This window comes from Bombus terrestris, chromosome 11, assembly GCF_910591885.1.
Source record: "Bombus terrestris chromosome 11, iyBomTerr1.2, whole genome shotgun sequence".
Lineage (NCBI taxonomy): Eukaryota > Metazoa > Arthropoda > Insecta > Hymenoptera > Apidae > Bombus > Bombus terrestris.
Genome location: NC_063279.1, coordinates 11244414 through 12237715, shown reverse-complemented (window position 1 = coordinate 12237715; position 993302 = coordinate 11244414). Strand labels below are relative to the sequence as shown.

At 38.4% G+C, this 993302-nt stretch overlaps 41 protein-coding genes and 8 long non-coding RNA genes across 112 annotated transcripts; 24 read left to right on the top strand and 25 right to left on the bottom strand.

Annotated features, from left to right (window-relative positions):
• The first annotated feature begins 39492 nt into the window (after positions 1–39492).
• LOC100642735 lies at positions 39493–44597 on the top strand. The gene is made up of 5 exons (XM_012314102.3): positions 39493–39618; positions 40206–40436; positions 40956–41225; positions 42222–42312; positions 42996–44597. Exons 1-5 carry the CDS (start codon positions 39493–39495, stop codon positions 44333–44335), a joined length of 2058 nt encoding a protein of 685 aa, XP_012169492.3. The 3' UTR covers positions 44336–44597.
• Positions 44598–44780: 183 nt separating this feature from the next.
• On the bottom strand, positions 44781–100679 carry LOC100646958 (RB1-inducible coiled-coil protein 1). 4 transcript variants are annotated; one of them, XM_003399204.4, is made up of 9 exons: positions 99272–100679; positions 91753–91961; positions 57645–57933; positions 55128–56070; positions 54830–55047; positions 54129–54756; positions 52420–53160; positions 51228–52238; positions 44781–51138 (listed from the first exon to the last, which is right to left on the bottom strand). In XM_003399204.4, the coding sequence occupies exons 1-9, from the start codon at positions 99337–99339 to the stop codon at positions 51031–51033; spliced, it is 4215 nt and encodes a 1404-aa protein (XP_003399252.1). In that variant the 5' UTR covers positions 99340–100679; the 3' UTR covers positions 44781–51030. The 4 variants fall into 4 exon arrangements, with proteins under 4 accessions (XP_003399252.1, XP_012168982.1, XP_048265855.1 ...); XM_012313592.3 differs by having other exon boundaries at positions 54639–54756; XM_048409898.1 differs by lacking the exon at positions 99272–100679 and adding an exon at positions 96486–96670.
• A 751-nt stretch (positions 100680–101430) lies between these two features.
• LOC100648950 (cytochrome b5) lies at positions 101431–171767 on the top strand. Of its 10 annotated transcripts, none has more exons than XM_048409911.1 (3): positions 101451–101562; positions 123593–123722; positions 168768–171767. In XM_048409911.1, the coding sequence occupies exons 2-3, from the start codon at positions 123652–123654 to the stop codon at positions 169267–169269; spliced, it is 573 nt and encodes a 190-aa protein (XP_048265868.1). In that variant the 5' UTR covers positions 101451–101562; positions 123593–123651; the 3' UTR covers positions 169270–171767. The 10 variants fall into 10 exon arrangements, 8 of the variants coding, with proteins under 8 accessions (XP_048265869.1, XP_048265868.1, XP_012168969.2 ...); XM_048409910.1 differs by lacking the exon at positions 101451–101562 and adding an exon at positions 119837–119959; XM_048409913.1 differs by lacking the exons at positions 101451–101562; positions 123593–123722 and adding exons at positions 119844–119959; positions 142853–143089.
• On the bottom strand, positions 108304–115929 carry LOC110119170. The gene is made up of 3 exons (XM_020865555.2): positions 115545–115929; positions 113298–113513; positions 108304–111773 (listed from the first exon to the last, which is right to left on the bottom strand). The coding sequence occupies exons 1-3, from the start codon at positions 115647–115649 to the stop codon at positions 111687–111689; spliced, it is 408 nt and encodes a 135-aa protein (XP_020721214.1). The 5' UTR covers positions 115650–115929; the 3' UTR covers positions 108304–111686.
• On the bottom strand, positions 118501–164242 carry LOC100647906 (junctophilin-1). Its single transcript, XM_020865556.2, has 10 exons — positions 163801–164242; positions 157632–158233; positions 151428–151639; positions 128281–128576; positions 128027–128194; positions 126778–127917; positions 126443–126675; positions 126024–126161; positions 125353–125611; positions 118501–123646 (listed from the first exon to the last, which is right to left on the bottom strand). The coding sequence occupies exons 2-10, from the start codon at positions 157919–157921 to the stop codon at positions 123587–123589; spliced, it is 2796 nt and encodes a 931-aa protein (XP_020721215.1). The 5' UTR covers positions 157922–158233; positions 163801–164242; the 3' UTR covers positions 118501–123586.
• On the bottom strand, positions 133931–151421 carry LOC110119700. The gene is made up of 3 exons (XR_002308197.2): positions 146149–151421; positions 145631–145831; positions 133931–145471 (listed from the first exon to the last, which is right to left on the bottom strand). It is a non-coding gene; the product is annotated as an uncharacterized LOC110119700 (long non-coding RNA).
• On the bottom strand, positions 171504–280157 carry LOC100650123. Of its 3 annotated transcripts, none has more exons than XM_020865552.2 (6): positions 280030–280157; positions 279404–279499; positions 185442–185758; positions 184549–184760; positions 180681–181015; positions 171504–180047 (listed from the first exon to the last, which is right to left on the bottom strand). In XM_020865552.2, exons 3-6 carry the CDS (start codon positions 185755–185757, stop codon positions 179918–179920), a joined length of 993 nt encoding a protein of 330 aa, XP_020721211.1. In that variant the 5' UTR covers position 185758; positions 279404–279499; positions 280030–280157; the 3' UTR covers positions 171504–179917. The 3 variants fall into 3 exon arrangements, with proteins under 3 accessions (XP_020721211.1, XP_020721210.1, XP_003399276.1); XM_020865551.2 differs by having other exon boundaries at positions 279969–280118; XM_003399228.4 differs by lacking the exons at positions 279404–279499; positions 280030–280157 and adding an exon at positions 233783–234002.
• Positions 250282–257245, top strand: LOC100650370. Its single transcript, XM_048409909.1, has 4 exons — positions 250282–250463; positions 251116–251503; positions 251841–252038; positions 252330–257245. Exons 1-4 carry the CDS (start codon positions 250411–250413, stop codon positions 252450–252452), a joined length of 762 nt encoding a protein of 253 aa, XP_048265866.1. The 5' UTR covers positions 250282–250410; the 3' UTR covers positions 252453–257245.
• Positions 261906–278752, top strand: LOC100651960 (breast cancer anti-estrogen resistance protein 3 homolog). Of its 3 annotated transcripts, none has more exons than XM_003398840.4 (6): positions 261906–262198; positions 268966–269188; positions 273764–273887; positions 274823–275062; positions 275525–276992; positions 277203–278752. In XM_003398840.4, exons 1-6 carry the CDS (start codon positions 262156–262158, stop codon positions 277532–277534), a joined length of 2430 nt encoding a protein of 809 aa, XP_003398888.1. In that variant the 5' UTR covers positions 261906–262155; the 3' UTR covers positions 277535–278752. The 3 variants fall into 3 exon arrangements, with proteins under 3 accessions (XP_003398888.1, XP_012168966.1, XP_048265864.1); XM_012313576.3 differs by lacking the exon at positions 261906–262198 and adding an exon at positions 268190–268250; XM_048409907.1 differs by lacking the exons at positions 261906–262198; positions 268966–269188 and adding an exon at positions 272169–272867.
• Positions 280158–281337: 1180 nt separating the features above from the next.
• LOC100642856 (endoribonuclease LACTB2) lies at positions 281338–282957 on the top strand. 2 transcript variants are annotated; one of them, XM_020865550.2, is made up of 4 exons: positions 281338–281616; positions 281695–281928; positions 282008–282644; positions 282717–282957. In XM_020865550.2, exons 2-4 carry the CDS (start codon positions 281801–281803, stop codon positions 282828–282830), a joined length of 879 nt encoding a protein of 292 aa, XP_020721209.2. In that variant the 5' UTR covers positions 281338–281616; positions 281695–281800; the 3' UTR covers positions 282831–282957. The 2 variants fall into 2 exon arrangements, with proteins under 2 accessions (XP_020721209.2, XP_020721208.2); XM_020865549.2 differs by having other exon boundaries at positions 281684–281928.
• A 57-nt stretch (positions 282958–283014) lies between these two features.
• LOC100642970 (nuclear factor of activated T-cells 5) lies at positions 283015–340884 on the bottom strand. 8 transcript variants are annotated; one of them, XM_048409904.1, is made up of 8 exons: positions 307276–308008; positions 292556–292842; positions 289686–289977; positions 287700–288218; positions 287013–287477; positions 286276–286842; positions 285547–286197; positions 283015–285474 (listed from the first exon to the last, which is right to left on the bottom strand). In XM_048409904.1, exons 1-8 carry the CDS (start codon positions 307412–307414, stop codon positions 284558–284560), a joined length of 3837 nt encoding a protein of 1278 aa, XP_048265861.1. In that variant the 5' UTR covers positions 307415–308008; the 3' UTR covers positions 283015–284557. The 8 variants fall into 8 exon arrangements, with proteins under 8 accessions (XP_048265861.1, XP_048265862.1, XP_048265859.1 ...); XM_048409905.1 differs by having other exon boundaries at positions 283015–285789; positions 285991–286197; XM_048409902.1 differs by having other exon boundaries at positions 283015–286197.
• Positions 293888–294810, top strand: LOC110119699. The gene is made up of 3 exons (XR_002308196.2): positions 293888–294247; positions 294386–294479; positions 294556–294810. It is a non-coding gene; the product is annotated as an uncharacterized LOC110119699 (long non-coding RNA).
• Positions 316321–326410, top strand: LOC110119698. 4 transcript variants are annotated; one of them, XR_007225663.1, is made up of 4 exons: positions 316321–316515; positions 316839–317049; positions 325831–326081; positions 326168–326410. It is a non-coding gene; the product is annotated as an uncharacterized LOC110119698 (long non-coding RNA). The 4 variants fall into 4 exon arrangements; XR_007225664.1 differs by lacking the exon at positions 316839–317049 and having other exon boundaries at positions 316331–316515; XR_002308195.2 differs by lacking the exons at positions 316321–316515; positions 316839–317049 and adding an exon at positions 320771–321024.
• A 150-nt stretch (positions 340885–341034) lies between the features above and the next one.
• LOC100652201 (stress response protein NST1) lies at positions 341035–352089 on the bottom strand. 3 transcript variants are annotated; one of them, XM_048409908.1, is made up of 7 exons: positions 351900–352089; positions 351061–351118; positions 344604–344959; positions 344387–344527; positions 344169–344309; positions 343763–343918; positions 341035–343348 (listed from the first exon to the last, which is right to left on the bottom strand). In XM_048409908.1, exons 2-7 carry the CDS (start codon positions 351095–351097, stop codon positions 343256–343258), a joined length of 924 nt encoding a protein of 307 aa, XP_048265865.1. In that variant the 5' UTR covers positions 351098–351118; positions 351900–352089; the 3' UTR covers positions 341035–343255. The 3 variants fall into 3 exon arrangements, with proteins under 3 accessions (XP_048265865.1, XP_020721206.1, XP_003398890.1); XM_020865547.2 differs by lacking the exons at positions 351061–351118; positions 351900–352089 and adding exons at positions 345908–345997; positions 347107–347433; XM_003398842.4 differs by lacking the exons at positions 343763–343918; positions 351061–351118; positions 351900–352089 and adding exons at positions 345908–345997; positions 347107–347433.
• A 1124-nt stretch (positions 352090–353213) lies between these two features.
• Positions 353214–360901, bottom strand: LOC100652318 (transcription elongation factor SPT6). Its single transcript, XM_012313601.3, has 5 exons — positions 360720–360901; positions 360550–360637; positions 355999–360254; positions 355670–355907; positions 353214–355579 (listed from the first exon to the last, which is right to left on the bottom strand). Exons 1-5 carry the CDS (start codon positions 360756–360758, stop codon positions 354963–354965), a joined length of 5238 nt encoding a protein of 1745 aa, XP_012168991.2. The 5' UTR covers positions 360759–360901; the 3' UTR covers positions 353214–354962.
• Positions 360902–361210: 309 nt separating this feature from the next.
• Positions 361211–366343, top strand: LOC100642291 (phosphatidylserine synthase). The gene is made up of 5 exons (XM_003398843.4): positions 361211–361812; positions 361885–362709; positions 362822–363044; positions 363143–363218; positions 363645–366343. The coding sequence occupies exons 1-5, from the start codon at positions 361559–361561 to the stop codon at positions 363698–363700; spliced, it is 1434 nt and encodes a 477-aa protein (XP_003398891.2). The 5' UTR covers positions 361211–361558; the 3' UTR covers positions 363701–366343.
• LOC100643088 (neprilysin-1) lies at positions 362743–368574 on the bottom strand. The gene is made up of 15 exons (XM_003399173.4): positions 368215–368574; positions 367387–368143; positions 367000–367107; positions 366805–366910; positions 366525–366717; positions 366277–366426; positions 366122–366214; positions 365860–366042; positions 365634–365765; positions 365378–365560; positions 365134–365240; positions 364876–365063; positions 364580–364743; positions 364295–364450; positions 362743–364197 (listed from the first exon to the last, which is right to left on the bottom strand). The coding sequence occupies exons 1-15, from the start codon at positions 368413–368415 to the stop codon at positions 363985–363987; spliced, it is 2934 nt and encodes a 977-aa protein (XP_003399221.2). The 5' UTR covers positions 368416–368574; the 3' UTR covers positions 362743–363984.
• A 137-nt stretch (positions 368575–368711) lies between these two features.
• Positions 368712–371973, bottom strand: LOC100642529 (zinc finger protein 341). The gene is made up of 9 exons (XM_012313603.3): positions 371787–371973; positions 371587–371661; positions 371205–371478; positions 370830–371103; positions 370545–370739; positions 369912–370475; positions 369567–369836; positions 369276–369488; positions 368712–369173 (listed from the first exon to the last, which is right to left on the bottom strand). Exons 1-9 carry the CDS (start codon positions 371815–371817, stop codon positions 368991–368993), a joined length of 2079 nt encoding a protein of 692 aa, XP_012168993.2. The 5' UTR covers positions 371818–371973; the 3' UTR covers positions 368712–368990.
• A 29-nt stretch (positions 371974–372002) lies between these two features.
• LOC100642649 (probable RNA polymerase II nuclear localization protein SLC7A6OS) lies at positions 372003–373332 on the top strand. Its single transcript, XM_003398846.4, has 3 exons — positions 372003–372314; positions 372395–372661; positions 372736–373332. Exons 1-3 carry the CDS (start codon positions 372150–372152, stop codon positions 373216–373218), a joined length of 915 nt encoding a protein of 304 aa, XP_003398894.2. The 5' UTR covers positions 372003–372149; the 3' UTR covers positions 373219–373332.
• A 245-nt stretch (positions 373333–373577) lies between these two features.
• LOC100642411 (zinc finger protein ush) lies at positions 373578–575639 on the bottom strand. 3 transcript variants are annotated; one of them, XM_003398844.4, is made up of 8 exons: positions 575134–575639; positions 379309–379565; positions 378423–378819; positions 377346–378062; positions 376676–377081; positions 376132–376390; positions 375716–375949; positions 373578–375508 (listed from the first exon to the last, which is right to left on the bottom strand). In XM_003398844.4, exons 1-8 carry the CDS (start codon positions 575171–575173, stop codon positions 375077–375079), a joined length of 2742 nt encoding a protein of 913 aa, XP_003398892.1. In that variant the 5' UTR covers positions 575174–575639; the 3' UTR covers positions 373578–375076. The 3 variants fall into 3 exon arrangements, with proteins under 3 accessions (XP_003398892.1, XP_012168999.1, XP_012168998.1); XM_012313609.3 differs by lacking the exon at positions 575134–575639 and adding an exon at positions 431701–432607 and having other exon boundaries at positions 377346–378050; XM_012313608.3 differs by lacking the exon at positions 575134–575639 and adding an exon at positions 431701–432600.
• Positions 575640–576912: 1273 nt separating this feature from the next.
• On the top strand, positions 576913–577913 carry LOC125385909. The gene is made up of 2 exons (XR_007225667.1): positions 576913–577467; positions 577562–577913. It is a non-coding gene; the product is annotated as an uncharacterized LOC125385909 (long non-coding RNA).
• Positions 577914–581499: 3586 nt separating this feature from the next.
• Positions 581500–584358, top strand: LOC100642767 (Krueppel-like factor 10). Its single transcript, XM_003398847.3, has 3 exons — positions 581500–581732; positions 582051–582260; positions 582736–584358. The coding sequence occupies exons 1-3, from the start codon at positions 581679–581681 to the stop codon at positions 583600–583602; spliced, it is 1131 nt and encodes a 376-aa protein (XP_003398895.1). The 5' UTR covers positions 581500–581678; the 3' UTR covers positions 583603–584358.
• Positions 584359–584561: 203 nt separating this feature from the next.
• Positions 584562–585358, bottom strand: LOC105666239. Its single transcript, XR_001099130.3, has 2 exons — positions 585089–585358; positions 584562–584987 (listed from the first exon to the last, which is right to left on the bottom strand). It is a non-coding gene; the product is annotated as an uncharacterized LOC105666239 (long non-coding RNA).
• Positions 585359–586911: 1553 nt separating this feature from the next.
• LOC100642892 (trifunctional enzyme subunit alpha, mitochondrial) lies at positions 586912–591382 on the bottom strand. Of its 2 annotated transcripts, none has more exons than XM_020865418.2 (11): positions 591259–591382; positions 590202–590311; positions 589794–590066; positions 589460–589710; positions 588975–589358; positions 588715–588885; positions 588392–588614; positions 588127–588336; positions 587855–588050; positions 587576–587778; positions 586912–587501 (listed from the first exon to the last, which is right to left on the bottom strand). In XM_020865418.2, the coding sequence occupies exons 2-11, from the start codon at positions 590286–590288 to the stop codon at positions 587301–587303; spliced, it is 2199 nt and encodes a 732-aa protein (XP_020721077.1). In that variant the 5' UTR covers positions 590289–590311; positions 591259–591382; the 3' UTR covers positions 586912–587300. The 2 variants fall into 2 exon arrangements, with proteins under 2 accessions (XP_020721077.1, XP_003398896.1); XM_003398848.4 differs by lacking the exon at positions 591259–591382 and adding an exon at positions 590601–590802.
• Positions 591383–593667, top strand: LOC100643006 (metallophosphoesterase 1). Its single transcript, XM_003398849.4, has 9 exons — positions 591383–591953; positions 592022–592167; positions 592265–592335; positions 592413–592553; positions 592643–592810; positions 592886–592971; positions 593030–593152; positions 593262–593402; positions 593491–593667. Exons 1-9 carry the CDS (start codon positions 591840–591842, stop codon positions 593650–593652), a joined length of 1152 nt encoding a protein of 383 aa, XP_003398897.1. The 5' UTR covers positions 591383–591839; the 3' UTR covers positions 593653–593667.
• Positions 592411–598048, bottom strand: LOC100643250 (transmembrane 9 superfamily member 4). The gene is made up of 10 exons (XM_003398851.3): positions 597914–598048; positions 597254–597504; positions 597048–597194; positions 596826–596981; positions 596474–596754; positions 596172–596390; positions 595935–596092; positions 595600–595859; positions 595287–595470; positions 592411–595216 (listed from the first exon to the last, which is right to left on the bottom strand). Exons 1-10 carry the CDS (start codon positions 597914–597916, stop codon positions 594977–594979), a joined length of 1899 nt encoding a protein of 632 aa, XP_003398899.1. The 5' UTR covers positions 597917–598048; the 3' UTR covers positions 592411–594976.
• A 672-nt stretch (positions 598049–598720) lies between these two features.
• On the top strand, positions 598721–603356 carry LOC100643374 (neuroguidin-A). 2 transcript variants are annotated; one of them, XM_003398852.4, is made up of 4 exons: positions 598721–598861; positions 599465–599990; positions 600090–600440; positions 600559–603356. In XM_003398852.4, the coding sequence occupies exons 1-4, from the start codon at positions 598853–598855 to the stop codon at positions 600582–600584; spliced, it is 912 nt and encodes a 303-aa protein (XP_003398900.1). In that variant the 5' UTR covers positions 598721–598852; the 3' UTR covers positions 600585–603356. The 2 variants fall into 2 exon arrangements, with proteins under 2 accessions (XP_003398900.1, XP_048265877.1); XM_048409920.1 differs by lacking the exon at positions 598721–598861 and adding an exon at positions 598995–599383.
• Positions 603357–605935: 2579 nt separating this feature from the next.
• On the top strand, positions 605936–614158 carry LOC100643495 (eukaryotic translation initiation factor 4E-binding protein Mextli). Of its 5 annotated transcripts, none has more exons than XM_003398853.4 (11): positions 605936–606121; positions 607156–607274; positions 607438–607578; positions 607664–607833; positions 607915–608110; positions 608381–608452; positions 609367–609427; positions 609513–609801; positions 610569–610821; positions 610892–611013; positions 612398–614158. In XM_003398853.4, the coding sequence occupies exons 2-11, from the start codon at positions 607166–607168 to the stop codon at positions 612500–612502; spliced, it is 1518 nt and encodes a 505-aa protein (XP_003398901.2). In that variant the 5' UTR covers positions 605936–606121; positions 607156–607165; the 3' UTR covers positions 612503–614158. The 5 variants fall into 5 exon arrangements, with proteins under 5 accessions (XP_003398901.2, XP_003398902.2, XP_012169007.2 ...); XM_012313617.3 differs by lacking the exon at positions 605936–606121 and adding an exon at positions 606471–606579; XM_012313614.3 differs by lacking the exon at positions 605936–606121 and adding an exon at positions 606506–606656.
• A 1510-nt stretch (positions 614159–615668) lies between these two features.
• Positions 615669–622249, bottom strand: LOC100643704 (DNA topoisomerase 1). Of its 3 annotated transcripts, XM_003398855.4 has the most exons (12): positions 622111–622249; positions 621794–621839; positions 620851–621244; positions 620467–620780; positions 620239–620387; positions 619942–620148; positions 619707–619868; positions 618835–618926; positions 617494–618467; positions 616943–617393; positions 616726–616875; positions 615669–616623 (listed from the first exon to the last, which is right to left on the bottom strand). In XM_003398855.4, the coding sequence occupies exons 1-12, from the start codon at positions 622150–622152 to the stop codon at positions 616521–616523; spliced, it is 3084 nt and encodes a 1027-aa protein (XP_003398903.1). In that variant the 5' UTR covers positions 622153–622249; the 3' UTR covers positions 615669–616520. The 3 variants fall into 3 exon arrangements, with proteins under 3 accessions (XP_003398903.1, XP_012169008.1, XP_012169009.1); XM_012313618.3 differs by lacking the exons at positions 618835–618926; positions 619707–619868; positions 619942–620148; ... (3 more) ...; positions 621794–621839; positions 622111–622249 and adding an exon at positions 618574–618765; XM_012313619.3 differs by lacking the exons at positions 618835–618926; positions 619707–619868; positions 619942–620148; ... (3 more) ...; positions 621794–621839; positions 622111–622249 and adding an exon at positions 618560–618692.
• LOC100644070 lies at positions 622158–628278 on the top strand. Of its 4 annotated transcripts, none has more exons than XM_048409923.1 (4): positions 622158–622288; positions 626421–626933; positions 627010–627150; positions 627239–628278. In XM_048409923.1, the coding sequence occupies exons 2-4, from the start codon at positions 626505–626507 to the stop codon at positions 627530–627532; spliced, it is 864 nt and encodes a 287-aa protein (XP_048265880.1). In that variant the 5' UTR covers positions 622158–622288; positions 626421–626504; the 3' UTR covers positions 627533–628278. The 4 variants fall into 4 exon arrangements, with proteins under 4 accessions (XP_048265880.1, XP_012169012.2, XP_012169011.2 ...); XM_012313622.3 differs by lacking the exon at positions 622158–622288 and adding an exon at positions 625656–626223 and having other exon boundaries at positions 626493–626933; XM_012313621.3 differs by lacking the exon at positions 622158–622288 and adding an exon at positions 625658–626223.
• Positions 622924–625389, bottom strand: LOC100643818 (mRNA cap guanine-N7 methyltransferase). Its single transcript, XM_003398856.4, has 7 exons — positions 624923–625389; positions 624649–624841; positions 624334–624578; positions 624017–624198; positions 623696–623905; positions 623405–623619; positions 622924–623327 (listed from the first exon to the last, which is right to left on the bottom strand). The coding sequence occupies exons 1-7, from the start codon at positions 625154–625156 to the stop codon at positions 623272–623274; spliced, it is 1335 nt and encodes a 444-aa protein (XP_003398904.1). The 5' UTR covers positions 625157–625389; the 3' UTR covers positions 622924–623271.
• LOC100643946 lies at positions 628100–630836 on the bottom strand. Of its 2 annotated transcripts, XM_012313624.3 has the most exons (6): positions 630607–630836; positions 630432–630518; positions 629814–630246; positions 629536–629738; positions 629294–629433; positions 628100–629203 (listed from the first exon to the last, which is right to left on the bottom strand). In XM_012313624.3, the coding sequence occupies exons 3-6, from the start codon at positions 630176–630178 to the stop codon at positions 628322–628324; spliced, it is 1590 nt and encodes a 529-aa protein (XP_012169014.1). In that variant the 5' UTR covers positions 630179–630246; positions 630432–630518; positions 630607–630836; the 3' UTR covers positions 628100–628321. The 2 variants fall into 2 exon arrangements, with proteins under 2 accessions (XP_012169014.1, XP_012169013.1); XM_012313623.3 differs by having other exon boundaries at positions 630432–630836.
• Positions 630837–631013: 177 nt separating this feature from the next.
• LOC100644184 (mitochondrial assembly of ribosomal large subunit protein 1) lies at positions 631014–632091 on the bottom strand. Its single transcript, XM_003398859.4, has 3 exons — positions 631705–632091; positions 631320–631580; positions 631014–631240 (listed from the first exon to the last, which is right to left on the bottom strand). The coding sequence occupies exons 1-3, from the start codon at positions 632030–632032 to the stop codon at positions 631035–631037; spliced, it is 795 nt and encodes a 264-aa protein (XP_003398907.2). The 5' UTR covers positions 632033–632091; the 3' UTR covers positions 631014–631034.
• A 1293-nt stretch (positions 632092–633384) lies between these two features.
• On the top strand, positions 633385–636292 carry LOC100644374 (cell division control protein 6 homolog). The gene is made up of 4 exons (XM_003398860.4): positions 633385–634049; positions 634138–635079; positions 635162–635367; positions 635438–636292. The coding sequence occupies exons 1-4, from the start codon at positions 633785–633787 to the stop codon at positions 635669–635671; spliced, it is 1647 nt and encodes a 548-aa protein (XP_003398908.1). The 5' UTR covers positions 633385–633784; the 3' UTR covers positions 635672–636292.
• LOC100644612 (proteasome subunit beta type-7) lies at positions 636133–637550 on the top strand. Its single transcript, XM_012313626.3, has 4 exons — positions 636133–636292; positions 636512–636691; positions 636805–637120; positions 637195–637550. The coding sequence occupies exons 1-4, from the start codon at positions 636231–636233 to the stop codon at positions 637468–637470; spliced, it is 834 nt and encodes a 277-aa protein (XP_012169016.1). The 5' UTR covers positions 636133–636230; the 3' UTR covers positions 637471–637550.
• Positions 637415–644344, bottom strand: LOC100644731 (villin-like protein quail). Of its 2 annotated transcripts, none has more exons than XM_020865437.2 (9): positions 643326–644344; positions 640821–640913; positions 640527–640643; positions 639927–640267; positions 639089–639851; positions 638817–639003; positions 638496–638747; positions 638121–638417; positions 637415–638043 (listed from the first exon to the last, which is right to left on the bottom strand). In XM_020865437.2, the coding sequence occupies exons 1-9, from the start codon at positions 643341–643343 to the stop codon at positions 637694–637696; spliced, it is 2418 nt and encodes an 805-aa protein (XP_020721096.1). In that variant the 5' UTR covers positions 643344–644344; the 3' UTR covers positions 637415–637693. The 2 variants fall into 2 exon arrangements, with proteins under 2 accessions (XP_020721096.1, XP_003398911.1); XM_003398863.4 differs by lacking the exon at positions 643326–644344 and adding an exon at positions 641641–642538.
• Positions 644345–645315: 971 nt separating this feature from the next.
• LOC100644971 (elongation factor Ts, mitochondrial) lies at positions 645316–647073 on the bottom strand. Of its 2 annotated transcripts, none has more exons than XM_012313627.2 (4): positions 646813–647073; positions 646289–646444; positions 645678–646206; positions 645316–645590 (listed from the first exon to the last, which is right to left on the bottom strand). In XM_012313627.2, the coding sequence occupies exons 2-4, from the start codon at positions 646442–646444 to the stop codon at positions 645367–645369; spliced, it is 909 nt and encodes a 302-aa protein (XP_012169017.1). In that variant the 5' UTR covers positions 646813–647073; the 3' UTR covers positions 645316–645366. The 2 variants fall into 2 exon arrangements, with proteins under 2 accessions (XP_012169017.1, XP_003398913.1); XM_003398865.4 differs by having other exon boundaries at positions 646289–646452; positions 646813–647021.
• A 2852-nt stretch (positions 647074–649925) lies between these two features.
• LOC100644855 (dynein axonemal heavy chain 7) lies at positions 649926–666045 on the top strand. The gene is made up of 29 exons (XM_048409924.1): positions 649926–650280; positions 650522–650995; positions 651309–651689; positions 651797–652233; positions 652309–652424; positions 652498–653225; positions 653434–654091; positions 654293–654487; positions 654620–654751; positions 654826–655881; positions 656294–656471; positions 656545–656710; positions 656996–658001; positions 658565–658753; positions 658863–659941; positions 660050–660241; positions 660298–660524; positions 660905–661275; positions 661497–661677; positions 662033–662331; positions 662423–662587; positions 662688–662928; positions 663116–663405; positions 663483–663500; positions 663590–663610; positions 663998–664235; positions 664307–664458; positions 665031–665312; positions 665605–666045. Exons 1-29 carry the CDS (start codon positions 650063–650065, stop codon positions 665809–665811), a joined length of 9897 nt encoding a protein of 3298 aa, XP_048265881.1. The 5' UTR covers positions 649926–650062; the 3' UTR covers positions 665812–666045.
• Positions 666046–669525: 3480 nt separating this feature from the next.
• On the bottom strand, positions 669526–678304 carry LOC125385908. The gene is made up of 3 exons (XR_007225666.1): positions 677458–678304; positions 674989–675285; positions 669526–672513 (listed from the first exon to the last, which is right to left on the bottom strand). It is a non-coding gene; the product is annotated as an uncharacterized LOC125385908 (long non-coding RNA).
• Positions 678305–696321: 18017 nt separating this feature from the next.
• Positions 696322–699247, top strand: LOC100645091 (class E basic helix-loop-helix protein 23). The gene is made up of 4 exons (XM_048410345.1): positions 696322–696459; positions 697109–697347; positions 697421–697644; positions 697752–699247. The coding sequence occupies exons 1-4, from the start codon at positions 696322–696324 to the stop codon at positions 697979–697981; spliced, it is 831 nt and encodes a 276-aa protein (XP_048266302.1). The 3' UTR covers positions 697982–699247.
• Positions 699248–700112: 865 nt separating this feature from the next.
• LOC100645208 lies at positions 700113–733661 on the top strand. Of its 7 annotated transcripts, none has more exons than XM_012313629.3 (6): positions 700113–700375; positions 701336–701548; positions 727468–729687; positions 729896–730146; positions 730273–730689; positions 730814–733661. In XM_012313629.3, exons 3-6 carry the CDS (start codon positions 727482–727484, stop codon positions 731801–731803), a joined length of 3864 nt encoding a protein of 1287 aa, XP_012169019.2. In that variant the 5' UTR covers positions 700113–700375; positions 701336–701548; positions 727468–727481; the 3' UTR covers positions 731804–733661. The 7 variants fall into 7 exon arrangements, with proteins under 7 accessions (XP_012169019.2, XP_003398915.2, XP_020721316.2 ...); XM_048410335.1 differs by lacking the exons at positions 700113–700375; positions 701336–701548 and adding an exon at positions 725621–726789 and having other exon boundaries at positions 730814–731219; positions 731365–731740; XM_048410333.1 differs by lacking the exons at positions 700113–700375; positions 701336–701548 and adding exons at positions 725622–726618; positions 726681–726789.
• LOC125385992 lies at positions 718260–721089 on the bottom strand. Its single transcript, XR_007225794.1, has 2 exons — positions 720700–721089; positions 718260–718667 (listed from the first exon to the last, which is right to left on the bottom strand). It is a non-coding gene; the product is annotated as an uncharacterized LOC125385992 (long non-coding RNA).
• Positions 733662–734406: 745 nt separating the features above from the next.
• On the top strand, positions 734407–775958 carry LOC100645337 (ral guanine nucleotide dissociation stimulator). 5 transcript variants are annotated; one of them, XM_048410341.1, is made up of 7 exons: positions 734407–735026; positions 759974–760186; positions 771168–771272; positions 771615–772044; positions 772518–773140; positions 773508–773822; positions 773913–775958. In XM_048410341.1, exons 1-7 carry the CDS (start codon positions 734997–734999, stop codon positions 774555–774557), a joined length of 2361 nt encoding a protein of 786 aa, XP_048266298.1. In that variant the 5' UTR covers positions 734407–734996; the 3' UTR covers positions 774558–775958. The 5 variants fall into 5 exon arrangements, with proteins under 5 accessions (XP_048266298.1, XP_048266299.1, XP_048266301.1 ...); XM_048410342.1 differs by having other exon boundaries at positions 734408–735026; positions 759970–760186; XM_003398868.4 differs by lacking the exon at positions 734407–735026 and adding an exon at positions 748962–749419 and having other exon boundaries at positions 759970–760186.
• A 1796-nt stretch (positions 775959–777754) lies between these two features.
• On the top strand, positions 777755–887572 carry LOC100645457 (whirlin). Of its 7 annotated transcripts, none has more exons than XM_048410336.1 (16): positions 777755–778604; positions 808671–809018; positions 809742–810091; positions 814529–814540; positions 823727–823857; positions 838390–838713; positions 840228–840460; positions 840701–841001; positions 841352–841411; positions 846224–846378; positions 851772–851853; positions 851992–852102; positions 872252–872476; positions 878282–878587; positions 878958–879036; positions 879141–887572. In XM_048410336.1, the coding sequence occupies exons 2-16, from the start codon at positions 808696–808698 to the stop codon at positions 879281–879283; spliced, it is 2835 nt and encodes a 944-aa protein (XP_048266293.1). In that variant the 5' UTR covers positions 777755–778604; positions 808671–808695; the 3' UTR covers positions 879284–887572. The 7 variants fall into 7 exon arrangements, with proteins under 7 accessions (XP_048266293.1, XP_048266295.1, XP_012169027.1 ...); XM_020865318.2 differs by having other exon boundaries at positions 777767–778604; positions 809742–810031; XM_048410338.1 differs by lacking the exon at positions 872252–872476.
• On the bottom strand, positions 856094–863851 carry LOC105666242. Its single transcript, XR_001099133.3, has 2 exons — positions 863411–863851; positions 856094–856594 (listed from the first exon to the last, which is right to left on the bottom strand). It is a non-coding gene; the product is annotated as an uncharacterized LOC105666242 (long non-coding RNA).
• A 7181-nt stretch (positions 887573–894753) lies between the features above and the next one.
• LOC100645725 lies at positions 894754–925782 on the top strand. Of its 2 annotated transcripts, XM_012313640.3 has the most exons (9): positions 894984–897383; positions 898045–898713; positions 900739–900842; positions 903064–903240; positions 903767–903949; positions 904499–904681; positions 922206–922388; positions 924455–924539; positions 925172–925782. In XM_012313640.3, the coding sequence occupies exons 2-9, from the start codon at positions 898295–898297 to the stop codon at positions 925239–925241; spliced, it is 1404 nt and encodes a 467-aa protein (XP_012169030.1). In that variant the 5' UTR covers positions 894984–897383; positions 898045–898294; the 3' UTR covers positions 925242–925782. The 2 variants fall into 2 exon arrangements, 1 of the variants encoding a protein (XP_012169030.1); XR_007225853.1 differs by lacking the exons at positions 924455–924539; positions 925172–925782 and adding an exon at positions 905202–905652 and having other exon boundaries at positions 894754–897383; positions 922206–922341.
• On the bottom strand, positions 925533–933372 carry LOC100645918 (HEAT repeat-containing protein 1). The gene is made up of 7 exons (XM_003398872.4): positions 933192–933372; positions 932954–933102; positions 928179–932842; positions 927589–927906; positions 926872–927326; positions 926297–926747; positions 925533–926082 (listed from the first exon to the last, which is right to left on the bottom strand). Exons 2-7 carry the CDS (start codon positions 933093–933095, stop codon positions 925912–925914), a joined length of 6201 nt encoding a protein of 2066 aa, XP_003398920.1. The 5' UTR covers positions 933096–933102; positions 933192–933372; the 3' UTR covers positions 925533–925911.
• A 46-nt stretch (positions 933373–933418) lies between these two features.
• Positions 933419–938433, top strand: LOC100646234 (MIP18 family protein galla-2). 2 transcript variants are annotated; one of them, XR_007225854.1, is made up of 5 exons: positions 933419–933850; positions 933930–934009; positions 934092–934374; positions 937132–937337; positions 937638–938433. XR_007225854.1 is itself a non-coding variant. In XM_003398875.3 (3 exons), exons 1-3 carry the CDS (start codon positions 933730–933732, stop codon positions 934359–934361), a joined length of 471 nt encoding a protein of 156 aa, XP_003398923.1. In that variant the 5' UTR covers positions 933419–933729; the 3' UTR covers positions 934362–935218. The 2 variants fall into 2 exon arrangements, 1 of the variants encoding a protein (XP_003398923.1); XM_003398875.3 differs by lacking the exons at positions 937132–937337; positions 937638–938433 and having other exon boundaries at positions 934092–935218.
• On the bottom strand, positions 934424–937060 carry LOC100646033 (mitochondrial inner membrane protein OXA1L). The gene is made up of 8 exons (XM_003398873.4): positions 936347–937060; positions 936066–936240; positions 935913–935990; positions 935523–935852; positions 935354–935433; positions 934992–935255; positions 934765–934930; positions 934424–934695 (listed from the first exon to the last, which is right to left on the bottom strand). The coding sequence occupies exons 1-8, from the start codon at positions 936407–936409 to the stop codon at positions 934526–934528; spliced, it is 1326 nt and encodes a 441-aa protein (XP_003398921.2). The 5' UTR covers positions 936410–937060; the 3' UTR covers positions 934424–934525.
• Positions 938434–993302: the final 54869 nt, after the last annotated feature.

Here is a 993302-nt window from a genome sequence, read left to right as displayed (position 1 = left end):
CTTCTCTCTTAACACGGCCCGGGATTAAGACCTCCAGCTAGCAGAAAACGAGCAGCTCTCGTTGCACGTCAAATATTTTCTCAAGGATCTCCGTGCAAAGCGGAAAAACGAGAGAAAGGAAACGCGGCGAACAGGATGAAAGAAAATATCGAAAGATTGGACGACACGAAACAGAGAAAGGGAAAATGAGTGGGGCAGGATGAGGAGGGAAAAGAGGAGAAAAAGCGGACAAGCAGGCTGAGTTCGTCGACATGAGTGCTTCAGGCAGATTCGGTAGCTATTATAATAAAGTCCGTAGAAACTGTCGCCTCGATAGTAACGCGGTCGCCACCTTCGGACGCATCCTGATCCAAAGAGGATCGATCGTCTGATTAAAGTCATGGAGGGAAGGAACGTTGGCCGCGGGCGTGCCCGGTTTCTTAAGTGTAGGTCAGTTATACCAGACCGACTGGTCCGATCGGCTGCCAATTAAATGGAAACTGGCAACCTGTTATTTCCCGACACGCTTCTGATCTGTACGAAGAGAAGGTCGACGTCGTTTTCGCCTGCTCGCTTCGTACACCGCTTTTTATACCCGACCATCGCATCGAGCTTAAACTTCGATAGAGATCTCAACGAGCACGCGGTATCTTTGACATGACGCGTCGGATTCCGCGTCTTTGCCACGCGCAGACGCTTACTGATTCGACATTACCCACAAATCACCTCGACTTTTCGCCATCTGACCACCTAGTGTTCGCACGTTTTCAACGCTTTCGTCGCGCAGTAAAGCAAAGGATTTATTATAATATTATTCTGTTCGTATTTTTATATTTATTTACGCTCACGTCTCCGAGCAATTTCAATTCGTATTAAAAATAGACACGTATTTTGACAAAATTTTTATATGTTATTATATAACTATTAAGAGTTGCTCGCGATGAAATATTCAATTCAAGTATTGAATTATTGAGAAATAGGTGATTATTACGAAACGACTGTTTTTACAATCTGTCATAATTAATTTTCTGGTTTCTTGCTCGAATAAGAATCTATCGAATTGATGAAATACATACGGATAAGTCTTCGAACGAATCGACCGACAGTTTAATAGCATGATCAATTTCTTGCGGATCTTTGTTCATGGTGACAAGTACCATAAATCTGCGAATCGGTTCTGACTGAAGACGGTCGACAAATTAAAGGTATACGCAAAAAAGGAATTCACTTGAGAATTTTATGATCAGTAACAAAAACAGTAGAATCGAAGTCCTTGGATGCGGTCGTCCGTTTATGTTGCAATGCTTTTTTAAATTGCTCGATTCGTCGGCGACGATCACCGAGATAAAGTGGCGCGCTTATAAAATATCTTCGTGAATTATTTACAACGACATTGCCACGTGACACTGAATTGTGCGAATCTCATCTTAGTCCGGATGTTCAAGCTGGCAAAAAAAAATTTCTAACCTTTTTATAACTTCTTCGCCGACATTCGAACGTTTTATATTCCATAGTTCTTAAATAAACTTTTGTTGACTAATTTTCTCCAGATTTTACGTCGTGGTATTTGCATGATAGTTCCTTATTTATATTTTATCAAGGATTTAATTGCAACGGGGGAATCGTCGATAGAAGCTAGTAAAATTTAAATTCCTCGTACAACCCGAAAATTATGCGATTCTCATAAAACACGATTTCGATGAATTACTAGTCTTCGTGAATCACGGAAATATAAATTATTCAAGGTATTGCATAAGATTTTCAACAAATTAAATCGCGGATGAGAAGAAAAAATCAAACGAAGACAAATGGAGAAAATTCGAGGTCGTTCGCTGTCCTTGGGCTAGGTGTATTGTCCAGTTGGTAACGGGAGAGCCGGACTCGAAAAATTTGTTCGACGTGTGTCGCGTGACAGCGGTTTGCAGCTGCTAGATTTTTTCCGCGAATTTTTCGCGATTCCGAGGCCCGAGGCTAGCAGATGCGTCCTCGACGCGAGATGCACCATTCCTCTCGCGTACTCTTTCTTCGTATTCCCTCTGTACTCCGTATTCTGCTCAGTCGAATTAAATCGCTACCTTCCGATCGACAGATTGCGACCCCTCAGCCACGATATTTCATCGAGGCGACCTTTCACCCCGTGGGCCAGTTTGCGCGCGATTATCCTGGCACCATAATTTTTACACCTTCACACTCGTTTCGTCCTCCTCGGTTCTGGCAAATTCGTCGATTCGCAGTAATATGTACGCGGCGAATGATCGTTCGAGGTCTTGGTTGCCAATAATTATTAACATTACGAGACATTTATTTGGGAACTTTTATAGCAATTTTTATTCCACATTTGGAGATAACGAAGGATAGAAATTACACGCTTTCGCTTCTCCAGGTAATTTTACACAATGTTTGACGAATGCTGGAATTATTTGTATCTCGGAAGGATTAACTTCAAAATTATAAAAATAATTAAAATAATCAATCCGTAATTTTTCATACGAATTTTATAGATTTACAAAAGTGTATTTTTAAGTATTTGAATGATTTTCTGTCAAGTATATATAATAACTTCCACAGAAATTTTATACATTCATAATGTACTTTGGGAGATTTGATTATTTTTTTTACAAGCTTGTCCTTTCCTTTATATTGTATATCTTTTATTTTGATTTCTTTGGTACAGATGTATCACTTTACTCATCGGTACTTCTAGACTATCTTAATAAATGATACAAAAAAATAGAAGATTTTGGAAGATCAAAGTCCTAGTAAAATGTTTGCTCGTTTAGAGACACGTAAAGGGAGAAACAGAGATTAGGCTCTACTTAGCGACAGATAGTTTGGGGTTGCAATAATTAAGTGTCGAAGAGAACCCTTGATCGTTAAGGACGGTCTTTATCGTGACTTAAGAGGGGATTAACCGTGAAGAATGAAAAGCTATTGGCTGACCCTGAGGATCATCGGTTGTTCGATAAGAGGTGAACGGTCGCTGATAAACTTGCAAGACTTTCGGTTGCCCTTCGCGACATTACTATAATGAAACCTCAGAATCTTCGCGTGTTACAAATGCATTAAATAAGAAAGAAACCATCCAAGGACGTACACATGGTCACTTAATCATCAGATTCTACAATATGATTGCTCAATTCACAGCCTCGATGCAAGTATACTTATACGGTTCTACTATGAAACAAGTCAATTTGTAGCAGATGGACATGAACGTTTGCAGCTTAACATGTTTGCCATATTTTGTCTACAGAAACGCAGAATGTTCCCAACAATTCTCTACTGTATCTTTTTGTAATGTTACATTTTATATATTATACCTTCTGCTTCAACAATAAATTTAACTATACACATTAATTACGAATATTAAATATCGTTACTTTTAATGCCTCATTTATATAATGGAATAAAATTATTCAATCTCGGGCAAACAATATAAACGGTCACCAAGCATCCCTCGACTGTTCTACAACCAGAACTTACGCTGAAAAGAAATCGAATAGCATCCGTAGGACAGCAACTCAATATAAATCAGTTCAACGAGTGTCTGTCAAATCGTGGAGGCGTGATCCTTTCTGTTTGTTGGTTTTTCAAGAGCATTCTACGGGACTTATTGTTCGTAAACATATGTTCCTGTGGGAGTGCAGGAAGAGTGGTTTCCTCGCGGAAGACAGACAGAGAGAGAGAGAGAGAGAAAGAGAGAGAGAGAGACAGGGAGAGAGAAAGTCGACAACGACGAAGGAAAATGGATGGACGAACAGCAGACAGTCTGGCATCACCTGGACGAGGAGCACGCGCCTTTCGCGCGCCTGCAACTCATACAGAGAAGGACACGCGTGAATATCGATGCGCAACGACTGCATTGTATAATACACCGTCGATTGGTGATCGTTGCAATAATGCGATCGTGTAACGTCGCCACGTAACCATGGTACAATGGTCTATACCCTATGCCCTATGGTTTCGCTACTTGCCATACGAGAAATCCTTTCGCAAGCAATGAAAATCCTTTTAGGGGAATCCGTTTGAATACCGAAGTCAGGGGCTAGATTTGCGGACAAAAGCTATTTTTCGAGAGTTGCGGCATTTCCGATTGCAATTAAGAATCAAGGGAACGATCTGCGGTTTGAGGGATCCGACCCGGTGACCGGGGCTTAGGTTTGGATTTGATGGTTGGTATTTTGATGAATTTTGGGGTATGTGTTTGGTAGCATTATGTATATCCCTGTTCATAACTTGTAGGATGTTTATTATATTAAATTCACAGAAAATGTAATAAGCTTGAGAAATGTACAAAATGAAATTAACGACCAGAAGCAATAAAAGTTCTCGTAACAAGGTTTAATTTAAACTTTAATTACAACTTCAATTCACCAGATGGGATATTATTAAATGCAAATTACGCACAATATTTCAATATTAAGACATTTGACATGCTGTATAAAGCAATGAATAGCTGACGTTAACTTGGATGGTTGCTAACGGAATCACAGACCAAAGGTTAATAATATCAAAAACAAAGATGCGGTCATTATAAAACACTAGTTGTTGATATGAATTTAACTTGACGATTCTAAATTCACTGCCATTTGTAATAGAAATGAATACAGTAAATAGTATTCGAGAAATATTTGTAGGAAATAACCGTCGACTGTCGGTCGAGCGAGACGCGACAGTGCAGTTTCCGTGTAGTGGAAACCAAACTGCGTTAATCCGATTTGAGTCGCATTGATGCTCATTATCCAGTTCCTCGAGGAGTAAGCGTAATAAAATATAACTCGCGTTTATCTGGGGAGAATGTCCTTTCCAGCGGCGAAGAAAATATCCAAATCGGTTGAATAGTTTCTGAAATTACCTCGGACACACACATATACCTCTGTACATTATAATAATAGCATAGATTATGTTGCAGCACATGGTGTTTTATCTTTGTCGTCGAAAAATGGAAAGGCGTGAATTTTCTGGAAATCGGAAACCTGCACGTTGACGTGTTATTCCGCAGTTAGGACCATCAACAAATTACGATCGAAGATAATCGCGAGTTTCTTTTTTCCTCTCATAACACAAGTTTCTCCTACTCTATCGTTTCCAACAAGTATTTGACGAGCATGCGGCCCGTGTCTCGCTGAGATATTCAATTGTGGATACTCATGACCCCATAAAGAGTCCAGGTGAAACAGCGCACGGATATTAAACTGACATTTAATTTTGCAGGCAACAGTTAGATTTATGCTTGGTTTTTGAGAAACAAGTACTTCATTTTCTTCTTCTATTTTTCCTCGTTTCGTACGGTTCTTAATTATGAAAGTTATGTGCCAGGTATTAAATCTGAATCATTCTGATCCGTTATAGTTAGGTATATATTTGATCCGGTACTTATTATCTTTAACATTCATTTACATTTAGCAACATTTCTTTAGAATGTTGCATTTTCATGTATTATAACAGAATACAGAAAAGAGGAGGCGGATTGTAATGGAATCCCGCGTAAGATGTGCAAAGAAACGCAAACGACGAAAGAGAAGCAAAAAGATAGCATTAAATATGCGCCGGTTAACCTTCGGAAAGTGCACAGGGTTTTTATGACATCCTTGACTATTTTTATCATACGAAACATAGCTCAGTATGCGTACGAGATCGCACATGAGGTTAATTAACCCTCAATAAAATTTTAATCCAAGGTGTTGCCAATCCGAGCGGTTGCGGATGGCATTCGATCACCTCATAATATATATTCGCCTGTAAAACTGACATCTAGCCAATTATCATCAATCGCGAAGGCGTAGAAATTACATCGAGTGGAAGATCTCAGAGTAACCTCATTAACGATTGTGCTTGAACTTTACGCATTTTCAGTCAAGAGAATTCTATTCTGGTAGATCTCGAATGTTGAATTCGTTGATTGCGATTGAAGAATCAAAATAGTAAATGATATGCAGTTACTCATAAAGGTATTCGCACACTTGCAGATACCCTTTATAATTATGTTATGTATGTTGTACAGAATACTTTAAAATTTCATTAGCACTGTAACGCTAATGATCGAATGTAAGTAATGTCTTATTGCTTCTCGTTTGAAGACTGTAAAGTGCAAAGAACGCGTAAAAGATAAATAGATGTGTCACGGCGAGAAGTTGCCGTCCTCGAGAATTTACGAGGGAGTTCGAAGAGAAAAGAGCGCAGAGTAATAATTACGTTAGTCAGGGGCACATTAATGAGGAACATAATCGACAGGACGTGGCACCGTATACGTCATTATTGCACGAACAATTATAATAATAAACGCGTTCAAGAGTGCAACGAGTTAGTTTATGCGACTCGCTTTATTGTTTATTCATACGTCAATGAAGTTTAAGATCTTATTATCAAATTCGTTTACGTGAAATTAGTGCAGGCTATTCGTAATAAAAATTACAATTTGAAGAATATTTAATTATATTCATAGTTAACGTCGCTTCTATTCGAACATTTTAGCATCGAAATATTCAAATTCGTCAAAATTCGAACTGAAACTCATTTCAAAGCTACAAATTTCCAATCTGCGGCAATCTATCTCGTTCTATGAGGAAACTGGGCCAAACGAATAGTAGCACTTGTCGCGAAACGAGCCTTGCAACGAGCCTCCTCGAACAGCAGCCACCAGCAGGGACTGGTCTAGGTTCAAAGAAAGAAAAGAAATGGAGAAAAAAGGTCAAGGTGTGAGAAAACAGAATTAGAACGGATGAAAAGAAGACGGGGAAGAAGGAAAAGACCTGGCCCGAAGGGTGGGCCTTCCGAACCACGTAAATAAAACATTTTGTAGCCGGTTTCGTGAGTGCGGTCGTGCTGGCCCACCTACCGAAGAAAAAGGGCTACCTGCCTTCCTTCAACTCCCCATCCCAGACCCCACCACGAAACTTTGAGGTCTTCATTCAAGCTGGATTCCTTCCTGGGACTCGTTCCTCACATCGGAGACCATTGACTTTTATCCACGCAAAGAAGAGACAGGAGGGGTAGCTCTCTTGATAAAGAAGCCAGAGACTTGTGTCGATATAGGGTACGACCGGACAATGAAGATGACGTTCGTGGCAGAGGTTCAACTCTTCGACAGATGTAATCGCCTGGGAATCCGCGAGCCAGCGAACATTGAATCATTCTTCTGTGACTCTTTATGTCGGGTAGGGTGGACGGAGCCGCGACCGATGAACGACGAGGGCGCACAATAAAAAGGTCTACCACCTCCGAGTGCGTGCCAGCACCCATATTAGCGATCCATCATATGACTCCGTAAAATAGGAGGATTCTAACAAGCTCGTCGGGTCCAATCTCACATTAATCTGCCTCGGATCACGCTGGATCAGATAAGGCAAGTGCATCGTATCTCGCGGACACGGATAGGGTCCAAAGTATCCAGATAACTCGTCTGTTGCAGTTTATTTATGATTGATCGTTCAGTGTTAATTGCTTTGCATAATCAACACGGGCATCGGTAGTACTGCCTTACCAGGCTCGGTCAGAGTTGCGCATAAGTTTTCTATCTTTCTCTGGTCACATAAGCTTTTGCAGCTGCGATATTTTTCTAGTCACGTTAGTGTCCCCTGTCTGAGTGTCTGCGCGGTCTCAAGTACAGCGCGCACGCGTACGCTCGAGCAGACTGCGTGGATTTTTTCACTGTCGCAGAATTCACCTGGCGCTAATAATTGCGTTTGAAAACCGCAAAATAATCGAGTGGCTCGCGTCAAGGTGCGTTTCTCCTTGCTGTTTATTAATCGTTCTAGCTACGTTATAATCAAATTTTATAGAAAAATCCGGAAAATATGATCAAGAAGAAACAGGTGGAGCAAGCAATTCTATCTCACGCGACCCAGAAAATTATACGAGACAGGACACTTTAATGATTAATGGATTTTTGCGAATCATTCTCGAACATGATATTTGAGAAATTTGCAAGTGTCCCATAATTTATGTACAAGAGTATGATTAAATGGTCGCGATGCGTCTGTGTTCGCTTCTCCCCGCCCCCCAAAAAAAGAAAAGTTGGAAGAAAAATGTAAGTAGAACAGATACGACGATCGTAATTCTGTTGAATCAGCTACTGCGAGAGAACGTAGCATCCAGAAACGGATTACGTGTATATGTGTATTTATGTGTGGGAGAAAAATATTTCCCGAGACTCGCAAACTGTCCGAATAGGCGGACAAATTATTATCCAGAGTCACAACAGAGCGTGCCCTTTTCTTCTCGCAGCCCCACCTTCCTTTTCTTCATCGCACCATGAGAATTTCCACCTTGCACGTTTGATTTATCGCAATCTCAACGTGTTAGTCTCTCCCGATGTCTCCACGGGACTCCCACGTGGGTCGCACTATCCTCCTTCCCCTCTTTGTCGCACCAATAGACATATTCGAGGTCCATACAGCTCTTCGCTGTCTACCTTTCCCCTTCGAATGTCCTGTCTGACCTCAGTCGAATTTCTTGGTGGTCGTGCGTACAAAATAGATCCATCTAAGATCGATTATTCAGGAGACTCTAAACTCTCGAGGAGACAGTTAGATCTTTTTCACTAGATTGCTTATGACGAGAAAATCCCCTTAAATATAGCCATTTCTAAGCGAGGTTCGTGTCCAAGGCAGCTCTATTAGCAGCTTCCAAAGGAGTCGTCATTGAATCCTTATAAAAATGATCGAGACGAAGGTACGTATGATCGATGACCTGGAGAATTTGATGAATCGAGAAATGATAGATATTTTAGATGACTTTTTATGAGACTTTGCACCTCTGCTGTATAGCCATTAAACCTTAGCAATTTTAATGATGGCTGTGTGGTAAACATTTACGGACGATATACGCTTGTGATTGATCGTACATGTCGAACAGGTAAAGAATATAAGTAGATACAAGTAATGCGAATAAAATGTTAAATGAGTAACATAATGAATATTTCTTATGAATAAGATCAGAATGCTACAATGAGAATCATACTTAAGCTTAAATCAACTAACTCTTTTCCTGACGAATAGGGTTGTAGAATCAAATAGTTCGTTCGAGCGTTTTCCGCTATATAAATCATATATCGAAACTTGAAGATGTAAATGAAGTACTAACCGGTCGTATGATAGAAATGTATAATGATAGAAACGTATGAAAGAAGCAGGCATGAAGAATACTACTTTCGTAGAGAGGCAGATGTTTAAGAACTGGTAATACGTCTACAGATCGAACCGATGATTACGTATTATTTATATTTTAAGGGGTTGCGATTGGACGCTGCCAAAGAAGCCGTGGTGTCCACCCCCTGCAGGTATACCTGATCAGATAGAGGAACAGCCTACCTTTTGCCTTCAACCGTGTGGAACACCATGACGAATATACATTACAATGCTCGTTTCATCTACATTGTCAGACAGCCATCGATTTTTGTCCTTTCGTCCTCTTACGACCATTAAACCCTTTTTCTCACTTTTAAGCGGTTGAATCATTTGTCAAAGTTTGCTTTGGACATTTCTTTGTAATAACTTTTGTCTGGCAATTATTATTATTATTACTTAAAAATGCAATTTCTTTTTTATATCACGTTTAGATGCCAAGGTTTCAAAACCGAAGCACAACATTCGCTAAAATTACATTTCAGAAAATGAAAATTCAGAAAAGTGTTCTTCACGGGGAAGACATGGACGCCGTTTTCATAGCGAGGTAAAGCAGTCGCGAGGAACGGTCGCCATTGAGAGAGAGAATAAGAGGGGGTTGTGGCACGCGACCGCCACGAACGCATGCGTCGGGACGCACGCACAGGGCCTCCCGATAAATGTGCGAAAGGAGCCGCGACGCGGGTAGGGAATGGGGCGAAACGTGCTGGTCGAGACGGAACAGCCAAAGAGAAGAAAAGGAGCAGCAAGAACGCCGGATCGAGAGGAACGAGTCTCCGCGACCTTGGGATCCCTAACCCACATCTAATTCGCGAGAGGCTGTTTCCTGCGAGCACGTGTGCGGCTCGCGAGTATCGTCACTTTTCCCTAGTCTTCGTAGCGATGGCTTCTGGAATAGTGCTATTAATTGGGATATACTGTAGCTCACAAAAGTATTAGAACAATTATCATAGAGAAGTTTTATGTACACTGTGCGTGTATTTTTTATGTACATTGTGTATATTGTGCGTGTTACGTAAAACATTTTGAAATGTCATTAATACCGTAATTAGACACGATTGTCATTATTACAGGTAAAATTTGAAACGAATTTGAAATGTACCTATATATAGAAATTACAAGATATACATTTTCTTTGGTAAAAAATTAGTATACAGCATAAATTGTGATGTTACATATATGCACATATGTATAAGAGGTAAAGATGGTCTCACTGAATATCGTGGATAAGTCCAATGACTGCAAGCAACAACAGCATTCGCTTGTCTTACATCAAATTACAGTAAATCACACTGAACTTGCGGCAAGACACGTTTCATCGTAATGTAGAATATAGATCGAGTATTCTGTGGACAGCGTAATTGGTTTCTGCCGGAGGATCGACGTACTTACACACGTGATCGCATACTCTTCGTGATTCTCACGGACGACAAGTCTCATTACAGATGCGTGACGCTCGAGTACCAAGTTTCCAGCCGTTTCAGTGGCTTGTCGACTCGATGAAATGTATGGAATACCAATACCAATGTTTTTAAAGGAACAATCTGTCGTATTCTTTGGTTTACACGTCCATTATTTCTCGTGAAAATTGTTAAATAACAGCAGTGTAGTTGCTGTTGTTACTTTCTTTCAGACGTTATCGTCGAAAATCTTAGGCTTTCATGATCTCAGTTTGTAGAATTGTTATAATCTTAAACGCCTCCAGGCCTAAACCTTTACATTCTGACAGCAGTAGCTAGCAATTAATTTTACAGTTAATTTCTTCATGGGATGTCTTCGCCAATATTCGCGGGAAATTCCTTGTCTTTTCTTTTTTTTTTTTTTTTTTTTTACCCATTCCCATCCAATTTATGAACATTTTTATGAAAAATAATTCTTAGAAACATTTACATAAAAGTTCATTGTCAAACATTGATCAACAATTGTTCATGGATCTGTTAGGAGCCATTTTTACGAGGAAATCGTAGAGAAGTCGTAAAATGCACCTAAGACGCTATAGGTCTGAAAGATGCAAATTTTCGATAGGATCTAAGTTACCAAACTATGGAAATCAACGTGTAATTTTTAAATTACTACATACATTTCTTCAATATATTGGATCATGATTTTGCACGAAGCTATCCGCCGCCTCCCATCGGAGCGGGGTCTTTACAGCGCGGTTCACCGCGAACTAGAATCGCGTTTCAGCTGTCAGAATCGCGGTGAGCCGGCGAGAGGACAGAGATTCTACACGATATCCCTGGCCTCTCTGTTCGTTCGTTTCAATTTTACGATCCCGATATTTTTATCGGTTCGCGAGGCTGCCAATGACAAGGTGGGCAGGTGGCAGGCCCCGTGTGGTAGTCTATTTGCGTTGTCTGCCGAGACCGTTTGTAAGTCCACGCTTACGTGACCGTCTCTGCGCGCCTATATAAAGCACTCGTGTGGCCGTTTGTGTATTTGAAACACGTCGGTAGGGTAGCGATGCGGGCTCATTACTGGCACGAGCCAAAGCGCGCGACCGTTCGCCAACCTATCGCCACCGTGACCGTTCACGGAATCGTTTCGTATGCCGTTCGATCAGCTATGTATAGTAGGTGGAAATGATACGACAAGACCGTAAAATAATGCGCTAAGTAGGTTTACCGATGGTCTACATTCTGTACGCATTTCGTACGCAAGTAGCAACATGCGTCAGTTCTTTGAAATCAATTTCTATCATTGTTGACTGATCAACAATGAGTCATAAAACTGGAGCTTCCAAAATGTATCGTGCCTTTGCAATCGTTGTAGAACCAGGAAAGGAATCATTTCTTGATTTGTAGTTACGCCACGATTGCACATATAAGTTAGACACGAGTTATGACCATTCCTCTTTACAAAGAAACGCAAAGGAAAAATCGATCCTGAGTTGACATCGTACGGTTCTGAGCGAGACTGTAGTTTCTCGTGACGATTTAATTGTTGCAATCTTTGCAAATCTGTTCCCAAGTAAGTACAACCCTGTTATCAAGTAGTAGGAAAGTTTCCATAGCTAAAAGTTGGACGTCTGCTACCGTTGAAATCGCCTGAAACCGGATAGATCGTGGTATAAAAATTACTTCTCGAACAAGTTATCAGGGCCATTTTTAAAATATTACCATTTGTCCGCAGCTCGATATAAGCTAATGTAACCAACATGCACGACAAAAGCGTATACAGGCAACTTGTCGAAAAGGATAGAAGAAAATTTTCCATTTTTGCCTAGATACGGCAGATGCACACCGTGTACTTGTCTGTGTACTCGCACCTGCCTTACGCCGTAACTGCATATACACACGCTTAAATATTGCGCATCGAAACAACGTTCGACGTTCGAATGTGCACGATGTTATCATGAGTCTTCGACTGTTAAATTTCCTTCAAGGATATCTACATTGATAACGAATTCGTCGATTGCTATTAGTGTTTCTATCACACCAGGTGTGTAGTAAATCGAACGATTTAAATAATCGATTTTACGTTGCGCCATCAACGCGACCTTATTCTTCTTGTACCTCAATCAGGCATACATGATGCGACGCGCCGCGGTGTCTAATTTCAAGCTGGAAATTAACTCGTAACGGTGGTCAATAAAGTTTGATGATACGCCTTGCATCCTGCAGTGCAAGGGACCATGGTATTTGCATGTTGGTTCTGGTTAAACTTGTATTTAAGGATCTTACAAACGCGCTATTAATGCCACAGAAACTGCTTGTGTCATTTACAGTGGCTAACAAAAAATATTTGCACATCACTGCTTACTCTAGCATTTACATATTAATTGATCATATAACGCTTCAGCTTTTGAATTTTATTTTTATGCTCGTTCGAAGACATTTCATAAGTTTATTTCATTAATTAAAGAGTTATGTATGTATTTGTTTATTCTCATAATATCGAAGAGCTGAAACAAGAAGTTCATCGTGTACCATCGGTGGTCCACACGGCAGGGGATGCGTTAAAGGATCACGGAGGACGACCTGGAAACAGGAGGGTTTGGGACTAGTCGTTCGTAGAATCGCGTGCAAGCGAAACGAAGCATGCAGGCTCGTCCCTTTTAGCGCGTATTTAGCGCTGGTATTCAGTTTCGCACAATAAAGCGCTTTGTGGGGTATCCGCTTACCCGGGGGCACGTCGTGCGCGTGCCAAAATGAAAAAACCGCAAAACGGCGCCCCGGCATACCTTTTGTACGGCCTTGTCCACCGTCCCGACGCGTTCACGTTTTATCGTTCCTCCTCTGTTCTACGTACGCGCCGCTCTCTTATCATCGCGCATTTATATTCCAACGAGATTGCTCACGAGGACACAATAAGGAAAACGCTTCGCGAGGTATTTTCTCCACTCTCTTTTCATCCTCTTTGTCGCAGTAGCCATTTCATAAATCAATCCGGGCCAACGCTGCGACACGTTCAGAGAAACGCGGATTCGCCATTCATACTCTTCGTTCATTGAATTTTTGTACTCGTTGAATTTTCTAATAATTTGTGAACGAATTCCTTCGATAACCAAAATCGATAGAGTAATAATTATATCATTTTTAATAGAAGAAATTATTTCCAATATAACATATAAAAATAGAAGTATATTCACCTTGCTCTCTTATTTTTCTACTTTTAGCATTTCATTAGTGTTATTATGTGAATCGAATCTGTATTTATGGAAATAAAAGGGTGAAGAGTTCTAAGACATATAAAGTGAACAAAATTATTAAAGTGAGTAGATAACAGATGCATGTACAATGGACAAGTTGCTTTTTTAATACTCTGAACTGGTCTAGTGTTTCGAGAAAATGCCATGCTAGAGGTGCATTTAAATGAATATTTCAACTCCACAGCAGCGGGCAGCTGTCCTATTCGGGAAAAGTTATTTAAGGGGGTATTCTAGTGTGAAACGTGTCTTTTTAGAACTTTGTTATCATCTTTTTTACCTCAGTATTTTACACGTGCATTTATCTACGTTCCCGTTACATTTACAAATTTTGTTAAACGATAGGTAAAAATCGTATCGAATGTAATACCTAATTCCTTAATTCTATCGAAGCCACGAAATGACGATTAAAAGATTAAAAATTCCGCATCATGACGCTTAATAAGATTTCTTTATAAAACATCTCAAGATACTTGAATCTCATCCTAAATTCATATGTAATTTACGAGTAATGTTGTTGAAACGATTAAACAAGTCAACGGCCCACATTCAGAAATTGAACTTTCGAGTCACGTTCATCATCTCCCAATTTGTGCACCGTGAAATGAACGTAACACGAATGACACGGACCTCGTGACTTTCACAGTTAATTTCTACTATTCCCTAAATAAAATTCGATTGATCGATCCACCACCTCGGAACAGCACGGAGGTATATTGAATCATTTCAATGACATCAGGTTAATTCCATCACAGATGGCCGAGCCTGGACCAAAAATGATTCTGCAGAAGCAGAACGAATCGCATTTCGAAACATATTGCGACGGCATGCAGGTATAGCACGAGCCAAGTGCCACCCTCTAATGAAGCAGGGGGTGAATACATCGAAACAGAAGCGCTTGTTACGTTTATGAATGTAAATGATACTTCGATGACGTGGTAAATGCTTCGGACAGAGGTAATCATCGTATGAAGTCATTAATCAACAAAGTAGTCGCGTGCTACAATTGTTTAGTTCATTGAAAACATTTTCAAATATCGCTGTATGGCTAATCGTTTAGAGAAACTGAAAATTAACGCGAAAGTAATGCAATATTATTACCATTCGATAAAATAAAAATTTTTTATTTGTATTTGTTAATTCATAACCAGAAAATTTTGCAATAGCGTAGTGTTACTGTTACAATTACCTGCAATTATGTTTTCTTATTTTTATAACTTAGCTATTATTCTTTTTTATAACTTAATGGAGCATAAGGAACCAAAATCTACGTCATTTCATCGTCTAGTTACGATAATTTTAATTTTAATTTTATTAATTTTATTTTTTAATTTTATTTTTGGAAGTAAGCTTACGCTGTAATTTTTTACAAACTAAAAAAGCAATAAATTCGAAATCTTTTATTTTTAGAAGTTTGGTATAGTTCTAATGCCAATTTTACGAATCTACATTTTGAATTTTTTACAATAGGACTAATAAATTTTATGCTCTGATCAGTAGCTAAATGTTGGCAAAGAGAAACCAAGCTTTCGTGATAATAGAGAAACTGTTTTACAATTGTATACAGTTAAGAACTGTTCGAAAGTTGTATTCTGTCGCAAAATATGTCAGATTCTCCGCAAAAATCGTACGCACACGTGTTTCCTCGATAACGATAATTTATGGATAAATATTTTCCGGGACCATGAGCACGCTTATCCGACCAATAAAAGCGGTGATGTTGCTCATTACCAGGAATGACGATTGTCGAACGCGCTCACGCGTTTCTACTTTGGACGAGCAGGTGAAGCAGCAGATAGATAATGGGTGAAACAAATACAGGATGATTATAACATACGGGCTGATTATCTCTTCTTCGGACTTTCCACATCAGCTTTTACCGCTCGCGTTTCCTGTGACTTGCACGACCTATCGACGCCACTCCACCGTCGAATTCTGCTATTGAACAATAATGGCGGAATGGCGCGCGCGCTTGATACGTGATTGCAATTTTAGCCTGACGTTTAACCCATTAAACCGCTGTGTCTCTACTCGAGGACACGTGAATGAAGGTTTTTGTCATTTCAAAGACAAAACATTCTAAAAACCGTACTTTTGAGAGGATTGACACTTTGCCAATGTAACAATAACGATGAAGAATGTAAAACGAATGACTTGGAAAATATTGCGTTATGTGGAAAATTTGTAGTAAAATTGAGATGTAACTAAAAGTAGATGGACCTTTATAGTTAATAAAAATAAATTTAATAAATCGTTTTAAAAGCGACAAAACGGAGGAAGAGTCGAAACCGGTCGCAAGACCGAATAAAGTAATTCATCGAGTGAAGGGGTTGCAAGCAAGTATAAGTGGAATTCATAGCCGCTTTCCGCGGCGATTTTTCGAGAACGGAAGAGAAGTAAGGTACGCCGTGAAAGCTATGAATCGCGTATTTGCCTATGAAAAGGATCGAAGACACTGAGGTGCCACACACGGCGACGGTAACCCAAAACCCCCAACCCTGGACTCGCAGCATCGCGACAGACATGTCTTGGCACAAAGGATCTCTCGAAGAGAGGAGGCCCTTTTCAGGCCGCGGCCTGAGATCATCTTTCTATTGATGCGCTGTTCCGTGCTGTTCCGTAAAATTGCGACGATAATGAAGTGCGTCACGCGAAATCTCCGCCGTAATTCCGATCGCGCATTATTCCTAAACGCGGGCCATATTACCTCGAATAGAAATAACCCTTAACATCGGCGATGCATTGATAAATAGTCATTATAATGATCATTAAATCATATGTATTGGTTCATTAGGCTTGCATACCAGTCGTAATTCTTCTTCGCCTTATATTATTAATATTCTGATAGCCTATAGTTTCCATTTTGTTCTCGAACCTTGTATCTATTAATATAGTTTTAAGCGAATGTAATTTGCTTGCACGGAGCATCATCATATTACACAAAATTATTTGACGCATCTTGTACAGAATACTAATGGATTAAAACATTGTAACATGAAAATTTAGAGTAAATGACTCCCCAGACGTTTGCAGCAAGTTCTAAAACTAAAATGGCGTACAAATGTGTTAACAAATCTTCAGGGAGATGGATGCTCGTGAAAACCGGTTAGCGCACATCGAACCGTGACCAACGACGTGAAAAACAGGGATATTGTCGAAAATGGTTGGATGAATCAGGAATTTCCATACGTAATTGCAGCGATTATAGTGTTGCGCAACTGGTGTCGTCGCAGCCTGGGCCGATGGTGGTTCTACCCTTAACGCGGCGCGATCAGAAAACTACCGGCTACACATGCTAAAATTTTTTTCCTACACCGATCAAGCGATCAGGGTGTCGAGCGTTTAAAACAGCATAAATTAGAGAGGTATTTTGCGACAGATGCGGGGGTGGCACGTGTCAGGGCAATATGGTCGTCAAATTTCGCCCTCGTGTCAGATCTGATCGCGAAATTCTGTCGAACTATGTCTTTATCGGTGCAATGCAACTCTGTCAACATAATTCTAACATTTTTTAAACATATTTTTCACTTGAGTGTTTGATAGTAAGTATGAGTTTATTGTTTATTTATTAGTAACACGATACTGAAGTAGTAAAAACGCACTAGATAAAATAAAATAGTTAGTACGAAATGCAATAGGTATATACGATATGTAATAAATGTCTTTAGTCCCCGAAGCACTAAAGATACCAGTGTTTCGCTTGGTTATAACATTAAACAGATATATCTCTTTTATACTTGAACAAAAAAAAAACATCACTGGTAGAATTCTTTACATTGAAGATAATTTATTATAATTTTAAAAAGCACGCTTATATTTCTTTGAAGTCCAAACGTTGCAAATGATTCTATTTATTCATATCATTTACTGATTTTTGTCAATATTTTTTAAATAGATCACAATATTAACATTTAACTTGATTGTGTGCTAAATTACATCTCTAATAACAATTGTATCATGAAACCAAACCTCGAGATAACCCGTGGCTTCTTCTTCGTAGCAATCCCGACCACTTTGTCGAGCGTCATCCGCGAGACGCATTAGCGACGGCAGCGTAATTGAATTCCCGAAAACGAGGCGCGGGAAGCGATTCCCGTGGCGGTGGCGTGAAAACGTTTCACGCGAGGTAAAAAAAGGCTACAATTATACAGTCATTACTTCCACAAATTACGTCGCGAGGCGAACCTATCGCACGGAATCTACCCTTCCTGGTACTCCCCGCCACCCTCGGCGCCCATTGATCGTCAGTGCAATTATTTCAGGACTTAGGAGAGGGAGGTGAGCGAGGGAGAGGACTGAGAGAACGTGGTCCCCGTTCCTGTTAACCTATGATTCACCTCTTAATGCGGCTCCTCTTGCTCGATTATTACGGCCACGAATTAAATGAATATGTACACGAAACTCCGGCTAACTCGATTTATACTCGTTTACGACGTTGTTTCGAGTATTTTTGTCTACCGACGACTCGCAGACGGTCTACAGACATGTAACGTTTGTAAGTAAATAGGTAACTCGACACAGAGACGAACGTATCCTATCGATGATTCACGAGAACCTTTTTTTTTACGAAATGATTTAACCTTTTAATCCTATTGAAATTGATAGAAGGAAACGATCCAAGGTAATTTAAGAAAAGACGTTGGGTTGCTGTAATTGTTTCTGTCACCATTGAGATCTATTAAGACTTGATTCCATTGAAGATGAAATTACTGACAAAAATCTCCGTACATCTTATAGAAAGACGATGTTTGTTTCAGTGAAACATATGCGAAGCAAGAATAAAACATTTTTAGTTTTCATAGCATAAAATATTTTGTCGGGATTGGTCGTATATACCATTTCGAAAATTACGATCTTTATTCAACGGGCGATGATTCCAAATTTTGTTCCTTCTTTTTTTTTTTATGTATACAGAGGAATAAGAAACTTTGAAAAATCCGTAATAGTAGAACATTGTAATCCTGAAGAGGCATACGTTCGGAAGTTACAAATTGCGTTCATCTAAAAGAGAATGCTTCGCTAGAATAGCTTAATTAAGACCGGCTGCATCGTGGCCGAGAGAAAGAGAAGCGAGCGTTCTTCGAAATTTTCGAGTACACTCGAGACGACACGGTTAGAAAAGGGCAAGACAAAGGCTTGGTGGCAAGCATTCACCAACATTGTTTGCGGTACTCGTGCAATTCTGAAGACTGGGCAGGAAGTGGTCTTCGCGTCGCGTGAAATAATGGCTAAGACTAAGGAGAAGATTTCGATAGACGGTACCTTAAAATGGTACGCGAAAGAGCGCCCGGTCATAGTGGTTAGGCAAATTAGCAAGCAGAGAACATAAATTCTTCACGGTGGTCGAGGACCGTGCCGCTTCACAGGGGGTAGATTCATCGACATATGGCGGCCGAAATTCCAAAGCTGTCGTTCTCCTTTTTTTGCGCTGGTGCAAACCGTATTTGCGTAAATATTTATCAAACGTGTGTGTAGTAACGAATAAAATATAAGGGGCTAAGAACCGTAATAACGTGAGTCAGTTCAGTACTAGTTCTCAAAAGATAAAAACACTGCGAATTTTTATAAAACTCTTTCTTTTATTAATATAGAATTAAAAATATGGAACCTAATTAGAGATTTACGACACTTATAAACAATGATGTAACATACAAACACATTTAACGAACAAAAAAGTGAAATTGCAAAGGTAGAGTAACGTAATTGATATTCAAAAAACTAGGACTAGAATTTCCAACACGATTTATTGGATTGACTATTCTGTCTTATGAGTTCTTTTCCGAGGAAACTTCTCAGTGATATCACAGTGAATAAGTAGTAACGAATTCACGTACGGAGGGAAGACTTTATGAAATCAAACGTTCATAAAGCATAAAACCAACGATACAATCGACATAACATCGAATAAGCCAGGAAGAATTCCGATTCCCGCGCGTCGGCCCTTCTAACAAGAGTAATAAACGAATTAAAGGAGGGTGTCCGCCACGCCACTTTACGGGCCTTGCTCCTGCTTTACGGTAGTCCTTTTTAACTGGTTCAATTAGACGCCATCCATCGCTAGGTGGGGATTTTAGGTGGATTCATGAGCGCGTATCAAATGCCACGGGAATGTTCACGAGTGTGTAGAGAAATGCTCGCTTTGTCCTGCAAGCCGCAAGATAAACATCTTGAGGCTTCCTGCGTTGCTCTCTCCCTCGAACAACTAGCGACTTCGTGCAATTTCTGGCTGCAATCGTGTCGGTGATCCAAATGCATGCAAGTTCGTACACCAACACCAAGCCTGGACACGCTTTGTGGCTTTACGTCGGACCACCGAAGACAATGGAAGGAACAACGATTCTACCTAGTCGACGAAGGCGTGTTGATGACACTCGCCAGATAAGCGGACAACCCCTCGATTATTTTATCCTGAATGAATCCTTGATACGTTCGAGCGAGAAAGTTGCTTGGAATTCTGGATGAATTCATTTTAAAAAGACATTTGAGAAATTAAAATGACGAATGGTACATATTACAACTAAGTATTATACCTACTCATCAACGATCATCAACGTTAAAATTAAATACACGATTCAGCAAAATGTTAACCAGTTTTAAATACTATTGCTGAGATCAATCACGAGAGCGTTCATTTGCGAAAACTTTTTCCATATTATTCATATTCATCTGTTTATCATATCAACTTCTCATTTACAGATGAAAACTTAAATTTCGCTGAAATTAGGGTCATTTTAGAAAATAGTAAACTTGTTCAGGATTAAATTTTAAATATTAGGGTTTGTTGACGAAGTGTATAGATGAAGATGCTCAGTGAAACTCGTGTATATTAGTAAGGTATCTTTTTCCTAGAATCGATAAGTAGGTGTTAGGTCAAGAAATTCCCTAGCAGAAGCAGTCACAAACAGAGCTTAACTGCTGGTGAATCTTCCCACACCAATCAAAGAGCACCCCTCGAACGCTTCCTCTTTCGCTGTTTCTCCTCTCACCCCCTCGTAATTCTCTTGGGAGTTATCTACCCCTGATGTGTGCCGGTCGCCTCTGCCTGTGTGTATATGCTTCTAAAAGCCCCTTAATTCCGTTCATTTGTACCAGTGGCATCCATATCGAAGAGCAGAGGGTTTGAACTGTCGTCGTTGTACCAGTCGATGTGTTTCTTCGTGTACGTACAAACTAATCGATCACTATACTCCTTCCACATTCTTATACTTCCATTTGAATGTTGCTGACAACGTTTCACTCGAGACATCTCATTCTTCTGAACACATTTTTTTAAACTAAAATCTTCTTTCGAGGCTTCTAAGGAAACAATGATACAAAGTTTCAACGTTCGTTATTGGTAAGCTTTTGCTTAGGATATCTTATTTTTTGAAAATGGAAGTCTTTTTTGCCAGAGTGCAATTGAAATGTTTACTTGCGGAACTTTCAAAAGAATAATGCTACAAAATTTCAACTCTTCGTTGATGATAAGCCAAGCATTGAAAAATTTTGTTTGGAAGTGCAAAAAAAGAGAAAAAGATATTTCCTTTTGAAACTTTCAAAGAAACAATGCTGCAAAGTCTCAACTTCTCGAAATATTGGAAGTTGGCTAATGGGATTGTCGTTTCTCAATCGATATCAGAAAAAAGGAACTTCTGTATAGCTGGAGGCTGGTTCAACGTCCGAAAGATTAAAATTTCAATAAGGCAGGCTTTCAACGCAGGAACGCGCTGACTGTTAACAGTCTGTTAAAGCAGTAACGATTCGATTCGCGAGATACTCGAGAATCGTATTCACACGAGCGCACTCAAAGTCCGAGTAACGCGAACACGGGATGTTTATGGGGCTGTATTCGGACTGGTAGCGTATTGCTGCGCTCAGCATGGGGCATGTACGAGGAGCACCCGTACCCCCATGCTGTCAGTGAAGTGCCCCCTCGTCCAACGAATCGCTTATGTATATCCATGGGAAAAATATTGGTTTATTTGGACGCTACAAGACGCATTCGGCTAGAATATTAGACGTTTTGCGGTAAGTCAACTCTACAATCCCAATTACATAGAAAATTTCAGAAGAAACGCCAATTAAGGTTACTTCGCATCGAATTATATTCTTTGTACTTGTCAGAAAATTGTTTAATTTCGAGGGAAATCAGAAAGAATTGTTATTTAGCCATTTAAATTTTAAACTAATGATTTTCTTAACATAGTGAAAGTCCCTTTGGCAGTTGAAACGAAATCAAAATAGAAATATAAAGAACTCGAGGATCACAGTGGAAATTATTATCAATTATTTTGTGATAATATCCTATTGGTAATGATAATAGTTAAGGAAAAAGAGGGATGAGTGATATTATGAGTGATACTTGGACGTAAATATGCGAAAGTCACGAGTACCGTTTTCCGAGGGAATGTGCCATGGTGGACACGTGACCACCACGTTCGACACGTGGTTTCAAACGCCAGGTGGTCCTCCTAGCGTCACGCATCGCGTCGTTAAACGGCGATACCGTGATAAGAGGACACGTGGGGCTTAATGCACCCCGCGAAGAGTCGTTTTTCCGCAACCGTCTTATCACGCTCATCTATAGAACCTTCTGACCTGCTCGAACTTTTTTGACAAATGGAAAGTGTGCCATGGAAAATATGAAAGCCCGTCCATTTTTCTTCTGACTGAAGTGAAACCACATGATGCAACTGATTTTTAGAAAATTCGATAAACTTTTAAATTTATTATTGACAGGTTCAATAAGTTATATACTGTATATAGCCATATTGCAACAAGAGTATACATGTTGTATTGAAAATATATCTATTTTTCCAAACACAGCATTATAAACAATCTTAAAATCGACACAAACTTATCAAACGACCCAAGGATAAGTAGACCCTTCGGTTAAGTATATTCTTAAGTTCACAATATTTCACGAGATTTTCATTGAGAAATGTATTGAAAAGAATTGCATAATTCAGCGTGAAGCCGGATATTCAAGCGAAATCGTGGGAGGCACGAAAGAGTCAATCGCACACGGAAATGAATACCTTAATTGTATACTCGATGTGGGCGATCTGACTTGCCAGTAAGCTGTGACATGACCGATCAGTTTACTTCTCTTTCTCTCTTCAAGAGCATTATTTCCCGGTGTCGAGATTTTCGCTATCTTCCTATCTTTTCCGACGAGTTCACACGAGTCATGGCTACGTAACAAGAAGGGGGATGACGTTACATAATGGAGGATGATTGCCGTTTGACAAGCATTCATTTTCTCCTTATTTCTCTTCCACAAACCATAGGGTTTGCTCGTTTCCTCATTTCTTTCTATTAACGATCAACATTGAGCTTTGCATTATAAAGGAATTTCCTTTTGGATAATTTATTCATAGAGTACGACACTCCAATACAGCGTATTCTTACGCATACAGTCTTCTTACTTTAACATATTTTCATTGGTCCTATCTTGTATTTAAAAAAATTATTTATTACCTTTTCACAAAATCTAAAATCAGAAATATGATTTTTGGTATCTCAAGAACTTAATAACGAGCCGCCTAACGAACGTTTCTGATATTTTACATACTGTCTATACTCCCGACAATTGATCAGAAGAATGCATCAAGAAGAATTTATTCAGGTTCCTTTTAAATCATCCAGGATCATTCGGACGAGCAATAGAGAATCAGGATCGAATCCCAACGTCTGAGTCCCATTATGAACTTATTAGGATGTCTAGGTAACCACCCCATATGTTGTTCCAGAACCCGTACAGGCTCCCATATAGAATTACCAGAGAGCATCGTCTCCCTCTTCACTGTCGAATTCTCAGTCTGTCAGTGCGCCAGATAATCATTTTACTTTAATAGACTCTGATCGGTCATTGAACAGCAGAGGCGCTCTGTTTGCGTGTAGGGGCGCGTGCCAAGTAACAATCGAAAGGAAGCTCCCCCGAGAGTAGTTTCCCGTGACTTCGCGAAAATCCTCGGACCATTCGCCGCGTTTTTCATCCTCGATGATGTACGAGTCGCTTCTCTAAACATTCGATTCTCGGTGACTATGGTTTCATACAAAGTGACCGTTTTCGCGCGATAGAGAATTCGAGATGGCTGACGCGTGGGTGAAACGCGTCGCTTCCGGATCGATCTTGACCGATGTCAAGAGGATTTCAAGCGTTTCGCAGAATCTTTGTAATGCCTTTTGTGGAATATAGACACGCGTGCGGATAGCAGAATGAAGAATCGCTGATCCATCATAGGAAAGCTTGTTAGGGGCTATTGTCGTCAATGCGGAAGCTGTGCTCCATTTTTTCCGACGTTCCTGTATCTTCCTCTTTTTTTATGGTGAATATTTAAATTCCATCTTAGTAAATTAGAAATTGTTATTAAATCAGAATAACCAAACTGTTCCTTTGTATTTGTTGAGGTTATTAGATGTATAAACAGAGAAACGCGTGGATAAGTTATAAGGTAGAAAATATATTTTAATATAGAAGTGTAAGTACAAGTAGGAATATAATTTGAACTGGTTCAAATCCGCACGCTAGCAATATTATCCTATAACTGAAAACCCCGAAACCAACGTCGCCTGTTTACTGTTTATGGTCTGCCTTCGTCCCAGTCTTTTGTCTATACGCTGTCGATGGCTTCAGTGCCTGAGAAAACTAAAAAGACCAGATGTAGAGTTTTCTTAGACGTGGTGACCACTTCAATAGTATTTGATACTAATTAAAATCTGCGATATTTTGCATTTTTTAATCAAGGTAAAAAGTATGTGCGAACTCAACGATTTCAGAAATTTTCAAAGATGTTGAGAAGTTGTACGAATTTCCTGATTGGTTGTCAGTAAATTGGCAATTTTAAAGCGTAACGCGTAAAGCGATTTTAAAGTTTATTATACTTGAAAAAATCATGCACCTAGTGATTAGTAGAGAATAATATGGCCAGTTAAAAAGAATTTGGTATGTACGACAATGTCGTAGTTAGACAAGTAAAATTTCTGCATATGGTCCTAATTCGACGATCAGGAGCTATTGTTATGAATTTTTCGTCAAATTGTCGTTAAAGAAACCTCAATTTCTCTCATGATTCATAAGTGATCTTAACAAACTTTTTCTATTTTTCAGGAGTGGAATCTTATAATGTGAATTAAGAAGTCATTTCCGCAGTCATTCTCAACGGTCATAAGCGCATCAGAAGGATCCCTCGTGCCGAAAGGATTACAGGGTTGATTATTGACACAAGGGGTAAGTCTGGTCTTAGGCTGGGCCCCTTTCCACGTCTGGTGACACCCTATATGTTTGAACACATTTGTTGATAACCCCTTCACGATACCTGGCGTATTGAGTTACAGGGATTTATGGAGTATAAATAAAAGATGCGACGAAACATTTAGGGTGCGACATTGATTCCCATACCGCAAGATCTCATTGGAAACCTTTATTTCTTTTAATTCGAGGAAAATTTAGGGAAATCATCATTTCACATTAAGATAAACCGCTATCTCTAAACGCTAACATTTCTAAACGATGGTTGATGACTAATTAAAATTCGTATTTGCATGTGTTTAGATTTATCCAGTCTCCAGTATCCGAGGGTCAACATATGTTGAAGATAAACGAATCTATTAGAGCAGAGGGTCAGTTTTTAAAAATTGTAAAATTTATATCGTGCACGCGTGCCAACCATCGAAGTCAGAGGATCTTCACGACGGGATGTCGAGCGGTCTAAATGGCCAGCAAATTTAATTTATGCAGACGCCGGCGGATCATATCCTAAACGGCTACTCGCCCCTACTCGCTGCCGGTCAAAAAAGTGGTCGCGTGTGTTCGAACAAAACAACGGAAGCAACGAAACTTTAATGAGAGAAAATAAATGAACGAATGTCCTTTTGTCCTGCGATGACAATATTTCAGGCCGATGGCCCTCGATGATAAAGTTTCAAAAAAATATGAGTGACGCGTATAGAGAAAAGGTTAATTAATTACATGATCCTTCGGTAAATTCTATGGATATGTTATTACCGAAATTGTACTTCCGCCGTAAATTTCTTGCGATAAATTCAATTCTTAATTACCGAGTTGATAGAAAAGATATCAAACTCTTTCTCGAGTCCAAAAAGTTAAGGAATCTCTAAAGTCTCCTAAAACAGTCTTAACAAGTATACAACGCCCTACGTAAACCGTTAAATTGAGACAAATTCATGCTGACCCAAACTATACCGTGTATAAAAAACGATTAAGTGGAAACCTCAAAAACTGTTATTTCCAAGAATTCAACAGGAGAATACAAATTCTTTCTACATGGTCGAATCCCCGACGATCAGACACTTCCTCCATAGAAACTAATAAGCCAACAAGAAATCGTTCGATCACGTTGTCCCTAAAGTGACATCCAGAAACGTCCCGATCTACAGGCAGGACAAACGAGCCGAAAACAGGGATAAAAGGCACAACATATAAAAAGTATGGTGGATAAACGAAAAAGAGAAAAAAAAAGGATTCAACTGGAAATGTCGATCTCGGACCGCGATAAGTCATAAATGGACGTATAGGTGCAACAACTTGTACACGCCTATCTGGTGAATTCGCAGCTGAGAGCATACGGGTGCTCTAATGGGACGCCACGAAATTCATCGAAAAAATTTATAATAGTGGCACGCAGAGGAGAGAAACGAAGTCAGGTAAGGAGAGTATAAATGCTCCCGTATCGTGGAAAGATTCCACACGGCGATAGAAAGAACATATTTTTCCCCTCTTTCTTTTCGTCCATCTACTGCGGCCAAGCCAATTTAAATCAATTTAGCCGCCACCCCCTGCTTAAACGAGCTTCAATTGGCGCACAATGAAAGTTTCGGGGGTCCTTCGAGGAGGGAGGCACCCAAAGAAAGACGTGAACCACTTAAATCTTCGTGAATGGAGCAAGGATGTTTGGTCTTAAGGGACGCTCGAATCGAAAGCTAGGATATAATCAGGAGTTTAATGCACTCTGAATTGTCTCTATGTTGTTTTACCAATTTATCGCATGTATGATTAATCTTATATTATAATATTATGGTGAAATACTGCGTGGTCTAAGCACATTGCTTCATCTATTTCTAGAGGCAAGTATTCACTGGCGAATATGTTCCCATAAATGTGTTTCAAAATCTTAAAAGATACTGTGCGAGATGAATGGATTTCAGAAGTTCATGGATTTATAGGGAATTTAAAGATTATACGTACGTACGTATACGTAAGTATGCAGAAATATATAAAATATTGAAAACATAGTAAGTGAATGAAACGTATTTTCATTCAGATTCTGTTTGTTATATATGCTTTATGTAAGTTATTATAAAATTTCTTTCGCAATTTCGCTTTTCTTTGCGTCACAGATCTAAATCAGTGTCGCATGTATATTCTAAAAATACATGTCATACGTAATGAACGTGTTAAGATTTGTGATAGATGAAACATAAAGAATACAAATATTCTCGAGTTAGGGGCGTGATGGGGATGAGAAGGAAAAATTGAAGCATTTAATTCGACAGACATAGTAGATGGGTGGAAACCCCACGAAAATGATTCGACACGTGATCAGGCAGACGATATTAATCGACTACCATCGATTGTTCCCCCGTTTTCCTACCTCGTTACAAAGTTGCCTGGACGCTCTTGATGGGATGAGAGAGTCGTGTTGCTGTCGATAACAGATAAGATGCCGACTGGCAGTTTAATGAATGTGAGAGAATCGGAAAAGGCAACGCAGGTACAAACCGTGTGAACCGAAGAAAATTATCCGATTTTATTACGTGGCGATCGTAATTACGCGATTAAACCAAACTATCGCTACTGAAAATATCTTTAATAACATAAATGAAGATCCTCATTCAACGATTAATGTGAGAATCGCCGATGCATTCTTTTTATATTACTTCTTAACTTATTATTAGTGAAATTTTACAAGTTAAAAGTTGCCGTCTTACTTGGATATAATAGTTTCTCTATTTATGTCTATATTTAGCTCTGTTTATTTTAGAAATTCTTGATTAACCGATAATCCTGAATTGATTGATTATACGGTATAAATAAATGATATCATTTTTATCTAATTTCCTACTTGATTCTTTTTTCACCTTCAACCTCGAAACGATAGGCCGTTGCACTCCACGCAGAAAATCCCATCGTCATAAGCTGCCTAGAAGCATATGTCACAACACCCCAGGGATATATCCGGAAGGGTGGTTTTTTTCTGCGAGCGAACCCTTCATTTAGAGGGCGTGTTTTCTGGGGTAAATTCGGTTAAACGCGAAGCACAATGGCTTCCGTTCGCAAGGAAACAACCTGATCGATATGATCGTCAAAGAATTGACAAATGATTAACAAATTAATATTAAATAAAAATATCTAATTTCAAAGAAGCGATGTTACTTTCAAAATAAATAAAGATTGATAAAAAAATTTTCAAGAATTAGCATACAAAGCATTCGACAAAGATTCCAGCAGAATACAATACTCAAATGCAATGCAGTTTTTTTTTAAAGGTTGCGGTTAATGATCGTATTTCGGGAAACATCGGTGGATCATTCAAGATGTTACGATACGGGAACAAAGCGAATCTTTTGTACGTGTTTTCGTCCCTCGATAATCTGTAAGGATGACGCGACTCGCGCTGAGTGAATTACAAAGTTCACGTCAGATCGGATCTCCGTTCCAGAAGGCAGAACCGCTTTGAAAAACCGGAAGCAGCCGGCACGAGCCTAGAGATGCGAGTGGGTTACCAATGTTCCAACACGCTCTTGTCTCATCTGCCTTCTATCCAGGTAAGGGTTTTCCCGATATGAAAGTTGTGTTACTGTAGATAAATATCGTATTTGGCGTTTTCATCCCGCGAAATCAAAGAACAGTTTATTCGTTTATTGAAATTTGCTGCAAATTCGTTGAAATGAATGCATATTATGGTAAAACTTCATTTATCTAAACTCAGTCTTTTTCGAAGACAAATAGCTCATACAATCGATCACAGAAGTCTTCGTACAGCTTTCATTCGTTTTATTTATTTATTCGTTATATTCATCTATTGACATGTCCGCATAAATCGAATTCGTATAATACGAATTCACTGAAATACAATTCAAGAAGGTATAATTCTTTAATCGCGTAATAGTAATTCACATTCGGATAATTGAATTCGGTCAGTGAACGATTCGCTTAATCAGACGCTAACTAAAATTTCTAATAAACGCAGTCCGAATGATAACGCTTTTTTAATTCATAACAAGCTCTAAAAGCGTCTTGCCATATTCACAAACACAGAAAGTTAACTGCAGCATGAATGAACACCTAAGAGCAGTTCCATCGTATTCGAGGCTGTGCACGTGGGTGACAGGTGATGGAATATTTAAGCATGATGAGCCACCACGAGCATGCTACTGTTAAAACCACGCGACGTGCATTCTATGCAAATGTCTCTGGCAGATGCACAGATAATACAGAAAATTTCTACTCGAATGGTACAATTCCGCGTCTTGTGAACGTGGCTAGCGAAACAAATGAATTACTTCATACGTATACGTTAAAACGTAAAGCCTGAAAACGATCGTTCTCGCAGATTAATCCCGTACGCGGTGTTTTATCAAGTACGGATATCAGGAACAGGGTGCAAAAAATATAATCGCGAGGTAAAGAGGGGATCTGGCCATAAAAATCGCGACAAAACTCGCTCATCGGGAAGTCATAAAAATACGGAACACCTCGGCCGAGACAATAGGGAACGATGAAGGGAGAAAGATTCAGAAAAAATGGGAAAAAATTGGAGCGAGAATGGGGGTAGGCGTAATTTTTTCACGATATTTCCACAATAATTGTCGCTTAACGCGCGGTATCGAAGTTCGCCAGTTTGGAAACGGAATGGCGACCAGCAAAGAGATAGTGTCACAGACAGAAGCGTACTTCCAGCCGTGCCCTGCTACCTGTGTGCAAGTACCGAGCCTGTACCGACACGGGAACAAGTACAATAGGCCAGTGTCGAGGACAATAGCCGTGGCCAACAATCAAATCAGAGCGCTATCAGTCGACCACCCACCCCATTCGCGTTTATCCTTTGATCCGCTCGCTTGCTCGCTTACTCGCTCGCTCGTGTCCCAGCAAACACTCCTGATTGCACACCCTCTGTGTTTAAACAGACCCGAACTCTGTCTTCACTACCCCACCCCAACTATTCATCCTTTTCTGCTGCACTCTGTCTTTCTTCAGCTGACTGTTTCTCTTTCAGTTTCTCCCTTTTTGCGATTCCTCCTTTTATCTTTCTTGATACGAATTCTTTTCCGCTGGTTCATAAGCAACTGCTATTTCTCAACTGCGATAATCCTGAGGAAATCGTTGTTTTGTGAATCGCGATATATACTACGTTATATCGAATTTCTTCGAGACACGTACAGAAATATAATATCTGCGTTAGTAGCATTACATACTTGGAATTAGAATTAGAAGTAAGATAACAGAATCAACACAATGTATAGGTCAGCTAATGTGTTAAACGTAATCGGTTATGAGATGTTACTTTTCATGTTTTTCCTTTCACAGCAGTCTATCTATAGTTGTATGTTTTTATGTTCGATCTGTTCTGTTCGACCCTTTGACACCATCGACCCCTCTCTATGGCGGTATTTAAAGTTCTTCTGAAGAAGGGAAGGGGTGAGAGAGCCATCAGCCGGTACAACGAAGTCTCTACCCTTTGACCGACTGTTTCTTTGCCTTCTTTCGGAACTTTATTTCTCAGAAGCGTATTGATTCGACCAAGGAAGTTACCGTAGATGGAAGCGTCTCCATGTCTAATTAAAGACCGTGTTAGGTACACCTGTGAACACGTGGTAGGAAGTGGAGTTATCGCGTACACACGTGCCGACGACTCCGAATCGCACGTGCGGTTACGCTGCGGATACGCATCGTTACGCAGAGGCGACAAGAATGTTCTTTGAATTAAAGAACGGACACTTTTGTAGATACTATCAGAATTAACGGACTAATAGTCGGTACCGAAACCAGTTACAATAATGTCTGCAATTGCGAAGATTATGAATCACATGTTCATATTATTTTGCTCCAAAAGAATTCTATGTCGAGTTAAAAATACAACAAGAATTACGAGCCATATACTTCTTTATATTTTACAAAGAAATTCTAATACCGAGTCATAAATATCAACAAGTCCGTACATTGAAATTACTTCATTCCTTTAACGATCCACTTACAATTTCATCAGTTTACCAAAAGTTACAAATATTGAACCAATAATACAAAAAAGCCACAATTTTCTTTCCAAATGAGTTATAACGATACCTAATTGCAATTGGGTCGAGCTACGAATTATTAAGCGATCCAACAGCGTCCTTCTGTACTTAAGTGGGAATCGCAGCAACTCTTCAATTCCGAGGACGCGCTCACCTCGGCAGATATGTTTGCGTCGTGGGTTCAGGTTCGATCGAAGCGTAACGGGCCGTTGTCTTGGATGCGGGTACCTGGGGTTGGAGGCAAAGGGATGGAGAAGGTAGGAAGTAGGAGGATTCTACGAGGGACACCCCCTTAAAGCGCCGCGGAACCAGCTGATTGCGAGCTCGTTGCGACCTATGATCCCGTGCAATCACATTCTAAGCCCAGTGTCTCATCTTCTCTAGCTTGATAATTCTAGTTGTCGCATTTTACTCACAGACACTTTGTCTACATTCGTTTGCGATTGGACTCCGTTTATCTGAACATATTCAGGGATTCATACTTATATAATATATATATATATATATGATATACTTATGTAATAGATAAGTTCATCAATGCTTCTCGTTATCTATTATTTCTCGTTGATATAAGAGAACTCTACGTTTGAACAAGTGGATTCAATCAACGGGAATTTGTTTAATGGAATAGCAACTAAAATTTCGTTGCAGTAAATAATACCTGGATAAATGAAATGACACTGTAACAATAATATTTGGATAAATGACAGAACATACTACAGAATACAGAAGAGAACAGTACATAAAACAGTATATAACAATATGTAAAAATGGGCTATCTGTAGACTGTCCCTATCGAAGATTAAAATATCAAATATTTTCAAATTTATTTCACTATCATTATATCATTATCAAATAGTTTTCTTCTCCACTCTTTCGCGAGTCATTCGGAAGTCGAACAGATCAATTCCATTCTTTGAAAATTCCTTAATATTGATACTAAAAAATATCAAAGAATTATCCCCAATAGATTTTATCAGTTTGTTTCCTCTACGATTCGTGTGTCAGGCGACGAAAGCTGAGAAAAATCCCTTAAATGGAGCAGAAAATCGGAAGGGACCTCGTCTCAAGCCGCGCTTTGCAATTCGTTCCAATAAAATCCCGATGAAGCGGTTGACGACAAACGCGGTGGCAACCTCAAATAAAACGGTTATCGAACGATCTGTGACCGCTTGTTCCATCGGAGTCGGATACCGGAAAAGCTTCACAGTCCGCGTCGCGTCGAAACCATCGAGTAAAACATCAATAGCCCGAAATCGAGGGGCCCCAATTCCGGAGCACGAGCAATAAAGCCTGTTACGGGCGAGAGAGTGGTGGTTGCATGGTGATCGATCCTTCGGCAGGTCGAGAGGGGTTGCTGTCTACAATTAGGCACCCTGTGGCACACGGTTAAGCCAACAGAGCCGATTGGTCGAGAATGGCCACTCCTCTAGGCGTTTCCTGATGCCGACCAGGACTAACCACGACGTGCACACCATCCACCAGCGGCAACGTGCTGACTCCAGCTAGTACGCACCCGAGTGGAGGCGCCTCAGTTCACGTAGCGACACCGTGTCGCACGCATCGACACGTACAATCTCACGCGTACCAATAAAAAATCGCCTACATCTTCTCCAAACTCGTGTATACTTCGACTATTATTTATATATGATCTCTTCCGTTGAAAAAATTTGCGGCTAAGGGTTGCAATTGTTGGAGTATCAGTGAATCTGTTCCGATGCTCTCTGTGCATTTATCTGAATTTAGACGATGACGAAGAGACGAAGTTAGTTTCGGGTGATAGGTTGATGAGAAACCTTGGTTAGGAAAAGTGAAGTGTCCTGGACAGACGAAGATCGGGGACTGTTGTGAATATAGAAGTTCTGCTACCGGTGCGACGTCATCTAGGAAGCAGCTACGACTATGGTGGTACTGTAAGTATTTCAAGTGCTTTCTTTTTCTTTTAGTGTAGAGGGTAGATAGTACTAGGTAAATAAAGGAACAAGTTATTGGCTTTCGATGCTAGGCTTTCGATAGTAATGATAGAGAAAAATAAGGATGATAGAGGATCCGTGTTATCAATATTGTATTCCGAAGGATCTGTCATTTTCATCGCTCAACAACAGCCTGATATTCGATGTTCCTAAAACATAGGAGGTCTCCAAAACTTTACCCCGTTGCAAATTGAAAGAATCTAGCGCCTAGCCGAAATTTAGGGTAGACTAACGAAAGTCAGGCTAAGCTTGTAGCGATAATTCAAAAGCTTGGAGCAGGTGGCGACCATTTCAGCATCGATTTCTCTTCCTGGACGAGCAGCGAGATTTCCCTAGTATCTAATCAGTGGGCGTTCTGCGGGTTTCTCATTGGTGTGTGGGCGTTATCACGAGTTCCGATTGGTCGATGGGTATTCTAGAGTTCTCTGGCGCACATACATGCGCACTTCGTAACGCCGTAAACCGAGTCCTGAAATCGTGCAAACCTAATAACGGTTGCCATTTGCCAATATTACAATGAGCGCTATTTTGCAGTTTCATAAATATACCATTTTAAATTTGCAACTTTTTTCCACCATTCTACGAACTTGTCCTTTCGACGTTTCTATCGCTTAAAATAATATTCAATCGGGAGATACGCTCCAATATTTTGTACTACAACATTTAATATCCAACAGTTACGTTAAGTTAAGCACGTTCTTCATCCAAAATTATTTAAGTAAGACGATTACGCGATCAAATATAAAATTATTCAATCTTTGAAAGGGATGATCGAATCTTCGAATGTGTATCTTCTATTTGTGAAGGCCCGATTACGGATGCAGCTGTGGCTCGCTATTGATCACGGCCCAACACCTCGAAGACAGATTAAACGAATGTCCGCGAGTAAAACGATCTGCCTTTATCTCGAATCTGAAGAACGTCCTCTCCCTGTCCGCCGCGGTGAAGAACTCTTTGAACCCACTCCCTGTCTCCACTCTCTTCTCTCATCCACGCTCAGCCAGCATCCTTTTATACGGTGGCGACCGAATGGAAGCTGACAGTTTACCAGGTATTAATTATGCTTGTCTGTCGAGGGTAACACTCTCTCTCGGGACCCCTTTCCACTTAACTCGAATTTTAAATCTAAATCACTCTTTGACTATTTTCCGCTCGGCAGCCTCGATAAGAGACTTAATTTCGATGATAGAACTTAGAAACTAGCTTTAAAAATTCAACTTTAAAATTTGTCATCTTTCTAAAACAAACATTTTCAAAACAAACAGCTTAAAGTATGAGTGAGAAACGTGAGTTACTAACTCAACGAGAATTACACGCACGTAGGTTGAGCCTTTCGATTTTATTATATCGGAAGTATTGTAGAAAGGCAAACTACACTGTCATAATGACGAATACAAATTGCTCAGTGATTCGTGACAACTGCATCATCGTGATTTATTTTTTGTTCCATTTTTCTTTTTCTTTTTTCATTTTTATTTCCTTCGCGGACAACCGCGAAGCGTCTGTCACGACGACGGGGCGCGAGAAATCGGGAAGAATGAAATAGCGGCCGGGGGGGACGAAGAAAAGGAAGGTGGCTCGATAAAACTCGATGAACCTCAATGAAACGCGATAGAACCAAACAAAACCGGTCCAGCTGGATTTTTGTAAGTCAGGTTTTTTGCCGATTCCCCCGTGCTCTCTTCCAGAGTAAATCGAGAGGAAGAAGATACGAAATAAAAGGAGAAAAAGGTAGAGACGAAACGACGCAAGGGAATTCGAGCGTTTAGATGCTCCAAAAGAGAAACGCGTGGGGGACTGGCATTGTGCTCCTGAAAAACTATTCCATGCCAATTATCTGACGCGTGATTAATCTTCCTTTATTTATCAATCAGTTTGCCGCCGCTTCGAATTCGGTATTCTTTTGAGAATCTTATATAGCTTTCGTTTCACGCTTTAACCGCACTGCGATGAGTCAATTAGGATAAATGAAAAGTCCAGAAGAAAAGTAATAGCGTAATCAGAAACGAGATGCTACACATTTTGAAAAATGTATACTTCGCTTGAGCTTCGCAAGAAAACATCTTTTCAGATAGATACGATTAGTAGAACATCTTGAGCGATTGTTTCTATCGAAACAAATTAAATTTCCAATATATAGGTATCATCCTTAAAAGATTGGAATTACAAGTGTGTTTTTCAAAGAGAACACTGGAGGTGTACCATTATTTATCTCGTTATTGGAAAAAATACGCATGTGCTACTTCTCCATTGAGATCCTCAATTCCATCTACATTTTAACTTCATTCGCTGATTCTCTATTTACTCCAACTGAAACGTGGGCAAATTCTGACATAGAAGATGTAAAGAAAGGAAATTTATGAGCATACGAATTTCAAGCATGCGGTGCAGGAGTTAAACTTTTCCCGTTAGTAACGGAATACGCGCGTAGTATGTACCTCTCTACTATGTAATAATCTGAGTAAATATTCTACGCTCTACCTACGCGATGTCTTCGCAAATGTAACTGCGCGAACTGAAGGAAAGATCGAAGCCTCTTAGGTCGTTGCCTATCGTGTCGTCTATTTTCAAACTTACAACCAATCAGAGTTCAAAGTCCTCATAAGCTATACACATAGCGCAGCGATTCATTCAAATGAATATATCTCTAACATATCCAATACACATTTGATATGTTCAAATAAGTGCACACCTAACGTCAGTAAACTTTTTTAAGAAATTCGCACTCTATAATCTATCCACTTTTCTCGTAAACTACCCTACGCGTCTCGTAAACCTAAAACCACAATGAAGAAAGAAACTTCACAGTTCGCTACACGGGTTTGCGGCAAGGCCAGAATCGAAGTCGGCGAAGAAGCCGCGAGAGAATTAACTCGTTTAGACGTAATCTCGGGGGACGATCCCCAGCGAGGCGCGAGACTAGTCTCGCGGTCCATCGAGGGGAAGAGAAATCTCGGCTTTCGTCGCGGCGAGACTCGCGTGATATTTTAGTGGACTCGCGGTATCAGTCTTAATATCTGAAATTCTGAAGGCGCCCATACCGACCGGAACGAGGATATAGTCTCTTCTCTTTCTCTTCTTTCTTTTTTTTTTCTTTTATTTTCTCGTCTTCTGTGGGAGAAAGAAATAAAGGGTGAGGAGAGAAGAGCCCGCGGCGGCCGCGAGTGTGTGCGTCGCTGACACCAGCTCGAGGCCTCTTCGAACCGCGGGACAATCTCCTCGCAGCATCGTCCGCCGATGTATCATCTTACGCCGGTGCTAAAGGCGATGACTTTATCACCGATCCGGGCAATCATTCACCTAGGCCGGCTCACTCTTCGTTTCTCCCTCGAGCGTTCTCCTTCTCCTCTGCCTCTTGTCTCGTGTCCCTTCTCGCTTTTCTCACAGGACACGAGGCGCGTCCACGTAACGTACTGGCGAACGCTTTGCGTGCCGGGCCTGCCTTCCTCGACTTCTCTTTGCCCAAGCTTGGATAACGGATCGGCTGGTCAGGCGAAATGCTCGCGTGAAATTATCGCCTCGAATTCGCGCCCGTTCGAATCCGACGGTGCAACGAGGTAGCCGTTTGCTCCGCGAATTAAACTCTCCACTGCCGTGCAGATTCTTTACTGTTGCCTTCGATCTTTCTTGTTTTGACGAGGAGAATCTCGCGATCGGTCGCGGTTTTACGCTTCGATGTTGTGGTCTGCCCTGGTGCCTCCGTGACCACTGTGGGGTGGTTTTTGTCAGGACAAAGCAGCATTATTTGGCGAACATATCGAGGATAGAGAGACTTTGTTGCTAGCGATGGAGTGGAATTATTATGTCTGTGGTGGATCTTCGATTCGAGAAGTGGAAGACGATATTGGTTCCTTTACGCCAATAATGCGGACGTGCGAGTCGGTACATTCCAGAAATTGAACGTAAAGCAAGTACATGATTGTATAAGTATCGTGTCAAGATTCTAATATAGCCACTATACAACGGATTTTCATGAATTATTGAGGAATTTAAACGTGTAAAAATATGCAGAATGTATATAATATGCGAAACACATACAAATTACGTTATAGGTAACATAATGCTTCGAACAATTAGAGAATCGCTTCCGTGTTGCTTTTTTAAATCTTAGTTTTTATTTTTCTAAAGCTTTCTAATGGTAAGGTCAAGAATTGAAAATACTACGAAATTGTCGACAAGATGATTTTACAGCAAAATGATTACTAAAATCGATCATAGAAGATGTACATCCTAACGACGAGTTTGCTGCAGTCTAAAATTGAAATTTGATCGAGATCCATCGTAGAGCTTTCACGATGCTTTGAAGCATGGACCCACGTGAGGCGCGAGCAAACTTCGTCGAGAGTAGGTGTTCGAAGATCGTAAACGTCCGCGTACGAACTCGACTCGATAAAACCCACGGAAACTGTGTGCACGCAGCTAACGCGTAACCTGTGCGCTGTACAAATATCGTAGGAGGCGTGCGAGGACCTTCTCGAGTGGCCCCTTGAACTCGATCATACGAGAGCGAGAGTCGAGGAATATAGATTCTCATTACTCCATATACCTTCGAGAACTCTATAATTCAGCGAGCTTTCCAGATTCCAATTGATAACTATAAGATTTATAATTACAAGCCGCGACATATACATATATATGTAGTATGCATATAATGTCCATGTGAACGATTTAGATTTTTCACATTTATCGTAGCAGGAAGTATATCATTTGGTTGCAACATTTAATTTCTATGAAAGCATAAAGATTGTTCGTTGGATATTTTTCAGTATTCTTCAACCAAAGAGCTGAAATCGAGCGTGAAAATTTGGTATACGTATTGCCTCCATCGATTTATAACTTTCACAAGCTTGTAAATTTAATGAATTTTCCTAACTTTTGCTGCACTGGCGCTTAGTCAATGTGAGAGACACGTTGAAGTCACATCTCAATAAAGCGAGGCGCACCGGCTTGTTCACAGTTCCGTTTGTAACTTTAGATAGCAGGTTATCCTGGTAGAACGTAGGCGAGCAAAGCGTCTTCTATGGTTGTCTTCATGGTCAATGACACCTGACCGCCGATATTTATAACATTGTTGTACGAGCGACGCCTATTTCGCGTCAAACCGAAACCTTCTGCTTTCCCTCGAAACGCACGATAATTTATGCTCGAGCATCCCCGAACCAACCTGCGAGGATATACCGCGCGATAAACCGATCGGGTCCAATAAGCGTTACCTGCGACATTCTTCGTCTTTGAAAAGGCACAAGTACGAAGACGAAGGGACACAACGAATACTGAAAAGAAATTCCTGAATTCCCTCGTAAATTGAATAAAAATCATCCAAAACACGTGTAAAGTGTTTAGTTGGTATCGTTCGATCGTAGAAAAATAAATCTGCTCAAATTACGTGATTTTTGATTTTATAAATATTGTGAGTATTATATGTAATACAAGTTTCGAGACACTCTGGAAATGTTAGAAATCGCTCGAGCGTAGAGAAACGTTTGAAGTATCCTTCGTAAAGAGTTGATACTTTATATAACTAACTCGAAGCCAGAAAAGAGAACACGAGGAACATAAGCTTATCGCGTGACCTATCGTGACAAGTGACGGCTTGCAGATCGTTTTCGTGCAGCTTAATGTCGACGCAGATCATAACCGTGCACTTTAATGTCAACGAGAGAAAGGCAGAAGCTGTTGTTGCATGACGTGACATCAGCTAATACTTATGCGAGAATTTATGCAGAAACGTTGATCGCTTTCTTCGCTAGTTAGGTTTCTACGCTAATGATTACGGAGAACGTTCCGATAGCTCTTTAATTTCGTAACAGTACGTCATATCGCGAATCTAGAGAAACAATCACTATTCGCTGGGAAAAGTATAAAAAATGTGAAATGCTATCGATTTACAAAAGATCCTTAACCTGTCTCCTATTCGACGCAATTCACTTCTCAATTTCATTCACGATCAATCGTGATTATTCGACGCAACTAATGGCTGAACATCTTAGCCCTCAGCGATTTATCACAATTTATACAATTTTCAAAAATATGAACAAAGTATGTAAAAAAGGCGGACACGATCGTGAACGTCTGTTTAACCGAGATTCACTGATCATAAAGATGAGGGGGTTGAAGAAAATGGCTAGTTAAAGGTACGAAGAATTCGTACGTATGCGCAATGCGACGAGGATCGATCTTTTTCTTCGCGATCGAGAATCGCTCGCGACGGATATAAGGATTCCGGAAAGCCAGTGAACGTGCTCCTTGTCAGGCCACCCACGGGCTCCCATAAGTATGGCGCGAGCTACGGCCAGCTACGTGCCATAAATCGGGATTTTATCTCGAAGCTGCCGGTCTCTTGCTAGGCCGGCGATTGCGTAATCCTAAATTGGACCTCGAGTTCGATGCAATGAAATTCGGGTTCCAAAGGACCTCAAGGTCGACCTCGTTTCTACGAAGGGAGATCATTTTCTCGTGCTCGAGACATCGATTCTTTCAATAGTACTATACCAGTACCATAATTACGATAATCTATACTAATCTATGCAATATGGGATTGCATTTGTTGTGTAGGAGTCGCGTTGGGTCGCCGACGATGTCAGCGACTGTTGCCGGTAACCAGCAACAGCAACATCCTCATCAAGAGTGGGACATCAACGACTCGAATGTACCAAAGGTAACTATTTTGTATTTTTAATCATCAAAACTCATTATTCTGTTGAGGATATTTAAACGTTTTACCGCGTGCAATACATTATTCATTCGGGTAATTCCCGTGCAGTGTCTCGGAAATGTCCAAAGACTTGGGAATTTCGATGATCATATCTCTCAATTTCCTCAATTTCGTAACAAGTACAGCCACTAAACGTTAGATGATATATCTGGTATACAATATGATACGGCATACAGTAGGATTCAGCCTTCCAGAGAATCGATGCAAAACAAATGAATAATTAAAACTATAAGAATTTCAAATTATAGAACGATCGAATTATAGCTATACGTATATTTATATTAGGTTGCGCGAAAAGTTTCTTTCGTTTTATAAGGAAATAATAGATGCACAATGTTTTTTGTTTTATATTAGTTTATTGAATTATACACGAACGTGATAATAAAAATATCATACCTAATTCAATAAAATAATATAAAACAGAAATTATTGTTTTATTATCACCTTATGAAACGAAAGAAATTTTTTGGACAACCTATTATCTTTAGCCTGTTGAAATAATATTTCGATACGTTTCGAATTAATTGTAGGTAGTAGAATACGATCCCTGGTGCGAATGGGCTGATGGTCACGTAAGAAGGGTCTATGGACCTGAATGTGAAGAAGCGAGAAGACACGCATCTGGATGGGCGATGAGAAATACGAACAATCATAACGTGAGCATCTTGAAAAAATCCTGCCTTGGTGTTTTGATCTGTTCGCAAGAATGCATACTACCTGGCGGTGGAAGGGTTCACCTTCGACCGGCGATTTGTGACAAGGTAAGGAAACCGAAATTATTGGAAGGCAATCTTTAGAAGAGAAATATCCTTCTCCTAATGATTCACGATATATATTTCTTTCTCATCCATTAATCGCTTAACCTGCCTAATTACTAAACCGTTAAGGAATAATTAAAAAATATTTAATATTCAGTACCAAATTCAAGATAATTTATACTCGTTCGATATTCTAGGATAAACGATTACATCGTGAAAATCATTGAGAGGATGTATTACGAAACCCTTAAAAGACCAAAACACCCGGCCAACAGATTTAATATAATTTACATTAAAGAAACAAAGTATTTAATATCATCAAGCTTAGGTTAATTTATATTCATACAATATTTGAGAATAAATGACTAAAATAGCGAAGATCAGTGAGAAGATTTACATATTACAAAAACCTTAAGTAACCGAGATATTTAATATCTTCGACCAATTTTAAACTAATTTAGATTCATTTGATATTAGAGAGTGAATGCTTTACAATACGCAAAAATAAAAATAAATTTTTAGGCGAGAAAAAAGCAACAAGGAAAGCCATGCCCGAACAGACAATGCACAGGTCGGTTGGAGATACTTTCGTGCCGTGGCCATTGCGGTTATCCAGTGACGCATTTCTGGCGGCATACCGAGCACGCGATATTTTTTCAAGCCAAAGGACAACACGATCATCCGCGACCGGAAGCGAAATCTACGTCCGAAGCGAGGCGAAGCGTGGGTGCTGGCAGAAGGGTGCGCGGATTGGCGGTTCTTCTGGCGAACGAGGCTGCTTTAGGGTCTAAAGTATATTTACGATTAATTTATTTACCGATTTTATTTACAAATATTACTTTGTCAAATGAAATTATAATTCACAAATACCATTTTATTATGAATATATTTTATTGTGACACTAATCGTGACACTTAAATGAAATATTAAGTGGTACAAATAAATAGTAGAATCATTATATGCTTGAAGAAGTATAATGCTCCAATTCATGGAAACGATACTTGTCATTCCAAATCATACTTGAATTGTAAATTTGATTCGGGTCAGGGAAAACCTTTCTTTCGAATGTACATCGACCATTGCGCAAATTTTATCGGAACAATTCATGTTGTGCAATGTACGACGTAATAATAGAAAATATTCCGTGAGAATTTCTAGTAATCGAAACTTGGAAGACATCTTGATGTTTCTAACGGATATGTAGAAAATATATAAAAGCGGTATAGTGTTTCTTAAGAGTATCTCTAATTCACGTCTTAACTTTTCCCAGTCGTAATTTTTCTAATTTCCGGGACCATTGGTCTTTCAATTACAATACCGGGTAATACCCAGACTTTGACCGGAAAGAGTTAATATTTCACACTATTCCGATCTCTATCGTATTCAAATCGACGCCATTTTTATCAACGAACGACAATCTGTACGTTAGTATACACATATACATATATATATCATTGCACTAATGCAATACATTAAAATCGATGTTTTCCGCAATTCGTCACTGAATTTCATATTTGCACATAAATAAGAAATGCTTCTCTCAAATATCGTGACCACAGTAAACTCTACTCGGAACATGGAATATAGATACCAATGTATATCGATAAAAATACATTTGGAATATTCGAACGCTCAAACGAATAAATGATTAGTTATATATAACAGACTTACCGAGACAGGTAGCTGGGACAAATAACAGATTAGAATAATGTAAAGATAGGCTGATCTTCTCCTTCTTTCGACTTCTTTGATGCAAGTAACGTATAAATTCTTGTGTTTTTTTTTCAGTTAATGTCACTACGGGGTACGAAAAGACCAAACTCGGAAGCGATCGAACCGCCAAGAACAACACAACCACCACCACTGATACCGGATAAAGGTTAACAACCGTATTTATTTTATCGTTATTTCAAAATACTGTTATCACACTCGTTTTACGTTATGTTAGACACTTTGTTAATGGATTTGCGTAACTGTATCGAGGAGATCCGATCAAAAAATTCACCTTTGAAACCAATTTCGTGAAGCAGCGTGGAACGTTTGCCGCAATCGCTTTCGCGCCAATAGTAGCTTCTTTTTCCGCTAGGCGGCGCCACGTCCCATAATATTGTGCTCGTAAATTTAAATTGCAAATTCGGAGACTATTCTTTAAACATCAGGATACGCTTGTTCTTTTTATAGCAAGAGAAACATTTTGGATACTTTTCATTTATGAACAGATACAATTGTAATATCAATATTATTGTTCAAGGAGAGAAAGATCCATTAGACGAGCATTCCATGTATAAATATGATAATTATATATTTATAAAACCAAAATTAATTATTTTTCCACTCTTTTTCTTTTTCTCAGTTAGTACAATGTATCTCTTTCTAGAAAAACATTGTTTTTCGATACAATTTCAAATATGCTGTACTTAACAAATAAGAATTAAAAAGTTTTGGGTAATTTTATAGTTATAAGTCGCAGCGTGCATTTACCATAGACCTATAAACCCTTTCTTTATTTTTAACATCTACATTTTTATTCCTGCGAAACGATCATATTCTCTTCTCTTTCAGGATATTCCTGTTCCTGTCCTCCATTTGAATGCATGTGTGGTCTACAGACCAACGCCTCGGCTTATCAACAGTCTCATCATCATCAGACAACTATGTATCCTCAACAAACAGCCTCGAACGACACCCCCTACTGGCTCCAAGACACCGTGCCAACCCAAGAGAACGCTCTCGGCTACAATCTTTCCAATCAGATACCCCAAGAAGCCACCTACCCCGACTTTCCTCCGTTTACCGGAGAACTGCTCCAACCAGAAGAGATCTTCCAGCTGGATCAGCCCCTAAGACCAGAATTCAACATGAATTCTCAAGAAGTAGCCAGATCACCACCCACTTTACTAGATCTTGGAAGTGGTACCATTAAATACGAGTTGAAACAGCATCAGGATCAAGCTTATTGGAATCAGTTTCTCAGCGAAGATTCCAGCAGTAGTCATTTGAGCATGCCTCAAGACGACAGACTTCAATTTCCTGGTTTTGAGACAGATAAAGACTCCAATGGTTTCTGCGTCAAGAGACCCGTAAACCATTTCATCTCCAACAAGGAAATGAGTCAGAGTCATCACCTGAGCAATCCATTAAACTTTCAAGATTACCAACGGCAGCATAATCACAAGAATTTCGTGGATGGAACGGTAAAGAACGATCAAGAGAGCAATTATTGGACTCAAAACCACCAGGATGACCGTCTCAACTTTCCTGGATTCGATCCTCAGAAAGAAGAGGATTTGTTACCTTCTAGAAGAAATCTGAACTGTTTTCCCAAAGAAAATTGTCAACCAGGACTAATGGACAGGGGGAATTATAACGTTTACCCAAAAAAGGAAAATGGAATGGTTGATCCTGTTCGTCCTAGTCGCAGCCCCATGGAGAATAAACATTACTCTTACGATGGTTATAATCATATGTTCGAGCAGTCAGATGCGAAGAATCAATTAACCAGTCGACCAAATCAAAACGCGAATCGAATGGTCCTCGATGAAAGACTGCAGAACAATTACGGTCGTGAGACGAATCCAGATTCGACTGAAAGATTGTTTCCGGATTCAAATGGTATGGAGGCAGCTATGCCAACGCAAAACAGTCCAGAACCTTTCTTTTATCCCAGTAATGATCGTTGCCATTACACTTGCGAGGTACTTGACACGCGGCTACCTCAAATGACCATGAATCCCACAGTTACACAATCGAGTATAAATAACTATGGTGATGTTAGTGAATTGGATTTACCTCCCTTCGTCGATTACACGCTCGTAGGAATGCTGTGCTCCACGGAAGAAGATACGTCGAACTTATTACCTGGCTGCCCCCAGAACTCACAGAGCTACGTTCCCCATCATTAGATCCTCCCGACCACCATCTTCATTTGTATTATAAATACGAAGTATATGATAGTTACAGCTTGAACATGCGAGTGTCGTGCAGTTTTGTTTTCCATCCCTTGTCGAGTTCTTCATCCTGTCGATATTATAAGGTTGATTTTGCGATTCTGAGAGATCAAACTCGACAAAAACATTGTAACTCTAACGAGACAAAGATCTTCTTACGTTGAACTAGAATTTCGAATTGTTATTTAACTGAAGGAAATAAAGAAATTTTTGTTAACAGGGGACTCTTGGTTTAGAAAAAGATACACCTTGCCGTCCCCTTTTCGATTCATCTTTCCACGTAAAGTTGTCCCATTCCCGATTCTACCGTGTCTGTTGGGACACCATGTATAATTATTAACTCTACTGTCGTTTTAAATGATTTTGAAAGGTTGTAGGGTTCAAAGCACTCGAGTCGAAGTAGCTTGGAAAAAAGTCACGTGATTTATTCGTAATTTATTTTATTCGTAACAGTTACTCTCACGATCACAATTGTATGTATATTATGTAATATTATCATATACCTATTTTGCGTTACACTTTCTCGATTACATGCGCGATATTCGTTTTTCTTTTTGCTATCCACCTTTTTTTTCATCCCTTTTGAAACAAATGCTGATACCATCTCCTCGATGTTCGAATCGTCTAATCTGTTTATTTTCTATTTCGCGTTGTTTTTCCACAAGCGGCGAGCACAAGGGAGACGAGAAACGAAACGGGTGCGAATCCGGTCACGTGCATCGTCGAACGATCAACGAAATCGATCGCCTATTCTATCTTTCGTCTATCTCCCATTTCTTGTTCGTTTCACTCTCGCCAAACTTAACTATCGAAGAAAAGAGTGTTGCAGCGATTAATCTAAACGGATCGCTCAGGTTCATGTTTGCAAAGCGTACTATCGTGGCTCAGCATTGACAAAGATTTAAGAAGAAAACGCAGATATCAAACAGGAAGGCTCGTTTGATCGTTCGATCGCGAAATTCACGCTCGCGGATCTCGTTGATTGATTCATCTGATATAGTGGTTCGGTGATCGCGCGAATTATGCCACAACTCAGATCTAAGTGGTTAAACGCTACGGATGATGTGCTATTATCTCCCGGAAAAATCGCTAAATCTCGCAGGAAAGTATATTAAATCGTGAAGATGTAATTTACTTTTACAAAGAGCGTCGAATAATGGTTTACGTATCGTTCTCGCGCAAATGAAACATTTCTTTGTATACTCTAAAAAAAAAAGAAAAGAAAAAAGACAGAAGAAAGGATATCGACGATGCCGTCGAAAGAAGCAAAACCTACAACAAATCACGTCACACGACATAGTCTAAAGCTCGTCTTTCTTCGTCATCTCTAAATGTTTCGTAATTTTAGTTTTTATTTTTTTGTCCTTTCTCTTTTTTCGTATTTTTTTCATCTTTTTTTTTTTCTCGTAATCATTCCTTTTTGTACGTGAATTACGATTATCTCTCACACAGAGTGTAAAAACGTTTCTAAGCGTATAAATTTTGGTCAGTAAAAAAAAGAATATTCTATAATATCGAATTACATTTTTTCCTATATATATCACACGTAAAACAAACTCTATCGATACTACGTTTACATAATTTTTCTTATTAATTTTTTTTTGTCGTTCTTTTTTACTTTTTTCTCTCGCTCACACAGACACGCTCACTCATTCTTCTTTTTTAGGCGTCTAGGTAAAAAAAGGGAGAGGGGGGGGGGGTTGTCGTCAAACAACGTTCGTTTCGCACGTCAGAGAATCGCTAGAAAAATAAAAACGCGACTCTATCCTTCATGAGTAATCCTTTCTCTCTCCTCTCCAAATATCTGTCGACATTTTTTTCTGTTTCCGATCTATCCTCTCTCCACCTCAGTTCGACCTCATTCTCATCGATTTAATTTTAAATCTCGCATCATTACAAAATTCTTCTGAGATGTGGCTCCAACAAGTTCTTCGCACCCATCGTGGAACGCGGTTTCGCACGCACGGGGTTCTTTAGAAAATACTTTCACGCGTTCGTTTCATCTCTTCTCGCGTCTGGATCCTCGTGCGTCCGCTCGCGAGAGACCAGATCCAGTTCCTCAGGTTTTCTCCGGCGATCTCGTCAAAATGGACAATAAAAAACGAAAGCAAAGAGCTCCTTCAAATACGAAAAACGTGAAAATTCTTGCTCTGTTCTGTACTGTGTTCGTTCGTATAATATACATTCGTAATTTTGCGATTTTTCCGCTATCATAGAAAAACCAATTGACGAACAACACAGGTAGAACGTTGCAGGCACGTCGATTTGGTATTCGTGTAAGTGTACGTCACCCTGGATGAACGAGCATATTGGAAAATCCGATATATACACGGTCGATTTATACACGAAACTTCGATCGTGATTAGTTTTATTGAGTTGACGAGATCTTTGAAAACCACGCGTCGAAACAACAGTTAATGATCTCTTTAACTACTAAAAGCTGTCATTTACGAGGTAATTACGTTCTCGAATCGTAGAGAAGCATCTGAAATTATTCCTTGTCATTCAATGAAAACGAAAACGAAAACTAACCGTGTCATTCGTATTTAGAATGTTCGGTTTTGATTTTTATTTGCATCTAATCGCGCAGACCAACTCTCAACGCACAAGCTGCCCGATCACCACGTAGATTCGAGCGTTTCCAAAGTAAGGAAGGGAAAGAAACACCGCTTGCCGGAATTCCAAAGTAAATCAAGGTAAAGGTTCATCCGAGCAGAATGGGATTTACGTTGTTTGATAATGTAATCCCGCAAAGAGTCTCTTATCACGATTGCTTCATAATCTTTTAGCGTGCTTTAAGATGTATGTACTAAACGACTCGAGACAAAATTCTATTCTTTTGTCTCTCAGTGATTTAGAAGAAAACTTCGCGATCGTCGAATCGATAAGAAAATTAAAAATAGAAGCCGAACGATTGCAAAGTTTCCTATAATCGTCAGAGACGCCATTAATTAAGAATTTTATAAAAAATGCAATTCTTTGTTACTTCCTTAAGTATATAAATCGGAGCATTCTTCGTTTCACATTTTTTTTTGGTCAATAAACCAAACATCGACATCTTAAAATTAACCTTCGAGATCTGTATAAGCGCTTCATAAATACGAATCAATTTCTAAATTCTTAATCCTCTTCCATTGTAAGTCGAGTCGCTTAATAATCCAAATTGTAGAAGCAAATCGTGAATACAATCGTCGCGTTATTCTACGATAAAAAATAGCTCAAAGTATCTTGTCGGAGCATAAGCTGGCGCGTCGTGTGACCGTCTCACAACGTTACAGCTAAATGCTCGTCTAACACCACTCGAGCTTTCAGAGTGCAGCGTGCAAGCAAACGTTAGATTTAAAGTCGATCGATTATGTGTGCTCTTTACGAGACAGTGCTTTCTCGTCGTCTTACCATGAGTTTACCTTCGCGGAGGTGTAACGGAAACAGGGACTGTGCGGAGAGCGTGCTCTACGTGTGCTCTTTGACTTCTCTTCGAGGCTCTTCGATCGAGAAGAGAACCGGACGAATAGAAACCGTGGACATGTAAACTTTCGTGCTGCACGAGGAAAAAGAATTTCATGGTTCTTACGAATATTTTTACGAGTCTCGAATATCGTTCACTTCACAACGTATCAACTCCAATAATCTACCGTTCGCTAAAATTATTGGATCTAATTAGGTAAAATTATTGAATTATTCTATCGAAGCGTCTCTCTACTACGACCTAAGCATTTACACAGAACGTTCGTTTAATCTATACATCTAGTGATCTATATTTTGATTCGAAGATTCGAAGAAATCTTGGTAACAAGTTAGGAACACACGTCCCAGAATATAAGAACGACAAGGAGACTTAATATCGTTTCTAGGCACAGAGTGCTGGTTATAAGAACTAGAAACCCGAGATCGCGCCAGAAATTCAAATTTTCTCGTGCACGATGTGTCTGCTCGCGAATTGATACGACAATGGAATGTCGATCGCCATGGAAGCAGGACGATCGCGCGATTTCCGCAGAGAAAGTGTACCTACGAATAACAAAGGAAATGGAAAGAACCGGCGAGGCCAGGTTCTGTGTTGAATTCGTGCTAAATCTGTGCATGCGTGCGCGCGCGCATGTGTATGCGAATTCCTCTTTCCGTATTTCTTTTATTCTTCTCTCTTCTTTTTTGTTCTACGTTTTCCTTGATTTTCGATCGACGAGAAGAAAGAGGAATCGTCCGAAACGAGCTACATCAGCTACACGTCAGAAGCGGGGTGCGTGGTTCTCTCGACAAGCTCGAGCTACACAACTTAACGAACGAATTTTTGTTCTACCTCGTCTTCGTTTATCTTACTTATCAGCATCGTGTGTGTCGGCGGGCCACTTTGTACGCCGGTGGCTTCGCTCGAACACGAAAAAATTAAGGCCGACGAGCGAACAAGCACGTCGTTGAATTCCGCCTGACGAATCAGGTACGCTGTGTACATGTGTGCCTACGTATACGGTTTCTCAGTTCGTGATTTCGGCAGAGGAAAAATATACAGAAAGAGAGAGGAAGAGAGAAATGAAAATAAAAATAGATACGGAGAAACAAAAGAGAGGCGTAAAAAAGTGTACTTACATGGACCGTCTCTTTTTGTTTTTTGGAAGTGGACGACGTCGTTCGAACTTATCGTTACCGTCCGCCCCGAGGGATTTTAAGATTTCATTATCGACTATAGGTAGAAGTGTAAACGTCGAGCTTAACGATCACAGCTATTGTACGATACTATGAGTGTCTAGAAATTGTCGCGGAGGAAAAAACGATAGTATTAATATTAATAATAATAATCGATAATAATAATAGTAGAAGTTAGATAAACGATACACAATACATAATTAAAGGATCCTACGAGCAATTTGTCATAAGGAAGCTAAATGTCGGTTTCTCTCGTAGTACGCCCTTTTTCTCTCGATCGTAATTCGATTGAACCTCGAACTTTTGCACATTGAACAATAGAAAAAAATATATATACTATATATGTTTCGTGTATGTATATATGTAACGTGTATGTACGTGTTTATGCGATTCACGTATGCATATATATGCACATATATATACACATATATATGTATATATATGCGTTTAGATATATATATATTTATATAATCTATAAAATTCATCCTACGAAGAGTTTTGCCTCGCACCGGTTTCATCCACGGAGCTAGAAAAAATCTAATCTTTCATTGGTAAACTTCCGCCGTTACCTTCAAAGTAAAGATACATATATATATCTGTGAGTATCATGTGACTTCCACTCCTATGCTTCACACAGCGAATTTTCTACCGCTGGTGGGAACATTTGAACTGGTGATTCGAAGAAAGATAAATCGACCACGAGGCACCTAAAACGAAATTCATTTCAAAAAGAAACGCTGTGGTCGACAAGAGGGGAGAGCCTCGCCTACAGCGTCTGCTCCACCTCTCTCTATAATATGCTTTGTTCTAAATTAAACAGACTTTCTAATATGTTAAAGACGTGTCTCGATAATTGAACGACACACGGTTATTTCACTTTACAAAATCTTAGACTTCAGTTTAGGACCTACGCGCGCGCGCGCGCGCGTGTGTGTGTGTATGTGTGTATTTTATGCGAGTGCGTTATACTTCTCATATACGAATATTGCACGCATCAATACACGATAAACTGTGTACACGCGTTTATATATATTATATATTATATATCATATATATAATATATAGTAGTTTGCATATACAAAGCATTCGTAATTTTCGTTATACCTCCTTCTCTTGCTTCTATCTTAATTATATATTTTTTTTCTTCGTTTTCGCTTGTTTCTTTGCAAAACTTATTTCACTACGACTTTTTTTGTTCACCTCCTCGTCATTTTGCTGTCACTCAGTGCAAAGATAAGAATAATAGTAGTAGCAGTAGTAATAGTAGTAGTAAGTAGTAGTAATAGTAATAGTAGTAGTGATAGTAATAATAGTTTAAATTGTTTGAATCGCAGAACGAAAAAATTTCGCTTCTACATCCAAAATTAAGAAGAAAAAAATACAAGAAATTCTCTCTTCCGCACTTGCGTACGTGTAACTTTTAACAGTCACACTTATCGAATTACAAGTAAAAGATCGTTTCATAGCGTTTAGTTATTCGTAATAATAATTATATATCTGCGTTTGCTCGTGATTTTCTCTTACGTTCTCTCTCGCACACATACATACACTCCCACTCACTTCATTCTCACGCCAGGTCTCATGTGAAAAAAAGAAACGAGAAAGGAATACAATCATTACGTTTCACAGCTAACCACAGCATTCGGCAATTTGTTTCACTCGTTTAAAAATTACTTGTATCACAATGAAACGCCAGCGCATCCTTTTGTCTCTGATCCCTATTTGTAAATGATACCCAATTCTAGGTATCCATACCCCTCTTTCGATCATCCAAACCTTTCTCCCAGCTAGTGAACTTTCAAGGATGAGCGTCGTAAAGTTCTGGCAGGTTTTGGCCTTGATCCGAGGATTTCCGGATGATTGCGAACGTGTATATTAAGGATCCGCGTGTCGGATGAACTGCACGTGCAAGGCCACAAGTGTTCATCCCCGCGACACGGATCCGCGGTCACAGGGCTTATCAAATTGGCGGAGAATCGATGGGTTCCTCTCAACTCGTCGCTCGATTACTCTTCTTGAACGCTCGCTAACATAGCTGCACTATCACCCACAGGCTTCACAGCTTTTACTCGATAGAACTTGGTGCCACGTGGGACGCGATACCGGTTATCGATCTGAAACATTGACAACATTAATCCTGGGTACACATCACCGATTATAAGATATCTTATATTTAAACAACAAACGAGGAAAATAATCTCACCTTTATAGCATGACAGTACTCCTTGGAGGCAACTTCGACGATGCTCTGAGTATTTTTCAACGACTCGTCAGGATTCCAGACCAAATCCAAGGCAGCGGTGGATTTTGGGTCGAGGAAATGAAGCGTCGTCGATTCCTGGTAAAACGTATACGTTCTGTGCGTCTCATCCCAGAACACCAATACGTTATCCCCTGGATCGCAGCTGGTCACGGTGATATGGCCTAGTTCTGCCAGCTTCGCGGCGGTTGTGTCTATTTTCTTTTTAATGTGCGTGAAGCACGTGATGCAGCCACACGAACGTTGTGGTTTCGGACTGGTCGTTGCGTCCTGAGATGAACTTGAATCGGAAACGACCGCCACAGAATCGTTCATGTCTTTCTCGCGACTTCCTGACGAAGGCAACGTATCTGTGGCAGTGAAGCTTCTAGATCGTTCCTTCACCAACTCGATCTCCAGCCGAACCTTATCCGCTTCCAAAGTCTCGACTTTCGTCTCGGCCGTCTCTTTGCTCTCACGAAGCATCTGCAGCTCCGCGTTCATTCTCTTGTTCTCGTTTTCGAGGATCTCGAGTCTTCTGGATAGACAACTTGGATCGTTGCTCGCTTCCAATCGTACTTTCTTCGATTCAGATACTTCCACCTCGTCTTTCTCCGTTTCCAAGCTCTTGGTTTCCTCCTCTAGACTACTCTGGCTCATTTCCAGTTGTTCCTCGCTATGTTCTTTATGTAAGCCAGCCTCGATGAGAACATTCTTGAAGCTCTCCGAATCTTTCAAACGCCTAATCGTGCTCTTGTAACGTTTGCACTCCTCCGTTAATGCAATTTCTCGTCTCCTATACATCTCTATTGTTCTATCTTTCTCCTCTATCGCTTGCGTGGCCAATCGTAGATCGTGAACCAGCTTCACCATCCGCTCATCCTCAATACTTCGTATCGTCGCAGAATTTTCTGGCTTCATGTCTTTCATCGATTGAGCTAACACGTGACTAGTTAGCTCGATGAAATCTGGTCTCTGAAAAGAAAGTAACAGAATATTGCAGATTTTTGAGAATTTATGGAAAAATTTGAAATTGAATTTAAAAGTGCAAAAATGCACATAATGCGTGTAAGCAAAAATATTATAGAAATATTTTTGCATAAAAATATGGATTTGCATAAATATCCACAATCTATTTAGAATCGACTACACGTACCTCGATCTTCTCAAGGCTGCTATCACTCGGACTGCTTTCCATGGTTGACGCAGTCATCAGCTTGAAACGGCTTCTGATGGATTGTAGTTCGTTCTTATATTCCATTTGCAACTTTTCGGTTGTTTCTTTCACCATCCTTTGCTGTTCGCTGCGCGCGTGTTTCAAACTTTCCTCCAGCTCTTGGATTCGTTTCTGGCTTTGCGTTACCGAATTCGTCAAGGATGCTATTTCTATAAACCTTTCATCGTTCGCCTTCTTAACGGCCGCCTCTTTGTCAGCGCGAGCCTGCTCCAAGGTTTCTTCGAGCTGTTGATGCAGATGCGTTTGCAGATTTCTCATTTCCGTTTGTTCGTTCTCCAGTTTCTGACGCATAGTTGATATTAGACGCTCGTGTTCAGCCAACTCGGTTTCTTTTTCCACGAGATTTCGTTTTAACGTGCATATCTCTTCCTCCCGATTCTGCATTAGCTTCTTCACGTCTGCCATCTCGAGCTCGTGATCTACGGTGAGCTCTTGCTCACGTTCTCGAAGACGACGATCACACTCGCGCGAATACAACGATAAAGCCTCGCGAACCTGTTCGGTCATCTTCGAGAAACCAGCTTGCTCCTCGTTGGTTCGATCCCTCAGAACAGCCAGCTCCTGGCGGACAGTCCTCAATGCCTCGTACACCACGACCTTCATCGTCTTCAAGATTGAACTAAGCCTTTCCACTTCCTCGCGCGTGTTCCCAAGATTCTCCTGAAATGTCGACCGTCAGACACATGTCGATAAGTATCGGTGAAGGATCGTTTCCTTCCGTGCTAAACTCGACTAAAGACGTCGAAAACAACTATTCATGACCAAATCGTAAAATCGCAGGCGTGATAATAGAATTAATGTTGTTAGCAGAGGAAAAAACAGAAGGAAAAAAGTAGTTTGATAAATAAGAAATCCCAAAGGTGTCGAGTATGTAACGATGATGAGAGCGACAGGTAGCATGGATATAGTCGGTCCGGTCGGAACGATCTCGAACGAAGTCGTCGGGATGTATTCTGAAAAGCGAACTCATGACTTGAATAATATCTCAAGGAACGTACTTCGAGGGTCATAGGATCGGGAGAATCGAGTGCGACGGCAGCTAATCCTGTAAAAAAATTAAAACACACGCACTCACACGATAACGACACGCGGCTGGCTAATAAGTACGGAAAAAGTAACACGAACACGCAAGCACTTTGAAAAGAGCAGATCGTTCGACTTGTCAGAAAATGACGACAAGCAAAAAACACATACCTACACGATTTTGAAAATTACTTTGCATTATAGTCAGCGCTAATAGCTTACTGGACAGCAAATATATAGACAATGACAACGAAAGTACCTAGAAATCACAGAAAGGGAAAAGTAAGTGGATATAAAAATTTAGATAAGCGACCAACGTCGAATAGAGGGTTCTCAAATGTACGAAAAGAGGTGTTACAGATACGAGGAGATGGCGTAGAAAATGATACACATAGACACAGAGAACCAATAAAACAAGAAACACACGAACCATAATAGAGATACTAAATGTCATGTATGTATATAAGCAAACAAGTATACCATATATATTCATAAACTGTGGAAAAGGAAGAGGATTGGGAACGGAAAAGATACGTATTAGCGGTAATGGAACGTTTACGGCTACGACTACAAGGTCCGTTAGCGAGCTGTAAGTCGTCCAGTACCTGGAGAAGGGAAACGATAGCCTGATGCTGACCGTCGATGGGATGCTCGCTGAGACTGCTCGGCAGAGATTCGTCCATGTAAAATTCAGTACCCATGAAGTCAGTAGCGCATACTCCAATGGAGGGGCTGCTACCACCACTACCGGATAGCTGCTGGCATTGCTGCTGCTGACCGTCGCACATCACGGACCGTGACAAGGAAGAAGGAGGATTTGGACTGAGGGAGTTCGGCTCCTCGGCCATCGTCGTCGATGGCGTTTCGTGATATTTAGGAAGACCGTTCGCAGTAGCGCAATGAAGCAGACCGCTGCTCGATTCGCCGTTCTCGGCACACTCGGTTAACGGACTCAGCTGAGCTGGACGCTCGCTGACGGACAGACTGGGAAAATGGAAGGATCCAGGCTCGCTTGAGGAAGATGACCGGTTCGTCAGGTCCGCGACTTTCGAATTAAGCGGGGATACGTTAGTTGAGGTCGAGGAAGCGGGGGACACGCTTCGCGAGGCACCAACCTCCAATTGCTTCTGACGCATTTGTTTCGCGCCATCGTACGACTCCGGCTTAGAGTCCGTGGCACCCTGCCCGATCTTCTCGAACTCCTCCGTGTCTGTCTCCGATTCGAATCCACCCCTAAAATCGTATAAATATACAGTTACTCTATGATGTTTTAAAAATTCTCTACTATTAATGAAATGATGGTTACCTGTCGAACAACATCGGAGCTCTCGTTCGTTCCTGTTCCTTGGTAGCTACATCGACGCGCATGGAGGTGCTATCTTTTTCTTTGTTGCCATCGGTGCTTGCCTCGGTGAGACTCTTCGACAGGAAGAACTGCGTGATGCTGTTCAGATCTGGCAACGAGATAGTGAGCGCCAGTTCGGGTAGCTGCGATCTAAGAGATTCAATATCCTCTGCTGTCAACTGCAACGCGTACAATCGTGTTAGAATTGTTTGCCTTTGCTCGATATTAAACACGAGCAATAGATATCCTAAATAAATACCTTGGGCAGTTCGTTATCAAAAACAGACGGAGCTTGTGTGGCGAAAGGTGGCGGCGTATCCTCAAGGCCAGGGAATAGAGTATTCAAGAAGTGACCATCGAATTTGCTTTGGAATTCTCTTCTACGAGCCAGTTCCTCGCTATGAACAGTCAATAACTGGCACGCCAGGTTACTAGCCCAAACAAGGAAAGCTTGCGAGAAGGTTCGTCTTCGAACTACTTCGGCCACAGCGTTCATGTACATATGTGGCGTTAGATGGATTTGCTGAAGCACCCCGAGATGCCTTTTCAAACGTTTCAGGCTTTCATGGTACATTATCAGCTTGCCATCCACTTCCATCATCTTATTCTCCACGTACATGATCCACTTGAGCCGATGATAGATGTTCACCGACAGTTCTTCCTTCGCTTTGATGCACCTACGCCTAATGTCGCGCAATTTGTTGTGATTTTTCAGCATCACAAGCAGTTGGCGCCTGTGCGAAGTGCAGAGATCAGGAAGTACACTGGCATCCCCCAAGTTGTTCGCTCGGCTCTGATTTTGAAGAAAACCCTGAGCAAGCTCTCCCTGCTCTTGGACCAGTTTCTTGGTTTGCGCCATCAGCTGTTCTAACGCAAACAGTCTTTCGCCAAGACCCTTGATGTCCTTCATATCCTGCTTGTTCGCGTTGTCAATGGCCCCGTTCACATCAGACTTCAACGCCTCCATCACTTTCTCGTCGAACTGTTCCAAACCCCTCGAACACTGTTCCGCCACTTGCTCCAGACTACTTTGATTGTCTTTCGCCGAGATCCATCTAAGCAAGCTGAAAACCTCCTCCCTGCCATCAGAATCCTTCTCCGATTGATTTGGCTGATCGTCCAGACTCAATAGACCTTCGGCCTGAGCTCTTAACGCTGGTAGAATCGGAATCTGCGCCAGTGTGTCCATGTCAGAGTTGAAGCTGCAAGAAAAAGATTTAAGTTTGCGAAGATAAATTTAGGAAGTTTAGAGAATGGACACGTTTGATAACAGCAAATGATAACTAAAATTATCGATATAAGGTATTAAAAAATGTTATGCCGCGAAATTCACTTTCCTTCTTATCTGTAACAACGCGATATTACGAGCCTAAAATCATATATCAGTCACTACTTTCCTTAGCCCTATTCGCCTTCTTTTACACGCAAGTTAAGTGTCTTTAAAGACTGAACGACTTTTGAAAATGTAATAAATATAATAATGGCCCCTTGGCCGTTTAAAGACAGTTACAACGTGTAACGAAATAAAAGAGTTCTTTAAACTTGTCAAAAATTTATGTTTTTAGCCACTTTTGTGGCAATTTCTCCAAGCTCATGATCAAAATATACGACACTAACGTTCTGATTTCGTACGAGTCCAATAATCAGATTGTTATATTTGTCTTATAACTCGGTATAACATGGTATATAATACGTGATTTGCATCAAGTTTCTCCATCTTTAATATGATTTAATAGTTAACGATGGAACAACTTTAATGGTTAGTAACGACCTATTAAATTCGAAGTTTGATATGTACCCATCTAATACATAGTATGCAGACGGCAAATACGAATGACCGATTTAACAATTACTTAATTGCTAGTGTTTATAGTATTGCTAGGACTGTTACGTTTCGTTGATCACGTTGACTGTTATTTTACTACCAGTATCCCAATTATGTTCGTTTCCTTGAAACTCACGTCTTCCTTAATGTCACGCGACACTACACGCTCTCCACACACGATTCCTTGGAACGTAACAATGTATCGAGCGTGTGATTAACGTCATTATAAAAAAAAAAAAAGAAACTAACCAACTATCACGTTTGCGATTCGAACGTGAACTATAAATATACGCGCATGTGTGTATACATATATATACATATTTTACGGGAAGCGAAGCGAACCCGGGACCTCGACAACTTATGTCACGACGTGATTACAGTCACGACGTGATTATGCAAATTGGATGATATCGTTAACTCTAATTGAACGTTGCGCTTGATCTTAATTATTTATTGTCCCCAAAACTTAAATGCTATGTACACGAAACTTCAACTTATCCATCTTTTAATAGAAAAATACTTAAATATGTACCACTTTCAAATCTTGTTGTAAATTAAATTTTAAACTTGCTTACATTACCGTATAACCAAACACCTGCTTACTTCTTACAAGATGTAATTTAATTACACAATTACAGATAAAAGAAACTGCAATTATATATATAGAAATCTACGAAGTATAAAAAGCATTTATGGCCGGTAATATTCATATAGCCAAAATCCTCATAAAAAGAAGACTGAAGTGAAAACACCCCACTGACCACACTGAAGAAATAAAATAGACAAACTCGAAGATGGTATCCCGCTGGGGATAGCCGTCCACATGTTAATTAGCAATAAAGTTAGAACAATTTCCGAGTGTCCAGCTGGACAGAATGTGAAACTCAAATTAAATAAAAAAATATCTATATATATACATATATGGATGGGAATGTTTTCTGTATTACTCACTTTTGAAGTAGTTCCATGTGTTGTTGTCTCTCCGACAGATAGACGGCGAAACTCTGTTGAAAAAGATCAGCCCGTGACTGGAACATCTGCGTGATGTCCTCGAGATTCGCGACCACGGCAGCCCAGCCCTGTTGCTGAAGGTGTTGATCGTGGACCAGCTTCTCGCAGATCCTGGTTTGCTCCCGCGCCAATCCACAGCATTGCTGAGCCAATTGGGCACGGGCAACGAGGGTCTGATAAGTGGCCGGCATCGCCAACGACGCATCGATTTGGTTCTGAAGATCGACATCTGCAATGCAAAGGGCGATCGATCGTATCGAGCTCTTAATCACGGAATATTTGTCCAAATGAACTGTCCCGCTTTTATTGATCGAAATACCAATCGTCGAACTCTAACCAGTTAAATGGGAAAGGCGAGTTAATCCTTTCGAGAAGGCTTTTTTTTCTTTTATCAATGGGAGAAGAAACTATTAAAGAAACAATCGGTAAATTAAGAAACAAATTGTAATAATTAATAAAACACACACATATATTTTGCACGAAGCATATTCTATACTTATGCTTCTATATTTATGGATGAAGCCAGAATTCTGAATATCACTGCACCAATCTATGCTGCTACTTGATGCTTTTGTTTAGAACTTAGCTATATATATCGTGAAGGCTATTATACCTCCGATGGCGAGGGATTGAACGAGCGACCAACCGACACAATGTCCACAAGTCGCTTGTATAATTGATCGAGCTTCACCGATGTAATCTTGGCACTTTGGCACGCGACGAAAGCTCAAGGTCGCGTAATGGCTCGGATCATCTCAATACCTTGCGTCATACCCTGGATTCGTAGTGATAATTTGCACCTAGTCGTCCAGATTTCGTTCAAACCGATAGTTCGAAACAATTCTGCTAAAGATTTACATTTTTCTATTTCTATTTTGATTTGGTGATAGATACGATAGAGATTATGATATCGATTCAGTGCTTAACTAATTAACAAACAAATTATCTCTTCCATGTTATCGTGTTATCGTGTAATCATTGGTTTTGGCCTTATCTGATTTGAAAATCATTTAAAATTCAGATGCAAGATATATTTACGAAAAATATAATTCTTTTTACACCGATTCGTTTTTCGTGAAAATTATCGCAAGGAAACACGAAGCTTCGGACACTCGGAGCGGCTGCCTGGGTTTCGTCATTCCCGATTCGAGAAAGAGATAACAAAGTCACTCGAGGGTGCAATAAGTTGTAAATTATGTCCTTTCCCTTGCTGTGTCACGGGGCTAGCGGTCCTCAACGGTCTCGTGACTGCGTGTCGAATAATCTTCGTAGGATCATTATCACGGTCGAACGAAACGAACTATCCACACGCGTATTCGGCGATCCCGAGCAAACGTGGGGTTTCGAATAAATCGAGACGCTTTTATATAAATAATAGATTATATCCCTTTGTATTTTGCTTACATTACGACATCAAATCGAGGTCCAACCGGTATTAAAGGAATAAAATTCTCTTCTAAACCTACCCAACCTTTTTCTAACTTGAAAATTCTTCTAGCTGTGTAACAAAATCGCGACTTATCTATTTTTACATCACAAAAAAAATATCATGTTCTAGCAAACTACGTTCCCTCGCGATGATACGAGACGATGAGTGTCTCCTTACGAGTCTTGTTCGACGTTACGTGGTCAGTTTCGAGGCGAGTGTCCAATGTGGCGGTTCGAAGTTGATGTAAGGGAACTGCTTACATACTGCGATGCGTTATGACAGCAAGGAAAATCGCTGGCCGGAGTTAATTTTACTTAAAGTTTAGAGGCTGCTTCCACCGATTACCTCGCGTATAAACAACACGTTAGGCTCTCCCGTGAATGCTTAGTAAGATTACGTCAAGCACACTTTGAAACTCGAGGAATTTTGTCACGATGATCGTACACTTTATTACTAGCAATGTGTGTTCATAGGTTTAAGCGAGAGAGTAGAAACTGATTGATGAACGTTGCCTAATATCATTTAACGTGCTATTTTTCCTCGGCAAATATTGACCGTAACGTAGATGGTAGTCATCGAGGAAGAAATCTATCAAGAGCTTTCAATCGATGAAATGACCATCCTACAAACTTCATTCTTCCGTAAGTTTTATCTGTATAAATCGATTCGTTCTTCCGTATAACAAATAATACTTCTCGTAAATGAATGTTTCGTCAGTTGAACAAATTACGAAAATTTGAAAATTAAAAGTCGATACACGAGTCGATACATGTCGATACGAAATAATTTCCATAGGTTCGAGTATACCTTTGTCTTCTGTTAGCTTTTCCGATGAATAGAAAAATAAGACGCGATACGATTAAGTGAATCTGTGGTTCTTCGAATTTCAAATAATTATTAATCGATTGACCGAAATTCACGCGGCGAAAAAGAAAGGAAAGTCCAGTAAAGACGAACCAGAAGAATAAATCCGAGCTAAATATGTATATGTTGTACAACTGTTGGATATTGGATCGATTTTATAGCGCGCTGCTGCATGGGACGCTGTCCTTCTTCTCGCTGCCCCTTGTTCCGGTGTTTCATTTTAGAAAAAAGAAAGGACGATCTGAGGGAAAATTTGTTAAAGCGTAAAAATGTCAGAAGGTGGAAATCGAACGATGAATTCATGAGGTCATAAAAGTCGAAGAGCGACGACAAAAGAACCATGGAACGTGACTTTTCTCTTTCTCACTCTTAATTTCAATCATTAATTCAGTTATGACCGATTTCCATTCGCAACAATAGACTGCGTTGTAGACGAAGAAGAATACGAAATAAATCAGAGATCGAGACCGAGTGACCCCGACGATTTGCAAATCCAAAACCGTTTTGATCGTCGTCATCCGCGAATTGAACGCAGAATGCCGTTTAAGGGGAAAATAACTGCGATGATTTGCGATGCGTGATCTCACCTGGAACTGCGACGCAGAACATGGACAATCGGTAATTAGCATTTGCGATAAAACTTCCATCGTCAATGCTTATGATCAACTTGCGTTTTGATTCGTGTTTCGAATAGCTCGGTCATTGTTTAGAGTTTAAAGTGTGGATAGAAAAAAGTTTTATATAACCTAGCAAACGCAAGGATGGTACCCCGCTGGGGATAGCCAGCAACGTGTTAATATAACTGCTAAAAAATTCGACCTAATGTCCAAAATGGACAAATTGTGAATATTAAGAAATAAATAAATAAAAAAAAAGAAGGAAGTTTAACGCATACGTTGTTACTGTAATTTACGTAAAACGTATAATTAGTTGCTAGAGCTTTTTTGATAACTAGCCTGCGAATTTCTAGGCATTTATGAGAATTGTAAAAATGGAAAAATGCACAAAACGCGCACAATGCGCAAAGACAAACAAAATATCCAAAAAGAAATTATTGAATAGATAAGTTTTTATCTATTTAATATGTTAATTCGCCACTAAATAGGTGGAAGTAATTTTTACTTAGAGGTTCTATTTCTTGTATAGTGAAATTCTAGAAAAAACATAGTTATGCACCTATATACAATAAAAAATCCATCGTCTAGCGAACGACTCAGGTTACACAACGATAAGGTAGAGGCAAAGCGGGCAAAAATGTTGAAGATTCGCTCGCGTTTCGTCTACCGCATATAACGACGGTAACCTCATTTTAATCGTGTAATTGCGTAAGCTTCCGGCGCAGGTTGAACCTGGCAAACAGGGGCCAAGAATTTCACGGCACGACACTGAATTCCCAGAATATCTTAACTTGGACTAATGCTCTCCTTTTCTAATAATACATACTACGCACCGCAAACACACGCCTACGCGTTCGAGAATGCACCCCTCGTTGCCAGAACAATCGCACGTACGTTTATTAACGAAAAAAGAAAAAAAAACGCATTTTCTTTGATTTCCATATTCAACCAAACTTATAAAAAATTACTCAAATCGGCATCGATCAGACTCGACAATTAATCCCCGTCTTCTGTATTTCTACCAATCACGCTATCAACCAACTATCCGGATAATTGGATATTGGGTTATTCGTCGGAAGCGGTTAAGCAAGCCGCCACGATGAATGTCGTGCAATCTATCGTAACTTATTAAAGGGTTAATAGGTCGCGGGCCACGCTTCGCGGAGCGCCGTGCCAGACATTTGCGAACGCTGTTTCATTCGAATCAGTACTCGTACGGTTGATAGACCAGCGGCCTGCATTAAAGCCGCTGCCAAGCATCTCGATGGGACTGCGTGGACGCATGAATGAAGAACCATAGCGGCTCGATGGGCCGCGATCTTATCTGCGGTGAAAACTCGGTCAGCCGTAGGCTATCTGGGGAAAAAGGGGGAAAGAAATCGCTGGTTTAGCGGTCGATCTATTGGTCGATCGCCAGAAACCGATTGCTGAACGATAACGCGTTCCTCGATGGTAAATATCACTCGATTTCTCTCTCCTTTGTTCGAATTTGATTCTTTTCACCCTTTTTTTATTCTTTCTTTCTTTTCTTTCCATTTTCCCCTTTACATCGTTCGCGTTAGTCTATCGATGACTGCATAAACGTGGGACGTGACTATCAAGACTCTTCTTTTTCCCTTTTTATCTGGACACGATTCACTTTGCACGAACACCAGATAACATCTTCGCGTCGCGAATTAAGAATTCACGGAAAAGTCTGATTACTGATTTTTAAAAGAGAAAGGAGAGCCAGGTTTAAGGTCTGTGTTTTTACGTCGTTTAACGCTGCAGCGAATCGCATCGATTTACTTTCATTGCCATGAAAGTCACGCGACTTTCGGTGGAAATATGAAGTAACAACGAACGTACTTATGCATCGACGCATTCAGGAGTGAAAAGAGTCGATTTGAGATTGTAAGCCGGGAATTAACGAATAGGCAACGTAGGTTTGTTTCGTTCCTCTCGTTTTTCTTTTAATATAACGGCGAGACTCGGATACGCAGATCGTTAAAGCGGTACAAATTAACCATTTTCTCTGGTTACCAGTGAAACTCGGTACTTTTACCACAAATGCGAAACATGTGTTTTCTCAATTAGAATAAATTTCTTGCAGACATGGCTTATAATCGTTGAAATCCCGCCGTTTTGCTTCAAACAAACTGCAAAACATTCCCACGCCAGCACAAATCTGTTTTTTGCTATGTAAGACGATGTTACATTACCATTTTTCTAACAGTAGTAGAAAAGAAAGAATAAAACAATTTGGTATTAGCAAACTTGTATACTGTAATTAGTTTCTTTCATTAATTACGGAGTATGATTTTCTATCTACTGCTCTAGTAATTATATCAAAGTGGGAGAAACGTTTAGATGGAGAAACAGTTGGAAATAGCAATTTCGAGCAGACAACGAATCAAGTTTCCACGCAATCCTCAAAAGTGCACAACCCACTGCGGTTCTCGCCACCTGACACGCACTCCTTCGACGTATTCTATAGCTTTCTCTCGCTATGCACCAAGCCTCTACTACTATCAACGACGAAGCGCAAAACCAATAAAATACAAGATTTCGATATGAAGTAACCTGCGTGCGCTCGGATATATTTGCACGTTCGTTCATAAATATTAAGTCATATGCTGGTCTCGTGCAAAATCTGATAATTAACCTAGATTTTTTTTTATTTGAAAGAATTTTACAATCAATTCTCATTGAGAATTATAAGTAAATTATTCTGGCGTGGTACTATATCATGTATAATAGGTGATTATCGTATATTTGATTCTAGTTGAATCTAATGCTTAAATCTAATTAATCTAAATTTGTAAAAGAATAGAAAATTGGTTAGAATTTTATATTCTTGCAAGATCAAGATTCAAGATACTTCAGAGAAAAGAGTCAATTATATTTTTCTGTATAATTATACAGTTGCATTGTTATTAATTATTCAATTTAATTTTTCTACGTAATTATCTCAGGTTGTCCCAAAAGTTTCTTTCGTTTATATAAGGAAATAATAGGTGCACAACATTTTTTTCTTTCTATTATTTTATTGAATTACGTACAATGATGTTCTATTGAAACAAAATAGATCATACATAATTCAATAAAATAATATAAAACAAACAACGTTGTGCACCTATTATTTCCTTATATGATGATGACAATAATGATGTTGTGAGCGGCACTCGACAGCAAACTTTTTTTTTTATTTGGAAGTAGTTTACAATCAATTCTCATTGAGAATTATAAGTAAATTATTCTGGCGTGGTACTATAACGTGAATAATAAATGATTATCGTATGTTTGGTTCTAACTGAATTAATGTCGAAATTTAGAGAGTAATGTCTTTTTAGTTTGCGGATCTGATTCATCGTGTCAAGTAATTAAGTAACTAGTGAGTTTTGGTGGTTGTTAATTCTTATGTTATATCTATTACTGAATTTGGATATTTCTTCTTTTAACTGTAGGTATCTTAAGATCGCGATGTATTGTTTCGTTGGTAACATACCAAGATGCATCTATTGAGGATCTTAGAGTAACAGTAAATCTTCCAACGGTTTCTGTCCTACGGATTGCTACACCCTAGAAGACCCTATCCTTCGGACAAGATTACTACCAGATGTCGAAACCTTTTTTTTAATATATTATCAACTAGCCTAAGGATCCGCAGTAAATCTTTGGATTTCTCTAGCTAAGGTTTTTCAAACGAAGAAATAGTTTTTGTCTTAGTATTCCCTAAATTTATTATCTACTACGGAAGATACAGGAAATCTAGTTTTTCTCATGTACAATGCTTCCCGCTGGCAACTTTCTCTCGAGGGCGATTAGCATCTTTCTTCAACCACCAACCTAGAGATTAACCAACTAACAGCAACGTCCATTTCCCTCACTTTTCTAACGAAGGTTTTCCTCGACGAATTCGATGATCTCCCAGTTCGCTGGTGTGTGCCGAGGCGTGCAGACGTGAAGATATTGAAACAGCCATGGAATACTTAAACACGAGCATAATAAACGCTATTCGCTTCTCCACACCGGCAAAAACGTCCATCAGCAAACACGAATATCCCCAGTACATATTAAAAAAAATAGCAGAAAAACGTAGACTAAGAAGAATATGGCAGACCCATAGAACACCGGAGGACAAATGCAAACTAAACAACGCAACTAGAAAACTATCCAAAACCATAAAAAACTACAATAATGACTGTTTTCACAAATATCTCGCCAGCTTGTCCCCCACAGCCGAATCCAACTACTCACTATGGAAGGCCTCCAGGAAACTCACGCGCCCCCCACAAATAATACCTCCAATCCGCCGCCCGCAAGGTGGATGGGCGCGTAACCCTATAGAAAAAGCCAACCTATTTGCCAAACACTTGTCTGAAGTATTCAAACCCCATTCCTCCGTAGCTGCTGCAGACGTTACCGAATACCTGCACACTCCCTTCCAAATGTCCCCTCCTATTGAACCCTTCACTTCTTCAGAGATTATAGAAGCAATCAGTCGCCTAAACCCCAAGAAAGCAGCAGGTCACGACCTAATGGTCACTCATCGCATCAATCTTTAACGCTATCCTCCGCCTTCAACACTTTCCCAAGGCTTGGAAAATCTCACTGATCACCCTCATCCCTAAACCCGGTAAACCAATACATGAAACCGCCTCCTATCGCCCAATCAGTCTTTTACCTACCCTGTCTAAACTATTCGAGAGGATGCTCACGAATCGTCTCCTTCCACTCCTAGAAGAATTGAAAACACTCCCAGACCACCAATTCGGCTTCCGAAAACAACACTCAACACGCAAATCCACCGCATAACCCACATGATCAGCCAAACCCTTGAAAAGAAAAAATACTGTTCAGCGGTATTCTTAGACATCCAACAGGCATTCGACAAAGTATGGCATGAAGACCTACTCTACAAGATCAAAAAGATCCTACCCCATCCATACTACTCCACCTTAAAATCCTACCTAACCAACAGACAATTCATAGTTAAATGCCTATTCCTAATTCCGCAACATTCCCAATAGAATCCGGCATACCCCAAGGTAGTGTCCTCGGACCCCTACTGTTCTCCATCTACACTGCCGACTTACCTATATCAAACGAGGTAACAATAGCAACATTTGCCGACGACACAGCACTATTAGCTACCCGGCAATTGCCTCATCCACTCTCCAGCGAAGTCTCGACTCCATGGAAAAGTGGTTCCAAAAATGGGGCTTCAAAATAAACGAAAAAAAATCCTCTCATGTAACCTTCACGCTCCGAAAACAAACCTGCCCCAAGGTCACCATTAACAACACAATAATCCCAAGCAAGGACTCCGTAAAATACCTGGGCATGACCCTGGACAGGAGGCTAACTTGGAAAAAACATATCTCAGAAAAAATAAAGAAATTAAAGGAAAAACTAAGAAAATTCTATTGGCTCACGGGCCGACGCTCCAAACTAAACATTCAGAACAAAATAACCCTCTACAAGGCCGTAATAAAACCTGTCTGGTCCTACGGAATCCAACTATGGGGAACAGCAAGTAATTCCAACATTGAAATACTCCAACGCTTCCAATCGAAAACGCTAAGATCCCTATTAAATGCACCCTGGTATATTACCAACGAAACAATCCACCGTGACCTCAAGATACCTATAGTCAAAGATGAATTACACAAGTCCAGAAGTAGATATAACACAAGAGTCAACAACCACTACAACCCACTAGTCACCCAACTACTGGACACGACGGACCAGATCCGCAGACTAGAAATAAATACCCTCTAGATTAAATCCTTAGTTTCTACTAGAACCAATAATATAAAACTATTATAATCCATGTCATTGTATCACGCCAAACTAAGTTACTGAAAATTCTCAACGAGAATTGATTGTAAATATTCTAATAAAGAATTCGATGATCTCGTATCCTTAGACATACCCCATCATAGTTTTCCACCGCAGCATCATTTTTTTTTTTTATTTGGAAGGATTTTACCATCTATTCTTATTGAGAATTATAAGTAAATTATTCTGGCGTGGTACTTTAACTTGAATAATATGTGTTTATCGTATGTTTGATTCTAGGCGCAGCATCATCGTGATGAAAAGTCAGTTGATAGTTGACTAGAGTTCCTTGACGCATCTTGAGCAATCATCATCCGAACTCAATAAAATAATATAAAACAAAAAATGTTGTGCACCTATTATTTCGTTATATGATGATAACAATGATGATGTTCTATTGGGGAAAAATGGATCATACATAATTCAATAAAATAATATAAAACAAAAAATGTCGTGTATCTATTATTCCCTTATAAAACGAAAGAAACTTTTGGGACAACCCAATACAATTGTGCTATTCTATTCCTTATCCAATTTATCTTGTCTCTTTAAAAATATCCTAACGTTTATGAACGAAAGTGGAGGTGAAATTCCTGACGAAAGATAAGGGTCGGAACGAAGACGACGTGAAAAGATCAGCCACGCGAAATGAAGGGATCGGATAAGGAGAACGTAGATGTGTGTATACGCGAGTGACAAGCTTCATAAATCTATCTCCGCCCTTTGGGAGTCTCCATTCTCCTCCACATCGTTCTGGCATTATGCAAGACAAATGCAGTGATTGCAGCGCGCGAGATCTGAAAAGGAAAGCCTCGCGTTACTAGAATAAACCCTCAAGGCTGGGATCTGGTCCAAGTATCTGATATATCGCGCCTATACATCACGCACTGTGTATACAATGTATCCACGGACCGCTGTCAATAAATGATCATCATAATTTACGATGCAGCTCCTGGTCCACGCGCACGAAAATCCCTCCAGCGCTTTCCACTATCTATTTTTCACAAATTTCAAATTAGGTAGGTGTCGAACGAACAAAGATTTGTGTTCGTGGCACAATTCACGTGGTTATGAATTGAAAAACTGAGAAATATAGTACATTAATTTTCGCCGTAACTTATTATCTGCAAGAAATTTGTAAACGTTACAATAAATCTGTATCGTATTATGCTATATGTAGCCTATACGTATATTATGTAGCTGTGTGCACATATGAGACATTATCTCGAGCGTTACAAAATGAATGCAAAGAAAAATGTATCGACAGCGATAAATTCGCGTGCAGTTAATTGGGCTGATAAAAGCTTGCCCCCGGTCAAATCTTAACCCAATCGAAGATAACCCTAAGCGCCCCTTGTTCTTCTCCAACTTCCGCTCAATGTTCTATTTCTCTGATCGATGTTTTTCCTCTCTATTTTTCTTCCTTGCTTGTTCTCGTTAATTTGCTTGATAGATAAATCTCGAAGAAATGAGAAAGCATATCTTCCTTCGCGATATATTTGTTTTATGCCAATGTTGCAGAAAATTATAAATAGACTGCCAACATTTACGTAAGTTCATATGTTTCTAAATATATCTTAAAAAGAATTGGACCTAGGTAGAAAATTATTTTGCCTATTAGCTAAATATTGTAACGAGTACTGTACTTGGAATATTTCATATATTTTCGGATATTAACTCGATATAATTTCTAACTGGAGAATCTTAGTTTTTATTTTGAGCTAAAAAGCATATGTTTCTGCGTAACGAAAAGGTGACGTGGTTTAATTTATTTTCATTTACTTGAACCTGTAGTAGTAACTAACGCGGGCGTATTTAACATCCACGAGCTTGATCCAGTCGTACGGTCCAAGATCAGATACATGTCTGACCAATGTAAGTATGAGCATGCAAGATGTTCGGGAGTAAAAATACGAAATTGTAGAAATAAACACACTGGACATTCTATAGACGTTTCAGTTTTTAGGTTTGCTATATGCGATCACACCGTTTCGCGAAAGCGCCATGTGCTGTCAGCTAGCTTTACGGTGGAAAACGAAAAGAGAACGACAGCGCGATAATCGTCACAGGACAGATTACTCCTTCGTAACAATGAGCATCGTTGTGTGAGGAAAAGCGAGGAGAAATGGTATCGGGGTCTAAATAAAACCCAGCCGATTGGTTATCGACAGCTAAATAAAGAATATCGGCCCGGCTCGATGCCGAGTGCCAACGTGGAGGCTTTTGTTACGTGTTCCTCATTGGCTTCCCTCGCTCTTTCACACCTATTCGATCGACACCCTCTGATTTCCTTTCGTTTTCGACTCGACTTGTTCATTCAACGAATTCGCTTTCGTCGATGCGTTTACTCCGCCACCGATTTGTCTGCCCGGTGTTCATTTATACTCGTTCGTCAAAGACGAAAACGAAGACAAAGACGCGAGATTTCAATTTCGTCAAAGGTGCAGAGGAAAGTAACCAGTCCCTTGCTATTGAATTAGGAGCATTCAAATTTCTTTTTCTATTATCTAACTTGCACTTTTACAATGTGACCAGATGGACATTCGGTAAATTTGTCTAGCTTAGTTGCTAAATAACACGTAAAACCAATAATAGAGATAAAAGAATTAATACCGGATCACCAATTTGGATTCAGAAACAAACACTCCACGATAGAGTAGATGCACAGGCTTATAAACGAAATAATAATAGCACTAGAAAACAAACAATACTGCACAGCTCTCTTTATGGACATAGAGAAAGCATTTGACAAAATAAACCATGAAAGCCTACCACAAACAATTAGGAAACAATTCCCGGAGCAAATACACCAATTAATAAAATCCTACCTAAACAGCAGAACCTTTGTAATAAAAATCAAGGACACATATTCTGAAGTTAAAGACATCAAGGCAGGGGTTCCGCAAGGAAGCGTCTTAAGCTCAATACTATACACATTATACACGGTCAATATACCAACAACTACCAATAGCAAAATACTGATATTCGCGGACGACACAGCTATACTAGTCAGGCACACTAACCCAGAAACAGCAATCAAATTATTACAAGAACATATCACAAAAATAGAAAAGTAGCTGCAAGAAAAACAAATAAAAGCAACCATATTACATTCACGCTACGAAAAAAGATACCACCAAACATCCTATTGAACGGTACGCATATAACACAAACAAAGCATGTCAAATACCTAGGACTCCACTTAGATCAAAAACTCACCTGGAAACTACACATCAAATCAATAGTAGAAAAAATACAGAAAACAAGAAGACAAATGCATTGGCTAACAAGCCGAAAATCCAAACTAAGCACAGAAAACAAGTTAAAAATATATAAAACGATCATAAAACCAATCTGGACGTACGGAATACCACTATGGGGGACGGCAGCAATGAGCCATATAAACAAAATAGAGGTAATACAGGCTAAAATCCTCAGGACAATAGTAAACGGACCTTGGTACGTCAGAAACGAAGATATACGAAGGGACCTGGGAATGCCAACGGTCAAGGAAGAAATCAACAGATACTCCGAGAAATACAAATTAAGAATAGCAACACACATAAACCGGCTAGCTGCGGAAACATACAAAATCACAAATATGGACAGAAGACTAAAAAGGAAGCACCCAGCAGACCTTATAAAGGACATAACCTAGCAAACACGAGGATGGTACCCCGCTGGGGGTAGCCACCAACATGCTAATTTAACTGTTAAAAAATTCCACCAAATGTCCAAATTGGACAAATCGTGAATTTCAATAAATAAATAAATAAAAAAAAAAACCTTAAATATGGAAAGAAGGCTAAAAAGAAAACACCCAGCAGACCTCACAAAGAATATAACCTAGCAAACGCAAGGATGGTACCCCGCTGGGGATAGCCACCAACGTGTTAATATAACTGCTAAAGAATTCTACCAAATGTCCAAATGGGACAAATTGTGAATATATAGAAATAAAAAAAAAAGAAAAAAAATATGTACAAAATAGAGACAATGCAAGCTAAAATTCTTAGAACGATAGTAAACGCCCCATGGTACGTTAGAAATGAGGGCAAACGGAGGGACCTGGGAATCTCAACGGTCAAGGAAGCAGTCAGCAACAATACGGAAAGATACAAGGCAAGAATAGCAACACACCCAAACCGGCTAGCTGCGGTAACGTTCAACACCTTAAATATGAAAAGAAGGCTAAAAAGAAAACACCCAGCAGATCTCACAAAGGATATAACCTAGCAAACGCAAGGATGGTACCCCGCTGGGGATAGCCACCAACGTGTTAATATAACTGCTAAAGAATTCTACCAAATGTCCAAATGGGACAAATTGTGAATATATAGAAATAAAAAAAAAAGAAAAAAAATATGTACAAAATAGAGACAATGCAAGCTAAAATTCTTAGAACGATAGTAAACGCCCCATGGTACGTTAGAAATGAGGGCAAACGGAGGGACCTGGGAATCTCAACGGTCAAGGAAGCAGTCAGCAACAATACGGAAAGATACAAGGCAAGAATAGCAACACACCCAAACCGGCTAGCTGCGGTAACGTTCAACACCTTAAATACGAAAAGAAGGCTAAAAAGAAAACACCCAGCAGATCTCACAAAGGATATAACCTAGCAAACGCAAGGATGGTACCCCGCTGGGGATAGCCACCAACGTGTTAATATAACTGCTAAAGAATTCTACCAAATGTCCAAATGGGACAAATTGTGAATATATAGAAATAAAAAAAAAAAAAGAAAAAAAATATGTACAAAATAGAGACAATGCAAGCTAAAATTCTTAAAACGATAGTAAACGCCCCATGGTACGTTAGAAATGAGGACAAACGGAGGGACCTGGGAATCTCAACGGTCAAGGAAGCAGTCAGCAACAATACGGAAAGATGTAAGGCAAGAATAGCAACACACCCAAACCGGCTAGCTGCGATAACGTTCAACACCTTTTTTGAAATGGTCACCACTTCTAGAAAAACTCCACATCTAGTCTTTTTAGTTTTCTCAAGCGCTGAAGCCATCGACAAAAGAATAGCAGGAAGGCAGACCATAAAGAGTAGACAGGCGACGTTAGCTTCGGGATTTTCAGTTACAAGGGAACACTGCTAGCGTGCGGATCTGGACCAGCTCAAATTGTATTCCTACTTATTATTACACTTCACTATTAAATCAAATATATATTTTGTACCTTACACTTTATCCACGCGTTTTTCTCTCTTTATACACCGAATAACCTCAACAACCTTAGATATGGAAAGAAGGCTAAAAAGAAAACACCCAGCAGACCTCACAAAGGATATAACCTAGCAAACGCAAGGATGGTACCCCGCTGGGGATAGCCACCAACGTGTTAATATAACTGCTAAAAAATTCTACCAAATGTCCAAATTGGACAAATTGTGAATATATAGAAATAAATAAAAAAAAAATTTGGAAAAATTTCAAAATCAATTCTCATTGAGAATTATAAGTAAATTATTCTGGCGTGGTACTATATCATGTATAATAGGTGATTATCGTATGTTTGGCTCTAGTTGAATCTAATGTTTAAATCTAGAGGGTAATGTCTTTTTAGTCTGCGGATCTGATCCGTCGTGTCAAGTAATTGAGTAACTAGTGGGTTTTGCTGGTTGTCAAGTCTTATGTTATATTTATTACTGAATTTGGATATTTCTTCTTTAACTGTAGGTATCTTAAGGTCGCGACGTATTTTTTCGTTGGTAACATACCAAAGTGGATTTGATTGGAATCGTTGAAGAATTTCTATATTGGAATTACTCGCTGTTCTCCATAGTTGGATCCCATAGGACCAAACAGTTTTTAATATGGTTTTATATAGCATTATTTTACTCTGCACGCTTATGTTGCAACGTCTGCCGATGAGCCAGTAGAATTTTTTAAATTTTGATCCATAAATATGAAAATTGACTAAAATACTGGTCGAAAAATATGATAAACGAAAACCAGCGCTGTTTGAAGCTAAAGGTAACTACCGATCGAAGACTGAGGGTCTAAGAGGCCTATATTTATCCTTCATTCGACGAAGAGAAAATGTAAGTGAGAAGCGTAGTTTCGGCACGTTTGATGAAATGAACGGACACATCCATAGAAATCCCTCTTTTCTTTCGAGAAAACGAATGGTTTCCTTTCTGGGAAAACTAATCCGAAACACGTCCGTTAAATCGACATTGGAGAAAAAGGGACGTTCAGGTATTCTTGACCCACGAAAAACCTGTTCCTTTCGCGAAACAAGTTAAAAAAAGCAGATATAGAAAAAAGACCAGAACGTGAAAGTCATGGATCTTGGGAAACGTGGAAAATGTCCAGAAATTAACTAAGAAATATGAAGATACAGGTCGATGGTACAAGAATATGTCTCTCAGTCATCCATAAAAAAACTAACAGAAAAGCAGTAAAAGAGCGACCTTTAATGTTGACTCGAAGGCTTTGAGATTCATTTACATTTTTCAAGAATTTCAATCACGCAATAGAGTAAGAACGATTGAAATGAAAAGTACAGGGTTTGAAAATTAGATTAGTAGTTATTTTTTGTTGTCATTCTTGAATAAACTGGCGTTAATCGAAAGATTCAATAAAACAAATAATAAAAGTAGTAAAAAATTGATTTCGAGTTTTAGTTATTTACCAAATATCCAACAGGACAAATTATAAGGTACAAATTAAATAATAATAAAAAAAAGTTTTAGTTGATTTCAAACTTTACCAAGATTTCGGGCATCCAATCGGAAAACGACAAACACAAAAGAGACGCGACCTAAAAGTCGGGTAGTAGATGTTTTCCATTTTCTAAATGACCCAAGTCACTCTCGATCTCCCAGATCCAGTGAAACGCTCCCTAGCTCGAAATTAATATTCTTTCTTCGCAGCAGCGTAGACACACCTTTTCTCTTTCTCTTTTTCTCGCGGAGCATGCTTTTTTGCTGAGCATATCAGTGCCGTGAAAGTTCGCGTTTAAAGTGGATCGCGGACTTGAGATTCAGAGGTCGTGGAAAATGGCCAGCGGCCATTCTGAACGCTGAACATCTCCCGCGGGTGTGTACGTCATCGGCGATTCGTTTTCGACCTCGTTTGCCGATAGAAAAAGGAATCGTGCCATCAAGAAATAGTAAAACGAGAATAAAACGATATCTCCATTGGCAGAAACCACATTGACAGAAAAGTTTCATATGTATTGGATTATTTAGCGAACCGCTCATTATCAGTTTGAATCTTTTGCCAGCGTTTGAACGTCCTTTGCTGGCTCCTGCAACTCAAAATTCTGTCGAAGCGCCAGGTTGCTTTTTCATCAAGCATTTTCGATCAAATTTTTTGATCAGCGAATAAGAAGATTTAGGTTAATGTTCGAGTTTTTACGTTATGCTTGCTATTCAGTAGCAACATTTGAATACACAAATAGGGAAAGTAAAGATAAGTAATCTTGCTACGTTCCCTGAAAGTCATCTTTGGTCCAGTCATGTTCTTGTAATGTAAAGAAATCTGTTAGGTGCGACATTGCGAACAACATGTTATGTTCTTCATATTCTGCAGATAAATGACAGTCGCGGTTTTCCTCGTCTTCTTAATCTCGATTCTCACTCAATCGTGCGATGAGGTTAAGCAATAAACGGTAACGGCGTCGCACATTCCCACGTACATACACACTGCACTTTCCTTTCTGTTTTCCCAAGCAACGTCCTGCTAGTTGTTACATAAAAGGACTTAACAGGCTGATGGATTGAATACAGCCGTCTATCGATATCCATTTGGATCTGGTCGAGATGTTGTGAAAGAAGTACGCTTTCAACGAAATACGCAGTGTTTTTCATTTCGATTTTCACGCGTTGCAGCTCGCGACGAAGATCCAGAAAAAAATACCAAAGATTAGTCGAAACGCTGACATTTCATATTGCAATTGCGATTCAATGATTTCAGAGATTCTAAGTAGAATTAGTAAGAGCTTCCTTCTTCAATTTTGGAAAAATGTTGAAAATTGAGCAAAGTTTGCAAAGAATATTCCTATGAAACCTATTTACTACTAAATTGCGGATATTTATGCAAATTCATATATTTATAAATATGGTAAAAAATAGAATCTAGATTTCAGATGGTTTTATCTATTAAACATTATAATAGCAGCCAGTACTACACTTTGCATATTTTGGGTACTCCAAGCTTTTCCCGCCGTATATTTTTCCATATTATGCATATTCTGTGTATTGTTTGTATCTTCAAGTTTTCCATAAATGCATAACAATCAACAGTCCGTTTATTATAGGATTATTATAGGAGAAAAGTATAGAACGTTAAGTGTAACGTTTAAATCGACAAAATTTAAGAAATTTTTTAGAATGAAAGTTTCAAGACTTAGACATTAGCTGTAAGCGTTACAATCGAGCGATATAGTTTTCTAGAATTCCTGTAGAATGGATTCTAGAAATTGGTCGCAACTTGCGAATACAGAACGTTTCCTCGCACATTATCGACACTTAACGCTGCCTGGAACGTAAATAATTATTCAGAATTGTTCGAAGATGCTTTAGGAACGCTATTTAAGCGTGTTATTGCTCTTACGTAGCTCCAACATTATGTATTCATCGATTAGACCCGTTCGCCTATTTTATTCGCGTACACATTTTTGTATTGCATAATGCAACAACAATGTTATATAGCAACTCATGTGTCAGAGTTTATTTATGTGCTGTTCAAGTTCATTCTGGTACATCCAGATGCTGCGTAACATTGTTTCTTAAACTGCAATCATACAATCCGTGACGAATTTCCTGCTCTCAAAACGTGTTTATATTTAATCTCTTAAGAGATAATAATATAAATGTATAACATATATTATTTTAAATAAACTTGGACACGTATATAAATCCTTTATGAATGTATTGTTTGTTATGCAAAATATTTTGTACTTTTTACAGAAAAATAAAAACTAATAATTTTTGTCTGGCCTTAATAAATTATAATGAGCTGATAAGGGGATTTATCCAAACCAAAAATCCTATTAGTATGAGTATAATAAACCGTCAATTACGCTAACACCAAACTACACTACACTAATTTCGTGCCTGTCCAGTCAACGAAATAAAGAAGCATCGTGCCTGCAGGTGACACGGAACTCTTTGGCGTTCACAAACGCTGAAACAAAACTGCAGACATGATTCGACCTCGTTCACACGACAAGCATAATGCACGAAATAATTGCGCGGTGGGAGTGATACACGGAAAATCGCCGCCTCGCGTCGCGTTTCGAGTTGAATAAAAAAGCCAGCTCCGTGGAGAACAATATCGCCGGCGTGTGCTCGCACTTACATCACCTTCGCCAAGGCAATTACCATCCTGTACGTGCTGCTGTACATGTATGCGTTCGTGGCTAAATACGGTATCGTTACTGCGTTTGTTGTAACGTGTCATTCATGATCTGGAACGTTGCTTCCGCGAAATATTGCTTATTAACATTATTACAGTAGACATTCTAACGGAATTCGAATAAAATGTGCATATATATAGTAATAATTTCAACTTGCATTAACATCATTGTTAATTTATCTACAAAAAGGTAGTTTCATAAATATGTATTTACTAAGGAAAATTTATGGGCGACACTGCTTTCTTTGCTTATGAATGAAGATACTGTTAGCTCGTAGCTCGCAGTTTGTAACTTCCTGCTGACGCTGAAACTAGAGCATCCTGTCACTTCGTGACAATACTCGGCTGTTACTAAATTATTGTATTGATTACACTCTTGACGTTTGTCCTCTATACCATTTTCCATATTACCAGAGCGATTTTTTCCTCCCGAGAAAAATTGCCTTTTCCATAGAAAATATCTCTTCGACATTGCAACCAACGAAATACGTAGGTCGATTCGTCTCGTTTCGAGTGACCAACGAAATGGTTCTTTTGAAAAAAAAGAACATTTCTTTCGCCCGTCGTATGTCGCAACTAAATACATACGATGTAATCCTAGCAATTTCCATCGTGTAAAATCGTTTAATGAGCATGGCTTGCCTTTGATTTCGATTAATGTAATTCGCATCAATTACGAGCCATTACCACGTCAACTTTCTAATCGGCACATGCAATTCGTTTCATCCTTTCTACGAGTTCTCGATCGTTCAAAGACAGGAGAAATAATATGTGAACCACTGTGTTTGCGAGTTCGGACCAATTTTCTTTATTGACGCGTATATTCAAGATGGTGGAGGAGAAAAAAACACGTGCAAAAAAGAAAATGAATATGATTTAGCTAGAAGGTAAGTACCTACGTTTATTAAAGCGTTGCACATCGACCACCTTTGTACATGTGTATGCATGTGTATATATATACAGAGGAAAGATCATGAAACGAGCCTCAACGATGCTAAGAAAATCGCATGACCGCGTTGCCATGTTCTGTTGCAACAGTCAGAAAATAAAAGCCGCCGGGGGAACGGAAGAATATGGACACGTGTACGTGCCGTTCCCACACATCGAAACCGTGCAAATAACACGATGAATAACGAAGCATATTGCTTATTCATTGCGGTAATGCGGAATTTTCACCGTGCTGGCAATTTCTTTTCATCATCAAAACGGTGCACTGTAGTATTTAACCTAAAAAGCTGGCCAAAAATTAAATAAAAGTTCATTTAAAAATAAAATGTACTCTTTAATTTTAACTGGCTTCTTCAACCAAGTTATTCCACTGTGCGTTCTACGTATTTCGAATGTAACATATTTTTCTTCCTCTTTCGTATATATCCGTTTGACGTCTCATCGCAACATTTAACGACGACTTTTGCCAAGCGACATGATTTTAACATGGATGGATACGGAAACAGCTACTTCCACGATAAAATCGCTCTTCGAAAGTGGAAATTCGAAGAAAATTGCTTCGCGAGTAACACGGCTTTTTTCGAGATTGAAAGCTACAAACGAGTTTCGAACTTGGATTGAAACTACCTACTTTTGGAATTGTCGATAGAAAGTCGTCGAGGAAAAATCGTGTTTGAAAACGTGTTAACTGTTAAATAAAAATGCTGTAACGTTGTATACAGCATTGTTTATCCATTATCTAACAGTTTCGAACGATGCGGTTAAGTATTAGTAGCGTGCGAATCGGAGAAAAACAGTAGAAGTCATTCAGGTCCAAGGATATCCAACGCATCTGTAGATGAACAAGAAAATTGAGTAAAAAATCACGAAGATCATAAAGCAATAAATCGAATGAGCTCACCGAGAAAGTGGTCTCAGTGGATTTTCCAAATACGAAATAAATACTTATAGCATGATATGAAATTACGTAAATGATACGTAAAATCTATATTTATCGAAAAATCTTCGTCATGAACGTTCAGACCGTTGTAAATACACGCAATAATGTATATCGTTCATTTTTGTCATTTATCTTAAAAAAAATTCATGAAATTGAAATATATATAAATATATTTACGAAACAACGAGACAAAAAATTATATAGTCCTCTTTATATATAAAAAAAAAAAAAAAAAAACAAAATTTATCATATTAGAGGGCTTTCTTAAGTTTTAGAATGTCATTTACTTCAAGTTTTCTTAAGCGAAAAAGTTCATCACTTAATACCATTTTCCATTAAGTTCCTCGATCATAAATGCGTCTCAATTTCTATTATATCAGCTGATCTGGTTGCATCGAACAATAACGTAATTGATGTAGTTATTATTTCCGCGAATTATATGGAGCAAGGAAATCTCAGCGCGACAATTCGTAGTTAACGACGCGAACGTCTCTCATTCTAATGATGTCGTTAAATATTAAAAACCATTAATATCTTTGGAATTCGTTAGAAGATTCAGCAGCGCGGTACTCCTTGACACAGTCTGGCTATGTCTTAAATTATTAATCGCGAGCTACAACGTCGAAAGAGGAGCGCGAGACAGATCGAAATGTACCGGGTGGCCTGTTTCGATCGAGCAATGAAAACGTTACGGCTCACTACCAGGAATAGAATGAATAACGAATTAGAGGTGGATTTATGAGACTCAACATAGAGCGATCGATAGATGTCAAGGTCACTTTGAGGTTATTGTATTTCTCTCTCTTGCTTTCTTCCTCATTCTCTTTCTTTCTCTCTCTCTTTCTAAATAATACTCATTTACTTAACGATCTTATTATTATAGAACCAGCTGAAAGATTTTTATATGTCTAGTTTATTTTTCTAGAAAAATAATGTTTGTCGGTATAATTTTAGACACAACGCACTTCGTTCCTTATCATATTAATTACGACGTATAAAAATTGCCGTTTCTTAGCTGGTTCTAAGACGATAAGATGTTAACCAAACAAATAGTATTCAGATTATATTCACTGGTAGAAAGAAAAGCGATAAAAAATAGTTTATTCTCGTCTCATCTCAGCTAAGATATATATCTAATTAGATAGAAATAACGCGAATTCAGAAAAACAAATTGCTGTCTAATACAAAGTTGGAGAATACACGATATACTGCATAAATAAAATGAAGCAGATGAAGTAAATTTCCAAGTCAAATTCCTCTAGCCTTATTTATAAAAATCAGAGTCTGCATAAATATCCGCGGTCCACCGATGATTGATGACAAAATTCTATAATGAAAAAAAGAAATATTTTTAGCGTTTCCTCCATCGATATTTTTCCCTCGCCTACCTCCACTATTGCTAATTCAATATACACCTCCGGGAACATATCCGTTCATTGATTGACGAGATATACCCATCGCACCATTTACGTCATTTCTGCTCAACGAAGTTTCGCGTCACGCAGAACGCACGTTATAACATCTAGGAAACTTCTAATCCGGTGAAAGGGCACAAGAGATAAGGTGAAATCACGGACTTTTCTACTGTCTTTTGATTTTTTTTAGGCCAAACGGAGTAATAGCGTACGTGCACGTGTAACCTGCAAAAGTGTCCGTGCGACACGTGCACTACCGGATAGTGAACGGTTACGCGGCCGACTCACGCGCGGTGCCAGCTTGTCTGCTTTAAATTAAAGTCGCGTCATTCGTCGTCACACGTCGAACCACGCGTATACGTATTCCGGCCGCGCGTGCAGACGTGGTAAACATCGATGGGAGAAAGAGGATAGCTGGTGGAAAATGGCCGCGACGAAATCTACGCGTACGTGATTATCGATCGGTTGCTAATCGCCTGCGAAAGTGATTTTGGGGTGAAAGTTAAGTATCTGAAAATGTTTCTCAAATATTTTGATATTTCTCATATTTTCAGCATCCCTGTTATTTTTAATATGTGTTTCTGATAGTTTTCGAGTAAAATTTATAGCATCTCTGACGTCTTTTCGGATAAAGCTTCGTCGTATTTTTTTACTTTGACTTTGAATCGAGAAAAAAATTCGAACGAAATTTTAATACATCTATAATATATCTTTGCTACTTTTTGAATAAATTCTTCATCTCGTCCCGAATAGCATAAAAATTTCTTAATTTGGCTTCTAAATGACAAGGATAAAGATTAATTTTTAAATAAAACTTCGTGCAGTCAATTGAGGAATTCTGCATACTATACGAATGGAATATCAGGTAGAAACAGCGTAGGTCAATTGTGAACAGAGCCATATCAGAAGATTGCTGCGCTTAGCGTTGCTACAATAACGTGAACAGATTTACAGAATGGAACGACCTCGACGAGTTCAAGGGTTGAAAGTCTCAAAGGTCTACGAAGAATCGTGCTAACACGGTGAAAATAATGCTTGAACGTATGCCTGCGAATTGTAAATTACATCGAATATTTTTCGAAGTAATATTCCTGGTAGTTATTACATTTTATTGCAACTAAGTCATTATTTCAAGTAATCGTTCTAATTATTCGTTCGACTTTCGTCATTCTTGACGTATCGTCAAAATACACAATTTACATAATTATTTTGATAATTATAATAATCATTTGCGTAAAAAATTGAATTTATCAGTTAGTTTATCAGGAATATTTAAAATTGCTGAAAATAGTAAAACTTGAAACTTTTATCGACAAAAAAAAGGAGGAAATTAGTCTACTGACAGAAATTACGACCAAACAATGTTGACTGTTATGTTTGTTTTCAATTTGCTTTTCGCAAAAAAATTTTATTATAAATGCTCTGTTGCTATTTTTATCTTGGATATATCATTAATTCTGAAAATACTGCAGGTTTTCATTACAAGGTTCAAAACAAACACAATTCCAAGCTAAAAATCAGCAGTTAATGTATTTATAAATGATACGCGATCTTTCACTCAAAAAATTCGTCAACTTTTAATTATGGAAAGAAAGGATTTATGTAACAAAAAATTATGGAAAAAAAGGATTTATGTAACATTCTGTGAAATATTTAGTTACATAACGAGCAAATACAGACTTGTCAATAAAAAGTAAAACTTTAAATATCTTCGAACAGAGAACATAATCATTTAGACCACTTTCATAATCACCGTTATAGCCATCTATATTTATGGTAGCGAGTATAAATTCGCCTCGATCGTTAATCCGATTTGACGTGATAGAAAATCACGTGAAACGATCCTAAAACGATATTCCGTATCGCATGGGATACTTCATAGCCGAAAATAGCGTACGCAGCGAACCGCGTGCTAAAAGGAAACATGGTTTTCTTACAGCTGGTTTGCGTACGAAGAATCTACGAAGCACGATAAGTAGACTGTGCAAATAGTCACGGCAGCGTGGACGTAATATGTAATTGCAATTGACTTTGCTTCAGCCCAAGGACTGTAAAACAAAAACTAACACACAAGCCTGAACACGGAAACGATTTTTCGTTACGTGAATGTAACACAACAGTTGCAACAGAAAAAAGATAACGAACAAAAGAATCTAATGAATCGATGTTTTTTTTCAAACGAATTCTCCTTGTGCTAAATTTGCAAATGAGACTTTGTCGCTTCCTAACGGGCAAATTTGTCGACTTCAAAACGAGATGCCCTTTATACGTGCATCGATAACTAATCGTTTCTCCAAGGAAGCTCAAACTACATGGCTGAGTGATGATTTTTTGTTTATTTTATTCCAACAATCGAAGAGAGAAGACGTTCGTTATTCATATACAGGGGTTGAACCTACTTCACATATGACATACAGAAGGTGTTTCCAATACCTTGTCCAACATCTGTGTATGAACAATGGACATCTTCTCGTTTCGATTGTTAAAATAAAGTAAACAGAAAGCCACCATTTATTAGGACATGTAGTCGTAGTTTCCTTGAAAAAACGATTAGTTACCATATACATATATGATATATAAAAACTGTTTTCATAATTTTGTCCAATTCCTGTACATACACCATTACATATTAAATAAATATAAGGAAAATTGTACTACAAAAATATTTATCAACAATATTTTGTAAAAGGTATTAACTAGTTGAATTACAGGATTAAATTAACGATGTATAGATATACGGGAGATAAATAAAAATAGTAGAAACTACTATCGTACTTTTATTATGTAAATATACAGAACTCCTATACCTTTCAATAATACTTTATCTATATACATCCTTCGTATTACAACTTTCATATCGAATCAAAAGAATATTTAAGCACATACTTATCGCTGTTATATATGTAGATATATGTATCTCGATTCATTTGCCCCTGGGACCAATTCCGAGTAATACATGATTTCATTTAACACAGGAAAACATTTCTACGAACACATTCGTATGTAAGTAAGGACCTACTTCGAATCGTAATACATTCTCTCTTTCTCCCTTCTCATCGTACTTACGCAAGCTTCAACGAAAAGAACATAAATTCCGACGATAAAACACCGGAGTCGTTGAACGAAGAGATTTATTAAAACACCACACGAACAATCTTTTTTTATCCAAGCTTTTACGAGCAGATATCAGCTTCCTATCGTGAAGCTCGTTCCGCGAAACACGCAGATACGAAAGAAATAACACTTCAAATAATATCTGTTTCGTGCAAATGTCCACGTACCGCTGTTTACGAACATGTATCCACAGATTACCATATTTACACGAAGACGAGACCCATTCGTACCCGTAGATTGCTGTGCGTATACACGAACATCAGATCCATCGAAACTTCGAGTTGCGTTTAAGGAAAACGATCGAATCGATCAGACCAACGGAGGATATACACTGCCGGCCATAAATCCAATCTCTGGCAATTAGGATCACCTACTTACAAAAATTTCACTTTTCTATTAGGTTGATACATGCGAAATATCATGTCTTCAAGATTTTAATTTGGTGGCTCAATATTACCCACTCAATTTTATCGCATCGTTAACCAACCATATTAAATTGTATTGCGTCTGTGCTTAATTTGTTCGTAGATTATACTCGACAACGTGAAATATTGCCGCACAACGACGCATTGTTGTTGGTGAAAATAGAATGAAATTAAAATAAAATTGTATCGACATTTTCATTCGGTTCGCACAATCGTTCACGGTCAAGGGGAAAATAGCTGAATAGTAGCACCGATATGCAAATGAAGTCGGATTAAGGCGTCGTTGTCGGCGCTCTCGAGGAATTTCGCGATTGCCACGCGATCGAAGAGACGGGAAAGGAGTCATGGGATAATGGATTCGCATCAGTTTGAATAATGCGATCCGCGTGGACCAAACTGGGGAGGAAGAATGCACAAGTTCGTTTAGAAAAGCGAACGGTATCGAGGAAATATCGCGTGTACTTGACCGGAGTAACTGGAATACCGCAATTTCTATGGCCTTACCTTACAATGTTCCACCTATTCTTTGTTTCAAACGAATTGCGGACACAAAGGTAGCTTCAAAGGTGCAGTTTAGGAATTAAAGTGCCATTAGAAGCAATCCTTCAAAGTAAATCAAATAACTTGACATCTTTTTTTCGTCGAGTGAAGTGTACAGTCGTGTTTATCGATTATTATTTCTTCGACTTCAACGCTATCTATACTGAATAATAGTATTCCTTTGTATGTTGCAGACGGTATAAGTTATTTGGAGAGATTGTAAAGGTACATCTTCGATAATCTTTGAGAATAGTTAATAGTGCATTTATTATCTATTTGTATACTGTCCGTGCACGTGTTCGTGAAACATGCGCTATATGATTCATTTAAAAGCCAAATTGACCAATTTCACATTTGAAGACTACAGAAGGAGAAAGAATGTAATATACGACTTTAAATAAGTCTACAAGGCTAAAACACAATCAATGATCTCTCCTCATCACTCCGAGATTTCTAATTTACGAAACTGTCATATCTTCGCCTATATACTACATCATAAAAATAGAAATACTGAAATGACGCAAAAAATCTTACTTCCAACGATATCTACACTTTCGTTTTATTTCACTCCAAAACTCTTCACATTAAATATTGTTTGTCTGAAACCTATCTGACTTCTCCAAAATTTTTTTTTCTTAATCATCTCTACCTGGTCGAAGGACTCCGAAAATGTCAAGTCCCACATAGTATTTACGCGGAACGTTCAGGTCAATGACTCAGTCACGGACCTGTCCGAACAAGTATTGTTGGTATAAATTAATTCAAGGCCAGCCAGAAGGAAAAGACCAGGGGGCCGTAAATAAGGAGCGAAAACGGCCTGACTGGCTGGCTGGCTGGTTATATTCTCCCGAGCGTTATCGAGATCGAGCTAAAAACAGAGGTCAAAGGTGGCCGGTCGTCATTTCAGCCGAGACGAAATCCAATTTCGCACGCACCTCGAGGCGAACGAGAATCAGCTGACGGACACCGGTCAAGCCAATTGAATTCAATGGTTGGGAAAAGATATCGACGATGGTGGACACAAAATCTGTCGACTGGTTGCCAGAGGAAAATCCTTGTAATGCTTTCTGCTCCACAGGAAAACGAACCTTTTTCCTTTGATTCGTCCGCTTCGTGGAAAATAGTCAGCGGACGAATCGCATAGAGCCTTCGGCATCGACGTTTATTTATATATCCCATGATGGATCTTCAGGTAGAAAATTCATGGAATAAATTATGGCATTGTAGAAATTTCCGTCGCTTTTTGCAAAAGAATCGGTGTTTGATAGTTGGATAATTTTTATAAATATCGCATAATGATAGTAAGTCGTTAGAAACGTGCATTGAATCGTATTCTGAAGAAATTATATATGATTGGATTTCTACTTGAAAGAACATTTCCTATGCTACCTAACACCCATATATATTTTACAAGATGTATACTTGTTGAATCATCGTCGAATCTTTAAATAAAGAGGATTTGTTCCTATTTGTACAGTCGACGTCGAGAGGAGGTCAATGACTCTTTCCACGATCTTCAAACAGTTGCTACCATTAAAATTTGTATTTACATAGGAATCTCTGGGGTGCAGAGCAACTGTTAGAAACTTAGGTATCGAATTTGAGCATCTGTTAAAATAGTAACAGGGACGATAAGGCAGGATTAAAATATGTAAACTGATGACTTTAATCTCGAATATGATATTTCGTATTTGCATTGAGATTTGGCTAGGTTTATTAAAAGATCCGACTGTCAAATATAGATACGAATAAAAGATCTCCTAAATACGCTAATTCCTCGTTTCTCGATTATTAAAAATTCAGTCGAAAAACAGTCTTCGATTTATATTACCGTATACCATATGTTATACAACGTTCGCAGAAACAGGATTCCTACTGTTAAATTCCATATTCTGTCTCAATTCGCACATCCTCGCGACTCGATTCAATCATCGCAGCTGTTACATGTGCCGCCTACAGTCTACGGAACCGTATTTCCGCGAACACAATCGTAATTTTTGTCAGTCCAGTAGCAAAGATTCGAATGGCTTCTGGTATTGATACAGCGTGAGACAAGTCGTTCGTCCATTTAAACACATGTAGATTATACATACGCGTAGTGTGTTATACAGATACATAACGTAGCTGTTTCTTCTCTTAGACTTCGCTCAAGACGAGTTTCCTGCGTGATCTAACGCAAGATGTCGATTTGCGATTGATAACGTGTATCTTTGTAAATTTGCTTCCCGATAGAAAATGCGATTTATCGTGTCCTCCCCCTTTACTTGCGCGTGCGACGCATTTAAGCGCACTAGTTGCGTGACATATTACGTTATTTTCTGATTACAAGAGAAATAATCACTGAAAATAATTCTGAGTAATCGAGTGGAACAAATTCATTATACATATATGTATATATATATATATTCTATATAATTAACTTTTTATTCGTTCGTCATTCTTCATGCTATTAAGTTTTAATTGGCAGAATGATTGCTAAACTCGCGTCATACATAGCTGAACCAAGTATTCCACCTGTTCGTTTGTTCCGAGTATAGATTGATCTTCATGGGTTATGTAATGCACGTGCCGCGGCCTCTCCATTGAGAGTCAAACGTGAAACATTAAAAAGCACTTGTTTCAACAATTCTAGGAAGCTCTTCCGGGTAATAAGACTCAATTGCTACATAATAATGATCGCGAAAAACATTAATACGCTATTATATTATTACACTGTCACACTGTCGTCTATAAATATTTCAATTTCCAGAGCAATCTGATCTGAAGATTTATATTTTTATTATATTTCGGTTAGTTTTGGTATGGTTGCTTAAAAGACAAGATCGTTGAAGTTAATAGAGAGCATTATTTGAGAATTTTACAAGTACATTTTATATATTTATAATAATGTGGAAATGTCCAAATACTCGTTAACAATAATGAATAAAGACACGCAGGTAGAAATAGCGAGTAACAAAATAAGAAATTTGGTCCTGACTATTTGTTATCAGTTCTGTTACTTTCTCATAACTGTTATGTCATTGCCGCTGATATTGTTATCATTCTGTTTGTAATAAGACGAGAACAATTAAAAATTCGAGGAAAAAGCACGTATCTTTCCGCGATTTATCACGTTCATTCGACATAGTATTATTTTGTAAATAATCGCTCGTTCAAATTCATCATGCAACGAAGCGAATACCAACGTTGCACAGCACCACCGAAATCGTTCGCGTGACTCTAGTGCATTTCATTTGACTCTCGTGTTTATCCTCTGTATGCTTATCGTTCTCCAACATTCTGCAATTGCTATACTTTCTCGCGAACTTCACGTGAGAAACTCGCTTAAGCTTATAAGTTAAATGTATTATAATACATATGTTGAATTATTTAAAATATGAAAAATATCGAATGAAAGATTGTGTTCGAGGACAACTACGGCTAGCTTTCGAAATATCGGCTTTAGGTTCGGAACAGCGATGTTGGAACGAAGAAAAGAAATATGGCACGCGGTCATGTCTGGTTATAGCGAACAACGAAAAACCCACGAGTTCGGGGATATCAGGGGCGAGTCGACTTTTTCCCTTGCTGACTCATCGACCATATTGCGATTGACCTCTTAATGGCACCGTTCCTAGGCCATCGAAACGGCGAATGCGTATTAAAGTTTTTTCCCTGAGCCGAATGAAAGGTAAATTTGTTCCGCGTTAACGAACACAACCGCAAATAAAAACAAGGTAACAAAGAGAGAAAATTACATTTTTATCTCGCACTATCTGCTTCTAAGATATGAAAGCGAGGATGTTTTTGACAGTTTGAAAAAGTAACGCAATGCTCTTTTTCTCCTATACCTACTTTTAATGCCATTGTTAAAACTTCTAGAACAAATACATACCAACTTTTATTTGTTCTCGAGTATGACACATTAAGAATGGATTCTTATTGTGATTCAATGGATCGATTTTGTCTAGGAGTCGACTACCACCGTTTCGAGGAAGACATTTAAAAACCATTAACGAGATAACTCTGCTCTTCGATGATTCCTTTAATTCCTAGCCTTTCCGAAAAATTCGTGCAGCTGTTAACGGATAGCCACAACCGCAACTAACGAACAGTTCTATGCATTAAACCGTCCCAATTTTATCTTATCTTTATCTCAAATCTTGCGAGTGATGGTAGATTGAGAACATAGATTATACAAAAAGAAATCGATTCTTTTAATTCTAAACTAAATTATCCTTTCAAATTAATTTAACTTCATCTTCGAGCTAGCAACGTTGAAATTTAATTAATTGGCCAACTGGTACTGCAGTTTTGTAACCATCGAAGTCTAGACTTCAAACTAATAACGTTGGTATGTGCAATTGAAAAAACTACCGACACATTTCGATATTTACTTCATGTCATATTAATCAACGTAATCACTATTCACATACTATACATATATGTAACCAGCTCTACACGGAAGATACCATAACAAGCCGACCCACTTCCTTCGATTAAAAATCGACACTTTACTATCAACTTGTAAGCATCCTAATCATTAGCTATTGCAAAACTTCCTACTACAATCGACAAAATACATATTACGTAACGACGTAATACTCGATCGCGTTTGTTCAACGGGATGTTAAAAACTAGTCCTCTATCCGCTTACTTTCACTTCAATCCGACAATGATAAGATGAAATGCAGTAAAACATTAAATAAGGAAGAAATTCACCAAATCTTACACCGTTATGATTTTCAATCCGCCGCTTACGCGTTAGTGATATGTATTTACATTTGCGGTTACAGAGTAGAGAGACAAAATACGATTACAAGAAATCATTTAAATATTTACGTTACAACAAAAAGTGAATAAATACCAGAAAACCTAATTATCGGGAAACGTTCTTAATTTACAACCGGTATAACACGGATTTATATAACACAAAACCGCGTGTTATATACAATATGTAAAACGAGGGTCTACCGAACACGAAAGCAGAATCTCAGTTTGCCATTTGCTCGCTTTCTCTACTCTAGCTGTTGCTCTTTCGGCCGTGTTTCTGCCAGTAGCCTCCAGCTTCACGACGATTAACTAATTTTCCTCAGAAAACGATGCTCGAACGCCGACCCAGTTTCGGTTTCGATTCGTCAACACCAAGACACCAATTCCGTGCTCGGTGCACGTTTGCAATGAGAGTCAACGGCAGATCGTTATCCGTTGTATAAAAGAATCAGGTCAAAGTTGCTCGCGGGGCTCATTGACACGGGTCAAAGTCTTGTTGCGTCTACAAACGAGCCATATATATTCGTTGTAAGCTAGCCAAAGCTCCCTTCTTCAGAAACAGGAAGCAAAAGGGAAGACTCGATGAGAAAAACGGGACATTACGGGATTAGCTGTAGCCTCTTTCTGGCGATCCGCTAAATTGCCGCTGGAAAAAGGGGTCTGTCTCCTCGCGGTTCATGACGCTTTACGGCCCTGTTAACGCAACCACGGATACGATAAAACAATCTCCAAGACTAGGCAAGAAAGGCTATAAGCTTGTTCATGACTGCTGTTTAATCGTCCATCGTTGGTATAAATATTCGTACAGACGTAGATTAATTTCATCGCGTCGATAAGCGATTCACCCAGTTTTCTTTGAGATGCTTCAAGAAGTTACTTGGAAATTGGCTATTTAGAGATTAATGGAAGAATAAATCTTAAGGCAGTTTTGACTAAAGTTACTGGAGGTTAATAATCGCAGGAATGTTTCTTGCGCTGTATTGAAATTTTAAAAGTTTGCTATGAAATATTCATCGAGCTTTTGTAGAAAATAATGTAAAAATTCTGTACGACGAGTAAAGTTATAGTTGTAGCTCCGATATAATTTAATCTATTCTAGCTTGTGGTGCTATATTGTAATAAAATAATTTACAGCTATACTAAAAATATAATATACACGAATAAACGAATTGGAATAATTTCAAAATAATTAAACTTAACCAAGTATGTGCTATTTATTCTCGTTTTAGGTTTGCACAGGTGCTAAACGTTAAAAATCCATTCAGTCAAACACATTTTTTGCCTCTAGTGAATGTGTTTCATTTATATACATTATTTTACATATCAACTTATCAATTAATTATATTCTCATTAAATAACGATCTGAAGCATTCAAGAACTACTGAATGAATGTCGAAGCATTCGTTGGAGGAAAGGAAAAAATCAACGAGTCGAATGACTCTGAGAGGCGCATAACCGATGCGTTTCGTTACGAAAATCGAAAGTGCGACCGATAAGAGTGAACTTGATCGTTACTTCATCAGCGACTAGTGGAAACGGTCAATGCGAGGTGCATCGGAAACGGGTACGAGTGGTTTGCGGTCGCATTACCGGTACGCGCCTCGAGGAACGTGAATTACCGCATGAAACCCGAGGCTAGCTGTATAAGACAGACAAATAGGAAAGAAGCTCCGCTGTGAAAGAATCGATTTCACAGCGCCTGAAAGAGGCCGGGATGTTAATGGACGAAATATAACCTTCCTAACCAGCTATTCTTTAACTTACGCCTACACAATGTCATTTTCTTCATTCAATATTCTTTATCTTCCATTATTGGCTAATCTTAAAATGTCCAAAAGTTTGCTCACGTCAAATTATCTTCTCTTTCAATGAACTACGGTCATTGTTTCATTAAGCAGAAAAATTCTTACTTTGTAATCACGATTATGAGGACTTACGAATATTTGAGGATCAAAAATTTGTGGCCAATACAATTCAAGCTTCGCATACAGTGATTATCATCTCTACATTTCTGTTTAATATATTTCGTGTCATAAATTTTGCGTGATTTATTGTGTATATTGGACTTGTATGATGTGGTTTATTACATTTGTGGAAACTTAAAGATTCCTTTTTTTTCTTAAAAACGTAGTTCGTCGATTCTTCGATGCACATCGTTGTTATTCCCCTGAATCGAGCGCGTCGATATTCTCACTAGTCGGCCGTCTAGACGCGCGACGTTCTCGGAATCGGACCACCGTTGTTTTTCTCCAGCTGGATCTCGCGTCTGGACGCCTGTGTTCCGCGTTTTCAACACGTCGCGTCGCATTGACGCGCGTTTTAACGTCCGTTCGTTCACCAGCTAAGCGATGTGTAAGCGCTAACCGTGCAATCTCCGTACCGTTACGTCGTTAAACTCGTATCGTGCATTCGCTTCATTATTACGCTTCTGGATCGTATGTTTCGTCAATCACGAGGTCAGACTATGATTCTATTATATCTGAGTTCCCATCAAACGGATATAGCACAAAATACATTTTCTCAAAACCGACGTTCGAACGTCACGCAATCCTCTATCTGCTTTTACTACAACTCTTGGAATTGTTCCACTCTCTGATAGAGTCTTTCTCCGCTAACTTTTCATGAAAAGACTTTCAGTGATCGACCTTTCAGCGATTTGAGTATCGACTATAAAGTGTATCCTATCGGAACAGTGTTCTTCCAAAGATATCTTAAGATCGTCGAAAGTTTGCTAAGAAAGTTATTTTCTCTTTCAACTAATTTCATTGAGTTTTTTTACCCATTAAGAATCAACATCGTATCGACCGCAACATTTCATTTTCCGATTTTTGAGTCCTCGTTTCACTTATTTCAATTGTTATTCGTTATTATAACGATATGATAAAGCTTCACACCATCGGATCCCGGTTAAACATTACCGTTCATCAGATGAGGTAGCCCTGATCAACATCCACGTTTCAATCACGCTCCGCTGCATTCGGTAAACGCTCACCATCAACGGACCGTAGTCATATCGTGGTCGTGATTAGACCGGGACTACAAGTCGAATGCATCGCTGCGATATATCAAAACACGTCCATAAGGTACAACTGTACTTACATGTAAGTACAGTTGATAGAAAAGATATCGTGAGACCAAGAATCGAAGCACTTAAGTGATACCGAGTGATCTAGCGACATCTAATTGAAAGATCATATGCGACCTGGATCTTAGATCGCACGAAGATATTTGAACGCGCAACGAAGGTGATGAAAAATAGTCAAACGAGTTACTGACGTTCTCCATTGTGTTTCTATACGGTACTACAAGGCTGGCTCGCACAAAGAATCGAGGTTGCCTGGGTGTCGCGCGAGTATCGCTATCTTCACGCTGATATCATCTGACTCATTTTTTCTCTCTGTACTCGCGAACGCTCACCGATAAGGATCATTTATTAGCCGCGTCCTTCCGGCACGATTCTCGTTTAACGAAGCCAGCCCACTCTTTTTTTTTTTGCCACGTCTTCTTCGTGAGACATTTCTTTTCGGTCACGCGAGTAATATTAATTTTCAGCTACGTATCAAATACTCTTAGAAGTTGAATTTTTCTCGAACTAAACGCGACAATAATTTGTTGAAAAGTCTCTGATCATTTTGTGATGGTAATAAAATTATGAAGGTAAAAGCAAGAAAAATCTTTATCTTGCAACTGGTTTATAAAGTAAGTTTTTATCAAACAGACGGACAATGTTAGACAGGAAATGAAAAAAGCTGAGCGGAGAACGGTGAGTTAAGAAAATTCACAGGTGAAGAAGTTGGTCACTCACCGGAACCGTAGTCTATGCTTGGCGTGGGTGGATGGTGGCTCTCAATAGCGGCCTTGCTGAACAAATAGATCGGATTCGTGTCGGTTCCGGCCGAGTAGGAACACACACGCGCGTTTGGTTCCAGGCTTTCGCCTCCACTCATCAGGAGCACCTGGTGCGCAGAGATCACGCCGCATTCTCTCTCGATCGCTTCCTTCAGCTGGTCGACACTGTGCAAAAACAGCAGAAAAGTCATATTAAATAATTATGGTGATTGTAGGCCTAGGAATCATAGCCTCTTTCGGGAAAGAGCAAAAAAAGAACAGAGTTGCTGAATTCATAGCAAAATGATATCCGGCAATTCTAGCAGAGCAAATATTAAAACATTTTAAATGGCAGAAATTTCTTACTTTAAAAATGCGAAAATTAAATAATTCAACGATTTCAATTAAAAAATTTTGAAATATCTAAGTTTTGAATATTTTCATTGTTCCAAGTTTGAAATATACAATTTTTGAAATCTTGTTCAAATTTAAATTTTTGAAAAATTGAAGTCTCAACCCTCTGGAAATTTGTAAAGTTTTAAAACATTTAATTTTGCTGACAGTTCAAATTTTTAAAAAGTCAATATTCGGAAGAACCTAAAAATTCTTAATAAAAATCATCGAACTCCGAAAATATCGAAAGCTGAGAAGTTCGATAGTACAGAAATGCAAACGTTTTAGTATTTAAACGATGCGTTTATGCCGATATGATCAAGCATAATTCTGAGAATGCTTAAACATTTAACATCTAAAAGGCGATCTCGGTACACGATAAGTTTTATGATAAACCGGAGCAGTTGTACAGCTTCAGTGTCGTCGATGCCGTGATTAAGGTCAAGATTATCTTGTACCCGTATCAGGGAGCCAAGCTACTCTTAGGAGAGCTAACAAAAGTCAATGTAATTGGGGAAACTTGGAAGACTTCTGCGTAGCTGAACTGATATCTAGCACGAGATCACGCCTTCGGTCTAGGAAACGTTGAAAGACACTATTAGCCTCCTGTCGGCTCTTGCCCGACCTGGTTCTCGCAAGGCGTTCACACAGCGTGGTAGTAATTGCCGGATGATGCGTTTCTGTAATTCACGTGGAAAGCGACTAGAGTAAGGAGCTTGATGGAAGAAGAAAAAGAAACGAGCTCTTATGGACAGTTAATCGAGCCCCTACTTTCGATCTCAAAGATAACCGCTCTTTTTGCTATTAGTTTTTATTCGAACGCAAACAACGACAAACAAACGATTAATTTGCGATGCTCAAGACGAAAGGCTCGTGCGTAATCCGATTGGCCTAAAGAGGATAAAAGTGCAAGCTACGACCGTGGCAATTATGTCAAGGCAATATTCATCGAGACAACCGATAAAATATCCAGTAGATTTTCAAACATAGAAAAAAAGGAACCAGGAACGAAATCATAGCCACTCTATCATTTTTCACGCGTTGTCATTAATTGTAAATAGCGGAGGATGAGTTCGAATATAAAAATTTCGCAAGTCTTTCGATTTAAATTCTGTATCATTTAAATACTACATGAGACCAGCTTTTATAATTAATATGACGCGATGCGCCTCACGTCGTCCTCGCCTTGGACAAAGAGTTCTCCTTATCCGTTATTTAACCTTGCCAAGGGTGTTAATGACGACTCGCCTGTGCTCACGACCACCGTTCCAATTCCTTTTACGCGCAATTTATGGCCACCGCGTGTTGTTCAAGACGAGTCAGTCGCTTGAGAATCTTTCAAGAATAGTCTGATAAAATACGCGCCGTCTACCACGACAACGTGCCTCTGCCGCGACAACGATGCAATTTCAAACCAGATAAAACGGACCTTGAACCGCGCAAATAACACAAACACGCGGGCATTACAAAGGTTACGTCGAATTTCGTAATCGTCGAATTGTGGAATGCTACGTATTCCACAACCTGTCACGATAGGGAGATTCTGCATTGAATAAATGCAGAAAGATGTAAAAATCCTTGTCAAAAATAATGCATTTATAATGTTTTGTAGAAAATTTATAAAGATTCGGACTTGTCGATAACGCCTCAGTTCACTCACCGGGGATGAAATTAACTATAAATAAAGTTGATCGCGACACGAAAATTGAACGATAAACGTCTGGGTGACCGCGAATGAAACTAATTAAAAAGACTCGATTATCCGTCGACGAGACACGGCTGATAAATTTGTTTGCACATTCCTGGCAATCGCGGTGGCCCTAGACGCGCGATATTTATCATGGTTCCGGGGGGGGGGGCGGATTTTTGCCGAACCGTTTAACGATCCATCGTCTAAACCGGGAATAAATCGCAATTACGTCGCACCGTATTTACTCTTTGGCGCTTTAGCGGTATACTTTGTAATTACGCGCGGGCGAGAATAAAAGTTACGGAGCAAAGGCGCCACGCTGAATCGACACACAACGTTAATTGCCTCGACGAATGGGGTCGCTGACCGCCGCAACCACGTTATCTTATGCACAAATATTAGAGGTACTTATTTGCGAGGCAGGCACCTTTTCGCGCGTTCACTCGTTAAAGCTATTCCTTTCTGTGTAACGCTAGAAGAGAGCTAGGCTGACAATGAGTTGGTCGTACGAAAGCATATTACATATACATACATACAATGCTATAAATGTTTCAATTTCTGTTTTAAAGCGATTCGAAGGTATTTTAATTCCAATTATTTCGAACATGATTCGATGATTTTCGTATTTACATTCTACTTACTGTGCGTACTACCGTACTAGGTACAATAAATAACATTTCATAAAAAAAGAAAAGGAATTCATTCGATTCTTGCGTATTTAGCTATCAAATGTATCGCTATGTTACTATCTATAATACTTTCAGAAGTAACTGTATATTCGAAACGATTAAAATGTTTCATAACGCATCACTACACATACGGCACATATATGCATCTAGACGTATATTTGTGTGTGTCGATATGTGCGTGCACTAATTGCGAAGGGAGATCTGAAAAAGTGGTTCGAGAGCTTCGGGGAACGCACAAGTTGCGGAAGTGGGCGAGAAAGGGTTGATGGGACCGCGTATAAGCGCTGACAGAGGGTCACGATTCTGCCTGACTCACGATGTACTTAATTCCACAATATATATTTATTATTTACTCTGCTTGAAAACCAAATAATTACAAGCAAAACATACAGAAGTCTAAATGAATTCGACGATTAGCTCGATTTCTAAAAATCGATCGCTAGCATTAAGCAATAGGTAAATAAAGGATCGCGTGCAAGCTTGGAAGAGATCGGATTGAATAGTCATCTTAAGACCTGAATTCGTCGGACTTTCTTTTTACCATGGTTGGATAAAATGCGCTTAGCTTACTCATCCGAGGGTACGTGAAGCGTAACGCGGTTTAATCGGAATAATGGATGTTGTATAGGCCGTGTGTAGCATTGCAAAACTGCATGTTCCTCATCGGTGATAGGCCGAGCGCACGCTTACCAGTTTTATTTTCCTAATTCACGTTAACCTCGTTCCGCCACCAACTTTTCCTCGATGTTCGTGTTGTTAACACTGTTTCCGTTCTAGGGAACAAACCTCGCGTTAAATCAAGTCGAAACGAAAGTTCTGCTCATTTGCCTGTTAATGTTCAGCGGGACGGATTTGTGTAAAGGAAAAGCAAGCGATCAACGGTTGTAATCTTCCTATTTACGCTTCATCTCTTTCCACTCTCCAATTTCGAGCTAACTCTCTGTTTATATTGTTCTCTGGTTCGTATTTTTAACTCTTTGAAACTGGATATTTCTTCGTATATACAAAGAAGCAGATGTTACTGGTTGCTGTTTTTCATTTGAATAAAAAGAGTAAGGAGTAGTAGCTGGAATGTGATTTCAAAATTTGAAGAAGTTATAAAATAGTTTTTGTAACATATACACTACAGGCATATAGGTTATATAACTTCCGAGTCGCATGATAGTATAGAGAGTTAACTGATACTAAGACCTAACAGATTTCTACAAAAGCAAATACAGCGACTAATTAAGCGAACAAGGAACAATTAAATACTTAGATAATATATTAGATTACATTTCATACGCATTCCGTTCGTAACAACATTCTTGAATCAGTATCGCTGTTGATAAAATTACGAGTAACGCTACTCGAATAGTTCAGAACGGCCAATGATAGTATCCTACTTTTTTATCAAAAAAGGCGAGGTTCGACTCGAAACGTTTTACGGCCTAACCCAACTGTATAACGTTCGTCGATAATCCTTCGCATCGTTTGGCAAATGTTTACGAGACGTTCTCGGGAAAACTCGTAATAAAATACAGATACGACATTGCAACCGAACATTGCAATTCACGTTGAAACACGCATTACATTCACCGTTCTCCCGATCGAACGGCCAATCGAATCAATGGGATTAACCCCCTTTGCACTTTGTAACTGCCATATTTCAACTAGCTCTAACTTCCTGTAACCCTTATTTTTCATATTAAATCAATAAAAAAAAACAAATAATTTTGATATAACAAAAAAAAGAAAGGAGATAACAGGTTTGTAATTTGCTCTCGATCTTGTTACAGCCTTCGAATTTGTATATTTCAATTCTTTCTCGTATCAAAATAAAAGACCAACTTGCTTCTCAAACAAAATATCAAGTAATAGAGAAAAGCAAACTTTATTCTCGACACAGTGATTTATAACTGTCGAAAATTCATAAAAGAAGATCTCGTAACTGCTCACTAGAGATTCAGAAAAGCTGGTAGCCGACACGAAGCGCAAACAACGACTGGCAAATGTTCCAAACGAAGTTTCGCAAGAGTCACAGTCGTAGCGTGGACCGCAAAAGTAGACCGAGCCTCGAGAAGCGTTTGAAGCTGATTCGTTCCAAGGGATGCACCAAGCGTTCGCATTAAAGACTTGGCCGAGTTTATCCGTGGGTCAGACTCGTGTGTGACACGAGCCAACGGTCGCCCACGTTCGACACGCCGATTTCATTACTATTTTCGTAGCCACCTGCACTTGTCCGCGCATCGCAGATCTCACGTTCCTGCTCGCTCAAGTCAGAGAAAAGCCTTTCGAGCACGGCCTCTATGTACCCACGTTTGTCCGCGATAGACGAACGGTTTTGCAATTTGTTCACCTTCGAGGGATCCTTGACACTTCTCCATAGCGTGGCGTGGCGTGTTGTTCGCGATACTCGCGCTTGCTACGAGTTGCTAAACGACAAACGACGAGCAATCGCGTGGACGACCATCGATAAACAAAAGGCTTGTGTTGAAACCTTTTGTTGCTGACTCTTCACGTTATTTGCTTTTTTTCTTTTTATTCGACTCTTTTTTCGGGCGTAGACATTATTTAGATAAATGTTGCAATATATTAATGAAGCAAAGATATCGATCTATAACTGACTTCGAAAAGAAGAGTAGGTATTAAGGTAGGTTTAATAAATAATAATATTTATTATAAACTGATACAGAAGACTGATCGATTCATTCAGATAAAATAAAATCATAATAAACCTTATAGAATAATGAATTTAATCTATAAAAAGATGTGAGTCTATCTCCTGAGTCCATAGATCTATTATCGGAAATGCTAAACATCTTGAAATATAGTATTAACATATTGATTATTCAGCTATTCTTGTTTTATGACGTAACAACTACTTTAAATCCATTATTATTGCGTTAATACCTCACGTTTTTGTAATAAAATCTTAAAATATGATCTGCAGTGATTTAATAAAATATTCTGGCAAAGTTTAACTGGAAACGTCCTTGAACATTATATAATTTGCGTGTAGCGAATTTCGATAGGCAACTAAAGTTGAAGTGGAAATTAAACTTTGTTAAAAATACGATACGACGTTTGTGATGGAAGGAAATATATAAAAGGAAGGAGGCTTGAAGTGAAAAAGACGAAGAGGCGAAAACGGAACGCTTCAACGCGTCAATGTGTATTTATTTGATATACGAGGTAGTCGAGGAAGCAGATCCGTTTAGAAGGCAACCGTTTATTGCAAAAACCGACTCATGTGAATCGGCCACGAAAGGATGTGGATATACAGAAGACTTTTGCGCGCGAAGAAATGAATTTCCGCAGCATTCAAGTCGGACTAGGCTCAATCCGATAACCATCGCCGAGAGCTTAACGAGAGAGTTTAAACTGAGAATAATATCGAACGTTCCTTTATGATACCATAAGTGATATGAATAGACACCATTCGAGAAGTGAAAGGGAAATTGAGAAACGTGAATTTGATTATTTATGGAAACAAAGAAAAAAGAACAGGGAAGGCTAAAATCATTTTTATTCGAAAAATTCAATCAGATAAAACCTTCGAAACTCAAAGATTTTTATCTTCCCCTTGAGATTCGATTGTATAAACATGAAAACGTGTTTCAGATCACGGTAATTTCCTTCCGTGAAAAATAACGACGATATCTTGACCGAGTCTTTAATTTAAATAAGCGTAACGCACAGTGTAGCCGTGTTGCTTGGCCTATATTCGACGAAACTTGAAAAATAAACTCGTTGATGATTTATCGGAGCAAGTTTTAATAGTTCATCGTTTTTGTCCGGCAAGAACAACCGGCTGGCAAGAACTGCTGCTATTCTTTTATATGAAAAACGAATCTACCGAGCAATTATCCGCTTTGCGTTCGATTAAGTGAAGAAAATACGAGTGGATGAAGCACTATGAAGTACAATAGAGAAATAAATGATGGAACGGTGAAATGTGTATGGAACTCAATCTACCTTACGAAATAAATATGATATTAAAAGATAATAGATGACTAAAATTTAAGAATCAAAGAGATAGTTACATACAAAACTGTAATAGGAAAATCAAGCATAAGCACAAAGGACATGTCTTTTTAATGGATCTCTTATTGTTGAATTAATTTGTAATGTGTTATTTCTTCATAATAACGTTGACATTGAAGAAATTACAATTAACAATCTTATTTCCAATTCCTATTTAACAAAATTACTAGTTAATCCCATAGATAAATGGCTGATAATATATTTCTAATAGCTATTTATATTTAGCAAAGAAAATATACATCGTGATTCTTGAACGATATTACCTTGATACATTACGGGTTAAAAATCTTTAAAATTGAATTTCTAGAGATCAATGACCGTATTCCTCAAATAGAACCTCTTATACTCTACCGCGTTCCAGTGTCACGCGCCACACGCATGAATAACACATACATATAAATTGATCGATAAATTAGCACGTTTATCTAAGTACTACAGAACATAGTAAATCGCATACCCAAATCGATTAAAACTCCTCCAAATTAAATTTCTTTTACAAATTCATCGATGAACTAGCACATATAACCATGTACGTAACCAAGTACTCTAAGTACGCGTGACGTGACTGGTAAACAAATAAGGTAGCAATCTATCGGATCCACGAAAGGCGCATGACGCAAGATTCTAACCTATTGCAAAAGTAAATAGCAACAGGGACTAAACAAACGGAAGCATTAAGGGGACAAATGAATACTTACGTCTGCAACGCCAACTTGATGTCGAAGGTGATAGTAGTGCCGGTGTCCACATGGAATATGTAGAGCATTTTCGGGCCGGTCAAGCTTCTTCCAGTCGGACGATAAGAGGGAAACGGCCACTAGCCCGCCTGAAAAACTCCACTGGCATTCGGTGGTGCTTGGCGTCCGATAATCGCGACGCCCGACCGACAGAAGATATGTCACCTCAGGCTGACTCCTGCAGTCAGCTCGATCGGGGCCGTACCCCTCGTTTCACAGCGCTCGCGAGTACGGCCCCCTCGGGTTTATGCCGCATCGATCACCAATCCGTTCGTCATCGTCGATTCACGCAAACTCGGAGTAGGGTTCGACCAGCTCACCGTATTTCGTTCTCGATTATTTCGCGCGTATATTGTTTCTTTGTTATTATTCTCCGTCGTGGTCGGTAGGTATCGGTATCGAAGTTGAGTCGCGTTGAATGGCGCGCAAACCGACGAAAATACGAGCAACACCGAAAAAGCTCGAGAAACTCGACGATATATACCTTGCTATAGGTGTATGACGCGTATGTATGTATAAATATAACGTGTGTGTATATACGTAGATTGATTCGAAGGAAAGCAGCGATGCTGTATACCTAGGTCTGACTGCTTTCGAGTACTCCTTCGCGAGATTCGTTGAAACACTTGGAATATAATAAAAGCAAGAGTAAAGAGAAATATATCACGAGATCATCGGTAACTAAAAAAAAAGTCCCGCACAGCCTTCAGAAGGGAAGCTATTGTTACAGTCTGTTAAATGGTCCAGATGCAGCAAGAAAACGACAGGCGGACCGAATTAGGTACTATTCAGTTTGCAACCCACGACCGTTATTTACGGAACGGTTCTGAATGAATTTCGTTCCGACCGGGGTTCGGCGACGAGAACAAACGAAAACGTACAGTTCCTTGGAAACGGGAGCTTAACCAACACACGTAAAAAAGTCTTAAATAGTCGATCACTTTTCAACCGTAGGATAACACATAATAACAATTCTTGATCTTATCGTTCGTCCGCCTGTCATCAATGAAAACTGTGTCTCGTATAGGTTGTGTAGGTACTGTTGCTCCTCGAAGTATCGGTCGATCGCGTCCTCCGGTTTTTGTGATGTAACGGAGCACTGTTAGTACGAGCCGACGATCCCTTTAAACACAAGTTCACGACCCGTACGATAATTTCGTGTACGTAGACGGAAAACAAGTTAAAAATCGGTGAAAAAGAATCACCGTTGCAGCGATGGAGGACTAATCGACGCGATTAACGAGTAGCCCCGGATCAGCTGCTCGTCAAAACAAAGCACTCGCGCGTACACGAAGGGCCAGCGATTCCTACTTTGATTTGCTGTAATGCTGTCCAAGCTCAAGACTCGGCACAATACGAGCAAACGCGTATTCTATGGTTGTACGTGGATGAAAAGACTCGAAGCGAGATCAAGCAGGACGCTAGGACCTCGTCTTATATCGTGATAGGCCCGTGTACACGCCGAGAGTGACGTACCGACCACACAAACAATGCTGCGCCACTCGCACGGGAACGTATGCGCAGAGATCGAAGCACGAAACAAAGAAACTCCACTTTCGCCACGGATTTTCTCGTTTATGCTTTTATTCTCCGTGTTCTCTGTTCAGGTACTGATTACTGACACTTGTGTACTTCACGTCGCTGTCGAATTTTCACCGCGAATGCGCCGAACGCTTGCCCGAGAACGACCAGTTTTATAAAGCTCTTGCACCGTGCCAGAGAGAGAGATGGTAGGGGGGCAACTAGCTTGGCGCAGTCCCGTTCGACATTTTGCTCTGACGCATCGCGTCGCCAGCTGTTTACTGCCGAGTCCAGGTCTGGTCGAGCACGGAGGACAGAACGTCTGATTGCTGTGTGCTCAGCTTACGCAGATATTCCACTCGCCACTCAGCTGTTTGTCTGCGATTAACGCGCCATCTTCGCTTTGCCAAGATGGCGTGATTGACGCGTGCGGTAGTTTGAACGATCTGATATTGAAACTTTAAAAATTACAAACTGAACGTTTTCTTCTAATCGTTCTGTATCTTCAATAATATTATTGAGGCGTGTACGAGTACTTCCTGATAAATTCGATAAAGTACTCTGCGGTTTGTGTGTATCGTGCGTGAATGTTGATACTTTGTTCTTGAGTGTCCATATCGTTTGAATCGCGTCATGCGCAGCAATTCATCATCGACGAGATGGAAACCACTGTTATTCTTTCTTGGTTGATATATACAGCACTTGAAGCAAGCTAGTTTTTCAGAAGGCAGGTACGTGAGTGATGAACAACTTTCTTTCAATATAATTTAGAAAATGAGAAAACAAACTTGGACTTCATACCACAAGAAGTTACAGACATATGTATCATAAACATCAGCTAATATAGATATTAAAGTGATAGAAATTTGTTTCTCTGAACATCAACAATTTTTGAAATGATCGAATATACTTGTATCGTATTAATTCCGTGGAAACGTAAGTCATAAAAGTATATTTGTGTATATAGTGGTTTTAAAAGAAGTTGCAAAAGTAATAGCGCTGTCATCGACCGAGAGCATGAACACGCATGCGCAGAGCTATAAATGACCCATCGCCATTATCGCTTCCGTGTGGAGACTCTTTATGCTAAATCGACTGTGAAAGGGGAAAACGATGCAAATTTCGTACTGGCAGAGCGTGGGGTTGCAACTGCACGTGCCGTATTTGTTTATATGCCATAACATTATCGCAACCAGGGAACTGTTAGAAATTCAGGCTAAAGTTTCATTGCTTTGTAAACGCTTCATGAATACGTGCCTTAATTTTCGAAAAAAGTAATAAACTCACACAGAAATAACACAGTTGACCAAATATAACTATTGCCATTTGTAAAGCTATACAAATTATTGCGCAGTTTACAGATAGCTGCGCATTTCCGCTTAATGCGTTGTTAGTTTATGAAATGAATATTGAATATGCTCTAGGCATTAGTGTTATTCTATATGCATGATCTATAATGAAGCAGAATAATATAATAAATAATCATGTAATTGCATCACCGGATGGATACTCAAACTCGGGTCGATCTCCGTGAAAAAGTGGTATAATAATATTTACTTCGACGGAGAATCGTTCACCTTTCGCTCGAGGCCATGAGAGCCATAAATGCGAATCGTTCCCGCCTATATTGTAAGCATTGTCTCACGCGTAATTCCAAATCGATACACGACGAAATCGCAACACAGTTAGGATAGCAACATGCTACGCGGCTTCTCGGTGAATTTTAATTCAGTCGCGGTTCGTCCGACACCAGCACGGTGTCAACGAATGGCCAGGAACTTAACTACGTCGTGACTTCTGCATTACCTCACTCGAGCCCGATGTAGTAGAAACAATCTTAGTATGTATGCGGCTATGTAAGTGCGTCGACACGTGGCGTACGATAAAGTCATAGACACACGTTGTGTGTTCAGTATCGCGAATTAAAGGACTTATGAAGGAGAGAAGGAAACAGATACGATGACAAAAATGTAGCTTCGAGGGGGACGAAATATCGTTGTGTACACGATATCGCTGTCGAAAACACGATGTCGTTGTATCGTTGTGATAAATGAGTTTTAGCTTAGCCTTTTTACATTACTATCGCGCATGAACACGTGCTGTAGTATTGTCTTACGCGTTTTCTATGTGTTTTGCGCAAGGGAGGAAATTTCATTTTCACGCGCGTGTATTCTTATTGAATACAATCGCTATTCTATGGCAACCAGTGATAATGATTTCCTCGATTAGTCATATGCCGCGCATTTCGTGCAACGCATGCCCTGATGCAATAAAAGATCTATTGCATTTACTAGAAATACGTCGGTCTCTTTTATTTATTCCGCTAATCTACGTATATTGTTATTTCAATAAACGTCATCATATTTACGATACATTGATAAAAAGACTCATAGATTAGGAGATATGTGAAAATGATTAATATATACATAATTAATACCTTTTCATGTGCACATGCGGGACGATATCATCTCCCCTTTTGAAAGAAACCAATTATTTTACGTAGATCGAAAGTTTACTTGAAAGCAACAGAAATATGATAAGTGCTTTCACTTGTCAAAATATTGATAAAGGAACTATCGATATCTAGAGAGATTAGATGAAGAAATTGCTACTCCCCAGGGACGTACCGTTTTAACCAATTCATAACCGGTAGTTCTACACGGTTAGGGATCATTAACGATCATTTTCCCCTCGTGAAAACGCGAACCTTGACGTTGTCTCGTGGTAAGTAGCCAGTCGATGCCTGATTTCTCGATTTTGCCATTGCGAAATGTTGCGCGAGTATAATGTAATCGCTGTTCGTTGGAAAGTCGAAGGCGAAACGCAATAGAACGCGCACGACTCCCTTCTCCAACTCCTTTTCTTTTCTTTTTTGTCACATTTCGCTTAACTTGGACGGCGTCGATCAATTATCTTTCCAACGTCGCATTAATATACAGCTACTTGCGTAAATCAAGTTTTTGTTCCACTCGTTTCCATATGTAAATCAGCTGAAATGTAACAAACCCTCAATAATCATACAAATGCTTCATGGCAATGGTTGTAATTTGGTAGGTGCGTTGATAACATGTTAGAGAGAAGGTGAAACGTAAACGTTACTTCAATGATAACAAGCTATAACTTCATCCGTTCAAAAACAGAAAAAGAAGCTGCTGGCGAACACCGGCAAGAATAAATTTCTCAATTGTACGGGTTTACAGATCTACTTTCCCCAATACACACTCCGGCTTTTCAGTGAGTACGTTCTTAGTTTTCAATTACTGGCACTGCAAATGCAAGGTTCTAGCTTGTTTCAAATTATATATGATACGAGGAAGCAAAGTTAGGCATGTAATCTCAGTTTTTGAAAAATTATAGCAGCTTTGGCTACTTTCTCAACACTTTTGTAGTTCAATCTTGCTACGTTTTTTAGGGCTATTTTCTACACAATTATGTTTTACTATTTCTTAAAAGTTTCTCAAATTTAAAGGTAATACGAAAGAATCGTTGTTGATATGCAAGATTTCTCAATCTCTTCTCTTCAATCGTAAGCTAAAGTTCCTCTCGAAATATTCAAAGTTTTAAAAGTTAAAAGTGTAAAAATTAATATTTATAATTTTAATTATGACTCGTGCAACATTTCTGAAATTTAATAAAAATCCCATAATATTTTTCTCTTCGCTTCAAAAAATATTAAATAACATTCAAAAAATCTTTATTCCATCGCAAAAAGTAAACAAACGAACGGAACCTCGCATGGACGAATAAACATCCGGTCCAGTAATCTGATCAACCTATATTCCATTCCCTAGAAACCTAGAAGAGAGATGTAGTATTTCATGCGCATGATCGTGCAACAGTTTCCCGTCATAACGAATAATAATGCAATTACTGAAAGACGATGGATAGAAGGAGGGTAGGCCGGGAAGAGGGGATGAAAAGTGGGAAAGAAACTATTTTATAAACACGAAAAAGAGGCTTAGCCGTAACACGTGAATCACTCGAAGGCGTCGAACGGACGAGCGAATCGACGGGAGAAAGGATCGAGAGTATTACTTGCGATGACCGATGGAACGAAGGAGAAGTAGAAGTAGAAGTAGAAGTAGAAGGGGAAAAATGATTTTCTACATCAGCTAAAGAGAAGAGGAACGAGGCGCGCGACGAACTCACAGATCTTTATACGTGTGCGCGACACACGCGCGGTTTTCACGTCTCTCTCGTACGAAGGTCTCTCGTTAGACTCCGTAGCACGCGAATCGCTGGAGAGCCATGCGGGAGGTGCGTGGCCAGAGCGAGGTCACCTCACGCACGTGCACGTCGTGCGTATTTCGTATTATATGTTACATGCTACGGACGTCCCGTTCCACTAGCAAAGGCGTAACCGGTGAAGAGGGCGCAGCCCCAACCTCGTTATTAGGCTGTTGCATAATGAATATCGAATTTTTTTTATCGTTCACATCTTTGTTCAACCCTTGGCAGCAGTCAACGGACTAGGAAACGTTATACTTTCTAGATTTTCTCAGAGTATTTTTTTAACAAAAGCCATACTAATCAATGGAAATGATAAGATGTGGTATAAGCGGTACGGTTTTTAAAAATTTCGATTTTAAATTATGTTTCTTTTTTAATTTACCATAGTATTTATGATTGTCCACATTATGCGATAAATGAACGTATGAAAGTAATATTCGTTTTCTTCAAAAGTTCAATATACAACCACTTGAGTAATAGAATTGAGAAAATAGAAAGTTGATCAATTCGTCTTTCGGGAGATTCGTAGGTGTAATATTTTATATGTATGATGTCCGAGGCAACGTGTCGAGGACGAAAACATTATAGAAAAGATACGACCAGGAAGTCTATAGAACGACATAAAATGAAGTCAGCGAATCAATTGAATTGCTGAATCAGGATCCTCGTTCGAATTATTAGTTCGTTACGAGATTGGTCTCGTCAATCGAGTCGCCCTAATCGAAATTTTCTCTCTTGACCTAAAATTCGAATATGATTTCTGTTTTTACGATCTTTACGTTCTACGCGTTACTTTTTATTACGTTCATTAGCATTCGTAACCTAGAATCATGGAAAGTTGAGATCACGCGAACGTTATTAAAGTTACCCAATATTTCTGATAGTTATAACAAATCGAATAGAATCGTACGCGAATTTTTGCTCTGGTTAGACCAATTAATTTGCACATTATCAATAGCGGAGGATTATGTGAATATGTTAGTTCGTCAGGTTTGACAAATGTCTGTAATCAAAGAACAGCATGCGGTAGGTTCATGTTATCGCTCGTAGATGATTATATAAGTTCAGATTACGCGAACAAGAAATTAATATTCGCAGTCGTGAGACGTATACTTTGCTAAAGAGGAGCTACGATCGAAGGATACGGTAGACGAAACAAAAATATTTAATTCAACGTCTGCCTTTAGATTTCTGATGCATCGTGACGAATGTATCGTTTTGAAATTTAAATATAAATTTTTACCAACTTCATTGATATTCTCGAAAAAGTAGACTTTGTTAAAGTAAGTGATACGATTAGCATTTCAAAGATCTGAGGAACGTTTCCCGGATATTTATGCTGATTTCTACGCCGCTGAATGACGGTAAGAATCGGCGTTCTATTCCTCTGCTCTGGGTTATCGGCCGTTTCTTTTATCGTTTTTCGCTTCAGTGTCGACGACACGCGGACATTTCCACGGTAGCAAACATAACGAGGAAAGCGAAGATAAGAGATAAGAAGCGTGTCAAAACCGATACTGTCACGAAAAAAGAAGAAACCAGCTGATAACTAGTTATACGTATGCTCATGCATTTGCAACGAGTAACTTCTTTCCTACCGATCGATGTAGCGAACAGCAGAAAAGAACCCATTGGAAACGAAAAAAGTTAAATACATGTATAAAATAAAATATATATATAATTAAGTATATATGTAATAAAAAGAAAGGTATACTTATACCAATACAAGAAGGTAAAAAAATATATTCGTTAAGAAGATGAAGCATAAGGTAGATCGTGATTCTGATAAGAATGAAAATATTTACTTTCTCGAATATCCCGCCACTGTAACCGATAAAATAAAACGATGATTACGACGCCGATAACGAACGTGCCGCATTCGTACTCTCGTATAATAATGCGCAATAGACTTTATCTAACCCCGTCATGAGCTACAGAGAACAACGATATACATATAGCATTCTATATTTGGGCATTCAAAATATTTTAGGCGATTCGCGTTCATGTGTATGCGATAGCGCGTGCTTGATACTTCGACGAACACGGAACCGAGGAACTTTCGTAACAAGAAAGAACATCACGAAGGAAAGCTTATCGATGGTGGACAATCGGTCGATACGTCACAGTCACGTCAATGACGAATTAACCACCTGTCCATTGAACGCGGGATTATTCATCGTTTAAAATTAGTACTTTTTTCCTCGATCGACCGTGATTGTCTTATCGAGCGTGTAATTCAACGTGAATCGGTCATCGAGATAAGGTATGGATGGTCAGCCTCATTACACACGTGCTCCTATGTGAGTGCACTGACAAATCAACGCAATCCATACATCGCTGATCTGTCACGTTTTCAATCGGAGTAATATTTGTTATTTCCGTGTACGAGACCGAGAGACCTTCGAAATGAAACACAAAAATATTTCGAATTCATTTTCGAAGGTTAATCGTTCGTTCATTATCTAGAAAGCGCTTGGATTGTCGAAACCTGTTGACGATTGTGTGATCGTCGCTACAGAGCAATGAGGTTCCGCCAGTATCATATTCGGTCACGTTTTGTCTAACACATGCATGCTCGTCAGCTAGAATGACATCGATAGCGGACGATACATCATGGTGTGAGGTCAGGCGAAACACGTGACTAGACTGACGTGATGCACGCAAAAGGTTGCACGAGAGATCGCTCATTACTGTTATCTTTTTATCACGGCGAGATGCTAGACACGATAAACGAGGCAAAAACTTCATACGGAAGCGGCTCGTTTGCGTTCTCTCGGTATCTCGCGATCGTAATCTTTGAGTTTTTGAAGTAAATCGAGCAGAGAATGCATTCTGACAGAGTATCGAGAAAAGAAAAAGAACAATAACCACGTATATCTCGAGAGAACCATAAATCGACTCGGGGAACGTTAGGCTGTTTGAACTTTACCGAAACGTGTTTCTGTAGTCCCGACACACGTTCGAGTATCTATCTAACGTGCGACGTGTTCGAAGTATTCAAAGGTTTCTCCAATGTGTGCCGCGTTTTAATTGCGACTTAATTATTCACAAGTCTCGCGTTACTTTGTAGCCGGAAAGCGACCACAAATGCAAAACTAGGAAGAGGAGGGTCATATGATTACAAGCGAGGCAGGCAACCGTGAAACATGTTTCTTATTCGTGGTTTCGATGCCGCGTTGTAATTACTGCTCTATTGAGTTTTGTCATTGAACGTATAGTATACGAAAATATTAGTCTGTTGGTACGTTATGATATAAGTTTATTGAATCACTGCTTTCTCGCAAATGGACAATGACAGTGGGCCCTTGAGTTGCTTTTTTCATTTTTTTTTTTCTCCTTTTGAAGCGCGTATGTGGTAAGGTACCAAAATTCCTTTCACGCCCGTGGCTCGTTTTCACATTTTCAATGTAGCCATTGACAGAATGGTAATCATGATGACAATAATAGTAATAATAATTAATGACAATAATTAATAATAGCGATAATAATAATAATGATAGTAATAATAATAATATACAATAATAACGAGATATGCTAACTGTCGATATATCAAGAGATAACAAGTAAAATATACATATGGTCATTTCTTCGTAGATTTCTTCTCGATATAGCAATCAAATGACGAAAACAATTTTCATATTTTCCCGCGTTTCGTCTTGAATGATATACATCTAATTCTTAAGAAATTTTACCTTTGATTTGCGATATGGCTGCTGTGATGCAAATGATTAATGATTAACGCGCATAGGTTAGGTTTGTCTCCTACAAATATCCATCTCTTTCTCTGACAAATTTTCTCGATCATTTTCCGCTTTCGCTCTCTTTTTCTTTTACATGTTCTCTTTCATACTCGTACATACACTCTCTCTTTCTCTCACACTCTCTCACTCTTTCGCTCCCAGATTCGTTTATCAAATTTTAGAGCTGCTCTCTGCGATACTAATTAATCGAGTCATATATATGTATATAGTCGCAACATATATATATATACAATACATGTTATTATATATATATATAATGTTATTATATATATTGTATATATATATACAATACATGTTTCGAGACAGCGAGCAGGCCGTCGCAACACAATAGTTTAAATTACTTATACGAACGATCTTCATAACAAAAAACATCTTCGATCTGTTCATAATTCATAAAAATTGTATTATTTCGTTTCTAAGATGCCCGTCGACCAAGTTTCCTTTCATCATTTCGACTTATGACCTTGTTTCGAATCGATGTCTCAGATTTTTGACCTATGTTTCTTTCTTTAAACTAACATAATTTTCAAAAAGATTTTCTCCATCGATTTGATCGAGAGAAGAAACAAGATGGCACGGGCATCGTGTACCTTTCGATTCGCACAAAATTTATCACGCGCATGAGCGTTTTTTCTATTTTCATCCTAACATCTGCCGTCGATTTAAGTATTCGAGATGGTACGTAAAAGTACTAGCGTGTAGGTACAAAGAGGAAAATTAATTTATATGTATATTAATGTATATTTATTAGCGTAGGATGAAAATAGCGAGTCTTTTCTTTTTTGGAAAAATAGCTTCGAAACGGTTTGTTAGTCGCCCGTCTAGCTTCGAACGTACAACGCGTCGAAGGAGCGCGAGCCAAGAGGATTTTAGACGATTAACTGTGACGATCGCAATCTATAATGCTCTTCTCTTTTATTTACAAATTCATCTAGATATACAAGCTATGCCTGAGGCTAGAAAAAATGCGATCACTCGAGCGCAGGGAGATTGATTCTCGATCGCGACATGAACTCGAGATTTTTAACTCGATCTCCGTGCCACCGCGTGAAAAAAGTCGACGTACGTTTACATCGCACAAAGACAATTTTTTCGTCGTATCATTTATTCATTTACTTTGTTCTATTAAAGAGGATTCCAGAGGGAAATGGCTCAAAAATGTATACAAGTAATTTTCCTTGTAAAAACTCCGTTAATCTATCGAACGTTGCGAATCACCAAAACGACGTCACGTTCGTTTTATCGATGAATTTATGCATATATCAATTGCATTATATTCATTGCAAAATAGTGCACGCTCTTAAATATTCATCGGAGAAATATGATGCCCAGGTTAACTTTTGAACTGTACGCACCTAGGGAAAAATTGATTATCGAAACGTTTCTCGATCATAAATAACTTCTATCTGATTCTCAACCGACTGATGATAACAAGAGTAACGTTTATTTATCTTTCTAAATAGATTTTTTTATCCATCTAACACATCACATTATCGAATTACTTCATTTTCCTTTTTTTTTTTTTTTTTGTCTTGTAAACACTATTACACCGCATCCAAGGTTAAACAACGTATCATCGTGACTTCTATTGCCATGAGTCGAAGTCCATATTTTTATTCCTTTCCTTGTAGAATTTTCGATCGAGACAAGAGATTCCAACCACATATTAAGGATCACGTATAGATAACACGTGACTCGATTCTAACGCGTATATAAAAATCGGACAAAAGTGTTTTATATACAATTTCCACGTGAAAGGCAAGACTACACGTAAAGACTCCGCAAACGAAGTGATCTCCCGTAGGATTTTGCACGATTATAATTATATCGATATCCACATAACACCCATATAATTACATGGACACATCGATAACACATGAATACATCGTAACGTTAACCGTACAACAACGTACAACTCCGTTCGTCTATCAAATTCGTAGAAATTGTAACAATTGTATAGAAATTCTAACTCCTTCATTGCATTTTAGTCCTCTCGCGCTCTTTACCCTACCATCATGAATCTACATTGTGAAACTTCCAAAGTGTCCCCACGATCGATTGGCATAGCGTTTCGAAAAATATGTTCGATCGTCTGCGGGTTTCTCTTTTTCGAGAATCTCTATAGGACAAAATTGTTTCACGCTACTCTAGCTGCTCTATAGCTTCTTTGTATAAAAGTCGTTCCGGTGTCCGCGCTCGAGTCGATCGTCGAGAAAGAACAGGAAAAGTGTAGAGAGATTCGTGTGTGCGCATCGTGTTTAGAGCGAGATCGGTCGGGACACGACCAGCTCGTACAAATATTAATATTATTATTATTAAAATATTCGGTGTAAAAATATGTATGATACAGGCGCCAGGGTACCTCGGCGACTTTGGTACCCCGTCTAAGAAACAACGAGCGGCTCTTCTCTCTTTCATCATCCGTCGATAATCCTAGTTTCCCATGAATCCTCGCCGGAAATCCTTCCGCAAAATTGAATCGAGTCGAGAGTGATTCTGACGCTACCCCAAATGCTATAGTTTCGACAGCGATTCGTCAATTTCTCTCTTCAGTCTCCTCGCAAGAACGCGTTGAGATACTTGAAAAAATTCTCATCTTGCAAGTTCCTTCTTCTTGTTACTGTTCCACGCGAATCCTCGAGGTCCAACGTTCTCTTTGTCCGACCTTACCACCGTGGGACCGAGTTGGATCGCTCGAAAGCCGTTTTCAGCGGTTTTTTTCGTGATTTTGTCTCGAGAGCACTGGATCGCGCCCTCTTTATCGTTTTAATCCTGGTAATCGGTGACGACTCGGGGCGTCGTGACACGCCCGGGTCTCAGGTCACGTCCACCACGAGCCCGTGAACCCAATCATCGGCTGGCTGCTACGTCAGCAGCTTGAAGAACATCAGGGCTAAGGATATGTTGATGAACAGCACCAGCATCACCAGCTGTTGCCGGGAGAACCAGTCCTGCAAATTTTCATTCGAATAAAAAACCAGTTTCGTTTACGGATCTCTGAATTATTTATTAGTGATTTGTCTTTTTACGGAACTACCGCTAATAGGATTTCTAATATAAATTAAGGAATAGAATTAATGAAGCTTTATATGTTTATTCGACAGAAATAATAGGAACCACTAGTAAATAAAAATTGATGTCAAATAAGTTACAGGACATGTAGCACAATTCTAATCTTTCGCAAGAAAATCTTCAGAAAAGAACTGATAGAAAATTCGTAATACACAGGAACGTTGCGTTCGAATGTAAATGATGCAAAAAGTGAATCCTAAATTTATGACCGAAACATGCAAATGTATGTAAGGAACAGTAGTTTCGTTTCGTAAGCTGTTAGAATATATTATAAGCTGCGTGACGCTCGTGATTAACAGATACAAACAAACATTTTATGAACGAAAAGAAACTAATTTATCAAAGCAAATTGCTTTCGTTATAACCGATCAAAGTATATTCATATCAATTTATTTGGTATAAAATAGATCTTGTCGAGAAATGAATTTATCATAAAAAGATCAATATATAAGATTAAAAGATGATTGATTGATCGTTCGTCGCACGTATGAAACTTCGTGAGACAATTACAATTCAAAGGATGTTCTAGAGAGAGCGGATATTCAAAATGATTTGATTAAACATTCATATTTGCGCATCAATACTCGTGCGACCTACTCTTGGAAATACCCGATAAGAAGCGAACGTTTTTGCGTCGTCAATTCGAGCGTGAGGTTGTCTCCCCTCTTTAATTTTTCCAAGGTCGTGTCACCCGTTGTATTACGAGTACATAATTCTACATTCTGCGCGGTTCTTTGCATCGTCTACGCAATCTTGTAATCGCGAGTTATTGAGAATGTCATTTATTTCGTCGCATTTAAATATTTTGATAAGTTCACTTTTGTTGAAGAAGACGAGAAATGTTACTTATCACGTTCCCCACCTGCGATCTTCATTTTTATCTATAAGAAAAGTTTGGTTGCTGATCCGATCGACTCATTCATGAAATTTTAAAAAGCCGCGAAGATGTAAATAAATTTGGCACACATGGAGAAGACAGCACGACAATGGTTTAATTAAAACTTTGACTTTCATATTAAATTTATTATAATGCTAACCACTTAAGACAATACTATCAAACGATGCTCCGACGTAATGCGTTTACATATGTAATTGGTTTCCCATGTAATTATATATTACAATGCAAAACTACGCGTGAGATTAGTATTGAATTGTATTTGTATGCTTCGCATGAAGAAAAAAGTGTTGCCGTTTTATATGTTTACTAGAAACTTGAATTTTTAATTTAAAATTTATAGCCTTCGTTTGAATTTAAAATTGAAAATTAAAAACAAAAAATAAAAAATTAGAATTACGTTTTAAAAATAACAAAATTGAAAATTACAGATAAGAATTAAAGATTCAAATTTGCATTTGAATTTGGTAACAATTGAATTGTCGGAAAGAACAATAGGGATACTCACTTTAACCTGAGGACTGACCAAGTATAGTAAGGGATTGGCCCTGAGTCTTTCACTCTCGTCGATCTGCCTGCGGATCTCCTCTCTCCTCATGCTGCTCAGGACACTGACTTCCTCCCTGGATAGCGGTGCCGTTGCTGTCAACTGAATAGGTTGAGCCACATCCGGCAGTGATTTCTTTCGTTGAAGGGATACTGCCGCTGCCGCCGCGGGCATCGCCTGCACGAAGAAAGGAAACGAGAAACAAAGAGAGAGAGGTGGCTCTTGAACACGATCGATCATGTAAAGATGTAAACTTTCATTTCTATGGATGTACGTATAACGTAAACGCGCATCACACTGATAAAAGGACTTTTAAATAAACTGCCCTAAAGATTTGTCTGATCAGGAATTCGGCAATTGAAATCTCTGTGAAAATTCAACTATTGTTCACGATCAGGTTTGTCGATACTTCGCGAGAATTACATGGGAAATTATATTTTTGTTGTTAAAGATATCATAAATCTGTGATTGACAATCGCAAATCATCGCAATTAATGATACTCGAAGTTCTTATCTAATGTTGGAAAGCGACGAAGGAATAATTTATTCTCGCGTCTGAACTGATAATAATGGTTAAGGTTAAGGTTCGTTGGTTATAACGGTTGTAAGACTGTAGCGACCCGTTTCAGGAATGGCTTCAATTTGTTGGCGCGTCGTCGAGCATCGGGGACGTTTACGTGTTCATTAGTTACACATTTTGAAGAAGCAGAGGATACAGGACGGCAAAGGGAGAAAGACAAAGAATTCTTGGACCAGTTCCAAAACGTGCAATGTCGCTCGTAACCGTACGTAATAACGGTGTAAAGGCCAGGAATTCTAATCCCAGTGAACGTGATGCGTTGACCTTCGGCACCGAATTTTATTTCATTTACATAGGAAAAAAAAAGGACAGGCTGATAACAAAATAGTCTATTTAGTCAAAATTATCTATTTAGCTATGCTACATAACCTTATCTTCTTTATCAATATGTTATAAACATTTGCCTCCAAGTAATTACTACTTTGATATTCGTATCAATTTGACGCAACCCACCATAAAGAAGTGAAAAAACTGAGTTACTATCTAAATTAAAAATTCAAATCCCTTTTTTTCTCAAGTTGAATTTGGAGTTTAAATTAATAACCAAACGTTGTTTTATAACGGTCATAATGTTACGATAATCGCACTCTTGTATCTCGTGAGTTCAAGTTTTCCGCGTTTTAGCAAGCGTAAAATTAGACCGGCGCCCCTGCTTCCTTCGGCGATAATTTTCTTCGATATCATTAATTAGCCTCAATCAGAATAATTCGTCTTATTTCGTTGTCGTATCTGTCGCTACGGTTCATCGAGATCCTGTTCCGAGGGTTTGAAACTGTTTCTCGAGCGTACTATAAATTGCAACGATAGTGTCGCACGATATCTGAGAAGAAAAGCCCGGCTTTCATTCTCGATGCACTCTCGGTCGCGACTCGTCTTTGCTATCTTTCATCCCCCAGTTCCACTATTCGCGATATCAAGCCCGACTTATCGAACGATTTGCACCGTAACAATCTCTATGGACAATCATTTCTTATCTATTAACACGATTCGTGCTGAATTTAAAGTGTTTGATATCTTTCAAAGACGAAAGACCGTATTAATCGTAAATTCTGCATCGGATTCAAATTTAAATGCAAACCGTTGTAATTAAGATTATCGATGTGTAAAGCTATTTATTCATAAGTATTTTTTCTAATATCGTACTACCTTGAAAGAATATTATTCTTTCTTATGTATCGATAGTTTTACGTATTAACGATTGAACAGCACACATTTTCATTGAAAAAAATGACATTATTTGATTGTTGTTATGATGATTTTTGTTAATGTTTTAATTTTAATGTCACTTAGCTGCAATTAAGTAAATATCTGAAGAACCAAGTAAGATATAAGCTTTCTAAAAATAGATAATTGAGCGAAATTTTGTAAATAACCAAAAATATATGAAATGTTATGACGATCGATAGAATTAGTTTTTAAATCGTTTATCAGCTCTTTCGCTTTTGGTCTTCAATCGTAATTACAACGATTTAAATTGAAGCTGACCGTCGATGAATTCAATTGAAAGAGGTCAAGTTCAACTTCGATTTTGTCCTTCTAAGATAACACTAGCTTATGAGAGGAGTTCATCGTCGCTGAAGACAGATTGACAGAATTTGGGACGCTTTCTTTTTTGCCTCTGTTCATACCTCCACTGGAGGCGCGACGATCCATGACTCGGAGGCCCTCCTGGCCATCAGAGCGGGGCTGCATAATAGCGCCTCTTCCTCCTCGTCGGGCTCCGACCACAACATCTTTGCCTCGAACTTCCTTTCTTTCCAAAGTCTCTAAAGTTCACGGTCGAGAGCAGACAGCTCAAACTCGTCCGAAGCACCGGTCAATACCGTTGTTCTATCTTTCACTGGCTTTCTCATAGCAAGGAACCTCGAACAAGCTTCTTTTACAGCGATCTCCCCGGACCTCGTGGCGCTTTTCTTTTTCCAGATGTTCTCGACGAAGATTTCTTTTAGTTCACAACGATGAAAATGGAAAATTCGGACCTGCAGCCTCCTGGTGAGGAAGCCAGGCCGCAGACTGAATGGCCCTGGCTTGTTCGACCGAAATAGAGAATCGCCCCACTATTTTCACGTCGAAATAGCATCGACGAACAGCACGTCGCGACGCTCACGGCTGTGAATCGACAACGGATGCCAGAGCCTTGTCGATCCGCTGCTCGTTGATTTATGACAGCCTGTCGTCGAACGGTCCTCCCCGTTAACTTTATTTTGGAGTCACACTCGGAATCATCGCTTTTTCGCATCGTGCATCGTATCAAGCGATAGCTATTGATCGGTATTTTTAGTCGAGCTCCGTTCTGGGCCGGATGTTGATCTATCTGACGACGAAGTCAGAGGGCCGCTTCTTCGCTCCTGACCACGCAAGGAACTGTTTGCTTTTGTTTCAACATTGAACTTGGATTCTTACAATTTACAGAATATATCATTTATTTTCGTCGAATCGATTTTTATTTGCTCTAAAAAAACTTGTGGGTGGAATTGTGGAGGTTATGTTCAAATAGATATACTGATTACTCTCGCAGAAAAATAATCGTTTCGTTATAATAATAGTTTCGTTTTGTTATCTCTGATAGTACATCCACGTTTAATTTTATTTTTTCCAAACCCTGAACGATTGCGTATTCATTTTTGCAGAAAACGAGGAAACGGTAATAGGAAAGTTTTTCAATTTAGATTTTAAATAGAGAGAAACTGATATTAATTTGGAAGACGTCATTTGTGGAGCTTCCGCAAGTCAACTAACCATTAAATTTTTTGAAATTTTGGAGGAAATATAGCTTTGAGCAATAAATACGGCGTTTAAAAAATATATCATTGGTCAGGTCAGGAATAAACGCTTATCATGAAACAGGAAAAATGAGAAAAAGGAGGAGGTGTAACGCAGGGACGAAGAAAATTGCGTAGGGTTGTTCACGGGCAAAACACGACCGGAAATATTGTTACGCAAATAAAGTCGAACTCGCAATTCGCTGTCTGATTCATGTAGCTGGTATGCGAATAAATTCGTCGAAGGCGAAATTTTCGAGAATTCTACGCTCCATCTTCTCACGCCAAAATGGGGCTCGGTCCACTTTATTTGCTTTCTTGTTTCCTTATTGCGTCTCGTTGTAGTCGTTTATATCATTTTATGAAACATCCAAAGATCTATATTTTCTATTTGTCAAACAAACAGAATAACAGCAATGCTGTCTAGTACACATTATTTGTCAACAATAGTTTACATAAATTAATATATTATCCTTTTTTTCTTGGAATAGTCATCATGTCTTTCCTTCCAAACAGAATGTTATTTTTTTATTTCGCTCAGAAAAATATGTGATATTTTCTGAATTCAATAACATCATTACACATTCATATTGACCAAGTTGTCGTGTTAGACCACTTGTTTTTTCAGTCAATGTATTATTGAATTTTAATCCTGATCGCCATGGTGCAACAATAATTAGCTTTGTTAATTGAGGCGATAACGCGCATTGCTAATGCATTTCATTGCCGTGGTCTCCTGACCAATGACGTATCAGCGTACAAGGTAATCATTGTAGCAACTCTATATTTTTCTTAGTTTAAAATAGTTTCTTCTTATGGCAAGCATAGTATGCAGAATTTCTTGCTTCTCCGCTTTTTTCTAGTGTGCGAAAATATAACGTTTGACGAATCCGGTGGCTCATATTCATGTTCTGATAAACAATACGTATATACTCTATGTAATTAACAAACAATTAATCTATCGGGATCATTGACTCGACGATTCGATAACATAGACGCAATTCAGGGGAAACTGATCGCAAAAGTGCAAACACCTAGTTTTCTAGAGGCTTTGCGGCCACGAGTTTCTGCATTGCAAATTTCTCGTTCGCGTCGTGTAATTCAGGTCGAAACACATGTTGATACCTTATAAATATTTCAGGAAGCTCGTTTTACAGTTATTCTGCAACGATTTAATTTTACATTAATCGCATTCGATGGCAAATTTAATCGATCTTTCGAGTTAATTAGGAAAATCTTTATTTCCAGTTTTGCAAACCAGTTTCGTCTTATAGAATGATGACTCATATAGAACAGAATACAGCCTACACGGTAGATATAACCAGGTTCTGAAGATAACTTTCAGAAGTGCCTACTGCTCCTCCGAACATAGTTACGAAAATATCATCCGTTGTTTTCACGCCAATACATATTGTCTCGACGAGTGCGGACATCTTGTTGCGTGTATTCGATGTACGCGTTTCTTGGCACTACTCTAAAGTCCAATTAAACCAGCATATTTCGTTATGCAAAATACACGAGATTTTTCTTTTGCCGAATTCCTGAACAATTTGGATTAGCGGCAACGTGAAGCAAGATATTTCAAGGCTTTGTCATTTCGATTTAATTTCAAGGTTACTGTTTACCACGATGACGAAACGATATCGAATTTTTCCGCTCATTCTACTCGTAAATATAACGAAATTGGTATAAAGAAATCAGCGTTTTCTGCAAAATAATAAGAAACGACGATGTGCATCCGAGTTCATCGGGATATCTGTAATACACGCAAGCAAAAGGTCAAGGAACGTTCGAGGTTTTTCAAAATTTTAAATACTAGATATCCTCCTAATCGACATGTTTTAATCTGTCGGCCAATAACAGCTTTTACATCATTACATAAATACATTCAATACATCGAACCAACATTTGTAATATCGTTGTGTAATTAGCAAGGTTTCATCCCAATATATCTCTATATCGGTAAACTCGTTCCTCGAAATGTAACCTGGAAGTACATCGTTGCGTGTGTGCTATTCTCGCTTATCGATCTGCTTTCCTCTAAGGACTCTCCTACTACGTTGTTCTCCTCTAATACAACACTATGAATTGTCTTTATATTAAAATACATGAAATCCCGGTTATATGCCACGGTAAGTGTCTTTAGAAATCGTATCTACCGTTTTACAGAGTAAATCACAAACGCAATTTGAACATCTTAGAATTCTTCGTGCAAATATATCAAAAAATATTTTTTAAATACTTCATATTGTTTCTTTCTGTTAAGAAATATTTACACAAATCAATTATTTATTAAAGAAGAATATTATTATTTACTAAAGAAATAGATAACTCTTAAATAGTTCGACGTGTAACACTTCATAACACTTTGTTACGCGTACGAGAGCTTACTATGTACGAGATAATGATCAAATTTCAACGTTTGTGCTGTACCCAATAGGATTATGTTGCATCTCAGATTCTCGTGAAAAGACACTTTCGAATAACTTGGCACTTGAACAACCCCGACATTAGCTTCACGATACACCCACGATGGTGCTCGATATTTCGCATAAAAAATAGTGTTTGAAAGGTCAAGGAACTTGGGGAGGTTCAATTCCAACCGAGCTTCGTCGTCTAGATTATTCTCGTTTTGCGCTAAGGTTCCAGGTTTCATTCGATTGTATCTCAGGTCATAATCATCTTTTCCTCTTTTCCCCTTTTTTCTTTTACGTTGGTTTATTTAGTTTTCGTTTCTTTAGGCACGACCATTGTTGAGGTACAATTGCAACCACGTTGAATGGAGAAATTCTCGTAAAAAAGTTTCGTTCGAAATAAGCCTTTAACGAGTTTCCATCTTTTTCCATGTAAAAAACTTGCCATTGATCTCGTTCGCGTATAGAAAGAGTTAGAAATTTTCGTAGAAATTCTTAATTACTTCGAGTGTGTACAACCTTGAGCAACGTGACGCATTTAAAATTCAATGTTTGTTATCGGTGGTTATATGTTATCGAAATAAGTAAGCTTTAAACGTCATCAAAAAGTATTATTTTATTTTTTCGTTCGTCGTAGGCTGGCGTCGTACTTTTAAGGAATTCAACGTGGCGCACAAAAAGCGTTTCGTAATTGTACTGTGAAAAATCGTGAATAAAATAGAGAATCCTGATATATTTATTACGCGTGTGTTTGTGTTCGTGTGCGTGTATACATATACGCGTTAATGTTTTAGGGTCGTACCTAATGCACAGAATTATACTTCCTTGCGTCGTTCTACTTCGACGAGAGGAATAGTGTGTTCAGAGGTACGTCGAGAATTAAATTTACGTATTCATAATGCACATTTGGTACCGACATTTGTGCCTGTTGAGTAACAAAGATCAACCCGTTCGAGATATTTTAGAATAGTAACTTAGAAAGTAACTTAAAAGGAACAAATACATGATCAATGTAAATATTAATCCTTTTAAAATTTAACAGGAGAAAGACTTTGGTATCAAATATAGTGAATGATATAAATTTCATTCATTAAGTAATTATCGATATTGGTTAATAGTTATTTATATTTAGTTAATTATCAATATTTATTTCCCAGGAAAAGTTGAAGTTACGTTTTTGTTTGTATCTAATACCAAAAATGCAAGAAATCTTCACGATAAAGAAATAATTCTTTCCTAAACCATTCATTCTGAATTCTTTATTATTTTATAATATTATACTGTCAAAGAGTTAAATCTTCAAAATATCTATCTTTCTCAGAATCTCCCACTATATCACCAAACTTGATTTTCTTTAGACACAAGTTCCATTATACGTCTTAAAGAGGAAATTTAAGAACAGCTATTACACAATTTCCACTAAAATATCTCTCCTTTCGTCTGTCGGTAATCCTACGATCTCGAAAGGGTTATCATCGTCTTCCATTCGTACAGTATTTATTACCTAAATAATTATCTCACACTACATATTTTCTCTTACTTATATCTATGAAATATATATGTATATATAACATGTGTGTATATGTGTATGTATATATATATATGTGTGTATATATATCCCATCTTGTAGAACTAGTACAATATATCATAAACTTTACAGAGTGACGCTACGTCATAGAAGCATGCGTTAGAAAAATAATGTTTCTGATCAAAAAATAGGAGAAAACAAGCGGCGTGGAGGTGGAGGGTAAAAAAAGATTTTTTTTTGGTAATCGTCGCCAAGTAAACGTGAAACGTGGGACAAGGGGGACTGTAACTTTCATCGGTCGGGGAATGCATTCGAGACAGTACAATTAACATCCGACAATGACGGATGAGGGACAGATCGTAGAATTCGAGGCGGGAAGTACATAGGGTCTTGTTGAGACAAAGAGGAGTCGAGAAAGAGGTACGAAGCTTGTTAAAAGGAAAAGAAACGCACGGTCAAGTAGAATGAAAGAATTGTAAAAAAACCGGTCCCCGCCTCCACACCGCGCTAACCTTACCTTTCGAATTCCTTGAATTGCTTAATTAATGGACGTAACATCATACACGTTACTTTGCTTATTTAATGGACGTAACACCATATTGAATGAGTTGAAATCATTTGCGTGCGTGTGTAAGTGCATGCTCGGTTTTCGATCGTTCGACATTCAATCGCGATCAATCGATCATTCAGTGGAAAAGTATTCGATGTTTGGATTTAATGAGAAAAAAAAGGAAAGACGATTGAAATAGATTGAAAGAAGAAAGAAAGGAAGAGAATTAATTAAACGGTTGTGTTTCGAATTATCGGTCGAGTTGTTTGGCTTTCGTTCGATCACTCGAACAAGTGTGTAGAATTAAAACGAGTCTTTTTCCTATTTTCCTTTTTGGAAACGTTAACGGCGTAAATATCTTTGCATCCGGGTCTGTACTTCTGTACCATTGTTCGATATTGCGTTTTTCTTTCCTCTTTTTTTCCCTAGAATTTCCACGTCGGAACGAACAATCTACTAAGCACCTCGATTTTCGGCAAATTATCATCATCTTGTTGCTCTCCCGTACAAGCTATGTAGTCGAACGAATCGCAATATCGACAAATCGAGCACAGATCGTCTGCATCGCCTGACAGAACTCTCGCAAATATTCGTTCATCCATTCTACTACATCTATTGTGCTTCTCATAGAAAAATAACTCTGTCTCTGACGAGAAGGCGGAAAGAACGTTGTCCGCTTCGTTCAATGCCCAAATTCGATTTAACCCTTTCAACCTCGATAATACTATTTTACACCGAATCCAAGAAGGAACCTTTTTATCTGTGCGTTCAGCTTTTGAGCTTCTTTTCACCTCTCACAAATCTTACATCCTTTAACCGAAAGCATAAAAAAACGAAAGAAAAGAAATTGTTATGTACCAGAGGTTGAAAGGGTTAAGTGGCTGTCAATCACGGATGCGAATTACCTACATAATAGCTAGTAACAATCTACGACCAGGTACGAGTTCTTTGCTAATCCACACCTTGAGAATTTCAAGATTTGCCAGTGTTAGGGTAAGGCTATGAAGAGCGACCATATAGCACGGTGATGACTTATGCGCGAAGGAAGTCATACAAATAGAATCTTTGTACAGCAAACACTTTTCAATTTGCACCAAGGTCTTTTATGACAAAGAAATACGTTCAACCCATGGCGTAGTCATCAGTGACTTACGACAACTTTGTTTTCATGACAAATTGTTTACTTTGAGTTATTCGGTAGAACAAATCGACCATTTTTATGTTTGTAAATTCTTACATCAACGTTTTTCTGTGTCGACCTTTTTTATGTTTCATAACGATCCTCGTTGCATAAGGATACTTCCCGATTATATGTTATCCCCTAACAGTATTTTATCGTTCAAAGGAGAACATCCAGAATCGTTCTTGCTATAACCTTACCCTAATGCCCCTGTCTGGCACACACGCGATCGTTGAGACTAAATGGTCGGTCTGAAAATATTTTCTTTTTCGACGCATACCAAACAACGGTTCCGGTCTCTGTTCCCGTTAACACGTCGCTCAGGATGCCCGTGTAAACTGTAAGATACCCGTTCGCTAAACCATGTACAATACCACGTGCACCAAACGAGTCGAGTCCGTTCAAACATCCAGCGAATGTGTTTGATCGATCAAAACGTTGGCGATACGACTGAGCGAAAGCCTTAGAGTTTAGAGAAGCGGCTAGGCCATTCTCCTCTAGATCACGTTAACAAAATTCAACGATTATTCGCCCAACAACGAGCAATCGCGTAAAACACGCATTTTGGAACGTATGATACTTTGGAATGTACTTGGGTAATAATAATTATTGGTCGATGAAAGTTGGAATGTATTTAAACGTTGTTGCATTGTTGAAGCTCGAGAAATTGTTGGTTGCGCGCGGTTCTTATCGTAAATAGACCCTAGATTCTTAAGCAAAGATTCTGCAAAGTTCTTTGCCCTTGATATTAACTTTGTTTTTCCGTGAAGAAGCATGCATTTTAGTCACACTAGCTGTTGTTATGTGATCATAAGTTAGAACACAACGTGTTATACGCCCTATGGATAACATTACATTTTATAATGAACAGTAAACACAGTATCACACTGAACAACATACAGGCTACGAATTATTCCTGGACCGTGTAAGGGTAATCGTAAAAACGATCTATCGGTATATCTCGATCTTAATCCTTAAATTAATTCTTCGTTACATAATCAGTTATCGCAGGCCACACTTTCTCTCCGATAGAATCGGAGGAGGCAGACCCACCTCCCTTTTCTGCCCTCGAGCAGCCCCTTCTCGCTTGTTCTCGTCAGGAATCCAGGGTCTAGTCACGAACGCCGCCCCTCTTTAAACTGGTCTCGACTCATTCGTTATAAAACGCGACGCGGCTCGCGTTTGGTTCTATCGCAGTGTGCGTGTGTGTACATATTTTATTTATAATACTTATACTCATAGGGTTGCGCGGCCCTTCGACGTTGCGGCGAAGGCGGGGACCGTCCGGCCTGCGTCCTGGGATGGCATGCACAGAACACAGCACAAAATGCCACACAGTTACACAGACAAACAAATCGACAGAGAAGAAAAGGTACAGATAAAGAGACCCGTCACCTGGGCGAGGATGGACAAATCCATGGGTGTGTTATTCGAGGTTAAGGTCGTGATTAATAATCATGAATTAATGTACTCTGACTCGAGGGAGGAGATAATATTTAGGTGAATTATACAAAGGTGAATTATACAAAGGCGAATTAAAAAGCGTTAAGGTCGAAGAGTAAAAGCTATCGATGAACGTTAATGCTTGACGTTTGTGTAAAAATGGCGACCGTTGCTTCGAACCATTTTCTCCAACTATATGTATAGAAATCGTTGTTCGGTTCGTGGTAGAGAAAGTTGATTAACGAGACGAACAAGTAATTTGATCGTGGAGAAAAGTAAAAAAATTCGGAGTGCTTACTTCAATTACGTTCGCTAACTAATGGCTATATGTAAACTATAGAGCGGGAATTGAGATGCGAAAAAAGAAAGAAGGATACGATCATTACGGTCGCTAGAGATTGAGCAGAGAAAGATCGTACGATGCGTCTAATGAGCAGGCAAAGTGAATATATTATAATGGTATATATAAAATTGAAAAGTAAGAATCGAAAGTGCAATGGCGTGATAGAAGAGAAGTAATAGACTTTAATAAATCGGAGAACTCGATATGAAATCGTGCTACGAGGCTAGCGAAATTCTACTCTGGTTCCTTTTACTTGTTTTCGTTCTAAAGGCTCATCTAAACGATTACGTCGTCCCGAAGGTATTTCCTTTCATGAGAAAACTCTTTCTCTTTCTCTCTCGTTGCGAGATAGTTAGCTATAAATTCTTAATGTTCTCGCGGGAAGCGTGAATGAACGAGTAACAGCGAACGATTGTTATCTTGTTTAACATCCGGTGGTATTTTTGAACGACACTCTTGGAAAAGCGTCTCGTTGCGTTTCCTCGAAAAATCGTTGCGGTCGAGCGTACTTATAAAACGAAACCGATTTTAATACGTTGAAACTATTTCCCGAACTTTTTACAAATTTTCCTTTTTTTCTACGTCGCAGCTTTCCCGAAAGGAACTTCTTCGAACGTTTGTCGAAGAAACGTAATCCTCGGGGAATTTCGGTGGATAGACTCGTGAAAAAGGCCTAAATAATACACTAAAGGGAAAGCCTATGAAAAAAGGAGTAGCGAATCTATATGGATCTTCCTTGATGTAACATTCTGATACTCGGAAGGATGCGGACAACACGTGAAACGTATTCCGGATTATTGAATTATATATAACGAGACACCACATCCGAGAAGATATGTAAATCATATATCTTAATTTGAACAATCACAAGCGAAGAAGATAGTGTAATTCATATATTTAGATTAAAAATGATATAATAAAATGTTAGAATTTAATGTAGATTTACTTCGAAGAAATACAAAATTCTTTTTTTATCACGTATTCCAAATTTCAATTCGAATAACGGATTAAACAGGATATATTACACAGATGTAAAGAAACAAAGGAATAAATTAGCGAATGTGAAGTTCTGATCCAAAAAGCTCGCAGCTCCTTTTCGAGGTCTCGTGACGCAAGTGCAAGGACATCGATGTCGCGTGACAAGTAAAGAGACATAAGAATATGCGAATGTAATATCTATGTGGTGGATAGCAAGTACGAAAGAAAGAAGACTCACCTTCGACATGCCGCCTCCGCCACCGCCTCCCACACCGGATGCGGTCGAACCGCGTCCGGGAGCGACGTAGAGGCTTTCTGTACGTTTAGGCTGTCCTGGACTCGGCAGAATATCTTGTCCAAGGTTACGATTCTTCAGGAGGGCGCCTTCGAATTGACCGGAAGTCGAGGCAGCGTACGTCGGCGTTGCGGCACCGCTTCCCACCACGGATCCGTTTAATGGTGTGCCCGACCGAATCGCACTCGGTGCTCTCATAGATCTAAATTTGCAGATCGAAGCGTTAAAACTTCTTCATTAATACTTTTGTTATTACTAGTCCACTTTTGATTGTGTATGAGTAATTTACAATTTAATCCATGATTAAAATGGTAGATTAAAATTTGTTACATTTTTTAATTAATATCGTAAAAATTGAAATATCGAATAAGCAGATAAGCGATATGAAAGATTGACGAATGAAAATGGGATTTAATATTTTGGGAATGTTAGTTTCCATTATTATTGATCAGTGATTAATTGTAAACGTAATGGATAACAAATTGCTAAATTGTTTACTTCATTTTACTTCATTTGGCGTAAAATGAAGATAATAAATATATATATATATAAATAAATGAAGAGAATAAGTTTTAGGAATATTGTAACTAAAAAACAGACAAATTGCAAGGCACCTGTCGAGCATGTCTAAGGATGGATTCGTGACGGATTTATCGACGGACGGCTGTCTCGATCCAGTCAATCGGGAATGCGCTCTAGCGTATCGATCTACAGAACTATCACGACTGGGCGGCCTCTTATAATGATCTAGCCTGTAAAATGATAGATCAGAACCGATATAATTAAGAAAATATCCTTTGAAATAAAAAGAATATAAAACAGATCCTTAACGCTAATTATCAATAATGCGTACTATCTAATTATTATTAAAATGACGTGATTACAGTAAATAGTTATATACAGGGGTTTCCAACAATTGTACTATCCGTGTATTAAAAAAATGTTAACTCCGTCAATGTGACGAGTTTGATACTTCTAGCGTTAATCGATTTTGTTGTATTAATTTATTCGCGTAAACAATGAGCTCAGAGACCTGTCGTTCAGCGTTTGCCCAATAGTATTGGGTCGATCCTGGGGAGATAAAACCCTGCTGTTTCTTCGTATACTTGTAGAACTCGGTGGTCGTTTTGCGTCGCCATCAGGCTCGTATTGTTGTGGAATTTGGGTTTGTGATTGGGGTGGTAATTGCTGCTGTTGCGATTCCCCATATATTTGCTGGGAGTTGTATTGATTCATTTGACTTAGCCCATATTGATTCGGTAACGTCTAAAAAGAAATTGATCAGGATTGATATATATGCACAAAATTATATAACCTACACAGTTTAATGGAAAAGAAGATCTAGTAATCTACTTAATGTGTTATTACCTGCTGACTAGGATAACCTTGTATATTCTGATACCCGTGTGGTCCAACTTGCTGCTGTTGTTGGTACAAATACTGATCGCCCTGAGGTGGATTCATAGGTTGATATTGAGGCTGATTATAGGGACTACCTTGAACAGGGTACTGATTCTGCGGAGCGTATTGCCCTCCCTGGAACTGACTCATTGGCTGATACTGATTCGGTATACTGTTAGGATACTGTTGAGTAGGATTTTGAGTCATCGACTGAGGGTACTGCGTTTGATAAAGATTTTGACCGCTCAAGGTAGTCTGGTTCAATTGATTCAGAGGTAGCTGGTTCACCAGTTGAGCTGGGGTCACCTGATTCGCTAGCTCGCTCTGCGATAGCTGATTCTGCGGTAACTGATTCTGCGGTAACTGATTCTGCGGTAGCTGATTTTGTGGCAATTGATTGCTCAGCAGTTGATTTTGCGACAATTGGCTCTGCGGCTTCATGCTGGCTCTCCTGATCGACTGCATCACGTTACTTGCCGTGGTTGTCGCTGACGTAGTTGTTCCCGACGTTGTTTCCGAGGTCGGGTTCTTCATAGGCGTAGAACTAGGTTGATCCACGCTACCCCCCTTGTGAAGAATACTCTTCGATGGAATACTGTCCTGAGGTGGTGGCACGTATTTCGGTATCTCCCTGTTACGTAATCTCTCGAGTCCAGGTTGTCGGAAGTCCGGCGCAAATTGCTTCGCCGTCTGCTGAGCCAGTTCCGAATCTTCTCTCGCTTGCTCGGCAGCTGCATCCGCCAACTCGGCTCTTCCTCGCGCAGTGGCTGTTCTCGAGATCGCTATATCCGCCTTCTGAAGAGCGATCTTGCTCGCCCTTTGAGCCGCATTCACCGCAGCCTCTATCCTCTCACGGAACTTGGCCGATCTGATAAGAAACAGATGCTTCTTCTTCTGGCTGGTGATCAACACGTTGTTCTTGTACTTGCCCTCTTCCTTGGTGCCATCGCGGAACGTTGTCACACCGTATCCGTACTTTCGATTATTGAACCATTCACCCTCGTATCGCAGGCCATCGCTACGCTCCGATATACCGAAGCCTGTCCTCTTATCGTTTTTCCACTCGCCGAGGTACGTCTCGGTTACCGAGGCGTCCATTTGTTCGTCCTGAAAATAAAATATTATTCTTATACAAGGAAAATTATATTAGAAAACTATTCAGCCGTTTTAATCTCTTTCGTACTACTATTCGCCAAAATATCACAACGAATCTCACCTCGATGACGAAGGACGCATTGCTGTCCGTATGAACAGATGCCGAAGCTTGACTCTGCGAGCTTTCTGTCGACATCCACGATGCCGAGCTAGCATTACTCCTAATACTGCCTCCAGTACCATGTTTCTCTAGATCACCTGTACTTCTTTGCTTTCGAATCTTCAGTCCCTGAAATTGCAATTATCTTTTAAACCAACCTGTCTCAAACCTCACTATATTCCTCGAATTTTGATAGGATTAAGATTACGCCTTACCGAAAGAATGCCCTTCTTCAAGGATTTTTCCGTGAGACTCTTTCTCCTTGCTGGTGGATTGTCACTTCTAGCTTTTAACACGAAACCACCCCTACTGTCACCAACACGACGATCCCTTCTGTCGGTCGGTTCTGGTGTCGGTGCCACTGCCCCGCCATCGTCCGCGCTTCTCAGAGACGTCAAGGAAGCCCTGACGTGCTTTGACGGTTTGTAATGACTTGCCAAACCAAACGGAGCACTCGCTCTCACGCCATAGCCGTGCCTCATGCCGTGGTACCACTGACCTTGATACGTGCCTATGAAAAGTTAACTTATCGTTAATCACTTGCTTTTCTTGATCGCTGTCTATTGAAAATTCCATTTATATCGCATTCTCTTATCTATTACATTATACAATAAGTCATTCAATTAAGCTTGCGATATTATCAATGTTTAGATTTTTTCTTTTTTTACCTTTCATTTCTTATTTAATTTCTAACCACACATGGCAGAGTAAATAATAAAATTGCTTACGCTAGATTAACTACTATTTGATTTGACCTATAAACGAGCTATTCGTATTCGTAAGCTTCTGTTTCTTACGTTTGGTTGATAAAAGGTCTCAGTAGACTATCATAAAGATTTCACTTACAATTTAAATATCAACGCGAGCGTAAAGCCATAGGAAGAACTCAAATCTTTTCTTGCAAGCAAATTTTTCTGTTTATCATCCTTTGGTAAATATACATATGCTTACATTTGCAAATTCGTTTAAAGCGTATTCCGTTTCCTTTTCCTGGAATATACTAAGTCCAATCAACTACCGACAGCCGCTTTTGCCGCGGAATTTACATATTCCCACCGTAAAGACGAAACTTTGTGGTTCACCGGTTCATGTTAGAAACAGGGTCCTGGAAATCACGTTCCAGGAACGATGCTACATACGGGCGGATGTGACGAATTCCCGGGAACGCTTGCACTTGGTAATAAGGTGCATTGTTTTTGCCAAAACGTGACCGCGTTTCAAAATGTCTCGCATGAGTCACGTAGTGGCGCGCGACTGGCGAGAACAAACGTGTTACGTGTGCGACTCAGGGATGGAATTATTCCGGATAACGTGTGGGTGCATTTCTCATTCGAAGAAAATCTAAATTCCACGCCGATGAGATACCGCAGACCGTCTGCAGACCGCTGATCTAGCACCGACTGAATGATCATCGCACGAAGGCTATCATTAACGGCCACGCGATCTTTCGTGGAAGAATTTTCAATCTTTGTCGAGTTTCCCTATTCGATACCTCTTATACGCTTTCTTTCTCTTCTTGACGAAAGAATTTGTATATTGTAGCATTATAACCGCTACGTGGATATTTATGTGGCTATAAGAAATTTCAATTCGTAGATGAGGAAATAAATTTTCATAAAAGCCACAGACCCGTTATAACTCAAGATTTGAAAAAATTGTTCTCAGCATATATCTGTGTAACATGTATATATATATGTAAGGAAATTTTTAAGCATTCCGTGTTTCAGAAAGTTTCAAGTTGACTATGCATAGAGTCGCGAAAGTATGATCGTGAAATTTAATGAACAGGTATATAGGTTAAACTAGAGAGAGTCAGGTAATGATATCGCGGATCTATGATATTGGAAATGTTTGAAAATAATTCAATGCATCTATAGCGCGAAACGTTTCGATGTAACAACGTTTGAGAAACTTTTTCACGAATTTACATTACGGTCTATTTTATCTTTCGTGACCACTGTGTTAGCACGCGAATTCCGCGCGATTCACTGAAAAAGTATTTCGCTAGGAAAAGAAACAAAGAACGACGACAATGAACACTTTTCAGTAGGCCGCAATGATCAACAAAGTAGCAGCAAGCTACTCGAAAGCGTTTCCATTCTGCACCGTTCCTCGCACAGTCCTCATTATTCGACCAACAATAATCATCAAAGTCTTCCGTCCGTATTCGTCGGGCATTAACAAAGTACCGCGATTGCAACGGGAACGATGCATGTCGTTTGTCGTTCCACGATGCACGCTAGTGATGCTTCTCTCCCTTTATTCCAGTCGTGATTACAAAGCAACCTCCCGCGGATTCGATTCGTACAGTCAGCAACAATGCGTTTCTCCGATAGTACGTACGTGTTTTTAGAATCTCTGTTATTGGACATCGACTTTTGGAAACTATTTTTTCAAGCACAGACATGCTCAATTAAATTTCCTGTCTTTTGAGTTTCTTTCGATCGAATTGTCTTTGTAGATCGTATAGTTACAGAATTCAATATTTTTGGTCTGCGAGAAAAATTCTTTTTTATCGATTATTAATAGCGGAAATATTTTTCGGGTGCCTTTACAAAAAAACAATGGTCGACGACAGTAGAAGGTTTTTTCAATGATCAAATTAAGGATTGAGATTGAAACATAGAAATCCATGGACGAAGGGTTTAATGGAGAATAAACCAAGGATAGACAGAAAGTTTGTCGAGCCTCGTTAGAACTAGCTCAATGATTATCATTCAATCGTATTTTTTACCGTTAGTTCTCAAGTTTACGGAGAGTATGAAAGAATCATTAATTATATGCGTAATTTTTTATCGTAATTTTCCTCAATAATTCCTTGACGTTCTTTGACTTATTTCTCTCTTTTTCATTTTATTTTTTCATCAAGTCGTATTTCTTTTGGGACGTTTAAGAATTTCTCAAGTTTAAGAAATGTAGCCTGGATTTTTGTTTCAATGGTATTCTAATAACCTTCTTAAAACACCGAAAGTAAGAGATTCTAGATTAGGAGGAAAGCGAAATTGACAGAAAAAAACTCGCTTGTATTTATGAATCTACTGAGAGGTTCTACTGTAGAATCTGATCATTAAGACACTAGATGTCACTACTCTCATAGGAAAATTTCTCCTGTACTTATCTCGTTTTAGGAAAAAAATCCGCATTTGCTTACACGGAAATCTTCGGTTAATTACAACACGGAAAAATTTAATTTTTTATAAATTCTTTGTAAATTAATTTAACTAGAGGAAACATTTTGTTCTATTATAGGGCAGCGCTCTAATTGCAACAATTAACCAGAATAGTCCTAAATACAAGAAAATAATAATCAACGTTAATAATTAAACACCTCGGCTCAGTTTCAGTAGTAAGGCCGCAAATTCGTTGATCGTGCGGTGTAATCATTGTCCGTGACGAACCTCACGATCGCCAGGAGGCTGAAGACTATTAAAAAATTAACGACGCAATTTATCGCGCGATCTATCTATTTACTAAGGTCATTACGAAGAGAGGAGCTGGTCGTCCGCTGATCGATTGCAGAGCGGCAGCCAGCCTCGTTTCAGAAAAGTACCAGGGTCAGGAGAGAGGACTCGGAAAATGGAGTCTGCGGACGGCATTATTGCAGCCGACTGTACATATGGAAACGACTCTCCCTTCCCAAGCGGAATATTATTTCGCCAGCGTTTAAGCAAGTGGGTCATGCCGTGCTTCTCGACACGCTTCGGCTGCCGATGCGAGCCCGGTCCACGAAATTGCACCACCGTAAATCGCGGCTAACCGTGCCTCCTTCTTTTCTCCTTTAATTAATTTCGCCCACGATTCGACCACTTGCCGTTTCGTTCTGTTCCGTCAGTGAACGAACGAAAAATCCCACCTCTCCACGGTTCAAATTCTTCTCGTGCCTCTTCGAGCCTTGTCTTTTTGTTTCCTTCTTCGTTCCGTGAAACAGCATATTTTTCAGTGAGCATCTTGAAAAATAATTAGGAGCGGAAGAATTCCTTCAAATAATCAGAGACGCGTGAATATTTGGCTATAGGTTTGATGAAAACGTGACACGGCTAGTTAAAGTATATTTTTGAGCAATCGATTTAAAATGGACAGTTCGATGAAGTTTATGGACATGGACATTATGATTTCTATGAATTATACGATTAAGGAAATGTAATCTATATAAAAGTCTGCATGTATTTAAATGTTCGTATTTGTATTTCTATTTGTGAGGATAGACAGTCTGAAATAGGAACCTATTAATAGATGTTGTGGACGTTTATACAAATTTATATTTCTATTAATATCCTTGAAATGCACAAAGATGCTCAATCTGTTTATTAACAATTTCATTATTTAGCAATGGGGAAATCTTTGACGTTTTAAAATTTAGGCAATAATTCTTAAGTTTTGAGAATTTCTAATAAATTATTGTTTATGTACATATATATTTCTTACTATTAAAAGAAGGTTGGAACAATTTTCGGCTTATGCGATTCTTTTTGTTAAATATTATTAGAACTAATAATATTCCAATTTTAGAAAGTAGTTTATTTTTAGAAGTAATCTTTGCGAATACCCTAAAATTGCCGATTTTCTTGGTATGTACCAGTCTTTTCGTAAGTCGTTTTATTAATACGTAAGGTGACTTAGAGTTCTAGAAATTTAGAGTACTTTCCTATCGTAACGAAGAATATCAAAAATATATTCTGCACAATACAAATGTATAGATAAGATTATCTAGAACTGATTACGTTTGTAATTATTTTCTATACGGTGGATAAAAATATTTGAAGTTCCACTTGTACATATAATGTGTTTCAAGCTTTTCTTTAACTTTCATATCTAATTCGTTTAACATTTTTTCAATAAGGCCAGGGAATTGTGAAAGCTAACATATGACTGTTAGTCCATTATTGTGCTTTTTATAGTATCAATCTCTGTAGCATTATCAGTTACAATGGATTTTCGAAAAGTTTTAAATCATTATCTCATATAAACGCAAGATTCTAACTAATTATTGATCATTCCCTTGAACCAATTTCTTATCTTATATAAAATCAAAGAAACGTTCTAATATTTGTATATAAGAATTTTAACACTAGTAAGAGTATATCTGCGACAATTTGTCGTAAATCAATCTCGAAACTGCATGGAACAATTCATGTAATCTTATCGGAATACCGACTACTACTAATACTACGCTATTCGAATTGTAACTTCACAGACTTTTAGAGACCGTTAAGCATCCCTAATCAAATTTCATTTATACTTCTCCGGTAAACGTACTTCGTCTCCAGCTAGTTACCCTTTGTCCCAGTTGGAAATCCAAAGAAGGTTTACTCTATCCCGAGGAACATCGTGACCATTCGTCATTTCGAATTCTAACACAATTATGGAAATTAGCTTGCCTTCTTCCGTGATATTCCTATCCTAAGCACAGGTCCTGCGAAATCCCAACGGGACCGAGATTAAAATCGCTCGTAGCAACGAGAGACGTTTCGTGGACCGTTTCAGCTATTCGGGTCAACTCTTGTTCGTCTGTTGGAAACGCCTCGGGACAAAAAGTCCCGTCAACGTGCCCTTCTGTCGACGATTTTTATGCGAATATTGCAATATTCACGATGCAGAAGAATTCGTCGTGGAAAAGTGATATTTTTACGGTTGAACGAGTGGAAAAAATATTGTTTATCGTAGTAGTACGGTAGAGATCACAAATTTCTTTTAATTGAATTTGATTGAGTTGAGTATAAAACATTTTGAAATTTCACTGACGCTGTTACGAGACACGACTTTCATGACTTACATGGTGAGAAACTTTGCCCGTTAAATTAAAATATTATACAAATATACAAGTAAGTAGTAAAAATACGAAATTGTAAAGAAAAAGACAACATATTAATTATTGAGGATTCTATTTAATTGATTGGTCATTTTTAAACAACGACCTATATTAATTATTGTCGAGGTTCTAATTTCACAATGTTTCATCTGGTAGCCGCTTGTATCTTTCGCAGGTGAGACAGAAAAAGAAAGAAAGATTGTTCGTTCGTTCTCTCCGTTACGGAAACTTTTACTGGTTATTGAATTTCCGTCGAGTCTGCTTTTCCCTCGCCTCTCTTCACGACACGCTTGCTCCACTTCATGGAACTCGAGCAGCGTCGAATTTCGTGCTTTTCCGTTATTCCACTTTGTCGTTTCGACTCGAGCTTCTCTCGTTTAAGGCATTATCCGTGTCGTTTTCTTCGATTAGGCTAAGTTTGTTTCGTTCTCGCGTGGTCTTCAAGGATAAGGTCGTTTCTTCGTCCGTAGTTCAACCTTGGTACAAGGTTTACGAATAAATATAATGTAAAAATTATGATGTAAAAAACAAGATTTATTTATATTCTTCATAAAAGAATCATTCAAATTCTCAAAAGTATAGCATTGTAAATCTACAAAATTTCTATCAACAATCACGAATTCAGAAGTCTCTAGGATATATAGGTAAATAAATACTTGAATTATTATTAAATTTTTCTTTATTTTATTAATATAAGAAGATTGAAATTCCTTAAGAACCATTATAATTATCATTTCAAACGTAGCTAATATCACAAAACTAGAACTAAAACTTACCACGCAATTTATTCAATTTACCATTCAACCTTATGTGTCCATTGCCCAAGAAGATGGTCTATTGGTCATTTGGATTGCCCAGGTAGTTCTAACGTAAAGAAGCTCCGACGTTTATATTTAAAAAAATTCGTTCGCGATAAATACAACTTCATACACGCGATTACAGAACTTCTGATTTTATCCTTTTAGCGGTGGAATGTTATTTTTGTTACCCAAACATTACCCCATATTTCGCGATATCTATGGAGGGCAAACTGCCTGCGATTTAATTGGCGCTGAGAGGCACGTGACCGCGTAGGCACGTGTAAGGTTAAAACACGCGTCGATGTTCGCCGGTTGATTGTCCCTAAAAACGTTTACTACGGGGTCGTTCCTCTATTTATCAAACGACTTCCAACAGTTCCAACTACGAGCGTGTTCTCTATTTACTCGGTTTCCTCATGCGAGCAGGAGAGTTCCAACCTGTTCCGTATAGATTACGAGGGTGAAGACCCTTTCTGGCTTATATCTGTCGTGCATGAAGTATCGCGGCCATCGAGCCACGCAAACTTTCATTCGACACAGGCATGATAGGGAACGGCCGGGTATCTCGCGCTAAAATAATCATCGGTGAATTTCGCCGCTGAAAAATTGATCGCTAGTGGTCTGCCTTTTTTCCATTCTCGAACCTCGCTCTCTTTATTTTCAACCTCAAAATTATTAAAAATTGATGCCAGTTCACCCAACAGACGAACATTATATTCGGCCATGTATCGATAGCGATTTACACGATCGTGATGGATATTACGATAAAAACGAGATTCTTCGAAGAGATTTCGTTGTCTACGGGTAAACAAAAGTCGGTGTACGATCCTGTTTCGCTACATGGCACTGCCTGGCCCGCCTGAAATAGCGCGGCCACCATCTAAGATGGTGGTTGGTTGCACGTGCAATGAAAATCGCGTCTGTGCTAGTAAGAATTGGCCATGCGAGTGTATTTCGGTCCGCAGCCTCCACCAGATCGTCACTAACCACCCCACAAGCCTGTCGTTCTCATCTGTTTGTTTCTTTCGAACGATACCTGAACGTACAACGCTATAGCGTACCTAGCCCCGATTGTCAGATCGGATTTTGTACCTGACCTCGCTTTTTCATACGTTCTCGCAGTCGTGTTTCAAGCTTTCATGGAATTCTAACAAGTCTTGACTTTCGTATCTTCGACTACTCTTTTAGTTTTATTTGGTATCAGAAATATCAAATTATACAATTACTCAGACCTGATGTAATTGAATGATATTTTCTATAAATAAGGTGGAAATAGCTCGTTATTAATTGTTTCTTATATCTCGATTATTTGATATTTTCGTAACGTTTATGGTTGATTCGTTTTTCCTCAAATCGCTGCCATTTCTATATAATCGTTAAAATTTTTCAAAAATCCTACGCTACATTTCGCACGATAGATTAGTGGAAATAGTCCCATATGGTCTGCTTCCTCGATCGGCGCTAAATCATTCGACTCGCGTACGGCTGTATTTATTCGAAACTATTCACCGTTGGCGGTTCGTGGCCGTTAGGCGATCGAGAAGCGGCCAAATAAAAGCAAAATTAGACCATCGAATCTCGGTTATTTCCATCTACCGACGTTATCGCGGTGAATCGTGTATCGGAAGGAAGGTCAGTCTATTTGAAACCTATTAATTAAGTACGACGACAGAGCGCATGTGTAGTCGTGTGAGCTATTATGCGAGGGAGGCGGAGGCGTAAAGCGGCGGAGGAAAAAAAAAATAGAAGATTGTCCGCATAAAAAGGAGCCGCGTCTAAAACTGTAACGGACATACTCTCCTCGGGTGGACGATTACTTTCGCACGGGCACGCAACAAACCGTGACGCAAGGCGTTCGAAAAACGGAAATGACGGCAGTTTACAAAGTAGGTGACGCCTGTTTTATCAACGACAGGCAATCCGCCGTTATGATGTTAAACGGGAGAGGCTTTGCACGCCGTGCGAGCATCGAAGGGTTGCGACACGCTCACTAGAGAAAAACTACACAGAACAAAGGAAGAAAAAGCGGATACGAGCTTTCGTTATCCACGCGTGAATCGTTCCCTTCTTTGTGAACCGGGACGAGGCAGCCGAACTGCCCTCGATGAATGGCTCGACTTCGTCGCGCAAACGAGCTCCTCCTGCGACGATAGCTAATTGCATCGTGAGTCGGCTAAGTCCTCCGGGGGTTGTAACTGACGGACGGATCCGTTGTTCTTCTGTCATCGTTTCCTCTTCGATGGATCTCGAGGGTCGTTTGGCGAGCATTGAGCTTTGCCTAACGAGGGACTATTTCTAGGTATACATTGTCGTTAGAAAGTATCGGTATACTCATTTTTTGCAGGATATAGCTTAATTACAATATTACGCGAGTCCACTTTTGATTGCTAAAACTATCAATCCCTAATGTATTACGGTAAATCTACTCCATATTGATGGTAATTCATTTAACAGATAATTTAAATGTATACTGTGTTAATTCCATCGGTACGTTACAATAGAAAATAGAAAGATTTGTGAAAACTAGGATTTACCTAGACAAATTGAACGATCACTGTCGCATAGAATGTTACAATATCCTGCTGAAAACTCGAATATCGCGGAACGAAACTCGAATTTCAAGAGTCAAATTCGTTACGCGAACGCGATTAACGAGCGCGGCACGGAACAATCGATTCGCAACAAGTGTTTACACCGATCGGTCGTTCGCCATTTGTCGCTGCAACATTAACGCTTCCGTGAGTATAATCGACTCTGACCAACAAACGTGCCGTTCCTATTTAAAATGCCAGAGATTTCTCTTGTCAAATATAGAAGCATTTTCATATATACTTGCTAAACACCGTGCGGGGAGCCCTCGTAATTTCTTCGCGCTGTTCCTCGACGGCGCTCGAACACGGGACGTTCATGACATTCTACGAATATTCGACCTGCCTTAAAGTTTTCTTGGGAGTACGTTTGAAGTCGCGACAGAAGGTCAAAGCTTGGTGAAAGTCGCGCGCGATATATTGACGGGGCGTGGTAGGTTCAAGAACTCTATTAGCAACGTGAACGTTTGTGAATTGATAGCGAGTCAACCCGGTCTTCTTCTTCTTATACGACAAAGATCGAGCATCCTGAGCTTACGCATAATCTTCACACATACATACACACGTTGTTCTAGTCCAGTTATACAAACGCGTACAATCACGGACAGCTGTGTGCGGTAGCATTGGTATTTATAAATAAATGCGTCGGCCACGTGCCACGAGAGAAATGGAATGGCGTTTGGAGAGTGCCTTAACTCGATCAAGAAGCTTAAAACGGTCAGGTCTGGGGGTAGAAGTGACCGCTGGTGGGGAGATCAAGGTGGAAGGAATATGCCAAACGTACGATCTAGCTGCTTCGCGCCGAGTCGGCTAATCGTATTTTGTTTGATTTTCTTTGAAACAGCCGGAATTTTGATGGATCTCCTAGAGTTCGAAGTCTTAAACTTCGTCAGCGTTTCTTTGACCGCGAAGAACGGACGATCGGAAACGAGAATGGTGTAAAGGAAGATATAAAAGACAAGGGAAGCTTCTGTTTAGAATTCTGTTGGCAAGCGTTGAACGACGTTTGCTGGTTATTGCTTGAGAGAATTGTTATTTCGAGCTCTCGTTTCTTCGTGAGATAGGGAATTTTGTAATAAGAGGTTACCACGGAAGCTCGGTTCGCTGGCAAACACGAGAGAGACTTGTATATAACGTTAAACTATACCGTACGTTATATGCGTAGAGGAGAGTCTATAAAATCAGCCACGCGTACATGGCCATGTCTTCTGTCACTGTAAACGTTCTATAAACGTTAGAAAATAAAACGAACGAAAATATCTCTGGTTGGCTACCATTAAGGCTTCTTCGAAACGATAAGATTTTTAAATACTTTGCGCCCGACGGCCGATCGACAGCCATGAAATACATTGTTTCTAATTTTAGCGATGGCTCCGGCGCGCGTTCATTGACGAAAGTTTGTGTTGAAAATAAAAATGAACGCTGGCTGGCAGCTTCCGATGGTTTCTCGCCGTTTCTAGTCACAATTTGCAACCGGTACGCGATTCTTTAATGGGGGAATCGAAGTAAACCGTTATTAGAACGTATCGATATTATTATTAGACCGTCATACACGTCCCGATAATCTAAGGAACGCGTAAATATTTATGTAATCCTCGTGACGTAAATTTATAACATTGTTGTACGAGTACCGCGGTATCACTCGTGTTGCCAAATGACGTGCGCGTTGCGATCAGAATAACGTAGCCGGTAACTAATGCTCAACGAGGAATCCGACGGAGCCGTAGTGGATTTTTCATTCTCGTTTAAAATCTGCCATGCTACACGAATAAAAAAGTGTATTATTAACGCTCACAAAAAATAAACGATGTATTAATTTACGACACGGTGTCCTGATCTTCTCGGAGCTATTTATTATCCATTCTACTTTTTCTAGCCTTAATCACCGTACTACTTTACAAATTATTGCGAATGAGAATATAAATACCGTTGCAGTGCCGTTAATGAATCTTTTACGAGCCGCGAATCATGCGCTGAAATGTTGCAACGTGTGCAACGTATATTTCTTTTAATATAATTGTATTTGCTATACAATTCGGAATGAACATTATCGAATTGTTTTAAGCCCAATAACATTAATAACACAAAAGAAAGGAAAGAATCTAAAAAAAGGAATGGTAATTAGAAATGTTTTCAAAACTACGAGAAATGATGAAGTAAATTTCACTCGGGCGACCGGGTGTCCCATAGTGTCGTTTCATCTTCCGTGAATTCCTCGCGTCGACCGTTAATTAAGGATGGTAATTAAACACCAGCAGGCCACTGATACATTCTGGCGACGATAAATCTCCACGACGCAGTTCCTCGTGTTTCAAGGCGTCCTGATGACGCTTATCGGCCCCACAGTGGGTACATTTATTCCGCACGACAAGCATTTTTCACGTCGACTTTTGGATCCGCCCAATTGACATAGCTATGCTAATTTGAGACTAAATACGCCACGAACGAAGTCGGTCGCAAAGGGAACGCAAATACGATGTGCGAACATTATCGTAAATGATTTTATGTTTGCTATATATGTTTTTGCCAACATAATCATGATAATTATGTTTCGTTATGGTACTAATGAAATTTCTCTCAAAATGTTTTCTAAAATACACATAATACACCTATGAAAGTATCTAAATACTTTTTTTGAGTCGGTCTATATCGCTCGAGGTTCGATATGAAAATAGAAAACACTCGATAAATATTCCACGGCGGGCGCCGTTATTCGTCCAGACATCGAATAAATTAAATTTAAAAGTATCTTACTCTTGTCCGATATATATCTAGTTGTTGCTCCTCGTACTTTCCTCTTTCCTGTTCTGTTTATATCCAACAATACGAAACCGGTTTCAAAACGATCCTTCAGATCATATTTATTCGTAAAGATTTCGCTCAGCGCCAGTGGAACAAGACGTCAATGATCAGACACGATTGAACGCGTAGCTTATAGGTATCGAGTTATCGAGGTATCGAAAGCCTGGAAGTTAATTGTCCGAAAGGAGCATCCAGATCAATCTTTATTTTACAATATAATTAATGAATTATCGTAACTGTAACTGTAATTATTATATATAACTTATATATAATTATACTGTAATTATTGTAATTATATATATAAATTAGATCACTATTAAATATCAATGTTAATGAATTAACAAGTTATAGGTTTCTTTAATCTATATAATATAATCTTACAATTTTTCGTCAAATAAGCTCGCTTGAAAAATATTACTAACAATATTATTTTAATCGTATAACAGCTCTGAAAATACTAAAAGATACCTTTGATCGAGGGGCGATATGTAAGCAGAAAAAGAATCCCAGGTCGAACGACCCGAAATAATTTCTCGATAGGTAGATCGATCAGAACCAGACGCTGGGCTTAATTCGTTAGACGCAGAAATTCGCATTCATCACGCGAACATCACGGAAACCAAGCTCTCTTACAAGAGAGACACTCGTTTCTTCGTATCTTTGACTTTCCCTCTTTCGTAACGTCGAGCAAGCATCCATTATTTAAACGAACGACGTTCTTGTTCGAGGGTGTGCAGCAGCAGTCGTTCAATATTTATGAACTACGGGAAACGAGGGAATGCTTACGAGATATTCGGTCAGTCTGTGATCGTGATCCTCGCGTAATGAATCGTGTCCCTGAAGTACACGAACTTTAATTAATCGAACCTTTCCCCCCCCCTTATTCTTAACTAAAAGATTGTGTTTCGCGTTGTTTCGTGTGTTGGAAATCTTACTATATAGGGTGTGCAAATAATCGAGGTACAATCAAGATGAGGATGGTTCTGGAAAATGAAAGTTAAAAAATAAATGGAAAATTCTTACATGAGACTTTATTTTCGAAAAGGTCGAATGTTAAGAATATTCTTTGAATATACCTGTACTTAACTACGTCATAGACGAATACAGATTTCGATACAGGCCACACCCTGTCTACAAGTAACGTTAATATCATACCTAATATTGATTTCTTATCAGTTTCTGTGCTATCTAAGTACATATCAGCGGTAGATATTAATTTTATGCCTCTTTAGATAAAATTTCCGTTTATTTACTGGTTTTGCTTACATTTCAATTTGTAAAACGAGTTCCTGGTAAGACAGAATTTCACGATTACCGAAACATTCTGTATACTGGACCTATTTCCTCTTTAATATTTAGCATCGTAACTCTGCTCTCAGATAAATTTCCGAATTAATTATTATCAATCTGAAGAAATTAAAATTCCGTCGCGCACAAAGATTGTGTTTTCCTTATCCTAATCCTCGCCCGTTAGATATTACGAGCGTAATGAAAGGGAGGAAAGTTTTAAGCGCCATCGTAAAATTCCTTTGTTCTGGGCTCGTTTTAGGGATACAAGTTCGATATTTTAACATCGGTGCATGTCGGTTAATCAAGTTATATCGCCGTTCAAAGATAGAAACTTGGATGTTTATCGAATCATCGATATGTATCGTTTCGCATTCCCGGTTCTGGCCGCGGAAACGTCTTGTGTTTCTCTGTGCCCGACTAAGATCCTATTCTACTTCCTTTGTTTCTGCTCAACTTGTTACTTTACCGAGGAAACTCCGATGGATCTCGTTCGACCAAAGAAAGAATCACGAGCGAAAAAACTCTATTTCGTTTCCTTTAATCTTGAAAAGACAAGACGTCTCTTGTTCGCTGTGAATCGTCTGTTTCTGAAAATAAGAAACAACGAGCGCACGCGAATGGCCGGGGTAGTTCATTCAAAATCGCTTTTCCAGCACCGTGAAATCAAGCCGTCCTCGCATCACCGTGTTTTCTTTACTGAAAGACTTGTAGGATCGTTCCTCTTGCCATTCTCCACTCCTAACTTCGCTGATTACGGGATAATCTCTGTGAGAGCTCTCACGGTTTCAACGAGAGGCGATAAGAATCGTATACAAAAAACAGGAAAGGTATCTCGGTAATCGGTGCGTGAAAAAATGCTCTTCTACAATGCGCTAAAAAAAGTAGGTAACATTTATGTGGTGTGATTTTAGACATCAAGACAATTCTAGATATCCATTATCATTCTATACGGCTATCAATGTATTTCTAGCGTAAAATTATTAGATTGGTAGATATTAAATGTCATTTATTACTACATAAATTTTCTTCATTGCTTTGATATTCAAATTCACACCACATGTATATCTCTTTTAACACTCTGTATATGTCTGATTTTTCTGCACTTTCTTTCTTTCGTTTCCATTAAATATGCTTTTTTCTCATTTTCGCTTATGAAATCCTACTGGTTATATCGTAATCGCTTGTAAACGTTGCTCTTTGATTAATTTCCACCGTTATCACGGAGGCGGGAGAGAGAGAGAGAGAGAGAGAGAAGCAGACAAAACAAATCACTAGCGTTTTATCTCGGCGAGAAATCACCTTTTAACGCGAACCGCGCTTCTTCCGTTCATACGGTTTCCACGACTGCTGGTCCCACGTGTAAAGGGACAACAGAACCTCCTCGAATTAATTCCCTGTGCAAATTGTTATGTAAATTGGACACCCTCTAGACTTCTTCGTCTATTGAATTTTTATTCAGTGATCTTTCTTTAGTTTCGTTTTCCTTTTCTTCCATTAGAAAAGAAGAAAGAAATATTGTTGGGATCCGGTCGAGAAACGTGAAAGACCTCGTTCATTTGCTTGATCTTTTTTCCCCTCACGTTCTCTTTTAACATCGTAATATCGTGCAATTATTCAATACTCGAGAAAATGATCGATACCATTGATCAACAATCAAAAGGTTCAAACAGGAGGGTGAATCAACGCGGTCTGCATGGATTGCTTTAAAGGTGGAGCGCGTCTAACGGATGCTATGGTAAGTATAATCATGATATTTGCACGATCTTGTCCTTCTCCACGCGGTTTGCACACACATGCGCTTCCACATTTCACACTCTATGCACGCGCCTTTACACAGCTGGTGCTTGGATACAATTCGACGTGGAATTATTTTCTTCATTTTACTTATTTTGCTTCGTGGCTTTGTAATCAACGACTTTGAAAGCGTGAATTTCAAGAAATACTAATATTTAGATTGAGGATTTTTACGCATTTCCGACAAATTTGAAGGTATGCGCAGAATATTAAAAAGTATATGAAGCATTCAGAGTGTAGTATTTTCGTTATAATATTAAATCCATAGATGAAACAAAACTCTATTCATATTCCTCCTTTTTTACTTGTTTTCATATAATTATGAATTTCTATCAACGACAAACATCCACAGAAATTCGTATTAATCATTATTTTAATAATTCTTTATTTATTTACAATAAAATTATTTCCTACTTCGTCAGAATATTTGCGATCTTCCGTAAACCTGCTATATCTCGTTTAATCGGATGAAGCTACGTATAAACTGTGAAAAGGTTTGATCCGGTGCATTGTGGAAGAAAGATCCAAAAGTAGAAACAACTGCTTCTATTGTTATCGGCCGTATCAGCACGCAGAATAGAAACTTTCTGCGTATCTTCCTCTGGTAATTCAGCACCTTTTCCGAGGCCAAACTTGGCTGAGATTTTCGTGTTACACGCGCACGTGTATTTGGAATATACCGTGACGTATTTTCTCGGTGTTTGCGCGTGTTTTTGTGTTACATTGCACAGCTGCATCGCAGATTTCCATCGATCTTTTAATGATCTTTTAAGTCAGCAATCCTCGGGCGTGTAATCAATCATTCGAACGGTTCGCGGATCTAAACGTTCGAATGGTTACGAAAAGAGATGGATAGAGAAAGAGACACAGTTATTCAACCGTTAATTTGGTTATGCGCACGAACGAGGACCAAAGCGCAGGAAAATAGCGAGCTTGTAACAGGTATGGACCTATGGGATGGATGGCCGGTTAATTGTCTTCGGTTCGGTCGAGTAAAATTTATTCTAAATTTTTCTTGTCCAATTTTAACCTGTCTTTCTTTAATTTTCTATATTTTTCAATCGTCAGGAGCTGTAGATATGTCAATCAGCTGAATCGTCTAAAAAATTCTAGATAGAACCATTCATATTCAAGTTAGATATAAATCTCGAAGATCCGCTAAAAATTGTTCCGCTGTTCTCGATTTGAAAATAACATTTCAATGCACCGAAACTGTAATGAATTTTCCCATACGCAAGAATAATCGTTGACTCAGTTGATTGTCAAAAGCTATGGACCAACCATACTGGAATTACCTAAAATTTCTAAAATTAAAGAATTATTCACACCAGATTCCTCTATTTAAAAGGGAAACGGTGTACCACTGTAACGAAGGGAATTCGTCACAAAGCTCCACCTACGCATCCATGATTCCTAATTGCCAAAAGCGGCACGCCGATCGTCAATTTCGAGAATTTCGCCTACAAAGCATCGTATTCGCGACGCGACTCGAATAAGAAGCGGCCTGGCACAGTCACGTCATCTCGGACGTGCGTGCAGTACACGCGAAAATAGCACGATCATTCGGCCGGAATTGGTCGCACGATGAGTTTTCTCGGCTCGTTGATTCCGTGAGACGTCACGAGACATTGGTGCACGTGCTAATTAAACGTGTTTCGATGGAATTTAAAATGTTCACCGGGCATTTCGTATTCCGTGCAACGATCCAGCAGTTCAGTTTCCTTGGTTTACGAGCTACGTTAGCTTCAATGGTGTCGTAAACGAGACAACAGGCACAAAGTGAACACGTCCTTTTAAATCTTCCAGCTACATTTACGTTTGTCTCGTATGTTCTTATCGTAACGACAATCGGTAATGATCTCTAGATTATTGGTTCTACCGGCATTATCCTTGGCTCATTCTCTGTTACTGTGAATTTTTCTGTCTCCCTCTTGCTCTTATTTCAACAAACGAAAAGACTTGCAATGTTTCAAGAAAATTTTTGTGGATTGTGAAACTGGTCTTCTTTTAGCGCAGTATATCCTCTTCGTAAAACCATAAAAAATATGTATTGATTTCATTATTGTTAATTAATGAAAAGTAATAAAAAATATTCGATTAATGTAGTTTCTACTGATCTTTACAATGTTAGGAACATTAGCTTCCTGTTTTAAAATCTTACGGTTACAAAAGCATTTTCCCCGACATTTAGACATGTTCGCCAGTCATGCTGGAAAGATAAGTCATCAAAACTGATGGTCTTAAATTTGTTGCTAGTAACTTTGCTCCAGAAGCTGTTCCACGAAAGTCCCTTTAATCACTCGAAATACCGCATGGCGTGTAACTGTAATGAAAATAAACAGGACAAGAAAAAAGAAAATCCAAAAGGTTCGAACGGCGCGTACAACATCGTTTAGCGTTTCTTTGACGAGCCCGGAAAACACAGAAACGTTTTTTTTTAGATCAGACTGCTTGCGTAATATAATTTTCAAAAACGTGTCACCTTTTGTACGCCCCTTGTCATGCATGGCTAAGAAACTTTCTCGAATGTATGACAGGCAGAAGAAACATCCACGAGAAGAGGAACGTCCAGAAGATGAACGCAATCATGATATTTCTCGCGTGAATTCTCATAAGAATTACGACATTGGTTGCCCGAGTAATTCTTAATCCATTAAGCAGACGAAACAGCGTCCTTTTTTACCTAATTTTGGCAGAAATACAGTGACAATTTTCAATATTTATAGAACATTCTAGTATATTATTCATAAATATTATTCATAGAAAATTTGTCTGAATGTATTATATGTTTATACGAAACTTTTTGAATTTTCATTCGTACTATAATGGTATACGACTATCATGGATGATACAACGATAGAATTTAAAACCAATCTGAAGATGTAATAATAATTACAAGCCGTTTATTGCAAACGTACACTTAGCGAAAAGTAAAGATACATTATGAGTAAGTTAAAGGCTTAAATATGTATAGGTATTCCTTACTGAGATTGCACTTACACAACTTACACACGTTATTTCACTGTTCGGCGGCTAATGGGTTAAGTAATGATTTTACAGGGCGAGCATACATCATCGTCCGCGTTTCTTCCTTGACAGGAGGGCGCCGTGAGATCAGAAAACGCGGGCAGCTGGCTCGTTTGGCTCTAAATAAAGCGCTCAAGTGCGGCAGGCGAAATGAAACGCAATAAAACTTATCCGCACCACTGGCGCGTTCCTTTCTCTCCCTCCAACTTCTGTCTCAGCTCCCTCGCCTCTTTTCTAAATCCTCATATTTTCTCGTTTTCCTTCTTTTCTCATTTTCACCCTTTCACGACTCTCGCCGTGCCTTCTTCTCTACTTTTCCCTCACGCCCCGATATTTCATCTCTTCCTTCCAAATTGCTTCTTTCCATCCTTCCTTCCTTCTAGTTCTTGTTTTTCTTTCGAACTCGGTCTTATTGTTCTTCCCTTGCCGCGATTGTTTTCATTCTTCCGTTCTTCCGTTCACGTTCGAAGTGAAATTAATATACAGGGTGATTAAAAAGTGGAGCAACCGACTATTCCTTTTTACGATTTTCTTTACTGATAGTTACAGAAAAGTCGCGCAAGTATCGCCGATTATTCTTGTCGCTGACTTTAAACGATCAGAAAGATAACAAATCTGGAGAATTCTTAATATTTCAAGATATCTTGAAAATTGAAAAATGTTAAACAAAGCATTTCAACTAAAAAGGGCAACTAATTTAGCTCAATTGTGTAATAAGGTTCAACAGTCTGAGTAAGCAAAAGATATGTTTTGTGGTTGAAGGTTTTTGTTATCTAAGGACTTCTGTAAATTGTATGTCATATATTTCATTATGTGTTTGTTAACGAATACGGTTCTTCCTTCGAGATTGTAATTATATCTGGTAAAAGTTGATCCAAGATTTCGCGATGGTTTCCCCATGTAATTTCGTAGTTCGTTATCCACGGGTATCATTATTTTCAGGAGTAATCCTGAACAGTATGTCGATGCTTTGTATCACTATCGATCGATTCCTGAATATTAAGCCAACAATGTAATACCCTCTAAGTAGCGCAACAATTTCCTTCCAACATTCGGTTATCCGTTTTAGTAACGTTTCATCAAATCCTATCAAACAATATTATTATGAAATTCTCGTTAGAATCGAAATTAATATTTTGTCACTGATCGAGCAATATTCACAAATAAAAGGAAAAACATGGTATGATCTGTTAAATGTTCATTTGTAATTAACTTGGTCTTGGTTTTCAAACAATACGTAAAAACTATGCGTTTATCAAAGTTCTCAATTGAATTAATATTATTAGTAAAACCTTTTTTTTTTTTTTGAAACTAGGTTTTCTCGGTGTCTCGGTGCCTTAAATGAAAAAATTCCATAAAATATTATCGAATTTTTTGCACCACGCCTTATATAATATTTTCTATGTTTCTTTCCTTTTTCTTGATACAGACGAATATTTTGTTCTCCACCACCGTGAAAATAGTTTCTATAGATGGATAGGGGTTGATCGAAGGACGGGATGACAAAACAGATGTGCCGATCGACGACATATTGGAACAGAAGATTCGATCAATCGCAATTTACTCGTTTATTTCCCGCTGGCGATCCTTCTCTTACGACGAGGGCCGAAGGTCAGACAGTGGTACAAGAGGATGATGGATTTTGTTGATCGAATAAAATAAAAATAACGAAGTTATCTCCGTGGAGCGATTAAAAGGAAGAAAATGATCATCGAAGGCAACATTGTTTTCGTTGTTTCCAAGTCTGGAGATTCTAAAATGATGGAATCATTGGCACCGGGGAGTTGCTTGGTGGTATCGATTTGTCCAAATCCTTTCTATAGTAGCTTTCATTCGTTCCGAACACGAGGTCAACCAAAATAATACTTAACATGGTTCCATTTTATTTCGATCGGAGTGTGGATACATTATGCGTGGTTCCTATCGATTATTTAGAACAAGTATTAAATACTTTTCCACGAAGTGTTATTTTATCGAGTAAAAGTTTAATATTAAAAACAATTTTATATAAAAATTATAATATTGCCGATATTACCATATAGAATACTAAATTGACAAAAATGTTTCATACGTGTCTATTTAATGTCTTCAAAGTGTATAAAAATAAGTTAGAGTGTCGAATTCAACGTTTTTCAAGGATAAATTTTCATCGATGTTGAGTGAATATGATTCACCGTGACTTATAATTAGACTACGGATGTTTATGTATTTATTGGAAATTTTTGGCCGCAAGAATGTACAGAAAGTACATGATACACAAAAATACACAAAATATTGATTTACAGGGTGAAACTTTTTTTTTTATCGGAGTTACTCATAAAGCTACGAATTTGCATAAACATCTAGAGTCTATTTGTCATTTCATTTTTAAAATTTTGTACTTCGTTTAGTTACTTAATCATTTCCTTTGAACCTCTATTTTCTATTAACACAGCAAACCTAACCCGAAACTTTGTGATAACACTTCCTTATACGATACGTTATACGACCAAACGACGACTTGACATTTTATCGATACAAGATAAAAAACGCACTATCGACTCTCCTAGCGAGTCATATATTATACTCGAGAGGTGAACGTCCAAATTTCACGTTTCACTAACATAGGTTACATAAAATCGATGACACGCTATCCCTCTGACACTTTTTCCTTCCCACTCGCTAGCTCATATCCACATCGTCGACGACGCTTGTCTTTCCTACAGCTATAGATCGCCTGGATTTATTTCTTTTCCTTTTCTAGAGTCACGACAGTGTTTCCCGTACGTGTGCGTACGCAAATCGGGGTCGATTCGTGGACTCGCTCGAAATGCTATAACGGCCAGGGAAAATAGTTGGAGTGTGAGTCACACGATTTTATCGCGGCCAATCTAAAAGTTGCTTTACGATCCGTTGTGGACCACTGACCGTCACTTTGCACTATGGATTGCAGAAATGCTACACGATGGATATTAAATAAACCCGTCGGAAACGCGGAAAGGAACTCTGATTTTTATTCCAACTGTGACTTCGCACCGTTTCCACGTTGTTTTCGTGTCTTTTCTCACACATCATCCCGTGCTGTTTTCTCACCCTGGTCTACGAATAAGGTTAAAATTGCTTCGGGGACACCGGAGAAATTTCGATTGACAAGTCGAGCGAATGGAAATCCCGATTTCCTCTCGAGGGATCAGAGTCGCATTGAAATTACGATTCTTTTGCGGAAAGATACTCGTATCACGAGATTAATCGGCGCAATGACGTATGAAAGAAAGCATAGAGATGGAATATAAGGCTTAATCTGTTTGAAGTCGGTGACGCATTACTGATAAAAACAGCCAATAACACAGGTTTCTAAAAGAAATTTTTATTATCAGCTAGTATTAAAAACATATTTTTAAAAAGCTATCTGGGGAAATACGTTACTGAAACGAAGCAATAGACGATGTTACGTAAAGATTAAAGCAAAGTTTTATGCATATGATGCATACAGTGTGTCATCACAGATTAGTTTAGGAATCAATGACACATGTATTCTTTCATTCCTTGCGTAGAACTGAAATCATCTAAAATCTAAAACATGTATTTTTCACCTCCGAAACCTTGTCGCTTATTTCATTTCTCTACATAAACGGAACAAATTCGACTTCGAACGAGTTAAGTACTGAGAATGGGGTAGTTCGGATTAATTGTAGGTCAGGTGTTTGTTGAATTAGTGGAAGTTTATGTCTGATTTCGTTAGCACGTGACCTTAAAACCACCGCACGACGCCTACGAAGGGAAATACCTTCGAAGGTTAGAATTATAGGATTCCAGATATATAGCTGGTAACGCGACACGCACTATCATCGCACGCAACTCGTCGACACGCGACGTTAATTAATGCGAACGTTTACTTATTTATTTCTATCCCATGAAATTACTGTCTTTCTTCAAGCATGCACAACTTCATTAAGAACTTAAATCGTTATAATAATCTTAATATCGTTGTCATTTATTTCACATTATCATCTTTTGATAAAAGAGTGACGTAATTAAAGAAAATTCCTTCTTAATCAAGAAACATGTAAAATTCTTGTGTAGTGTGAGTTACATATATATAATAAATGCTATAATATTTTATTATATAATTATAACATTGCCATCCTAATAAACAGTTCGATTTTTTGACACGTAGAAACAACTTCTGTAAATATTTCAAAACTGACAATTTTTTAGATAAATCACTCATCTAGCAAAAGGACGGTATAAAATATCCATAGGAAATTTGTCTTCAATCTCAAAGATTTTCTTCGCCGAATTTAGATTAATAAATAAAATATCAAATTATTTGATACGAAATCGAACGAATATCTATGTTTATTGATTATTAAAGCAATGGAAAAGCTAGTCATAAAGATGGTCGTGTTGGCCATACCGCCAAATTGGCAATGTTCCAAATTTCGTGCGAAAAAGAGACTACGTCTCTTACAGACAGATTAGTAATTAAAGCACTTATTAATAACTACAGGATTAAACGCAAAAAATTCGAATAGCGATTCTCATCGGTTAAGTGGGATCAAAGTTCGTCGAGGAATCGACAGCTTCGAGCCGATTAATTCGCATCGAGATCAGTCCCGGACACGTGGCCTGTCACTTGGAGTTGACGCAGATTTCCACGAGTTGCTTCGACACCCAGGATACGCCGTATCCTTTGATCTGTTTCTGACAGCTTTATTTCGTTCGTATTACGCGTCAACCTTCCCTACCGCGTTCTCCAATGGTTCGTATTATTTTGCATTTCGCCTGAACTTCTTTCAAGCGGCGGGAGATTCTGTTCGTATCGTGTCAGACAACGAATAATTCGCTGCCTCCTGTATGCTCGAAAAATGTACAACTTTGTACAGAAATTGTAATTAATTTTCTAGTCTTTTATTTTTTTTAAATTATAATTTTCAAACTTTGCACTTGCCATGTAGTGCTACTCTATTCGTTCTTCATTCCATTATTAATAATCCCATTAAAATAATGAGTCCTTCTTACATTAATTATTTATCTCTCAAATATTTATCAAGCCTTCTTTGAATTGCTTTTAAAATAGCATGCTTCGCGGCATAAAGTACCACAGAAAAATTACAATAAGAAATGATCTATATAAACAACGTATCCCATTCAGCCCTTTTTAATATACCACACTTGATATCTCCGCCCACGTACGATGCACAAAATGCACGTAGAAGGAGCGAAAAACCAGCGTTGTTTCAATATAAAAGCACGATTAAAGTAGAACTCACCGCTGTCCGCGTAGGTCTCTGAACCGTATCCATCCTGAAGTCCACTCGCCCACGTGCCCTCGTACCTCGCCGTGGACGTGGTCGATTGTCTGACACCGTATCGACCCTTGAATCCTTGAGACCATTCGCCGCGATAAATCCACCGTCCACGGGTCTCCATGCCCAGACCATGGCGTTTCCCATTCTGCCACTGGCCTTCGTAAACCGATCCACTGAAATTCGATATTGTTGACGAGTGATAATACGATATAAGATGTTCTCAGAAAATCAGTCGCTTGCGTTTCGCCCCTTAGCCTCGATGCACCAGAGTAATCAAAGACACTTTCCGGACTTGTTGCTCTTCGTAATTCAAACTGTTTTGCTAATTGGGTTTGTCTCGTGTTTCTTACTGCTTTCTATTGAAAGGGAAGTTTTTTTCGGAGAGATAAGGCTCGTCGAAGGGTGAACGAGATCTCTTTAATACAATTTTGTGTCATGAAGGTCGTTATTTAGAAAATTTGGAATATATGAAAATTGATAATTTTATTGACACTAAAATTACGAGAGCGATGAGAATAAAAAATTCCTAGTATTTTATGGAAGTTTTATAGGGTTAGAACGAATGATTTCTGAAGATTTAAAAATTGTTAACTTTTTTTTAAATTATACACATTTGCTAATATATATGCTTTTTTTTAACGATTTGAATGTATGGATAAAACTTTCTTTGTTCACATCGCATATTTTTCCGATAGCTTTTATCTGGATTACCTTGACGCATGTTCTATCCTTCGCGTTAAATGATTGATTCGAAGTCACTTATTTGAAATATATGAATGTATGAACTGTTGTGTTTTTTTTTATAGATTATAGACTGTTAGTTTGCGTATCTTTTATAAATCTGATCAATAAAAGTAACGGGAATTATATGAAACAAATCAGATTTTACTAGTCAGCTTCCAGCATACAATCGATACGAAAGGAACTCGTTATCGAAATGTTCTTTGGTCTTTTCAGTAGCTTTTATCGCGTTCAAATTCGAATACCCGTGCGCTTTTCCACACAACAAATACTCGGTGTTCAAAGACGAATATGTTTCGCACGAGTGCATCCTCCTCGACTTTTGAAGGGAAAACGAAACAAATCCTTCGATCTGAAGGAGCGATTTTCCTTTTCGCGTTTCATTCGAAGTTGCAATGAAGAATCTTTCTCTTCCCCGATGTTGCGCCACGCGAAGAAAGACCAAATTCTTTGTTGGTTTTGTCGCTAACACATATACATTTCTGTATATACAAAAAATACGTTGCAACAAATGTACTTTGTTCTTTTCACGGAAAACGTGATCTACGTTTTTCATAAATATTTATATGACACAGATAACTTTTCATATAAAAAGAATCACGATTACTCATAGTTAAAAATTAGTTTCTGTTATCTTTGGTTCTTTACCCTTGATACTACGGTTGTTTATGTAAATTCTTATTTTTATAAATAAAATTAGTCGAATAAAATTTAAACTAAGATTTATTTTATTTTATTATCTTATTAATCTAATATGTTTGTTAGGTAACTTATATATTTTCTTGTTTAGGTTTATTAACCGTTCTTTTCTTTCTTCTACAATGTGGTTTTTGGCGACATTGCTTGCTAGAGATTATTCGGAAATTACGGTTCGACATTCGCGACAATATTCATGCACTAGCGTCGCTTGCACACAGCTCCAAAGCTCATTTTAATTAACAAGGGACGAAGATTGAAAATCGTGTTGATATCGAACATCGAAGACATCCGCTTAGGAGAAACGAAAAATTGACGAGTCGTTGATATTCGCCATATGAACATTGCAACATTTTCCTGCGAATAATTTGAATTTTTTATTTTCAAACAACTGGAACTAAAACCTCTGACGTCATTTACATGACGTCATTTTATTTTATCGGATCCTTTTTCAGAAATCTTGTTGAATATAGAAATATCGCAACATAAACTTAGTACAGTCATCCACCTTATCAACGAAACAATATTTCTTCTTAATTTCAAGAGTTATCCGATGACTCACAAGGATGCTATCTATTTCCGCCAAAAATATAAACGAATAAAGTTTCCCATTTTATTATGACCAATGACAGAGATAATTGCCGAAAAATGGTTCCACATCATTTGTAGTCGCGAGTTCGTCATCAACGAAAGGCAGCATCGTAATTTATCGGGCATCCCTAGGAAAACGTGACTTGACGAAGACCTTGCTCCAGTTTAGACGGAAACGAAACGACGGAATCTCTCGGCCCAGATACGTGGTCGCGAGAAACATAAGTTCCCCATCTTTGTCCCTTCTCCTTTTTTCCTCTTTCTATTTTCTTTCCACGGTATTTCCACCCTTTCAACGTCGCCAGCGACGCACTCTGATCGAGCAAAACCAACATCGAAACGTGGCGAGAGTATTAAAAGAAGAAACGAATACAGTCGCGCTGGAAGATTTTTAATACCCTCTAAGTGCTCATTACGATTATAGAATGAGCTTGTTTGAATTGTTAAACACATGCATGATAGCCATCCGATAAGGTTTAGTCAGTGTAATCAACGATTGAAGTGGAACGATCATTTTCTATTTTAATTATTCTATGATCCTCATTATCGCGAATTGAATCTTGAAATTGATACTCTATGTATACATCTGCCACGATATTAATTTATGTAATTCGAAATTTTGAAGCGACTCTTCTTTCGTTTTTCTCTTTTTCTGTTTTATATCGTTTCAATGATCTTGCAAGATAATTTGGTAATTTAAAATAAACGGAAAGACGAAGACAAAATCGATCAAGGGATGAAAACATATTGTTATTTCTCAATTAAAAACTTGTTCGATGTGCGTGACTTTGATTCGCGATACGATCAAACCCAGACCTTTCGAATGACATTTTTCTGTTACGTGAGGTCACGGAATCCACAACGTGTTCTCGTAATTGTAACATGACTGGTTAACGTGGTTGGTTAATCGATACGCATAAAACGCACGAAAACGTTGTGCTTATCTACCACCTTTAAGGAGGTCACGAATTCTTCGATGGGTACTCCAACTTCGCTAATATCGAAGCCAAAATTCGAAGAATTATAAGTTATCGCTGTCAAAAGTGTGGATAAAAATTTTCCATTATTAGTAAACTGTGAATATGTAATTAAAGTAAATGGAACTGACCTAATTTAAAACCGCTAGCAGGAAACCTTCGTTTCTCTCGAGGCGAAGGAAAATTTGCAATAGGATCTGTAACATGGAATTTGAATACACAGAGACGAACAGACAGTTTTGGTATCTGGATGTTTGGGATGGTTCAGATGTCCCAATAACTGACATTCGATAATATTGGTATATTCTTGGACAATCCGAAGTTTCGATGCATCAACGTGACCTATTATCCGAATAGTCGAACCCTGGCTATCGAATGCTTCAAGTATCTACGAATTATTTATGATTTTTGACAGGGTGACGAATTCAGGATTGTTCCAAGTCCCACGAAACACTCTAAATATAGTAATTTCGAATTCGCGGTGATTCTTTTCGTTTCGGCCTAATCCCGAGTGTTCCCATTGATGAACACCGTCGTACTAAAAATACATAAAAATGTGGGTCAATTCCCCTATACGTTGAAACGTTCGTGTGTCAGCCGATGTTAATAACACTTATATTTACGAGCTCTCGTTGCACTGGACTATTTAAAGCTGCGTGACAAAATTTCTTCCGGAACGATCGACGGCTCAAATATAGTCGCGCAACTTACAACGTTACGCGGTCCCGTGGAAAAGAATCACCGAGAGAGATGTTTCCACAATTTTTATCACAGAAGCTTATTACACCGTCTTTTTTTTTTATTTATTTATGAATGAGGCAAAAAGGAAAAATGCCTTTGATATAAGAACGAGAGAAATGTATCTAGTGATTATATCTCATTTCATCAAATTTTTGCCTTGTCAAAAATCAGATCTTCTCTAGAAGAATATTAGACTGTGAAAGTGATACATATGGTAGCATTGTTTGTTATTTGAGCAAACTATAGATAAAGTTAACCGCTTTACTGGCCGCAAAGATAATTATTTTTTATTTTTCTTCTCTAGACGAAACTAGACTGAGATTTATTTTATCTTCGAAATACCAGAACGAATATATTATAGTTTCGCATATCATACGCGGCTTATATATTTTGGCATTTTTATTACCATAAATGTAATCTTGATATTGCTATACGTCGTCGCAAAAATCCTTTCGATAAATACGAACGTTATATATTATTATATTCTATATACATTGATCTCATTTGAAGGAGAAGTGCACTTGTGCCATTGAACACAATCGAAAAATCTCTCAAGAGGCGATTGAACAGGAATACCGTTGAAAAACGAAAGAAAATAAGTTTCTATGATGAATCGAGGATTATTTCCCCCTGTCCGAACCGTTGGCTGAAAGTCCTGGAAATTTGGCGAAACGATTGTTTGCCGCGTCCGTGAACTAGGTCCTAACCGCTCGGATCCCACTGACCCGGACTCGTTGTCCTTGCACTCGATGACCTACTTTCAGGATCGGGAGATTCCCGCCCGGCCCCAGGTATATACCGAGATACGTGTCAAGGTCTCCCGTTTATCTCGAATTCACGCCGTTAGAGATATTCCCAAAGATAGAGTAAAATCAGCTAAATTCCGTACGGCCAGGCTAAATGCACGAATTTATCATCTCTCTATTCGGTGAGATCTGCTAGTCGAAATCGGTTCACGCTTTCTTTCCACAAAAATGCATTGATAGCGCGACTGATAAATGAAAACATCGTTATTGTGACATTTATGGTTACTATTCGGTAGGTGATTATTTTATTGTGAATACGTCATAACGTTCAGAGTCGCTTTTCCACATAAACAACGAGACCAAATTCTCATCGCTCAAATATCAACTCTGGTCATCTCAACTATATAACGTTTCAATGTGCTCGTTAAAGAGCTCTACGTTTCCTCTTTGAACGAAAACCTTCATCTGTTCCGTAGTCGTTTATCTGGATCTGTGTCGTCTTTAGGATTCAGAAGATGAGGTTTACTGGTTCTTTCTGCTTCTAGCGATGTATGTAACCCGTGAAAGCTCTGCTTTCGCTTTTGATAGAGAAGCTTTCACTACCTAATCCTATATTACGGACTGTCTATATTTAAGAAAACGATAGTTATATCATTCACGTACGACAAAATGGTAAATGAGTTGGAAGAAATTTGATCGAATAGAATCGATCGTTTCAAGTTTGGACCGTGTTTGTTCTATGAAGAGTAATTATTTTAGTCCTCTTACGAGTCGAGGAGATTTAGCTTTCGAGACAAGAGAACCGAGTTTGAAAGCATTCGACCGCGATCGAGATATCGATGCTGTGCCGGTGTATCCCCGAAATACTCGGGCATGCACGCTCCAGCAAGAACTAACGAGCCTGAACCAGTTTCATTTACACGGATGCCTGTTTCAAGTGTTTATTATTCACCGAGAATCTTCAAAATAGAAAGACGAGTGACAGCAAGCAAATCTAATGTCTGTTTTTGTAGTTAATGGAAAGTCAATTAGAACATGAGGTAAAGATTGTTCTAGATAAATTGAAGATGAATAGAGGTCAATAACGTTTTTATTAATTAAATTCTTGATGCCTTTGATTTGACATCGTTCCGCTAATTGAAGACGGTTTACGATCTGGATAGTAACAATGTACACGGAGATTGGCTTAACCAAGAAGATCAATTTTAATCCGTAACGAACAGAGAGGGCATTTGTGGTTTTAAATCGTTGAAGACCAGAATTCCAAGAGTTGCGATGTCTTTGTAGTATCCTAGACGAAGTTTCCAAAAGATCTGTTTTATCGGAATTTTAATTTAATCCACATTATTAATGTTTAACTATAAACCATTAAGAAATGATTTTCATATATATATATATATATATAAGTTGCATTTAATGATCGTTCTTACGTTTATTTTATATCGACGCATTTTGATAAAAAAAAAAAAAAAAAAGAAAAAGAACAGAAAGATCCCGTATATCAACATCCTAACGGAATAATTCAGGGTTCTCAAAAAAAAAAAAGTAAGAAACCCGATCAAAGTTCGCCGAAGAGAGTCGAGAAAAGCGGCGCTAGTAAGCGAGGCAAGGAGCGAATAGAGCAAATTGAAAGCATGCCAAAAATTAATAAGAATCCGAAGGTCTGGTCTCACCTAGGCCAGGTGTAGACACCGGAGACCTCGAAACCAAAGTGCCAGCTACCAGAGTATGCACCTTGGCCCTTGGGTCCCGTACATACGCCGTGTCCATGAGCTTTTCCATCTTCCCAACCGCCGCAGTAGGTGCCGCCATCGTCGAAATCGAATCTGCCACCGTTAACCTGGGCACGATTAGACGCCGCCGTGGCGGTACCTGTCGCTCCAGGTTGGGCAGTGCTTATGCCACCTGTTTGAGGCAATTCGGCACCACCTGCCACCCCGTTCGGCGCTGGCTGTTGCTGCATCTCTTAACACCACTTTCTAGTCTTCCACCACCTCCTCCTCCTCCACCACCAACTTGTTTCCCCACCACCCACGTCGTAATCTTTGCCTTTTTCTTTTTCTTCCTCGTCGTGATTGTGGTCGTAGTCGTAGTCGTCGTGGTTGTCGTGCTCCTTATCGTCGTCTTCGTCTTCGTCGTCTTCGTTAGTGTCGTCGCGCTGACCCGTTACCAAAAATCGCACGCGCCTCGTCTCCCTGCTGAACGTTGCTCCGTCATCCTTCCTTCCTTCCACCTCCACGATTCTTCTCGTTTTACGCGTACCACCAACGGACCTCTGCAAGATCACACGAACAACCCTTTGTTGATCACTCCAAGTCGTCGACGAGAAACACTGATCGCGTCAACTATTTTACTTAGCCACGTGAAAACTCGCGTACGCAATTATGTCCGATGTCTTCGCATGGGAGCGCGGGATCGTCTTAAAGAACGATTCGAAGAATCGACGAGACTCGAGCGCTACTATGCTCTAACGAAGAGATTCGCGTAAATTTCTCTGAACCAGCATGGTCACGCGTTATCGATCAATGATCGACCGGTTGGTTATTTGGATGTCAAGGATACGGTTTTTCTCTTCTTTGTGTACGATCTATAAATACGAAATTCAGCCCGAAGCGAGGCTAGACGAGAACGCTCTAGGATTCGACACGGGTTAATTTTAGTTGCCGTTGGTCGGACAGCAACGGACCTGAAAGGAACATCATCGCCGCAAAATCTCGAGTCTCGGCAATACGAACTACGATCACAGTTCATAAAGACGATCTCGTGACTCCCCTGCGAAACGGCTTCGACCGGCTTCCCGTGGCCTTGAAACACTTGAGGACACAAGGAGAATCGATACACCCGTACGATCTCCTCTGTAGCACCGTGCGTCGTTTTACACGTTCGATACTTTCGTCGATTTCTTATTCTTTGCACTTCCTTCTTCTCCTCATCCCTACGTTTCTCACCACTACCGATCGACAGGGTTCTAGCGATTCTGCTAATCGATCGCCGATTATCCTTCGAGCCTAACACGCGCTCGACTCGCACGCACACGCAGCCATTCGCACGCACTCGCCACCGTAAGCAGCCAGTTTAAACGCGGCTCAGATTCCCTATCGAGTCAGCAGCTGATTTCGCGCCACGCGACACGAATCCGCAACAATCGATAAAAGGAGAGGGAGAGAGAGAACGTTTTCTCTTCTGCTAATTCGCCCCAAAATCGACGATTCCGATCAACGTCCCATCTAGATCCGATCACCTGTGATCAGTCGGCACTACGCGAACGGCACAATCGACGATACACTTTCGAGTTTTCCCGAATATCAACGTAGTAGTATCCGTCTCCAGGCATTCGATGGACAGTCTTAATACCAGGAGAGGATGCAGCAGGTTTTTCGTCGAACTTGTCGAAACTCGACGGCTGAACAGCAGCCGCGGTTTCGCCGTCCGTCTGACGCCGTTACGCAACGCTTCTATAAGCATCCGTGATCCGCTCGGAATGTGACCCTCTCTCACTCGCTCTCCCTCTGTTACACAGTCTATCTCCGTTCCACTCTTTCTTTCGTTGCTCTCCTTCCCTCTGTCTCTATCTCTCTTGTTCCACCTCAGCTTTAGCTCGCTCCTATCCTATGTTCTGTGTTCGTATGTCGCTCGGTCAGTTGTTAAAACGAAGGCGCGAAAGCTCGTCCGATTAGAGGAACAGTTGGAGCTTGGTTCCTCTCTTGATTAGTTGCTGGTCGCGTTAATCTACGTGCACGTAGTAGAAGAAGAGAAGAAGAAGAAGAACAGCGGCATTCTGTACCGCCTGGTCTCCCTGGTCCTCCTACGTGCGAACACGATGGCCAGTGAATCAGCCCGCGCCGCCTCTTCCTACATGCGGCCTCTTGTCGGTCTTAAAATATTCACTAGACTTCACGACGAGCAGAGTTTCGCGAGGAGCAGTGCCGTTCGGCCAGGGAATATAGAGCGATTCCTCGTTGGGCTCGACGGCCGATTCACCTCTATCCTTTCGTTTCGTGGATCCACCGAAAGAAACTACGCACGCGGTACACTATAGCAGAAAACGATAGAACTCAGAGGAACGAGCGATTAGCCTGTTGAAGCACACACTCGCACCTTCTTCTATCTCTTCTCTATTTCTCTTTTTCTTTTTTACCACGTACAGGACAAGCTTCTAGGGATCGAGGTGATCATCGGTAACGTCACCGTTGTCTTCGTGTCCGATCGCGATTTACTTCGTGTTGTTAAGTCTTGGTAGGAGCGATAGTCGTTGGTGTGATGGTAATCGCGATGGTACGCGTCAGCATGATCAACGGGGGCCCGGAAACCCGGTGTCGTCGCGACGTCGACGTTTAACCGTTCGCGACCGCTGGCTAGACACGATTCACCGCACCCGCCCAACGTCCGTCCGCTCTAGCAACACGCTAGAGCGGTGCTCGTGCTCGAGCTCTAGCCTCGAGCTTCTCGGCTAGCTGGCTAGGAGCTTCTATTTTTACCATGGGGTGGCGAATTGTTCCCCACACCGGCGGCGGCCCACGAGGCGGCAGCTCGAGCGGACCAGAGGTTCGCCAATGCGACCGGGTTCAAACCATTTATAAATAGTAGGAGTTTCTCGCGCCTCTCGCGGAAAATCGGCGACAATTTGCCGGAATACGGATTCGGGTCTGACTCGATGCTTTCGAGGACGTACAGTACTGATTCCTGGATTAACCTGTTAACCGGGTCATCCCTTAACCCTTTCACGGTCCAATACCTTTTTAGCCTCCAAGGAAAATTATTTTTTAACGATTATTGATAATAAAAACAAATTTTGTCGAATGATCTAAGAGATGACAAATAAGGACTTTCTATTGATCGAGAACGTACTAAGGTACAGATAACATTGTGTACATGTAATATAGATCGAGAGTGAAAGGGTTAATCCTGGTTCGTGAATACCAAAGAATAGCTACAGAATCTGTTAATTGAATTCGTAAGAGGAACTTATGATAGGTTTGGTTCAAGAAGAATTTATATCTTTGATGTCTGGGTGGTTTAATTCGTCGATGAGTGCGAGGCAGTCGAGCTGTTCGTATTTCCGATTAACCAGCCGCCTTGTCGAACACGTGTACCGGAGCGTGTAGATAAAAATTAATGATATTTAGAAATAGCATCGGCGAACGCGATTGATACGGTATGGGCTCTGAATCCCAGTGAGATTCACGCATACGAAACGAATACGTTATATTGCTAATTAACGTTTGTTGATGTATCGTGTATACTTGTATACGTAGGAGCTTAAACGAGTGATTCGAAAGAAAATTTCGCAGAGCCGGTAAATAGAGGATGTAAACGACGGTAAAGTATCATGGCATGAGTGTTCATTCAGATTTGTATGATTACTAATTCATGGGAGAATTTACGTGTTTGATATATTTAGATGATCCAACTTTGAATGAACGCGTAACGAGAAATATCAACAATTATATCTAGCACACGTGTTTCCTATTCGTAGAACATCCTTGCATAGAATGAAATTCGAGGAAATTTACGAGAAACTTGGAATGTTTCGTTCACTCGCCTTCTCAATGAAATCCGGAGAATATAACTTAACGAAAAACTTAGAAAACTCAGTGATAGATTTTTTGATTCTACCAAAAGTAGAAACATTAACGATCACATTCGGCGCGCAATCATGTTCCCTCTTAAATGGAATATTCTTCTTCCGAATAAATTCGAAGAAGCTTACAAGCAACTACGAAAACACTCAACAACCTGTCTTTCGATTCGATAACAGAAGAATCTTGACAACAAGTAAACGTAATAACTTGTACGTCGTTGAGTTGAAGTTGTAGTAAAAGTTACGAAATGGAGGGTGCTTTGCTTGCTACGGGAACGTGCAATGAGATCTAAACGACTGGGTGAACAAAGATTTCGATCGATCGATGAAACAGCATGGACGCGTCTATAGCCGGTGCATAGGACTGCATTTTTGATGCTGCACTCATCAATGTCGGTCAGTCGCTTTCCTCTCCCCTTACGGAAACTAGGCTTCCTTGAATTTATTAGAATACATTCCCCCGTGTCAACGATCCTACGAGACTCCGACTGCAACGTTGTCTATTTTTTTATCTTCTTCTTTGTGCGTCGAAGAATGAACGAAGAGAGCTGATCGAAAGCTACGGAGTCTATGTAGAACGCGGTCCGTCCAATCCTCGCTCGTGTCCTCCCGCTTTTTTATATAACAGAAATCAATTAATCGATCCCCCTTCGGTGTGCCTATTGTTGCACGCAACAACGAGAAATAATTACGCGTTCCCCGATGATGCTCTCACGCTCGCCGGCGCGGTCACGAGAAAAAGAAAAGAGAGGCCACAAAGCGCCGGTATACCCTCATTATTAAAATAACTCCTCCTAGAGGATCGTTTTTCTCTCGAAACGCTCGTTCGAGTGCCAACTTCGAGACGATCGACCGCCTTCTTCTCCCAAAAATCCATCGACTTCCACCCAGTTAATTCTTCCATTTCGGTTCGATGCGACCGCTTCGATTGGCGTTTAGTCGACGAAAAATATTACAGGCCAAATCTAAGCGAACGTGCGACGCCCTCGTTTCACGCATGCCTCTTGCACCTGCGGACGCGTCCGACCGCACCGTGGCTGCGAATCGCATCGTCGTCGTCGTGCGTATCCGTGATCTTTGTCTCGTGTCACCCACTGATGATTATACCGATGTTCTATGTATGTATATAGTGTCATGGCTATCACGCGGTCGTTACGCGGGAACAGAAGCACCTGAGGAATCGTCGATAACGTCCACGAGGCTTGAGGATTCCTTAGGATCTTGCGAACTTACGTTACGCGCTCTGATATTGTAAGTTTTGTTGCACTAGTAAATAATACACGAGTAATAAATGTCCGTGGAAAGGAATAATCTGCAGGCAATCGCGCGCATCCAGAATGTTCTCTAGTAAAAACACGAAATCATCGAAAGGAGAAGCACGCTAAAATTAATCACCGAACATTCTATAATACGCTTAATGGACGATGGATAACGAGAAATCGATAAACTCGATCTATATCGAGGTAAGAACAGATATAGATATTTTGGAGTTAAGATTATCACGCAGCAGAATTGGTAGTCCTCGAAATATCGCGTCACCGGTGACCAAATCGAGGAAGATCCTTACATCTAGCAGTATCCTGCGAATGGACGAGTCGGAATCGATCCGCGAAAGAAGAAAACCGACGCACTCGCGACCCAAAAATACTCGGGAAAAATCATATTCGAAGCGCAGCTGCAAGCATCACTAAAGAAAACACACGGAAATAGAGCGGACACGGCTAGAGCACACGGTTCGCGCGCGCGAGAGCGAGGCGCTCGTGTCACCGTGACCCATCGGGAGAAGAAAGAAGCTAAACTAGAGTCCTTTCAACGTATTCTTCTCACCAACTATCCTCATATTTTCTCGCCATAATTCACGTTGCACACGCTCCACCCAGAACACATCACCAATTTTATTAAAGCTCTCTCGGGTTCGCACTTCCGATCGATCGATCCGCGCGAGCGGCACGTGCAGTTTTCCGCGGACGATTCCGGCCGAGTCGTCTATCGCGCACTACGCACTGCTCCGTGGAAAAACACGTTGTGCGTTTTTCCGCACACGTGCGCCCCGGCCCGCACACGGCACTTGTCAAGCGCACTTTCGCAGCTGCGCCACACCGCATTCACGCATGCAACCCTCTGCAGCAGCACAGGCACACGCATTCAACCAGACGCACGTTTCATCGATACTATATCGCGGTATGCTTGTGCACGATACTCATAGTTTAACCGTTAATACGATGCGATCGAAGTAGAGAAGATCGGAAACGACGATATACCGTGCCGTGATGTGGCGTCTCGACGCTCCGGCATCGATGGGCCACCGTGGACGCGTCGATCGTTGCTTCCTCTGTTACTCTCCACCGTTGCGCACCGGTCTCTGGCTCTACTCGACCCTGGTCCTTCTTCCTTTTTGATCGTTCACTGCCTATCCTCGTCGTGGTCGTTGTACGATGATCGTGTCACGCTGGTCGCTGTAAAGTTGTCTCTTCCCTTGGTTTCAACTCTCCTACACTTCCTGACACTTCCGGTTCTCGCGTGTCGTTCCGCAATAAAACAGGTATACTATGCCTCGCGAGATTCGTTTTATTGCGGAGGCTCCGGCTCGGTTTTCCACCTCTGCGTCGTCGACGTACACGCACCGTGGATACGGGAACGTGCGTCAGGGTGGTGGCATGATTGCGACTATCCACCTCAACGTACATCGCCGTCGGCGCTGCCCTCGACGTCGTGCGACGCCGGCGTCGTGGCGCCTCGAGTCGGCCGCTCGAGTAGCACACATGCGCTGCTCGATACCGATGGCCGCGATTCGTCGTTCGCGCCGTCTGTCTTGAGCGGGATATCCTACGATGAGCGAATTTTTCCGATGAATTTTCATTATATCAATCGAATCTCGTTTTTGATTATTTTTACTAGATGAAGCTGCCACTTAGCGTTTCTGTGGTTTGATTAATTGACCCGTGATATCCACAAATGAATTTCTTTTCAAAGAAGTGAAAAATTTTGTTCGGTTAATTAGAAGCAGATAGAACGCGGTTTCGTTTCGCTTGAATTTTAAATTAAAATAGTTTCACAAGTTTATATGTAGTTAAATATGAGTTTCAGGCAATCTGACAGTCTTCCAATCTAAATTTCTAATCTAAACTCCTGCCATTTGTTTCGGCTTATCTTACGAAATAGCACAATGTGGAGAGTGTCGTTCTATTTAAGCTCAAATATCATTCCCGAAATCGAGAAAATATTCTTGCCGGAATGGTCGTGGTAAACTTTTGCAATCGAACTTTCAACGAAGTTTTATGCGACAGAGCTTCGGAGTTAGGGAAAGCAAATTATTTCGAAGCATTTTAAATTAGAAAGAAACGCGAACATTGCAGGTTTCCACAAGCTACGATAATTCGAACGTGATCGAACTAAATTTCAGGCTCGAGCGAATTCACCTCTATCAGATCCGGTACTCGAAAGTACATATAAACAAGAAGATGGAATAAGGAGGGATGGCAGAACACATTTACATGCATGTCGAACCAACTATGTAGTACATATTTCGAATGTAGGATACAATATGTGACCACTGGATGGAAAATCGAGGTGTGGCAGCGTTTACTGGAAAATCGAAGGCAATTACTTCTGTAATACGCTTCGCAAAATTCAATAGATTCGACTATCGACAAGAGAAATGGTTCATCCGTCGCATTGTCGTATCTTCCATATAACAATACGTCAGATAAATTTACGAATATATCTTCTTCGTGATCGAGCGATTTAAATATTAGACAAACTCTTGGAACCTTGATCACGTGAGCTCGTTGACCGTGGCTTATCGTTTCATTTTACGATAAAATTACATTCGCTATGGAAAGTACGAAACACTTTTGTTTCTTAAATTATAAGTTTGAATTTATCAATGGCATAGGATTTTTTATCCTTAAGTGAATATCTATGAATATTACGATTATGTTTTATTATTTATAGTGTACAGGATTCTTCAGAAACAATATCATTTATTAATCGTTGTTAAACAAATTTTGCCATCTGCTGGCAAGATGTCAGCACAGGGCGACTGGTAACATCGTCTGTATCGACGGACAGTTAAATATCGACATTAAATCCAGGCTCAAATAGATATCCACCGTTGTTGTGTTCGTATGCACTGCGTCTGGTCTGTGATTGGTGATCATATTCTTTGGAATATCGAATTTTACCATCGAAAAGTTACCCTGAGTTAAATGTACACATGAGATACATAATACATATTATCATACTGTAAATTTTGTTACACGAACTGAAATACCGACTGTATTCCTCCCTTACTCTGTCCTTATTTATTTTCATGTTTCTTCTCATTTCTCGTCCCTTTTACATCCCCTCACTGCTTGTTTTTCTAAGATGCGTGGATAACATTGTAAACTACATTAATACAATATAGAAATATATTTAATATTTTAAACATTGGTTGGTCCTTATTGCCAAAAAACGCTTTCAGTATTGCGTAATAATTAATTAATAATAATAATTATAATTAAGTAATTCGATCGTTGTCCATATTATATATACATATTTAGTACGAATCGGAGTAAATTTTTATTTCGAATATTATTTCTTACGGAAACAGCTAAAAATTTGGAGTTTATCTCGTCGTTGCTACGTATGCTAAGTTACAACAGAAAATATCGTTCGACATAACTAAAACTCACGACATTGATTATGTTTGACATTATCATAAATCGTAATGTCGCTATCGATTTGTTTCGTTACGAACTGAATTGTTCCTTTTATAAAAGGGATAACCTTTTACATATTTATTACTATTATTTTTTATTTATCACAGTGCTATGTTCTTATAATAATCATCCTGATGAAACATGAGAATTAGAATTTTGTCCTCTCATGAGCGAATAAAAATCAGATCATAGAAAATTAACGGAGCTGAGAAGCTAATTACATATGTATCTGTAATATAGTTAATTAGTTGCTAATAAGCATAAGAATAAAACGTTACATTGCTAAATCAGCTATCATTCATCGATATATCTACACTTTAACAAGCTGCGTCGTAATTTATGGTGTTTCTATTCCTGCCATCGCATAACCGCTAACTTGTCAGATTACGCGCTATCATTGACGTAGCTAAATGTGAACGAGATTTATCTCAGGGGTAAGAAGTCAGTAGCAACATATGTACATTTTAGTGACAAATCTTTGTATTCGATAAAAACATATAAAAAGATATAATACATTTCCTGAGGATTGCATAATTCCACGTGTTTCTCTAAGAAATGTGAAAAATCTCGCTGATAAAGATACTTTGATGCACTTTCTCCTGCAAAGTTGAATGCAACGATTGGCAACAACAGGAAGTAAGAAATCAAGAATAAATTCATGTTTACGTTATAAAATATGTTTTGTATACTCAAAAATCGATTCGCAATACAGATGAAAAATTTGAAATTATTTTCCCAATTTTATCCATATCGAGATTTGTTTTAATTTTATTACTAATTAAAATTCTTATCGAATAATATTACAATTATCCATAGTAATTTCCTTTATTTCGATTAATTTCAAACGAAATAATTCCTTAAGAAGAAAAGAAAAACCTAGACCTATTATTCTTTAAAATAACAAAGTAAGCGCTATCGAGCACTTTATCTTCTTTCGATAAATTTCTAACGAAATAATTTTCTAAAGCAGCAGAACTCGAGGCAGATATTTCTTTGAAACGCTACATTTATCGATAGTCGTCTCTTTTCTTTTCGTAAATCTTTCCTGAAGGAATTTCCTAATATTATTCAATTTTAAGATGACTTTTTTTTTTAAATTCTTAATTTCTACGGAACTTTTGACCAATAATCCATGTTTCATAATATTCGTAAAAATACGAGAATGGATAAAAAATCATCTTAATTTGATCAGATGGTTTGATTAAATAATTAAATTCATAATTTATCACGAATATCGAATCGCTACGCCATTGGATAGCCAAGGCAAAGTCTAGTCAGGGAACAACCAACTTGTATGCATCGGATTTCAACCGGTAATAGAATTATTTTCCCTTGCCCCCGATTGATTTCTAGGCAGTGCCCAGTACTGCGTGCAGTGTCTCATAGGTGAGGACTCGTGTAAATAGTCAAAGGGAATGGAGGAAAATCAGGAGTATGTACGAAAGTAATCACCATTGTTGATTTTTCGATCAATCGTAAATTTAATAAAAATCGATTTTCGACGGTAAATCCGATAACAGTTAGATAGTAAATCTAAGTGTATCGTTCATTTTGTAATCAAAGTCATAAAAAAGTCTCGCTAGTTTTACGACTAAATTTTAAAAAATGGTATTCTTCACTGCATGTGCGATATGAAATATCAAATGAAAATTACATCAAGTGAGAAAGTATCGAATGTTGAATTTATTATTTTTTAAGTGGCAAGATTTATCTTCGTTTTAAAACAATTAAACAAATTCACGAGATTATCGAGAAACGTTCTATCAGACACATTGAGTCTTTCATTTTTTTCATTATAACTTTATTTTATTGATCGCAGAGAATCTCTTCTTCTTTAGGGGATTGAATTTTTTCAAACTGCATCGAAATCAATTGCATCGAAATCAATTGCATCGAATTGGTATAATTTCAAGTTATTAATTATTTCAAATTAAATACTTCAATAGCGGAAAAATATTTGTGGACCTCTTACGAGACTTCGCTGAATTCATGAAAAAAACAAAGTCGATAACCTCTAACCCTACCGAAATTTATTAATGTTCATGAGTCATGTACAATTAGTATCTAATCCACCTCTGGATTCTGCTAAGGGAATACGTACGATTAATCGCGTGTAAGATTAAGTGCGGTGCATTTTCTTCAAAACCGAGTCGCGTTTCAACAAAAATCTGTATTTCTTCTTATTCGAACTCTAATTTATTCGACTAAGAAATAGATGGTGATTAGAGACAAATTAATTGAGCAAACCGGAATTTATTCTTTGAATTCTTTGTCGTCACCGCAAGTTCAATTGCAGTTCGAGTGTAATTAATCTGCATCGTTACGAGAGGCTTAATTGCGCCTTATTTGTCACCGCGTAAACTTTCTTGTTATTGTTATTTCACAAAACTTCGCTTCTGAAATCTCTTCAGCTATTTAACGCTCATTTCTATTGCGATGTTGCGTCAGCCAATGATCGTGAGTTAATACTGATTTCTCTCGAATATAACGAAGTGGTGCGAGCCATCGATCTTGTTTCTTTTCAGACGTAGCAACGCAGCAACCAAAAGCATGGATCTCCTCGGTCTATCCTTCCAGTCTCTGAATTTTAGAAACAATAAACCTCAAGAAGACGATTTCCTTGACTTGGAAAACCAAGAATGCGAGGAGTCTTCCGAACAATCTAAAAAGAAACCATGGAAAAAATCTACGGAAGACTTGACATCGTGTAGCAAGACCGAAAACCAACATCCAAACCAACAACTGAGGATGATTAGCTTGGACGAAGTTGCGTGGCATGACAGTGCTAACAATTGCTGGATCGTGATACACGATTTTGTTTACGACTGCACAGAATTGTTGAAGAACCATCCTGGTGGATCAGACGTGATTCTTGAATACGCTGGCAGAGACGCGACTTTGCCGTTCATTGGCGCTGGACACTCTTCTATGGCGAGGCAGAACTTAGAGAGATACCTCATTGGTGAACTTCCGCTCGAAGAAAGAATCTTTCGTGTATCCAACGGTGTCAAAGTCGCTGGATTTTAATATATAATTACGTTTGATATTCTATTTGTTAGATGATTTTTGTTCAAAGACACGTTATAAGTATATATCGTGTTCTGTGCGTGCGTGTGTGTGAAGATTTCGAAATTGTGAAATTTGACCTAACATTAATCTTATACAATATGAAGATTCTGGAAATCCGCGATAATTACGCGATTAGACGTAAAGATCAAAGACCAAGGTTAATTTCAGTTTTGCCGATGTTCTTAGTCTTACGACAAATTTTTTCGTGCGCTGCCGTCCTTTTATGCATTACGCGATTAAATATCTGTATTAAGTGTATCAAGTTCCTACGTTCTCTTCTTACAGTAATAGAATAAAGAAATTTTATAAAGTCGTTCCTTAAATCAACGAAAGAAACGTATCTTTAATGTTAATGTTTTATCATCATTTGATACTCAAACTGCGAATATAAGCACAAGCACAAGCTCATCGCTATATTTATGAAATAGATTTATTACGAAATCGATATCTCGTCGCATAATTGTGGTGCAAGATGAAATGTTTAAATGTTATGAATTCTACGAATTTCTATTCTTTCTGTTTATAACGTAGGATTTAAAAATACATTTATTATAGTTCAAAACACTCTAAATGCAGAATGACTTTCAACTTGTTATTTCTGGCATTAAACTGGATTCAGTTGAATTTAGTATAAGATACCTATATTTATATCCTGATAATATAAAAATATTACCTACGTTCGATCGAAATGAAATTCAAATATAAACTGTAAAATATAACTTATAAATAAAATATAAATTATAAAATATTGAACAAGCTATGGAATATAACGTATGAAAATATAAATATTCTTTGCTTAGCAATAAATCAACAATCTCATTACTATCCTATGTTGAAAGCAATACTACGAATCACTCATTAATACCTGAAAACCAAGCACACGAGATTCTAATTCATGCACTGTTTCACACGTTTGTTCTCGTTCGAAGCGGAATTCAAATAACGATGACGAATTAACTATCAGCGTGTATTATAATTTCACCGCGGCATCGCGCGCCGGTTCACCGCGTTGCTAATACAGGACGATCGTGCCAAGTACAATTAATCGATGCAATAAGCAGCGAGTCATGTGAAAACGCGCAATTCATGCTTAATTATCCCCGGTGACGATCTTTATTTGTAATGTCGATATGCAGAGACGATAACGAGGCTTTAATTGTTTCTTCTCATCGGGCTGTTGCATTGGTTCGCATCATTTGACACGCGGTCTCTCGTTCGTTTGATCGGCAACCGGCATATTAACGACGTGGAATAATCCGATGTCGTGTCGAAAAGTAACATTAAATGTATTAATAAAGCTCGCGTAACATCGGTCTCGAGGCGATTAACAGAGAAGAAACGCGTGTCTACAGCTCGTCCAAACTGAAACAGGAAATTTTACACGCATGTAAAAGTTTGTAGTTCTGTGGAAATTTGTATCGTGTTGTGTGATAATTAATAGACGGCGGATATTTATCAATTTGAAATATGTCGACGTATACAGATACATACAAAATATACAAATAACATACTAGTGAAATTTCGACACATTTCGTATATTCATAATAGGTGTCTTCGAAGCTACTATCTTAATTTCGTGAGCTTGTGTGCATGTATCTCGTGCAACATTTGTATTTTTTCAAAAATTATATATGCTTCTATTAATGTACGTATAGACTATATAGACTGTAAAGCTTAGCTTTCATCGGACACGATGTATTTCTTGAGTTAAAAGCAAAGGAAGCGCGTGCAAGGTCGATAAATCAGCTTTTCGGAGCATCGTCCCAATTGAGTCGGCGTACACTCACGGGAACCGTCTGGGTTATTGCAAGAGGTGTTTCATTCTTTAATTAGACACCGTGAAATTAGATACGTTCGGTGTGTCTGCGGTTGCGGGTTAAGGTATTTAAGTCACGCCTTCCTGATCATCTTACATCGTTCCATCTAGCACTCGTTTCTTCGTGTCCATTTCGCGGCTGTACCTTTTGATTTCTCCTATATGTACAAGCGAAAAGCACATTACGCTTACCACGACGATATCGTTCAACGTTGTGCCCTAAACGTACATCTCTCTTAATAAGTATTAGGAATTTATACTTGTGTGAATAACGAGAAATTTCAAAAGTCATTCGAATCTTGTTAAAAACTCGGGAATTATTATATTTCGTTTGAATTCTTTGGGGTATAAAGAGGAATAAAAGGGGAATAAATGGTACGCTTTACATCGGTACATTATATTTCTTGGTCCTCTAAACATTCATAATATACACAACATACAATATGACATAGCGGTTCAGCTTTGTTTAGTTTCTCGTTCGAACGCGGTACCGATAGAACGTTGTAATTAAGTTTCTCGTTACTTGCGAACGTTGCTTTTCCCTCCGCCACTATTTCCTCTTCCAAGTATCTATCGTGTGCCATTATGCACAAGGGCAGGAGATAGATCAACATTCACGGAAATTAATAGGAGATATACACAATGATGAGAAAAATATTTCTATATCGGAGTAATGCGTCTACTAAATACCATCGTAGATTCTGCTCTCTTTTTTTTTCTTTTTGTTTTTTTCTTATTTAGTTTACAACGCTACGTCTCTTATCTCGTACTCTGTATGGAAACACTTGACCATTTTTCACTTTCGCTCATATTCTCGTTGAATGATTTCTCTCGTTTCGTCTTCGCTTGCGGTTTCGGATTAAATTAGAAAATTTCGTTCAGTCAAATTTAAATTTCGGAGAAACGATACGTCACGCATACCAATGCAATAATCAGAATCGTCTGGTTGCTTGCATTGTGCATGCTTTATTCACAAGACAATGTTCGAACGATAAGATTTCCGCGCTATTTTAGGAGAATCGTAAACAATGTAACCGAGGAAAAAGGAAACTTTTCATTTCGCAACTCGTTCAAGGCAAGATTCACGTTCAAGACGAATAAACAAGATAATTAAAGATAAACGATTATTTAATAAGCGTAAGGTGTTTATAAATACCGACAAGCGAAGAGTTTCACAATTCAAACACCGAAAAATATTCAATTTCGTACGCTCGACGAAACGATTCCATACACACGATACAATGCGAGCTTTCTCGTTTAAACGACGGTTGAAACACGCAAATTGACACGAATTAATCTCGTGCGGGAGAACCTATGCATTTTAGAAGTTTCGCGCTCTTTGGCAGTCCTGGGTTCTATTCCCCCTGCGATTAATTACGCTGGAAGTCAAGATGCTCCGAGAAATAAATCCCCTTCAACGCATCATTGTTACACCTTCTTTTACATTTATTATCTCTTTATCGCGTGAACGATAAACTGTGTGCGCTTAGACGTACATGTATCATCTGAAGAGACGATTTTCCTGTCGCTGTCGTTATTGTAAACGCGATGAATAATTTTAGCCCTGCTACGATCTTTCAATTTTTACTTTATAATCTCACGTTTCAATTGTAAAGATCTTAAGAGACATATATATATATATCATCAAACAAAGTAGTTGTACCAGATTAATTTTTATAAAATTCGGTTACCATAATTTTTATAATAGAAATAATGCAAGTGATTCAATCAATTAATCTGAAAGATTATTATATATAATATATGTAATAATAAATAATAGTAATATATATAAATATATAAGTAATAATAGCTAATAACGTAATAATATTATAATTATTATGTATATATTATATATAATATTATTATATAACTATTTATGGCAAGAATAAAAGAGGCTTTTAAAGATGAAGAAACACGATTCACTTAAGTGAGTGATGGAAAGAACGTAACAGGATTAATTATATATTAATTATATACCACTGAAAGCAATTCTTCTCGTTCACCTCGTAACGAGTGCTTCGTCAGTTCCGCGTTTCTGTTTAGTCTTAGAAGTCAAGATTCTTGCACAGTTTGTGCTCTCAAGCCTCGTGGAAGCAACTCGAAAGGAGATTAAACTGTTTTCATGGTCGAAGAATGCTCGACAGCGCATAGGAGAATCACACGCTTGAAACTCGACGAGGTTAATGTCAGCTAACGTTAGATCGTTTGAACAGGAGAAGCACCACGAAGTACTAAATCTACGCGACTGCATTATTTTTTTTTTCTCCGCTTTTTCATTCTTTGTAGCGCTAAACACCGTCTCGAGTTCGTTCGAACACAAATTCGTTCGATTTTCTAGTAAACCGAACTCCATCCGTCGACTCTATGCATTGAACTCTATGCGTTGAACGTTTATTTCTATGCCCATCAATACGGCGGAGAATTGACGGCACACTGGTTTCGTTATTCTTTCGCCGTATTAATTTTACAGCGAAATTATTTGCGATTTTCGGGATTTCATATTAAGGGAATGAGTTATTAATCCCTCGAGTGCCGATGACGTTTCATTTGCGTATGCTGCGTTGCTCGAGATTACAGCGATCGATCGGGTAAACACTGTGGATCACTGAGAGATTCGTGGATTATTCGTAGCGGTATCCACATCGATCCGTGCGAAAAGTCAGAGTTCACCGTGCGCCCGTAACGTGTTGTAACACCGACTATACGTATCGTGAATTATTTATTAACTGAAATATTGATTTTCTAACGAGATGATATAACGATTGGCGAAGAAGCTGTTGAATATTGTTTGGAAGCAATTCGTCGTTCGAGTAGAAAAAGGATTAACAGGTATTCGTAGCAAATGGTGATTGACAGACATTACTTTAATTCCTTATCGCGTAATTCTTTCTTTTCCTTTTGTTTATCAACGATGAAATTGTTTAGTAATAAAAACAACTATTGAAAATGATACATTAAGTGATGAGTAATTATTTCATTATAACAAGACAGAAATGACTTGTCATAAAAAGAAACGTGATCGGAGACATTCCCGAACCCGAATCATCGTCTACGACGCTAAATTTCAAGCACCTTTTGATCATTCGCATTTTTTTAACGTAAAATACGGATTCCGAATCGTCGAATCGCTTCGTTACTCGAGTTTACGTTAGATGCTCACAAGAGTATGGCAATAATACACTAACGAGTCACGTTTTACGTGTTCTTAGCGACTATCGTACATCCACCTCGTCCCACTAGACCTACTTACGATCCACGGAACGCCATCGTTAAATTCTTAATAACATCTGCTTTATAATCCTCTCGTAATATTTTTGCATCTTCTTTTCCCACGAATGCATAAAAATCCACAGTCGATTATAATAATATTAATCCAATTGTGCAAGAAGATACTGATAGTTACCTATATACATAGTAAACTTCCAAATGAAAATATGGCGAGTCATTATTCCAAAGAGACGACGTAAAAAAACAACTTTTCTAAATCTAAAAAGAGCGTCCCAATGGATGCACGACCTTCGTCAAATATTTACAATTATTCTTAAATTACCAAGGCGGAACGCTTCGTTAAGGATAACAGAATGTACGCATTCTGCGGCAATGGGAACTCCTAAACTCTATAAATCAACAGACAAGACTATTCGCTCTTCTAAATTACACCGAATATGTCGGAACGTTGTTCTAAATACGATAAACGTGCCGATGTGAAACAACGTTAATACGTTGCAACATCGGCACGTCTCTTCTCTCGTTATTTTTCTTTTTTCTTATTACAACACACCGACTTTAATTTACACGCTACTTTCTGCTTTGTATGTCGTTAGGACAGCCTAGGTTCGTAGGTTCGAACGCCTAGAGCGCCGTAGTTTACTTAATTACAGAGTCTTCCTATGGTCTAATGTGGTACGTCGAGTGGCTCGATAACTTTACACGATTAATTATTGTAATTATCCATCGGAATTGCGATTACGGCTAACGAAGACGATTAGTCGCGCCCAGAGCAGTACGACGATTTTTCATTTCTCGTCGAATTAAATTACCTCTTTTCTTTGTTAATATAGAAATCGAGGATGGGGCGCTGGAAACGATTCGCGTATAAAAATTCCATGTCTCGAGTCTTTAACTGAATCGTTTAATCGATACTGTGATATTATGTATTTTCAATACATTTGATCGATGGATCTTACGAGCGCAGAGGAACGCCATTTATCTGGATATTGTCGATAGCTATCCGGAAAAGTTAGAATATGTGAGATTATGTATAAGCGTGTGTATGAGAACAGTCTAGATTTATGATAGGTCAAGATAGGTCAACAGGAAATTCAAGAAGCATCGAATACGTCGAAGTACGTGTCAAGATATGATTGTATATAGTTATTCTTTTTCGAATAACAAGCAATAAACTTGCAGTGACAGAGTTATTAATACGCGTAACATATGTATTAATTACGAATAAATTTTCGTTTGGTAATACAATGTCTGGATAATTGATATTCTGCGGCGTCGTTCCGTGAACATTCGTTAAAATTTCGTCAACGCATACTTCTGAACCTTACAGTGTATTTGCTGTGACGAAACACTTGAGTATTGTTACAGAATCATGTGAAACGAAATGTTTCCGATAAATTCGTATCGTTCACGTATTTAGCTTAGCAACGGGATTGCGTACCCAAAAGAAATTCAAGGACACTATATTTAATAATAATATATTAACTCTTTACGTTTTACGATTAGATATAGGAATATATACAACATCACAATAAAGGTCGACACGTTTTTCTATTTTCTATAGAAATTTTTAATGTCCTGCGGTTTCCTTCGCACACCCATAGTGCCTTTGAATCGATACGATAACTGTAACGAACTAGGATAATTCGCAGATATTGAACGTTCCATTCAGAAAAAGAACGAAAATTTTGAATGAAAGTCTACCAGATTGTGTAATAAGTGGACTGTGGATGTTTATACATTTGCTGAAAACTGAAATGTATAAAAATATGTAGAATATAATTTGATATAGTTTGTGTATATAAAAATATATGAAACGTCTACGGTCAAATATTTGTTATAGTATTCAGAGAGTGAAACAAACTTGTAATGAAATTTCTTGATATTTCCATAGACATTAATAGTTTTCAGAAATATTTCTAACTATATTGCATATGTGAGCGATGATGAATGGACACACGATAAATCCGAGAAGCAACAGGGATACGTATTGCTTAGTTTGTATAATTTGATGATAGGGTCAGAACGAAAATCAGGGCTGTTTTTAGTAAACTAACTATTTATAACTGAAATCACCACAGCTTCGTTAATTCTCGTAATACATGAAATATGTGTTGACTTTCAATATACAGAGATTTTGTTAAACGAGTAATGGTTAAAATTAAAAAATAAAATATTTTGGACAATTTGTTAAAGATATACAACAGTTCAAACTTATTACACAACCTAATATAATACTCGTCCCACTTTCGATCGTTGGAAACAAACCATGTGGTTGTTTCCTCGATAATTTTGACGAATGGAAAGAAGGACATTTACCAAGAAAGATGAAAAATGAACTTAATGTGGCGACAGTCAATGTATTTATAGTGAACACAGTGTTTGCTTGGATAATTTGTTTATCGATAAAACAGGATCGACAGTGAACACGAATTTGAATTTCATTTTGAAACGACCATCGAGGACCTGTTAAATTCTTTTTCGAGGTTTCATTCATTGAATCAACCGACGATTGAATCAACTTCCTCGCAATCGAGGCTCGAGTCCATTCAATGCGAACTTTGTAAAATAAGCTGCTTTCGTTGGTCTTTAACGTAAAATAGGTAAAATTATCGTGACTATAAATAATATAATTCCCACACTGAATCCAGCATTAATCTTTTCGTTCATCAAAAAATCCATAGTATCCATATACAGCGACATCTAAATGCCTAATGCAAAATTATAAGCCCATTTACATAAACGATTGGATGCAACCGTGCATTACCCTATTCGCTCATCGATGATGTGGTGTCACGTTGCACTCGTAATACAAACATTAGATAATCCAACAGTAGAATGACTAGTACCGTTCAAATTACGTGCAACGTTTGTATAAATCTAGATGTACGTACTCGTAATCGCGATAGGAATCAGAACATGCACGCGTAAAAGCCGTAGAAAAAATAGAACTCTCTAGCGAGATCACCGTATTAAAACAAAGAATAAACGATCTATAACGCCTGTAAAATTAGGCCTACGCGAACATTGTGCTTCCTCGATTCATTCCGAAATCGTTGCATCTCCCTTCGTTTAATTTCTAATTAAAAATCTACGCTTTCGTTTCTAGTAACGAGTTCTACGTGTTTATGAAAATTATCGAAAAATGAAAGTCAGTATGACCAAGGCTCTCTTACGCGATAATCTAGCAATTAATATTATTAGTAAATTAATAAATTACAAATTGTAGGTAGGTTCTCCTTTACAATTTAAAGTTTTACGTCTAGAACGAGTTCTAATTTGTAAAATTTATTTGCGGAATTTCGCACGTTTAATTCAATTAAACTTTTTATCGTTATACAAGAGAATTTATACGATATATTCACGCTGAACGTATGAAGCTTGCATCAAAGAAATAAAAATGAAAGCTACGTGGAAGAATACATATTTATAATGCGAAGAGGAAAACGAACGTTTATATTTTACAAAAAGATATTAATATCCCAAATGTTTGTAAATCCTTAAAATTTGAAAAATTATGAACTGATCATTCTCATCACTTCCGTAGCTCCAGCGTTAATAATATAACATTATTAATTATATTGTTCAAATTAGATATTAATTTAGTACTTGGAATTTGCAATTTGTGATTTGTAAAATTTCACTAATAATACTAGTTCGATTGTGTAAGAGTAAAGTGTTTTAATTGCTATAAGAAGACACGGAACGAAAGGTATTCTTTCTTTTCTCCCGTTTCGTTAGGCGCACATAAGGCCTGGACTAGCCAGAAAGGACAAAGGCAATGGCGAAATATTTCGTTTTCGGTTCACAGAACGATCGATCGATTACCGAAGATGAGACGTCAAGTACTGCGAGTAAGAGCTTCATTCTAAATTATTCGTCGATTGCTTGCTCCTAGCTGAATTATCTACAAACGTTCCGTCGCACTTGTGATCCGTGAATAGCGAATGCAATTGTCATTCGTACGTACTGTGAGCTCTGGAATTTTCGATTCGTACCATCCTTTGGAATAGAATCAAGTAACACGATGTATATCGATTTGGTCGTTTCATAAGTTCTGCTCTCTGTTTATTATCAATTGTCAATGCAGTATTCTTTTCTACTTATCGAATTATATATTTTGTTAGATAATTATTTTCGATTTTTCTAATTAGTATCCATTCTTTAACACGTGCGTTGCTACTGCCATATACATTGTATCGATTCAAATATTTAGCAATAGTAACAGAAAGACCACATCAAGTAATGAAATTAAAAAAGAAATAGCAACTGAGAATATAATCTACGAGACAGAAGAATATAACAGATGGTTTTCTAGGTTCCAGAGGGGAAATTTTTATCAAAAGTTTCTACATACTATTTTTATCAAATAGGTGTGGTAGCTTAGGTACAGAAAAATTAAAAGTTTTCAGATAACAAAATACGATGAAAGACAGCGGCGGTACTTCATATCAAATTTCTAACAAATAGAACAGCACAACTTATGAACCAACCTGTTACATACACTAGGTTATTTGCTCAAAGAAAGATTTGAGCAAAGAACACAGAATCTCATCACTTAGGGTGACTACAGACGAGTCAACTGAGTAAGTCGAATGGCAAGTAAGAAGTCGCTTTGTATAAGTGAAAATTTAGGCTAGCTCAATCGAAAGTCGATTAAGGATCGAGTGATGGGTAAAGTTTTCGTATACAAACACAAAAATTTAAATACGTAGATGAGTGAAACCTACTTTTTTAGATTTCGATTACGGTTTTTTACCTGCCACTCGTTGCCATCGATTAAGCCAGTCGATTAAATTTGCATTTACACAAAGCGACTTACTAAAATTTCTCACTGATCGACCACTTAGTCGAGCCGTCTGAAGCCATCCTTAGCGAAGAGTCTTCCCCGTTAAAGACACCAACGGGGAATCTATGAACGTCCAGAATTTCGACGGAGAAGCGCTAGACGATGTCGTGGAGAGTAAACTCGAAAGTTTCGAGCGTTCTCGGGATTTTTTGCGTGGATAACGTTGACAGTTTCCTCGAGATCCTCGCGGTTTCTCGGAAGTTTCTCCACGTTCCTCCAACAGATTAAGTCCAGCATGGTTGGAAAAACTTAGAGGATCTCCGGCGACTTCCGGCCGTCTGGGAAGTTTCCAACTAGCCTTAAAAAATTCCGAACGCTCGCCCAACTTTCGAAATCCCTTTCGTGCTCGTGGACGTCCATCGATTTTGTTTCTCCTCTGGATAAAGTCGAGCGAAAAAGTTACACTTAATTATCGGTCATTTCACGGTAGTCGTGCTAGTTCGAAACTTTTCACGTTTCTAATTCTACCCGGACACGATGAAAGGAATAGCAAGTTAAAAGGAGGAAAAAAGAAAAAGGGATCGAGGGGCGTGATCGATTATACCAAAGTCGATCGAGAGGTTTTGTCGCCGGAACCTTGACGGGCTTCGTTGCATCCACGATGAAATTCTTGTCTTCTAACGGTCGCGAATAGAGACGCCTCGATTTTTCGAATCGCTGCAATTCTCTGGCTATGTTCCGTTCCGGATCGCTACACGGATCTTCGCTGTGGCTTACATCAAGCTGCACAGAGCTATCCCGTTCTCGAATGCTGATTGCAACGCGGTCGTTTCCATGCAGAACGCGCCATCCTCGTACATCGTCGCGATTCTTTGCTGCTGCACACGGCTCTCGCTTTGGGATCTGAAATCGTGCGTGAGATTAATCTTCTTGGGAATCGCGTGTCGCTTGAAAAATTATATAATCGTGTAATCGTCTTCGAGGGAAAGAATTTTCAGACTTTTTAACCGGTCCAATAGCAACGTGAGAAATAGTTGATGGAATAAAATTGAATTGCAGAGAATTGTGTTGAATTAAAAACAGATGTTGATTCTTGGAGGAAAAAGGGAATGAATAGGTTAGAAGCAGAACCATCGGAATTTCAAATTGATTTCGAGTACAAAGATCTTCTATCTTCTGTCAAAATTGCAATAAAATGTAAAAAATACTATAGTTAGGCATATTTTGTAAAGATATGCTCGCAGCAACAATATTTGTTCCTTATTTGCTCCCAATTTGCTTCTTAGACACGAAAGTACCAACGAAACTTTGAAAATCACGTGTTAAACGTAAATCTCCTCGCGTGAACAATTCGATTCGTCTTAAATCAGAAAAGCACTGCGTCTAGCGATTTGTACTCGTACCGCATCCACCCATTACGATACCCCAGGGAGTTGTAAGGCACGTTACCGTTCAGTACGAGCGTCTGAATTATTTCGTGACTTCCTTCCTCACCAGCGAAACGTATGCCCTTTTCGCGCGTCTTTGAAAACTCACCTGGGAGGCATAGCTCGTGGACGTTGTTGCGTCCTTACTTGCTCCCTCGAGACTTGCTGGTTCGAGAGGTAGCTGCTATCTCGCAGAACGGTTCCCTGATGGTGGTGGTGATGGCCAATGGATCTCTCGTTGTTCTGAGAAAGCGACAATTGCGCCAAATATTCTCTAAGTTCGGGCTGACTGGCCAATAGTTCGCGACGCGTTTGAACGTTCGGTGCCGTAGGTGTCGTCGTCGCTGTCGTAGAATCTGACCATGGAGGAGGTGGTGTATGGGATCGCGATATCATGGCGTATTTATGACACAGGTATTCCTCGTAGGTGGGTGGCAATCCGGTCTGAAAAATCCAAGATTTTTTTACATGTTCCTTTTACCGACATCCTTCGTGTATTTCGTCTTTTCGAACAGGACATTCTGCAAATTATGATGCAAATAAAAATATTTTCTATCGTTTAGAGTTTGTATAGTGGAAATACTGGGTTGTTGTAAAAAAAATGATAGCCAAATAAGGTAATGACATATCGTTTAAATTGTTATTTTTCAAACATTTTACTTGAATACTGGCCAAGCTTGTTAATTTAAAAATTCTAGATTTACCTTCACGTTGAACGAATTATAAAAATATCCCAATTATCAAGCTTTATGGAGTTTTTCTAGGTTTCAAGCATTACCATCGGACTTTAGAAGTTTTTCAATTACTAGAATTTCATGGAGTTTCGAGTACTTTGTACGTGGAATATTTAATTCGGGAATTTCGAATTTTATAACAAACTACCATTGCTATTGTTGCTAAATATATATCCAGTAATTGGAATTAAATTTTTAACTTATAAATAACTGGCTTCGTGAATAGAGCCATGGCAGCTTCAACACACTGCAAATTTATCGTGATTTCGATTTCAGAGTCTGTTTTGTTGTAATTTTGGGCTGATTGTCGAAGAAGAATTATATTCGTTAATGACGCAGTCCAGAGAGTTTGGCATTTAATTACTTGTATTGTTCGTGTGTAATCGACTAAATCTCTATCGTAAAGAGTTAAAGCCGAGATGATGGAATTGCATTAAAATGCAGTTGAAATGTAATACAACCACTACATTGTTGGTAACACATAAATTTTGTAATTTGAAGAATAAGCGGGTGATGCGTTTCTATGAAAGGACTGTTGCAGCAAGTTCGACGGAGAATTATTATTTTGTTTCACTCCTCGCTTTACAGAAATGCTCTTCTGGTTTCTACTTCGTTAACTTTGGATAAGAACTTCAAAGAGCTATCAGGAAACTCGTAACGAGTTGTATCTGGATTACTACACCCAAAAGCAGGGAATTAATTCACAACTTATTTGTAAATGTTAATTTCTATGTCAATTTGTCGTTTTGAAGAATACATTAACTCTTAGAATTTATTTGAAGAAAGAAAATCGAAGAAAGATTTCCTGCGATAATCGGGAATCGAACAAAGTGCAGTTACTTGAAAAGCAGAAATGCTACTCGCATCTATTCAACCAATCTACCGTCAACTTCTTTCTTCGAATAAACTCTTTAAGTTATTTCCATGAAACATTTTCCTACGACACGATACTTTGTAATATTGTACATATGCTGCCTTCTTTTCTACTTCTTCAATTCGCTGGACAAATGACAAAAGTCACAATTAAAGTTAAACAAAGACAAATTACAAGTTAATTACAGTTTGTAGCGCCAAGATTATGAAATCTTTAGAAAACAATGTCGACCGGTTCCACGTGCCACACATACGATTATTATAATAATCTTTCTGTACTCGGAATACTTCGATGTAAACTCTTTATTGTAAACTGCTCGTAAGAATTTTCGTTCCAATTTCCATGTCGGATCAATTCGCAAGTTATGAAACAGAAAAAGAGGAACGAACTGTAATCGAAGGAATCAAATCGAACGCGAGCGGTGACGATCGATAAAACGGTAGCAAGAATGGAGCGGTACAAACTCGGCAGAACTCGAGGTGTTCTGGCATCGTTACTGGGAGTTTCAAGTGGGTCGCCATCGGGGGTGGCAGTGTTTTTCGCAAAGGGTAACCGCGACGTGGCACGAAAATTTATGTGTCGCCCGGCGCCGAGAAACTACGCGGTCGAAATGGCTGGCCACAGCCTGAATGGTGCTTCAGTTAAGGAGCAACTCGAAGAATTTGCCTCTTGTTCTCCTGTTTCAACCCCTGCCCATCCATTTTCTTCTTTCTTTTCTCTCTTTCCGATACTGTACAAAACGTAACCGTGAGTGATCCACGATCGTTACAAGAATTTCTTTGCTCTTTTTCGACCGACTACCTCGTCCATGAAACGACGTTAGGTCTGGCCTCGTTCGGATCTGGATAGAAGGAGGCTGCAGAGAGTTGATTATTCGAATAATCGAATATTCAGCAAACAAGACTCGAGTTAGCAGAGTGGATCGAGCGTTTTGAATATTCAAGCATTAATTTTACTGTCATCGGATTACACACGCACACCGACGTATACCTTATCTCAAGATTAAAATTCCGGCTTTTTTAATTCATTCGTCAAGCTCATTCTCAGCAGCCTCGTTCTATTGCGAATCTAAAACTTTCAAATGGTAAATTCACCCTCGCAATCTCGCTCCACCTTCGAATTTTTTTTCCTATACGTAGATGAATGGTCACGAAGGGCAAACGAATCGCGAGATTATTTGGAAAATATATCTATATATCTATATATATATATTCTACTGCAATCATCGAGGAATTAGGGCGGCTTCGAGATAGCTAGAGCATCGATTTTATGGATTGCACCGGTTCTGCGGTCGTTTTAATTTCGTATACCGAACTCAGTCCATCAAAAACGATGTCCTGGTTTCCTTGAATTTGGTTAATCGCCGATTAAACGGGAAAGAATTCGTTTTGTTCCATGCCAAATGAAATTTCCTTTATCTAGTTTCCTTGTGCTTAATTAGTAGCTTGAACATGTAATTAGTGAAACGTCAATTCGTTTACAAGAGGTCTACGAATTCACTGGTCGATTACGACCCGCTATCTAACAAGTCTGACCACGAGCGTGCTCTGTTACTGCGGTCGTCCAAGAGAGAGTGCGATTCTATCTAGCGTCTGACTAGGACAGGTCATTACTACTCAATAGTTAAATCCTCATCGTCACGTTTGAGAACGGTGAATGGCTTCTAATTCCGTCGTGTGCCGTCGATACATCCATTCGCTTGGCAATTTCGTGACACACGTAACTAGCAACAAACCGTGTCTGTTCTGTTCTTTTACGGCATCTCCGAATAACACGTGTTTATGGAGATAGAAATATTTGTCGCTGGAATGTTAACGAATGTCTAACTTTTGATCAAAGAGATTTTTATACGAGGAAAATACCTAGATGTGCTTCTCGTAAAGCATTGGAAAGTTATATGTGAAAGTTATATTTCGCAAATCCGAATTTTGCCACACTGAGTACGCGAATAAATAAATCAAATATTACTTTTATGTTTGTCGTTTGATTATCAACAAAGGCTTTTACTTATGCGTCCATTATATAAGATATACGAGAAAATTAAAAGAATCGTTTGGAAAGCGTTGCAAGCCATGCGAGAAAGTTTGGGAAAATTGAGTCGTATTGACTGAGAGTCTATCCGCGTGGAGTATGGAAATTCTATCATTTCTACTATTTTACGACACAAATTAATTATATGAATTTCAATGGCGATATATGCGAATAACTGGGAATAACAGAAAAAGGGGGAGTTTCGTTTAATTAACGCGTTTATATAAAAGAGAAGCAAGTGTTAATTATAAGGAACTTCGTTAGAAAGGCTAATTACGTTGACCGTGTTCTCCGTTTGAAAATCTATTTCTAACTGGGGGCTAATGATAATCACTTACCTGCCACGTTTTCGAGATCGCCACGTCATAGGTGGGCGGCGGCGATACCATAGAAGGAATGGCGTAAACGGGTTGCGATCTACTTTGCGCATTTAATTGACTATTTCCGGTTTCGTTGGCGCTCGCGTTCGGCGTGTCTGGAATGGTGGCATACAGTGCCTCCGCTATAGCGTTTTCCCGAATCCCGCCGCCGAGTATGCTCGAGCCAGAATCTACAACGAAACGTCAATTAATCTGAAAAATGTTCGGCATGAGCTTGGAAAGAAATTTTAGATATAAAAAGTATCGTATTGCTCCTAAATTGCTGGCTTTTCTGACATGGGAAACATTTTTTTTTTTTTTTTGTTTTTTAAGAAATGAATCTTCATGAATTTATCTGAGAAATTCGCAATCAGAAACGAATAAAGTCGATTAAGTATAGAATCTGTTTTTTTGAAAATGCATATATCGAATCTTAAAATTTCGGAATTGATTCTTACGAGGTAAGTTGAATAAATTATCAAGATATAACACTTGTCGATATTGATATTACGGTAAACGTTAAATATTCTACGATTTATACTCAAGTAATTAGTTCTAAATCTTGGCAATTAATATTAGGTCGTCCGAAAAGTTTCTTTCGTTTTATAAGGAAATAATGGATGCACAACATTTTCCGTTTTATATTATTTAATCGAATTACCTATGATCCATTTTGTTCTATCAATATAAAGATTACAACGTTCGACAGATTAGGTTTCATGTTTGTGTAAAGATGCGTTGTTGTAAGAGACGTGTCTATAAAAGAAAGACACTTTTCGGACAACCTAATACAATAAATTATTCAAACGTAAGATCTGAGGTCGATATTGGCTCCCATAAATTGAACAATTAAAATTCTGTATGTCACCGACCTATATAAGTATAGTGCGACTCCGCTCTGTCTGCGCTTCGGGTTCTCCTTGAGTGATTCAACCGCTTCTCGTGTTTGCTACTTTTCGTAACTGGTCTAGCTTGTTCTGTCACCGAGCTGCAGCTTCCTGTTTCAGAACTTCTGCTCTTCCCACGAGCGTCGTCTTGTTGTTTCTTGGCAGCCCGCCCGTCCGACTTGCTACCCTTCGACTTCGATATTCTGATCGTAAGCTTCCTCGAGGACAGGGCGCCACTTCGTGATTTTGGCAGATCGACCACAACTCCGCACCCGCACACTGGCGCGTTTTCATTAGGCATTCTGCAAGAACAGAATCTTCTTGGAATACAAGTCATGAATATTCTCGATTATTATTCTCTAGAATTATAACTAAACTACAAGTGTTAATGGAAATTCATAGCTTTACGAGCGTAAAATGTCTCACGATTGTTCTTTATTTTTGATTGCTATATCAACTGGTTTGAGGACAAAAATTGGAAATATTTATCAAAGCAAACTAAAAGTCGAGTATACTGAAGAGAACATGAGCTGTAACGAAGGCAAAATAGTTAACGTCACTGTGTATAACATATTAGTAATTAATAAACTTTGCTATCAAAATTCTATCGCGTCTCTCAATTTTACTGAAAAGTCGAAAATTATCGAATTAGTCTAGAAACTGTAGAAGCTTAAATCGGTTGGCCAGTAATGTCATAAATCTCTGAACATAGGTCCAGCTACGAGCGCCCTACAATTCCCTTAAAAGCTTAACAGATACCTGCGTACGCTCACTCACAGAGCTTCGATCCATTTATCGGAAAAATTTGCCAGTGTTAATCATGGAAAATAGCACGACCAACCCGCCTAAGCGTCCAAAATCCCCTTTTAAAGAGATTACCACCGGAATTAATCGAAACCACGAGTGGCAGTGAGTCGGATCTCGAATTGGCCGAACTAAACGCCATTTCTCTGGAAACGATATCATTCAACGAATACTCTGACATTGATAATCCAGGCTGGTTAATGCCGTTCGATAATAATCAGCCGGAACAACACTACGTGTTTCGCGAGATCGCGTTATCCAGCACACGGGCGCATTGCCATTAATAACAAGCACATAATAGTCCCTGATAGAAGTCATTGCGCAACGTTTGGCCCTTCACATTGGGTATACAACGTTCGATCGTCCGTGAACCCGATTAGGCGAACTCGTAGGTGGAAGGACGATTCCTTTGTGGAAAATTGCGGTTATTCCCTGAGCCAGCCAAGACTCGACTATTTTAAATTGTGTAGTATAATAAGGAGAAGAGAGGAGTCTGTATAAAGAGAAGCGGGGGAGGGGGAGGGTGGAATTTATGGTAAATGATTTTGCAATGACTTCTTTAGAATATTTTTCAAATGGCAATCAATAATGTTTTTAATGGTGTTGTGGGTCCAATGAAGACACTCGATGAAATTATCGAAAGAAAAATATTTTCTAACTATTCAATTTGTACAAATACTTTCTCTCGCCTAGCTAGCATCGCTAGGAAATTTTGTATGGTTCACGAGCAGACTTCGAGCGAAGTGTATCTTCAATATTAGTTTATCCTACATTATCAAGGGACGGAAAAGCGAATATAAAATCATATAACGAAATTTCAAGTTTTACGACAATTGGGATGTTCATATACAACCACAAAATAGAATCTTAACCTCGGTTAAAACTTCCTCAAATTGCATAACGTCAGACTATCCTTTACTCGAGGAAGGCAGCCTCTTGCCATAAATTCAATGTTATTCGACGTTCTCGACGGTAATCGTCTTCGAAGCCGTCCAAGTTCTCGACGAGGCAGCGTCGCAGACGATATAATGAATCGATAATCGTCCCTGCGGAGAAGTTTGTGAACGTCTGTCCTGTTCGGTTAATTATTCGATTCCCGTGAAAACTCTGCTTCTCCCTTTCTCGGCCGTGATGGGGAAACATCGATGTTCGCCAAAGAGTCGCTGCTTTGATCCAGAGAGATTTAAAGGCGTGATTTACTGGAATCCGGAAAGGAGTCGCTTTCTTTCTTTCTTCTCGCCTTTGTCCGTGCTCCCTCGCCGGAACAATGGATTCGATCCTTTTACAACGCTCCGGGCCTCCTCCCTTTTTCGTTAATTTGTCTTTGAACGGAGGATTCGTCGCCGCGTCGAAGCGTTATCGCGCGTTTTCCAGGCCTCTGTGCAACGATTCTCATCGAAAATATTCTCGCGTTCAACAGCGACGGCGGGACGAGCCAGCCAGAAATTTCGCGTCGACTACCTTCTGCCATTTCTACATTTTTAACGAGTTCGTTTTCGTGTGTGTCATACGTAACGCACGTGATACTTCTTACATTATATTTATTCCTTCTTTCCACGAAACGAAACAAAATTCTATTTCCATCGACGCTTGTGAAAATTGCAACAGAAAGTTACGACCATTTGTTGAGAATTGTAGATCTTAATCGCCGAAATAAATATATAGGAATACTTAGATTACAATTAGAATTGATATTAAAATAGTTTCAGATTTATTTGATATGTGATTTACAAGATATTCGTCGATACACATTTGCACGCGTCTCAGCGCTCTCTTTGTCTCACCATCTTCTTTACCACACTACCAACGGAACAGTTGCATTCTTCTGTTTTACGAGACATTGTGCACGCACATACTCCCACACACTCATACTCATATGAGTGTGTCACTGCTACGCGGCTAATCTAGTGTAGCACACGAAATTACACATATCTTAATACACTTAAAGAGTTACATTTAACAGTATCTTAATCGAAGACTCTAACTTACTTCTGTGTTATATTAAATAAATACTTTAACGTAATATAAAAGCTAACGTGAGAAACCACGTATCATTTAATACCTGCAGCACGTATAATCGTAATCGTCGGGAACATCGTTAGATATCCTCTAAAACTTACGAAATATTCGCTCCTTTCTCTTTTTCTCTCGTAAATTTCATTTCTCCCTCGTCTCTGGTTTACACGAGTTTCTAGCGGGCTTTCTTGACGGTGAGAGAAACGAGCACGTCCTTCGCTAGTGACACAATCCAATTTTCGTATCGCCGTCGATTCGAAAGGATACACCTTTCTCCTGCCCCTTGTATCACATACCTTTTTTCAGCCTTGTCCCGAGAGATTAGAAGAGAGTTACACAGGCTACTCGCCCCTTGGCGTCTCCAGCCCTCGTTTCTTAGCCCATTTCCGCACAAAACTGGATTTCAAACTCATCCAACAAGCACTTTCGGCTTTGAACGTGTTATACATCTTTTGAAATATTCGACATGTTTTGTTCTTGCCTACGTATCCCCTTTTTTTTATCTCTTGGAAAAGGTTCGTGGTTTCTACTGAGACACAAACGCAATAATAAATTGAACTTCCAATTCGGTTCTATTTACGATAATTTTAAAACTTTCCCTATATTTAATTACTGTTCTTTTTAATCTTCCTATAATTAATAGCTTATATTTCATTTATTTCGTTAGATGAATTATTTTTGTATTTTGTTAAACTAGTTGATAATTTTTAAAAGCATCTAATTAACAAAGTTATATCACAAGCGTGTCAAAATTCAGCATTATGCACGCGAGCTCGGAAATGAACTGTAATTACTTTGTGTTGTCAATCAATCGCTTTATGTTTCGCGGCTCCTAAATACTGAGAAATTAGAATTATAATCGACATTACACGCTATGTTACAAGAATTATCCGAAACAATAGCCATTAGCTAACTATATTTAGGCCAAACGTTCCTGGCTATAAAGCACGAACAACTGAAACAAACTCGAGTATGCAACATTCAAACTTAAAACACGAGTCGATCATCAAATTAAAAGCTAGAAGAAGACAGCTTTGATATGGAACTGCTTAAAAACACATCGAATTTTAAAACTGCTCTATAAAAGATAGGAACTGTGATCTTCGTGCGTACGTGGATCCAAATCTATCGACTACGGATTGCAAACATACAATTCAGAAGAATTCTAAAACATTCATAATTTCAAACGGAGGCAGCTTTCACAGGGAATCGACGAAATTAATTTCTTAGTTCGTATGAAGGAACGACGATATAACATCAGCGATTGAAGTTGCTTACTCCGTTTCATGAATACGCGTAATGTCACGAAATGCATCCAGAGGGCGAGAAGAAATTGTTGCGAGAAAATTAAATTTAAATCTTAACCAGCTTCCGATCGTACGGATTCCTTCCGTCGTCTCGCAATCCTACAGCGAGTTCTCTCGATTCTACGTATATATTCCTGGTTTTCGAGCAAAAATATATGTATATGCACATAGAAGACATCGTTGTAAGTGCTGGAGAGATTAAGTTAAATTGCCGCGCTACTTTGTTCGAGAGTCGTTTTAAACCGTCAGGAATTTTCAGACTGAAGAAATTCTTTAGAGAAGAAATTTCTTAGAGCAGGTTTTAGCGTTTAATAGTTGCAGGTTTCTTCTTTAGACGGATCCTTTGTTTTTGCTCAGATTAAGAATTTAGACAGTGTTACGCCGCGCAAGACATCTGCACTCCATCCCGCGTGGCTTGACAGCCAACGGTCTACGTGCCGTCCTTCGAACCCTCAATAGGCCCAAGGACCCACCATAAATTTGAAATCCTAACTGCATTGTTCGCACATATAATTTAAGTCAATTTATTTGCCCGAAAAGACTTTCTAATTCTAGAAGTGTTTTCGGCTGGTTTTTAGGAAGGTCCTTGGGTTTATTACGCGCTCTTAAGAATTACGGAGAAAGCGGGTATTGATCTAAAGCAAAAGGCGGAGATTTACATAACGGAAAATCCGAGTTTTCCCATAAACAATGTCGCCCATGAACCACGTAGGTAGGAGGCTTCTTCCTCCTATCTTCCTTCCCAACATTGGTCATAACTAATCGGCATCGCGGATCATTGCCCTCACTGTCCTAACCAAAAATGTAAGCAACGAATCCGCGTTCTTCGTTCAAAGGGCACACTCATACCGAGCTTTCCTCCGTAATCACATCAGAACGAACTTCAGAGTCCCTATACCTCTCACAGTGCCTACAGGTCCGAGAGTTCCTACAGGTCTCACAGTGCCTACAGGTCTCACAGTACCTACAGGTCCGAGAGTTCCGACGGCTCTCAAAGTATCTCGCTGGTCAAAGTCAACATATACACGAATTCTCTCATCTACGAATAATCCTTTTCTTCGTTACCTGTATCTTAATCAACGGCGTTACTAATTTGTGTGCTTGTACAAAGTGTTGGAAATATATATTTTTATAACTCTGTGAATCACAATGTTATACTACAACAACCACCCCTATTATCCTAACCGAAATAAGGGGATCGAACTATTTGTGGTGTCGGTCATTACATTCGTAACGGGAATTTACGACTCCCGTTGACGCGTATTCTCGCGACCGCGTCTCCCCGTGATAGCTCGAAAATACAGACGGCACGAGACGTGGATGCTTGTTCGCGCTCGAAGCTAAATCCGCTTCCTTCGTGTTGCTGAAAACGAGCTGCTATATATCCAAATTTTTCGACTGACATTAACGATCTACAATTTTCTACGGTTAATCTAAAGCATATATCACCTTTGTAGCGTTTTGTTTCATAAAACGTAGCTTGTAAAATCCAGCCATGTAACTTAGGTTTCTTCTCTCAAGTAGCTTCTAATTGTATCATGTTATTATCCGCGAAGAAGCGTAATCAGGTAATTAATTTCGATGCATTTAATAGATTTTAGTATGTTTCGTAGCAACTTACTGAATATTATACAGAAAATGAATACCAATCTCTTGCTGCAATTAATAGTCGTTCGTTAAAACTGACTCGAGAGCTTACTATTCTAGAACAAACAGCAATATTTCCTGTTGATTATAGTATACGGTTTAACTAAAGTTTTCAACAGTCATTTAATTACCATGTGTGGTTGTAACTTTACTAAGGAACGTTCCCCATTAAACCAAAGAGGAGCAAAAGTTATGAACAACAGATTATCGTGCTGCGATTCGAGTAGCTCGAGAAATTGTTACGTGCGAAGGATTAACTAGTCATATCGAGGTTAATGATAGAATTCTGTTGTCGATGTTTTCCACGAAATAATCGTTCGAAGGAGTGGTAAACAACGCCGCTGACAAGATCACGGGGAGCAATTTATTAATGGGATAAATTGTATTTCCGTCGGTCCTTTCGACGTCGAAGAAACATGAAAACGCTTCCGGTGGATCGACGCGCTCCAAGCATCGAAACTCTGGGTAATTACGCGGCTAATTAACAGTCGAATTTAATTAGGAAGCGCTCGAGGCGCGTTCGTTATCATCTCGATGAATCAACGCGCTGGTTCTAAGCTTGAAGCTGTTCTTTTTTCATCCCCGCCCCTCCCTATCTCGCTCGCTCGCTCTGTGTAATTCATGAAGCACAGCGGAGCTTTATTAAACGCGAAATACCATGATTGCTCGATCCGAAAATCGACAGAGTCGTTATTCGGCCGGCTGAGATTTTGCATAAGTTAATTGCCAACGGGATTATACCTGCCGCGATATCGAATATACGAAAGGAAAGTGGAGAAGTTCACTAGAGTATTAACTATGACGATAGGGCTTTTTAAACGTGAAAGTAAATGTAGATTTAAACGAAGAATTGTTTACGAGAAGTACGGTTTAGATTTGGAAATCGTTTATGAATTACGTGATTTTAGAAATAAATTGCAATCATCGTAAAAGCGGACAGGATTTACATTGAAATATTTCAGGTTTGAAAGAGCAATACGTAGTACGATTAGAACAACGTAAATTGCGTAATTTATAAAAACATAGCTTATCTCTTTCGAAATTTCATAATATTTTAGTTTCAATGTTACAGAAATAATTTATTATATTAATAAAATTTGGTAATATCCCTTTGTGGTTGATATAATGTAAAGCTAATTCAAATGTAATAATCGCTCCGTTCTTAACATAATCAAACACTTTTCTCATTACTTAATTACAAGTGCGACTAAATGAAATTGCTTTTCTCAGTCTCTTGAAAAATAACCGTTTCACTATTGTGTCGCTGTTCTTTCGTACGATATTTTGAAGAAAAATTCGTAATAATAACAGTACTCCATTTCTCGGTGTGTCTTCCTCTGAAATTAAATAAAACTTCTTCCTCAAGTTCCTTTCTCTCTAAGGGCGTTCCCATTTGTAGCAGCTACGGCAGATAGATAAATTAGTTAGGAAAGTTAGATAGCCGCCGCGAAATCACTACAGTAGAATTGTTCAGTACGGGACTCGGTAGAATTCAGTAAAGGATGATTAGGCAAGTCAAATAGACCAGGATACAATCGTGCTGCTAGGAAGTAACCGTGCATGATCAGACAAATAGTTACGGGTCAACGTAGAATTCAGAAAGCTAACTAGTAATACTGGAATTTTCAGGAAACATGTATTCAGCTGTACGCTTATACATATATATAGGGAAAATCTTAAATCATTTAAATTATCTAGGTCAGTCTTTCTTTCCCTTCTGGGTCACCTACTCTTCCCTTTTTATAGCTCGAAATTAAACCCCTTCATTTTTCCCATCGATCAAGACAAATTCCCCCTATTAATCAAACGCTATGTATTGACCAAATTGGGGACGCTTCATGTTTATACAAAAACAATTAATTTCCTATAGTACGTGAGGTACATAAGTAAATAAGATCGGAGATTAAATTTAGATTAAGAAGTTTCAGTTGAGAAATATATTTCATATAATGTGCAATAATTTTTAAATAAATATGGTTAATAAGGATGTAAATTTTAATTTCTTTCAAAAAAGAAAAAAAAAGAACGATATGAACGAGTAGAGAAAATATTTTTTATTGCTAACTTAAATTCAACTACCGTTCCGCAATATAGTTCCCTTCGGTAAGCAGAAGGGGTCTTAGAGCGTGCAGCTGATGTTCCTCGTTTCCCTAAACCTCTCCTTCGAAAAATCATCCAACCACGAACGTGGCTACGTTATGTATGCTTCGGCAGTCTTGTTATTAGTATATGGAAATCCGCGTATAAAAGTGGGGCATCGGTCGTGTCGATGTATTCGCGTTTCCCACGCTTTGTTACCTGCTTTTCATTATGGATCCGGCTTCCGACCTGAGGAATAATGCACGGCCTTTCTGCATCGCGATACGCCGCCGTCGCCACTGGCTGGATCATGTGTAATTGGTAAACCGCGATCGGCGTTCGAAAAATTGGGTCAACTAGTTCAGCATAGACAAACAGGGGATACCTCTATTTAAATTTTCAAATATTTTAATGTTCAAGTATTCAGATTTTCAAGCATTCAAATATTCCAATTTTTTAATGTTTACATTTTCAAATATATGTATGTACCTATATAACGTCCTGAATGTTAGATATGAGGATAACGAAAGAGTTTATGTACACACATGTTGGTTTGGTCTGATTTTTCAAGTTATAAATAATTTAATTGCGCGCTGAAACTGCCTGAACGCTGGCAACCCATCTTACTCCGCTGTATGCATTTTATTACGAAAAATAGAATATACGCAGCGTGGGATGTAGCGTGTAAATTTATAGTCTGACATATTTCGACATAAATAAGGCTAAAGTTATTTTAATTTTATATTGCATAAATGTCATTTATAGCCGATGATTAATAAATATGTAACGATATTCAAATAAAATCGTGGAAGAAGCGGTTAAACGTAATCGAGGTGCCTTCAATCTTGTGTTTCACGAACAGGAAGCAATATCGGTGTTCGTGCCGGCAGAATAAAAAGTTATTACAGCTCGCCGTGGTATTACACTTTACGAGCAGAGCGATATGCATCTCGATTACGTTGCCGTCCTTGCGATAAAACTCGAATTAAGTAGATTCTAAAGGAAAGTCGAGACCTCTCCCTTCTATAATCAGCGACAATTTCTTTTTTCATCGCTTTAATTCGCAGCTCCATTGAAAATTTCGTTCAATTTCAATTTCAGAAATATTTCTCATCCGAAATCCGATTACATCTCCAGCCACGGCTGATGTTAGATAAAATTAATAAAAATATACCTCTTGAAATTAATTTAGTTCGCGACGTCAACAACGCAGAACATTTACTGTGCTCGCGAGCAATGTGCAGCGAAGGATTAAAGAAGCGAATCATGTTACACGGACCAACCAATTGGAATCGGGGAAGAGGAAGAATACCTACGACTTTACCGGAAGATCAAGATTTATTTCTCGAAAATCCAAGACGTGCTCTGAGGACTTTCTTTGGCAAATCCAGCGGCGCATGACTGGATTAATTATAGCGAGCTGAGATGCGCCGTAATGTTGGAGCTGTAGATGCCGACTATTGATTAAGTCGTCGATAATGTTGCTGACACGCTGACAATTCGAATTAATCGAGAGAAATAAGATTAGTAAAAGACCATTTGTTCCTCTTCTGCAATCCTGATCATACGATACTTCGTTAAGCGAAAGATATTAAAGACGCGAAAGAAGCAAAGAATAAGTAGATTGATCGACGAACAGTATGACTCGTTTGTGTTCGTTTATCCATTTGCTTTTTAACATATCGAATTCGTTATAATGAAAAAAGGTAATTATCTCGAACGATAATCTTTGATTTCTACGAAGCCAAAACGGATTCTTGTGAGTTCTCTCGTTATTTCTGTAATATTTGTCGGATTCCCGCTTTTGTAAACCACTCGATATAGTTCGAATCGAATTATTTTAACGCGAGAAAGAGAAGAACTTCAAAATGAATTACACGAATTTCGCGAAAAAGCACGCGTATTAGATTTCATCTTCGTAAAGATTACAGTCACTTTAGTTATAATTCACATTTCCTAACGAACAGCTGTTCACTGAAATCACAACACCAGACTTCGTGGAAACTTCGCTCGATTATAGATTCCATCAGGTCGCTATCAATTAATTAATCTCTTCTCCGGTATCTAGCAATTAAGCTTCATCGTTTGATGTTTCAATTTCAGTCTGTTTTTTTTTACTGATACGTGCATACCCACTTGATGCCGCTACATTAAACTATCAGAACAGAACAATTCATAGATGATTTCTCCACTTCTTCCTACTAATTCTCTAGTCCTTTAGAATAATTAGAAAAGTTCCTCCTTGTCGGTTTTCTGATTTATTTTGAGGCTCGACGAAGCTATTGTAATCCTATGTACATCACTGACGATGTCACTTTACCGATTGTTGTTTTCTTTTTTTGCCTTATGAAAAATAAGAAAAGTACCGTGTAATAAGAATAACAAGAAACACATTATTTTTTCTTTTTTTTTTTTTCTTTTTTGACAGCATATTAAACTTCAAAATTATTCCCCTGTGAAAGACAAAGACGTAACTTCTTCATGTCGAAATGGTAACTTGTTTCAATTTTTCTTAGACAAGAAATTAATCGCGACTAGTTTCACTTCGCACGACATTCACCTGTGCTTACAAATTTCCCACAGAAGCAGACCACTGAAACCCCGCAACATTACATTGCGTCCTACATCGATTGAGCTTCCTCTTATGTTCTCATATTTTCCAGCCCGACTTTGGTCATTTATCCATAGCAGTTCCAAACTCTGTTTGCCCGCTGTACGTGGTTAATGCGATTAAATCGTACGAGCTAACAAAACTTTGGTCTCTTTCCTTAACTATCGCCTAACGATTGTGATAACTCAACCATAATATCAGTCGTTAATACCGATTATCGATTGCGAATAAATCACGATTGGTTCTTCAACGTAGTAAAATCACGAACCACTTTAAAGAGCTTCCATTGTTTCACACAAATCGATGAGATCTCGCGTTGTTTTATTACTGTATTCATAACGAAGAAGATTTATCTATGAGAATCGACATTGTGTCTCAGTATAATTAATCCATCAGGAAAATTCCAGAGGTTGTTCTAGAATTATTGCGCGGTGATATAACGAGTAACTTGAAGTACGAGTAATTTATTGTTCCCCGATTCACCTTTGAATCTTAAACGACTGTTATCATTGAATAGTAATTCTTAAACTTCCATGCTGTGGTAGAATCTACCTCTGAAAAAGATTTCTCATATTTCTCAGCTACACAATGAGAAAATGTATTTACCTAATGACTTGCTTTTAGTCCGTAAAATTAAAAATCATCAATCATCAACCTCACGCCATTGGGAACTTGAAGACAATCACTCTGATTCTTAAAAATATAATCTAGGAAAGCTTTTATGGACAGAATCTCATTACTTCTGAAACAGACCACGTAGGTCGCAATACCTTTAAAGAAAATTCTGCAAAAACAAAATAAATGGACTAAAGAAAAAATTGCGGTAATTCGATTATCCCCGTGCTGCAATAATTTTCGATGAAAAAGCTCGCTCGCAATTACCAACCATTCGTGAACGTGACGCCTGGCGAAACAGGACCCGATGTACGTATTCTTTCGCCGATCAAGCTCGGGTCAAGGTAGAACAGCGTGTACCGACCCAACATTTGTTCTTTCTGTTAATAGGAAACTGCGTGGCCGCGAGCTTGTCCCCACCGATCGTAATAACAGCAAACAGCCGTAAGAAATTCAATTGGAAAAGCACAAGGTACCCCCGTGTCGCCTACGGCTGTATATTTGTCGACTGTTTGCCCAGGAAACGTAGCGGTGTTGACCGAGCAATTACCACGAGAACTCCAGATCGTCGACCGGAGAATTCCCCCAGTTGCGATACTCTCCAGGCAATTTCGATTCCCGATCCCTTTACCTTCAACTCTTGACGAAACTAGCGTGAAATCTTTGGAATTTTGGAGATTCATGTCGAAATTTTCCTCTATCCTCGAGATCGCGTTGGAACATTTTATCGGTTTGATGGGAAAGTAATATCAAATATTGACCGTGCCATGGTGCATAGTGAGTTACATAACCCGCACGTTACTATTTATGATAAATATAGATTACCATCTTGTTTTGGTTTTTACAAAATTATTTGAGCGAGCGGGATACAGTCATGTTAGAGCGAAAGTAGGTTAACCCTTTAATATATCTCGGAAGCAATCCAATTTTTAAAAATACAGAAAATCTACGACAGAACGAATGGTAAAATAAAAATTCTAGAAAGCCTAGAATCCCTAGAAATCGAACAGACCTTTGAAGTAACCCATAAATCGCATGAAACTTAATGCTTGTCAGACCCTTCTCCGACAAACCCTACATTCGTCTATTTTCTTTCCTTTAACCTCAAGTAACGTCATGAGAATCTCTAAAACGCGAAACACGCAGAGACGATATCCCCTCGCCGCAATACGTTGTATTACCGTGGTTATTAGGTTATCAGATCCATCTCGTACGTGGATACATAATTCGATGATCAAGAAAGGAAGGAAGCAAGGAGAAAGCAATAGAAGGAGAAAGAGGAAGGACGAGGGGAGAAAGGGGTTGTTAAAGGACGAGAAAAGGGAGAGAAACGCAAGGTAGGAGAGGGTGCAGAGCAGGTGAATCCGGGTCATGCCGGGCCAGGAAGCAGTGACACCAAACTCAACCCGGCCACCCTTCTCGAACTGGGTCACCTTTCACCCTTATTCTCTTCCTTTGACCGCGATTCCCCCGTTTCCGATCGTCTCCACGCAGAGGAGCACAGGGTTTCTCGCGTTGCTCCTTCTATCCGGAAAAGATCATTGCGATTTGCTGAGAAAACGATCAAATCGTCAAGATACCCGAGATACGATACTGCGATGAAAATTCTATTAAAAGGGCGGATCCTGTTCCGAACAAGATCTTCTATTTAATTACAATTGACCCGAACCTCGTATTTATTCACGTGGTATTATGCAGCCTCACCCATATCTACAAATTTTTTAATCCACTCTGTATTTATTATTGATCGGGAAATTTATTGATGTAATAGAAATATATCAAGAGAGCGAATGTTTTCTCTGTGTTTACAATCGATGATGAACGTGATTTTTGGGAGGACTATTGTTTCTACGTTATAACTTTTTCGTTTTATTTCGGCTTTATTTGTTTCTGGTTGAGAAATTCGATCGTGAACGTAATTCGTGCGAAGAAATTATTTATTGTATGAACGTATTATTATAGAGAGAGGGGATTGGAGAAAGAGGTGGTTTTGTAAGCATCGGCAGATCGAATAAATGCATCGAAACACGCACGTGCGTTTTCTACCACGGAAAGTATTTTATTATTTCATGGTGAAATTACGCAAGTGTTGGTTTCCATCAGTTTGAATGGAAATCTACCGCGGCCGTATTTTCCATGCAAATGAAATTTATGGTAGGAACCAAGTATTACTGTAATTAAACGTTCTTCTATGTTGCAATCGTTATTCGAACGTTTGTTTGTTTTTTTTTTTCTTCCTTGAAATTCAAGGAGCTACTTGTAATGGACATTTTATTTATTTTTTACCACAAGTTATTTTATTACCACGTGTATTTTTTATCATGTACCGAAATTACAGATATTGATATTGGAAGTTAATAATAAATTAAACATTTGTTGCAGACAAATGAAAGCCTGAAATTGATATTCCTATATATCAACGATAATAACTTTTGTAGTAAACATTTTTGCTACGTTGCTAATCATAAATTCCAAAGTATATGTATATTATGTCTGTTTATTGCTTTCACAAATTATAATTTCGTTTTATAAAATTACCTGGCTTTTTAGTACCGCTGACCTTTTAAACTTTCCTCTGTCCGCCACTGTAATTTCATCAAACATCTTATCTCTGGGCCTACAGGATGGTAAAAGAAGGGTTCGGAACTTTAAAAGTAGATAGAACTCGTGAAGGAAAAAAAACAATGGAAGAGCGAAGTTCTACTTTTTTTTCTCTAAATTTCTCCGATAAGATACACAATCACAATTATTGAACGATTAATATAATCCTCTATGAAAATAACAGGAAGAATTCAAAGTAAACATTGATTATGTTACTGCGGAGAGAAAAAAATTGGTCTACAAATACAACATTTAATCAAAACAATTCGCCGCAAATAAACTATTGAAAAAGTTTAACGAGACACCTTGTAGATAACCGCGGAAACCAACACGATCCGGTTGGTAACAATACCGAAGCGATTGATCGAACTGGAGTTTGCTTTGCAATATCACGAAATGGGACCACTTTGAATCTAATAAGAACCACTAGGTATGCAATTCGACCTCCTCGACGAACAATACTCAAACTAATCGAAAATTTGAAATCTAGACTGTCGTACTCGTAGTTCACGTTTAACAGAAGCTACGAGATGGCAAAGATTTCATTGTGTCATGCGTCAGTAATAAACATAAAAATGTAACACACCATCCTTAACGTAATTACGTGATTTCGTGCGAATAGCTTTGTCCTTTTCGCTTAACCGTTTGTCCATTTTCACTTAAATCTTTCCGACGTTATTTAAAAATCAAATGGAAACATAACTTGTTAACGTAACTCTTCGAATAGTTTATGCGATGAAACAACACTTTGGAATCCAGACACAATAGAGTATCAACAAGCCTCTGCATACCTAACAACCACTAGATCTCTCGAGTTCATTCACGAGTATGAGCATCAGACAAGCCAGCTTACGAGTCAATTGACAAACACTATACACATTCCTACACAAACGTCAGACGTGCGGCGAACATGACCATGATGTAGGAATATTGGATTACAGACATGTTTATGCTCGTTGGTATATTCACTGCTATTTATACATACGTTACGATAATTATTTAATCTCTTAGCATTTCTTGCTCAGAAACTTCCACAATTATAAGATTAAAAAATGATAAAAGAAAATTAATTTCATTTTGCTGGAGTTTTACAAGACATACACAATATGATCTACCTTTAACAGAAGTGATACGATATAATATAATATATAATATAATGTAATAATACAATAATAAATTATTATATTCAAAAAATCACAGTAAATAATACGCAGCTTCGTGACTGGAGCGTCTTAGTTTTTGTGTATCTCAACAGAAGAACTTAGAAATATCACAGTCTTCTCTATAAGTTAATCTGTGTTTCTATTAGGTAAAATAAATGTTATAATAGTATATAAAAGAACAATCCATGCACTAACATTATTATAAACGTATAAAATATATATATATATATAAGAATACAGACTAGTAATCCCTGAAACACTGGTAGATTATAATATTATTATTATTAATAAGAATCACTAGACATTTCCGGAAACTATTTACCGCTGGAAGAGTTAAAGATTTCACACGACGCATATTCCTGTCACGTGCGTTAAAATTTCACGTGGAGCCATGCATCCAATTCGTGAATAAACATTAGCTCGATTATCGATCACTCGTTAATTCGCAGAAATCCTTATGCTCTTACGTAACAGTACAAAAACGCCATATAAATGGGCGTGAGTACGTTAATTGCTGGAGCCAGCCGCGAATCCGAATTTCTTTGTGCATTATCCCAATGGAGTTGACCGAAACAGGCCGCAAAGCGCCAACATACGACTGAAAAAGCTTCCCAGAGGGTATGGGAGACCGAGGTTGGGACGTCATTAAAACTTACCGGCGAGTCGTTCACCGAGTACGCGCGGAATTCCAGCTGGTCGCGTCTCGGCCAGCTAGCTGACTGGATGTTACTCGAAAATGCCAATCCACGGTCGTTTCCCGCGAAACTTTTTACTACTACCGGGGCTAGCTTATCTCGCAGCCGGAATTTCAAGCGCATGAAATGTTTGAGATGAACTAATTTCGTACGGTAGGCAAGGATATCTCTTCTTCGATACTTTTTTCTTCGACGTCCCTCAGGTTGTTGCTGTAACATTTACTCTTTACTCTTTCGCATCTATGGACGAGATATCTAGCGAAGCGGAGATATAGAAAAGAGAGGAAAAAGAGGGAAGAGTAATTTGTTATGGAAAATGTAACATGGTCTATTTTCAGCATCGTTAACCCCTTTACAACGTCATTCACGCGATGTTATGAAAAGAAAGATAAAAAGTACATGTCTTTAAAAATGTAACGTGCCATACGTTCTAGCATTATTATCATTTTTGCATACGTTTAAATATTTTCTACGAAATATATACTTAAATTTAATATTTTATTGCTTCTACGTACGTACATTTTCAGACTTGTTTCAAATTTTACCAATATAAACATGTTAATCTGTTTCCATTACAATGCTAGTGAAACTTCAAATTGTTTCGTATAACACGTATAATACGTACATTCGTAGAAACTTTCTACTAGCGTTCCAATACTTCCATCAGCCCGTCTATGTACGAACTTTTTAACTACGTTGAAAAAATTGGAAAAAATGAGAAAACTTTGGCGAAAATATAAATATATATGGAAGTTAAGAGAGTGTGATCGGGGCTTTTCTGTGCTATACACGTCTTTACATCCATCACTCGCGAATCTCCCCTTACTCGTTCATACTCGAGAATTTATTCGTCCGACGTTACTGTTCAACTCAGTCGTATGCTTCTCAGTCTCTAACTTCACAAACCTCGCAGCCACCCTTATCGCGAGAGCTCTCTTACATGTGCGATACTTACGGACAACCTTTTCTTCCTGGAACGTTCCAACTTTTCAAGTTCCACTCTTTCGTGTCCAAGCGAACAGCATATAAATAACATCGTATTTGCAAGCAATGCAAGCAACAAAGAAGACACAGTTCACCCATCTTCGAAACATCTTTCAAGCTAATCACGATTCACGAATAGAACGTATATTTGCAATAAACATCTTATAACCTTTCTATACATTTTCCACTTAAAATTTCCTTTCTAATTTACCAATACCATCATGATAATTGTATCACGTCATACGTCACGTAAAACGTATATGTAACGCATATAGTATATTTAAAATAAGTTGGTACAAGTGTTGAAATATTCTGGTGGGCCGATTTTATCGAGTAGTAAGTGCACTTAACACCCGATCTATCAGATCAATCGTAGTATTAAAGTTTGGTGGTTAGACTGTCTCGGTTGATCTCGCGCAATCGCTCTGAGAAATCTCACGATACAGAGGGGATTTCAACCGCACAAGCTTTCGTCGGCCATCTACGACGCGAAAAGGATAAAGATCGGAAGGAGGCCTCGCGTGAGAGTTCGTGGGAACTGGAGTGCGATCGACAAAGGGAAGGAGAGTGCACCGGATGAAACCTGTATCCGAGGATAAAGCAGCCAATGATATTGCAAACTGATGGTGACCACCACTTTAATATATTGGCGGGATTTACCTATGGAAGCGACGCGCCACGCGTAAAAAGTTTCAGATACTCGAATATTGATTGGGGACAGAATAGGAAGTTTAAGAAGAATTAAAAGATCAGTAAGTTTACGTTAAATTAAAATAGAATTTAAATAGCAAACAGAACTGTAAACTGATTACGATTAAATTCCGAATGTCTGAGCAAATTCAGATTTTAGTGTGAAACGCAAGTACTGTGCAAAACAGTGGAGAGATTAAGGACAGGGAAGCAAACCTGTCAGCGGTTGGAACAATGGTTTTTTGTAATTTACATCGCGCCACGCGACGGATAGGGTTTAATAACGCACCCGGAGGAATTTGTAATTTCTGCGCTTACTTAATGCGGAACAGAAGCGTCGGCAAATCCTATCAAAGTTAAATACACGTCAAAGTTACCTCATGGTTGAGGAAAGTTAATCCGACGCTAGCTGGCGAGCTCCTCTTTTCGCGTCTTTAGTCTCACGCTCGCTTTATCTTCTCTCTTTTTCTTTCTCTTTCTCTCTCTCTCTCTCTCTCTTTCGCCGGCCGTCGGGCTCGCACTTTTGTTCTTGTTCCGTTCAGCGCGTCGTTTTTCGCGACCCGTGAATTCTTTATGCTCCGCGGCGAGACGTGACGCGAGGATATGCACGTTTTCAAGAGAAAACACAGCGTGATGAATTCAAAGCTGGCAACTCCACACGAGGAAGGAATTGTTCGCGCTAGAATATTTAAGAACCCGGAAATTGTTTTCCTGCGATTCACTGTCATAATATATCCGCATGGCGACATGTTTATGAGGGTCGTCGAAAGCAATCAGGTCGACGCCATTTCGTTTTACCATATACGACGATTCACCGACTCAGCAATGATTATAGCTGCGAGGGTCAGAATTTATACGCGAGTGGTGGAAATTTAGTTTCCATTCCTTGATCCTGTTCATTTCCATCGTCATGCGACGCTACATAAAATCCCATCTTTATACGTATCTTATACATATAAATGAATGTATGTGACAATTTTGACGAAACTTCGTACTCTCTGTGTTTATGATCGTATAAAAGAATGTAAGGCTATAAACATAAACAATATGTGTGCGATTCGTACTCTGTCTTGTAACGAAGAATGTATTGCAATATATTGCAAAATAATCTTTCAGTTGTAGAGTCTATTGGTTCAATCGAGTAGGAAAACAGACTTCATCCTCCTGACCGCAAAAGGAGAAATTTTGCTCTCCAGCTACTTTTATTTATTATCGATGTTGGCACATTTCCAACATTGGTCAACGAGATTATCTTTCAGAAGAAACGATCAATCAGGCTTGTTTGTTAAAAATCAGATGACTGATGTTAGAAAATCTCTACGTGTCCCTACCGATGAAAATAATCCAAAAGTATGAATATTGTTGTCGGTGTCGCTCGAATTCAATTTCAGTCGTTTATTCAAAACCTCGAAATTCGACATATATTGACGTATCTGAGTGATCCAGTTATTTCTTATCAAGAAAGCCTTTCCTCCTCTTCTATAATTTCTAACGTAGACCACGTTTTATGGAAGATATTAACTAAGGCGTACAGAATGAGAGAAGCTCAGATACTACCAGAAGCTTCTTGTCTGATTCCACATGGTCACGTTTCACTTGTTAGATAAGCTATTGTCCCATTCGGTCGACCTAATCACCTATCATTTGGGACTGTTTGTTTGCCTTTCTAGCGACCTATTCTACTGTTGCTCCTTTCTCAATTGTGAGAAACAGATTCCACTTACGTTTGTCTGTACGTTCCTCTTATTGTTAGTCTCTTAATCTGACCACGTGCGGTTTTATTTTACTTAGTCGGTTACAGCGACGTCTGGCTACACACGGTCCTATTCTACTTAGGCCGAGCTGCCATCAATTCAGTTCGTTGCTCAAACGTCCGACAGTGTCGTTTTCGTACAGAATAAAGAAGGGATCTTGACGCGAAATAAATTGCCAATTTATCGAGCCATTAAAGAGAAGACTTGTGTGTCCTTCAATTATCAAAAACCAATTGCCTTCAACCAAGCAAAAATCGTGCCAACGTTATTTTCAGAGAAAAATTCGCTCATGAATCCTCTTAGATAAAGAATTTATAATTCCGTTGCAAATCCTTCTTCAGCTTTGAAATTGAATACTTAAGCTACCTGGTATTGTTCGAGATATTAATATAAGAAACAGCTTGAAATAGGTATACGTGGCTAATTACTCGTGACATTTCAATTCTAATTAATTTTGTCGGCACGATAATTCGTCGGAACGCGTATTCATTGTAACCGTAGCCTTAGACATTTCGAGGGCACGAAACAGTCGACCGTAGAGCGGAATTCAGAGAGGAAACGCGGCTAATCGAAGGGGATTGGCTTGGATTAAGAATATCCCGACGACGAAGAGGGGAAAAAGGGGAGAAGAGCAACCGCGAAAAGATGCAGACGCTCCGCAACGACGGATCGGGGTCACGTTCTTTTACCTGAAAGAACGAATTACAAGAGAGTAGTGTACAATGAAACTCGATGCGAAAAATGAAATTTTACTAGGGGTGGGGGGTGTAAGGGAGGTATAGGAAGAAGAAGAGAACAGAGAACAGGAGAATGTGCTCGTTATTCAGTGACAATCGCAGGGAATTTCAAACGATAACTGAGACTGAATGACAAATCACAACCCATCGCCGGATAAAAAAGTGTTCATGATTAATGCAAATGAGCGATCCTGCAAGAGAAGCTTTTGCGAAAATATCAGAAATGGACGACGTCCCTTTTCATTCGGTCATTTGAGATTCTGGTATTAGCTATAAAAAAGCCTTGTAAACTCGTTCTCGGAAAAGTCGTCACTCTGAGAATTTACCTTTCTACGTGTCACAAAAGTCCGATAAAATTGAGAAGAAGAAATTTAGCGATATCTTTAATGGACATTTTTATTTCTTTAACGAACAATTCAAAACCATAAATTGGTATCTTAAGTCATGAACGAGATCTAGATTACGGCAAAGAAAATTAAGCGGGAATCGTCGTCGCGGTAGAAATTGCCAAACGTATCGACAGATACCGGCGCATTTTCCGCTCGGCCGGCCCGGCTGAATAAAGCAAACAGTCTTGGATTTCATTCACGGTTACGCCGTTGCTGTGTCGTCGAATTCAATACCAGACTTATTGTACGATTGTACAATGCGTCGAGGTTTCATGCACTCCGTCTGCAACGTAACGAACGCTCGAAGCTCTAGACAGAGAAAAAGAAATGGAGAAACGAGGCAAGAAACGAGCAGACGAGAGGAGAAGGAAAAAGAAGATGGAAGAAAAAGAAAAGGGAGAACTTGGGACGAAAATAGCCGAAATAGCTGGTTTGGCGACCAATTGACAAATCGGTTAACTTGTCGAGTCACCACGTCGATCGAGAATTATTTAACTGGCACGCGTTGCCTCGTTACAGTGGAATTGCGGCGAAACGAAATTGTGGTTCGCCGTTGTTCCGGGGAATACGCTCGATACGTTCGCGTTCCGTGGCGTGCATCGCTCCATAGGGCGAACTTTCAGTGGAAAACAGCGATAATGGTCGGACGAGTGATTTATCGCGCTCCCGGGATATTCGTACCTACCGGAAGCTTCCTTCGCGGTAGGAAAATCATCCACGTTGCGACTCCGATGTTTTCCCGATACATTCTAACGATATATATTTACATGTATAAATAAATAACAAATACATATATATTTGTCATTTACAATCGTGTTAGGAGAAGGATGAAAGATCGATCATATCGTATTTTAACTTTTAAATATGTAGTGTTGCTCTTTGATATCACGTCTATCTTTTCCATTGTAGCTGTCATAGAACATACACCAATCATTGTACTACCAGCGATCCTTTGTATAATTTACCGACCAGTGATATTAGTTTATCTGTTCAAGATACGTATGTTTTCAGATTTGTTGTAAAGTTTGTCAAAATAATGCCGAGAATCGAGTATCATGACGGTGCAAATAAAATTTCAAAATATTTCTTTCGTAACATAAATAATACATAATGATATATTCATAAGAAGATTGTACAAGTGTTCGATTATTTTCGCGTTTCCTTGTATGTTGAAAAATATCAAAATTACGGTTGTAAGTAGAAGTTTATCGCTTTGATATTTTTCTCTGATTTCTGGAAAACGAAGGATATTGTCTCTCAATAATCTTTCCTTCCTTCGTCTAGAGATTTGTCAAATTTCTCTGTAAATTTCATTCCAGAACTACTAGAAATGTTCGAAAGCTTCTCCAGAGGTTATCCATTAGTCGTACTGAATGTTTCACACGTAACTCATAATTTTCACTGGACCCGATGATGAAATCTCTGGATACATTCCGTGTTTTCACGAAACACGCGACGCGAAATTTGAAACACACCTGCAATTATCGTGTTCTCCCACTTCCACGAAAAGTATTTCTCTGGTTTATATTACGCCGCGGGATCTCAGCCTTTCCCGCGACGAAAAACGTTTCACACCTCTAGGGTCATTAGTTTTAAACGACCGTCCCGCGTTGTAAAAATTTTCCTCGTAAACGCTTTCAACGCGATCCAGACGGGCGTGAAATGCGCGAGAAGCATGATGTAATTAGCAACCGCTCGAACACGTCAACGAGTAATAGCTTAATGTAAAAAGCACGAGAGAAAATTCACTGAAAACCGTCGCACCCTACCTTCTGGATAGAAATAATTAATTCGTTAAACGCTATTGCCACGAATCTTCAGAAATATTCTTCCAAAGCGACAAGATCCAATTTCACAAACGTTTCGGGGCTCGAGGCTTCCACTTGTCATATCGTCGTTCAAATTGTGCCGCATAAGCTCGCGACACTTAAACGTGTCCTACCCATCCACTCGTAAAAATACAAGCATTATCAATTTGTTAAAAACCATTGCCATGAATCTTGGGAAATGTTTGAAAGCGACGAGATCCAATTTCAGAGAGATTTCGAGACTCAACGCTGCAACTGAGACACTTCACGCAAGCTTGTGACGTTTACAGCGGAAACCATAACTGAACTTTTGAGATAACGTGTATTTTCGTATACCTGAATATTAATGGCAACAAAATATGATTCACACAAAATCTGGAATTTATGCTCAGTTATGTTCTTCGCTGGAAATGCATCCTATTCACTCGCGTTAAAAATACAACCGCTCTCTTCATTCCTTAATTTCGGGCATTTCGTAACGAGCAAACGGAAACTCGCTTCTTTACCTTTCATTTGGAGCCGCTCGGGGCATTCGCTGGCACAAGGGAATAAGCCTGGGGGGAAAAAAGGCGGAAAGAACGAAAGGATATATCCACGAAAGTATGTACACACACTTATGGGCACGTACAGCAGCAACAAAATCAACAGAACTTTAGCAGACACCCACGCGTCGGTTTCGTTTCATGAAGAACGACAGAATTAACTCCCGCTGGATTAGCAGCTTCGATATCACGCGATCATTAAGGATTACGATCGCCTGCGCTTTAATACCGGACACCGATATCCGCCTAGTTGAACTTCCTCGGAGGAGAAGTCAAGGAAATGAAGCTCGCGCCCTCATCTCGCTGGAAAATCGATGTAGAATTTTTCGACGCGCGGGAACGCGAAACAGTATCGTGAATTGTGCCCCGTGGGTGTCCAATGTATCGACGAATATGAAAACGGACTTTACATAGCGTAGGAATGGGAATTTTTGGCGATTATTTGTTGTATATGATTGGGGTTTGAATATTACAAGTACGTGGATGGACTAAGGATGCGTAAAGTTAGGGTAAATGAAGAGATCGAGCGTGTCAAGATTTAGAATGAAGATAATGTGAATAAAGTTAATGAATAGATTGCGGATTTGTGTCAAATTTGTAAGACAGATGTAAGAATGGATAAAACGCGTACAATGTATAAAAATATATAACGTATCCGAAGTAAGGTATCATTATAATCTTTGATAAGTAAAACGAATCTTCGTTTAAGTTATATTTCTTCAATCGTGTTCGCAAAAATATAAATTTGTAATAGGTAAAAATTTTATAAAAATTCATAGTCTAACAAGGAAGAATGTCTGAAGAGTTTGAACGTAAATATTTAAATATATTATATGAAAGAAACGTGTCAGAATTCTTGAATATTAAGGAAATATAAAAAGGGCATCGTTTCCATTATTTGGAAAATTACACAGTTATGTTGGCTTAGTAGATATATTACAAAAAAAGAAGAATATTAAATGTTTAAATATATTGTGTGGAAGAAACGTAACAGAGTTCTTCGATATTAAGGAAATATAAAAAGTACATAGTTTCTATTGTCTGGAAAATTACACAGTTATGTTGGCTTAGCAGATATATTACAAAAAAAAAGAATATTAAAAGTAGAATTTCGCTTATCTAGTGCAAGAAGGCTTTGATAATTTATTGAACAGGAAGAACGATCATGTAGATATTCGTGGAAAGGATAAATGAATTAACATGTGGTCGTACGAAGGAACAAGTTGTCGGTGGAAATAAATGAAGTAAAAGTGTAGTGAAACGTGTATATTGGCAAACGTTCTATGAATTTGCATGAGTTGGCAAATTTCTGTATCCGAAAACTCTTTTTTCAGAGAGTACGTACGGCAGGGGAACTGGGGAAGGATGAAGTGGAGTGTTTTGATTGAGTTTGGGAATCGAGTTGATTTGGGGAGAAATGGAGTGTCTTTCTTATTTCGTCGTCATGAAATTCCTTTCTGGCGAAGATCACTTAAAACTCGGAGCTTTGGAACAGCCCCGAAAAATTTTCCACTCAAAACATTTTTATTTGCATTAGGAGAAATGTGTACAAAATCGTGCCATATTTATTTTGGTAAGCAATAAAAAAAAGTCCCGCGGCAATTTTTTGATTATTTTTATTTATCAAATTCCATTTCCTATTTTATTTTCGTTATGAAAATATTCAGTAAATTTCACTTTTACGTCATATGTTTCAATAGAAAAATTATGCCCTTTTCTCTAAAACCTTAAGTATACAATTTTATATGTATTTCTCCTACTTTTACAGTGTAGTTGAGAATTATTGTGACTTTAGGTAGATATTCCCTGTTTTCTATGATCAGAATATCACGTTTTTAAACGCATCGAGTATCGACAAGCCTTTGAAAACGATTGTCTCGGGCAACACAAAGGGACCGGTTCAATAGCAGTTGCGTCGATCAAGCCTTATCGATGAAAATATGCCTTTTAATTGTAAAATCAAAGAATCGGCGGATTCCATCGTGGAAGAAGATCTTCAAGGACAATTGGTTATGCAAGCACCAGTCAATTACATCGAGCGTGGAAGCTCAAAGTATACAAGATTTGTGGATTCCAGCTTTCTTTAGCCTATTCGATTACAAGATCAATACCTAAAGGATATTTAATATTCATTCTCAAGCTTTCAAGGAGGAATCGTTTGAAAACGTCGTCGAAACAGGACGTGGATCAATTACGTCGAAAGAACGCGAAAGGATCTATCGATTGGTTATACGAGTCGAGGCGACACAAAAGAATAAGAAATAAAGTTGAATTTCCCTGAAGGTTAACAAAATATATTACAGAATTAACCAACGTTCATCTATTCTTTCAACAACAAAGGCAGTGAAACATCGTCTCCAACGCTCTTTCCTTATCTCTCCGCTTTTTACCCGACACGTGAAGAGATGTACATTTTCCTTCCTAAATATTAGATGGCGTGAATGTACGAAGCGTAATAATTAATCCAGATTAATAAATGTTAAGGTTTTATCTCGCAATAGAGAGAGGAAATGCGTGGATGAATGTATAATAAAAAATATATTTAAACAAGTTTAAATTAATGTGTATGCTAGTCCAGATGCACACATTGACAGTGTTACTTTACGAATGAGCTTCGGAACCATAGGTCTATGGGTATTTATACAATTACGAAAAACTAGCCTGTCTGTACCCCGCTGCATCATCTGTGCAAGACATGTTCCTAGAAAACTATGAGACTGACAGATCCTTCAAATTGATTTAGTACTAAACAATACTCAATGGCTTCGAGGACTAAGAAAACTAAACATTAGAAAAGATGTAGAGTTTTCCTTGAAATGGGACCCACTTCAACAATAAATCTAAAGTAACGATTAGCCAGGATTAATATAATAATTCTTAAAGATCTTGATAATGTTGCAATCACTCTCGGTAAGTGTCTTTGTATTTATGAACGGTTGTATACGTAACGCAATAAAGTCGAAAAAGTCAGAAGAAACTTCAGTGACAATGGCATCCTTCTTATTAACTTCTTAATACAGAAAGGACGGACACAGAGACGCGCGAATCGACCTGGAATGGCACGTATATCCCTTCCCTTCTTCCGGATGAAGCTCCAAGAGAATCAGATTCTTGTATTTTCTCTGCCGTTGTCAGAAGAAAACTGCCAGCCATTTATCGTTTCTCCCGAAGATTACACCCACGCTCGTGGCCGTCTCAGAACCGCGTGCAAGACGTCACGGAAAATTTAATCTTGAGCCAGAGATTACTTTTCCGCTGTGATGCGGATTATCAATCAGAAAATTATATCTGCCGGAAGAGGATATTCCGCGAAATCGTGCGCGAAATCGGTACGACGATGGATATTTTCGAGTTCGACGAATTAGCTTCAGCGTCGTTTTTATTTTGAGAAAATTGTTATTAACGCATAACAATAAACCATATGATTATTATTGAAAACTAAGTCAAACCAATCTCTAATGTATATTTAAATATTGTATGTACATTATACAAATAATCATAATTAAAGTGGTAGAATGAAAATGAAATTCATTAATTTTCAACCGTACCAAGTTAAACCTAAAACTTTCTATCATTTTCGAACGCTGTGTCCAACAGCTGTCCCCGATAAAGCGGCCGATCCTGTCGCCATTGTTTCACAGCCATTTTCTCTCGACTTAAAAAAAAAAATCTGGCGGCCGCACTTTCCACGTTTCAATCGCGGGATTCGATAGCAGGCTGTCGATATGTCGCGTCGGCTAGTCGAGCCGACAACGAAACATACTTTTCGGTCCGTGCGGATAAACCACGGGGACTAAAATCACAGGGGAAAGAGGGAATGGCTGTCCTAAATTCGCCGTGACCTTAACGAAACGTAACGAAAGGAGAAAAATGGAGGCGCAAAGTCGGAAGCACGCTCGCGATTTGACGTATCTCGATTTCGAGATTGTTTTCCTTTTAGCTTCGAATAAACCGGAAAATATCGACAAACGGCTTTGCCTCCTGGCCACTACGCTGGCTGTCGTTATTTCGCTTCGATCCATGGAATGGAGAATTTATATCGGGGATATCAGGTGTGACCGTGTACAATTATACAGCAATACGTACCAATGTGTACCATCGGACTGCAATATTCGGTAAGATTAATACGAAACGTTCGCTTCGTCTAGCATAAACCCCCGCGATGTTCGTAGTAATAGTCACGATGTGGAAAATTGTTAGGGTTTCTATCAAGCTGGTTGTAGATGAAGCTTTAGCGCGATCGAAGATTAGAAAAAAGTGGGAGGGGGGTCGGAAAGTCGAATGCTTTTTGCTCGTTCCATCGACAAATGGTCAGGCTCGAGATAACGCTCGAGGTTTTATCTTCTCTATCTTTTGTCGGTCACCGTGAGAAAGAAGTCGCCGGGTTGAAGGTTTTATCGCGAGCTGTTACAGGTCGGCGAAAAAACGTTAACGAATGACCAAAAAAGAAAAAAAGAAACAGGGGTACACGTGGCTATGAAATGTTTGTCGTCGTTACGTAATTTATTTCAAGCTTGCGTTTTAGGGAAAGAAAGCACGGTATTATTATTGGTAATGGCGACACTTAATTCCATTTCTACCGACGTAATTCGCCGATAGTCTGGAGAATTTCAACTCGTGGACGACACTCGAACGATCAACTCCATAGTTTCGTAGGCGAATTTGCTATTTAAACGACGTTCATCGTTACAGGAACGTTGGCGAATTCCACTTCGAGTGGCCATTGTGCAGCAATACGAACAAAAATATCAGTGTCTGTTTCGAGGTACGATCGATCGTCTGAAACTATTTTAATTAAATCATCGCGAAGCAGCTCTCGAATCTGGCAGACGCCAGCTCGCAAATCACACAATAATATCTTTGGCTTCAGACCTAACCAACTTTCGCGTTCGAGCTTTCAAATCGCCAAAGAAACTAGCTATTATATTAAGTCGGTAGCTTCAGAGTCGAACGGGTAATCTCAATAACGGAAAACACTCGTAAAAATACTCTTGACTCCGTTTCTCTGTCTAAGAAATTGCGAGATTGAAATGTACGGTTCACTCGTGAATAGTCTTATCGCACTCTGATTATATACGAGCAGATTCTGTTTGTCAGATTGTCACAGATTTATTCCGATATTCAACGCTTACAGATACACTCTATTTAGCGTTTCATATATTATGCTACCGTTCTACTACTTCAGAAATATATCACCCCATCCGATTTAGTCGACTGACGTGTAATTCTATTCTATCTGCTTGGTCACGTACGATCCCGTTTTGCTCATTTACAAATATGAATTTCTGGCGTATCCACTGGCGTACACTGGGGATTCCTACGCTATCTAATGGGCACGCAGTTACTTTGCTTGACTTATTCTCTACGGCATTACTCCGACTGACTGATGACACGCGGATATATTCTACTTGCGTAGCCATTATCACCTATAATTCTAAATATTGTTCGAAACACGATCTTAATGTCCAATACCATACCATCCTAAGGACTTTAAATACTGGAAGAATTCATTTATATTTATTTATGGAATTTTCTACATTCTTTGCCTTCTTATTTCTTTCTCTAACACGCATGAACTGGTATATCCGAAACATTTCGTTTCCACAAATTCCTCCATTGCTTGATATACCTTCAAAATTTTCGTCTCCGATAGATAACGTAACTTTAACAATTCTCAAAGAATTCGTTCATCAACGATATCTAAAAAAAAAAGAAAAAAAATCGAGGAATCCAAAAACCACAGAGGACTATAACAAGAAAACCGCAACTACCGTGGAAATAGCGTGCACGGTTAGGAACGAGAACGCAGAGCGGTACCGATATCGACGCCAATAACAATACATAATAATAGCGTAAAGCCAATAACCCTCGTTCTTTCCGAATGACCTACATCCCGCTCAATCTCTCGACGTCGATACAACGTAAAATTTGAACGAGCTCCTTAGCCAAGGAGCCGAACGGTTCGCTGCGTTTTTCGAATGCTTTTCAGCGTACTACGTTATCCAACTTCCTCGTCGAGCAGCAACTTTCTGTCGAAACGAGCCCTCCATCCCGCTTTTCAGTCGTTTACAATGTGACATAGCCGTGGCTGGTTTCATTCACCATCGAATCGAATGTTCCGCTCGCTTTTGTTTCGGAGGACTGTGTCGAATTTCGTTTTCGTCCAATGCACGTCCACATGATAGCACAAAACGTCGCGCAAATACCATTTTCGTCGCTTAATCGCACCATTCTGCCTGGCTTTTTGCTACAAATTATCGTTGGCCCATTAAACAATGGCTTTTATTTTCCATGCTTCTCTCAGTCAAATAGCACGTACCTTTATGAAGGAAAAATGAGAAAAGGGGCGAAAAGTAAATAACGAATTCCTTCTTTGCCGGAACGATTATCGGACGTCTGCTTCTTGGAGAGTAAATTTTGTCGTGTAAACGCGAGGATACGAGCGGTGTTCAATGTCGATCGCTTCTTTGCAGAAGAGAAGAGAGGAAGAATTGACCGATTGGATTATCGTGGAATTGGAATTCGTATCCGGATCTTCCGCTTTGCGGATCGATTTCTTCGCTAATTAAGCCTTCTGAAGATTAAAGGAACTTTCTCTTTTTGATTTTTGTTCTTTGTGCCTTCGCAAGTAATGCCGCAGATTTCCTGGAGTTAATAGCCGAAAAAATCATTCCAATTAGATTTTAATGTGTTTTAGAGAGTAACAAAGGAAAAGAAAATCTCGTGTAAAATATCTCATGTGTAGTTATTAATAAATTATTTTACTGGCAGGACTTATACCTCCATGCCAATCCTTTCACAAGCTGCCATCCTCGCTTTCGTTAAGTACTTTTTATGCTAGAAGGAGAATGAGAAAAGTTCGGTGATATTCTCCGGTCCTTTCACGGACATCTTTTTTCTTCTTTTAGAGTATAACACGCCTCTACTTTGCGCATAATACTTATACATAATACGCAAATCACGTACACCGCTCTCTTCGGTCTTTTCGGCTCTCAAATCCACCGGGATTTCATAGAAACTTCTTTGAAGATACGCGAATTATACCAACACCGACTTAGACAAAATATTTTTCTTCCCAGTGCTCGCTAAAATATCTAAATATACTAAGTCATATTTTATGTAATGTAATAATGTAGTATTAACATATGTACGCTTGTCGATTCATTAATATTTATCGAGTCTCCATTAATCTTATAATTCTTCCAATTGTCAACTGTAAGTTACAGCAGTTATCATCTGATATTAAAAATTGAAAATGCAGAGCAACTTATGGAATGACCTGATATTACGACGTCTGGTATCCGCAATTTCATCGTTGCAAGAATCAAGATACGTTACCGAGGATAAACATGTAAGACTCTTATACACTCGTCTTAATTACGAGCCGAATATCGAGGAACCTTTGCCAAAGCATCTCCAATTAAAAACCACACCTACTTCCCTCTAACGACCTTCATCAGAAAAGCACTACTTATACCCTCGAACACTCGTTAACGACAACTTATCGTCTCGCAATCCCGCCTCTCCACCTTCTATCGAAAAGCAAGAAAACCTTTTACGAGTCGTCTCTCCTTACACCTACAAACTCCTAATGATCTCATCTACTCCACTCCATCTTCTCCACTTTAATCTGGAAAAAAAGAAAGAAGGATCTTCGCTATGTAACCCTTATGTCAGTACTAAATCTACGTAAATCCGTAGGTATACGATATATAAATGGATGCGAATTGCTTCAGAGTTTCGCAGTGGAAGGAACGAACAGAACAAGTACAGAAGGAATCGAACGTCTGAAGCAACAATAACAGGCGATGTCGCATCAGTAGCTAGCAAAGAGGCCGACGAGGCGATATACTTAGCGAAGGAAATGACGAGAGGCGGAAACCAGAAATTCGGTTCGCTGGCAGCGAACTGGGTGCAGGTGGGTGGCGGAAGGTCGATCCGGGGGTTCGAAAACCAGGTCACAGCCAGGTCACTGAGCCACCCTTCCAGTGTGCCGCCTCGACGACAAATAAAACGAACAGTCCTCGGTCCGATCGCTCACAAATTAATTAGAAATATCGCCAGTCCGCTGATAGAAAGCGCAACCAACATTCTGGCTACGATTCGGGTCGAAGAGGAGAGAAATTTTGGAGAAAAAGATATAGTAACGCACGACAGTATTTCACAACTTGTCGTTAAAAATGTTACGTATATGTGTGCTTTATACTAAACATTTTGAAATTTCATGTCATGAACACGATCGGTAAAATCTGAAATTAGTTTGAAATTATGTACAGATTAAATCACGAAAAACAGAATACTTAAATATGTATCAGTTACGTTATTTTGTGAAGCATAAATAATAGCGAGAGGGATAGCTTCTCAATTTCAAGATCAACAGCATCTTTTCGTATAACGCAATAATATATTTGTGAAAAGTGTGTAAAAGTACTAGGGAATATTTTTATGAGCTGCTGCAAGAGAAATTTATCAGAAGAGTATTTCGGATGTTATTTGGTTTGAGATGTCGATAACGCGCGTAGTTGGCTGGTTTTTTGAGAACAAGAGAGGAAAATGGGAAAATAGCGAGCTTAAAAGAGCTGATAAGAGGTACGACATATTGCGATGTTGAATGAAAGGGGAAGATTGAAATTTTGCAAACTGTACACGTACACAGTGCATGTTTTCTATAAATTGATTTCTCTGATTGCCGGTTGCGTGTTTCGTTGGTGCGGACAAGCCAATCTTTTAACTGCATTCATGGGGATTTCCGCTACGCCATCGAGTTTGATAAAATATTAAATCTCAGTACGGGACGTTCGGAAAGAGCTTATTTGAATAAAATTTCGAAACATAGGCTACGCTCATTTGGCATTCTAACCTTTGTCATCTCGTTGTGTTTATTCAGGATAATAAAAACTGAAAAAAAAAGTTGAAACGAAAATATCGATACTGAATTATGATTAACTAGAACGTCATTCACATGAACGTAAAGAAATTAATTATTTGTCAAATGTTAAGAATGATCTAAAAAAAAAAAAAAGGAAATATGTATAAAATAAAATGACATGATCGTAAATCCTTTGTTCGTCGCTATTACCTGTCACATCGCACGTGTTGACATTTTATCGCGACTTTTTATACTACGTATTCGATCCTTTTCTTATATGACGCCTCGTTTTCATTGTAAGCTATAACACCGTCTATATATAACACCGTCATATAAAAAATAACAACGTGATATAAAAAATAACACCGTCAGTATTTGCACGAGGATTCTTCAGAAGGATCTCGTTCTTTTCCTCACCTCGAGCTACGTTCAACTGCGGTTAATTAGCCATTTAAACACAATCAAGTGCACATTGAGATGAAATTTCCCAGCAGCCAATGTAGACGATTTTAATCATGTAGAACAACAGCTGAACCCCTGCTCCGGTCAGCGTTTGTCAACGCCGCGTCGCTCACGTCGGCCCGTTTCCCATAAAATTTTCACCACTTCTCGCCAACATACATCATTTTTCTTATCGCGTTTACTCAGAGGACTTTATAAACTGTATGTAACCGTGTGGATCGAGTTGGCCAACCCGTAGGACGTTGGTTGTAATAAAACGATAAAAGTGGCAAGAGCAAAAGTAAACTTTGCATAACTTGGAAAAAAGAAGTGTGTTCTGTAGAACAAAAAATATTGACTTGGATAACTGAGAAATTTGTACTTACATAAAAAGTATTATAAACTGAAAACAAATATTTTCAGATAAATAATTTACCGAGGATAAAAAAGAAGTTGTTACATTTAATTTCTTGGATGTCCATGCTATTTCTCTCAAGTACCTATTATACATTACGATCTCAATCTTTTACTGTTCTTCCATGTCGAGTTGGTTTCGATTAGGTTAGTACCAAAGGAATACTGTATACTTTATAAGTACAAGCATCTTTAATTCTTTTTTAATGTAAGCATAATTCCATTAAAAAATATAATTCCTTCCTAAAAATATAGTTCCTTCGAAGAATGATTAATAGACAATGGCTACATATGCGTGCGTAATTACGTCTTTCAGGAAAATTTAAGGTAATAATCTTTTTTCCAACTTTCACAAATTCGTTTCTGAGGAGATTAAGGTATAAAACGTATTCTCTTACGTTATACATCAGAGTTTCTTCTCCTTTCAAATAACAAAATTTTAGAATCACTTTTCCATTATTCTCCTGACCCATAAGTTACCAATTTCAAAATCTTTGAATATATCATATATTTAGGGGTTAAATTTTACTATCAATTTTCTTTACCCTACTGGACAAGTAATTTTACGTCGCGCGACAATTCCATAGCTACTCTATTCATGAAGCATCTACATGACCTTGTTAAAACGATTTCGCTACAAGTTCGCCGGATGCAGGCTCCGGTGCGACGGTCGACGAATTAGGAAGCGAGCTGGCCGCTGACCTGGCTTCCCCGCTGGCCCGTTTTTGAATAATTCGCGTGACCCGGCCAGCGTGGGTGCGATTGCACCCGTCAAAAACTAGTTCCGCCGAATTCGCCGAGTCTTCGTCGCAAGTAGTCACATTCTGTCACGCACAGGCGACGAAAAGTGGCCTCACACGCTCGTCTACGCCACGAATTAATTATAAATCGCACACAAATGTACTTGCCGGATATACTCAGGGATAAGCGATTCCTGGCGCAAGCACATCTTCGAAGTTCGAAATTAATTTTGCTTCCCAGGTCGACTTCTAGTATTGGTACTTAACGACATGTTTCAAAGAGAAGGGAATTCATTGAAATAATTTCGTAGATTAACTTCCCATTCAATTCTGGAATTACCAAGTCAATGAAAATCACTGGTATCAGATTTTTTCTTATCAAAAACGCGCAAATGTCTCTGGTAATGATAAAATTATTAATTGTAATAATAACGATATTATTTTCCGTTTTCGCTATATTGCATTAATTTTAATTAATTACGAGTAACATATATCGAAAGACATCAAATGATTAATATCAATGGTTGTTACGTTTTTATTCATTCGCTCGAACGTTTCTCCTAATAATGAGAATCACGACAATGGGTTCGTGAAAGAAACGACGACAAATGGTGATAATACAAATGAGCGGATGTATCGAAACGAACAGCCGGATGTTATAACGTCAATAACAGTTTTACGTTTCTTTCTCTGAATAAAGCGGCAATGGAAAGTGGCCGAGAGCTGCGAGCAAAATGTAGGAAAAAGCAGCACGATTTTATTAAAATATAACACTGGCCGGGGAGGAGGATAATTAAAAAGGCTTTCAGGAACTTACCGAGCAGCAGTTCGCGTATTTCTACCGCGAGTTTATGAATCGACCACAAGGTTCGAATCTGTCGAAACGCAAATATCGACAACAACAAATTACCGAATAAAAACCGAATAATTAATTATATTTTTCTTTTTGTCATGTCCAGTGAGATGTAAAATAATTAAAAGAGGGTGACAAGATATAGGAGCAATTACAAGTAAAGTGCAGAACGCGAGAGTAAATAACTTCGTTGGAGCGAAACACGGCCTCAAATCATAATTGAAACGCTTTCAACAAAACTGCCGCACCGGAATAACGTTTACTTAATAAATTTTGTTAAAAAAGATTACATTAAAAAAAGAAAGCGATTATAATTGCTGGCAGACGCCGTGCGCGGGTATCGAAAATTTGTTCACAAGCAAGGAAAATTTGTTTAGTTCCAGCTAAGAGCTGTTTCCTGGTCGTAGTTAAATCCATTATCGTTCTTCTTTTCCACGATCCTCTCTAATTTCGTTTAAACACGAGCACGGAAGCATATGTTCCGTGCTTGTTTGGCCCTTTTTTCGAACGTTCCGTAAACGCATTGACTGTTTGCGATAAAGAGAAATTGTAAAAGTTGTCCGGTGTCGATGATTATCGTTGATCTTTATTGTCGTTTTATAGACATCTGTCGCGAAGCTTTGAAATTTTATCGTCGCTCTTTTATTTGTCGATGCTTGAAAAGTTCAGTATTGGAATATCGGTTATCATCTGTGTGGAATTTGTCTCATGAAACTGTGGCCCTACACTACCACGTACAAAACTCTGCAGTTCACGAATCGACGCTTTGTTCGATTTACATTAACAATACATAGTATGAACTAACGACAAAATGATAACTAAAAGTATAATTTGCGAAGAATTCATTTACCTTTTTACGATTCTCTTTCTTCTCAATTTAAATCGTTCTACAGGTTTGTACGTGGTTTGTATAACATTTAACTTTAAAACATTTATGAAATAGGAAAAATTACGAACGAAACACCGTTAACGAAATATCGTTATTTATCATTAACGGGGTTCGCAATTGCCAATAGCACAAGACTTTTATGCGCTACAACACAGCGCAAACATCTGTAGAATAACCACGCATGAGTTCTACACTAAACAAACTCACAAACTGTCGTGTAACAAAGGAATGACGAAGTTTGGAATAAAGGATCTCCCGATTCAATCACAGCACACCAAACATTAATCCCGACATCTAAGACCCAAGTTCACCACCTGCGAAAAAAAGCAATCAACGGAACCTCGTTATTTTTCTCATCGGAAGTACCATTCTCAGCATTTTCGCGGTCTCGTAGCAATTAAAAGTGCCGTAGAAACAGAAAAACAAGCAAGCCAAGGAAAAGGGGAATGCTGGGCGTTTGTGATTTAATCGAGACTAGATAACAAGCGTGCTTCGAGAATTGCAAATCGACCAAGGGTGGTCGATTAGGAGTACTATTAATGGCGATTATGAGGGCTGGAGGTCCTCGAGAGGACTCCATTATCATTTCGTTCTCCTGATTTCTTGGCTCGAGAACGTTTTCTCTATTTCTCTCGCGATAACTTATTTCCAAGCTCGTGACTGTTCAGAGTTTTCTCGAGGAGCTGTATCTCTAACGAGCTCGAGAACTTTGGCCCAGCGAGTTTTTGGCCAAGCGAAAGAACAAAATCCGCGAGGACGTGATTAGCCAGGGCAACTCGTTCGAACCCACTTGAAGAGACTTCTCCAGCTCGTTCCTTGCATTAATCCCCTTCCTGCCAGTCGTCGCGATAATCAGCTGCTTCTCCTCTTTTGTCATCGTTCCTTCTTCCTCTCGCGTCTTCATCTCCATTTTGTCACTCGTGTAAGAACAAGTTCTCGGTAAATTTTACGCGAATTTTCTCGTCCGATAATTCGCGCGGCGATAGCAATCATCCAGAAGATGATAGTTTTTGTAGAATATAATCCTAATTCGGATAACGTGAATATTAGACGAATAAAATGGATTTTGATATAGAAAGTGTAAATAATATTGACGGTGTCAAAGGATGTTCCGTTATCTCCATGGAAGAATGGGTCGAAAACGATATTTCATAAAAATTAAAAAGTGCCAGACATAGACGTTAGTTATTGCATAAAATCCAACAATCTGTTAATTTTCAATGAAGTTAGAAAACAAAAAACAACGATTCTGGAAATGCCTTGAAACACCACGGTGTAACGTAGTTTCGCCGAGCCTGATACGTGCGAAATGAATGTGTTGTGTTTGCTGCTAACACGTTCCTGATGTTACTCCTTTTGAACGTGTCTTGCAAGCATATCCTCGCTAATGCACGTTCCTGTTTGCAGATACACGTTTAGAAAGCGCGGTTCAGGGATAAAAGGCAGAAAATTATCACACGTACCAAGGCTGAAATTAGTCGAGTAATTTGAATTCAAGATTACGTTCATACAAGCCGAATCTTTTGCGGTATTTGGTCCAATTCTCAACTTCAATCAGTTTGAATGAATTTATATTACTTGGTCTTGAAATAAATGAAATTTTGTAAATCTCTGATTGGCTCCGATTTCTATAATTGCATTAGCAAAACAAAAATTAATTTACACGAACGTCCACAGTATATTAATAACCTTGCTGCTAGCGCGACGTCAATTTCCAAGCAAAGAGAAAACATCTCTATTTTATAGAGTCTTGCAGAAATATAACGATGAGTGGTAACGTCAAGATCTTTACCTCCTAACGATTTCCGACAGAAAATTGGCAGAAGAAACAGTTTCCTTTCGGAAGTTTTTCTGCGCCGTTTCCATATTTAATGGGTCGTAAAATCACAGCGTTTTACAACCTTAACCGTGGCAAACGCGCACCCGTTTTATGCACACGTAACCGCGTTCTTCAACGGATATCTGACACACTTCGAGTCCCCTGGATGTTCGCAACCCACCCAGACGTCGCGTCCGCGTATTGTCTTTATTGTGCGCGGACAATAGTCGTGATTTCCCATGTGCCGTTATCTTCGTAACCGAACTGGATACGCGCACGGTTTCTCTATTTTCTGGTTGTTCTCTGTTCTCGGGGAAAAAGAAATTTGCGAATGGATGGAAGAGACGAAGAGCGATAGGAACTGCAACGCTTTCTGCAACATTTCATCCGAGCACCGTCTCTTTGTTTGGTGAATTTGATGGAACGTCCGTTAAGCGACGATACCTTATGCTAGTAAATGCGAGTCTCAGGTTTCCAATACTTCCTCGATATACAACTTTCGTAAAACGAGATCTTCATAGCTTGGGACGATAGACGTTGCAACGTTTTAGCCTTTAGTCAGCCACCTCAGACCATAAAGCTTTTAAGAAACATTTCTTTCAGCTTCTCGCAACTATTTCGACGAAATTTTTTATATTTCCTCCGGTTTTCAACGTTAGTCATTTCTTAATCTAAGAAAACAGATCTTCGGATTTGATTTTAGAGTCTTCGATTTTCGAAACATCGAATTTATTTTTTCGTAGAAAAAGAAGTTCCATATTTAGATTGAGCTTTCAACTTGTCATGTAGTTTTACTCGAAAGGAAAAGGGTACCTTCGGTTTAATCTTCGGCTTTCCCGGAAACAAATCTTGTTAACCTGTCCGGGGGAAAGACCTTTGATTCGATCCTGACTCTCCAATGATAAATATTTTAAACTTGTCGTGAAAACAGTGCTTACAATTTGATCTTTCAAGGTTACATATTTATCTAAGCTTCTTACGAACACCGACCTTTCGGTTTGAATTTGCTTTCAGGATCAAATCCTTTTTTAGTCTGTCTACGAAAACAAAGCTTTCAGTTCAATTTTAAACTCTCAAAGTTACGTTTACATCCAAGCTTTTAAATTATTCTTGAATTTGCAAGAACCTATAAATTTTAATCTTGCAAGGAACCAATCCCGAGACTAACCACTTATTTTCGTAAGGACTTAGTATATTCACTCTCAATTACGTATTCATGATATAATTGAGATATAAAAATTCGAGAGTCATAGAAATTTATAGATAAACAGAAGATAAAAAATAGACTCAAAGAGTGCAAATACTCAAAGAATTAATTTCTTCAAAGGGGAGTTAAGTGCTTAAGCCGAGTATCCCGTGAATTATCGTTTGAGACTCAATATCGATCGTACGAAAAGAAATTTCAATCGTGTACAGCTGAAAATCGGCGAAGCAATACAAATGCTACTCGCGCTTTCGTAGCAGCAAACTCAATCCTCGAATTTTGAGCACACGCATCCGTTTCTCACGGTCGTTCTCTTTTCCCTTCACATTTTTGGCCGATATTTCAAAGTGCATTTCGCGGCACCAAGTGAATTCAACCTCGCGCAAATAACTCGACGACGAGAGATAGCCACGGCCTTGGTAGCGAACCCGTGCACAGTTTTGGACAAAAGGACCTAGAGAAAGAGAGAGCTACGAGTTGCGAGCGTTTCTTTTATGACCGAAGAATGGTTAGGTAGATGGCCGCGTAGAGAGAACCGATATCTCCGAACGTTCCCACCAAGTTTTTAATTATAAGATAGTCCCAACTGTATGAAATTATTATCAGAGTTGTTGGCGCGAGTAGACGGTTTATAAATTGCGGCTATTAAAACTTTATGAACGAGGATAGCGTACCGTTTCACTTTATTAATCACCTTGTGTTACCTCTCTCCGTATTTCTCGGCCTTCCTCTCGCGTTTCGTCTTCTTAATTCGTTCTAAGCTGAAACATAACTACGCTTAAATGAGGCAGGTTTACTACCACTATATGTAAAATATGCGCCAGGTATAATTCAATTCTATAGTACGTAGTATAAAACGATTCACGAAGGATAAATTTCCATGGAGTAACAAATTTTCTAAATCTCCAAATATTTTCATCATTGACGATCCAGAATCGAACACAACCAACCGAAAACGATCGTTGATTCGTTCTAGCCATTATTTATCAAGAATAATTGCCGATCAAGGAAGAAATTTACCGTGTCCCATCGTTCAGAAAATACGAAACCTGAAAAGTTAAATGGAACGTGGAATCCGGCTTTAAAACAGATAAACATAGAGAGACGGTTTCTGGTAGACAGAAACGATCGAACGGTTCGTTTGGTTTAATCAGCCACCTGTCCTGTGGATTTTCATGCTGCGTCTTTCGCGCTATATTCCTGGGATTTATTCAGAAGCACGACGCTCTCTGTCCCTTATTTCTCTCGCATTCCAACTTCCTCTCTCGGTTTCCGTGAATACACGAAGCGTGGGGTAATTAGTAGCTACCACCGAGCCACTTCCACGACCTACTTTGTGCTTCCCGAAAAGATAAATAAATAAGAGCTTCCTGTCTTCTTTATTTTCGTGCTTCTTTCTCTTTTAATAACTGGGACGGCCGCAGTAATTAACGTATCGACGGGACAGAATGCTGAATTGAGCGGTATGAATTCAAGGTGCAATGATTTTTACATCTTGAATACAGGCGATGTGGAAGATAAACTGACTGTCAAATTTTCGGTTGTGAATGCGTCTGTCGATTAAACGGTGGAACATTCGTTTCGAGGATGAAAATTTCCTTTGTCTCATTCGAAAACTTTCAATACAATGATTTATCATTCGTGCAGAGATTTTTATTGTATCATCTCCAAAGTGAAACGATCAGTATCAAATAAATATATATTTGAATATTTTGGGAATAGTTGTAAAATATAAATTTTCGAATGATTATTTCACCGATAGATTGTCATCGAAACAGAGATGAAATATAATAAATTGCGAAAAAAAGATACGTGCGATCGTTACGCATAAGAATTTTTCACTCTCGATCAATACGAAAATTCATTGTCCTTTATTAATGTCGTGCTATGCCCGACATACAGTATACGATACCTTTCATTCGTTTCAATCTATCAATTACAATCGACACCTCTCCATCCATTTCCACCATTCATCGACGCGTCCAAACATTCTTGAACATTACCATATACAACGCTCCTCAAAATGGACAAAAGCGAACGTTATTCAAATCTTAAATTTCAACTTGACAAAAGGGGAAAATTTAACAGCAAGCGAACAAAACGAACGACATAAACAGAAGTATCGGCTTTATTCAAGCGCGACGAAAGATACAGTAGAAAAGTAAAGGAACGTTGCAAAAAAGAGAGACAGAAATGGCAAAGGATTGAATAAATAATTAAGCGAGCCCCCTTAATACCCCGAATAGAATGGTAGAGACGCGGAAGCAAAGGCGAAGGCATCCCTAAGATATCGTTCGCGTAGATGCATTAATTAAAATTCCACCCCGACACCTACGAGCCACCCCCATACGTCGGGCGAACGATACAGTGTTTGAGCCGCTCCGTCAGATCGAATCCAATTCACTTAAAAGGACCACCCGCTGCTTTATGAGCCTTCATTCTGTCTTTTTTATACGTCCGTCCTTGCCCTTTTATCTTACGTACGCGTCTCTCTGTTTGCTTCGAAAATATTTATGCATATTATTCGTTCCAAGTCAAACGTGTTTTCTTGTTCCACTTTAATCTGATACGTGTTGTTTAGGTAATTTATCGGACTTTTGACAATTTCCCAATGGGATTACGTTCGAGAATAACTTATACAATAGATATTTTATTGTATCAGATTATCCTGAAAGTTCTGACAATGATAAGTTTCCATCTTGGAACAACGTATAACCATATTGAAGGTATTGAAAATAAGCGATGGAGAAACTGATTATTTCTTTGTCGTCAAGTTTTTTTTTTATCGGATACAAGGAATATATGCTTACAAGTTTTTATAGAAAATTCCATTACGTACGGTGACATTTAAAATTATCAGGCAAAAGGCAAAGATCGTGGAAATTTCAAGATAAATAATCCTGTTTTATAAAAATTAATTAGCCAACGAGCTTTGATTCATATGAAACGCAAACTAGATTCCATAGGATTTTCCGTGATATCAAAGATATTTTCTATTGTGACATTCGCTGGATATAGAGTTATTTAATCACAAAGTAGCCAAAGATCATTCCACATTCGAGGTACAAAAGCGTTCCAAAATTTCCAAAAGCACAGTTTATTCCATCCCGCGTTGCTTTTTATCTAATTCCACTGTTCCCCTCCCTCCTCTTTTGTTCTGCGCGCTGTTCCTAATTTCCTTTCACGCACGCCCGGCAATTTGCTACTTAATCAAACGCCTGGCTAAAAAGGCCGCCTAATTAGACAGGCAGTCGAAAGGGCCGCATTTACTTTGACACGTGTATCGAACTAGGCCAGCCAGAAGATAGACGACGTCGGTGAAAACTTTCGAATGTAACTTTACTGCCCGCTCGGCTCTCTGATAATTAAATTCCGAACGACTTACGTGACTACGACGTGCGATGAAATTTTCAAGAATCGAACAGTCTCCCGCAGCTCGACCAATCCGGTTTTTCTCAATTTCCAATTATTTCGTCTCCTCCCAATCATCGTTTTGTTCTAACATTTCGATTTATTACACCCTATTTATGTGCGCCATCATTTTACGAGTGAAATGTCTTGGAATTTTTCTCAGCCTTCCGATATTTCGGTTTAATATCAGCATCAACGATCATCGAAATATGAAACTTGTAGCCGAAGAAACGAAAGTAAAATGTGTAGGAAAAAATACATAATGCAAGGGAAAATAACAAAGCTTTTATGTGTATAGTTTGCAAATGCTGTGATATGAATACGATAATGATTGAACTTCTGAAAACATCGCGTCGACGCGAGGAATCATTGAATGGCGGATTGAATGCGTTTTCCTGCTTTATTTATATCTGATAACATAATACTAACACAACGTGCACATACATTATCGTTCAATTGTTACTATCCGAACAATTGTTTATTTTTAGCAAATATATTTATCTATGCATATCTTTAATCACAAAATTACGGTTAAATCAAATTGCAATGACTTTATTCTTCAGCAAAATATCGGTTTTTTCAAATAAATTGAAGTTTTTGAATAAATGTTGCTAAGGATAAAGAAAGCGTAAATCTAGAGAAATCAAACCAAAATTCGACAGATCGATAGTTGTCCAAACGTTCCTTGTAAGCTGTCCCTTTGCCTTACACAACGGTAAACACGTGGCATCGACGTGACGTAAACACGGAGATGTGAATGCAACGTGACTATTAAGCTTCATTTCCACTGACAGAATCGTGTCGAGCCCGTGCATCATACGTTGTCACAGAACAAGAGTGTATTAATTTCTATTTAGACATCGTTTACACGTCAATTTTAATATCCCCGATATCGCTAACAGTTTCATAGTCTCAAGTCTTCCTTTAGCCTGAATCATGCGAAAATTGAGATCAAAGCAAATCCGATATCAAAGGCGAATCGAGTAAGCAAATCGAAACTATACTTGATTTTCCAAAGAAACACCGACAAAGACAAATCGACATAACAATCGCAACAATATGTGCATTTTATTTTCTGTATTTACCTTTAAGAAAAAATGTACAATGCTTGCAAAAATGTAAAGATTGACAGAGTTCAATTATATTTGTAAGATGACTATATCTACAAAGAACTTCGTAAGGGGTCTGTCCGATAAGAATCAAAGAAGAAGAAGAAAAGGTAAGAGCTTTTCTTTGGATAAACTTCAGTGTTGTGAGAGACATCTTAGGTTCATCTCGAGTGTTGTTAAAGATGTCTGTAAATTGTTGTCCCCCTTCTTGGCAGTTTTCTTCATCGCGAATTGCTTCTACGTTGGACTAAATTATTACAAATATTCATATCCTGCTCTGTTAAATCCTAACATACGTATGAAATACCTGATTTTTAACAATTCATACCTCGGTGAATGTTAAAAGAGTATCTGCTTATATACGTCGAGATTAAAAAACTTAGGACGAATATAGGAAGAATTTTCAATTATTCATTTGGTTTCAGAACTCTCAATTCAAGAATAAAAAAGAAACGGAGAGCGAGATTTCAATCGAATCTGATCACAGCTCGTGATAACTCGACCAACGCTATTCAATCGCGATTCAGAATTCCATGCCAATGTCAATTTTCCAGAAGAAACGAAACATCTTACATTTGATGCGCACGAACGTGAAGCATAGAACGATAAGTGAATTTCGTTCAAGATTCTTCACGGTATACTTAAAATTTTCCCGTTGCATTCCACGAATATCGTCGTTTAAGCCACTTCCTTCTTCGTCGCTCGTTTGTTTTCGCTTTAGAGATATTTCAAACGGAACGAAATTGATTTTTTTATGTTGAAAATAAAACGAATTGACAATATTTGCAATCTTCCAAATCGATTCTATTTTCTACAAATATTAATTTTCTACTTTTCCAACTACGGTTACTTGAAATTTAAGAAATTTCTCTTGAACAGCGACTTCGTTTTATAATAGTCAAATAACTTTGCGATCTCCTTTTCCTCCATATGAAAAAAAAATCTTTGATAAGGTGAAGAAAATACTTGAAAAATATGTATTACAGAATAAAAAAAGATAAATAATAAAAAGATAAAGATTAAAAAAATACTTAACGATCCTCATAGAGGTCGCAATTCCACAGATTATAAACCAGAGCTCCAGACTGATTAAATTCATATCTACGCGAATATCACTTAATTAAACATCTTAATTAAACATCTTAATTGTTATATTTTCATAAAATTATTTTAAACCAAGTGCAATTTAACTACCACGTCTAAGATAACTAAGTTCATATTCATACGAACGCTACTTAATCTAAATTAAACATGAAAATTTTTATACTTTCACAAAGCCACTCTAGATCATATCTAGTTTAGCTATGTACTTGCTACAAAGCTTAGTATCTACTTTAAATTATCCCGGTAAATATCGTTATATTAAATCTCGTTTCATTCTTTTTATTTTCAATTTAAAGTAGGTGAAATCCGAGTTAGACTACGTTAGACCCAAAATAGAGTAAATCGCGCGCACGAAAGCAGATATTCCTTTTCATTACGCGTCCCTCCAGCATCAGCCTATCCAGTTCCCATCGTATTTCATTGGACAAGCCGCGCTTAATGCATTCGAAAGTTCACCTCGCGGAAAAATATAACCGGTACGGTAGAATCTCCAAGAGAATAGAATTAAGCCGAGGAAAACATACTATACCGTGAAAATATTTCATATATTTCACGATCCATGGAAATTCCGATGTGCGAATTTCCAGGTCACTGGTTGCGGAAAATCGAAGATCCAGGGCAACCCGGAGATCGTCAATCGATATTGACCAATTTACGTATTCCCGGGATGGTGCCGTACAATTCAAAGAACTCCAATGCATCGGTGTACTTTATTCCATCTAGAATTTATTAGGTGTAAAAATGAATTTAGCCTTTTGGAAGCTAAACTGATCGACATCGCCTTCTCTTGATTTTTTATTTCTGTACCAAATTTTCTTACCATTGGGTTTCTACGCCCTCTCCATAATTTTAAAATTATCATTTATCGTAACGTTAAAACATCGAAGATATCAAAAGGTTGCTTCCTATAGCAAAGTACATTATCGTCATGTCTTTAGAGTAGTAGGTAATTTAGATTAATAGTCTGGTGATTCTAGTCATTAATTCACCATTAATGTAGGCACCTATGTAAAATTCACATAGTGTTGTTATAAATCAACTGAAGCATCCGTATACTTATAAATGGTAATATAAATGTCAATATGTAGATGAAATTACAATTTTATATTTTTGTCCCGATGTATCGAAAGAAAATAATTTTCTGACGAAACACACACAATAAGGCAACTTCGATGGAACGTATTAATACACGTACATCCCTTTCGGATTATAACTGGCTGTCATCCGTGAAGCACTTTATGATAGAAGCTATTAAAACTACGTAGTAATGTAAATAATATATGCGCGCATATGATATAAAAGAGATCACAATTTTTTCTTCTTTTCGCTCGTTTCTTGAAACTCTTGATTTTATCGCTGTTACAGCGATTAACCCCGTTCGATTTCATTTCTTTTCCCTTTCGACCATTCGTTGAAATCTGCCATTTTTTCGGCGTATTACGAACGCATAATGCGTCCGATTTCAATCAAATGTAAATCGCTTTCGAGAAGTACCTCGACACCGCTCGTGAAATAGCAATTAAAAGTATGAAAAATTTCACTGGCAAACAATTTCTGCAATTCGCAACATATCCACGGCAATACATGTCGCTATTTTTAACCGGCGGAACAAAAGAAGAAACAAACGAGTTTCTGTAAACTTCACCCGCCCCGGGGACCGGTCGATGTTCGCTCGTCAATCCGTCCACGTAAACCGCACAACAAAGGTAGAAACTAATAACCAGAAATCGGTTTCCAAAACAGAACGAAGGGAAATAAATCCATCACCAGCGCGGCGTAGAACAAGGCTTTCTATCGTTTAAAAGAAGCGCCGAGTGCAGTTCAGTGTTCTCGTCGACTGAAACAGCTGTCAGACCACGAAAAAGCTACGGGATACTGTTCAAGTATTAACATCGTCTGGCGCTAAACTATTCCAGTTGTTATATTTATTTTTTCACGTAGAATCCCTTTTTTACGAAACATTGCGTATAGTTCATAGATAGTCTGCAAATATGGTGTAATAAAGACACTGGAACAGTTAAATAACAAATGTATCAACAATACCCACTTCGAGATTAAACTGCAGAGAAAGTTACGAAATGTAGCATTTGACTTTTTATAGAAACCGAAAGCATAAATCTTAAAATTAACCGCGCCGATCCATACTTAAAATAGCAAATTATTTCACCATTCCTCAGTACACGTACCCGAAACTGTTATCAAATTTTTCTAATCCTCTGATTGTAAAATTCAAGACGTATAACAATACGCCTCTACAAAATCTGTAAGACGCATAACAATATCCTAATTACCGATCTTTGGAAATTTCGAGGTTTAAAAAAGAGGATTCGATAATAGAACACGACCAAAATTACAGTTTTTCCCCGAACAGACAGCCGCTTTCGAACACTGAGCGTTGCAGTTGGTGATCGTCGCGGGCTTCCGGACGAAATTGAAATTGTTCCCGATGAAGCCCGGGGGGAGCGGGATCGGGGCGGACTAGAATCGAGTCTAACTAACTTGTGCAACGAAAACGCGGAATAGACGACACGCGAGTGCACGAAGAAACGAAATGAAACAGCTGAGAGGGTGAGTGCACGCTAGAAATTGCTCTCTTCCACTGATCATCCCCCAGAGGCAACACGCGCATCCTGTTCCACCCTGTTTTTCCAACCTATCCGGCATGTCTCGAGCCGGCTCCAAGCGACGTGATTAATTACGATATCGTTTTTTAGCCGCAGTTCTCTGGTCCCGTCCGTTCGATTGCCACTTCGCTTTTTTCTATCCGTTTCAAAATCCGCGGCCCGCGTTCGACACGCGTTCCGGGCTACAATTTTTTTTTTTTTATTTCTTCTTTTTTTCATTAATCAGTCCCGACGAATTAATCCGACTCGTATCCGCATGGCTGAACCACGCCCCGCGTTTGCGACTCTCGACAGGGTGCTTCGGATGTCTCGTGTTGTGTTAGACGCGAATTGAATTCGCTGCGGTGACTCTTTATCAGTGCGTAGACGCGGAAAATTTTGAGTTTTAGCAGGGGAAATTAGTTTAGAATTTTCTTGTAAGCGTAGAATCTTAAATGTTTCAGATTTAATGTGAAAAGGATATGAAACGTTTGTCATAAAAATATAACGAATTAGTTATAAGTATAAATCATAAGATAATAAATCGCGAAGTAGTTAAAAAGTAATGAGTTAGTTTAATAAATCAATCAACCACTTTTGGCAAATTTTTATCATTCTTTGGAATCTTTTTTACGAATGTAATTCCAATATGTGAGCTGTGAAACAATCTGTCATAAACCAAATATTTAAAATTTCTAAAAGTTTAGTAAACTAATTATTATTAGCTTATTTTCACAGCCGTATACTTCTGCGCGCACTTCGCTTGTTTCTTCTATAAATTTCACACACAATCCAATCTTCTATCGCTACTTTTAACCCCTTTTCTCTATTTTCCCTTCATTCGGCCAATTAAAAGATAAAATACGCGAAGGCTTCCCGAAGGAGATTTGGAACTCTCAAAAGCTAAAAGTCCAAGGCTCCTGAACTTTCCTAAGAATTTTTGCATCTCGTAATATCGTAAAGTTTCCCGATCTACCCAAAACTATTCGTATACGAATTCCTCGATCTCCTTGTCATTGTTCGTAGAAAACCAATAATTAAATAATCTAAAGGCAAAACGTAGTCGAAGAATGAGTCGAAGCACTTGAAAACATTTTCGAACAGTTATGGTTTTCAGTAGAAACGGCGGCTGACTGGTTTCAAATGACGCGGAGCGCAAATTAAGGAAGCCTCAAAAGCGGGAAGTTATGTCGTCTGGTCTGGCGGGGAAAGTTTCTTCCACTTGGACGACAGCTTCCCGTTCGCGAAATTTGCTCTCTCTCTCTCTCTCTCTCTCTCTCTCTCTCCCTCCCTCCCACTCTCTCTCTCTCTCTCTCCCTCCCTCCCACTCTCTCTCTCTCTCTCTCCCTCTCTTTCGTCTTGTGGTCGTGCATCGAGTCGCACGATATTAATTCAAGTTTCCCCGTATCCTCTCAAGGATTAATTAGACTTATACAAAATGGCGGGAATCGTGGTAACACGTACCCTCTGGTACTCGGCTTGCGAAACGAGGCCAAGAGGAAATTCAACATTCTAAATTATGAATATTTAAATCTATTTCCGCGAGATACAAAGCACTCGTGTAGAAAAACACAATTTGCGCTTATGAAAGATACAAAAAAGAACGCTCGTCGGACGTGGGGAGATTTGAAAGAAAAATTGCCTGAAGCGCGGATGAAATATTAACAAGATTCGAGCGATCTATGCTAATTATACTCTAAATATTAATTAAAATACCTCAAACGTTTCAAATAAAATAAATGAAATATTTGAAAATACCGAAAATCAAGTAGAAGCTCTCCTTTCATTTCCGGCGAATTATCGGGCTGACAACCTTCAATGGGAATTTTACAAATCTAATATCGTTCCAGATATCGGCAAACGGCTTTTCGATCGATTTGTTCCCAATAGAAAAATTCGTCATGGATCGCGACATCAACTGGCAAAACGTCGATTTAAATCGACGTGGAATCAACAAAATTCACGGGTCAATTAGCAACCGTGCCGGCCGCTTCGTATAAATGATTTTTAATTGATTCCACGAAAGGAGGTAGGGAGAGAGGAAAGAACGGTCGTCGGTGATTCGAAACGCGATTCATTCGCGCGGGTCGGAAATCAATTTCCCTCCAAAACTACGACAGATCGCAATCTACGCTCTTTCATCGAGCCCGTATGAATCTAATTAAATTGGTCCCTAGTAAACGGGTCCCTCGTCGACTCACTGGTAACACAAATTAAAAAAGCAGACTAATTAAAATCAATCCAATTGCTCGATAATCGGATTTCTATTACAAAAGCACCAAGAACAGGTCGCGTGTCAAACAAGAACCGAACGTGATCATAAAATAAAAAGAAGTCTTTATAAAAACAGACACATCGCACTAGCACGAGCACGCGGGACCGGCCGTCAAAACAAACCATCTAACGAGCTTACGATCTAAGGATCTACCTTGCGATCGTGGCAGGCCTCTCCGAGCGGGAACATCGAACGCGTGCGATCCACTTGCCTCACTCCCTCTCTTTCTTGTTCTCCGTTTCCCTTCCCTCTTTTGGTATGTTTTTCCGCTCTTATGGACGACGAAACGACAGACGTATTGCAAGCTTGCGATGGCACGTGAACACCACGGCCGAATGGCGCGACTGAACTCGTCTGAACCGTGCCGGAGCTTGACTCAACCGAGGCTTTCGGGCCGGCGCTCTCGTTCATTTGGTGGGGGTGGCGGCGTACAGGGGTTGAGGATGTACAGCGAGGAAGGGTTAGAGGAAGGGAGAAGGGAATGTGGGAAACGTTGGGTAGACGGCGGAGGGTGGAAGGGCGAGAATGAAACCGCGATCGACGGGTAGGGGGGTTAGGAATAGTGGATTGTGCGATAAAGCAAAGAAGTCCCGCTGGAGAAAGATGGTATAAGGTGGTACAAGGTGTTGCACGGAATTGGTGTACGTGTGTATGCGTGTAGGCGAAGAAATGAATGAAATGAAAGAATGTGGAAGAGAATTTGAAGGAGAAGAGGAAGAAAGTGAAACGAGCAACTGAAAGGACGGGATATTGTTTTGCGGATACGATTCGATAGAGGAAGATAGATAGAACGGCGAAGACAGGTCGGAGGATTAGAAAGGATAAATTTCAAGCGAAATAAGGAAAAATGTTGCGATAAAATTTGAGAAGGAGGAAAGTAATGTAAAAGAATGGACACTGAAGGGGGATGTTTTTTCAAGTGGTTGCAAGGGACGCAAAATGACAGAGTACAGAGAACGTAGAAAGGAAGGTAGCACAGTGGATAGCAAAATGCAAGGGAAACAAAAAGAAAATGGTGAAAAAACGGCACGATCGGTGGATTAGAGAAGAGAAAAGAGATGGATGAGCGAAGAATAAACAGAGACGCGAACTGCGTGTGTACATCGATTTACCAACTATGGCACACACTACGATTCTATCGCAACGAAGCTTGCAACGTCGGCTTATGAAGTTCGCCGACATGTCACGATGTATTCTGTGAACACGGTCGTAATTACGGAAACACCTGTGCCAGTTATGAATCCATATGCTACTACGTCGCAGCCTAGTTTTTCAACGCAGCTTTTATAAATAACGCGCGACTTCTAATTTTTCCAGCTTATATTTGTCATTTCAAATTAACGATAAAACCTACAAAAAAGAATTTCGCTATTTCCGTTTCATAGGATAAGCTAAAAGTAATTTTATGCAACTGCGGTATGACATTTATACGCAGCTTCCAGCGTTAGAACTCAGTTGCATTAGAATCGCGGAATTAAAAACACCTTTCAATCCTGACAGAAGACATTTGTATTCCAATTGAGTGATGATTTTTTCTATACATACGTTCTATAGATAGATACTACATCTAATAAGACAGGAAGCACCTATTCTTTACAAGTATAGAAAAAATTAGCTGAAACTTGCGGTTTTCGCAATTCACGCGAATAAACTGACACAACAACGAATCTCGGACCATCTAATTCATTCTGAACTTTCATCTTAATAAAACAGCCAATATTTTGATACTAATTGAGTTAAACATAGATAAGCCCCGTCGTTCCACTAACGTCAAATTTCAAAGATAGGACCTAGATAAAAGTTGCCATGCGTAACGTTTGACGAGTACTTTGTGTTACACGTTCGTCACTCCGAGCTACTAAAATAACATACGAAAAAGACTGTACGAAAATGTAATAAATAATCGAGGTTGAACGAGGCTCTTCAATTGCCTAATTTCATTAGATAAATTAAAGAGGAATATTCTGATTGGTAGAAAATCAGATACTCGTAAAAGTTTCGCTAACCTCTAATAAAGAAGTCAGATTTTAACTGCCAAACATCGTGATATCAATCACGAGGCATGATATTTTTCGTCTAATCAAAAAGCACGCAGCTTGCGCCTTTAATTCGTTATATTACTTTCTACATATATTTTTCGTTCACTTGGTTGTATTAAAATGTTAGAACCGACTTGTACTGAGCACGCGATACCAATCGCATGATACGAAAAGTGTGCAAAAATGTAAGTCTAGTTCTAAAGTCAAATAAAACGATTATTCTGATGTCGTAAGATTAATTAACGATATGACTGAACTAACTTTTAAACTGTTACAACCTAATACAAACTTTAAATTAGAATCCTTAACGTCAAACTTCAGACACGGCGCAACAGTTAGAATACCGCAAGAGAAGTATGCTAAAATCACCATGGGATCCAAATAAGCGCAGCATCCGATAGAAGTATCGTCGCAGTTTCATCCCAGTCGAAAATCCCAAAAACCGATTCCACCGCGATAAAAGCTGCAGAGAAGCTTAAGAATGACAGACTCCGGCTTCTCTGAGACTAAGAAGAAAGGGATCGCAACGCTTAAGCGGCCGATTGATTAAAGCTGCGCGAACACTTCGCCCGTGTGAATTTTTAATGAGAGAAGCGGAGTCTGAACGAGCTCTGGTCGACTTCCGAGTAGCGCGATCGGCTTTCAAGATGATACTTTCAACCCTCTACACGGGGCTAGAGGCCCGGAAGAAGCGAGAGAAGAACGCGAAGGGTGCTCAAGTGCCTTTGTTCGCGATGAATGCTCGCCCCTCGAACAGGTAGCTCGCGACCCCGTGAATCTTCCTTCGATTAGGAAGCTTCGCCATACGAACCTACTCCTCTAAAACTTGTTCTCGTCGCGTGCGTTCTTGACCCGCGAATGGGAATTTTTGAAGCTAGCAATGGCTGACACGGTTAAGAGCTCTGACAAATGGCCGTAGCTCGTTATTAAAGGAAAGGGTACAGGCGTTGTTCGCTGCGTTTAGCGTCGCATAGTTCGTTGAAGGGTAGACGCAAGACGGTGATTTTATTAGACTTGATAGGGCGAATTTACGAGCACGAAAATTCATGGCCGAGAGGAATTTATATAGAAACCATAAATCTCTGACGAAATCGATGAGCGAGTGGTAATTTTTGAAGTTGTATGACTGACAAATTGTAACGAGTATCGAGTATCCATTTTTTACTTTCTTCGGGGAGAAAGAAAAAATTGTAGCCTGTCGTCAAAGAAAGCGTACGTTACAGCGCGTTACAGCTTCGATCTTTTGACGAGAGCTAATGTTACTGCCAATCATGTCGTCGACGAATACAAAAGGCAATTGACAAACGCGAAGATTAAACAATCGCATGGCCGATGCAGCACCTGTCCATTATGACAGCATTGCGCGGCGGAAAAAATATTTTCACGTAGACAACGATTATTCGAATGATTCATCGGCCCTAGAACTCATGCACGCGGTAGACAACGTGTTTAGAATTGAATAAGCTGCTACTGAGAGAGAGAGAGAGAGAGAGAGAGAGAGAGAGAGAGGGAGAGAGAGATGCGCGAACTAACGTCGATAATTTAGCACAATCGTGATAATTCAGCGAAATGCAATTCTCCGCCGACAATCCAGCTCTCGTCACGTTATAAATTTCCGTTTTCTGCCGATATTACCGGCCTCCGTTAAAAATCCACCGCTAATATACGATGCCCTGTCAAAAGTCCGATCCAAACTTCTTCACGCCCCCGATAAATTCAGGAAAATTCCCGACCTGTCGAAAACAAGCAACCGTTAATCACGAAACATCCTAGAATTTTTCAAAATTGCCTCGCACTGATCACCCTTCCGTTTGCCGAACAAACAAAACAGAGTTTACGCATTCTTTACAACTTTTTAATACTTGCTGAAATATACTTTGTTCTTGTTATGTAAGGTATAACGTGCGATGCGTGATTTCAATTGTATTTTTCAATAAATATGTAATGAGTTTGTTTGTATCAAACAAGTATAGTTCACCGTGCAACATTAATCAAAACCCGATAATCGATGACTTCCTGGAATATATGACTCGGGAAACTTTCCGTCCATATAATCGGAGTTTACGTTCAGATAAGTGAAATCAATAGCTAAAGGCTCGTTTAATCGTGCACTAACGAGAATTTCGTTCCTCTAAATAAAGTACGGATAAATGGAGTTTTACTGTATCTCCATTTATCAACTCATTCAAGCTTCAACAAGCTCACGCGTTAACACGAGACAAGTAATCGGAAAAAGGAAACAAAAAGTAGCAGGGAAGAACCGAACGTAGCTGTCGAAACTCGACCCTGTACATTTCGCATGGTGCGTGCATTCTTTTACTTTTACGCCGTCAAATTTTCCATAAGTCCATAAAAATCCGCAATCCATTAACCATTATCTGATCCATTAACCAATATTCTCGAACATCGATCTATCATTATCTCCATCTATCAACATCCTCCAACTCCAACGAACTCGCATTAACACGAACCAAGTAGACAGAGAGAAGAAACAAAAAACAAAAGGAAGAACCGAACACAGTTTCGATCGCTCTCGAAACTCCACTCGCCGCGTTTCGCGAGCCACCTGCTCGATTACCCTCGGAATTAATGTATGAATTGGGTACACACAGGATTGTTCCATGTCTGCGCCTCACCCCTTTCCGCGTTGCCCTATATTCCCAGCCTCTCGAACATCGGCCCATTGACCTTTTCGCGGCAGGCTAGGCAACGAAGAGGGGGTTGCATCGAGGTAAATTCGCGGACCTCGCGAAACGACGAAAGAAAGTGGTTGCAACGCGACACGATAAAGCTTGCGAGTCCGAGATCGATGAGATCGTATTAATTATAACAGGCCTGAAGAGCACTCGGGACCTTCCGACCACTTTACCGTATCATCTCTTTCCTTCTCTCTTTCCTTTTCTCTTTCCGTGTGTACGTCGCGAAACGAAATTCGCCACGACGGCAGAAAAAATCTTGTAAAGAGAGCAGGTACTCGTCGTTCGAGCACACACGTCCAAGTGTCTACCACCAGACACACAGTCTTTCGCGTGTTCATGCGTGTGCGTGTATAGGTTGAAAAAGAGTTGATAAGCTTTCGCTGTCTGTGGTCGTAGACGACGCGATCCGACCGACGACGCAATTATAAGCGAAATCGAGTCACGATCTTTATTTTCGCGTGGGAACTTCTGGTGTGTTGCAATTCCGAGCTTAGGGACTGTGGAGTTGGTCTTTATTATGTGACGTTGACTGATTGTTTGTTAGACACGTGAGCCGGAAAATCGGTTCGTTCATTTCTCCTTTCAGGTAGAATTGAATAGGCCTTTCAGAATTTTCACAATTTCGTATAAGGTCGCCAGCTGTTCTAATATTTATGAGCAGGGGTTAGGTTACCATTAATTTACCATTCAAAAGATACGCAGAAGAAAGTGACTAAACGAATTTCATTTCATTCTTGCAGGTTTGTTTATTCCGTTACGTGGTTTATAATAAAATTTCAAATTGATTCGAATAAACTACGTAACAACGAAATTAGAAGAGCATTCGGTACTTCGACTTTTCATAAGATTATTTTATACAATCTCGTGGAAGGCAGTGAAATTTTCCAATAAAGTTACCATCGATCGAATTTAAGATTGCTCGCATCGAAGTAAAAGGTTGACGAAAGTTGTATCGCGCTCGAGGTCATTCATGAATACTGAAAGACGTCGTGGCATGGAACAGGCTCGTGTCCGGCTATTAATTCACTCTCTGAATAAGCAACGGGGAGATTTTTTTAATTAAAACGTGCGGTCTTTCTAATTAAAAAGCGAGCATTCATCGATTCGCGGCGCTTCGTCTTAAGATTTTCACTCGCAGCCAAAGGAATATTCTGAATGGGAAAAAATGAAGGTAGGAGAACAGAAAAGAGACAAGAAAGTAGACGCGCTCCCTTTCAAAATGCATAATTCAAACGTTTCTGAATATTCCGAAAATTTCAGCGCGAGCCGCGGTCGCGAGTCAAACACGCGATGCAAATTCACGTTTAAGTTTTAGCTTAAGTCAGCCAACTCGGAAAACTCTTTAGTGATCTAATTCCCTTGTATAATGCACGTTACGAAGTATTATCCACGCTTCTTTAACACCGAGACACGATATAACACTATCGCCTAAAGACACATTGAAGAAAATAATAGTTCCAATAGAAACCAATCTTATAAAAATAACTTCAATCGTTTGCAAGTAGCGTAAATCGATATATTGTCAGTCCTGTAACGATAGTTGTATAATATATGAAATTTGAGATCGTAGTAAAGGAAAGAAACAACAGAAAATCTCAATCTCCAACCGATAAGAACGATCATCAACGATCGGCAGTAAATTGAATCAAAAATGTTACAAATACAATTTTTTACATAAGAATTAAAAAGAAAATAGAGAGACAACCTGGCTATAGAATTATAGAGCACAGTATAATTAAATTTAATATGCTAGCTGAGCGTGAAAATGAAACCTTGAACACAGTCCTCTAATATATTTCCCGTCTACTTTAAATTACCAGCACAAATCATTTAAATTAGCAAGACAGAAGATCCACGTGCCATCTTAGCACTTTTTATCCTAAACAAAAAGGCAACTTGCTAGTGAACTTGGTCGTACTCTTAAGCGCGCGAGAACGGAACGCAAAAGGCACAAAAAAGGGTGGAATTGAGGGGGTGAGTTTCCTCCACAAGGGAAGGGATCGTGATTTCGTCGAGCGTCGGCTAGAGGGCGGTGAATTTCCAACAACATGGCCGTCTAACACTGACACCCCGTGCAAGTCTCCACGAAGTTGACCAGTTTCAAGAAACCAGTGAATTTCATCGTTGCGCCTGAGGACAGTCCAAGCTTGTAAGTAACGACGCATTGTTCGTAATTATTTTTTTATCGGTCTTTCGATTAATTTTTCTAAAACAACGCAAACAGTTTCGACTCGAACTGCGTGCTTTGTCCGGCAAAGGAAACGCACCCCTCTCGCGTGTATCTCGCCACCCCGTGCAATGGTGTGCGTTGACATTGGCGATCAATAGAGCCGATGGTTAACGATAGACTCGATCGTCTAAAATTGTCGATCGATCGAGCGCTCATCTTTTGACATTACTTGATATTTAATATAGTAGGGAATTCTATAAAAGAAGAAATTAATTTCATCGAATCCTTTTATTATTGCACTTTGGTGATGTTTGTGTTGAATGAAATCTCTCCAGAAAGTTGTAATTTATATTTAAAATGATAAAGTATAGTACAATCGAAATTATTGAAAAATAATTTAAATGAAAGATAGTTCATCCTTCCTTTTTTCCCTTTTCTCTCTTCTTCCTTTCTTTCTTTTATTTGTTTTCGAATGCATACTTCGAGTTGTACGACTGCGTTTCATGAATGAATGGCAAGAAGGAAAGAGAAGCAAAGCAAACACCACATGTTCGCATACTATTTATACGCCTTCATATCGTTTTATCCGGACTTTTAATCCATTCCATATTTATAACTTAAACTAACTTTTCCCCGCGTATTGAAACCAAACGCCGCCCCTATAAATTTTCTCTCGTATCACTGCAAACGTTGATCTTTTAACCCCACTCTTTAAACCAACTGTTCCGTAACCTATGCCGCTAAACCAGCAGAGAGATCAAGTTTATTGGCAATTAACAATTTCCCTCGTTTTTTCATCCACAGTCGATGAGCAAAGGAAAATGTGCGTTTGATAACAATTTAACGATCCATCACCGTTAATACCAGACCTTCTGTCTGCACGACACGTGTGAGTGTTTCTGTCTGTTACCGAGACCCTCGTTTTAGTCGAACAACGCCCTGTTCGGCCGTCCGCCCCCTCCAGATTCCAGTAAATGCCATTTCTACGCTGTTCGCTTTTCTTTTCTCGCTGACTCAAGAAGACAGAAGAATGGTTCGGTGATAATTTCTGCGTCTTCTTATTTTTTTTTTTTTTTTTTTTTATCACGTTTTGTTAACGTCGCGATCCTCCATCGAAACTTGTAAGAACCTTTCGTTCTAAATCCCTGTCTTTCTTTCCAACGATATATTTTTCACAGTCTCCATAAAATAACACACAGATGCTGTAATTATTCGAATGATACCTCTTTTTATACTTTATTTCGCATTTTATATAAAAGCTAAGCAAGGGCTGTTCCCTGCTATTGTCAACACAGACAATTCTTTATTACGTTTAACAAACGTCATTCAACAGACCATCCAGTTCCCGCGCAATTACACACGCGATTTCTATTGCAAATATTTTTAACCCCATTATATAAAATCGAACCTGTATCAATGATGCATTGACATAGTATTAATTTTGTTGTTAATTAGATGGTACTGTTCGTTCAATTAGCAGCGTTAACCAAATTCCTCCTAATGATCCGTTTCGTTGCTCCGCCATGGGACAAAGGTTATTTTCGCGAATTAAATAGTAATTGTACCTGCTCGTGCCGCGTTGAATTTTATCAGCCAGAAATTTTCACCGACGCGACGCGGCATCGTCGATGCCATCGATCGACAACAACCTTGCCTCTGTCGATGATCCTTACTTACTACGTACATCGACGTACATCACGAACGTACATTACGAACGTACATCACGAACGTACATCACGAACACTCGTCAAGCAATTTATTTACGATATGAGCGTAAAACGCGTACCGGTCGTTTCGAAATGAGAATTCGAATGAAAATTCAACGACGACAAACGCTGTCGATTCGCGCAAGTAGTCGAGTCAACGTTTCATCAGACACGGCGGCTGATTCCAAGATATTCGTTTCACGTGCTCGTGTTTGACATTTCATGAGATCGTTCGATGCTCGTTCGAAAAATGAAACGCTCTTTGACAAGGAACGGATCGCTTTAATTCGCCGCCTCTTGCATATATCAACAGGTGCATAAAATTGCACACGGCTCAATAAACGCCTACTCGAAGTTACAACTATAATCTTTTGACACCTATAATCTTTGACAACTATAATCTTTGACGATTCAACTGATTATTTAACTGATCTTATAACGCTGTTGGAAGATTGGCTAGCTAAATAACTAACAAAATTTAATGATAAATTTACGTATTATTAAACTCTTTTATCTAATCAAGAAATGAAAAGATAAGAAAAGGAGAAGGATTTTGGTAATCTTCAAAAACTTAAGAAGTATCGATTACAGGTCAAGATCTCATAGATTTATTATTAAGATTGCTAGACCGCTCTTAGGAAAAATACCAGTATTAGTGATATAATTGATACGCTGAACACGTCAGCAAAAAGGGAGTGGCTAACATTCGATGCCAGTTAGAAGTTTGTTTGGTGGTTTAGGATTACTCATCGACGCGAATTCGAGCCGAATAAAAGGAGAGAGTGAGATTGATGTCGAAGGCTTTCGAAAGCTGTTCCTTCGAAAAGGACCGATCTTACGTCCCAGAGTCTTCACTGGCTGTGAAATTCGGCTGTCTGGGCTTCTCCGCCCCATTTTCACTCTCATCGAAATATCGAATATCAACGATAAACGTATCTTGGTTGGGACGTAATACCGATAGCAAGCAAGCACAAATTTTCCCTGGCAACGTTAGGCTACGCCTCACACGTGAAACAAGACCGCATGACCTAAATCGCTTCTCGAGTAATTTGTTCCCGGAACACTCTGTTCCGCTGCTTAGAGATTGCTTTTCCAATGATAGCGCAATTTATTTTAGGATAAAAGAATACTATAAAACGAGTCAAAGGGGCGTTCAATTAACGTATCGTGAACGGTAAAAAAAGAACATTAGCAACGCTAAATGTAACAGGCACAAATTTAATGAAAGAAAATTATTTTTAGCGAGAAGAGAATTTTTTCTCACTCTTTGTCATTAGTTGATAATATCCTAAAAACCGATAAAAATGACAGAGCTCGTTTTCTTCAGACAGATATTCCCTAGGTGAAGATTTGATACCTATTGCCGTACATAAAAGTCTGCTTTACGGTTTCTTCGAAACACTCGATCGCCTTTATCGCTCGTTCACCGTCGCTCGTATTTATTACCACTTCCTATATCTTCGGCTTCGTGTTTCTTGCTCGAAAATCGTGGCCATTTCTCAGCAATTTCTCATCTATTACGAGTCGTTTTTGTGGCCAGCCTGCAGCGTTTGCGCATTGGCCACGCTCGGTAGAGGGTAGAACACCTTTACTTGGAACGATTACATTCTCCCAAGCTCGTAATGACACGTAAAAAGAAGATGTTAAATAAGAAAGGAGCAGTAATTGAAAAATAAATAAAAATAGTAAGTGTTCGAATACTCTCTTGTGCCTGTGTACATCCTCTGCCAGGGATATCATTTATTCACTCCCACAGATCGGTTTCACATGGAGATACACGTATCGCGATACATACGCGTAGCACAAGCTGCGTACCGTATGAATATCGTCATTCGTTTTAATGTTTCGTCCGCTGCCTTAGTACGAAAAATATCGTTGCCAGGATAGACGAAACGAGTATCACATCCTATCTCACGAGAATCGTGATGTTAAGGTTTCGATTGACGTACATGTATATTCAGTACCTATCATATGCATATCACGATACGCATATCTTCGTACGGAACCGGTCATACTATTTAACGAACTTCATCGAACAAAGGATTTCTAAATCGTGTACGAAATTTGAAAACCAAATAAAAAGTAGAAAAATGCATGCAACCAATATTGATACGAAACAAACGACCGGTGTGTATATTTAAAACGGGGAAAAACAATGCTCCGTCGATGCTCCAGAAAATGTTCCGGGGTGGGACGAAACGGGATGAAAATCGCTTTAAAAATTCTACTCCCTCGAACGAATACGATGTAAACTCGACGAGTCTCATTGTTCACCGTCTGAATGCGAGTTGGCGCATCGGATGCAACGCGGCCCTATTTCGCAAAAAAAAAAAGAAAAAAAAGCTTGAAATGGATTGCTTAAAAATTTCAGCTATCTCTGTTATAATATTTAATACAGCTGAGTAAAATATCCTGTGAACAGGGAAAAATATCATCGTACACATCAAGCAACGTGTGATTTCGCAAACACGTCACACGAACTGAAACAATAAGAATTGATCGTTAATTTTGTTACGATCAATCTGTTGATCATATATATATATGTTGAAAAGAAGGATAAATTATTATATCGATAGAATTATATATTAAAATAATATATTAAAAAAAATCGAAATTCGAAACCGACATAACACGAATTGTATATATTCTGCGCGTACATTATGACGAGTTAATAACAGCGGTACGATATCATTCTTCCAAACAAATAATGGTAGATATGAATAATTGAACGGAAAATGAAAACCGCCAACCCACCTGCGGTTTTGATGTGATTTTAACGTGCTTGTTAATCGCTTTTTCCCGGATAATTCGTTGATTTTCGTTTGCTTGAATTATTTTGAATTTCGCAACGACCCGTTGGAATTAGGCTTTATTTCGTACTTCTATTCAAAACTTCGCATTTATAAAATTCCGCGTGAAAGGAATAAACAGTCGGTCTTCTTAGATATGGAAATAGAAAATGGACGATAAACTTCAGGTAAAACGTTTTCAATTATTTCACGGGTTTTGTCGCCGTAAGACGTTAAGAGTGAAAGAAAACGGGGAGATTTAACAATAATCACAGGGGCAACAGTTCGCGAATGAAATGAAATAATAAAAGGCAGTGGATCGTTGGTACCTCCAACGGAATCGTCTGTGAAATTGTCTCCCTCCATCTCTGGTTGATGTTTGGACAGGGTAAACTTTTGCCGCGAAGACACCGAGATTACCACGTCACCCTGGGGGTTTAGCATCATCGCAGACGCGACCATCTTGTTCTCCAAACTTCCACGAAAAGGCACCACAATAGCGGTCGAAGTTCTTGCACGAAAGGACACGAAGCCGAGGGTGTTTGTTGTCTCCGAGACAATGCGCCTTCTTGGTCTGACTATGAAACTTCTCGAAGGGGAGAATACTCAGAGACGAAAGAAAAACGACAAGTGTCAATGATGAATGAGGAAAAGAAGAAGATAAAACGAGAAAGAAAAGACATAACTCGTGGTATTCTCGCGATACAAAGTGAATTGTTTTCTTAAAAAGAATGACTCGCGTATTATTCAGGGGAGAGATACGTGGGAACGTTAACGAGGCTGAAAGTGTTCGCTCAAGAACTATAAAAACTATTGGCGTTTAGTCTACTAATTAAGGTTTCTCGAGCTAATTAGCTGGAAAATGAAACAGCCTGTGAAGACGCCATTCTTCGCCCGAACGTTTCCGAGGAAACTCGTAAAAAGTCTATATCATAAAACTTTCAGAGAAAGCATTAAACGCGATTTATTTCCACGTCGAAGAACATTAGAGCGTCCACAACCTCTTTCAAGACGAGACCACATCCAAATTTCCATTTTTCATTTTGCACCTATCAACGAGCATCCATCTACCTATCCCCGTGAAAAGATATGTTCAACGCTAAAACGAAAAATCGTTCGCTTCAGCTTCGTTCGCCGTTCTGCAACTTTAAACTTCAGACAGCTGCAAGTAAAGACGGTCGTGCGTGGTCGGACACAGGCCAGATCGAAGGGAGACGAGGTGAAACGAAGATATCCGGATGCATAGACGATGGAAGAAAAGGAGTACGGGAGTGAGACGCGAAGATCTATCAGGGTAGTCGCGGAGAAAGAGAAAGACGAAGGAAGAGTTAGACAGGGAGCGTAGGGGAAGGGATGAAGCGGAACGAAAGGATGGCAGAAACGGGGGTAAGAACGGAGAAACTAGGACGAAAGGTGCGAGCCCAGGATGACGGTGCACTAGCTGGGGCCACTGACATGAGACCGTCCACTTCTATCGAGGGGTGTACGGCCATTGAATCCACTGGATTTTCACCCCTCCCCGGTGCAACCTACTTTACCAGCTACTTCGTTCGTTTGCCTCGCGCGAACCCGTCGAGTGGTCGTCTTATTTCGACGACCTGTATCCGATGCGAGTGCCGGCATTCCGGCAAGCGAGCAGTGATTTCAAATCGTAGCGAATCCTCGCTGCTCCCTCGGCACTTTTCTCCAGAGCGAGCTCCCAACGCGAGGAAACGAGCAAACGAGCGATCCGGATTTGCACCAGACCGCGAACATTGCCCGTATTAAGCAAATTGCCTCGAGTGTCTTATTATCAAAGTTCGTTCGACGCTGCAGGAGTTTCATCGAAACGATAGAATTAATTAGATCGACGTATGTTAACGAATCTCTGAAGATAATTTTTTAATTGATAGTTTTGTACGGGGTAATTTAGTCTAGAATGATCTCAGAGGAAAGAGAAGATCGATATTTAGGAATGTGAGTTTGTATATACATTATGCATATTTGAGATGAAAATATAGAAACACAAGGATTTCTAGTAATCCAGCTCCGTAATACGTAATTGTAACTTTTTTCTGCCTCTTCTACGTTTATTGAGTAGAACAACAAACTTTCGCTCCTCCCATGCCAAAGGCAACGATATCAGTAGTACAAGGAAGCTGAAATTTTGGTTCAGGAATAGGAAGCAAAATACAGCCGTGGCCGTCGTATCGTACACGAAGTGTGAGTGACACCAATATCCGTGGTGCAATTGCCGCTAGTTCCTCTCTTTTATCTTTCTCTCTCTCTCTCTGCCTCTTTTTCTTTCTATTCCTCTTTTTTCGCTTCTGCCTGCTTCTCTGAAGACATTCAGATGTTCGTGCGGCCGTCCTTGCTCTAATTCAAGAGCGATGAAACTTCCTCAGATTGTAAACTTTCCGACTATTCTGTCGCGAGATTAACGTGTACGATTGCTCGCTGCTGTTGCGATTGTTTGTTTCTTAAATTTCTGAACGAGCTTACAGTTGCAAGAAATTTTAATAAGGATTAAAACTCGTAAATTCTTGAATAGAAATACTAACAACATTTACGCGGTACTATTTTCGAAAATTCTTCGACGTTTTGGGATTATTGATATCTCGGAATACAAATTGTTAATACTTTCCAAACGCCTGACTCTCAGGCTGTGCTATTCTACTCAGTTTACGTAGATGATCCTCTTGCTATGTTGTGAGATTAGTCAGGCACTATTCTACTTGAAGCTACAAACATTAACGTACCAATATTACTCTTGGTAGAATGTACAACTCTGCATGTCTGCACACGAACGATCACGTTCTATTTACTCGACGACGCGTGACTTCCTTCTTACCCATTTGCCCACAACCGACAACCTTCCGCTCGTCTGAACACGAGTAGTCGAATCTACTTGTTGTTCCACAGTATTTACCCGACTGTGAATCAATGTCATTCCATTTCTCCGATTATAACCAATAGGAAATGCCACTACTTAATTTATCCACAAATCAACCTAATTTTACGATCCAAGTTTCGCTACATACAGTATCGTTCTACCTATTGTTTCCACATCTACTTATCACATCGAATAATTAACGAATTTGGTAAACACTACGCTAATTGGTTATTCAGATTGGTCTGAATATTCCAGAATATTGCCAAATACATATTTCAAGTAAAAACAGATGAATGTCTGGTTAATGGTATTTACATAAGACCGTAACCGCAAGGAAAGAAATTCTTACGAGAAGGAGAAATAGATGCTTCTAGCAAAGGCTGGTCTGTAGATCAGTACACGAACAATCTCGTCTTCCCACGCAATTCGTGCACCGAGCCAAAACGTTCCACCTACGCCAAGTAATTCTATCTAATTGCACATGTCCGTCGATCGCGCGAACTAAGCGCATCCCACGTTTCAGCTCTCTTTTTCAACGATTCGAGTTAAAAGCATGACAGGCACCGCATTGTCACGGACTCGCTTCCAAGGTGATACATTTTTAACGTTCCAGCCGAGCATTTCGAGCGACACGTCGAATTAAAGCTGCCACGCTCGCAGCAGCCGTTTGACTGACGGCTTCCGGTATAAACGTTTCTACTGTCACCTAACTGAACACCTACGATAGGATAGACCGAAAGAATTTCCCATTTGGCAAGGCGATAGTGTACGTTAAGGAACAGGGTTCGCGCTTTATGCGGAATGATCCTTCATCCGTTTAAAGGAAAGCAGGAAATTGGATCTTTCCGCGCACCTTTCGCATATAATATTGATCTCCCGACTCAGAAGCTTTAAGAGCTAAGTACGTTCTTAATTACGTTCTATATAATATTATTACGTAGTTATTACAGAATTCATATTCTTATGATTGTAATTTAAATTGTCCGATAAAATTATACTAGTATTTAACAAGAAGAATATCGCAACTTCGTTAAAGTATTTGGGACACGAAGAATATTATTTAAATTATAAAAATGAAAAACTCTACCATCTGAATTCTTAAACATTAAAGATTCAAAACGTTCAAACTCTACTATGTCCCTCTCACAAACTTTAGTACCATCGATTATGTATTTAAGCGACGTAATACTCTGCCACCTACTCAAAGTTCCGTACAATTTTGTAAGGGAGACCTGACTAATTGATCACCCCAATGTTTCCAAAACCCACACACTCGACCAAGCCTGATACTCCACAATCTACAGAACCTCCATTTTACATTCCATATGTCCAGAAGGTATCAAACCAATAAAGCCAGAGTTTGTTCGTACCGGAAACAATCAAGACGCCGGACGAATCGCGAGATAGGTCACGTAGCGGCTGGATCGTTCCGATATCGATCACCAGTCAGCGAATTATCTCCGTTACGTTAATTCCCGCTGGAAATCGTCGAATTCGGCAAGAACCGCGCGTAGCACAGATCGTTGCTTCGTCCGCGGAAGCTTAACTGCGCTCGTCCCTTTTTAATAGCATGTTATCGGGCCAGCAATATTAAGTTGCGATACGATATCACAGTAACATTGGCATGGTATTATCATACGTGTATCGTAAATTTCGAAATAGATGCGAGCTATAATACATTATTAGACAAATGTTTACCATTTTACTGGTGTTCCATAAAATTTCATTTCGAGGTGATAAAAATTAAATTCTATTGCATATGATATACGTACTTTCCCTATTTATAATACTCGACATTCTATATGGAATATAAGTAAAATAAATGAGACAATATAATAATGAATATCAACGAACCAGTTCTCCTAATCTTTCATCGTACATCACATAGAAAATAGCTAGAGGATATTTTATCAGTAAATATAGTAACTACATTGTTGCACCATTGCAAACAGCTCACGATCAATATACATATGATCGTTGTCTGATCGACAAAACATTCGTTCGTGATGTTACCGACATGACATAGAGATGTTTCGATGCTGTATTGTTATGGATAAGTGGATTTGTTTATATATTAAACTCCATATAATATCGTGAACACGTCTGATGATGTTTATACGCTGTATAGTTAGGTGGGCGACGGCCTTAAATATCCGAAGGAGTCGACGGCTTTAAAGTCAGTCGCAACTGCGCCAGGTCGACCGATAAACGGGAAACTCGGCCACTGGGTCAACGACAGATGCAGCTGGTGCACTCGCACCGAGACACACCCCAACCCATCGCCCCTTCATCCCCCGCTCTCTCCAGCACGCTTGTTTTTCCTATTTTTTTCTTACTTTCTTCTGGATTCTCTGTCCGTCTGTCTACCTGTCTCTCTCTCTTTCTCGATTTTGCTTCTTCCGTTGCTCTCCTTTTTTTCGTCATTCTCTACCGCTATTTTTCAAGTTGGTTTTCTCTCTGCCACTGTGCCTACTGGCTCGTGCTCGATGAATCCGTGTCGCGTAGCATGAACGAGAATCACTCGAGGATTCTGCGAGCTGTGGAGATAAGGAAGTGTGGGTAAGTGGCGATGATGGAAACAGAGTGAGGAGCTATAGTTTCCAAGAAGCTTTTTGAAGTGCGGTTTGAAAGCAGAAGAGAAAAATTACACTGCAGCTATGCTATATTAAAGTCAATAGTTCTTGTATTGCGTACGACACGATTGTGAATGTAGGAATATCGATTAGAAGTTCGCACGCGTTTCGGCATTGAAATCTGCGTTGCTATTGAGAGGGAAAAAGTTCACCGACAACTTTTCTATCTTACACGTAAAAGCTTGAATCCATTAAGGCCGACAACGCAATATTTCGTTTGCAATTTTGTTTCAATCAATCTACGTTATCGAATTCCTTGAAATTACGAATACAACATTCTCGTTTGTTTCTCCTACCGCATTGATTCTACGATTTTACGAAGTTTGAAGAAATTAAAGATTTATAGCGCAATAATAAATTATTTTCCTGCAAATTAGAAAACAATGTACTTTTAAAAAATATCTATTGCAATAAATTTTTCTCAACAACATCTACAGTTCTACAGGCATCTACATAATTCCACGATATTCCGCTGTTCATTTCTTAATGAATTAATATAGTTCCTTGGATATTTCGATTAATTCCTCTTCTCCCAGTAGCCGACTGTTCGCCGCTAACGAGCAGATTTATCATTGCAGGCGACTAGAGGAAAAAGAAATAGTCAAACTGGCACCGTTCAAGTTTCCCTTTTCAAAAATGTCCAAGTCGCGCAGCAGCGACGAAAAGGACCGTGAGAAGGACAAGGACAAAGAATTGGAATGCAAAGTGGAGAAAGATAAACATTACGAGAAAGAAGCGGACAAAGGCAGTGACACGGAACACGAGGACGAAGAAAACGCGCTAGAGGACGAGGAGGATAACGCGAATGGACGAAACGTTCAACTTCCAATGAGTCAACTGCAATTGACCACCGAAACTGAATCCAATTTAAACTCGGCGATATTCGATTCCAACAGCCTGATGGTTAGGAACGAACAAGCCATACCGAGCTCCCCTCCTCCTTCTTACGAGCACGTTATCGAACAGGTGAAGATCTGAGTTGACCTAACCGAATAAAAGAGCTAACTCGCTCCGTTCCATTCGATCACCAAAACCTTTAAGATGGAAATACTTGATTCCCAATTTTTCTACGCGTACAGTAAGATCAAAGTTTCTTTTGGGAATATTCCATTGAATATTTCGTCGTTGAATGCTGGAAGTTTTTTAATTTAACTTCTTTTCTTCTTTTTTTTTTTTTTTAAGTAATTTTCGAAAGATGAGAGATTTCTCATTTATTGTTTTAAGTGTTAGGCAAGAGCTTAAGCTTCGTGGTATGATACAGGTTTTTATTGAAATTTTCTATTATACTCTGATGTAATTTTAGACGCGGTTGGAGCACGCAGCCGAGGTTCAGAAGTACGAGGGTGGAAAGAACCTCGGGAACGACGCGTCTGGCGAAGATAATAGAACAAAAGCACCCAAGATCCTTCACAAGTCGAGTAAAGAGTTATACAGAGCAGTGGCGAAACAGTGGGGCATCACTTGCAAGATGAGCGACCACTGCAGATGCTTGGACTGTCAGGTAACTTGCCCTTGTACAGCACGAATATCGAATAACCCACATTTTCAAATATTCTACGAATACTTTGTTACTTTTTCAAGACAATATGTGCGTAGTAAAATCGAGAGTACATGCACAGTAGAATTATTAAAATATTTTCATTTACTTTCAAAAACATTCTTTTAAATTAAGTTCATTTTAAATTAAGTTGTTCATACGAATTGAACGAAGTGTTCATATACTTATGAGCAGCAATATATATATTTCAGTAACGTACAATTGAACATGAAAACTTATAAATTGCCTTCGCAGAGCTGTTATTTCGACTGCGAGTACGACAAGAATGAGAACCAGAAGACTGACGGTGGACTAGGCGCCGGCACGCCGATGTTCATTTCCGAAGTGATGCAAGGTTCCGGTTGCGTGCTGTTCTAAGACAGCGGAAACGAACCTCCATGGCGACGACACGGTCTTCACCGTGTGCTTCCATAAGGAGCAAAAGTTCACGTGATTGCGCACAAATCAGGTTGACTGTTTCCTAATGGACCGACGAACCACGAATAAGTTAGTTATTGACCGTCATCCTATGACGATTTGGGATGAAATTGCTAATAACATAAACAGCCAGCCAATATTTAAAACTTTATAATCCAAAGAATATATGTAAGTGGATCTTCGTGAATTTTCATTTGGAAGCCCTTGGTTCGGGATAATTGATCGGCTTTACAATTAAAATGATCTCTGTGAGGGAAATATCGAACACTATGCGATGCCCTACAATTTCGAAAGTTTTTAAGAAACAATGATCATCAAATGATATTGTTGAAAATAAAAAATTCGAATTTGAAGGAAAGATGTTGAGATAAAAAGATCGCAAGTCGCGTGTTTGTGTCTCAAATTTAATTCACGAAGAAGTTCATTCTATAGAGAAAAGCGAATTTTCGTTTTTGAGCATCACAGATGTTGATGAAATTTTTCGAGGTGGTATCTCACGAGAATTGCCCTTTTCATTGAGAAGTATTTTCGATAATGTCAAGCAAACTGCAGTGTGCTTTAACAAAGAAGTTACTAGAGGAAGTATCGAAGTCAGAAAGATTTCAACTTGTCAATTGTATACATATTACTCGTTGCATTTTCACTCGGTGGTAGACGATTGGTAAACGCTCGACCAATTTGTACAATAGGCGTAGAGTTAACGTTTAAACGACCTCGCTGTTGAGATTGTTTAAAAATTCATTGTCCATGTCCGATCGAAATGATACCTACTCGATTCTCAAGAATGTTAATATCGATATCTGAACCGTGTTGCTCATAGATGATGTACATTTAATCTCCCCGGGTCCTATGGATTGAACTTGATTAGCTTGATAAAACTGGACCAATTTGCGATCGTGAATTTCAATTCGAATTCTTCTATTACAAGAGAGTGTGAAATTTTATCGATAGAAGGATTTCATCTGGGGAAATTACAGGAAAAATAAACATTAGCGTAAATGTTAGCCATGTTATAAACGAGGTATATAAATAATCGGCGTATTGTCTCGAAAACTCAATACTATTGTAAATGATCACTTTTATGCTTTGTTACATCGACTTGCTGCGTATTTTCTCTAGCTCGAGGAATGAGACGAATCAATTACAGTTCGTAAAAGGTTACGTACATCGTTAATAAGTACATAGATTGTGGATTTTTATGCGTTTATGAAAAAATCTAAAGATGCAAAAATGCATAAAATGCAAATTGTATACAAAAATATTTAAAAGATATAAAACATCTAAAATACTCATAAAAATATGAGTTTCATAAATATCCGCAATCTGTTAATAAAGAATTATAAAATTCAGATAAAACGAAAGTTTCTCTGTCTTTCATAAGCTAAACACGTCTTTTTACAAACTACTTTTACTGTTATACACACAATTTACATTTTTCGACAACGATAAACAGGCCTATTATTTAAACATTTTATGTGTTGCCATCCATATACACAAAATAGCATTTTTAACGAAGAAACGCCATTCAAAGTTTTTCTATCGTCTTCTCGACTCGACGAGTCTACTCCAATGGAACATTAAAGAACATATAAATAATAAAACATATAAAACTAATTTAGGAAAGCAGTGTCTATATAATTTACTATTATTATTACAACTAACATCGACCAATAACTTTTAAGCAAATCTTCGAACAACTAGAAAAATGTTTATTGGATTAACATTGATTTTTCACACAACACGAAAAACCACTTACTCTGCTGAAAGCAAATATTGAGTCAAATAGTACCGGCCACTTCCGGTACCGCTTTCTTTTTCAGTCTCCGCGGAACGAACGACATTAAGCTGGCTTTTACGCTAGAAAATTAGAAAGCATTCCCAAAGGAGCAACGGCCGCGATCTCATTCCTCGAGAAAGAAATCGAAAGCTGTCGATTCAATGGCCCCTGTCGATTCAATGGCCCCTGTCGATTCTTCCTTGCGGCAAAACGCGCGTAGCTAGATGTGTAATTAACGATTGTAATTTACACTGATTTCCCGCAATACGCGTCCGAGGAAATCGAAACTCGAAACACATGAAAGTATTATAGATCGAGCGTCGAATACGTGTATTCAATGGTGTCTCGTTTGCATCTTTGTTCGCCGTACGAACGATTCTGATTTTTTTATATTTTTAACACGTTAAGTGCTACGTGGGTCATCGATGACCGATAGGAAACTTTTCGTGCAGGCTTGAAATTCTCTTCAAATAATTACAATATGTAAGATATTATTTGAAAAATAATATCGCCTAAAAATAATATGCATAGCATATCAATTCATACGTTGAATTTGTATTTTATCAGAACTTAATTAGTATACACTCCTTTATACAATCTAGTAATTGTATTGAAGATCTTTTTGAAAAAAGAGTCTATAGATTTGCGATAAATGGAAATTTTTTAAATGATCGCGGCACTCAACGCGTTAAACCTCTCTGTTGCAGATTATATCGTTTAAGATTTTCTTGGGTGAACGATAGTCAAAATATCGCAAAAATATAGTATGAAGATATTCTTACGACTTGGTAGATTTTGTTCGTTTACTTAAACCCTGTTCGACTTCTCATTTTTTACTTTCCATTGTTTTAATTCGATTAATTCCGACCTATTGCGCTAAGGTAGTTTACCTAGGGATACAACGATATCGATTCTTTGCTGCAACGCGAAAATTCGATTTTACTGCTGTAAAGACAAGCCTCGGGTCTTCGAGATGAACGCGATCATCGCAGCTATATATCGTTTTTTCGAGGACTCTATTGTAAATGTTGTACTCGTTGCAACTCATCGAGCGATTCAGCAGCGAGAAGATAAATAAAACTGAGGTAAAAATCTCAAACGACACGATCGTCCAATGGTGTACGTCGATTGGGTCAATCTGAAACATAATACAGTACCTGCCTATACACTTATCTTTTCAAGATACTGTTGTTCAAGATACGAGAGTTCTTTTGTACTTCGCGCCGAAGAAAACACGAACAATATTTCACGTGCGTGAACAGTCGATCCCTCCCGCCATTATTAAACCCGCTTTTCTATCGGTGAGAAGCATCTTTTTGTACGAATAACGCGCGATCCTTTTACCTACGTGCGCTAAAATGGTAATTTACGTATCGAAACAAACTTTGCTCCATTTGGAGAAAATTTAAATTTTATTTGACAAGTACAGTAAAATTATTGCTGCCTTTTATAACGATAAAGGTGATTAAAAGATATAACTTTTTTTCTCAAAAGGTATAGGAAGAAGGGAAGATACCTAATTCTTGCTTGAAGAAGATTAAAAATTTATATCGTGTTAAGGGGTTCAAAAAATGATAGAAATATTTTTATATACGTTGAACGAAATTAGTCGTTTTCAGACAAACAACCGAATCCATAATTTTCAATTTAACCTTTAATATTAAAGTTACGTAACGAAAAGGAGCAGGGTATCTCGACGTGAATGACCAGTCGCACAAATTACATAATTTCACTACAGTCAGTGGATCATTTTCACCTGAACGCCTGACATACTCTGCACACATTTCATTTACAATTAATCGATTCCTTGCGGAGCTTGTGTATGTGTGTGCGTGGAAAGGGACAAGATATAAATCGAAAAACATATAAGAAAAAAAAGAAAAAGAGAGAAAAGTGAGATACGTATGTATAGTATTTTTCTGGGCCGCGAATTTTTCATTAAAATGTCATTGCCTTGAATGACAAAACTTGTAACGATTATTATAATCTCTACTATATAATATATTCATGATATGAGACAGTATAATTATGATAACGATTACAACATTTAACAAAATACTATTATAAAACGGCCGCGAGACATGATTATCATATATTTAAGATAAAAATGGAATGTATATTACTGTTGGAAATTTTAAAGATATTAATCGAAACAAGTGGAACTATGTGACGATAAAATTCTACAGGAATCCAGCCGTATTTTGAGATTTCTCAAAAATAAAAAAACTAGTGAACTGTAACATTTAAAATATTATAATTAGACTGTAGATTTGTATGCATTTGTGGAGAATTTAAATGTGTAAAATGTATGAAACGATATAACATACAAAATGTAAAGATAATACTCAAAAGTATAAAAGATATCCAAAGTAAAGTACTCGTTCTAATATCTAAAATCTAGAGAATGAAACTAATCTCTGTCTCTATCTAGTATCTAGATACTATTTCTTTATTCTACATCATGAAAATCCGCAGTCTAATTATGATGAGACAGGTAAAGAGTTTTTTTAAACACAAAGCTGTTGTAAAATGTCAATTCCCTCGCATCAAAATCTACTATCGTATAATCTAAATACATATTCTACAATTACTGTATAAGTCGCAGGTTCGAAAGACAGAATTTTTATATCTCAAAATAATCTATGCATTTGTCAAGTGTCGAGTTTTGTTTCCGAAGGGGATTTGTTGAAGAGGAAGAAACTATAATTTTGTTCCTTTATGAGGGGTGAATTTAAACAAGCATGAAACTGTACCATCTCGTAGCCTAACAAGCACACACGCTAACCTGTATATGTGTGTGCTCGCGCGTGTATACATGTCGTTTATTCTGTGTATGTACGTTACATAGAGAGTAAAGTGAACGATTGCCTGGTGAATCGTCGTTCCATAGAGAATATTGACTGTAAAACTCGATGTATTCTGGTAAGTTCGCACCAATAAAAAGTGGCCTAAACTAGTAAAGTTTTCCATTCTGTCTCACCATCTCATCTCATCATTTTGTCCGATGACCTATTTTTTAAGAGACCTCCACAACCACTGAACGCTAAGCTTTCATCTATCATTGTTTATTAGGGTATCTTTGGCATTAATTATAAAAAAAAGTGTTTCACACATTTCACGTAATCACGTTTCCTCAATGATTTTTTATTCGAACATGTAGAGTTACAACTCGTCGCAATGGAGAATATGTTCGACGTTAGCTGCCTATATGCAGGCGCTGTAAAAGCGACTTTTTATAGATATCAATTTAAATATATATGTCGGAGATGAAAGGACATCGGGACCTTTCTTTTGGAATGTTTGGGAAGGTCCCCAATACTTTAATCCAGACTTTTTGTTGTAGCTGTACTTAAATAATAAAACTGAGAAATAGTTGTTTATGATCCAATCCGAGTACGAGTGGCCGAGATTTATGACAGTGGGCTTGGGCTCGAAGTGACATAACAGGTCGCTGAACGTAGCCACAGTCACGGGAGGAACGTGTACCTAACAGAGGTATGGAGTAATTATATAGCTTTCCCTAAAAACAAAGATTGACCCGAGGGGTACAGAGAGATACGGAGAGGAGTATATAAGGGCAATTTCACTTGGACTGAGATTCAGTCCGATAAGTTCTACTTGTACAGTGGACAAGTGGGTTAAGCCACATCAGAATCGTAGATCAAATCTCATTCGTCAACCCGTTGACCGTGGATTCGTTATCGAACCTAAATTCATTGTCATCGACATCTCGATTATCCAATCGCCGCTATTACTTGTTAAACTCTTTAATAATTACACTTGTATCAGTACAATATCATCTATATTACATAACAACGATGTCCAATTCATGTGAAGATTCATTATACGTCCCTAACCCCAATGATAACCCGACATATATATATATATATATACTAAGCTTGATTTAAAAGAATATCTGTATTTTCGACCAAATGTGGGGAGACGCGATCGCGAGGAAGCGCGTCAACGGAAGTCATAAATTCCCACTACGATTGTAAGAATCGACGCGAATAGATCGATCCCCTGATTTCCGTTGAGATAATAGGGGTGGTTGAGGCGGTATAACGCTGCGATTAACAGTGTTATGGAATATGTATTTCCAACAATTTTACACAAGTTAGTAACACCGCTGCTTAAGATATAGGTGACGAAGAAATGGATTGCTCCTATATGAGAGAATCCGGGTACAGATGTTGACTGATCTGAAGACCGAGATTGGGTACGGGTAGATAGGTGGTCTTCGAAGAAGTCTTGAGGCGTTGAGAGTATTGGAACTGAGATATAACTACTTGATTGTTCTGTTGATATAGACTCCCGATGATAGACTGTTCTGTCGTTCCAAGAACAAATCTAGTGTAGTGGTAAAGGTTGAGTTCTTTCTGATATCTTTTAAATAGATCTGCTCTCATAATTCAAATATAATTACCAATTAAATATCATTTAAGATATGTAGTGATTAATGTCACAATATCTTACGTAAAGACAATGATTTCAAACACAACGTGGTGTAATTTGTTCATTAAAAAACAGTCGAAAAATTACTTGCTGTCAAAGAAATACAATCATTGATCATTAATTTTCAAGGATAAATTACAATCGTCGATCGCAGTCGCTTGTTAATTGAAATACAGTTTGAAAGGTCTCGAAGTTCATACGTTTCGAGCAGCTGTATCAAATTTCCGACGACCAAAAATAAGTTTATTAAGTATATCCTTGTTTTATAACTCGTAGACACGCATGAAAACGCTCGGTGGGAACGCTGAATGATCGCGCAATTATAGCAGCAACCTTGCCTCTTTCCAGCAATTTGTACCGTTGTCTGACGTAAGCTCCCAGCAATAATTCTCGGAGAACTCTTTATGCTACGCGCTCGAATCGATTCTCTGATAGAAACCTCAACCTCCTCGGAAAATCCATGAAAAGAGTGAACTGCATAAAAACCTACGTCTGCATCTCATACTCTATACGTGCACGATGTATAGTATTTTTTACGAGCTAACAGATTCTTATGTTTCTTTTTGTATAAATGTTTTTCCATTGGAGTAATATTAATATTAACCAGCATTAAAACTCATACAAATAAAATAAATTGTAGAAAACTGCATTTATTTCCTATACTTTACATTTTCACGGTTTAGTCTATTTCTGATGAATTCACTTTACTCGACAACACATGGTAAAACACGAATGTCAGCTTTCTCATTCTTTTAAAGGTCATCCGCTCTCAATCCCTCATTTCTCTTATTTTTCGTATTGTCCAAACGTATAAACAAATCTCATAAAAATCGTCAACGAAGTCCCTTTCCTAGAAATTCGCCACAAATAATAAAAAGTTCCTTCTGTTAGATTTATTGTAGAAATTAATGATGTAATATGTAATGGCAGAAAAATATGTACGACATCGCTGACGATAACGATGGAACCAAAGTCCTGAAAAGAATCCAGAGTCTAACAGTCTAGTCGTAACGATTTCACGCAGCTAATTCATAATTTTCGCGCGTGTCCTTGTTGTAACATGCGCTGGACACGATGCATTCCGGTTTTTTTCCCGATCGTAAATAACCAAGTAACGTCCGTCGGCTGGAACGAGTCCGGGATCTCGATGACGACACGGTTGTTTAACCGCGTGTGCGGAACACTTGTCTGTTGCGCGTGTTTTTCCTACTATTTTTTCCATAAACTACTCTTTCAAAACCTTGTTCTCTTCTTCTATACGACCATTTCTTTTTACTTTTTCTTACGAATCAATCTAACATCAACTATAAACGGAAATAATAATTCTTTATATCAAGTTACGTTGTACTTTTCCAAACAATTTCCTGTGATTTTAAATTTAATTGCAATTTATTCCTTAAAAAAAAAACGTTCTATTCAAAACGAAATTATTCCGTAAAATGAGAAAATCGTGTCAATTACGTTTTCAATTTATAGTCGTTCGTTCTTCACGTCTACGAAACGAGAGTGAATTTTTCTCGCGTAAATCCGATAAAAGAACAAACGTACATTTCATCGTGGTACATATTTTTTAAATGTACAGAGGAGTATATCGCTCACGGTAACGAATTCCTTTCTCTGTTTACACTTTTATCGATATCGCTTATTAAACAGCCGGCAATGTCGCTGCATAATCTGTGTGTTCCTCTTTGTCCTGCTTCCTTCTCAATTTTGTCTCCGTCTCTATTGCCAACCGTGCCATTGGCGTGCCATATGTATACAATTGCAGGCTTGTTTCTCTCCCACTCTCTCTCTTTCCCTCTCTTTCTCTCTCTTTCTCTCCCCGTTCCTCTCTCTCTCTCTCTTCCAATATTACATTCCAGGGTATTCTTTCACGTGTGACAAACTGCCATATATTTTTTTGAACACGTAAATGCACTCGGATATCTCGTATTTTGTAACTACAGTTTTATTTACAAACGTTTAGTTTCTGTATAAAGCAGTTGCCCATATTTCAACAGAATCGTTGTACAGCTTTTTGCTATCTTCGTTGATCACTCAATTCAATCTCGTTTGTCTCTCCAGTCATAGTTAATTATTTCGCGTTAAGACGATTCGTAGTATTCAGCTTATTAAGTTCTCTAGAGCTACAACTTCTTATTCCACGGAAAAAATATGTAGTTCAAGGTCTTATTTTCTATTTTTATGTATGATTTCATTTTTACTGCAAAACAGATCATATCATATATTTATACATATATACATATAGCTACAAGGACTCGAAAGTGATCTAACTAAAATTCATTTGCCTCTATTATTGATATTTAATTTCATAAATATAGAATTTTCTATTTAAGGAAACTATCCAGTTAACAGGTTAATATAAGGCTTGTCTAATTATAGTGAACCACATTGTTCAGAAAATAGGCCAACAGAAAAGGAAACTCCTACACTTGCCGATCATCTAACACTTCCTTGATCATTTCTACTCTAATTTCCTTCTCCGCTCCGTTTCCAATCTAATTACCATTCAACCCGCATAACTCAACCCCTCCAAAGTCTTTGGAAACGCCTATTCCCCATTTCCGCTCATCAAAAATCCTTTGCTTTTCAAGTCTCCATCAAACAAACTAAAGTGAAATAGCTATAGTGGCTACTAAAAAGATAACTCAAACTGAACACGAAAAGCAAATTGTTCATGTACAAAATCATTCTAAAATCCATATAGACATATGACATATAATCACAACTAACTGGGTCTATTCTAACATAAAAATATTACAAAAATATTACATAAAAAAAAAAACAACGCGCCATAGTATAACACCAACATAATACTTACAGTTAAGTTACCTATGCTTACAGTTAAATTTGGTAAAAATTCTCTTAGAAGAACTGATCGGAAATATACAGAACTCCCTGAGAAGATAAACTGCTTCGCCTTCCATCCGATCCCTTCCATCGATTACCCAATCTGTCTACGATAGTCTAGTGGCGTTTATTAATCAGTCAGAATAAAACTGACTCGTGTGCTCATCCTATCTCATTAAACGACTCTGCTCCCCTCTCTTCCTCTACGTTCTCTTGTTACTCTGTCTCGTTTTGTCAAACGTTTGCTCGTTCAAACGAACGAGGAACTCCATCCTCTTCCAGACTAGGCCTGCGCTCCCTCTCTCCACGAGCTGACATTCTCCTGGCGGCGGCGCTCGTTGGCTGTGTGTCGACCGACGACGATCGGAGCCAACTTCTGTGACCATCGAGGTTTCGTCCCCTCGTGTTCCGTTTCGTGGCCGGTCAGTCAGTCAGCTCGGTATCGCATTATGCTACGGTCGCAACGACGGTCGCATCCTAACCGTGGCCCAAGCCTCCTCTACGCGACGATACCAGGAATCGGTGCAACGTGAGATCCGATGGCATGCATCCACCCGGAAAATGGGGAAAACCGCCAGCAAACTAAAGTCCCGCAGAAGCCAGAGTTAGTGTCGCATTCTACATTTTGTAATCTTTTTCTTTCTGTTCCTTTGATTTGATTTTTGCATCAATTTTTGTATTCGAAACAGTGCTTTGTTCTTCGGCATTGAAATTTCTTTCTTCGAATCAAGTGCACGTTAGTTGTACTATACGATGTGTAAAGTCATTCGTGTTTAGTCAATTTACTGCCCTGTTTGTTTCATTTCTGAAACGATTTTCCTCGTTTCTCTGCGTCGAAGAATTTTTCAAATCAAAATGTGGACCTTGTTTTATACAATATAAAGCTCATGCAGGTAAAGGCATCATTTGCAAGTTACAGTGGAGGATTTTCAACGTGTTTTGAACGTGGATGAACAAATTTTTTAGTTATTAAGGAACTGTATTAGTTGTTATTGAAGTGTGTGCTTTTTCTCTTCTTTTTTTTTTTTTTTTTTTGAAAGATTTGAAAGAGATTGATGATAGTGTTTTATGCGTATGCGGGAGTGGTTTGTTCGATCGGTGAAAGGAGAGTGATGAGTCGCCGCGATTCAGGGAGCACGTGCTCAATGATGGACGGTCGAGACTGATATCAGTGAGAGATCTCGTGGTCAAGCGTAAAACGACCACGTGAAGTTACGTTTGTACATATTTAACCACGTTTGTATCACTGAGTTTTTAATTCTTCTTTTAACTTATAATTTAGTCGAACTTACTAATTTTATTAAAAAATCAAGAACCTATTGTTACGATAATGGTCTAATTAACGTAATGATTAAAAGATCCCCTAATCTATAGAATACAATAACCAATTAGCTAACTTTCTCCGCAGAATATTATCCTCAGAATATACAAACTAATTCCTTACAATTTCTCACAAGAGTCTTCATACACCCTGCAAAAACGCCACTTTTAATGCAAAAATGTGTAAAGATAATATATGTATATATTTCTACATTATAGAAAGTAAGTATAATTTATATACGAATATGTAGACAGAATAGGGAGACAAAAATATTTGTACATCTTAGTATTTTCAACTACAGGTTATGCTAATACTTTGTCAGAACTGTTTTTGTCCTTAAAACGAGTTTTAATCTTTTTAACATAAACATGCCAACTTTGGCGGCAAATTTTGATGTCATTTTATCTACATAAAAGTGCCCTTTTTGCGTATACAGAAACTTACATGAAAGACTATATGTACTAAAAAGTATCCTCTAATCCCGGCTAAAAGAAATGAGCACCGTGTTGCGTGATTAAAGCAACATTATTAGTAAAATTTTGCAAGTCATAAGTTAACGGCATCGATCAATTTTCTTGCAATTGTCAGTTCATTAATATAATTGTGCTTAACAAATTATCGTGCAAGAGAATCCAGGACGGTCTTGCTTCGAATATTAATTCAGTTATGCAACAGCTGGGACGAAAAATCGTTGGCCAAACAAACGAAACGAAACATCGCGATAAGTCACCTGGCATATCAGCGGTTTATCGTGGAGCTCCGCCTACGCAACGATCGCTTCGCGGGCTGTCGCGCTGTAAGTAAATACACGTGTAGAGAATCACGTTGGAGTTTTATTTGAAAATCGAAACTGGTACGAAGTATGCTAAACGTGGGATGTAGGTCGCACGGTAGTTCCTTCTTGCGCGGGCTGCGGCTGATAAACGCAGCTTGCACCGACCAAACGTCGAGATAAACGCGTGTCTTTAAGGACATTTAAGCGCGCGAAACGTGTAAACGGAGCACACGGGGGCAATCAGACGTTAAATAGTGGACTTGCTCGACATTTTTCGAGAACTCGACCAATCAGAACGACTCGACCAACGCACTAAATTTTAAATTATATACTTTCGTAAATTTTCTCCTACATTTTTTGGAGTATGTTGCTTCGAGGTTGTGAATTGGAATGTAATTTGAAATTTTGAAATCTCGCGATTTCTCTACGCGACGATCGAAACTCTCGGCGACTCATTCGTCCCTGTCAGCTGTGTACAAACTGAGTCCGATTGTAATTCCCGTCGCGAGGTAAACGCGCATATAATTACGCAGCCACGAAGGAAACAGGGGAATCTCCACGCACGTTTTACGCACGTGAATAAAACTTGTTTTTTAACAGTACGCGCAAAGAATCAGTCGTGTCGAACACTCGGTTTTCGATAACAAAGAAAAGCGCGCGTGTTCTTTCAACCGAGCTGATATAACTAGCGTATAACGGAATTTCTTTTAACAAAGTTCTCCAAAATTCGTCTGTATTTAAATTCCAAGACTTTCGTTTAAATGCACAGACGAAAAATCGAAATATTCGTGAAAGTTATAGAACGAGAAGCTTTCAATGATTTCGCGAGTAACTAGCTGTAAAAATGTATCACGAGCGAAAAGAGAAATATTCTTGTTCATATTGTATACGGTACATTTGACGGTATGCAGATTTTGCAAATTTCGAACTCTCGTCGCCAATGAAACATTTATGAAGCTGCAGCAACAGGTGAATCAGTGTCATTCAGTCAATTTGCTGATCAAGTTAAATATGATATATGTATATTAAACTTCCGTGAAACACTTAATATTATTCATTTCTATAATATTCTCTCTCGATATTTTCACAGGTGTAAATCCAATAAGAATAAAAAGTGACAAGTTTATCGAAATTTATTCAATCAATTGAATTATAATTATCCGATAAATTATTGTAAATATCACTCAAATGCCGAACAAAAAGTAATGATTTTATTCAAATTAAATCAAATCTGAAATCTCCAGAAAGAGATTATCTCTCATCCAATGTTCGACACATCGCCAAAAATCCAAGCAAAACATAACAAATCTATTTAAATCAAGCATCAAGCATAAAATCGGCAAAAATATCCCAGTGGTTTGTTCGTTTCGTTCGTGCTCAGTAAGGCTACCTAATCGCAGCTTTTTCGGTCGATAATGGTTCTCCAAACGTTGCATAGTTATCTCGATAAGCGGTTGGCTTATCAGTGTCGCCAGGTATGATGTCGGTGAGCAAGCAAGCGAGCGAATAAGCGGGCGGCGCAAAACACACCTGCATTCCAGCGGCTGTGTTTTTCGAACACGAACAGCCTCGCTCTTCTCCTTTTTCCTCGACTGTCCTAGGCTCTCCTGGCGGCTCGAGAACTCCCATCACGGCTACCTTCTAATTTTCTTTCTCAAGCACACCGTGAAATTTTCAGGGAGACTTCAAACTTCACTGGTGGCCAGAGAAAATGTGTAGAATAGGGTAGAGAGTTTATGCCAGTCGAGAGAAGAGTGAAAGCGTAAATGTAGTGTTTAGAATAGCTTTTATAGTCTTCCACGAATGTCTTCGTTCTGTAAAATCCTATGAAAAGGCTATTTTCATGCAAAGTCGTATCCTCGTGTAATATTACGTGTCGTATCTTCGTGTTCATTTATTAACGCATGAAGCAACAATAATTATTTTATAGCAAAACGCACTACTTTATGAGAATATTCGAAAGAAGTAAAAGATTGTGTTTGTGCAGTCTTGTTATTTCTCTGAGAGATATATAGATCATGCCAATATTTTGTGAAAATTTACACCTTTAAAGCGAAGTTAATTGGCATAAAACACGCTAACTTTACTGTGGAAGATATGCAATTTTATTTAATAAAGATAATCTTATAAAGGGTACGAAGACTTGCAATTTTCTCTACGATACTTAAGTTAGGAAATATAGTTAAAAGAAGAGGATCAAAGAGAGAAAAAATGAAGTTTGACCTCCTTTATAGCTGAAAAAGACACGAATAGTTTGTCAATAAGAATAGAAAAAATGGCGCGTTGGAAGATCCTCCTCTTCTTTTGTGATTGGTTTTTTGACGAATTATGGATAAGAGTACATTAAGGTCGATTATGCAGATCTACCGATTGAAAGGAAACGATAAACGTGCATATTCTTGCAATGAATGGACCATTGTCCCCGTCGGCGTTGATCTATCGCTGACATTTCGAGCCCCAAGAATTTTTAGTCACGTCTCCTCTTATCACGATCGAATGATGCCTGTCTGTTACTATGAAATTTAACGATTCGTCAATTTATTTTATTATGCGAAATCCTACTAATTCGTATGCAAACATTGGAATTTTTATATTAAACGTCGGATAGTCATTTCAACAGCTCATGCATACATAAATGAATAAACATTTACGATGAAAACATCTGTGTTGCAAATCAGCAAAAAATGCCGGAGAGATAAAAATATTTCAAAATGCTTAGTAAATGTATTTCTTCATCCTCGTTTCAAAACTCTTCGCAATAGTTTCAAATGTATACACGGTTAAACGTTTTAACACAAAACTTCCATCTCATCAAAATTAAAGATAACATCCGTAGTCGATGGTAGGCAGTAAAAATATTTTTCAAATATACTAAGTTGATGCGTATAAAAATATTGTTTCTGTGACCTTTGAATTTGATGAACCAATATTACTCATGAAAATTTTATTGCATTTCAATAAATATACACCAGTTTAATAACGAAAGAAGAAACTGCTCGCAAAATCTTCTATATGTATCTCAATCTACTGGTCCTTCCCACGAGCGAAGGAAACTTTGTTACGTGCAGCTGGTGCTCGAACCGTGTTCCTGAAAATAGAGCGGAACGGTTGTTTGGAAATGCTCTGAAACAGGTACACTTTCGTGGCGAAGAATGCATTCCGAGTCACGCAACTGCCGTACAATTCGCTACTCAGCACTCTTTCTCTTTTTCTTTTAAATCGTCCAATGTAGCGGAAAACGAAAAAACGAAGACGAGGAGAAGCATCTTTGCTTGTCTAGAAATACCCGGCGAAAAATCGCGAAGTTTAACGGGGGAACATGGTCTCGTATCCGCGACTGGAAAGGCTCGAGAACAGGTTTATATCCGCGCGTGTGAAGGCGAGCGAAGATAAACGAATCGAAGCGAAAGTGAGCCGAACACTTCAGTTTCTGACCAACTGTTCTAAGGATCCACGTATGATCCTCTTGTCAGATGTGGGTACGAGTGAATAAAAACGTAATATCTCGCGTGTACCGCGTATAAAACGATTTGCAAATCGGAATCATTGAATCGATAATGAACAATCGAGGAAGATTTCACGACTTCGATAACGAGCGCGGTTGTTTCGTGGCTGCACCTGCGATCGCGTTCTCCGTGAACACGATGCAGTGATCGGGTCAGAATTCCAGAGAAGGACGAGCCCAGTTGTGCTGAGCAACATTTTTCGAAAGTGATACTGATCCTAACATACGTTTCATTTATGATTGAAACGGACCGAGACATTTTTTGACTTTTGGGGTTAATGAACGACAGGTGGATTGATCATAGTGTAAAATGTAAAGTGAATGGTATGATCGTTTGAAGTGGGATTGAGACTAGAGGAGGGGTAGTATAGTGAAAAATGCATATAAGGAGGATGTAATCTATGCAAGGGAGAGATGAAACTTTGATTTCAATCATACAAAGATAGAAGGAATGGTAATACTAATTGTGAGAGCAGGTGCAAGAAGCTCCTATCTCGACAAATAAAACTGAGATCAGAGTCAGTAAACTCATTAAAACATCCCAGAAACATCTTTCGCAACAGGACTCGTTAAAGTTCTCTTCATACATACTTTCCTATATCTCTCTTTTCTGTATCAATTAAAAAATTCAATTCCACGAAGATTTAAGAAAGTAGTAGTTACCTAATAAAGAAATGCCTAGATAAAATTCCTTGATAGGACGACCACGATCATAGCCTGCCTTGTTGAGAGGCGAAGGGGAAGCCCCGATAAAGACATTAACTGCACCGATCGTTTGTATACGAAACCCGATGAAACCATTTTACGTAATCGCGATGGAGGGGCGTTGGCATCTCTGTTCGCGATAGCAAATCGCGAACGAGTGGTTTTAAACGCTTCCATTCGTCCAAGTGATTTGCACACTGACCACACGGTCAAAGTTATTGATTACAAATAAATAACAAACAAAAGTGAGTGACATAAACGTGAGCTGATAAGATTCGTCCACGAGTAAGTGGCACGGATAGCGATGATCGTAAGCGACAAGGATCGCGCGCGGAAAAGTACCGGCATGCGTGAGTATTAGAGATGAAGGATTTGAACTTCGGATTAACAAGTTTTTCTTAAATTACCTATGTATCGGCAAATGTATGGGCAATTTGTCGTTCGTATGATCGATGAGTTAGAAATTTCTTTGCGTAGAGATCTTTAAGAGTTCTCGATGAAAAACAAAGCGATTCGATTTGCTCTCTATAAGGAACGAGCTAATTTGTATTCTTGATGGAATGATAGATTATAATGAGACTAGGTACAGCAAGCAAATGAGAACGTTATGGAATATGAATCACTAAGAAATGTGTAATAGATGTTAGCGCGAGTTGGAAGTGATGTTTCTTTTGTCGAGGTTGATTGTTCTTTTTTTTAAGTCACTAAGCTTTGTAAGAGAAAATATAGCGAATGACTTTGCTCGATAATTTGACAGAATTGGTTTTCTAATAGTAATAGGTTTACTGAGATGCAAGAGAAAATTCGGCGAAATAGCTTGTTCTTCATATCAAAGCTATAGAGTCCTTCTATAAAGATGTACAGTTCTATAATATATTCTTTCTTCTTGATATTTGATAATTTAATTAAAATATGTATATATTAATAACACTTCATTTAGAATCATTTTGAAGAGATTTTAAAAAAGATTCCAATTTTTTCGGATGATTCTCGATGAAAGTTAAGAGTTTGTTTATTTCTGAAAACACAACTGCATGTAATAACACACTTTTCGATAATCTTCAGGCATAGCATGGAGCTTCCGGTTTCCATCTATGGGCACCCTACAGAACCTAGGCGCCAGTGGCCGTCGTCGAAAGAGAAACGGCATATCATCTTCAACCTCTTGTAAGGAACTCCATCAGAAGCGACACACGATCCACCTACAGCCGGAAGCAATTATTCATAAGGAGCCATCATTCATTGTGACACCACCGTCGCCGGAAGATCCGACCGAGGAGAACAGAAGGTAACTCGAGTGGTGTGTTAACTAACCACAAACTAAACACTCTGTTCGATAAAACGACTACTTGAGATCAATGTTATGTACATATACGCTCATATGTGGCTTAATTTAAATTCCCGGTTATTTCGTAAATTGTTCGATTTAGTTGAATTTTATGGATATATTTATATTACTTACCCAATCTTTAATAATCCATAATTTCGAAGAGTAATATCTTCAAGTTTATCAATCTACGTCTCATAGATCTTTAGATTCCTTCTAATTCATAACCTTATACTGATTTATATGTTTAACACGCTAAGTGCCACAAGAGTTTTACGATGTTCGGCCTTGACGTCACGATGCGATACATATAATGTTGAAATATTATATACAAGAGATATGTTACGGTGTATAATCGTCATTAATGAATTTATGTCACTGAGATCACCGGTGACCCGCATGGCGCTCTAGTGCAATTTCGCTCGATTTACTTATTTTTTACGATTATCAATTATCTCATATTGTTTCTTCGAGATGCTAAATAATTGTTCTATGTTGTTACGTCCCGGGTTGTACCATAAACCATAATCCATCCCTCGATCATACTTATTCGGACCCGCTGTAACCCTAAAGAATCGTCACAAGATGTAGTATCTTGTACTTTACTGTCAAGGACCTTAAATGCCATCAAACATCTTTCAAGTCGAAACGTTCCTTAGGGTTATTATTAATTAAGGTAAAACATAGAAAAAGCGGGTTTTTCCCATGTTCAACAACCACTGGTGGGGGCGGGACATAATAAATCTATATTTCATGTACAAATAAAACTATTTTTATACGTTTTATATTGCATTAATTTCATTACATTATTGTAGTAACGATGGTAATAATAAAAAATTCATAACTATTGACATTTGTTCAAATTATGTATTTCTAATAATCTCGGTGCGCCGGTCACCGGTGACCGCCATGGCATTCAACGTGTTAACGATAACCAACATTGAAAATGTATACTTTCAACGCATCTAATCTCCTAAGTTTCAAGTTTCACATATATACATATGTTAAAATAACATGGGTTCGAAGAACCCTAAAAAGACCCTCGAAGGACATTTCAAAAGGATTCGAGTCGAAATTCTCATGTTATAAGTTATGAATTAGCTTGTTGGTGGTACGCCGAAGATACCGGTACGGGAGCATAATAGAGCCGGCAGGTCCTGAACCGGTTTTCCTCGATCTTTGCCTTTCAAAGTGATGTCCTCCCTCGGCCGGCCGGGAATCCCATAGCGGAAAGACAGCACAATGGGGGAAACTATAAACGTTCCAGCGATACTTGTAGCTGTTTCGTAATCCCTTCGGAAATCTGTGCGACAGCACATCGACCGATCCTTGTCCCGTTCATGTCGAGATTTATCTGAACATTGCATCGCTGAAAACTATAAGAAGTGGCATTTCGATCGTTAATGACTTCATAGCTTGACCGATATGAATTTCAATAAGTTAAACGCAGCGTTAAATCGAGCGTGGTTAACGGAGTGTAAAGTGACGTTGGAAATTGATTCATTTTACGCTATGTTGAGCAGGGATTGAGTATGATGATGCTAATGATCGGTATAATTAAGGTACGGTAGCGCCTCCATGTTGCAGGGAAGTCGTAAAATCGGTCAAGCGACGAAGTTATGATAGAGCATACCGATGAACGAATTGACCGAAACTTGAGTAAATTGCAAAACTTCATCGTAAATCATTATTTCATCACGTTAAATTTAGTTCAATTGTGTACGTAAGTTCATAGGTATTATCTTGTGCTCTTTACACTGACTTCTTTTTATTGCTGAAAACCTCTTCTGCGGTAACTTTGCGTTATTTCTCTTTGCTGCTACTTATTTTTCTATGATATATCATTTTATTTCTTTTTTATTTCTTTTCTTATTTCTTTCTTTTTTAAATTCTTTATACTGCTTTGTTTATTACCAAGATAGAACGTTCAGATGCCACAGAAAAGATTTTTATCCAAATAATTCCTATAGATTCACAGAAAATAATTCACTCAAACTAACAAGTCCATCTAGTCGATTAACTTACGAAAATTACTGGTGCTTTCAATGAATGAATACTTTCATAGATCTTCTGCAAGTTTCTATGAACACGATGGGGAGGATTATGAGTAAAACCAGGAGCAGTGTTACACAAAACGATGCGCATGCGTGCACTTTCGCGCGAATCGCTGATAACGCGGGTAAAGTTCTGTCGCGTTGACATTACAGCTAGGGACGATAAGAAACGCTGCATACTTCTGCGAAACGTATTCCTCTCGTCTACGTATAATTCCAGTTGAAAATTGTTTTCGTCACGCAATCAGTTGCAGTTCGAAACGGTAGACTGTTAGACTCAAAATGTAACAACTGACGCTTACGAAACAATAGAAAAGAAATAAAATTCTATAAATTATTCGAGACAAATTTTTATATATGATTCTTAATCTTCGTATTTTGACTATACTTTTTGATAAAAAATTAGGTATAACATTCCCGACTCATCTCGATAAGCTGTTATTTTAAAATTTAATAGCTGATAACAGTAAAATTCTATAAAGAATTTAGAAAGATAAGAAAAAAAAACTGACAAAAATCATCCTAGAGTGATCGATTGACCTTGATGGTATGTATTTATGATAAAAATGACAAGATTTTTAAATAAACGCATGTGTGCTATGTTTCGCGTATGCTACGTTTATAAGTTTATACAGATGCTTCAGTTCTTATCGCGAAAAGAATAAGAAGAAAAAAGGATACTATCAAACAGTACGCTATACGCAATTTTTTCAATCGCACAATACAATCACGCGTCAGATGATATCGAACGCGTATAAAATAAATTGTGATAATTTAATTCGAAAAAAAAAAAAAATGTTAAAAACACCATAGCTTGGTACCTATGTAGAATAGTCCATAGAAATAGATCTAACAGATACAATATTTGTATCCATTCAAAAGGCGGTGTCCACATGTTGCACCGCGTGTAACCAAATAATCTCGTATATTTAGAACATATTGGGGCGCTCGGTTAAATTTGTTTCTTTATTCGTAAGTAGGGTGACGTAGAAAAATATGCAGCTATCGTTACAAGTGGAATCATCGTTTGTTATTGTTTACCAAGAAATATTCTCCTACTCTTAAATCAGACAGATCTATAACCCCATAAACTCATTTATATTACTCGCGTAATCGTTTTAATTTACTAACAATTCCTATTCTTAATTTCGTTAATTAACAGTCACATTGACTATTATCAAACGGACCTGATACTGTTGTAGTCCTGAGGCAGTACTCTCACGTCCTTGCATCGATCATCGAACAATGCACTGCCTTTCCAAGCTCAGTACGAACGAAACAAATGCACAGATGCGTTTTATTAGACTTATCGAGCGCCCCTATTTCACGCAGGCGCGCCAGGCCCCCATATGCAACACCCTCTTCCTGAACAGATCAATAACTTTCGCGTGTATCAACTAGGCCTAACGTGGTGTATCCCGATAACGTTGAATTTCTCAATTAAAATGAACGAAAGCCTCGAAAATCGGGAGAATATCTCGCGCTCGAGTTCATCGATCGAACGACCGGTGTCAACTCGAATGTTGAAAGGCACTCGAGAACGGAGAAAACGCAGGCGTGGGTGAGAACGCGATGAGACACCATGGGTACGCAGTAACGTACTTAGCATATTAAAAATGCAATAAAACGCACCGATCAATCGTCGTATACCACAATCGAATACTATTTTTACTTTAGCTGTTTCTAAGAGATAGCTGTCTATTATTTAGAACTCTTGACAGTTTTCTAATCTGAAGAAGTCAAGATTATTTTACAGTAAATCTGAATAAATGTATCTAAGTAGATCTGAGTTTCTTTGAAGTGGTTGTTAAGTTAATTATAAAATTTTATTGCTCGGCCATGTAAATGCTATCTTTACTTACCTTCGTAGCTGAAATATAACGTATGTAACATGAAATTAACGAAATTCTATGTATACAGGAAAATAATGAATTTTAATTTGAATAAAACAAATTTCCAACGAATTTAATTAACGAATAATAAAAGCACAATGATAGTACGTTAATCCAGAATGTTTCAAAGATCGTAGAAGAAAACAAGAAACGGATGAATTATAATAGGTTTCCAGTCAAACGAGATCGCAGCATCTATAGGGAAGGAAGAGAAATATTTTCCTTGGCTAGAACGACGGCCGAGTCGAATTCGTCTCCACGTCGTTCTATTAATATCTCACGGGGCGCCCCTCTGATCCTCCAAAAATACGGCCCTGCTCCCGTCGTGGCTTTCCACGCACATAGTTCAGTGGGGTGCGCGCGCTCGGCCCGAGAGCCGTGTGGCCAAACCCTATCTGTCTTTACGATTTCTCGCGGCTTCAAAAGAAAATTCTTTGCGCGCGATCACGTTCGTGGAACGCACCGTGTGTTCTTTCACCTTCGACGAGAGGGAAGGTTAAAAGAAACAAGTTGAAAGGAAAAAGGGTTGGAGAGATGCACCGAGGCGAAATGTGAACGATCCACGGTGTAAAGTTGCTTTTTCGACGCAGGTCGTCGGAGGTAAAGGTCGAGGAGGAGGAGGAGGAGGTGGCGAACAGAAGGGAGGACTGCGACGCGTGCGAATCCGCTGCGAAAAGGGTTGACAACAGTAACGACTATTCCAATCTACCAATGGTAAGTGTGTCATTTATTATAGGAAACGTTTCAGATTCGGAGAATTCGGCGGAAAAGCGTGGAATCTGTGATAATAGGCGTTAATAGACGGAAAAGTTGTTGATACGCAAGACGGTTCGTTCAGTGATACCACTCCCCAGTGAGATATAGATTTGTGAAAATTTTAAAGTTTGAATAAATCATTTTTAATAATTCTCTGATACTGATGATGAGTTTTATGCCTAATTTATATTTTTATACGTTAGTCGTGTTTACATAAAAGTAGTAAGTTTGTAGTATTGAACAAAATAATCACGTAGTGGATATTTTATGTTGAACAGAGGTTCTGTTTAGAATATTTTTAGAAATGATCAAACTAACGAAGGTCGATCTTGATCGAAGTATGATAATGAAAGGTGATAGACTCATCGAAGAAATTTGATGATTGATTCGTTGGCGTTACTGACTCGATGATTCAACAACTTTCACGCGTGACACTCTACTCCAAACCGTTGATAAGTTGTACGCATGAACGCTAACTTCGTTGATCCCTTTATGGAGCGAGTACTCAAGGCTATTCTTGTTAAGCCAATCTTGCGGTCTCGTACCGTCCAGACATTTCTTCGTTGATTGTGGCTATATGTAGCTTATCTTATGCGAAAAGTCATTTGATACAAATAGTAAGAATGCTCGTATGCCCACGCTGTATCAAATTAAACTACTAGTATAAGGTAAAGAAATTACTCGTTTAAAAATGATAAAAAGAGTAAGAAGCAAATGCTTAAGATTATTTATAGAAACGTCAAGCTATATAAAAAAATAAAATCTTCGGGTCATTAATATTGAAAAAATTCCACAGGTCTTCTTGAATTTCTAATGCCCGAAACGCTATAGTGTCGTAAACTATGTTCGGGAACCTCTCATTTAAAATTCACATTCTCACTTATCTGATTTAGGATCCACCCGAGGAGTCGACTCGAAAACTTTTGGAGCGAGAACTTCGACTTCTGGATCCTAGAGATTTAAGATCGCACGCTTGGTATCATGGTAGTACTCTTCGAGGTGGTCGAAAGGGCGCTGAAGCGGAAGTACCGAACGACGGTGACTTCCTGGTCCGGGATTGTGCCTCCCAGCCCGGAAACTACGTCCTTACGGTCCGATGGAAAGGCCAACCCCTTCATTTCGTCATCAACAGGGTGAGTTTTTCTTAAGACTATTAATGTAATGCATTCTTTATGTAATCTTTCCTTTTAAACAATAGAAGCAAACACTTTTGGATAAAAATGTAACAAATCCTTTAAATTTCAGTTTTTATTTTCCAAACTTCTTCAGGCAAATTCTGTAATTTCCTATTAATTAGTGTTCCGATATAATCGGCCGTTTCTTTAATCAGTATTCTGATAATCAAGTTTCTACTATATCTAAAACCAAAGATTTCTAAATTTTACTTTGAAAAGGAAAGCCCATAAATGTTTATAGACTTACAGATTTATATATTTACACATTAGCTTTTTTCATTTTTCCGTCCTTTATCCGTGAATATAATAAGAGAACTTCACGTTTTGATAATAGAATTTTTACTGTACTTTTCTCATCGTTATGAATAGACTAATCGTATCAAGAAACTATCGATAAACTAAACGCCTCTATACTAACAGGTAGTAATTCAGCCAGAGACAGTCTACGAAAGGGCCCAATACCAGTTCGAAGACGAAGCGTTTGACACGGTAGCCGATCTGATAACTTTCTACGTGGGCAGCGGCCGTCCGATAAGTCAAGCGAGTGGCGCTCGCATAATCACCCCAAAACCAAGATGCGTTCCTCTAACCTGCGTAGCAGGACCAACGAACAGCCAACACTGTTCTAGCCCTTCCTCCTCGTCCCTATCGACCGGATCTCCGCCTCGCCTACCTCGAAAACAACAACGAAGTCACTCTCTAACCGCTCAACATCATTCATCTGATCAACACGATAGTCGTCAAACATCGAATCAACAAGCAGCGCCCCATGGACCGGTCCAATCGAGCACTCTACCGCGAGTTCCACCTATTCAGAATCAACCACCATCGTGTTCTTTATCTCTGGGTCGTCAGAAGATCACCAGGGTGACTTCCGACCCGGCTCTCCAACAACAGCAACAGCCAACTCTTCAACCATCGAGTTTGAATCATCAAAATTCACACGGTACCGCACCGCCAAAGCCACCAAGGTTGCCATACGCCCCTAATCACCAGCATCACGCTTATCACCATCATCATCATTACCATCACCATCATCAAGGCTACCAAGCGTCAGGAAGCGATAGTGGAAACGGATCTGGAGACAGTGAGTTCGAAACGAACAACTCAGGCGGCGCTAGTAATCCGTCTTCCTCTGCTCCTATCAAAGGAGTAGTAATTAGAAGTCATTATAACACCAGTAATGATGGTACCAATGGGAATAATGGCAACGAGTATGAATTATCCGCAGAAGAGCAGCTAGTTGTGGCTGCACCGTCTTTAGAAATCACGACAGCTTTGGATATCGAAGGATTTACGACTCTGTTATTGCCAGCTGGCGAGCATAGACCTCTAGATCCTACGGCTTTAAGAGGAGTGTCTGGAATGTTGCACGACTCGGCACCAAGAGTCTTGGCGTCTCATCTAACGAAGATCGACCTTGAATTGGCTCTTCAACCTGGATCTGGGAATAGAAATGGACTGAGTGGTATCGAATTAGCCACTCTGCCGCATGGTCGACAAGCCAGGATGGATTTGATCGAAAGGTCCGAGTGTTTGAAGCTTGTGGTGGCAGTGACTGTGCTGGCTGGAGCCACCGCCATCGAAAGAGCAGCTACGATCAGCAAGTGGATCAAAGTCGCCATAGATACGAAGACAGCTCTGGGGAATTTGTATGGATTCTGTGGCGTGATGCTTGGTTTGTGTCTGCCTCAGATACAGAGGTTGGCGAACACGTGGCATTTGTTGAGACAGAAACATACCGACGAAGCTTTTAGTTTTGAAGCGAAGCTTAGGCCTACGCTTCGTGCTATGAACGAGTGCACGAACCCACAGGCACCGAATACTACGCTCCCACATCTGTTGCCCATCGCTTTGCTCGGTGAACGAGGTCCTGAAGATATTCTTGGTGCGTTAAATAAGGTTTCTCTTGCTTTAGTGGTAGATCTTCGATTCGAATTTAACTTGACACTGAATCCTCCAAAATTTCGTTTATAAAAATTAATTTTTATTAGTTTGATTTTTATTATAGGAAGAATATATTTTTGCTAGTATTGGCCATCTAAACTAAAATTTAATATCGGATGCGTAAAAAAATTTGAATCGTATCCTTTTTTAGGGACCGTAGCACCATCAGGTCTAGCAGCGGCAATTCTATCGCCCTGGGAGAATTCAGCCCCAGACTGTGGCCTATCCATCGTTTGGTCTCACTTGGAATCAGCTCGAAAAATGGCAGAGAATCTCCCATTATTCCGTAGAAACGCGGAGATAGTTCTCGAGGGCTCGAGAAGCGACGAATTACTATCCGATGCGTTTCGAACAGAATTTCATATAAAATTCCTGTGGGGAAGCCGAGGGGCCACCGTAGCACCGGAAGAGAGGCATTTAAAATTCACGCAAGTGTTGGACGCGATGTTCGACAAGTGTTCATCGACGGAAGTGGCGGCCTAAACGCGATCAAAGGAAAATATTATAAATAGAAGTGCGATTTATCTTGACGTTACTCGACGTTTTTAAATGAACTTTTTTCTCGCGAGAACGAGACAAGCATAAGAAACAAGGGACCCGAACATATTTGTGTTCGACTTGCGTTCTAGGTGTAAATTATGATTCTGTAATTATGTAATTAAGTGATTGTAATTAATTGTACTTTCGTAGGGTTTAGTATTTTATTTGAAAAGATCCACGATTGCGTGGTCGAATGTACTGTTAGTTGACTATGCGTTGGAACTTTTTGAAACGTATGGTAAGATAGGATTATTTGAATCGGTAGAATATTTCGATCGAATTAAACAGTTCATCTTATAACTTAATAAATTCAGTTATGAACAATTTTTCCACGATCGACATTTTAAGATAGACTGCTTGATTCGTTGTTAGTAGCCTGATGAACAACAAAATTATATGATATACTTTGACTTATACTCGATCATAGTTTTCGAGAAGGAATAAGTTCTATTCATCAAAGGATGAGAAGTTTGTTTAATTAACATTAATATTACTTAATTATAATCGTCATAGTAATTCAGTAGCGCATACATATTACGTTATTTTTGTAAATTATTTTATTATTCGTTTTATTAGTTCTTGTATAATATCATTTCGCTGATTCAGATAATCCTAACTTATCCTGCCATATCCGTTATCGAGCCGTTTCCTCGCGATTTTCGCAATTTTTTGAATTGTTTCATCAAACGAGATCGCAAATCGTAATTGTAACTCGTGGAACGTGATTTTTCCGTCGTGGCGAATGACATTTTTTGTAAGAGAAGAAATAAGAAACAACGAAATAATAAGTGTTTTGCGATAATAATTCGCCGCGATGGTGGAATTGTATCTCTAAGGAACAAAAAAATCAAAAGCACATAGCATTAACGTGACTTGGACGTATAGTATATCGCAGATGTAATGATAAAACGTGTCGTATTTAGCGCAATAACGATTTCCGAGAATGTTTAACGATCCTTTTATTATTAACTTTATTAAGGAAAACCGTATTTAACGTCTTGGAAGAAAAGTGGGCGACGAAAGATATGATAATCAAATCGAGTTGAACTTGTCGTGTACTTAACGCTCTAACCGATCTTATTATTACTCGACCGATTATACGTTGTAAATGTTGTTCACGTTTGTTCACATTTAATAATATATACGGAGAATGAAAATCAACTTCGCCTTTCAATTCACCCCCTCTCCCCTCCCGTCGATTTTTGATACATCTTCTACAAAGATATTATGATATTCATGTGTGAAGTGTGAAACTGATATTAAAACTTTCTCTTTATTTTGCACAAAATACGAGAGGAAAGATTATTTTTACCAAAGAATGGAGATTTAAATACACATCACGCTTCATAAATATTCAAAAATGCTTGTAAAAAATAAAAAAATCCGTAAGTAAATATGTCCGAGGACAATATTTTAATATGGCACTTCGTAAAAGCCGCGTCTAGTGTCATCTAGCCCTGAACTGAGATACGTCTGAACGTATCTGCTATTGTAACTCCAGCGCGAAAAGATAAAACAATTTATTGACTAAAATTCAGTGACGATTTACTACAAAAAGTTCGCGATTAAAATGTAATGAAATGTAAAGTTTTATTCTAGTTTTATGTTTAAATGTAATAAAATTTGGTGAGTCTGCATTAAATGCAACAGTTAACCAAGGATTTATTAAAGATAAATTAATCAAGATTTTATTCTTTAATATGGATTAAAACGAAAAAAAAAATAGTTTAACATGACCAAATTAAGAAGTGGTTTCTTTAACTTTTTTAGTTTCATCTTACAATTACTATTATCTAAAAATCAAATACATACCAAATCTGTATATAAAATCGTCGAATTGACCACTAATTACCATGGCGTCCATAAATTCCTATTCCTTGGAAGTGATTTGTATAATCAATAAATGATCTGCATAAAAAGAAAACCAAAGATTTAAAATAATTGTATAAAACTAAAAGCAATTGCATTAAAGAAAGCAGTAATCAAACTCGAATTCTGTCTCAAAAGTTTGTAATATAAATGATCATATAGACAGGTTTCGACACTCATACTGAAAGCATAGAAAAGACCGTCCGGAATTTTGAGTCATGAAAAATCAACATAGAAGACACAAAACTTCATATTCTACACATGTGATATGCTATGAATATTTCAAACAAAGGCAGAGACACTCTCCTTGTCCCTCTCTATCTCGTAAGAACGAAAATTTTGTTGTTTTCCATATTGATTTTTCATGACTCAATTTTCAGACGATTTCCCTAACGAATATCGAGGCCTATTTATATGATCGCGATATAAATTACCAGAATCTTTAACTGTTACATACGTGACCAACAAAAAAAAGAAAAACTACTAAGGCTAGTTCAAAACTACTTACTTTTGATATAATAAGACACTATTACATAACTATACATTAGTTAAATGAAGCTAATAGTAACCTGTAAATAAAGTAGAAATACGACGCAGTTGAAATTACACACGTCAAACAGGGCGATACATCCTAACACCACGATTTTCGACACTAGAATGACGTTATACGCAGCAGATTCCCTCTCAAATTCCTGATTGGCTGAAGCGTAGCATTTCGCCGTCCAATCAAAACCAAGCACAAAATTAAGATATTATATGACATAAAATCTCGTAAAGTCATTATTTTTCCATTTTTGCTCTGATAATATTAATCATATTCAATCAATAATTAAATACAGTGAATATGGTGTTTCTTTCTTATTAAATGAAGGAAAACAAATTTTAGTTAGAATATAAGAAAACAGAATTAGTATTGGGTAGCGATCGTGTCTATAAAGTATAACAAATATTGAATATAATTCAATGATTAGTACTACAACAATATTGAATAATTAATACACATAAATTGATGTTATAAATATATTATTTAGTTTTACTTTTAATATTTACATAGATAATTCACAGTTTAATGCTTGGTTGGGTTTGTTGAAATGAGGATGTTACTGAATAGATATTTGATGTTTATTATATTATCTCTATATCATATTATAGAATTGCTATGTATTTCAATTTATTGAAATCATAGAAAAATGTTATTTATGTATTGTCCTAGACAAGTTTTCTATTCTGCTCAATACATATTATAAAACTATTAATCACTTCTGTTATGATTTCTTAAATGATATTATATTGTTAAATAAAGCTAGTATCTAATGGTCTGGTACTTTTATTTATCTTATGGAATCTCCTTTAATATACCTTTTAAAATATCCGCTCCATGAGAACACCTTTTAGATAAGTGCCTAAGAGTAACATTTCTTTCCATAAAAATTCCATAAGAACAGATATTTTCCTAAATGAAATATTTTTTTAGAAACGATAAATAACAGCTTATTTCGACTCCTATTAAATATATATATTTCACAGACATTTCTAGCATATTACAAATAATTGTCAAATGCTAATGATCCCAATTCTCATTCTGATGCAATATTTCTGAAGATAACTGTTATCAGAAAATAGTTGAATTGCAATACGAATATATAAATATTTTACTAGATATAGGTAGTCCAAGGTAAAGGTATTGAAATATTTCTAAGAAATAGATATGAATTATCTATACAACTCAATATAAACGTCTTAATTTTTATTATTTTATTTTTTAACTAAATTTTCAATTGAATATACTTATATTGATTTAAAATAAAATATTTTCCTCTACTTTTTATATGATGTGGTAAGAAAAAAGATAATATACTGTGCATTGTGGTGAACTAATTAAAAGTTATGTTTTCCGAGTGAAATTTAAAATTTATACTGCGTTTTAATGAATGCTCTTCATTTGACATTTTTTGCAAAATATTGTATGTAACTATGTACTCTAAGTACTACAGAATCTATGACACTTATAAAGCAAGATATAAAATAAGGGATAAAATTCATGCCCCATAATTTTATATACTTTGTGCTATCTACTCTACTACAAAAAAAATTCTCCCTCTCTTGTTGTACAAAGCAATAAGAATGACGTAGCAATGTATTTTCAAATTAAACATGTAAGTATTTTAACGAGTCATGACTTGGCTGATAATAATATATAAATTTATCTATACCTGGTAACAGTCATCGTTTAGAAGGTACAGAAAACGAACCAATGTACGTATAGCTTAAACACGATTTAATTTATTTTCGGCAATATTCGAATTATTCTCATTTCCTCTTTGGTTTTACTGACAAACTATGAAAGTTTTAACTGATTTACCGTTAGTGTCAAGATTATCTTCGAGAGTCATACGAATTTTAGGATGTAACAAAGGAATTCTGACATTACAAGGTACAAACACATATCTTGTTGGTACAGGTACTAGGTAATAAATGTCAAATTCATTGGTTAAAGAAGTTGGTGGTATATGATATCTAATGCAAATTAATATTTATCTTTTACAGACGCATATTAATAGATGCAGGTGAAGAAAAATCCTCCAATGAGTATACAAAAGTATTGCGTGAAGTCTTAGAAAAAGAGAAAGCAACTATTCAACATTTATTAATTACACATTATCACCATGACCATTTAGGAGGAGTAAATTATGTTTTAGATATGTTAAAAGCAATTGATACCACAGGATGCACCAGTGTGTGGAAATTACCAAGAGCTTCTAATGACAAAAACTCCACTAAACTTGAAATGCAAGTTCAATGGGAAAATTTAAAAGATAAGCAGATAGTGGAAGTAGAAGGAGCTAAACTGCGTGTTGAGTATACTCCAGGACATGCATCCGATCATGCTTGCTTTATGCTCGAAGACGAAAAGATACTGTTTAGTGGAGATTGTGTTCTTGGTGAAGGTACTGTTGTTTTTGAGGATTTAGAAGTCTACCTGGCTTCTCTGAGAAAAATGTTGGGAATGCAGGCAAAAATGATATATCCAGGTCATGGACCTGTAATAGAAGATCCAGAAAGTGTAATTAATTATTATATTAAGCACAGGTTAAAACGAGAGAATGACATTTTGGATATCCTGCAGCAAAATGCAAAAGATGATGCATTATCTGAAGCAGATATTGCAAAACTTTTAAACATGGTAATAATTATTATTTGATTTATGATACATATCTAAACATGTGATGCATAATATAAAAGTTAATATTTCTAGAACGTTTCAAAACATTTGTGGGAAGCAGTAATCTACAGCATAGAGCGTCATCTTGAGAAATTAGTAAAAGAAGGTAAAGTGAAAGGCGAGAAAGGAAAGTGGCAAAGTATGTAACTAAAATGATTTTAGCAAATTATTTAATTTTAAATTGTAAATTGTTAAATTATCTATAGTGTTTATAAAATGCTTGTAAATATTATACAAAAGGAGAGAATACAATGTTCTATTGTTTCATGATTTATTTATAATCTAATACTATGTCTATACCCATGTCAGTTGAGAAAATCATCCAGAAAGCGATGCTGTGAAACATTTATTCGACTTACAGGAACAAAACGATAATACATTATTTACGAATTTTGTTTTTCAATATTTAGGCTGACAATGCTAAAAATGTGCGTACAGTGTACAATAATTGTTACAAAGATTTTTACGAAGTATATGCCACATAATATAATAATCTGCTTAGTTGATTAATGCATTCATAGTCTTCTTATTTATTTTACGGGTTCATTAAAACACGTGACACGTGAATAGATGCTCGATATAAAATATATACTTTGCTACAAAGACATATCACGACAATAAACGTTTCAATATCTTCATTATAAAATCTGTTTTCTATTAGATAATATTGGCGAGTATTCATACACGCGGTATATAGCACCCCTTATTTTGAACAAAGGGGAAAACCCCGACGTAACATGATGTTACAATATAAATCTATACATACATATATATATAGATTTCGTTTATATCTTTAATAAGCTCACTTCATCTAATCATCTGTTTCTCTCTTTGGGTAAACGTAAAAAATATATATATATATATATATTTATATGCACTCTATATATATATATAAATCTCAATGATATATATTTCTATGATATTAATTATTCTTCATATGGACATATAATATAATCTCTCTGTTGTTTTGTATTTGTCTAGTAATTATCGATAACATCATCAACGCAATCACATAATATCCTATTAATTGATATTAATCATTAACAAAAAATTGTATTTATTAAACAACATACGAAATATATTATACTTAAAAACATATAATATAATAGAAACGACATCAAACAACAAGATGATTCATTTGTTAGAATGAAATCAAGTCAAAGAAAAAAAGATGCTTTAATGTATTAATGAACTCTTGTAGGATTCTAATTCAAGGTACTGTGAAAAAACATAACTTTTGTTACACTCAATTCCGATGGCTCCACTTAAAGTGGGGTCAGTACATTGTTGATTATTACAACACATATACACACGTATCGTACTTACAATATTTCTTTTCCGCAATGAGAAAGACCAATCGCAGATATTTTACAATAGAGAAAAGGCACCTGGATGCGCAAGAGACATTTGATGGAGATAAATAAAATGAATTATCACATTCGACAACTCGTAGAAAAAGGAAGATAAAGAAAACTCTAATTGTCGCGCTCTTGTGCGCCCGTCTTACTTAAAACATTAAAAGTTTTCAATTGTTACAAAGGTGGTGCTAACTTCGTCCATTTTCATCATATAAAAACGGATTTCATATCTATCACATACAAAGTCTGAAACGACAATGTGGCACAAATATATAACTCGTACCGAGCCAAGACTATATCTCTCATACTCGACTGGTTGGAATTAATTACTCTCATTCGTTCAGTCGTTCTCTCTCTCTCTCTCTCTCTCTCTCACACACACACACACATTTTCTCTCTCTCTCTCTCTCTCTCTCGCTGGCTCGCTCACACATTTCCTTTCCTTCACGCCTTCTCTCTGTATCCTAAGATACATCGAATACACAATTATATTTTAATGACAAGAATACGGCAGTACTACATAAGAAAACCGTTTTGAGGATCGAAGCAGCTCGGATTTATGTAGCTTAACAGATCATGCTCTGACATCGAGGTAAGCTCTTGAGGCAACATACCATCTTCCTGCTTTCTAACAGTTGTACCGTTTGCACTATTAGCTGCATTTGCTATAGGTGGGTTTACATTTTGACTGTTGGGTGTTTTATTCGCCACTTGTTCCACGATATTATTCTGGCCGGAAGGTGATTTAGGCAAAATACCCTCCATAGCACTGTTCATTAATTGCGCGCTTTGAGTGGCCACACTGTTTAATATGTTCTTCGTTGCGATAATAGCGTGCGCGGTTGTCGTAGTAATGGGTCGATTGTTAATGATATCTTGAGTAGCGTTAGTAATTACATTATTAATCGCTTGCTCGGCATAATTAGTTAGCCTTTGTTGAGATGGTTCCTGGGCCGCTCCACTCGCTAGAGCAGAACTAGCTTCAGCAACGAAACCTGCTGGCTGATTTAACATGGAACCGATATCTTGTTGCACCGCCTGTTGCATCGCTTGAGCCGCTTGCGCTTGCTGAACCGCTTGCTGAACAGCTTGAACTTGTTGTACAACTTCCTGCGTAGCTTGCTGCACCGCTTGTTGAACTACTTCCTGCGTTGCTTGCTGAACAGCCTGCTGAACAGCCGGTACTTGAACTTGTTGTACCGCTTGCACCTGTTGTACAGCCTGCTGGACGACTTGCGCATGCTGCACCACATGTTGAACAACTTGCTGCTGCGCCTGTTGCACAGCTTGGACCGCTTGCTGCTGTGCCTGGGCGACAACCTGTTCGACTTGCTGTTGCGCTTGTGCAACAACCTGTTCCACTTGATGCGCTTGTTGAATCGCTACAACATCTTGTTGTATAAGACCCGGAATCTGCGGAATGTGCTCCGCCGCTGTCGACATACTCTCGTTCGTAACTTGTAACGGATTATGAGATGGTACACTAACGTTAGAATTCGACGTACCGGTCGCAGCCACGGAAGGCTCCTGCATCGACGGTAACAGAGCAGCGTTGATAGTAGTGAGCAAACTATCGCCATTAGTCTGCTCCGAGACCACTGATGCGGGCGATGGAACGGACGTTGCAGCATTCCCCGGCAATGGTGTCACGGTTTGACCCGGCAGAAAAGCTTCGAGAATCGTCTTGACGTTATTTGGTGGACTACTTCTATTTTGTTGGGGGCTCGAGATCGTTTCGTGATCAGTAACTGCGGAAACATGACTCATTATGGTATTACTATTGGGATTCACGGTACGCAGAGGGGACACCAATTGATGAGATTCAGCGCCAGAGTTAACAAGAGTATCTAACTTGACGCCTTGAGGGGAAGAAGCTAAAATATTGGAAGCTTGTCCTTGCTGAGGCTGGCGTCCTGTAGTAATAATGGAAGCTCGTTGTTGTATGGTACCTACGAATCCATTCTCTTGACCCTCAGCCTCTTTGACATTCGATTCGATATGGTTGAGATATTTTTCTACGCTATGGGCACTCTGTGCGGGTAGCTGTCCGTTTGATGTAGCAGTAAAATTTGGTAGTGTAGCGAACTCCGACTGATGATGCTTCATGCGAAGATCAACAACACCGCCGGCCTGAAGACTTCCATTAGGACTGCCTTCTGCCGGCAACATCGGATTAGTTTCTTTGTTGATATGATGAGGACTTAGAACTTTGACTTGAGATGTTTCGTGCATACCTCCGAAGGTGTTCTGGTGTGTCGACACCAACGACAATGGATGTGGATTTCGCATTAGATCTACCACGCCGAGGAGATTGACCGCCTCTTGCACAGGTGAACCGTTCGCCGCCACAGGAACCGACCTAATCATATTAGCCTGAGGTGCTTCCCTCGAGTTCTCGCTGACGAGCTGTTGCAACGGGCTGGTACCATTCGAACTGTTCGCAGTCGGCGTCGGTATGCTCTGCATGCTGTTTTCGCTAATCATACTGTTTTCGCTATTCTCGTCTAGTACCTCGGTCTTCAAATTATCTGGCAGAATTAATTGAAGATTCGAAGATGATCTGCGATTTAAAAGCGGATTCGCTACCAAAGCTGGTGGCGGCATCATCACGTCAGGCGGTGAATTTTGACAATTTGAACTTTGTGCAGCCCACATCATAACGGGTGTTACCTGAGAGGATGCCGTCACCGGTGGTGGACTCGGATCGCTCTTAAGAGCTTCCGGTGTTTGAGATGTTGGTTGTTGTGGCTGTATAGTCGTTAAGAAATTCGCTGTTCCTGCGGCTGCTTGTGTAATCAGAGCTGAAACATCATCACTTTATATATATATATGTCTAATATTTACAAATCATTTATAACGATACTTCGTTTGATTACTTCCCTTTTTGTATGTTTAATTGTCATAATCATATAATTCTTTTAAGAGAAGACAAGAGAGTTTTATTACATACAAAGATGAAAGATTCACTTACTGTTTGATGTTACACCTGTAGTTAGAGACACTGCTGCAGGAGATGTTGCTAGAGCAGTATCGCCGTTAGTAGTGGATAGAGGCGAAGTTATAGACTCGACTTTGCCCACAGATGGTTCGGGTGGCGTAGATGCAGCGGTATAAAGGAAAGTGTGAGGCTCGCTCGTTTTTCCAGACGATACCGCGTACAATTTTACGCTAACCGTTTCCGACGGTGCCAGATCTTGCCGCCTGTATGCAGGTACCACACAAACCAGATGCGTTTGTTGCAAAAACTCCTTGTCAGGTAGAACCGCGCACTCCCAATGCGGTTCCAAACTACTCGATAGATCATCGTTGTCTAGTTGAAATACTACGCGAGTATCTTTCAGAAAATTCTTTCCAAGTATAAATAATTCTAATCCTCCAGTACATGGACACGATGTGAGTGATTTCTTACAGATCTCCGGTATTCCCGGTGGTTGAGCTAAAACGATTAATTATTTCAATGGAATATAATTATCACGCGTTTGTTTTAGCAAAAAGATTTCTTATGTTTTAAGGAACACTTTATATTTATCAAAAATTACTTTTCCCACCTTTTTCAATCTTAAAACATTTGCTAAGGATAAAGAAATCGATCGAATTAAAAGAACCGCGGCTAAGTTAAATTTAAATATAATTTGAAAAATCTTATTGCGATACGTACTGCAGACTATCGGTTGAGAACAAACTTGCAAAGTTTCCGAACTACCATCGGGATGAGTGATTCTAGTACGAAAAACCATGCGACAACGAGTTGATTTTTTCTTGCTACGTCCTTGAAGCACTCCGGCTTCCTGAGGGAATCTGTGCTCCACGTCGACGTTCCGTTCTTTCAAAATACCGACGCAGTCGCACGTAACCATCATGTCTTTCGCTGGATCCATGTCCACCTCGATCACGATGGTACCGTCGATCTTCCGTTCGATGCATGGCGTTGAATTTTTACCGCTTACACGGCAAGCTTGATAAAACATATGGGGAGCGACACGACCAAGATCCGTGCCGATGAAAACTTGAAGGGTAGTTGGTTTATCGTAACCAACGAGACGAACAATTGGGAATCCATTTCCAGTTCGATCCTTCACTGCTCCTCTCGAACCTTCCGTCTGATAACGAGCTCTGTGCTGCTGCTCGGGTTGACAGATAATTTGCAATTGCACCTTTCCATCTGTAGAAGCAGTACCTGTAAGTTGTACAAAAATACCATATTAAAATATGTTCAGTCGAACCGAAGATTCGAAAATTGTTGTCTTCGAAGCTTAAGCTTCGTACGTTAAAAAACTTCGTTATCCTCCTCTGATTTAATTATCAGGATATAGAAATGATACCGAGGAAAATATGTATCGATAAATACGATTGGCAGTCGTAAAAATATGCTGATTTCTCTGGTTCTAACTTGAGAAATAGAATTGTGTAACAGGCATCATTCGCAGACATCGTTCTTATAATTCTATCCTTTCCGAACGAAGAGACGAGGAGTCGGCGAGGGAAAAGAGTTTTAAGTTCTCATTTTAATACGAGGAGAGGAAACAATGTGTGAAAGTTATATAATTTCGTTTGACCTATATTCGATAATGCGTTTTCATATCGGTGAAACAATATCGACGATTTATTTTAACTGGATATTGAACGTTTCCTAAACAACGAAGATAACTTATCGTTACGGTAAAAAGTCTGACGGGAGGTGAAATATTTCGCCAGAAGTGGACGTATCGAATTAATGACTAGCCGAATACCAGCAACAATATAGTCGAAAAAAAATCATGCTAGCCGAAGGTTATCGGTTTGTATTATTTTCTAAGACAAGTCACAAAAATTTGTCGTCTGTGGTCTTTCTCGCTCTTTCTTTCTTTTTTTCTTTCTTTTCTCCTTTCTGTTCATCATCATCCAGATACAAACAAGGGTCTTCACGCGTAAAGTTTATTTAACATATTTATCTAACGAACTCGTGCCTCCACTAAAAATGAACAATTAACACGCGCCCGACAATATAAACAGTACGCGGCGCGTACTGATCGCTTTGACAACGGCGCTGTCCTCTCAAAATTCCCATTGTAAATTATCCTCTCGAGAAATTCAAGAACATCTCTATAAGACGTCGCGGCGACAGGAGGAGTATCGTTATCTCTGCCTCGTGACCTCGCGCAGACCTCGCGACTGGTATCTCCACCAAAAAACCGCAATATCAACGGCAATAAATTTTCAAAGCCGTCTGTCGAGAGAGCAGTTTGCTCTCTTAACAAGATCGATAAACTCAACGGCATCGTTTCGGATGTTCAATAAAATGAAAAGGGTTAGCGACAGATTCGAACACGACACTCGTCGAACCTCCAATGACAAAAGAGAAAGGATAAAGATGAAAAAGAAACAGAATGAGCGCGAGTAACCACTGTAGTCGATGCTGAAATATGCGAAGAACATGCGAGAAAAACATGACAAGCCCGACTGTATCGATATTTTTCGTTTTCCATATATTTGCGTAAATGTTCGCAAACTAATTGTGAAATTACAATTTTCATAACATAATATCGATCATTGGATTTTTAGATTCCTTATCATGTTCTTTTCTTATGGTCCTCCCTAATTAAAAAAAAAAAGAGAAAAAAGAAAGAAAAAGACAAATGAGAACAAACGTGTGTCCTGCACGTACACAGTTGAGAGGTGAGGGTGACAGGACCCTGCTGAGTCCTCTTAGCAAGGACACCCAAGCCTGGACGAGATCTTGAGACTTCGACCACTCTCCCCGTGGCTCCGTTTCCTGTCCTACTTCCGGAGATCGTAGCTAATCCACCTATTCCATTGGACGAGCCTCTGTTGGCCGTCTTGCTGTCAGGATTGGTCGTGTGTGTAACCTCCGGGAAGGAGAAGTTCGCGTCCTCGGACTCCAGCTTAATGTCCATCTTTCTTCTCTTTGAATCCTCCTCGCCGGCGCCGTTCCAAGCCTGTTAAGACCAACAGAATGGATTGATATAGAGAGGCGTGAGTATACGTGCGTGCAATGTAGCTGCCTTGGTTAATTTAACGAATCAAACCGCTGATCGACCGGGTTCAACTACCGTTAGAGACCGGTCAGTGTCGCCGTCGAATCAACGACGATCCCATGGCGGCTACGAGTGATCGCATTAGATTTCGCTTACGTACACGATAGAGAGTGGCGTAACTTTCGGAGGAGAAGCTTCACGGGCTTTGACTAAACATATCAAGCGGAGATGCTCTCTTGGGGAAAGTTCTCGGGGTTGGTAGGAATAGGATGTTACAAAGAACGAGGGTCAAACGCAGTTTACCAAGCTCTCTCGGCGTTAGATCTTTTCTATTGTTAGCTTTGGAACGAGAAAGATATCTCGTTGATTTGGAAACTATGATTTTGGAACTATGTGAGAAAGACAGTCTAATGTACGCTATAGTAGATAACGTCTAGATGACAGATAACGAAATAGGTAGATAAGAAAATAATAAAAGACCTTTTGTTATAGAACGACGCGTTAATGGTGAAAGTATCTTACTCTGCTTGCTTTATCTGACGAGATTTTGCCTCGCAAGTCTTTAACGATCGAAAGTGGCTACCGTAAGCGTTTCACTATGATATCTGAAATCAGCCGCGATACTTTGGGCAATATCAGGCGCTTAACCAGCCTGTAATATTTACTCAATTATCACGGACTATATCGCGGTCGCGTTGTAAGCAACGCATTATTAAAACGTATGATCTGCGTGAGCCTCGTCCGCGTATAACGTACATACGTATGTACACGAACGTGGCCGAGCTTCGCGGCATTATCCATATATCGCGTTGTTACGCAACACGCAGACCAAGAATAAGTTTATCACTGCATGTATCGATATCAATCAAAGCTCGGTGGTAGCTGCGGGATACGCATGTTTGTGTAACACGATAAAAGTCAGGAGGAGTGAAAAGAAAAAGCGAAGAATAAAGAAAGAAAAAAAAGGAAGAAACGCGCGATTTCTTTCGAGTATCTTTACAGATACCGCTGCACGTTTCTGATAGTTTCACAATATTTCTTTTAACAGGACGTTGACTGGATCGCTGTGTGTTGCATACGTACGGGATAAAAATAATTTCGAGACAACAGACTCGCCGCTTCGAGATCTTTCACTTCCTCCACTTCCTTTGCGTGTTACGACACCGGATGAAACACGAAACAACATATATTTTTTCTTCCTTTCTCAATTTTCTTACAAAGCCCATCTAACAGTTAGAAAAATTCATTGGATAATGCATCAATATATTATTCGATAACAGCGTAAATGTAACGCTATTTTCATGACGATAATAGTCGATAATTCCGTGCTTGTTGCTTCTGCCAGTCGCTTTTGTCACGTTCACGATAACCCGCCGCGATATACTTATAAACAAAATGCTAGTAACATCGAAGTTAGCATGCGATAAGTGAACATGTTTCTAACGTTTGAACTGTTTTAAATGACTAACAAGATCTGCTTTGACGTAGATATATACGTAATTATCCGATTCGTACAATATCGATGTACGATTTGAAATAATTCCCAGCACTCGAACGATGATCCTCTATCGATGGTTCCGAATTATTTCGATTCATCAACTTTCTAATATTAAGTAACTATTATATAAACTCTGTGTTATCGATCGTAAGCATCCCTTTGTAAAATTTTGTTACGATTTTTAACCAAATTGAAAAATCAAAGAAATAATCGTAACACGAATCTTCCATTTTTCGATATTGTCCACGTGTTCGTTGATTTTGAAAATATACGTTTACAATATTGATTTCGAGATCAATTTAACAGAAAACCGTGAATGATACAATCGCTACGCTATTTACGATAATTCCACTCTCGCTTCGTACTTCGAAGCTCAACAACATATGAGAAATCTTATATACAAAATGACAAGTGAAAGGATGTTAATTCGTCTTAAACCCCCTCCCGTATCGATCGATGATTAAATCTTATTCGAACCGACAATACTATCGATCTTATTTCTGTTCTTTTATCGATAAAAATTTCACTAATTTATATAAGATCAAACAGAGTTCGATATCGACAATAAACGTTTATCAGAGTATCTTCTTACAACATCGACGATTAATGCTTTTTAATAAATTGCATAACGCAATAGAATTTCATTTATACGAACAAATGAATACTAATACTCAGATACGTGAACTCATAATTAAGCCTCTACTTTCCGAAATATCGAAAGTAATTTTAATTATACGACCATGTGCTCCTATAGTGAACATAATGCAATCGTTCGAGGGATTCATAACAAAAAGCATCTTTAATATCTGTTCGATATGTTTCAAATTTTATAAGCGAGATATTCATTACACAATTCCTATGAGTCTATCTACGAGTTAAGAAGAGCTGAAGAGGATAGCCAGTTGAACTTTTATCATAAAAACTATTCGAACTATCCGAACTACTTTAACAATGATTTTCGTATAAACGAGAGTTTACTGTACAGCGAAGTGGTTGGTCTCAAATTGATCAAACGATAGTGTACACGTGCAGTTGACTAACGTTTGCGTTCGTAAGGTGTTGTTGACGGTCCTCGAAGCCGAGGCCGGAATCGTTGGAACTATCGCAACTGTCTTGTGCCGAGCCGGCTCTCGATCCGTGCTCATCCGAGTTTCGTAAAGATCCTAAGGATATCTTAGGCTGTTGTTGTTGCTGCGATTGTGATTGCTGTTGCTGGCGTTGCTGGTGGCTGATCCTTCTTGAAGCGGAATGCGCGCGGCTACTCGACGTGACGGTGCTTCTATGAACAGATCCTGTCACCGCTGATGATCGACCAACTGCATTGTTACCTGAAACCACAGAATTTAATTAATAAATAGTCAAAATTTGGATACAACGATCTCATAATTGAATGGTTTAATCCTCTACGAAGAATTCAGAATGAATAATATTTTTCAAGGTTTCTTGCATTATAGATATCACCGAGAAAGATACCGACAGTGGTGAAGCACGTGAAGTACGACAGTACGTGTGAAAGTTCGGAATGAAAGTTTACGATAGAAGCATAAAGCACATAGGAAAGTTTAACTTTGTTCTTTGAAACGTGTCAATTATAATCGTATGAGACTTAAATGAGCGAAACACAGGTACCTACTTCTAAAGAACTCTACTATAAAATGATCGTGACTCGACAATTTTTAACAAGCCGAAACCTTGGAGCATCGAGTAATTTCCCGTTACCTCACCCTACGTAACGTACAAATGACGAGAAGGAGCTTAATAAAACAGCTCGGGCCAATCGACGATCAAAAGCTCGCCTTCCCATCAGTTAAACTCGACGAACTCGTCCGCGACAGAAATGAAATCGAGTCGGTCAACAATAAACCGACACCTCGCTGCGCGACAGCGAATCGGAGGGAAGCAAATAATTCAATTCGGACAATGACACGTTCCAAGTCGGAGTTCAAGACTGTCAGACAGGAGTGCAACGATACATGCGTCACCGACCAGCCACGGCATTACGATTCTTCGACCATGTCGATCTCCCTTGTCGGCGACGAAACGTGTTACGTAATTTTTGATCCGAAGTATATTTTTGGAAAAGGACGAACGAGTAACTACGAGAATCGACAATGAGATATGTCGAGAGCATAGAAAGATTCTCGAGTCGAGTATTAGTTCTTGTCGAAGACGAGCAACGTGTAGTGTCGCAATCGTTGCAATGGAGACACTGTGCGATTTGACTTTTATCGAGAGATAAGATTTATATTTATGAGATTCGCGCTTATGAGATTTGTATTTCTGACGATACGATGTACAGAGGCTCCTGACGCTTCTATTAGTCATCACTGAAAAATCGCAACGAAATCGTGTCGTTCCTCTGAGAGGCGTTATCGTACGATTTTTAACGCGAACGCGACTCTGTTCGACGGCGGGAAAAGAAAATCCGTGGTTATATTTAAATAACCGCGTTCTGTCTGACGAACAGGCGAGAAGCAACGGTTCGACGAGCAGCTTTTAGCCTCGATGCAGCCGCGACCGGTCGTGATTTTCATTTTTCCACTATGGCCGATACAAGCGGCACAGACATCGAGCCGTACAAAGTCCGACGGAGATCGATGATTGTGTGTTGGTGCACTCGTCTCTTCGTAGTCAGAGTAAAAAGACGGGTTTATCTCACGACGATTAACCAGCCGGCGATCGACAAATGGAACGAACAATACGCCGCGTATCACGGATTGATTTTGATATTTTGTACGTCTCTCTCTTCCTTCACTTTTTTATTTATTTCCCTACTGCTTTTGTATTTCCTTTTTCTCTTATCCTTCTTTAATCTCTTCTTTTAATTTCTGTGTATTCATAGAGATTCTGAATGACGTGAATATGTTGCAGGGAGCCACTTGTTGGGACTATCCAACGCTTTATTTGGGATCGTAGAGGAAGAAATGCAATATAGTTTTTATATAAAAGACAAAGAGTAGAGCTGGTAGGTTTTAAACAGAAGTTCAAGAATTAAGAATCGAAGATTATGTTATTTTAGACTTTTATTTAAAAATTTATAGGAGGAAATATAGGAAGATTTGCTAGGAAGAATGTACGGCAAATTGGTTACATTTAAGGATTAAGTTCGAGACTTAAAAATTATTTTAGGACAGATCGTTTAAACTGTAATTCTTATTAAAGATTCTACTCTTACTATTATTAGAGAATGATAAAACTGCTCCACATACAATAATGTAGCGTAATTAACTTATCATAATATAACTACGTATTCTGTATTTCGTCACAGGCCCCACTGATTCTATTTTCGCTGATAACGTCCCACGATAAAATTCTGCGCGTTTCTCTGGTTTTCGCGAGTTTCAGATCTCGTAATAATTCGACTATAAATCCACTATTCGACGTTTTCGCCCCTGTAAACCGCCATCTCGAAATTCCCTCCAACCATTCTCGATTCTATCTTAAATATTGGACCTCGTCATTGCTGCAAAACTTTGAATTACGATGTGTATTGGGCGATGCTTCGCACATTCGATCCTTCCCTTTGCAATGACAATTTTTGTAATTTTTTGATCATTATGGAATATAATTCATCGCAACCCGGCTCACACATCATCAAACTGCGAATGTTCATACTTTTACGAGGAGAACTAAAGGACGAGAGATGCTCGGTGGTTTGTTTCAACCGCTAAAGCTCAGTACCATGTCTCGAATATTTTTCCCTATTATGTTCATTCTGCGCATCTTTGCACCCTTTAAATTTCCCACAAACGCAACCTACGAACCACACAAATATAACATTTTGGCACGTATTAACAAATACAGTAACACAGAACCTTCACGATAAGCAAATTCCAAGGAGCAATTCCAAGTAAACGCGCGAGCGCAACAATTATCCTCGCAAATAAAACGTAAGTACAGCCGCGATACGTGTGCAAAAGAGTCAACCTCGAGCTCGCAGATAAACAGGGAAAAATGCGTCCGAACGGATTGAAGAGAGAAGCGTTGAGCGAAGAAATGAGAAAAGAAACGAGGAATATCAAGAAACTGGCAGAAAGAGAGCGAAAAACACGATGTGAAAAGAGAGAAAGAGAGAGAGAGAAGGAGAAATGGGGAGAGAGAAAGAGAGAAAGAGAGAGAGAGTAATATCGGTCTATCTATAGAAGCTCGACTACTGGATGGGATAATTGCGTGGGGGTGAAGTTGCAATCGCACATGCAACTGGTGGTGAGGGGATCACCCCTCTCTGCCTTGCCGCCAACAGGGGGTAGACAGGCCGACGTAATGGGCACGTGCACACACGTGTAAGGTGCATCTATGTGATCGTCGAGGAAAATCACGGGACGATGTCAACGACCTACGTTCGCGACGATCTTCGTCGTTTTCAACCTCGATGCTCGGCGTCGTGCGTCGTCGTTTCGTGGCGACACTCGCTACACACCTCGTTATTTCGCTTTTACCTCGCCGGATAAATCGCGACCTGTGCGCGGAATTTAATTACGGCTACGAGTAATTACGACCGCGACGTAGACGCGAACGTCTGACGGGATAAGGGTACGCGTTTGTTCCTATCGGCGACGTTTATTTTCCAACCAATTTTCTACTTATTTCGAGTGAAATTCGATTAGCTGATATACGAAATACGTAAATTTGTTTACACGTAGTCTGATTATATTTAATGGTTACTTAAGAGTGATGCAATCAAAGAATTAAAGCTATCAGATATGTATCATCCGGTAACGAGGTACTACAAACAGTGGTTCTAAATTTGTCGAATTCTGTATAAGGTTGACGCGGTGACTCCACTTCGTTTGTTACGTTCCTCGCTTCCGTTTCGAAAACTGAACGTGCCACTTAGGATAATTGAAAGAGCAGCCATTCCGCCGGCCTTGCAATACATTAAAAGCTTGCCAGAGTTGCGTAAATCATACATACAGGTGGATATATTTCCCGTTTACCGCGCAACGCGTTCCCGTGCGCCGAAAAACACGAACTCTAACCCTGCTTGAAAATCCTACGTAATTCGAGTCAACAAACAAGGACTTTAGATCTCAAGAGGAAGCTTAAAACCGCTTAACGATCGCGAAATATCTTATCGCAACCCTTCAACGATACCGGGCTGATATCAGCAAAGTTGTTGATCGTTTTTCTTTTTTTTTTTTTTGTCCACGATAGGGGCTTGTTACGGTTGTGAAAGACAACCCCGAGGAGATCAGCATGGGCGACATACCAAAACCACGAATGAAAATCAAATAATCCAATGATCGTCACCGATTACGAAACTAACGAAGAAAATAAGGATCACGTTGGAAGAAGAACAAAGGAAAAAGAAACGACCGCGACGACGAACAGCAATTATACAACCAGTGTCAAATAAATTTCGTAGAATTCGTAGTAGAAGGTGCGCAAACTCGTTTAGCTACCGAACGAGCATTGTTATCCTAGTGTTCGGACTATTCTCTAAAGTAGACTACCAATTTTTCCTGTTCTTACGATATTTTTTCTTCTTTCTCTTCTGTCTCGCTTTCCCACCGCCTTTCGACTGTTTCTTTTCCTTATTAGGCCTCCCTCTGTCTTTCCTACGCCGTGTACTTACGTCTCCGCCGATTGTCCTCGAACTCGTGGAACATCCGTGCATTTGCGAGTGTACTCCCGATAACAGGATCGATAAACATCGTTACTATTACACGGCAAACAGCGCGTCGGACCGCGCGCTAACTATGACGCCTCTCGAGTCTCAAGGATATTGTTACCTGCGCCGATCGATTCTCTCTCTTTCTCACTCTCGCGATCCTTATCGTGTACGATCCGTGGCGTTCACCATCGTGCGCGCGGAAGTAACTCGTATGCAAAAGCACCGCCTTCTTCTACTGGTTTCCCTTTTTTTTCTTTCGACCACTGTTTGTCAAAGTTTCTATAGCAAGACTACGATAATTTGAAGCGAATATCAAATAGTCGGTATCAAATAATTGGCGGCAAAAAATTTCGTCTACTGGTATAACGATTCTTCTATCGGTTTCCTCCTTTTCCTCTTTTCCTTCTGTTCTTTTTTCTTTTTTTTTTTTAATCGATATATGTATTTGTTAAAATTTCTATAGGCAGACTATGATAATTCTAAATACATGTGAAACAGTTGTGACATAGTTGACGCAGAAATACCGTTCTTCTTCTACCGACTTCTTTTACTTTTCTCTTTCGATCGTTCTCTGCCAAGACAACTGTAGCGAGACTACGCTAATTGTATTCTAAGTGGCTACCACCAAGAACAATATATTATTATAATCGCTATATGTCAAAGAAATAATTAGTGGTTTTGATAATCAGCGGTTTTGAGGTCAGATTAGGCTGTGCTTTATCTTTGATGATAATGTTATAACCAACTTTTGTACGGTCATGCTTTTAAGAAATTTAGTTTAGAAAATATTGATATCTCTCGATAAGTTGGCTGATTCGTCATGCAAAATGTCACTCGATATCTTAAGGAAAACTTCAATATGGAATTGTAATGAAATATTTTATTCGCGTCGATAGCATTGTTCCTTCGTCTTTTCCTCAAACCCGAGAAATATTTTTACCTAAGAAAATCGCATAAAGAACTTAACAGAGCTAAGATTAGTAAGAACGTTGTAAAGACCGAAGATTCGCGCGCCAACTAGTAAAATCATACGAATTGTACAAGTTCGTAGTACTGTTGGTTTAATTACGCTTTGCTAGTTTAATCGCAACTTAAACAAAGTTACTGCTAGATCATTGCTCTAGGTGTAAGTGAAGATAGAGAGATAAGGTGGTGTACTATCCGTCGATTTTTCTCAAACATTGACTAGATAAAGCATATTCTTCGTTGCTAGTATATCGACTAACATGCCGATGACACTAACATACCAATAATACGTACCAAAACTAAGGAAATGTTTATTCGTAAATTAAATTGCATCGCAAAATACGTCTCTCCTAATTTTGTATATTTGCTTCTGTGCATATTATCCCTCTTATCCCCATTCTAGAAAAATATTTCTCCATTCAATTTGTCGTGTACTCTCGATTCCATTTTATAGACGTTTCAAAACGGTATTAATAAAAAAAATATATATATATATAAACATCCATGCTTTTATTTTATAATTTTTTTTTATTTAATAAGGCTTTTGCCTATCTTTATGTTATGCAACTCGTCACTGTATACTTTCGATCGTGTTATTTCCTTTTCTAAATGACGACACTCGACATTACCTTAACGGTTTCCACGATTTCTATATTTTATCTCATAGATTCCAACACTTTCGCTGGAATTTCGGAAACCTGCGTGTAAACGATTAACCAAATGCCTCGAACATTTTATTATCTGCCCGAAAATCGAATGTACAGTTAGAGAACTGGCGGGAAACTTTCCAAAGTTTTCCTGTGCCATCCAGAGGAACCGCGTTCCACGGATTCTTGCGACAGAACTCGCGTGACACGTTGACAATCCACTACACGTTTAACGACGATACCGATAGCCTACTTAAGAAGCGGCGATAAGCTCTGTAAAATCCGCGAGGTCACGACACAGCGTGCTAAATAAACGCCACATCGCACGGATATAGCTGAAGAGGAAAGAAGGAAAAGAGTAGAAAGGGAGAAGAGATAAGGCTGTGGACTGACGCCGCTTCAAGATCGATAACGAATTTTCGTATTCTCATCGAACCAATGAGTTTTTAATATCGTGGCTTCTCTTGTCCCTGAGAACGATCGGTATCGAAAATTGCTGAAATTCGACAGATCGGGAAACGTCATCGACGGATGCAGCTGTGTCAATAAAAAATAGCTACGAGGATCGCGAAGAGCGGAGCAGTTTCTCACTCGAGTTTTACAATTCGATGAAACTTGCTTTGATAAATTTATTATTTAAAGCTCAAGCTGTGTAATTAATTTGTACAATTACCATCGGGTAATTTTAGACGTGAATGAATTCTATTTTATTTTCAATTTTATTATATCTGGCGTCGATTACGCGACGTTCGTAAAAAATTGCGCACAGACGATAACGAGGGACGACAAGAGTTTTCGAAAATAATAACCTCTGACTTTTGTACAGTTCGAGCAACATATATATATATATTGAAAACCAAACTCTTCATCGTCCTCGTCGTCGTTCTTCATCGTCGCGATTCCTTTAAACGGATGCGTCGTCGTTCTGTTTCATTGACACTGAAAAAGAAAAAAACACTTGATCTCTGTAACCTCGAGTTCAATCTATAGGCAAGAACAATCACAACAGAAGAATTAACATTTTAGTAAATAAATATTAACTCTTTATCGTGGCTCGTTTGTTATCAAAGTTTGTTGTCTGCGACTCCGTACGGACCGCGTTTAAAAAGGGAAGAGAGAGATACGAGTTTCGCGCATTTTATCAGTAGGTATCCTCTCCGTGTACAATCGAGTGAGTCAACGTACCTTTTAATCAGATCTCTTTTTCTTTCTCTCTCTCTCTCTCTCTCTCTTCATCTCTCGACCACCCACTCTTCACGTACATCACTACACCTACAGTTTTAGAGTCGACAGGTCACGTACAGTAGTTCACGAAAGTACATGATCACCTGCAGAAGCTTTTCTTGGATACTGTGTGTGTTATACAAAATATTTTGTATGGAACGCGATATGACGCGATTTTGCTCACGTTGATAAAGTTTGAAATAAATTCGAAGATGTATATAAAAATTGCAAGATATTTATTGCAAAGAGACACTTGATAAGGACCGCAAAGTTATTTAGACAGTCGATTATTCGTTATAATAATAAAGTTAAACATTTAATAAGATCGTGCTTAACGCTAATAAATAATTACATGTTCTAGGTAGCCATCGTTCATATTGCACATGTAGTAATTTTTTACTGCGTTCTAATATATATCCAGACTAGTTTCAAAGTCTGTCATCATAATCATGACAAACGTGTTCGTATAATTATAGCGTTAGCGAAATTTCAAATACTTTGTATAATACACACATAATATATTCATACAAATTTTCTGTGATAAGCGGTCGAATAATTTCACGACTGATTGTACCTCGAGTATGTACGTCGAGTCGATGTTATTTACGTAACAATGAAAAGAAATAATCAAGCCGGCCTCTCTCGCTTATCGATAATTCCGCGAGATGATTAGTCGGTTGACGGGCCACACGTTCTCCATCTCGGCGACAAGCGAAAAACACTGGCCTGATAAAGCGCAAGTATATACTTTTGTGAGAGGATCGTACTCTTTCGTATTCCGATTACTTCTTCAGATTATATCTCGACGTGTACGTTTTTCTTGTTCTTCCGACTGTGATACGACACTTTGATAATCGTGTTGATAGTAAAATAAGCACAGTTTTCTAGTATTTTTGGACATGATGAAAGTAAGCTATGTATATAGATAGTAACAGGATTGAGACAAGTGCGCAATTATTTTGATAAAATCGTCGACTGCCCGAAGGTTCAGAAACGAAAGATTTGCTCAAATCTTCTACGTTTTTCGAACGAGCACGAAGTTTGATTAAAATTATAATTCGACTATGGTAATTCGTTATAATCTTAATCTAACAAATGTAGTACATTCGTCGATGAAATTTAGTTTCATCCTTTCAAATTACGAGCAATCGTCGCTCGCCAGGCTAGTTCTCTCTCTCTCTCTCTCTCTCTTTCTCTTTCTCTATGGTTTAATCGGATTCTGGTCGCGTCGCCAGTTGTATCAAGTGTACTGTTAGACGAGCGTACGAGCGGTTCGTATATATTGCCCAAGAACGTGTACATGCGCATTATTAATGAGCGTCGCTTTGCGCGTAGACTTCGCACTCGCGCGGCCGAGCACATGTTCGAAACACGTGGATTATGTCGGCGGGGACGCCTGTGGCGCGAGATTTCATCTAGATGGATGTGCCATGTTATGAAAGAGCCTGAATACCCAACATGTGGGACGATTTCAGGCCAATCGGGTCTCAGAAGGTATTCTTATGGGTTTCGTTCGTTCGAGAATCTAGTCAAGATCCAGGCGTGATCGCGTTGAAAAAAGATTAGGGAATCCGTATAACCTTGACGAGTTTTTGCGTGAGAAATGGCTAGAATATAAAGTAGAATAATATCAGCGATTCGATGTAACGAAATGAACAAATATTGCGATCTGAATATTTGATTGACGAGCGAATCTCTAAATTAATAATATTAGGTTTTTAATATTTCACCGATAATTAGAAGAAAAAAGTTGAAGGAAAAAGCCATGCAAAGAGCGGATATTGAGTTTAGAGCATCTCACCGACGATTGCAGGAAAAGACTTATCTGGAAATAATGCGGCAAACGGATATTGTATTTTGAATGATTAAACGAAAAAATCTATAAAGAAGTATATTTAAAGATGGAGAAAATTTCGTCACGTTTCCCTAGGGAAAATCTGTCTATTACTAACTATCCAACGATACGAAACGTGACCCGAAATAACCTTACGAATTACGGTTTAACAAGAAGGTTATCAAACTAATTTCTCACTGTTGCGAGTCGAGCGTGGCCAATTGAATACGTTGAAGAATTTGTACACGTTTGTAATCGTCAACGAGATTCTTCTAGGAATGAAAAATACATAGTTGAATTCTATGGATGTTGGATAATTTCGCAAAGAATGCGATCTATGCGAGCGAGGCCCATCTACTACGATTCATCGTGTTCTCCTACGTTCCCGGAAGCACTCAGGAGGCCGAGAAACACTTCGAAATCGTATCTCGGATTAATCCCTCGAGAGTGTAATAGAATGGTAAAGAATTTGAACAAGTAATTTAGAAAATAATTGTTTCAGTGTCATCGAGATCTCCTGCATTTTTTACATCAGAACTAGAAATATACGAGAACCCGAACGTGTTGGGAATCCGATACTCGGGACGGGTTGAGTCCTGAAAGTATCTCGTAATTCGAGATTGTCGGAATTCTTGAGAATTATAAAATTATATTATATCTATCAAGTATTTTGTTATATATTTATTACGTATACTTAAAATTCTGGAGTATAAAGTCTCTGGGATACTATCTCGAATTACGAAATACTTTCAGGAACCCGATCCGATCCCAAGAAAAATTCACAACCAACAATTAGGTCCCGACCCAAAGTATTCGGGTTCTCGCATACCTCTGGATATAACATAAATTATAATAGTACTTGACTTTAGTTCGGAGTAAGGTAGACTCTGGTCGCATAATCAAAATTATGTGCAAAAGTTTCGCTATTATAATTACGAATTAAGATAACTAGCGTTATAACGTGAATAATAAATTACCTTCGATTCCCAGGAATTAACTATTTTCAGCGTAATAATATGACGAAGAATAGGAAATTTCCAATTGATTTTATACATACATTGCTACGAAACACTGTGCTATTTAATTGCTTCTCTTGTATGACAATACGAATGATCAGTTAAAAGAACTAATTCAATACCTTTGAATCTCTGAAAGTTAAAGACGAATTACAATCAGAGCTTCATCGTAACAAAAGATTCTGGAAAATGAGGCTGTTTCCCAACGTTTCCTGGAAGCATTTCACAATTGTATAATTGCATGGTTGTTTAATATCGTTCAATCTATTAAGTATTTGCCCGTTTAAGCTCGTTCATGATCGTAACAAAAAAAAAAAAAAAGAGAAAAATGCTGGGAATATGAAGAAACTTTTAATTCGTAGCCGATTAAATATTAAAATCGAATCGAATGCACATGGCGATGTTTATCATTTTCCATTTACGATGGAATTTTTCTAATCACAAGATACCGAGCTGACAAAATATTTGTCGACGTTGCAATGTCCGACCTACCTAACGATCCATGAAATGTCTCATCAAGGCTCGGCCACGATCGGATATAGCGAGCTTCGACATTCGACTCTGCGTTCTACGCTAATTTGTGATAATTTTAACGTCGAGTCAGCTTCATCGGCTGCGTGCAGGTAACTCGAAATTGGATAATCTCATGCGAGGACACAGATATTTACAAAGTATCCGAGAGATATGGATGTACCAAAAAATTACGCCTATTTGGCTAGCTGGATCATCTATTCTCCGTGTACGTTAAACGATCGTCAACGAGAGAAAAGGAAATCGTTCAGGTCGCTGGTAAAATATCTCGCGTTTTAATTTGTCGCAAATTCAAAAACGACAGATAGCAAGCGCGCTCGCGAGTATTTCACATCCATACGTTTCACACTTGTCTAAAGATCGCGGAACAATTTACCTCTATTTTTTTTCTTTTCTATATGTGTAGATCGACCGCAAGTAATTTCATGGCCGACAACGACAAAAGAATCTGTGATACGTTTTACCAAGATCGAACAACGAGAAACAAAGGAGAAACTATTTAGCGTTGTTCAATGGCGTCGAACTATTTCTTCTTCGATATCGCTGGCAAAGAAAAGTAACGATAGGTATATAACGATAATACGTTCGTTTAATCGAATTCGAGATTCGAATCATTGAGCGAACGCAGATACGTCGAAGAAAACTGCAGAAACTTTCTCCGACTATTTAGATTCTTTTTCTCCTACTGGTATTAAATAATAATCAACGATTAGATAGAATTGCGCAATAGTGTAACCTTTATTATCGTAATAGCAGTGTGAACATGCGGACAGTTTTACTCCCGATACTTGTATCTACAGACACGAGATCCTCAGAGAAATAAATAATCCGCGCAAGCTTCATCTTACGCAATCCAGAAGGATTACTTTACAACCACGCACATTACTCATTCCTATACTAAATTTTACTTCTCGCAACTTCATCGCTCATCAGCGAAACTCTCCCGCCAAGTGGCGCATTTCTTTCGATCCTTTTCAAATCTACTTCGACTTCTTTAATTCTTCGATGCACACGATTTTTTCATATAGTATGATCCATATAATCTTCTCAATTCTACGACCTTTTCAATTTATTAATTTTTTCAATCTCATGATCGACGCCAACTTACAATGTTTCTCGATTCTTCGATGTATCGATGCTCCGATAGAAACGATCTTTCCAATTTACTACGATCTTTTACAATCTTACGGTGCACACCATAATCGACATAATATTTTCAAAGGTGTATTATAAGAGTTTCAAATGGCACGATCTTTTCAATTGCCCGATCAATAGAATTCTGTTAATTCTGCGATCGATAGGATCTTGTCGCGTGTTGTCGAACGGCCAAATTTTGTCAATCGAACGACGAAAACGGTTCTCACGACTCACCGAAGAGCGTATCGCCGAACGCAGGAAACACCCCGTTCTCGAACGGATCGACGAGACGTAACATGGAACAATAGAGATCGCAACAACTCGTGACACTGTGTGGAACGGTTCTGAAAATTCTTACCACAAGCCAGAAGATCGGTAAGAAGAAGAGGAGGAGGACGACTGAGGAGCTGATCGTTCGCCACGATCGGCCGCGAACGCTCCAACGACAGAAAATCGGAGAGGAACGAACGACGAAGAAAAGCGCGGGAGACGCAAAGCGCGATTGGTCGGCGGTGGTTTCGAGGCGGATTGCCGCGGACCCGAAGCGGATTGGCTCTCCCTTCTTCCGTTTCGCCTGGCAACGACCGCGCAAAAGCGCTTTTCAGACGGGCCGCGATAACCGGAGTATCGCGATTCGCGACCGTCTCTCAACGGCCGTAGTCTTCCTTCTCCTCCTGTGTTCTGGGACCAAACGAGTGAATCATAAGAAAGCATAACACAGATAGAGAACGTTCGCCAACGACGACGATAGGGGTAAGAGGCGAGAGAAGCGCGTATCAAGGGCGAAGGAGAGGAAGGAGCGCGCGAGGGCAGTGATTTATTGTGAGCGTTCGAGACGCAGGAAAAGACGAAAGGAAAGGAGATGGCGGAGGAACGGGGTGGTACGTGGTTCGGTTCGAAGGATTCCTCGCAGAGGTTATCTCAGACCCGATACAATAGAGACGACGTCGATTTCCCGGGTGTTAGACAGACGAAACAACGCGCAAAAATGCTTCTAACAATAATATCGAGACGGCAGATAAGCAGAGAAAAATAGCGTGGAAATGCAATCGACCCCATCCCGAGTTCCAAATGGAAATACAGAACGTAGTGGCAGACTGGAGGATTTAGAAAGAAGAGGCGTGATGAAGTATGTGTCGTATGGAATAATTGTTATTTATGAGAATTTAAGAGATGGATAGATTTGCATAGTATCTGTATGAATTCGAGGTAGAAACGCATAGAATAAAGAAGGCGTGTCCTTTTATGTATGAGATACTTATGCATAAGATTTTAAGGGATGAAACATGGGATACCGTGCCACGTACAAAAATCTTCGTAGGCTGTAAAAAAAAAAAAAAAAACAAAGCTATTACGTACTTACTACGACAAAACGATCAAAAACTATTTTATCAATACCTGATATGTTAAAGAATAAACGTGCTAATATACGACGTTGTGTGTACATGGTTTTTTACTTAAGCGAAAACTACGTTTTTTGTCAAATATATGAAGACCTGCAGCGCGACTAATTTTTAACAAACTATATTTCTCTTTATCAAAGGTCAAATGAAAACCATGTATTCCACTGAACGAAAATAATGCACTATTTCGGAATAGAGGCCGACTCGTAAAACAAGAGAAAACGGCTTGTTGTTCGTACGATGTAGACGTATTTAAGTTATATGTTAACTGAAATAAAGCGTGAAACTCGTTTAAAAAAGAGGCAAATAAATTTGTGGAATTTGGAGCAGAATAATCGTACGTTTGAAAAAGAGGTAAGAAGAGAAGAGAAAAAGAAGAAAGGAAAGGAAGTATCGTGGCGTTCTCATCGACGACGGCATAAACAAGTAGAAGACTCGCCTAAGGGTACCTATTTAATAAAAAGAGAAACCGGTAGGATGAACATGCGAAACTCTTATCGCCTTGTAGCGCTAACGGTGGCGTTAGCTCGATTAAGTTGCAGAAATCTTCGTAATTTCTCTAATTCCTCCAATTAATCATTCCGGTATACCTATAAACCGGGTTGGGAAGAAGAGAGATGGCTAAAACATTAGTAATCCAGACTTGGAAAAAAATTTTGATAAAGATATCCACGTGAAATTTATCTCCTCTTACGTGGATGATGTAACGTACGAAACGTTGTCTTTTAAACGCAAAGAAAACTGCGGTATTCAGCAGCAAAAAAAGTGAGCCCGTTCGAGTTTTTTGAACTCTATGATAGCAACAAAAAAAAAAAAAAAAAAAAAAAAAAGGAAGAAAACGGAATTATTGTGGTAATGAGCGGATACGTTATTAATTCGTTGGAGTGCTTTGTTGCTGAAATTAAAAGCACCAATGACGTATAAAACTTGGATGAAAGAAATGAAAATAGAAAGAACACATCTTTATTCGTATATTTTACAAAACAATGATTAACATCTTAAAAAATATAAGTACCTAAATTTATAAAATATCTATGCAAAGTTACGAGTCGATTACTTTTTACTGCTTTTATAGTCCTAGAATATAGTAGCGATTACGATTAATAAAAGAAACGGGGAATTTTCTACGTCCAAATAAAATTTATATGTCTATATAAATATCGCATTAAATGCGCGGTATAAATCATTCAAAGTCTCGACGCAAGTCGCAAGTGAGAAATGAAAGACAATAAAAAAAGAAAAGGAAAGAAAGAATTGAAAATACCACACAAAGAAACAACTGGTTCCGACTGGAGATATCAATTACCAGGCCTATCTAGGCATGATCCAATCGTTGAATATTAAACAGTAATAATGAAGCATGCACATATGGAGATGGATCAAGTTTACCGTGTCGATAAGGCTCGATCAATGCATTTCCGGTGCATCGAAGTTGCAGGAGCATTTGAAGGTGCTCGTGTCCCTGTTCCAAGGTACAACTGTTGGTCCTCCTAAGTTCTTGCCGCCTTTTCTCAAGATCGGGTGCCATGAGGTCTCCGAGGACCAGAAGGCCCGAAGTGATCTTCTCCGTAGTTCTCAAGCGTATATTTCACGCGTCGATCGACGATCTCCGAAGATTGAAACGATCGATCTTCGCGCTTTCACTTCGCACTGTCTCTCCACACGATTGAGCCTCGTCGTACGAGCAACTTGTTCCATATCACTCTCGAGGTGCACGTGTTCTAAGTTACCTCCGTTCGCGAATCGATCGATCGATCGATTTAGCGAATCGTTTGGTAAAAACTTGGTCTTGGATCGTTTCCAACAGAATTGCCAGTCTCAACGTGTGTATGTAGTCTTTGGTACGATGATCGAATCGAATGGAAATTCGAGAAAAGATGTTTCTCTTTTCCTCTTTCTTTCTTTCTTTCTGTCTACAATGGAGAATCGAGAAAAATGAAATGGATTACGAAGAAAATGTCTATCTTTCTCTGAAATAGCAGCACTTTCTCAACCAACACAGCACCAGTTCGATGTTGTTCCCGCGGTAATATGAACGATCAAGCAAACACAAACGAATCGATATACCGTTCAAGGTACATCGCCTGATCGCAACGAGTGTCAGACGCGGACTGGCGTTTCTTGTCTCGTCGTCGATCGGCCAACCCGGCATGGTTTGAATAGCGAGTAAATAAGCCCCCACCATGAACGCTCACGCAACACGTTTATACGTTCCTGCATCCCCGACCAGCTTCGGATATATCGAGAAGGAAGGTGACCAATCAGCAGCCGCTAATTACCCCACTGTCTATCTATCGCATTTCGAAGCTACTGGCTGAAGCCCGACACAACGCACACAGTTCTTCCCGGCGAGCAGTTTTTATCCCTATAATTTCATCCCCAGTTCGTTTATTTTCGGGGGAAAACGATGTTGACGATGATCCAACACACGTTAAGGTGGACCTATAATTGCTCCGCCTGATCGACCGTTGGAAAATGTAAAAATTGCACGCTTATTGCGGGGACGTTCGATTTACGTATCTAATTTAAACCTTGCGGCTATCAAGGGTGAAATTTCAGCTCTTGCGAATTTTATTTTAATATTATCGTCCAATAATAACACAATCAACTTTCTATTTTTTATCCGCTATTGAAGAATAAATAGACCGTGGACTGTGGGTATTTTGTTGATTCATAATTTTTCGAACACAGCTGAAAAACTCGTATCTATTAAAAGAAAATGCGCAAAAGGAAAAATACGAAACGATTTATTGCGACCACTAGATATTCAATTTCGGTCGTATACTGTGCATCTTTACATCCAGAAATTTTCTATAAATGCGGACAACATGCATCTACGTATCTTTCAAGGTTTAAAAATTTCTACATAGGAAGAGAATAAATTTGTTTCTAGTTTTACGATGAAGCACAAGCGGTAATGAATGGGTCGGTGGGCAAGAGAAAATTAAATCTGAATATTTTAACGCGTTTCACGTTGGAACAAAGCAACAGGTAGCCTCCAAAATACCCGCGCTCTAATTGGCAAGCTTCGAGTCAGTTTCGAATTGGTTTCGCCCCGAAACGACGAAATATAGACGGCGACTTATCTTTCGGGGATATTGTTTGCATAACGAGTAACTGTACGGCTGGAGTTAAGTTAGAATTCATTATCGTTCGAATAATTACGAACGGTACCGTATTAACCCTTCGTACGAAAGGATAGCTGAGTAACGAACCACTTTGTTCCCTCGCGGTTCTAATTGGTTATAGTGCTTGAACTTTTTACAGCAATTTTGCAGTTTACCGTTGTATAACGAGTTAATATAGTGAACATTATGGAGAAGTCAAGGACACGTGCTGACGACCTCGCGTGTACTCGATGGATTGATTTTTCATAAATTTTTTTTACTTTTATACCTCGGTTTTGATGGATGGATCTGTTACAAAATGAAAGCTTCCTGAACGAAAGTTGTCCAGTTAAATTTCTACACGATCAAACAGTTGTTTGATTGGTTGTTATTCGTCGTTATTTCCTAGGATGAAATTTTCTATCATCTGATAATCTTTTTCTTTTTTTACTATTATTTTCTCGAATTTAAAGTCACGACTTTTGAAGGATACGTGAAAGATCGAATATCTGAAAGAACTAGATCTACTGGATGCTTAAACTGTTGACGAGGCTATAAAATGCGACGCCGTTCCCATAAAATCAGCTCGTTTGATTGCAACCTAACTCTATTGCTCCCTTCTCCTTTTACTTTTCCAACTTCTCTATGGATTCTTCCCTCTTGACAACTTTTATTCCAAATTAAGTGAAACAATTCTCAGCGATGTTCGAATCCATGATCGATCGATGAAATACGAACAGGGACAAATGATAGAATCGAATGCCAAAAAAAGATGTTTCTTTTCTTTTTTCATTGCCGTATTTTTATTGCTGAAATAAAATTTGGTAATTATTTACAAAGCGGACAATCTCAACACTCTGACTAACTTTCTTCTATACATTTAATCGTCACCTGGTTTTAGTCTCCGAGATATTCGCAAAAACATATTCGATACTATATATGGTAATTTGCTATTTGCAACATGTGTGTTATTGATCTGAGGTATTCTACGGTACAAACCATACAGCTGTAGACAGTAATGCAGACAATAATGTACATACACAAACTGTAGAAGGTGTCTGGCGGGAAACCAGAGCAAATACTACTCGGTATGGAAATCGCAAAGGACGTTATATTGGCTATTTAGCCAAGTTCCTATTTCGACGATAGTATGATTTGGATAGTCGAATAGTTACGTTTCTCAAAATAATGGCTAAAATATTTTCCAATTTCGAATAGCGATAGTATAATATAAAATTTTATATAAATTCTAAATTATTTAATAGCTAAATTTATTTCGTGCTACCGTTAAGGCACTCAATAATTATGGCCATTTGTTTGTTTCTGGCATAGACGCAATTATTATTATTATTAGTTTATAATATAATAGCAGTACAAGTATCATACTAGTAACCAATATTAGTTCAGTAGGAAATGATCTAGGATCTAGGATGGAACTCTCTGTTTCGCCTTTCCGTGAATTAATTTTGGTTGGGCTAGAAAAAAATTCAACCGCCTACGTCACAAACAATTCAACAAATTGAATAATTTGTTATAATATAGATACGATAACGCGTAAACAATATTAGGATGGTGTGCGTGCGTAATGTGAACACTTCCTGTCAGAAGCAGAATATGATATAGGGTAGGATATATTTTTGCTGATATTTAGGAAATTGAAGCCGAGCGGCGTATATATGTACAAGGAAAAGTTGTTCAGAATGTTAACCTTGATAACATCTCTTAAGGTCATTGAAATCGTCGAGATCGTTCACTTGGTAAATAATTACCCAAAATTTTCTTATGGATAAGCAAATATATATATTTGATAAAAGTCTGTTAACGACAAGAGTAATGAAAGAAAAACAGTTTCCCGAGACGCGCGAATAACAGAATTTCGTTTTGCATCTCACGGAAGGTGGACCTTAATCAAAAGCAAAGGTCTCGCAGATCGCCTCATACTCAGAACGTTAATGATACTGTAGCTCTCATTACCAGATTGACATTAGCGGGAACGAAGAAAAAATCGTTATATTTATTTTCAGTAATATTAACCATTTAACAATCGAGTTACTAATAATCTTCGATTAAGTGCACCTAACGATATCTGTGACATCTGAAACACTCGAGGAGCCTCCTGAAAGTACGTAAAATCAGGATGACGAACTAGATGAATGGGCTCCGTTATACATTTAGTTAAGTGCAAACACGATGCCGCGACAACGGTTAAGAAAAAAAATATAAAGCAGGAAAAAAAGAAAAAGCGGTGGAACTGCGTTACATAAACTGGCCAGCAAAAAAAAAAAAAATCCGGACAGTGCGAAGAATAATCGGTGTTAACTTTGATCGAAGGTATTCAACGATACTTAACGACGAAACCAGAAATATGAATATATTATTATTCATAAAGTAAGTTAATGCAGTTAAGATGCGCATAAACATGAGTCATAATTAGAAAATTATGTTGAAATTTATTAACCGCGTGTATTACAAAATTTATAAGAAAAACTAAATTGTACGTTTGAAGATTTGCTTTGAAGGTTTATTACAAGCTTGATCTTATATCATTTAGTATCTTATTTTATGAGGCACGTAAATTTCGAATGGAATAATTGATTTCGAATAAGATAACCAGAAAATGAAGCCTGTGGAAATTATTTAGTATATAATAAATAAAATAGTGGACATTTCAGTAGATAATACTTATGGTTGCCAGTGTACGTATCAATCCGAATATATCGAAACGCAATTAGCTCGAGATTTAACAGATTTGTTTGTCGGTTTAGACAATAGTAAAGATTTGTCTATCGATCGCAATACTGATAATCCGCTAGCGCGAGGCAAATTTAAAGACTATGTGTCTACCAATTCGATTAATTAGCATCGAAGGTTAACACTTGTTCGATCTCCACTTGTCGGAGCTGTTTGCGGTGTACTTAACGCTCTTACATAAATTAACCATCGATAATTATTATACATACATGCTGTTTGTGTCTCAGATACGTTTGTTTTACAATGGTCAAAATGTATCGAATCCTGCGGATCGTAATTTGATTAACAGTATTCCCAAGAAAACTATAAACGTTGAAGTGTTCGTTAAGAGATCAGCCATTTCATATACAATTTACTATATTTGATCATTATTAACATTAGTAGAATACATTATTAAATTCTATTATTATTATTCCTATTAATAAACGATAAATAGGTAAATTTTTATAAGAATAAAAGAGAGAAAAGTATCGGAAAAGATCGAGGCTAATGAAGTAATAACGAATAGAAATGAACGTTTAATAATTGAGTGGCATAACGGTAAAGCAATTTGCGGCAAACTGAACACGAACGATTAAACGACGATACATCGACTAATAAAGTACCTTTTTACGTTGACACTCGATCTCCATACACGAATGAATTTAACGTTTTAATGAGCTGAATCTATAAAAAGCATTCGACGTTTACGTCGATTGAAATAGAGATTTTAAATTGCAACGAGTTACGTGAACCAATCTAGTTATCACTGTTAACGATCAAACGTTTCCAAACAAACGGTCTCGCAGAAAACTCATATGAAATTAAAGAATCTGAAAAAATCTGATCCATAGGAAGTTAATTTGTGACCTATACATATTATACAAAATCTGTAATATTTCGTCGATATTTCGTCAAAAATCATACAAATTCCTACTTGAATTTTGAGATATATATATATATAATAAATAAATATGTATAATATATACATATATATGTTAATTTTGAAATATATGATATATACTAGATTTTTCCTTATCCAATGTCATATTTCCATTCGAAAGAAGACAATTGATCAACAGGGCCTTCTTACGTAACTGAAGCGATATTTTAGTGAAACTTTGCAAGTCAAAAATTTCAAGTTATCGACACTAATAAATTCCTTTGCATAATAACGACAAGCTTGATAGGAAAACAAATGAAACCGTATATGAATATTTTACAAATAACAAGTCAACTGACTATCCTATCTGTTAAATGTAAGATTGTAGAAAAGACTATGTATGATCTGTAAATTAAATAAATCATCAATACGTATAAAGATACATAAAGAAAGAATTTAAAAGAAATGAAAGTATCACGATTTGAATCGAAGAAACGATGGGACCAGAAACAGAACTCGATCTTTCGTAGCAACACGATTGTTAACAGAACGGTGTAGTAAACAAATCTGAAACGATGTATATGTGAAAGCAATGATCAGGACTCGTGACTCGTGACCCTCGACATTAAGGTCTCGCTTTAATCGAGTCAGCACACTTCGCTCGCGTTAACCAGCCGCGTATCTCCCCGTCTGTACTTATGTACAATTTTTTTCTTTCAACACCCACCAATCGTCACGAGTGCTTCCGAACCCGCCGTAGCCGGTTCCTTATCAGCGTATCCAGGCTAATCTAAAGGCGGATACACACAGTCGACGCATATACGTCGAACGCGTCTGGTCGATTAAAAACTCGTTAGAGTGTGTAATGAGCAACAGCGTGTATATTGCCGAAATAGTTGAACCGTCTGAGTCACCTCACGTGCGCACAGAAAAATGTGTCACGAGCCCGTGATGGTCGTTTCGTTGTCACGAATTACGAATCACGAGAAAATGATATGTAAACTTTGTCCGAAACTCATCATATAAAACTTTCAAAGATCGTCGGAGCAACTGACCGATTTACATAATTTCTAATATCGCATACGATTCGGGGAAGAAAATGTGTAATTTTGGATTCGTCTAATTTTGAAATACGCTCTAATTATACGGCTATAATCGCTCTAATTTTGGAATTTGAAATTATTTGTTTCTAAAACGGTACACCGATTACAAGATTATTACGTTGACAGTTGCGATAAAATTTTATCGTCTTTTTTTTTCACCCGCTTGATTATGCTATTGAGAGAGCATCCTTGTGATTGTATTTTCTTCTTCGAAAGAAACGCGATTATTAATATCGCAATATTGATATAAGATTGTCGATACACGATTGCTGATACACGATAGCCACGATGACAAAATGAATTTGCATTTAAGAAAATTCGCGTCAATGATATTTCGGAATGAATCTTCTGCTCGATCGCGAAAAAATTGTACAACAATGGGAAGGCTTTAGCTTGTATCGTATCATCTATCGGTGTCGCGTCATGGTCACTCGATTGTTATAGATCTTCCGATAGATCTGTCTTCTGTTTGAACAACAACGAGAGAAAATTAATTCGGAAAAGATAAAAAGCTGGACACGTGCGATAAATAGATTCGATGCGAAGCTCGAGTGTCCATGCGAAGGTTAAAGACTCAAATTATTGACATCGTTCAACAAGATCATCGTTCCGCGAATGAAAAAATGTTATCGACGCCGCATATATCGTTATATTTATCGATAAAGATAAAAATGAGAAATTGTATCGAGTGAAAGGATATTAGTTTCAAGTACGCTCTAATAATATTACTAGATATATTTTTATATTCAAAACATCATCGTTTCTTGCCTCTTCTTTAAGCATTTCTATATTACATAATATGAACAAAAATCGGATTTTTATTTTCATATAAGTATGTACTATATGTATATTACAAATTCAGTTATGTATTTATGTAAACTTGGTTCATTATTATTAGACGATTTATTATCGGAAACAATTTCAGTTTATTAAAAATTCAAATATTTTCTTGTCTTATGATAATTTTGAAAAGAACCTTATCTGTATTCGCTTAACTTTGCTTGAATTTGTTGAATAAAAAAAATTAATTTACGCGAGTCATAAATAAACTTCATAATTTTATTTAATAAGTCACTGAATTAATTTGTATATCTAATATTGTAATTATTATACGATTCGCGATAATATTTAATAATGTCGTACATTACATTATTACTTGTTTCGATATAGGCTACTTTTCCTAATCATTAATGTTCCGTTTATTGCTCTATATAATCTGGAAAAATAATTCTTTAATAAAATGGAGATATAATTCTTCGAGCAACGGGTATTGACAATAATACGCCAGCGACCAACGGCCGATTAATAGGATTTTCATTGTCAGAGATCACCGACCGCGTGTTCGTTAATTGGATCTTCTGGCTCAAATGTTGGAAGATACACCCTTTCTACCAAGTAAGCCAATATACCATTAGCTAGCTCTATACAGCGATTCTAGACCGTAAAACATGAAATAACGTGAGCGAATCATACAATGAGATTTAGTATTACGTGTACTATATTCGCAAATTTTTACTCGACGATGTTTGGTTACTTTCATGATTTTTGCCTCGTTATATTTACATTTATTCCGTATGTTTCTTGATCTCCGCTCGATAGAGGCTCGATCATTATTGTCAGGAGTATTGAATTAAAAGGAAAATCGGATGATAAACTGATATGAGAATAAGACACAATATACACGAAGCGTTATACGTCTGGTATAACATATACAGACACGAGGAGCAATATGAATGAAAACCAACGACAGGATGTATGCAAATTAAAATGTGAAGGAACACGTGGCGGCATGCTCCATTTCCAGATCGTCATCGGCATAATCTACAACGAGACCGGCTCGAGAGGACATTCTAATTTTACGTAACGACATCGTACCAATATCTTTTTTCCATTTCGCAACAACAATCCTCATTTACAGACCGCGATCCATTGCAAAATCCGTCGCGACGGATCTGGCTATAAACATGGCTGCTTCAACGAGCAAGGAAACGAGATTGAAACAAGAAATACTGGTTGCCGTTTAAATTGCATCGCGAATTGATAACACTTAACGAATAACGCCGCTTGTTGTACAATAGCGACTGGCGGTGTCCTTGTTCGAATAAATCGAATCCCAGTCATTTTTCAATGTCTTTCTACTTCGTTATTATTATTGTTATTATTATTATTATTCGTAGCGTCATTATTATTCTTAGAAATGAAATTAATCGACAATTCCAAAGATTCCAGAGTCCCGAAAAATTCAGAGCAAATAATCCTTCATAAAAAAGATAATCCAGAATAAAGATCCAAATTAATTAAATTATCACGGGAACTGAACTTCTTTTTTGCATCAGCGTTTAGTGTTCTACTTCGTAAATCTACTATAAACGTTATGCGTTTGAAATAAAAAAAACTATAGCATAGAATAAGAAAATAATGTCAACTAATTTGCGATTGTAATTTATTTGACAATGTATGATATATGATGCACTACAAAATATTCTCTAGATGGTGATTCCAGTTGCTTCAATAAAAAAAGAATTGGTAGCCTTCAACAGGTGTTGTTTAGAGCGGAATGGATTCGCGTTCACTCGAACGAGTCATCGAGGAGTAGTGTGTATGTGCGATTGTTCAGAGGCTCGGCAAATGACAGCGCGAAGATCGCCGTCTTGCTCGAGGAAGCACGGCTGAACAGGATTAGATAATCGACAGGCTGACGCGATCAATTAGTGTGCAGACATAAACGTGGCACAATTTCTGGCATCGATCGTGACGTCAAGGAACTCGACACCCGCTGTAATACTCACGACAAAGACAAAAACACGTAAGAACTAACAACTGGTTACCTGTACAGGTGTAAACGATGCGAAGGACGATGATAAAGTTAATATTTCTGATTAAATAATTAAATGAGTAATTTTCTAAATATCCCGCAACTTATATAAATTTATTGGGAACAAAAGATTCATTGATTGCCCCTATTTTTTATAATTTCTCAATCAAGTAATAAATTGTCATGTGTTGTAAATAAGCAAATTTAATCAGTCATTTAGCCTTCACGCTATGTAATTAAGTTTTTCAACAGCTGTTGAAAAATATGGATTAATAAAAAAAATTCTTCTCTCTTTACTTGTCCTTTCTCAAAAGGTATACTAATCAACTGTGTAAATTGGAAGAGGGGAAAAAGCGACAATGCTGTACATATGTTTAAAAATGAGAGCCTTGTATATCAATTTTTTATCTTCATTTATCAAGCTTTATAACGAAGGAGAATTTTAAATGGTATAGATTAAGGTCAAAGTCTGCAGTGAACAAGTTTACAATGGCATTCAACTACGTTGTCTAACAATAGAAAAAGGTAATAAAACAGGCAGTAGCTGCAAAAAAGTGTAAAACAATGTTCTTCGTGCCATTAAATATTTATGAACGTTCTACGACTTCACACAGAGCAAAACAGCAATAAATTACAGTAGTCTGCTAGGAAAAACTAGTATTACATATCACAACACAAAACGTAGTAAACATACGAAGTCTGCAAAAGTTTATGTCAATTTGCACTAAATTGATCGTTCAAGTATATACCATTTTTCTCCATAATCGTACATTATAGTCGAATACAAATTACTAACAAATATCATGCATAGTGATGAAACTGTGAACAAGGAAATACTCGTAAATTCAATTATCTTTATTGTGAAAATTTGCATTTTCTTTTTATAATATAGGATCTAAAAATATCCTTGTATTTTAAAACGTTATAGCATAACAGCTTTCAAATTCGTTTTTGAGTAATAATTACAAACTAAATTAAATCAAATTTAGTATATTTGCATGCTCGTTACTATGAATGAAACTCGGATAAATGTAACTCTACTATACTGCTGCATTGTCATTCCTTGGTTAGGCTGTTACTTGAAAAATCTTTAGAGCGTTGTTCTTCGAGCGAAACTCGACGAGTATTACGTGGCAGTTCCCGCAGCCATTATCCTGAATGCGACGATTAATCTCATAATCCGATCGTTACGAGCGATTAGAGCGATTATACCGGTGCGTAATATGCATGAGACGAGACGCGTATGCTGTGTTTACTCGCAACGATACGATTTTCAGAGTAGCCCCGTATTTTTACCCAAATTGCATAACGCCCATGTTGTTGTTACTCGAATATCAAACGTTTATATTAATTGAAGTCTCTTCTGTTTGTCTGTTCAGCGTTTCGCACCCGCGATTCGCGATATAAATATCGTATTTATAGCGTGAGTGGTGCTTGGATACTTGGAATAGACAAACTCTATTAATAACGAGCCACAAGATAAAATATTACCGAGTAATATTATTCGAGTGATGCTTCGTACAAAATGCTTAATCGGTGATTACTAATAAGTTGTTGTGACAAATCGGTGAAAAAAAAACCGCGTCAAACGGTCAAACGATTGCATAATAACTGACCTGAACGATACTATACAATAAAATTGTTGTAAAGACAATAGTAACACAATCGTGAGACGAGCTTGTCGCTTGCCACAATATTATGAATTAATTTTTTACATCAATTTTGGTACTCTTTTGTTATGATATGCCACAAACGAAGACCACCATGGGAATATGGTAAGTTTATTTTTACTGAATTTGTGGATTTTGCTGATAGAAAGGTATTTGAGTAAATCACACATATTTAATTCCAAAATCAAACAAAAAGGCAGGTTCTATTTATTAAATTTTAAAGTTATTTTTCTAAAGGGCGTGAAATGTAATTTATTAAATTTTTCATTTGTGGCGATCAAATTTAACACTGTTGTTTCCTCGTAAATTTAAAAATAAAATATTAGGTCATCCGAGAAGTCAAAAATCAATATAAATATATATCTAAATAAGATAAAGAATACAACGTTCGACAGATTAGGTTCAATGTTTGTATAAAGATGCGTTGTCGTAAAAGACGTGTCTGTAAAAAAAAAAGACACTTTTCGAACAACCTAATATGTATCGCCATTTGAATCTTCGAAAGAGAATATCTATTTTCTGTTATTCACTGTAATCGCGATAGTATAACAAGACGCAAAGAAGAATCACGATCGGATATCCTCGTATGCAAATGAAAAAATATTAACACAATGCACAACAGTGCAGCTATTGAAACAGATACTGACTTTGTAGATACAATGAAGTCCAACGTACATCGGACACCGAAGCGTGTTTGTCTGTTTCTGTCGACATGTTCGAGACTTTGTCGATAATCGTAAATAATTGTTTTCAGATAGGACGTTATTTGCGGCGTAACTTTGACTTGGTGAAATCGCAGTTGTTCCTATTACTGCTACCATTTCTTTGAAACGAAAAACGTGTATAGAAGAGCTACGTGAAAAACAAGCCATTTGTCGTTCCCATAGGTCGTAAAAAGAATTTACAAGAATCTTTTCAAGCTGTCTAGAAACATAAGATCTATTATAACAATCATTTGGAGAGATAAAAACAGAATTTTGCATTTTTTCTTTCACTCGTACACTCTCTTATACTCTGTAAGTAAACTAAATCCTTCGTGTACAACTTTCATTTTATTTATCTACTGTGTTAGATTTAAAAAATTACAAAAACAATCTGGACTGTTCATTAATACATCTACTACAATATATAATTACGATAAAAGTACAAATTCGAAAAGGAAAGAAATTCGAGCGCAATGTAAAATTGATAATCAGAATACGAAATGGCAAAGTTGTAGGAAAAATAGGAGACGTCAGACGTACATAAGATTTCTGAATTTCCATCCGAAACCGACTCGATCTCGTGACAATGAAACGTGCACACGCGCCCACGACCTCGCATGCAAATGCTGTGTAAAAGTCGCGTGCACTCGTGTAAAAGCGTGACGCAAGCGTAAAGCACACGTGAACGTAATGATGTCGAATGAAATTGGCATATACACACACTGTCTTGTAACGAAAGCGACAGATTTGAATATAAAAGACTTTGTATTTCTAATGATTTCTTGCGACACATGCGGATTACGCGTTCTCCTTTTGGAATAGAGATTAGCCGTAAATCATTAACAAGAGTCGGTAAATAGCTTATTTCACGTAGGATTATTTGTATACGAATGCGTCAAAAGATTTTAACTGACGATATTTACAAAGTAATAGTTTCCTTAATATATTAGTTGCTTAGGGTATTTGTTCAATAAGTTCCTAGTGACTCAATTCGTTTAGGAAAATAAGATGATTCACGTTTCTATTTCAAGCCGTTTTATCTAAATTGATAGTTATTAAAGATAGAGCGTAATAGTTAGTTAGCAATGTTTTACAACGAACTTTATAGTTTTCGAAGCAAATACGATAAAACGTTTCTGGTCAGATAGAGTGTACACTTAGAGTGTAAGCTTTTTGGCCGGGATAAGATCGACCCCGCCCTACTGTTCGAGGTCGGGCAAATATTGGAGAAAAGGAAGGAACCTTCAGGACCCTTCAATCGTACGAAGGAAACGGAAAACTGATCGATATAACCTCGATATCGAGTATCAACTTCAACCTACAACAATGATAGTTGAAAATTCAATCCGATAAAGGAGAAAAGCCGATTATAACGTTATAATATAAGCTATACTTTATTAAAGTAGAGCCGAATACATGTGCGATAACAATCGTAATAATAATCGCCGATCCAAAAATTCAATTCAATAAAAGCTTTTAAATTTTTGCTTTAAAATTTTTTAAATTGTATTTTCTTAAACATCAACATATACTCGACAACTATTAATTTTCCAATCCAATTCGCCAATCCTATATTCAATCTAAATAAAAGAAACCAATTATAAGCTCGATTCTCCACAACTTCCATTCTACGAAACCAGGGAGCCCAAATTAACCAACACCATCCTATTAATCAAGAATCCTCAGAGGAATGGTCAAACGCAGAAACGAAACCCGAAAGAAACCATCGCGGAAGCGTCGAATCTAAAACGGAAGGGGTGGTGGATGCACGCGGGGTAGGAAAACCACGTTCCCGATCCGTAACGAAGCCATAGATCCAAAAGGGGTTGCGATGACGCCAGCACGATCACAGGGACGCGCGAGATTTCGCGCGTGAGTGTGCTCGAAGAGGAACGATCGGCAGTCTCGTTCGGCTCGTTGAACATAAATCTCGTCTCCCAGTGGACGATGACCCGTCGCGCTTATTTATCATCGCTCTTCTCTCTGTTACGGCTTAACACTAATGACAACCCGATATAGTTTCCAACGCAACTTTCACTAATGGCCGGCTGTTTCCATCGAGAATTAACAAAATATCATTTTTTCTATATTCCTAAAGAAACTCGATGATCTTGGATATATAAAAAGTAAGTGGATAGAAATATGTAGTAAGCGATATTACAAGCTAAAATACTTCGGGTCAGACAGGATTCGAATTTTTTAACGCCAGTATGACATCACCAGCCGTCATAGTACTAACTATGCTTCAACGTGCGTTCAACGTTCAACTATGCGTTCACCATAAACAGGACTCGATGACTGTGCACGTATCACACCATTATCGTCGTTACACGAGATCAACAACAAAACAACAATACTCTGAGCCTTTTACCGAAAATGACTTATAGCAAAAGCAACTTTCGCATTAAGATCATGCTCAGAATTTGTCATTGACGCATCTGCGTCGTTATAATCGTTCCTAGTGTATCTATATGCCTTGTGAACTGCACGAGGTGATAGGATAGCCCATAAATCGGCCAAGCGAGTCTGCTTAGCCTGTCAATAATCGTTATCGACACAGTGCTGCCAATAAATTGTTTTCAAACGATAAACTGTACGTATTCTTGCGAAATTTTGCTCGCCGATTCAATCGAGCTATCTGAAAACGAGCGATCAGAGCAGATCGTGAACGCTTCGACCGAAAGCTGTTGATTTGAAAGCGAATTATTTTGGTATTGATATCTTGGTTTGCAACTGAATTAAACACGGAATGAAAGAGATTTCTCATTATAACAAATTCCTTTCTTTCCTTTCTCTTCTCTGACTCTGTATGATACGATGAAAATTAATCGATTAATTAATTTGAGTATGTTACGTAATTGAATTTATTTCGCTAGATCGCAGAAGGCTAGTAGTCTCCTTCCTTTTTTTAAATTTAGCATAACTGTATATGGCAGTGATCAAGCTGATGTAACGCGAATTTTATTGGTTAATTAATTTCAATACCTACGTTACGTGGTTGAGAATTTTTGTTATATTAAAAAGGAGCTAGCACATTTTTCGTTCATTTCATTTCTTTAAATTTAGCACAGTTGGATGTGACAGTTATCAAAGCGGCTCGGATTCTCGACGAATCACTGTCGAAAATCTGTCACAAGCCCTCAGGCAGAGAAAACTGATATGTCACTCATTGTTCACCGAATATCAGTCTGAAAAGAGTTCTCGCCGCGGTTGTATAACGCCAGATAATCCTGCCACTGCTATCTTTTTGCAAATAGCAATAGCGATTACCTGAAATACGAATCGTGTGTGGCGGCGATGATTTTTATTGGGCTCTTGTATAATAGCTATAAAATATATTCAAGAAAGTAGTACAGCTTCAAACAACTTCAGGAAAGTACTCCCATTTCAAACAACTTCATTATAAAATACGCAATAACTTCAATTATTTGAAGTTCTAATTTGCATTTTAATGAATATCTAACTATACCAATTATTTCTTAGGAAATACATTATTGATCAAGTTGTCGGCAAATAACATGAACAATCAATATGTATTTACATGACAAAGGTCTCTTAATCGAACAACCATAGCAAGTAAATTAAAATTGTCTTATCACCAATCCTACTTGATAAAACACTCTGTTCCTCGGCGATTCCTGAAAAACTTTCGGACATTATAATATAGCGTCATTTAAAATAAATTAAACGGATAAAAAAGCAACAAATACAGTGTGGAAAGATCGCAAATGTTCCATGTTACGCAATAACAAGCATTTAATTATAAAATCCTTTCAAAATAACTTTTCCATATCCGTAAGCCTGGTAAATTTTTATGACTAAAAGATTTGTTTAATACGAATTAAATAAAATAGAGAAGCAATGAATAGAATTGATAGCAACAATAGTGAAGAGAAGGGCAATACAAGACGGAGAGGAACGACAATAAGGAAGCACAGCAAGGAGGCAAAACCCCAAAAGTTGCCATAGTTTTAGAGACAGATTATATAATGGAGTGCAATATAATAAAGTGGATAAGGGGGGGGTAGATATATAAGAAAAGAGAGATAGACAAGGAAAAGAGTTTAGATAGATATAAGGGAGAAGGCAATAAGGTGGTAACGCCATAAGACTGATAGAATGTAAAGAGCGTAATAGGTAAACGAGATATAAAACCGAAAGCTCGTCCAAAGCCGAAAAGCACGGACTTTGTAATAATAAATAAATTAATAATAATAGAGAAGCAAATGACTTCCATATTGTTCGAAGGCGAGCGTACGTCGGCCTCTCTGTTTCGTCGACGCGGCAGCCGCGGGAACAATAAATAATCGAGGCAAAATTATTACGGGTCATTCGCTCAGACTTCTTGATCCGTACGAGCATTAAATAGTCACGCTTTTCTCGAACTGGACTCCAGAGGATTTATCGTTAGGTGGAACGGCCTGCTATCGCTCCGCGGTTCTCACACTGTCGCGCGTTCATCGAAGCTCGCGAGGTTCACTGATAACGAAAACAATAGTCTGCGGAACAGATAATGATATTCTCTTTCTCTGTCTTTCAGACTGCATATTAGATTCTTGGCAAGTGCTAAAATTACTTCGTGTTGAATCGAAATGACCCAAAAGGTCGATCAATCGCTCGACTTCGCTCGCGCGACGCGGACTTTACTTTTCCCCTTTTCCGCGATATTCTACTTGGCGAAGTCCTTTCTCTCTGACTTTTCCGTGCTATCTTTTTAAATTAATTTTTATGTGAAACCTCCTACACACAGATCGATATTAAGATTGAAAAGTAACAAAAATTCAGAAATTTAAGTTACAAAATAATGAAAATAGTGAACTTTTAGAAATAAAAATTACAGGTCTGCAACTGATTAATTATGAAAGTTTTGAGAATCAGCAATCGTTTACAGATACTTTGAATCTTAGATTTCCGAAGTATATTTTCTTCATGAACTAAGTTTGAACAAATCAAGAGATGTACATTTATTACAATGTGACGTTGATAAATTCACAAGTTCATTATGATCTATCGTTCTTCTAGAAAATAATTAATAAAGTGACAAAGCAATAAGTTCTGCAATTAATTAATTCTTCATGTTTCCTCGGAACTCTGCAGGGATCTCACCTTTCACCTGTGATACTCAAACACTACGCTAACAGAGAATCCTATCGACTTTTTTCCTGTCATTTAGTCAAAGAATGCGTGTTGCCTTTTAGCAAGTCAAAGTACTCTGACTAATTACCACAATCACATTTTACTTATTTCTACAATATCGTATAAGCTATACGAACGATACGAGCTATGTACATGATTTACACGCCATTAGTTGATAGCGTTTTTCTCGTAAACGATAGATACGAGAAAAAATGAAACAGGAATAACATGAACGGTTGAAAATGAATTACATATTCACTGTAACGTCCTTTTCGCAAGTGCAAAAATGCATGCGCGTTTTGCAGCTACGTTACTTTTTTTTTTAATGGAAGCCCCCTTTTTTTCATACATCGAATCCTCTCGATATTCTACAAAAAAAAGTATTAAGGTAACATGGTCGAAGAACGAATAGTTTAAAAGACTTTTAACTACAATTTTGTAAGAATATCATACGGAAAATGAGAAAAGACATAACGCAGTACTCTTGTATTTATATTTCCTTTGTCTTACATATGATAAATTCTATAAAATTTAAGTTACAATATCTTTTAAATTAACCAGTTTTTCACCAAGTTACCCTGACACTTCCCATTTTGTAGAATGACGAAAGTTATTAAAAATAGATATGATTGCAATATATATACATTTAGGTATACACAAGATATATACACTTGAAAAAAAGATATAATGAATATGCAGTTCACTTTGAACCATTTGTATATTTGCACCTTCATATATTTCCTATGCTTGTCGTTTATGAGAAAAACGCTGGGAACTTGTATCGCGAACATCTAACTAATCCCGACATACAAGAATTTTTTGTTACATTTTCCACAAATATATTCTTTTTCCTTTACCTGGGATTTATGATGCAATAAATGGAATATACTAATATTAGCTAATAAACGCATGTTGGACGATAGATGACATCACAGAAATCAAAATAAAATTAGGTTCTTTTCCAAGGTACAATAAGTATTAGATTGTCCGGAAAGTGTCTTTCTTTCGCAAACGTGTTTTTTACAACAGTGCACCTTCATACAAACGTGAAACTAAGTGTTTGAAACGTCGCGGTGTTTATCCCAACAGAACAGAATGGATCGTACGCAATTGGACAAAATAATATAAAACAAAAGACGTTGTGCGTCTATTATTTCCTCATAAATCGGAAGAAACTTTTCGGACAACCTAATAATGTGAAATAAATTACAAGCTATTGATTATTCTCTTTCAATAAGAAAGCGATATTTATTCTACGATTCGAGTTATAATATCCAAGTAAATTACAAGCATCTAATTAAGTTAAAAGTAGAAAAATAAAAAAGAACAAGACACGTGGGTAACTCTCTTCGTTCGTTTCTGGCGCGTATTATTTCGTAAGCATCGAATTGTTTTCTGGTAGCGCCGGAGAAAAATTCGCAATTAAACATGTAATCATGCTACGTTAAGTTATTTCCGCCTTGAACGCAACTTAATTGCCCGCGATAATGGATTCGACGATCGTTGTTGCAATCGTTCCAAGAAACATCATTCTGTTGCAAGATTTTCGACGCGCGCCGACGCGATTCAACCGGAAAACGACTTATCGATCGTTTTTCACTGTTTTTATTTCGAAATATTCGATTCATCGTTGCGTGTTCCGCGCCCAACATCTTTACGTTTGCATAAGTTATCGGCGAAACGAGACGGTGCAAATAGAGATTAACGGTCGCGAACAGAAGTCACGTGTGAGACTAGAAAAGCAGCAGTGTCGGCGTCGTTAGTATTAGTTATTATCTGCCGACCTTCTTTCGCAGAGAACGCTGTCATCCAACCACACTTCCGATCCCACTAACTGCAAACTCAAAGAGCATTTCGATGATTCTTCTTCATTTTACCAAGCTGATATCTATGCAGGAAATACATTCGATGAGAAACGAGAACTCGTTTAATTAATTGCGGATACAAAGTACATTTTGATGATTCTTCGATGATTTGGCGAAACTACGAGGCAATAATATTCGAACTGAGACAAGTGGAAAAATAATAGATCGAAATGTATGTGTATGTAAGTAGCTGCATGATTTTATTTCATATTTAAAGAAAGCAATAATTTTTCTATGTCTAAGCCACGTCTATTTCTCATTTTTCCAGTTTAGTATGTTAACTCTGTAACATAATACGATACTCCATGGCTAAAATAAAGCCAGACAGACTAATTATCATGGATACTAATTTAATAACTGTACAATAATAGGTAGACTGTAAATGTTTATGGAAAACATAAAGGTGCAAAACTGTACGCAACATGCAAGGATATAGAAAATATGTAAAGTAAAATAAGCTTAAAATAAAGTGAAGTATGTAAAATAAACTTGTTACAATGTGTGTAATGTATATACTTGTCCTTGTTTTAATTCCAAGATCTCGTAACCTTCTGATTTGTCTCTCCTAACTTTTTTTATCAACTCATCTGATCTTTATTGATTTTTAACACGATGATTATAAAACGGTCCAATTAACAAGTTAATTTGATTTTCGTTACTTATATAAAATCACCGATTCATCAAGCCACTTTCGAACCGAAATTCGCTTTAGTTCCATTTAACTTAGAAAACATCGATTCTTCGACTGCTGTTATTCCATACGCACGATATACGGGTACATACCTGATCTATCGTCATCTAAAGGTAACATCTCGCCAGTGCTACGTCTATACGTACCTGAACTATCACACGACAACGATTCGCTATATGAAGTTATAAGACGGAGTGCCCACCTGCCAATCAAACGAAACACACGACACGTGATTCAAGTACCGTGTAAAAATAACAAAAAAAAGCGAGTTTTGGATAAGCACGATGCAGAGCACATTAGCCCTAGTGTTCGGAGCAAGTGAAGCGAAATAAGATTACTTTTTCGTACGTTCAAACTCATCGAAGCAAAATTAATTAAGCAATGCGATAACATCCATTAATTCCCGGCAACCTGTCGTCTGAATTCGCAAATACGTTCAGGATTCTACGTAAAGTAAATGGAACCAAAATGGAACTACCAATAAGCGTTCATAGTTTGCTAGGAACGATTTATGACAGTCTGCCAAAAGACATTTTGGCCATCATCCATGGCAAGTAATCAGCCAAGGGGTTGTTTGATAGTACGGCAACTTCGAGAATTGAGACAGTCGTGGGAATCGAAAGCACGATAGTTAATTAGATTTTGTATAAAAGATGTTGGTAGCACACCAACAGCGTGAATGCGATGTATTTATTTATTAAAATGTAATTAATTAATTTCGTAAATTGTAATTTATTAGTGTATGATCCTGGATGAAGTGATTCATATGTATGAATCGTACGTACCTATTTAATAATTAGTATAATAATATTACCTATTTAATAATAATAATAATAGATCTGTCCATTTTTGATAAAAATGTGTAGAAAGAATCTGGAAGCCGAGGTTTTGTCACATCGATAATGAAAACACCATCGAAAACTGATCAATGTCGAAACATCCCCTGACCGTAAATTAACAGCCAGCAATACATTCAAACGTGTTTCGTAATCATTCTCAGACCAGAAGCTCATCGCGTCGATTTGTTACGACACGTTAACGGACTTTATGTTATGTAAAATGTTAATTAATACACGACCGGTGCACGATACACTCGTAGTTCTTTTAGCAGGTCAAGACTAAAAAAAGCCACGTGTTTCTCGATGGATCAATGTTCGAGAACAAAGCTTCTCTATATTCAGAATCTATGTTTGAACGTTTGAATAACATCTCGTAGTATTTGAATACTTGACCGAAGAAATTAGACCCTTTTGATTAAAAGGGAAGGCACCTCTACCTTCTTGGTGCAAATATTTGTCAAGCAAATTTGAGAATTTTTTATTCGATTATCGAAAGTCTACAAAGTATACTTCTTCAACAATTTCGGAATCCAAATGTTCGATATAGATCAGAGGTAGATCCACGTTTGCCTCCAAAAATCTTTAGTTTCAGAATTGGCGATGTAGTAGAGCCTCCCTTATCCGAACACCCGTTATAGACGTCTATTATTACGCGAATGTAATATATGCCAGTAACGGATGTCTTTTTTCAAATGTATATTGTTTCTTTATCAGATATATTCTTTTTCCTTCGTTAGTTTGAGTAAATTCTGATTACAAGAATTTCTTTCCAACTACCAAAACAAAATACGACGTAATTAAAAAAAAAACAGAAAGTGACGTAAATGCGACAGAATTAGTAAAAATACACGATGTTGATGAAAAGCCATAATCGCAAATATTAAAAAACAAAAACACGAATAAAAAATTATCTAAACCACTTAGATTCTCTGCAGATACTGGCAACGGTAGGAAAATCTTAAATATACTGATGTAACGAAATGCGATAAAGACGATAATAATGACGATTTTATACAAATGCAAACAGCAAACGAAAATGCTGATGGAGAATCGCCTTGTTATGTCGAGGCATTCGTGGCATTCGAAAAGCAGCTTGGATGGTTCGAAGTATGACAAGAATGTAACTCTATGCACTTACCTATGTTGACAAAATTATGTAACTTAGCAATCAAAAAGATATTGGATACGTAAATATTTAAGAAATCTGTCGGTTAATCTTAATGTGTATTTGATTAAATGAAATTTCGTATCAGAAAAATGATAGTTCTATTATTCGAAAATTACATTGTCCCAATAGTATTATCTGTCTACTAGTTTACCTAAGGCGGACTCTATTATAATTAACGATAGAGTTGATAACGCGATGTACCTTCAATTTTCGAAAAGAGTTTCCTTTGCATCGAAGCTCAACTCGAAATAAATTTTTCCACCTGGCACGGGTAGCGTTTCGAGACGATATTGAAAATGACATTGAGACCGCTATACTCTTGTCGTTTAATGCTTCCTTCGACGTCAATCGTGTATAGGAGAGTCGGTGACCCAGGTCTATCACAGTCGATGGTAAGCACCGTCTCGTCAGACGTCTTATCGCAGTTGGTAGACAATTATTCTTAAGAATGAGATATGCTAATGACCTTGACGATCGATTAGGAACGAATTTCTATTAACTACCACGCAGTTTATTCCCGTTATCGTCGTTTTCCTATTCAGAATCGTTACGATGTTGCGACGTCTGTCGAATTATCAGCACGAATGTTGTTATGTTTCACGTATTCTTAATGGATCTAGTCACGCGGCTATCGAGTTGATGTCCGTTTTTTGACGAATCTAACTCCTCTTATTACTAGTAGGCTATCCTGCTAATTTCTGCAGTCTTTACTGTATCTGATTTGAAGGCCATGTATATACCTATATAGAATGAACCACGTAACTGGACCCGGCTGTAGCTCCGATTTCGTCGAGGACAGAAGAAAAACGTACAGAGAAAAATTGAATGGCACGATAAGATCCATGTTCGCGGATTTTACTCGCTTTTTTTTAGTATACTTCGATATACCGGAAAAGTATAATTCCATTCCTTTTTCTGAATGCAACTCTATAATTTTGTATTAACCATTCGATGCATTTTTTAATATTCTACAAAGAAGTGTTAAGGTACTTGCGTCGAAAAATATTTACTTTAAAAGATATTTTAATTGCAGTTTTGTAGAACTTAGCATTTGGATTTTTATATAATAAATCTACCGGAACGAAAATCAAATGTTTTTTAAACTAGGCATTTTTTGATCCAAGTACCTTAATACTTTTTCCTAGAGAATTGAAAGATGCATCGAATGGTTAATAACAAATTTTAGAATTCCTTTTAAAAAGAACAGCGCAATTGCACTTTCCCAGTGCATACTAAATTATTGCATAATATTAAAATATGAGCATAAATCTTAGCATGTCATTTAATTTTTCTCTCTACAAATTCTTTTTATTTTCAACGAAATCCGAGCTACAACCCGATCCAATGGCGTGGTTCACCCTGTATATTTCAGATATTATACAAATATACTTGGACATATATATTACATACCATGATGTTCGTGTAAATCACACGTCTTTTGTTAAAAATAGCAGCTAATGGATTTTCTTCTGTTCTGTAGACTTCAAAAGATCAAACGTGAAAATACAAATGCGTCGCAGACACAGCGATGCAAAAATTGTATCAACTGCTCCTTCGTATTCTCCTAATTTACAATCAAGAAAAAGATCCTTGGACGAGTTAACATTTATTAATGTTGTTAAATAGAAATACCTGTGAATCACTCTCCTTGTCCTACCTTTTATCCTTTTCTCTCATATCATATCCAATTATCTTCATACATATGTATAACTGCTACTACGATGACAGCGCAAAATATTTCTAAGATCAAAACGAAAGACACGTGTCGAAATTGACGGGAACATTAAATCACGGAACTATAAGAAAACAAAAATCAACTTTCGACGATCCCAAACGACGAGCTTCCCAAACCAAACACGTTAGCATCGAATGCCAAGGAAGTCGAAAATCCTGAAAATCTACTCAGCCATTTAACTTTACAGGAATTCAGCCAGCCCATTAATTTCAGAGAATCAATGTCCCACTGCTAGTGCTTTATAGCATACCTAAATCATCGTCTCGCATTAAAAATTAACTTTATTAGGATTTTCGATAAATACTAAATTATATATATTAAATAATCGTAATTTTCATTTACCTGTATTATTAAATATCCTGTAACATTTCTATATGTACAAATAACTACTTTTGCGTATGTTGGAATTGATTTTATAAGATTTTTTGTATTCCATTTGTGATCATTTTATTGCTTCTCGGACCTCCTCGTTTTTGGTTACTTTCTAAGTTTCTCCGTGTCGGTCATAAAATTTTTAGCACCAAAAGAATCGTGTACAAAGAAATATAAAAAATTGTTCAACGTACGAGAGAGACAGATATGGAGTTATTACAAGAGAAAGGGTTCGAAACACGATGATAATGACGATACAAGCATCGAAATTAAAACACGATATAGTCGCTTGATTGAAGCACGAATCGGCTTCGTTTATCGCAAATTAAGTCGAACGAACACTTCGAATAATTCACTTCGCATTTATCAAGCGAAATCGTCGCTCTATTAATTAATGTCTAAGGAGAATCGAGAAAGATACGCTCTAATCGTTGCCTGCTGTCGAAGCGCCAGAAAAACTCGAGTCTTTTTAACGACTGCAATTGGCCTTATTAATCCGAGTCAAGCACATACTTTGACCACGACCCATCTTCATCTCTGTCTTGACGATCCGCTGTTGCCTTACGACGAAAATGCGTCGCGGCGAAACGTTTTGCTTCTGGCTAATCTTGTGTAACAAGTTACATGACACGGCGTAAATTTTTTATCAGTCAGCCGAACGATGGTTATATGAAGAGCTGACAACCATAATAGTGTAGGTTGGTACACTGTTATTTTTTTTAATAAAATAGCATTCCCTCGCTGAATCCCGTTACGCAGACATTAAGTGAATGGCAAAAAAGAAAAAGAGAAAGAATACGCAAATTATCTGGCGTATTAATATCTTTCGAATGTCTGATTGCATAACCGCGATGCAAGCTTTTACGTTAAATTTTCTTGATGACGCGAGAAAAGAGTGTATTACTGGTTAAATCTTGATAGAAGGGTCAGTGCAATGAAGTCTAAGTTTTGGAGCAACATTTAACAGTATTATTCAGTTTGATATAATAAGAACGTAGCCATTAAGCAATGTCGTATTTCATCCGCGCTGTTCATTCTACTTCGTTCAGAAGCGTAACCCCTAATTGCTTCAAATATGATGTTACAAAACGTTATATGCGTTTGCGTATGTGCATATATAATATAATATAACATAATCAAATAAAATATATATTTGAAAGACTTAACTGTGCAGCACCGAATCCAATCATTTTGATTATTTTCGCCTATGCATTATTTTGATATACTCGTTATTAGGTCTTCGATACTTAAAAACTGATAACTACATCTGGCATTATGACACACAAAATTAAATTCTCTAAATTCTAGTGCCTGTTAATTACATTCAATAACTTTCCATAAATTAGAAACTTCAGTCTCTCTAACCAAGTCGGTATAATATCTAATATTTTCAATGGAAATTAAAAACAATGAAAATTATGTAGAATTATCGATACCCGCAAAAGATTCGACGATTTAATTAAAATAATTCTGGTTAACACTCGAATGGAACGAAAGCGGAAAGCGATCTTTTGAGATAGTCCGGGCGTAGTCACCGTTCGAACAACATCGGTGCCCGAGGACATTATGATATTTCATATTTTCTCTTTGCTCGAAGCATGAATTCCAAGAAGGTAGCGACAAGGTCGATTGAAACGCGCTGTACGAATACGAAAGAGGGGTGAGTTGATCGTTCATGAACAACGCGAAACTGGTTTTCCTCAGTAACTACCGATTCCTCTCGGATTAAAGGGGCCACTAACGTTTTGTATTGCACGAAAGAAGTTTATTATTATTAGACTTTCCTGGTTGAAGTAGAAAAAACAAGCTGGAAACCGCAAATGAGCTTAACTTCCGCTTTGTACTCGATGTATATCGTAGAAACTGATTTAGCTACATAAATATGAAGCTGAATATGCATATGACATATTTACGAAACGAACAGCAAATGCATTCCTGTTTCACGACGTCTGAAATTTTGGCGAGCCCGTGAAACGTGCTTAATATTCCGCGGGAGATTTTGAGATCCGGCCAGATGTGAAAAAGCTGAGCAGATCCGTTCGAATTCGAGGATTCCTATATACGTTCTATGTGTTTAGTTTATCGCGAATCGCGTTATTAATCTCACAATATAAGTTCAAATAGATTGCGAATCCCCTTTAGCCCACGGATCGATGCGTTATCAACGGAATTGAACCCTGTGGAAATCGTAGTTGATCTGACAGATACATAGGTAGATACATGTAAAATCTTTTTATACCCACTTGTATTTTTAGAGAGACACGTTTTAAAATTTACTGACAGAGGATAGCTCGTGATATGAGTAGACTGCAAATGTTTATGTAAATTCATATTTTTACGAGCGCACATAGATACAGAGAGTAATAAAGCATAACCAATAGAATACAAATGAATGATAGAATAATCTAAATAAAGATTCGTGATTAGCGAGGAATATCACATAGATAGATAGAGAAGTCCTATTATATCAACTATTCATCCGTATGTTTACGTAATCAGTATATATGTAATATACATATTTTATACACATATGTATATATATACATATATTATACATATAGTTATCATATAACTACACTATATGTCTAGCTAAAAGCGTCCAATGCATACAAGAAATTCCACCTTGAAATTCCCCTTGCATCGCGTACTTTGCCAGGAACCTCTCATTTGATGGGAACGAGTATAATTTAATCGTCGCGTCGATTCGTTATTATTCGTAAATATCGCATGAATAACGTCGGCGTAACATCGACTTCTTATAAAAACTCACGATAACATCGATCGACGGCCGATTGAGCCGGAAAAATATATGCATCTCGAGCAGCATTACGCATGTATAATTGCAAAAACAGGAAGATGAAGGAAATGGATTGGTCTTGGGTATATGTAAACAAACACAAAAACCAAATCATCTCACGATCCAACGGAGCTCGCTTGTGACGCAAATCTACCCCCCTGGTGGCATTCTCGCGATGATTTCATGCACATTCGCGATTTATTCGATATATTCTATGAGCGTGGCGTGGCAGCGGAACGGCATATCGCGAGAACCGGTCTTCTCGTTCGACCGCGATTACTGACACATTCTTCATTCGTGCAACATTTTATGAACGAACGTGCTTTCCGTCGCGACAGCGATAGCCAGGCTCGTGCGAAAAGACGAGAGAATGAATCGCACCGGTTTCCTGATAATCGGTTCAATGCGCTGAAAACCGAGAAAAATTCGAAACATTACATAAGCGATCACGCTCCGTTCGCAAACATGCCCTCAAAGTCGATCGATCTTATTGGACTGCGACATATGGAATGTCTGTTTTTTAGGTCGCGTTGAACGATAAGTTTATCAGTTCTAGCGATCGTACGCTGGAATCGAAACATTTTCGTCAATGAGTCGCAAAATTACCGACTGTCTCGACGAAATTATCGAATTTTTATATTTTATACGCTTCTGCATGTACAGTAAGTCACGAAAGTATTCGAGTACTTGTAGAATTCTTTTATGAATATATTGCGTGCATTATGAATGTGTTGCGAGTTATGTGAAACCTTTTGAAACTACATTAGCATTATAATAATATCACGAATATGTTAGTCCAGTTTGAAAGAGATCTAGTAGAATACACAGAAGTTTTGAAACGTTAACCAGAGAAAATCAAAATAATACTATAGAAATTACAGACATATTTTATAAATATTCATTTTAAACTTCTAATTAGTATCGAAGGTAGTTTCATTAGAAAATAACATAGAAATATTTGAATAATCTCTGTCAAATTGGTATATATTTGTACTAATATCATGTAACTACTATCTACATTGTTTCATTTATTTCAGACTTTACCGATATAATCGTGACAATCTATCGCTACAACGATAATAAAGTTTGAAAATGCTTTATTTAACACGCATGATATATCCGTCGTAGATCCCTATCGCAAATAATAACAAATATTGACATAATTATATCACTCGCTATATCATTCCTCCCTTCATTTTTTAACGCGTTGATCTTGAATTTTGAAAAATGAACGTTTGCATGTTTAGCATATCTTGCGAACTAACGTAGATAACGTTCACGTGTTATCACACCATGCACAAAGCATGGTAAAGTAACTAACTGATGCAAATACTATAAAACTGCGTGAGAATCGCCTTGCGATTATTCGAGGAAAAAGTAAGTTTCTTCTGTTTGAAGCTAGAATGCCAATTGTTCTCGAAAGGATTCGAATCGATAATTAGCGTTATATAACATTCTCTTGATAAATGCGTATACCAGAATCCGATGATGTTCGAAAATTGACTGGCAAATAGATAGCATATTGAAAAGCAACAGATTATTTAAATTAAGTTGCAAAAATAGATGAGAAATAAGAAGAGACGAAAAGTTCGGATTGAAAGTCGCGCGATGCATCAGTATAATTCAAACGTTGATAATACAACGATGATATCAACACTGGTTACGTAACATTTCGCGATACTTGCGATTTAACGAGGGGCAAATCGCATTTTAAACGGACTCGATATGTTTGAATATTATTAAACAAGTGATAGTATTTGTTACATTAACCAGCGAATATGTTAAATGTAAGCGGACAAAGAGAAAAGGATTTTATCGAAATTCGAACGCGTTTCTCATGACGAATGTGCATACAGATATGCCGCAGTCTATGCGTCAATTAATTCGATAGCACGATTTTCCTGCTAAATGTAACCCCTGGGATAAACCATGACGAGGGCGATAGTATCTAAAGAGGTGGCGTCGGGCGCCGCGGCGCCAGTCGTCCCTCTGTGGTCAGGCAGAAATTGTAGGCCAAATGAAATGCAGTGGACAACCAAGAGAAAAAAAATAGAGGAGTCCGATCGTACTGGTCTCTCGAGTGAATTTCCAATTGGAAACTCCAATTGGAACCTAACTCTTTTATTGTTACCTAATGAATTTTTATTTGCCTATGGGAAATTTGAAGATACAAAAATGCAAAGAATACGCGTGATATGTAAAAATATATAAAATGTCCAAAGTATAGTACTCTCTATAATATTTAGTAAATAAATAAATCTCTCTTATTTTACAGAGGATTACAATAGTGAATATTTTTTCAACTGTATGATGTTACCTATAAAAATATTTTATTATCGTTATTATTAGATACAAATGTTTTAAGAGCATACCGATATCGCAATCTAAGATAGAATGTTTCTACCAAAAAAAATTGAATATCAATATGTATAGAGGACATAAAAAGTTGGTATATCTAAAGTAGTATATCTAGTAAGAAAGTACGAAGGAAGTGGTTTGGCCGAGAATTGAGAATGGGAAAGGCTGCATCGGGCGAGAAGGTGGCACCGCCATAAATTGTTAAGATCAGTGTAGATTGACGGTGATTGAGACTAGATTACAAAGACCTTGAGTCGCTTAACACCCGACGCTGGATTCATTGACCGTTATTCCTCCGAGAAATTTTGCCGAGGCTCGGCTAAAAACGCAAAACGATCCTGGTCCTTGACAACTTTTAGGCGTATGATAATTTGCCGGCGTGTGCATTCGCATCCAAATATCCGAATTAAGCCTCTCCTCGAACAAAAATATTGAGATACCAGGCTAATAAAGTAATTCGACAAAAAAGGACATAAGTAGAAAAAAAGATGGATAAAAAAGGGAAAGAAGAAAATAAGGAAAAAAGGGATGATAATGTGCTGATCTTTAACTGTATTAGAGCGTTTCAATGTCTTTTCGAAAGTCTTTGCCTTGTACTTCTGTGTGAATTTTATTTCCAAAAGAAAACACAAAGACTTTTGGAATGTTCTAATAGAAATCTTTCATAGAATAGAAAGTAATAAGATGATCGTTACAGCAAGAAAAGTATGCAACACAAGTAACCCGTTGCCTCAGTACACGTCGATGAAACGATTATTATTATTCAAATGGGTCTGGGATATTAAAACGCTCGTTTAGATTCACTGTGCTAGCCGCGGCTCGTTCGTTGCCATCAATTAAACGAGTACACTGAAGCCAATACGTTCGTAGAACTTTGGACAATTTTGATAAGGACCCAATTGATTTATTTTCCTTACGTTCAATGTTCTTTGATTAATCTTGTTGCACGGTGTATTAATAACAATATATAGTAGCGCATATGTAATGTTAATCGAGGTAAACACTCGACGATGAAGCAATCAATATTTAGCATTGCTTATATTCAACGATATAAGCAGAATCGACTTTTTTTCATCCGTTTCGACCAGCGTAGTATAGTATTTGTTGTAATCGACATTCATTCATTATTACCGCATATTTTATACTGTTTATCGTGTTATAAATTAACATGTTAATAGTATTACTGCAACGTAATACCGCAATTGGTACTCCGTATCTTTGAAATTAAATCGACAAGGATACGTGTTTATTGAGTTCACGAATAACTATTCTATTCTTTATCTTGTAATATTATGATATTCACGATATTAAGCAATAATGTTTAATCTTGCTATACTCGGATACTGTTTATCTTCCTATCTTGCTTTCGTTTGAACAGAGTAAAAGACGGAAATGAAGTAATACGCTAAAAATTAGAGAATCTATAAGTAAAAAAAGTGACTATATACAAGAAATTGGAAATCCAAGAAAATTTAAAAATTTTCTACCGATAGGGAAATACGATTCGAAGATTAAAATAGATACACTAGAACAGTATCGAGTATCTCTTGAAATCAAGTCGGTGAAAATGAGTTTTTTATCGGTAAATACACCGTAAAACTCATAGACAGAGAAAACTAGTTTTACTTCATTTGGCCACATGGATACCGTTATCCGATTCGAAAAATACCTGTCGAGGATACGTGAACAACTACAGCGGCGTATATTTGACTATTGCGAGGTACAGATTTTACGATGGACAAAGTTTATATAACTACATAAAGCTGATATCGCGGTATCACTATCATATCGGAATAAAAAGGAAAGGAAGACGAATAAATGCTACAACTAGACCATGAAGTTGGTCAATGACCAGGAGATTTCAACGAATAAACCATCATCATTAACTGGTATTATCAAAAAATTAAGAGACTTTCAAGGACACGATATCTGGTTAAATATATTTCTAGATATTGCAGACAATCATTGAAATTGTTATCTTGCTCGCGAAGATCTGAAACTTTCGGAGTAAACCGAACTAGATAATAACCTACATTCAGAAGAATAAACAGACGATTGTAATTACTGAAAAGGAAGACATATGTATTTTAAAAAACGTCAGGTCATGTGGCCCATCGAGTGTCGTTAACGAATGCGAATAACAATTAGAAGTCTTATCACGGGCCGAGTTCTATATGAACGGTCTTTTATTCTCGCTAAATTTAAAGACGTTCTTTCGTTTCTTGCATTTCTTTGGTGTTGTACAATAACTGTTAAAAAGAAAAAATTATGTAATTCATAAAAAAGGGGAATAACAAATTCATTATTTCTTCTGGTATTGTGCTGGTTATTTATATCAAGGATAGGAATAAATTTATATGGGATTTGAATCATAAAATTTTCAGCACGTAAAGGGTTAACGTAATTAATAAAAAAAATCGATTTCAATATAAAATAGAAATTAAGTGATCGTTCCAAAATGAACGACAATTTGATGTTCGTGGTATCGACAAACTTGGAAGGATCTCGCAAACTTTCCAATTCACACGTTGTAAAAACCGCATGCCTTAAACTCGATCGATCAAGTTGTAGGTATACGATACGGTATGGAACGGAAAAGCGCAATACGAAGACAGAAATATCGCAAGGTATCGGACGCGAAATCAACTTGATGCGTTCCGCCGGGTTAAAAACATCGATCCGCGTCTTTATCGTCATGGTAACACGTGCACTTATACAATTATCCTTGTGTGAGACTATTGGATGTATGTTTCCATATGGCATAGTGACGGTATGCATGCACACACTTGTTCACATAAGTGCGCCGATTACGTACGAACGTGTACGTACCTCTCCTCTATTTGTTATCTTACTCTATCTTCCTTGCTCTATTCTTATCACAGCATGCTAAGAATGCATTTTCACGGTTTCACTAACACGCACTTTCCGTGTGACATGCGCGAAACGAACTGGGATCACGTTCGGAATAGTTTGAAATAATTTTATGATCGAGGATTCCGCTCAATTAAATCTATAAATATCTCGTAAAATTATCCATGTTAAAAGTGTTTAGTCGTAATACACAAACTACATACATACTATTTTTAGAATACTATTACCGGTATATGTAGTGGCGAACACGAAAATATGATATATTTTCAAGGAAAGTGAAAGCAACTTTTGGTCGAACGCATAATAATATTGTATGAGATTAAAGCAAAACGAGACTATGTCATTAATGCGTACATATTAGTAATGCATATTGTGCGAGACAGGTTATACATACATACATATATATGTACTGGCGTGGATAACGTCTAACGATTAATGTTGTGGATCTACATATATATACATATCATATATAATAATAGTTATATGGTGCACTCTTTCTAGTAAATCCACGCAATTAAATATTAATTAACGAATACTGTTGTGTAAATGACTAACATTCTTGGAAGCTTGTTTACCTAGAAATAAGAACGTAACATATACAATTCGTTTTGTACAGGAAAAATGTAATTACTTGTAAAATTAATAACTACGCAGTTAATGTGTAAAAAGGCCAATGTCTGACAAACTCTAACGTGATAATATTCTACGAAGATATGGTGTTTCATTCGAGTGAAGAAAACAACTATTGTTAAACGATAACGACGATATTTCATCGTTAATAACAATACATGTCAATGCAAGAGACGAAGTTCAGATCCATTGATAATAATCGTATACACATTCGATGTATAGTCAACATTCGCTCCTCATTCTCAAATTCACTTGAATTTGAAACCAAATGATGTTACTATCCCATCCCATTATTTAATTCATACCAAGGTCGAGTATTAGGGAAATAACTGAAGTAACAGAAGCAACAGTGAATCATGTTTACTAACACACACCAAAACGAAATGCATTTATACATGCAAGCGTGTGAGGCATCCATATTGAAAACAGCATAACCTCACTAGCTGCTTTGTAGCATGTATTATCCTTGGAAATAATGTATAAAACCACAACATCCTATCTTAATCGCGATTACTATTTAACTTAATGATTATTACTTCAACAAATTAGCCGCCATCTTAGTGTAGTAAACTACAAATACACAATTCTTAAAGTGTGCACGCTTTTATGCATAACCTTGAAACTGACACATTCCAATCACGTATTCTATGATTAAATTTCGTAAACATAATACGAAAGATATTTTTTTACTCCAAAAAATACATATTTTTTAAATACATATTTATCTTGACATTTTATGCTTCAAACATTTATGCTTCTATGAATTTTTGACACGCAAATAGAAGTATCATTTACATTGAATACACTTTTGTTGGAAATTTCTCTTATATTTATTCACTAGATGTAAGTTAATATCACGTAATTAATCTTCACATGGTCGGCCATGTTGTGTTGATACCATGGAAAACGATTAGAGGGACCGAGAACGCAGCAGGGCTATCTCGTCGACTGGCAGGCGAACCATTTCGCAAATTTCCTGGTATACCAATCTATCCACTTACCGGCTGTGGCTTTGGTGTTTTTCCCATGATGCCTCCGGTTCTTCTTCTCCGATAATCGGCCCTTCAGTAACATCGTACACGCACTTTATCACGATTTTTATCACTTGTCTTACACTGGCTACGCATTATTATTCACCCACACGGCAGCCATTTGCCCTCTACCTACTCAGCTATAAAGCCTGTCTCGACGTTTCGTTTAGCCTTTGGCTTTCGGCCATTCGACAGCCTATGACGTCACGTAGATCTTGGTGACGTATCCTTGCTTTCCTTATATTTGGAACATTTAATTTTAAAATTATAAAGCTATGAAAAAATTGTAAGCAATTTGTTACGTGCAATATCTTATACTAAACTTGCTAACACTTAATATTAATATAAGAAGCAACATTATTATTATAAGAATGTCATATATTTTTTTCACAATAAGCGGGGCCTTGTGATTCATTACAAATTAAGCGGCACTGGCAAGATTTTGAAATAATCTGTTTTATCGATAGTCGGTTATATCTAAATCATGAGCTATAAAGTCACGGCGCCAAGATCTATGTGCTATAAAAAAATTTTTTAATTTAAGTTAAAATAACTAACATTTTATAAAATGAAAATATTCTAATTTATGCTATATATCAAAGAGGAACACTCAAAGGGAACTTGTAATAAAAACAAACAAACGTAAGTGCGTGTAGGTATGTCCGTTTACTTCACACAATCAGGTTCTCTTTCACGAACACATTTATCCGAACTAAAAATTTATCCGAACAAATATCGAAGGCAATCAATATATCGTTAAGAAATTGGTTTCTCGCGATATATTGTTTAATCCAATAAAAATTTATTTTGCAATAATGGTTTTGCAAGAATTGATTTGCTTCTTCGCACCACTATAAGACAATTACCAAAGCTCACAAGAAACCATACGTACATATCGTAACCGTATATATATATATACCATATATAATATATATATATATATATATACCATCGCGTAGAAATCTATAATATTTATATATAACGTAGATCGAAAAAGACAATCATAACATACATACGTCGGGCATCTATATAATAATTATACGAAATACATTTTGCAAAAGATCACAACAATTATGCAAAAATAGACGTTATTCGACACGTGTCATAACCACAAGAAAAATCAAAACTTTTCGTCTTTTTCTTGACATTGCAACACGTGCCGAATTAACCGCAACACTCAGCAATGTAGGTTACAGTTATATATTCGTCGACGTAAAAGTTCTAATGCTTCTTTTTTCCTTTCAATCTCTGTTTTTTAATTAATTTATTTTTCTCGCGTTAACATTTCTGCAATAGCCCTTTGTAAAAATTTTTTGTGTAGTATCAATATCTAAGACCGTAGGATATCGGTTGCAATATCACTGCGACATATTTTCTTTTTACTCCTTTTATTTTGTGACGATACCGTGACCAAAGCTAAAAGTTTCCTTCCGTTTGTGGTATCCCCATTATATATATATATACGAGTATTTAAGAAGATCGAGGAACCATCAGCTGACTATTTCATTACGCGAAGGAAAATTTCTGTAAAAACTTTGCCCTGATACGGATTTTGTTATATTTTTAAATACTTCCAGCGATGATATATAATGCGAACGAAATTAAGGCCCCTAAGCCACGGTATCCATACGAGTATAGAGGAATCAAATGTCTTTTGCTCCTCCTTTCTCTCTCTCACACTCTCACTTAAAGACTACACATTTTGACAAATAATTAAGTCATCACAGAAGCATCATATTATCATATTCAATTAGACTACATATTTCGTAAATGTTGTTCTGTTAGCGCAGTAATATTACAATGATCGAGTACAAAATGGTTTTAAAGTTTTCAAGCCTAGTATAAAGCACTATTATATATATTATAAGTGTGCTTACATGTCGGCACGAACCATACACATATACTTATCATATATGTACTGTACTGTACACACATATGGTCGCAATTACCACTTACGATCTAATTGTAGCGGTAGTATTCTATGATTAATCTACGAATAAAAGCAAACTTTTTAACGAACAAAAGCACAAACCAAAAACTATGTAAGAAAAAAATGAAGGATAAAAAGAGTCTTTATCAGGAGAATAAATTTTTTAACGTTTGACTCCGATAATCGCTATGACCTTTTTTGATTTCAAATTTAAACAGAATATTTTATTAACGGGGTAATTAATGAAATAACAACATTGTAGTATCAAAAGAAGGAAATGTACTGAAACAAGCATTATAAAAGTTGTAAAATATTAGACTCCAACATACACAATTGATCATAAACATATAAGATATTTTTAATGCCACCTTCTAGAAGATCCACAATCGTGTAAGTGGTAGGCACATTATAACTGAAAATATTTTACATGTCCTATCTTTCAACCGAGGTTAGGATTAGGTTAAGGTTAGGGCTTACGTCTATGTATTCGTGTACATTAAAAAAAAAAGAAATGAGTGTAGTTAGATAAAGACAGTGATATTCTTTGCACGAGTAGTAATTGGGAGAAAAATAACCAGTTAATTCTCCATAATATAAACGTTTCTTTGAATCATTTTGAATGCTTTATCTAACTGTAATAAAATAAAGCCGTTAAAATTGCAAATCTCTCCAACTACGATTAAATCGCTTGCATTAAGTTCCTTAATTTTCTTCCAGCGAACGAAAATGGCACCAAGCGTAATGGAGTCTCGTAAAGCACAGCGAGTGCAACTCCTTAGTTTTAGTTTATTTCAAAATTCAAACACGTAACTCCGACGATCTATTCAGCGAGTGACTCTGCAAGCGGTAGTCAAGTCCCGCTCTCCTCTTTCCCCAATTTTATAACGATGAAAAGGTATTTTAACGAGGATAGCGATCAAGAATGACGTTATGTTTACCCAGAACTGGCAGTTTCCTTTTCAGCGGGCAGGACAGATTGCTCGGACAGAGCTGCCTTATTCTGTCTTACCATCTCGGCGCGCCTCTCCTTTAGAACAAGAAAAATAAGAATGATATTTTAAGCGTAAGTTTACGAGATTCAACTATTCTAAAATAATAATGTTTATGTGTTTCATGCTAGAGGTGATATTAAGCTAACATCCATCAGGTATAGTAGCTCATAAATGCAGGATCATGCTGAAAAGAAAATGATAAAAAATTAGATATATAATTATACATAATATAACTGAATTCCTATGAGGAATATTTTCTGCAACATAATATGACAAAGCACGATTAAAATTCATTAAACGTTCTAATGATAACCGTATGCTACTGAAGTTCATAAAATTTCTACTGAAACTCAATCAACAAAACGGGTATAATATAAGCCAATATCTCATGATGGTAGGAGGTGAGAGACAATAAGAATATTGAATCAACAAAAAGAGGGCGAAATTACATGCTGGCGAATAGCCTGCACACGACGTTGAATCTCTCGCTGTCGGTTCTGCTCCGCAGTAGAAACTCTCTTGTCAAATTCGAACTTTTTCACCAGAAGTTCTCTCGTGGCGCACTCATCCGCCATCTGGCGCACTTTTGCTATCTTCACAGTGTTCTAAACGACCATTTCAAATTCCCTTATTGGGTAACATTGTCGACAGTGTGTAAGAAAGGATTTCCACTAAGAAAACAACCAAGTTTGGAAAACTACATTCCCGTGTACTCGTGTTTTCAAAACTTGACCAAAACAGGTGTTACTTCTACAGAAGCTAGAAATCCTTCCTGGTAGTTGCCAAAACAATCTAATAGAAAACCCATAAAACTAATACCAAAGTCTAAGTTAATGAATAATGCATACGACTTACATGAATGCGCAGCTTCTCTTTCTGTTCGCGTTCGATATTCTGACGGCGTTCGTGAGCTTGATCTAACTTGCCTTGAATCTGAGATTCAAGTTGTTGCACACGCTCGGTTAGTCCTTGGCGTACGCGGGCAACTTGCTCCTCCTAATAATCAAAAAATGAGATTAAATAATATATAAAAGGATATTTTATTTTACTAATCAATAATATCGAAGACTGACATGTTCTTTTAGACGATCCAGCATCCTCTTAATATTCTCGTCCCGTTGAGCGGCGGCAGTTTTCAGCTTTTCTTCGACGGCACAACGAACCTCCTGAGTCTGCTGTTCAAGACTCAAGCGAGTTTTCTCTACACTTTCTAACTATAATCAAAAATAGAAAAAACATGATAACATTTATGCGATGAATATATGCAAATAAAGGAAGATCTCAACTAACGTGCTCTTTCAACTTGTTTTTCAGTTCCGCAATGTGCGCCTCTCGCTTCTCTTCTGTATTATTCATCTTAGCATCTAAAGATTCACGCGTCGCAGCAATGAAAGCAGCGCTAAGTTCATCTTTCTTGCGAGCTGCCTCTTCAATTTTGCTAAGCTTAGCAGCAAGAGCAGCAAGTTTATGAGCTTCCAAAGAAAGTCTTCTTTCCTCTGCTGCTCGAAGCTTGTCTTCAATAGCGACTTGTTGAGTCGGACTTGTCTGTGGGGGTGACGGTGCTCTCTTCTGTACTGTTGGCTCTGCTAAGATTACCTCATAGCACAATCCACCTTTGGACTTCTCTTGGCATCGAATTTCAGTTGCTATAAACGCGTTAATAAGCAAAATGTATCGGTAAATATATTGTTAATTTCAAATCCTTGGAATTATTCAGAATTATTAATAATATTTGCTTCAATATATTAAACATACTAACTTGAGTACAATTTTACAAATTAAAAACAATTATTCAAATGTTAACATAATTGAAGAATTAATTTTCATTAAATCAACCAATTGCGTAAGTGCAAAACAAATTAATTATCGCTACTCGTAACGTAGCAAAAATCTACATACGCATAACGACGGGGTAGTAAACCTTCATGATTCATTAATTATTTTACGCGTCCCCCATCGAGCAAGGTGCAATTAAAAACATCCAGTCCCTCAGGCCGGCGAGACACAATCCACTTTGGCGGAAGATTTCTCGATCCCATTCATCTCGGGTTCGCTTCGAAGTACACGAGTTACGGAAGTATGACTCAGACCACAAGAAGGAAGGATCGATCAGCCCACGAGACGATTGTCTCTAGGCGCCGCGACGTCTAGCGTCGGCACACGCACCTTTCAGCGGCCACCCTACCGTACACCGCAACGGAGCGTTCTCCGACATTCGCCGCCTTCGATTTATAATTCACCGGCGACATATTGGCGACTGTACGAGTCGAGTTCGTTGCACTTTGCAGCGAGCGCAATTTGCACGGAAAATCGATCAAAAGGTTGTGCAATTTTCAATCGATAAAATACCGTCTAGCAAGCAATAACATATAAAATAACAACGATATATCGTTAAACGATAAAGCTTTCTACTTTGGTCTGTGATTCTTCTTTCTACATCATCAACTTTATGCGGTTCTTGAGTAAAAGTCAAGCGCTGTTAATTAAACTTAATTCAAACGCGATTAAGCTTTCGATTACGTAGGTACTGGTGCAATTCGAAAGTTAATGGATCGACGGCAAGACTCGTTAATTAAAAAACGACATATACTCACTGATGAACTTTACTTTCTTCGGTTGCTTGGTTCGCGGTTTTCCTTTGCCGCTGGGCTTCTTGAAGGGCGCATTGCCCCTTCTGCCTCCCGCTTCGAAAATTGAGAATCAATGAGTGTCGTATTACCGTAGGGACCAGGGAAATAGGAATCGTGTTTTAATTAACGGGAAATCGATGCAACCGTCTCCTATCGGTTAACAAAGGTCAACAAAGCCAAGGGTGGCCATCTTGGGCCGCACCCCGATCGTAGCGAATTTTGTGGAAGCTTTCCTCTCATGGAGCACATTCATACCGATTATTTCTTAAATCTGTATAGGTATCTGCACAAGCTCAACATAAGTCAAGATTTAAGATAGAAAATATCGATCCGATCAAATTACCATGATTATTGTGTTAAAGTATATGCCAAACTTTGAAAATAATAAAATAAAAATAATATTAACACACTAAATTATGTAATATCGAGTTATATAAAAAATAAATGGAGAATAATGATACTACCGGTGTAATAAACTTTTGATGTGGATAGTAATATCGATGATACACGAATACACTACGAGTACCAATTGGTAGAGGGTAGAGAAATTGATCGAACTGCAGGTACCTAAGATAATACGATACCAACGTGATATCGACCACCGTAGACTGCGGTAAAAATACACCGACCATCAAGTTCAAAAAATATGTATTTAAAAGGAGAACGTTTCAGGAAAGTTCGAGGAGGAAATTGTCACGTTTCTCTGTGCCTCGAAGTTATTTAAACATAACGTATTCGAACCTTGTCAAGAGCAAAAAGAGTTATTGATAATTTACATTTTTTGAATTGAAAAAAACAGAGCAGGTAAGACGAATAAAATAAACAAGGAGTTGTTACAGAATTGATTTAACGATCGCGATATCAAAGGTAGTAAGTAGCGACAATGAATAAAGGTGAAAAAATTCCACGTAAAACTGCATGCAACGATACCATATAAAATTAGATTAAAAGAAATGTCTGGTCACGAATTTAGCGGATCACTTCGATCGTAGGAGTCATTCACCGCGATATCGACTCCTCCTCCCCTACTAGTTCTCTGCATAGCCCGCAAATAAATTACCATAGAAACGAAAAGATAAAAAAATAAAAGAAAAAATACGAAGATCGGTTGCACATCTTTCTTCCTAGCAAAGATTAAAATTTTTATCAAATGGAGAACTCACCTACGATGCCCAAAGGTGCTTTGCAGCTATGACAGAAGCACTGCAGCACTGAATCGCGCACAAGACCGATCAGCATATTTCTAGCGTTTGTTTACTCGCTGCTGCCCGCGAATCGTGGTCCGTATTTAGCGAAATTAAAGAGCTTGGCGAAAACGGCTATGAGAATGAAAAAAGGGAGCGCAGAAGAGTCGGCGAGAGGACACGTCCAACGAGCAAGGAGAAAGGCCGGAAGTGGCTGAACTCGTATCTGGGGCGGTGGCTGGAGGGCAACTGATCCGCACAGTGCGCCACGACGCCGGGCGTCGCTCAATATCCACCGACTGGCGCCTCTTGCGCCCCTAGTCGCGGCAGACCACTCCCCACTGCAGCGAGTAGCCTACCCGACGACAAGCCACCCTTCCACCTCTGCTAACCTCCAACCTCCAACCTCCACCTCGAGCAACCTTAACATGCCTATATCGTGGACCCGGCTGCCGGTCGCTAGGCACGTGTGGAAGCTACGTGGAGGCGTAAAATACCATCTGTCTAACTCCAACCACCGTCAAGCTTCTTATACTTTGACTCAAACTCGTACCACCAGCCTGCTGATCAATGGGCGATATCTTCTTATCACGATCTTCGTCACATTCCGCAGTTTGCCAAAGCATAGTCCCGCGTTCTTTAATTTTTGCTATGTTAGAATTAGTAAGAATTAAGATTAGAATTAGATCATTATCGAAAATATTGAAATTGAATTTCGTTTAACTGTAGCTGGAATATCTACCATCGAAGATATGGTAGTTCTTACACATATAATCGATAGATTTCTTTCGAACATTTTCTTTTATATATTTGATAGAATTGTAAGAAAATGTATTGAAATAATATTGTAATATTGTACAGAGATGAGATTACAATCTAAAGATTTTTGAGTTAATCATTTTTCCGCAGCATATCGATTTGAAAGTTTGCGAATATTTTATATAACCGACGCCCTATTTCGCAACTATAAATCAAGCCCTACCGCTCGCTAGATCCTGCCCTTGCTTGGTTGCGACACCGAGGATGCGATCTTCGAACTGACGACTTTGCAGTATGCGCCTTGAAGAGCATTTGTAGAGTGCTGAGAAACCTTGTTTCGATTGTTCCGGTATCTGTGTTAAGCACTTCTACTTGAATTTACTTGAACCCTCGGAACACACAAAAGCCTATTAATTTCCTGACATTTGAGAAAACTTCAACTTCGACTTTATTGCTATATTTCTTCGATCGACATATAATGTGATTTCGTTTCGCGAGGAATAATTCAGTCGTTCACCCACCCTCATATCTAAACGATCCATCAATATTTTTTGCCCTTCTCGATAGCTCTACATTGACACTCGAAATAGATTGCTCTTTTTACGAAACTGTATCTTCTGTTTTGTCTATGGACACACCCTTCGTATCTTCGAATCCGACTGACCGTACATCGTATTCATCTTTTTCTATCCTCTGTGGTTATTTTTCGCCGTATTTTAATAATCCCGCGAAATGGTAAAATCGGTCGAAACAAATGTAGAAAACAATACTAAAACAAATCGAAGTCAGAAAATGTAGGACGCAAACGATAATCGTTGTTCCGTAAACTTTTCCATTTGACAGAAACGATCGAACAATTGCAATGTTGGAACTCCGTGACGCATTACAATCGAAGGATATGCCGTAAAATGAATGAATCTCCTACACGTGGATCGATATCGTGGAATATTTTCAGAACTCGGAACGAGGGAACAGGCGATGTTAATAATGCAGTCGCCCCTTTTTCTACTGGTCACGAACCGTGGTAAATTGCGCAGAAATCGGAGTGACGTATTCTAATGGAAGTACCTCGAAACCGAATCTCGCCGTTTGCCAAGGATTCTTTTTAAATTTCAACCTTTCCGATATCTTCATTTAAAGCTCACTGTATAGCTGACAGCAGATGATACTAATACTATTACATTTTCCTTGTACACCAAAGAAAATCATTTTATTCTAAAGCAAATAAATAATAAGTAACAACTGCCCGATAGCAATTCGTTAAAAAATCTATTCACCCGAAGAGGAAACAGTGATCCATGGAATGTCTCGATCTCATACGATGTTTAATAAGTTTCACTCGCTCGTTACATTTAATTGGATGATTTAAAGAAGCGTTAATGAAAAGAAAGACAAGAAATAGAAGTAAAAGTTGTAGTTGACCAGTCAAGAAAGGTGCATCGTTTTAAAATATGGTTTATTGTCGCATACCCTTTAAGGCAGGAAGAAATTCAACGGCGAGTTTCACCGAGGGAAATCACTTATGGACATTTCATCCGATATATCTTGCACCAGACAATCAGATTAACCTACGCACTTCGATGTTACCATGTGTACGCTGTTTAAATTCTACTGAGAGTTAACCGAACTGCTCTCTTTCACGCGTGCAAGAGAAACTTGAATCTCATCCTTCGGCACGACGAGAGAAGCCGGTCTGAAAAGAGCGAGGAACGAGGCTTCAAATCGCATGCTAGCAGCTGACGTAGCGTTCAATTGTGAAACAGCATTATTTATCGATACACAACACTTATGCGGGTCCCGTTACACCATGTACAGTCCGATAATGAAAGATCAATACAATCGCTTTCCATATAATTATTCGCATTGCGAAATTACAGATAGCCATAGAATTGTTGCATTCAATTGATACATAAAAAAATCTATACTCAACCCATGGAGCACGTATGTTTCGTTATATATATCTTACATTACATACCATTTTGTAAAAAATTTAGAGCAAACCTGGAGATAAGTTGCAATGCAATGAGTATTTTTTAAATTCCATATAATCCATTGTTTGATCATTTTTTAAATTTCATATAATCTTTTGATAATTTTTTAAATTGTGTTTAACTCATCATTGTATCATTTTTTTATATTTTATTTAATCAGTATTGACTATCAAAGCCTTCAAGAGGAAAAGAATTTTCAGCTCCAATATGACAATCGTAAAAAGTCGCTCATAAATATTGACTCTACAGTTACAAGGAAACTTTAAATTACGTTTGAACTAATATATCAAGCAGTCTTAAAAGCTGAAGTATATAATATAACTATAAAAAGAACAAAATGTGAAAATACATCAATTTATCATGTTTAGATAGAATAAATAGTCTATTTGCACAAATATAAAAATATCGCAACAGCGATTTATTGAAGAAACACATTTTTATATATTAAAATTGCTGGTAGTTGAGAACCACTGAAAGGCGTTCAAGCACTGCAGTTGAGACAAGCTGCAGTTGCCACGGTGAAGTGCAGGCTGCACTTCTCCGAGGACGCCAATGGAGGGCTCTGACCTCTTCTCAGCAACTATCTACTTTTCGCTGCCTTAGGGTGTGTTCCTACTGCCATCTAAATTGCCTTCCTAATTAACGATCCTTTGTCATACTGACTTTGCCATCCAAAAGTGTAAAAATCGTGTTACATACAATTCACGACTACCTTTTTATTCGACACGGAATTTTGGCTCATTACTCGTGGCGATTTACGAAACTCGACAGAACAATGACTGGAAGAAAGTCGTCGTTACAAATATAATATGTATATAGGTGTACGGAACTATCGTATCGTAAATAACATCGTTGACATGTAGTACATACTGATTGTATAAGATCAAACAATGTATACGTGAATATACTTAACGTGCATGGAATGTATATTTAAAAAAAAAATTTATTCATTACTTTCTTAAAATAAGCTATCAACTTGGATAAATAACAATAAAAAACGTAAACATATTATGTATTATATGTAAGATGTATAATGTACATGTCACGTATATATTGTATATCTTATCGCAATTCTTTGTTAATACTCAAGATAGTATCATATAGATCACAAATATCGTTAACTGGAGAAATCGTTATAGAAAATAATCCATTAATATCTTTGTTCAAAGATTCCATTACTTACATTCGTTGTTAACAGGCGACTCAGTAGCCGTAGCCATTGCTGCCGTAGCTGTATATCACTGTAAAAGAATATCTTTCATTTTATAAACTGAGTTTGAAAAAAGCTAAATAGTATTTTTTGCGAATATTTATTTCTTGTTTCATGTAAACTACATTAACTTTCGTACATATTTTACAATTTTCAATGTAATAATCCCATCTAGAAAGTTCATTTCAAACAAAGGAGGTATATAAGGAAACTATATGCTATTTATATTGTGGCCAAATTCCTCAAGGATCGAAAAGATTTTATTCCTGGAAGAAATGTCTTATAATACACCTGTATACGATGAAAGGGTAATAACTTTCTAGGAAAAGACAAGGCATTATTGCGTGTTATTCTTACATAAACGAAATAAACGGTATTTGAAATTATTCGAAGCTGTCTGTACGATGTACAGTATATAGAGTGCAATGAACCAGCCTCACGAATATATGTCAAATTTGCTTTGGCTTGACGTTCAGTGACTTCACGAAAAATCGTTTTCAGTATTCTCTTCTATATTTTACGAAAATATTATAATAAATTTATTTAAATGCAATTACTGAAAGTAGAAGTTACGATTACTTCTACGCATGATCGCGTTCAAAAAAAATATACTGCAGTCACGCTGTAAATCGAATGCGGAAGATGTCGATTAGGGATTTTGTACAAAAACAACAGCACTCTCTTTGTTTGGTATTGAATATTGATTAAGCATAAACGAGAATAAGCGGTGTCTCTTTGTTCGTACTCGGTGGCGTCCCTTTATCACCTCGTGAACTTACCGTCGTAAATTGGAAATAAACAAATTAACTTACCTGTTTCCCCTTTAAAAGAATGAATAAGTAATTATTGAAGAGTAAAAGTAGATCCTGCGACAGGAACAATCACGCACGCACTTGACAATGCTAGGACTACTAGGAGATCTGAACGGTCGGTGGACTTGCTGGCTTGCTGGCTGCTTTTATTGCGACATGCAAGTATCTCTGTGTATTTCAGCGATTCACACTGGTGAACGTTTGGCTACACATACGACATATACGTACATTTTATCAAAGTGCTCGAACATTCGTGAGTTCTCATTGGTCAAGCTAAGTGATCGGTTCATCGAGATTGGTTCGTTTGAATTTGAAGCGTTGGCTGAATTGTACCAGGACGTGTCACGCGGGTCTTTTACTACGCATTCGCAGTACCGTTTTCATTGTTTAAAAGATAACCATTGTAAATACAACGTACTTAAGCAAGCTAATTACAGTTTCCTTAATGTATTCTATTCATATTTACGTTATATCGCATTATGTCTTATTAAGATATGTTTGTTATTATTTATTATAAATACATAATTCGATAATATTTAATTATATACTTATGAATTTAAAAGACCTAATGATTTTATTGAATAGCTTATAATTATCTCGAGTCATTTTATGCAATTTCTAGGATTAAAATATAATTTATAATAAACAATCTATAATAGTACAGTAGAAGCATTGTGAAAATACATGCATTTATATTTTTGACTGAAACACAGTCACACAGTTCAAAAAAGATTCATTTTGGATGAATCATATGTCTGCATCTCCAGCAACGTGCGTACCAATGTGTGGGAAGTTATGACCGACGACCGTTGTGCGACCATCAGAACGTAAAAATCCGTTCCAAATATGGTCGAGTCGTTATAACTGGTTTCGATGATTTTACGAGAAGACGCCATATATTCATTAAGATTTTAACTAATCATTATTACTTTTATTTCTATTTATTACTGAAAAGTGTGAAAATCTTGTTTTATTTTTCTTTATAGTAAGTAGCCAGTTTACATTATTAAAATAATGTCAGTCAATTATGCAAACCATTATGCAAAATATTTAATAAAATGCATGTATATGTTTCATATATATTCTGCTTTATAACTATAAAATAATCTTTAAAACAAAAGAACATGCTTTTTTTGTGTACTAAGTATGATTATTTATACATTATCAGATTTTTTAATATATATTGAAAGTATTTCTTAAATATATATTATTGTTATATATAATAAATAATTATTAAAAATTGAAATTCAAAATGATGACATTTGTAACTATGATCATTAGTTTATGAAGGGTTGAAAAGAAAGAACGAACATCTTATTTAACACATGTTTAATGTTCCTAATATTTTATAATAAAATACATATCAAAATTACATGTGCTTAGATTAACATATCGGTAGTAAGTCAATTATTATACAAATAAAACTTATACATATATTTTTGAATTAAGGCAGTATCTGTGTTTGAATAATATATATTAGGTCATCTCATAAGTTCGTGCCGACTTTTGTGTATACATTTCATGTGTCGATTTATAAACATACAACGATAAGGGACCAATGCACTTGAAAAATAAACAATCTTAACATATATAACCGCTCGAAAAACGGAACGAACTTATGGGATGACCTAATAGAACTAAATGGTAATATGATATATTTGAGCAAATATAAACAGATATATTGTATAGAATTGATAGTTTGAAGATGTAATATCATTGAGGTAGAATATTTTAAACATTATGTACATATAAAGAAGGAAAACAACATTTTCATGATAAAATTTGTTTTGCTAAATTGAAATATAAAATTGGCATTAAATCATTTCTGTTAATTTCCTCCTTTTTTATTTATATATATATTACACACTTCTCGATCAAAATTGTACATTTGTAGCAAAAACCTCAGAAAAGATTCTATAAAAAGAGCATAATGTACATATAAAGAAGGAAAACAACATTTTCATGATAAAATTTGTTTTGCTAAATTGAAATATAAAATTAAATATAAAATTAAATCATTTCTGTTAATTTCCTCCTTTTTTATGTACATATATATTACACACTTCTTGATCAAAATTGTACATTTGTAGCAAAAACCTCAGAAAAGATTCTATAAAAAGAGCATAATGTACATATAAAGAAGGAAAACAACATTTTCATGATAAAATTTGTTTTGCTAAATTGAAATGTAAAATTAAATCATTTCTGTTAATTTCCTCCTTTTTTATGTACATATATATTACACACTTCTCAATCAAAATTGTACATTTGTAGCAAAAACCTCAGAAAAGATTCTATAAAAAGAGCATAATGTATATATAAAGAAGGAAAACAACATTTTCATGATAAAATTTGTTTTGCTAAATTGAAATGTAAAATTAAATCATTTCTGTTAATTTCCTCCTTTTTTATGTACATATATATTACACACTTCTCAATCAAAATTGTACATTTGTAGCAAAAACCTCAGAAAAGATTCTATAAAAAGAGCATAATGTACATATAAAGAAGGAAAACAACATTTTCATGATAAAATTTGTTTTGCTAAATTGAAATATAAAATTGGCATTAAATCATTTCTGTTAATTTCCTCCTTTTTTATGTACATATATATTACACACTTCTCGATCAAAATTGTACATTTGTAGCAAAAACCTCAGAAAAGATTCTATAAAAAGAGCATAATGTACATATAAAGAAGGAAAACAACATTTTCATGATAAAATTTGTTTTGCTAAATTGAAATATAAAATTAAATATAAAATTAAATCATTTCTGTTAATTTCCTCCTTTTTTATGTACATATATATTACACACTTCTCGATCAAAATTGTACATTTGTAGCAAAAACCTCAGAAAAGATTCTATAAAAAGTGCATAATTTGTACTAGTAATACATATTTGATATAGAAAATGCTTTGTGCCAGTTAACAGAAAATAAAACCATACACATTTATGGTTCAATTTACTCTTTTTCTTTTGTTAATAGAGTATACTCTATTCGATAGAGTATTGTTTCAAATAACCAATTGTTCTAGCTACATATACATGTAAAACGTATGATTACCAACTTTCATCATATAGGGGAGTACCATCTCCACTTAGAGACATACTCCGGGGACTAGAATTTGTAAATGGAGTTTCTCTAGGAGATTTATAAGACGGAGTACGTGCAGATGGGGTTCTATTGCGCGGAGTTGCTCTCCCATTTTGATCTTCTTGATTTCGTGGCGTTTTTCTAGATTCATCATATCTTGGAGTAGTATTATTATAATTAGAAAATGAATTAGAAGATTGCTTTGATCGAGCCCATGCTTCCGCCGCTTTTGTCCAATTCGTTGCATTAGAAGTACTAGTGACAGATCTATGTGATCTTGCAATTCTATGTGAATTTGAATTCATTGCTGGAGGAATTGGTTGTAAGAATGGTCCTTGAGAGTGGCTGGGTGTTTGTGGATGATGAGGCGTGTGGTGTGGTGTATGATAGGGGGTCATAAACGGAGTTTGGCCGGAAGGTGTATAAGGCGTACTTCCATACATTCCATAATTATTAACACTAGCAGCTCCTGGAGTGTATGGTGGATAATGATGCGGAGTTTGATTTGCTACTTTCGAGAGTGAATGTAACATGTCGTGTGGCATATTCTGTGCTACCCTCTGTATTGTATCTGCATTCACTCCTGAAAAAAAAAAAACAGACAAAAAGGAAGTTAATTTCAGTAGAATAAAAATTATTATAGGATCCAAATTCTTAGTAATATGAGACTTACCATTCACTCCTGGAGTACCATTGTATGGTGTTCTGGAAGTCATAGTTCCATGTGGAGTACCAGGTGTAGCTTGTCCTGGCATAGGATCTCTAAAGTGTTCTTTGAACCAGCGGAACAAGTCATTTATTCTATTAAACATTTGATCTCTAAATCGAAATCCATCGGCTATTACAGTAACATATTCATGACGGCAACGAGTTCGTGGTAAATACGAAAGTAAAAATTTTCCAGGATAATTCTAAAATGTATAACAAAAAATATTAATTTAATTGAAAAATAAAAATTTTGAAGTAGGAATATAAGCAAATATTAAATATTTTCGAACATACCTTAGTTGCAGATACAATATATGGTATCCCTCCAGGATTTTGCTTCTTCTGTTCCTTCAAAATTTCTTCTGCTTTATCTTTAATGCCTTCTACGCTTGTTTTGTAATATTTAAAATCTAAAAGTTCCGAAGCATAAGCAGCCATCGGATTAATATGTCTAGCGATAATTTCATCCAAATCTTCAAATTCTTCATTGCCAATCCATAAACTGCGACCCAAAGAGAATGCATTTTCTTTGCCTTCTTCCCTTACATCAATATGTTGATAAATATTTTCTGTAACTTTCCATGTTACGGTCAAATGATCGGCTCCCTTACTGCTAGGTCGTATTATTGCTTCCCCTTGCCTCATGGTTGGCATTAACTTTTCAGCTTCCGCAAAACTTATATTATGGAAATTAGGATGAACTATAACACGTTTTACATAAGTTTGTCGTTGTTGTAATTTCTTAGCATCCTCATCTGTTTTCATATCTTTTTCTTCTGCCTCTACTTCATAATAAACGTCTCGCTGAGGTCTCCATTCGTGATTTTTATCAATAAGATCACTCGTCTTGCTAGTACATTCGACACTAAATCGTTCTACTTCGATCTTAATTATACGACAATGAATTACTTGTCCGACACGTACTCTTTCCTCTGGACTAGCGACATGTTTATCAGACAGATTTTTTACGTGAATGTATCCAGATATTCCATTATCCAACCTTAAACGAATTCCAGTTGCTTTCCCCGGACATGCACCGGCATCAAAATGATTCCATACCTCGGACAATTCTGGAAAATCGTTTTTCAAGCAGAATGGGCATTGCCATAATCCGGTTTCATCATTTCGAATAGGATTCGCTTGATCTAATTGATATCCTTGAGGTCTTCTATGGCTTATACCAACAACTGTTGCCAAAATTAATTTACCGACATAGAAAGTTTCCGGAGTTTCTTTAGTCAAAATATCAAATAATTTTTCAGTACTTAGAGATTGGTAAGGTACACGGAGATCTTTGTATCTGCAGTTCAGTTCGGCTCTTATATCGTAAAGAGTAATGCACTTGTTTCCAAAACACTGTCTTTCAAGCTCTTCTGCAAATGCATCTAAATCTAAATCTTTTAATCTTTCTGGTGATTCAAGAATTTCTTCTAGGGCACCAGCAGGATTTGCATTTTCATCATCATATTCTAAAGCATCTACTGCCATTTTTCTTGCCCATTCATATGTCTCTGGATGTACACGCGAGCCATCTAGTACTTCCACATATGCCTCTGTGCTATCTCCTAAACTATTTGTATCAATTTTAATAAAACCAGCACAATTGACAAACACTTTAGGTCCCATATGACATGCTGTTATAAGCTGTGTTCTATTTTCTAATCTCTGATTAGTTTGTTTCAAAATCTTAATCAGAGCCTGTGCTTTTCTAGGTCCCAAGCCACATACAAATTGTACTAGGTTTGCTGTATAAGGCTGCTGAACTGCTCTATTTAAATCTACTCCTACTTCATTTATACGATTTATAAATTCCAAATATAAATTTTCTATAAGATCATCTTTAGAAAGTTGATCTTGCAAAGGATGATATTTAAGGCACAGAATTTCTTCATCTATGGTACACAACTGAGAGAATTCTAATAGAGGATCTTGTATTTTTCTTGCTAAAGATATAGCTTGTCTTAACAATTCTGGATAATCTCTGAACTCAGATATACTTCTATTACTATTTGCATAAACTTTAGTAAGTTCATTATCACATATTTCCACTTGGATTGTAGGAAATTGTTCTTCTTTTGCAAGATTAGCTATACATTCTTTTATATCAGATACTATCATTAATGCTTCTCTAGATTCACCACTTACTACCACAACATGTGGTTTCTTTGTGGCAATAAAATTTTTAATTCCAAGCAACTGTGCTTTTTTCAATTTCTTTTCACTTTCCATAAAACTATTTTTACGTTTCAATAAATGCGGTAATCTTAGGTAATCAGTACATTCTCCTTCTGGAGAAATTATGCAAGCAAAGGCGGCTTGAGACGGATCAGGCACATATGCCAAACCCATCACACGAATTCCTTTGCTAGTATTCCAATCTTCGTCATCTTCATCGGGAAATTCACAAGTATATGGAGCAATTTTTATCCAATTGTACATTTTGCGGCAACACGCTTTCATAACACATTCTTTTGCTTCTAATAAAAGATTGGATCTCAATTCTTTTTTCAATTGAGGTATAATAATCCGATTTAAAGCTACTTCAACACTGCCAGTTCTTAATGCATTCCAATCTTGGACACTTTTACTAAATTCGTCCCTATAATATAGTTGCTTTATTTCATCGATATAATTATTGCTAGTATTTCCTTCTATCACGTCACTAAAGGAAAGTGTAATTAATTTATCTTCTTCTGCTACAATTAGCTTTAAGAATTGATCACCAACAAGATCCCGTACAGGTTTATTTTTAAGATATTTTAATCCATAGATGGCATGCCCTTCATCTATCTCCTTTATTCCTTTTTTAGTTGGTTTTACGGATACTTTTGCTCTCTCCATATACATTTCTCTAACGCATTTACGAACTAATGGTTCGTGCGCCAACTGAATCGCAACCATTAATTGTGCAGCTTTAAGTACTTCGTCACTTGTTGTAAATATTGCAGAACAAAAATCATTTGCTGCTATTGCAGGTTCTATTGGATCTTGATCTACTTCATGACGCTGATAATTGTCTTGAAGATTTTCAGCAAAATGTTCGGGTGAGAGACCAAATTTTTTAATAAATCCGTCTAGGCCAGCTTTTCTGCAAATATAGTAAGGACCTTTTCTAATCGGCTGCTTTAATGATTCGTCTATTTCTTCTTCTTCATCTTCTACATCAGGAACTTCAGGTAGATCTTCTCCATTTTCTTCAGCTTCTGCAAGTTGTTTCTGTCTTTTCTTCAATTTAGCTTTCATTTGTGCTTGTTTTTTCTTCTTATGTGCACTTTCTTGCATGGATGACATATCCTGATTATAATACAACATAAAATGTCGATAAATATCATTTAATTCTTCAAAAGTTTGAGCATTTTTAAGTCGTTCAATATCATCGTCTTTAATAACTCGTATGTTGTCAGGTAATGGAGCATCTGGATTTTTCATAATCTCATCTAATTGAAAATTCCTCATCTTCTCAAAGAGTTTCACTAAATTTTCTTTTCTTTGTTTAAGTTGGCACCATTTTATGTCAAACTTATAAATTTTCCACAAATCATTGATGTTTAACTCTGGCAACACGTATTCTTTTCTATAGAATGCAATAAACGGAACTTCGAAGTTCTGATTACGCATAAAATCTAAAACTTTCTTAATTTTGCCAATTGTTTGCGGACCCTTTTTAGCTCTTTCTTTGGCTTCTTCATTTAGATGAGAATCTTGTATTGAAATTGTTGGTTGACAGAATGCCTGTTTATATATCCATTCAGCTTCAAGATCTAATTCATCCGAACCTTCCACTGTAGGTATAATGGGAACAACGCGAAGTTGCATACGTTCAGGAATGTCTGTAATACGAATCTCATTGTCCACATCGGTGAAGTGTCCACGTATAAGTTCACTAGGTTCATATACTTCAAAAATACTTTTCCTTGTGCTCTTTCTCTTAAGATGTTTTTTTGATCGCCTTGGGCGGTCTTCTGCATCATCACGTATATATTCATCATCTTCCTCTTCTTCCTCTTCAAACTCATCCTCTTCATATTTCCCAAATTCGTTATAATCAAAATCAATGCCAAAAATATCTTGGGCTTCTTGCAATGCAGCATCCGTATATATAGGTCTTTTCTTTCTTCTCTTTTCGGTTATGGGTATTCCATCACCATCCACAATAAAATCATCTTCGTCATCACTTTCTTCCTCATCATACCTTTCCACTTCACCTCTGTGATTAACTTCACTTCTTTCTTCTTCATCCTCGTCTCCAGAACCTTGAAACAATTCATTGGCAATAGCATCTCTTCCATCGTCTATCTCTTTTTCTTCTTCCACTTCTGACTCTTCATCTTGTATTTTACGTAAACGCTTAAAACGACGTTTCCTTTCAACTTTAACTCCTAAATTTTCTTCAAGTAGGTCATAATCTTCATCTTCTAAACGATCATCAAAATCTTCATCATCACTTTTTTTACGTTTTCTAGAATCAGCAGATCCATCACTATCTTCACCATCATTGTCATCATCGATAGGACTATCATCAATAAGTCCGGGAACTTCTCCATAATCTTCTAAATATTAAATATACATATAATTTAAAGGAAGATGTTTCTAAGTATCAGTAAATATTAATTTACATATTATTAATGATGTATAAATCTTGACTCTAATGTTTAATATATAATGTATAAATAATATATATGATATGTATAAATAATATATATATATATAATAATGTATAAATAATATATATAATGTATAAATAATAATATTTAATGTATAAGTAATAATGTATTTCCTAGGATCTTAAAAAGCTTTGAAAGAAACAGTAACTAAATACTTTTTTGTATCAAAAATTTCACATACCTTCGTCGTCATATTCATCCTCACTGTCCTGCATTGCTTCTAATTTTTTAAGTTTTTTCGTTCCTTTAACATCAAGTTGTTGCTCTTCCTATAAAATTATGAATCAGATATGTTCACAATTATTATATGTTCACAAATAATTACACGTATTTCACTATTTTATTAGTTACCTCACTTTTTTCTGCTTCAAATTCTAAATAATGTGCCATTTTCTATTAGAAATATAAGAATTTTTCGAAAAAATATACAACAAAGCAAAATAACAGACGAAAAAATCGTACTACGGCGCAAGAAGCACTGACCGATCACTACAGCTGTTTAATACTACGCGTCTATGGGTATTGTGATCGTAACATTCCAGAAGCTTTCTTGGTGGGGCAACTTTCTTTGTAGTATAGTTCCTTAATCCGCCGCTGCAGTAAGTAACGGCTCTGCGATCGAGTTATGAATAATTTTATATAAACAATTTTTTAGTTAACCTTTATATTTAAAACATTTTTTGGTGCCAGAAAAATATGCCAGAAACTTTGGCATATTTTTATAATAAAATTTATTCAAAAAAAAATGTTTTGCTTTGAAAGAAGAAAATTACAAGTTCATATGAACCACTCCCAACTCGACTGCAGCGACATCATTTTGGTGGAAGATACAAGAAACTTCCCGTCCTTATAAAAGATGTCTACCCCATCATGAGATTTTCTGAGCCCGTATAATGTTATTTATATAATGACGTGTTCACAAAGAAATACATTCGTATTCCATGTCCAATCAGCTGACTTGCAAGCAAAATAATTCGTCAAATATCTTTTTTTCTTTAACTGTATTTGCATAAATGGAAGTAAACTGATCACCATAATACTTTCTTGATTCATAATTCGTGCCTGCTGTAATTTGTAAATTCCTCAATAGCGTGGTAGTGCACATTGAAACCAAAAAAGGTGAGAACATGGCGAAACAACGTATGAAATGATCAGGATACGATTTTAAAACAAATAATTACTTAATCGGGATGACAACTAATGAAGAGTCCATAAATGACGGTCTCTTAGAGAGACTCGTCAAAAATGATGAAAATAAGGTTTTAAATTGCCGGAGTAGTGCAGATAACATAGAAGGGCACAAATTACGACACGGTACGGACAGTTTCCCCAATATCAATGAAAGACCGGTTGATGATATTTCGATCGAATTTTTTTATAAACCGCACAGCATTACATTACTTCTCATCTCAATCGGAGCTGTAATATATTCCGCATTCACTAGGTAATTAAATATTCAAATTATCTTACTATACATATGTTAATTCTTGTAAATATCGGTATTAATTTAATACAGGAATACTACCAATGTCGAGGATAACATTTGGGCTGGAATACTTTGTATTATATTTTTTTTTCTGATTATATCAATACTTACATTTCCAAATGGACCATTTACGAGACCTCATCCTGTTGTGTGGAGACTCGTATTTGGCTGTAGTGTACTATATCTAATGGGCCTATTATTTATGCTGTTTCAAGATTATGAAACAATCAGAAAAATCTTTGTTTGGATAGATCCTCGTTTGGCGTCGTTTCACATTGACATGGACAAAGAATACGGTGTTAATTGTTCAGAAATCACAGTTGAAAAGATATGGAACCATTTAGATATTTTTGCAGTAGCCCATTTTTTAGGATGGGCCTTTAAAGCAATCCTTATTCGTCATCTTGGTATTCTTTGGGCCATTAGCATTATGTGGGAAGTAACAGAAATAGCATTTGCTCATTTACTACCAAATTTTGTGGAATGTTGGTGGGATGCTTTTATACTTGATGTTGTTGTCTGTAATGGTTTGGGTATTTGGGTTGGATTAAAAATTTGCTCTCTATTAGAAATGAGAGAATATAAATGGGTAAGCATCCTTGACATTGAGAGCACTACTGGAAAATTGAAAAGGGCAATGCTACAATTTACACCTGGTAGTTGGACTGCTATTAGATGGTTGGATCCAACTTGTACATACATGAGATTTGTTGCTCTATGTCAGTTGGTAATATTCTGGCAGGTTTCAGAACTAAATACATTTTTCTTGAAACATGTATACGAATTTCCGCCCTCTCATCCATTTGTTGTGGCAAGATTGGTATTAGTTGGAGTTATAGTTGCACCTTCTGTTAGGTAGGGAAAAATTATAATAGAATGAGCTAGATATATATTAAACATAAATTTTTATTACAACAGCTATAACAATTTATTACATAAGAACCATAATATTTTAACATAATTATAGGCAATACTACATGTATGTAACAGATCCAACATGTAGTAGAGTAGGGACTCAGTGTTGGGTCTATGGTGCAATTATGGTTACAGAAGCTTTGTTATGCATAAGGCATGGTGCTGCATTATTTGAACGTACTCAAGCACTAAACATTCTTTTGTGGCTACTTTGCCAGTCCCTAGTCTCAGTTCTTTGTGTCTATGGCTGTGTTCTGTGGCACCGATACTTTGAGGTATTTAGTTTAAAAATTAAATTTGAAATTTTGTAACTAACTGTATGGTTATTTGTGTCTTTTTTTCTATGCCCTTTGCATGATTCTTGTCTTTTCAGACAGAAAAGAAAACTACTTCAAAACAGTGTATCACTCAATTAGACAACAGTCATCTGGATGTAACCCCTAGCAGTGGTATGTGCGATGTCTACTACATTCCTCTAAATAATGTTTAAGCCGATAGTGTACTGGGCTATTGACATATAATTAACTGGCTGTTAAATATAAAGCAAGAGTGTCATATAAATCATTTGCAATCTGTTATTTGACTGAATGTTATAAAACTCAAATAAATTTTGTTATGGATGCTTTTGTTTTTTGTTCTTGATATTGAAAAATATGAATTTTTATACCTGTTTACATAAGAATATATAGATATATACCATAATAATAAATGTAAAAATAATTTAAGAACAATTATACATATGAATGCATGAAAATATTTTTAAATTAATATACATTTTATTATATAAATATACATTTTTTGTCACAGCTCAGTCCATCATTGGTAGGTAGAATATTGGACTAATGAATGTTTGTAACAATTTATGTGTGTTCTAGGGGACATGGTTCATTCTACAAAATCTATGGGTTTGCTGGAAAAGAAGCAGTTGTAAACAAATCGACAACAAGGAACGTTCAAGTTAAGGGTGAATTATTTACACTGTCAAATTTTCTAGTCGCATTATAAGATCATACAAAGTCGCAGTTTCGAATGTAATAGGCTGTTGAATACCTGAGTTCGTCTGATTTTTGCATACTGCGCCTGTTTGCGTGTGAATGTTATGAAAAATATGTTCCTGAGAATAAATGAAGAGCGTCGTTACCAATTAATAACGCTTCCTTATAAAAAAATTGACCATCATTTACGAATCGTAGTTTATATAATTACTGCGTCACGTTACGTTATCGTAGCTTCTTCGTTACATTGAATATACGGAAATGCACTGCATACATAACTTGGCATTATCCGTGAACCTTCTGGACAATTCCAAGTTTCACCGAGAAGCCTATTGTTGGATGCAGAAACAAAAATATGAATTCGATTTGGTAACTGTTCATTCTCATACAATGATATATACGATGACGTAAGTGGAGACTTTGTGCAGTACATCTATAAAAACCATGATAAAAAGGTAATGGTAATAGTCATAACGATTGTTATTTTATTCAAAATGTCAATGCCATAAATCTTACTATAACAAGAGTACCTGAGCATAGATGAGGTAAAATAACTTATTGAAATCCAGTTCAAGCCATGGAAGATAAAGCCACGATTCTCTAGACATCAATTGAGCCAAAGTATCGTAAGCTAATCTGAGTCCCATCGCCTCGGACAGACGTTCATTTAGAGTCAATTGGGAAATCTAAAACGTGTTTAAACAAAAAGAGAGTCATTGTGTTTAAAAAGACGTACCTAATTAGACATATTACTTTAAAACAATATTTTTGCATCGTAACGATTTTATAGAAAGAAAACAAATATATGAATTCACCTTATAAAGTACGTTCTGTCCTGTAAATGATAATGTCATAGCCATAGAATTTTTATAGAGAACATTTCGCTGATAGTTAATGTAATCTTTGAAATTCATGTTTGTAGAATCATCATCGTTTAATAGAGAACTGGCATTGCGATTTCCATTCCAATAATAGATGCCTAGCGATATATATTAAAAAAGCATATTTAAAATATAAGATTTTTCCGAATTTTCTTGAAAGTATACTAATAAGTTACAGATCTATAACATTGGTCACTAGTATATTATAAAATTGTATATTGCTAATATACCAGTTGCGTCAAAATGATGTGCAATTTGGTGTGCTATTATGTTACCAAGTGTCGCCAGTTTTATGTAATTAAATGAAGATTCATTGTATTTCATGGACCAATCAATTACACCATAAGGTATTACAACGAGGTTTAATCCGTAAATCGCGAGCCCTTTAGATTGGTATGGTGTTGCGTAATGTGTCCATCTATATATTAATGTATATAGTTCAACAACTTTGAACTATTTCATATATATAATTTCAATTATAAACTTACATTTGTGCAGAATGCCCCGGCTTTGTAGATAATTCTGCATATATTAATTTTCGGTACCTTTGCATCAAAATCACTGAATTTTCGAAATAGTTATTTGTCAGATTTATCTAAAATTAGACTATCGTTAACTTGTCATTCAATAACTTTTAGTTATTATAGTATTCTTTAATCTTTTTTGATATTATATAAACAATTATGCACATGTGCTTATTATCTCATTAGAAACCGAAATAGTTTTTCATACTTGGTTTGCTAGAATTTTTTTATAAGTTGATTCGCTATCAGTATAATATGAAATATCAGGTACGGCAACATTAAGATTATTTATTTTTGCAATCAATGCGTTACGTTCCGCTTCTGTAATCCATGTTACATCCGTGAGTTTTAATTTTAGGGTCTCCTTAAGTGTCTCAAATAAACTATGTATCTATTAAATTGTATGATACTGGTTAGTCATCTAGTAAACAATCTTTTCGAGTAATCAGAGTATATAAACTTACAGTTCTATTCATATACGTAAGTTGATCATTTGTGAACGAAGAGATGTATAAATTCGAAGCTTCCGGGATTAAAACGTTGGCAGCTACGCGAAGGCACTCTTTTTTAACATCTGGATGTTTCGATATAATTAACTAGAAACAAACAAAGACAAAAAAAGAAATGAAGAAAAATACAATACAGAAAAAAGACATAAAAGGGGACATTAATCAGGGAATATAACTATACCTTGTGATACAGATTGTGTACATACAATCCTAATAATGCATTATGCAATATCATCATGTCTTTTCCGAACTTTTCCAGATTTTTCAATCCTTTAGATAGGGCATCGTAAAAATAAACCTGCACTTTTACTTCCGGCTGAACCTTTTCGTTTGTTAACAAGTAAATTAGATGCGACCAATTTATCTACAAGTATGTTACATAATATATCCATTTGATCGAACGAATCAGCTTAACTTAAACGGGTATAAACTCTTTCCCTTACGATTTTAAACTCGCTATCCAATTGTTTGACAGTAACGAGAGTGTAATTTTTCATAAGTTCCGCCTCGTGGATCTCGTTCTTAGACGGAAAATTCTGAAACATAAGAAAGAATCGAGGAAACGCGTTCAATTGTGAAAAGAACTCGATAAACTTACTGCGAAAAATTGTTGCAATATATACAGATCGATGTTAATGATTGTAAAATATATGTTCTGAGAAATATTGTACGTATTATTCAGCTCGTTGAATACCCCAAGCATCGTCAAGGCTTCGGAAATGGATTTTATTAACTTTTTCGTATCAGCCTAATAAAACAAAATAAGAAAAACACATTTGTTATAAGTTTTCATTAACAGAGTATGTTTTTTCTTATCTTGATTGATATACATATCTATATATGTACTTTGCACGTTTTATATTCCATATATAATTCTTCTAGATTCACTGTCTCGTTTTCTCTTTCAAATTTATTTGCGTAACAGGGTTCGTTATTTTCGTCTATCTCAAAAAGATTATCGTATGTCGTTGGACTTATTTTAAGGGTGAATGTTGGAGAATATTCGTCAAGAACCGGAACTATGTCGAACAGTAAAGTGCTAGAGAATTAGAAAAGCAAACGATAAATATATTAAGTGAACGTGATATGCTATATTTTTGTACAGCCGTTGTCTTTAATTTCTTACCTGTTTTTTAATAATAGTGTAGCGAGTAGTTCGGTAAAGCTTGTATGGTTTTCAGGCCACGTTTGTGAAGTATAAAACTTGCCTACCTTGTTTAACGTCTCTCTCGCTATAAGAAAAATGTTATATTATTTCTTATACATTAAACTTGTATTCGAAGTTAGAAACTAAATAATTAGATGTGTAATTTTTTCGTACCCATCTTGATTCTTTCTGCCCGATTGATACTCTCGTATTGCAGGCAACTGTTGTAATAGGTGGTGAAAATAGACGATATATTTTTCTCATTTTCTTTCTGCATTTGTCCTGATTCAAATTAAAACAATGTGTTGCATGTGAGAATTGCCACTTTTTATATTTTTACTTATTTTGTATACTTTTTTAAATAATGCTTCATAGAATAGTTTATACAGAATTATTTAGAAAAAGGATTAGAAAAAAAGAAATATAATTTAGAAATAAAGTTAAATATTTAGTACTTGATATTACATAATATTTATCAATTAAGAATTGAAAAATATTTAAAGAATAGTTTATTGACAAAATAATTTTTTTTTATATAGTAAAAAGTAGAACTATACTCACCTACAATACGTTGATAAGCTACGTCTTCCAAATTCCATTCTACGATTTGAGGATTGTTCTCGAAATTACCACAAGCGTATTCATAAAAGTCTTCACATGGGTCAACCGTATGATTCATGTAAAATAATATCTTGCTGGCCAAATTTTTGCATTCACCCTCGTGACACACTGACTTATCAATTGGTGAACTAAAAGTCGTACTTATAGTCTCATTGTTTAATATTGAAGAATATTGTTCATTTTGTTGATCCTTAGTGGTAGATTTAATCGTGACATTTTCTTCTTTCATTGTCAATTTAATAACATATTCTGTCGACTCTTCGACCTCAAGGAGAGTTTCTTGATTAATATAGTCTGAATCAGTAGTAGTAAAAGTTTCTGTAGTATATTGGTCTGTAGTATCTGTTTCTTGATGTTCTTTTGTCGAAATTGATGTACTATTTTCTGTAATATTAATATTAGTCGACGAAGAATTATCGAATTTTTCAGTTGCAGCTTCCTTGTAAGTTTCCGTCTGTGATAAATCTTCCGTAGTAGTCTCGATATTAGATTTAGATGAAACAACAATATCTGAATTTGTATCATTTATTACACGAGAGTTTTCGGTGAATACTTCAAAGTTTAATGTTGTTTCTGTTTCTACTTCTATTGAATTCATTTCATCTATAGAAGTTGTAGTAATTAATAATTTAATTGAATCCGTAGTACTGGTTGTTCTTTCAGCTTCATGTTCTGTATGATGTTCGTGGTAATGATGCTGTGTCGATATAATTATCTTTATCAAATTGTTTTCTTCCACAATTTTCATAATATCAAAAATAAACTTACCTGCGTTGTCCCTGCATATTCACCTTTTTCTTCAGAATTGTAGGAGCGGTATAATTTCCACGGTAAACTGACTAGGATAAGAATCATACAGAGAAAAAAGAATATTATCAGTGATAAAACACAGCTTCTATAAGACTGGTCCTGTCTTGCTGCTTTGGCTGCTTCCATATTAGCAATTTGGTAAGAACCTCGAGAAATCATCTGTTAAAATATAATCCACTACTTATTCACATAGACATTAGTTTTAAGATATAATACTTTTAGTAGTACCTAAAAGCGCTGTATTTTTTCTACTGAACCAAACTCGAAATGTTAATGAAAGAGAGGAAGTGGTAATTACAATTTTATCAACCACTTCCTGTTAAACATTATCTTAAAATGCGCCCCAGCATCCGTAGCAAGCGGTATTATAATATCCTTTTGCTAATTTGTAAGAACGAAGAATGGAATTCTATTAGTACGCTAAAGGGGAATTGAGTAGAATGAAATACACTCACTGACACAAACATCTTTTTCTTTAATACATCCATAAATTCCAAATGGCCTAAGGAAGGCGACATTAAAAATATTTGAGATAGATAGATATAAGTTATTTATATTAATATATTTTATAATACAATTATCACAGATATGTAAACTACAAAATATTATATATACTATTATAAAATGCAACTTGCAGTTTGCCAATGATCCCATTGCACGTAGTATGACAACTTATCTACAGTCTAGACTATATTATAATATTTAAATACAATTAAAAAATATATTTAAAAACTCTATTCGCCTGCCTGTTGTACCAAATATGTATCAGTGTTGCGTTTGATTTCATTGTCCGTTGCATCAGATTTAATAAGAGCTTCGATTGCTGAACCAATCTCTTTTGATACAGAAATGTTCTCTATCTTTTTGGTACAGGCATCGTCTTTATAATCATTAGACTTTAACATTTCAGAGGTGATCTGAAATAGGAATAAATATATAATAGTATAAGTTACTGTATAATAATAAGTAATAAATAACAATAAATGTTAGTTTTTCAAATTGTATAGTTATGTAATTACTTTTCTTTGTATTTCTTCAGCCTTAAATTTCTCTACTTTGTCCTTATCAGCAAGCCCAATTGCAGTCTTTGATGATGTTTGTCTCTTTGGAGTAGGTTTCCTTGGTTTAAATGAACCAGAAGCTTTCTTAGGTAACTGTGAACTCATGTGCTTCTTAGTCTCGTTCGACTGATCGCAATTATGAGTTAGCAACTGTTCTTTAGTTTTGAATGCCTATAAAAGAATTTTTAAACATAAGTATTCTACATGTATTATGAATTTCCGATTTATCTAATCGAATATAACACTTACGTGTGAACAAATTTCACATTTTAAACTATGTTTATTCATTTCATGATGTTTAAGAGCTTGTGCTCGATGGAAATTACGATTACAATGACTACAACTAAATCTTTTGATATTGCTGTGTGTCAGTAAGTGACGCTTTAATTTATCAGGTCGTGAAAATTCACTCATACAACCTAAGTAAGTTCTGAAGGGACACTTTAATCTCTTTGTTAGATCATGAATCAGCATATGACGACCCAAACGATCTTTTCTCTTAAATCTAGCTGGGCAATGCTATAATAAACGAATATGTATATATGAAATATAAAACAATTTACAAATTTTTTAATCGGCTATAGAATCACTCACTGGACATAGAAACGGTGTTTCCTCGCTATGTATTAACTTATGATTGGCTAAGTATTGCTCAGTTTTAAAGGCCTTTCCGCAATCCTCGCATGCAAATCGCGCAGATGAGGCGTGTGTTTTTAAATGACGCCGCAAAAATCGTTCGATCAAGAAACTCTTTCCACAATGTAGACAAGCATAGTCATGCGTTGTGGTTTCTGTATGATGTTGCAAAGCCTCCAAATTAGAGAAGGAGGATTTACAAACAGAGCAACAGTAATATTTCTCTGTTGTTTTTTGTTTTTGGACGGAGTGAGCGTATTGATGAAGCCCAAGATCAGACAGAGTATTAAACACTTCACCGCACACATGACAACGATATTCCGATCTCTTATGACTGCGAGTATGTTCTAAGAAATCTTCGAGTTCAGCAAACATCATACTACAACTACTTTGCACACATTTGTACACTTTCAGTGCTAAGTGAGAGACTATAAGATGGCCCTTTAGAGCTTTGTACGAATCAAATATTTCTTTGCAAAACTGACAATGATAGGTGCGATCTATGCTTCCATCTGGTGGTGCCTAGCAATGATCATGAACTATTAAAAAACGAAAAAAAATTACAAGCCTGTGCAAAAATGTTTAAAATACCTCTGGGGGTAAGGAGTGTATAGCGGTCCCGGGCCATACTTTATGTGACGACATATGTTTTTTAACGTTTGATTTCTGTGCGAATGCACGCCCACATACAACACACTGATATGGTTTTTCCCCTGTATGAGAACGTTCATGTTGTTGCCAATAAAATTTTTTTGAAAATTGTTTGCTGCAATAACCACACTTATACTGCAATAGAAAATTTTTATTGATAAATATGCAACTTTAAATAAAGACATTATTGATAATCACAATTTATCATCTCATTAAAGTACATACTTTTAAGTTTTGTGTTTGAGTAGCAGTAGTTTCAGATTCTGTTATTGAATTTTCAGTCATTGGTACGTCGACTTTATGTGTATTGTTAATGTTTTGTTCTTGAGAAATATCACTTTGGAGAGCTTGAGGTACTTCGTTTGAATCATCTTTTATGGGATCGTTATCCCCTGGAATAGTGGAGTTTGCAAAAGTATCCAAACCTTCTGAACTTAATATAATTGGAACATTAAATGTGGAATCTGTTGTAAAGTAATTAGCACCTTCTTGATCCATACTATAGTAAATAAACAATACATCATTCATTGAGAAAAAAAATACCTTTTCATATACATTAAACACATTCAATCATATGTACGCATATATGTATATATTTACCTAAATAGCATATCAGATTCTTCAAGTATAATTGGTTCACTAAGTTGATCATTTTGAACAAATGTTTCTTGTGGATGAAATTGTGATACATCTTCGCTATTGTCTTCTGTGTGAACAGTCTGAGTTTCATCATTCACCAAAAACTGACTCAAATCTACTGTTTGCTCTTGTGTTTTTTGATGTGTCCTTTTGTGCAGCACAAACATGTGCAATGATGTAAATTGGCTTTTGCATTTCCCACATTGAAATATATCTTCCTCATCTTGATCAATTGCTAAATACAAAGCATAAAAATATCCATTATAAATTTATCTCATAGAAGCTTCTATGATATAACAATTTCAATTAATAGGTTATCAGGGTTACTTCATCAAAAACCCACCTGATTCTTCAACTTCAGTTATTAGAGTCTGAGACTCCAATAACGATTGCACAGAAGGACTGTCCAATGATACACCTATAAAGCAGACAAAATAATTATCATAAATTTTTAAAACACTATTTATATTTTCTTTTAAAGAGAAAGATAAATAAGATACTTGTTGGTTAACCCCACCTATTTCTATGATAGAGAAGTTTTACCTGTTAAAGCGTCGAAAATAGATTGCGCCATGTTTTGCAATAATATTAACGCTTCATTTTAAGCGAAATCAACGATCAGACTTTCATGAATCGTTTAATATGAAGAAAATGAACAATTTCCAAGTTGAAAACATACCGAGAATTTCTACGCCCTGCCAGCGTTGTTGCTGACCAGGCCAGCGAATGATAATCGATATGTCGACTACTGAAAACGATTCTAACCTCAGAATAGGACAAGTTGTTTGTAGTGTGCTTGTAGCATGAATGTAAAGATTGGTCAAATGGATTAGAATAGGACGCATTTTGAAGGTGCATGTGTGAATATTTTCTTAGAGTAGCTTTTTGTACAAAGGACACATAAGAATGGCAGCGATATTACGTGTGAAACGTAGTTATTATGATGAACCATCAAATGCTTTGATAATTTCGTGTAAACGACAAAAAATTGCGGAAGATGAAGATACCGAAGATGTACTATCAGTTCCTATAACCACACTTGCTAAATTTGCCGGAACTGTAAAAGAACAGGTTTGTGTTAAAAAGCGAAATATTTCTAGTTACCTGAACGTTATATTAAGATTAAGTCAATATTTATTTTATGATGACAGGATGAGAATGTGGAACATCTAATTCAAAGTTATGGGAAAGATGAATTACAAGCTAATTTCAAACAACATCATATAGATTCAAAACAGATTCTAAGTAAACTAAGAGAAGCAACAAAACAGGCTTCAGCAAAAAATCGTTACAAAGTAGTTAATTGTTTCCGATCATTGGATAATTCTAATAGTGAAAATTCCGAAAAAAATGTTCCTACAGTAGTAATAGATGTGGAGGACTCAAAATCCATAGCAAAAAGGGATTCTATAGAAAAAGTAAACAATATTTAAAAAATTTTTTTGTTACTTCAATGCATAATTACTTACATAATATAAATAATGTTTTACAGGATGATAATTATGTATATGATTTATATTATGTTCAATCTGAGAACGATATGTTCCTAGATGATGAAGTATCTGTACATGCATTCGAACAAGAACTCGTTCATGATAGTTATAGAGATTATTGCGAAGCTGAATATGACTCAGAGGATTCTAATTCAGAGTCAAATTGGAGAAATGATTATCCTGACTCTAGTTATTCTGAAGGATCAATTAATGAAGATGACATCAGAGACGCTGTTATGAACATGAGATTAGAGGAGGAATCTGATTTATCTGAAGAAGATGATTTTGTTTATGCTATTGACGAGGCTGTTGTAGAAAATTTTGGTTACAAGTATGCAAAATATAAAGCAAGGATGATAAAAGAGTTAGAGGAAGACGACAATGACGATGACGATGACGATGATGATGATTATGATAACTTTAGTATATGTGTGTCAGAAGATGCGGATGAGTATAATAATAATGAAGTAGATTCCGAATAGTTATTTAATTACATATAGATCTTTTTATACTGAAAGAAAATAATAATTGGTGATCAGTGGTGTTAACATAATACATTTCCTAAGATGTAAAATAAATTTAGTTAGTAAAATCGATATGTCTTTTTGTTTCTTAACTAAAATTATTTTTCAAATATAAGTATTATGTGTTTTTCCCACTACATAGAAGTAAGGGTTATAAGGATCTTAGTATTTTATTTATGTCTATATATTTATTACATATTTATATAGATATATTTTATGTGTAAAATTTATCTATCAAAATAAAAACAATAAAAAGTAAACCTAGACATCGAAGTGACAAAGGAAGGTGTGTGTATAGGTGTTTAGAAAAAGAACCGTTTTCGACGATATGGCATATAATAATATACCAAATTTATAATGTATAACAAATTGTTGTGTGGAAGTACCAGATAGTGATTTACAAATGTTCAGCAATAAAGTAGGTTCTCCGTTATGTGTTATTAAATCTTTCGTATTTATTTCGTAATGGAATATTGTGAATCTTGCTTTTCTTTAGACAGTAATTAGCAGGAGGCCTGTAAATAACATAACAATTACTTTTATAAAAGTATTTGCGAACATTCGCGTTTTATCTGACTATACTATTCGCCGAAATATGAAAACAATTTTTGTATAACTGAGATTTTTCGGATACGTTGCACCAACGTTCAATGTTGGACAACGTTCGGATTACAACATTCGCATATTTATTTTTTCTTTTCGCTCTCTCTTTCTCTCATTCTTTCTCTCATCATCGAACGTTCACACGCGAAGAAACTCATGCCTTTAACGAACTCGTTATGTGATATGAATAGTACGCTGCGTATACGTGTAACACTGGCCTTAATTCTAATTTTTACATTTACGCGCTCGCAACGAATCCGTTACTTGTATACAAGTACAGGCGATGCTTTATTTCTTTATTTGATTGCAATGTAATGAAGCAAATGCGTTGGTAAGGATCCAATTACACCGTATCCGAAATTCGAAGAGAAATACTAGGGACTATTAATTTATTTTTACTCTCTCGCTTGTTATACGTTCGGGACTGTTGGCAAAATGATAGGAAACGATTCCGATCTTTCTTTCTTATGGCAGTCTGGATACAGTTATCAACGTATTTACTCGCCGAGATTATGAGCGCGATTTATGGACAATGAAATCATCTTTTATATATATATATATATATATATTTATATATAATATATTAAATGTCATATTGCAACTTAGCGTTTTCACAAGCTGGAAATTGGTATCATTTAGGATTATTACTATATCGTACCGTAATACTCTACTTGGCTACTGTACAACATTTTACACTCATCGTTTACTTTTCCGTAATTCCTTAGGTATGTTTCGATTATCAATTACAACTACGAGATTATTGAAGAGTCATGAGATTGCACACCTTTCGTATCGGTCGATCGTGACGTACAAAATCAGCTGCACCGTGAATCTAATTGCAACCACGATCCCTTTTATACGTGGACACACACATCCATTTCACAGTTTCACTTTGGTATATCCTATTTTACTTTCCCCACTAATATCCAATCTTATCTTTGCCTAATTGATCCAAAGCGAAACAGCAAATCAGCCGTCACGATCGCCTAACTTTCCTCTTACTTCTACTAACATCCTAGCTTACGTTTAACGTAGCTTCTCCTTCACGATCGTTCACGCACCGCGTATATGTACACGTCGGATAACTGAATTTATAAGTACAAACAATTCCCTGGATTAACAGAAATCACACAACTAAATCGGATAGTCGGCAATTATGTTATATATATAAACTGGCAACAATTAACAGTCCCATAGGTTGTCGAGAGTCTTTTTAAAGTACCGACGCCTCGGTCCTGTTGCTGGGAGGCGTCGTCGCGTGACTGCTCGAATTATTATTATTATTATTATTATTATTGTTGCTCGCCTCGCCGGCATGACTCGAACAGTAGAACTTCTTGTGAGCAATGAACGTGCTCAAGTAATTGAAGCTGATGTCGCACGACCTGCAGTAACGCGGGCCGCTTTTGTTGGGATCCAAACTTTCTTCGGGAGGTGGAGTGTCCTCGCGTTCTTGCTTCACCTTGTTGGTTACCGTCGGTGGTGGCGGTGGTGGCGGTGGAGGTGGCTGAGGACTCTTCCGAACTTCGGTTTTTCCATTTACTTGCACCTCACCAGGGATTTCTTCAGGAGTCGTAGCTGGAGCTGGTTCTGGAGTCGGCAAAACCGTTTCGTCGTCGAGCACGCACGTTATGTAATTTTCTTCCTATAAATGACGAATAAACAATATAAGCTTATCAAAGGATTTACCAGTTGAAAATTGTTTTTGTACAATATGGAGAAATCGTTCGAGTCATAAGGACATCAATAAATCAGGGTATAGATTACATTTTCATAATGTCGATTATCTGAAAAGTGAAAAAATTTGACAAGTTGCTTTTATTATGAGCTCCACAATTGTAAAATTTTGTACCTGTAGATCGGTTCCACGTTTCTCAAAGTGCATTTTGATGTGCGTTCTCATTCCCCGTAACGTATTTCCTTTGTAACGACAGATCGTACACCTGAAGGCCTTGACACCTTGATGAGCATCCATGTGACGCTGAGCTGCTCCGGCTGTTGGACTAACCGCACCACAAACGGGACATCTCCAACCTCCAGTCGGTCCGCTGCTACAGGTATGGGTGCCTCCAGGTTCAATTATAGTCTGAAAAAAGGATATTAAATTTTTAGTCTTTAGAGATGTATATAATATTATTAAAAATATAGTATTAATGAATATTCTTTAAATTGAAATCTAATAGAAAATTATACTACTAATTTTTTATTGAAGAAAAATCTAGAGAAAGTTTTGATAAAATGAATATATATAGAGGAAACGATACTAACTTTGCACTTGGAGCATCGCGAATGATGTTCCTGAGGTTCTGGCCTTTTGGGACAGTAAAACGCTTGATGAGCTACCAGATTATCCATAGAAGCGAACTTGATACCACACGCGGCACAGATTAATTGCACCAAAGGAGGCGAGGGTGTTCCAGGTGGTGGAGGACTATTGCTGACCGTTGTCTCTCTTGCCTGACAATAATGCTTTTTATGTGCGACGAAGTTCTCATGCCGACAGAACACGATATTACATTCTTTGCATCTGAAAATCGAACAGTTTTCTATAATTTCCGGATCACCTGGCTCCTTTTACGTATCAGTTATATATAATAAGCCGAATTGCTTATCAGTTTTTTAACTGATCAATTTAAGGTTAAAATACTAAAACATTTCAAATATTATTTATTATACAAGCGAGAGAAAAAGAATTTATCGTTCTTTCGTCGTTTTAGTATTTTGATCTTAATCTATTTTAGTTTCGTCTATTTTATTTTCATTAACTATATGAAACAAATTGTCACATTGTGAAAACGTCGGAGTATCTTACCTCGAGACACCTTGCTTCACAAGAACCCCAGGAACAGGGGGTGGTGGAAGTTCAGCCAGTCTGAGAGCGAGTTCCGTCGGCGGAGGAGGTGCAACGGTTCCAGTAGCCGTAGGAGCAGAACCAATGGACCTTGCTCTAGGACTTCCGCTTCCTCTTGATCTAGGACTACCAGGTGGTGGAGGTAGAGAAGAGGGTGCCGGCGATACCCTGTTCTCTTTTTCATCTTGATGAGCTGGTGACTTTCTAACGCTCAAATCGAGTGGCGCTGAACCTGATGGCGACGTCGACGATGCCACGACGGACGCTGGTGTCGTTGGTTTGTTCGCTGCTCGGAGAACCGGTGAAGGTTCGACCACGGTGTTCTGTGCTGTGGTAGCCAGACCTCTTGTCATCGGTTGAAGATGACCTACAAAAGAGTGAGACTTGTCAGTTTAATCCTTGGAATTGCTTTTGGATTTTCGTGGGTATGTGATTCATAATTTTAACTCGTATATGTATTCATAAGCCGCGAATTTAACTTCATTAAGATTTTCAATAAATGGAGTTCTTCTACCATGATACGATACAAACTTCTCTACTTATTTTAACGAATACAACAGTTTCTTAAACTTTAATCGCAAGCATACAAGTAACTTGGAAGATCTAAATAAACTATTATTAAAACACGTACCATTTGGAAGAAGAAAACACGCAGTATCAGGCGCGGGCAAAGTGGGTGCTGCCAGGACACTAGCACCTCGGAACAAAGAGTACGGTACAATCAAAATAGGATTTGTAGGTAGCGCCAGACAAGGTTGCGGAGGCGGCGATTCACCGGGACTCGCGCTCGTCGGTGGCGAAGCTTTCACCGACGAGGAAGCTACCGTGGCTGCTGGTGGCGTATCTTTGACCACGTGCCTAGTACTACAATAATGCGTCTTGTGCGCTCTATAAGTCTTCAGGGAGCTGAATCGAATATCGCAGTTTCTGCAATATCTCTCCGCCTCTTCGTTCAAGGAGCCATTCGAGGCATTTGCCGCGCCACTTCCTGGAGTAGTAGCTGTAGTCGGAGCGGTTGGTATCGTGGGTGGTGCAGGAGATGCAGCATGCATTCTCATGTGTCTGTTCAACGAGACCTTCTTGTCGGCGCTGTACGAGCAGTGAGGGCAGGCATACGCTTTTCTCACTTCGAATTTGTTGGACTTTTCCTCGTCCTCTTCATTGGCGGTGTCTTCCTCGAGTCGGGGACGATGAGCACAGTAGAAAGTGCGATGCGCTTCGAGGGTGCTCGCTGAGCTAAAACGGATGCCGCATGGAGGACAGAAGAGAGGTGCTGGCCTGGCTGGCTCCACAGTGATCGTCTCCTTGCCATCGGTTGGAAGTACGAACAAACGACCTGAGGCGATTGCTGCAATGTTAGTTTCTTCGAGTGAGTTGCATATTCTGTCTGTAGTTCTGTGTATTTCAAAAATAGCTGATACATTAACTGTGTTTTGTAAAGAACTAGAGGTATAGTTATCGAGAAGTAATATTTTAATATCTTTGGTATTTTGACATTACGACAACCAATAGTTTAAAACTTACGAAGAGAGCAGAAAAACACGTTTAATCTCAAGACTAAATAGAAAGACACTCGTGGTATCATGGAATTAATTCTGAAGCGATTCTTTCATTATTTTGTACGGTTGAGAAATATGAGCAGGTTTGATATAATAGAAATAATACACAGACCAGTATTACAGCAGATTGTTTTATTAATTAATATTACCATTTTGAAGTCCAGCCGGAAGGGGTGGCACAGGATTCGGTGGCGAGGTATTTTCCGGTTTGACGGTGAGCGCGACTACAGCGGAGGGCCGAAGAGCTGGATCCGTCGCCAGACTAGGATTGAGTCTCAGTCTTGGTGCAGCTTCATCGTCGAGTTTCAACTTTTTCTCGGTCGGTGGATCGTCTGTATTCGATCGTCTCGACGAGTCCTCCGAGTCTCGCCTGCACATGGATTCCCGTCTTCTTGTCGAGGACGACGAAGAGGACGACGATCTCGGCTGACAGTCCTCTTCTTTGACCATGACCAGATTGGACTCTTCGTCCGTGTCTTTCGGACTCGATTCTCGCGTCTGATTGGATCTCGGGGTGACATGTCGATCTCTTAAGCTTCTTGCAACCTGTGCGACAAATATTTACAAATTTTGTAAGAGAAGTTACCGAGTAAGTAATTTCACAAGACGAACAAGGTAATTTTTACTAAGCAAGTAAAATTCTAGCCTTCTATTCGTTTTAGATATTTCTCGGGAAACGTATGAGACCTAAGCTTTACGAAGTGAGATACTATTTATCTCAAAATAACTCACAAGCTTTACCATCATATTTGCGAACCGATCGAGAATAAGATCGTTTGTCAATTTTTACGCGAAACTGATCAAATGTTAAATATTAGGTCGTCCGAAAAGTTTCTTTCGTTTTATAAGGAAACAATGGATGCACAACATTTTCCATTTTATATTATTTTATCGAGTTACGTATGATCCATTTTGTTCTATCAAAATAAAGATCACAACGTTCGATAGATTACGTTTCATGTTTGTATAAAAATGCATTGTTGTAACAGACGGGACTGTAAAAGAAAGACACTTTTCGGACAACCTAATATTTACCTCGATATCTTCGGTAAGACTAGCCAGTCGTTTCCGAGCGTCTTCGGGGAGCACGCTGAGCCTCAATCTGATATCCTCAGCGGCCGAATTCGCGATCGCAACGGACGAGGAAGGGGGATTCAGTCTCGGTGGTGGCGGTAAACTCGATTCCTCCTCGACGATCGGCGCGATCGGGCTGGAAACCGCCGATCCACCGCCTTCCACTCCGCTGCTCACCGATGGTGTCTTCTCCGAGTCGCTCCATTCCTCATCCTCCCCTGCAACCATAAAGAAACATTACTTTAATTTCTATCAATCTTCTATCTATCTTCTATCAATCTATCTTCTATCAATCAAATGGAAATACCATTGCAACTAACAATTCAATGTCTCCGCACAATAATCTTCCTTTACTTCAGCCAAAACAAAACTCACTAACAAATTTGTCGATCTTAATAAAAAGGAAAAATAAAATAAAATAAAATAACAGAACGATAGAAGTATAACGTATCGTCCATAAATATCCTCGTATATTTCAATATTAGATTCCTACGTTTTTTCAGCCAATTCCAATGATAGTTTATAAATTCCTCAGAAACGACCATGGCCCGTGAAGACGGATCCACGTGGAAGGAACGTTGTCTCGGCGGAGTCGGAAGTGGTGGGCGACGGAAAAAAGCGAGAAGAAAAAGAAATGCCCGGCACGCACGTTAAACGACGCGTCTCTATGGCCGTTCGACTCCCTAATGGTCGTTCGCCACGCCAGCCTTTGCGTACCCTCTGTTCCCTTCTCCCTGCTATTCCTTTCACCTATCTTTCTTTATTCGTCTATCTATCCTTCTGCCAGCTACCCCACTCGTTGCACCCTTCGCACGCCTCTGCAGGTCCCCACCATTCGACGAGGCGCTTCCTCGGCGAAAGGGGCTACTCTCGCATCGAAATCTGGGATAAGTTCGACACCATGGGGTTGTTCGACTTATTACCTATCCACGGCATCCTATGAAACGACGCGCACGCTTTCGTAGGATCTGAAAACGCTTTTTGTACAATATAATTTGGAAAGTTTCAGGTTCGTCAGACTCGCGACGCTGAAACGTGGAATCCGACTAAATGAAAAATTTCGATTTCGATGTATATCTTGGATTTGACTTACGGATCGAGGAAGTTGTACCGTGAGAAGATTTCCACTGGACGGCTTGTGAGACCGAGGAATTCATAGTTTGTTTTATTAATGTGTTAATGTTGTGAGAAATGGAACGGTTACGTAAGTTCCTCGTCGTTTAACTACTTTATCTTTCAAGCTCTCTCGCTCCGCCTTCTTGCATCCTTCTTCAACGACAGTCTATCTCAAAACGAAATTAACGGACGTAAAAGTTTTTCTACTTGAAACATATTTAGTCCTGAAATACCTGAAATTTCCATTCATTCTTTTTCAGCTATTTCTGACAAGAGGAGCTTCAGCTTCGATCCTCAGCATCAATATACGAAACAATCGAAGAAAGGAATAATCTGATAGATTCCACTTATCGCGTTTTTCACCCGTGCTCTTCAAATATGAACAAACAGACATTTGACAGACATTAAGCTGCAAAAGCCACGATCTTCGACATCGCAAAATTCAACCCTATACACATCGAATCCGCAGAAATGCCTGTACTTCGGTAAAATCCTGTTGCCAAGCAGTAAAACGAGTCTGGACAAAGCATCGACACCTCCGATCACCGTATCTCCGTCCGTGGTTTCTCTCTTCCCCGGTGATCCTTCGCGCGGATATATGCCAGGAAGGCGGGACAAAACGGACTACACCATCCAGGTGGGTTGTCCTCGAAATCGAGACGACACGCGTATCGTCCGTCGAATTACCCGGATGCTTTAATTGCCTGCTTGGGCGAGGCTCGTCGGGACTTTCTCGTTGTACACGAGCGAGAGAAGCGAGACGAGAAGAAACGAGGTAAGAGAAGGCGAGATGCCGAGGTAGATTGGGCAAAGGGTTGCAGCGCACTTCTAGCCTATCCACGGCTCGCATCTACAGCTCGGTCGTGTTCCTTCTGCCTCTCTGTAAATAAGCGGTCATCGATGGATCGGACCGACTCTCGCCAGCACCATCGCGTTCCTCCTTCATCCTTCTTTCTTCTCGTGGCATCCTCTCCTTTTCCTAATGCTATCTCCTGCCTTCGAGGCCCTATTTCTTCCAGTTCAGCTTGTCGTCGTTGCTCGTTGCACGAGGAGGCGAGGGAGAGAGCATTCTTAATTGCACGCGCGTACAAGCTACCTGGATCCGCGGAACACGCTCGTCTCGCGTTTACGCGCGAGCTTCGTTGCGGTGAAATTGATCGAAATTGTGGAAGTATTGTATTAGTTGCTTGAATTTTCGTGTTATGGAATTACTTGCGCATGATCATACGACGAGGGCGATTTTTGAGTTTCAGTTTTGAAGATCAGGGGGAAAGAAGCTTTCCTTACGACTCTTTCGAAATCGCCAGAGAATATCAGAAAGTATCTTCGTTACTGAAGATGTGGCATTTTTACGATATAATCGATACAACGAAAGAAATAGTTTATTATTCCAAATGATTCCAATTTACGCAATGCATATTATTATTCCTACACGTATTCCTGGTATTGTATGCATAGATGGTAACTTTTCTTGAATTTTTCCCGTAACTTTTGACTTATATCAACGTACCAACAGCCACCATTAACAATTCTGTTAACTTTTCAAAAAGCAAATAAATTCGTGTTCAATAAACTGAATCATTTTAGTATCGGGACAATTGAAATCACCGATCGGTTACAGAACACGCGATTGAATCTTCGTCGAGGACATTCTCTCTCGAAATGACTCTATCAAGCACGAACGATGTCCCACGAAGTGAACTATTAAACCCGCAAACGGTCGTCCAGTCGCCTCTATCTGCCTTTCATTCTCGTTACCGGCTTCGACCATTCTTAATTGCACGTGCATGCAAACGTTCAACGGCCGATCGAGAGGGCTGCACCTTGCTCGCCTACAACCACCTACTACAATCGCCACCAACCACCTCCGGGTTCGTTGAGGGTGTAATATATCTCGAAAAGAAGACGGTGGTGGTGGTGGTGGTGGTGGCCGACGGTGGAGGGCAGATGGGGGCACAAGGGGGGCAAACACGGCCGCCATTAACATATCCGCGGGCTGATAAGCCATTCTCAGAACCGATACCGCGCCCGTGTACACCTTCGGCCCCGCTTTATGCGAGAAACGAACAGCCGCGTGAGAAACGGAGTTCGGAAGCTCTCCTGCTCTTTGCCACTTACGCCATTGTTCCCTTTGTTGAGTGGTTTTAATTGAATTTAGAAACAACCGCACCTGTTACCCGTTAGTCAATGTTTAGATGGTCTTTCCTCACAAGTCTTTTCTTCCAGCTTGATTTCTTTCGTCTGTTCCAGTAGGATTCGTTTGGAAATTGTTCTTGTTTTTTTTTTTGAAAAGGATTGTAATTTGGTGATTGGTTGTAGAGCTTAAAGCTGATGGCAGAGAAGTAATAGCGAAGATTTATTTTTTAGAAATCAAATTATCGATCAAATCTCTTTGATATGTGGCAAATATTTTTGATGGTTTTCAAAAATTCTCTTTAAGCTCGTTCCTTGGTCGTTAAAAAATATATTGCGAATAAAGAGCAGAGACACGTGCTCGTCGTGTAAAAATTACATATCGTATAGCGTGTCGTAGTCGCGCCACGTGGCCCATTTTCAGCCAGGTCTTACATTATAATTTATCGCATCGTATGCATGTTGGAACGCTATACGATACAACTCCATTTATTAGCATAAAATTTTAGTTAATGCCTAATTAACTGAACTGCTGTCGACTGAAACCATTATTAAAGTAAAAAAGAAAAAAAAAAGGAAAACACCTATTGCGTAAACTGTTTATTCCTCGTTATCATCAAATAAATTAAGTTCTACTATACTTTCAGCCCATAAATCCTTTTCTCTCTTTTATTTTCTTAAGCCTCACAACATCTCTCCAACTTCGCTATATGCGTTACAGCGAATTTCTACCATTAAAATCTCACTAAAACAATTTACAAAAAACCTAGAATTCCATTATGTCTCACAATTCGTACAATCAGCCCTCAGTTTTCATCGACTACGACCTCTTCCTGATTACCGTGAGCCAGCAGCGAACACGTTGAGTCTACTTCCTTCCAATTGGGTACTCGTCATCTGCTGTTGGCTGGACGCGTAGCTGGCACCCGAAGGAAGGAGGATACGATGGCAGTACACCGGTGCGGTGGCAGGAAAACGAGCGCAACGGTAGCAGCTTCATCGGCGCTATGCAAATAGGATCCTGATCGTGACGCGGGTAGGCAAACACGCGACGTACAGGTAACAGGCAGGGCTAGTGAGGCCTGAGTGAGTCCTCTTTGCTTCTTCTTCTTCTTCTTCGTCTTGTTTCTTCTTCTTGTTCCTTCTTTCCAAGCTGTATTATGGTAGTGTGCGCCCTCTTTTCACGGGGCCACGACCCATGCCAGAGGTGCATGCCACTCGTACCGATGCATCCATAAACACTTTGCTTTTCTCTTTCTGCCTTTTCTCCTCCCTCCACCATCCCTTCTTCACTGTTATTCTTTCTTCCTCTTTCCATCGGTAGTCACCGTCTTTTCCTCTCTCTACTCTACCACGCTGCATCGTGGAGATATGCTAATGTAGCCGTCCCGATCGTGACACTGCGGCTGCTAAGTGAGAGCTCAAGTCGCAACCTTCTCATCGGCTCCTACGCCGCGCGTCGAGCCTCTTCCTTGTGACTACTCGATCTCGCTTCTGTGTTCGGTTGATCCTGTTCCTGTTCCTCTAGCTGAACGCTTCGGTTGTCGCCCGAATGCTATGGTTGACAGTCGGGCTCCGTTTCGGACGACGTTTCTGTGGTAAACTTTATAGGACACCTCGAGGACAGTTTAGACGTAGCGTAAAAGAATTAGAGTCGACGTTGATGGAGTTTGATCGAGAGAGTTGGACATCGATTGGATCGTTTTATAGTCGTGCGTAGGCAGGAAGATGAAAGACAAGCGGAATTCTTCTTGTACAATAATTTATCGATGTACCAATAATATTATCGTTCTCTCGAAACATACCTGCGAGACTTTTAATATTTCCTTGCGTCGTCGCTGTTTGTATGTACAATATAATTTCACCTTAAAATGGTACGAAGCGATGACAACATTTTAAACGGTAAAAATATTTCAACGTAACTTAAAAATGAGAAAGTTGATAGACAAGCGACTTTATAAAGTTGTACAGAAGGGATTCTGGCTTCCATCCCTAGGTTAAAGGACGATTTGATCTTGATTTCTTTCGAGTGCCACGTAATGAAGAAGCAACCATTTCACTGGTTAAAACATCGATTCCTTTAGAAACGGAGGTCGCTGAGAAACATTCGATTGGATGGTACTCGAGCAATCGTGGCTAGTGGACAAGGATCGTGCCGTCCCTTGTACTACAACATTATGCACAATTTACCGGACGACGTCTCTAGAAACGAAACTGTCCATGTTCCGATTCAATTAAACACCGATGCAATCGATCAATTCAATTCGTCCCGTTACACTTAGCTCTTCAAGATTCACCAAGCATCGGTGCAAGCACACCTCATTAAAACGCAAATCTACCCGATCGATCCGATATCTTCGATCTGCCTTTATTCCGGCTTGCTCCTCGCCTCCGTCGTTTTCTTCGTCGTCTCGACGAGGGGGTGCCGGCCGGAGGGGAACGAGAGAGAGGATCTTATACGAGACCGTCCACCGTTCAGTCCATCCCTTCCAAGAAGTTCAGATCACGTCGCGGAGAACATTATTCATGCAAAGCTCTTACTACGTCCACCTCGTCTTCTATCTGCGTATCAACACGCATGGCTATACGTGGCCGTCATACGTGTAGTGACACGGCGACCAGGCGATTCGAATTGCCTGCGATCACCGTGTCTTGAGAATTTCGACGGATAATTAATCAACTATACGAAAAGAGGAAACAGAAATCTTAGGCAAATCGTAGATCCCCGTTTTGCGTATTTGGATCTTCGATCAGATCGTAAAAGACGATATAAGATCTTTACATACGATACACACAGGTCTTTTCAAATTTAACATTTAGTTTCGTCGCTAAGAAAATTACTTTCGTACCTTCGGCTAGCTTACAGAGCTCTATATTATAAGTTAACGAAGTTTTAATAACAAGCTGTGTTAATTACTCCTTGCCTTGGTATCATTGATTTCCTCTTCCAATATCTCCAGGCAATTATACTCGTTCATCTCGTATCACGCGTTGTCGGCCAATTAGAAATCATAAATAGCACTGTGACGCATCATGTAATGACCCAGGTCAGATTGTGTCACATAAATTGCATCATTCCTTTCAAGAAAAACTATTTATCCATTTAATCGACATCTAATCGATTCGATGCATGTTGTTAAACGCCACTACAAAAATCGAACAATCTAATCTACCTATCGAACATCATTTTCTACTTCTACGAAAGAAAACTAAAGCGAAAACTACAACTTCTTCGAATGCCTGGAGGATATAATAAATCTTTGGTCGAACGACGTTAAACAAGGATTGCTCGAGCGACCAGGCGTATCTCGCGGATCGATCCGAAAATTTAATTACACCGTAGATCGATCGAGGATCGTCCATGAAGATCGCGTATCGATGTTTTTGAACGTAACACGAGGGATCGGAGAAACGTAACACCTCGCGTGCTCACCTGTCCATGCGAGAGTATTTCACGTGACGAGCTCTCGCGTGTGCACATACGTAGGACAATAATGATAGTAATTATGCTAAAGGGCAACGATAAATCCCGGGCGTCGATATCGTGACGAGATAGCGTAACATTTCGACTTTCAGCCATTTACCACTTAATTACTCGATCAGAGCCGGACGGTCGATCGGGACGAAAATACGCGCCGATTACTAGTTGGGAATATTATTAGTTCATTGAGCCGAGTGAATAAAGCTAATGGTGTTCGTTATTAGTGCAATTATGCCGCTATATTATGTCCTAATGGCGATATTTAACGATAGATATAGCGTATGTATGAGACTCGTAATGGTTGCTCTCTCGTTGCTAGTTATACCTGTTGAAAGTTTATTACGTGCTGGCATGTTTGTTGTTCGCAGCTATGATGCATTTTGATTTTAAGCACGATGATTTTATCGATCTCAGGTTATCTTAGCTTGCCTGCGTTGAGCTTCTCGAGCTCCGAAATTGTTATTATCAGACACAAATTCACGTACGATATTTCTGAAGACAACTTAGAAAGCAAAAACCTAGGTATTCTTAACACTAGAACTATTAATAGTTAACACGAAGCTATTTGTACAAAACCAATCAAAATGACTGGTTTTTAAAAAATACGTAATAATAGAATATTTTTATATTTATTGATTTATTACTTTCTTACAGAAGGAATTCCATGTTATGTAGTACATTTTTGGTATTATTAATCCATCTGGGACCATGATCCCTAAACGAGGGTTAACACATTTATAAAATTGTAGAACCAGTCGTTTTCACTGGTGCAGTATTTCTAGTGTTAGTATCTAGCGATCTAGCGATCGATCCGGAATTTTCCTGATAACTGATATCGTCATATCGAATGATACGCAGTAAAAATTTTAAAAACGTGTGGCAAGTTGTACGAAACGAGGAAGCTGGTTAATTGGGGTTCGATAAACAGATTGCAGGACCCTTTTACATTTTGACAAGTATCAGTCGTGTTGACTGGTATTGATATAAGTAGCCTTGATACAAAATTATTTTTAGTTTGAATATATAAAAAACAAAATAAAATTCATTAAATTATTCTTTTAGTTATCGTTGCAAAAGTCATTACATCATTGCGGAAAAAAGATATAACGTGAAGTAGGAATTTTAAAATAAAATTGTAAAACCAGTCAATTTGACTGGTGTGGTAGTTCTAGTGTTAAACTAAAGAATTTAAGAAAACTTACCTTTCTTATATTTTATATATTGTTATATATTATCTGCGTTATATGTATTTTTGTACTTTTAAATAAAAAAGAAAGGAAGAAACAATTTTTTAGAAAGTAAAGAGGAAGATGCGAAAGGAAGGAATAAATTTTTAATTCCTTAACTGCTCATCATCAGTTTGTGTTTTCCATCGGCCGATTAACGCGTTCCTCGTCTCGGTTACAACGCGGACCCGTGTCCCGCTCATTGTCTATTTCGCCCGTAGAATAAATAGATAAACAAATGATCGCCATAAATTTTCATACGATTGTCCTACGTCGAAAGCATTCTCGTACGGGAGAACGATCTCCGATCAGCGCCGGGACGCAGCTGTTTCTTCTTTTATCTCGCGACAGGAACAGGATCCGTGCAGGTCGTTTCGCTTGCTAGCAGGACCTTCGAGGGACGTTATCAGTACTCGCCATCTGTCACCGAGCTTGGTTTTCACTGCTTTTGCTGGTGATTTTTTCTGGTGCCGGTGAAAACCAGAAATCGAGCCCGCCCAGCCATGCTGCGAGGAGCAACGTACCGCGTCTCACTCTCTTTGTCCTTTAAATCAAACTACGAATATTCTGAATAACACGGGTATCGTTCAAGATATTCCCGTAGAAATCCGAAATTGATATATTCGATTTAATTAAAAGCGAACTAGAACAAATTTGGCAGAAAATTTGTCGAGAAAAACCAAATGCCTAGCCCTTAACTGTTATCCTTGAGTCATATAGGTGACCAGGATAATTTACGTTACTTAATATCAAGATATACATGCATTTTGTATATCATTATTTTCAGCGTCTCAGATATATATATATACAACGTTCGATAAAATAAAATATTTGAAAAATAAGTACTGCACTGCAACGATACCAGTCGTGGGTTAAACACATTTATTCTTACAATGAATGGATTGTGAGGGAGAACATTGAAGTTTACGAATTACCATAAACCACCGCACAATCCAGAAAATGCATTTAAAGGAAACCAGATGCAACATAGACGAGCAAAAAGAATGCATCGAACTGCTGGGAGCACGCTGTTGAGGTGCGAGTACCGAGGGAAAAAAGGAAAAGGTTTATCTGTTCGAGTGTCTCCGCTGGTGTCAACGGCTGGTATCTCTTAATGACTGCCCCATCTTTCAAGGCTTAATCGTCGACACGTATAAAGCATATCCCTGGCTCTCTGCATATTCAATGCGCATGGTCGCAACGGGCTCGTGCTGCGTACACGCGTTGAAAATTATCTGCCGCCTCCTCCTTCGATTAAAATTCCGGATTCCCGTTTTCTGGAGGCAACAAAACGTCCTGCCCACGATACCAACTTATTCACGAATCACGCCATCTCCCTTTTCTTTCTTTCTCCTCTTTTTCTCTTCCTCTCGAGCTCCTGTAACGACGTCTCAAAGAGGCTGTTACAATAAGGAGACACTTTTCGATAATTTTAATAGATCGACAACGACCAACTCAAAACCGTGCAAAATCAAATCACTTTTCAAACGTCGCTACAAGCTCGATAAACTTTTTCACCGTTTTAGAAAATAGAAGACGGTTGTTCACAATCTACGCTTGTCACACGTCAATTTATCGATATCGTCGATTAGTAAATCGACAAGCTACAAATCATATGGTATAAATATTTTAAGAAGAAGAGCGATGGCGCGACAACCGGTGACCAATTTCCTCTCTTCGTTCTCATCGACAAAGAAGATAAAAGTACCATTGAATGCGCACGACAATGGCCGCCAACCGGAGGCTTCCACAGATTGCTTCCAAATAAAACAAATCCACGGCAATTATATTCACAAAATATTCCGGCGAGCCCGGTAGCGATACCATCGAACTGCCTTTCTTCGTTCTTTCGATACAATCAACGAAAATGGATCTGGATCGAGTCTCATTGTGGCAGACGATACTACGAAGCAGCCGAAAGATCTTCGAAGGACCAGTATATAGCAGAACTCGAGCAAGTTAGAGAGACGAGAGAAGAAAAAAAGATGATGGAAAGGGGACGGGGAAGAAAGAATGGTCGTATAAGAGGGATAGGAAAGCAGAGGAATAGCGCGAGCAAGAGAGAGAAACAAGAGGAGAGGAGGGAAGATGGCCAGAACTCGCTTCTCGTCTAGCTACAGATCTAATCTCTCGTTCCCGCGCTGCGTGCCTAATTAAAGATCGATATCTCTCGATATTATTGCACCCCCTCCTTGTACCACCTTCCAGCCACCCTATCGGCCTGCCATCCTCCCCCTCCGCCACGTAGCAGGTTATTAAATTCTCCTATCGCGAGAATCTGGACTGGCCGGTCCTACCCGCTCGTATCTGATCCGGTCAATCTTTAGTCTCGTTACCTTTCGGCCCTCTGTTCGGCCACGATCGAGTCGATTCGACTCTTTACAAATTTCCAAAGAGGACCAGAGCCCGGATCAACCATGAGAAGCGGCCGACAGTATGGAGAGTAGACTCTCTTTCAGAATCGAGACTTCCTGGATCAACACAAATCCATGAACATGTCGTAGCTGTCAGAGAGATGATTCTGCGCGGGTTGTTGTGTCGTCTTGTCGTTGGATGGTGAAAGTAGAGCAAAATGTAGGGTTTGGGATAGAAATTCGAAACATAATTTATATCTTTCATAGTAGAAGATTCCTTCACGTTGAATGCGGATAATCGAGGACGCAGGGAATAGATATTTCAAAGTTTGCGAATGAAATTCATGTTATATCTTTGGCTAGCGGGAATCTCTTACGTTGAACGTAGATAATTAGAGAAGCAGGAATTATTCAAAATCTTTAGAGTATCTACGATAAATGGTTAATACGATAAAATTTCAAGTCCTTCGACGAAGCAAAGTGCCTCACTTTTTTTAGAATGGAAACTTGGAGGTGACATTAATTCAGTGTGAATTTCCAGAATCTATCAAATTGCATTTTCATAATAAAAAAAAAAAAAAGAGGAATGATATTATCCAAAACAGAATTTTGTCTGTCGAAAGCACGAGAATAATTCCAACTCAATCCTCGTTGATGAAGAAATTTCGCGGAGCGATCGTTTCGATCGTGAAGCGGTGAATCAATCGGAGGACACTGTGAACGCGGCTTAAAACATTGAGACGTGACCAATGCTCGTTGCCACGAAGGCAATGCCACATCGGGCAATTATCGCTCGGCAGGACCTCGACGTGCATACATTAAGGCCGACGAGCTTCCTCTCTTTCTCTTCCCTTTGCAACTTGCTCTCTGTTCTCTGCTCGCGACAGAGGTTGCCTGCGAATGACCACGAAGACGAAGACGACAACGACGACGACGACGACGACGACGACGACGACGACGACGCTGAACCGACACAACGAGATTTCGTATCTGACCAGGACACTTCTCGCCTACCTTCTGGACGACGTTTTAAGATCGATATCGAACCGCTCTGGAAGTCGACCGAATGAATAATTATCAAAGGGCGGGCTCGGTATATCTCGCCACCTTGCCCCCCTCGATCCTCCTCCTGTCTAGTTCTATTTCTTTGATTTTCCTCGTCGGACCACGAAAGTTTTGACTCATGACGCGTTCATCTAGCTAGAGTAGAAACCAGCAACCTGACGACGTACTTCTGCTGGATGCTTTCGAAATACCAGATACGGAGATTGGTTTAGTTGTTTTCTAAAGCGGTTGCGATATTTATTATTTTATTTATTTATTAGTGCTTAGTCCGTGCCTTTCGGCTTTGGACGAACTTTCGGTTTTACATCTCTTATACCTATTTCGCTTCTTATACATCTACCTCCCCTCTTATCCACTCTATTATATTGCACTCCCTTAATTATTCTATCCCTAAAAACTAAAAACCAAAAACTAATGACTAAAAAACTATTGCAACTTTGGGCTTTTGCCTCTTTGCTGTGCTTCCTTCTTGTCGTTCCTTCCCGTCTTGTATTGCCCTTCTCTTCTCTATTATTGCTTTTAGTTCTGTTAGTCCTTCTCGAGTCTCATTTTCTATGTCCTTTGGTCCTCCTGTTATTTCACATTCTTCTATTACATGGCTCAGGTCTTTTTCTTTCCTTTTACATAATTTGCATCTTTTTCTCCCTCTTCTTTCCAGTATTCCCTTGCTTTGGCCTCGTTTCCACTGAATCTTGCTAATATTCTTCTGTCCTTCCACTTCGTCCTCCCTTCCAGCGATATTTATTAATAAAGCGTTGTAGATTTTGATAGTGTACCCTATGGAAATCACGCGGTTTTATGACAAATTTTATGCTCGGAGAAAAGCGTTCTGGGAGACGAAGTTGAATAAAAGTGGGATTTATTGGAATATTCTATCATAGAAGGTGATGATTATTATTATTGTAATTTTTTAACCTTTGATCATTGAAAAATACAGTCCACGTGATTATCAAAATATGATATTTCATTTTCAAAATTTAACGAGTTTGTACTTTATGCTTTATGGAACGATAAGGTTCTTGAAGCTGTTTTTTCAAACGTAGATTATTAAATAAATTTGTCAATCGTCCATTGTCAAGTTTGTAAATAATCCACAGAGAGCGTTGAAGACAGCAAGTGTGAACGATGCGTGTTAAGCTGGAGTTGGTGGAATCGATGAGCAATTTTCGCAGACCAGATCGTCGTAAAGTCGCCATTGAGGTATCGAAAACTCGAAGGGGGTTATATTTACGATCGTGTCCACGAACAATCCCCCGCGTAGCGAACTCTCACGTACCTATACGTGCCCAGAGTTAAGCGTGCCGTTATATCTCAGTATAACCAGACTGCGCATTTAGTAGCCGCTAAAATGTTCTAAGAACGTTGTATACAGACCATAAATGTAGTTTTAAAGAAATGAAAAAGGAACGGCGAGGAGCAGGTTCTTAGATGGACGTAAAAATATAATCATATAAAAACATAGATCGAGACGGTTATTAAAATAATTTGATATTACGAAATTCGCAGATTAATTTATTTTCTTTCACGACTTCCATCGAATGGTCTTAGACGAGGGTAAATATACGATAAGAAAGGGTTCTCCTAAAACAGTTGCTCTCGTTTTTCTCAATATCGTCTTTCTCACGTTCCTCTATCGTATCTGCCGGTATCAAAACACAACACATAAATTCACTTGTTCAAGCGTCGATTTACTATATTTTACGAGGAATGACATGTTGCATGCAAACGAGCGTTCATAAAAATTACGCCCGCGTGGCAAGTAGCATTATGCACACGGATACACTCGTTGGCGAAACAGCACGTACGTTCGTTTGCCATCGGGGTAGTAAAGTAGCGCACGAACGAGAAACGCAGAGGAACCCCTCGACTTCCAACCGAAGTTGCCAGTTTGCTTCTTACGGGAGGAACGCCTGGAATCGCTCAATTTCGATGATATTGGGCCGTCGTTCGGCGATGTTGCCTGCGTTCGAGAAAAGAGGAACGGGGGTGAAAGAGTCGTAAATCGACGGGAGGGAGACGGAGATACGTGGAAATGGATTTTTATCGAGTGTCTGAGGAAGTCGGCGCGAGGGAACGGCGAGAGTGGAAGTTAATTTTGTGTCGTTTATCGGTATTCCCGTGAGTTACCGGCGTACATCGCGCCTCGTGCCTCGAATTTCGCTGCCACGATTGATACTCGTATGAAATAAAATCCGGAGTACCGTTGGATTGTTTCATCTTTAACAACGAGGCTGAATTTAATTAGTAAGCAGCTATTTCATCACCACGACTTAACGCAGAATTTTAAGAGCTTCGACATTTAAGTACTTTCAGTCGTAAAATACTTATAAACAAACAGATGCGTGTATATGAAAAGCATAGTTATATTAGATGGATCTTTGCAATGCGACAATCTAACAAATAAGATTATCAAGTGATCAATGGCAATTTTAACAAATTATCGATTGTTTACCCCTCTCGAGTTAGAAACTAGGCAGATGTAATTTTATTATTCCAACGTAAATAAAATGTAATTTTATTATTATATTTAATTATAGTTCGTCTTATTTTTTATCGTATAGCCTCGCTGACTTTAATCGCACGACGAATGGAGGACCTCGTGTATCAATCTCCAAACCGGTCTAATTCTATAATATCTGAAGCATGCACGATCTTCTTCCTTTCGTCAATCATCCAACCCTCGAGGTGTTCGTGGCGTACAATAAGAGCCTCCGCTTCTCTTTCCGCGGCTCTCTTCATCCTCACGATCTCCGTCTCTGCGAGTCGATCCAAAGTTTCGCGATAAAATCCACGATAGCGCGTCAGGGGGCGATAGACGAGAGTAAAAGCGGTAGATAGCCTTCGGTGCAACGACGGTGAGTTAGAACGAGACGGAACGCAGGGTGAGCGTGTGGGATAGGGTGGCAGAGAGATAAGCTCGATTATGATCCCCGGTGGTTAAAGTCGAAGTTTTTACGGTAGATAAGGTCGCAGGAATGGGTTGCGCGAAGATAATACAGCGTCCACCCCTTCAACCCTCACTTTCCATCCCACCTCCTCACGGTTAGCCGTGTTGCTTTTTCTCTGATGCCACGCCATCTTTCTTAATAAGGCGCTGCTTCCACCCTTTCACGCGGCGAAACCCAACGCTTGACCCGATTTTTCGCATCATGACGACGATAAGCTTCATACGCCTACGAGATTACGGCGGACGTGGTTTGCTGTCTTCCGAGTGATGTGGAAGATGAATCACAGAGTGCGTATTGAGATATTTATTCCTTTTTCCGATAGGAATCGAGAAAGGTAGTTGATGTTTTATTAATGCTGGAGGGATGAAGAGCGTTAGATAAATGAAAAAAACGGCGAGGGCGGACACGGAGATATTGAAATAACTAAATTGGAAGGGCGTGAAGCTGCGAAATGTGACGTAAGTCACATCGAAGCCAAACGGATCAACTCTATCGCGATTAATTCTTTGGGTTTTGAGAAATTAAATAACAATCCTATACTGTCGTGTTAAAGGTAAGACAGTTTCACAAAACGGATTTATCGTATTTGTAGTATATTTGTAGTTCAAAGAAGCAAGAAGGCAGAAACGGAAATATGGAATTAACCAGAAAATAGAAATATCTAAGATAAGATTTGGAAAATATTCGTCGGACTCCATTGCAATAGACATACACGCAGTTTTATAGATTACCTGACAATTTTATTTCTGAATACACGATTTGATCAATTCACAAGTGATTAGGTTTCACGTAGCAATCATCTTCATTAAAAATATTCATAAATTGAAACAGTTCGTTTGATCCACGATTCTTCTTAAGTACAGCAAACATAATACCATTTAGTCCATAATTTTTACTCAAACCGATAATTAAGATATTTTTCGAAAACGAAGGGGCGAGAAAAATCGGGCGAAGAGACGGTGGAGATCCGATTGAAAATTTGTCGAGCACGCGACGGATCCATCCCCCTTTCACGGTGGTGGTTCGTGGGAAAAGGCAGACGGAGGGTGAGCGAGTCGACAGACGGAGAGGGAAGTCGTAAACGTAATCGTGCTTTTTCAGGCGCCGCCACTAAACCAACCCCGACCCGTGGCTGCACCGTGCCTTCGGGAGCCGCTTAAAATATTTTTACAGCGTACAGCCACTACGATGTCGCGATATTTCGTGCTTACGTACCGATGATAGCACCTCTCCACCCCCGGCGAGCCCTTCACCCGTTCCAATTCGTCTTTTTCCCTCTGCCATTCTCGTTCACCTCTCGGAAGAGATATCGGCGATTTTTAGAATTATTTATCTCGCACCACGGCCACGTAAAAATTAGTGTCCTTCCTTTGGAAAATTAGAGATTCGCCGGAGACAATTTTATTTGCAATGACGTAGAAACGAATACTTTTCAAAATTGTAGAATAATTTGTAGGGGCGAATGATTAGGATCGTAGCTACGAATGACGGTGCAATTATTTGAAATTTATTCCATTTATTAATTATTATAATAATATTCTAATTATTATTTATAAGTAAGCGTTATTTTCATTTCTAGCCAACCTCCACCCTCCTCGACGGACAATTATCATTTCGCGTCGAAAGATACCACGATAACTCTATTAAGAACGCTTTAAATTAAAAGAAGAAGAAACCTGAAAGAAATCGAAGAAAGTAGAAAGAGACAAGGGGTTGGAAGCGATAGAAGAGAAGGTTCTGCGCGACCAGCGATCTTTCGTGCGTGCGAGCAGCGGCGAGGCAAAAATCGTCGAAGCCTTTTAGACGGTTTACGAGCCCGCGGACGAAGTATATCTCGAAGGCTGCCGAAGAGAAAGGCGGACGTTCCGAAAAGAGCAGGAGGAGGAGAACACGAAGACGAAGACCAAGAGAGAAAGAGAAAGAGAGATGAGAGCGAGGTCGGTCGGCAGATACGAAACCGTCATCATATTGAAAACCATAATTCGTGGGACTGGGGGCTCCAGGTACGCCAGGGGCGTACCGTGACCGCTATCTGTATCGCGTCACAATAAATACTAATTCCTGGAAGGTGGCCCTTGGCATTATCTTAGGACCGTGTGGCAAAGTCACTTATACTTACTTATACTCCCCTCTTTCTGCTCCCTTTCGCTCGTATCCACCCCCTTCTCTCTCTTCTTCCATCTCTTTCTCTCTCTTCTCTCTGAGTCGCCTCGATAGAAAGAGAATAATTATTTCCGATAGGTCGATGATAGTCTGCGCCTCGTTATTGCTTATGCTTTATGTCTTAACCCCCCCTCCCCCTTCTCCCCTCTTTTTCCCTCTTTCAGGAGAAAGAGTAATCTTCTTCGACTCCTCTTGTCTCCTTCCTCGTCCTCTGTCTCCTTCGTTTCTTTTCTCTTCTTGCATCTTAATCTTTTTCTTTTCTACTCTTTATTCGTTCCTTTTGCTTGCCATCTCGTTGTCTCGTTTTCGCCGCGCTTCCTTGCTTTTCCTTTTTCGGCACGACGCCTTTTCTTCGCCACGAGACACTGCCCCGTTCGTTATCCAGGGAAGCCTAATCGAGGCCCATCCGTCAGTCTAATGGAGAATCGAACCGAACCAAGTCCTCGCTTCACTCCTCCGCATCGTTAATTGTTCCTTCTTGTTCCTGGTTTATGGCATCCAGAAACATGACACACATCCTTGGCGTGCGTGTGGTTCGTGGACGAAAGTTCGCGTAATTATGATTTCAGGGTAATTACAGAGCAAATACGCGATATTCATGCTGTTACGTCTTTCGAAAATTTCGCATCGATTATGGTATATGTGTAACATAGTAACGATTTCATTCTTCTGAAACGTCTGCTCTTTTAATGTAGACATTGTAAGTAGAAGCGATCCGACAATTCAATATACAATGGGAATGAAATTTCTCTTTTTTGAAAAAGTGGCTCTGTATTTTATGTTACAAGTTTGCGAGGAAGTGATACTTTCGATGTCTTCCATCTTCTCGAAAAGAAAACAAACCACAGATTGAAAAAGTTTCAGACCCATTCATCCCGATAACCGCACTAACATTCCCAAGTGGAGCACAAAATTCTACTTGTCATTCTACCATCGATAAAACTCTCGAACATCCAAGAAACTTCCTCCAAGTTGACCCAAAAATACCAAATCGAAAAATCAATCGTATTCTCCGAGACTGTGCTTCTTAACGAGCGTCTACGTGATCTCCAGGCGACGATGTAGTAGTCCGCGGCTATCGATGTTCGCGAAACGACCCGATCCGAGATAAATCGTGTCCGTGAGTGTAACACGGAACCGTACAAATGATCCAAGGTCACGGCGCAAAAATGGAGCGATAAATCGCGCGATATCTCGCGGTTGCGTCCGTGCCAGGGAATACCGAGAAAGGACTCTAATCGTTTTCGCGCCAAGATCTCTCAGAGGACGTATATCGCGTATATATCTGGCATGGAAGCGAGAAACAGTCGGTCGTCGATGAATCATCGTCGAGGAGTTCTTCCATCAGTTACCTACGATAATGTATTCCATCGAGTAATAAAGTTTTTATTTCCCCTTTTCCCACAGATATCGTAATCGCCGGCAATTGCTACCTGCTCATCGAGTTGCGGATATTTCGAGATGCACCGTGAAAATTTCACGAAGCCGAGCGATTTTCTTTGTTGGGCCAGGACGGTCACGAAGCTTCGTATCGCCGTCTCCTCATTTCCTATCGAATCGATAAGTTTTATCGCGGACGTGTCGTGAACCGTGAGCAGATTCTGACTTCTATCACGCTCTTTTTCACTGATTTCTTGTCTTCCGTTTCTTTTTTCTTTTTTCCATCGTCGAGGAAGAACGATGGCGATAAGTTAGAGTTATATGCGACCTGACGAAGATGAATCAGTGACAAGGATAAGTAGAATTTTTGTAGCTGCGAGGTTCGTCGCTGTATGCTACGGAAAATTTCGAATTTTTATAATCTGTCTCGGCTATTATTATTATTATTCGCGTGTAGAATAATTTACGTTTCATGTCTTTCTGTAGCAGTCTAATCACTTTGAAACTATACCATGTTTTCGGAACAAGCTACGAAAATAATTTTCTTCAAGAGGAAGCAGAGAGGAGGAGAAGCATCTCGTGTTCCGTTTGCTCGAAATCTCAGACGCGAAGTGGATGCACGTGGAGACGCGCAGGGACGTATTGTGCCAAGGCTCAGATATCGGCGCGTCGCGTCACCTTATCGTTGTCGACGTCGGAGAGCAGCTCGCAGACGCGATTGCCCGCGTCTCTGCGATTCTCTCTTTTCCCCTCTGCGCTTTTCCATTGCCCTTTTCCTTCTCACGGTTGCATGTTTGACCGAAGAAGCAACGCCCGGTCCATTCCTCGCGGAAGATAAAGTCGACGATCAGACGCAACCGCGCGGCTGAAAAAGTTTCCTAATCGACAGATAAGAATTCCGCGTGACCCGCCGACTTTCTCGCGGATTATTTCAACCTGAGGAGTCTGGTACTTTAGTGGATCTTTAGAATTAGACGATATCTAATTGAAGTTGCAATACTCGAACTTTTTTGTCTAACAATAAACGTAAAGACATTTAATGTTCAATGTAAATCCTCGGCATAAAACTGAAATTGAAAAAATTACCCATATCAATGACAATTCTTCTATGTTTTCCTGAAACTCGAGGAACTTCTTAGTAACGAAAGAACATGATTCGTCGCTAGTAACCCGAAGAACACAGTATGATTATCATCACATTTCTTAATTCCAGTCCTACGCATACTGTACTCAAATTAAAAAAGAAAAAGATTATCCAAAATCGAATATCCTTAAGAAAATACTTCTAGTGATTCTCATCCTGCTAATTCACTTTGCCACCATTACTCTCTTTCTCTCCAAACGTCGTCTGAAAATCTCGTGTCATTGAACGTCGGCTGGCGACGGAAAGGCACAGAGGAGGAATTTTCAGGGCAGCAAGTTGCAACGGCTGGTCGTGGTGTCGGACGAAGAAGAAGCCGTGAGAGGCTCGTAGGGAATTCGCGACGTCGTAGAAACACACGGAGTCAAGGAGGGAGCCTTGAGGGGCTCGGAGTGTACGTAGGACGAGAGCCTGGCCGGCTCGTTATCAGTTCAGGAGGTGTTATCAGCTGGATGCAGCTCCCTTCCAGGCGTCCCAACCCCTTTGGCAACTCGGCGAGAGAAGGAGAGACGAAGTGGCGACGAGAGGCGAGGGGAAAACGCCACAGGGTTGTGGGGGAGGGAGAGGGACGATGTTCGAAGGTGCACGCTATCTTCCACCCCTGGAGAGATGGCTATAGAGTGCATCTAGCGATAACGAGGCAAGTTAAACAATATCGAGCTATATGAGGGCCAGGACTCCAGACCGAAGATTAACCGCGTCTCTGGCAAGTAGATACTTTGGTATCTACGAAGAATCGGCTCTCCCCCAGGTCTTGGACGTATTTCGGGGAAGATGCTGGTTGGTTGGCCGTCGTTGAACCCAACGCGGAGAGAGGAAACGCGCGAGCGTGATTAAGGAGTATCGGCACTTGGGGAGAAACTTGCTGAAACTTGCCCTCCGTTTTGCCTTCCCGACCACCTTCTTTTCTTTTCTTTCGTCTTTAGTCTCCTTTGTAGCGAAATAGCGTTACGCTTGTCACGTATCCTTGCAATTTTGAATTTCGTATTACGTATCTCGCTTCTTTCCGGCAGAATATTTGAATAACAGGGCACAAGGGCTATACATTATCTCGTAGGTTTTATATATTTCAGTGATAATTGTATTCCGAAGATGTGGAACATCGCGCACATAGTTTCAGATAAAAATCATAAAAATCTACAAGGCGTCTTATCTACATGTTCGAAGGGGTTAAGAACAATTTATATTTCTGCATGACAAACAGCCACGAAAGAAACCAACGACCGAGAGTAGCGGTTACAAGAGAAACTCAGGTCCCTGCGCGAAACACGAGAAACAAATCGCAATTGGCCGTAATCGTATCGGAGAGCCGATCGAACGAGAACGAAGACGAATTTCGTAGCCCCGCGGAGGCGAAACCGTGAGCTACCGAGTGAGAGAGCGGCGGCCGGTCCTCCACTCGCCGCGATATCTCGATCGATCTGACGTTGGGGAAAGGATGCAAGACGCTGGAGTGGTCCGTCGATCGAATCTTCTGCCTGGAGAAGGGACAGGTCCCGCGATCCATGGTCCAAATATTGGGACACCGTATCTCTTTTCGAAGCCGAGCCAATCCGGCCAGCCTCCACGTAGACGAGAAGGATGAAATCGAAGGATTGAACGTGCAACGGAATAAGAAGACAATGAAACGTATAAAGAAAAGGCACGCCATAAGTGTGCACCAAAGAGTCGTCGCAAATCGAAGAAGGGAACGAAAGATTGGTGGAAAGAATTAAAGAAACACAGAGGAGCAACAAAATAAATAAGAAAGAAAACGACGGATGACATAATGAAAAAAGACATAATCGAAGATTCATTATAAAGAAAAAAGCGAAAGATTAAGAAATAGGACAAGATCGAAGGAATACAGAGAGAAAGAGGAACGAAACAGGAGATGGATGAAGTTTCAACGATACACTTTGGTGTACGGTTAGCCGACGTACGAAAGTACTTATGTACGTATGTAGTATGTACGTACGAAACAGACATCCCCTCTCTCTACTCGTTTGGTCGCGGTGAGAGATAGCTCTCGAACCAGGGTACCCAGGTTGCGCCGATATGGGGGCCGAGACTTTACGAGACGGTGGTCGTGGACGAGTGATTGATGAGCGGCCGAGCTAATGAGGAGCTGAGCTGCAGGACGGGGATCACGATAAAGAGGTCCCACCACCGTGTAGCCCTTCTCGCGAGAGGCATACGGAGTTGCAACACCTCCTTCTTTCTCCTCTTCCTCTTCTTCTTCTTCGTATTACCTTCCTCTTCTATCGAGCCTTGTCTTTCTTCTTGTCTTCCGCGATTGGGAGGGTTTTCAGTCTTCTTGTGTTTTCTCTTACTTCCTTTTTTCCACTGGTACTGTATCTTGTTAAGTCTTTTCGCGAATCTACGCTGTTCCTACCTTTTTTGGTCTCTTTGCACGGTAGTGCAGAGTTAAGTGGTCAATTCTAGTTTCGGTGATAGCTGTACAGATTAACATAACATGTTCGCTACCACAGAGGGTTCGAACAAAGTATATGTCTTAGATTGCCTTACCTCGGAAGTTTGTTTTTACAAGCGATACAACAGGAATACTATGAAATCAGATTCGAATAATTATCAAAAATACCGTGGATCCTTCAAACGTGATTTTAGTCTTCCTACCTAATATTACATTCACTTGAAGAAGTCAGTTTTAACGATTGGATGATGGACAGCGAGAGATATTTAACAGAAATAAAATCTTAGTGAGTTGATGCAGCATTATCATAGATAAGTTTCTTTACCAAGGAAAATTCAGGAATCCAAGAAACATCGTTCGCTTAATAATATTGACTACAACAAAGACGAAAAATTAAATTTTCCTGGAGAATTTATCCAGCGCGATGAGAATTCGCTGGGTGTCGTGGAAGAGGGCTAAAATTCACTGACATCATCATCGTTTCCGTCGGCGTGGCTGATTTAAGCGCTCGTTGAAAGCATTTGCCTACCTTATCTTGTTTTCTATATTTACAGGATTATACTCGTAATTCGAGGAGGAAGCGGTTCAAGCAAGAGAAAGAGAGAGAGAGAGAGAGAGAGAGAGAGAGAGAGAGAGATGAAGTCAAGGGAGCTTTGGCCGAAGAAGAAGGAAGAAGGGGGTGGCGAAGCTGGTGAAGGAGGAGGTTTATAATAAAGCCTGCAGGGTCCAAGATACGTGGTGGCTGGCAGCCGTTATCAAACGGGTCCAGCGTTCGAGTCTCTCTCCGCAAAACCCTCCCGCTGGAAACTCGCGGTAACCTGGTTAGTGTTCCCGTGTCCGTTGAAACGAGTCACGAATCCGTGTGCAACGAGAATCCACCCATCTCCGTTTCGCGGGATTTGCCCCTTCATAGAATCGAACGTCCGTATCTCAAAATTCTTCGTTCCTACCTTCTTTTATGTTTCCAGGAGATCAGAATATTTAATCCTTATCGAAACTAATGCTGCGATTTATCCCAAAGTAAATTTTCCAAAGACTCTTGTACACATTGTTATAATTAGACCACGAATATTTCCGCAAATTTATATTTTCGTTACTATAATTAAAGAAGTGAACGGAAGCTGAGATTCGTTAAATTTCATCCATTAAATATTACAGCAAGTAGCATGATTTTTTGTATTGAAGATTGCGATTCAAGGGAATGTTTCGATACTGATTGTTCTCTATTTTATATCATGAGATTATGAAATATGATGGAGATAAGAAAAACGATCTGTGTATTTCAATCGATATATTTTGTATCGAAGATCGAGATTTAGGGATGTGAGTTTGACAATCAAAAATAATGAAATATTTCGCAAGAGAGACAGAATCATTTTCTGATACTTTTTAATCACCCAGTACAAGCCTCTTCATTTATCCCCACTGAGAAAGCCATCAGCAGCAGCAGTAGCAGAGCACCGACAGCAGCAGCACAGCAGCAGCAACAACAGCAACAACAACAGAGACCTGGCAGCCCGTGCTGTGTATTATAATGTAGAGTGTGAGTTATCAGACATCGGCCCGTTATCAGGGTCTGGGATCGCCTGGTCCGCTGCTAAGCTCCCACCACCCCCTATTCAACCCCTGATAACGAAAGGGTTATCACGCCACGCTCCCCAACTGCCATTCCTCGCCTCTAGGAAACCCAGCCGGCCGCCTTTCCACCGGGAGATTATTATTCTTTTTACTTGCAGCCGCTTTTTCGCGCCGTCCGATTACGATCCCTTTGACTTGGCCACTTTACTGCTCGCCCGCTACCTTCGACGACCACCTCAGACCTCTACTTCCACCCCCAACTGCTGCTTTCCGCGCAAAGTACTTGTTTTTATCCCATTTTTCTAATTCTTTTTTATTTATTTTTTCTCTATTTTTTTCACATTTTCGAATCCCTCTTTTTACTTCAGTTTTATCAACGCGTACAAAAGCACATACACACATATACAGGGATTTTTTATTACTTTCAATATGTAGCACAAAGTTTGTGTCTTTTGCTGCTCAATCTTTTCTCTATTTTTCTTCCACGTATTCCGTCTTTTCGTTTATTTACCTTCATTTGTCTCTTTCTATTCTTTTTTTTTTTTATCACACCTTTATTTCTTTTTACGAACTATCCAAATTGCTAATTATTTCTAATACTGTAACCTAAATTACTTAGCCAAACCATATCTACGCGGCATTACCCCTATTTTCATCGTCCTTAGCTTTAAACGCCCAAACCACCCTCGGTGTATCCATAAATTTCATTCAAATCCCTTCAGAAGGTTCCATTATCCCTATTCCAATCCTAACTAAATACTTCAACGTAGCAGATTTCCACACAATGTCATCGTTGCGCGGTGTATATGTACCATGCGACACGCAGAGAGCCAAGAAACCGATAAGTCCCGGTGTACACGTGAAACCGTAGCCCGAAGCCTAACCCAATCGCGAGCGGATAAAAAACGCAGATAACCAGAGTCGGTTAGAAACAAAATGTCAAGAGACTTTCCGTCTCGTTCTCGTCTTCGCGGCCAGTGACGTGGCCACGTCAAAGGGGATACCCTTTGAAGGGAATGCGTGGATGCCGATCGCGGGATCGGTGTCGACCAGGCAACGATTAGCGCGAGAAACGGGTCCGCGACGTGCGAATCGCCGGTTCCGCCGTGCTCTTCGACCGATGTCTCGGCAAACTCGACGATAAATCCAGCGCAGGGAAAACGTCTCGTTAGTCGCTGAACCACGGGGAGGAGAGAAACAGAGAAAGAAGGAAAGAGATCTTTCGGAGATCGAGCTCGATCCTCTGCTCGAGGTCATCTAGGACCTCGTAGCCAGTCAAGCGCCTTGTTTCTTTACCTTTCTTCCTTTCTTTTATTTCGTTTTTTTCTTTTCTTCTTCTCTTTTTCTTTTTCTTCAATCGTGTCCCGATTGGTCTTGTCCGGCTTTGGCCTAGGACTTCTTTGTTGCTCTTTCTACCGACAGAGCGAAACTAAGAGAGGGATCGTTAAACGTTACTACGTTTAGTTTCTACGACGAACGATCGGCCCAAAGTGACGCATGGACGCGATTGATCTACGAGTTTCTCTGCTGGGTTATTTCTGTGCTATTGCCCTCAAGGTAGTTCGAACTCGTAATTGACATTTTTTAAGCTTAGCAAATGTTAGGATTAAGGGACCTTGAGTATATTTTTGTGGAAAGACTGAGCACGATGTACCAATCGTTAATAATTTCTTAAGAATCTTTTGCAACGTATAAAATATTATTTTTAATCCTGTAACCATGCAATTCCGTGAATACTTGAAAAAGATTTCGAACCGAGGATGGACGAATTATTTCATTTTAATTTGAATATTAATCATTCGTTGTATCACAAGCAAAATTATTTATGCCATACTGCGACGAGTGAACTTATGAAGGTAAGTCATTTGTGTTTTAACAACTAGATATTAACCGTACGCTTACGCAATTAATTTATCAAATTAATAAAAAGCAGAGTTGATCAGTTTGATTTCTGAGAGGGTCACACATGTGCGTCTTAAAAGAAATAAAGAAAAAAGAAAGAATTCTGTACAAATTATTAAACAGTTGTACGAAATCCAACAAGCGAGCGAAGGTTCGAATATTCCCACCAGGCTTCCATCGGTTCCGAAGGACGAATCGAAGCGACAAATGTCCGATCTAGCGACGCGGTCAAACGATAGCCATGCGGGCAAATTGCACGGTCTCGAACGAGGAGTAAACAGACACTCGGGACTCATTTTCGAGAGGCACTGCCCCGAGAAGACACGCGAACCGACGAGCCGCTAATTTAATATCTCCCTCGTCCTTTATTTTCGCGCGGCTAATGGCAGCAAATTTACTCTCGCAGCCTCGTTATCGTCGTGGCTTGTCTTCACCAACACAAACGAACGAAGAATGAAGAAAAGGGCCTCTCTGTTCTTTCGAGACCAGGCTACATTTAGGAGATACGTAGAAGAGATATTCGTCTTTGTTTAATGTGACGTGGGAGAGGAGAATCCGCGACACCGCGGTACTCGAAGCATCTGCCACTCTTCCCAGGATTCGGGTAATAAACTTTTGATATTTTCGTGTTAACGTATAAAGTTTCGTGTTAAATGGTACTTTCAAGATTTTTGTGCAGCATGTACATTAGATAATTCTGGGTCACGAGAAAAGTTCATAAAATTTGGCACAAGCACACTTAAAGTAAACAATATGTGAGAATAATCTTCCCTGTGATTAAAGATATTCATCTATGTATCAAAAAACAAACAGGGATTCTTAATATCTCCTAAAACATAGCGTTTGCTCGCCAATAAAACTACCGTCCCGAAACTTTCAAGCGGACATTATGTTGCACGAGGCATTTAGACGACTATAAAGTATTCGGAATATTCTTTCGCAATAAAGAAATCTAAAAGCTTTATGCTTCCCTGTAAGAAATATTGGAGCAATATCTACGTAGTGGATACAAAATATCCACCTAGTTTATCAACTACGCTTAAGAAATCGAGATCTACAAAATCCGTGTACTTCAGCCCTGCACCTCCGAAACGCATGGATAAAGCACCGGAGCAAGAAATTGCTCAACGTGAAGTATTTGTGTTACGCCAAGCGATGGCATCGCGATTCTCTCCGCGACCATAGAGAGGAGACGACAAAAAGAGAAGAGGAGGGGGTGAAAAAAGAATGTTTTCAAGGGGGGGAAAAAACGCGGAGAGAGAAGAGAAATCCACAGCGCGGTGGAACGCCGCGTTCCACCGTCGAAGAGAACAAATTGCGTACAAGACGAGGCGTGTGCACGCGTTACGGATACGATCCGGCCGGAGATCGAGGCACGCAAACGAAAAAGGGAGGACGAACGAGCAAAAATCAAGCAGCCTCGCCGGGAGGGAGAGGGTGAAACGGCTCCGTATATCGGCGCTGATCAGCCGCGTATTTCCAAACAATGCTCACGCGAAGTCGAACGATTCGCATCATCCACTTCGTGAAGACAAGCACAGCGTACAAAGAGAGAAGTCGAGAGGGAGAAAGAAAATTCAGACGTGGAGGGTGAGAAAGAGTACGATAAATTCATTATAGCAGGAAGAGCCACGAAACAAGCGCGAAATTTTACGGTGAGAGTGGTGGATGGGTCTACGATATCCAATTATGCGTTATGATTGATTCTGGTACGCGTATTTGGTGGAGATCAAACTTTCTGATTGCGCAAAATTTTTCATTGACCAAATGACTGATCCGGCGAAGCATTATATCGAAGTGTAGATTGTTTAACAGGTTTGTTACCAGTGTCAGATATACATACATAAGATGAATTTAGATTTAATTTGACTGCGAAACATAGGAATATATCATCGACGTGCAAGATTATTGCTTACATGAAAAATGCAATGGATTATTCAATATATCGATCGAAAGTAGAAGAAACGAAATATAATTTGGAATAAACGTTTTGGTCTAATCCACTACGATAAGGAACACGTATCTACAGAAAAATTCACAAAGTGAATGAATGTTTAAGAAACGTGAATACGATACGAAAAATATTCCACATCGTCCAGAGCTAGAAATTAAAAAATTGTCTAATTAAAACACCCAATGCTTCTCCATTGAAAGTACCAAGCTTGATCGAATAAATTAAATAAATTCAACACAAAATCAACATTCACTTTGACAAATTTCTACGTAAAATTGACCGCTCTACAAAGATCTTGCGAGCCAATTTCAAATGTAGCGGATCAACATTCTCACACTCGAAACGGAGTTCGCCAATTCAATTCACGGCGAAACATACTCTCGCCACGCTTCCACCCCTAATCGTTTCATCGGCGATCATCAGAGCGCGGAAGAGGGTACACGAGGGGAAGAGTACGAAGCAACGAAGCAACGAGGAACATCGAGTTGAAAGATAAAAACGGAGGAAGAACAGGCGAGGAAAGAAAAGGGGGGAAAGGGGCAAAAGAAGAAAAAGGAGACGGAAGAGGAGGTGGCCCGGCTGTATCTTGATACGAAGGCGACCCAGAGAGAGGAGAGAGACCAACGAACGATTGGTCGATGTGGTACCAGAGTGGTACCAGCCTCGACCAATCGGCACCGACGACCTCCTCCGGTGCCTGGTCCCATTCATAGATCAGGCCTGGCCAAGAGGAGGCCTTCGAACCGTCGCCAGGATCGCAAGATCCTTGTCGATCCCGTTCTCTCTTCTTCTTCCTCTTCGAGCCGCGCTTCTCGCCTTCTTCTTCTCCTTCCTCTTCCTTGGCGCAACAGCCTGCATGGCGGACAACCAACCTCTTGCCAATTATCCATGCACCACCTGGACGAACCTAACTCATGTTCCGCACGGCCCGTGAAACCCCTTCGTCACTTTTCTTTCCGATGACTTCGATGTTTCCTCAGAAGTGGATAGAGTCTGTAGTACTAAACGAGACTTGGTTTGTCACTCGATGTTTGTAAATCGAAGGTAGGATTTTTTAAGGCTCCATCTATCGATCCTCACGGTATATGTTCTATATAAATCTCAATAAGAGTCGATATTAATTTTACCAAAATTATACGCAAGGTATTTCGTTTAAATGAAAACAGCGGTATATTTTACGAAGGATGGAAGTTATCAAAAATATGTTTTTTATGAAAGAAAAGTTGCTTGGTAAGCGTGGTAATGACGGAGAATCATTAATTAATCGCAAGATATTAAAGGATATAACACTCTCTCAGTTCTAGGATTCACGAACAAACGTAACTTGAACGACGATTCATCGAAAGAATTCATCCAGGTCCATTTTCCCCGTCTCTATAAATAATTCCACGCGCTAAAAAGTGGTCGACCGCGATCAGCGTGATCGAGGGAGGTGCAAAATCAACTATTTATGAGCATCTTGGCCCAGCTGATATATGCTGCATCCACGTTACAGAGAGATACACCTGAAATGTGCACCCCTCTGGATGTACGCGCGCGTATATCAGAGTTCCCGCATCTGTCGCGCTTCCCGCGGAGAAAGGAAGACCGGACAAGAGTTCAGGACAGTTTCGCCTCGGCGACGGAGATCAGGATGGAACAACTTACCATGTTTGGCTGAGGAGAAGTTTGCGTTTTCCCTTCTACCATCGCCGTGCTCCTTGTGCGCGTGTATTTTTTCGCATTCCCGGCCCATTAGTTATCGACGAGTTATTACTCGACGTGAGCACGCGCCTTGCATCCTCCCGGAGGTCTCCCTGACCGGTATCGAAATAGAGAAACTAGCTAGTGGAGAATCCTGAGATTCTCTATCGTACACGATAAGCATAAGTTCTGTTGCTTTTTCTATCGCATTATAGTTTATAGATGGTTTATCGATTGAAAACGTCGTAAGAAATGCTCGAAGTAAGCATGGAATTTTGCAGTACATCGTGTAGACTGTTACTTAATTTTTTTACATAAGAAACGCTTACACAAGAAACGTCCGTTTGAATTTTGCAAAATTTTTACCTAAGTTCTATCACGAAATACGTCATTTGGCTGCAATGTTATTTGTATAAAACGTAGATTAATGTTCTTTTGTTTTATCGTTTATTTGAGATAAAATACACATTCAAAGCGTTAAGAACTCTTCGATACTTTTGTCCCTTTTCTCCCTTTATATGCATAAAAAAGCTATCTTCTACCTTTATTACTTTTGTCATCCGATTTTCTAAACGATGTTCTCTTTCGAACTCGAATACTTTAACTGGGTTTTCCTGATGGTCCTGGTTTCTTTTCCTTATCGAGTTGTACTTTCTCTTACACAAGCTTCGCTTACAATTACAATACCACAATATAACTTGCACTTTCTCCGATGTAAATGCAAAGATACTCGAATTTTGGGTCAAAATGATCGCGTCTGTAAATCGAATCATCGCAATGAAATTCAGCGAAATTTTCTTAAATAACGTCCATCGTCAAGCTAAAACCATTCGAACAACGTCTATTAATAATCCTTCTACAAAGAATATTTTACCCGAACAGCTCGAAACAATTTAAATCAAATCGAACACTGTCTTGCCACTTCCAACCATCGATCTACTAAATTTCTCACGTTATCGCGAGTTCCACGCTCGGCTAGCTGCTTGCCAAGCCACCTACGAAGCTTAATAAGAAAATCTACTTTCACTGTCGCTATGATCGAGGAGGAATACGATGTAGTAACAGTGAGACGGGTAAGCAACCAAGCAGTCAGCCAACCGAAGAGGAAGGTGTAACGACGAGGCATGGACGTTTAGCAACGCGAGGCTTAACGAGCAGGTGCGGTTAGAAGACGGTCCACCATAAATCTCAATGAGCCTTACTACCCGTATTACTCGGTCTGCCTTGGCTGGCCGTCGCCCGGATGCTCTTCTAATAACACACCGGGGCCGCGAGCTCTCCAGCTCTTCGCTCCAGGGGGTGGCCACAGCCAAGAGACCAAGGGCCGGCGCGAGCCGCTTGATTACAGGATATGCCATAGATGACGTGATATTAACGTAATGAATACCGATCGGTGGTAGCTGGTCGCATGTGGAGCCGCGAGCGTGCACGCGAGGAACGCGTCGCCTCTTTTTCGCCGCGTCTGTCCTCTCTTTCTCTCTCCCTCCCTCTCTCTTTCTTTTAACTCACCGTTAAAAGGGCCCCACGAATTTATTAACGGCGGATTGTCACGGCGGAACGACGATCACGCAATCGTTCCCTTAATCGTAACGGCGCGAAAGCAGAGGGTACCGAACCAAGAGATCTTGCCTCAGAGGCGCGAATAATGGATAATAATTGGACGGTGTAAGAGACACTCCGCTATGTCTCCGGAATATTTTCGCGTTAATTATAGTTGTCGTGTTTGGGAAAGTCTTCGAGTGATTCGCGGTAAACGATTATTTATGAGTTAGCCCGAGGTACTGGTCTTCCGCGAAATTCAGAGGTTTCGTGGAATTGACGCTTGGCTCTAGGAATCCGCGGATCACAGCACGATAAAATTAAGTCTTGTGCTGTATCGCATTTTATATCTTTTTATTTCTAATACGATAACACGGTATGCTTTCGTGAGCTACTTATATATGTCACGTTATATCTATATAAATGCTCATTCTTTGAAGTTAATTTCGAGCAACATTAGAGATTCATTTCGTGAAATTTATTTGAGAATTCGTGGTTATATTAGTGGCCAGCTAACTTTAGTACTTAACGCGACACCTCTGTAAAATTCGGATATACTGTTCAAGAGAATGGTAAGCTGGAGTTTGTATTGTTTCCCCTTTTAATTGATAAGATTGAATGTGAAATAATTTTAACGACTCATAGGCGTGCAGCGTCGTAATTTTGTATACCGACAGCGGCAGATCGTGATTCTAAAGAGAGGTTAAGAGGGGCAGCGGTGAACCGGTGAGTTTCTAGCGCAGCTGATTGCAGCCGCAATCAGGCTCCGGTGCGTATTTCAAAAGCGAACTTAAACGAGCCAATTCCGTGCTGAGGCAACTAAGAAAGTCTCATTTGTATCCTTCCATACTCCCGCGATTCCTTTGATATCCCTTTCTCATACTGTTTCTACCAGTTAACAATATAACCCAACCATTTCCGCCATTTAATCCATTCTTATGAAAACTCTAAGAAAAAATGTCCAATTCTAGCCTCGCATTCTAATACATATCGCTAATGATTCAATTTTTATTTGTGTTACATGGTAAATACGTATCGTCCACTTGATAGATATAATTTACGCAACCTTTCTTTACAATCCACGGGGAAAAAGGTATATTTTTTGAACCACTCTCCTCAATTTTGATCAGTTAAGAGATTGAAACTAAAGACTTCAGAAACTAAAAGAACGAAAAGATTAAATGACCAAGAGGAGGACAAGAAGAAGAAGAAGAAGAAGTATTATAGAAGCAAAAGGAGCAATTGAGGGTCCATGTAATGGACACGTTCGGCAAAATGACGCGAAATTTAAAGCGGTTGCATCCGGCGCGGTTAGCGAAAAGTGGCGTTTAACTTACGCGACCCGCCCCGTTCTTCGATATTCAATTACAGATTTGCATACGCGCATGCATCTCCATTAAACGGGGCCCATGGCCGCGGTAAAACGCGCCTCCGTCGCCGCCCAACATCGAAATTTGCCTCTGTAAATTTGCTCGGTCAATAAACTACCGTGTGGTTCATCGCGTACGGGGACAAAATATTTAAAAGAGGAACACGGGGCAAGCTCGCACGAAAACGATTAAACCGGGATCGAGTCGCGTCCGAATAAATTATCCCTTGGCTCGGCGAATAAATTAATAATTAAGACGGGAACCGCGCATTTCTTGGAAGATCGAAAGAAACCATGGAAATGGTTACAAACACGGAACTCTCTTACAGTAATTGCATGCATGTGCATAATGTTAAATTCGGTATATTTTGAGGAGTGAACGAGAGAAGAAACGAGATAGTGCAGTAGGTTGTCATCGACACGTTCGACTGGTGGTAGCCGGGCATTAATTGCACGCTGCGGCGCGGTCGTGCACGGAATTCGCGTGAAAACGTGATGGATTGTCGTCCTGGTGGAAGTCGTCGCGACGTCGTGACCGAGCCACGGAGTCATCCGTGGAATATAATGAGCCGACCGGCGCGGCGTCGCTGATCCCTATCGGCTTGATCCTGCCTCCTTCCTTTGTCGATGAACATCCCAAAATCGCGGTGCGTTTTGCTGGATCCTTAGTCCCTTGATCCTACGATCTGGTAGAACCTACTTCAGCGAGTTTAATGTATTCTCTTCTGAAATTCAGCCTGTCCGATGCAAAATGTCGAGATATTGCATATTGTTCGAGACAATTAAAACATCGTATTTGAACACTTGTACCGATCTTTTATAAACGTATTATACGAAACATTTTGCAGTTGTGTTAGCAATGTAAGAAGAGCCGACTATCGTGATGATATTTATCAAATCTTTCGTATATTCTAAAATAAAATCTCATAAATTATTCTAAAAAAATCTCATAACGTCAAGCGAAAGAAGGCAAAAAGATTTGGTATGCGTCTCACAGGAGGGCAAATAGAAAAGAGCAGAAACAAAGAAAGAAGAAAGATTGGCAAGAAAATGTGGGACGTGGATGAAAGCGAGGAACCGTCGGTGGAACCCTTCAAAACGACTGGCCTGACGGCGTACAAAGTGGTCATTCGGCTGAAGCTAAGTAGCTGACTCGATCCCGGGGGAATCCACCCTCTCGAGGACTCGACAAATTGCCGCCAATTAAAATTCTCTTCTTCCGAGGCGCATGCCCGGATCCTTCCTTCCTGCCTTACCGGAGCTGTTTCGCCCCCTCGAAGGGACCAGTTTCTGCGTCCAATTAAGTTGTAGCTCGGGTCCACCGCGCAACCGGACAGGTCCTCTCCGTTTCCAGTCCCAAATTAATTTAAACCGAACATAGCCTGATTCTCTCTCCTGCCTTCTCATCGAATAAAACCCTTTGTTACGAGATTACGATGATGAACCGATACCTACAACGATTGTTCCTCTTTCTTCTTCCACTTTCATCGTTCGTTCCGTTATTTGTCCATTTTCTTTGCGTGTTTTTGTTTCTGGTTTAGGCTGATATATAACTGTGGACCATTTTGTAGAATTTTAGAAATAGGTTGTCAACTTCCTTTTCAACAGTTTAACTCCTTTCGTCGTTGTAATCCAATACATCCAGTCACCGTATCAATAAAACGAAGAACTATCTTACTGTTACTTAGCAACTTACTGTAGTTCCTAGTTTCTAGTTACAGAATTTTCATTCTTATTAAAACCGTCCTTACAAATTTTGCTACTACGAACATACCAGGAAAAGAAATTTAATAACTCGGACTATTTTCTTCGTAAACTAAATCAATTTCCAACTTTCTATCCGTACTCCAACCCCTTCATCCCTGTCACGTGTAATCCACTTACATCGGGCCACTCCATTGATAAAAATTCCACGAAGAACATCCAATAGCAACGCGATGATCGCGAAGGGTATCTGCAAATGGACCCAAAGGGGTAAGACGGAAATCCTTCGAGTGACGCTCCAATCCGCTTCCCTCCTCCCTCCGCCACCCTATATTCGATTCCGGGATCTATTTCCGCAGTCAGCTGGTCCAAGGATTCCAGCCGAAGGAATCCCCGAACGAGGGCAAATCCGGCGAATGAAAGCCATTTTCAGCTAGTGAATCCTATGCTCGGCCTAACGCGGCCTTCCCTCCCTCACTTCTCTTCCGAATATGGAAACAAATAATCCACGAGGAGGATTCGAATGCCGGCTCGTTGGCGCGGAAAGCGGTCCTCGAAGATCCACGAGCTGCTAGGCGACAATGAGATAGAGCAACAAAGACAGAAGGGGATAGTCGACGGAGGAAAGGGGGTTGGAACGAAGAGAGACAGACAGAGGGAGGCTAGGAAGAGAGATGGTATCGGTGCCATATTAGAGGAAGTTATAAATCGCTGCGAATCTAAAATTGATCTTTTCTGCAGCGGTTCGAGGCCAGGGGACGAGCCAGAGGGCTCTGTGTCTGCTTCTCCACGCACACATATACATTCGTACGTACATATATCGATGCATAGACGTACACATTGTCGAGTAAAAGATGTTCTCGCTCGCACTAGCGCGAGCAAAGAGCGAGAAAGCCCCGCGTTGGCGTTCTACGCGCGGATGTCGCCGGGGTAGTCACCTATCGAGAGGAGCCTCCGCGAGATATATCGATTGCGACGCGTCTGCGAGTTCGAGATAAGCCAGATCCGCATAGCTTCGGCTGTCGCGCCACCCCTACGCTTACCACCCTGCCACCCTCTCGCACGCGCCCCTTAGCCAACCTTCCTACCCTTACTCCTCCGCCCTGGAGACTTTGCTGTGACCAATTTTACTCTCTCTGAGAATCATCGTCGGAAAGATGACGACTGTAAGACGGATAGAGCCAGGCTATGGGTTAATATTTCATTTTTAGCAGTTTATCCGATGCTGGTCACTGAGTAATTTTTCTCTGCGATCGAGAGAATTGATATTTGAGAGATCTTTCTCTTGTACGTTACATAAGTTGATTAAGATGCAGGCAATGAGTTTCCTTATGACAACGAAATATAACACAAGCTGATAGTAATAGGACGAAAGAGAATATTAATCCATTGATTAAAAATTTCTCTATCAGACTTCGATATCGTCGAAAGATCTTGTAAGTTTGGTAAGTTAGTTTAAAACGTAGGCAAGAGAAGATGTTACACGAATACGAATATTTTACGTGGAATATAAAATACACTTGAAAACTTTCCGCGGTGTTTGCTGGCGATATCTCACGCCCGCGACTCGTAACTCCCGAAGTTGCGTATCGCGGCCTAATTGGAGATCGGTTTATACTCAGACATGCACAATCTCCCTCTTGGATTCGCGGCTCGACTCGCGGGCGCTCACTTCACCAGCCAAGCCAGCCGAAAGCAAAGTCTGGGAGGACAGAGACATTAGCATAAGGGTGGCTGATTTATAATTATAGTCGACGAAGTTCGGGATGCCGGGCACGCAACTATCGTCCAAGCCTTCGAGGATCGCTTTGCACCAGCATGGCTGATTAACATATCTACGGCCGGACACCGAGCCAGGGATAACGTTCAACACGTTCCAGCCACGACTTTATTCCGTGTGCTTTGAGACCGTGTGTGCACGCTGTTCGTTCCATGCCGCACGTGGGTGTGCACGGAGGCTTAATCCACAGGCTCCTTTGTCGACCAAACAGATCCTGCGCGTCCGGTTTGCCAGTTTCTCCTCTCGTGACTCGGCCAACTCTCTCGCTGCTATGTATATATAAGTACAGACAACTGCGGTAACTGGATCGCGGGTGGACGATCGTCCATTGGTAATCGGAGAAGCTCTGTTTCGCGAGTTCTTTTCCCTAGCCACGGCTCGATACCGTGGATTTCTTCGCGGCGAATCGAAAGAGATAAGCAATGAAACCGCTGGAAAAGTCGAACGTTACACGCCGGATAAAACCCAGCGTCACTTTACGATCGCTATCATCGCGGGATAGCTTGCTTATCGCCCTATGCAGTCGAGCATCACTTGCCAGATTCCTATCTCAGATTGCCGCGGACACGACCGACCGAGTTATTGAATTTTAGAGCATCGTAATGGCGGATGTTTCAGACCGTAAGGTGAAGGTTGGAAAATTGCTGGTGGAATTGATAAGTCTAATGGTATTTTTCTGCCGTTCATCCAGTTTCCAACATGCTATTTGAAAGATTTTTAGCGTTTGAGAATTTAGTCGAGTGTTTTGTAATTTCTGGTAAACCCTATCTATTGTACAGATACTTTTAATAATGGTAACTTTCATTTCCTATATCTTTAATATTTGAAATATGTATAAGATTAGGCTATCCGCTGGTTCGAATAATTGAACCAGCCTTTTAGAAAAATAACTGACCAATTAGAATCTCGCATTTGTATGATATAACGATTTAAAATACACAATAAAAAATTATAGAAACTTCACGCAAGAATTTTAGAAGAAAATAATGGACGAATAATTATGTGAAATTAAAACCTGCTCTACTACCGGTATCGCACATTGAAGTACCTCATACATAATAACCATCAACCTGTCAAGACATAGTCTTCAATTCCCTATTAAACCTTGCTGTGCGCACGGTAAATTTCTCGAGGAAACGACGCGACGAGTTTTTCGGTGCTCGTCCCAGGCGTCGTTCGCCATAATCATTTCATTAATATTCGCTGCACCAATAATCGCGGCCGCGGTTATATGCACGTGTGCACGCACACTGTCTCGCCCTTAGATATACCTTAACGTGCATGTAACGTCGTATACGTAAACAACGAGCGAAGCTCCGCGTTATCAGCGACGCGCAGCGCCGCGTCCTCGACGGGAGCGTCGTCTTTATCTCGCGCGCCGTGGCGTCTTGATATCAGGCGGCCATTAGAATATCTAAATACCACCCCCAACGCGTCCGAATCTTTCAGCTCTCCTTGTTTCTGCCGCTATCGCGAATGGGAAGCTTCTCGGATTTTAGTTGGTATCGAGAGGGTTTTCGATAATTCACCGTGTTCTACTTTCGAACTATGTCTGTTCGGAAATGTATTTCTTTCGGCTAAGGTAGAATAGAGGAAGCTTATGGAGGGATCTTTCCACCCCATTTTCATATTTATACTCGTCACTGCCCTCTTATCCGCCAGCTTATCAGCCGTTGGCAGCTTCTTGTCATCGAAACTTCTTTTCAATCACACGTCCCTCTTTCTATCCGCGACAGAATGCGCGAGAAATATATTTCTATATATTTCTTCGATCAGCATTGAATCGATGATACGATTTGTTTCGATATCTGTCGCTTATACCTTCGTTTAATACCGAGAAATCAAATTAATAAACAATGAGGAAAACTCTAAATCACACAGCCTAAGGGATAGGATTATTTCAATAGATGTTTCTATTACTGTCATCTATGTACCTACTGCGATAGATGCAAAATTCATTATTCATTTAACTTGGTCACTTATTGTAACACTGTAAAATAATCTTAACCTGCTAATCCCAATATCTCAATCATCGTTACAGTAATGAGAACGAGACGAGTATCTGGTGAGTAAAACGTGCGATAAAATTCCTTAAATTCATGAACTGTCTGATTCGCGAGTGACGAAGGGTGGAACGACATTCGCGTCAAAAGATTCGGAATGAGACAGGACTCGGGATAGCGAGGACAGACAGGAAAGGAAGCGAGAAAGCGGGACAAGCTCGCAAAGGTAATCTCCGCGCCGTGTTGCCTTGGAAGGGTTAAGTTGTAGAACCACGGCTGGTCGCCGAAGATAAGGATAGCTCGAATCGCGCTCGCAGAGCCGCAGAATCCGCAGTACTCCTCGGGCTGCCGCCACCGATTACCCTCGAGGATCGTTGCGACGTCGACGTCTCGCGTCGGTCAGTCGTTGAAAAATTGACGAGATAAAATCCGATTGAATCGCACACCGATGCAACGCGATCGTTTGCGTTATTTGATTTATCGCAATCTCTTCTCACAAAGTTTATTTTTTAACATTTGTTCTCTCTACCTCGTTTATGACGTGTTGATTTGGATAAAAATCTGAATATTAATCAGGATATTAATCTCTGACTTACAGTTAGAGCAAGTGAAATCTCATGCAGAAGTAAAGTTGTATAGTTACCATTACGAGACGGTGAATTGGACTTACCTATAACAGAAAAAGAAACGCACATTAGAAATACGATTTATTATATTTAAAGATTATATTCTTCAAGAATGATAGAAAACTTGAAACATTGAAAATCCTTTCAGATGGACGAAGGAAAGCGTATTATTTTATCAACATCACATCGACGAATGAAACAAAATTACAAAATTCCACAGATCTGAGTATAAACGCCCACTAAATATCCCACCATCATAAATCTCAAGGAGGATCAAGAAGCCATCAAAATCCGGCTCGTAAACAACCTCTTCCCTTCGTTCTAACCCCTTTGCAATTCTAAACACATTGAAACCCATTGGGGAACCGGAGCAAACAGGGGTAAACGTAGCTAAATTGAATCGCCAAGACGCTTGGACCGCGACCTCGCCTCGGCCGATAATCGACACCCCCAAGTCGATATTAGATTTGCTTTGAATCGCGTTGAAAACCCACCCCCTTCGTCGTCAGTCGCCTCCTATCGGCCAGGCATAAATCAGGCTGGCGATCTTAATAAATGCACGAGAGGCGAACGGAGGTGGGCTCTCTGGTCTGAGCATTGGGAAGAGGGTGGAAGGTGTGTCGCGGGGGTTGAAACGCGACACGAACGAGAGAGGGGATGGGAAGGACAGATCGTATGAAACGTCGGGGCGGTTGGTAGGCAGCTAATATCCTCCTGGCCGCTATCCCTAGGCTCATCTCAATAAATTCAATATACTTGTGTAAATCGGAACCCTCGAACATCCCCGTCGAACAGCAGGTTCTCTGGCTGCCTGGATGGTTGGCACGGAGATGAGTTGCTAGCCCCCCTCATGGCTGCTACCTTCCCTCTACCACCTCCTACGAGAATGCGCCGATAATGTATCGATTATTGATTACCCATAATGAGCCGGCTGCTTTGATTTTTTTTAGTTACACTCCAGTAGCGCGACGGTTCTTGATGGTTTCATTTAGTAGTTTAGCGCTTGAGCTTCGTCCTCGAGGTACGAATACAGGATTCTACGGTGGAATCCTTTTTTAAGAATTTTGTTTTTCCATTGGATTATAAAATCTTCAAGATTACTTCATGTTTTTATATTCGTTTAAATGGATTACTGCATCTTGATGTCTCATGTGATATTTTAAGGTTCAAGCGCTATTTTCATACGATAAATGTCCAAGCTCGGATTCATTTCTAAAATTGTTGTCGTCGAAAACATTAAATCACAGGATCTCTGTCGTTTACACGTCATAAAATGAAGAATAATATATAAGAATAAAGAAAGGAATCAGTCAGAGTTCGTACGTTTCTTGGTAATTTCTTAGCGATCAAGGAACAAATTTAACCATGATTGCCAATATCTATCCAAAGGCCTATCCCGCGCGAGAAGATCCAAGTTCGGTGGAACGAGCTTTTCATCGAGTCGTTAGTTAACGGTTCCACGACTGCTTCTGCCGTAGTTATCGACGACTTATCGGCCAGTAATGCCGCGGGGATCGTATTTAACCGGCGATATTAATCGATTATTGATACCAGTCGGTGTCCCATAATTTCACGGATCTTACCACCAGCCTGACTTCGATTTCCTCACGAACGAAAATCGTTACCCCCCTTTTGTAATTCACGTCCTTCGCCACGATTTTAATGAGCGTACCTACCATAAAGGGTTATATTTCGCGCGTTATCGAGGCGTTTCTTTTCCCCCTCGTTTCCTTTCACGGACGATAGAGAAATACGTCCCGGATTCGCGACGAGCTTTTCATCGAGCAGTTAGTTAGAGCGGCCGATTGCAAGGCACGTCTGAAAGATAACCGTACGAGCCACCCCCTGCCGAATCGACGACCGTAGACGACTTATCGGCCACTTTTGCACGCCACCGTACTTTTCCCTAGCCCCGTCACCCGACGCTAATGCGAGGCGATCGCGTTTAAACGCTCGCTACCAAACGATTCCACGCGATTACAGCTTCCGCGAATCGCGCCGTATTTCCTGGCCAACTTCTTCTTTTTTTCCACCGTTTCTTGGCTTTTTCGTTTTCGGGAATTTGGCGATGAAACGTGGAGATCCAGCAAACGGTCGTTTCCTATGTAAGATTTGTCCAATTGGTAATTTGCCATGCCAGCGAAATGCATATTGGGTACAGTTAATTTTTGTTTAAGCCTTTATCTTCTGTATTTTTAACGTATATTTTAAAATACTACTATGGATCGTACAAATTAAAATACTATCAGGAATTATCAACAAGAAGCTAGCGTTTTCTTAGAGATACATATAATACATGGATAATAAATGGATATAAATATGTCCTTTAGAAGTAGCTGAAACAGAAATGAGTAAGAAAAGCAGTGATCGCACATCCGTGTGAATGTAAACCGTAATTCTCCAATATCGTAAAAATGACTAATACTCCGACAAGATATCTGCATCCATATCGTTGTTAAGTGCAACAAATGTTCAACAGATATTCTTTGTGTATTCCTAACTTGGTAAACGTTTAAAGAATACGTATATAAAATTACGAATGAAATTTGTATTTGGCAAAATGATGATAGATCTTATGGGCAGCCTCGAATTTCATCGGGCGAAATGATTCTCCCTCGATGAGGACATCTTTCTTCGTCGTCTGCTTGCTGGTTACCCAGGCGAGGAACCGCGGTGAGATAAAAATAATAAATCATCCTGTGTACGAGAGGCGAGACGCACATGCATTGCCGAATTCTCCGGTATCGCGAGTCGATACGGAAATGGCTGTACGAGAAGAGGGGTGTGCAACCCTGGATAGAGGGTAGAAATTTCTTACTTTTGTTAACGCGCATCATGCTGCCTTTATTATTTCTGATTGTTTCCGAAAAATTTCCGAATATTTCACGAAATGGTACACATACGTGTACCGTGCATACAGAAGGAAATGGAAAATGTAAATACATGTATTAGGTCGTCCGAAAAGTTTCTTTCGTTTTATAAGGAAACAATGGATGCACAACATTTTCCGTTTTATATTATTTTATCGAATTACGTATGATCCATTTTGTTCTATCAAAATAAAGATCACAACGTTCGACAGATTAGGTTTCATGTTTGTATAAAGATACATCGTTATAAAAGACGGGTCTGTAAAAGAAAGACACCTAATAGAATACAATACCTAACCTACAAACCTGATACATAACCTACAAAACTAATACAATATATCTTAACATAGAAGTCGGTAACTAATTCCTCCACCTAATAAAATTCCTTTCTTTTATTCTTATTGTCGGAATCGGTCTATAAGTTTGTACAATTTTATCGAATGCGAAAAGTTTGCTTCATTTTTCAGATATTTAGTAAAAATTCATCTATGAAGTATTCTTCGCCATTATTTACGACTTTTTCCCAACTTCTAAGACGTGCAGGATGATAAACAATTGTTATTAGAAAAAATACAATATAAGATGAAAACCGCGAGAACTTGTGGATCAACCTATTACTTAGGAGAATCTATTTCTTTGTAAAATTGCCGCTAGATAATTATTTATTCTATTAATAACTCGTTTAACCTTGTACTATGGTCTTGCATTGGTATCCTCTGTGTAAAAAGATTATTTAATTCTTTACTACTAAATAGTTCCAATAAAACATCAATCATGCATTATCTAACCGATTTTGACTCGGATCAACCCCCCAGAGAAATATTCCATAATACGTACTCTACGTTTCCTTGTGTTATTATACGCGTTGCAACAGCACGTATCGGTAACACACATAAGCACGAACGCATACTCAGCAGGCTGACGAAGGTGCGCGATCCGAAGGGGCCACGGTGCGAGACACTAAGGGTGCACGGGGGTGGAGGTTGGGTTCGGTATCTCGAACAGCGCGCGCCGATTAATAACGAGCAGTCGTTACGGGAGATAAGGAAGTGCTGCGTCTCTCCCTCTCTTATTTCTCTCGTTTAGCACGGGGCCGAGAAAGAACCGGGTCGCGGCAAGACACATGTAGGTGTACCGATTCTGTATAGTTAAACGCTGCTACGAAAGTGTGTGCAGCTGGAGATGTACAGCGACGTGCGATCGACGATAAAGCGGCGTAAATTTTAAGGATCGTTCAGTAGGAAAGCATCGAGGCTTTCGCAGCCATCGAGGGTTTTCCTTTAGGTAGATGCAATTTTGCTTGTACGATACACGCTTGTTACGGATATATGTCCCAGACAACGCACGACGTCTTTAAAACGTCCGTTTTAAATCTGCTGTACCCTTTGGCCTATTTTAAATGTAATCGTATTTTTGTAAGAATAAGAGAGAATTTCACGAAGTGAGATCCGTACAATTGACTTGTAGTTGTGCAACTTACTTAATAAAAACTGAAAAATCCATCGTTTTGTTAAAACATACATCGATAGTAGAACTACGTACTTTTTCAATCTGTGCTTGAATATATTGCAGATAAAAGATCATAAATATATGATCGTGCTTCTATGTTGGTAAGTGTCAGTCCTAACTTTGTCAAAAATTTTGACATATTTTCAATAATTTTTAAATGCAAAAGATAAAACCAATCGTTATAACTACTCTCCTCTAATAATTTTATAATACACAGTGTCTCAATTCACGTATCATCTTCCTCGTTGACTATCAACCCCAATAAAAGGAAGAATAACATGTCCAATCGTCAAGCGGGCATTTGGCTTTCATCTATACGTTTGAAGAAACAAATCCGGTCAATAATCAGAGAAATCGGATTCCTTTTCGAAGAACGATACGGAGCACAGAGGTATACATAACAGGGAGTGTACAATAGCGAGATAGGGTTGCCGCGCCATTACCTCGAGGACGACGACGACGAACACGACACGTAGACAACCGACGTCGCGCACTTTGTCAACTTTGTATATCAATCAACCGGGGCGGTAATGTTCCCGGGACATGCCGAACAGCCGATAAAGGACATCGATGCATGAAGCAGAGGAGCCGATGAGCCGAGTTCCGAGATAAACTCGACGGAGTCCCCGTGTGCATCACTTCCATTCTCTTCGATTTTGTTTTTTCAAATTGATACAGCAACGATTCCCATTCTTGTGTAATGGGGAATCGATACACGAAATTATTGGAGCAACGTTCACGATGGATTGCATCGAGATCGGTGGATACAAATTGCAACTATATAATTAAAAAATAGCACATGTCTATGCATTTGTGCCACATGTAAATTGTAAACATGTAAACATGGAAGAAGGTGTGAAAATGGTAAAAATACAGGCTGGACATCGATGTAACTAATTCTCGTGATTAGTTCCGCTTATCCTTCGAATACGAGCCACTGAGGAATCAAATCGAACAACTCCATTTTTTGAAAGATCCGCTTTACTCTGTTTCCCTTAACATTCGTCTCCAATCGATTGCAAAATCAAAATTAAATCTAGTTGTAGCTACTTGATCTGGCTTTACTGGTGATCTAATTTTATTTATAGAAACTAATACGAAAAACGCTCAATCTCTATTAACCCTACACAACGGAAGACAAATCTTGATGAGACTAAAATACATTGAAATTCTCAACTTCTCCTGGGAACTCGTTCCCAAAACTCATTTCGAACAGGTTGGAAAATCATCGCCTGACGCTGGCCAATCCGGCAAAAACCGGGCAATCATCGAACGAGGATAAAACTCGTGCCCTGTTCCACGTGCTCGCGAAACACCCGTAAAACATACTACCTAGTCCTTTCTCTCTCTTTGTACCACGAAGCACGAAATGCCATCGACCTGCTCCAACGTTTGCCCGCGTGTTCGCCCGCAAAAACCGAGCAATTATCGGGCACCGCCGATAAGACAGCCATCTCTAGGCACCCTCGTTGCCGCGACCATAAATAAGCGGCCAGCAAACGAAATCCTGCGGTTCGGGGATCGTTTTAAAATTACGGCAGTTACCCCCAACCATTCTATCTGTGTAGACACCATAGACAGAAAGGAGAACTCTCGTCCAATCAGATATATCGCGAAGCCTAGCGCGCCTCGGATAAAGATAACGAATCCGCGATGAGCGGAGGAGATCGATCGACTCCGGTCGTTCGAGCTGCACCCCCGAAACTTTCTCCTCTCCAGGATGACGGGCTAACACCAGCCATGGTTCTAGGTTCGTGCTCGCTGAGGAGGGGTGGTTTGGTGCCGGTCGGAGGAGAAGCTTATCGCGAAGCGCACGCGGTCGCCACCGCCAGTCACCACAGCCGCGGAATTCCGAGGAATTCGAGGGGTTGGAGGAACCCTGCAGACAAGGCAAGGCCACGGAAAACCGCCGACAGTGTGTTATATCGTCGTTTGGCAGACGAGGCTTTTCTGATTGCCATGAATTTCTTTCGTCTGTGGGAACTCGAGCATCGTTGTTGTTTCCTGAATGGAAGGGGCGGGGGCAGGAGATGAACGCATCGAAGGGTTGATAACTAGTGGTCGGTTTTATTTAGGTGAATTTTTCCTAGGATGGCTGAGATGGATGGTTAGAGAGGTTTGGGGCGATGATCGATCGTGGTGGTTCGTTTATGTCATGATTTTTGATTACATAGTTAATACGATTAGTATCAAAATATAATAAAACTAATATTATAAATCTAATAAAACGTCTTCATATTATAATTCTATAATTATAAAACTTTCCAATTAAGATTATATCTTGGCTAATAATTTAATATAATACCATTTTCTATTATAGCTCTTTTCTTATAATTCGATTCACAATCCATTATTCAATTCCATAGGAATCCCACTTCTTCAAAGATAACCTACTTCCTTTCAGTAATAAATGAACAATCCTTACAAAATTACCACATCGATCGAAATAAACCAGATAACACGACCGACTTTGCGATGAGTAATTCAATTTCTCCGGACACTGCATAGAGACTATGAAACAGGGAAGTTCACGATGACAGGTACGTCCACATAGAAGGGAGGATGTTTCAGCTAACGACGTGTCGTAACATCGAAAGGCTCGCGCCAGCGGGTGTACAAGCTTACGAAGGGTTTTCATAATGCACCAGGACTTCGTGGCGGTGCGGCATGCAGTCCGCTTATCGGTCGTGGATCGACCGCGGATCGATCCTCGAATGGTTCACAGTGGATTTTCAGGGCGTTTCGTGGTTGTTTCACGAGGGTGGCGGTATGCGCAGCGTCGATGCCGAAGATCACCGAGAGAAAGCAGAGAAGACAGGGGAGGAGCGAGAAAGCCCCGGGCAGCATCGAGATCGAGACGATGAGCACCAGGTGCATCGAGACCTGACCACGAAGCCCCGTGCACGATACAATGTAGATACCGGCCGCTGCATCCCTGGCTGCGATCCTTCCTCTCTCGTTCTTTCTCTTCGACGGGAAGACCCGCCACATTCTTCTACGGTTTTCTTACTGATGGATCCGTTGATTTTTCACGATTGTTTTCCCTTTTCCTCTTTTTTTACGTTTTTGAAACGAGTGAATTGATTTAAGTTTGACTGTTGGGATCGTTTTAGGGTTAAGTAATCGAATTGTCAGTTTTGACTTCCTGGTTTATAAGATACAATTACACTTCTGGATAGAACAGAGATCAAATCACCTACTTCTAGTTAGCTTTTCAATTGAGAATTTTTATTTGACTATTTCCTTCAATCTTTTACGTGAAGATTAAAGGAAGCGACAGCATCTGAGAAATAAAAATTTCTAAATGAAGAACGTTTCGATGAGAACATTGCAAGATACGATGTTTCATGTTTCTTAAACAAGTTTGAAATCCGCGAAACAATATTACTGCGCTCGTTATTAAAAGGAAACTGGCCACAAAAAGTAAGAAGGTTCAAAGACCGGCGAGACGAATCGATTCGTAACGCTCTTTAATACACCAACGTAACAAATTCTCCAAAACTCTGTTCACATTCCAGCGGCCCATCATCTCGATGTTGCTTCGTTCCTGCTTCAAGAGGCTGGAAAAAAGAAATCACCAGGAATAACGCAAAGAACAGTTGGAATCGTTGTTCGAACGGTCAAAATCTGTGGGTGAAGGGAACCGGGGCCGGTGTGTATTCCAATTTACCGTCGCTACATACATCGAGCCTCTTGCAAGGAGGAAGAAGAAGAAGAAGAAGAAGAAGAAGAAATGCACGCGGAACGATCGATAAATCGGTTTCCACGGCGCGTAGCCCGATAGCCTGTGCTCGCGATGCATGGGGGGATCCAGCTCGTACGCGGCGCAGAGCCAGGGCGCGGGCCCGATTAACACGTTGTTTGTATAGGGGAATGTATAATAACAGGTTGCGCCGTTGGCATAGGTACCCATTTGTATCTGTAGGAGGGCATCTCGGGTTCTCATCCCGCGGAAGGATAAGAGCTGGACCGAGAAACGTGGAGGAAGAAGGAGAAGGAAGATCGGTACGAGACGGAACTGTTTGGCGAGGATAGACGGTACACGCGTTCCTTCGAAAACTTCTTCAAGTTTTGAGGGAACGTGTATGGTGGACACTGAGGAAAAGGATCGATGGAAAATTTTGTTGGAAGATGTCAAGATCGAAAGAAAGAATGGAGAATGATTTTTTTTAAATCTTGATTTGCATTTTAATATTAACGAATATTTCATTCTGCTAAATTATTTAGGACCTTTACGACTCGAGTGTATTCGTATTCTTCTTTCATTAAAAAATTCGCTAAAGTTTCGGTGATATTTTTTGCGATCCAAAAGGATTGAACGTAGGCTACACAAAAATAGAAATATTTGCAATGAGACTCGAATGAAAATAAGGGTTTATTCTATTGAAATAAAAACAAATAGAAGATTGAAAGACATTGTTTCTAGAATAAAACTACCAAGGCAGAACTTAAGGAAGTCTATCCCTGATTACATTAAGAAAAAGAGAGAAACTCGTGTATGTAGTAGTAGCGAATCTAGATTGCGCGTTACTTTTCAGATTGCTCCATACTTTTTCGTCGAGGAGTTCCCGTACAACGTTTCTTGTGAAAGCTGGATCACGCACGCAGAATGTCCGAGATCAGATTAACAGACAGGTTCACCGAGAGAAGATCGTTCGCAAGGAGGCCTTCCACGTCGGGCTTTATGATTTGTTTACTCGGATCGCCCTCGATGCGATGCAAACCCGCCCATCGTGGCAGGCCAGCACCAAGCTCCGAACTCTGACCCCCGGCTAATTGTTGTTGGCTCTAGATCTTCGATAGTCGTTCACGAGATTCTGGTACCACCAACGACAACGATTCAATACCATTTTTCAACAGCTACGATCGGAATGCTTTCTCTCAGATCTAGTTCAACAACCATTATACTATTTTTCTTATTTCCGGTACGATAATTATATATTATACACAATGCTATTCAAATAATATATAATCATATATCATTTAGATATATCATTTTTATGTACCATAATTATATATTCGTCGGTTACAAAATGTTATAGCTTCTATTTAGTTCTTTAACTGTACGATCTTAAGGATCAAACTTAAGCTGTATTTCTTCGTTGTACAACTATAAAGTAAACCCTTACTGGTACATATAAACTACATTAGTTGCAATCAAATTCGTTCTGTATATTTTTTCTTACGTAATTACTCTACCTATCGTCAGTGACAAAATTAGAGAATTGTCAGTCTTCTAACTATATAATCGGTAATGTCACATTTTAGATCTTTAAGTATCTTGGCGAAGTAGAGCGATTTTTCTATCAATAAATATCTTCACACCTCCAAATATCCCGCCCATTTCCTCGTTCCATCTTTCCAAATCTAGCGTTCCCAAAATCCCCGCGAAGCGTCTACCCAGTGATCCACATCACTTTGATCGAGCTACGATGCAGGTTTCCTTGCGCTAGATCGCGATCGCGAAAGAAAAAACGGGTGTTATTCTATGTATACCTACCAGGACGAAAGTAGGAGGAGAAAAGCTTTGGAATGCGGTCGTCGAGAGGAAGATAGCGAAAGAAGGGAAAAATGGATAGAAAAGAGATAGACAGTCACACACGGGCAATGGATCCACGCTATCGGCGACTTTGCCGGCCGAGAGTAGAAGAGAGAAAGAGAGAGACTTATCTAGCTAGCCTCTCCTCCACCGCCACCCCATCTGGCCGTTTCCGATATTAAAAATATCAGCCGGTAGATAGGCGGTCGGCTATCGACGCTCGAGCACTCGAAGGAACTTCCATTAAAAATAGCTATCTCTATCTGAAGCCGGTACTACAACAACACCATGGGCCCATGCCAGACGCTCTGGCTATCCTCGTCGCACCCTGGCGATTCACCGTGCCAGTGTCTCTCTCGCACTCGCGTCCGCTATCGTTTCAATGCGGTGGTGGCTGCTTTTGCGGAGGAACGGACACGGAGAACGTGCACGAGCATAAAAACCGGGCTTTCTCAGGAGATACGGGATCTTATCGCGGGCAAATGTTTGGAGGCGCGCTATCAGCCCGGTTTATCAGGACACCGCTCCTCTACGTCTTTCCACCTCTTCTTCCGACCACCGCTACCCTTTTCGCCGTGGGCTCGTTTCTTGGTCCTAGTTTTAATTGCCGTTACAGCGGAAAGGCTGTCATCAAGAAGGTTGCCGAGTGCGATTTCGCTCAAAGGAATCTCTTTCGCTGGCACTGAATAGCTGCAGGTATGGAGAGACTTTTAGGGATGGAATGTCAATATGCGTACTAGAAATTCGAAATAAATTCATCGACCAATGGCATAAAATATTGTAAAGTGTTAAAAAGAAATCGGAAATAACAAATAAGAAGAAAAACAGCATTGGAAACGCAAAACCGCAGGCGTGTTCGATAACGCACGAAAAAGACCAAGCAACAACGAGATCAACTCGATCACCGCTGTTCAAGCTGCAGAGTTTACGCACACAGCTATCGACCGGTCGCGATTGATCGCTCATTATCCTTCCGGTACGAGCTTCGTTGCACCCTATCCTCTATCCTTCTTCTTCTTTCCGTCGGCATAATTAATTTCGTGGCACAGTTAAAGAGGGAAGAACGCGCGCGATCGATTGAAGAAGGAAGGCTGACCCCTCCGCCAGGATTTCATAAATAAAGATACAAACAGCCGGATCGCAAATAAACTTACAAAGTATTGGAAGAAGCCCGTGGCTGTCGGTGCTCACCTATAATCTCGATGGCGACGAGGTACGAAGGACGAGAGAAGCGGGTAAAGAGCCGAAGAGAGGGTTGGGGCGAGGGGTACGCCGAAGCATACCGTGGGGATCGATAGATCGATCCATCGATGGGTCCCATCCATCGGTAACACGCCTCTCCCGATCGCCTCGTGGCTCGTGAAGCTCATGCGAAACAGATGAACGAAGAGAGAGAGAGAGAGAGAGAGAGAGAGAGAGAGACAGTTGGATGAATCGACGTTGAAACGATACAGCCGGACTCAACTGGGACAGACAGAGCGAAGAAGAAGCAGAGGAAAGAGAGAAAGAGAGAGAGAGAGAGAGAGAGAGAAAGGGAGAGAGAGACAGAAAGAGCCCCGAGGGGCCCCTCGTTGCACAATTATCTCATTTGCCGATCGGACCCTCCCACGTGTTAATTTGCTTGTTGGTTAACCCGGCGTCCCTCTTATCGTTTATTTCGTTCTTGCCTTTCGTGGAACCCTCCGCGCCACCTCCTTCGCCTCGTTCATCTCCGTTCAACATGGCCCATCGGCCTTCTTTTTTCCTCCTCGGCCTTCCCTTGTCCTCGAAATCGCGGCACCGATCGCCTCGACTCGCGTCTGCTCTCGCTGAAAATCGACCACCGCTCTGTTTCGCGCACCAGACGATCCGCCACGAAACCCACCTTCGACCGAGCGGAAATTTGCCCGGTGAACAGGCTAAAAAGTGGCTTCGCTGGGTCCAACAATGTTTGGTGAATTTAAACTTGAATTGGTGAATTTGGTGAACTCGAGGCGAGAGCGAGTTTTCCGTGAGAATTGATTAATATTTTCAAGGTTGGAATTTAGGCTGGAGTGATAGGATAAGAATGTAATTGTGTAAAAAGAATGTAGGAAACGTATGTTTGTAAATCGTAATGAACAAATGATTAATATCTGTTAATCATGAAGATATTGGAATATTATGTATGTTTTATCTTTCCCATGCGATAATCAATTCATCAGGAAGATTAGTAATTCGATTAAGTCTGAGTAGAATTTGATTCGTTTCGATCGAGCGATAGAAAACGAGTAATCGTTCTAACTACACGTAACTTTAAAATAACAGCTTCGTATGAAGCATAAGTTCGCTGCAATATTACGTCGAAGCAGTTGTAAAAATTATGCTATCACTCGGTAAATTTTGTTTCCCTTACTTCTGTCTTAAAAGTCTATAATTTATAAAGTCAATTTTTTTTCAATTTCTCCAACTTACAAATTACTCTACGATTTTCTAAAATCACACAGAGTTAAGAATTACTGTACGTCGGAAGATCGTCTTACGATCCTTTAAAATCCCACCAATTTAAAAATTACTTTAGTAAACAAAATTAAAAAAAAAAAACTATAATTACTTTTTGTCAGAAATTCTAAGTAGATATATCGAAAAGGTACCGATCACGTGTATAAAAACTTAGCCACGATCAATTAGATTGACCTACCTCATTTATTGTCGAAGAACCAATATCAGTTTATCGTTCAAGAAACCGAAGATTAAACGTCATCGGTAATCAACTGCGATATCGATCACAATAATTGTATCATAAGAACATTCGTGACTATAGGAGCTGAAGTTTATGAGATAAAGGGAAATCAACAAACAGAAGATGGAACAAAGTCCAAGCGGAGATAACCGAATGTGTGGTCGCGATATCGATCAATGACCAGATCGATCGGATCCATCTCGCACTTACCGCTAACCATTGTCTAGACAATTTATCAGGCTTATCGTAACTCCGTTATAAAATCGTTATTTCATGATCGTACGACGATTAACAAAGCCAATGATCGTACAAATGACGAGAGATTACCATCTGGATCACGCAATCTGTATCTAATTTCGGCACTCGAAAACAATCCTTCCCAATTTTTATTCTTGAGAATCAATTGGAATTTGTTTGATTTGAAGTGCTGTACGAAAAAACATAATGTTTTAATAGAAGTTTACGAACGAAGAATTCTACGTATAACAAGATAGTATTATCTGGAATTAATATTTTTGTGTAAGTAGATTTGCGAAAGGGACTTTCGAAACTTTTACAGAAACTTAACCTAAGACTAAGCTTTTGAATATTCAAATCCACCGGGGACAAACTTTCTGTCTTGCCTTGCTAATTAATTAACATAATATTATAAGCAGCGATCTTTAATAAATGTTATATTATCTTGAAATTGAAAAGTGTTTTTTCTTCGAGGTTAAACGAGAAACCTTCGAGAACCAGTTTCCAATTTAATCACCGAAACCGTAATCGTTGCCACAATTCATCTTCGCTTAATTTGAAGGTTTTGTAACAACAAACGATTACCTAAAATCCCCAGAATCATTCTTTTAATCGTATTAAAGTTTCAAGTAATAAATGGACCATATAAAAGTGAAACCGATCGACTCCATCAATATAAATCGCTTGGTTTCCAAGAGGATCATCGCTAATCGCATATTCTGTAACTAATTGTGCCATTTCAATTATATAATTACGCCTACAATATTATATTATATGTTTTATATTACATTATTATATTATATTATTATATTAGAATATTATATAATCCTATTGATATCCACAAATATAATCGAAAAAGTATCATATTTTATTGTTTATTCGCGTGTTGAACGCTACGTACTTTGGATTTCTTGCGAAAAACAAGCAAAGAGAAGCAGCAAAGGGGAAACGATGTTCTAGTCGTAGAGTAACCAGAAGGAAACGGTGTGTAAGCTCGAATTCGGGGAACAAAAGAGGCGGGCAGAAAGCTGGAAGCACGGACGGAAAGAGAGGCAACGGACGATGCCGGCGACACAGGGAGGAAGTGACGTCACGGTAAAGTAACGAGCCTCGCTTAGCCGCGATAAGCCACTAATCGCGCGATCTTAATGAACTCCTCCCATTAACGCTCCGAGGCCGCGACCGGCAACGTTCGACGAAACTCCTTCTTTTTCTCTGCCGTTCTGCCTGTGCTTTCGATCACCCCCGTCGAATCGAATGGGAAATCGCAAGACGATCGATCGTCGAAACGGTACTAGGAACTGGATACACATTTTTCTGTTTTGCTTTTCATTCTTTTTGGTGTTTCAACAAGAGAGAGGGACCTTTCGAGGTTGTTTAATCTTCTCGTTATAATATTCTTGGAAGTAGACGAGTGTTTTGGCTGTACAGTAACATCTTTGGTTGTAGCTTTCTGAATTTAAATATCGTCGTATAGCTTCGTTTTTACTTCGGGTTATTTCATTATATACTTTATGATATTGGAAGTTTGACAACGATGAATACGAACATAATTGAGTGGGAAATTTCGAAGTGTACACGAGATAACGTTGTTAGGAAGATAGAGTGATAGTCAGATAGAACAACATACGAGTCGGAATTCTGCGTTTTATGGATGTGCATTTCGCATATAGAGTGTCCTAGAAATATCCAACTATATTTCTTTAACCGAATCGTAAACAATTTCTTAAATTTATGCTACTAACATACATGAATTATCGTTTCGATTACGAGAGTAAAATTGCGATATGAAAATTCGAGGATCGCATGAAAATTAAAAGAAGCTTTCATACTCAAAGTACCTTAATATTAACTTGGTTTACGTTCTATACTTCGTCGAGTATTACCAACCACGGCTTTAAAACTTTCGATCTTTTATGTATTTTTTTAAATTACTTACTTGTCAGTGAAAGCGTGGTTTCCGCCCTGAGCTGACTGCCTCTGCGTTGTCTCCACAACAGTATACTCATTTCGATCGAAATTTTACTCGACCACAAACTCACTTTTCATCCTCAGATTCACCTTTTTTTATTCTCATCGACGTAACGCGTCGAAGCAACACAGTCCAATAGCACGTTGTTGCACCGTCCACCACGCGAAACATTCTATGTTTGTCGACTGTCGGTCACGCAGCGCATCCCATTCAATTTTTCCAGCTTGTTCGAATACGATGATTTCTGTTGACTCAACTTGACGCAATCGTCGACAAGCACTCTGCGGTTTTTCAAGACGGTGCCGATCGAACGTCGATCAGATCCGATCGGTAGATCCCGTGAGATATCGCGTCACGTTATTGGCACGATGCTCGTCAGACGATTATCGCGATCGCGATCGCCATGTCCGATTGCGACTCGTTCTATCGCTATCCATCGACTACATCGCAAACATCGATCGTGTACGATCGTTTCCTCTTTCTATGTGTGTTTCGAATGTTTATTCATACACACACGATTTTCCAATGTTCGATGTTTGATTAGAGATCGACCGAGTCCTGGCGTAGATAACAGTTTTGTCGGTAAATCGTGAAACTTTTCACGTAAATCGAGTCGAGCGTCTTCCATCGAGCGTTACCGGTATCGTAATCGATCATTGCATCGATCTGTGGATTTTAATCATCCATATACAACTGTTCGATCTACTTTATTATCTGGTCTCGGCGTTCTTAACACGCGGTGTTTTATCGTTCTTTTAGACTGAAGTTCGAGTTATATTTGGACATAAGATCGATCGTCTTACTTTGATTTTATAAAAATCATCGTTTAAAAGTATGTAAATAATAAGTCGGGAAGATAGAGTAAACAAACAAGATGTTATAAAATAATTTTTTGCTTGTTCTTATCGCAATCTTTTAATCCAGCAAATCTATTTAATCCACGTCTCTGATATATCATTATCGATCAAAGATGATAATTGAGATTACTTATTTATCCAGTTTACTATGCAACACGCGCATCAAACACTTCAAATCTCCTTTCAAAATAAAAATACACTTTACACAGGACTTGACGATATCCAACGTTATTCACCAAACTCCTCGACCGATTACCCAAAGACCGAATCAATCCCTTCACAAACAATTAATCCTGCTCCCTATATATCCTGGTGTTGAACTTCGATGTAACGACAACCCGAGCAACAACGACTGTATTTCCAGACAGATAGAACGTGAGGGATAAAGAGAGTGAGAGAGAGAGAGAGGACAAGAGAAGGTCGGTAGGCCGATTGTCGTCGTTGTAGCAGCGAGCACGGGAATAAACGAGCCACGCGGATAATCCGCGTATCGCGGCCTGGCCGCGCTCGCTCCGACAGCTACGGGGACCGACTCTTATCGGCCGCCCGTTGCCCGATAAGCCGGCACGATCGGCATCTTATCGATCGCGCACACGCAGAACGCGTGGCCACTGCCGTCGACACCGCCGTCGACGCCGACGCCGATTCGCCCGGAAAACCGGCGGCTAATTGCGCGCGCGACCCACGACAATTAGGAGGCACGATCGACCGGTGAAATTTTCGTCACGGCTGGCCACTAGCCCCACGGCTGATAACGTCTGACACTTGGACCACGATAAGGGTAATTGAATGCGGACAACCGGCCAGCAGGTTCGTCGCTTTGACGCTCGAACGTGCCTCGTTTCACGCAAACCGTTTTGTACGAGAGTTTAGAGAGGTTGCAAGATGCGGAACGCTCTTTGACACGGTCGTAGGATCGAGACTAATGGGCATTGGTGATAAAGTAGGCTGTGGTATTGCCGTATTCCAGGGAAATGGTTCATTTAAAATGTAAGATATTTTGGCAATCGAAGTATTATGTATGTTAGTTTGTATGTGTTAAATGTAATTGTCTTGTGTGTGCATCTATGTCTATGTCTACGGCCTTGATGGATGAAAAGTTGGCACTGTAAGATTATCGAGCGATTGAAAAACGCGCAGCTCTCTTCGATGCAGTTGTAGAGTTAAGTGTGACGGAACTAAGTAGGTTGGGGTGGTATAAAATTGGCGAGGGGTGGTTAATTTAAGTGCGTTGGTATTTTGGTAATCGGAGTATCGTATGTTGCATATGATCAGCCTTTTTCCTGTATTTCCTGGAAAATATCTTTGTTTGCTGATGGATTACATTTTTGGAGCAATAAGTTTAGCATCCTAAGATTACAGTTCTGTTGTATGATTCCTTTTACATCAGCTGTCACTAAATATCTGTGCGTCTTGATCATTCACTTTCATATACTCTTTGTATTTTCTTACAAGTTTAATATCGCAAACTTGTCTGTTATTTTCTCTGGTAACTCACGTTTCACAAATGGCAGCTGCAAAATCTACCTTCAACTTATCTTTATCACGTCAGGAAACTATATCGTTCAGGATGCAATAGTCTTCCTATACCTATACTTCTCATGCTTCTTTAAAAGGGTACACCAACCCAACAAGCAATCCCTCAACACAGCAGCTCCCAAATTCTAAAATTCTTCAGTCCCTAAACGACGTCACCGAACCACTTCACAGTTCCCTCCAAGAATACCAAAACTACCCCAAGAAAGATTGTGCCGTTACTCTTTAATTATTACGTCCTTCCTCGAACTCTCTTCAGCGTATTACGAAATTATTCCTGCGAAAGCTCAACGTTTCAACGAACGGGACAGTCGACAGTTCTCCTAAATCCGCAGCTTCTAGTCTGGACTTAGTTGAGGCTATTGAACGTTGATTACGCGGACAAGGCCGCTCGCGGTTTAACGCGCACGGCAGACTCTCGTCGGCGACGCGGAAAGCTTCTTCCGACAGACTGTTTAAAAGCTGAGGGTAAGACGAAACCGCAGAGGAGCGAGATGCTCGCCGTTGCGGGGAAGCGCTATCACTGGTTTCCAAGCGGCACCGAGACCCATGGCAATGGCTACCTGTTATCACTCTCTTCTCTCTCTTTCTCTCGCTCCCTCTTGGCTGCTTCTGTCCCCAGCACCGGTTGCCTTCCTCTTTCTCTCTTTCACTCTCTTTCCCCGGCTCTCTCGTGTTCTGCCGCCTCACGATAATGCCGGGCAAACATACCGCTTTTCCCTCTCGCGTCTACGGCAAAAGGCTGATTTCGACCGGAACACACCGCCGCCTTCTGGGAAGGGGTGTGAATCGACGATTGTTTCCAGGACTCTGCCGGATTACGTCCCTGTCTGCCTCTATCGGCCAGTTTCTACGAAACGCTCGGCAGTTTGCGAATTTTATGGCTCATTTTATGAGATGTTTTTTTTTATTTTTTCTTTCTTTTTCTTTTGATACGGTTACGGGGCTGTGTGCGTTGGGGTTTTCCTCGATTGTTAAGAGGCGGTTACTGGGAGTCCTGTGAGAAAATTAGGCGATTTCAAGGTTTGATTTTAGTAAAGCGATAGAGGAAAATGATGGTACAACGAACATTATTTTTCTAATTAACTTTGCAACTGACTATTATTTGTGTTACCTCTTTGTAACGAACGAGCTTATAGAATAAATTCAGTTAAAAAAAAGGGATATATTTTCCATAATACATAGTAGTCTGCGTTCACTTAAATGATGCATTTTTGTTTACACCCGGTGAATTACGTGGTGTGCACATCCGCTAGCAAAATTGTTAATTTGAATGTTTGTGCATATCTTTATTAAATGAAGACTAAACTTGTGCTATTTAGTCAACATTTAAATTTCACTGCTTGTGGATACATTCATTTACCTATCGAATTAGTATGCGCATACATTGACTAGTAAGTACCTATTTACCAAATTAATGCAGTATACGTTGCTGTATCTAATCACAGGTAGTAATTCCTTCGAAAACTCCTTCGAGCTGCATCTCTTCGCTTTTCTATTTTAGCCCTTCCTTTCCGTCGAAAACCATTATTATCTCTATTCTACCCTAAACGAGGGCAAAATCTCTAAACCGAAAAAAACATGCTTCAATAACGCGAAGATTATGCGATTAATTTCTACTTTGAATATGCACGAAAACAACGTTCACATGTTCATCGTTACGATTACTACAAATTTTCAGCATACAAAATACGAATAAACAACAACGATAGATAAAAGTGAATCATTTATAAAATTAGTATAATTTATCTGCTTGTACACAATCACGAAATAAAACTATCAAAAATCCTGAATAGTCGTAAAAATAACAGCCAATATCCCATCGATATTTCTCCGATATCCTTTTCAACATTGCAGAAACCACACGATCATCCCCCACGATCGAATTATCTCTATTTTACCCTAAACGAGGGCAAAATCTCTAAACCGGAAAAAAACATGTTTCAATATTGCAAAGATTATGCGATTAATTTCTACTTTGAATATGCACGAAAATAACGTTCACATATTCACCGTAACGTTTACTATACATTTTCAGCATACAGAATGCGAATAAACAACAACGATAGATAAAAGTGAATCATTTATAAAATTAGTATAATTTATCTGCTTGTACACAATCATGAAATAAAACTATCAAAAACCCTGAATAGTCGTAAAAATAATAGCCAATAATCCCATCGATATTTCACCGATATCCTTTTCAACATTCCAATGACCACGCGATCATCCCCCCTAATCGAAATCACACTTTTACGTCGTCGAACAACGATTCCATTGTAATGATCGTTCGTATCAATACACCGGTAAATACTTTAGACTGGATCTGGCGAGTAAATAAGCAAAGAAATAAGCGTACGAGTTTTATATATCGCGTCATTGGCAGACTTCAGGGCACCAGAATTACCTCTTGTCATTGGCGTCACGAGGCTTGAACTTCGCCGATAGCGCGGCCTGATAACGGATAACGATAACACCAGGCCGATACTGGTAACACGGTGCGCAATGGGCTCCGTGACTAATGGCGATAACGATAAGGAGGATCGTAAGACACGTAGGGTACGGTTGTATCTAATAACCGTACTCTTTGTCTCTGTGGATCGTGCACACCGTTCTCCTGAACGTTGCCGACGGCTCGTTTCGGCACTCGCGATTAGATTTTATTACGTCGGGATACGCGCCGTTTCGAGCGTCGTTTTACGAACCTTCCTCGACATCGTAAAACGTGTTTCTCTGTCATTTTTTTTTCTATCCTGATGTAGATTGGTTTCGATTGTCGGAAAACGAGGGTGGGACTAGTTGGATCGTTCGGTGGTTTGATTCTGGAGGGTGACTCGTGTTTTTAGATTGATCATCGGATGTGACGGATAGTGGTGTATTTCCTTTCGTAACGGTTAATCCATAGAACTTGTATTTTCGTTTCTGGTGTAGGCGATTGATTGTGTTCAAATGTTCTACGTGAATAATTACATTGGGATATTCTTTAATCGATTTATAATAGGTTTTAAAATATATTTTAAAAATAGGTTTTAAATATAAGTAGATAGATTACTGGTGATGACGAACAAGCGGCAAGATACCATAAGAATAGATTGTGATTTTCTTATCGAATATTATACGTTTGAAAAAATAGAAACTTATTTCCTGTCCTTTATTTATTTTTCTTTTGGAATGTATTTACTTTCTCGTTGAGATTGGAATTTGTTTAATATAGAGAATAGAAGACACGAAAGACAGTGAGTTGATTTGGAATCGGATCATTGGAATAATAAATCAAATATAAGGAACGATGGATTATTCTTGCTCGTGTTAGTGAATTTTAAATTGGTAGGATTCTCATTTGCTATCTGAATACGAAAGGAGAGTTATTACGTGTGTCGGAATAAATCATAACATCTCGATTTTATTGATAAAGACTATTATCCGATATAGCGTTATTCAAAAGTGAACGAAAATAAATTCGACAAACGTTTTGATTGACAGGTGCGTTTAATTATGCAACGATTTTTCCTTTTCAGCGGCGCTAACGATCGTGTCTTTCCCGTTCTCTTTTTCCTTCTCTATCAGCCTTTTCCGCATCGCGGCGGGCATTTATCAGTTTGGATTTTCGCTGGATCGACGAGTTACGCAACCACAGGGGCTACCGCGATATTATTGCAGGCACCAGTTCACGGGGATTGCGAAATTGCGGACAATTATCGTTCGCACGATCGCTAATTACCTGCCAATAAATTATCGTCGGCCCAGGCCTTGCTTGAGTTCGACTCCGCGTTGGTGGCGGGAACCAGTCGAACTTCTACTCGAGTCTTTCTCGCGGCTTTCTTTTTAATTAGCCCCGCTGTGAATGATTTATGGCAACGCCGACCATTCTGGTCACTTTTGACTACCAGTTAATTGGCTTTTTTTAATGTTTTGCTAATAATATACGTGCGAGTCTACTCGACTAAGCAACGAGTTATAAGAACATTTAGGAACAGACTGAAATTTTAAACGGATGACTTGATGCAACAACGAGCAACATTAACGATATATTAACTGGATAATTTGTAAATTAACGACTTTCTTAAATACACGAATTACTATGTAAAAGTAGTCTTCCATAGACAAACGTATGTTTTCACAAAACATAAACAGGTGGGCAGTTTATATCCAAAACTGGCTCTCCTACTACTTAATTTCTTCTAATCTAGATTCTTCTAATTTCCTCGGAAAGTCTGGAAGAATTCTGGAATATACTTATCAGTAAACTGCGGATATTTAAGGTGCATAGATTCATATCTTTCCTGGTACTCATATGAAAGCGACGCTTCAATAAGATAATCTGTCGTTTTCTACATATATAATTGTAGCGACACATGAGCTAGAGGATCCCTCAGGGTATCAACATCTTTATGACATACATAATGTAATAATAAATAAATTCCGGACAGAACAATGTCGCCGCTACGTGCAACCGACAAACAAAGACGAATTTAAATTTTCCGGTACTCCCCCGACCAGTATAGATAAAAGAATGCGATCGTAAGAGGACCAGTTTTTCAGTCTCAGTCTCGAGCGATTCTATTAGCGTTCAATACACAATCTTTAGCGAATCACTTAGTACCGAGCGTCTTAGCGAACATTCTCTGTATTTACTAATTATTTTTAATTACATTTGACGGTTTCATTATCGAGCAATCTCGTCATTTAAACCACACGACCAACCATCCTCTACATAATAACGTGTACTTTACTTTCGATATTTTTTAATGCATTTTTGTATACGTGCACATCCCTTGAACCAAACCAACGAATCATCATATAATACTCTCTCACACACTCAATATGACACATACTGCAAACAAATGGGTATTGTAATATGCAGCCTTTATAAATCTGACCAGGCCGTACCAGTTCATCAATGGCACTTAACACGTCTTAAAGATCGGCCCGGCGCCGATAATGTTCTCGATTCAGTGAAGCCACCGAAGAGGCTACGTCGAATTACCAGGACTAAACAGGATCGTTGAGCGCGAAAGCGTGAAAAAGCAAAGAGGGGACAAGAGATTCCGCGTAATCGGGGCTGTGAGATGTCTGAACAGGCAAGGATGGATCATCGACGTGGTGTCGGTGACCGTTGGGCTGTCCAAGTGGAGAGATGCGCACAGAGAGAGAGAGAAAGAGAGAGAGAGAGGAGAGGAGAACTCCCTGGCGCCGTGTTATCTTATTCGTTAAGATCCTCGAGGGCGACGAGGAGGGGAGAAACAGATTCAACAGTGGTCTCACTGTCTCGAAAGATTCTCTCTTGTTCCTCCCCTCTCCCCTAGGATGGAATATACCAAGGGTCCCGGGGGAGAAAATCCAGGAACGGCTTCTCGAGTCTAGACGACGCGAGAGATAGCTTCCTCTCTCTTCGACTTTCTCGTTTCATCTCTCGTTGCTTCTTGTTGGTGTCTTCCTCGGATCCAAAGAGTTTCTCTCGTTCTCTCTCCTCGATCTCTCGTATCCTTTTATCTCCAGCTTCTACTCTCGTCTGTCCGAAGAGATGGACAGGGATAGCGGAGATGACCGTCGCTCGTGTCACAGTCACGGCCGCCGATTCGGGTAAGCGTGAATAATTAGGAGCGGGGTGAGCTATTGGGGGAGCTGGGTTGACACTCCGTAGAGAAACTGGGTCATTAAGGGCGCATACGGAATTTCGCTGTTGGATTTCTTTCCTTCGATTTTTTATTTTGATCGGCAGAAGCTGAAATCCGATAAAATGTAAAACACGACGGTTAAAAAGGTATCGTACAAAATGTGAACTCGGTACCGTGTAATTGCAACGTTTGTGATTACAAATTTGCATAAAACTGCCTAATCGCTTAATCTTATGTTCGTTCTTTACAGCACAACGATACTATTCCTTCTACATTTTCGGAGCATCAATCGATGCGATTCATTACATTTATTATATATTACATTTGGTACAATTTATATTCAAACACGGAAGCATAACTCAAACATCGTAATTCACCAAATGTTGAGATCCATAGAAAATTCACAGAAAACCTGCCTCTCTAACTTTCATCCTTTCATACCTCAACCACGAGATATCTCTTAATCCAAAACTAATTCGTAACAAGATTGCCAATTGTCGAACGAACGATAGAGGGATGCTTCTCTATCGGTATCGCAACATCGCGTGGTAACAGCGTTTCGGGGTCAATTACGCGGACGCATCAGTCCACTTGCACTGGGGCGAGATATATCCGGGGCGGGTTGCAACGAGCCGCTTCGTCATCGTCCGGCCGTGCCCTGCGGTGCGCGCCTCGGACGGTGAAAAAGAGCCGGACACTTTTTATCGTGGCGCGCAATTATGATTAGCTCCCGGTGGAGGCGTCGCGTTTACGGCCGCAGCGATTAGGGCAGGGAGTTCGCCTCGTCAAAACCGCCCCGCGGAACAAATGGTTCGCACGAGCCACCCCCTCGAGAGAGCTCTCGCGGAAGAGCCACCACCCTTCCTCCTTCTCTCTTTCCATACGAAACGGGGACGAGCTGAACGAGGAGAGAGAACGAGGATGGGAGAAACGGAGGAGGGCAGCGTGAGATTACGCAAATGAGAAATGACCATCAGGCTATCGGAGAACTTCGGTGTCGGCTGCTCTCCGGGCGTTTTGCGACATCTGCGGCCGAGGATATACACGTCAGAACCACTATCGCGGAGGCTGCCGCGTTTTTAATGCGGAAACCACGCTCCCGGTACACCTGAATGCACGCAGTTTCTAGGGACTTTTCGCTAACGCTTAATGCAGACTGTGAAGATGCTAGAGAAGACCGAAGATGATGTTAACTTTTTTCGTTTTCAATTGTTTTTCTCAAGCGAGAAATGTTTCTTATATATACAAGGTGTCTGAATGTTTAACAGCTAGACCTTGTAGGTAAGTGTTGTTCAGGCATAACACGTTACACGGATATAGGTCATTTAAAGCCACGATTAAAGGTTAGGATGAAAATATGAAATAATGAAAAACTTGATGAACTAATAAAATATGGGATATAAAAATTGCCCGACATTTTTCACTTCGTTATACGCTCGGAGTATGTATATTCACAAAGTCTAAGTTTATAAGAAGAACAATAAAAAGAATTCATTTTGGGGAACAGACTAAGAACGGATAAAACTCATTTTCAAAAAATAGAATTCATTTTTATTTACACGTTATTTAAAAGTAAAGAAGAAATAAACAGTCAGACTTTTTGTTATTCCGGACCACGTCGGAGTCTAAGGTCCATCGATGCTTTTTTGCGATGCAACATTAAATATAGAACCAGACGGTATTGTCACGGTCGTCGTCTTTCTACCGTTTCGTGGAAAGACTTTGACAAATCGTCGATCAACCCCCGGCAATCACGCCGCTATCTCCAGGACTCTTTGGAGTCCCGCTCAACTGGTCAGCGATCAGGATCTCGCAATCCATCCTTTCAGGACTTCTGCTTCCGCTCGTGGTCGCCTGTTTCTACCATTAATTTCGACCACGATAGGGTCATCTGATAATTCCCAATGTATAAATGCTTTTTCGCGAATAATTTTTTGTATTACGCCGATTTGTTTCCGAGGAGTAAAATTTTAACAAAGCAAGATTGTAACCTAAGTACATGTACTTGGAAGAAATAAAAGTTTGTTCTCTCGCTTAATATTCGTCTAGTAACATAATATAGATATTTTGTAGATTGTATGCACTTTTGAATAAATGCATAAAAATTCGTAGTCTAATAGTCAATGATCCTAACTTAGCAACAGAGGATGAATAATAACGTGGAAAAATCTACAAACTCGAAAACTTTCGACGACTTATATCGACTAAGAACCGTCAAACGAAAACAATTTCTCTGAATCATTTTTCCGTGTCGACGCTCGTCTGGTGATCCAGATATTCTTCGGACCTCCGCGACCTCCGGCCAGACCTCCGATCGTCGATCTTTCCCTCGGCCTTGGCATTTGCGAATAAATGGACCCACTGTCTGTCAGAGGTGGAAGGACCCCGACGAACGGCAGCAATATGGCCTCTAGAAAGAAGACGAAGAAGTCGACGCAACATCAGAAGGAAAAGAAGAAGAAGAGACCAGTCGACGCGACGGTGAAACGAGGGTTTCCACGTGATAAGATAAAACCGGCGCTGTTATCAGCGACGTTTCGCGATATCGGTGGCTTTAGCACGAAAAGGGGTACAGAAGGAGCTTGAAAAGAGGCGTGTAATTGTCCTACGGGTATTGGTCACGCAGCATGAAATGTTGGCCTTTTCCAACGGACATCGACTCGCCATTAAGCCATTAACATGGAGCGGAACCCCTCGAAAAGCACCGATGCCTTTTACGGACAGACGGCTCGAGAAGTCGATTTGCGACCGAAACGGAAGTTGCAAAACGCGGCGATTCGGTGTGAAACGGAAGGAGCGTGCTTGGAATATTTAGAACATTCTTCGATTCGTTACCTTCGTATTTGAAATTCTATTATTTCCTATTATTTATTGTATTTTAAAGTTTTGTGAATTTTGTAATTTTGATATAGTCCATCTGGCACTGTCCATCCACTTGTGAAAGGTAAATACGAAATAAGAAAATAATTCGTTAATGCAAAAACGAAGGAGTGAACGATTTGACACTGTTTTGGAATTTTAAGAATTTGAAAGGATATTGCTCTTTCATTTTTTCCACTTGTTTTGTCATTGACATTTTCCTGCGCCAGACAATTCACAACGTTGGAGAACAACCGGAAGTCCCGTCAAGAGTGATCTAGCATCGATGGTCGATCGTGTCAGAAGGCCGACGAGGCACAGTTCATCTCTCACGTGTGTTTTGTACGTGGTTTTTCACCCGATAAACACGTGTTCACCCTTTGTAACGACAGGTGAGAAGCGACCCTTTCCAAAGCCTCTCGAATTCGATGGATGGACGATTTTGAATGGTCATGCAAACGGATCGTTCCAACTTTATCGTACATGCTTCATTAGCACGGCTATTTTCATTTCTTTTTAATTATCATTTCGTTAATTCCTTTAGTTCGTTAATTATCTCTACAACGTAATTTAACGCGTATGTTATATCTGTATTTATTCTGTTTTTAATTTTATTCTATTTGCCTATCGAATAAATGTTATTCTATTTTATCAATCGTTGTATTCGTGCATTTTGTTAAAATTTTATTTTGCGATTTTTCATCACTGTTCATATTGTCCAAAGTCCTTTTGGAAGCTTGGCTATCTTTTGAAAAATCAGCTAACAGTGATAAAAAATTTAATCTAGATCTGCACTTGATTTAGAACACGAGTAAAGGAAATTTAATAGAATTTAAAAAAAAAATACACAGAAATTCGGACGTGCCTAAATTAACGTGTCACCCTACTACCACAAAATCATTTAAAAGTTACTTGTAATAATTATAGTTCCCAAAATTTTAGACGAGGCAAAAAGATTATAAGAAATTAACATTTAAAAAACCTTTTTCTCTCGTAAGGATCTTAATTCGCAAAGGAAATTTTAATAAGAAAAGAAGATTTCTTTGAAGGAACACTTGCTTCAACAGTTCCGCGACGAAAGTATTACTAGGACTAGAATTTCGTTCCCATCCCTAAGACACGTAACCACCCTACGTAACGACAGGTGAGGATCGTTTCTCTTATAACCGGTTAAGTGGCATACGCGAAGAATCCATTAAGTCCACACGTGCTGCTTCCGGTTCTCGATCAAGTACCAAGCCGTTTCTATTTCCTTGAACAGTGTCGAAAGGATATACGGCATCTTCTCGAACACGTGGCAGGACATCTTCACTATCAACTCGAAAGCTTCCTCACACTTCTCTTATAACATAAGACATCTCGTGTATAAGATCATTCTCAAGACAAATCGAGAGAATGACGCCTAATAACTTTCGAAAAGTATAGAGTAAGAATTTCTTTTATTACATTAAAGACAATCCTCAATTTCCAAGCAAACAAAAATATATTACCAGACTGAATTTCCCTTGATATCCAAGGTTCAGCGATTTAAGGCACGAAGTCCAATAACGATTAAAACTTGCCACTAAAGAACCTTAAGAAATCATCTTAGAATCCCCAACCTGACAGACATAATAATTTCAAATGTCATTCCGAAGAGAAACCTGTTCATCCATCCACTTACCCCTGTCCATCATCCCTTAAGAAGTTTCATGTTTTAGTCGATCTGTCTCTCCTCAACTACGGATGAAAAAAAAGGGGTGGAAAGAAAGAAAGGAAGGGAAACGAGGTGCTTCTCCTTTAAACGAACTGTCGAACTCGTGTCGAGCCGGTGGCGCGAGGAAGAGTAACAAGGGTGGGTTTAATCGCAAATTGACTCGTCGTCGCCAATAAAAATTCAATAACGGCCTGCCCGCCGCCGGTTATTGTCGAAAAGTTCGGTCCAAGCCTTTTAGCGTCCTCCACCCACGCTGATCGTTCTCTCGCCATCTCTTTTTATCCGCCCCTATTTCTCCCTTTGCACTATTTTTACTTCTCTCTCTCTCTCCCTCTCTGTCTGCCTGCCTCTCTTTCTCTCTACGAAATTCACTCGTTCCATCTCGTTTTCTTCTTTTTTTTTTTTGGACGTTTGCTAACATTCACTCGAAAAATATTCGATGTTATCTGGCACCGTGAATTGGCTGCTGACGCTCGTACCGAGACTCTGCTTCGTTTTCCCCTCCCCCTTGCACCCCTTTCAATGCTACACCATTTTTCTCTTCTTGTTGTACTTCGGGCTTCATTCTGCTTGTTGGTCAAATGGATGCAAAGTGTAAGCTCGTGCGCCTAAATCGACGACATGATTTCTTTTTGCATCAGCTCACATTAGAGTATGGAGTGTGGATATAACGACGAGGGCAGCTCTGTCGATTGATTTGGATGTCCTGATCGTTGGTCATGTGGTTGGATGGTAATTCGCGTTTGATGATTGCTGGATTAGGGATGGGTATGGGACGGTAGCCGCTGTAGCGAGCGGTTAATGGGAAATGAGACTTCTGTTAACAGTAGAATTTTATTTCGATAGGTACAAGGAGATTGGAAATGATTTTTTATTTTCGCTAAAATAAAAAATAAGGGTAGTTATGGAGTGGTTTATCGTTATAACGAATCGATAACGGCGAATTAAACTTCGTTGGTGAGAGAATTTTGCGTCGATGAATGTAAAGAGTTTAAGAAATACATATTTATGTTAAAATAGATACCAAGCAACTCGTTACTCTTGTGAAATACAATTGAATTTTGAAAAATTATGGTGTCTTTCAAACTGTCTTTCTCATCATTGCGTACCACGATATCGTATGACGATATCTAAATTTTTAAACGAACAAACAAGATTAAATTTATGAATATAGTTCGATTGAAAATGATTGAGACAGTGAATTTGATAGTGAAAGAAACAAAAGGCAGATTAAATAACAACGAAAAGAATTGTTTACCAAAATTCGTCGATTTAGTCGTGGCGCAAACTGATTGAGAAATACAAAGTACAAAGATATCGAACGTTTCGCGATAATGCACGGCCGAAGTTTATAATGCTATAAAACATAGTGCGGACAGTCGGAGCGGATAACGATTCGCTGAAAGCGTCGTTAATTTGCGAACGCGTTACAAGAGACGATTTACAAGCTCTATGGTGAACGCGACATCTTGCTGGCGATGATATTTCCAACGTTTCCAACAGAATCGTAAATAGCGCGTCCTCCGCGTTTCGATACAGAATTAAAGCGGCGGTTTTAAAGAGATCAATTAAAAGTTTATCTTTCAAACCGCTTTTTAGATCCCTTTCTCATAAAGCATTTTACCGAGACACCACAGTTTCTGTGATTGAAATTCCAACCTTATTTCAACCATGGAAAAATAGATATTTTCATTAACTTACTGGAGAAAAATTTCATTCTAAAATCTTAACCCTCTTGAGAAGCTTTTAACTCGAAAATCTTGAAACTTTTATGTCTCGATCTGGATCTTGTCTTGACAAACAAAACGGTTTTTGATATTTTTGATATATTTGAGAAAAGCTTCAAGATAATAAAATTCAACGATTATAACACGTAACGATTCCCTTGTACTTTCTTCGTATTTTTGAAATTTTTTAACGATAGAAAACTACGATTCGTTGGAAAATAATTCGAAGGACGTAGAAGGATTAGGCTTATATAATAAAATTGTCCGATTTATAAGGCCGTTTATCCTTTCCACGAAATTATTCTGAATATCAGCGAGTTAACCTATCGAAAGTTTCTCGACAAGGAGCGTTCGTCTGGTAATTTTTGCTCAGGATAATTTTCCCAACGATCCGGCGATGTGTGGGCCAGGATCCTTGTAAATCACTTCGCGCCAGTTGCACGGAATACCGTGTGCTCGCGCTCACCGATATTTATCTCGCAGAAACCGAGAGAAGCTTATTAGACTCAGATCCATGTACCCTTAACAGACGTTCCTTATCTCAGGTGTCGACGCCTCACGTGGAAAAGGTTAACGTCGAGACAAACGTTAACCTCCGATTTACGTTCCTGCTCTTTTCAATAGCCGCGCGCGTTGCTATTTATCGGAATAGCGAAACCGTTTGCGATCGAACGCCTAACCGCGCTTGCAATTAGGCGAAAAGTGCACGCTTCCTTGCGAAACGAAATTCCATTTTCGATCAAAACTCCGAACTTACGGTTTTCTTTTGTACATCTAGAGCAATCGACGATAATTTAAGCACACGGTTAATTGTATCGGTAATCATTACGATTTTATTATATTTAAATAAGAATTTTTATTTTTATATCTTACAGAATTTATAGGCAATCTCAACCCACGTCATCTTACGTAAGTACAAACTTCCTCAAACTTTGTCTAACTTTACACAACTTCGAGAAAGCTTCAACATCCCCCCGCCCCCGCCCCCAACGTACGATATAAACTTCGATATTCATTACTGAAAACCCATCCACCGAAAGAAACTACATATTCACCGCCCACTAACGATTCCATCGAATTCAGGGATCACGCTGAGAACATCGCCCACCTTTGTCATCTCGCAGTAACGATCTTCAACAAACACGATATCCCTGCCAATTGCACGATACATTTCAATATCCGTATCTAAAAGAAGCTACAATACACGTTGTCGTCCGCTGATTCCTTGGAGCATTCGGTTCACGCGGAGAACAGGAAGGCTCGCTGTGGATGGTTCGCGGAGTCGGAAGACGGGAGCGGAGCGAAAAGAAAAAGAGACCGTCTAAAAATACACGGTCGACTCTAGGTGGGAATGATTCGGTATCTCGGACGACGTCACGGGGGTCTGAAATATGAGAGATACGATGGACCTCGCCCCCATACCATCCCATTCCCTCGATGGTGCATTAGCGCTAATCTCCGCTCTTTAGTCCTCTCTTTATCTTTTCTGCTCTCGTCCTCCGCCACTTCCTCCCTTCCACCGTCACCGCCGTCGTACCTCTAGCCCCCAACCCGCCCCCGCCTCACGCTCTCTCTTTCTGTCTTCTGTCTTTTACGTTCTCTCGGGGAACGTATAAGTCAGTTAGAAGAAGAAGACGAAGACGAAGAAGAGTGACAAGGAGAAAGAAGGCAGAGAAGAACGCGACTCGTCGTATACCTGTTCCCTTGGAGCCCACCTCAGGACACCTTTATCGGTACCATCTAATCGCTACGATCCGTTATTTGGTGGCCACGTCGTATACGTGTGCGAGTCTCGGGGGCCTGTGTGTTCCAGACACGGCCCAGGCCCGGAGTTTTGACACTCGGAATCTCATTAGCGATCGTGAAATCCCCGACCCTGAAGGGGATTACGGAGAGGGGACTTCTCGATCCGGGGTTTGGGTACGAACATTCGAGGGGAATGGCGGAGGGTTTAGGAAAGCGTCGGAAGGGATCTCTCTCTCTTTCTCTTTCGGCGTGTCGTCCAACGAATTCCAAAGGATTTTACCGCGGCTCACTCCTGTGCCTCGTCGCGGTTAATTATATTATACAACTGACTGGAATGGGGCGGGCTAACTGCTTGTTTCTTGGCTGCTTGGTCAGGTTTAATGAATTGTTCCGCAGCTTTTATGCACTCCTTCTTGGGAGACCAATTTGCTTCCTTAGGGAGCGTGGATTGCTTCGTTCAGTTTGATGGAATCTAAGCTTTTGGATAATAATCGCGTAGTTTAGTTAACTATTTCCTGCTCAGTGTCGCGTATATTGTGTACTTTAACAAGCTGTTACCTGAATAAACGGTATGCATATGGTTGAGTAATTAATAATTTCTATTTCAAACTTCCCACTTTAAACCGATTTATTTTTAACTGCTAGAGCTCTGGGGTATCAGCGAAATATACGGAATGAATTAGACTGTCCAAGTTGCTAGCTCTTAATTCTTCGTGACTCTGTTACGTCGAGTTCTGGTTATTCGTTAGAGTAGCCTACGTGTTAAATTTTGTTTTTTCAAAATCTGGTCTCACCCTATTTGTCGTTGAAATTGACTAGAGATTTAAATCAATCTTCCTAAGTCATCGTCCTAGTTTAAAATTCACAAGATGATAATTCTATGGCAACGTGACAAGCTTTCTCAAATTCAAGATCCTGCTTTAGCTATGCTTCGATCCGAAAGCAACAAACGTTATCACGCTCGAATCTTCGGTATCTGGAGCCGCGAATTACCGACGAAGAAGGTAACGGTAACTAGCTGAAAGTAGAGTGCCGATATCACACGTCGTAGGACATCGCAATTTCATTCAAATGCTCAGATAACTACCGCTGTAATGGCAGCAAGTTCACTGTCTCGGTCCTCCTTCCCGACGTTCCTTCTGGAATCAATGAATCCGAACGCGATAATTCCAACTTCTCCCAACAGCTTCTGCTCAAGTCGTCGCCTAATCTGCCGGCTGATATATCCAAACGATACTTCGAACGTGGTGCAACGTCTTGGATTCCTTCTCGTTTAGACTATCCCGCTGAAGAACACAGCCCTATACAAATTTGCGATCTATACAGAAAATATGTCTCTTTGATCTATTTGTAATGATATATTGATACGTCAAAAGCTCATTTTTACTAATTTCTCTATGCCATATCGTGACACTCTTATCCTTTTTAATAATGCGACTCGAGAAAGATATAGGTAAACTGTGAAAATAGTTGAACTGTGAATGTTTATGAATTTAAAGATGCCCACATGTATAAAATGTATATCCAATAGTATAGAAGATTCAAAGTAATAAGTCATATCTAAGATTTAGAGGGAGAAATTTTAATAAATAATCTGGTTACTAGTATTTAATTTCATTAGTATTATTTTTTCTTTACTTATGTTCGTAAAGTGAAATTTTTACGAAATGTTGCCGAAGAATGCACAATCGAAATATAGTACAGGTAATTCTCGTGTGACACGATGCTTACGCAATGCTGTTTCGACGTAACGATTTATTACACGAGAGTGTAGTTCGCATGGTGAAAGTCAAATTACAGATAATTATATTTTCCTCCACGCGTTTTTCATTTTTCTTATCAACGTGTTGCACTTTATACTTGATAACCTTATACTGCAACCTCGGCAGATTAATTCATAACACTTTTCTGATTAATTTATTTATCGCTTATTTATCAATCAACTAAACCGCATTGCACCAATTGAGGATTCACATACATACGTTGCGTTACATAAATTATATTGAAGTAATCCTGTTGACACAAATATTGTATGGCTGTTCTTGCGTGTATCGACAAAATCACTTCAAAAATCAGGAAAAAACAAGAGTACGTTACTGATGACAGGTTATCATCGTGAAAGAGTTAAACAGAGAATTTCTCGACCGAATAATAAAAAGTTTCAGAGAAGTGGAACTACTGACGAAAAGAGTCCTTTGTTCGATGGGTATGACAATACCATTTGATCCCTTCAGGATATCTCTGAATACTTAGGACGTTAGGAATTGAATGACCGAAACCCTCGGGGTTTTAGTGTTTACCGATGATTTCGAGTAAAGATCGTGTGATTTTCGAAGAAGATCGTTTGAACCTAACAACTGTAATCGAGACAGTCAAACGAGAGTTTGATCTCGATCCGCGTATGTATCTGCATCGTCCAACGCGGTACACCAAAATGCAAAGAAGCTTCTCTGTGATAACTCAGCTTCTTCTCTCGCAAAGGTGGAAATCCAACGTTCCCAATTACTCGGTCCTTATCTCGATCTTCTATCCTAGACACCAGATACACGCGTCAACTAATTCACTCTACCAAAATGCAAAGAAACTTTTTCAAGATAACTCCTTTGCTTAAAAACAAAATATACGTGTAATTGGAAATTACTCGCTCTGTCTACCGATCTTCCACCCTCGTTCAATCCAGCAGATCCACCCTGGACCAAAGAAACCTTACAAAACAGCAAAAAAGTCTCAGTAACCTGTCCGAGACCCGTTAGCCGAGACAGCGAGAGACCGCGGCTCGGCCCGGCCAGCCAAATAAACCAGGGAAAAAGTTCACGGAAGATAAGTGAAAGGAGCGCGGCAGGCAGAGGGGAGGCCAGAGAAACGGCGTTTGGCTTCGACGTGCGCTAGATACGCGATACGTCATTACACCTAGGTCCGCAACACCCGCGGGAGAGAGCAGCTGAGGGAACGAGGAGCGAAGCCTGGCAAGGGAAAGGAGAGAGATAGAAGGAGAAGAGGCGAGAAGCAAGGGGGTGGTGGCGCGGTTGAGCGACGGAGAGAGAGAGTTTGACAGATCTTCATAAAGGCACACACAACTGTGCCGCGGCGATAAGGGAATCGGGAGCAGGCATCTCGTCTCCCTCTCTCACGCCACCAACCCCCGCGTTTCTCCACCCACGTGGCGGGAGCCAACCCCCGCAGTCCACCCTCAGCCACCCCCGTAGGGGTTTCAAAGGGGACTGGAGGGGGAGGCAGAAGCACGGGCACTCAGTCAGTACGCTGCTATCATTTTTCCACACGAGTGGGCGGCGGCGTCGGTGGTTCCTGGGTGGTACTACGCTTCTACTCCCGTCGTGCTCTCACTCCTCTTTCGCTCTGCTTCCACTCTCGAGTTTCCCTCTGTCTCCCTTTCTTTCGTCTTGCTTCTCTTCAACCTGGACGTTTCTCACTGCACCACCTTCCTCTCGCGCTTCGGACGTGACACTCTGTCTCTCCATGGTTTCGTACGGTTAAAGCCGGAAGTAACCAAGGGGTTACTTGGAGAATTCACCGTGCGAAGTAGAGAAGTTTATGGGGTGCGTACGAACGATGGAGTCTTGGAGATAGCAGCTTGAGAAACCGAGTATTGCCGAATCATGCGAATGGACGATGCCGATCGTCGTTGGTGCGCTAATCCCTTGAAAATTTGGAGCTTGTCTGCTGATGCTGATATACTCTTTTGATTCGTATCTCTTCTTTATTTATAACGTTTTATGTAGTTAATATTTCTATTTCTCTTGTGTCATTTTAGATACAATCGTGTTTTTCTAATAATCTGTTTGAGAGGAATATGAATCGATTCTTGATACGCATGATTTCTCATTTCAATTTCATGCTGTAATCTTGATCAACGCGTTGAAAGTAGTTTTGTTTGTTATTGGTACGTAAAAATTCGACAAACCTTCTTCTTTTACGAAATCCATCCCAACCGACATCTTCATACTTTATAAACGGTATTAAAATCAGTTCGAATTTACTTATTTTCTTTTCTCTTCCATATTGACATTATCGAAATGACCTTAAATACCCATAATGAGTCGTCTAAAGTATATCGAATATTATAGATTCAGTCAATTACTTTAAATAGAAATGTTCACTTCTAGCGAAATTATATTCTTCCAAAATCCTTGCGAATCCTTGAAGCCGCGCAAACTTTCAAGTTAGTTCAATGTTAGAAACTCTTAACACCAAACCAACTACGATCTCACGGTACAAACAGGAGACGCAGGTTCGCATAGCGAAAGAAAACCATAGATCGTGCCGGCGAATCAATTCCGCGCGCGTTCATTTTTCTATTTTCCGCCAGTTATATTTCGCTATTATTTTCATCGCGAGAAAGCCGCTGATAAATCGAACATCGTCGCCGGCAAAGTTACCCTTCCCATCGGCCATCGCACACGCTCCTCTATGGCGTTACAAATCGCTCCGACTGTCTGGCCGGTGTTCTCTCTGCCGATGATCGAGCGCGCCTGCACCAGAAGGATTCCTGCTCTATGGTGATAAGAGACCGAGCGATTTCTTAAGGCGGATTCCCTTGAAACCCGGTGAAGAACGAGCCGCTGTCCTGTCCGGGGCTTTTTCCAGCCTCGGGCCACTTCTCATTTCCACCGTGGCTGCCACCCCCATTGTTTTTTTTCGACGGCGACCTGAATCGTGACTTATCGGTCGCGATCGTTGAACCATTGAACGTGAAATCCAATTTTTGTTAATTGACGAGTTCGAATGGCACAAGTTGTACGTGTCAAAAATTTGAAAAATGATTCTTTTCATAAAAATAGCATACATTTCTTTTTTTTTATGAAATATGGAGCAGAAGGTTATTTGTTATAGGTGATAGAATAATATACAACGATGAACAAAAAAGATTTAGAACTAGCATGTACCTGCGCAAGATAGGAATTACTCCGTGGCCTTTGTACCCTAAACCTAACCCCGATCACATATATATTCTTTATCATTTTGGTAACAATCAATTGTCTTGAGATCTATTGTGATCTCGTTTTATAAAATTATTATTAGTAATACCTTTATGAAATATATTCGTTGTTGCTATAACGCTTATATAGTCTTCCATTTCGATTGGCCAATTATTACGTTAAGGAAAATAAGGTACTCACTTATTTCCTCGCGAGTAAAAGCTACCCACTATGAGGATAAACGCGACGTGGTATTGACTTACCTAAAACAGAAAAGAAAAAGATTCGATTAGTATTGTTGGAGTAAATGATGAGAAAGATTGTGGACTTTTTCGATAACAACATAATAGGATTCGTCCTGCATGAAAAATGATAAAACCAATTAAGTGTAATGGATGCAAAATATGTTAATTTATCTTCATATTGCGTTTCAACTGCCCGGCCCTTGATCATGTACCTTAACCATTATACTTGTTATTTTTATTTAGATGTATTTTACAATCAATTCTCATTGAGAATTATAAGTAAATTTTTCTGGCGTGGTACTGTATCGTATTTAATGAGTGTTCATCGTGTGTTTGATTCTAGTTGAATCTAGTGCTTAAATCTAAAGGGTAATGTCTTTTTAGCCTGCGGATCTGATCCGACGTGTCAAGTAATTGAGTATCTAGTGGTCTTTGGCGGTTGTTAACTCTGATAATTACTCTAATTACTAAATTTGGATATTTCTTCTTTGACTGTGGGTATCTTGAGGTCGCGACGTATTGTTTCGTTGGTAACATACCAAGGTGCATCTATTAAGGATCTTAGAGTTTTCAACTGGAATTATTGAAGAATTTCTATGTTGGAATTACTGGCTGTTCCCCATAGCTGGATTCCATGGGTCCAAACAGGTTTTAGTATGGCCTTATATAGCATTATTTTACTCTGCGCTCAACCATTTAATTTCCATCGACAACATCGTATCTTCACCTGTACATTAAACCATGACATCTAAGTTGTCCATTTATCAAAAAAGAGTCCTCAACAGCGATCGTCTTGAAGCAGCTCACAATAACGGTACTATAATCTCAGCAACGAAATTGCTGTAAACGGCTCTAATTATCCGATTCCCGTGGACCACCCAACGGATGTATGGGGTATCTTTGATAAATCATGGCGTCAGCCGTGTCCGGGGCTGGATAAGGAGGTTCGAATAAGAAGAAAGAGGAGGTGTGCTCAAAGTTCGTAGCGCGCACGTGTCCCGCATCGTGGATTCGAGTCACGCGTCCTATCGGAAATTAGAGCCGCGTCAAGTCGAGCGAGCCGACCACCCGCCACCCCGTTCGCAATCCCCGACCGGACTCTAAAGTTACGGGCTGTTGTAGAACGACCGCCCTCATTGACGTCGAAAAGGGCGAACTTCCTTTCCAGCGAACGGTTATACGATCCAGATCGCTTTTCTCCCGCGGTCTGCATACTCTTTACAGAATTACCCCAGTGTTAACTTACGAACAAAGGTTACTTCCTTGGTAGCATGTAATGTTCGTAAAAGCATTGTTCGTAAATTATACGAAAGCGCATACTATTTTTCAATTTTGTGACTTTCGGACAGATCGAGTGATTGAATAGTTAAAAGAAAATGAACGATAGTAAGACAATTATTGTTGCAATGGATTCATAAATATTACCGAAAAATTTACCTACGTTTCTTACGCACCTTTAGTATCTTTCTGAGAAACTCTTAGCCCGAGAAGCAACTCGCAGCATCTTCCATATCAACGACACTTCTACACACGATTCTCTAACTAACATCTCGCCAACTCGAAACAATGAAAAACCCCTATCAGCAAAAGAAACGGCACAATCGAGCGTCTCCGTTCCACCCTCTTCTCAAGCCCTTCAATCGTAGCTAGTTTTTTCTGAAGCGACTAATTTTCGCTTAGTCTTCCATACACGGGCAGATAAATCTGTCAAGTATCCACCCCCTCGGATCCAAACCCAATTATATCCCTCCGTCCTTTTATTCCCCGCCGAAAGCAAAAGTCGTAGTTACGGCAGGTTCGAGAGTGATGCTCGACACAAAGTAGCCAGGCCGATAATTCTAAAAGCGGCAACGAGCACGGTTGAGGGGGATGAAGAGACAGGCGTGTGTTAGCGAACGAAAGAAAAGAATGGTGGCCAAGGGGGTGGGCTTGTACATAGTCGGTGAGATCCGAGTCGTCGTCTCGCGACAGAAAAAGCTGCTGGCGTCGGCAGGATGGATTTCCAGCCGCGAATCGACAATAATTGTCTGAATCAGGCACGGTCGTCGAGCCGCCCCTTTCGTCGCGTGCTCGCGTTCGCGCCGCACACCGCTCCGCGCGTTACGAAGCCGAGTTAAAAAGAGACGAGCGAGAAGAGAGGATTGGTTTCGAGCAGAACGAAAGACAAAGGAGCATCCCGTTCGTCGAATCGCACGCTCGGGCGTCGTCGGGCATGGCGTATCTACATCCCCTGGCACTGCCTATTCAGAAACTCCCTTGCACGTTTCCCTCTGGCGTGCCACTCGAGTCACAGGCCTGACCACGATTATTGCCGATACATCCACTCTCCGGCATGTTTCTCTTCGTCGTTCTCTCTTTCTCGCCGAGCTTTTCATCCCTCAACGTTCGGATTCAAGCTCCGCTACCTCTGGCCAGAGAGATTAACTTTTCTCGCCAGTCGTATGCTGCCGCTTCCACCAATGATCCTTTTCCTCGCGCGATCCGTAGGTCGTCTCTCTGTTTCCCTTAGCCGGAGTCGTTTCGATGGCGGCTGAAGAAGAGAACCGCGGAGGTGAAAAACACCGCAAATGATCGATCGACTCGAACAGACGAGAATTGTTTTCAGACCGGGAAGATGAATCCACGCCACTCAGCGTGGATATTCGGAGGATCAGAAATCCTGCGGAGGGATGATGAGGAACAGAAGGTTAAGAGGAATGATGGATTCAATGCGGAATAATGGGAAATATAGATTTGTCTGAGTTCTTGCAAACTAATTTTTACAATTAAATGCTACATTTAGGAGAATATGGAAAGTTTGCCAGGTAAATTGATCGATTATATCGAAATTCTCATTATTTTCGAAATCTCTACAATAGCTTTCTTATCGCTGATGAAAGTTAAAACACGAATTAGAACATGCGGCCTTCTAGCATCCCAAATTGATAAACTTCACCTTTCATGTATTTTTCCATTCCATGATTCAGATATGTACGTAATTTACGTTGAATATTTTAAGAAACCAAGGGCTCGTTATAATAATCGGAAATTTCAAAATATAACGTTCGTAATCGTCAGTATCCTGTACATTTTAATTTATGGAGTTAATTTATGGGTTTCTGAACAACTCACATATAAACGTATTTTGATTTTCAATCTGGCAGTGGTATATAAATTATAAATAAAACGTAGTATCTCCTTAAAAGATTAAGATGATCGATGAAAATAGAAAGGCCAGAGAACAACGAAAGGAGAAACAGCTTGCCTGAGAGGACTAGAAAGAATATCCATTACGGTAGTCACCACGAGAAGCAGATTTACGATTTCACCGGGAAGGCTTTCCCTATGGTGCACACGCCACCTATCCGTTTTTGGTGGCACGCTCGATGCCCTTAAATGGTCTCACCCTGTGTGCCTATCTGTATCGTGATACGCGAGACGCACACCCACGCACGCGGCCAACAGCCTGTACGGGATCGCGCGCTCGCGGATGTTGCACTCGGCCCGGCCTTAATGTCCCACGATTGTATTCAGATCCCGGAGTTTTTTCCACGCGTCCGCTCTGTTGCAGCGCGTTGTGCCCGCTGGAGAACACCGCCGCGCGTTTCCTTGTCCCGTTTTTTGCCGGCAATGGAAATGACGGCTCGAACGGGACACTCCGAGGGAACAACCGATCGTGAGCTTCGAGTTTCTTTGCTGTGCACGAGATCGAGTCTCGTTGGGATTCGTTGTACGTTGTACAGGTTACACGATGGTATGGTTAGCTGGATCAGGATAGATGGGAAACTTTGAGTCATTTTGTCTTAAATCCCCTATTTACTGTTAGAAAAACCACAAAAATTGTGTCGTGTGCCTATGGATAGCTTAAAACGTAAGATCAAAGACAAAATTTATGTCATCAAAAGGTCATTTTATTTATTACACATGTGCGTCTTGTATTTATAGATAGAATATGCAATGGTTAATGAAGATAGGGATCTAGAAAACCGTCAAACAGATCTAATACAGTATAATGTAACTAATGATAGATAGAGATATTTCAGTATTACAGAAGAGAATGAAAATCTATTAGAAAATTTTATATCCATTATATTCGCTAGACATTTTAAACGATTTCTTAAACGTACATGTAACTACGCATGGAAACTGTACCGAGATTAATTAAAATTTTCCATTAGCGACTGTACAGTTAGCCAGGATTTAGATGCGACGCGATAAAAGCAAAGTTTCTAATCGCGATTCGGTTTAATCCAAGCGGCATCTCCGCATAATAAAACGCGACATAACAATCTATTCTTCCACCAATTCCAATAGTGCCAAACGAAGGAACGATGGTCGATTAGAAACTCGCCTTTTTGCAAGACACGCGCCGTTCTAACTACGAAAGATCGATAATGTATTCCCAAAACAATTACAGCCGCGATCTTCCATAGAACGAACGGCTGCTACATCCTCGACTTTCGATTATTAAATTTTCCCCCGGGGCATCATCCCGGTAAATCATTGCCTCGCATTAATATCGTCGCTGTTTCGATAGGAATCTGCAGAAAAGCGCGCAGCAGGAACGGGCACACGCCTGGAAACATCCTAGATCGCGGATCTAGGCGGTGCCAGCCTTCTATCGGCCATGGATTTCTCCGAGGCTCGGTGAACGAAATGCTCGTCGATCGCAGCTCTCCTCTCAGCGATCGTTCGCTTCGTCGAGCCATCGATTCATCTCGATATGCAGCTAAAGCGATGGAGGGGCGGGAGACAAGAGCGCGAGAAACAGAGATCTCATCTGGCAGTCGTGAAAGACGGAAACGGGGAAGTGCCGGGATTGAAAGAAACACCAACGATCTGGTACTGGGTGTTTCATTTTAATCGATCTATGAGAATATCGAAGGAACTGTTCCAGATCGTGAATTGTTTCGGTGGAGGATTTATATCTTTGGATTGGTTGTTCTGCTCGATTCAAAGTTTTATAAGTACGTAGATATTTTATAGGGTCTTGATAAAAAGAAAATTTAGAATTTATTTTAGTTATGCGTTATTCTGTTTACTTGAAAGTTTAGAAAGTCAACATGATCAATGTGGACATAAAACAGTCTCTTCAACGAACAACATAGCTATTTCTATTTGAAGTTCCCAACCGCACCGTTTTTCTCACTGTACGCACACTGTCCACCCTGGAAACCTAAACTCATCCCCCAAACGTCACGCGATCACATAATCGTACTCGCGGTTTATTCTCATTTTACACATCTCCAATTTACTCTTCGATTATGGCGTATATCGGAATTCATATATCCCGACTTGAAGAATTGAATTAATCTTTCGACAGTATAATCAAATGTCGGAGACAAGAAATATGACTTATGCTTTTCATCCGTGGTCTTCGTACATCGACACTTAAGACGTGAAATTTATAGTATGTACTATGTTTAATAGCTTGCCCGAGCCTTTCTCTTTACTCTGTTAAGATATTAATGATATTCTAAGCATGACACCCCGTATAGTATCGAGCAACTCAGCGAGATTAGCGCGAGATCGCGAGATAAATCTCGCGTAGGAGTCGAGCGGAAAGAAGCCCGCTCCAACAGCGAAAGTTTTTCGCTTGTAATAACTTGGTTTAAATTATAATTTACAGTTAACCGGGAACCAGTCGATAACACGGAACGGTTCGTATTCATCCAGGTTCCCTTCGTGGCTTCGAATACGAAGCCGACGACAAAGAGAGACGATCAGGCGGTGAATGGAGAAAGCTAAACGAGGAACTGGCGATCGCCAGATGGATCGGTCGATTTCGCGGATCACGATTTCTCGAATGGTCGACGGGGCAACGATTTCGCGCGGCGGTGGCCCGTGAACGACTAAATTCCACCCTCTAAAAACGAGACGGCCACGCTCGATTGCTAAATGGAAATCGTCGTTATTTTCTGCGAGGTATCGATGTTTCTATATATATATGTATACAGTATATGTATAGAGTGCTATAGCATAGTATAGAGTGTGGGAGGCTGGTTTTTGTTTTCGTGGAAGATACGCTTGTTTGCAGCAAACGAAAGGTCAGATCTGTGAGAGTTAATCCCTCGAACACAGAACCCGGCTGCCACCGACGAACCTGCGTGATTGTTTCGTTTCACCGAGCTCGATCGCTGCCTATTGATTCATGAGCGATTAGTCGCGAATAATGGATCTCCCGTTTTGCACAGCGTGTTGGAGCAACGACGGGTCGCGACACTCTCTGCCTGTTATTGGTTCCTCCGACTTTATGGACTTGGTAATTTGTTGCGCCAGTTCGACGGGGGGATGGAAAATATAATACCATTTCTATGCGTAATATTTCTTACGATTTATTTCCGACTGAGTTTAACGTATAACCGTTTTCTGTTATACTTTGAATATTTAATAACATTCAGAATCTGTAATATACAACTGAGAGCGTGTTTCAGCGCTAAACTCAGTAGCTCGGTAACAGTGCCTACAGCGTGATTTATAATGCGTGCGTTGATGCTATCGCGATCAACTGTAAACGGCTATCGAAACGTGGCAAAGCTGGCATACGACATGCTATTCTATTAGAAGAGACAAAAAGAAAAAAAAAATAGATCATTTTATCAGCTTATAATAAATTGTTCTTGAATCATTCGAGGAAAAGATATAAATCGTGGAATCGAAATGGAAAAATATATATTTTACAAAAAAATATTCTGTTATAAATTCATAAAGTTTCTACGATAAATTGGATCGGATACGAATCGATCACTTTAATCAATGGGGTAGTTTTAGCGTCGACTAATTCTCGATTAATTAAATAATTTCTTTTTAAATATATCTTTGTCAAAAGAACCTGTCCAATTCCAAATGTCTAATAAAGCAACAACAGCGAATGTATGAACAACATGAGACTAAAAGAAAAAGTCTTCAGTAGCTAGTATCCTTAACTTTAAATAAGTATAAGTCTTTCCGCATTACTTAACCACAGCTCAAAAATTTGACAGAAGAAGAAATTAAACGTCTTATCGTTTGCCGCGACCCAAATTGCCTTCTTCGTCCCATGACAAAATGAAGGAGACCAGTGAGCATAGGAAGGGTGGTTAAAGCAGTCAAGAGAGAAGACACGAAATTAATCGGTCGCCGGAGAAAGAAGACTCGCGATACCTCCATAGCCTCCGCTGAGGTTCGTCCAATTTGTCATCCTTAGGAAGTTCGAAAGTATTTAAAAAGTTCAGCAGCGCCTTGGGCCATGTCCTGCCGTTTAATCGAGTCTTTCTTCGTCCCTTTCGACCTCGCCCCTCCTTTTATCCACCGCTTCAGCCGTCACCCATCGCGTCACGCTTCTTAACGTTCCCTTAACTCCTCGGGGTTCCCTCATTTTTGCCCGTGTCGTAGCTTCCATGCGAAAAGTCGCGGAACCATTATTTCCAAAGAAGTTGTAGTTTGGGGGATGATGGAGGAGACTGGAGATTCTGCTGGTAATTGGGGGAAGCGAGTGATATCTTTTTGATTATACGATACAGTACAGGTAAGATTTATCTCTTCTTCTTATAGAATTTCTGCAGCTAAGATTTGATTTCTAAAATATTAATTGGTAATTATATATTCTGGAATTGAGACGAAGAATTTTTCAAAATTCAATTTTATCGAAAGTATCGGGATGATTTTAATAATTGCAAAACTTCAAAAATCATAAGAATGTGGTTTTAGCGAGCATTTGAAGATCGTAATACAATATAAAACACGATTAGGTTTGTAAAAGGAAAGTTTGAAAGACAGAAACGTTGCTGCTGATCACGACGAACAAAGTTCAAGAGAACCTTCATCGCGACCCTGTAGCAGCGTAACACACATAATCTCACGAGTCTGTTCGACCTCACCATTCAAGCTAACCTCCCTCCCAATCATCGTAATCATCAATTTTCCCATAACATTTTCGTCGAAACAGCTATTTAACTCTCGCTTATCCAACACTGTTATCAAACGAAAAACCAGAAACACAAAGACCGCTGGAACTTCGTCAACGAACCGTAGATCGAAGATATCCGAGGCGTGGAACCAACTTCCCTGTCGCTTCATTTCGCGGATCACACAGATTCGAAAGTATACAAAGACGAGGCAAGCCGCGTATCGCGGAATAACGTTTGCAGAAGACGAGGAACCTGCATGACTAGGAGGGACGAGATTCGAACTTGGCGCAGAAATCCATTACGAAAAGGGGGATGGTGAGGGAGAATGAGATTCATTAGGGGTGATAATAATTAAATGAACGTCTGGCTGGCTTCGGTTGCAGCTCGTCGAGAATCGACCAAGCTTTTCGCTGGCCGCACCGAATTTTCTTTTCCCTCTTCTTCCTGCCACACAGAACGTGTAAGAGCTTTCGTGGCCGGTCGACCGTGACGCACGTCGAACGGAAATTGAAGCACGAAATAAAGCTGCGAACGTCGCGTGCGTCAAAGCCTGAGAATGCGCGAGCGAGATAGTCGAATTCCAGAAAACTCGTTCTTTTTATTTTTGAGAAAAAGTGGAATTTTTCCGATGAAATCATAGGATTTATTTGGAGGATGATCAATCCTTTAAATGTTGGTGAAAATAACGATAAAGTAACATATAGTTTATTATTTTGAATTTGTTATTAATAATTGATCCACGAAAGATTTGTGCCGCGATTGAAAAGAAAAATTCGATCATAAAAATACGAACAGTCTTTAGCTTTCGATGCGTCTAACGACTCAAGAATGAAAGTAATGACATATTGCTGCAAACTAAAATATCACGACCCACTAGGATCTACAACAGTGTTTCTTGCTTTCCACAAGAAACGTTCTTAGTTTAGTAAAAATATCTGTACAACACCAGGGTTAAACAGATAATCCAATGAACGTAACATAAGGCATGTCTCAGTGTGATTTGAAGTACATCTGTAAAAGTAGTAAATTCTAAGTGAATAAGTTAAACACGTTACGTAAATTATATGACATACGTTACCGTGGCTAATTCGGTAATTGAATACTGGCGAAGAATTATCGAAAAATAGATTACGTTCTAATTACGTTCTGCAAATTATGTTAACGAAGGAAGTAAAAATTGTTTTCAGGCAATTCGAATTTGACACTTCGCTATCCTTAATTATACTCTGTATAATAACCGACGATTCTTCAACAATAAAAAACCAGTTGTCCGTTCCATAATTTCAACAATAAATAAATATTTATTATACTTCAGAAAACGTTTCGATAATAAAACAACATACAAATAATCTAAAGGAATACACGAACACAATAAAGAAATTCTCATTTCTAAACAACTCTTTCTTTCTTCTTTATTTACTATTTCTAAAAGAGTCACCCATACCCTGCGTGTTTCAATAACCCAAATTTCAAACAGTCAGACTCATTCAACAGCCATAGAAAAGTTTTCAGCCTAACAAAGCCAAACATGCCGAATTGGTGCCGGCGTTTAGCAGTTGGGAACAAGAGAACAGAACGGCCCTCACCCTTCTGTCCGAAACTAGCGTTCTACGGAGATTAATCGAAGGTGTCGAACTGGAAAAAGGAATCCTTTGCTTAGCCGGTTACCAGCCAGGCGACAAGAGAGGACGGGCCACTTTTTTCAACCCCTAGACGACCGGCAGACAATATAAATGTCGAGAGGGTGGAAGCGGCGGAGCAATGGGATGGTGGCGAGGCGAGTGGCTTCGAGGGTGGATATCTGCTAGCGAGTTAATTCCGCCCCCAGGGTGTACGTGTGTATGTGTCGGAGAGACACAGAGCCCGAAAGGAGGAGGGTAAAAAAAAGAGGTAAAAAGGCAAAGAGAGGGGAGGAGTGGGAGGGACGCGGAGACGAGCCGCACGGGCAAGATAACACATTTTGACGGTATAAAAATGAGTGTTTTTCCCTCGCCTATCTCCATGGAGATAGCGCACCTCTGGAGAGCGAAAGAGAGAAAAGGGACGAGAGGAAGAGAAAGAAAGAGAGAGAGAGAGAGAGGGAGCCCACGGATTTTTGTCTATCCTACACTCTGTGTGGCGGCTTGTCAGAACGATGGTGTGTAGCCAGTTGAATCGGTCAAAGAGACTGCCAGATATCGGGGAATTCGCTTTTTGGATTTGGTCCAAGGAACGTGGTCTCTTCTCTTCTTCTTATTTTCGCTCGCCGTCTTGCGAGGTTACAATAAAAACTCGTTCGAGGTCAGGATAAATTTTGGAAAGTGAAAAGGAAAAGGAACGCTGAGATACACGAATGGTCGTCGTAGAGATGAATCTTTTCGTTGATCCAATGTAGATATTCTTTGTGAGGATTGCTTTGTAAATCATTTATCTTTCTCTGTGAAATTAATCCTCGAATGATACTCGTCGTAGACGGGCTGCAAAATTCAAAATGTTTAATTCGCGACGATATTTTAATGCGGGCGCTACTACAAAATACTGTCGCGATATAAAAAATTAAGTGAACTTTTTTATCACGTGGACAAAAAGCTGTTTCGTTCAACTTTATCGCTATGAAATAAACATTCGACGCTGGTGACAAAAATTACACTTCTTCACTGAATCAAATCGGTAAAAGATATTTTCCGAAGTAGCAATGTCAATTTCATTCTAAGGTATCGTTGCTCGTGAAATCAGCTAAGTCTTCTCCAAATCACGCGGAACCGTCAAAATCGGAGAAAATAAAACCGTCCTATCACAAGGAGGTAATGGCAGATGATATCGTCGGGAAGAGATACCGATGCAGCCACCCTTCAACCCTTTCGCCCTCTCAGCACTTGCATTGTTCTTGCTATCGCAATAATAATACGTGGTGCCAGCCGCTCTGCAGCTTCTACGCCGACAATGGACACTGGGGACTGCGTGTAGTCGTACACGGCGGATGACGATGGCAATAGAAAAAAAGAGAACCGCAGAGGGAACACGGAAAAATCGCAAAATAAGAAAAAATGGTTCGCGCAAATGGAAGAAGAAATTATTATTATTATCGATAAGATGTAAGCCAAAGTCTGATCAACTCTACTTTTTAACTTCTTCGTTTCATTACACAAATACACGATTAATATTCAACACTCGAGAAACAAAAATCTTCTTTTTATGAGTTGGTTAATCGCAAGAAGGTGACATAAACAGTGATAAATTCTAAAAAGAAAAGAGATATTCTTTTCTTCTACAGCTTCGCCATATTTCTGTACTTTTCAATGTTTTCTTCACGGCTCAATTGATAGAAAGTACCGCACGTACTGGCTTTCGAGAAGTAAAACACTAATTAACATCGTATGAAAAAGTATTAAAGTATGAAAATGTATCGATAACAAGGTAGTTGATAAAATGAAGAAAATAAAAAGAAGAAGATCGAGGTAAGAAGAACGCAAGCAAGAAAGAGGAAAGGAAAGATCGTACTCTTAAAATCACATAAAAATGCTGTATCAACGAAAACAATCGTCTTGGATGGGTTTCGAAGTTTCCAACGAACTTGGACTTTCCACGTGGACTATCGAACGTCGATCGTAAACATCAGGTGCGATTTGCATGGATGATCGCCGCGAGTTAACATTTCAAATACGAAATTATCTGCAATTCAACGCGGCGTGAAGCCAATGGTCGAGCAGTGCGAACACGAGGCAAGGAATTGTAACACCGGCCGACGTAAAAGCGTATGGAAATGTTGGTGGATCGAACGTTCTTAGAGAACGGCCGGTGGCTTTCCAGCGCCACGGCCCAGGATACGTATTGACAGCCGTATGCAACGAGCGATGGAAACAAACGTAACAGGCTGTCTCTTCTTCTGACGAATCGATGCAAGCTCGATATAGATGTCTGGATATCGATTGCCACTGTACGGCAACAGGGGATATCTAGATCCTGCAATACCTTCCTTCATCCGGCTCTATCCACCATGTAGTTTCTCTGTTACACGTTTACGTGAACAAAACCTGTCCGTTTTTCATTCTCTTTCCATGGGGTTCATTTTCACGTTCGATTTAAAAAACGAAATTCCTGTTGACTTTGTGTTTTATTCGCAATAATTGGAAGAATTTTTCATGATTTTATGAGACAAGAACTTTACATTGATGTGGAGACAAATATTAACGTTACAGCTTCTAAGATAAGCAGACAATCTTTCTATTAGAACACACTTTCTTTTCTATTATGAATATGGAAGAATATCTAAAATGTTTCGATATCTCGATATTAAATTGATAAGCGAAGAAAAGAAGAGAATAAATGATTTATTGTAGGAAAGACTTTTAAACGTTCTTCTATTCACTAGCGTAGGATTAGAATGAAAGATAATAGTTTTATGTTAATAAATGAGAAATTATATTTAGATGTGCGGAATCAGTTATAATTCGGAAAGACAGGAGTAGATGTAGGTTCTTCGAACGGCTTCGTAGAAGATGCATGTCGGTGGCAGCCACTGAACCGTCAAGGATTATCGGTCAGATATGTTAATTTGCATGGCGCCCAGGCCAATGTTTTTCTTTCCTCTTTTTCACCGTTACGTACATACGGATTACATTTACCACCAATGGCGCGTTTATCATTCCGATAATATTTTTGTCAATCATTTGACCCTCTTTCAAGCACTTTTATTCTGTACGAATAAAAACCAAAAAAAAAAGTAAGAAAGATAAGCAAAAAAACAACAAAAAAGAAACCACGAGATATCTCGAAAAAAATGTTTCAGGAAACGATAACGATCTACGGAAGAGCGATTCAGGTTCCCCTTTCTCGTGAAAGGATGCATGGTAAAAAGACGATGAAAGATCACGAGGAAGCGTTAAAACGAAGTAAAGATAGGTCTGCAGTAAAATTATGCTTGAAACATCAATTTTCAATGAAATTACTTATAACATAACCAACGAACGATGGCGTTTATCTTATAAAACGTTTTAAAGGAGATCATCGACGGATATATCAAGTAATTCAAACGTAAAAACGCGAACGACAGGTGATCGTGGAAGAAAAAGCAAACAGAATAATAATTATTGGCGCTAACCATCAATTATCTGTATCGATTTTGTCCGTTCCCGCACCAAATCCGCCATTTATGAAAATAAACGCGAATAAAGCGCGCCGTGGAACTCGAGTTAAGGCACATCGTGATCTTTAATTAAACAGTGAAGGAATAAAACGGAGGGAAGAAGATGGGAAACGACGAACAAACGAAAACGACGAAACAAAAATGATCGTTTGAACTGAACGGCGGGGGCAACTTAACATTCGCTTGAAATCGTTACAACTTCCTTCGGTTCCAAGAAGCGACCGCGTGTAACTCTCGCCGAGAGATTAGCTCTCCGTGTTAACCATAAAGGCTTCATTTTACTATCAGAACATTCCCAGAATTCTCGGTAGAGAGATCTACGACGTGATACGGGGCCCTGGGGATTAATGCTCGCCATCGAACACGAGGAAACTGTGAAAAAGCTGCCATCCAACAGCTTCCGGTCGAAGAACACAAAACGAAGATGATACCGACGGTTTACATTGAACTCGTTTGCACATTTCGTGTATATGCCAGTAACTATGTAACTTTTCAGTTGTAAGTTCAATGAAATATAGAATTTAAGAAATTTCAAACTATCGAAGAATATCAATATAGATATCAAAGGATATTAATTCCTTCGTGGTGTAATAGAGATGACGAAGAATTCGAAAGGAATGATATAGAAGACAACTATCGTTTTGGAGTAGATTATAGTAGTCATACAGATTCTTTCATAGCCATAGTTTTCATAGCCAAAAAATTTCAATAACGGCGTTACGTGTAATAAATGAAATTTCAGCAGGAACGATTTAGCAAGTAATTATCTTTTGAAATTGATACTTTCGAGTAACATGGTTAGCGATATAGAATATAGCGACGTAGACAATCCATCAAAATTCATACTTGAGCCTCTCTTTTACTAATAAAGTTCCACTTCTTCGTCTGAAAGCTAATTATACTTGTCTTGCATTCTTCTACCTACATACGCGAGGAACACAGGAGATTGATATTAGACGTGTTACACATCCTGTTGGAAGGAACTGAATTGCAGAAACGCGTTTCGCGGTATCCGTTCGTTATCGCGCGGTGTGCTAATAAAAGAAATGACATTATAACATCAACCACGCCGCATGCCACGCAGCTGTAAAAGCTTCGTAGCGCTATCAGAGACCCTCGTAACATTCAAACCAACTCTCTCGATCTTCTACGCTACACCTTCCTTTTTTTCTCTTACTCTCTCTCTCTCTCTCCCCTCACTTTTTCACTCCCTCTCCGTCTCTCTCTCTCTCTCTTACAGTTTGCATCCACGACGACTATTAGAGGATGAAGACGTCGCCGCGTGCACCAGGTGTTCCTCCGCCAGCTTTATAGTCGTACTTGACTCTTAACTAGATGCACCGTAAAATCTTGCGCCGCGGTTGTGTTTCTCCTATATCTCGACCCGATCGACTCGTTTCCTTTTTGTTCCGGGCTGATATCGATCTGGTTCGGGAACGAGTTATGGGAATTCGCGGTTGAATCGGTGTTCCTTTATCAACCGAGTCGGCCAGGCCAACGGAAGAAAAGATCGGACTCGAAGACAAGGAAAGAAGGAGGGGCTAGAATTCACCAAGTGACGGAGTTTTAATCGTTTACCAATTTATGGACCGATAGAATGTGCACGAGTTGTGTTTTGTAGCGTTCTGTTCATTTGACGATCGAGATTCGTATCTGGAAAAGACAGGCGCACCGACGCAGCTCGATTTTATAATCGAGCCAACGCAGCGTGGCGTTCCGGTGATCGTTAACCTGACGCGTCCTCCCGCTGTGAGAACTCGTTACGATTTTCAATGCAAATCCTTGCGAACAATTTAATAAACGTTGCCTACGAAGCAAGGGAAAAATCTGAATTGTTAATTTGATTAAAGGCATAATCGAGTACGCGGGTTGATTTATACGACGCTCTAATTGTAGCCAATTTCCGTCGTTCAGAAGACAGATTGATCGGATTCTACTATTTAAAAAATTCTCAATCTTTACGTCAGATTATTAATGTTAAACATCGCAGAGAACAAACTTTTTATTTCCAGATTTTAATCAGTTTGATTTCTCGTTTGATCTTTCTGATATCTACGATTTCCACTGAATCTACTTCTACTGTAAGATTCACGTATAAATAATAGTTACATAAATTTCCATCTAGAATTTCATAGATTCTACTATAAATGTACAGAAATCAGAAAATATCGCTGCTCCGTAAAATCATCGCGCAAAACTAGCCTCAGATAAACCGAGATTTAATTCCAGATAATCAAAATCAAGATAAATCGATTTTCCCTGAAGAAACGATTGTTCGAACGAAACGAAACTCCGATAGAGACGTAGGATCGGGCGCGAGATTTTCATGCGACGTTCCTGGTCTTGGTTGGCGGCCCTGCTGGGTGGGTACGTGAGATAGAATCAGTAGCTGGAGCTAGTTAGATGATAACATCGCCGAGCCGCGAACCGAGGCTACGCGAGGGTAGCGGGGATGTGAGCGAGATAGATAGAGAGACAGAGAGAGGCCGGGGAGAGGGGGAGGCGAACGGAGAGCGCGATCGCTGATAAGAGCCACCGCGCAGCCGATAACGCTCCCTTATCTCCATCCAGTGGCGCCGCAACTCTCAAGGCTTTCCAGCCTCGACACCACTCGTATATATTCCTCTCTCTTGCCTCTCTTTCTTTCTCTTTCCAGTCTCGTTTTCGCCAAATGTTCCACGATCTTTTTACCCCTTCCCATCAATTCACCCTTTCGCCCTTTTACCCCTTTGCACCGTTCTATTTCCGTTTCGAGGCCTCCTGTTTTCGGAACCAACTTTGTTTCACTTTGCCCCTCTCGATGCTTTCAATTGTATCGAGGTGGTAATGATTAATTTTTGCGATTATACGCGATTACAGGGGTTCGAAGTTTTTTTGATAAAAAAAAGTAGGATGATCGATGACAAAGCGGTATATGCGACTCCGTTTACTTGAAGTTTCCTATTCACTATCGTCGAGCTTCGTATTTTCTTTCTGACATTTTCCTCTCTACTCGTTCAATTAAAAATGTTTAGTCGTTAGTTTGTAATATCCTGTGCGATACACTTTTGCCGAAGGAATAATTCACGGAGAATTTCTATTACAGGCAACGATATGAGTCATTCGGTAACTTCAACTTATGCAAAATTCTAGTAGCGGAACGTTAAACTAAGAAAAGATTAATATCAAAAATTGAAGTCGATTAAGATCTTAGTACCGGAATACGTGTACGACTGGTGTCTAATTTTCCAGAAGGTGATTGATTGTTCTTATTGTCGATAGAGTTGACTCATTTATCTATACGTACGAGTTATGATTCTCCAATGTTCTACGAATACGTATAATCGTAATAATATATTCCAATATATGTACATAGAAACATACACATTTCTTCGTCAGAATTCAATATTATTCACAACCTTGTCCAAATTATAGATTTTACCACTGTCCACTTTCCCGGTGAACGCCTCTAATTGAAACGCGAACGATACAGTTTCGATCGTATAGATTTCGGTGCGACACGGATGAAAGAGTTTAATGGTCTAATATTTTCTTGATTGATCGAATCGAACGGCTCGACGAGGAAATGTATCCGGAGTATCCAGTTAGCTGAACGCTTTATGACCTGGCCCGATTACAATAAAGATAAACACGCTTTAATCAGCAGCGTGGAACGCGCTAGCAAGTGCGCGCGTCCCGCTGGAAAATATGTTTGGATCGACGTATCGAGCGAAGATCATCGATAGTTCGTATGCCCGTTATCTGTGTCGAAAGATCACGAACGTTTTCTTATCTGCACGCGCGCAGCGGCGCTGTGTGTGAATATTCAAGCCGATGCGGCGAACGCGGTTATTTCAAGCAGGCTTGTTTGTTCAACGTGGTACCGCCGCCTTTATTTGCCCTCCATTTTCCTTCTGCCCGCCGGCCACTCTCTAAATTACACTTCATTCGCGCGTTGTAAATTGTTACCGGGCGTGAAAAAAAGCCGAGCCTTAACAGCGATCGATCGCCACGGGAAACGATCGGTTACGTAAAATCTCCGCCGTGGAAGAATTTCGAAAAATAAAAAGGGCGAAGGAGGTCAAAGGAGAGAAGATGTGAGAAGACAAGCTCGTATCGAGGAATCTTCGCTTGCACACAGATTCCTGGCTCGCTTTATCACGTTAGAGAGCGTGCTTTCGTGTATGGAAGTTCGAATGGAAACTGCGTGTCTCGGATGGAGCGTAATAGAGAAACGCAGCGATTAATTGCGGCCGACTGGACAGACCAGTTAAAGATAGAGTCGATAAGTAAATCAGCTTGAACAAGAAAAGACACGGCAACGGTTCACCGACTTCGTCCGTTTCACGTGGAGACATAATAAAAGACATAATATCCCTTCAAATCCTCACCTTTTCTCGCATAATAAATCGACACGTTTCAATTAACAAGCTCGAACCTAAAAAGATCAAACCCTCCAAAAAAAGAACACACGACGGCAGAAGTGATTTGTTAACCGACCACGGAACAGTTTTATTTGCGCCAGTTATCGAGAGATGTACGTTGCTATAGAGCTCAGGGAATAAAACTAACATTTGGTACGTTGTCCAATGACTACCCAATTGACGCGACTCAACCGTATACCACCCAACGTAACAACGAGTCAACCACCGTAACCTTAAAACTCTAAAAAATTCTTCGATTAAAAAGATCACCATCAAACTGCATCAACCGGAACCATCGATCGCTGCACCCTGATTTTCTCTCATCTCCTCGGTTTTTTGCCAGCGGAACGGTTCGTCGCGATACGCCAGCGATGGCGCAGAGTCCAATCTCCGATCGAACAGAGAATTCGTCGTGTATCGGGACATCTTCGATTATATCCCGGCTATCGGTATCCTAGGATCTCCAGTCGAGACGATCGATAACCACGTTCCAAACATTTTTATCTGTCAACGGTATCGGGGGAGGCCAGAGCTCGATAGATAGCGGTAGAAAAAGGGGGTGGAAGAGAAGAACAGAGGAAGGGAGGAGGAAAAAAGAGAGAAAGAGAGAGAGAGAGAGAGAGGGCCATTCGAGAAATTGCGAGCGTCTCTGTGAAGGCAACGTTAGCACCGGCAACGTGCGCGACGCTGGACTGTCAGAGAAGGGGGGAGAGGATGGCGGAGGGGGTGGTTGGAAGCGTTATCACAAGGATATCGAAGTGTGTATAAACTAGGACATAGTCAGCGCTCAGATAGGAAGGGTGGGCGAGGTAAAGGGAGGAAGAAGTGGGAGGTTGGAGGTGGAGAAGAGATTCCCTGAACGATACCGGTATAGGATGCCAGATTCCCGAGGGAGATTAGATCTCAGCTGTGGATAGAGGCTACCTCGACTGCGTACAACTCACCCATCTCTCTTTCTCTCTCTCTCTCTTTCTCTCTCTCCATAAGGTTAGTTCACTCGCGCTAACTCGCTAGCTACTTCTCTTTCAGTTTTCTCTCCCTCTTTCTGTCCCTTTTATCATTCACTCCTTTCTCTGTTTACCCCTCTGTCCTGCTCCAACTCTCTCACTCTCTCTCTTTCTCTCGCTCTCCGCAACAAATTGCCGAACGTCTCGCGAGCTGCGTCATTGTTCCCTCTTCTTTTGAAGGCTGAAGAAGATAAATAGATAGATAGAATTATTGTGCGCTCGGGCTTAGCTTCTCTGGCTGGCAGCGCAGTGACGTAAATGAGAGAAGCAGGGAAACAAGCCAGAGATACGAGAAGCATTCGCGTTCTATTCGTTTAACGCGTTTAGGCGCTTATTGAGAACTTTCCACCGAACCATCCCCTGTCCCGGTATTTTCTCGTCTATATATGTTGGTTCGGATGAAGTATCGACGGATATCGAGACGAACACAATGAACGAACGTGTATCGTTCGTTCCCCTCGTGGTTTTTCCTCGTTCATTTTCGTTTCTAGAAGAGAGGAGAAAATGACTCGTGTTGCGACAGAGACTGGGAGGAGACGAGGAAGAGATCTCGAGATCGGAAAGGAACGAGTTTAGACAATGACTCGACGCTATCTGTTGATCGACTGCTTCTTCTTTGGTAAATAGTGAAAGATAACGGCGGACAATACCGTCTAGGCGAACGTAAAGATAAACGGTGAGTCACTGGGCCGCGAGATAAAAGTCGGTGCCTGGTACGCGAATCCCTGAACATATTTTTTGGCAAAAATTTCCCATCGATTATTAAGTCGTCCGTAAACTTCATAACGTTACCAACGATTGATATTAATTTTCTACTAGGTCATCCGAAAAATTTCTTTGGTTTTATAAGGAAACAATGGATGCACAACATTATCCGTTTTATATTATTTTATCGAATTACCTATGATCCATTTTGTTCTATCAAACTAAAGATCACAACGTTCGACAGATTAGGATTAATGTTTGTATAAAGATGCGTTGTTGTAAAAGACGTGTGTGTGAAAGAAAGACACTTTCCGGACAACCTAATATTACACAGTGATCGAAGAAAGTATTTAAACACTTATAGACACCTTTTATTATTATTAATTTATAATATAGACACCTTTTATTAATAACACGTGTTATGTGTATTACTCCAAAAATCTTGAAATGTAATTAGCAGTGTTACGAGATATCATGGTTGCATTATTAAAATTTCAAACGAATTTCAAAGTGTATATAAAAGTCCGGAGATATTTGCACCAACCATATACTTCGCAAGGATCGCCAAATTATTATCATCGAACTCCTCTACGAACTTTCCAAGCAACCGAATGGAATTCTTCTAGAGATAAGGATAGAAACAATTCGAAAAAACAGATGTCGGGAAGAAGAATATTACAAGAAGTTCCAGCGGATAGTACTTAAAGTACTTCGTCATCGAACTGTATCAATGAATGTAGCAATTGAAAAAGATGTACGAGAACGAGTCCCGTTATCTAGCCTCGATATCATGGACTTACCCCCCGCCTGGTTCTAACACAGCGTTACAACTGGCAAAAACGAGAGAAAAGAACGGAACAGGCAGGCCGCGGTGAGAGCGTGTTGTTAACGAGACGAAATGAAATAGATTAAGGTCTAGCGACGATCGTGATGGTGGATAACGTTCGTGAAAAAACGCGGCTGGCCACGAGAACGCCGAAGAACGAACGAAAAAGGAACGAATGCACGGCGTGTTCCACGTTCGTGCACGCCGTAACCACGATGACAAAAGCGTTCATCGACGTTCTTCTATACGGCGAGTCGTAAAAATTAATTCCGTTAGTCTATCATTTTTTTCAGGCAATTGAACTAGAGATGGGAAATTATTACAATTACTGAGTTAGCAATTAAATAAATTATTAAGATACGTTGCGAAGAATACGGTTTTTCGCGTATATTAAGCGAACGTAAATAACTACTTGTTGATAATCGATGCTTGATTAGTATAATTAAAAGGAAATATGCAATCTCTCAAATACGTATGTAACCTCTTTACGAGTTATGTAGTTCGACACTGTATGAAACTTTTGAAAGATTTCTATTGATTTCGTTCGGTCAGGATCGGCGAGGAATAGTTTTTTACGAGTCACAGAGTATGCACGTACGGTTTGCGTAGAAACGCGCGAGCGTAATACACGCGAGAGCAGGAAGAGGAAAAAAGAGGAGCGGGCGGGTGAACACACGCGCGTCCCTCGTGAACCGACGCACACGCACACGAGACACCGTGTACATGATCGAAACGGCGAGATAATCGCGGCACGTACTTTGCCTATCGCGTATGTATATACGATTTTACGGATAACGCGCTCGCGTTCTGCCGATCGCCAGCCGAAAGATGCCGATACCTAACAAAGAACCTTTTAGTAAACCCATAGAAATGGAGAATATCAGAAAAATGTAAGGTGAAATGAATTTCTTCGAACTTACAATAAGAATTCAAGAATATGGTAATTTGAAAAATCTCCTATTTATCGTTTGGAAGATCGATTCCCACTCGAGGAGTTATTCTCACTATCAATAAACCTCGATCAAAGATTACCTTACCGAAGTACATGAGCATAACGCAGTGTAACATCATCCCATCGTCATTCTACAGTGTGGATACTCGCAACGAAATTTGAAACGATGCAGGAATCTTTGCTACTTTGCAGTTTATATTCCTCATTGGATGTTAGGATCGTGTGTATGCCTAATAATAGGTATCTGATATTTGACGTATAAAATAATGTAGTCTGTATCTACGATCTAATCGGTGATATTAAAAAACTTGAAAAACCTACTTCAAATCAAAATCTAACTTAAACCTACCTTAAACGCGACTCAAAAATAACTCAAGCATAAGCCAAATCTAAAATCTTAATGAGGTAGGTAAAACAAGAGAAGTATCAGTTATTTTCTTTGCACGTAATAATTAATTGGTGTCCACCAGAAAACAAGTTTTACAATGTACTCCAATCTGAGAATGTAAATTAATGTCAAACCCAACCCAAACCTAAACAAAAGGCATATGCAATATAATTCATGCTCGTATAATACGTAATATAACCGATCAATGGGAATAAAATTCAAGGACAGTCCGAAGGCTTAACCAATCCCTGACACAGCCTCTAACTTCAATCTCCCAAATCATATCGCAGCCCAAAACCTCAACAGACGACGTAAAACAAAATCCTTAACACTAGAACTACCATACCAGTCAAATTGAATCAAAGACTGGTTTTACAACTTTATTTTAAAATTTCTACTTCACGTTATATCTTTTTTCCGCAATGATATAAGGACTTTCGCAACGATAACTAGAAGAATAATATAATGAATTTTATTTTGTTTCTTATATATTCAAACTCAAAATAATTTTATACCAAGGCTACTTATTATACTTGTCAAATTGTAAAAGGGTCCTGCAATCTGTTTATCGAACCTCAATTAACCAGTTTCCTTGTTTCGTACAACTTCCCACACGTTTTTAACATTTTTACTGCGTATCATTCAATATGACGATATCAGTTATCAGGGAAATTCCGGATCGATCGCTAGATCGCTAGATGCTAACACTATAAATACTATACCAGTGAAAATGACTGGTTCTACAATTTTATAAATGTGTCAACCCTCGTTTACAGATCGTGAACCCAGGTGGATTAATAATACCAAAAATATACTACATAACATGTAATTTCTTCTGTAAGAAACTTAATAAATCGAAAAATATAAAAATATTCTATTGTTACGTATTTTTAAAAGACCAGTCATTGTGGATGGTCTTGTACAAATAGCTTCGTGTTAACTATCGGTAGTTCTAGTGTTAATAATAAAAAAAAAAGTGAACATTGTCCTCAAACGGGATACTCGATCGAGGACCCACACATATCCCAGTGGGAATGAAGCTCTATAATCCTTTCAACGAGCAGAATCCAAAGAGAAAACAGAGCATCGAGCGAAAAGCTGGGCGCGCGTAGATCGGCGAACGATAGACGTGGACGGGAGGTGTAACGTGCGAGCAAGCAAATCGAGCGGTCGATTTTCGGGATCTGGCCAGCGCGCAGGAAGGTTGCACGGAGACGGGAGGGAAAGAATTGAGCACCGATGTAGGACATACACCGAACGTGTCACCGCGCGAGCTCTGACACAATGAGAATGACGAGGATACGGTGACTTTATCTGACGCACTGACGCATCGTGACGAGCCATCCGCCGTGCTCGATAGTGAGTCACGTAGATTAGAGCGAGATGAACGTATCGTGACCGACGAAGATGGAGATCGTTATAAGAGAGACTGTAGAAAGGGGAGAGAGATAGAAAGAGAGGGAGAGAGAGAGTGAGAAAGAGTGAGAGGAGGGGGAGAGAGTGAGGGAGAGATCGTTATCGACGCTTTCCTGTGTCCTGCCACGTTCTCAGAAGAGCATTCGAGCTGTATGAGGAAACGCCGTCCATGAATTATTCATAGCCGTCGTCAAACGACTGCTAGCGCATCGCTTTATACCTGCTCACTGTGGCTTCTTTGCCCGCCGAGACTGCCCCACGCGAACTTCAAAAAATCCTGAACAACGCCGATGGAAAGGCTACTGGTAGATCGGGGAAGAGAGGGATTCGTTGGGCGACGATGGACGTCCAGTTCTGTGGCAAATTGTATCCTGAGGATTGTACGTCGAGAGATGATTGGCTTCATCTGGATTGTAATCAGTAAGGTAGCAAATAGCAGGCATGTAGGTTCGTTGAAACGTTTGTTCTCAATGGCAAATAGGAGGATCATCTATTGCTTATGGGCAAATAGATCTTTGGTAATATTTCTCTGTTCTTATCAACCGCGATGTCAAATATGGGACTGGATTTTCTTCCTGAATTAATGTAGAAATCTAATTAAACATTCAACTTTTGCATCGTCCACAGGAAAGGTGAGAGGTTGGAATCTTCGGTTGGAACCATCGAAACACGATCAACGATAATAAAGAATTAGAGCGGATGTCTGGACGGTGTCTGTTTTGGAGCTGTCGTTTAGTTTAGCCGTTATAACGTTAACACGATTAACATGCAGTCAAACTGCGGTCGTCGCAACGTTCGCCCAAGATACAAATAGCAACATAATTATGTCGCAGCTCTTAAAATGATCGAATCTAAGGAACAACAAAATTTATCTTGCCCTATGCCCAACTACGAAATTTATAGAATCGTATTTCCAAATGGTCGAAGCAATGTCCGAACGAAACAAGCTAGACACACGTCGCTGCAGAAGAAGAAAGGAAGAAAGTCATACTCGTCATATCACGAATATCCCTGTGACCGGAGTTTGAAACAGCGATTCCGTTTCCGAGATACACGGAGGCCGCTGCGCTTTCGACCATGTCAGAGGGCGAAGAAGAACAGAAGGAAGAAGAGGAACGGTTAAGAGAGAAAGAGAAAGAGAGAGAGAGAGAGGGAGGACGAGGACGTTAGTTATCTGGCGCACGTCAAAACGGGGCAAAGTTGTGCCGGTCGAGAGAGGCATATCTCGGTCGCAGCAGGTTATACGCTGAGACTTGGTGGCACAGATACCGGCGCCTCAATGTCAGAAGATAGCAGTCTGAGACTCCGCGAGACCCGTCACGACGTGCCACAGGAATGACTACCGTGCGCCTACCTTACAGTGTGTACAACGTCGTTGCATCTCCGCCGTGCCTGCTGCTCGTATGGACATTTGTTGGGTCATCTTGGTAACCTCGATCCCGCCTCATTGACGACACCTTCATGCTTCCTCCGCTTGCTACTGTTTCGCGGTTGCTTTATTTTTGCTTTGATTGTTTGTTTAATTGAATCGATAATAGACTCATTTTTATACAAATTCTTTTTACGGAGGTTTCTTTTTATATATTTGTTGTTATTATTATTATCATTTCTTATATTTATTCTATTATTAATTGGATAGATATAGATTCGTTTTTATACGAGCGTAGTACAGTTCAGAAGCTTGTAAACTGTAAATTTTTCTTTCTTAAGCGTCTTTATTACGAACTACATTTTTCAATGGGAACTGCGATCGCGATTGAATATCGATACGAAATGGAACACTGGATCAACTGTTCCAGCCTCGTTAGAGTACGATATACAGATTTTTAAAGGGGCAGAAAAATTCAAGGCGAAGACAAAACGCATCTTTGTACTTTCGAACGGGAGATAATGATTAAACAGAGGCGAGACAGTTTTAATCAGCCGCCTGCTTGATCGTCCGGAGATTAAACTATTTACGAGACGACCTTTGTACGTTCGCGTGCGTCACCGCAATCGCAGAACATCCTCCGGCAGTCGCATCGCTTTTGGTGTAGGAAGATTCTCTTCTAGATTATCCTTTTAAACTCTAGAACGATCCCTTTGACTGTTCATATCGCTCTAACGTCGTCGTGTCAATCTGTGATAACCATCGATCCTTCTATTCTATCGCGAAGTACATCAAGGCAAAAACGTGGAATAAAAGATTGACGTATACTTAATCAAATTAATTTTTACACGATTCATTACGACGTTTCTCCAACGACCAATTGGCTTCATTATTCCAAGTTTATAAGACTGTCAATCCTGGAATTAAAAAATCTGCAGAGGTTCGTTAGTCGTGTTCAATCACGTCGGGGTCACCAATGTAGAGGACAGTATCTATCAGTTATCAACGAGTTATCAGCGATCTATTCAGCGATTTACACTGTCTTTAGCGAATCTGTTAGTACGAGCGCATACTGTCTGTACTTATTTATTTAATCATTTTAAAATATACTTGACGGTTTATGACAACGAGTTATCTCGTTATTCAAATAAACCAACCATACTCTACAGTAACCACGCATACTGTTCTCTACAAATCCTTGGTACGGCGTTATTAGATTCTTCGTTCGGAGTTTCTTTGAAGATAATCTATGCAAACAGTAGAAACTTATCTAGAATCTAGATGAGATAAAAGAACGTTTGTAATATTCTTCTGTAATGTCAATTTACGTTTTCAGCGAGTCTCGTAATCGTAACAAATAGTGTAACAATGTCCAGGTGAAAAGGCAGCGTCGAGCCACGGACAGATGTTCGGTAGGTAGCGGTGGATATATACCAGAGAAAGAGTAGAAGACGATTAAGCGAAAAGTGGTCCGGACGAGTCCATAGATATTCTGATATAACCCAGGATGGAATTCGGAGGTCGGAGAAGAAGAAAGACCGACGAAGAGCAGCCAAGCTCCGAGACGAACGAGTGTCAAAACAGTTGGACTCGAAGCTCGTGTTCGGTCCCTCGGTGAGCCACGATGACTCAGTCGATCTGTCGACAGACCAGCTCCATCGTAAACAAGTTTCTTTGTCTACGTCGTGATTGAATAAAGATTCTTCGTGCTACCTAAAACGTTGATCGCGTTCCTTTCTTCTACTATTAAAGTCTTTTAGTGGAAGCACGATAGAATGCTGTTTAGTGATAATTTTTTATCACGATCGTCCAGGAGTAGACTATTTGATCCATTTGTTCGAACGAAATCCAACGCCAGGTGGATGCTACATATCTTGTCGGAAGTAAAAAATTTAACTTCGGTCCATTCTATCCGTTACTGAATTTCGTAGAAATAAATTCGAGTGGAAACCGATGACACCGCCGGCAGATCCGATATCAAAAGTCGAACTGCAAACGGTGGAATAATATGATGCTCGCGAATTATTGCTGAGCAATCGAAAAAAAAAAAAAAAAAAAACACCGCGATACGCATATGATGCGCTTTATCGCGTCCACGATAAAGAGTTTGTACATTCGTAAAACCAACCACGTAAATATAAATCTTGTAAAAGTTCCGTCAATTTTTCCAATAAAATACCAAAGCGAAACTCGAAACGTTCCGTCCAAAAATCGTCGTCTTAATGCTCACGAACGAAAGTGTTTGGAATTGGCGTTTGTAATCGATAAACGTTGCTATTAGAATTTTCTCGTATCGTTCAATTTTACTAAAAAAAATAAAAAATATTTCAGATTACGACCGATCGTAATTCGATGGCCAGAATTCGCTATACGACTTTCTAAATTCCTATCATTTTATAGCTTATAATCTAAAAATCATGTAGAATGTCTAATTCGATGAACTTTCCATTATCGAGAATCCCAATAAAATCTGCAAGAATCTCAAGAACTTCATAAAATCCATTTCCAGCTACCTTTATGAAGTCATAGCGGGTTCGATCTCCCACTCGTTCCGAGAATCGCCTATTTCTCGATTCGATGAACTCCGTGGAAGATCCAAAATGCTCTAACCGAGTCGATTCCGAGGCTACTCCAACAGGATTCGACGATACAAGTTTCGCAATATCCATCGAATCGTCGATGAGGGAACATCGAACTTTTTTCGAGGCGATCTGAATCGATCTGCCACTTAATCGACGGTAGTTTAGCCGTTGAATGGCGTCTGAATTTGCATATGGCGGTATAGAAATGATCTCGCGCGGACATCATTATGCAAATAGCGGAGTGAAGCTTTCTTGCAGAGAAACGCGGCAAATATCGAAAAGTTCGATGATAAACCCGAGTTCTTCTTGATGATCGAGCCTTCCTCCGCCAGCGGGCTCAGCGTTTCGCGCGTGTAATCGATACCCACGCGCGTAGCGAGCGGAAAATCGCCTACTGACGTTGCGCAAGTTTCGGACGCACCGATGTAACGATGCATCGGCAGAAGTTGTGCAATAATTTCGGGCGTAAATTAAGGCGATATACGTTTTAGAATTCGCTGCAGGTATTAAGGTTGCGCTGTCTAGGTTATTTTCGATCTAATCAATTTATCATCATTTAAAATCATTTTCTTATTTCAAAAAGAAACACGGAATATAAATTAAGAAATTAAATCGTTGATTTATTAAGAAATACACTAAGCGAAATGGCGAAATTATTTAAATGGCACGATCACGGATGATCCTCGATCATTCCTCGTCAATCGTTTCGCATCGATTAACAACGTATCAATAGTTTCCTTTTCTGTAGATCGATAATCGCACGGTGAATCATTCTCTCGCGTTCTCTCTGGCCCTTCTTCGTATTATTGCCAGAGTCGATCGTTAATTAAATCGTTCCGGATCGGGCTGAAGCGAGACCGTGAAATTTCGCGTGTCTGGACACGATGCGTCACACGAGGCAAATTCTGTCGCGGCCGTAGTAATCCTGCCTTAATGTAATATTAAAAACGTTTCACCGCCGACTCGCCACCGGCCTTTATCAGCCATTTCCATTTCTTGATAACTGTTACTGCTTATCCGAGCTTCGTGCCAGTACCGAATACTTCTCTTCCCCTCTACCTTCTCCTATTTCCACATCCGCGTTCGTCGTCTCCATCGGTCTCTCTTTCTCGAACTCACTCTTCCTCTCTCTTCTTCCTTTGTTCTTTGATACGTTTTTCTCTTTTTATTCTTCCACGCAACGCCTCTATTGTAATCTCTCTTTCGAGTTTCGCGTCTTTACGTCTCTTTCCATTCTTTTAGTCTCTCTGTCTCTCTCTCTCTCTCTCTCCTCTTTCCTTCAATCGTAAGGGTCTGAGACTAACGTTTCTGTTTCTCTTTTTCGTCTGTTTCCATCTTTGTCCTGGCCGCTTCCTCTATCCGGTAATAACTTCAACTATCGCCTTCATCGATCTCCCTATCACTGTTTTATCTGCGAGTGCAATGGCGTCGTCGTTCGTGGACTATCTGCCGGTTCGTTTCCTGTCGGCTTAGCGGCTCGTCGAGAGAAAAAAAAGCGGAAGAATCGAGCACACACCCTTCCCACCCCGAGGAAATTATTCGAATCGAGAGACAGAGGAAAGGAGAGAAGAAGAGAAAAGGGAGAGAGGGAAAGACGCACGGCCGTCAGTGTGCGCGCCTTTTTTTATCGGACTGAGCTATCTGCGACCGTTGGAGGAATTTATGATAGCGCACTGGTCGATCCTGCGATATCGCTTATTATGGCAATGCTAATTCTGCCGCATTTTGCGACGCGTTGAAAAATTTACAGGCGTACCCCTCGACGCTTTCGGCACGATTCTGAAATCGTCTGATCTACAGACATTCCTTTTTTATCATTTGCAGAAGATTTCCTTGTTTAATAAGAAATTGTTTGCGTTTCTTTATACGGAAGTAGATTGCGTCTTTTAAATTTCATAGGATATTCAGCTCTGCCGTGTTCACGTATTTACGATATTCGGCCTTTCATGGCTAATGTGTTTTTAGAATAATAACAGTCTTTCAAAAAATCGGCAAAAACTCGCGTAACGAATATTATTACGTATTATAATTTTATAATTAAGGTACTTTAGGTTCGGAGCTTATTATAAAAACATCGTTGTATTCTTATTTCTAGTTTCTTACACCGTATTAGACTTTCGTATCGAGCGTGTAACAGATAATCTAAATTAAGATTATCGTGGAATTTTTTAGGTTTTAAACCATCACGATGGTGAGATGTGATATTTTGGTTGGTATTTGTTTTGATACAAATAGTTTGTTTACATATATTGTGCAGTACATAGTATAATATAAAGCAAAACGTATGAAATGTAGTAGATAGTGTTACTTTCAGATTAACTGAAACGCGAAAAACACATGTTTACTCAGCAGAGATTAAAGATGGTTATTATCGATATTCTTTTATTTTCTTCCTTCTTCTGATTTATTTTTATTTATTTAGTTTTCCTTTCATTCCGCTGACACGCAAGATCGTTAAATCCTAAGCAGTTGTTATGGAAAAGATTACCGCCATTCTTCAAACAGCGCGGACAGTCGAGCCGCGATCCCCTCGGCCCGGAGAAAACAACGACTCGTTCATTACTTTGCAAACGATATGCAACATCGGTGGCTTCAAAGCAACACGCAACTATGTTCCATATACAATCATGAAATATAAACAGATTACGCGCTTAATCCATACGAACGATTCCCTCGCAACCCTCTCGCTCCCTTATATCGTCGCTCAAACAACCCTGCTACCCCTAAATCGTGTCAGGCTTGCAAAAAATATTATCCAAACATCTTCACGTATAATTACAGGAATTTGCATTAAACAAACAATAAACTGCAAGAAAAGTATCAAAGAATTTTGTCTTTATCCATTCACAACCTAACATGGAGTGCTAATTACATAATTGACATACACGTCAAATTTACGAAATAAATTATCCAACATCCTGACGTGCAATTATTACAAATTACGCTAACCAAACGATAAAAATTATACGTATTATAAATACACCAAGAAATTCTATCTCTGTTAGGAAAGTTAGAAATTTGTATTGATCCATTCCATAAGACAGAGTGTTCCTATGAAAAACATTTTTAGCATACACGTTAAATCTATAAAATATGTTTATGTATACGCAAACATTTCAGCAGACAATCGCAACAAAATACACTAATCGAATAAAAAATATTATTAAAGATACCGAAGAATTCTTATCTTCTTAAAAGAAACTTTAAATTACATTTAAAGGAAGCTGCCTTAATTCACTTTCTAAGTTACGATATGAATGGAAGACTCTAATGTTGGCAAACAAACGAAATAAATTATTAAGACGTTTCAGCGGATGATTGCGACAAAATGTACTAACCAGATAACAAAAGTTATTAAAGATATCAAGAAATGGATGTTTATTGGAGAAACTAGCGCCGAGAGAGATCCAGTTCTCAAGTGGAGCAACTAAAGCAGGATGAACTAAAATCCGCGTTAAATTTATAAATTATCCAGACACCTGGACACACAATTACACTGACAAAACAACGAAAAATAATAAAGATACGAAAGAGACTTGTATCCTTATAAGAAAAACTACCCCCGATCTACTTCCTAAATCGTAGTGTATCGATAGAAGATTCTAGCGTCCGCTAGATAAATAGCCGACTATCTTTAGCCCGATGAACGAATCGAACACAGACGAGGGAAAGAGAGAATCTGCGGCAAACCGAACGGCGATCCGATAAGTCGAACGGGGACGAGGATATGGCTAATCTTTCGGCGATCTTTCGCGAATCAGCCAAGTATCTGCGAGAGCGCGAGTGCGCTCCGACTGCCTCTCGTTCGAGGTTATGCTGATAAAGCTCGGCTACATTATTCAGCAGAGACAAGAGAAAGAAAGAGAGAAGGCGCGCGTGTACGCAACGAAGCTTCTCCAGCAGCTGGGAAGTCACGCGAAAGTCACCGCGTGAATCCGATTTCCCAGTGCTTTTATTTCGCATCTCTTTGCCCTTCGTCTCTTCACGGTGCATCTTGAGTGGATGTTTTAGCGAGATCAAAAGAATTGGAGATGAATTTTTTGTAATATTATAATACCTTTACCATGGACAATGACTGGCCAAATTGAGTCTGAACTGAAAGTTAAATTAACGTTGAAGCGTCACACCTATGCGCGATAGTCGATATGGAATTATGAGCTCACGCATCTCGTGTCCGGTCAAAAATTTCTAAACGCGGAGAAACTACTCGAGAAAGTCTGTTTATTCTGGATTTAAAAAAAAGTCGTACAGGAAATTCCGTGTCGCGAACCCAACTCGCGGCTTGCGCACGTTGCACGATCATCCGAGACGAAACGATACATTAATTGAATAGTAACTCGACAACCGGCCCTCGGGGGAAAAAACGAGGTTCCATCGATAACCGAGTCATCGAGCCAACCACTCGCAGCCAATTACCAGCTAAATCGCCTTCCCCTCGATATCAATTTATTAACCTGCTATTTCTTTACCAATCAACGTTGCTCAAATCAACGACCGTGCAACCTGGATTGCCTCTCCGTGTATAATTATCAACACCATGTTTTTCATCATGAATCTAAACAACTAAAGTAAAGTAGGCTTATTCGAGACACCATTAATATTTAATATAACAGCGAGAGAATAAGAAAATGCATTTCGTCCACTTGAGGTTCAGCGAGAGGAAATATCAGAAACGAGAAAGTGGTTTCATTAATCTTATGCTAGGGTTATTCGAGTCAACGAGGAGGCATTGTATAAGATTTGATAGAATGAAATAACTTGCAGAAATTCATAATCTAATTGTCCATAATCGAATTTGACGAATTACAAGGCGAATTTCTTAATTTAATTCGAACATCGTAGTAACTTAAATAACTCTACCTTAGACTATAGACCCATCAATTTAAAACCAGTTCGCTCTAACATCCTCTTAAGAAACATTATCAAGTCTTTCAAGCTTTGAATATTCAAAATATTCATTGAATATATACGTAAGGTAAAAAAAGGAACCGAGTTGTTAATCAATTACTTATAATGTTCCACCACGTCCAATTAATCCAGGCTCCTCTACATTGTATTTAAATAATCCCATAAAGCATGCTTGTAGGCACGCAGAAGAAGCGTCATCTTTATAGTCGATCTTTCGAAACCAGGGGCCGCTGCTCCTGGAAGAGTCGCAACACGCGTGCGCCGTCGATCATCGTATTCAACACGCGCAGGTTTGTTCTTTTTTCTTTTTCTTTTTTATTTTCTTGCCCGTGTATTCAATTATGGCACGCAACAGAGCCGCGGTACCGAGTGACGAACCCTCTAATTTTCCGACATTTATCTCAACGCCAGGTCGTTCCGGATTAATTTACCATTCATTTCGATTAAATCGATCCGCTGCCAAAAATCGATCGCGACGCGACGTCACGCTGCCATGTTACGCGCGATTCGCGTGCATAAGCGTTTGTAAATTTACATAACAATATTATTAGTGACAGTGGTTTTTTGCGGCATAAACGAACACGATACGACGTCTCATATACTGTGCAGACATGCATACATATACACTCTATATATACCTATAGATACATGTACACTATGTTTCATGACTATAACATCACGTGAAAAATGTCAATCCTTGTACACTGTGATTAGTAAGAAGGGACGAAGTGTATTATCTTTGCAATCTTATTGAAATAGAAGGATCGATTATATTCAGTGGAAAAAAAAGAAAAACGATAAAAAACTAATTTATTCTTGTTTCACAGATATTATCGTTCGAGATATTGAGCGGGCATAATTATGCATGGAATATTTCATTACATAAAAAATGAACTCAGGATGCGATAAAATTTCGAAAGCAGTTGGCGTTGAATCAATGACTGACCCGGCTTAATCTTTTAACCGAATCATCCCGTAAGCTGAAACGTCCGTCTATAACACGAAATATTAAAATAAATAAAAAATTATTATGTCTAAGGGATTGGCAACACGAGCGACGAGTTAACTCGTCTTACCCGATTAACGAGTTAACGCTTCGTTTTACAACCTCGTTATATCGTCGCCGTTTATTATACGACGACGATCGACGTCTTTCCCCGATCTTCTACACGTTCGCTCTCGATCGAAGAAACGACGGCGCGCACCGATGTCTAGATGCGATTTGGCCGCGTAAATGGCCGCGTTGCGCCATAGCCAGGGCCCCGTTTCCTCGTCATTATTAATATTTCACAATTATCGCGAGGTGCCGTTTCGCGATCGGCCGTGCTGATAAAAGCGTCCCGACTCGAAACGCTGCCGGGCGTCGAGGGATCGAGAATTCGAGCGACGAAGAGGGATGACAAAAGGTGGGCTAAAGAGGGATGGTGAAAAGAGAGATGGAATCGGTTTGAGAACAGAGGTGGTAAACGTTAAGGAGAGACAGATACGAATGGAAAGAGAAGAATAAAAAATGGTAAGAGGAGGTAGGACGCGGTGGTTGTTGGAGGGTAATGAAACACTGCGAGGATGGAGGGACGGAGGCATTAAGAGAGATACTCGTTAACGATAGCCGCGATATCGCATGAAAAATCGTGCAATCGTTACGAGCGATCCCGCGATCTAAGACGTAGCCATGTCAGAACATATTCGTCAGACTGGGGAATTCTAACATGTCGAAATGATGTTGACTGTACGCGCGCATGTAATTTTATCAGACGTAATTGACTAGTCAGCGAATGTTGGAATATCAATGTTGAATTCAGCATTACATAGAAAAACAGGAGTTATGTAATAGTACAATCTTGTCCTGAATATAGAAAGATTTGGAAAAATAAAGATGGAAATAGAAAACACCCCGTTAACCTTTTTATCGATTGATCTTATGTATAAATGTTATTAATTAGGTTGAATGATTCTATTTAACCTATAGCTTGATTAAAAGATTCTATTTGCTTCCCTATCTTGCTTGTATATTTACAACTTTATTTAATTACATCTTACTTATGGAAATATCGGAGAACGTGTATTTTGATCATTAATAATTGATAGAACCGACATTTTTTTTTTTCATGGTTTAAAAAAGCATTCGATTCTGAAAGGATTAACCGATACCTGTGGGAATCAGATCGCCAACTGGATAAACGAATGACCGGTTAATATGAAAATCGTACAAGCAAAATTTCAATTACGGATTGAAAATAAAATAACATGCGTATAATTCGTTTATTATTGTTTTTATATGTAATATATAAATACAGTACAGCATATCAAATAATGTGATAATCCATAAAAACAAATAACTTTATTGAAAATTTACTTAGATAAGAAATTTTCTTTCAAAGTAATTCTTATTTGCTTATTTTAGAAACTGAGAAAAATATAAGATTACGATATTTCATTATAGAACTCGACATTTTCGAATTAGATTCTATTTCAATTTTTAACATTTTCCTTTCGTATTATTCTAAAATTGTACATTTTAACGAACAGAAGGGATAAAAGGGAGACTGTTGTAGGTACTCGACAAAATATTCCAAGCTGGCATCATCGTCGAAGATCATCCTGCGGAATAACCAGCGATATCTGCGTCGTATAAATGAAAAAAATCGAACAAGTTCGATGTCACGCGCCAGCTGACACCAAAGAGTAATTAATGACAAATGAAAAACATTAGAAAGAAAACGCATAAAACGATGGACAGAGAGAGGAATCGATTAAACGTTCTCTGTTCTTATTTACGGAAAATCAACCTGTCCGAGAGTTTCTTAGGAATCGATAGAAAACACTAGTATAAAATTCGATAATTACTAGTCGCGGTACGATAACGATCGTTTGATTCGAGATCGCGCGTTACTACGAGATTTTCAACTCCGATCAGAAGAAAATCGAACGATTGTGTTACACAACGCGTCCACGTGTCGCAATGTTTTCCTCTAGATTTTTCCGCGAATTCGATCTTCGGACTAGATAAACATCTTCGTTAATAGAAATGTCCTATAAGAAGTTAAAAACAAGCTAAGATAGAAACAATCGACGTACAAGCGATTATTTCGTAGTTTTCCTTCTCTATTTTCCTTGTTGTTTATGTAGTTGCATCGAATTGATATCGATATAAGAACAACGTGACGCCATCTAGTTATTACGATATCCTCGATATGGCTGGATATCGCGGAAGATACAGAAATGGCGCGTCAGTTTGCGTTCATACATCACTGGCACGAGATTCATTTATTTTCAAAACCGGAGATTCGTCCACGCGTGTAAGAAACATTGCACGTTTCCTTTCATACTTGTTTATCTTCTTCTTTTTCCGATTAAGTTACGATTTAATGGAATAGCAATTAGAGAAGAAGAAGTTGTACGTAGCGAAAGATGAGCGACCATTATCGAAGCTACAACGTAATTACCAGGCCGATTGAATGGGATATTGAAACGACTGACACGATCGATTAATTATCCGGAGGAACGATTGCTTTGATCGCACCACGAAAAGTATTTACGGTCGTATTTTGTTTCCGGTCGTCGAACGATAGAGCGCAGCGGCCGGAGCTGCGCGATACCATCGATAGAAGATATATCGGGGACGCGGCTGCCACGTCAATCGAGATGCGAAAGATAGCGGTTGTTCGATATCTCGCCAAACGGCCGGTATTAACCGGCATAAAATTAACCGGTACAATTAAAAACACAACGAAGCCGGAACGCCACGTGTATTCGTGCATACAAAATGGTTAGAAAACGACGAGTTACTGGTTACAAAAATCATGATAGAGAGAAGGATATTTGAGGTCTTTTTAAAAATTAGAAATTACTCTGGCAGTTGCATGTAGTAGAAGGAAGCATTGTGATAAACAACCGAGAATGGGAAAAGTTTCTAGCTTTACGGAATAAACGTCTTTTACATATCGATGTCTTTAATTTCCCACAAATATTCCCATTATTGTACTAAGGAAGAAACATCTCACAACGCTATGGATCACGATTGTTGGATATAAATGATACCTGTAAACGAACAGATGAATTATAAAATAAATCAATCAATAAAAGACCAATTTTACGTATGTCAAGAGCCAAAATTTCCTGCAAATCTCTCGATCATTCTATCACTAAGATACGACAATTTTCATTCTCTGCATCACACCAAAGCCTACTGTACGCTCCAGTATTCTACCACTCCATCAATATGTAAGGAACCCAATCTACCACCTAAATTCCCTCCAATTCAATCTTTCAACATCTCAAATAGAACATTGGCAGAGGGAAAGAAGCTTATTCTAGCGAGAAGAGGAAGATCCCAACAAAGAGAGAAAGCCGATGAAGGAAAAGACGGAGCAAAGGCAACTTGCCCTGGGAACAACAAAAATCGTTGGTGGATCGATTCGATCCGCTATCGAAGGAAGAGACGGAGCGTGCGCCAACAGATAATAATAACAATCATATTCCAAAAATCCGGCCAGCAAACAATCGGACCGGTTATCGGGAACGGACGCGTCTCGATCTCACCGGTCTCTCAGCCATCCTCTCTCTCTGTCTCTGTCTCTCTCTCGTACGTTTCCCGCATCATCGTCGTGGATCGAAGGCTTGGGACGGGGCCTACGATCGGGTAGCCCAGGCCAGCCAACACAACGCGCAGAGAGGGCCCTGGAACTGTAACGCTTCAGGCTGTGTGCGTTGCGATCCCGTATCTCTTGTTACACTTATGCAACCCGAGATTTATTGCCGATGATTATGCGCGGATGGAAGTACGCGGCGGAGGAGGTGGGGTCTCGCCCTCGGGTGCTCGCCCGGTTCGAGATATCGAACGGTCGCTATCGATTGACGTGGCCACGCCGTCCTCGATATATCCTCTATCGATGGTAATACGGCTCTCCTGTTATCTCTTTCTCTCTGTATAGTCTGTCTCTCTTTAACTCGCGGGCTCCGAGCCCCCGACTATCTCATCGGGCGCGGGAGACAGCAATGGAATATGATTTCATATCCATTTCTCTGGCCCCGACACGTTAATCAGATCTATTGGTCACGAGGACGTTCGGTTTCTCGCCAGCTCCTACGGAGTTTTATTTAATTTTCCGCGGACGATCGTGACCGCTCTCGAGATCGGTCCCCCTCGGTGTGATCTCGTTTAATCGCAGCTCCGCTTCTTGTTGTATAATCACTCGTTGCTCGGCTCGTCGGACGTTGACGCAGAGTTGGGAAAGGATCCCAGGAATGTTGGAGTAGGAGCCGGAATATGGCGAGGTTCGTAAATATGTAACACCATGTAATGCCTATGTATACACACGCACACATATATACACAACTGAAGTTGAGTTTCAACTTGAGTTACGTTTCAGCTAAATCAGTTCTTGGCTGGCTGGTCGAATCGTGGTTTCATGAATTGGTTCGAGAAATAAACTTGAGTTAGTTCTTGTTGTTGATAATTCGAGTTTGAGTTAGATCTGGCAACTTTTCCAAACGTACAAGCGACGCTTTTGATGAATCCTACTCGCCGAACATTATGTGATGTACATAGCAATCGATGAAATATCCTTAATACTCCAAAATGAAATTAGCGAATCGTCGTTAGGCAATGATCGCACTTTCTCTGAAAAAGTATCGCACTCGCGATCGGTTTGCCGAAGGTCGTCGAATGGAAAATCGTGTCGATTACAGCATGCGACCGCGGTGCAATTAGGAAAACGCCGCGCGTCGTACAGCGAGTCAGGATACGCACTGTTAACGGGAACGTGAATAGAAACAATCGAGCCGGCGTACAATGGGAGCGACAACGGACCCGCCACTTAGAGACGAGCGAACTGCGCTTGCATTTCAACCCGGCCACCGCTGCTCCTATCTATAAGATCGGACATATTGTGAAGCGCACAACCGACGGAGATACGCGGAAACCACCGATATCTCTAAGTATGTTATTATTACGTAATGCTGAATAACAATGCAAAACGTGGCGGTATCTTTCGCGTAGTGCAGCGATAAGATAGCTGCTAGAGAGTTTTCCGTACGGTTTCGTGAGAAAACAAATATACATCGTCCAATGGGCCATGATGTTTTCCCTGGTTATGCTCTAAACCTTGAACGTTGCTTTTGATAATTAAAGCTACGTCGGGACTGTTTGCGATACGATATTATCGTATTAGGTTCTATGACATTTCATTATTAATATATCGTGGTTTTATATGTCATCGAATGAAATGAAATCGAGCGCAGAAGTTTTCAGGACAACGATTTCAGTTCTACAATTACTAACAAATATCTTTTCTTTTACGATATGGATAATAATATTTACAGGATCTCGTTGAGAATCAATCATTCTCTTTAATAAAGTGTTATATTTTTCTTTCTAAAAATCTTCGTCCCATTATGTAAGAAGTCTCTAAAGCCAGGAAAAAACAATTCTCGGACACTTGAAAAATCTGGTAGAAACGTTGTTGCGATTGACCACGATATGTATCAGTGATCGACGTTGTGGCGCGGATGGTTTATGCGTAGCCAATCGACCGATATCAGCAGCCACATAAAGTTTATCACGAGGCTAACGACAAATCGTAATCTGCATGCTGACTTGGCTCGCGACAAAAGAGAAAACATCTCGTCGAAGAAAATCTCTCCTTCTCTTTCTTCGAGCAGCAAGTACCCTGTGAGCGAGCACCCGATGCACGTAAACGCACGTAGGTCGAGACGATAAGTAATGTACGCAATGTGCATATACATTATACACGTATATACGAAGCGTGCACGCCTCGATGTAACGCTACGTTAGATAGCACGTCGAAAATGCGGTCGAAGAATCGGTTGAAAAATCGCTGAGAGCTCGATAAAGTTCAATGATAAAACAACGGATAAATATGACGAAATATTTCCACGAAACCAACGCTACATAAGTATAGCATACGTACATCGATAACAGGTTCGCCGATTTCTCAAATTAATGAGACACTAATTACCCGGCCGGAAGATAATCGATAAGAACTGCAACCGACTCGTCTTGCGTTTTATCGGCCGCGAATATTTCACGATCGACGAAACGCGACGTTGAATTATCTGGCCGCGGTCGAGGGAAAGTTGCGGTTCTTTTAATCCGTCTTTATTAACCGGATTAGATAAACCTGCCGAGGCAGACACTTTCATGGCGATTGATACACAGCCGCACACATAGAGAGGAAGTCGCGGAACGATACGAATCTCGAAATTATTAATCTGCATCGCTGCTCGTTGATTTACTCGCCTTAAATGCAGGCGCGAAGTAGCTTCGTTTCGGTTTCCCGATCGAATTCGTTAATTTCGCGCATGGAAATTTTCTATCTGCTGGTCCTTAAAGGACTCAGTGATCGATGGTATCGATTGTTCCATATTTTCGACAAATGGAATCATGCTTCTTTCTTTCATTAAGAAATTTCTTAGAAACACATAACATAGCAGAATTAACATAAGCGGAAACAAAGAACGGAAGAGGCTCAAATTTGATTCGTCTCAGTCCGCGAACGCATCCAAGATCCAAGCAAAAGATTCATCGCGCGTTTCACGCGCGAGCATCAAGGTAGTCCCGTACTATAAATTCTCTACACGATATTCTGAAGAATATCAGATCCACGCACGCTAATAAATTTGCCAACCCAATGGCCAACAATATTTTTCCCTCGTCAATCGTCAGAACCGAAGCTGAATTTTTTGTCCAGTCGTTAAATTCGATTTTAAGCAAAATGATTGGAAGTAACCGGAACTATAAAAAAAGAAAAAAACGGAAAGAAAAAAAATGACAGAGAAAGATTGGGAAAGAGACAGAGGTTGGGTTAGAGTCAGTCGTTGCCGCGATTAATAAATCCCGCGAGCGGCCCGTAACTCTCTCGCCGAGCTATAACTCGAAATAGTTGCTGCGGCTTATCCGGCGTCGATCGGCCGCCGTCACACGATGCGTCGTGACGCCGGCCCACGAACAGCGTCACCGATTACACCGTTCGTCGGATAGACTGGTGTTCTTTTTTTTCTTCTCATCCCCTTCCCGTATTTGCATCCGCTCCGCTCGCGAGATAAAGCCGCACGAATTGAATCGACGCGCGGCGCTGATGGATCCGAAAGTGTTTCTCGTTTTGGGAAGTCTGTCCAATTTATAGGCGGCCTGCTGTGAGTTGGATGAACGAACGACGGTGTTAAGACAAGACCTACTATGCGTTTATTGCGATGTTTGAGGCTGAAATGGAAAAATTAGAAATCATTGCGCTAGTATGAGTAATAGCTTCGTTCGAGTTTTCTTAAGAAAGTATATCAAATATTCTTATTTTTATATAAAATCTGATTAGGACTAAGCAAGTTACTTGCTTATCTCACTGCTTTATGAATATGTATTTCTCATTGAAAAATTCAAGCACCTGTATCTTTACTTTCGTTAAATAATTTTTACACGATTCTTCGAAATGTATTCGCTGGTGAAAGGTAAACGAACTTATTACTTAACCCAATAAAGTTACTAAGGCATTTATACTTCATGCTGCCTGTTAACACTAGAACGGCTAACCTGTAGTTTGTATCTAGATATGTTATACATACATAATTAGAATTAAAACGACATGAAAAAAATAAATGAATGGAGCAGAGTTATTATATATATATAATTATATTTTCTCATTTGAAATATTTACAGATTATTCATCTCTTCTTTTTTGTGGAAACGGAAGTTATGTTACTACTCAATTACATAAACTTCTACCAATTAAATCAACTTCAAAAGTTATTATTACACTCATTACATTCTATTTTCTCTTTTTTAACATTTCCCTATCCTACCCTTTTTGCTATATTCATATATCCTAAATACTTATGTGCATTGTTCTTAATATTAATTCTTTTCAAAATATTCTTTTTAAAAAATTAACTGTCTTTCTTAAAATATTTCTATTCTGTCCAACTCAAAAAATAGCGGTTACTCGTACCTGGAATATTCGTATCGTCCTTCAAATTTTCCTATCATATTCACTTTAAGCTTCTCTCTATTCTCTACCAATTTTTTACTTCCTCCATCATTTTTTAAATTTTACCATCTTTTCTAAAAGTTCCCAACACGAAACTACAAATGCAACAACTATACCACGAATATACCTTGTTGGGGGTTGAAATCTCGTAGGCGTCCCGACGCGAAAGGACCAATGGTGGCCGCGTCGTGTAACAGCGGCTGTTCAACACCTGTTGCCGCACGCCAACGCCGCAGCAAAGCGGCACGGAGTTTGGTACGCGGCAATCGATTATTTAGCAACAAGCCGCAGAAATTGGAAGGTTAATTTCGCCCGCTTGTTTACGCTCGTCCGCAATTTGATTACCCTACTCCAACCCTCTCGAACCTTTCCGCCCATCGCTCTCTCTTTGTCCATCCTTCCTGTTACCTTTCCTCTACAGCCTATCCTTGTCCAACGCGCTATACAAGCAGACAGCCAAGCAACAGAGGCGATCAAACGACGACGTAGGTTCACAGGTAGCTGGTCGCGTCCTTTTGCTCGTAGATTAGCCGCGTCCGGTCGGCTGATTGATCGATTAAGCCGATTAATCGATGCCGGATCGATCAAACGACCTTAGCGTGCCAAATATTTGCATCCGTAGCAAATATCCAATCGTTTCTCGTTTACGAGTCTGTGATGAAATATCACTCGAAAATACGTATAGAAATTATCCGAGGTAGAATAGTGGCCATAACATTTAGTTTCATAAAATTTCATAAATCTAAACGTCGCACAGTATCTGTAAAATAATATGCAATTTCTCTCTTCCACGCGCTTCGTCCATCTTTCTGTTCCTTTATTTTTTATTTCGATTTTCGTTGTTTATTTATTCATTCCGGTATTTGATTTTGGTTTTCTGTTGGTTCTGGCTGGGTCGAAACGATGCTGTTGGAAGATACCGTTCTATCGATGTTCACAATATATAATCGTAGTCGTAATTTAATTGAATAACGAGCAGCGGTGCCAGGAGATACGAGCGTACGAAACGTTAATGAAGTTCGACACTTCGATTTAGATTATCGGCCGACAACCGATTGATCGATTACACGGCCGATGAAAACGAACGGGTCGACGAACGCGCCAACAGTTTCGTGTTACCTTTGATCGTGGAATGTGCGTCTGCCGTTCTATTTTCCAACGCACCATTCCACTGCTTAACGACACAAACTTAACGATCACGATGATCTAATCGATAGCAACTAACGTTTGCTTACTTGCAATAACCGGCAAGAAAAAAACGGGAACGCTATTATACAGTCGCCTCGATTATAAGTTCCGTCATAAACGTATCTCTGCTTCTTTCTTTATAATTTTATAATTTCTTTTCCCATTTAGAATTCGATCTTTCCGTTCCTAATTTTTCATAAAATCGATAGCGAATCGGCTCAATATTTCGAAACTGATTTATTCAACTCGCCGTTCAAATATCTTCGAGATAACTCTACACCATGAAAACCTGTGCGAGCCGCGAGAAACTTTCCGATCAACGCGAATCTACACAGAACCGGCGATCGAGCAACTTTTCCCGCGGCTTGGTCGGCTATCGGGATCGTTAAAAAGCAAGAAAAACGGGTCGAGCTAGCTTGAAACGGCGGGAAGAAAACTCGGCGCGATCGCGAGAGCGGTCACGATCGATATCTGCGAGTTCTCGCGGAAGCGCCCAGCCGGAAGATCGAAAGCTAATCGACACCTCCGCCGCGATTAGCCGTATCGTTCACCACGATCCTTAACCACGTTTCTTTATTTTTTATTCTTTCACCTCTGTATCTTTCTTTTCTTCCTTTCCGTTTCTTTTTTTTTCTTTCAATTAAGCACGTTCGACTTTCGAGCCGAGGGGAACGTGCACGATTCGCTTTCTCCACTCTCGATCGATCGCCGGTATCGATCCACGGCAGTATTTCTCTTGTCTGAAGGGGTTGGGGAGAGGGGCGGGTGAGACGCGGCGAGGATTCGAAGCGGATAAAAGGCGGACACAGCGAGAACGAGGGAGCGGGCAAAGAGGATGGTTCCTACGGGTTGGAAGATCCTCGCGGATCCTTCGCCCCGTACCGAAAACTGGTTCGTGCGGCATCAGATTGCGAAGATAGCCGAGTTTTATGCGAGGCCCGCGATATCAGACGGTCCCATCGCGTCGGATGACTTTCCTGCGGATTCTTTCTTTCCCATGGCTTTCCGATAGGAGGCCCTCTCCGCAGCCGCGGGGAATGTCAGGGCCGTAGCCCAGTCTTTTTCTTCTTAGTCTCTTGCCCGCGCCGCTTCCTCTCGCGGAAAAACGGAAGGACACTGCATGACATTGTTGTTTCTTTCAGATGCGGTTGAATCCTGCTTGGTAAGTTTTGTTCGCTCGGTGAGATCGAGCATCCAGTGGAAGGAATGTGTGCGCACGTTTTGAAGCGATTACGCGGTTGGATTCGAATTTTATGCTGAGATGCACTGAGTTTAACTACAAACCTGTAATATTTATGAGAGGAGTGTGAATTTTTCTTTTATTACCACTATCTGACGGAAACGATCGCAAGCCTGGACATGTTCCCCTGAGTTGTAAAAAAGAAGTTTTGACGAAGAAGCGTATATTATAAATTTGTTGTATGTGAATAAATTTAATAAGCCTCGTGTTATCGTATAGAAAGAATTATTGGTGGAATATTACACTTCTTTCGTTGACAAAGGTGAAACGTGAAAATATTAAAACTTCTTCTTGCAGGTAAAATTATATTGTTTAGCGGAAACGTTTGCAAGCCTGAACATATTTCCCTGAATTGTGAAAAAAGATCTTGACGAAGAAGCGCATATTATAAATTTGTTGAATGTGAATAAGTTTAATACGCCTCGTGTTATCGTATAGCAAAAATTATGGATGAAATATTACACTTCTTTCGTTGACAAAGGTGAAACGTGAAAATATTGAAACTCCTTGTAGATAAAATTGTATCGTTGAATGTAAATAGGTAAATTATAATATATACAAACAGACGGAATCAAAATTTTTGCGCAAAATTAATAACTTGAAGAATGAAAAACGCGAAAACTTCGAGATAGAGGAGTCTTGTGCTTGGAAGAAGACGAATCAGGGGAATATGTATCTACGCAAGTGGAAACGGAGCGCCATTGTCAGACAGACCTAACGTGCGATTTCACGCAGTAAGAACTTTCGGAGTATGTACGAATTTAATAATGATTTCATGAAATACACCACCGTTTATTTTTTTTTAATATACCAGCGTTCGCTTAACCGAAAGAAGGAAGGGCAATGGGAAAAGAATTAGACAGAAATATCCTGTGCAACGTTACAGACACGGAGAACAAAACGATTCGATAAATAATTGTTCCTTTAATCTATTTTCGTTTTCTGCTTACATTCATTACATCCACTTACATGGTTACGCTTTACGACATTTATTAAACGTGGAATCTCACTCGTCGTACCATTACGTCCGGTACCATTGCCTGCAATTACGGTGCAATAAAAAAGGTCTTATTCGCGTGAGATCACTCGAATGTAACAGAAACAATTCCAGTGCTTTCAAGCGACAGAGAGAATCAGTATCGATTAATCGTAATATCGCCGATTATCCACGATTCTTTCAATGTTCTTCCAACTATTCTATAATTAACTCAATGCTGTCTGGTGAATCGTTTACAACAACCTTGCACTCGTTGATAGCACAATTTCCATTTGCTCCAAACAGTTGCCATTGAAAACGAAATTCTCTCAATGGCAGAAAATACGAACGTAGAACGAAGAAAAATAATGTGATGGTCGCCGGGCCAACCCTCCATTCAGCAACGATCTTTCCCCGATCCTCTCGCGAAACAGTTTCGGTAATTTACGGCGGCTGTTAATTGCAACGGGCGTTTATCTCGCGGAACAGAAAGCTCTGGTAATCGTCAGCAGTTGCAGAGAGCGGCTACTTTAGAAAGATAAATCCCGTGGAGTGCACGCGCGAATGCACGCGCGCGTATTGTCCACGTGTAGCAACCTCGTAAACATCCATGCTGCAACTTTCTCGATTTATTATCGGAAATATCGGAATGGAACTATTTATACCACAATGACACTGAAGCTACCGATAAGAGACCTCGTCGGTATCGCGATCGTGTGGTTCTCGTGTAAACGATTTCGACCAACAGATAGAATCGAGAATGATGCAAATGAGGCAGAGAGCAAAACACAGAGAAAACATGACGAAACCGGCCACGATACCGTGATTTTGTTCGAGTACGGGACACAGGACCTGGTCTTTTTCCATCAGACTGACAAACAGTGATGACCGATGGACGAGGCCGATGTCGATAACATGGTTATCGAGTGATCTGGGGGCGTTCAAGTGTTATCAGGGAAGCACGATAAGCTTCGACTGAAACGATACACACGCGGCACAATCTCATCTGACCCGGGCACTCTTCCACGTCTCGCTCGTTTATCTGTATCCAAGCTCTCCTAACCACCAACAGAAACGTGTCTTCGTGTATGTCGTTTGTCCACTAGCTAAAGTCGAAACGATCAGAGTTGATATAAACAATTTACCACCTATTTAGTTAGCGATGTTTATATAGCGATGGAGATCGGTTCGTGGTTTCCTTTTGAACAAAAGTGCAGTCGCAAAGTTGTAATTCGTGTTATTGGCTGGAAGCGTCACGAATGAGATACAGCATCGATGAATATCGATGGTTGGTATGAAAAATGTATAAATATCGAAATCTTTGTACGTAGAATCGCTATTAAAGACTACGCGATTAGATAATAGCGTACTATTCAAGCAACGATTCTTCCAATCGTCTTCTTCGCTATTACAAAAAAATCGTAAGATGCTTCATGCAAATTTATATTTGTGTAAACACAATCAAAAAGACGAAGCCTAAATGGAATTTGTTTCGATCGCTAAATATATTTTTGTATACCATCTATAGATGTCTTGTGCATTCTGGTATCTTTAACATTTCCATAAATGTAGAAAAATTCAATCGAATTTTGCGAATAAAGTAAAATACGAGGAAATAGACACGTCGACATAGACATGCGATCGAGATGAAATTCTCACGGCTCGTGTATCAGCACTGACAATTCCGATTACAGTAGCGCACGACTTGTAAGGAATAATAGCAGACCAGGTGTAGAATGCAATTAAAAGTAGAGGGAACTGTAAAGGATGGGAGAGAACTGTTGTAGCTGTTCGGTTCGCGGGTAATTGATTGGACTGCAATGTGGGAGGTAGCGTAAGGAATCATGCGATCATTATGACTGTAGGAAGGAAACAGGTGTTCGCTGGGAAAGCTTAGACAGCTGGTACCGTAGAAGTTAATAAAGGAAGATGTTCGGAAGAAATTATTATATGTTATGGTTTTCTATTATCCAATCCTTTGGCACCTGATACCTTTTATTTTTAATGGAAACATTTCTTTTTATCATTTACTTTATATTTGTATAGTCCGTGTCCTTGTAACGTTAATCGTAAATCATTTTTCTCTTTAAGAATAAAAAAGATAAATATCAGAGAAACGAAGTGACAAAGAGCAAAGAATTTACGGAACGCGAAGTTATGCAAAGTCCTCATTGCGATTTATCGTTTCTAGAAAGTTAAGCATCGAGTAATCGGCAAGTCTGGCCGAGGCTCGTTGTTCGAGGCGATCGTGCCAGGGGAAAAGCGATAGAGGCGAACGTAGCTGAAACGGAGGCGGCTAGAAGAGAGAAGGAGGCGCTGTCTCGTAAAGCTTATCGGCAGCGTCGTCGCGAACGACGCATGGAAACGAGCTGTTTCGTCACGAGCGATTTTTTCAACGACGCCTTCCTACATCGTGTCACCCAGGAAGGAATCGTTTGCCCGCGATACACTAACGACGTTTCCGCGATCTACGATGTTTCACCGATACACCACCGCAGCAAACACCATAAATATTTCGTCACATCGCTACATTCCCGTATTTTACCACTCAGCTCGTTGTATCTTCCAATACGTATCTCCGATTCAATAAAAAATTTTTATTATTAGATATCCAACTCGAAGAATGTATAGATGTTGCACCTTGAAAGGAAAAAATCAAGTGTTTCAATTGAAGTGTCTATTAATTAACACGTTGGTCGCCCAGCCTGATTCGGCTATGTTTCCTGCCGTCGGTACGCCGAACGAAAATAGAGCGACAACCGGAAATTCATTGTTTATCGCCTTCGATTCATTGTAAAGAAAAGATTATTTAGTTCTGAAATGGAGAAAGCGATAAGCTTTCCAGCTGGAGTATTCCGAGGGATCTCATGGCAGATATCTCAGATCTTTCATTTAGTCGAGAAGCATACTTGTGAGACGTACATCAGTGATTTTGTCATCCTCAAAATGTTCAGTAAACAGCGTGAAAATATATTTGAAAGTGAGGAGAGTAGCGATGACGAAGTCTACAACTATTGCTCGAAGTGGCCAACATCACACCAAATGTGTTTGGAATGTTTAAACAAATACCATGCGATATAGTATAATGTAATATTTTATCCAGAATATAAATTAATAGAAAGTATGGTATAATGTGTTTTTAATATTTCTATGTTGTACATTCTATATACAATATCCTATATTTAATTAACTCGAGCAAGAAGAGGGCCCCCATGGAAGTATATCCGTCACATAAATATGGGTGACGTGGCGATCAACGTGTTAATGTCTTCAATATAGCGTTCACTGTTACTTACGGTTGTCCCTTATTTAGTCTGACGATTCATTTATTTCATTCTTGTCAACTGTTTCACTTCTGTTATTAAAATATCTGTTCGCAGTGTTTCCTCTTACTTTCTTCTTGCTGTGATAAATTGAAGTGGAAAGATACGTATTAATCATATGATCTCCGATTACACAATTTCTCGGATAAGTAGGTTTAAAAAAAAATTCAATTGCGTTCCGCTGATGCATCATCGTTACAGAGTGAATTACGCAATAGAGTTGAAGAGAAAAGACTGTGGTGGTGCGACAAGCTCTATCTCCTCGCGATCTTGCTTTTTTTTATTTGCATCTCTCTCTCTCTCTCTCTCTCTCTCTCTCTCTCTCTTTCTCTCTCTTCCTCGCGCACTCGGAGTGGCATCGATCTGTTTCAGATAGAAACGTGCAATTTCATTCGATCGATGCGAGTTCACTTCGTAAGCACATCGAGCGGGCTCCAAGGAAAGAGAAGTTAGAGGAAGATAAACCATGTCGTAACCTGTACATCTTCAACCAAATAGGAGATACGTGCTGATACAGCCGTAGTTACGTGATTCGTCCTGTGTGTAGGTGATTCTTGCCCATGGATCCTCGAGGAGCAATCTTGACCTTTGCTATTCGAAGCAAAATTACTTTTCGCCATTTGCATTACTAATAGAATCTCTTAAAATTCATCCTGCGAGTGGAGATCGAAGCGGCGGCCAAAATTCGCACGAAAGCGCCGAAACGGTAAAATGAAGATTTCTTTGAAGAAGCAAAATCCTGCAGAGAAATTTCTACGGTTCCAAACACGGATACTCTTGTTGCGGCCGAAGCGTGGTTTGATATATTTACAAGGATCGATACACGCGTGTTATATAAGGATTTCGAGGGGCAACAAAAATCCCGCAGGGGGGAGATTAAATCGAGATTTAAGCGGCACCGTGCCGCGAAACTCGATAGGAATTGCAAAAAGGCCCCGCGATCAGAATCGAATTTCTCATCGGGCCAAAAGATTCTTTTTTATTGGGGCCCGTTGCCCAGAATCTGGCCGTGCTACGTTTCAATGAGCTCTCTTCTTCTCTCTTTCTCTAAGGATCACCGTGAACTTCTCCTTTTTTTCCTTTTATATTTTCCTTTTTTCTTTTTCTTTCTTTTTTTCTTTTTTTTTTTTTTTCTTATTTCGATCGGTGCCGAGGTCCAAGCGATCCCTGCCGGCATAGCAGCGCTTTAGCGTGCATTCATGCGTGCTCGTTGCACACGTCCAAGTAACTTTTCGTTTCGCTTCGACACCGCTATCTCTCTCACTTTCACCCTTTCCTTTCCTCTGTAGCTATTTTCAACGTGGGACGAGAGTTTGACAATGTGTCGTGTCGGAATGCAATTTCGTAAGTGTGAACACGCCCAGAGGATCGAATACTTATTTTCGTTCTGAGATAAGCAGGTATCGGCCAATGAGAAAATACGCGACACGCAGATGCCAGATAAGATCCGACGAATTCGTGACCGACAAATTATTCCATTCGTTCGCGGCTATTGCTGCTTAATCGTGTCGCGAACGAGATCCTGGAGTTTTTCGAACAGTTTTGTAAAACGTTCAGAAAGATTGCATTAAGGTGGCTTGTTGTTTGTAATAACAATTTGCCATGTGCAACAGCTGTCGCGTTAAAATGTTCAAATTGAGACATCCCATGAAGGTAAAGGACGAGGAGTTGGTTAAAGTATACCGACACGCATGGACATTCGCAATATTCTTAATTAAAATTATGGACTCTCTTCAAATTTTTACTAATTCGCGTGCAAAAACAAATGAATTCAATTCGACTTTTCTACGGTTATTAAAGCGTTCAACGATTCCTTAAATTCTTCAGAGAAATTCTACCGACAAAAAGCGATACGAACAGGCTAAAAAAGATGACGCAGTAGAGACAGAGAAACTAAGGTAAAATCGTTAAAAGTGAAACAAAAGACAATGAATAGAAAAGTTGTAGGATTAAAAAGAAGTAGCAGAAGAATACCATTTAATTGTACCAATAAGAAAGAAATTTCAGCAAGAAAAATGATAATGAAACAAGAACTCCAACAATGCAAAAGATGGTTTAAGAACGTGATATACACAGAGTTCCAGCAACAATTAAAAAGTAATGAGGAATAACGTGACAAAAGAACAGTGAAAAATAAAGCATAATAAGAAATAAAGCAACATACCATAAAAAGAACAAAAACCTGCAAATTATCGAAATATAATACAAAATATAAAATTTCTACGGATATTCTAAGATCTCTAACAGAATATACTAGAAATTTACGCAGATCGTTGACATACAGTGAAACTACACCTATTATTATATATAAATATACGTACAATAATATAATGTTAATACGTCTGAACGGTGTCAAACTAGAAATTATCAAGCTGAAATCGTTACATCGGAAACTCGGCCGTCATCGCGCACGACGGAAGAATTCTCGAGCAACATCAACCCCTTATCGGCATTCTTCTTCGATTCACGCGGCGTGTCTTGAAATCGAAATGAATCGACCGTGGTGCGTCGTCGAGGATCGACGATTAATTCGCGCGTGTGCAAAACCATGGACTACGATTAGGCTCTCGAATGTATTTGCACGCGAGCCAGACGCTGTAACGTCCACTCTCTTCCTCTTGGCCTTTTTCTTTTTCTCGTTTTCGTCGCGGCATATATTCCACGGTATTGCGGTAAACACGGTCGAGCTGGTTTTTAGACGTCAGAGCGTGGCGATCGGGCGAGCCAGTTCCCAATTAATCGATTTGCTTCGACGGCCAGCGCTGTCGAGATCCTATCTCCATACACAACCTACTACGTATACTACCAACTGCCTACACTGCACGCAGAAGCGGCACGACCTGATCGAGGATGGAGCGAGAAAGAGGAATGGAGGGATAAAGGCACGATTTTCACGTGAAATTTCCCTCTGAATCGAGGAAGAACTGTTTTTGTTTAATTTTTATTGAACCAAGAGACACAGACAAGATAGTGATAATAAGATGCTCTAAATTATATAGAAGTTGTTTCTTGTTCTAATTTTTTGAAAAGATTGACCTTTTCGTATATCGTTTCGATTTTTGAACTTTTACATATACCCGTTTGTTTTATCATTCGGTGAAATATGACTCATAATTAAAAACCGGTTAAATTTAAATATTTCTTATTTATAACTGGAAAATTTAAATATTCGTCAGGTCAAATTTAAATATTTCCAAATTTATCCACGGTTCGTGAATTTCTCATTATATTATTAATACGAAGGTAACTTAAAATATCTACAACGCACCTGTCGATCGCTGTCAACGTTACAACCTTGACCGATTCGATTAAAATGAAGCCGTGAAACGACTTGATCATAGACCTCAACGCAAGTGGATATCTGCAAACAATTCTGAGAACGAAGACACGCGTTTCCCCGGAGGAAAATTCTCGTCGACTGTCGCCGATGTAGGAAAAGGCAATTTCGTTACCTCATCATGCGTGATTAATGCGTGCAGCGCAGAAATGGGTCGAATGAAATGAATATTATCGCATCGCACTTTTACACGCGCCGCTATAGCGTGAATTATATTAATATGTTAATGGGGCCGTGATTATCATAATGTAATTCACGGGCATGCAAAGGGGGAGACGGCAACGCTTATCGTCCACTTGTTCCCTCAGATAATCGACCGTGTTTTCTCGTTATCTTGCCCAGGTGTTAATCGATCGAAGATCCGTATCGTTTATCTCGCTTCGATCTCTGCCAACCATCGCTGTTCATTTGTGGATCTGCATTGATATCTCATCGTCCAACGACAAAATTTGCGCTGGAAACGTTAATCTCCGTACGATCACCGGTAATTTTGTGTTCGTTCGTTTCAATCGTTATTTTTAAGACGTGCAATAGAATAGAATTAGTACTTCATGAAAATGCGCATAATAATACGATTACCCCGTATTATAAAAGAGGTATTTTAATGTCGTTTTCATTGTTCACGCGCAGAAGAAGCCAACTTATTCCCAGATGTTTTATATTTATTTATTTATCTTAGCAGAGGTTTAACACGTTTGATACACGAGGTGAGATATACTATAGAATCCATTAACAATTTATCATAGGCATCGGTATATCTTAGCATTTCCTTTAGGATCCATCTATTCTTCAACGGTCTAATCTTGATCGTAGAGAGAATATTTAATTACGTTACAATTTCCTCGTAACAATAGTACATGCACCATCTCATTGAGTCGAGGACCCCGGGAAAAATCGCTATGAATCCCGTACAAAACGTTTGGGAAAGTCTAAAAATAGCAACTACCAAATAAAATGTAACAGGTTTAATCGAATGAATAAACAATTATCGGAATAAGAATAGCGCGCAGGTCCTAAGGGGAAGAACAATCGCGCCCCGTGGAAAATTTCTCGCGCATGCAACGATCCTAATCGATGCCACAGGCGATTTATCTTGCCGCGATATTCCAGAACTAAATAACATGCAAAATGATCGTATAAATCACTAGAAATTATTTCGAATTATTCGCAGATCGATCAGTTTGAATTAAAAAAATCAAATACTAGTACTAGATCGAGAAAAGCCATAAATAACAATCATTCGTAAAACGCGTCGGTATTATACATTTAACTTCCTCGACGTCCAACGCGACTTCGAATCGGTCAATGAATCAATCAGCATAACATTAATCCATAAAAATTTAAGCCTGCACTTTTCAAAACAAAACATCCCTTCGATATCACTTCGATCTTCGTCCCTTCATCCCTTCGATCTTCGTCCTGAAAAGGAAAAGTCACTAACCTAACCCAATCACTCTTTTAACAATGTGTAAAAAGAACGTATACTAAGCTACTTAAATACGCTGCAGGTATTTATACAATTTCATATTCTTACGAACGAAATTAAAGGAAATGGAACTTTTAGAGAACTTTAAAAATGTCACAATGAATATCACATAGCTCGGATATTTTATATATACTTGGACCGTGTGTGCGTTCTGTACGTTTATACATCTTTAAATTTTCCATAAACGCATAAAAATGTGCATTTTATGTACAATATCGATGTTTTCTCAAAAAATGAAAAAAGAAGGAAAGGAAAAGATAAACCGAACACGGAACATAAACTGCGACGAATCTCGCTCGCAAGGCACAACACGAACCATAAGGAGGATTTACAGGCGGCGGATTACGCGCCAAAAGGTAAGCAGGAAAGCATAAAAGGGATTCGGCGTCTGTTCAGTGGCGAGCAGCCAACGAACGAACGACGGAGGGGTGGATGGTTCCGGGCCGAAAAACTGGGCGGCGAAGGGTGAAAAGCTAACGCGGTGCAATGAGGCGGTAGTCGCGTGCCTCGCATCCCCTAAACCGTTGTTCGACGTGGAACAGGGCGGCGAGGGGTGAGAGCCAAGTTTATGCTCGTGGCAGTCCACCCTCCTTCGCCGACACCTCGATCTTACTTAGCCGAGCTATCGCGATCTGCGATCCCGCCAAATCACCACCGCGAATGCCGCCACGAAACCAACAAACACACACATAACGTGGTTCCCTGTGTCAACCCTAGTCCCTATAATTTTCCCATTTTGCCTCTTCTTTTATTTGTCGAAGATTAGCCAGGTTTCAACCTTTAAAGATTTTTTTCAGCTTCTTTTTTACGATTTTTGCGCTGCTCTTTTTTTATGATAATTTGTGGCGCCGAGGTGAGAGACTTTGGAGGTATATTTTAGTTGACTGGTGGTGTTAGCAGATGTTTATCGAGGATGTCCTATTTCTTAAAACATTTCGACATAAATTATTTTTCTTGCATGGTTTCCTTGTCGACCAGGGAAACAAACACTCCTACCGACTGGTACACCATCCAAATAATCTAGCAAAACGATCGCTTGAAGGATCCATGCACGATCGTACAACTCGAACGTTTGAAACTTTCGAACCATCGTAACAGATTCTAATTCCATCAGCTGTTCCATAAAGAAATGGGGAATAAAGAAACGAAATGAGCCGATAAGTACAAGGTTTACGATCGTCGCTGTACATATCCATTTAATTAAAAAGACTTGCTTATTTATTCCTTATAGATTAACAGATGGCAAATAAACGTGGATCTGGAAAAATCATAGTTTCCTCAAATCGTAGAAAATAAGAAAGTTAAAGATTCCTTGAAGAGATATATATCTGTAATCAGAAAGCTTCAAATGATTCGAACTTAATAAGATACGAGGCCATGTGAAATCGTCAGAATCATAACGTGAGCGATTTAAATAGAATTTCAAAAGGGTTGAATAAAATCGAGGAATTGTCATCAATTTCTTTCTTTAATTCATTAAGGAAACAAAAGTGAAGCCATAGATTTTCTCGTGGTTTTTCTATGAAACCAACAAACCAGCAAGCACAACCAGTTGTCGATAAAATTTCGCTTGGATTCTCGTTCATCCTAGCGGAGAATTTCGCATACGTGGAGTCGCTGGTTGGCGAAGGCTGCCACGCGGTAACGACGAGTCACCTCTCGCCCTCGCGACGGTCACATAATATACACGTACGGTACGTGCACGCTTATTCGTGTGAGCGGGCGTCGAGAGGGAGCACGAGAATAGGAGAGGGAAAGAGACGGCGAGAGTTTGTTATCGTTATCGCGCGACGTGGCCGCGCGGCGATCGTGATAACGGCTCGCCACCGCTCTTATCGCCGCGTCGGTTTGCTTCGCCCCGTACGTATATTCCGTCGCATCCATTCCCGCTCGCTCCACTTCGCCCGGCCGACTCGTATTTTCGCGCCACTTCACGAACTTCCCGCCAAGGACCGCATTTCCATCGCGTCATAGACCTTTGGCCTCCCTTCGGCCCAATCATATCGATAACTCGCGTCTTTAATTGGAAATCGTATGAAAATTTTCTTGATACCATGAATTTGAATAACGCGATTTTAAAAGAACTTGCTAAACCTGTGGTGCTTCGTACCACATCGATAGACCGTGTCTTTAATTGGAAACTCTAGAAAAGTGTGAGAATTTTTTGGAGATTTGTAGTTTTAGTAACAAAGAATTTATAGCGTGGTCTTATGGAAATTAGAGGATCGTTTCGCTTCGTTTTAATCGTATCAATAATTTCGTGTTCTTAATTGTAAATTCTATTGTAGGAAAATGTAACACGAATGTTTGGAGTTTGATTGATAAAGAGTTTATAGCGCCATTTGAAGGAAATTTGCGTATGATTGTGAGAAATCAGTGATTCATTGAATTTAATCGCGAAATGGCGCCCACGGAATTTCCGCTTCCATTTAACAACATATCCATATCTCTTACACATCCATATCTCTTAACACATATCTAATTTCGACAGTTCCACTTTTAAATTTAGCTTAGGTACTGTGTCGCACGATGCAACGAATATAATTGATTCTAAAGTCTTATTTGTTATAATACGTCTTCGTTCTAGCGTACATTACATAACATACAGAGATATATGTGTTTAGAAATAAATAATTTCTTTCACGTCGAAAGAATTATCAAAACAATCATCTAATATATTGTACACCGCACATGTTAAACGCAGCGTAAACAATTTAATACACTGAAAAGCAATAAGCTACAATTGTTGTGGCATCTGTTTTGTCGATAGAAACTATTCCTTACAGTATGTTTTACCGTATTATTAACCTTTCCAGTAGCGAAAATAGATACATACGAAGATCAATTGTATCAAATTCCAACAAAGATTACGTATTACTAGCGAATCAAATGTATCATGCTTAACGGTTCAATCTGAACATTTATGTTTAATTATCCACACCGTCAGTCGCTTCTTAGATATCAAGAGATGATACATTTATTTCACAAAAGAAGATAAGCGGTACATATACATATGTACCTACTTTAAATTTATAATTTAATTGTAATGTGTGTATAAATAGCCCATAAAAGATATTATGGAATAGCAGAATCGTTTAACATCTTATCTTGTTAACCAGGTTATCCTTTAATGAGAGACTTCTACATCTAATCATGTATTTCAAAGTTAATAAAGTTACGTGAATTTCAGATAAGTTAATCTTTGTCCTTATAAAATATAAATATGGTGGACGAAATTGTTATATCCAAAAGATTAGCAATCTCAGTGACAAGTTATATCATCTTTCTCAGTTAACACATTCGCTGTTATTAAAATGTGTTTACTATTCTTCTCTACGAGCTGTATATCGTTAGTTTTTATTTTAATCTCGATATATTTATCGTTTCGTTTATCTTTCTAACCTTTCATAAAAATATATAAAAATAAAGTCGAATAATCGCATCGATAAATATGTTATTGCCGAAGATCTGCGTAGTAACTAAAAACATCGATCGTCGACCAACGAATATTTATGCAAAAGTTCTTCCCCCGTTTAGAACATTAAGAGAAATTTTTTCTTCTTAAAGTCGTTTCATCGACCAGGATCTCGTTTCGCGCAAAGCCTCTGCGACTCCTCCCCCTTCAACGTTCCTTCCTGTCGCAACTCTATTCTAATTACGAAGTCCTGGAACAGCGTAACGTTTCATCGAACTGGATAACGTCTGAGATACGTATCGCGCGTATTACAGATAGTTCTCGCGCTGGAAATAAGGATAAGCGATAACAACCTGGCTGACTTTCCTTATCGTCGCGTCCATTCCCAGCTCGCTCCACTTCGCCTGACCGACTCGTATTTTCGCGCCACTTCACGACCGATCAAACGACCGCACGACAAACGTAACCGAAGAGAGAGAAGGTGAAATGTAGAGATGCAGACGGTGTGACGATAAAGCTTTCGGACTACGGTGAGACGGGAACATAAACACATCGAATAATAAATTATTTTATTCTATCGTTCGAAATAACTTTCCATCACATCGATATCTATTAAGGATCAACATTGCGTACTAACGTTGTTAATCACACTCATGCTTCACGTTTTTCATTTTAACGATATGAACCAAAACGTATAGTACAGAATATGTAGAATTTCGACTTAAGACTGAGAAACATGAAATGCAAGCGATAAAAAAAGATTTGTCAACTGATTCAGTGATAGTATATTTCTAGAAAATAAGATTATTTGTAACATAAAAAATAAATTTCAAATGAAACTTTGCTTTTGACAGAATCGCTCCTATAAACAGCCGCCATATATCTTACGACCGCCTGTACAACTTCCACTCAATATGAACAAATTTACTTAAATACCATTAGAACGCGGAATCCTAATATCAGTTCGGGAACATTATAATCGTACCGTGTATAGTGTGGGTCCGCGTGGATCACGCTTCTCGATAGTAGGTTCGATGAAGTAAATTATGCGAGCATATTTTCACGTACGAGCCTCCCTGTTTTGCATAGCGATTAAGACGACGGTTTCTTTATCGGTCGTCCCTACTGGAAACGGAGCATGTTAACGGGGGAGTTCGAGGGCAGCCGGCGGGGCCGAGCGCTTGTAAAACCTATCGAGATAAATAATCGCGAGCGATTAGAAATTTGTGAGATAATTATAATGACCGGCGCGGCATGCGCAACGCCGGTATCTGAGTGAGGGAACGTTCTATTTTCAGTAATCGCGACCAAGCCGATAAAACACCGGTCAAGTCGTAAAACGACAATCGTCGGTCCCAACGTACGAGTCTATCTTCCATAATTGTCACACGACGAACGAAATTTCTGCGCAATTGCCTAAATTTTTGCAAAATTTGAGTCATCCGTCGATAGAAAGAAGGAAAAACATTCGACTCTGATCAAAGCATTAAACATCATTTCTCGCTTATCGTTAATCTTGCTCGCAGGAATCATCGTTTCTTGTAATCTACGAAGATCAGTAGAGAAAGCATACATCCTCGTCGTAAGCGTTGGAACATCATCGTAGTAACATGTTCGTAGATCTTGTCTAAATTAACAGAATCTAGATAGGTACATTAATATCTGAATAAATTGGCGGAATTCGAATATAATAAAATAACATTCGATACGCGCCGTAATACAAGGCACTGTATCTCCTTAATCGCCAACATTAATCATAGGAATCGTTCGTTAGAGTGGATCCATGTCCACAGCGTTTCTAATAGCTCTTCTTTGACAAAACGAAGAAGACGTTCAACTCTCGTTACGATATGAAATTTCGTAAGCTTTCGGATCGTCAAGCTTAATCATAGAAATCATCGATCGATCTCCGGTTATCGGATAAAACGAAAGAAACGATATTCAATGCCCATTACGACATAAACTTTCTTCTCCTCCGATGATCATCCATAGAAATCGACGTTCAGCGTAGTATAGATCGGCATCCAGGACCATTCTAATCCATCGGACGTCGGAGAAAGCAGCCATCCTCGACGCCGTTCCACCGGCGTCGTGGCAATCTCCGTGTTGTACCTATTGAAATTTCCAGCGGATTCTGGAAGAGGGCGAGGAGAGCGTGTAGTCTCCGGAGACCGGTCGCACCATCGCAACCCCGACCTATATGCGTTTCTCTGATACAGGCACATACTCCTGTACATACCAAGCACCAACACCTGTTCTGCCGGTACATAGGTGGCTGCGCAAGGGTCCAACGAGGGGTGGAAAGAGGAGGGCAGTCGGTTGGTCCGTGGTCGGTGGCGGTGTTATCGCGTCGGCCCAGATTGAATATATTTCATATGTTTTCATAACTACCGCAGCCGGGCCGCTACGTCCCGCTATCAGCTCCACCTCCAGCTACACCTCTTGCCTGGAGTCGCCTCTACGACGCCTGGCTACAGAGGGGTGGCGCCAGGAGGGGGTGAAAGCGGAAGAACGGCAGCGAGAGAGAGAGAGAGAGAAAGAGAGGACGCGAAAGAGTAACGCCGTGAGGCGAAAGAAGAGAGGACGAAGGGTGAAAAAGGAGAAAGGGTGTTGTAGAGGAAAAGGGACAGAGACCTAGACATAGTAGCATACCAAAGGATGAAGAAGAAGAGAGTAACCGAAGAGTAAATGAGAGAGAAAGAGGGGATGAGAGACGAAGAGAGGTAGGTTGGTTCCGCCGCGGCCACGGGAAATCAACCGTGAGGAGATACCGGTTGACTGATGTGCGCCTTTCTGTTGTAAAACGATAAAGGCGGCGTGGCATTGGTCGGGCCGAGGGTTTCCGATAGCCAACCACCCCATCTCTTTCTCTCTCCTTCGCTCTATCCTCCTATACCACCCTCTCCGACAGACCTTCGCCAAGGGGAAAGAACGCCACCGCCACCGTCCACTAGGTGTATTTTACATTGTACACCGTGGAAATAGAGGCGAGAGACCGAAGACGAAGAGGAGAGGGATAGCTTCTCTGAAACGAAGGATGCTGATCCAACGCCACCGGCTGAATATTCATCTCGCGTCGCTCGACCGCTGCATACGCCACGATAACGGCCTCGCGTCTCCTATCTACGGCTTTTTCTCCGCGACTGGGGATTGTCATCGAATCCGGTTGCACCCTATTGTTCTCTGTATTCGTTCTTCCCAGTGTGAACTATTCTGGGTTTATTTAAGATAGGTGGGTATAGATTTGGTCGATCTCATCGATCATGGTAATCAGTCGTTCGAAGGGGATGGATGTGTTTCCATCTTAGGGAAGAATGCGCCAAACGATAGATACTAAATGCAAGAAATCGAAGGAACTCGCGAAGTTCCATCGTTCTGAAGTAAATTAGCGCGAAGCTTTGAAAAAGTTCTTAATTTACGAGCGAATAATGGCACGAAGATCTTTCAGTGAGAGAAATGGCAGGTAGTTCTACGATAAACTTCAGCTTTACGCGACAATCTCGTTTCACTTGGCGGCCATGGTAGAAGAGATTACGGCAGAAGTGGGGACGTTGAAAGGAAGTCGACCTCAAGCATCGAATACACCATATCGACGAAGATATTCAGGGACACGCCAGGCGAATTTTAATGGGGCAACTTACTTCGTTTCGATTTTTCACACCCTTGATACACCGCAGCAAAAGTGTACCACAACCGGAACGTTAATAATACGAGTTGATTGCAAGTTACGAGTCCACGTTTCTCCTCGTTCCACCTCCACCCTCGCGCGTTTCCCTCTTATCGAAATATCTCGCATCAAGAGCACCGTTGTATCGAGAGGAACGTTCCATCTGGTAAATAAATGCAAATATCAGAAAGAAACGGAGGAAAGTGTTATCTCCGCTTTGGATTTTTTCTTTTTTTTTTTTTTTTTTTGTTACTTTTATCGTATACATTGAACGATACTACGATACTCGCGGGCGAGAAAACGTATCGTATCAATTCCATTTTACCCATCGTGATAGACAAATTTTTACCAAGGACGAAATTAAATTTTCTCCGTCTCGGGATATCTATGGTCTTATCGAATTTATAAATGTGGGAAGGCGTGGAAGGATTGAATGTACATAGAAAGTGGCGTAGCAAGGTAGCACCGTTTTAAAATTCAGTCTTGGATTTTGCACAGAATAATCAAGTCTGCTGTATATTATCAGATGGTATTAGCTTCTAGTATACCTAATAACGAAAGAATGAGAAAATACGGTGTGCTTTAAGTCGAGCGAGAGAAAATATCAAAAGGGAAAGAATTATTCGGATAACCTTATGGTAGAATTATTTAAAATTTAATACAGCGGCTATTATGCAAAAACTAATAAAATAAACGACAAAATAATATATAAAACAATATACACACGCCATCGAACTGTGATAATTGTAACAAAGAATATTAACATCGAACGAACTTCTTCCCTTTTGATGAATAGAATTTATATTCTCGTAAAAAACAATGCCTGTTAAGTTGTCAATAGGCGATATATATATTTCATTATTTACTATGCCACTCGTAACCAGTCAATCTACTTTCGAATATCGATCGTTTAAAGGTTGTTTTATAATAAATAGCAAATAATAAATAATAAAAGGTAAATTACTTGGCTTGACTCAAATATTTCTAACTTTCCTTATTTAGAAGGAAAAAAAAGGAAATGTTGGCAATCTGGTCGCATAATCAGTATACCTATGTGCGAGACACGTTATACGTGGTCGATGTATCGGATGCGAGATCGAGCCATAAAGCTGGCCATTCATTCGATATCAGAGCAATACCTCCGTGAGATGATAACAAGAATGGGCGAGCATAGGTGGCCCATTCTTGCCACGGCTTTTGTCCAGCGACAAACCCGGTTACGAGAGATGGACCGGTGATTTTCTATAAGGGAGCCAGGATGGCCAGCGTACATATTCACCAGCCAGATAACATCGAGCGAAAAAAAAAAGGACGAAAGAGAAATTTACGCGAGAACAGAACTGCCACGCTTTTATATCCTGCGCGCGTACACGTGGAGAAGTAATGTTTCGAGTCTTATCGGAAAGATATCGTTGATTCTTTCGTTTTATCGTTGAAAGCAAAGAGATAGAACGTCCTTCGTTGTTTAACCCTTAAGATTATCGTGCAATTTTTAACGAACGATTTGTTTCATCGCGTTATATATAAATGCATACATATAAATATACACTCAAGTTTTAAATAACTTTTGAAAATGGCTTATTAATTGTGAGCCATTATGATTAAACATGAAATGACTAAACATTACAACTCCATTATAGCGTTACAAGTAATATAAAAACAAGTTCGTTTTAATATCAGATCTTTGAAGCATAAAGTATACTACATATGTGATCTAAAGTAATAAATTTAGCGAAAAATAAATTCAAGAGGCTGAACTTTGTAATATTATTTCGAAGATTTTATCGTATTCCAGAATTCTCTGATTCAGTCTAGAACGATTGTACTCGTAACGGAGCACACGATTAATTCTAACACGCGAGATACCCAGGTCCGGATAATAAAATCAACCGGAGACATGTTCTCCGATCATCTGCGTTATTTTTACTCCGGTCAGCGATAAATGAGAGTTAAGTCATCAGATTGATTGCTCTTTATGGAAGACAGGAGGAACGAGGGGAGGACAGGGAACAATGCGGGCAACCTTATCGAATCTCGACCTCCGACCTCTTATCGTCTGTTTTTCGATAGTCATTTCTATCGCGATTCGAACTGGTGTCTTTTAAAGATTCTTCGGACTTCGTTTCTGTGGCTGATAGAGCAGATTAAAAATATATTCGTTTCACGTGAAAATGGATCTCCTCCATCTTCTCGGTACGAACGTCGTCTCTATTAGTCAACAGGCATCAAACGCGTGTTTACGTCCATCTTCTTCGATATCGTCATTGATTCGTAATGCTTGAACATCGAATTAATAACGCTTTAAAGTATTATACACAGTAATAAATTTTCATCGCAATTAAACTCTCAGACGTCGAGTAAAATTACCAGGAACTCACCTTTAATGGGCTACCTTTATGTTAGGTACTTTCACGGCGAATAAAGTAGACACAGTGACAGCTGACGATACAAGACGAATAAATGCAACGACACTAATAACCGCATTCGAGACGGACGATCTTTGTGAGTTAGCGTAACGACCATACAGCGAAAGAGAGAGAGAGAGAGAGAGAGCAACTTAACAAAACTTCCTCGAAGTTTCGCGTGTTTCCGTGAGAAGTACATAATGGTTGGTCGCCGTCTTTGGTGCAATTAATTAGCGTCATTAGTGCCATTGGCTGAGCGCCTGCCTCGTTAAACCCTCTCTCGCCTCTTCACCTGCTTCCCTCTTTTCTCCTTTTTTTCTTCCCCGTTCCCCCGGGTGAACGACCGTTTTTGCACACCGGTTTTGCAATACGTTCCACAAACCCCCTTTACTGCGCCTCCTCCACCAGTTAAAAGTGAAAATGACAATGCAACCAAGTCTCGAACGTATTCGTCATTTCGAACAGATGTCGTTCGAGGAATCTTCGATTCGATCGTTCTTACTTTCTCCGTTTCTCGTGCCTGCACGACATGCTGATGATCTGTGATTTAGAAAGGATAAATGATATTTTACTCTGCTAGAACGATAACATGTTTCGCGATTCCAGCCACGTGCTGCGCTTTTTATTTAAAAATTACAAAGATTCGCGTGTTTCAGGAAAATAGACGAATCGAACTAATATATGCGATAGATAAGAAGGTATTTATAAAAAGGGCAATTTCAAGAATTCTAGAAACTAGATGATCGAGGATTATACCGCAGAACAATGCGTCTCGGTTTCAAGATTTCTCAGAGTCAGTCGACCAAAGAGGTACCTGCAACACGTTATTCTCAACACGCGAAATATTTCCAACTTATTCGAGAGATCCACTTTCCAGATCCCTTTTCGACGAATCTCAGGGACGACGCGAGATTAAGAAATCTAAGATTTACAGGGCAGATAATTGTTTTAAGCGCGGAGTGGCCCGTGAAATATAAAATCCGTCCGGTTTAGGCTCGGTATCACCGTTAAATACGGTTGAAACGCATCTCGACAGAAGTTTATTTGGAGTAATCCTTTCGGATCGTCCTTTTTGCCCTACGTGGCCGCGGAGATAAAGCACCTGCATTCTCGGCCAAGAAGACGGCACTCCGAAACCCACGCTTCGTCGATAAACCAACGGTTGCATTCCTCCCCTATCGTCCTCGAACCACCTCCACCAGAACCGAGATAACTAATGCAACTCTTACACGACGGACACGCGGATGCCTCGATGGTGTGCACGCATTCTCACGCGAACGGTGTGTATCGACGTTTTCACGAGCCCGCATTTCACATGGAAAAGAAACGCTATAAAATGCGACGTACATTGGTGCGTACTCGATGTTTTTCCAGTGCCGGCCGGTACGCGAGGTGGAATTAATTATCCAACATTTCCGCGATAGATAACCGGACGATAATTTTGTTGGAGTCTGCAAGACAGACTATTCTCAACGTTTAGATTGCTGTCTCGTGATTTTTCTAGCAGATACCCAGCTGATCGTTAACACGGTGTCTGATGTAAGATGCTGAAACACGGTGTATAATCTGTAATTGCAGACGGTTAGTTTGAAGAGCTAAAAACAAAGTTGGAATTCGTAAAACGCAGCAGACTTTGGTTAGTCTTGTATCTCAGTTTTCTGACGATTAATCGATGACTAACAACTATCCGCAACTACATCCAACATGTTTCCAACATCGTCGTTATCTATCTTTCAATTCATTTTCAAGTTCACCGATGATCGTTTCCTACGGCATTGCATAAATTGATAAACGCATAAAAATCAGATGAGTCAGAAACCTTCGACCTACGACATCCGATAGAACAAAATGCAACAAACACAACACAAGCGACAAACGGACGATGACGCTACGTGTTTCCCTTGAATCTCTAACTGGGCTCGATAAAAAATGACCCGCCGTCAACGTTAATTTCGAAAAAAAGCAGCCTTTTCATATTTCACCGACCCGGCCGGAAATAATCGGGGAAAAATTTACAGACGAGCCCGGCGAATGCACTATTAAATTTATAATCACGTTCGTTCTATCTGTTGGTTTGCAAAGGGTGGGTGGAAGGGAGGAAGGGAACGGTCAACGTTATCAGATGGACGTAAAATTTATTCACTAACGGCCGATAAACCGTCGCGCCGCATCAAGGAATTAACAAATTCCAAACGACTGGCTACCTAACTTTTTTTCGCGGGTGGAATTCTGCCCAGGGTTTCGATCGATACCCGTGGCACCGTCAATTAACGACAGCCAGTCGATTTACATAATCGTACACATAAAAAATCCCTAATTAAAATCGCGTCTGTTAATTACACACGTGGCCACAGATAGAGGCAGTGGCACCTAATAGTTGGTCACGAGAGATCGTGAACGAGAGCGTTACAGATTCGTCAGATCGGTCAGCGATAGATACGTTGGGGGATCGAGAGACAAAGAGAAAGAGTGGAAGGGTCAGGGTTCGATCAAACTTTCTCGAAGGTCACCACGGAGAGGGCAGGTCGATTCCAAGCTGACCGAGGTAAGGCCAGCTACCTAACAGGTAGATATATATACACACACACACACACACATACCGTAGAATCACGAGGAACACTCGTTAATTCCGAGCAACCGTGAGAGATCCAGGGTGGAAGAGAAATAAAGAGAAAGAGGAAAGAGTGGACAGAATTCGAGACGAGATGATCACCGATGTAATCTAACTTGTGGTACACGCGAGTACTTCACTGGTATCACGGCAATGGTATGATAACGACGAGGGAGGCAATTCTGGCCGCGTTTGGTACGCGGTTTCTTGGACTTTATGGTAAGTGGTTAAATAATCTTTAGGTCAACCGTTTCTATCTATCGTTAGGTAAAATCCATATTTTATCAAGTTTCGTAGTTTTAAGCTTTTGGGAGGAAGGTCGATTATCGTAAACGAAGTTTCTGTCGATCAGTTGTTTGTATAATATTTGTCGTTACTTATCGTCGTGTTTCATTTACTCTGTCGTTATTAAATTTTTCATTTCTGTTATTAAAAGTATGCTTTCGATGTTTCCACAGAATGATTCCCGATATCGAATATTCATCCCATCAATGGTAAAACAGAAATGATAAAAATACCGAGAAGAGTTGCAGAACTCTAATGCAATCGCATGCGTGCCTTCGATTCGTTTTCTACGAGAGAACTTACATTTTCATAACGTTTCTTGCGTTTTAAAAAGTCCTACGTTATCGAAAAATCAGACAGTCATTGCTGTTAATCAAGACGTACATAGGAATACGACTGGCTGCATTTAACATTAATAAATACGAGGCTCAAAACGCGGACGCGCCTCAACACAGTCAAGTGTAACCGGCCTCGACGATCCAACTTGCAAGTTGGAATTCTGTGTGCGATGTAATATCGCGATAGCGATTCAGTTAGAGGGGATACTAACCCAAAAGGGTAGCAAAAGAGATTCAATAATGAGAAGCGATATCTTTTAGGTGCCCATCCCTCTCCTTAAAGTTTTATCTTGCCGAGCAACATTGTGGTTTACGCGGTAATTTTATCTTCTCGTTTCGTTACATTGACCTCGGTGAAACAGAAAAATAAACGATTATTGTACGTCGATAAAAGAAAGATTCTACTTCGTCATTTTAATTTATCGTGGTATAGATCTCGATCGGGATTATTTTATTCGGTGCAAATGATAAATCAAGTCGATCAGAGGCGGTTAGATCGGCAAAGACTCGTTCAGCCCCGTCATCCAGGTGGAAATTAATCATTTTATAGAGAAGGGTATCTCGATGTCTCGTAACACACGTACTATTGGTTATTAATCGTTTAATATTCTTTTCTTTTCTTACGTTAGAAGCCCGAGCCATGTTAAACAAATTTAAGCTAATTTACATGACAAATATGTAATAACATGACAAACATGAGATGCGCAAAAACGACTACACAATCATCCGCTGCTCTTTTTACGATAACCATTGATATTTAAGCATCCCGGAAATCAAATTAATTCCTTTTTTTTTAATATAAGTTTCTTAATCTCGAACGCACGATCGGCATCCAATTTCTCAAAAAGACAAACGATGCAATTTTACAAATATACTTGACAAAGGAATTCTTTGAAAAGAAATGGTAAATTCTAAAGAAGAATCAAAAAAGAAAAAAGGGAAAGCCAAGATGTATTACAAAATATTAATATTAAAAATAACGATCGTATACTATTTTCCTCATCACCAAAGAGAACTCAGTCATCAGTATACATTATTACTAATTCCGAGTCGATTCTACTGGAATACGTCACGAAATTTTCCCAGATCCAATCCTCCCGCGAACTCGTCACAAACAGAATCACGAGACGAAGAGTCCACGCCCGAGCATCAAGTTTATTTGCGCAGCACTCCGATCATCATCCCGTGTCGCATACATATTTGAACGCGTGTTTGCGGTCGTGCGAGTTGGAGAACACACAGGAGGATCTCTGTGCGAAACGCACACAAGCACGATCGAAGCCCATGCACGAGGAGTGGGACGCTGCAATCGGTGGGAGCGCCGTGGTCGAATCTAATTAAATATAATTAGCTGCGATTTGCATAGATAGCCGATAGAGACCGGACGCGGTGATAACCGCGATAACGGGCGTGCACGGCCGATACGAGGGACGATTATTGTTGCCGGCCCGGAGTCTCGCTGCCGGAGCAGACATCGCCACGATCATCGCCAATTCTCTCTCTCTCTCTCTCTCGTCCTTCTCTCCATCTCTATCTGCCTTTTTTCTCCGATCTGCCCCCTCATCCTTGCGAAATATCGAGATATTTCTACCTAGAATCGCCCACTAGTGTCATCCTGATGTTACGTTAGGTAAATTCCAGGTATGTTACGTTAGATAAGTAAGATAAAACAGATTGTCTTTTGGAAAGTGTACTTATGCAGGCTGTGGCTGTGTTCGAGAACAAACTATTTTAAATCGAAGGAAGAAAAATAAAGATACCGTGAGAAAATGATAGAATTCCAGTGTTATTCAGTTTCAAGTTGTGGAACAAAATGCCATTTACATAATTCAATCGAATCGAAACGTAAATCGGGACGAACTTTCCCAACGATCTTTTGAATCTCCTCAATCGCTCCAAAAATACACGAGAATTCAGTCTATATGCATGTCGGAGCATACGGTCCTGAAAGTGATAAGTAGTGGAAGCTATGACTATAACGGTATGAATAAGTTAGTTTAATAACGGCTACTGCTTAACGATATGCATCATGCGAATGATAAAGCTTTGAATTTGAATGAATCGGTACCACAAAACTATCATTCTTTTCTCTATCTATTACTGACTCATGGCTTATCTATTCCTGACAAAGAATAATGCTTCCACGTTCGGTGATTCGATTTATACAAATTTTAATTCCTACCAAAAATTGTAATATCTGTGTTTACGTTCTTAGACACCTGACTTCAAATAACAAATAATTCGTGAGAAGATTACGATATCTCTTTATCTACCATCAAATCACAGCGTATCAGTTTTAATAACCAAATAAAAACCAATTTCCCTGTATTCGATGTTCCAATTTGGGCAAATCTTCCGCTTCTTTCGCTAAAAATTCACAAATTTGAATGTATGCTGTAAAATTTTCCATATTCTTGTAAATAATTCGAAGAGACAATATAAAAATTTGCTACTGCCAAAATGAAATGTATAGAATGTGACAAAAGAAAACGCACTTCATTGGAAAATAAGGGTATATGCACATACTTTTCACAGCCATCGTACGTGCCCATTTCACTTTCTTCGTCGTCCGCGAATACGCTTCGTATATGGTTCGACTCGTTCCGTTTTCCTCGTAGAGGAACGCGCCATAGGTTATTATTAACATCGTCACTATCCAGTGAACGCATGACAGCTAGGCATCCCCGGGTTTTTGCAGCGTGTGTCGACCGCGTGGATCGCTAGCGTGTGCGTGCGTGCGCGTGAAATCATGCGTGCAAAGCCTGTTAAAGCAGGAATCGGAAGGAGGCGGAGGCGGAGGCGGAGGTGTAGACGGAGGTTGGTGGAGGGCCGAGGACACGATAGCGAGAGCAAGGGATCGGATATCTGTTCGCACGTCATTACCCCAGACTGCAGCAGCAGCAGGATCCAACGTAGGATCGTTCACGAAGAGAGAGAGAGAGAGAGAGAGACACCTTCGTAGCCGCTCGATCTCCCGTGATCTATGGATCATAGCCCGTTTAATTCCGGCTCGTGGCGAAAATCTATCGCCTAACCGATGGAGGGAAGACGCGACGCGTATTAGATCAATGACGTGGCGTATCTCTACCGATCTCGGGTTATTGAAAATCGGGAATCACAGAATATGGAGAAAAATGATACATAGACCGACTGATGGAACTGAGATTTTAAAATTTTTACTGAAAGGACCTGGAATTTAGTTGGATCGATCAAACGTAGAGGAATCACAGTACGCCATATAAATAATAGAATGAGTATTCAAGGGAGAAATAGTAGCGAATGAAGCAACGCTGTAAAGAGATTTCAAGTGGCAAGTTGAAGTTTGAAGTACATGAACGTTTCTTACTAGATTGATCGAATTATCTGCACTCAAGCGATTTAACAGTGGCAATGTCGTCATCGGAATCTCGTTACTTATGATTTAAAATATCCTTCCCTATCTTCACAGTCATCCTGCTTAGTCAAACTATTAAAACTTCTTTTGAAAATTCCAAACGAGTTTGAGATTCTTCCAACTAGCGTTATACAACACTCGTCCCATTCGCAAATAACAGCAACCAAAACCAGGAAACCTTCCTCCGTGCTGTCAGGTCGGAACGACACCGTGTTCACCAGGCATAGCTAGGTTTCCTGTAACGCAACGAGAACCGGCAGGACGGTAGCGGTTGATTCTCTGTCGCGCGGGACGATTATACCTCTACCGGCTGCTCCCATGGATGTCTCGATCGCGTCTGGTACTTGTACCACTCCCTGTAGGTACGTTGTAGTAGGCCTAGTAGGTAGTACCTACTTTAGTTGTAGGTCGTACAGTCGGTATACCCGTAGCCCGGCAAACGCCGTCGCTTCGTATCTGTTACATATCTAGCAACGTGTGCCATGCCTTATCTCCGCTGCCGTTCGTGGCCGTATTCGCGCACGTGCGTGTGTGCATGTATGCACGCCGCCGTGTATTTACGATACGAATCGTACGTGTGTGTACACGCGACGAGGAACGAAGTTCTGGTTAGTCGTAGAAGCGAGGATCGACGACGAGGCCGGCTGACTTCGCCATTCGAGTTTGTATTTGGCGGGCTTCGCATTGTATGGATATCAAACGATTGTGCATAGCCCGTGCGAGCGTACGACGTTTGCCGGCGTATACAAGAGATTTGCCTGGCTAAGTGACTTACCGTCGTTTCACAATTCGTTGCCTCGCGCCCTTTTTCCTTCCAACGGCTACCGCTCAGGCCATCGTTTTGAGAATCGTGGCTTTATCGCGCGACTTGTGTATCCTTGCCTACGTGTAATCGTATTGTAAATTGTGCTAAATGTAAGTTAGGGATAATTATTGCTTCCATGTTTTTTCTTTTCTCATTTTTTACAGAGAGACAGAAAGAGAGAGAGAGAGAGAGGACGAATGTCTTTGACATTACAAGTCAGAGTTATCGCGAATACTAACTAGAAAGTTATTGAGCAATATACAATTGTATTGACGAAATGTACAATTATCTTTGTTAGATATGCTGAATGTTTATTACGTTGAAGTACATACGTACATAGAAAATTTATGCAGAAATATTGCTGATGTACTGTATATTCATAACGTTGAAATATCTACGTAGAAAATTTAAGTAAGCAGATAAATTAAGAGAAATGTATTTTTTATTTCCAATGGACGTTCTCCCTTCTGGCATTTATATTTATTCAATTTCTCTACTATCGTGGGTATTACATTTTTTGATTGTTTAATGCGTGTTTTATGTGGATAGGAAGTACATATTATGGGGGTACTAAGTATGGGAAGAATCAAATAGAAGGTTTCCTTCATCGGTTTCTCCGTCAGATATTCCCATCGTAGCTGTGTTTACAGGTACATTGGAATGCGTTTAATTAGTAAGCGGCGACTATGTATACTCATTATCGAAAAACGATTATTTTCGAATATTTTGAATTCATATCATCATGGGAAATATATCGTGGAAGTAAATAAGTTTCCCCGTTACAAATTTTCTCGCTGTACTTCTTTACTTTATTCAAACTCCATTAAAGTAAAAAGCGAGGAAGTCGTTTTAAAGAGACGATTAGGTGTAAGAATATTAATTAGGGCTCTAACGTAGGTCATAATTGCTTAGGACCGGTACGACGTATCGAATTAAGATTTTTGCGTAAAAAGCCCGCATTGTTATGGCCGGCGTACAGCCACCGTTAGATTATCGTCGACAAAATCGGCTTAATATCCATACAGTGTCACGCACTTCCATACACGGCTTGGTATTAACATCGTTTCACTCCGAAATATATCGTCGATACGATAAAAAGCTACAATTCTAATCCGTAGAATTGTCACCTTCACCTACTTTTATTCTCTCTTTCCCTTTTACACACCTTTTTATTTTTTTTAATTTCAAGATCGACCAACAGTAACACACATCGTATTTAATACTTGTAAATTATCGGGACTATCTGCGCTTCAAAGGGCTAAAAAAGCATATTAGGCTGATTACGGAAACAATTTTTAATGCCAACACATATTGCGTTATCACGGAAACCGAATAAAGTACGATACATACGTTAATTCTGTTACTGTGTTTATTTGCGTTTGATCATTTACATTTAATAATCGTTTACCAGCTCCAGCACGGTGGAACTAAGCAACTAATTGCTTGCTTTAAACTCCTGTAACGCTCATGTTAACAACACAAACTCGCGTTTAATTTCAAAGGCAATTATCTCCGCTTTTCACTGTACAAACGCAGCACGGGCGTACCCTAGACGCTGTCAAGTTTATTAAGCTTCATTTTGACAAACGTATTAATCGTTGCGGCATGAAATGCCACCCAAGAGAGTTGTATCTGCAAGATACAGATCTGAGAACTCCGATTAAGTGCAAAGCGCGTAACGACAATGGCATTTTTCAAATCCCTACGCTCCGGTATACGCTCAAGTATTTCTCATTTACTTAACTTGTCAGTTTATTATCGAAGAGTTTCATCAAAATTTTCTACAAATATCAATAATAAGTTTCTTTATTAAGCGAACCAAATTCCAAGCCATATAATTTCATTTTAAATTCTATTTTCACGATTTCAACGAAAAAATACAATCACGGATACGTCGGTTCCTACGAAGCTACGGATATCAATAATAATAATTTTCTTTAATTCGTAATAAGATAAAAAAAGGATAGGAAACAACTGACACGAGTACAAACATAACACGTGTGAAGGAACAAACGCGAAAATCGCGAGCGCAGGTATAGAAAAGGCCACAGTGTCAACGTGGCGGACTAAAGGGGTGGCGTTGGTGATGGTGGTAGTGGTATTCGAGGGGTATAGATGGGGTCGAGGCTTAGGAAGGACCGTAGGTGGACGACAAGGGGGGGAAGGGGACGCATGTGCTAATGAACGCCATTAAAAGCAGCGTTAATTAGATTGCGCTAATCAGATTGTCCCGTCCGTATCTGCTACCCTTTTTTTCGTACGAGACCGCAACATTCGTAGCCGATGGTAGGAATGTGGGTAGGCTCGCACGAAAACCTTCGTCGCGATTATTCGCTTTTTTCCGATTCTCGACCACCCCTTCGCTCTTCCACCCCCTTTTCACTGCGTCGCCACTCTTTTCTTTTCTTCCGTGAAATACTACGTGTTCCCTGGCTCGTCTCTAATCTGCCTCGACCGATCTAATAATATTTCTCCTCCACCTTGTCGAGGAATCTAATTAAATTTTCAACGATCGAGTTTTGAGCCGGTACTCATAATGAAACTAACACGTGTACCGATATCGACGTATTGTATTAATTAGCATCCAAATGAATTTTAACTGAAACGACTGAACGTCCGGTTATCGTTCGAAACGACAGAGATGCCGGGTAATTGCGGTGAACAAGACTTTATTGCTGTAAAACGTGCTGTAATACGGTCCATAAAATTGATAAAGCTCTGATAGAGGATTGTAAGATATTCCGAAATTGAAGCGGCATATATGGATGAAGCAGAAGCGTGATCGCTAATGCGCTCTAAAATACTTTGGATTCTCTCGAATATATGGTGGAAAATTCTAAACTCTTTGAACGTGATTCGATGGTTAAAATTCTTCGCAATTTCGAATCTTGACTGATCTTGAATCCTCAAAGTCTCGACAACTGCTGTTCGAACTTTTAAAACATTAAAAATCTTCGAATCGTTTCGAAATAAAAATTCAAACATTCATCGCTATGCGTACCTTACGATATCCCAGTCGTATAGATCAATCGTATAGTCAAGATTCGACGCTTCAACGAACAATACCGTCATCGTCGATGAAGGAACGGTGCGTATTTCTAAGCTTGAGTCGCGTGACTGCCGATACGCGGGCTCTCGTGTACATTTTTCTTCGATTCCACGCCTATTCGGTAAATAGTACTTTAGCGAGTGGCCGCATAAATCGACGACCCAGTGGCGCGCTGCTTGCGAATCCATATTCATCGGCCCGAAGTGCATAAAATTACGATATAGACAGCCGGTAGCTTGTATGAACATATTCTGCATGCGTTTCGTCTGTGTATTCGCGAACGTTGGTATGTGTGTTACGCAGCGTGTTGCGGCCAGCTTACGTTCACGTGTCAACGTGGACGGGCTGAATTATGGGTTCCTCGATAAATCTGATAGCGATTAATACCTATGAGAAGCGACCGAAGGAGAAGATATATATATACATTGTATATATATGTAGCCTCGCGTATATCTTAATTCACTCCAATTTAAAACTCGCGACCTCTTTCGAAAGAGGACTACGATCCTTCTGGGGAACTATCATGCAATTTGAAGATAATTCGAAGACGTAAACGAACTACCAATTCTCGTTCTGACATTCGTCTTTTCTTCGCCTCGTATAATATACATAAATGTATTTATGTGTCCTTTGTTGAAGTTCAGATAACTTCGGCTATAACGTTAAGGAAGCATCGTTTCCTTTATCGTGGCTGATTAAATATTTATTAGGATAAAAAAACAATTCTTCTACTTTTATGTAGTATTAAGAAGGATTGGTGGTAAAATATCGAGGTAAATGCCAAGAATTTCATCGCGTTTTCGTATGTTGTAAATAAATTAATGTTTATAAGAGTAATCGTAAGGAGATAGAGGAGTGGAATCTAAATAGAGATTTATTTCAAATGTTATGATGAATATTCTTGCATATTATGGAAAACGTGCTCAGTCTAGTTATACGAGACAATAATGGAGAATAACAGATATAAGCTTCGAGAAAGAGTAGGCATTTATTTATGAAATACGCGATGCGATTAAATGGAAGTTTAAGCGAACGAGATAAAAGGTACGTCAGGATCGGACAAAAGCCGAAACGTGAAAAAAATTCCGCGAAAAAGTTTTACGTCCGATCGCGCATCTATGGAATGCCGAGTCGATAAAGGCAGCGATTGCAACATTATCGTCGCGTACATTACAAAATTATTTACGATCAATAATTTCTTATCTTGTACAGCGCCGGCCATTAACGGGGACCACTTACGACTTTACTGGCCTCAACGTATTACTGACTCTGGGTATAATAAGTGTTTCCCTACGTACGAACACGTGTATGTATATTTAGATCTGGAAATACACGAAATGACAATTGCCCGCGATACAAAAAATCTCTCGAGAGAGTCAACTCCGGCCATTAAACGGAATTGCCGAAGATAAGATATTCGTACACGACGATTAATCTTAACCAGCCGAAGCTAAAATAATTGGCTACCCTTTTCGGCTCGATAAAATAAGCTTAATAAAATAACATATACTTTCTCTTCGAACAATCTTCGGTTTTTTTCCCAGAGAAAATCAACTAACAATTTCCTTTAAACTGACTTGTTACATCATAGGAAAAAGATACTCGTACAGAAGATTAATTTTAATTAACAGGAATGCCAATGTTAACCGTAATAAAATTTAATCCGAAACGAAGATAATCGTAATAATATAAAATAGAAATCATTTTTGCTTTACTCGAGAAACTAAGATCATCTTTACATTTATCTGTTACTTCATAGGAAATGACTAAAATAGAATTTCGTTATAAAACAGTATCCAGCGCTTTCTTCTATTGACGTTTAAATGGCAAATTACGCGGAACATCGTTTGTCCATCACCAATGATGAAACGAGTTTCGCACGAATGACTGTATACACGCGCAACGAAAAATGACAAGCTCGCATAAGAAAAATCCAACCACACCTTCGTCGTTGTCCGTAGATCGACGATCTTTAGCTTGAAATTCCTTACGATCTCTTAGATCGTTCAGATTCATCGTCGAGGAAACGATCATGATACTCTCGAAACGACACTAGCACGGAGAGGCCAGAAAATGGAGGCACGGTGTGCGCGAGTCGTGTGCCACGTAGAATGGCGCGTTATTGGCAAGAAGCATGCGATACCCGCAAAACATGCATAAATGCATAGCCGTCTCCCAGATGCACGGGGATACCGACTGAGATCCCCCGGTTCGACAAGACCAGCCACCCCTTTTTGCTCCCTTTGCGCAATCCCTACCCCCTCGACGCCACCAACCCCTGTATTCCTACGTCGACTTGTTCGACCACCCCCGCCTTCGCGCTGCAAAACCGATCAGTTCTCCCTCACGGGAGGAAAAAAAGCGGTAGTCCTTTTTTTCAACAACCCCCTTGATGTTGCTCCGACTGATGCAACCACGAGGAATTTGCCACGAGTTGCTCGATATTTGTGAAATGAGTTGCGATTTTCAGTATGCGTTTAAAAGGGTGGAGAAAAGTGTTTGCAAGAGGATCGAAGTCTTGAATTTCTAAATTTGAACGTGTTGGAAGTGAACGAGATTGAAAATAAATTCTATGGTAATCGACCGAAAGTTGACGTTATGTTAATGAACTATTTAATACTTTACTTGCGTTTTCAATATTTTATGTGTTATTGCATCGCTTGGTCGATAATGAATTAAAATGATACTCAAAGAGGTATGATTTATTTTTAAGCTTGAAACCAACGCCTATGTGACTCACATCCTTATTTATTCTTCTTGTTACACTTCTTACTTCTGCATTTCTACTACGAATAATCGGTTGTATCTTAAGATTATGATCTTTCCCTTTCGTTCTTTTACCGATAAACAATTAAGTTATCGAACGCTTGTCTGCCGTGTCGTTTGAGTGTTATTGAACCGCTGGAAACAATCAGGCGCATCAAACAATTCTTTTACCTGGCTAGACTTTTTCGAATGCCTTATTTGTACCGCGACAGCATACTTAAGACAACTACGATGCTCTAAATGCACTACACGTAGAGGTTTCGCCGCAAACGCGATCAGAAACGCGTACCTACCGTCGCAATTCTAATCGCAGATTCCTTCAACGTATCCACTAAGCAATTCGCGCAACAATTATCCTTGCAAGCAAGGACCAATGAAATCCGTGGAGAATTTACTTATTGGGAATATCATTAACCCTAGACTGGTAAGATAAAGTTACATGTTACGTAATTGTTGTATGAGAAACAATTTAACCTCGATATAAAAAAGCGGGTCGACGATGCAATATACTGATTGCTGCAATTTCTTTGGAAAACTACGATATGTTATCGAGAAATCTTAATCAAAACTTGAACTTTTAGTTTAGCGTATTCGAAGTCAGATCCATTTGCTCTCGGATTACTATGCTATTAAATATAATAGAAATTAAAATTCAATTGATGATGAAAGAATATATTTGTTGCGTAAGTACAAATTAAAGATCATTGAAAATTACATAAAAATGTAAGCAAAATATTATAGATAGAAATGTAATACAACTCTAAAATCTAAAACTTGAAAAGATTCTAAAGTTTCCAAATGGTAAATCTTACCGTCCAATTATATGAATTAAAACGCATCGAAAAAAAGATTATTTTCACGCTACGCTACGTAAAGACCAGAAAAACATAAAACTTCGAAAAAGTACTAAATTTTCTTTTACCAGTATCTGAATTATCGCAAGAATATCAAACGCATCTTTCTATTCCCGACGATAAACCGTTAAGTTGGTAGAGCGAGGAATCACAGCACGGACATCGAGTAATGGTAGGAGCCGGCGAAGAATCCAAAAGAAACGAAAGGAAGGCGAGAGGGAAGAAGGTGAAGGCAATTAGCACACGCTTGTTATGCCAGCCGCAAGGTAGAACATTCACGATCGCGAAATTCCTGACGCTTAGGCGCCTCCCTTGATTGGCACTTGATCCTCCGTCCAGCGGACTTTTCTCAAGGCGGTTCTCATCAAACGATCGTCGTCCCCTCTGACGGACTTGCCCGCCACGTGAAGACACTTCTTAAGATCAAGAGCTTTCAGTTCCTTGTCCTTTCTCGCGCACGCGAATTGCATTAAATTGCTCGCCGTTTCTAACTGCCGCTACTGCCTCACAGATCGACGCCATGAATCTCGATGAGGCCAATTCGATTCTAATTGTCGCTTCTAATTTAGATACTGCAAATCGGAAAACCGATCTTACGTATTCCAACCGATCAACCAACCTATGAAATGCCGCAGAATTTACCGAGGGAATAGGATACTTAAGAATTTATTACTTAAAACGACCTATTCGAGAATTTACTGACAAAATAATCTACATATTTGAGGGTCTTAACGGAGCTCTCCATAGGCAAAGCAATCCTACATAGATAAAGCAAGAGGCAAAAGAATTTTTATTTTTATCGATAATATTTCCAAGTTATTTCTATTGAACGATTATATAATATAATATAACGACTGTTGATAAACATCCTTGGATATTTTCAGATTAGATTAGAAGCGGAAGTGAGATTTACCTATATCGTGTTTGTCTATAAAAGATGCAAAATTAAAAAATTCAAAACCTATTAATCTATGTACTTTCAACCATACTGACTTTAGATCCTATGATAAAATCTAATAAAAACCGCCAAAAGATCAAGTTAACATAATCTTTGGTTAATGCACCGACTAGTTCTCAATTTCCAGGAAACGAAAGGTTTGAGCGAAGGAAATTGTATAAGAATCTTAATCTACGATAGATACCGGTTTTTCATGAAACATCCGACAGCTTCGCGACGATGAGTCAACTGGCGAAGCATACGTGTTCAGTGTTGGTTCGTGAACCCACCTTCGCTCTCTCCCATCGATCCAAGACTTTCTTTAAGTGGTAATGGACGAGCCATGTCTGTACTCCCTCGTTCGTCGCGTTGGTTATCGTGCTTCGATATCGATACATGATTCCTTCTACGTCTATCTGTCCGTGGACAGAGTCCACGCATTCTGTCACTAATAATATCGATAAATAATCGTCTGATTGCTGTTTCGTTTCTCTCTCTTTTTTCTTTTCTGATATTCAAAGGCGAGAGCTAAAGACCGCTTTTGTAAACGGAACTTTTACGTCGATAATGACGAGACAACGAATAAATTGGACGTGGCAGCTTGTTTAAAATAAATTGCGTTCTCACGAACGAGGGAGTAACGCGCAACAGAAACCTTTCAATAATCCTGCAGGACGAAAGATAAGCTCGAAAAACGAGCAAGTATCAAGCGAACCAGCGGAATCCTTTTTCCTGTCCGACCGCATTGCGCTGGCCTTACTCACGCGACTCGAACGATATAAGTACGTGTATATCGAAAGAGTCGCATCGATTATCTCTTATAGACCTTTCCTTTTCTCTTCTGACGTTTTCATAGAAAACAATTGAATTTTTGTATCACTCAAAGTATCTTTATGGCTAATACCCTTTGTGCAGAAGATAGACAATGTTTCAGATGTCTTTGTTAACTAGCTGTTGATTAGTGCTCATTAATACGTATGACGAATACGGTCAAGACAAGTAAACGTTGTATAAATGTATTTCATTCGAACAATACGACAATAACTGATATAAAAGAAATAGTATAGAATTATTTTTCCAAATAGAAGACAATGAAAAAAATATTGAAAATAGAGCCATTAATCGTTGAATGCACGAATGCTGTTTGTTTCATATCTCTGAGTGGGCTGTGAAAATACGTCATCGATAAACAATTCGCACAGCAGGCGTTATCTTGAAACGGGTTGGCAAACGGGGCGCAAAAAGCACAATTACCGAGGATTAATTTCTCAATTAATGAGTCCTGACGGGTCGGAGTCAGGAACGTCGCGGGTGTTCGCCACCCTATTCGTGGAGCGTATACGCACTACTCGCAAACGTTCCGCGCAACAGCACCAGGTATAGTCTCGATCGGAGATAACAGGTAAATTTAATTAAGCCGCGCCGGGAACCGCTCAATCGATTTGTGACAAGATAAACATTTCCACCGTGCGCGATTCTTGTTCCCTGTAGTCTTCGCGCGAATCTTCGTGACAACTGTAACGACGTTCCGTTGCCTAGCCTCCACTCGTATTACCTAATTGCATGTTAACGCGGAGCGTCATAATTACGATGCCTCAGAAGGACTTTCTTTCTTAAGCCAAACTAACATCTTAACTTGTAATTTAGAAATACAAACTTAGACGTTTTCTACTAATTTCGTAATTTTGAATCTCAAAACCATCCAATAATTTATAGCTTAAATAAATGACAGATCTTTTCTTGGAAACATAAACGACTTATAAGAAACGAACTTTTTTTCACATCTTTCGTTGAAAATCTTGAATCGTTTAATAAAATACACCACAGATGGCCGATGAAGAGATTTAAACACTTTTTTTTATAAATCTTGTCAACATTCCATATACGTGACGTATATAGCAAGTTTCTTCATCATTAACGCGGTATTGATCCATCAAATTTAATCTTCGAATAAACGACGCTTCATACGCACCAGTCTAATAATAATTTCTATAAAAACTCATATTAAATATCCACGCTTGATAATACCAGAAAATCGAATCCAACTTGCTTTCACTGCCGAATAAAGCTGATTAAAAGGATACGTAACAATGTCTCGTTCTTGCAATATCATTTTATCGCGATTGCATTTTATTGGCGTTCGCGGTTTCGCCTAGCGAACGACGTGCATTGTGCGTTCTCACAGCTCACCAGGATAAAAACGAAGACGAAAGGAGCCGTATACCTTTAGCAGGGACGTATCTCGCGCTGCGGGGTACCCCGATCGGTCGATTCAATTATCGTGATCTGTATCTTGTCGGTCGCGCATACACGCCAACCAGATGTACGAGACGCCACTCCTTAGCCTGAAACACCTTATAAGAACTGTCCGCCCTCTGCTCGATGACGCCGACGATCATAATGATTAATGACGTCACTCGACTGACTAAAGTAACAACCATTAACTACAAATGACGGTACAAATGTTTGGACTAGCGCTACAGCGTGTGAAATGGGGACTCGTAAACACGACTGCTTCTTTTTATTTACACTCCATCTTTCAGCTTATTGAAGTTTAGGCTACTTTAATTCGATGCGAAGATTTCTTTCTGTTTGCGGACATGCTTATTTAACTCTTAGCGTATCAATGTGATCAACGTTCTTTACCAAACAATGTCAGAAACCATAATAATGCTTTTATATTTATATGCTCGTAGAAAACTATAGCCATCAAGCTGTCAAGATATATTATATTTCGCTGTTTATCGTGTATCATTAATAACGAATCGAATAGTCTGTTTTCAAATGCAGATCGTTAACGAATTATTTGCTATCTAATTCGATGGAACTTAAATGCAAGGCAAATTACTTGGCTTGACTGAAACAACCCTACTACTTCACCTTATCTTGCTCTCTGGTGATATAAAGGAATAAATATAAGAGAATTCGCGGCGTAACACGTTGAGGCCACGTATTGGCCACGGAAAACAGAAACTAGAGAAGATTTGTGATATGTACCAGCATCTTGACTCGTGGTCTAAACAGCATCCAAGCTTGTGCTACGGGCTAAACGAAGGACACGGCGGCGCACCGTAAAACAATTGGCGCGACTCTGATTCCGCGACTTCCGATACCGGCGATAAACTACGTGGTGGCGAAGAGAGGGTAGAGGGTAGCAGGGGTTGCTTGCCCCGTCTCGATATTTACGGGCTACAGCCACCCGTTTTCGCTGGCCTTATCGCTCTCCACTAGAATAGCTGCAGCTAGGTGCATCGTACACAACCCCTGCAACCCTGCGAAACGGCCGTCCGACTCGCCGCCACCCTTTCCTCCGGGAATTCCCTTCAACGACACCCACAACCTCAACCTGTTTCTCCGATCTGTCGCCTGTTATTTTTACACGGCTATCGAAAATCCTATTACGATATAAATTTCTTACTTAATCATTTAACGCACTTGTGCGTGTTTTCTACGGATATAAATCGTACTTAGTTTAATCGATTGTTTTAATCATTTCAACAGCCTACGTAGTAAAACTCAAAGAGATTGGTTGGTGTGCATTAATATCGTTCGATTATCTGGAAGTTCTGGATTTTAGAAGCGAGAATCACGAAGAGTCAGGATGCATAAGACGTGTCAATTTATATCTATACGATGCTTAGCGGTAATTAAAATTAGAAAAAGAACTATGGCTTCTATCTCATACGCCGTGTAGCTTTTCCTTCGTAAAATTAAACTAAAATCAACCGTGTCTCATCCTAAGTAACCTGACAAACCTTAACGCTACACGAACGTATGAAAATCAGTTTTAAATCGTCCAAAAATGCATTGCTATTTTCCCGAAACGAATATCGCTACCTTTTTCAATTGATATCTGAATAATAAGACGATCGCTAGAATAGATAACAAGTACTGCAACGAATTCAAAATAAAAATCCTCGATCGAGAAGGCGATGCGTTACCGTCCCGAAGGAAAGCAGGAGGGGAAGAAGGAATTTTATCGGGGGCGTATATTCGCGAGCGCGCACGGTTAATAGGGGAAGCGAGAAAAAGCGTCGCGGGAACGTTAACGTTGCTCGTTTAATTGGAGAAAGGCGACGCTCCCCTATCCAACGTTATCGCGTTATCAGTCCGGCCGGAAAAAAGCCTTCAATGTCTACCTCCCGAACAATTCTTCTTCATATCGGAACGTGTGACCAGACGCGGGCCCGTGTACGTACACGGTTGCATACAAATGTCTGTGTGCACGCGGCCCGCCTCGGCCATCGTCAATCCGATAAATTCGCCCTTTCTCCGAACCGCCCTCGCACTCGTTATCGTAGCGGCAATGCTTTTCCAGACACCGGAGAAATAGTTCTCCAGATAGTAGAGGAAAGTGCGCTTTTTTCCCGTGGCCCTGCTTTCCTGATATCGCCCAACGATTTCGTATCGACCGAATGATTTCTGGCTCGAAACAAACGATGCTTACGGGTGTAAATGAACGTACGATAAGTTTCACGATTTATCAAGCTCTGAGCCGATAGCGAAATTGTACGTTTGCTTAAGAAATCTTTTGCTTCGTCTGAAATGTCTACAATAATCTTTTCCATATCGGACAATTTGTAGAAAAAGATATTTTGCCTGATCGTTTGTTGCTAGTGATTGAACATCGAGCGCTAGAGATTCTAACTTTTCCCTAACTTAACCATCGAAAAACTTTCCCATAAACGAATAAATAACATGAATATATCAACAAACAGTCGCGTATCTACCGGCTATATTCCGTCTCTGACAATTTCCTGGCAAACTAGCAAGGTCAGTCCGCGACTGACTCTCCTCGATTACCCTTTCGCCTTTTCCTCCCTGTACGTGTTCACCGATCCGTGTCCATTTCCATTTCGATGCCACATTGCGGGCACCTGAGCGAGCCGAACGCCAGTCTCTAATGGATCCGCCAATCGATCAAGCAATTCGCGTCATACTTGGTCGTCCCTTTCAGCTTGGTTGCGTTTTGCTTGCTCTATTAAGCATTTCATCGAATTGCACAACGCTCACCACCTGGAGCTACCGTCTTGCTTCTCTACATCTACGTCCACGCTGACCACGCTAATTCCCCATACTAACGGAAGAAATACAGATCTAATTCGTTTGTTGTATAATAGGACCACTTTCTGTAACAGAATTTTAAAAATATGATACACGTATTTTGTATTGCCGGCTGAGATTTCCACGAATTCTGATCGATTGGCGAAAAATAAGAAGTCTGATCGATTAACAGTTACCTTACAATTAGATCAATTCACACTTTGAAACCAGCGAGTTTCCTAATGCTTATGAGCAGCCGTGTAAGTAAAATGGTCACGAACTCCGTGATACCGACGGCATAATCAAAGCTGCTTGTTGCTATCAGTAATTCATTGTAGCAAACAGTCACGTTGTTGATTACCTATGAGGTCTATTCACTCCGAATCACCTCAAGCGTCTCTATAAGGGAAGACGTGGATGACGGGAACACGTCGAGGAAGTAGCGACTGTTTCCATGGAACAATAGAGCGAACAGGGAAGCGAAGCTTTCTAGTTTTGCGCCTACAGCACGGATAAAAGCGACGAAGCTTCCGTGAAGCCAATTGAAAAACGCAACGGCATCGGAAGCCACGTCTCCTTTTCTCTCTTCCAACTCTCTATCTGGCTGGATCCAAACGCGTTGTCTCTCACCCTCCGTTGCTTTCTCTTTTTCTCGCGCCTTTGCGGACTACCTTGATATTCATTTACGAATCAAACGGCTGCCCCTCCCCCTTCTACACCCTCTTTCATTCTCTCCCCCCTTGTTTCTCCTGGCTCTCGCCTGGTTAGCTTCCTGGCTCGCCGTTGTTCCACCGGTCATTTTTTGCCGTTTTGTTAAATGTTACGGTAGAGCGCGAGCGAGGCTCTCTTATCGCAGGACGCAACGATGCGGCTACATTGAGGCAAGCCGCGACAAGGAAAAGCCAGCCAGACATTAACGGGGAAATTATGTTAATCGAGTCCCAGGTGAATTAAAATTTCAAGCTTCTCGCGCGGGGACGCGTATCGTGAGGTTCACCATGAAGAATTACTTCGCGGGTTTTAGTGGGAATCGTTTGGAGACGATCGTTTTCAGCTGTCGACAGACCTCTTTGTATATTCAGAGGAGAATGGAACGAATAAATTGTGTGAGACGAATTAATTAGATTCGAGCGTAGTCGATTACAACTGCTATATGTATTCGTTCACTCACGAATTCGATCTTAATTTACATATTGTTAATATATTTCACGCTGCCCATGTAGAAATGCGTCTTTTTGTTATCGTTCTTAAATGCTGGTTAAATAAAAGTACCTTTTTCCATCGGTGTTGCATACATTCCTAGTCGAAATCATTTTTTTTTTCAGGAATAATTTTATATAAAAAACGCGTATCTATTTTTGTGTAATTGGCGATTATGTTAATTGCGAGAATCGACGCACCGTTATTAAATCTCGAAAATCCTGCATATACGACGATGCATTAAAAGGATCGTAAATAAAAAAGGAAAGGCACAAAAAGATATGCAAAATATTTTATCGGGTATCGTTAAATCAAGCGATCTTTCCGATATGTAATTGGATAAAACTGTCGCGAGAACAAATTTTATCTCGTTTACGTAGGTACGTGGTGTTTGGTGCGATAGAAGGGTTGCACTTTCGTATGCGATGTCGTGCATGTGCACGCGTACACGTAAACAGCGCGTCCAAACGATGCGGGGGAGGAAGAAAGTTGGAATATGCAGGGGCTGGACAAAAACTACAGCAGCAGAGTGGCGTGATAAGGTGCGCGCCGTACACCTCCGGATCCACCCCTATCAAACTCTATCCCACATACCTACCCCCTAGGCCGTGTAACCGCGTCCAGGGTCGGTCATTGCGAATTCAAGCCGGAAATTTTCGCCGATGTACCGTGAACCTTCTCTTTTGAAATTCATTTTATATCTTATTACCATACGATTACGTGTTACCACAGGTGATTGCAATTTTAAAAAATCCAAAATACGCTGAACACCGAACCATGCTGGTTGTATATGCACGCTAGTTGCCAAAAGTTTGAAATTATTTCGTGTTTCATAGAATTTATGAATTTAAAAAATGCCAGCTTAAAACTGAGTTATCTTAGGCAACTTTTGCTCTAAAATTTCGCAAAAGAATTTAAGAGAAAATCGGCTTAGAATTTTGTTGCCGTAGAAACCTCGATCATCGAAGATTCACCAAAATGAAACAACTGATTTTATATATCCAGTATCGACTTCGAATTAATAACAAAATCAATTAGAAAATACAGTATACTTTGGTTGATATCCAGACAAAAATCTTGTCGCTTCATTTTGAAATAAGAACATTTCTCAAGCGATTAAACGCAATTTAACTTGATACTATCCACCATAGAGATTCTTTTAAGGATTAACGATCAGAGCCGAGTGGAAAGTCGATAATGGATAAAGAGAAATTCGATAGAGGCGATGGAGAGAATGTAAGCTGCGTCCCTGACTTCGTTACCGTATAATCACGCGCGGATAGCGCAAGTTTTTTCAAACTGGGACGGTACTACTTTTGAGGCTTTTATCTGATCACCCAACTCTGCGTCGTATCGCAGCGAATATAGGAAAGCACCCTCTCGTGATAACGTTCCTCTGCCCCCTTTTCGGGCCTGTCTCCCTTTCACCTTACCCTACCACGATCCGCTTTTGGCATCGAACCAGTTAACGTTTGCAATTAGATGCTGTAATTACGGAGTAAAATTATCGTGCCGATTGCCAGTGGAATCACGACGATGACTGAAATACGGTCGCGAGTAACGTCACGTACATGTAATTGTTATTATCATGCGCCAAAGTAGCCCGATATTTTATTTTATTCGTTTTCTCCAGTTTCAATATACAAAACATGCTGCTTTTTCTTTAAATGCCACTCAGTCAAGACAAAATTACAAGTGTGATCAGAGAGATTCCATGGATTCAAAATACGTTGTTACGAAATACGTTGTTGGAAATACGAAAGTTGCATCGACATTCGATCAACAGCAACTTATTTCATACGCAAAAACAAGCAAAGAGTGTAGAATAACATTTCTTCATACGAACTGCTCGAGAAAACACGTGTATAGAAACACATGTAGATCAAAGTACAGATCTTGGTGCTTTAAAAACTCGTATCACCTGATCTCATCTCTTAGCTGTAATTTATGGATCTATCACCTTTGATTTACAATTTATCCAAATCACGCCGCGATAACGATCTAACCATCCCATTTGCAACATAAAAAATCGCTTAAAAACTTGAAATAATCTAAACGCGTGACAGTATATCACGGTTAACGATGAGTCATCTGAACACACCGATGACGTGTGCATAATTACTACAAAGCGACCAAGTCAGTCAGCTCTCAGATACTAACTAATTCCAAAGTTAAACATCGGAACATGTGAAACAGATGCCCAAAGTGTGACGCGTCTCCATTACCGAGCCGAGTTGTCCTTCGCCGGTCAGCGAATACTCATCAATCGTGCCATTACGTCGATTCGCCACGCACGAAATTCACGAACGTTGAGGAGCTTTCGCTGATCATTTATCTAGCATGAGAATGGCGGAGGAGAAGCGAGGGCGGTATTATCATCGACACGATACATCATCCGCGAGGCGACTTTTACCAATCTCCTTCCTCGAGGACACCGAGAGCACAGGGCGAAGCGAGAAGTCATCCTGCATGAAAGCGGCTCCGAGTACGTGCCCTGTGTCTCTGATTTCATAATTTCCGTAGGCGGGACGTGCGCCAGTCGAAGAGCACACGGAGACCGAGAGAGAGGAGGTGAATTTAATGCGGAGCATCGACGAGCTTGGAAGACGACCGGACTTGTATAAACGGGAATGAACGTTCCAGGAGATGGATGAACTTTGAATGAGATCGAAGAATATCTCGGAGAACGACGTTTGTCACTGGTGAATCGAATGAATTTTGAATCGTCAGATTTCTGAGAATAATGAAAATAATGGGGAATGGGTCGAGGAATTGATGAGGAATAAAGGGGACTGAAAGGTATTTTGGAGTGCAAGATAAATGTAACAGAATGGAAGAGTTTTGCAGCAGACATTGGTTCGCTTCAATTATATAGATAATGCTGTTGGCGCAACTGTTGCACCTTTGGTTTTACTTTGAAAAACGAAGGAATTGAACGGAATATTGAAACAGAAGTCAGCTACATCTGGCCATATTTTTCAGCAAAGAATGTCTGAAAGAATGTTTATAGAATTACGAGATAAAAGTAAACAACTGATAACATTGGATATAAGAAATATAAAGCATATAAAGGAGGTAATAAATAAGGGTTTATAAAATTACAAGATAACTGTAATTAATTGATAGAATTTGATATATGATATGTATAATACATAAGAGAGCTGATAAGTAGGGACATGGCGGAAATTAAATTTCAGAACATAGGTGGTGAAAGGTGTTGGTAACTTTCTTCTTCGACTCCGTTTCGTAAAATCGTACCGATCGTGCTTTTAATCTCGAGAAATTAATTTCGCGAGTCCCTCGCGACCCACTTTCGACCAGGCTTTCGTACTTGCGGCCGGATACGATCAGTCCCCTATCTCCCTGTTCACGGTGCGACGTCAGCAACAAGAACAAACTATCAGCGAATTAATCAAGAAACATAATGACGTTTATGGGACAACTGGATACGCCGCGATGATCATTTAACGACTGCCGTTGAAACACAGTCGCACCATCAATCACCCCAAACAGCCGACGCTTCTCTTAACTATCATCAAGGCATTAAGAAAGGAAGAGAAAATATAAACAAAGAAGTTATTTAAGAAAGAAAGAAAAGACGAACCTCTTTTCCTGGAGATCGCTCAAGTTATTTCTAATTAAAAGTGTTCAGCGCCTATTTTAATACAACTACAATGGGATTCAAAAGTTTCTAACTAAATATATAGATGTTCGGCTTTCGCGTTCTATCGATGATGATGCAATTGATCTTTGACAAATGAATGAATATACAAAGGATAAGAAGATCATAAATTATTTAGCTATTACAGAAAAAGAAAAAGGGTGAAGATTCAAAAGATACTTAAGCAACGTGGGGTTAGAAGATTCACGTATAAACTGGATTTCAACCACATCTGGCTGAAAAACCAAGTTAAACGAAATTAATAAGAACATTCATAAGCAGCGCAATTCCATTGCGGATATAAGTTCCCCCCTCCTAGGTACGAAGGTTCTCGTTCGAGGTGGAAACACGTCGGCAGAGGTCTGGCGCCATAGAACGCCACCGACACACCATCCACGCCGGGGCAAAACCGGTGGTAACGGATAAGGACAGGAGGGTGAGACGGCTGGATGCTTTTAGAGCCGCTTAAGTAATATAAATGCGAGTTAAGAGACGGTGCTCGACGAGCATAGGTAACGGATGACCGCTGTATCTCATTGTTTTCATTTCCTTCGGCATACCGGCTAGCTGTAAGACGCGGAAATGAAGTGCGCCGGCTTGCCATCTGGAAGGGAACACAGGCAAGGGAAGGGGATGGTTGACTGAGGGGGCGGACACCGTTCATCCCCCTTTTGCATCCTGCATGACAACGAACCTGGTATCCTGCCCCTTCATCTCTCTTCCCTCCTCACCACTGCTTTCCGCATCGTCTCCCTTTCTCTCTTTTCACGTTTCGTTTGTGGTGTCAATGTATGTGAAACGTTTTCGCCTGTATGCTCGTTCGCACGCGCCTCCAAGTACCTATCCGGGTGTTTATAATGTGGATATAAGTATGCACACGTGTCCCGTTCCACTGGAATAAATGGTTTCCAGCTTCTGCACCATATCTTGGTCTCTCTTGATTTTTTTTTCTTGTTTTTAAACGAAAAGATGTGGAAGACGAAGTAAGGTAAATTTTCCTCCGGCTTCTCGATAGCGGTAGAAAGAATACGATAACCGAGAGGGGAAATAGTCCAGCGGTTTGTCTTTTTAGAATTCTCAAGCTCGCGTAACTACTTCCTTAATCCGGCCACCTCGACGCTAACAGCTCTCGCGGCTATTCGCGAGCCTTGAGGAATTACGGACTCTAATTCCATTTGCAGTTTTCCGGCCGATCTTTGTTTTCTTCTGGTAAACACGAACATTGAAACGAATATCTCGGAATTGAAACCGCTTTTGATAGAAACTTCTCTCTCTCTCTCTCTTTCTCTCATAGAGAGAGAATTGGGAGATTTATGAAAATATAAGCATGTAACGCTTCAATAATTGACAAACTGTGCTGTCGTGCATAGGATTCGTTCACGTTTCTCAGTTTTTTCTTTTTTTTTTTCTTTTTTTTAGAAAGTAAACGAATATTAAATATCTAAGTAATATCTAGGGGAATCAATGACCAAAGAGCGTAAATAGTGAATAGATTCGAAGTGAAGAAAGAAACCTTGAACTGGCTACGTGTAACAATGAGATAACCTGTGAAACTGGTCATTGGCCCTTCGGCTTTTCCAACTGACACGTTTCGTCTTATCCTAACTGTCGATCAGCTACGGGTATATAGCAGACAGTGAGATCCCTCGGCACGTGACAACGATGCAAACGACTTATTATAGCTCGCTTCGAGGTGATAATATTATAATATTGAGGTCGACGGGCGCGGGTGTGGCACTCTGATGTCCTCGTGCCTCGCGTTTTCTGCTAGGCTATGTCGATTCTTGCGTTATGGTCGTGTTTCACCTGAGTTCACGTTCTCACTCGCGTATTCAACGTTCTTCATCGTTTGTCAAAGACAGACAAATAGATTGGAGAACGTATGTATAAGTACATTACCTCCCATAAGTATCCCAACACTTTGGTTTGCACCGATTCGCAGTAAGCGTAGTACAGATTTTATCGAATTTTATCGAATTAGTGACAGATTAATAAGATTCTTCTTTTCTCCAAATCTTCTTTTCCGTAAACCCGTGATTAAATTACATCCCATTGTATTCGAATAAGCGTCAGAATACTCTTGAACGTTAGTGTACGTTGTTCTTTAACTTTCAAGTAGAGATCGGAAAGAATAGGATCGAAGTAGAGATAAGATGAAAATGTAAGAGCAATAGCGTTCCAGTCCCCATCGTGGGCGAAAGTTTCCCTGTAAAAATGTCCCAGAACAATTTTCTAGACGGCATAACATTTCCCTGCGATTAACCTGTTGAGTACCACCAACGTAAAGCTCGAATCGTGGCACAGGAATCGGTCTTGGTAATCTGTCCGATCAACAGGTTACGTTTTCCGCCACCTGCGCGGATGGTGCCCCGCCTCTTCTTATAATTAACCGTTTCCTGTCAATTAACATCATACTTCGATTACTTTCACCGAGCGTTATAAAATTTTCCTCAAAAGGGAATGTATAAGAAAACTGGATCTAAAGAATTTTTATAATCGCGAAAGACAAACGTTTCCTTAATAATTGGTGGATTCTGAGTCGATTCTGATCCTCACAGATAACTTACGTAAGTATTATACGTATATTATTTTTCGCATGGATATTTTACGTTTGTTACTTTCCACGTTAGATTTATGTTTTATTATGTCATTGATTTTAATCGATTGTAAGGATTCTGTTCGTTCGACTGTTCGCTATATTTTTATCGAATAAAATGACATTTCGACACTTGTGACAACGATGATCAGGTTCCTAAAGATGAGGATTAAATGAAAATCGACTGACTCGAATGGCTTACGGTGAGTAATCAAGTCGTCAGACTATGCTCCGTGACAAATATTAGATCGCCAGGGATGAAATCATTCCGTCCTCGGAACGGAAAGAGACCCTTCCTGCTCTTTCGAAGATTAGACCTGGCGCTTCACTCCGGATGCATTGATATGATCAGCCTTCTCCTAACGAAGTCACCCGGTATACCTGCACGTGGAACGGGGGTGGGCAATCAGCAACGATCTCGTATGTCTGTCCAGTGTACCAACTTAACGACCATATCAGATAATTTCTCATAGCTATATAGCAACACACGTACACATCCACCTTCTTCTTTGTCACGGCGCTCATTGGTTACAAATACTTTTGGTTGCTTGTACATTTCTTAATCGGTGTGTTTGTAATTTAATCCCAGCGTAGGTAACCAAATTTCATTTTTCATTGAAACATTTTTTTCTATATAATATTCTGCTGAAACCTCTCTTTTAATTCACTTACACTGTTTTGCTTCTCGATTTTTTCTAAAAACCTTGCTTGAAAATCGATCTTTTCCTTTTCAAAAGAAATATGATAGAATAAATAATTTTCATTCATCGAGATCATGAATAATCATCATTTTTATAATTACCTATGATTATACAGAAAGTACCGATAAATCACCTAAACAAAGTGGTAAAGGTGATTTATGAAATACATCAGAAGTATATATATAACATATGACTAAATATAATCTAGTGTAGAATTATATTTTATGCAAAATCATGATACACATATTATGTAATGATGAAATTCTTCTAACAATTAGAGACGGGTTCTTAACGTCCACGGTGCAATTGCGCTCGATTTCTCTCCATGTACGAGTAACGCCTGTTCTCGCGATAATTGTAGGAATCACGAGTGAATGCCTGGAAACCCAGCTTCGTGTAATAAATTTCTACGGCGCGCTCCTACGCCAAATACGACGAGCCAAAATAATTTATTGCGCCAGATATAAGCGTCGGGAGTATTTCATACGCGTTTAATTATCACGCCTTATAAGAACACATCCACGGAATTCCACGGAGTTGTGTCTGTAATTGAATAAATTCGTGCAACCTTCGTTACCAAACGAGCCTTACTCTTTTACTTGACTACGCGATTAATTATTTCAACAATTTACATAAGACCATGCTTGTAATCGCAATCACGGCTAATTATCTCTTACTATCGTTCGATATTTTTTCCTTCTTTCCCTTGGAACGTCTACATCCTACTGACCAATTTGTATCATAAAACTCCGTGAACCGATCGCACGATAAACGTACAATGTACCCTATTTCATTTATAAATCGTAAATTCAGCTGTATCTAAAATTCAATATAAAAATGCCGTCACGCGAAATGTTTCACACTCGCATGGACATCAGCCTAGTTTCCATTAATCGAGAGAATTTAAAGATAATTTCGGAGAGTAAAGAATTCGACGGAACAAAGAACAGATAACTTCAAAGATTAAGATATGAATTCCAATCTTAACGTTCTAGCGCTCGAAGAAAGCAACCACCAGCGGTGGAACCAATAATAACCTCAAAGAGTAAATAATTCAAAAGAATGATAGGCAATCACAAGAACCTTTTACGTTCCACTACTCAAAGAATCAACCACCAGTGATAACGCCAGTAACAGCCATAAAGAAAAAGTCAGCCGAACAATGAATAGATAACCTCGAAGATCGATATAACAATGCCAGCTTCGCGGTATTCCAGTGTCCAAAAAAGCAAACACCCGGTAGTCGTTCACAAAAAAAAAAAAACAAAAGAGAGAAAGAAGAAAAAATCAAGAGATCCCACAACTCTGGCAACCCTGCTCGATAGCCGAAACGTGAGACCGAGAACTCAATTACTCCCTTTCACGCCCATCTTAAGTGCTGCTCTCTCCGTGCGCGTGCACAGTGTACGTATACGCACACCTTGGTACCCTCGCGAAAGGCAAAGCTTGCCATCGTAGCAGCTCACGTGCGTGTGCGTGTACACGCGAGCCAAGAAGTGGGATGCTTGTACGGGACGCGGCGGTGGGGGAGGCGCGCGAGAGAATGGAGGGGGTGCACGAGTCGAATAAGTAAGGTAGGGGCGCGCAGAAGGGAATGGAGAGAGACATGACGAATAAGGATGGGTGGGGAGAGGGAGACGAGTATTGCAGAGTGGAGGGGGTGGAGGTGAACGATGAGAAGGCGGTGGAGAGGAGGTGTCGGCGGGAAGGGAGAGGCAGCGTGAATTAACACCTCTACCGCGGCATCAGATAGCGTCGGGTGACTCCCCTCACCCTCGGAGAAGCGTCAGCGGTGGCGGCGGCGGCAGCCCTCTTTCTCCGCTTCTCCGCTCTCGCACAGAGGAAACGTGTCGAGGGTGGAAGGTGGGGGCGGATTGCAGTACGCGGGGAAAGGGAGTTTATAATTGGCGGCGTGCGTATGCAAGCCGGAGGCCCTGTTCGAAGAGAAGAACTAAAGCAGAGAGGAGAGACGATGGCAAAAAGACGAGGCAACCAGGGGAGAGGCGACGAAGAGATTTGTTATCCCAAGATTCTCCTTACACGCGCGCCTCGGAGTCGTACGCGCGCATACCTAAAGGATTCTCCCTGCAGTATCCCTTTTCGCGCTATTTTCACTTTTTGCCTTTTTAGGTTAGCGCCCCCTTTCGCGCGCATGCTCGTCCTCGCTTGTTAAGTCGTTAAGTGGCCGTTACCATTACCACTAGCGTAGAGTACGATGAACGTGAATGAGCACCAAGCAACTTCGCGTTCTTTGATTCTCTTTCTCCTTTTCGTTTGGGCGAACACGCACCACATTTGGGATGTTCGCTATTCTGTAGGAATTTCGAGCGCCAGAGATCATTGGCTGGATCAAACGAATCGAGGTGGTAATGACGTTAGGTGCGCTGCAAGGTGCGTGCTTAGGGATGAGTTATCTTCCTCTACAGTCTGAATAGCGGTGTTATTAACGGTGATTGTCGATAAGCACTGGCAGAATCTCCGTTTGGGGAGCATTGACTTCCCTATGATCTAAAAACAAGCCGAAGAATTCTAATCGAAGCGGCGACCGACTCGGAAGCGTCTTTCTGCAGCCTGATTTTGTGGTCAACAGGAACAGGACCAATTAGGAGCGCAAGACGAACGCGGACTCCGAATTCGTATCGCGTCGATGCGAAATTTGCCCAATAGCGACATCGAGAAGCGCAACACCTCGATCGAATTCCTTATCGAACGATGTTCAAGAAACTTCCAATTCCGATTTGCCGAATACAAGATAAGCGACTGATAAATCGGCAACAACTCTCGATAAGGCGAGAGTCCGGTACAACGTGCAAGTATCTTCGCGATGAACTTAATCTTCGATACACGCAGGCTCAAATAGCTGGGTTGGTCGCACTGCAGAAAAAGGAAGAAAACGGAGAAGTAAATTCGAAAAGAAGAAAAGAAGGGTAAAAGAAGACGAAGACACGATGGTAATTACAGGCACACATTCGCCGAGCGAGGAGAGGAAAAAGGAAGGCGGGCCCGTTTGCAGGTGCAGCCCGGTTTTAACGCAACTACGTTATCGGGCGGCGGTATCAGGAAGCGCGGAAACAGAAACGAGAAACTAGAAAGTCTTTGTCCCACGACGGTGATAGCAAGCAGCAGTGACGTTAGAGGTGGGTATAGGTAAGTGGTGCTGGTAGCTGGAAATCCAATGGTGCCGGCGTACGTGTGGGACAGGGGGCAGGGGGAAGGCCCAGGGAATAGGTAGGTACCTTTGATAAGGAGACATTAGCGACCCGTATGTGATACCACGGTGTCTGATAAGCGACACACGACTAGACGCAGTTCCGTCTCTTGTTCGTGCGTTCGCTCGTTTTTGACGACAGCATCAGGAAAGTCTCTGGACTCTCTCTCCCTATTCTGACGTGGCGCCAGAGTCACTTTGCGACATCGGAAGGAGCTTCCAAGCTTGCGGCGAGATTGTATTACGAAGATTTAATGACATAAGATGAATTTAGAATAGAAGTTCTTTTCAATCTTGTCAATGTATTATATTTCTACATTGGACGTTCGTCGATAACTTTACAAAATCTAGAATATCTACTCTGTACGTCGTGATCGCAAAACATTCGATTCTCCTAGCTTACGATGGAGAACCGAGAATACCCCAAGCTATCTGTCTGAGTGTTCGCTAAAATTATCTAAAATCTGGAATAATAAATATTAATAATATAATACTAAAAAAGAAGAGGCATACAGTCAATTAAATTAAAGCGAACTAATCACTGCCAGATTTCCCGTACGATATTCGAACAAAGCGTTATCCTGTTTCTAACTAAGTATTTAAACGATTAAACTTTACCACGTTTAACATTTGCCTGATAGTTTCTTTTTCGACATTGGGGAACCGAAAGGTCGTTCCTAAATGCTTGGAAAGCTTCAGGTTCTCTTACACATGACGCAGCAAGTTCACCTGTGAATTATCGTCTATCTTCGAAATTTGCATGGTGTATACGATAGGGAATAAAGAGAGGAAAGACACGCGAGTTAAACGAACGAAATTGAAATCTAAACGCGTCATCAGAGAGATACGTTGTCGAGGGCGACATTCGTAATTCAAATTCAATAAACGCCCGCACGGCGACACAACCCCTTTCGTTACGTCAAGAAGAAAAAGTGTGGCCCTGTAATCGGTTCCCGGTAAGCAGGTGCGAGAGCACCGAGAATATATATCGTTAACCGTAGACGCTATCGTATCGCTGACCACAACGGTAACGTTTCTCCTATCGCACCCCTATGTTAACTGCGAGTTCTCACCCAGGGTGGTTGACGTCCGTCTTTCGCAGGCTAGAACACGGTCCGATAATTTCTCTAATCTAGTGGAAAGAAGACAATTAAGGCTATACAGGCGAGACTGTTGGAACAATCGACTCAACGTAGGAGGACTAAGGATACGATGAAGAGGTGGATAAAAATGAATGTATCAGTGAATATGATAATAAGCGAATAAACTATGCAATTCAATTAGATAAAAGTTTGTCGCTAGAAATGCGAAGCTGTCACTTATTCTCTTAACTTCCTAATATATTCTATGAGTTTAATCTGTTCTAATAGTCTCGTTTATGTCAATCAAGTGAAGTATCTTAAATCTAATCCAATCGAATCCAAGTAGCACCATCGACTCAAACTAAACCCTAAACCCATCTCCTCAATTCTACAAATAGAAAACTTTCGATCTCTCAATTTTCTCAAACGAAGTCACGAGTTAGCTAGTAACATTCGTCAAAAGAATCTCAAGTTGGCTAGAAACCGGAAAAAGCACTTCGTGTTTCTCAAATAACGAGCTCATGCCCAAAGTGTTTTCGAGCATCTTAAATCCGGAAACTCGACTAATTCGACTTTAATCAAACGTTCCTGCTCGTTCCACGACTAAAAATCTTTTATCTGAGTCACGACCAAAATCATCCAACCTTACGCCTCTGCGATCGTAATCCATGTATTCCCTCGCAGCCGATTTCCCGATAACGCAAGCAAGCGAGACCGTAGGAAGGCCAGGACCGGTATATCCGTTGATCACTCGAAGGAGGTGCGTTTTATGCCCGCCATAAACCATATACGCCTCCGTTCCCATGATACGGACGCGAGAGGCAGCGCGTTCTTCTGCTCCTCTGGTATGCGCGCCACTTCTACCACACGTGACAACGTGTCGTCGTCGGGTAGATGTGCAGTTAGCCACCCAGAAACACGTGCGAACGCCAGCCACCAACACCCACGCGATCGTGACGTCCCTGTACGTAGTGGTCCGCGTTGGTAACGACGCGTACAGGTATCTGCCAGCCAATCGAGGCGTTCTCTCGCCTATAATGGCTAGGTGTCCATTACATCTAGTCAGCCGCGGCGAAATAATAAAACGCGTCGAATGCCGGCGCCGTCGATCGGCCTTAAGAGATGCAGACCGAGGAAGAGAGAAAGAAGGAGAGACAGAGACAGACAAAGAGAGAGAAAGAGAGAGAGAGAACGAGTGCGAACCCTCCGGGATATGTATCGTGTGCACGCGGAGTAGCCACGCGGCGGCGCGTAATTGAATCAATCGACGATTTACTACCGACGCGCGCTGCCCGGAGTGACGATTAATCTCGCCGCGGCTTGCGCGAGTACGCCGCGCGCACGCCCCGCAAAATATACTGTTATTTTCGTCGGCTCGTGGGTATTTATGAAGATACCGATCGGCCATCGTAATTGCGCCTGCCACGGGTTTCCGGAGTTCATTCATGGACGATGCGTTGGTTCACAGGTGATTTTATTATGCCCTTTCAAGGGCTGCTTAACCCCTCAGGGCATTCTGATTTAATTTGGTTGCACAGTAAGTTACGTTCTTTGAGAGGCGTGTAATTTAGTAATTATTGACGTGTTCAGAGGAAGAACGAAGATGATTATTTCAAGAGTTATTCGTTTATGATTTTTACATAGGAGGATATATTTTTTGTACCAATTCGGCTCGTAGGATCAACGGAGATTATGTAAAATTCAAAGGAGGGAGAACCGTCAAAGAATATTCCATCTAGCCGTCTCCAATTTTAGTAAATTCCCTGCGAACGATCCAACAGCGCATGGTGATTGCTCGTAGCGCAACGAAAGACAGGTAGTTCCATAACCGAAATCACAGAACCGAGGGACGGTCGCCATCAACCGAGCAATTTACATAAGAAAGAAACGCTGTATGACGTAACGCGGCAACCTTCGGGAAATCTATTTCCGCGACGTTGACGTGATCATACTACATTACATTACTACATCACGTCGTAGCCGCCATACGTAAAAGAAGAGAAAAAATGTACCAAGAAAAATCTACAAGGGTGTAAGAAAAGAAAAATCGTAGGAGAATACAAAAAGAGGGAGAGAGAAACGAAGCAAAGGACAGAGAGAGGGGGGGAGGAGAGAGAAAACGAAAGATTCCCTCGGAAGCTTCGATGAGCGACGTGTTATCAGACAGCTCGATAACGTTTCATCCTTTGAACAGACGTCGAGAGGCTGTAGTCGAGAGATCGGCAGTTTGGAACGACGTTTCGTCATCTCGTTTCCTCCGCTTCCCCGTGCCTGATGTCTCGTGACCGTTTATTTCACGTCCTTCTACGTTCAACCACTCTCGCGAATGCGCGATGGATCTCGACAAAATAGCGATAACAAGAGATCGTCAACAAATTTACTCGTCCAAGAGGGGAAACAAACTTTTAATCGTTCGCTTTTTCGTGTTCCCGATGGGCGTTCGCTCTCTTATCGCATGGAGACACGTCGCATCGAAGATAAACCACAGTTTGGGCATGTATCAAGAAAGAAAACAATTTATTTATTTTTCTGGGATTCCTTATTTGCTTGTTTTTTTCGTTCCTCTTTCCTTTTTCTTTTTGTAGTTATTACGGTAAACGTCGCGTCACGAAAATTGCATGATACTCGAAAGAATATCGTTCCTATCGGCCATTATCACTTTCGCGATGATGTGCGAGCATTTGCAAGCAGCCTGACGCGCAGAGATCACGACTTATCGGCATGCACACGTTTCTCGACAAGCAATCTGTATAGATAAGCCGATATCTTTTTCGGTAGCTCGCACTTATGCCGTCTTTTATTCCGGAAGGTGGCCTTCGGACGCATAATTGCCGCCATTATTCCGCTTAAAAGCGAAGTTTTTCTCTTGTTGGCTTTTATTTTTCTACCGAGAACAATTACACCAAGTGCATCGGGTAAATGCATACGAAAGATATACGAAAAAAAGGCGAGCACGTGTGATAAAAGTTATTTACTCAATTTCTTGCCGATCTTCAATCCTATCTTCCTCTAAGTATTTCTTTATTTCGTATTATCAACAAACGTAACAATCATCGTTTCACCGAATATATTTTATTTTAATCCTCCGCTGCTAATTTCCCGCCTTTAAATTAAAACGAAAATTCACAGAACGAAAAACTGTCATCACTTAGTGGGGAAAATAAACGGCGAAGATGGCGAAAGATGTGGAAAGAAACGAGCATCAGCGCCAATATCAGCGCGCAAGCAGGAATCTGCTTTTTGTAATGGCGGGATGTGGCTCTTTTTGGCCTTTCAGCCGGTGGCTTTCAGAGCCTTCCAGCGTGGCAGATAATGAACGAGCACCCTCGCACACCACCGCTGCAAACTCTGTCTTTCTATCCCTCTCTCGCGAGTCGACTCTCCGCTACTACAACCGTAACTATCCCTCTTTGCCTCCCTGGTTCCCTACGGCCACCCTCGCTCGATTCACCTTCTCGGCCAACGATGTCAACAGGTGGGCAACGCGGATGCGACCTAACCAACGGGCCTGTGTTGGCCTCCTGTCGATTCGATCGACCACGGCCTCCTCTCCATCGGGACTGTTGACATCCGTCGTCGACGACGACGAGTTGTGTCGTCGCTGCGTTCCACGCAACCGATAGGGAAAAAGTATGCGGCAGGAAATGGCACTCGCGTGACACACAAAAGACGATGGCGGACGACGATACCACGACCGAAAGAGAAACTTCACGCACTGACTGGCACACAACAGTCTCGAACGACCATCCAGGTAGGCTAAGCTTGCGTCTCTGATAGTAGTTTTCCCTACCGAATTTTCCACAGTCCCGTGATTTCCATGCATACAATGGTTCTGCAATGGCGACATTTGCTTAATACAAGTTTTCTCTTCCCGGAGATTTTCCACTAGTACCTGGCTGTTATTACTCTTATTAACTCGCAGAACCGATTCGACGAAATCAGCCTCTGATATTGCGTACGTATAGTAAACGAATGCATATACATTTCTCGTTAACTAAGCAATTAACGAATCACTGCTATATCTAGTTGCCGACGATATTAGACTGATCGTTGGAACTCTGATTTATGGAAGGTTGTGATCTAATCGTTCGTCGTATTTATTGAAGTATCTTGAACAAAAGCAACAAGTTGAATTTACCACCGATTGGCTTGAAATATCAAGTCAGATTGCGAAGTGTTCCGCGATTTCTCGCACTAAGAATAGATTTTGAGCCACAAAGTTCATCGGTCCGTGGAACTCTGAGGTACGAAGCATGCCGATAATCTTTCGCCGTCTATACACGCGTGTAGTTTTCTTGCATCGGCCACAATAAGTCCATGTCAATAAACTTTTCAACGCTTCTTTCAGCCAGATTAGATTCCGCGGCGGTACCGCCCTCGACATTCGCCAATGGTAATCCAATAAACACACTTAAGAAGCGATATCGATCGAAGATCGGGGCATTATCGCGTGATCGGATCGCGGCAGCAAGGCACGAAGGTCTTATCGGAACACGATGGCACAGACGGTGCAGAGACTGGTCTACCGACGCCATCGACAGGGATAACGATAAGGTGTTTTTCAGAGCGAATCAGCGTTAATGGATGTTTTCACGCGAGCTCGCGCGCGAAGCTGCATCGCGTTGTAGATAAGTTGCACATCGCGGAATATTGACAGACATCGCATCTCTCCACTTTTAATTCGCATCATCCGCGACTATACCCGTGCCCCGCAACTCCGCTCACCCCCTATCTTTCTCTTGCTCTTGTCGATAGTCGCTTGGCTGCTCTGCTTTCTCTCTTACACGCTGGAAAGCTTTCACTGATGCGCTCCTTCGTCTTCCTCGCTTTCTGCAACGATATCAGGGAGTAGACCGATACCCTCGCGGTGATCTCTGGGACAAGACAACAATGCAATCTGCACTGTCCGGACGTTCGATCGTTGGAAAACACACTTCTTATCAAATTGCGTTGCTACCAGGCCGAACGAAAACCACCGTTAATCCACGAAAAATTTCTCCGTCTCGCGAGATCTCTCGAATCGACCATGAGGGGCCTCGGTGGACCTGGTCGAATGGCGTCTTATAGCCTTTAAACCAGGAAACCGATCTTAAGAAAGGCTTCAAGGTTAAGAAACACGTATTACCACTTCGTTCACAGAGAATTGTGCGGTTTGGTACTGTACGAAAAACTCTTTTTCGAATCGGCTGGTAGCCTGTTATTTTCCGTTCACCTTCGACGAAAATAGAAGAAAGTCGGAGAGGGAGAGAAAATTTTTAAGTGCATGAACGAACGGCGCGGCGATTTTGTTCAAAATGGCCTACGAGCTGTTGGCCGTCGATAGGATATCAGTTGATGGTCAGCCGGACGGAGATAGCGGTAATGAGCGACGAGAGGAAAGTTCCCATCGGGCGAATAACCAGTAAAAGGAGTCACGGGAGAGAGAAAGAGGGGGAGAGAGAGAGAGAAAGAAGGAAAGCAAGGGAGACCGGATGATGGACTGATTACGCTCCACGGCCGAGATAGCAGCTCGATAGAAGAGAACTTCTACGAATTCCAAATTCACTTCCCGAAGCGTTCATTTCCGGCGCTCGCCAATGTTGTTTCGAGGCTTGATACCACGCTAAGGAATTCGGAGCGAAAAATTGGACTTGATGGAATAATTTATGAAAAACATGTATAAGCTCCTCTGATTGCGTTACTTTACACCGATCTATTACGAATTCAATCTAATAAGATAAAGAATGGCATTAACACCTCTTTCTAAATCCTTGACTGGAAATGAAAAAGTCAACGACCACGCGATTCCGAAAACTGTAAAAAATAAAATCATTAACGATCAATATCTACGGTTAAATTCGAAAATTAGAACAGAATCGGGCGCTAAAATTTCAACAGAATCACTGACAAGAAAATATTCAAAGAATAAGTGAAAGGGGCATCGAAAACAAAGGTTCGTGCGGCGGTGGCGAGAAGAAGAGCTCGAGAGGCTTCGAATTTAAAGAAAAATAAGGACATCTAAATTAATAATCAATATCGATCATCAGACACGAACACAAGATTTAGACAGCGAAGAAAGGCGAACAACCCGGAATGAAAGCACGAGAAGCTCGTGCATTATTGCGAGATGATGTGACGCGATGCTCTGATCGCGCCCCCGTCCGACAAAGAAGCCTCAAACCGTATCAAACGAGTCGGCGGCGGTGCGGCATTGAAGTGGGCGCGCGGAAGGGTTGGGATAGGCGCGTGGACAAACGAAGGATACAACAAAGGATCCGGACGCAGGGAGGCAGAACGATAAAGGGAGACAGAATGATCCTGCCGAAAGTTAAAAGGGAATCCATCCATAAATAAGCGCGGCTCTCTACGGGGTTTGCCTTGGCGAGCCGTGGAACGGCCACGGATCAGCGCGCGATCTCCAACAGAATAATAATGCGGGTAAAATAAAACCGGCCTCCCCCTCGAACACTCAGACAGGCTTACGCACCGAGTCTGAACACACGCATCAACGTTGGATAGCGTACGTGTAAGCTGTGTGCACACCGAGAACCCATATAATACCCCCATAGAGAGATGGGAAGATCAAACACTGAAATTACAGCATTGTGAGCATTCTTCTTGCGGCCACTCTTCTTCTTCCTCTCCTTCTTCTCCTCCTTCTTCTTCTTCTTTTTCTTCTACTCCTCCTCTGCTTCTTCTTCTTCTCCTTCTACTACTTCGAGTTTGTGCTTACCGATAACGGTCTTCCTCTCTTTCTTTCTATCTTTCTGTCTCAGTCACACACACGGCGAACAACGTTTTACTTTCTTCTCGCTCCTCTTCGTTCTTTGCCTATCGCCCCTCGCCCTTGTTCGCATAAACACACACTTGCCGTGCCTGCATAAGGCTCCCTTTATTATCAAAACCCGGATCGCGTGCATATTGCATCGGTGCACCGAGAGAAGACCGCGCTGCTCTCGACCAAACCGACCGGCTCTCTCTGTTGCATCTATCCGTGTACATCGAAGTCGTAGCTGTAGCAACGCTCGTTTACTCCTCCTCCTTCTTGTTCCTCCTCTTTTCATGGGGCGAGTCCTCCTTCTAAAGGACCTGCCTTGTCCTGGACGATCACCGCGAGATCACCAGCTATAGAACACATTTGGCAACGATAGCTCGATGAGGCGACCGTGACGCCATGGAAATTACCGTCTCCACCTATCCAACCCAGCAACATAGGAATAAATATATCATAGCTATACAAGCGCAGATTTTCTTCTTCGAATCAGATATGGGTAACAGGTGCAACCAGGAGGGACAAAGTATCGATTTCTCGAACGTGGATGGGATTTAAAATAAATATGTACTGCATATGTCTTTGAAGCTAAGAGCGTACAAAAGGACGAGAAACGTGTATCATCGGCTACATAAGCAAAGCGAGATCAACGTATCTATCTTAAGTAGCTACAAAAGAAGGACGAGAAAACGAGAACAATTCAGAGCGAATCGAATTTAATTCATTCCGATTTAAATCAGAATACAACGTTGCATTAAATGCAACATTTCGATATTCTTTCAATCGATTTACGTTATCGAAATCAAGTCTTGCGACATCGTGTCGAATAAAATATAATCCATTTCAAAGCAAATAGACAGACTGTTTTACGTTTTTGAAACATCGAAGGCGCAAGCAATTTGAAGCAGATGAAACGTAATTCGTTGGAAGCCAGAAGGCAGCAAACGAACAACGCCGGTTAATTTCCAAACATAGAGAGAGAATAAAACTCGGGACCAGGCCGGATATCTCGAGGCATTCCTTCCCTTATCCGTGACGCCGCTGGATCCTGACGCGAGCGACCGTTTCTTTTCAGACTCCGGTCACTTATGGCGATTTAACGGATTTAACGACCACACCTGTACCGCTGTGCTTCTCCTCCTGGTCCCTTTTCCGTGTAGCGACGCCGTCCGATAAGAATCGGGCCGAACTGTGAGAATCGACGACGACGACCAAGAGCCAGCTACAACCATTCGAGAGATCGATCGCTTCTCGTCGTACCCGACGACGACCAAGACGACGACGGCGAAGGCACACGGAGGCGCGTTTCCATCTCGCGGAATGCATTAAGCCGGACGTCGTCCTCGCGAATGGAACCAAGTGAGCGGCACGCAGACGATTTTTAACCAGATAGGATTCTGCCTCCACCTCCTCCTCATCTTCCCCACCCATTCGACCTGCTGTCCCGTCTCTTTCCTGCAACCGTCGAAGAACTCCCGCACATACGAGGAGGCGCATAAAGTGAATGCATACACGGCTGTACCAAGAGAAAGAATAAACGCGGCCCGACAGGGTCGGATCGAAAGGGAAAGAAGGTAGTCTATATTCTGAGATATCTTTCCTCCTTTGAGCCTGATTTGTTCGTTTGAATTTGCACGGTTCGTGATTTTTGGAAAAGAGAAATCGAATTTAAGACGATAGATAAATAGAGGATTTTTGCGCATTTTGTTGGATTTGAAGTATCGTTAATTAAAAGCTGCTGTACGAATTGAGAGTTACATAGCAAATTTATAAAATTAGTTGTACTTTTACTTTCACTTTTTTAATTTGTAGAACACTCGGAATCTTCACTATATACGCGTGGAGGAATATCATAAAACTAGACAAAATATTATATGCTAACGAGTTAAAAAAATATTCGCGATACGATCAACTGTTGGACGCTATAGCCAAGCCAGATTCGATTAATCCACTCCTGGTCGACAAACGACGACAGACCTACGGATATCCGTCCGTTGAACATGTGGACTGTGTCTGCCCCGAGGGGGTTGAGGCAGCTTCACTGAGGGGGTTGCCCCGTCGAAGAGAAAGAAAGAAAGAGAGAGCAACCCCAGACGATGCGGAGACTGATAAAACTACGAATGATAACGCTGTCCCCGACTCGGTTGCCCTCTGCCCGCGCCCACAGTCCGTCTGTTTCTGACTATCCGCGATAATCTCGTGCTTCCGCATGCGGCGAAACAGTTTCGACCGTAAAGCTGATCCTTTCGCGCGGAAAACACTTCTGACTTTCAATCGAACCAACTTGCTACGATAAGCTGCCTCCAATACCGAATATTCGTCCTTGTTTCTATATATTATGTAAAATTATGAGAAAACGTTATTTACGAAGAAATGTTTACGAAGCTATCCTAAAATATTGTTACAAACGGAAGACGGAGCTTTTATATGACTTTTCATAACGAATGTGTGAAATAGATTCGATTACCAACGAAATTTTGAAAGGCACCAATAATGGTGCTATAGAGCTGGGAAGATAATAATTTATTTATTACCAAACTCGCTACTATCATACAAGAAAATTAATAGCACCAATAATTTATAAAAATTACAATACCTATCTTCCTCATTTACAAATAACCAAGATTATACAAAGATCTCAGTGATCGTTTTATCTGCTCGTTCGCTCTTCGGGAATTCCAACTGTGATTACACTATTATCTAACGATGACATATATCGAAGCCTAAACTTCCCCGAGTCCCTAACCACTCGATCGCGTTGATCCTTGAACCAGAGAACCCAGCACGACCGATAAGCTAAAGTATCATCACCAATCCCACGATATTCAGTTTCGATACGCGTTTACGCGTCAACACCAATAAACGTAGCGAAACGTCAACGAGAGAGGGGCCACAGCCAGTCCATCGATACGCGACCGATTGCCACAGCAAAAGATTTTCCCCTAGACTACGGGGCACAGGGTAGATCGTTATCGATTCCTGTGACCAAGATCGCAGCCCCGAATCAAAGCGGTTGGCAGCGGGTTACAAGCATACCGTACGCCACGAACGAAGAGAGCAACGTGTAAAGGTGCGCGATGCTCGCAGCTCGGGGGACGTGCATCTTCTTATGGCCGACGAGAAGACAGTAGTCCTTTCTCGTGAGAGATTCGCGGCCGATAACGAGCGTCCCGTTCGCTTCGTATATCGCTAGAGCTCTTTCGCTTCAAAACCCTTCGACTACCTGGTATTCGCGTTAGCGCAAACCCAACACACTCGCTGCCCTACAGAGGCAGAAAACTTTTCAAAAGCGTTCGCGTGTTCGTTCGAATCAACTACTTGAAGACGTGAGGCGCAGTGTAACGCGTCTTTTATTGAGACTATTAAATTATATAGAATCTTATGAGAGTAGGTACATTGCATGTATATTTGTATATGCGTATATATGTATTAGATTTTTCGAAAAGTGTCTTTCTTTCGCAAACGTGTTTTTACAACAGCACACCTTCATACAGACGTGGAACCAAGCCTGTGAAATGTCGCGGTGTTTATCTCAACAGAACAAAATGGATCGTACGTAATTCGACAAAATAATATAAAACAAAAAATGTTGTGCGTCTATTATTTCCTCATAAAACGAAAGAAACTTTTCGGACAACCTAATATATGGTATTTCGTTAAATATTTCATTCGTGGAAACGATTAAATAGTACGTAGAGGTGAAAAGTATAAGTCGTATTAAAGTTGAAAAATCGCAGCGAGATTATTGAAACCCTTAAAAATTATTATCTCGTGTAAAACGTTACACCATAAGGAATTACGAGGAAAGTTCAATTCATCTTTAATTTTCCACTAGGATTTAGCGCATTATCGTTAATTTATTATGTTTCTATAATTGTTATGAAAATACAAAATTCTGATTGATCGTTCCTATAATCCATTAATAATTCAATATTTATGTACAGCATTATATACAGATAATATACATACGTATGTCATACGTATACATATACTTTATCTTACATTTTATTTACACTTTAGTTAAGAACTAAAAACCTCCAAATACACGGTGTTTCGTTGCATCGGAGCAGCGATACGAGAATACCAAGAGAGAGCGCAGCCGCAACATCGCAGCGGCTGCTTGCCGTTGATTCTCGCGCTCTTTCTGTTAGCGTTAGGCTACGCTCTCGACACGCTTGCCGATATCAGCCGATAAGATCGAGCCTGCATGTCGATGCCGGCTGGAGAAGCGACGAGAGGCGCGGATATGCTCGCAGCAACGGATCGCGGAGCACGGGGTCTGCGAGAGAGGTGAGGCGGCCAGCTAAGAAAGAAGCCCAGGTAACACGGTCGCGCGATCGACGAACGCGACGTGGGACGCGCAGCTGACACCTCTATACAAGCGCCAACGTTCCACCTAATTAACGCCGCGACCGCGTGCAACGCCGTTGTCAAAATAACACGGCGATCGGTCTTGCCGATCGACACTGACTCGTACCATTAACGCTGTTATCGGGTTAGATCAATTAGAGGGCTGGGAGCGTTCCATGCTTTCCTTCTCTTCAGGGAGGCGAACGAAAAGAAAAACGCGCCACTTGCGAAACCGATCGATGGAACGAAGAAGGAGTGCATCGAACGCCTCTCTATGTAAATAAGCCGTTTCTTTTTCCTGCTAGGATCAACGAGGTGTTGGCTGACACCTTCAGCTGCGAGCTTGCTGACGACACTTTATTTATTTGGGTCAACGCGTTTCTCGCACTGTACGCTCAAACTTTTGCTTCTTTTTTTAAGAGGTCGTACGAGTTAAATTTCTGAGCTTAGACGGTATTAATATTAAGTCGAAGCTGAAGGTTCGATTATGTGACCTGCGCTTGGTAAATCTTATGAGAGGTGGCGGGAAGAGTGGTCATTTCTTACGCGAACAGAAAAGCACGTCATACTAGGCATACTTTCGATGCAACAAAAATCGCACAGTCCAAACTCTGTTGCTTGTACTGTAATTATATGATCTACTTATTAATTCTTTCATCGGTATGGACGATTTCTCAACTATATAGAAAATCAGTATCAGTTAAGGAACCAGTTTCTGGAAAATTGACGTGGATCACTTACAGCTGGAGATATTAGCATTTTAAACGATAACGCTTTATAATACCGTGTTCCTCGTTTGTATTTACTACGTTTTGTCCAACAAACTGCGAAGATATTGCGTGAAATTAAAATGCCCAGAGACTGAACAAATTGCTTTCTTGCTTCGTCGAATCGAACAAGAGAATAATCCTGACAACTCGTCTATCAAATCTCAGCTCGTCTATCTAAACAGCAAGCTAATAAATCGTCAAATCCTTTCACGTCAAATACGCGTTAAATACGCGCGAAAGTCATTCAGAGTCGTCAGAACCAGGAATCATCCTATTCTCCTGACTCGCTAGTAGCGAGCGAGCTCGACAGGCACGGCAATTTGTCTTTTCCTCCTTCGAGGGAACCTAATATCAATTTCTCAGCAAAGACTGATTACGTTGAACCCACGCGGTCGGTCTGTTCCTCGTTTCTCGACGCGACACGTCATTCGAAGCTCGTCGAACAGCGCTGTTTAAAGTGCGAACACGTGGGTGGCTACGGCGGCCGGAGTAACGAGGAAGGGAACCAGGAGAGGAGGTAAGAGAAACGAGAAAGAGGACGAGAAGGAGGAGCCTGGCGCGAGAAAGACGAACGAAGAAGGAGGACATTTAAGAAAGATTGAGGAGCGGCATCACCTCATTCCACCTTCTTATCTATGCATCTCAAAGAGAGAATTTGTGTGTGTGTACGCATGTACAGTCACCCACGGAAGTCTTTATGTGCTTTATAAAAGATGCATTTTTATTTAAATAAGACGTATACTATTATCCAAAAGCGTTTGACACCTGTTAATTCCTTTAATCGCCCTTAGTTCAAACGTTATTCTTAAGGTTTCAAAGCTGGATTTACATTTCGTAATAGAAAATACCCTCTACGATCAAATAATCGAACTTTCATTCTATCAAAAGTGAAAATAAAATTGTTACTTACAAGAAAAAAAAAAGAAGAAAAAGAAGAAACACGCACGTGAAGAAATCATCGAAAAAGAACTGGTTTTAGATTTTATACCAGAAAACATTCTCCACGATCAAATAATTGAACTCCCGTTCCATCAAAAGCGAAGATAAAATCTCCTCGTACATCCAAGACTCCAGATTCCCGTTTCACCAAGAACAATCTACGGAACAATTTCGCCAACGACTCTATCGGAACAACACATCGACCTTAACAAGCGAATCTCGACCACACGACACGCCGGGAACACAGGAAGACGGAGAGATTCGACGCGAGATCAGAAGGGGGTTGAATTATGAGGACAAACGAAGAACAGAATCGCGTGACGACAATTATCGCGAGGCTAGCTTAGCCGTAAGATGGAGGAGCGACAATCTCTGTGGTACAACGGTGACTGACAACGAACCAGAGACTCAACTTATGTGGAGAACCTAGGTTGGAACGTGGCAAAACGAGGAGGGGACAGGGAAAGGAGTTTGTACTGTGCTTAAGGTGTTTGCCGAGCAAATACGAGGCGGGCAATTAGGTCTCTTCAGACACGGCGGCGCGCGTGCCGTTGTTTGTCCGGCTAAACAAGATATTATTACGGGCGGCGTGCACTCGAGACGAGACACGAGCTCGGATCTTGTTCCCGCCAACTTTCTGGTATCGCTTCTGGAAACAAATAAGAGGCCTAACCGTGTTACGATGCTCACGAGTCTCTTAAACTTTACATAGAGCTTGTCGTGTCAGTGGAACGACGTGATTTCATCATGGACTATTTCTGTATGTACAAGCAGGCCTGTGTGAAACGTGCGATCTGATAGCTGTAATTATTTGGTAACTTAGTTTTTCGTTCTACGATGAACGCTTGAGACTCGTAGCATAACTCGATAAATTATCGTTTTAAATATACATATAGAATTAGAATAAAACTCGACGTCATCTTCTTGCTACAAGTCCCATTATTTTCTCTTCCATTTTAACTGCTCGTTCCAACGCGGCAGACCACCGTCGTTGCGAACGATTGTAAAAACATGATACTTGACTTACAATCAGAGTTGCACATTGACATTACAATGTTATTCGCGATACAGCCTTGTTAATGACAATCATTCCTAATAACTCGTTCGAAAAGCCTTTGCAAACACTTTCAGTATAAAACGAGAACACGTTACTCGATTATACCTAAGAAGAATCAGCGTTGCTCGATGCAGCGTTTATCGACGTTCCGTCAAAATTTCAACGATAGTTGAACGAATCTTGAAGTCTTTTTCATTTTCACGAACATGGACGAACGAAACCAGCGTAGAAAAGGGAGAAAAGTAAATTGTTCGCGTGCATTGTATCGAGAGAACGGAAAGAAAAAGATGGTACGGACGCGTTTATTCGGTCGAACGTCGTTCGTTCGTGGTTTAATTGCCATCGAAAGGTCGTCCTTAATTTTACGTTATCTCGATCGAGAGAATTTCGAGGCCGGTACTGCCACGAAATGACCGAGGCGCCACTCTTATCTGAAGAGGCACGGATAAGCCCGATGATTGAGGAGAAAAGGAGCACTCGAGATACCTACGGCGTCGGGAACCAAAGAGAGGGGGCCAAAATTGTTGAGAAATGACACACACACGCACCGATACACGCGTAATACAACGCACCCACGTTCAACCCTCTCTCGTTAACGCGAACGACGCGTTAACGAATCGGATACGCCTCTCTTATCGCTAGATTCTCATCTGCAGGTAATCAGCTATCAGTGCATACGAGTTTTCGTGCATACTGTACATTTGATTCCGACCGATTTCTCTTTGAAGCTCGACCCGAAACGAGAAACCCTTTGACACGATTCAGCTAGTTATACCAACCGCGATATTCCTCTAGATACGTACATCTCGTTCGTCTACGTGGATCGGTTTAAGTGGAATTAAAAAAAAAAAATGAAAAAAGAGGAAAAAAGGCGGACGTTGTCGAAGAGAAGCTATCGCGTGGAAATCGTTCGCGGAATACTCCAGTTGCGAAACCGAGACAATTATCTGATTCGGCCGTAGCGAACAACGAAACAACAACGGCCAAATCGTTCTGACCGAGATCAGATGCGATCTTCTCCGCGGTCTCTCCTCCCCCGCTTCTATATCTCGCTCTTACTATCTATCTCCTTCCGTCTGTTAAACATAAGAGTGAGAGAGAGAGAGAAAGAGAGAGACTGGGAGAAGAAGAAACTCTCGTTGTTCCGATCAGTTAACACTAATGAGCGATATATTTGGAAGACTGGCAAAACTGGCCAGAGCGAACGTTTCATACATGCCTCTCTCGCATGCCACCAAAAACAGTATACTTTAATGCTTCTACTCGGAGCCTCTTTTGTTCGTTTAAATAGCTAACAATAATTTTAATTAAGAATACCACTCGACGTACGTACGTACGTACGTTCGATGCAGAGGATGGTCAAGAGTACCGATGACCTAAAAATCGTTAATTGTCGGACGAGTTATTATCTTTGGCAGACTAATTACCATCTTTAAGCTTTCACCTTGAGACAAGAAAATGGACCATCGCCCGTCTTTCGACTAATTTGTCATTCGAGAGGGAAAAAATTGACAAACTGACTGTGGCAGATGGTTAGAGTCTTTGGTTAAACACGATCCTCCGGGTTTATACTTGGCTCTGAAATGGCGGCGACGAGGAGACAGTTTTTGCAGCGGACAATTACTACGCAAATACAAGTTTCAACGAGACAAGTGTTACCCGTATTAGGTCTCGTACGTCAATGTGGACACAGACACAGAAGCGAGTGGACGAGCGCGTATCGTGATCAGAGGCGAGAGACGAGCCGGGCACCAGCTACCCTTGCTCCTGACTGTCCGCTTTATCTCAAGACTTGAGAAAACGCAGACGCTTCGTAGCGAGGCTAATCTGCCTGGTATCGAGGCCCTAAAACCGCCGCCAGGAGGCCAGAGACAACGGTAATAGGACAGGGAACCGCGTCTACTGGAATGCTACGCGAACTTTGCTATATACACGCGACGTGGAATAAAACGGAGCTCCATCTATCTCTCGCTCTCCCTTGTCCACTGACAATAAGAAACGAAGAATTTGTGAGAGAGACGCGAGGATATTGAGAAATAGATTTGTGGCTTTCCGATAACGACATAGATCGATAGAATTATATCGTACGATATACGCGTATAATAGACGCGCGATATATCTGGAATAGAATTGTGTCTTTCTGAAAATGATACGAATTACTGGAATTATATCATTCATATATTTTATAAGTGGGTGATTTAATCTTTGAAAGTCTCCTTTCGAATTTACTGTTACGCGATTCGAGATATTCTTGATCCGCCTAACTTCTACATCGAGCGAATCTTTTCTATCTTCCACTCTCACGCGTTACATTACACGCGAACATCGAAAGAGCGCCACAGTATGGAGATGACGAATCCTGCAATAAAATCTGATAACGAGCTATCGTTTGTTACGAGTAGCGTCTTAGAGAGTAAAGAACACATCGGGCAACCTGCAAACTCGATAAGACCTTGCGATCATCCAGCCAAATAAATTACAAATAAAAAATCGCTATTAGCGAAATCATCGATACTTAAACGATCGCCCTATCTTCGCGATAAAAAGAACGTACACGAACTCTCGAACCAGTGAGCCAGTACGCGATTAAAGGCCGAACAATGCCGGTGCCGAAAGATCCCGTAGATCGCAGGCCAACGATTCGCGTAATTAGAACGGGACCGTGGTAGATGATCAGATTTTTCAACGAGGCTACCACGATCGCGACAAAAGAACTCGAGCGATATGGTTCGCTCGCGAACGCAAAACGACAGAGATACCACACGGTGGGGGTTTCGTTGTATTGTTTGAAGCCGCGACCGAGATTATTCATATCCACGCGCGTACGTCGACGGCACACTGTCGATTAGTCGTCGCGATGCTTTTGATCGGCGGATCGTACGAACGTGACGATCGCCAGGTTGAAATCTCCTATCACTGGCTATCAGCTCATTACGCTAATATTCACTCGGAATGCCAGACCGATACGATATCTCGATCGTGCCTCTCGCGATTCGCAAAGGCCTTTTTGCGGCTCTCTCTCTCTTTCTCTCTCTCTCTCACACACACTTTCTCTCTCTCTTTCTCCCTGTGTACGTGTAACCGTTGCATACGAACACACGTTGTGCCATTTTTGGAGCTGGTTGTGTTTCACCCATTTCCAATACCGAGCACTTTCGCGAAATCATATCCGCATTTGCGATCACGTCACGGCTTATCGACTCGATTTCGTTTCGAACACGATACACGACCTCCTGCTCCGAGTAGTTTAAACGCTTTTCAAACAGATGTTCCTGCTCGTGATTCTGCCCGCTGTTTCGGTATCCCGCGTTGAGTGCGAGTTACGCCAGCCAAATTCAATTATATTGGCCGTAGTGTTGCAACCTGAATTCGTGAGATACGAGCGTATAAAGAAGAAGAAATTAAGAATCGTAAATTCTCTCGGGGATTGTTAAACGATTAAATTGCACGTTCCGCGTTACATTCCTAATTTAACGGCTAACCCCCGAAAACAGTAGAGGAGAGAAGAAAGACAGAGAGAGGCTCGACGCGAGCTCTTCACTTAACACGAAACACATGTCGGCCGCATCAAGCATGTTCCCACCACGAATCTATTAAACCTTATCGAGGGTAGACTATCAAAAAATTCTCGGAACAAACGCGCCCGGTCACGAGGCTTGAATACAACGATGAAAAGAAGAGGGTGGAAGGGAGAGAGAGAGAGAGAGAGAAGAGGAAAGAGCGAAAGGAGGAGAAAGGTGGAACAGGGAAAACGAAAGAGAGGAAGAGATAAAGGAGAAATCAAGGCAAAAGGTAAAAGAGGCCAGTTGTGTGTGTCCAGCATCGGAAGGTACATCGCGGTTATCGGCGTAAAGCCGCGTTTACACGCGTGTAAAGCTGGTACGAAGGCTGGTTGACACCGTAGCGGAGAGGGCCAGCGGAAGGAAGGCTCGGGAAGGAGGCCTAACACACGCGGACGGGATAAGGGAGAGAAGAGGAGAACTCGCAGACACCATTCCAACGATGCCAGGGCCGTGTCGTAACAGGCTGGAGTGACACCACAATGCGGTGTAGCAATTTGTAGGCTCGCCCTTCGTCCTTCCTCCCCTGGTGTCTCTCTGGTGCCGCACAGCCTCCAGCAGCCGCCTCTTCCTCCGCTGTATTTATGAGCTGAGTCGAGAGAACGCCTGTATCGGTTCCTCTCGCGCCGCGGTTAAGGCAGGAAGGACGATGCAGGGCGCACGAAACGAGTACACACACGGCCTTCTTCCTCTTCTTCTTCTCTCCTTGCGAGCAACCGAACCCGCGCCGCGCGCCGATCGGCGACGAACGTATATACCAATGGAGCAAGAAGACGAGGAGGAAGAAGGGGAGAAGAAAAGGAAGAAGAAACGCGAGTGAAAGAAGAACAGACGTAACTATAGTAAAAGGAAGATAAAACAAGGGGGAGGGAGAACGAGATAGAGAAAAGGAAAAGGGTGATGAACAGAGAAGGTGGGTTGAACGGAGGAGGATCGAGAGAAGAGAAGGGCTAACTAGACGAGATCAACGCCGCGATAGTTGTCTCTCGTGCGTTTCTTCGCAAAGAAGACACGAGGGGAGGGAGAAGGAAAAAGAAGGTGGACCGATGGCGAGGAGAGACTCGACGAGGTGGAACAAGTTGGCGAACAGGGGAAAACAAGAGGGATAGAGAACACAAGGGGAGAGACATTTGCGGCGGTTGTGGATTCATGCGTTTGCGCGGAATAAGGGACCCAGGCGAGGAAGATAAGGGACGCTGATGGACCTTCCTCTTCTCTTTGCTTCTTCTTGTCTCTTTCTTCTTCCTTCTTGCTTCTTCCTTCGCCTTTTCTCGTCTTCTTCTTCTTCTTTCCCTTGCTTTCCTGCCATCCACGTATTCACACGTACGTACAGACAAACGTATACGTACGTGTAACACGTACAGCGTTCTTCTTGCTTCTCCGTCTTTTCGTCTTCGCCGTTTGCTTCCTCTAGTTCTTCTTCCTCTTCCCTTTCACGTCACCCGCTCATTGCACACACCAGCGGCCGATCGACACTGATAGCCGCAACGACTGTTCGCGGGTAACCGGCCACGACGGAATTTGCGACTTCGCTTTTGTGCCTTCCTTCAGGATCCGGTCAGGGAGGGAAGCGTGCCCCTTTGTAACCGATAGATTCGAGCACGAGATTTCGGGAATCTTCACCCGGCCAATTGAATTCCTTTCCTGCCCTGGCTATAACCGATTCCGAGAAACGTAATTAACCGTTCCGCGTTCGACCGCTCTCTCTCCTTTTTTCTTTCTCCTCCACACAAGCTGTCTTTATATAAATCGTACGGAACACGGTGGCAGGTGGTATCCGATCGTTACGCTCGTATCTTCTGCTTATTTCTATCTTTTCTTCAGACATTTTCAAATACTCCCACCATTTAACATTTAAGCGATGCTTTAGAGTTTGGAATCGCCTCGGATCTTACAAACTTTCTTATAATTTCGTTCTTAACGCTTCTCGTACGTAGTCTCCCGTTTTTCATTATCACTGCGCATAACTCTGTTTGTTTTAACAGTTTTCTATTTGCCAGTGAAAATTGTACAAAATAGATACAGTTGAATTTTGTATAGAAACTACTATTTTACATGTAACTGTATATTTTATTTTAACGAATAACAATCTTTGACAAAGCTGAGACGAAACCTGCAAAAATACGGAACACAGTAGCAAGGCAAACTGATAAGCGGATTCAACAAATTCCAATCGCACGAAGATACACAGACGGAAACGCCGTGTACTCGGAAAAGAAAACGAGGCGAGGGAAACGTTAAAAGGTGAATATCACCATCGAGAAGAGACAACAGCACGATCTGCTGAAAACGATTAATAAATGAAAGATTCGATATTTAACGCTTCGACGACGATTACAGCAGGAACTTGAAGAACGCGACAATCGAACCGTACGAAACGATCCTCCCCCGGAATGGTTTTAACCCCCGTGTCCAGGCGAAACGAGCCGATGCTGCGCGCAGATATTACTTACGGGCAACACGATTCAATAAAACATCGTATAAAATCATTGGTTATTAATTTGACGGCTACGCTCGACGGGGGGTGATTGCTGCCTCTCCACGGGGTGCCTTTTATCCCTGGCATCGTCGATTACCGCCGCGATACAAGCGGAGATCCAGCCTTCTCCTGTACCTTGCCACGAAGAGGATTCGGTATCTCGCGACGCTGCTTTTTCAACGAAAAATAATCGAGATATTAAGGAAGGCAGATGATAGCGTTTCGACCTGTTCACGCCTCGCGGTGTAAAGCAGATTCAACGGAAGCGAAGGATAAGAATGAGAAATAATTTTCACGCTAACATTTATTACTGCCCCTTGTACTATCAACGCCTGTTTCGTTTCTCGTAGAAAAGGTATAGAATCGCGTAATTGAAAAATGTGTTCAACCCGTAATTGGTATGGTGATTGTTTTAATCAGGTAGACAATACGTTCAGAAACTTACGGATAAGTGGAAATATAAAAGATGTATTATTGTAGGATCTTATACCACAATTAGTTTATTTACAATAGATGGATTAAACTGATGTTTAACGTGGAAAACGTGGATGTAAAACAGGAAACGATGGTTGTTTAACGTGAACTAATCACAATAACGTATTATAATTAAAACAACTAGATAGTTAATTTGCTACTCTCGTCACCACGAATCCAACGCTCTCTCGACAACACTAGTGTCACGTAGGAGACACAAGAAATCACGAAACCGATAGATCGCCGGTGATCTCCTCGCGTCGCAGTTCGAACGTTTCACGAATAAGCTAAAGAAATTGAACTTTGTATATGATAATAGAATTTATTATGCAAATCCAACAGAGTGACGGTTCAAAGTGTTACAACAGAATGATTCAAAGTATTACAAGAGACTGGGGCGAGCGCTTATTTTGGAGGGTTTTTATACTGAGATTTTAGTCCCTCTGGAGGAGTTGTCGTTTGGTGTATCTCAGAGGCGCTTATTCCGTTACTATTTGGTTATTGTTTCGATGCCTGTGGTACGCAGGATGTCTAGTTTATCATATTACTGTTTCTGAACGGGTGGCCTTCTTGAACCTGTGACACTAGCAACATTCTCTCGACGCAATTCGCACTCTCTGACTTCTCAAGTCACAATGACTGTTAACACGTTGGTCGCTCAGCCTGATTCGGCTAAGTTTCCCACGGGGCCCAAATGCGACTGTCGGTACGCTTTTCGGCAAGAGTAGCAGATATCCCAGATTTTTCATTTAGTCGAGAAGCATACTTCTTGTGAGACGCACATCGGTGATTTTTTCATCCTCAAAATGTTCAATAGACAGCATGAAAATATATTTGAAATTGAGGAGAGTAGTATACAATAATGGAAAAACTGGTATCGGCAGAAGTGACCAGATGGTCTCACATATCACTACGATACGGAAAAGTATCAAGTGGTATCAGAAATTAGTATTTACTCTCAGGAACAACTATAGTAAATGCTCATATTGTGTACCAAACAGCCACAAACAAAAAAAATACAGATAAGAAAATTTCGGGAAATTCTCGTTTCCGAATGGTCCGATGTGTCATCGGGAAAATACTGTGCCCGACAAACATCGGAAAAAACGAAGAAGGGTCCCACCATTTGGAGATTCGTAAGAATCAGCAGGGCAAGCCTATAAGAAGGATGTGCACCCTATGTTACGAGAAGAAGAGGCAGATTGTCGCACGCCAAGAAGCGAGAAAAAACGTAAAAAAGACTAAAACATATTGTTCGAAGTGTCCAAAATCACCCCAAATGTGTTTGGAATGTTTTAACGACATAATATAATATTTTATCCAGAATATAAATTAATAAAAAGTATGGTATAATGTGTTTTTAATATTTTTATGTTGTATATCCTATATATAATGTCCTATATTTAATTAACTCGAACAAGAAGAGCGTCACCCATATTTGGGTAACGGGGCCCCCAAGGAAGCATACCCGTCACATAGATATGGGTAACGTGGCGATCAACGTGTTAATTCATTTTTATCCCTTAGCAACCCCTTGTCTTTTGTCTTAGCCCCATCATGCACATGTTCCACAACCGCTTGTTTATAATTCGCCCGATATCTCTTAGGCCTTTCGTCAACGATACTACATTATCGTATGTTGCATCTACTCGTTTTATTTGAAGCTTACCAATGTACATTTTATCGAGTAGCTGCTAGTACGCACGATAGCTCGCGACAAACATTTCTCCAATTAACTTTCCATCGACGAATTCCTAATTCGTACTACAATTTACCATCTAATCGTTTCGCGTTACCGATAGAAAATTCAATAACCCTTGCTCTCCATTAAAATTCCGTTAAATCTTAGTTTAATCGTATATTCCATACAGCAAATGCAAGAAAAGCAAGAAACCAACGATTCGCCGATCCCTCGGCGATCGAGGCGAATTCTTAGTTCGCAGACGGAAAGAGTTGCTGCAACCAGGAACCAGTAATAACGAGTCGGCGATGACGCACCGATATCCAAAAAGGTAAAACAATTTTCTCTATGCTGCTTGCGAGATATCCCGACGATAAAACTGACTCTTACAACGACAAATTTTTCACGTGTATTCAAGGTAAAGAGGGAATTATGCGAACGGAGAAACCGAAAAGAAAAACGTTCGTATGCGCTTGCTGGATACGAAGAGATAAGAAAAATCGTCTGGTGACGTCAATTATTTTTAATCTATCGCGTTGGTTATCGAGCACGAGGACCGTGCCTCTTCCGCGAAGGACGTATCTCGCCGTATAAGCGTTTAATCGCGCGCGTCCTTTCCGAAATCGGCGAACTTTAGTTGCGCAACCGGCCGACGCGCGTATTTTAAAGTCCTCCGCGACGATAAGCGGCAGATAGGTTAATCTTTAAAGCGATCGCGTTGCACCGTCGCGAATTTCAGGCACGTACGAACGCGGCCGACGAAAAGCCAGGAAATTTGAACAATTTCGTGAAGAATCGTTCTGTAAATACGAAACTATTCAAACGCTAGTATAACAAATTATTTATTGGAAACAGCGTTCGCTCTTTTTCGTAGAAATAGCAGCGGACTCACTATGCATCCAGATTGTCTGTGTTGAATCTCGTGCCGGTAATTAAGACAGTAATAAGATGCTAATCTCAAGCTTGTAAAATTTTCTAAATACTCTTATAAACGTTATAAAAGTATGAAGTTGCTTTAGAAGTACGAAACATCGGTCGGAACAGTCTCCGATTAAATTAAAAATACAAAAAGCGTAGAAACTCTGCCATACAAAAATTTCTAACATCTATTGTCCCATTCGTATTCTTCGAATTATCGATCTCTCATCACGTGTCCATTTTACCTCGCGTATCCATTATTAACACTTTGACTACCACGTTGATCACATACCTAACCGGCCACGGTTTCTCCTGTGACGCCACGGTGGTCATTGGTGACCGGAGCGCTTCAACTTCTTACAATTGTAAAAATTGAATGAAAATTGACAGTTAGGGCATTTTGAATATAACCGATAAATAGAAGATACTTTGAAATAAAAGGTGCCCCATTGAACAATTAAACATTTTTATTAAAACATCAATAAAAAAAAAAAAAATGAGAAGAGATCTTGCATCTAACAGTGCACTGTTAAACACAAATGTGGCTCATCGATACAAATCGATACATCGATTTTTGGTCCGATTTTTAACAATTTTTTACCCTAACTGTTTAACCAAACCACTGTACCATTCGAAGCTGAAGTTACCCTTAAGAACCAGCGCAGAAGCAGCGAGTGAACCAAGAAAGGCCTGCTCGTTTCACGATCGCTCGTTATTAACTCAATTACCGTTGTTCCCAATTAGCAGTCACGCGCGTGGCTCAACGTGCCACACAATAATTACAGGGACATTAACGTCCAGGTGACAAAAAAGCGGTCGAACATCTTTTAGAAACTTCCACGAAAATTACAAAAGGGGAAGAGAAAGAAAAAGAGAAGGATGCGAACGATCGAACATTTTAACACGTTGACTGCTGCGTCATCCATATTCGGATGACAACAAAGTTTCCGATAGGGCCACGTCATCCATATTCAGGTGACGCTTATTTGTCTATTTGCGGAGGATCGTCGCAAGTATTTGGAAAGATCTTCCACAGGAAGTAATAAAACTATTGAATTGTTATAAAAGTAATACGAAAATAATTTATTAATAAAATTATTTCAAATATAAAACTTTAAAGCATTCTATACAAAGCTGAAGTTAGTCAGAATAATTTGGACAATAAGTTGTTGTTTTCTTTAAATTCTCTCGCGTCTTTTATCGGTCCGTTCTTTTATCTGTATAACATAGTTTGCACGCGCGTCTAATGCTTCTTCCGCAATCATTTTTCCGTACGACGATATTGTGCTGACTTCGTCGAAGACAAGGATTCTTTATATTTTGAGACAACCCTAATAATTTTGCAGTCTTTCCTTTTTTTGCAATTTTTCCTTCCTTGGTGCAATTTTGTAAACCGTCAAAGCGTTTACAACAGAAATTCCCAGAAGGAGTAGAATGCCAAGTTTTCGGTACCATTTGATTGCTTTTTTAATTGCGGTGGCATAAGAAACCATTTGGTCGGAATAATCTGTACCGCACTGGTGGCCTGAAGGAGATGAAGTGGTATGTCGTGATAGGTGTAGAAGGAATGCTCAGATGTTTCAACCAAAAAACGTTTATTAGCTTTGAAACAACTGACGTCCAATAACAACTAGCAACAAACAACAATTGACAACAATTAACAATTAACAACGCTTGGTAACGATCAATGCTCGACGCAGGTTATAGGAAGTCGACTACTCGTCTATCAGCGCTCGTTTCGCGCAATCCTTCGTCCTTCGCAGCTCGGGGCAGACTGAATCTCTTTGATTCAAAAGCCACGCTGATTCGTTTCTTTGTTGGCCATCGATATCGCGCGCGTTTGTTAGAAGTCCGCGACGACTGCCGCGTGGCGATCTCGCGAAAATTCGGCGAAGGAGCCGTAGGTATATCAATGACACCTAAAGCTTGTCGGCATAGCGCTTTTAAGATAAAGCGCTTTGTGCCGCGAAACCGTTGGAAATTTCCGAGGTCGAGTGCCGCCACAGAGATTTCATTGAAAACATTGCGCGACAGTCAACGTGTTAAGGATAACAAACGTAGTCTCGTCGTGAAATCGCGGAAATATCGCGTAAAGCGTGTTAAAACGGTTGTCTAACTACGATACAATCATTGAGAATATTCTGCAGACTAAGAACCCTTTGGTAATTAACTGCTTGAGTTACAGTGACTCTTATCAATATCCAGGATTATTCCTTGTTGAGATTATTAAATGTATAAAGAGAGAAAACGCGTGGATAAAGTGTAAGGTACAAAATATATATATTTAATTTAATAGAGAAGTGTAATGATAAGTAGGAATACAATTTGAGCTGGTCCAGATCCGCACGCTAGCAGCATTACCTTATAACTGAAAACCCCGAAGCCAACGTCGTCTATCTACTGTTTATGGTCTGCCTTCATGCTAGCCTTTTGTCTATATGCTGTCGATGGCTTCAGCGCTTGAGAAAACTAAAAAGACCAGATGTAGAATTTTCGTAGAAGTGGTCACCACTTCAACATTCCTGTCTATTATTACTAGCAACGATAAATCTGCGATTGAATCACATCATGTTCTCTTCCCGTAGGAGAGAATAATTTTCCTGTGTAATCTTCCATTAAAAGTCCTCGAGAACTTAGAAACTTCGAAAAAGGCAAAAGAATAAGATAATAGGAAATGACAAGAATTATGAATTTCCCCGCTGTGACGACCGTTTAAACACACCAATTTACATAAAATATTGCCTTTTACGAAGGAAAAAACATGGATCGCTAAATGATGCTTTTACAGCCGATCCTTAAGTATTTAGAAACTTGGAAAGGGTAAAAATATTAAACGATAGAAAGTAATAAGAATTATGAGTCTTCCCGGCGAGACAGCCGTTTTAACACACTGTGTGCGGCGTGGCGATGAACAGGATGGAAAGAGGAGCGGAGAGGAGAAACACCCGGTTCGACGAGTCGCGGCCACGTGAAAGTGGCCGGCGACTTTCGTGATCGCGGGGGCCACGTGATCCAGCCGCGACACAAGGGCGGCGAGGGACGAAGGATCCCGTCGGAATCGGCACCCGCGATCTCGTCTGGCCTCGATCGGTTTTACGCCGAGATCCAGAAACATATACGTATACGCCGAGATACGAATTCGTGCAGCCGAACCGATCCCCGTTTTGCCAACTCGATACCATCGACAAAGGTCCTGCGGAATCGTGGAAGCTTTAATTGGTGGCTGTAGGTACACGAGTGTCGCGAATCCGTCTGATTGCGTAAGAGTTCGCCAAAAAGAGATATTGGGAAGCACGTTGGGGATGGCGAGTAAAGAAATAGAAAATTAGCTTTACGAAAAAATGACGAAGAGTATGATGGAAGAGAATTTTAATTTTTTCAAAGTATCGAATACTTCGGATGCGAATTCCTTTTCTTTTTCATAGAAAAACAATTTGGTATGATCGTCATTGAGAAAAATATTTCCTGTATTGTTTAAGATATTAATTGGATCGTTACGTGTGTATTTAATCCTTAATTATGGAATTTTTGTTTTATTACTATGACCTAATGGAAGATTTTTAAAACTACAGTGTATTTGAATGAAAAACATTTGATAAACAAATATTAGCGGATAGTTTGAATATAGATGTACGTGTAAGAAAGTTAATGCTGTCTTTTACTGAAATGAAAAAACCATCTCATAAACTTACTTGTTTTTACCATTTCACTTGAATGGAAATGTGTCTGCATATACATACAGTGAATTGCGCTACATACGTCAGCGATCAATTTTAACATCAAAGAATTATATCGCACTTTTGCTATGTAAACTACACGAAGTGTGCTTTTTCTTCTATTGGTATACACGCGTCTGTGATAAAAGAGCTATTAGTTACATATTTGAAGAAAAATGTCGTCTTCCAAAATTAAGAATTATAGTTTATAAGAATTTTACTTCTTATGAAGAATATACGGTTTGTTTCGCAATAGACGATAGTAATGACTAGGTTTCAATGTGTTGCTGTAAGAACGTAAACAGTAATCGTGGCGCAGAATTCAGAAAAGCGATATAAAACCATTTCTAAGTAAAAACGCAATAAGTAGAATACGTTAATACGACCGAAAACAAATTTACCAACGATGAACTCATATATAATAGTATGCATCAAAGATAATATTTGAATATCTACTTGTAATAAAATGGCGTCAAAATTAATATATAATGGCTTGTGACAGATATGTATCTACTACGTATATATGTAGATATAACAAATTTATCGAAACATATTTCCTAACTTTAATACATTCCGAGACACGTTGACACTTCAACGTATCACAGCGTTATATAATAAAATATTGATTCCAATGATCTGTAACGGTATTATATCATTTTCCCTGATTAACGTACAAATGTGAAATGCAATGATTTCTATGACATTGGCATACGCACGCGGTTCGAGCGCTGCATGTGTGGTCAACCACGTGATCCGCGAGAGCTCGAAAGGTCAGCCGACAACAACCGACCTGTCGAATGACAACTGTTCTCTCCCAATACCAGCTAACCTAACATTCCAATCGATCGAACGAAACAGATACAAAAAAATTACAGAAAAGATCGTGCACATGATTGATTCTCTGCAAAAGAAAGATAATTCAATACCCCTGTAACGTTAAATCTCGATCGAATAACTTCGAAGCTATCTACGTATGTTCCCGCCAGTAAGATATCACGATACAAACGCTGATTGGCTAGACACGTTATGCAGTATCGAGCTCGTTCGAAAAGATATAACCGATAAAAAATGGCGGAAAGAACTGTTGTCTCCGAGAAAGAATTCTAACCGACGCGAATCAACCGAGACAGTTTGCATGGCACGTAAGCGCCGACTGGAAACGTGGTCTGACAAGCAAAGACGCCCAATCACCTGTCAAGCAACGTGGTGGCCGGCTTAAAAGCACGCCGTCGAGAAACCCGTTTTTCCGGGTTGCAAACACGATTTAACATGCGTTACGTGAGAAATACGAACACGCGGAACGTAAACGAAAGAAAGCGGCAGAGTCACGGGAGAATGAAGGAATCGCATATCGGTTACGACTCACGTTTCAGTGGTTTTGGATTGCTCTGCTTGCGGCGTGACATCCTCTGCGTTCTGCCATCACCAAATCAGCGTCGACATGCTTGACATCGTTGCAGGTACGCGCGAGAAGACGAAGGTCGGTCGTCCCAGATCGTCGTAACGTTGTTGACATATAACAAGTGACACAGCACACGAAACGAAAATTTAGGAGTAGACGAAACAGGTTGGTTTATAAGACGACAAAGCCAGGGAGACAAAGAGATAAAAAAGCAACGAACAACGAACACTTCGACAGGCACAAAAATACGATTTTTCCGATCACCGGACAATATACGTCTCTGATAAATAATACTTCCTCATCGATTCCGAATTGTTCTATTAACCCGCTCTTGTGATTCCTTCTTACCCCGCGTTCGCAGTCGGTTCTCGCGTTTTTCACGCACAAACGCCGATGAAAAACGTATACACGCACCACGACGTACTCGTACCGCGGCCGCTGTCAGCGAGCAACTAAACAAACGCGATACCAAACAACCCCCACTCCTGCAAATGCAGCGTGACTACGTGCTACTAAGTAGGGGAATCGGTGAGGGGGGAAGCTCCGCCCATTACTCGAGTTCAGTTTCTGAAAGCGGGAAATTTTAAAGATGTGTTTACCGGCAGAGAATGTTTGTCGAGTGTATCAGATGGCGGTAGTGCGTCAATGTACATGATATCGATTATCTGAAATTCAAATTAAAAGAATCCGAAAGATCTCCGAAAAATACTGATAAAAGAAGATAAAAATTAAGATAAACTATATCATTTTTTCAATTATAAAAGGAATTTAATGATTGATGCAAAATATTATATAAATATAAACAAAATACAATCTCAAACGTGATAATCGATTATTGACATTAATATTGATGATAACTATCGTGGGTTTTATTTTAAAAAGCCTACTTTATGAATAGCAAATAATTTTTTATGAAAAATAGTTATAACTATTGGTCGGTAACTTGGTAGAAGTTCTCTAGCGACATCTACGGCCGAACAGTGTAGTTTTAACACATAATGTAGTTATTCTCATCTGGTAATCAAACTGAAATTTTTTAAATTGGCAACGGTAGATATCAGAGACATCATGTGTACCGACAAAAATATATTTTGCACTATCGGCTTATACGTTTACATGAATCTTAATATTAGTTAGAATTAAATATAGAATGGATAAATAAAATTTGGATTTCATAGTTATGATTTAAAATTATAATATAATTTTTTCATATCAAGCTATAAATACATGTTGTTGAAAATTATTTTGTTTTAATTAATTTCATTAATTTGTCATACTTTCCTATACAATCCTCTCCTAATCCTACATAAATATATTAATTCAATTTTTATTTCACAGGTGAAATATTTACAACTTTATTTTACAGGTAAGATATCATCGTCGATGCTTATTTCCCAAGGTTGAAACTTCCACTCAAGGCATTTTTATCGTCCATATTTATTTGCTTGTTCGGCCGTGGATGAGAAGTACGTATCCTCAATCCGATCCAATTTTTACGTGGCACCGTTTCTTCGAATGTAAACAAGTCAAAGACCAATTATTCCCACTTCTATTACTGAGAAAGAAAGATACGTGCTATTTTCGGTCGTACAACGAGACTGAACTCAGACGATGTACCAAATGCATTCGCAATCGAACTTTGCGATATATCAAACACATCTCCGCCAACAATACGAACACTGTCCTCTATCGAACATACTTTTGGCCACGAGTCGCTGTGAGTACGCGTTACTTTCCATGAAGGGCTATGACCTGTTTAACAGACACGCCCCATGCTTTCAAACCCGTGGATAACATAAAGCAAAAAACAAACCGAACGCAGTAATAGACACTGTACGCTATACGAACATACTTACATAAATCGCGGATTTTTATGCATTTATGGAAAATTTAGAGATGTAAACATCTATTGGTCAAACGTACCTATAATATTTCCTTACTTATATTTATAAAAGTATGAGATCGCATTAGTATTCGCAATCTAAACATAATACGGAGTTCTATACTTCGACTGTAACGAATACGGAAGATTTCGAGGAACAGAGAAGAAAGAATTAGAAGGTTAAGTCAGAGGCATCGCCAAGAATAGGACGACGAAATTGTCAACAATTGCATTTGTACAGCAACAAACTACAAATGTAACGTATAAACGATGAGATATGTAGTTGTAATTCTGTCGAAGTGCTGTCTGAAGGTCGGACAAAGGAAAAGACGCCGCAAGGCTAATGGCGAACGCAGGAAATTTAAAAAACAAAAATAGTTACAGGAAGGAACCATCGCAGCAAGACAGACGCAAAAGTAAATGCATATTTATAATCAATGCGTAATTCTAACTATACGAGCATAATATAGTTCTGTAATCGTATCGAGTAATAATTATTCAATAATTTAGCATACAGTACTGCTGCAACAAAAACACTGATGAAATAGCACGCCCTTAAGTGAACTCAATCGACGGATGCGCATGTCCGCAGGCGAGCCTTCGTGTTGACGCAAACCGAAGAAAAGCATTACCTCCATATTTTCAAGCAAAGAATCTCAAACCTTGATAACTCGTATATAGATAAACATCGAGATTCTATGAAAACATTCTCGAGTTTACCAACTTCTCCTTACTACGTGTTACAAAACAGTCACAAAACAATTAAGTCTGATAGTGCAATTTTATTGCTTGATAAAAATTTTAATTTTGTATACTCATAGATAGATTTCATACATATCGAATAAATTGTATACCAATGTTATTGTGTCGTTACTATAATCCTTCATATAATCCGTGTCACAGTAATCTGTGATACTACAGTAGCGATATAAAAATTGAATTTCTATTTGATATTTAAGATTAAGATTTCGAATAAAAAAAACTTTTGAAATTTAATATTTCAAACACGAACCTTGTATCTTTAACTTACAGTTTCCTACTTAAGCTTTGCATTATTTCTTTTTGGCGTCTTTCTTGACACATACTAAACACTGTGGTTATTTTTGTACGTGCTTTCCTCCTTTGTTCGGTGTACGTTTAAAATGCACGTAACGTGCAACGTTCAATCACTTTAGTCATGTTATTAATTAAAATTGCGAAACAATACGACACGCTATATAATACGAAGATCGGGGAAGGTCGTACGGTCGGCCTTGAGGCCCTCTACGGGGAAAGTAAGATAGAGGAGATACAGGTCGAATGTTTTGAACGAAATTCGTTCGATATAAGATACACTTTACGCTTGAGGACCCGATTTTTACGAACTTTCGGTTAATCATACCGGATGCTTCTCTGTCACGTTCTCTTACTGACTTAGATATTTATTTTAAAAACAATGTCAGCGATACTTTTGCAGAGTTAACACGAAGCTGGCGATAAAGCATGAACAGAAAACGCACACACGATCATCGATCACGAGTTCGTCGAATGATTCCGTTGTTGTCTATCGTAAACATTGGTAGCCATTCGTCAAATCGACGGGACGCGTGGCTGCTCACGAGAATCGATATAAGTTAATTAAAGACTGTAAAATTATTAAGAGCGACGAATAACATTTATAGTTCGGTTCACTATACGGACATCCGATAAGAGAATGATGAAATACTAACTAAATTTTTTGATAAAGACTTTCGTTATGAAAGAAACAATTAAAGTGATTTACACTTCGTTATTCTTCTAATCTTACCGCGTATTTTCCGATCGTTCATGGAAACCGTTGTCGGTTATTCACGGCGACGTAAATAAGCATAGAGCGGGACTATCGAGTGTTCTAATCGTTTTACCAATATAGAGCGCAGTCGAGAACGATAATGCACAGAGAACAGTGAAGATATCAAATGATAAAATCAAATTTACTAAAGACACAAGAACACTAAGGGAAAAGAATTTACATAGTAATATTCCATGCGATTGCTCGCTGCGTGATAAGAAGCTTGTTCAAAAAATAGCGATAAGGAACCAATGGATATACGTAGAAAGTCACATAGAACTTGGTCACATGGAACTGATTCACGATTCTACGCCTTCACCTGTTTCGAACCGACAAAAATCTAAGAATTCGTCCAACGATATTGCTCGTTTCGACGTCTAGTCGATGCAGCAGGTCATTCTCTTCTTAATGAATCATTGCAATATGCATTGAATATGCATTAACAAAAATACGCAATTATGTGCATCTTACACCCAATACGATTAAATGATAATCCGCTACGGGAACTCTATTTTCAAAGCCGATTATGACGTACATAGATTGTTTCTTTCAATGGCTTCGAGTTCGAACACAGGATAATTTGGATCTCAAGAATTCCACTAAGACGACGTTAATTCGTAAAGCCTCTTAAAGAATTGCGTTAAGGAACTCGTAACCCAAGCTTGTTCATTTATTAAATGAAGGAAAAATACTCACGCGTTAAGTTTTAAAAAGAATATCGTAATTTCGAAATCTTTCGATTTCTTTTTATTTCATTTCGTCAATTTCATTTCGTAAACATGATAGATGATCAGGATTCGACACCATTACTTTGCCAAAGTAAAATATGGTCACATTATAATTGAAATAAATTAATAATCTACGTTTAAACCTCCTTTGCGTCTCAGTAGGTCATGTTATATGAATTATATTAAAGATGATAATAGATAGATATTTTGTATGTTCATAATCTAATTAGCCTATATTACGATTTTCTATGAGACGAAATTTAAAAGTCATAAAAAATCTAAAAGAGCAAGAAGAAGGTATATATTTAAAGACAGAATATAATGACTCTTGTGACACGTGGATTTCAAAAGTAGAAAGGAGCCAAATACAATATAATAGATTAATGACGCGCAATAAACATCAGTTGTCAAGTTGTTGTTTGTAAGTTAACTATTTGTTATCTTCTTACGACCCCATTTTGTTTTAGTGCGCAACCGCGATATGTGGGCCACAATATGAACATCGTCTCAGTTTACAGAGATTTCCGCATTTCCAAGAGAGACGTCGTGGAAAATCACTACGCGTTCATAGTAACAGATTTATCAAAGGACAGAAGTTTTCTTCGATGCAACCATTCTATGTAAAAAGCTAAAAATGCAATTTCTTGTATCTATGAATGGCACCGATTATACAGCATAGTGCTATATACGGTCTTCAAGGCGAATTCTACTATGTTTGCATTCGAAACATGAAAAAGAAGAACAAAAGAATATTCGCTAAATATAACATTCAGCGAACGATAAAATTATTCCATTTTCCCTATATGAGCTGTCTTTAAACGATCCGGCTTTAAATAAATACGGCTACGAATTTCTGCCGATGCAGACAATCAATCAACCAGCCGACCAATTTGTTCGGCAAAGAAGACGCTGCAGAAAAATACAACGGGATAAAGAGAATGATGGAAGAGGAGAAGGGAAAGAAGAGTCAAAGACCAGCACCCGCCCGAGCTGAATTCGAATTAACCAGTCGCAAAGTAGGCGACCGATATATTTAACGGCAGACTGCATCAGAATGCTTCCTCGTTAAAATCCGACCTCCCGACGACTTCGCTTTCCTAGATTTTTCAGTTACCTGCTCTCTTCAACCCTCTCCATATATTACGCGTATATATACATACGTATATTGTTCCTTAAAAACACAAAAAATGCTCGAAGAATAAGTTGAGAGAAATCCAGATGCAATAAACCAATAAATGTCAGAGCGGCTACAGATGCATTGCTGCAGACTTTAGATACGTTGAGGGAGAGTGACATGACAAGGATGCTGAACGGTGAAAACGACATTCCTAGAATCGTAATATATTTTTCCTCGTTTATCTGTTAACAACAAAACATCTTCGAGAAGGTCAAAAATGGTAACCGGATACGGAAAAGTTATTAAAAATGAAATCATCGAAGCGTCATACGCGGTTGTTTATAAGAAGGAAATATTTATGCAGCGAGCTTAGAAACTCTCACGTTACAACGGCGCAAAGGGGGGAGGGGGGAAGTAAGTGTGGCGAAAAGGCAATTCGGAGGCTCGCCGTGGCTTGCGAACGTTCGGTCGCGGCCAGACTACATCGACGAAGAGTCGCAGGAAGAGAAAAGGCGAAGAGATAGAAAGAGCGAGTTAGATAACTTCGAAAGGAGGTGTAGGAGGGTTGAAGTTGCATGACGCTTGGTGAGCGCAGCGATACCATGACGTATCGACCGAGCGCGCCACGCAGACTGACGTCATGATCACGGCCTCAGTCAGACCGCGAGCACGTGAACAGCACGCTGGTGATCACGCGGTCGTCGGCTGATAGTACTCCGCTGATTGGTCAACTACGGCGAGCCCCTCCACGCCATTGGTCCGAGTGAAGCGCGCCGCATGATCACACACACAACTAGCACGGCGTGTCGAGCCAACCGACCTGAGAAAGCTTCATTGCATTACCAGACGTTCAACGGTTACGTCCCTTAACCTTTTTTCGCTCGAAATACGGTATACGTGAGACCGCGTTTTCTCATCAACGGGCGAGCCTCTTTAACGTAAAACATACTCACGCCATATTTTCTCTAAAAAATGGATGCTAATCAAACACCTCTTTCACCACCGGCCTCACCCCAATTCAAACACGTAAGTGAACGTTGAATTAAAAGTACCGCCACTGTAGACAGACTAGCTGCCCGCGAAATATGAATGCAGCTGGAAACTGCAACCTAGCCCTGTTTCACGTAATTCATTTTACATCACAATATGTCTTCATTTCTATTCTTATTTCATATCATTTCTATTAATTTTTTTTTCTCTCGTATTTCTTTTTGCTTCGTACATTTTTTAAAGATTTTGTAGATTTTCTGTTTATAGTCCTTCTAGTTTATATTTCTCTGATGTGGTTCTTATAATTGAATTCATTATTTAATGCTTAATTAAAAAATTATCTTTTCTTTCCAGATTGAACCAACGATTCAGTCTTCGTTCAGCGTTGCAGCACTTTTGGGAGATAAACTTCTACAGAAAACGAAGGCTGCTGATATAAACGTGAAGAGAAACGATGACGGAAATGCACGGCCTGGTTTACCTCCAACTCCACAACCTTCTGATTCGGAAGAAGATGAACCTTTCCGAAAAAGGCGATGCGTGGAACAATGTGAATTGGCAAAAGTGAGTATTATGTTATCGATACTAATAGCCTTCTCAGTATGCATCTTCATTGCAAAACTACCTTTTTTTGATTTTTTCTACCCGATCGACAGACCACTCCAATGTACATAGACGCATGCGCGCATGCTTTATAGAGTTGTTTTGCAAGATGACCCCATTTATTGCGTACACATTGCGTGCGTTCACTCGTACACCATTTTTGATGCTTATCCTTCGAGCAAATGGTTTATACCTTCTGATGGTAGTTGTTGCAAAGTAACATTTGAATCCGTATTTTCCAAAATATATAGATGTCTCTTAAACGAATGATAAAAAGCCTGAGCTTGTTATATTTTCACTTCTTTTTAATTTTTTCTACATAATAACATAGAAAATATAAATACAATATTTTTTTCGATCTATCTAACAAATTTTTGTTAATCTAATTATCTAAAGAGAAGAATGAATTGTTACAAATTTGTATTTTTTTAAACAGTTACTCTTAGACGGTACGCCACCGCCAAGTCCAGAACCAGCCCGTGTTTCGGTGATAATGCGTGCCAATCGAGATGGTACCTACAGTCCTGCCAACTTGATACCAAAGATTACCACGATATGCTCACAATCAGTTCCACATGATCCACAGCATATCTCCAGTTCACAGTCCGAATCGACTACGCGGCAAAGTACAACGGAGCCGGAGAATATACTGAAGAGTCTCAAATTCAAAATGAGTTTGCGGAAAGAAGAGATTATTGTAAATAATAAAAATACGGATCGCGAGACTGTACAACCAAAATTACATCCTCTAGCACCAAAACCTGCGCCGATTATGGTAACCGGACTTTTAGGATCGCCTTTGGTTCTTCCACGAGCTCCTCTTTTATTAGTAACTGCGCCTACGACTACAACAGCATCAAGTGTAACTGCACCAGAGTCAACTGCACGACGTCGTGTTTACGAATGTGAACATCCAGGTTGTGGCAAGAATTATTTTAAGTCATCTCATTTGAAAGCCCATACACGAACCCATACAGGTGAACGACCATTCTCATGTCCCTACGAAGACTGTAGCAGACGATTTTCAAGAAGCGACGAACTTTCACGGCATAAGCGAACGCATACTGGAGAAAAGAAATTTGTCTGTACTGTTTGTCAGAGAAGATTTATGAGAAGCGACCATCTGGCAAAACACGTTAAACGGCATACCAGAGATAGGTCTTCATCCGCGAGTGTCTCCGGCGCTCAACCTTCTGTCACGCAAATGACATCCACACCTTTACGAGTAAGCCTACTTCCGGTTATAGCACCACGTATAACACAATCGACTCAACAAATAATTGCACCGCAATTAACAGCTTGAAAAATACGAGAACAGTGACCTGGTATCACTTAATATTTAAACCTGTATTTAAAGCAGTGAATCGAGCTTTAATTATCGCAGAATTAAGCATTCCAACATCATGAGAATATTAAGATTGTCTTTTGATGGATAATCAAAGACAATATTTTACGATAACAATAGATATTCTCTGCGAAAAAATTTATCCCGAGAAGATTTTCCTAACTCCACAATCAAACAATAAAATTGATGGGGAACATGTCGACTTTGAAGTGTGAAAATTGCAAGAATACGAATACGCTCCTATATGTCTTTTCCGATGTGTGCCACAGTGTGATCGTGTAAATTGAATTAATAAAAGCGTACTTAAAAGGAAAGAACTTGAAGGCACGAGGAGTGATGATAAGTCATAAAATGAGGCTTTCTTTGCCGTCCGTGAACCAAGTACCTAAGTGTGACTGTGATCTGTGATGCATAAGCGCGTTGACCGAGAAAAAATATTTATTTAAAAATGCAAAGACAGTTTTTATCAGTTGTATACATAACGGCTATGCAAAAGTGTTAAGGATTATGCTATTTTCATTATCTTCAACTAGTTATACATATATGTATATTAATTAAGGTCATATCTATCTATGTGTATATATGTATATACATATAACTCGTCCAGTTAAGTGATATACTAGACGAAGTAAGACTTTAATATTATGTATAAAAATAAGTTTTAAAATTTTTTCTACAGAAGCAGAAATTAATTAAACAACTTATATACTTTCATATAAAAGTATCGTTAATATACATAAAACTTAGTACACCTTACACTGTCCTTCCTGTATCCTCAGGCATCTAACTATATACGTTATCGATTTACAAAAGTGTCTTGATCAATTTTATGTAATTCTTATAATTAAAGATTCTCGCTTGATCAACTTTAGTAAGTAGAGTGTTTTATAAATTACTTAATTAAATATAATTACTAATTTTGACAAAAATAATCCTTGTTATATTTTTTATAAATTAACATAATGCAATACAACATTAATAAGCAAAAACTTGATAGTAATTCTTTAACTTTTCAACTTCATAAAAAAGTAAGATCAATATATATAAATAAAAGATCATAGATCAAGATGACTAATGAAAGAGAAAAAATTGCTAGTGCAGTATCTGTTGTGTTTGCACTACATGCCGTAATAGGACATGACTAATAATCATTAATTATTATACACTATTTCGAGCCCTTAGTTATTTTTAAATTTCGAACATATCATAAAACTTAATCGTTAGCAACTGTGTTCACATTGAATTTTAAATAAATGAAGTAATAGAATGTGATATTATTAGTTGTTTAAATATTCGACCATTATTTATAGGTATTATGTGAATTCGTCCATTCAACTTTTAATCTGAAAAATATAAATACATTTCAATTATATTTTGATTAAGAATACCTCTTAAGTATGAAATATAAATTACATAGAATGTTAGAATATTAGGATATACATACAGCAACGCATTCAGCAAATCATATCAAAGTGAAAACTTTCCATCACGCATCATACAGAAAGCTAGGTTGTGTTCGAATGCGTGTGTAGGATATTATCCTCGTTAGTTAAAATTCACTAAGGTTGCATTCAAATTTAAATTAGCCGATACTTTTTCAAATACTAAGATCACATGAAAAAATTGATTTTCTAACAGTACATAAATTTTATACAGTTTTTAATGTACAAATAAAACACAAGTATTTCTGTTTTTCAATAATATAATATACGAATGTGCCTTATATATGAGTTTACTGTATGAGTATATACACACTTTATTATGTGTATTATACATACTATTTTTATTATACTCATATTATTTTTTATGTATATTATTAATAAAAAATATAATCCACGCAGAGAAAGTAGAAAAGTTTCATTGTAAGCATTATCACATTCTTTATACGCGTAAAAAAATCACGTAGCGTCAAACATAATTCGCAAGGTCATCGATTGAGATAAGATTTTTTATCAATTGTACGTATTTGTGGGAAAACTGTATTGCCCAAAATACGTGTTTTCTAGCAAATATAAATACACTTTCGAATATTTCTGCGCTTAGTGATTTCTGTATTATAAAACTAAATTTTTCCAATACCATTGAATAGGCTCTGAACGAAATTACTGCAATATATGTAATAGCTTCAGTTCAGTATTACTTGACCAAAAATTTATGCGGATATATATTGATGTGTGGATTAATTTTCTTTCTTTGCATATTGTTAGTAATGATATATATTTATATTTTATTAGCGCTTTCTTTTATCATTAAAATGTTATCATTAAAATAATCCTTAACAATGTACGCGACTAAAGAAATATTCAAGAAAAGAATCGTAACAAATTTTTTTAGCTTTTGTTTATATTCTTGGCAAACTAGCGCGAACTAAGTTATACAGGTCAATTTAAAGACATGATCCTCATTAATGGCTTCTCACGAAACGTTGTGGTTTCTTGCATCAGCCAAGGACTTGAGTTCTTTTAATATTGTAAATGTCACAAACAGGTGTGGGACCGGTAGATGACGTAAAATGTCCTCTTGATTACCCTTGCTCGTTTTTATTAAAATTTCCTTTTGTTATTAAAAGCGTAACACGTGTTCCCATTTTTATATTTCTTCATTTGTTAACTTTATTGAAATAGTAATCTAATAATAATAAAGAATTATTTATATATCAAAATTTATAGACTTATTATTTTAGTAATTTTATTACAAAAGGGACAATGTTGTTACATAATAAATTATATTTTTGTATTCTTGAAGTTCCTTTTTTCAATCAAGAAAATGTATGATATATGTAAATAGTAAAAAATAATTACTTTCATTAAATTTATTTTTTTTGGTATAGGGTCTCAAATCTAAATGCATTACTACATTCGTTGTGCTTTTGTGAAATTATAATTATATTACAATTATACTAGAAATAAAATAAAAATCTATATTTTTATATTATCCATATATTAGAAATTTGTTTAGTTTGCTGAGGTTAAATTTATCCTAAATGTTTATATAATGAATGCAGATTCAATTTTTTTTACTCATAAATAAGAATGTATCTGAAAGTGCAATATCTTCCAAACATTGCATCAAGAACAAGAATTCCGCTTCTACATCTTTCATAATTGGAAGGAAATAAAAAATGGTAATTAAGCGATAAATTTATTCGTAAGTACACATTTATCAGTCATTCATTATTAAACTGTTTAACATATAATGCACACTCACAACCTTTACTGGCGCTACCTTTGTAAAGGAAAATAAGTAGAAAATTTTTATATTCAAAACTTGTTATTAAAATTTCCTTTAATAAATTACATTGCACAATTTTATAAACAGTAAAAAGAGTATATTTTGCGTTTCAAAATAAAGCGCATATGTACATTTTGTTCGTATTACATACTGCAAAAATAAACATTATTGTTACATATTATGAAAATATTCTTGTTATAAAGTATAAAAATCTTATACTAGATACATAACTAGTTTGGATTGATAGTTTAAGGAAGTTTAAAATTAATCACTAGAACCATCTCAACATATATATTTATCAAAAAATATAGTACTCCTAAATATTATAGTAGTTTTTAGGCAAATATAAAATTTTTTTAATTTCAAGTGTAGTTTTAAAGCTTTAGCATTATATAAACACTTCTCTTACAAATCTATTAAATTTTTCATTTATAAAACTTTTTGCTTCGATCAGATGCCATATCACGTAGCATTTGGCATGGCTTAAATGCGTCACCATAGTGGCTTTGAAATTCTTCCATTTTTTGTACTAATTTATCAGCACCGTAAAAATCTATCCAACGGAAAGGCCCACCAGTGAATGGAGGGAATCCTAATCCAAAAACAGCGCCTATATCACCCTCCAACTGTAAAAATATTTATGTTTAATAAACACAATATAATTTAATGATTTACTAATGTGTTCGAAATTTTGTATTACCGGATTAGCCAAAATATTTTCTTCTAAACAAAGTACTGCTTCATTAACAAATCGAGACACCATTCTTAACTGACGATCTTCGACGGATGTACTTCCTTTTGGTTCAAGTTTGTATTTCTTCAAAATGTCTAATGCCGCAAGGTTCATATTTCTGTTCTTAACATTAGATTCATATATATATATTCCCTTGCCGGACTTTCTTCCTAAAAATGACATATATTTCACTAAATACATCTATAAAAAGAATAAAGTATATAAAACAAATAAAAAACTGAGTACCTAGAAAACCAGCTTGAACCATGTCACTGAGTATATTTACATCTCCACCTCTAAAACGTTCACCTAGTGCCTTTACAAGATGCGCACTTATATGAGCGCCAACATCGATGCCGACTTCATCTGATAAAGTAGCTGCTCCAACAGGAAAGCCGAACTTTTTACACATACTATCTAGATCTATAGGATCCACACCTTCCTGTTTGTATATTGAGCATTACATTTTTCAGTTTTCTTATACTATATAGTATAAACTATGAAAAAAAAAGTATTACCTGCATTAATCTAATAGCTTCAGATAACATAGCAGACAGAATTCTTGTTGTATAAAATCCAGGACCATCCCCAACAGTAATAACTGTTTTTCCTTGTTTTAAACCTACATCAACTGCAGTTTTAATAGTTTCAGCGGACGTACCTTTATGTGTTATTATTTCTAACAATTGCATTTTATCTACTGGAGAAAAGTAATGCATTCCAATCACCTATAAATACATTTCTCTGTTACATCAGATTAGAGAAATAATATATAATACATACCTTATCTGGACGGCTACTACCAGCAGCTATTTCAGTAATAGGAATTGCTGATGTATTTGTTGCGAGTACACAATAATCTGGAGTATTTGCCTCAATTTCTTTTATAACTTTATGTTTAATCGCAATATCTTCAAATACAGCTTCAATTACAATATCTGCATTTTTAAATGAATTATAGGCTAATGTGGAATCAAGTTGAGAAAGATATTTATCTTTTTGAACGCTAAAAATTAATTTTTAAAATTAGAACAAAATTCGGAAATCAACGGCTCTTTAAACGCGTACGAGTGTGTTACATTTTTAATGAAAAGCTAAAAACTAACTTGGAATACTTCTTTCGTTTCACTGCAGTATCCAATCCTTTTTGTACTTGATTAAGACCACGGTATAAACCCGCCTCATTTGTATCTTTCATAATTACATTAAAACCTTTATCTATGCTTACTTGAACAATACCTGCTCCCATAAGACCAGCACCAACAACGGCAATTTTTCTGAAATACATATATGAGATTAGTGTTCTATAAAAGAATTAGTTATTTTTATATAAATATCAATGTAACGCATATCAAAATATCCATACTTAACAGCACTTTTGGGTGCCCCAAAACGATTTTTTTTACATGCTGTTTGTCCAAAGAATAAACTTGTAAGACCCCTACACTGAGGTGTAACTGCTAGTTCACCAAAGGCTTTTGCCTCTGCTTCATAACCAGCTTTTTGTCCCTTATCCATACCAGTTCGTATTACATCTAAGATTTTAAGAGGTGCAGGATACAATCCCCCAGTCTTTCTCATTACTTCATTTTTTGCTCTGGTAAATACTTGATTTTTTACAAACTCATAGGATAAAGCAAAATTCATAACTTTATCCATCAATGTTTTAGGGCTTCGATCAATTTTTAATGTTCCATTTGCAAGATCTTTTGCAGCTCTAATAGCAGTTTCTTCTAAATATCTCATAGTACTGCAAATATTTCAATGAGATACAATTTTTTTTTTTTTATATAATGGAGATACAAATTTTATTTATTTCATACAAATGCATATGAAATTAACAACTCTTACTTTTCTTCTGGTGTTCCAATACCAGGACCAAGACGGTTTACTAAAATATCTACAAGTCCAACTTGCTTAGCTTTAATTGCTTTAAGATTTTTGCCAGTAAGAGTCATATCTAGAGCATTAAAAAGTGAAGTTAATTGAGATAATCTTTGTGTACCACCTGCACCAGGCAAAAGACCTAACATTACTTCTGGTAAACCTAAATTAGTTTTTTGATCATTTACAGCAAGTCGATAATGACACGCCATGGCTACCTATGTAAATTAAATAAAAGTGTGTATGATTAAAACCATAGATATTGTAATATAATAGTATATAAACATATTGAATCATATACCTCAAGACCTCCTCCTAAACAACTGCCTTGGATTGCAGCTACAACTGGCTTTTGGCTTTTTTCTATTGCCTCTAAAACTTTTTGACCATCAGAAGATATTTTATAACCATCTTCTGAAGTCTTAAAACGTTGTATCATAGTAATATCAGCACCAGCAATAAAACATCCTGGTTTTCCACTTATAAGAACTACTGAATTTACAGCAGAATTATGTTGTACAGTTTTTAGAACATCCACAATTTCATCCATTATTTCTCGATTTAAGGTGTTTACCTATATTATATAAAATGCTTATTATTTTTATTAATCTTCTCTGCTATTATTTTCAAACTATTAATCAAACAATATATCAATATATTAATGACAAATAATATAATTATATGTTAGATGTGTGTATTTATTATATACCTTAACTCCTGGAGAATCTAAAGTAAGAACTGCTACATTATCTACAACTTTGTATCTCAAATGTTTTGTATTTACTTGGGTACTCATTGCTCTTATTGATTTGTATAATGCTAAAAATAAAATTTATGATCAAATATAAATTCTAAAGCTTCCACTTCCAGCAGTCACATCTAATTCAATATTTGCCATTTTATAAATATTCATTTTGAAGTTTTATCTATTTTTCAACCTTTAACTTAATCATAAATAAATGTTTCCTTTGTATTTATTACGAATTTGAATATTTCATATATTTTGAACCTTATGTGACATGTAGATTACGATAAGTTTACTTGGGAGCAAAGGTTCATAAATACGATTATATAAAAATATAACTCTTGTTTTCTTATTTATAATTACCTGTTCGTACTACAACATTTTTGTTAATATGCGAAAAACTCGCAATAGCACCTAATAATCTATATTGTGACATATTTTTACAAAATTACATGCACACGCCCCAAAAGATAGTTTTAAGTCTGCACATGGAATCACTGTGCGAAAGTAGAAACGCCGGTAACTACGCATGCGTGTAAATGTGGATATTAATCTAACCTACTGTATTTACTATACTCTTCAAGGACTTTGACCTCAACTTACTGTATCCTGATATATATAAAAATAATTAATAAGACAAAAAAATGATTAAAATTGTTTTTGAATATGAAAAATATAATTTAATATTACAATTGATATTTTCAGAATACAAAATGTATGATGTCTATTCTTTTATGTGTCATATGTATCACATAATATAGTATCATAAGTGTATACTTTCGTAATGTACTTATTACAGAAAAATAACATTTGCTATTAATACTTAACATTAAATATTAAAATTTGAATTTTGAATATTCTTGTGCAAATATTTTATATATCATTAAAACTTGTACATGTTACTTGATACTAATAAGAAAATTGATTATCAAAACAATGTATCTGTATATGTATACATTTATTATTTGTATCATTTAATATTAGTGAATATTGTTCCTATGAACTTAATTCCTATACTTGCCTGTATTTCAGTATTTATTAATTAACAAGTACATAGTTTTATCATATTATGCTATTCAACAGTTGGCTATTTTATTGCACCACTACAATCAAGATCTTGTTTGTAGCACTGCAGACAATTACATCCTCGAAGTATTATTACAAATAAATACTATCACAGTTATGAACTGCGATATACAAATGTTTTTCTACTTTAGTTGATTTGATTTGAATTAGTTGATTACTTGTAGAAAAAAAGAAAATATTACTATGATAGTCACACGTAGTTTTAATTCCAAACATGATTAGTATTGTAATTTTATTTATCTATTAAATTGATAATTTTGTAAGTCACGTAAAAATGGTAAGGGAATTTGTGAATTCGAATATCGTGTGGCATAAAAAGACATTACTTCTTAAGAACATTTCAACATTTGAAACAGAATATATTTATTATGCTAAATATATGATGTAAACAGTGAAAAGAATGTTCAATGTTCACTTGAAATAAAAAAACTATTTGATGTATAATATTTATCTATTCACAACTGCATTTACAGTGATTTGTAAATCATATCTTTAAAGTATTTCCAAATCTACAAAATGTTAGATACCAGAACATTTTCATATAAGAAATATTTAACTGAAGCTGTCATAGCTTTAGCATGTGTGTTTATTTTTTGTGAATATTTACTATATTACCTTGTGCTTATTCAGGTAAGTCGTACAAATAACAAAATGATTATAAAGATTAAAAATTTCATATGTTGTATTTAACACAACAGTGTGCATGGCCAGTTTTGGAACCACATAAAACTGATACAACAATTACTGAATCCACACCAGAAGAAACTCCGGTACATGCAATGTTTATAGCAGATACTCATTTATTGGGCTCAAAAAATGGACATTGGTTTGATAAATTAAAAAGGTTTGATTTTATTATATGACAATAAACAAGTAGTAAATATTTTATACATCTTTGAACGTAATTTCTCCCTATTGAAATCAATATTTTCTTTATCTAGAGAATGGCAAATGTATAGAGCATTCCAAACTATGGTTACTCTTCATAAACCAGACATAATTTTTATATTAGGTATGCAACAAAATTATATTAATGATATAATATATTGAAGATAAATTGAAATAATAAATATATCATAATTACGACAGGTGATTTATTTGATGAAGGACAGTGGAGTAGTTCAGCAGAATTTGACCAATACATACAAAGATTTCATTCATTGTTTTCAGTACCTAAACACACTCATCTTTATGTTGTTGCTGGAAATCATGATATTGGATTTCATTATGGTATTGTAAAATATTTTTTTTTAAACTATGAATAGTTTTTATAACTATAAAATGAATATGATATTTTTGGCAAAAAAATATTTCTTTAGCTATTACACCATACTTAAATCAACGATTCGTAAATGGTTTGAAGTCACCAAGTGTGAAAAGAGTTAGTATTAGAGGGAATCACTTTGTCCTAATTAATAGTATGGCATTGGAAGGAGATGGGTGCTTTTTGTGTCGTCCAACAGAAATTGCATTAAATAAAATTTCCAGTAAGATTACTTTTTGTTAGAGAAGTGAATAATTATGAGAATTAAAACTTATGTATAAATAAAAATATTTTTCAGCACATTTAAAATGTGCTAAAGATATGGGAAGTAGTTGTAACAAAGATAATGCAATTTCGAGATACAGCAGACCAATTATTTTACAGGTCAGTAAATGTTTCTTAAAATAAAAGCGATAACGTAATATTTGAATTATAATTATAGCATTATCCAATGTATCGTGAATCTGATGAAATTTGCAATGAACCTGATCAAGCACCAGATGAAATAAAAGATATCAAATTTAGGGAACGATGGGAATGTTTATCAAAGGAAGCATCTGAGCAAGTACATGAAATATTTTGCAAGGATTATTGCAATAAAATTGAATTTATAGATTTTTAATTTTATAGAATTTATAGAATTTATAGATAGATTATAGAAAATTAACTTACAGCTTTTAGATATATTGAATCCAAGACTAATCATTAATGGTCACACTCATCATGGTTGTAGAAGAATACATAGAAAAGATATATTAGAATTTACAATACCATCTTTCAGTTGGCGTAATAAGGATAATCCTTCACTTTTACTAGTAAGTTCTACACATTTGAAAAAACTATTTAATATAACTTCATAATTTTATTACCATATACATACTTAAAGTAATATTCATATTTCAGGGTGTATTTACCCCCAATAATTATTCTGTATCAAAATGTTACATGCCTGTGGAATCTACAGAGATCAAAATTTATGTTATCAGTATAGTGTGTATATTTATATATTTTATCATAAAATGTAGATTGAAACAAAATCGACATTATCTTTTAAAGTTTCATTAAAGTTTCATAAAGACATGTTTCTATTTATTAGTATTAATTTTAAAAAGTGCAGTAAATAGATTATAAATAATAATTATAAACAAACTAAAACATAAAAATATAAGGCTCAAAGTATTCATATTTTTATGTGTACCTTCATATATATAAGATAAAAATATTAGTTACATATTATTTACACTATTCTAAGTATAAAATATTTATATTATTTATTCTCATTATTATATTAATCAGATCAATAACACATCTCAACTGCATTAAATTATTGAATACTATTTCGCTTTACATACTCCAATCTTCTTTTCATTATTTTATCAAACTACTCTATTGGAAAGGAAAATGTGTATAAATACATATAACACACTATAAGAATATTAAAAATCGCAAATATAATCATTGCAACATGTACAAAACTTATATCTGTCTTATATATTTAATCAGCCAATATCAAAGATCTCATATATAAAACACCGTAGCATTACTGATTTACTAAACATACTTGAATAATACTTGAATAATTAAAAATATAGATCTTCATAATTAGTCCAAAAGTGAATTGTTACGTACAATTAATAAACATTTTATATGACATGACATTACGGAGAAATATACATCCCAGGTTATCCAAATGTAAGTGACATAATTTTACATCCTTAATGTTACATTATATGCATTCGATGCATACATGTCTAGTAACAAATGTCTACAGATATAACTTGCAAACTTGTTATTTTATTGCAATAAAAAATATAATAATTGTGAACTAATATTATTTTTGTATTTAGCATTGACTATAATTAATATTACATTTATTAATATTTTTATATATTTTTTAATTTTATGTTAAAAGGAAGTAATATTAATATAGTCTATGCATTTTCTTTATATGAATGTATGTATTCTTCGCTGAATGTGAGCAGTACTCTGTTTTATAAATTATAAGTACTTTAATAATAACGAAATATTTATTTGAGATATGTAATAAACGATAAAAAAAGAAAATTATGTATTAATAATGCAATGAACTAAATTATACATCACGACCTTTAATCAAAACTTTTTTCTGTTCATTTGTAAGTTTTACATATTTTTCGTTATAAACAAAATAATTTTATAATATTTAAGAATATTATTTGGTAAATGTACTACTCATCTTTTTAATCAAATTAGATTAATCTAACGAAAATGAAACTATTGTACTATTTTGGTTTCATACATTACATTTAATTTAATACATAACATTTAATTTAAAGTAATTAAATATGTTTTGTAACATTGGAAATGTGTTACCTTCTTTAATCATTGATTTCACCAATGATTAATTTGACTAGTCTATTTTTACAGCAGCATATATTTTACGAATAAATGCATAAGCAGCAAAGAAACCTATTGTACCTGTTAATAACCAAAACGTTAATACCATTAATGCAGTGTAACCAAAATATAAAAGTGTTGGAATTAGTTCTGTTATTTCTAATTTTGTCATAAAATAAAAAATTGAGTAGGCTAGGACATATATAGCTGATCCTCCACTAACAATAAAGCTTCTCCACCACCATCGGTAATCCTAATAACGAATAAAATAACATAAGTATATATGCTATAAACACAATTGAAAATAATTGTTTATTACTCACTTCTCCACATAACTGGAAATAGACCATAACTATGGATATTTGAGAACAAGAAATGACAAGTATACAGAAAACGAGGAAGAGGAATCCGAAAAGATAATAAAATTGATTTTCCCATAACGCTGTTAGAATGAAAAATAATTCTATAAAAACAGCGCCAAACGGAAGAATTCCAGCCATTAGCGTACTGTAATAATTATAATAAACATTTTGTTTGCAATATAATGAAATTGATATACATATATATGTATATACATATTTCTTAACATATTATTATTATTATTTCTTAACATATTAATAAATTCTTTAAACTTACCAGAGTATTGGGTTCATGTACCATAACTGATCAGGAACTTGTCTGGGGATTTGATTTGTTCTAACGGGATGTGTGAAAGGTTGTTTTCGATATCCGAAGAAATATCCAAGGTATACAAGAGGAAGTGATATACAAAACCATAAACATAATAATGCTAACATTGTTGTAAATGGTACTGCACCAGAACTATGCTTTCCCCATATAAAGAAATTTAAAAAGAAACAGGTAGTAAACACTATTCCAGGATACAGTGTTGCCGTCTGTAATAAATTATATAGTAATATAGTAAATTTTATATTATCTTTATATCTTATATTAACCCATTTTGTCCTTACTAGTAATGCTGTCCTTCTCCATTTTCGACCACGCATTGTTTTATAAAGTCGTGCAGAAAAATATCCAGCAATTACACCAGAAGACACATAAAGAAATATTGCACAGGTTCCAAGTGCACCTCTACTGGCAGGAGAAAGCATTCCCAACATAGCAAAAACTAAAGGTATATAAGAGAAGTAGTATAAAAATATTTAGTAATGTATGGTATTCTTTCATACAACAATATAGAACCTTACATATTGTGATTAAAGCCATAAAAAATATTTGAATTCCACTGCCTATCACAGCGGCAAATAATCGAGGATTTGGTGGTGGTCGAAATACATCTCCATGAACAAGTTTCCATCCAGTTTCTTCAATTGCTTCATCTAAACCTGCTAAACTGTCACTTTCACCAGCATTATAACGTGCAATATCTCTCCTTAGTGTTCGAATCATGATCATAGTTAAGATCCCTACATAATTTTATTCAAGACTTTGTATATAAACTTCAAAGCAATCAAAGGACTTAAAAGTATAGAGTATGATGTATATTTACCAGAAAGGAAAGAGACTACAACCAGTGAATTGGTGATTGAAAACCAATGAATTTCAACATCACTCATTCCCAAATATATATCCCATCTACTTGCCCAACTCACATCAGATTGTCTCCACTCCACAGAATATAAGAACAGAAGCTTGGTTCCTTTGGGACTAACAAATTGAGGATTTGCCTGAGGATGTGTGGGCACTATACAAGTATTTCCATCAAACTTTAGTTGGCTTACATCAACTGAACGAGCTTCTACTTCAAATCCAACTACTCTAAATTCATTTCTATGAAAAGCAAAAAAATAATTATAGTTTGAAATATCATTTACATATCAACTGATGCTTTTTATACTAACTCTCCATATCTATGGTAACTTAATTTTAGTTTAAGATAATTATTAATGTAATATTGGTCATTCATGATACCACCCAAACGATATCCATGATATACGATTACGTTATTTGTATCTTTATGAACCTTTTTTGTTGCTGCTGGTAAATTATCAATTAACCTAAGAACAGATAAAAATTACTGTAACTATATATTAATATAAATTATAATGCAAATATATGCTTACAAATGCACAGTATAATCATGTTGAATGCGTTCTATAACACGTTGCGACTCTTCTTCATTCCATGTCATAAGATTAGATGGTCCATGACATAATAATCTACAGCTTATATCGTCTGCCATTAATACCTCATATGGTGTATTTACAATTCTATGTAACAATGAATCAAATTACTTTTTCAGAATATAGTGATAGTTAGAAAATCTTACCTGTCACCACGTAATACTTCTCCTAAATTCTCTGATTTGTAAATAAAAGTTCCATTTTTTGGTATACAAAATGGAACAGAATAATATTCATATGGTAATTGTGTATGAGTGCTGGTCATTTTCACTGCTTTAACATCAATTTTTTGTCCCTTTTTAAATTCCACAGGGGCAACACCAGGCACATAGAAACCATTTGTTTCAATTAATAATGATATTATTACAAATATTGCACTGCCTTGTTTTAATCTTCCCTGTTAACAGAAGCATAATTTATGTGGTACATGTTTTACTATATCTTAATTAAATAATTGATATTTTTAAAAACGACTATATGTCCAATAGGATAAATTGAAATATGATTTATTTATAAATACAAATGTGGATATGCTCACATTATCTTCTACCAGAGATACGTCTTACCAATTTCAATCAATTACGAAACTTAATGACACTAATCCTTAAAACATTTTTTGAGTAATTGTGATAAAACGTAATTAAGTTTCTGACAGACTAATGGCATTGTACTTTACGAATACTATGAAGACAGAAAATACTATACTGAAAAGAACCGCCACATCAATTCAATAAATACTTTTATTTTGTGGTATTCAATCTTAATAACTTTTAAACACACGAAAATAATAAACGAAAAATACTTACCATTCTTTAATATTGTTTTTGTTAAAGGCGCGCCACGCCGTACCTCTTACGTTATTCTTAATCGCTACTCGTAGAGTTCCTACTGCGTTCACGTCAAAAATGAAATTTACTTCAACATGAAGTTTGTTTCGAAACATTTGTTGGTAAAATAATACAAGCATGATTCTTTATAAAATTCCCTAGCAGGTTTATTTTCAGTTACACGTGCACGCACGGTCATATACACATGTTATTTTTTATACTACCACATTTATCAATACATAGTAAATAGTAACAGTAACATTTACCAATAGAATTGTTAAAACAAGAGGAACTTCATAATTTTCATAAGCGGCTACTTATATTTGATAAAATTTAGAAAAAATACAAGAGATGAATAAAAACAAAATGATTTTCCTGTGCGACAATTCTATTTTCCTCTATCTAGCTTTTACTGCTCGTATTGAAAACAATATTTATTTTAGATATTTTTTTATTTAAATCATTTTATTTTACGCTATTCTGATTTATGACTAATTTAGTTGTGAGAAATAATATACCTAATGTTCAATACGATATCTAGCATGTTAATTATTATATAGAAAGTGTTAATTAGTGTGTTTACTCTTAAAATTCCCGCAATTTTTTATCCTTGCAAATGAAAAGGAAGTGAATCTTTTATAAATGTAAAATATTACTTAATAAACAATTTAATCTATTTCATTTCTATATTATAAATTCTTAATATATAAAAATGATTATTTATAAGTTGATAAAAGTTTAATTTTAATAGAAAATGAAAACATTTATACTACATAATAGAAGGTGTTTTGATCAAGCTTTTCCGAGCGAAAAAATATACCCCCGAAAAGGAAAATATCGTCCCACGTGGGGACTCGTTTAATTACAAGTTACGTTATTTAGATATGCATCTGTTCGGTTAATTTTTATTTCAGAACAATGGTACAGGTGAGTAGAAACTTTTAAGTATATTACATTGATAAATTTCCATGCAGTTTGTCTAAATCAATGCATTTTTCTATCAGGTCTATTGGAAATTTTTGATTGTTTTTTTTTCCGTTGTCATCCATTAGTAAATAGGAAAGATGGCAGCAGATTATTGCGCTTTTTTCCCGTGCATTCACGGGTCCGACATTTTTCTTAAAATTAAGCCTTTCTACAAATTTTCGGGTGAAACTTATATAAAAACATTGGTTACGCTTCAGTTTTACGAACAGAATTTAGCGCGTATTTCATTTTTTAAATAAAATGTGATTAATATTGAAATAAATAGAATACATAACGATTTTTGTATATTGAACTTGTGTCAAATACGGTGAAAGACTATGTAGAAATTTTAAGTGATGTCCTTAAAGGATATTTGAATTCATGTGAAATAAAAATTTAACATTTTATGAATGAATATCCTATTGTGAATTGTTTATTTATAAAAATTTTTTCTTTTTTAAACAAAATATGACAATAATGAGGGTACATAATTTTTTTTTACGTATATAATATGTCTATCTAAATTGTATATGTTATTTTAATAATGAAATATTCTGTTTGCAGGCAATTGATGAAATGGAACAAAGAGATCTCCCACAGGCTTTTCGCTTGCTTGGGGAGATGAATGCTAATGTTCTACAAGTTAATCAACTTGTAGACAATATGTTAGTCCGTGTCAAAAATGGGGAAATTTCTACGGACAAGGGTCTTAGTTTCCTAGAAATGAAATATCATATGTTACTTTCTTATCTGATTAATTTGACTTATGTAGTTTTGAGAAAATGTTCAGGAGAACGTATAGAAGGAGATCCATCAATCGATCGCTTAATTGAAATAAGAACTGTCCTAGAAAAAATCCGACCAATAGATCACAAACTAAAATATCAAATAGATAAACTTGTTAAGACTGCAGTAACTGGTACTATTAACAGTGATGATCCAACTAATTTTAAAGCGAATCCAGATGCATTTGATAGTAATGATGAAGAATCTGATAGTGATCAAGATGGTAAAGTAGATGGTTTTAAACCAACACAGGCAAGAAAATCTAATATTTATGTACCACCAAAACTTGCTGCAGTACATTATGGTCAGTATTTATAAATGTATATTTGCACAGTGTAACAGCTGTAATATTTTAAGGTAAAAAATTATAATACATTAAATATTTCGTATTTTTCATTTGCAGATGGAGATGAGACAGTTGCTGAAAAAATTCGCAAATCAGGAGAAAGAGCTCGTAGGCGTGCAGTATCAGGTGCTGTTTTAAGAGAGTTAAAAGAAGAATATTTAGATGCGCCCATTGAAGATAAACACGGTTTAGGGGAAAAACAAGCTAGTCTAGGTCGAGAAAATAAACGGAAGATAGAATATGAAGAAAATTATATGACACGCTTACCTGTTACTAAACAAGAAAAACACAGACGTCGCCAAATAACAACTCTTGGTACACTTGGAGAAGAAATTACAACTTTCGGGGAATCATCTTCTGTATCTGCTAAAAAGAGAAAAGCTCAGAAAAAAAGCAAAGCTAAAAAGAGTAAATATTTCAATTTAGTTATTTAAATTTAAAATTAATATAAAAATTTAAATTTAGTAAATATGCTTATGTCGTACTGAAGTATTTTATTTACAATACAATTTGTATTTTCTTATAGGTTTCAAGAAAAAACGGCATCACTAAATCGAGTTTATAAAAATTTGAAAAAGCTGAATTTCGTACAGCATTAATAATTAAGGTAAAATGCAAATTTACTTCAATTCTTCTTGACAAATGCAGATGCCATTAATACTCGTTAATAAGTTAAGCTAAATAACTCATAAACAACTAGTAATAAAAACAACAATCGTCAACGGTGAAATAAAATAGCACGATGGTAATTTATTACTACATAAGACATACTAATGGTCGTGTAATTAATAATTATAGTTAATAATGATTTTAATCTTTAATTGTTGTCTAAAATCAATTTTTATCTGTGGAGTTGAAATGTTCCATAAGTCACAAGAAACGATATTCTGACGATATTAAGTACATGAAGAATAATGTCAAGGTACATACGAGCTTAACTTATAAAAGAAAATTACGTGTAATCGTGACACAATTAATCAAATAATGGATTTCGGCTCCAAGATCTAAAATTGCAAGTTAAACGTACAAGTTGAAAGCAGAAAAATTTTCTGCTTTATTTTGAGATATTCTCCAGCTATAGATGAGGAAACCAGTAACATAGCAGGAGGGATGATATTGAATTAATTGTTACAGAAGCGTAAAAATCACAAGACATTCAATGCAAAAATTAGAAAATTCAAGTTTAATAAGGAAAATGATTTTAGAAATTGCAAATATTCTGCAACTTCTAAATATTGTTCATCGTGCGATATCGCGTGTCTTAGGATTTTCTCGCTATTTTAGAGTAGTGTAGTAAATAGTTTTACTATTATATGTATGTTTCGTTTGTGTTTTCCCCTGGTAAACTGTTGAGGCTATTATATCTTGATGTGAGTCATATTTTATGTTAAGTTTAATTTTTTACAATGTGTTTATGCATTGTATTTATTGTTTTAACTTTAGATTGATTTGGTTAAGTTGTTAAACTTATATTAAAAGTAATATAAGGATAACACGAATGTGTCAAAATTCAAAATTAATATTGTCAATTTCTCGATTTCTACTTAAGTTTACTGTATTTAGTTTCTTAGAGAGGGGGTATGTGTGATATTGAAAGAAAAACTAATATACGAAGACTAGAGCGAAAATCACTTCTGCAATAGAATAAAGAATTTGTACAATCAAATTGTAAAGAGCATCCATATCTTGTGCTTAAATAGGTTCCATTTTTTAAATATTAGATATAACTTTGGGTATCTTTTTAAACCCAAATGTTTCCTTTTAAGATAAAGGAAGGATGATGGTAAATACATTTAATGCAGATCATAACATGGATATTTGTATCCAGTAGTCGTTCCTGCAGAAGTGATCCGCATTACCTTCAAAAGTACTAATTCGCTATATGCTAACCAAGGGCTCAACCATCCATAGATGTTATATTTTTTACAAAAGTGTTCATAGATTGAGCCAACTTGGTAATGCATGATGTTACATATGCCCTCTCTTTTTCAATCTGTGAAGACGATTAAAATGTGATAAATTATTCATCAAATAATAGTTAAAGAAACTAACAGAATAGCACAATTGCTGGGCATTATTTACAAGTGCTAGCAAGCCTAATGTCAGCAGCCTTGTCGTATTTGGTAATGAAGTTGGAATACTGAATAGCGGGAAGATTTTGATTAATGATGTCAAGGTATACTTACAAAATCTCATGCCTGTGTAATGTATGGCATGCACAAAATAATTAATGAAAAATTACAATCGGTTTCAAAATTTGCCCGACATTTAGTTTTCTCATACTTTATACATAGATGATAATTTTTGAAGCACACTTACAACTGAAATAACTGTAAGTCCAAAATACTAAATACTATACTCGTGTGTGTGCGTGTGTGTGTGTATATTTATATATATACATATATACATAGTGTATATTCTTCATTTCTACATTCTGAACTGTTTATAAATGCTCATTGAAAAATATCATGCTGTTTGCAATAAGTAGAGAAGAAATTTCAGTTAAAAGATTTATGATTACATCTGTTTGTTAAAGATAAATTTTCTTAATATGTTTTACATATTTTGGACTTATAGTAAAAGTGTATGGGTGTGAAAAATATTCATATGAGACACATATCCACACACAACATATAGCAGCAAAGTAATAGGGTTACATTGAATACACTACCTCAAATCAATAGAAATATGGATTTACAATAATAGAACTGCGTCAGTTGCGTTTACATTGTTGTGTTATTGTTCATTTACACATTTACTGATACGGTAATTTTGTTGTGAAATATAATGGAACATATTATGCCTTATGAAGAGAAGTATTTAGAGTTTGTTATCTTTGACCTGCATAGCAGGTATGAATTTTTTAGCAATGTACAAAGGAAGCACAAAGTATGTAAACGTTACTGCGGGCAGGGAGTTTAAAGTAGTCCTTCAAATCCAACAACGCTGCCGAATAACAAACTAAAAAAAGGAGAAACAAAATATCTTTGCAGCAAAAATGAGTATAAAATGATTTATTGACTAATTCATAGTCTGAAGAATGTAATGTTTCATTTATTGATGAATTTTCTATAATTTATGTACTAAGACAATTCAGTATATGTGAGAGAGCGAAAGTGAGCGCGTACGGGAGAGAGAGAGAGAGATTTACCTGTATATTACAAATGGTTATTACGAATGAATTATTATAAATTAATATTATTATAATTATTATGATTATTCTGATTATTATTATATTATCATTATCATCATCATCATCATCATCATCATCATGTAGAATGCTTCTTACTGACTGAATAAAATGTTTTCAATGTCAATAATTTATTTACGTAAAGGATGTAGCAAGATAAGGAGCTCGAAAGTGTGCATGAACCGGTTTTGCTGTACCGTACCAAAAGGTAAGCTTACCAAACGAAAACATCGTAAAACAATTTTCAACCTTTTACCTCGACCAAAATGGTAATAGTTACAGAATGAATTTGAATTATCCGTTTTAATCTTATTTTCCCTATTTAACAATATACAAAAATTCTACATCATTATAGACACGATCATGTATGTTGAAAACTTCTTTTAGATTTTTTCGCTGCGAACCTTAAGTGAAAAAAATTAAAAATGCTGAAAAATTTAGATTTCGTATAGAAGTTTTAGAACGATCACTTTCTTATCTTTATACTAACGACGTGCCAGTATGACTATTATTCTCAACCCTTCCTAGATTTTTTGGAAAAAACCCTTCAAATTTTTTTGTGTGGTAGTTAAAAAAGTCAAAAACCAATTTCCTTGAAAATTTTCAGGTAGAAATGTGATTAATATTTTCAAATTTTGCATTCTTTTTACGCAGTGAGTATATTGTATGATTTTTAATATTTGTGCGTTCGAAAAAGTAATATACAAATAAAAGGAATTAAATTGATTTAATCAATTGAAAATGTATATGTCCCTTATCTTGTACCATATGACTATCAATTTCTCATTCAACGTTGTGGATAGCGGAGTGATCAAGGTATCTTGTATATTCCTTTATGGTACCGCTGTGAATTTTTTTATCGCAGGTTCGTGCGCGTCACAGCGATCCACTTTTCTGTTATTACATCGATTTTCTTCCCATTATTTACTACACGACAACAAACGGCGTTCATTTAAAAGTGTTCTAAAAGTATTTTAGAAATATTTTATCATAAAATGTACATGCAAATAATTTTGGGACACATTTTACTCCGTCGATCCTTCAACCACGTATTGTTTTACTGTTACGGATATTCATTTAATATATTAACATTTAATATTTTATATATAAATGTATAAAATCAGTATTAGATCTTCTAATGTTGAGTAAATGGACAGGGATGGTATTCATTCTTTTTGAAAATTATTATTTTCGTATTTATGATCTCCTCTTTTATGTAGGGATTCTGAAGACAATACATTGGGAAAAACTATCATTCTTTCTTAAATTGAAAAGTAATTGCTTTATTAAAAAATCAGAGATTCATCCACAAAAATGGCTAATTGTTATATGTAGCAACCCTCCATCTAGTGTTTTCGATCTTATGCTCAATTATAATTGTCATGTGAAAATATTTGGGAAAATTAAGGGATTTGCTGAATGTAAACCTTTTAGCTTAATTTTTATTCTATTTTTTTTCCCTGAAAATTCCTGTCATTATTTGAAAAGTTCCTAATTGTTAATGATATTTTAAGCATCAATGCTATCTCCTACCTGGTTCATTCTTATACCTACTCAAAGTGTTGTTTCGTAATTGAAGCGTATCTTTCCACTTAGGTAAGTATAACATATTCATCAAATAATTTTAATTTCACATAATAGTATATGTCATTTTTCTATAATATTATTACTTATCTAAAACTGTCATAGTCTGTAATTCAAAACTTTCGTATCGTTCTTTGTTTACTTCAATATTTTAATATTCAATGGTACAAATAAACGTATTGATAGCCTTTTCAATAGAAAAACAATATTTTACCAGTGTCCCCTGCATTTCATTATCTTTAAATTACAACACAAGTTAAACCACATTATTTAATCCAACTTAAGACCTTATTACTTTATTACTTTATTACTTTATTGTCCTGCTCCGTAATGTGTCCCTTCAGGTAAAAGATCAGTGATTACCTACTAAGTATGGTTCACGAAAGATCATTGGTCTTGGGTTGAGTCTTAAGATTGAGAATAATAGTCATACTGGCACGTCGTTAGTATAAAGATAAGAAAGTGATCGTTCTAAAACTTCTATACGAAATCTAAATTTTTCAGCATTTTTAATTTTTTTCACTTAAGGTTCGCAGCGAAAAAATCTAAAAGAAGTTTTCAACATACATGATCGTGTCTATAACGATGTAGAATTTTTGCATGCCATTAAATTGGGAAAATAGGATAAAAAGAGATAATTCGAATTCACTCTGTAACTACCCTTCTGGTCAAGATAGAGCGCTGAAAATTGATTTATGATGTTTTCTTTTGGTGAGTTATCGAATGGTGCATCATAATGATGCATAATAAAAATCGGTTCAAGAACACTTTTTGTCCCTTGTATCCTGGCTATCTTCTTCTATTGTATGAAGTTGTACGTAAAAGTTTAAAAAACGCAGAAACCTCCATCTGGGATCATATAAACAGGTCTCGATACTCATACTAAAAGTGGGCGAAAGCATGACAGAAATTGTTCGAAGATTGAGTCGAGAAAAATCAATATGGAAGGCAAAATGGTTTCCGTCCTGTGCGTGCATGATATGCTATACATGTCTCAGACAGAAACAGAGGCATTCTATGCATCTTTGTTTGTCTTGTAATAACAAGAACTTTGTTGTCTTCCATATTGATTTTTCACAACTCAAATTTTGAGCGCTTTTCTCTAGAGAGTGTCGAGACCTGTTTATGTAACCGTGCTTTCATCGCGCTACGTTCCTTCTGCTAGTGAATTTTAAATAACATGTTAGTATCACTGTTGTAAATTTAAGACACTTGAGTATACCTTCGTAACGTATGTCAACGACAGTCGACATATCTTACCGATTTCTTTTAGACGATCTGCCTGTCGTTGATCTGTGGCACGGTCGACGTGGTGGTAAGTGACTTTTTAATTATAAAAATTAAATTGTAGATACTGCTCTTTAAATATAACAATTTGATTAATGTTAAATGTTAAGTGTTTTTTCGACCTGACGTGCCTTAGCTTTCATAATTTTGGATTTTGCAATGGTAGTTCATGTTAATGTCCTACCTTAATAGAATTCAGTATTTCGATGTGTACATAAAGAATTCTCTGTATGTTATTTGTCTTGTACTTTGCAAAATTTAAATAATTCATTATATTTTTTCTCTTTTCCCCCCTCCCTTTATTTCTTACTCTTCCCTTCCACTTTTCCTCCCCCACTCTTGTTTTCTCCTTTCTTTTGCTTACTATCTCTCTTTGTTCTTTACACATTTTCCCTCTTCTTCTAACGTGCCTTACAAGATGTCGAAAGTACCAAAGGCGCTCGCATGGAGACCGCATAAATTATTTTTATCGCTACGTAGGCTACGGTAAAATAACCTACTATTGTAAAGACTCTACTTTCGCACCAACTCCAACAACTGTAGCAAATATTGTTAAAATTCACGTTAGTACATTAAATATTCAATTTTTTTTCCTTTGCTATTGCTTAGTATTTTCTACATAAACCACACTCTGTTCCGTAGTTATTTTTAAATCACCCGCGGCGCAGAACTACATATCGAAAATTTTGAAGAATACACTCTACAAAACGATTAAACTTAAGATAATAAAATATCCTTCTCTTCTTTAATTTCAAAATGATATTAAGTTGCTTAAAAAATGCAACATCTGTATAAATATTGATCATACAAATAATTGCTTTTATTACATTATGAAGTAGCGTCGCGTTAGGAAGACTTTCAACAGTGTGTGAAAAGAAATCGGTCAGAAAATTCTATACTTATTTTTACTTTCTTAAAAGTAGTGTTTGAAACTTATGCTTTCTAATTATGTGAAAGAAATAAAGACTATATTGGTTAATTTCATTAAATTGTGCTTAATCCTTATCTACTTAGTAGCTTTGTTTAATGTCCTTTTATATTCTTTGTATTTGTTTGTTTAAGATTATAGAGAATGGCCGCAACACAACTGAATCGAGCTCGAACCATCAAGAAAATCGAAAAACCTCGGCCGCTTAAACTTGCTCAACGCCACGCGACCGTCGATGGGCGGATTACGACTGGTAATATATTGCTAATTAATATACTTATATAATGCATCATTTATTGTATTACATACCTAAGACATGCATATTAAATTGTATTCTCTTATTCACTTCCTTTATAATTTTTTATTATTGATTTTGGTTATTATAATTTATCAAATTAAAATATTATATTTTACAGTGGAGGACATAGTGTCCTTAATCGACAATGTTGCTATGCAACTAACTAATGGCTTCCATGATCGAACGCTGCAAATAAGTGTGATTACAATGTGTAATCATTTAAAACTTTGTGCTCCTCAATTAGAAGCTATTTATAAAGGTATAGCTTAAAATAATATTTTTAATATAAAAAATAGAGTGAGGTCAAGATGGTAATTGCAATTTTTTTTTCTTTTAATTTGTAGATCAGCTGGACAGAGCTTTTGTGGCGATCAGAAATGGAAGTCAAGACGAAAAGTTAGATTTGACGACTAGGGTTCACCTGCTGGAACTTATAGAATTAAGAGCCAAGCAATGGCGTCACACAGATTCTATGGATGTATATTATACACAGAAATTATCGCATTTAGATAATGTATGTCATCCTTATATTTTATTATATTATGTCTTATTATAAATGGAATGATTTGTAAAGAAGTCTAAATGACATTAATAGGCAGAAGCAATTCCTGACACACCTACAAATGTATTGTCATCTCCTATGGCAACAATGACTTCCCCTACTGTGGCACCTATTCTAGGACCCGGAGAAGTTATAAAAAATAGCGGCAAATTTGTTAAACCTACGCGTATCCCTGGAAAAAACTACTGTAAAGATGAAGTTGTTATACGTAACAGTGATTCTGGTAAAGGTAAGAGAAGTTTAAAATTTTTTAAAATTATATTAATCATATGTATATTGTAGATGAAATATACATACATGTAAAACATCATAATATAATGTAGAATACGGCTTACTTGTTTTAATTTCTGAATGGTTTATTTTAATTTTAAGTTACCGTTGCACTATATTTTTGGATCTGTTTATTGATATATCTTATATTTTGTATACTGTTTTTCACATCTATTGTAAGTAGTAAGTATTATGTTTCTACTTCTAAATCATTTGCACAAAAATACAGTGATGGGAATAAAAGGGCGGCGGGTTCACATGATCGAAGAGCTCAGCCAGACAATCATCTCCTTCCAGCGAGGTAAACAAATAATTTGCAGATGGCTTAATAGCATCATGTTCACGCATTACAAAAATAACTAATTATATATTTTTTAATATCTTTACATACCTAATATTTCCATTACATCAATCCACTTTATAAAGTAATAGAAATTGGAGTTTTTTTTGTTCTTATGAATAAATATTTTGTTAAATATTTACTATATATTCACATATAAAACATTAGTAAAATATATTGAAAAACTTTTCATAATAAAACATATAAATAAATGGGTTTTGTTCTTACAACATTGTAAAATAAATTTATGATAGCAAATGATATTTGTACATTCACGAATATAATTTATGTTGTAACTTACATTTACCTTTATTTGCATGAAATATTTTTTCTTTATATGTTATTATGTTAATCACTTAATGATATTGTGAAAATTCGATTGTGTGATTACTTAAAATCTTTTTTTACTGTATGACTGTCTTGATTGTTATCACATTTTATTATCATTAGTATGCATATTGTTTGCAGCTTATTAAATCACATTTAAGTAAGTATAAAATGTTGAATAACATTTGATGTTATTATTACAATGTTATTCAGTATTTTATGCATTTCATACTATTTTGTTTACTGCTTATAAATGCTTACAGTTTTAAACATATCTAAAAATTTATCTTATCTCTTTTTACAGGAAATGTTTACATAATTAATGTTAAACTTTTTAATGTTTTAATGCATAAATAATTTGTTTTGGAGTGTTTGAACATTATTTATATTTAATAGATATCTATTGATATATAATTTTGCATTGACAAATTGCACATTAACCACAATGCAAATGAGACTTACATAATAAATTTTAATTGATAACAAACATTTGACATTTTATTAATATTACAAAATATGTATGTTTGACATACTGCTTTTTTTTGTAGTAAACCCTGGAGCCAAAGAACGACTTGTCCAAATCACGGGTACTTCCGAGGACAAGATACAGTGAGCTCAATTTTAATTTTAATTATTTCTTATTTTATATTAAACTTGCAATATCTAAGTTACTTTTTATCCATTATTACGTCAGTTACGCGAAGGATTTGATAAAAGATACGATTCAACGAAATGCATCGCCGGTGAGATTGGAGCAAGGTGGAGGAGAAAAAGGAGCCATGGGTGGTTCTAGCTCCTCACTAAATAGTAGTGCGTCAGACGAAAGTAATCGATTGCAACATCAGCAACAAAACTCTCGTTTACGAAGTTCGCTCCTCCACAGCTTCTCCACCAACGACGCCAGTATAGGCGAATATAAATATACAGTTACAGTTGGTAACCAGTCCTTAAAGATCACAGGATGCAATCTCGATCTTGTTAGGGTAATAATCTTTCTTTTTTAAAGATATAAATTAACCCTGTGAGTGCTGAATACTCGCGGCCTATGCGGTCCGTATGGGCGGCGCGCAGCTAGCGCTGACGATCACTGTGGATGGAATACTTTTTCGTTAGACTGAACTCTATTGATTGACTATTCAAAGCGCAAATCGTAATAAGTTATAGTAATTCTTTTGCACGAGATTAAATGATTAAAGAGCGTTATTTTTTAGTATTAATTATTTATTATAAACATTGAAATTTACAGTTAACTAGAATTTGGGTAATAAACTAGAAAACAATAAATTAGAAAACTAAATTTAGTAAATATAACACAAGTTAATAATTCAGTTGTGTGCGCAAAATTTCAAAACAATTATCGATACATAATCCGACATCGCATTTTCTGCATTCCCTTATTTTTCACACAAACAACACATTTTCTTCTTGATAATTAGATGCGACTGTCCGCGAAACAGTTGGACAACTGTTATAACGAGGCATTATTGGCATTTGTTTACTGCCGTTACTAAGGAATGCATTTATATTTATCTCACACAAACGTAATAGTATTACTTCTGCGTAGGTGTTCGGAAAAATTGAAAAACGCATACATGCGTCCTTAGTCCATGCCGGGCACTTACAAAAAACGCATATATATGTCCTTAGTCCACACCGATAGTTTTCGCCAGACGCCTATATGCGCCCATAGCACTCTAAGGGTTAAGTATCTTATTTGATGTATTTCTAACACAATTACTTTGTATGTTAGACTGCAAAACTAGTTTTAGACGAATATTTTTTGGGAGATTCTGAAAATTTCACAAGTGGTATAGAATATTTCAATTTCGAAGAAGAGTCTCCATTTTCGATCTCGTCTTCCAGTACACAAAAAACATTGTTAACTCCAAATAATACAAACGAAGTAGGCCAAGAATTAAATGTGGATAGTACTGCGACGTCAGAAAGTGAAGAAACTTATAAACCCTTTATTATACCTGAACCAAGTTCATCAACTCAGGGAGGTAATTATTTTGAGTGATTATTGAAAGCTTTCAACTACAAAAGATAATACTTTAGTAATACTTTGTTTAGTTCCAGAAATTAGAGAACTCACATACGAGTTTTTGTTGCTGTGTTCAACAGGCCCTTATGCTAAACGACCGCCTGCAGATTGGGCTCGTATTCAAAAAGAATGTCCCAACATTGTTCGCAAGGTACATCAATGTGATACCAATGCTAATCACCTGATGTACGACAGTGTTATTTACTAATTTTTCTTGCAAGATGATACAAGATTAACGCCTTGAAATTAATTTGACTATTTTGGAGTTACGTTTATTCCCTGTATTGAAATGTGCTGATGCTAAAATAACTGTTATATTTTTACTTATTTCACTTTTGGAATATTCGTCCTTAGATATTAAATCTCATTACATTATTAGAATCAGTAATAGCATAGAAGAACAGATATTTTCCATTAGTGGAAGACAATTTTCACGAAAGTATCATAATTCCTAAAGTTTAATAATTTCTAACTTTGATCAGTTAGAATTGATTCCCAAGCTCTTTTTTCCTTAGCTTATATTTTTTTTCCTTTGGAAATATTAAATTACAAGGCTGATATTTTAATTCATATACAATATTATATATATATATATATATATATATATATATATATTTAAACCAAAAGTTTGGAACAAGTATGATCTTTGTGATATTTAATAGCTTCAACCAAAAAAATTGTTTTGACAGTATTATGTAGATGTGATTATATGTAAAACTTGTTATATGTTACTTATAATGGTTTTTTCTATATTGAAGGCAATATAATTTGCTCTTGGATTATAATAATATATTGATGTTTATTACTGATAGTAATATATGTTTATTTCATTAAATAAATTAGACTCATAATATATACTATCGTTAAATAATTACGAAAAGTTCTTTTCTCAATCATATTCTTCTATTTTATTACTAAAATATTTATTTTTTTAATGAATTAGGGGTTTGATTACTAATGTAAATCAAAAACGAAAATATGTCGTGTTATGTGTTTGTTATACATTGTATGTAAATTTTATATTTCCTCAAATTTCCCACATACGTCATTATTTAAATATTATGATTTGTTTAATAGTTGCATAGTATGCTATGCATATTAAATTTAAGTGATTAATATTAAATGAATTTAAGAGAACGTTATTGCAATTTTTATTATTTTAGTGATATTATGTGAAAAAAGTATTAAATTTTATATTTTATAAAAAGATTTATATACTGAATGTTATTGTATAACACTTATGGAATTTTTAAGATAATAAAAATGTTTACTTTGTATTTTTTAAAATCATGTAGTACGTACATTATAACAAATGTGTGATAAATTCTTGTTCAACTTCAAAATTATATTAGAAAACGTTTGTGTAACTACTCTAAAATGGCATGCATTTACATATACCATTTAACATTTGCTTCACAATTTCAAAGCATGCTGCTTATAACATCATATCCAGGTAATGTAGAAACTACAATGGTTACTTACAATATAGTTTGTTATTAGCAATTATGCAACTAAACTTTATTTTTATTTAACAGGAACCGATTCGCTGGTTCGAACCGGAGACATATAAAGCTAAGGTGGCAGCTGCTGGTCTTGTTACAGTATTGACGATCGGAGAAGGAGAAACTGATCCAGAATGAGAGAGATTGAAAAATTATTTAATCACCATGAAATTGTATGTATTAATTTACATCGATTTTTATCTCGATGTATTGTGATAAATTTTTAAAAGTAAACTGGTATAATGTTCTGACATGAAGGAATAGGTATTATATGAGTAACATAATATGTATTGCCGAACTTAATTGTAGCAATACAAAATGACTAGTATGAATATCGAGGTATCCGGTAATATTTAAAAATGTTATGCGTGTTTAAATCTAAATTGTTTTCAAAATAATTTAATATTGTAAATTTTAATAAGCATTTATGCTTTCTTATATTACACTTATATGCAGCAAATTTGTGGAATTCATTTAAAAAAAATGTTGTCTATTTCTAATTAATCGAACGTATCTTGCAGCAATATTTTTAGTTTATTTTACAATGATACATCCATGTACTGTTTTATATTTCATAGTAGATGGAAGAAATTTCAATATCTTTATTATCATTACTACTACTGCTGCTGCTATTACTCCTATTACTATTACTATCACTACTACCGCTACTACTATTAGTATTGAAATACTTCATATAAACATTTATGAAAGACAATAAACGATTTTTATATTTTTAGTATGACATATAGATCAAATTACGGTACTCATAAAACATAGCTTATGCAATTCATAATTATTGAATATTGTCAAGTTAAAAAATAGCATTTCCATTAATAGTTTTGAATTTAAATTAACGAAGGAAAATTGTTAATTGAAAAAAAGAGTATAATATTACTAACAAATGATTGTTGATTGGAACTGTAAATAAAATTAAATTTAACATTTTAGAATGCAATTTATGTAAGCATTCAAAAAATGCTTCAATTTTTGATGCATAATATATATTTTGTTACATATAACAACTGTAACAAAATAGTGATTTAACATAGTCTAGTCTACCTTTTTAAAGTAGGAACTACTATTTTGGTAATTACTCTGCTGTGACATAATAGCCAAAAAAAAGAAAAAAAAATGATTTCATTTAATCTTAAATCAAGATTTTATATTTTATATACTAAAACCATGATACTGTGTAATATATATTATCAATTATATGGAGAGATAAAAACAAGTTTTTTGCTTCTATATCGATTTCCGTATAATTAATAATAAGAATTAATATTCAATGCTGCATAACAAATTTTGTATTATACTTAATTCAAGTTTATTTTTTATTAGATATAAAATTGTATTTCAATAAGTTATTTTTTTTTGTTATGGTATTACTTCTCTCCTTTCAGTTAAAGATTATATTATGTATTGTAAATGTTTCATTAGCCAGAATATAAATTACAAATATATTGTTAAGTTTCTTTGATTATTTTTGAAATTACGCATTACGTATCTTTTGACATATGAATTATTTGAACATGTAAAATATGTTATTTCTGTATTTTATTTTCTGGCTTGAAATATTAGTCGAATATTTAATATTTATTTGATCTGGGACTAAATTATGTTGCACGCACACGGAACGTTATGTTTGTATGTTTTTACATCTTTTAATATTTATTACAAATTTACACAATTATTTGATTTAAATTATTAATAATTTATTACTATAAACACTAACTGCAGTAATATAATAGTATATTATTGTACCTTGCTCTTTAATAATAAACCAATAAAAGTAAAGTATCGTCGGGTTATACTTTTTTTTTACTTCAAAATAAAGCACACCTATAACTAGATGCGATGTATTTTGAATCATTGGATTCTATCAATAGTAAGTATGTGAACATTTAGTTATGTAAATAAATCAATTTATCTTTTTGCACTATAAGTTTTATTATTCCAGTATCGTATAGAAATGATAATGTCCGAAATATACATACACCTTCAATTTGTGTACACTTCATTGTACTAGATATCGATTGTATTTTTACTTCTCACTTGTAAAAGTTAAAAATGTTATATCTGATGTTATGTGCATAAAACATTTGATATTAGAGGCCTATGTACTGATTGTATTTCATTATGTCATGTTAATTAATTACTAATTTCTATATCGCAAATGACTTTAATAAAGTAAATTAAGAGTAATGTGACATATACGCACATATATATCTTAAATTCAGTCTACTTGATCATCGTATAAGTTAATATAGTCTGATATACTGTACTAGTTTCATCTTTAGAAATGTTTATAATCATCAATATTTGAAAAAAGACAATAATATAAAAAGATAAATATTATAAGAGTTTACTACTTTAGACTTTAAAATATTTGAAATGAATGAAACATTCATTTTAAATTATTAATGAGATTAGAACATGACCAAACTTACTTATATATCAAAAACTAGTTTGTAGCATAACAGACGATTAAATTATGCGACTCTTCATACAATAATTGGCAGTTTTATGAGAATAGTGGCCTTTAATAACTTTACAACATTTCTTAAAACATATTAGTATACATTCTATAGTTTTAAATAAAATGAACTAACTTGTAGTTGTGGTTGTTATTAACGTAATGTTTTAATATAAAAGTTATAAAGAACCACCATTCTAATTACATATTTGTATAATTTTATAATTGCAGCTTCCTTAAATATATATATTTATATATGAGTGTAAAAAATTGTATGTGTTCATATGCATACAACACAATGATATGGGAATATTCTGTCAGTGACGAGTAATTAATATTCAATTTAGCAAGATGAATGAATATTTTTATGACGGAAATAATATATTTATTATAAAGTCTACAATCTAACTAACGTGAATATATCCTAAGCTACTGAAAAAATTACTCGTCTCTGATCCATATTCCAAGATAAATAAGCGAATAATCTATTCTAAACATGATTTACTTATAACAGATTAAAATAAGATGTTTCACACACACATACTCTCAAATATTAATGTATAATTTGAGTCCCATGAGTCACATAAACAAAGACATTCTTCAAATTTAGAATATCTTGTACAAATGATTTACAGGTATATATTAGGAAAGGATTTTGAAAAATATTGCAATAAATTTGAGTATCTTGCTATTAAACAGTAAACAAAATTCAACTATGGCTATAAATATGATAACTAATTTGTAACATATTGAAGTATTTTTTTTACAATATTCTATATCATGGTGATCACAAGGTTTTTATGTGCACGAATATTAAAAAAATGTTAAAGATACACTGTGTTCACATTTATTATAGACTAAACATTTCTTTTATAAAGCATAAGTCGCTAAAAGCAATAATCTATTTTTTAAATACATTAATACGTTATAATTATCTTTCGAGACGCTATATTTCAATCAAATTGGCTAACCATAATTTCGATTTGATAAATTTTATACTAAAAAATCCATGTAGAGCGCACGGCTCTAACTTTAATTAAATTTTCATTGATGACATTATACACTTATGAGAAAAGACAAATTAAAGGAATATAAAAATTAGCTGCTCATTCGGCAGTTACATTTTTTTTAAATCTAATACACATACCTCTTTTTTACTTGGTTGGCAAAGTTTTCATAGTTCTATATACAATGCAGCAACCAATGTTTATCGTGCACTTCTAAATTTAGAGACTGTAAAATTCTTGTTCTAATGAAGTAACTTTGAGCTATATTCTCTAAATTTAGATCACTTGCACAAATTTTGCTTTTTTAATTCACAAATATTATAAATTTCTACCTAACACGAATTTAAATTTTCGTCAAACTATTCAATTTTAGTTTCTAATATTTATAAGATCAATTAAACGTCTATATGCAAATGCGACCGCTAAAATTTTTACGCGATGATTGCTAAGCGATCAATTCTAGATTACAAGTATGTGTTTATTACATACTGAATATAAAGTCTTTACCGAAATTTAACGTAGTGTTCTATACAAAATATGTTTTCGCATTTTCACATTTATTTTTTGTAAATATAGAAAATTATACCATTACTTTTTCCCTCAATAATTTTAACGAAAATTTCACTAAATACAATCAGTGGGAGTTATTTTTCGTAATAATCAATCTTCTATGGGGTTAAAATACATAATTTGGTCCTGCCATGTCTATTGCCCATCTGAACTTATCCCTCTGAGTCTTATTATAAATCTTCTCAATAGGGACATTATGTTTCTTACACCTAAATAATATAAAAATAAAAATGTAAATGCTGTGCATTTATTGTAATATTGTACTTATGATTGTAATATTTAATATAAAATAAAAAAAGAATCAAAGTTACCATGCAACTGTAATTCTAGGATCCAAATAATTCAACTTGGAGGTGCCTAAAGCAATTTCTTTATTTTCCTCTTTGTCTGTTGCTTGAACCTCCAATTTTGTCAGTTGCTCTTTTAATCTATCAAGAGTCTTCTTCTTCTTTTCATATACGCTATAATAATAAATACACAATAAAGTACTTAATATTACTTAATTTTTAATAATTAGCCAATACATACACTTTTTCTTTAACAGATCCATGCTTTGCATCACGTTTAGCTTCCTTTACAGCATGTTCTGTTTCACTTATAGCTTGCTTCTTAGCTTCTATTTTTGCCTTAAGATTTTCCATAGATTTTGCATGTGTTTTAGGCACTGAACGTTGATGATTACATAATATTGCAACAGCTCGATTTGCTCTATTATATGATAAAATCTTTTCTGCTTCTGTATCATCAGGATTTGTCAATTTATCTAATTGCTGCTGCAATGTCCATGAAGCATTATATGTCCTGAAGACCTTAGCAGTGAGACCTTCCATCAATTCATTTAAATGTTTATTCATAACAGTTGTATTAAGACGATCAAATAAATCATCACTTGGTGATTTATTTTCCATAAAAAGTTGTAAATTTTTAAATACTCTTTTTTCTACTGGCACTTCATTGTAATACCTTATAGAATCTTTACCTATAAATACAATAAATAATTACCTATAAATACATGTATACAAATATTATACTAAAAAATTTCATCTTTATCTAATTTATAAGCAAAAAATTCAGCATACCTAAGAAGTCAAATACAACTACATACTCCTTTCCATCCTTTTGTTCATGTAATGTAATGTGTTCCACTCGTAAAGAACAACAACCTACAGTATCTGCTTGATCTTCATCTTTCTCGTTACCAGCTCTGAGAGCTAATTTGTCTATAAAATATAATGCAACAGCTCTTTGTCTTATACGCATCTCCTTGCTTTTCCAATCTTCCCTATATTCAGCACGAATTTTATCTATTAATTGTGCTAATTTTCTAGCAGTCTCATATTTCTGCCAATCTTTTTCTCCTTTAAGTTTGCTTGATGGATTAAGCATAACGTATTTTACTTGTCCTTGAATATTCTCTGTCCAAGACGCCAGCCAGGTAACGTTAGGATCGTGCCGAACTTCTTTCCATTTATGGCCTGGTGGTGGCTTTGGTATATTAGAATCTTTGGAACAATTAATAAGAATATCTTCTGGCATAACTCTCCTTTTCAATTTGCCCATTTTAGGGTGTTCACCACGACCTCTGAATAAACCAGGCGGTTCAATCTTGAAATTACCTATTTTTTCTTTATGTCCATCAATAATGCAAAAACCATATTCTTTTTGAATTTGTTCATTCATTTCTTTTATTTTCTGCTTTTCTTCTTTTGTCATTGCTTTCCGCTCTTCACTTTTTTGAACAAAATACGAATGCATTTCTTTAAAATTGCACTTACTCAAGTCATTTATTTTAGCCCTCTCTGATTCAGTCATCACTTCTCTCCAATCATGGAAGAAGTTATTATTAAATGCAGACTTTGTAGTATAATCATGATCTAACATGCGTGCATAAAAAGTCGCAACTTCTTCTGCATCTTGACTTAACTTCATTTCTTTTCCACAGTAATAAAATTTTACATCAGGGGGAAGTGGCTCATATGGAGGTGCAAATACTGGTCCTTTATGTTCCAAGAATGTCCATTTTGTCCCGTCATTTTTCTTTTCTTCTTCCCACCTATAACAATTTTTTCATTTAGTTTTATTTCGTATTTGTTTCATTGTATATTCCATTAATTTTAAGGTATTACAATATATCTAACAACATACTCCAAAAACATAACCTTAAAATAGATAAGTATTTATGAATTTCCAATTTTGTAGAACATTTGCATCTATAAAAGGAATGTAACTTTATCAAAGATATTATTCTGATATTTGTAATAACATTAAACATATTTTGCTTTAAAAAAACATGCACATAAGTTTTACTATATTATACTTCATCTGAAAAATGTATTCATGTGTATACACAAAATAAGGTTAGGACGACATAACCTTATTTATTTACACGATATAGTTCTTCAAATAATAAGAAACTTTACCATTTCCAAACTTCTTGTTCTTCTTCTTGTTTCTTTTTCCTTGGGCTAGAATTTTCTCCTTTTGATGCTCTTGCACCTTTCTTCTTTGGTTTCTGAAAATTTTTTTATAGTTAATCCTTTCGCTCCTAACGTCGGATATATCCAGCATTCATATAACCCGTGGAGACGAATGCGGGATATATCAGACATGCATGATGTGACCCACAGCGACGTGTACAACAAAATAGTACAAAAAAAATATGTATTCCATATGATTGATACGTGCTTATGGAATTTATATTGTCTATATAAATTGAAAACCAACAAAACAATATCAATTGCAAAATTTCAACTGAAATTAGCAGACCAAATTTTTAAAAAATATCAGAAAAGAACAACCTGTCATCCTATTACACCCGGAAAAAATTACCCAGTAAGAGACTCAATGGAAGATATTTTCCTTCATCTTATGAAGCTACAGGAAAAAATAATCACAAAGATGTGTTGTGTGTGCGAAAAACTCTAAGAGACAAGAATCTCATCATCAATACCAAGAATGTGATTTTGGGTTGTGTGTGTTCCCATGTTTCAAAACATATATTGAATTTAATTCAATTAAATTATTAATCACTGTATATTATTCTTTCACTATTTTCAATTGTTAATCGGATTCTTTATACCTATTAAATAAGTTTATATCTTTTATGTAGAAATTATGAGTATATTGTTTTAAAGAAAAGTCCCTTTTCTTCCAAGATAAACTGTCCACCCACAATGTGCACACTTTCGGCGCGAGGTCCAGTTCAGCGGATCGAACCGCCATAGCGAAATTGTTAGGTAAGATTATAACATCATTAATGCATATAAGGAATATATGTAAAGAATCACAGTACTTGTTCAATATCGTCTTCATCTTCATCATCTTCATGTTTTCGCCTTTTCTTCTTTGCTTTTGTATCATTCTTCTTTGACTTTTTACGCGCTGAAAGTGAGACATCATCTTCCTCTGAATCTAAACTTCTTTTAACACTTGTAGGAGCCACGGACCTTGCACTCTGTATAATTTTTATATTATGATATACATATCTAATTTTTAAATAATAAAAATTTAATATATATTTTACTTACTAATGGTATGTCTTCATCCGATTCTTCCTCAGTTTTAATTGTTGTATTATGAAGATCTGAAAGTCTTGTGTCATTTCCATCAGTCGAATCCATACTACCTTCTTCTTCATTCATAGCTTCTTCGTCATCCTCATCTTCTTTAATATATAACGGTTGTTCTCCACCACTGTCATCATCATCTTCAGGTTCAATTTGTGATATAGGTTCCTGTAATTTATTATTTTAAATTTATTTAATTATTTGAATTCATACGTTTCAAATATAAGAATAAATATATTTAAAAAAGTATATATGTACTTCTTTCACTTCATGCTTCAAGGTTTGGCCAACATCAAACTGAAATACTTCATTTCCTATGTGATTAGGTTTTACGTCCATTATTTCTTCTTTTACTTTAATTTCTTCCTTCTCCTTCTCTTTTTTATCTTTATCTTCTCTATGTTTCGCTATAAATTAGATAAAATAAAAATTAACAAGTTCATTCTTCATTCATAATTTTGTTGTATACCTTATGTTATAACTTACATTTCTCTTTCTCATGACGATGTCGATCTTTTTCTTTATCATGACGATGTTTATCTTTACTGGAAAAATTATGTTTATCTTTGTCTTTTTCAGAAGAGCGATGCTTTTCTTTGTCATTTGCGTGAGATGTGGAATGTCTTTCCTTGTCCTTCTCTAATGAATGTTTTCTCTCCTTTTCTTTATCCTTAGAGACATTTTTATCCTTATCTTTGTCACGAGAACTTGAACTTATATTGTGTTTGTATTTATCCTTATCCTTACTTTTTTCTTTGTCTTTCTCTTTGCTTTCTTTGTCCTTGGAACTACTGTGATGTCTGCAACGCAATTTATTGTATATGAACATAAAATTTTATGTGATTAAGTACAAAATTATATTAAATATACCTGTCTTTATCCTTGGAACTTGAACTAGAGCTGGATCTGTGATAATGTTCTTTATCTTTGCTTTTATCCTTTTCTCTATCTTTGCTTGAAGAACTGCTACTTTTGTGTTCTTTATCCTTGCTAGATGATGAGTTACTCTTTCTATCCTTATCTTTATCTTTGTTACTACTGCTACTATCATGTTTATCTTTTTCTTTAATAGAACTAGAACTATGTTTATGTCTATCTTTTTCCTTTTCCCTGTGATCACTTTTATGATTTCTATCCTTTTCTTTGCTTCTCTCTTTGTCTTTATGATCTGATTTATGAGATCTTTCTTTATCCTTATCCCTATGTTCAGATTTGTGTTCTCTTTTTTTGTCAAATCCATTTGACATGCCATTTATATGAGCATCTAGAAATATACATATAATATATATAAATACACACACACAAATATATATAATATCAATCGTATTTCAAAATATTTTTATTGAAAAAATAAATCATTTTGCAAGTAATTATTTAAATAAAATTGCATAATTATTAAAATATAAAAAAAAATTATTTCTATTCCTCAATTAAATTTATTACGGCTATATTTCGAAATATTTAACTAAATGTGAAATGCAAAAATAATTTAGAATGTATTGTATTCATTTAGTTAAAAGAGGCAAAGTAAGAAACATCCCATAATTTTTACTTTAAAAAATTGAAATTCTAAATTCTCGTAATACAGAACGTGAACAAGTGCCAATTCAAAAAATAAAACTAAGTTTGAATTGCAGGAAGTCGTAAGTAGTTCGGACGCTTCGTCAGAGTCGAAACACGTGTCAGACCGGTCGGGTCGTTGGCAGTCTTAACTCTTTGGTCGTCGCGTTGAACTTAACATTTGCTGCTATAAAGTTCTGATTTCAGCTATGTCAGATTACATGCGTTAAAACTGTACGAATAAACCACTTACCACTATGATTTCCAGTCACATTACTGTTCTCCTTGATCTTTTTTTCCTGAAACAATAAAATTCACATATAAATATCATCTTAATAAGATCGTAGCATGGTATATAACTATCTACTTCTCCGTTGGACTTAACGTCTGGCAGTGTGAAGCGAGCCAGGTAGGACTTAGTCGCAGACGCCATTTTGGGACTTAGAAAAATTTTGCGTCCACGACTATGTCGTACGTACAAGAGAAAAGCCGTAATATAAGACAAAATACTAAAAAACTGTACACGTAGGTAAACGCAGTGAAGCAAATAGATATTAAATAGTCACTTACTGAGTCGGAATTCGACTGCGTTGTCGCTTGCTCGAGCTCCATTTCTCGTACAAACGCACTGATAGACTTTAGCGACGCAAGGGCTAACAGAAGCGAGAGAAGTAAAGAAGACTGGGGGCACACACACCACTATTCCACTATACACTTCGCGTGAGACTGCAGCCGAGCCTACGCTTAGGTAGGAGACCCAGTCTAAGTATCAAAAATATCTAACTGCGCATGCGCTTCTTTGCTCCGCCTCTTCGATCCCCAATACAGTCCCTTCCACCGCAGTTCGTACCTGCCTATTCAGCCGTTCTCTTTCAATAATGCTTGGTTATGAACATAACGCTAACAATTTTATAAATAAATCACATGAGAGTAGTTGTTAATGTATCAATTGCGTTTTCCTATCGATGAAAATCGTTTTAATTTTGAGAAGAAATATCTAATTTTTATTCAACCGTTGCTACAAACTTCAATTTTAAGTGGAGATGTTCGTGACATATAATCGAATATATATCGAGATTCATAACATAGGAAATAATCACATTAAAAAATTATTTATTGTTAATTTCTTAAAACTTCATCAGTAATTCAAAGGAATATACAAAGATCTAGGCTATTATGTGATATGATTTCTATAATATTAACCTTTTATAGTTCTGTTAATTCACTTTTTATATCTATGGCTTATCTAAAGAAAATAGCATGTACTTGTAATTAATGGCATAATATTATATAAAGGTTAACAAGGCTTATTTTATGTTCAAATTTAACGAGTTTGTTTTTATAAAATGTAGGTCAATGAGTAAAAAAGTTTACACTATACTATTTACATTAAATTTTTTTATTTTATTGTTTATATAAAAAACAATCAAATCCATAATCCCTAATCAAGTACATAAAAGTATATTGTATACATTTAGCTTGGAGTGATATATTGTTGAACACATTGGAGCAAGTTACTTAAAATATCAATTAATGCATATATATATATATATGCATTAATTGATATTTTAAGTAACTTGCTATATATATATATATATATATATATATTGTATTGACATATATGTGTATTTATATAGCAACAGACTAGTTCGTACAATATACAGTCAGTGCTTAATTTTATATTAAAAATTTAACATCTTATGGTTCCTAATTTTTATAATTTTACATATTCTAATGTTGCTTCCAGCCAGGTTTCATTTTTTCAAAAGAAAATACTGCATATAATGCTAAAACAAAATTAATGTTATTACAATAAAATTAACAAACGTAATTAATTATCAAATTATACTAATTTTCTACTAACAAGTAACTTCCCATTCTGTTCGAGATAAAGTCCCAATCTCACGGCGAGTCGAATTCTTTTGCGAGCAATATTCTTTAGCATGTTGATAATCTTTATCAGGGTTACCAGTAAGCTGTACCTCTCGTCGAGGTGGATAAGTTTCTAAACTTTGTATTTTACTAAGTAACATTCTACCTTTGTCCCCATCTTTCATACGTTCATAAAAGCTGTCAAATCTATAATTAAGCAAAATTTTTATTATTTATAAATATGATAGATATACAGTAAGTACAGTTACTAAATTTTTTTTACCTTTCAAATAGTACTAAATTTAAATCAAACTTTGAAGCTAGTTTACGAAATACAGGTAAATAGACAAGAAATTCTGGACAATTAACAACACCTTCTAATTGAAAATGATATTTAGCACCAAAAAGAGGTGGTTTTGTTTTGTCACAAAAAAATTCTACATTATAAATGTCATTTCCAAAACCATCACCATCGCATTTCTGCCATCTAGAACTGATTAAAACAATTAAACAATTAAAACAAACATTTAATTTTTGTATAACTTTAGTTAAGAGTTTTATAAGTTTAGCTAAAAGTTTTCAACATATTAAAAGATGAACTTACACTAGATCATATGCATTTGGGATAGTTCCAATAAAATAACCTCCTGGTTTTAAACATTCACTTGCATTTCTAAACATACATTCTGCTTGTTGTAGTGACTCAAAACAATAATGAAATGCAAATTGACAACTAACCAAATCAAGTGATATACTAGGATCTTTAAATTTTGTTCTCAATCGAACCTGAAATCATTTTTTATCACTGATTTCTCCATTGCTAACATAAATAGTAATGATACAAATTTCAGACCAATTACATTTTGTCAATTATTTGTTCATTATTCCTCTACAAACTCATGGAAAAGTAAAAACAAATACCTTTGTACAGTCGGCCGTTATGAATTCTGCTGAAAACATAGGAAAATATCTTCTCTCTTGAGAATATCTTTTTGACATCAGTTTATATCGATCCTGACATTGTTGCATAGTTACATCAGCCAAATCGGTACAGATCAAATGTGCTACATTCATTTTGTCCCATTTAAATAGATCTCCTCCTTTACCACAGCACATATCTAGCACTTTTAAACGGGCATTAGTTGGAGTTTTATTAATAAATTCCACTGTAAATGATTTGTAATTAAAAATTGTTGCACACAAAAGCATTATTTTATATATAAATTAGCATCTTACGTATAAGCATGCTTTTAATCCAATTGTTAAAATTTCTCATATACAAAATTCTGCTTTTATTTCTATCTTTATTTAGTACTGAATTATAATGTTGTACTACTAATAATGAGTTTTCAATGTATTCTTCCTTGCTTGATGATTCTTTTGTTTTCTCACTGTTACTAGTAGTTAAATCTGCTGAAGTATTATTAACCTGTAATATACGGATAAAAGAAAATGAATTAACAAATAAATAAAATGTTTCAAAAATGTGTAATATAATAATCATACATACATTTTGTTCGGTATCATATTTTATTCGCTTAGATGAATTTGCATCTGAACAATGTTCCTTAGTTTGAGAGTATTTAATTTGTGTATGACTTTTATCATTTACTTCAATTTTCCTTTTTCGTTCCCTAGAGAACGTTTGTGATTTTATTGTAGGTATTGTTTTTTCATTGTCTTTTTCTGATAATATCTCATCTTGCGTTTCTTTGGCTTTATTCATTACTTCAGGTGTAGACATATCCAAGTAAATGAAATCTCGTCCAATTATTAAATCTTATTCCACTGTTTTTTCAATAGATACTTTCGTTTCTTAATAAATATTATATTATGTATACATGTAAATAAATTATTAGTATCAAATATGTTTAAGTAAAAACAAACCATTTGTAAAAAAAACTATATACGCATAGCATTTACAGTGCTAACAATTCTTTTACGTCTGCTCTGCATCTATTTTCAGTAAAATCAGAATCAGAGTTATCAATGCTGACAACGTTATTTGTATTTCACAAATATTCCCTACAAGTTATGAAGGTTAGCCTTTATGCAGTGTTTTCTTTCTATTTCTAAATAGCTTTTCTAGTTATTTTTCAGTTCGCTTACGCATTCTATCTTTATATCCCTATGGCCTTAGTACTCCACGGTCAACAATCCAAGCCTAAATTCCCCAAACAAATACGCAACATAGTAACTAAAGTAACAATGTGTATTTAGTAATTTAAAATACAGAATTTATTAACAAATAAACATACACAGAATAATATGTACATATAAACAGATAAGCTTCATTTCTTTTAAAAAAGAAATTATATTTTTACTCTTAAATAATAACTTGAAAGATTTCTTTATTTTAAATTAAGCATTGAATTATACGAAGTACCTTTTTCAATTAAATAATATTAAACAATCTATATTATTTATATCTTACATATTTGATTTTGTTTTTTTATAAGTGTATGCACCTTATAAATATGTAACGTTCCTTCTTTTGTTTTGAATTATATTATGTAAAAGAATAGTAGTCAAGTAAAGAACATGTATTTATTATCCACGTATATAAATTTATATAAATTTTAATGAAATTTTATTGATAACTTTATTTACCACAGTGCTGCCAAGTATGCACTTGCTTTCACATATGCATGCCTTGCTATAGCTTCAAAGATAGCTCAATTTATTTAACTCAAACAGCTATATATTTATAATACTTCAAGAAATGCGACGAATATTTCGTTGTTACGACGATATTTTGTAGTACATAACAAGGAATTTATATATTATATCAATATAGCTACATTTTTTAAGGTTGGTGGTAGGTAGACATTGAAATTTCATTAGAGATTGTATGTATTACATTCTCTCATCTATTATCTGATCTAGATTTGTTATGTATGTAACATTCTTATCTAACAGCTTATCTGAAATTCAATAAGAAAGCAAGATAAATAATAGTATTTTGCTTCACTGTTAGTAAAAATCATGTTCCTCTATTTTTTTTTCAGATATTTAAAGAGTTATTCATGTACAATTTATATAAATTCTTGAGCTTTTTATTTATCGTACTCTTCTATTAGAATAAATTTTGCATGCATTGTAAGATCATGGATACATTTCCTACGCAAAGGTATGAGACAAAGATTGAAAGTTTTGACACATGTATGGTCGATCCTGCAAATCAACAACAAGAAATATCTGAAACAGTCAGTGATCAGACATCTTCTCAAACAATTGAAATAGAGAATCAAGAAAATCATGAAAATTCAAATTTACATCAGCAACAACATGATTCGGAAGTGCAACATCAACAAGATCAACCTAATCAAATTTCACATATACAATCCAATATTCAACAAAGCATGACTCTTACTCCAATTAGAATACCAGCTATATTGGATGGAGAATATTTTACAGTAATTAGAGTAGAAGACAGTAATATAACAGTTCAATGTGTACAATGTCAAAGACATTTAAATGGAAATTTGAGATCTACTGGAAATTTTTTAAGTCATATTAAAGTAAGATTTATTTATTTTCAGAATTCTTGCACTTTAATATAATTTTTTTGTATTCATTAATCTAAGTGTTCTACAGAGATTACATCCTTTTATGGTTGATAAAATTAAATCTAAAGCTAATCAAAGAAAACCTGCAATGATATATATTGATTTATCAGCAGCTAAATGTCAAGAAATAATAAGAACAAGAGGAGGATATAGGAAATGTTACAAAACAGTAAGCACATTGTTCATGAGCTTAATCTTATATGACAAAAAATTAAAATTAAAATTTTGCAGAAATTTAAAAAGTTATATTTATTTAGGATGTATGGCAACCAGGAAATGAGGAAGCTTATGATCAGTCTAATGAGTGGTCTGAAAGTCCAGTAATTCGTAGACGTAAGATAGATGAAGCTGAATGTTCTGATCTTTTAAAAATATCACATAATAATTCATTTGTAATGGAAGATGAGTTTGATGCAATTGGACGAAATATTGCAGCAAAACTTAGAAGTATGAAATTAGACCAAAGAATTATAGCTGAAAAATTATTAAATGATATTTTATTTGAAGCACAATTAGGAAATCTTCATAAAGACTCTAATATACATGTATAGGAAAAACATGTTATAGACTAAGGAATGTGTGCAAGTAGATAATATAATTATAAATGAATGGATGTATAAGGGAGCATATATTTTTTATCAAATTAAACTTATTAGTATTTCTTTATTAATGTTATCTTAATACGTACCACTTTAACATTAATAATCTCAAAGTGGTTTTCTGCTAAGATTTGGCAGTCAATATGAAATAATGCGTAAAAAATATTTTACACAAATATCTTTTAGTTAAAATCGCGGAAATAAAGAGATAGTAATGAAATGATAAGTATTTAAATTTAATATACGTCTTCAAAGATGAGAGAAACACAGAATAAGAGATATACATATTTTAACACTTATAAGTATTCACATAAGTATCTCTATATATAAATGTGCAATGTAAATATTACTATACAGATATAAAATTCATAGATAAGGAGAAATGCTGCTGTATCTAGTAACTATATGTAAATGTTTTTAGACGGATTTTCTTAAGAATGTTTCATAAACATAGCTACCTAATTTATAATAATGTATGATAAATACACTTTTCACATTATGTAACTATCAATATCAGTCCTCAGTTTCTCAGTTTAGATTTAAACATTGTAACTATAAATTTTAATTGCATCAGCTACTCCATTGTCCTATTCGTTAATAATAGTTTTCTAGTATATCTATTTTGTAAATGATTTGTATAAATATAAAACAACCTCATGTTCAAGTAATATATAAAAATTAAAGCATTTGTGAAATCACGTTTCAATGAATATTTTACCATGAGACAATTTTATCCATTTGTCAGCTGGTATATATCCTACGTTTCTTTGGTTTAAGCAAAGCACAATAAATTACAGTTGATAAAACGCATAGTGTCATACTTCCAAGAATGACAAAAAATATATAAGTATACCAAAACCCATCCCAATCTGCATAAAAATACCAAGATAACGTTAAAAACGTATTTTGCATTAATACAAAAATATAATATGGCAATACCCACTTATCTGCATACTTAAATTTAATTCTATATTCGATTAAACTAATTATGTACACTAATCCTAGCCATAAATTAAGAAAAAAAGTAATAATGTCATAATATTGCGTATAATAAAAAAGATATATTAACATAATACCATAATGTATACCAAGCACAATGGATAAGTAAAGTGGGTAAAATTCATAGAATATGGCAATAGTAAGTATACGCGCTAGAATGAAAAAGAACCACCATAAAAAACTCAAAAATTTTCCTATAGGATCATCTTCTTCTAAACCTTTTGCTGAATATCTTCGTTGTGGAACTTTTAAATCTTGTATGGTATTGTTCTTTCTTTCTGCAATAGATACTACCTTAGTAAATAATTGCTCAGATTCTGCATTTTTTGGAACTATACATATTGAATCTGGTCTTGGTGGAGCTGGTACATCTGGTATAGGTAAAGGTGTAACTGTAGTAATTCCACGTAAAGGAGTTGGAGGTGGTGTAATATATACATTTTTAGGTGGTAAAGGAGGTGTCACAGACACTTGACGATCTAAAGAAATGTGAGAATCACATTGCTCCTTATCTTCGTGTTGAACTTTTACAGATTCTGGTTGTTTTAAGGAATTATCTATAGGGTTATTTTCTTTTTTATCAGATAATTTTAAAGGTGTGCCTTCTTCAAAATCACAAAGTTCCTATAATTATATAAATTAAATAAATACTTTAAAAGGAGAAGTTATTTTCCCATGTTGTAGGTAACCATGTAATTTTTAATATTAAGATACCTGAATGCAATATTTCTTTAACCACATTGCCCATGGTAGTTTTCTACCATTAATACGTTGACTTTCAAATCTTTGAAATGAGGTAGTCTGAATGGCAAGTATTACAATGGATATAGTAATAGAAAGCACCTTTACAACTGCTACAAAAATAATCTTAATTTGGTATTTATAATTTTATTTAAATTATACTGCAAATCGTAGAACCAGAAATAGAATCGTAGAAGATAGTATCGTAGAAATACCAGATTGATGAGTCTGATGAAATGATGGTTCACGAAAGAGTAAATGTGTTTGAAAGAGAGCTTGAGGAACTGCTTGAAACCATGCTTGTAAAAAGAAATATAATTCTATAGCTGCAGGAGCAGCTGCTACGTTTAAAGTCTCAGTTCTTTCTTTTCCACTTAAAATAATAGCTTCAATAGATAGTACTATAAGACCTGCATACCTAAAAAATAATTAGATATTATATTAATATAAATGAATGGGATTATTAGTTATTTTGAGTAGAAAATATTAATACCTATAAAGAGAAAAAAAAACAAAGCCTATCAGTTGACAAAGTTGGAGACAGAACCAACAAAACATTCCCTTTGTTAATTTATCATCATTTGACATCCACCAATCTGGTCTTGAAACAGTTAACATAAAGTATGCAATTGCTGGTGCATACATAAAACAAATAGTACAACAACCCCATACTAAGTTATTTTCTTTGAAATGCTGTATAGCAACAACTAAATCAGCAGAAAAATGAATTATATATACAAAACAGCTGATTAATGTTGGAATTAAGAAAATTAAATAAATCTGTTCAGTTGACTTTAAAGGAATTTGCAAGAAACGAGTGGGCTTTTTTTCACAAACTGAATCTAAATTGTTTGTCATTTTTTGTGATTAGATAAATTTTTCTATTTTATCATATTTTTCTTCCTTTAAAATAATCATATGATTATCTGAAATAAAAAATTGTATGATAAAACAAGCCATAAAATTAAAGATACCTTAAACTATTTTTAATATATCACATAAGAATGTATATAATACATGAGTTGAAATTTATGATAATTAACAATGTGCAAATAATGGTACATTTTTTTAATTACACGATTTACAATAATTGAAAATGTATATACATTACCTATATAAGTACTGTTGAAAATTAATTGCACTTCCATATGGGAGAAAGAATATTCTCTGCCATGGATTTAGTTGCATAAATTTTTTACTAAAGAACCAGATGTAATGTTTTCTGTTATTATAAAAATTATTTTTTATGTTATATGTTATAAATAGTATAAAAATGCCGATAATACCCGTTAGGTGCGACAGACTATTATTCTAATCGCGTTCTGTTGATACACGCGGTTTAATATTACATGTACCAACACAAAATTTATTCGCACAAATGCGTCTATATTGTAATTATTAGTCAGCGTATGAAATAGGGCTGATAATTCGATAAGATTTCATTTTGTTGATCTGCGATAAAGCGCCTTCAGATATGGACGCTTATTGCAAATGGAGAATTGCTTCAGAAAGCATAAATAGAGCACGAAGAGCGGAATGAAAGAGGGGGGAGGGAAGGGAGGATGATTGATAGCTCATACACATACTTTTCAAAAACTATTGCATGAGGATTATGTTTTAGAATTTTATTTTACTTTTTGTATAGAATTTATTTAATAAGGATCATATCTTAGTGCATAAAAAATAACATATATCATTTAGATAACTTTTATATTTATTGTCTATACATTTCATTCTTTTTATCATCATCATTATTCTCAATTGGTTCTAAATCAGATAAAAACGTATTATATTGTTCCATAATGTCTTTGTCAGTAGAACTTCTACTCTTATCATCATAATCAGGCCCAACTGACCACAATGTTTCTAAATCATATAATGATCTAGCAAAACTTGAGAAAATATGCAACACAATATTTCCTAAGAACAAAAGGAATATATAGTAATTCGATTATTATAAAGATATAGTAAATCTGTCCCAACACAATAAGAAGATTACCTAAATCTAAAGCGAGCCAATCTTTTGAATCTTCTCCTTCAATTTTTGGCAAGAAATCTGTTTTGTCCTTTTTTAATTTATACACTTTCCGGACAAAATTAGCAAGTGACTGCATATGCTTCTTTGATTTACCTGTTACTATAACTACGTAATCAACATATTGTAATTCAGAGGGTACAGAAGTAACAAAGATATTTTTGGCATTACTTTTTTGTAATAATGATATAAGATCTTCTATTTCAAACACACCATTTACGCCACCTGAAAAATGATTGATATCTTGTATTAAAGAACATTATTAATAATTGTCTTTAAATAGCAAAAAGTTTATATAATAGTATATAAATTATATAGTATAGTATATAAAAGTTTCATTACTACTCACGTTTTAAATTTATTCCTTCATAAGGATCGTGAGGTTCTTCCTCAATTATTAAATCTTCTAAATTAATCATTTCTTGTTTTTCACTGATATCATAAATAATTTCTGCATTTTCATCTTCAAAAACTTTATGAGTGGTACTAAGCGAACCGACTAGGTTATGTGATTCGTTTTCAATATTTTCATCGTTATTAAATTGTTTTTGACTATTATTTGGAAACATCGTAATTTGTCTTAATTGAGAATATGTTACTACATTATTTGTACGAGGTTTTAAATATTTATAAAATTGTATTTTTGTTCGTAATAGACTTGTTAGTACAGTTCGCATGTTGTTCTGCACATATAAAGCAAGGTTAAGTTTATTCGAATAACGTAAATGCCAGTTATCCATTTGATAGCTATCACTATTGATTCATATTATAATTGTATAATATACTTTCTAATTTTATATTAATTCATATTATAAGATAATAATAATAAATAAATAATAATAAATAGGATGTATAACATATTTTCTAATTTTATATTAACTCATATTATAATTGTATAATATATTTTCTAATTTTATATTATGGAGAATAAGGTTAAGAAAATAAGGTTCCAAGTAATTTAAACGATCAATTTATTAAATTGTACAAGTCACGTGCATGGTAATAAAATGAACTCTCCGTATAAGAAAAGTTAATTGTGAAAGTTGAAATCGATACAATTTTCTCAAGTTGATCTGGTTGATGTTACTCTTACAGCTGAAACAAAAATTTTATAAAGCTAATAAGTGTCTTTTTTTTAAAGACTTGTGTTAAGATTTATATATATAAAATTATTTTTATAAATAAAACTTATATGTTACAAACATGACCAAATGTTTGGAAAATTGCTTCTTAAATTTCTTTTCAAATAAATCTTTTATATACATATTTATTAATGTATATTACTGTTTTAATATCTTTTTGTAATAAAAGATGTTAAATATATATTATAATACGCTTATGGTATATGTAGCTATATACTTACAGAGGTTATAGATATCAAATTTATTTAGACCTCGCACGCATTTTCCTCCTTTTACGTTTTAGCCTGCGCATCCTCTTTTTTCGCCACTAAAAATTGAAAATTTCCTATTTACTTTTCTTGTATTTTTATTTTTTTTTTTGATAACTTAACCTATTGCTTTTGTGATTCGAATGTTAGGAAACATGTCAAATAACCATGCAATGCAGCAACAATTGGAGAAATATATATTTTAGGATTCAAAAAATATGTAGTAGCAAACTTATCATCAAAAATATTGAAATTAACAAGAAATATTAATATCATATTACCTTTGCTCTCATTTTCTGAATATGAGATTTCTAGATTAGTCTAGAATATCTCGATTGCGTTAGTCGGTTAGTCGATTGCGTTCTTCAACTTCGTGCACGCTTTAATGCCAATATGGAAGAGAATAGCTCGCTTCTTCTGATGTTCTGATCCTGGAAATTTAGTCTCTCTAGTTCTTATGTTTACCTCTAGAGGGCTAATTAATTTTATGTACCCATATTTCATACACATTATATTAAAACGACTCGTTTATATTAATTTGTATAATATAAGTAATATCATATTTATTAGTGTTGATTTGTATCTGTATATTTCCTATTATGTACTGTTTTAAATTAACATCTTATGTTTTTCGGATGTTTGTTTTTACGCGGGAATTGGTATTCTTCCATTTCCTTTTTACATGCCTTCGGTTTCCCGCGTTTAAAGCTTTTTCCCGCGGAAAATCTCGGAGTACGACACTTATAGCGCGGTACATAGGTACTTGGAACGTGTTTTATTAAGGAAGTATATGTAATTAATTAGAACATTTAATTTGTAAATTGAAATAACATTATTGAATGTGTAATTTTATTCAAACTTTGAGAAAATTGTTGAGTGACTTTTTGGCTTTTCCAAAAAATTGTAGGTTAAAAAGCAATAGGAAACAGATATCAAACAGTTTATATTAGACGCATTATTTCTACGGAAAAAATAAAATTTTTGTGTGCAAAAATTGTGTATGTTAATTTATTAATTGTGTAATTTAATTAATAAAAAAATGACAGGTGTTCAAATGACAATTCCATTCAAAGTAACAAAAAAATGTTCATTTTATGGAACTAAAAATAATGTAATGAAAGAAGATTTTAGTAATGCAACTGCGAGAGATTCTTCTCATAAATATACACCGTCTGTGAAGAAAATTATTACTTTAAGTAGTAGTGAATCAGACTCAGACTCAGATGTAGAAAATACCAAAGTCAGTGATAATGCTATAAATGTAAAAACTCCTCAACGTACGCAGAATTCAACTGAATCTGATGGTATGTGTAATAAATGAATTTATACATTTTTAATGAGTATATATTTTTTGTATAGAATGATACAAATGGTTTTATATATCTTTTTTAGAAGATCATGGTTCTACACCTCCAAAACAGAGAAGGATAGATAAATCATTTCCATTAACATCTCCAACCACACCTTCTACCCTTTTTGATAAATTAAATTTGGAATCTTCTCCAACTAAGGAGGAAAAACTGACTCCTAAAAGATTATTTGGAACAGAAAGATATCGCAATGCTCGTAAAGCTTTGCACAGCTCAATACCTGATACCTTACCTGGCAGAGAAAATGAATTACAAAAGTTAGAAGAATTTATGGAAGAGCATTTAAAAAATGAAACATCAGGATCCTTATATGTATCAGGACCACCTGGAACTGGAAAAACTGCATGTCTTTCAAAACTTATATTAAAGACTGAGTTCAAATCAAAATTTAAAGTAATTTATGTTAATTGCACAACTATGAAATCTGCTGCTACAATTTATGCAAAAATTATACAGAAGTTAGGATTACCACCCATTTTAGCTGAACGAAAATCTGGAAAATACAGTAAAGGAGTTATTGAAAAATATTTAAGCTCTAATCATAAAATGTTGCTATTAATTTTAGATGAAATAGATCAATTAGAAAGTAAAAAGCAATCTGTTTTATATTCTGTCTTTGAATGGCCATCAATACACAATTCGAAACTGATTTTAGTTGGAATTGCTAATGCTTTAGATTTAACAGATAGGATACTGCCTAGATTACAAGCTAGATGCGAATTGAAACCAAAGTTGATGCATTTTTCACCATATACAAAACAAGAAATATGTAATATAATATCTGAAAGATTAAGTGAAGCAAATGTGTCTGACTTGTTTACTAAAACTGCAATACAAATGTTATCTGGGAAAGTTGCTGCTATTTCTGGTGATATTAGAAGAGCATTGGATATCAGTAGAAGAGTAATAGAACTTGCTGAATCTCATAAATTAGCACAAGTTTTACAACCTACCAATAATAATGGTATGTGTTATATGGAATGAGAGCAAAATAAAAGTAAGAAAAAACATATTGCTATTTTCTAAATAAAATATATTCATTACAGAAATAAATCTACCTAAAAAGCAACAATCTGCAGTGGACCAGCCAGTGGATCTAAAAGAAGTCATCACTGTGTTAAACGGCATTTATGGTGGATCTCAAAATATTGAAAAGGAGGAAAGTACATTTCCATTACAACAAAAATTACTATTGTGTTCTTTGTTACTTATCCTAAACAAAGGACGAAATAAAGATGTGACAGTGGGGAAAGTAAGTATATAATGAAAAAACAACTATTTAATAAAAAATTTCAATGTATATAAATATAATTCTGTTTTAGTTGCATGAAGTGTATAAAAAAGTTTGCAAGAAACGAAATATTCATGCTGTCGATGGTTCTGAATTTTATAGTCTATGTTCATTGATAGAAACTAGAGGTATTTTAAAATTAACAAGAAAAAAAGCAGCTCGTTTGACAAAAATAAATTTGGAATGGGATCAAGAAGAGTTAGATGCAGCTTTGCAAGACAGGAATATGATGGCAGAAATCATTAACGATATAACTTGTTTATAGATGTTATTTAAAGAAATTTTCATAATTTATTAAATTTCATATCATTTTGTAAATATTAAAAAGTATATAGTATCTTTTTAATAATTTGAGAGAACCACTTTAGAATAAGCTGTATAAATTATTTCATGTTTTATATTATTTTTTTATATTACAATGAACGCATTTAATGTTTCATATATTGTATACAAGTTGATGTAAAAGGAGAAATTTATGTGATTTTTAGTGTGTATCGTAGCGATCTTTTTAAATTTTTGAAACCAAGCAATACATATTTTTGTTTAAAATTTTATTTCTTGAGCATTTTGTTATATTTGACTTTTAATAAATATAACATATTTTTAATTGTATTTATTATTATTTTGGTCCATTTGCATATAAGAAAAAAGTAAGTTAAGTTGCTTCATACATTATTTAAGATAAAAATAAGTTAAAAATTAATTATTTTCGTGGTTATTCCACACAAAGCTGCCATCTACTGGTAAATGGTGACATTTGTGAAATGCTTTTCGTTCATTACTGCGTCTCTTTTCACAGAGTTAGAAGTTAGAACTTTTGAATCATGTCTTCGGTTCTTGTGCCTGAAATTCCCGCTCCTGGATTTTCTTTTGATCTTTGTCAAAGGTAATGGTAATTATTTCAAAATTGAAAACATCTTTATATGTATATCAGTACAAACAATCATAAAAGTGAAAAGTAATATATCATGCTGCATAACCTATTACAAGTTAATATTGCTGTGTCATTTTGTAATATTATTGATTTTTCTTAATAAACTTTTCTTATGAATTTATAAAATATATAAAGAACTGTAGAATTTATTTGAGTGTATATCCTTTTCAGAAACAATTTTTTGGTAAAGAAAGGATTCCAAGCACCTAAAGCTGTTAAAACAGGAACAACAATTGCTGGTGTTGTTTATAAAGATGGAGTGGTTCTTGGTGGTGATACAAGATCAACAGAAAACACCATAGTTGCTGATAAAAATTGTAGTAAGATTCATTATCTTACTGAAAATATATAGTAAGTATTTAAAAAAAAATTAATTTCATTAATAATTATTCAAAGCAATGTAATATTAACTAATATTCTAATTTAAGAATAATTAATAGAATAATTTAATAATTATTTTTAAGTTGTTGTGGTGCTGGAACTGCTGCTGATACTGAAATGACAACTCAAATGATATCCAGTCAGTTGGAGTTACATCGTTTAAATACTAACCGCATAGTGCCAGTTTGTACTGCAAATGCTATGATTAAACAATTATTGTTCCGTTATCAAGGAAATATTGGAGCAGCTTTAATATTAGGAGGTGTTGATTTGGATGGACCACACTTATATTGTATTCATCCTCATGGATCTTCAGATCGTCACATTTATACTAGTATGGGTACAGGATCATTAGCTGCAATGGCTGTATTTGAAAGTAGATGGAAACCTGATATGACAGTAAGAATTTAAATATTTTTACTTATTTTATTATATTTTGTACAATCATATATTTCATTTTTAAATGTTTGTAGGAAGAGCAGGCTAAAGAATTGGTTGCAGATGCCATTCGTGCTGGTATATTTAATGATCTAGCTTCTGGTTCTAATGTAGATTTATGTGTCATACGTAAAGGTTCTGTTGATTATTTACGCCCTTATGATGTTGCTAATGTTAAAGGACAGCGCAATATATCGTACCGATATAAACGTGGTACTACGGCTGTGCTTAACAAAACGGTTCATCCTATAATCATTGAAGGGGAAACTGTGCATAGGCTTAATACAGAGCCAATGGATACTTCATCATAAAATGTATCAAACAGTTTTACTTTACATTTGGATATATATGTGAATTTGTAATAAATAAAGCCTTAATCTCTCTCTCATAACGCTTAAATTTATAAAATTCAATATTCTTTCCAATTAATAAATTTAATCCCAAACATTAAAATATAAATATATAACATGATTTTATTTTATTTTAGTACTGTAATCACTATGGTACAAAATAGTATTATTAAAGCACAATGTTTTAAAAAAGTCCCGCCGATTGTTTTAGTCTTTGTCTTTTCCAAGCAGGAAGTTTTACAAATTCGTCTGGTTCCATTTTAAAAATCGCAATGAAATTATCGAAAGTAAGATGCATTTCTTTACGGACAACGTCAACACCGGATGGTAAATTTTCCGGATCACCTTTTAAGACAGAAAGAGGATACTTTACATAATTATCGAAGTCACTCAATGATTTCGATAACGTTTGTATTTTCGGTAGAAATTCTTTATCTTGTAGAAGTGTGCAAAATGTTTCAAACGATTTGTATTCTCTCAGTAAATTGTAATTCCAATTATCGAATAATCCAATGAACGTTGAAGGTTCCATACCTAAAAAGATGATAAAATTATTTTACTTCAAGGTCTTTTGGTATCTTTGTTTTTTGAAAATAAATAATTTGCGATACCCTGTTTAATTATAGAAATCGTTGTGTTTCGATCTCGACCAGCTGGGTGAGTGAATAAAAATATCATTGCATCATGTACACACTCCTTCAACGATTTAGGAATAGAAGACTTTCCAATCCAGATCCATATCACATTTCCCGCGTCTAACAACCAAATAGCTTCTGGTAGGAGACTGTTTTGACCAAATCCAAGAACTTCTTCGCCAACAAACATTTCATTGTCCGTCAAGCATTGGTATAGATGTTTTTCAAGTTCTTCTCCGTCGTCAATAACTTCTGTACCGTAAGTACCTTTACCTTAAAGATTAAATTTAAAGTTCATTGTTATAATCCAATGTTAAGTTCATATTATAATTCTTAGTATCTTTTGTCAACCTCCGAGTTCTCTCCAAAAATCGTCATCTTCGTTATTTTCAGTTATCAAAGGTGCATTTCTGGGCGCAAGTCGTCTAGATGCTTGTCTAGCGTCACCAGTACTTCTTCCACCACACCATACTACAGGTGAATTAGAAAATAGAATAAAAACTCCACTAGAATCGAGGCTGCTGGATGATCTCAAAGGCCGTTCAACTGCTTTCGACGTGTATGGAGTAGATCCGAAAACTCTAACGAGATACTTTTCCGGAGCTACGAAACAAATATCTCATTAAGAATTTAATTAAATAAACATAATAAATAATTTATTCTACTGCTTACGAGAATCGCGATGCCTTCCAGCTAATATTTTCAATTTTCCATCGTAAATCTGCAACAAATGAGGCGGTTCTCTGCCTTGAGATGCTTTTACTAACTGACCAGAAGTATCTTCTGACAAATGACAAGCTGCTTCTAAAGCGGCTTCTCGATCCGCGTTTATAGAATGAACTCCTTCCCAACAATAAATCTGTGATGTTACGTTATTTCAAATTTAACACTAATTAGTAATAGTTATTGTTAATTTAACAATCGAAATTACATTTTCAACGTACGATTGTTCTACTCCTACGTCCTTGTCCATATTTGTAGCACATTACGTAACAAGCTTCTGCGTAATATATTCCTTTGTCATCCACTTGAATCATTCCTTCTTTATGGGTTACTCTCCAAAGAGTTCTTTGACCGGATCCATCGTCAACTAGTTGGCACCCAGTAGCCATTTTAGGTCTTTCATTCATATAGTCGGGATCAAAATTCGGTGGTAGAGTAAGCGGTCTTGTCTTCGCCGGTTCCCACCCTCTAATAAGAGCCTTCATCTCCGTTGGTTCACAAGCTTCCAGCGCTCTTTCCACTAATACACCATTACTATAATTTTTCTTTTTTACAAATCCTCGTGCGTTACGAATCGCTTCCAATTTTTCTCGGGCATTCACATTACGTCCGACCCAAGCCCAAACACCAGCTTCACCACGGTCGATTAAGTAAACGGCTTCGGATGTGAGATCAGCTCGGAGAATTGGTCCAGATTTCAGTTCAGCGACCTTATATTTACCGGATTGTTCGTTACATCTATACAGTTTGACTGGGCTTGGCATATTGACTCGGTAAAGGCGATCCGGCTTGACCACTCTTGTGGAAGGATTTAAAATACTGGCGAACAGTTGTCTATCTTCCTCCGGTAGTGTTTGTTCGTAACCATCATCGATGATGATAATACGACCATTGTTATTTTCTTTTCTCACTTCCAAGATACTGGCAGCGTGTCGTTTGTGCAATGGATCTGCTGACGATCCCAACCAAAGGAATACGATAGCCCTATGTACCATTATATTATTATTAATATATTATAACAGAATGATTAATGATTATTCAATTCAATTTCCTACGCACTGTGATAGAACGTCCACAAGAATAACGTCCCGTGAACTGAAATGATCCCAATGAACTTTTTCAAGTTCTGTCAAGACAGGGATCGCTACGCCAGTTACTCTATGCAATTTGCATGATGGTGTTTCAAAGTGGAAATTTTCAATAACAAGATGCTGGCGGAAATAGGCTAAAAATCTAGGACTTTCTCGTCCTTGGGCCTCCCTTGATAGTATCGTGGCAGATATTTGGGAATCTAATTCGGCCGCTCGAAGGGCTGCTGCCCCAGAGATTGTTGAATCGCAAGCAGATCCAATCCAGAAATGAATTACACGAACTATCGCAGTCGATTTTATCTCCTTAACCTGTTTAAACGATATAAAGAATATAGTTTACGCATATAATTAAACTGTGGGTGTTTATATAAATTCAAATTTTTATAAACATAATTAAAAAAGGATATCTTTTAATTTTCCATAAATGCACTCGAAGTCTACATGTGGTTAACCAAAAATCATAGTGGTGTAAGTGAAGACTTATTTTAACATTCAAAAGTACATAATATTTCTTTAATTCTATAGTTAATTAAGTTACAACTTTATTCTTTAAAGGAGAAAGAATTACCGGCATTCCAGGGTAAGGTAGTGGACCGTCTTTCGGTGACACCGCGTAGATAATGTATGCCAACTCTGAGAGGAAATGTCCCATATTACTTCCTGTAACGGCTGTAACTCGTAAACCCTGTTGCACGAACATTAAAGGAAAATTTAGTACTTCACACTTTCACTCTTTGTACTCCTTAAACTCTCGAAAAGCAGTCTAGCTAACTAAAACTATGTGATACATTTAAACTACGTGCATATATCGTAATATAACGGGGAGTATAAATTATGTTGCATTTTTATTTTGTTACGGTACCTCGATTTTCCAAATGCGAAATGTACTGCTGTTCCTCGGAACATTCTTAAAGATTTCACCGTTAGAATCATCGGAACGGCAGGTTCTGTCGTCCTGAGACACATAATTGAAATTTGACTTTTAGGAAACTGTACTCTTTTTTAAGTAGGCAAATTTTGTATAAATAACTTTTATCATATGACAAAGCAATCTTTTGTTATTTGAATGAATTTTGCAAATGAATCTTGTTTTATACGCGCAAAATAGTCCGGTAATAACGTTATCGCAAACTTTAATTTCAAGGATTTTATAATGGGTCATGATATCGAATTGATGTAGTCATTGGTCATATACGCGTTATCGAGCAAAAATAAGAAACAAGCGATATGGAAAATGAATCCGTGAAATTACAATTTTGGTCATTTTCGCGGTAAAATTATATTGACCTTCGTTTCTGCTGGTAGTCTGAGACATACAATGGCTCACGAAAGTATTTGAATACTTGTGGGAATTCTTTTTGGATATATTATGTGCGTTATACGAAACATTATGGGATTTCACTAGCACTGTAACGAGACACAACTATCGTGATTATATTGATAAAATTTGAAACGAATCTGAAGATGTATATGGAAGTTGCAAGATATTTATAATACATATAATATATTCATTAAAAATTCTCATGAATGTTTAAATACTTTCGTGAGACATTGTATTCTGTTTTCTTTTATACTTTTCACAGTCCAAGTTAGTGTAATAATAATACCGGCCCGTATATTCTCCACACGCTTTCCTTCACTCAATCGAAATTGTTATTTCTACTGTATCTTTAATTACACACCGGCTCTTCGATTCTTCCCAATAGTTCTGACATTTGCCACTGTTTCTTGGTTTTCAAACACGATTTTATTTTTCGCCCTCTTATCGATCACTGACCGTCCGATCCTTTATGAATTACTTGTCTATTTGAAATTGATCGAGCACCTGCTTGATCGTTTCGGATCTCGAACTCGGAATCACGACACGAGTGTGCGCGCCTGTATTTCGCAACGGAGAAACGCGATCAGTGCTCGCACTGAACGGTTGCTGGCAGAAAACTGGGGTATGAGAACTCACGGGAGTGAGGTCCTCGGAAGGACTTAATCGCAGGTGATCCGTAATCGTGCGTCTGTATGTTTGTGCACGCAACTATTATATATAAGTCTGTTTCTCTCTATGTTTATGTTTGCGGCCATAATTGAACGGCCTAAAGAAATATAGCTGGCGAAATAATCATTATTTTTATCAAAAATTAATTGCCGTGTACTTTTCACGGCGGATGGTGTTTCTACTGGAGCAGAATGTAAGCGAGAATAAGTGTTACAGAGAAGCGGATGTATATTGTTTCTGTATCCACAGAAGTAGCTTCCAATTAGACGCGGTGGCACAGTTTGAATGCGGAGAATATTCATATTTGATACTTAATTGGTAACGAAGAATAGATAATTTTGGACCTTCCTGAAAAAAGGATCGCGTTATTTCGATAATCTCTTAAATTACGAGTTTACTGTCACTGGACTAAGCTAAATCCATAGACATTCGTTTCGACACCAATAACTTTTTATGACTGATTTGTTAATTACTTCTATGCTTTCCACAGATATCTATCGTGCGTTGTCCTGATTTTGCTACAATATATGTATTTCAATAGCGATGAGGTAACACGCTGTTACCTCCGGGTATGCGCCGATTGCCGTTAATGCTCTAACTTGCACATAGGTGTAGGTGATGCAAAGTGCAACGTTCGCACGTATACAGCCACGCTATTGTCTTTGCAGATAATGCAGATGCATCTCCACGTTCATTCATGTCCACGCCCGCACACACGTACGTTACGAACGGTACGTGTGTACACTGTACACGTGTTATTCGAGCGTCGTCCGCGACGATCATTTGCGGCAGGAAGTGGTGACTACACTTGCCGCACGCCCACCAACCTGTATATAGCCGAATCTCTCGCGAACGATCGTTTCGCGAGGAAGTAAAAATTGTTGCTGTATAAGTTGACGTTGTTTTACCAGATTTATAGTGCGGGAAAAACTCTTTTCCCTTAGCAGTAATACGGTATGTAATGATATTTTTGCTACTACTTTCTAGAATTATAAAATATTACTTCGTGTAAAAGAATTGGCAAAAATGCAAAATCAAAAGACAGATAAGATACAACACAATTTGTTGCTGTTCAAATTGGTGGTTGCTGTTTTGTCAAATTTATCGCGCAGAAAAAATTCTTTCCTTCGTTCCCTTTCTTTTTTTTTTTTTTTAGCTGTAATACGGTATGTAATAATATTATTAATTACTTATGGAATTATAATACATTATTTCACATGAAAGAATTAAAAAAAAGCAAGACTAAAAAATATAATAAAACACGATAAAATTAAAAACGTATGTATTTATTTATGAATGTTTAACTTTGTTCGTTTCCTTATCCCGCTTAGTTTTGCGTCTTTGGTTTCACATAGTTACGCTCCTCTGCAGACTCACCCGTCTAGAGAAATCCATCGTTCTTTCTTCTCCGTTTTTCCGTCACGTCATTTAAAGGAATGTATACGAACGAATCCGCGGCGATATGCACGAAGGAGCAGAAGAAGAGGCGTTTGCTGCGAGGTAACACCGTCTAACTGTACGTGAACACAACTGATACCATGCGTTCCTGGCTAAAAAGAAACCGTAGCGGTGCAGACTCGTCCGGAAGTCAGCCCGGAACCCCGACCGGCCAGCCGTGACCAACGGGTACTTGTTGGATATACGTTTCAACCATGCGGGCATCGCCTCTACGCCATACACATCTCGCTTCAGCGCACCTGTTCTGTACCTTTCTAACGTCATTCTGACATGTTGAAGGTCCTCTATCGTGCTCTTCTTTTTCCTCTTGGTTATCTTCGTTCGAATAACGGAGACAACGTAACGATCGTGATTATCTTGTATCGTTTCATGGAAGATGAAGAGGGTAATTGTTACACTCTTTTATTTATTACAGAGAATTAAATTTAAAAAAAGACGAATATTTCTTTTAACAATGAATGAAATAATATAATAGTACAGAGTATAATACACACAAATTTGAAAAAGCATAGATTAATTATAAATTTAAAAAATGTAATATACGTACAGTTTCACTTATAACGCGATCCTGTTCCAGAAAAATTATTGCAACTCAATGGTCTTCCTAAAAATTACTTGGATACACCAAGTGTATTCAATACTATCGTAATATAATATAATTGTAATACGTAATATACATGTTGAAGTCGTGTGAATTTGAAAGCTGCTCATTTATTATGTTACTGAAGGGTGTTGTTTTTCCATGCGCGTCCATCTGGCACCTGTCAGTCGATTTTAACGGATACGAGAAATTTTTGAAGTCTTTTTATATGATAATTATAATATAGCAATTTTATATGACGCGGTAAGAAGCCGATGGATTGGAGAAATGACGAATCTGACCACTCAAGCGGTTTGTGACTGTTTTGTCGCAGGTTGTGAACCCTTCGGTTTCATCAATATTAAATCGCGTCTTTTCTTTTGTGAGTAGTTGAAAATTTTGCATGGGACGAGAGAAATCTTTTGTCCAAGACTATGAGCGATATATGTTTGTCAGTGGCATTAGGATGTAATGTCTGTTCTCAAGGAGTACAGGTTTACACAATTTGCTCAATGTTGAAAAATTTCTTTATTTTCGACGTAGTATAAATTATTACTTTTTTATGAAAATTCAAAATTTCCCAATAGGCGAATTTTGGCAATTGTAAAGAGTCAAGGAGCTTTACATCGGCTCTTGAACGTTTGGAACTAGAGGCAGAAATTGAATCCAGAAATGATATGATACCGCTTCGTCGAACAAGCGATGTGCAAACTGAACCACCCGATGATATTGACCAAGAATTGTTCGGTTTAAATACTAAAGATATGTTGCCCTATAAGAAATCTGTTCAACATTCTGACATTTTGAATTTTCAAGTATGATTTATAAATTTTGATATATAATATCATAAAATATATTATTTATAAAATTGTGTATTTTAGGGTGTCATGCATTCACCAGAAGATATTGCTCGTTATTGGAAAAAAGACTCGCGAATGTGGCTTTGGAAATCTGTAAAGCTCATGCGAAGAAGGAACAAATTAAAATCATCTAATATATGTTCAGTAAATAAAGAAAATGAAGAAGAGTAATAATCTGAATATCATCTACAATTTTAGACGTAAAGCTTTGTTGCGTTTATAATGCTGTTTTATCGTTGATGTCGCTGTTTTAAATCGATTATACTTTTTGATAAGTGTATGTACCATTGAAGAATAACTAAATACTTTAGTTTTCATATAATATAATTTGTATTACTTTTTGATTCTATTATAACAACTTATATGCAATAAAAAAAATGCATTAATATAAGTATTTTACTCATATCATAATAATAGATAAGCATAATGTTTACGCTATCTTTTAAAAGTGTAATCATGGTTTTTTTTGAAATATGTACAAGATATAATATATAGATCTATTAAACGAATTCCAATCGTTTTAACCACAAGTTTCTACAGAATCCAATTCTTGTCTGTCTTCGAGTGTTTCACCCATTTCAAAGCGTACAAAGTCCAAGATTTCAGTCTGCTCACTTTGCAATAACTGCTGTATAGATATACTAGGATCAAATAAAAATTCTTGATACAGCATAACAGGTTCGTCATCTACATTATCATGGGGCTGATCTACCTTTGCATCACCAATTTTGGTTGGGTTCATGCCTAATATTGAAACAAATATTACTACAAACCTATACTTACATATAAAGAAATAATATGGTAGATTAACTGAAAGATAAATATAAGTACCAATAATATGCTGACAAAGTTGCATTCCCAAAGTATTTTTCTTTTTATCAGATTTTAAAACCACGAATGCTCCATATCGTCCAAATAATGAAGATACTGGGTTTACAGAAGTAGGATGTATGCAACCATATAGATGTACACTTGGTTGTACACTCATACATAATGCACGCCTTATATTAATATTTTCTCCTATAAGTCCAATAGTTAAAGCAGAATGATCACTTAAACTTTTACCATCATCTGCATATAATTTACTTATTGCTTCTGTACATAATATAGTTTTCTTGATTAATGAATCCTGTTCAATTGTCATTCCATGTTTTAATACAGCAGCAAGTATGATCTCTGTTAGCTCATAGAACTTCTTATTTCTTGCAACAAAATCTGTTTCACAATTAATTTCTACAAGAGCTCCATGATTATTATTAATGATCATTGCTATTAATCCTTGAGAAGTCGTCCTGGATTTTAATTTCATTGCTTGAGACCATCCTTGAGCCTGAGCCTGTTCCCTTAACCATTGTTCAGCCTACAATATTTTAAAAATTAATATTTAATAATAATTAATAATTAAAAATTGATGTTCTTACATAGCTTAATGCTTGACTTACTTTTACTATGTCATTGTCATTTAACTCTAAAGCTTTTTTACAATTTACAAATGTATATCCAGTTTTCTTGCGCAATTTGCTTAACAATGTTTTTTTTGATGTGTAGCAAAGTACATAATTTGTATGTATTGAACGAAAAAATTGACGTAGAATCATCTGAAATGCTACTTACGTTATTTCACATAAAAGAAGATTGAAAAAATATTACATTAATGAGACCTAACCTAAAAATATCTTAACTTTATTTTGAATCATATTCTACTTAAATATAATGACAATTATAATCAAATGACCTTAAAATAATATTTTCATTCGAAATTTTTTATAAATACTATACAAGTCGATCAATTTCGTTGCCTAGAAACTACAGTCAATTGCAGTCATAAGAGTTGCTCTATTCGTAACTTAATGACATTAAATATATAGAAAGAGATTTTTAACGCATTATATTGTAAAGTATTATACAGTGATATTATTCTTTGAACTTCTAATTTCGAGAAAATATTATGTTGCAATATACTTACCGTGAACACAGCTTAAAGATAAAAATGTAGTCCAGCTACTAAAACTGAGTCCGAAAGTGGCGCCGTCTATGCCGATGCAAAATTCAATCGCAAGGTAGCAATAAACATCAATTTTCTGAATTACATTTCATCATGCAACTTCTAATTTCGTTTTATTAAAATTTCAAAATATATATTCACTATACAGATATATCTGGAGTTGTATTCTAAGTATAGGATATCTTCGATATTTCGGTCTCTAATAACAAGTAGTTTCAACATGGAATGTGATTGTGAGGAAATGACATCATGTGAGGGTATTACGCGTCCGGCGGTTCAAAAAATACGCGCCAAAGATGTTCCAAAGATATTAAAAGTAGTTGAAACGAAAATTGAGCCATTATTTTCGTTGCCACCAGAATTAATGAAATGTATCAAATGTACAAGAAGAGAAGAGAAGCGAAAGCAACGTAAATTCGGTGTCACGTATACAGGGAAACGATTAAAAGTAGAAAATTTCCGTAGGTCAGCGAAACATTTGAACTTTTACTAAATTTTTTAGAATTGTAAAAGAAAATTTTATAGTAAGGAAATTGAACTAGAGCTTAAAATAACGTTTACTTATAGATACATGGTTAGTTTAATCACCAAACCTGAATTATCGAATGTAGATATAGATTTAAACAATGACGAAGACGTAAACCGATATTACAATTACATTTGCAATGGGGTTGATACTGTTCACACAGTACAAATTCAGGATGTCGTTATAGAGAAGATATTACTTTTAGTCCCGTATCATTTGAGAGATCGATTTGCTTATTACACAGAAAGCTTGCTAATCGAGATCAGAGATACTTATACAAGAAATATTAAGAAAGCAATACTGCAATACGCGCTTCAAGTTCCTGTACAAAATTATTTGTTAAAGGTTCAATTGAAATTTCAATTCTATTTGTTATACTATATTTTATATATGTATTGTAATTTTCCATTTTTTAAAAATATGCATTTCTTTAGCAGAAAGACAATGATAAAAAATCGCTTTACATGAGATATATCGTACCTGGATCGACAGTTAATATTCGAGAATGCCGCGACAATTTACAGAACAATTTATTTCTAATAAATCCATGCATGAGGATGTCCTTAGACCATTGGGTTGGCGAATTTCGGTAAAAAATCGGCCATTTATTACACTTTCATTTTGAAACACTAATTGATTATTTTCCAGCGACTTTCGATTGATTGATGTAAAGCAAATTGCACAATGTAAAGAAAGTTGGGACTTGATGGGATTTAACAAGATGATTAATAAACAAATTATTAAAGCGAGAAATATGTTGAAGAATTTTTGGTACGATGGAATACAGGATATCTTTCTCGAGGTAAAATTTCACGAATTCTTACTGTAAATTTTATTCTATTCTATTTTAACAAAATTGGCGTTCATTCGTTTATCCGTAGAATAATAGAAAATCATTAGTTCCGAGTATGTTGCAACGAATACGATTCAAAAGATTCTACGAATGCGCTGCCAAGATAATGGAATCGCAGCTTTTGTCAATGTGTAAATACAGTTTGAAAGATTTTATGGACTTGATCATTCGTGGCAAGGTGGATTATTTAATTCTTATCGTTAGATTATGGATGTTTATGCAAATTTATATCTTATAAACATAGCTAAAGAAATGGAATTAATACTCTACTTGTAATAAAACGAGTCACGTAATAATTATTCGTTATTTGCAGCCGATTAATTGCATGTTTAATGTGGACATAATTATCACCTCTAAGCAGCTGGCTTTCGATCCATCTTTCGAAAAATTTAAAGAAATCTTTTGCAGTATCCTGGATGAGCTATGCGAAGCAGTTAGAAATTTCGAAAAATTAGAAACTCAGCTTTATTTAGATTGGTCTGGCGAACAAGGTTTTTTAAAAGTATAAATTTCCCTTTATTATATTTTTATGATATATTTAATGTACGTGACTACGTACATATAAATTTAAAAATGCTTTCTAGCCACATATAGAGGAATCCAGAGTGCAAAAACTGAAGCAGGAAATCATTGACTTAGTCGATCAAGAAAAGCTTATTCCAGAACAGATATTAATGGAATTAAAAATGTAATTATAAATCACAGATACTCATTGCAAATTCTAATTTTCATCTTTATTATATATTAACTTATAATTTCTGTTTATATAGTATCTGATTATCCTGGCCAATCGCCACAATTAATCATGTGTTATTTGCTTTACTGCCTGTATCATTTATTTCTGTTTTCTATACTGGTGTATACAATGGTCACTGTCCGTTAATTTGTATTACTGTTAATAATATTTATTATTATATATTCGTATCCTTATTACAGATATGAATATTTATACAATGATGACGAGTATTATAAAGTGGAACGATTTACAAGAGACGAGAGCAAAAAGTTAGAGGATTACAACGAACCAATAAAACATTACCATAATCTCATGATGAACTTTCCTGTCGAAATTGAAAGGACAGCTTTCACTGGATTGTTCAAGGTATCTCGAAAAATATTCATCGAGACAATCGTCGACAACACTTGTCGAATAAAATGTCTTCTCATCGATACGCTCGTCAAGAGGTATCAAGATATGGCCAGGAAGTAAGTCTCAAATTACTTTAACCAACAACGATGAATCTATTCGCACTTCCACGATAAAACAATGGCAAACCCGGTTTAGTGTTACAGAACGATATCAAAGTATATCTGAACGTGCCCTGAGCACGCCCGCCAACACAATCGAACTTGTAGAGCTTAAAAACTTCATTAAGGTAAACAGAGAAGTTACTTTTAAGACTTTGGAGCAGAACCTCTACCAAATAATCGAACATATTTTGTTGTTGGCCGATTATCGTCTTCTAACTGACATCGAGATAATCACAAATAACGAAGTTTTTCAGTGGTACCACAAGGTACCACAAATTTTGGAAGAGAACGAAAGCATCGTTGCGATTAAGACGCTGGAGTTTCAGCACGCATTAAAAGGTGCTAATATCTTCTTCAAATTAGTCAAGTAACTTGACTAATAAGAAGAGAAAACACGTGCTCGAGGAAATTGACAATTATTGAAATTATTTCTTGTTTCAATAGTTAGGTATCTTAGGTTCGAGGAAGAATTGGAGTCTTACGCGAAACAGGTGGACGAGATTCAACATTGGGGAGATATAGGAGAAGTGTACAAATATCAGAAAAGGGCACAGACTTTAGAGAACCGACTGATCGCCGCCATGGAGAAGATCGATAAGTTTAACGAAGAAGAAGCATCGTTTGGCTGGGATATAACGCAATATCCACGTCGTAAACAGATCGCTGATCAACTGAAGCCCTTCAAACTACTCTTTGACGCAATTTGTGACTTTTTGACTAAGCAGGATAAGTGGTTAAACTCAATGATTGGTTCTTATAATCCGGAGGACATCGATAACGACGTAGGATACGCGTTCAGGTCGATATATTTGCTATGCAATCGTTATAATATTATCTACTTGTTAGAATATTTAGTGATCGAAACGAATTGACTTTCCTTATTTTCTGTTTCTATATTCATGTTTGTGAAAGTTCGAATAACTTATTATAATTAGAATTCAAATTATTCTCCTATATTCCTTAAGAATTATTTAGCAATAAAGATAAAACGTATATTTTTCCGACAAGTAATGGTTAATGAAAACTGTTTGCACGAACAGAACGATCTATAAGCTGGAGAGAAGTTTTCAAGAGCCAGCTTTGAGGCAGCTAGCAGCCAGTGTCCGGGAAAAAATCGAGGACTTCAGGGAATACATGCCGATCGTTTTTACGCTTGGTAATCCAGGATTAAAGGATCGCCATTGGGAGCAAATTTCGGAGATCATAAACATTCCGATAAAAGTCGATCCCGATTTAACATTGGCGAAGATTCTGGACATGAATTTAGGCATATACGTCAGCCAGTTCGAGAGCATCTCGGACAACGCGTCGAAGGAGGCAACTTTGGAAAGAGCCATGGATAAGATGGAGAAGGATTGGGCCGATTTATACTTTACGGTGAACCCTTTCAAGGATACTGGTACCTATGTCATCGCTGGTGTCGACGATATACAACTTCTTTTAGACGATCACATCATTAGGACAGTTACTATCAAGAATTCGCCGAACATAAAGCCCTTTGAAGCAAGGATCTTGTAAGAGAATTAATGAAAATCGACGTTAGAACTATTAGAGTATAGTAGTATTCATGATATACAAAATATTAGACAGATCCAAGCCTTTTTAACATATTCATTCACTTTTTGTGTGTCTACCTATTTTTCAACTAATACCTGTTGTAAAAAGTTTTTGGTTGTTACAGCCTATGAAACATAGATCGTCAACAGTTTTTAACATCTTGTTACGGATAATTGGAGTGTAAAATATTTTTACGAGCTATTATTTTTCCAAGCGATACTAGATATTGCGAGTATGATCGGAATTTAACGACCTAACGCTACAAAACAGGAGATGGGAGTACAAACTTCATTTGCTGCAAGATATTCTGGACCAATGGCTACGCGTGCAGGCGATCTGGATGTACCTGGAGCCGATCTTCACATCGCCGGATATACAGCAACAGATGCCAGAGGAAGGAAGAAAATTTTCCGCGGTGGATAAAACTTGGCGTGACATTATGAAGACCGTCCATGCGGATCCTCGCGTTTTCGTTGTCGTCGAAATCGATAAAATGTTGGAGCGGCTAAAGAAGAGCTACGGATTACTAGAAGACATTCAAAAGGGTCTGAATGATTACCTCGAAAGAAAACGACTCTTTTTCCCGAGATTCTTTTTCCTGTCTAACGACGAGTTACTGGAAATTCTCTCTGAAACTAAGGATCCGACTCGGTAATAAAAACTGCTATTAACACGATTCGGAAAAATTAATCAAATATACACGATTGTGTTATTGTTGAAATAAAATATTTTGAAATATTTATGACGATTTGTTTCAGTGTTCAGCCACATCTAAAGAAATGTTTCGAGGGAATACATAGATTACATTTTAACGAGGACCTCGAGGTGGTCGCTATGATATCGACAGAGGACGAAGAGGTTCGACTGATAGAGACGATATCCACAGCTGCTGCCAGAGGACAAGTAGAGAAATGGTTGGTCGAATTGGAAACGGTTATGCGAAAAAGTATACGAAATGAGGTGCTGCTAGCGATCCAGGCGTATCCTACTAAATCGAGGAAGATCTGGGTGCTGGAATGGCCAGGCCAAACGATTCTTTGCGTTGGTAAAACATACTGGACTCTACGTATAGAGGAATCGATGCCGTACGGTGTTCAAGGGATGAAGAGATACTTGGATCAATGTCAGGCAGAACTGAACGACATTATATCGTTAATCAGAGGCAAACTCTCGAAACAGAATCGTATCACTCTTGGTGATTATTCATGAGCTATACTTCTCAGTATAATTTTCTTAGTACAAAATATAATATATAGATTTACAATTGTAGAAGCTTTAGTTACGCTGGATGTCCATGGGAAAGACGTGCTTGCGTCGCTTTACCAGGAGAAAGTGATCAAGAATACCGATTTCAAATGGTTGTGTCACTTGCGTTACTATTGGCTGGTCAGGCAAACTTCCTACAAAATAAAGAAAAATCTTTTAATAGTAAGATTATCGTTAAAAATATTTATTTCAGGAAGAAAATATGTGGGCTTACATGATAAACTCACAGCAACGTTATGGTTACGAGTACCTTGGCAATTCTTCAAGATTAGTAATCACTCCCTTAACAGATAGATGTTATCGAACTCTATTCGGCGCTTTGAGCCTTCATCTAGGCGGTGCACCGGAGGGACCCGCCGGAACTGGTAAAACAGAGACAACGAAAGATCTCGCTAAAGCAGTAGCAAAACAGTGCGTCGTCTTTAATTGTTCCGAAGGCCTCGATTACCTCGCATTAGGAAAATTCTTCAAAGGATTAGCTTCTTGCGGCGCCTGGTCTTGTTTTGACGAATTCAATCGAATCGATCTCGAAGTGTTATCAGTAGTAGCGCAACAAATTTTAACGATTCAACGAGCGATAAACAGCGGCGCTGAGAAGATCGTATTCGAGGGCACGGAGATCTTTTTAGATCCAACGTGCGCCATTTTTATCACGATGAATCCGGGTTACGCGGGGAGATCAGAGTTGCCGGACAATCTAAAGGCATTGTTCCGTCCCGTGGCCATGATGGTGCCGGATTACGCGCTGATCGCCGAGAACACGCTATACTCCTATGGCTTTTATAACGGTAGACCTCTAGCTGTAAAAATCGTCACAGCTTACAGACTTTGCTCCGAGCAGTTGAGCAGTCAGCATCATTATGATTATGGTATGAGGGCAGTGAAATCTGTCCTCGTTGCAGCTGGCAATTTAAAGCTCAGGTACGAGAATCGAATGTGACGATTACTTTTAAAACTTTTGCGAAAAATTTCATTAAGAAAAATTCCGTCATATTTGATTTCCCGTAATCAAAGAAAATTTCGATCATTTATAATGTTTATTCATGCCCAAAATCATTTAAGATAAGATACTAATTCTTACACTATAACTTTTCTAATTCGGATTATAATTATTATGATTCTTGATCAGGTATCCTGACGAGTCTGAAGACATCCTCATGCTAAGAAGCATATTGGATGTTAACCTGCCAAAATTTTTGGTCCACGATTTGCCTCTTTTCGAGGGCATCGCTTCAGATTTGTTTCCCGGAGTCGTTCTTCCACCGCCAGATTATACTCACCTAAACGCGTGTACGATGGATGCGTGTGCCGCTGCTAATATTCAGTGTACTGATTTCTTTTTGGAGAAGATACAGCAGATCTATGAGATGATGATCGTTAGACACGGTTTCATGATCGTTGGTCTACCATTTGGAGGGAAAACCTCGGCTTATAGAATATTGGCCGATTGTCTTGGTTTGTTAGAGGAACGGAAGCTGATGGACGAACACCGGGTGGAGATAACCGTTATCAATCCAAAGGCGATCACCATGGGTCAATTATACGGTCAGTTCGACCCGGCCTCGCACGAATGGAGCGACGGCGTGCTCGCTGTCAGTTACAGAGCTTTCGCGACTTCCACCAACCTGAATAGGAAATGGTTGGTCTTCGATGGGCCGGTCGACGCCCTGTGGATCGAGAACATGAATACTGTCCTGGATGACAATAAAAAGCTCTGCCTGACCTCTGGGGAAATTATCCAGCTAGCGCCCACCACGAACTTAATTTTTGAGCCTATGGACTTGGAGGTAGCCTACTGAAATTTATCCTGTCCTCTTTACTTAAAGTGTTTTATCTATTTCTTTTGTAAGCTATAATATTTATGAGCGGCAGTGTATGATATTTATAGAGCGAAACAAATTTCTATTTAGTCTCTACTTCTCTAGCTTCGTTCATAAAAATTTAGGTTGGAACGAAAGCTCATAGTCTAATTATTACGATCGATATAGGTCGCGTCACCTGCCACAGTGTCAAGATGCGGTATGATTTACATGGAACCAATTAGTTTAGGTTGGAAACCAATTTTGCTCTCGTGGTTGAACACTTTACCATTGTCTTTCACGGAGCATCTTAAAAACCATTTGCACGAGATGTATATGAGGTTTTGTCCTCCACTCTTGCATCTGCTTCGTTGGGGAGTTAAGGTTCGAAAGATGTCATTTATAAATCAATTAAAATAAACTTGCTAATTTGCTAACATTATAAATTAACAAATTATCGTGTGAAGAGGCCCTGGTATTATTCTTATTTTCACGTGTTTTTAATTTTACCTTCAGGAATTAATAACAATGCAAGACGCTAATATGGTTAGGTCTGTGACATACTTATTCGATTGTTTCCTCGACGAGTACCATGACGAGAAGTACCTCCAAACTCTAACAGATCTAGATTTAAGGGCACAAGTGGAGGTACATAAATACTTACATTGTCAAGCCTTTTCTATCGAAGAAAGAGAAACTGACGAGTGTCAAGGGTGTTTCAGGGTTGCTTCTTCTTTTCTTGTATCTGGGCGTTGGGCGGCACGTTGATGGTGGACTCCCGTGAATGCTTCAGCGATCTCTTTAGAGCATTAACAGAGAGAGAATTCCCCGCCGATGTCAGAGAACGTTTCAATGTTTCCGAAGAAACCACCGATCCATCGAAACCATACGTAGTAAATTTACCAATGACAGGTTTGGTGTTCGATTATAAATACATCAAAGAAGGTAGAGGCAAATGGAGACCTTGGATGGATGATCTAAAAGACGTTCCAGTAATACCAAAGGACATACCAATGAATCAGATAATTGTCCCCACGATCGAAACTGTTCGTTACTTTCATCTGTTTAAACTGTTGATTTGTCATCAAAAACCTATCCTTTTGGTCGGTCCGACGGGTACCGGGAAATCAGTGTACATCATGGAATTTTTATTGAAGAAGAACAACCCAGAAATTTTCAAACCTCTTTTCGTAATATTCTCCGCACAGACTACTGCCAATCAAACCCAAGAGATCATCATGAACAAATTGGACAGACGAAAGAAGGGACTATATGGAGCTCCGCCAGGAAAGTATTGGGTTGTATTCGTGGACGATATCTCCATGCCACAGAAGGAAGAGTACGGAGCACAGCCACCTATAGAGTTGTTGAGGCAATGGCTGGACCATTGGACGTGGTACGATTTGAAGGAAGTGACGCCTATACAACTGGTGGACGTTCAGCTGGTTTGCGCGATGGGTCCTCCATCCAGCGGATTGGACGTCACGCTACGGTTCAAGAGACACTTTTTTACCCTGGGAATTTCCGAATTCTCCGATGACGTTCTCAACACCATCTTCTCTACCATCGTAACATGGCACTTTACGAACAAGGAATTTCCGGACTATTACTTTCCTAGTGTCGACTACATCGTGAGCGGAACCTTGGATGTTTATAAAGAAACTAGAGTGTATCTTCTACCGACTCCGGCCAAATGCCATTACTTGTTCAACTTACGAGATTTCTCCAGAGTGATTCAAGGAGTGCTACTGTGTACGCCTGAAAGTGTCACTAAACCTGTAAGTATTTATTTGCAGATAAATTTCTGTTTTATTCTATGATACGTTGTAGGGTTACGGAGAACGATCTTAAGCTTTTAAGTTCTAATGACATGATCTGTATGACTATTTATAGTCTTAGGTTTCTTCTACCGACCTTGGAACCTCGATATTCTAATGATATTAGCATAGTTACACATTTGCATTAATGTTAAGGTGACCCTAAATGTCCCTACTTTTATAACGTAAATGAAACTCAACTTTTTTAACAGCTTACAATCTTAATTGAGATTAGAGATAAATTTCTTTGTGTTTTGTTATCAACGTAATGATAACATAATGCTCCAAATAAATATATCCAATTTTGACGGTTACTATTCATAAATATGTATGAGAACTATATAATATTTCCTGACCGACATAATGTTTTAAGGCGAGTTTAAAGCGTCTCTGGGTACACGAAGTGTTACGCGTTTATGGTGATCGGTTGGTAGACGACCATGATATTAAGTGGCTCGTCGAGCAGATACGAAGGACCATGTTAGAATATATGGATGACAATCTGGACCATCTGTTTCAAGATTTACTTACTGCTAGATCTGGCACAGTACGTTTTCTTCTAATACGCAAGGTTTTTAAATATCAGCATCTCCATAATCTTCTTTAATCGTAATTAGGTGACAGAAGTAGAGCTTCGAAATCTGATTTATTGTGACTTCTACGACACATTGGCGGATAAAAAGCTATATTCCGAAGTGGAGGATTTAGACCACTTGGCAATCATAGCTGAAGAATATCTCGTTGAATATAATTCCATTTCGAGGACACCGATGAATCTCGTTCTTTTCAGGTTTTACTCGGTTGCGTATATTTTAAGTAAAAAATGATGAAAATTGAGGAGCTTCCTGAAAAAAGGGTTTATAGGACTAGTAATATTTATCATAGAAATATTACTTGCACTATTCGATTATCACCTATCTCTGTTATATTTTATATTTTGTTATATTTTATGTTCACTGTTATATTTTTTAAAACTAAATAACGTTAAATCATAATTCCCTTAGTTCACCATTTTTTCTTATAGATCCTTTTTCCAGATATCTCCGCAATTTTTCTATTTTATTTTGCCCTCTAGATTCGCCGTAGAACATCTATCAAAGATCTGTCGCATAATGATGCAGCCTCGAAGTCACGCGTTATTAATCGGAGTGGGCGGTTCGGGGCGCCAATCGTTAACGAAATTAGCAGCTCACATCTCAGATTACGAATTGTTTCAAGTGGAAATGTCTCAACAGTATGGTCTATACGAATGGCACGAAGACGTAAAAGACATTCTAAAAAAAAGCGCAGCCAGCGATCTGCACACAGCTTTCCTATTTTTGGATACACAAATTAAAGAAGAGACCTTTCTGGAAGACATTAGCAATCTTTTAAATTCCGGAGAAGTTCCTAACATATTTGCACCTGATGAAATATCTGATATTTGCGAGAAGATGCGAGTGATCGATCGTCAGAGAGACAGGTCCTTGCAGACAGACGGCAGCCCCGTGGCTTTGTTCAATTTCTTCGTACAAACTGTTCGCGAACACTTGCATATCGTGGTCACCATGTCGCCTATTGGTGACAATTTTCGTATCAGAATTCGAAAATTTCCGGCATTGGTGAATTGTTGCACGATAGATTGGCTGCAACCTTGGCCTGAGGACGCATTGCTCGCTGTGGCGACTAAATTCTTGGGCGAAATCGATCTAACGGAGAAGGAACGTGACGCCTGCATCGAGATGTGCCAATTCTTTCATATGTCCACGCAGGAGTTGACAAAGGAGTTCCTAAGGAAGTCAAAGAGGTACAACTACGTTACACCTACCTCGTACCTGGAGCTCATCAACACATTCAAGGACCTGCTGGCAAAAAAGAGGAAGGAAGCGCTCGATGGGAAAAAAAGGTACGAAGCTGGCTTGGAAAAGTTGGACAGTACTCACAGGCAAGTGGAGAAGATGCAAGAGATTTTAGTGGCGCTGCAACCGAAGCTCCTTGTCGCCGCTAAGGACGTGGAGGCCATGTTTCTCGATGTTCAAAGGGAAAGCGAGGAGGTAGCTGCCATGGAGCAAGTCGTCAAGAGGGACGAAGAGGCTGCCATGGTAAGGTGTTGCCGGCTTAAAGATCACAGTCACTCGATTTTATTTAGGAAGCTTCCGCCCTGTAAAGGCCACTCCACCTTTGTTCACGGTTTCTAATTACTCCCTCTCGAATTCCTTCCGTTATGCATCTTTGCGTTATGCTGATATTAGTGAGACCTTGGGGTATGAAAATACTAGAGAATAAAGTAAATGTACGTCCTTACTGATAATTGCAAGTAGTTTGAAGTATGTTTGTCTTTTATTCGCATATAGTTCCAGAAATCTACATATCTTTTAAATTTGAAATATTAGGACACAAATGTTAATTCCAGCGATGTTATTTAAGTAGCTTTCGCTCTGTAAAAAGGATTTCATGTTTTCTACGGTTTCTAATAACTTCTGCTGAAATTGCTTCCACAACGTATGCTCGCGCTCTGTTAATATTAATGAGATTTTGAAATACGAAAATTGTAGAGCTCGTAATAAAAATGACTTTCGTCCGGTATGTCGAATGCGTGGAACTCGGTACGTGTACGTAAATTCCTTTGTGGTATTTTTTAAAAGCAGAATGTTCGAATTTCTAGGTCGTCGCGAACGAAGCGAACGCCATTCGCGCAGAATGCGACGCCGATCTGCAAGAAGTGATGCCAATATTAAACGCGGCGAACGATGCCTTGAACACTCTGACTCCTCAGGATATTCAAATCGTGCGATCCATGAAACGACCGCCAGCCGGTGTTCGATTGGTGATGGAAGCAGTTTGCATTTTAAAGGTTCGATCTTCAACTTCAAACTAAACTCAATCTCCACAAAGATGTACTTATTCAAACCCTGCTTATCAAAAGAATAAAAACATGATCCATACAAATTCTATCCTATTAGGACGTGAAACCGGAGAAGGTTAAGACTCCAGATGGAGTTATAGATGATTATTGGAGGCCATCTCTTCGCATATTGAGCGACATGAAATTCCTCGAATCCTTATTAATGTTCGATAAGGACAACATTCCAGAAAGGATCATGACGAAGATCCGCACCACTATCTTAACAAATCCAAACTTCGATCCAGAACGGATCAGACAAGTTTCTACCGCCTGTGAAGGTCTCTGTAGATGGGTCTTCGCTCTGTCAGAGTACGACAAGGTGGCGAAGATTGTGGCGCCGAAGAAGCAAGCGCTGGCCTTGGCGGAGGCCGACTACAACGAGGCCATGAGGCAATTGAACTTGAAGAGAAGTCAGCTCCAAGAAGTGCGTGACAGGTTGGCGAAGCTGGAGGAGCTGTTGGCTGAACGAAGAGCGGAGTACCAGGCGATGACGGACGAAGTGAACGAGTGCGAGGCAAGATTAAGGAGGGCCAGGGAGTTGATTGGCGGCTTAGGGGGAGAGTACACCAGATGGTCCGATACTGCGAAGGAACTGGGCGAACGTTATTACAAGCTGACGGGAGACATTCTCATCGGCTCCGGGATCGTGGCCTATTTAGGAGTGTTCACCACTCAGTATAGACAGCAACAAATCGACAACTGGGTGCAGATTTGCACCGATTTGGAAGTAATTTGTACGAAGGACTATCAGCTTACTCAGATTCTAGGTGATCCTGTGTTGATACGGTCCTGGAATATTTTTGGTTTGCCCAGTGATTTGTTCTCGATAGATAACGCGATAATTGTTACGAATTCTCGACGATGGCCTCTGATGATCGATCCTCAAGGCCAGGCTAACAAATGGGTGAAGAATATGGAGAAGGAAAATAATATTCATGTTATTAGATTGTCGCAGAGTGATTATATGAGAGTGTTAGAAAATGCTATACAGTTTGGACAGCCAGTTCTGTTAGAGAATGTGGGCGAAGAGCTTGATGCTGCCTTGGAACCGCTCTTGATGAAACAAACATTTAGGTCTGGTGGCGCGGAATGTATCAAGGTTGGGGATTCTGTCATCGAGTACTCTGTCAATTTCCGGTAGATTTCATTCTAAATAAATAACATTTATCTATTAAAAAACAATTGCGACACTGTCTGTTTATACTGTTGAGTGGAATGAATTTTACTTATCTTTTTTTTTTACAGATTTTACATTACAACCAAATTACGCAATCCCCACTATTTACCGGAGGTAGCAGTTAAGGTAACGCTACTGAATTTCATGATCACACCGATAGGCCTGGAAGATCAGCTCCTCGGTATTGTGGTAGCCAAAGAAAGACCAGACTTGGAGTCTGAGAAGAATCAGCTAATCGTCCAAGGAGCCGCCAACAAGAAGTACATTAATGTTTTATTACATTTCTTCAATCTTCGCCAACGACTTTGTTTCGTAGGAAACTGAAGGAGATCGAAGACGAAATTCTGGAAGTTCTGTCGACAGCAGAAGGAAATATTCTCGAGGATGAAACAGCGATTAGTGTACTTAGTTCATCCAAGACTCTTTCTGATGAGATAGTCACGAAACAAACGGCAGCTGAGATTACGGAAAAGTCTATCGACGCTGCAAGATTGGAGTACACGCCCATAGCTGCTTACAGCACCGTTCTTTTCTTCACGATTGGTGACACACACTAAGCGTTTTACTGTATAAGTGCAATAAGGCAGATTCTATGGTTCAAAATAGGACGGAAATTGAGAATAATAAAATTGCGTTGGAAACTCCATTTTTGAAAAACTCAAGTTTGAACACTTGTAAAGTACAAATTTTATCACGTTGTTGACTATCAATCGTATTAAAGCGAATCGACTAGTATGATATTTTAAAGAAACTAGGTTTACTTAAAGTTTTATTTGAAAAAACATTTTACGTATACCGATGTAATATTTTGACTCGTAGAATCTCCTTGACTTCGTTTGTATGGCGAATTTAAATCCACTAGAGTGTTTTCGCAGATTCAAAAGAAAATTGAATTAATCTTAATGGAATAAAATTTTCTCTAGCTGTCCTGGCTAATATTGATCCGATGTATCAATACTCTTTGGCCTGGTTCGTGAATCTGTTCAATAGCACGATCGACAACACGGAACGGGTCGAAGACATTCAGCAACGACTGAAGGACCTCACGAAGCACTTCACCTACTCACTTTACGTGAACATATGTCGGTCGTTGTTCGAGAAGGACAAGCTTTTATTCTCGCTGCTGCTTTCGGTGAACCTGCTGAATAAGCAGGGACGACTCTCGATGCCTCAATGGATGTTTCTGTTGACCGGCGGCGTTGGCCTTGAGAATCCTTTCGCAAATCCCACGAAATGGCTACCCTCGAAATCCTGGGACGAGTTGTGTCGTTTGAATAATATTCTAGGGTTTATGGTACGATGAAACGTGGTACAGTAAGGCACTTATGTTCGAGATCTTAGTATTCCCGATTGGTCACAGTTCTAAAAAATAAATTCTTATTGTCCGAATTATATCGAACATTTTATCATGATCGACTCGTACTTCGTAGTTCGAATTCTGAGAGTATTCGTTATACTATTACCATTGAGTATAGTTATACATTTTCGTAACTAATTCGTTTCTCTTTCGTTTAGGGATTTCAAAACGCATTCGAGACAATGCTGAATGATTGGAAAGCCATCTTTGATCATATGGAGCCTCACACTTTAACGTTTCCCGCGCCTTACGACAAGCTCAACCCTTTCGAGAGAATAATCGTGCTGCGATGTATGCGTCCTGACAAAGTTGTGCCAGCCGTCCAGCAATTTGTAGAAGGTGAAAAATCTTCATGTAAAAATACGTCGCATCGTTGCTTACATATTTATCAAGAAGAATTCATGCACGCGATATTTTGAATATTTCGAAAACTATAATTCACGAATATTCATAACAATCGTACTTCATTACGCCGCGAACCAAAATTCAAAAAGTTTTATATAGCGTACAACACATCCCTAAATATATAATAAATAATTCAAATATTTTCGTGACTCGCTATATATAGAAAAATAGTAATATAAATGTAGATATATTAAAATAAAGATGAAGACAGAAATAAAGAAATGGTTTGGTATTACGCTATATCGAAGCTTCGTATTAAGGCGAACGATTTTCGATTAATTCGTGGTAGAACAACTGGGACAACAGTACATCGAGCCGCCGCCCTTCGACCTGGTATCGTCGTTCGCGGATTCATATTCCTGCAGTCCCCTCATATTCGTGTTAACGCCTGGCGCCGATCCTATGGCGGTTCTACTGAAATTCGCCGACGATCAAGGTTTCGGTACAAACCGATTGTTCTCCCTCTCTTTGGGTCAAGGACAAGGAGTTATCGCCGCCCAGCTAATCGACGAGGGAGTGAAAAATGGTACCTGGGTGGTTCTGCAGAACTGTCACCTTGCCAAGAGTTTTATGCCACATTTGGAAAAGGTATTACCGAATTGTTGACTGACCATCAAGCGGCAGAATGGTATGACGGAGCAAAAAATTTGAAAGGCGAGAGAGAAAAATCTTTTTCTAGATTTGTGAAAGCTTCACACCTGGAACTGTGCATCCAGATTTCCGATTATGGCTGACAAGTTATCCAGTGGAGCATTTTCCAGTTAGCGTCCTTCAGAATGGTGTGAAAATGACCAACGAGCCACCGAAAGGACTAAGAGCAAATATAATCAGATCTTTCTTACAGGTAATGTAAAAATAATTGTTCCGAATTTTATAAAATCTTCGGAAGCGTGCAACATTTTTAAAATCATATGTCAATACTTGATACTTCTTTCGTTCGTAAGGACCCAATATGCGATGAGGAATTCTTCGAAACTTGCAAGCAAAACGAGGCTTTCAAGAAGCTACTTTTTTCCTTGTGCTTTTTCCACGCGATTGTTCAAGAACGCAGGAAATTTGGGCCGATCGGTTGGAATAATCAATATGAATTCAACGAGACCGACCTACGGATCAGTGCGCTGCAATTGAGAATCTTCTTGGATCAGTACGATGACGTTCAGTTTACGGCCTTGAAATACTTAACAGGTATCGCATTAATTGTTAGACTTTGTTAAACTTGTTAATTGAGTGATTAAACTCTTTTTCTTTTTTCTTTTTAAAAGAACCCATCTAGGGCCAACATTGCACTATGTTCATCAACGAATTGTATTCTTGAATATCGTGTACTATTTTAGAAAATTCAATTCTCACTCAAAATTAATTTGTCTCGTAGGCGAATGTAATTATGGTGGCCGCGTGACGGACGAATGGGATAGGAGAACTTTAAATACGATTCTTGTCAAGTTTTATTGTATGGAAGTCATTGCACAGAAAAAACACCTATTCGATCCTAGTGGTATATACTATGTACCTGAAGTCAGTGATCATGACGAATTTCTTGAATATATTAGATCTTTTCCAATGGCCACTGCTCCTAGTGTCTTTGGGATGAACGACAATGCGGATATCATTAAGGATCAGCAGGAGACTACATCGATGTTGTCTTCCTTATTGGCAACGCAGGTGAGGTTAATATTATGAAACTTGATTTTCATATGGAAATTTGATTTCTTAATATTATATCTTGTTTCATCCTGCAGTCTATTCAGGATATTAAAGTAAGTGATGTTAAAACCAAATTCATTCAATCTGTAAATAATAAATATACACTGTTATTCTATTATTCATATAACTCATGCTTGCTTAGCTGAAAAAGTCGAAGAGAAAGGTAATACCACTTTGTTATGTGCACTTCGATTATTCTATGAATTTTCAAAGCGAAAAGTTATTAAATCATATTAAATGTATTGATTATTAAAGCACCATTTTCTGTTATTTATCGTAAGTCTGGAGATTCGTAGTCTGGTTTATGGTGGACACGATCTGTATCAAAAATATTCGCCACTTTCGTTGCGGAAAATCTCGGTTGTTGGTATCACGGGTCGGTCGTTATCATTATCTTCGTTCATTAATTTCGAGACAATTAAGGCGTGTACGCGGTCGCCTCGGCTCGCCTCGTGTTTCACAAAATATAATAGGGTTCCTTAAATGTATTCTGCGTGACGAATCGTGCGGACGACTAACGAGACCCTGTGTTGCTCCGTCCTCCAATTAGGACACGGGAGAAACGGAAACAGACGTAGGAAAATCACCCGACGAGATCGTCTACGGTGTAGCGTCTGATATTCTGTCAAAGTTGCCCGACGACTTCGATCTGGTGGATGCACTCGAGAAATATCCGACGTTATATAATCAAAGCATGAACACGGTGCTAGTCCAGGAAATGGGAAGATTCAACAAGCTTCTGCAAACGATCAGGAATAGCCTCATAAATGTTCAGAAGGCGATCAAAGGTAAACGGCTAAGCTTGTGACGGCCAGCCGGTGTCTATCGATTTTTCACGGCTTCGTGAACTTAATCTAAGGTCTGGTGATCATGAACCCGGACCTCGAGGAGGTCTACGTATCGATAATTACTGGAAAGATATCGAAGATGTGGATGAGGAACTCTTATCCGTCGTTGAAGCCGCTAGGCAGTTATATACAGGATTTCTTGAAGAGGCTCGCTTTTCTTCAGGTATCTGCACGTATATACCGCGCGAAACATCTTCGGCTATCTATCATAGCGATCTCATAATGGGAAATGTAATTACGTATATATTTTTAGGAAACATTTTCACGCGATGTTCGAAATTTTATGAATCTTTGAATATTCTTTCCAAGGCACTATTTATTTGTGCTATTTTGCTTTATAAATTGTTCCATTTGATAGATAGTCTGAGATTCTAGCAAAGTACTATAGAATGACTTGAGAAAATATTTGGTCACTCGCTGTACTAAAATTCTTTGAATATACTACATGTGTCACATTAAACTTCATGTAACTTTATTAGCGATGCAATGAGACATCACTGTCACCATTATGTTGTTAGAGTTTGAAAGAAATTCGAAAATATAGACATATATTAATATCCAATCTTAAAAGTTCTTTTTATAGTAAGTGCTCAAATACTTCTATACTTCTTTATGAAACTCTAGATTGAAGATATTTTAGCAAGAAGAAGTTTTCGTTTTAGGATATCAATAGTGATTCGATGGAAATAATACTTTCTTTTCGAGACTTTCTATATTATTTGTTTTTCGCTGCAGCTATGGTACGATGAAGGACCACCGACATCCTTCTGGATCTCTGGTTTCTACTTCACACAGGCGTTTCTCACCGGCGCACAACAGAACTACGCGAGGAAATATTCGATACCGATAGATTTGCTCGTCTACGACTTTGTCCCTTTGAAGGAAACTGTTTTCCCTGAACCACCAACCGATGGTGTTTACATTTACGGTCTATTCCTCGATGGAGCTCGTTTCAACATGAGCACGATGAAACTTGACGAATCATTGCCGAAAATTTTGTACGACGTCGTTCCCTACGTAAGTACGTTTTCTTACTTTTGACTTATTCATACTCAGATATCTTTAAAATCAAATCAAAAAGAAAACAATTTTGATTTTTCTTTGATATCTTATCGATATGCTAGTTACTATCTATCTCTTACACTGAGAAAGTCTCCGAAAGCGAATAAAAGAAACGATTCTTTTACTTTCATATTTTTCTATCTATTTGTTTTTCTTCAAAATCTCATTCTCTTGTTTCCTGTATTTTCTTCGCCAAGCAAGCGTACAATCGAATTCGTCCTACAATCTGTCGCGTTCGTTCCGGCAGATTTGGCTGATACCGATGAAAAAGGAAGATGTGGAGGAAAGATACACATATACCTGTCCAGTGTACAAAACCACGGAGAGAAAAGGTGTTCTGTCGACAACTGGCCACTCGACGAACTTCGTAATCGCCATATGGCTCCCGACGGACCATCCACCGGAGCATTGGATTCTGCGTGGCGTAGCCATGATCTGCCAATTGTCCGATTAAACCTATCGTCCCATTGGAATAACGATTATACTATCTTCCGTTTATGTATCATGCAGCCGTATATCTCGTCGCCCATCGGCATACTTGTCCTTATCGATGATATAATTGAATTTGGTGTTCAATTCCGACGAAACGATCAGAAGCATCGTACGTTAATTCGATTCTCGAAGAGGGCCCGTCGATCGAGTCGTTTTCTCGCTTATCGTCCTCCTTATCGCGATAAAAATAGTCGGATCGAAGGCAGAAACTTTATTCAACGTTGTTCATTTTATCGCTTTATCGATCACCCTCAGAAACAATCGGTCCATCTTTCGAAATTTCGTTCTCCGGCACGTTGTTCATGGCGGAAACTAGTGGACGTTCTTAAAATCCGTAATCAAAATCCGAGCTGTTTTTCCCAGTGGAGTGTCGTTTTGGGAACGTTCCGCACGTAAGCGAGGCACTACAACAGGTGGCGATACATCCGGGTCACAGGCTCTCCACTTCGCCTCTTGCCTGCCGATCAATCGACCGTCCAACGTCTTTGTAAAAATCTTCAAACGAGTTCTAAAAAGTCAATCGCTTGACGCAGATCAGACGAGGGGACCTACGGTAACGTAACATAAAAAAAGCACAGGAAAGGAATGCAAAAAAGGGAAGAGAAAAAATCAAACGAAGAAAGAGATCGGTCTGGACGCAGGTGAGACAAGGTAGAGATATAACAAGGCTGATTTTCGATATACAGTTCGACAAACCGGCGAGAGCGTATCCGCCGCAAAATCGAGATTCCTATGCAAACGGCTATCGTAAATATTGCAAGCGGTATCAAGAGCCTCGCAGAGCCAGGTGCAGGAGAGATTTCGAAGGCAGCGTACGTCCGCAGGAGATAGCAGGGTTGGTGACGACGAGGAAAAGCAGTAGAGCCGGCTACAGGGCGGAGAAACATATAGAGAGAAACATAAAGAGACAGATAGAGAGAAAGGGAAAGAGAGAGGATGAAAAACAGTAGGATGAGGAGTAACCAGAAGGGTGGGAAGAGAGAGGCGAGCACACGGGGTATATTCAGAGAGCAACGGGAGGCAGGTCGGTTCGGGGGGTGGCTAGTGGGTGGCTTCAGGGGTTGGTGGCGGCACCCTGTCTACCCGGACTGAGATCGCCGGAGGCTCGTTGCCTAGCGACCTCGTATTGATCTCTCCCCGTATCTCGGCTTTTCCCCTTTCCCACGTGATTCTCTCCTCCCCCTTTCGCTTCTCTCTCCCATACTTCCCCTCGCCGTTTGCCTAACCCTCTCTTCGCGCGGATCCCTTCATCGCGTTCCTGTCTTCGTTTCTTTTTCTCTCTCCTTCCCTCGGCTCCTTTTTTGTCCTCTCTGTATCCCTCCGGTCTCCTTTTCCTTCCTGCTCGGGCTCAACTTTTTTTTCCTTTTCTGCTTTCTTTCGTTCTTTCTTTTTCTCCACTGGTTTCTTCTTCGTTTCGCCTTCGTTATATAGGTTCCTTCTGTTTGCGTGTTTCGAGTGCTCTCAGCTTCTCCCTGGACCACGGGGAGAGAGAGAGAGGGAGAGAAAAAGAAATAGAAAGAAAGAGGGAGAGAAAGAGAAACGATGTCGGTAGCATTGGTCGACGGTCGAGGTGACGACATTAGGATCGAATGATTATTCGATGAAAATCCACGGAATGGACCGTGTTACAGCCGGTGAATCGCGAAACTATAGGGGAAGTATTTGGAAACTTTTTCCCGAGGCCTGGTTTATATCTCTGTTAAAAAATTCCAACTAGCTTCCCCCATTTTTTTCACTGAACGAAATGCTTGTTTCATTTATTCATTCTTCTTTTTTCTGCTAGCGGTAAAGCGCTGACTGGTAGAATCAACTTCACGCTGGAGTAATCCGGTGAATTATAGACGAGTATATTCGGCTTATGATTTCGCGTGCTGATTTTACGGTGCACGCGTCTCTCGCGTCAGCCGGAAACGACGTCGAAATAGTCGGCCATGGAGGCGGAACGAGCACCGGGGAAACGCGGATACCGCCGATAATTTGCGTAATTTGCGGCAACGTGAAAGGACTCGGTCGAAGAAAGTTGAAGGACCCTCGAGGAGTTGGTAAACACTCCTACATAGTTGTGTTAACCATTCCCTACATTTTAGACGAGAGATTAGATTTCGAATGTGCCCAACGAAGATGAGGGAAGAGGTTGATAAATATTCATTTATCTGGATGCAACGTCGAACGAGGGCCTGGAAAGGATGTAATTAAAGCTTGCACATCTATCGCGATGCTTCGATACCGTCCCTTGATATCGACGTCTTTCTCAACCGATGCTGATGAACCTACATTGAAATATTTAAAGCGTGTTTCATAAAAGAACCGACGTTAACTCGAAGCCGGAGTTTCGAAATATAGTAATACTTCCTTTGTACGTTTCGCTCTCTTGAAATTGTTCGTATAAGATTACTTAAAAAGGATAGTGGAAGAGGCGTCCGTATCTCTTCCGCTACGTTGCCTCGATCGAACATTTTTACACCCGGTGTAACTTTTCTCGGTGTCTAACTATCTTTGTGGGCGAATTATTTTCTCCCATCACCCTCGCCCCTCGGTCTATATACCCGTGGAACCATTTACCTTCTCTTCGTAGAATAATCAACTCCTCTTTCTCTCTTTACCAACCTAACTCCAGTTTTCTACTTCAAAGTACTCGAAAAAAGTAGCATCCCGTGTAAATTGATTCAGCAGCGAGTCCACTCGAAAGGGACGGCCGTTAATCGTGCTCCATGGTCGCATAAAATCAACTAATTTGCAATCAACGCGTATCAGAGCTTGGCCTTCTCTCATCGAGGAACATATCACCTGAATGAAATTTATTCGTTGATCGAATTGCAAAGGGTGAGAGTATCGCCGTTTCTGTAGTGGCCGCGTCTTGTTTCGTTTCACGTCCACCCCCTTTCATCCCTTGTTTCGAGCTTCTTTTTATTGGCAAAGTGACCTTCATCTGAATCTCTTTGTCGCGCCTACGCTGGAGGAGATGGAGCGAGAGAATTTCGGGAGCTGGTCAGGGGTGGCGTGGCGAAAATGGCATACCTTTTACTTTTACCTTCGACCGGCCTTCACCGTGCCATGAAAACGCTTTTCGTTGATGCATGGTTTACCAGGAGGTTGCTTTCGTGCTTCACTACCCACCACGGAGCTCGTGGCTTCTTACGAGATAACGACCGTGCTTTTACCTTGAGAAGAGATTTGATTGATGATCAGGACACCGATGAGGGAGACTCGTCAAGGACTTTCGGCAAGCTTCTGATAGGGATCTTTTCTCTGACGGTATTTATCATCTCTTACGAAACTTATGAATGGTGTGATGTTTTATGAGTTTTTATATCACATTATACGAGATATGAATGATTGATCGAATTTTACGACCGTTCTTTATCTCAATAGAAATATCGAGAAATCTGTGTCCTTTATGCTGATGAGGTTTCTTAGTTTCTTTTTTTATCTCCGTAACACGCAGGATGGAGATAATGGGGAAAAAGTAAAAGGAAGGGGAGGAACGTGAGCTAACAAGCGTTCGTTCGGGTTATACTTTATTGCGTGATGGTTCCAGCGACCATTCAGTTTGATCGGCTGTCTGCTCGACGAGGAGAGGAACGCGGAAGGGAGCGATTGTAAAACTCTATGCTGGTGAAAGTCACGACGATTGTAGATAATCAGAAGCGACAAGTTAGACAACTTGGTAATTATAGGAGCGGGTTTATCATTTTGATGCGTTTTGTGGATCGCTGGAAAGAATGTGCGATGCATTGGTTACGTATGCTCGTTTATTCCAACCACATTACATCATGCAATTAAACATGTTTCTTCATACGAATGTATTATTAGTAAATCGGTCACACACCTTGCTTTCACAAATGCGTTACATATACACTCTCAAACCTTAATTACAGTTCTTGATCAATCGAAAACATTCGTTCTAATAAAATATAAGGTAAAGTAGTTTGGTCGTTCTAATATCTACGTAATCTACGTAAATCTACGTATCTAAGATGTTATTGGTTCTTGCAACGATGCCGAGACTCGCGTCATTAATAATCGCTACTCTCGGCGAGGAGCAAAGATAGATCTGTCGATATCGGACGATGGAGGTTACTCTTGAATATCGCACGATATTTATAAAATTATATTCTTGAAAACGTGAAACCTCGCGATATCTAAATTAGGTTTAAAAATTCTGCTGTTAATCTATAAACTTACAGGAAAAAATACTTTATTACGATCAAGCTTTATACGACAACCGAAATTCATGATCCTTTAAAGCTCAGTTACGTCCTCCTATATTGCTATCCTCATTACACACATTTGCAAGATAAAAGCTCATTATAACGATCGAGTAAAATATGTTCTCCGAATTCAAAGTATTTTACGGTTCGAAATTATGGCACGTTTCTCTACGTTCGTGTTTTTATCATCCCCATTTGCAAAGAAAAAATTTTCTATGATAATAATAATAATCAAATAATCTAGATTTCTCAGACCTAAAACTCGATCATCTCTACATTATTTCTACACTATATTTACAAATTTAAGAACAAACTAATTCCGATAATCTATAATAACAACCGAATAATCTAAATTGCAATTTTTCTTTTTAAAAAAGCTTCTCTATAATAATCGAGTATACAAAATATTCTCTCCACCGATCGAATAATCTACGTTATTACCAACTCGTCTCAAATCCCGAGTATAACGGCGTATCCTCCCCAACCCCCGTTGCAATCGAACCGCTTTTCCGATAACGAAAGCTTGCGTACGCTTGGTTTCGCGATCGTCGTTTCTAATTCGCGTGCACAGACGTCCATTATTCGCGGCGGAGATACTCCGCGGTGCCCCGTGGAAAGCTGGAAATAAAGAAAAAGAGAGAGGATGCTACGTCTGGCAGGTGGAGGGATGAAACCGACGAAAAGGGACAGTGGTTGAGCATCGGGCCTGAATAATGGAGGAAACTGCTGGAGTGTTGGACGGGTCTGTAGAGTGAGAACGCGTTTCCTTTAATAGGGTATACGTATAACCGGGGTAGAGGAAAATCGAGCCGCGTCGGTAGAAGGTGGAAGCACAGAGCATCGGCGGTTGGTATTGGTAACGTGGCATCGTTGCCGGAGCCGCGGCGGTCCAGGGGATGCTGGCGAGAAGGGATGGGTTGCCAGGCAACGCACGTCCACCCTTAAACCTCCGTTCACCCCTTGCCACCCCCCTATGCTAGCAGTCACCCCCTCTTGCCACCGGCAGCTCGTATTTGCCCGTTCCGCGGATGAGGACTCGGTCGATACAAGCAGCCGTTTTCGTCGTACGTTCGGGAATTCCCCAATTTCCATTACGGGGGTGCTGACTTTAAGCCCTCTATCCCACCCCTATCGCCGCTCGTGCCACGCTGGGACACTTAAAACGATTGCTAACCCTGCTCTCTATGTCTCTGCTGCTCGTTGATGCCGCTCTACGATCATCGCTGGGTTCGATCACGAGTTTGTCCTTGAGAAAGTCGAGGGATTGGGAACAAACCGTAGGAAGGGCTCCCTTCGTTGTTTTGTAGAATTGCGTGGATCGTTTTTGGTATCTTTTGAGGGTTGAAAATACGTCCAAGGAAACCTCGAACGTGGTGGAAAAATAAGTCGTGATAAATTGGGAATGAAATGAGTATAGATTATGGTAGAATGGGAAAAGTTGACGAAGCATTGTAATTTATACTACTGTGATCGTACGTGGCCACGTAATGAGGATTAGAGGACCTTCGCCGGTTCGTAGATTGTGAAAAATTAATTGACGTGTTGAATAAGGTTCTTCACAGGGTGAAATTACCGAGACCGAGAGAGAGAGAGAGAGAGAGCGAGAAAGTTCAAGGTTCCTTACCTGATATGGTTAGGCACTCGGTGGGAGTAGAAAAAGAAAGAGAAAGAAGTAGAGAGAATTGTGATGGAGAAATGATTGAGAGACGCAGGTATAATAGACGGGAGTAAACGATATTTTTTTTTATTGTTAAAAAGAATGCATATGTACACAGTCGAAGAGGAGCTGTTACTGTACATGATCTCACTTTACAACAAACTTAAAGTCCCACTCTGTTATCAAACTGAAGATCTATACAAGGCAGATTGGCGAAGTGCTACAAATTCTAGCAGGAGGAATAAAAAAAAAAAAAAATGAAAAACAAAAGGATTTTCCTGAACTACTGAAGTCTCGTCTACTTGAAATCATTCAAAACTATTACTACGATTCACTTTTACGGTCTACTATTATTAAGATATAAAACTAAAAAAAAATAGAAAAAGAGGGAAAATGAAAAATAAATTAATCGTCGAACATAATGAAAATCAAAGTCGCAGACATGAAAATTTCAACTCATTACTGACCTGTCGTAGCAAAAATAACGAGCACAGTTAAATCGTCGAAATCCGTGAACTGCCAACTACGGTCGACGTGTATCGCGATAGAGAACGTTGAATTTGGTCCGCTCTTGGCATTCACCGCGTGCCTTATGAATTTTGAAAAGTTGGCACATGGAAGCCCGCAGTGAACGCAAGGAGCACAGACTCACGCATCTTCGTATTTTCCACCATCTCACTTCTTCTTCCATCTTCCTCCGCGTAAAATCCACCAACAGTCTGAAATATTCACTAGCCTCTTCAGTATCTTCCTCCTCTATCCGTCTTTACTCCGTCAACCCATCGACGACGAGTTACTGCCACAGTGAAGTCAACATCCCGATGTAAAAGGATAAAACTAAACGTAATATAAGAAAGATGAAAAAGAGGATAAAAGGGATAAAAACAAAGGAATAAAACGATGTAACGTCGTAACACTATGGTCGAGCAACAAATTCTTAATCACCGTTGCAACTCGAACAATGTTCGAACGTATCGCGTTCAACGGATGCGTTTCGTATTCGATGCACGTATGTATACGTTCGATAATATCGAGAGCACGCGCGGGGGTTAGAAAAAAAGCGTACGCGAGCACACGGCGCGATGCACGTCGCAATGCGAACTGAGCTTGATGAGCGTCGAAACTATACTATGGAACGATACCACTCGTCCTATGGACCCACGATCAGGGGTGGTTAGAGGGTGTTGGTACGCGGAGTAGGGGGGTCTACGGGGGGTTCGTCAGTCCCACCATAACTTATTGCTTATTTCGCTGAGGGTGTACGACCCCGTGATATCCAGGGCCGGGGAGCAGCTGACGTTGGGGTTCCATTGTCTGTAGATATTCGCATAATCAAGAAAGCCACCCCATTCCATACTTTTTCCTCGCGTGGAAAGGGACATATGGGATGCTCTGACTAATATTGACGCGGATCTTGATGGATGTTCGCCACGGAGTTCTCTACGTAAGAGAACATGACCGTGTCTTACGACTTACGTTATGCTCCGTTTCGACGTGGTTTTACGAATTCTCTATGGGAAACTGGAAATTTCACGGTTTATAGATCGCTTTTCCTTTGTCAAGTATTTACGTTGTACGATAAATTTTGACGTGGAAAGATTAGTAGTCACAGAAAGAACAAGGTGGAAATTTTGTATACGATCGTTTGATTTTACCATTTCGAATGCGAATACTGCGTTATTTAACTTTTAACATATTTATCGAGGAATGTGAAGAATCAGAAATTTATAGTTTTTTAAACGATACTCGTTCTCATTCATAAAATATTCCATTGAGATACTAACACAACTTCGACAAACAAGTACGATCGTCTACAACCTCCAAACGAGAGAATGAGCAAACTTTTACACCTTTTACCGAAACTTTTCCAATAAAAAAAAAGTTCCTCGTTTGACAAAGTATCTCTAACGAACTCGTCTATCCCATAAAACAACGAGATACGACTACACACTAACTCGAGCGAATTTTTTCGAAAGACGGGTATGCCCCTTTTGAGACACAATAGCGGATCGTGCTGTTCGAACCGAAAACCCATAATTTTCGCGATGGAAGAGGTGACTGGCCGAGCGTATCTCTTTGGCCGAGTGTCCTAGTAAAGGGCGAAGGGGTCCGTAGACCGAAACTCGTCCGAAAACCTTGGTGAGAAGGGTGTTGCTCGTTTTAAAGGGCGCGTGTCTCGATATGGGGGGCCGTAACAGTGTTCGTATGTGTGTGTGTGTGTGTTTGTGTGAGCGCGCGACGGGGTCCAGCGCGTGCTTGAAAGCTACAATCGCCCTAAAGGCCAATTCACATCCGTCGAGCGAGGAAGAAACGGGGGTTTCCGTGGTACAATGGGGCATTCCCTCGAAGGGCTGGGACCTCGTCTGTCAGAACTGTGGGTCAGGGTTACCAGGAGGGGGGTTTCATCCATCGATTTAAACCCTCCTCGCGCTACATCCACCCCTCTCGCCTAACCTCGACAACCCCCACCCTCTCTCCCGATCTCAGCCTATTAACCCTCGCAGGAGACACCCTTGGAGACGAGGAATTTAATACGAAGTTATTTAAATGCTAGCCAACGTTGACATTTGCAATGGGATGTCGAAAGTGTCATTAATTTCTTGGGGAAAAGCGTCGTGCCTCGTGAAAGGGGCTGAATGATAAAGAAGAGTAGGGGAAGCGAATTTGGGACGATCGATCTGGATTAGATCTCGCGGAGATCTAATGGTACTTTGCGGAGATAGAAACGCGGGACGCAAGAAAGAAAACGATCGTTACCTGGTTTTGGTAACTATACCACGAGAGAAGAGCTGTTTTCGAGAGTGTAGAACAGGGGTGGGTAATCGGGCGTGGCGAATACGACACTAATTATACGAGCGATAAAATCCCAAGGACGCGAATTCCCGTCTATGGAGACTTTGACGCTCGCCTCGAGAACGTGAAACTTGGGAATTTTGATCTGCTACTTGGATACTTGGATTTGTGCACGTTACGAATATTTTGAGTTGCAAGGCGATGTTCTTTTATGGTGCAATTATACAATGCAAACGAAATAGTTTAAATGGGACTATAGGACTTTAACTATGAGAATCTTATACGGTCTTGCATCTTACAAAGCTGAGAAATATATAAAAACGAACTGAAAAAGTTTCGAAGCAAATATATTACGAAAAAAATGATGAATAAATTAACAGAAAGTATTATTAAAAATTGAACTACTAAAAATTCAACAAGAAGATCGAGAAATGCATATCTTTCGGGATGAAAAAGAAACAAAACTAATGGGTCTTACCGTAAAGTTGACATTAATTTACAGTTACGGTGAGAACCGGAAGTGGAGTCTTATGACCGTGGAACGAGCAGCGATACAGGATCACTGAATGACTTTACTCTCGCTCCAGTCCCGGCTATCCTTATGACGTAATCGAGCACGTGCACTCCGTTTGCGGCCTTCTCAGGTGGGGTTGAAAACGTCACGGATACCAATCCTCCCCTGAAGGCACGCCCTCTTCATCGATCCTGGCGAACCCTCCTCCATTCATGAGAACCCTGGTACCGGGCCGACGAACCGCATGGTTCTACCTGGTATCTAGAACAAATGAACAGTTTTCATGAGCGAAACAGAGAGGTAACGATAGTGGGAGAGTTGGAAGATGAGGCAGCATTTGTGACAAGGGGGTGAGGAGACGTGTCTCGGCCCTGCGAGGCAATTGAGTGGTCGTAGGTCAGCAACAGCTTTTCATTGTGTCTTCTAAATTCTTTCTTGACTTTCATTGACTTACATATAGAATTAAAGAATTGATAAGTGCACGTTATTGGCAAGATAGAATTTTGTCGTCTACATTGAATATTTAAAAATTTGTCACGTAAAGGGAATCACATAGTGGATAATGGTTTTAAAAGATTGGTAGAATGCGGAGGATTGATTTTGTGCAATCGGATGGGAAGATCGTTGAAAGTTTAAATACCCTGAAGCGTTGGTAATCGAATCTTTCTAGCGTAATCGAGGCGTCGAACGTCGAACGGCGGACGACCGATCGGTTAGTTATAAATAGGAATCCGTCCTGAAACCCTCAGCCGAGTTCGTCAGCTGATCACATATTGACAGTTCGATAAGTTGTCTCGCCGGGATCGTCCAATCCTCGAGACTGTCTCTCACGCAATTAGAACGGTCGTTCGAGGACCATTAACGATAATTAAGGATCATAAATGATATAAAACTTTAGATACATCAATGATAATCTAATAATTTTGTATAGTAATAACAACTCTAATCAAAGGAAATTGCATAATTTTTACTCTAAATTTTATTTAATATTTAGCAGAATAGGTAATGAATTTGAAAATATGTATATTTAAAGGATATTGCATATGTTTTGTTTCGAATTTTACTTACTTGATATTTAAGATCGTAGGATAGATGATACATTTTTTAATGAATAGATAATAAATTTTGAAAGTGTAGTATAGATAAGTGTTGGTATCAGAACGATCGATAGATCCCTCCCAGAGGATTATCGAATTGCGGAAGTAGTCGGAATCGTGGTGGTCGATAGGTGGCGAGAGATTTTTCTCGTCACAGTTTCGGAGACTTCTGGGCCGATCGTGGGCTGATTTTAAGGATGGCGACTGAAAGTCAGTTTCGTGACAGAAAATTACGAAAATGGTAATTAGACAGCTAGCGGCGACGTGCCGGCAACGGCTTATTCATACTTCGTAGCCATGGCGATCCTGCACTACTGATAAAACAACAGTACACACCATAATGTACTTACGCGGAATAGGGGAACACCTCGTCTACCGGGTGTTATAGAAGTCAGGATGTTACGTTGTCCTTACGACATGGAAGAACGTTCGTGCGATTTAAGAGGAACGTCTCATCAGTTATCATCTGCGTGTACGGAAACATTTGTGTAATTTTGTTGGAAGAAGAGAGATAACATCGACAATAGCGATTAAGTAACTCGGTTGTAATGTTTGAAGTATTTGAATAATAATATCGTAAATTATACTGTAGAATTGTAACGAGAGTATCGTATTGTACGATGAATTTGTATCATCATTTGAGATGTCTATCTTGGATGGATGCTTTTTTTAAAAATGATGCGTCGAGACCAAAGAAAACGTTACCGGCATTGTAACATATGGTGATTCCCCGTAACACGGATGTTTTTCTCCTATCGACATTCGTAGCTGACCATATGTCATTAGATCGACTGTGTCGAATGATGTAACTTGACGTAACCAAAGGTCATCGCGGTACAGTCCTCACGGATTATAATTTTTCAAGTCTGTACATTTTCTAATCAAGAGTTTTATTCGATCAATACATGATATTAATACGATGGGGAAAATTCTACGTTTTATATTAACGAATTGAAAAATGGACGCAATAATAATCGTCATCAAATAATTATGTGTCATTAATTAATAATTTTATGGAATATAAATTACATCAAAACAACAATACGAAAAAACGGACCGTATCATCGATGACCCTGAAGCCTTGTAAACGTCACTTCCTGATTTATACGTAACCTTGAACTACCTCAGCCCGGGACATAAAAAAGGAAATTACGTATCGATAAAGATCATCATGGATCATCAAAATGTCGCGAAAGAGCCGCCAAAAGAAGGTCAAAAGCTTTACGATCAAAGGCACTTTAACCGGCAAGACACGATCAGGGAAAATCGGAACGAAACCTATCGGACCAAAGATTGACCTTGAGATCGTCACGGGAGAAATCCTCGTATACTTTACCTGCCAATGAATTCCGTGTTCCGTGGATCCAATGGTAGATGATCGAACGTCTCCTGGATCCTCTTCCAGCCACGGTCACCGTATTGGAGAACCATACTCCATCGTCCAGCAGGTCCAGGAGATGAATCTCTCGGATACCTCCATGGAATCCATCGTGGAGGATCGTGTTCGACACCTTGCTTGGATGAAAGCGGCAAGAAAGTCAGGATGCGTGAGCCGACTTCGGTCGACGCCGCCGTGGCCGACTACGATGGAACAGGACGTGTCGACGAAGAAGAAGAAGCAGAAGCGGCAGAAGCGACAGAAGAAGAAGAAGGGGGCGCAGCAGGATGCGCCGTTTTGTGTCGGGACGGTGTTGTTGGTTTGATGGTCGCGGGATCACTGCGCCCTCTCCGTCTTCGCCCACCTAGCCCTGCCCCTCGATATCAACCCCCAATCCCCCTGGTAGTGCCCCAGGGATCGACTGTTCTCCCTCCCACCAAACCACCTCTCGTTTTAGCCCTCTCTGAATCCCCCACCAACCCTCGTTGTCGGTGGCAGTGGTTTCCACCCTAGAACCGAGGATGCCGACTCTGGAGCCTCCCCCCCTCCCCTTCCGAGTCAGCCCCCTCCAGGAGCATTCTGGGGCTCGTCACGAACAGGCTGCTGATGCTGCTGCTGCTGCTGCTGCTGTGTCGTCTCTTGCCGAAAACCGGCGGGCAGCCAGCCAGGCACAGGCTGTGTGGTACGTTCACGTCGGCCCTTTTCCACCCCTGCCGCGCATTTTCCGCGACCAAACCAGGCTTCGCGATGCTCGTGATCGCACTGATGGTGGTGCCGCTTCTCTGCCGGGTGCTCGCGTTTACCCGCCTGCCGTCGCTCTGCCCAGAACCACGTCGCTCAGGGAGAGGTGGTTCGTTGTCGTTGCTGGTGGTGGTTGGCTGATGGCGCGAGCGCGCTTTAACGCAAGTCGCGCAAGCGTCACCCAGAAAATCGAGCTTCATACACCGCGCGCGCCTTTCTTCTCTTCTCTTCTCTACTACATACTCTTCTTCTCTCTTCCCTCTGTCTCTTTTCTTCACGTTTTTGCGTTTCTCGTTTCTCCGAGTCTCAGCGCACGGGACTCTAGCATTCTCCTCGTTCCCGAGGCATTCGTCTCTGTCCAAAGGGATGCACGTCGTACGCTCCTGTTGCCCGTCTTCGTTCAAGGGCGTACAACCTCCTCTTCCACGAGCAACCTTCAGGGGAGAGTCGGATCACAGAGAGACTATATCTTTCTCGCGTGGTCTCGTTCGTTCGTTACTTCCTTCCTTCCTTGCTTCCTAATTCTTTTTCCCTCTTTGACTGGCAACCTAGCACGCCCCTACCTCCACCTACTATGGACCCGTAATGTGTTTCAATTCCTCTGTTCCCGCGCGCGTCGCTCTCGTTTTGCCTCACGATCTCGTTTTGCCCGTCATCCCCCTTTCATCCACGAGTCACCCAGAAACGAGGGAGATTCGCCTCGCTTCGGTGTTTTCGTTAGGTCCCCCACGGACTTTAGATTCTGGCCGCGTAAAGGGGGTGGGAATTTCGGGTGCAAGGTCTCACGACGGTTCTTTGCTCACGTTCCCGCATCGTATCATCCAGGACTCGTCTCTTGGGAGAGGACCTGTGCACCGACGTTCGAGAAACGGACGAGACAAACGAGAATGTTTTTTTCATTGAAATGAGGTATACCGAACGTGCCTGGCAATGGACGCAAAAATCTAATTACGTTTCGTACGTGTTTGCGTTTTATTCGCTACAGAGCTTATCGCGGTATAAACGTTAGCAGAATCTGACCGTTTTGTACTTTAAACGTCGTTATTTCGCCTCGCGTTTGGTCTCGCAGTTGTAACAAAGAAACTCTACGTTAATCTACCAGTCGTAGTCTGGGAATACACAAAAAAAAGTCTGTTTCTCGCGTGATAGGAGACTGCGTGCTATGTTCGAGTTTTTGTTTAATGCGACCAGACTTGCGTTTCGTATCAAAGTATCGAGGAAAAAAGCCCTTTTACCAGATTATTTCTCGTTGCAGGTGAAACAAAAAAGAAAAGAGGAAAAGAGAAAGGACTTGACTTTGATCTCACCTCCACTGTTACTTTATCCGCGGAAGAGCGGAACGACTCGTTTACGTCGCGCCATTTCCGTTTCTTGCTCTCAGCGACGGTGCTCTCGGCAGGCTCGCTAATAATACGCTCGCGCCGAGTCTTTTTCCTTCTGAAATTCAACCGGGCCGCGCGAAGAAAGCAGGAAACGAAGGAAAATTAGAATCCGTTTCCTTAGTTCCCATTGCAAGAAAACACACGGTCGCGCAACGATCGCAACGTTCGCTAGGGGAAGACCCGGTTATTCTTTGAAGAAGAATCTTCCGTGAGCTTGCTCGAGGGTAGGGAAGCAATTAAAAACGCGGGCCGATTTTCATCGAGAGCAAACGCGAAAGAACCGCCTCGAAGTTTACCGTCCACTACATTTTTAACGACTTGTTCCGCCCTACTTCCTTCTTTTCTCAACTTCCTAATATCAATTAAAGCTCGCACACCGGCGAACCGCGTTTCTCTACCAGAATAAAACGAGAGGAAGGTTGATCGGCGAAGAAAATCCAAGTTTCATCCCCGTCTAGGCGTTTCGTTTTCTCTCGCGGATGGTATCGTCGATTACCCAGTCCTTCGTTCTTCTAATAATCACCTTCAATCCCTCCACGCCGTAGTTCCGCCATCTTTCGAGTTCGAAAGTTCTTTTCCTGTTCGAGATGATGTTGTCGAGAAGGAAAAAAAGTGGACCTTGTTTTCCTCTTCTTTTTTCCCTTTTCTTTTTTTTTTCACTGGATCGTTCTTGTCGCTTGGATACGAGGAGGAAATAACACGGCCTCGAAACATCCTACGTGGCTATTCCTCCCCGTAAATACGTTTGGTACGGTTGGATTCGTTCGACGAGCTTCTTTTTTCCTTCTGCAAGCCGCAACAACGCCGCGGAAATTGGAAAATTGATCGGCAATTAGCGGAGACGAAACGACTGACAACTCGGTAATTCCAATCGAACGTTTTAATGAAATTAACGTTGTGCTCGATGTTATGGGATACGGGTGGTATTTTCGAGGAAGCTGGTTCAAGGGTTATCAGAGGTGGACGGCTTTTTTAACGATATCAAATATTTACGTTATCTATCATCGAAAGCTTCGACGTTCGAGAAGGATGTTTACCGAAAAATTTATTAGAACATTATTATAGATGGAATATATATAGTATCTTTATCCGTTTTATCATATCGAGGCGGTATTAATCAGTGGCACGGGGAAAATTACACTGCATGGCGGCACATGGATGGAAATACACTGCACTGTTACCTGTATTGACGAGCCGCGTCACGAATTTGCGGGCATATTAGTCCAGCACTACAACGTACGACTAACACGTAATTAACATGGTCGGTGTGTAAACCGAAGACGCGTATCTCTATCGATACGCGTGTAAAGGGGTTAGCCACTGCTTTAATTTTCAGATGGAATATATTTCGGGTTAAAAGCATTTGGTTATATGTAAAGAACGATATTACGTTGATCAGGTTTTTTAAACTTCTTTGCAGGCATGTCAATTTTCAAGATGAAAAATATAGTGGACTTGTTAAGATTTTATAACAGTATTTTTTTGAAATTAGCATCACGAACGTCGTATTTCGTTAGCAATAACACTTGCGTTAATTCTTTTAAAGGTAATAAGACAATGTATCCTAAAATAACTTTTACTATGTAAGAACGTAACAGGATTAAAAGAAAAATTCGCCTCGAAAGGGTTAATAAACTAATTCGGATAAAGATCAAAAGCACATTTGTCTCAACTAAAGAAAAACGAATATTTCATGCCTTAATACTCACATATTTTTACGAGCACTTCAGAAAATTGTTGTAACGTTTCGTCGATTTGCTTCTGAGTTTTGTAATTGATAATTATGCTTAATCTGAGAAATCAATTTTGCGAGAATATTGCGCGAACTTGCTGGCGATTAATTATTTTTAATAGCACGATTTAACCGGCGTACCAATTGAGCCGAATCGTTGCGCTGATATCGAAAGTGAGTATTAATTTCTTTTGTACTCGTTCTTGTTAAAAGTATAATGAGAGTCATTAATCCTACAACGTTGCATAAAATACTGCGCATAATATCCCTTTTTTCCCTTCTTCTACGTGCATTGGCTGAGAGGGTTTTGATTAAAGACCGTGCGCCTTGTTTGAGAACGTAAGTAGTATTAGACACTTGTTGGTCAGACACTGGTTTGGCTTTTGCCATCAGAACTATTTCTAGTGTTCAGACATTTTTAAGTGTCTTCCACGTTCACTAGTAGATTTATATTAGTAAGACAGTTATCAATTAACAATTAAATAAATGTAGATGCAAGAAAAATGAAGCTTGAGAGTGAAAAAATATATGAAAGACATAAATTGAGAATATTATTGAATTTACCTGATCTAGAAATATATAGCTATTTATTATAAATCAATATACAAATATTTGGAGAGCAGTGAAGTTTCATTTAATATTCCATTTTTTAATAATGGAATTTAATAATCCAATCTTTTATGTATATTACGAGATTAATGTTAACGTAATAAATATCAATTAAAAATTGATAGTAAGTGTAAGGACTCTGGCAGGGTTAAGAGATAAATAATCTCCGAGCACATAAATCAAGGAAATTTTTGAATTCTCTAAAAACACATAGTCATTTGTTTTATCAATCAAGATATACGATTTCGCATATATAAACGTCAAAAACACATGACAGCACTACGTACCCTATTAAAAATGGGGAACAAAAAAAAAAGGTGGGTTTGACGTAGTAAAATAGCTCTCTAATAAACGAACGACTATCAATTCGAAAAAATATACCGGCTACTGGAAGTGTATAAACGACACGGCCGGCGGGACATGGAGCGAACGTAAAAGTGTTACCAGTGGCGCGGCGCAATAAACAACTCACTTTACCTTTCTCGGGACGGAGTGAATCACGATCACCGGGATTATCTCGATCTTGCATGGTTGTCGGTGTCGATTGGAGAAAATCGAATCGCGGGTGGAAGGACTACGGAGACCGTAAAACTGGAAGCCACCGGTGACCGTGTCCGTCTAATAGCCACCTGCTGTTAGAAGAGCGGAATCCTTGTGACTCCTGCGGAGAGTCAACGAGATTTGTGTGCTGCGAGAGTAAGGGACGCGTCCCTGTCAACAAACATGTAAACGTCAATATAGCTTTCGTCTACGAAAAGATCGATTGTCACCAGTAGAATATCAAACTAATCGAATGGGAACTAATAAAAGTTAGGAGACAGAGTGCAATTTGCAATACAAGGTAGTGGATATTGTACGTGCGGGAAAATTAATTTTTTGTGTGAAGAATGTTTGCAAAAGCTACAGAAAGCATTGGCATCCCACTGTATTTGTTATAGCATTTATATACTAATTAATTGATTCCGAGTATATTAGATTTCGTATCATTCCATACTTTTATGTAACTTTGTTTATTTAGTACCTCTATTATTAATTATGTATATAATATTAAGTATTTAATATAAATATTTGATACTATGAAAATGAAATACGAATGAAAGGTTACTGCAGTGGAAAATAAGAGGATGTGCCAATACCTTTTCTAGCCATTGTATGTGTACACAATACTGGACAAAAGAACGTTTGAAATTGAAAACTACGGAAGAAGAATGTGATAAGTCACATTTCTTATTTTTACAGGAAAGTATTCTTAAGATTCGCTATGTTGTCGTCGATCGAACTCATAGCTAATCTAAACACGAATATATTGAAATTTCAATTGTGATCGGAGTTTAATGACGAATCTTCTTAGAAAAGATTGGATATAATACCAAATAATATTATATTAATGTTTTACATCTACCGCGATCATATCGTGTCGTACGGTCTTTTATAAGAAATATTTGCAAATTTACATTCAATTTTGCAGACTATGGTCCACCATTCTATATTACAAACTACGATGTTGGAGATCGACGATCGTTCTCTTTTGATACGCGTGTTCTCTACGATGAACATAGGGAAATGCCAAAACGAGATGTGGGAAGAGAAAACAAATTTTTGTCGAAGATCTCGCGGAGAATGGAGATTGGCCATGGAGCTAGCCTCTCCGTGACCGCTGGCTCCGTTCCAGCCGACCTCCACCTATCATCAAAGGGATTATTTTTTATGTTTGAATTAAATTGCCCGAGGCAACGAGCGTTATCGACGTTGGTAGAGGTGATGATTGCAATTCTAAAAAGGGAATTGGCTGACGTTTCGACCAATTTCGAACTTCGATGGCTTTTACCGTCGTGTTTTGTTTCTACTCTGCGATATTCTTGATTTTTTTTTTTTTTTTTGTTTCGTTATTTCCTATTGCTTTCCTTGTTCACATTCTATTTTTTATACTCCCTTTTCAGACTTACCATTTCAATTACCGCCCGGTACAATATCGAATACTCTCCGGTTATGGTACAACGTTAAAATTACCGTTTGACAAAACAGCCATTACGGGCTAACATCGAGTGCCGCGATTTATTATTAAAAGGGATGGCGTATTTCATGCATGCGTGAACGAATAAAATTTCATTCGCGTTCCGATGAAATATGAATTGAATCCGCTTTATCCGGGTGCCTGGTTTCTGTAATTTTCACGGAATTGGAAAACACTGGCTTGCTCATGGTAGTCAATCGCCTAGTACACTGCCTAGTGAATCAGCAGTAACGTGTAGCGTAATTTAAGAAATCATCATTATACAATGCTTACAAAATATAATTCCACGTCAATGTATTAATTATATAATTTACATGTTAACGAATTCAATCCAAGTGTATTAAAATTATAATGTCGTGAATAATACGGCTAGAAAAAAAAGATTTGATAAAAAAAGAATCTGATAAAAAAAATTTGATTGAAAAACGAGGCTATAAATATTTATATACTTTTTACATCTACCGCATCTTTCCATTTTTCCTAAAAAAGTTTGTGTACAAATAAATAAAAGAATTTTAACCAACAGGACTCATCTCATTGAATCACCATACATTGCCATCGTTTCCAATCGACTCGATTCCGACAATTCGTCGCTCGCAGTTCGCCGCGCCGCGTCGGATCGTAAAAAAAATCGACGACTGCCGGGTGTTCCTCGGGTGCAACCCCGGCGGAAGCCGGCCAGCGTCGCAAAAACAAAAACACGTGCCGGTCTTCTGTGTGCGTACGCAATCTCTTAACCGGATCTTTTGGGCGGGTGAATGAAGCTGAAGGCTGTTGATAGTAGGTACACACCGTGGGTCGATAGAATTCGGGCCACGGCCTCCTTGCGAGAGCAGCAGGGCTAGTTCCTCGTGCGGGAGCAAGGGGAATCCCTCGAGTAGAGGAGAAGGAAGGGAATCTACGTGGAGAAACGGGGAACGAGCGACAAGGACGAAAGAAAGGAGATTGAAGTAGGACGAAACTGTAGGGCAAGTAGATGAAAGAGGAAAGAGTATCTACTCCGGGTTCTGGCGTAGAGTGAAAAGACACGGAAAACCAACGAGGAAGCTGGCACTCGTCGGAAGGAAGGAGAACGAGTGAGAAAAAAGGAGAAGATGGAAAAATGGTCCCAGGACCGTGGAGTGAGAACAGGGAAGAGGTGGACGATCGTCCAGGGAGGGGAAAGGGAAACACAGAGAAACGAAGAGAGTAACAGGGAAATGGGGATGAGCAGAAGGGTGGGAATGAGCCTACGGAAGAGTACTACGGAGCGTCGAATGGAAAAGAGATCAGGGAGAAAAAGAAACAACGGAGGGAAAAAAGGGGGTGTACGCGGTAACGGCGTTGGCGGTGGTGGAAAACAGCGTAACGGAGAGTGGAAGAAAGAGGACGAGCGTATTGGTATTTCCAGAGACGGACAGAAGCAAACGGGAAGAAACTAGAGGGCGGAGAAAGACGGACGAAGGCTCGGAGAGAGCTGGTATTCTACGGTTGGGGCGACCCAAGTTGAGAGAGACGGCAAGGGGATGAAAGAGTGGAGGGGACAGGGGAGAGAGGCAGCACGAGCCAGTAAATAGGAGGATATGTAGGGAAAGAGAGGCGCACGGGCTACCAAACGGAAGAAAGAGAGCTGGATGCTGGGGTCGCTAGGCAACCCCCATGAGCCGAGGTGCACCCTCGGTACACCCTTATTGCCTTTCCAATTTTGGTGGTTCCCATGCACCTATCCCTACCCCTCTCTCATGTTACACGGACAGCCGATACCGACTGTCAAGGCTGCATTTCGTATCGGTCGTTTTTCGGGAATCGATAAAACTCTGCCTAGGAAAATCTTCCTTTCCTTTCAAATGGAAACTTATTCGGGTTAATTTACAATGAGAACCCTAGATAATACTTTTGCACATACAGACTCATATACCTCTATGAAACTATGTTTGAGAAAACATCAAAGATCCTATGTTGACAAATTACTAATTGCTCGACATAAACGTTAACTATGTAAGAAAGGAAACAGGAGGAAAAAATTAGGAGAGCAAATGGAAATATCGAGATAGCGTGTTTCCAACTGATCGTTTCCTCGGACGTGGTGAGGTTCTCGGTCACGGTGCGTCGTCGTTAACAGCGATCCCGCAGCGAAGAGAGCAGAGAGAGCGAAGAGAGAAGAGGAACGCAGCGGAGAGAAGAGGGTTCCGCGCAGTCGGGTTCGTTCCGAGGGTGAAAATCCGTCGGGACTACTGGCGTCACACCGTCTAGCTCGATCGTGTGCGGGACACCGACCTCCTGATTGGTCACGGGGGGAGATAAAATTTGGGATCAGCTGTAGCTTGCCGGAGGCCAGCAACCCCCATAGACGGGAAAGGCAGAAATGGCCTGCGTATCGTTGCGGTCTGTGTGGCAAAGAAAAACACTCGAGGAAATGACGTTTCGCGGTGTTTCCTTTCCTCCCTAGCCGCGCGTAAACGGCGCAACCCGATGTCCGTCAGGTACTCTCGATTGGCTTGCCTCCTGTTCGGTAAACTGCTCCCGTTTCGATCTTTTTTGTTTTGTTTTTCCCAGAACAGATTATATTTGTGGTAATTAAAGTATTAAGATTGGCGAAGAATTTGAATAAATAATAAATAAACAATTTTGGATCTATAATATTTGTAATAAAACTCTGAACTGATTCTCTGTCGTTCATTAAACTATTTTCATTTTAATTTTCATTTTTAAATCGACGAAAAATTTGAGTATGATGTTCGTAATAAAACTTTAGATTGACCCGCTTGAGGTTCTACTCGTTAAACTGCTTTCGTTCCGATTTTATTTCGGGAACAGGTTTTACCTATTACGAATAAAATTTCAAAATTGGTGGAAAATCTTAATTCACATTGGATATAAAGCTTTATGCGGGATACAATATTTGCATCGAAACGTTAGATAAATGTTTTACAGTACCGCGATAATCGCGATCAAAGCTATTTCTGAAGATACCGCAACGAGTTTCAGATCCTTTATCTGACCTACCAAGAACAATGTGGAGATGAACGATAAAAGAATGATGTAAATAGTATTTTCTTGCAAGGTAAAAGAGTAACACAGCAAAGAAAGGAGAAGGCGGAGCTATTTATTGCGTGTTTCGTCGTTGAATCCCGCGGGATCGAGGCATAAGAGACGGCGAAAAAATAGAAGCGAGAGAAAGGAGGCGGTCCGTGCTCCATATAAATTGCGCTCTTAACCGTGGATTCGATTAACGGGCTATAAGCGGTGCTGAAATGACGGAGAAAGATGCAACGTGAGTTTTAATGAAATTAAAGAGGAAGAGGAACGCGCCGCGCGTCGGTTTACAATTAGAAGAATCAACCGCATGCAGAGAAGCAGAGGTCCCGGTTAATTTATTAGATTCCCAGGTCTAGAGTAGATCCTCCTCTTAATGAGGAAGCAGAACAATTAACGAGAAGATAGATCAAAGAGAGGACGATCGAGGAAAGAAGAGAAATTCATCTAACTATCTTATTGCCAATATCGTTGCCATCAATTTTCATTTTTCATCGTGTTTAGCACCGACATAATTTAATTTGTCGTTCGGGAACATCCTCCGTGTGTTTCGTGCATCCTTCTTTCACGCGAAGCTCGTATCGTCATCAACGTGTAAAAGCGCGAGCGCACTAATACGGATCAGTGGCAGCCTTTTTCTACCGTGACTCGAATTTAATTATACTACTAGGATCATGGAAAAGAGGAAATAACAGGATACCTCACATAAGAATACACAAGGCAAAAATGAAAGTATATAAAAGTTGTGTAAAAAAGAACGGAAAGAAGAAGAGTCATCGATGATGTATTAAAGTAAAGGAAAAGTGTAAGAGAACAGGAGGGGTCCACAGAGGGGGACGTCGTTCGCCGTTGCCCCGTTCGCACCCATCCATCGATCGATAATGCGATCCGGCGAAGGGTGCACCGGACGAATCGCAGAAATAAGGGCTGCCTTCTCTTTCTCATTCTCTCTGTCGGCTCTTCCTCTCTCCGTCTCGCTCGTTGCTGCTCTCTGTACTCGCGTTCATCTTTGCGACTCCACCCTCACCTGCTAGCTCGGAACGAAGGTAGACTCGAAAGGTGTACACCAGCCAGCCAGGCAACCGGCAAGGTTACTCACTTTCCCTATGCGTACTACCGTGCCACGGCTGCGTGAGTATCCGGCTGCTGCACGGGCTGCTCCTACGTCTACGTGCACGAACGTACACATGGCCGCTATCTCTGTATTTGCACCCTCATCCACGTACCATTACGCGGTCCAGGGGATTGTGGACGTACGACGAGGAGAGTGTAAAGAGGCGCACACGGATACAAACGTACAGAGAAGATCGGCCGATGTCGTCGGTGTTGGTGATGGTATCGGAGGTGGTGGTGGTGGTGGTGGGTAAAGCGACTATAGTGGTGGCGATATCCATAGAGGGGTTGCAGATCGATGGAGCAGTGACGTCGCGGGGTGCGGGATGCTGCGTCTCCATGGTGACCGCCAACGGACCCGGCAGCTCTCTGTGTACGGTCCGACCAGCGCGCTTGAAATTTTATTAAATTTCATTTGTGCCTTTCTTCCTGTTCCTTTGCTTCTCTTGCACTCAACTGCCTGTCCTTCTCCGATCATTGCTTTTGTCCCTGTTCTACCCGAACGTCCATCTCCCCTTCCCCTTCACCCTTCCACCCTTTTACGTAGCTTTTCTTTTTATTTTCGACACTTCTCGCCCGCTTTTACGCGACCAACGAAGAAAACGATGGATTTCGTCCTCCCTTGTAAAAAGACCCGGAAGAAGTGACACATCGTTGGCCGTTGAAAGGACGAGAAATTGGTTTTCACCCGTGAAGGGCTCCGACAATTTTTTAGAGCAATTCTGGGCAGCAGAATAGATAGGGGGAAAGTCGATGCTTTCGCGTAGTTCGCCAGATTTCATCGAGAATCGTTATAATATCAAACGAAGTCGCGATACCGGGACCCGGGGATTAAAGTCGATGGCGATTCGTCTGGTTTTCGTTCTCCAATCGTTCGCCGCCGCTCCATGGCGTACGTTTCATCCCTCTTCCTCTCTACATTTCTACTTTGCTCGTTTGAAACACCTTTTCACCGACGAGTCACGGGACGATACAAGGGATTCCGATTAGCCTTTGATCCCGCGACGGTGGCCATTATTTTTCCCGATGACACGTTGCTCGGGGCGAGAGACAGTCGTGCCTCTGTGCACGTAAGTAAAGGACGAAGAGTACGCTCTGGAGGAAGCGTCAGTTAATCTTCCTCCTCTTCGTTAATCTTCGAGCCGAGCGAGAGAAGTTCTTTTTTGGCATCCAGACACGGAGTCCTCTTTCACCCCTCTTATCCCGTTGAATTTACGAGCAAAATGATGGAGAGGGTGTCTCCTTGTGTTTTCCATGGCAAACTCGCGGAGAACTTCTGCCCGATTACCGGCTTTCTCCAAGTTTATCATTTTTCCACCCTTTGCCCCGTGTGCCGCTGGGCTCGAAGTCGTTGATCATAATCAACCACCAGTTTCCACGGGCATTCCTTTTTTAATCGACCACTGAATCTCGTATTTCGTTTTCGATCGTCTTCTTATCTCTCTGAACGAACTATCTACGAAGCTTGCTCGTCTCGATCACCTAGTTATCGTCTAAATTACATCTTCGAGTTATCGCGTATACGAGACGAGATACGATGTTTATTGACTATATATTGGTAAAAACGCGAATTAATTTAAGTTCTCTCGTGTACTCTACTACGAGATGCAGGCTTCGATTTCACGCGTTTATGATCTTGGCTAAGTTCGCGTGGGAAACCAGGGCTGCACATCGTGTACAACATTGCTGTAGTTTCGACGAGAAATAGTCAATTAAGCTGCTCGACACCCACCATGATTTTTCCATTCTCCTCTGATGGTTTTTTCATCTTTGTCGTTGCGCAAATTGATGTCACGTATAATATTTTTGTATTTTTATTACGAATAAGTTATTTTCCTTTTAGTAACTCAACATATAATTACTTTCGAAATAAAACGAACAAACGTAAAACTATACAACAGTAGCGGAAATCATGTAAAAAAGAAAGTGAAACTGTATCTTCTTGCAGCCGTCGAAGCTCATCTCGTTCCAACGCTCTCCTCTTATATTTTTTCAGCGTGTCGACAATTTAATTTAGTTCAAAATTCCGCGATTCCAATTTCGCTCGACGGAAAAAGAACGTCCGAAGAAGTTCGCGAATCGATGAACGCGCTCGTCGTCGAAACTAGCTACGTTCTCTTTTACCAGTTCCCCTCTATTTCTTTAATTCACCGTGGCAAGATAGAGAAGTTCACCGATGACTCAGAGAGATAAAACGCGAGAAAATGGAGCGGTGAACGGCTGCTACGAGTGATTTACATCCCCTACGAATTTTGCTTCGGTATAAAACCGAAACGATCAGAGTCCGATTGAATTTGTTGATCCATCCGTGTCCTCGACCCTCGAACGTCACGCCATCAGCCAAGAAGCGCATTACGAAGAACGAAACGATCCATCCGAATCGGTGCGCTGCAATTTATATGATTCGACGTTTACGAGAATGCACCTAGCAGCGTGTGAAGAGAGAAAGAGAGAGAGAGTGAGAGAGAGAGAGAGGGGGAGAGAGAGAGAAAGAGAGAGCGATTCCGTGGGTTGTTGAAACAAATTTGAGTAGTCGACAAGTGCTTTCCGGGCTAGTTGTAATTATTCCTCGTCTCTGAACGAGCGTTTTTCGGATAATAATGAAACTCGACGAGCAACGCCGACTCGACGATGACTGGGGAGTGCATTGATCGTCGAATTGCAGATGACGCTTTACATCGATCGTTTAAATTTGGGTGTGTGTGTTCAGAGTTGCTTCCATCTCGAACGCTGGTATTCGAAAATCGTGGTCAGGAATTTCGTTTCGATTACTAGGTGAGCGATTTAGGTGCATCCACTTGTACATAAATGCTACGAGAAAAGACATTCTCTGAGATGGCTAGGATTGGGAAGTCGTTAGATGTCGATGATATTCGTTGAAATTCGGACTGGGTTTTCAGATGAAACCACAGTGACCGTGCCAACTGCAAGAAAAGAATAATCTACGTGCTCGTTGTAGAGGGATCTCTTCGGATATTGTATAACTGTCGAAAGAAACGCTAACTAGATTCACAAGGGAAACTAAACGAAGAAACTGTTCGAACGTGATATGAGCATCATTTTGTTCTAATATAAAAATATGCATGAAATGAATTGGAGTATTAACATTCGCTCAAGGAAAGATCAATGTGACGAGGGCAGTGAATGAAGCTAGCTAAGGTCAGGTATTTATAACCCTCGCCACTGGAGTATCGAGAAAAATGATATAAAAGAAACAAAAATCTATATCGTTCCCGTAGGAAGATCCCATAGAAAAATAATGCGATGATAGAAAAAGTTCATCCAAGACCGCAACTTGTTCCTTCTGTCAGTAAATCTCTAATTAACCGCGTCTCGTTGTTCGCATGGCTCTCGATTGTTTTCGTGGATGACCTACCGAAAACGGCGCGATAATTTTTGCGATCACTGCACCGAGAGCCCACGGCCGGACACAGGCAGCTTGGCTGGTGGATGAGAGAGACGACTAAATAGATACGGGTAGAATGAAACAAGGAGAGAACGAGAGGAGAGCGAGTCACGAGCCCCGGAAGGGAGAGGCGCGTACATTCAGCAAATAAAAGAGAAGGAAAGAGGAAAAGGAGCGGAGCCGGGGATAAGTTGAACGAGGAACGAGCAGACGGTGAAACAGAGATGAAAAGTGCCAGAGGGTAATCGAGAAACGAAGCGAGAGAGAAGGAGAAAAATTGTTGGTGAAAGAGAGAAGATCGAGGGAGCAGCGTGGTATGAGACGAAGATGGAAGAAGAGGGGTGGGTAGTGGGAGGGGCGGGTGTCGAGGGGGTGTGTTTGGTCCGGGAACTCACGGTGATGCTGTATTGATCCGAGTGCACGAGCAGAGCTAAAGTAAGCCGAGGCTGGCAGAGCGTTGCCTTGGCAACCTCCTCCCTCATCCCTCAGGACTTTCCATCGGTCGGACCAGCCCCTCGTACACCGAAAACCACCCCCGAACAGAGAACCGTTGCTGCGCCTCTCTCTTGCTCTCTCACCTCCGTCGTCCCTCTGCTTTCCAACTTCTCTGTCTCTTCCCTCGCCCTCTCTCTGTCCTCACCAAGTCGATCTATAGGTGTTAAACGAACGCCCGCTTTCTCGTCGTGTCCTCGTATACGCTGGATCCCGCTAGATGTGGATGGAGGTTTGTACCGTTCTACATGGGCGTACGCGAAAGATCCTTTTTCCAGTCGCGCGCACGTAGAATCGCTCCTTCCGGGGTCTTCGACACGTATCTTTTCTTTTGCCATCGCGGAAATAATCTCGTCTATTTGCCGATACTAGCCATTTCTGGTCGCTTCGTTCGCTGGAGGCTTGTTCGTGTTGTTTCTTACTGTTGTTGTTTCCGCGAGAACGAGGAATGAGCGAACTCGGAAATGACAATATTAGCATATTCCTGTCGCTTGTTTATCGTAGGTTTATATGTATCACGTAGTATCGATATTATAGTGCGATTGAAACAGTTTATGATGCGGAATAATGAATTTCTATTTTATTGATATCGAAGAGAGTATTAAGTTGTTTAAAATCTCACAGTAAGATAAATGTCGTCAGCCACATTCCAACTGGCTCGAAATTCGAGAGGCTCCTCCATCGAACAAGCCGTTTACGACGGAGGGTGCTCGACCTAGAAAGATTCTGTATTTATTTTCCCACAAATAGGAAATTTACCGCGTTCAATTTATCGGATGCAATCGTTTAGAAGTAAATTCGATTTCGTTCTACGTAATTTAGCAATTTAATCTATTTCATACAAACGCACAAAAAAGAAAAAAGAGAAGAATCTTCGTTTTCCTATATGTATCCATTCATATTGAGATGCGAAGTATGATGGTATAATTTGGTGAATTTGAAGTACAATACAACTCTCTTGAACAGAGAAGTTCGATGAGGGTGCGACACTCGCTAGTTCCTTAAACAATTCCAGCCTGCTATAGATATGTATTACAGCCCTCATTTCTGTGCCAAAGATTTGACCACCTCGAGAACTCAGCAGGGGTTGAGAGACTGCAACATTATGCCGAATTGCGTATAGTAAACATTTCGAATAGAAGTGAAACTAACCCATACACCCAACCACTATTTCGGTCAGGAGGGATGGATATATCGTGTGATTCAGACTCGAGGGTATTATCGATGTTCGAAATTCTAGGAGTGGAAGACGCTTCCAAGAAAGTTGGTGTAAATCAAGCTTTTTGTTCCGAAGTTATAGGGCATGTACTTCTGTTCAAAAGTTTCTGGATAATTTCTACATAAATATTTTGCCTATAATTGGAGGAAATTATGGATAAATTATGTTGTAATCGTTCATTTAACTTGATACTTTGTTATAAAAAAAGTATATTAACAATTTTACTTATTTCTCTAGTTATGTTTATAAATATCTACAGTTTAATTATCAGTAATTGACAGAAAAATAGCTTTTTACATAACTGAGGAATCTTCCGCTGTGAAAGAGTTAATAGAGAAAGTTTGAGGTAATAGCATTTATAATAAATTCATAAAGTAAGATAGTTGAAGTTGCACAGCTCAAGATATTTGTGACAAGTTGGAAGCTTCAAACATGATGAATGTACGGTTCAAAAACGTCTTGGAAATTGTATAAATCTCATCCACGCAAAATGTTTCCGGGTTTCATGGATCTATTTTACATGTGGTCCCGAGCCAAGTATGACGTAGTTGGATTCTCTCGACACTTTGAAATTCTGGTTGCATTCGCGCAAAACAAATTTCCTTTTCTCCTGGCACGGACAAACGTGGAGCTAGATGGTATTTTTATTAGGTACGTCTTCGCAATATTCTACCGTGCATAAATCTATTTTAATCTTTCCCCAAGACGACAGCTTCACCGGAAGACATCTTTTTCAATGAAAATCGCAATTTGTCAGTTTCCCTTTTTTCCTTTACTCCAACGTTCGCAATTCGCCATGAAGATTATAACGAAAAATAGAACATTGCAAAATTGAAACTCTATTTTTCAATAGTTTCCACGATTACAAAAAGGATAAAAAAAAAGGATGCTTCAAAAAGACAATAGAAAACAACTCTGTCGATTTTCAGTATAATTTCAAACGTGAATGTTCATCGCAAGTTATACATAAAACTGACGAAAATCCTTTCTGCGCCCATTTTTGTGCGGCTTGCCTTGTTTCCCGGAGTATTAATTAAAACGGGAAACAAATGAAAAAAAGAGAGAGGGAGGGGGGGAAAGGACCGACAAAGAAGAAAAAACGGAGAGGAGACAAAAACATTTACGCCACGGTGAAAAATTTCCATTGTACCTGGGCAAAGGCGAGTCGAACGCCGGCGATACAGAGTTTTCGTCGAACGTGTTCGTTGCGAATGACAACCCCCCGTGTCGTGCACACGACAGATGCAGCGAACAATATGGCTCGACGTGTGTGCGAGTAGTCGGTTTTGATTTCGGCGTTATTATGCCCACGGTCAGGTATAACGCACGGTAGAGAACGTGTCAGCCGTCGATCCGTCGTTATTTCGTACTTCACAGAGAGAAAGAGAGAGAGAGAGAGAGAGAGAGAGAGAGACCCTATTCGTTGTTCGCAAAATTGATCTGCAACGTTACATGCAAGACCGTACGAATCGTGATACACTCTACGTTGCATTTCCGCTGCTCACCCCTACCATTTATGAAATTTTCAGCGCCCTTTTTTCTCCCGCCCTCCTTCGATTTCATTTTTTCATTGATTTCTATATTCCTGAATTTCTCTTTGTTCGGGAATGAATAACAGATCAAATGAGTTTTAACGGTATGTGCGATTAGAAAAATGCACGGTGGATTTCATATTTCGAGAAGTTTATCCGTTCCAACGTTAATTCTTGTTGTCATTCGGGAGAAGAAATATACCGCAAGAAGGCGAAATGAGAAGAGTATATTAAAGAGGAAGGATTAGAATAGCAGAAAGTTGGAGAGTAAATTTATCCATTCAGGAGAAATTAGGTTTCAAAGTTACGATCGTTTCTGTAATACGCCCTGTATTACTCCATAATTACCTTTTCCAAAATATAAGAATAAAAAACAAGACGAGACAAAAGGGTAGACTGAAAAGGAAGGATTAAAATAATATTATCTATTAATATAAAAATGATATTATCTATAAAAATTATCAAAAGAACTGAGTTTCAAAGTTACGACCACTTTTTTTTAAATATACCCTTTATTATCCCATCCTTTGTAGTTATGGAAATTCTAAATAAGAAACAAAGATTGTTTTGCTGTGGCTGATACTGAAAGTAAGTCACCCCTCGAAGTAGGGAAAGCATCCAAGTCACGAAAGAGCAAAAAACGATGTTGCACCCCCCCGAACGATGGGCCTTTCCATCTGGGCATCGACCTATCCAGATGGTAAGAAGCGGGTGCATCATCTCGTGAAACTTGTTCGGATATTCACCAGGGTTCGCCAGGCGTTGGTCCAGGCCAGCATCCACCAGTCGACGGTCACTCGTCCTGTCGGAGGAGGCTCGAACTACCTTTAGGGTTACAAGCAGTTCACCCTCTGCGCAGGGCGTCTGCAAACAATAGACGCGTGCGTGGTCCGTGTGTATGAACGAGTTCTCGTCTGTGAGCGATAATTTCATTAAATACAAATGTATCGACTCGAGTGATGGAAAAAAAGAAACGCCGATAAACGACAGGAAAACACGTGTATGACAATTGATTAATAAAGACAGAGGAGTGAATGGTCGAACGTTACCTCGTGAGAGATAGACAAATAGCTTGCGCTGCGAAAGTTTCGCGTAACATGGCTGAGATCAGCGTCGCCTTGAATCGTAAACAGTGACTTATTTTTATCATATTAAATCTATTATAAACGGTAGAAAGAAAGGACAAACAATATATTGCAATTAAATCGTCTGGATCGCGGTTTCGGATTGTACCACGATCAAAGGATTTATATCGGAGAGATGGCCGGCTACGCGGTCGTGCGCAAAAAATTTTGCTGATCCTCGCTGCATTCGGAGGATCCTGCGCTGTGCATGACCATCAGCGGAAAGAAATTTGTCGGTAAGTGTTGCGGTTACTATTGATTATATTATGCTTGTTGATGATACCATTCGCTCGATACTTCGTGTCACCCACGCGTGAACAATGATAACCGATTAACCGACGTTTTCATGTTCGCGAAGAGGCCGCCTCTGGTGATTCGCGGAAGCACTAGACGGAAGTGAGAGAAGAAATACGTTTGAAACGAATACCATAGTCGTTTGAGAAATGAGATCATACGACGGCGAGAGCAGTTCCACTGAGGACGATGATAGAAGAGAGGGCCTTCCTGAGGCGCATCTGCAACAAGGTTCCTGGCAACGTTCGGCCTCGCATCCTACATGGGCTTGGGAACATCGTACCGCTGTGTGTATCAATCGTTATGGTTATACATTTTTCCAAATTTGGTCTTTATTAAGCGATTAAAATATCTGGATAGTTACCATTCAGAAATTGGAAGGTTGTTTGTCCTTAAAAATTCCTAAATTAGCAAAGAAATTAAATTACATTACTCAAAACAAATACTATGACAAATTATCTTTAATATATTGAGAGTCTGTTGAATTTAAAAATTGTTTCTTATGTTATTTCTATGGTTTTCATATAACACTGTAATAAAAATGGACTTAGAGGTAAAATGTACAAAAAAGAAATAGGTGTACATACAAGTAACGAGTATAAAGATCAAAGTGAAACAAAAGACGGTACTTTAACTTCGATTAGTGTATATGTAGCGGTACTCGTCGGTAAAATTCATAACGGTTTTCGCCCAAAGAATCCGCTACACAAGAAATCGTGTTTACCGAAAGACGAGTTTATTATTATTATTAGGTCGAGAGCTCAGATACTTCCTTGCGCTGATCTATTAGTAACCGCGAATCGAATAAACTACGATATAAATCGAATAAACTAATAAATTCTAATAAACTACGTAGTTAGGTATACTCTGGTGTTTGTAAAAACTAATCACTACCTAATCACCTCATATACTATTCACTATTTTCTGCTATTACAGCATCCATTACCACCACAATCAACAGCATCGCTCGAGTCTATGTATTCAGTACCGGGAGCATCTCATGCTAGTGTTTCCGCTCCTCCAGCTAGTTACTCGTCGGAGCACCCTCAGAGTGCACCTGGTAGAAGGACTCCCTTGGGTGCCGTCGGCCTCGGTGGTTTCTATTTTCAGCAACAGCCCCAACCGCACGCTTCATCGAGTGCTCTTTCCGATGAAAATAGACCAGATCAAGAAAGGTATCAGAAAACCTATAATAAAAATCAATGTAACCCATTTAAACAATATATTTATTAATTCTGATGTTTATAGACCCGGGGCATCGAGATTGAACTGCCCGCCAAAATCAAAAACTACTCGTCAGGGGAAAAGCATGCGATTGAACATTAACGCCAGGGAACGCAGAAGAATGCACGATTTGAACGATGCACTTGATGAACTTCGATCCGTGATTCCTTACGCCCATAGTCCGTCCGTAAGAAAATTGTCCAAGATTGCAACTCTCCTCTTGGCGAAAAATTATATTCTCATGCAAGGTACTTTACACAAAAATACAAGAAATAAAACATGATCTCAGCATGTTATCGATGAATGTATTAATTTGCATCGTGTTTATAAAATTATTCCTTACCAAATCATACAGGGAACGCTTTGGAGGAACTGAGAAGAGTAATAGCGGTTTTACAGTCGCCACACGCTCACACCACTGCTTTACCACCCACACCTGTTTCCTACGATTTGTTGCATGGGTTCCCAGGCAAATTGTTCCAAGGTGTGCAGGATATGCAAGGACTTCCTACGACAGACCCCCAAAGCGTCACAGCAGGTGGACCTCCGACAGATGGTACTGTAGCCAGTGGAGAATCGAATTAAAGATTCGAGCCTTTGTTTCTTCGACTAGATGTAGAATCGAATCAAACATTGAAAGATGTGACGAGCGTTGGGAGAAGCGTCAGTAGTATTAAAGGATTTCTTACTATACGATTTACAAAATAAGGGAAGAATAGGTAGACGGTATTACTTTTAGTTTGGATACCAATTTTTATGAATATATTGCGGGAATATTTAATAACACCCAACACGATTAATCTTCCAGAGGTCAGAATCTGATAGATTCGATTTTAACATTAAGTCTATAGTACATTTCTAGTTTGTAAGTTTCAAACGCGAGACTACTTGTTGATATACAATGAAAGTATTAGAAAGAAAAGTATTAAGGGGCGACGTACACTGTTACGAGTTCGATAAACACTGAAGTCAATACTAGTACTTACGGTTGATGCTCCTAAGATGAAAGTTTATGAAAGTACTAGCAATTAATAATTAAAAGTAATTACTTTACGGGCTACGATTATACTAACATGAGCAATAAATGACAGCATATTTCTGTCTCTGGTGAAGCGGAAATCGATTTATAACGAGAAAAAGAAATAACAATCTTAAATAATTTTTTCTCATATACTTTCTTTTTCAGTTTTGAAATATCAGATATTAACTGCCAGAGAGAGAAATGATGTAAGGATGAGGAATACAATTTCCAAATCCCGTCCGGTAACGCGATAGTCAATATAGCATGTGATACATGTCGAGATATTATAAATATATATATTATATTCTAGTCATACACGCGTACAGATCTTAAATATTCATATACATATTATATATATATATATAGATATATATATATATATATATTTAATAATTCGAATTGAGCCATCGATTGTATAACTTATTTATATACATAATGCGTTTATTAAGAGTTTACTACGATGTGCCAAGAATATATCCATCTTTTTGCGGGAATAATTGAACACGCGGTTCTATACGAAGAACGGAAGTATTCCTAATTAATAGCAATGATCCCTTAAATTATTGAACCTTATCTCTGGAAGCTTCCGTCCTTCGATAGGTTCAGATAGAATGTTGTAAAAAAATTTAACAATGCCGTTCAATGGCAAGCAATAACAACTATTATTATATTATTCCTGATATGATATATATGGAATTCCTGATGACATTGGTCATTAAATTAACAATAAAAGTGTGCAAACGCAACGCTAACGACGAAAACAGACAAAGATGTTTGTTGTAGAGTGTAGATATAACTGTTTAGTGCTCGAATAAAATCTATTTAAGAAAGTTATGGATCGGGCAGATGCTTTGAGAGAAATTTGTCAGACATCAATAGAAAAAAAGATTATAAATACTATCTTGGTAGATTGTTATCGTGCATGAGATAAGAAATTCAAATGGATAACGATTGACATTCTTTCAGGGCAACTGTACTATACAATATTGATTGAAAAATACATTGAAACAAATTAATACATTGATAACGTTATTTTAATATAAAAGTGGTTATGTACACCACAGGGTGTAACCAATTATTTTTCAAATATGCATTTGGAGCCTATTTTTAAACGAGACTCGAATTTCTCAGTGAATCAATGCTACTCGATCTAATTCTTTGCTAAGATATTAGAAATATGTGAGTCGTTTAATGAAAATCGATTAACCCTCGCAATGTTGAAAATATACCGTATCTTCGCACTACTGCTATAATTAACGAAATGAACGATACAAACTATTGATAGATCAAGATAAAATATTGAATATCTACTTCGAAATGGTGAATCATAATTTCAATTATAAAACAATTACTTACTTATTTCTAATCTTTAGAGACAACTACATACTAGGAGAAATAGATAATTTTTATCAGTCATTGCACACGCGCTCAGTTAGTGGCGCCATCACGATGATTGCATGACGAACTGCCAATTTGATTCAATTCGAACATTTTTCATCATCAATTCGAAACCAAACGCAGTATCGCCATGAAACATAATTTCTACTTCCTACAACTGTAAAAAAGCAAGTCACGTATTATGGCGTGTATCATATTCAACAAAACAAATTAACTTTCAAATTGTAGGATGAATTTTGTTGAAGCTTAAAAGACTCGACAAGTGGCGCCATCATGGCCGCCACTTTATGGAGCATTCACTCGATCGTCTTCCGTCCTTCTGGGAGGACCTTACACCGTATGTGCCTGATTCCACTGGGCTTATTGTGTGCGTGTTTCATCGGTGGCTTCAAGATGGCCTGCAGCCTGCTGCTGCGCGCCATGGTGTGATCATTTGATTTACGGTGTTTCTGTTTCCGTAAATGATTCGTGAATAAGTTCGTTAGTGTCAGAACCACGACGTGACTCGGCCGGCTGGTAACTTGGGGCAACATAAAAATGTGACGATCTTCTGTGAATCGGTAAGTCAGAACGAACATGATATTCTTTTCTACTTTGTAATAACTAAATCGTTGGTTTCATTCTTACTACAAACTTAATAACGTAGTCATTTTTATGGCAAAAACTGAAGCGGTTAAAAGAACAAACAGGAAGGAGTTTAAAGGGATGGACTAAATAAACAGATATACCAGACGGTAACAAACTTTCTTTCCTCTGTATTCCGAAAGAGTATGGAGTAAAGTAGTACGATAAAACGATGATTTCAAGACACAATTGTTTTTAGGATGAGGCGGTTGATAGGTTATGATGTCATAATCGCGGCTAGTTCGTACAATCTCTTTGTCTTCGTTGCTCGATTGCTATCACGTATTTTTACGTTTATTAACCTTGTCTTTCTTGTGTTTCTTGGTGAATTAAAACGAAACAATCTACGGTCAACATTGCTTCAAAAGAAACTAACAATCTTAGTGATATATCAAAAAGATTGATACAGTGTAACTCACGATATTCCGTTGTACATTTATACATACGTAGAGCAATATTTTCCATCGCGAGTGGAAGAACTAACCTTACCTTTCGATTGGGCGAAAGACGCAGGACAGAGTCGCTATTGGTAGTCTTTTTTACATATCTGGCACGTAGAACTTATTTTCTTAGTGAGGTCAAACTTGGAGACTTTTGCCAAGGTTTACCACCTCCTTTTTTTATTTAATTCTTAAAAAATGCGGTTCGTTATTGTTTAATATTTTTTTTTTTTTTTTTGTGAATAATGTACGAAAATATGGTTACCAAATCATTAATATTACAAATTGTATACCAATTTAATTCATCGCTTTGAAACAAATTTAGACATACTTAAAGTTTTAATCGTAGGATTTAATTACATTGTACTCTGTTTATTGAATGATATCTGGTTGAGGTCTCAACAGGGGAACACAGAAATATCTGTTTTCATGAACGACTAACACCACATTTCGCAGTTACTTGTGAACAGACCATTGGCCAGCCTGTGCTTATTTGCCGTTGACGTCAATTAAGGTTGAAATACCTTGAAACAGTTGATTCATTGCCTCATGATGTTCTTCGACGAAGGATTAACGCGTTCACGAATGATCGTATAGGACTGGACCAATACATACCATAGGATATCACATGACATAGGATATCAGTATTCTGGTTCTTGCTAATGTAAGGTAAATAACAGCAAAATATTTAAATTGTTCGCCATCCTCGAGCCTGACATAGTGACACACTGTCTCCTGTTCCTACTTCCGGTCTACTACGTTTATGCCTTATTTTCCAAATTTATAATAGGATAACTGTACTTTCTTTTAATGAATCATATTCTCGTAGAGTATGTACACTTATTTACACGACTTTAATTAATGAGGTACAGAGAAATTATTAATAATTTTATGAAAGAAATGGTACTAATCTTTCTCTATGATAGTAATTTGTAACCATTCTGTTCATTTTTTTTAGTGCGAAGTTTGAGAGAGAGAACATTTTTATTCTACGACTTTTATCTATTTCCATAATTTAGACGAAATTTTTAGAGGTTCTAGCATTTGAGTATTCCCAATTCTAAAAATCCTAAGAAACAGATGTATATTAATAAATAAAGAAGTTATATTAGACTACTTTTTGTAACACAATGATAAAATAATAAATAATATGAGAAGTGACGTTTGCGGTAATGACAAAATATACATAGTTCGTAGGTTCAAAAAAGATCTATTCTAAATTGAAAAAGGTGTATTCCTAGATTTCTTTTTTAATATGATAACGATGGTATGTAACATATGGCGAAAAATTGGTAAAACTTGTTTGATAGAAAAGAATTCAGGTTCGATCGCCGAACACGGAAAGAAATTTCCATCCGTATCTGTCGAGCTAAACAAAAGAAGTTACTCGTGACGCACTTCCGGCGAAACTTATCTCAGGTGTATAAAAAGTACGTTGACAATTGGTACGCGTGACGTATGGTATTAACGATAAAAACCAATCTCACCAACGACGTTACAGCGACGTGAATTTTCGGATAAGCATCGCGAATGCGTTTTATAATGCGAGCAACAAGTTTGTGGCATACATTAATTTTTACGAGTGCGCATATCTCCGATTGTCGAGGTGTACGCGCATCATGGCGACATTACGCAAACATACTGCGTGATCAGGAAATCGTTTCATATAATCAAGTTCGTTCGATACAGTGAAGTACGATGAAAGTAATGTTAGGTTGGTTTATATGAAATTTCATTTTTTCAAAGGATATTGTAAACATATGTAATATCTTTATGTAATTATGTATCTCTGTACTTTATTAGTACAAAGATTAGTTTTTGAAATATTTTATGAACTTTATGAAACTTTATAGAAGTTTCATATGCACTAATCTAATATTCATTAACGTACATGTATATTACGTTTTTATATTTATATCTGAGTCAGATACCAAATTGTTTAGAATTCAATTTCTTGTCTCAAATTTGATTATTCGAAGTACTATTCCAAGTATTAACATGATATCAATATCGAGTCCTTCTCTGAACGATAACATTATTCACGTGGGTAGTTTCCTAATTATTTCTATCAATGTATCAATAAGTGATTATCCTCAATTTGTTTGATAGGAAACGAAGAAAGAATAGAGTATCGATTATTGTGTCAGACATTACAAACTTGCCTATAATGTACTCAATATAAATATGAAATGTAAAGAAATCCTAGATTCTGCACTTTCTAGAAAAATAATAAATTATATCACGTTTTCTGCGGCTTTTAAAAATATCACATAATCATCAAGTCACAGCATACAAGTACGTAACTGACTGGAGTATAGCGTCTGTTTCATGACGAATACTTGATGAACCAAAATTGTCGTTGGGTCAAGGATTAGCGTCTGATTGAATTATCTTAGCTCACTTTTGTTTTTATACGAGGGACAATAATAATTGAAGCGTACGAATGCAAAGCTGCGGTTCCAACCAATGATAGAAAGTTTTCTGTTTTTTTGCTTATTTTAATGATATTGTAATAAATTCTAGTCGTAATATTGTTTATCAACCACGAAACCGAAAGTGATGTCTGACGAACCGTTCCGTTATCGGTATCGCAGCAACAGTTCTCTGTTTATACATAAGACTTGTCAACCTTCATTTTTACGATTTACTCAGAAATATCCCATACTTGACGTCAATAGAAATCTATAAAAGATATCAAAAAGTTATTCATTAAATATATTTTTAACAATTTTAAAAATAACCTGACACATGATATGAAAAAAATTGAACTGTATTCACAGATAAATTAAATTGAAGAAAACATAATATATTCTAATTAGTTGCAATGTTACAATTTCATCGTGATATTCTTATTCGTAGAGTTCGTTGTACTTGGTTGATTAATGTTTGACCTTTAGTGTTATTAAAATTCTTATCCAATCAATGCATATCATTTTATGCTAAAGTTTATTTTATAAGAATCTATTAGCTTTTGTAGTTTGTACCATAACATTTATATTTTTTTATTGGAAATGCAGAAAGAGTTACAGTTGCAAGAAGCTAACGCATTTTTTTTTTATATCATGCGATATTTTCAATTTAATTAAATAAAGTAATTGTTTCCGTGAAATGTAAATATCGCTAAATCAAAATGAAATAACTTTTAAATTTTGAGCTTTTAATCCTTTTTCTTAATTACACAAGCAGTACACTAGTCGGTCGAGTGCACGTGAGAGGATAGAATTGAAAAACTATCTAAACTATGCTAGAAAGTTCTTTGCGAATGTGTAGTCATGTTAGCTGTCTAACCATGAAAGAATGTGTGTTACGATATCTCGCGTGATAACGATATATCTATCATCCATTGCTGCATATCAGACACCCCTTTTCTATTTTCTTATCCCATAGCTTGTTCCGTAACGGAATTCACGTAAATTCTGTATTTATTCCCATAGCTTTGCAAATTTACGTGCTCTCACAATCGTCTCATCCAATATTACACTTTGGTCGACTTTTATTACTCGTTCAAGTATAATTCTTTCACTTAATTTTTATTTAAAAAATCAATCAACTAATAGTTTTATCTATCAAATTTGCAACATGAAGTACTAAATTCAAGGACGCGCTACATGCGTGCTGGTGATTACGAAAGTTGTTTACGTCAAACTTCTAAAAAAAAAAAAAAACTGAACTTCTGAATTAAATTTCTTCTTTATATCTACAACCAAACAACATTTATCGAAAAAACCAATCGTATATATTTCACTAAAAAAAAAAAAAGATTTATGTGAGAATGTAAACGTATGGTGAACTGGAATTCGTTGCTTTAGCAACGTCGCTCTGTGTCGTTCTCTTTTCTTCTTTTTTCTCCCAATAGTTTTGGATTTATTATTTTTCATTAACGAACAACCAGAGGACCGGGGGTGGGTGGGTGAGAGCGTCGAGTGAAAAATGATGAAATGAGAGAGCAGACAAGAGAGGGAGGATCGCGGTAGTAGGGGGAGAGAAACCGGAACGAGAGAGAGATGAAAACAAAGCGGACACAGCCGCCAGGGCAACAATGGCGCATCGACCCGCCAAAACTCGCGCTAATGCGCAGAAACGCGCGCGTCGCGTCTGCTCTGACCGAACAACATTGCAACTAATCCTTTATATCTCTCGTAGCACGATTATTTTGTCAGCTAGAACGATTTTCCGATAGGACAGATAAATCGAGATAAATCATCTTTGTGAACGAACGGAATACTACGCCGGACGAACGCAGTTGAAAAAAAGAAGCAAACGTCTGTTCACCCGATGCGCAAAAGCATGCGCAGTGGGGCTCATGGAAACGACCGACTCTTGACTAACGTAATAGCTTCTCTGCAGCTGAATTCCTTTCAAACTGATCGTATTTTACCTTTTTTTTCTTTTAATTAAGTTCTTTTTTAAGGCAGAGATTAGTTAATTTTGTTAATTAGAGAAAGATAGGAATCTATGGTAGATATACGTTTTAATAAGGACGGATATATCAGTCCGGCTTTGGATGTTATGTTGCAATGGTTGTTGGTAGGAATAGGAGAAAGTTATTGCAGTACTGCTGTTTTCGGAATAACATATTAACTGTACTGCTTGGTCTGCAGAACCTAATACGCAGTCTTAAGCGATTCTACAGGAAACGTGCTAGCTTCTTTGCTATCTTACGTTCTCCTTTATTGCTGACTATTCATATACTGAACTTCTCAGTTGTAGGATGAAACATTCGAATAATCATCACTGGAAAATGCATGTGGAGTCATATCAAACGAAAAATATGAATATTGTATAAGAACCAGACATTATTGAATCTACATAAAAATATAAATAGATTCAAGACATATATACAACATTTATATGATTTTCTAACATAAATTTTTGTAAGTTTGTAAGATACTATGTTACTCCTGTAACTTGGTTTCTATCGTCAACATTCAAAACAGAATGTACATAAGGTCTAAATTCAATTCAGTTCAATTGGATAAAGTTGACGTCCTACGTTCCCCCGTTTAGGTTTCAATCTGGACACGATATAACCTTTGGAAATCAGTCCAGGTATCCTAGAGGACACTTCGTCCCAGTTCGTTCTCGTGAACGGGGCAGGACTGAGAAGTATAGTCCAGGATGGATGAAGATCAGGTGCCGTGGTTGCCCTGGCAACCGGCATTGATCCCTCCCCTCTTGTTCTACCGTCCTTTTCATCTCTCCTCCACCACACATTATTGCTCTCTCTCCTTCTCTCTCCCCCTCTTCCCCCACCTATCTCTACCTCTTTATCATTTCTCTCTTTTTAGTGTCGAACACAGAGATACAGATGCATACATAGATTTGAGAAACACAGAAGAGAAAAATCTCTTTTCTTACTCGGTTCTGGCTTGCTACACTGCTTTCGCTTCTCCTTTCTTTCCTGTCCCCCTCCCCCCTCTCACTTCATCCCTATTCAACGAATCTCTTCTCTCTGTTTTTTGATTCTTGTTATCTTTGAATCCAGCGTCGATCATTCGTCATCTTATTCGAAGTTACGAAAAAGACTAAGAGTGGCTTTAGGGGTTGAAATGAGAGGGTGGGCTCGAAGAAAGAGGGAAAAAGCGTGTGTGGTTTGCCAGAGAGCTATTTAATACGTGATAGTTACAGAATATGTAGTGAGATCGAAGAAATGGTAGGCGATACAGATATGGTAAAGTAGAAAATCTCGATCTCTTAAATAGAGCGTTGCCAAGCAACCGATATTATTTCCATTGTTGTAGCTACAACATAAATATTTAAAGTGGTGGCCACGAAACCTCTCCTTCTTTTTCTTACTTTCTTTTCATTTACCTGTTTGCGGAAGTGCCAAAAATTATCACTATAAATCCTGTTCATAGGTTTTATCTAATTGTAGATAAAATCTCCTTATTATTACATTTCCTTATGATACACATAGCTAAGAAGTATTAGTTTCATTTTTTAATCATGGCATCCATTTCCTACTCTAAGTGTACTAAATGTCCTGTGACTTATGCATAATGTTATATATCGAGGTCTTTCCCTCTTCCTTAACATATTAAGGACCAAAAAGTAAAATAATTTTAATGCGAATAAGGTTATCGATCATCCTAAAATGGCGAACGTTATATCAAACATCTGTAAAATCGTTTAGACGTGTCTAGTGTCGCAACTTATTCGGACGATCCAGACATTCCACGAGTGTTTCTTCCACGTTGCAGATTCTCCGGTGAAATATCTTCCCCCATCCTAGTTGAAAGCTATTCATTTTGCTTGATCGCTACTCCATTCTTCCAGTGGAGCTTTCCTGGTTTTCTTGTTAACACCAAGTGGCGTCCGGAAGAGGACCACGAGTTTGTTTACCGTTATTTGTCCGTTCGATCCCTTCGGGGTGTAAATGGACGCTGGCCAGTGCTGACCTCGTGGTCAAGGGTTAACCTCCCCGCGGTAAAGACAGATTAGGATAGGTTAGGGTTATGAACCATTGGGTAGCTATCAGACGTGAAGGGCTCTTGATAATATGACTCCCCTTGATCAGACTTTTTCGATTCCAAGATGGTGTTTATTCGACCAGTCACAGGGAGACGCGATAGCAAGGAAACGCGTCAACGGAAGTCGTAAATTCCCGTTACGATTAGAATAATCGACGCCACGAACAGGTCGATCCCCTATTTTGATTAGGATAATAGGAATGGTTCAATGAGTATAACACTGAGTTTAACAGGTTATAATATTATATATTTCCAACAACTTTGTAGAGAAGATAGTTACGCTGGTGCGTAGATATAAGTGAGTAGGTGAATGATTGAAGGGTGTAAACCCGATAAAGAGATGTTGACTGTTCTAAAGTCGGTGAATCAGTCTAGAGATGTCGACTGATCTGTAATCGTAGATCCCGTGAAGTCCGGTGACGACTCTGTTGCAAAGAAAATCTCTTGTTCAGTGGTGATCGCCACAGCACTCGTTACCTGCGGGTGGAATCCCAGGAAACATGGAAAAACCCAGGTTTTACCTGATGGAGCAATAACCATAAAGAACCCGTTGATTCGAGCATATTTTATGGCATTTAACAGCCTTAACGGTAAATCAAAAAGCCCCGTTTTATGACAATTCTTTAGGATTATTGTATTCCAACTAACTGTTGACGTGGCGAGTGGCTTCCTCGACTGAGGGATAGGTTCCGGGCTACGCAAGAATTCATCCGACGAAACAGATGGATTGACTGAGATTGAGCCATGGATTTGTGAACCGTCGCGTTTATCGCGCGATGGTCTTCAATCCATGAACTTGTTACCAGGCGGTTCAATGTTACCTCATAAAACGGTACTTTCGTTCCTGAATGTTCCTCTCGGTAAGCGCATCTCGTCTTGTGATACGTTTTCCTCCAATTTAACCCTTTGTTGCTGTATCAAAAATGTCGAATGTACCTCAAATATTATATGGATTTGGTAGTAGTTAGAATGAATTTTCATTGAACGAATTCTAATAATATAATCAAACGAAATGCTCGAAGAATTTGTGGCGGCACTCGACCTCGGAAATTTCCAACGGTTTCGCGGCACAAAGCGCTTTATCTTAAAAGCGCTATGCCGACAAGTCTTAGGTGTCATCGATATCCCTACGGCTCCTTCGCCGAATTTTCGGGAGACCGCACACGCGGCAGTCGTCGCGGACTTCTAACAAACGCGCGCGATATCGATGGCCAACAAAGAAAAGAATCGGCGTGGCTTTTGAATCAAAGAGATTCAGTCTGCCCCGAGCTGCGAAGTGCGAAGGGTTACGCGAAACGAGCGCTCGACTTCCTATAACCTGCGTCAAGCATTGATCGTTACCAAGCGTTGCTAATTGTTAATTGCTGTTAATTGTTGTTTGTTGCTAGTTGTTATTGGACGTCAGTTGTTACTAAGTTAATAAACGTTTTTTGTTGAAACATCTGAGCATTCCTTCTACACCTATCACGACATACCACTTCAAATCAAAATGAAATATTGCTTATTAAATATAATATCGTTGTGTATGCTCAAAACTATTTGTAAGTACAACGTACAATCAGAAACGCTTCGTTTTAATAACTGAAACCAGAGGTTAACACTCATTTTTTATGAATTTTTATTGACATTTAGATAAGTTCTATAAATTTCCAATAAATTCAGCATCTATATTAATATATAACTTTTATTCCCATAATACGATATTACTCTAATTAGTTGAGCTAATAGAACGTTTAGCGAGGACTCAAAACGTTGAACTTGTCGAATTAACCAACGCTTCTCCAGCGTTTGAGCAAACAAGCGGAACAAGCGATGGTCATTAGCGAATTCCACAAATGCAGTTTAATCGTTTATTCTTCAAATCGATCGGATCGAACGGTGGCTTTCGTCCCTTTTTGCGCTCCGTGGAAACCGAAAATGGGGAAAGTGAAGTCTAGCGGAGATTAACCGCGATCCGCGGTAAAACTGTGGAATTAGGAATGGTCAGTTCCAGGGGATATCGAGAGGCCACCTATTACGTTGATTCGTCGTTCAACGCGTTATCACGAACACCAATGAATGTGCTATTGATGCACGGCGTCCGGACGCCTCGTGAATCCTCAGTTTCTACTCCATCCCGTCGTTTCTGGCGCTCTTCCATCCAACACGAATTATAGGTTTCCGTACACCTTGAGGTAAACATTGAGAGAAAGGTATAATACTGTGAAAGTGGTCGATTCAGAAGTTTCTATTTCCAAGAATATCGTGTATTTTTGATTTATAATCAAGAACCATACAGCGAAGCACGATAAATCCACTTTCGTTGATTTTTTAATTTCGATGGTTATTTAACGGCTAGAAAAGAATATCTTAATATACCTATATGGTTGAGAAACTTGTTAAATCTTAAGATACAAACCTATTAGAGACGATTGAGAAATCTATGATATTACGCAACAAACAAGTGACATAATATTATGACAACCAATTGACTTAAATTGTACTCGTTATTAAAAATTGCGTATCTTAACGTATGACACGTTCCTCGATTCTGAAATGGTAAAATGCAGTAGGAAGAACATGATTGGTAAGGTGGAGCCGATTTGACTTGGTCGAGAGTAGGTGGAGACGGAGTTTACATAATAGCACGCATGGTTATATTTATCGTAAAGACTGACTTGTTGTAGAACTGCAAAATATAATCTAAATAACAAGAAATTGTAACGTAATAAAACCTTCGAATTTATCCCGTAACTGTACTAACTGACTTCAGCAATTTTTAATCCGTATAAATTCTATAAAGGAAACGCTCGTATCTACGAAACAATTTACAAAGTCCCAAGTGGATTGAAGTTGTAGGGTCAAAGACTTAACGTACAATCAAAATATCCGGAACGAATGCTATCGAAAAGATTGCATAAAGTCGTCCACCGGTTCTTTTGATCCAGCTTACCCTGGTAAGTGCACGGACACGAAGAACGGCAGCAAAGTTTTCGTAAGTTCTTAGGCGAAGTTTCTATTGGCGTCCCATTCCAATGGAACGTATAGATCCGTTTTTAGTTTCCACCCTTCGCTTTGTCCTTCGTGCGACACAATGCTTGTACGCGTCGCCAGTCTATATGGAAATCCGTTATCGTGTTTCACTTCATGAATTCGAATGTTATGAGAGGCAATGAATTTAACGCTGGAGGACACTTACCACAGAGGGTGGACTTGTCTTCTGTTTTATGTTATCCTGCCACGATATCGTCTGTTTCGATACTTGTCTCAGTTTACAAGTAACTAAATTATACTTTGTAGTTTTGTCTGAGTATACGCTGGACCATACTACTTGTAGCTTAGTGACTTTGGGCTTTTTCTGATATCACTTCAAATTAATAAATGGTAAATTATTATTCTGTTTTAGTAAATGTTACTTCCAATTATTAATACACTGCGGATGTTTATGTATTCATTAGAAATTTAAATATGTTAAAACGTATATTATGTACGTAATATATAAGAATATATAAAATATCTACATTAGAGTACTCATACTACGATATTTACAGACGACACTATAAGACTTAGGATCTAATCTTTTACGAACATAACAACGAACAAGCGAAAAATGTTAAAAAATGGCAACAAATATCGAGCCATCGTTCTGTTAACTCTGACGATATTTCCAAATTTTATCAAGGCCGTTTCGAAGGTCGATACAGCGAGACGCAGGTGAGGTTACCTCGGAACTGCTGTCTTCCATTTCGTCCCCGTTTCCTCTAAAATTGATGCGGTTTCGACATCGTTTTATCTAACAATGGCCGTTGTGAAACTCTTGCAATGCTCGGCCAGCCAGTCGGACCTAGCAATCTCAGGATGATTTTGCAACAGGCCGCGCTCGTGCGTTCGTTCTACTTGCATTCTACCTTACCGGTCGTCTAGGATACTTTCACGTCCGGCAAAAACCTATCGTTCATCGTTTAATTAGCTATTAATAATTCAACTTCCACTTAGAAAAATCGACGTAATTAAATTCTCGAATTAACGTTGGAATTTAACCATTAAAATATCGAGTTTCTGCTGTTGAAATATCACACTTACAGTGCTATCTGCACGTTATAGATCATCTATTTATTGACCTCAGAATGACAACTAATCGTATTTTCAAGAAATATCTCCGTATGAAGACTACCAGGACGTTCGCATTTTCTTTTATTTTATGATAGAGTAATTTCAAAGTTCCATACAATGCTACCCACAAAAAATCTTCAATTTATCAACGGTTAAAGACTCTAATGTCTTCTAAATGAAAAAAGTGCCTTTCCATCCTAAGATTCCAGCACCGTCGCTAATTGTATTGTCATTAATTCTCCTCATGCCGCGTCTATTTTTGATCAAGCACACGATTCCATGCACTTGGTTGCACGTTTTTATCGTTGGTGCACGTGGCACGCGTAAGAAGGTGATCGCAAAGGGGGAAGAAAAGAAGGGACATGGGAAAGTCAGTGGATTTAAGATTGCAGGAGACGGCAGAAGGACGAGTTATTGCAAGTTCCTTCATACGGAGGTAACCGCAATCGCGAAAACTGGGTCAGGCCTGTTTTCTCCTTTGATCACCAAAGTGGTTCGATCACTTTTTTTTTTAGTGCATTTTTTTCTCGCTCATCTAGATCAAATTGCATTTTCGCCGATTGACAACGACATCGAAGATGACCGGTATTATCGGTATCGGGGACGAAGTTTAATTAGATTTCCCCTTTTATCGCGAATTATCCAACGATCGGAACCCACCCAGGTGGTGGCCTTCCATGGCGGCGGAAAAGTTACGGCCGGATCCACTTGTAGCGTTTTATTGCGTAGAAATTACTTTCCCAACTCTATCTGCAGTAAATTCGGGGCCGGTGCGGATATTCTACGAAAGTTTTCTAAGAGAAATACACTTTCCAATGACTGTACCGAACAAAGTATGCCCTACATTGTCCTGGCTTATTTTCGATCTGTACGACGCTCATAGTGATTTATGTACATAGTTGATATAAAAAGCGAACCATAATTGTTGGTATATAATAATTAATATAAATGCGATCGATTGTAACCTAATGTATATTCAATTGACCCAACGTTCAGAACGCAATCTTTGAAACCTATATCTCGGTTAATGCGTGAGCCTTGTTCTGCATAAAAAAAGAGTGTATTAAGCAACGCGGCAAACAATGGGGGAGCTGGCAAACCGCGAAGGTTCATCTGGTTTGTTTTGGCGGCGAATCCGCGGGGTTTTTGCTCGGAGAATGTGCATCCAGTGCGCGTGCCCCGCGAGAATGACGTCATTCTCGTGAAACATTACGAATACCTCACGCTCGCACGTCGCGACGCTAACGAGTTGCAACAACACGTACCTACTGGGTGCTCGGCAAGATATTACCTGATTTTAATCGTTATAAATTTCAATCTAAAATCACGTAGAAGCGACGAATCAAACCATGTTGTAATATTCAGTACAATTAAGAACTTTTCTTCTTGAAGTAACAGGATTAAACGAGAGTTGGAATAGAAACTTGGAAGAATCTTTCCAATCAAGAGACCAGCAGATCCTTTGGTGATGCAGTTTCATATTATTTGAATTGATGTGAACGAGGTTTAAAAATGTTGGACACAATGAATCATGCTTTTTGTATAGGTATCAAAATGAAGTAATCTCTTCTTATCTTAGAATTATTACGTTTTATTATTAATCGGTATCCTGCTAACCACCCTATACATGCACATGTATGCGCGTGCGTTGCACGAATTGTGAATGCGCGCGCGTCGACATATGCATGCGCATGTGGCGTGTGTAACGCGAGCTTGACGAGCAGCCACGATATTTTCATTCTTCGTCATCCAGGCCGTGTGTCGTTGGTCCTACTACGTCTACATTCTACATGACGTCAGACCCGACGCTATTCTGGTCCATGAAGAGATGGTCCTACGCCCATCTTGCGATCGCTCGATAAAACGTAGGTCGATCGATCGTGGATGCGTTTCAGAGGCAGCGTTTTCGCTTGGAAAATAGCAGAGTTTTGAAGTATACCGGACGATTCCAGAATCTGGGACGATCTGTATAGGATGCCGCAATTCCGAAGTGAGATATGGGGAAAGCAGTCCTAGATGTCTAACGATACCTTTACTGTAAGTAAGATGCTTGTGTTTTTGCTATATCGTGGGGTCGATTGTGGCAAATTGGCAGTGCGAATTGAGCAGAGAAGAAAGTTTAAAATAAGACGGTATAAATGTTACCTCGAGTTAGATGTTTGGAACACGTTGTATTTTGTGATCGTCGATCCTCTGTGGTCTCTACTCTTTCTACGGACCAATTTAACGCTTTAACTATTACATCTATCGATATGACTAGACTTAGATTTTTAGTTTCTGCAATTATTAAAAGCGCGTAACTACTTTTAACACTATTTTTATCGAGACTGAAAGGCGATTATTATATATTTATCTCTTTTGCAACTGCTTCAAAATTAGAAATTAATCACACATAAAATTAAGAAACATTCAGAAAATGAAGTTAATGGATCGAGTCTCTGAATAATTTAATCCTCCTTTTAATCGCAGTTCTCTTGTTAAACTTTCTCAAGCTCCTGAACAACTTTCTCGAAATAGAAACTTTCCCGAACAACTTTCTTGTATCAAGAAAAATGCAAATTTTACATTTTTCCAAAGGGAAGATCATTTTTGGCTAACGGAATCGAGCAAACTATATTGAATACTTGTAGCAATCGAATCACGGGATTAGAACGGGGCAGTGTTGCTAAATTTGCAAGTAGTTAATTTACTTAGCGATCGATCCGCTGCACTTGACGCTTATCGATCCGGCGAATCACGACAGTCGAAAATTTTCCTCGTGTAAATGTGTATATACAACAGGGGAACAACTTTCATTAGGGGTTGGCCTATGGGTTGAGAGTGTTCTCTTAAGTACTGATATAAATCAGGGGTGGACTTAACGAACTTCTCTCTGATATCGACCAATGTATTTACGTTCCATACTTCAAACGCAGCCTCCTATTGAAGATGAAAATTGCAGTTCCTTGGAAAATTCTTCGACAAAATGGTACGAGACATGGCTCGAGGAGAATATTCTAGAACATTTATCTTATTCCGCAGAAAGCTCCTCGCATATTTTCTGTCATCGTATCGTTGTTTACGCGCGAATGAAAATATTGAATATTAAAAGAAAAATTGAAACAATTGTTTCAAGTGACGGAAGAATGAATTCTTTTTTTCGGTACACCGTAAACATTCATGAAAACTCCCGGACTCACAAAATGACCATATTATTCAGAAGAAACCAGATATTAGATCCAATAATCTTTTGTTGCTCATCTTTGTGTTAGACGTTATTAGTTTCATTGCAATATCTTCGTAAGCTAATGTAGTACATTTTCTCACAGTGTTGTTAATAATCTTATATTTGATGCAAGATTAAATTGCAATAGACAAACCTAAGATAAATAAATTAAGGAGATCAACACTAGTACAGTCGTTGATCTATTCACTAATATTATTGTCTAGCGAGTGTATTGTACTTAATATAAATAAAATAGAGACAAGCTAGTGGCGATGGTCCAGTTCGAATGGCAATCTAATTAAGCAAGAAAGCGGTCGCATATTTCAGACGAAGGTGAAGTTTTTATCGAATAACAGAAGCTTGACGTCTTTCCCCGGCCGTTTTGTTCGATTTTATGTAAGCCTGACGGATATCGGAAATCTTGCAAGCGGCTTCAACCCTGAAGAAGACCCTCGAGGGGCGATCGACACGGGTAAAGCAGTGACGAACAAGTGGATATGGAAAATAGTTATTCCTGTGTACGAGAAATACGACTATACTACGCGTGTTTTCCCACAGAAAAGAAATAGAGATTTGTTAGAAAGAGCCATTTTTAATTAACAAAACTAACCAGAGAGATATAACTTTAAATAATAATTATATAGTGTAGCTTTTAGTTAAAATGATTCTAAGAAGCAAATTATTTCTAACTTAAATTTTCTAATTCGAGCATCTGGAACTCAATTTGCCAAACGATCGATGCCAAGATACTTGTAATCATTGGAAGTCTGAAAAGGCACAGAGACAACGGCAAATTGCGACAGATAAGTAGAAAGAACAGAGTCTATTTAAGAAGGGAAGGAGGAAAACGAGGGACGTCTGCGATCGAGGAGGTAAAGACACTGAGCTGGCCTCGCCAGTATGATCCCGTTAACCAGGAGTTCATTTCATGGACTGACTCTTTCGTCGGGGGATGTTGCTTCTTCTTTTTTTTCTTCTTCTTCTTCTTCTTCTTTTACCCTGAGTCTGATGATAAAGGAATAAAAAGATTATACGAACGAATTTTATTATTTCTTAAACATCCTGGTTGGTTTCATAACAAGCGATATTCAGATCATCGCGATCGATGGTCTATGTTATTTTTAACGTTCAATGCTGCTAATACGTATTTCCCTTGCTCGCTTTTCTTGGACGATACATTTCTCGCGGAGCTATTAAAGTTAATCAATTACAATGAACCACTTTCTCGAACTAAACGATCTTCGTTAAGTTAGGATTTTGTTTCATGCCGCTATCGAAGAGCTCGAAACAAAAATTACCGTGAAATTTTTCGACATTTCAGATAATGACGTTTTCAAAATTTATTTTCGTATCATGATTCTCTTTTAGGTAGCTGATCTTCTGCACTTGAATAATTAAAAAGAACTACAAGCCGTTCCTGAAAGCTTTTTGTATCCTTAGGATAGACTTTAGGTCTATACTTTCTATAAAAAGTCGTGGCTTTTTCAAATAACTTCAGTTAGCCCCTCTGCTTGCTTTGCACAGCTGGCACGAACTTCTGGTGACAGTGGTGACGCGAAATTTCGCTCAAACCGTACCACATCTTACGAGATAAACGCTGACACTTAACTCTTTAGAAACAATATGAAGATACTTTACACTGTGTGGTTTCCGTTAGAAACGATAAAAATTCCACTTTGTGTGCAACAAATGAGTACTAATTACGCAATAATTAGAGGAAGCCGTTGCAACAGTCACTTAAAACGGTCGTCTGCAGACAAGTGCAGCAAAACAATCGGTCGTAACAGGTTGAATGAATCTTTCCTCCGTGAACAGGTTAACGAATAAAGTAAGTTTTTTCCTGTCCATGTCTTCCGGTCACTGTGGCCGTCTCTCTTGGGTCTGTCTCAGTCTGTCGAGCATTTGCATGCCCACGTCAATCGACGATGCATGTGTCCGCCGCCCACGATCCACGCTCACATACACGCGCATATGGTGATGCATCCAGAGTGCATCGGTCGATGGATGATTCGATCACCTTGCAATATGCATCTGTCTGTGATACATGGTTCAGTGGTTTCTGCTTTAGCCTTTTTTCCTCCCCCTTTTTTTATGAATTGGCCACGATAGGTCTTCCTGTGAGTTATTGTTTTTGGCATCGAAGTTTAGAGTTGTTAAGCGGCTGAAAGGGACTTGTCACGAGAAAAGTTGTAATTGTATCATTTTTTCACAAACCCATTCGATCGATATCAAAATGTATATTGGTTAAATTGATATTTAATTTTTCATATAATAATAAAATTCTCTGTGCCTCTGTCTGTAAAACTTTACAAGAAGTTTTGAGTGAATTGATAGTAAAAACGTTTCAAAATGTTATCTTAAACAACGATATCTGTTAGGTTTCCATTAAAATATAGTAAATTGCAAATTGCATCGCAGTTAAATGTGACTGAAGGGTCCCATATAAGCCCTAATGCTCTGATACGTGAACACGCATGCCGGTATGTATATACACACGCATGTGTAACGCATACATAGATGGTACGAGAAACCTATAGTCTCGTCTATTGAACCGAGTACAATGAGCGACGGGTATGGCCGCTATACCGGCTAACATAGTGCCAGCTTCGTGTTTAGCTCGTGTTAACGTTCCGTATAATCCGTACCGAGAGCATGGCTTTACAGGAAAATATGGACGTGAGAATGTAATTAGGGAACACTTGTGCGTGAACTTGAATCATAACTGGCCATTAACTCCTTATTTATACAAGACACCGGGACCTTATCGCATGAAGTGTTCTAAGCGTTCATTATGTGTTCATAAACCTTGATTTACTTCTTTGTCGTCTCATTATCAAAAATGTGTCGTCAATGTAACGCACTCCTCCTTTTAAAGACTTCATCTTCTCGCGTTGAAACATGGCTCTCCTTGTTTTTTTTTTTTCGTTAACCAGAAACAAGGACAGTCTCTGTGTGTTTTTTTTCATGTCGTGGAATCGTTCTGTGGGAAAGAAACGTGGTTGTTGTTGACCGTCGAAATCCGGCTACTTTCTCTCTTGGTTCCTTTCAAATTTTCACGATTCCGTACCCTCGACAAATTGTTGGGTACAACCCGTGCAGCCTGCGCTCTACATAGCAGAATGTGTATGTCGATTGTGTACCACGACACACGTAATAATACTCCATGCCCGTTATCTTCCCACACCTCCTCTCCTCCCTTTCCTCCATCCTCATCCCTCCCCCACCTACGCGTTCGATTTGCAGCACCCATATACGCGCATTCTGTGACTGCAGTCATCGGCTGAGCGCGAGTAGTACGTACTACGAATTGAATGAACGTGTCAGTAATCCTCGTACAGGATGTCCAATCAGCGCACGAGGATATACCATAGCGTTGCGTTTATCGATTTATAATAACACCCTTTGCCTGTATTTCTTGAATTTCGCGTTAACCGATAGTCCCACTTACCGTGTAGTTCAAACCTGTCGAAACGTAAAAATTGATATATAAATTTAACAGGAGCGTTCTGAATATTGCTCTACTGTTTACTTTTTTATAGATGTATCACTAATAAATTTTATTTAGTCTTTTACATTAGAAGACACATACGATGCAAAGGAAATAACAAATATATAATAACATAATTATCGTGGATTTATTATTAATGGATAATATTATTTCGATTGTACGGAATGTGTTAATACTTATGATCGGTAGTGTAAGTTAAGATGCTGATATAAATTTGGAACATTTCAATAAGTTGCCAATAATGTGAGATATGGTGGTGTATACAAAATTTTGGAAAACGGAGGCGATCAGGCGGAATTCACGATGGTCCCGGAACGGAATCATCTTTGCCAGGAGCAGATAATAGAGATTTAGTATCCTTTGATGCTGGTTCGCGAATCCATCAACGTCCACAGGGCTATGTTTCATCCGCTTGAGCGGTGCTTGGTCCAGAACCTGATGTTGTACGTCTCACATCGCGGAACGTCACCCGCACGGAACCGGTAAAAGTTCACGACCACCGCCGCATCGTGTCTGTTGAAACAGTGTCAACGTATTAATCACGATCATTAAAAAAAAGTTTCATTCAGCATCCAGAATTCCTGTTCCGGTTGCACTCGGTCGAACGCGCACTGGCGCAGCTGCGTCGGTTTGTTACGGTGTAGTGCAACGAGTGTGGAGAGTATACGAGAGAAAATACGAGGGTGAAGGAACGAACGGGGTAGAGAACGAGGGAAGAAGGAGAACTAAATAGCGAGAGAGAAAGAGAGAGAGAGAGAGAGAAGTCCATGGTATGTATGCACGTGGACTGCTATAGTGCTACACTGCGGTGGGATCGATTCGGCCGGAGGTGGAACCTCCCACCCCCATTTACAAGTCCCAATATACACCCCCGCAGCTCACCCTCCATCTCTTTCGCACCCTCGCGAAATATCCATAGGTTCGTTCGTCTCTTCGCTACCACCACCCGCCCTCTCTTTTTCCACTCTTGTCCTTTAACATCGTCGTGGTCGTGTTGCTTCTTGTCAGATTTTTTCCTCCCCTTCTTCCTTCTCTTTCTTTGCCTTGTTTCTTCTTTTTCCCCGGAAAACGAAGACAGAAATACATATACACAAATTTGCTGATGGTAACAGCTATGGGTACGCATGAATGTTTGCTGCGATGTAACGATTATTCGACGTTATTAATCGTGTATGCTTTTAAGAGTATCTTTCTGTGATTTTTTCATTAAGGATATTAGACGAAGAATGATGATCTTAACGAGCATCGTGGTTCGCCATTCGTTGTTCACTGAATATATTCTTTATTGCGGTTGCGTTACTGCTCCTCAGATAAAACCGATCGACACGTTCTACCGGTGAAAATTATGGCACTAAAGTTTAGATGCTGAAAAGACTATCGACGAAGATGCGAAGCGATTCTCGAGACAATGTATCCGGAGCACGCAACAATGGCCGATACGTTACAGTTTATATGGGCACGCGCTCGCACGAGTGGCGCATATTGTCGTGTGCGACGAATCAGAGTTCCACTTATCAACAAGACGCGAAATAAATGACCGAGCGTGCAACTCACAGTTATTGTGAAGTTCTCGATGCTGTTGGCGAATAGCTCGCTCGAGTAATTGACGGAATTGAGCCTGGACGAAGTGTCGATATATATAATCATGATTGATTAGCGTGCCACGATTGGTAAAATTAATTTTTGTCCATTGATATCGGCCGTAACACCTTTAATCTTCAAATGTACATCTGACTAAAAATAGAAAAGAAGAAAATTCCTATAATTAGAAGACTAGAGAGAGTGAATCAGGAGACGAAAATAGCCTATTAAAAATAATTTCAACCCTCGTGTAACGACCTATAAAACTCCAGTTAGTTAGTATCACAGAGTAACGTCTCGTACTGATTCGAGATTTTTAGTATTAATAGTCCGACGAAGTGTTTACAACGACCAACGCCGCACGACTCTTCTCTCCGTTGTATAGAATGGGAGGGCAGGGTGGGTGGTACATTCCACAGCTTCCAGGGAGGCCACTGAGCGCAGGAGGTTGCATTATATTCCGCTCCCTCGCTCTTATTATGCCAAAGCAACCTACACTACCGAGCGTTTACGTTGTGTAAGAGGCACGCGCACATCGACACATAACGTGTGTCTCCGTAGCACGACGTGTTCTTCAATCGTGTAGGATGCTAACCCTCTTTACGCACACATCGATTTCGCGATGGTACAATGGGTATATATTTCCGTGAACACCCGTTTATGCTGATGCACGTAGAAAGCAGCGGTATACGTTACTTCGCTATGTTTCTGAAATATGCGAACGAATATGTATATACGCCTCGATTTGTGATTCTCTTTTGCAAGAAGGGGCCATGAGCAAAACGAATTAGCAACTGGTATACTCGAGTGGGTGATTTGGTTGCTACGTTTCCCGCGAGTGTTGCGCGTCAGTAGTGCAACACGACACATAGATCGGCGAAGGGTGACGAGAAAAAGAAATACATTTCCGACCCTTGAAAAATTCGCTCGATGTGTGTCACGTTCCGCATTAAGGTTCACTTACTTGATTAATGAATAGCCACGATATTATTTACTTTGTCGAGCTATCATAGTGGTGATACGTAGACCATTGGCGTCGGTCGTATGAAACTGTTTTCGTATCCTCAGTTCGCCGCGAGTGGTACGGCCTTGTCTTCCGTTGCCGCGTTGCGCCGTACTACTATACGTTGTATAGTTGCGTGCAATGTAGTCAGGCCCGCACTATATCTTCCTATAGTGATGCGCCATAGTGGCGCGCGCAGAGAGAATATGAGAAAACGGTACCGGCGAAGCTGGGTAGAAATGGAGATAGAGCAGGAGATGCGATTGAAGAGAGAGAACGAAATGTGGATAGAGATAGATACTACCAGCCTACGCTATAGAAAGAGACAGATGGTAAAGACTGGTGTGGGTGTAAGCGAGTGAGGGTTAGATGGGGGTAACTGAAAGATCGAGCGAGACACGGATATAAAAGCGTGGAATTTGTGTGAGTATCTTGCGAGAGAGAAGGATAGTTGGTGTTGATAGATCCGGGGAGTAGGGAGGAAGAAAGAGGGAGAAATACTACTGATGAGAATGGGGTAGTGAGGAAGAGAGGAAGAGAGGAGGAAAGGAAAGAGAGATAGAGGTATGGATATGAGAGTGTGTACGAAGTACTGGTAGAAAGAGGTAGTGTTCGTGTAGGTTGTGTTCAAAGTTGTGCAGACGTGTAGGTGAAAGAGTGACGGGGTGTAGCGGGGAGAGAATGGAGGGTAGGGGAAAGAGAAAATGAGAGAGTGGGGAGAGAGAGAGAGAGAGAGCTTCGGACCTTTCCCAGAAAGCAGAAAGCACGACGGAGCAATATCGCAGCGTCTGCCGGTGTTGTAAAACTGCTTTGGTCTCGCGTTTCGCTCGCCCCCACGCCGTTTTAATATGCCTCGTCTCGGTCCCTCGTTCTGCCCCCACTTTGGTTCTTTGCCGCTGTAGAGTTTAGGAAAGCCGGCGGTACCTGGGGCCAAGCCGCGTTTTCGGTTCTTTTTCATGAAAATTCGTATCAAGGCCCGATCAAACTGTCCCTTTTGAATGTCTTCACTTGCTGAAAATCTGCATCGTCTCCGACGCGGGGACAAGGGCCACTGACGTTAGGCAATTTTCTACGTGTTGGCTTCCAGTGAAGAGAGTTAATCGAACTCCTGACAGACGGCTTCAAAGAAACTGATGTTTTGTTTAAAATAGCTAAAGGGTCGCGATTCCAAGTACTTGAGAAAAACAATTCAAATATTAGGAAGAAATATTTGGGTATCTCGTATGGTATTTTATAGTTTTTCTACTTGGTGACTAAACGACAGATTGGAGGACGTTCCTTCTTTGCACATTGCACTTACGTACCTACGCTCAGCGTAAAACTGAGATTTCCCAAATTGGGTGTCCCACTTCCGACACTACATTCTGTGTTGTGTACCAGATAAGAAAATACGAGATCGGATATAGTGTATTTATTTCCCGATACTAGTTTACGCGGAGTACAACTAAATAGAAAATAGCTTAGTAAGTTGTACAGGAGAAACTCAAATTGTGAATTAGCGGACTGTCTCCAGAAATTCAAAATCTAGTCTGATCTCCAGTGCAAATTCTGGTATGTATATATGATACTGTAGGAAATGAAACGGGTATTGATAATCAACTTGGACGAACTCTGCCCTCTGCACTTTAGTCAGATGTTGCTTATAGAAAGCGTCAGAAAATCTTACGGAAACAAATGGACTCCGTGTATACATAGAGTTGGATAGGTAAAGCGTAATTTGATAAACTGGTTAGTTATCCAAAAAACTGTCATTAACAATGCAGCTTATGCACCTCCGTGCATAGGCTATGGGTACTAAACGAATTATTTAATCATTATTAAGTCATCAACTTCAACGATGAAATGGGAATGTAAATAACAAAGATTAGATGTTCGATCAGGAAAGCGCTACGATTGCAGCGTCAATCTTTATAACTCGTATATGTATGTTCATGGTTTGCCACGCACCTGTTCGTCGCGCGTACGCTTACGAGTCGCGACGTATGCACACTCAAGTGTGCATGAGGATGGGTAAACATCGTTCAGGAGACGTGCAGAATTTCGCGATGTGGCTCAAGAACGCGACCTTGATATTCAATCCAAACGACAACAGAGCACACGGGTGGAAAAGAAATCGAACACGGGCTAACTTCAGCGCTGCTCAATTATGTGCTTACGTAACAAATCGTTCGGTCGTTTGTCGCGATACGTTGAAACGTTTAGCGTCGTGCAACGTGACGTAAAATTTCAATGAAGCTTAATTGAAAGCACACCGGATCGTGTTTCATCTTTTTGGAATAGCGTCGTTCGGGATCACGTGTAATTAAAGGATTATCCGAGTGACCTTTTCAGTAAATCAGGACTGTCCTCATATAGTTAGCTTACCCTTCAACGCTTGATTCATTTCCATTCTATCTCATTCAATATCAACGACGTCGCAGCCTGTGCGTCCTATAATTTAGAGCGAAGATAAATATAGACGTGTTTCATCTTAAATATTACAACGAGTACCTTGTTTTGGATATTTTGTGTATTTGCACACTGAAATTTTTCATAAATGCATAAACATTCGCAATCTAGCTGTAGCAAAAGCATTAAGAAAATGTTTTGACGTGACATTTATTACGGCATCTGGAAAGTGACGAGTATTGAAGTACTGTGGTAACCCGTCGAGTCTCCGGGTTCCTTTTCTGTAGGTTAATGCAGAGGTGAAAAATTCGTGTTGAAGCCATCGAGAGGAAGAACATATAACGCGAGTGTTAGGCCGCGTAGGGCTGGGAGATCTTTTTCGGTCGTTTTTTGATATTTTGTCGCAGCATGAATGTACCATTACTTTCTTGCTGAAAAAAGGAAAAATGAAGAAGTAGGAATAAGAAAAAAAGGAGAGATCGGGGGAGGAAAAAACAAAGAGAAAGACTGAAAGGAGACGAGCACAGGGTTGTCGCTGTACGCCTTCTACTTTCACAGCGTAGCGACAATTACGGCAGTCGTGCAGCCCCGCGCAAGCGCCACGCTCTCTCGTTCGTTGAACCTCATCCGTGAGAGAAACTCGTCTCCCTGTGTGCGTGTGACAAAGAGAAAGAAAAATATAAATGTGAGAAACGAAGAAAGGCAAGTGAAGCAGAGAGAGAAGGAGAGAGGGCGAGGGAGAGAGCACGAAGAGAGGAAAAAGGAGAAAGACATCGCGAAAGAGAGAGCTGGAGTACTCGTAGACAATACCGCGCCAATTCTGCGACCAGCGCCACCTATGCAGGACTTTCCACTTTTAAAATGCATTACGTTGGAGCAAGAACCGGAGGATCGTGTTACGCGTATGAATTTTCAAACATCCGGATGGTTGCGCGAATATTTAGGTGACGATAAACTGGGTCCTGTTTAACCTTTGTAAAATTAGGTTTGAATAGTAGATTTTTAGTATACGAACCGGTATCGTTCGAACGTAACGAACGAATCGTTGCGCTATTAAAATCGACGCCAGGTCGATGATAAGTAAGCACTTAACCTCGTGCATGACTTTGTTTTCTGGATCGTCGAGTGCACTTTGGCGAATCTGATGGAAAAAGTCGTATGCAAGGGTAATGATAAGAATGATATAGTCACTTGGTGTACACTCGCTTATGTAACGATGGAAACCTGTTTGGTATACCGTGAATATATCTTCTATATCAGTGGTTTTCATGATTGTCGTTTTTGTAAATCGATCTCGACTATTTCACGATTTAAAAACGATCAGTTGTTGTGGTTCTAAACGTGTCGAGACATTATATCACGAGCTATATCGTAGTCCTTCGGACAAACACGGGAATTACCTTGGATGTTTCACGGAGACTGGTCAATCGTTCGGATCGATAATACGCGACGATTCTTCGCAGTTACACGCGGCCAGATCTTCCTATTTCCTGTTTATAAGCAAGGACTTTTGTATCGGAAGTTTAGAAGAGATATACAGTGGGCTAGAGAGTTCTCTGTGGCTAGGCTCGGAAATGTCGCCGCATACAATGTTACACATGCAAGGGAACTGTAGCCAAGCTTTTCACCGATGATACTCGATAATCGACGACTGTCCGCCAGCAAGTGTAACGAGGTTAATTTAAATAACTGCATCGTCTAACAGTTGAATCGGAACGTGTCTACGACGCACGTTCTCGTGAATTATTTTTCTAATTTTTACTCGTGCGTTTCATAATGAATGTAACATTTTTTGTTGAAAAACTCGATCGACTACTTCGATCGTATTCGAAAGCCTGCTCGGTAGCTGTACTATCCTACTTTTTTTATCGTGAACTATGGTTGATGTCCACTTCTTTACCCGTTTAAATTAAAAAAAGAAAAAAGAAGAAGGCTAAAGGCAGTATGTATTTAATCTAGGAAAGTTAATAATACCGATCGTTAATTTTACACGCGTGTCTACGCGTAGGCGTAACCTATGGCTGTATGTCTCGGCCAGTGGCGTGTAAGAGTGCGCAGAAAATAGAATTACTCTAGAAAGGCCACGGAATTTCACCGATGTAATCAATGAGCGGTTTCGTTCGAAAAACTCTATCACTCTCCACTTGAATCCATTGTTCCGTCGACACGTAGGTTTTCCTCTAACTACCGTTAGGGATAAATATTGGCGTGTATGTTTCGAACATTTACAACCACCACGGGAGAATTTTTGGAAAAAGACCGAAAATAGAGGCGAAGATTGATCGCTTGGAGAGTTGAATTGCGTTCGATCGGCCCGTTGAGAACCACGGCGTTTCATAGCACCATACACTGTATTACACATTCACAAACACGCATACTCCTACGTATAAAGTACGCGTGTACCCTTCACCAGTGCGGAGGAGAGAACCGAGGCGTCCCGAAGGTGACCGAGTAGCGGCGCCGAACGGAATCGTCATCGACGCAGCGTCGAGCTAGCTCCGCTCACTCTGCTCCGAGCTGTCGAACGCGACGCACGCGCCTCCGCTTCGCTTCTTCCTTCTCTACGAGTATACTCTCCGCACTTAAAGGCATATTTCCCTCGCTTTCTCGCCACCGAGTACTATCATCATCATCAAATGAGAGAGGAAGCCGGCTTTCTCTCTCTCTCTATCGAATTCGTTCCTGGGAATATTCAGTTAGTCTGTTCGTGAACATCTATCTAGTTTTCGCAACACCAGAGAACATATTATCCTGTTTGTTTTGCTCTCGCGCGTTTGCTTTGAATCTCTCATCGAGAAAGCCGTTTCTCCGCTCAGCTCTTCTTTCGTCTTGCACAGCCGCTTTTGCTCTTCGGATCCGTGCTGTTGCACTACACCGAGTTACGATGTCTTCCTGCTAAAACGTTCCATGTTTAATCTCGTTCGTACCAGCCTTGATCATCGTCATATATCTTTTGGTGCTCGTACTCGAAGAACACGTATCCAGTTCCACGATCACCTACTCGTATTTTTTGCAACCATCGCTCCTGGAAAAATCTTTGTCTCGAATTATCGAACACCATTCAACGTAACGATATCGAATCTTCAGCATCCGTCTGCGTGATTTGCCGTGGAACGTTCTTCCAGTAAACGTTTTTCGAATTCGAAAATTTTTCAAGAATTATCGTAGGATCACCGATAAGATTGGCCGTTTCTCTGAAAAAGGCTATTTGCGTGCAGGCCCCGTGGGCAGTCAGACATTGTTGAATGTTCTGCTCCTGCTCAAGGCCCATACGGTTGTCCTCCATGGAGGACGCCGATCGCTCGGATCTCAGGGACGGCAGACGAGTTCGCGGGCAGAATGGAAACAGTTGGAGTTGCGAAACGACTTAAAGGCTTTGCCGTGATAACGGATTGTCGAGGTCGAGCCTCGTGTTTGGAGGTTCGGTTTTCACGAAAGGACAGAGTGGTGCGGAAGGTTAGTGGAGGGGGCAGAAGATCGTGCGGCTCGAAGGTAAAAATAGAATACAAGAAACGAAAGTAAATCAAACCGAACAGGACTAAGAAAAAATACAGATACAAATAGGTAAAAAAAAAAAGACGGAAGAGGGAGAGATAACGGAAGAGAAGAACCCTTCTACACCTAGTTTAGTCGTGGAGTTTTCTGGTATATAAGGGGTACAAGGTGCGCATGGTAACCGAAGGCAGACAGAAACCTCCCCCTCCTTCCCCATTCCACCCCTCTTTTCCTGCCAGCTTTGAATCAATAATCTCCGGCCAGGATTATATGCAGAGTCCCTTTTATATTTGGTGCCGTGATAAGAAAGATATCGACAGATTAAAGAGCACGCGGATTTGGGGATAACCGCGTAGCATTCGCAAACGTTTCTGGATACGCGATGCGACAAAATCACGGAGAACATTTATGATTGATTTATTTCCTCTTTCTCGCTGGCGTCACGTCGTGTCTTTTTCCGTTTACCGGTGCGCGGTATCGGCGCGCGGATTATTGATCCCTCCATTCTCCTCTTCGTCCTTTTGCTTATGATATTTTGAGAAAAAGAGCCAACGCGGAAAATATGATTACCTTGAAATGACTAGGAACGAGAATAGTTCGTTTTACGGAATGATATAGCAATGAATCGATCCCGGTAGTGTGACGTCCATCGTTAAGGGATCTTCTCTACTTCTGTGAAAGTCGAATCTACTTTCTCGTATCCATCAGTAACGAATATGAAGTTCAGAGAATAAGATACGTTTCCTAATTTGTGGTCTTTCCTTGAACATTTGCAAATATTGTTTACTGTTAATAACCGCACGTGGTATAAGTTTAATGAATTTCTGTGTTTCTTGTTTACCGCAGATTAAACGCTCCAGATGGAATTGCCTTCGGCTCCGGATCGTCGTTTAGAAGCCCAAGAAGGTTCTACCTCGGCTGATTTAGCGGAAACGGTTAGTGGTGGTGCATTGACTATAGAATCAGTGAAAACGATTGGTGCGTCGACGACAGTGTCGTCGTCAACTACATCGGAAAACGGACCAACGAAGCGCGACAATGATGCCGATTCTTTGATGTCTACCGAAGAAATACACGATGCTACTCGTCGATCCGTCGATAACCAAGTGTCCATCAATCTAGAATTATGTGAAGCTTCGGACAAGACCTCGAACGATTTTTCACACGGCGAAGGTCAATTAGACATCTCTGATATGGGTCTGAAACTTGGGAAAGATAAGACGCAACCTGAAGACGCGGATAACGATGTAGAAGTGAAATCGAACGAATCCGTGGATGAACAAGATTGTTCGACGTCGACGCCGACGCCGACGCTGACGTTGACGCCGACGCTAACGCCGACGCCGACGCTGACGCCGACGCCGACGCCGACGCCGACGCCGACGCCGACGTCGATGTCGTTGTCAGTTCAGTGTACCGAGAAACAGACAGACGATTCTAAAGTGGATGATAGTTACAGTGCAGGATTCACCACCTCATCGCCGTTGTGTAGAAAAAGGCCGGCCAGCGATTTTCTGCCGATCAATGCGGAGATCAAGCGGATCGGCGTTGAAATTTCGGAGAATGAATCGAATCAAGTAAGAAGCGACGTGAGGAGGATCTCACCGGTGTTGGTGAGCCTCCGAGAGCGTACCCTGGGTGAGATATCCCTGTCGTCGAACTCGTGCCTGTTCGACGACGATGTCAACAGTCGATGCATCTCAAGGAACAATAGGATTATCGATGATTTATTAACGAGTGGTTGTAGGTTATCAACGAATGTAAGCGTGGACGGTTCTTTTCAAACGAATCACGGTTCCGAGGAGATAAGCTGTACCGAGCCGGAGCATAGGGTCTGCAGAGTAGCGACGTCGCCGGAAGGTGAATGTACCAACGGCAGTGTCGAGGAGGCGCTGATAGAGCCCTGTAAAAAGCTCGAATACTCGGGCTCGTTTATTGACGAGGATTCTTGTTGTTCACTGTCGCGCGACAGCCCCGAGAGGAATCTCAGCAAATGCCAGGAACCGAAACAGTGCGAGGAGCCCGTCGAGGAGTGCTCGTGTAACGACACTATGCCTACGAATAGTGCTTGCACAACACCGGTTGTAAACAACCAGTTGGTTGAAATAATGAAAAGTTCGTTACCCCAATTAGTGGTTAAAATAGATCACATTAATGTGTCGCAGTACTTCTCACCGGAACAGAAAGATGCGACCACCGTCACTTCGAAGAAGAAGCAGAAGAAGAATGCCACGTGCAAGGCTGATGATAGCAACGTAGATGTAAGGGTTGATTCCAAAGATACGTCGAAGAAAGTATGTTCCGTTGAAAGGCGAAATTGCGAGATCAGTGTCCAAAAGACTGAGTCACAGGACCATAAGGAGAAGGACGATTCTCCTGCAGTATCCGATCTGCTACAGACCAAATTGATAAAATCAACTCCCATTATCTCTATGAAGGAATGCAAGGTGATCTTGCAAAGGATAATATTGCCAAAAACGCTAAAAGCGACGACGGAAGAGAAACCGGAAAAAGAAGAAACGCCAGCCACATCGGTAATAGAGAAATTGGCAGAAGATGAAGAAGTCGTGTTTTCTTTGCCTTTACCCTCCACGGATGATTTACAACCGTTGAACAATTTGGATTCGTCTGAAACGACACCAAGTTCACCGGAGATGTTGGAACCTACCACGGATATCCCAGAAGTTATTGACACAGAGACGGAAACCGAAACCGGGTCCGATAGCTCCGAAATGTCAACCACGACGAATGTACGTGGATGTGAGGATGATACCGCTTCTGATCAAATATCGTGTCAGGAGAACGAGTCCATGTGCTGCGTTGATATTAATCCGGAGATCATATCGAGGTTGGAGCCAGAGAGGCCGGAAGCTTTTACAGAAGATTCAGCGGAAAGCCTAGCGCTTGCCACTGGTGCGCGGGACGAAGTTAGATCGGATGGAAGCGATTCTGGTTTAGGAAGCGAGATACCCGGTGATCCTGGGCCTGCACCGGTTCCTGAAAGCGATTCCGAAACTTCTTTCTTGGATAGGATACCCGATGATATTCTCTCCGATAAAGAAAAAGGTAATTAAACGCATCGTTCTTTGGTGTAACTTCTTCTTTTTTCCATTTAAAAATAAACAAAATATATTTTATAAATACTTACGTAAAAGAAGTTTTTTGACAAACTAATTTTAATAATTGTAACATTGGGTTATAAAAGATATGTCAGTGTATTTCTGAATATGCGAGAATATGAAAAGAAAATACAAAGTATGATATTCTTTTTCAGTTGTGAATCAATTGGACAGTTTTGTACCGAATGTGGGTGTACCGGGTACACCACAACCACCATTGACGAATTTTCGGAGTCCTCCAAAGAGTAATTTAAAACGAAGATTGATAGATTGCATGGATGAGGCTCCTAGTCCGAAGAGAAGCAATACGGAAGAATCCATGAAAAAGAAACGCAATATTCAATTTGATGCTGTCACCGTGTATTATTTTCCCAGGGCACAGGGTTTCACTTGTGTGCCTTCTCAGGTACATATTTTATACAATAGAGATTTTATTTCGTCATAAATACTACGAAGAATATATTAGTGTTGTAGTATTAATGATATATAGTATGTATGAATATAACGTGGTAAATCGATTTATTTTTCTTAGGGTGGCAGCACCCTTGGCATGAGTGCGACGCATACTCATGCAGAACGGTTCTCGTTATCGGAGCATGCTGCTGAACAGAGGCGAATTCATCGTGCTAGACTAGCTCAATTGCGCTCCGAGCGTGCTGCAAATTGCGTATCGGAAGCAGCCTCCAGCTCAGAGGATCCCAGTGATGATACGGATGAGGAACAAAGTGATAACGAAGAACTGGATATCGATAGTTATTATTTCCTGCAGCCAGTACCTACATGGCAGAGACGAGCTTTACTTAGGGCGGCTGGAGTACGTAGAATAGATGCCGTCGAAAAGGACGAGTGCCGTGACATTAGAGCTAGCAGAGAACATTGCGGTTGCGGATGCAAAGGATATTGCGATCCAGAGAGTTGTCCTTGTAGTCGAGCTAATGTAAAGTGCCAGGTTAGTAGATCTATACTAAATACTATACGATAGAGTCACAGATTTTTTTAAGAAACAACTAAATGACTGTGATAATGTTAATACTTAATGTTAATACTAATACGACTGTGATATATGTTAATAGGTTGATAGAGCGGGTTTTCCTTGTGGATGTACCCGAGATGGTTGTGCGAATAGTTCAGGCAGGATTGAGTTCAATCCAGTACGAGTGCGAACGCATTTTATTCACACTCTCATGCGGCTGGAGTTAGAAAAGAAGCAACGAGAAGAAGAGGGTACGGATCACGACGCTTCTGACAATCAAAACGGCAGAAGTCCGTTAAGAGAAATCAATTTGGGATCTGTGATGGAGAATAGGACCACAGAATCGTGTCTGAACGGTGGTGGATTTACGACGCTTCATTACGAAAATCACGATGCTAGAGACGGTGGGGCGAATTGTCAGCCGGAAGTACCTGGTACTAGAGAGGATAGTCTCGATCTTTACGCAATTAGAGACGATTGCTATCCTAACGAAGACACTGTTGATGGTACGCAGGGACCTCAAAGGAAACTTCATCCTGAGTTTAGTCAAGCTTTTCAAACGTTCTCAGGCCAAACAAGTGCCGGAGTAAACTTTCAACAGCCTACTTATCAGGACTATCAACCTTACGCTAACCTTCCTTCTACATCTAGGGTGCAATTTCAGCCGCAATTCCAAACGGTGCCAGGAAATCCAGGGTTCTCACACTATGCGCCTTATGGACAAGATGCCGGATCAATTCAGGGAAACTGCCAGGTCCATCCCGGACAACACTCATCCAGTTACGAAACTAGCTTTGCCCAAGACGAAACAACCGGATCACAATACACGAATTTAAATTCGGTGCAACCGATGAATACAGTGGTTCAACAAATAGGTAAACTAGAACCATTTTCAGAACTTTTGTCTGGTAGATATTCGTACTATGGTGAAATGGAACCCGCGGCGCATGGTACTTATCATGGGAATGGAACCAAGGTCGAGGTAGAAAAGAACCAAGGTAACGAACAACAATCGGAAAGTACGGAAGAGTGTGACGAAAACTTTGGGGAAATTATTAAAAAGTCAATGGTTGAGACTGTATCCGCCTAGGTTAAACTGTAGATACGAAGAATTGTCTATGTGCGAATCCGTCAAATCGTTTTTGACCCATAGTGATTTATAACGAAAAATAGAATTTAACTTTCGTCATTGGAAACCCTGAGAATGAAAAAATAAGAAAAGAAAAAAAGGATAACGAAGAAATATCTCGATAAGAAGGTGCTGGCAATTTGACCAGATAGACTTCCATGCGTTAGATAAATCCGAGTAAATTGTTTATGTGGTTTTCGAATAGAACAAAGGTTCTTCTCGAGAATCACTCGCGTTTAACTATGACGAGTCCAGTGGATATTGTTAGAAAAATTATACGTGTGCGTCCGCCCGGGATGGAAGCTTGAGACATTGTCCTTGTTCCTTTATTATAAGATTGTCGATTGTGTAATTGATCGAATGGATAAGACAATGTTCTCAATAAACGTGAAGAGAATCCGGGGCCGCCAGTTCGGTGAAGGATTTTCGGGGGAAGGTCTTCGTCGAAAATCTCCATGAACAGTCTCCTTGAAACGAAGTTGCAGAAGATATTCAACGAGGTTGTGACCAAGAAACAACATATGGGATCAGTTTAGATTGCAGTTTATAATACTTAACTTTAATATTAGGATCGCGGGCCTTGTGTCTTTGTAAAAAAGAACAGAAAAAAAGAAGGTTTTTTCGGATCCGTGTGACAGCTGCGATAGCGAACAACTTAGTATTTATAGCGAATTCGAAAGATGTTCGCGTTGCTAATTAGAAAGGAAGACAGGCACATGATTGTACACACAAAACACATATATATGTGGCCACGAAATGTGAACGATTGTGATACTCGTGCATATGAAAATGCAGTTTGCCAGGATCGTAGGTTAAGAAAATAAATTATGGGACTTTTTTATGCCAGTTAGTAAGAGATCGAGTTTGAATGGTTTTTCAATCAACATACGATGATAAATGACGATAGAGAATAGATTTTCCGTCGTGTTGTAATAAATTCAGAAGCATCGCGGTTATTTACATGTTTCCAATGTTACAGGAACCATGATTGATTGGCATACCAAGCGCACGCTGTCTATAGAACATATAACGTTTAAGGTCTCATATATTTTTTTCATTCTTTTATATGGCACCTTGAAATTGCACGCCCTTCTTTAATATCACGCATATTGTGCGAAGGATAGCAAAATGTGAAAACTTTTTAACGAAAATATATAAGTTATCAATTATTGAAGATTCTCGAACCCAGATGATCAGCGGCTCAATTTTGTTGTCTATCTATATTCGCAATTTCAAGGTGAGAGTTAACACGAACAAAGTAAAGAAAAGATACCCGCTCGAGGTTTTCTCATTTTTTGAAAAACTATTGCGGTAAACAAAGTCTGATGGCAAATATTATCTCGTTCGGATGTTGTTTTGCACACCCATTGTTATTCACCTTGTAGATTTTCAGACATAGACCTCTTTAGCATCCCGGGACGTTGATCGCTATACCCACGATTGATTAAAATATAACACGTAAGAAAACAATGATAAGACGATAGTATTAAATTTATACATACTTATTGGATGTGTCAGCTCCCAAGCACTTTTGACGATCTTCTATTTCCGTATTTTACACTGTGTTCATCGTCGCTGATTGGTGCCTAAAATCGTTACGTTTGTTGTCAGTGTACAGTGATAACGAAATCTCACTATCGAAAATAGAAGAAACGGAAAGAACATAGATTTAACGTGTTGAAACATTGCGAGGGATGTGACACTTCCGTATGACATAAATATACATATAAACTACACGTATGTAAGTAACTTTTAGAGTATTTGAGTAAAAAAAGGCATACCTAGTTGATAGCGTTTTATTAAATGTTGTGAAAAAGTCTCTTGTCTACCGTGTAATGTGTTGTCTTATTATGTGTGCGTCGTTTTGTTCTTTGTTATTTTGTCTTTCTACATTCACGATACCATTCCCCAAGATCCTTTGTTTATTTTATCGTTATTATATTGAAAGCAGTTCATGAAAAAATCATATTTTTTATGTGATTCTTTTCAATATAGTGTTTATGATTCTGTCTTATTAATTACTTTATTTGCATAGGTATATACGGCTGTGCAAGTAACGCAGTGTAAAAATACTCTTCCTACCTTTATTATATCCTATTTGTCCTTATTTAATGTTGCGATAACATGCAATTACAGGGCACTAACATACATTTATTACCATTCACCTGAACGAAGCCGGAAATCTTACAAAATATCGTAAATTAATATTAGTAATTTGTCCGCGTAAATTAAAATTAACACCTCTCTACAATGACACTTTAAACATACCGCTAAATTACTCTTCAAATTTCTTGCCTTGGAGCGTAGCTGCGCGCGCACCACCAACATGGCGTCCGTAGCGGGAATCCTGTGCATATAGTGGTGACGTTTATTCGCGATATTATTCAAATCACAAATTATTTACGAAATAGTAACTGATACGGGTAACTAGTCTTCAAAAAGATAACACAAACGACTTGTTCTGTATGACGATATACTCCAATTCCAAACCAATCGTTTCTACCTGCCGTTCGTATGTGATTTGGGGTGGGAGGCGACGTGATGGAAGGGAAAGCATTAGCAAGTTGTTGAGTTGAGTGCCGCTGGAAGTTAGCGCCTGCCCGTGAGCCTGTACGGAGGTTAGTTTGGTTGGTGCGGTAAAATTTCATATTCGGGCTTTCTTCCTTCTTGCTCGGTCAATGAAACACGAAAATCGCAGATTATATCGAATGGAAGTGGCGTGTGGTGCGAAACGCGTGTCGATGGCGTAATTAAAAAAAAAATTTGCTTTCGTTTCGAACGGTGAATACAACGGCGTGCTAGTGTCGTTGACGTTTCATGTGTCAGTGTCCTCTCTCTCTCTCTCTCTCTCTTTCTCTCCCTGTTTTCCTCTCTTACGTCTGCCCTTTCCCGTCTCCGATCCTTTTCTATCTCGTCCCTTTCTATATACGTTATAACCATCGCACCAACAAGCCGCGTTCGTTGTTGCAATGCCAGATGACAGGTGCGAGGCGCTACCATTGGTGTCTATTAACGAGTCCTTCGAGTGTCCTGCGAATTTAGGATACGCCGCAGAATGACGAGCGTAAGGTTGTTCTACCGGAAGGGCGGAGAAGAGGACCGAAGACGACGACCACGACGACGATCTCGAATTCCCTCGCGCTAGCGGTGGGCTATGAGCGCTGACAATGGGGACGACTCCTTGGTAATTATCATACCTTTCTCTTTTTTATTGCTCCCTCTTGTTCCGTCTCTCTGTCGCGTCTGGTTCCGTGTCCGTGTATCGTGGCCAGCGAAATACACAGGTTGACAGAGAGCAACGCGCGGCTTTGCCGTGCGGAAATAATCGTGGATTTGAAAGCTCTTTCTGTCTCTTTCTATCTTTCCTTCCTTCATCTCTGTCTAACGTAAACGCGGTCACCGAAGGAAATATTCCTGCTGGCGGGAATATTCGTAGGAAACATATGTATGTATGTATTTCAGTTTAGCGTATTGGGAATGGTGTATTATAAAACAGTTGGTCGCGAGTTGAAAATATTATGAAACGACTGACACAAGGAACGTTGCCTTATCGTAATTTTTTTTACGTAATAAACGAAACAGGAAGTATACGATACAATGTTTAAAGAGGAGAATCGTAGAATTGCAGGATTATTGTCGTCAATGTCGTCAGCGTGAGTTGATTTCGATTTACCTTGTAACGAGCTTCGACCTTTTGACAATTACTAACTACGCTGACTAATCAACTCGTATGGGATTCTAGCCGGGAACTGATGTATTCATGTCGTTAAAATTCGGTAGTTACGAAGAATAAAATTTAACGAGTTCTATGAACGTTTGTTGTCACCTGATTTTATATAAAGAGTGCTTGCTATTACTACCGATAATTTTTATACATAATGAAATAGTATGTTTAGACCTGGAAAAGAAGAAAGGTCATACATCGTATCTCTGTCCCATCGTGTAAAGTGTTAATTGCTAATAACTCAGATGTTGTCACGTGTTTTTCATCCACGTGATCCGAGTGGACAGATGAGTCTATACCGAGTAAAAGTAATTTCTTGCGGCTAGTGATATTTCTTGCTCGATAGTCGGAGTTGTGAAACTCGCTTTACGTTTCGTAAGTTCGCCACCGGTTAGCCACAAGACAAAATGGAACGAGAGTAGAATACGATTTTCGACTAAGACGTGGTCTTAACCTTAATGCGTTCTTTCGGCCATTTTAGATCATATCGTATTCTTCCAAAATTACAAAAATATTTCAAGCTCTTAACCATTATTCAGGAAGTTGGATCATTGTTGTTATGAACGTTGAATATTTTATTTCATAACGATTGAAGAGGCCTGTGCTCCTATGTGATAATTTTTACGTTAAAGATATCGAAGAAGATCGAAACATAAAATTTCGAGAGTCGCAGCAAAGTCAAATAAGTTTACTACGTTCACTTAAAGATTACTTGAAGATCACATGTTCTTGTCTGTCTTCTTTATGATAATTTTATTCTAATTTTATTCTAATTTTATTCGCGATATGAGATGTTCCTTGTTCAAGTATGTTTCGTTGACCTTTCCTCTCTTGCCTCGTGGACAAAATCGTAATGCAGCGGACAGCTTGTAGTTCGATGGAACACGTTCAATAACTCGAGAGTCAATGAAACTTGCGCACGCCTCGCGCACGCGAAGGTATGCTTACTATCGAGGGATGCCGTTCTGTTTATGTTAGAAATTAATCGGTCGACCATATCATTCTCGTGTGTTACATACCCTCGTTGCTTCACGGCTTGTAATTGGAACGTTGGAATATTATTCTTATTCCCGTTGTTTACAACTGCAACTGTATTTGACCGATATTGGATGACAAATATTTCACGTAATAGATGTTTATCGATTCTCTGTATTACCAACGTTCAAATAATAAGAATTTACGTTTATATAACTAGGCCCCATTGGCAAAAGAAATTATTAACATTTCTATCTACCATATTGTAGATTATATGTAGAAAAAGATATAAATTCATTTAGCTTTTCTTATTCTCCGACTCGAGTATTTTCTCAAGTGTTTTAATAAAAAATTCCGCTATACCGAGCGAAATTAATGAATAATTCAAAATTTAATTGCTCTCATGTTCTTTGAAAATGTTATAGTTTCAAAGTGTAAAAGTCGTTAATCTCCTTGTTTTTGTAGCCTCTAGTACCTTCGTTTGTCGATAGTCGAACGTTGTCCGGATAGTTTCCTTCTCGATCGCGTTGACCGTCTATGAGCACTCGTAGCTGCCGATTCCTTGGCAATCTCGTACGCTCTGCCTGGCGCTATGAAAAAGGCAGGGCGGCATAACGCTTATGAGAATGCAAAGTAATACGTGTCAAGTCTAACGAGGCGCGTCGCGGAATGCAGGAGGCGAGAAAGAAGTGCGGGCATCGCGAACGCGTACGTAAAGAACGGCTAGAACTCTTCGATACAGGATGTTCCAAAAATATAGTAAATTTAATTGCACGATAACTGATTCCCCGTTTAGTTAAGTCCCTGCTATTTTTTAATAAATTATCAACCTATAGAAATATATTGACCATGAAAGGGGTTAAACGAAAAAATCGTAGTGAAAACCTTATTCATCGTACGATAACTAGATTAATTGTACGGAGAAATATCTCTGCTTGTTAAATAATTCATAAATGAGAAGGTTAATATATAGTAACGTAGTAAAAATTCAATCGGCAATGGACGTGTTTTAACTATAGATATGCCAATTATAATACACATATTATTCAACTTCACAACGTTTGATTCTTCTTTCAAGCGTTCAGCATAGATAAAAACATGGAAGAGAAAGTTACGCTCGTTTTTTATACGCAATATGTAGCATAGTACAGTTTGCTCGCGTTCTCGCCAAACGAAGATACTTTCGATTCACTTTTTGGAACACCCTATATCTGTATACTTTGATTTCCGTGTTGGGTCACGCTTTCATCGAAAAGGAAAGGGAGCACGTTCGTGGCTCGAGCAAACTGTGACGATTCAGTGGTGATATGTAAATCCGAATATTTGCCTGACGTATCGCACGTCCCGTGATTCAAGATGCAGTTACACAAAGAGGTCTATTTCGTAGTTGGAAGTTGCTCCATTGTTGGTTTGAAGACCTGAGAGATAGGCTCCGGGACACTCCTTCGGGAAATACGTCTTCGGTCAGATGCTCCTCGATAGAACAAACAAGGAATTTGTGCAAGAAACTCGAACGATAAACTAGTCGATCCGGCGCGTTCGATAGATGCTGGACGTGCCAATACCACGGGTACTGTTACTTCTAGTTATTCGACTCAAGGTGAAGAGAAAATCTACCTTCGTAGAAAAAAGTCGACCAGATGAGTTCTTCCAATTTCTTGCCATCTTTTCTAGATTTTTTCTTACATTGAATCGTATCGTCGTGTAGACACAGATTAATCTCTCGTTTTACGATTTTCCTTCCGGGCATGTACACGTTAGAACCTTAGTTATTTTGATATTTTAAAAGCACAGTAAAATTTCATTTATTCGAATTATCGAGGAACAAACATCTCAATAAATTTGGAGTTCAACGCTTCTCTTCGCTAGCTATGATTTTTTATTCATATATTTTCGTGGGCCATTGTATGTACAAATTCGCTTTTATACAATACGATATAAAAATATTTCTTGAAAAAATGATTCTAGTGGCAATTACGAGATATGGCTTGAGACTTTTGCACGCTTTTCTTATAGTACGATGGAAAAGACGCGAGATGCTCCAATTCTCCGGTACGCGCTTCGCACGAATCAATCTTCTCACGAGCGTGGTTCGATCGTGAGAAAGGCGGATATTCATTCAGAATTCAGTACGAAACGAGAGGAATCCTTTCTTTCTCTCTCTTTCTCTCGCTCTCTTTCTTCGCATCTGTCGCTTTCCTCCCCTCCTTCTTTGTCTACGTTTCCCGCGGTGATCTCTGTTCCTCGTCGACGTCGACCGAACGGAAACGTGAAAGTAACCTGGACCACTGGATACGTTGCACGCGGCCACGCATTTCTCCAACCTGAAATCGATACGACTGGACTATGCGAGAGTCCATCTCACGAGTAAAACACCCATGTGAGAAAAGGATAGGCGATCGACCTACTGAATTAATACGGATCCTTGAACGTGTCACGTAACTTGAGGGTTGGATAAATTAAGATGGCTGAGCCGTAACGCAACTATTAATTTTAGTTAAACTTCATTGCGAATTCAGCAATCACAACGGAATACACACTGAGTTACAATGATACGTTAAGTACGCGACTGTTATAAGGGTAGAGACCGCTAAGGATAAGTTGACTATTCCAAGAGTACAGAGTAAGTAAATTTTACTGACGATATTGTGTTTGAGGAAAGCTAGGGGTGGCTGTATCTAAGGATACGGGACTATCGGATTTGTTGATGGTAATTTTGGTCAAGGAAGTGATTATAATTTATTGCTAGACTTTCAGTAACAGGTATTCATGCAAGATTTTCTTTGTTTTTATGAGCTTATAGAAAGGTAAATAAAATTTTAAGTAGGTAATGACAAATAGTATATATTTGTTACGTCCAGTAATCTAGAATCGTAAACCAGAATCCATTCCTTCATCGAGACGGTCAAATATAATTAGCCCGGGCTGCAATAATTCTAAGAAACTGTTATAAAACTAAGCGTTTATATTTCAGCGTTAGGGCTCTTAATTGTTATAAAGTATATTCGAATCGAGATGTTCCTTATGGTTATTGCTCCATCAGGTAGAAAATGCGAAGGTTGAGTTTTTCCCAGTTTAACGATCATTTCGATCCGCAAGCGGCCGGTGGTGGGGCGACCAACCCCCAGTAATAATTTTCCTCTGCGACAGCATCGTCATCGAACTTATGGTTTGTCATCTTTAGCTCAGTCAACATCTCTTTTGAGTTTTCCACCTTTAGATCAGTCATCTATTTAACTTATATCTATACGCATCGAGCATAACTGTTTATGCCTACAAAGTTGCTGGAATAAAGTGTATATTGTAACCTGTGTACTTGAGTGTTATAATCAATTCAACCACCTTTATTATCCTAAACGGAATAGGGGATCGATCATTTCATGGCGTCGATTATCTAATTGTAACGGGAATTTACAACTCCCGTTGACGCGCTTCCTCGAGATCGCGTCTCTTCGCGAACGATCGAACAATATTATTGGAATATTTGGATATTGAGGTATTAGGACTGATACGTCATACTGGAATTGGCCTCAAATGTAATTCGAAGGATATTTATTCTGTTATAAAATTAGAGAGTCGCTGGACAAAAATAGAATAATCTTCAGTATCTGAAGAAGATTCATCGTGGAAATTAATAAGCATCGTATGTATGGGAATACAAGCCTTGCCAATTGTTTTGTAATCGCGCGTCTTACGGAGAATTTAGCTCGTGCCTTGTTTAAGATATTAGATCTACTTAAAGTCTTTAACGTGATTTTCTGTCTCGATGAAGGACAACGTCTCCCTTAACGAGACGAAGGTTATAATATTCAAGGCGTGTTCGTGATTCTAAACGAAAATCACAGAAACAAAACAGAATACATAAATATTATAAATGTTATCTAAAAATCGATTTTTATATCGGTTTAAAATTACCGATTTTTTGTACTGTTCAAATGGCGTTCGAATCGTACAATGATTCTCGGTGATAAAATTACATTATACGTTTTCTTCTCTGTTACTCGCAGATCTAGACGATTATATTAGATCGAACGGAATTACAAAGTCACGAACGAATGTCGATCGCATTCCTTTCTGCCACTTTTATTTCTGTTTTAAGATAATACGTAATGCAAGAAATATAAAACTGAAGGAAAAGTGATTCGTCATGATGTTAAAAAGAGAAATATAAAAATATCGACGTCTTGGTTTACATTTAAGAGGTTTGAAACCGCAAGGAGGCCAGACCTGCGGACGTCAATCATGGAAGTGTATCGTGGTTCGAGCAGTTTCTTATTGGCGTTGTGAAACTGCTATCGGCTACGAAAGTCGAACGTTTGTACAAATGGCCGGATTACGATTAGAGAGATTAAAACATCCGCTTTTACTTTTGCGGAACTCTATAGACCGTCTCGGTGGACGAATATTGGTTGTTACTTAATAAAGTATATAACTTGCTGTTGCAATTTGAAGGGAAAATTGCTGTGTAACGATTCGAGATATGAATGACTTTCTTTTTTCTATCCAGTCGCAATATTGCCTATGGTATCGATATCTTTCGTTACATATTTAACCAACAGTCTTAGCTCCAAAGATACTTTCTATTCAATAGTTCCATATTTTTTGTGAATTGTATTCTTTTTTTAAAATAATCAAATAGTCCGTGACTTCTGTCTCTCGTATTTGCATGAAAAATCTTTGTATAAAAGAGCTTTCATTACTTTTATATTCAACGTTCTTCTTTCTTTTTTTATTCTAAATTTTCTTTTATAGTAAAGTAAACGACTGTTGAATTAAAAACAGACACGTTTGTCTCCAGCGAGTTACTACAATGCGTTAAGATCGAAGTTTACCGCCAGGGACTTGACCGATTTGAATCGTCCAACTCTTTCGACAGATTCGACCTTGATCGGAATATCATTTCCGCGAACATCGGTATCATTGCAACTGCAAGTCGTAACATTCTGTCGCACGATCGGAACAAAAATACATCACTCTTTATCGATGCTTGTCGATATCAAAAATATCGTTTGAACACCTGGCAGGTTAAGGAGGCCACCATCGAAGCGATTGGTTTTCGTGCAAACGTAAAAACGTGATTCGTGGGTCGCGCGTGGGACACGCACGCGTCTCCGTGACTCACAACACCTACATACGTGAGTCTGAAATCGCTCAAGGTTTCGGCGTGGTGCAATTCGGCCAAGCAATTTCGCGCGCTCCACGATCGACAGAGACGATAATTGTAAAATAAAAGGAGATTGTATATTTGAATGGTACTGGCCAGACGAATCAAATCGATCACAGGCGAAAAATGTGACAAGTCACATCAGTCATCTTTTAAAAAAGGAGTAATTTCAAAATTCATTACATCGTCAATCGATCTTCAACGCTATTTTTCGTTTGATTTTTTAGGATTAAATATCATGTTTTGTCAACCTCCGGAACATTTACAAGATATTAATAACATTATTTATTGTATATGTGGACCAATATTGATTGAGTCAAGTTATGCCACTAACTTAAGGGGATGTCCTAAATTAGAATGTTCTAAAACATCGTTTTTTTGTGATTTTTTTTAGAAGGGAAAGAAAGAAATGAAGTTATTGAATTTTGAGCTATGGTTTTATATATATTTAACGAATACAACAAAATTTATTTTAAAGCAAAAGAAAAAAATTATAACAGATTTCTAGACTTATTTCATGGGCTGCAGTTTTCAATCGGCGTGAAAGATCCACCTCATAATTCTTGACCGCAAGAAAGAACCAAAAAAGGATTAAATTATTATATATGTTTCTTCTCAATGAACTAAAAAAGTTCGTCAAAAAGTTTATTTAAATAATTGTTATAGCACCTTAAAGTTTATTTTTTCTTTTTATAAAACACATTCTTTCTTTAAACCTGCTAGAATTTTTAATGTTACACTATTTCCTGCCCTTTTTTTAGTTCATCGAGAAGAAAAATATATAATAATTTAATCCTTTTTTGGTTTTTTGTTTCGATCAAGAATTACAAGGTGGAACTTCCACGCCGATTGAAAACTGTAGCTCATGAAATAGACTTAGAAATCTGTTATAATTTCATTTTTACTTTAAAAAAATTTGTTTGTATTCATTAAATATATATAAAACCATAGCTCAAAATTCAATAACTTCATTTCTTTCTTTCCCTTCTAAAAAAAATCACAAAAAGACGATGTTTTAAAAGATTCTAATTCAGGACACCCCCTTAAGTCACTAACAGCCAAACTAATATCATTCGTTTCTTTGGAAACACGACAAGGAAAGAAAAAATAAGTGAAAAATCGATTAAACGAGAGGGAAATGAATTTATAGCGTGGTAACAGCGACTTTGTTGCACATATAATGATTAAATCACTAGGGCACTGCTGCTAATTGGATTCTCGATAGCTGTGTGCACAAAGAAACGGGTTTTGTTTGCTCTAATGGCTGGGAACTCAGACAGTTGACTACCACTGCTGGCAAACACGTGTTTTATATCGTTCGTTCTCGTGTGAAAGTAGAGAAAAGCTTTCGCGACCAAAGAACGTCCGATAACGATCGTATCGTCCTTACCTCCTGGCTATTTTACTCAAAGACCTTGAATTTCCTTGAAATTTTGATTTATTCCGATCAAGTTTAAAAAATTATTCAGCATAAATTATTTTGATAAATTGCATTTGCCTGAGAGTGTTCCGCGAATTTCCTATTGAGCGGAGCTCACTCTGTCTACGATTTGAAATTTATTCACTGTAACTATATACGTGCTTCTTGTTTACGTATTTTGTAATTAGTACGTTCGATTCTTTCGCATCGAAAATTCCGTTTTATCGGCATTCACGGTTTAGTTAGCGTAATTACTTCACATAATTGTGAATTCTGACGCAATTTCCTCACTGAAATTCTTGTTTGTTAGTCTCTTACAATGCTTTATTATTTAAGAATTATACACACACATATATGTATGATTTTTAAATTTTATTTCATTCGCTTATATAACTCTTTATCCCTTATAATTTCTTATTTCTCCTATCTTTTTCTCTTCTTTTTCTCGTAAGTTTGCAAAATTCTGCTCATACGTTAGGGTTAGCACCTAATATTCCTCTCGATCAAACATCTGTGATTCCGTACCATACTGATTATAACTGTTTCGTTCAATCGTAAATCTCATCAGCGATATTTCCTCTTCCCATCAGCAATATTTCCTCAACCAGTAATCCTATCATCTTCCATCTATCAAGCATCTAACGATTACTACCTCAGTCGCTTTTTTTCAAAATAATCATAGCCAGCGATCCCATCGTTCGGTTTATCGGCTTGTTCCAGCATCGATACATCGTTTTATGTTTAAACGTGTTCCGTTAGTTGCTTTGTTCCGTATCAAAGCACACGTCGAACTCGCAGGACGTCCAGGAGATTCATCAGGCGGAGTTCTACCGAAGAAGAAACCGGCGTCCACGGATGATTTCACGAGAGAGTAACGGGGTTAATGAACATCGTCTCGCCTAGGGCGAACGTTTTATCGACTCTGTTTGGCTTTCTAGGAGTTATTTCGCTTGTACACGCGAACAGACGCTCGACAGCCTAGTCGCTACGAAAGTAAACGACCTTAAGACTGACACAGCACAGGCTGGATCGTAATTACTACCGGTAGTCTGCTGGTCCAAAAGCGAGAGGCTATGAATAACGAGGCTCCAATAGGCGCGAATCTCTTCACCGTTAAATTTTTCATTATACATTTTCATGATTTTTCGGGAATAGAGGAAGCGTTTGAGAGGACTTTGTGCGATGAATTTGTACTTTTTAGTGCACTGGTTTGTTGGAAGTGATGGTGATTGGACGATCAATTCGTTTACCTTGGAACGTTGCCTTATTGGAAAGATTAGTTCGTAGGATAAGAGCTGATTCTCGGTAAATTTTTAAGCGTATTTCTGACGATTTATACTTGTTCGTACGTACTGATTTATTTAAAGGATGTTTGCTGAATTGCTAGGAATAAAATGTGATAATTAAATTTAGGATGCTGCGTTATTAAATCCATTTCTTGTGATCTAATATTTAGGCACATTCAGTTAGATTTGTATTTCTTTCGAGGACATGTATATTTTTAGATACAGAGACAGGTCAACGAGCTTTTTGCCTTCGTTGGAAAATTACTCTTTGTAACATTTACTCATGCGCCATGTCGTGCATACTTTTCGCTATGACTGAATCCGCTTTTTGTTCGCTTAATCCACGAACAATCAGGGCAAACGGTGTCCAAACAGAGGAAAGTGGTATGAGGATATCTCCAGATTGGTCCCTAGTGTAACACAAGGGGGTTCGTTTCCCGCCAATTCTAGGGGTGAGAGAAACTCGGTATCGATTTTACGTCCTGAACCATACTCTTGTACAGACTGACACGAGTGGTCCGTTGGAGTACACGTTCAAGCTAACAAGATTTACTGTTCGGTGAATTACAGGCAGGGTAAGAACAGAGCGAGATGAGGTGAAACAAAACGAATCGAAACGTGCCAGCGAGCGAAATGCACCAAGTCACGTATATGATCTCGCACGCTGCGGGTATAAACGTACCGCGAAATCCGCGAAAACGTAAATTTCACGTCTTGATGTCAACTTCCCAGAAGTTGAAATATAGACAGGCATCCGTTGGAAGTGACTTCGTGGAAAGAGGAAAATTTAAATTAAATTAATTCTAAACGGCACGTAATGTAAATTTCTTTTTCTATACGATTTGATAATCTTTTAATCGTTTCAACGGATATTTCATTATTAATTCTCTAAATTATTCGAACTATATCCTGTAATATTTCATAAGCGATAATATTACATACACGATAAAATAATTCCAATAAATTAGGACCACGTGTAATAACAAATTCATAAGTAACAAATGTAGTGATAATTATATATACGCGGCGTTGTTTATGCTATCTCATACTTTTTACGACAATTAAAACTAAAAATATCATATCATGTAACATAATTTGCTACATAGTTCTTTCGAATTATTAACTTGTATGTGTGCTGTTGTTGATAAATTTCGATTCTATATGAAATTCCGATACATCTTACAATTCTATTAAAAAAATAATATTAAAAACGTCGAGTGATTGTAATTCAATGACCAAATGCTACGAATCGTCGACTTACACGCGTCTTTTTTTTATTCTTAAATGCCTTCAAATTTCCTTTCAAACTAGATGTTAAATTTCAGCTGTTATATTTAGACTATTGTTCACATTTTCCCGCGCCATAAATCATTTTGAATTACGGCCTACGGCCTCGTATAATCAGTTTGCGACACGATGACGTAGTAGGTGGTGGGTTACGTCACACTCGCTACGTCACGGTTGCATTTATCACGTGAAGGTTGGCGATTCCGGTAGCGCGTAGATGATAACGAGTGAAATATAGTTGGTCACCAGTGACTGCAATTGTTTATCGATCCACGTGCCCGTTCCAGATCGTACCACCTCACCACCCCCGCAGGACTCGACATTGTTTAGGGTGGCTTTCAGACGGCTTTGTGCCTCGCAAAGATCTCTTTCAATTTAAAGAAGCGGTCGATTCTTTAAGAATTTTGCACTTTAGTCTGGAACGTGAAAAAGTAGCTTGCTAAATAGTGAGAACAATCTTCGCAAAGAAATATTTGAAAGAAAAAATCATGAAAACAGAAATATTACTAGTCTGCGGATGTTTATGTAGCTATTTTTGGCAAATGTAAAGCTGTAACAAAATCTACATCAAAAATTATGTAAGATCGTTAATCAGTTAAAATTGTGAAAAACAAAGTGTAATACTTGCTATGATATTTAATTGGAGAAACAAACTTCTGCTTAGGTTCTGCTCTTTTCGTTACATTCATAATAATCTGAATTCGAAGTGTTTATAGTTTATCTATTATTAAGAATAATTATTCATAGTTTAAGTATTACATAACAGAAAATATATAAAAGAAGACGAACAAAAAATACGTAATATACTTAAATAATCAGCAATCTAATTCGTTTCATTGTATTTCCATCTATTTTTAAAAAGATCGCGAGTAAATGGTTTTCTGGCGACACGATTGAAGCGAAAGGTATTGTTTCAACGGGACAAAAGTGGCGTCGTAAATGAAAGTGGCACTATCTACTTGCATGATCGTTCTTGTAATAATATAATCCGTTAAAAAATCAGCACACCGAAGATAGTTTCACGGTCTCGTAGCATAAAGACCGGAATGTTGTACTCAGCCACCCTTGCGCGGCTTTCTGTCACCCTCGAGCACGGTGTAGGGTGAATTTGATGACTCAGGTCGCTTTATATGGGGAATGAAATTACGCTCCGTCTCTCTACACTCTACCACCATCGTGACAGAGAGGAGACGGGCAAACATCTTGATGCTGAAGTAGCTGCTTTGCTTCAGGGAGTTTTTGCAAAGTGGAGTCGTCTCCGCTGCCATTTCAACAGTATTTCAAAAGTTACAAGTTCATTTTACATTTTAAAAGTTATGATTTTATCGTATGTTGTAACGCGCTTTAAATCGTTTCGACAGATTCGTTCGGTAGACTGGAAGAAATTTGGGATGATTCGATGAAGTCTAGTGGATGACTTGAATCGTAGAAGATTAGGTAGTTTCGATTATATTATATACATGTATCTTTCCACGAGATTCTATGAAAAAACACACTTTATTCTCAAGGGATCTTATTCCAAATTTTCAATAATATATCATAATGTATATGAAATTAAGCCTGAACAAAATTTATCGACTCGCCTTATCATACGACACTTCCTAATTCCGATTTGCCGAAGGAAATTTTCACTTCATATACGCGTTTAGCTGATACCTAGATAACGCAGTGATTACGTGTAATCGTGGGAGACAATGTCGAGTTTCCAGGATTCATGTAGAAAGCGTGACCGAAACAAAATTCAGCGATTCGAAGGGGAGCGTGCGTACGTGCTCGCGTGGAGACGCGGAGACACGCATAAATTCCTCTATGCTCACGGTAACAGTCTGTTTGATTATGGTATTATTGGCACGCGATGCGCATCACGGAAAAATGTATCAAAGCAATACTCGTGCGTCTGACTACTCTACGCTCCAAATAATTGGCCTAAAGTCTGCTACTATTTTCACTTTATACGTGTACATTCGTTGGAGAAGTACTATGTTCAACGTGCGAGGTACAAGCAATGTTTCTTTTTCTATAGAAATTTAGTCGTCGTTTCTGTCGATGTAATTTGCGACGCATCAGACGTGAAATTCGTGTCGATTCTCAAGGCCTGGGAAAGGAATTATGCTAGTTGGTCATTGTGGGATAAATTTAATGCTTCGAATGCTGTAATATTCTTGGCGTATTATTTCATACCTATTCTTTATCGAATCTCAACTCGTAATCTTTCTTTTCCTTCGTAATATAACATACGGTTTGAAAGTTTAAAAACAATATTTAATAAAATTGACGCACGATCTTGTTACGTGGCATGAATCAAAGTACGTCATTCAATCATATTGCAGCTGTGACATGTTTGGATATATTTTTTTGATAATTGTAACGTAAGCTTGTTTATTAATCGTTTTACGCAATGCGTTCATAGTATTTTCCAAATGATCGTGTTCCTATTATTTCTCCAGATAACTGTATTGTAAAACGATATATAGGAATGATTGTTCGTCACGAGTTCGTATGGATGATAAAATCTAGCGGAACCGAATCGAGGAATTTATCGATCGAGTGTTGCCGAGTCCTCCGATGGTAATGTCATGCATCGACTTTATCCATAGCATGTGACAGATAGCAGTACTGTATCATAGACGATTGGTGATCGTATATAGTTAAACGAAAACTGGAATTTACAAGAGCTGCAAGTGGACATCCTAAGACAAATAAAAGTCATTTCAATCCTTTTTATTTAAGTAACACAAATATTTTTATTTTCGTTATCTAGATATCAATTCGAAATTATATTTTCATTTCGTTCTTCAAATCTCTTTTGAAGATTTTGAAAGTCAAAGATTCATCAGAAATGATCATTTCTCATATCGTACGACAATCTTGTCAATCGCACACCAAAACACGAAGTAACTTCAAAATAAATTCCATACACTTCCTTGCTGCATCCTGTAGCCCGTGCGTCTTACGATCTTATTGAAATTAATTGCACTTATCAAAATGTACAAACTTTTAATTTAGAAATTTCTACAAATCTTCCAATTCCAAAACTTTAATCATATCTCTCCGTTAATCGATATTAATCGCTTTATCATCCTATTACCTGCTATATCAAAACAACAAATGTAAAATGAATTCCATACCATTTATTTGCATGAATGTACATCCTGCGTGTCTCGCAAATATCCTGGCGCTTGAAACCTAACCATCATCGTCGCTAGTGTCTTCCAACTACGGGCGACGAAGATTTACGTCAATGCACGACCCACGGTGATAATGGAGACGAGTGGCCGACGTAAGAGCGTGGTCAGTCCGATTGCATTGAGCCGGTTCGGCCGAATTACGTGTTCGCGGCGTTCAGAGTCAGTCGTTGTCGGGACGGCGAGCCGCGCGGTTCGGGCACGTACTTTGTTGTTGCCGGTGTGAAACGGTCGCGTGACTGTTCCTCCTTTCTCTCCCTTGGTCGTGTTCCATCAACGACCACCTGTACTTCGTTCACGGCGTGCCAGCGTCCAACAATTTTCGGCTACGATAGGCGCCTACGTTGCCTCTGCATGCGCGTGTGCGTGCGTATACCTGAAACAGAAGTTAGGCCAACGGGAGAGAAAGGTACGAGGGCAGGTGTTGAGATATACGAAGTTTACCGGAGTTTGAGTCGTGTTTCTTGGGGATTTCGGGTCCAGTTCTTCGCTTCTTTGTTCGAACGCAGGATTTTCTTCTCGTGGAAGAGGCTGTGGTGAGTGATCGTTGGAATTTCGAGGTAGATTTTAGAAAATTACAGAGAATTAACACACGTTCGTAAAGTTATTTTAGGCGTTTTATTCTTCCAAAGGTTAAAATGGAATTTACAATTTAAATATTGAGGTGTAATTAGTACATACAATGAAAGTCAAATATTAAGATTTGATGTAAATTTTGCCTCGCAGATGTGTGTTAATTCAGCAAATGTGTAGTGTCATTTACTAGGCAATGTACGTGTATTTCATAAGACGTTATATTCACAAGTAACACAATTTAACCCTGCAACGTCCTTTCGATTATTTATACTTCTCTATCGTTAGAAAAATTCTTAAGCGTGAGAAAAATATGAAAGAATACGCGATTTCTCATGTCAATTGTATACTAACGACTCTCTTAAAACCTCAAAAGCCGTTTCTTCTGTTAAAAGAAAAAGAAGGTTGAAACGTAAAATATTCATTCGCTTGCAACAAGATTCGACGTCTACTAGAACAAGCGTTACAGCATTGTCCAGTAAATGAATACACTTATTAGAAATAACAAACGTTTTCATCCTGATCGATACTTTTGTTAAAACGTCGTATAAATGGATACATTCGTTAAATTTTACATCTTCATTGCAACAAAAGTACAGAATAAATTGTATAGAGATTATATGAATTTTATTTACAATTAAAAGAGAAGCAAACGGCGTATGTAGTTAAGTAATATTTGAAAATCGAAAGTTTGAAACTGCGTTCGTGGAGATCGAGCTGCTCCGTTTACAAGCTATCGTACATTCCTGTTTTTAAGGGTAAACAACGATCGAACGATGAGAATAATAGGTTTGCAAGGTTGCGGTCGTGAGTACTGTTTGTGGCCATGAGATCTCGTAAAGATATCGAGCCGCTCTGTTTTTCGTTTCATTAGAAATTCTACGATGTACTAACGGGACATTGTTTCTACTGATTGATCGATATTTTTCTAGACTCTAAGTACATTAATGTCAGTACGTATAGATTTGTACGTGTACCGTATTTCAAACCAACTATGGAACAACATATAATAAAACATACACGCTAGATAGAAAACTTCTTGTTACATGATACTTGAATCTTTTTAATAAAAGATTCAACGAAAGGAATAATCACTCATTCGACTATATTATTTCATTGAACGTACGTCTAAGCTTCATCATGGAAATGTTTGTCACGAATGCAAAGAGCGATACTAATTCGTTCGTTCGAAAGATTCAATTTGTTCTCACGCCTATTGACACGACGCCTTGTAATTGTGTCTTTATCGCCTCTATTTGATACCTATCAGAGCGTATGGTATTATCGTCATGTTGTCAAACTCAACAATAAGCATGTCAGATAAAATCGTCAAGCTTAAAAACTTTAGCAATTTTCTCAATTGATCGTTCGAACTTTCAACCTGAACGATGTAATAAACGAATAAGAAACATCGTTATATGAGCGAATATTTTATAACGTTTTATTATATTTTCAAATTTTTTTCGTTTCGATGAAAAGATTTAAGGAGTGAAACAAGATAACGAACAGTATGTTAAAATGGATACTGTTATATGAAATATGTAATAATATTATTATGTGACAATCTGAAGATATAAAAATATTTCTGAGCAAACGATATAAGAGATAGCTGCACAATGAGGGCATTATAAGTTATAAAGGAACCCCTTCAAAAGGGGTTGCAAAGTATATCAGGCGATTGGTATTTTTCTATTAGTTTTTTCTATCAATTAGTCCACATTTCTCGTATTTACGATATTTTGTCAAAATACGCAGTTCTACGCACACAGCTTGGTCAAATCTTATCAGAGCAAGCAGACTCGCCTCTTAAGAGTATACCAACATAGCGAGGAGGTTTATGGGTTCTAGCAACACTTTGGAAAATCGAACGCCTTGTCACAAGTTACACATGTTGTACACGCCTAGTGTTGAACGTAAACGATCACGTACCTATGTATTAACGGCATATGACTAAGCTATCTGTTATGTGCCACGTTCCTATAATCCGCTTATTCTCCGTTGTCTTAATTATAATTATTGGCGTGATCGCCTCGTGAAAAATTGAACAGTGTATCGCAACGTGTAAAAATAGACGATTACGCGGTTGGAAATTTTTGCCAGCTGGTTTTCCGATTTTGGATTACATTCTTAAAATGTTTCAAATTTTTTAAATGTCCCGCCGGTACTTCCTTCAACGTTAAAGGTCCAAAAAATTGATCATAATATTGATTAGTTTTATCGCGAATTCTTATATTTTATTCGTACACCACTGTAGTGGCGTTACTTCATTCTCTGTTATAATTATTCAGTAATTAAAGAACGTGTTCATTACTGAATACAAAATATCCTTTGCGGCGATTAAACTCTGCATTGAAACACTCCGCGCTAAATTAATTTCATTATTATAATTGCTATTTGCTAAATCTCAGATGAAGGAAAAAAGATGGCAGTTTTAGTTACAGAAGATTAATATTTACCGTATCTCTTGACACACGCTTTTTCCATATCTCTTCATTCCAGAAACAAACGAAAAAAGAATACCTCGGTGAAAATACCTTCGCTCTATTGGCTTTGTAGATTGGGTTAAATCCAACTTGTTCCTCCCAATTTATTTTAACAAAGTCTATTCCGATTGAATAGCCAAAAATTCTACGTTGAAACCGCTAGCTCTAAAGTGCATACGAGATATCAACCAGAATACAGCAAATGGATGGCAAACAACTAGGACACGGTTGAATGAATCGCGCGTATCGTTGTGAACACGCGGTTCATAACACGTGCATCATTGTAGCGTGTCGAGTAAATGTAGAAACGAAGTAATTTGGTCGAACGTCTGGTACGAATTCCGAAACGAACGTTTACGAGTCGGTATTAAAAACACGGCTGTTATCACACGGGTTACGTTCGAAATTTCATCTTGGATAATCGTGAAAGAACAGTTGCTTGAGCGAATCTCTCTTTTTTTTTCTTATCTTCTTCATTTTGCTTTCTCTTTTATTTTTTTTGATTGGCGAGGAGGGAACAGCGAAGAGTCAAGGTTGACTCGCGTTTTCGAAACCGGATCGAGTATGCTAATGTAACAGTGACATCCGCGTCAGATTCGACCTCTTCCCTTTCTTTCCTTTTTATCACTGGCGAGTCTTATCTCTCGTCGCGGTCATATTTAATTATAGCATTAATGAGTGCTACAGTCAGTGGAAGGGCAGATGTCTTTAATTTATTTCTGTCTCGTGGATAATGCATTGAGAAACTTTCGAATTTTTTGAAGATTAAAATTCTTCTTACATAAAGCGCGTTTATGGTTGAAGTAACAGCTGTCCTTTATATCTTAATGATGCTCCTTAAGACAGTAAGTAAGATACTAAAAGAAATTGTCCTTCTCACAAGATTTAATTTTTCTCGGTTTTCTGATTATTATTTTACTTGATATTCAAATATTAGGTATTTTAAGGATTGAAAAATACGTATTAAATATATAAAGTTTCAAAAAGTTCAACGACGACCATTAATGCTATGACAAACTACATTTCCAGAATATTCAAGAGAATAGCAAAAATACGTATTTAATTCTAAAACTAAATAAAAACGCGGTCTTTGTATAGTATAAGGTCATTTGCCGGCATTATTCGGATTTTTAAATTGTCTGTATAAAATCTGTAAATATTTATTTTCGTATACTTCCACGGTCTTTATTCTTGAAATGACTCAGGGCCTCCTCTCAACCAACCATAAGAATAATTCGCGGTTATATATCATTGCCATACACGTTCGTTTCTTTGTCGGCGGCATTCGTCGAAAAGACGCCTGACTTTACGACATTCGACGTGATTCGCAGAATAATAATTGATAGTTTCCTACACGTGGCCCGAGCAAGCTCAATTTCCCTCTTGCTTGAGATTACGAACGCTAGAAAATTGTTCTCGGGTGCTCGAGTTTCTTGAGTTCCCTGAAAACGATTTGTTACGTCCCGTTATCTGATACGGGCTGAATTCCGTCCCTCAGTCGGGACGGTCACTAGGTTTGCAAACATCACAGGTCGGACCGCAATAATCCTAAGGCACAGTTATCATCATCAGGGAGGATAACGTGCCCTCCATGCAGTTGCCTTTAGGCCGAATCATCAAAGTTTACCCAGGCGTCGACGACATCATCCGGACGGCCACGGTTAAGACGGCAACCAGCATCTTGGATCGATCCAACTCGATCCAGTAGAATTAATCTAGAGGGAGTTTGATGGAAGATCTAATTAACTCTATATTCACAATATCTTGATCGGTACCTTCTCAACGGGGGGAGGATGTTACGTCTCGTTATCTGGTACGGGCTGAATTCCGTTTCTCGGTCGGAACGGCCACTAGCGATGCAAACATCATAAGTCGGACCGCAATGATTCTAATTCACACGGTCATAAACTAAATATCGTTTTTTACTTTAACTTTCAAGGCCCACAATTTCTGCAACATAGAAGTCAAATCGAGAAATTTCTTAGGGTTATTGTTGTCCGATCTATGATGTTTGCTTCGCTAGTGGCTGTCCTGACCGAGGGGTGGAATTCAGCTCCTACCAGATAACGGGACGTAACACGATTTTATCTGGCAGTGTCGTAGGGGGTTGTGGTCGTTCGGAATTAGCCGATGGAATTGCTCTCATGCTACGTGGCCAAATTCAGAATGTGATTATAGCTAAAGTGCACATTGATTGAAAGAGTATCTATGGTAGAACATATTTTAGATGAAATACTCCTAGCGAATTTATTCCGTATTTGTAGCAAATATATTAGAAAGTTGGTATTATTAGTTAAAAATAGTATGTCAAATATATTTACATATATCGTTATTATTTGGAGGAATTAGGAAATCCTGTCCTTTTTTAACAGTTTCACGTCCAGTGACATCGACCTGTTAACTGCAGGCCAAGTGTGTAGTGTCCGGTGACATGACGTTGGTGTTACGTGCAGGTCGACCCTTCACGTGAAACTTACGAACTTGAAATATTTTACCAAAAAACGTCGGTTACTGGTTAGAGCTGCTAGTAAACTTATGCGGATGAGAAAATGTTGAACAACTCAGGATATTTGGATAGTGTCAAAAGATAATGATTTATAGTTGTTTAATTTTCGATAAAAAATGTTACAAGCGTATTTTTCTTAATAATGAACCAAGTAGATGAAACAATATATAAAATTCGTATTTATCTAGAAGATATTTTTTTACTTCCAAGTTCTTGTGATACGATAGTGTAGCAATCTATAATAATGTGTTTTAATATTCAAGAATAACAATTCTCAAGCGGTTTGTTATTTGTAACAATAAACTTTCTTCCAAAACCCTTAATTGCGGAATGAATTATTTTCCTCTAAGCGAGAATATTCTATTTTATTCACGAGCATAGAGAACTCTTCCTAACCTTCTACCTTCGTTAAACGCCTGACTGACGAACTTGTGTACAAACAGTTCTGTTAATGCTTACATCTTGCGGTGAGTAACATGACGTATTAACATCCATGACCTTAAATTACGTATTTATCGAGCGAGATTGGCTACGAGTCTTCGTAGGGAGTCTCCGTTAGAACCAATGCAATCTGCGGATTTAATTTGCTGATTCTAGACGCGCAATCGATTCTTCGTAGTTATCTATCAAAGGAATCGTTTTATTAGGCGAACCTTTTTCCTAAATGGTCTTACGTAAAAAGAAATATCACGAAAGAACTTGCTTTAAAAATTAGAATATTCTGACTCACAGACGGATTTACGTTTGTTGTTTATTTATAATTTGGAATAATAAATCATGATATGTAAAGTATCTGCTAATTTTTTAGGAAGTTAAAAATAACTATTGCAAATATATTTTTATTATCAGAACAGAATAAAGTTATTTTATAAATTATTTTAATGAATTGATATGTGCGTTTAAGAACGCAGTATTCGGTTCAAAGTTTCCAAATGATTCGTAAGGCATTCCATTGTCCTACGCGTTAAATAAGAAAATAACGTAACAGCCGAGTCATTTGAGCCGCCAAATGATTCATGCTCGCACGAAACGCACTGCAACTTAAAACACACTTCCTGCTACGGAGCGGTCCACCAGTTCCCTTTATGGACTATAGCCACATTGCATAATGCAATCTGAGTGCCTGATCTTTGAACAGCCATTGCTCGATATTCCAGATAAAATACATATAACGCGTACAGGCGTATATGTATAATTTCTAATCGACAGAACAACGATCTGCGATAATAATTTATATCAAATTTTCAATTTCCGTAAATCTGTCAAAAATCGATAAATCTTTCCAATCAGTATCTCTCTGTCTTGAAAATAGACGATCAATTTATCACGTTGACATTACAAATAATCCGAAGTATATATTTTTTAGGCATCTGAAATGTTTTTCTAATTATAAAAGTTCGAACGTGTAGATATAAATCGTAAATATTAATGTCAATATGTACTGTACTTATAACAATGGACGTTAATTAAGAATTTGCGTAGAACAAAGCTTCAGCTTCGCCTTAATATAGAATCGATAATCGCAAAGCCAAACATAACGACGTGTTCTCCTCATATTTTCTCCTCCTTCAGAAATAAAATTGTAACTTACGGATCTAGAGATATGTATTTTATCATAGAAACAAAAATATTATTAAACAAAAATATTAAAGTTGATGAGCACATATTTAACGAAATTATTGAATTACAGTAGGAAAATGTTAGAAACATTTATAAGTACCGTATATAAAATATTACATTCTTTCTATGACAAAATAGATACATATTAAATTATTGAATTACAATAAAAAAAATTGCGATATACAAAAAGAATTCCATAGTCACGTCGACTTACAAAAAAGACAAGTTAATATAACAGACACGCGACATTCATCAAGCAGAATCCTCGTAGCTCTTTGTTCATTCCTCCCAATTGAGTGCAGAATGTTCGTAAAACTGCTGTTTCCGCGGAGTCCATGTTTTTCAACTTATGAATCACACAGATATCGTTATACAAGTTTCTTTAGTCACGTTTCGATTCGAAGCCTGGTTCAAAGTTCGGACGGACACGAAGCTTTCTCCATCCGCACAGAGTACTTTTTTTCCGAATCGCAGCTGGTCGTGGACAAGTGGTTAATTCAATTTGCAAGCACGGTGCGCGAAAAATAACGAGGAGCAAGGGGTTTAAGATTATGACAGGCAACCATACGTTTTTCGTGGCAAGCGGCGACGGGGCGTTTGTTTTATCGAAACGAGGCGTCGCCGCGACGGTTGACGGGCATCGACACTTTTATCGAGCCACGAGGATTTCGCTCAATCGTTTCCACGTTTTAGGGACGTCCTATTGAATCACCTTTCTAGGTTCTATTCTTTTTATTGTCCCCCGATCTATGTGTCTCTCTCATGTTCGACAATTGTAGATAACGACGATGTCCTCGTTTTTCTTTCGATTCCTTTTTCCAAGTGAATCTTTTCGTTCTTTATTACCGACCCTGTTTTTTCTTTTTTTTTTTTTTTTGCTAGAAATTGTCCTTCTTTCTGTGAGTCATACAAAGAAAATCCCTCGTGTCTTTTGCATGATTTCTAGGAGACTTCTTTTCCTTTGTTAATGTTCGCAATTTTTATTGTGCTTGTATGTATTGTTTTATCGTTCGCGTTACGATATTGTGTTACTGCTGCGTAACGAATCGGCACGTGGGAAGTTCTAGACACATAGAATGGACTTTAGCGGTCATACATCGTAGATTAGTTTGATAAAATGGGAAAAAATATCGTTCTCAGGCTGTTTTTACGCACGAGAAAAATACGTTTTCTGTCGGCCCTGAACATCAACTTTGTCGAGATATTTTAAAGTCTCCTCTGTGTTCCAATACCTGATTTATTCCTGTGTTACATATATTCACTTTTATGTTACATTAATCTTCTGTAAACATAATGCTTTCTAATTCTGATAAAATCGATTATAATATATTGATTGCAACTTTTTCATCCCCAATATCAATACTAATACAAGTCCAAGGGAACAAATAATCGTTATAAATAGATTAAATGGTATCAGAAGGAGAGAATACTAATAAGATTATAATGTCAAGTGGATAAAATAAAATTTTACAAGATATTATAGAAGGTTGAATAATAACAACGCTGAAAATAGCAATCCGTATTAATGCAACGGCATGAAAACAGTTGTGTAAACAATCAGAGGATGTGCAACGAATTTTGTTTTGTTTTTTCCTCGTTCGTTGGTTAATGCGGTATTTAAAATGTAAAAAGTCACGAAGTTGGCGAGTGTTTAGAAAATACGTGCGATTTTCAGCAACAGGAAGCGTAATTTCGCCCACGCGGCAGCAACATCCTCTTTAACGAAAATGTTTTTCATCGTTTACTCCTTCGACCTTTAAACATCCAGTAGCCAGCTATCATAGGATCGATCATGTTCATGAAAGCTTCTGTTTGATCATTTCCTTCGAAAGCCAATCGATGTGCGTAGGCAAAATGATTGTTGACGTAGTTCAAGAAAGATTTTTAATAAACACGATCCGCGTGCTGGATACGTTTCGCTAATTAAAATAAGCGAAAATGGAATTTCTGTTTTAAAATAGACTACATTTCGAACAAATTCTTCAAAATATACATAATATTTACATTAATATTAATGTTACCAGGCCCGGCCAGATGACCGGTTTCAAATTTTTATTTAAAATTGGACATTCCTTATTATTTCTTTTGTTCATCTTTAATTCTTGTTCAACTTTATTATATATCTTTTTTATATTACTTGATTAATCAGTTTTTCAATTTTTGTTAATTTAAGAATTTACATAAAGTTAGACGAACGAAAGAAATGACAATGAATGTAGAATTCTAAATTAAATTTTGAAAGCGGTCATTTGAACGGGGCTGGTAAGATCAGTGTTAATAACTTTTTTACCTAAATTTCATTCTGATGTTTCAACAATTTTCAATAAATCTCTCTATATATTCTAATAGTAATAGTTTCTCGATGAGATAAAAAAATAATAGATGTTTAAAATATAAGTTTTGAGATTAGAAAATTCGTAAATTGAAGCTCGTTGGACTTATTATTGAAGTATATTCATAAAAAATAGGTGGAAACGTCGAGTTGAGTTTCGATTAGCATTTCGGTAATACGATTGCCCATCAAATTTGTTGGTAAGATATATATGAAATGGAAATCGAGAAATGGTATGACATCGATTTGGTTTCTCAAAACATATATGATCTTCCATTCTAAAGAAATATTTTCAAAAATATCTTAAATAAATATTTTTGTAAGGAATCAAAATCTTCTGTTGCAGTAAATATTTTTATAGCGATTCTCATATCGTTTCTAGATTATTTATTTACAAAAAAAATATTTACAAAACGTTCTAGCGTCGATCATTACGTGCATTTTACGATAGCCAGTCGAAACTTTACAATTGTTTAATGATAATGAATTACGATAAATTTAAACCTTGGGCTCGAATGTTATTCCGCAAGAATATCGAACAAGGAAATGTTTACAGAGTTACACAGGATTTTAGAAAAAAATCTTGTCTGTGTCAATATTTTTATTCATTATCTTATGCATTTCTATTATACAATAGCCAATCATCCTTTGCATCGTCGACTAAGAATCAAAGAACTATTTGAATTATCTTGTATCACTTTTGATACATTGCTTTATTGCTCGATAACGAGAATCTCGAGAACGAAGCAGCTCGATCGAACTAGACGCAATTTCACATGGAAAATTCACGAACTGTGGAATTAGATAAAAGAGGCCTTCTTTATTCTTCTATCGATGATCGCAAGTTGCACTTTTAACATTTCAATTCGATTTCGATAATAGAGCGTCAAGCGACGCACGTTCTTGTTGTGGCGTCATTCACGTCGTTGGTGGGAATCGAAGCAGTTGCTCATCGGCAGTTGTTGCGTCGTGACTCGCGACCAAGTTCGAGCTCGTATCGCGATTGACTATCGATCAGTTTTCAAGCGACAACGAACCAAGAAAGACTTGTTGTGAATTGTGTTCGAACGCGAATTCTCAGCAGATACGGTATATATATATATATATATATCCTTGTGCTTGTTTCTTCAATTTATCGTTCGTCGAATGAAATTTTGTCGTTTCAAAGAAGATTCAGTAGAGAAACAACAGAAGAAACAAAAGCGAGCAAATTCGAGACAAGCTGTACTTTAAAGATCGATTTCTTCAAGTTCGAAAATTTGCTGTTGAATTGGAATAAATGATCTTACGATCTTAAATAATCAAGCAATGTGCTCCAGTCACGTATAATATATGGAATACGTAAAATTTAGAATATTTCTTGAATATTCAAAATTCGAAAAACGCTTGAAACAACAAAGAAAAGTGCTACTTGCGTCTCATCCGTGGGAATTTTTTAAAAAATTCAAATCCTCGAGACAGATAAAAAAAAAAGACAAATCTTCGAGGTTCTCGTGTAATTCGATCCAAAGAATCGAGAGAAGCTCGGTAGACGTTAGAGTAGTCAGATGAATCACGAGACGAATTGCACAGGCAGAATCGAAGTGACGGAAGAAGGGGAAGTTCCGCGGACATTCACACGTGGATGCTGTGGCCCGTGTTGGGGGATGACGGGCTAAGCCCAACGTCGCCCCCGGCGACGGCCAGCGTCAAGGGGGTGAACAAACTGGCGCCCTTGCTGCTCTGCGCGCCCTGCAAGCCCAGCAGCCACAGGAAGAACCAGAATTCCACGCAGTGGTACGTGCAGCAGGTAAACACAGACTGGCAACAAATTCATCATTCGTTTCCTCGTTCAAGCTTCTTTTCTTTCTTCATATTCTCTTTTATATCATTTTTCCCTTCTATAATAGTATTTTTGTTTTGTTTTTCTTCTCTTTAGTTGTTCGTTGCTCGTTGTTGTTCGTTATGTTTCTTTGCGTTGCTGTCTGGTTATGACGATTTTCCTGTTTCATTCTATTTCACGTGTAAACATTTCAGATGTTTAAAGGTAATCGAGTAGTGTTAATTTTCAACCGTAGTTCGACCATGCTACGTGACTTCCCGCGTATACACAAGAAAATCCTTTGGTTATAAGTGTTATACGAGCATTGTAGAGATCTAGTTTCAGCGAGGAATTTCGCGTGGTGTGCTCGAACGTGTTTTCAGCTCGCGCTTGATTATTGTAGAAGAGTTGCTTGCAAGAAGTTAGAGAGCGAATGTTAAGATTATGAGTTTCAGAATAGAAATCAAGATTCATTTTTTCGAAAGTACTTGCACATTTTTACTGTTAGAAATAACAAAAAAAAAAAAAAAGAAACAAAATGGTATTTGTCGTTGTGACAAGTTAAAATAAGAGACAAGAGATTGATAAAATTAATTATTTATATTCGTGCTTGCATTTCGGCGAAGATCGATGTTGATTTTATTAAAATTACTTACGTGCATTTATTATTAATTGGAAAAGCAACAAATTCTGAAATCTGTCGTTCTGACGCATTTTAGTAGCGTTAAAATCGTCTGTAGGCAAAACTATACGTTTGATGCGCTTCGAATGATTCGATGAAACTCCGCGTCGTTCAATCACCAGAAATATCGAATGTGTACGTGTCGAACTTACGGCTGAAAATCTGATTCTATTTCGTTAGAAAATGTCTAAACTTCACAGCCTGTTTGTTTACCTTAGTAATGCGATTCCGTTGTTCCGTTGTTAAATGACTTAGATAATTCTCGTTCGTGTTCGATAAATCATGCGAAAGTTTGCTCGAACGGATTCCTCGAGTTCCGAATCGTTTCTTCGATAAATTCGGAAAATTTTAGTATTCCGATTGATTCATTCGATTTCAGTTATTCGTGTTATCGCAGTTATGACTATTAAGCCAGAATGTATTGCATTGTACGTGTGTTTAATATATAATACAATATAGAATATAATATGTAATATAGAATATTCGCGAGTATAGTAAATTTAAAGAAAGGAAACCATTCACGATAAAGATTTCTATTTTTGGAAGTATATTTGATGCTTATAACAGTCTTGTATAAATACCGCATAATCTGAAATGTCATTGCAACACGATTACGATATAATGATAAGCTATCGGAAGAAATTGCTTTCGCACGTAGAATTTGTTTGGTATTTCTGTGATTCGTAAGTGTGTCACCTACGTTTATTATGCATGCCTAAACGTTTGTTGTATATATAGTACTGACCTCCTCGTGCATGAGAACGAGAAAAAAGCATCGTGTATCGTTGCTGTTTCACCATAATGAATTGTCAAATGAATACGTCAAATGAATTTAATGAATCAGATATTGCATCATAAATGTTTCAACTAGATCGGTATACGACACAAGGAAATTCCCACCTTTTTATATCGTTTTTCCTCGAATAAATATCGATATATTTTAATGTGATTTAATCATGGGATCGCCCCAATGAGACTACTTTTTTTATTCGTACTAATATATCATTAATGTACAATAGAAATGATGCCAAAGGCTGGTGAGGCTTTGAAACTCACAAAGATGTTACAGTTCGATCAATTCTTTATTTGGAAATATTTGAAAGGAACAGCTAACGTTGCAAGAATTCACTTTTCAAAGCGAGAAACTTACACAGTTACAGCTATTGTGTGTAGAAAAAGGTTATTCAAGAAAAAAGGGCAAGACGGAGAAAGTGTGGTTCACAAAAGGCAAACTTACAATGTTTAACCTGAATTAACCTGAAGACGAGAACCATTGTGCTGCGTATTCAGCCAGGGATACGAAACACTAACTTACTTCGTTTACATTCCTTCTAAATTCTTCAAGGAAAAGAATAATTTTTCCATTGTTTGCTTTTATCCAATGACAATAACTTTTCCATTACTTTATAACGCTTTTGTTATCGAACTTTTTTCTCTTACATATCAATCGAATATTGTTTTTACGTCGTTCAGTACATTTACCACGCACTGTATATATTCTAGACTGAAACGATTCCAAGTAAAATATTTTCCCTATATGGGAGTCGAAGAAACAAACGAGGTCATACAAGTACAACTAACAGCAGAAAAATGTAATTAATCATAATTTTTTTCCTGAGATATATACAGAGGAACATTTTTTTTTTTGTAGTACGTGGTTTTTTCCCATGTATTAATGATTTAGTTTCACTATTCGTGGGAGTTTTATTTAAATACTCGTATGCTTGTTGATAAAAATGTGCGCACGTGGAAGTGGTTAAATCGGATAATCAGGGTCAGAGTGTCATCGGAACTGTATCGTTGTCGTTAATGACCAGGATGTACGGCATGCAAATAAAGACGATAACGTATGGTTACATTGACCTAATCAACGATGAATAAACCGACGAGGATCTCTTTTCATCCACGTACATATCATTCAGGGGAGGATAATTGGACGATAATTAAAAGCAAATAATGAGTTGTCCATCAGGGAAATTGGTTTTCGTTCGTGCAACCAGTTGTAGAAATTATTAAAATGGCCATTTCATTTGGCACGTGATGCGGCACGTTTCGTAGATATGGTAAATTTTTCCCTTCCTAATATTACCTAGCTTTTTTTGCGTCAATCGATCGACTTTTAACCGGTTTAATGAATGGTAGTTTTCTATTTTACGTCAATTCTTTGTTATTTTAGAGTTCGCACGTGCCGCGCGTTGAATTGTGTATGCGAGGAATAACAAATGTTTCGTTTGCATGATTTAAGAGTTTTCGTTTCGTCTTACACTGGATAAGCTTCGATTAGTTTTCTGTATGCTTTTACGGTTATGGAATAGGAAAATATCGATACGTTGGGTTGACATTTTTTTTTTATCTGCGGTTGACTCATAGATAGAGCCGACGATTTGAGTAGTCGACGATAGAATTATGTCACGATCAAACAGACGATACCAGACTTTAATATCAACGTATATATATATAATATTATATAATATATATATATATGCTAAAGTAAACTAATGTTACAGCAAATATATAATGTACACATATCGAATATTTAAGAATAATCGGAATTATTGCATAGTCACTGGATTTAAATAGGGAACTTTAGTTAGAAATGGTAAATAGCATAAAGTCATTCGTTGTATTACTTTAACTGTAGTTTTGCTATCTGTTTTCTTTAAACGTAGTGATCTTCGTCTGTCGTAGAAATTGGGTTACGTAAGTAAGTATATGTATGTACAAAGAGAACGGGAACGCGAAGTGATTAAAGGTACTTTGACACCTTATTTACCGGTACATGAGTCATCCTCGCTGCTGCCAGCAGTTCGTTTAATTGCTTATCTGGGATCGTACCTTACGTACCGACCTACGGAGCCGTGTAATTATGCGTTGCCTGACCGGAAACCGGCAGCAGTTTGTACTTAATCGAATTCCCTTGAGAAGCAAAAAATTTTCTTTGTTTATGAAACCTTCTGAGCAACGTGTTCGCCAGACACGCGTTACACTTTCGATCTGTTCGCAGTTGTGGCTCATTACGTAGCTTATTCATGATCTTTGTCGCGTCTGACACAAGAACTTATTGTAAAATTATCTTTTATAATGAAATAACCATAATCTGCAATTTCGCAATGTTTATCTATTTTTGTGTCTATCGTCTTGAAGAATCTAAATTGTCTTTGGTAAATTCTCTGATCGCGGTCCACGTGAGACTATAACAAAATTCTGCGGTCGACGCTGTTATTGCATTTTGTACAAAGAACATTTTTATTCTTTTTTATAGTAAAGTTTTACATAATACAAACTTCGTATAATTTGTCGTAAATGTTGTAATACTTGCAATACAAAAGGGAGCATACGATCGGTTTTAAAAGTAGTCGATTTTAACAAACGTTAATATCACGTGACTAGTCAATTCTCTCATTTAATCTTAACAAATTACAGTTCATATAGATACAATCATAATTCGTTACCATCGAGCAGCTAACTCTCCTAACTCTCGATCAAAGAAATCCAGCGAGTTATCAACAGTTAACATGTCTGTGTATGTGTCCTTCGAATTTAATGAAGAAAGAATAGGCTCAGAGACTGGAATCGTCGACCCTGATCTCCCTTTGGAGAAGTTTCGGCACTGTTAACACGTTTGAGTGCATTGTGTTCTTTATTGAGGTGTTTCAGAGTACACACACTGAGCGTACGTGAGTGGCTTTTGTGGCGGGCATCAACAAAGCTCCGCTTTATCAACGCTCGTTCTTTGAACTTCCGGCACGTCTTGGTACCCACGCGACATTTTTCTCACTCGATGCAACCCCTTCTTCTTTCTCTTCGATCACTCGTATTGTCTTTTAGTCAAAAGTCTCCTCGACGGTGAATCATTCATTTTAAAATAGCACGTTGTAAACGTGGAAGACACCTCGCTAGGTTATTGTTACCAAACGGAAATCCGTGAATTATAGAGAATTTCTGATTAGTCAGTAGCTACACTTGGGAGAGTAACCAATGGAGGAAATCGAATGTTTACATCGGATCGAAAATAAAATTGGGTCAGTCGGGTTATTTTAATCGTGTGGTGCAAGTACGATACGACGTAAAAGTGTTAGGATTAATATAAAACTATTCGCGACTTGCAGACTTAGAATTTATTGAAATAAAAGTATCTGAGATCTTTTGCGGAATAAATTACTTATTAATAATTACACTGCGAGTGAGTTTTTATGCAAATTTATACTCCTGCTATAAGCGTAATTAGAGAAGTGGAATCTAGGTAGAGATCAGTCCCACCTTCTGAATATTACAGTGAGTAAAAAATTATAGCAAGCGAATTGTCAAGATGATTTATTATCAGACATGCGATACAGACACAATAGTTTTTTATACCGAGTGTTAAAAAATATTCCTGAACCAGATCTGGACTTTAAATAGCGTTAAATTGTGTTCTACCGCAATACCACGAAGAAATATTTCCTAAAACGTATGATTATTCATCATTACGGAATCACTATCGTAGGATTTTGTCGGGAGACTTTTGCGGAGTACTGTATACGAAGTCAAAAATAAAGTAACCGCGGGCGAAAGTAAAAATGCACGGAATGCTCAGCCCACGGGATGATTCGTGACGATAGTCCAGGGTGTAACGTGCACGCAGAAACTCCGGAGGATTAGATCATCGCGTGAATTTATCTAACAGGCTTTGGAAAATTGTTGCTCGAAGCGTTGCGAAACCGTTTAGCAGAATGACTGTTATCTGCTCCGTGGCGGCCACGGCTCTCTCTCTCTCTCTCTCTCGATCCGTTCCTTTTATTGCCTCGCAGGTTTCTAATACTCGTACCCAACAATTATAGATCTTATTTATAGCGTTAGAACGTTCCTTCGTAATTCTTTCAGATCGCAGATTACGTTTATTGCCTGCCTGCCTCCAAACTGAATCGGATCCTGCCCCCTTATGTACAGATATCCTCTGCTCTCCCTTTCTTCGTTATTTCTTATGGTTTTTCGAGCGTTAAATTTTACATTCACTCATGGCGATTATAAGGAACGAGATAAGAATTATACCCTCATTTCGATGATTATTGCCTAAGAATAACATAGGTTTGTAATAGATAAAGTGTTTCTAGTTTCTGCTTCATATCTCCGTAAACGTTTACGATTTATTGAATAAAAATATAATGAAGGAATGTAATACGATACAGGTCTGTAATAAATCAAAAACTCTAAGATCCTTAATAGATGCACCTTGGTATGTTACCAACGAAACAATACATCGCGACCTTAAGACACCTACAGTTAAAGAAGAAATATCCGAATTCAGTAATAGATATAACATAAGAATTAACAACCACCAAAACCCACTAGTTGCTCAATTATTTGACACGACGAATCAGATCCGCAGGTAAAGAGACATTACCCTCTAGATTTAAACATTAGATTCAGCTAGAATCAAACATACGATAATTATTTATTATTATTCACGTTATAGTACCACGCCAGAATAATTTACTTATAATTCTCAATAAAAATTGATTGTAAACTACTTCCAAATAAAAAAAAGTCTGTAATAGATAATTTCTTCGTTATTTCCTATATCTTCGTAAATTTGTACAATTTACTGGCTAGAGGTAATATAGATTGAAAATACACCAATCTTTTTAATCTTCCTTTTACGTCTTTATAAATTTTGTTCTAAAAATCCATAATTAAAGGTCGTTGCATTAATCGGTATTCTAATAATCGAAATTTTATTGTACGTAGAAGTCTGAACAAATTCATATCTGACATCTAGATCTTCGCGTATGTTCAAATTTGCGCAAGTATTCGCAATCAGTTAATAACGATGAAGCAATTGGCACGAGAAATCCTTGCTTCAAATAGAGTGACGTGCCATTTCACAGAATCTAATTTGACAGATCGATGGCAAAACCGTCACTGCTGTGCACGGTGACCCTGTCTGATTCACGGTTGGAATATTCCAACGGGTTTCTCGAATCGTGACTTTAACATCGATGTTTGCGCGGGTTGAAAGGTGGAGGCGGAGGTTAGCATCGCGATAGTCGGGGTGGATTTCCATGTATCGATCGCACCACAAACCATTGCTCTTCTCGTGGTAATCCGATGTTAAGCTTTTTATAGGCCTACGCTGGAATAATAGAGGAGGTTGTGGTAGTTTGTACACACGTCGCTTTTGGTACCGTCTTAGCACTAATGGTTCACTTTGCCACGTACACGACTCCAACAACGTCTTTTGTGATGGAAGCTTCTGCGAAATCAAAGGGGAGGAGTTGAACGAACGAAGAAGGCGGTTGAATTATTTGGGACGTTAACGAGGAGGATGTTCCAGGCTTAATAGGGTTCGTTCGATTGACACGTTCATCTCACAGTGGTTGCTTGTGCGAGTAACCATGCTGTAGATATAAAAAGACCTGCAACTTTTGTTTTTTTCATTCTTCGATATCTCTCACTGTTCTCTGTACAATATCTGTTTTCGAGATGATACACGAGAAAGAAAAGTTGGCGTTTTTCATCAGGGAAGCCAGGGTTCGATAACTTCAAACCACAAGAAAGCAAAAATCAGATGCAATCTCCTATGGTTGTTTAGCGGCGGTTACACCGAAATTGCAGAAATCCTCAGAGTCGATGCAGACAGATTTCTATTCGACAGAATTTTCTGACGAACAATGGACAGTTGACGTGCTCCAAAGAGGCGTCTCCAAGGACGAAGAGAAGGAGGGGTCTGTGTAAGGACCTTAAGTCACGCTCGGGTTCTCCCTGTAGGCCTCTAATTGCCGGTTCGTTCCGGAACGTAAGCCACATTTTTTCAACAGAGTTTTACTTGTATCTAGACTCCGCTGCTACAGAACTCGTCATAATCGAGAAACGTAGCCAGTTTTCTTCGGGACCGTAGCCAGTTTCAGATCATCTTTTTTGTCGTCATCCTTGCCTATACCTTGTCGTTTGTCTTTTATTATCTAACTGGATTCTCGTGCCTTGGAAAACATTTTTGTCGAAATTTTTTGACCGTCACTAACAGAACAATCGACTCTCTAATTCATAGATCTAAATGCTATAATCTGAGATTTAGATCGTTCAATTGAGAGAAAATTACTTTATTTTCTTTGAAATGCAAGAATATAGAAATAGAAAAGTAAAAAATAAAAAAGAAAAGAACTCTCTGAACTGTTGGCTAGGCTATACTTAAATCTTCTTCTTGAAACCCTCTACTCTTTTGATCGTCCATCGAATCGTCAACAATAAAAGCTTCCGCGTACGATTAGCAATCAATAGATAGGAGTAGTGCAGCACTACTTCCATTCTTCATGTAGAAACGCTTTCCTTTTGTAGTTCCATCGATCCAATGGCTGTACATTGTATGCATATGTCGGTCCCTATCGGTGCAGTTAGTAAATGTTGCATATTAGAGGCATAAATGGCAATGACACGGTTTGTTTCTTTCTGTGGCGATTCTATACGCGATTTCAAGAGGGAAGAGAGACATAGAAGACACGCAGAAGATATAGAGAGAAAGGGAAACGAGATCTTATACGGGTTCTCCGTATATTCCTCACGAGGGGATATTACGATTTTCTTGTTGGTTTGCAGGTAAGTTATCCGACGGAGGGACCGGATAACTTTGGTGACGTTTTTAGCGTTGCAAATAAAACAGCAAACGTGTGTGCAGCGTGTTCAAACGAGAATCCTATTTTTAGTGGTCCCTGTTCCTTTGAAGGCCCCTTAACTTATTCCCTTGCAGCAGTTTCCGAGGATGTAATTGGCTGTGAATTCCAAGATCTTAGTTCCTTTGCTAAGAAATTAGTCTGTTGTTGAGTCTGTCGAGCCTGTTGTCCTCCCTGTCTAGGTGTCTACGTGATTCGAAGAGAAAATTACGTATATTGTAATAAATGTCACGGTTAGCATAGTCATCAGTATGAGATATATAATATCAGTTATCGATAAATAGCATACAGTTAAATACCACGTCTATTTTGGGAGAATTTTACATTTCCTGAGATTAGAATATTTTAATATTTGAAGAAACATCGTCTGATCGTTGTAAGAGTACTTCTTGCCTTTCTTATCCATACGACGTGTAAAATGATATAGAAAATGTACTTCGGTAACCATAGATTGGAAAGTGCTCGTGTTCTAAATTTTGTTATATTGGCAAGCTTTTGGTTATTCATTGAGTTATTGGTCTTTTTTATAAAACGAATAATATCGATAAATTCCATAAGATATATTTCTAAAATATACGTTTGTTTATCGAGTCGTTATGATTCGAATGGAAACAAACCTGAGATATATAAGAGGAATAAGAAAATTAAAAAATTGGTATAGTATAATGCGACGGTTTATCAGCGATAAATTAATTAGTCGTCGACGAAGATACTAGCTTAGACATGTCTTTCGTGGTTAGTTCTTCGAATGTTCGAAATTCTCGCGGTCCCATAGGACTTGGGACATTTCCAAGTTCGTAAAATCTCTGAATTCGAGCAATGCGATGGAAAACTTAGGGCATGGAGGACCGTACAGCTCGAATGCTTCGAAGTCCTAGTGTTCTCGATGATCAAGTGGTGCTATCGAGTATAGAGTTCTGGAAATTCTGACTCTCGAAGACTCGTGTTACTTCTTCAAAAATCACGATTACAGATAAAAATATGGGGACAGAAGTACGTCAATAGCAATCGTATTCCTAGTACGATATTCCAAATCGCTTCATACAAATAGAGTTGTACGGTGCAGTACGAGGATGTTACTACGATTTTTATATTTTAAGTACTCTTACTGGATCGTGAACGTTCATGCAATTCCTTCGCGTTATTTTGCAAATTTTCTATTTTTTTCAATTTTCTAATTTTCTGGTATTTAAATTTCTCGAAATGTATAAACACTTTTGATCTAATGATCTTCAGTAGCAACAAGCAATCACAAACAACTCATACGAAAAAGCAAACTCTGTAACAAGTTCATGAAATATTAAAGTTCTCCTTCGTCGTAAATAAATTGTCTTGACTTATGAAAATTACTTAACTCGCAGGCAGACACGCGCCATAATTAAAGCTTAAATACCAATTAAGAATCTAAAATCGGCTGTTATTCCCCTGCAGTTTACGGTACTGAATCACAAAGAAAACACTTGGATAAAGATCTCACCCTGGCTTCCTATCGTTCCGTGTTTATCGTACCGCGATGATATTACGAATTACGATGATGTCCGGAAGTGACTCGCGCAGACTGAACATGGCGTGTTTATTTCTCGATTCGTGTTTGCATGAGGCTGCTGCCTGTAGTCGTGTTTCTGTTGGTCTCCTTTTGTTCGTCGGGTCTCCACGCGTCGGGGGAGAGGAAACGAGGGTCCCGGCTGGTTTTCCAGCTTGCACGATTGTTAAAAACCAGACTCAGCGGAGCCGCTCGTTTATAATCTCCTGTAATTGCCATCCACGACTTGCGTTTTGGAATACCGGGCTGAAAATAGGTGAAGGATCGTGTGATGAAATAAATTTGCGCCTGGGCTGGTTATTTAATGGTAGAAATACCAAAGTTTCTTTTCTTCGCTATTTCTTTCAAGTATATTTTTGGTATTGGAAAGGAATCGTGTGATGAAACAAATGTGTGCTTGAGCACAATATTTATTTCCAGAGATACAAGAGTATCGTTTTTCTGATATTTCGCTTAAGTATGCTTTTGTTCCAGACGACTAAATATCGTGATTCGAGTTATACTATTATTTATTTCAAGTCGCATCGATTACTATGACCATTAGCGATTATTTTTATATTCGGTGGCCTATTAGCTTCTTTACAAAATTGAATAATATTTTGTTGGAACGGAATCGATCTGAGGATATCCTCAAGTCTATTGTCGACATAATGTAATTCACGCCGTAGTTAAATCGGTTTCGTAAATTCTTGTTAAAAATGAGAAACAGTTAGAATTCTTGTAACTTGAAACAATGAGGTTGTAAGAGAGAAAGAAAGAGAGAGGAGAGACGGTAGATGGCGAGGATAAAGCGTTTCATCCGGTTAATCACGATGCAAGTTGTAAAATGGACGAGCGAGGTCAATTCGAAGCTGGAAGTCAATTATTTCAATAAATCTGCCGAGTGCACGACGTTCATTGATTAGCTTGTCCCCGTTAGAAAGATGGTTGTGCATGACAGGGGGTAGCTAGTGAAATTAATGGCGTAAATCATCCCCTGGTGGCGTGCTTTTGCCCGTGTAGCTCGTTGTATACGCCGCCGTCACCGCCTACCTATACCCTCGACGGATATCTGCCTTTTTCTTGTCGTAACTTTCGCCATTTGCTTCTACTTTGCAGCCCACGTGGCGTTTATGGGGCGAGGAAAGGGGCGATGGCGTCATATACACGGTGTACCTGAAGAAGGTTCGATATCACAGGCCTACCAGGAGTCTCTCTGCATCGGTGAGTAATTTATATCGAATCTTTTCCAAATCTTCGAATACCTGAATTTCTTAGTTTCCAAATTCCCAAACCTCTGTATTTCTGATTATGAAATTCTTTAATTATACAATTTCCGTACCTTTGAGTACCTTTTCAGTCTCTGAATTTTCCATTTATGAAGCTTACAATTTCCGGAACTCTCAATTCTTGCATTTGAATTTCAATACGTTAAAGTTTTTTCGTTAAAAATCTTGCCAGTATATAAATATTCGAAATCTGACAGATCTGCAAATTTGAAAAATGTCCAACCTCTGCAATTTTTAGACGTTCCGACTTAACGATTTTGAAATACCCTTTCCACAGGATTCAGACGACGAGATTTCGCATTTAGAATGGGAGACGGTGAGAGTGCGTTTCCTGAAAGCCGGAACGGTGCAGCGGCTGGTAGAGAGTCTGGCGAACGACGACGGGGAACTCGAGTCGACATACATCAATGTCTTCTTGGCGACATATCGTGCATTCACCACGCCGCGAGAAGTGCTGGAGCTATTGTTGGCGAGGTACGACGCCCTCGACGAAGGATCCGGTGCCCTGACAGGTGAACAGCATCGAAAAACCTTAGTTCAGGCTCTTCACGTTTGGCTGGACGCCTATCCTGGTGACTGGAAGTCGCCGCCGAATCATCCATTGCTCAGTAGACTCCTGGACTTCACGCATCGACGACTTCCTGGCTCGGAACTCGAGCTCAAGGCAAGGCATCGCTTGCACAGGTTTCAGCGTGAAGATCAGATGGGTAAGGAAACTTTTATAACGCTATATCCTGCGTGATTAATTGATTAATCGTATATTATACGTAGTGGATTCTGTAGAACACCGGAAATTAAACATATAAATATTTATTTCTAGAGTTAGAAATATTGCAAGTAAATTGTTGTTTTATAAATATTCATTGTTTAATTCTTTGGTCTTGAATGACAATTTAGTCGTGATAATTTAATACAGCAAGAAATTCCAGTCTTTACATATTATATTAACATACGTCAATCGATACATATTATCATGCATCTCATTTCGTTTGTCGATTCTGTAACGCTACACGTCAACCGGAAGTTTATCATACCGCATATAACGTATATAGTGTTACTTTAGATAAATACAGGAACTTACTACGTACAACTCATCCATTTGATTCACCGATTCGAAGAATACATATTTTCTACCTACGCAGAAAAATATTATCGTCCTAAATCATCTTTTTTCTTCTAGACTCTTGTATGGTGTATGATAATGGTCGACTACCACGTGGTTCCCCAGATCCGATCGCGGATCACTGGACGAATTACAGTTTCCCCGAAGTTCCACACCGGCATTTCGCCGAACAGTTAACCCGAATGGACGCCGAAGTGTTCAAAAAACTCGTAGCCCATCAGTGCCTAGGTGCTGTCTGGTCCAGAAGAGATCGTTCGAGAAGTCACGACGCGGCCACGGTGTTGGCCACCGTGAATCAATTCAACGCTGTGTCGCTTCGAGTCATATCCACGATACTGATGGACCCGACGACGAAGCCTCAGGAACGAGCGAGGATCCTCGAGACGTGGATTGACATTGCTCAAGAACTACGCGTGTTGAAGAATTTTAGTAGCCTGAAGGCTATCGTGTCCGGTTTACAGAGTAACCCCGTATATAGGTTGGAGAAATGTTGGCAGTCTATGCCCAGAGAGAAGCACGAGCTGTTCAGGGAACTGGAGAGAATCTTTTCAGAAGAGAATAACGCATGGACGCAGCGAGAGCTTTTAATCAAGGAAGGTACGGCAAAGTTTGCTGACACTGCCGGCAGGAGCGATAGGCACTTGCAAAAGTTATTTCAGAAGCAGAATACTCACGCGGGAGTAAGTATAATTTCTAATTTTGCACATGTGCGTAAGTATTTTGGGCACTTTTGGTGCAGTTTGATCAAAATTCGATTCAATTCCTCTATTATCCCGACATTGAACAACGCGTAAAATCACTTAATTCAGGCGTCTCTTACTGTTTTGTTCGTATTAATTAATATCGAGTATTGTTATTATCTATATCCACTAATTGTACTTATATGATCGTCTGAGATAAAATCAGATGCCACGATTAGATTAAGGAGGTTCATTTGAACTATTTTATATATTAACAATAGTTTGAAAGTGTGCCAAATACTTATGTATCCCTTGATTCATTGACTGCAATGTTGGATACAACCACTAACGAACTTTCTTTCTTTAGAATATCAGCTATGGCACGATACCGTACCTAGGAACTTTCCTAACGGATCTCACTATGATAGACACGGCGATACCAGATACGATAGCAGAAGGATTAATCAACTTTGATAAAAGACGGAAGGAGTTCGAGGTTCTCGCTAGGATAAGATTGCTCCAAGGCGCAGCGAATGCGTACAATTTCAGCACGGATCCGTTGTTCGATCGTTGGTTTCATTCCGTGGTGGTGCTTGATGATCGAGAAGCATACAAACTGAGCTGTCAGATCGAGCCGCCGCCCCCTGGAAACACTCTGAATAATCGTGGCAAGAAGAAGCAGGTCAGCATGCTCTCCCTGATCTCGTTAATACGAACCCGTTCCCGATCACCTGTTCCTCGCGAGAAGCCTGAGCCCAGACTTATCTTGCAGAGTCATCAGGGTCATCGCAAAAACGACTCGATAGCCTCTACGTCGAGTTCGAGTAGCTCCCAGTTTTATTGCGACCTAGATTCTCTGCCGAGCTCGCCGCACAACTCTCTCGATCGGCGCACCTCGCCGTCCCAGATGTCTAGTTCTTCCTCCAGCTCGTCTTTGCCATCATTGGACGTGTCTCTAAGCTCCGGCGGAGGAAGCGGAGCGACGAATCAGCACAACCGACTAGCACCGCAGACTGCCATCACCGCCAATGGAAACAGCACCAATGTCATTGGCCTGTCCAGTCCGAGTCATTCGCATAAGAGCTCACCAGATTTTTACATAATTAAAGTCACCATGGAGAGCGATAACGTTGAGACTGAGGGCGTGGTGCTGTACAAGTCTATCATGCTCTCGAACAACGAAAGGACCCCGCAAGTGATACGAAACGCGATGCTTAAGCTAGGAATAGAGGGCAGCTCCGACCAGTATACGCTAGCCCAGGTTCTTCCTGATCGTGAGATGGTTCTGCCAAACTCGGCGAACGTTTATTACGCCGTAAATACCGCGCACAATTTGAACTTCATTCTACGACCTAGAAGAGAGCCTAACGATAGCGTTACAGAAAGTCCTAAGAGCAAGACGAGTCACAAGCGGTAGTGTTGTATGTCGAGAGAATAGGCTACTTCGTAATTAATATTTTGCTATGTTGCGGCAGATGGAATATTCAGAGCGATAATCATGTCAATCGAAATATTTAGGGGAGATTTATTTATTCTTCGTGAGCGGTAAAAGAGCATTTTGAAGAACGTTCTAGTTGAGAATCCGAAAGAATCTCATTAGGTTTGCGATGGTGCGTTCACATCATCTTTTCTTTCACATTTTACCCATGACAGTACCAATGTTTGATATGTCGCGAAATTTTTTTATAGTGATAATCGTGAACGACGCATTGACAGTGACATATTACATTTGGACATCATACGACGTTCAGTGTCTTTAGTATCAATTTTTGTTTCTTTCATCGTCACTCGCTCATCGCATAATTGTGTTAACACGACATTACCCGCCTACACGGTACTCGAATATAACATTAGCGTCATTTGTGCGGATCGCGGACTAATGTAGTTTTAGATTATATTTAGCGTAAGTCATTTAGGTCTCTTATCGACGCACACGCGAAACGAACAAAGACAAACGATGTAATAGGTAGCTTGCGAGGTGCGCGAATGTAGCAGTTGTGTGTAGTCATGTGTAATTTATACAAGAAATCCTTGCGGATTCTAAGAGATTACGGCGATGAAGATTGTGACGGGCAAATAATGAGTATCCGCGAGAGAAACATTGTGATTTTGTACATAACTTTAGTGTCGTAGTGTGGCTTCGAGCGTAGTCGATTGGCCGCGAGAATCAAGTGGACCCAATGAAACAATTGTCAATTACTTTTTTCCGCATTGCAATTTAGAGAAAAAAAAGGAGAAAAAAAGAAAGAGGTCTAAAATTGTTCAAACAGCCATTCGTCCATTCCGTGATTCATTTTTCTTGTCCCGCATCTATGACAGCGATGCGAGGAACAGAGAGATTCGATTCTGTGATATTGGAATTTCTCATTTCGGCTTTGAATTTAATCGCAAAATAAAAAGAAAGAAAAACCGAAATCGAGTATATGCATACGTTTGATGCGAGTGAATATCAAATACTCGTTCCGATATCGAAGCTAAAAAACACATTAGAACGTGTGTGAACGTACGTTGATATATTTTTACAAAGACCTGCATGCATTTCGTATTAGGGCAAGTGAGAAGCATAGAAAAAAAAAAAAAACAACCGCAAGATCCAAGCACGTTGGATTCGTGAAATACTACGCCGACGTGTCTGGATCCTTGATGTATCGTTTAGCTTAGGCAATTTTGTACTTACTTCTTATCGACCTTAATTTTCCACGAAATGTCTCTAACTAGCTGTATCTGTTCGTGTACGCGTCAATTCTTTACTGAAATTCGCGGAAGTTATGTGTAATACGAGTCGATAAAAGCGAGAATAGATGGACCTACAATTTTACTAAGCTTTTTCATCCTAGGTATAGTATTCTTTATCCAATTCTCTTCCTTATTATTTATTTTTAACCATTCTAATTACTTATTTTATTATCCTACAGAAACGAGAATAGATGGATCTACAGTGTTACTCATCCCTTTAACCCTACGTATAATACTCTTTATCCTAATTCTATTTCATATTATTTATCTTTGATCCTTACCTTCAACGAATCATTTCATTCAAATTTCTTCTTTTATTATCCTATAGAAGTTCCTAGAAAATCCATATCTGTTCCTCGTGTCATCGATGCTTATCCAGACTGCGTTTATCTAGTCGAGAACTAACTTTTACGACCGCTTATTTTGAACATAAAGAGAGGATGGTCAGATCGTTACCGTACGAGACCGTGGAAAACCACGTCGTGTGGCCTCGTTGATGACTTCCGGTATGCCAACACATCCGGCACGCGAACCTGTTGATCACCTACCGTGAGGGTGCAAGTACCCGATACTGCGGTAAAACGTGCAGGTAGGTGTTCCCCGGTCGCATTTAACAAAGGAAACAAACGGTAGGGGGTGGAATCGATGCTAATGGTTTCGACAAACGGCATACGATCATTTAACGAAACAGGAAGGGCGATCTATATCCCTCGTTTCTGTCCTCTTCGGTACGATCGATGCGATAAGGGCGAGCTTCCTCGAGCTGTTAGACACGCGTACCTAATATCGCGCTGCGAGTCTGCCGAACTGGTTCAAGGTCACCGGTTTACGTCAGAAATGCCGAACCAGAGGAATTCGAACGTGCATGCCGATAAAGTCCTTAATTGATCCTTAGTATCAGTTTCTTGCCACGTGTTGTGGTTAATACGATTATGAGCGAGCCACTTGGAACATCATGGGGAAATGGATGGGGGTTCATATGTAGCGTCTGTAAATCACAAATTTGTGGTTGAAGGGTTTGTACTTAGAGATTTTGCGACATTGAGAGCTTTCTTTATCGGAGATTCTTTTTCTTCAGCTGATGATTGTTGGAAATAATAGAAACGCTAGTTTATAAATAACTAAATATTTTGGAAACAATCGAATCATTGATAGGTATAATTAAAAAAACTTTTTTGAAATATAATGTACTATATCGTAGTATTATTTTGTCTTTCAAAGTTGTAGCTACGACTCTGTTTCAACAATTTTGAATTTATGGAAGTTACAGTATTATTATGAGGCACGCGTGACTTTATGCATTTGATATAGAAGAAAGTGCATTTTTTTGAAATATCAAGAATGGTATTTCGATCACGAATGTATTGTTTACTCGTGTGCTTTCTTGTTTTCCGTATCGCGTCATAGCTTTAATTTAGAGAGTTAACGCTGGCATCGCGTGTCTAGCTGTGATCGACAGCTGCTACTGCGTCGCTGAATTAACAGTGACTGTGTACAAATGGACATTCCGGTTGGGAATCCATTAAACAAAGATATATTTCTGTTCATAGGAACAAAGACATATTTCTGCTCGTAGATACAAAGATGTATTTCTGCTTCGTTTTCTCCTTTGTTTTTCTTTTAAGCGTTTCAAATCACGAATAGACATTTTGTTTCCTATTTATACGGAAAAAATATAAAAGAATTCTTTCTGCCCTATAATGATATCCGTATGACACTGTTTAAAAAAAGCTAATTAATTTCGTTTTTATTATTTCGAGTCTATTATAGTTAGTCAATTATACGTACATATATGCCATGATAGCTCTGAAAAGTTCCTAGCCAAAAGTCATACTTCTATTTCGATTTAATTCATATATTAACAAAATTCTTCTTATAAGAAGTTTAACAACATAGTATGTACCATAATTTTATTTACTTCAACGAATACATATTACGTTAACGTAATAGACGTCTTTTTCCGGGAATATTCTAAGACTATACTACAGCCAGAAACTTTCCAACAGCCATTACATCACGTGTATAAAATTCCTAAAGTGCACGTGCACCCATACTCTCCCTAGACGACCCCTTGAAGAGAACTACCGTCGTATAATATACAGCATATACGTATTTGCACGAAGCCAAGGAGAAAATTTTGCAACGGAAAGTGCTCTTGTAATATGTGAAATGCTCCCGGTACGAATCCACTTTACACATCCATGTCGCTTGAAATGTTCGTGACACCCTGTCGGCTGCGCTGGTGGCGAACGGCGGAGCTTGCGCCCTGGCGAATCTTTACGTTCCCTTGGTAGCCCCTAGACGGCAGTGGTGTGTCGGGTTAACATTGTACCCCTGGCCCCTCCGAGGCCACCCCCAGCCACCGATTGAACCGGTGAACCGGAGTCGAAGCAACCCCCAGCTAAGCCCTCGAGAGGCAGTCGTGAGCTTGGTGCCGAGCTGGGGCGATGCTCGTCGCTCGCGTGTGCTTCGCGATTGCACCGAGTGCTCGCCATTCCGTGTCGTTACGCGCGTCGTTCGTCCCGTATCGACATCGTCGCGGTCGATCGTCATCGTCGCCGCCCTCGACCTCATCTTCGTATCCATTCTCCTCGTCGTCGTTGTCACGGTTCACGTCGTTGTTCCCGAGGCTGCTGCCGCAACGAGGTCCGACGGTGCAACGACCGTGCGACCATCGGACAGCCGCACGTGAGCACGGCCCAGGATTCAACACGAGATGAGAAGAAACGTGAGTCTCGAGAATCGACCCCGTGAACACGTTCCCTTGGAACCCACAAATTCAAGGACAGGAAGCTGCTTCTCGCCAAGCGCGCTCCGCCGTGGCGCGAGATGGCAGAGGTCCCCGCGAAATTCCCATTCGAACGTCTTCGTCTTTTCTATGAAGAGGATGTATCTAGGTTTATGTCAGGATAGTGGTTGAACTTCGATTTCCGTCGGTGGATCGTAAAGATTCTCGTCGAAACTGCAAGGACTCTGAGATACGTTCCGTTTAAGGTTCTTTGGTCTGTAACAATACACTGCTTCTCGAGTCTGAGTCCTCTAAGTGTTCCATCTATAAATTGGTCTCGTATAAGTATAAATTGGTATACGTATAATCCTGTTATGTTTGATCCGGAGGATGAGTATTTTGAAGTAAGTTAAGTTTTGAAAGTTTCTTTATTGATACGGGTTGAGTTTACCTGAATTAGAGATTCTCGAAGGATCCTGTATAATTATGTACATGTAGCTTCCCATTATGTTGGACTTGAAGGATGCGCGTTCCGGAATTGGTAGGTTCTGAAGATTTTTCTGTTAGTCGGTATTGAATATCCAGTTTGCTAGATTCGATAGTTTTGTAGGAGTCTGTAGAAATGTTTAATCTTTGAAAATCTCCAAGTAATTTTTCCATCAGTTGTTCCATTCTTCGCGCCAGGTTTCAAACTTTTCATTCATTGGAACGTTCGAACTGTATTTTTATACACCTGTATTCCTTATAAAGACATTTCTTCTTTAAGAGTGCTAATTTTAATCACCTTGATCAATCGACGAGCCCTAATCATTATCGTCGAAGTTCAACCGCAAGCTTAAAAATTCCATTTTGCAAGCAACGTTTGCCTGAAAGCACACGCTATGCAAAAACTTGCATCACGCTGCAGGGTGAGATCGATAAGCTGACTGCCCCTTTGAAAATATTTAATATATAATGCAGTCACGGTGTTTTTGTTCACGTTTCACATATAAATCTACAAATGTTCGGCAAAAACTACGGTTGCAACCAACCCGTGTAATTCTAGAAGGGAAAAAATGGGGTGGAAGGAAGCCGCGTTTATCGGCGCGATTCCTTTGCTAGGGAAAAAAGAAAGGTTCCACTTGTAACGATCACGTGCGTTCCATCGAGCACAGATTCCACTTGGCTGCACGCTTGATTCCGTAAAATCGGCACGAGACCATTTTCAACCCTTAAAAAACCACCCTGATGGTTCTTGCGACACGTAACATTGCTATCTCCAGCGAAATCTTCGCATCTTGCTTTCCTTATCCTGCGTGTTTCTTTGAGGCCGCAGTTTATCTTCGTTTAGGCTGCTTCTGTCTGGCCACGAGGAACTTTAAAGTCAAGTGGCAAATATTCTCTCGTTCTCAGCCATTTCTCGTTTTCACCGGATTTTCCACATTTTACGTGTTCGTCACGTACTATCTCCATAACTTCCACTTGTTTGCCGCTTACACTTTTATATCTCTCTTCTTGTCTCTCGCCTCTGTGTCCTTTATATTCTGTTCTTTTCTACGGACACGCTTCAGGTCCGGTTTTGGCCCCGTTTTTGGTTTTATCTTCGGGGATGTTTCGCTTTTGACCGTGGTTGTGTCATGCCATGTCCGGCGGTTATATGGTTTGCTTCGTATAATTTGTAATATGCAAGAGGAATTTTAAAACGACATGTCCTGTATCTGGAAATCTTTACTTCTATTAGATTGCTGGACAGGTTTTCGATAACCGATAGTAAGTTCTGTTTCGTATTTGACTGTAATAAAACAAATATCGTTTTAATATATACATATATATGAAATATATAAACATAAAATAATTTCATTTAAATCGTCAGAAGTGTTTCTATCGGTTTCCATTCTCGTTTCTATAGATCCGAAGAAAACAATAGGGTTATTATTATTCCACTTAAAATTCTCTTATATTCTATAACTTTTGGACAAGAATATATCTTGGAAACTGCCTCCGTCAGCCTTTGTTTCCATCAATTTTCCATCCGTATCACTGTCCTGGTTTTATCACTGTCTCCTATCGTTCTTCTCTTCCCCTGTCCTGCTGACGCGTTTCCAACGCGTACAGCAAACATTCCTTTGCTTTTATTATTAGCCATCAACGCCTCCACCTCCACTAGCAACCGCTTTGCACGCCCCCGTTTCTCTGGTCTCCTACCTACGGACTCGCATCCCGTATCGCATTCCTCTTGATGTGGTATAGCGCGATCGATCTATCGTATTCGAACGACCTCGCGTTACACTTGTGCAGGACGACTCGTCGAATTTCAATTTTGACCCTTTAGGTGCAACGCACGTTTCGATGTTCTCTTTCCATATGGCGGTGGACACTGCTTAGAGAGAAGGACATAGTTATAAAAGAGTATGACACGGACTTCTTTGTAGTCTTGAATGGATGTGGATATTTTACAAGAACTGACACTACATATGTATATATTTGTTATATCTAAGTACACTTTTTATAATCAAAATTTAAATATATATATACATGTACAAAAAGTTTTCTGAAAGATAACAAAATTTTGAGAAGATGAGGTAAAGAGTAGATAATGCAATAGAAAATTGACTTTTTTTCAAACCTTACAATCTCTGGGACACATTGGCAGAAACAGAATATCGCATAAAATATTCCGGCTTATTACACTAATTACAAACGCTAAGTGACTTGATGATTCTGAATGCTATTCCACTGCTGTGGAGTACTAATACAGAAAGATACGTATTACACAACATTTCCTACGATGTACCAGCTTCTACCTCTATCAAAAAGAGTACAATTCATACAGAATCATCAAACAGGCTACCGTCCGTTGCAAAATGAACTTAGACTGAATTTTCCAAAGCGAGGATTTTGAAGAAGACCTCGAACACACGCCGCTGTGTTAATTAAGGCCAGTTGTCGAGTTTCTCCTCGTTTGACAGATCTGTCAATGAAGGTTTTTCGTTTGGCCGTTGTATATTTGCTCGCGATTATCCGCCTGTCCCTAGGACATATCGGCTATGCTGTCGATTCGATGGTAGTTCCAGCTGTGAGATATTACTCGAACGTCTGCGTCTGATAGGAAATGGGCGAGTTAATCGAACTTTCTGTTTGATGGCTAGCAATAGGGTTGGGGTAGGTTTTTGTACATGGATTCGGTAGAAAACTGTTTCTTCTTTTCCTTCCTGGTAATCCGTTGAAGTGGATCGTAGGATGGAATGTTGAAAGAATAACGAAAAAGCTTAGGCGAGAGAAGTAGTGGTTTATGGAAAATTCTAGACAGTTACCCTTTCCTTTCTTCGAGCTTCGAAATAGACGTTCCTTACGTAACGAGAATTTTTTTATTTTTAAGTATTCTGATCTTTCACTCGTTCTTTCTTAGAATCTCGTCCAAAGGTCGATCTTTTATATTTTGCTTTATCCAAGCGAAGAGAGATGCTTTTGGAAGTGATTTTCAACATCTGCCATTGCGTTGCTCATCTATTTTGGACTAGTAGTTCACTGTACAAGATTCGACGATAAAGCTGAATGTAAAGGACTAGGAAAGTTCAACCAATTTGGAATCAAGTTAGAAATAATTTATCAACTCGTTTCGAATCTTCTGGTTACTCTTTCTTAATTAGAATCTGATTCTAAAAGACAGCAAGTAATTCGGTATTTTCACACAAAGGCGAATTTTTTACAAACTGTATTAACGGCGAAGACGACAATGGCAAACAGGAAATTTAGCACGAGAAAGCAGGGCCGCGAAGAAAGCTTGCATAACGAAGCAACTTCTAATTGCTGGAAACTCGATTGATAAGTTCGTCGAGCAGCAGCAACTCTGGCGAAACATCGACTGTCACGGTGAATTAATTTTCTGCCAACTTGAGCCATCAAGTTACAACAACCTCTACAACGATCTTATCATCGTTCTATTAACAATCGTCAGTGACTTTTTGATTAACTTTTCGGCAAACTAATTTTATCTTGATCTTAATATATAACACTTTTAGCTATATTATTATATACATATATTAAAAGCTGATTATTTTAACGTTAATAAATAGTCCATTTCTAGAATCAATCTGTTTATAGATTCGAGATGTGTCATTCTCCTAAGAAACCAACGATATAGGAATCTAACTGATACCCGTAATTCCGATGATTCTTTAATATCCTAACGCTATTTAAAGCAATAAACTCGTAGTTTAAGTACACAGCGGGTGTTCCTAAGCAGTTCCTTCATTTATCAAACGGGGATCAATTTCGAATTATTCATTCGTGGACCGGGGTACATGTAAATAGGACGATTCACGGCTGATTTCCATTGCAAATCAGGCTCTCGGCCGGAAAACAGGATTTTCGGAGTTCGTTTTGGACCCTCAATGAGAATTCCCAATATCGTCGATGCTCGTCTCGCGATTTTCTTCTTCCTCTTTCCCCTTCCTCTTCGTCGTTCGCCTTGATCCTTTCGCGGCCGACCGATAAAAATTACTCGAAATTACTTTGGACGTTGATCGCGTCGCGATTACGTATTCATGACAGCCACCGCACCACCAGTTATCTTTCCAGACGTTTTACGACATCGCGTAACCTCTCAAGCTCGATATATCTATATATACAACGTCGTGTTCATAAATTCTTCACGACGGCGATGTACTAATAACAATTTCGAAGATAATGAGAAAGGTAAAATTATTTACGTGGAAGATTAGTCTACGCCTTTGTGGTTCTTTGATGATACCGTACGAAGACCGCAGGCGAAGAATATGAGAAGTTACATTTTTCGCCTTTTACAGAGCGATTTTATGACTCGACTATGCTGTCGATCAGTTCTATATCCAAATTGACTTTCTATTTGATTTTGGAATTAAATACCTATACGTTCTCGGAATATTCGTACATTGGAATTTTCCGATGAAAGAACAAACATTTTGAATTGTTTAATTCATTAGGAAAGAACAGTAAAACGTTACATCCATCGTTCATTAAACAGATCTTACGCAGAAGCAATGGTTTTTTATGCTTTTTTAAAAATATTACGAACGAATTTATTATAAAACCTAATATAATATCGACGATAGATTATGGTGATAGATTGTGGTAGTGATTCATGAACGATATATAGATTTTCATTTGGTCTTTCTGAATGACACAAGTCCGAATGATATACCGTGGGAATGATAAAATGGCTTGTGACGATGCTGACGCTGAGGAATTTATGGTTGACTAACTTTTTAGTACGATAAATGAAAGTTAAACTATATCATGTTTCATTCAACTCTTCTGTATCCTGTGCATCATTTTCGACGTAATTCTATTTTTCTATTGTTATGGGACTTTTTAAGTTTAAGGAAACGTGAAAATAAAAAATATTTATCGGTGTTCCTCTTAACGCATAAATCAATATGGTGATAAATTTCATGCAATAAAAATGATAAATCTCTTAAGAAAAAAAAAAAAACGTATGTTCAAACGTATCTAGTGAAACATAGAAAATATGCCAACACAGCTAATTTACATATTCTCGACGCGAAGCAATAGTATTTTCATGCTTTTCTTGTTCGTAGAATCGAGTTATATCGGAGTTCATTCTTCGTTACCAATTCAGTCTTTTTCAAATCGATCGTAATACATCGTCATAACTTCTCGGCGAACAAAGTCGATTTTCTCATTCTTCCATTACGATCACGTTCGAGGATCGTTTCGTTTGAAACTTTTCTCTTCCCGGTGAATCAAGGCTATTGAATTTGATAAAAATTCTTCCCGAAAACCCTGGAACGTTGTAGCAACGTTGCACAATGCGAGGGAAAGCTTTGCATTTTAAAAAGTACGCGTAGAAGAATCGATTAATCGAACGTGCTTGTCGAAAGCACTTAGCGTTCGACATTTTGCCGATTTATCTCCGTTTCGTGCAATCGATCACGTTGAAAAAAAGGGCGGAACGAATGGCCAGAGTGCGTATTAATTTTGAAGCTGCGATTGGAACTTTTTCCGCTTCAAAATTCCGTTAATCTTTTCACAACGTCGTGTAACTTGAAAATGAGAAATTACGATTAATTATAATTTTTAGTCTCGTAAACAACGAAAACTTCGGTTGTACAGGGTTAAAGCAATCTTCCGATTCTCTACGCTTATACGAAGAAAGTTCCAATGTTAACTCGTACAAGGTTGCTGCTATCTTTTTTTCTTTCTCCATCTTTTCTCAAACGGCGCGAGTTAATTCGAACAAGTTGCTTGGATCAAGGATTCGTTCTTCTTCAGGGCACCTTTTCAGACTCTTGAAGCTCCTTTGAGCCTCGCACTTCACTTAATTCGTGGAAGTTGGTTTGTTTTTTTCAGCATTAATTAATCGTGATGTTAACTTTTAACGGTTCGTTTTATATCGATAATTTCGAAGAAGATTGAGCAACTTTCTTCAACGGCATCGCATAACTAGTTTAACTTGCAGAATTTTTCATCGATAGTCGTGAAAAAAATTCCATCGATAGATATTGATTACTATAGATTGGTATAGATCGATAAATTAATTATACATTTAAAGGTGGCATAACGAAGGATGAAGTGGAATTTTATAAAGTTGTCGGTGTTAAAAATTTGACACGAACATATACGCCAACTATACGCGACCGGTGATGTGTATATTCAAATCAAGAGGCTCCTCGATTTGAAACGTTATCGCTTACGAAATCTTTCTCCCGAAGTAAATTAGGTTAGAGGTGTTTGCATGCTCGTGTAACCGCGTGTTCACGATATTTCAGGGCTTAATTGGTGTCACCGTAGGCAAGTAGCCTACCGACGCTGAATCGTTCTGTTTTTCTTTCGCCGAGGACGAGGGTGCTTCCAGCCTGCTCTGTTCTTTTCTTCTCGAATCCTACACACGTGTAGTTAACGAACTTGTGCCCCCGTACTAATTCGAACACGTCTTCTCAACGTGTTCGATCGTGTTCCCCATTAATTTGTCGGATGATCCAATGCCAGCGAAGATATTCCTCCAACGAATTATTTGTCCACATTTCTCTGTGTTTTTGTTTTATTTCGTAAATGAATTCATTAGATTCCTGCGATACTAGGAAAGGATAGCTTCGAGTTTCAAGGATTAATACTAGAGCCATCGACGATTGAAGTATAAAACTTGTATAGGAATTAGAAATAACAGAGAGTAACAAGTTTTCGGTGAGCCTCTAGCTTACTGAATTTTTGTCCATTAAAAAAATATTGCGATGACTGAAACAAGTGACAATCGAAGTGTTACGTCTGGTCCTCGTTAAGGTCTAATAATTCTTGTTTCATCCACGCCGACACTTCTGCTTAAACCGCTTAGAATTACGCGATTTGAAAGTTACGCACCGGTTCATGTAAATTCTTTCTATAGTCACTTTACTGCAGTTTTCTTTTAAATATTTTATCACTGACACCATTTTTTTCTTCGTGGTACTTAGTTAAGTTTCGATATCAAACTGGGCAATTCATATATTTTTCGTGTTTCCAATTCGTTCTTCGCAAAACGATATCGAGTACACGAATTGTCACTGAAATAAAGATCGTGCAATTTCAATTTCACACGGATTTAAGGTATCATTTTTGGGTCACCAAGTACCGAAACTGGGTGTCGCTGATTTTTTGGATGACGTGGCGTTCAGCGTGTGAAGGATGGTCGATCGGTGTCACGGTACACGGGTTTCTAGTTCGCTAGCTAAGATAAATTCTATTTCTCCTTTCTCCCACAGCAAATATTATTCAGACTACCATCTGATTGTTCTTCACTTTGGAAATTATAGGAAACAGTACCAGGACCAAATTTGAGCAGGGGAGGATACGTCTCAAGAAAACAGTTTCTGGTTTAGATTATCGAGAAAAATTCGGACGATGTCCTTTGGAAAATTAGGGAGAGAAAAAGGATAATTATTTGTCGGGCCGATTACTCTACTCGATGCCATTAGTTTTTTCCTCGACGACTCGAAATAGTTAAAAGACGGTGTCATCAGGCGATGACCGAGCCTTTCAACGTCGATTCGCTGTGAAGTGGACTAATTGCTAGCTTCGTAGACTCGGTTCTTCGCTTTCCAACGAAAGATTTGCAATCGAGGCAAATCGAGTCTGTTTTCTTTTCTTAATTGGAAACCGGCGACGTCGCCTGTTTGATTAGAACCCGTAATCGGTTAAATCTCTCGCCGGACACTTGTAAAGTCTTCAAAGAACGTTCGTGTAAATTTATTACAGGCTTCTCAGTTGCTAACTTATAAGAAGATGAACTTTTGCTTGCCATTTATATATATTTAATACTTGCATAACCAACTTCTCGCGTGTATGTAAATGCAGTGTACATGAATATTTATAATTAAAGGATGATAAAAATCTTGTTTCTATTTCAATAAAAGTCTCTTTGTTTAAATTTGTTAAAAACTTCCACATGTTTTTACTAATCGTAAAAAGAAATTTTTCAAAAATTGATAGAAAGGGAAAGTACAATTATTTATTTTATGTGCAAAGCAATATTATATCAGCACAATAATCATTTAATGATAACTATAGATATCATTATGACGTTTTCGTAACATATAACATCTGCTCCATTTTCTATGAATGTTTTACTCTCTGAATGTTCTACACCTTTGACATTTTTCATAATAGAGTAAAAAAAAAAATATATTATTTCTCAAGTACTCATCCTTGAAAAAAATTTCATCGCCACAAAAGGAACCAGTCCTCTAAAACCTGGTACTTTTTCCCCACTCTACCGAACAAGAACAAGACCCTAGTTCTCTGTGACATTCATTTTAATTTTCACTTCCGCGAGCCCCTTTCAAACTCTCCTTCGACAATAGAGCCTACATCCTCTTGCATTCTCCAACGTTCCAATGTTTCCGTTCCCCGTCCAGTTTCTAATCTTCCTCAACGTTCACTCGATTGTTCCCGATACAGAGATCCCACCTTCGTCTCTGACATTAGTAGAATTCTCTCTCTTTTTGTCTTTCTCCTTTTTTTCTCTTTCTAATCATCCTGCACCAGTATGGTTGCTGGAAATGATACAGCAAGGTTATTAAACGAAGCTTCAAGCGGCCATATCGATTAATCTAACCACACTTTAGCGCCAAAATCATTTTCCGAACATATTTTGAAGATAGAATTTAAACGTGGTTAATCAAGAATTCGTTTGAAAAATTCCTAAATTCAATTTTCCCCAAAACGAGATCCTGAACGAAGAATCTTCACTCTACGTTTCCAACTTATCTTCGTATGTAGAATAATCTATTGATCACACTCGTGTCAAATTGCCATTAGACAAATTTCTGTATATTTAGAAAGTTTGTGAATTCGATTTTTTCGAATATAAAGCGTCCAACGTAATTTTCTTATACTTAGATTCTTATCGTCTTATTTTGAACTATAGAATCTCTCTGACCTCGATTGTACGATGAATTAAATTCGTGGTCCTAAACCATAGTGCATGAAGCAATAATCTGTGGAACATAGTAGTGTCCGAACGTTATTAATAAAAATCGCTGTATTTACTAGAGTAGGCGGGAACAGTTTCCACGTTCGGTTCTCCATTTCCGTGGCCTCGTAACCTTTCACCATCTCCACGTTGGACATGCACGAAGGGTAAAATTTTTCTAAGAACCAGGAGTCTTTGGTGGCTAATAAGCGACGCGAGTAGCCCGAGCCTCTGGCGTTGAATCAGCTCGTTTCCTCTGGCTGGCGGAAGACTGGGCCGCCTCTCTCTCCTTTCTCCTCTCGTAACACTTTCCAGCCCTCGACCTCGTGGCCGAGGATCGATGCCTGTGACGTGGTGCGTGAGCACGCCTTCCGTGGAAAAAAGGGAAGTGGGGGCGAACACGTTAATAACTAATAGCAATGCTCGTCCGCATTTTACTGTCCAGTGATATACATTTCAATCGTTGTACGGACCGAGGTGAGTCAGTCGGTTGCAACATTAATCCATTTGTGAGATCAGCTTCTGACGATGATTCGATCCAAGGAATGATCATAGGGATTTAACGCGATGATTAGCCCGTGAAATTATTCAAAGATGCATGAGATAATAGTGTTCGTGAAATGATTAGGGGCGATTTATTCCGAGGGCTAGCTTTCAAACGAAAAACATGGTATTTGATTGAGCTCGATCTGTTTTCAGCGGCAATGGGAAGAACTATTTCACGATGGAGATTACGTCTTAAACGCACAAGATATCCAGATAAGAGTTATCCTTTTTAACGCATTCGTTGTTTTAATGGGCAATGGTAAAATTTCCGATATATCTCATGTTTTGTTTCTTTTATTCTTGTACAATATATTCGATACAATTTTTTGTAAATCTAGCACGTAGCCTACGTGTATTAATTTATTTCGTATCTGAAAATTAAATCTAAATTCGTTTTAAATTATTTATTATAACGTTTATAAATGCATGACATCATCGCCAATTTTTACTTAATTTCCGTTCCTAAATCACGCATATTAATACGTACATAATCGTTCAGGTGATATATATCGTATGCATGATAAACATCCAACGCAGGCCATAATTTCCTCTTTCGAGTCATCCAATAAGGGTGCGTTCACCCGCGAAATATTGGACACGATCGCAAAGACCCACACGCTCGGTCATCCGTTACTGTTCGTTACACTTTCAGTCGCAACATGAAAAACCATTGATACAATTTTATCTCACACGTTTCACGTGTGAATAGCAAACTGATACATCGAGTTAGCGGACCAGCTACGACGAAAGTATTGTTTCTCTCGTATAGTTTTCACGCTATGTTCCCTCTGTTTCCCTGAACGTGACCCTCTTTACAAACTACGTCTCTTTTGTTCTCTCTTGTAGCTATTAGTATTATTTTTTCCTTGCATTCGGTGTCGATAGACCGATCAGTTCTCGTATAATGAAACGTGTTTGCATAGAAAAGGTACAAGCCTCGTTTCAATGGCTTTTTCCAGCGGATTCGCTTTCGTCCGCTGTACCGGACACTTTCGCAAGCAACCGGTGTGTCCATCGTGGATCTAGGAAACAATCTGAATATTTATTCGCGATCTCTTAACATAAATCTCGGTTTACCACCTACACTATAATACCTTGCTACATTCATGGTACGAATTATGTGTTATGATTCAATAAGGATAGATTTTATTCTTAACAAAGATTAATTTCAACTCTGTCTTTAGCTACTGTTTTATGGACATGCTCTGTGAAACATTTCTGTATAGAAATTTTGCATAGAGTGAGGTGTAAATGGTAGTATAATCAGAGAAGAGATGACTTTACCGATTTCTAATTAGTCAAGGAGACAGTAATCTTTAAATACTATACTAAATTGAATCAATATTGACACATAAAATGTTTAATATCAAAAATAAATCACACAATAAAGGAAATATTATTTTTTCAAATTCTCTTTTTTCCCAATTTCTTTAAGTCAAAAATCGCCAAAAAAAAGAAATAATAATACAATTAATTATTGATTATCAATAAAGATTGATATTTGAGCTAAATATGTCAATCTCGGACTACCCTAAGAAATCGCCAACTGAAGGAAGGCCAGGTTCAAAGTAGTAAGGTGCGATGCATATTTTTACATTGCTCCTTTCGGCTCGCGTACTTTTATTAGAGGCAAAACCAGCTTGTGATTAAAGGAGGTTGGTTTTTTACGCTCTAAGCCAACCCCTGCTCGTTACGTTACGAGTTTATCGTTGCATGGTGTTCTCGAGCTCGTGAGTTACGCGTAATCGGTCACAAAGTCGATACACTCGAGGTTCTAATGGTAATTACCTTGGTAAGTCGTGTTGCGGCTTATGCAGGGATTCCCTTTCCTTGCCTCTGGTCTTTTTTTCTTCTGTCGCGTGGAAGGATAACATCTACCGCGGTCTAATCGCGTTTTTAATTTCATAAATGTTCAACTATACAACCAAACTGGCCGACTAAATGGTGTATACGAAGCTATAAGCAAACTCGACTTAAAGTTTTCAATAATATAATGCACCAGTTTTTCAAATACATAATAATTGTAAATGAATGGAACAAAAATTTCAATGTTATCTTCATTATTCTTCTACGCGCAGTCTGAAGACCTCTGAGATTTTTATTCTTCATCATTTACTAGAATTTTTAAGTTCTCTTCTTTTGTTTTCTGCTTTTTAATAGCTTTTATATTTTCTTTTAATTTACAGATCTTTTATAACTTAAATATCTCCTTCTGAAAATTTTGGTTGTTTAATTGTTTATTAAAACTTTCAAGTCTTCCTTCCTGTTTCCTCCATTTTCAGATAAACCTTATTAAGCAGAAATTACATATTACATATCAGAGATCGAAAATACAATATTTGTTTTGTAATCTCGATACATCAATATTCATTACATCGCGTCATACTTGCTAAAATACAATAATTTATTATTTGTATAATATATCCATTCGATTTACATCACATTATCCTCACTAATAAAGCGCTATTAGCCTTCAAATGATATCGTTGGATTATATCTGAATATAGCTTGAACATAAATTAACGTTGTTGTAGGATATTTAACCCTTCGTTAGCACGCGAAATTTTATCCATGAATTTCTTTCCTGAGAAGAATTTTCATTTTTATTAAAAAATGTTTGAAACGTTTGGCTTAACGAATAATTGTATAATATATCCAGACGACGCTGGTAAGCGTTTAAAAATCCTTCTAGGTTTTTTGAAAGCTTATAATGATAAAAAACATCAAGTTTATATATCAATGTCGCAATTTGTTTGCATAATATGAAAAAATTTGTTAGCTTATGGATAACTTTAATTTTTACATATACTCTACAATTTACATGTTAAAACAAAGGCTTTAAAATTAAATAATTTAATCCAAACACTTCTGCGTTGTTTACAATCCAATGATATCACTGATGGTTAAATTATTACCAATGCATTAAAAATTTACGGGGCCATTTTTAAAAACAAAGGTCGAATAACTCTCCACAATGTTTTATTATTTCAAATAGAAATCCTACGGTGACAATAGCTACATCTCATTATCGTGTCAGAATGATTCTAATACACATTAGGGGAATTAGACGAAGAGAAACGGCGCATTAACAGACGCGCGTTAATTACGATGAAACTCGGCAACGTCCTATTGTAACCCTAACCCAGATTCGATACCGAACTTGGCCATTTGCATGTTTCTATACCGACATCACGTTCTAAAGCATCCATGGAGATTCGTCTAAACTTCTCCGTGAAATCTAGAGCGTCGGATAAAAAAAAGCACACTCAGGATGAAAAACAAAATACACGCGAATGCTTAAAAAGCACAGTTTGGAACGAAACTGGCCGAGAGAAAGTAGGATAAAAAAAGGCGGAGAGAGAGAGAGAGAGAGAGAGGAAAATCACACAGCGAGAATAGGGAGAGATAATCGAAAAGAGGGCAAAGCTGGAGCGCAAAATTAACCCTATCTGGCATCAAGGTTCATGCAACAGGCTGCCCCCACGGTCTCGAATTGTTTACTTGGAAAAGGACTCGTGTGTGAACCTGCGTGCAACAAGAGAAAAAAGGGGAAAAATAGAGGTAAAGGGTTGTCAGGGCACTTTTCGGAATGTCGTTTACAGTAATTTACAATAATGTCGGATAATTTCCTTTTAGATAACTATCGTTGTTCAATCTTGCGTCAACTGGCCCATCGTATGCTCCCTCGATCCCTAGAGATCACGCGTTCTAGTTCCTCTCTAACATTTTTGTCTCATCGTTCGCTTTGTTTCTCCTTTTCCTCGCTTTTCTTTGCTTTTAGCTTTCAGTCGCTTTATGCTTTGGTTGCTGATAGAAAGAAGTTTAGCTTTCACGATGAAATACCAGTGGGTAAATGCTACCAGGACAGTTCGGAACTGTCCCATTGATCCGCGCACATGCCAAGCTCCTGACTACACGCGAAGCCGTCACGCTAACCGTCACGAAGAAATGGATTCGATCTTTCTATTTCGTTAAAAGATCGGTCGTTCCCGAGCAACGTGACTGAATACTTGCATCGTCACACATTATCTTTTTTGTTATCGCGATGCATGTTCTCGATGGTACGATCATTACGTAGTTGTGATTAATGAAAAGTCAAAACAGGTTTGCTTGTTTATAACACAGTTCACCAATGGGATATTATAAAGTTTGGATATTTATTTATAATTTGTTAGCGAATGATATGAGGCAATCATATTATAGTTTTGTAATCAACTAGATAAGTCACGGGATATCTAATATACTTAGAACAGCCAGAAATAAATATTACAGCAACTAGATTGTGCTAATAGTAAGTTTACAAAATTTTACTACAGACCTATTTTATTAAAGTTTACGTCTAAAATCAATAAGTGGCCGATGCTTATGAATAGGAGTATATGTTACACCTATTTCGTGTATGCTTTACTCGTCATTATTCTCTTTCTCTCTCTCTCTCTCTCTCTTTCTCATTCACTCTCACGTTGTCTACACAAACAAAACGAATACGAACGACGAATACGATACGAAAGCTATTTCGAGAAGCAGGATAATCGTTTCCTTCGAAACCACTCGGCCATCGTGAACGACGTTTGTTACCATAAATTTCCACTCTGGTACATTAAAATTCCACGATTAGAGGAAACACTTCTGGCGGTACTCGAGACTGCTAAGGCTAGTCCGGCGCGGCGGCGCGTTCTCCGCATTGCACGCGTCGACGCGTTCATTCTCGCGAGCTCGAGGGCTCATTTTTCCCCGTTGCGCATTCGGCGCACGTGGCGTGTGCAGCTTTCCGCATATGCAACATTAGCGAGTGCGACACGAGTATCGCCACGCAATGCAGTGGCAACCCTGTTGTAGTCACGTAAACGTGGCTTCTTAATGTGACTGCGCACGAATCCAGACAAGCTGCGGAAAATATGAAAAGAAGAAAGTAGAAAAAAAATTGCAGGGTAGTAAAAAGAAGGGAGGAGAACGGAGGAAATGGAACGAAAAGAATAAAGTAGGAAAATAAGGAAAAAGCCCAAGGAAAATACCGCGTTGAATTTTCAACTCGAATATCCTCCCGCTTTAACCACCCTGAACGTTCTCCGTTTCCCTTCCGTGGAGTTCCTCTCGGTTTATTTTAGAATTTTTTGCGAATTACCACGGGGATATTAATTCCAAACGACCATCACCGTAACGCGGAACTGCTTCTTAACGCGGAACATCGCACGGGAAACTCACGAACATCGAAACGTTTCTCCATATATCAGGTGATTATGTAATTTTGTCTCTTATTCTGATCGGTTTACGTTGGAAATAAAATCAGTCAATAACTGGGAACATTTATAATTAGCAATTAAACGGCTTACAGATTAATCAGCCGAGAAAAGTTCTCTCTTTTCCTCTTATTATAACAAGCAATCACACACAGGAAAAGATAATCCTACATAAAATAGAGTTTCAGGAGCATATTGACACACTCGCAGGATTCAGTTCGTAAAAAATGTAAACGATCCAACATTTTCTATCATAACCCGCGTCTTACTCATTTCGTCGCCAACACGCTTACTTTTTTTCATAGATTCAATTGTCGTTTCACGAGCGTTCGTCTGGAAACGTCACGATAAGCTAATCGATGCGACTTCGACGTCCATTATGATTTTCCGCTTCGTTATACCGGTGAACGATTTCGATTTGAAAAATTGGACCAGCCACAAAATATCGTGGACGTATCTGCTGATTTATCATTTTCTAGTGGCTTGCTATAATCGACGGTTTAGAGCCTTGTGGTAATTAAGATGGTTGAAGGTTGTTAGCCGTTCCGCCGAGGTAGTTAGCCAGTGGCGAAAGATTAATCTTGGTTAAGTGTTAAATTGGCGAATTGTGCTCGTCGGTTCTAACGACAGCGCGATTTGTGTAACGAGGCTGGTAACGTAATCGCGGTGCCGCGTTGCGCAATATTTCTTCGATGTTATCGCGAAGTCGGTTTCCTTTTTAAAACGTTCACGGGAAACGTCTACTTTTATTAATTAATTGCTGCGTTAAATCGTAATAATTCACCATTAGCGGTAGTATGATCCGCGTTTCCGTCATTATCGTCTCGAGAATTTCGAACGCGCCACTGACTCCTTGTCCCCCGCGGAATTAATTCCCCTCGTAATCTCCGATCAATCTTTTTCATATCTTTGTTACCTTCTAGGGAAAGGAACATATGAGGAACAATACAATTGAAAAGAATCTGCATTGAATTTTATTCTCGTACTCGGTTCGCTGTTACGTCACGCGCCGTTTTAATTGCTTCTCATATGTAGATTTACTTTTTATAATATTTCACTTATTTTACTGGAACGTATAAAACTGTCACGAGAGGAAGATTGAAAGATTAGAATGATAAATGTTGTACGTATTAAGTGGTTTAAAATGAAGGTGTTTAGTATGCACAAAAATGTATTTGTAGATTCAGGGGGAAAATATATAGCTAAAAATGTGACCAGCTATTTAAATTAAGTCTACAAATATTATTATTTTCTTCAGTCGCAATAATTAATACAATTTTTATAATTGTCATAGATAATAACGATAATAATATAAGTTTCGTTTCATCGTTCTCGTCGATTTCTTATCAAAGATAAATCATAGTTATTTTTTTACTAATCGTTATTTATAAGAATTCATATCAATTATCGCTTATAAGAAATGAATTTCGAGTAAACGATAAGATATCGTGGAAAATAAGAAGGTTCATTCCGTGTTCGTGGAGTCGTGGCAGCGATCAGGTTCGATAGAACGTCCCTCGGTATATTTATAGTGGGCCGTGTGGAATGGCTGCACGAGTCGAGCAATGTGCACACTGTCCGTAGGAATCGCAGCGCGGAGGAGGGCGTGCGATCGCATGCTTTGACAGAGACACGGCAGGTGAGCCGTGAAAATGGAGCTTTCAATCACATTACCAATACCGAGGTTTCACCCGTTCAGTTCCGTTGGCTTGTCACGTTAATTAGCATCGAACATTGCGATAACATGATGTTACAGAGCCCTAAATCAATCGAACACGTCATACTTCCCAAGAAATGTTCAACTTGTTCTTTCAACTTTTAACATAAACTTCTAATAAACCGTCGATGTATGTCTCCTTTGTGTTTAATGATGGTTGGTGGTAATATTATTAATTTTAAAATTATAATAAAATCGTGTAATATATCTAAAAATATAATTTACATTCTAAATTTATTTTTATTATATTCCAAATTCAATGAAGAACGATATTGTGCAATCACTCGGCTCTGAGTATTCTAAAAATTAAATCTTTTATACGATTCTTCTCCGATTTCCCCAAAGATTCTACATCCCGCTCTAAGGGAAATATTTCCCTTGGAAATTTCTTGATCACGTGACTCCCCTTATCCATGAAATTTGAAATTCCATCGAGAGAAGGAAAACGACGCATTGTAACGCGGGACGCGTACGAAGTTACAGCACGTTCGAGTCGAAAGTGCACCGCTGGGTACGTGGGATTTATGTTGGACAAAGCTGTGCACGTTTCGATCTGCGAAAACGTTTCCCATCGTTTTTAAATGTCGCACGGGATGTGAAAATGTCTATTTAATCGTACAAATGTTATGGATCGCTGTACAGACTAGTATCACCTAAAGTTACTATATTTATTTTACCATGTAGACTCATTCTCATACGAGGATTTTTAAGGATTTAAACTCTTTAAAAAAGACACAAAATTAGGTCATGGATGATGATGAAAATCACGATCCTTTCTCGATCAAACAGTCGTCGTCAAACGTTATGTGCAAGGAAAATGCTGTGAGGGGAAGTTTTAACATAATCCGCGATAGAAGAGCGCGCCTGATCGAGTCAGCGTCTTCAGACAGTGGCACCGGAAGCGTGGTAGGACGAGCGTGCACTGGCCGGAGGCGAAGTCGGCCTAGATGCATCGGTTCCGAGTGAAACGGCACGTGAAACGGGAAGTGCGTCTCGATGTGGTGGCGGGGGCAGCATCGATAAAACGGAACTGAGAGTCCCTCGGTGCGGCCTCGGTGCATGTGCTCGTGAGATGCACCGGAAACACGCCACCAGGAATTCTTTTCAGCTCGACGGAGGTGTTTGATTTGGGAATTCGACGGACCGTGCTTGATCAATCGACAAATTTATTATCCACCGTGTGTTGTTCGCCATCAAACGAAATCTTGCTTCGGGTAATCGCTGCGTTTGACATTTGAAATCAGCTTTGAGCTTGGGAAGAGTTTAGAGAAACGATTTATTCACTTGTTTATCCTCTCTTGTGTGATTAACACTTGGCAATTAGGTGATCTTTGAAGGAGAAATTTCTTTAAAGTACAAATTTTCGTAATGGCGAATTGATTTATTTTTTACAATCTCTCTTGAGATATTACCGTCGGTGACATTTCTTAATCTTTCTTTGACTTTATCGTCCTGAATTCTACAAGCTAACGTTTACGTGTCGGAACATTTATATAAATTTTCTTTAAGTGCCACCTATACAGAAATTCCGCGAATAACGCGTATAGCTAATTCATGACATCAAATATCAAACTTCTACCAATTTTCTTATACCGCTTCTTAATACTCACTACACGTATAACGTTGTTTTCCTTTCATGTAATTTCTTAACAACTAAACTTTGAACTAAATTCAACACCTGGATCCTCGATTACAATTGTATTTCTTGCTCAACTTGTCTGCACAAAAATCTGAATTTCCATAGACATCTATTAATCCCACATCCCCTCTATGTATCCCTAATTTGTCTTCCATTCCTGTCACCATCGCCAGCACATCCCTTATACGTTCATACTCTGCCCATAATCAGCATACAAAGTGTTTCTTTGCAGAGGCGCATCTCCGTAGCAGTCGCAGCATCCATTTTAATCCTGCGAAGCGGGTAGAGCCCAACATCGGCTTCGGTGTAGTTAGGTCTCGTTCAATATTTACAAACGGCAGCTTTATTCGTCTCCGGCGTGGGCGCGCGGGTGCTCACGGGACACCTGAGCCGTGTCGTTTCCACCTACGGTGCACAGACCGTGCATGTCGTGTACGTTGGCGCACCTGAGTACACCAAGAGGTCAGGCATGCCCCTTTCCGCGGACTCGCCCGGTGAAATATCACCACTGCAGTCGCCGCAGCGACTGTGTTGTTCTTCGTTCTCGAAGGGCCGCGTGTCCTATTGCCAGTAGCCAAGGAAAACTCGCGTATATCGCGCCAGAGGGATGCTTGACCATCGACCGGATGCTACCCAACGCTTTACGACCCTCTTTGCGCGCTTTACTGCGTGCCCTTTCGCCTGACCCTTTTTCTTTTTTCTTCTCGCTCGCTCATACGCTTCTTTCTTTGTGGCTTTGTTGTTGTGTATAGGACGTTAGAAAAATTGCCGATGCTTGTGAATCGTGATGCTAGATTTGTCATTAAAACAATGAAGAAGTTTATGTGAATATATGAAAGCTAAAATGGATGGTAAATTTTTTAATGAAAAATAAAACGAGCAGTTATAAAACCAACAGAATAATCAATAATTAAACAAAAACTTAATATTAGATATCATAGTTAGCAGAAGCGTATGTTGGTCTTTGGATTAAATGAAAAACGAGTACCAGGAGAGCAAAGAGTAAATGAAAATTGATTATAAGAGAAGAGAATTTGAAAATTTTCCAATGACTTCCTTTATAAAAGACAAAAAGCTGTGACTTATCGCGTTCTTTTTCCGTAATTTCGTTCTTGTATCTGTAATCTCCGTAATTTGTCTCGGCATGAGATGTATGAAAAATGAGCAAGTTACAGAGAAAGTGAACTGATCCGTTAACTTCTTAGTCCACTTTCAACGGAATATTAGATCGTTCGTAACACGAAAAATAGGCCTCAAGCGACATTTTGTTGTCACAGAAACTTCCTTCATTATTTTAATGTCTAGAATCACATCTTATAGATATTGCCTAGCTTTATCAAACACTTTGTACTTTTTCTACCTTTTCCTTCTAAGGAATGCTACATGTTCTCGACGATTGTTTATTTCCCCTGGGAAGAAGGATACGTTTTTCTTAGAACGACCTGACTTTTATCGCGTCTAGTGTTATCCCAATTTAGCTAACTGGATGCGTCCTGCTTTTTATTATTTCGCCATGCCGCAGCTCGTTTCGAACAGGGAAGACTGTGTTTAATTATAAATCGATTTTGGAGAATTGGCTGGATCACGTTACGTCTGATTACTTCTGGCAATGAGTTGAAGGTGGTCCTGGGTTTAATAGACGCAGCTGCAAAGTGATCGTAGACGAGTCAGGTCTAGATAGGTTGATATAAAGTTTTTACGATGTTCTTATTTATGGAGGGTTATAAAAACGAAGCTAGGAATGGTTGCTGCAATATCGTTTAAAAATTTCGAAGGAATTTTACTTGTTCAGTATTCTCAGTATTTCTGACTTTTATGGAAGACAATGGGATTGTACGTGTAAGATAGATATATACGAATTGAAAGTAACATATCAGTATGATTTTGCCAAAGGAGGTTTTGCAGCTTTAAATTTTCTGTAAATGCATAAATGTCTAATAATAGTGTAATAACGCAGCAATTGTAACAATACGTCAACAGAAATGAAGAAAAGATTAACGCGTAGCGATGCAGTAGAATACACGCGTCCTAGTCAGCCACTCTTCGTGAGAACTCCACGTAATGTACACTTTGCGGCATCGCGATACATTCGACTAACAATTTCAAAACTTTCAATGCAAACAAGTTAGGAAATTTCTTTGAAAGAAACAAAGTTACGAATATTTGTAAGTTTATGTATACACCAGGCTTCTTGTGTTTTCCATATTTTATCGTTGGAAACTGTAGAAGAAGTAACTTGTACATTAACAATATCGCTTTAATAGCGTCAATAAAACACAGATGGTTAAAATTATTTATCGAGCAACGACGAAAGAAATATTGCAAGGAATTCATTCATCAACGAGGCTCGTTAATAAAGAGGCCCATGATCGATGATGACGTATTAGTTGCGAAAGGATGACCGTAAAGGCCCTGTGAACGAAGAATTATATTTAAAACGTTCGATAGAATCACCATGCCGGCAGGGTAATCGTTAATTGATGCGCGAAAATTCAACGACGCTTCGTCCCGATCGTCATCGACGCGAGCCGATCGTTCTCGCCGACTGGGTTTCATAATACTAGATGCGATTCGTGGCGTGCCGCGTAATCCTCTAAGATAATTTGCATCGTGCTCGCCTCAAAAGATTTCACTTTCTTCCGTGGCTCGTTGAAAACGACACGCTCTCATTAGCGCGCCTGATAGAAAAATATTCATTAGAGAATTTCACTCGTGGTATTCGATCGTTTTCTGCTTCATTTCCTCATTTTAATCATTCTATTAAGCGTTCAAAGGAGCACGGATTACTCCATACGAAATTGAGTTTCTTTACACCATTACTATATATCGTAATTCTTTTAGCTTTCAATTGTTTCACATGGAGATCGATATCAAAGATTATTATCAGTTGCATCAGTAGAAGCTTTTTATGATAAACGTTCATATACTGTTACGAACCACTGTACTTAATCAAAAATATTTTTCGTTCTATGATAAGTCAAGATATAAATTGCGTTTCGTAATATCCATTTCATCGTGCTACGTCCGAGTCCTGATTACTACAATGCATGGTTACTCAAAAAGCCAAAAAATTCGGCAACAGTCGCTTTTGTTACGAGCCACTTGGTTCGTTTATCGATTCGTAGATAAAATATGAATTTAATTCTTGGCAATCAGTCTCCCTTTCCTATTTTCGTTCTATGTGTATCCAAGTGACAAATCGTTTCCTTCATTGGATGATTCAATTTGTTCCTGACGTGATTGATCGAAGACGGCTTTGAAAAATGAGCCAGGCCTAGTGCCACTCTAAACATCATACGAAAACAAGTGCTTCGACCGATCGATACAAGATCCATTCATTCACTGGTAGCTTAACCTATAATCAGCTTAACAAAAAAAAAAAAAAAAAAAAAAAAAAAAGAAAAGCAAACCAGGAAAGAACGAAGAAAAAACTTAAAAATATTCTTCGTACATAATATTTGCTATTAATCTTCATCAAAGCTTACTTTAAAAAGTCTAAACAGGAGAATGATGAATGGCAAAAATTGTCAAGTGGTATGGAAATCGATAAAAATCAAAGCGTGTCGTTTTCCCGCGAATTTCTTTCATCCTTTTAACGCGATTAAATGGAAAAGGAGCGATTATCTCGAAACAATCGTGCCGTTTGCCCCTTGCGCTCTTAGAGCAGCAGTATAGTCGGCTATAGTAGCGACGTTAGAGCGGCTCGAAGTCACGAGAATCGGTGGAAAGAGAGCTGCTGAATGAAGCCGGCTTCAGGGGGTGTTCCTGCAGTATTGATCGCCCCACCCTCGCACCACGGGGTACATGGTATCCCTCCTTTCGTTTTCCTCAGCCCCCGCTACTGTCACCCACTCCATCGCCCACTATGACTTTATCTTTTTCTCTTTCGCTCTTAATCTACCCTTCTTCGTTCTTCCTGTATCGTTTACTCTTTCTCCTTTCAACATACTGTATCCTACGTAGTCTTCATCTCTGTCGCGTTTTCACAGTGTCTTCTCTCTTCTTCTCTAACCCTTCCCGCGCTACCAATTCCCTCCACCTGGCTGTTTCATCGTTTTGTCGCTCCCTCTTTCGTTTCTCCCCTCCTCAGCCTTCTTCCACCGTTTCACAGATACCTTTCGTACTCTCAGCCCTCTCTATCCCTCCGCTTACAACCCCTAGGAACGTCCAGGGGTAACTTGCACCGCGGCCAACCCCCGCCGGCAAACAAGCTACCCCTTCAGCTCAGTGTCAAGGTTGGGTCAAGCTTGACTCGCTGACGAGGGTAGAAACTGGTTTGATTGCTGTCTCGGCATGAATAACCGAGCGTCGACGAGCTTATTTGGGAAATTGCTCGGTTTCCTGGGTATTATGGTGGCCGGTATGTGAAGGGGGTGGAGCGATCGGGTGGCTGTGGCCTGTTAGGTAGGACACAGGTGTAGGTTGTGTGAGCTGTTGGAATTGTAACACTGCCGGCTGAACAATGTTGCGGTCGGTTGGCCGGTATTCGGTAATTGCCGGTTTTCATTGAAATCGACCTACCCTGCGGGATTATTCGTGGAATCGGGTGTACAGGTCAGAGGTTAAAATTTGCTCTGGGAAAGGGGAGAACGTCGATATTTCTGTTCCTCTTGCAGAGGAGAGATAACGTCGAGTTACGATGATGGATCGCATGAAATCGAGTCGAGTGTTGTGAGTTCTTATGAGATATGAAAAAAGGCAAATATTATTTGGGATTGGAACGATGTAACTTTTGGCTACAGATGTGTTCGATTTCAGTTCGATCGTTAGTTATACATCTTATGAAAAATTATTGCTTCAATTTAATAGATGCTTCGTTAATCACGTTTAAATTCGTTGTTCTTAAAAATGAAACATTGAACGAAAAAGTGTAACTCTACATTTATCTTCGCATGTAGAAGTGTAATTCCACGTGTTTCATTTATTTTTGCATGTATAAATGATCGCACGTAGAATAATCTTCTGTAGATCTTCGCTCGTATTCAGTTCATTCGCTTTAAACTCGAGTGTGTTTATAGTCTATACTACCATATTATCGTGTCCATTCTTGAAAGAAAAATCCATTTGGAAACTGTTTAAAATCGAATATGAAATATTCAGGCAATAAAATGCTATTGTAACTGTGAATGTGAAGATGGTAGGATATTTGTTTCAAATTTTATTCACAAATTTACATCAGAGAAGTTATTTCCGGCGAGTCAAAGCAAATTCTCCGAAAGGAACGATCTTCCAAACTGAAAAAAAATTTTCCCCATAATATTTTTTTCATCCTTCCTCGAGACCGACTTTAATAACAGAGATAATCAAATAACTATAGCTGCGATTTATCAAGCGCCACACAGTAGATTTAAACAGCCAAGTTTCCACCGTTCCATTTTCGAGCTGGTGAGAATTCGTGTAATTCGCGCGAGCGAGTAGTAAAAGGGATGGTAGCGGAGAATCGTCGTCTCTTGAGGATGATTTCTTCCGGAGAACATCGTGGTCCTCCTGTAACAACGAGAAAACGTACACTTAACGATGGAAGTATTTACTAAACGCGACAAAATGATAAATTTCGGACTTTTTATTTTCGTAAATGTTAGTATATTACCGTATTTTGCTAATATATTATTTCCTTGATAAACGAATTATTATTCATGATAATATTAGGTTGTCCGTAAAGTTTCTTTCCTTCCATAAAGTGATAATAAATGAACAACAATTTCTGTTTTATATTATTTTATTGAATTAGGTATGATCCATTTCGTTCTATTTCTATTATTATGTTCGTGCATAATTCAATGAACTGATATAAAACAAAAAACATTGTGCGTCCATTATTTCCTTATAAAACGAAAGAAACATTTTGGACAACCTAATATATATCCACATATTGTGTTCATATATGTATTCGTAATAATATATATCCATTGATTATTATATATAGCAATAATATGTCTCTACTTAGTCATTAGCTATTAGATTTCAGAATTTACTAATTCTTTACTAATTACATATCTAATAATTTGTAACTTGTGAATTGGAAAATTTCACTAACAATTTTAGCTCAATAATTGTGTAAGGAAGTCTTCATAGTATAAACGCTAAATGTCTTCGACTTAATGGAACGGTAACGGAATCGTTCCGTGTCCGAGCGGTTAATATAAACCAACCTTAATGCGAATCGATCGTTGCCGGTCGGTGGTATGAATTAAACACCGCGGCCAGTCGATTCTCTCGCTCGTTGGCCAACGATCGATCCGCGACGAAGCACCAGCTTTGCATAGGTATGCATTTACCGCGAACCGGATGACTCCGAAATTTCTTCCGCCGGTAACAGGAGGCTTCCTAACGCTATTAGAACGTTAGCCGCGCGCTGGTAATGCCACGGTTGTTCTAGAAAATCGACTTGTCACGGGGTGTCGAAGCTCTCCACCACCTTCTTCCTTCCTAGATTAATATTCTACGTGGAACGCTTCGAATTTCTGTTCAATTTCGTTGATCCCTCTATCTAATCTGTCATTTATGCCAGGAACCCCAGCAAGTTTCCTCGATACTTTTATCTTTTCTCTGCGACTCTCGCCTTTCATGCTGTTCTAGATATTAGAAGGTTGTGCTCTTATATTAAGTATAATTTCTTATAAATTATATTTTCTTATAATTGGAATTAAACATTTATACTATATCAATATGCAAATGGGTAATTATTAAAGATAAAAATGAAAAAGAATGCTTTCGTTTAGATTATATATTGTTTAAAGCATATAATCGAATTATTATCACAATTATAACTTATGTTACAATTCATGATGATATAGTTCATGAGACTTGATCCTGCGTGTATCTGTGTATTACGAGCATTTTTGTACATAAAAATGAAAACAAATGGTAAAAGAACAATAGCATTGCAAATATTTCGAAAAGTTGTATATCCTTTGAAATTAACTGATCGTTTTTTAACCATTACAAACTAGGGAAGATATCGTAAAATTTGTCGTATTAGTCTTCCTTTGATTCTAAGAAACGTTTGAAATGGTAGATAGAAAATGCGATGTGCGATAAGACGACGTGAAGAACAAGGTACTCGTACATGAGAAAAATAGAACGAGAAATACGTGCACGTGAACAGTAAAGAGCACTACGTCGATGGAATACATGAAAAATTGGAACAGTTTTGTCGCGGGAAAATAATTTCGAGTCCGAGTCGTGGGATAAAATTGTAACGTCGTTCGATTGTGATTTAGTACAAGCGTAATTTAATTACACTTTCGATTCTAGTATCTCGCTATTAAATATCGTGTTTAATTTTTTCTCGATTTTCATTTACAAAGTTTCAATTTGTCCATGAGTTTCCTGACAATTTTGAAGAAGCTACTTTGAACATCGATTTGCTAGGAATTGATCGAGTAAATAATTCTTTGATATTTCAACTTCAATCCAGTGGACATCGATGTATAGCAAATATTGGCGATTCGTTAGTTATATATAGATGTACATGGCTACACGTGGCATGCAAGTTCTTAACATCGTGAACTTCTTATTTGATTTGACCCTTTAAGCAGCCGAAGGCGGAATTACCTCGTATTCTTTTTCCACTTATCTTCATTGGAAAGCACCAGGTGAAGTTGGAGATTTCGTTCGTTTCGTAATAAAGACCAGTTATTATAGACAGGTCATGGACACAATCGCTTTTTCGTACGATTTTATTTTTAATTCCGCTATAGAGATAAAGAGGGCATTATTTAGGTCAAGTTATCTTTTATTATTTTTTTACAATATAGAAAAACACTTACGAAATCTAGGAAAGAGAAGAATAGAGGAATGTGGAGAAAATGATGAGAAAGAAGAGAAGCAGAAGAGGAAAATTTAGAAACACGAGAACGAAGGAAGAGTGGAAGGAAAGAAAGCGAAGAAAAGGGAGAAATTGATACTGCAGCACAGATTAAAGTCACTGTAACCTCATACTTAAAGTTTTTCGCGCCATTAACGTCCTTTCTTGACGTTTACCATAAATTTATCCTATTAGCCTTCTAGAAATAAAAGAAGAGCTCTAAGTATAAAGTATATAGTTCAACTTCGAATAATATAGATTTGGGTTAGCTTGGTTGTTTAAAATAAAATTGATATACCTAAATGCAACATATTTACTAATACTTCAGGCTATTCCGAAAGTTATATTTAGTTTAACATTCTTATGTTCTGATCTTACATTATCGTATATCCTAAACAGCGATGAACATATAATTAAACAACGTTAAAGGATTATAAAATTATTCGAGAATTAAACGAGGCGTTCATCGTAATTTCGTTATATCGTTTGCGAATATCTCGATTGTCCTCTCGGAATTATTTAATATAAATTTTATATTTTCGCGAAATAACCGCGAAGAGTTATTCGATGCAGAAAAACATTAATTCAATATTCGGTCGAGCGTCATACGTCAAGAGTTTTGATGTTCTCCGTAATGTATGCCGTCATAAAATATGAAACCTAATGGAAATACGACGATATCTTATAAAGCATAAAACGACATAACTCCGCATAAAATATTCAAATAGGAACGTTTAATAGATCATTATAAAATATTATTCCATATTAGGGACACCGTTCTACTGTATTCGTAAGCGTCGATACTACGATTCAACCAATATGGTTCGATACTTGCCCCGGAACGTTGTTTCGAAATTCGATATCCGTCATTACGTATTCCGCCATAAAACGCGAAACGTAATAGAAATAAGACAATACGTCATAAAAGATGAAATGTTAAATAAAACGAAAACGTGACTCTCGGCGGGGAAATTTTTATATTATATTCTTTTTCTACCCTATCATGAACTACGTATTTTGTACGAACGTATAAAGCATTGTTTTGCATGTTCCATGATATCGGTTAATATGATTTTAAAATATATGATACTGCTGCAATCCTGAGGCACTTGAATAACAAAATCTTTTAATAGAAAATTACAAAATATTGGATTTTACATTAAATGAAAATACGGATTTCATGCAATGTTGCTTGTTAATGGTATTTGATATTCCATGCATAATAAAAAGAACGTAACGATTTCGTTTTTGTTTCTCTTTTTCATGGAAAGAAACGAAAGAAAGAGAATGTTGGGAGAAATCAGATTTTCCTGGAAAATATTGCCTCAAATAGATTGAACGAAGAACCGTATCCTTTACGAATTTACGAAGAACTTTACAAATTTACGAGAAAGATTCAACAAATTTTTGACTAGGATAGATTTACGTTAGTAACATTCTTCGCCGCTGTAACATATTTAGCTGCGAAATACAAGATACGAACAATACGAACAATAAGAGAAAACGGCAATATTTTACGAAAGTTGAAACGGTGTCGCGGAAGTTGTTCTCCGATTGTGGAAACGCCGCCAAGAAGGACGATCGGTCACGAGGGAGAAATTTCAACAGGGGCGTGCAAATCGCTAGCGACGAGTGGGCGGCTTTGCATGAGACGTAACGCCACGAACAAGGGGGAACTTTCAAATTTCTTCCGGCGATAATGGCTGGTTTCCTGTCGGGATTATGACATCGCCACGCTATGGAAAATCCGACCCCCCGTTGCCCTCGCATCACGTGCAGATTTTATCGGTTTAACCGACAGCGATAAGGCTATTTCTCCCGCCATGAATTCCGTTGTTTCATTAGCCACACATTAATAGCAATAGGTGTAAGGTCGCCTAATGGTCGCTCGATAGTAACTCGTTCTACGTCGAAGCAGACATCGATGATTTTCTCAAATTAATTTTCTAAAAACGATTCTTCCCCTATACGGTCGAAACTCGGTAACTTGAATCTCAAGCGAAGGGAAGAATTAGAATTTTTCGAATTATAGATGTTATACGTTATCGAATTTTCCCAGAGAAGTTTAAGAATGGAAACGACTAAAAGAAGGTAAAGAGGAAAATGACTTTGTGCAAAGGTTAAAATTTTCTGAATTAAGGAGACTCGAGGAAGAATAGATCGTTTGGTTTTCTGGAGCGTCATGTTTGGTACGAAGCACTTTGTAAAATTGGAATTTAGAAATTGTGAATTGGGATTTGTGAAGCCACTATGCTACGTATAAGGTTCGGAGAGAAGGTAATTTGGAAATTGAATACTGAATGATATTTCTTTTGTATAGAAATTTCAAAATTCTATACGATCCCTTACCGTGATAAATTACTTTAATGAATTTCATGCAAATAATCATTTTCAGAATTTATTTTCACTTATTCTCCTTTTTACAATTGTTCCAAAAACTGTCAGTTTAGTTACACACTACGATACTTTATGTTAGACGGTTTTAGATCAAAGGGCGAGATCGATTTAGTTTGATATTTGAATGGCACACGTGGTGAATATTAGAACAAGAACTTCTTCACGATCTCCTGAGAGGCACGATTCTCGATTAATTTACGACATTCTAGATCGATGCAGTGCTATCTGGGAAATTCAGGTCGCGGCCCTCTTTATCTTCCATCGAGTCGCTTTGGTTATTAGCAATCTTCCCCTAACGAGACACTTGCTAATTGTATTTTCATAATCTTAAAAGTTACTGCTTTGACACCAAGGGATTTTAACGAATCGAGTGGTTCGTTTGGGTCTTTGCTCGATCTTTGCGCTTTGTAATTAATTTATCCACTCGTTATTTAAAGAATCCAAATTTAAGAGAAAACTTTTATTTCTTTATGTTATAGCATATCTTTATCTTATCAATTCGCATAATGGAGGAAACTAGATTTTAGCGACACGTGGACTAACGTTAAATTTAGCAATGGATATATTTCGTATATAACGACTTTGGAGTTATAGTCAAATGCCACAACCTAAAGGTTAAAATGTATAATCGAATAGAATACGAGTACATGTTAGGAAATTTAAATCAGCATTACCTATCGGTCAATATCTTCTGCTCGTACGTTAGATCTTAAAACAGGAAATACATAGCTGTCCACAGAGCTACGAAAGATACAGATACGTCATTGTATTTATTATATTAGGTCGTCCGGAAAGTTTCTTTCGTTTTATAAGAAAATAATGGATGAACAACATTTTTCGTTTTATATTGTTTTATCGAATTACGTATGATCCATTTTGTTCTATCAAGATAAAGATCACAACATTTGATGGATTATGTTTTATGTTTATATAAAGATGCATCGTTGTAAAAGACGTGTCTGTAAAAGAAAGACACTTTCCGGACAACCTAGTAGTATTTACGTACTAACTAATTAGATCCAAATACATTAAACTTCGTATCATTTAGTAATAATTTACAATAAGTACAAAGATGAAATGTAAAACCTGATGAGAGAAGATCTTCATTGGAGGATAAGTGTATATGCTAGTGCCTTTTGTAGTTACTATCATCGTAACATTTGATAGTTTTAACAATTTCTATTTTTCGATGTGTCCATTTCGGGTTGAAAAGTCAAAGAGCTCGAGTACTCGAAAGCTTTTCTCTTTATGTTTCAAACTCGACCATCGTTTGCTTTGTTTTGTGTCCAGGTCTGACAAAACGGATCGCAAAGGCATGGCCAGCAGCACGGAGGATTACGGGTCGGAATTACAGGAGCTGCAGTGGGGTGGTGGTAGCGGGTCGCACTTCCTGCGCAGCGGCACTCACTTCCTGAGAAGCGGCACCGGTGGTTGCTACGAAGCTGAGGATTTAGAGTCCACCAGCAGGCATCATGGTGGTCAACACAGGGGATATTATAGCCCTCCGGGTACGAGTTACACGATCGTCGAGAGACCACCGAGTGCCCCTCATCACCATTCCTCGCACACCACACCGTATAGGCACAGGGGACACACCACTGGAGGTTCTGGTGCCATTTCGCCGGAACAGGTGCTTAGGTAGGTTCTCCAATGCTCGTTTTTAGACTTCTTATAACTGATTTGACTGCTAACCTGTTAATCAAGTCTCTTATGCAGAAAGTTTGGAATTAAGCTAACAGAATGATAATTTGATAGAAATATATTTATTTCGACCATGTTGGTATCAGTTTTTGCAAATGTAAGCGTAGTAAGGCGTTATAGGAATTTCGTTCTGTTATCCAGGATCCAGAACATAAAAAGTTGGGATTAATGTATTTTATATTGTTTTTAAATAATAAAAGGGTTATTTAACGACGGAAAGATTGGGTTACAAATAGCTTTTACAATGATATATGTTGAATTGAACAAATAGGATTATTATTAGGAAGTTGCAATGTGGCTATTTTTATTCACTAGATTAGAGGATAGAGTATCGATAGAATATTCTATTATGCGATTAGGAAAGACAACAAAGTTCCTGAATTAATCAGGTAGTCTGCAGACCTTCAGTCCTAGATCACGTTTAATTTAAAATGATGCATTGTACGCTATAGATCGAGTCTTCTTTTTATCTAGTCCACTCTCCAGGTAGAAAATTATATTGTTAAAGTTAGTTTATTGTTATATTGTTAAGGTTATTAAAACAGAATTAACGTTATATTACTAAATTAAATTAAAAAAAATTCAGGCGAAATTTCACTCAAGATAACCTTTAAAGGTCCGAATTAACTATAAAAAAGTAATATTGAAATTTCATCACAGACTTTTTGGAAATGGTGTGTCCGAGCGTCGACAGGGCGATAGGAGAACGCCGGCGTCTTCGCCGGCAAGTGTCGCCGCTGTTCGAAGCACGCCATCGTCAACGTCCCAGCAGCAACAGCAATCGCAGCAGTCGCAACAATCGCAGCCGAATCCCGCGAATCCTCCGACATCACCGAGCTCTCAGCCATTGAGTTTACAGGAGCTCACTGTAAGGACAATCACCATGACGAGAGATCCACCGGACTCTCACCATGGCTTTGGGATCTGCGTGAAGGGTGGCAAGGACGCAGGTGAGATCCGAAGTACCTTCAGGCTACCTCCATCGCCGTACTTCGCGCCTCAAGATCGAGGTATCTTCCGACAACTGTGACTTTCATTGCCGCTCGTTTCTTGCTATACGCGCGTCGTGGTGCTCGATGATTTTGAATTGTGATTCATAGCGAAATCGAATTTTGTTTTAAACGAAATTCATAAGAAAGTTGTGCGATAGATATTTCTTTTGATGCTTCCTTAGCAATATTTTATTTATAAAATGTTGAAAGTAACATTGAATTTCATAATGAAATTTAAATTCATAATGAAATAGCGAAATATTTTTTGCTTCTTTGTACTGTTTGATTTGCTTCTTTGTACTGTTTAATATGTTTCTTTGACATTTTTTTGCCTATATTTTGATCATAATATGTGACAGATACATCTCTGGATAAAAGTTTTAGAAATAACTGAGAAGTGTTGAGCAATTGTTAGAGGAATATCATTGGAATTGATACTTTATGTGACAACAGAAGTAGCCAATGCATAAGTTCTATGTATATATTATAATGTATATGTAGTATGTATGTATGTATGTTAATACATTAGTAGGTTTGCTATAAAGTGTTTAAAGTTTCACGATAAGATTATTTAGAAACAATTGGTCGATACAAAATCGCAATTTATGTCTTCGCACCACGACGGTCATTGCCGATTTTCTCTATCGTATTTCTAAGCAGACTTAGCCCTGTTTCGTTGGTAATCGACGTATCATCGACACTCTGTGCTTCCTGTGTTTCAGCACAGCTGTCACGTGTCTTTCATTTTCACCGTTGTCGTTCTCGTGACGAATCTTCCGTTAAGCGGATGAAACAATTTCGTCCATAGCAGCGATGAAAGTAATAAAGTAACTCGTTTCTTTTACGATGTCCTTAAATTCAGTTTTCATTGCACAATTTGAAGTTCGGTCTTCAAACTATATTCCTATCTCAACAAACGTATAAAATGAATGTTCTTCTGGAACAGTAACTTGTCCTATTACTTTTATTAATAAAGTTTTTTTATATACGTAATGGATACATTTCCGGTCAGATATACATTTATTAAATTTATATAATAAATATGCATATTATATACGTATATTTTACGTATAGTTTACGTATTTTTAATGCGTATTCATTATTTTTATTATATCAATTTATTTATTATATGCACGGCCATATATTTATTATGTAAATCTCCTATATTTTAATTTAAAATTACTTTTTCGCAAAAATTCCTATAAAAAAAATTGAAAAAATATTCAATATTAACTTATTGTGGTTCAACGGTCAAGCGATAGCATAAAAAAGGCATATTTTTGTATTGCATATTGTGAAATGTGTTACCAAGAAGAAAAGGGATATAAAAATTAATTTTCTATTCTGTTAACTTCCACAGTGGGAAGTATTAAAATGTAAATGTAGACAAGTAAATGTGGACAAAACCGTCGTTTGAGAATTATTAAATGAAGTGGCTGTTGACGATAATATTCGATTTCAATTCGATTGAAAGACGATCGTCACGGGAACGAGAATCGGAAAACAGGGAATGGCGAGGGAGAGAAAACATGTTTTCGATCATTAAGCGTCATTTCCATTCCAGCTACGGTCTCCGGGGGAAACGAAAGAATGTATTACATTCGGATCGCGTTTCGCCTCGATTTTCTCCCCTCTTCGTGTTGTCGTTATTTTCTTTTTTTTTATTGCGCGGAAAGAAAGTCACCATTCGTTTTCGCTGACCGATGGACAGTACGATGTTGAAAAGGAAAAGAAAAAATAATTGAAACCGACATGGTTCTCTTATTTTCGTCGACGTCGATTGGCCTATGCTGGAGTTCTCTGGAAAACATAGAAATATTGATTTAAGAAGCAAAATCAAATAATTATTAATTATATCTATTCGAGAGTTTAATTAAATTGCAAAAAATTAATAGAATTTTCTTCACGACATATAATTTCACTACTTCGTTAATTTTCACTGTTAAAATATATAAAATTAGCAATGGCTGTTCTTTCGAATTAAATGAATATACCTACGATATTTATACTAATGCTACAGTGATTACCACCTGTATAATAACTATAAAATATAGAAGATATTACAACCAATTAAATAAAAATTGTATTTCAAGGGTGACGATCAAATAGCCTGAGAATTCTTTCACTGATTAGCAAAAAGCATAATTAGTATACGATAGCAGGCGACCTTAGGGGATCTTAAGGCGCGAATGCGCCTTCCCCCTTTTCAAAGTATTTACAACGGGACGACCGTTCGACGGGGTAATTAGCGATACCAGCTAATTGACCAACGATACTGCGAGCGTTTAATGACGCGGCTCTAATTGCCGGCGGTCATCGCGTATTTTTCTTCCGCGTTCGCCACTGAAACGGATTAACCGGATGTATAATTGCACGTAGTGTATCCGGCGGTGTAATCAGTTCAGGGAATCGTATCGTTTGTTTCTGTTGAGGAGCACGCGAGGATTGTAAAAGAACGAGAGGAAATCCAAGTCTCACCTTGGCCTCCCCGACTTTATTTAAGCCGACGCATTGAATAATATGCGAGCGTACGCGCGTTTTAAATAGTTGTCGAGAGGAGGTAAGCTACACGGTACCGATACTCGTTAAATATTAATTACACCACGGAATGTTTAGTAATTTAGAGCAAAGGGGGTGGGAGACGGAGTAACAGAGATGGAATTCGGTTGGTTTACCTATCGTCTTTTATATCGGACGCTTGTTTGTCGAACCTGGTAAACAACCGTCTGGTAAATTTCCCGAGGAATTTGTTGCGCGGATGAAGAGGGTGGTTTATTTCGTCGGCACGATATCGAAGGGTCAGTAGGGGAGCACAAAATAAGTGTAATATATTGGCTTTTATAGCAAATGAAAAAGCAACAGAGACTTTCTGAATAGGTAATACGAACCTTTTTCGACCCGAGTTATTTCTGTCAAGAGAAAAATATTTCTTTGCGTATACTCGTTATTCCTCGGGATTTCAAAAACAAGGATTTCAATGTTATTGAAAAAAGATAATTCAGAAATAGATATTTCTAATGTTTCCATTCACAATCATTGAGATTTATATGGGATCTGAACTCTTTCCGATCTCGATTGTTTCTTTCAAACGAAAAAGAGATATTTCTCTAAAATCTCAATATGGGAAAATCTTCCCACTAAAAATTCCACGATGAAACGATTTTTACGTTTGATCTTGATTAAACATATTTTACCTGTAATCTAAGAAAATCAAATTCTCTTGGGCGTAGAATAGAAAAAAGAGAAAGAACAGTCATTACAAAAGATAATAAACGATAAAAGAGGATCAGCGAACGAACTGGAATTCGAAGTTCGATAGGGATAACGGAGAATGGAAGAGATTGGTATGGTTCTCCAGAGAAGTTCCTCGCGTACGCCAAAGATAAATAGAAATGTCCCCGTCCGGGATCCACGTTCCGCGGATGCCAGGAGCATCCCCGACATCGCGCTTTGCGCTTTACGTCGTCGGGGTCCGGTTTCACGGTTTCGAGTCTCGTAAACTTCACGCTTGATCACGGCGTATCGCACATGCACCGTAAATGATCGCTTCATGCTTGGTCCTGGTCGAGATCTCGGGCGTGAAACCTTTTCTTCTTTTTTTTTCTATTCTTTTTACATTTCTTCTTTTGGTTCGAAACGCAAAAACGTGTCGCGTGAGCCTGTGAATCGTCGTGGATCCCACGGGGGCTAGAAACGACATCTGGGTGTATCGTCAGCTTCTTCGAAAATTTTGTTCAGTTAATTAGAAAGTCGAGAAATGTTCTCACAAAAGAAGACCATTTAACCGTGGTGCAACATTTTAATTGCGAAATTTATGGCTGAAATCCTAAAATTTCTCATAATTTGTTTACGCGTAGAATTCTATGCGAAGGAAATTAATTTGAAAAATTATTTTGGTTAAGAAATTAATAAATTTGGAAGTAGATTTGCTTCGGTGGATTTACATTTTTAGATATAAAATCTTCAATTCTATAAATTCAAATTTTATTAATCAGAAAACTACTGAATATGAAAGACATTTAAATTCAAATTTTTGATTAGGAAATTTATAGTTAAAATCGTCGAATTTGGCTTGATTTGTTTATCCATACGAATTCTCTTCGCATGATTTATTTGAAATATTTTTGTAATAACATCGAGTTGGAAATTTCGCGCCGAAGCGTGAATCAGTATTCATAGAATTATTTATAAGACTATTACCTGTTCAGTGAAATCGAAGAATGCATTAAATTAAAATACCAGAGGCAGACAAATCGAAAGGTTTTTCAGCGCTGTCCGCGAGTAGGCTCGCTAGAGCATAGACGAGCGATAAAAAAGTAGGACGCGTCGAATGATCGATTAGTGGTAATTTTTCGAAGAAACAATTGCGAAACCTTGGCGTCGTTTCGCTCCGGTCGAAATCGAAATAAGCCAACTGGCGGTGTGTCTTTCTTGTTTTCTGTTTCGCTGTACCAGAAGCGCAGTCAGGTAACTCATCAACCATACGAACCAAAAGGCAGAGAGAATGTAAGGAAAAAAGAACCAAAACGAACGAGATACTGTGTGAAAGAGATTGAAAGGAGGAGAGAAAGAGAGAGAAAAAGGAACATTAGCATTATACAAATCAAAAAGCAACAAGATCACTGGGAGATTGAGACGAATGGCTCGAAATTTCAAACGGACAATAACCTTCATTTTTTAATTTTTAATTTCCATTGCGATATTCGATATTAATAAATTCATAAAATAATTTCAACGAGATCGAACAAATTTCTTGCACGATGTGACGATTCTAATTGACGATCGCAAGCTAGATAAGTTTCATTTTCTACAAAGAAAGAGTTCAGTATATTGTTGATTAAAGGGCTAGTAACAAAACTGATTCTTATGAAATTTTTCAAATTTTTCCACCTGTATAATAACGCGTTTCAGTAATCAGAAGCAGGACTTGAGAAATGATAAAATCGATGTTATAAAAATTGATCTATGACATGCTTAAAGTCAGAAAATCAAAAAAGATATACTTATCACGTTATTCTCTTGTGATCTTCGATTTAATACTGGGAAAAGCGTAAATTTTACTATATTAAACTTGTACAACGATAACGCAGATGGCCGGTGCCGGTGAATATTGCAGAGAGGCTTTATCGTTTCCAGGGACGTCGTTAACGCGAGAAAAAGACGATACGTAGGCAGTGGGAAAAAATTCTGAAACACCGATATAAATTACGTTAAGCGTGATTAAAGGCACGAACTTGTGCCTTTATCCAGTGATCCGTAATTTTTTACAGACTGCACGCGAACGATTTATATCCTCATCGGCCGACGATCGTTAATCGATATGATTTATATCCTTGTGGTAGTCCCGCTCGATTAGTAACACACGAGAGCTCCATTGGACGACCGTGATTCGTTGCGATTTGCGGTCGCTATTCGAGACAGGTTCGCTTAATCGAGCCTCGTACTTCCAACGGTTTATCGTTTATCCGGATCGAACGATTTGTTAAGCTTCCTCTGATCCTCGTTTTTAGGCGTCTTCAACCTTTTGCCTTATCAATCAAACGAACGGGTACTTAAGTCTTGAATTATTGTTTTTAATGGCTTGATTGGCCAAGAGCGAAAGGTTAAACGCGAATAGAAATATCGTTTTCTTCTTACTTTTTCGCTTATGTATTGTGTGGATGAAATATGACGCGTTGCTTGTAGGCATTCTTTTAAATAAAAGGATAGATGCGATTTACTGGCTACCATGATATAAAACGACGTGTAATCTCGTGATAAAGTATATCATCCTATTCCTTGCACCTTTCTCCGCGGTCTGTATATTTCAGAATGGTAGAGACATTGTGGAAATATCATTGGAAAATAGAACGTTCGAGGATATTCGTACAAAGGTTCCTGTTCCATTTTGAAAATTCTCTTTTTTAAAACATTATCACCTTTGTTATAATACTCGGGATGATACCGTTTCGTTTCATGAACTTTGTTTACGTGGAATCTGTATTTTTTTTAACTTTGGTAGAAAAGTTTCTCGTGCAAGGAATATATGACATTTTCTTCGCCTTGTTTTTTTATCGTGCTTGTTACCTCGTTTCGAAAAGGCAAGAGGCTCATAGGTGACGAGAGGTTAATAATGTCAGTTGTCCGTGTTTATCGATTTAATCGAAGTTTCATATCCTTTGTTGTAAAAGAGGCGCCACGAATTTTTCACGAAAGGAAATCATTTCATACATAAATTCCGAATTCTTGTTCTAACCAGAAACAATTTTCTTATTTTAGTACTTTTCCTTTTAACGTGTTAATCACGATAGAAATCACGCGGCTTCACAGAATGAAATTATTTTCGAGCGTTACGTAATTAAATGTCGAATTTCTGTCGTTAACAGAAATATTTTTTCAAATTAATTTACAATTTTATTTTAATGCGTCGTATTTTACATTATAGTATTTTAATATTTTTTATAAGTTTTCATTGTAGAAATGGGGTGGTACCAGTAATTTTTTAGCAACAAGAATACTTCGTTATCAAACGTTACGTAACTAAATTTCGAGCCTCTATCGTCACGTTGAGGCGTTTCAAATTAAAAAAATTTAATTTCCTTATCAACTGAAACGGCAAATCGGTAGATTAAATTTTTAATTTGCTCTATGCAATTATATATACATATATGAACGAGTGATCATAAACGTCTGAATGATTCGGTCGATAGAATCGATCCATCATCGTGCTGTACAGGTCGTTTCAAAGACACTCGACAGGTTACGAAGGCCATTACAAGCGTAGTTTCCTGTATCGTTGCGAATTTCGTGGCCGTTCCAATCTCCCCGTGGTTTTCGAGTATTCATACTCGCGTATTCACGTCCATGTACACATAGATACATGCATACACACATTGAATAACGATCGATGTCGCATGAAAGTGTAATGCGCAGATCGGCCGGGCTTGGGACTAGAGGGCGACCAGTGGCACAAGAGAAAGGAAGCTAATGATAAAACAGAAAGACAGAGCAGAATTTTTGTTCGACGAAAGATACTCTTTCTATAGAGACTCGTTCTCTGTCGATTTTAGATTGTACAAAAGTAACGACCCACATTAGAGTACTTGTATATAGAGACGGAAATTTTCCAGTGATTAGGAACGTGGTTGCACGGTATGCGGGTAAAGGCTGGAGAAGGTAATTTCGCTTCCAACAATTTTTTCCCCGTTTGAGAAATTTGTAGGAAGTTGGTTTAACGAGGTTGATTCAGTTCCCTTAAAATAGATATCTTCGTCGTTTTTTCTATGTAATTAGAGGAATTGAATTTTTAGACGATGATATTAAAATGAGAAACCTAGAATATATAAAACCAGTCCTAATTTCTCGAGTTTTCGAATAATTTACATAAAATAGAGAGTGAGCATGAAATGGCGAATCGAAGATTATAAACGTGAAAGTCAAGGTTTCGAGAATTCGAATCAATTCGTAATTAATCAAGTAATAGCTCTATCTTCTCTGCTACGACATGTTTTTATAACTTGAAACGTTATATTAAATATTTCATAGTAATAAATGTAGAACGTAATTTTGTGAAAGCTACCAGTGTATTGAGTTACACCGCTATGATCCTCGGCCCTCTGAATTAAATTATCGAATATTTATGTAAAGTGCTCGTGACAATAAATCGAGTCACTGGCTTGGTCGAGTCGAAGAATCGTTAAAAGTAGGAACAGGTGGCTGAGTTGACCTCGCGACCAATTCCCACCGGAGAAGATCAGAATGCAGGTTTGATTGTTGTCCTCGTTTTCGACGCGTTTCGATCGGCGATTTCTCCGTGGTTGGCGCACGAGCTTGCTCGTTTTGGTATTATCGAGAGTTCTTTTGCCGAGCGAGCACGCGTGATAAGGACAGATTAGCCTGGAAACGTCGTCTGAATTCCTTTCGACTAAGCTAAGTCGAGGGGACTCGATCTCGAGAGATGATAAAAGATCGAAGTAAGGAAGACGAGTAGCTTCAGCCTTTAAACATGTGCTACATATGTACTTACTTCTTTTATTCCTCTTTTCACTGTTGGTACAGTCGAGCATTCGTCACGTGTATTAGTTTTTTACACATCGAATTTGTTTTTCTGTTAACACGTCAGCTATCGATGACGCGTATGTCGGTATCACGTGTGTAACATATGTGGACATTATTTTGTAACACGTAGTGCATATGTATACATAGCAGTTACTCAAGAAATATATCATTTTGAGCGATATAATTACTCAAAAATTATATCGCTCAAAATGATATATCTTTTGAAAATTTCTTAATTCTCTCCATTTTAGATTGTTTATTATTTTCTATTAATTTTCTTAATATAATAAATGTTCTCTTCTATTATGATAACGAACATGTTAATGTTTGGATTTACAAGAGAGTGAACAATCGGAGGCAAGTGTGGGAGTTAAGAAACGCCGAGCGGTAACGTGGAGGACATAGCAAGTTTCCGGCCGATGTTTATTAGCTTAAGTTGCGTGCGATGAGTTATGCAACTAGGGCGAGTGGTACGTTTTGTTTAGTGGGAAGCAAGGGAAAAAAGGTGGCAGTACAAAAAGTCGAATGTTATAACAGAGTTTATCTTCTTATGACCTCGTTTTTGTCACTGGAACTACGGTACGTTACCGCGAAATTTTCTCGTCGTTTTCTTCTTTTTCCGCATAAGAGATTTTAGATACAGTCTCTTCAAAGAGCATCAAGAAAAAATACAGAAATAACAAAGCAGAATTACGCATGAAATACTAAATACTCGTTGTAGCAGTTTATAAATTACTTGCTTATTATTTTCTAAAAACAAATTATATATACATTTTTTATTCTGTATTTGGTCAAAAACTTCGTTTAAAATAAGGAAGAAATGAAATTTTTCCAGTTTAACTGGACCATTCCTCCGTGATAAAATTCGCGAAAGTTTGCGTGGAATGTTCATAAAGACAGAATCCTTTCTCTGGTCTGCTCCGTTCTTCCGACGATTTATCGTCGGGACTTCGCAATTATAATAACCGAGAATACCTCTAGGCTTAGCACGCCGGCGTTTCGTTGCATGACAGTGTATGATGCATATGCGCATAGTTTATGAATTCATAGAAGAAAACGTGCACACACAAACGCACATGTATACCTACACACACGCGCATCTCTCTTATATATTTATCCAAGTAATTTCCATTACATTCTTGCGGACAGGCACGAATGCGAAATTTTTTAGCATTATACGAAGCCCATTTAAGGTAACGTGTTGAGTTATAAACGAAGAAGACTAATTGAAAAGCGAAGAAAGCAACTATAGAAATATCGAACCGATAAATACGCGGGTTCAAGATAAATTGAGAAATTAAAATGACAAATGATACATCTAATTATAAGTGTCAGAAGTGACAATTTTTGATACAACGAAATAATAGTTCATAATTGGCAGTTACGAATTTATAATGAATATTTCGAAGTATTCAGAACGTCTCTATTCATCTTGTTCAAAGGGAAACAAATTAAAGGAAAGAAAAAGAAAAAAGAAAGAGACTCGGAGGAAGAATGAAATCGGAATGACACTGTTGAAACAAAGCTAGAAAATTACAAAGCTAAAACAAAAGTACAAAAAGAAGGAAAATTAATATGTCGGTATTTATACAGCCAGAGCACCGGCATACTTCGCGTCCATATTTCATCATCGACGTCTTTGAAAGAAAATAGAAAGAGGGCGTTCTCAAGGTGGAAATCAAGTTCTTAAATGGGCTTGAGACACGCGGCGAAGTTTTATTAAGCCGTGGCGACGACGACACAAGTTTGGCAGGGGCAACACGAGCCTCGCGTAACGAGCTCATTGTTCCTTCTTATCTCTTTTATCAACCGGATTAATCTTTGCTTCCTCAGCTTACTGGCATGGAAAGAGATTAATTACCAGCGGAACAAGATTCCCATGACTTCAAACAGACCAAGTTTATTCGACGTCCATCTGGTCCGAACGTCGGATTTTGTTCCCTTTCATTTATTTCATTTTTGTACGTATAGAATATAATAATTTCGTCCTTGTTCGCGCGAATAACTGGTCATCGATTGTATCTAGTCTTGCTGAATAATGCGACCGGGTTTTATTCTCTGTCCAGGACAAATATCTAGGGAATTAAGTATTCATGATGCTTCGTGCTTTGCAAGTATAATCCCGTGTCCTTTGCCGAGCTATATTTTTAATATTTTATACTTTCTCTTGGCAATATGATGCACTAGATACCTAGATTCTAGATCGAATTTGCATTGGTTTTTATAATTCTAGGAATTGAGGATTGTACCCGTGTCTCGAAAGTTTCGTGATTAATGATTCAACGATGGGCCTTTTGTGAAGAGCGATTTAAAAAATTATTTAAGATATTGATACGAAATATTATTATTATTGTTATATCTACGTACGTTATTTATTTAATATTTATATTCAATATTAACTTAATATATTTAATATCTAATATATGCCATTTACGTTGTTTCATCTAATAGAGATTACAACGAGTAGTATACTTTGAATATTTGATATATTTTTGAATAGATATATAATATATAAACGTTTGAAATCCAGTAATAGAACATATGTTAGCGCGATACGTCGTTAAGGTTTAAATCTATTTAATTTCCCTTTTTATTTGTTTTTATTTCAGTAAATGACCGAGGAAAGTTTTGTGCGCGTTGCTTCATATAACAGAGAATGGAGTTAGATTTATGACGCGCTTCGCAATTTTAGATACCGGTTAATGAGCTAATTAACACGGTCTTGCGCGGCATTCAATTAAAATGATACAAAAGATAGCGTAAACGCCTGGCTCAGTTTGATCGCTATTAAGTTGCAGCTAATTTGTGTAATGTATAATGCATCGAAACATACGTGGCGTAGAATCTCATCAACCACGATACCGTTACTTGGAACTTTTGCCTAATTAGTTCAGGCTAACGAGAATCTATAGTATTCTTCTATGTACATGTTCTTCCTTGGAATAAAGGGAAACTCTATTTTGAATTAATTGTTCCTATCATCTCTGATCATTACAATTTTATCATCAACATGTTCTTTATTTAATACTCTTCCAATATTTTTCAAAAAATATATTCACTTCAGTACAGCGATCAAACGAAGTTCGAACAAACAAACGTTTTCGCTTCCTTATTATAACCAGTACGTGCTTCGTTTAAAAGAACTGAAAACGCTACACGAAGAAAAGGCTCATCGAGCTATTTGTGCGAGCAAGGAACCGTTCGAACGAATTGGACGTTCAAAGATTTTGTTCGCCATAAATTTGCCAGCAAGAAAAGTATACAATAATTGTCAATACTCTATCAGGGAAAAAATTATTTTTAAAAGACATTTTATCGTATAAAAACATACATCTAACTAATACGCCATTGAATTCTCGTTGCACGAGCTCGAAAAGTATCATACCACAAATATATTCAATGTATTCGCCAGCCCAGCCATAAATATAGTGCGTCGTAATATTCCTTTCTTTCTGCGGAAATAACAAAGACGATCAATTTAACCATGATATTCTTGGATTTCCATACATCACTACAAAAGCACACAACCAGGAAATGGAATATTTCCCAGCAAGTAGGTAAATAATGAAAAAGAGAGAAAAGTCGAGAAGAAGGAATACGTAATCTCTTTTCTCATTTCCTTATTTCCTTGTGGTTAGAGTTCTAGATCAGAGGCAATCCTTATCGCAACGTATTTCCGCAGAAAAATCGTTTTGCATGGCCCTTCTATTACGTTGCTCGCGAGACACAAGAGAACACGCACCGGCACAAAATCGTAATCTCTGTTTTACAAGCAGTTTTACTGTTCTGCATCCGCACTCTACTACTACTTCTCGTGCTCCCACTCGTTTTCTTCTCACCTATTTTTCTTTCATTCCCCTTGTTAAGTCTCTCTGTAACATCCCTTATATCTATCTTGGATTTTACTTTGTCCTCCTTAGATAAAATATGCTATCCGTTATTTCGAAATCGAAGAAAACCAAAGTTTTATCATTCTTTTTTTATGCGGTATTCGCCTTTATTCGTTCAAATAAAAACATTTAGCGAAGATAAGTCGGGACCTAATTTTCATCTTTCGGAATATATTGAAATATCCGAAGTTTAGAATATAAAAGTGCAAGATAAAACATTTTAACTAAGGAGAGCAGCAACCAAACTTACCTTTACGTTATTTATGTTATTTCACTTATCAACACAAGAAGCTAACCCGATTTTCTGCCTACGGCGCGTTTTCATCAGAGACTCGCAGGAGGTGTAACACGTTGGCGGTGGCTGCGATCAAAAATGGGAGTTTTACCTCGTCATGTTACACGAACAGCCCTCCCTCTTGCATTCTAATGGATCAATTTCCCTGGCCGCGATTTATGGAGCCTCAAAAGCGGCTCATGGTACGGTCTTGGCTCGAGGAGATTATGGCTACGTCTCTGTGCTCGAGATTCAAATGCTTCGGGGACTATACTATTTTTACTTCTTTCCTTCTTTTTTTCCTTTTTTCTTTTCTTTCGATTTTCATCGTGTCGTTTCTGCGGCGCTTCGCTTGCTATTTACGGGAATTTTTGTGCCTTTACTCGCAATTTGAAAATTGAAGAATTCGAAGCCTTCCTCGTACGATTTTAAAACGATTTTATAGAAATAATACATTAACCTTCTAACAGTATAATAAAATAGCGAAACATTTGGAATTAACGATTAAGAAATAATTGTTTCTTTATTATTAGAGCTTCTCGTATTTCTGGTATCAGGTATGGAAAACACGAATTTTCAATTTTTTTTTTTTTTTTTTTTGATAGGAAATAAGTATTAATAATTGCATTATGCGTGTGATGGCTTTTGTTTTGTCATTTAATAATGATATGAAATTTGTAGTACAATTGGCAGTTGGCGCAAATTTTTCTTAGTTTATACTGAGTTGAAAGGGTCGATCGAGAAGCATAAGAGAAAGAAAGTACAAGCGAGGAAATCTTTAGCATGATGAAGTTAAACATTGCGCGTTAAAGCACATCAGAATAGAAAACACTTGTACCACTTTTCAATTGAATTCCTCAACCGTATTACGGGAAAAGTTTCAACGTTCGACGTTAAACTGTTTAATAGATTGCGACCCAGTTGGAGATAATTTATTTTGTTGCGAATTTCCTAGAGATTCGTTCTATGTGGTTGATTATGTGCAAGGATTAACGCGATTAATTAGTAATTGTGCTAAATATTCAATTTAAACTAATGCAAATGGTTCGCTATTATTACAAACGTTAGGTCGGACCAAAATACAATTCATTCAATATATTCGATCTGCCATAGTAGCTATTATGTTCAACATCTCTATCCCATATAAAAAAAGACGAATAAAAATTGAAAAAGGAGGAAAAAGAAATTGGATAGATCAATAATTCCTATGCCACTCTTCTTTCCATTCACTCTTCGAGCGATATCGAAGAATAATTTATTTAAGTGCTCCCGTTTTTAAATGCCGCCACGTGTCTATCAAATTTCCCTCAATCGCGAGTGCATTTTTAGTACGATCGTACGGAAAAAAGTTGGGAAGAACGCGCCCTGGGTGGAAGGTTATAGCGTGCACTGGTCGTGGACCAGTCACCAGACAGCTTCCGGTCTGATGGAAAGTCTGTGAATTGTTCTCAGGGGTGGGTGTCTACATTTCGAGGGTGGAGGAGGGTTCGGTGGCCGAACGTGCTGGACTCAGGCCAGGAGACACCATCTTGGAGGTGAACGGCACACCCTTCCGGGCGGTGACCCACGAGGAGGCCCTCAAAGTGAGTTTCTACTTTCATTTTCCAAACCAGAAACATAATATCACCCCGCTTACGTAACGATAAATCACACACACATACACGCGCTGGCGCGTGTTTCCAGCTCATTCTATTGCATGCGACGATCATATCACGTTGTAACGTTGTATTTTATCATTGTGTCATCTCATGTTTTATATTGTCTGACAAACATAAGGAAATTTTTGTCGCACAGAGATTTCGATTTTTATATTTAGGCGTCGATCTTTATAAAAGCGACAAGGGTTGGATCAATGATCGATGATATCGATATTCTTACAGTTGAAATTTCAGATTGAGTTATCGTGGTACGATTTGATAAAAATTTACTTATGTCGATATGTGTGCGATGGAAATTCTATTTTTTTAGATTGTAGGCGTTGATTCGACAATCGTTACAGACTCTGTAGAGTGACTACCACATACCAACCGATACCGTACCGAAGTCTTCGAATTTTGGAACGTTTCCCTAAACACGATTCGTTGGCTACGTGCCTGATCACGAGCAAAAATCAGTGTTAAATCATTCTAACCATTGATGCGCAATCGATCGTGGGTGTTTTGTATTTATGAGTGACCTTAAGAGCCATCCCATCGATCGCAAATACCAGCCTGGCTCTCAGCTAAATTATGTGGGCTGGGGCAGACGATTTCCTTCGATAAGTGTTATCTGACGAACGGAACGGTTCGAGCGCTTTTCTAGAATATAAATTTCCTTCATCTCATTTTTATCTTCCAATAAATTTCAATCACAATTGATAAAAAAAAGAAAGGCTAGAAAAAGATATTCCGACCTTGAAATAGATCAAAATTTGAAGATTATACGCTTCAATATGCATAAACATAACGAGACAGTAGAAATATCCAGAAAGTAACAGAAAAAAGTAGGAGATGCTTTGTTCTTTAAAAGTTCGTTTTGTCTGAATCGGTTTCGATTGATGCCAAAGAGTGCTTCCAGCGGTGTAGTACGGCAGATATCTTTGATCTCTGTTCTCAATTATTCCAAGTGTTCTTCGTCACTTATCATCTATAAGCTCCGCGCTTCTATACCATCTCTTTCCAGCCTGACTTGCATAATTTCAAATTTCGTATCAAGAATACGTACAGTACTCCCAACTTTGCGAATCGTTGCTTTAAATCGAACTCCAACTTCCAACTTCCAACTTCGACGTTCAATTCTACCCAATCCCAAAATAAACGCTTGTCAGTTCGGACTTTATCGAAGGAGCAAAAATTGCGCAAGATACCCAGCGTGTTATTTAATTTAACTTGGAAGCTCGTCCGAGATCACGAAGGATTATAGTGAAACTTTCAACTATATTACCGTGTTTTATAAACGAGGTTAGTCCGCCTTCAACGTTAGCTCGAAATATCGCTTAAACATTTTACATCGTAATTTTCGAGGAATTCTTCTTATAAGAAACGCCGGCACAACGAGCGTCCGAAACGGTGGTAAACATTTCTTGGAGCTCGATCGTTGTTTCATCTATGAAATTATTAGATCGAGGTTGGCAATACTCTGTAGGTTTTCTTTTAAGACGAAAGAAATAGATTGCTCCGCCTGCAACTTCTATTGACTAATTTATCTGAAAATTCGTTACTGCTGCATTCCTCATTTTGTTTATTAACATGAGCGAACGGGTTCCTCCTAAATTTTTCTACATGATATCCATCTCGACTAAGCAGAAACAAAATTCGTGGTCTTTTATACGAAACGAAAACTTTCTCGATGCAGAACGTACCCAAATCATAAGAAACATAAAAAGAAATGACACTGCTACCAAACCTTGAAGATAACAATGTAAATCCTGTGTAAGAAAAATGTCTAAAACCTTGAATACCTTGAAAATAAATTACTCATTGATATATAAAAAGCAGAGAGAAAAAAAAAACAGACAGTAAAAGGGGACAATTTTATTGAACGACTCAATAGAAGCGCCTGTGCAAGGTTCGATCGCTTGCTTGATAATCGAAGCTCCCTGACGATCCTCTGAAAAAAATGTATCCAAAGGGAGAGACGGGTTCGATCAATGACTTTGTTCGATGGATCGCCAGGTCTCTCTTTCTCTCTCTCTCTCTCTTTCTTTGTCCATCGTCGAAGTCTGAAATTCCGCGGTGTTGAGCATGAAAAAATGAGAGAAAAGGACGAAAGGGAGGGTGAGTACTATCGACTGGCCGGATGGAAAAGAAGCGTTGCTCGGAGCCACGCCACGAGTAATCTCTGGTGTAAACGCTTCTGATGGGTATCTCTGGATCCGGTAGCTCATCATACTCTCGTAGTAGCTCCAGAGTTTCTAGACAAAAGCCCGTCGACAATGGCCCATCAGGGTATCAGACTGGTTCGGTGAAGAGGCACATACCTCGGTGAAAACCGCCTCGGAATTTCGAATACATGGCCCAAGTTTTCCTATCCTCTATCGATGCTGTGTGGCTACTTTAGGCATAGGCTATCTCGCTGTTTGGGAACAATAAAAATAATATATTCGACCCTGCTTCAGGGTTACAGGCATCTTCACCCTCGAGAGTGATTTGGCTAGAAGTGGAGAATTATGTATTCGGATTACTTGGTAGCCTCTGTTCGTCGATATTTCTTTGATATAGCTGTAACGAGTATAGAATATTGTTTGGCTTAAAGAAAATTTTGGTGATTTAATGGTTCAGAACAGTGGATGGTTAATTATTTTGTTGTTGTAGGGTGGAAAGTTGTTAGGAAGGAAATATATTGGTAACATACGGTGATGAGCAAAGGATAATTTAGATTTTTTAGATAAAATTATATTTGATAAGAATAGTAGATATGTATGTGAAAAATACGAACGTGTACATGCGTACGAATAATTTTTCTACGTTTGTTACATAGCAGTTAAAAACTGGTTCAACTTACACAAAGAGCTATTGTTAATACCGTAGTAAACACTATTTGTTACATAAAAACTCAACAGAAAATAAGACAAAGACGTAAATGTTCAGTCGCCGAAGAGCTACCCTTTTAAGTCGCCAATTGAACGCGACTGGAAACAAGAGAAGTATCGCCTGTTACTTTTCTGCTTCTCTCAGATACTTATTCCATCGCCTGTGCGCAAATTCACTCTGGCTTCCAGAGAAGATATCGGTGTCTTCCTTTCCTCCCTCTGTTAAGAAGTTATTGTATTTCTGAAAAGTTTGTGAAAACCAATCTCGAGAGAGATACGGATCGGTGAGTCTACTAGTTCGCGGCCTTGAAACTTACGCTCCTCGTTCTATCGAAACGCGTAAAAAGAGAAATCTAGTAGAATAAACAAGATCCCAGTTACAGAAAAGTATCTATAGAAGTAAAATGCACTGCCTGAGGGTGCTCTTTGCAATTTAACATCTCCAAAATCACAAACAAGCACGAACTCTCTCTTCCTTCAGTCAATTTTTCTCGGATCTTCAAAAAATCCGTAGAGTTTTCGACAGTCTATTTATTCTATCTTCTTCTATATATTATATATTTGATAAGATTTGGAGAAAATTATTTATTACGTATTTTTACAAATTACTGTCTAATTAGTGAAAAAATGGCGCAACCTTGACCCAGATGACTTCAGGAAATTGGAAGAGCCACGATTCCTGAATGATCACGATAGGTCAAATGGTTGACCCAGTTCGACAATCCACGGATTAAGTTTCCGGTGTGTTCGCACTGCTCGTACTGGATAACAGTGTCGCATATTCGTTCTCGTAATCAAAACGAAGTTTCGTTGATTCAAGGTCCACCTATCGAGCTCCAATTTCCGCCCCGGACTTTGTACTGTCCTATTGCTCAAACTCCAGTGTCGGCTTGCATACAAACGTTCTATCTAGAATTGGAATACGTTTGTGGTTTTTCCTCACGTTCGTTTGCGATTGTCATACGAATGTTTATATTTATTAAGGGACCTGATCTTATTTTCGTAGATGTCAACTACTTTAAGCGAATATAAAAATAATTGTGCATTATATACGTACGTTAACAAATGATTAGTCAATATTTAAAAAGTGAAAAGAATATTCAGATGTTGGAAATACGAAATGTCCAAAGTACAACACTTGTAATATTTAGGAAGTAAAATAAATCTCTATTTAGAATCTATTTTTATTCTTCTTTTCTTCTTTGGTAGAAATTTATAAAAAAAAAGAAAAAATATAAAAAAAAACCTAATGAGTGTTGTCGTAAAATAAATCGATCAAACTAATATTTTAAGGAGATCTTCCTGAAAAGGATTTCTAACTCGATAAAACTCGTTGTGATATGAACGGTGTTCCGGAATTGTTTGCTATTTCGAAAGGCTGTCTCCCGGAGACCGACATCCGGCTCCGGTCTGCTTCTTGTCTGACATCGATCGAACATAAACGCTCGAACGAGCTACGGATTAAATTGCAGTGGCTCGTCGTAAACCGTAACGGTGGCCGTGGCTTGTTATTTCGTAATGGTCGATAGGCGCGGCAGGAGCAAGAAGTGTGGACAGCGCGCGAAAAGTTTGCCAGATTTATGGCGCGTTTTTCCACAGAGTTCATTAGGGCGACGTGGAATTTCGAACCGCGAGATGGAACTTCTGAACTGTACTACGGATGTAATAGACTTTTTGGGGAATTACCGTGCCATTAAACGAAGCCGCTCTAATGCTGTTCAGACATGGTTGCTTGAAATTTCGTCGACGGACAGAGCTCATGACGTGATAACGCAGTTATAAATAGCTGATGTTGATTGGAAAGTTTCTCAGAGGAAATATTAAACATTTAATTTTTACATAAACGCTACATAAATTGTACATAGATGACTATAACTGTAGTACTCAAATAAATTATGCATAAATAACTATAATCAAAATGATGCAATGGAAATAAACGGGTATCTATTGTAATCATATTTTTATTTCTATAAAAGCACGTGTGCATACTTTATAGTAGTTTAAAATAAATACAATGTGAGTAATAATATCGGGAAAGTATCAGAATTATAATATTTGATATTGAGTCCGAAGATCCTGACATTTGGTTATAAAAAAAGATATGCCAATATAAAGTAGAAACATGTTATCAATTTGGATAGTATTAGCTTGAAATGTCACACTTAATCTCGCTTTATTGTTTCGCGGCCTTTTCTCGCCTACAAGACTACAGCGCCAGTAGAAAAGTCTGTCAAAGGTCAGGCAGTAGCTGTGCCGCCACGCAATCCAGGCTCTTAAGGGATAAAGTCTATTTGATTTTACCATCACTTAGTGAAATCTGCTATGAATGAAAACCGATGATTATTTTAATAAAAGTAATTTAAAGTATGCTTCCTACACAGATATACCAATTACATTAAATCTTAACGACTATACAATAGTTTTTAGGGCTAACAGAATAACGCTACAGTAGTATTCAATTTAAAAAAAAAACGAATGATTTATTTCTATAAATTGATTTATTACAATAAGCACAAATAATCATAAATTCCAATGTAAATTTAAGATGTTTGCATCTTCTGAATAGAGTTGTTCAGTTCACCGAAACAATCTTATCGACATATTACGATTTACAACTTCTTTAGCTTTTTCCAAAGAGTGTCTCAATCATTCAAGAATTGAGCCACAAAAGCCGAAGAGAAATGGTCGAAAAGAAAAAAATGACAACGAATTCACGCTTTCCACTCACGATCGCCTGAAATCACCATTACCCTTCAGCCCGCGCGCCGTCCGATTTTTTTCTCCTAAGGTCTCTGTCTCGACTCCTCGGTCGTCGTCTCGGCGCCAGGCGTCCTGGCGCCCTCCGGCAAGAATCCCCGTCATTTATTTTCTCTCTACATAATTCACGAGGCTACCGCGGAAGCTGCTTCAGAATCCCGTCGTTGCTGGAATTCTGGTAAGAAAAGGCGTACTCGTTTCATCGAGTGCACGTTTATGGGGATACTCGCACACGAATAACGATAGATCGATGTGAAATTGCTCCCCGTTCCATATCTCTTCGGTTCTTATCGCCGACGCCACTGTGTATCAAACCTGTCCTTTTCTATTTCCGGAGAAAGCCGACTCCTTTTTGACTCAGCCGTGTCCACGCCGGATCGATAATTATTTTCAGATCCTGCTCCAGACGATTGGGTTTATACTTTAACGGAATTTTTTTATAGTGCACTTTTTTTCCACCGTTTGATAAGTTTATTGTTATTTTTATTTTTTCTTGATGTCTCTTTCTCAGTGCTTGATATTTCCTCTAACATGAAGAAGAATTTATTTTGGGGAATTTTTTAATATTTATGCCCTTTCATATTCGTTGCATATTCAGAATACGTCTGGAATCGTTACGTAAACGTATATTGCGAGCAACAATAAACATAAAATTGTTTGAACGACGAGTTTTTTTCTGAAATGTACATGTAAATACACAGAGCATGCAGAAGCGTTAATATTAATTTATTTATTAAAGCCCATGTCTGTTCTTTATCCGACAGATGTTGTAAAGAGTATCACAAGTGACAAATGACAATTTAAAATTGCCTAGTACTCCAAAATAACAGGATAAGCTGAAAAGTTTTGAGATTGAAGGAAAGATAAATGGGTGTTCTAAAAAAATTAGAATTATTATATACGTTAGTTTTTAAAATTCCTTTAGCCTAATTTTATTTTCGAATCCTTATTGCTTTTTTTCGTTTTTCTGTATTCTTACCTGGAACTTACATTTCTGTGAACACTATCGCACTTGATAATCGTGGGTTTCCTACGACAGTAAAAGTAGCGATGGAAGTAAAAACCAGCCTAAGTAGTTCGAGTTTTAATGCGCGACATTTAGATTATCTATAAGGCAAACATAAATAACCGAGAACTACTTTTATCTGAAATTACCGGAAAAAGGTTGAACAAACATGAATTTTCATCGCCAGGAGGAACTGCGAATAGGCAGCCATAAATTCGTCTCCCTTTATACCTATTGCAGGAAATGCTTGACCTAGAAAGATCGCTTGAAAATTCGCGAAAATGATCGAATCTTTTATCTGCGCCTAGCTAAATGCCGATTGTCATGGAAATGTGCGTTACGAGCCGATTTCGTTGCGGAGGATCGGCGTCATTTCCGCCGCGAGTTTCCACCAACTCATTATTTCATACGTACATCGCCGTTCTTCTATATTTTTACGCTGATTGCGAGTCGTAAAAAATATCTTGTCATCGGCGAAGAATAATACAGCTAGCTGTTTAAGGAACTCTTAACCCAGAAAGCGGAAGTTAAATCGCGAGAGCGCTTGGAGCAACGCCGACAAGAATGAGCTTTCATAAATATCGAGAATACATACTTATCGATCCTTCCGAGTAAAATAAAGTTACCATACGAGCATCGTGAGTTCTGTGTAAATTTTTATAGCGTATATTGACGAAATTTGTGAATAACGGTTCAAAATTCACGGACAGAGCTTCGTTGCATGGTGTGTTGCGTTTTCTGTTCGCGCGTGAATGTACGTGATAGTACTGCGATACTTTCAAAGAATTCCCTTGATCCACGTGCCTCCAAGCCGCGATAAAGTAACACTTTCCGGCTCCAATGGCGCGGTAACTCAATTCCTTCGTAACGACTTAACTTACGAGCGTTCGGGTGAAGAGCATCGAAATGTGAAAAATTCGACTCCAACGTGGCTATTAACCTTCATGTATGAAAGAACGTTTAGCCGAAAAGTATTCGAATAACGCAGTGATATCGATCCTCTCTACTATTGAATCAACTTTGTCCTAATTTTTGTAGTAACAAGAGTAACAAGAGTAACAAGAGTTTGTAGTAACATTTGTCCTACAATTTCTTGTAGTAACAAGAGTAATTGAGACATTAACCAAGATCAACAAAACACTCTGTATAATGAAAAGACTTTCATTGATTAGATTGATTAGACGATCAGCAATGTAGGTGTTATACCGAAAATCTATTCAATGCCTAAACGAGGGTAGCAAAAATCAATCGTCGATGGTGTCCACCCAATAGACGTCGCCAAACTTGTTTACTCGTCTGTAGTCCATCCCCTACGTCGACCGAGGTCGCTTATCTCGAGCGAAATTGATCGAGAAGTATCGCCGGGAATCACGAAAGTGACCAGACCGATAGTCGGTCCCACAACTATCAGAACAACTTCCCGATTTGTCGACGGAACTCGAGTGGCGTCCTCACGAGGGTGAAATATACGTAAATTTTAATAATAAATTCGTTCATTACTATTAATACATCTACCAGTTTCATACGAAGCAATTAATCTAAAGTACCAAGAAAACGATTGATCGATGAGAATTTTATATTTACACAAGATTATGATCGAAGGTTGTTAAACGTACTTGATAGAATCATAGTAATACATCAAATTCTAGTAATTATGTTTTGCTCTTTATAGAATTCTAATCTAAATATTAATGAAAGAATTGAAAGTAAATTAGATAAACAGCTATATATCATAACATAGCAATATAATTAGAAAGTCGAATGTATATCGATTCAGTAGAATATACATGTCCTAGTCAGCCATTACAAAATCTATTCAAAATCTAAATTTGTACCCTAAAATTATCTACAGCACGTATGGAGCTAAATAACAAGCAATAATATGAATATAAAAATAATCAAAACGGTGATAGAAAGACACATACGTAGACAAGAAGAGGATTAATTTTGTTATATTGAACTGATGAGACTGTTATTATAATGTTCAATATACTTCGAATGAAATAACTTATTTAGAAGCTTTAATAATTTCCTACTGATCCTTCGGATTTACTTAAGTCTTCATAAGTTTCTTAATATTTATAAACAGGGATGTGCACGTGATACTTGATCGAAAAGGATTATATGACGTATATGATGTCGTCGAAAAGAAATAGTCCTGGCCAGGACACGATAAAGAGTTTCAGCCGACTTGGTTGGACGATTTTCCGCTTGCTCTTCGACCTCATGAATTATTTATTTAATTGGCCCTCGTCCCAGAAGACGGACGACGACCATGAAATTTGCTTGGCAATACGCGGGCTGTAAACCTTCGCGGAAGCTTCTGAATGGCCTCGTAATTTACGCGTAGCTATGTGGTCTCATTTTCCGACGAATCTTGGCGTGTTTAACGCCAATGAAAGTGAAATAATTAGCGTTGCATAGCTGGCTAGTTGTACATCTGATTTATTGCGCTGCTAAAGACTGTGGATCGTTGATAGCCTGAAGGAAATTTTAAATAAGGAAGTAAAAAAAATGGTTTTTATTTAAAAATGTAAAAAGAAGAAAAATAATATTCTTTATCAGGTATCATTAAGAAATTCAATGTAATAATAATGTATAAGAAAACCTGTATATGTTGAACACACGCGATAATCATACAATAAGGTACAGCTCAATTGTTGAACTCATATTATTAAAAATATAAACCTGCTGGAGTCATTGCATTAACTTCACGATGTATCGAAGACATTTTTGAAAATGTTAAAATTCTGATAACTTTGAAACTAAACTAATATGAGCCCTAATAATATAATAAAATTCAATTAATTAATAATGCTCCATTAAAAAAGTTATTTTCCTCTGTGTATCACAGATACATGTATATGAAAAATTCTAAAAGTCGCTTGGATTGTCCACTAATAATTTTTTGTTATTATATATACAAAAATATATGTTATATTATATTTTATATATATTTTATTATATGTTATATTATATGATATGTTGGAAATCTAAAACTTGGCCCGTGAACAGCGACTTTTTTCTGAAGTGGTGCTGATGCAAGAATTAAAATTTCAGCTTTTTAGCTGTTCGGGAAGTAAATGAAATTTCGTTTACAAAAATCCACCCAGACAGAGAGAAAAGTAAGCTAAGCAAAAACCATTATGCAAAAGCACGGGTGCGGATAGTTATGTGTATATTGTATAATGTTTTTACGAAGGAGGGCTGACCAGGACGCGTATATTCTACTGAATCGTTGCATGCTCGGCTTTCTGATTATACATTGCTATATTATTTATGTTAGACTTCGAATATTTATGCAAATTCTCATTTCTATAAAATTAATTAAACAAATGGAATTTAAACAAAAATTTATTTCATCCATGGAATATTACAATAAGTACTGTATAATAAATACGATATGCAATAATCGTTATGTTGTGATTATAGTTCAGATACGATTAGTTACAGATATGGTCTATTTAATATCCATTTTGTTATGCATCGATTATTGCAACGAATGAATCAGCAGTTCCTCGTTTCCCACATAACAATTCTATAAATATGTCTATCGTGCATTTTGTAAAAAACACAAACAGTAGTTGTGTACTTTCAGCCAATATCACGTACGAAAGTTCCACCAGGTTTATTAAGGATAAGAATCTGTGAGGCTTTTTAATCGTTCATGCACACGCGAAACACGATTTCCGTTCTGCGTTTATCGCAACAGAGTCATGGACCGTTGCACGATTTTACGAGGAAATAGCTAGAATAATACCATTGTTTTGGAAGTTAAAAAAAATTCTCTCTTTTGTAGTCTCCTTTGTAGTCAAACCACATTTCATCTGTAGCTTTCTAGCGAAAATCTCTCACAATCACTTCAATTACTCATACGAAATATCACGATCTGAATATCCGGCAACGAACTAGTCATCGATTTACAGTTTTCGGATGAATTATTGGATTGCTCGATCAATTCTTCACTTATACGTATTTATAAAACTTGAAGACTTCCATAAATTCTCTTTATTTGTAGATTTTCATAAAATTGAAATCTATGTATATTTTACATAAATATTATTGTTTGTTAGGTAAATTATTGCGGAACAGTCCAGGAAGCTTAAATGGAAGCTTTTTTCTATCGATATTGTTACTCTTCTTCAACGACAAACGTTTCACGTTCTCAACCAAATGTTTTGTTTTGCGGAAAGCGTGCCATTAGCTTAATTTTCGTGGCGTGATGAATCGCGTTGTAATTCCAGCAACTTGGACAAAGTAATTTATGCGGCCTCATCGGAAAAGTTCCACGCGTTCTTGATGGCTCCTCCGTGATGAAGGAGCCGGAAGAACATTGACGCAAGTACATGCCTTGCATAGATACGACAAAATTGCATCTTCGTGGGCCAGAAGCATGGAATCCTAAGGACGTGATTCGGGCTGGGTCAAGGATAGGCAGGATGTGACGTCACGGAGTGCCAGGAGATCGATATCCTAGCTACCAAGTGGCGTCACCGTCGAACGCACCGTCTACTTCTTCATGACCTTACACGTGCCAATTTTCTTCGGACGCGTGTTTCCCTCGACAAATGCTTATCGAATTGTTCCTTCTATCCTTTTCTGACATGAGAATAGGCCTATAATCTATAGCCTAAGCCCAGAGCAAAGAAACATATAGCGAGGTCGTAAACTGAATTGTAGGCAAGCGATAACGATTGATGTTTTGAGCTCCACACGTACTTACAAGAAGTACTATCCAATCGATGATGGTATCACACAGATTTTTCCATATAATTCGGAGTGATGTATTACAAAACTCACAGAAATAGTTTTAAAAATGCCATTGATAATTAATTTAAAATGGCCCCACTTTTTTAAGGAATAATCGGCAAGCTTCAAATGGAAATCTCCGTGACTTTACGTATTAAAGTATTTTGAAATCGATACAAAAAGCTGCTCTCTCCATCAAAAAATAAATTTAACGTGGATTATATGAACCGCACAGAAACCACGTTGACCAACATGTGTTGTCAACATAATATTATAATATACTTATCCTTGTTCATTATACCATTTCAACTAGAATCGTATATTTAGCTACAATTATAGGTTTCTATTTTTACTGTTAATCAAACGACTCATGCACCAATTCGTATTCGGAAAAAATTCTCGTTGAAGATCGACTGGATTTGGTTAATACGCGAAACGTATATCTTTCTGTGAGGAATTCTCTCTCTTCAGTTTGATTTAATTCGCGCCAAGGTTGTAGACTCCGCTGAAGATCTGAATTTGCTTCAACCTTATTCCTTTTACATGTTCTTCTTCGACTTTAATTCTATCATCCGTTTCGAAACTCGTGTTTGATCCTTCATAAATTCGTTCTCTCTACAAGTTCTCCTCTTTTCAAATTTTTTTACTCCTTTCTATCTCTTCGCTACGTAAGATAGTAATGTTACTTTCCCTTTTACTATTTTTCTTTCTATTCTCCATAGTATGAGAGATTTTAACCAGAATATATCCTTTAGATCATTTCCGACCTGAATCCGAACCTGAATCCGACCTCATTTTCTATTCTGAATCAATTATTGTAGTTTGAGAAAAATATGAAAGAATTGTTGTCCATAAAGATCGTCTTCAAACATTAAAATATGACGAATATTAACCTTACTGCGATCTTAGTTTTGTTAATGTCTGTTTCGATTTCGTTGTCAATGTTTCAAGAAAATTTCTAGTATAAAAATAAAACGAGCAATCGCGCATATTAATAACAGATTTTACATACCTTGCTTCTCTTTTTTCAAACCTAAAAAATTTTCTGCAAAATTTTTCACAGGAAAATAAATTCTGATTGAAAACGAGCAAAAAAAAAAAAAAACACGCAGAAAGATAAAAATATAAAAATTTGAAGATCACAGAAAGATTAAACATAGCAAAATCAGTTCTTTTTTGGAAGCTTCAATTCCGATAGTCAAACGGCTGACAAAAACGCGATCGAGAACACTCGATCTCTTTGTTACACGTATGCGTAGCTGACGTGATCTTTCGGAAATTGTACAAAGGATCGTATGCCAACGATAGTGTCGTAGCTTTTATCCTCGCTGGAGAACGGAATAGAAATCGTTTGTTCCTCGTTGACGCGGTACACACGCCGATTGTTGGCTGTTTCACTTGCCAAGGTAGCCTCGGAAGAAACCCTTGACGAACAATGATTTCTTTCAGTTCGTTGAGGCACAACACGTATAAGCGATCTATTCTGAGATCCTCAGCGAGGAATCTTCTCCTGCTTGATGCGTGTCCGTAGGCTCTTTTGCATAAGAGTGCCGTCACGAAGCTTGAATAATGGCCAAAGGATGGTCTAAGTTCTCCGATGTTTCTATTTATTCGATCAAGTGCAATAACCTCGTTTAAATAATACGTCTGTTAGGTATGGAACTTCATTTTGCATGTTAAGCGTGCCGCGTATGTTAATATATGCATTTGAACGATATACAGTGGTCCGTAAAATTATTTCAAAATTAATTATCTTACTATATCTATATTACTATATTACAAAGGGAAAAGTAGTTCTCAGTTGATATCCCTGAATATGTCCCTGAACGAGGCTTCGAAATTCTTATGGTCCTCAGTACGTGTCTAATTAGTTGTTACGATCATGGAAAATTGCAAATTTGAATTAGTGACCGATTTTACTATATCGCTTTCTTCAACTATACGTTTATGCTTATACAAAGTGAGAGAGTCTTTGTCAGCTGTAAGATAAATGCAGCTCGGTAGCCGGGGGTCAATAAGAACTCAATAGAGTGGCCAATAATAGAGGTTAATTATCCTTGATGGCATTACGTTTTATGGAGGAATTAATAACCTGCCTCAATTTTCCATTTAATTCGAAGCTAGTGCATAGCAGGCTCGTAAACGACGCTTTCGTACAGCAGTTTAAATAAAGTTTCTCAGTTAGAGGGAACAAATTCGTATATGGATGTGGTTAAATAAATTTATTGAAACTGGGATATAAATTATTTTACCACTGGCGTCAATTTTAAGCATTGAGAGATTCTTTTAATTTTATTTTTTTACCTTACTTTTTCTGATACGTCTTTATTTCATTTTTGTATTCCCTTTTAGATCCGAAATTTTTATATTTCCGTTCTTAGTTTTTTAAAAGCTCACATCTTTTATCTGTGGAATTTTTCTTTTTTTTTTTTAACCCCGAAGAGTTTCCTTCGTGGGCATTTTAGACTTTTTCTACTGTTACGATTATTCCTTTTCACCTTTCTGTACCTATTTTATTTATTTATACTGCAAGGACTGCATATTTTATCTTTTATGTTCCTTGCCCCTTATACTCTACATACATATTTTATAATTTTTCGTTTCTTGGTCTTCAATCTTGGGGCTTTCTCCTGTTTCAATTTTTTCAACTTTCAAATTTCATGAAAATATTAATTTTCGAAAATCTCAAGTTCGATCTTCTTGTCATTTGCAAGCTCGCCATTTCTTCCAGCACCACTTTAAGCCCATCTGCACCACACGTTAACCCAATCTCCACTTCAGCCCATCCGCACCCTACGTTAACCCATTTTCCACCGATTTTCAAAACGTTCCCACACTCTTTGTGAATACTCTTCCGGGGAACCTGTCGCACCCAGATAATCTAACAGCCACCTTCGTTCACGATAATTTTTACATTTAGCTACATGTTTTGTGCACTAAAATTTACAATGAAATTTGCTTAAATATACGGAAATTAAAATGAAATTAATATAATAGAAATATGATTAAAGTATACAATTAAAATAACAGAAAAATCGGAAAATTTATATAGCGCTCTATCAAAATTTAACAAACTCGCAATTTTCATTGCAGATGCTGAAATCATGCAGGACCTTGAGTATGACAGTGCGAGGGCCAGCGTTAGATCCCCGATGTAGAGGTGGACATCCAGTGTGGTCTTCTTCCGGTCGCCAGCAGTCCTGCAGCTGGATCGACCGTCAAGGTCGTCCAACATCACCACCTCCGCTTTATCCACCTCGAGACTCGAGGTACGGTCCAAGGACGAGGAAGGTCGAGCTCTGCATCGAACCCGGTCAGTCCCTTGGTTTGATGATCAGGGGTGGCCTTGAGTACGGCCTTGGGATTTATGTGACCGGGGTCGACAAGGACAGCGTAGCTGACCGAGCTGGACTCTTGGTAAGAGTATCTCAGATTTTATTTCTTCCTTCGATACCACGGATTCGCTGTATTTTTATTAGACTTGGTTCTTCGATGTGTCAGCAGACCATTTTCTCGGTGATAAAATTGAAAAGTTTTTCCTTTTTCTATTCCCTTCCGTGCTGATACTGCGAATGAAGTAACAAAGTTGGAATTTTTTAGAGTAGGTAGTTTAAAAGATTGTTAAGGTGTTTGGAAGTGTGACAGGGCAAAGTTACTTAAAAGTTATACGTTTCTAAAGTAGAAAGAAAGATTTTTATAATAATTAAGACAATGGAAACAGGATAAAATAAGTTAGAAATTTAATATTTAGTATTTGCTGAATTATAGGTTTAACAAGGATCCATTAAAATTGTTACGATAATTATAATTGGCGGGATAAGTGAAAAATCAAGAGAAGGTTCGATGAAATAACTTGAAACTTGCAAGTCTTTAGAATAATTGTTTTTAATTAATTAGCAGAAGAAAGCACGCGGTAATTTTTTATATCGATAATTCCTATAGAGGAATACGTCATTTGTTCGCTATCGATATTGAGACAATCAATCCGTAGAAAAGCGGTTACGATTAAATACGATAGACGTAACAGGACGTTCGCGAATAACGAGCGGTATCAATTAGTTCGTTACGTAATTCAATGTCAGGAAGAATTAATTAGTTCGTTGAGTTAGAATGGCGCGGCGCCGGCAAGCACTTCGATGACGAAAGTGGATCGGAATGATGCTTCATCGAGCGAACGCTAACGATCGCGAAAATTTGATGGCGTTCGAAAAGGCAAGCACTTAAGGGCGTTTCCGATTTTCGTTCGCGGGCTATCGTGATTCGATGAATTTCGACAGGAAAATCATTATCCATCGTGTTTCTATATAGGAAAAAAATACGATATAAGAAAACTGTTAATTAATTATTAAATAATAGATCTGGACTACGATTCTATAATAGAACGTTATAATTAAAATTCAGAACAAGTCACAATTTGTAACTTACAGACTTCTCTTTTGCAAAATTCTATAATGTTGCGGCAAATTAACCATTTTACTCTCTAAAATTTATTTACAAAAATCTACTGATTTGATTAAAAAATTTGTTACTGTTACGGAAGAGAATTTATTAGTGTTAGGTCATCCCATAAGTTCGTGCCGACTTTTGTGTATACATTTCATGTGTCGATTTATAAACATACGGCGATAAGGGACCAATGCACTTGAAAAATGGGAATAAGTTATACAACGAGAGGGAGATTACATTTTTTCGTGAAACTGAAAGGTATGCAAACAATCTTAACGTATATAACCGCTCGAAAAACAGAACGAACTTATGAGATGACCTAATAGTAACAGTTTGTAATTTGTCAAATTTCTCTTACTTTAATAGTATGAAAGGTGTGTTAATTTATTAATTTATTATATTTCTATTTTCTGAAATACATGACGCAATGATATAAAAATAGGAATAAGGAATGGGATATAACGTTGTATTTTCTTGCTTTCCAGGTAGGTGACCAAATAATCGAAGTAAATGGACAAAACTTCGAGGAAGCAACACACGACGAGGCAGTGGAAATTCTGAAGACGAACAAAAGAATGACTCTGTTGATTCGCGATGTCGGAAAAGTGCCACATTCTTGCACCACGAGTCAACCCATCGTCATGCCAACTTCTAGGTATCCCGAACACGACCCTCTTCTCTTAGAAAGTCCAGGAAATCATCGACCACCGAGTCCTACGTAAGAAATACCTATTCTACTTAAACCAAACTATAGAGTGTAAACTTCCTTTATATATATATATAGCACCAATATAGCATCCATTCCCTTATTTTACAGTTATCGCCATAAATATTTAAATTTACAATTTAAATATCTCCGTCTATTGTCCTTTGAAAGTAAATCGATCGAAATTTCGTAGTAAATGCTATTTTGGAGAGAAAAATGGACATTGAACGATATCGTTAATATTTTCTTTAGCATTGCGAGTGATTGGAGGCACAGAGGCGGTATGCACACGGTTTCTGCCGCGACAGCAGCGATGGTGGAAGAAAAGGCGAGGGTGGTCCTCGCGAGAAGCGAGAGAGCTGCACTTTCTCAGCTGCTGGCTGATTATAGGACGCGTCGAATGACGATCGAGGAGCTGGTTGTCAATTTAGGTGACCTGCTGAACACCCATGAGAAACTAACTCTTCTAACCGAGCTGAGGGAACTCGTCGACAGTAAAGACAGAGCTGCTTTCGACGATTTGGTTTACAGGCCTCGGGTGGCCATGGCAAGGGTATGCTTTGCGTTACGATAGTATCGATCTGGTCGGATCGAAATGAACTCTTTCATGATCGAACGATTATGTTTTTTCAGCTGTTTAAAACAAATTTTACCAATCACCGATAATAAAAGTATATCTTTTCTAGCTTCTAAGAAAGACATAATGCATTTTAAAAATAGTACCAATTTCATTAAAAGTGAACACATCTACATTGACGAATACATCATCGTTTAATTAGTCGCCAACATTTTTAAATTGTTCATACACACCATCAAAATGACATGTTCACTTCCTATGGTTAATTATTTGAAACTCGTATGAAATTGAGAAATTACGATTAAATCATTCTTCATTATTTTCAGAGAAAAGGTGACCGTGCCCACTCGGATTTAATAGTGACGCCATCGCTACACGATCTTCCGGTAAGTGAACAAAATAATTTTCATTTCACCGTATACAATAACACGAATGAAGGGACAAACACACGAAACACAACGACTGATACTTTACACGATTATTCTCTCTCTATCTTTCTCTTTCTACTTGTCTTTTTTCTATCTCTATTCCGGGAAATGTATAGAAACTATCTGTCTCTGTCTTTTTCACTCTCTGTTCTGCGTTGTCCACTGTAACTGTTAGATTTTAACTGGTGACTGTTCTCTCCTCTCGTCTCTCTTTTTACCTATCTCTGTCGCCAAGTCTCGCAAGCGACCTAACCCTACGATATTCTCCTTTTCGAATACAAAATATGTTTGTTCGAAAAGGATCTCGAGCCGGTTCTCTCGCGATGGAAGTATATGCTCGAACCCTTCGTTGAATGTGTTGAATTTTAATAGAATCGTAAAAGAGTCTAAATATCCCGAGGGAGCACGTAAAAACACGAGAGAAAACATTTTAACACGTTCACTGTCAAATTTCTATCTGGAAGGCTTCCAAATTTATATTTCCAGTAATAATTGCATTAAATTAAATTGACTTTGCGGCATACAAATGTTCTATTTATACATATACTATTATATACTGAGTCACAAAAGCCGAGCTTTTTTCCTCCATCAAAACAAACCATTCGATTTTTAGGAAATTAAACACCAATCATATAAAATTTCAATATTAAAATTTAAAAATTTGTAGAGAATAAAAATTATATCAATTTTTGATTGTTGAACCTTTCACATAATTTAAAGACTATGTATCGGCATAAATCCATGTCGAACACAGTGAACGTGTTAGAAGAGTTGAACTCAATTCAGCCAAAGTAAATGAAAGAATATTAATGAACGAAGGAAACAAACGAAAGTAAGAAATTAAAAAGGGACGAAGAAAGATGAAAGAGAAGAAATAGGAAAAGCTCATTGTCGATTGGAGAGGTGCGAGAAGATAACGGAGGGGAACTATCTCGAAGAAAAGAAGACTAGAGAACAAAATGGCAGACGAAGAACCAACTGGAGAACGTCCAAAGGGAATCATCGAGTTACCAGACACGTCTCGCGACCACTTCGATGGAACGTCGATGCGAGAGATGAACTTTCTGTTTTTAGCTTAATTGCTCTCGGCTATCGCGGTGACCGGTGAAGCATGACTCGAGAATTTTCCTGCAACCCCTTCTGCTTCTTCTTCATCTATACAAAACTCTATACAGAATGGTCCAGCTAAATATCTGCCTTATTTATCATATTATGAAGAAACATAATAACGGGAAGAAAAAATTCTCTCCGCCGTTACACGTGTCTCTTGAAACGGCGTATAGTAGAGCGTATAAAAAGAGTCTCTTGAAATATCGGCTTAAATATTTCGATCTACTTAAATTTTTCCTTATTTAAAAATTCTCATTATAACGAACACATAATGTGAGTGAAAGAGATTTATAAAAAGAAAAACATAACTAAAATATGAAAATAGCAGAAAATGTTCAATTTGTATTAAACAATTGCCTGAATACGTATGATCGACGGTGTGACTTTGTCGTACGAAGTTTTCTCGTAAAAAAATTAAACAAGGCACATATTTAGGTGATCCGATTTAGCTGGCCGATCTTGTACACTTTCTTTTTCCGTTTCTCGTAGAGGAGCGTCTCTTTCGTTTCAATCTTTTTCATACTTCTTCCGCTGTTCTTCTATTTCCACTCGAATACTGCATCATTCTCTTTTGTCTTGTTCCTACTTTCTTCTGTCTATCTGTGTTTTTATGAATTCCGCTTAGTGTTAGTGCGCTTCTCCTGGCAGGCAGTGTCGCCTCGTTTCCGGTCTGCGCTCGTCAACGTCCCGCGTTCTCTTTAGGAGACTGTGCAGTCGAGATTGTTTGCGTAGTGCTTCAGCCGTGCCATTGCGTGAATATTCGAAGCCCGTGGATTGAATGTCGTTGCAATTAAGGCCTCGACAGTGTAAACGATTTCTCAACGAGAGCCGAGAGAGTATTCGGTTTCACCGTTTGAAATAACGAGGAGAAAAATCTTGGACGGAGGAAAAGATTCGTTCGATCGGAACGGTGGCTTCGAGTATTCTTCTTTCTGAATGCGAATCTAGATGCGATAGGTCTTAGATACGCTTGCAGAGTAGGTATTGCAGAGTGGAATGCAGCTGCTAGATGCGAATGAATCTATTTCACCTGACTTCGTTTTGTTTTCTTTCTTTTTTTTTTTTCTTTTTTTATTTTTTTGTCACGCTAACCACATCAGGGGAGACAGTACAGAAATGCGAACGAGTTCGCCTGAGCTTTGCTGGATTTTCTGTTCAGTTCTATCTTGCTTGATCGAGTGCTCGATCAGATAGGTATTGGTAGGAAATACGTAATAATTAAGAGAGAGGCAAAATGTCGTATTTATTACTCAGCATAAAGATATGAATTGACGTCGAAGTTTTGGTCATTCAAGACCATTTCCCCCAGTGTTTTTATATTTTATGGGTGTATGCGAATAGTTAGTATTTTCTATCATAGATACTCTTACTAGATAGTCTATATTGATATAATATTTTAACAATATTGGCAAATTGATGAAAAATACAAATTTAAGTAATATATATGGACTTCAAGTACAGGAAAAATGATATTACTTTGAGAAAATTCAGGTATATTTGGTTTAAAAGAAATTATTCCTTTCCTACCAAGTAAAATTTTTCTCAAGGACCATCGAAGTTCTTTTTGAGTTAGATGAATCGCGACTGATCACGCACTGGATCACGAGATGCTAAGAGTAGCTCGTTGGAGATCAGCCTAGTCGCATCTCGTGCGTCACAATTCAGGAGCTGGAAGGTTTCCTGAAAGCTTTACTGAGCTCTCGTCGCTACGGTGCTTTTCCATTTCGTAACAATTCCTGCATACGAGATCGCCCAATTATAAAAGGAAAACAGAAAGAGAAAAAATAGGAAGATCCTGCCAGCTTTGTTCAAAGCTCGGGCTAGCTCGCTGATGGCCGGTTTCGTAGCCAACGAGTTGAAAACGAGCGACACGTTTAATCTCCTCCGCCGAATCGTTTGTGAACGAAACGATTTCTGTTTCGACGAAAGCATCCTCTTCGTTCTAAGCTTTCGTTCTCGCTTTGTTCTCTGACTTTCGTGTCCTTAGCGTTTTAGCTTTCCACATGGCTCTTTTTTTCTTTCTTTTACATCGATCCCTAAACCTTTGTGTTTCGCTTATCTAAGTTCTATGGAGTATTAGTGAAAACCGCTTACATGAAATTTTTGTCAATTTTATCAGAGAATCTCGAAACTGTTACGATGTTAGGGAAAGCTTTCGTAATTGCTCTAATTGGAAGCCCTTTAGTCGCGAGTGACGGTTGGCAGGAAACAGAGGAATGCCTAATAAGGCTGGGATAATTCCACGTTGATGCCTCATTAATCAAAGAGAATGTTTAAGCGAAATTCGAAGTAAATTGAAATAAAAACAGCATTTACAGTCGAGAATTTTTTCTATTTAGTTGTAATAGATGAAATGTCCGTTTGAATATTTTAAATTCCCCATAGAATGTGTCAAGGGAAATATTGTTCATCAGTACAAAGAGTACATTCAGTCTCTAGAGTACCATAGCGAAAGAATTAATAATAAATAAACCTTGATGAACAGAAAAAACATACTTATTTTAGCAGAAAAGAAAACAGACATTTCATATATATTACCATCTAGTACTTAATAAAATTCTTATGAATATTGTAACGTAGAGCAAAGTATCAATACCCGGAACTAGTTGCGCTAATTGGCAAAAAGTTATTCATTGCGGGTTAATTGATTCGAAAAGAGTGTTTTCATCGTGGCTAATCGACAAATCGATAATCGACAAAACAGTATGATGTTTGATTAATGACGAACGGCTGGCATGCTGTTTCACGGTTCACGGGACAGATTTCGTGATCTTTGAACGGAAGAGAGCCACCGGAAGTCATCGTAAATCAAGTGTCAACTGTACAGCGACAAACTTCAGCCACGACACGCGGTGCAGATCGATAATAGATCGTTGCTAAATTGGCAGATGGATCGACGCTTTTGTGACTAATTAATTGGTGGCTCTCAGAGAAGGTATTGGCACGAATAGAACAATCGATTCGCTGATTTACGTAGGGAACGAAATCCATTGATTTCCCAATGGACAAAGCTACTGCTTCCTCATATTTTTCATTTGCTTCTCTCTCAGATATTTATTATTTCTTTCTCCGAGTTCAACTACGCTTCATCCTTTACGGTAACTCGCTGAAGTATTCGAACACTTACAAAAACTTGTTACGAATATATGAGTCTGCTTAAAGCCAAATTAGATAACTCTAGTTTTTATAAGTTTCTCAATTTCCGTATCTGGATACGGGATTAAATATCTTGTAACTTCTATATACATTTTCAGACTGATTTCGAATTTCACTAGTGTAATGGAATATTTTATGTAACACATACATGTACGTACAAGTTTCGTGTGACAAGTGTTCAAATGCTTCCGTGAGTCACAGTAGGTACATTTACTTTCATTTTCTATCAAATTGTTCTGGAACCATCAAAATTCATTGGAAAATTCTCCATAATTCGTTGAATTTCCAAATGCAAAGATAATCGAGTAAGATCAATTATCGAAAAAATATTCGATTAAGAGATGGACAAGTTATTTTTGAAAGAAAAAAAAAATGTTGAAAATCGACGAAACGAATTGAATTGAGGGGAAAAGAAAGTGAAAAGTGCTCGTTGGCCATCGAAACCGGATTGAAAATGGCGATGGATTGGCGAACGACATGACTGGATCTGATGATTTCTCGCAGAGGGGTGTACCCAGTGGTTGTTGCCGTCCAGGACGACTGGTGGACGTCGAGGGAGATCCTCTAGGAGTAACAGGACCTCTTCTGCCGCGGGATAACCAGGAATATAGATCGCCCAGCGAGGACAGCGGTCTCGGGGCCGACATGCCCAGGACCAGGTCAAGAAGATTCCAATAAAACGAGAATCTTTTGACGTTTTCCAACGATACCCTTGAATCTTTCTTGATGTTCTAGAAGATCCTCCACTGTAGATCTAAATATCTCTTATTCTTCTTAATTTGTTCTTTTTATCTTGGAAAATTCGAAGGGAATTTGTTAAAAACATTGTAAATTGATAATCGCTTCATAATAATGCGGAAGAATGTTTACTTGCTTAAAATGAAAATAAATTAGCGACGAGAAAAAGTTACATCGAAAATAAATTGGATAAAATCTATAGTGGATCGAAGTTGAAGAAAATTTAAGTTTAGATTTCTCATCCAGAGTAATTGGCAAGTTTGCAGTTAAACTTGAAATAACTCAATATCGAATACCGCGGTGATTGGGTCGGATCGTTTCGTTGCGTGCATATTGCGAACCGATTTCTCGAATGTGGGACTGTAGTTACTCTGTTTCGAGTAATAATCCAAACCGATTTTTTAAACTGTTCGCGACCTAAGTATCGCTAAGCCTGAAATTACACTGGCCCTCGAATATAATTAATCCTTCGAAAGAAAAACAGTATCAACCCCACGTAGTTCCAAGAATAATAGAAAACCTCGTACATTTCAAAAATAATTTCCCGCAAATTTCTATTCCAAAGAGTTCTCTAAGAGCCCCGAAAGCAAACGATTTTACTCTCAGTATTAGCCCTTTCGTTAGGATTAGCAGAAGATCTCCAACCCTTTGTCTTCCCTATAAGTCACAGTCTTAATCGCTAACCAAGCACCCTAACCCAATTTCAAGCTCAACTTCCACCCAAAAACAAGAACCTGCAATCGATAATCGATCGTTCTCTCACGGTTTGAAATCCAACTTCCAAACCAAGAAAAAAAAAAAAAGAAGGAAGAAGATAAAATAAAAGAAATGAAAAAGATATGAGAGGGAGGGTGCGATTCCCAGTAAACAGGGATAGCTGTAATGGCGTTTCTATGTCGGATGTACGAGATACATCGATATTTCATTTCCTACCAGGCTCGATCTGGCTTTAGTACGTATCCCGCATTCAGCCACCCCCTTCGACGCCACCTGACTGGTAGCAGGTATGTACAAGGATAAGCAGACACGAGGATCGAAGAAGGGGGAGGGTAAATAGCGGCCAATACAGTGGTGTGCAAAAGTTTTTAGCCAGATAGACCTTAAGGTAGAATTACTTAAGTCAGAAGGATAATTGAATGAAGCTAAGTAATTTGCCTTGTAATTCACCACATTTCGTTCTGAACAATTTCTAAGCGATCTACACTTGGAAACAAATTGCTTAACTTGTTATTAGTGGTGCGATAAACAATAAAGTATACGTGTACTTACATTGGCAGCTTAATGGTTATAGCTTTACCTCTGTAATCTTCATATGAAATTGCACAAACGTCCAATCATCTACTAATTAATTACTAATTTACATGCTAATCCAAGTATATTAGATTTCGTGTAAGTATATTAAATTATGGGCAGTAGTACTTTAATGTAATAGAAAAAATTGGTCAAAAAATTGATACTTTAAAAATGAAATGCTAGATGAAAGAAAGCGCTTAATTGGTAAACAGTGATTGGTAAATAAGGGTATGTGCAAATACTTTTTGTAGCCACTGTACGTGTGTGTTGTTTCTGTATCTTCGCGTGGGCGCTGGTTGAACACGTGTGGATATGTACAGGGTGTATCGGTGGTCAGCTCTGTGAATCGTTCGATTAATTCGCCGGAGCCCTCGACGGGATTTTATGTACGGTCAAGGGAGCACGTCGTAAGTGGAGATCGATGGGACGGGGTGTTGCTTTTTCTAAAAAAAGATACTACCTTTTTACGTCCTGCTCTTGGAGATAGAATGTTGGCTCGATTTGATTTCGATGAAAACATTTGCGAAGGTGATCGATCGACTTTTTGAAGGTAGAATAAAATATTTTAATAGAGGAATGGTGGGATTGAAGTTGAATTTTAATAGAAAGTGAAACTGAAAATAGCATGTAAATGAAAATTTTCTTTCGTTTAGCTGGCAATATTAATTCAAGGTAACTTTTAAACATTTATATTTGTCAAGGATGAAGGTAGAAAAAGGATCCTTTGTTTGAAATTCAATCCTGCTACGTCTATTCAATTTGCTTCGAATCTTTTTGTTATTAAAAAATTTCTCTAATTTTATGAGTCAAAGTCTGTCTTGGGATTCTTATATCCCAATGTTTCAGCAAAAAATAGACTCATAGTAGTCCCAAGAAGATTTTATCATAAAATTGAGACGAGGGAGCATTCATATAAATAATGACCTTTACATATTCCCTTTACAACTTTAACAATTTTTTAATAATTGAAGAAGAAAATTGAATTGAAAATAAATCAAAGATCGCAACAGGGTTAAAAAAGTCTTGCCATTTGTCATCATAACGAAGATAACATAACATAATACGTTATGTAAAAATGGAGCCAGATTATGCAAAAATAAATTGACATAAAAGTACATAAATTGATACATAAGGTATAGAGATTGATAGGTATACAAATTTAAAGACCGTAGCAAGTTTAAAAAAGAAATACTTCAAGGAGGAAATATATCACCTATAAAGGTTCCATCTTGTGGAAAATTTCTCTGGTCCCGTGCCAGTTTCTCTAACGTGTTCGAGGGAATGGTCAGGTCGATTAATTCGGTGCACACCCTGTACGTGAATCGTAGCACAAAGTGATGGATAGACTAGGGACGTTCCGTGTGTACATATACGTGTCTTTCTACGGAATTGGGCGTAAGTAAATTCCGTTGAATCGATATCTCTCGCCGGTATGGCACGAGAGAAATGTACATATAAAGCGTTCCATGACCGTGTGAATCGAAAACAGAGAGAAAAATAGGATTTGCATATCTCACCGGAGTGATATTGGTTTTCAGTGGTATCCGATTATTGCTCGTGGCATCAGGCGATGAATGTTCTCGCTTCTACCAGAATGTTTTAACGAGATTCCAATCTTACTGTTTGGTCGATCCTTTGTTCTTACAGCGTTCATTTCGTTTATATTTCATTACGAACCTGTATTTACATTGACAGTGATTGAAAACGCGTGAATTATTTCGATCTTATATTCAATTTGTTCATAATCTGTTTCGGTAAATGTTGATCTTTGTTTATGAAACGCGTTTGTATCGATCCTCGTGCCGATTTTACTCGAATTTAATTTGGCATATGATAGTTTAATATTCCTTATTTATTTGATGTGACTTTAATTAATCCTTTGTACGTGGAAGACAATATTTGTTCATCACCTTGACAATTAAAAATATGATGGTATTTATAAAGAAGAATTTGTGAGGACCTATTTTCGATTCGTTTACATTTCATTTCCAACTTTCGTTTATACATCAAGAGATTTTAAAAACCTGTAAGTCGTTCAAGGAAAAATCATCCCTCTGACGCTAAATATTACCGATCATTTCTCTAAATTAATTAATATGTTATTTAATTAATAATCGATAATTGATGAAGCATAATCTGTGTTAATTAATACATCATTTGGTTAGCAATCTATAATCAAGCACGTTATCCGCAAGGAATAAAGAATTTTTCGGTCGTGAAATTGATGATATTATTAATCAGTTGGTGGTTTAGGGTTAACAGGGAAAATAACATAAATTACGGTATACCGCGGCGCATTACCGAAGCGATTCTCAAAATCCTTGTACCGCAGTCCGATAATGGAGCTGATGCGGCAGTAGCGTACACACGTACGTATTGATATGGCCCTTGAAAATTTCGTTCTATGGTCGGCCAAAGGTCTAACACTAGGTCGTATCCTGGGTAACAGAATGAAACAAATGAGCTTCGAGAGAGTTAGCAGTACCGTAATAGCTACGCGAACGAAACGTTCGTGGGGGAAAAGTGTCTGTGTCCATGCCAGGGGCAGAGTTCTGTCTTTCTTCGTTCTACTTTCTCAACGTCAAAAACAAATAAGTAGCGGAAGATTTAGTGAAAGAATTCTGCATCAGAAATCTTTTTACGTGATCAGTGTCATGAATAATCTTCGGATAAATAATATCAATTTTAAGTGGTATATTTTAAAGTGAACTCTGAACCAATTTTCTACAGATGATATTTATGAAAGTTTTTTAATCAAATACGTATCTATCTATCTCGAATATTATCAGAATAGTTTGAAAAATCAATTCTTTAGAAGTATACAGACGCTTTGTGTAATTCGATCAAATTTACGGCATTATTATATTAACTCTTTACTTCCTGCCATGGCTGGAGCCAAGTGATCTGTTAAATTTAATTTAAAGAAAGAAATATACTTGACTGCATCAATCAAGTTCTACGTTTAATAATTAAATGACTTCATACAATCTATATAAATGTTTAGAACGTAGCTGGAAACAAACATTTAAAAAGTTCTAAGGTTCTATCATTGAGCACGCTCGAAACCAGCTTAGCTCCGATGTCCGCAGAAACAATTCTCATCCATCCTCAATTGTTTGCTTTTTTATCGCTGTCATTGTACTCTCGTGATGATTAGGTGGTATCTAAATATTTGTAGACGATTGTATAATTCATAAAAAATTCTAAAAATCGATCTTTGATGTTTAATACCATCCAGATTAACCATTAGCGTAATATCGATCGATCGGTAGCACCTGGAGCTGTTGAAAATTCGACGAAGGACGAGCCAGCAAACGGAAATAGATTTGGCATGCGATATCCACGGCAGGGTTCGTTGGTGGTCGACAACTGTGCGATACTCATTAAATAATCGATAACACACATATAAATAAACCGCATTGCTGTCGTCGCTCATATGTGCTCCATTCTTCTGTCTAACTTCACCGGGTGAGAATAGAAAGTTCTATTTTCGTTCCGATCGAAACGGTCTCGTGGCACGATATCCAGAAGTTTCGAGTCGTCTGTACGATTATAAATCGCAGAATTATCAGTTGTCACGAACGTAGACTTTGTCTTGCTAGAACGATAACCACGAATTTTAACCGAAGAATAAGTACAATATCGTGTAAACTTAAATTCAGATTGTATTTGTCTTTACTACCTACTCTCACATTCGATAAATCGGATTACTTTGGTAAAATAACCGACGAATCGTTTCATATATTCAATTGACACGTGGCCGATGGATGACCACTATAAACTAAAAGAAAAACTTTTAAGAAAAAGATCAAAATCAATGAGAAAGGAGAATTTCATGTAAGAAACAAGGTTAAAGAAAAGATAATATTTATATAAAGTAAAATAAAGTAGATGCTTCAAGTAATGGAGGAAACAGAATGCAATTGCGCGATCCGTAGATCTAGAAAGGAAAAATTGATTGAGAGACAGTGAATGTCTCGACAGGGTGGGTGGTCTCAAATCGCAATTTTGGCCATTACAGAGTGGGCTGTAGAAGGACGCAGCAGCACCAAGTGACGACCTCCGATCTCGCCCTCTCCAACGACGACGAGTGCGACAACCAGGTACAGAAAATTGTTCGAGAAAAAGCAATATCGTCGGTGCTCGACCCTCTTAGACGGAGCGTTTGTCCATTCCAGAGAATGTTCCCGATCGCTGTCGATGAACCCGATAAAAGGGATGTTTGTCGGTTTCTTTTGCAGGACTACGAGGACGAGCTGGAGAACGGACGTGGACGAAGGCACAGCTCGCCTGGTGGATCACGAGGCAACCCTAGGGATTACGGTCATCATCATCTTCATCCGGATAATTTGGTGAGTCGATAGTTTACCTTAATCCCGCGGGACCATCTCTGTGACGGTTACACCCTTGTTTCTTCGCGAATTACTCGTTCACGCTCGTACTCATTTCCTGTTGGGATTAAACTTTGTCGAGGCTGTTTTCTCGCGGGAGAACAGCAATTACCTGGAAACGGTATAGCGTATAAAGAATCTTTTAATGTACTCGTACACAATATTCGTGAGCGAGAAGTATTTACGCGATACGATGCTTTCCTGGTTAAATCTTGATATCTAATGTTCGTTTATCCGATTAACGTACAAAATGATGGTAGACGAGCTGTACACGATACGAAGATCGTTTGGAAGTTGTTCAGTTATGCAACGCGAGTAGAAGACAGTAATTAACTAGTTTTAATAATTGGAAGGAATATAGAGGATGTAATAAACATCAAATGATGGTGTAAGGTGAATTGTAGAAACTCTTCCGGGTACGATACATTAAATAATAATTAATACATTAAATAATATACGAGCGCAAAACGGATACTTGGGAAACACAACAGATACTGATGGTTTAACACAGATACATTAATAAATTGTAAAGACTGATTGAGGAACATTCCAATTAACGTGAGTTTTCCTCTGGAAATTATTATATCAGAAAATATCAAGAAACGTTTGAATATGTATTATGAGTGTCGAGTATGAATGAAATTTCATCGCGCTCATTCTGATCTTTTGTTCTCTAAGATAAGAAATATTTCCCTCGGAATTAATATGTTTCTACGTTTAGTAATTTCGTTGGTAGAATACGTACGTGTATGTCAGACGTATTAACAATGTTAGTACTATTCAGTAACCATACAGAATTCGTCCAAATAGCGAGAGTAGACTTGCAGGGTTATGAATTGCCTTGTGGTATTATGGCGGAATTGTCTTGCGCTAATGGCTGACAGTATTTTGCCTGTGATAATGTCAAGAAAAGGAGGGTACAGGATGCACATGCGATGCGCATGAGAGCAGAACAAATGGATAATTGAGACAGCGGTGAAATTTCTCGCGCGAGTATTCAAAGCTAATGATCGACGGTTTTAATAAAAACAATAGAGAAGTCCGAAACAGATGTAACTTGATGATATACATATACAAATATATCTCAGGGAATTCCAGAGCAATGTTCTGATTAGATATGTTTCATACTTTTTAAATTTTTCACTCGGTTTTCTCTACATAAAATGGTAGATATTTCTTAAAATAAGAAAGATCCACTTTACTTTTTAATCTTTTGACTGTTTATATTTATATTTTACACGAAATAATAAATGAAAATAAAAATTTGTTACTCGGATATTTAGCTTCAAATTAATCAAATTAATCGCGTAAATTATAAACTCAGCCCTTACAATAATTGTATCGATCTCGTCTAGACGTGAAGTTACAAATTTAATATTTTCAATTGACGCTGCGAATTCCTTCGTCGAATTAAATTTCATTACCGATCGTATGGCGTCGATTAACAGAAGTCAATGAACTATGGCATTTATATGAACAAGAAACCGTTAACTCGATTGTCGTCGTGCAAGAATCGACCAATTAAGGAACTGCTACGTGTAACGAGCCACCCTAATTAGTCACCAAGTCGCGGCTGCATCGAAACACAACCCGCGTACCTCGATTAGAAGCGTTTAGTTCTACTCTCGTCCTATATACCGTCTACATCGCTCACATCGCTTAAAAACGTCTATAATAAAGAAAATTGTTTCTTTACAAATAAACAGCAATAGATAATTTACACCAACCTTAACATAAAATATATCATCGATTTATCACAATCAATCAACTTATTAATGATCGATTGTTAAACGAACATTGAAAATTAAAAATGAAATGTACAATGACTCGATGGTTTGTCTCATCGGATAACATAATAACAATTTACATTACGATCCTTTCGAAAGTTATATGATGTTTTTCGGCAACGTCATCTTGCTATTCTGGCTTTTTGCTCTCTGCCAATTTGACATTTCGCGAGACGAAACGATAAATCCCTGGAGTGGAAGAGTCGTCTCACGTATCGACCGGTCTAGCAGGCTCATAAACTGCCTCAGGTACTAGGTAAATTAAATCGAACTTACTATTTGCTTTCGACTAAGCAGAACATCGACGCCTACCAATCTATCCATTCATCTTGGAATGCTCTTAACAACACAATTTTTATCTTCACGCGAAAGCATAAAGATGCTAATCTTCTTAAACCTACCAAGGCTTTCCTTATCTTTTTCTTACTTTTAATCATTTCACCACAATGCCATTATTATATTATATTACCTTATAATAGCTTGATCTCACGATTACTTATTATATTACTTTTATAGTCCTTTCAATACGATATCGAGATTATATATGTACTAACTACTAGTTTATTACTTTATGTTTTACTCCAATGGCTTAGTATTTTAATATCCTAACCATGATCGCTTACTACTTTAATACCTTAACCCATAACCGATATCTTAACTTACTTCATTTTTATAGTTATTTCCTTGAAAATACCTTGATCGTATACGTATCGTATACTGAACAATTCCTCGCTACTTTAATACCCTAACTGTGATTGCTTACTATACTACTCTAATCAGTAGAATAGCCTGACCAATTTACTTTTACAATCGTCTCTTCACAATACCTTAATTACACATATACTAACCGTTTACCAACTGCAATTTGCTTAAAAGAAAAAGTCTAAAGCAAACTGAAATCCATTAACATCGTCCTATTACTCTCTCGATCTTATCTCATTTTTCGCGTGGTCAATACAAAATCATACGTTCATGGAGTCTGGTTACCATGCTGGACAGGTGATCCAACGCGATCGAGGGTATCTTCTCACGGGTCCATCTGGAAACAAGTTCGATTTATGGACGTTGATCACGCCAGGTCGATCGATGTTCGCCATGGCCCGTATATCCGCTCGACGAGATCCCGTAGCCAGTCGAAGGAGGTGTTCCAGGTCTGAATTAATTATCCAGGCCCGATCGATCATGGTGTACAGATAGCATGGCCCGATCCAGCCGCGAAATGTCTCTATTTCGCGGCGGTTAACGTTGATGGACTTTTGCTGGCCTTGGGACGGGAGATCGTCGACCGAGCGCAAACGAGCTGCTTGATATCCTTGAAGAGGAGCCCGAGATCGAGAAAAGAATCTCTTTTTTACCTTTACGACGCAACGAAGTCGTAAATGTGTCATTTAAATACTTCTTTTAATACTTTATCGCCGATGTAGCTATTTTCATTTTTCATGTTTTCTTCATCCTTATCGTTTATTTACCAGCAGTATGTATTGACAATTATAGTTTAATTAATGTACTTTTTAATTTAGTTTCTATTCGATTCCTTAGTTGAATTAAATTCTAGTCTTTTTAAGGGGGAAATGGCGCAACAGAATGAAATAATCGACACGTACTTTACGGTTTCAACAGGTTTTTATCTTTCAGTCTCGTTTTAACATTGAAAGAAGAAACAAACGTCGCGTGCATAAATTACAAAAGGTTCGAAGGAAGTATGGTTTTGATATGGAAATCGTAACAGAAAGCGACTACTGGCAAACTGTACATAGCCTCGCCGAATGTAGTTTCACAGAGAACAAATATGATTCCTAATACTGACTCGTATTCACACACGTTTCAAACGACAGACTACACGCAATAGAACGCTAGTTATTCGAACATTATTGTCTCCTAACAATATGAATGAGTAGTTTCATTCAATGCTCCTATTCAAGTTTGAATTCTTTATGTCGGCCCTTCTATCTGCTTGTGAAAACACGAATTTGCATGAGCGTTCGCTCTGAAAATTATTTCCAAGCTTACGAATATTTCTATTAAACTCACTGAAAAATCCGACCAACCACCGTTCTATTACACTGTCATCCACATTCACGCTTCAACAATATTCAGCATCCACCTTCACAGACGTACCAAACGCTCCGTTTCCCCCATTCGCGACTTTCCTCGAGCACAGTTCATCATCATCACTCGGCGAAATCCGGAAGTCCGGCAACATTCATCCTCGAGCGTCGAGTTCTATTGTCCTTTTCGCAAGAATGGCTTTGCCGCGAGTCTGGAACGGAACATGTCACGAAATAACACGAAACAACGATTCGTTCTCTGGTTATGGCGGAAGAAAGTGGACAGGCGACAAAGCGACGGTCTGGTACAGAATCTTATACAACGGTGACTCTCGAACTCGAATGTGTTTTGCTCGATCAATTTTTGCTGGTTCCTCATCGATGATCGGCCAGTCAGAGCTTGTCCTGGAGAGCCTGTCGTAACTCTTCTGTGGCCTTAGCCACGTCCTGGGTCTGCCGCGAGAGCACTTCCGGTCGCACGTGCTGTACCGTGGAATTCGACCGTCTCACCGAGTTCCCGCTACCGAATTTCGGCCGTGGAATTCGTACGCGCTGCACGTCGCTCAACCAGGATTCCATGATCTCTTTTTCCTAGCTCCTGTGGCTTTTTTAGATTTTCTGAAACAAATGCAGTCAGTTTTTGGTGATTAAGTTGCAATTGGTGAACGATTTAGGTCCTTGTTCGTTAGTTATTCGAGTATTAGGACACTTATGAAAAGTTAAGGATCAGGTAATAGGTAAATTTGTTATAATCTTACAAATATTTGAATTTTTATTAATTTCGTAAAATTGAAGAATCTAGGATAACGACAAAAATAATGTCGAGCGAATTCTTCGGATTTCATTTCTTAGATACGAATTTAAAAAGCAGAATTCGATAATGTAAATTGATCGATAGAAGTTCGCAAATTAAACATTGCGTTAACGCAGCGTTGGTCCTTAATGTATTAAGTAAATTAAAAAATCATTAGGAAGTTATCAAAACCACAATGATAAGTATTACGATTAATAGACACGTGCTCCCTTTTCATTCTTTGCTCATCACACTTAATCATTTTCCATTTCAATTCCTTAATCGTCATAGCATTTGGTGTATCGTGAAAGTTTATTTACTCCTTTCGGTTGTTCTTCTTTATTTTGATTAGAATGTAAAGGATGTGAATGCATTTAGAGAAATCTATAAATAGTTTATTAACATCACGTGTCTAATTTGGGTACTTAGTCAGATTTTAGCGAGGAGAAAGTCTTGGAACATTTAACATCTGTGTCATGTGATTTTTATCTCAAACGAGGGAAATGTACGCTAGTGTATTAACACCGTGCTCCAAAAAAGATTATCCATTAACGATGGAATTTCTTTAGTGAAAGTACCAAGCTAATTGATGTTGCCAGTCATTAAAGTGTTGATATTTACCGAACAGAATTTTCAAAGACTTCGTGATGCTAATGAAAATGTCGTGCTGTTAAATAACCTGATTCGTTTCGACGTCAAATTTGTACGGTGATTTCCTGAGAACCGCGTGAAAATGACTCGTGACATTTTCTGCCGCAGTAGCATCACAGTCCAACGCGATAAAAAGCAAACGAGAACATCGTGGTCATTGCCAGTCGAGGGCAATGGGTCATGCAAGCTACGTGACAAAGAAAAGAAGAATGTCACTGGGCCACGCCGGCTGGACACTCCACCGGCATGATCTGAATCGTAATCAGACACAGAAAACCAAGTATCCTACGCCATTCATTCGTTATTAACTAACTTCGTCAATTCTTTCATAATGATCCACATACATTCTTGACCTTATGTCCCTAACTTTTATTATGTTGATCAGAATTTTTCTATCTATCCAAGAATCTCAATTTCACGGTCGAATATATTTTTTTTTAAAGTGTCGTGTTTTTAAGAACAGACAGATCGAAAGGAATATCAAAGGAAGCTACAGGATTTTTATAGAATACATTTTAATCCAATTTTCTCTTCACAAAGAATAGTAGCAAATTAGTAAACAACCAATCATATAGTCATCGCAAGAAATTAAACAATTTCGCGAGAAATATCGGTCTTTTATATTTCTCCTCTTTTCGCACACTTCCGTGGATGAAATTTAATTTGGTGAAGAGACGAACCTTAAAAAGAGGGTCGCACGTAATTAACTATTCCTCGAGATTAAAGCTCGGAAGAAGGAGCGGGTCGCATTCGTGTTCGTGGAACGAACCGATCCACGCGAGTTTTACGATCTTGTTTATCCCGGATCTCTCAAGGATCAGCGGTCGGAGCGAAGGAACGCGAATTATACGTCGATATTATCGTGGCTTTAGGCCACGGGAAGCTCGGGATTTCTAGATCCTGTCGCGGAAATGACAATTCTAATGTAATATTCTCGCGGAATCGGCGCACGATCGTAAAAGTGGATCCTCGAGGGGTGAAACGACAAATGTCGTAACGTCGAGACCGCTATATAACGTTGCAGCATTATTCGGCTTTAAACGTCCGTATTTATATAGCTTAGTGATTTTGTGAGATATCAGTGAATCTTGCGAAATCATTTGTGCTTTTTGTAAACAGTAAAAGAAGTTTAAAGTGCCGCCTCGTAAAACTGAAAAACGAATTCGACAAGACACATAATAAAATGAGGAGAATTTTAATTTCGTTTTTATATCTTTAAATGAGCTCGATTCGTTCGATATTTAAAACTATTTATGCGTGATAAAGTAGCGAAGAATTCAGGATGAAGAATTTAGAGAATAATTATTCTTTTATTGGCAACAGTTCTTGCCATTCCGGGTCTAGATGTTAATGCTACGTTTTCCCTGCATCATTTACCCTATAAATTTTAATAATTATAATATAGTAGCATTAAAGATGTACAATTTATGATACTACTTTGGCCGTTTGCCTCAATTCCCGTTCATACTACTCTGTAAATTAATGGTAATAAAACTACTACGACTTGGGAATCAAAGAACGGAAACACTATATGCATAGCAGTGCACGCAATTCAACGACCCCGAATTTGGCACGCAACAAAATGGACCATAAAACTGGAAGAAGTCTTCCTCTTTAATTTTGTTTTTACATTTCTTAAACTTAATTATACCATCGATTTATTCAGTACTTCAAGTACGACTGAATGGCAATGCAACGAGTTAATAAATATTCACAGTTAATTTGTTCTCCTTCGACTTCAAAACCACGGGACGAAACGTCGAATGGTACTTACGGTGCACGCAATTCGACCCTGGATTCGGCTCGAATTTCACGGTGGCAGTTTCGTTAAACGGTGAAAGGAACATTTCGAGGGACGATAGGAAACGATCAAACCGGTTAAAAATATGAATTCCCACACTGGCTGCTCGGATACCGTATAGAATAAACAGTTAGATGTTGTCGACGGGGCAACCTTGCTGAACCGGCCAGAGACGTTACCGAGGTCTCCTGTAACTTTTCGATAATCGAATATCGCAATTTAAGAATATTCCAGTTTTGTAGAATTTTTTAACGAAATCTCATTGGTAACCTACTTAAAAAATTTTTTAAAGTTAAGATTCAAAACATTGTCTTGGGAATTTATGTTTTTTAATTTATTCAAGAATGTCCAATATACGGTTATGGCGAAAAGAAAAAATTGTTTGAAATATCAGGATGAGACAAGGATGAGTTCCTTCATCGATATTTGACACGCGGAATGATTGTTTTAACTGGTACAACCACCGGTTATAAATCATTACAAACACTTTCTATACACACCACTTTTTGTATCCTCTATCATGCACATTGCGACGGTTGCACAATAATAAAACATCGACGCTGAAAGTAAAAGTTTCTCGAACACATTTGCGGACTTTCTTGTCGCTTTCGAACTCGTCGATCTACGATCTAACGAACTTCGATGTCATTTCTTAATCATTAACGTACGACGAGACAGCATAGCCAATTACATATTCAGCCTCGAATGAATCAATCCTAGAAATGAAGAACCGCAGAAAGAAACAGGCAGTCGACTTAATACTAAATCTACCGACAATTTTAATTATTTTCGTTCTTTCAGCAAAGACCTGATGAAAATGAACAAAGATAATCAGGTGTCTATCTTAATAGAAGTCAATTAATCTTGCTAAACAATACATATACATATTTTTACTAGTATTAACAAAAGCAATAAATCTGCGACTTGTCATCTTGATGAATCTCTTTCTGACTTTGTAATTTTCAAGTTAAAACACGTTAAATATTGAAAACTTTATAAAAATAAACAGGTACATGTCCAAGTGTCACTAAAAATAACAAATAATAAAGTACTGAAATTATCTAAAGCATCAAAATTATCAATAATATTTATATACTTATAGACATTACTCTCGTCAAAAGAATAGTATACCTGTTAGTATACCTGTAGCAATTGCAAGGACAATAAACCTAAAAACCCGTCGCTTAATTAAGATACGTCAAGTATTAGAAACTCCACTCTTGCGACAACCTTTTAAACGCGCAACTGTACAAAGTAATAGAAATCGTTGTGTACACTAAAGAAGAGTGTGAAAACGTGTTGAAAGTAACGAATACCGAGAATTCCAACGTTACTTCGAATATCTTTTTCTTCTCTGCTTGTCCATTTTCCAACATCAACCCACGGAGAAATATGCAGAAATTGCAGAGCGCGACCGGAAACTCGTTTTAATCGCGTTAAAGACGGCGACAGATACGATGTACGTTATCGCGATCTCCGTTCTCCAACTTCTGCGTGTTTCGTTATTGTTCTAGCGAGCAAGTGCAATCGCGACCTCGTCGATTTCGCAACGATCCGCACTCGAGAGCCGCCGGTTTTTGTTGTCCCGCGTTTCTCCCGCCGTTTTTTCGCGCTCGCGTTACCTTGAGCGACACCGAACGAACGAAACAGTGGAAAAAGATTGGGAGACCGGATCGGTGTGATACTGGTAGATCCGTATTTTTCGATGATGCGTGCAATTAAATTGAAATTATCAATCCATTTCGTACAAATCTTGGATCGTCTATCCAGATATCTGACCCATGCACGCTATCGCTGCATTGTTGCAACGATTATTTCGGATTTTTCTCTCAGCTTTCCAATATATCGTGTAATCCATTAGTTGCAGCATCGATAAAATTTATCGCAAGTATGATAGTAATGTATGTTCTTACACGTGTAATGTTTTAAAACCTTGCTTGGATATTAATAAAATGAAAGAGATTGAAATGTACCGTAGATGCCATTATTTGAGAAATAATAAAGAAATAAAAAGTACATAAAAGAGATAGATTTGCCTCAAATTCTTAACTGTTGCTTTTTAACAGATTTTTCTCAGATTTTTAAATTGGACTACGAGCTGGATCAAGAAGATTCTTCTAAAATGATATTTAAATAATAAATGTATGTACATAGTAGTAAACTATATTATCATCTAATTTTTACGAAGTAATTTAGTATTATAGTTTAGCGATTCCATAAAAAGATAAAGTGTTATTTCCAACTAATAATTCATCATTAATTAGTATAATTGGTATACCTCGTTCAAAATGACCGCATACTTATGTATAGTATAGTATGTATACGATATGTATAGATATATTGTTATTATATATTGATAGAACTACAACGCTCCATTAAGAATTTAACCCATTTTGATTTGGCCAGCACCTTGGACTGATAATCAAACATTTGCATTCGATGTTATGATAACAGACTAACGTTTAAATAAAAGAAATGGAAATAAAAGTAATAGACAAACCAGTCGTTGCACGTGCACCTGCACGCGCATAATGCACGCACCTGGAACGATTGCAAGCGGCTTAATGATTTCTCCATGGCTGCGTCGAGATTTCATCAGGCAGACCATGGTTTCTTAATCGAAGCGCCGCAAACCCAGATCGCGTGCGTTTTTTTGGCAGTAGAAAGAAGTCATCGATAGGCTTGGAAAAACCAACGAGAACGCTGCTGGCGCCCGTTTAGATAGAGAAAGAGTTTCAGATAAGATAATCGATGCATTTTTGCAGTGGATAATCATTCTACTTGATCTTCAACAGTTTTTATCTGATTATTTATTTAACGATAGTTTAGATAGAGAATGATTTGCAGATAAGATCAAAACAGCATTAAAGTATATATATCTTCGGACCTAACAGCACTTTGCATTTCTTGTTTCCCTGTTTTTAGTTAAAGTGAAAAAATTACCGGAAGCGTACTTATTATACTTTTATCCTGTAATCTTGATATTATAATTGTGCTTCTCTGTGGATAATTTGTATACGTTAACATACAATGTACATTGTATATTATATGTATAATTATAGTATATAATATATATATCGTATATTATCGTATGTATCGTATACTATATACGCTTTTATATATTCGAATGTCCCATAAGTACGTAAAGATCCATTCATCGACCATCATTTTTCTGGTTTAGAAACGGACAGTTTGCCCAGTTTCCACATCCTCGTTCGAGAAATCGAAGAAATCTTTTTCCACTCCGGTGTTCACCAATTAAAACCGTCAGAGCGGGAGGAAAAATCGCGTTGAAAGTAGCCGAGCGATTCTTGCTGCGCAAAAGCGAACACACAACCGGATAGCGTTTCTCGTATGAAAAGATTCGATTTACCATGATCGCTGCGAAAGATGTATTAGCCACGCTAATTAACCATCGTTCGAAATTCTCGATGGTCATCGACGCGTGTACGCGTTATGTAATCGATTGGTCGTCGATTCACAAGAACCAGACCGATGATAACGATCGTACCTATACGTTATCTCGTCGATTACGAGGCTTAAACAGATTTTCTTCATTTTTGTACACACATCACTTGCGTTTGGAGTAAAGCTTCGTTTTATTGATTAGATATATTTCTCACGCGATATTTCCGATTAAGATATTTTTTATTTCCGGGAAAGTTTCCTCGAAGAAGAAAAGGTTCAGAAAATTGTATGAAAGGTGTGAAGATAAGAGGTTGAACATTCTTATGTTAGAATGTTCGGATGTTAATAAATATTTGTATATAATAGGGAACTTTTCAACTTTTACACAGATTTACTTTTATTCCTGAAGATTTTTAAACCAATTCAAACCATTTCAACAATTGTTGGGCACACATTAAAATGACCCTCTTGCTTTATAAGACCATGTCACGCACATGGTTCAAATTATTTTTACGACTCGACAAAAACAGATTATATTTTGTAAGAAGCTTAGACTCCTAGACTGACCCAAGTTTAGTTTCCTTTAGACGTCTTTAAGATCGCAGACGTCTTTAAGATGATCACACATAACTTGTAAATATCTTGTATCAGATATAATGTTCTAATTGTCAATAACTAACAATCACTTGAATAACCAACTGATTACTAGAAACTTAAACCGAGAGACTATTATCTATTACATTCTACGAATCGAAACTTGCAAAACTGTGAAGAAACTCACCTCAGAATCCCTGAGCCGATTTCTCAAGCTCAGCAAAGCCGCACTTCCTATGTCACGAACCAAATCCCAAAGATCCCGTCGTCTTTAAACTTCCAAACTCGCTCGAAATCGTCACGAATCGAAACTACGTCGTACCTACTCGCGATCGGCGATCGATCGATCGAAGAAAGGTGGAAGCAGCACGCGTCTCGACGGCGTTGCCTCGACTGATTCAAGAACCGAGCGTGAAGTGACGGTACACCAGGCCTGGGTTTACGTTTACCTGATTGTCCGCGGGCAACGACGAACGAGGAGGAACAGATTTTTCGTACTGGTTAAACAGAGACAATCATAGGTGTTCGTACGGTGGGGACGTTGGACAGGTAACAGGTGAGAGAGGGGAAGGTGGAAGAATGGGTTTTACAACGTTGCCAGGTTGTCTGGCCAGGCTTCGAATACGGGTTACGTGTATGACGATGAGTGGAAGCGTCGATCTCGTCGGAAGAAGCACGAGGATGATGATAACACAGGAGCGGCGGCAAACAAAGGGGATGATGAGGTGGCTGACTGCCACACGGCACGTTCATCGCGCATTTCGTTTCAAAACGGCTGCGTGATGACAAGGAAATTATAATTTTCGTGGTTTTATGTTATATGTTTAGTTTTCGGTTCCTTTAAGTTTCTAAATATTTCTGAAGATTCTAAGATTTCTTAATTAGCATGTGTTATATACATTGTATTTGTGAACATCGTTTAATACAATTGTCACGATTGGCGTAAATGTTATTATATGATAAATAATTAGTAACCTACTGATGTTTATGCAAATCCAAATTTTTACGGGCAATGCTAGAGGAAAGGGAGTCCATCGAAGATTTGGTTCTTCCATTAAATGCATTATATGTATTAGGTTGTCCGAAAAGTTTCTTTCGTTTTATGAGTAAATAATAGACGCACAGCATTTTTTATTTTATATTATTTTATCGAATTACGCACGATCCATTTTGTTATGTTGAGATAAACACCGCGATATTTCACAGACTTGGTTTCACGTTTGTCACGATAATCAGCAAAAAATGCCAAAGAAAGATAGAGTCATTCTTTTATCTGAAGAAGAGTATCGATGATCGCGATAGTAAGGAATCAGGCAACTAATCATGTTATATCATGAAATACACTTGACCGGATCTCTGGCAAAACGGTTTCGAAGGATCGAAAATTAGAATCGTTAATTAGAGTACAGGATACCGCGAATAAACATGAGTTTCAAATCGTCCTGCCTATTCTAACGATTCACCAAATTAGTCTTCTGTAGAAGGCTCCTTAATTGCCACTCAAAATCCGTAGAGAGCCATTAGAACGGCTTTTCTCGCAATAAAAATTCGCTAATTAGGACAGGGCCAAGCGAAACGGTCTCTACCGCGAATCCTCTCCTCAATTAGCAAACAAACACTATGGAAAGAAATTCTAAGCCGTTTCTCCATCCTTCAGCGATAAACCTTTCTATGAATTCGGCCAAGCAAAACGACAACAATCCCAAAAATGAGTTCGTAGATAATTATAATAATACTGCTTTTTGCAGGAGGAAAAGTTCTTTACAATATTGCAATATCAGAGTTCTACTACATACGTTCTTATCCTAGTAGAACCACTTCACGTATTATTCTATGAAACTTCGAGTCTCAGGGATTCCAATATTCCTTTCTCTGAATTTTTATCATAAAATATATAAGCTCTTTCTGTTCGACCGTTCGCAGAAAGACGTTTTCGCGGTAGATCGCGTCAACGAGAGTAAATTCTCGTTACGATTAGGTAAACGGATTGGTCGATCTCCTATTTCGATTAGGATAATAGAGGTAGTTGACTGATTATAACACTGAAGTAACAGGTTATAATATATACTTTATTCCAGCAACTTTGTAGATATAAATAGCTGCGCGTCGTGGGTATAGACGTATTCTCAGAGACGTGTAAATAGTAAGTTACAACTGATGACTGATCAATAAACGAAGAACCAGTCAAGACATTGACCGGTCAACGGATGAAAAACCAGTTAAGAAATGTTGACTGATCTAAGGCTGATAAACCAGTGAAGTTCGATAACGATGCTGTCGCAGGGGAAAATTATTGCTGAGGGTTGGTCGCCCAACCACCGGTCGTTTACGGGTGGAAATGACCGTTGAACATGAAAAAAACCCCGACCTTCCCATTTTTTACCTGATTGAACAATAACCATAAGGAACTTCTCGACTTGAATATCTTTTATAACAATTAAGGATCTTAACTATTAAGTTTTAAGACAGTTCCTTAGGATTATTGAGGTCCGACAATTGTTACAGGTATTACAATTGTACAGCTAGTGGCTGTCTTGACCGAGGGATGGATTCTGGTTTATGTAAAGAGTCACCGGACGCCAGACTTTCTTTCTCTGCCTTTTGTTTCTCTGAACTTTCTATTTATAAATTCTATCGTGTACCTAGAACGTATAGAGACAATTCGACACAGTTCTCTCATGGAACGTCATTTACTTTACTCAGGCAAGTCTACATTTTCACAGAAGCGTCGTCGTCTCGAATGTTAATGGGCAGTCGAATATGTCAAACAAGAGAATTACGTTGAACGTAGAATCGGTCATCCTCTGTTAGAGAAACCGCCATTTTTTATTTACACCTTATTCTGCCAACTAGCAAATCTTCCAAGTGACTTTCCTCTGTGCAAATCATCCCGACCGGTCAATTAGGATTACTCAGAATTGACGGGCCAACCGAACGGTACTTCTTTTCGACGAAAGAAGAACCGACCTTCCTGGGAAACTTCACGACTGGATCTTAATCGGATATTCCGTTAATTGCTACTCTTGCTGTCTTTCTCTCTCGCTAGCTTCTCATTTAGAGCTGCTCGTTCAGGTGGAAATTTACCTTGAGATTTCGTTGGAGAAAGGGAGGAAAAGTTTGAAAAAGATTTGTTGCCCAATAAATGTTTATTCCATAATAAATAAATTGCTAAATGTTTGTTGAATAATAAATAAATGTTTATTCAGATTCCATTTCCTTGTTATCTCTTTAATCGTTTATTCAATTTCCATAGAAAATGTAAATTGGGAAAGACGCATCTATGTATATCATTATACATTAGGTCGTCCGAAAAGTTTCTTTCGTTTTATAAGGAAATAATGAATACACAAGATTCTTCGTATCAAATTACCAATGATCCATTTTGTTCTATCAAAATAAAGATCACAACGTTCTGTTTGTATAAGAATGCATCGTTGTAAAAGACACGTCTGTAAAAGAAAGACACTTTTTGAACAATCTAACACTACGTAGCTTGTACAGCAACATACATAATCCATCTCAAATTCCCTTCGAACAGATCCAAACGAATCGTCGTCGTAATAGAATCGAAGAAATAAATCGAGCTCCATAGAGTTTTTCCAGAAGTATGAGAAAAGGATGATCCTCAGTGTCGCGTTTATGACTTAAATGCCGAGGAATTTATTACTTCGGTCGAATCGCAATTGTCAGTGATCGTGGCTCAAAAGAAGAGACGAGAAAAAGCAACGGCAAAGTCCGAGCCCGTTTCCGTGGCCGCGATGAAAATTGGAACGGGCTCGTTTCTTGATCAATTTCTCGTGTGACGAGTCTCCTCTTGGTTATCTTCCTTATCTCCGAACCGGTTCGATCCACGGATCATCCTCCTATCGTGGTTACTTTTGTACGCGGCCTCTCTGATGACTCACTGTATATGCAGAACCGCGATTAATAACGAGCCACTACTCGCGTGGGTCAGCGGCCACTTGAAAAACGAACGATAGAAGCTTCGAGGCAAGGGATTTTACTCGAGATACTTATGTGCATTATTAGCCGAGCAGAATTTACATATGTTCTGCAGATTCTATTCCGTTTCTTTATCACAAAATAGGTTACATTTTCATTTACTTGAAGTTTTCTTTTTAATTTCTCTATGCGTCTTTTTGATTGTCTAGTACTTCAGTATAACGCTAAACTTGGAATGAAATTCTGTAACATTCTATTTTTATAAAAACTGTAGTTATCGACGAATTTTCTGCAATACTTTTGAATATACATAAACGAAGAATGTAATTATGCACGGTAGTAAAATTTTTGTCAATTTTATTGATTTTGAGTCGAATCCCGCAGGTGTTACACATCATCCGAGGAGAGACTACTTTAATCTCTGGTCAAGCAAGGTACAGGACGAATCGATTTAATTGCGAAATCGGTATACTCTTTGTGGATTAATTATACTTTGCCCGGTGCGTTTCGAGTTTAATCGAGTGGAGAAGTTTAATAGATTCGGTGGGGTGGAACGGTGGAAATACGAGTTTAAACGATTAGTTACTTGTGGTGAATTGAACTTTTCTATCGAATGCCAATGTTAACATAGAGAACTAATACAAAGTTGCAGAAATAAATCAATGAAATAAATATAACACCACCATATTGATTAAATTGGTAAGATGGTCTTCAATGCAACAACTCCATTTTAAGCTTCCAATTTATCCATTCTAATATATTTCTCGTATCTTGATAAAACAATAACTCATACTCTATACTTTCTTAATGATATTATTGCATTTTTTAGCGCTTTGACGTGTATAAGTTAATTCACTTATTTCAAAGTAAGCTATAAATAATCCTAGCAGTAAAAATGTAATACATTAATTAAACTTCTGTAATGCATAACAGTCGTGTAAGTAATTGTATATTTTGCGTATCTGCGTGACATATACGCGGAATTGCGTGATAGTTGCGCAACTACCGTCATTTACATAATTGTCTCTGCAACGAAATGAGACACGCGTTTCTTGAGGAAAATATACTTACGATAAAATTATTTGACTTTCTCGATCGAGAAACTCCTCACAAGAATTTTATTTGCACTTCTCGATATCGGATTCTTACGGAATTATCTCTGACTTTAAATTCATCGAGTCGAGGCATTACGCAAAGACTTTCGAGAGCAGTTTTCAAATGACACCTACGTGCAAATCCACTGTGATCTGGTGAAATCGTGGAATTGATACCTCGTTCTAGATGAGGTCGACATCCATACCAAATAACATTGCAACACGCACACGCGTACGCACACACAAACACACACATTGTCTCTTATCTATGGTAAATAATTAAATAATCAAATAAAATTTCTGTGAAAAATTATCATTCGGTTGGTTCATAAAATATTCATAAATTATGCATCAATCATATACGGTAGCTACACAGATATTATAAATGGTACATAACATGCAGTATTACTTATAAAAAAAAAAAAGGAATTCCTCATATCTATACCAAACATCGCAACATTTATACCGTTTTAATGATACCTACATAAACACTGTTTAAGTGGTTCAAAATCTCACAAGAAATTAAAAGAGATCTGCGTGTAACTCAGTCTTAGCAAGGCGATATTATCCGCAATAAGAAGATTTCCACGAAGATATCGTTCCAGTCTGAAAAACCTGAGCCTCGTTCGACGTGACACTCGGCTCGTAATTCAACAAACCGCGGTTACCCACTAACCTTAACCAACTGCGCGAAACAACGATGATAATGGCAGGCCGATAATAGGTCAGCGTCGGAGAAAGTTTTCGGCGAGTCGTTCCGTTATATACCAGGAAGACGAAGCGGGCCGAAAAGCGGCTCCTCGGCAATCGATGACGCCCATAACGATCTGGGTCAATTAACGACATGTATCTAGTCGAATTTCGGTGCTCGATCACTCGCGAACGAACGTTTGAATTTTACTCTGTAATATCATGTGACTTGGAATAGCACATATTACGAAGTATAGAATGTTCTCTTTTGATCTTTTGCATTTAATTAAATTGATTGAAGGTATCATTGATTTTTAATGGTAATCGATAAGTGACGGTTTATGAAGTGGAAAAAGATATAATATCTATAAAGTTCTATAATATTTTAACGTAATAATTGATCTATTATTCTCATTTAGGGATTTTATTCGTTAGTGTGAATAAAAAGTTATATCTATACATAAATAACAACGTGAATAAATATTATATCAAAAACAGTTAAATAGGTTAATATACAATCCATAGTTAGATAACTATATTATTTGCCAAAATATAAAACAATTCGCATCTTTAATATAACTTGAAATTCATCATCAATTAGTTGGTGTAAATATTTTATTCGTACGAAATTTCTATTCCCACAATCAACCCTTATTTTTCATCTTCTCTATACACACAATTAATGTACTAAAATCATGCTTAATATCAACTTAACGAAACTCTCTTAACTTAACAGCCGTAACGAATATCTGGAATCAATTTTCGATTATTTAATTATACAGAAGAATAATGCTAAATATTATATATATATATAATACATATAATATTATATATAATAACTACTACAAAGTGATCTTCCAACATTCCACCTATCTATTTATTTCTCCATTCTCTATTACCGTCACTCCGTCTGTTAGCCATAGTAATTAAGGTTGTTCCATCAATCTACACAACGATAATATACTACGAATTACTTAACACGATTACCTCACGAGGACGAATTACTCTCAGAGTATCCCGTTATATTCGGTTAGATAGTCGATCGGTCGCGACGTTCCACATAATGATACGTGGAAACGGTCACCAGGGCGATCTTCGTCCCTTAATTACGATTAATTAGCGGTTGGTAATTGCACGTTTCCACGGTCGCTAAGGAGATATTCCGCGAAATACGACGCCGGTTTCGCGACCCTTTCGCGCTCCAAAGACTTCTCCACGCCGCTAATTGCGGACACCTGTTCTAATTGCTGCAAACAATCGAACGCTACTCTGGGAGAAGTGTTTCAGGAACAATCGGAATTCTACCGCGACGCGATGCTCCTTTCGTTGTTTGCACGCTTGTGGTTATATATTGGCACAGCCAGTCGATCCTATTATAGAATAATACATATTGTGTCCTGATGGATTGCGTGGGATGAGATAATACGAATCAAATGACGATTCTGTGGATGTGGTCTTAGAGAATGAAAGACAGATGATGCTTTGGAATTATATTTAGTATTGGATAAAGTTCTTTAGAGGTGGATTGAATCAAGTGAAACGTTGTACGAGCAGCTGGCTGAAAATATATTACAAATACATGAGGAACTGATATATAAAATTCTAATTAGATATTAAATTACAACGAAATAGATAAAAATTCCTGTATTATATATTAGATGAATATATTTTATAACATAGGGAATAAAATTAATTGAGTATCGTAAACTAAGAAATTAATCGTTATTAATCTTAATGAAAGGCCAAGTATCCCATAATACAGGAAATTCTAGAGGAACTATTTTCAGCGAGAAACGAGGAAAGCTCACGAATCGGAAATGAACTGAAGAACGCCAGAAAATAACATAGTTAAAATCGCAACTTTTTCGATTCCTCGAGAAGCTATGATCATCGTACCTGTCTGATTATAGCTGGAACATTCTACTGAATTTTAGAATAAAAACCTTCAGATTGAAAGTTTCCTTTAAACGATCATCATAGCTTCTATCCATCGCTAAACATCATACAAACCATTTTTACTACGTAAGATAGTAAGAAAGAGGGATAAAAAAAAGAAGAAGAAGAAAGAGGAAGCGCGATCCGTGCAATCAAAAGTTATCTACGGTCCCGACTGAGAAACCTTGAAATCACTTATGACTGTGATCGCGTCGATTTCCCTGTAATCTCAGGTTTATCGGAGGTCTACACGGAACGAGAATTTTCCTTCGTTCTCGTTGTACGCATTCTATCTCGGTTGTATACGATGGGAAAGGCTCGGTTCGGATTACGCGATCCTGACGCGATAATGATGATTACCGCGCGCGTCACGCTCGTCCAGGGACCATGGGGCCATTTTTCTCGCCGCGCCGTGAAATCTTACACCAGCGCGAGCGATTACGATATAAATCGATCGCCTTCGTGCCGTGGATTAATAGCGGATAACGGAATCGCGGAATAGTTGCGTGCACGTTACCATTGCTCGGGATTGAACTTAACGAGACGATTGAACAGTCACTGACTGCTTGCGAAAATTGAGAACGGAATCCCTCTTGATGGTCCTAATGGCTGTAGATTGTGCACGGATCACTGAAAGAACGTGTTCGTACGAAATCGATGAGTTTTATAGAAGATCTTTAGTGTGTTTCTTTTTATATGCTTGAATGTATTCAATTTACAAGAAATTAAAAATAGATATTGCTCACTCGCAGCTATACTATAGCATTCTCTAGATTTTCATCCGATAGCTTTATTTACCTCTGCTGACTCGTTAAATAGAGCGTAGTTTGATACTAGAAAAATGATCCGCCTCGTGAAGATTTATGGGAAAATTCTTCCACGCTGCGGAAGATTCTAACTTACATGTAAAATAATAGTACCACCTACGTAATTCTAGATCGTTATTTCGTAAGCTATGTAATAAAATACGTAGCTAAGCCATGTACTAAAATAAAGTAGTAGTCACAAGGATAATTCCCTAAATCCCTACAGCTCGTATCTGAAAATCTTAACCACAACTTTAACTCAAACTCACCATTAACTTTATCCACCCTATATATTACATCAATAATACTACTAATCCCTATCTACATAACTCTATAATAAAACAACCAACAGCTACCGTTTTTCTCTCTCCCCTCCCCGAAAAAGAACTCTCTGGAATTCCAAAACACGAAATAAACACAGTGAAACAAAAGGAAGAAAGGCTTGACAATGGAAAAAATAAACTCACGTTGACGAGACTGTAACACTATAATGTAACGTTGTATCGGCTGACGGGGCTAACACGTGGCTTTCGATGTTTTTCTCCCGGCGTCGCGACGCAGGAGAGCGACGGTGGTTGCGATGGTAGCGACGCCGAGATGATCGGTAATGGGAGACGCGGAGGCGGAACGGAAAGGGATCGCGATATGGAGGAGGATGAGGACGAAGGAAGGGAGGAAAGGAGCTCAGAGGGTGGAGGTGGTGGAGGTTTCGGTGGTTGGAGGTCCCACTTGCTCGGTGGGCTAACGCAACGTGTCAAATCCTGGTACTGGGGCGCCAGGCCCCTCGTAAGTTTAAATTTAAACGAACCACCAACACACAAAAGTCTACCACGCACAGATACTTCTTTTTTTCTCTTTCGTTCCTCTTTCTGTCTATCGATTTTTCTCTTGATTTTCCTCTTTCCTTTCTTTCTCTTTTATTTCACTTTTAAAGCCTCTCTTGTTTTACTGTACTTTAAAATTTCAATTTTCTTTTTTCTTTTTTTGTTCTCCCATGTCATTCGCGAAGCGTTTCGAGTCGCGTCAAACGTTTCGAGTCGCGACGTACGACCGTGGAATTCTCGACGAGTTTTCTTGAAACTTAAACGGCCTGACTGTCTTAATCTGATCTCGAGTGTTTTAAAAGCTCCCTAGTGTTAAAATCGTCTGGTGTAATGCAAATTTGCAAATTTCCATCCGCGAGTCTTGTACATCGCTAGGCTGAAATTTCCAGGCTTTTAACGCTCTTCGATTTTTTACGCAAGTCGGGATGGATGAACTCTTCAAGGTACTTTTCGAGATCTTCGCATCGGTTTTCTGGTTGCGACTCGAGGCTTCATATGCTCGAACTGCTTGTAAATCGAAGAGATAAATAATCGATCGCCAATAACGATTTTATGGTATCTATATAGAAGCAGGAAGAACGCGATGGATACTTTTCTTCTATTTATTTTTTGAATTTTATTTTATCTTATTAACTAATCGATTCATCCAAGAAGGTCTAATTAATCAAAGAATTCCTATCATTCTTTTGTTTCTCTTGAACTAAAGACAATTGTGATTACTTATAAATAGACTGAAAAATAATTTTATACCGCGTGTAAAGATTTAGCCAAATTTTGGGATCGGGACTGTTCTAGAAAATGAACAAAAAAATTTATTCATCAGTAGTATCGTTTCATCGAATCCAACATTAGATCAATAGACAAAATAGTGACAAATTCTAACGTAATATTCGAAGTGCTGTCCATGAGATGTTTAGTAAAGTAACTAATAGATACGATTGTAAAACGTAGTGACTATAGTTAGACAATATATTACGAACTAGTCGGTAAACCTGTTTAACAAAAATTTAATTTTTTGACATGTAGTAGGATAATGTCCGATAGCATTATGGTCGCAGAACTTTCCTACTTTCTTGAGTACAAGTTCACCCTGGTGAAACAAAACTTTTGTAATATTTTACACCAAGCTTGTTTCATAAACTGAAGAAAATATGCAAACTTTAAACGTGCGGTTATTCCCCGATACGCATATATTAAAAAGAATGAAAATTTCTGGTTTTTACAAAATCGGTAATTTTTATAATTTCAAAGTATAGAATTCTTTAATTTTTAATCGAAAAAATGAAAAAGAAAATATTTATCTTTAATCGGTTTACGTGATGGTTAAATAAAATAAAATCATGATCGATAATCATTCAAAATTAAAAGTTATCTTAATTTAATTGTCTAATATCAAGCCATCGGAAATGATCATCCCTTTTGGCATGAAATTCTCCCAATTAGATCTCTGTCTTTCTTTTACTATATGTTACATTACATATATATTTCACTATCTGTCTGTCTCTTACTTCTTTCTCTATCCCTGTTTCTTTTTACCAAGATCAATTTTCCTTTTTCTGCTCTTAGAGTTAGCGAATTTAGTCGAAATAGCGTTAGGTGTGTACGTGTTTTTTCTTAGATGTCTTGCACATGCTACTTTCGATTTATCCTTAACTATATATTCAACGCACGACTACTATAATATCTATGCAATGTATATATAATTATAAGAACGTTCGAACACGAGCATAAATATATAATTATATATACACCGTCTGAACATATGTCAAAGTGTATTTTTACATTATATTTAGATGTCTTGGCATGCACGATCACTTTACTCACATCGAAATACAGTGTAGCGGTATAGGTTGTATAGTCAGGTACAGTAGCGTATGCAAATGTTTTTGGTTGGATAAATTTTTCATTTTATATTCCAGAAGCGATATCTAAAAGAATTTTAACTGATACTGGCTATGAAGGAATAGCAAGCAAAAGAAAGCAATAAAACGAATATATACTATTACATTGTCGTATAATATTAGTAGACTGCACACATTTATGCAAATTCACATTTTTATATATATATATATATATATAAACACAGATAAAGAAATCAAATCTAAGAAAAAATTTGATACACTTACTAATTATTATAACAATCTACCCTAATTTAGGTATTTTTATATTCTTGCATCTTACCTATATTCTATGCATTTTTGAGCCTTTAAATATTCCATAAATGCATAAAAATGCGCAGTCTAAATTATTTAAATTCTTTACTAAATTAGTTCAAATTCCTATAGATATCGTTTTTAGAACATAAAATGAAGAATCTTTCTGACTAGGAACTTTTCCACATCACTGTATATTTGCGACTTTAAAATCGGTGAACGGGGTGTAAAATCGAAATGTAGATACTAGTATAGTTCGTTTCATGTTATTTAATTGCTATAGAGACCATCGTTAGAGATTAGAAACGTGCAATCGGATCCTGAACGTACGTAGACAATCGATAGAACGATGCTGTAAAGTTCGCAAGATAGGATCTTTGTAGGAAGAAAGTCTCGATCAGTAATGGGACGCCATCGATGACGATAAATCAGCAGAGAAAGCGTAGACAAAAGTTTTCACCGAACAAGGAGACTCGAAGGGAACCGGAAAATCCGCGAGGAAATGGCTCCCTGACGAGTTTCAGTTCGACGACCATCGTTCACGCGTCATTTGGATTATGTCGTTGTATCAGACCGATTTTCAATCTCTACAGCGTCATGTAATTTACAAGTTACGTACATTTTATGTAATAGTTTAAATCTTTCATTTCTTAATTGCTTTTTAATGAGAATTTTAATTGAAAACTACAGAAGAGAAATATAATAAAGCATAGCTTTAATCGTTTTGTAACAGAGAAATTTTCCAATCAATTTTAATCATTCGCTACAATTTTCAAAATTTCAATTGTTATAATATTGTTATTATGAAGTTCCACGTATCTGTCATTTATTTTTGGCAAACTTAAAAGATTGTACTTTTTTCGATATATTGATGATTTATAAACGACGACAACATTCTGAGTTGGATTTCAGTTATGCGATCTAATTTTGAACTGCTTAATTTTCAGTTGACTTCAAACAAAATCTTTAGATCTAAGCTTTTCTCCTAAACTTTTATTTTTTCCATTCTTGCTTCGCCGTAAAATATAAAGAATTATTGAAGAATCGTTTCCATTTTCTTTATTTTTTTAATTATTTCGCAATTACGAGTTGACAAATGGGATCCACGTAGGTACGCGTAGGAAGAGAAATTCACGGGGCGAATAAACGCATGTGTGTTCGCGTGTTCTCGTCACACAAACTGCGTTCGTTTGCGAAACACTTTCACCGCTCGCGATTCGCGTTTCTCTATGCAAGGAGGAGGCCGGCCGCGAAACTTGGTTCGCGAATTCGCTCGATTTCCATGCCCGTCGACCGTGACCTACGGATCCGGCTACCGACACATCTGTGTCGGTGGAAATTTGACGCACGCGATGGAAGTCGAGCGAATTTCGAGACGATCCGGAATCTACGTTGTGGAATTTCATTTTTCGCAAAACGAAACCGAGAATTCTGTATAAATCAAAACGTTTGACACTAGAACTGTCGACAACTAAAATATTATACAGAATTTTTATCAAAAGAATCAAAATGACAGCGACATGTAAAAATATATAATTTGAGGAGAGAAATATTTTCCAATAAAAATATAAAAATCTTGAATCATATATTTTACAAAAAATTACTCAAATCTATATAAATCTATAGGATCTGTAGAAATGATAAAATTTGACGATTCTAAAAAGTGTAGAAAGTAGAGAAAATTTCAAAGATTCATCAAATTTTTAAAAATCTATAAAATCCGACAAAAATCCATAAGTCTGTAAGTCTATAAGATTCTCATGGAAAATTACGAATCAGTAATTTCGTCGTCTCTGGTAGTTCTAATGTTAACGAACGCGTCAGAATTCGCTCGGGGGACTCGCGAGTTGACTCAACAACTGAAGTTAAACACTAGTTAGGAATTCCTCAAGCGACGTAACAACAAAAATGCCGAGTTTGCTTTGGAAATTGAACGAAGAGCAAGGAGTTTCGTGAGAATTTCGAAATTCGTGAAACTCGACCAGTTTGACGAGGAAAGATACGTGACTAGTCTAGGAAAGATACTCGTTTCAAAGGTTTGATTAAGGAATCACGTGCCACGATCATTTCTATCATCGTCTCATGAACTCTCGTCTTTTTTCGCACGTTACAAATTGGAATTGAAGAACCAATTTCGTTAAATGCCGTGCGTTAAGAAAGTTGATCGTGCAATCGCAATTTCGATAAGAATAAAAGAAATGAAATATAATTCGATCGTAAAATAATTGCACGACAAAACACCACCACTACCACCACCACCACTCTGTCCGAGCACCACCAACACCCAACTGCTACCAGCCTATCAGCAAGCATGAAACTTAATTTTTTAATATACTCTTATGATACCTATATCGATATACATATATATTTATTTATATGTACGTAAATATAAATATATTACACGATATATTTATATTTATTGCTATATATATATATTTATATATGTATATTTTTTTATTCATATTCACGTTTTTTCTACACGATGTTGCGTACGATGACTGTGATTGCATATAGGTAACAAGAAGAGATGTGCATCGTTGTGGAGAAGCGAAGCCCGGTAGACAATGCAAGTTGGCTGTGGAGTAACTACAAAGGCGAACTTGGTGAAACCCATTGATCGACGATGTTTGGTTATTTTTTAAAAGATAATACCGCTTCTTAGAGTACTACGATGAAGATACTATTTGAAATTAAATTTCTCGAAATTAAAAATTGTAAAAATTGATATACAAGATATCTCTTTTATATTAAAGTTCTTGATCTTTTCACAGTGTAACTTGAGAGAAATTTGTACAAGCAGTCAAACGTGATATACTATGCATTTTATATTTTAAATGTCATGATGATTGACGTAATTATTGATATTTATTTTTTGTAAAAGCAAAACGTCTGATACCAGAGATGCAAGAAGTCTTGTCCATGAAGAAATAGTTATTTTCCAGACAATAATTTATATTAATTTTATTCATATTCGTCTTAGCACATTGCACAGGTTTCACAGAATGTTACGAAACGCGAAGTGTTAGAAATTCTTTCGTATCGTACCTTTCACGAAGCTTTTCGCGTAACCAACTTTACAGACTACCAGGATTCCCTTCGACTACAGCGTGCACACGAACTTGTCAGCATCAGCCTCCTTAGCTCTTGTGTGCTGTCATCATGCGTTTTCGAGGTGGCTTTTACGGACTGCGTGACAGTGACCGTGTCCGAAACTCTTTTCCCGTTGAATCTTGTATTTTCAACTTGAAAAATGTTCACTCTGTTTTCCATCGGTGAATATTTCAAACTTCTTTTCAAGAGAAAACGAGACAACTAAAACTAGAAGCATAGAATTTTCCTTCTATTGTAAAAGAATGAGAATTTTCAACGTAGAAAGTTCAAATCGGAATTTTCAAATGATAGAAAATTCAAACTGGTACTTTCGAAACAAAATATTCAAATAGCATCGAAAGAAATTAGGAAACTAAAAGAAAGCGACAACATCTCGAAAATACATCCAAAAAGGAATATAAATCAATTTTTCTACTATGTGAACAAACGGTGGCTGTCACAAGGTCAACCGGAAGCCGGGTGGCTCAACTTCCACCGATGAAACGTAGCTGTGCCCGTTTCAGGAACTCGCGCACAAGCTCTCACGGAGCTTCGACATGCAAGAAGCTCAGCTCCTCGAAGAGGGTGGTTCTGGTGCAGCTACTGCTGGGGCTGGGGGTGCCGGTGGTCCACCACGAAGACATCACAGTGCTCAAAGGTTGACTAGGAGCGAAATGTCGGAGAGAAGAGAAGAAGATGGCGCCCTTGTGGTTCCTGATCATCAGGGTAACCTGAGGATCACTGTTAAGAAAACCAAGTCGATTTTAGGTATTGCCATCGAGGGCGGTGCCAATACCAAACATCCGCTACCCAGAATCATCAATATACATGTAAGGAAATTTGTATTCACTATAAGTATTAACATTATTTGGAAAATAATAATTAATTGATTGGAATACGAAGATATTAGAAAACATCAGAATTTAGGAAATTTTCAAGTATTGCGTATATTTGTACATCTCAAAAGAATTTGAAAGTAAAATTTAGTATTCTGTGATTATCGATGACTGATTTTATTTCTAGAATAACGTTTGGTTGATGAAGAGATATCGAAAACACATCCTGAAATGATCAGTTTAATTACAATCGTCTATACATATAGCTATAGAACACTTAAATATACATTACAGACTTGTAGTTCTACTGTTACGTAAACAAGTTACCGATACTCGGAACACTAATTAGTTTACATTTTCACAGGATAATGGAGCAGCGTACGAGGCTGGTGGTCTCGAGGTCGGTCAGCTGATCCTAGAAGTCGACGGTCACAAGGTCGAAGGTAATTTCATCTTCCAAATCTTTCTTTTCTCGTTAATCCAGCTACAATCATGAAATGACAGAAATGACAGAACTCTAACATTCGTCTGTATTTTGTTTAAATAGGTCTCCATCATCAGGAGGTAGCAAGGCTGATCGCAGAGTCGTTCGCGAGACGAGACCGCAACGAGATCGAGTTCCTGGTAGTCGAGGCAAAGAAGAGCAACCTGGAGCCGAAACCGACGGCTCTGATATTCCTGGAGGCGTAGCAGGAATCTCCCACCTCCGAGCCGGAACCACCGTAGCCCAACGTGACCAGAGCTCGGCCCGCGACATACTTGGAGCGTCGTAGACGCTGAACCGTCTGTTGAAGCTGAAGAGACCGATGAAACGAGGAAATCGATCATGAAGCTCGTCGATCGACAAATGTAACGAAGACAAATCGACGAAGAGAGAAAAGAAGACGAGCTTGCCTCTTCATCTTCATCGAACGCTCTCGATTCGACGGTCGAGCTCTCAGTCAGGTGCTAACTGAACCTGGCCCTGGTGGTGGGAATTTTTCAAAAAGAAAATACAAAGAGTAAAAAGAAGGAAAGATAAAGAAATGCCACGGTTAGAGGAAGGGTTAGGCGGCGAGTGAAGCTCGATTAGCGAGTCAATGGAATGATAATTACACGATCGTCGACACTATCGTGGCTGCCCTCGTTGCTGACGAGCCAAGCTATCGGAAGCTTCTAATCCTTCGGCTTTCCAACCTTTTCGATCCAAGAAGCCGTCTGATAAGAACAAATATTGTCAAAGTTTGCGACGAGGAATAAAAGTAAGGACGATCCGGTGACAAAACACAGGAGTACAAAAGAGATATGGTTTGAAGAGACTATTTAAGAGAGACATTTTGAGTGTGAGGAAGATGTTAAATGAGAGAAGGAAGGTTGACTGTGCCAAACTATTAGGGATTGTTTCGTGTATACTAATTATGATACTCTTAATCGTAACGAGATTCAATCAGAGACTCTGCCAAGACAAGAGATTCACGAATATGTGAGTAGCAAAATCGAGCGATCCTGAGTGAGAAACTTGTGCTTAATAGACACGATCACGAAAGCTGTTCACGTGCATGGATCGAACGTATCAAGAGGCAGTGAGATTATGCGAGACATGTGATGATTCAGTAAAATGCGTTTTCCAGGATCCTGGCCGATGTCATCGATCAGGATTTTCGTTGATGCAGTTCCTCAAAGGCTTATTTAGTGGTACCGTGATGACAATCCGTTTAACTGTCTTTTAAACGTCCGAGAAAGATACTTTTTTCCAGCTACCACGCAATTGTTTCAAGTTTTAAATGTCTAATTTCAAAGTTCCAATTTTTTATTTCCTATTTTGAATAATTATGAAAATAATTGTCATATATTTCTAAATCTATCGAATCACAGCCTGTTAAAAACCTTCGACTACGGATCCACAAAACTCTATTTTTGCATAAAATCTAGATAATCGTATAAGCAAGTAATTCGTACATAAGAAAACCCAACAGGCGGCGAGGAAAATGTGGCGAGGAACAAAATCGACGGAAGTCCTAACCGAGTGGAGCCTGAGATTAACATAGACTTATTATGGGAATTGTTGAGGCTTAACAAGATATGTTATATATACATATATATTATATGATAATATTATTATTGACTATCGTAGTGGAATTGCAAACTTGTACCTATCCGATCACACCTCAAGCGCGCACGGACTTCCGGTTGCTGGTGCGCGCTGAGGCGGCACCGAGGAGCGCGCAGAAGGGAAAACTGAGAAGATTCTATAAGAATATGCGAAATATTTTCAACAAGTTTAAATAAATATAGACACCGCGTACTTAGCAATGGGCCTGATCGTTCGAATTTTTCGAGAGATCGCGGACGATCGCGCATAGAAAAAAAAAAAAAAACAAATTTCTTAAAAAACCTGAAAATTTTCGTGATCGAAGACGAATGAAGAAAAGGAGAAAGGAAGACAAAATCTGCACTTTCTGGAAAATTTGGAGAAAGCGTGAAACGAACAGGCGATCACGAGATCATAAACGTTTGTTTGCATAGTGGATCACGTGGAAATTATTTTAGAATCACGTTCGCGTGAGCGACGATTCCTTCAATTCGTACGCGCGCCACGCTTGGAAAACTCGAGGCTGTATTTTTCATACAGAGATTTCATGCTTTTTCACCTCACCTTGTTCACGTGGATCACGTCGTTTAGGCATTTTTTACGATGAATCATAGACGCGACGACGAGAAGAATTTTCTAAATGATACATTTGTATCGCCTTATTGTAATTGATGTCTCGAACTTTTCGATCGTTGTGCACGATCACGTTGATTTTCGTCGCTGTGTAATTTGGAAAAAGAGAGAAGCAACTTGTTGTATCTACGTGAGTTAGAACAGCGGTTCCTATTAATTTCGTTGAAAGATCTTTCAATCTTTCTTGGGCAAAATCTTTTTTAAGTAAATAACTTGTTCGTACAATTTAGAGAGTTTTCTTTGATTCATTGTATTAAGTAAGGAGAAAGTAGAATTCGTACGTGTTTCAGTTCTTCCGGATCGTTTTACAAAGCACAGAGAATTAAATTTCAAATTAAGTAGAAAGTTCGATTTTCTTTCGTGAGTTGAAAGAATATTTGCTTTGTGGAACTGCTTCGTTAGTGTCGACAAACCGTTTTTCGCTAACTATTTATAACGTAATTGTTACCGCAATAATTACATTTAAACGAGTAGTAGTTACTAATTATCAATTCGTGAGTATAAACGTAGCGACTGTTGTTGTAAAAGTAAATGGTTATCGATACGTCTTGTTTAATCTCTACCTGTTACCAAGATAAACGTAATTTTACGAATAGTAGTGTGTATACGTTGAATGTCGACGAGTCCACAAGTCGTTCTATCGAATGCCGATGATCGTCCGCGATCTTGCTCGCTTTAACAAAAATGATAAAAAAAGATAAAAAGATGCAAAAAAAAAAAAAATAAAACGTGAAAAAAATACCGCGCAAGCTTAAGTAGTAAATTATCGCGTATATGTAATGATACAGCCGAATCGGGACGCAGGCCAATGAGAGAAAGCGAGAAACGATTCGACGAAAGCCACTGACGATTCAAAGATTCGCGTTTAATCAAATTCCGATGGAGTTTTTCGATAATGTCGTGTCACGAATATAAACTTATTGTCAGAATTTATGTCGTAGAATTACTGTTTTCTAATAACATCTAGTCAAATAAGGTAATATATCGTTTAAATAATAATTCTTGAAATATTTCATTCAAATAATACGTAAGCCCTTTTATATCATTTAATTCTTTGCATTATTCAATCTAGAAGGCTACTTTTCGGTAAAAATTCTCAATAAAGTATTTCGATAATATTACTTTTATCTGAAACGGACAAGCTATACTATTACGATATAAACAGCTTTACATTTGCATTAATTTTGAAAGATTAAAAAAGGTGAGAACGAATAGAATTTTTTGATCGTCAGTGTGTTAACCAAGAAAGCACGTTTCAAAACAGTAATGTACCTGGACGCGTGTACGACGTATTCCGGTAAATGTGCCAAAGAGAAGAAAAAGCTACACGGAGAAGAAGAAAGAAAAGGAAGAGAAAAGCAGACGAGAGAAGAACGTTAGCGTGGAATTCGAGCGCGGAAAGCGGGAAACTTGTGCATACAATTACAAGTGCAAAATGGAAAACAAGACGGAAACTATTACGAGTGGACGATCGGGAGAAGAAAAGAAACCGCAAAGAAAAAACGAAGAGGAAGGTTTTTCGTAGCTGGTGTGCACTCGAGTTGTTTTCTTCGTTGTTGCTTTGTAACGCAAGGATGCAATTGCACCGCTTGTCGCGAACAAGCCAAGGGATTAAGAAACACGAGAAATAAAAACGAAAAAGAGAATAAGATGGGAAATAAAAGAGCAAAGATGGGAACGATTGGTAAAACGCGGCTAGTTGCTGTTCGGCTAAGCAAACAGACAAAACTAAAAAATACCTCGTGTGTTAGTGTTTCTTCCTGTTTTCGAAGCGAATTTTTCTAACGAAGCATCCAAAATAAATTCGACGTCCCGGATAAAAAAAAAAACAAGGAATAAAAGAGGAAGAACGAACGATGAAAAAAAAGCATGAGAGGAAAGATCACTATGGAAAGTGGGACAAGAAATGAAAAGAAACGAAAGAAAGAAGGAGATGATATTTTTGTAAAAGCCTTCGATGTATAACGCAATCACCGGAGCGATTCGAAGATCTCAGCTGACATATCCGACAATGCCTTACCGCTTTGATGAAAGAAACAAGAAAAAACGAATGGGTTCGTGAAAGCGACGCGAACCGATCACGATCGAGGAAAATGTTCGTTGGAACTTCCCATTGATCAGCGTCAGTGGATACAGTACGGTGCGAAGCAATTGGCACACACAGCATTGGCTTTTCGATCTTTCGATTTTGCTTAACGATCGGACACAGAGCGGAGCGACGCTGATAATCTTTCTGGTTGAAGAGTTATGTAAAGCAGAAAAGTGGGAATAACTGGTTCTATCGGGCTCGGTTCGAAACGGAGAGCGTTGTTTATAAATGTACGCTGGAATCGGTATTCCTATTTTTTAAACTCGTGCAAATAACCGTAAAAATGAAAGAAACGTTTACTCGATATTTGGAATATATGAAGGAAGAGATTTGTCAGAGTTGAAACTTATTTTTTGCTTCTCGCGTGAATAAGATAAATGGTATTCGATTTGGAAATGAATTATCCAGGTTTCTTAATTAAATGTTCGCAGAGGAACCTGTAAATCTAGACGTAAGAACATTTACAAGAGTCTTTCCTCTTTTCGTTTCATTTAAATACATTCAACAGAAAAAGTTATCAGTAAGTTTCTCCATCATCCAATTGCAACAAAAATATATCAAAACTATGATACAATAGGAATGAAAGGAAATATCTATCGTTTAAAGACTGCCAAACTGTTGCAATTAACCACGTAATTACATTAACAGCTTCATTATCTTGCACGATGTATGCTTCACGGTCGCTGATCCTCCGATCCCATCGAGACAAGAAGAGAAAACAGATTCGTCGCTAGCTATTTTTCCATACACAAGTTCCCTTTATTACACAGCAGACGAAGGTTTCGAACGTTTCAAGAAAAATACTGTCGCTCTCGGTCGATCGCTTTTCAATTTCTCGAAAAATATCAGCTACTGCAAACAGAGAGACAAAGAGAGAAAAAGGGAGAGAGAGAGAGGCAATCTATCGTATCAATGAGCCATCGTGATTCCCCTTCGATCAATGATAATCGCTGATGTAATATATCGACTGTCGATGATACGTTTGGTTCGATTAAAAATTCATTTCGAGGGATGGAAGTTTCGTGCGTTGAAATAAATTTTAATGAACACGATTTCTATATGAAAATCAGATTAATCGCGAGACGATTGACCACCTTTCTCCAATGAAAACTGTTTTCTCTGAGAAAATCGGAAACCGATTTTCTTTACCGCGAGCTCGAGCGTTCGCGTTTAGTCTGGCGTTAAAGTCTCCGCGTTATTTACGTTTCTCTCGCCGTTTTTATCGTTTCTTTCTTTAATAAAAAAATTCAATTATTTATTACTTCTTATTAGTTAATATTGGTAATTAAAAACAGCATTACGATATTGATTTCTTTAAAATTGAGGAGTAGAAGAAAGGTTAAGATGTTGAAAATTATTCTAGTTATTCTAATTATTCTAATTATTGAAGTTAAGTGATCGGAAAGACAGTAATTATTTATTTTAAGAAATTGCTTAAGCGAGTAACCAGCGAGGTGCCTTAACGAAATAATTCTTTCCATTTTTTTCTTCTAATTTCGCAAAACAACTATATCTACCTAAGATTTATAAAGCTACGTATACATTTAAAATTGCCTCAGGTGAAAGAAAATGAATTTCAAAGATTCGAGCGATGTCCTACGATCAACAAACACACGACGAGACGATTAGTCTACGATCGATGTCAATTAATTAACCCTTTGTGCTTCAATGGCGACGTTTCTTATATACCTTTCATCGACACAAAACGAAAATGAGCAGAAAGCTACTGTACAAATAAATTTACCTTTGACTTCAATACATTTCACTGTAAAAATGCGCTGAAGTTGTGTGTCGATCGAATGAAAAATATATTCGAAATGCAAAGGGTTAAAGTTCGAAGGGGAAGCGACAAAACGATCGAGCAATCAGTCGCGATAGAAAAGAATAATTAGACGAAGACGAACAGGTTGCGTCCACTAAACCCGAGATTATCTTAAATAATAGCGTTAGCTCCCACAGGACACAAAAAGCATGCCGCGAAGTCAGAAAAGAAAGAGCGTAATCTAGCAGAGAGCGATTTATTTTTTCAACGACAAAAGAGAAAAGAGAATCAAACTTGAGAGACAAACACGGACTCGTACCACGTTAAAACCTGTCCAGCTTTCGCACGTTCACCATCCGCAAACTTGCTTTTTCTCGATCGACCGTGGAACCGTGGGTGCGAGCGAGCATTGAAATCGATCCTCTGGTCGGTGATCGAGATCGATCGTACGATGAAAGGCGAACCAGGGATTTCGAACGTTTCGAAGAGGAAGCACGTGACTTCGCTCCAGGAAATACTACTTCCATTTCTTGCGATCGCTGATGATTGAAAGGAGGAAAAATCGATTGAGAAATTGGATTAGATATAAAAATTCAGGAATTGGATTCAGCTTCAATTCCGTTGGAAAACGTATTTGAATCGAAGTTGAAGAAATGAGAATTTTCCACTCGAAACGAATATGAACTCGATTCTTAATATCAAACGATTTCTGGTATTCAAAATTTCATCGAGACGGTGTATAGAAAATTCTTAATTGTCGAGTATTTGGAATGTTTTCTCTGTCGGATATTGCGGCAAAATTTTTCGGGACAAAAATTTCGCATCAGCGATTAACGATCTTAAATACGATCGATTCTGAATGTTAAGAAATTCTTAGTGTCATAAACTTTATCAAACGTTAGAAAAGTCTGTCTTGCAACGAAATACTTTAAGAGAAAAAGCTAGCATCCACGATACCACGTCGCCTCAGTCTCGAGAGTCGATCGACAAACGTAATTCGCGTGAAATCTTTAGCTTAAGCTTCGTACACATCCTCGTAATCGGACGTCAAGATAAACGAGCGAGAAGATTGAAAAAGAAGAGGATTCACATTCGCTTAACGAATGAAGAATAAAATCGGAAAATTATGCAAAAGCGAGTCGACTATAGTCGTCGGCGGATAAAAGGGCTAATCGAATTGTAAAGCAGATGTAACTGTACTCGCAACGTTTCAAGGAACACTCTGTACATAAGCAAACCGCTCGTTCATACCGCATTTCATAGATCATCCTTTTTGCAGCCGATTTCGTACACCTTTAGAGACACATACACACGTACGTTCTACACTTACAGAGACCAAACAAATTCACACGACTGTGTAACACATAACAACAACACGAAGAATCGTTCCAAAGGATGAAAACGACGGGGCTCGTCGCGTTAATTAACGACCCGTCGATTAATACGCTCATCGTCGTGGAACGGAGATAGAAGAGATCGCACGTATGAAATTGTTACACCAGTAACATGTATACAATGATACGTTGCGCGTATACAGGGTGTAAAAGAAATATGTGCCACGATCTTATCGTATTCGGCTCGTTGTGCAACCATATTGTGGAAAATAATTAGATTTCTAGGTCTGTTTTCTTTTTCCTATTTATAGTATATAAAGTATGGAAAATTTGTAACTTTGACAGTAGATTTCGCTTTAGAATCGATGGAATTTCTTATTTATTATGAACTCGTATCGAGTAATAAATCGCTACGTTTGAACAAATACTAGTTGCATGGCACATACAATTAGTCGATAAAAAGTTAATAAATTGATTGAAAGATAGGATAAGAATGATGGTTTCGTTCTTTAACGAGACGATACTGGAGTTTTGTGTGTCGCTAAACAACACTTGCAGTTTGTTGGAATTTGTAGATCTATTAGTAAAATTCTTTAAATCTCTGCTTTTTTATTTGCTTTAAATAGTACGTTGAAGGAACATCATCAAACGATACTTTTACACCCTGCGTATACGAATACACGACTACACGATACATTCATGGACACGCGTAGAATAAATGTAAAGGGACAAAAGGAAATTCATCGTTTCTCCGAGTGTAACGAGCGCGACCATATTGTTTGATTATTGTTAAAAATCGCAGACGCTTTAATTGTTTGTTCGAATTGTTGTTGTTCATTATTGTTACCGTTGTCATTATTATCGTCGTTGGATGTCGCGTAATGTGATTGCGATCATCGTTCAGCCTGTCGATTTCTTCTTTTTTGCGTGCCGTTATTATTATTATAGTCATTACATTATGATTACGACCGTGAATATTATTATTATTATTATTATTACTATTATTATTATTATTAACATCATCACCGCGACGATGACGATTATTATTGTAATTGAATAAAACGTTCACCACGAGAGGTATGAATATTTATCGAATCTTTTATTTCGCTTCCTACTATTACTTATTCTACTCTTCCGATCTTTTAATTCCCCATTTCCTCGTATACTTGAATATTTTGATATAATTGTTTGTTAAAAAAAGATTGCTGAATAATAAATTACGAATTAGTCGTGTAACATATTCGTTGAAATCTTAATCGAAATCATTTTATATGTTTTGTTAGATTTTGTAATAATTTACTTCGCCTTTCGATATTACATTTTGAGGACTATTATAAACAGATTGCGTATACGCTACTGTAATCTAATAATATAATAAATAACGCTTTGTACGCTAAATAAGAATAGTTTTCATCTGTGCTCTTCATTTGCAGAGGATAATAGAATAAAATGATAGATATATATATTAATGATTAAATAGATCTTACATAAACCAATTTATTACAGAACGTAATATCTAATATTTGAGAATTACAAAAATTAATTAAGCTAAAAATTAAATAGATGTATCAATGAGCGCCAGCGATCGAAATTTACCACAGATTCCTTGCTTATCGTGACGCAGTAAAAGCGTAATCGGTAAAACAGACGAAACGAGAGAGTTGGCGGCCGCAGTTAATTCAGAAATCTGTTTTCGAAGCTCGCTGCGTTTGCTCGTAATTACGTAATTACACATCATTCTTGCCAATTAAGCTCGAATTATCGATTTCAAACTGATTACCAGTTAATTGCTTCCTGTTTGGTGAACCACTAGGATGACCACAGCTTATAAAACAATCGGTGATGTAATTTCGAGTTAAACGATGATAATTACGTAACTTCGAGGCCGCGAGAGTTTTTATTGATAGTTGTCAAGTGCTGGTTGCAAGGCTTCTATTGTAGTAAGTGAAATGAATTTATCTCCTTTATATAAAAAGAAAAGAAAATATCACTTTATATAAGTACAACACCAAGCCAAATCCGATTAACGTTGCTATGGCTAATTGAGTTAATTGTTACTCGAATTTTAACTAGATCTGCACAAAATTTACCTCAGGACCCGATAAGTTACCATTTAATAAAATTAGCGAGTTGACAAAGGGTTAAGGATTATAGGTTAAACTTCTCTTTTATGATCTCACAATTGTTCATCAAATAGGATAATGTTAATACAATTTTAGCTTGTAATATTTATTTGTTTATTTCTTATAAATTTGTTTATTATTTTTTGCAATAATATAAAATGAAATTCCTAAGGAAACGGAATAGAGCGACATATCGTGTTGCACATAAACTGTCTGTTTAGCTTTCGCTGCTATCTAAATAAAGAAGAACGATACAATCGAAAACTAGCTTCAAGTTGAACAATTGGCTTGCTTAATTCTACGAAATAGCGGCGATATCCTAGAAATAAACGAAGCGTCTCGTTGGATTTAGAAATAATTGAATTCTCACGATAACGTTCGAGCCAAACGAAAACTAGAAGGAACAGAGAACATGCCGAGATCAGATATCACACAACTAAAAAATACGGAGGAAACAAGTAGACGAAAACACGATATATAATGCATTTTTCACAAACATTTCGTTTTGGAAAAAAGAAATGTACCGATAAAAAAAGGGGGAAAAAGGAAGGGAATGAGAGAAATTCCATTGGAGCCAAACACTTTTCCATTTTGTTTCAATCTTTACTTAAATTTGAATCAAAGCTACCTCGAAATTCGATTCGATTTCGATCGAAATTCAAATAGAAAGATCTATCGCATATATTTTTATCTGAATTCGGATATAAATATAAACTATTTCAAAGTCGTTTCGATTTCGATTCAAAATCAAATTAAAGATTACTCTAAAGCTATTTCAATTTCGATGAAATTTTACTGAACGATATTTCAATGTTCCCTCGATTTAATTCAAATCTATCTATATGAGAAGAATATTTCAAATATAACGTAAACCCACTTCGATTCTTTGAAAAGAATGCTATAATTTAGAACTTATCCGCACCGAGCCAAGAATAAGAGTTGGTCTTTGCGAAACGCTAGGCATAAGATAAACAACAGTTGGCGGAATGTCAAAATATCACAACGCCCACCGAGATTTCTTTTTTTCGACATACATAGTCGTAATACGTATCAGCGGATGTACCAAGCTGGTCGATTGCGGGGTTGGCTTACGCAACACGGTACCTAGGGTAGACATAATGCATAATCTCGTTAGGAATCTCCAAGGGGGTTGCTGTCTAAGCTATGTCGTAAAGCTCTGCTAAATCACTCGATCGCGTTGTGGCATAAGATATTCCGTGAAAATACGTTGTTTACCTAGAACTGGTATGTTACGTTAGTGGATAAAGTTAGGATCGATGACGATGTAGGGTGGCGGTTGCCGATACCGATGCCATTGGATGGCTGTTCGTTGTTGATTGCAAGTAACACGTGAGGGAATTACTCGGGCGGATATTACATTATCACTGAGATATATTGCTCGAAGAAAGTATATTTATTAAAATTGATGGCTACAGCGGAACACCCTTTATCTAAAGTCATCAGGAAACAAATAGTTGACATAACTGGAACTCGTGCGTATTGCAGGGGTGAAATTGTTCCACCAGCAATATATATATACATATATAATGATACGTAAGACGTATACGAGATGGAAGGAAACAGTACGCGACGATTTTATCGAATCCGACTCGTTGTGTAACGATGTGGAAATAATCAGATTTCTAGGTCCCCTTCTTTTCCTTTATTTTCAGATAAAATATGTATTGATATTTCTGGAAGGTTTGTAGTGGCTTCGTTAGTTGGCATTCCAATGGAAAAGAGTTTATCACGAACGTGGCTCAAAGTAAACGATTTTTTTTTCAAAGGAGTTTGTCAATCCTCGTAAAATTCCATTAAATCGGTCAAGCGCCTATACTATGGTCCATAAAGAATATTTTTATCTCAAAGAATATTGCACTCAAAGCGGTGGATCAATGTTGAAAGCTGCTTTCAGGTTCGAGGCATCCTTAAGACATACGAAACGTAATTCCTTTCGTTCTGCTTGGAACTATCCTTTCTGCGGCTATTTTAGTGCATTTTACCCAACAGTACAAATTGCCTGAAGATTGTGACACACTTTACTATATTCATGGTTCTGTGTTTCGTAATGAATGTTCATAGCATATTGTGAGGTCGTAGGATTATACTGTACCAAGGGTCCTTGATGAGGTAGCAAAAATTAAATCGGTTTGAAATACGCGGATTCTCAACGAATCAAATTAAATCAGAGGAAATTTGAATAAGTCGATCAGGCATGCAAATCTTTCTTGTATCTCTTTACATCAGCAAGTTCACGGCACGGTTCATTATCTATGATAATTCTTATCTTCTTTCATCAGTCGGTGAAAAGACTTAGTGTTTTCGGATGGAATATTAATTTTATATTAGTAGTAGTTCCTTTTTAAGTTAGAAATATACTTAAATCTACTCTATATGTTGAGAAATAAGGAAAACTATGAACTCACAGACGTTACTTTTAAAAATTTATGAAAAATTCAATTCTGCAACTTGGTACCTGAAAGTCTCGTTTAACATTTTATTGAAACCTATTAATCCTGTAAGCAATTAACAACTGTTTCTTTGTTTTATGGTTCGATCCCCCATCGTTACAGGAACGATATAGGTTTCGCTTCGATTACTATAACAATGCCATATAGTGCATCGCGTTAAAAACCGAAGGAATAAAATAGGTGAATTAAAGATCCAATTTTACTGAACTTCTCGAGAATTTGCGTATCAAACGAGCCGTGACTAGTCGCACATGTCGCTATATTTTAACAGTGCGTGCCCTAAGGGCTCTATGCCCCATTCAAGGGGTGGATCGGGGTGGAAAAGACCGCAGGGTTGCACGTGACTGCACGGCGGACCGGATACGATTTTTTTCGTTTCACTAGGAAATTGCCCAGGAGACCGTGTGTCTAATTCGCCACGTTAATGTTACGCGATGATTATTGTGAACCGTATGTGGAAATCGAGGCGAACACAGTAATAATATAAAAAGATATATATAACATAAGACGATGTATACAAGGTATAAAGGTATGAAATAATTAAAAGATAAAAAGAATCATATTTTGATATTCTGACGAATATATTTTGGCATGCTTTACCTTGGACTTTAAACAAGTAAATCATACGTTCCGAGACCATTCGTTTAAAAGATTTAAATATTCCATCGAAAATTTCAATATTTAATTTAAGATTTAAATGTTACCAGCAAATATAAATATTCTCAAGCTAGAATTTAAATATTTATCTAAAATACTACAAAAAAGAAAGAAATCTCACCAAATCTTCAACCCACTGAATCTTTCATATCTCAATCCTTAACCCTATTTATCACTCAACATCCGACCACATAGTCAACGTCTACAAAATCATTTAACTTAATAAAACAAGCAGACTTCGGCATTCACCATCAGTAAAACCTTCAACAAATAAATCACACGTTACGAGGCTATCGCTTCCAGTTTAACACATTCCTGTCAAATCTAACGTTGGCCGTCTTCACGTGGCGGCAGATGCTCGATATACTCGCTTCCTGGTTTTCGTAGACGTCTAGAACCTCCTCCAGCTTGATTTACGAACAACAGGGGGGATCGATGACAACCGGTGTATATCCGTGGAAAAGAAGTTTCCTGCCACGGCGCAGATGCACGCTACGAGAACGCACGTGCCACGGACAATAGACCAATCGCATGCGGAAGAGACGCTCGACACTTCTGCTCGCTTCTTTGACAATGAGAGCAAGGACACCCTACATGTTACCTGTGAGGTAAGACAGTCGAAGAGGTACGTCTGGACGATGTTCAGATAACGGATGTTCTTCAGACGAAATGGACATTAGAGGGGCGAGAAGGGGTGAAGATTGTATAATTTGAATTTTATGTACGAGAATTTGAAACATGGATTTATTCAGGTTTCAGTTTAATATTGTATTATAAAATAGAGTGTGCCATGGCTTGCCGTTAAACTGGAATCACATGCAGAAATTTCTTGTCCTACGAAAGTAATTTGAACATTTAGAATGAATAATCTTTGGCGCTCATATTGTATGCGTTACATAAAACATTCTGAGATCTCGTGAGCGCTATAATGAGACGCGACTGTCATGATTATACTATATATACGCTTGCACCGAATATTTTGTAATTTCTATACATATTTTTAAATTTGACAAGCTTTTCACAAGCTTGTTACGCTTTCTTCGCACCGTATCGGGCAGTTCGTTCTACTGGGAAATATTTTTACTCTTCACCCTAGCGTTCTCTGTTTATTCTGGACTTTTGGAGAATTCGGATCTTCGCTTAATATAGCCATCAATTGTCGATATTCTCGTGTCATTGGAATAAAAAGAACTTTCTTTGGCTCGTTAATTCTGGAATTACCAAACTCAGATTTCTTGTTTCTGTAATTCCTAGAGCAATACTAACGCTTTGGTAAAGTTAACATTGCGCTTTTATCGAAACAAGAGTAATTTTAATTTAAATTGAAGGAAGGACTGGCAGGAATTAGTAAGATAAAATCGAGATCGCAAGTGAATTTTTATTAACATCGATCAATTATATATAGTCGTCGATACATATGGACCAGTTTACGACAAATGTCGCCTGTGGATTCAATGGAAAAATGGTGTCGAAGGACAATGGGGACAGATGGATCACAGATCGATCTATGCAATTGTTTAAGAATAGAAACGAGGGATTAAATGTGGGAATGGGACCGAGGAAAATGTGGAAATTGTGATTTCGGGATAAGCTCGATGCATTGTTGCTATTCTAACGCTGAATTCATTCTGCTCCAAGTATTGGGTGACGATTAGTCTGAACATGTGGTATAGTAGAACAAGCAGGACATTTTCGGATCAGCGTAATTTTCAGATTACATACGATATACATTATCAAAGAAGTTGAAGGAAACATGAAGGCTACGAAGAAAATTTTGTCGATCTTTCTAAATAAATTTTATATCTCTGTACGACAGAAGAATTCAAAAGAAACATAGAATAAATAACAATAACCTTTAATTAAATAAGGCAAATTAAATTCCTATATATTTCTCTGTATCTAACACCAACACGTTCTTCAACATGTAAAACATTCTCAACAATCTCTGCTCTATAATTCTTCTTTGAAAATTCAATTTACATTCTCCAGTGTGCTCCCAATCCAACAAGAAGCAATCCAACACATGCTAAGAAAGCCTTTACAGAGGAAAACAAAGAAATTCTTTGACATCCGAGGACGTTTTCCCCATCCGTTTCAAGGAATCGAAACGAGAGGAATTGTCGCGACGCGAATCGAAAGGAGCAGCTGTCGAAATCACAAACCGATATTCCATGGAAGAAAGCAAGCTAGAGATTAAAGGGGAGGACCTGAAGAAGGGAAAGCCACCCCGGTACACGGGCGTGCCCTTCACGCGGCCGAAAAACGTGCACGTGCTGTTATAGGGTGGCCCCCTAGATCAGGGATCTCCAACCACTCGGTGCTCGCGCAAAACTTTCAAATTAATTCACGTTTCCCTAATCAGGCAATTAAGACAAAGCAAACTCATCGATGAGGAAGTACAAAGTTTCTGTTCGCCTTCGTATTTACTTTCGTTGGGGGATGATTTATATAAGGAGTATATTTAAGCAACAATCTTTGCTACAATAGGTTACATTAAATTTTGAAAGTTGGAGATCGCTGTGCAATCGAAGGGTAGACTGCTAAGGGTAGAAGTAGAGGGCGGGTTGTTCGTGTGATTCGTAGTTTGCATTATTAATTTCGAATACTTTAATTTACTCCTTTGGTGAATATTTGTAGAAGTTGTGGTTATTATTATATTTTCTCTCACAATCTAATATACTTTACTTCAATAAAATTTCCGATCGGAAACTTTCCTAAGATTGCAGAATTCTCATATGAATTCTATGTAACACGTAATCTGCCCATTTTACTTAAAATAGTTTCTTTTTATTTTTTAGTCATTTTCGTTTTTTTTTTTTTTCGATCTAAAGCACGCAATCATTATTTCATACTACTTTTATAAGATAACTTAGAACCGTATTTAAAAGATTAAAGAAAACACGGAAGATTTCAAATACTTCGACATATCTTAAAAATGAAAAATACTAGACAAGACGTTTTATCCAAGAAGTGGAGTAACAATTCCAAACATTTGCTCTTAATATATAATATAATATATATAATACAATATATATGAGATATATTTATTTAAACAGCCTGATGCTAAATTTGTATAAAATAATTCAGTTAAGTTCTCCATCTTTAAACTTTTAATCATTTTCAATCCGACGGCACTTACTAACAGCTTCGAGTGGCAAGCTGGCGGGGGACGCTGGCTTCCGGGGGTAGCATGGACGCCAATGGCTCATAGGATTCGCAGTTTAGGCTGTCAATGTTAGAGAACGGACTGACAGTACACGCTGCTTCGTAGCACACGACGACGAATGGTCGACAGGAGCGGGCCTCTTCGGTGCGTGTGTTTCTTCAGTGTCGGGCACGACGCCAAACACCGCGTTCGTTTTATTCGTTAACACGCGACCATCCAAGTTTTTTCCCTCGATCGACGACAAATCGAAAGCACGGCGGACTTCGATTATCCATAAAAACACGAAAACATCTCGTTCATTACGACAAACACCATCAACTTACTTCAACTTTTTATTTCTTCCCTTTTTCACCTTGACCGACCGTGTGATTTATGTGTAAAATTAAACTTGGTTTTTTACTGGATTTTTCTCATTGCAGAGGATAACTGAAATATGAAAATAAAGAATGTGCGTAATGGAAAATACATGTGTAAAATGTAATATATAAAATAAAATATTTAAAATAAATATATAAAATGTGGAAAATACAAAATAAGCGGAAGTTGAAGAGTTCTAAGTGTCGTAGCGTTCGTTCGAACTTTTCACCCCTTTTTCAGACCCAGTTTTTACATTCGGTAAGGCGAGTCGTTTATCATCTGTGATCTTTGAGTGGAAAAAAAGAACTGTGAGAAGAGTGTTCATGAATCAGATGCTGCTGCTTTATCTCCCGCGAATTTCGAGGATACGTAAGGTGATTTTTTGAATTTCTTTGGTGTAGCGCGAAGTTATCATGTGGACTGCGAGGCAGAGATAGCGAAAGAGCGTACTGGGATTTTGATGAATGGCTCCAGCAGCTTTTCGCACTGATTTATCGCGACGAAACGTGCCGACAGAGCTTTGGAAACTTCTTCTGCCTGTTGCGAAGCTAGATAGTATTGCGTAGTGAAAATTTATGTCACCCGAAGGAACTCCAATATCGACGAGATGATTAGGATAAAAGGAAAAATGATTTAACATTATCAGAAACTATAATTCGCCATGTGGTTCATTAACATTTAAAGGGCAATAGGTGAATGCAGAATGTATTTGTTTAAGATGGAAAGACTGCTGGTGATAGCGAAAAAAGAACAGCGAATGTTGGTCGACAGCGGCTGATAAATCGAAATTAGAAAAACGAGATTGATGCTAGTCTTTGATTGATCGACCTTTGGACGATTGTTCATTGAAAAATTGTATGTAGAAAAATTTTTTAAATAATTAACAAGTTGGTTGTGGTTCTATAAAAATCAATTAGCAAAAATAATTCGTTCAAAAAGAATTAAAAAAAAGAAGGAAAGAAAGAAAAAAGAAATTGGAGAATTGGATATTGTATTTTTGAGAGAATTTATAAAATATATGAAAGCAAATTACTAATATATTTTCTTACAAAAAATATACGGAACAAAGAAAATATTTAACGAATAAAATATCTGTCGGTGTATTTTTGTAAAGCAACTCCCAAAGGATTTGAATAAATATCGTAAGTAAGATTTCTTTCGTTGACGTCAATATCTGACAGACTGATAATGCACATCGGAGTATAAAATCTAAGAATTTACCAAAGGAACTCCTGAATGTTTACGAACTACTTCGAAGAAGATTTAAGAGCTTAGAGTGATATCGAGTAGTACCAATTCAAAAATAGTCAAGCATTCGGTTCAGTCTTCCAGAACCATTCCAACATCATCAGCACGTTCCCAAAATAAAACAGAAACAACGTCATTCACTTCGAAACTGACCAACAGCATAAATATAACAACCTTCAATTATCCAGATCTTCGCTATTCAAAATATTTCGCTGAATCACACAAACAGCTTTTCGGATACACAAAGTCCCATTTGAAGAATAGTCAAACTCCTCGAAAGTCTCTTAATTGAGCAGAATTTTCTATTTCATTCCTAAATGACTAATTTTCATATTAAAATTTAAAAAAAACTTTTGCTCTAAACTAGAATTTTCTATCTCACCCCAAGGAGGAAATTTTCTATTTTACATTAATCAGAAGAAATTTCTCCAAGAGAATTCTAAAATTTAAAGAAAAGAAGGAAAAAATAATCCTAGAATGATAGACGAAATATGCGTATACTAAATATTTAGCGATCGATCGATATCAAACAAAACGTACAAGAGTTTATGACTGAAAATCGAACGCGTTTTCCCGATACTATCCTAATCCGTGTCCTTGGACGATGAGCATACAGCGTTGTGTAGAAACCTGGTACTTGGCCATGGCCGATTAATCGTGCACCAGGGTGTCTTCGTTGTGGCAACAAACCTGGATATACCAAGAGGCGAGCACGGGGGCCGAAAATAAAAGAGAGCTACGATCTTCATCGAGAAATAATCGTACCTCTTCAGTCTTCCCAGACTTATCCGACTTACTGGCCGCATTCCCACGAGAATCCTTTGAAAATTTATCGGCCTCGATGAACAGGAGGCAGAATAACAGCTCTAGACGTTACTAGTAAGTCCTACTTGTACATTAATTTTACTTTTACGATAAGAGTAGCGAGGATTGTAGATAGAGCAATGTGTAGCTTATGAAGATTAATGTATAGCTTGTGGATAAGATTTAGAAGATTAGAAAGAACTTCTTTTTATGTGATACTGAATTGGACATGTTTGTGCAGATGGTAGATGCGAGTAGGTTAATTAATTTAACGTAGCCGGGAACGAATTTATTAAAGTCAAAGAAAGATCATTATCTGTCATTTTGTTGAAAAAAAAGAAAAACAATGAACAGAATATATACTACCATCATCAAAAGTATATAGACATTAACTTGTTCATGACGGATAAAATTTGCTTTTGAGAGTGAATTACGACTGATAAACGATCATCCTAGATTTTTCTATTTGTAATTTTGTAACTAATTTACATTCTGTCGCAAACGACTACGAGAAAAGATGTCATCTAATTCTGAGACACCCTGTACAGTGTCAAAAGAGGTTCACAGAATTTGCAAAGCGGAATTTCTCAGGGTAAAGAAAACTACTTGCTACTATTTATCACTGCACCACTTCTATGTAACATTCTCTAGAGCCTCGTTCCACCAGAATTCAGCCTACATTCCGCCCTAAAGTTTCTTCCCACACCCTTCACGCTTTATTCTATGTTTCTCACAGGCTTGACGGAAAGAAAATAGAAAAGAGTGTCGTTGACCCGAGCCATAAAGTGGTCCTCGAGTGTCCGAGCGCGGTTTCGAGGAGCAAAAGAGCCGCTGGCTGGTCATATCAGAGGCAGAAACAAGAAACAGAAGGAAATTGGTCCACGTTATCGACGCACTTGATTCCTTCGCCGTCTCGAGGAGGCTAATTTTAAGATCATCTCAAGAGTGAAGGAAAACTACTTCGACCTCTGTGATGATCAACGACCATGGCGCCAGGAGCAACGACCCTGACGAGTCTTCTGTTGCTGTTGATGACGGTGACGAGATGCTCGTTGACGAAAAGTTTACTCGCGAGCACACAACCGCCATTCACCAAGACTCTGACAGGCGTCAGGTTAGCGGGTGGTTACATGGAAGTGGTCCAGGAAGATTATTGCTCGCATGGTGCTGTTCGACTGACCTGCAGGTCTCTCAAGGCGTTCATCTTCGTCCTGGAAGCGGAGTATCTGTCGAACCTTACGCACGCTTGCGGATACGATGTGCAGAAGTTGATGGAGAAGAAAATGTACAGGACTCGAGGTAGCAGTATGTCGTTCAGGAAGAAAGAGCTGAAGGGAAATTATATCGATGATATTGAGGATGAACAATTCAGGGTGGTAGATATTAGGCAGTCATTGAACAGGAGGTATGTCATGTAGTTTGTTATGTGTAAATTAACTTTTACTCTATATATGTTTTTGCGATACTCTTATTTACGTATTTACACGTTTTTCTAATGGACGAAAGTATTCAAAAAGATCCGAAAGAATTCGTATTGCATCTTTGAACATTTTGAATTATGATTATTTCTTTAGCTGTATCCATAAGAACATAAATTTGATTACACAACATAGTTTAATTATGAGAGAATAAAGTAAACGAGTGAAGGTGGAGGAAATATAAATTCCAGATTTCTCGGTATCAAAATTGATCGATGTAGCTCGAGATCGTGTATTCTGAAGTTTTGTGGGTTCACTATAAGCCACTGCTTTCGCTTTTCATCGCATTTTCATACAATATAACCGTCTCCGGTAATACGAGTCACCCACTAGGCATCCGCAAAGAAAGGAAGGAGCAAAGAATATTCGGTTTGGGTTAGGTTACTGGACTGTAAACCACAGAACTAGCAAGTCATTCCTGCCACGTAAATACAGAGTAGCTATAGAAACAGTTTTTCTCCAGGTAGAAGTATAAATTTAATTTATATGATTCAGAGAAGTAGGTATTTTCGTATGCATAGAACCGCTGAAAGTAACAGCAGACAAGTCTCCACTCTACTTTTGCAAGAAACAATTTTTTTTTTCTTCCTCTACTACCCCCTCTTTCTCTCTCTCTCTCTCTCTCTCTCTCTCTCCTTGAAATTTTCTTCTTTGTAATCGTATGTGCCACGAGGGAAGCATGTTTTCAAGGGTGGAACGAAATCTCGGCACGCAAAATTGCCGTTTGATGTGCGCCAGCAAAGCGTACGTGAAGTTTTAATTGCCTTTTGAGCGACGTTCGATGCCCGACGAAGGAGAAATCGTTTCCAGGAGAGTACATCGCGCGTCAGGAGCACAGCTCGATGAACTTTGTAAATAAGGGGTTGCAGCCACGAACTAGAGGGAGCATACTACCCTATCTTTCTCTTTAGGTTCGAGTTTCCGGTGTCTTCTCATTTGCCAACTGATTTTGTCACTGCTTATTTCATTGCAGAAGTGCCATTTCGAACGAATATGTAAACATTTCAAATAATTTAAAGAACGTTCTTTTACAATTAGAGAAACTTCCATTATGGAACCATTCATCGGACACTTAAAAAAACGCTTGAATACACAGTCACAAATTTCTCTGCTATTTTCGTGAAAAATCAGTCAAGCATCGCACTATAAAACGTTTTACTTTAGAATGAAATATCACTCATTTCGAGTGAACGCTCTTCAAACTCATTTTGATATCGAAAATGTGACGATGAAAGAGTCGCGAGCCGAAAAGGTTAGCAACACTGAAAAATTCAAAGGGATTCCTCGCGTGGGTGGCGCATGAAACGTTATTTCCCTTTTATTTCCGGCAAAGGGGAACGAAGCGATAAAATCGACAAAAAGAGAGGGTAGATCACCTCCAAGGGTAAAAGGGGTGAGAATCGACCCTATATGACCATTGTTTCATGTAGCCAGGCCGCTTTCGATCCCCTGCGCAACAATCATCTCGATCTGAAAACAATCGCGATTTTTCCTTTGTCCGGTCAAACGCAGGCTGCTCGCGCTTTTGACACCCGGTACACACCCCCTAATGACCGACCTCGCTTATTTAATAGACGACACTGCACGAGAAATCGATACAATCTGCGCTGCGCCGTTTGCAGTACGGATATTTATTGGCATGCGTGTTTGAAATTGCGAAATTGAACTTCCTCATCCGTTGATCCGCGATAACATTTGATAAATTCGGTGCATTTCTCCGGATATTATTACTTCAAGAAAATACTACAGGAAGACAGGAGAAATGTTGATATAGAATTTGGGATTTGAATATTTCTAAAGTTGAAATAAGGAATACAAATTTGAGAATTTGAAAAAAATGTTAATTTGAAATTTCAGATCTTGAATTCGTAATTCGAAGAGTTTAGACATGAACGTATGTTTAAACGAAATATATCTTTTAACGAAAGATGATTTTCGTTTTCATATTTTAGATGTTCCGGACAAAAACATTGTCGTTACAACCTCACCACTGACCAACCAGGTGCTGTTTACTGGAATCCTGCCACTTTGCAGTTAAAGTACGCGTGCATTCCTGGTAAGTACTTCCAAAAATTAAATTAACACATACATAGGCATGAACAAAGCAATAATCCTTTCAAAGTAATATGTAATATCTTCACGCTCTGAATAGCTTCTATAGAACTTATCGCACGACAAGCAGGAAACACCTGCATTCCGGTTTCTGTTTCTCACGTGTATATTACCTTCCTGCTCATAGAACATAGACAATCGATTGTCAGTCACGTTCAATCGATAATCTTCAATCTTGATAATCCAGAAAAATATACCATCTTTAGATGGAAGCTAAAGAATGAATGCTGTGTCACGTACGATACGTTCATTTTTTTGTATCTTTCAAAACCATTTGTTATCGACGAACTTCGTGAAAATTGATTTCTAAGTCATTTATAATAAGAAAATATTCTGCTTACCTGAGTAAAAGTTTCTCAATTTTTTCATTTTTGTATGATGTAATCTCTCACCAAAAGTTACGTATGTAAACAAATTTTCCTTTTCTTCAAGGTCGCATAAAATTTGTCAATAAATAAAATCCGTACATTTGTGCTAAAATAAATTTCCCTTTCATTTCTTTTCAACGTCGCGTACCGTTTCCTATAATTTTCTAAAACATTCCGAGACTTATAGAGAACACGTGATGCATTCAATGCAATTTCAACCTTCGATTTCAAAAGATTAAAACTTTCACCCAAAAGTTTCATAATAGCCAACAATCCGCTCGGAACATGAAAACGTCTCATAATGAATGGCATGTGGCGCTCGACAAAAGGTAAAAATTCCTGAAGGACACGCTAATCCCTCGTTTCTATGCAACTGCGCGTACCCTGAGTTCGTAATATACGCGAAAAAGGATCATTGAGTACAGAACGAAGGTCTTTGTATCCCTCGCGAATTACAGTTGTTGAGCACCTTTTCAATCGTACCAGCTTTCTACTTCAACTTTATAACGATCCTTCCACGATTAGCTACAATAGTATTATATACGGTAAAAGTATCAACAATTATTAAAAATGAAAAACTAGAATTTTTTATATCAGAATCAAATACACCTGGAAACGTAGCTTTTAGTTATGGGGTAAATTAAATATTCTTTGCATTACTTATATCGTAATGCCGTACTTATATCGTAATGTTGCATATATCGCAAAAATTACTGTGAACCATTTTATCCTACACTGTAACAAATTCCCCACTATTACTCTTAATACTATAAACAAGCTATAAACAAACTACTATAAATAAACTATTTTCGACCGTCAACGAATTGCTAATGACCTATTATAGCAGCTGATGCAGATGTGGACGATCACTTGCAAGAGAAAAAGTTGGAAGATAAATAAGCTGCACATTGACTGTGTCACAAAAGAATCTATGGTTTCATGATCGAAAGATAAAGTTACACGGTCGTGTTTCTGCGTCATAAATTACTCCTATCACACAAAAAATAATATACGCGCTTCGTCTCCATTACTACACTAACACTACTATAGTACAACAGTAAAAAAATTACTGCTTATAAAATCACAATTTACGACAGAAACGCTCATTACAAAAACTAAACGCCATGTCAAAAATACATGTCACATAATTCACATCTTCAACGCGAAGACGTGAAACTTCTAGTTCGATAAAACAGCAATTTTACCCTTTCGAAAGAATAAAAGCTCGAAAAGTACGAAAATACGAGACAACGAATACCTTCTTCACGATGGGAAAGGTGGGAAGGGCCAGGCCACCCCTTCGACGCCCTACAACCGGTATCAACCCCCTCCAGGTGTAGGTATTCTCCGGTCGGTTCGCCCCTCCGTTGAAAAGTGGGGCAAGGACACCCTCGGTCAGACCAAACGCCGCACAATGGTGGCCAGAATCACACTCAAAATCGACAAATGGACCGAAACGAATGCAGATGTTGATCCGCGTCCTTCTGCCGGTAAAAGTGTCGTCATTTCGTGTCTCTATAACTAACAATGGTCCCAGAAGCTCGATGGTTGGTGGCTGGCAATTCAATTGACTCGAATCGAACGGGAGAAAGTAGGGTTTCCTCGTGTTAAAACTTTCCTTCCTCGCTCGTATATTAGGGAAGAAACTTAATTTTCTTTCCACCCTCGATGAAATAACTAAATCGTAAAAAAGGAATATATATGGTTGTACATACATCGACAGTATGTTGTTCAGTTTCTCTTTTCTTCTTTAGATATTTCAGCTTGAATTTATACGATTTTTGGCGGTTGTTTCAGAGGCTGCGGTGAAGAAATATTGCAACGAGGAACTGAAGGTGGTCCCTGGCGAGGGTGGTTTCATAAATTCACCGGGTTATCCGCTTTACTACCTCGGTGAAAATACGTGCGGCTGGACCTTCAGGTCGGCTCCTGGGCACAGGATAGTCCTGACGCTCCACGACCTGAATATCCGGGGTGAGTATCGATCCCAATGAGCTTCCCTCGCTACTCTTCTGACCCTCCGATTAACTCATATGGATCTTGTATGGAATTGATTACGAAATCACGAGCCGTGACGATATATTTTGCCAAGGGAAATGAACGAGCTTCGAGAACGCATTAGTATTTAATCGGCATTTAAGAAGATGAAAATACGTACTTGAGATATAAGCTTTATATCTGTGAAATTTAATCTTTTAATCTTCTTTTCTCTTTTATTTGGAATTCGCGTGAAGAAACTAAATTTCAAAATTAGATTAAGAATTGAAACTGAAAGAAAAACTGTGAAAAAATCATTTCCGTTAAATTATTATGTATTGTACTGCACAATGTTATTGCAATATTTTTTATAATATGAATGATCATATTTTTTATAATATTTTTATAATATATAATATAATATAAATATTTTTATAATAAAGATGATAATTAAAAATATAAGCTTGTATTTGGATAAAGGATGGTGAAAAATATGAACAATAAAATGTTCTAACTGTTTCAGAGCCTGAATCGGATGGAAGTTGCGTAGACATTCTAAGGGTGCGAGAAAAAGGGAAAACGTTGTTCGAGAATTGCGGTACCGCGGCTGGCGTCAAGGTCATCTCAAATTCGAATGTAGTCACCCTCGACCTTGTCGCCACAAAGAAGCTATACACGGCACGAGGATTCTTCTTGCAATATCAAGGTCGGTCTAACCTTATGAGCACAACGGTAATGTGCTTCTTTTATCTATTTTCTTTTTGCGTGAAATCAAACCTCTCTGAGAAGGATGGAACGCAATACGCATAAACGTTCACAATTACGCAAGGAATCTCTCAACCAGAAATAACATTGACGAGTCTACTTGTTGACACGTGTCTAGCTACCTTCGCGTTTTGCTTGACTGATCTTTGTTCTTTATTAAATACCATATTTTAGTATGGTTTATATTATCATACATATTATCGAGATTCTAAATACAGAGTCCTTCGTTAAAATGTATTATTTACTGTCTGGAAATATTTACTTGCATCGTATAATTTTACGTTCATCCATTATCAGTCACTATAGCAATCTTGTATAGAATATAATCTCCATGTTTGCAATCATCTACATAAATAATATAAATACAATAACAGCACGTGATTGAAATCATAAAACATAGTCGTCAAGATGTTAACGTACCAATTAATTATCATTTGACACGATGACTAGAGGCAGCAACTCTATACATTGGTGATAATAAATGTTTTAGTGCTAGCCTGTCCAGATGTCTCAGCACCCAACGGAAGTTACGTATTGAATGGTACTTTGACTACGAAAACCTTTTTGTGCAAATTCGGCACCGTATTCCCTGACAGCAAAGAAAGAACAAGGATACTGGAGTGCAAGAACGGCAAGTGGAATGAGAGTGTCATCAACATGCCGAGTTGTATAGGTAACCGCGATTCCCTTTTTATCAACGTATCTCTGCTTGCATGTAGCATACCGTTGACATAGGAAATTAATGCGATACATCTAGCTAACTATATGCAAATATTTTCTATATATTGCATAATTTAAAAGTTTAATATTATATGTGGTTAATGGAAGTTGAATCATCCCCTAGTAGCACATCTTAATTAATATCAGAATTTAGTCAGGACGTCGACTTAAAAAGCCACTAAAGAATTTCTCATAATCATATATGTGTATATTATAACTAACTCCACTAAATTATTAGTTAAAAGAAAAACAGCATGTAGGATAAGATCGATAACAATTTTGTTTGTACTTTTCATAACAGTTTAAACTATGTAAACTGTAAACCAATTCCAACATAACTTTTACCTCTGAAAAAATATCGAATCACCTTCCATTTACCAATATCCACTATCGACCAAACAATAAGCCGATGTTAATGCCCTCGTAAAGAATATATGAACAATTTATGGTGGTCATGGCGCTCGAATCGCTAGCTACGTCCCTCACGGGCCTCCCGGGAACCCATGGCTGCCCATTGCTTTCGAAAGGTGAAGCTTGTGGTGGGGGATATCGCGGTGAACGGCGGGGACATAGGAAGAGGGGTTGATGGTGCGCGGGAGACGGGGCGGGAAGAAAGAAAAAGACGGAGGGAAAGAATCTTAGGGCGGAGAAGTATTCGTGAAGGCACCATACATCGGTAGCGTCGCGCACGTAACGACGCCAGTCGTCTCGACGCCACGTGTCTCCTCGAAAAAATCGCTTGAAAACCAATTTCCTGTGCGAACAAACTCGATCGTATTTTTCGGTCGAATTATATTTTCGCTCAATTCATCGTCGCTCGATTGACCAGTGATATCGATCTGGAAACACTGATATTTGCGAAACGACAACGAAGAAGAGAATAACACGCATTCAACCATTTCTACGTCATTTCAGCACTAGCAGGTAATTTTTTAGTAAAATTTAATAGAATAGATACCTTTTCTCGTGTATTTTAACTTTGTTTAATGGCGTATTTTGTGGAAATTATTTATCGTTTCCCGGAAACCGCGAGTTACGAGCGAAAAACATAAACCCAATGATAAAGCACACTCCGATACAATAAATCAACGTCCAAAGACCTATCCGTATTTCTTCGTTATCGTTTTTATTTTTCTATTTTCGTTTTTCGCGATTGACAGCAAACCAAAATTTCGCGTTCGTGTGAATAAAAGATGCTATATGTATACGCGGGATCAGATCCATCTTCCTCTCGAACTTTCGTAGCCGAGCGGAAATGGGAATTAATTAACGGCACCCCAGGTCTTTCTTCACGCTGCCAACCGGGTCTTTAAAACGTGATGCGTTCAGCGGATTATTAATTATTACCCTCATGTTCTGTCGCTGACGAGACACCTCCTTATTCTCGAGTAAACCTCTTCAAATTTACACTTCTGCTGACATCGCCATAAATTTGAGAATCGTATTACACATACTTGTAGAAATATGGAATTCTCTATTAAATAATTATGTATGTTTATCCATTCTTCGGTCTTCGTTCTATAGATAAAATAACGAGTTGAAAATCACAGTGATATATTTATATCAATTTATTTAAATTTAGTTAAAAATAAAATTTGATTTTATACTAGTTTCCTAAATTCTCAGAATTTCAGATCTAAAATTCTAGATTTTCATTTTTACTAGACTAATTATCCAAATTGTCTAAATCCCTAGATTTCTCGGATTTAAGTATTTTATTACTGAGATAACTTTTTATAAAACGAAAAAGGACTTCAATCTGCTCCAGCCTCTTATCATCAACACTAACCGTTGTATAAACATTGATATTTACCTTCTATCTGAAACTTTTCGTAATCGCGTGGTTAGCGCACGCGTTATCGATCCGACACGGCTTCCTCCCGAAAATCGACCGATCTCAGTGACGATACACTACCGTTAATTCGGCTGGTCGCCGCTGAATGAGAGCAAGTTCGCTGTTGAACAGCTGCGAGCTAAAAGAAAAGTTCTGCGTGTAAAAAAAGATTGCCTGAACCTTTTCGGTAGCTTTTCACGGCTCTCGAACAAAGGGGATAGGGAAGAATGTGTCTGTCCAATGTTCTTTTGTGCGGTCCTCCATTCACGTCGATAATAACTTCGTCGGGCCCGGAAGGAGTTTCCTCCTGTGAGAATATCGAAAAATTTTCGCGCGCTGGCTTTTACCAACCGTAAGAAAATGCCCGCGAGATTATTACCTTTCTTATACGAGAAGCTTGGAATTTAAAAGCAATAGAACGAGGCCAAGTGCCTTGTATACCGTAACGGTGATTGAATTTCCGAGGAGAAGATTGTTAGCAGTAGAATCGATCTCCTTCTTTTTTTTGTTAGAACAGCTAAAGCATTCATGGAAGGCCATTAATGAGGTATTCTATAGATCGGAGAAAAGAAATGGAAGGATAATAGCTAAGTAATTTAGCATCGCGTACGCTTGTATTTGAAACTCGCTCGAGGCGAGTTGCTGGGATAGAAATTAAAATGCCTACTGTTTTTGGTAGAATTTGGAGGAAAGTCTCGAATTGAAGAACGAAAGAACCTTCTAGTCGAAAGACAATGAGTGTATTGTCTATAGATTTGCTTCTCCAGGTCATATGCTGATGAGTACGTTCTCTTTTCACTTTGGCAGTGAATTCTAGAAATCTATATTTTAACTCAGAAGTAGGATGGAAAGACATATTGATATTAGTATTTCATTTATGAAATAATCGAATATTTTAATTAGGTTCTAAAAATCAATTCAAATTATCGGTATATTCCCGCGCAAATAGTCAGCGTATCAATTTTCCGCCGCCTATATCGTTCCGGCGACGGAAAGAACTTTCGAAATTTTCTGCAATACAGCTATACGGACACACGTTCGCATGTATTACATCTGTATACATTCCAAACGAATGCATAATTTAAGGTATATGCAGTTTTGGTTAGTAGTGTGGTTACACGAACGTGAAACGTGAGAGTAGAAAAGGTGGCAGTTTGTACTCATCGTGCTGGTGGGGAAGAACGAAGAGTAGGGGAAGATGAAAGTGGAAGGGGTGATCACCCCTATCGCCTCCCCACTACCTCTGTCTCCTTCCGCGCGAAGATAATTTTAGAGTCGACAAAATAAAACATTGAGTTGCACATGTTCACTCAGCAGCTGAGACTAAATTGAACTTCGAAAAGGCGAATTGGAAGATCTATTAATTCAGTTTATGCAACTTTAGATCCTTAATTGTAATCAATGGCTTGTTTGGATCCAAAATAAAATACATTTGATGATTCAGAAAATAAAGAGAAAAATTATATAATGAAAAATATCTCAGTTGTTTTGTAATCAATATGTAATTATAAATATTTTTTATTTATAACTGTTAATAGTAGTAAAGAGCATTACAAAATTAATAACGAATGGAAATATGATATTATGTTTTCAAGCGATCTAGAATTTTAAACAGACATTAACGTAATTAATATGGATGAGGCGTCAAATAACGCTTGATACCACGCTAGTATAATATATACAAATTATTTTCTACAGTTCGCGTTTCAAAGTTTAACCAGCTGACTTAACGAGCGTGCAATAAATTATAAATAGAATCTCATTTATATTTTCCGATATATGTATTTTGCCAGAAATGATTTAACAACAATACTTAGATAAATTCTAGGAAAGACTTACAAACAAATAATAATCCAAAACAAAATTTTTTGAAAATCTACTAGAAATCCCCAATATAGAAATACTAAAAAATATACATGTACAAATAAAGGAATTATTGAACAGAAGAAAAACGCCAGGTTATGTTGCTCAACCATAAAAAAGAAGTAATATCGAAGGAACGTCATGCAATGGTCGTGATAGGAAAGGTGATCGAATTGAAAGAGGACAGCTTGTTTCATCCTGAACAGAATTCGCGTGGGTGGTGGTAGGAAAGGAATATCGTGGTGGGGATAACGGTTGCCCCTGTTTATTCCCCCACCAGGTTCACTAGTGTTTCTATCTCTATCTCTCTACCCTCACCACGATGAGGTTTCTCTGAAGTAGGGAAGGTTCGTGTCCAGTCGTCGTCGGAGTTTCTGATAGTAGAACCACGCGACTCTTGCCGTCTTATCGCCTCTTGCTTTTTATCAATGGAGAGCTCGTGTCACCGTCTTTCACGTTTACGTACGCACGCCTCGCGATTACGCTCAACGACGCACGCGCGATATCGTGAGGAGAAAAGAAACAGACGCTCTGGACGCCCGATTCCAAGGGAGATCAGCACGGAATCCTGCCCGTCGCGTTTCTGGACGACGGAGAGTTTCTCGCGATTCGAAGGGAAGTCGATGGAATAAAACAAGCCGGTTCAAAAGGCCCACGGTGTGTGTGTCACTCCGATTGGTTATATAGCTTCGTTCGAAGCCTGGCTTCAGTTTCTTTTATTCGATATATCGAATATATTGCGTATCGGATTGAACGCGCCAGGAAAAGAGAATTCACTTGGAGGGCTTGATGCGCGCTATATAGGAAAAGAGGAGCAACGTGATCTTTACTCTCTAATTTATCGGTGAAAGAGTATTCAAGCCCAGGTCAAGCGGAAGAAAGAAAAAGAACCGTTTGAGAAACTGAATCGCGACTTGTACGGTCTACTCAGCTAGTTTAGGCTGACTTTACTCTGATGGAGTTGGACAGCCTGCCTCGACCGAGAAGAATATCATTTATGGCACGAATTTAATCCGCTTCGATCTCTATCACTCTTTTGACGCTCTCGTTTCGTTACCGAAAAGAGAAAAGAAAAGAAACCAGTTGCGGGGAAAGTCAAGTAATATTTTGATTGATACTGAAACGTTCCACCAAGCTTGGTATCGTTTCAGGAAATTGCCTGTACTTTCAATCAGCCCGTTTAAGAATCGATAAAAAATATTCGTAAAAATATTGTATCGAAACTAAATGCAAGTTATATTTATTAGAAAAATAAATATAAAGAGGAATTCAATGATTAAAAGGAGTTTTCAAGGGATTCTTAAATTATAGAAACAAAACTAACTAAAGATAAATCAGATTCCAATCGAAACCACGAAAAATAATAATTTGCTCGAATCTAGTAATATATTTCGAGGGAAGGTATTTTTGAGGGCGTATTTTTGAGGATAACCGTCAAGCAGAGCCAGAGAGTCTACCGAGAGTAAATTAAGGCTGAACAGAGTTCAATCGAAAATCAGTCCTTGAATTTGATGCTTGGTACGAAAATAGTTCAAATAGGAGAAAGGCGTGTCTGTTAAAGAACGCGTTTACTTTTGAGGACGTCATAATTACGTCCCATGCTTTCAGTATCTGGAAAAACATTGGATATATTTACTTTGTTCGGTGCAAATTAAACATCGGAAATTTGATCCAGAATAACAACAGACAGGATTCGATCTAAATCTATACTTTACGGAAGAATCCGTGACCAAGAGAAATTTAAAGGAAAAGATCAATAAAATAGGACAACTTTAATCAGACGATCTACCATAAAAACGACACACAAGTAGACACATTAAAAGCAGGTATTGCAAATTTTCTTATGACGACACAGAATGCCTTCTGCTCGTGCACATTGTATGCTATATATACGTTACAAGGTTACGAGGAAAAAGAAACACGCTGCACAGTAAACGTAAAAAGATAACGTAAAAACACCGTGTATTATACATAACACAGAGGAGAGGTTCGTGCAACGGAATCGAAGGGAAACTTGCACCGTTGTGCACGATTCATCTCTCCTTTTTACTCCTCTTTTAATAACTGTCTCTCTCTTTTTCTCTGTAACCACGATCTTTCTCTTCCTTCGAATTTCCCGAGCAGACGAGCCAATTGACGCAACGTATTTACGGCGGAACAAGGTCGCTTTTTAACTACGGCAAACACATTTCGCAAAAATCGCACAAAATTTATCGTCGCGCAAAAAAGTAATTGCGTGAATATTACGAGTTAATTCCACGATTAAAATAGAAACGTTTTTTAACATCATTGTAGATACTAGATAATTTTATAGAAGGAATTTAGAGGAAAGTTGTTTTAAGAAATGGATTTTGATAGGAATTATTAGATTTTTAAGGAACAGAGTGTAAAAGAGTTCCAAAGAAAATTGCAGTTTTCTTGACGAGAAAAGAGAGTATGTATACGGTAGATGTATCCAAAAACGGTTCTCGTGTATACAAAGATTGACGAATGTGCATTCCAGGAAAGAGGGGATAAGGATAGGCCATGTGGCGTCGTTAACTCAGGCTCGTGTATATCGTTCCTGATGCCCTGTACGAGTTACATATTTATAATTTTTTAGTCAATTATGTTATGTTATTTTATAATTGATTAATTTAAACAATGTGCTTGAATGAGCTTCTTTAAACATATTTTTGATTGGATCTTAATTGATATTCTTAACGCTTTATAGAAACATAATCTAATGCCTTTAACATTATCAGTTTCGTTTTTTTCTTTTTTGCAGTTATTAAAAACATATGGATTACATTAGCATAATTAATATTAACTTGTTTGAAACTCTAACTAAATCTGAAATATGATTATATACATCTGTTTTATTTTCATCATATACCTTTAATCATAATTATTTGTGTATAATACGTTTAATACGTTAGAAATTATTTGTTCTATCATTAAGACTATTGCATAAATATAATTCCCCGATCAAACCTTAGGATTGGAAAGCTATCAGAATTCCCGGACTTTGTAGGAGGTCGCGCATTTCGTACACTCTAAAGTGGTTCCAAAATGGTGGGAGGTGTAGCGTCAGATGGTGGGGTGCTGAATACAAAGAAAAATGCATCGGTTCACGAAGACAAATGATAAGAGATAACAAGTACAATTTTCTTCGTTCATTTTTTTTCCAAAGTATATCCGCTTTATTTTCTACTCGCAGTTCGACTCGGGGTCAAAGAGCATCATAGTCGTGAACGAATGAAGACATCGCATCGCACCGTCCCGTCACGCCACGCGTTTCTCGCTGATGATAAAACCGATGGAATAGCGGCGATCTTGCTCAGTTTGTCCCTACTGCTCCGTGCGTCTTCTACAAGCCGCTTATCGGGACTATGGCGAGAAACGATCGTGTCTTTTCTCCACGACTCACGTTGCTAAAAAATTTATCGTTATTTCCAACTTCTGGAAAACTAATCGCAAATAACAGCTAATCTGCGATACAAGCTTGGTATCTTAACTTTCATTAACTTCCATTAAAAATAATCGAGTAGTCGTGTTATAAAGAGAAGTGCTATAATCGGTGTTGTTACTCATTCGTATATAAGGAAAAGAACAAACTCAAGTAAATACACCGCCTCCTCGAAGTATGTAATTCATTCAACGGAGAAGTTGCATCTCAAATTATTTATCTTATTCGAGAAGTCTCGAGTGTCGCCGTTCGTGGCGCGGGCGGAATGAAACTTGGTCTCCTGAGCGACTAACTGTTCCGAAGGAATCGATCTTCGATATCGACTAGGTTCGTTGCTTACCTATGAATTTCCTGTTTACCCAGTCGACTTAAAATGATTTGATCGATTGGAAACACCGGAAGTCTTCCGTTCAGGTTCCTTGAAACATTTGTAAATTCGTGATTTTACATAGAGTGAAGAGTAAAATAATTGAATAATAAACGGTAATTTTCTACCGATTGTGATCGTGTTCCGAGTGTGATAAAAATAAAAATAATTTAATAGACAGTCGTTTGACACGGCCCATCATTTTTTAAGAGCGATTCCTATTTTAAGAGCGGAACTGTGATATATATAAAATAGAAATAAATATATAGCGATAAGACGGAAAAATAGGGGAAAAATATAGAGAAAGAGAGAGATCGTGAAATAAAAGACAGAGACAAGGGAGAGGAGAGGCTTTGGGGAAAGACTCCAAGCCAGAGTGGTTTAAAACACGAGCTCACTGATACTATAGTAGTACAGTTCGAAGAGTGAGCAGGAGCTATCCGTTTAACCAAAGTGTCGTACAGGAACGCGTTATGGTGGTGTCTAGCAGCTGACAGCGCGCGGCCATACACGAATTCGGGTATAAGAGAGGATCGACGAACGAGCTTCTTGCCGATTGCTTCACCATGATACGAATATTCGCAGACACCTTCAGGAATTTAATAAGTGAGTGTCCTGGAGATACTGTGCATTAAATCTCATTTATAACTGCGACCATTCGTCAAAATTAACGACATTGCTAGCTTTTAACGTGTTAACCGGAAAAAACGAGTTATCTGATCACTAGGATTTTTAATTTTTTGGATATAATAATAATTCCTTTGTTCATAGAAACTTTTTAGCGTATTATTACATTTCTGTATAAACTAAATTACGTCGTATGTATATTTAGAAGAAATCGATCTATCTGAAACTGATTTGTTTCTATTAACCTTAAATTTCGTAATTATAGGTTTTCTGATTAAAGAATGACCCGGTTAATAGATTTATATCATATCTTCAAACGAACGATGACGAGATATCTAATTTTATTTTGTGTTTTATCAGTATTGTGCACAACGTTATTCATTAACAATTGAAAAATTGGTCTAACAACCGTATTCTTCGAAAAATCAATTGAGAATCTCATTCCTTATCTGTTAGTTACATAACGGTTTGTTTTTTCATTGATTGATAGTAGATTATTGTAGATATAATCAGAGACATATACAAATCATTCTTACGCTCATCTAAAACAATCTTCTTTTCAAGTAATGCGGGAAAGACAAATTATTGGAACACCTTGAATCGAATAACTGGTTTTAACTTGGTGACATTGATATCAAAAAATTAAGCGGGAAAGATAGACGGAGAAATGGTTGGTAAAATTAAATAATTTGACGGGGAACAGTCATTTCTTTCAGCGATCATCGCTTGCAAATAACGAAAATGAGAAATGTTGCATCGGTTTATTTCGCTTCATTAAATCGCTGAACGCCGCTTTCGAAGTTGACATGCTCGCACGTTAACAAAGTCCATGTAGCGGTCATATTAATCAAATTATTTATACCGTATACAAGATCTGCGATGAACATTATTACACAGAATCACGTGAACGTGTTCGTATTCAAACAAAACATGATCGTATCTGAAATGATGTTGATTACGTCATTATCCTACGTATACTCAAAAATCAAAAAAGGAAGCTATCAATCTATTATTTGTTACTGTTTGTAAATTCAACGGCTAAACAGGAATATTTAAGAGAAAAAGAAAAACGATATTTTAAGAGAAACATATTTCTGTATGATAATTAAACGAGGCTCGATCTTACGTTAGCCGCTGCTAGGAAGATCTAATCATTCTGTCCTTAATAATTTTCAGCCGATATTGCACATAATGTATAGAAATTCCGTTTGACCGTCTCCAATAATTTTACTTGACTCAACAGAGAAATTGTTCGTCTCCATGTTATATAATTTCACGATGTATTGCGAATGGCCAATTGTTCGTTAAGATCATCACTCTATTTCGACTTTTATTCTCTACAATAGAGTCTACGCAACTTTTTCTCGAATTGCATTCAGTTATTGACGAGCGAAAAAAGAAGAACGAAGCTAAGTTCACGAGTTCACCTTGTGCTCGTCTTATCGACCAGAAAGGAAGCTTTTCCTCCGACATTGTTTCTCGACACGCCTTTTATCGACGATTTCCATCAGTCTCTTACGCGCACATGATCAATTGCTGCCTTTTTCTTTCAGTATTCTCCAACCTTCTCCTACGGCACGTAGTATACGTGACTGATGCAACGTATCGAGATTCGTTCTAAATTCTCCGCTCTTCCGCACCGTCTGAATTTGTACACATATCCTGCAGATAGCTTTCCATGGCCTTTGTATTCAGGTCTAAAATTAGGCGAATAATATGACGCAATATCAAACTTCCGATCATAAATTCGTCTATTCTCGTATCGTTCAATTGACGCCCCCCTCCCTCTCCCCCTATTGCGACCAGAACGATTCTTCTTCGTTTTACGTCACGAGTGACGATCGATTCGGCTCGATTCTCGCTATCGGGGGTTGTAGAAAAAAGTAGAGAAAATTTTCAGCTGGCAAGAGGCTGAGGTACGTCAATGGATTGCAATTTGAATCTTCATTCTCGAGAGAGGAACGGGATATAATTCTAGAGAATTGTAGATAGAATTGAGGATGACGTAAGCTTTTTCTTCGAAGAGATGCAACTCGAATAATAACGGATTGAAAATTACGGTGATATAGATCGAGGTATTAAAAATTTGGATTTCGTCTCGTTCACTTTGGTCACGTTTTGTAATTAATCGAGTTATATCGAATTATATTTATTCCGCGTGATAAATTTTCGTGATTTGGAAAAATGTAACGAATTCCTTATAATAATAAACACAGAATATTTTACAAACATAACACTTGACTGCATCTTCCATTTGTTATGGATGATATATTCGAGCAATTTGATCGAATTTTCTCCATTGTGAAAGCGAAGTCATTTAATTAAACAATCCACGCACGTGTGCGGCTAGAATCGCCGAAAGTTGAGCTGTAAGACGTCAAAATAGCGAAGAACAACATTCGTGTGACCAGCACGAGAGCTATTAATTTTTCGCAGCAACTAGGAAGTATGCGAAACTAGGTTGCTAACTTTAGGTACAAGCGATTAAACTTTAAAGCCATCAAAACTTTCTAACTATTGCTGGAATCTCTACGAAGGCTCTGATATCAATTGTTATCGTTCTTCTCCATTTTGTTCAACACTCATCGATATTAATTTCATATTCCATTTCATTTTCATGTTGTTCAATTTTTACGCAAGATTTGCCATCCTTCATACAGTTTCGCACAAGATAACTGTAGAACGAAGAGCCAAGTTTCAGAAACTTGCTTTGTAAGTTGATAAATGTATAAGCGCGAAACCACAAGGGTTTCCTTTCCAACGTTATAAACACATTCTGCTCGTTACAAAGTTTGGCAAGAATGTTCCACAAGAACAAAAAGATTTGATTCTTACTTTCAAAAGAAAGTATCCTGCCGTAACTTACTTTGTCAATATTTTGAATTTTCATATTTCAATCTTACATATTTCTACCGTGAATAGTAGTCGAATTTTTAATACAATCTATACAAACTATAATGATATAATAATACAATATAATAATTACATAAGTAGATAGTGAATTTTATTGAATTAATTCTATATTTATATCAGAGTCCTTTGTGATTACTTCTATTATAACATAATCTCTCAAGTTTATTTCTTTATCCAGTATGACGTATCCAGTATAGACTTCCTTTTAATTGATCCTTGAAGATTTGTCCATAAAAGGAGCTGGTCACGATCGTGCTGTTCTCTGAAACGATTTTGCGTCTCACTCGAGGAAACATTCAGGTTCATAAGTGCATCTCGTCCGGTCGGTCGCTCTCAAGGATTAACTAAGTTAGAGGGTTAGCGACAATTGTGGCTCATTGTACGACCACTGAAGAGACCCTTCATTGGAGTACTTGAAACGCACCCGTTTCAGTCCGTTCCAGTGCCTCGAAGAACCTAGTCAATGGATGAAAATTTACTGAAACTCGTGTTTCGAACTATCTCCGAATCGCTTTAATCGGTCCTGTTGAAAGTTTCGATCGGTAGTCAGTGACAAGGATCAACTTGCCTTTTCATGAAATGTATCCGCTGATTGAACAGGTATAGTTTGCAAGACGTATTGTGAAATTTTATTAAGCACACTGATTTATCTTCTGATTCAAAGTACTGCAAGGAATCCCATTTTTTTTGGACTCTGTTTATTGGAAGGAAATTTTGATTCATTCGTTAAGGACTAACGTTAATGCAACATTTCATTTGCAATTCCTTTTTTATATTTATATTATTAAATTTTATTTTTTTTTTTAATATTGTGGCTATAAAAAGGAATTGCAACGACTCAGTTGATGTTCTTTCTACCAGTAGTATTGTTCACTGTTTGAAAATTAGTCGATTTGACGAACTATGTATTTTGAAACAGAAAGTCAGTAGTACATCATATGGTCCACTTGTGAGAGATTCAATTAATTTATCTCGTTTGTCAAACACTAGGGATTAATTGCACTTCCTATTCATTCCCTTGATCATATTTATTAATTTATCTAACAAAATTTAGCCAAATTTAATGTAATGAAATAAAAGGAGAAGCGGTAATAATTTCGTAGAACATCAGGAAGGACGTTTATCGATATATTAAATAATACTAAGTTTTTCTTACATTTTTAATTCAAGGTAATCAGTTAAATTTTCTAAACAATTGTTGTGTACTATTATATATTTCACTTTAACGTGAGAACAGGATATTGTTTTGTAAAAATATTTGCACCTAATCTTACTTCTCATCATTCAATAATACGAAATCAAAACTTCGTTTCACCGTTCTTATTTTATATACCTTTCATACTCCATTACGCTATCAATCTTCGTAACATGGATATTATTCACGGTTGCCTTTCATCTCAGCCGCTCAAAAATAAAATCTGATATCACACGAAACATCAAAGAAATATGAATACTTACATAATATTGTTAATAATTACTACAATTATCTGTTTGTAATTACATAAATATAGAATTCGATTGGAAGAGAAAATAAAATAAATGCTGAAGGGTTTACGACAGTTCAGATTGTCGGAATATTTACTGTAAATAATATTAATATTGAAATATTAATTATTTCACTATTTGAAAATCCTTTTGTGACTAACCATTTACTGATTTAAAGGATATGTCAATACAGACGTATTTATATATCGACATTTTCTTATAAAAGTATCAGAATGAACTGAGATTTGATAAATATGATACTTAATCGATTTGCAGAGATAACATAACAAACTAACGCATACATCTTACTACGCCACTTAATAATTTTATAAATTTACAATATGATGCACTGAAAGTTTCGCGACAAGCATTTCATTCAAAGATTTTCCGCGATTTTTCGTTTGAGAAACGGGAACGTGAACGACGCGTGGTTCCGTTGTGGATCGAAAAAATAAAACGATTACTGTGAAACGAAGCGCCGATAACCCATGTCAGATCATCGTTTCATCAGAATCTTCCCGTATTGAACTGCGATAAACGGATCGTTCGATTCTCATGCAATCGCGTCCATTTCTTTTTTCATGCGGTATCAGTAATCGAATTGTGCATTGGTGCATGACGCGACAGAGGAGACAAGGTAAAACAAGATGACAAAATTTGGTAATCTGGTGCCACAATTTTGTCAATAACTCGTCGATAATATTGTATTGACACGAATGTGCCCGATTGCTTGTTGACAAATGATTCTGATAGGCTTTCGATAAAATGTGATATAGAAATTTTCGAAATTGATAAAATTAAGTACAATATCAAAGAGTATATCATTTGAAAGACAACAATCGATAGTTGACTGTAAGATAGAAACGAGTTCGTTTCACCTTTACAATAATAAATCATTTGATTTGATGATATATACAGATTATTTTAAATGATAAAGATTTTAAATACACGACTGTTTTAATGTTGGTACGTATAATGTCTTAATTAACTGCGGATAAATACGATGACCATAACACGATCGATAGTAGCGGTAGCATAAAATCAATGTAATTGGGTCAATCGATGTTCGAGCGGAGAAGTTCGATCATCGACAAATTACCCCGGATAAGGACGCATTCATATCTTTTAATTAAGAATTGTTGCGATACCGTTCAAATTAAATGCAATATCACGTTGAAGCTCTCCATTATCCAATTTCCATATCCCCTTCGATTTCAACGAGAAGAACATTAAATATTTTTAATGAAAATATTTTTTAGATCGCAAGGGAGAAACATCAGTGTATGAATAAAAAGGTAGATTTTGATATGATAAAATATTATGTTCGAAAGTAGCTGATAAATTGTGGAAATTTTATGAAAGCCAAATATATAATTATTAACATTTTGATATTTGTAATATTTCAATATTACGACGAGTAATATTTTCAAAATCTTGACAAGTAGGAAAAAAACACAGGTTTAATTCCAAGATTAAATAAAAAGGCAATGTACCTGACATTGAAATTGTTGACAACATGCTGAGTTGTAAAAATACTTCACTCACAACAAAAAAAGATAATTATTTGTTTAGTCATTTATTTCGATGTGTAAGGTTCCTATATTCGATGTAGGAATTTATAGTTCTAACAGAACTAACAGAAACTAATTATTTAAATGCGGATATAGTACCGGTTTAATCATTCTCCTGCTATTACTTCCCCGTTTTTTGCTGATCGTGACTATGCATTCAAGTGGACTTTGCAATGCACGGCTCTATATTCTCTTATTTCGTTGAATCATTAAATCATAAGAAGTCGCGGAACTCAAACGAGTTCGCGATCACATAACAGTTCAATAAACCGAATTCCTTTGAACTACAACAATATATTGTTTTTTCTTTCCGAGAATCACGTGAAATATGAAAATTTATTTCACTTAGAATAAAAATGCGACTCGCGGAGCCTCGTGTATTTAAAAGCAGAGAAAACATTTTAAAGATTACTTAATAGTTCAGAAATTTTGTTAATTGAGTTATTCATTTGAAAATAAAATAAAAATAGTATTCCAGATACATATTTTTTCAAATGTCACTTCAGACTATCCTTGTAAATTCCTATTTGATTTGTATATCTACGACATGCTTTCATCAATAATTCGAAGAACATTATTCCTCAACCCGCGCATGTGTTCGCACAGATTCTGTATCTTACAATTTCATGACATTAAATTTGTAAAAATTAGATCACGCGATTCCATCAACAGATGTTAAATGACGTGAATAGAGATTTTTATTCGCAATTCTTCTCGCTTCTCTCCTTTGCCTGGAAAATATTCCATTTTAGCCACGGTTATACTATACTATACTACTATTGTAACTCCAAATTTCGTTAGAGCTATCGTTAAAAAATGACATTCATTCTATAAATTCAGGATTTAATCAATACCTGAATCTAATATCGAGAAGAAAATCAGTTCATATCATTGTACGAAACAATATAGCTGATAAATATAAAAAAATTGATACGAGGAATACCAAATTTGAATGTTATGTACATATACCTCTCGTATTTTTCCATGCCATCTGTTGCAGGCATTATCTCAACAGTAAAGTTCGAAATTATCGACAATTCATAGCAAATACGGAACTTTCGAAAAAGAATAAGGTCACCGTTGAACGTGGCTGAATCATTCGTTGGTCGTTCAGTCCGTAATCGGCATCAGTACCTCTCGAAATATTGTTCGCTTCATTTGGATAGAGCAATATAATAATTGCTTATCGTGCTTCTGCTCGTGCTCGTAAAGTCGCGTTTTCGTTACGGTTCGATAAGAACGAATGTCTTCGTGCAAACGTATAAACGTTATTTATAGTGAACATTGAATTTACTCTCTGGAACAACGAAGCGAGCGAAAGACGGGGAAAGTATTGCGTGAAGCTGTGGCTGTTTCGCCAATCTGGTCAGTCATTTCTCCAGAATACCATCGGATAATTCTCGATTGTTCGCGTTTCGCTGTGTACATACACTGAAAGTGTTTCTTGCGTGATCTTTAACAATTTCAAGGACTTCTTGCTATTCAGAGTTTGCTGATCAATTATGCTATATTAGGTGTTTGAAGTTCGGCGATCAACTATTCTAAATTAGGATTCTGTACTACTCCAAGGTGATCGATCATTTTCAATTAATTCGAAGGTGAAATATGTACCAGATACTATGTTTGCTATTTTGAAACTTCCTGTTTTGTGGGAAAATATCGAATTACCTGAAGTCTTTATAAAATGTTGGTTGCGAAGATATTGGCTTTAACCTGGTAGAAGAGATTTCTAGTTCTCGTTCATCGTGTTTCTTTCCTGAAACATATGGCAAAACGTGCAATTTGCGTTTCACCAGCGAGATATAAATCCCAGGCAGCGGATGCTAATTCTTCGTGGCCGAAAGCATCCATGAGCGCGTGTTTCTAGAGGAAAGAAACGGTGATCGACTGGATCGTAAACGTGTTTTACAAGGCTTGGCCATTCTAACGTGGCTACGATATTATCGGGGAAGCGTACACGAGGGCGCGGTTCTCTCCGCCTCTAAAAACAGAAGCCGTTTTCGAGAGCTGGCCGTTTGTCTTTCGCGGCGAACCTTCCGACGAATCGCCATCATAAAACGTACGCCCTTCAGGAGAAAAAGAATTTATTCCTACATAATTGCACCATCTCGGACGAACCGTGTTATTACTGTTCGCGATATACACGTAGAAACATTGGAAATTTTTCGGAGCATTCTTTTTTCTTGGAAATGAATATACGTCGCGTTTCACTTTTCCTTTTTCTGCAAAAACAACAGAAAGAGACCGGCGATTTATAAATTTTTTTTTTTACAAAAAATCTTTATATATAAAATTGAAACGAGATATCATACGTATGTTATAACTGTAATGGTTCGTTAAAAAATAGAAAAATAGAAAACAATCGAAGAAAAAATGATTCAAGGAACGTAATAGAATTAGAAACGAATAAAAGATGTATGCAAATTTCTGCAGTACGAAATAGAAGGAAGATGAACTATAGATAGAGCTGTAATTAAGTGATTTGTTGCTCTGGTACCGGTATATAAAAGTTTGATTGGTTTCGATCAGAAAGTTCGTTTGTTCTAATAATTCTCAGTGAGTTCTGTATCGTGTACAGCAAAAAAGTTGACCTTTTAGTTTTTGCTTGATTCTCTTCCTCGAATAGAAGAGTCGATGATTGAGAAAGTTTCTGAAATATTTTGTTGCGCGGAGTTTGACAAATAGGAAACTCTAAACTGTCAACGAAGTTCTGAGATCCTCGTGACATGCACGTGTTTCAAGTTTCATTATTAGTCACTTGTTTGTTAATCATTTTTCTGTGCCCGTGTCAACATCTCTGCGATAATTCCGTATCATTTTTATCTTTATGTTTGCTTAAACTTTGTGTCGTGTACCCTTAGAAGATTTATATCTACGCCGTTTGAATAAGATATTTGTACATTTATTTTCGCTGGTCAAATGTTACGTACCGCGAAGGTTATTTGATAACATATTGAAAACAAAGATGATGTTATATTCAGAAAGATCTTAACCCGTTGAATGCATAGATAAGAAAATATGTAAAATTTTAGCAAATTCTTAGTACCGGTATCTCTAACTTGATAAAGCGGTAACAAACATTTTAATATATATTCACGATTTTTCCATAAATTCTCTTTTCCAAAAAATGAAAAACGCGACTCTTCGTGTTCTTTCCCACCAATTTTCAATTTGTTTATAAACCATCGCCAAAATTCTCACGTATGGTCTATGTACATTGCACGTGTGAGTATGTGAAATAATAGTAGAAAGTTACGAGAAGCCATACCATGTAAGGTCATCAAACTTAGGTTCACTTCAGATAGTCGACTATCGATTAGAGCATTTCTCGTTCAACGAAATCATTTCTTTTATTTCGTGTTTTTACAGCCACGTCGGCGGTGATCCTGAAGACAGACCACGACCATAATCGGTTATCCAGTCTTTCGGGGGATAATATCCTTGGCACTGGAGTTAGGATTGGTCGGGGCGAGGACGCAGTCGCGGGTATCAACGGCAACATTATGGATTCGGCGCAATCAGCCATGATGAAGCAAACAGACTACGTCGTGGGTCAGTAAAAGAAGCTCTAACATTTTCTTTTCAATACGTTAAACATACTCGTTAATTAAACTCTATCATCTCGCCAGATTGTTTCTGTGATTCGTAAAGTTACTCGAATTCGTTGAAATTTTCTTTCGTGTTTCGAAATTTTGCCGAGAAAAGTGATCGTTACAGAGTAACAATTAACAGCGTAAGCTGTTTGAAGAGGAAGTATCAACCGTGTATTTATTCGGTGTTTTATAACGAACGATAATTTTTCTTACCGTTATCGTTACGAACGAGTTGTGACACTGTGATTGAATAGGTTGTAAGAACAAAGACACAAACGAAGAATAGCGAAACAGAGGTCACGTTTCGTCGGTGATCCCGTCGTTTTTCCGACAACATGTCACGTGCAACCGGCAATTATTCACTACCGGTATTGAAATGTTCGAAAATCATTTTTAACAGCGTAATTGTTGTATATAATCGGTGAACTGTGTCCAAAATTGTTATTTATATGCGTGTATAACGCCAATGTCTAAAACTGTTGTTATTCTCTTCGTATATTATTTTCCTTCTTTTATCGTATGACACGATCATTTTATATTTACAAGTATCTTTGGACAAATTATAACGTATAACTCAATTTTGTATAAAGAACTGTTATAATTATTATCTTTCCGAGCAATCGCCTGGATTCTTTTGATGTTCATCATCATGCAACGTAGTTTGCTCGATTCTCAGAATTACGGAATAATTGACGGGAATATTACAGCCCATTGATCTTGTTCTCTCTTTGTTGAAATTAACGTTCAGAGCATCGTGACAACGGGCAAGCCTATTAGTACGATTGTGAAAATTTCGCAGTTCGTTATCACCGTTCACATTCGCCGCGTTTGCGTCTCTCGTTTCCTCTGGTAAATTTCATTCTATTAAAGTCGTCCGATATCGGCCACGAAACAAACTGTTTCCAGATCACAGTGCGTCTTATCGAAATTGAAAATATATGAAGATTTTTATAGGGTGAAATTGTATTTGATTGGAACTTGTAAATTTTGTATTTGACAATTGGATGAAAAAATGAAATTTGGATTGAAATTAAAATGTAGAAAATTGTTTATGTTTAATTATACAAGAGTCTTGAAGAAATTGTTACTATGCCAAATTCTACAGATTATCAGGCTTTCACAGCAGATTATAAAAAAGAACTGGTTTCTCCCTTTCTGTCTCTCTCTCTCTGTCTTGTAAATCATAATATACTTTGTTTGTTGATTCATGATTATCGATTTTACATTAAGTGCCGACCTACAATGTTATGATTGCAAACTAGAGAATAAAACAATGTTATTGTATTAATGTCCGTTTAAATACTATCGGTAATGGAAATCAATAAAACCGAATTAAATGTTCAGTGTCATTCAAAGTCATTACGTATATTTATTCCGATCTTACTTTCCAACACATTCTTTTCATATCTTTTTTATATATTCTATTCATAATATAATTGCTTACAATCATAAGCAATCCATAAGTAAAAGGTAATTTGTATTATCCGCATATTTCTTCATTGTCTTTGCATCTCCATTGGAATATATTATCTTTGGGAATACATTAAATTCTGAATATAGTACTTTCGTTATTGATCCTTTAAAAAGAAATAAGTTAACTAGCATTATGCCTGTCGCAGTTAAAAGTCATCCTTTTCTATTGTTACAAATGAAGAAAACAGTTATTCAGGAAGATATATCCTCAGAATTGTCAATAAAGAAGAAACTGATTTTTTAGAGATTTTCATATGTGTATTTTCATATTTACATCAACATGTAAGTGAAAATGACTCTTACAAACAACGCAGTTTTTTCGTTAATTGCCATTATAACTCGATCGATTAAATAACAATCAGAGCGCAAAAACGTTGACACTCGAATAACAAACTTCGACCGATTAGACAATCCGCATAAGTACGAAGTTCACTATGCCACGCGCTTCTCAAGTGGGAGGGAAGAATGAGTCGTGGAATGACGAATTGTAAAAGCGGAAGACGAAAATCCGTACGATGCACCTACTAATCTATGTTTTTCTAACCTTTGCAGATATTGTCTTGCCAACCGTTCTAATTGCTCTGCTATTCGTTGGCAACGCCATCATCGTTTACATTATCTTTCAGTATAGAAAGAGGTGAGTAAAGGTCGTGCAGCCGTGCCATTTGTTCGCTCCAAAGTTCCTTTCCCTTTGATTTTAATTGTTTATACGTACAACGCAACCTGTTTGATTATACATGACGAATTCATGATTTGAAAATATCGCAATGGCATGTTAAATGATCGTTGCTTGCTATCATTCTGGTCAATTTTCAAGGAATCCCGAGTAAGTTCACTCTCCTGAGTAAATCTCTTCATTGAGATATATATATCTGACATATTAGTATATTTTTGATATATTTCTGACGTCAGAAATTCAGTCTACGAATTCAGTTCCAAAAACTGGTAGGGATAGTGATGATCAGTTAACAAGGCAAAATCCTGATTAGTGTATTGTAGTATATTCATGATTATTTTGAACATTTTATTTTTTGCTGACCAATTTTTATCGTTCTAATATAAGCGATCATATTGTATACTAGTATAAAGAATTATTTTTAAAAATATTCTTAAATCAATAATTAAGTAAATATAATAAAACTCACGTATGAATATTCTGGCTTATTTTGATTCATCTTTGGTGTCATTGAACAGTCCAATATCCAATGGTTGCAGTTCACAACAAATATTCTTGCAATACAGAAAGTGAAGCTTAAATTTTGTTTGCAGGAAAGTTTCATCGATAGAGCAGGGCGAGGAAATGTCTCTACGTAATGCAGCCGAGGTGCCACAGGTGTGATTCGTGTTAGAATCAGCGATAAAATTTACGGTGCCAGCCCAAAAAGCGTCAGCGAGAAGGCCTACGTTGCATTTTTCTACGAGGATGATCTCCAAACGAAAATGGATCTCTAAAAAGAGGATCGTCGAGGAGTATCGAACATCGTCTTTTTTTCTTTCTTCTTCACTTTTAGAAAGGAGAATGACCGTCGAGTCTGCAGATGGATCCTCGAAACTCGTGTTCATTCGATTTTGATAGTTATATGTTCTTTGGTTGGGACACATGACTGGAAAATGTCTTTTTTACGCGAAATTCAGAGACGCTCTCGAAGAAAAGACTATAATGCGCTCGTCGCCACTCGTAATAAGAACCGCTGTCAATATTTAGGAATCCAGGCGCCTAATTAGTGCTGCCATGGTCTTCTACCTACATGTTCACGCATACAGACACACATACGTACACGTAAACTTACGATAATGTATTATAATGTAAGGAAATAATATATTCTATATTTCGTCCAAATTGTGACTTAAGTTAAGAATAAACCGATGTTTTCATAATACATTTGCCTTTCCGAATATCTCATTAAATTCTATTTTCAGAAGGATAATATTTATATACATATATATTTATAAGTGTATAATTTTTATGAAATTTAATTGGAAATTTATTTAAAAAATTAAATTGGAAATTAGAAATATTTTTGTAGGGGCTCGCCTAAAATTTCCTCCAAGGTGCGTACTGCATTTTGAGCACACTTCTCCGTAGTTTCGTCTTCGTCTTCCAACATTTCTGCCAAGAAGGGTATAGTTTCTGGCAAGAGTGGCATGAAATCTTCGCCAAGCTTCCTTACAATTTCAACCTATATTCATGTAAAATAAAATATTAAATTAATAGCATTTTATGAACTTAATCGAATTTTACTTCTGATGCGACTAACTAAATCTATTTCGTTTTAATATAATCGTTCAATAATGATATCATTACAATATTATTTGTAACCAATTATGAATTAATATTAATCACCCAATAATAATTAATACAATTAACTTGACAAAATATAAGCTTTCACTCACCAACGCGTTCAATGCAGCGGTTCTAATATATGGTTTCGTATGTCTTGTCTTCAGCAACGTCTGGTACACTAATTGCTTGTGCAAAGAGTCATCAGGAATGGCACTCGCGAAGGCAGCAATACAAGGCACCACTAATTCACTTGCTCTTTTCTCATAGTCCTCCGTGGAGCCCAAAGTATTCTCCAGTTGATCCACAATTGGTTGAGCCAGTATTTCGAACCTCTCTTGACTCACGAAATTATGAGCGTCGTAACTGAAGACTCGATATAGAGTCAATAAAATGGCTTCTACTAACTCGATTTTGCTAGACTCTTCAGGCAGAGTCATCTCCTGCGGTTCCTCTATGATCGCTGGATTATTATTACTTAACAATATCGCTGCATGCTTGATGAAGTGACCAGCAAACAGAACGAAAAGTGATTTTAGACACTCTGCTATGTTGGCTGAAAGTCTGCAACAGATGATAAAAATGTATATATTTTTATCTGTAATTAGGTAACCATAAGTAAGCTTTAACACACAAAAATGCAAAAAATTACAAAATAAAATAAAACAGTTAAAATAATTTAATCAACCTGTAGAAAGTGATATTTCGTTCCTTGTACTGTGGATTTCTAGCAGCCCAATCGTAAAGTTTATAATAAAGCGGTCTAAAGGTAGTCTCGCTCAGTTTCAGTACTAAAGCAACCAATGCTTTACTAGCACTTTCCTCTACGACCACCACATCCTTCAACGTTACTTCCGATTTGTCTATTTCCATGTCATCCGGTGGGTTTGAAATATCTTCGCGAAACTGTAAAACCTTCAAGAAGAATGTGCCTAAATCCGGTATAACTGCGTTTATGTCGTTAGGCTGAGCACTATTGAATGACTCTACTAGCACGTTCATCAGCGCTGGAATACGTTGGTACAATTTCTTTGCAAGTAACGTCATATATGTCCTGTTGACTGCTGGTAACAGCACTCGCGAAGGTATGCACGTGGAGAGTTTCTGGGTTGTTGCATTTAGTCGTGATATTACGATGCCAATCTATGAAAATGGTAAAAAGAAAATCTTCAAAAATATTGATTATCGTTTAATTGTATAATGTAGTCTCAAATATTGATAAAATCATATTAGATAGGTAAAAACTATATGTAAAATATCTCCAAAAATATAGTAAACAATAGGGAATGAATAGAAAAGGTGAAAACACTTTGAGAAACCTACGAAATGTGACTAACAGTTAGTATACGATTATTTATAAAATACATTTATCGACAGAAGTATTTAATAAAGTAGTAAATCATACCTTTTGATGTTCCGTATCAGTGTACAAAGAGTTCAATCTCGCCAGTTCAAATAATAACTGATCCAAATACAAAGATAAGAAGTTCCCTACAGATTCGACGATCTTTTGCAGCGCGCTTACTATACTGACGACTATTACATCCGGCACACCTTGATGGCAATGATCTTCTAACAAATGCAGGATCGCAGGTACAAATTTGTTCAATGAATGTATCGCGTGAATACGCATAGAACTGCATAATTCCGCGACACAAAGAGCAGCGCTGGCTAGTACTGGTCCTTCTCTTGAACCTAACAGCTCAGTGGTCGTCTCAAGAATCTATAACAAAAAAAGTAATAATAATAAAAATTTGTATTTATTAATTTATTTAATTGTCTATCACTAATGGATTTTTTCGCAAAAATATATAAGATATTCAAAATACGGTTTTCATTATAATATTGTAGTTGCTAAATAGAACAACTCTCCATTTAAGATTTATTTTTTCAGTTGTGTTTACAAAAATATGAAATTGCATAAACATCCGCAATCTATTAACCAACTGATCAACCAATAATTTTCTATTTCTGTTAAATAATATGTCGACTTACCGGTTTGAACAGTATGGGATGATCGCTAGCCAACAATTTCGCCAACAATTTTATAGTAATCAAGACAGTTTGCTGTACAATCTCCTGTTCTTGCGTTTCAGACTTTACTTTCACTGATACTATCTTCGACAAAGAATCAATCAACTGTAACAAATCTTCATGATCCTCTTCATTAAACTTTCTTTGTTGAAGTCGCGTATTAAGAAGTTCCAAGGCTTTTCTCTTCACTGTCAGTAAATTATGTTCTATCAGACGCTTGATACTGACCAAGAATATTCCATTTGGCAATAAATTATTCACCAAATCTAACACGTCATATAAATGATGCAAAAGAATCTTCCAATATTTCGCAATTGGCTTTCCTTGATGTTTATCAGCATTCTTCGAGGTACATTGGATTAGTATGATTAATTCAACAATCAGTTGATCATAATATGGTCTCACATTATTCACTTCGGTAGAATCGAACTCGGCGACTTTATTAATAAAATGAGGTGACGATAACAAATTACTTAAAAATTGGACCAGAGTATATTTATAATGTCTCAAGTGTTTAGGACTACTAGTACTAACATCAAAGATGTGTTTATATTTAAACGAAATCGCAGCTCTCCTGCCTTCTTCGTCTTCTACATCTACAGGCAATTCCTTCATAAACTGAGCCAATTTCACGCAAACTTGAATAAGTCTGGTGGGTGGAAATTCTTGAGATACCTGTAGAGCAAATTCTAATCTCTGTCCAGGTGTCTTTTGATTCGTAATACGCATAGTTCTCGACATAACGTGGCTTTCGAAACTCAACAAGTAATACAAATGAAAATGGTTATCCAATAATTGTAATAACTTTACAAATAATGGAGTACGTCTATGTTCTGGAATATCGGGTAACGAAACGATAAATGTTCTTAGAACCTCACAAGCGTGAGTTTCATTCTCAGCTGCGTTTATTATAGGAACCACGGTCTCGATGGTCTTGGATATTATTTGAATAGAATAAGCATCGTCCTGACGTACCACAGAACTTCCCATGAAAGTGAAAATAGGCATTATAGTGTATAGAGCACATCTCACATCGACGATTTTTAATAACTCTACTAGAACTAATAGAGCATGATGATGAGTTTGGGGATTCCTTGAAGTTCTAATACATTGTGTGATTAAGTCTATTTGTAAATGAGCATCACGAATAAGCAATTTCTTCACTGTCAATCGATGAATAGTGGATAGTAATAATTGGTTCGTATATTCTATAGGACCTTGTTCCTCGAAACTGAGGCACGTTTTCAGCAAATTAAACAGGATCGGGTAGAGTAATTCCTCGTGTTCGATATTGTCAGCTTGTTGAACGAACTCCAAGAGAGTCACGCCACGTTTCCATTCTCTCCTATTGATGATGGTTGGGTCAGGAGCACGAATGAGACTGATCCGTCTTTTATTTTTCATTTTACTGTCGTTTAATTCAGCATTCTTGAGATCCTTCATGATCTGTAGCTCGTCGACTATGAGCTGTGCATTCACTCGAATTTTTCTCATTGCTCTATTGGTTGAAGAAATAATGTTCCCCATTTCACAATCAGTGGCTACATCTACTAATTTAGCTAGAATTTTTTTCTGTAGAACATTGGACGCTTCTTCAGCTTTTTGGAAGAAGGTACTTCCTATTTGTTTTAGAAGAATCACACTTGGTGGATATTGATTTCCGGAATCCGTTATTACCTTGATCTTGTGCTCCTCTATGCTAGCTTCGAATAACTTCCACACTTGTTCAACAGTGAGTGCCTTTACTGTCTCGCTGTTGAATCTCTGAAGTATGTTTTTCAACAAATTTCCTGCAGATTTATTTTTTGAATCAGCTTGAAGCATTTCTAGAAGGTGTAATCCAAGAGGAACTAATCGTTGAAGTATTGTGGGCCCATTCACATAAACTAGAATATCAAGCAGCTGTGATTTAATATGTAAAGGAGTTTGCTGGTCCATGACTATCTCGAATAACATTTGTTGCGCTTGTTGAAGCCTCCTTCGAAGATCCGTCTTCAATTGTTTACATACATCTGGATCAGGTGATAATAGGATGTAAAGAGATAAAGATAATTGATCAGGATCTAAAGATATTTCTGGGCTTCTGATGACAAGTTCTTGCAGTAAGGATGGAAAAGAATCCACCATTGTGCAACGATGAAGCACTTGAGCACTTGAGTACTTGCTTATGAGCTTCTCGAGTACTTTTAATGACGCTATTCGACATTCATTGTTCTCTCTGGCTAGCGAAAGTAACAAATTCGTGACAAAGACTTTATCCTCGAACGCCCATTCAGTAGATTTGCATTGATTCAGCAGGACTTGAGTTATCTTCAAGCAATGAAAGGACGTTTGCACCTTCACAGGCTTTATGTACAGTTGAGAAAGAAAGCGGATAAGATCCTGAATCGTGGAGAAATGTCTTTGGAAAAATATTTGTAGACAACGAGAATAATGCTTGCACCAATATACATTGTCTATTCCCTCGAAGAACATCTCAAGAAGTCTCAAAATCAAATTACTACGATGTTGATTGTTCTCAAAATCAATCGCCGGATTCGACTTCAAATCGAGACGTCTGTGAACCATTTCCAGAACGTAGGTACCCACTTGCAATGGGAGAACACCTTGCGAAGTTAATTCTATAGCCATTTGTATATTATCTCCTGTAATATTATTGCAATTTTGTAATAATTTTACTTGAGGGTATTTTTTAATCATCTCCGTAGCCATTTCGATTACCTCTCGAGCTATTTGCGGTTCCAGAGATCCAACAGGAACTCTACATACGGATCCGAGTAAAATTAGATTGAAAAACATGGAAGCTGCATCACCATGAGCGATCTGTTGCTTCATTGCGCTTAATATGCTATCTGTTGGCGGCAGCAATTCCCAGTTTAATATATTATGAAAAGATGCCGATGAAACCGCCTCTGCGTTAGGTAATTTTCCTAGATCCTTCTGCACGTGTTGCATGTAAATATTGTTCCTAGCAAAGTTTGATTTTAATACTTCCATCGCGATATCTACGTCTGCGTCGTCATTTGGGAATAAATATGGCAATGATGTAATGAATACGCTAGTATCATCTCCGACTTTACAGAGTTCTAATAGGATTTTCAACGCTGGTTTCGCTAGAATTTTCCTACGATTGGTGTGACAAGTCGATAGTAATATTTTCAACTCATCAATCAATATATCTGCAGATAGAAGACTTGTTAAGCGTTTCGTAGAAATAGAAAGCAAAGCTTTGATTACATCTACTTCTGTGTCACTAAATCTGGATTGTATCGTGGTTGTCATCATCTCCTGGAAACTTTCAGGAATATTCACATCGGAATCTGCCAACATTTCCAACGCTACAATTCTCTGTACTGGATTGATATGAATCAATTTGTCAAGTATACCAACAACTTCTTGTGTGTCCTTGGCTCCAAAATGCCAAGATGTGACGAATTCCAATGCCAGTTTGGAATCTTTGTCTGTTTCGCTGCGTTTCATCAATCCTTTCAAGTAATCATCGAATCTTTCAGGATACGTTCTTTCAAGAGTATGATACAATCTTATTAGAAATTCTCTAGCTTCGTTTTTAATGTCAGTTGAAAGAAACTCCTTCTGTAATACATTCCACAAAATGGTGTCCACTCCAGTATCGTCCAGCTTTATCCGTGACAATATCTCATTCACCATATTCTGTATTCGAACTGTTTCTGATGGACTGTTCAAAATCATGCGACAACTTGTTTGTAGTAATGATACAATGAATTTTAATATGTTCACATTAGAGCATTGAAGCTTGATTGCGAGCTCGATGAACCAGGACAATTCCGATAATCGAGTAGCAAGACTTTTTGGAACTGTAGTAAGTCGATGAATTGGTATATTGTACAAGAAGAATAACAGGTGTAATGCTTCCTCTTTTAGATGCGTTTTCTTGAATATCTTCAGAAGTATTTTTTCCATAGTTACGTCATTCAGTTTCTCTTTGAACGTCAGTTTTGCTAAAATCATGTAACTACTGGCTACGAAATCGGAGATGGAACTTTCTAAACCTTTTAAAATAGCTGGTAACATATGACCCATTTGTACTTCGGAAATTCCAGATAATTGATCGATCATTCCTAATATTGAAGTTGTGTAAAATGCATACAAAGTACTTAAAGAAGATGCTCGCTCTGAATATATGTTAGTAGCGGTAATAACGTGATTGCAAATTAGTTTTAGTAAAGCATTATCAGAACTAAGACGATTGACTAATGTTATTGTAGCTAAGGGAACACCTGGCTTTTGAAGGGGTTCTAACCAATGCCAGTTATCAGCATCATCAGATAGATTTAATAATTGTAATGCTCTTGCAAACATCCGAGTTTCATGATATGGTAATATTAAAAGCAAAAATTGATCTCTATTAAATTCTTCTATGTGAAACCTACATATTAACCATTCAAGAGTTTTATGAGCATTATTGAGCAAGAAGTAAGGAGATAGAAGGATAAGGAACTTTTCAATCTGTCTATCTAACTTCTTGTTAACTTTAATATCTTGCACAGCACGTTCAAGATTCAGTGAACTTTGTGCAAAAAGAGTATGTTCAAATTCTAAAAATACGTCTGATAGCTTAGCCAACTCTTGCAATCCATTTTGACCTGAGAAAAGAATAAACATTAATTATTGCTTTAATAAAGAATATGTAGAGGTATTAGGTCATCCCATAAGTTCGTGCCGACCTAATAGAAACATAAAATAAAGTGTGTTACCTATGTTTAGAACTGTCTCTCTGTCTAAATTAGCAGCTTCTCTAGGATCAAATAATAAGCTTGCATGTTTTTTATCTTGATGCAGTAGTGCTGTTTGAGGGGTTCTTAATTGTTTTAATTGTCTCGCAAGAGATGTAGCCATCTTGAAACTGTGATTAAAATTATTTACAATTCAAAACATAAAAAAAATATAGATGTATAAAACATGCACATAACCTTATGCTGCACATAACCTCACCTTTTTTTTATTCGTTAGAAACAGATGGAGTCAAATCCTCTTTACTGTAGTAAAAAGGTTTTTTACAAATATCACAAAATATTTTCAGTATTTATGATATATTAAATTGCCGAAATAAAGATATATATATATATGTGAGCATTGTACATTTGGTACATATGATATTCGTAAGTCGTAACCCCTAATTAGCCATAATGCGCATGCACAGGCAGATCTTAGAGAAACGTGGTCGCTACAAACTGTACGGTGTTATGCTTTTTCCTCTTTCCACCAACGGTAGTACTACGCGTAAAAGAGAACCTATCACAACATTGAATTGTATACGCTCCTTAGAATTCTATTATTCATTTGAATTAAAGGGATCCTTAAATATTGTATTAATTTCTGATATAAATTTTATGTTAGTTTCTGTGCTCGGATTAAAAAGCTTCGATATATATATATATATGTATATACTTACATACTTCTGAATAAAACGAAAAAATAATTTTATGAGGTTTACATAACAGTGCAAAATTCTCATTTCTTTAACGAAAAAATGGAGGATTCGTTTGAAAATATTAATCCCAAATTATACAAAAAAATAGATGAAAGAGAAATTACTGCAGAAGATGAAGATGAAGATATTGTAGATGAATTTGATGCACGTGAAATTTTCGGTATGTATTTATTAATATCATAATGTTTTCTGAATTTTGATGTCGTATACAATTATTTTTTCTAACATATGATTTACAGATTTGATTAGAAACATCAATGATCCTGAACATCCTTTGACATTGGAAGAATTGAATGTGGTAGAACAAAGTCTCATCGAAGTAACATACAAACATGATATAAAAAGATTATAGTATACATTATCAACCATATTATCAAAGAAAGTAATATGTTTTCTTTCAGATTGATAATAAAGCAAGCACAGTTCACGTAAAATTTACTCCAACGATACCACATTGCAGTATGGCAACATTAATTGGTTTATCAATTAGAGTACAATTACTGCGAGTTCTACCTTCAAGATTTAAAGTTAGTGTTGAAATTACACCAGGTACTCATATGTCAGAGGCAGCAGTAAATAAACAATTAGCTGATAAAGAAAGAATAGCAGCAGCTCTTGAAAACAATCATCTACTTGAAGTGATTAATCAATGTATTGGTATAAAATGTTAATATTATCTAAAAGGTATGAAATTCAACACATATTTATAATTGTATATAATTTGTTAAAGATATCTCATCATTATTTTCTAGTTTATTGACATAAATTTCAAATTATTATAATTAGATCTTTTTAACTAATTAAATATATAAAGAAATTTTATATACATAAAATCTCATTTTTTCGTTGTTGTCATTGATGTTGTTGATGCTGCTTTTGATAAATTTTTTACTGGGTTGTATTTATATGTCTTTGGGAGTGGACCTTTAGCAGCATTATTAAATTGTTTTAAATCTGCATGTGAATAAGATGCTAACCTGTTAGATATTTTCATGTTAGTCCATGCTGAAAAAAGAATTGTTCATGTAATAGATCTAAAACTGTATTATACTGGGAATATTTATTTGAAAGTACCATCAGAGAATGATTCCTTGAAGCCTTTGTCATTCTTTACTATATTTTTGGTTGTCTCTTGCTGTATAGAAGGGATATTAAAATATGCTTTTACTTTCTTTAACTGCAATACTTGATTTTCTACTACGGTTAGAATATTTGAAATAGCCCAATGACACAAAATGGCCTAAAACAAATTTTTTTAAATATTTACGATACAAAGTAAAGATAAGAGCTATGTATCTTACCCCTGGAAACTTCATTGCAAATATAAATGAAATAACTGGTACTGCTTTGAACATATTTCGCATTATTGGAGTCAAATTTTGTGAATTCCTCAATGTATATGAAGTAACAGCATACAATGTTATACTAGTACCCAGTGGCAACAGATAATATGGATCAACACTAGTTAAATCCACAAACCACCACAATCCACCTTCCTTTAAACTTTCAACAGGTTTATTAGTCATTTCTCGTAGAGCAAAAAATATTGGCAGATGTGCTCCGATCTATTTAATATATATAATATATATAGTAGGAATAAATTTTAATATTTAAATTATCACAGACGTACTTAAGTACATTATATACCCATTCAATTGCATACCTTCAAAAAATTCGAAACAGGAAACATCTTAATATTATTTTTCTTGAGTAACTCTTGTAATTCAATAGCATATATAGTTGCTAAAAGACAAGAATAAAATTGATTTAGTTATATAAATATATAGTAGTACATACTTTATAATATACTGGATAAATATGTTAGTACGCACCTTCTTGAAAATTTCCACATTTTCTTGCTTCAGTTATATTATCCTGTAATTTTACCATTTTTGGCAGAACGTTGGTCATTTTGCTACTATTTTTGTGTGCTGATACCGTACATGGAAATGTTGCAAATTTGATAAGTGCTGAAGTTAGTATAATTGTGGCCCACCATGGTAAATTACAATTAACATAAAGTAATTCATAAAATGTTTGAATAATTCCTACAGGACCATATCCACCTAATCCTAAACTTTCAAAGGTAGGTTCCCCATTTGCATGCAGTTTAATAACCTCTGTAATTTCTGTAGGCAATGGTATTTGTGGAAGAGGTGGATCTGTAAAAAATACAAAAAATTATACAACTTCTAATTTAAAAGTAAAAAATATTATATTACCTGGTATTTCATTTAATAGATCTTTCTCTGGTACTGAATTATTTAGATCTGTTATTTGTGTTTGTAACACAGGTGAATCTAAAAAACATGGTAGATTATATTTTTTATTATTACATTTTTGAGAACATATATGAAATTAGAGATTTTTCACACCTGGTGGCGTATTTGATGCATTTTCCTTTATTGCTGTATTAGCTGTGCTTTCATACCGAGCGAAATAAATCTTATGAATTTTCGAAAGTTTATGAACGTTTAATACACAATCCCGTTTCAAAGGACCGTTTGTTATATGATATGCGAGACCGCTAAAGTGACATTCTGTCGTTTTCTGATTATATACATATTTTCATTATTAAGATATTTTAATATATATATATATATATATATATATATAAGCGTAACATAACCTAACGAGAAACAAGAGTTTAACTTACGTGAAATCCTGTATTTGTATTTAACAGTTTTTGACTAACACGTACACATAACCGTGTCAACATGATTTTGTTTATATACTAGCAATATTTAATCTTATATAAGGTATGATAAATAAAAGAGATTTTCATATCACGTGTAGAACTACAATCCACTATTAAATTACAAGTTGTCACACTATACTTCAGATGGCATTCTGAGTTCAATTTGAGAATATGTTCAGATTTAAGTTACACTTGAGGTACTAATGACATTTTTAAGTATATTCATAAAAATTTCCTATCGAGCTACTGTATATAAATATTTGCAAAATTTGAATTCTTAGCTTCCAAACATGAATATGCTTTTCGATATCGAACATTTTCTAAGTTGCAAAATGTTCTAATTAATGAAACCAAGGAAAATATACAAATTCGAACAAACTTCCTCTTTGACGTATACCCGCAATTCTTCATAGTATCGATCCTGAATCGAATCAATTATAAAGTTGCATACAGTGACGCCGTGTGGCGTTTTGATATCGGAGGACTTCCTCGGTTCTTTCACGAATTTGAGAGGCCAAGCTGCACCATTGACACGACACTAGAATTAAGCTGTCAGTGCCGACTCACGTGATCGAATCTACTGCAATGACATTCAGTTTGCGTCTCGGGACCAAGGCTATTAAGACAGACCTACTATTTAAGTTTCTCTCGTGCCGTCTTTCGTTTTCGGGACCTGCTTTCCCCCTTTTGCCTACCTTGATCTACGTAGCTGCTTTTGAACCAGGTTCTGCTACTCGTTACAGGGTCTGTTGGTTTAAGACGATAATACATAGCTGTGTGAGATTTCACGTGAACAAAAACAGATTAAAGAAAGAAGAAGAAAAAGATCGTGAAACGGAGAGGAATGGCAGAAGACGGCACGGTTCTAATTACAGATCCACATTGTCAGCGAAGGTCTCTAACCACCATGCTTTGGCACCGACTGTCAATTTCTCCACAAAATAATTCGGTAACAACTCCGCTTTTTCGATGGCGCAACTACCGCTTCGTTGTTATCTTTTCTTCCTTTTATGAATGCGTGCCGTAACGTTCAATTAGATTCGAGTCAAAGTATTTATCCGGTCAGGTTTCACCCCTGGTGCGATTCACGAAATTATTTTTGACATAGTTGTTATACAAAATTGAAATTGTATTAACCACCTGGCGCTAGGATTTCTCCTTTTTTGTTATTGTACATTAATGTTATTGAACACATTTGCGAGTGCATAGGATGAATTAAATAAAATTTGTATTTTTTGACATTTTATAGTTATCTGAAAAACTAAAATTCATACCTACAAGAAAGTCATCACGTAACACCAACCGTTGTGACAAAATAACGAATCGAACCTTCGAAACCTCCCAAGAACCTGGTATCCATTGCGTAGAGTGTAGAAGATTGAAGATCGCTTCTTGGACAGGATTACCCACTTTACGCCCGGGTAGCAGGTCAACCAGGGCGAAAGATAATGGGATTGAGCGTTCTTCGAAAAGAACAAGATAGTGAAGCTGTCACAGGAGAGGAACGACACCAAATTCAGCCTTGTGTCAACGTCGTATCGCGATCCCTTTGATCGTGCCGATAAAGCCCAATTCCTACAGAATTTTCGTGAAGACGAACACCTAGTTAGATGAAGTCATTTTTGCTGAGAAAGCTGACCGTCCATTACGTGTCAGTGTCCCATTAATTACAAATCGTAATAATGTTTTTGGTTAAGATTTATAACCTCGTTTGAGATTATATTATTACTAAAGTGTAAAATTAGAACTAAACGAATTAAAGTGATAAGCATATGGAAAAATATGTAATTCAGAGAAAGTAAATTTTCATTCGTATGCTTTACAAAAAATCATTCAGATCCCTAAAAGTATCATTATATATAAATCTATAAAATTTTTATGACGAATTATGAGTTGGCATCTTATATTATGTAATATGTGAAACAAATCTCTATTTAGATTGCATTTCTTTATCTTTCTAAAAATATGAATCTGAATAAGCAACTGTACTCTACAAATAAACCTCAAAGATAGTGTGTACTCAAATAAAGGAAACAGACACGTGACATTGACAAATTTCCTTTAGAAGAAACAAGCCTAATGGAATTTCCTTACACAATATCAATTTTGCACGAACACGTTCCTAACCGATCTCAGCCTGTAAGAAATAACCAAAGATAATGTGTAACCGATTAAACGGATCGATCGTGAATTCGAAGATCGAAATCATAGGTAATTAGATCATAAACATGACAGACGATTTCGTAGAGGTGCGTCTCGATCACGCATCCTCGAGGAGATTCTTGTCTATGACAAATTGCGCTCTGGGCGATCCATCGAGGCCTGATCGATTCGCTCGTTGCGATTCCATCGTGATATTAGCGGCGTGCGAGCGACACGTTCGCCAATTATCGCGAAATTTGCACGCTGCCACCGGCTGCCGTTTTTCCTCTCATGCGCGTGCGCATGAGTGTTGTTAATGACGAACCGACACGGCGGCTGTTGTAAATCAATTTTTAATTGCGATTCCGGTTCGATCAGCCACGTTGCGAAAGTGTTGTTAATATCGTGAATGAAATTTGGTGGGTAATGCATACTTGTGACGGGTAACGGTCCTTCGTTCGCTTTTAATAGTCATCTGTCGAGTTGCGTCTCGCACAGGGAGGAGTTTAATGGTATAATGAAACGTTTAAGCTTGAAAATATTGTTGCAAATGAGAGGAATGCTTTTACGTTTACGTCTCTTCTTTTAGGAAATTATAACGTACAGGGTGTTTTATTTTAATCTTTTAAAGACTAACGTTTCGTTAATATTTATTTGCTAACATTGATGATTCTTTGTAAAAAATTTTCCATTTGTATGATTTTAGCAAAATTTACGAAACATGGAATCGATCATCGATTAGATACAATCTTGTAAATTTGAACAAAACGAACTTCATGTTTTAATCATACGTTGAACAACTCGATTAGATGATAGTTTGGCTCTAATTGATACGTTGAACGAATTTATGCCAGCAACCTTTTACTTACTCATGAAAGCACGATGTTCTATAATTTAACAAAATGAAATTTCGACAGAATTATTCATCGCGTATAACCGAACAAAACAAAGAAAATATAATGTCAAACTTCGTAAAACCGGTCGAGTTATAAGAAATCACTCTGTACACGTAATCAAACGAATTTCTATGAACGGTCTATTCATCGTCGCCAGTTTTTGAATGGTCGGTGTCTGGCGACGTTGAAGAATCGACGAAGGTGTGTTTCGGTGGTAAAGGAGATGATCGTGTCCCGTCTCTCTCCTTCAGGCCACTTTTAAACGTCTTTATGAGTTTCGGCTGTTAACACGACTGTGGAAACAGGTACGGCCTTTTTTTTCTTCCGATGCCTACTCTCCTAGTATCTGTGGGATCTCAGGTGGCTAGCGCCTGGTACGCATTCGTCAGGGAGAGATAAAGTCGTGATTGGACAGGAAGTACGGCACCGTGTCGGCGAAAGAGCTGACCACTGTGTTTCTCTTCTTCTTTCAAAGATTATACCGGGACTGGTTCCCAGTTTGAATCGTTCGATAAAGGTCGTATTTACTGGTTTAGCTAGCCGACAGTCAAAGTAAAATATTGTTTATCTCCTGTGACATCTATTGAGCGAAGGATTGATTCATTCCCTTTTTAATTCTTTATTTATTATACGCGACATTGCACTTGACACAAGTTATGAACTAACTAAAAGACTAATGTATTTGTTTTGCTTGATAAAATTCATCTTGAAGTTAAAATTCATGTTTTCGTCATAGAAATATCAGAAGATATATTTCCATTATTAATAATCAGTACCTATAAAAGAATAGATGTAGCCTGGTGTATATTCCAAATGAACTCACTGAATGCACACACTTCGATATTTGAAGCATGAATCTTCATATGCTGAAGTCTAAGTTAAGCGGAAACGAAGTTTGCTTAACGAGACGTTATTTGGGCGCAGATGCGTCTAACGACTTCCTCGAAAGTCGAGGAGCCATCAGAATCGTTAGAATCAAAGATCGAGCGATTAAAGTTACACAAAAGGGGAACAATGGTCCACTTTTATCAAATCATATTAAAAGAAAAGAAGCAGAAAAAGAATAAGAAAATGGAAAGATAATGCTACGTTGTTCAGTAATAGGAGCAATCTGTTTGTTTCGTTCATGTATATCGGCGTCATCAGCCGCAATTTTTCTTGATCGTTGCCTGTTCTCTCGTTGCTTTCTTGTTCATGGGGCTCGCGTGTCGAGGTAATGGTATGTACAGAAGGATAATCTACTAGATAGTCGTCGTAGGTGCAGCATTGTGTGGGATCATAACGTGCAAAAGGAAATCGCCTCGCTTTAAGGTAAATGGTCGAGGAGGCAGAGCGACGTGCGTGCCCGGACGCGTGTGAACCACCACCGGTTTCCTTTCATTCACTAAGTTTCTTCATCGCGAATGTCGCACGATTGCTACGCCCGATTATCGTTGTGCGAGCATCATCTCCGTGGAAAAAAGGAATTCTTTCGCGGAACCGATCCATTCGTGGTTAACGGGACCGTGTCTGCAAATTTCTGCGCGAAACAAAAATTCGATACCTTTTATTCTACGTTTCTTGTTAAGAGGATACATTCCGGCTGCAGTTTTGGTTAGGAAATTTGTTTATTTTTTGTAAGATCTTCTTGCGGAAATATTATGCAATGTACGAATTTTTAAGCAGAAAGAGTTTTGATGCATTTCTATCTTTTATTTTCATTGAGAGAATATACCTTCTCTAGATAACTACGACTGGTTAAAATATTAGTTTATAGATTTTTGGTTAAAAATTTAGTTTATGTCTGAGAAGGACTTTTTATGAAACATTTTATGAAGACGGGATTACAATTATTATTTAAAAAATAAATGTAGAAGTAGTGTTTCTAACATCAAGTGACGCTCAATGGAGATTACAAATTCACTACTTTTATGTGACATGAAATTCGAAACGCGACTAACGTGCGAAAGACCGGACGACTTGAAGCGGATTCTGCGATTAATCACAGAATCGGCATTGTCGGTGTGGGAGAAATTATTTTCGATTAGCTTTATGAGCGCGCCCCCGTTGTTGCGTTTTATTGTTTGCAAAGCGCGAAATGTAGTTCAGGAGATCGGCCGTGTGCCCGATTGAAACACGAACAATCATAAGTCTCGGAAATTCGTTGCGATTCGCTGCTTGTCTTTCACTCGCTCGTCAAATTTATCTTACGGTGTAACAATGTTTCGAGTCTGTGCAACATTGCATCATATGAAAAAAGAAAAAAAAAAGAGAACAAAATCTCAAACGAATTTTCTCATCTCATTATTTGTTACGATCGAAGCGAAAACGATAAAACGCAAATAATTGAATAAAACGTGATCACGCAATTGGAAAGATGGTGGAAAACAATGGGTTTAGCCAACACCAACATTTAAAATATCACGCATGATATGTAACGAATTATATTAAAAATGTAGCATATTCGTTTTGGTGAACGAAATTCGATGAAATGTGTTCCGAAGGGTCTTTAGCAAAAATTTAAATATCGGATGAATAGATAAAAGCAGTTAATCTCGAAATTATATCCAGCGATGCATTCAACAGTCAACATTCAGATTCGATAACCGTAAAAAATCGCATTGACGACTTCGTACCACTCGTCCGCTCTGTTTCAGGATTATTATCAATTCGACCACGATAATCTCTTTAATGGGAAAATATCTGCTAAAAATGTTTTCCATATTTAAAAAAATACATTGTACATATACTTCAATGTGTTGCGAAATAGAATCTTTTTCAAGCTGATTCAAATCTTCTTCAAATTGATGCAAAGTAACAGAACGATTTTCCCCCAGAAAAATCCCTAGAATCTGACAGACGGTGGTGAAGTACGTAACTAGGGGTTCGCGTGACGAGTCCATTGAAATTCGCGCGCGTGAGACAACGGAGGTCGCGAATTGGCTCGCGAACACGCCACTTATCATAATGCTTACTTAATGCTCGTCGCGAGGACGTACTCTCGCGTGTAACCACCGTGTAGAGAAGCGCCCGTGGGACCAACCAGGCTTCCCTCTCGCGATTCGTCGACGAGGATGTGCGAGCGTATCGTGAACATTCCCACAAATTCGCAGTCTGTCTGTTCGAATCGAGAGGGGAACGAAAAAATGTGAAAAAAAAAGGTAAAGAAAAATAAAATACAGAAAATAACGACGATAATACGAAGAGAGTCAGGATACGTTTGTTAGCTTTGCTGTTCGGCCGGAAAACGCCGTGGGATTCCGGGATCCGCCAAGGGGTGGTGACAGAGCGACTATCGTTATTTTCGCTTACGCGATGCTTCCTCTTTGATCAAATTAGTTGATGCTTCCTCATTTTTTTTGCCCTTCTTTGGTTGTTCGTTTTTACTGTATCTTGTTTGTTGCTTGTTAAACCTCGTCCGGATTAATCGAGTTACATACCTACTTGAATTTAAGCGATCTTGTTAAGGACAAAAGTTGCGTTATCATTAAAGAACTCTAACAAATTATACTTTATTTAACATTTTACATTATAATACATATGGCGCGGATGAAATAACAGATTTATAACAAAATAACTAGAAAATACAAGCAGTGAGAAGCATTCGATTTGTACAAAATATTTGTAGGTATCATAATATCGGGCATATAATATATAATATAACACACGATATAACAATTTGATTTTACGATGATCGCTCAAATTCCACGATAAAACAAATTCTCGAATTTTGCCAATTCCTGTTCGTTTCATCGATCACTCTTCTATCACGCAATCATGTATTCCGGTTGTCCAAGATGCCAGCTGCTGAATTTATCGGCGAACTTGGCATTTTGCGAGGATATTAAGTTTTCAAAAAGAAGCTAGTCCTTTTGACGTGGCTAATTAGTTTACTGACGGCCAATAAATCGGATTGACTTATTAATTGGCGACCTGACATTGCGTTTGTCTGGTCGAAATGAAGTAATCTCATTTAAGAGGCAATTATCATTTAGTATGTGAAATGAAAGAGAGAGATTTGATCCTTAAATTGAAAATGGCTTTTTTAATGATCCTGCTGTTGAGAGAACGATTTTGATATTGGATTCCATTTTATTCGGAACAATGTTGAATGCTAAAGGATGTGGCCGATATTTGTGGCGGAATATTAACAGAACGACCGCTGTTTTTCATTTTAGACGCGCACATAGGTAGGCGATCGGTTACACGGCAAATCGAGTATGACGATTACGTGTGGCAAAATTGATATTTTGCCAGTGCGATTAGATGCTGCGGCACCGTGTATAAATAGCGTCTCGTTATATTTCCGTGCCCCTTGCGAGTCGTACTTTCATTTTCACAAAGTATGAACATCGATATGACCCAAAATAAACTTCAGAAGATTCTTATTCCAAAGGATTCTTACTTCAGTATTTACAAAATACTCATTCCCGGGAAATCAAGTAACATTTTGGTTACGCAGAGTTAAAAGGGGATTGGAAATTCTCCAAAATATACCAATTCTAAAATTTCAACTTTCATTCCGTGCTGAATATAATATCATGATTTTCGTTGTAACCAAAAATTCTCACACTACTGTAGAGAAGAAAGGAAGGAAGAGAGAGAAGAAAAGAGAAAAATGTTGTTCTCAAGAGCGGACTGTAACTGCGAAGAATTTTGCATAAAAAGGAAGGAGATTCCCTAAGTTAATCGTTGAAGGAACGTTGATCCGCTCGAGACTGAACGCAATCGCGACGCTTTCGTCTTCGAGGAGGTGCATACTCGTTATACACGATAGCCAGGAGCATATAACTACTTATATACAACGGGTGAGCACACGTTATCGCTCACGTGCCTCGAGAGATGTCTGTTATGAATGCTCGTTCGCGACGATGCGGATGAGCATTATTATTATTATTATTATCATCGCGCAAGGCATCATGCAGCAGGTGAGGCGAGGAGGCGTGGCGCCGGATGTGTATATATCATAGAAACGTATGCATTTCCGGTGGACAGATCTAGATCGATCAGCGAGCCGGTTTTTCGGTTTCCTCTCTGTCCGACCGAAATTATGGCCACGACTTTTATGCACATAGTTGGATTTTGAGTTAGAATCGTAGAGGTTTCTTTTCCCTTTTAACGTTCTCGACGTACGAATTTGATTAGAGAGTTAGTTTATTGAGGAGGCGTTAGTACCCCTCTGTGTCTGTTCTGTTCAGAAAAAAGTTAACTTAAAAATTAAGAAAGAGAGCTTTTAAGGGTAGGTTTTGCTAAAAAAGGAAATTATTAGATTTAAAAACTAGTAGGACAATTAACCGGAACAACCATGAAAGAAGATCTCGTAAATCTGTTAAGAAAGAATTTTGCTAAAGAGTTCTGAGATTCAACAGGTATATGACGGAGAGGTTTAACGAATAAATATTACACAAAATCCGGGCATGACATAGAATTAATTAACAAATAATCGGTCGGGGATGACGAGGAATAATTAATCAGGGAGGGGTGTGTGTTACAGACACGTGTTAAACGGTCAGTTTGAAAGGACAGTTAAAGTCAAGGATGCTCATTTTCACCAACGGACGATTTTATCAACCCTCTGCGAGCTGTAAATTAATGACGAACTACCTGACCTTGCCTCCGACGATCCTTGCGCACGGTGTTTTATCATCGTCCGCCGATCGATCCATCGTGTCACGCATAAATTATCTTATGTTATGCTATTAATTAATTTGCAGATACGCCGCCATGGGTGCGCATTGTATCGTAATACGTATTATAATATAATCAATAGGATGCTAAACTGAACAAAAGGAAATTCATTAACCGTTATCAATGGTTAATTGAATCGAAATCGGCGCACGAATTCATTTCACGTTGAAAGAGCTTCCGGATCTCAAACGTTTTGGTAATTGATACGGATGAATAATTTTTCATGCTCGCTACGATAAATACATTACTTGTTACATAAATTAAAATCGTTATGAAAAAATAATCGAACTGTGCAAATGTGTCGGCGGAATAAATCTATTCGTTGAAACGAATAAAGCGCGAAGTGGTAAATTTTTCGACGGTAAATAATGACCGATGACACTGAAGCTAGCAATTAAGATCTTTATTTCTGTTCGAAATATCGAAATAATTAATTTAAATCGTGTCGTTCCATTTCGTTTCAAAGAGTTTATTAATTACATATCCTTTCGGGTAATTATTACAAAAACGGTGTTCTTCGATCGAAATTGAAATACGATATTCTACATCATACTTACATTCAGTTAAATGCTTCAATTACTTTAACCGATTTCTACTAACGATTAATTACCTTCAATTTTATCTCGACACCTTGTATACAAATTACGCAATCTTACAAAAACACTCTTAATTCTTATTCCTTTTAAACCGTACGTGTAACCAGAAATATCGAAATATAAAGTTAGCAGGACAACGTGAAGGGCCAAATAGAAACTAGCGCCTTCCGCGATGTCCGCCCCTTTCGCCATGCAATCCCATCGCATTTCGCCACATCGATCCCCCGTGAGATAAACAGCAGTTTGCCCAGCCACCGAGACGATCGACGTTAATCGAAGCCGGGTAACCGCACGTTTACAGCTAAGCGACATGCAACTAGTGTCCGCTGCGGTCGCGACCCCGAAACGACGAAAAAGAAGAAGAAGAAGGAGCAGAAGGAATAGGCAGAAGAAGAGTTCGATTATGCCTGGACGAGCCACGCCAAGATCCGATCAGTAACTGGAGAGATTCATGCCTACGCGTCTCTGGGAAATAATTCTTGTACATAGACATAGTAATAAGAGTAGAATACATTCGTGTGCATATTTCCAGTAGTTCTGCTCAGGGTAGTTTTCATTGTCGGAATTAAAATGAACGCGAAAGAGAGAAAGTTTGATATTGATTGAGGGATTGCTGGGGATGAAATGAGGATGCATTTAGGGGATGAGATTAGCGTGATATCTTGGTGTTCCTTGTCGAATCTTTCATCTACTAAGAATATTCTAATTATTCTTGTCTATCTCTCATTATGCAGATCTCTATGATATATGAAACATTTCTAATCAAACCTATCAAGTAAAAAGGTATACATCTTAGTACTGATAATATGCACTTGTTATTAGTATTTTCCTTTATCAAAGTTTTATTTAACTTAAACGAGTATTCCATACTACATGAAATATTCCAAACGAAATGCATCAGGTGCAAACGAGCATCTCGTACATGTAACAGTCTGGTCCCAGAACTGGAAGAAACGAAGAGTCGTAAGAAAAGTAGTACCGTGGCGTGGCGCACAGTACAAAGGTGAGCAAAGTCGGACGTGCTGTCTCGTAAATTTCGCATGCACTCGTGTCGTTGGATGCGGTAAGCCGTGTAATGCTTGGTCGCTGGCTACAAGGGGACGTATCGCGCGCATAAAAATGAGTGAACTCGGTGCATTAAGCCGAGTAATAGGCGCCTTTGGGAGGAAGCACCACCATAGGCGCCGCAGCTTAGGTGTAATACGCCATGACAAAGTGGCGCGTCTGGCCAGTCGCGACGAGAGGATATAGCTCGACTCAGGGTCTTGGGTATCCTTGACCATCGTGACCGGCTGGGTTCTATGGCGTGGCAGCACGCGTTGTAAGAAAGCATATCGCCGCGCGTCTCGTGCTGGCTGAACTTGGCGGAATAATTAATTCGATCGATTCGAGCTGCTTCGGCAATTAAGACGGTGTCAGTGTGCACAGATAAGTAAACACCTCCAACGAGCTGGTCTGATATTACATAAATAATTTATATGGTTATAGACGCTCGGTGAAACACGGTAATTTAATGTAATCGCCAGTCGAATTTAACTACGATTGGATTGTCAAGTACAGGACTGTACTGGTAAATGTAACATGACATGGATGAGTTTACGATTACAAATTTGATAATTCACGTTGCAACGATGACTTCACTACATGGTGACGAGCAAAAACTTTAAACCCTCATCTAACGAAGGTTAAATTATTGTTGTCAGAAGTGTCGCACATTATATTTTACAACGATAAAGGAAAGAGCCGGATGAAAAAGTTTTTCACCTTTCTGATAACTAAATTTATTTCAAAAATATAATCGTTCATATAATTCGGGAAAATAATTATACGTAAGTGTAACTTGAAATAAATGTGAAATATTTTCGTAAATCAGGATGCAGTTTCACTAGTTTTTATCGCCTAAGGGTTAAATAAAAAGACGTAAAACATTACAAATTTCTGGTCACATATTTTCTGCGACGACAAATCATGTTTCGCCACGAGGGACGGGAGTCATGAATCTTTGCTGGTCCACAATCTTTAACTCGTTGCAATATGTATTACATTTACGATATATCAGAACAAACTACTTATACATGGAGGAATCATGTCTGTTTGCATCTTGAAGCTTGTAATCTTCGTTACGATACACTGTGACTACACGATAATCTCGCGAATTTTCTGAGACAGGCTCACGATCGAATCAACGATTATGTAGCTCGTTAATAAAGACACGATGAGGTCGGGGCAACGTTTTGATGGTGTGAACGATGCTGGTGTTATTATAGTTTACGACGCCCCTATTCAACCAGGGCGGAAGGCATTTTGTTGGATCGTCGCAGTAAGCATCCGCGCGTACACGATGTACGGCTCGACAAAAAGCGCGCCTTGCCTAAGCGCATCTTCCTTGTACGGTTAGAAACCACTGAGCCCCACCACTGCGCACGCGACTGCGCCTGCGTCGTTGCCGTGCACCGCGCTCATTGGCGCCAATCGACAGGGTTCCACTTTGGGCGCGCTTTTTTTATGCGGTTGTTTGCGGAAGAACGGCGTACACTACTGCTCAAAAGTATTGTGAAATTTGCTCCTTCCTAAAAAATGTATTTTGATCGTAAAGTTAAATAAGAATACGGATAAATTAAACTGCAAGAATTAAAGAATGAAGTGGAACTTGGACAGCGATATACGTTATCATCTAAACGTCACAAAATGTATATTTTACATTTTATAATGTACAAACGTTTACATTGGTGCTCATCCTTGTGCATTTTTCACATATAAATCTGTCATAAGTGCATAAACATTTGCAATCTAGGAATAATTGTCCTAAGATTTTTGGAGCAGAGATGTTTTAATTTTTTTTCTCTTTTTAATTTTTATCATTAATCTTTTATTCTGACTGTTTATTTTTTGAATAGGGGCCTAAATAAATTTAGAGACCTGGTGATGTTTATAAGCAGATACTGCCTTCTTGAAATTGTATGTATGCATTTATAATTTTATTGAAAATTTGTTCCAGTTTTGAGGCTAACTATCCTAAGGCTTTTGTACGGGTATGTATGACCCACAGTGTAGGTTGGAACCCGTAAGTTCTTACGGAAGTTTTTGCCACGACAATGAAAGCGGCGTACGATCGTTTTTGTACAGGATCCTTTCCTCTTCCGATAGTATTCCTGCGAAAAGCTGCTCGTGTGAATCGCGTTTTGCCCGCTTTTCGCCGAGGGAGCACCCGCGGTTGCAGTGGTTCAACAGGCAGCACGCGGATAGAGTGGAATTAATTGTTTTCTTTGTAGCTCGAAGGAAGCACCATAGGCGCCACAACTCCACATTTAGAACGAATTAATTAACAATAAGTCTGTTACCGTAAGTGGACTCGACGGGTTTAATTAGCCCCTCGAGGGTTCTTGTCGGAGTCAATCCTGCTGACGGGAAAATCAACATGGCGGAAGTTATTCGCCACTACGTTTATGAAGAATTGTACGGGAATCCCAGCTAGTTTCGATGTAAACGGTACTTTTTGTTTAAGACAATGTACGTTCTGCCCATAAAACGGAACGCTTCTGGACTTTTAGATTTTTGCTTTTTGTTTTTATTTGTTTTTATATGATTTTATTCTTTTACTTGTTTACCGAACAAGTACCCTTTATAGCAGCTGTATAATACTTTCAGTATTAAGCGTATCAATCTTAATACTGGCAACACAAACATGTTTCCCATAAAATCTTCATCTTCATAAAGCTTTTACCTTCGTCTTATGAGCGGTATCATTTTTTCGATTATCCATGAAGCATCAAAACTCGTGGAAAGGTGATTATTATTTTCCTTTATACCTTTGTTACATCGTTCAGGCTGAATCTACTTAGAAAAGAGCGCAATATGCACTTTGTCCAAGTTGATTGCACGCGCGCGCGCCTGTCCAGCGGTGTTGCAACGTTATTGAATTCAGCGACGATTACCGGTTTTATCGGCGATAAATAACCGCGACACCGAGTTGTAATCTTTTGAAATATAAACGGGGCCCCGAGTGAAATAGTAATTATAAATTTTTCCGGCGTTGTAAACGTTGACGCCGGTCAACGGAGATGCCGCTTTTGTGTCATTATATATTACACAGGGCCATTTGCACTTCTCGGCTGGACCGTAATCTCCGCGACACGGGCATGGAAAGCGTCTGCACGTATAGTAACGGCCAATCCCGTTGCGCGCTTCTTACATAAATTAGAATATACTCCCGCGGCTGAACGCGTCTAAGAAATCGCATTTTCTCGGCGAGATATTGAAAGCGTTGTAAAAAAAAATCTTCATGCGCGCGAGCGCACGATTGCTCATGAATATTTATTCGCGGCAATAACTTTTCTGTCGGCGTGTCTCTGCGACTGCCATGAAATTGCGACGTGATCTTCCTCTCTCTGTGAAATACTATTTATAATGTTGGTGTTGCTGATACAGGTGTTGATATTTTGTGGTTCGATGTTGTAGAATGTTTGTTGCAATTTCTGAGTGAAAATTCTTGTCCGTGTTTCTTAAATCATGTTTTATCAGTTTTTCCTACACTGGAACATTTTATCGACACTAAATAGTTTATTCATAATAGTTATTAGCTTTTAGATTTCAAATTAATTTTTTCTGAATTGAACATTTTTGAGCTATGGAAAAGTTTGTCCTAAAAAAATTAATATGAAATATTAAAATTACAAAATAAATTCGATATATTTCCCTTGCAGATCTTCTTCATCTGTGGATAATATTCACGAAGAAGCATTTGAACGAATGTTGGTGCACGATGCGCGACATTTCTTACTCTCGTCCCCCTGGTGCACTTTAAAATGTAGTACCATTGACAGAGGACTCCCTTGCATCTTCTCATCTCTTTCCTTTTCTCGACTCGTGAATCCTTCCCTCACGACACCACCAGACGACGGAGCGCGTGTGCACGAGCGTTCGAGCGGATAGTCGAAAAGTAAAAGGAAAAAAGTAAAGATTGCGCTCGTTATTCAGCGTATCCTGGAGGGCCGTGTAGATGATTTCACGCCGTGACACGGCTGCTCGACGAAAGGTGCGTTAAGTGTTGCATTCGACGCAGTCGCAGCCGCGGCTCGCTTTCGAGCTCCCTTCCTCGTGACGGTGCACGGTTCGAAAGGAAGTTCCTTAACCGCGAGTGTTGGGGTGCTACGCTCATCGTCGAAGAAAAGGGTGAAAATGTTTTCACGGAACGATGAAACCTCTCCTATCGCCTCGCCAGCATTATTTATTACGCGAGAAAGGAAAATAACGCAAAAGAAAAAATGCTCGTTACTCATGACTCGCGAGTACGAGATTTTTAGATAGCTATATTTACTTTTAAAGGATAATTATTGTAAAAAAGACAAAGAAGGAGAAGTCTTGGAGATAGCACAGTTATAGTACTTAAGTCGAACGAAAGGTTCCTGTATCTATAGAAAGCTGATTTCAAGATGAATCGTAACATCGATCACGAATTTAGTTTTCAGATATCGATGTAACCCTCTCCAAGTGAACAAATGAAGAAACGATCTTTGGTGCAGTAAAATTACAATATTCAAATCACAAAACACTTCTGTGCCAGACAGATTATCGAATAAACCACGAAATCAATAAACCTGAGCTATATCTCCCGCTTTATGTCCCCAAGATCATCTACACCTACATCTTATCAAACAATTTTCTTGAATCTAAAAAATTCTTACCGATTATTTAAAAAAGGATCAGAAATATCAAACCAAGCATACCAAAAGCCAGCTCGAACTTACCTTCACGAGCGTGCACCACGTCGTAAGCTAAATCGCGGTACCCGCGGGTCTTTGGTCCAGGAATAGCCGGTGTCACGGGCAAATTTAACTAGCCACATATCAATAGGCGGCGAGAGCGGAATCGCCGCGGGAGCGTGATCGAGAGAGCCGGTGTTCGAAAAAAGGAAAACGTTAGGTCTGTGGCGTTGCAGTCTCTGCCACCGTCGTCGCCGCGGTGCGGTTGGGGTGCGCCGACGAACGAAAGGGGGAAGTGTGACGGTAGCCAAGTCCTCATTAGCGCATTCCGCTGCGACGCCCGCGACTCAAAGCGTCGTAAAAACGGCTGAGATGTAGCGAGACAGAGGGACGAAGAGGAAAGATTGCTAGACGAAGAGAAGAGGAAGAAGAGAGAGATAGAGAGAGGATCGTAGGTACGGAATCGAGCAGCTCAAACGCATCTGCCCCGCACCTCTTGATAGAAAGGGGAGGATGGCGCAAGTTTCTCCTTTGCTCGAACTCGTTACTCCGTTCCTCTGCCGTTTCGTCGCGTCTATTCCGAGATGACGCTTCTCTGTCTCTGGTCGGAGCTTGCACGTTCGTCGATTCTCGGAGAACGCGCGATTATTCTGCGGGTGGTTTATCGAGAGGGTTTTGCTTTCAGTCTGTCGGAAAGTTTGGAAGCGATGAGCCTTGAATCGATGTATTTTGTCATGGTTTGATATATCTAGGTGCGGTACAGAGGAGGTGACGATTAATCTCATGGCGGATCTTATAGGTTTTCGTAATTGAATATTATATCGCTGTATCGGGAATATATACCGCCGCAGCTCAAAAGTCTTAGGACATCTATTTTTGATAGAACTTTGATATTAACATATAAATTATAAATTACACTCATGTTTCAATAGAATCGTTAATATATCATCAGTGTATAATTTCTTTATCGCGTAAATGCTGTTTCTCGATGTTTTTATCGCGTACTTTATTTCTTCCAATTTTCAAGTTAAAAATCACCGAACGTATTCGTATGATTAAAGAGGAACGAATGAAAAAGGAAAAGGCGAAAATCGTGGGGAATACAGAAAGAATTAATTAACCGTGGATTAGTCCGCGAATATACGGTGTTCTCACGGATAAAAAGTTTCACGGCGTCTGAGACTTCCTGGATCGTGGCAGCGAAGGATCCAAGTTGGACGATCTCGTAACCAAGACGAGCCGAAGAGAAATCTGGGTGATTTATGGGGGGAGAGAAAGGGAGACGACGCGTCGCGTCGCGGCTGGTAGAAAAGAGCTCTCTCGCGCCCCGACGCGAAACAGAGAGACTACCGCGCTTCGTCAGCCTGTGTTCTTTCGCGGTGGCTTAAATTCATGTAGCGTGAGAGTGTTTATAAATACGGGAAGCCGGGCGGATTTGTCAAGTCGCGCGCTCGTTTCACTCGCCGGACCGAGGAACGGAGACGAGGGACACGTGTTACAAGCGACGAAGGAGAAAGTATCGCAATTCCCGTTGCTTTCGATCGTATCAGACTTACGACCCTCTTTGATCTTACCTTTCCTTCCTCCTTTTTCTTATCCTTTTTGTCGTTGGTTATTCAATTTCATTCAATGTAATATAAACATCTATTTTCTATATTAAAATGATCTAATTTATTTTAATTGTTTTAGAATTATAGGATGGGAATTATGGGAACAATAGAATGTACGGAATTATTATTCGAGCCAGAAGGATTTAAATCGAACTAAATAATTTGTTTTGTTTGGAAAATTTAGTTATGAACAAGTTTTAAGCGTTATTAGTGGCGTGATAAACAGTGAAGTATATCGCGTGCATTGGCAGCTCGAGGGCAATAGTACAAGAATATAACTTACCAGAAGGAAAAAAGTTTGTTCACTTAATGTTAATATCCTCGGTTACAAGGGTAGTTGAGAGATTAGCTTGTAGTGATTACGGTTTAATGATGGTAATAATTTCCTAATAATTTTACAGGTATACTTCGTTTTCCATATGATCTGATAATACGCAAGAAAATATTATTATGTCAATTATTTGACCTGTTAGACCAGTTGAGATTAGTGAGGTTTTATAAAGAGCATTAATCGACTAAAAAGTGAGCGAGTTAATAAAAAAGCGTGTTTTATTTACATTGCACGTGATATTTTACTCTGTTTGCCGTAAATGAGTACAAAATATCAAGCATCTAGGCGCACAGTAACCGTGAATAACGTTAGACGCGCTAATTATATTTTTTATTGCTTTCTTGCCGAGATATTTTTATTGCTGATTTACCTGGTTGATAAGCGGTGACAAGTCGTGTTAAAAGCACAGAAAGGCGGAACATTTCTGCGACAAGACGCGTCATCGTCGGTATCCGCCCAGCGTGGATCAATCTTGGTAGATCATCAACGACTGTTTGCGCCGTCACAACAATGTATTCCCGACTAACACATTTTATTTCTCGTACTAAAATAACTTACCTGTCTTTGTTCGCTTAACAAATAAATTCAGAAGAAATTTTTAAAAGAACTTGAAAATTATATTATAATATATTATAGTAGAACTAATATAACGAACGATATAATTTCATGTTCATTTCGAATCTAAATGTCTTGAGACGTAATCGTGGATATTTTCAAAGCACCAAGGTATAAGGCTTTGGACTTCATTATGAGTTTCGACTTAACTCTATTGTGATCTTCGCTGTACTCTCGTTTTGACAAACAATTAATGCTTTTAACGTTTTAGGAAAACGTTCAACGTTAAATCGAACTGAGAAATCATGTATATTAACGAGAATCTTTGCATGTTTTATTCAAACTTGAAATACTTCTAATGTTAGAGAAAAACGATTAGTAATATAATTATCATTAGTTACATAACTAAAATACAATTACTCTCTGCATCGAAACAGAATATTTAGTTCAAAAAGCTTCTCCTAAGGTAACCTGTCAGGTTCTTAGATCTTCGAATAATTTTAATTGTTATTTCGTTATCAGTAATATAAAAAATCTGTCGTCCTGATAAATTAGCGACAAATCATCGTTATTCCACGTCCTCTGTTTAACGTTATCCAAACCCTAGTGTAATCTAAAAAAAGACGCGTTTAATCCACCCTAGAAGCGTTTCAACGCCTGCGTGGAGGCAGAAGGCCGAGTACACAAAAATCAAACGTAACGAGCACCTTTAGCGAAGATTATCGCTACCCCGCTCGGCCAGAGAGAATTATCTGGGCCTCCCTCGTCCACGGGGTCGGCCGTATAATCATGCCGTATTATTCAGTTACCCCTGTACCTAGCATACCGGTATCCAGCGGGATCGAAGCAACCGAGCATCAAACTGGCTTACGTTTCCAACCGGAGGCTACGAGCAAACACGACCGCAAAACGTTTGTATGCACAGCGCTAACTTCGTCCCTAAAATAAACGATGTTAGGGTGGAGAGAAGGGTAAAGAGGGAGAAATATAGAGAAATGGAAACAAAGGGTGGTGGAAGGATTGCCTCGAGAGGGCGGTCATGAATGTAACACCACGTCACGCACCGGTGAGATTGAAATTTGTAATCTTCGGTACACACCACTGGTCGCAGGGTAAACCGAGGAAAGTGAACGGCAAGGACAAGTGGAGAATGGGGATGAAAAGGGGGAATCGAATTAATCGGTTACGGTGCTGATATGGGTTAGCTCTTGGTCCTGGTTTGTTCGTTTATTTGTTTATTCGCGATTTCTCGGAGGTTCTGTTTGACAAAATTAAGGGATGAATCGTTCTCCGGTTCCTAATGGTATTATCGTAAGGGTAACAGTAATTCGTTCTCTCCTATTGGATATAATTTCCAAATTCTCGAATTTCTGAATTTTCAAATCTTTGAATGTCGATACTTTTTGAAGCTTTCGTACTTTTCGAGTTTTTAAACCTTACGAACATCTAAATGTCATCAAGTACAGATGTAGAAAATCTTAGCGCTTACCCTATAAGTACTCACTCTTCAAACCATATATGCCATATCCTACTTTTCCTTAAGAAAATGCACATTATACGAGAAACCTAACCACAACATTAGATTCCTCTTACTCGTTATCACATCAAAACCCCTGCGTACATATAAGTACATACGTGTAATTACGCGACACTTAGCCGCAAGACGGTCACGTTCCAGAACGGCGTGCGTAATGATATTAGTTACGCAAACGCGTTAATACGCTTTTCTTTAGAGTATCATCGCGCTCGTCTCGTACTAAGGATATCGTCGGTTTCGAGGAGCCATTATTTCAACAAGAATGCCATAACGACCGAAGAAAAGTCGGTCCGGGCTCGTAAATTAATTTAGGTAGCATCTAACAACCGTTGGTTGTTCCGTTTCGTGAGCCGCGTCGCACCGACGGATGTGTTAAGCCTGCAATAACTTATAAATTCCGCTTCCTTGTTTTACGCGGTCGTGTCTGAGTCACTTTGTTAGGCGGGCATTGTCACCAGGTCCGAAAGGAACCAAATCATTGCTGCATCTGCTCGAACAATATGTCGAGAGCTTTACCGCTTTATTCGTTTATTGCACCCTACCCGATCGAATCGAAGAAGGCTCGTTTTACTTCTTTCGATAGAGACGGATCTTTGGCCGTTCGTCCAAAGTATTCGCTGTAAAGTGCGGTTATATGGCTTGGATTTTTGGGTGAAATTGGACGTGAACGTGGGAAAGAATTTACGAGCTGTTTCTATGGTCGTAACTTCGGTACTTTATTTGCGGTTCGAGGTTTTTATGAGATTTCTTGGATCTCTGTTAACGGGGCTGATTAGTTTCTAGCAGTTTGCTTGGCAATCGTAAGTGATTAAGTTGTTGAATAATTGTATAATAATAGGCGATTATATTTAATACGTTTTGAAAATAAAGCAACGTTGCTTTCCGAATATGAGTCTCTTAGACACGCAACTGATTAACTATGTTTTTATTAATTCTTTAACTTCATGATTCAGGTACCCTGTTAATAATTGATTTGTCAGAGAAGAATTGATTTTCCTCTGCAAGTTTGTTTATCGCAGGGAGATGATATAGATATTTATAAATTTCAATGTAAATTTTAAAAACTACAAGGTATGATATCTCATCGGTTTTCTCTACTTTTTAATTTACGAAGTTGTAGTATCAACATACGTACATACAGTGTCGAATTTCTTGAAATCAAAGCAACATTAATGCAGTTGACCCATTCGTCATCTTGCTCCACTTTACAGTTTGCAGAATGGTAGAATACCAGAATTCATACGTTTTAAATATTTCATACACGTTACTGCGACAGTACGTATTCCATTTCTCAGACGTAAAATGGGATCTCATTCGAAAGTACGATGGCAACAAACCGTGGCGTTATAAACAGGGAGCAAGTCAGTGAAAGGGAAAAAAGGAAAAAAAATAAACCACGAGACTTCAAACAAATAAACAAATCAAAAAAAAAAAAAAAAAAAAGGAAAGAGATGAGAAAAAGGAACCGATTCTGATCTTCGAGTCCGCTCGAATACTAATTACCGCATTAGCGGCACGGCCATTCCCAATTTGTCTTTCGCGAAACGAACATTTTCCTTTGCGCGTTCCACTCCGTTTAAATAGTTATAAATAAGCCCTACTGAATGGTGGACGATTGCGGCTCGCTTACACACGTTTGCCGGGCTTTATACAGGGAGAGCTTTTACCTGCGCGAGCCTAACCGTAAACCTCGTCCGCTGATATACGATTTCGCGCGATATTAATTGCGCTGCTAACAGCATCCGCCTTTTTACCACGAACAACAACAGCCTACAGGCACACCGACAAGGAGAGTTGCGATGCATGCCCGGTGCCCGTGTAAAAGCGGAGAATTATTGCCACAGGAAATTCAATCAGACTTGCCCGACGGCTTGTGATATTCGCCTTGATTTTCCAGCTTGTAAGCAGCACCGTACACTCGCCCCCTTCTTACCGCCCCTTCACGTTCAAACCATGTGATCAACCGATATCTTCCTTAAAGCTAACGCTGTATTACATATTTTGTCGCCTTCTTTCATTTTGAAACTGTTCTGTTTAATTTAGCGGAATAAAAATCTTGAAATTCTGAATTTCAGACAGTGGGCATTAAAATGTAAGGCAAGAGCTTCTCGAATCTAAAAAGATTCGATAAGAGCAGAATATTCATCGTTTGAATCCAGGTCTTAATAGCAAAGAAGAATTATAGACTCCTTTTGCATAAACTAATTATTTCCTAGTTTCTAGCGTAGTGGATTCTTATAAAGTCAAAGTAATTTAATATTGACGCTTGTATGTTTATTTGTTTCTGCTATTTGATTATTGCGGATAGTCTATATAAGCCCATTTTCACCGCCCCGTCGTATTCAATCCACGTGAGCCACCGATATCTTCGTTAAGGCCAACGCTGTACTACGCGCTCTCTTCCTCTCCCTTTAGCAGCGTGTGCATCGGTTGGGTTGTACAATGGCACTCGCGGGCCCTCTGTATGCCCAACACGCGTAATTACGCGCGAAACTGATAAGATCGATCCGGTGCCTATCATCCCGATCACCCTTCGATTTCATGCCGTATCGATTCATCGGGAAGCGAGCATACGCTGGTATATACGGTATGCACTTTCGTTCCATTCAATCGGGGTGAGAATATCGGGCTTGTGAAAGGATTGGCCGGTTCGTTAGCGGACGGAGAATTTTCGAGGTAGGACGAGGCCAATCGGAACAGAGGATCTTGTGGAAAAGTCTCGATCGTGATTGTCGCGCCGAGTACCACGAGGACACTTCAAACCTCCACTCGATGTTGGCCTTTCTGTGGGAATGTCTTCAGTCGGTTTGGATGAGGCTTGAGCTGGTAAATCATTAACTACGCGAGTTGGAGGAATAATTAAGGATTTCCGGATTTGGAGTTGGATATTAGATGTTTTGATTGTAATACAAATCGTGAAACAAAGTAGCAAAGATTGAGCGGAATATGCATAAAACATACGATGTAAGTATTCCCTTCCCAAGCGTTTCTAAGTGTTTTTTCCTCAACACATCCAAACACCACGCCATCGTTAACCCGCTACCCGTGCAAATTATGTAATTAGTTACAGGTTAATAGAGCAATTGTAGTAAAAACTGAACAGAACGACTTGTATAATACATTCAAATTAAACGTTCTTTATCTTCTTTCCAGGACATCCAAATATTTCGCCGTCGTTGATATAGCACCACTACAAATGAAATAAACGTTAACAGATAAATTATGGTAGAAATTGGTTAACTACGGATACGTTTAAACGTATCATCGTCAAGATAGCACCGATATAAATTACATTTATGCGAGAACTCGCAATGTCGCGAGGAATCTGTGGTAGAAGGGGAAAAAGAAAAACGCACGACTCCCGTAACGTGGCCGGCTTTTCCCACAGTTAATAAAGCTATTAACTTTATCTCGGGGACCGAAACTCATCCGGATAGGTACCCGGCCGCACCGGTTGAATATAATTCACGTTGTCGTCTTATCCGACGGACATCTACGGGCCAGTGCGAACTATGGGCTTTTAGGTCGACAGGGACTTTGGCCCCGTGGTCGCGTGGCATTTTACCTATGGCCACGCACACAGACCTCGCTTTAACATTGTCAGGCCCGCCGCTAGATCCCCGTACTAGTGCTACGGTTTAAATGCTATCTGATGAGCCGTCCACCCCAATAAGCCTCTGTCTTTGTGGAACGTAGCTGGATAATACCGGGCAAGTACTTCTCGTCAGGTAGACGAAACACCAGGAACATGACTCGCCTTGCTAGGAGAAACTGGACCTACGAAATAGATTGCCGAGTCGTCGAGACTCGTTCTTCGAGATTCATGATTTCTTTTCTGGTTTATCAAGCGCTGCAACGCATTTTCACTTGACGCTTCTTTTCCTTTTGACAACACTTGAAATTCAACTGCAAAATGTTTGTCGGAGAAGTAGCATTTTTTACAATTTAAATTTCGATATTTAAAACTAGAACGTTTAAAAATTGAGATTTGAATATTCGAAAATCGAGTTATTGTTAAAACCTTAAGTTCGCTTATTTGAAATTTGGATTCTTATAAAATCAAATTTTAATTCTTCAACATTTAAATTTGATGATCTATAATTTCACATCCCTAAAATTTAAGTTGATTTCTCCAATATTACAAATCTCTTTACGTTTCTCCAACTTTCACTACGCCCAAACCTCTTTCACTTACTCGGACATTTGCTTCCAATTTGTACGTTACTACCTAATTGGCGAGTATCGATGGAAAATCTCGCAGCTCATGCCCAAAAGGTTTCTCCTTGTGGCAATGGGACAAGGCTCAAGGTTTCCCTAATAACCCAATGAACCTTACACCAGCGTGTACAAACTAAAGGCTGAACAGTCCATGTTCGATCCTCACCACCTGGTAGCTTTGTTATTTGAGCAGACTTTCCGCGAAAGGGCGTAGAAAGGATAACGTGTACCTCTACTCTTCAACCACTTCTCCACCGAAGCTTATCCGTGGTACAATGGTGGCTGAGTGAAAAAGACTGTCCTTACCGCCGGCTAGCGGTAATAACATTTAAGAAGGACACATTTTCACGGCTGAACTTGTAAATGACCGGATTACCGGATTCAGAACGAGTGCCGTTTCCTACTTCTCGCCACTGCTTCAACGGAACTCGAAATCGTCAAAGGCGACCGCTCCGGATGTCTTTAAGCAGCTTTGAAATGCTCGATTTTCGAAGAGATCCAAGGAAGGATTCTCGAATTGCGAGACAATATCCCTTATAAAGTCTGTCTATAATGTCTGTCGTTGAAAGATATTTTAATTTGGAGGCTTAATAACTACGTTCAGTTATGTTTAATTTGGTGGAATTTAATTTTAATATTTTTGCATAAATGCAATGCTGAAACGTTAGCGCGACAAAATTCCTAAAGATTACGAACGTTCGTCCTTTATTCAGTTATTATAAGTGAATAAATAGGTCGACTTAAGAAGGAGTAAGACATCGAATCACTGAAGCATCTACGAGTTTCGGTACTTAGCACGGCCACTTCTCGCCGTTGTTCCAAATATTACACGTAAGCCGGTCATTATCGTTCGAGCATTAAAGCAGTATCACATTGTTACCGCCTAGTAAATATATGCAGCGATCACAACACGATATCATTACCGAAAACCTCTCACAGGGCCAGAAAGGGTACGTCAGAAAGCTTCGCGACTGTTGACAATCATCCTCTCTTCTTTCCTCTCTTTTAAACTCTTTCCTTTTTTACACAACACAGCTCTTCCTTTATACAACGACGGAAGCAAGCCGCATAATACATCTTTACGCTTTCCTGGCGTGGCGAGCGCTGCTCTTTCCGACGTATCCGGTGCACAAACTATTTCCCCATCGCTCCTCCCGTTGCCGAATATAATTATATCAGAGCCGCTGACTAAGCTTGTCTAGATAAAAGAGATTCGTCGGTTACAGCGTTAAAGAAAAGGGACGCTCTTATACGGTTCGAGAGCGGTGCGACGCTAGCGCGAAAGTGGTCGATGGGCTTGCGTCCTCTCTCCTCTCCACTCCTCTTTTCCCCTTTTCTGGAGTCGCTTCTCCCGGCGAACCGGCTGGCGAAAAATTTCTTCTTTTACGAATTAATGGAATAGTTTGTTTGGCTTTAACCAGACGATCTTATCGGGACCGGTAGACCATTTTTTTTCTGCTTGAGATCACACGTGAAGCGCGGCTGGTTGGTCGGCAGGCAGCGGCGCGGTTGCGCGATCTGCGCCGTGGTATATTCCGGCGCGCTGGCGACTGCGCATGCGCGCTAGATCCACGCCGATCTTCACGCAGGAGAAGAGCGCGCGGGGACGACCGGTCGATCGAGACCGGGAGGAAGTGGAGAACCGTTAAAATGTAAACGGAAGGAGCAAGAGAGCGGCCAAGAGATAGGCCGCTCGCCATGAAATAATTAAGCCGACGGTTTGACATTATTAAGTAATAAATTCGCGGATCGTATTCGCACTCCGAGAATGTCGACGACCGCCTGCAATTTGATTTGGAACGAGACTGTTCGCGAAATAATTTCGAATTGTGAGTTCATTATAATTAGGGGTGAGTTTAACCCTTTCATGCAGCATTCAGCCACAATGTTTCGTGCTAAAATATCAAATTACAATATTTTATGCTAATATGTATAATCTCGCAGTAGACGTATCACACCTATTCTCATTATGCGTTTAACTACGTTTTATTATGAAGGAATTTATTCGCTTTCGTCGAATAAACTAAAGAATTTATGCGTTAACGAGTGAACGGAGGTCATTCGTTGATAGTTTGTCTCGTATGAATACGAAATGTTTCCAAGCCACTAGCGGATTTCCTTAGATCTTATCGTTTGGTAAGCATCTTTCTGTCTTCGATGGTGACTTCATTTACAATGCAACGCGCCACGACCTTTTAACACGTTTTTACCACGTTTTAGCACCTCCGTAGCGCCTGCAGGCAATCGAATAATTTTAGTGACTTAAGTATAGTGTGAACGGACACGTATCAACTTGACAATTATAACATTAGCTGGTTAGTTTAACAAATGAGGGTTCAAAGGATAAGCGGTACAAATGAGGAAATCTTATATCTTTAAGAGTTAAACAAAGTCAAACTTTAAAATTTGTACCATTGGTAGAACATGTAGTTACATAAATAATATTAAAGAATACAATAGATCCTCTTTATCCCGAACCACCAGCTTGGTATAACAATCAAACAGATATGAAAAAAACATTTGATTGTTCTAACCAGCTAATTTTCATCATACCTTCAAAGTTTATAGTAAGAAGAGAAGATAATATATATAACTTCCTTGCAATTAACCGATAAAGCGTATTTACCCCATCTGAATCGTTCCCCTGCGCATGTCATTCATTCCGTAACGTAATAACAACAACGACGATTCACAATGGCGATGAGAGGAAAAATTCCTCAAAGGCGCGCGCGTAAATCATCGCCTTGGTTCGCGGCGGATCCCATCGTGCCCGCTTGGGGGGCTGGCTAATCTGACCCTGATGAATCCATAACGCGCAAAAGGTTCGCGATTTAGAAGCCGCGTACGCTCATCAACCGGCGATCGTCTGAACTTGATGATGATCATCGATTCGCCGCGAAGATACCGGCGCATACATAATCGCGGCATTATTTCGTCGTTCTCAGGACGGAACGCCGCGAGTCCCGAGTTCCTCGTTCCCAGCTACCGATGTGCCAACTGTATTAATTAAAAAATCTGGGATCTCGTTAAGTTCCCGTGGCACCGATCCGGTAAACCATGTCGAACCTGCGTTTCCTCGAATCCTAATAATTGAAGCGCACACGGGCATATCGTTACGCGAGCCTGTTGCATTAAAAAATCGTTCATCTCGCTGTCGCGAGCGAACGTTTCTGTTTCCTGTTTCAACTGCTTTTGAATTAAACGAGAACCATTATTTCCAGCGAGAAAACGTTAGACGAATTCCTACACTCGGCGTAATGTAATTGTGATTTCTTTTGTTCTTTGAAGCTTGGGCAATTTATTCCCGCGGCGATTAATCTGCCATTATCCGGGGAATTCGTAAAGAGGCTACTTTATGTTCGACGTCGTTACTCGAGATGATTGTTCGTGGCGATTAATTTTCTTCTACTTTGAAATAGTAGTGTTTATTATTAATATCGAAATTATGAAAATGTTCAATATTAATAATTTGTAGCCTCTCATAGATAATTCATAAGCTCGCGGTAATGCATTTTTGGAAATTCGATTTATTTTTTGTAAAATATATGGATGAAAGTTGGTATTTCTTCTTGCACTAGAATATATTTTTTCCTATACTTTCTTTCTTGATGATGTCTTAACTAAATTATCGTTGATTTTAATCTTTCTTTCGAAGAGCGGGTAGAAAGTATATATAAAGCACATTGATCGATAACCGATATTTACGGAGCGTCGAATTTTGATTTCGAAACGCTTGATAGACTTAGCGTTCGATACGGTTTTCGTACGTTGCAGTTCATAATTATTCATCTATGGCACAGGTTCCGGTCACTGAGCGGAGATGTTTATCCTATATGACTGGCAACCACCTGCCAAAACCGATATGCAATTAATGCTAAATGTTCAAGCAGCATGCGATCTTTACATACGGCCCATCCCTCTCGGAGAGAACAGGCACCGCGTCACCTTCTACAGCTTGCTGTTTGTCCTGCTTTTGCGGCAACGTTTTGTTATAATAATGTTTCGCATGTAAGATCGTGAATAGATACAAACGAATAAAACAGCGAAAAAGGTAAAAACTAAATATATTGTTATATATGATGTCCCTTTCACCATAAGTGAACATGAAAGTACCTCAACGAGATGGAAGATTCATAAAATAATTAAAAAATATGATAATGCATTTTTTTCTGAAACAACACACGCCCCCAGCTTGATTCCCATAAACATCCCCAAATATGTGGCATAGTTTATATTCTCTTACAACCGAGTAATACATTCTCGCCATTGGAATACTTCAAGAACGATAAGTTTCGTCGAGCGTGTATTTCTCGCAACATACTAACAGTAGCGCTTTTTCTTTTGGGGTCACGCGATCTTGTCATCGATCTATGTTTAATAAACAAGGGAGGTAAAGGCGAACGTATCGCCTCAGGCGTATATCGATAAGCTCGGTACACATTACACGACACAGATACCCGTTAAAAACATAATTCTCCCTCCTCGGATAAAAATTAAAAAGGGTAAAAGTGGAAGAAAAAGTAGTGAAAGGAAGAGACAAGGAATAGCAGGAATCGAAGAGTGCGGAATATCGTAAGCTGCCGTATTTTACATATATTTTTGACGCATGGGACGCTTCGATCAAATGAAGCATACCCATTAAAGTGAAATTGCCCATACAAAGTGGCCATCAAGCCTGAGCCTCCTATTAAGGAGACTTCGTCGATGGCTCGTTGACCGAGCTCCGAGCACGATGTTGCTTAGCGTAGCGCATCGCGAAGCACCTGCCGCGCCGTGACGCGCCACGCCTGCCTCGTACATGCTACGTACACGCGTATTACGTAGCCATGCAATTTCCTAAAGTCACGGGATTCTACATCGGGGAGCAGATGCGAACACTTCGTAACCGGCCGCCGATGTCCCTGTGATCATTGGCGATCGATTTAGGAGCAGACCGTTGCGCACCTTGGCGATCGACAGCCACTTCTTGAATCTGATTTCGGCCCCTACTTTTGTGAAAACGAAACGCTATTTCACGATGAGAATACGATACGTTGGATCTACTGCTTAACTCGTGTAGAATTATGTGAGTTATTCAGAAGACGCATTGATCAATCCGATAAATTCAAAATCATAGTAAAATGACGATGCTAGAATACGATAGGTTTTATTTGAAATTTACTTAAGAATTTACCATCAGCTGTCGCATCTTTTTACGACGAATGAACTTATGAAAGTAAAAATTTGTTTCTTCAGAATTGATCATTAATCGTCTATTTACGTAATGAAATTAAGAAATTAATAAAAAGTAAAGTTGATCAGTTTGATCAGTGGCTCGTGTTAGACAATGAATTTAAGTAAGTTTATGGATGTGGATAGAGTAGAATGAAAACGAAGGTAACAACGAATATTAAAGATTTTAGAGTATTTCTTTGTCTTCCTGGAAATAAAACATGGTAAGGATATTGTAAGTAATGCCGAATCAGTTCGATTAAAGGAATTAATTCAGTGACGATGATGGAAGCTGCTATTTTCCGTCGAAAAGACAGTCGTGACGGTGGCTGGGTCTCGTACTGTACGAGGTGAGCTCACGCATACGACAATGGGGCATATCTTTTGGATCTTGCATTGATCACACGGCTGTGACCTCTGTAAATGTTCAACTCGGTAGAGAAAGTAACGCGTAAGAGTCGTGTTTACGCATGTACGTTTATCAGATTAATTGCACTGGGGCCAGGTCTACTAGTGGAGAAAATGGTCAGCCAAAGGAATGGTTCGTTCTCCGGTTTAGACGATGCGCGCATACGATGTATTAATTAAGATGTGATTAGCCCAGTCCATGCCCTTGCCGCTGTACCGTCTAAACGCCAGAAAAGGAATAGTAATTGCGCGGAAAACAAGTCTACATAATGATCATGAACAGGTCTTGGACTTTTTCTCCTCTCGTTTTCTCCCCTTTTCTTTATACTGTTGTCCGTTTAGCTCAACGCGATGCAAAACAATTGAAATTCAAAACGCGTGACCGTGACGCGTAAACACATCGTTTGTAATTATAGTCAATTTACTTCCTTGTCAACAGTCAATAACAGGGAAGTATATAAATGCACTACTTATGTATGAACCCATCCTATGTCACAATCCAAATCACACTTTTTATTTTATATTACTCAGCAATTTCCATAAGCTGTCTTAGTTTTTCTTCATTGGTTCAGAATTTATCGTTGCGATTGATTTCACGCAGAAAACAACGATGTTTTCAATTCTTCGTTATAAAACACCATAGCAGCTAATGTTCCTGAATGGTCGAACCGATGCTCTGCACACTTGCGAGCATAGAATCGCATCACATACCATACAGAAAGATACGTCGAAGAAATGGCAAGGAATAGGAAATAGAGAAATAAGATAAAAGGAAAGATAGTCGGCATGGGATCAACGAGAGCGTTGCGAATGCTGACGAGGATCGGTGGCTCTCAAAACGGATATCGGGGCTGAAATAGTTGGAAGCCGCGCGTCGCCGTGAAATTTATGTGCCTAAAGTTGGTAGCGTGTTGCTGGGGCATAGTTTTCGAAAGATTACTTCCAAACGTGCATCAACCTTTTGCTGGAGCGTGTAATTAAACTATCTGCAATGCGCGATGTTGCTTCATGGACTAAACAGACGTAACGTTTCCACATACGGAAGATGGATTTTCTTATCGAAATGCGATTATCGCGCCACGACCTCGTTATTAGTGTAACATTATAATTTTCTTCTTTTTTTTCGTCTAATACATCTTGATCCCTTTTCTGTCCTTCTTATCTGTTTCGGTCGTTTCGCTTTTCTCGAGCTTTCCTCGTTCGAACGAAACAAGACGTGCTTACGCTTGCATAAAACAACCGGGCGTGCACTTCTGTCCGCGGCGTTGTATTATCTAGGCGCGAATCGGAAGCGGAGGTGACGGCGAAGGAGATGTACAAAACGACGCTTGAATCGGTCCCGGGGAGGAAGAAACGCTTTACGCTCGAGTCATTTTACTGTACTTGACACCGAGAGAGGATTGTTTTGCAGGTGTATAACATGCGATAAAGGTTCGTCTCGGATAGATGATCGTACGTGCAACCGAGAACAATATCTCCTCTTCGTCTTACATTTATATACATCGTCATATACTGTATGTAATATTACATTCGTTATCATAATTGGTTATAGTCAGTAGCATAATTTATTTTTATACTTCAAGACACTCTATGATATTTGAATCTATATCGCGTCCATTCATTGAATATCGGGTATGTCCATAAAGCAGATACGTAAAATAAATGACAGACTGTATCAGGATATGCATATATTACACTACCAACGTGTAAAACTTGTAAAAAATCTCAGATCAGTTGTCTTGTACGATAAATTACCACGTAATAATAAATTTGATGAATCGACAGTTACAAGCTGTGGATTATAAATTTCTTCTTATGCAAACATTATGTCGATTGATACAATTCTTATTACATTAATTAATCTTTTTATAATCATTAAAGAGTCATATTTTCTTACAAACAAAAGAGTTAATAAACATTCTAAATATAGACTAACAAGCCTTCCCTAGAAACGGTTAATTTTGCTATCAAACTACCGTAACGACTCAAGAATCCCCGTTACCAATTTCCCTTTCAACAGGCCAGGAACCAAATGGCCGCCGACCGATCGTCGATGTTTGCAACGCGTATCGTTAACGCGTTATGCACCCGTCTCGCCGTGGCGAGTTCCACGCAAGCTCGGTGAAGCCGTTTATTATCGGCACGGATCGCGGATCGTCGGTCTCGTCGACTGGAGAGCAGAACGCAGGAACCGCTAATGGAATCATTGGAGCGGAGACTGGAGATCGGTGGAATTAGGAGCAAAATGCATCGAGAACGCACGATTCGCAGCCCTAGGATTCGAATTCTTCCTCGCACCGCTCATAATCTCGCGTATTTATATTGATCGCCACGAATAAAATTCTTACATTATGTCCTGGCATTCCCACGTGTGCACGCGCGATCACTTGTTCCGAGAGGAGACGGAGGAAAAGAGAGAAAGAGAAGGCGAGAGGTGATTTTTGTCATTGCTCGCTCGCAACGAGTTTCTTCCTTCCTTTTTCTTACGGAGAAATGGGGACAGAGAGTTTTTTGTTGATTCTTACGGTGCTTCGCATTTGTGAACAACGATTATGGATTGAAAGAAATGATTTTACTTCTTTCAGTTATATAGGTCTTTTTGTTATTTATTATTATTTATTATACTATATAGAAAGTATCTACTAATGGGTATATGATATAACAATTCCATTAGAATATGTAATTTAAAATCCATAAACTATAACAAAGCTTCATATCTTATAGGCATTTCAAGAATTTTTAGCAGAAGTAAATTTTGTAGAACTTTCCAATAAAATCTTCGTCTTAAATAATGAACTAATGCCTCTTTTCATTTCAGAATTCCTACGTTGCACATAAAAATACAACTTCATCGTCATTATCATCGATAAATTATCCCATTTATTACTGCTATCACAAAACTGACTCCCCATTCGATTCTACTGGAAGAAACCAGAGTAAAATCGTCTCGACGCAAGGGAATTCCCACAAGAGGGCAAAGCCATCGAGAGGCAAGGGTTAAAAGCGGAGTCGTCGAGTCGCGGAGTTCTCACCCCGTGAAGAAGGCGCGTCCTTGCGTTTACCACGGTCAGCCGGAGGACTGGTGCGTGTCCCAGGGCAATTCACCGGCGAGATTCGCGATTCGCTCAGGGATTTAATGTGGAAGGAAGCGGGCATAGTAGTATCTGCGGTCTGTGATACACCGACGCGCCTCCCGACGATGGTTTCCCCTCTCGATAGAAAATCATATGCGTTTGTATATGTGTGTACCCTCTCTCGGTCTCGTTCATGTTTCTGGGAGCGAGCGTACGTGTTCGAGTGTACGTTCTGCTTTCTGCCTACCCGCGCTACGTATCGGGTGATCTGTATGCGTATAATAATTCACAGAGATATGCACATGGTTGCGCGTGGGAAAACGTTATACGCATGTGTCGAATCGTGGATTGCTCCTCTTCACCCGTGCGGACTCGCGAACCTTCATGTTGGACTATGTACGTTTATCGACTGTGGGATGTTTTGTTCGAGGAAGTATTGTTGTGGAAATCGAGTTTCTTTGCGTAGAAAAATTATTATATATTTTTGAAGGTGTATCTTTTTCATCGTATAGATGTAATTTGGTTAGATCGATGAACTGATTGATTGCTTCCTGAAGCAATTTGAAGAAGTTTGGCCGTTGTTACAGTTTAACGCGATCGTTAAGTTTGTAAAGTAAATTGCAGTTTGTTTGGAGTTTTTTAAGTGGAAGAATTCTTATACTTTGAGGAGCAATTCTTCTTCTCCTGTGTAGATCGAAGAGATTGAGATGTCTATAGTTTGTTGAACTAGTTGAACATATTTTGAAGCAGTTTGATGTCATAAGATATAAAGACGTAGCGATAAAAGATGATTTTCAATGTGTGAATGTTAAGATTGGATAGACTTTTACTTCGAATAGATAAATCGAGCCCAAAAGCGATAACAGTAAGGAATATTTTCAGCAGTAAGAAACATCTCTAGCAGTAAGCCAGAGGCCGAAAACGTAGAAAAGGGAGCACGACGTTGGCGATGGCTAATTGTGAACAGGGGAAAACAAGAGAAGGCAAGCGCGCATGAAACTCGCTCGTTTCGCCGACAAATAAACGTACATTAGCCGTTATCGCAGCGACGTCCAGCACATAAGCAATAACAATTAGGAGGTATCGCTAATTTTATGCGCGAGCCATCGCTCATGTCCGCGATGAGTAATAAATACGGGCGGGTAGTTGAGTCGCCGTTACAAGAACTAGTCCGTGCTTTCTCATTAAACCACAGCCGCGAAACTGTGTCCCTTATGGCTATCTTGCATGTTCTTGGACGCGCAGAAACCCTAACGAGGACTTTGTTCTTCCTGAAATGTGTTGTTCAACACCGTTCACCGTCACGGGGGTTACACTGCGAACGACATCGTATCTTTCGCGGTCAGGCCACTGTCGGAAATATCCAACCTGTATATATGTGTCTAGCATTAATTTCTTTTCCTCTTTTCTTTTATCTTTTAATTAGAAAATGGAACTAGATCGAACACAGGTGGAAGTTCCATTTCATTTCATTGCAATAGATTCCAATAAGTGTGTTTTTCAAGGAGTTAAAGAAATATTCAAATATTCCCTGTAGAACGTTGATTAGGACAGATTATCTATAGAATTTGTATTACGTTTTTGTTTGCTGAGTTTCTACGGACGTACAGAATTGAATTAAAATTTGTCTAAAAGGTAAGAGATGCGGTAGTTTATTGGTAAATGCCAATCAACTGTTGGCGATCAGGGATAAAGTTGTATTATTATACAAAGTGAGTTGAGTCATTACAGTCTTTAACCTTGTTCGTTTTTAGTTAGTATATCTATGTATAATCTGCGATATTCTTATTCGTGTAACATTGGGACAAATAATTTTTAATTTGTATTTAAGTTAGACGGATAATACTTAACTCTTTATTTGTTCATTAAAATGATCAGGAGCTGAATATAACGACTTAAAATCGATGTTTCCCTTATAACAACATTAAATGACGTTGGTTTTACCGACAACTTCGACAAGTTTCAATTCAATGAATAACTCCACGCAATGACTTCTTTTCCTTGCGTCATTTAATTAGATGCAACGGTTCATAGCTCACGCGTGAAATTTAACGATACCGAAAATTACCGCATCGAATGCGAAAGAAGGACGGAATCCAAGTAACTAAGCCCTGCCGACAAAGGTTTGCAAATGCAGTTCCATGGAATTTTTCCGCTCGTATTCCACGTTGCATTAACCACGCTTTCGATCGTATCGATGAACGTAGGTTTGCCGCGTTTGCTGGAAAAACTCGAACGTTAAAAACGGTGATTTTCATTTTCACGGAACCGTAGAAGCGGCGGAAATTATTTTAGGAAGAGAAAAGGAAACGACAATGTGTCTGGATTCGATTCGTTCAACGAGGCCCTTGATCATCGTCGTTCAACGTCTCCACGATCCTCGTAATCGTTTCCGACATGTTCCGCCATTTATCTCCAATGGTGGCACCATTTGCAAAACGAAAGTTAATCGCTTGTTTCCAGCAAAAGAAGAAAAAAGGAGAAGACGAATTAACCACGCTCTGCCATGGGTAAGTTAGCATGAACAGATACACGATATAACTCAGTCCAGAAAGCAATTACCTTGCATAAGCAGGCAAATCGTGTTATTTCATCGCACTCGTTCCCGTCTTTTGTTGTTTTACGCGAAAATCGAGCTGGCGATCTTCCTCTGTTTAATTCATCCATTTTTCCTCGATTTTTCCTCTCCCGTGTTAGGTGTTAATAGCATGATTAAGGCTTCCAACGTTCTTGACACGTAGCTAGATAAAACTCGCGCACGAGATAGGATAATACTCTATGTATTATCATTTTGAAAGAAAGATAAGGGGAAAAATTTGCTATAACGTTTCCTAGATACTATACACAGAACAAAATGAATGATGTATTGAAATGTATCGATAATAATATTGTATTTAGCCTTGTCATCTTTTTGCGTTTGAGGGGAACGATTTATTCAAACGTAGCTGTATTAAAAGGTTAACAGTCCACGATTCATACAACTGGGATTCGATCGTGGCAACATGGAGGAACAAAGGTGGAAGACGGTAATTTCATTCCTCGAAGGAGAACGGGAAGCAGGTCCGCGGCGATTACCACTGGGGATACCGTGTTCCTGTCATCGACGGATCGAGATCTGTTATCTGATGTTGATTACGCTTGCGCGCGCACCTGTGTACACAAACACGGGCTCACATCACGCCACACGTTAGTGCACAATGCATAATAACAAGGAGGCATCGTATCTCAGCTCGACTGTAACAAATATACTTTAACGCGTACATAGGTATACGTGTTACGATGCATTCGACCGGCTATATTACGCATAAATACCGCGTACCAAGTTCCGGCCTAAGGGAAGCTCTGCTGTAAGGAATCAACCACGCGATCCCTGGCATCTCTGATTGATAATTAAACGCATGATATCCGACCGCCGTTTTATCGAGTTTACTATTCGCGTCTACCTCGAGAATTCATCGTTCGGGATAATTAGTTGTTAAAATAGCATTTCGAGCACGGAGCTCGAAGTTGAAATTCCGATTCAAACTGTAAAAGCGTTGGAGCTCTCTTTGTTCTAATTTAATCGGTTAAATCGTTATTTACACCCATGTACGTAAAGAAGATTTGGTAATTTTTAACATAAACTTTTATGAAGTTCAGCCTTGACGATTGAATATCAAAGCTTTGAAGATTCAAGTTTTATACTTGCGCTGTCATACTTACATGACCTGGGTATTTATCGCAACATGGTTTATCGAGATTTCAATGGGAGCAAATGGGTGTATGGAGGGGATAGAGTGAATGAAACATCGATGCAATTGAGTGGGAAGGGAAAATTCTGGTCTTCAGCGATTGGAGAACGCATGAATGAAAGTCGGTAATAGGAACGTCGATGGGAGATCTCGTAGGTGTGAAATAGAGTAAAGTAATGTTTTAAGCAGAGAAAGAAGAATGAGGATTTGGGTTAAAGTTCAAATAACTTGACTTGTATGAAGATAAAGTTGAAATCGTTTCACTTGACAATACATTTCTACATATTCGTAGTAGCCAATGAAATCATTTATATCCGATCAATATGAGAAAAATAGCAAAGCTAAATAACGTTATATTGTGTTATCTACGGACTTAAATTTAAAGAACTTGGTTAGTCTGAACGAGACTTTAGATTTCATTTGAAAATTTCGTGAAGACCACACCGTAGGATTAGAACGGAGGAAGAGTGACGCAATCCGTTAGGATTCACGAGCGCAGCCTAGCCTAATTAATATTTGCAGTTAAATCTGCGATCTAGATCTGAACGAACCGCTAGCTATCCAGCCAGCCAGGGTGTACCGGCTCCCTGATTCCGTTGTCCGACGTCAGGCTCTTTTCCTCGTCGGAGCATCCGAAGAGATAGCGTTCGTGTGAGTGTTCACTGACCTGACGAGAACCGGGCTGCTCACGATTACGAAACAATGTGCCGCGTAAATCTTCCGGAAGAGCATGCCAGCCAGCCGGAAGCGGCTGGGAAAAGTCTTAAATAATCTGGATCTGATTTCAACTCGGCTCCCTTGACCCCGTCCTTTTTCACGGATCGAGGGACAATTTCGTCGTTGATCGATCCATTTCCAGACTAGCGTGATTATCTCGTTCACTGAGATATCAATGGCCCTCATTTTTCGTCGTGTTAAGATAGTTTGTGTATATAGGTCTCTCTCGAGTCTTTAGATATAATATCTACTTGTAATAGAATGTTGAAAACGGACGATGTTAAGTACCATTAATGTTAGCGTTTTTATAGGCCTGCTTATCAAAGCTTTTCTGCGTGCATAATAAACTTATCGATGTATCGTGCTGTGATGTTACGCGCGTCCGTAGTTGTTCGTACGGATTTACAACGTCGTAAAAAGATCCAAAACGAGTTACTTAAGACCTGTCGTTCTAACGAATCGTGGCAAATGGTGCCAAAACTACTTTATGCCTTTCATGCCGGCTACCCGAAAACCATATCCTCTTTTATAAAATACATTTCTCTGACACTTTTAAACGTAATAAATCTTTAATGACAGTTATAGAATTCGTTTCTCAATGCTATGCTTAGATGACATCCGCCATACTCGAGTGACTCATTGTCAAAAGGCCATCCGGCTAAATCCGTTTTTTAAAAATTTCTCAATTTTAGCATTCTAGTGGGAATTTTTATAATATAAAACAATTAAGTTGATAGCTCGTTTATTTTATATATGATATAAACAGTCGTTAGCATAAATGGTTTGAAACTGAATAATTAACCTCGTTGGAATTCGACAGTTTAGCTTCTCTACATCTCATTTAGTTTACCTGTCGTCTTTCACGCTTGTCCTAAAAACAGTCGTCAGTTGGAATCATAAACGGGTTCGAGTACGTTCGTTTCGGTAGCAGTAAACAAATTATTCCGGTGTTCGCGTAGTAAAACGCGTTGTAACGATGATGCCGGAACATCAACCCTTATCAGAGGGCCTCGTTACAGGAGGCGATGGCGTGGCGGCATACAAGGACATCGTCCTCGGAACGACGGGGCTTTCGTAGCCGGCATCCAGGTCGATTTGTTGAAAATAGTCGTGTGCGCACGATACGTGCCGCGTTATATATTGCCGGTGGTATGTCGCATAGCCAGGATTGGAGCTCGCCGGTTACAAGCGGCATCGCGCTGTACCCGCTGCGCTAGCAGCACGTCAGTGTGCCGCCACGAAATACGGCACACTCATGCAGCGCTTCTCAAACTTTCGTTTTTGTCATAATATTTGTATCTAATTCGATATCGACGACTCGATCACTGTAGATTTTTATGGAAATTCATATTTTTCATAGATTCGTTCAGAGAAATAAAATCTCAATGGAGACTCGTCTCTTCTTCTAATTATTGTAACAGAGACTGTACTTTGTATATTTTGTATATTCTTGCACATTATGTATCTATTCTATATATTTTTGTATTTTTTAACTTCCCATAAATTCATAAATATTCCCACTCCACTAACGACTAACAGGAACATCGAATACAATACGATTCTTGTTGCAAGATTAGAACTACAATTATAAAATGGTAACAATCCCAATTTCGATCTTCATCCTTTAGAAACAGCAACCAATCGTAACGTCAAATTCGATAAGACTTTTCAACAAGGAATAACCAAAGCTCGTGTTTTATTCGCTTACCAAAATGTCGTACTCGTTGCCTAAATTTGAGTGCTATATCCGCTACTATCGTTTCCAACGTAATCATAATTACTGTGACAGTTTGAAGAACATATTCCCTGTCCATCTAAAAGGATCGGAAAGCAATGGAAGGGCCAGGTTTGAGTATCACTGGACGATTGGGACCGCATTCCCGGCTGGAAACCGCAGCAACGTTTGAAGACTGCATTTGGAGCGGCCACGTAATGCAAAGAGATAACCTATATGAAGAGCTGTCGGCCCGGCTGGCGGCAGTTATGCCGAATAAAATCGCTGATTTGTTGAACTGCCACCGATTCCGATTCTCTTGCGCCGCATGATGACCAACATTCCGTGGCGCGTTTATAGGCCTTCCACCGTCGATCACCGATCGCTCGAGCACCGGCCAAGCCGATTCCCGACGGTCCTTAAAGGACGGCGAAAGTTTCGCACCGGCGACGGGAAAACGTGCGGCTGCACTTTATAGGATACTTAATAAGGGGCCTTATCGGCCGGCGGTGAAGTTAGATACACAGGGAACGAGGTATCCACGTCGATATTGGTCGAGATATATCGTGTATTAGCCTGGCTGTTTAACCTCTCTCGAGTGCTGTCTTCGACTGTTACGCGACGAACGTTCGCGGAATATCGATCCGAATAGAAAGTGCTGCTGAAGTAACCATGACTTCTCTTTATTTCTTCAGGAGTTGTTTTATTTTTCTTTCATCATCAACCAAAGAGTCCTTACTGTCGGCGTTTGATCGCCGTGTCATTGATCGTCAATCGTCGTGTCAGCTTCTTCGTATGTACGCACTTGTGGTGATAAAGAGCATGGCAGTGTATAATAACGTGACCTAACGCGATCCTTCTTACTTATCTGCATGTTTTGTATCTTTTTCTTTCCTTTTCTTCTTTATGATTGTTAATTTTGCTGTTTGATCGTTTTAAACTTCCACGCGTACTTGGCGGTGACAGGCAACGAGGAATCATCGCATTGTGACTCGATCTAAGAGGAGAGATCCATTTAGGGGCAAACGAACGGTATCGGTCGCTACGGATCGTAAAACTATCGTGTCGTAAAAAGACATTTTAGGATGGAATTTTGATGGAGAGATCAACGTGGCACCGGATGAAATGACACATGCCACGGGCTTACTATTTTTCGACATTCGATACTAAGAACACTATCTCAGTTCGGGAAATTCAGGTATAACGAAACAAACTTTACTAATTATGTCGAGAAAGTTATTTTTTTCAATTCCTATCCTTATCTTAATTGCAATCTATCTTATCAGGGATCTTCTTCACATTTCTCATTAATCAACACTTCGATAACTGATCGTTTCGTTAATCGATATTCCAATAATCGAGATGTTACCATACGTGTAATCACTTTACTGGCTATTATCAAATCACCTAATTGCATATGTCTTATTCTAATAGAAAATAGAAAACAGAAAACCTGAGGTTGGTAGAAGCAGAGAGCGACTCGAGGATTTTATAACGGTTCGACTGACGCACAGTCGTTCCTCATCGCGATAGTTCCGTGGAACTAGCCGGAGCTGCGACACGAGTGAAAAAGCTGGGTCGCGTGTGCTTTCATAGAAATGAGAAAAACGGGAAGGCAACAGATTCCCGGAGGATCGTAGATGAACGACGACGATAAAGGGGGGAAACGAACCGCGCGACGCGTTACGACCATAGATTATCGTAATCGAGAAACGTTACGCTACGTTGTGCAACAAACAACTGAGGAGGGAAGGTGTTTCTCGGTGAAACTACGAAACAACGTTTATTCGTCGGGATCGCTGGCTTCGTTCGCGCGTGATACAGTCAGAATCAGATATACGATCCCATAAAATGACGCAAATGAACGTATAACGTAGCAGCGGGTAATTTATGCGGCAAAATCCGTCGCGTTGGATTTTGCTCTGCTCGTAGCATTCGGAAATGAAACTTTATGTCGACGCTTGGAATATACGCATTGAAAGCCTGTTGACGTTAAGTTGAAACTGTTTCGTGGATACTTCGCCACTATAAAATCTACTCTTTTTGGACCGTTTCCCGTTGATATTAAATACTTTGGGAATATTAAATATTTCTAAAAGAAACTGAAACAAATATAAACGAGGAGTTGCAAGATCTCACTATGGTATTCTATATATCAAAGTATAAATACTCTATTTATGTTCTACTTTACTTACTTGGTAATTTCGATATCCCCGATATTCGATGGATATAAAATAATACATGCTAATAAAGTAGAAAAATAATCAAAGTTAGGCGAAAAATAGGCGGAAAACGTGCGTAACGATATGTATATCCTAGACTCTTTAATTACAATGTTCCAGGGTTAAGACTTTCTCCCATCGTTATCGATTAAATTAATACATTCACGAAAGCTAATTAGTCACTAAAATTCCACTGTCTCACGGAACACCTTCTTCACGCCCATTGCTAAAAAGAAACACCTTTCACACATTATAGAAGCGAAACAACTCCTCGTAAAACCTCCCCATCTCAGACACAAGCGAGCGTTATACAATTCTCAGTCCACGCGATTTATTCGTGGCGATGATCGCAAAGCTCCCATCGTTACATCTAGAACGATTTTTTACTGCTTTAACAAGAATTGCTATTTGAAAAGAATCGAGAAAATATTCGTAAGTATGTCAACGATCTTTACGAGGTGGATCAATTGATCTTACATTTACTTCGAGGAAATGCATACACTTCCTTTTGGAAGATACGAATCCACAAGTTCCTCAGGTTGAAGGGGAATGAAAAATGCTTGAGGACACGTAGCGCGGCATTGTGTCGCCAGTAACGTGAAACCTTACGAAGCTTATGCTCGCGAGCATAACACGGAGAGTCCTTCGCGTGTAACGCATGGCACGAGTCTCGGGAACGAGCGTGATAAACATGTCAGCGTGACTGGACCCCCTGTAGAGGGCCAGAGAAGAGAACCAAGCGAGTTTGATGCCCCGTTTTACCTGTTCCCTCGAGCTACCCCGCAGACCAGGCGATATCGGACTTACTTTCCAGAAAATTTTCGCTCTCTTCTTAACCAGACTGTTTGCCGAATCCTTTCTTACACCTGTTCGTTTGCACAGGCTTCGTTCTCACGGCAGATACGCGTGTAGTTATTTTGAACGGTCGTTAGACGATTTGTTTCTTTTTTTTGGGGCTTTTACTGAGAGACACTGAGTCTTTGGTGTTTTTGATAATCTTCTCTAGATTCTTATCGTAAAAGTGGGAATTTTTGATGGATAATAACTGACAAGAATCGAGAGAACGATCATGATCAAGTATCGTTAGTGAGTGAATACAGTGTATAGGTTGTGGTCTTTAGAATTTTGAAAAACTTTTTAGAAATTTTTATCGAGGAGTGAGAATTCACATGGTAGAACCCCTTCTTTACTATCCCTTTTTTTATGAATATTTGATGATATATTCTTGAGATAATCGTGTGCGTCATAGTGTTTTGACTTCGGTATTTGTCATGGAAGAATTAATTGTTGTGAAGAGGAGGGTTGACGGGTCGAAGGACGACAGATGGTAACCGTGTCAGTTGTTGCGCCATATTCGCCAAAAATCACCGAATCATTTCCGGCGTCGAGGCGGCTAAAATATCCGACACTCGTCTCGCCTATCATTCTTTCCCAAGTTAACGACTTTAATCGATCGTTGGAGAGCAGTCAGGCGCCTGGACCTCTCGTAAATTGCAGCTCAGCCGCATTGCGACGGTAACATTTGATCAAGAGCAATTTCAATTGCGCTGGATGAAGTAGTTCCGTCGGCTGAATGCATTTGGTATCAGTCATCAATAATGTAACTGATTTGGAAATACTGTGAATGTTAATAATAATTCATATATAATACAATTATTTGCAAAAATCACGTACGATATTTATACAAATTTTCTATAGTTCATCCAAATATTTTTGTGTGCCACTATATCTTCTTTACGAGGCATCGAAAAATAATAAAAATAGTAAAATTATATAACAATAGTATATAGAAGCTACCATGATTTAAATAGTAGAATTTCGTAACACGGTGACGTTCGATCCATTCTAGCTACCATTTTCTCTCCTTCTCTCCGGTTTTAAGCGCCACGTCGCAAGATAGATGCTTCCGGGAAACGGAGTAGAGTCAGAATTCAGTCAAAGCACGACTATCTGTATGGTCCAGATGTTCGAGAGTCTTTCAGTCAATGGCCCGTAAACCGGGAGACGACGGAGATAAGCCTTAACAGTGATTCGCTTCCGAGATAACCACTGCTTGCTCCTAATCCCTCGTGAATACCGAGTTAATATTGCTATCTTCATGGATCCATCGTAAATTCCGCAATGAAAGGGCTCGAATTATTGTTGCGTCTTAGCAGCATTGTAATAATTCCATTCTAACATCATCCATGATTTAATATATAGTGATTCGCGGAAATATTTCAATATTTGCAAAAGTCTTTTATATTCCACGTACAATACATCATTTTAACGAATATATTACGCGTGTTATAGGAGACATTTAAAAATTTCATTAGCTTTATTGATTCATTATAACTCTTCGATGTAAGGGTTTAAATAATAATTATCGCGATTCAACATGACTACGCTTGCAAATTCCTTTCTAATATCACGAATCTCAAAATATATATGGAATTTTGTTCGATTATCTCGCCTTTCTGCTCTGTTTCGCGAGTCTTAACATTTGTTGAATATTAATCGTTACGTTGAAACGTGCGGACGAACGTAGAAATTCTAATGAAAAATGATATTTGCATCGTATGAAAAAGCGTAACGACCGATCTCATTAAATATTGTTTTTGTTATTACGAAGTTGTTTCTCAGCCCCTGGACGCACCTCGACTGCGGATCGGCCATTTTTCAACGGGAGAACTCATTTCGTGCTTATGCACGTGAAATGGAATTAAAACCGTAACAGATCGTAGAATATTAATTGTAAAATATCACATATACGTATATATTGTCAGTTTATGCGTGATATCGTGGCAGAATTTGAAGTAAATTTAATTAAATTCTAGTTGCCGTGGTAATAGCACGTTTTCAACGAAAATGTCATCGATCGTCTAGCCTTTCACGCCGCAAAGAGAAAAAGGGAAAATGGTTTCTTACCTGAAAAAACGAATCATCGTCAGATTGGTACATTTTGCGGCTTGTAGAAGCTGGCAAGTCGAAAGGCAAAGGATAATTTGATGTTTACTCGGTCATTGTCTCCATTACCGTGATTCGAGTAGGGCTTGTCGAACAAGGCGTCATGACCTAAGAAAATATTTAGACGGCGTCTGACCCGACCACGATTCGGCCTACTAATTTCTGCTGTGAAAAAGAAAGGTGCCAAGTGGATGACGATGCAGTCCCGATTCACGGAAAAATTCTCCGTTTCCCACCTGTTTTTCTAAGATCTCAAGGTAAATTGCGACAAGGCATCATCTTTGTTGATCTTCAAAAGTTCATTTTGTAGTTTCCATTTACTTTGTCGCCTTGGTGTAGTGGTACTTCAGTTGTCTGGATTCGTCACGGAATCACAGGGATTAGAGGGAAACCAAGTTTTAAAGAAATTTTATTTATAAAATTTGTCACAGTTCCCAACAAGGACACAGTCAGATACCTGGGCATGACTCTGGACAGGAGATTAACTTGGAAGCAATATATCTTAGACAAATCTAAACAACTCAGGGACAAACTCAACAAATTTTATTGGCTCATTGGCCGTCGCTCCAACCTAAGCACGCAGAACAAAATTATGCTCTATAAGGCCGTAATAAGACCAGTCTGGACCTACGGAATCCAACTATGGGAAACAGCAAGTAATTCCAACATTGAAATACTCCAACGCTTCCAATCGAAAACGCTAAGATCTCTATTAAATGCACCCTGGTATGTTACCAACGAAACAATCCACCGTGACCTCAAGATACCTACAGTCAAAGATGAAATACACAAGTCCAGAAGCAGATATAACACAAGAGTCAACAACCACCACAACCCATTAGTCGCCCAACTACTGGACACGACGGACCAGATCCGCAGACTAAAAAGAAAATACCCTCTAGATTAAATCCTTAGTTTCTACTAGAACCAACAATATAAAACTATTATAATCCATGTCATTGTATCACGCCAAATTAAGTTACTGAAAATTCTCAACGAGAATTGATTGTAAATATTCTAATAAAAAAAAAAAAAAAAAAAAATTTGTCAAGAATCGAGGGTATCTGGAACGATAAAGAGAGAAAATGTACTCAGGAATCGTTGTACGAGGATAACGTTGATTAAGGATCAAAATAAGAATATTGACTCTATTTCCCAAAAAGAAATTTCGTTTACGAAATTCGTCATAAGTGTGTCCAGAATAAAATGAGAAAGATCACGGTACCAGTGTTGGTAAAACGCGTAGTCCTCGAACACGATGTCGCCGCGATAACCTCGGATTTTTTACCACTTTTCAAGGATCCGAATCCACGCCGGTCCATCGTGCTTTCTCCACGCTTAATTTACTGGATCGTAAACTTCGCGGAGCGAAGAAACGCGGTGTACGTACACGAGGAGCATGGCTTCCCTCGTTCGGAGATTTTTCGAAAGGCAAAAAAGTAACCCAATGCCTATCACACTGACACAATTTTCTCATCGTTCAGAGGCACACCGGCACCACGCATACGACATCGCGACGCGTGAGTTATTTACTGCGCGTAAATGAAGATATATCGTAGGGAAATCCTTTTTAACGACCGTCTTTCTTCTGGCTGTTTTGACTCCCCTGAAAACCATTAAACACCGTACGCACGCGATGGTTCCACGAGGATGCGGTACACGAGGTCCACGTGGATAAAATTATCAGTGGCGATTTAAATCCGATAGCTGCATGACTCAATTTTACAATCGAGACTCGATTAGTGACCAAGCTTGAATGAGGCGCCATTGATGGTGGATGTCACCATTGTGATTGTCACCATCTCGAGACTTTAATAATTAAGTAAAAAAGAAAGGAAACTGAAAACAAATTTGTTTATTGACAAATAAAAAGTTTAAACGTGAACAATGTTTAAGCTATATCCTTTTTACAAAGAAATAAAAGGAAAGTTAAAATAAAACAGAGTTATAGTTTATCATTTAATTCTTTATCATTTGCATTATATCATTCACATCTTTTATTGGTACAATTTTATTTTAGATACTTCGAGACTGTTCAAATAATTTATACGCTAAGAGTAAACATTTTTTAGGGCAACATTTATATATAAAAATCCAGGAACTGTACAATAATTAATATCACGTCCCAATCATATTTGTTTCATGGCAACATTTTTATGAAGTATATAGTACTTTAAACTATTCTCAATATACAAAAGATTAACATCGTGAAACTTCATTCATTGTTGAAAGAAAGGGAACAAGAAAGAGAAGAAAATGAGAAGTGTAAAACATTCAATTATCCTGTTACAAATCAACGAGCACTTGTCACACGGGACGCGTTCCCCGATGTAATAAAAGCAACGGCGCGAAACAACACGGTCTAAAACGACCGCGAGGAATCACGGCCACCACTCTGGTCAGAAGCGTTCCAAGATCGAGTTCCAATCGTCCCCGTATCAATGGTACAAAACCACGTTGAGAGGGAGAGACGTGACTCCCGCTTCCCTCTCGATCGATCATATCGAGTCGGTCGACAACGAAGAATTTCCGTGGTATCACCGGCTGGCCGACTGTTAGCGAAGATCTCCAAGGGGCCGCCGAAAGGAGAGATGATCAGGACAAGCCGTCGTCGCAGCTGTGCTCGCGATGCAGTCGCATAATTTATAGCATCGGCTGGCCCGTGATGCCACAGAGAAACGCGCGTATACACGAAAAACACACAGCCATGATCACGTATATAAACGCGTATACAGAGTGTTTTAAAAAGTTGGGATCTTTGGAGGAACAACGCTGATCAAAATAAATAAAAGAGTCTTAACAAACATGGATACAAATATCATTAGCTTCGAAGTTATAGGACGTTTCCACAAGTGAAGCATTATTAGATCGTTCCATACGACAAAACATTACTTGCACGTAGTTCTTTTCAAAATCTCATAGTAATTTTTCCTTGAAATAATTTTCAAATCCTTTGGTATACTTTTTCAACGATTACTGTAATTTCTTCATTTACAGATCTCATTAAAATAATTATGCATTAAGTAATTACTTAGTTGGTATAGGAAATATCCTGTCCCCTCCTCAAATTCTAAACTTATGTTTCCTAAACTCCTCATTGCTATATTTGATCTAACGATTTACTCGATAAGGATACAGGTAGCTCATAGGTGAAAATTATAATCTTATAACTCCGAACCTAGTGACATTTGTACCCACGTTTATTAAGACTTTTTTGCTGATTTGTGCGAACTAAGTGCTACCAGTTGATGCCACTAAATGCTCCCTCAACTTTGAGTCCAACTTTTTGAAATAACCTGTATGAACACGCACGTGTTTCACAGAGGAAGAGAGAAGAGAGAACGTGGTGTTCCTCTGTGTGTGCCGATGAGACACGAAGAAACAGAGAGACGAGAAAGAGAATGGACGAGAAAACGGTGAGGGGGAGGGAAAGGGGAGAGAGAGAGGAACATTAAGATACCGACACTAGCTGGCAGCAGTGATGGGGGAAAGGCGCGGCCTTTCGAAGAGAGGGACACGAGGGACAAGCATTCTTTATGTGTCTTATCGGCCTTATCAAACGGCCGGTAGTGATGTGACTCTGGCCTACTCCCTCCCTCGCCGTGCTTCCAGGCATATTCCTTTCCCCTTTCGCCCCGTTGCTCGTTCCGTCGACCGTGTTATTTACGAGCATCACCGATGAGAAGGGCACGGGGGGTCTGGACCAGCCGGGAAACCATCGTTCTCTTTTTTCTTCTTCTCAGGTCTAGCTAGATCGGTTCGAACAACTTGATCATCTTTCTGAGTCTTTTGATTAATCTATCGACTTCAATTTTTATATACGATATATCGTGGATATTAAAATTGCCGTATAGTTTAGAGGGTTGATAAGAATCGTTTCACATCACGTAATAGAAATTTAGTACTTGCTAAAATTCTATAAGTGCTTGTCTCGGATCGATATTGACAGAAAGAAGAGGTTTTCACTGTTACAACACTAGAAACCAACAGTTTACCAAACAATGGCTACTTTATTGAAATTCAATCTCTTTTAGACGCTCGTTTCGCGGTTCATGGGCCATCAAGACGAGTACGGGTCTCGCTGTTCGTCGTCCGAAAAAGGCACCTCCGTTTCATTCCTCCAGTAGAAACACGATCCATAAATCAACGGGGAGAGAGTGCGTATCGGTGTCCGGACAACGCGGTTTATTCGCCGCGGGTCTAGATTATTTATCACTTTTGCATCGATGCAGCCCTCTCTGGCACGTCACCGTTAATGCAACCGTCCATACGTTTACATTGTCGAGAGTGTGGCAAAAGCGTCGTCACTCCTACGTGACGTTGTATGTATGTACCTATACTATCAGGAGAAGAGAAGAAGAAAAGACGAGAAGAGTCGCGACCTAACCCTCTTCACTCTCGAGGGGCTGTAGCCGAAGCTGGCATCTGATTGATATACGGACTGTTAAGTGTTTGCAATAACCGACGTTTATATCCACCTCTAATACATCCAGCCATAAATAACCGGCCACTTCGAAGCCTGCACGCGGCACGAACCCGCGACCATCTCCGTCCAGGAGGCTGAAAAGGGAACGAGCTGATTCGCGAGCTGCCTCGAGGTGAGACGTTGACCAGAAGTCCGCTTTTTGGAGGTATGACGGTGTTTGAGATGTCGATAACCTGTCCTGAATTTCGACTGTTAACTGCGAGTTTGATTTCTCCTTAGAAATCCGCCATTATCGCCAAAAAGATGAATTTTCTTTAATAAAATTACAAATATCGCGAGTATTATCAAAATCATCGTCATAAATCTTCTACAAGATAAGAACATACCCGATACATCAGTTTTCCATTTCAATATCCATGAACTTCTATTAGGCCAAGAAGAAGAACTCTGTCGAGGAAGATACCGATCAAAATCATCGCCATAAATCTTCCACCAAGCAAGAAGAAACTTCAAACAACTATTCTTCGTTTCAATATCCGCAAATAACCATTATATCCAAATACCAAAATAATAAAATAATTTAGAACAAACAAATGATAAACTAGCTGACAAATTAATAGCAATACAGTGAGCACATTTTGGTTACTTTGTGTGAAACCAGCCGCTTATCCATTACACGCTTGGTATGCCGTCACGCCCTTTTGTGCTCTTCGTGCCATTTAATCCATCTTTAAGAGATCCTCTGCGGAGGGAACACCTGCAATTTTACGATCCAGGTGTCGTCCACAGCTTAAACTCTTCGAAATTTGCTAAATCCTGCCCCTTAAGCACCCTCATCGACGCGTCGGATACGTCGTTTTGTCGCCGAAACAGCATTTCTCCGACATGGTTCGGCACAATGCCCCGTCATTAGCAACTAATAGACGGCGTTAAATAGGATTTAGGGAAAACGAACGACCATCCAAATATTCTTTCCTTACAATTTGTCATCTGTGACTTGTATCGTTTATTCGCAATTCTTCAGTTGCATATAAACGTTCCGAGAATGGAGGCAAATTGGGAATTTGCCCTTTAAATTCTCAGTATTATTTGATGGACAATTTTTAGCTATATCCTAGATAAACCAAATATAAATTCTCTGTGCCTTTAAAGATAAAGTTTTCAGAGTGCTATTTATTTAATTTTGTTTTAATATTTATAACGACATTAAGGTTTTGCAAATTGGTGGAAAATAGGGGAATGTTTAGAAAATATGGGCAAATTTTAAGTATATTCTAAACGAAGTATAAACACTGTGTTCCTTGCACTTTCAAAAATCACCATTCCCAAGTACCAGCCCGAAATCGTCATCGGATTTTCCTAGAGCATTTTGACGTTTTATCAATCACGAGCTGCCAGAGCTGTCACTTTCATTAGGCCGCAAGTTGCATGGCTTTTTCTGGCTTGATGGATGAATTCTGGAAGTCTGTAACACGAGACCGTGGCTCGGGGGTGGGAATACCGCGCGTCACTCCGCGCACGGGGGCTGATCGCGTTGTTTATGAGATTTTTATGGAGACGACACGCTCTACACGCACATATGTATGGAAAAACGTGCACCCTCCCGCGATAAACCGGATAATAAAATGTCGAGCAATCAGCAACCCCCGATTTTTTCCATCCTCCCTCTCTTTCTCTTTTTTTCTCGAGTATTCATAATTAGAGAATCGTGAATTTTCTTTCCCCTCGAGAAAGATCCTCGATGATCGATCATTTTTCCTACAAACCTGTTGAATTCGTTCCAATCATATATGCGTTTTTAGTATACCACAGTTAGATAGTTAGGTTGTTAATCGTTAGCCTTATCAGAGGTTTAGCTCGTATTCTTAATTTATAGCTGCAAGAAATTAAGAGGGCGATAAAATAATTCCCAAGGATTAATTGTATAATAGCTTTTCGCGAATTGATCAATCGTATTAGATACACGCGATAGTATTTCATGTTTTAATTGAGAATTCTCGTACGTTTATGAACCGCTTTGATAGCATCGTGTCTGATACCATTGAAGACCATTTGCAATTAGGAGCAATATTTATGACGTCTATTAAGAGACGTGACTAGTCGAATTTAAGATAGTATCTTATATTTGTCGGAGATGGAGAGACACCGGAGCCTTCCCGTCGAAACCGGGGAAAAACCCCTAATATTGTATTTTGGATTCCATCATAGCCGTAGTTAAACAATCGCCGTTCTTCAGCCCGATTGTAATTGCCTGCAATCTATGAGAATGAGTTTGGGTTCGAGGTGACAACCAGTCACCGAACGTAGCCGCGGTCAAGGGACGAACATTTTTTCTAACAAAGTCATGAAAAAGTCTATAGCCCTCCATAAAAAGAAATAGTTGTAACGGCACTCGACAGTAAGCATACTAACGGTTTCTGTCTCGTGGCCCGTCATACGCAGACCCTATTCTATGGGTAGGTTGATTGCCGGTTGTCGAGACATATTCGCAAAACATCTGCAGCCAGCCTAATGACCATAAACCTTAAATGATCATAAACCTTAAATCTTAATTAACGAAAATAGGCAAACAGTCTTTTTCCGCAAATGACACTTCCGAAGACTGACCAATTTAACAATAATGGCAATTTCCCTCACTCTTCGAACGAAGACTTGTCTCCACTAATATAAAAGGCCTGGGGCCGCGAGAGAGTAGAGCAGTTTTTCCGAAACAGCGTCACAGTGAGAGCTTCGGGTACGACTAAGGTATCATTTCGACGGAGTGCTTAACCCTTTGAGTGCTGTGGGCACATATAGGTGTCTGACGAAAGCTATCGGTGTGGACTAAGGACATATATATGCGCTTTCTGTAAGTGCCTGGCATGGGCTAAGGACGCATGTATGGGTTTTTCAATTTTTCCGAACACCTACGCAGAAGTAATACTATTACATTTGTGTGAAATAAATATAAATGCATTCCTTACGGCAGTAAACAAATGCCAATAGTGCCTCGTTATTGTTGAAGTGGTCACCACTTGTAAGAAAACTCTACATTTGGTTTTTTTAGTTTTCTCAAGCACTGAATTTTTCACACACAACTAAATTATTAACTTGTGTTACATTTACTAAATTTAGTTTTCTAGTTTATTGTTTTCTAGTTTATTACCCAAATTCTAGTTAACTGTAAATTTCAATGTTTATAATAAATAATTAAAAATAACTAAAAAATAACGCTCTTGAATCATTTAATCTCGTGCAAAAGAATTACTATAACTTATTACGATTTTCGCTTTGAATAGTCAATCAACAGAGTTCAGTCTAACGAAAAAGTATTCCGTCCACAGCGATCGTCAGCGCTAGACGCGCGCCGTCCGTACGGATGACATAGGCCGCGAGTAGTCAGCACTCAAAGGGTTTAATTCGCGTGCTAACTGAGAGTGCCACCTAGGGCTCCTATAAGGCTATTAATTAAGTGCCAACGAGTAAAGGGTAAAAGAGTCCCGTTGACCGCGGATTCGTTATCGGACCTAAGACTATTGTCATTCGCATCGCGAGTACCTAACCGCCGCAGTTTATTCGTCAAATCTCACATCTTCATACTTGTGCCAATAAACTCTAGATCGTACCTTGACAATGGCTAATACTGGCGAAGATTCATTACCCGCCCACACCTCCGATCCTACTGGCTTTCCGACATATTAAACAATTAAAGATTTATTAATATAGTTATTTTCTAGTGGAAGACAATTGTTTCTTTATAAGGTACATCGAACGATTATTTCAAGAAGTATTGATTGAAAAATAATGTATTGCTCCTAACGACGCTATTTCATTTTACATCAAACGTTGTCATTTTTATTATTTTCGCATGATAATGATCCCTCATATTTCTATTTTCTCGTATGGCAAATTGCTATTCGTTTTTCTTTTTTGGGGGGAAGAAGTAAGAGAAATGGCGTAATCAGGGTAATGGGTGACTAGTATGCTTTAGAAGCGGTTCCCACAATAAAAGGCACACGTGAGCTCGTTGTGGGGTATGGGACGTAGCTTTTTTTACGGGGTATCCCTTACACGTCGGATCGACTCTCGTCAACGTCTCGTATTGCTTAGCACGGAGGATTAAACCGTCAAGCTGTTGAACGCGCGACTTCGAACAGACATGCTTCGTCAAATTTTCGACGTTACGTCCCCTTTATTTCGTAAAAAGAGTTCGGGATTAGTATGATTAAACTCTCATACGAAGGATAATACAGGGATATATCGTCAATTAGCAGGATTAAATATTTTGTTTTGATAGTTTATCCAGTGTTTCGACAGGAATATTACAATTATTTAAAAAATCTATTTATCTAATCAAGTTACGATATCTACAAGAAAATCGTAGAATGACCTTACAGTTGCAAATTAAAAAATTTACGATCAATCTATTACAAATAACTATCTACCAAAGTCCACTCCTACTATATATCGATCCAACAAGAATTCACAGGAATCAACTAAACACAATTAAGACCAACAAAATATTCTAGAACAGTTTTAGAGAACCAAATTCAAAACTCGTGATCGATGAATAAAAAGCGATCGATCCCAAATGACTATTCTCCAGAGAGTCGGCATCTACAAAGACTGACAGGACCAACCAAATACGATGAAAGACTAACAAAAAAAATACAACAACAGTTCTAAAGATTGAAATTTAAAAATGCGCATTTACCCACCAAATCCAAAGATTCAAGAAGGGAAATCTTTATACCCCTCGAAAGCACAATTAATGATGTAAAAAAGAAATCAATTCCAAATCACTATTCTCCAAAGTCCACTTCAACAAGGACTCGCAGGAACCAGTCAAATAATCCCCCGTGCCGAATTTCAAAGCCTATAGGTACTCTCTCGCTCTCTCTTTCTCTCTCTCTCTCTCTCTCTCTCTATCTATCTGACTATATAGCATCGCGCAAGTGGAGACTCGAAAAATCTGACGTGTCCCGAATCTCGCTTAATTAATAGCCTTATAGGAGCGTGAGGGGCGCCGTGTTGCCCGAAGGACCCTCTGCGCGTTGCTCGCAGGACTGGTCTGCAAATGGGGGCACGTGCAGGCCACGTGTCGGTAAGAGGATATCCGTCCGTGCTACCCTAAGCGACCGCCTTCAAGGGAAAAAGACGGAACGAGGGGGCACTGGCTTCGTTCGTTCGCTGGTCTCAGGTGCTTTCTGCCTCCTTCTTCGTCTTCGGTTTGCGGCGTTCCTCTTCTTCAACGTGCGCGCACCGTGTAATCCCGGACAGGGGGAGAATGGGCCGAAAATAAAAGAAGGGAGCCACTCGTGTTGCCGCCGCTTCGATGCTCTCGCGCATGTACGCGGGACCGACGATCCTCCGTCGAATCCGATTTTTAGAGCTTGATTGATTTTTTGAGATGACCTGGCGATGCTTGGTCGATGATGGCTACGATGATTATAACAGAGTATTCGAGAGATTATAGCTGCGAATGGGTCGTTAGAACGAATTGTATTGCGGTTGATGTCCTGTTTCCAGATTTCAAGTGATTGCAATTAAAGGTAGTTGGTAATTTGGAAAAATTCGAGTGTTATTAATTAAATTTGTGCATAGTGTATTATAAGAGAAACACCGACAAATACAGAGTGTTGCAGGGTTTAACAGCTAAACTCTGTCAGTATATTCTACAGGCATAATCCAGGAAAAAATGTAATTCAAAGTTAATAGAAAGTTTTATTAAAAAGTTACGATAAAAATACAGCAGAGAACAATGAATGGTTCAGAAACTTCAAATCGATAATCATCGATGTTTAGAACACTAAACTCCAACATCCTAAATTTACCAACGATTCTTTTGTTTGTTTATCTACACAGATTGAGCCTAACGCGCAAACTTTAACACGCCGTGCACGCCTACAACTATTCAAATGTCGTGTCCAGCGATTCAATATACCCAACTGACAACTGGAAAACCTCCAGCGAACAAAGGATACTTTCTACTTTTCAAAGACGGACTGACCACTTTGGGGAATCGACGAAAAATCCTGTAATCCCCGCGGTGTCCATTGATCAGCACGCGTTTCCCATCCACCTCTATGTTCATAGAACGACGTGGATTTCCGCCAAGGCACAATGACGGCGAAACATTTTTCAGCAGGCCCAGAAGAGACCGACGAACGAAGAAATAGGCCCTTCTTTCATTGTAACGTGGTTGTCGAACGTGCATGTGCAACCAGTCCGGTTTTGGTCATTCATCGCTTTCTAGTGACTCTGTGCTAGGCTTGGACGCGTGCTTGTGGGCGAGACACGATCCACGACAATGCGCACAATGAGCACGGGGTGTACCGTTTAGGGTTGCATCCCCTCGAGCTTTCTGAAAAACGGCCGCCCCCGATCGAAATTGCCGCATTTCTCGGGCCTTGCTCTCCCTTATGATCTCTCTATCCTGGTGCACCCCGGGTCACCCTCTCTTGTGTCGTTTCCTTGTCGCCGGCTGAGTCTCGTGCTGAGATCAGACGGTCTCGTTAGCGCGGTTTAACTCTCGTTTTCTGACCATTCAATCTCTGTTTGGCTTTCGTCTACAAACTGAAGTACATAAATAGATCCATAAGGTTATTAGGTAGTTTTAAGTTGTGTTTGTAGAAATTGTAATTTGGCTTTGTGAAATTGGAAATATTGTCAGTTTGTCGTGAAACACACAGAGAGGCCTGGTGTGTCTAACTTTTTGTAGGTAATTGTCTTCTTTCACTTCGTAGGCCAATTAAATCGTTTATACGGAAGCCTAATCTTTTTGACGTTATGTATAATGTGTAAAAAGAGGGATTTTCTATACTATTCTTCGTTGATTTACGTATTAAAAATTTATTTCAATAAAAGCAATACCAACGACATACAGCAACATGTACAACGTTCGATGTTCGCAAAGTTAAACATTCGAACTATTCTCCAGTAGAAATAAAAATTTGGTGGAAAGAAATCCAAGGATGAAATTCTAGTTGTCCGCAAACAACTGATTTGTGAATCTTTTATTCAGACACGAATTACTAATTTTTTTGGACCAGCGATATCCATCGCACAATCTCGCGTCTATTTCCTGTTTCGTCTCTCCCGTCATTTCCTCTTAGAATTCGAAACAAGAATGCGAAAAGCGCGTCAGCGAACGACACAATGCTATTCGCTCTTGCGAGCACGCTTAGAATTGGAAAAAAGGCTGAGGGGCTGAAGGGGCTTGGTTTCAGCTCAGCCGCGGTCTTTGACTCTACTCGGTATATGCATATACCCAGAAGAAAATGTCGACGCGGCAGAAGAGGAAGCGGAAGGGTTGCGCGGCGTCGTCCGCCAGGTGGAAACGCGGATTCCGGGTCAAAGAGTGGAAAGCTTTCCTATTTCGTTCGCGTGCCAACGTTGCACGTTGTTTTCACTGAAAAATCCACTTTCACGAACGCGAGTTGAAGGAAACGCTTGGGCTGTTCGTTTCGAGCACTGCTTTTTCTTTCTCTTTTTTCATTTCTTTCTTGATCCCTCTCGCTTGCTTTTATTCTACGCGGGCTGTTCGCCTTTTCTTCAACGGCGGCCTCCCCGAGCACACGAATCTCTGCCCATGGAAACAGAAGTCGCGAAACGGATTTTCACGGCGAGAGATCGCGTTGCGCCTCGCTCCTTTCCCACCGATTATGCTACTCACGAGCTTTCGTGCTCGTTGAATATTTCGACGTGAATCACCGTCGAAACAGTTTCCTCTAACTCAGAGAACGAAAACAGACGTCACCACAAGCAAAAGTTGGTCAAGGTTCGCCGTTCGTCTTTGATTCTCTTCTCTTTCTACCTGCCGTTGCAACGAACAATGAAACGTGTGTATAATGCTGCACTGTTTTCGCGACTTTGCCTTTGAGACGTTTTTCTATGAAAGAGAACTGAATCATGCGACATTTGCAAGATTTCTTTTTATATTCTTTGGATATAGGAGCTTAATCCTGCGAATAATGCCCCTGTACGAGTGAGTAACATCATGCTAAGTTCATGTTTCAATATTTATCAAAATCTTTTGTCCGGAAGATGATCATTATACATACATATGTATGTAACAAGCCAACAATGCTACAATTCTAATTATAAATTTGTATGTAAATACATAAATTTATAATGAATGTTATATGTTATGAATATACTAAATTTGTATACCAACGACAGAATTAAAAAAGAAGAACAAAGATTCAAAACCACGAAATATAGCGATCATTATTAAGATTTACCAGTCCCAACCTTCGCCATCCACTCTTTTCCTAAACAAGTCGTTACAACGTTCATTGCAGAATATCAATAACACCATTACGTCTTAACATAAGCCACCATGGTGATCGGTCAATTTATTCGCAAGCGTAACAAATAAACCAGTAGGGGATTTCCCGGGACGCGTTCTAACGCTCCATAGAGACGTGGTATTGTGAACCTATCAATGAACGAACACAAATTTTAACAGTTCATCCGGTTACGTTGATCCCGAAGGTATAAGCGGTTTCACGGCACGACCCCCGAAATGCAAGGTTTCCTTGAGGTTCTATAGGGCTTTCATGGGTCTCGTCGAGTCTCACTCATGGGGGGTTCTCAACGGGCGGGGCCCCATTCTCCGCGGGGCGCCGCTCTTTATTGTACCGTCACTGCGTGTTTAGTACTCACGCGTCAAGTTAACAGCACCCCTCCCCTTCTCACCTTTCTTTCTTTTCTTTTCTCTTTCGTTTCTATATTTTTTCGACGATCTCTTTCCCTGTATTCCGCGTTTCAACTACCACGGCTTCTCTATTGCGATCAAGAATTTCTCAGAGGCTTCCAATAATCGCCAACTGTTTCTTTATACTGTTAAGTATGGTCTCGGGTTTGTATGTTTTTGTTATATGTTACTTGGACTGATCGAGAAAGAGCCTGAGAAGGTTAAAGGGATTTTTACAAGATTTTTGTTATAGGGGTAGTTTAGAGGAGGGTTGGCTTTGGTTAATCAGTCTAGTTCTTTGATATTGAGATTATGCGAGATTCTTGAAAGAGAAACAGATCAATGCTTTTAGTTCTGAGACATTTCTACATTTGATTATCCTTTACTTATAATTTAATGATTAGTGTTTAATTTCTTAAAAATAACCATAAATTACACAGTAAATTTTAGAAGCTAATATATGCAGTGTATTACTGTCGCCTGTTTTTCAATCTGTGAAGTTGAGTTGGTGAAAGCTAGAAATAGAAACGTGAA

Excerpts from the sequence above, each read along its gene's own strand:
- LOC100642735 (XM_012314102.3), top strand. The coding sequence starts at position 39,493 with ATGGGATTGCATTTGTTGTGTAGGAGTCGCGTTGGGTCGCCGACGATG. Across the intron at positions 41,226-42,221 it reads AGGCTGCTTTAGGGTCTAAA|TTAATGTCACTACGGGGTAC; the intron begins GTATATTTACGA and ends TTTTTTTTTCAG. Across the intron at positions 42,313-42,995 it reads ACCACTGATACCGGATAAAG|GATATTCCTGTTCCTGTCCT; the intron begins GTTAACAACCGT and ends CTTCTCTTTCAG.
- LOC100646958 (XM_048409898.1), bottom strand. The coding sequence starts at position 96,655 with ATGCGAACGCTTGGTGCATCCCTTGGAACGAATCAGCTTCAAACGCTT. Across the intron at positions 55,048-55,127 it reads TTGATAACGAACTGCCCAAG|TTGACAGCAGAGGATATTGA; the intron begins GTATTTATTTAG and ends TACGCGTTGCAG. Across the intron at positions 51,139-51,227 it reads AGTACTGTCATGCTATAAAG|ATCGATAACCGGTATCGCGT; the intron begins GTGAGATTATTT and ends TCAATGTTTCAG.
- LOC110119170 (XM_020865555.2), bottom strand. The coding sequence starts at position 115,649 with ATGTTGTGGTCGGAGCCCGACGAGGAGGAAGAGGCGCTATTATGCAGC. Across the intron at positions 113,514-115,544 it reads TCGTCGCGCCTCCAGTGGAG|GCGATGCCCGCGGCGGCAGC; the intron begins GTATGAACAGAG and ends TTCTTCGTGCAG. Across the intron at positions 111,774-113,297 it reads TGGTCAGTCCTCAGGTTAAA|GACTGGTTCTCCCGGCAACA; the intron begins GTGAGTATCCCT and ends GAAAATTTGCAG.
- LOC100648950 (XM_048409911.1), top strand. The coding sequence starts at position 123,652 with ATGGCATGCACAGAACACAGCACAAAATGCCACACAGTTACACAGACA. Across the intron at positions 123,723-168,767 it reads AAATCGACAGAGAAGAAAAG|ACGTAGCAACGCAGCAACCA; the intron begins GTACAGATAAAG and ends GTTTCTTTTCAG.
- LOC100647906 (XM_020865556.2), bottom strand. The coding sequence starts at position 157,921 with ATGCAGCAACAGCCAGCGCCGAACGGGGTGGCAGGTGGTGCCGAATTG. Across the intron at positions 128,195-128,280 it reads TGAAGAAGGGCATTCTTTCG|GGACTGAAGATTCGAAAGCA; the intron begins GTAAGGCGTAAT and ends TTGCAATTTCAG. Across the intron at positions 126,162-126,442 it reads GGGCAAACGCTGAACGACAG|GCTAGATCATTATAAGAGGC; the intron begins GTCTCTGAGCTC and ends ATCATTTTACAG.
- LOC100650123 (XM_020865552.2), bottom strand. The coding sequence starts at position 185,757 with ATGCCTAATGAAAACGCGCCAGTGTGCGGGTGCGGAGTTGTGGTCGAT. Across the intron at positions 181,016-184,548 it reads CGATCTCGAAAACGTGGCAG|ACCGGATTGCCACCCACCTA; the intron begins GTAAGTGATTAT and ends TGGATTTTTCAG. Across the intron at positions 180,048-180,680 it reads CCACGAGCTATGCCTCCCAG|ATCCCAAAGCGAGAGCCGTG; the intron begins GTGAGTTTTCAA and ends GCACGATTTCAG.
- LOC100650370 (XM_048409909.1), top strand. The coding sequence starts at position 250,411 with ATGAACGAGAATCACTCGAGGATTCTGCGAGCTGTGGAGATAAGGAAG. Across the intron at positions 251,504-251,840 it reads ACGAGCACGTTATCGAACAG|ACGCGGTTGGAGCACGCAGC; the intron begins GTGAAGATCTGA and ends ATGTAATTTTAG. Across the intron at positions 252,039-252,329 it reads GCAGATGCTTGGACTGTCAG|AGCTGTTATTTCGACTGCGA; the intron begins GTAACTTGCCCT and ends TTGCCTTCGCAG.
- LOC100651960 (XM_012313576.3), top strand. The coding sequence starts at position 268,205 with ATGATCGTAAGCGACAAGGATCGCGCGCGGAAAAGTACCGGCATGC. Across the intron at positions 273,888-274,822 it reads ACTATTCCAATCTACCAATG|GATCCACCCGAGGAGTCGAC; the intron begins GTAAGTGTGTCA and ends TATCTGATTTAG. Across the intron at positions 276,993-277,202 it reads AGGTCCTGAAGATATTCTTG|GGACCGTAGCACCATCAGGT; the intron begins GTGCGTTAAATA and ends ATCCTTTTTTAG.
- LOC100642856 (XM_020865550.2), top strand. The coding sequence starts at position 281,801 with ATGAAAGTTTTAACTGATTTACCGTTAGTGTCAAGATTATCTTCGAGA. Across the intron at positions 281,929-282,007 it reads CTTGTTGGTACAGGTACTAG|ACGCATATTAATAGATGCAG; the intron begins GTAATAAATGTC and ends TATCTTTTACAG. Across the intron at positions 282,645-282,716 it reads TTGCAAAACTTTTAAACATG|AACGTTTCAAAACATTTGTG; the intron begins GTAATAATTATT and ends TAATATTTCTAG.
- LOC100642970 (XM_048409900.1), bottom strand. The coding sequence starts at position 307,414 with ATGGCACCCGATCTTGAGAAAAGGCGGCAAGAACTTAGGAGGACCAAC. Across the intron at positions 289,978-292,555 it reads AACACCTTACGAACGCAAAC|GCTTGGAACGGCGCCGGCGA; the intron begins GTTAGTCAACTG and ends TGGTCTTAACAG. Across the intron at positions 288,219-289,685 it reads CACCCTCACCTCTCAACTGT|GTACTGCTTCTACAGATGGA; the intron begins GTACGTGCAGGA and ends TACAACTTACAG.
- LOC100652201 (XM_020865547.2), bottom strand. The coding sequence starts at position 347,182 with ATGCTGATCGGTCTTGTGCGCGATTCAGTGCTGCAGTGCTTCTGTCAT. Across the intron at positions 343,919-344,168 it reads AAGAGAAGCTGCGCATTCAT|AACACTGTGAAGATAGCAAA; the intron begins GTAAGTCGTATG and ends ATGGTCGTTTAG. Across the intron at positions 343,349-343,762 it reads TGCAGGCTATTCGCCAGCAT|GAGAGGCGCGCCGAGATGGT; the intron begins GTAATTTCGCCC and ends CTTGTTCTAAAG.
- LOC100652318 (XM_012313601.3), bottom strand. The coding sequence starts at position 360,758 with ATGGCACATTATTTAGAATTTGAAGCAGAAAAAAGTGAG. Across the intron at positions 355,908-355,998 it reads ATATTGTATCTGCAACTAAG|AATTATCCTGGAAAATTTTT; the intron begins GTATGTTCGAAA and ends TATACATTTTAG. Across the intron at positions 355,580-355,669 it reads TGGTACTCCAGGAGTGAATG|GAGTGAATGCAGATACAATA; the intron begins GTAAGTCTCATA and ends TTTTTTTTTCAG.
- LOC100642291 (XM_003398843.4), top strand. The coding sequence starts at position 361,559 with ATGACAACTAATGAAGAGTCCATAAATGACGGTCTCTTAGAGAGACTC. Across the intron at positions 361,813-361,884 it reads ATATATTCCGCATTCACTAG|GAATACTACCAATGTCGAGG; the intron begins GTAATTAAATAT and ends AATTTAATACAG. Across the intron at positions 362,710-362,821 it reads ATAGTTGCACCTTCTGTTAG|GCAATACTACATGTATGTAA; the intron begins GTAGGGAAAAAT and ends ACATAATTATAG.
- LOC100643088 (XM_003399173.4), bottom strand. The coding sequence starts at position 368,415 with ATGATTTCTCGAGGTTCTTACCAAATTGCTAATATGGAAGCAGCCAAA. Across the intron at positions 367,108-367,386 it reads AGCTTATCAACGTATTGTAG|GACAAATGCAGAAAGAAAAT; the intron begins GTGAGTATAGTT and ends AATTTGAATCAG. Across the intron at positions 366,427-366,524 it reads TGGAATATAAAACGTGCAAA|GCTGATACGAAAAAGTTAAT; the intron begins GTACATATATAG and ends TTGTTTTATTAG.
- LOC100642529 (XM_012313603.3), bottom strand. The coding sequence starts at position 371,817 with ATGGCGCAATCTATTTTCGACGCTTTAACAG. Across the intron at positions 371,104-371,204 it reads GAATCTGATATGCTATTTAG|TATGGATCAAGAAGGTGCTA; the intron begins GTAAATATATAC and ends TATTTACTATAG. Across the intron at positions 370,476-370,544 it reads TACACTCCTTACCCCCAGAG|GCACCACCAGATGGAAGCAT; the intron begins GTATTTTAAACA and ends GATCATTGCTAG.
- LOC100642649 (XM_003398846.4), top strand. The coding sequence starts at position 372,150 with ATGGCAGCGATATTACGTGTGAAACGTAGTTATTATGATGAACCATCA. Across the intron at positions 372,315-372,394 it reads CCGGAACTGTAAAAGAACAG|GATGAGAATGTGGAACATCT; the intron begins GTTTGTGTTAAA and ends TTATGATGACAG. Across the intron at positions 372,662-372,735 it reads AAAGGGATTCTATAGAAAAA|GATGATAATTATGTATATGA; the intron begins GTAAACAATATT and ends AATGTTTTACAG.
- LOC100642411 (XM_012313608.3), bottom strand. The coding sequence starts at position 431,770 with ATGAGTATACTGTTGTGGAGACAACGCAGAGGCAGTCAGCTCAGGGCG. Across the intron at positions 379,566-431,700 it reads AACCACGCTTTCACTGACAA|GGGAGGATGAGGAATGGAGC; the intron begins GTAAGTAATTTA and ends TTATGGTTGCAG. Across the intron at positions 378,063-378,422 it reads TCCGGCTGGACTTCAAAATG|CAATCGCCTCAGGTCGTTTG; the intron begins GTAATATTAATT and ends CTAACATTGCAG.
- LOC100642767 (XM_003398847.3), top strand. The coding sequence starts at position 581,679 with ATGGATGCTAATCAAACACCTCTTTCACCACCGGCCTCACCCCAATTC. Across the intron at positions 581,733-582,050 it reads CCTCACCCCAATTCAAACAC|ATTGAACCAACGATTCAGTC; the intron begins GTAAGTGAACGT and ends TTTTCTTTCCAG. Across the intron at positions 582,261-582,735 it reads AACAATGTGAATTGGCAAAA|TTACTCTTAGACGGTACGCC; the intron begins GTGAGTATTATG and ends TTTTTTAAACAG.
- LOC100642892 (XM_003398848.4), bottom strand. The coding sequence starts at position 590,673 with ATGTCACAATATAGATTATTAGGTGCTATTGCGAGTTTTTCGCATATT. Across the intron at positions 590,312-590,600 it reads AAATGTTGTAGTACGAACAG|CATTATACAAATCAATAAGA; the intron begins GTAATTATAAAT and ends TTTTATTTTTAG. Across the intron at positions 588,051-588,126 it reads AAGCTATTAGATTAATGCAG|GAAGGTGTGGATCCTATAGA; the intron begins GTAATACTTTTT and ends ATATACAAACAG.
- LOC100643006 (XM_003398849.4), top strand. The coding sequence starts at position 591,840 with ATGTTAGATACCAGAACATTTTCATATAAGAAATATTTAACTGAAGCT. Across the intron at positions 592,811-592,885 it reads TGCATTAAATAAAATTTCCA|CACATTTAAAATGTGCTAAA; the intron begins GTAAGATTACTT and ends AATATTTTTCAG. Across the intron at positions 593,153-593,261 it reads CAAAGGAAGCATCTGAGCAA|CTTTTAGATATATTGAATCC; the intron begins GTACATGAAATA and ends ATTAACTTACAG.
- LOC100643250 (XM_003398851.3), bottom strand. Across the intron at positions 596,755-596,825 it reads AGTTACCATAGATATGGAGA|AAATGAATTTAGAGTAGTTG; the intron begins GTTAGTATAAAA and ends TGCTTTTCATAG. Across the intron at positions 595,471-595,599 it reads TACATGAACCCAATACTCTG|TACGCTAATGGCTGGAATTC; the intron begins GTAAGTTTAAAG and ends TAATTATTACAG.
- LOC100643374 (XM_048409920.1), top strand. Across the intron at positions 599,991-600,089 it reads ACTTGCTGCAGTACATTATG|ATGGAGATGAGACAGTTGCT; the intron begins GTCAGTATTTAT and ends TTTCATTTGCAG. Across the intron at positions 600,441-600,558 it reads AAAAAGCAAAGCTAAAAAGA|GTTTCAAGAAAAAACGGCAT; the intron begins GTAAATATTTCA and ends ATTTTCTTATAG.
- LOC100643495 (XM_003398853.4), top strand. The coding sequence starts at position 607,166 with ATGGCCGCAACACAACTGAATCGAGCTCGAACCATCAAGAAAATCGAA. Across the intron at positions 607,275-607,437 it reads CGATGGGCGGATTACGACTG|TGGAGGACATAGTGTCCTTA; the intron begins GTAATATATTGC and ends TATATTTTACAG. Across the intron at positions 611,014-612,397 it reads GTCCCAACATTGTTCGCAAG|GAACCGATTCGCTGGTTCGA; the intron begins GTACATCAATGT and ends TTTATTTAACAG.
- LOC100643704 (XM_003398855.4), bottom strand. The coding sequence starts at position 622,152 with ATGGAGCTCGAGCAAGCGACAACGCAGTCGAATTCCGACTCA. Across the intron at positions 620,781-620,850 it reads AGTTCCAAGGATAAAGACAG|ACATCACAGTAGTTCCAAGG; the intron begins GTATATTTAATA and ends ATTGCGTTGCAG. Across the intron at positions 620,388-620,466 it reads TCGTCATGAGAAAGAGAAAT|CGAAACATAGAGAAGATAAA; the intron begins GTAAGTTATAAC and ends TCTAATTTATAG.
- LOC100643818 (XM_003398856.4), bottom strand. The coding sequence starts at position 625,156 with ATGTCTACACCTGAAGTAATGAATAAAGCCAAAGAAACGCAAGATGAG. Across the intron at positions 624,842-624,922 it reads AATATGATACCGAACAAAAT|GTTAATAATACTTCAGCAGA; the intron begins GTATGTATGATT and ends CGTATATTACAG. Across the intron at positions 624,199-624,333 it reads TAACGGCCGACTGTACAAAG|GTTCGATTGAGAACAAAATT; the intron begins GTATTTGTTTTT and ends AAATGATTTCAG.
- LOC100644070 (XM_048409923.1), top strand. The coding sequence starts at position 626,505 with ATGCATTGTAAGATCATGGATACATTTCCTACGCAAAGGTATGAGACA. Across the intron at positions 626,934-627,009 it reads ATTTTTTAAGTCATATTAAA|AGATTACATCCTTTTATGGT; the intron begins GTAAGATTTATT and ends AGTGTTCTACAG. Across the intron at positions 627,151-627,238 it reads ATAGGAAATGTTACAAAACA|GATGTATGGCAACCAGGAAA; the intron begins GTAAGCACATTG and ends ATATTTATTTAG.
- LOC100643946 (XM_012313623.3), bottom strand. The coding sequence starts at position 630,178 with ATGACAAACAATTTAGATTCAGTTTGTGAAAAAAAGCCCACTCGTTTC. Across the intron at positions 629,739-629,813 it reads GTTTTTTTTTCTCTTTATAG|GTATGCAGGTCTTATAGTAC; the intron begins GTATTAATATTT and ends ATTATTTTTTAG. Across the intron at positions 629,434-629,535 it reads TCATCAGACTCATCAATCTG|CAGTTGTAAAGGTGCTTTCT; the intron begins GTATTTCTACGA and ends TTATTTTTGTAG.
- LOC100644184 (XM_003398859.4), bottom strand. The coding sequence starts at position 632,032 with ATGCGAACTGTACTAACAAGTCTATTACGAACAAAAATACAATTTTAT. Across the intron at positions 631,581-631,704 it reads TGAAGGAATAAATTTAAAAC|GTGGCGTAAATGGTGTGTTT; the intron begins GTGAGTAGTAAT and ends ATCATTTTTCAG. Across the intron at positions 631,241-631,319 it reads TTGGCTCGCTTTAGATTTAG|GAAATATTGTGTTGCATATT; the intron begins GTAATCTTCTTA and ends TTTTGTTCTTAG.
- LOC100644374 (XM_003398860.4), top strand. The coding sequence starts at position 633,785 with ATGACAGGTGTTCAAATGACAATTCCATTCAAAGTAACAAAAAAATGT. Across the intron at positions 635,080-635,161 it reads ACAACCTACCAATAATAATG|AAATAAATCTACCTAAAAAG; the intron begins GTATGTGTTATA and ends TATTCATTACAG. Across the intron at positions 635,368-635,437 it reads AAGATGTGACAGTGGGGAAA|TTGCATGAAGTGTATAAAAA; the intron begins GTAAGTATATAA and ends ATTCTGTTTTAG.
- LOC100644612 (XM_012313626.3), top strand. The coding sequence starts at position 636,231 with ATGTCTTCGGTTCTTGTGCCTGAAATTCCCGCTCCTGGATTTTCTTTT. Across the intron at positions 636,692-636,804 it reads TATCTTACTGAAAATATATA|TTGTTGTGGTGCTGGAACTG; the intron begins GTAAGTATTTAA and ends ATTATTTTTAAG. Across the intron at positions 637,121-637,194 it reads GATGGAAACCTGATATGACA|GAAGAGCAGGCTAAAGAATT; the intron begins GTAAGAATTTAA and ends AAATGTTTGTAG.
- LOC100644731 (XM_003398863.4), bottom strand. The coding sequence starts at position 641,673 with ATGTCAGAACTATTGGGAAGAATCGAAGAGCCG. Across the intron at positions 639,004-639,088 it reads GACGTAGGAGTAGAACAATC|ATTTATTGTTGGGAAGGAGT; the intron begins GTACGTTGAAAA and ends GTAACATCACAG. Across the intron at positions 638,044-638,120 it reads GATTTCTATAATTAAACAGG|GTATGGAACCTTCAACGTTC; the intron begins GTATCGCAAATT and ends TCATCTTTTTAG.
- LOC100644971 (XM_012313627.2), bottom strand. The coding sequence starts at position 646,444 with ATGATTCTACGTCAATTTTTTCGTTCAATACATACAAATTATGTACTT. Across the intron at positions 646,207-646,288 it reads ATGACAATGACATAGTAAAA|GCTGAACAATGGTTAAGGGA; the intron begins GTAAGTCAAGCA and ends AAAATATTGTAG. Across the intron at positions 645,591-645,677 it reads ACTTTGTCAGCATATTATTG|GCATGAACCCAACCAAAATT; the intron begins GTACTTATATTT and ends TTTCAATATTAG.
- LOC100644855 (XM_048409924.1), top strand. The coding sequence starts at position 650,063 with ATGGAGAAGATCGATAAGTTTAACGAAGAAGAAGCATCGTTTGGCTGG. Across the intron at positions 652,234-652,308 it reads ACAGAATCGTATCACTCTTG|AAGCTTTAGTTACGCTGGAT; the intron begins GTGATTATTCAT and ends TTACAATTGTAG. Across the intron at positions 656,711-656,995 it reads ATGAATCTCGTTCTTTTCAG|ATTCGCCGTAGAACATCTAT; the intron begins GTTTTACTCGGT and ends TTTGCCCTCTAG.
- LOC100645091 (XM_048410345.1), top strand. The coding sequence starts at position 696,322 with ATGAGATCATACGACGGCGAGAGCAGTTCCACTGAGGACGATGATAGA. Across the intron at positions 697,348-697,420 it reads AATAGACCAGATCAAGAAAG|ACCCGGGGCATCGAGATTGA; the intron begins GTATCAGAAAAC and ends TGATGTTTATAG. Across the intron at positions 697,645-697,751 it reads AAATTATATTCTCATGCAAG|GGAACGCTTTGGAGGAACTG; the intron begins GTACTTTACACA and ends CAAATCATACAG.
- LOC100645208 (XM_003398867.4), top strand. The coding sequence starts at position 727,482 with ATGGAATTGCCTTCGGCTCCGGATCGTCGTTTAGAAGCCCAAGAAGGT. Across the intron at positions 730,147-730,272 it reads TCACTTGTGTGCCTTCTCAG|GGTGGCAGCACCCTTGGCAT; the intron begins GTACATATTTTA and ends TATTTTTCTTAG. Across the intron at positions 730,690-730,813 it reads GAGCTAATGTAAAGTGCCAG|GTTGATAGAGCGGGTTTTCC; the intron begins GTTAGTAGATCT and ends ATATGTTAATAG.
- LOC100645337 (XM_003398868.4), top strand. The coding sequence starts at position 749,238 with ATGCGCGTGTGCGTGCGTATACCTGAAACAGAAGTTAGGCCAACGGGA. Across the intron at positions 773,141-773,507 it reads AGCAGAATACTCACGCGGGA|AATATCAGCTATGGCACGAT; the intron begins GTAAGTATAATT and ends TTCTTTCTTTAG. Across the intron at positions 773,823-773,912 it reads ATCGTGGCAAGAAGAAGCAG|AGTCATCAGGGTCATCGCAA; the intron begins GTCAGCATGCTC and ends CTTATCTTGCAG.
- LOC100645457 (XM_048410336.1), top strand. The coding sequence starts at position 808,696 with ATGGCCAGCAGCACGGAGGATTACGGGTCGGAATTACAGGAGCTGCAG. Across the intron at positions 846,379-851,771 it reads GCCGACATGCCCAGGACCAG|AGTGGGCTGTAGAAGGACGC; the intron begins GTCAAGAAGATT and ends TGGCCATTACAG. Across the intron at positions 872,477-878,281 it reads ACTGGGGCGCCAGGCCCCTC|GAACTCGCGCACAAGCTCTC; the intron begins GTAAGTTTAAAT and ends TGCCCGTTTCAG.
- LOC100645725 (XM_012313640.3), top strand. The coding sequence starts at position 898,295 with ATGGCGCCAGGAGCAACGACCCTGACGAGTCTTCTGTTGCTGTTGATG. Across the intron at positions 900,843-903,063 it reads AAAGTACGCGTGCATTCCTG|AGGCTGCGGTGAAGAAATAT; the intron begins GTAAGTACTTCC and ends CGGTTGTTTCAG. Across the intron at positions 903,241-903,766 it reads CCACGACCTGAATATCCGGG|AGCCTGAATCGGATGGAAGT; the intron begins GTGAGTATCGAT and ends TAACTGTTTCAG.
- LOC100645918 (XM_003398872.4), bottom strand. The coding sequence starts at position 933,095 with ATGGCTACATCTCTTGCGAGACAATTAAAACAATTAAGAACCCCTCAA. Across the intron at positions 927,327-927,588 it reads CTGATACGGAACATCAAAAG|ATTGGCATCGTAATATCACG; the intron begins GTATGATTTACT and ends CCATTTTCATAG. Across the intron at positions 926,748-926,871 it reads CGAAATATCACTTTCTACAG|ACTTTCAGCCAACATAGCAG; the intron begins GTTGATTAAATT and ends CATCTGTTGCAG.
- LOC100646234 (XM_003398875.3), top strand. The coding sequence starts at position 933,730 with ATGGAGGATTCGTTTGAAAATATTAATCCCAAATTATACAAAAAAATA. Across the intron at positions 933,851-933,929 it reads TGATGCACGTGAAATTTTCG|ATTTGATTAGAAACATCAAT; the intron begins GTATGTATTTAT and ends TATGATTTACAG. Across the intron at positions 934,010-934,091 it reads TAGAACAAAGTCTCATCGAA|ATTGATAATAAAGCAAGCAC; the intron begins GTAACATACAAA and ends GTTTTCTTTCAG.
- LOC100646033 (XM_003398873.4), bottom strand. The coding sequence starts at position 936,409 with ATGTTGACACGGTTATGTGTACGTGTTAGTCAAAAACTGTTAAATACA. Across the intron at positions 935,991-936,065 it reads TGCATCAAATACGCCACCAG|ATTCACCTGTGTTACAAACA; the intron begins GTGTGAAAAATC and ends CATGTTTTTTAG. Across the intron at positions 934,696-934,764 it reads CAAGGAATCATTCTCTGATG|CATGGACTAACATGAAAATA; the intron begins GTACTTTCAAAT and ends TTCTTTTTTCAG.